The sequence below is a fragment of the Capra hircus genome, chromosome 26 (genome assembly GCF_001704415.2).
Source record: "Capra hircus breed San Clemente chromosome 26, ASM170441v1, whole genome shotgun sequence".
Lineage (NCBI taxonomy): Eukaryota > Metazoa > Chordata > Mammalia > Artiodactyla > Bovidae > Capra > Capra hircus.
Window position 1 is genome coordinate 5,853,757 of NC_030833.1, and position 1,153,433 is coordinate 7,007,189.

General features: G+C 45.6%; 8 protein-coding genes, 1 long non-coding RNA gene and 2 pseudogenes across 18 annotated transcripts; 7 read left to right on the top strand and 4 right to left on the bottom strand.

Moving 5' to 3' along the window:
* C26H10orf90 (chromosome 26 C10orf90 homolog) lies at positions 9,769-253,337 on the top strand. Its single transcript, XM_013975309.2, has 9 exons — positions 9,769-10,469; positions 44,091-44,163; positions 168,390-168,481; positions 177,264-178,359; positions 229,298-229,482; positions 231,384-231,561; positions 248,000-248,063; positions 252,163-252,262; positions 252,351-253,337. Exons 1-9 carry the CDS (start codon positions 10,230-10,232, stop codon positions 252,387-252,389), a joined length of 2,067 nt encoding a protein of 688 aa, XP_013830763.2. The 5' UTR covers positions 9,769-10,229; the 3' UTR covers positions 252,390-253,337.
* On the top strand, positions 287,922-682,077 carry ADAM12 (ADAM metallopeptidase domain 12). 2 transcript variants are annotated; one of them, XR_001917324.1, is made up of 24 exons: positions 287,922-288,477; positions 340,547-340,683; positions 400,146-400,219; positions 537,370-537,448; positions 554,398-554,474; positions 567,343-567,523; positions 574,663-574,728; positions 575,855-575,926; positions 584,799-584,968; positions 589,175-589,259; positions 594,442-594,590; positions 616,061-616,238; positions 620,719-620,808; positions 622,298-622,493; positions 636,845-636,953; positions 637,067-637,265; positions 640,215-640,292; positions 643,092-643,200; positions 647,479-647,614; positions 648,214-648,322; positions 651,085-651,264; positions 672,250-672,380; positions 677,184-677,444; positions 679,880-682,077. XR_001917324.1 is itself a non-coding variant. In XM_018041560.1 (23 exons), the coding sequence occupies exons 1-23, from the start codon at positions 288,390-288,392 to the stop codon at positions 677,242-677,244; spliced, it is 2,754 nt and encodes a 917-aa protein (XP_017897049.1). In that variant the 5' UTR covers positions 287,922-288,389; the 3' UTR covers positions 677,245-682,077. The 2 variants fall into 2 exon arrangements, 1 of the variants encoding a protein (XP_017897049.1); XM_018041560.1 differs by having other exon boundaries at positions 677,184-682,077.
* On the top strand, positions 579,665-583,257 carry LOC102185627 (annotated as a pseudogene).
* FANK1 (fibronectin type III and ankyrin repeat domains 1) lies at positions 685,299-799,476 on the bottom strand. 2 transcript variants are annotated; one of them, XM_018041750.1, is made up of 11 exons: positions 799,367-799,476; positions 706,722-706,899; positions 702,284-702,408; positions 694,724-694,805; positions 693,459-693,533; positions 692,611-692,676; positions 689,429-689,594; positions 686,597-686,740; positions 685,995-686,072; positions 685,861-685,905; positions 685,505-685,753 (listed from the first exon to the last, which is right to left on the bottom strand). In XM_018041750.1, exons 1-11 carry the CDS (start codon positions 799,377-799,379, stop codon positions 685,688-685,690), a joined length of 1,038 nt encoding a protein of 345 aa, XP_017897239.1. In that variant the 5' UTR covers positions 799,380-799,476; the 3' UTR covers positions 685,505-685,687. The 2 variants fall into 2 exon arrangements, with proteins under 2 accessions (XP_017897238.1, XP_017897239.1); XM_018041749.1 differs by having other exon boundaries at positions 685,299-685,905; positions 799,367-799,456.
* DHX32 (DEAH-box helicase 32 (putative)) lies at positions 799,600-850,784 on the top strand. The gene is made up of 12 exons (XM_018041245.1): positions 799,600-799,830; positions 816,861-817,363; positions 826,068-826,261; positions 832,866-833,238; positions 838,235-838,480; positions 839,740-839,839; positions 839,931-840,089; positions 845,464-845,655; positions 846,301-846,450; positions 848,093-848,280; positions 849,122-849,303; positions 850,272-850,784. Exons 2-12 carry the CDS (start codon positions 817,082-817,084, stop codon positions 850,438-850,440), a joined length of 2,235 nt encoding a protein of 744 aa, XP_017896734.1. The 5' UTR covers positions 799,600-799,830; positions 816,861-817,081; the 3' UTR covers positions 850,441-850,784.
* BCCIP (BRCA2 and CDKN1A interacting protein) lies at positions 850,571-867,812 on the bottom strand. 3 transcript variants are annotated; one of them, XM_005698594.3, is made up of 7 exons: positions 867,644-867,812; positions 859,858-859,932; positions 859,103-859,183; positions 855,468-855,557; positions 854,200-854,387; positions 852,337-852,511; positions 850,571-851,018 (listed from the first exon to the last, which is right to left on the bottom strand). In XM_005698594.3, exons 1-7 carry the CDS (start codon positions 867,782-867,784, stop codon positions 850,848-850,850), a joined length of 921 nt encoding a protein of 306 aa, XP_005698651.2. In that variant the 5' UTR covers positions 867,785-867,812; the 3' UTR covers positions 850,571-850,847. The 3 variants fall into 3 exon arrangements, with proteins under 3 accessions (XP_005698651.2, XP_017896735.1, XP_017896736.1); XM_018041246.1 differs by lacking the exon at positions 850,571-851,018 and adding an exon at positions 851,025-851,343; XM_018041247.1 differs by lacking the exons at positions 850,571-851,018; positions 859,858-859,932 and adding an exon at positions 851,025-851,343.
* UROS (uroporphyrinogen III synthase) lies at positions 867,129-892,180 on the top strand. 4 transcript variants are annotated; one of them, XM_018041249.1, is made up of 11 exons: positions 868,082-868,301; positions 875,136-875,299; positions 876,947-877,035; positions 877,218-877,301; positions 878,882-878,978; positions 880,251-880,325; positions 882,375-882,449; positions 886,049-886,129; positions 886,963-887,048; positions 888,021-888,119; positions 891,608-892,174. In XM_018041249.1, exons 3-11 carry the CDS (start codon positions 876,973-876,975, stop codon positions 891,740-891,742), a joined length of 795 nt encoding a protein of 264 aa, XP_017896738.1. In that variant the 5' UTR covers positions 868,082-868,301; positions 875,136-875,299; positions 876,947-876,972; the 3' UTR covers positions 891,743-892,174. The 4 variants fall into 4 exon arrangements, with proteins under 4 accessions (XP_017896739.1, XP_017896737.1, XP_017896738.1 ...); XM_018041250.1 differs by lacking the exons at positions 868,082-868,301; positions 875,136-875,299 and adding an exon at positions 867,129-867,531; XM_018041248.1 differs by lacking the exon at positions 875,136-875,299 and having other exon boundaries at positions 867,928-868,301; positions 891,608-892,180.
* LOC108634022 lies at positions 888,126-889,884 on the top strand. The gene is made up of 2 exons (XR_001917306.1): positions 888,126-888,516; positions 889,208-889,884. It is a non-coding gene; the product is annotated as an uncharacterized LOC108634022 (long non-coding RNA).
* On the bottom strand, positions 912,549-945,452 carry EDRF1 (erythroid differentiation regulatory factor 1). 3 transcript variants are annotated; one of them, XM_018041522.1, is made up of 25 exons: positions 945,233-945,452; positions 943,672-943,880; positions 941,662-941,728; positions 940,904-941,029; positions 939,709-939,833; positions 939,314-939,470; positions 936,276-936,377; positions 935,887-936,008; positions 935,077-935,188; positions 933,593-933,740; positions 933,396-933,504; positions 932,979-933,090; positions 931,473-931,733; positions 929,133-929,204; positions 928,311-928,461; positions 926,416-926,604; positions 925,960-926,160; positions 924,304-924,522; positions 921,991-922,214; positions 918,659-918,817; positions 918,338-918,487; positions 916,570-916,723; positions 914,970-915,085; positions 913,814-913,965; positions 912,549-913,405 (listed from the first exon to the last, which is right to left on the bottom strand). In XM_018041522.1, exons 1-25 carry the CDS (start codon positions 945,338-945,340, stop codon positions 913,240-913,242), a joined length of 3,711 nt encoding a protein of 1,236 aa, XP_017897011.1. In that variant the 5' UTR covers positions 945,341-945,452; the 3' UTR covers positions 912,549-913,239. The 3 variants fall into 3 exon arrangements, with proteins under 3 accessions (XP_017897011.1, XP_017897010.1, XP_017897012.1); XM_018041521.1 differs by having other exon boundaries at positions 912,549-913,408; XM_018041523.1 differs by lacking the exon at positions 936,276-936,377 and having other exon boundaries at positions 912,549-913,408; positions 945,233-945,340.
* TEX36 (testis expressed 36) lies at positions 981,555-989,476 on the top strand. The gene is made up of 3 exons (XM_018041136.1): positions 981,555-981,709; positions 988,449-988,580; positions 989,261-989,476. Exons 1-3 carry the CDS (start codon positions 981,659-981,661, stop codon positions 989,420-989,422), a joined length of 345 nt encoding a protein of 114 aa, XP_017896625.1. The 5' UTR covers positions 981,555-981,658; the 3' UTR covers positions 989,423-989,476.
* LOC102180995 lies at positions 1,006,070-1,007,986 on the bottom strand (annotated as a pseudogene).

The following is a 1,153,433-nucleotide window of genomic DNA, read 5'->3' on the forward strand; positions in this document are numbered from 1 at the left end:
AACTAGAATAGAAAAAAAAAATCTAATAGAGCTGAGTGTTAGTAAAAAAGAGAGAACACACGTGAGGAGACCTGGCAGGTGTCTGCTTCCTAGTGGGCATCAATTGCAGCTTATAGATGGGATCGTGTTCTAAAGAGGTGTGCGCTTTGCTGAGTTATATTCAAAGTGTGTGCTGGCTGCTTAGTCGTGTCTGACTCTTTGCAACCCCATGGACTGTAGCCCACCAGACTCCTCTGTCCATGGGCTTTCCCAGGCAAGACTACTGGAGAGGGTAGCCATCCCCTTCTCCAGGGGATCTTCCCGATCCAGGGCTCGAACTCAAGTCTCCTGCATTGCAGGCAAACCGCTTAACTTAACGGAAAGCTTTTACCCCCAAGAGGGTTACTTCTACAATGGGTGAGGACAGTTACCCATTCCTGGGCAGAGATGGAGCGTGGACGGAGGCTGGAGATCCCCGTGCTGGCTACCTTCGGAGAAGCAACAGGCGAGCAGCTCACGGTGAGGACATCTGTTCCTTCAGCTGGTGGCCCACAGGGATGCCCCAGCAGTGATGCCCGCTGGCACCAAAGCTCCTAGGCCTCTACTTCCTCCTCACTATCTTGAATTAAGAAGAGATGGCATTGTACTTTTTGGCATGGGCTTCAAGATAACACCTTGGTGATATTTCCTCAGGCTTACACCCCCGTGAAGACAAGTTGGAACCAGAGGAAAACCTACATGAGACGTTCAGCCTTTCCGTGCTTCACCCTGATGCCTTCAGAGAAGAAAGCTGACCCTCAGGCAGGACCATGGAAAGCAGAAAGTGACCCCAGTGTCTGAGTCACAGCGGGTGCTCTGCGTGGCGGCTCGCGCAGCGCCCTGTGGGGAGGGCTGGTCCGCGGCCTCGGCGGTCTCCCCACGCACAGGCTTCACTCCCCGCTCCTCTGTGTGGCCGTGTCTGGCACCCCGCTGCCTCAGGGAGCCAGCAGTTACTGGGATTCTGTCCTGAGCAAGGTGCTGAGCTGGGCGTTAGGAGAGCTCAGTGGGCTTCTGATGCTCACCCTCTAGGAGCAGAGTGGGCGCCACTGAAGTGCCCGGGGACAGATTTCAAGGACACAGGTGGGACTGGAGAGGGACTGGGGGGTGGAGTGTCGCGGGGACGCCATACACCGGTTCGAATTGGGCTCAGCCCAGCTCCCCCTGCGGGCAGACCCTGCCCCAGAAGCTGACCGGTGGGGAGAGGGGTTTGTGGGGCAGGCGCCCGGGGCAGTGGGCGCTTTGTTACAGGCCCTGCAGATGAGCCTTAGGAAGTGCATCTCAGGCTGGCCCTTTGCATCTCCAGCCCCCAACCCCCACCGGCCAGGATGGTCCTGCTGGTGGCCCTGCACAAAGCTGGCCAGAGCTGCTGGAAGAGGAAGAGGTGGGTGGAGGGGGCTGGATGGCACCAGACTGCAGTCAGCATCCGAGGGCTCCACGCCTGGGCTTAGAAACAAGTTGGGTTTCCCTGACGGCTCAGCTGGTAAAGAAGCCACCTGTGGTGCAGGAGACCCTGGTTCAATTCCTGGGTCGGGAAGATCCACTGGAGAAGGGATAGGCTAACCCACCCCAGTATTCTTGAGCTTCCCTGGTGGCTCAGCTAGTACAGAATCCGCCTGCAATGCGGGAGACCTGGGTTTGATCCCTGGGTTGGAAAGCTCCCCTGGAGAAGGAAATGGCAACCCACTCCAATGTTCTGGCCTGGAGAATTCCGTGGACTGTATAAGCCATGGGGTCGCAGAGTCGGACACGACTGAGCAATTTTCACTTCCACTGCATGTAACAGTGGACCACACATTTCCAGATATCACTGAGAATGTCTAATCCTTGTAAGTCCTTGTAAGGGAAAGCCCCCGACATCCCCATTCATGACGTCCTGGCACAACCCTGCCATCCATCCTTGCTTCAGGCAGTGAAAGGAGGTGAAGGAAGGAGGGCTGGGGAGGAAGGACAGGGAGGGAGAACCAGCATGAGAACTACCACCACGCCCTGCTGTCTTGGAGTTTGCATTCCTGGGGGCAAGGGAGAAGCTACAGAAGACAGTCATAAATATAAACATCAGAATGAGAAGTAACATGAAGAAGACTCGAGTAGGGCAAGGGAGGCTTTTGGCTGGGAAGGTCCGCTGGGAAGACGGCATCTGAGTTGGGAGCAGTGTGAAGTGAGAAGTTGAGCAGATGTACAGGGATGGGGACAAGGTGGGAGTGTGACCTGCAAGTTAGGACTGCAGGTAAATCTTCATAGAATTACCTGGTCAGGGTCCGCCCCCACCAACTCTCAGAATGCCCCGTGAGGTCAGGGACTGTGGTGCCTTGTCCTCAGCCATAGTCTTAGCCACAGTCAAAGCCAGAGTCTCAGCCTGGGCCAAGCGTGGTGCCCAGCCCTCGGGACCGTTCGTTGCATGGATAAGTATGAGGCTTGCCTGCCCCCATGCAAAGTTTCCCAGACCCCTGCTCCAGCCCCTCACCAGGATATTCTGATAGGGGAGGTGGGGAGGGTCAGGTGGGGCCTGAGGGTATGTGGTCTCAGAAGCACCCAGTGATTATGTAGCACAGGTGTAGGGTTGGTAACCCTGGGCTAGTCTACCTGCAACAGTCAAAGCTTTGGTCTCCCCTCTGGCTCCTGGTTCAGGTAAGCTAACTGCCTCACCAGAGGGTCTCACTTCAGCATCTACAAACCTTATCTGTCAAGGTTGTTGTTTAGTTGCTAAGTTGTGTCTGACTCTTTTTGGCGCCATGGACTGCAGCGCATCAGGCTTCCCTTCCTTCACTATCTCCTGGGGTTTGCTCAGATTCATGTCCATTGCATCAGTGATGCTACCTAACCATCTCATCCTCGCCACCCTCTTCTCCTTTTGCCTTCAATCTTTCCCAGCATCAGGGTCTTTTTCAATGAGTCAGCTCTTTGCAGCAGATGGCCAAAGTATTGGAGCTTCAGCATCAGTCCTTCGATGAATTTTCAGGATTGATCTCCTTTATAATTGACTGGCTTGATCTCTTTGTAATCCAAGGGACTCTCAAGAGTCCTTTGGCACCCCAGTTTGGAAGTGTCAGTTCTTCGGTGCTTCTTCATGTTCCAACTCTCACATCCACACATAACTACTGGAAAAACCATAGCTTTAACTTTCAGCAAAGTGATGTCTCTGCTTTTTAATATGCTATCTAGGTTTGTCATAGCTTTCCTTCCAAGGAGTAAGGGTCTTTTAATTTCATGGCTGCAGTCAACTTCTGCAGTGATTTTGGGGCTGGAGAAAATAAAATCTGTCAAGGACCAAATAGTAGATATTTTTGTCTTTGGAGGCCATACAGTCTGTGCTGCAGTCACTCAGCTTGGTCACCCTATGAAAAACAAAGGCACTGTAGATAATATGTGGAGAAATGAGGATGGCTCTGTGCCAATAAAACTTCATTGACAAAGAGTAGATGGACAGCTGAGGTGGCTAGGAATTTCTTATACTTATATGAAATGCTTAAACAATAACTTGTACTGGGCCTATTTCATTTTTGGAAAAAACACAGACTATTACACACCTTCTGTGTGTGTGTGTACACGCACATGCACAGTCATTACATGGAAATGGTTTTATGTTTGGGAAACCAGGAACCTGCCCACACTCGTTGTTGGGCTTAGAGTGTGAGAATGACCCAACTGGTCAACTTGTTAATGCAAGTTCATGTGCCCAATGCTCAGTGAGGCCAGACAAAGTGAAATGCTGGAGTTGGGAGCAGAGAAAGGTTTATTGCAGGGCCATGCAAGGAGATGGGTGGCTTCTACTCTAAGAACCTCTGAGCTCCACAAAGGGTCTCAGCAAAGCACCTTTAAAAGCCGGGTGAGGGATGCAGGTCACATAACTTGTGATCAGACTGTGCACAATTCTCTGATTGGCTGATGGAGAGGTAGCAGATCTCTGATTGGCTGATGGTTAGGTAGCAGTCATGTATGGATGTGAGAGTTGGACCATAAAGAAAGCTGAGCGCCAAAGAATCGATGCTTTTGAACTGTGGTGCTGGAGAAGACTCTTGAGAGGCCCTTGGCTGCATGGAGATCCAACCAGTCCATCCTAAAGGAGATCAGTCCTGAATACTCATCAAAAGGACTGATGCTGAAGCTGAAACTCCAATACTTTGGCCACCTGATGTGAAGAACTGACTCATTTGAAAAGATCCTGATGCTGGGAAAGATTGAAGGCGGGAGGAGAAGGGGACAACAGAAGGTGAGATGGTTGGATGGCATCACCGACTCAATGGGCATGAGTTTGAGTGAACTCCGGAAGTTGGTGATGGACAAGGAGGCCTGGCGTGCTGCAGTCCCTGGGGTCGCAAAGAGTCAGACAAGACTGAGCGACTGAACTGAACTGAGGTAGCAGATCTCTGATTGGCTGATGGTGAGGTAGCAGGGTGGTGTCTCAGGGGTGAACATTATCAGTCCTTAGGCTCCAGGGCACAGGCCTGGGGCTGTGTGCTCTTGGTGGTCAAGTAGTTGACATCTTCCGTTTGTTGGAGAGGGGGATGTTTTTACATCTACAAAACAACACAGGAAAGGCGCACCAAATCCTGTTATCTAGGTATTAATATTTCAGCGGGTTGGGAGGGCGGTCTTCCTCCCATCCCCCAACCCCACCCCTGACCCCAAGGCCCCATGGGGTCCTGCTACAGTACGTGTTTCCTCCCTAAAGTCTGAGAGAATCTTGGAGTTACCACCTTGGTGGTAAGGGCATCCTCTGGGGCTCAAGGAAAGCCCGGCCTGTGACCAGCGCAGGACTTCCTGGCACAGGACAGGAGCCTGACTGCCAGTGGCTGCGTGCAAAGGGCCATTCTCTTTCAGTAAGTGTCGGCTGTGGCCTGGGGTGTGACCTCGTCCACATAGGTGCCCACTACTCTGCACTGAGGGTGAGGGTCTGGGTGCCCTCCAAGCAGCTGCCTACCTGCTGCCCCCATGGGAGGGAGGGTCTGGCTTGGGAGTCCCAGAGGTTGGCAGTGGCCGTGCTGTTGGCTGCTAGTAGGCCTGAGGTTTCCCCTGGGACTTTGGTATTTTCCTGATAAATACTGGATTTCACAAATTTGTCCAACATACTCATTAATTCATACAAGAAAGGAAACATGGCCAAGAGTGACAGCCAATATTTGTGAGAAGGAAATATGGACAGAGGGGCATGTCCCCTTGGGGAAATGGCCATAGTACCCCCCACCCCACCTGCTTCGTTGCCCACAGCCAGCCTGGCAACTGCTTCTCATGGGAGAAAGTGACAAGTGCCTGACAACATAGTTTTCCTTTTGGATAAAATTGACCAACGATGTAGATAGCAAATTGAATTTTATATTTCCTCAAAATTTCAACCACAATCTTCACCACCCTTTCATACTTCCTGAAATATGTACTTAAAAATCAAGCATAGTTTCTAACAAAGTCACTGGTTTTCTTTATTCAAAATCTATTCAGACATTGAAAAGAAAATACGAAGATACCACTTGTCTTCAAATGACTCGCTCCTCCCAATGGGTTTGAAGGAGGGCTGTGTGGTCTTTCCCTCAACATGGGTTGGTTTGGTTTTTAGCATCATTGGAAGTGGCTGTGAACGTTTAATTGGCCCAGAGCCGAACACTGAGCAGGTGCAAAGATTTGCAAAGGGAGAGAAAATGAATCTTGTAGATGAATATGGCTTCAAGTCATGCTTCAAGTCATGGTCTGTGTGCGGGTTGGAAAGGAATTTCCAGACACAGGGCAGAATGAGAGCAGAATAGAGTCTTTTAAAGTGGGAGATGCTGTTAGGACTGTGGGCCGGCTCCAAGGAGAGCTGATCCCTTTCGCAGGCTAGTAGTGAATTTTTATAACCTCAAGACAGAGAAAATTCCTACTGGAATGACGGCATTAGGTGACTGGTTAAGATGCTATAGGATGGATAATAGGGTGGATATTTACCTAATTATGGGGCCAGGGAACTGGCCAAGTTTATATCCAGAGGCTCATGGCAACAGTTGCTATGGGGCTGGGTCAGTTCCAGAGATTTTTGTCCTGTGACCTTGGTATAAGACTCTACAGTTCATGCGACTGATCCAGGTTTCTCCCTGGTTTTGCCACTTCCTCTTGAAATTTAGGAGAAATATCAAATTATTGTAGTTTCCAAACAAAGTGTAGTAAAGAAGAAAAAAACATTTTTTTCCATTTACAGAAGAGAAAAAATATACAATTTTAGTTAGTTACCTCAGGGACCAATTTGGGGAAATTAAACAGAATCTTATGTGGGACATTAATAAGGTCAGACATCTCACTTTTTTAGATGACTGACTTATTTGGTTTAAGAAAAAAAACAGCAAAAGATTCGGGTAGTAGTTTTCCAGAAAGAATGATGATTATTTGTAGTGAATACAGTGGTTTCTATTAATGTTTCCTTGTTCATGGCTGTGATGCTTTATGACAAAATGCATGCACGGAAAGTGAAAAGTGAAGGCCCTTGGTTGACTTTTGTGCATGCAAGCATAGCTGTGGGAGAGAAAGTATGCCATAACAGGGAAAGATAGTTGATACATTTTCATTTAATTCATCCACTGAACAAGTAACTACTTAGCATCTATAACTGACTAAGGGAAGGGTCACCCCTTTTCCATATAAGTAAAGTAAGTAAACTGTTAGTCACTGAGTCATGTCCTGCTCATTGCAACCCCATGGAGTGTAGCCTGCCAGATTCCTCTGTCCATGGAATTCTCCAGGCAAGAATACTGGAGTGGGTTTCCATACCTATCTCCAGGGGGTCTTCCCAACCCAGGGATTGGACCATGGTCTCCCGCATTACAGGTGGATGCTTTCCCTTCTGAGCCACCAGGAAAACCCATGCACTGATGCTAAAACCCAGCACAGCTGAATAATTTGCAAGAGATTGAGGTTCATCAGGGAAATTGCACTGTCTTCCTACTCTGGTTAAAAGGTGCTGGACCCCATAATTGGTTGCATTATTCCCAATCCTTTTGTTTTATTTTATTTTGCTTCGTTTTATTTTAGAACCCCTGTGGGGGGGGATTAAGAGCAGGAGAAAGACAGCATATCATTCCCAAGTCCAAAAGTCCTATGAATTTCACTCATCTGTTAGAAAAGGATGATGGTTTAGATGTGCTCACAGTAAGCCCTTTGCCTCTGAAGGAAGACTTCAGCTCCCACCTGATGAGTGAAGCACCCATAAATAAAAATGTCATTTCCCCCGAGAGGGAAATCAAATTATGAATTCAGAATTTCGTAGTCATCTGTTTTTATTGTTGCCTAATGCTTTTAGATCTGCACAGGCCCTGCAGAAAATCAACTCTGAAACTGCATAATTAGGACATCTTTCATAGTCGTAAATGCTAATCCCACTGGAGAACAGATTAAGAATTCATAGGCATGAATTCCTGGCACCAGGTATCTGAAGTTCCTTTTCTTTCTGAATAATTCATTATTTAAATACTTCACTGTGCATCTTATACAATCCTACATGTTGTATCAGGGGCAAGGGAGAAACATTAACTCCACATATATTTCAACATTAAATACATTCAAGGCTTATTTATGTTGATTTGATGTCATTGGATTCCAACTGCTAACAATGGTACAGCCTTTTAGTTAGTAGCCCCAGGGACCAATTTGGGGAAATGAAGTAGGATCTACTGCAGGACATTAATAAGGTCAGAGATCTAGCTTTTATAGATGACTGAGTTAGTTGGTTTAAGAAGAAAAAAAATATTAGCAAAAGGCTCAGGTAGTTGTCTTCCAGGAAGAGTGATGATTATTTGCAGTTAGTGCTTTCCCATTCGTGGCTGTGACGTTTTATGGCAAAATGCGTGCACGGAAAGTGAGAAGTGAAGGCCTGTGGTTGATTTTGTCCTTGCAAGGCCAGCCTTGGAGGTTCAGCAGCCCAGCAGGCATTTCAAGACTGTGATACCCTTCTTCCTTGAGGGTTTAGGGTCTCCATCAGCTAGTGCAAACCTCCTTATTGGAAGCACTCCCTGTCCTGTGGGGACCTGCTCATCTGGTGGCCATCCCACTGCAGGGCAGTGAACTCTGGAAGCAGTGTCCTCTCATCTTTGAGTCTCTGCCGCCTGTACAGCACCCGGCATGAAGAAGCATGTCATGTGTGTTTGTTTAATAACATAATGCATATTCAAGGGTTAGCCCAAACTCTGTTGGTTGCAACTGATAGAAACTCAAACAGTTTAAACCTAAAGGAGAAAGTGGGCTTCCCTGGAAGCACAGTGGTAAAGAATCTGCCTGCCAATGCAGGAGATGCGGGTTCAATCCCTGGGTCCGGAAGATCCTCTGGAGGAAGGAATGGCAACCCACTCCAGTATTCTTGCCTGGAGAATCCCATGGACAGAGGAGTCTGGCGGGCTACCATCCATGGGGTCGCACAGAGTCGGACACGACATAGTGACTAAACAAAAAGCATAAAGTGGGTTGAGACCTGCCCCAAGGCCACAGAAGTGGAGCCCAGAACCAAGGTCACCTCCAAAACTAATTGAGCCCCTTTCTCCATTGCCCAAAGCCCCTGATCATCACTAACAAGCTTCCTGAACCCAAACTAGGCAAAGATACGGGCTACAGTACTCACTCTATAGCACCCTAACCAATCACCTAATGCCTGTCTTCCAGCAGGAATCTTCTTTGGCTTGAGGCTATAAAAATTGGCTACTAACTCACAAAAACTGTCACCTCTCCCCAGTCTGTTAGGGGTTGTTGGCCCGCCACGTTTGCAGTGCCCACTTTATCTCCACTCTTTGTTCTTAATAAACATTCCTTTCTGCAGTACTCTGCATCTGGAAATTCTTTTCCAACTGGTGCTTGGACTGCCTCAACAAGTAATGCAAGGATACTAAGAGAAAGTATAATTTTCTTTTTATTTTATTTTTAAAAATTTATTTATTTATTTCAATTGGAGAAAGTATAATTTTCTAATATGAGCCGACAGGCAGAGAAGATGGTGACTCGTATCCCAAGGACCACCTTCCCCAAGCTAGAATTCGGGTTTCTTTCTTACTAAAAGGGAGGGAAAGTGGTTGGTTGCTCGAACCTCTCTGGAGCCAGAGTCCTTTGTTCTCACTACTGTCCAGGGAGGTCACAATGTTACTATAAACCTCTAATAATGCAAACGCTATACTCTGTTATGAAACTTTTATATCTGTGTGAATGGAAAGGTGTTATACCCTTGAAGGTCAGAGCCTTGGGAATGGGCCCTTCTGACAGTGTCAGGCTCTAGGCAACCAGTTCTTAACTTGCAGCAAAAGCAACAAAATGCAAAGGTTAAAGTAAAAGAAACAGATCTGATACCGAGTCAGATTTGTTCTTCCTAATGGGAAGAACTGTGTGCAACACAGTTCGGGCAGAAAACATTTAGCTGTTCTTGGGAAGTGTTGCCTTATATGACTCTATTGGAAGTTACTGTCTCACCATTTTGCTAACCAGATCCTCCCAACAACCCTGTGAAGAGCAAGTCTTATTATTTCAAGTTTCCTGATGGGGAAAATGAGACTCTGGGTAGTGAGAGAATTCACAGGGTTGTGCGGGAACTGGAGCCCTCAGCTAAGCCAGGACAGCCCCCTGAGTGGCTCCCAGGGCATCCTGCCCGAGCTCCGAGTCTCTGACGCCCGCGTTAGCCTTCGCTGCCTCTGTGCTGACTTCTCTTTTTCACTTGAATGCGTTTCTTATCATCTCCAGGGCTGAGGTCACCCTTTGTGTCAGTAGGAGTCTGTTCTTGTTCCTCTCGGTCCTGGCAACAAAAGAGCAGGAATTCTGAAAATCGGCAATTATCCCTCCTGGTTCCTTTGTACAGTGCCCCATAAATAATTTATTTGGATCGAGGGACTGGAGACTGAAAACATATATTGGATCTTGCTGCAACCGGGTGGATTCTACGTTCAGGACTTGAGTGTAGTGGGAAAAAGGAGTGTGCCTTTGAAATCAGAGGAGACTTTGACCCGAGAACCCAGGTGGAAGTGCTGGAGGCGGGCGGGCAGCGTCAAGAAGGAGCATTTTCATAGCACATAAAGGTCCCTCTCAGGGTTCCCACGTGCAGACCCTACGTGCTTTACGGCTGGGATTTGCAAACACCGCAGCCTGGAACTGGAAGACTCCGGGAGAGGTCTGAGCTCAGGCACTTTCCAAGTGCCTCCTGCTGCACTCGATACCTGCATGAAACAAAGAAAACTGTGTTTGCCAGGCTCGCTCGCTGAAGTCACAGGACTCTGCGTATCATGCAGCAGTCTGGAATTCCTACAAAAACTCATCAGAAAGGGAATGTGGCCCGCCACACGGACACAGTCGTCTACCCAACTTTTCAGATCAAAACGTTCAGTACAGAGTTGAAAAACCATGTGATGGTCATGGATTTTGTGAAGAGGAACTGGTTTCCCTCCCAGAGAAGAGCCAAAGTTTGTATCATCCGTATGTATCAAGGCCTGAAGACAGCTGAGCAGCCAGCCAGCAGATATGAGGTAAGGCTGAATTGGGGCGCACACCTCATTCCGAGAAATGGAGTGCTACTCTTCAAACAGACAGCTCAGATGTTCTATCTGGTCTGATAAATTAATCATCGGTTTAGTTTTTCTCAAAGGATTTGGAAAAGACTTTCTCATCCCTTAATTTACTTCAGTTTTTGAAATATGAGGCGGGGGTGGGGGGTGGGGGTGGCGGGTGGAATTGGATAACTGAAATTTACACATGACACACTTCTGCCCTTACAAACCTTTAATAGTGCTCCAAAGAGCTGGATAATTTGTATCCACATTTAGAAACTGCAGTCTATTTCTGGGGATAAATTTTCTTAGCTCTGTGTGTTTGCAATCATCTGTCTTTAAAAACAAATTCCCATTTGTTTCCTGATGTGTTTCGCAGGAGATTATCTATGCCTTGCTTTGATCAAGTTAACATAGAATGATTTAAGTTACACCAGTAAGAATGGGCTTTTATTTTTTGATAGTGAGATCTTATTTTTAAACAGGAACTACTTTTTGTGGGAGAAAAAAGGAGAACTTGGGAGATTGAGAATGTCACAGTTAGATAAACACATTACTCTGAAGTATATTTGTATTCTGTAACTAGAATAAGCCACAAGCAGTTATCCTCCAGAAGGTAAACACACATGAAATCTGATCAGGTCTTTATTGTACATGGAATAAATTATGAATGACATTGTAATTGATTCCCATATAGCTCACTTACCCATCCCTTTTGATAAATGTAACATGCAAATTGCTAATGTTTTATGAAGAAGTAACCTTTCTGAATACTGATGCTGTTGTTAGGAAAGGCTTCCCATGAATGCTGGCAAAACCCCTAGTTCTTTTGTTTCCCACACTGGGCTTCCTTATTCCAGGGCAATGTCAGAACCTGTTCTACTGGGTTCAAGGCTGGCTTCTCCCAGTACCAGCCCCAGGATTGTGAATTTCCATGTTCACCACAGAGATATAAAGGCCACAGAAATAATGGTGTTAATTAAATTCAGTAATAGTTGTTCATTAGTTCATTGCCCAATCAACCAGAGAAAAAGGTGTGCAATTAGAATATAATTGAAGGAAACCAGAGATGTTATTATTCACAAAGAATTAATCAGATGGGGACAGAATTTTATCATTGTGTAGTTTTCGCTGAGGTTATTTTTCAGTCCTCCAGAGAGAGAGAAAAACTTGTTGAATTATATCAGCTTGCATTTTTAAAAAGTGTTCATGGGTCCGTTTTAAACCCTCAATGGCAAAGAGCAGCTCCTGTGTCCTCAATTTTTTTTGTATGCATAAAACTTTGTTTATTCCTTTAGCAGCATTGAAGGGAACAGTGTGGAAAACTGTATCTTTGTAGGAGACTGTAAAAACTTCTATTATACTGACGGCCACAGCTACAGCATTTTTGCGTGACTCAACTCTGCTCCAACCCCCATTTCCAAATACAGACAACAACTGAGGCTGTGTGCCTGCTGCTTGAGAGTAACCTGGAGTTGCAAGTCTTATGTTAAAGTGAGTCTGAGACCCACAGCAATCAGGTCAACTGAACTCTCTTCACCATGTCTGTGATGTGAAAGGTGGCCCAGGCAGGGCCTGCTTCCTCCGCTCAAGTGCAGGCCAAGTTTGAACACTCAGACAGGATCTGATCCTCTGATCTCCCTGAATTCCAAGCTCTGTTCTTTCACTAGCAAACATTTCAGCTTAAAATATTCCACATCCATTGAACTGTTCTCCCTGTTATTCCCACTGGGGAATGGCAGCACCATTTAGGGTAGGAAACCCAGCAGGAAGGCAACTTCCTGGCTCACTTCTCAAGCTGAACTGATGAGAGCCCAATTAACAGCCTCTGGGTTCTGTTAGACTTGGCCCAGTGACCCCTTCTCTCTCAAAGGCTCCAAGGCCATTGGTTAACCTGCCAGGGCTTTAACCATAAAGTACCTGATGGGGTGAAAAATGAGCCTGGTCAGTGGGATGAACTCTCAATGCACAAAGGTGCTGGATTAAAGAAACTGGCTGCCTCTCCAGGAAAAGTGAGTTTGGTGTATTTTGCTTCTATAAAAACCTTATGGATTTCAGGTCCTTCCCAGGAGGACCTACAGATTTATTTGAGCTGAGTTTAAGGTCTAAGGCTGGCATTTTTCTAAAACTATCACCTTAGTTCTGACCTGTGTTAACACTTGGAGATACTGCCTCTCATCCGAGAGAGGCAGTGACCCAGCTTAACTCTGGCTCCAGGATGGTCCAGCCACACTCAGTCCCTGTCTGAAGCTACCTTTAAATAGGAACAGCAAGCATATGTGTTGTGCTGAAAGGCAGAGAGGATTGGAGGCAGATGGTGGTGAGGAGGCTGAAGACCCCGGTCTTCACGTTTGTAAAGCCGCAATCCCTGCTGACTCCAACAATGCCCCAAACTATTAAAAAAGTACAGTATGCTCAGGACCTTTGTCCTTCTGCAAACATACTTGACAAATTTTGGACATCAGAATAACTGTAACTGGGCAAGGAGGTGGATGTGCATTTGGGTTCTGGTTGCTGTCAACATTGCAAGCGTGGCTGCTTTCCAAGATCTGCTGTTTAGGGCCGCGTGTACCATTTCCCTGATTCAGGAAGGGAAGCCACGTAGAATCCAGAGATGTGCTATGTCTCCCAGTGCTGGAGTGTGAGGTGGCATCTGTCGATACTTGGAGGCTTTCTAATGGTAGGCACGGGCCAGGACATGCCAGCCACGTCTTACCCATCTGTCTTTTTGTAGGTGACAGTTTCGGGTGCATTTAATCATTAGATGGGCCAGGGAGAGCTTCTGTGCTTGGTGGTCACCATCTGGCCATGCTTCTCAACATTTCTTCAAACCTCTGGCATTTCTGCCTCTTCTTCCTAATCATCCTTTTTTGGAGGGAGGGAATGGGGGGTTGTGGTGCTCAATTCCAACTGAATTTAAGCATCATGGCAACATTTCATCATTTTTTTTTTTATTTACTGACTTCTGCACATATTTAACTACACTCTGACGAGCTTAGACGTATGCGCACATCCATGATATATGATCACTGCAACCAACGTACTAAACACACCCATCACTGCTAAAGATTTCCTTATGTTCCTTGTGTTGCTTTTTCTATTTGTTTTTTTTTTGGCAGTAAAAGCATCATGAGATCTATCTCCTTAACGTATTTTGAAGTAACAGTGTCATATTATTAAGCATAGGCGTTGTGTCATATAGGAAAGTGCTAGAACTTACTCATTTTGCGTAACTGAAGTTTTATGTTTTATGCGTAGCATTCCACATTCCCCCTCCCCGAGGTCCCGGCAACCACTGTTCTATTTTTCTGTTTCCACGAATTTACCTGGTTTGGATACTTCATGTAAGTGGAACACTGCAGGGCAAACCATGCCATTTGTCCTTCTGTGACTGGTTTATTTCACTTCTCACAATGTCTTCTAGTTCTATGCATGTTGTCACAAATGGTGGAGTTTTGTTCTTTTTTTAAGGCTGAATGCTATTCTAGTATGTATGTATTGGGGCTTCCCAGGTGATGCTAGTGGTAAAAACCTGCCTGCCAGTGCAGAGGACGTAAGAGATGCAGGTCGGATCCTGGGTCGGGAGGATCCCCTGCGGGAGCGCGTGGCAGCCCACTCCAGTATTCTTGCCTGGAGAATCCCACAGACAGAGGAGCCTGGTGGGCTACAGTCCACAAGGCCGCAAAGAGTCAAGCAGGATTGAAGCGACTTAGCACAAATATACCCATGTATGTATTACATTCTCTTTATCTGTTTATCTGTCAGTGGGTAACTGGATTGTCTTCTCTTGGTGAACTTTAAAAGCTATACATGCCTATGACCCAGCCAAGGCCCTTGTGACCCGAGTCTGCCGTGTGTGTGTGTGTCAAGTTTGCTGTGTTCCTTCAAAGAGCATTAAACTTGATTCTGACGTGAGGTTACATCACTTGAAAACACTTTGATCCTTTTGAGCCTTACTTTTTGGCAGACTTTGGTCAAGGCAATTCTTCTCAATCATGGATGATTTTACTCCCTAGAGGATATTTGGTGATGCCTGCAGACATTGAGACATTTCTGGTTTTCACGATGCAGGAGAGATGTTCCTAGTACCCACTGGGTAGAGGCCGTGATGCTGTTAAATATCCTGCAGCTCCCGAGACAGTCCCCAGCCTCAGAACAATGAGCTGCTCATCCTGAGACGTCCTCAGTGTGGAGGCTGAGGAACCCTGGTCTTGGGCTAATTGAGCCTCACTATGTATTAAAAATTTATTGGATCTAAGTATAGTTGATTTACAATGCTGTTTGAATTTTTGCTGTATGAAAAAGTGATTCAGTTATACGTATACATAATATTCTTTTTCGTATTTATTTCCACTATGGTTTATCACAAGATGTTGAATATAGTTCCCTGTGCTATACAGCAGGACCTTGGTGTTTATCCATCCTGTATTTAGGAGTTTGCATCTGCTAATTCCACACTGCCAGTTCACCTTCCACCACCACCCCTCCGCCTTGGCAATCTCAAGTCTGTTCTCTATGTTCCTGAGTCTGTTTCTGTTTTATAGATAAGTTCATTTGTGCCATATTTTAGATTCCGCTTATAAGATGTATCACGTGATATCTTATTCTCTGACCTCACTTAGTATAATAACCTCTAGGTCCATCCGTGTGGCTGCAAATGCCATTCCTTTCACTCTTTTTAATGCGTGGATATTATCCCAGTGTTGTTTGTCCCACATCTTCTTTATCCACTCACCTATCAGTGGACACTTACGTTGCTTCCATGTCTTGACTGTTGTACATAGAGCTGCTATGAACATAGGGGTGCATATCTTTTTGAATTATAGTATTGCCTGGATAATGTGAAGTCAGGTGGACCTTAGGAAGCATCACTATGAACAAAGCTAGTGGAGGTGATAGAATTCCAGCTGAGTTATTTCAAATCCTAAAAGATGATGCTTTTAAAGTGCTGCAGTCAGTATGCCAGCAAATTTGGAAAACTCAGCAGTGGCCACAGGACAAGGTCAATTTTCTTTCCAATTCCAAAGAAGGGCAATGCCAAAGAATGCTCAAACTACCACACAATCGCACTCCTTGCACATGCTGGCAAAGTAATTCCCCAAATTCTCCACACTAAGCTTCAATAGTTTATGAATTGAGAACGTCTAGATGTTCAAGCTGGATTTAGAAAAGGCAGAGGAATCAGAGATCAAGTGGCCAACATCTGTTGGATCATAGAAAAAGCAAGAGAATTCCAGAAAAACATCTACTTCTGCTTTATTGACTATGCCAAAGCCTTTAACTGTGTGGATCACAACAAACTGTGAAAAATTCTTCAAGAGATGGGAATACCAGACCACCTTATTGTGTGCTGGTCAAGAAGCAACAGTTAGAACCAGACATGAAACAACAGACTGGTTCCAAATTGACAAAGGAATATGGCAAGGCTGCATATTGTCACTTTGCTTATTTAACTTATATGCAGAGTACATCAGGCTAAATGCCTGGCTGGATGAAGCACAGATTGGAGAAATATCAGGAGAAATGCCAGGAGAAATATCAATAATCTCAGATATGCAGATGACACCACTCTTATGGAATAAAGTGAAGAGGAACCAAAGAGCCTCTTAATGGAGGTGAAAGAGGAGAGTGAAAAAGTTGACTTAAAGCTCAACACTTGAAAAATGAAGATCATGGCATCCAGTTCCATTACTTCATGGCAAATAGATGAGGAAACAATGGAAACAGTGAGAGACTATTTTCTTGGGCTCCAACATCACTGCAGACAATGACTGCAGCCATGAAATTGAAAGACGCTTGCTTCTTGGAAGAAAAGCTATGACCAACCTAGACAGCATATTAAAAAGCAGAGACATTACTTTGCCACCAAAGGTCTGTCTAGTCAAGGCTATGGTTTTTCCAGTGGTCATGTATGGATGTGAGAGTTGGACTATAAAGAGAGCTGAGTGCCAAAGAATTGATGCTTTTGAACTGTGGTGTTGGAGAAGACTCTTGAGAGTCCCTTGGACTGCAAGGAGATCCAACCAGTCAATCCTAAAGGAAATCAATTCTGAATATTCATTGGAAGGACTGATGCTGAAGCTCCAATACTTTAGCCACCTGATGCGAAGAACTGACTCCTTGGAAAAGACCCAGATGCTTGGAAAGATTGAAGGCAGGAGGAGAAAGGGACAACAGAGGATGAGATGATTGGATGGGATCACTGACTTCATGAATATGAGTTTGAGTGGGCTCTGGGAATTGATGATGGGCTGGGAAGCCTGGCGTGCTGCAGTCCATGGGGTTGCAAAGAGTCAGACATGACTGAGCGAGTGAAGTAAAGTAAATGCCCAGAAGTAGAATTTCTGGATCATATGGCAACTCTATTTTTAGTTTTTTTCAGGGACCTCCATACTGTTTTCCATAGTTCAGCCCCACTATTAAGGCCCGCTCCTTGTGAGTTCAGTTCAGTCACTCAGTTGTGTCTGACTCTTTACATCCCCATGGACTGCAGCATGCCAGGTTTCCCTGTCCATCACCAGTTCCTAGACCCTGCTCAAACTCATGTCCATCGAGTCGGTGATGCCATCCAACCATCTCACCCTCTGTCATCCCCTTCTTTTCCTGCCTTCAATCTTCCCAGCATCAGGGTCTTTTCCAATGAGTCAGTTCTTTGCATCTTGTGGCCAAAGTATTGGAGTTTCAGCTTCCGCATCAGTCCTTCCAATGAATATTCAGGGTGGATCTCCTTTAGGATGGACTGGTTGGATCTCCTTGCTGTCTGAGGGGCTCTCAAGAGTCTCTTCCAGCCCCACAGCTCAGCCCCACAAGTCACAGTTCTCAACACCAGTTAACGCCCCGGGTTTGTGATATCTTACTACCAGGGCCAGTGGGAACACGAACTGTCTCCAGCTCTGAGTGAGTTCCTGGAAGCGTCTGACGGGCTTCTGTCTAGTAGCTCTTTTCCTGCGTTCAGGTCATTCTCCCCGCGTGTGTGCTTGCATGCTCAGTTGCTAACTTGTGTCAGACCCTTGTGATCCCATGGACTGTAGCCCTGCAGGCTCCTCTGTCCATGGGATTCTTGAGGCAGAAATACTGGAGTGGGTTGCCTTTTCCTTCTCCAGGAGGTCTTCCCGACCCGGGGATTGAATTCACGCCTCCTGCGTCTCTCCCGTTGGCAGACGGTTTCTTTTCCCACATGCAAGTCATGTTCAGTCAGAGACTGGTGGGCCCCTTTGCAGGTTACTGTAACTCTCTTTCCTTGCTGTTCTTTGGTATTTCATTGCACTGATTCTGGCTACCTCAGCCTCTCTGAATCCTCACCTCTGCCTCCTCCACTCAGGCTCTCAAGTTTCCCCTTCCTGATACACAGCCTGGAAGGTGCCTCTCTGTGGGGACAGGTGTAGGGCTCATTTCTCTGGTTCCCCGTCCCTCCAGAATTATAGCCCTCCACTGTGTGTGTCCAGCGTCTTCAAACAATTGCTTCGTAGCTTTTGTCCGGTTTCTCCAGCACGGTTGGTAGCAGGCGTGTCTGCCCCTGTGGCTGTGATGTCCCTGAGGCTCCCCAGTGGAAAAGAGTGCAGGAGGTACAGGAGACGTGGGCTCGATCCCTGGGTCGGGAAGATCCTCTGGAGAAGGGAATGGCAACCCACTCCAGCACTCTTGTCTGGAAAATGCCGTGGAGAGAGGAGCCGGGCGAGCTACAGTTCATGGGGTCACAAAGGAGTTTGACATGACTGAGCATGCACACACACACACACACACACACACTGGAAGTTGAGAAACACCGCTCTGGGCTTTGATGAAAGTTTTCCAGTTGTTGAAAGGAGCCCTTAGGTAATATGAAAGAAAAACACTCAAGTTTTAAGTGCTTAAGCTTCCAGAGAACTTTATTCAGGGAATAAAGAGTCATCAAGACCTAAGAGAAGATGAAACAAACATTCCCTTTCTGCTCGTAGTAGCCAAAAGGTGCAGAACAGTTTGCCTGTTTCCCAACCAAGCTGAAGAGACTTCCCCAGATCAGAGGCTTCTGAGTCTCGCTTTTCTTCCTGAAGTCTTGGCCTCCGAGTGATGCTTTTCTGGGATGTGTTGGTGGTTCTGGCTGCAGCAAAGGTGCTGAGCCCTCCAGAGTCAGGACTAAGAAAAGGACATTTCGCAAAGGACAATAAGTATTTCAATTCACTTTGCCACCCAGTGAATAGGTCAGAATCCTGTGCCTCATGGCCAGGACCTGAGAGTGTAGTGGGTGATCCTTCTAGAATTTCCTAGAAGCTTCAGCCACTCATCCATTGACAATGGTTGGTAGCCTCTGTTCAGATGCAGGAGGAAACCCAAGAGGCAAAAGATGGAGTGTCCACCCTTGGGAATCAGTGCTTCCACTGACCACTTTCTTCCCCGCCTCCCTGCCCTTGCCAATGGGAGGCTGGCTGTGAGGGGGTGGGGTCCTGAAGAGGCACAGAGGTCTGAGGTTGGAGATGAGTTTTGGTATGGCAAGGAGTATGCCTGCTGACTGACATCTCCACATTAACTGCACTGTGAATTCCACGAAAGGTGAAGTGCAGGTTGGTCTGGAACATTTACAGCTGAGCCGCTTGAGACTGATCTGACATCATTTTGACCAACTTGCTGGGAGAAATATCAATAACCTCAGATATACAGATGACACCACCCTTATGGGAGAAAGGGAAGAAATAAAGAGCCTCTTGATGAAAGTGAAAGAGCAGAGTGAAAAAGTTGGCTTAAAGCTCAATATTCACAAAACTAAGATCCTGGCATCCAGTCCCATCACTTCATGGCAAATAGATGGGGAAACAGTGGAAACAGTGACAGACTTTATTTTGGGGGGCTCCAAACTCACTGCAGATGATGACTGCAGCCATGATATTAAAAGACACTCCTTGGAAGAAAAGCTATGACCAACCTAGACAGCATATTAAAAAGCAGAGACATTACTTTGCCAACAAAGGTCCATCTAGTCAAGGCTATGGTTTTTCCAGTGGTCATGTATGGGTGCGAGAGTTGGACTGTGAAGAAGGCTGAGCACCGAAGAATTGATGCTTTTGAACTGTGGTGTTGGAGAAGACTCTTGAGAGTCCCTTGAACTACAAGGAGAGCCAACCAGTCAATCCTAAAGGAAATCAGTCCTGAATATTCATTAGAAGGACTGATGTTGAAGCTGAAACTCCAATACTTCGTTTACCTGATGTGAAGAACTGACTCATTGGAAAAGACCCTGATGCTGGAAAGATTGAAGGCAGGAGGAGAAGGGGATAACAGAGGGTGAGATGGTTGGATGGCATCACTGACTCAATGGACATGAGTTTGAGTAAACTGGACAGGGAGGCCTGGCATGTTGCTGTCCATGGGTTCTCAGAGTCAGACATGACTGAGCGACTGAAATGAACTGATCAGGAAGCTGGGCGTGGGTAGGAGGACCGTGGCTACATTTCAGCCAAGTGAAGGCAGAGGAGATGTGAGTCAAAGGTGGGATGTGTGACTAAGAGTGGAGGCGCTGGATGGAGTCTTCCTGGGGTCTTGTTAGCTCAGTGACCTTGGCAAGTTCCTGATCTCTCTGAGTTTTAGTTTCCTTATCTGTGCTCATAAGAACCATGGTGGCATCCAACATAGAGGGCTGCTGGGAGGATTAAGGGAGATAATCTATAAGAAAGCTGAGCTTCGGGCATGGCACAGAGGCAGCCTTCCGTGAGGTGAGTCATCACTGGAGTTCATGCACTGGTGTGTCTTTTTCTGTCATCCCCAACTTTGAAGCAGAGCCATGGCATGAAGACGTGGCCCCTGGGGCCAGGGCTAATTGTGACCAGTGCTTTGAGGATGCCGCCGCTTGCCGGAAATCCTGTTTAAATTGGGTGAACATCCCCGCTCTCCTTCCCCACCCTCAAAGTGCCAAGTGACAGGGACCGGTGACCTTCTGTACCCTTGGCTTAGCAGTCTCCATCCCCAGACAACTCAGGGATTAGTCACCACCTTGTGCTTGAGCTGAATGAACAATTTCTGCTCAGATCTCACCCAGTCCTGTGGCCACCTGTCAGTTCCATCTTTGACAAGAGATGATAGAGAAGGTGAGTTCACACACATCTGATTCCTGCCTGGTAAAGCCAGGGTTAGGTCAGGAAGTACAGCAGGACATCTCTCATGAAAGATGCAGCCTCCCTTCGAAGACCTGCTCTGCTCTGAATGGGGTTTGTCACCTCATAAAGGGCTGAATGGCCCTCATGCTGTAGAGTCCTGCAGAAGCCCTGGGGAGACCTTTCTAAGAATATAGACCCCTAGGCTCTGGGAAAGGGGAGAGTCTAGAAACCTCTGGTTCTTTTTTTTTCATTTTGAAGCTTTTAGATTTTAAGTGCACTGGGAAATCATTGAATTTTAAACAGAGTAACATAGTCTCATTTTTAATTGAACTGTAGTTGATTTACATTGTTGCATTAGTTTCAGGTGTACAGCAGAGTGATACACAAATACATATACATGTATACTTTTGCAGATTCTTTCCCCTTATTACAAAATATTGAATATTGTTCCTATCCTATACAGAAGGTCCTTGTTGTTTATCTACTTGACATACAATATTAATCCCAATCTCCTAGTTTATCCCTCCCCTTCCCCTTTGGTAACCATAAGTTCATTTTCTAAGTCTGTAAGTCTGTTTCTGTTTTGTAAATAAGTTCAGAGTCAAATATATATAATTATATATATAATTATATATATAAATATATTATATATATAAATATATATAATTATATAATTTTTTTTTTTGGATTCTGCATATAAGCAAATCATATGATGGTTGCCTTTCTCTCTCTGACTTACATCGCCTTGTATGACAACCTCTAGGTCTATCCATGTTGCTGAGTCTTTTTTTTAATGGCTTTTAAAATCTTTGTTATGGCGGAGTACAAAAATCTTTTTTTTTAACTTGACAACCAGGTGATTAGGATACAGGTCCAAAGCCTTGATCTGGAAGTTTCAGACTGATATTTTCCAACCACATGAGCCAAGGAGAAAGTGACAAAGAAGGCCGTGTGAATTGCCTGTTTTGAGAAAGCTGATGTGAAGGGGGAGAGGGCATGGGGGCGAAACGATCAGAGGGCAGAGTGTCTGCACCACTCTGTGCAAGGAGAGCTGAGATGGGGCTGGAACAAAGGGAACTGTGTTGGTTGGTCTCTGAATTGCCCCATTGATCCCCACCACAGCTGTGCGAGGCATACGAGCCCTGTTTTTCCAAAGAGAAGATTTCTGCGAGACCCAGGAAATGAGGCCCAGAGACCCTGTTAGGAGCGGCCGAAGGAAGCTTTAGCTACGTCAGCTCTGCCGCTGTGCTTCTGGCTTGGTGTTGGGGCAGAGGAGCGGGAAGCAGCCTTTGTCGGGAGAGCAATAGTTGGGGACACCCCCGGGACGTCAGAGTGGGCCCTGGAGAAAGTGGGCTCTGCCCAAATCAGATGGGAGGAGGTGTTATAGAGCCCCCAGCTCTCCTTCTGCTTTGGGCAGCTCTTCTTCCTGCGGCTTTTCCACTAAGCACTTCCTTGCAGTTTGTGAGTCCCATGTGGGCTCATAGTGTCCTCTGTTTGTTTTTTTGTCCCAGGTCCTCTTCCTTCTCTAGGGGAGCAGATGGACCAAAGGGGAGATACTGGGCTGGATTGCTTTAAAAAGTATATCAGGAGCCTGGTGTGTGCCAGGAGCCGCGCTTGGTGCTGGGGGCACGGAGGTCCAGACGGCAGCGCTGCTGTCCCTTCTTGTCCTCTGCTCAGGGAGGCAGCCTGTCGGTGCCAAGTCAGGGTCTACATGGACCCGTAGACCAGAGAACTCCGCGAGACCACACTGGGAAAGAGAGCTTTGGGCACGTGCTTCACAGCAGAATGTGAGTTTCCTGTGACCCAAGGGGAGCAGGAGAATGTGGGAATGGAGAAAAGGAAGACACTTCAGGCAGATGGGATGGCAGTTTCTAGGCGGTGGCACAGGCAGGGAGAACCTAAACAAAACCTGGTCTTCTGTAGAATTGCAGCTAGAATTTGCAGGAATTGCTGAAAGAGGGGAGCCAGGCGGAGAGAGAGCTCCTGGAATTTCCTTCGGGTTCCCTTGAGTTTGTGGCTGAGGACCGATCTGTGCTGTGAAATTCCACAAGACCGAAGAACAGCTGGCAAGGGAGGCGAAGCTCCTGGGATGCTGCCAGGTGAACGGTGCTCAGAGCTCACTCAGGGCCACTGGGGCACGGGTGTTCCCAGCTGTCCAGAATGCATAGAGCTCCCTGAACGGATGGCACGCTCAGTGGAGCTGCAGTAAGGGCCCTGCCTTGAAAGTCTGCTGAGTCAGCCCCAGAGGAGAGGCTATTTCTAGGTCCGTGTGTACTCCGTCACTTCAGTCGTGTCCAGCTCTTTGTGGCCCCATGGACTGTAGCCCTTCAGGCTCCTCTGTCCATGGGATTCTCCAGGCAAGAGTACTGGAGTGGGGTGCTGTGCCCTCCTCCAGGGGATCTTTCTGACCCAGGGATGGAATCCGCATCTCTTACATATCCTGCCTTGGCAGGCAGTCTCCTTTACCACTAGCGCCACCTGGGAAGCCCCATTCCAGGTCCATCCTATAACAACTTAAAACAGTCTTAAAAGAATCAAGCTGTTTCACAAGTTGTTTAACTGCCTGCCAGAACAAAGTTCAACACTTTTTAAAAGATTACAACAAAATCCATCAAGTCATAATACAAAATTAAAAATATCTGGCATCCAGATAAAGCTTTCTATGTATTCAAAGCAGCAGGAAAGTATGATTTAACCAGGGGAAATTATGATTAATAGAAGCAGATCCCTAAACGGATGGAGAGATGATGGAACAGCAAGCAAGGACTTTTTAAGAAGCTCTTGTAAATACTATAAATATATTACTATTACTTTAAATTCAAGGATTTAAGGGAAGATATTACAATAAATGGGAAGAGAAATAGTTGACATAAAAATAAACCAAATAGAACTTATAGAGAAGAAAATAAAGTGATTCTTTAATACTATCTGAAATGGAAGTTTTGCTAGGTGGTAGTAACAGGAAATTGGATGCTATAGAGGAAAAGATCAACGAAATTTCTGATTGAACACAAAGGAGAAAAAAAAGAGGGATTGATACAAAAACATCCAAGACCCATATAATTAGAATCTTAGAAAGAATAGGTATGGGGTGAGGGTACGGAAAAGTTCTGAAGAAATAATGGCTAAAAATTTTCATAATGTAGCGGAACTTATATCAAAGCATTGCCTAATATATAGGCCAGGTATACTCGGCAGAGGCCAGATCAGCGGATTGGCCCATGTCATGTGAAGCAGTATAGATTTCAGTGTTTCCACCGTGGTGGTCCACAAGCATTATCAATCAGTGTTCTCCAGTACAAGCAAGTTGCTTCTTTGTTTCCTTGTGCTCTGTATAAGTTAACTGAGGAAACTGTTTATTTACTCATGAGATAATCCCAGTTTCATGTAGGATCATACGTAGTTTCAGCTCTGATCAACTATTCAGTTCTGTTCAGTCACACAGTTGTGTCCAATTCTTTGCGACCCCATGGACTGCTGTATATTAGACTTCCCTGTCCAACACCAACTCCTGGAGCTTACTCAAACTTCTGTCCATCCAGTTGGTGATGCCATCCAACCATCTCATCCTCTGTCATTCCCTTCTCCTCCCACCTTCAATCTTTCCGAGCATGAGGGTCTTTTCTAAGGAGTCAGTTCTTCACATCAGGTGGCCAAAGTATTGGAATTTCAGCTTCAGCATCAGTCCTTCCCATGAATATTCAGGATTGATTTCCTTTAGGATTGACTTGTTTGATCTCCTTGAAACCCAAGGGACTCTCAAGAGTCTTTTCAGCACCACAATTTAAAAGCATCAATTCTTTGGTGCTCAGCCTTCTTTATGGTCAAACTCTCACATCCATACATGATTACTGGAAAAACCATTTGACTAGACAGACCTTAGTCAGCAAAGTAACGTCTGTGTTTTTAAATATGCTGTCTAGGTTTGTCATTGCTTTTCTTCCAAGGAGCATCTTTTAATTTCATGGCTGCAGACACCATCTGCAGTGATTTTGAAACCCAAGAAAATAAAGTCTGTCACTGTTTCCATTGTTTCCCCATGATCTCCATTTTTTGAATGTTAAGCTTTAAGCTAGTTTTTTCACTCTGCTCTTTTGCCTTCATCAAGAGGCCCTTTAGTTTCTCTTTGCTTTCTGCCATAAGGGTGGTGTCATCTGCATATCTAAGGTTATTGATATTTCTCCCAGCAATCTGGATTCCAGCTTGTGTTTCATCCAGCCCAGCATTTCACATGATGTACTCTGCATATAAGTTAAATAAGCTGGATAACAATATATAGCTTTGACATACTCCTTTCCCAATTTGGAACCAGTCTGTTGTTCCATGTCCAGTTCTAACTGTTGCTTCTTGACCTCCATACAGATTTCTCAGGAGGCAGGTAAGGTGGTCTAGTATTCCTGTCTCAAACAATCTGGGCAGATAACTGTGTTATTCTTCTATTGCTGCAAAGCAAATGATCACATACTTAGTACTTTAAAACAATACCTATTTATTATTTTACAGTTTTGGTCCCTCTGCTTAGGGTCTTCCCAGGCTGAATCAAGGTGTCAGATGAGGCTGGGATCACATCTGTAGCTCAGAGGCCTCTTCCAAGATCCACGGTTATTGTCAGAATTCAGCTCCTTGTGGCTGCAGGACCAACGGTCCCCATTGTCTCGATGGGGCTCGGGTGGCACACTCAGCCCCCTGAGGTTGTCCTCAGGCCTTGTCATGTGGTTCTGGCCATAGGCAGTTCACAGCATGTTTGTTTGCTTCCTCAAGGTCAGAAGGACAGTCTCGCTGCTTTGAATCCCTCTGACTTCATTTAAGGGCACATCTGATTAGGTCAGGTCTACCTAATATGATCTCCCTTGGATTAGCTCCACAGCAGCAGATTAACAACCTCAACTGCATCTGTAAGAACCTTTTGCGATATAACATAATTTAGTTGTAGCAATGATAGCCCATCGTGTTTACAGGTTCTGTTCACACTCAAAAGAAAGAGAACTTTTGGGGCATGTGAATATTCTGGTACCGTACTGTATTTAAAACCTTTGTATCTGTGCAAAGAGGGAAATCATAGGAGCCCTGGATTTGAAGAAACACAGGTGTGAACCTCTATTAGGAGCGTCATAAGAAAAGGAGTCCCTAATCTGTTCTAGCTCATGACTCTGCCCCTAGCAACAGGTCAGCCTTCAAGAAACACTGTGGAGTATGTGTGTGAGTGAGTGAATGAATGAACAAAAGTGCACCAAGCGTATTTTAGCTGAAAACCTGAGGCCAGCGTGAGTGACGATCGATGGCTTCAGGCGTGGAACACAGCACCCTCTGATTTGATATGTATGTTAGGCTCCCTTCCAGAGTCACTCATTTTTTACTGATCAACAGACAGATGGGTAGACAGACAGACATCGGCTCTAGTTTGCCAAAATGACGCTCCAAAATAGAGGTCAGTCCTACTCCCCTTTTCATTAATCAAATTCCTAATAGAGAAATTATTTAATTTCCTCTCTGTGAGTCTAATTTATATCCCTTCTTCTTCCAGAGAAGACTTGGAGACAGCTCCAAAAAGGAGTGTCTTGGAAAATATCCAGAATTTAGGAATAATAATGTATCAGAGAAACAAACAGGGCTGAAGACAAAAGTGAGGGCACGATTTTCTTAAAGCAGACAACAAATTGCTTGCCGTTCTGTACTGAGGACAAGAAGCCTCTTCCCAGAAAGCCACTGCAACCAGGGGCAAGGGGGTGGGCCCTACCCTGCGGAGGGCTCAGAGCCTCTGATCCAGCCCTCCACTGACAGAAAGTTCATGAAACTCAGGATTTTAGCCACAGATGCGCTCAGCTCCTTGCTAATGAGTTCTGGGCAGTGCTGCCTTCTCTAGTGTAGCTGCTTTGTGACTCTACAGTTTCAGAGGAAGCCTGTTCAGCGGCGGTACTTTAGGTGTGTGAAAGGGGTCGTGTGTCAGTTAATGGACATGAAGAGGGGCCCAGGGTGCACAGATGTGTGGGCTCAGAGTCATAGTTTGCTCCTTACTGTTGATGTAATACCCAGGAAAGAAGCTTAGCGGTGATCCCAATGTGTGTCCCACTGTGCCAGCCCTCAATCACAGGGAACAAAAATCTGAAGACTTGCCATGCAGTGTTGTTCAGTTGCCAAGTCATGTCTGACTCTTTGCGACCCCGTGGACTGCAACACAGCAGGCCTCCCTGTCCCTCACCGTCTCCGGGAGCTTGCTCAAACTCTTGTCCATCCAGTCGGTGATGCCATCCAACCATGTCATCCTCTGTCATCCCCTTCTCCTCCCACCTTCAATCTTTCTCAGAATCAGGGTCTTTTCAAATGAGTCAGTTCTTCATATCAGGTGGCCAAAGTATGGAGTTTCAGCTTCAGCGTCAGTCCTTCCAATGAATATTCAGGACTGATTTTCTTTAGGATGGACTGGTTGGACCTCCTTGCTATCTAAGGGACTCTCAAGAATCTTCTCCAACACCACAGTTCAAAAGCATCAAATCTTTGGCACTCTGCCTTCTTTATGGTCCAACTCTCACATCTGTACATGATGGCTGGAAAGACCATAGCCTTGATTGTATGGACCTTTGTCAGCAAAGTGATGTCTTTGCTTTTTAATACACTGTCTCAGTCTGTCATAGCTTTCCTTCCAAGAAGCAATTGTTTTCTAATTCTATGCAATACTTCCACAATAAACGGCCCCTCACTCAGGTCTGGTTGTGTCATTTGTGGGGACCAGTACAAAATGAAAGTGTGGACCCCATGTTAAACAATCTGGGGGAAATAGTCATTTAAGTTTCTAAAACATGTCTCTTTCCTTTCTTCCGTGGTCTTTTTCTTGATTTGTTATGATGGTTTTTATTTGCTATTGAATGTCAGTCCAAGTAAAAACAATTAAAATTTTAAATCATTACCATAAATTTTACTGTTCGTCTATGGTATTATGTGATGCCAGTTTTAACACAAATACACACAAATACAAAAGCATTGAATTCATCTGTGAAATTACTGAAATGATACCATTTTTTAAAAAATCTCATCCATGCATACATGTATTCTTACTAGAACAATGGAAACTCTGCAGAAACCAATTCAGATTTTAATTTCATTCCTTGGTATAATCATATTTTACCAACACTCTCTATTTCGCTTTACTGATGAGTAAGGAAGGACCGAAAGGAAAGCAGACTGTGGTTGCCCATCTCTTCCTTTCCTTCTAGGCCATTCTTTTCAGCATAAATGTGTGGCTAGGAAGGGCTGTAACGGAAGCAAGAACAGATGTGAGAGTGTTACCAGTTTAAGGGCGGGGGGAAGGGATAGTTAGGGGTTTGGGTGGACATGTACACACCGCTGTATTTAAGATGGATCACCAACAAGGGCTTACTGTATAGCACATGGAACTCTGCTCAATGTTATGTGGCAGCCTGGATGGGAAGGGAGTTTGGCGGAGAGTGGATACATGTATATATATGGCTGAATCCCTTCTCTGTCCACCTGAACTATCACAACGTGTTTGATAATTAGCTGAACTCCCAATACAAAATAAAAAGTTAAAAAAAAAGAAATTGGTAAAAGGCCAGATGAGAAATTCAAGCGAGGCTTTATTGGGCCCCTGCTGCAGCAGCAGCAAATGAGAACAAGTGTAAGGGCCCCTTGCTCAGTCCCTGAGGGGATGTGTGAGCTGATTCCTTGTATGGGGTGAGGGTAATGGTGTGTCTGTGGGTCGGGCTGGAGGGGTGGCTCAGGAGCTTTGCCCGTGCCTTTGGTGGCGTCCAGTGTAGTTGGCCTGAACAATACTCTGCTTTTGCCCCTAGCTCTTCAGAAGGACTTCCCTGGTGGCTCAGGCAGTAAAGAACCTGCCTGCAATGCAGGAGATATGGGTTAAATCCCTGGGTCAGGAAGATCCCCTGGAGAAGGGTTGGCAACCCACTCCAGTATTCTTGCCTGGAGAATTCCATGGGCAGAAGAGCCTGGTGGGCTACAGTCCACAGGGTCACAAAGAGTCAGACATGACTGAGAAACTAATACTGCTACTACTTCAGAACTGGCAATTGGATTTTTGGTCTTTTTGTATCTTATTGTCCATAATTTGCCCCAATACAGCGATTTTAGTCCCTTATAGTTCCTTTGCAGTTGGTTGCTTAAGGAGACGTTTGTCCAGGTCCAAGCACTGCAGCAGAGGGTCCTGGGTCCCAGCCGGTCTCAATAGCATTGCTCAGTCATTTGTATTTTCCAGAAACCCATAGCCATCTTCCTGCATTAGGAGGAAGTCTGGTTCCAGCAGGGGCTGCCAGCCCTCAGCTTGCTTGGTCTTAGGGTAATTTGCTTGCCTTGTATTCCCTCTGAGTCTCGTCAGACTCCTACACTGTGGGTTCACCCGACTTCTGAGACCAAGGCGCCCCTGAACACCTTCTGTGAGTGGAACAGCAAGGAATCAACACACACGCACAACGTGCACGATCTGCTGTCCATGAGGTGTGCACACAAAGCGCGAGTGCACAGACGAAGGCCTCCAAAGAACCTAGATGGCGATACCCGCAGCACAGGCCACGGAAGGAAAAGCGGGAAGGTCGGGCTGCATCGACGCAAAAAGCCGTGTGCGTCCGAAGACCCCGTGGCAGAGTGAAAGCAGCCCACCTGCCTGGCTGAGCCCAGGGACCTTGTTCTGAGTGAGACAAGCCAGGCACGGGGGGCATGCTGTTGCTTGACCTCACTTGCCTGAGGCCCCTGGAGCAGTTAAATTCAGAGACAGAAGGCAGATTGGTGGCTGCCAGGAACTGGTGGGAGCTGGGAATGGAAAACCATTGTTTAATGGGGACAGAGTTTCAGTCTGTGAGGATGGAAAAGCTCTGGAGACAGAGAGGATGTGGTTGCACACGGTGAATGTACTTGGTCTCATGGGCTTCGACACTTCCAGGGGCAAATTTCACGTTGTGTATGTTGTTGTTGTTGTTCATTTGCTAAGTCATGTCCAACTCTTTGCAACCTCATGGGCTGCAGCACACCAGGCTTCCCTGTCCTTCACTGTCTCCTAGAGCTTGCTCAAACTCACATCCACTGAGTCAGTGATGCCATCCAAGCATCTCATCCTCTGTCGCCTCCTTTTCCTCCTGCCCTCAGTCTTTCTCAGCATCAGGGTCTTTTCCAGTGAGTCGGCTCTTCTCATCAGGTGGCCAAAGTGTTGTGTATATTATACAACAATTAAAAAATAATCCAAGACGGCAACACTAAACCAGCACGTGGCCGTCAAGGTGAGGGCCCAGAGCCATGGTTGGCGGTCCTGCCCTAACTTGTGCTTACAGATGTCCAAGACAGTTCTCTTTAACTGGGTGGTGAGGTGCCTGAGGTCAAGGTCCCATCATTTCTCTCTAACTCTGTGTTGAACTGGAACTCTAAGATAAATTGGAGCTTATTCATGGTATGTTTTAAAAAGTCATCCTTATTAAGGCATAATTTACATTCATTAATATTCATAACTTTATAACCGAGCACTTCATTTTGTTTTGACAAATGTGTGCAGTTATATACCTAGTTCCAAATCATGATATAGAGCATTTCCACTGACCCAGAAAGTTCCTTGTGCCCTTTGCACTCCACGTCCTCCCCCCAGCTCAGCCCTAGCAACCATGGGTTTGCTTTCTGCCACTTTATTTTTCCCTGGTCAGCAGCTTCTATAGCTGAAATCACACAGTATGCGATTATTTGTGTCTGTCGTTAGTTTCTGTTAGAACTTTGGCATCTTAATGAAATAAATGATGTTCTGTTGAGACATCAGAGGGGTGAGGGCTTGGGCCCTGACTCGTGTAAACTTGGATTTTGATCCTTCCCTTGCCCCTTATTAATTTGGACTATACGTGAACTCTTACCTTTCTCAGCATCAGCTGATTCCTATACAGGTTGGAGTTAAGAAATCTGGGGCATTCGTGGGGACTGGAGAAAGTGGTGGATGGAAATTTGAGGCAGGGCTTGGCTCAACATGAGAGTTCAGTAATGCTTTGTTGTTGATATCATATTATAGCTTTTGAAGATAATTTTTATTTATTAATTTAAAAATTGAAGTATAGTTGATTTGCAATATTGTCTTAGTTTCAGGTGTACAGCACAGTGAGATATACACACACACACACACATATATATATACATATATATATTCTTTTTCAGATTCTTTTCCCTATAGGTTATTGCAAAATGTTGAATAAAGTTCCCTGTGCTATGTAGTGGATCCTTATTGGTTATCTGTTTTACATATAGTAGTGTGTATATGTTACTATGACCCAAAGTCCTAATTTATCCCTCCACCCCCTTTCCCTTTTGGTAGCCATAAGTCTGCTTCCTATGGTTGTGGGTCTGTTGTATTATTTTATTGATATTGCTATTAACAATAATGTTAAACGTCATATTCAGTTGGAAATACAGTGGTACCTTCCTTCCTGTGTTGCCATGGAGACTCGAAATCTAGCACAATGCTTGGCACGGGGTAACTGCTGTGCTGTACTTAGTCCCTCAGTCGTGTCCAACTCTTTGTGACCCCAGGGACTGTAGCCCGCCAGGCTCCTCTGTCTGTGAGGATTCTCCAGGCAAGAATATTGGCGTGGGTTCAGTTCAGTTCAGTTCAGTCACTCAGTCATGTCCGACTCTTTGCGACCCCATGAATCGCAGCACACCAGGCCTCCCTGTCCATCACCATCTCCCGGAGTTCACTCAGACTCACATCCAACGAGTCAGTGATGCCATCCAGCCATCTCATCCTCTGTCGTCCCCTTCACCTCCTGCCCCCAATCCCTCCCAGCATCAGAGTCTTTTCCAATGAGTCAACTCTTCACATGAGGGGCCAAAGTACTGGAGTTTCAGCTTTAGCATCATCCCTTCCAAAGAAATCCCAGGACTGATCTGCTTCAGAATGGACTGGTTGGATCTCCTTGCAGTCCAAGGGACTCTCAAGAGTCTTCTCCAACACCACAGTTCAAAAGCATCAATTCTTCGGCGCTCAGCCTTCTTCACACTCCAACTCTCACATCCATACATGACCACTGGAAAAACTATAGCCTTGACTAGACGGACCTTAGTCAGCAAAGTAATGTCTCTGCTTTTCAATATGCTGTCTAGATTGGTCATAACTTTCCTTCCAAGGAGTAAGCGTCTTTTAATTTCATGGCTGCAGTCACCATCTGCAGTGATTTTGGAGCCCCCGAAAATAAAGTCTGACACTGTTTCCACCCTTTCCCCATCTATTTCCCATGAAGTGATGGGACCGGATGCCATGATCTTTGTTTTCTGAATGTTGAGCTTTAAGCCAACTTTTTCACTCTCCTCTTTCACTTTCATCAAGAGGCTTTTTAGTTCCTCTTCACTTTCTGCCATGCCCTTTTCCAGTGGATCTTCCTGACCCAGGAATCAAACCGGGGTCTCCTGCATTGCAGGCGGATTCTTTACCAGCTGAGCTACCAGGGAAACCCTAACTGCTGTGTAGGGCATCTTATTATTATTAAGCTCGAAGGACTCTATTCTGCTATTTCTCACCAAGTCATTCTGAAAAGGTGTGAAAATCAGCTATATAAAGTGCTATATAAAGTGCTCCCTTTAGATTGCTTTCTGTCAGTCTGGCTAAAAAAGTCATAAAACAGCAGCCCCCAGTGTGAGATGGGAGGGACTTTCCCCACAAGCTCAGGGGAGGTGTTCCTGGGAACGGGTGAGCCAGAGAACAGGAAACACCTTGTCCTTTTTTTCGTCCTCTTTGTCTCTCTTTCTTTGAAGGAAGGAAAGTGACCGCAGTTGAGTGAAACGCTGTAGGCCTGAGTGGGCGACTGGGTCTTCAGAACTTCCTGAGGTGTTCCAAAGTCAGAGTCACGGTGTTGCGTCCTATGCTGAAGTGTTTCAAGCAGCGTGGGTCTCTGAGGGAAAGCAGACAGGGATAGTAAACAATTACTGGGGAAAGAAGAAGCCTCCACCAGGTACAAGGAATAGATTCAGTTTCTGGAATCATCAGCTCCCACTTTAAAGTTAGGAGAAGAGCATCGCCCACGATAAAACACAGCAGAACGCGCTGAAAGGCAAGCTCCAGGAGTCTGGGGAGATCTGCCTTTCTGATACACAAACCTGACTTTGTAGCTGGGTGGTCACCATGCCTGTAACGTGGCTGTGCTTGCCCTGCACGCCTGATGTTTGTGTAAAAGTCTCCAGCCAGGTGCTCCATCATTGCTGCCCCGTTTATCCTTGCAGACCGACAGGGACTAGGGTCACAGGGGGTGAAATGAAGCCTGAACTCACTGAAGCCCACTTCCCATTAGGCAGCCGGGGGAGGCCTTCTTCCTGCATGAGTCTCACAAGAGGAGGAACGGTTGAAATGATCTATCCTCTTTATATTCTGATTTGTCTCAGTTTCAAGCCAGAACCCCTCCTCCAGACACCACCCTTGAAAAACCAAAGTGAAGGAGAAGCAAGGAGAGATGCCGAGGTTGGACTGTAGCAATTTTTTTTAAGGTTCTAACAAGGGAATGGTCCCACCATTTGCAATCAGATAAGGGGCATTATCTCGATAATAAAAGGCAATTGAGAATCTAAATGAAAAATCTAATGCTTTTCATGCTGATTTATTTTAGATTAGAAAAAGTTAAACCAGATGTAAACATGAAGAGATGAAGCGTGAAGAGGGAATCCTGGTAGAGTGATAAATCTCAGTTTTGAGTTATTATAGGTACAGGGTTACATTAACCAGAAGACCCACCGTTGATCCATACACTGCTCCGACATTAATTATTGTTGCAGAAGAGAGTTCAGAAGATTGAATATAGACACGCAACACTGGCGAAGATCAATCGTGTCTAAATTAACCATGAAGAGTGCACGCTAGACCCCAAAGAGGTTGCATTAACCCATTGGCGATCCAACCTGGAGCCATCTATGCCTCGTGCTTGTTATCTGCCCTTCAGTGGGACTTCCCACATCCTCAGGAGAAGGCACTGGGATGCTGAGAAGAAATGGTCCTCTTTTTTGCTTTTCTGTTGGTAGACTCCAACCAATGTCTACCTTTATCCTAAAAAAGAAGATAGGATAAAGGTATCCTATCCATTCTGAAGGAGATCAGCCCTGGGATTTATTTGGAAGGAATGATGCTAAAGCTGAAACTCCAGTACTTTGGCCACCTCATGCGAAGAGTTGACTCGTTGGAAAAGACTCTGATGCTGGGAGGGATTGGGGGCAGGAGGAGAAGGGGACGACAGAGGATGAGATGGCTGGATGGCATTACTGGCTCAATGGATGTGAGTCTGAGTGAAGTCCGGGAGTTGGTGATAGACAGGGAGGCCTGGCGTGCTGCGATTCATGGGGTCGCAAAGAGTTGGACACGACTGAGCGACTGAACTGAACTGATCTTTATCCTAAGATAGGATATCTTAGGATATCCTGGTATCCTGCCAACCAGATCCACTCGTGATCTTTGACAACTTGGGATTTAAGTAGTTTCAGACTGTCTCCTGTGTTTTCTCTGCCAAGCCGGCAGGGGTCCAGAATAGGCAGAGTGGAGCTGGGGTTCTATGTAGGCCTGGAAACTCCTGTTCTCACCTCTGTTTTCTTTCTTGGGATCTATGAAGTTTCAGTCTCTGTTTTAGTTGCTCAGTGCTTCACAAAACCCATGAATCATCTATAACTACCTCTCCACCTCTACACACACACACACATACACTCATACACACTTCTATGGGGAATGCTGAGAACATGACATTCTAGTTGTTTTGAATCTGGCATTTAGTAGCTCCTTGAATTACCAAATCTTTCCATACCCCAGAGTTCATGTCTAATATAAGCAGAGATAACATATGTCTTGTGGAAACTGCATGAGGGGCATTTGGAAAACACTATCCCAGGGACTGTAAGTCCATTAAATGTCTGTGGTCCCATCCACAGTTTTCTCCATCCAAAACTCTTGGGGACAAGTGTAAGTCAATAGTGACCTTTCAGTTTTATTTCAGAAAGATGATCCTGCATAAAATTCCCAATGGAATCTGAGTAGCACCCCGTAATTAAGCTCATTGATGTTTCTCCAATAAAAATATATGAATATTCACATTACATGGAATACATTAACATTATAAATAGCCCCAGGTTAGCTCAGGGAAGGTTTTTCTGTCAAGATTAGTTTTCTACAAACTCAGAGAGAAAAAGTCTCAGATTTCAGAGCTTCAGGGATTTTAGAATTGCACATCAGGGATTATGGGTTCACAGTGAGTACCCCGATGTCTTGAAGGGAAAGACAGTACACTGCAAATCCAGCAAAAGACAATGATATATTTGTTTCTTAGAGCACAGATATTATGGTAGGACTTTGGAGGAGTGAGTGAAAAAACGTGGAAGTTGTTCTGTAGAGTATTTAGTCTCATACAAGTGGAAGTCTCCAGTATTATTGTACCCACGTTGTTCAAATCAACTTCAGGCTCCCAAGGGAATTCACAAATCTATCTGCAGTCAGTGTGATCAGTATCCAAGCTGGTGTCAGGTGTGAGCCCAGAATTTCTGCTGGTAGGTGGGACTCCGTAGGAGGCAGGTGGTCAGACAATGTGGAGGAACTCCAGACCAGGCTCAGAGGGGCCGTTGTAGGTGCCAGAGCCACCGCAGTCCTGCTCCTGGGCACTCAGGTCTCTAACTCCCTCTGGGTCTTGATTTCACTGCGTAAAAAACACCTGTGTGTGTTCTGGCAGCTTCTCAGGGACTTTGGAGAGTCCAGATGAGCTGATGTATATGCAGGAGATTTACAGACTGGAGCATTTCCTATGATTGTGAGACCCGTGATTCTTTTAATGTGCCTGATCCTGGTCATAGTTTTTCACTCCCAAGGAGTCATTCTAATTGCTGGGTTCTAGTCTGGGCTTCTTCACTTGATTAGTCAGTGTGTGTGACTTTGGGCAATTTACTTCCCCTTTGTGTGCCTTAATTTCCAGCTCTGCAAAATTGAAATAGTAATTATGCTTCTCTCACCGAGCTGTCTTAGGATCCAATGAGTTAATTGCCTGGCGTGCAATGAGCCCTCAGTGCCAGCTCCACCTGTGACCCTGGGCTTGAAGCAGGCTCAGCTGCCTCTGGGAACAGAGGTGACAAAGAGACCTTGAATCTTTCCCCCTATTGGGTGTCTTTGCTAAATTACTGTTGCCGTTCACTAAATAACACACTGTTGGCTTCAAAGACCTAAAGGAGATAAAGTCTTGAATGGACTGAGTGAGGAGTCACTCAGTGATTAGTCCTGTTGGATCCTTATCTGACACCATGTATAAAACTTAACTCAAAATGGGTCAACGAGCTAAAACCATAAAACTCTTAGAGGAAAACATAGGTGAGACCTTCAAGACATGGGACTTGGCAATAATTTCTTGAGCATACCTCCAAAAAGCATAATTAACAAAAGAAAAAAAATAGGCAGATTGGACTTTATGAAGACTTTAAAAATTTGTGCATTGAAAAATATATCAACATAGTAAAAGGGCAACCTGCAGAATGGGAGAAAGTGTTTGTAAATCGTACGTCTGATGAGAGGATGATGTCCAGAATATGTAGAGAACACGTAAAACTCAAGAACAGATAAACAATCAGCTCAAATATGGGCAAAGACTTGGATGAGGATTTCTCCAAGAAGAAATCTAAATGGCCAATAAGCACAAGAAAAGATGGCTGAGCACTAATAATCATTAGGGAAGAAGCCAAGAAAAACTGCAATGAGATACTACTTCACACCTATTTGAGTGTGGTACTATGGAAAAAAAAAAAAGCCCCCAAATAATAATTGTTGGTGGAGGGTGTGGGAGACATTAAAATACTTATGCATTGTTGATGGGAGTGCAAATGGTACAGCCTCTGCAAATAACAGTATGTTTGTTCCTCAAAAAATTAAAAATAGAATTGTCATATGATTCAGCAGTTCCACTCCTGGGTACATATCGAAAAGAGCTGAAGGCAGAATCTCCAAGAGATATTTGTACAGCATTACTCATAGTAGTTAAAACATGGAAGCAACTGAAGCGTGTCTGTTGACAGATGAATGAACAAGCGAAATGTAGTGTTTATGTGCAGGAGAGTATCATTCAGTCTGTAAAGGAAGGGCAAGCTTATGGTTACCGAGGGGGAAGCAAGGGAGGGATAAACTGGGAGATAGGGGTTGATATATACACACTACTATATATGAAATCGGAGAAGGCAATGGCACCCCACTCCAGTACTCTTGCCTAGAAAATCCCATGGATGGAGGAGCCTGGTAGGCTGCAGTCCATGGGGTCTTGAAGAGTCGGACATGACTGAGCAACTTCCCTTTCACTTTTCACTTTCATGCACTGGAGAAGGAAATGGCAACCCACTCCAGTGTTCTTGCCTGGAGAATCCCAGGGACGGGGGAGCCTGGTGGGCTGCCGTCTCTGGGGTCACACAGAGTCGGACACGACTGAAGTGACTTAGCAGCAGCAGCAGATATAGAATAGATAACTAATAAAAACTTACTCCATAGCGCAGGGAGCTTACTCGACACTCTGTGATGACCTATGGGGAAAAGAGTCTAAAAAAGAATGGATCTATGTATATGTATAACTGGTTCACTTTGCTGTATACCTGAAATTAATACAACACTGTAAATCAACTATACCCCCAAAAAATTAATTTAAAAAAGAGGAAAGCTTTGACATAGTGTTCAATGTGGATAAACCTTGAGGACATTGTGCTGAGGGAGATAATCAAGTCACAAAAGGACAAATACTGTATGATTCCACTTGCATGAGGTACTTAGACTAGCCGTCCAGGCAGAAAGAGGCTGCCGCAGGCTGGGGGGTGGGGGAAGGGCGAGTTATTGTTTAACACCAGTAAACCGCACACTTAAAAATGGTTATGATGCTGAATTCTGTATGGGGTGGGTTTAACCACAATAAAGAGAATTAAAATTAAAAAATAAACATATCACATGTCAGACTTGGTAAAATAAATCACGCAACATTGCACCTTACATAGGCAAAAGGTAATTTCAGCTTACGCATCAAGGTTCCAGAGACAAGGCTGTAATGTAATGTGTACACAAGACGAAGCTTTAACACAGAACTGAACATAAGGCGCTGACTCTCCTTGTTCAGAAATCACCAAAGCCTCCCCATCATTTGGGAAATAATATCCAAATCGGCATAGCATTCAAGGTTGCCATGATACGTGGTTGTGTCTGCAGGTGTGGATTCTGTCGTATGGATTATGAACATTGCTATAATCTTAACGGACACATTAACATATGTGCTCTGAGCTACAGAGCCAGCCCCTGCCGTAGGATATTTTAGATCCGTCCCGGTATCCGTCATGATGAATCACACGGCAGAAGTGTCCTCTGTGAGTATGACTTTAACAATATATATGGATTTTTTCTTTTTATTGAAGCACAGTTGATTTATAATGTTGCGCTAGTTTCAGGTGGATAGCAAAAAGATTCAGTTACACAGACATATAAATATATGCATTCTTTTTCTGTATTCTCTTCCGTTATAGATTATTACAAGGTATTGAATAGAGTTCCCTGTGCTGTTTTTGCTGGGTATCTATTTTATGTATAGTAGTGTTTATGTTTTAATCCCAAACTTGCAAATTTATCTCCCCCCACCCCCAATTCTATTTGGAATTCATTAGGAATCTGAGGGTTTTAAGCTGGGGAGGGACATAACCAAATTTGCTTTATCACATGACTGGCGATACTGTGGAGGGAGAAGGCTGCTGGGACGTTGTGAACTTGGCAAGAATTCTGAGGCTTCCTTGGAGGTGGTGGAGAGAGGGAGGAGGAGATGGTGATGAAGAGAGGGAGGCAGAAATGCGCTGGGAAGACGTGCAGGAATCGTACCTGCCCAGGGGCAGGGGTATAGGACGTCGACTGCAGCTGGCCGGCCCGGGCCGGGGCAACACAGCCTCAAGTTCCAGGGTCTTAGGTCAGAGTTGCTGAGGCCAGGCGGTGCTGAGCTGAGGCCTCCAGTGGGATGGAGCGTGTGGCCATCTCCTTTTACACGGCTTGGGGCGAGTGGGAAGAGGAAAGGAGAAAGGTAGTGTGTGTTTCTGGAGGGAGATTTTTGGTTTCATTCTTCAGCTGAGACTGAAGAATTTTGGAGGAATCTAAAATACAATACAAGTGAACTCATCTACAAAACAGAAACAGACTCATAGAGATAGAAAACACACTGATGGTTACCAAAGGGGAAAGGCATCGGGGAGAGGGATAAATAATTTGGGATTACAAACTACTGTATGGAAAAGAGATGTACTACAGGGTCTTGCTATATGGCACAGGGAACCATATTCCATATTCTATAATAAACCAGAGGACTTCCCTGGTGGCTCAGACGGTGAAGCGTCTGTCTACAATGCGGGAGATCCAGGTTTGAGCCCTGGGTCGGGAAGATCCCCTGGAGAAGGAAATGGCAATCCACTCCAGTACTATTGCCTGGAAGATCCCATGGACAGAGGAGCCTGGTAGGCTACAGTCCATGGGGTTGCAAAGAGTCAGACAAGACTGAGCGACTTCATTTTCACTTTTCTTTCACATAATAAACCATAATGGAAAAGAATATGATAAAAGAACACACACACAGACACACAGACACAGACACAGACACACACACACACAGACACACACAGCCACAGGGAAGCCCCTGGAGAAGGAAATGGCAATGCATTCTAGTGTTCTTGCCTGGAAAACTCCGTGGACAGAGGAGCCTGGTGGGCTATAGTCCATGGGGTTGCAAGGAGTCGGACATGACTGAGCGACTAACACTACCGTGAAGGCCATATTTATATATGTATAGACCTCCCTGTGGCTCAGTGGTAAAGAATCCACACGCCAATGCAGGAGACCCGGGTTTGATCCCTGAGTTGAGAAGATCCCCTGGAGAAGGAAATGGCAACCCGCTCTAGTATCCTTGACTGAGAAATCCCATGGACAGAGGAACCTGGTGGGCTACAGTCCACGGGGTCACAGAAGAGCTGGACACAATTTAGTAACTAAACAATAATATATATATGCACACACACACGCATGTAGCTGAATCACTTTCCTATACTCCTGAAACTGATGCTATATTGTAAATCAAATGTTCTTCAACTAAAAAATAAAAAAGCAAAGTTTGGATGTGGTTAAAAGTGTTGAAGAGGGCAAAAGTTGAGATTGAAGAGGACGAGGGGGACCCTTGATGGCGCACAAGCTCTGAAGAGACGGGACAGTGGATTCTCAAGGCCTCTGTGCAACTTAACTTGGAGAAGAAGCTTTGCTTTTGCTAATTAACTGATTGAGTAATTCTTCTCTCCTTTTGTAAAATAAATATTTATTGAGAACCCACTTTGTGTCTGTCTCTGTACTAGGAGCTGAGAATATACCGGCAAGTGAGGGAAACATGATTTTATCCTCAGAGGGCTTAGAGTCTAGGGGAGAAGCAGGCGTAGGTTGTGGATTCATAGAAGTCAGTGTGTGCTTACAAAGCAAGCTGAGTGCTCTGAAGGAAAAGGACGCTCCTGCAAGAGCTTGCAGATCAGAAACAGTTTTTAGCACTGTGTCTGGAGAGACACACGAGCAGGTCATGTGAACAGGATCTAGAGGACACGACCAGGGAAAGTCCATGCTGTGCAGATGGAAGAACAGGGGTGAAGGACCCGTGGCGTGGGAGAGGATTTGATTCAGGTGGAGGAGGGAAGCTCACACGGCTCGTCTGGCCAGGATGCGTGGAGACCAGTGGGGGTGGACCACAGCAGGTTCTTCTGATGCTCTGTCCTAAGGGCAGTGGAAAGTGCTGCCTTCTGTATGAAGGGATTTCAAAGAGCGGCCCTTGGAAAGTGTAGCCAAAGCCGCGTGTGTCCAGGATGTCGCTGGTGGACTGAGCCCTGGGGTCAGATGATGACTGAGGCTCCTGAATCATCCTGCTATTGGGAATTCTTGGGTTTGTAATGCCCGAGCCTGTGCAAGGAAGTTCCAGACTTCGGAGGAGCCAGGCATTTACAGAGGGCTGTGTGGCTGAGCCAGCTTGTTGTCTACTGCCAGCCGCTTAGACCTGGGCGAGAGAGAAGTCGTGATGGGTCGGAACCAGCACACTTCAGTACCTGTAACTTCACAGACTGTGGGGCTGGGCTCTTGATCAGGGTCACGTGGTGCACAGTGGGCTTGCTGGGCAGACCTGATTCTGAGTCAGGTCTCAGGGTAGCAAGACTTGCAAGACTTGATGGAATTACTTTCAAAAATACGCAGAAACTTTCTTAAGAGAACCATATGAGACAACAATGCTAGAGAGAGGAAGCTTAAAATCTCTGCAGGGCCAGAGTCGCTCTGCACCCCGCCCCCAGCAGATAGCTTCCAGACCATGGGATTGGTGTGTTTGAAGCAGTGGAGAGGGAGCTCAATTCTCCTGCTTGGGCTTTAAATGACTTTCCATCCTTATGTCTACTGTACTGCACTTTTATTTCCTTTATAAAAAGTTTTATTGTGTGTTTCGTATGGCATGTCTATGCCAAGTTTGAGAAAAGGACATATGCAAATTTGATGGTTATATAAGCACAGCCAAATACAGTCAAATAGCCAAATAATAGCACTCTGCAATAATCACAGTAACAGCATTTCTTTTTGTTTTAAACTTAAATTCTTTTTTTTCATTTTGAAAAATTTTTTATGGAAATACAGTTGATTTGCAGTATTGCATTGCTTTCAGGTATGCAGCAAAGTGATTCAATTATATATATGTGTGTGTGTATATATATACTTTTTAAGATTCTCTTCCATTACAGGTTATTACGAGATACTAAGTAGAGCTCTCTGTGCTATACAGTAGATCCTTATCAGTTATCTGTTTTATATACAATAGTGTATCTCTTAATCCCCAACTCCTAATTTATTCTTGCCCACTTCCCCTTTGGTAACCATAGTTTGTTTTCTATGTCTGTGAGTCTATTTCTGTTTTATAAATAAGTTCATTTGTACCATCCTTTTTAAATTTCATGTATAAGCGGCATTGTGCCGTATTTCTCTGTGTGACTTACTTCATTCAGTATAATGATAATCTCGAGGTCCATCCATGTTGCTGCAAAATGGCGTTCCTTCTTTCTCTTTTATGGCTGATATATTCCATTAAAAGGAAAGAAACCGAGTCTTCTTCATCCACTCCTCTGTCAGTGGGCGCTTAGATTGCCTTCCTGTCTTGGCTATTGTGAACAGTGTTGCCGTGAACTTTGGGATGCGTCTGTCTTCTCGAATTATAACACTAGCAGTATTTGGAACACGCTGGCTAAAAGCTCGAAATGCTTTGGGTCTGACAAGCCTGGTCTGAATCCTGGCTGGGTCGCCAGGTACCCGGTGGGGGACCTTAGCTATGGCTTTCTCAGCTGCCACAGCAGGGCTGAGAGCAACATAACTTTCTAACAGTTGTAATAATTCAATGGGATGTTGTATGGAAAACACAGACCAGGCACCAGCCCATGTGAAACCTCAATAACCAGCAGCCGTTCTTCTTATGCTTATTACAATTAATAATCACATTGCCAATAGTCAGTGGCTGAGTTAGGCTCAAGGAGGAGCCTGGACAGTGTCAGAAAATGCTGTATATCTACTCAATCCTCCCTATCTCAGCCCAGCTGCAGTCCGGTCCTGCCCTAATCTTTTTCTTTCTCTGTGAATTCTCAGAGGCCAGGCTCCTGCTTGGACCAGAAGAATTGTTTGCCTGCAGTTTCCCATCTGCAGTCTCCAAACTTATGGCCCAAATGCTGGGCATGTGAAGGGGCCAAAAAGGGATGTGAATACACGGAGAAGCTTAACCCAGCCCTGGGACTAAGCAGCTAACTGGGTTCGGAATGAGGCCTATCCAGCCTCTTAGGCTCAGGATAAGATCACAGTCAGAGGGGGGCGGTTTAAAGAGTTATTCTTCAGTTTTGGGGAAAGGCCATTAGATATTCAGAAGGATGCTGAGCATGAGGTGAGGTCCCATGAGGAGCAGGTACTCTGGAGTCTGATTAGAGGTTTATAAACTAGAACTGAAAGACTCACAGCCAAGTGCTTTCAGAATAAACTGACACACCTTTGTCTTTTGGCAGAGAAGGCAGCATCATGATCAAGCTTGCAGACAGCAGACCACTTTTGTATACATTAATCGTATTTTCATTGGGCCTTGAAGGCTAATTCCTGAAGTTTGATGGCTCATGATTAATCAATTTATCAATATTTATTGAATGTCCTATTTTAGCTCAACACCCGTTCAGCGCTATGCTGGGAGAGAAAAGAAATATGAGATGTGGTTGTTTGATCTACTAGCAAAATCCATGTTCACTGATTAGTTTTGCTCCCTCCCTGCCTCCTCCCTATGCATTTTGCAATCATCAGAAACCCACCCTTTACTTACTCATAAAAATTAACTTATTTCTAAAACAGAAAGAGACTCACAGACATAGAAAACCAATTTATGGTTACCCAAAAGGAAAGCAGGGAGGAATAATTTAGGAGTTTGGGATTAACATATATACATTACTCCATACAGAACAGATAATCAGCAAGGACCTACTGTATAGCGCAGGAAACTATACTCAATATGTTGTAATAACCTGTAAGGGAAAATAATCTGAAAAAGATATGTATGTATACATATACATTTGATAAAGTAAGTAAAGTCGCTTAGTCGTGTCCGACTCTTTGTGACCCCGTGGGCTACAGTCTACCAGCTTCTCCATCCATGGGATTCTCCAGGCAAGAACACTGGAGTGCAGGCAAGAGTACTGGAGTGGGGTGCCATTGCCTTCTCCGAATACGTATAATACATACATATAAAAAGACATGTATATATGTATATCACTTCAGTTCAGTTGCTCAGTCGTGTCCTACTCTTTGTGACTCCATGGACTGCAACACGCAAGGCCTCCCTGTCCATCACCAACTCCCAGAGCTTGCTGAAACTCATGTCCATCGAGTCAATGATGCCATCCAACCATCTCATCCTCTTCCGGCCCCTTCTCCTCCTGCCTTCAATCTTTCCTGGCATCAGGATCTTTTCCACTGGGTCAGTTCACATCCACATATGTATGTATTTGAATATATGCGCTGTGCTTAGTTGCTCAGTCATGTCCAATTCTTTGCGACCCCGTGGACTGCAGCCCAACAGGCTCCTCTGTCCATGGGATTCTCCAGGCAAGAGCACTGGAGTGGGTTGTCACGCTCTCCTCATGTGAATATATATATATATATGTGTGTGTGTGTGTGTGTGTGTAACTGGATCACTGTGCTGTACACCTGCAACTAACATAATATTATAAGTCAACTATGACTTAAATAAAAATGCTTTTCTTCTATACTCAGAAAAACCACAAGCAGGAAAAAAAGAAAAACATCTTTTTTTCACTGGCAGAATTAACACAGAAGAAAATGGAAATAAGTATGTTCATTACAATCTGTAGTTCTTTCTTGGGAGAAAGGAGAAATTCTAGGGACATTTCCTGATTTTTTTTTAAATAGTAATATACATTATTGAAGATTATATATCTGGCAAATAAGAATATAAAACTGGAAAGGTTTCTGTTTATCTTCCAGATCCATAGTCGGCTCTTCTCATCCCCGAGAGATCACTCTGCCTGGGAAAGAAAGGAGAGTCTTTCAAATGCAGGTAAAGAACTCGCCCCTGACCGGGTGGCACTCCCTCCAAGCCTCTGTTTGTTCTCTCTCGCCTTTATTTTTATTAATAATGAAATGTGCTTTCGAGCCCAGTCTCCCTGCCAACATAAAATGAGAGCTCAGCGACTCCGACAAGACTTGAAGCTGATTTGAATTTCTAAACACACAGGCTTTTAGGCTGGCAGTCTCTGAAAAACACAAACAATGCAAAAGAAATATCGGTTGCCTTAGGTAGTGCCTTCAGAAGCCGAGATTACCCCAGATCACTGAGCGTGCGAGGGGGTTAGGCCAGCGTGGAGCACGGTTCCGGCAAGAATGAATAATGGGACAAATAGGGAATCTTCTCAGAACTGGAGAGGGTGCCGTTTAAATGTAGGCACAGTATCTGTGTGCTCATAAATCACTCTTTTATGGAGCGTCAATTCATAGGCACTCAACTGTGGAAACACTAGGTGGGATGATGCCAGTCCCTAACTTTGTTAAGTTTGTTAATGTAAATGGCACGTAAATAAGATTTCTTGCTCCCTTTCACGAGAGAATCACGTGCATATAAGTCAAATTTCCAATGGTCTTGTAATAAGACTGCTGGGTTAATAGAATATTTCAATTCAGAGACTCTAGCAAGAATAAATTCTGAGAGAATTGTTTTTCATGTGGCAAATTTAATTTTTAATCTCCACTTGAATTTTAGGTGGTAAGTGTGGCCGATAAGTTGGTATGAATATGTCTGTGTCTGTGATCACACACATTTGTAGCTTCTCTTTTCATTACCCCTCACCGCCTTCCTGTATCAAAGGTATCAGAATCTGAAATCCTTTCCTTAACTGACACAGTCAACCCAAGACAAAAATATTATTTGAAAGGAGCTTTCCTAGTTAATCCTCTTGGAGCCCCCAGAGCATGGCTTATAAGCTTATTCTTTAGTAGTGGCAGCTATTTAGTTTGGATCCTTCAAAAACCTAGCCCCCAAATTGCCTGTAGTAAGAATGTGAATCCTCGGATAGAAGCTTCTACTGGGGTGGGTGGCAGGCTCGGGAGGCATGCTGGCTTCCAGCATGCCACGGGGAGTTTGGGAGTCGCCACGTTTCTGTGGGGCACTCAGAGGTGGCTGGGAGAACCCAGGTGGCCTTTCACACATGTGTCCATCTGCTTTCCCTGAGGACTAGGTCACCTAAAGGGGGATTCCCAGGGGACACTAGTGGTGAAGAATCTGTCTGCCAACGCAGGAGACATGAGAGACTCAAGTTTGATCCCTGGATCAGGAAGATCCCCTGGAGGAGGGCATGGCAACCCACTCCAGTATTCTTGGTTGGAGGAGCCCATGGACAGAGGAGCCTCGAGGGCTACAGTCCAGAGTTGCGAAGAGTCGGACGCAACTGGAGCAACTGAGCACGGCATGGCAAGTCGCCTAAAACACACGTGCTCTTGCTCTGCTGACAAGCATAGCCTGCTCACGAGGCGATTAGCAGTTTAATGGCTTAGAAGCAGGTGCACGTTGGCCCTGAGGCCAGAGGTGAATAGTCCAGGCTGTGGAGAACGTGCCCAAACAAGCCTGGATGAGGAGAGAGACGCGTGTCTCCTGGATTTCTTTGTTTCCTCTTAGATATATCTATATTTTCAAAGTTCTCATTCTGGAAGAATACATTAGAGGCAGTCTTAAAACTTGGGTATTCAGGCAGAAGGTGAGGAGCTGCTGAATAATCACTCATGACACTTGTTCAGAGGGGGGTCTTACAGGAGGGGAGAGAGATTTGACTCACCTCCAAGTATAAGGAAAAGTGGGAATTTACAGCCAAGGAGAAGGGAGGGGGTCAGTGGATGGAGGATCTCTTAGGAGGAAATGTCAGGAGTAGGGAGGATTTTGGCTAAAGTGACTTGACAGGTGGGGGAAGAGGAATTTGATCAGATATCAAGGGCGGGGGATGTCCTCTAAATTCACCCAGCTGGATTCTTGCTAAAATTGCACTAAGTAGGCCAAGGACAGAACTCAGGAGCATGGCCTAGTCAGGAGTTCTCAGAGGGGAACTCAGAGGAGACCGGCTCAGGTCAAGGCGAGTCTCTGCTGGAGTCAGTGCCCGTGTGAGTACCGAATGCAGTTGGGAGTTGACTCTCTGAGGGGACACTCATGCCCTCTGCATCTTCCGACAAGGTCGTTTCCATCTGTTAAAGAGAAACTGCGCTGGACACCGGTTGAAAGTGGTAAGATGGATCTTATGTGAGTTACTGCAGCAGGGAAGAGGGACGCCCAGGCGGCTCAGCAGTGAAGAATCCGCCTGCCAGCGCAGGAGACACGGGAGAGGCAGTAACTGGATCTGACTCTCGCAGCCTGTGTCTTTGAGTTAAATCCTCAGGCTCGAGCCTGAGCTGGTCATCTCAGGTTAGGAGGCAAGGTCAGATGTTAGAAACCTGGCTTCTGGGCACCCAGCCTTATGGGTGCCTGGCTCATGGGGGGCAGGTCTCCCAGAAGGAGTCCATAGGCCAAGCTGATGTAGGCATAAGTAGGCCCATGGAATCTTAGGGTTGAGAGGGGTCATTGAGGTCGTTTTGTCCAACTTCTTCCTGATGTCTGACAACTGAAACCCTTCCCACTCCTTCCCAGGCGGTAGTGAGAAAGTCTCTGAAGAGTAGGGCCAGCACACAGTGAGCCCCAAGGCCAGGAGACTCACTCTGCTTAAAGGTAGCTTTAGACTTGCTTGCACCTCCCAGGTGGCGCGAGTGGTGAAGACCCTGTCTGCCAGTGCAGGGGACGTAAGAGACAAGAGTTTGACCCCTGGGTCGGGAAGATCCCCTGGAGGAGGGCATGGCACCCCACCCCAGTGTTCTTGCCTGGAGAATTCCATGGACAGAGCAGCCGCGCAGGCTACAGTCCACGGGGTCGCAGAGAGCCGGGCCCGACTGAACTGGCTTAGCATGCGTGCACACACGACTTGCTCCTGCAGCTGGAATTGTTAGAAAGCCTTACGACTTTCTAACCAAAACAAACCAAAACAAACAACCTTCCTTCTTTATTTTTAGTCTGTAAGGAGCTGGAATACATGTTCTGATCTGTGTTCTTGGAAGGCAACTGCATCGTGCTGTTCCTAGAAGAAGATGGTACGGGTTTGGGCCAGGGCAGGGGCAGAGGATGTTGGGAACCACTGGAGCACTGAGGAATAGCAGAGTTTATAGGCAGCTGGATAAGGGAGGAGTTAAAGATGTCTCTGGGCATATAGGGCTCCCGTCAGTAGGGTAGGAAATTCAGGAGTCAAGGGCTGGTATTGGTGGGAGGACCCTGGGTTTGTGGGGTCTAGATGCTCTGCATGGGAGAGACCATCTCTGCCCGATGTCCGGGGAGCAGCTGGAATTTTGGTTTTGAGATCAAGAGGCAGGTCAGGGTCATCGGTCTTGATGTGATCATTATTTACAGGTGGGTCGTATGAGAATCCAGGAGAATAGCTGGGACGAGTGCAGGAGAAAGGGGAAAGTGGGAAGAGGAGGGCCTTCAAATCCAAAGAGACCCCCAACGGTGGAGCGGGAAGAGGTGCTGGCCCGGGAACCCATGCCTGCCGTCAGGCGTTGTTTTTAACGGGAAGTCCATTGCCAGTGTTGACTTTGCTCTCAGTCCATCCTTTATTTTTGAAAAAGCTGCTCCACTTCCTCGGGTCTTAGAGAACTGTGGTTTAGGATTCCCCCATGTCCACGGGGTGGCTCTAAAACTCGGGGGTGTGGGTGTTCCCCTCTCTTATGGAAGCTGGATCGAATGGGGTTCAGAGGGCTCGCGCAGGAAGCCTGAAGTGAACGTTGTCGCGTTCATTTTTGTTCCTGCATCTGCACAGTGCAGCTCTTCACTGTTTCGGCCCCTGGAAAGACCAGGACTGGGAAGGGCAGGGGCCGATTTCTTATGGTAAAGTTGTCGTCTTGGCAAGGCCTTGTGAATATCTGTTTTCAAAATCAGTGGAAGGTAGGAAGTCCCTTTTAAATTTCCATTTTGTGTGATATAAAAAGATTCCATTTCCTGGTTCTCCATCACCGTGCTACCTGTCTGTCTATGAGACTGCTTTCGCTGAAGATATAGAAAAGATAGAGAGAATCAGGTGCCCACTTAAACCTTTTCAGGAAAAGTCAGTTATAGGAAATGTATGTGAAGGGAACTGATGAAGGTCACTGGGAAATTTTCATTATTAATTCACTTGGCTTAGGAAGGAAGGTGGGACGGCATGAAATTTTCTCCCTCCTGATCAATTAAGCCCGACCTTTAAAACTGGCAGTGTTTAAAGGGTGGGTCTTTGATGGATGAGTGGAATGAAGTGATTATATTTCCACTTAAAACTTGAGGGTTATTGTTCCTTTATTCCAGCTTTTGTAAGAGCAGTGATTTTTTTTCCTTCATAATCATAGTTTCAATTTTAGTTCATAGCATGAAACGGTTTCCCCCATAAAACATACCCTTTACCACGCTTTGAGGAGAGGTTCTCCTATTACACCTTAAAGACCACCCCGGATCGGATATGAGCTGTGTTTCTTTCCCATCTTGTGATTTGTGATGCAGTTTCTCTATGAACATAGAAGGGACACCACATTTTTATTTATTTATTTTAATCAAAGAGTAGTTGATTTTAGGGTTTCCCTGGTAGCTCTGGTGTGTTGGTTTCTGCTGTATAGCAAAGTGATAGTTTTATAAACATATGTGCACATATATGTGTGTACACATACTACATATTCATTTTCATATTATTTTCCATTTTGATTTATTACAGGATGTTGAACATAGGTCCTTGTTGTTTATTTATTTTATGTATAGTAGTTTGTATCTACTAATCCCAAACTGCTTTTTAAAGATGTCCTTTTTAATTTTTATTGAAGAAAAATTGTGAAATATAGTTGACTTACAGTGTTGCATTAGTTTCAGGGGTATAGTGAAGTGACTCAGTTATACATATGTATACATATTTACAGTCTTCTTTTACATTCTCTTCCATTATAGGTTATTCCAAGATACTGAGCAGAGTTCCCCGTACTATACTATACACCTCCCTACATAAGTAGGTCCTTGCCAGATTTTTATTTTATATGCAAGATTGTGTATCTGTTCATCTCAAACTCCTAATTTATTCCTCCCCCCTTCCCCTCCGGCAACCATAAATTTATTTTCTACATCTGCAGATCTGTTTATTTCATAAATAAGTTCATTTGTGCTCAGTTGCTTCCGTCATGTCCAACTCTTTGTGACCCCGGGGACTGTAGCCCTCCAGGCTTCTCTGAGTTGCCATGCCCTCCTCCAGGAGATCTTACCTGGAGATCCTCACGTCTCCCGCATTGGGAGGCAGGTTCTTTGGGACGCCAAATTTATCTCCTGAAAAACCTGTTTTTTTTTTTTTTTCCTTTTGTTTGCTTGTTTTACTTAGGGCTCTAACGGTTAGGGTAGGGCTTCCCTGGTGGCTCAGAGTTTAGAGCGTCTGCCTGCAATGCAGGAGACCTGGGTTCAATCCCTGGGTCGGGAAGATCCCCTGGAGAAGGAAATGGCAACCCACTTTAGTACTCTTGCCTGGAGAATCCCATGGAGGGAGGAGCCTGGTAGGCCACAGTCCATGGGGTTGCAAAGAGTCGGACACGACTGAGTGACTTCACTCACTCACTCAATGGTTGGAGTAGAAAGATATGGATAATTTTTTTACAGAGCTGTTTTAATTACACTGCCCCTATCTGCCTTATTGTAGATCCCTCCCTGCCCATGGGGAGGATCCCTCTGTGGAGCAGTGTGTGTAAGAGCATCTTTAACCAAAGTAATCACCCTCCCTGACCTCAGAGAGCCAAGTATAAATTCCTTGGCCTGGTATTTGGTGCTGTTTGCCCTCTGACTCTAGTTCACCCTCCTAGATTTTTCTACAGTTGGGTAGCCTTGCAACACCTGTGTCCAACACTTATATCTCTCACTGGCCATGGAGAGACTCTCCTGAAACTGACTTCTGTGAGTTTTTGTTGAGAAAATCCTTACCTTTTCAGACCAGTTCCCTGAATCAACCTGCCCCACCCCCAGTCTCCCAAGGCATTTTGTTCTGCCATCAGAGTCTTTCCAGTGTTTCCTTGTTTCCTTTGTAGATTTGTGCTTTTTTCTTTTTCTCCTTCAAGACTGTGGGCTCAGAGAGCGGGGACCTTGCCCCCCTCATCCATGTTCCCACGTTCAGGGACAGGCTCTTGAACGTGGGCCAGTTGTTCACTAGGTCGAGCGGCGTTGTTTGTACCAAGGAGCCCCACAGGGAGCCGACTGCATCCAGGGATCCCATTTGCCCCTCTCGGAAGCCTGCAGAGCAGGCTGGGAATCGGGTCATATGACAGCCTTGGCAGAGAAAGCATCTGTCTTCGGGTTTTCCTGAGATTCTTGCAAGAGCTTCATGTGGCAGGCAACTGTCCTGGAACTCAGGTACCTTTGTTGAGGGGGACAGCCTTCTGCCTGAGTGGCTCCTTTCTGCTTTTCCCCATTCAGCCTCCACACTGTTCTGCAAGAGTTGCTGTGGTTGTTTTGTCGCTGAGTCGTATCGGACTCTTTGCAATCCCATGGACTATGGCCGGTTAGGTTGCTCTGCAAGAGGGAGGTGGGAAAAAGCAGCACAAACCCTGATCCCCAGAGAAGAAAGGACATTTATCCCTGCTTTCTGAGCAAGATATAAAGAGACGCGTTTGGGTCTGTTGTACCAACTTGTGTAGGACATTATTGGAAAGAAAACAGACCAAGTTGCTTTTGTCACAGGGTAACAGGTTATTCTCTGATGAACAACCATTACTCTCACATGTCCTCAGTTCTGCTTAGAGGCTGCCTGGGTCTTGACCCTCATTTTGCTGCAATCACCCATAAATAGTACAATACGCAACTTTTCCACCCTGTGTGAGCTTCTGCCTCTAGCTTCATCTTTGCCCATCACCTGGTGCATAATCTAATTTTAAAAATAATTGGCAAAATAATGTTCTAAGCAAAGAACTCAGCGGAAGATTTCCCATTGTTGTAGCTTTGTGTCAGAGAGAACTGCATCCAGCCAGGTGTAACTGCCTCCTCTCAGAGGCATGGACGCTCAGTTACTGCCTGTTGTGTACTGAGGAACCGAAGAATCTCATCGAGATCTGACGCTAGGGTGGACATGACAAGGACAGTCCCTGAGGGCCACTGTGTCTCATTTTAAGAAAGGTTGAATGAGGCGAGCTACCCTTACTTTAAACTCATTTTCCCCAAACATACATATGAGCCCTCTGGTGACATTCCTGATTCTCTAAGCTCAGAATAGCTGTCCCAGTCTCAGAAATGGTGCCACAGCCCATCTGACTGGCCAGGCTGGAACTCCTGGGGTCTTCCTGCGTCTCTCACACTCCCACGTCCAATCCATGGCCACTTCCCTGAGATTCACCTCCTAGTCAGCTTTGGGGTCATCTCTCTGCTTTCCATCACTACTGCCATGTTGCCTGGACTATGGCACTAGCCCATGCTGTCTGTCTAGCCTGCACCTACAGGCAGAGTGAGCTGTTGAGGCCCTGTCACCGCCCACCTGAAACCTTTCCCTGCCTTTCAGCTGCTCTTATAATAAAGAAAGTTCTTGGTTTCTTTTATTAGTATCTTATAATTTGCAGAGTACAGATCTTTTGCCTCCTTAGGTAGGTTTATTCCTTGTTTTTTTTATTCTTTTTGATGCAATGGTATGATGAAAGGGACTGTTTCCTTCATTTCTCCTTCCGATCTTTCATTGTTAGTGTGTAGAAATGCAACAGGTTTCTGTGTATTAATTTTGTATCCTGCAACTTTACCCAAGTTATTGATGAACTCTAGTAGATTTTTGATAGCCTCTTTAGGATTTTCTATATATAGTATCATGTCATCTGCAGACAGTGACAGTTTTACTTATTCTTTCCCAATTAGGATTTTATTTCTTTTTCATCTCTGCCTGCAATGGCTAGGACTTCCAAAACTATCTTGAAGTAAAGGAGCAGGAGTGGGTGTTCTTGTCTTTTTCCTGATCTCAGAGGAAATGCTTTCCCCTTTTCACCATTGAATATGATGTTTGCTGTGGGTTTGTCATTTATGGGCTTTGTTATGTTGAAGTATGAGCCCTCTATGGGCTTCCTAGGTGGTGCAGTGGTAAAGAATTCACCTGCCATTGCAGGAGACGCAAGAGATTTGGCTTTGATCCCTGTGTCGGGAAGATCCCCTGGAGTAGGAAATGGCAACCCACCCCAGTATTCTTGCCTGGAGAATTCCATGGAAACAGGAGCCTGGTGGGCTGCAGCCTATGAGGCCACAAGGAGTTGGACACGACGGAGCGACTGAGCACACAACCACATGCATGGGCCCCTAGGTGTCCACTTTAGAGAGCTTTTTAAAAATCATGAATGGATGTTGAATTTTATATTAAAAATAAAGAAACAACCCAGAAAGTTCTTGCTGTGGTCTGAAAGGGTCCGAGAGCACTGGTCCCTGGGCTCCACCACCTCCTCACCCTCTTTCTGCTGCACCCCTGCTCGCCATGAGTCTCCTGCTGTGGGATCCGTGTAGGAGCTGATCCCTCTTCTTGAGCGTCAGCACTCATTTCCTCCTCCTTGAGTGACCTTGACTCAGTCTATAGATCCTATGGGACCCATGTGTCCCAGAGAAACCATCCCTGATCTCAAGACCAACCCCATCTCAGGCATCGGAGTCCTCCTTCCTCTCCTTTGCTGCTTTCGTCACAATCGTATCATATTCATCTGTATTTGATGAATATCTGTGCTCTCATCCAGACTGTAAGCTACCCAAGAGCTTAGGTTTTGCTTGCTAGCCGCCATGCCAAGCCCCGGTACTCTGTAAACACTTGTTGCAGGGATGAGCTGGCTGGTTGGAGGAAGGAGAGCCTGGGGGATCCGTTGGGAGGCACATACATCATCGTGGCTGACATCCAAAGGACTCTGAGGTCACACGCTGAGACACTGCGTCCAGGCCCCTTCCTGCTCTCTCTTCCTCCCCACTTGGACTTGATCCCACCCTCTCTCCGCCCCCATCTCCTCAATCTGCTTCCTCTGACATCATCACCGTCTCTCCTCCTGGGCTTGCCTGGCTCCAGAGCCGTGAACCACAGCCGATGCCGAGGTCTGCGTTGGGCTCACATATTGGTATGATTTCAGGCTGCTTTAAATTAGCGAGGTTTATTGATTTCTACTTCCTTATTGTTGGTTGTATATCAAGAGCCCCCTCCCCATCCCCACCCAAAGGAAAAATAGCATTTATAAATAATTGTCAGAAGTGACACAGTGCTTTCAAGGATTGTATATTATAGGGAAAAGACTGCAAATAGAAGGCCTTCCCCCCAAACTCTTCTGGGTCCTGCTGTATGGAATGCTGCTTGTTTTGATGAAATATTGCTAATAAGACATGGAGAGAATAGCTTGGTTAAAAGCTAAAGTGGTAAATTTTTGTTTTTTGGAGTAGCTTTCGCACCCAACTGGCCAAGTAAATAAAAGATTTTGAAAAGAAAAAAAAACATATAAACAAAGGCAACGTCAATCGAAAGTGACATATGGAATTGAATGTGATTTTGACGCTTATTGTGTTTTTACTATCACACGTGAGTCAGTGTCCAGCTTTCTGGCACAAGAGGAATTTTTTCTCTGGTAGCTGTCGTGTGACAGAGAATGTAAGCTGTAGTGAGGCAGAGAGTCTAAGGATCTGAAGGACGCACCTTTCAAACCAAGCAAAACTGTCTACCCTCATCGCTTATTTTATATCTTGGTAAAAATACTAGTGCTGGCCGTAAGCTGATTCTTGCAAAGCATCAGCTTGTGAACAAATAGCCTGAACTGCTTCCTTCTCTCTCTCTGGGTGGGGTCGCTGGCTGATGGCGTGCCCTGAGCTCAGGGGGTGAAAGGCAGGAGTCAGGGAGGACCTTAACTCTTTCCAGCTTCTGAGGGGCGCAGACCCCTGTCTCCTGGGGCAAACCGTACTCCTGTGTTCACTCAGGAGGCAGGTGCGATCCACTCCTCCTTCAAAAGAGCCATTGTTCTTTGAAGGGCCTTGGCTTCAGGTCACATGCCTGCCTTGGCACCTGAGCAGCCCTTCTGTTTCTAAAAGCTTCCGGAACATTCTCCCCTTGGGCTGGTATCTGACAATGCCACCGTCTCGCCTCTGTGCTGAGGGCAGAGCTCCTGAATCATATTTGTAGGGCTTCAGCTGTGAAGTCTCTGTTTTTCACAAACTACCTTGACCACAGAGGGCTGGGTTGCATTCAAGTGGGGTCTGTGATTTTTTTTTTTTCCCAATGGAACTCTTTCTGAAAATGGAATCTTATGGGAAGCCGCCAATTTGTCAAACAGATAGAAACAGAGGTGCTCTGGCTGAAGGGGGCCAGTGAGCACTCAGGCCCAGGTGGGCCCTCTTCCCTGAGATATTCCAGAAGCCTGCTGGCATGTCGGAGGATGATTCAAAAGCTATCGTCCTCAAAACTTGGAGGAGAGCGCAATTTGAATAGAAATTGATTGCTTTCTCTTTGAATGTTGAGACATCACGCAGTTAACCCGGAGCCCCGTGGAATGAGCAGGTTATCCCGGCGGGCAGTCCGTTTTAGCCTAGAGACGTCCCCGCTTCCTCATTGATCTGCTCTCAGTTCCTAAATCCCTCTTTATTTTATGGTTCTCACGATTGTGATTATCTTAGTGCCTGTGGGCTGGAGCTGCTGCTCTGGGTTCTCCGGGGTGGAGGGCTGCGCTTCTGGCATCCCACAAAGGGAGGGGAGGTGGAAATGTGCTCTGGGTTTTAACTGGAAGATGGGACGCGGCAAGAGTCCATAATAGGACGGCGCTTTTCAAATTCCCTTCCCTTTCCGATATTAAATAGCTTGCCTTTAGTGACCCTCGGCTCAGAGTTTCTTTTAGATCCTTCCCACCGGCCCTGGCAGGCCTCCAGCTACTTACTCAACTCCAAATGTGGCTTTCTCTATGCCTGGCGTGTGCTTAAGTTTGGTTTGTTCTTGTTATGGGCCCGAGGAGCCGGCGATGAGGGCAACAAACCATTGAGACAGGCTTCCTGGGAGGATGGCCGAGCCCGTTCCTGGGTAGCTTTGAGAGCAGGTCACACGGGGTGGGGTGGGGGGTGGCACCCAGGGGAAGGGACTCCACTTGACCAGGTGGGGAACGTGGTTTCTGAGCTGAGGTGCCCTGTTGTTGTTCAGTCACTAAGTCATACCTGACTTTTTGCGACCCCACAGACTGCAGCTCACCTGCCGTTCACTAGGTCCCTGCCTGCTCAAACTCATGTCCATTGAGTCAGTGATGCCATCCAACCGTCTCATCCTCTATTGTCCCCTTCTCCTGCCTTCAATCTTCCACAGCATCAAAGTCTTCTCTGATGAGTCGGCTCTTTGAGTTAGGTGGCCAAAGTATTGGAGCTTCAGCTTCAGCTTCAGTCCTTCCAGTGAATATTCAGGGTTGATTTCCTTTAGGTTTGACTGGTTTGATCTCCTTGTTTTCCAAGGGACTCTCAAAAATCTTTTCTGACACCACAATTGAAGAATGGCATTCTAACATGTATACTATCATGTAAGAATTGAATCGCCAGTCTATGTCTGGTGTAGGATACAGCATGCTTGGGATTGGTGCATTGGGATGATCCAGAGAGATGTTATGGGGAGGGAGGTGGGAGGGGGGTCCATGTTTGGGAACGCATGTAAGAATTAAAGATTTTAAAATTTAAAAAAAATAAAAAAAAATAAAAAAAATAATAAAAAAACAAACAAACAAAAACAACAAAAGCATCTCTGCTCAGCCTTCTTTATAGCCCAACCCTCAACTTGTACATGACTACCAGAGGTGTCCTGAAAGTGGGTTAAAACTGGGATCAAAAGATTATGTCCCTGCCTTTGGAGTCAAGATTGGAATCTGTGTTCTGGGGTGAAATTAGGAGGCTTAGACTATCCCAGCTATTCCACTGTTCATTCCTGGCCCTGTGATGAGTGAGTGAGCCCAGCTTCACAGCTGGTAAAGTGAGAATGGTTGGACCTCTTACACTGTTGTTGTGAGGAGCAGTTATAATAGACATTAAACACCAATCCTAAATGTTAAATTTTTAAATTTTATTGTGGTAAAAACACCGTGAGATCTACCTTGCAAACCAATGTTTTAAGTGTGCAATGCATTGCTGCTGACTGTTGATACAGAGTTGTTAAGGAGACCTCTAGGGCTTATTCATCTGGCTTACCAGAAATTTTATGCCTGTTGATTAGTAATGCCCCACCTCCCCACCTCCCGGTCTGCGGCTGTCACCCCTTCAGTCTCTGATTCTATGAATTTGACCATTTTAGATACTTTACGTAAATGGACTCATGCAGCATGTGTCCTTCTGTGACTGGCTTATATCACTTAGCATAGTGATCTCAAGTGTCTTCCATGTTGTCATAACTGCAGGATTTCTTTCTTTCTTTAGGGCTGAATAATATTCCATTGTATGTACAGACCACCTTTTTCTCTATCCATTCATCTGTTGATGGATGTTTAGTTTCCTTATATTTGCTCTTGTGAATTATGCTGCAGTGAACATAGCAACACTGATATCTCTGTAGGGATCTTGATTTCACTTCTTTGGATCATACCCAGAAGTGAGATTCAGCAACCTTAGGTGGTTCTATTTTTAATTTTTTGCGGAACCTCCATACTGTTTTCATAGTGGCTGTAACATTTTGCATTCTCAGTAACAGTGTACAAAATTTCCAGTTTCTCCACATTCTTGTCAATGCTTTCTTGTATTTTGCCTTTTTTTTTTTTTTTTTTTCACAAGGGCCATCCTAACAGATGTGAGTTGATACCTCACTGCAGTTTTGGTTTGTATTCCTCTGATGACTATGATTGATCCTGATCATTGATTCTTGTGAACATTCAGGATATCTCTCCCCCTACCCAAAGCAGAGGCTTATAGGTGAGTTTCCTTTTCTGAAACATTATGCTTTTGAGTTGTGTGTAGGGGGAAGGAGAGACATGGTGAGTTTAGATGGGGCATGTGGACAGAAGGACTGCCTGTGGCCTGCGATCTGTGGGCTCACTCTGCATCTGCCCCACCAGGAAATTGGGCGCATTCTGTGGGTCACCGAGCTCAGCCTACCCCCATGCCTACCTTCCTTTTTAGCCCTGCAGCTTTGCTCCTCCTGTCCCAGGGTGGGTCAGACCTGTGCCCTGCCCTGGGCTTCCTAAGCACTTCAGTGGGTATCTGGTGACCCCCTTGCACCGTGAGCTGTCCCGGGACACTGCCATACCCTGGCCAATGATGCTCCTGGCCCTGGAATGTCCTACACCCTCTCTTCACACCATTTCTTGCCTGTTAGCAAAATTCCTGCCTCACGGGTCTCTGGGAAATCAGTGGAGAGATGATGGAAGCTGCTCACAGAGCCTGGATGCCACACCCTTGCAGACGGGATGAAGGCAAGTGGGTGGCTGAGGGTGGGACCAACATCTGGATGGTGGCAGCAGACCCCAGAGTCAGATGGGCTCTGAGTAGATCCAGAAGTCCTGCTGTGTCAGAGGGCTCAGAGGGGGGTAAGAGATAAACAGCAGCCGTGGAGTTAAGGTGTCTGTTGCCATGGTAATGCCGAAAAACTCACCATCCCCAAGACTCAGTGGCTTGTGGAATAATAAGAATTTCTTTCACTCTCGAGCCTCAGGTTGGCAACTTTGGCTGATGGTTCTGGTCTCTTCTGGGCCTGCTTGTGTGTTTGGGCCTGGCAGGTTGTCAGCTGGGGTGACAGCTCTGCTCAAGTAGGGCCACCTGGGGTGAAAGCCAGGGGCAAGAGCAGAAACAGAAGTGCAGAAACATGTCTTCAAGCCAAAGCAATTCAGACGACAGAACTCAGAATCAGACGTGGAAAAACAGACTCCCCTCTTGATGAAAGGAGCAACAAAGCCCAGGGAAAGGGTGGAGGACGGGCGAGTGGAGAATCGGAGTTTTTAACACCATCGTCCTACCAAATCGGTGCCAAGTGGTCTGCTGGGCATTTGCAGGGATTGTGTGTTTTTCACAACAACTCCAAGAGGAAGGTACACATATGCCCATTTGATAGATAAGAATATTGAGCTTCAGAAAAGATCCATAACTTATGGGGTTGCTGAGCTGCCCATCCCTAGAATGATCAGGGCCATGTTTTCTACCCTGAGTTCTGGGATGGGGGTGAATGCCATGGGGCCTGTAGGCACGTTGGTATCTGTACCTGGCATGCACTGAAAGTTCATAGATGCCAGCTGCTCTTGGGCCTGAAACCACACAAGCCTCGGGGCCACACGTGTCTCCGTGTCACTGCAGCCCCAGTGCCTGGCAAAGTGAAGAGGACCTGATAAATAGCTGTTCAGTGACTGCATGATAACACCCAGGGTCTTGGAAAGGCAACACTTCAATGTCAGGCAGATGTGGGTCTGAGTCTGATTAGTTATTAGTTATGGAGTCTGGAAGACACAGTGTTTTTAGTCCTCTCCAGATGTCTAGGAGATGCTGGAGATCACTTAAAAATTTCTTTATTATAGTCGATGTACAATATCATTCCAGGTATACAATGTAGTGATTCACGGTTTTTAAAGATTATACTCCATGTAGAGTAATTATAAAATACTGGCTACATTCCCCATGCTGTGCTGAGTATAGTATACTGTACTCAGTATACTGAAGAGTATTTTCTTCCTTTCACCTCCTTCCCCTCTATACTCCCTCCCCTTCCCTCTCCCCACTGGACCAACTACCTGCTTGTCTGTCTGGTGATGGTCTTCAGTCTGGAAGGAGGTTTTGTTATCTGCCCAGGACTCAGAACCACCTGGTGGGAGGTTGCACCCTGGCGGGAGCCGCCCTACAACAGCTGCCTGTGAGCCTGTCTCCGTGTGCTGGACTTGCTGCACAGCTGGGGCGGGAGGCAAGTTGCTCCCAGGGACGCTCGGCTTCACACCGGACATGTGCAGGTCTTGTCAGCTGGCTTTGAGAGAAGACTCCCCTCCACATCTCATCTGGGGTGGTCTCCACTCCCTCCTCCTTTGCCTGCCCACCTCCACCCCCATTAGCTCATTCACAGGATGACCACGTGGGACCCCACTGTGGGACTCCTTCATTCCAGCATATTTAGGACCCAGGGCGCACACAGTAGGTGCCAGTCAAGCTTCTCAGGATGAAGTTCTTTTACATACAGTTGGAGCAGCAAGCTTAATTCTGTGCAAGGGCTCCAGGGAGCAAAGCTCTCTGGCCTATTTTCCTGTTATTAAAATGGGACAATGATAGTCCCTCATCACAGGGTCATTGAGAGGATTAAACAAAGTCTTGCTGGCACCATGCCTGGTACAGAGTGCACACATGGGTGAGAGCTATTTTTTTTTTAAATTATTATTATCTGCATTTTAAGAGGAAAGGAAGATGAAGAATGTCATATAGTTAATGTAAGGTGAAATGCTAAGGAATATTTCCAAGTTAAAAGAGAAGTTAGCGAATGCAGGAGGCTATGGAGGGGGAGGTTCATAGCCAAGTCCTTAGGGTCTGAGACCCCTGCCCCCACTCGCTTCTCTGTGCAGATGACATTCATCACACCCTGCACTGCCTGGCCCTGGCCCCGGAGAGAGCTCTGTGGAGCTGGTGGCTCCCATCTTTACTGAATACAAAGTAAGTGGCTTTTCTAATGGGAAAGGATGTCATATCCGCGCGGAATACAAAGCATGCCTAGCCCTACTTTTTATAAGCTTGTTCTTCTACAAATGGCTTCTCCTCCCTGGCAAGCATCAGCTTTCCCAATCAGTTGGACTCAAATTTTAAACATGTGGGATTTAAAGTCACTTTGAAACACCCCCCCTCCCTTTCAAGCCATCGTAAGAAGAATAGATGCCTTAAGTGTCTGCATCTGGTGGGCAGCTGGAAGCCGCACTCCTGGCTTTGCCTTTAACACCTGCCATTTGTCTCCGCACTGGCTTTTCCTGATAATTGAGACGTGCCAGGCATGAAGCGAGGGTCTGATCTCAGGGTGCCGACGCTGCTCTCCAGCCAGATGCTCCCCCTTCATTAGAATGTGTCCATCAGAAATCTTGGCCGGAGGATGTCTGCCTCTGTCCTCCTTACATGGGAAAAGCTGGCCTCCTTATTCCCTTGCCAAAAAGATGGAATTAGCGTTTACGAAGCTGTCGTCACAGAAGCTTTCACCCTTCGCAATTAATGCAGGAAGAGGTCAGTGATGGAAAACTAATGCTGCAGAAATCAGCCTTCATCATTCACGAGCCGCTGGGGCGGCCCTAAATGTCACATCTGAAGGCTGCCCCCACCTTCCAGTCCCGACGAGGATGTGACTGTATGGAGCTCTGGCTCACGGCTGGAATCTTAATTTCTGGATTGGCAGTGTTGCAGCAAGTTCCGATGTGGGTGCCAGCTTCTCACACAAGGACCACTCAGGGGTCGTCTTATAAGCCACAGGGTGAGGAAATGGAAGATGGGGGGCTGGTTTGTGCAGTGTAGGGGGGACCCATGGGAGAAGCTCGGTGACTGGAAGGAGCAGGGTGGTCACAGCCCAGCCCTGCCGTAATGAACTGGGATTACCAGTTACACTCCGGTGGATGAGGAAGATGGAGGCTGAGGGGTAGGGGGGGAAGGCTGGTCCTGGAGAATATTCAGGGTCAAGATGAGGGAAGGAAGGTGGTGTTACTTGCTTGACTAAGAAGACGCTAGTGGGACTTCCCTGGTGGCTCAGATGGTAAAGCGTCTGCCTACCTTGCGGCAGACCCAGATTCGATCCCTAGGCCAGGAGGATCCCCTGGAGAAGGAAGTGGCAACCCCCTCCAGTACTGTTGCCTGGAAAATCCCATTGACGGAAGAGCGTGGTGGGCTACAGTCCATGGGGTCGGACACGACTGAGTGACTTCACTTTTTTTCTAAGAAGACTCTCAACTCAGGAGAGATGACTATGGAGTATTTAGAACTGTCCACTCAGTACAGTCAGCCCCAAGCTATTTATTATTGAGCAGTTCTCAACTGTGGTGCTGGAGAAGACCCTCTAGAGTACCTTGGACAGTAAGGAGATCAAACCAGGCAATCCTAAAGGAAATTAACCCTGAGTATTCACTGGAAGGACTGATGCTAAAGCTGAAGAACCAATACTTTGACTACCTAATGTGAAGAGCTGACTCATTGGCAAAGATCCTAATGCTGGGAAAGATTGAAGGCAGGGGGAGAAGGGAACGACAGAAGATGAGATGGTTGGAATCTCATCTGAGATGAGACGGCAGGGGGAGAAGGGGACGGCAGAAGATGAGATGGTTGGATGGCATCATCGACTGAATGGACGTGAATAGAGCAAAGTCCAAGAGATGGTCACAAAGAATGAGACATGACTTAGTGACTGAATGACAACATTGCTGAGAGGCAGGAGCGCTTGGATCTCACCTGGGAGGCTGACCTCCAGCCAGAGCAGCACCCTTCCCTTGGCTCAGGCTTCCCATGTCAGAGGCTCATCATGACTGCTGGAACTCTCCACAAATCACGGGCCTGTGACGCAGTGACAAGCGTAGCATCTGGTCACCCAGCTCCACCCTCCCCTCCCTCCCTTCCTTCTCTCTCTCTCCTTCCTTCCCTCTCTCTCTCTTTCCTTCCTCCCATCCGTGCGTCCATCCACCCCGCCTTCCCTCCATCCAAACTTGCATCCACCCACCCAACATCTAATAGGTGTTGACTTTGAGAAAGGCCCTGAAAATACATAAATAAAACACAGACCCGGATATTTTGAATTTGGGAGACCCCAAGAATGTGATCACCCAAGAGTTCTTTAGAGTCCTCCATGTCCTATGTGACCAGTAAGAAACCCACATCACAGAACAGATGGTGACCCCGTCCTGCTGGGCTGGAACCCGGGCCTCCTAACTGGGGGTTGAAGTTTTCACGCACCAGCCTGAGAAGTCCATCCCCATGATGAGGGAGAAGGTGTGCTCTATAGATTGCGTGCGATTCCATGCATTTCCCTGAGAGACATCTGCTGGTTTTGATAAGGAGAATAAGCAGGCTTCTGATTCTCAGAAAACTGGCCAAGTATGTTCAGAAACAAATAAGATATATTCACACTGTTGTGAAAACATGCTCTGCCAGGCACCTGGGATCCTGGTTTTCTCTTACCTGGGAGGAGAGGGGCAAGAGAAATGATAGTGTGTCAGCCTGAGCCCATTAGACCTCCTCCCCCTTATCTGTTCCTGCCAAAATGCACAGATGAACCGAGTGATTTTTCTCTTACTATTGGTGGAAGGCCCTCTTATCTCTTCAGTTCAGTTCAGTTCAGTCCCTCAGTCGTGTCTGACTCTTTGCGACCCCATGGACTGCAGCACACCAGGCCTCCCTGTTCATCACAAATTCCCAGAGTTTACTCAAACTTATGTCCATTCAGTCGGTGATGCCATCCAACCATCTCATCCTCTGTCGTCCCCTTCTCCTCCTGCCTTCAATCTTTCCCAGCATCAGGGTCTTTTCCAAGGAATCAGCTGTTCGCATCAGGTGGCCAAAGTATTGGAGTTTCAGCTTCAGCATCAGTCCTTCCAATGAATATTCAGGACTGATTTTCTTTAGGATGGACTGGTTGGATCTCTTTGCAGTCCAAAGGACTCTCTAGAGTCTTCACCAACACCACGGTTCAAAAGCATCAGTTGTTTGGTCCTCAGCTTTCTTTATAGTCCAACTCTCACATCCATACATGACCACTAGAAAAACCACAGCTTTGTATCTCTTAGCTTGCCTGTTTTGTGTGTGTGTGTGTGTGTGTGTGTGTGTGTGTGTGTGTGTGTGTGTGTGTTTTAAACTTGGAGCAGCCAAACCTCTGGAGTTTCAGTATGGCTTCAGGACTGGAGAAATGAACCTCACAGAGACAAGGGGCAAGGGAAGCTGGTAGGTTTCCCTGTGGTGCTGCTCCCTTAAAGCAGATGCTTTTGTGTTGCTAATTCACCAACCTGGCCCATGCTAGAATTTCCCTAATCATCCATGAGGCATATTAAGTGGAACCAATCCTTAGCAATGAAAATAACCAGCTTATACCCATTATTTAAAAGACAGTCATCTCTCTTTCATGCTCTTACCTGGTCTCGCTGAGCTTTGTTTCAGTTTAGCAAGACGGCCTTTGTCATGGTGGCCGAGGCCGCTGATGAGTGGAAATGCCCTTGCAGACAGTCAAAGATGAGCTGAGATGTGTTGACAGCCCCTAGGACCGCTGCGCGTCTGCTTAGAAATCAAGGTTACATGTTCCTGGTGAGGTGGTTTTAATGTCAACTCGTCCCTTTAAATGCCTAAATGCCAGCAGCTGCCTACCTGGGATGCCTGCAGCGATGGCACAGTAGAGCTCAGTTATTGATCCCTGTGATTCAGTGTTTCTGCTCTAGGCATACTTGAGGACTTTTAACAGATCAGCACAATAGTTCAAGGATCAATCATTCTTTTTCCCTACTGATCCATTTTAATTGTGATATCAAAGATGCAGTAATCCTTTCTTAAGTTGGAAGAATGTATCTGAAGACAGGGAAGGATTCTATTATCACAGTAATGAGTCTTTCATAGGCCAGGCAAGGTAGGAGGCGCCTTAGTTCCTGAACTGACCTCAGGCATCCACACCCTTGAACTTCACGAAAGCTGCTGCACTCAACGTTCAGCCAGCCTACCTTCTCTGCCTCCCCGCCAGGACCACTGTGGGTTCTGAGAGGCAGATGGTCTCTGGAGAACCATGAAGATCCAGGACTGGCCTGGCCTAAGGTGGGTGGACAGAGAGGAGGAGGTAACAACCTGCCTTCCGTGATTACTTGTCTTTAGTTCAGAGGAGTGTGGTTGATTAACCAGGAAAAGAAAGTGTCTCAGGCCGCCCCACATTTTGAGAGGGAATCTAAGATTCCTTTAAACTCTCCAATCTCAAAAGCACCCACCGTAGGAGTTAAACATGATGATAAAATTCTGGCAAACAATGCAAAAAAAAGAAGTGAGTGCATTACTTTTTAAAAATTTTCTTTTAATTGTTGTTGTTGTTCAGTTGCTAAGTCATGTCCGACTCTTTGCAACCCCATGGACTGCAGCACACCAGGCTTCCCTGCCCCTACTATCTCCTGGAGTTTGCTCAAACTCACGTCCATTGAGTTGGTGATGCCATCCAACCATGTCATCCTCTGTCTCCCAGGATTTATTTGTTCACTTGTGTGGCTGCACCAGGTCTTAGTGGTGACACATGGCATCTCTGATCTTTGTTGCAGCTTGTGGGATCTTTAGTTGCAGCCTGTGAACTCTTCGCTGAGGCATGTGGAACCTAGCAGGGATCAAAGCCTGGACCCCTGCATTGGTAGTGCAGTCTTAACCACTGGGGAACTCCCTGAAGTGACTGAATTTCAATCCTCAAGTTGATTTCTATGTTCAGTCAGCTCAGTTCAGTTCAGTCGTGTCCGACTCTTTGCCACCCCAAACTGCAGCATGCCAGGCTTCCCTGTCCATCACCAACTCGTGGAGCTTACTCAAACTCATGTCCATTGAGTCAATGATGCCATCCAGCCATCTCATCCTCTGTCGTCCTCTTCTCCTCCCACCTTCAATCTTTCCCAGCATCAGGATCTTTTCCAAGGAGTCAGTTCTTCATGTCAGCTGGCCAAAGTATTGGAGTTTCAGCTTCAGCATCAGTCCTTCCAATGAATATTCAGGACTGATTTCCTTTAGGATGGACTGATTGATCTCCTTGCAGGTCAAGCGATTCTCAAGGGTCAAGATTTCTATATTATCTACTCTTTGTTTGAGTCTTTGACAGCTGTACAGAAAGTAGACGAGTTGCCAAATGGGAGTCAACACTTCAGAGAGTGTATGTTGCTTTTATCCAGCATTGTTTCTTTCTCCCTTCCATCCTCCCAACTCCTCTTCTTTCTCAGGATATGTCAGAACCAATCAGATATGAGATGGGTGGCAGGGGTGGGAGAATAACATTCTCTTCTGCTTCGAGTGTCCTAAGGATGCTTCGTCCATTACCAGTTGAGCAGGTTGTTAAGTCCTTATCGTATTTTATAAAAACATCACTTGGTCAAGTGAGTGTGGGAAACACTGGGTTAGTGAAGTGTTTTCTTTACAGAGAGGCTCTTAGAGCCCTCCTTCTGCTGATGAGCGTATTTGTGCAAGTTCCGCAAACCTGCTTGGTCTTTGCAGGACAAGCATCATGAGGAACACACATTAGGAAGAGCTGTTCTGGCTCAAGGGCTCCGGAGACATTTACTGAACGTCGATTTTAGATGTTTTCCAGTGGGAAAGGACAGACCAGAGTCTGCTTAGATGTAATCTCCTACTTCCAATAAGGAAGAGTGGGGGTGAGGATTCTGGGGTCCCATTGGGCACTTTCCTTAGGAGCCGTGCAGCTCCTGCCTTGGGTTGGCTGCCAGGCCCCTAGACCTGAAGCATCCTTCACTCGTGATTCAACAATAAGCAACTGGCTACTCCCTGAGGGAAGGGAAGAGTGGGTGTTTGTCTGTTGTTGACTGCCCTGGGCATGGCAACCCACTCCAGTATTCTTGCCTGGAGAGTTCCACGGACAGAGGAGCCTGGTGGGCTATTGTCCATGGGGTTGCAAAGAGTCAGACATGACTGAAGTGACTTAGCACGCACACATACCCGACTGCCCTGGGTCCCTTTCTATTTCCTACCAACACACTGAGCTCTTTCTAGTGATAGTTTAACTTACTGGGGCCAGGCTTGTGGGATAAATACAGATGCCTGACAGGGAAGGTAACGCGGTCCCTGGGCAGATTTCCTGCCAGCCGCTTCCTCTTCCTGCTCTGTACGCTTAGCATGTATCCTCCAGATGGCCCACCAGGTGCTCTCGTCTAGAACTTTGACCCTGGAGTGAGTATCAAGGAGAAAAAAAAAAATCACAGGTCAAATAGCTCTGTGTTCTTATACTGACTGTGCATCTGGCTACAAGACCATTCTTTTTAAAAAACTTTTATTTTATTAAAAAAATTTAAAATCAATGTATGGTTGATAAAACCATTCTTGACTCTTGGCTGTTTAGTTCCCAGGAGCCCATTTGGTTCCTGCAGGTTCCACATTCCCAGTCTTCTCTTGAGCTCCCCAGTCACAAGGGCTTAGGTTAGCCAGAGGCAATTGTGATGCAAACGCTGAATGGAAAACAAACAGACCATTAAAGGACCTGGTTCTCCAGGAGTGCTAGTGCTTGCAAACACCTGGGAAGATTTTAACACCTATTTGCTGAGTTGACCAACAAAGTTCCTCATCTCTTTGCATTATGGAGGGTGGACCCCAAATTGCAACTGTGGAGTCATTCATTCAACAATTATTAAGTCAACATTGTGATCTAGAAAGCATTCTAGGGACTAGGACTATAGCCCTGAACAATCAAAGACCCTACCACATAAGCTCTCATTCTACTTGGGGAGACAGACAAATAAGATAAAAACTGTCATAGTGGTGGAGGACTCTGCAAAGAAAAAGAAGCAAGGAAGGATGGTAGAAAGGATTGTATAGTGGATGGAGAAGACCTCGGGGCTAAAGACGTTAGAGAGACATGAATGAGAATGGTGACTTCGTAGAAACTGGGGGGGAGGGTGAAATCCTGAGGCTGAGACAGTAGAGGATTTGAGCAGAGCAAGGAGGCCAGTCTGGAGGGGATGAACAGGGGTGGGGGTGACATCGTAGATTGGCCGAGAGGGGTTCCCTGAGGCCACATGAGGTTTCTGGCTTTTACTCGAGTTGAAGTCTGAACCCCAGGGAAGGTTTTGGGTAGAGGGAGGGGAGCGCTCCTACTTGCATCTTGACATATTCCTCCATGGTCTGCAAGTTATACCGAACTGTGAGCTTATCCAATCATCCTCGGAGCTGCTGGGGGGCAGGGATGGGGCCCGAGGCCACAGCCTGTGCTGTCTGCTCTCACTTCTGTGTCTGCTCTGCAGGGAAATTGCGTAGAGCACTTTGAAATCCAATTATATTGTTAATATTTCATGTAAGGCTTTCCAATATTGCTACTAATTTGTGGCAATGATAAGTATGTAGGAAAATATGGGCTTGCACATGTAAATTAAATGGTTTTATGTCCAAAAGATACCTGAAGGTCTGTTGAGTTACTTTGCATAATAGGCGAGTGTGCACCTTTCTAACAAAGCACGGATGATGCTGTCAGAGCCGAGGACCGTGGCTGTGCGCAGGGACATTCTGGAGGCTTCTGGTGGTTTCTGGGGAAATGGAGACTGCTGGGTGGTGGCAGGGACCTGCTGAAGGAATGGGGAAGGGTATCATGGGGCAGGGTTTCCTAGCACTCCTGACTCTGGACAGATAATTCTGTGTGCTGGGGGGTTTGTCCTGTGCTCTGTAGGATGTTAGCAACATGCCTGGCTTCTACCAGAAGCACCTCCTCCCCCTAGTTATGAAACCCACCCGTGTCCCCAGACGTTGACAACCATCCCCTAGAAGCTAAAATTCTGTATATAGAATAGAAAACTAACAAGAACTGCTGTATAGCACAGGGAACTCTACTTGATTCTCTGTCTAAAAAAAGCATGGATATGCACATGTGTATGACTGATTCACTGTGCTGTGCACCTGAAACTAACACCACATTGTAAGTCAACTACGCTCCAATAAACTAAAAAAAAAATAGAAGGCAAAGTAATTGTACTTAAGAACTACCAGCATAGACTGTCGAGACTTAAAAACAGTACTAACAGAAAGAAAAATCTGGATTATTTTCCCCCTTATTTACAGGGAAGAGACAGCAGCGCCTGCCAATGGGCAGGGGGTGATAAAGAGTGTGAAGCTGGGTCTGGGTCTCCTTTCTAAGCCTGGTGACATTATTCATCAGTCAAACTAGAGAAGGTTGATCTACATGGAGTTTTATTTGTTTTAAATTTACTTTATTGAAGTGTGTTGCTGTTGCTGTTGCTAAGTCACTTCAGTCGTGTCTGACTCTGTGTGACCCCATACGAAGTATAGTTAATTTAAAATGTCATATTAATTTCTGCTGTACAGCAAAGTGCTTCAGGTATACATATGTATATATACATGTGTGTATATACATATATGTCTCTCTATATATGTTCTTTTTCCACGTTCTTTTCCATTATGGTTATCATAGGATATTGAATATACTTCCTTGTGCTACAAGGACTTGTTTACCTATTCTCTGTATAATAGTTTGTATCTGCTAATCCCAAACTCCCAATCCATCCCTCCCCCACCCTCCTCCCCCTTGTCAGCCACAAGTCTGTTCTACATAAGGTTTATTTTAATGATTTTCATTCACTCAACAATAAATTTTTGATTGCCACTGTGTCCCAGGTTAAAGGGTGGGAATAAGCATAAAAATGAACCAGTACCACCCCTGCAGATAATTCTAATACTTGATGCAAAGAGCTATGATAAGGGAAATACTGGGATGCTAGGAAGACAGTGGGGAGGAACCACCCCAGGCAGCCCACCGAAGGGACAGCCCAGGAATATGTTTGCTAAACTGGGTGTCAGAAGGAATTACACATCAGTGTCCACCACGTGGGGGATGGAGATGGGCCAGAGGTGTTAGAAATGGCAGAGAACGGTACCTGCTAAGGCCAAGAAGCAAGAGAGAGTGTTGTGCATTTGCGTTCAGAGAACTACAGGTAGTTCACCATCACTGAAATGCAAAATAGCAGGAAAAAAATTGTTGATACATTAAAGCAAAGTCAGCAGAATTCTCTCTAAAATTTCCTATCTATACTAAATAAGGGCTTCCCTGATGGCTCAGCTGGTAAAGAATCCACTTGCAATGCGGGAAACCTGGGTTCGATCCCTGGGTTGGGAAGATCCCCTGGAAAAGGGAAAGGCTACCTACCCTAGTATTCTGCCCTGGAGAATTCTATGGACTGTATAGTCCTTGAGGTCACAAAGAGTTGGGTATGACTGAGCAACTTGCACTTTCACTTTCATACTAAATAAATCGTTTAGAGGAATTTTGATTAATGTTAGGAATGAGTGGAATGGCTCAGGAAAACAATCCGTAAGGTAGTCAGACTGAACTAACTAAATTGGGTACTCTTTTTCATGAGAAATGCCACTAAAAAATAAATATACCATATGTCATCATTATCATAACAAACAATCAACATTTATTAATTCTTTCATGTGCAAAGCACAGATGGTAACAATAGACGGGGAGGAACCCTTGAAGCAAACATGACTTCATTCACTCAGAGGTTGCTGACGGACCACATGCTGTGTGCCCGTCCTGTGCCAGCCGCCACTGAAGACACATGGGTAGTTTCCGCACCGGCCCTGACCTGAAGGAGCACAAGGTCTAATGAAAGTCAGTTAACGACTGTTTTTGCCATCTAAAGATGTATTGTGCAAATGGAAAAGAAACACATTAAGACCTTGCTACATCAATGTGCAAAGGACAAAAAAGATGCAACTAGAAAACATACAGAAAAGTATGGAACCTCATCTTAAAAATTTAAATCAATTCATAATATGCATGTTGAGATTGAATACCAAAGTGGTCCTATAAACTAGCAAAACCTACTGGGAAGAAATAATTCAGTAGAAGGAAAATAACTATATGCTTGAAGATGTCCGTTGCAGTATTTTCTATTTTAAGAAAAATCAGAAGCAGCCTATAAGCTTAAGAGTAGGGAAAGCATTATGCAAACTTTGGCAATATACTTAATCAAATATTCTGTTCATTTATGACAGTTGTCAATAAGTTGCAATAATGCAAGACATGCTGTAATGCTTATGTTAAATTAAAAAGCAATGGCTAATCGAAAATGTGAAATAAAGACCAGGCAGAGATGCATTAAGTTTATAATTGTTGAATTAGTTGAGAATATAAATTATTCTTCTATTTCCACTTGCTGAAATTTATATAATGTCTACATGGCTTTTATAAGTTTAAAACCAAACCAAATCAAAGCAAATGATTAACAGTATCTGTAGCCTTTTTCTCCTCTCTGACCAGCCTGGATTTGCTGACTTTTCTTTCTCTCTGCCCTACCCACCCTCCAAGGAGGGTCTTCTATTTTTTTTCTGACTTCTGGGATGGAAAATAGGAGAGAGGACTAAAGTAGTGTAGAGAAAGATGTTCAGGAAATGATGCTCAAGGAATACAAAGTTGTTGAATTATTTTAAAATTCTTTTAGCTTCAATGGACTTGGTTCTTTCACTCAGGAAACTGTTGTGTAGATGAGTCACATGCATGACAATTTGATAACACATTTTATTATGGTTTAATATTTTGTTAGCATGTATATATTTTTGAGTTGGAGTATAGCTGACTTACAGTATTATATTAATTTCAGGTGTATGACATTGTGATTCAACATATTTACAGATTATACTCCATTAAAAGTTATTACAAGAAAATGGCTGTAATTCCCTGTGTTAATGCAATTTAGCCTGTTGTTTAGTTGTTTTATACACACTAGTTTATATCTGTTAATCCCATTTCCCAAATTTGCTCCTACCCCCTTCCCTCTCTTCTTTGACTAGTTTGTTTTCTATATCTGTAGGTCTGTTTCTGTTCTGCCTATATATTCATTTGTTTTATTTTTTATATCCACATATAAGTGACATCCTAAAGTATTGGTCTTTCTCTGACCTTTTTCACTGAGCATAATATTCTCTAGGTCCACTCACATTGCTGCGGATGGCAGAATTTCATTCTTTTTATGGCTAAGTAATAGTTCATTGTGTATGTATATATGGACATTATGTATATATATGATATATATGCATATATATATACACACCACATCTTTATCCATTTGTCTGCTGATGGGCACTTGGTTGCTTCCATATCTTATAAATAGTGCTGCTATGAACATTGGGGTGCCATGTGTCTTTTCAAATTAGTGCTTTCATTTGGGGGGGATGTATCCCCAGGAGGGGGATTCCTGGATCATATGGTAACTTATTTAGTTTTCTGAGGAGTCTCCACATTGTCTTCCACAGTGACTGCACCGACTTGCATTCCCACCAACAGTGTTCCCTTTTCTCCACGTCCTTGCCAGCATTTATCATTTGTAGACTTTTTGATGATGGCCATTCTGATCAGTATGAGGTAATAGCTCATTGTTGTTTTGATTTGCAATTCTCTAATAATTAGTTATGTCGAGCATCTTTTCATGTGACTATTATTAGCCATCTGTATGTCTTCTCGGGAAAAAAGATCTATTTGGGTCATCTGCCATTTTAAGATTAGGTTGTCTTTTATTAATTAAAGCACAAAAGCTAAAGTAGTCAAGACAGTGAGGAATTCGATAAAGGGACAGAGTAGAGAGGCCAGCCACAACCCAAACACAGATTCACCTGATGTCTGGCAAGGGGGCCCCAGCGATGATGTGGGGAGATCATCCTGAGTCGGAACTATAGGGAAGAAGTCAGTTCCAGGTTGATTGTAAAATGTTTAAATGTAAAAGCTGGACAACTAGGCTTTAGAAGAGAACATGGGAAAATATTTCCATGCAAACATGAAACACCACCTGTAAAGGAAAAGACTGTTCACCTGGATTCTTCTTAAATTAAATTGAAATTGAAGACTCTTGAGCATCAAAAGACACCATGTAAGATAATGAGAGGCAAGCCAAAGAGTGGCAGATGATAACTGTGACTGATAAATAGATCAAGGGATTTGTATCCAGTATTGACTATATAAGCAATTTCCATAATTTATTAAGAATAAACAACCCAGTGTTTAAAGGGCCAAAGACTTGAACAGGTCCTTCATCAAAAAGCATATCCAATGGCCAACAGATATTTGAAAAAGTTCTTAATACCATTAATCATCAGGGAAATGCAAATTAAAACTGCAATGAGTTATCATGCACTAATGGCTAAAATGAAGTAGACACGATCAAGTGTTGATGAGCACTTGGGGCATTTGGAATGCTTGCTCATTGCTTGTGGGAGCATGAACTAGGCAGGATGACTTTGGAAAATTCTTGACTGTAGATACGAAAGCTGCGCATGTGCATGTCCTGTGACCGAGTGATTCAGGTCTTATGTATATTCCCAGCAGGACTGTGTGCCTCTCTGTCTTGGAAGACCTTTATGACAATATCCGCAACATGATCTTGTTCATAACAGGTATAAGTTATGGATAAACAGGTATATGTCATGGAGTGACATGGATAGACATATTGTGGCAATAAAAAGGAGCAAACTCCTGTCACTCATGGAAAGATGGTGAGCATACAGCGGAGTCAGAGAAACCACATATGAAGTAGTACACACTGTATGCTTCCATTATACACAGTTCAAAACAGGCAGACAGATTTCTGGTTCTGGCTGAGGTCACAATGATTAACACGGGGTGGAGAACAAAGGGGAGATGGCATGAGAGAAGCTCACACTGGTTAAAAACCAGGGTGGTAATTGTCCAGGTGTGTTCACTTTGTAAAAATCACCAAGCTTTATGTTTGTGTTTCCTGGAAAAGGGCATGGCAACCCACTCTAGTACTGGAGAGCGGAGCCTGGCGGGCTATAGTCCATGGGGTTGCACAGAGCTGGACACGACTGAAGCGACTTAGCGTGTATGCGTGCACATTTGTGGTTAGGCCTTTTCTGCGTGAATGTGTCACCTTTCAGTTAAAAGGAATTGAAGTTGTTTGATTCATAGGAGAAAAGACTGGGCTGCTTGATTCTTGTCTTTAAGCAAATACAGAATTTCATTTAAAATAAGGAAGGGTACCTCCCTGTTGGTCCAATGGTTAAGACACCATACTTCCACTACAAGGGGGCACAAGTTTGATCCCTGGTCAGGGAACTAAGATCCCACATGCCACACAGCACGGCCATAAAATAGGAATAAATAAAGTAAGGAAGGAGATGTCTAGCCTGTATCCAGGTAAGTGGAAAATTTGGCCAGGCAGACAGGAGGACTTGTTGAGAATGAGGATGATTCCAACACAGCAGTGATTTGCAGGGAGGTAGGAGTCCACTTAGAACTTTCAAGAAGGAAACAGTATCCTGAAGGAGATGGCACCCCACTCCAGTACTCTTGCCTGGAGAATCCCATGGGCGGAGGAGCCTGGTGGGCTGCAGTCCCTGGGGTCACGAAGAGTCAGACACGACTGAGCGACTTCACTTTCATGCATTGGAGAAGGAAATGGCAACCCACTCCAGTGTTCTTGCCTGGAGAATCCCAGGGATGGCACAGCCTGGTGGGCTGCCGTCTATGGGGTCGCACAGAGTCGGACACGACTGAAGCAACTTAGCAGCAGCAGCAGCACTAAAAAGCTTCCACATCAAAGTCAGGAGCAACGTTAGATAAAATAACATAATGCATTGATTCTAAGATGCACGCTTTGTCACATTTTAACATTTCTGAAACCTCGATGCATTGTACAGTCTATAGCACTTTGCAGTTAATGGTAGTGTCTTTCTTAGGTCCAGAAAATAATGGTGCATCAGTATAAGATTATAAGATTGATAAGCACCTTCAGTTTGATGAAATATGTTAATAAAACCCCTTGCAGCTTTAAGATTCCCTTCTGAGCCTCATAGTGAGGAATGTTTATTCCCTTAGGAAGGCATTTTCTATCCCTCCTGAGGGTTGTTCCCCTAGCAGGTCAGAAGGGGCATCATCCATTATGGGCCACTCAATAAATATTAAGCATCAGCTGTGGCCCACAGCCAGCTCTGAATAGAAATTGGCATACGTTAACATTTATTGCTCATGGATTTTGTGACTGATGAGCTCCGTCCACCCCCCTCTCGCTCACTGTATAATCCACGTTTGTAATGGCAAATCCAAAGTAGGGCAGAGAGGCTGTGCTAGATGACGCTTTTCTCTGTAAAGATAAAGAGGAGGGTGAGAAAGCAGATTAGACTTGGCAGAGAGAGAGGAGCCCAGGACACAGATAAGGACAAAGGTCTTGATACCCAGGCTCCTTGCCCTGGCAGAGACCGCAGGAGTCAAGCCAATGAGGCATGGTGCTGGGGAATGCTTTTCTTGCAGAGAAAGAAGCGAGCGGCTTGTGTATCGGTGTGCGTGTTGATACCCAGAGACTGAATGTTCAACCGTGAAAGAATACACCTGCAGGGAAGGCTGGCCCGGGACTGGAGGAGTATCAGAGCCTATGCCTTGATGACTTGACCCAATGGCTTGGAAGAAGCCAAACCAGCCATATGGGTGCAAGGCACAGCATCTCCGTGTAGGTATCTAGGTCGGTGGTGTTGTTTTGCAGTGGCGCTTGTTCTTGCCAATCTGTAAGCAGAACATTCTTTTCATTGGCACCCTGGGGAAAGCAGTGGGGACCAAGCACTGGTCTTATTACTCTCCCTGATCAGAGATCAGATGGGAAGAAATGCCCCAGCTCGTCTCACTTGGGCTGGGTGTAAGAGTATAATTTGGGGACGTTAAAGAGGAGGCAACTCCAAGAAAATCAGTCCGGCAGATGAGAGAAACTTGTAGTTTTGTCGTGTGCAGGGTGTTACTTGTCCTTCTCTGGGTTATGAGAATCAGGAGGCAGTTTCTCTTGGTAGGAATTAAATCAGTTTGATTTTCTGACAGCAAATGGGGCCCAGTGGATTTAGCAGATACACAGTCCAGGGATTTAAGTCTCCCGTTGTCTTTCAAGGTAGATGAAATAGCACCGGTCAGGCAGTGGAGGGGCAGAAAGCAAGACGCCAGGTCACTTATCAAGGTTTTGGCCCCACTTTGCTGGGGCAGCAAGGTCGCTGGATCAAGGAGGGAGGGTTTGATGCTATTTTTCTTTCTGCCTGAGATTCAGTTAGGAGGAGACAAGCAAAGAGCAAGGGTCAGAAGTTTTGTTCTTCAAGTGGCCACAAGCTTGACTTGCACCATGAATGGCCATTAATTAAGGAGATGGATCGTACAGATCAGAAAGACAGGGCTCGAATACCCCAGAGCCCTGACCTGACCTTCAGAGTGAGGGTTGCGGACAAGGAGCCCCCACACTGCTGAGCAAGGGATGACGGAAGTTGCCAGGGGGTTCACCCACGTCTACAAGGCTTCCTGCCTCTTGAAATCCTCTCAAGTCTCAGCTTCCGTTCCACCACCTATCTGGACAAATGCCATCTGGATGCACGGCTCTCCAGAGACTCAGCGGGATGGGCGGAATTGTATTTGAATGATTAATTCGCATGCCTTATCTCCCACAGGTGAGCCCTGAAAACCTTTCCCCTCAGACAGCTAGACGTGGGTCACCTGCTGCTTGATGAGGGAGGGTCGCTGCAGAAACAGAAGCAGAGATGGTGGCCAATACTTCATTATTAAGCTTAGCAGCCATTGGTTTCAGTGCAAGGCAGGCAGATTTGAATGCATATTGGCAGAGCTAGTTTATTCCACCCCCAGAAGAGATAAAAGGCTCACAGGCTTGGGAGGGGGATACAGTCAGACAAGAATGGCAGAGGATCAAGAGGTTATCAGCTTCAGGCTGATCTCAAGCACCAGCGGTAGGGGACCTGTGTATCAACTGTCCAACAGGAATGTGCTCATTCGTGCCCTGAGACATTGCTCAGCCCTCCATCCAGCCATCCCAGAGGATAACCCCCTGTCCAATAGTCCTGGTCATTCAGAAGCACCCAATCACTGAGGCCAAGATCTCAGGCACCAGTGAAGACAGCGGTGCCCTAATGGGAGGTGCCCAGCACATGGCTAAGTTGGGACCGGGTAAAAACTGGGGATTCCGTGAAGCTGGAACAAGAAGATAGACATGGGCTATCCCTAAAGCCTAATCTTGGCATCCTTCGGACTTTTCTCTGCTTCTCTACTCTCATAATGCCTTCCCTCCTCTTACGGCAGATGCTGTGGTATGAGTAGAGACTGAATCTCTCCCAGTGGGGACAGAGCGTATCTTACTCATCTCTGAGTCTTCACAATACCTAATAATCACAGATGCTGATAAAAGATATTTGCTGAGTAACTAAAAGAAACCTTAAGGAAATTTCATTAAGAGAATGAAATGTAAGGAAATTAAGAATCAGATCATTGTATTTAGATTTATATTTTTATGGCTTTTACTCAAGTGCATCTTCTTTCATGGGTAATATTAACTGAAGTCATGTTATGAAATATTACTAATAAGTATAATAACTTGGACTTAGATATGATTTTAAATCTTCTCCATAGCTTGTTCAACAGAAGAGATGTATTTTACTGGCTTCGGGTGCTCACAAGATGTCTGGGTTTATTTGTGATAGATTCCTGCAGAAATCACCTCCAATGAAACATGCCTCCCTCTAGCCATGCCCTTGGGTAGCCCCTCCCAACTGACTCTAGGCTGGGCCTTGTGACTTGATTTGGACAATGGAGTGTCAGCAGCCTCAATGCAAGCAGAAACTCGGAAAGTCCTGTGAGCAGGACTGACTCCCTCTGGTTTCTGGGAAACTTTGTACCTCCATGTGGATGAGAGAGCACATGGAGGGAGCCCCAGGGTCCCAGGTGAGAGCCCAGATGCGTCAGTGACACCTTTCTAGACCATCTAGCCTCAGCCAGCCGGTTGGAGCAGAAGCGGCATTCAGCCAGTGCGCAAAATCATGGCAAACGGTAAATGCCGGTGATTTCAGGACTTTGTGATACTAAGTGCTAACTGAGCCCAGAAGCTGGTGTAGAAGAAAGTATTTCTGCTGCTGTGTTTCACAGATGATCTCAGACTTTATCCAAGTACGTAAATCTATCAGACAGAAGCTGAGGCCCCTTCTCTTTCTGGTCCTCTGTCATCACGCCTTCTGAGGAGCAGTGCCCCTTGGGGCTGGTACTCCTCTCTGTTGACTGGTGTTAAAAGGTTGAACTGAGGATAGAAAACCATGAAAAGGTCTTAGCCCTGACCCAGGACCCACCTTCAGAATGGGACAGCTGGTTTTCTCATTTAATTCCCAGTGTCCCATGCCCACCCCTGAATGACACCCTCCATCCACAGAAGTGGGGATGTCAGGGGTTATTTGGAATTGCTAGCTCAGTGTTAGGCTGGAGGAGGATGTGTTATGGGCCCTGTGGACCCCCCCGGCCTCTCTGCAGCCTCATCCTGTGCCTGCTCCCTTGTTCTCTTGCTGGTTGTGCCGATTGGGCCACACTGGTCTTCACCGCTGTGCTCGGGCGCCTCCAGCTGCGGCTGCTCTCTGGTTGTGGTTCTCATCGCAGCGGCTTCTCCTGTTGCGGAGCGTGGGTTCTACTGAGCCCAGCCTTCAGGAGTTGTGGCACGTGGGATCTTCCTGGACCAGGGATTGGTCCTGTGTCTCCTGCAGTGGCAGGCAGGCTCCCAGCCACTGGACCACTAGAGGAGCCCCTTTGCTTACTCTCGGCCTTGTGATATTCTTGGGAGGTAATCGCCACATTTCGTGAATGTTTTTATTCCCTTTCTAAATGGTGACCAATTAAAATAAAGAAATTTAAATTTAAAAAAATAATAAATGGTGACCAGATACCTCGAGTCCTGTCCTATCTCAGTGACCTTGAGTAAGTTTTTCAATTTCCGTGATCTTCTCTGTAAAGTGGGGGCAGTAAGACCTTACTTCCTTGAACTTGGGCAGGGGTTCACAGGGGCCCAGTGCAATGACCTCTATGGTCTTACCTTTCTCTCTGTCCCTAAAAGACATTAGTGAAGTGAAGTTGCTCAGTCGTGTCTGACTCTTTGCCACCCCTTGGACAGTAGCCTGCACCAGGCTCCTCCATCCATGGGATTTTCTAGGCAAGAGTACTGGTTGCCATTTCCTTCTCCAGGGAATCTTCCCGACCCAGGGATCAAACCCAGGTCTCCTGCATTGTAGACAGACGCTTTAGTGTCTGAGCCACCAGGGGAGTCATGCGCCAAGCTTGAACCTCCTTCACAGTTATGCTGACTTGCCTCCACACTGTGCTGCAGCTTTTAGGACCCACATGTGAGGAGATTAGGCTTGTGATGGGACCACAGAATTAGCCCTTACAAGATGGGTATGAGCTCCAGTGGAGTCCATGGTGTCCTGACTGCCTTTTGGGGGAAGTATGGGGTGAGGCTGCCCTTCGCCCCTCCTGTACTAGTGAGAGGCCAGGCCATCACAGTCAGCAGCTTCTCATGGGATCACTCATGTGCTGTCCACCTGTGCTCAAGAACAGACTAGCAGCTGTGCTAGAGATTTGTTCCCAGCCGCCCTTCAGTCTTTGCTTGAAAGTCACATACTTGTGGATTTGATTTGTCTCGATGGAGGTGTTACTGATTTCCTCTTTAAGACTAGACCTGGCAAGAGTTAGTTTGTCTACGGTGATTCAAAGTAAGGGGAAGCTCTGTGGAAAAGTTGACTTTTAAGTTGCTTTGTGTAATGTTTCAGATTTGAATTAGTCCTTGCAAACTTTCGTATACATGGATTGAAATGTCCATCTGTAGCTTTGGCCTTTGGACATCATACAACTTGTGGCAAAGGACAGATAAGGCCGGTGCCCACTGGAATCTTCTGTGCAAATAGTAAGGACTGTTTGCCTCCCTTTCAAGGTATGAAGAATGTACTCTTTGAATGTTAATCATAATAAAGATGTATAGAATCCAGTATTTTGTATGCCCCACCATCCCCAGAATTCAAGGCTGACTCAGCTTCAGTATGTGATGCAGTATTGCTGCGTCAAGGACAGCTTTCTTCTAAAAAACATCTGTTAACATTTCCAACATGCTGGAAGCTGAGAAGTGTTAATTGACTGCTAATTATGAATAACACATAGGCAGCATATTCTTCTTCTTCTTTTTTTTTTTATGAAAAAGCCTAAATGTTGGCAATCCTTCATAGAGGAGTTTCCAGAAAGAGAGGCTTTTATATTTTAAGTATTTCTTGCCTCAGACACTGAGGATTGGGTAGCTGGACCCAAGGAGTGAAAAGAATGGTTCACATGAATTGATTGGAAAACATGGCCATCCACCTTCAAGGTCTTGAGATCTAGTTTTTGGCATTTCTACATCAAAATACACACCATTCAACTTTTTTTCTGGTATCCCCAAGAATTCTGAGCTTTACTAACAAATGGAAACTTGGGCTCTGGAAGTGTGTGTCACGGTGTTCCTAAAGGGAGGGGTCTGTAGACAAAAGCCCTCTGACTGATGTTTCTCACAGGTGGTGATGTGTAGGGTCCCTTGTCCTTACTCTTCCGTTCTGTCTTCTGGAGCTTTCTCCAATGAAGGAAAGGTGTTACATCTGCTCCATCCAGTATGGTAGCCACCAGCCACAGGTGGCTATTGAGCACCTGAAATGTGACTGGTGTGACTGATTTCATTTCACTTTAATTAATTTAGACTCGAATGGCCATCTAAGCTTAGTGCTTACCATACTGGACAGGACGCTTCTATGCTTTAGAGCATGTAGAATTCATGCATTTGTGGAATTTATTTGGACTCCATATTTGCTACTTGGGGCCACATCTATTCAGCACCCTTGGAACTTGGACTGAACTCCATAAATTGTGAGGTGCTGTGGAGTCAGTTCAGAATAATCCCTTGCACATGTGATCACTCCAGTGGGGAGCCCAGATAGCTGGTTGAAGCTGCCTTCAACAAGAATCCCATCCCTGGTATGGAGTGAGTATTCTGTTGCTGCTGCTGCTAAGTCGCTTCAGTTGTGTCCGACTCTGTAGGACTATCACAAAAATGACAGGTAGTATGTGTTGGTGAGGGTGTGGAGAGATTGGAATCCTTGTACACTGGTGGTGGGAATGTAAAGCAGTTCAGTTGCTTTAGAAAACAGTCTGGCATTTCCTCAAAATATTAAACATAGAGTTGCTATATGACCCAGCAATCCCACCCAAGAGAAAGGGAAACATATGCCCACATAAAGCCTGTGTGCAAATGTTCACAGCAGCATTATTCAGCATAGCCAAGAAGTGGAAACAACCCAAATGTCCACCAACTGATGAACAAATCAGTAAAACATGGTGTAGCCATCAAGTAGAATATTATCTTGCAATAAAAAGAAATGAAGTACAGAGGCATGCTATAGCTTGGATGTCTTGAAAATATGCTAAATAAAAGAAGCTATCACAAAAGATCACAGGTTGTATTATTCCATTTATATGATATTTTCAGAACTGGCAAACTTATAGACAGTGGTTGCCTAGTGCTGGGGCGTTGGAGGGAAAGAGGGAATGGCTCCTAGTGGGTATAGAGCTTCTTTTCGGGGTGATGAAAAAGTTCTAAAATTGATCATGAATATGGGTGAACAACTATAAATATAGTAAAAAAAACATTGATTTGTACACTTTTAGTGGGTGAGTTGTAGATGTGGGTGAATATATTTTAAGCAAGTCGTGTTAGAAAAAAATGAATGAAATTAAAAGGCAAATAGAAAAAAATAAGGAAAAAACTCAGAACAAATACAGAGACTTCTACCCCTTTCCCTGTGACAAGCACAAGTCTGTGGAGTGTGGGGTCCTAGGTGTGATTTCCAGGTGGGGCTTCCTCTGAGCTCTCCTCTCTGCTAACTTGTTATGAGTCTCTTTTTCGCTTATGAACTGTGTGTGTATGGTGGTTTGATTATAGCTGTGGATTAAAATAATGACTACAAGAGTAAATTAATCCCCATTCTAAAGTGTTTTGAAGCACTGGGTTTAATATACGGGCAGAATGAAAATGGAAATTCATTTATCATTCTCGCATCCAACAAATGTTTAATAAGTGCCCGGGATGCTCTTCAACCCTGGAGGGTAGCAGTGAGCAGGACAGAAGTGGCCCCAGTCCTCCCCAGGGCCATCCGCGTCTCAAGGCCATCCATGTTGAGACTTTGGATTGGACCTGTGCAAGTCCATTGATCAAGGGCCTGGAAAGATAGAGAGAGCACGTTCCTTCTGGGTAATTTTAGGAGGGTTTTAAAAAGGGGCCATCTATAAGATATGGCAGGGGATGGAGCAGAACCTTAGGACTTGTGGCAGCAGCTCCTTCTATTCCCAGCAGAGGTGGTGACTTGAGGCTGGATGATAGGTGGTAGGATGTGGGCGGCTGGGAGGAAAGAACCACCTACAGGATGAGACTCAGTGGCTCATGGGAGGCCCAGGAGGAGGAGCCAGGGAACAAATCCTGTCTTCGGCTCTTCTTATATCCTACCTGGGGCTGCCTTTTGCAGCCCTGTTATTGTGCTCCATGCAGGTCAGCCTGCCGGGGCCAAGCACAGGTGGAGAAGGGTGGGGTAGATCTGGAGAGGTGAGCAGGGAAAGTGCAGAACAGGGAGTCGCAGGCTGAGAAGGAGGCACTGGTTTTATCAGAAACATTTTTAGGAGAAGTGGGCAATGTTTGTTCTGCTTTACTTGATGAGCGTATAGTGGTGAAGATACAGTGACTGCCGGTAGAGTTTGGTGCCCCTGCTTGGGTTCATGTTAAAGTGTTAGCTGTTTTACCCACCGTTACTTTTGTACCTTCCCTGCAAATGCCAACTCAGTGGGGAAGACAAATAGCATCTTGGTGACATTATAGAAATGTTATTTTGACCCTGTGGAGCTTGGAAAGGATCACGAGGGCCCCCGTACTTTAAGAATCACAATTTTAAGAGATGCTCACTTTTAAAAGTTTCCCTTTTAAGCCTTCTAGGTCATTGCCTTGACTATTCCAATGGGTATTGTCCCTGGTTATGTTCTTCATCATGTAATTGAGTATGAGGTTTGGAAATGAAATCCAGGAGCTATATTGCTTCCTCCACATCCAGCAGGTTCATTGTGGAAATGCAAGGATATTCTTCAGCATTTGTGCAAATCATCCAAAAACAAACACCTCAACCAAGGTGTTTGACTACGCTAAAGCCTTTGACTCTGTGGATGACAACAAACTGTGGGAAATTCTTAAAGAGAAGGGAATATCAGACCACCTTACATGCCTCTTGAGAAACCTATATGCAGGTCAAGAAGCAACAGTTGGAACTGGACATGGAACAAAAGACTGATTCCAAATTGGGAAAGGAGTACGTCAAGGCAGTATATTGTCACCTAGCTTATTTAACTTCTATGCAGAGTACATCATGTGAAATGCTAGGCTGGATGAAGCACAAGCTGGAATCAAGATTGCCGGGAAAAATATCAATAACCTCAGATAAACAGATGACACCACCTTTATGGCAGAAAGTGAAGAAGAACTAAAGAGCCTCTTGATGAAAGTGAAAGAGGAGAGTGAAAAAGCTGGCTTAAAACTCAACATTGAGAAAACTAAGATTATGGCATCCAGTCCCATCACTTCATGGCAAATCAATGGGGAAACAATGGACTTTATTTTCTTGGGTTCCAAAATCACTGCAGATGGTGACTGCAGCCATGAAATTAAAAGACACTTGCTCCTTGGAAGAAAAAGTAATGACAAGCCCAGACAGCATATTAAAAAGCAGAGACATTATTTGTCAACAAAGGTTAATCTAGTCAAAGCTGTGGTTTTTCCAGTAGTCATGTATGGATGTGAGAGCTGGGCAATAAAAAAGGTTGAATGCCAAAGAATTGATGCCTTCTACCTGTGGTGTTGGAGAAGACTCTTGAGAGTCCCTTGGACAGCAAAGAGGTCAAACCAGTCAATCCTAAAGGAAATCAACTCTGAATATTCACTGGAAGGACAATGCTGAAGCTGAAGCTCCAATCTTTTGGCCACCTGATATGAAGAGCTGACTCATTGAAAAAGACCCTGATGCTGGGAAAGATTGAAAACAGGAGGAGAAGGGGACGACAGAGGATGAGAGGGTTGGATGGCATCACCAACTCAATGGACATGAGTTTGAGCAAACTCCAGGAGATGGTGAAGGACTGGAAGTCTGGCGTGATGCAGTCCATGGGGTCACAGAGTCAGACACGAATGGGTGACTGAAGAACAGCCACCACCACTAAGGCAGCTACATGACTGAACTGGATTCAATCAAAGGCCGAGCAATTCTTGGTTCTGCTTCTGTCCATACCCCACCCCCAAATCCCAGAAGGATTATTATGCTGCTGATCTGTATCCTAACAGCAAATCATTAGAACCCTTCAATGTTTCTTGAAAGTGGACCATAATAGGTGGAATGTTGAACCTCTTTTGCTTTTCTGGCAGTAAGTTACCTGATTTTAGTTGCCAAGAAAACTGGTATTGGAGAGTTCACTCCAGAAGAGCCTTCACAAATAGCCTGGATGACCTGTAGCATCTTTATATTATTCAAGGAGCAGAAGAGAAGAGGGATAGTCACCAACCAACGTAAGGTACCCCCGCAGCCCCTGGTAGAACCAGACTGACCCATGGTATGCATCACAGGAAAGTGATTCAGTTATATGCATCAGTTTAGTTCAGTTCAGTCGGTCAGTTGTGTCCGACTCTGCAACCCCATGAATCGCAGCACGCCAGGCACCCCTGTCCACCACCAACTCCCGGAGTTCACTCAAACTCACATCCATCGAGTCGGTGATGCCATCCAGCCATCTCATCCTCTGTCATCCCCTTCTCCTCCTGCCCCCAATCCCCCCCCCCCACCCCCAGCATCAGTCTTTTCTAATGAGGCAACTCTTTGCATAAGGTGGCCAAAGTATTGGAGTTTCAGCTTTAGCAACAGTCCTTCCAATGAACATCCAGGACTGATCTCCTTTAGGATGGACTGGTTGGATCTCCTTGCAGTCCCAGGGACTCTCAAGAGTCTTTTCCGGTGGAAAGGATCCCACTTCCGGTGGGGTGTCATGGCGGCGTCTCAGGCTGTGATGGCTGTGGGGAGACGGCGCTAGTGGGGAGAGCGACCAGGAGGCCCCCTCCCCTCCCCGGGCCCCCCTCCCCCGCCCCCCTTCCCCCAGCCTCCTCGCCAACGCCCCCTTCCCCTCTCCCCCTCCCAACCGGGCACAGGCCACCCATCCCCACCCCCGTGGGAACGTTCGGAGCCTGCACTCCTCAGACCCTCTCCTCGCCTCTTCCTTCACCTCAGCCCCCGCTCCCTGCCCTCTTCCCGGCCCTGGGCGCCGGCCGCCCGGTCCCTCCGCCGCCCCCCGGCTGCGGGGAGGACATGGCCGCGCACAGGCCGGTGGAATGGGTCCAGGCCGTGGTCAGCCGCTTCGACGAGCAGATTTAATCAGAAAATAATAGCTCACTGTTTTCTACTTTCAACTTAAAGTTGGGGGTACTAGAGGGATTTCCCTGGTGGTCCAGTGGTTAAGAATCCGTCTTGCAGTGCAGGGGACGTGAGTTCGATCCCTGGTCCAGGAAGATTCTACATGCTACAGGGAAAATAAGCCCGTGCACCACGACTACTGAGCCCATGGGCCTTAGAGCCCATGCTTTGCAACAGGAGAAGCCTCTGAAATGAGAAACCTGCACACTGCAACTGGAGAGTAGCCTTTGCTCTCCACCACAAGAGAAAGGCCATGAGCAGCAATGAAGAGCTAGTGCAGCCAAAAATAAATAAAAAAATTTTAAAAGTTGGGGATGCTAGAGGATATTGGATTAGATACTTTTAGATTGTAGTTCCCATTAGATTATAAATCTCAGTCTGTTGTAATCATGTAGATGAAAATTCAATTAACAATCAAGTGGAGAACAAAAGAAAATTTTATTCAAGCCAATTGAGGATTATAACTTGGGAGACAGACACTTAGAAGCTTTCTGAGGTTCTACTGGTCAAGAAATCTGTATGCGGGTCAGGAAACAACAGTTAGAACTGGACATGGAACCACAGACTGGTTCCAAATAGGGAAAGGAATATGTTAAGGCTGTATAATGTCACCCTACTTATTTAACTTACATGCAGAGTATGTAACTCTAATGAGAATCGCTGGCCTAGATGAAGCACAAGCTGGAATCAAGATTGCTGGGAGAAATATCAATAACCTCAGATATGCAGATGATACCACCCTTATGGCAGAAAGCAAAGAACTACTAAAAAGGTTCTTGATGAAAGTGAAAGAAGATAGTGAAAAAGTTGGCTTAAAGCTCAACATTCAGAAAGCTAACATGACATCTGGTCCCATCACTTCATGAAAATAGATGGGGAAACAGTGAGAGACTTTATTTTTTGGGGCTCCAAAATCACTGCAGATGGTGACTGCACTCATGAAGTTAAAAGACGTTTGCTCCTTGGGAGATGACCAACCTAGACAGCATTTTAAAAAGGAGAGACATTACTTTGCCAACAAAGGTCCCTCTAGTCAAGGCTATGGTTTTTCCAGTGGTCATGTATGGATGTGAGAGTTGCACTGTAAAGAAAGCTGAGCACCAAAGAATTGATGCTTTTGAACTGTGATGTTGGAGAAGACTCTTGAGAGTCCCTTGGGCTGCAAGGAGATCCAACCAGTCCATCCTAAAGGAAATCAGTCCTGAATAATCTTTGGAAGGGCTGAAGCTGAAGCTCCAGTACTTTGGCCACCTGATGTGAAGAGCTGACTCATTTGAAAAGACCCTGATGCTGGGAAAGATTGAAGGCAGGAGGAGAAGGGGACGACAGAAGACAAGATGGTTGGACGGCATCACCGACTCAACAGACATGAGTTTGCATAAACTCCAGGAGTTGGTGATAGACAGGGAGGCCTGGCGTGCTGCAATCCGTGGGGTCGCAGAGTCGGATGTAACTGAACTGAACAGGTTAAGAGCTAGAGATGTAGTAGTATGCATTTTTGAGACAAAGGATTATGGATCATATACATAAAGTTCATCAAAGATGTTTTGGTCAGGTATGTGTGTACAGAGTGAGCCTTCAGGTCAGTGTGACTCTCTATATAGGATGGGAAAGAAATCTTAAAATTACAATGCTGGTGTCAGAAGAAAGGGACCGTTTTTCTCAAAGGTTGATTATTATATCCTCCTGCCTAGAGGAGGCCTGATTAATGTGTAGAGGAAATGCACATTGGGAAAGGGCTGTCACAAATTGGGGCATGTTGGGACATGTTATGTGTGATTTAATTCTTAAGTTTGATGTTTCCTGCTGTAGAGAAATTTATGATTTTCCTCTTGTGTATAATAATACTAATTTTGTGATTTTAAGTCTTCAAAGAAAAGTGAATAAATAAAAGGTATTATTTGTAGACATAAAAAAAAAAAAAAAAGGAGTCTTTTCCAACACCACAGTTCAAAAGAATCAATTCTTCGGTGCTCAGCTTTCTTCACAGTCCAACTCTCACATCCATACATGACCACAGGAAAAACCGTAGCCTTGACTAGACGGACCTTCGTTGGCAAAGTAATGTCTCTGCTTTTCAATATGCTATCTAGTTTGGTCATAACTTTCCTTCCAAGGAGTAAGCGTCTTTTAATTTTATGGCTGCAATCACCATCTGCAGTGATTTTGGAGCCCAAAAAACTAAAGTCTTACACTGTTTCCACTGTTTCCCCATCTATTTCCCATGAAGTGATGGGACCGGATGCCATGATCTTAGTTTTCTGAATGTTGATATGTATACACACACACACACACACACACACACACACACACACACACACATGCACGCAGATTCAGATTCTTTTTCTTTATAGGTTATTAGAAAATACTGAGTATGGTTTCTTGCTCTGGACGGGAGTCAAAGGACATTCTTTCAGTCGTAGCGGCAGCACAGTCCCTGATGGCCATTCTCTTGTCCTGACAGTTGCTTCCTATGCTGCAGGCAGAGCTCCCGGGAATCGCTGGGCCCGCAGGGCATGCTGGGATAGGATCCACATGCTCCAACTACGGAGCTTCCCAGGTGGCACTGGTGGTAAAGAACTGCCTGCCAATCAGGAGAAGTAAGAGATTCAGTTTTGATCCCTGGGCCGGGAAGATCCCCTGGACAAGGACACAGCAACCCACTCCAGTGTTCTTACCTGGAGGGCCCCATGGACAGAGGAGCCTCGTGGGCTATAGCGCGTAGGGTCGCAAAGAGTCGGGCACGACGGAGCGACGGAGTGCTCACTCACTCACTCACTCACTCCAGCCCCAAAGTGCATGGCTTCTGAGTCGCTAGTCTGTAATTTGAATTATTTCTTCCACTTAATTTCACGGTTACTTATTTGGGTCTCAACAGTGGCCACCTTCTAGTTTAATTCATGCATGGATTTTTAAAATTTGGTTAGGGAAAGTCACTTAAGAAATACTGCAGTTGAATATACTTACTATTTGTGGTCGCAATAGTCGTAGTTGTAGTATTTTTTTCGTTTTCCCTTGTTCCCTCCGATAGTTCTGTTTCAGGAGGAGCCACCTTGTCTGGGTCTCTGGTAGTTCCTCCACTCTTGGGGTGTCAGGTCCCCTAATCCCAGGCTCTGATCCTTCTCCGGCTCTGGGTCCAGTTTCAGAGGCAGTGATGTCACACCTGGCAGGATACTCAACCTTTACTTTGGAAAGCATGTGTGGTCAAGGCCCCCGCAGGATATCAGGATACCTTTCTCCTCAGCCACGAAGGCTCCTGGACCAGGGGTTGGGGGGTGCATCCCATCTTTCCCACCATCCTGTGTGTTCTCAGGACCACTCACAGACTATTCCCACCAGGGGCCCAGGGCTCACCAAGGGGTGACTCTTCTGCAGGACTAGTCGGACCCCCTTCGGAGGCCCCTGCAGCCAGCCTCCAGAGGGAACTGAGTTCCCCTTGGTAGCCTGCAGGCCTGCCCCATCCACTCGCCACTGGTCCAGGGCTGTCCTTTCCGAAGAGGGACCTGGGCTGGGAGGGGAGAGTGTCGGAGTCAGAGGAATCCACCCCCATCTCCGCATCGCCTCGGCCTGGGTGTGCGCGCTCCTTGGAGGTGCTCACCGCCATCCGTATTCATGAATTGTTGGCCCGCATTCTGTCTTTACTTAGAATAAATATGAAGCCATTTTTCAGAATGAAGTTTCATGGTTTTATTTTTCCCCCCGTCTTCGTTACAAGGTTAAAAATGGCCATTCAGTGATCAGCGTGACTGAAGACACCAAGGAACATCCATTTGAAAAGCGAGTTCTTCTTAATACATGCAATCCATTTTATTCTAAAATATCTTTTCCAGGGAGTTTTGTCTTTTTTTTTCCCCCCTGAGCTTTCCTGGTGTGGCACTGGATCAAAAGGGTACGCTGGGGTGAAATGTCTACATTTTATGCGGGGGCTATGTGACCAAGTCCCAAGATCCATTAATGGAAAAATATGCATACCTCTTGTGCCTTATTATGAAAATGTGCCTTATCTTACCTGATTAAACTGTCAGCTCTTATTAAAACGGATCCGTGTAGCTAAAGAAATTCAAGCTTGGTGGAATCGCAGAGAGGCGTAGATAAATTGTTACTGCAGTAAAATCTGTGTCTATTATCAGAACTTTAGACTTTCTGACCCTTAGGGTGTTGTGCGATGTGGTAAAAACCAGTAGTCTTAACCCTGTGGCTTCCGGGGGAAAAGATTCTGAAATGAACTTTGCTAGTGGTCCGGGAGAGGGGAGGTGCCATGTCTGCCTTTGCGTTCCTGTGCTTTGTAGATTATCTTCTCAGACCTGAATAGCAGAGATGAGGTTCTCCCTGTAGATCAAAGATTTTTTGCTTATGCAATTTTCTCTCTTTTAAAAAAGTGCATATATATGTATGGGTTTGTTCTTTTTCCCTTCAATCAAAGATCAAGTCTGAGAAAGGAAATGAAGGTTTGAGATAGCCAAACAATTCAGACAAAAATATTGGATAAATTACCTGAAGGCTGTTTTTTTTTTTTTTTCTTTTATGAAAATGTGGCATAGGCGAGGACTCCCGGGTGACTCAGGGGCTTGTATTTCCTCCTGTGGCACAATTTTATTTAGGAATCGAGGGACAATCAGGTTAGGGCCAGCCAGGCTACCACCAGAGTTGGTGAGAGGGGCCAGAGGGATTCTCCCAGTTTGCATTTTGGGAAAGAGGCTGGCTGGCTCTGGGAGTGTCCTGTGATGGTGGGAGGAAATGAAAACATCCTGGAGAAACTGAACACCATGGAGAGCCAGGTTCAGGGGAAAGGAGCATGAGCATTCCTCCTCTAGCTATCCATCCCATCTATCAGGCCCATCTCAGCCTCTGTACTGACTCACCCTGGACAAGCATGCATCTTCATCTCTGAATCCAGCGGGGAAGGTGGCTACCAGGCAGCCTCTGATGTCGGCTTCCTCCTTTTCCACACCCAGCAGAAGCTTTCCCCAAATCCAAATATTTGTGTGGAATCAACCACACTTCTGTGACTGCCTTTTAGGCCTGGAGTGGTATATGAATCCTTTCATGGATAAGATGTGGATCTAGAAACACTTCCCAGGGCTTTTCCATGACTTTAAACATATGAACAGATTTCACCTTTGCACTAACCTAGGAGCTAAGTGCAACCATCTCCCCTTTTACAGAGAGGGAAACTGAGGCACAGAGGGCTGCAGCAGCCTGCCTAAGGTCACACAGCTACCAGGTGGGGGCAGCCTGGAGTCAAACCCAGGAATTCTGTCTTATCCAAGACATCAGAAGACACAGGCAACGCCCAGCTCTGCACCTCCGGGCTGGAGCTTTCCTCTGGTTTCTGCAGCGAGACTGATGGAAAGCACTGTCCGCCCCCCTACAGCCCACCCGTGTTCTAGTGTCTGCCTGCCTCTCTCTCCTGCTCAGCCTCCTTACTTTGTCTCTCTCCCCATTTGCTACTCTGCTGATGCTGCCTTATTCATATCACCAATTGTTTGTTATTTTGAAATTTGAAAACTGCCCATCTGAAATAGATGTCAAGAATAGGCTGAGCAAACATCATCATACTTCATCAAATCCAAGACCCACCGGCTGTTAAGATCCAGCGTTATCTCTGTGTGCCACTGTGTGTGTGTGTTAGTTGCTCACTCATGTCCGACTCTTTTCGACCCCATGGATTGTAGCCCGCCAGGCTCCTCTGTCCATGGGATTCTCCAGGCAAGGGCATTGGAGTGGGTTGCCAGTTCCTTCTCCATTATGTGCCACTAAAAATGATCAAAGAAGAAAGCCCAAACCTGCCAATTACGCTGTGACACCAAGTCGTGTGTGTCCTGACTTCGGAGAGGTCAAATCGCTGCCAGAAGCAGGGCACGTTGGCTTACAGATCAGATCCAAAGCACTTGTCCTGTTAAGGGCTCTGAGCAAACTGCAAAAGCACCAGACTGGGAGCTTGGCACTGTTCCCTCCCTCCAGGGGCTGTGTGCACCCGAGACGCTGCTGTGTGCGGAGCGAAGCGTCTCAGAGCAGAGGCTCTGCAGCAGGACCGGCCGGGTGGAGAGGCAGGCAAGAGGCACCCCTTACAGCCGGGTGACCTTGGGTCTCCTGCCCTTGCTTGCTCTCCCGTGTGGGTCTAAGGTGAGATATTCCACGTAATGCACGGGGCTGGAGTGCAGTGACTGCACACTGGAGTGTGAGCTTTCCTTACTACTGTGGTCATCATTACGCCCTCGTGGTTTCTTCACCCAAGTGGAAGCTCCGGGGTTAGGACAGAATGTCCTGGCGGTGCACCTAGCTCCCTCGCTGTCGCTCAGAGCCCAGGAGAGGGTGACGCCTCAGCTTAGCAATGTCATTCATCACAGGGGCGCATCCTGAAACACAAGCCAACAGTTCAGGGACCGTTCTCTCTGCGCCGGGCTGTGGGCCTCGCCTGGAGGAGCTCCGCTGCTCTCAGGTGGGTGGGGGCTGGCTGTAGAGAGACGTTTGCATGGTAACAGGAAGGATGGCTGTTTGCCTAACCCGCTTTTGCCTGGGACTTGCTTGGTGTTCATTCATTCTATGGGGCAGTTTGAGGATTTAGAGATGTGACTACTTCCATGCAAGAGAGCTAGTCTGTAAGGCAGTCTTAGGGTGTTTTCCTGCTTCCTGACCACCTGGGAGGCAGGCACAGGGCAGGCCACACTCCCTGAGTGCCCTGGCCTTGTGAGATGTCCTCATGGGTCTGTGTGGTAAGAACATTAAATCATAGAACTTTATCCAGTCTCTGAATTCCAGGATGTAACCAGGAAAATCATCTCATTCTATTAGAATTTTTAGAAAGTCATTTAGATCAAATGAGATAATTGGTGCATAAGTACAGTAAAATTGCAAGAAGCCAGAATAGCTGGTTATTTGAGGTCAGGCTTCATTTATGGTGGTTTTGGGGGGGAAAATGAAGATAAGTAAAACAGCCCTCTCTTCTGTGTCCCTTAATTAACAAAAGATATTGCAGTTATTCCCTGATGGCTCAGACGGTAAAGAATCCGCTTGCAATGCGGGAGAGCTGGGTTTGATGCCTGGGTTGGGAAGACCTCCTGGAGGAGGGCATGGCAACCCACCCCAGTGTGCTTGCCCAGAGAATCCACATGGACAGAGGAGCCTCGTGGACTATAGTCCACATTGTCACAGAGAGTTGGATTCAACTGACGCCTAAGCACACACTGCAGTTAAGAGGGCTCCCCTGGGGGCTCAGATGATAAGGAATCCGCCTGCAATGCAGAAGACCTGGGTTCAGTCCCTGGGTGGGGAAGATCTCCTGGAGTAGGAAATGGCAACCCACTCCAGTAGTCTTGCTTGAAGAACTCCATGGACAGAGGAGCCTGGTGGGCTACAGTCCAATTGGGTTGCAAAGAGTCAGACACGACTGAGCGACTAACACACACACATGCATTGTAGTTAAACACAGACATGCAGGAGTACATGAACGCCCCCCCCCCGCCCCCCGCCACACACAGAGTCTTTTAGTGTGTAACTGGACCTGAAGAACATCTTGTAAATTTTCTGGTTTGAGAAGGAGGAGGATTTAGTTATCTTTGGTTGGTTTGAAACTCAGGGCATTAGTGAGCCGGGTCTTCCCTAGGTGGGGCGTGGGGCTGCTGCTCACTCTCCCGGTGCCTCCGGCGTCTGCGCATGGGTGCTTGGCTTTCGCTTACTTGTGTTTGCTTTGCTCTGGTTGCCACGTGGGAGTCCTGAACTTCTCGCTGCGTCCACCTTTTGTTCCGGAGTATCTCCTCCCTGCACATGGCGCAGGGTTCTGCACGCGCCAGGGCTCAGTGGCTGTTTTCGTCGGACTGGCGATGAGGAGAGATTTTCCATAGCATCTCCCAGAGGAAGATGGAACCCTGCCAGCTCTGAATCCCTGCACTCAGCAACCCATTTAGTGGGGGAGCTGACCACCTATCGGCCCTCTTAGCCACAAGGAAGTCATCCATCCGCACTCTAGCCCCCATGGAAGCCAGGTTCCCACTCACTGAGCTCTCTCTGTGATTTAATCTAAATAGTTGGCTTGCGGAGGCCAATAAGAAACTTCTTGGGAAAAATGAGAGGCAGTATGTCTTAGAACTTGGAAATGTCTCACCAGTGAAACGGTGAAAAGTAAATGGGGTTCTCTTCCTCCTCCCATGTTTCCCATCCACTACTAAGCTTTGTTCCAAGAATGAAAACAATGCTTTGCTTTCTTGGTTGGAAAAAACGAGCCACGCATAACTCTAACCTAGTGCATTCTCTATTTCCTCCTTTAACAGAAGCACTTAGTGTTTGTTGCATGAGGAAAGAAAACAGCGCTTTAATTAATATGAACAATTGGAAGGGGATTAGTGCCCCAATCCCCTATTACCAACTTTGCTAATCCACCACTAATTGTGCACACAACTCTGAGTGAAGCCCTTAAGACCCTACAGAGCAGAGGAGGCAGCCAGAGGGTGGCTGTTCTCCCCAGTGTCTTGGGCAGGGGCCAGGGGTGGGGGGTGACTTGGGCCCGGTCCAGGCTCTGTTTCCTAGTCTTTTCTGTGGTTTTGCCTATCTACCCATTAACACCTCCACAAGCTGCTTCCAGCCTTGCTTTCTCATGAGGAGAGCGCCAAGGCACCTGGCGCCTTATCTCTATAGTGCACAGAGAGTTCTGCTTGTTGGGTGGGGGGGATCTTACCAGAAGGTGCAGAGATGGGGGAAATGTGAAGCAGGCTGAAGCTACGGCCCAGTGACCCCAACAGAATTGTCTTGCAGTGTCTAAGTTATCAACAAAACAGCGACTAAAAGTTTGCCCTCGGGTGTGTTTAAAGGTTTGTTTAGAAGATAGAGCAAAGTTGAATTATAGACAATGACAAGCCAGCAAATCCTTCATCATTTAGTGTGCTAGGGGAGGAAGGGAGGGAGGGAGAGAAAGGGGGAGACAGAGAAGGAGAAGGAGGAGGGAAGGAAGGAAAGATGGGAGGGGGGCAGATAAGGAAGGAAGCATGCAGGCTTAGTTGCTCAGTTGTGTCTCTTTGCAGCCCTTTGGGCTGTAGCTCACCAGGCTCCTCCGTCCATGGAATTTTTCAGACAGTTATGCTGGAGTGGGTCTGAATACTTCAGACAAGAACACTGAAGTGCCATTTCTTCCTCCAGGGGATTCTCCCAACCCAGGGATCAAAGCTGAGTCTCCTGTGTCTCCTGCATTACCTGCTGAGACACTGGGGAAGCCCTAAGGAAGGAAAGAGGAAGGGAAAACAGCAGGTCTGATTTATTTTCTCCCTCCCGACCCCAGTGCCAGAGATGGGAACATCGCCTTGTGAACTCGTGACTACTTCCGCTCACTTTTGACAGCCTGCTTAAATCAGTTCAGAAGTGCCACCACTGAATAAGCCCATCCATGAGCTGATGATTGCTTCCCACCTAAAGACCAGCTCACATGCCAACTGCAAATGAAACAGTGCACAGAAAGAGTAGCTTAATTACAGGTCGGGAAGAGGAAGACATAGAAAATGTGTGAGAACTGAGGAGCCTGCAGGCAAGGGGCGTGAAGCCATGCAGGTGTGATGGACGCTTAAATCATAAGCTGTTGGGTGGCAGAGCGGGAGGACAAGGCAGGTTTTGTTCTAAATATCCGCTTCCAGTGGGTTTGCTGTTCAAAGGCATTAATTCCCAGATGGTCAGATTATAGGATGTTCAAAAAGAGAAAGGTGTTGAGAAGATATTTGCTGTTTCTTTCTCTCCACTAAGAAAAGCCCATCAGATGCAATTATTCACCTGGGTTTTTAGCCCACCGCACAGGAGGGTCAGAGGCTGGCTCCGCTGGATCTGTTGTCTCGGTGCCAGAGCTGCTGGGAACAGAGGAGTGTGAGCGATGCTCACTGTGCGTGGGGCCATCTCTGCCATTGGCTGCCGAGGAGGCAGGAGGACCACAAGCTAGTCCTCGGGGATCTCTAGGGGGCCGGGGCCGTTTACAAAAGAGTAAGCCACGCAGCTCTCCGTCTTCCTCTCATGCTGTGTCTCTCCCTCGTCTTGTTTTGACATTTGCAGCAATGACTCAGTGGACACAGACAGACGCTGGTCAGATTTTTGCAAGGAATTTCTTCTGCGCCAGATGATAGAATCCAACACGAAGGGTGGAAGCCAAGGGATTGGCGTTTCACAGGGAAAATTAGAGTCGTTTCCCCACCTCCAGTCGGCCCTTCAATTCTGTCAGTTCTATTGATACAGTCATGTGAGGCTCTCTCCACTGCACGCATCTCCCTCCCCCATGACCATCACACCCCCAGCCACTGTCCCCTCGGGTTTCCCAGTTGGCCTCTCCTCCAAACCTTGCCCCTTTCCAGATTACTCTTTTTCCAGCAACTAGCTGTCTTTTAAATATGCACATCTGAGCAAGGGCGTCAGCTGCTCCTCTTTTGCAGCCCTTAGAACAAATCCATGGAGAAGGCAATGGCAGCCCACTCCAGGACTCTTGCCTGGAGAATCCCATGGACAAAGGAGCCTGGTAGGCTGCAGTCCATGGGGTCTCGAAGAGTTGGACACGACTGAGTGACTTCACTTTCACTTTTCACTTTCACACATTGGAGAAGGAAATGGCAACCCACTCCAGTGTTCTTGCCTGGAGAATTCCAGGAACGGCCGAGCCTGGTGGGCTGCCGTCTATGGGGTCGCACAGAGTTGGACACGACTGAAGCGACTTAGCAGCAGCAGCAGCAGAGCAAATCCAGGCTAATTAGCATGCTTCCTGAGGTGCAAGGCATCTGGCACCCAGCCTCCATGATCCTCCCCACTCTGCCCCAGCCAGGCAGGTCCTCAAGTATACTGCATTCTCTTACCTCCAGACTCAGGAATACACACACCCCTCAGGCCTGAACAACCACTGGCTCCTTTTCATTGCCGAGTAGTTCTCCACTGCCTGACGCAACACTGTGTGAGTAGTGCAGTTATGAACCTTCTCATGCAAATCTTTGTCATGATAGATGTTATTTCTTTCTGGGTAAATCTCTAGGATTGGAATTTCTGGGTTGTGTAGTAAACCTATGTTTCACCTTATAAAAAATTCCCAAAGTGTTTTTTTCCAAAGTGAACTGTGCTAGTCACATTCCCCCCGCGGTACACGAAAGTTCAGATTTCTCCACACCCTTGTCTACATGGTATTGTCAGTTTCAGCTATTTTTGTAGGGTGCTTAATGATATCTCATTGTGGTTTTGTATTTCCGCTCGTGTCTTAAAACTGCCTTGCCTGCGTTCTCCGTGAGCTGTGAAGCTCTGTATAACACAGGCACAAGTTCTTTGCTGGATAGATACAGTGCACGTAGTTTCTTCCAATCAGTGGTTTCCTTGTTCATTTTCTTAATGGTATTTTTCAAAGAGCAGATTTTCATTTTGATGAAGTCTAGTTATCAATTTTTTTTCTTTTTTGGTCAGTGTTTTTGGCATTTTTTGACTACGAAATCTTTGCTACCTCAAGGCACAAGGATTTTCTCTTGTGTTTAATTCTGTAAGTTTTATAGGTTTAGCTTTTACCTTCAGGCCAATGATCCGTTTCAAATTAACTTCTATGTGTGATGTGAGATAAGGGTTGAAGTACGTGTTTTTCCTAAATGGATAGTCCAGTAAATTTTAGGATTCCCAGCGCCCAAGATCAGGAGCCACTCATCCCTGGAAAGGTCCCCTGCCAACCCCAGCCACACCCCTCCACTTTTCTCTCTGCCTTCACTGATGGGTCTTCTGCATCAGGTTTCATTTGAACAAAGGCTTCCACATCTAACAAGGTTAGAATTCTGCCTAAGCTCTAAGTGGCAAGATGGGGACCCTGGGCCCAGGGAAAGCTACACGGGGCCCAGATGAGCCCTGGAGACATGGGGCAGGTGTCCTCCCACCTGTTCTGAGCTTTCCCCACCCTCTGCCCCTCCCTCAGCCCCTCACACGCTTCTGGTTGAGAGCATCTGCAAAAACCCTTCATTGCAGTTTGCCTTTTCAGCATTTTAAACAAGGAATATGGGCAACCCACACAGCTAAATAATTTAGATACTCTTTTCCTGATGCTGTCACTTGCAGGGGAGATAAAAGATGGCTTTGTCAGGATGGGTGGCGGTTGTCCAAAGGCGACGCAAGCATATTCCGACTCTCAGTGGAAGAGCCCGATCTATCAATCAGTGCGGAGCACAGGTCAGCTTCCCAGATATCAGCTAGGAATCCCCTGGCCTTTCTGAAATGCAGCATGACGTTCTAATGATCTGCAAAGACTCTGTCTGCTTGCCACTGAACTAATAACTGTGAGTGCAGGTGGGAACACAGTAAGGGCTGAATTCCGTGGCTCGAGAGCAAGGCCAGGAGTTCCTGAGTCCCTCAAGAGGCCGTTTTGTCGGCACACTGGAGCACGGACACACTCTTTTGCAGCCTGCTCTCTCCAGATCATCCCCCTCCCACCTCAGAAACCACTGCTGCCAGGTCATCGGTGATGCCCATCCTTCTCCACCCACCACGCCCCCTACTCAGGAGCGGCCGAGACGGCGGGTCACCTTCTCCTTCCTGAACCCTTTCCCGCTCTAGCCTTCAAGCCATTCAGCCACGTGCGGTTCCTTTTCTTTCTCTGTTCATGGCTCTGTCCCCTTCCCCAAACCCCACCACTAGGGGTGCCCCTGGCCTCCAGCCTCTCCTCCACCTCCTTGTCTCTGCAGGAGCATCGTTTTGCCCCATAGTGTGGGCACCACCCAGGGGCTTCAGTGGCCTCTCTCACAGCTTCCATCTGACCTTGTCCTGGGTCCACACCCTCCCAGGTGACTGTCTGCTTGCCCCACCTGTTGGGTGGCAACTCATGCAGGCACCGCTGCTGATTTCCCCTCCAAATCTTGCCACACTTCCTGCCTTCCACCAGTCTGACTGACTGGAAAAAGCTTTCAGCGGGAAAGCGCTTAATGTAGGAGGTTCCTTTTGTCTTGTCACTTTAGCAAAACTATGTTGTAACTAACCTTAACTGGACGCCCTCATGCTCTCTACTCATCTCCCACCTGAGCACAACTTCCAAATCTTTTGATCACACAAAGCCTTGCCTAACCTCTTAGTTCTCTATGTAGACCAGAGAAGTAGAAATGAAGAATAAGTGATTATTCTTCCCTAGCTTGCCCTTCAGTAATCTCACAAACTGCGTGAACACTATAGCATCTGAAGAAAGATCCCGAGAAGTTGACCCGCCTGCACGCAGCAGCAGGTGTAAGGGGCCTGGTCCTATCTCTGGGATGAGCCGAGGTGACTTCTCCTTTTCCCTTTAAAAACTTTCATGGCTGCGGAGAATCCTGGGAGCTGGTTTGGGGACCCAAGTCCGCGTTCTTCCCAGAATGCCAGCTTTCTGATTAAAAGCAATGTTTTCTGTTTCTACCAACACTTGCCTCTCAAGTATTGATTTTTGAGCAGTGAGCAGCTGGGCCTGAGTTCAGTAACAGCCTTTTAACAGTGAAACCATTTTCCATCCAGTTGCTCAGGGCTTCACCCACAGATCTTCAGCTGATCCTTCTCTTCCGCCACATCCCACATTGAATGTACCTGTTCGTGCGTGTTCAGTTGTTCAGTCATGTCTGACTGTGACCCCGTGGACTGTAGCCCTCCAGACTCTTCTGTCCATAGGATTATCCCAGCAAGAATACTGGAGTGGGCTGCCATTTTCTCCTCCAGGGGATCTTCCTGACCCAGGGATCAAACCTATGTGTCCTGCAGCTCCTGCATTGGCGGGCGGAGTTTTTATCACTGAGCCTCTTGGGAAGCCTGGATGCATTTGTAAGTCCTGCCAAATCCTCCTTCAAAACAGATCTCAACAACGACCACGTTCTGTAGTTTCCAGTGCCACTCCCCTTGTCAAACCACGTTCCCCGCCCGCCTTGGGGACTGAACCTGCTCCTGTGAGCCTGTCCTGCTCCCCTGCCCAGGTAGACCATCCTCATCACAAGCCTGCCTCCTCCCCTCCCCCTCTGAGAACTCCCCAGGTCTGCCCATTTCACTTTGCACACAGTCCATCCCCCTGGGCATGCTCCAGCCTGCCTCCCACCCCCTCTCTGTTCACTGCTCCCTGGCCCGCTCTGTCTCCTTGCCTCTTGCACTTGGCGAGCTCTTCTCTCGGGACCTCCACTCTGGGTGACCCTCTTGACCTCCTACTCTGTGTCTGCCATGGTTTGTCCTCACCATTCGCCATCATGTACTCCTTCACGCCTCTCCAAAAAGCACGGATCTGCACCTGGCTTGCCTACCTCTGTGTTTCTTTATCTCTCCTTCCACCAGAATGCAACCACCTAGACAGACTTTTGTTGGCAAAGTAATGTCTCTGCTTTTCAATATGCTGTCTGGTTTGGTCATAGCTTTTATTCCAAGGAGTAAGCGTCTTTTAATTTCATGGCTGCAATCACCATCTGCAGTGATTTTGGAGCCCCCAAAATACTCTGTCACTGTTTCCATTGTTTCCCCATCTATTTGCCATGAAGTGATGGGACTAGATGCCATGATCTTAGTTTTCTGAATGTTGAGTTTTAAGCCAACTTTCTCACTCTCCTCTTTCACTTCCATCAAGAGGCTCTTCTTCACTTTCTAGTTCTTCACTTTCTGCCATAAGGGTGGTGCCATCTGCATATCTGAGGTTATTGATATTTCTCCTGGCAATATTGATTCCAGCTTGTGCTTCATCCAGCTGGGCATTTCACATGATGTACTCTGCATATAAGTTAAATAAGCAGGGTGACAACATACAGCCTTGATGTATTCCTTTCCCGATTTGGAACCAGTCGATTGTTCCATGTCCAGTTTTAACTGTTTTTCTTGACCTGCATACAGATTTCTCAGAAGGCAGGTCAGGTGGTCTGGTGTTCCCATCTCTGGAAGAATTTTCCATAGTTTGTTGGGATCCACATAGTCAAAGGCTTTGGCATAGTCAATAAAGCAGATTGATGTTTCTCTGGAACTCTTGTGCTTTTTCCATGATCCAAAGAATGCTGACAATTTGATCTCTGGTTCCTCCTAAATCCAGCTTGAACATCTGGAAGTTCACAGTTCATGTACTGTTGAAGCCTGGCTTGGAGAATTTTGAGCATTACTTTGCTAGTGTGTGATATGAGTGCAATTGTGTAGTAGTTTGAGCATTCTTTGGCATTGCCTTTCTTTGGGATTGGAATGAAAACTGACCTTTTTCAGTCCTGTAGCCACTGCTGAATTTTCCAAATTTGCTGGCATATTGAGTGCAGCACTTTCACAGCATCATCTTTAAGGATTTAGAAAAGCTCAGCTGAAACTCCATCACCTCCTCTAGCTTTGTTCGTTGTGATGTTTCTTAAGTCCCACTTGACCTTGCACTCCAAAATGTCTGGCTCTAGGTGAGTGATCACACCATCGTGGTTATTATCTGGCTCATGAAGACCTTTTTTTGTATCCTTCTTCTGTGTATTCTTGCCACGTCTTCTTAATATCTTCTGCTTCTGTTAGGTCCATACCATTTCTGTCCTTTATTGTGCCCATCTTTGCATGAAATGTTCCCTTGGTATCTCTAATTATCTTGAAGATATCTCTAGTCTTTCCTGTTCTGTTGTTTTCCTCTATTTCTTTGCATTGATCACTGAGGAAGGCTTTCTTATCTCTCCTTGATATTCTTTGGAACTTTGCATTCAAATGGGTATATCTTAACTTTTCTCCTTTGCCTTTAGCTTCTCTTCTTTTCTCGGCTATTTGTAAGGCCGCCTCAAACAAACATTTTGGCTTTTTGCATTTCTTTTTCTTGCAGATAGTCTTGATCGCTGCCTCCTGTACAATGTCAGGAACCTCTGTCCATAGTTCTTCAGATGCTCTATCATACCTAATCCTTTGAATCTGTTTGTTACCTCCACTGTATAATCATAAGAGATTTGATTCAGGTCATACCTACATGATCTAGTGGTTTTCCCTACTTTCTTCAATTTAAGTCTGAATTTGGCAATAAGTTCATGATCTGAGCCACAGTCAGCTCCCAGTCTTGTTTTGCTGACTGTATAGAGCTTCTCCATCTTTGGCTGCAAAGAATATAATCAATCTGATTTCGGTGTTGACCATCTGGTGATGTCCATGTGTAGAGTCTTCTCTTGTGTTGTTGGAAGAGGGTGTTTGCTATGACCAGTGCATTTTCTTGGCAAAACTCTAACAAGATATGGTCCACTGGAGAAGGGAATGGCAAACCACTTTAGTATTCTTTCCTTGAGAACCTCATGAACAGTATGAAAAGGCAAAAAGATAGGACACTGGAAGATGAACTCCCCAGGTCGGTAGGTGCCCAATATGGTACTGGAGATCAGTGGAGAAATAATTCCAGAAAGAATGAAGAGATAGAGCCAAAGAATAAACAACACCCAGTTGTGGATGTGACTGGAGATACAAGTAAAATCAGATGCTGTAAAGAACAACACTGCCTAGGAACCTGGAATGTTGTTAGGTCCACGAATCAAGGCAAATTGGAAGTGGCTAGACATCTTTCCTGTGACAGTATAGCCTTTGGCTCCAAATGCTGGAAAAACCAAGAGAGCTGAGCATGGGCACCCTGGGCACAGTGGCAGCTGGGATGCTGGGCCAGCTTTAGTCATCTATCCTCCCAGAGCTGGAACTTCAACAAGGCAGCTCCTTCCAGATGTTGAGAGGACCTGCTCACCACTGACAGGCTGAAGTCTGAGCACAATAATGCCAGGATATTATTTAAAAGAACAGAACTTATATTGTTCATCCTCATACATAGGAAACAGGATGAAATTTAAGAATATAAATTCAGCACCTTTAAGCCTGAAATATAAAGCTGGATAAGGGATTTTTCAGACAATCCAGGATCTGTTTTCCATATAAAATCTCAAGTAGAGGGAAATGACTTTTGAGGATGAGAGATTTTTGAGCTCTTTGTATTAGAACTCATAATGATTTTCCTTCTCCAAATGTTTCAGAGATAAAAGAAAATCACCTTGAGATTTAATGTACAGCCCTCGAGTGTGTGACTGAAAAGCATTATTCCTTAAGCTAGAACACTTGTGTACCTCCATGCACAGACATACATGTGAGCACACTAAGTGTGTCCTGCCTTTCAGTTTGGCAGGAAAAGGGTCCTCCCAGCAGGCATCTCATGAGTAGAGGCCAGGGGATGCTGTGACATGTCCTGAAGGGCCCAGGGCAGGTCCCACAGCTGACGATTATCCAGGCCAAATCTCCAAAGTGTCAACCAGGGTGGAAAGACCCTCAGAATGAGTTTGGCTTGAAGGAACAGTCTCTTGGCTTGTGATTTTGTGGCACCACCACCTCTTCCTACAAGTAGCAAATGACACTTTCAAAGCTTTAAGTGGTCCAGTACACCTTTCACCGCGAGATTTTGGCTCAGTCCTTGGGATCATTGGTGTGATCTCTGGGCTACATCACATTACTTTCTTCTCTGAAGGAAAGAGGAAGTGTTAGTTGCCCAGTCATGCCTGACTCTTTGCGACCCCATGGACTGTAGCCTGTCCATGGGATTCTCCAGGCAAGAATACTGGAGTGGGTTGCCATTCCCTCCCCCAGGGGATCTTCCCGACCCAGGGATTGGACCCAGGTCTCCTGCACGGCAGGCAGGTTCTTTACCAGCTGAGCCTCCAGACGACATCATTTTTAGCATGTTTAGAAAACAGGAAAGAAATGTACTCATTGAAAGTGAGAGTGAAAGTGAAGTCGCTCAGTCGCGTCCGACTCTTTGCGACCCCGTGGACTGTAGCCTACCGGTTCCTCCATCTGTGGGATTTTCCAGGCAAAGGTACTGGAGTGGGGTGCCATTTCCTTCTCCAGAGGATCTTCCTGACCCAGGGATCGAACCCAGGTCTGCCTGCATTGCAGGCAAACACTTTACCCTCTGAGCCACTAGGGAAGATATATATATATACACACACACTCATTGGAAGACAATAAAAAGAACCAAATAGGAAGATATGCATATCCTCCTTCATTTCCATAGTTGTATTGTTAGATATCTGCACCAACCCTCTCAAATACATTGAGGGGCTTCATCTTACATTTAATCATGGAAAGAAACATGGAATTTGGAGATCCCAGCCCTCTTTCCCTGTTCTGTGAATTCTTTCCCTGATCACAGCAGAGTGAACGTGGATGGTTTTCAGCAGGATTCTGAAGTGCAAGTCCATGCCCCTGTGTTTCCCATACCTTCCTTGCAGACTTAATAACTGTCTTAGGTTTCATCTGAATTGTGGAAAAAGGAAAAAGAAAATTGAAAGAGATAAACAGGGGAGTAGAGTAAGGCAGGTCATGCCACACTCCGAATAAAAACTGTAGAAGCTACTGAGGAGCAGAGCTAGGGGGAAACAGCACTAGTCCTTAAAAGTGACCTTAATACAGGCTCAGCACCTGGGGAACTGACCTGGGTTCTTTGTTGCAGACTGTAAAGTCCCCTGCTGCTAGCTCAGGGGATTTATTAAGGGCCATCCTTGGAGGAGCCCTGGGAGCAGGCTACAACCAGAAGTTGGCCCCACAGCTGCCAACTTCAGAATCACATTACCCACAAGTCTGGGAGGCTGCCCCAGTAAGAGGGTCCCACAAGACTCCTATGACCATTCTCTGAGCCAGTCTGTAACAGGGTGTCTGATTGGTGGCCTCTGAGTCACATGGCTGCAACCTGGGAGCAAAGTATGCTGGGAAATGTAGTTTTCTGGTTGTTTTTAAGAGTCTACACTCAGTTCAGTTCAGTTCAGTTCAGTTGCTCAGTCTTGCCCAACTCTTTGCGACCCCATGAATCACAGCATGCCAGGCCTCCCTGTCCATCACCAACTCCCGGAGTTCACTCAGACTCACATCCATCGAGTCAGTGATGCCATCCAGCCATCTCATCCTCTGTCATCCCCTTCTCCTCCTGCCCCCAATCCCTCCCAGGATTAGAGTCTTTTCCAATGAGTCAACTCTTCGCATGAGGTGGCCAAAGTACTGGAGTTTCAGCTTCAGCATCATTCCCTCCAAAGAAATTCCAGGGCTGATCTCCTTCAGAATGGACAGGTTGGATCTCCTTGCAGTCCAAGGGACTCTCAAGAGTCTTCTCCAACACCACAGTTCAAAAGCATCATTTCCCAGGTGCATTCCGCAAATGAGGCAAGGTGCTCAACACCAAGAAGAGCGCTCAGCTTTCTTCACAGAATTCGCAACATGGGGAATTTTCAAGATATGAGAAGGAGTTCACCATATTTTACATGAAATAGTTGCCTGCAAGTCCATGTCTACCTCTGGCAACTGTGAGTTGAAGGCACTATGGTAGGCTGGCTGGCAAGGACCCCACACCACTGGGCAGCCTCCCGGGAGTCCCAACCTAAGGATGTGCCGCTAGGAAAAAGGCTCTGCTCTGGTGCACAGCTGCCTGTCACACTCTGGGCTGGGATTCTCCCTATAATGTGATCTTTTCCCTTCTAGTTCCTTTGAGTTCTTCAGAACAAAATTCCCAGTGTGCGTATTCCTTAGACCCATGGGTCAAAGGAGGGGGCTCAGTGAGGCCAAGGAGCAAGAAAGCTGACCCCGCAGAAGGTACAGCAAGTGTTCTCAGGGCTCCTGCTCTGCAGGGCAGCCAGTCTAAGCGGGTTAGCTCTCAGCCAGGCTGGGAGTACACTCTTTGTTCGGACACCTGCAGTTCTGCCTTGTTAGTGTGAATTGACGCCTCCTATGACAACTTGAAATGTTGGTCAGGACTGATGGCAAAATGGGGCAGAGAATGTGGGAGAAACCGACAGTATGGCTCTGTGACACTGACCGAGGGAAGGTGGAAAGCTGTCCAGAATCAGAGATGTGCACACATGCACTTCTTGTATATGCGGTGGACAAGCAGAGAATTAGCCTCTTCTTCCTCTCCCTCCCTCCATCCTCCTCTTGCTTCTCCTCCTCCTCTTGTTTTCTTTCTTTGTGGTGAGAGAAACCAGCTCACATTAGCTTTTGAAAAAAAAAGATTTATTAGAGAAGAGGCACATTGTGACAACATGGATGGGCCTTGAGGGCATTATGCTAAGTGAAATAAGTCAGATAGAGAAAATAAAATATTATATGACCTTACTAATATGTGGAATCTTAAAAAAACCCTCAAAATCTTAATGCAGAAAAAAATCAGGCTTGCGGTTAGCAAAGGTAGGGGGTAGGGGAGAAAAAATTGCAGTCAAGTACTCTGTCCCTGAGCTACACCCCCAAGGGGAAGGCGAAATTGAAGGAAGGTGGTCAAAAGGTACAAACCCTCCAGTGATTACGGATGCAGTGTATACCATTATGGATGCAGTTAACACGGCCGTATGATATATAGGAAATTTGTTAAGAAGGTGAATTCTGTGGAGCTCTCATTACAAGGAGAAATTTTTTTCCTGTTTTCTTTTTTTCCTTCTCACTGTATCTATATCAGAAAATGGATGTTAACTGAACCTATTCTGGTGATCATTTCATAATACATGTAGATCACACCATCATCGTTAAACGCATAGAGTGATGGATGTCAACTATTTCTAAATGAAATCAGAAAATTTTAAGTTGAGGAAATAATGAAGTCAAAATCTATAAAGAAAAGAGACAGATCTCATAGGATCCAAAGAAGAGTTGAAAATCCAGGTTTTAGGAGGAGAGTCAGGGCCCTGGGGGCCCCAGCATAAGAATTCAGGTGCTGCTGGGTCTCCCTCACCCGCTTATCTTTAGAGCACCTCCATCCCACCTCCCATACTTGGTAGCTTTTAGATCAGATCCTGGATTCTGGCCACAGATGGATCAATTCCCATCCATCAGGTGTCCACCCCCAGGAAATCGAGGCAGAGCCAAGATCCACAGGTTCATGCTTGTGGGTGAGAATCATTCCCAGGCAGAATCATGAACGCAGGAACCAGGCACCTAGGTTTGCGTCCCATCAGAATGTCCCATCAGAACGTCCCATCAGAACGTCCCATCAGAATGTTAAAGAGATTTGTAACTGTGAATGACTGTTTAACCACTCAGCTTTCCCACCTGTTAGAGTGGAGCTGATAATAACCCTGCACTATGGCCTGTCTTGCAGACTGTGGGTTAATACCTGCCAGTACCTGCATGAATGCTTTCCAAATGAGTGCCAGATAAGAACAGGCTCTTTTCCATGACTTCACCAACATACGTGTGACATATTATACATTATGAAATATAGTATGAAGTCTTTTGCAACAAGATGGCAGTAGCTTTCAATAAGAGATTGCTCCAGGAAAACCATACTTCTGTTGTTTTTGTCTGAATAATAAACATGTTAAACTTTTCCAAGTTTCACACAGTCCTTGATTTGAACAGAGTTTGGTGAAATTTGTTTAGTGTAAAATTGCATCAAGAAATACAGATTTGTGAAGTGAAAGTGTGTGAAGTCGCTCAGTCATGTCCGACTGTTTGTGACCCCACGGACTGTAGCCTGCCAGGCTCCTCTATCCATGGGATTTTCCAGGCAAGAGTACTGGAGTGGGTTGCCATTTCCTTCTCCAGGGGATCTTCCTGACCCAGGGATCGAACCTGGGTCTCCCACACTGCAGGCAGACTCTTTACCATCTGAGCCACCAGGGAAGCCTACAGATTTGTGAAACTCTTTCAAAATGAAATCTCGCTGAAATGCCTGTATGCAAGTGGTTGATAAGTTTGACCTGGTGGCCCTGCTTCCTGAGGGAAAAGTCTATAGGCTGTGCGGCTGCTGCCTGGGCAGCTGGCACTAAGTGCCGGCCAATAAAAGCAGAACTGACTTTAAAAAAATGTTTAATTGAGGTACACTAAATAAAAGTGCACGTATCATAAGCATACAGTTCCATACATTTTTATAAAACACATACACATACAGATTCTTGTGTGTGTCTTCAGGTTAAACATAGGAGGCATACATAGAAATGAACATAGAAATGCTTCATATGTTTACCTGAAGACACACACAAGAATGTTCACAGAAGCTCTTTTCATGAGAGCCCCAAACTGGAAAACTGAAGCATTTCACTTTTGCAAGATGATTTTACTAAGATACACTACCAGCAGTACCATGTGAGAATTCCAGTGGCTGCACACTCTTGCCAACACTTGGCATTTTCCTATTGTTCTACTTTGGCCATTTTGTTGGGAATCTAGTGGTTTCTAATAGTGGTTTTAAGTAGCCTTTCCCTGATGATCAGTGAAGTTGAGCACATTTCCCTTTGTTTATTAGCCACTGGGGAATTTTCTTTTCCAAGAGCCAGCTCTTTTATCCCTGTGAACTACCCATTTATGCCTTCTGTCCATTTTCCTCTTCTGTTGTTTTTCTTTTTCTTATTGATTGTAGAGGCTCTTTATGCATTAAGGAAATTCATCTTTTGTCTAAGATACTAGTGTTCAGTATCTTTCTGCCAGTTTGTCATTTATGTCATGATGTCAGTTTTTGATTTTGCTTATGGCATATTTTTTTTGTCACCATGCAGAACATTCTAATTCTTTAGATTGTCAACGTTTTCAGGTTTTCATGACTTCTGGGCTTGGAGGTTTTTCTAGCTTTGAAATGTGTTCTGACTCAGTTTATTAAAATATTCCCCTTTCTGTGCTTTTAAGACTTCATTTCTTATTGTCTAAATCTTTAATTACTGGAGCTTGTTTTGCACTCTCTGACATAAATCACAGCAGGATCCTCTGTGATCCACCTCCCAGAATTCTGGAAATAAAAGCAAAAATAAACAAATGGGATCTAATTAAAATTAAAAGCTTCTGCACAACAAAGGAAAATAAGTAAGGTGAAAAGACAGCCTTCTGAATGGGAGAAAATAATAGCAAATGAAGCAACTGACAAACAACTAATCTCAAAAATATACAAGCAACTCCTGCAGCTCAATTCCAGGAAAATAAACAACCCAATCAAAAAATGGGCCAAAGAACTAAATAGACATTTCTCCAACGAAGACATACAGATGGCTAACAAATACATGAAAAGATGCTCAACATCACTCATTATTAGAGAAATGCAAATCAAAACCACAATGAGGTACCACTTCACACCAGTCAGAATGTCTGCGATCCAAAAGTCTACAAGCAATAAATGCTGGAGAGCATGTGGAGAAAAGGGAACCCTCTTACACTGTTGGTGGGAATGCAAACTAGTACAGCCACTATGGAGAACAGTGTGGAGATTCCTTAAAAAATTGCAAACAGAACTGCCTTATTACCCAGCAATCCCACTGCTGGGCATACACACCGAGGAAACCAGAACTGAAAGAGACACGTGTACCCCAATGTTCATCACGGCACTGTTTATAATAGCCAGGACATGGAAACAACCTAGATGTCCATCAGCAAATGAATGGATAAGAAAGCTGTGGTACATATACACAGTGGAGTATTACTCAGCCATTAAAAAGAATACATTTGAATCAGTTCTAATGAGATGGATGAAACTGGAGCCAATTATACAGAGTGAAGTAAGCCAGGAAGAAAAACACCAATACAGTATACTAACACATATATATGGAATTTAGAAAGATGGCAGTGATGACCCTGTATGCAAGACAGCAAAAGAGACACAGATGTGTATAGCGGACTTTTGGACTCAGAGGGAGAGGGAGAGGGAGAGGGTGGGATGATTTGGGAGAATGGCATTGAAACATGTATACTATCATGTAAGAATCGAATCGCCAGTCTATGTCCGATGCAGGATACAGCATACTTGGGGCTGGTGCACGGGGATGACCCAGAGAGATGTTATGGGTTGGGAGGTGGGAGGGGGGTTCATGTTTGGGAACTCATGTACACCCATGGTGGATTCATGTCAATGTATGGCAAAACCAATAGAGTATTGTAAAGTAAAACAAAGTAAAAAAAAAAAAAATTACTGGAGCTTGTTTTGGAACAAGAAGCATAAGGCCTTTTTGCTAAATCAAAGTGAACTGCAGTAAACTTGGACGTAGACGTTGCCCCAGAGCAGGGCTGAGATTGCTTTCTTCATGGTCCTAGCCTCATGCACCCTCAGTGCAGGAGGTGGGATTTAAACAAATCTCTCAAATGGCAACCATTTATTAAGGATTAAAAAGGCAAAGTTTAGCGATCTTTCCTCTGCTAGTAAGTTACTTTCTAAGTGCTCCTCTTGCAGAAGCCCTGATGGGTGCGGGCTGGAGGCAGCAGACCTACTGGGTGGAGCTGTGGGCTCTCTTGGAACTTGGAGGGGGCGGTGCTCTCCCTGAGACTTCTCAGGAGTGGGAAGGGGGAGCTGGGGTCTATAAGGCCGAGATGGCAGGGACGGGCCATCAAGGCAGGGGCAAAGCAGGACTATGGAGGGCCTTGTTGTGCTCGGGGTCAGGTCATAAATGGAGTGTGAATATAGGTTGCTATGGGGCTATTTCTGGAGCCGAGGCTACTGAGAACAGAGGCCAGATCAGAGCTGTGCTCAGAAAGCTGTCTGAGGTTGTCCTGGCCACCGTCCCCGTCAAGGTCTTCCCCAGGGGGACACAGGTTCTCCATGTTGACTCTCCAGCCATGAGTGCACAGGCCTGACTGCTTGTGCTGTGATTAGGTGCTTGGTGCCCCCTTTGTTTTCGGCAGCCAGAGGTATGAGGTCCTGGGGTGACTTAGCCCCAGGCTGATGTTCCTTTCTGGTCACTGGAGGCAAACCGTCTGTCCTGCGTTGCCTGGTGGGTGGAGGATCAACCCATCCTCGGGGAGCCAGTCCGGGTCCCAGGTCCCCTGCACTCTTCTCCGTCCTGGAGGCAGATGCTGTGCTTCTCTTTCTAAGCCAACGATGGCAAAGCTTCGCTTGCCTGGCTTCTCTTGCCTGCTCTGAGTGAAATGCCAGGCTGGGAGGTGAGAGCGTATTCCTTATTCACGCGCTGCCTTCCTCCCTCTGGCCTCCTTCCAGGGTGCAGGGACACCAGAGGCTCCTTGTGGCCCAGCATCAGGTGATCGCCCTGCTCAGCTGCCCGGAATTTCTGCTGCAGGGGCGGCAAGGTCGCCCCAGAGGCCTGGGTTCCCAACGGTGCTTATTCTGGGTGACTTGGGCTGCAATGAGGTTGTGGGAACCCCTTGCAGGGATGAATATAAAGGATACCTGTCTTTGGAAGGTGACCGCTCTCGTGACCTCACTTATTAAAGAAGGCTCAGTGTCCCCAGAAGGATACTCTGCTCGTGTCCGCATCTTCTCATTGCCTTTACGTTTCTGATCCTGACTTCTTTAAAAGGTGCCAAACCCAGCACTTATTTCCGGGGCCATCTCCTGCAGGCAGGAACGTCAGTTTTAATGGAAGTAGATGAAGCTGTGGGCCAAGGATGAGTCTGTGTAGCGAAGAAGGGACGGAGATGCTCTGGAGACCGCTGGCCATGGCGATGCGGCTGGGGGTGAACTGGGAAAAGATGCTTTGGGATCTTGATGAAGATTCTATTATGACTCAAACAGTTTTTTTTTTTTTTCTTTTGAATGAGATTATGTTAATTTGAAAGACAGCGAAAAAAATGGGAAGCATGGCAAAGGGCCCTGTTTCATTAAGCAGCTGTACCCTGTTTAATGAAACATAAGGGATTCCTAGGGACCTCCCCCAAGAATACAGGAGGGACCCAGTAATGGGGACTGGCTTCTCATAGGAGCCACAATCTGGTTTTTTTTTTCCCAGTAGAATAGAGTTGGTGAAACTTCAAGACAGAGAAACAACACTTGAGAATGATTTTACAACAGTTCAGAAAACCTTTGCTGGGGTTTCCATTTGATAAATCTCAGGAATCTCAGTGCATTATTGCAAAGTTTTCAGAAATTCAGTAAGAATCCTGGATAGTCTGTAAATTTTCCTAATTAAGTTTGAAAGTAACTCCTTTACTGCTTAAAAAATCATTGAGCATTGCATTATACTACTATGAAATAAAACTGCACTGTCTGGCAAATAATATATTAACTGCTAAGGGTTCATTTAAATGCATCTGATTTCTGCAACTTAAAGAGAAGGCCAGCATGGGGGGAAGATAAAGGAGGGGAGTCAGGCCACGTGCAGAGTTCATTGTGTGCTGGAAAATGCATGCGACTCTCCATTGATTGACACCAACTTTAATGAAGTCCCTGCCCCAAGGAGTTCCTGGGTCTGCAGGCAGAAAGGATGCTTTTCAGGGAATTAAAGGAAGAGAGAGACTGCAGCATAGACCAGGGTCTGCAATAAAGTAGAGAACAGGTTCAGGGCAAAGCTCCACGCGGAGCGGAAACACCAGTGCTCGCGGCAAGCTTTTGCTTTACTTAAGTTTTAAAGCAATATTTCTTTTAGATGCACGTGGTGCCTCCGGTTCACAAGGATTATAATGAACCGTGAATACATGAATACAGCCACTGTGCAACGTGCTGGGTCGCCAGCTAAGGAGAAGCATCACTTTTCTTTTTTCCTTTCTTTTTAATAAAAAAGCTTGCAGGTGACACGTATCTGCTTTCTCAGTGGTTCGGAAATACTTGAGGAGCCTTGGGCCCCTTTTAAACTTGATTTTTTTTTTCCCCATGTCAAGTTTGGATTTTAATGGAGACAATCCTAAAAGTGTCTGTTGTGATGTTGCTTTGGTTGGCAGAGTGTTTATAACATGCAGAGCCATTAGCCTGGGTTGGCCACAGATGTCTGACAGGTTTGCTAAGAGATAAGATTTCTCACTGCCAATTGAGTCTTGCTCCTGTCATTTTCTGAAGCCACACCCTTCTCACAGCTCACCTTTCCCTCTGCCTCTCATTTTTAATTTTCACGCTTCTTCTGAAAACTTTGTGCCAGGGTACACACTTGTCTCCTGGCCTCTTTGTGGTCCATCTGGGTCTGTGCGGTGATGACCTTCTGGTAAGCTTGCATGAGACTCTGGAATCCTCCGTGGAAGGACCAGGGGCCCAAGAGAGGACCGTGCCTCCCTCCCTTCTGTACTGGACACAGAGCCTGGCGTGGGTGGGGTGAGTGGGCTTTCAGGTTTCAGGAAACAGAAACCCTCTCAAGTTCTGCACGTAAACCCCATTTATCGCAAGGATTCGTGTTGCGATCAAGAAGGCAGGGGTCTCCTGGAACCCAGAAAGCGCTGCTGCTTTTGCAAGTGTTAGGAGCAGACTCTGTGTTTCAAATGAAATGTCCTATTTCCTTCCTCCCCAGCCTTCCTGCCTCAGCAGGGAATGCAGAAGTCATGTCTAATCCCTTCCCATCTTCTCTGCCTGGGTCTTCACATCCTGCCTTGAACTGTGTTCCCCACCCGATCTCCCTGCCTCTACTCCCTCCCCCCCCGCCCCGCCCACCACCTTGCTTCACTCCCCACAAGTCAGCCAAAGAGCTTTTCCGAGCATCTACATCTCTGGCTGTCTACACCGTGGCTCCCAGCTCACCAGCCCAGTCCCCACCTCTGCAGACCCTCCACCTCCCCAAGGCCCTCCTGCTTCTGCCCCAGTCGTCGCCTCCTGCCCAGAGGACCCTTCTTCTCTCTGCTGGCTGTGTCCTGCGCGTCCAGCTGCTCTTCCAAGGGGCCAGCCCGTCCACTCACCCCGCTGTGCTCCCCTCACACCCTCAATTTCAGACCTCTGTGTTGCCATCATAGAACTTTCTGAAACTCAAAAGTAGTTCTTCATGGTCTTGCCTGTTTCTTCTCTCCTTCTCTCCTGAAGGGCAAGGATTCAGTTCCATCTCTTTACTGCTCTCTCTCCAGTGCCTAGCATGAAGCCTGAAACATGTATGTTGGTGCCTGCTCAGTCGCTTCAGGCGTGTCCGACTCTTGCGACCCCGTGGACTGCAGCCCTCCAGGCTCCCCCGTCCGAGGGATTCTCCAGGCAAGAGGACTGGAGTGGGTCGCCATGCCCTCCTCCAGGGGATCGTCTCGACCCAGAGATCGAGCCCATGTCTCTCACGTCTCCAGCACTGGCAGGTGGATTCTTTACCACCAGCGCCACCTGGGAAGCCTCATGCCTGACCATGGTTGGGGGAGGGGTCCTCAAATAATATTCATTGAATTAAAAAAAAAAAAAAAAGAGCAACCTCAATTGTTGCTTGCTATGTTTGAGGCCCAGATTTTCTATTTGATCCACTCAATAACCCCGTCATGTTAGTATTGGGATCATGACTATTTAAGAGGGAAAGAAACCAAATCAGAATGCAGTGAAATAATCCACCTGAGGTCATCCTTTTAGGAATACCAGGCTCGAAGGCAGGCGTTCTGGCTCTGAGTCCTGCCTCTCAGCCCCACACCTGCTCAGTGAGGGTCCTCTCACAGGACTGTTGAGGGGCATGAGCGGTAATGACTACAGAGCAGTTTGAAAATATACAGAGACGTAACAGGGGACATGACCTGCGATGCGCTCGGTGTCACGGGAGAGAAATACGGACGGAGGAGCAGAGCAGGTTTCAGCCAGCGTCTGCCCTGTGGCCGCGATGCCACATTCGGTCCGTTGGTTCACGTGTGCTGCAAGCTGGATTAGCTCAGCTTCAGAACAGCAGCAGGAGGACGTGGGGACCAGCGTCCAGAGCATTCAGAGAAGAGTGGGGCCCGGGGGCTGCATCAAAGGCGGATGGGACTTGGCTCCATCCTGAATGGAGCATGTTCGCATGGACATACTTCTTTCTCATCCCTGTGTTTTCTGTTTCCAATTTGTTCAAACGACAAGGAGCTTTGAAGTGCCCGAAACCAGCCCGGTCTGCGGCCAGGGAGCACTGAGTGGTGAGACGTTTTCCCGTTTCGCTGGAAACAGGCCAGTTTTCCAGATGCTAATTCAGAAGGACGCTTTGAAAAACAGAGCTTGGGGCTTCCGTACGTGCCTTGTTTTTAGGGAGAGTGACGGCAAACATATTGATGTACCCGTTTGAAGGGTATATATAAGTGTATCTATGTTAAGTCTCAGGCCAGAGTCTTGGGGCTAAACTTACAATTGAGTCAACATGAAGATGTCTTCCCTTTAATATTTAATCGGATGACTCGGGAAAGGAGGGCCGCAGGGAAGACACTAGGCAGTCACGCCATGCACAGTGGGCTGTGTCGAAAGGGAGGTATTAACCCAAGGCCGTTCTTCCTGTGGGCCTGGACGTGGGGAGGGCTGGCCATTCCCACGTGAGCCAGAGGAGGTTGCTATGGTTTCAATCAGTGGACTTCTCCAGGTTGTGAAAGGCAGGCCCTTTCTTTACTATTGGAGATAAGTGCCCTGAGCGTGTGCAGAGGTTCTTTCAAGCAGAGCTGGAAGTGAGGGCTGGTTGGGAAAATATGCCTCATTTGATGGCTTTCTGTGTGATGACCTGCTGTCAGGCCCTCCCTGCCCATCACCTCTCTCCTTAGTGGGGTGTTATGCAGCTTGGGGTCAGCGATACAGGCTCTGCTTAAGCTCACTTCAGGCTCTGCCCCTTTCTGGCTGCGGGACCCTGACATAGTGAGTGACACCCTGTGGAATGGCGGGAATTGCCTAACTCCGCGGTCCTCAGCATTGCTCGGCACCAGAGACTGGTTTCGTGGAAGACATTTTTTTTTCAAGGAAATGGCAGGGGATGGTGGTGGGGAGGTTTCAGAATGATTCAGTCTCACTTCATTTGTTGTGTGCTTTATTTCTATTATGATTACCCTGTGATATATGATGAAGCAATTGTCTGACTCACCCTGCAGAAGCAGCGGGAGCCCTGAGCTTGTGTTCCTGCAGCTAGATGGTCCCGTATGGGGCCAATGGGAGGCAGCGACACCCAGAGTGTGTTGCTTATGTCCATTCACCTCCTGCTGTGCAGCCCAGCATGGGGGGTTGGGGACCCCTGGCCTAGGTCACAGGGAGCCTCGAAGACCAGCTACTGTGACGTCTTCAATACCCTTAGCCCAGCCCTGGGCCTCTTTGGCACCAGCAGTGGTGGCCATCCGTGTCATTGTTGCTTTTCTCACATCTTCCCCTGGTTTGCTACTAACTTGTTCTGAGACCTGGGAAAGTCACTTTGGGACCAGTGACCTTGTTGGCTAAGCAAGAGGGCATTGGTCCTGTAAACCCTACAGGAGCCGGCTGGTGAGGCAGGCCTTGGTAGATGCCAAGGACACAAAGCCTGATGGAACCAACAGCTCCCTTCTGTGGGGACCAGCCTGTGTCCTGTGTCCTGGAGAGCCAGGCCCTTGCTCACTGATGCTTTTAGGTTTGATTGTTGCTTGTATTTGGCTTGGAGGGAGAAAGACAGCACCCATGTGATTGCCTTGTCCCTGCTGCTGCCATGGTGGGGCCACCCTTGCCACTTCTTAGATCCTGGCCTTCAGCACTGGGGGCTGGTCACTGAGTCTGGATCCTCCTCCCGGGTCCATGGCAACAAGGGACAAGCTTCACCTTGCTATCCACAAGGATATTTGGAAAGGCCAGACAATTCCAAAATCGCTCCCTTTGGAAAGTCACTGCCAACACCTTGGTGATGCATCCCCAGACTCCTTCTAAGCACACAGATCGGCAGAACCTGGTGGTCTAGTCACCCAGCCCCCACAGCCCCTGGAGCAGACACCGTGGGTCTCAACTAAAGTAAATTTGCCCCACAAGAGACACTTCCTCGTGTCTGGAGACAACGTTGGTTGTCACAACTGGGCTGAAGGGAGTGCTACTGGCATCTGGTGGGTGGAGGCCAGGGAGGCTGCTCAGGTGGGCCCCACGCACAGAATGCTCCGGCTGAATGTCCCCATTGCTAAGTCTCAGACGGTAAAGAATCTGCCTGCAATGCGGGAGACCTGGGTTCGATCTCTGGGTCGGGAAGATCCCCTGGAGGAGGGCATGGCAACCCACTCCAGTATTCTTGCCTGGAGAATCCCATGGACAGAGGAGTCTGGCGGGCTGTAGTCCATGAGGTTGCACAGAGTCAGACACGACAGAGCGACTAAACGCACACACACACACACACACACACACACACACACACACACAAAAGGTGGCGAAAGCCTGTCTCAGCTCCCCTGCTGTCCCCTCGTGAGCCTCTGGGTCCTGCCTGGAGCGTGTCCCTCCAAGGGGCTGCCTCTGATTGGTCCTGGGTGCGCACTGGTGGAAGGGAGGAGGAAAGTGTGCATCTCGGGACCCTCGGGACACTCCCCTTCTCTGGTCAGGACCGGGGTGGCTCTGCTGTGGGCAAATGAGCGAAGGCTTGATGCTGTGGTCCTTCTGCTTAGAGTTTGCAGGCTCCTCCGCTGTGCGGGCCGCCAGGGGCACCCTACACAGCTACCTCTGCCACTTCAGCCGTGTGGCCTGGGTGCCGGGTCACGCGTGGGCCTGATCTCATTCACTCCTCACAAGAGCCCTTTTTAAGGCAGAGGTCCCCCACCTTTCTGGCACCAGGGACCGATTTCACAGAAGACCATTTTTCCATAGACCAGGGCGGGGGTTGGGGGAGGGGATGGTTTTCCGAACATTCACATGCATTACCTTTTCCGTGCACTTATCTGTGGCACAGAGGTTGGGGACCCCTGCTCTAAGGAACGAATGGACCCCGATTATCCCCGTTGCCTGAGTGGAGAAACGGGCTCTGGAGCTCAGAGCCCTTCTCACCCAGCACAGCGGTGTCAGCACACTGGGTGGGCGTGGAGCATCGCACTGGGGCCACTTGCGGCTTCTGGGGCCCCCTGGTAAGGCCAAGGCCGGACTTGTGCTGCCCTGGATCCATTTACGGTTTGTTTGGGGGTGAAAACGGGGGCCTCGGGACCCATTCTGTCACCTGGTGGCAGTCGTAGGAGTATCAGCTGTAATATGCAGCTGGCTTTCGTCAAGACTGAGGCGAGGACACCGCACACTAGCTGAGCGTCTGCAGGTTGCATTGTTTCCACGTGCCAGGTGGGGGCCGATCTGCATACCAGCCAGGTGGCCTGGGCCTCCCAGGTGGCCAGGGGGGAAGTTAGCAGAGCCAGGCTTCCCATCTTGAGTCTGGAGCTGCTCTGTCTTGCGTTGTGTGCGGAAGCTGAAGGGTCCTGCTCGGAAGCGTGTCTCCTCTTCCTCCAGTCCTGGGCCAGCTCATTGGTCTTGCTGGCAGAGGAAGGCCTGGAGCCTCGGCTAAAGGTGTCCACCCTGGGCAAAGCCTGGCTCTGGTGCTTCACGTTCACCTGCCTGGGCGAGGGGAGGGGTGGCCCGCCAATCCTCTTGAATCTGAGGACAGTGAGGAGCAGGGCGCCCCCTTGCCTCCTCCAGGCCCCTCGGGGCTATGCTCACAGGGCTGGGCTCTGGATAAACTAGGACAGGCACGAAGCCGCTGGGCCTGAGCTCCCCCTGGGCCACCCATCCAGCAGGGACAGGGTGAGGGGACCAGCCATTTCCTTAGCTAAGGGGTGGGAACTCTGGCTCTTTGGAGGCCAAGAATGAAGGCTTCATCCCAGGCCTCTGCTTTTGCAGGGCTGTTTCCTAATTGCAGGGACCTTCCTGGTCACAGCTTTTACCCTCCTCATTCAGCTCTCAGGCGGGGGTTCTCTCCCACTTAACTTCCAAATTGACACCTCTCCTCTCTCCCTGAAGTTCTATCAGGAGGTATTGATGGGTGCTGAGCATTACACAGGGACCCAGAGCCCTCCGGAAGGGAGGAGCTGCTTCCTGCAGGCCCCCTCCGCCTGCCTCTGGGCCCCTGTCTCTGCCCTGGTTTCATTTGCAGCTGCACTTCCAGGAGGTGGCGTGTGTCAGTTGCTTCTGCTCCTCATTGCAGGATGGACGTCCTGCTGTTCCCCGCAGCCCGGAGAGGGAACACCGGCTTTGAATTTTGTCATCAGGACCACTGAAATTCCAATCCCCCAGTCCTATCCTGAGAGCAGACTGTAATGAGTTCAGCAGAAGCGTGTATAGCAGGGATGAAACATAATTGCCTGCGATTTCACACCCACACTCTCCGTGTTCCCGCAGAATTCCAGGGAGGGCCGCCGAGCTCGGGGCTGCAATTTCATCACGACGGAGTCACCGGCTCCTCAGATATTCAAGCCTTGCAGATGTTGGAGTGCAGTGTGTGCTGGGTTTCACCATGGTATCATGAGCAGACGCAGGTAGCCTGCCATTAAGATTAGAGGGTGAGGGCCCACACTGTGGAACCAGCAACAGGCTAGGAATGATGCTCCCAGTGTACTTTCAAAGATGCTTCCAGAACGTCCCCCCATTTTTTTCAGCCATTCTGATATCCTTCACTGCACACGTTGACTCACTTTTTCGTCCACTCTGAACGCCCCTGTGGGAGAAGCTAGGGTGAAAACCAGCACATCGTGCCAGCATCCTAAATCTCCAGCTGGGGGCTGGTTTTGAGTTTATTTATACCAAGGGCCTTAAGGGATGGATGCACTTTCTACTTGGTCTTTGTAGGGCCAGTAGATACTATCCTTGGAAATCGTGTTGCCTGTTTTGGGAAGATCTCTGTGTTTTCCTCATAGCTTAATCGGTAAGGAATCTGCCTGCAATGCAGAGACCTGGGTTCGAGTCTTGGGTCAGGAAGACCCCCTGGAGAAGAAAATGGCAATCCAGTCCAGTATTCTTGCCAGGGAAATCCCATGGACAGAGGAGCCTGGTGGGCTTCAGTCCATGGGGTCGCAAGAGTCAAACATGACTCAGCAGCTAAACCACCACCACTGGGCCATATACGGGGGCTTCCCTGATGGCTTAGATGATAAAGAATCTGCCTGCAGTGCAGGAGACCCGGGTTCGATCTCTGGGTCAGAAAGATCCCTTAGAGGATGAAATGACAACCCACTCCAGTATTCTTGCCTGGAGAGTCCCATGGACAGGAGCCTGGCACACATAGGGTCACACACACACACACACACACACACACACACACACACACACGCACACACACATACAGATAAATATGTTGTGCTGTGGTGTGCTTAGTTGCTCAGTCGTGTCTGACTCTCTGCGACCCCATGGACTGTAGCCTGCCAGGCTCCTCTGTCCATGGGATTCTCCAGGCAAGAATACTGGAGTGGGCTGCCATTTCCTACTCCAGGGGATCTTCCCGGCCCAGGGATTGGATGCAGGTCTCCCACACTGTAGGAGGATTCTTTACCTTCTGAACCACCAGGGAAGTCCATATATGTATATACACACACACACACACACACATATATATAGGAGTTTAATCACTAAGCTGTGTCCAACTCATTGCAACCTCATGGAAAGTAGCCCTCCAGGCTCCTCTGTCCATGGGATTTCCCAGGCAAAATATAAGTGTATATATATTACCATATTACCTTCTTAAGTGATTGGAAAGAAAGATCTTTAGTGACAGTGAGAATTATGTGAAATTCATATGTCAGTCCCATAAATAAAGTTTGAGTGGAAGGCAGCCAGGCCCATCATTTCCTGTTGCCCCTGGCTGCTTCTGGCTGCCAGGGGCTGATGAGTAGTTGTGATGGAGACCGTATACTTTGCGCAAGCGTTTGCTGAGCCCTGGTGTGGAAGAGCAGGTGTGGAGATGGGGATGACTTTGGGTCTGCTAAATTGGTATCTTGGAGTAGGCAATGGCACCCCGCTCCAGTACTCTTGCCTGGAAAATCCCATGGGCGGAGGATCCTGGAAGGGTGCAGTCCATGGGGTTGCGAAGAGTCGGATACGACTGAGTGACTTCACTTTCACTTTTCACTTTCATGGATTGGAGAAGGAAATGGCAACCCACTCCAGTGTTCTTGCCTGGAGAATCCCAGGGACGGGGGAGCCTGGTGGGCTGCCGTCTTATGGGGTCGCACAGAGTCAGACACGACTGAAGCGACTTAGCACCAGCGGCAAACTGGTGTCTCTCTTGCAGTGGAGAGAGCTGTATTTCGAGTGAGGTCCATGAGGTCACTCTGGCTTGAGACCTTTGCCCTCCAGGGGCACTAACGGCCAGGCTGTTGTGAGTCAAGACCAGATCCATAGCCAGGTTTCCTCCCAGAGAGGGGACCACGTGACTCTGTCCATTAAGGTGAAGTTGAGGGGCCTCCAACTCTGTGCTGAGAGTGTTGGCGGCTTATTATTTGCCATTTATCACCATGCTGTGAACATTCAGCAAAGTGGAAAGTAGTTTGCCAATGAAGTAAAGTGGAAAATTAATTTCGGTTTTCCTTCCGTTGCAAGTAAAGGCAGAAATTGAAAATGAAAGCTCTAATCACTGGTGGGTTTTCTTCTCAGGCTGAGTCTTACCCACTTAAGGAATGAGGGGGCACTTATTTTATTCTGAAGGTGATTCTTACTGGCCCCTGAGTACTGTCCAGTGAGAAGGGGAAATACTTTCTTATATGTGGCTTTGCTCAAAGAATGAGCTTAAGATTATTGGGGGAAGCATGTGGCACGGTCAGGGTGAAATATGACATCTGTTGTTAAGAGCAAATACTGCACAATAAATGTGCGCCACCGCCGGACAACCTGACATCGTAGAAGCTGTTGTGACGGGAAAATTCAGAAGAATGTGCAGCGCTCTCAGGCGTCTAATTTCACACCGTTGTCCATGAGAGGAAATCCAGTGTGTGTTTTCTCTGAAACTGATGAGGGTCTAATTTCAGTAAAACTCTCACCAAATACTTTGAGCATGACCAGAAACTGCTCATAAACTCCAAGAAAAATATTCCTGACTGACTTACTCAAGGAAACCAACTCTAGATTAAGCTGCTCTACAAAGTGTCCTGATCTTGCCAGTTGGCATCATATGAGAACAAGGTAAGACTGGGGGGTTAGTTGGTGGGTTAGCTGGTTTTTCAAGCCATCGGGCTGCTGCTTAGGTACAGCAGAGAAGACCCAGCTTCTCTGATAACCCATCATCTGACCAATGCCACCAGCACCGACTTAGTTGTGACAGGTGCAAGAAGCTCTGCCAGGCTCTGGGGCAGAGGAAGGAAAAAGATCAGAGAGGGTCAGAGTAGTGGGATGGGCCCACCACTGCTCTGAGGGGTGGCTTCTCTTGGCTGCCTTCCTTCAGTCCTGTTCCCAGTGGCAGCTCTGAACAAACACTGAAAGGTGCCTGATGCAGACACAGGGCTTTCCCTTGTAGACTGGGAAGTGACAGGCGACAGAGAAGGCCACTGACAGAGGGGATGTTAACTGAACATATAGAAGTTCGGCCACGTGGGACCCATGGTGTAGGGACAAATCCTGCTGGGGATTCTGCCACTGAAGCATGGGTGCTCATAGTAATGGGGCGCAGGAGGTGCTGGGGACATCTTCAGTGCTCTAAAAATTCAAGAAAGGGAAGACTCAGGAGTGATTTCCAAAATGTTTAACAACTGTAGGGCACAGGCACTGACCTGGGTGTGATGACTAAACGCGGCTAGAGACGGTGGTTCAGGCACACCACAGAATACTGGCCAAGTATCAGTGGCATATATTATTTGCAGAAAATTTTCTAAATGTGTGTGTGTTAGTCAGTCGTGTCCGGCTCTATGTGACCCCGTGGACTGTAGCCCACCAAAGTTCTCTGTCCATGGGGTTCTCCAGGCAAGAATACAAGAGTGGATTGCCATGCTAAATAAATTACTAAATAAAGGTATTTCTGGCTCAAAGGGATCAATTTCGATTATGCAGAAAATCTGCTTTTACAGAGGGCAAGGTTTCTTAATAATCCCAGTGATGAGATGATTGCAATTTAGGGTCTCCAAAGGCATGTGGCCATCACTCCCTCCAGGCAGCCTGATGTAGTTCATCCAGCCTTCGTCCCACAACTGCCAGATGTGGGCCTTGCGCTGGGTCCTGGGAATATAACGTGCACAGCTCAGCCCTGGGAGCCCAGCTCACAGGGGTTAGAAGACAGACGAACAGGAGAAGGCCTATCTGTGTGGGCGTGCCATGACAGAGGCAGCCATGGGGCTTGCCAAGGGACATGGAGCAGGAGGCCCAGCTGGGATGGGGAGGGTGCTCAGAGATGACCTCTTGAGGATACTCAGAGGGGCTTGAAGGAGCAGTGGCCAGTGCTGGCCAGGCAGAGGAAGGAGGGGAGAGAGAGAGCAGAGACAGAAGATGCCCCTGGTCAGGAGAATGGGCGTGCATCGGGACTGAAGGATCTCAAAGCCCTTTAGGGGAGGATGAGATGAGACTGGCCAGATGGGTGAGGATCGGGTTGCAAGGAGTCTTACGCATCCTGCCTCAGAGTTTGAATTTCATCCTGAAGACAATGAGGAATCACTGAAGGGTTTTTAAGATGGAGGGGAGGGTTTGATGAGGTTCAAGTTTCTGTTTAGAAAGGTTCTTCTGGCAATGAGATTAGAGACAGGAGACAAGTAATGAAGCTGGTAAAATGATCCTGGCATGAGGAGGTGGGAGCCGGAGCTGGGGTATTAGCAGTTGGAATTAATAAAAGTGGATTTGATCTGGGGCAGGGTGAGAGAAGATGGCTGGGCAGATACAGCCCCACCATCTAGACAGAGAAAGACGTGCTCTTGATTGTGAGGCTGTGAGCGTCTAATGGGGGAGGAGAACTGTCAGAAGGATCGCTGGCTGGGGGAGTGGTGGGCTCTGACCCAATAATGTCATCCCCAGGGGAGAACTTGGAAGGGGGAGTCGGGGTGGGTTGTGGGGAGAATGTCTCCCCTTTTCATAGCTTTTTCTTCTCTGATGGTAAAAGTGATACTGGTCTGATGTAGGAAACTTGAAAGGGGCAAAAAAAAAAAAAAGGGGAAAGAGGGAGAAGAAGCTGCCCATTTATACTACACTGTAGTGAAAAGGAGCTAATTGGAGCTATTAATACATGTGTTAACCCGAATGGGTCTCAATTACAATGAGCAAAAAAGCAAATCCTAGCAGAGTGGAAACAGTATTATACTATTTATCAAAGTTTGACAGCGTGTGGAGAAGTATCATATATTGCTAAAGGAATCGTCCTTTTGTATAAACATAGATCATGGGAAGGATAAACACCAAATTCAAGGCAGTGCTTACCTGAGGGAGGGGGTAGAAATACTACCAGCTGTTTCAGTAATATTTATTTTTGAGCTGAGTGATGAGCTTCGCTTGGTGCAGCTGGCTGCTCATGACGCCTCTGTCTGCCTTGAATCCGTTATGGTCTTTTTCGTAAGTACTCCCTTTATCTGGCTGTGTTGAGTCTTGGTGGCTGCATGCGGATCTTCATTTCAGCAAAAGAACTGCGGGCTCAGTAGTCGTGGTGTGTACGTGCCAGGCAGGCTCTCAGTTCCCCAACCCAGGGCTGAACCCACATCCTGTTCATTGCAAGGTGGACTCTCAACCACTGGACCACCAGGGGATCCCTCGCATGATTTTTAAGTCACAAAAACCCCTCGCCTGAGACCAATTATTAACGTATTTCCTGGGAACGACCCTTCTCCCCTATCCAGAGCCTTCACAGAGATAGCTGGGCCCTGCAGCCCTACCCACCCCTCTCAAAGTCAGGGGTTTTGGCTTGTAAACAAGTCCCTTGCCTGGGATCACACGTGGGGTGCAGAGACGTGACCCAGGGTTTGGCCATCTTGGCTTTTGTGAGCCCTCTCCCATGCCCTTCTTTTCAGAGATCACAAAACAGGTTGAAGAGAGTGTCTGAGTTGCCATTATTGATTAAGAACCCCAAATCCATGATTCGACCCACTGGAAATAAACCTGAAGCCCACCTTACCCCTAAAGGGTTATTTGTTCTCACCTAGAAACCTACAGCAAACAAGACTTTGCTGGTGGGGTGTACTCAGCTGGAGTGTTCCACACACTGGCTTAAAAATTGAATTTCATTTCCAGAACCAGGATGAAATGAAGAAATAATTTCACATAGTGTACATTTATTGAAATTATATCAAAATAAGCAATGAAAGAATTTCTCTGGGTAATATAATTTCAAGGATCATTTCATGAGTTTGCAGCTAGAAAAGCATCTAGGTTTGATAAGCATGTGGAGAAAAGAGTCCATGCTCTGCTTTGAGCATGAAAGGAAATGCTGTCCCTTTGGTTCACTTTGCTGGGTCCAGCCAGTGTTATTCCTTCTTGTCCCTACTTCCTATATTTTCTTCCCTCTTCAGGACCTGCTGTTGCTATTTCCAGTCTTCCGTATCACAGGTCAGGTATCATTTCTTTACCACGATAGAGGACCCAGAATTATTATGGGACCCAGCATTCAACTAATGGACATTTTATCCGAGGCATTGCCATGGCTTGGCTAAGTGCCAGGCGACCAGCTGCTTTCCATCATATCAGTGAGCAAAGATACATTTATGATCTGAAGCCGGCTGAGCCAGACCTTTTCCACCAATTTTGGCTTACCTGGAGAGGACTCGCTTCACCAGTTCACGGGCATTGGCCAAAATGGTATAATTTCACAGAAGTCTGATGGCAGGTTAAAATGTGAAATTGACTCAGGCCTAGACAGAGTGATATCTTTGTGGAGTGTAATCATTTCTATGAGCATGAGCACCGCCTGGAGCCAGCCGGCCGTTCATGTACAGAGGGACTTCAGGATGCCTCCTTCTGTCGGCATTTCTGTGTGAAGCTGATCTCATTTCATTGACCCAAGTGTGGATTTGAAGGATCTTAGCTTATTTTAAACAGTGAGTGATGAGCCACGTAAGCCGGTGTGTCAGTCTCTCCCAGTTCCTTTGCTTTTTTGGAGCTGCTGTATTTTACATTTTTATTTGCCGCTGCCCACTCCCTCCCCAAAGCCCAATCCACTCACACTGTAAACATTCAAGGTTAACTCAAAGTCAAGTTGTGAATTAGTAAGAAATGAAATGCAATGAGCTAGGTGGGACCAGCTCTCTCATCACCACAATCTGCCTTATTTAATTTCCTGGTTTTAAGGTAGTGTCCCACCCATCACTTACAGATGACAGATCTCAGGAGAAGTTGCTTCTTTTCTGTGGACCATGTCAGATTGTCTTCCCGGAGTGAAAGGGATGTTCTGGGGAGATTTTCCGGTGTTTTAAAAGGTTGCTGAGGAAGGTGAGTGCTGAATTAAAGCCAGCAGCCAGTGTTTCTGCAGATCCCAGGTTATCCTCTGCATCAGATAATCAGCCGTCCCCTCGGCATTTGTTTCCGACACTGTCTTGATGCTGGCTTGATTACGCTGCACGTTTTGCTGAAGGTATAATCAGCAGGAGTGGTCATTTCAAATAAAGGTGTCTTTGACTTTCATACACATTTTTGAGACAAAGAGGGAAACAAAAGAAGTTTAAAAACTACCAAGTAAAAGTATGAAATGTTGGCATTTGTTGTGAGGCTGCTGCAGTTTCTGCAGAAAACTAGTAGCACGGGGTGGGGCTGGGAAGAATTCTATTACCAGGATAGTAAAATTAACTAATGACATGCCAGTTTTTGAGTGATTATTGTGTATCTGGCCATATCTTTAGTGGGTTTTTATTATTACATTTAATGAGGTATTGTACACACGCAGCAAAAGCTGCTAGGTGTGTAGCTTGGTGCATTTCTTACACGTATATACACTCCTATAACTCCCTCCCGAATCAAGATAGAACGTCTAGCAAATTAGAAGGTGCCGTCCTGTCTCCTCTCACCCATCACCACTACCTTCCCCTGCCTCACCAGGTGAGGTAACCATTCTCCTGGCTTCTACTGTGTAGATGACTTTTGCCCATTGAACTCGATGGAAATGGACTCATGCAGCCTGGTTTGCTGGTATCTGGCTGCTTTTGCTTTGCATTGTGTCTGAGATTTCCTCTGTGTCCTAGTGTGGTTCGTTACTCTAATGTTCTTTTCATAACTACATAGTATTCCATTGTATGAACATACCACCATTGATTTGTCTGTTCTACTGCTGGTGAATATTTGGGTTATTTACAGCAGGGGTCCCTAACCTCTGGGATCTAATGCTGGATGATCTGAGGTGGAGCTGATACAATAATAATAAAGTGCACAATAAATGTCATGTGAATAAATCATCCTAAAACCATCCCCATACCCACCCAGTCCATGGAAATATTGTCTTCCCTGAAAACAGTCCCTGGTGCCAAAAACGTTGAGGACTCCTGATTTATAGTGTTTGGGTGCTGAAAAAATCTATGACAGACACCCTCGCATGTGGACATGTTCATCCGTTTCTCCTGGATATATACCTAGAAACGGAACAACTCCACAATACGGTAGACGTAGGGTTTTTTAAGGTTTGTGGATAAGGCCCAACAGTTTTCCAAAGTGGCTGCATCAACACACTCATACCCTGGCAGTGTCTTCACCTTCTCTAAAATGTGGTACTGCCAAACATGCACAGTTTCTGGTTTTCAGCAATGTTTCTTAATTCAGTTATTCTGATGACCACTGGCGTTGAGCACCAATTTGTATGCTTACTGGACAGTTACTATCCTCTTTAAGCAGTGCCTTTTCAAGTCACAAACTTGTAAAATCATGTTTTCTGTCTTTTCCTTATTGATTTGTTGGAATTCAATATATATTGAGGACAAATAAATATATATTGTGGGGTTTCCCAGAGGTTCTAGTGGTAAACAACCTGCCTGCCAATGCAGGAAACATAAGAGACATGGATTCGATCCCTGGGTCAGGAAGATCTCCTGGAGAAGGGCATGGCAACCCACTCCAGTGTTCTTGCCTGGAGAATCCCATGGACAGAGAAGCCTGGTAGGCTACAGTCCATAGGGTCACAAAGAGTTGGACATGACTGATGTGACTTAGCATGCACAGATATGTATTATGGATATCATTTCTCCATCTGGGGCTTTTTCATTCTCCTAATGGTGTCTTTTGGTGAATTGTTTTTTTCTGAAGTGCAACTTACTTATATTCTCTTTCTGAAAGCAGAGCTTGTTTGTATGCTTTTTAAGAAAATTATGCCTGTTCCAAACTCATGAAGCTATTCTCCTGCCTCTTTTTCTCAAAGCATTACAGTTTGACTTCTCTTTTTTAGATCTGTGATTTATCTGGAATTGATTTGTGTTTACAGTGTGAGGCAGTCATGAAAGTTTGTTTGTTTTTCTCCTTAACCTGATGTCCATTTGGCCAGAACCACTTTTTGGAAATATTTTCCCCCCCTACAGCATTGCAGTACTGTGCGGGCTGTTTTGGATATACTCTGTCATGTAATTCTCATAGTAACCCCGAGCCATGGATACTGACTCTATCCCTGTCGTGCAGATGGGAAAGCTGAGGCTCCGAGGGATTAAGTGACGTATCCTGGCCATGTAGCCAGAGCTACGGGTAGGATTTCACCTTCTTTCTTTACTAAGGCATGCCACTTCTTCCTTTCCTTTCACACTGGGTAGATGGTCTGACCAGGTGGGAAGGAAAGACCACATTATCAGATTACAAGCTAGTGGAGATTGCATCACAGCTCAGGTGTGTGTCCTTTAAAGCCAGCATCTCTAGCAGGGCTCAGCCCATCCCCAGGTCAAAGCAGGCTTTGGTGAGTACACAATGTGAGAACCAGCCTTCTCTGGATTCAGCAGCTGATGAAGGTGTAGCCAGGTCCCAGCCTTGTGGAGAGAATACCTAGGTGGAGGACCACCTGTCTTGTCCTTTTCTATTTCCCAGGAGGACTTCCTTGACTGAGCACGCACAGTTCCCTTAAGCTGGGAGCGTGCCAGTCATGTTTCCTCCAATTTTGTGGTCAGCTGTTTTGGATCAATGTGGCGATATCAGGGAGGAGGTCTCTATCCTGGGACTGGATTTAACAAAGACAAAGGCAGACCACATTTAGTACTACCATCGGTGCTCTAAGGCACTTGGGGGTAACCAAGGTGAATCCCTCGTCCATTCGACAAATATTTATTGCATGTATATTACACTTATTGCCAGTTCCAGGCACTGGACAAATGGAGACCAACAAAACAGATGGAGACCCCTGCTCTCAAGGAGTTTATAATCAGAGAAAAAACTTGATATAAATGTGCTTTCAAGCTGGTGAACCTGAAAGCTTTTTCTCTTAAATATCCGCGGAGCTTTAATAACTTCCCTCCCTCCTTTCATTAGTATTGTGTCATTTTTCACACACACCATTCATGATTTGTTAGATTTAAACCTAAGAATTCCATTTTTTGAACAGTTAGACATGGTATTTTAATTGAGCTTTTGACATCCATCTGTTCAATGTTAATACATAAAAATCCAATTGATTTTCACATGTGTATGTTGTATCATGCAACCTTGTCGTGTGTGTTCTCACCTAGTTTTAGGAACTTCCTTATAGATTTCTTGAGATGTTCCGTGTAGATGAGCATGTCGTCTGTAAATAGAATTTTATTTTTAGTCTATATGCAATCCATTTCCTTTTCTTACCTTATTGCACTGGCTAGAATTTCTAGCATTATGTTGAATAAGAACAATGTAAGCATACATACTTGCTTTGTTACTGATTTAGAGGGAAATATTCAGTTTTTCACCTAAGTATAATATTGGTTTTAGGATTTTTGTGGATTTTTTTACTTGCTTTTAAAAATATTTTTAAATTTTATTTAATTTTAAGTGGAGGATAATTACTTTACAATATTGTGATGATTTCTGCCATATGTCACCATGAATCAGCCATAGGTATACACATCTCCTCCCCTTCTTAAACCTCCCTCCCACCTCCCTCTCCATTCCACCCCTCTAGGTTATCACAGCACACCTGCTTTGGGTTCCCTGCATCATACTGCAAATTCCCACTGGCATATCATAATGTGTATGTTTCAATACTGATTTTTCTGAGAGTTTTGATCATGAATGGGTGTTGGATTTTGTCAAATTGTTTTTCTTCACTGATATGATTATGTGATTTTACATTTTAGCATATTAATGTGATAGATTACATTAATTTTTGAATATTGAACTACACATATTTCTGAAACAATCCCCATTTGGTCATAATGTATAATATTTCTACATATCATTTAATTCTATTTACCATTAATACTATTTTGTTAAGGAATTTTGCATCCATGTTCATGTGTGATATGGGTTTGTAATTTCCCTTGTCTGGTTTTGGCAGCAGGGTAATACTAGCTTCATAAAATAAAGTGGGAAATGTTTTTTTTTTTCTTTTTTCCTGAAAGAAATTGTGTAGACTTGGATTTAATTCTTTAAATGTTCAGTAGAATTCTTGAGTGAAACCATCTGGGCCAGGAAATTTGTGGGTTGTCAGGGAGAGGCTTGACTTATGAATTCAGTTTCTTTGATAGTTAGCTATAGAGTTATTCAAATTATACATTGCATATATTGAGTTTTAGTAGTTTATATTTTCAAGAAATTGGTCCCATTTCATCCCAGTTGTCAAATTTATATGTATAGAGTTGTTTGAAGTATTCTCTCATTATCCTTTTGATACCTGTCAAATCTGCAGTTATAACTGCCCCCATTTCATTCCTGATGTTGGCAATCTGTTTTTTTTTAATTTTCTTTTTTTCTTGAGAGAAGTTTGTCAGCTTCGTTGGTCTTATCAGAGCCCCAGCTCTTTGTTTCACTGACTTTATTGTCCCCTGTGTGTGTGCACTTCACTTCCATTGCTTTCTGATTGACCTCTATTCCCTTTACGCTGCTTGCTTTGGGGATCAGTTTGCTTTTCATTTACTCGTCTCTTGAGGTAAGAGCTCAGATTATTGATTAAAACTTTCCCTCTTTCTATTGTGTGCATTCAGTGCTATAAATTTTGCTCTCAGCACTGCTGCAGCTATTTCCCAAATTTTGATATGTTGTATTTTCATTTTTATCCCGTTGATTTTATTTTTTTAATTTCCTCTGAGACTTCCTCTTTATCTCCTTGATTATTTGGAAGAGTGTTACTTAGTTTTCAAGTTTTGGGAGATTTTCCTGTTAATGATTTTTAGTTTGATTTCGCTGTAGTCAGTGAAAATACTCATCATTAGTTTAGTTTCCAAAAATGTGTTGATATTTGTTTTATGACACAGGATATGGTGTATTCAAGCCTTTGTTCGTGGATTCTGCTGATGTTTGGGGTGGTGTTCTATAAATGTTGGTTAGAGCTTGTCAGTTCTTGGTAGTGTGGAGTTCTTCTGTATCATTACTGATTTTCTGTCTAGTTTTTCTATCAACAGTTGAAAGAAGAATGGGAAAATCTCCAAATATAATTTCAGATTCTATTAATCCTTTCAGTTCTATTGGCTTTTGCTTCACATATTTTGCAGCTCTGTTGTTTGAAAAAACACATTTATGATTCCTGTATCTCATGATAGATTGACTCTTTTATCATTTTATATCGTCCATCTCTAGTGAATCTCTGTTGTTCTGAAATCTACTTCATCTAATATTAATATAACTACTTCTGCTTTCTTCCAGTTAATGTTTTATGGTATGTCCGCCTCTAACATTTTACTTATCAACTTGTCTATATTTCTCTATTTGAATTGAGTTTCTCATAGATAGCAAATGCTTAGGTCATGCTTTCTAATCCACTTCACAGACTTCTGCTTTTGAATTTGTGTATATAGACAATTTGCATTTATTATAACTATAGATCTGTCAGGGCTTAAAGTAACCATATTATTATTTTCTGGCTTGTTTTCCCTGTTTTTCATTTCTCTGTCTTTTTCCCTGCCTTCCTTTGGCAGGAATTTCATCATGATTTAACTATACTATTTTTCAGTATAGTTTTTATTTATCTTTTTTAATGGTTAGTCTTAGTATCAGGTATTAGGCGTGACATTCTGGGTATCCTATTATGTATACATATATACACAATATATAATAAATGTGTAATCTATGCATGTAAACTATATGTACTATGTATGTGTATAACACAGATGCAAATAATCTAAATACACAAAGTAAAAGAGATTCACATGCATTATAAAACATGATGTAACCATTTGCTATACACAAGAAACTCATTTTGAACAGAGCAGTATAAGCAAGTTAAAAGTAAAAGGGTGGAAATAGATATATCTTGCAAAAATTAGGCAAAGGAAAGCAGGAGTAGCTATATTATCCTCATATACACACATATGTTGAGCTGGCCAAAGGTTCTTTGGGTTTTCGTAAGATGTTATGGAAAAACTCAAGTGAACCTTTTGGCCAACCTGGTCTATAGTCACAGCATTAACATTGTCATTTTACCAGCCCCAGTATAGAGGTTTTACCTAAAATACTTCCTCTACGTATATTTAGAATCGCATCATTTTTGGTTCAACTATCATAATTTTAAAACACAATTTGCAAAACCCAAAAGGATAAGGAAGTCTATTCAGTTTACCCTTATTTTGCTCACCGTATTCCTTCTTTCTTCCTGACATTCCAAGTTCTTTGTTTTATCTTTATTTTTCTGTTTAGAGAACTACTTTTAGACACCCTCATAGGGTAAGTCTGCTGGTTACACATTCTCTTGGTTTTTTATTTTTCCATCTGAGAAAGTCTTGATTTTTCCCTTCATTCCTAACTGATACCTTCACCAGGTATAGGATTCTAGGTCGAAAGTTCTTTTCTTTCAGCACTTGGAAAACATTGTGTCACTTCCTTCTGGACTCCACGGTTTCAGGAATTCCAGTAAATGGGTTTGCCAAAAGGAGCAAAGGGGGGAGAGTTGGGTTCTGTTCAATCGCTCAATCGTGTCTGACTCTTTGCAACCCCATGGACTGTAGCACGCCAGGCTTCCCTGTCCATCACCAGTTCCCAAAACTTGCTCAAACTCATGTCCATCGAGTTGATGGTGCCATCCAACCATCTCATCCTCTGTCATCCCCTTCTCCTCCTGCCTTCAATCTTTCCCAGCATCAGGGTCTTTTCCAATGAGTTAAATGCTATGAGAAATGTTTGCCTCCAAGTTCCTCAGCTGTCCTGTAATAACAGTAAATGGACAGAGTTAAGCCTGAAATAGCCATAGCATACTGGTAAGAGTAAAGTGTCCAGTGTTAAAGGACTCTTAATCACTCATCCAAAGAATCAAAGTATTTGTGTCATTCACTTGGCCTGGGATACAGAACATGATGCTTACTTACTATAATAAAAGGCAAGGAACAAGGAGTTGAATAAGACCACAGAGACACCTTGACCAAGAGGGGTTAGGACACTGGACAGCCTTGGGTGTCCTGCGACATCCAAGGCCATGGTCTGTGACACCTTCAGATGCCCACCTTGGCTTGTATATCTTGTACCCGAATAGTAGTTTATGGGAGATTTTGACTATGCTCAATCTCATCACATGTCCCAGGGTCCCTGTGCACATGGCCTGGCTCTGGGTGAGAGATCAGAGCAGGGCTGGGTGTGGCGAGGTACCTGGAGATGAAGGAGGATGTTCATGGTGCAGTCATGCCCTTTGTGGGGTGAGGGTGATTATGTATGACCTTGCCTGGACTATAAGTCCCCTTCATGCACAGAATAACATGCACCATATCTTTTAAATAATGGCTCAGCATTTCTCTTCTAAAAATGACTGGTGTTTAAAAATCATTTTGCCTACACCAGGGATGGGATAAACCTCACCTAGAAACTGGCGTGAACATCAGTCACCCTGCCAGTGCTGATGAAGAGGGAGGGAAAGATACTAAAAATCACTGGATGATCAAAGGTCCTCCACCTTTGGGGCAGCCCATTGGGCAGGATCAATAGGGCCAGGCAGGGACATTACACCATCTGGGAATAGAGTGAGTTTCAGAATCTCTTTATGTGATTATTCACTCACTTCACTTAAGAAAAAATCAATTCTGCTGGTGGCTGTGTAGAATTCCGTCACTCTTCTGGGTATTCACTTAAGACAACCTCTCTAAAAGCGCTCCTGACAAAAGGGAGACGGCTAGTGTCGCCGGTTCTGTTGGCTCTAAGTGGAAAGGAAGACAAAACTCTCTTATGCGCTTTCTTGGTGGAGGAGGCATCTTGTGATTTGTTTTTCTTAAGTGAGGGGCATGTACAGAGTTACAGGTGTTATTTCAAATGATGAGCCCCCCTCCCCCAACATGCATGGGTCGCAGTGAGGGGGCGTGGTGTGGAGGGGAGGATGGAGCCAGGGGCAGATGATTGACAGGCTGGGGATGGGAACCCAACTCACCAGCAAGGACGGGCTTGCCTGGACCCAAGGAACCCAGCAGACTGTTTTCCTGTGACATCCAAGGCCATGGTCTGAGACACCTCAGATGCACACTTTCCAACCTGGAAGTCTAAACGTGTGTCACAGAAGTTGCCACCTAGGGCCCTGGGGTGAGGTTCACCCACAAAATTATTCGATTGGGCTCCGAGAGTGTTATTTTACTGTTTGCTTTGAATTTGTTGACAATATTTTAAAAATTGGAAAGTTTCACAAAAAAAATTCAGGCGTTGAGTTCCTCTGAAAAAAACGAGAAGGTCTGGCAACCCTAGATGGGTGCTTCCATCAGCTGAACTGAGATGCACCCTTCCCCACCCCGCCTTGGCCCCCGCGGGAGGCTCCTCGCTTCGCCCAAGCCCCACCCGCAGGCTGCGGCCGCCCCAGCAGTATGGATGTGCCCCAGCGTCCAGCTGGGGAGAGATGACTGCTGTGAAGCTGGGTCGGTAAGGCACTGCGCCCCACAGGGACGCCAGAGGGACACTGGCTTCGGGAGTGTCCTCCACCACTTTTCCTTGAGAAAGGCTCTTCCTAAAAGTAATGGCACTGCTAATGAACATTGATTTTTCTTTCCAACAGGTTACTTTCCAGAGAACAAGTGCAGAGAGTTCTTAAGCACACGTGCTGGTGGTGGAGAACAGAGGCACAGAGGAACGGCATCTGTGCTGTGGGGAGCAGCACGCTGGCGCTGGTCCCAGGGCAGGGGTTGGTGGGCAACTTCATTTAGCCTGAGAGGCAGTGGGAAGGGTCCTCCGGGCGGTCAGCCTGCTTCTTCTCTGTCCTCCGCAAGACCTGTGCCCACAGCTGCCAGAGCCCTCATCACATCGCTCGCTATAAAACTGCCAGTTATCTCTCTCCTCTTCCAGAATAGCAACCCTCTGAAGGCTAAGGCATCCCACGTTTATTGTCAGGCTCACTCTGCACCCGGCACAGTGCCAGGCCTGCTCTGAATTAACTCACCACGTCCTCACTGTGACCCTCTGGGGCAGTGGTGAGGTATCCCCACCTTTCAGATGAAAGATCCAAACCGTGGAGATGTTTATCCATCAACAGGCAAAGCTGGAAGCTTTGAATATTTACGATTTTGTGGAAGGGTGTCTAAGCAGTGTAGCACTTGAGTGATTTAATTTTTGCTGCAGCCATTTTATGGAACTACATATTATACATTAGAGTGTAAATTACATACTTTTAACATTTTTAGTGCTGTGCTGAGTTGTTTACACAGATCACGTGTACGTAACTTATGGGTGATTTAAGGAATGTTCAGGGCAGTTAGAAACCAAATGGTCTTTCAGGTTTTGCTTTGAGGTTCTCAATAAAATCAACACCACCCATTTGCCAGATATCAATTTTTAAATTTTGTTTCCTTTTCTTAAACAAAAGCAAGCACCCTTGAACGTGTACATCTCTCTTGGGGCATGTGTGGGATCCAATCCTGTAAATGAACTTGGTGTATCACAAGACATGTACATCTTAAATATGGATAGGTATTGTCAAACTTACCTCCCCCAAACTCTCCGCCAGTTTATATTTGAGCCAGTAGTGTGGGGGAGAACCCACTTTTCAACACGCTAACACTGGGTTTTTAAAGGGGTGTGTGTGTGTTTACCAAACTAACAGAAAGATACAGTATCTCGTTGTTGATTTTTAATTGAGATGAAATTCATAGGACCAAAGATTTACGCATTTTGAAGTGTACTGTTCAGTGGCATTTTGTCCATTCGTGATGTTTGCTTCCACCACCTCTGTCCACTCCTGAGTCTTTTCATTCTCCCCAAAGGAAACCTGGTAACCCTCAAGCAGTCATGTCCTCTCCGTCCTCCCCCCAGCCCCTGGCATCCACTGATCTGTTGGAATCTCCTTGGATTTACCTGTTAATGGATATTTCACATACACGGAATCATACAATATGTGACTTTCTGCATCAGTATCTTCTTTTACTTAGCACAGTGTCATCAAGGTTCATTAATGTTGTAGCAGCCACGAGTACCCATCCCTCTTTATGTCTGCATGTTATTCCATCATCTAAACGCACGACAGTTTCTTAGTCCATTCATCCCACGTTGGGTGTTTGGGTTGTTTCCATCGTCTGACCGGTGTGAACAGCTCTGATATGACTGTTGTCTACAGTATCTGTCTGAGTACCTGTTTTCAGTTCTTTGGGGTTTGTGTTGTCACGTGGCAATTCTGTGCTTAACCTTCTGATGAGACCGTTTTCCGTTCCCACCATGGCTGTAAGGTAGAGTCCATTTCTCCTTACCCTCCGCTTTTCTATTTTTCTGCTTGTTTGTTTTGTGTTCCTTTAGATCTAATTATATGCATCCTGCTGAATATGATGCAGCATTTCATTGTGGTTTTGGTTAGCATTTATTTAATGCTTTATATGTGGAGCATCTTTTTTATGTGCTTGTTGGCTATTTATATGGCTTTTTTGGTGAAATGTCGGTTTGAGTTCTTTGCCCGTTTTTAAAATGAGTTGCTTGTCCTTTTGTTGCTGAGTTGTAAGAGTTCCTTATATATTTTGGAGTCTAGATCTTTATCTGATAAATAGTTTGCGAATATTTCCTCCTGTTCTTTAGATTTCACTTACTTGATAATATCATTTGCTACAAAAGGTATTGCCTTATTTTATTTAAAAGTTGTTGTTTTAATTTATAGCGTCCCAGTTGCTAAAGAGCTCTATCATCTTTTCAATGTATGTTATCCTACTGTATTTATTTTTCTATGAAATCCATGTTCAGAGCATTTATTTACTTTTCTAAACTGTTTTCTTCTAACATAATCATAAGAGTTACTTTTATACCCTGGGTACTAATATCTTTAATATTTTCCTTCTGTTGCTTCTCTTTTAATTTGTAGGTAATAACATTTTTCAGATAAAAGTTACTCATTATTTTATAGTTCAGTGGTTAATCTTTTATGGCCTCTGGATATTTGTCTTCTTTAAGAAGACTTCCACTATTATGAAGAATATTATTCTATTGCTATTTTTAAATTTCACTTTTTGATGTTTACACCCTTAATCCATTTTAAATTTAGCTTTGTGTATGGCTTTAAATATGTACCACAATGTTATTAACATTATTTTATCCTCAATTGTATTTGTAATTTTATGTGCTACCCCAGTCTCTTTGACCCAAAATGTCTTCTTCACAAATTCCCAAATGTATGTGGATGTCTTACTCTCTGTGTGTGTGCTAAGTTGCTTCAGTCATGTCTTACTCTTTGTGACCCTATGGACTGTAGCCGCCAGGCTCCCCTGTCCATGGGATTCTCCAGGCAAGAATAGTGGAGTGGGTTGCCATGCCCTCCTCCAGGGCGTCTTCCCAACCAGGGATCGAACCTGTCTTATACATCCCTTGTGTTGGCTGGCAGGCGGGTTCTTTACCACTAACACTATCTGGGAAGCCTGTGTTACTCTCTATTTTATCCAACTGATTTGTCTATCTTTTCCTTCCCTGAGACCACGCTGCTTTAATTAATACAGTATTAGAATATCCCACTCCAATTGTGCATTATTAAAGTTGTCTTGGGTATTCTTATGCATTCTCTCCCTTCCATGTGCATTTATGAATCCAATTGTCAATTTTTAGTTTATTTATTGCCAGTTTTTAGTGAAATGTGGAACTTATAAGCTAATTTAGGCACAAGTGACTTTGCAGTTTGATTTTTTTCATCCAGAATCGTGTCACGCCTCCCCATTCACTTTGTGTTTCTTTCATTTACTCCAGTATTAGGTTTATGACTTTCTAAATGTGGCTATTTCCTATTTCATGGTAGATATGTTCCTGGCTATATTATGACTTTCTTGTCATTGTTAATTTTTCTCTCCTGATGTTTTTTAATTGATTAGTTCCCCTCTTTATGAAAGTTATTGATTCTCAGAAATTGCTTTTGATTGTGGTTAATCACTCAGCTCTCCCAGTAGTTGTAAAAGTTTTCACCTGACATCCTTGGGTTTCTAGGCAGAGAGTCATATGATCTGAAATGATCAGTGTTGTCTCTTTTGTTTCAGCTTCGCGCCTCTTCCTTCTTTATCTCCCCCTGTCAGCAGCACCGCTGTGACCTTGGAAATCCATGCTTTCCCCCCTGGTTTGAAAGTTGCCTTATTTGGCATTTTGTGTTCTGTTATAGTTGGTCTCATAATTTGCATGGTATCAAGAAGTCAGTTTTCACAATATCGATTCTTCCTGCCCAGGAATGTGGGATATCTGTCCATCTGTCTATCATGTCACCTTTGATTTCTTTCATCAGTGTCTTAAAATTTTCTATATACAGTTCTTTTGTCTCTCTAGGTAGATTTAGTCCTAGATGGTTTATTCTTTTTGTTGCAATGGTGAATGGGATTGATTCTTTAATTTTTCTTTTTGATTTTTCATTGTTAGTATATAGAAATGCAAGTGATTTCTGTGTATTGATTTTGTATCCTGCAACTTTGCTAAATTTGCTGATTAGCTCTAGTAATTTTCTGGTTCTATCTTAGGGTTTTCTATGTAAAGTATCATGTCATTTGCAAACAGTGAGAGTTTTGCTTCTTTTCTGATCTGGATTCCTTTTGTTTCTTTTTCTTCTCTGATTGCTGTAGCTAGGACTTCCAAAACTATGTTGAATAATAGTACTGAGAGTGGGCACCCTTGTCTTGTTCCTGATATTAGGGGGAATGCTTTCAGTTTTTCACCATTGAGAATAATGTTTGCTGTGGGCTTATCATATATGGCCTTTTCTATGTTGAGATAGAACCACCATATGACCCAGCAATCCCGCTCCTAGGCAGATGCCCTGATGAAACCAAAACTGAAAGAGACACATGATCCCCAGTATTCACTGCAGCACTATTTACAATAGCTAGAACATGAAAGCAACCTAGATGTCCATGGACAGAGGAATGGATAGAGAAGTTGTGGTATTTGGAATATTACTCAGCCATAAAAAGGAACACCTTGGAGTCTGCTGTAGTGAGGTAGATGAACCTAGAGCCTATTCTATAGAGTGAAGTAAGTAAAAAAGAGAAAGATAAATGTTGTATACTACTGCATATATATAGAATCTAGAAAGATGGTACTGAAGAATTTATTTGCAGGGCAGCAATGGAGAAACAGACATAGAGAACAGACTTATGGACACGGGGAGAGGGGAGGAGAGGGTGAGCTGTATGGAGACAGTAACACAGAAACATTGCTGTATGTAAAATAGAGAGCCAATGGGAATTTGCTGTATGTCTCAGGGAACTCAAACAGGGGTTCTGTATCCACCTAGAGGGGTGGGGTGGGGAGGGAGGTGGGAGGGAGGTTCAAGAGGGAGGGGATGTATGTATACCTATGGCTGATTCATGTTGAGGTTTGACAGAAAAAAACAAAGTTCTGTAAAGCAATTATCCTTCAATAAAAATAAATTTTTAAAAATTGCAAGGAAAAAAAAAAGATGATGGGAAGATGCAGTTTTGAAAGGTGTTATCACCCAATAGTAACATGTAGGATCTTAATCAAATAATCTGTAAAATAAATTTATGACCCTTATGAAATGATTGGCAATTTTAACAACTACTAAATATTTGATGATATTAAAAGATTACTGTTGATTTTTTTTTAACATACGATAATAGCACTGTGGTTGTGTCCAGAAAAAAAGAGTCATTATCTTTAAGGAGCTATACAGAAATGTTTGTGAATGAAATGAAGAGATTTCTGAGAATGATTCAGAATAAGGGCTGATGTAGCAGATGGGGGTATGGAAGAAATAAAATTATCCATGAATTTGAAGTTAAAAAGTCAAGCAGCATGTTTAATAATTGCATGCTGGAAAAAATTTACCTTGCAAGTTTTTCCAAATATGTTGATCTTAGAAATTTTACCTGGTGTATAAAAATCACAAAATAAGCATTATATTTGCTTGGCTTATCAAAATGTTGTGATCAGATTTTCTGATTTCCTTTATACTATATTTATGTAATAAAGTTATTTACACAGCAGTTTGGCTGAAGGTTTGTGTGGATGGAAGAATCACAAAAATTCATTCATTTATCTGATCTCACCTTTTAAATAATGTATGGGCTTGGTCAAAATTTTCTTTCAGGTTTTCCATAACATCTAATGGAAAACCCAAATGAACTTTTTGGCTGACAAAATAGATGGAAGTGGCTTTCTTGATATGAAACCTTTGTTCATCCTAAAATGCTACCACCAAGACTCCCATTAATGATAAAGAATTCTTCCACACCCTCCCCTATGTGCTTATTTTTCCAAACGCAGTGACCTTGTTTGTAGTAGAAACTAAGCTCCACCTGCTCCTGGTAATTTCAGCCTCTTTCTGTGGGGAGCAAAACCCTAGCGTGGATTTTTGCCTATGTTCGTAGCAGCTTTGCTTTTCTGCTAAACGCGCTAATCCAAAGTTCAATAGAGTTGCTGAGTATTCCAAATGTGAAAAACACATCCAAAATATCCTGCTCTGCTGGTGGGTGGAAAGGTCCCTCCAGGCCACCTTGCTCAGCTGAGGACCACGGGAGCCACCCCCACCCCCCTCCAGAGACACAAAGATTTAATAAACTTCAAAGCTAATTTCGCTCCAGGCTCAGCTTTCTGCAGCAGAAATCTCTTGCCCATCAGCCAAGGACCAATTCCTGGCCTCCACTTAGCTGGCAATATGCCTCCTGTCAACATGTTGGATATTTCATAGTGCCTTGGCTTTGTGGGTTTCTCTGCCCTGGTTAGCAGCTGGCTGGGCTCTTAGCTGCTTTGGGAGGAAAGCCTTCACTGTGGGGCGACCTGGGAAGCTACGTCTGGAACCAGCAGGGGGGAATACCATGGGGGTTAAGAGCGTGCGTTTCCGTGGCGTTCCAGCTTGAATTTGAATCCCAGATCCTTCATTTAGGGGCTGTGGGTTGGTGGACGAGGAAGTTCACTTCCCCAAACCACAGCTTCTTACGTGCTGAATATGATACATCATACGCGGGTCGCCCCGAGAGTTCACTGAGACGGGAAAGGGCCGCCCCTGTCCGTGCGCTGGCTCCTGGGAAACACAGGGGAAGGGGTCCTTGCTGTGGCTGCTGTTCAGCCTTTGCGACCCCATGGACTGTATCCCGCCAGGCTCCTCTGTCCATGGGCATCCTCAGGCAAGAGCACCGGAGTGGCTTGCCATTTCTTTCTCCAGGGGGTCTTCCCAGACCAGGGGCTGAACTTGAGCCTTCTGTGCTGGCAGGTGGATTCTTTACACGGAGCCACCAGGAAAGCCCGTCAGCATCCCAGGCCTGGCAGAAACGAATGTGGCAAACTGGGCGACTCAAGCAATAGGAATTCACTCTCCTAATCCCAGAGGCCCAGAGTCCAAAACCAAGGTGTCAGAAGGGCGGGCTCCTTCTGATGCCATGAAGGAGACTCCTCTGTTCCAGACTTCTCTCCCAACTGCTGGCGGTCTGCTGGTGCATCTCTGGCACTCCTTGGCTTGTGGAAGATCACCCGGATCTCTGCCTTCATCTTCACGTAACACTCTCCCTTGTGAGCCAGTGTGTCTACATTTCACCTCCTCATAAGGACACCAACCATATTGATTAGGGGCCCACACTAACTGCTTCTGTAAAGACCCTAACTCCAAAGAAGGTTGTATTCAGTGGTCCTGGTGGTTAGAACTTCCTTATGTAAATCAAGGGGAGGCATGCTCAGTTGCTCAATCGTGTCTGACTCTTTTGTGCCCCCAAATACTGTAAGCCCACCAGGCTCCTCTGTCCCTGGGATCTCCCAGGCAAGAATCCTGGTTGCCATTTCCTTCTCCAGGACTTCTCGACCCAGGGATCAAACCCACATCTCTTAATGTCTCCTGCATTGGCAGGCAGGTTCTTTACCACTAGCACCACCTGGGAAGGGGAAGGAAAGGGACACAATTCAACTCAAGACCATATCAATTTCAAAAGTTTCAATAATAAATCAAAACCTGGAGTACTGCCGCCACATGAAAGAGACACATTCTCTGCCGGGCCACAGACATTCCTGAGCATCCAGAGAACACTGAGACAGAAAAGTGTCAATTTTTGTCGAGCTGAGTCACATGGAATCCTGGAAAGTGGTGGGAAATCCAAGGACCTTCATCTTAAAAGAGAACAGCAGCCAGTGAAGCTCAGACTAGACTGGTGCTCACCAGTGCATCAATCGGAAAGCCTGCGGGGCAGAGAAAGCAGGGCTCCCCTGCAAAGGCCGTGCTCAAGCAGCTGTAGGCGGTCGCTGTGTCTATCAAAGATGTTCTGTTTTCAAAAGAGCCAGGTACCAGGCTGAGTTTGGGGAGGGCTGGGTTGCTAGGCAACAGCTTTCTCATTTCCTGGGAAAGCCACAGACCATTGCATTCCCCTTGTGTGAATGTCTCTTCTTTGGTAAAGGTTACCTTTAGAGAACTGATGACAATTTAGAACATTTGCGGGGGAGGCGGGGGCGGGGGAGGAGAGGGAACATATATATGTAATCGGTTCACAAAATCTAAACATAAATCCCTCCTGTTGGAAATGACATGGTGACCTTTCCTCTGTTACTTCTTGGCTCTTTTCCGGATTGAATTGTATGAGCACCAGCGCAGTGTGGCTATTGGTCCTTGGCAGAAGAAGTGAATGGTAAGGATCTATGGACTGCAGCGTTCAGGTGTGATACCAAGCCCTGCTCCTTCTTTACTTTCAAATTTCAAGTGCTGGTGATAAAAAAGCAATTACCTGTTAGCTTTTGTTGGAAAGGAAGATAAGCACCAAACCCACTTACACTTCTCTTTATTTTCACGCCCCTGCATTTGTTTAATCTCAGGTGTCCCTATTCCAGCTTCTGTGGACTCGGCAGGGTAATGGACTTGCCAAATCCAGCCCTTGGAAGCTTTCTGTTTTAGGGGAAGAATGAGAGCTGTGTCATGGAGGACCACAAGCCTCCTTGCCGGCCAGCCTTCCTGCTGCAGAATCTTCGGGGCTACCTTTGATTGGCAGATGTTTTATCAGACCCCAGTCAGGGCTCTGAACGAGTTCAAGGGCAATCTTGTTTTTGTTGTTCAGTCACTCAGTCATATCTGCAGACCCCGTGGACTGCAACATGCCATCTTCACCATCGCCTGGAGCTGGCTCAAACTCACATCCATTAAGTCAGTGATGCCATCCAACCATCTCATCCTCTGTCATCCCCTTCTCCTGCCTTCAATCTTTCCCAGCATCAGGGTCTTTTCCAATGAGTCAGCTCTTCTCATCAGGTGGCCAGAGTATTGGAGCTTCAACTTCAGCATCAGTCCTGCTAATGAATATTCAGGATTGATTTCCTTTAGGATTGACTGGTTAAATCTCCTTGCAGTCCAAGGGACTCTCAAGAGTCTTCTCTAACACCACAGCTCAAAAGCATCAATTCTTCAGCAGTCAGCCTTCTTTATGATCCAAATCTCATATCCATACAAGACTACTAGAAAAACCATAGCTTTGACTATGTGGCTCTTTGTTGGCAAAGTATTGTCTGTGCATTTTAATATGCTGTCTAGGTTTGTCATAGCTTTTTTTTTTTTCCCAAGGAGGAAGGGTCTTTTAATTTCATGGCTGCAGTCACCATCTGTAGTGATTTTGGAGCCCAAGAAAATAAATTCTGTCACTGTTTCCATTGTCTCCTCATCTATTTCCCATGAAGTGATGGGACTGGATGCCATGATCTTTGTTTTCTGAATGTTGAGTTTTAAGCCACTTTTTTCACTCTCCTCTTTCACTTTTAAGAGGCTCCTTAGTTCCTCTTCACTTTCTGCCATAAGGGTGGTGTCATCTGTGTATCTGAGGTTATTGATATTTTTCCCAGCAATCTTGATTCCAGCTTGTGGCTTCATCCAGCCCAGCGTTTCGCATGATATACTCTGCATACAAGTTAAATAAGTAGGGTGACAATATACAGCCTTGACATACTCCTTTCCCAATTTGGAGCCAATCTGTTGTTCCATGTTCAGTTCTAACTGTTATTTCTTGACCTGCATACAGATTTTTCAGGAGGCAGGTCAGGTGGTCTGGTATTTCCTCTTTTGAAGAATTCTCCAGTTTGTTGTGAGCCACACAGTCAAAAGACTTAGTGTAGTCAGTGAAGGAGTAGTAGATGTTTTTCTGGAACTCTCTTGCTTTTTCTATGAGCCAACAGATGTTGGCAATTTGATCTCTGGTTCCTCTGCCTTTTCTAAATTCAGCTTGAACATCTGGAAGTTCTCGATTCACAAACTGTTGAAGCCTGGCCTGGAGAATTTTGAGCATTACTTTGCTAGTGTGTGAGATGAGTGCAGTTGTCCAGTAGTTGAGCATTCTTTGGCATTTCCCTTCTTTGGGATTGAAATGAAAACTGACCTTTTCCAGTCCTGTGGCCACTGCTGAGTTTTCCATATTTGCTGGCATATTGAGTGCAGCACTTTCACAGCATCATCTTTTAGATTTGAAATAACTCAACTGGAATCCCATCACCTCCACTAGCTTTGTTTATAGTGATGCTTCCTAAGTCCCACTTGACTTTGCGCTCCAAGATGTCTGGCTCTAGGTGAGTGATCACACTATTATGGTTATCTAGGTCATTAAGATATTTTTGTCTGTGTATTCTTGCCATCTCTTCTTAATATCTTCTGCTTCTGTTAGGTCCCTACCATTTCTGTCCTTTATTGAGCCCATCTTTGTGTGAACTGTTCCCTTGGTATCTCTAATTATCTTGAAGCGATCTCTAGTCTTTCATATTCTATTGTTTTCCTCTACTTCTTTGCATTGATCACTTAGGAAGGCTTTCTTACCTCTCTTTGCTATTCTTTAGAACTCTCCATTCAGACAGATATATCTTTCCTTTTCTCCTTTGCCTTTTGCTTCCCTTCTTTTCTCAGCTATTTGTAAGGCCTCCTCAGATAACCATTTTGCCTTCTTGCATTTGTTTTTCTTGGGGATGGTTTTGATCACCACCTGCTGTACAATGGCTCGAATCTCCGTCCATACTTTTTCAGGCACTCTCTCTATAAGATCTAATCCCTTGACTCTATTTCTCACTTCCACTGGATAATTATAAGGGATTGATTTAGGTCATACCTGAATGGCCTAGTGGTTTTCCTAACTTTCTTCAGTTTAACTCTGAATTTGGCAATAAGGAGTTCATGATCTGAGCCACAGTCAGCTCCTGGTCTTGTTTTTTGCTGACTGTATAGAGCTTCTCCATCTTTGACTGCAAGCAATATAATCAATCTGATTTCAGTATTGACCATCTGTTGATGTCCATGTGTAGAGTTGTCTCTTGTGTCGTTGGAAGAGGGTGTTTGCTATGACCAGTGTGTTCTCTTGGCAAAGTTCTGTTAGCCTTTTCCTGGCTTCATTTTGTACTCCAGACTCCTCTGTCCATGGAATTCTCCAGGCAAGAATACTGGGGTGGGTAGCTGTTCCCTTCTCCCGGGGATCTTCCCAACCTAAGAATTGAACTCAGATCTCCTGCACTGCAGGCAGATTCCTTCCTTTCTGAGTCACCAGGGAAGCCTGCAGTCTTCTTTGGAAGAACACAAGCACAGCTTTAGGCATGGTTGGCAGTGGACAGTCTCGATGTTGAGAGCACAGGTTGAAACTATTTCCTCAAGGCCAGTGTGGCTTGGTGGGGAAGGTTTGGTTAGAGTTGAGAAAGGCTGGATTTGAATCCCTGCAGTACTCAGGAAAATCTGAGCAATCTTCCCTCTTTCTTGAAGTCTAGGACACAGTTGAGACAAGGGCTGGTTGCTGAGGTGTGCTCACCACCCACCGCTCCTTACTGACACCACCTACCAACGCTTTCCCAAGTTCAAGGTTGTATCAAGGTCCCACATGTGCAGAGGGAGGGTGTTCCGTGACAGGCAGTGGGTCTGGTTGTCCCAGTCTGAGGACCTGGTTTCTCACATCAGAGTGCACTGGTTCCAGTGCAGGACCACTGCAGAGACCCCTTCCAGAACGAGTAACATGCAAACGGGGGGCTGGCCTGCTCTCTTGGTCCCCACCCTCTGGTAGGATTCTGCTCTGCCTCTTACCTCCGGGCTCTGTAGTGGCAGCTCAGATTGTTCTTGGGGACGAGGAACCCCTGGCAGGGATTTCAGCAGTCACACAGATTGTGGGCCTGAGCTAGCAGCCATTAGAAGTTCAAGGAAAGCCATGCTTCACGCGGGGGTTTATGGCTCACCACTATTATCCAGTTTAGTTCAGTCGCTCAGTTGTGTCTGACTCTTTGCAATCCCATGGATTGCAGCACGCCAGGCCTCCCTGCCCATCACCAATTCCTGGAGTTTACTCATACTAATGTCCATTGAGTCGGTGATGCCATCCAACCATCTCATCCTCTGTTGTCCCCTTCTCCTCCCACCCTCAATCTTTCCCAGCATCAGGGTCTTTTCCAATGAGTCAGCTCTCCGCATCAAGTGGCCAAAGTTTGGAGTTTCAGCTTCAATATCAGTCTTTCCAATGAATATTCAGGACTGATCTCCTTTAGGATGGACTGGTTGGATCTCCTTGCAGTCCAAGGGACTCTCAAGAGTCTTCTCCAACACCAAGTTCAAAAGCATCAATTCTTTGGTGCTTCGATTCATCCAGTGCTCCCTAATGAAGACGCTCCGAAGGGCCAGTCCCGACTGAGGAAGGCAAAGGAGCAGACTGCGCCTCTGTCGCCTGTGAAACAAAAAGTCCTGTTTTCTCCACATTTATTTCTAATGGAAAGATTCAAGACAGATTAAAAAAATGAATTTGTAGGAAAAAAACTATCAAATCAGAATCCCTGCAGCCATGGGTTTAGATCATAAATGCTTTTCTCAGTGTTTCCTTTCCATCCAGGCAATTTATAGAAGGCGCTTGATTCAGAGAGGTGTGAGCACAACTTCGTGTTTTACTGTCTTTGTAGCAGGACACTATTAAGACGATGCTGATGGGGGATTGGGGGATCTGCTTACAAATTTCCCGGGACCAAAATGAAAACAGGTGGCTTTTCAGGGGTGGGATCTCAGACGCCCTGAGCAAGCCACCTGGGTATCACTTCCTTCTCAGTGAGATGGAAGTGGCCTGTTTCTGCTCCCGGGGGGTTGAGGGGCTTGCGGGGGCAGATACTAAAGGGGTGGCTGTGAATTCTGCAAAGACTCACTAAGGGCACAACCACACGCAGAGCCCTGGGTGTGCAGGCCGTGCTGTCTCCCCACCAGGCGATGCAAGGTGAACAGAAGCTTTCCGAAAGTTTCCAGGTCTACCAGCTACTCCCCACTTCTGTCGGTGAGATGGGTGGGTAGGAAGCAGAATGAAAACAGCAACAAGCACACAAACCTGGAATTCCTTCTAGAAATCTCTATATTCTTATTAGAAAAATGAAGGTCCTGTGGACCCAGTGGCACTGTTAACTCTTTTCCCTTTGGAGTGAACGAGAGCTGTAGGGAATCTGTTTCTGTAGACGTCATGGAAGAGCTGGCTGTGTCTACTGGGCCTTGGTGATGACGCCAGCGATATGCCCACGAAACGAGGTACTGGGTGTCCCAAACATGGCAATAGCCTCTGTTTAGCAGCACACCTTCCAGCCAGATCCAAAGGACTGAGAGATTTGGAAGGAAAAATGCCCAGTTATGTGAAGAGCAGGCACGGTGGAGAATGGCAGAGGTGATGCCAAAGAAAATGAACTGGCAGAGAGAGCATGCCCAGAAATTCTCAAGGGACAAACCAGAGATATAGTTAGGGCACAAGAGGTGGGCGTGCTGAGGTCTATGTTGGAAGCACAGAATATGGACTGCCAGACTGACTTGGGTTTGCCCAGGCAGGTGGCCCCCAATGTCTCAGAGGTGGGTCGGGGGACTCGATAGGACAGGACTTGCATCCAGGGTGTGCAAAGCAGAGGTGTTCTTCAGGGAGGCTGATCTCGTCGGGCAAGAGGTGAGTCCTCAGCCGGAGGGCATCGCTGTGGCTGGAGCTCCATGGAAGGGGGAAGGGAGGGAGAAAGCAGGCACCTCCTGTTCACAGGGGATCATTGTATTGGGTTGGCCAAAAAGTTTGTTTGGGTTTTCCCATAAAATGGTATGCAAAAACCCAAACGTTTTGGCTAACCCAATATTTTATCCTCTCTCCTTTTTATACGGAGATACATCCTGGGGCTCTGGTCTAGTGTAGCCCCAGCTCTGACAAGCATCCTGACCGCAGGAGGTGCCACGTGGACACCGCGGAGCACACTCACCCCTGGGGAGCCAGCGCAAGTCACCCAGCCCAGTTCAGCGAATGTGCTGCCATCTCTCATATCGATGGGCAGCTGCTGCTTCTCAGCCTCTGCTCTGTGCCAGGCGCTTGTACTGAGAGCTTCCCAGGCAGGAAGCAAATGCATCAGTTCTCACTTCATCAGTTCCCAGCCCGTGGGAAACGGGCTCGGAGAGGTTAACTTTGCTAAAGGCAGAGTTGGGATCAGGTTTTCCAATGTCAGAGTTCATTCCTCACTGCTTTATCTCCCAAAGCAGAAGATTGGGGGTGGGGGTGGATGCAAAGATGGAGGCTTTTGCCCCCAGGAAGTTACAGGACACTGACGAGTACATGTGTGTGAAAAAGTGCCCTGCGAACACAAGAGAAACACTGAGGCGTTTTTTCCTGGGGGCGAAGCGTCTAGAGGGAAATGGTTTGAACTGAGACTTTAAATGATAGGATAGATTTCCGCTGAGTTGAAAGTGACGTACTTCTGTGTTTCGAGGACTTGGAGAAGATATTACCACCTTGACATCTGTATGCTATGGTTATGAAGACATTTAAGCGCAAGCATATGTGCCTACTATCTGTGAAGGAGAGAGAGGATCCCAGAATGGCACTGTCGGGAGCGCTGCTGGGTTTATGTGGGGCTTAGCAGCACAATAAACTGTGGAAAATTCTGAAAAGCATCGGAATACCAGACCGCCTGACCTGCCTCTTGAGAAACCTGTGTGCAGAGCAGGAAGCAACAGTTAGAACTGGACATGGAACAACAGACTGGTTCCAAATAGGAAAAGGAGTACGTCAAGGCTGTATATTGTCACCCTGCTTATTTAACTTCTATGCAGAGTACATCATACTGAAGGAAGCACAAGCGGGAATCAAGATTGCTGGGAGAAATATCAATAACCTCAGATATGCAGATGACACCACCCTTATGGCAGAAAGTGAAGAGGAACTAAAAAGCCTCTTGATGAAAGTGAAAGAGGAGAGTGAAAAAGTTGGCTTAAAGCTCAACATTCAGAAAATGAAGATCATGACATCTGGTCCCATCACTTCATGGGAAATAGATGGGGAAACAGTGGAAACAGTGTCAGACTTTATTTTGGGGGGCTCCAAAATCACTGCAGATGGTGATTGCAGCCATGAAATTAAAAGACGCTTACTCTTTGGAAGAAAAGTTATGACCAACCTAGATAGCTATTCAAAAGCAGAGACATTACTTTGCCAACAAAGTCCATCTAGTCAAGGCTATGGTTTTTCCAGTGGTCATGTATGGATGTGAGAGTTGGACTGTGAAGAAAGCTGAGCACCGAAGAATTGAGGCTTTTGAACTGTAGTGTTGGAGAAGACTCTTGAGAGTCCCTTGGATTGCAAGGAGATCCAACCAGTCTATTCTGAAGATAAGCCCTGGGATTTCTTTGGAAGGAATGATGCTAAAGCTGAAACTCCAGTGCTTTGGCCACCTCATGCGAAGAGTTGACTCATTGGAAAAGACTCTGATGCTGGGAGGGATTTGGGGGCAGGAGGAGAAGGGGATGACAGAGGATGAGATGGCTGGTGGCATCACCGACTTGATGGATGTGAGTCTGAGTGAACTCCGGGAGTTGGTGATGGACAGGGAGTCCTGGCGTGCTGGGATTCATGGGGTCGCGGAGAGTCAGACATGACTGAGCGACTGAACTGAACTGAACTGAACTAGCAGTACAGGAGGAAGTTATTTTTTTAAGAACACTCGCTTTGTGCTCACTCTGCGTGTAAGTCCTGACTCCGCTCATTGGGGTTGATCTGGGATGATCCCGCTTTGATTAAGCCCAGTGAAGGATCTAGGCTTTAGGTCGGAGAGCATGAGGGGACTGTGTTCTCTGAGTTCCTGGGGCCAAGGGAGTGCTAGGATTGAGACACAGGTGCAGTGGTGACACCAACCATTAGGGGAGCCTCGGAGTCCAGGATCCGGGGCCTCTTGGAAAGTGATGCTGGCGAGAGGGCATCAGGGCACCTCCTGTGCTTCAGGACCACCCAAGAGGATCATCATAACGTCCCCCACCAGAGGCAGGGAGAGCTTTAGGACACGGAGGCTGGGATGGAATGCCAACAACACAATGGCCATTTGTGTCTGTCTCGGAATTTTTTCTTGATTGATTTTGATGAGTCTCTCTTTCCCACAAACCAACTTTTTATTATTCTTTTTTTTCTGCTTCATTGAGTTCTACTCTTATTTTGATTGGCTTTTTGTCATCTATATTAATTGTGTACCTGTAGTTTATCTTACTTTCACTGCTGGATAGTTGACTAGCTCACAGTTAATAAATTCTCCTGTCAAAGAACATTTTGACCTGGATAGGAGGGGAATTCGGAGAAGGCAATGGCACCCCACTCCAGTACTCTTGCCTGGAAAATCCCATGGATGGAGGAGCCTGGTGGGCTGCAGTCCATGGGGTCGCTAAGAGTCAGACACGACTGAGCGACTTCACTTTCACTTTTCACTTTCATGCTTTGGAGAAGGAAATGGCAACCCACTCCAGTGTTCTTGCTTGGAGAATCCCAGGGATGGGGGAGCCTGGTGGGCTGCTGTCTATGGGGTTGCACAGAGTCGGACACGACTGAAGTGACTCAGCAGCAGCAGCAGCAGGAGGGGAGTCTGGGGAAGAAAGGACACATGCATATTAGGGCTGAGTCCCTTTGCTCTGCACCTGAAACTGTGACAGCATTGTCAATCAGCTATGTGTGCGTGTGTGCTGAACCATTTCAGTTGTGTCCAACTTTTTGGGGCCCTAAAGACCATAGCCCACCAGGCTGCCCTATCCATGGGATCCTCCAGGCAAAAATACTGGAGTGGGTTGCCATTTCCTCCAGGGGATCTTCCCAAGCCAGGGATCAAGCCCACATCTCTTTTATCACCTGCACTGGCAGACAGGTTCTTCACCACTAGCACCACCTGGTAAGCCCCTAATGGGCTACACTCCAATACGCAATAAAAAGCTAAAAAAAAAAACTACCACGGTATCTGGCAAATGCCTCTATTGTCATCTAGGCATTTCAGAAACTCCCACAATAAGCTGGGAATCAACAACTGGATTATGCTAGAGGTCTCACTTCCAAGGTGGTGGGAATGTTCTCTAAAGGATTTGAGAGTCGAACGTGCATGATGAGGTCACAATTGCCAAACCCTTTTTGCAGATGAGCAAACCAAGAGAAAGGTCATTAGCTCATTAGTTGACCCTGCTAGTCCATGGGCTTCCCTGATAGCTCAGTTGATAAAGAATCTGCCTGCAGTGCAGGAGACCCCAGTTCGATTCCTGGTTCAGGAAGATCCACTGGAGAAGGGATGGGCTACCCACTCTTGTATTCTTGGGCTTCCCTTGCGGCTCAGCTGGTAAAGAATCCACCTGCAATGTGGGAGACCTGGGTTCGATCCCTGAGCTGGGAAGAGCCCCTGAAGAAGGGAAAGACTACCCACTCCAGTGTTCTGGCTGGAGAATTCCACGGACTGTATAGTCCATGGGGTCGCAAAGAGTTGGGCACAACTCTATGACTTTCACTTTCAGTCCACGGTGGAGCTGGCCTTGAGTGCAGGTCGGCTCTCTGTTTTTCCACTGCAGAACTGCGGACCTCTGAACTCAGCACCATTTCCCATTATTCTTCAACCTCATTCCTTTCAGTGGGTTTTGCTCCCAGTCTGCAGAAGAGTTCTCCAGGCCAGCAGTCTCACTTTTCATTCAAATTCATGTTCAGCCCCACCCCGTCCCACTGAACTTACTTTTCGAGCCACAAGAGCTGCTGTGCTCACTTTTTCTTCCCAGGCATCTTTTAATTCTTTATCCTATTTTTGGTTATAATGATCTGTTTGTACGCTTCTAAGTGCCTCCCTAGGTTGGTAAGTGTATGTTATCCCTTGTGCTTGGACACCTAGCAGTGCTAAAGCTTGGTGTGCACACCTTTTTTCACATTCTTGAGCCCCTGCTGGTGGCTTCTCCCCCTCAGGTGTCTGTGCAAGTACAGCGGAAAGGCCTTGCTGGGGCACTGGGAGATCTGTAATTAAGGATGCTAATGCCGGGTCTTTCTCTAAAGTTCAAGATCATTAGTGAGACTTCCTTTATCTTGTCACTCTAGTTTCTGATGAGCCTGTACTTATTTTGCAATTAAGAGTAAAAATGTTGAATTATAATAATAATAACAGCATCATTAACTTCTGCTAGAATGATAAGCTGCATATAATCTCCACAAAGGCAGAGATTTTCCATTTTGCTTGTTGCTGTGACTTTGGTCTAGACCAGTACCTCGCCCATAGTGATGCTATAAGAATATTCACTGGATACAAAAGAAAATGAAGTTTTGTTGGGTACTTTCCATGTGACAAGTCACGCGCGGAGGGCTTTCAGCCTGTCTTCTTTCAGCTCTCCTGTCAGTCCAGTGAATTGATACCATGATCCCTGTTTGGGAGCAGGGAAAGCTGAAAGTTAGGTGAATTATCTAAGTCACAAACGTTATAAGTGTTCAAGCTAGATCCAAGCCCATGTCTGTGGGACTCCAACAACATTCTCTTAAGCCTTCATGCATTACTGCTGAAGGTACACAGAAATAAGATGCTGCCTTGGGGGAGGGGGGTGTGGTTCTGAGAATCATTGTTGTCCTTTCACTCCTTCGGAGGTAAGAGGCACAGGAAGTTTTATAATCCTCTTTTTCGTAGAGCTGCTATAAAAAGACAAATAATGCAATTTAAAATTTGAGCCAAGTTGCTGAGTAGATATTTCTGCAAAGAAGATACACAAATGGGAAGTAAACACATGAAAAGAGGCATAACATTATTAGTCATTAGGGAAATGCAAATGGACCCACAATCAGATGCTACCTCATAGACGCAGGAGGCTACAATTTAAACAATGAATAATAATCAGTGTTGACAAAGATGGGGGAAATGGAATCTTACCATTTTGCTAGTAAGGATGTAAAGTGGTGAAGCCACTTTGAAAAACTGGGTGACATTTCCTCAAAAAGTTAAACATGGAGTTATCATATGACCTGCAATTCCACCCCTAGGTATATCCCCGTGAGAAAGAAAAACTGTGTCCACATAAAGCCTTGTACACAAATGTTCATGGTAGCATTGATTATTATTACCAAAAAGTGAAAGTGAAAGTCGCTCAGTCGTGTCTGACTCTTTGCGACCCCATAGACTATACAATCCGTGGAATTCTCCAGGCCAGAATACTGGAATGGATAGCCTTTCCCTTCTCCAGGGGATCTTTCCAACCTAGGGATCAAACCTAGGTCTCCCACATTGCAGGCGGATTTTTACCAACTGAGCTATCAGGGAAAAAAAGTAGAAGCAATCTAAATGCTCATCAGTTAATGAACAGATACTCAGTATGTGCTCCATACAGTATGAATACGGATACAAAATGAACATTATTCAGCCATAGAAAGGAAGGACCTTTTGACACAACCTGGATGAACCTTGAATGCATTACTCAGTGAAATACGTTGTGGTGGTTGTTCAGTTTCCAAGTCGTGTCCAACTCTCATGACCCCATGGACTGCAGCATTCCAGGCTTCCTGTCCTCACCATCTTCCTGAGTTTGCCCAAGTTCATGTCCATTGAATCGATGATGCCATCCAACCATCTCATCCTCTGTCGCCCTCTTCTCCTGCTGCCTTCCATCTTTAAGCCAGATACAAAAGCGCACACATTTATGATTTCATTTATATGAAATATCTAGAATAGTCAAACCCAGAAAACATATATTAGTGGTTTCCAGGGATGGACAGTATGGCTTTGGGGCTTCTTTGGGGGATGATGAAAATGTTCTGGAATTAGATCATGGTGATGCTTGCACGACTTTGTGAATATACAGAAACCATTGAATTTTAAGTTTTATGGTATGTTTGTTACATTTTTTAAAGAATCAGCCACAGGGAGACAGCAGCTCAGCTCAGCAAGACGGGGCTGTGGCTAGAAGATAACTTGACTGACAGTCAGTGATCTGGAGTCCTGGCCTTGACGGAGCAAGTCTGATTCGGCCACTTCCCAGCCAGGAGCTTCTCTGCCAAACCCTGCTCTGAGCCTCTGCTTCCTCTTGTTGTAAGGTGGCAGGTGAGGACAAACCTAGACCTATAAGGGGACAGTTTCCCTTGTTCTTGCTGAAGTTTGTGATTTGTTACAGCAGGAGGGACTTTTAGGGAAAACAGAGTTCTAGGATCTTTCTCCCATTCAACAACAGCAACTCAAAAGTCACAGCTGGTGAGAACAGCCAGCTGGTTCTAACTGTCCAGCATGGCAGATGAGCTGCTGGAGAATTCTGTAGAGAGGCCGCTTTGACTTTGCAGGTAGGAAGGCAGGATGATGGCAGTAGGCATGAGCATCTGTGAACCTGGGTTTTTCCTTGGATGCTGGGTTTGCCGATCTGATCTGGTGGCCACATCTCTTCCCATACCTACTATGTACAGTGTCGTTCTTACAATGAGAAATTTACGACTTGGAGCTTTCAGACACCGCACTGATTTCATTTGTCCAGCACGTGGCAGAACCTGTAATCACCTCTGTGGGCTCCAGACAGGCTCTGGCCAAGGTAGCCGAGAGGAGACGTGAGAAACCCCACTGCCCAGCAAACAAGAACCACGTGGCTCCTCGTGACGGAGAGGAAATCCAGGCTGACGTCTTGTGAAAATATTTCTGTGGCTTGTTTACGGAATGAACCCCGAGCACACAGCTTCTCCTGCTCTCTCTGGAGCATGTGGCTTTGCAGCTGGGCCAGATGCTGCTACGGGTTCTTTCTCAGGAGATTCCAACGACATCCCGTTTTTCTTCTTTGTGTATCAGTTGTCATCTAGCCCTGGACTAAAGTTGCACAGTCCACCCCTGCTCATCCTGCAGAAAGCTGCCTGGGTAACAAGCCCAGTGATCAGGGCCCCGCAGCAGCCTGGATTTCAACCAGGGGAAGCTGGAAGAGGGGCAGAACCGGTCCCTTCTGAAATCAAACCAGTGCATGACATTCGGTGCCAGGCAGTGATGACCATGCTTCAGTGAGCCTGACGCTCCTAGAAGAAAAGGGGGGTGTCACGATGCCACGTTCAAGTTTATGGAAGAAGCAAGTTTGTGGCGATGCTGCTCACATACTCCATCCCTCAAAGCTCCCCAGCACCTCTCGGCCCGGCCATCGTGGACAAGACCCCTGGCAGAACCAGATGGTGTCCTGAGGGCACCCAGGCCCCTGCACATTCCTCGTGTCACAGACGGGAGGCGAGGCCCGGAGATGCGCTGACCGGCTCAAGTCACCGCTGAGCGACAGCTGGGACCCGAGCCCAGGGTCTCAGCTGCTTGTCTGGACTCTGCCTGCTGAACCGTGCTGTGCTGGGGCAAAAGAAAGGAGGAAAAATCCTCCTCTTTCTACCTCTCTCACGGCTCCTTCTTGTTGCCCACCCCCAAGCCCTCTGCTTAGGTGAGGCTGTGTGTCCTTGAGAAGCCCAGCAGACCCCTCGCCCCCCTGCCCTCCTCCCAGCTCACGGACTCAGAAGCAGGTAGGGGATGGTGGTGGTGGTAGTGATGGCACTTTCTGTCCCTTTCAGGTTGGAGCCCAAGTTGAGCTTGTCTGTGTTAGGTTACATGACAGAGACCACCTGTGTTTAACCACTTCTCAGTGTTGATGGCTTAAAGTGAGACCCACTCCGTCTCCCCTGCCCCCTCCCCCTGCACAAGGGTAGGAAAGTAGGAAAGTGAAATTGCTCAGTCGTGTCTGACTCTTTGCAACCCCGTGGACTGTAGCCTACCAGGCTTCTCTGTCCATGGGATTTTCCAGGCAAGAGTACTGGAGTGGGTTGCCTTTTCCTTCTCCAAGGGATCTTCCTGACCCAGGGATTGAACCTGGCAGGTCTCCCGCATTGCAGGCAGACGCTTTACCCTCTGAGCCACCAGGGAAGGCAGGAAGATGACTACTATACTCATCTATCCAAGTGACTAGCTCTTTGCCCTTCCTGCCCATCGCAAAAGCTCTCTAATGTTTGCTAAGAACAAATGAGGTAGTAAAAGCAAGGCAGGACTGCAGAATGAAAGGCAGAAGACAGTCTGGGGAAAGAACCGAAAGCAGGGTATGGAAGCGGTGTCTGTATCGTCCTGTTCACAGCAGCAGCATTCACAGTAGCCTAAAGGGGTAAGCAACCCAAGGGTCCACTGGCAGAGGAACAGATACCCACACAAGTATGGGCCATCCATGCCATGGAGTGTCATTCACCGTTTAAAAGGGAGGGGATTCTGACACATGGGACAACATGGATGAACTTTGAAGACATCGGGTTGGGTAAAATAAGGCAGTCATAACAGGACAGTCACTGGATAGTTCCACTTACATGAGGTCCCTGTGATAGTCAAATTTATGGATAGGATGGCAGTGGTCCCAGGCTGCAGGAGGGGCAAATGGTTATGGTTGAAAGTGGACAGAGTTCTGGTTCAGGGTGATGAAAAAGTTCTCTGGATGGATGAGGGTGGTGGTTGCCCAGCATGGTGTAGATGGATGTGCTTACTGCCACAGATCTGGACACTTAAAAATGGCTATGATGGTAGATTTTATGTTGTGTGTGTGTGTGTGTGTGTTTTACCATAATTAAGGTGGGGGGTGGGGTGGAAATCTCTTAAGGGGAAATCCACCTTGCACTGAAAAAGGTCTCGTTACGCATCTTATTCCTTTTTCAGACTCTGCGGTCTTTAAAGACGGGGACTCCTGTGCTCTGCTCATCTTTAAAGCTCTCCTGTGCTCAGCCTAGCACCTGAGTCAGGTCTTTAAAGACATCAGATACCCAGTAACTGTTGACTGAACTGGGGTCGTGGTGCGATCCCACCAAGGCCGACTCGCCAGCTGAGCCTCAGGGGCTCGGAGGCTGGTACATGCGCACAAACATATTTGGGTGGATGGTCCTGCACGCAGTGGTCTTACCTAGTCCTCCAGGGCCGACCCTGCTCCCATCGCACAAAACGCTGACCCTGGAGCCAAGCCCGGACACCAAGGGCAGAGGCCTGGTTCCTCCAGTTCCAGGTGTCTTGGAAATCAGCTAGAGCCAGAGTAGCTACAAAATTAGTGGGCAGGTTTTTACTCATTATTGGACAAGTCTGTGTTATGCTCCATCATTTTCTGGGAGAGATGAAAATTATATAGAACTGTGGCTAACAACACTTTCCATTTTTTGATGGGGGGCTGTTGTTGCCAGGCAGAGTGCTGGGCTGGTGAAAACCTTTCTTTTCATGGTTCCCCAACCTTCAGTTTGCCTCTTTAACTGAGGAGCAAACAGCCTTAGAATGTGGGAGGGCCAGGTGTCACCTAGCCCTGACATCTAAAGCCAACATGTTCTGTCCCCTTTCTCAAGCTTCATGAAAGAGGTCATCAGATCCTACAGATTAGGCCCCACTTCTACCTTTTCTGCATGTACAGTGATCATTCATATTGCAAACTCTCAGCTTCAGGCTTATTGGATTGGGTGATGCTTGGCAGAGGACACCACCCTTATGGCAGAAAGTGAAGAGGAACTAAAAAGCCTCTTGATGAAAGTAAAAGTGGAGAGTGAAAAAGTTGGCTTAAAGCTCAACATTCAGAAAACGAAGATCATGGCATCTGGTTCCATCACTTCATGGGAAATAGATGGGGAAACAGTGGAAACAATGTCAGACTTTATTTTTGGGGGCTCCAAAATCACTGCAGATGGTGACTGCAGCCATGAAATTAAAAGATGCTTACTCCTTGGAAGAAAAGTTATGACCAACCTAGACAGCATGTTGAAAAGCACAGACATTACTTTGCCAACAAAGGTCCATCTAGTCAAGGCTATGGTTTTTCCTGCGGTCATGTATGGATGTGAGAGTTGGACTGTGAAGAAAGCTGAGCACCAAAGGATTGATGCTTTTCAACTATGGTGTTTGAGAAGACTCTTGAGAGTCCCTTGGACTGCAAGGAGATCCAACCAGTCCATTCTGAAGGAGATCAGCCCTGGGATTTCTTTGGAGGGAGTGATGCTAAAGCTGAAGCTCCAGTACTTTGGCCACCTCATGTGAAGAGTTGACTCATTGGAAAAGACTCTGATGCTGGGAGGGATTGGGGGCAGGAGGAGAAGGGGAGGACAGAGGATGAGATGGCTGCATGGCATCACTGACTCGATGGACGTGAGTCTGAGTGAACTCCGGGAGTTGGTGATGGACAGGGAGGCCTGGCGTGCTGTGATTCATGGGGTCGCAAAGAGTCGGATGTGACTGAACTGAACTGAACTGATGCTTGGCAGGTTACTTCAAGGAGGTGCAACTTTCTCATCTGTAAAATGGGGGTGATAACTGTGCTTTCCTACAAAGGTCATTCTGAGTGTTAAAGGAGATGATCTTTTTATCCAATATCTGTCTTGCCTTGATTGCACAATAAATTTGCCTTTATGATGTAATAGTGACATTGAAATTAAAAGACCCTTGCTTCTTGGAAGGAAAGCTTTGAAAAACCTAGACAGTGAATTAAAAAGCAGAGACATCACTTTGCTGACAAAGGTCCATCTAGTCAAAGCTATGGTTTTTCCATTAGTCATGTATGGATGTGAGAGTTGGACCACAGAGAAGGTGGAGCACCGAAGAATCGATGCTTTTGAATTGTGGTGCTGGATAATACTTGAGAGGCCCTTGGACAGCAGGGAGATCAAACCAGTCAATCCTAAAGGAAATCAGTCCTGAATATTCATTGGAAAGATTGATACTGAAGCTGAAGCTCCAATACTTTGCCACCTGGTGTGAAGAACCAATTCATTAGAAAAGACCCTGATGCTGGGAAAGATTGAAGGCAAAAGGAGAAGAAGGTGGCAGAGAATCAGATTGTTGGATGGCATCACCGACTCAATGGGCATGAGTTTGAGCAAACTGGGAGATAGTGAAGGACAGGGAAGCCTGGCATGCTGCAGTCCATGGAGTCGCAAAGAGTCAGACATGACTTAGTGACTGAACAACTATAATGAGTGACATTGACCTGACTGAAAGTACTTGGGGTTGTCCAGTGAATTTTACACTGTCCTGGTGTTTGTGAACCAACTTACAAAGGTGCTGTCCATTTATCTAATGACCCATACTAACAGTGCCTTATCCCAGAGTATAAAACCACTCTCTGTATGAAGCAGTGTATTTCATTTGAAAGGCAATGAGTTATGCAATTTATCATGTTCCCCTCTCTGGCCTTGGCTGCTGCAAACGCACCCTTAGTTTGTGGTTCTTCTGTGCCAGGGTCATCTTTAGCCCAGGCTTTATGGTCCGATGAGTTCTCCAGTTCATTACTTGCGTCTTTGATCAGTTTTGCTGGCTTTTTATCCGTGTTGTTAATTATAGGCCACCTCAAATGTGATTGAGTATAAATTATAAAACAATATTCATTATAATTTAGTGTCAAAGGTGCTTTGTTAAATTGTTGGAATTGATCATTCCTGTAATAGTTTGGATGGTACACAGAGTGCCCTGTTGCCCAATTTTCTAGATACACCACTTTGCAAAAATTGGTAACACGTATCACAAGCAGGGTAAACAAATGAACACTGTGATGCTATCTGAATGTATTTTAATAGTGAGGGAGCATATCCACAGTAAAAAATGCTGCCTGGCAAGAGAACCAGCATCATCAAAACAAGGTGAAAAATAAAAAAGCAATGAGAAGTTGAGGGGAAATGTGTATCTGAATGTAGCCAGGAGATAAAATCGTTCTTTGTCTCACAGCTAACAGTGCTCTGCAGAAGACTTAATGGTTGCACAAACTTTTTTTTTTTAACTTGTTAACAAAGCCTCAGGTATAAACATCAACGTGATGATTGCTATTCCTTCTCAGGAGAAATAGCACAGGGTGGACTCCTCACCCGCTCCCTGGTTACCATGGAAACATTCTGGTGACTTCATCACAGGTAGAGTGTTTGGAGGTTCTTCAGCCCACCACGGAAGGTGGGAGGGAGCCTGACTCATTCCGAGAGGAGCTAGAGATGTGAACTGTGGCTGATTTTTCTTCCCTTTAGCCCAGTGCATCTTTGCCATTAACAGACCTTTGAATCTAAGTAAAATGTCTTTGAAACATCAGTGGAATGTGATCAAGCTGTCTGAGGAAGGTATGTTCTGATATTCTCCTACAGATATAATGCCTATCAAAATGCAAAATGATTTATTCATTCAGTCAACAATCGGTGGAGGTTTTCGGTTGGCAGGCACTGTGCTGGGCCTGGAGGGAAGGTGATGATGAGCTGCCCTCTGAAGGCCTCCATCAACTTGAGGGGATAGACCCACGCCCAGACAATTACAGGGCAGTATAGTGAGAACTCACGGTGATGGCAGCCTGTCGGGGGCACCGTGCTGGGTTAGATTGTGTCTTTCTGAAGTTGTGCTCAAGCCCTAACCTGTGAACGGACGGGATTTAGAAATGAGATCTTTACAGATGTAGTCAGGATGAGGTCATACTGGGTTGGGGTGAGCCTTCCATCCAGTGACTGGGGCCATTGTAATAAGAGAGAGTTTGGAGACATAGAGACAAAAGGAGGATGGCCACATGAGGATGAAGGCAGACAAATGATGCTGCCACAAGCCGAGGAATGTCAGGGGTTGCCAGCAGCCGCCAGAAGCAAGAAGTGGCAAGGAAGGATGCTCCCTGCATCCTTCAGAGGGAACATGGCCCTGCCAGCAGCTTGGCATCAGACGTCTGGCCTCCAGGACTGTGAGACAATAAACTCCTGCTGTTGTGACTCTCCCATCGTGCTTATTTGTTGTGGCAGCTCTAGGAAAGGAACACAGGCAGCTGCACAGATGGGAAGGTGTGCGTGCTGGGGGCAGACCTCGGAGCCCTGCTGAGCAGCGGTGACCCTGAGCTGTGCAGAGGGCCAGGGGTTAACCCCTGGCAGAGCTGGGCAGGAGGCCACCAAGGCCACAGCCACAGAGACGGCGAAGCAGCCACATCCAGGAAGGAGAAGGGGCTCATTTTAAGGATTTCTATCTTGGACTCTTTTTTTAATTAAAAAAAATTTTTTTTTGAAACTTGGAGAGATTTTATTAGCTATATTCATGGAAATAACTTAATAGAATTTTTTTTTAACTTCAAAGTCTTTGGATTATTTATTTTTTAGAGTTTATTTTATAGAAGTATAGTTGATTTAGAATGTTGTGCTAACTTCTGCTGCACACCGAAATGATTCAGTTTCACATGTACATGCACTCTTTCCCTTTGTGGTTGATCACAGGATATTGAGTACAGTTCCGTGTGCTATACAGCAGGACCGTGTTGCTTTCTATCCACTCTCCATATACTAGCTTGTATCTGCTAATCCCAAACTCCCGATGCGTTGCTTTCACACCCTCCCCGCTGGCAACCACAAGTGTGTTCTTTATGTCTGTGAGTCTGTTTCTGTTTGAAGGTAAATTCATTTGCATCATATTTTAAATTAAGGGATACCGTATGATATTTGTCTTCCTCTGCCCGACTTCTCTTGGTACGAGAATCTCTAGGTCCATCCATGCTGGTGCAAATGGCACTCTTTCTCTCTGTTTTATGGCTGGGTAATATCCCGCTGTATATATGCACCACGTCTGGATCCATTCATCGGTCTGTGGACATCTAGGGTGTCTCCATGTCTTGGCTGCTGTGGATTGTGCTGCTGTGAACACAGGGGTGCGTGCATCTTCTTGGAGGATAGTCCTGTCTGGATATATTTCCGCATCCTGGTCCCCTTGAGCCCCAGCACCGCCTGCACATGGCCTCAGTTTCTTAAGTGTATGTTTCCCAGGTTCTGTTCTGGGGGGAAATGTATCCTTTTTATTAGACTTCTCAAGGGAGTGTGTGACCTTCACAAGGTCACAAACTGACAACATCAAGGGGTCTGGGAGAACCTGATGGGAGACGAGGCTGGAAGGGTCGCCCCTTGATTGTGACCTTGCCGAGACCAGGCAGCTCAGGCAAGATTAAGCTGATGGGATGAGGCAGAGCGTCTTTCACGAGCTAAATCAGGACCTGACTTGTAACTGGACGTTGGAGGTGGGTGTGGAGGTGGAACCCTGGTTTCCATTGTGGGTGATGGGAGGATGGTAGCCACGTGCTGAGAAAATGGACCAGGGAGTGAGGAGGAGGAAAGGAATGGGGAGGGAGGGAGATGGAGGGGCAGGCGGGGAGGAGATGTCAGTGGCGGCAGCTCAAGAGAAGCTGGTTGATCTCCTTTTGGAAAAGCTGTGTGTGTGTGTGTGTGTGTGTGTTTAATCTACTGACAAGTATCTTTATTAAAAAATGTTTATTTATTTATTTGACAGAGTCTGGTCTCAGTTGTGGCATTTGGGGTCCTCCTTACAAAATGCGAGGTATTTCCCCGTGGCATCTGGACTCCAGTGCTCAAGGGCTCAGTAATTGAAGTGTGCGAGCTGTTTTGCGGCGTGTAGTATCCTAGTTCCCTGCACCTCCTGCACAGGAAGGCGGATTCCTAACCCCCCAGCCCACTAGGAAACTCCCCCCAAATGAAGCCTGTGGAGACTTGGAGGTCACTGCTTCTAAGGGCTAGTGGCCACGGCTGGGCTCTGGGTCCTGCCTCGGCAGTGGTCTGAGACTCGGCAGGAGAACCCAGAAGGGAGGGTGTCAAGGGGAGAACGCAAAAGAAAGGAAGAGACGGTAGCCAAGAGGGAGGAAGACGGTGAGAAGACCCCAGAAGTCAACCATGGGAAGGTGGTCCAGAGGCAGTGGGTAGTTAACAGGGTCAAACCTCACAGAGGTGACGGCTTTAATTGAGGGCTGAGATGTCTTTATTCAGGTCTTTCATTCTGTCTGAGAAACATCTACTGAAAAGATTCAGATGCGATCATGTTGAAGTCAAGCGAAAATTCCTCACCTGCTATCAGACTGGAAACGAGGGAAGGCATTTACAGTCTACCAGGTGGGAATGCGGACGTCCTGTCTGGGTCCCTGATACACACGATAGAGACATAAAAACAAGCGAGCTCTCTGGACCAGCGGAAGCCTGGGGTTCATCATTTACACGCAACGTTGATGGATGGATTCATTAGGCAGTGCATGATGTGGCTTGTCAGCTATTTCTGCACAGACAGCTCAAGACGGGCTGGGTGCCCTGTGGGAATTGTATGCAGCTCCTTACCTGTATCCCAGGCTTTGCCCAGCATGCTGTGTGCGGTCTCCTGATCTGCAGGATTCCCTCTCACACAGTCCCTGTAGACACTTCCACCTTCCTCTTTCACCTCTGCGTGGGCTGCACCACCTTCTCCCAACCCAGTGTCCCCCTTTGCCTAAGTTCACCCCATCCCACTCCTTTCCCAGGGCCCTGGCTGGCGGGGCTCTCCCGGTGGCTCCCTGGGATGCCAGCTGTGACTTCCTCTTCGAGTCATGGGAGGGGACAGCATCTCACCACCTTTTCCGCCCCACCCTGGGGCCCCTATCACCCTGAGGAAGGCTTAAACTCCCAGCCAGGTGGAACCTATCCCTGAAGCATGCTTTCCTCCAGGGAGGAAGTTAGATTCCAGGAGAGTCTGGTTCAAGGCCTCGTGGTGTGTTCAGTTTCATGTTGCTCTGACTCTCTTAGCCTCCAGGGAGGCCTCTGTGGCTTTGGAGGAAGGACTCAGGCTGCTGGAGGTGGAATCCTGTTCCATCTTTCCAACGATCATGGGAGAGAAGCCCTCGTCTGACTTGCCTGTGCCATGACCCCTCCCCAGGCAGAGGACACTGGGCACCAGACTCAACCCATTCCTTAGCCAGCAATGCCTGGATTAAGGGCTCCCTTCATAGCTCAGTCAGTAAAGAAACTGCCTGCAATGCAGGAGACCTGGGAATAGTTCCCGGGTCGGGAAGATCCCCTGGAAAAAGGAATGGTAACCCACTCCAGTATGCTCGCCTGGAGAATACCAGGCACGGAGGAACCTGGCGGGCTACAGTCTATGGGGTTGTGAGAGTCGACAGGACTGAGCGACTAAACTGGTTAAAAGTAGAGACTTTAGGTAAAGAAGATCCTGATCCAAACCTGTCTCTGACACTAACCATCTGGGCAATTGAGGTCATTTTGGGCAACTTCCTTACATTGTCAATCTGACTTCCCCCTGGGGAATGAGTTTTAGTTTGTTTCAAAGTAACCGCACGCTGCCATCATTGATGGCTTCTTTCTAATTAAAGACATTGAGAAAAAGTCCCATTGCCATCCCCTCGGTGTGTTCTCCAAATGCCGCGGGATGACTGTGAGTCAGAAGAGCTCTGGCTCCATTCTAGGGCCTCAAGTCACCGTCTGTGCAGGCGCTTGATGGTCTAGGACCCACAGTGCCCTTGGCGAGGAGTGGCATGAAGTGAACCAGAAGCCTCCGCCAGGCCCAGGAGGTGCACTCCGCCCCCCTCCCCCGGAGTTTCCGGATCAGTGGGTCTGCAGGTCAGGAGGCAGGGCCTGACACTGTGGATTTCTGAGGTCACCCCGTGATGCTGGGGCTGCAGGTCTGGGGACCCACACTGAGCACCCCCACGCTTGGTCAGCACAGTGAGATGCCAGCATGTCGAGTTTCCAAGAAGCAGAGCCTGGGGTGGGAATTGAGGGCGCGAGGGGGAGGGTGCCCTTGAGGACAGAACCCAGAAGAGAGTGAGAGAGACCTGATGGGAAAGCTGTGGGGGCTGACGGACGGGCCCCGGGGGCAGGCTGGCCCTCGGGTTATGCTCTGGAGCAAACCGCAGCGTTGCCCTGGCTGTTGTCCCCCTCTGAGTCCCCACCAGCTGTGGGCCAAGGTTGAGGAAGCCTTCTATTGAGGATGGTTCTCAGAGAAGAGCAAAGCTGTGAGCCTCTGACAGCCGCCTCCCTGCAGTCAGGGGTAGCCAGGCAATGGGGTGGGAACAGGGTCAGCTCTGCATTCTAGTTACTCAGCACTCTAGTTACTAGCACTTGGACCCAGGCTGCCTGACTCCAAGTGCCCAGGGTCCGCCCTCTGCCAGTGTCCCTTTCACCTAGATGGTCTCTGGCTGCAGAGTGAGACTGACCTGCTGGCCTGCAGATAGGCAGCTGCCCTGTGAGAGCTCTGGGACAGGCCAGCTGCAGGGGAAGAAGCAGACGGGCTGGCCCCTCCTGCCCAGGCAGCAGTACCTCCTCCACAGACTTAGGCCGGGTGCCATGGGTCCTTGGTTCTGCAGATATCTGTTTTGGAACCCGGATCCCAGCTGCTGGACAATGCCCAAACTCCCTTCAGCCTTGTTCTTGGTAGCCTGCCTCACATGTCCACCAGCTTTGCCTTAGTCAGAGATGGCAGGGTGGGCTGCCCCCTGTGTAGGGGTGGCTTTCTCAGTAATGATAGCGACGTGGTCAAGTGGGGAGGGACAGGGCACGTGTCCCCATGTGCCAGGAACTCTGCTCAGCTCTTGGTATTTGTCATCACTGATTCCTTGTAACTTCCTTTGATTTCCCTGGTGGCTCAGATGGTAAAGCGTCTGCCTGCAATACAGGAGACCCAGGTTCGATCCCTGGGTTGGGAAGATCTCCTGGAGAAGGAAATGGCACCCCACTCCAGTATTCCTGCCTGGAGAATCCCAGGGACGGAGGAGCCTGGTAGGCTACAGTCCATGGGGTCGCAAAGAGTCGGACACGACTGAGCGACTTCATTTCACTTCACTTCACTTCACTTCATTCTTTGTAACACCCTAGGAGAAAAGTCTTGTTTCCTCTGACACATGGGGAAGTAAGATTGACAACTTAAGAAAATTGCCCCAAATGACCTCAATTGCCCAAATGGTTAGTGTCAGAGACAGAGTTGGATCAGGGTCTTTCTTTACGTAAAGTCTCTACTTTTACCCAATCTGGTGGTTTAGTCACTCAGTTGTGTCCGACTCTTGGGCCCCCGTAGACTGTGGCCCACTAAGCTTGTCTGTGCATGGAGTTCTGCAGGCAAGAGTACTGGAGGGGGTTGCTCTTCCCTTCTCCAGTTGGGATCTTCCAGACCCAGGAGTTGAACCCAGGTCTCCTGCATTGCAGGCAGATTCTTTACCGGTTGAGCTATGAGAGAAGCCCAGCCTAGGCAGCTCTCTTACGGCTTTTGGGTCATTAATTGATCAGGCTCAATTAATGGATGCATGGCTGTAGTCACACCTCAATTTTACTCAAAAACAGGCTCATAACTCTAAGTTACAGCTTTGCCATTTGTGTGGATTCCCACAAACATTTTTTTTTTAATGTAAATGTTGTAATCATGGGGTTCATAAGACTTTGATTCCTTCCTTTCAGTTTAAGTTACATTTTAAGAACTTTCCCATAGAGTCATCCTTTTAAAGACCCTACATTCCAGCCAATACATCTACCTCAGTCTCCTCAACTAGGCTGTGATGGGTATAATAATGGTCTCACAAACTACGTCCACATCCTCTTGCCTAGAACCTGTGAATAGTCACTTTTAAGTGACTCAGTGGAAAAGAATCCACCTGCCAAGCAGGAGATGCGAGTTCAGTCCCTAGGTCGGGAAAACCCCTTGGAGAAGGAAATGGCAACCCACTCTAGTATTCTTACCTGGGAAATCCCAAGGACAGAGGAGCCTGGTGGGCTTCAGCCCATGGAATCACAAAAGATTTGGACACGACTTAGCAAGTTAAAAAAAAAAATGGCAGAAGGTGCTCTGCAGGTGGGATTAAGAACCCGCCTAAGAGGAGGAGAGTGTCCTGTTTTATCTGGGTGGCCCAGTCTAATCAGAAGGATCCTTATAAGAAGGAATAGGAGGATCACGGAGATGCGATAATGTAAACAAAGTTTGGAGTGATGAGGGACCATGAGCCAAGGAATGTGGCAGTCTCTAGAAGCTGGCTGGAAGGCAAGGAAAGGCAAGGAAAAACAGGGTCTCCCCTAGACCCTCCCACGTAAGTGCAGCCTTGGCAACATCTTGATTTTAGCCCAGGGAGACTCGAATTGGACTCAGATATCCGATTGTAAGATAATAAATCTGTGTTTTTTAAGCCACTAAGTTTATGACATTTGTTACAGCAGCAAGAAGACACTCACACACAGACCCTGCGTGTCTGGTCTTGGCAGCCTCCTTCCTCCCTGCTAGAGACGCCGCTTCTCCGTAGCTAATGTTTGTCATTGTTCAGTCACTCAGTTGGGTCCAACCCTTTGCAACCCCATGGACTGCAGCACTCCAGGGTTCCCTGTCCTTCACCATTTCCTGGAGCTTGCTCAAACTCATGTCCGAGTCGGTGATGCCATCCAACCATCTCATCCTCTGTTGTCTCCTTCTCCTCCTGCCTACAATCTTTCTCAGCATCAGGGTCTTTTCTAATGAGTCAGCTTTTTGCATCTAGTGGCCAAAGAATTGGAGCTTCAGCTTCAGCACCAGTCCTTCCAATGACCACTCAGGGCTGATCTGCTTTAGGATGGACTGGTTTGATCTCCCTGCAGTCCAAGGGACTCTCAAGAGTCTTCTTCAACACCACAGTTCAGAAGCAACAATTCTTTGGTGCTCAGCTTTCTTTATGGTCCAACTCTCACATCCATACATGACTAAGGGAAAAACCATAGCTTTGAGTAGACAGATCTTTGTTGGCAAAGTAATATCTCTGCTTTTTAATATGCTGTCTAGGTTTGTCATAGCTTTCTTCCAAGGAGCAAGTATCTTTTAATTTCATGGCTGTAGTCACCTGCAGTCATCTGCAGTCTTTTTGGAGCCCCAGAAAATAAAGTCTGTCACTGTTTCCACTGGTTCCCCATCTCTTTGCCATGAAGTGATATTCATTGCATGTTGTTATATTTTGAGCATTGTGCTATTTAGGTTACTTCACCTTTTTTCAAGAACTCTGTGAAGTAAGCCCCACTATGTCCACTTCATAGCAAGGAGATAAGGGATGCAGAATCACTTGCCCAAAGTCACACACATAGTTAGAAAGCCTGGGACTTTGTGGTCTGATTCCAGTGACCACTGATGTCTTGGTGATAGGGACTGTCTGGGTCTGGGTGGGAGAGGAGCAACTGCCGTGGACCCGCTCATTAATGATCATAACCAGGGTTATTTACCGAGCATTAACCACAAAGTTATGACCAACCTAGAAAGCATATTCAAAAGCAGAGACATTACTTTGCCAACAAAGGTCCCTCTAGTCAAGGCTATGGGTTTTCCAGTAGTCATGTATGGATGTGAGAGTTGGACTGTGAAGAAAGCTGACCGCCGAAGAATTGATGCTTTTGAACTGTGGTGTTGGAGAAGACTCTGCTGCAATTCATGGGGTCGCAAAGAGTTGGACACGACTCAGCGACTGAACTGAACTGAACTGAACCCCACATCCCACCCCTGGTAACATACAGAACCTGTAGTGCATGGATCACAAGGCTGGGAAGGAGGTGTTATTACCTGCATTTTAGAGATGAAGGCTCTCATCCATAATGTGGAGGGAGGGCAAGCACCTCCCCTATGCAGGTGAGCTCGGGGCCAAGCTGGAATGCAGACCAGGCTGGTCTGGCCCCAGGCCTGTGCTGACTGCAGAATTCTTAAGCACAGACCAGAGCCAGGAGATTTCCGTCTTCATCAGCTTTATTGTCAGTTCATCATGATGCATCGACTCTGCACAGAAATCCATGACATCTTTCAAGTCTTATATTTGTGCTTCACGGGAAGTAATCGTGCACATCATGTTGGATGAACGTCTCTGTCACTCAGTACCAGGCTCAGATGGGGACACAGCCACACGTCCAGGTGGATCTGATGGGGGCTCTGTTATCACCAAGGATGAGATAAGACGTGGATGTTTTGGATGGGTCAATGGTGGCCCTTGAAATTGCCATATCCTGATGCTTTTGCAAATCTGCCAAACTTGAAAATGCCATAGCTTATCATTTCCCCCATAAGATGCTTGAAATTTTATCTAAACTCTTTAATAAACCCTTCTTGTGGACTTCCCTGGTGGCTCAGATGGTAAAGCGTCTATCTACAATGCAGGAGACCTGGGTTTGATCCCTGGGTTGGGAAGATCCTCTGGAGAAGGAAATGTCAATCCACTCCACTACTATTGCCTGGAAAATCCCATGGACAGAGGAGCCTGGTAGGTTACAGTCCGTGGGGTCGCAAAAAGTTGGACATGACTGAGCGACTTCACTTCACTTCACTTCTTATGAACTGATAAAGATGCTAAATTAGAGAGCCGCTTTCTTAGATCTCTTCTTTCTCATCATCAGCACCAGCAGCTGGGAAAGCATTCTTTGCAGCCTTTTGGAAAATCACTCTCCTTGGAATAGCTGCATTGTGAAGGCAACGCTGTAACCCAGGACTGTGTTGCAGTGAAGGCTGATCGCTACCCACCTTCATGGGCTTGACTCACAGTCCTGCTTTGGCAGCAGGATACGAGGCAGACGTCCTGATACTGCAGGCTTGCACTGCAAAGTGCGACTTCCTTCTCCTCAGCTTTCCATGAGGGGTGCAGGGCAGATTGGGTGGATGAGGAAATTCCATAGAGCGATTCCATAGACTCGTCCGTAGTTTCCAAGCTGGTGGATGGTGGAGCCAGGACCCGAGCCCAGGTTCTACAATTATGGGCTCCTGCTGTGAGCACGTGGACCTGAAGACACTCTAGGCTGCTGCTGTGGCTGGTGTTTATGTGCAGGGTGGTCCATGGTGTCTCATTTTTTCCTCACAATGTCATCGCAAAATAATCCTCAGATATTCCAAAGCAGCTTCTGTATCAGTGTTTGAGTCACTCACAGCTCCTTACAGAATGATTGTGTTAAGAGGTTGGATGAAAGTTGATCTTGCAGTTCAGGCTTTCTTAACTCCAGGGATGTTGAGAAATCCATAGACGTGATTCTCTCTTCTGCTGGGTGCAAACTCAGAGCACGGGTGAGTGTGTGAAGGCTAAACTTGTTCACTTATTAATATTACCGAGTCTGGGAACATAAAGCAACAGTGTGGAAGAAGGCATCTTGCAGCCTGATAAACTGAGTTAACAGTGAACTCAGAGCCTCCATGGAGCAGGTGGAGTGGATGAGGGGAACAGACAAGGTTTTTATCATGGGTCCAAGTAGCCTAGATTCATGATTGGTTCATATAATACTTGCGTGCTAAGCCGCTTCAATCATTTCCGACTCTTTGAGACCGCATGGACTATAGTCCACCAGGGTCCTCGGTCCGTGGGATTCTCCAGGCAAGAATACTGGAGTGGATTGCCGTGCCCTCCTCCAGAGGATTGTCCCTGACCCAGAGATCAAACCTGTGTCTCTTACATCTCAGGCATTGTCGGGCAGATTCTTTACCGCTAGTGCCACCTGGGAAGCCCATAATACTTGAGCAGGTGACATTAAATTTTATAGTAAAGTTATATACTCCACTTTATCCTTTTGTATACTAAAAAGTAGCAATATTATTTCCTTTTGCCTAGGATTACGGGACAGCCAGTACAGCCCCCACGATCAAATTGCCCTTAAAAATCTCCAGTCTGATGTTCCAGAGAAGAGATCTGACTTCGCTGAGGTAACATATGTTTCTAACTCCTAGAGTAGGCAGCAAAAGGCACCCAACTGTAAAACATGATCACTGGCCTAGTTGTGATGTGTTTGCATTTTATTTTGTTTAGTTATAAGCGGGATCAACGCAGCAGAAAATCTAACCATCATGACTAACACTTTACGTTAAAGTATGCAGTGTGTATTCATTTATCCTTTTATAATCGACCAATAATTTGTAGATTTGCAGTATCAAAGGAGAGTATGGTGATCAAATCTCAACTTTAAACCAAAATGAATCTGCTGGAGAGGATGGATGATGCCATGCGGCATTTTGAAGGTGGAGAAGAGGTAATTTGAAATCTAACAAGCTAGCACAGGTTGTCATGACTGCGAAAAATGCCAGTGGTCTCACACAGGGAAGGAAATTAGAGGTCATGTTCACAAAATGAAATGTTTCTGATGCTAGACAATAAAGAACTCTGTGTACACAGTGGTAATGTTGACAGCATATCACATGCCAGGCTCTATCTGACTCTTTTCACCTAACCACAATCCCAGGAAGGAGAGACCATTGGCTTTCCATGTCCATGGATTCTTCATCTGTGGGTTCACCAAACTGTAGATTGGAGCTATTTGGGAAAAGAAACCCTGAAAATTCTAAAGAGTAAAACTTGAACATGCTAGTTTATATGTCGATATAACATTTACACAGTACCGCAGGCTATAAATGATCTAGAGATGGTTTAAAGTAGACAGGAGGATGTGCATAGGTTATATTGCAAACACTCTGAAATTTACACAAGGGGCTTGAGCATCCTTGGATTCTGGTATCTGAGGGGGTGGGGTCCTGGAACCAACCCCCGCTGGATTCTGAGGGACAACTGTATTGATATTATACCTATTTTGCAGATGATAAAATGAAAGCTTCAGTAGCTCCAGGAGTTGACTTGCCCCAAATCTCACAGCTCATAAGCTGTCTGGCTCCAAAGCTTTTGTTCTGATCTTGCTCAACAGGGCTGGTGTAGAGAAAGTCTCATTCCAGTGAACAGAACTTGAACTATGGACTTTCCTGCCTGAGAGAATTGTCTGAAGTGTTACAGTTTACAAGGCATCTTTTGTCTTTCACAAATGGTAGTTCTGCTGCCAACTTTTGTAATTATGAGAGAGAGTGGAATTATAAGAAATGATCCCACATAGCATTAATATAGCCAAGGTAAAAAATAATTTTGCACCCTAAATACTCATCTTAGGTATTATCCTTTAATTTAACTTTGTGTTTAATAAAGTTCAACATTTCCTCAGAGATCCCAGGCTGAAATCTCACACAATGGTTGAAGGCCACTATTCTGGGTCCTGAGATTTAGCCGTCAATATTTAAAGCCATTTCTATGTGGCACACAGAGCTCCCTGAGACGTGCAGGTGTGTAACTAGAATTAATGTGCTCCCTGAAAGCAGGAACCCCGGGTGGCAGGGAGGGAAATGAGTTGGAGGAGCCATGGGCCACTGAGAACCATCCCTGGGAGGAGATGTCCATTAAGAAGTGGAGGATAATGTGAAGGTCAGCTGCTGCTTTTTTAACAAGAAAGATACCACCTGAAGATCTTTCCCACCTGGTTCACATTGAGCTAGTAGATTCCAGCATTTTTCTGGTTGATATTGAAATCAATCAGTTTGGTCATTCACGATACAGAGCTTTGGACCCGTGTGGCTGGATCTCAATAATACACACACACACGCACACACACTCATATACTCACACGTGGTCATTATCTATAACTGGGCTAACTCTCAGAGACCGCACCTTCTAAACATCTACTTTGCGATGATCCGGATCCTCTGCTTTGATCACGACAGTAGTGTGACTTTCAAATTTCCCTCCTAACTTTGAGCTCTTAAGGCTTGTCTCTCAGTGGGTGTTATAAGGATGCTCTCAGATGATGAAACACTCCAAACACGTGCCCTTCCTTTGTAACCGCCATAAATCTCTGCCTCTCCACCAGAGCCTCCGAAAGATTGATCACTTTTCCTTTCAAATTCATCGAAGCCATAGAAATGATATGCAGGCACTTCTCCAGCCAAGTGATTGCTTAAAAGGAATGAATTATGGAACCGAGTTTTCTTTAAAAAAATTTTTTTTTAAATTTCCTGATAGCAAAAACAATGGCAATTTCATATAGACACTTAGGAAAATGTAGGAATATATAAATAATATATAAATATATATAAATAATATAATAATATATAAATATATAAATACTTATGTATTTATTTCCCTTATTTTTCTCATGCATTTTTAAGCGTGCAACTGTAATGTATATCAACATTTATAGTGTTCTTGTATTACATACCATTCTATCACAGGCAACTTCCCATATCATTTGAATTCTTTGTAATCCTTAGTTTTAATTTCTACAGAATATGAGGCAGTCGTGCGTGCCATGATTGACTTACCCAATCCGCTTTGAGAAAACATTTAGATTCTTGCCAGATTTTCGCTGTCATATATTACACTGCATTGAATCCTCTGGATTCTAGTGAATGTGTGGAGAGATAAGAGCTGCAGGCTGGAGAGGGAGAAAATCTCCAATTTTTCCATTTTGTCTTAAAACCATCTTTCCTTATTGTTACATGCCAGAGGAACATTTGAAAATACTCTTACACTTAGGATGAGATGTCGCTGGGTTGGCAGATGACCTAGAGAAGATGATTTTAGGTCCCCGAAGCAGGAGTGAGCTCGCTTGCAGCTGATGCAAAGGTAACTACAGAGTGTATCCGTCGAGAGGTGGCAACAGAGGCTCCACTGGCAAATAAAGTTGTAGTCTGCAGAGCAGCTATGGAAAAGGAAAGAACTGTCTCATGGAGAATAATACAGATTTCAAAGCTAGAGATTGAATTTGATGCTGATCCAAATTCATTTGGAGAAAATAAATTGCTACAGGAATAGAAGCACCCTTACTCCTGTGGTTCAGGATAGGATCTTCCTGCTCACCTGCTGTTTTCTCTCTCTCATCCTTCAATTTATGAAATGGAGCCTTTCTTAGTAATATGCCTTAAGGCGTAAATATAAAGTTAAAAACAATCAATAAAATGCATAAAGCTATGAAAGTCATTATCAGCACTATAGAATCATGTTTGAAACCTTTAAAAGAAATCGATATCTTAAAGCAGCATTTATGAACAAGAGAGTGTTGTATGGGATGGTCAGGAAAGGGATGATTTACTACCAAAAGCCTGACATGAAACCCAACTCATTTGACCTCTCTCTGACCTTGAATGTTCCACTTTACATACGAGATTATTTTCTTCCTCTCCAATCAACTCTTACATCAGTTAATTTTATATTAGATAAAAGACATCTTGTTTCAAAGCCATGTTCAGTTAACCAAGGACAGATGGAGTGACACCTTGAAACAGCTTAATTGGGAAAGATATTTGATGTAAAAGATGTGATTACTTTTAAAGAAAGTTTGTCCTGTTTGAAAAGCGCTAGCTGGATAGGCATACCAAGCGGCCCGTCTGTCTCCTCTCTTTCTTGGTTTCCCAGCCCAGAAGAGAGCAGGACGTGATGTGACGAAGTGGAGTCTGTTATGGACTCAACTGTGCCCCCCACCCCAAATTTATATGCGGAAGTCCTCACTTCTAGAACCTCAGAGTGTGTGTTTAGAACAGGGTCTTTAAGGAGACGATTCAGGCTCAGTGAGGTTGTTAGGGAGGATGGACCATCATCTAATATGACTGGTGTCCTTGTAGGGAGGGTTTAGGACATAGACACACACAGAAGGAAGGAACTCTGAAGATACCCGGAGGAGGCTCAGAGCTACTTCCACCTTGATCTTGAACTTCTAGGTTCCAGCTGCTGCTGCTAGGTCACTTCAGTCGTGTCCAACTCTTTGCAACCCCATGGACTGTAGCCCACCGGGCTGCTCTGTCCATGGGATTCTCCAGGCAAGAGTCGTACCCACTGGAGTGGGTTGCCATGCCCTCCTCCAGGGGATCTTCCTGGCCCAGGGATCAAACCTGCCTCTCTTAAGTCTCCTGCATTGGCAGGCCGGTTCTTTACCATTAGTGCCATCTAAGGAGCCCTCTAGAGCTGTGAGAAAACAAAATTTCTGTTGCGTAAGCCACACAGACTGTGGTACTTTGTTAGAGCAGCCCTAGGAAACAGACTGATTTTTGGGAGTTTAGATCTTAACTTTAGTTATTTACTAGATCTCAGTGAGAAAATAGGATTTCATAAATGAAACTGCCCATACAATTGTGATGTAGATTGAAGGGCAAAGAATACAATGTTTCCTTTTTAATCTCTCTGTTTATTGGTTGGGGCTTTTGTCAAAACTGAATCTAAAAAAAAAAAAAAAACTGAATCTAAACACCTGAAAGAAATTCAGTAAACTTTAATCTAATAATCCCTGGCCTGGCAGTTTGATGACCTGCTTGATGTGACCTCCAGTCTGTTAATTCTATGAAGCCAGGAAGCTCCCTCTGCACCCATCACAGAGCCTGGCACATAGTAGGTGCTCAGCAAATAGTGGATGCGCAAATAAATACAGTAAGTCCCCTACCTACGAAAAAGTTCCATTCCAAGAGCATGTTCATAAATCCAGTCTGTTCGGAAGTCCATCAAAGTTAACCTCGGTACCCAACTAACACAATCTGTCTAGTACTGTACTGTAATATGTTTATAATATTTTTTCACACAAATAGTGTATACATAAAAACAAACAGAAAATTAAAAAAAACCATTTTTAATCTTACAGCATCTTGAAAAATACAGCAGTATAGTACAACAGCTGGCATACAGGGGCTGGAAACATGTTTATATCTTTGCAAGCTTGCAACTTGAAAGTTCATATGTAGGAGACTTACTGTAAATGGTTTGACTATGACTCTATGTTATGAATAACAGAATTTGCATTTAAAATAATTACATTTATTCTACAGTCATATTAACAAAATTTCAATGTATTGGGTATGTAATGGGTTGTTTTCATTGATGCAACTCAACCTCAAATGCATTCATTATAAATTCCAGTAAAACATGCACAGTTTTGATAAAAATACCCTCTCATGCCTCCATAGGTTTGCTTATATCAGATATCCACTAATTTCTGCTAACTTACAAGACAAGTTATACCCGGGGAGTTACACAGAATGTTCATGTCTTGGGAGGTACTTTCACGCCCATCCTTGGTTTTGATCTCCACAACTCCCGTATGAGGTAGTGAAGGGAAATGGATTTTCCTTTGAAACTGGGCTTCTGTCACTCTGACATCTGGAATGATGATGGAGGTTCAGAAGTAAGTTCAGATTCACATCATTCATGTGAGACTTCCCTTATCTGTTTGCATCTAATGGGATCAAAGTCACAGCAGCACTTGCAGCCCCACAGTAGTGAAATGGTGGTTGAGTCTCTGGCCCATCCTCTGGGCCTCTAGGACCTGCGTCTGTAAACCCATAGCCCTGAGGGTATCCGTCTAGCGTGGGTGCTCTGGGCTCCTGACCGTGGCTCCCTGACTCAGCTCAGGCGAGCAGCCGGCTTGACGCAACGAGAGTCGTTTTCTGGTCTGCCCTTGTTCCAGGTGAGATGGCCTTCACCCACTCCTAGAAACACACCCCTCATTTCTGACACCCCTTGTTTGTATCAAGGCCAAGGCTCTCATGAGATCTTGAGCCTAAAGGATGGAGTCCCCTTTAATGCTGGGGGCCACAGTACGAGGCAGCCTGGCTTCTCCACGACGATTACCCTGTTTGTCCCCTGGCTCTATAGCTGTGGAAACCAAGGCTGCCTCCACAGTCCTGTGGCCAGTCTGGAAGCACCTGGCCCAGCATCCTCTCTATCTTACCTGTACAGAAGACTCACCTGGCAGATGCTTAAAAATACAACTTCTGAGCCTTATCCCCTGAGATCCTGACTCACCTTAGGTCTCCGGAGGGAGGGATTCAGAAATCTGCATAAGACACAGATTTAAATCCCAGGTGTTCTCTCTGCAGGTGCTCACTGGCCCAAACTTGGGGAGACTTGCACTCCAAGACCAGGGCTGCCCCGTTTCCAACATGGATATTTGTTTTGCTCTTGGAAGACCAGTGTCAAAGGAATTCCTCCTGGGTGTGATTAAGCACTTTGCAGATTGCATGGGAGCAATTATTATCAGAACGAAATTTTACTAAAGTGGGAGCAACGATATTCAAGTCAAGTGACCTGGGGTTGGCACCAGGTGAACTTTGGTTTCTTGTGAGTAAACGACAGCCCTGGAACGTGGTGCTTGCAGGGTTGTGGGGAGGGAGTGGGAGGGGTCTCGAACATCCCAGTGGCTGTCTGCATCACTGGCCCTGCAATCAACTGGAAGCTTTAAAGAGGTTTGAGACGGGAGAGGGGCACATGTAGACCTGTGGCTGATTCATGTCGATGTGTAGCAAAGACCACCACAATATTGTAAAATCATTAGCCTCCAATTCTAATAAATAAATTAATTTAAAATAAATAAAAAGCACCAACGCCTGGGCCCCACCCCCAAGGATTCTAAAGGAATCATTGGAGAGGAGGCCTGAGCATTGGGGGTTTTATAAGCACCCAGATGATTCTGTGTATCCTGGACTGAAAACCGCTGAAGAGGAGCCCCTGCTTTAGAGAAGAGGTTCAGGCAGAGCCTGGCTCGCACTGGCCATCTGGAGAAAGGTAGCCATGATGTTTATTATTACCACTGGCTGTGCTGCGCAGCATTTGAGATCCTAGTTCTCCGACCAGGGGTCAATCTTGTGCCCCCTGCCGTGGACATGTGGAGGCTTAACCACTGGACTACCCAGAGCTGCCCTGATTCTGCCATGGATATTTATTTTTCTCTTGGAAGGCTAGTTCTGGTTCTTTTACTTTGTTTTGTTCTTTTATGTTTTCTTGGCCACGCCACATGGCATTTGGGATCTTGTTCCTCAACCAGAGATCAAACCCCGACCCCCTTCAATGGAAGAATGGAGTCTTGACCACTGGTTCGACAGGGAAGCCCAACGTTTTGATTTTTTAAAGGACGATTTTCAAGATCACACTCCTCTCCATTCTTCTTATTCACCTAACTTGTCATCTTTTGAATTTGCAACTTGCCACATATCTTTACTTTTCATTTTCATTTTATATTGGAGTATGGTTGATTTACAGTGTTAACATATATCTTTCAAATGTTAACACCTGTGAGCTGATGGAGATTGCCATGAAAACGAGAAAACAAAGGAAAAACCAAGAAAGACAAAGTGTCCCTCTTCCCATGTCTAATAGCAAGGATGCAAGGAGTCTTGGGTGCTAAGATCCCATGCACGGGTCCTCCAATCAGAAGTCCAGCTGGAGGAGAGCATTCTGGTAGCTAAGTGAATATGAATCCTGCTCTAAAGAAAAGAAAAAGCCACTGCACTTTCTTATCCCATCTTAGAAGAAGAGAACAATCTGCTCTCATCAAACGCAGGCCCTCCCCTGTTTGGAAAGACCAGCCACCCCACAGCTCTGTCCGCGGTTTTCCGTGAGCTCCCTGGGTCATCACCTGCATCAGGCTGCCAGGAATGTTGGCTAAAATGCAGATGCCTGGGCCCCACCCACAGACCCTCAGATTTGGAGTCTGGGAAACCTGCAAGTGTAACATCCCAGGTGATCCTCGGGTTCCTTGGCGTTCACGAGCTGCTGTGGTCAGTGCTGAGCACAGTTATGCCTTCAGGGCCCCGAAGTGAAGATCCTGCAGGCAGCGTGGGGCGAGCAGGTCCCTGGGTTATTTCGGGTGTCTTGCAGTGTATGCAAGCGTTCCTCTGAAGCACCTGGAATAAGGAACGCCAACACAGCGACTCAGAACCCCGCGAGCATCCCCTGGTGCTGGACGCGCTCAGTCTCCCGTGTGGTTTTCTGCAGTACTTCATGCACACGTGTGATAAAATCAAAATGAGGGCAGTTTTCTTCCTGGTCTCGACCTGGGTAGATGCTTTATTACAGATCACAGCACAGTGCTTGGACACCTGGTGATCGACGGTCAGGACGTAGATTTGCTGATTAGGAAGCATGCAGCCCCTTGATCGTTGTACTGGACAAAAATTCACGTTCAAGTACCTGGGCATTGAAATGCCGTAAAACTGCATCTGTTTCGGCCCAACCCCCACCCCCATCCCATTCTGTTATGTACTGTCATTACTGTGTTATTCTGGGCAGTTGTCAAGCTTGGGCATTCGATTTCCGTTAATTTTGACTTCTGGACTTGGATCCTGTGATGTGGAGCCTGGGTGAGTGACTGAATTCCAGTCTAGACCCAGTGGAGATGGGGGACTCTGCTGGGGAGTCGGGGGCTGAGGTCAGGAGTGGGGGTGCTCTCTGGAATCGCCTGTGCTGATCCCATGGAGGAGCCTGGACTCATCCCCCATGCACACATGTGCCCCCGAGCCCCAGCCGTCCTCCAGAAGGCATCTTCCCTCTTCTGTGAAGCTGAGAACCCGCATCCAGGTGCTCCTGGGCCTGGTGAAGGTGATTGCTGAAATCTGATTATCCCCATCAACACAAACACCATTAAATAAGGTCGGTATAGACGCCAGCAGAGCAAAACCAACTCCCCAGTCAGAGGAATTTTTCCAGAATGTCTAATCATTTCACAAGTAGACATGGGTGTCCTGCCCTTCAGATACTCAGAGGTGGTGGGTGTCAGGTGTGTGATGAACGGCCTTGGGTGAGAAACACTTGAATATTAGGAAGGACACTCTCCAGCATCCTCTTGGCCCTTGAAAGAGTTATCTGCCTGCATTACAACAAGCCGCTTGAATAATTGCCATCTTTTTCCATTTGCAGGGGACTCTGGCATCTCAGAATACAAAAATGATTTCATCCATAGTCATTTCACAGCTGATTGATGAGAATAAATCAAAAGAAAATGGGGCCGCGCCGCCTGCGCCGTGTGCATATCCCATGAAGCCGTCTCTGGCTAATCGCAGCAGAGTCACCATTAACAGGGCCTTCGAGTTCCTTCCTGGAGGACTGGGAGTTCAGACCAAGCCGCCACCCAAGGAGGAGAAGCCAGGCAGTGGTTCCCAGAAGGGCTTTGCGTCCATCACCATCACGGCCAGGCGTGTGGGTCCCCCTGCCAGCACCCTGGTGTGGGAGGCTGTTGGGGACCCACTCTGCGTCAAGTGCAGGGCCCAGGATGCTCTGCTTGGGGACCCCTCTGCTCTGGCTGGCGGTGCCGATCCAACTCAGCACCATGGACCTTTCACCTGTACAGAGTTCTCAAGACACAGCTGTGTGATGGGGTCGAAGGTCCCCGAGGCCCATGCACAGCTGTGTGAGGGACATGGGTACTGGGTCACCAATGTTGACCACAGGGAGGATCGTTTTTCTCCAGGTACCTCGCGGTCACGGGCAGGAAAGAGCCCGCTGGTGTTCAGCTCGTGTGTCCATCTCAGGGTGTCCCAGTCGTGTCCCAATCCCATCTACTATCTGGACAGGTCCCTCTCGGTCCCTGTGGAGCCACCTCAGCTTGCTGGCCCCAAGATGCACAGATCCGTCCTGTCCCTCAACCTGAGCTGCAGTTCACACAGGCTGACACCAGATGGAGTAGATGACACAGAGAACCGACAGCCTGGAAGCGGAGCCCTGAAGCCCGAGCTCTGGGAGGGAGACCAGGACCTCCTTGGCCCACGCTGGAACCTGAGTTTGCAAGGAAGTTTCTTGAAGGAAAACCCATCGTTGGGGCAGATGCGTTTTGGGAACTTGGAGGCTGGCAGGGGTCCTTGGAGAGGCTCTCTTCCTTCGGAAAATGCAGAGGCGGGAACTAACCAGATCACCATGAGAAAACGCAAGGAGGACCAGGCAACTCGTTGTCCCACCCGTGGTCACCATCAAGCCAACCAACTGTCCATTCACATCCCGGGCTGGAGTTACACAGCAGGTGAGTGACGCTCCCATCCTCCCTGCCACCAAGGGCAGACCCCTCCCTGCTTCAGGTAATTAAGGTGCTTAGTGAGTTTCTTCTAGGTCAGTTACTCTAAGAAGCAGTTCTCACTAGTGGCTTCATCTGTTCCACTCAGAGCTGACCGTAGCTCCATATCGATGTCTGATTGCATAGATGTTCTCAGATGATGCCTCTGTAAATTATGAAAGGTCTTCCCGTAAACTTGTTTCCATCAGTAGCTCCAGACCATATGTAATGAGTAGGAAACTCGCCCCAAGTGAAGTTCATTTAGGCCCTTGTCGTTCCAGGGTAGGATGAGAAGAACCGAGGGCTATCTATTCCCGGATGTCTTATGCCTCTGCTCTGAACATCTGTATGTCTGGAAGTGTCCAGGCTTCTGTGCTGTTTACTTTTCAATTGGGTCATTGATATTGATGGTTTGGCCTTAGAAACCTGGGCCACAAGGCCCCATCATGGAGTATATATGTGAGAGTGTGAGTGTCTGTATGTGAGTGTGGATAGCAATTATGGGATGTTTTCAAAAAGAGGCAAAATGGGGACTCTCCATACCAAACAGCAAAAGCAGCTGTTTTCTGTTCCCTTACTTACGTTTTCTGTGGGCAAACTGGCCGGGATGTTTGCCTTTCTGCCATTGCCCAGGGCCAGGCAGAGTTCCCAAGGTCAGCTGTTTGGGGTACCCATCACCTTTCTAGGGAGATTGGAGGTGGAGGTGGAGTGGGCCTTAGTCAGTGGTCAGATTGCTTTCCTTCCCTGTGTATACTTCTGTGAGAAACTCTGGTTTATGAATTAGTGACTTACCACTTGGGGGAAATATTTAAAGATAATAGTAGTAAAACTGAGTAAAAGCCATATGCAGAATATGCAGGATAATTTTATGGTACAATTTTTGCCCATTAAAAGCTTTATTAATTAATAAAAATGACTGTAACACATTTTAAAGCTATAATGTGTGTAGAAATGTTAAATGATGTAATTAATTTTAACAAGTGTATATATATATCGAATGCTCAGAGAATTTTAAGGCAATTTGACATGGCTTTCAGAACTGATGAGACTGTTGAATGCCTCGGAGCCTGGCAGACTTATTGCAACTAGGAAAATGTAAGCAGCCATCAGTGTTGCGAAACTGGGCCTCACTTTGGTTTTTAAAAGACATTTCTCAAGCCAGCCATTTCTTCTTCCCTGTTGATGAAGATTCTGGAAATATATGGCCTGTAGTGTTGCATGCTTCCCTGTTGAAGCATACCCTTGTCTCTGTGCAGTGTCTCATGGTATGAAATCATAATTTAGATTTACAGCACTTTCAACAAAAGAGTCTTAAAAATCACTAGAGCCAGGACTCCAACATTTATCTCAGAGGAGCATGAACAAAGAAAATCCCCCCATCTTGTTCTTGACTTCGGTGCAGAGAAGGTTTTTGCTTGTGGCTTTGTGAGATGACTGCTCCTGTAAGTGGCTTTCTTAAGCAAAAAGTATGAGTTAATTTTTACCTCCCCTGAGCTGACCTCCCTCAGAATAGCTCTAATCCCGATGAGGCAGGTGTGAAGCGTTTGAAAGGCTCTAAACCGCCTGGCCCTGCTCTACCATTTGAGGAAGGAGAAGCTCACGGAGGCCAGATCACTTTCTTAGAGTTGCTCATCTATTATTTTGCAGCACATGGAACATGGAGAAGCCACACTAACTCTCTGAGCCTGTTTCCTCATCTGGGTAACTACAGAAGGGGTTGGATTTGGTATTCTTGAAGCTTCCCTTCAGCTTTAACAAATTCTGTTCTTTTTGAGATGAAATCTATAAGGGAAAGAGGTTCCATGTGACTCTGGGCCCTCAGTCATAAAGTTCAAAGTTATAGAACCTTGGGCTCACTGGGACACGTGTGTTCACGTGTATAAATGCTCACACACACACACACGCATGCACGCACACACACACAAACACATATCCCCGTAATGTTGTGCTCTCTCATTCAGAAACTCATTTGCAATGGGATGCATTTCTTCCCAGTGACAAGAAAGCACTTCTTGTCCACATGATAGGATTCTTGCCTGAAATGTATAAGCACAGCTCATCACGGACTCTGACTACCACAGTCTGGCCTAGCGCAGTCAACACAAGTCTGCAAGGGTGAGCTCTCTGACCTTCAGTCTTGACAAAGCTTTTTAACCTTAATGCGAGTACTTGCCAACAGTGGTGATGCTCATTAAAGCGCGAAGGAACTGTTTGTGTTTTTTTCATTTGAAACTGGAATCTTATCTGAGGCATACTTGACAGCCTCCTGTGGCTACAATGTGCTGTTAGTGGTCTTCTACTTCATAGGTGACGTATGGTTCACCTGTGGTTCATCAGAAGACTCTGATTCTTTGTATCTGAAGGATTCCAAAATATCAAACAAGCAGCATCCTCACTAGCCGACTAGCATTCTGCTGCAGGAAGGTGCAGCCCTGGAGATTCTGCACAAACGGAGGCAAAGCAATTTCAGCTCTAGTTATTAGGTCATCAGACAGACAGTCCTATAAATTGTATTCTTGAAAGAGCCTCCAGGACACACACCCAGGAAGATTACTAAGATTAGAGAAAATGAGATGCTATCAAGTGCTTTGTGCAATGCAGATTGGCTGTGTCTGCCAGGACACGCAGACCCAGGGGGTACTTGTTCTCTTTTCAGAGGCTGAGGGCTTGGGGACGGGTTCCCTCTTTGTTCATCTCTTCAGGTCCTGTAAGTTTGTTACTTCTCCACTGTTAGAAGCATCCTGCTGGCACCTGGTAGGTGGGCATTCAACAAATCCCGGCATCTACTGGTAGAGAAAAATTTCATCATCACCACCATCCCACCATCACCATCCTATCAATACCTACAACACACACTGTGGAAATCCTAGAGGCTAAGCCCTGGGCTACATGCATCGTATTCATTACTTTGAATCATTCAAATCCTTCTATAAAGAGGATATCATCCTTCCTATTTTGCAGAAAAGACAGACAAGGCTTGAATGTTAAATAACTTGCCCGAGCCCACCTGGCCCGGAGGTGCCAGAGCTGAGCTCAGTCCTGTGTGTTTGGCTCTGGCTGTGCCATCCTCAGTGAGAGCACAGAATAGATCAAGTTAGGAAGGTGGGGACTCTCTCAGTGGTGGCCCCATGTCCTTCACCGCTGTCCAAGGTGATGCTCAAACACTGCTCCTGGGTGTATAAATAAGACCAGCATGTGGTGCCCAGTTACCCTGGTAGAATCTGTTAGGAATAAGCAGTGCATTTAATTTCTAGCTAAATGTGACAAGCCATGCCATTGACACAGTTAAAACTTCCTGGCTCAGACATCCTTCCTAGCCTGAGACCTGTTCTCCTGGTGTTCTGCGGGACATCCAGGTTGACCTGGATATTTCTCTCCTCCCCTGGTGTTGCATGCCTAAGCCAGTATTGAGTTCCATACGTTACTTATTGCCAGTTTCATTTCCCATCCGTGGTCTAGATCTGAAGCTTTCTGCTGTTCTGGAGACACCCAAGTAGATGAGCCAGAACCACCTGGTTCTATTTCGATGCTTGTGGAGAAGACCCTGTTGAGTGGACACCGTCTGCCAACATGTTGGCGTGTTCTAGGTGGATACTGACGTTCTAGGTGGACGTGCCGTCTTAGAATGGCTGTGGTGGCATTGGCCTGAGAAGTCCTCAGTTTGCATTTACTCAGAAGACTAAGAAACACAGCATCCCTTCTGTGACCTGCAGTCACTAGTGGCCAAAGCTGGGAGTGACTGGAGAGGGAGGAACCCCTTCCAGGTCACGGAAGGAGAGCTGTGTTACTGGCATTCTGACGCGGTGATCTGATGTGTTTGTGGCAGCGAGGTTTATCTCAGGAAGAGACCACTTCCACCATTCAAGGGGAGGCTACATGACACTGCGTGTATACATGCCAGGTCTACCAGAGAGGCCTGCATCACACGCAGCTCTCAAGCCCATGAAGACTTCTTGCTAGAAATGCCAGAAGACATTTGAGGAGGAACCCTTGTTTTACAACTGTGCTTTCTTCTTAAATGATCTAGAACTGGGGTTGGCAAACATTTTTTTTTTTTTTTCTTTTTGGAAAGGGCCAGGTAGCAAGTATAGGCTTTGCGGGTCATGTGGTATCCATAGCAACTACTCAGCTCTGCCATTGTAGGATGAAAGCAGCTTCAGACAATGTGTAAATAAATAAGCATGACTCTGTTCCAATAAAACTTTATTGACAAAAGCTAGCAGTGGGCCAGATTTGACTTGCCAGCTATAATTTGCCTCCTCCTTACTGTCTGTTCTCCAAGACAAAGTTTACCCTGTTGGCCATTATTCCATGTTGGAGTCTGTGGAAATCCAGCTCTCTCTGAGATGGTCATGAATGGGCATTTACTGCTAGGTGCTCTTGGAGTGGCACTCACAGATGGGGTTGTTGATAGGCTTAGAATATGAATGTTCTGTGATATAGTCAGAATGAAAGCCTCAGAGGGCTCTGAACTTGGGGTGGCCTTTCAAAGTTACTCTGGGGGCAAGGGGACAGAGTCTCAGTCCTGGAAAGGGGATTGACCTTTGGTGAGCCTTCCAGTTGCCATAGTTACACTGAACTTATGAGAACTATCTTTCTGCAGGACCCCAGCAGCAGTGGGGGACTACATCCTTCATCCCAGAGGAGAGGATCTGAGTGCATCCCAGCTGGCCTGTCTGAAGTTTACATTCTCTCCTCTCTGTGACCTCATAATTCTCTAAAACAACTTGAGGATCGTTCAGGGCTGGACCTGGGGCAGTAAGCATGGGGGTATGGATCTTAGCACCTGTTTGAAGAAATCCTTCTTTCCCACCCTGGACCATTTTTGTTTGGGTTTTTCTTTATTTGTTTGTTTGTTTTAATAGAGTCTCCAAAAAACCTAAGCCCTTTGGGTTACTCAAGCAGATCCGCTCTTCACTGCCCCACTCCCCAGAGGCACTTGCTTCTCATTTCGCCCTCTCTGCCTTCTCCCTGCTGTTCTCTTTGCTTAGGAAAGCCCTCTTTCTCTCGTCACTGATGCTGATTTCCCCAAAACCTTTCTTGGAATGTTTTCTTGGGGTGTAGCTTCCATTTGGGAAAGCTCTTACTCTTCCTAACTGATCCTACTACTGACATTCACTCAACAAACGTATATGAACAGTGGAGCTGAGAGCAGTGACTTGGGCACAGGGTGGCAGGGGTGCTGAGAAGCAGTCAGGTTCAGGGGCTGTTGTGCCAAGGATAGGATGGGAGGGCAGTGCCCTCAGTGGCTGGAAGTGCCCGCAGGATGCGTCTAACCCTCTGCAGAGTCCTGAGGCTCCTCGCCTCTCAGACCTTCTCAACCAGAGGGCGAGCCTTGCACCCTACTGCCCAGCGCCTGGCCAGCACTCACACGGGGACCGCACGCCCTCCTGCCGTGGTGGGGGGTGGCCAAGGACCAGGTGCGCGATCTTAGGGCGGTGCCTGCTTGCTGGGAAGGAGTAAGAGGAGACTTGAGAAGAATGAGATTTCGCAGTCTGTGTTACCGTTCATAGCAAGAGCAGCCAGGGAGCCTTAGAATCCGCTGATGAGCGGACAATGGAACGGGCCCCCTGGTGTGCAGCAACCGCTGAGAGCAGGAGGAGAAAACCTCAGCCCGGGACTGAACCAGCCCTCGGCCTGTCCTTGTAAATCAAGTTTCACTGGGACTTTGTTGCTCACTCTCTAAGTCTTTGCACGCCAGACCTCTCTGTCCTTCCCTATCTCCCGGCCTTTGCTGAGATTCATGTCCTTTGAGTTGGAGATGCTGTCTAACCATCTCATCCTCTGCCGCCCCTCCCTTCTCCTTTTGCCTTCAACCTTTACCAGGTTCAGAGTCTTTTCTGATGAGTCAGCTCTTCACATCAGGTGGCCAAAGTATTGGAGCTTCAGCATCAGCCCTTCCAACAAGTATTCAGGGTTGATTTCCTTTAGGAGGGACTGGTTTGAGCCCCTTGCTGTACGAGGGGGTCTTCTCCAGCACCACGGGACGCAGCCACGGCCGCCCCTTCACACTCTTGTTCTGTGGCCGCGTTGCACTGCCTGGTGGTGTTGGGTGGCTGGGACAGAGACTGACCCACAAAGCTTGCCGTATTTACCACTGCGTCTTTACAGAAAAGGTGCGCCAGCCCCTCTCAGGGGTGCACTCCGGGCGACTGTGGGCAGGTCTCCTCCCTCCAGTCGAGAGACACAGATGAACTCTCTCTTGAGCTCCCCTCTCCTAGGACGTGAACTTACGCATTCTCCTGGCTCTGGGTTTCTGTCACAGTAGCTGCTCAGACACGTCTGGTTGTCGGGTTGGAGAGATACTCAGGGTCAAAGGGCAAAGCTCTCTCCTGGCGACCTCACTTACTCTGGGGTCTCCTCTGCCTCTCTCACCCGTCCCTGTCTGGCTTCCTCTGATTCTTCCCTCCCCCTCCCCAGAGGTATGTCCCGGCTGAGGCTCATCCTTGGTACGCGGCTCTCCTGTCTCTTTACACATCAGCAGCAAAATTAGGTACTTGCATGCCACCCACCCCCCCACCGCCCCGTCGTTGATAAGTGGGTGTGATGTGTGTCCAGCCCCGGCACCTCCTGGCAGCGCCAGACCAGACCCCTGTCTAGACAACCTTCCCTCCCTCCCGTGGGGGCCGTGGGCAAGCCTTCCGTTCCACAGAGTGGACAGGAAACCCAGACATGGTCAGCTCACCACGCAGGTTACACTCTGCTGGGGACACAGACGTCCAACGATACCCCTAAATATGTATGTCATCATAGATTGTGGTCGGTGAGGAGAGGACCGTGAGAGAGCAACAAGGAAGGTTTCGTTTAGAAGAGGGGACTCACCAAGATGATCTTTCTGCGGAAGGGACTTTTTTATTTTCACAATTTTATTGGAGAATCCTTGATTTGCAGTGTCGTGTTAGCTTCAGGTGCACAGCAAAGTGATTCAGTTACACGTATACATTCATTCTTCCCTTTTCAGATGGTTTTCCCGTATTGTTTATTACAGAGTATTGAGCAGCGTTCCCTGCTCTGCAGGAGGCCCTCGGTGGCTACCTATTTTATATGCAGGAGTGTGTGTATGTGGTTGTTTTTTTATAAAGATCTTTGATGTGAATCATTTTTAAAGACTTTATTGAATTTGTTCCAATACTGCTTGTTTCAAGTTTTGGTTTTCTGGTATGTGGGACCTTGTCTCCCTGACCAGGGATCAAACCCTCACCCCTTGCATTGGAAGGCAAAGTCTTAACCCCTGGACTACCAGGGAAGTCCCTGTATGTGATTCTTGAGAAGCATATCCATGAGGGACCAGCATGTGAGGATGTTTCTGGGCAGAGATGAGCTTGGCATCTTTGAGATGCTGAGAAGGCCAATGTGTCTGCAGCATAGCAAGCAGGACCACGAGGCTGAAGAAGGAAGCTCGTGAAATGGTTCGGATCGGGGTTTTGAGACCAGAATAAGGACTGACAATTTTATCCTAACAGCAGTGAGATGTAGTGATATGGTGTATGCTTTAAGACAATCCCCTTTACCTTTTGGAAGGTGAGGGATAAAGGAGATGGGGTCATTGCAATGGAGTAGAGGAGGGTCATATGGGAGGATGGAGGCTGGGGAAGTAGTCTGATGGTGGAATTCACAGGTCTTGAGTGCTGATGCGGTCAGGAGGGGGATGGGAGTGGCAAGGGTGACATCCGACTTCCCAGCTCGGGCGCTGGGAGATTTGGGGGCTTTTAAAGAAGACTTTGTGTTTTCGAGCAGTTCTGGGTTCACAGCCAAATTGAGAGGAAGGTGCAGAGATCCCCCCCACCCCATTCACAGCCTCCCCTGCTCTCCACATCCACCAGCAGAGTGATGTATTTGCTACAACTGATGAACCTACATTGATGAATCATTGCCACCCAAAGTCCATAGCTTTTATTTGGGTTCACTCCTGGTGTGGACCTCCGATGAGTTTGGAAAAAAATGTATAATGACATGGATCATATAGAATAGTCTCACTGCCCCCCAAAATCCTCTGTGTTCCCTGTATTCATCCTTCCCCACCCAAACTCTGGCAACCACTGATCCTTTTACTGACTCCATAATTTTGCCCTTTCCAAAATGTCGTATACTTGGAATCATGCTATACACAGCCTTTTCAAATTGGCTTCTTTCACTTACTAATAGGCATTTAAAACCCCTCCATGTCTTTCCATTGTGTGAAAGCTCATTTCATTTGAAGTATGAATAATATTCCATTGTCTGGATGGACCACATTTTATTAATCTATTGACCTAATCAAGGATATCTTGACTGCTTCCAAGTTTTTGGCAATTATGAATGAAGCTGCTATAAACATCCATGTATAGTTTTTTGTGCAGACATAAGTTTTCAACTCCTTTGGGAAATACCAAGAAATATGATTGCCAGATCACATGGTAAGAGTATGTCTGGTTTTGTAAGAACCTGCCAAACTGTCTTCCAAGGTGGCTGCACCATTTTGCATTCTCACCAGTAATGAATGAGAGTTCTGGTAACTCGATGTCCTTGCCAGCATTTGGTGGTGTCAGTGTTCTGGACTGTGACTGTTCTAATAGTTGCGTAGTGTATCTTCTTCTTGTTGTAATTTGCAATTCCCTGGTAATATGTGACGACCATCTTTCCATACGCTTATTTTCCATCTGTGTGTCTTCTTTGGTGACGTGTCTATAAAAAGTTTTGGTCTGGTTTTTTTTTTTTTTTTTTTGAGTTGTTTGCTTTCTGACAGTTAAATTTTAAGAGTTCTTCACATATGTTGAATAACAGGGGAGAAGCTTGTTATCAGATGGAGAGAATGTGAGGAGAGAGGTGTAGGAGATCCCAGGTACCGTGAGGACAGGTTCTGTCTGGAGTGTCAGTGGAACACGTAGGTACAAGCTGCAAGCTGACAGTTGGACCCATGAATCCAGAGCCAAACCAGTGTTCCAGGATAGAGTTATGGTTTGGGGGATGGTCTCCCTAGAGGCGCTGTTTTATGCCACAGCAGTGTTTGAGAGCATCTAGGAAAAGAGAAGGATAGGAGGCAACAGGGACCTGGGCACGCTAAGGTGTAAAGGTCTGACAAGAGCCGCCGTTTCAACTCCACACGAATACGACAATCACCAAGGCCCCTCTCTTATTTCTGTGGTCTTGCTGTGTGTCCTGCGCTGTCCCAGATACTCATGGGTTTTAATCTAGTTACTCCTCCCTGAAAGTTTGTAGGAAAGGTACACAAATTACCTTCGTTTTTCCAGGAATGCACAGCTACCGGGTGGGGCGCTCATGCCTCTGGCTGTGTTCCATGACCTTCTGATGGCATGTCTCAGACCACTGCGGCTGCTTTCTGCTCAGATTTCCTCCTGCTCTCGGCAAGGGTCACCTCCTGGCTCCCAGGCTCATGAGTTAGTGTCAGCTTTGCTTCCTCCCTCTTCCTTGCTTCCACATTAAAGAAAAGTGGAAAGTAGAAAGTCTCTGATGCCCATCCCTTTTTCTCCATGACCACAGCCACTCTCCTCACTCAAACCTTTATCTTCATGAAATTTCTGTGCACCAGGAGATTTATTTTCCTGACTCTAATACATTATAGGCAACTATGAATAACAAAGAGCAAAATAAAAAGCTCAGTCCCCTTAAGTAATCACGTTTCACATTTTGGTGTCTTGTCTTCCTTTCTCTTTCTAGGCACGTCTGTTTTTTGCCCACAAATGGCTGAGATCCTGCTGCATATGTAATTTCCCTCTGGGTCTCTGCCACTCAATGCTGTCTCATAAATTTTCCCTGATATTAACAGGACTTTATGAAGATAGCTTTCATTGACTGTGCTGGGGTGTGCTTTATGGATATATCATAGTTTAACTAGTTCTTCATTGTTGGTCCTTAAAGTAATTACTCGTTTTTCACTTTTTGGAGTAATACTGATGTCAACACTGGGCTTATAAGGCTTTCTGTGTGCTGAGTTATTTCCCTTAAAAAAAAAAAAATACCCTTGAAATGGAACGTCTATCAGAGAGTATCAGCCTTTTTAAGGTCCTGGACACACATGCCAATTTAGACTCCAAGAGAAGCCTAGGTGAGTGCCTTTCTGTACATGCTTGGCCAAGATTAGGTATTAATTTGCAAATTCTCCCAAATTTCCAAATGGAAAAGTGCTGCTCTGTTGAGATTTGGGCTGGTGTTTCCATGGTCGCTAGTGAGAGGGAACATTTTGCTTCGTGATTCCTGCTTCTCACCGTGACCTTGACCATAGCTGACTCAGTGCCCCCTACCCCAGTGTTGCCTTCCGTCTCTCCTCCTTGGCAGCATCAGCATTTGGGGCCAGATCATTCTCTGTTGTTGGGGCTGTCTGTGCACCGCAGGATGTTTCACAGCATCCCTAGCCTTACCCACGAGATGCCAATAGACCCCCTGCGCAGTGGGGACAAGCACAGATGTCTCCAGAATGCATTTGGGTTGGGGGAGAAGCGACGGAGTCATCCTTCGGGGAGAACCCCAGGCCTGCTCTGTGTGCAGGCTCCCTGTAGCCCGCCGGAACTGGGGACCACCTGCTTGGCAAGCCTCAGGGCCCAGCACACCGTGACGTAGCCTCAGGGCGTCTTCCCAGTCCCCTCTTCAGGACTCAACTCCCAAGAATTCAGTTGCCTTCTAATGTCATATATTTGCTGTGTCTTGAGGGCCATTTTTCTTCTTCTAGACAGTACTGTCCTGGAGGTCAGAATCTAAGTCCGAGTTAATGGCCGTGAGCCCTCCATACCCAGCAGTGAGCCATGGAGCCCAGCACACGTGCTCAGGACCTGGGTGCTGGGTGCTGGGTGCAGGCCATTCTGATGACCCCACAAAGCCTTGCTGATGTCAGGGTCACTTAAAAGCTTGCTGCCTTTTCTTCTTGATCACCTCTCCCTGGGATCATGTCCAAAACCTCTCTGGCCAGGAAAGGGTGGCGAGCCATGTAAGATTCACTGTCCAGAGGTAGGTTGTGAACATAAAGTGAAAACCTTCCTGCTTTGTTTTAAAATGGAGGGGGAAAATTCTCAAAATATTGTCTCTCTCCAAGAACTTAGTAAGAATAATCAAATTTTGTTCAAGGAAGAACTTTATTATCCTTCAGATGGTCAAATGTAAAAAAATAGAAAATGCATGAACAATATTAAAAATATTTTGAAGGGTTTTTGGAGGTGGGGGTTTATTTCTATTTATTACTTTGGTAAGGCTTGGTGAGATTTTCCCTATAATGTGACATTCAGAACGTTCCCCAGAGTCTATCTGGTCTTTAAAGTTTGCTCATGTCAGCCACCCTAGCTGTCTCTATGGAGAAAAAGGGTTTATGTGTGTATTTTTTTTTCCTTCTTTCTGAGTAACCCCCTCAATTTATACGAATGGGTTGTGTCCCATGTTGCTTAGGAAATGCTGATTCTCATGGGCCACTTGCTCGGGTTTGCCTGAGATAGATGAAGAGAAAAGGATTCAAGGGCCCCGTGTGCATGCTAAGTCACTTGAGTTGTGTCCACTGCGACGCTATGGATGGTAGCCTACCAGGATCCTCAGTCCATGGGATCCTCCAAACAAGAATGCTGGAGTGGGTTGCCATCCCCTCCTCCAGGGGATCTTCCTGACCCGGGGGTCAAACCACATCTCTTGTGTCTCCTGCATCGGCAGGCAGGTTCTCTACCATGAGGGCCACCTGGGAAGCCCCAAGGCCCGCAGCCGACTGATAGGATAATGGTCTGCTCTTTGAAATAGAAATCTGCAGATCAACCCTCTCTACATGGTTGAGAAACAGTGATAGGGTCACCCGGCAGAAGCCCCATGAATTTGGGAATGAGACCCACCTGAGTTTCTTTCGGTTGGTTTCTGGCCTTGCATCCTCAGTGAGGTCATTTACATGAAGAGCGCTGGGCTGTATGGTGGACGGTGGGAACTCTACACTTCATTATCATCACCAGGCTTCGATATCATCTGGGCTGTCTGCATGAAATCAACTGAGACATGGTCTTGGAAAGAGGACGTGGTCACAATATTCTGTAAGGAAAAGCATTCCAGATATAGATCACCCTGGGAACAACCAGGGGAATGCAAGAAATAGGTGGTATGAAACCTTTGGGGTCTGTTCAACTGATAAATGACTCTGATGAAAGGTAGAGGCTTATCCATGTTTTGAGTATCAATGGACCATATTTAGATGGTTTCATTCAGACAGCCTGTGTAGAGAGTAAACAAATGACTTTGAGGTCCTGCAGCGTCCTGTCCTGCACCTGCATAAATACATGTGCGTGTACCAAGTGACCCGCCTCAGCTCAGAAATGGAAGCAAAGGAGCTGTGGAAAGTGGAGCGTCAGAGCCCGGGCAGCAGAGTTTGGGAGAAGTGGTCCAAAAAAGACACTGAGCACCACAGGGCTGTGCATTTGGGAGCTAGAGCTGAGCAAGACCTCAGGGAGAATCTGTGACGAGGTAATGGGTTGTGGCAAAGCCTGTTCTGATTTTCGCAGCCACAAGATCTCTCTTGGCTGCTGGCACTGCTGGTCACACCATGGTGTCTCTCCAGGTCTAAAACCATCCGGGGAATACACCTTAGAAAAAGGAGTACATTCCAATTCCATTGCTTTTGTAAAGTTTTTGCCCCCTCTTATAGAAAACATAAAAAAGCGTGCCCGTTGTAAAAATTAAAATGTTGATAAGCAAATGGAGGAAAGTAAAAACCAACCATACCACCACTACCCTCAGATAAACATCACTGTTAATATTTTAGTCGGATCATCTCATCTATGCAACAGGTTTTTTTTTAATTTTTCTTTCCTTTTCTTAACAGAGGATCATGCAAAACATCATTTTAGAGGTTGCTTTTTCTCAGCAATTGACTGTCAAGTTTCCTTTCATGTCCTCCATGTTCCTCTATCAATCATTTGATAGCTGCCAAGGCTTCTGTTGTAAGGATTTACCTAAGCTATTTTTTGAAAATCTTCCTGTTAAATAGATTGTTTTCATTTTTGCCTGTTTATAACAGTGTGTTGATAAATGTCCTTGTAGAGAAATTTTTGAGGGCATTTCATGTGATTCCTTTAAGTCAAGAGTCCTAGAATTTCTCGGTCAAAGGAAAGGCACAATTCTAAGGCTTTCTAATATTGACTTCCAAATGATACTCTGTAACAGTTGTGTCAAGCTACACTATCAATACCTAAATAGTGGCTGCCTTGAAAATCTGCAGGCATTGGGTATTAACATTACAAAACTTTCATGTGATTTTGATAAGTGAAAAATAATCTTTATGATATATATATATATATAAATATATATATAAATTTCTCAGGTGGCACTAGAGGTAAAGAACCTTCCTGCCAATGCAGGAGACGTAAGAAACATGGGTTTGATCCCTGGGTCGGGAAGATCCCCTGGAGGAGAGCATGGCAACCCACCCACTCCAGTATTCTTGTCTGGAGAATCCCATGGACACAGGCACCTGGGGGGCTGCAGTCCATGGGGCCACAAAGAGTCGGACATGACTGAAGTGACTTAGCATGCATATTAATTTGTATTTTTTTTTATGGAGATGTTAAACTTTCTCATGTGTTTGTTACACATCTGTGTTTCTTCTTCTATAAATTTCCTCTGTGTTTTCTTTGGTCATTTTTTTCTTCAGCTTTTTTTCCTTTTGAATCTTTATGTTAAATATAGCCTTTGTATTTACATTTTAATGTTTACCATTGCTTTTTAAACTTTGGATTTTGAAATAATTTTAGGTTATCAGGAGAGTTCCACAGATAGTACACAGAGAGCCTGTGTATCCTGTATATGCAGCTTCTCCTTATAATCCCAGGACTTTTTGTCTAAGCCAGAGTTGCTCAGCCTTGGCACTGCTGGCATCTTGGGCTGGATGATGCTTAGATCTTGTGAACTGAAGGATATTTAGCAGTGTCCCTGGCCTCTGCCCATGAGATGCTAGTTTACAAAGGCTCCCTAGTTTACAAACAAAAACGTCTCCAGACATCGCTAAGTGTTCCCTGGGGAGCAAAATCACTCGCGTTTTGAGAATCGCTGAACTAAGCAATTCGTGTTGCCACAGTGTTATTAACTAAACTACAGACTTTCTTCAGGTTTCACCAGTTTTTCCACTAATGTCCTTTTTCTGTTCCAGGACCCCATCCAGGACACCACGTTGCATTTAGTCATCATGTCTGTTTATGGTAATTTTTGACATTCAGATGTTTTTATCTTCCTAATCTCTTCCCCTTTGTTCTCACTGACAGGGTTACAATGGCCTTTTCTAGGCCATTTCTCTCTAGCTCCTTTATTTGAATCCGTAATCCCTCTGAATGTGTTTTCTCAGCTGGGGTAAGGTTGGGATCTGTTTTCATAAATGTTTGCCAGTTGTCTGTGGCTATTGATGGAATAAGCCATTATTTCTTTCCTGGTTGGAAACGCCAATCACTTATAGAATTTGGGTTTTATACAAGGATTTTCCTGACTTATGTAGTTTTTTTCTTCTAGAAATTTTCATGCCACTTGAATATTATATGACTTGCAAAAGCCATCCTACTAGCATCTATGGATTTGAACGATGGAGAATCTTTCAGATGCTCCTAAATTAAAATGTTAGCATTTCATGTATTGCATTACTGCAGAATTCAGGCAGTGAAACACTCTGGCTACCATTATACCTTTTTTTCAAATTTTAATTTTATATTTTAAAAATGCTCTCTCAATCTAATCCTACATTCTGCTTTTTAATTTTTGATTAGCTGTATTGAGGTACAATAGTTACATTGAGGTATAATTCACATAAAGTGTACACATTTAACATATATGTCCATGTAACCAATACCACATTGATATGCAGAATATTTCTCTCACCTCAGAGAAACATTTGACTCCTTTTCAGTCAACTTACTTCCGACCCCAGCTTCAAGAAATCACAGATTATTTTTTTCTGTTGTTATCCTAGAGTTTATATAAATTAAGGCAACTTGGATTTTCTTTGTATAAGATTTTTTTCACTCAGACTAAGGCCTTTGAAATTCTTCCATGTCACTGTAAAGATCTCTAATTTCTCTCTTCAGTATTTTGTTGTTTTTATTATAAAGATCTTTCACATATTTTGTTGAATGTATCCTTATTTATTTCATATTCTGAATGCTGCTATAAATGCATCACACTGATTTTTTACAAATTTAATTTCCAACATTTTTTAGTTACACAGAACTGGTATCTGCATGGTGACCTCAAAAGCTGCTACTGCTGTGCGACCCCATAGACGGCAGCCCACCAGGCTCCCCCGTCCCTGGGATCCTCCAGGCAAGAACACTGGAGTGGGGTGCCATTTCCTTCTCCAATGCATGAAAGTGAAAAGTGAAAGGGAAGTCGCTCAGTCGTGTCTGACCCTCAGTGACCCCATGGACTGCAGCCTTCTAGGCTCCTCTGTCCATGGGATTTTCCAGGCTGCATCCTTGCTAAAAGCACTTAATAATTGTAATACTGTTTTTTTGTAGATTCCTTAGGATTTTCTATGTGCATGATAATATTATGTATAAACAGAGTTTTACTTACTCTTTTTCCATCTTGATTCCTTTAATTCCTTTTTTTCTTGGCTGATTGCACTAAGACACAGTAAAATGTTGAATAAAAATAGAAGGGATGAAAGTGAGCATTTTTGACTATTTCCTGGTTAGCTGTAAGGACTGAATAGAGAAGATTTCATCTACCAAGTTGAAGAAGTTTCCTTTTATTCCTAATTTATTCTCTTTCTTTATTCACTCTGATAAATATATATAATACATATATATAAAAGATATATATATATATGGAATTTAGAAAGATGGCAATGATGACCCTGTATGCAAGACAGCAAAAAAGACACAGATGTGTATAACGGACTTTTGGACTCAGAGGGAGAGGGAGAGGGTGGGATGATTTGGGAGAATGGCATTGTAACATGTATACTGTCATGTAAGAATCGAATCGCCAGTCTATGTCCGACGCAGGATACAGAAAGCTTGGGGCTGGTGCACGGTGATGACCCAGAGAGATGCTATGGGGAGGGAGGTGGGAGGGGGGGTTCATGTTTGGGAATGCATGTACACCCGTGGTGGATTCATGTCAATGTATGGCAAAACCAATACAGTATTGTAAAGTAAAATAAAGTAAAAATAAAAATTAAAAAAAAAGATATATAATACATGTATAAATACGTATAAATACATAAAATATATATAATACAACACTCACCATTTTAATACTTTAGCTGTGTTCAGTTCCATGGCATTAAGTGTATTCACTTTGTTTTGCAACCATCACCCCCATTCATCCACAGACATATTTTCATCTTGCAAAAATGAAGCTCCACATCCATTAAACATCGATTATACCCCCTACTCCCAGTCCTCAGGAACCACCGTTCTACTGTGTTTCTATGAACTTCCCTTTTGTAGGCACCTTGTATCGGTGGAATCTTAACAGTGTCTACCCTTTTGTGAGGCTTATTTCACTTAGCATCATGTCCTCAGGGTTCATCCATGTTGTCTCATGAGTCAGAATCTGAAACCTTATCAAGGCTGGATCATACTCCGTTGTATGGATAATGCTGTAGTTAGTTCATCCCGTTCACCTCTTGATGGGTACCTGGGTTGCTTCCACATTTTGACTGATGTGAACAATGGTGCTGCGAACACAGGTGTGCAAAGGTCTGAGTTTCTGCTTTTGATTCTCCTGGGTATCTACGCAGAAGCAGAATTGCCGTTTAATTTTCTGAGGAACCGCCCTACTGTTTTCCATAACGGTTGCACCTTTTTCTATTCTCGGGAGACGGACAGCTTCTCCACACCCTTGCCAGCACATTTTGTCTTGTTTTTCTGTAATAGTCATTCCAACAGGTGAAAAGCGGCATCTCATTGTGGTTTTGATTTGCGTTTCCCTAGTGATCTAGCAATGTTGAACGTCTTTTTATGTGCCTATTGGCCATTCACATATCTTTTTTGAAGAAGTGTCTTTTCAAATCCTTTGCCAGTTTTAGTGGTGGTGGTGTAGTGGAGAAGCGTAGCTGTCTTCCAAATCCTTTGCCAGTTTTATATTCAGGATCTTCTGTTGTTTATTTCTATTCCTAAAGTGATAAAAGCTTTTTATCATGCATGGATGTTGAAACTGACATAATTTTAACATACCTGTTAGGATAATAATATAGTTTTTCTCCTTTATTTTGTAAGTATGGGGAATTATATGGATTTTCATATGTCAAATTACCTGTATATTTCTAGGCTAAACTCTATTTAGCCATGATGCACTATAATTTAAAAATAAATATATTGCTGAATTCTATTTGCTAATCTTTTAGGAAATTTTTTTTTCATTTATGCTCTTAAGGAATGTTGGCATGCCATTTTCTTTTTTTGAAATGATTTTTGTTTTGATATCAGGAAAATACTAGCTTTATATAATAAACTGGTAACTGGGAAGTGTTCTCTATTTCTGAAAGAAATTTTGGAAGATGAACATTATTTCTTGAGTGGTTTGTAGAAATCAACAGTGAAGTCATTTTGGCTTGAAGTTTTCCTTGTGGGAACACTTTAATTATGAATTCAGTTCCTTTAATTGCTATATGACTAGTCAGGGTTTCTGTGGCTTCTTGAGTCTGATAATTTGTGTCTTTCAAGGAATTTACCATTTCATCAAGTTGTTGAAATTATTGCCATAAAGTTGTTCATAATATTTTCTTGTTATCCTGGGATGTGTAGTGATGTGCCCACGTTTATTCCTGATACTGGTAATCTGTGTCTTTTTTCTTGATCAGTCTGTGTGGTTACTCACTCAGCTGTGTCCAACACTTTGTGACCCAATGAACTAGAACCCACAGGCTCCCCTGTCCATGGGACTTCTCAGGCAAGAATACTGGAATGGGCTGCTATTTCCTTCTCCAAGGGATCTTCCTGACCCAGGGGTCGAACTCACCTCTCCTGTGTCTCCTGCATTACAGACAGATTCTTTACACACTCAGCCATCAGGGAAGACTTGTTCAGTCTAGCTAGAGGTTTATCCATTTTACTGATGTTTTTCAAAGATCTAGGTTTTAACCCATTCATTTTTCTCTTATTTTTTGATTTTCTACTACACTATTCTGCTTTTAGCTTTATTATTCCTATGTGTCTATTTGCTCTCTCCTGAATTTCTTCTTTTTAATTTTTTAGCCTAAGGGGGAAGCTTAGATTAAATGCTCATATCAAATGTTTTTATATAATCAGTTCAAGATAAAAATTTCCTTCCAGTTTTGATATGCAAGTTTTTTCATTCCATTCTGAATGTTTTCTGCATATACTCCAGTATCGTGTGCGCATGTCCAGTCACTCCAGTCACGTCCAATTCTTTGCAACCATGTGGACTGTCGCTCACCAGGCTCCTCTGTCCATGGGATTCTCTAGGAAAGAATGCTGGAGTTGGTTGCTGTGCCTTCCGTCAGGGGATCCATGTCTCCTGCACTACAGGAGCATTCTTTCCCGCTGAGCCGCTGGGAAAGCCCGTACTCCAGTTTCACTTTGTTTTAATTGTAGCTTCATGATAAGCTTAATATCTGACAGAGAAAGATTAGATTATGACCATTACTGTTTTGTTTTTCTTTTTTGCAAAATTTTATTAGCTACCTTATGTATTTATTTTAACTAGAAAATCTAGACCATTTATACTCATTTTGATTATTGATACATATGGGTTATTTATTTACATCATATTTTTTAGGTTTTCTATCTTTTTAATAGCCCTGTATTGAATTGGTTTTTTTCTCATTCTATTTTTTTTCTCTGCTATTTGGAAATTACACTATTTATTTTTATCATTTCAGTTACCAGCTAGAAATTGTAACATGTGAACCTAACAAAGCCAAGAGATGATGAGTATTTTGAATCATGTCCCAAACCGTTTATTCACTTAGAGCACTTTAGCTATCCATGATCCCAGACAGATACATCCCTTCTATTACATGTTTCGGTTCCATCTTGTTTTGTTTCTGTGGCTCCTCCAAGTTGAATGTTACTTTCCTAAGATCAGTGTTTAGCTTTGCCTTATGCTTGCCACTTTTGTGCTCGCCATTTCTTTGTGCATGTAGACCTTTGCTGTTGACAGCAGTTTCCATCTTTCTAAAGTACATGTGTTAGGTGGTACATCTTCTTGGTGATACATCCACAGTGAAGGGACTTTTGATGGTCAACTCTCCCAGGTGTGTTTGGGAGTTGAGCAAAGCAGAAATTCTAAAAACATCTTCTTTTTACTGTGTTCTTGAAAGAAGACTTTTCATGGTATGCAATTCTAACATCTACAATTATTTCCTCTCAGCCCTCTGAAAATATCATCCGAATGCCTTAGGCCTGGACTGTAACTTGGAGAAAGTAGCTATAAGTCTAGTCGTCACATCTGCGTGCCTTTCCTTTGAGCTGCCTTTAAGGTCTTCTCTTTCTGTTTGATGTTACACTTCACTATGATGTTTCTAGATGTGGGTTTTCTCTTTGGTTGTTGTACTCCGTAGATCTGATGGTTCTTTTTCATAGTTGTGGAGATGTCCCAGTCATGTCTGGATTTCCTCTCCTTCGTTTGTTCCATTTTCTCCTTTCAATTCTGATCAGATTATTTCCCACGGTCTTATTCCATCCCCCTTCCTCATAGCCTGTCTTTCACACTTTCTATGTGTTGGACTCCTGACAGCACATTCAGTAACCTTTTTTAGGTTTGTATTCTACCTCACTCATTGTGCTTTCAGCTCTACCTGTGTTCATCAGAGTTTTGAATCTCAGTTGCTGTATTTTTGACTTTTTGTTTCTTCAAAATCACTCTTAAGCTTTGTAGTCTCTTGTTCTTCATACTTCTGATTAGCTCTTTTATTCCTTGAAACATGCCATGATTTCATGTCCTGTATCTGGTATTTCTAGTGTCCTCAGTATCTGCAGATCTGATTCTATAATCTAGCTCATCTGCTGACCCATGCTTATGGTGACTGTTCCTAGGATGTGTTGTGATTTCTGATTCACATGTTAGGACATTGTTGCTGTGGACCTGAGCTCATGCCCACTGGGACTTTATCTGTGGAAATTGAGTCCTAGGTGGAGGAGAGTTCCTCCAGAGACTTCCATGCCCTCTAAAGTGCACTCACATGACGCTGCCTTTTCAGCCGTAGCTGCTCGCACGAGATGTGTTGTGTGTATCTGGCCCCGAGGCTGTGATTGTGAATGGAGCATCTATGCGGTGTCTAGTCCCACATTATCATTTCCTTCACTCTGTCCTCAGATCCAGAGCTCCAGGTGGCCAGCAACCAGCAGTTGCCTTTAGGGCAGCCGGATTTGTTCCCCCACCTGAGCTCTGAAGCCTTTCTTTACTATTCTACAAGCTGAGCTATATGGGTAAATATGTATTTATGTTTGTGTCTAAGATTTTTAGTTGTTTTTGGCTATGTATTTATGTAATATGTATTTATTACATATGTATTTTGTAATATTACATACTATGTAATATGTACCATATTACAGGAAATAAAAGATTGCGTTCCTTTATTTTTTTCTAGTAGAATTTTGTTAAGTTGGTTACCATAAAAAATAATTTTAGGATTTTGGGGCAGGAGCTGCAATAATTAAATCTATAAATTAATGGACATTCTTGCAATACTAGTTTCCTACATTGAATGTCTCTTCATTTACACAAGTAGACGTAAATTGTGTCTATTCTTGAGGTTTTATTGTTGTTGACTTTTTAAGCTTTTTCTAACATTATAGGTTTTATTTAGGTATGAATCAAAATGACCTGTTTTCTATGCTATTAAAACTTCTCTGTGAGCATATGAGATAACTGTCTAACATTCAGATCATGTGGTAACAAATTTTTAAACAATTAACATTGGGCATTTAGTTTCCTAATTTTCACCATGATACTTAATGTACGATACTTAATGATACTTATGTACAAATAATACTTAATGTGTTGTGTGTGTACAGTTTTGACCACACTGCTTGTGTTCTTAAGCTGTAATCCGAGAAGGAAAATCATTGGGTAAATGATTTGAAATTATGAATTGAGTGTCTATGCAGTGTCTAGTCCCACATTCTCAGGAGCTAGGTTTTGTCTCCTTCAATCTATTTGTCCTCAGATCAGGTTATCTAGAGCTCACATTCCTGGAAGCAGAATCACTGGGTAAATGACTTGAAATTCTTTGTGGCCTTTGATTCTATATTGCCAACTATTTACAAAAATGCTGCCGCAGCGTGTGCTGCCAGTGGCTTTGCAGGAGAGCCTCTGGCTGCTTATTTTCTCTCTAGAAAGGGACACATAGATCTTTACCCTTTGCTGTTTGATAGGTGAAAGTATCTTCTCGACTAATTTCACATTGCAAGACAGACGTACAGTTGGCCCTGAACTGAGCAGATCCACCTGTATGCAGATTTTTCCGGTGCTGAATACCTCAGTATCACACGGTCTGCTGTTGGTTGATTCTGCGCATGTGGGGCAGCTATATGGAGCGCTGACTGTAAAGTTACGAGGTTCTGATGTCAGTGCCCCCAACGCCCTGTATTGCTCAAGGTCAACTGTATCTGCTTGTTTATTGACTGTGTGTATTTCCTGCCTTGGAGATTGTCTTCTGTTCCATCTTCCCTTCTGCTCTTTGAGTGGTAGGTTTTTCCCAGGAGTCTTTAATGCACTGTTTAATGTCACCAGGGCCCTTGATGACTCGCCATCCCCATTTGGGCCTCTGCGTCCTGAGCCCGAAGTCGTTTTGAACTTCACTTGACATTCCCTCTACTGCGTTCTGACTTTTATTGTCTTTCGAGAATTGAAGTTGTTATGACCACACAAAATAATAATGGATCTAGAGGGAACTGGCAAGCTCATGGAGAAACCTTAAATGTAACTTGAACACATTGTGTTAAAGTTTCGCTGCAAATACCCTTGCTGTGCTCTGCACTATTGGTGATACAGGGAAGAGAAGGACAACCTTCTCTGTCCCAAGTTACACTGGCCAATGAGACGAGGGGAATGCGAAATGCGTCACAGTCAGGCTGATGGTGCAACCCACAGTCTGTGCTGAGCCTGCAGAGTGGGAGGGGTTGGTCTCCAGTGAGTGAACTGGTGAAGTGCCAGGGAAAAGTTGACACTGAGGACCAATGTACCCAGGAGAGGTACAGACGAGCAGAATATCGTGGAGAATGACAAACAGAATATGTACCTGGATCCCTAGAGGTTGAAGGGTTGCAAACAGGATACAGGGATGGAGAAGCAGTTCAGAACCCAGTGTGGAGAGCATGTGTGTGCGTGCCTACATGCTAAGTCAGTTCAGTTGTGTCCAACTCTTTGCGACCCCATGGACTGTAGCCCACCAGGCTCTTCTGTCCATGAAATTCTCCAGGCAAGAATACTGAAGTGGGTTGTCATTTCCTTCTAGGGATCAAACCCAGGTCTCCTGCACTGGAGGTGGATTCTTTACTGTCTGAGCCACCAGGGAAGCCTGTGGAGGGAGATCCATAGCAAAGCTTTCAGTCTTCCTTCTGGGGCCCCCTGGAGCTCTCCGGGGCTACGAGGAATGAGGTGATTAGTATGAAAGCCATGTTCACGCAGCTAATGTGAAAACCTCATTCTGAAGACATGGTCCTATTTTCTTAGGGTTTCCTTACAGAAAGACACCCGTTGATCTCAAATCACAAGCTGAAAGTAGGCGTGTACTTTGAGACAATTTTGACTAGACTAAAATATTGCTGATCACGGCAGGCTCGGGTCCATGCTTGCCAATGAGTTTTCTGCTCTTCTCCTGAGCATCAATCCAGTTAGCACACGGCCACTGAGTCTAGGAATAGTAGAGAAAGGATTGGAAAAGAATTTTTAATGTGATGTAATTGGATGTGAATTGTTAATTACATTATAAAACTTAAAGCACAAAAAAACTTATCTCTTCAGCTGAGTTGGATTAGTTTCTCAACCAAAAGAAATTAGGCTGCAAGTCAAGAGACTAGCAAAGACCAGCATGCTAAGTGTGCTAGGGCATACTTCACTGGGGCTTCACCTGCCAAGCATGAAGTGCTCTTACTTTAATTCCGTGTGACTCCCAGCTGTCCTGGCCTCATGCAAAACCTGCTGGCCACACGCCTATCAGCATGGTAAGCAGTCTTGCTTTTTAAAAGATTTATTTAATATCAGCTTCATTGGAGTATAAGCTATTTAACTGTCTTGCATTGTGTTACTTCAGTCAGCAATACCTTCCAGACAGTAACCTTAAAATGCATCAAATTTCTGAATGTTGCCTGTTGTTAAATACTGTTCAGCAGGAGTGCCTAATATCCACAGGTGCAGGAAACTTAAAATTAAGGGTCACCCAAACCAAACTCAGTCCTTAACTCCTTTTCCAGCAGAGAAACTTCCCTTTAAAATTTGGTTTAATTTTTCTTGCAAGGAAATGCACACCCCACCCCCCTTCTAATCTCAGACAAAGTCGGACCATCTTGCTCTCCCTGGTGACGCATCAGGGTTCGCTGTCTGGTCTAAGTGGCCTGGAAAGCTGATCTGCTCCTTCCTTTCTGAAAATTGCCCTCACATGGCTAGTCCGGTGGTCATGTCAGAAATGGAAAATGTGTAATTTCAAATCCAGGGGAAAGCCATAGTGACGACCCCCAGCTATTTAGAAAGCAAATGATTTCAGTCAAAGTGTAATTGAGCTCTTTGCTTCTCTGTCTCCTGTTTTCTGTCCACCTGGCTTTTGTCTAATTTTCTATCCATCTGTGCTTCTGCTAAGACAGCCTGCAGAGAGTGTGGAGATGGAATTGGTCAAGTTTGCCACTTTTAGTTTGCAAACTTTTTGGAGAAGAAAAGGGCATGAGCTGATGTCCATAGTGAAATGGTTCTAGTGGGAGCTGTACATCTGACTGTTTGCTAATGTCCAGTATCCGTTGGCCTGGGATGCCCACAACCCAGCATTCCTGCTTCCCTCCTTGTCACTTTAGGCTAAATTGATATTCGGTGTCTGATGATATGATGGCCCAGTTAAGACAAGCGAGTTTTCTAGCACCTTCCTGGGCAGGGTGGATGATTTAGAAAACAAAGGGCCAGAAGAGTAAGAAATGGCCTGCTTTTTAGGACTTAGACTTAGTTTCATTGTTCCTTTCCTTAAGGCCATTGAAATTGCGAGAACTCAGGCTCCTCTAAAATAACCTTTTCATTATTGTAAGAGTGAGGATGGATGTACCCTCAAGTTTAAGGCATTTAACCTGTCCCATAGTCCCCAACTTGCTTCTGCCTTTGCTTAGGTCATACCTGACCACAGGAGGCACCTAAGAAATACCTGTGAATTATTAAGTTAATGTTCACCCCTAACAAGCTGTCAAAATTTCCCTGATGATAATTTTGGGTAGAGATTCTGTGTCTCTTCATTATTATTATCTGGTAGGCAAGTGAGACTTCAGGATGTTACCAGGCTCCTCACAGGCTAAAAGCCCTGAAGGACGGGCACCATCAGTTAAATGACGATGCGTCACTTGACAAACATTTCTTGCACGGGCGGGGTGTCACCTGGGCACTGCAGCAGGCAAAGCAAGGCCCCCGCTCACGTGGAGCTTCCTGTTGAGTGGCTGACAGAGATGGACAACAAGGAGAAGCATGAACAGGAGAAATTTCAGGTGGCGATAGAGCTTTAGGACAGCATTAGAATCAGGTGATGTGACTGAGCTGGCCACTTGCTGGCTTCTTAGAGGGGTCTGGAAGGTATCCCTGAGCAAGGGCATTTCAGCCGAGATCTGCGTGATGAGGAGGAGTCCGCCTTGTGAAGGCAGAAAGGAGGAGCATTTCTAGACCAAAGGAGCGACTGGTGAGAAGCCCTGATGTGATGAAGGATGGAAGGGGTACATTCAAGGGACAAGGCTGAAACCAGTGGGGCTGGGATGGGCAGGGGGCAAGGAGAGAGGCCAGTGGAGGGGTCATGTGAGCTCAAGAAGATGGGCAGATCACATGGGGAGGAGTCTGAGATGTATTTTAGGTGCAGTGGAAAGCCACGGGCGAGATTTAAGCAGAGGATTGTCATGATTTGACTTACAATTTCTCAAGATCTCAGGTGGGAGCAGGAAAGTCAGCAGAGCAGGAGAGCTACCCAGGGGAGTACCATGAGTGGAGATGGGGGAGCAGGCATGGTCCAGGTAGCTTTTAGGTGGGTGGACTTACACAGACTTGCTGATGGAGTCCATGTGAAGCAGAAGGAAGGAGGGAATTAAGGGACTGCCTAGATTTGGGCATTAATAAGACCCTGTATTACTTTACTAGTGTGTGAGATGAGTGCAACTGTGCAGTAGTTGGAGCATTCTTTGGCATTGCCTTTCTTTGGGATTGGAATGAAAACTGACCTTTTCCAGTCCTGTGGCCACTGCTGGGTTTTCCAAATTGTCTGGCATATTGAGTGCAGCACTTTCACAGCATCATCTTTCAGGATTTGAAATAGCTCAACTGGAATTCCATCACCTCCACTAGCTTTGTTTGTAGTGATGCTTTCTAAGACCCACTTGACTTCACATTCGAGGATGTCTGGCTCTAGGTGAGTCATCACACCATCGTGATTATCTTGGTCGTGAAGATATTTTTTGTATAGTTCTTCCGTGTATTCTTGCCATCTCTTCTTAATATCTTCTGTTTCTGTTAGGTCCATACCATTTCTGTCCTTTTTCAAGCCCATCTTTGCATGAAATGTTCCCTTCGTATCTCTAATTTTCTTGACGAGATCTCTAGTCTTTCCCATTCTGTTGTTTTCCTCTATTTCTTTGCATTGATCACTGAGGAAGACTTTCTTATGTCTTCTTGCTATTCTCTGGAACTCTGCATTCAGATGCTTGTATCTTTCTTTTTTCCTTTGCTTTTCGCTTCTAAGTAATGCTCAAAATTCTCCAAGCCAGGCTTCAGCAATATGGGAACCGTGAACTTCCAGATGTTCAGGCTGGTTTTAGAAAAGGCAGCAGAACCAGAGATCGAATTGCCAACATCTGCTGGATCATGGAAAAAGCAAGAAAGTTCCAGAAAAACATCCAGTTCTGCTTTATTGACTATGCCATAGCCTTTGACTGTGCGGATCACAATAAACTGTGGAAAATTCTTCACGAGATGGGAATACCAGACCACCTGACCTGCCTCTTGAGAAACCTATATGCAGGTCAGGAAGCAACAGTTAGAACTGGACATGGAACAACAGACTGGTTTCAAATAGGAAAAGGAGTACGTCAAGGCTGTATATTGTCACCCTGCTTATTTAACTTCTGTGCAGAGTACATCATGAGAAACACTGGGCTGGAAGAAGCACAAGCTGTAATCAAGATTGCCAGGAGAAATATCAATAACCTCAGCTATGCAGATGACACCACCGTTATGGCAGAAAGTGAAGAGGAACTAAAAAGCCTCTTGATGAAAGTGAAAGTGGAGAGTGAAAAAGTTGGCTTAAAGCTCAACATTCAGAAAACAAAGATCATGGCATCTGGTCCCATCACTTCATGGGAAATAGATGGAGAAACGGTGGAAACAGTGTCAGACTTTATTATTTTGGGCTCCAAAATCACTGCAGATGGTGACTGCAGCCATGAAATTGAAAGACGGTTACTCCTGTGAAGGAAAGTTATGACCAACCTAGATAGTATATTCAAAAGCAGAGACATTATTTTGCCAACAAATGTCCGTCTAGTCAAGGCTATGGTTTTTCCAGTGGTCATGTATGGATGTGAGAGTTGGACTGTGAAGAAGGCTGAGCACTGAAGAATTGATGCTTTTGAACTGTGGTGTTGGAGAAGACTCTTGAGAGTCCCTTGGACTGCGAGGAGATCCAACCAGTCCATTCTAAAGGAGATCAGTCCTGGGTGTTCTTTGGAAGGAATGATGCTAAAGGTGAAACTGCAGTACTTTGGCCACCTCATGCGAAGAGTTGGCTCATTGGAAAAGACTCTGATGCTGGGAGGGATTTGGGGCAGGAGGAGAAGGGGACGACCGAGGATGAGATGGCTGGATGGCATTACTGACTCGATGGATGTGAGTCTGAGTGAACTCCGGGAGTTGGTGATGGACAGGGAGGCCTGGCGTGCTGCGATTCATGGGGTCGCAAAGAGTCGGACACGACTGAGCGACTGAAATGAACTGAACTGAACTGAAGACCTTGTATGAGGCTTCCTTGGTGGCTCAATGGTAAAGAATCTGCCTGCCAATGCAGGAGACACAGGTTTGATCCCCTGAGTCTGGAAGATCCCCTGGAGTAGGAAATGGCAATCCACTCCAGTATTCTTGCCTGGTGATTCCTGAACAGAGGACTCCTGTCTGTGGAGTTGCAGAGTCAGACACAACTGAGTGACTAAGCATGTGGGCAAAGACACTGGGGACAGGATGCTTTGCTCCAGTCCTAATTTAATCATGTTCGAGTGTATAAGGCGCTGAGTAGACTGCCGTACGTTCGCAAGTCCGCAGGAGAAAGCTTCGCTGGCAGGCAGTCTGGATGTGTCTGTAGGTTGCGCGCCCTGGACCAGGTTGTGCACCGAGCTGTAGCTGTGCTTCAAGTTCCCATGAATTCAAGCAACAGAAAAGTGAAACAGGAAGATGCTTCTCAGTGTAAACGAGAAATGTTCTCGTCAATGGAAGGCTGACCAAATGTACCCAGTTTTTAAAACGTGCTGTACTTAGTGAGATGAAGCAGACCAGGAGTCACTTTACATGCTGCTCTTCTGTCAAGCTTTGAGTTTGGCCCGTGGTGCGGTTGGTAGTTCGAATGCTATTAACATTTTTATCACTACCTTTTCTTCAACCATGTCACTTAAAAAGGATATTTGTAAATGTTTTTAACTTTGATTTTTTTTTTTAATATCCAGGAGGTACTTTTTAAATCCTTACCATATATAATTGCAAGTGAATCATGAAAGTCATTCAGAATATAAAATTCCTTTTTTAGTAATTTTCTTTATAGTAATCTTTTTCTGGACTATAGCTCCTATTTTGAACCATAACATATGACCATTCCTTGGTCTAGTAACTCAAAGGAAAAAAAAAAAAAAACACCCTTTGAGTATCCTGGTCATCAAAGAAAAGATGGGGTGATTTTTTCAAGGAATTAAAAAGCAAAAGCATTACTTACACTATGCTTATATAACAAACTGAGCCTGGTTTCAGATCACCCCACACCTACACCTATGTGGTGGCAAATAACTCTGTCTGCTAGTATAATCAACAAGGATCGGGCTGTGACTCTTTCTGGTTCCTTTTGTTTGTGTTTTCACAATCCCAAATAGAAACAATACATATGTTTTCCGTCACCACATTTTATTTTTAGAAAATCTGGAAAATGAAATGCCTTCATTTCAGCCACATGACTCCCATTAGCCTTAATGGGAGAAAGGCCTCTTGGTGAAGGAAAGGAGCCATCCCTGAGTGCGTAAATAACACAGGCCAGTGGTCAAGGTGAGGGCCGTCTGCAATGCCTGCACCAGCCATGCCCCTCGCGGTGGGTCTGCCCATGTCAGACCCCGCTCAGGATGCGTTGGGATGAGCCATCAGGGTCTTCTGGGAGCTCAGCACCCGAAGGGGCCTCCTCTGGCCCACCTTATGCCCTCCAGTTCCAGGCAGGGTGGGATCTGCCCTGCTTGTTGAGAGACCCACACATTGCTGATTGGACCCCTTCTCACTACATTGTCTCCCCCAGGTCTGGAGCATCCTGTGTGACCCTAGAACTTCAGACTGGACTTTGCTAAGAAACTCTGTTTCTGTGTTGGTTGCTCCCAGAGGCCTGGAGCTGGGCGGAGGTTGGGCCTGAATCTCACTGTGTGCTCCTCTCCCCTCCCCGTCCCAGTGCAGCTGTCCACATCCCTTTAAATCTGACTGAAGTGATCAGGGCATCTTTGGAGATAAGAGGGGTTAAAGGGTAGATGCAGATGAGGCGGGGGCTGTGTTCCTCCTTCAGGCTCAGTTTTGCATCTGAAGCTCCCCCTAGCAGAGGGCTTCTGATCTATCTCCCTGCGGTAGCTCCACATCCTTTTTTCTCCCCAGCACAAAAGCTCCTGCTTTTCCTCTGCAACGCAAGGAAGGGGCACAGTCAAGGGCCAGACCACGGCCACTGGGGCTGGGGGCCGGAGCCCCTCACCCAGAGCTGCTGTAGGGCCAGAAGGATGGCTGGGCTTGTCCCACTCAAAGGACAGTTCTCATCCCACTGAGAGAAGCCCCCCTAAACCTAACCCACGTAGGCCTCCCCTGACCTTCAGCCAGTAACTTAGCGAGATGGACAGGAAATAGACTTAGGGCGTACGGATGGTCACGAGTCAAAGACTGAACAAACTGTCTTCCTGCCTCTCTACGTCTCCTTGTGTGTATATTTTCCCCTGAGTTTGAAAGTAAGTCTTTTTATATCCCTTAAGGATTATATTTTTAGGGCTGTGCTTTAGATATGGACTTCCTGGGTGGCACTAGTGGTAAAGAATCTGCCTACCAATGCAGGAGTCTCAGGAGACGTGGGTTCAGTCTCTGGGTCAGGAAGATCCCCTGGAATAGGAAATGGTTATGACCAACCTAGACAGCATATTAAAATGCAGAGACATTGCTTTGCCAACAAAGGTCTATCTAGTCAAAGCTATGGTTTTTCCAGTGGTCATGTATGGATGTGAGAGTTGAACTACAAAGAAAGCTGAGCACCGAAGAATTGATGCTTTTGAACTGTGGTGTTGGAGAAGACTCTTGAGAGTTCCTTGGACTGCAAGGAGATCCAACCAGTCCTTCCTAAAGGAGATCAGTCCTGGGTGTTCATTGGAAGGGCAGATGCTGAAACTGCAACTCCAATACTTTGGCCACCTGATGCAAATAACTGACTCACTGGAAAAGACCCTGATGCTGGGAAAGATTGAAGGCAGGAGGAGAAGGGGACGACAGAGGATGAGGTGGTTGGTTGGCATCACCGATTCAATGGACATGAGTTTGAGTAAACTCCAGGAGTTGGTGATGGACAGGGAAGCCTGGCATGCTATGGTCCATGGGGTCACAAAGAGTTGGACACGACTGAGTGACTGAACGGAACCCACTCTAATAGTCTTGCCAGGAAAATTCCATGGGCAGAGGAGACTGGTTGTCTATAGCCTACACAGTGGCAGAGAGTCGGACATGGCTGAGCACATGCCTGAGCTCCTTAGATATGGGCCACTTTAGTGCTGCGTAGACTCCAACGACGGCTCAGCTTCTCTCAGTGCATTATTCTTTCTGAGTTTTCATAATGCCCTATGTCCTTCTCACAGAGCAGGATGGTTATTATCTCGTTGTATAGATGAGTAACTTGAGGCCAAACAGGCAGGCTGACCTGTGCGCCATCATTGGTTAAAGGAAGGCAGAACCAGGAGGAAGTAGACCCCAGATTTCTAGGGGTGTGTGCTAATTCTTTTCACCACTTGTGTTCCAAGTGTCTTCCATCTTTCTGAGGTGACTTTGGGTTGTAAACTTGGCATTCTGGGTGGATTAGTGTCCCCCCCTTTCTGAGGGGTCATGCAGATACCAGGTCAGTGGACCTGACCTTGGTGGGATTCCAAGTAACTGATGACCAATCTCTGCTCACCAGCAAATTGATGGAAACTGTAGACAATGTTGAGATGCATGGGATATTACAAATGTGTTCATGCCGTTTGGGTGACGATCAACATAGATCGTCATAGTACAAATTTCTCAAGAGTGACTGTCTGAAACCTGTTACTCTGAAAAATTTTTTGACTTATCACAAACTACTATTTTTTACAATGTTTACATTTGCACTAATTTTAGACTTAGGGACATCATGCCAAAATAGGACAGTTTTCTTGTGCCCCTTGCCATGCTTCCCCTAAAGCTAACATGTACCATGCTAACAACCATTTAAAAAACATTTTCTTAAATCAGCAAGCACCAATGCAGCCTAAAGACCAACTGCCTGCAAAGTCACTTTTGGAAGAGTGCTCTATTTACTCTGCAGCTTGACCCCCAAGAGTCCTTTGAAAGGCATCAGGAAAAGCAGAATGGCTCAGAGGACTCGAGCCCACCAGGCTCCTCTGTCCATGGGATTCTCCAGGCGAGGATACTGGTGTGGGTTGCCATTCCCTTCTTCAGAGATCTTCCCAACTCAGGGATCGAACCCGGGCCTTCTACTTTGCAGGTGGATTCTTTACCACTGAGCCACCAGGGTAGCCCCAGGGGAGAGCAGGAACTGGATAGAACCAGAGGGTGTGCAACATGGCAACCTACCTTCCTAAGAGAAGTTTTTGGAAAACTTAGTTGGGGTGTTTAGGGATCTAAAAGCCCAATAAAAACCAGTCCACTGATTATTTTTCTTCCTACTTTGAAATCAAGAATAAAACAGACGTTATGACCCCCAAGAAAATGCAGAAGGGGTTGATATGGAAGAAAAGTGCACATCCTACCATCATTCTGTGTAATTCACTGCCAGAGTTGCCAGTTTATATAAAGCGACACTCAGCTGTATTAACTGAACATTTAAAAATGTCGCAGGAAAATGATTTCCTCTCCAGCAAATGTGAGACAGGTAGGAAGAGTGAAAATATGCGGGGCCTCGCTCTTCTCCCCACAGATATCTTCTCCCCAGAGATATATTAGTTCAGAAGGACTTGTCGTTTTTTGCAATTCTGCACTCTCCACTTTACTCCAAAATGATGATTTTCAACAAGACGATGATAAGTTTAGTTTTATCCTCCTCTCTTTAGGATATAAGGGAAATGCTTCTACTAGACGCAGATACTCACTGTTGCATTTAAGAAACAGTTAAGCATCTTTCCATTTTTTTGAAACCTAAGTGGTCTCTCAAGGCAAGCCCATAAACAGAATACATTTTATTCCTTGTGACAAGAAGTAAATGTGAGGACGTTCTCATGAAATGAAAGGGATTGGAAAGTGAGTGCTTTCAGTTGTGACACCACCTGTTTATCTCATTGGGAGATGATGGTCCTTTGGGGAGGGGACGTAGGGGATGAAAGGACCTGAAATATATGAGCCTCGTGGTCTTAGGAGATGGAGGCCAGCATCAGAGCCTCAGCCTCTGTGTACCGACTGTGGCCTGGCCGGCCCTGGTCCAGCCTCTTTCGACTGCTTGATTTATTCTTCATTGCTGTTTTCACGTGGCCTGTGCTTCTCTGCAGAGGCCTTGGGGAGTCTCTCCAATCATGATTTTCAAAAATAGTTCTTCAAAGGGTGCAGTGTTCTTAGAAAAAGATGCACTCAGGGCCACATGTTTCCAGCTGAGTTTGGGTTGACATGATTGAGGTTTGTAAAAAGCATCTGAGAAAACCAGAAAAATGCCATCAGCCAGACAAGAGAATGCTTCCAGCGGGTTCCCATAGCTCTGAGAAGGAGAACCCAGAGCCTTTTCCATGGGAATCCCACAGCCTTGGAATTCACTTCCTGTTCTGACATGGAACCCTCAGAAGTATTTATATCTTCTCCAAATGGGGTTTCCAGATCCTGGGATGGAATCAAGGATCTGGCTGGGGTTGGTAGGAGGAACCTGCCTGACCTGGGAAGGCAGGAAGTGGAGGCATTGTGTGTCAGACAAGCCTGTCTCCTTCCTGGCCCCAACCCCACAAAGCACTGAAATAGGGGATTCCTTACAGCCAGAGTCCGGAACTGCACGTGGAAACTGTGGACAGGAAGACACATTGGGAAAGGGAGTTCTGAGATCAGAGCCCTCAGTGGTACTATAAAATCCCTGATTTTATAACTCACTCTTTAGGCCCAGACTTTGATCGTTTTAAGCACTTCAAAATGGCTCTTTAATTTTGCTCATTTCCTTTACCACTCAGCATGGAATCAACCAATTTCTGGCCTATGTCCAATGACCGCTGCTTTAAGGTTAAAGATTTGCTACTTCTAACACCTGATGATTTCCATCTTCATCTTAATTATACTAAATGAGCCCCATGCAGACGCATATGCCCATTTTCTACTCATTTTTATAGGGCAGGGGAACCGCAGGATATATTCAAGTAATTGCCAGAGAACAAGCCGTCCAGACAAGAATGACGGCCGTGCTGGGGCTGGAGGCCACGTGGGGATGTGCCCACATCCAGCCTCCAAGCGTGGAAGCCCTAGTGGGGAGGGTGTTTCAAAATGTGGGTACATCAAGAGGTACCTGTGGGTGGACTGCTCAGGGACAGACCAGTCAGAGGGACGGAGGCCTCCACCTGGGCTTCATCGTCTCTGGATGAGCCCCTACTGGCTGCTTTGGCTGGAGGCCTCCCTGAACTGCCTGGTCTCGTCACAGACATTAGCCCATTTAGTATTTTGCTGCCCTTGGCTTTCTGAATGGCTTTTTCTGTGTCACTTTGACATGTTCATTGACTAGAAGACGCCACTGGGCTCTCTCAGTCAGCTCCCACCCATCGGGCTCATTCACTGTTGGGTCATCGGACTTCTCAGAACAGACAGCAACCCCTCACGTCAATGATGGAGTCAGAGTTAGCTGTTGGGCAGATCCTTGCCTGGTCTGTCCAAGTGACATCTGCTGGTTCTGTGATGGGGCCGCGACTCCCCAGGGGCCTGAGCCTGAGTCCTTAGATGTGTGCTTTTTGCCCTTGGCTTGCTTGCTGACAGAGGACCAGAGCAAACCATCTGATAATGCAGGCTAGGTCTCTGGACCACCTGTGAGTCCACTAGAGTGGGTTCCTGGTCGGGGCATTTCTGGGCTAAAGGGTAAGTCCACCTGCGATTCTGCTGGGCATTGCCAGCATTCCCTGCCTTGCAAGCTGTGTGGGCTTTTTCTTTTAATAAGTGAGTTAAGTCCATTTGTATTCATGGAATGACTGATGTTTAGTGCCAACTTTGTCATAAATTTGTGATTTTTTTTGGTTATTTGTTCATCTCTAAGATATGTATTCATTACTTTTTGTTTATAATTTTCTCCTAGTTTTTATTAATAAGAAGGTTTGGGTCCTTGTTCTATGGTTACATTTTTACTTGTACCTTTTTAAAATTGAAGTGTGATTAATTTTCAGTGTTGTGGGGAGTTTCAAGTGTCCAATAAAGTGATTCAGTTTTATGTATGTGTGCATATGTAGTGTGTATGCATACACTTTTCAGTTATGTATGTATGCACGCATGCACGCTAAGTCCCTTCAGTCATGTCTGACTCTTTGTGACCCTGTGGACTGTAGCCCACCGAGCTCATCAGCCCACGGGGATTCTCCAGGCGAGAATACTGGAGTGGGTTGCCATGCCCTCCTCTAGGGCATCTTCCCCATCCAGGGATCGAACCTGTGTCTCCCATATCTTCTGCATTGCAGGTGGATCCTTCAGCCAGTGAGCCGCTGGGGAAGCCCTTTTATAAGATATTGAGTACAGTTCCCCGTGTTATGCGGTAGGTTTTCAGTAGTGTGTCTGTTCATCCCAAACACCTCGTTTATTGCTCCCTTTGTACTTGTTCCTTTTTGAACGTCCTCAGTCCCTAGTCTGAGAGCAGCTGACGGAATAAGAGAGGCTGGGAAACCAGGAGGCTGGTCTGGGAGTCTCTACCACTGCTGCTCCACATTCTTGCTCTCCTTGTAGGCACATGGCAGGACTGTTCATCCCTCCACTTTGACAGCCTGCCGTGGTCACTGCAGCTGAGCAATTGGAAGGCTTGGGAGTGGGAGCCGTGATGGGCCAGTGCAGTCTCTGCGCCTTTTCTCCTAAACTCCGGGGTCACGGTAGCAGAGGCCAAGGTGGTGCCTCCAGGGGGCTCTTTGATGAGGAAAGCCGCATGGGCTGGCTCTGGGCCTGTACCTTGTGCTGCGGCCACCTGGGAAGGGGCTTCCAAGGCCGATTCCGACTCAGTAGGTCAGAGGTGAGGGCTGAGGCTCCGCCTCTGTATAAGGCTCCAGGTGTGGTCAGTGCTGGCCTTCCTAGCTCACAGTTTTAGTAGCCAGGTGCTTGTTTTTGTTCTTTTTTTTTTAATTGCACTTTAACCTCGCTTAGTAGTTCTCAAAGTGTGGTTCCTGGAATAGAAGCCTCAGTACCACTACCTGGGAGAAATGTACACTTCCGGGCTCCTCTTTGTATCTACTAAGCTGGAAACACTGGAGCTGGGCTGCCCCAGATAATGGATTTCAACAAGGTCTCTCTGTGATCCTGAAGCATGCTACCACAAACTGCACCAGTCCAGACTCCTACCTCGGTAGGTGGGCTCCAATCAATTATGACTTGTGTTTAGTTTTGAGTAACAACACATCCAAAAAGCAGTGGCTTGAGAATGGAAGAGTTTATTTTTGTTGTAAAAGAAATCCAGGAGTGGGCAGTCTGGGGCAGGTATGGGAGGCCCACAGTGTCCTCAGAAGTTCAAGTATCTGTCTTTCTGCTCCAGAGTCGTTCAGGTGTGACCCTCATTGCGATGCTTGTGGAATAGTTGCCAGGATTCCCAGCCATCACGTCTACATCCATAGTGAATACCCAGTGAACATCCCCTCTTGAGACCCTCCCAGAAGTTCTTCCAAAGGACTTCTGCTTATTTCTCACTGGCCAGAGCAATAGCCTACCAGAACAAGATGCGGTTTTTCACTAGGCCTATGATCACCTTGAACAAAATGAAGATTCTCTAAGTAAGAAAAAATATAAGAATGGATATTGATTAGGCAACCAACTGAGTCTACCAGAGATGGTGGGAACTTGAGGTCATCAGTGATAATGTTTAAGACGTGGAGAGAGCAACATTCTGTGAATTGAAAGAGTTGTTGGATGTCATCAGAGAGTGGGAGGTTTTAATTTACTGGTTCAGAGGAGAGGAAGCTTTGGGTATGGAGACATTTCAGGGATGGGATGTGGTGTAGGAGTGGGGACTGGAGTGGAGGTGATGTCATTGAGTGTAGGAGTGGAGGTGATGTCATTGGTTGTTGTAGTGGAGGTGATGTCATTGGTTGTAGGAGTGGAGGTGATGTCATTGGTTGTAGGAAGGGCTGGAATGGAGGAGATGTCATTGTTTATAGGAGTGGAGGTGATGTCATTGGTTATAGGAGTGGAGGTGATGTCATTGAGTGTAGGAATGGAGGTGATGTCATTGGTTGTAGTAGTGGAGGTGATGTCATTGGTTGTAGGAGTGGAGGTGATGTCATTGGTTGTAGGAAGGGCTGGAATGGAGGAGATGTCATTGTTTATAGGAGTGGAGGTGATGTCATTGGTTATAGGAGTGGACGTGATGGTCATTGGTTGTAGGAAGGGCTGGAATGGAGGAGATGTCATTGTTTATAGGAGTGGAGGAGATGTCATTGGTTGTAGGAGTGGAGGTGATGTCATTGGTTGTAGGAGTGGAGGTGATGTCATTGGTTGTAGGAAGGGCTGGAATGGAGGAGATGTCATTGGTTATAGGAGTGGAGGTGATGTCATTGGTTATAGGAGTGGACGTGATGGTCATTGGTTGTAGGAGTGGAGGTGATGTCATTGGTTGTAGAAAGGGCTGGAGTGGAGGTGATGTCATTGGTTTGGAGGGAGGTGGAGTGGAAGTGATGGCCCTTGGTTGTAGGAGGGGCTGGAGTGAGCTGTCCTTGACATGAGGCCAGGAGTTTTGCTGTTTTTGCTGCTGCCTCCTAGGTGCTCTATCTACGTCAGTACCTGGTACATAGTAGGTAGTCTGTGGATATTTGCTGAAGATAAGGAGGTCAAGCAATTTCTTTGAAAGAGCAGGTAGTGGGGTAAAAGTCTGACCTGGAAGCTCCTCCCCATCACCACACATGCACACACCACACATACCACATGTACACCACACCCACACACGCCACACGTACCACACATGCCACGCACACACACACTTTGGGAAGACAGCTGGCTCTGAGCGGGCAGTTTCCTCTGCAGGAGCCTTAACCAAGCTTCTTCTCTCTTGCTTCCATTGACACCTCGAAGTTCAGTCTGAGTTTTACATCAGTTTCTAGTGTCTAGTGTTACTTGCTTGATAATGCTCAGAGCTCCCAAGCAAAGCAAGGGGAGGAGGAGAGGTGAAAGCTGCCAGAATTATCAAGCAAAATGGAAAGGTGGCCATCAATGGCAATGCCTCCTCCCAAACGGTGGTGCTAGTGAGCCCCTGCTCTTACGTACCACTGGTGTGGCAGACGGTGATCCTGTCTAGTTATAAGCTGTGTCCAAAATGGAGATGGCAGGGAAACAGTCGTGTGTTATTTCACTAGAAATGTGCTACACCTCCCTGAGAAAACCACTGTGAAGGTTTCTGTGAGTGACAGATTGTCAATGATTTCTACTTTTTCTTTTTTTAAAAAATTAATTTAATAGGAGGCTAATTACTTTACAATATTGTAGTGGTTTTAGCCAAACATCGACATGAATCAGCCATGGGCACACATGTATTCCCCATCCTGAACCCCCCTCCCACCTCCCTCCCCATCCCATCCCTCAGGGTCATCCCAGTGCACCAGCCCCGAGCACCCTGTCTCATGCATCGAACCTGGACCGGCAATCTGCTTCGCATATGATAATATACACGTTTCAACGCTACCCTCTCAAATCATCCCACCCTCGCCTTCTCTCACAGACTCCAAAAGACTATTCTTTTCAGTGTTTCAAATTTGACAGTGATTATGGCTTTTATAATTTAGAAAATTTTTTAAAAGGAAATATCCCTTACTGAAAAAAAAAACATCCCCTCAAATAGTCGCCTCTGGAAACTTTAGCCACGAGTTTTGATAAAAGCTTAAAATGCTCTTTTTCTGTGCTTTGAGAATATAATTCATGCTTTGGTATAAAGAATTATGGGACTGTCGATTGTCTGGGACTCCTTCCTCAGTGTCAGGTTGAAAGGTGTGAGCTAATCATTGAGTGGAATATCCCTCTTATCACCTGCAAGAAAGCCCAGGTAATCCTTTTATTAGACATCTGGCAGGTGTGTGTGTGTGTATTCACGTGTGCATATGTATGTATGTATATATTTTTGACTTCCAAATATGTGTATGTGTTCAGATTTTTGTTCAATAGTCTTAAGACTTGAGGATTATGATAACTGGAAAAACAGCTCTGTCCAGTGACCCAGTGACCATTCTAGACACTGTCTTTGGGACAGAATAATCTACATTGCTCTCCGCAGTAAATGCATGCATGACCCTTTATATGAGGGCTGCGTGCAGACTCCACACATGCCATCTTTTTTTAAATGGAAGTATAATTAATTTATAATGTTATTTTCGGGTATACGGCACAGTGGTTGAAATGCATATCTAATTCTTTTTCAGATTCTTTTCCCTTGTAGGTTTTCGCAAAATATTGAGCAGCGTTCCCAGTGCTGTAAGAGTTATGTATTGTATATATAGTAGCATATATTGGTTAATCTCACACTCCTAATTTATACCTCTCCCCCTTGCCCCTTTGGTAACCATAAATTTATTTTCATTGTCAGTAGGTTGCTTTCTGTTATGTAAGGAAGCTCATTTGTATCTTATTTTTAGACTCCGCATGTAAGCAGTATCATATGTTATTTGTCTTTGTCCGATTCACTTACTATGATAATCTATAGGTCCATCCATGTCGCTGCAAATGGTATTATTCTTTTTTTATGATTGAGTAGTATGGCATTGTGTGTGTGTGTGACCCATTTATCTGTCAATGGACACTGAGGTCGCTTCTATATCTTGGCTGTTGTAAACAGAGCTGCTATGGATATAGGAGGTGGCTGTATCTTTTTGAAGTATAGCTTTGTCTGGATATATGCCCAGGAGTGGGACTGCAGGATCATATGGTAACTCTATTTTTAGTTTTTTAAGAAACTGCCATACTGTTTTTCACCGAGGCTGTAGCCCACATGGTTTCTTGAAACTTGACCCCAAAACAATAAAAATAACCATAGTGCCTCTTCCCCCTTTCCCTCTGAATCCAGAGTTCTTCCACTCCCAGGGCTTGACTATTTTTGTCTTAACACCACGTTGACATCTTAACATTGCTCAGCACCCTCCCCTCATCTGCTCTGGGTCCCAAAAAGGGAAGGCTCCCTTCAGAGGGCTGTAGCCGCTGCCATCGCTTTTCCCAAGTCGGCTTTATTTCTTGGTCGTCACCCCTCCCCAGTTTGTCTCCTCCTTTAGAGAGAAATGTTTATGCGTACAGTAGGAGAAACCTGTTTACTGTCTAGGAAGGGCTGGCATGGACAGGAAGCCTTGTTTCCTGACAAAGAAAGGGCCCGCTCGGGCGTTTCCACTGGCCCAGCTGCCTTTGGACACCCCTCCATCCTTGCCGTCTGACCTTGAGGTTGCTGTCTGTTCCCCTGATTTCTTTTCTTTCCTCTTCCCGGAGGCTCCAGCTCTGCTCCTGCCGTGTGGCTGGGCTTTGGGACTTGCGGGTCCGAGCACAGCTTCCCCTCCTGACCCTCTCCTCTCCTCTCCTCTCCTCTCCTCTCCGCCAGGAGCTGTTTATTCCATTTGCTCCTTCCCCCCACCCCACCCCCTTTCCCCTCTCTCTGACTCCCCGCCTGGGTCGCAGCATCTCTGCGTAGAAATTTAGCAGAAATGTGCTGAAATAATTACCAGTTACCAGCTGATTTTAAACAGAAGTCTGGATCGGGCGGGAGACAGGGTGCCACATGGACACCCCTTTCCACACGAGGAAATCAGCTTTTCAACCGCTGCCGGAAGGTGAAGCCTTGGTCGGTTAGGAAACAGAGAACATACCCGCCAGCTTTGTCCATCGCAAAAGCTTTTTCTTTGCTGGCTCTCTTGCTTGTTTCTCTGTGGGTCATGAACAGGATCTTTTATTTCATCTTCTGTGTACTGTGATTGCAGATGGTTTGGGGATTTCTGTCTTGTTCTATGGGGGAAATATCAAGCCAACCATACCTGCTGGAGAAATTGGGTCTGTTCTGAGCACCCAGGGTTACTGCCTCTTCCTCTTTAGTGATCTCTGCATCCACAAATTGGCATGGTTTGAGCTGAGATGGCATGGTTTGATGCTATCTGCCACTACCCTGAGTCACCCCAGACTGCCCTCCACATATTACCGCTTTTTTAAAGCTCATGTGTCCACATTTTATCCTTAGTTGACCTGTCTGACCTTCCTGCCTCACCTGTGGGCCGACCTACAGCAAACTCCATCCCTGAGTATCACCTGAGCAGCAGCCTCCTGTGTCCCTGTGCTAGAACGTGCTGTGCTAAGTGGCATCAGTCGAGTCCGACTCCATGCGACCCCAGGGACTGTAGCCCACTGGCTTCCTCTGTCCATGGAGTTCTCCAGGCATGAATACTGGAGCGGGTTGCCATTTCATTCTCCAGGGGATCTTCCCAACCCAGAGATCAAACCTGCATCTAATACATCTCCTGCACTGGCAGACAGGTTCCTTATTTTGAATGAAAGATACAATGACCTTTCATTGCCCAGGGTACAATTCCTTATTTTGAAAACTGACAAAGAGAAGAATTAAGCACAATATTCTGGATAACAAAGTGGATGAGGTGTGACTTTAAAGACAAATCCCAGACAAAATATACAGAAGGAAGAATCAAATTAGGAAATCATCTTTCTGATTCTTCCTCTCACCTCTTCACCCTCATTGTCACCCCACCTGGGCTGAGGGACAGAAAAATCCTGCCCGAAGTGAGAAGAGTCTGCGATTCACCACCTGGAACCATCCAGCGTAGCCTTTCATTTGATGGCTGCACAGTCCTACCCAGCTCACTTCTTTGATTTCCTGTGATACTCAGGGATGGAGTTTGCTGCAGGTCGGCCCACAGGTGAGGCAGAAAGGTCAGACAGGTCAACTAAGGATAAAATGTGGACACATGAGCTTTAAAAAAGCGGTAATGGGTAGAGGGCAGTCTGGGGTGACTCAGGGTAGTGGCAGATAGCATCAGATTTTTAGGAGAGCCTAAGACCCCCTGTAGGTGATTTTAGAAGCTGGTATTTATTTTGATGACCCAGAAATATCAACATAAGCTTGTTACTGTATTTCTAAGAGAGTCTGTTTTATGATGGTCTAACGTTTGAGGGGAGAAAATATCACCTCCCGAAACAGTAAAATGTGGAAGAAAATGTGGCCGTGGCTTCAGGGAAGCCTGTTTTGCTTAGAAATGTCTCTTTGGTTAACTGGCCAGCTTCGGTCTGGTTTCAGAGGCAGGAAAGTGCACAGAACTGAGGCGCAAACCTTACAGAATATCTTTCTAGAGAACTGCTTCAGCTTTGACACCAGATTCATCTGTCTGGAAATAGATTATTCTAAGACATAAATCACAGCAGGATCCTCTGTGATCCACCTCCCAGAATACTGGAAATAAAAGCAAAAGTAAACAAATGGGATCTAATTGAAATTAAAAGCTTCTACACAACAAAGGAAACTATAAGCAAGGTGAAAAGACAGTCTTCTGAATGGGAGAAAACAATAGCAAATGAAGCAACTGACAAACAACTAATCTCAAAAATATACAAGTAACTTGCATATTGCAATATGCAGCTCAACTCCAGAAAAATAAACGACCCAATCAAAAAATGGGCCAAAGAACTAAATAGGCATTTCTCCAAAGAAGACATAGGATGGCTAACAAACACATGAAAAGATGCTCAACATCACTCATTATCAGAGAAATGCAAATCAAGACCACAATGAGGTATCATTTCACACCAGTCAGAATGGCTGCAATCCAAAAGTCTACAAGCAATAAATGATGGAGAGGATGTGGAGAAAAGGGAACCCTCTTGCACTGTTGGTGGGAATGCAAACTAGTACAGCCATTATGGAAAAAAGTGTGAAGATTCCTTTAAAAATTGCAAATAGAGCTGCCTTATGACCCAGCAATCCCACTGCTGGGCATACACACCGAGGAAACCAGAATTCAAAGAGACACATGTACCCCAGTATTCATCGCAGCACTGTTTATAATAGCCAGGACATGGAAACAACCTAGATGTCCATCAGCAGATGAATGGATAAGAAAGCTGTGGTACATATATACAATGGAGTATTACTCAACCATTAAAAAGAATACATTTGAATCAGTTCTAATGAGATGGATGAAACTGGAGCCGATTATACAGAGGGAAGTAAGCCAGAAAGAAAAACACCAATACAGTATACTAACACATATATATGGGATTTAGAAAGATGGTAATGATGACCCTGTATGCGAGACAGCAAAAGAGACACAGATGTATAGAACGGACTTTTGGACTCAGAGGGAGAGGGAGAGGGTGGGATGATTTGGGAGAATGGCATTGAAACATGTATACTATCATGTAAGAAACGAAGTGCCAGTCTATGTTCGATGCAGGATACAGGATGCTTGGGGCTGGTGCACAGGGATGATCCAGAGTGATGATATGGGGTGGGAGGTGGGAGGGGGATTCAGGATTGGGAGCTTGTATACACCCATGGTGGATTCATGTCAATGTATGGCAAAACCAATACAGTATTGTAAAGTAAAATAAAGTAAAAATAAAAAAATTAAAAATTAAAAAAAAAAAAACAACAACAAAAAAAATGCGTTCTCTAGATGCGTTTCCCTGCCTTGGGCTGTCAAGGTTCCAACAGCGATGCTCTCTGCGCCCATGTGTGATGTTATGGTTTTCTCGCTCGTCCCTTGCGATCCCACTGATGGAGCCTGGTGGCTGTGCTAGTCTGCCCCCACCCCCAACCTCAATGTGCCCTGCCACCCCTTAGCAACCACCCTCCCCTGGCTCATTTCCTACTGTGAGCCAAAGGGCCGTAGTTATTAGAATTGTGTGCCAACCAGGGAGCTATGGCTCAACAGGGGCTCATCTGAGAACACGAAAGATAGGGCTCCTTAATACTTGGAAAGAAGAAGTGAAATTTCTTCTATCAAATTGGTTCATTATGGCACTTTCCGGCCGGCGGAGGCCAAGCATCTTGAGGCTCAGGCAGCTTTTCCGCTTTTTGTACTAAGGAGTGCGTGCCCCAGCGGTACCCTTGCCTGGCCCAGATTCAAGTATCTTCTTGATGCTGTGTTGGCAAGGTCCCCACTGTCCTCCCCACTGCCCTCCTGCCCTAAAGCTGGGGCAGCTTGGGACCCTTGTTTCAGCACAGAGAGGTGCCCTGCTGGCACCCAGCTCTGAGGTCTGCAGGTGGACATGGTGAGTCAGGAACAAAGTCTGGCACAGCCCACTCCCCTGAGCTTCCTGCTGTCTGCCGGCCCTGCCTGCCACCCCGCCTGTGGCCAGCCCCTTGTTTGCAGAGGCTCTTCTTCCCCAAAGTCACATCCCATCAACTCTCAGGGAAGTGATGGCCCAGCAAGTCTGCTGAACTCTCTTCTCCTGAAAGCTTTTTCCTAATAGATGCAATAACGTATTTACCTTAAAACAGCTGGCTTTGTGCTTTCTATTCAGACTTTCCATATTGAAAATATACCGTCTGTGGATACCTGCGCAGGTGGGAACATTGTAGATGAAAGTGGTGACTCAGGCAGCTCGAAATCTAGGCAGGTGGTCCTGTCTGGACAAGTATGATCCAGAAGAGGCTCAGGTAGAAACGTTGAGGCCCAAGAAAGTTTCTGCTTAATCTGTGAGGGTTCATGGGTGCTCTGATATCTTTAATTATAAATAATAATACATTTCACAACAAATAAAGAGCTTTAGAGGAACGCCAGTAAGCACTGTGTAATGGCCCAAGGAGGACTTAACTGATCTAAAGATAAGAGTTTAACACATTATTGACTGGAGACATATTAATACATCTTTATTACTCAAACGTTATTGACTGGGGACTTACCAATATGTTTTTAGAGAGTGATGCAATTAACATCACTGTGCAAAGCTGTTAGAGCTTACAATTTAGGGCTCCTTATACAACTTGTGGTTTTGTTATCATTCACATTTTGTTCCCTTAGATCTTTGTTCCAATCTTGTGCATATTATAAACACAAGTTTATTACTATAGAATTTTCAAAAGTGACCCATCACAAAATTGTGAGTGAAGAAGAATTTTTTCAGGGAGTTTGATGCAGATACTTTCTCTGATGTCTGAGTGACATATACCTTAGTGTCTCAGAAGATGCTAGTTCTTGAGAATATAATTCCGATGCAGATGATGTGAATACTAGACCTTAACAAAAAGACAGAAAAAAAAAAAAAAAACCCTTAGTGATTGATTCTCATACAGAAAGTGAAAACAAAGCTCACATTACTAAGAAGACTTCACAGGTGTGGCAGGTGTCACTGTTGACTGTAATAACCTGCAAAATGTTAGTAAAAAAACAGAATTAATTTTTAGCCAGCCAAAATGAAAAAATGCTGGGCACGGTTTTTATATTGACCAGGGGATTTTTGTGTCAGTTTCTGCAAAGCTTCCCCAGTCGAATATAGAAGGAACCCATGGCTGTTAGGCAGGTTTTTTGGTTGGTTTTGGTTTACCCCCTAGAGCCCAGCCCGGCTCTGGGTAGGTGAGCTCGCTGGGTAGTTGAGGGTAATGTGTTTTAGAGAAGGGAATGGGGGGGGGGGCTGTTACTGTTGAAAGGAAACCTGCAGGGCCCAGCCCCATCAGGCCTCGGGCTCAGGAAGCGCACTTTGAGTTCCAGTCCAAGGAACAGAAATGCCTGGCAGAAGCCGCTGTTTGATTCAGCTTCTCCTACGAAGGGCAGAGCCTTTAGAGGTGACAGGTCTTCATGAGGGTGATGTAGTTTTAAATTTGAGCCATGAATAGAGAACTCTTAAGTCCAGTCTGCATGCAGAGTGTATGAGAAGAATAAGACCTTGTTTCCTGGCATGGGCCCCACTGGGGGATCATTTCACGGCTGATGGTTGTGCTTCTCAGAATCCACAAAAAGGCCTGATCAATATGTTGTCAGGAAGGTTTTTCTTTGACTACACATTTTTCTTTTTCCCAGTTTACCAACTGCGTTCTACTTCAAGGAATCTGTTTTAGCTCTTTCAAGTCACAGTTGGAACATCTGACTTGCACATAATCACATGAGGATTTACATTAAATCAGATAAAAAAGTTAGAAAATTAATTAATAGGTAGGTAAGTAAGTAGGTGTGGGATAGGTAGTTAGACCTCAATTAGTCTGTAAATAAACCATTAATTGAAAGAATCGATATCAGGATGGAACTAGCAGCCTGGGACCACATCACCGATAATTTGATTTTTGATTGTTTAAAAGAACTGATAAAAGGAATCCACAGAGAAAGGAAGACCTACTTTCCCACTTACCCTCTGAGCCACCAGGGACGCCCATGATATTTTATACTTACACAGAACTGACGGCTTTTGAAATACTCAGTTGTAAAGATTTCTCTATAAATTAGCAAAGCCCAGCTTTGCCATAGGAGCCATTTTTGTTGTTCGGTCACTAAGTCGTGTCCGACTCTTTGTGACCCCATGGACTACAGCATGCCAGGCTCCTCCACCATCCCCCAGAATTTGCTCAAATTCATGTCCATTGAGTCGGTGATGCTGTCTAACCATCTCATCTTCTGCTGCCCCCTTCTCCTTTTACCATCAGTCTTTCCCAGCATCAGGGTCTTTTCCAATGAGTCGGTTCTTCATAACAGGTGGCCAAATTATTGGAGCTTCAGCTTCAGCATCAGTCCTTCCGATGAATATTTAGGGTTGATTTCCTTTAGGATTCGCTGGTTTGATCTCCTTGCAGTCCAAAAGACTCTCAAGAGTCTTCTCCAGCATCTCAATTCAAAAGCATCAATTCTTTGGCGCTCAGCCTTCTTTATGGTCCAACTCTCACATGACTACTGGAAAAACCATAGCTTTGACTATACGGACCTTTGTTGGCAAAGTGATATCTCTGCTTTTTAATACCTTATCTAGGTTTGCCATAGCTTTCCTTCCAAGGAGCAAGCATCTGTTAATTTCACGGCTGCATATTGTTCTCCAGATGACAGGGTCAGCAATGACCACCGTTTGAGGGGGCACTCACGTTCCAGGCAGGAGGACCCAGGGGCTCTTCCCTTGTTTGTGGAAGCAGGCGTACTGGCTCCACCCCCTGATGGCTCTCCTGCCTTGGTCCCACAGCCAGGAGGCCCACTGGGGGGACCCCTGATTTCTGTCTGCCCCTGCCCCGCCAGCCTCACCACCATCCACCTGTCCTCACTGGCTACGGTGCCCAGACTCAGAGAAGATGGGGCTGGAGTGGATTGCAGACACCTGGCATTTTAAGAGACGTCACTGTTCTAATCAGAGCCTGGTAGTATGGACTCATTTCCTTTTTGTGTCTAAAACATCTCAGAAAATACGGCCCGAGTCTTCCAAGAATCTTGACTATGCCAGTGGTTCCCAGGACCTTTTCATCTGCCCCTGGATGCCAGAGGCCTGCATGCCTGTCTCCACTTTGGGGCCTCAGCCCTGGGAAGAGATGACACCTGGTGAGGAGTCACTGCCGTATTTAAAGTGAATAACTTTAAAACATTTATAGAGTAGAGACTTCCCTGGACATCCAGTGGTTAAGACTGTGCTTCCGCTGCAGGGGAGCAGGTTCAGTCCCAGGTCAGGGAACTAGGATTCCACATACTATGTGGTGCGGCCAAATTAAAAAAAAAACAAGTATAGAGTATTCTAAAAGAAGAAGAAGAAAGAAAATAAAAAGAGTACAAAATCAGCAAAGAGGAAAAGAGAAAGTCTCTCTCCCACCCCCAGTTCCCGATCCCGTGTTGCCCTCTCTTGGTCCCTAGGGTCTTCTGGGTCCTTCCAGAGATATTCTGAGCAAATAAACATGGACTCAGGAGGCAGGTCTGACACACTGTCCACTCTTTGCCCACTTGATAATGCATTTATAGACGATTCCATGACTACACAAGAACAAGCACCTCGTTCTTTTTCACCACTGCAAAGTACAAAGTGCTGTAACTTACTTAACAGGCCCCTACTGATAAATATAAGGTGGTTTGCAGACCTTTGATATGACATTGTGGCAACGAGCAACACACTGTACATGTGTTAGACCCACTGCTGCGTTAGACATGAGCACAAGCGCCTGATGAGTTACCTCCTGCCTCCACACTTGCCATAGGACATACGTAGCATCACTGTTTATGGAATAATAATGATAACAAACATTTATTACATGCTTAGTAGTATCAGCTACTGCACAAAACACCTTACCTGGATCATTATTTTATTATAGTATTGCCTAGATTTTAACACTTAGTCTTTATATAAATAATATATATGTTATTTACTATATCAATTATGATTATATAAATATATTGCTTATTATTTAAGTAGGTGAATTAATAAAAATGAATATGATAATAAAATTAGACACATGATATCTAATATTCTTACCTTGTTATAGTGTCAACCTCAATTTTATAGGTGAGCTGGGAACTGAACCCAGGTATCTGGCCCCAGAGTCAGTGTGCTAAACTGCCTGCTCAATTATTTACTGTCCAGAAGGGTTTCCGGGCTCCTAAGTATACCAGGGAGCATGGTCGCTTGAGAGCTTTATACGTGATAGCAGTGTATGTGGAAGGCTTCTGAGGGAACCCGCAGACGTCTGGCCAGGACTGGTGACCACGTGTGCTGTCGTTGCTGGGGCAGCATATGGCCCAGGGCATCAGTGGCTCCCGTATCCGCGGCCCCCCACCGCCTGCCCCGCTCACCCCAGGCAGCGCTGCACTCCATCTGCTTGTCTCTGGGAGAGCCTGGAGTGCAGAAGGCAGCTCTTCAGATGTGGGCTCATCAGATGTTTTGAGCACAACTCTCATTTTATTTTTAGTAGAACCAAACGTATTTTCTGGAAGCAGCGAGAAGCAACAAGAAGGAGCACGTGAGACTGTATCTGCTCCCCCAGTGGAATGGAAGCTGGTTAGAGACCCCCTTCCAGATGGTTCTAGCTCTCCAAGCAACAGCTCTCAGTCTAGTGACCTCTCTGAACCCACAGAGAGTCAGCAGCAGCGCCTCCCAAAACCCAAGGTCCCTTTACCAGGGTTCCTTTGCCCCTTCCAAGATCTGTGTGCATCTCCGCAGGAAGAACACGGTGTTCAGATAGAAAGAGAGGCCCCGGAAGGTAAGGAGCGAGGGAGGCAGGGATGAGATGGTTCTTCCTTGATCTTCACGGGGAACACTGTGCAGGGTCTTGTTGGGCCCTGGTTCACCCCAGCTTCCCTTGTGATGCTGCCTTTATCCATCCGTGTGCGCCACGAGGGAAGCAAGCCCAGCAGGTCTAAATGGTGGGCACTTCTGACTCACAGGCAGGGAGAAGGCAGCGTTGCCCAGGTCAGGAATTCCCAGCCCTGCTGCACACAAGGCCAGCGTCACCTGGGGTTGGGAAGAAGGCCACTTCCATGTGCGGCTCTCGGGCTGAGTCAGAGAAACTTTGAGATGCTGGTGTGGCTGCCCCAAAGGCTCCACCAGGCTGCCCATGGTCCTCGGGAGCTGACCAGCTGGGCTAATGGCCAAGGGGTGCTTGTACTGCGTGTACCAGGCACTCAACAGGCGTGAGGGCCCTGACCTCACAGTGCCTTTAGATAGGTCCCTGTCTCAGCCTCTCTAGAGGCTGAATTCAAACTAGACCATCCTTTCTCTAAAGGCCAAGAGGCTGACCTCAACTAATATTGCAGAAACTATTGATATATTAAAAAACATTTAGGAATAAAATAGTAAAAAAGATATCTGGTGCCCAGTTATATCAGAGGAAAATTTAGATTTCCAATCACTCTATAAAAATGTCCCCAAAGAGCTATAGCTAAGGACAGAAAGAAAACTAATAGATTCTAAAGCTTTGGATTGGAAAAGTTAAAGTATTTATGGTAATTGATGAAAGTAATTTTTCTGGGAACACAAGTGAATCTCTAGCTTGTTATTCACTAATAAATGAAAGAAACATGTATTGAATGCCCACTACATACCATTAGAGAAGCACTTATTAAACACCTACTGTGTGTCAGGCACTGTGCTCAAGGCTTCCTGCCCTCCACGTGCTTGCTGTCCTGTGCCAGAGTCACTGTGGTCATAACCGTGCCTGGGGTGACCTGTCAGGAAGCTGAGGATGCCCCAGGTGATACACGCTGGGGCTGGTCAGAGACATCTTCCTCAAGGAAGTGCTTTTGAGGAAGAAAAATCAGACCCCAAGGGTGGAGGGAAAGACACCCAAGAAAGCAGAGTGGATGGAAAGAGCAGGGCTGATGTGGGGTCCAGGGGACCACAGTGCAGAGGTGGGGAGGAGGCCCACAGGAACCCAAGGACCCTAACGGGTCAGCCTGGAGGGTCCTTATAAACCCACTAGGAGTCTGGACGGGATGCTGAGCCAAGTCCTTGGAGGAGACCTAACTAGATGTCCTCTGAAGGCAGGTGTCTCCTGGACTGTGCGGAGGATGGATGGGAGAGGTCCAAGTGGGGGACGGGGAGATGGTGCTGATAGCAGCCAGGCCTAGTATAGAGCACGGCACTGTGGAGGCCTGGCCACCCAAGCAGAGGCTAGGGAGGCCATGGACAGGGCTGTGCTGTGAGCATTGAGAAGGTGGGCCTGCTGGCACTGCCCTTGGGGCCCTGGATCTGGCGGTGGGAGACGTGGGAGGACCTCTGGCTTCCCTGAGTATGGGGTGAGCTAGAATAAAGGTTCACCCGGTATGGAAGCAGTGTGGTAGAACGTGGAATTAACTCTGGCTGGAGGGCTAGGGACAAATATCTCAGCTAAGAATCAGTCCTGAAGCAGGACTGGGGAGCAATAGGGAAAGATCTAGAAAGAATAGGAGCGAATGCTTAGAAGAACAAGAATGAGTCGTGAACTTATAAGTAGCATGTTGTTGGCGAAGAATTGAAATCGGTACCTGATGGGCAACGTCCGTCGTGAACGAGCGGTGAGGCGTCCGGTGTGCTTGTAGAACTTGTTGGTAGCAGGGGCGTTAGTGGACCTTGGGAGAATATAGGACGGCTGGTCCAGACCAGGGAAGATCTGGGTGTGATGGCGGAGGTTATACTGGGGGGTCAGTTAAGGGACCCGTGGGACCGTGGAGTTGCATCCTGTGGTCACATGAGCCTTGAAATGACCACCTCTCCCCACCCAGCAGAACCAGCAGCTCCAGCGCACCCAGGCTGGCAGTCTGGCAAGGCTCAGGGTGAATATGTTGTGGTCCAGCCCTCCAGAAGGTCCCAGGCTTGTGGGGTTGGAGCATCCTGTGATGGCCCCACTGACGCTGCTGATGTATGCAGCGTGTTCCACGGCGGGCACACAGAGGAGGCAGGACGGGGTATGCCTGGGGAGGGGGGCCCAGCTTCCTGAAAACTCTAGGCTCAGCCTGACGGTAGGAGTTGCTGGGTTGTGGGATCAAAGGGGTTTCGTGGAGATGGGAGGGTGGGTGGGTGAGGAGAAAGGAGAACGTGGTTGGGTTTCAGACCACAGAGGACTGGTGAGGCTGCGGCTGGGGGGGCGTGTGATAGGGGAGAGGGGAGTTCAGATGGGAAGAGTGACCTGGGACAGACACTGTGTTCCCCGCGGAGCAGCTGGTCAGTAAGTGGTCAGTGAATCCCTACGAATCCCCCCTCTCGGCACCCCAAAGATGACTCTGCCCCAAGTGCTGTGACATCGTCTCAAGCCCTGACCTTTTCCACCAAAGGGTGTCAGAACGGCCCCTGGATGGGGCTAAACCCAGTGCTGAGACACAAAGTCCCAATTATGAATGTCAAGCCAGTGCTGGTCGCCAGTAGATTAAGGGGCGGGATAAATAATTGAACACCATTCCTCTGTCTTACATCATTAGTGTAGCAACATAAGATAAATTAATTCGCGGTCCCCAAACAACCCAACTGTATTAATTGCACAGGACACACTTAATATGAAGTGCAAAATAGAGGACATTTCTTTGCCTTGGCTGCAAAAGCATTTTTGCCATGGGAATACCTGTGTGGCATAGCCACTCTCAAGTCTGGCTGTCCACAGACATGCCTCCCTGAGACCAGGGCACCTGGGGGTCTGTGATGGGGCGTGATCTAGTCGGCTTAACGAGGCCCATTAATAACCCACTGGCATTTCCATTTTCCAAATTGTCTTCTGTGTCTAATGGTGTTGAAAAGCCAGGAGAAAAGCGCCTGGTGCCCTCTAAATGGAATTCTAAATCTTCTCTCCCAGGGGATTACACGTGCTGTGACTTGGTTGTTAAAATAAAGGAATGCAAGGAGAGTGAGCACCCCGCCAACCCCGAGTCCAAGCCAGCACCCCCAGAGCCAGCGCCCCCCGAGGACCCAGAGACCCACGTCCTGCCAGAAGACTGTTCTGAGAGCCAGCAAGGGCCCAAAAGCTCCCTGACCTTGCAGGTAAGGCAAGGTACATTCTGGCTCGATTCCCGCCGAGGGGAGTCTTCCTGGGGAGCCCATGGGCACACAGCCTCACTTCTGCTGCTGGAGATCTGACTCCATCTGACTCCACTTCCTGGTGGCTGTGTGACTCTGGGCAGGTCCCCTAACCTCCCTGGGCCTCTCTCCCACCATGTGAGGAAGGAGATGGTGCTATCTACCCAGGCTAGGCTGGGGATCTCATGCCATCAGTGGCGACCATGAGTGGAGCAAGGAGAGTCAGCATGTGTCGAGAACTTTCTGGGGCTCAGACAAGGAGAGGGTCACCCCCATGAAGCGGGACAACCCCATCTTCAGATAAGCATGTTAAGCCTTTGAAAGAGGAAGGTAGTCCCAAGGTCACGGGGGCTTGAGTTCAAGGATATGGAAGCTTTCATTTTGTGTCTTTCCCCAATTGTAGAAATAACGTGAACACATTTTTTTAAAGTGCAAAAAACATGCGGATATAAAATTTAGAAGGACAAACAACCCGGAGAAGGCTAGCCATGCCTCCTGGGAGACACGGGTATCGTAAACCGCCCTGCAGATGGGTCGTGGGCTCCACCCCATCCCCCTGGGTGGATCCATCAGGAGAGACGCCAGTGGCCCTGAAGCTGCCCGGGCCTCCAGCCTCGGGGCAGACAGCTGGGGCAGCAGCCCCACGGGGCCCCACAGGCGGTTCCAGGGGCTGTCTCCCCAGGCCCTGGGACCTGGGCTAGCACCTTGCAGCCCAAGCAACCAGGAGACTCCTTTCCTGGCACAACATCTAGGGGCACATCCACGATGCAGATGGAGCCCACACCACCCCCTGCCTGGAAACTGAGTGCCCCGAGGGCTGGGAGAGGAATGGGGCTGAGGGTATTTCTGCTGTGGCCGCAGCGCTGGGGGGGCCTGTGCTGAGCCCCTGCCATGTGCAGAGCTGGGGCTCTGGCTGTGCAGGGTACAAAGTGGAGGAGACACAGCCTGTGCCATTCAGGAGCTCGTGGCTCCTGGGAGAAATGCATCTGCCTTCCAGAATCACACAGGGATTCTTTGATGACAGATGCACTCAGAGAAATCGAGGTCAGTGTCTAACGCAGAGCAGGACGTATCAGTGGTGATTATTTTTCTTCAGTAAACCTGTGTGGGGAGCTTTGTTCACGCATGGAGTCGGGGATGCAGAGAGAGATGAGGCTGAAGAGAAAGCACGGGGATTCTGACCACCTCTACAGAGTCCGCAGAACTGTTTTGCAAAGGAAAAGCTCTCCCGCCAGCCCTGACTTCCTGGGGGGAGAAGCTGGTTCCGTTCGCTAGGATTACTGCTTCTCCTGAAAAGATACACGAGCCTTGCTGGGAGAATGATCTCGTTCTGAGCTTTCAGAAGGCAGCCAGCCCCCCAAGCAGGTGACTCCTAAGGCTTGCATTCCTTTCCCACCAATATCACCCTGGAATATGGCATTTCGGGCTGTCCAGATTTTCATCTGTTGGAGATGAATGAATTGCCAGGTGGAAGGAGAAATGGGCAGAGGTGTACCTTTGATGCTGGTAACTCAGTCATGCTAGAGCGGGGTCCTTAGTGCTGAGACCTGCGTCATCAACAGTCTGTGGCCATCTGTCCGTAAGGGGTTGGAAGAAAATTAGGGCGTGCTCTTGCACTGTGCTTTTGATCAGCCTCTTGACCAAATCAGATGGATGCATTGCTTTCCCGAGTCACTTCTCTTAAAAAGTTTTGGGAGCTCCCCAGTGGTTAGGACTCTGTGGTTCGTATGCAGGGGGCGTGGGTTCGATTCTTGGTCGGAGAACAAAGATTCTGCCTATCTCGCAGTGTGACCAAGAAATGAAAGATAAATACATGAATACATAAGCAGGCATGCCTTAGTAAAATGTTTTCTTGGCTCCTCTAGGAGGCCCTGGAAGTCCGCAAGCCTCAGTTCATTTCTCGCTCGCAAGAACGTCTGAAGAAGCTGGAGCACATGGTCCAGCAGAGAAAAGCCCAGCGGAAGGAGAGCCTGGCTCCAAAGCAGAGTCTCCTTCCTGTCCGCGCCCACAAGAAGCAGGTCACCATCCCCCACCCTCTCAGCGGTAAGCTGCAGCTGGCTCGGGAGGGCCGGTGAGACGTGGGACCCCAGGGCTGGGACCCTCGTCCGATCCGATGGTCCCAGCGGTGCCCCGACATGGGCAGGACTGCTGTTCACCCAAGTGCCCAAACCTCAGGGTCACACAGCCCTCCCTGGGAACCTGCCTGTCTTGAGAGGTAATCCGCAGACCCTGAATTCAGCAGAAATAGCTGGGGATACACATTCCCCATTTCAGCTGGGAAAGAAGCAGTGTGGCAACCAGGGTAGCCGGTTCAAATTCTTGGCTCCATAACAGATACTCCAAGAGCTCCACTTTGCCCTTGATAGATTGCAAAACCAGTCTCAGGGTGAGAGGGCTGACTCCAGTTTGTCTGCATCAACATTCGTCATCTCAAAACCCCTTTCCTGCTGCGAGCTCAGCGTCGGGCTGGACAGCTTTGGGAGCCGTGGGAGGCTGGTGTCCCATGGACCCTGTGAGGGTGGTGCTCCTGAATTCCCTGGAGAAGGCGTTATCGTGAACCTTCTCTGGGCCAGATCCCACGCAGGGAGCCGGGGAGAGTTTGGTGAGCAAGGCTGGCCTCCGTCCTTTTGTTCGTGGAGCTTATAAACAGACTATTAAACCACAAAGAATAACAAGAAGAGACAAGGGCAAGAATGGAGACAAGGGAGCATATTCTGATGGCCTGCCAACCCAAATCTTAAAAATCTGGAGGCCTGGGGAAACCTCTGTTTTATTTCTTTGGATAGAGGAACAAGATCTTCCTAGCAAAATGTTCTGGGCCCCAGGAGGTAAAATCATTGGTCTGATTCTGAATAAAAGTCCTCTGGGGAAATAACTGTAGTCAGTAAAATGCAGCTTAGCCAATATTACCAGGATCTTACAGAGTGGCTGGGGGACAGCAGGCATTGGAATAGGATTGCTGTTAAACACAGGCAGGCTGAGTCCCCCGCCACCCACCCCCCCACCCCAATCCAGAGCTCTTCTTAGGGAGTCATCCAAGACCTCAGCAAGGGCAAACTTGAACGCATCCTTCCTGTGGTGAAGGATCTGGTGGGACACCTGCTGCTCGGCCCTGGTGACCCTTCCCAGGATGCTAAGGAAAGGAAATCAGCAAAATATATGTGCAAAGACTTTCCCTGCCTGGAAATGTGTCTCACATCAGCATTTGAAGCTGATTGGCAGATATTGGCTATGCGGGTGTGTTCTCTGGAGGCTCCTTAGTTTCCAGCTCAACAGAGAGCAATCTGGGTTCTGGTGTAGATGTATCAAGTTGGCAAGAGGGACCAAGTGTCAGCCACAGCTGGGGGTCTCCCCCCAGGGCCTTCAGGGTCCAGGCTTGTCCTGGGGAGGGCTGCCAGGATGCCCATGGTGCCTGAGGTGTTGAGGGCTGCTTGGCCTCAACAGTTTTGAAGATGCTGTTAGATAAGTGAATGTGTTCTCAACAAACATGGAAGTGTCACATTAGAGCTCAAAATGTGTATACACAAAAAAATGGAGTCTAACAGGCTTCCTTCTCAGTCAGCTCCCATCACTTTGTCTAGGAAAAAATAGAGACTCATGAATGTTTGGGAACTCCTTAGGCATGAGACCGTTCATTCTTGTCCCCTGGGCCAGCTGCCCTCCAGCCGTGCCATACTGAGGGCCCCAATGGCCTGGAATGTTACCATCTCAAATGTCAGAGGGAGGCTGCCTTGTCCCTTGTATTCATTTCCTAGGGCTGCTGTAAGAAATGGCCCGAGGCCGGGTGGCTCAAGGAACAGAAATTGATTCTCTCACAGTCTCGAAGCCAGAAGTCCAAAATCCAGGTGTCCCCTGGAGTGATTTCTCCTGGAGGCGCAGAGAGGATCGTGCTCTGCCTCTCTTCCAGCTCTGGGAGCTTCTGGCAACTTCTGGCATTTCTTGGTTTACAGTTGCGTCATTCTGTTCCCTGCCTCCACCCCCCTTGTGTCTGTGTCCAAATTCCCTCCTCTCACAAGGACCCCGGTCATCAGATCAGGGTCCACCTCCACCCAGCCTGACCTCATTTTAACTTGCACACACCTGCACAGATCCGATTTCTAAATCGAGTCGCAGGGACAGGGGAGGAAACATACCTTTGGTGGGGGAGACAGTTTTATCTACTCTCCTCCAAGGGTGATGTTTTGCCCCAAAACAGATATCACCCTCACGTGTTCACATTCCTTTGACTGAAAAATCTTAAAATCATGTATAATAATAAAAGATGATGAGACCCAGCCAATAGTTTTAAATAACCGAGGCACCTTTTTATTTCCCCAGTTCCGAGACAGTCCTGATGACTAGAGTGCTCTGGGAGGGCTCCGGCACACGATTTTACAGCCGCTCTTCTGATCCCCGCGGTATTTATGGCTGATGAGAGGTTTACCCTCGTGTTTGTTTGTGTTAGGCCGGCCCACTCAGACAAGTTCTGAAACCAGAGCCTCGTGTGAGCTCTGGACAAGCGCAGGAGTGCTTAAGGCCCCATTAAGCACGTCTGTAGGCCGCATCTCGTCTTCAGCCTGTCTGCTGGCAAGATGATAAAAGCGAGATGCAGATGCTTTTCTTACATGCTAAATTAGTTAATAAATCATATGCGTGAACGAGCTCCCGCTACAGTGTCAAGGCGTCTGATAGAAGGAAGACTTGGATTGTTTTCCGAGCTGGGTTAGCTGCCTCTGATCAGGGCCCTCCTGGTGCAGGCCTGAGTGGTTCAGGTGGGGCCCCCAGTAGCTGACAGACGCCCCCTTGAGCACGGGCTGGGGGCAAAGCGTGCGCCGGACGTCGAGGGCAGTTGTGGCGAGGGCCGGTGGGCCAGCTCTGCTTCCTGTTGGCCAGTGAATCCTGGGCAGTCTCTAAGGGACAGGGGCAGTACACGTGTGTACATGCACACGTATGTGAGCATTCACTAGGTTCCCGTGTGGAGATGGGGGATTTTCACGACCATCTGGGACCCGAGAAAGGCCAGGAAGTAGCATTATAAAGGTCCTGCCAGCAACCCCAGTCTGTTTTGACTCACTTATCATCTATGGCTTGTGTTCCCAAAGCTCACAAATATGTGGCCTCTTTCTCGCCTTGTCTGGGAGCCTCCTGAGCCCCCTGGGCTTGACTCTAGCAGTGGCACAAGGAGCATCTTCTTTCATCTCTCAGCAAACTTTTCTTGAGGACTCACTGTGTGCTGGGCACAGTCTCTGGTCCTGTGGACCTCCTCACCTCTGGGGTTACGCACCCAGGTGAAAAAGGCAGTGATCTTGGGATTTGCTAAGTGCCATGGAAGGGGGTTGCCATGGCAACCCACAGGCTGGCCTTGTTCCCACCATGAGATATGGTCCTGATGGAGGAGACCTGGTACTGAGAAGAGACCTTGCAGCTGGGTCGTGGTCCAGGGTGGGGAGGGCGGGGCGTGCTGGGGGAGGATGTGGAAGCTGCACAGGGAGGGGTGGCCGGGTGTTCAGGTCAGCTGTGGCTGGACTGTAGATGGGGGTGGGGAGCAAAGGGAGAGAGGGATGCGCCAGAGAGGAGTCCGAAGGGGCCACCAGGCATGTATATGCTGCTTCCAGTGTTCTCCTCATTCTGTGATCAAAGCTGAGGCTGTGTAGCTCCAGGCAGGACGTAATGGAGGCGGGCTGGGGCCGGGCAGTGAACGCAGAAGGGTGGCAGATGCAGAGGTGCTTGGGTGATGAATTGGCGGGACGTGGTAGCTGCCAAGTCACCGAGAGGAGAGGAGCCTCAGGGAAGTTGGGAGGAGGCTGGGAGGCCGGCCTAGCTCTCAACCCCTGAGATGCCAGCCCTTTAACCAGCGGGTGTCTCCTTCCCCAGTCGGAGCTTTGCCTGCCCCCTGCCCCTAGAGTGACCTGGGGCTCTAGGGCGGGGCTTCCCCTTTGTCTTTGCGCAGCTACCCGGGTCCCAGGAGTGCAGGCTGGTTCCGTTCAAGGGCAGGCTGTAACATGGGGATCAGTGTTCCAGAACCAGTCCTTGCCCTGCCCTGCAGAACGCATCGGGGGCAGGACGGGCTGAAAGCACGTGGGAAGCACCAGCACAGTACCCACAGGTGGCGGGCGGTTTAGCGCTTAGTAGGTGGTACAGCTCTGATGCTTTGACTGGATGCAAAGGGCCGACTCATTGGAAAAGACCCTGACGCTGAGCAAGATTGAAGGCAAAGGGGGAAGAGGGCGGCAGAGGATGAAACGGTTGGATGGCATCACCAACTCAATGGACATGAATTTGAGCCAACTCCGGGAGAGAGTGAAGGGCAGGGGAGCCTGATGTCCTTCAGGCCATGAGGTCACAGAGTTGGACACGACTCAGCAACTGAACAGCAACAGCAGCGTCCCCCACAGGTGGAGGGGCTTGTCATCGTCTCCTGGGGACCAGTCTGTGGCTTTGTCCTGTGGAGCCCTAGTTTGGCTCCCCGAGCAGAGCCTCTCCATCTCCAGCTTTCAAGCCTCCCTGGGTCCTAATCCCACCCTGCATCCCAGATCCCTCCCAGCGTGACTGGCACCCCTGCCTCCTTTTCCCAGCTGGTCTGACAGGCTGTCCTTCCTTACCCCTGGGAGCATGCGCCATCAGTACCCACAAACTGCCTGATAGAATCTTGCTGTCCCTCTCCTCTGCCCTGCAGCATCCTGCCTAACCTCCCTAGCCCAGCTTAAGCCCAGCCTCAGTCTCAATCTCTCACCTCCAAGGCTCTTGCCGCTAATTCCTGTCACCATGTGGTGACTTTGGCTGCGAAGTCGAGCCCTTCACTCACGCGAATCACTGTCACTCCCTGTATTCAGTGCCGCAGATGGTTAGAAAGCCAAGCATGCTGAAACAGCCCAGGTCGGCCTGCCTCCATCTCAGTTTCTTTCCCCTGACAATTGCAGTGGTCCTCGTGGCTCTTTCTGATGGTTTCCTAACCCGTGAATGTGTAGGAAATCCATCAGGAAGATGGTTTCAGGAAGGCCTTTCTTCCAGGAAGCCCTCCCTGACTATCAATCTCCACCTCCCCACCTCTGCTACTGGAACACTCCCACCTCTTGTATCTCTCTTAGATGCCCTACCTCCTTACCTTTCCACTTTGGATTATAGTCCTGTGAGCATGCCAGCAAAATCTCCCTGGATTCTAAGTGCCAGTGAGGGTACACTACACCAGTCACCCTGACAAGCTCTGCTGCGTGTAGCAAAGCCAAGCAACTTAATCTGAACTGCATTATCCACACTTTCCAAGGTGAGCCAAGTGCAGCCATTCAGATCACGGGCCAGTAGAGGAGCGGAATTCTCCGGAAGGTACTGCAGAATTCCTTCTCCAGCCGATCTGCTTTCACTGATGATTTTTGGCTAGAACAAGAATTTAAATGAATTTGCATTCCCTGAGCATCAAGCTAGAAAAGTGACCCAGAAGATATGAGATGGCTGGAGCAGTCATCGCGGTAATAAAAGTGGGCTGTTCATCACGCAGCTGGTGCTGGCCACACCATCCCTACAATCTCCAATCTGATCTCCTGGATATTTCTCCATCAATCATCCGAAAAAATATTTGGGGCTAGTTCTCCCATTGCCCACAAAGGGATTTTAAAATGCGCTTATCAGATAAAAGTCAATTGTTACTTCATCAGTCTGCAAAGAAAACAAGAAGCATGATTTAGCTAAAAGACTATTTCCCTGATTCAAAAATATTTGCATGTTGCTGTTATTGGTATCCTTTGCAGACCAAAGATAAAGTTTTTTTTTTCCCCTAAAAAACACAGGAAGAAAAGATCAATTTATGTCTATTGATTAGAAGTAGATCTGTAGGACAGTGTTATTTCCAATTAAAATAATGCAAGGTTAAAACACAGAATTGCAGAGTGGTGAGGAAAAAAGTCTTAATGGGAACTCGCCCAACTGCCTGGATTTTATTTTCCAAATGATTTCCCTTTTATCCCCCAGTGCAGTTCAGTAATAAACCTTTCAGTGACACTAAGGATATAAATCTACTTGGCAACCAGAATGAAAGTTTATTCATCATCTATAAATCACCATATTTTGTGGTTCTCTAAATAATGCTGGGAAACCCTGGAACTGAGCAAGCAGTGACTCCCAGATCAACAGCTAGCCATTCGGACGTGTTCTAGATGTTGCTGTTTTATGGTGAAGTATGACTTGAGCTATTGCCATAGTTTCTTTACATGACTAACTTAAACTTGCCATTCAGCCCACACATGCACGTGCACACACACACACACACATTCTTAAGAAAATGTGAAAGCAGTATAGCACATTTTATCTATTTAAAATCCTATTTTGTAGCCACAAATAATAACTTTGAAAACTGAAAACTAATTATAACTTGCTAATGTTCTCCAATTGTCACTTTTCCCCCCAGCATCCTTAAGCCTAGACAATCAAAAATGCATTCAAGAGGGAGACCAGCTCCTTTGGATTATTTCGTAAGCTATTCTCTGGGAGGTTGACAATGTCCATGCATGTTAAAGGCACTGATAAGTCCTACAACAATGAAGCCTGCTTAAATTTGTTCAAGCTTGTTTTCTCTAAACTTCTTTGACCTTGGGATGCTTTTATCTAATTCTTGAGCATCCATTTTGGAAATGTAGCTCAAGGAATCTTTGCTTTTAAGACTGTCTATTGGGTTGGCCAAAAGGTTCATTCAGGTTTTGTTCTAAAAGATGTGAAGGAAAAACCCTAACAAACTTTTTGGCCAACCCAATACCATGCTTTGCTAAAGAAGCCTCAACTGGAATTTTGATGTGCCATTTCCCACAAAAATCTGAGACTGTGGGAAGAAGGTCTTATTCTCCTTATCTGAATCCCTTTGGTCTGGCAGAGCCAGAAAGCAATGATTGAGGAGCCTGGGGTCCTCTGGGCAGCAGGGTGTGGTGCCAGTTTCACAGACTGTGGCCAGCTTGCCTCCCTGGAAGCTTGTCCACTGACAGGTGCTGGACCTCTCTCCATGTGGGCTCCCCTGGAGTCCGTAACAAGGCCATCACACTGTCACCCAACGGAGTCCAGCGGAGAAAGAGGAGCCAGTCAAAACCCCTTCGGAAAGCACTTCACCAATGTCACAATGCGAAATAACCAGGGAGGGTGGTGTTCCCCACACCAAGGGCTGAAAAATGGCAGAGAAACAATAAGCTACCAGATAAGCAACCGAGGAACTGGGGCAGAGGCTTGCCTTCCCCGTGATGTAGGCAGCTGCATCAGATGATGCCCATGGGGGCTCTGGAGCCAGTGACCCGATTATCTGTTGCCACGGCAGGGAGAGTTTCTTCACACACTCAAAATAGGGATGCCAGATTGACTAAGTGAAAATATAGGATGCCCAGTTAAATTTGCATTTCAGGGCATCACAACCTCTTTTAGCATAAGCAGGTCCCAAATATTGCATGGAATATTATTGTTCAGTTGCTAAGTCATGTCCGATTCTGCTATATCATGGACTGCAGCACGCCAGGCTTCCCTGTCCTTCACCATCTCCCAGAGTTACTCAAACTCATGTCCATTGAGTCAGTGATGCCATCCAACCATCTCATCCTCCTTCACCCTCTTCTCCTCCCACCTTCAATCTTTCTCAGCATCAGGGTCTTTTCTAATGAGTCAGCTCCTTGCATCAGGTGGCCGAAGTATTGGAGTTTCAGCTTCGGCATTAGTCCTTCCAATGAATATTCAGGGTTGATTTCCTTTATGATGGACTGGTTTGATCTCCTTGCTGGCCAAGGGACTCTCAAGAATCTGCTCCAGTACCACAGTTTGAAAGCGTCAGTTCTTCAGTGCTCAGCTTTCTTTATGGTTCAGCTCTCACATCCATACATAACAACTGGAAAAACCATAGCTCTGACTATGTGGACCTTGGTCAACAAAGTGATGTCTCTGCTTTTTAATATACTCTCTGGGTTTGTCATAGTTTCTCTTCCAAGGAGCAAGCATCTTTTAATTCTGTGGCTGCAGTCACTGTCCACAGTGATTTTGTCTGTCATTGTTTCCTTTTTTCTCCATCTATTTGCCATGAAGTGAAGGGACTAGATGCCACAATCTTCATTGTTTTGAATGTTGAGTTTTAAGCCAACTTTTTCAGTCTCCTCTTTCACCTTCATCAAGAGGCTTCACTAAGAGTATAGGGTATACTTATGCTAAAACTGTTTCATTGTTGATCTGAAATGCAGACTTCCCTGGGCTTCCTGTATGATATCTGGCAATCCTTCCTCAAAGCCTGGAAACCCCTGGAGGGACTTGGCTGTTTTCCTTATCTTTCTTGTTATCGGCTCTCAGTGGTCCTCAAACAGGAGCAAGTCAGAATCCCCTGCAGGACTTGAGAGCTCACAGGACACTGGTCCAGCCCCAGAACTTCTGATCCAGCTGACTTGGGGCAGGGGTAAGAACTTTCATTTGTCACAAGTTCCCCAGTGATGCTGGTGCTGCTGGTTCAGGGAATGAAGGGGAAGCAGACGCCGCCCAGATGTCGGCCTTTCTGTGAAAGCGTCAGCCCCACTTTGAGAACCATGGGCTTCTCTCTACTGCAGAGAATAAACATCCCATTGATTCCATCAATGACTCGATTCTCAGGCCTCTTAGCTGCTTGCTTTGAGACCTGAGGTTAAGTTACTGACCTTCGAGACCTCTGCTCATCTGTAAAGAGGAAAACTCCTGCTTTCCTGAGTCACAGGATGAACTGAGTCACAAATGCGGGCCAGGGCAGGGGATGCTTGGAGACTGGTGGCTGTTAGCATTGTGCCTGCCACTGGCGTCTCCAGGGTTACAGTCAATGTTTGTATGGACCATTCCTGTGAGGTCTTCCTAGGACCTTTAAGGCAGATGCTGTCCCCACACAGAGCAGAGGAGGAACAGGAGGCCAGCAAGCTTGAGCGGCCAGTTCCAGGGCACAGAGCACCAAGCTGAGGCCCAACCTGATTCAGGTTTTCAGACTTGGATCCCAAGTGGACACCTCTTTCATGGTGTGGAGGGTCAGGCAGGCCAAAGGAAGCATCAAAGGTACATCATAAAAAGATGATGTTTAATGTACTAACACTTGTATGATTTTCATGAAGCAGAAACCAATGATGATTTCTTGCCATGTGTAGAGAGGTCACTGAGAACTGGGGTCATTAAACCTTAGAGGCTGGTAAAGCTTCCTGGCTCCTTTGGGTCACCTTTAAATTCACCAATGTGCTCATTGTGAGTAATGCTGTACTTTGTTTTGCTGAACCCAGGGGAAAAAAATGCACATTTTAGGCAACTGATGGGAGCCCTTGCTGAGGGTTCAGTGTGTGAGCGTCTGTTCTTGTGTGGGGATCTGAGTTGGTCTTCGAGTCTCTGCTACCGCAGACAGCCAGGTGAACTGAATTTGCATGATTTCAGCCTGTTCAGGGGCTTCTTATGGCAGATAGCCAAGTAAACTGAATCTAGAACCATAAAGGACAGGACCCTGGGGACCGATGGGGAAGCAGCTTATGATGGAGCTCTTGGGTCTGAGAGATAGAGAAACGGAATTGTGGTAAGACTCCTTTTAAACAGTTTGACTTGGGGATCTGGTTTTTCTAGCTGGGGGAACTGAAGCCATGGTCCCTGGTCTGCCCATATTGCATCAAGGATTCTACCTTGTGAGGATGTGTGGGGAGGTTCGTGGGGTTCCATAGTGCCTGGTGGGCCCTTCTCACACCCCTCCCCCTGCCCCATGCCTGGGGCAGGTCAGTGTCAATGTGTGTGCATGCTCAGTCGTGTCTGACTCTTTGCGACCCCATGGACTGTAGCCCACCAGGCTCCTCTGTCCATGGAATTCTCCAGGCAAGACTACTGGAGTGGGTTGCCATGTCCTTCTCCAGGGGATCTTCCCAACTCAGGGATCAAATCTGTGTCTCCTGCATTGCAGGCAGATTCTTTATCAGCTGAGCCACCTGGGAAGCCCACACCCAGGGGCAGACCCTTTCTCAAATCCATCCTTTAGCGCCCAGCACCCTGTGTGTTCACAGAGTCCCCAGGATAGTGATTCTGCTGGAAACTCAAGGGTCAGACTGCATGTTCAGGAACCAAGCCCTCTGCAGAGAGGACAGTTCACTTGCATTAACCAGAAGCCCATGATGCCTCATTCCTTGACATGAGCGTGGGGAGAGAAATAGATTTCTCTGCAGACCTCTGGTTTCTTTTTCATATCTTAATTTTGGATGCCTTTACCCGAAGGATCTGAGAGCCTCCTTGCATCTCTAAACTGTGACATTAGTATCTCTCTTTTGGGTCTGACTGGTCATTTGTCTCATTGTGTAGAGCGTTATTTTTATGTAAATGAAACACACAACCTCCACCCACTACCCAGGTGCCTGGAATGGGCAGCTCACCACGTGAAACTGTCCTTCAGGGTCCCACAGAAGCATAGAAGGATTTCAGAAAAATGACGATGTTTATCCAGCACAGGATTTTATCATCACAAGAGCACTTTGGAGGTGAACAAACTATGAGTCTTTAACTAGCTTTTCTACGGTGCAATACACACCGTTTAGTTTCTGGAGGGCTAATTAGTCCAAGGTAGACCCTCGGCTGTTGCCTGTGTCAGCGAATTAGAGATCCCAGCGAGACGAGCGGAATGGAAATGATGTGCAAGTAACTGGATTCAACCCCTGAAGACCATGATGCAGTTATCACAGCTGCGGGAAGGCCAGCTGCTCACTGGCTTTGAAACTGACATAGTGAACAGCCTCCCTTGTGAGCTTAGAATACACACCTACTGGGGCCTCTTTCTTAGGGGAAAAACCCTCTAGAGATTTTCTTCCCTAAGACATACCCCATTTCCATTCCTTTGGGTAGGCCGTGTCTTTCTTAGAAGATACTGGGCAGTGTAGACTTGGCGTCTCTACTCCAAACTGGCTGGTTGGCTCTTGGCTGGATTCTCTCCAACAGGCATCCCTTAGCTTTGGTGTCCGTAAGCTGGGGGAAGCACATTCTAAACGCTTCTTCACAGTGCTCAGGTGACTGCTGAAAATCCGCTTCTGCAAGGGCACTGCGCTAATAAATCCAGTGCGAACTTGATTATCATTTAGATTACTGTTCAATAGGAAAAATGGAGCTTTGCAATCAGAGCTGTAGATAAGGACTCTGTGCGGAGGAAAATGAGCTCTGGCCTCATAAACCGCATCACACTGGTGTCCAGGTGACCGTTGCTGCTTCTGGTAACACCGTTGGCTGTCTGAGTGTTCAGGCCACCTGTCCTGTGTGTGTGCGTATTTGCACACATGAGATGAGGGTTGTGATAAACACCCACGTGTGTTTATTATAGAGATTAATGTGATATCAGGCTTGTACTCAGCTGCTCCACAAGCACAGCCTCAGAAGCACCAAAATCTTGGGAGCTTGTTGTTTTCTTACACTGTGTGTCTGGCCTTAACTCATGAACTTAGCAATAGGCTAGTAGTTTGGATACAATAATGAGCCAGACACCAGAAACTCAGGTTTAAAAAAAAAGAAAAAGAATTTTCCAGAAAGACAGAAATGGGCAATTAACTACCTTAGTAATTGTATTAAGGGGGGGAAAAAAGCCTGCTCTATCTGAATGATAATGGGACATAAATACAGCCTCAGTTCTTTCCTCCATATTAGTGAATTAGAATACAGGAAGCTTCAAGGAAAATCCATAAAAGATCCATAAGCTGGCTGAAAATTGTTCTCACCAGTCACTTTAATTTTATAAAGGCAGAATTTCCATTAAAAGGGTCTGGATAGATGGGCTTTCGCTGTATCTTTGAGCACAGTGCGTGCAGGATGGTTTCCATCCTATAAAAAGAGGTCCCCAGCAGAGCCAGCTGCATATTTCCCTGAAGAGCCATCTCTTGCTGTAGGCTGGTCCTTGTGGTCTCGCTGTGTTTCTGCCCAGGCCACCTTACTCCTGGACTCCCTCTCGCTATCAGGACACCACTTTGTTTTTCAGATTCCGTTCAGCTGTGTCCTTCTGGGAAGTCTCCCCAGTTGCATCCCTTCCCTGATGGACTGCACAACCCCCATGAGCAGTGACACCCAGGCTCTCGCCCTGGGCTGGAGTCCTTTGTCTCACTGATCCTTGAGGCTACTGAGCACCAAACAGGTGAAAGTCAAACAGTCAAATGAAGGGTGGCTCCAACCCAAAGCCTGTTTTTCTTTCCTTTTTCGTTTCTGTTTTACTCAACTATAGTTAATTCACAACATTATGTTAATTTCTGCCGCACAGCAAAGTGATTCAGTTATACATATATATACACACATTCTTTTTCATAGTCTTTTCCACTAGAGTTTCTCATAAGGTGTTGAATACAGTCCACGTGCTATACAGTAGGACCTCGTTGCTTATGCATTCTATATGTAATAGTTTGCCCCTGCTAACCCCAAACTCGCCCTCCCTCCCTCCTCCATAAAATCTGGTTTTCTGTCCCACCTTCACAGCCCTCTTTGCTCGTGTTCTGTGGGTGTAGCTGAGTCCTGAGTCCTCCTGTTTCCCAGTTGTGCTGAGCACTGCTTACCCAACCACAATGGTCTGACCTGTCTCCCTGCAGCCATGTTTGAATGTACTCTACCCTGTGTGCTTAGCCGCTCAGTCGTGTCTGACTCTTTGCGACTCCACGGACTGTAACGTGCCAGGCTCCTCTGTCCATGGGGACTCTCCAGGCAAGAATACTGGAATGCATTGCCGTTTCCTCCTCCAGGGGATTTTCCCAACCCAGGGATCGAACCCAGGTCTCCCGCATTGCAGGCGGATTCTTTACCATCTGAGCCAACAGGGAAGCCCTTACTCCTACCCAGTTGGTGCGTATTCTGAGCCGCTGCTGGAGCCATCCTTTGGGAATCCAAATCAGAGCCCCTACTTAAAACCTCATGTGGTTCTCTGTCTCTTACTCTGAAGGAACACTTAACAGACTCGAAATTCTCCTTAATAGACTTGCAAACCCCGACAAGGATGGTTCCTACCTCCAGCAGTTACCAAATGCAATTTGTGTGCCCAACACATAGTGTGGCCCAACAATACCCAAAATATAAGGGGGTCTGGAGCAGAGAAAGATTTATTGGAGGGCCGTATAAGGAAAATGGGTGGCTCGTGCCCCTGAAAAGTCCAAACTCCCCTAAGGGTTTCAGCAAAGCATTTCTAAAGGCATGGCGAGTGAGGGAGGTGTTGGCTTTGGCAACCTTCTTGGTGTGGGACTCCTTTGTTCTTGCAGGTGTCATGAGGTTCCTGTAAACCTCCAACGGGACAAATGTTATTTTCTGCTTCCAACTTTTCATCTCTATATGAATGGACGAATGTTACACCCTTAAAGGTCAGAGCCTTGACAAAGGGCTCTCCTGTATATTTCAGGCTTTGGGGAACATTCTTAACTCAAAGGAAAAGCAGTAGAATACAAAGGCTGATGAAATGGACCTAACACAGTGTCAGATGCGTTCTTCCCTATTACGTGGTGCCCACTAGAGCCATGGGAGATTCTGGGTTAGATCCCAGTGCCCATGCGTGGGAATCATGGTCAGACTCTGCCAGGGGTGGTGGAGTGTGCCTGGGTGGAGAACCACAGCGGTCTTTGCTCTCACCTCTGTTCCCCACCTGCCTTCTCATGCCCTCCTTCCTAGCACCGTAGGCACCATGGCCCCCTGATCCTTCCTCGCTCTTCCCTCTACTGGCCCCCGCAGCCAGCTCATTAGGGTCATAGTAACATATATCCTCCCCCAGGGACCTTCCTGACCACCCCCGGGACCCACTTGACCAAGTGGCCAGCGATTCATTTTCATCACAGCACTCCCCTGATAGTTTGTAGCTGGCCTGTTCCTTATCCAGCTCCTCCCTCAATCAGGAAGTCTCAGGGTGGCAAGATCTTATCAGTGCTCTTTTCTTCTGAGCATCCCCTGGAGGCATAGTCCTTGCTCCTTCAGTGTAGGAGCCGGGGGAAGAGAAAGAACTTTTGGAATGATGCCTGGGAAATTGACCAGCACGTGTCAGGGCTCCCAGAAGATGGATTCTGAAGCATAGATTGGTGACCACGTTCTGAGATTGAGGGTGTGTGTGGGCAGGGCTGGACAGACTGGTTTGGACTGAAACCCAGCTCTGTCGCTCACTCATTCACTGAGTGACCCAGAGCAGGAGACCCTTGGCCCTTTGAACTTTGATTTTCTGTCCCTGAAATGCAAAAATTACGAGCATGTCACAGGGTTAGTGTGAAGACCTATTGAGATCCAATAAATGCTAGCAGCTTATTATAACTAGTAGTGCTGACCCTCCGGTGTCACACTGCCCCCTGCCTCTTCCGGCCGCCTTCCCTCTCAAAGTGCCAAATGGGCTTTTTTCTTTTTTTGCTCTAGTGAGGTCGGGAGCCATTGCAACACACAATGATTTATTTCAAACCACTTCCTCCAGGGAGGCAGAATTTTGTTCTTTTCCTCTCTTCCCTTGCATCCCGAAAGCCTCCATTGCTCATCCAATGAGCCTGGTGCTGTTAGGAAAACTCAAAGTCAACAGCGACCAGCGCAAGGCATGGGCTGGAGACTGCCGGCTGGGGTCTGCACTCCTGGACGCAGACTTGCTTGTTTTGCACCTACGTCGGCCGCTGGGCCCAGAATTTAAACTTGTGCTGAGGCACAGCGGGCGGAGAAGAGTTCAGAAAACAAAACCGAGGAGGCGCCCAGGGCTCACATTCGCTTGTGTTTCCTCTTGGAAATGAGACCAAAGCTTCACTGTGGTATCAGGCGCTCAAAAGAAATAAATCAAACTGAACCAAAACAAAAGCAGAGCTAATATCTGCGGGGAGACCACATGCAATTGAGCTGAGATTGTTAAGTGTTTCACAGGCCGTTCATAGCGTTTCTATCCCCCTGGGGCCCCTTCCTCGGTCCACACCAGCCTCTCCCTCATCTTGAGTCGCTCCTGAGGAATGCTGGTGCAGGCTGGAGTCTACGTCTGCAGGCGGCTCTTTCTCCCTGGAGCGGGAGTCTGTAGGCAGACACATGTTTGCTTGCCTGAGACCCTGACTGCCCTGGCAACACCCCCATTTCTTTGGAATGCTGTTGGGCTCTTCCTGAGGTCTTGGGTTCTGGCCTGGCCCTGTCTAGATCGAGAGGGGAGGCTGGGCACTGGGAGGTGTCTTGGCAGATCGGAGTCCTCGTGGTGAGGTTGACTCTCCTGGTTCACGTGGCCCAATGCCTTTCCAAACACTGGAGATGTTTCCCCTTCGCTGCGAACATTCTTCTGATGTCTTTCTCCTTTCTTTTGTTTCTCCTTTGAATCTTGTCTTTGAGGTTGAGTAACGGTACCATCTTTTATGTTTATAACCAGACAGTTGACAAGCTCAGCCACTGTGTCGTTTCCATATTGTAAATCAGAGCTGTGTTGTAGTTCCCCAGGCAGGAAAAGACTTCTTCATATCCTTGCCTCTGGCCCACCTTCTTGTATATTCTTGAAAAATTCTGCATATTCTCAAGCTTGGGGTATCTGAAGTGGCTCTGCCGGAGTGTTGAAGACGGGGAACAGGCCCAGGTGGGGAAACTGACTGAAGCCTGGTGGGGCCTTGCTGGGGACGCCAGGAGCCTGCCTTAGTTCCATGACTGAAGGATGCTGAGCCACCATCTACTTCTGCCGAGTGAAGGCTGGCGTGCTGGTTACCATCCAGGTGTTCCGGGCAGTTGGTGTGATAGCCACTCAGATGCATCGCCATGCAGCAAGCACCCTAGGAGCATTTTGGGGTGCCAGACTCTTGGCTAATCTATAGGGCCTAGAGTCTCTCAGGAATCTCAGAGTTGTATCAAAAGGGTACTCACTATTTTTTTTTCTTTCTAAAAAAAATGCAGACCATTTTTATGAGTGCCATCTGTAAACATCCTTGCAATTAGCAATGTGTACTCTCATTAAAAGACATTCCAGACTCAGTGATGTGTAGCCACTGGGCACTTTCTCAAAAGACGCTAGACAGATGTTACTGTTACGTTGCTTTCTGTTATGTTTTCTGACCTTGGAAAGGACTAATTCCTCCCCCTTGGAAAGGGAGTCGAGGCTGGCAACCCATGATGGAGACTGCAGTTGTGAGTGAAAGCTCTGCTCTCAGTGTCCTCAGAGACACCAGAGACCTAGCGTGACTGTTTTGTAGATGGGATGACCACTTCCCCAGGCCTGCACCCAGAGTGATGCTGAAACACGTTTTTGTGCCACCCTGGCAGGACTCCAGTAAACTGTGACTCTATTGCTCAGTGATGCCTGCAAAGCAGTCACTGCCTCTGAAGTCTGTTAGAGCTGACCTTGAACTTCATGCTGTATTTGACTGTTGTCAAAGCAAACCTGTAGGTTGTCAATTTTAATACAATCATTTGTGGTGTGTGTCTACTGAGTCCTGCTGTGTATATAACAGGCTGATCTTAGATTAAGAAAGGATAACAGAGAGTCAACCAAACCCATCGTGATGTTTTTCTAGATAAGTGCAACATCTGTACCTTCTGAAATTAATCATCTTTCTTTCTTTTTTTTTTTTTTTTTTTTTTTCAGATAACTTGTTCAAACCCAAAGAAAGGTACATTTCAGAGAAGGAGATGCACATGCGATCTAAAAGGTACTTGGTTCTCTTGTGTGAGGTCGAAAAAGTGGGGTAAGGAGAGGTGGCTTGCTGAATGCAGGCACAGTCCAGTGGGGCCACTAGTTTTAGGTCCACGTTTGAGCTCTGAGGTCTTCTCGGCCGTGAATTTGAAAAGCTGGCCCAAAGGAGTGCGTTTGCCGAACTGCACCTCTGAATGTTGATGTCGTTCTTGGAAAACCCTTAGGAAGGTGGTAGGTCTTGAGTTCTGAACCAGTCCGCTAATTGGTCTCTAAGAGATGCCCAGACTCAACAGAGATGCTTCTGCGTGTTCCTGCCATTGCTCTGGGCAGGTGCCATGTGTCACTGTGCACCTTCGCAGGTAATTTCAGAAGAGGGGGACCAGCTGGGTCTCCGGGCCTGCAGGAAAGCTTCCAGGCCTGGAGGTGGACGGCGTGAGGGGGCCACGGAGCCGCAGAGGGCCACAAGCTGGCCTACTTGGCGCCCGGCTGCCGCAAGCTCTCCATGTCCTGCTTGGCTGGTTGCAGTTCTGGACGCCCCCTCATTCTCACCAGCACACAAAGGCTGCCATTCTTCCCGAGCTCAGGCCTCCCAGTCCACACGTAATAACCCGGCAGAGTTCGCCAAGTTCATGGCAAGTAACATGTCATTAGTTTATAATAAAGTATCTGGCACTAGGGGGAATTATAATAATTAAACCAAACTGATAGGGCAACTTAGAGAAACCATTGAAATAGGAAGAGTACATTTCTCCCCACTCCAGGCACAAAATCTCTGCTTTTCCCATGATTATATTGTTTCCATGATCATTAGCCAGCTTTGATTATCTGTAGGGAACCTCTCTGTAAATTAAAAAAAAAAAAGTGTCAGTGGGGAGGAGGGGAACCCTCCCATTAACCACTGGCTTCACAGCATTCTAACTGGGGGTTTGAAAGGGCCACTGGGGGTCAAGACCTGCTGTTTCAGAAGTATGAAGCCGTGTATACCTCATGCCCAAAGTATTCCTCTTTCAGTTTGGTGGAAAATTCAGCCAAATTGTCCCTTCCTGGTCCCTAAGCCCAAAGCCACTATTGTGGAGGCTTGAAATTGAAATGCTAGATGTCAAAGCAGCCTCCGTGGACAGAGCATTGCCCTGTCATCTCACTGAAGACGGAACAGCCTCCGAGAGGACCAGTGGTGCTGTGTCCCCCATCGTGACTTCCTGGCTGGAAGCCGGGGCTCCTTGGAGATAGTCGGTGAGGCATGCACTCTGTGATCTGCCCTGAGTGGACTCAGACCCTGGCTCTCGCACTTCACTCCCCTGCAGAACCATAATGGAGCTTCATTTTCTTTCATGTCTTTGTTATTAATTCTATTACTAAATTGCACTTTCATTTTAAAAATTCAAGCACAGGAGAGAGAACTGAAGTCACTCATGACCAGCTATCCCCTCTCCTACCCCACTTTCCCAACCTTACCCTGCCTCCAGAGACATCATAGGTATTGGCATCCTTTATACCCTTCCAGGCCTTTCTCTCTGCCTGAACAGACATTTACTAGTTACATATACAGTTGTCTAATTTTTGAGCATAAATGGGATCATGCTGTGTATTATTTTCCTGTAGCTTGCTTCTTTTACTTTATGTCTGTGGGGTCTTTCTATGTCAGAGAATATAGATATGGATGATTTTCTTCACTGATGCAAAGTGGTCCATTGCATAAATGAACCATAATTTATTAAGGATGTTCTTTTAAGAAAATACTGCAGCAGAAGCTCCAGGATTGAGGCCTAAGAATTTTTATCCTGAACACCCCACATGGTCAGATGGTTAAGATGGGGACAATGTGTCTGTATGGGTGCCAGAGGATTTCCACTGTGGAGTTTTGGGACATGTCATCTTTCCTACTGATCCTGACGGCCTTCTCCTGGTTCCTTCTAGAACAGCTCCTGGGCTTGGCAGTCATGTGTGCACTCATTAATTCATGCCATGCTGATGCCCTCTGTGCCAGGCACTCTGATGGGTGCAAGCAGTTCCTGGGTTACTTTATGCTGTGAGACTGGGAGTCAGTGTTGCAAGAAGTCAAGCAGACCAAGGCTGGGCTCCCAGCTCCTCATTCACCAGCTGAGGCACGTCACTGGCCTCCTGACCTCGCTGGGCCTGGGTTCCTCACTCCCATAACAGGACACTGTACGTCTCTTCCACCTGCTGTGAGGGCTACCCGAGAAAATTCGTGTCAGATGATTAGTAAGGGGCCCTCCTACACTGCTGGTGGGAATGTAAATTGGTATAGTTCCTATGGAGAACAGTATGGAGGAGAATCCTTAAAAAACAGAAAATAGAGCTGCCATATGATCCAGCAAGCCCACTCCTGGACAAATACCCAGAGAAAACTGTAATTTGAAGAGATACATGCACCCCAGTGTTCATAGCAGCACTATTCACCACAGCCAAGACATGAAAGACACCTCAGTGTCCATCAACAGATGAATGGATCAAGATGTGAAACATATACACGATGGAATATTACTCAGCCATAAAAAGAATGAAATAGCGCCATTTGCGGCAACATGGATGGATTTAGAGATGATCATACTACATGAAGTAGGTCAGACAAATGTCATATGATAAATGTCACATGATATTGCTTAGATGTGGGATCTAAAAAAATAATGGTACAAATGAACTTATCTGCAAAACAGAAATAGACCCATAGACTTAGAAAAGAAACATATGCTTACCTGGGAGAAAGGGTGGGGGAGGGATAAATTAGGAGTTTGGGGTTAACACATACGTACTACTGTGTGTAAAACAGATAATCAACAAGGACCTACTGTGCAGCACCAGAAAGTGGGCTCAGTATTGTTTAATAACCTATCTGAAAAAGAATATACATGCATGTATAAGCTAAATCACTGCTGTACACCGGAAACTAACCCACCACCATAGATCAGCCATACTGATCACAGCCATGCTGTAAATCAGCTGTATATTCAGTAAAAGATAATTTCAAAAGATAAACTCATAAAAAAGATGATTCGCCTAATACCCATTAACCAAGACAATGTCTTGCTAATGTTGCCATCATCAATCTTTTCATACTTTGTAATTATTATTTTAATTGGGGAACATGTTAAATTTTGTTGGGCTTTCAAACATGAGGGAAAATAAAAGAAACGTTCAGCCACATGTCACCGGTACAGCATCCTCAAAGCTCGGGCTGCAGCGTCCCCTCTCTGTGCATGGATGCCAGCCAAAATCTTGTTTGGCATCAGTACATACGCAGTCTCTGTAGGGAAGTAAGAAGGAAGGGCCCAGAAGGAGGCTCCCTGAGGCCCTGCGGGTGTCGTGGAAGCTCCTAATTTTGCACAAACATGTGATACTGACGCCTGAGATGTGTTTGGACACAGCTTCCTTAGGAGCGCATAGGTGAAGAGGCAGACACGCACGTTTCATCTGTGTGCTGCTCCGATATGACCCCAGCTACCTTCATAGAGTCGCTGCTCCTTTTCCAAGTCATAGGAAGACAAAAGCTAAGAGGCAAAAAAAGCATTTGGTAAAAAGTAAGTGTACACTCAGGGGGCTTCCCAGGTGGCTCAGATGGTGGAGAATCCACCTGCCAAGACAGGAGACGCAGGAGACCCAGGTTTGATCCCTGGGTTGGGATGATCCCCCTGGAAGAGGAGATGGCAGCCCACTCCAGTATGCTTGCTGGGAAATCCCATGGACAGAGGAGGCTGGTGGGGTACAGTCCATGGGCTCGCAAAGAGCTGGACATGACTTGCTGAACACGCACACTCACGTGCACACTCAGAGTGGCCAAAGCAGTAGGCCCAGCATCTCTCATTTTACAAGCAAGGGGGTGGAGAGAAAGAAACGTGACTTCTAAAGAAATCCCTGGCTCCTCCAGCTCTGCCCTGGGTGGGGCCCCATCGACTGCATGGCCCCCGCCTGGGCAGCCCCGTCTGCAGACGGTCAGGGGAGCCCCAGGTCTAGGGGTCTCAGAGACACGGGGTGGTCCAGAGCCGGCTGATCTGCCCTCTGAAATGTAAGCGCCTGCTGACAAGACAGGAGGCAGAGCCACGGCAGACGCACGCTGTCTCACTACCATTTCAAAATGTTTTCTCAATTTGTTTCAGAATCTATAATAACTTGCCGGAAGTTAGGAAGAAAAAAGAGGACCAAAAGAAAAGGGTGATCTTACAAAGCAACAGACTCCGGGCCGAGGTCTTCAAAAAGGTAACGGCCCGGCCGCCAGCAGGGGTGACGTGTGTGTGGCTCCCAGATGCTGAGTCTGAACTTGACGTCTCTGTCTCTGCTTCCCCAGCAATTACTGGACCAGCTCCTTCAAAGGAACGCGGTCTAACCGCAGGCTGCCCCACCGACCCTCTACCTGGACCTGGGATGACTTCAAACGCTGGATAAACCATTAAACTTAACCGTATCTTCATGACGTGAACCACTTTTTTTACTTTTGATTTTTTTTTTTTTTAATCCATAAAGCAAAGCACAGCTCCTTGAATTGCTGACCTAAACCAAGCAGAAATGATAACCCTTGAGGAAATGGATCTTCAGACTGCAGTGGGGTAATCAACCCAACAGAACCCACTTGATACAGTCCTTTCGTTTTTTGACTTCTGAATTTTACCTTTTGCTTCTGATGTTTACTCCTACCATTTCCACGCAGGCACAAAGGCCTTCTATGCGCTCATGGGCTTAGATCCCAAGGGACTGGTTTTTTATTTTTTCTTGCTTTTTCATCAGATTTCTAGGACCTAAATGCATCACTTTAAAAATACCATTCCCAACTTCCGCCAGTTCTGCAAACTCCAGATTTTGGACCATCGCACAGTGTGTTTGAAACCCCTCTGGATGTCTGTACCGTTAATACTGGAGGTAACTTTGGAGCTAGGCGGCTGCTCTGTCAGAGACTGGGGACCTGTTTCTCGGTGACCTTGGCTGGTCAGAGCCGCCCCTACCAACCCCACCCCACTCCTAGCACCTGTCTTCATTCAGCAAAAGAGTCTATATTCACGGAAGCCATGAGGGCAGAATTGGCTGGAAAAATTGGTAGGTCACATCAGTGTTTTTGGCAAGCCACCCCCCAACCAAAAGAGCTGCATGGCTGAAAGTGGCCTGATGGCTCCAACTCTGCTATTTGTTCCTCCAAGCCCTTACAATGCCCATTATTTATAAATGTGTTTGGGGAGTGAAGGACAATAGTTTTACCAAAAATGGAAATAAATGCAACTATTACAAGCATCACTGCCCCGTCCCATGTTCTGTGTTATGAACCAAGCAGCTAGTGCAGGTGCTGCTCAGAGAGAAACGCTGCCAAGTTCCGGGGGTCCTCTGACCTGCTCCTGGTCCACCCCCACCTGACCATCGAGCCACCAGGTAAGGGCCCTTGAGCTTCCTGACGGCCGGGTCCCTTCTCCTCCTGCAGCCCCTCTCCTGCTCCCTCTGCTGGCAAAGCCTGGCATTGTGGGAGCGGCCAAGGCAAAACATTTCAAGGGCCTGGATCCACTTTAACAGAGAAGGCAAGGAAGGGTGCCTAGGGACATGTAGGCTGAATAAGGGCTGGCACGGCTAGTTTCTTTACTTGCTTCAGTCTGTTCATCTCTCTCCGTCCGATGGAGACCATTGCAGTGCCTTCTCCTTCAGTTTTCTGTGGGAGTGCAGTAAAAGGCAGCGTGAGCTGAGCGCTTAGAAGGATGTCCAGCCCAGAGGGAACAGCCGCAGTGTTTCTCGTCATCCCTACATAGACGTGGAAGTAGAGTGTCCTGAGAAACTCTGAGCACAAGGCCACTGGTTGGTCATCTCTCAGCCCCTCAGCTTGGCACTGAGAAGATGCACCGGCAAGACTGTTGAATCTGTGGGTGTTGCTGCAGCAAAAATCAGTCTTACACACTGGATGCTTTGCAGGCTTTGTGCTTGCTCAAGCTCTTCTCATTCTTAGAAACAGTTTTGACAGCATGGTTACACTTGCCCTTAAGGTTAATTTGGTTTTGGTGAACTTATGAGGCCTCTTCTAGAATGCAAGGTTGAATTCCTGTTGACATTTTTAATGCTTTTTAACAAAGAGTATTTTCCATCAGATGCGTGGTATTAGTTTAGGACAGTCTTTCGTAGGTAGCTATCTTGTCACAACTTCTACTTGTTTTTTTTTACTATCTTCAGAGAATTTCCAATGCTTTTCCTAACCAATAATTTAAATTCAGGGCCAAACCACTTCTAGACTGTTCTGTGACACTTTCTAAAAAGTGGATTTGTGTCAGTTAATTTCTAAATATCTCAAAGTGCCTGGGTAGAGCCACCTTTCAAAAATGCCCAGAAAGGGCTTCCTACCTTTGCAAACCTGATGTCAAGTCTTAAAATCTAAAGAATAAATAAAAGCCCACTTGAGATTAAATGCCATTGAGTTATGTATTCCTGAGGACAGTTCTTAACTAAGGTGCCTGAGGTAAGTCGTGGGTAGGAATTTATGATGTCTATTGAGCTTCGCTTTCCTCTGGACAGCCAGCTCAGGACAAGGCTGCAAGTTAAGTTTTAGTTTCTGCTCAACTAATTTCTTTTCTCCATGATTATAGTTGTTTTTTAATGCTGCTGTGCTTCAGTTCAGTTCAGTTGCTCAGTTGTGTCCAACTCTTTGTGACCCCACGGACTACAGCATACAGGCCTCCCTGTCCATCACCGAATCCCGGAGGTGGCTCAAGCTCATGTCTATCAAGTCGGTGATGCCATCCAACCATCTCATCCTCTGTCATCCCCTTCTCCTCCTGCCTCCAATCTTTCCCAGCATCAGGGTCTTTTCCAATGATGTGCTTAGTTGCTCAGTTGTGTCCAACTCTTTGTGACCCCATGGACTGTAGCCCACCAGGTTCCTCTGTCCATGGGAATTCTCCAGGCAAGGATACTGGAGTGGGTAGCCATTCCCTTCTCCAGGAGATCTTCTCAACCCAGGGATCGAAACCTGGTCTACCTCTTTGCCAGTGGATTCTTTACCATCTGGGCTCCCAGGGAAGCCCAATACTGATGAGTGAATTTCAAATATCCAGGTTTTCTGTCACAATGAGGTCGTCACAGGAATATAATAATGTTATTAATATAGTAAATATGGACGTAAAGGCCTGAATCCTATTAGCCATCCCTGCAAGCTCTGTCAGGAACTGGTCACCACGTGCTAGATTCTCTTATTAACACCAGACTTAGGGAAAGACTAGACTTTGAAATTATAATAGGATGGGTCATCATCATAGCTTCAGTATTCACATCCGATCCTGGAGCTGATTTCTTTGCGTCTGAGCATGTTTGGGCTCTGGCACGCAATGAGCCTTCAGCGATTAAGCAGGTTGCAGGGGCAGAGGTTCTGTGGCTGATATTCATGAGTTCAGACCAGACAACGTTCGGGACCATTTGAGATGACAGAGCAGACGGTCACAGCACCAGGCCGCCTTGCTGCAGCCTCCGTGCCTTCACGTTGAAGGAGACACTCCTATTTTGGTGATTTGCCCTCTCTGCCAGCTGGTAATGGAATAATGGAAAAACAATTGCCTGGGTTTTTTTAGCCAGCGTCTGTTGCCAACCCAACTTCCTGGAAGCTGTGTGCTCTTGGGGTGAGTCAGCAAATGCTTGCTCAGATGAAACGCTCCTCATTCAAAGAACTATTTGCGAAACAACCAATGGTTGAAGAGCGGTTGAAAATCCTCTTCCTTCTGAAGTTCTCCCACGTCAGCACTTGCTGGTATAAAAATGTCAGCTTGTGGACCTGGTCTCCCACTGTACCAAGTGGCTGACAGTCTGAACATGAGGCACGTCAGAGACAGAACAAGGGAAGGAAAGGAGCAGTCACCTCACCCCCCCCCCCGCAAGAGGGTCTCGGAGAGCGGAGACAGGCGGGTTCTGGGTTAAGGAGAGTGATGGAAAAAAAAAAAATGATTCACTGTGGCTTTGTGTTGAGAGTGTTGGCGTGTGCATTAAAAGCAAAGGAAATGATCTGTGAAGTGATTGAAATGAGTCCCATCAGCAGATGGTTCTCCGTGAGAGAGCCCATGGCGTTTGTACTTCCATCAATACTTGATCACGACCCATGAATGTCTAGCTAAATAGAAACCTTTTGGGATCGGCTGTCACGGAGCTGAACCAGTCGCCCCATGGACCGAGACACTTAGGAAGTCTCTCCAGCCTTCTCTGTCTCACGTGGACATGATGTCCCCCACTTCTCTGGAGCACAGGCTGTCAGAAACTTCGCTGAGATTCCATCTCCCCACTGGCGGGCTGCTAGGGAAGCAGGCGCCTCCACGCAAATGTTTTCTCCACATGGAGTATAGCGACAGTGTTGGCTCATTGCCCCCAGAACGGAGGGTTTCTTTCAAGTCCTGTTGGCCGCCTCAGGCAGAGTTCTGATCCTGGGACTCCAAGAGACTGTCTGAGGTAGTTGTCTGGGGTGTGTAGCAGGGGAGGTGTTGAAATTCTTCCCCTTTTTCTTGCTTCTCTAAGCAGGAGAACCATATCCACATCAGGGATGCTGTGACCTGCCAGGCTGCAGCCAGAAATGTGACTTCAAGCAGACGTCTTTCCCTCAGATCTTCACACGTCAAGACCTTGATGAAGGGGCCGGAAGTGGGGAGACTTGACTTGCCTCTAGGATTTTCAAAAAGGCTGGGTGGTTCTTATCAAAGCTTGAAAGGGAAGAGAAAGAAGTCTGTGGTCTAAATTGCAGATGAGGAAAAAAAAAGTGATAAATTTCTTTCCATCGTTTTGAGGAAACAGCACCAAGCATGAAAGACGTAGGGAAAGTGTCCTGTGGATGACTTTCAGAGCATCCTCCCTGTGTTCAGCTTTACTTTGCTGACATACCTGAATGAAGCAACAGCTGTAACTGACATCAGGGTAAAGATATTACAACCGTTAACCCATATTAGCTGCATATGACGTGTAATGTCTTTTCATCAAAGCCAACGGGGCTGCCTGCCTCCCTTGCCCACTTATGTCAGGAAGAGGGAAATTATAAATCTTTTCACTGCTGCTGACTTATAAAGAAATACACCCACACTGTGTGTTATATCCACTGTGGTTTCTCATGACCGTTGCTATTACATAGATACCAAAGGAATTAGTGATGACCATCCTCTTAACTGTTCTGTGTTGCCAAATATGTGCTTGCTGTTAAAAAAAAAAGCCATCAGGCACATGTACAGAATTTTTGTGTTTGTTTTTGCTTAAAAATATACCTGCAGGCTGGTTAGGCCAGATTTAATTATTATATGCCGACATCATTCCAAGTCTTACTCTTTCAGCTGAAATGTTTATTAAATCAAAATGACAAAATGATCCAGGATATTTTTCTGGGTTTTTGGTAGTCCATGACATTTCATTAACAAGGCTAAGCTTATGTGTCTACAATGGATAACAAAGGTTTTTGCATGGATTAAACTAGGGTGTGTTGTTATTCAGTTGCTAAGTTGTGTCTGACTCTTTGCAACCCCATGGACTGCAGCATGCCAGGTTTTCCCTGTCCTTCGCTATCTCCCAGAGTTTGATCAAATTCACGTCCATTGAGTCGGTGATGCCATCCAATCATCTCATCCTCTGTCATCCCCTTCTCCTTCTGCCTTCAATCATTCCCAGCATCAGGGTCTTTTCCAGTGAGTCGACGCTTCACATTAGTTGCCCAAAATATTGGAGCTTCAGCTTCAGCATCAGTCCATCCAGAGAATATTCAGGGTTGATGTCCTTTAGGATGGACTGGTGCGATCTCCTTGTCTGTCCCTTGGCTGTCCAAGGGCCTCTCAAGAGTCTTCTCTGGCACCACAGTTGGAAAGCATCAGTTCTTCGGCGCACAGCCTTCTTAATGTTCATTGGTGATGTACGCTTTTGTGGAATTTGTTTCAAACTGGGGTGTTTCAACCTTAATTCTCAGTTAGCAGTTGAGCAAGACTCCTCTCCCTCTAAGCACCACCTGCATGCTCTGAACAGAAAAGAGGAGAACTGCTGGATGAGAACCCAGGGTCTCATCCAAGTGTTTCTAAAAGTGATAGCTTAGGAGGCTTTTGTTCATGAGTGTTAACCACATGACACCCAGGGAGATATTTCTTCTCTGTAGGTTCTCAGGGCTCTGTAACAGAAAACAGACTAACAAGACCAAGACACACAGTTTATTAGCGCATTATTCTCATATACCAGCTTCCCTGGTGGCTCAGAGGTAAAGAATCCTCTTGCCAACGCAAGAGACTCTGGTTTGATCCCTGGGTCAGGAAGATCCTCTGGAGAAGGAAATGGCAACCCACTCCATTATTCTTGCCTGAGAAATCCCATGGACAGAGGAGCCTGGCGGCCTACAGGCCATGGGGTTGCAAAGAGTCAGACACAACTGAGCGACTAAACAACAACAATTCTCATACGCACATCTGAGGAGCTCAGAGATGAATAAAGGTGAGGCAGACCTGCTTTTGGGTTCTCGGATAGCCATGGACCTGTTATGGACTGAACATCTGTGCACACACACACACGCGTTCTGCCACCCCCTGATTTACTTTGTGAAGACTTAACTCCCTGTGTGGCTGTATTTGGAGATGGGGCCCCTACAGAAGTAATTCAGGCTAATTGTGGTCGTGAGAGTGGGGCCCTAACCCACAAGATCAGCGTCCTTATAAGAACTGACGGTGGGGAGCTGACAGTCTGTGTCTCAGATCATGAGGAACAGGTCACGTGAGCACACACAAGACGGTGGGAGCCTGTGGTGACCAAAGAGAAGAGACCTCAGTGTGGAAGCATCCCTTGCCAGCACCTTGATCTTGGGCTTCCTGGCCTCCAGAACTGTGAGTGACTCCCTTTAGGTAAGCCCCAGTGGGTGGCATTCCAGATGGAAGCCCAGGTAGACTGAGACAGGACCCAGAACTGTTCCCACTGGTATCCACCACGCACATGTGCAGCAGGCGGGCTCTCCACGCTCGAGCTGCTAGTTGTCCTTGCTGGCCAGGCTCCACATTTTCTCAGGCACCATGTATCCCCCTGTGATCTGCTGCTGTTACCCAAAAACTGTGTTTGCCTCTTGATGGATGTTGAGCCAACAGACACAGCCAAGCACAAGATCAGATCAGGAGTAGGAAACAAGGACGTATTATTTGCAGCAAGTAACAAGAACACCAGGGAACTTCCCCAAAGCTAAAAGGGTACATGCATATTCATGAAGGGACTTGAAAATAGGGGAATTCAGCCTTAGTTCAGTTGAATTCAGTCACTCAGGCATGTTTGACTCTTTGCGACCCCATGGACTGCAGCATGTCAGACTTCCCTGTCCATCACCAACTCACAGAGCTTGCTCAAACTCATGTCCATCAAGTTGGTGAGGTCCATCCAACCATCTCATCCTCTGTTGTCCCCCTCTCCTTCCACCTTCAATCTTTCCCAATACCTTCAATCTTTCTTCAATCTTCAACTCTTTTCCAATGAGTCAGCTCTTCGCATAAGGTGGCCAAAGCACTGGAGTTTCAGCTTCAGCATCAGTCCTTCCAATGAATATTCAGGACTGATCTCCTTTGGGATGGACAGGTTGTATCTCCTTGCAGTCCAAGGGACTCTCAAGAGTCTTCTCCAACACCACAGTTCATAAGCATCAATTCTTCAGCGCTCAGCTTTCTTTATGGTCCAACTCTCCCATCCGTACATTACTACTGGAAAAGCCATAGCTTTGACTAGACAGACCTTTGTTGGCAAAGTAAAGTCTCTGCTTTTTCATATGCTGCTTAGCTTGTACAGAGGAGCCTGGTAGGCTACAGTCCATGCGGTTACAAAGAGTCGGACATGACTGAGTGACTTCACTTTCACTTTCTAGGTTGGTTATAGTTTTTCTTTCAAGGAGCAAGTGTCTTTAAATTTCATGGCTGCAGTCACCATCTGCAGTGATTTTGGAGCCCAAGAAAATAAACTCTGCCACTGTTTCCATTGTTTCCCATCTATTGCCCATGCAGTGATGAGACCAGATGCCATGATCTTCATTTTTTGAAAGTTGAATTTTAAGCCAACTTTTTCACTCTCCTCTTTCACTTTCATCAAAAGGCTTTTGAGTTCCTCTTTGTTTTCGGCTATAAGGGTGGTGTCATCTGCTTATTTGAGGTTATTGCTACTTCAGCAATCTTGATTCCAGTGTGTGCTTCGTCCAGCCTGGCATTTCACATTATGTACTCTGCATAGGTGTTAAATAAGCAGGGTGACAATATACAGCCTTGACATACTCCTCTCACAACTTGGAACCAGGCTGTTGTTCCATGTTCAGTTCTAACTGTTGCTTCTTGACCTGCATACAGGTTTCTCAAGAGGCAGGTCAGGTGTTCTGGTATTCCCATCTCTTTCAGCATTTCCATAATTTGTGATCCACACAGTCAAAGGCTTTGGCATAGTCAATAAAGCAGAAATAGATGTTTTCTGGACCTCTCTTGTTTTTTGATGATCCAACAGATGTTGGCAATTTGATCTCTGGTTCCTCTGCCTTTTCTAAATCCAGCTTGAACATCTGGAAGTTCACAGCTCACATACTGTTGAAGCCTGGTTTGGAGAATTTTAAGCATTACTTTGCTAGTGTGTGAGATCAGTATAATTGTTTAGTAGTTTGAACATTCTTTGGTCTTGCCCTTTTTTGGGATTGGAATGAAAACTGACCTTTTCCATACCTGCAGTCACTGCTGAGTTTTCCAAATTTATTGGCATGTTGAGTGCAGCACTTTAATAGCATCATCTTTTAGAATTTGAAATAGCTCAACTGGAATTCTATTACCTGCACTAGCTTTGTTTGTAGTGATGCTTCCTAAGGTCCACTTGATTTTGCACTCCAGGATGTCTAGCTCTAGGTGAGTGATCACAGCATCGTGATTATCTGGGTCATGAAGGTCTTTTTTGCACAGTTCTTCTGTGTATTCTGCCTCTCTTCTAAATATCTTCTGCTTCTGTCAGGTCCAGACCATTCCTGTCCTTTACTGAGCCCATCTTTGCATGAAATGTTCCCTTGGTATCTCTAATTTTCTTGAAGAGATCTCTAGTCTTTCCCATTCTGTTGTTTTCCTCTATTTCGTTGCACTGATCACTGAGGAAGGCTTTCTTACCTCTCTTTGCTATTCTTTGGAACTCTGCATTCAAATAGGTATCTTTCCTTTTCTCCTTTGCTTTTAGCTTCTCGTCTTTTCTCAGCTATTTGTAAGGCCTCCTCAGACAACCATTTTGCCTTTTTGAATTTCTTTTTCTTGGGGATGGTTTTGATCCCTGTCTCCTGTACAATGTCACAAACCTCTATCCATGATTCTTCAAGCACTCTGTCTGTCAGACCTAATCCCTTGAATCTATTTGTAACTTCCACTGTGTTTTCATAAGGGATTTGAATTACATCATACCTGGTCTGGTGGTTTTCCCTACTTTCTTCAGTTTAAGTCTGAATTTGGCAATAAGGAGTTCATGATCTGAGCCACAGTCAGCTCCCAGTCTTGTTTTTGCTGACTGTATAGAGCTTCTCCATCTTCAGTTGCAAAGAATATAATAAATCTGATTTCAGCATTGACCATCTATCTGGTGATGTCCATGTGTAGAGTCTTCTCTTGTGTTGTTAGAAGACGGTATTTGCTCTGACCAATGCATTCTCTTGGCAAAACTCGGTTAGTCTTTGTCCTGCTTCATTCTGTACTCCAAGGCCAAACTTGCCTGCTACTCCAGGTATCTCTTGACTTCCTACTTTTACATGCCAGTCCCCTGTGATGAAAAGGACGTCTTTGGGGGGCGTTAGTTCTAGAAAGTCTTGTAGGTCATCATAGAGCCATTCAACTTCAGCTTCTTCAGCATTAGTGGTTGAGGCATAGACTTGGATTACTGTAATACTGAATGATTTGCCTTGGAAATGAACAGAGATCATTCCATCATTTTTGAGATTTGAGTTCACCTAGAATTGGAATAAAGGTCAATTCACAGAGTCCCAGCTTTAGTTGATTAAAATCCAGAGGGTCAACATCCTCATTCAATCCTCCACCTTGTGAGAGCCTTAGTTCCTGCTGAATCGAGAGATATTAATTATATATATCCCATGAGGAGAAACTAGGACTCTGATTTATCACCACACTCTTGTTTGACTGTCTTTTCCCTGTTCCTGCATTCCTCTGTATCTGTAAGACCATTTATTACTGAGACCTGTTCAGGGGCAGCACTGTGGCCAGGCTTGGGTCTTAAAATGGCTTAAGCCAAAATGGTTCTCTTATGCCAAGAAAGCCATTTTGGGCTCTCTTGCTCTCAGGACCCCCTGACATACCTGCTTACATGGTGACTCCCCTGGACCCCCAGTCCCCCTGCTCTGGGGGGAGCCCTTATCTACCAAAGCACTCTGCTCTCACTTGTACAGCTACCCTACAAGTTTGTCACCCAGTAGGAGACCCTGGTTCGATCCCTGGGTTGTGAAGATCCCCTGTAGAAGGGAATGGTAACCCACTCCAGTATTCTTGCCTGGAGAATTCCATGGACAAAGGAGCCTGGTGGGCTACAGTCCATGGGGTCGCAAAGAGTCAGACACGACTGAGTGAGTGAGTGAGCATGAGTGCCACTAGTTTCTGCGTCTACCCACGGAGCAAACAGGAACTTCTGGACACCTTCCTGCATGCCCCATGGGGAGGCCTGCAAACACGCTGGAGAAGCAAGTGATTCCTCTGTCCATGCTAGTTCAGTGGCTCAGTCCTGTCCGACTCTTTGTGACCCCATGGAGTGCAGCACCCCAGGCTTCCCTGTCCATCACCAACTCCCAGAGCTTACACAAACTCATGTCCATTGAGTCGGTGATGCCATCCAACCATCCCATCCTCTGTTATCCCCTTCTTCTCCTGCCTTCAATCTTTCCAGCATCAGGGTCCTTTCCAATGAGTCAGTTCTTTGCATCAGGTGTCCAAAATATTGGAGTTTCAGCATCAGACCTTCCAATGAATATTCAGGGCTGATTTCCTTTAGGATGGACTGGTTTGATCTCCTTGCAGTCCAAGGGACTCTCAAGAGACTTCTCCAACACCACAGTTGAAAATCATCAATTCTTTGGCACTCAGCTCTCACATCTATACATTACTACTGGAAACACCATAGTTTTGACTAGATGGACTTTTGTTGGCAAAGTATGTCTCTGCTTTTTATGTCTAGGTTGGTCCTAGCTTTTCTTTCAAGGAGCAAGCATCCTTTAATTTCATGGCTGCAGTCACCATCTGCAGTGATTTTGAAGCCCCTCAAGATAAAGTGTCTCACTGTTTCCATTGTTTCCCCAGAAGAACTATACAAAAAGATTTTCATGACCCAGATAAGCATAATGGTGTGATCACTCACATAAAGTCCATACTAGAGGAAGTGGATTTCTTCTCTAGTTCAAATAGATCAAGTTCCTACTGTGGGACCTTTGGCATGCTAATGAAACTCAAGGGATTTTGAATAATCCCTTGGCAATCCTCCTCCTTCTAGTCAAGGCTATGGTTTTTCCAGTGGTCACGTATGGATATAAGAGTTGGACTATAAAGAAAGCTGAGCATCGAAGAATTGATGCTTTTGAACTGTGGTGTTGGAGAAGACTCTTGAGAGTCCCTCAGACTGCAAGGAGATCAAACCAGTCAATTCTAAAGGAAATCAGTCCTGAACATTCATTGGAAAGACTGATGCTAAAGCTGAAACTCCAATACTTTGGCCACCTGATGCGAAGAACTGACTCATTGGAAACATTGAAAGCAGAAGGAAAAGGGGACGACAGAGGATGAGATGGTTGGATGGCATCACTGACTTGATGGACATAAGTTTGAGCAAGCTCCGGGAGTCAGTGATGGACAGGGAGGCCTGGCATGTTGCAGTGCATGGGGTCGCAAAGAGTCGGACATGACTGAGTGACTGAACTGAACTGAACTAAGAAACAGTGCTTGTGTGTGTTGGGGCTGGGGAATAGGTTTTAAATGAAATAAGAACAGACCGTTATAATGTTAAAATAGCTCTTGGAAATCCCTCCCCGCTATCTAGGAGGCCGACTAACTTCTCTTGATGCAGGTCTGCAACCCTTCAGGGTTTCTTCCAACTCTGATACAGATCGATTGAGCATCTGCTAAAGAAACTCATGTGTTTAGGGACCATGATACACAGAAAGAAAAAGTTTCTTTTAAAAATACTAGAATCCCCCTCAGCATAGTGAGGTGGACCCTGGGAGATTCCCACATCGCGTCTGGTCCTCCCCAGGGCAGAGGCCTGGGGCATCACCCCGCCGGTTCTGGGTGTTCGGGTGTTCTCCCCACCCTCCCCTTGCCCACTCAATGAGCTTGAGTATGGGCAAACTCCGGGAGACTGTGAGGACAGAGGAGCCTGGTGTGCTGCCTTCCATGGGGTCACAGAGAGTCTGATACCACTTAGCAAGTGAACAGATACAACCCTCCCTGAGCTGGCCTCTGAATTAAAAGAAGCCCCCAAATGTGATGGGACCCGTGGAATCATCTCCATTTTACAAGAGGAAATCGAGTAAGTGGGGAAGGATGGTGTAACCAGCCAGGGTGACTTCCTGTTGGTGGATTGGGCTGAAATCTGAACCATGCCTGCCTCCCCCCAGAACCTTCCAGCTCATACACTGACGCCATGCTGTGTGTGTGTACCTGTGTCTAAGAATCCAAGGTGCAGCTGTACTCTTGCATTTCACCAACACTTTAGGTAAGTTTACTGATGCCTAAGAGACTGGGAGGAAAAGAGTTTCCTGGACCGTTTTGGGTCCCTGGCTGTTGTTCAGTGTCTCAGTCGTGTCTGACTCTTTGCGACCCTATGAACTGCAGCACACCAGCCTTCCCTGTCCTTCACCATCTCCTGGAACTTGCTCAAACTCATGTCTGTTGAGTCAACGATGCCATTCAACCATCTCATCCTCTGTCGCCCCCATCTCTCCTTACCTTCAATCCCTGCCTGGGCCTGAAAATTAAACTGACAAAGATTAAAAGGAGAAAGCAGAAAAATTTATTGCAGTTTTCTGTGCCACTGGAGCCTTCACTGGGAAATGAAGACGTGAAGAAACGGTGACCCTTGAACATTTTTACGTTAGCTTTGCTGAAGACTGAACGTGTGGGAAAGCGCGGTAGGGCAGAGGGTGTGGGGTAAGTGTGACTTGATGAAACCTGTCCATCCGGATTTCGCTCGGTGCCCATCTCCCGCCGTGAGGATGCTCCTTCCTCTGGGTCCAGGGAGGGCACTTCTCACCTGAGGGTTTTCTGACTGCTTCCGGGAAGAAGTGCTGCACCTGTTGTTTCTCAAATATCTTCCCCTTAAAATAATCAATGGGCCCCATGTTTGGGGGCAGCATGTTCTGAACTCCATCAGACTTAAATTATGAGATAGGATGCCTTGCAGCTTCAGCAAAATAAAATTAGAACATATTTGCCTTGGAAATTTGCATCCTCAGCAGGGAAATGTTGGGTGTGGCAGAATAAGGAATTAAGTAGGTTTCTCGTGATGTAGGGAAAACGGAATAATGTGATGTCTGTCTCAACCAGACTGAAAACACCCCAAGGACAGGGGTATGTCTTGCTCCTCTTTCTGAGAACCTTGGCAGAGAGCTGGGCACCCATGGGTGTTAGGATATCCTCACTTCAAAGTCACTGGGGCTAAGTTTTTTTCGCCACATCTGGACCTCGCCAGCTGTTCTTCACTCTCCTTCCTTCCGTGTCTCGCGCCGTCTGGGAACGTGAACACTGCACGAAGTCTCCCTTCAAAGTCAAAGGTAATGGGACAGAGAGACCCACTTCAGGTTCTGGACAGAAACTGCCAAGTTTAAATCACATTCTGAGAAGTGAGAAAGACTTCCTCTATGTACACGTAGATAAGTGACATCCACCTGCCCCAGCTTGATTTCTTCCAAGCTGACGTTTTGGCACTGATGCTGCTCAGAGCTGTGAGTGACGTGCATACTGGTACGGAAGGGAGGAGCTTCCATCAGCACCATCTTGGCCAGAAGTGTAAACAGACTCCTGGATTCGGAAACTTCCAGCTTATGCCAGTGAAGGAACTTAATTCTTGATGAAAAGTAGCAGCAAGATTTCATCAAATATAGGTCACAACTGCACTGTAATACAGAAAACATGATTCACAGTTTATAACTTTCTGTGCTTTCCATAGAAATGTGTATTTCCCTAAACCCGTATATTAGTAATAACCCATAAAATATTAACTTCACCTAAAAATGCATTATTAACAATGTAATCTGTGCAATACACACATTGGTTTTCTCCAGATGCTTTCTTTAGTAATCCCAAGCTCCCTTCTTCTGGATGTTGGTGAAAGAGACCTTTCTACAAATGTCGATCTGTAATGACAAAGAGGATTCACCAACTTACAGCAAGGAGTCAAGACAGAATCAATAAATCTGTCAAAACAGCAAGATTTCAAACTAAAGCTTGCTTCCCAAAGTTGAGAAAGCGCGGGGCCCTGGGGGAGTAGTATGTCTTTGGGAAAGCACTGCCTGCTGTTTCTGTTTAACTGCGGGCGCTTTCTAAAATAGGACCCAAGGTCCTGGAGCCATCGGAGAGCCCACCACGAGGACACTCTTGCTGTCCTCAACGCATGTGCTCAAAGACGTCGTAAAAGAATCTGTGGTAACAGTCTACGCACCGCCTTCTGCTTGCGGACCGTTTTCCACTCTAAAACAACAAGCTGGCTTTGCTCTCTGCCGACAGCCCTGTGTGTTACCAACTCTGTGTGAATTTTCAGAAATGGTTACTGTTAGAAGGCACACATCATAATCCGGATCTCAGAAGGGAAAGAAGGAAGCTGTCGGCTGCTGTCTTCATGTGTTCCTGTTGCGGGTCTCCCAGGGTCTGGGAAAGGCTCAGCCCCGCAGCCTCTGAGCAGGCTACCCTGGGAATGGCAGCACCCATATATGGTGTGGATTCAATTAGCCAGGCCCTCTGAGAGGCACCAGGGGACCGTGGAGGACATGGTTTCTTGAATTCTCATTTGCAGTCTCACAAATAACGTTCAAAAGTCATTAGACCATGAAGAGTTTTCATTACCCTTCATCAGTCAACAGCCATCACTCACTGATCGAGTGCCTCCTTGCGACATGGTGCTGGGTGCCACGGTGGGGAGTCAGAGGGGATGAAGGGTGGGGAAACCAAAGCGGCTGAAAGAAAACACAGATACGTAACGTAGAAGCACGTGGAAGGCAAATCGTCTCAGATGAAAGCGAAGGGAGAGTGTTTCTAGAAATGTTGAGCTGTAGGTTAGAAAAGAGAGACTCAGATTTCATTGTATACAGTGAGAAACTGTTGAATGTCAAAAGTTACTGGAAGCAAAATAAAAAGGCGAATAGCAAAGTGGGACAAAAATTTGAGCTACATGACAGAGGGTTAAAGCCTTTAAGAAAACTTGATACAGAGCAACGAAGGAAAAATGCTCCAATAGAAATGAGGTGAAAGGACACAGTCCCTTTCAGAAGAAAGGGAAACAGCCTACAAACTGGCACAGATGCTAAACCTCACGAGCAATTTAAGAAACGCCATTAAAACTGTTACCCGAAAATGGGGCTTGCCTCTAGCTGGGTGTCAAGCCAAAAGACATGACCAAGAACAGGAGAAGGAGGGATGTCTTACGGAAAGTAAGGAGAACACCAGGGAGCTTTCCCGAAGAGGTGTCTTCCCGAAGTTTAAAGTTAAGGGAACATGCAGATTCATAAAGAGGCTTGAGCAGAGGAGAATTCAGCCTAGAACTGGGGCCAAGGTTGAGATATTCCCAGTTTTAGCTGGACTCAATTTAGCAACTGAACCACCACCAAGCTTTAGTTGATTGAAGCCAAGATGGTCAACATCGTCACTGTTCCATCCTCCACCTGGACGGGGGCTTGTGATTGTTCAGTTCCTCAGTCGTGTCGAACTCTTTGCGACCCCATGGACTGCAGCATACCAGGCTCCCCTGTCCTTCTCCATCTCCTGGAGTTGGAACAAACTCATGTCCATTGAGTCAATGATGCCATCCATCCATCTCATCCTCTGTCGCTCCCTTCTCCTGCTGCCTTCAATCTATCCCAGCATCAGAGTCTTTTCCAATGAGTCGGCTCTTCATACCTGGTGGCCAAAGTACTGGAGCTTCAACTTCAGCATCAGTTCTTCCAATGAATATTCAGAGTTGGTTTCCTTTAGAATTGACTGGTTTAATCTCCTTGCTGTCCAAGGGACTGTCCAGAGTCTTCTCCAGCACCACAGTTCTTTAGCACTGAGCCTTCTTTATGGTCCAACTCTCACATCCATACATGACTACTGGAAAAACCATAGATTTGACTAGACAGACCTTTGTTTTTTTAACATACTATCTAGGTTAGTCATAGCTTTTCTTCCAAGGAGCAAGCATCTTTTAATTTTGTGGTTGCAGTCACCATTTGCAATGATTTGGGGTGGGGGTTTAGTTCCTGCAGAATCAGAGACGTGTATCAAATGTTGTGTATATCCCTGGTGGCTCAGATGGTAAAGCGTCTACCCACAATGCGGGAGACCTGGGTTCAATCCCTGGGTCAGGAAGATCTCCTGGAGAAGGAAATGGCAACCCACTCCAGTATTCTTGCCTGGAAAATCCCACGGACGGAAGAGCCTGGTAGGCTACAGTCCACGGGGTTGCAAAGAGTCAGACACGACTGAGCGACTTCACTTTCCCTTTCACTTTGTGGCTAAACTATTGTTTCTTGACTCAGGACTCTGTACCTATATTCCCTGACTTCCCTTGAGATCACTGCTGAGACCTGCTCAAGGACAAGCACTGTGGCCAGGCTTAGATCATGAAATGACTTAGGCCCAAAATGGCTTCTCTGATGTCAAGAAAGCCATGCCTAGCTCTTTCTCCAGAAACCCTCTACCCTGATGAAGTGATGTACTTCAGTCCTGTCCGATTCTTTGTGACCCCATGGACTGTAGCCCCCCAGGCTCCTCTGTTCACCGGCTTCTTCAGGCAAGAATACTGGAGTGGGTTGCCCTGCCCTTCTCCAGGGGGATCTTCCCTAAACCTATCAACATTTCCCTTTTTTCTTCTTTTTCGAGGTTGACTGAAACTATAGTGACTGCACAGGAACAGTGTAGCTCTGAGGTGCGGGCCCCCGCCTGCCTGTTCCTGCCCAGATCTCAGACACCTGTCCCCTGCCCACCCCCCTGCCCTCAGGTGGACAGCAGCTCTGCTGCAAGGCCCGGAGTGCAGGTCATAGCCCCTTGCAAGCAGAAGCAGAGGGACAGAGCTTACAAGGAGGCTGCCAGGCTCCAAGGGGCAGATGGGTTGCGAGAGGTGGCTGCAGAAGACCAGGCTTGGATGGTAGCCCTGGGCCCCCAGGACTCCCCCCTCCCACCCCGGGAGACCCTACTTCCCACCTGGGCTGCTTTGCGCGGATTCTCTTTCTGGCAATTGACAAAGCAGATCTGCATTTCGAGTGGCGGAGTGAATTAGCAGAAACCTATCCAGGGGCATTTGGTGATTTGTGTTAGCAGCTCTTCCTAGTAAGGGAACTACCAAAGATCTGACTCTAGATTTCTGTCCAGTGACACTTAATGAAATATTTTTTAATAGTGAAAAACTGGAGACAACTTGAAGGTTCCACAGGATGGGAATTGCTATAAAGGCCATGGCAATATATCAATGGCAGGTGGGATGTTATGAAGTCTGCTGCTAAAAAAGCCACATCATATGAACCCCGAATTGGCAGAAAATGGTGTTTTTATGCAAAGAAAATAACCCTGAAAGTATATTACCCAAAGTTTATTAATGTTTTATTTGGAAATAATATGATATTGACAGGTAAGTTGTAAGAATGGTGCAAAGAATTCTCCCACACCTTCACCCAGGCTCACCAGCTGTTCCCATTCCACCATGTTTGCTCTCTCTCTACACACACCACACACACACTCAAATATTCTGACACTCTATAAAATAATATATAACTTTATTTTATAGAAAATTATATATGTGTATAGTAAGTACATTGCATCATTTTTACATAACATAATTTTATATGATATACTATGTATGTTTAAGATGTACACTATTTATATCTTATATGAATAATGTGTGTATAAGGTATGTTATTGTATATGTACTATTACACATTATTTAAAATCATATAATTCTTTTTTCTGAACTACTTAATTGAAAATTGCAGAAATCATGACTTTCTCCCCCTAAAGAGTGACCTTCACATCTAGTTTTTATTTTCTCCCTTTTCTCTTCTGTACTTTCCAAATCTTCTATCACTGTAATTAGATAAAAAAATAACTTATTGTTGTGTCCTAAGACATAGCTCACAACTGTTTACCTCTCAAATTTTTAAAATAATTTAAAGACTACTGGCGGGATACTAAGTTGATATAATTCTTTTGAAATCAGCTTAGAAATACCATCTAAGTTTTAAAACATACATTTCCTTTGAACTAATAATCCTACTCCTGGGATTCTATTCTAAGAAACTTTCAAATTTTAAAAGGGCATTATGTGAAAAATTGAATCATAATATTCTTTTTATGAGAAAAAAATGTGAATAAGACAAATGTTCAACAAGAGAGAAGTGAGAACTAGTCTATCCTTTTGAAGAAATCTTATACATGCATTAAAATCACATGTGTGAAGGATTTACTACCACTGGAAAATACTAGTAACTGATAACCTGGGACCAATGGTCTGACTGAGTGGGGTGTGTGTCCGGGTGATCATTCCGACAAGCTCTGGTGGGGCCCCCGAGAAAGGAGCCTTGCTAAATGGGGAGGCCGCTCAGCCTGCAGGCCAAGATCACCTGTACCATCAGGAAAGGAGAGGCCAGAGACAGCCCAGAGTACGCTTGCCTGGGGACCCCTCCTCCAGGGGGACAAGCGAGCATGGACAGACCACCCCCACCCCCCCACCCCCCGACCATCCCAGGAGTTCAGCAATGAGGACTTGCCTTTCTCCTCATTCCCAATGCTTGTCCACCACCGAGGCTGCCTTCTCTCCCACTAAATCCACCAGCGACTCAGCTTCCTGGAAGGCGCTGTGCCCCCTGGACGTGACCCTATGAAATCAACCTCAGAGCTAAGCCTTGGAGCTCAAAGTGTGCGTGGAGACTCTTGGACCAGTAATCCCGGTGGAGGGGCAAGCTGGCCCTGAGCAGAGCCATCAGCACCCTGGGAGGAGAGGCCCACCTCCAAAAAGATCAATTTTCAGAAACAGTGGTCGCTGACCTGGGGAAAAGGTTTCTTTTAAAATCCTGTGCATGGTCAGGGTTTCATTTTCACTTCACTCCAGGCTATGTAGCCCTCCTTGGTTGCTCCCACCCTTCTTGTCAAGGCTACTGTAATGACCTGATTTGCCCTTGGAGCGCAGCCCTTTGGTTTCCTCGGTGGACGTTTGGCTGTGAGTGAACATAGCCTGATGCAGCAGTGACTGTGAGATCCAGATGCTATGCTTTGCCAACCTTCTTGCTGGAGTCCCAGATAAACACGGGGTACAGGCTCTCACTCCTGAGCAGACCACAGCCAACACCCCCTCCCGCCCCCCCACACCCCCAACCAGAACAAAAGACTTGCTGCCACAGCTCTGGTGGATGCCAGGCCAGGACATGAAGGAATTGGTCATCCTCCAATATGATTCGTCCAGTCTTGCAAAAAAAAAAAAAAAACATTCCTAAAATGACCAGAACCATAATTGTTGCTTGAGAAGAAAATCATTAAACGTAGTGATATTCTCCATGCCAAACACAAGATTGCAGCAGTTACATGTCCTTAAGGAATGCCTCCTTAAGTTCAGATCAGAAAGATTTAGAAACTGCAGGAGTCTCGAGGATTTGCAAGCAAACCCTATATATCTATGTCAGGATGTCAGGTCCAAGGGGTGAGCCAGCTGAAAGGCAAAAAAAAAAAAAAAGATGCAGTCCTCAGGAATCAACTTCCAAGTGCAAGTTTAAACTTTAAAATCAGTTGGGTCTATACCAAATGAGATCGGCAAGGGAGTGACATTTTTAAAGGTTCAGGTCATTCAGGAGTAACAAAGACGACCATTCTGTCGGCCAGAGCAGCTGCTCTTTGATGTTTGAAAGGGCAGCAGACAGCGTACCCAGGTGGAATTAAGGCTGGATCAAGAGGCACGAGAGTGGAGGGGAGAGGCAGGGAGGAAGCCTTCAACACTCCCAGACTTTGCAAACAGTGGGACACGTGGACACGCCCCAGAGAGAGTGAGGGCCGCAGGGCAGCTGTCTGCCGTCTCCCCTGCCTGGGAAAATGCGAGAACTGGGCCAGGGAGGAGAGGGATATTCAGCATGACTCATCCACCCTGGTCTGGAGACCAGAGCAGGAATCGGTTCATTATCACAGGAGAGAAAGTCTTCACTCCGGTGAGCAGAGGCCCAGTTGTTCCCATCCTCTCCTGGGGAAAGAGTGAAGCAAGTGGCCTCTAGGACTGAAGCTCTTAGCGAAGCCAAGCAAACCTGGCCTGGAAGGGAGCCCTGGCAGAGAGTCCCGACTATCTTCCAGTGGCTCAAAGGAGGAAAATGAATCACCCAACCGTCTGCCCGTTGAAGCAGTTGCTTAGAATCAAGTTTCTGTAAGAAAATGCAGACCAGAAAATACCCTGTGGCTCACGGCTCTAGAACCTGTGAGGCCGGCACATCGTACCTGGTAAAGGCGGTCTTGTCTTTCTGCCCAGACATGCGTGTGAGTTGGTAGTAGTGAAATGTGTTTATTTCTGCCTGTAAATCTCACTTCTGCGGCAGATTGTCATCGCAAGTCTTGAAGGATCTCCACCTTTCAAACCTTCAAGGTCATGACCGTCTGGGTGCCATTGTCATTGGCCTGTGACTTTTGGGTGTCAGGGTGGCGTTCTAGGAGAATCCGGCCGGCTCAGTTCCTTTCTGGAACAGTGGGGTGGGACTCTTTTTCAGAGGGAAGTCGTAAGTCAGTTTTCAAAAAGGCATCTTCTGAAGGAAAGAGCAATCATACCCAGGAGAGAGGATGGGCTTTCAGAGACGCTTTCCCAGTGCTGCAGAGCAACCCCGTCTGTTTAGCTAAACGTATAAAAGTGTCTCCAAACTAAAACGTGATTGCATGCATACTAAGTCGCTTCCATCGCGTCAGACTCTTTGCAACCCTATGGACCATGACCCTCCAGGCCCCTCTGTCCTTGGGATTCTCCAGGCAAGAATACTGGAGTGGGTTGCCATACCCTCCTCCAGAGGATCTTCCGGACCCAGGGATCGAACCTGGGTCTCCTGCATTGCAGGAGGATTCTTTACTGATGAATCCACCGGGGAAGTCCATGGCTGTGGGGGTGGGGTCAAGGCAGGGCTCCAAGTCATACTGATGGGTTTCCGGGTGAGTCGTCACTTTTGCTGGCCTTTCTCCTGCTCATCCTCTTCTCCTGCAACACAAAACCCAGCAGAAATCAACTATCTCCAGCATCCAGGTGAATGAGGCCACGCACACAGGATTTCTGTCCTTGGGAGAGCAGGGAAGGTAAGTGTGAGGACACACCACAATAGTGGGTTGTTTTCAGCCTGAACTGACAAGTGCTTGGGTCTCTAAAACTCCCAAGAGACAACTGGAAGTAGGGCAGCCAGATTGGTGTCACGTGTCACCACACCAGTCCCCCAGGCCTTCTGGTGTCTCCTATTGATTTACAGCTTCAGGGAGATGGGGCTGGAGGCAGTGCTGGGGTGGGGCGGGGGGAGGGAGTGGAGGCCAAGGGCATTTGATCAACAGCACACGGGACAGTCCTGGGGGTCCCCAGGAAGGGTAGGGCTGAGTTTTGTGCCCTTGTGTGGTCATAAGAGCCAGCGTAGGAAATACACTAAAGGCCCAGACAGATGCAGTAAAATGCAGTAATGATCGCAGCCCCTCTCTCCCCTCCAGGCTGGCATGACGTAAAGAAACACTGGGGAGACTGGAATTACATTCTCCTCTGTTTCATCAGTCTCTCTCCCTCCCAGCTCTGCTGGTCTCTGCAACGATTCTCTTCGAGTGTGTTTCCATTCTGCGGTTCTCTCTACATCTAGAAATGCTCACAACCAGAGCCACAGATGTCAGCTCACTGGTGTCATCGCTTTGCTGAAGTTCAGTGAAAGCCAAATATTTGGCTCAAAGATGGGCTTTTGAGTTTAATTGCCGGTGGTTACAATTATCTGCACAGGCACCCAGGTGATTTGAATGCAGCAGTGAATTCTCAACTCCCTGTGACACAAATGGCAGCCTTTGTGTGGACGTGTCTATTACAGGAGGCTACGCGCACGTCTCCGTGATCATGCTCCCCTTGGTGTGTGCATGCGGGCCATGAGGTCACTGCTGGGAATTCCTGAACTCAGAGGTGGGCCAGGGCAGGCATAGTATTTATATCCGACCCAGCCTCCACACAGAGAAGATTGCTGGTCTTGGCAAGTATTGATGAGTATTGAGGCCACAGTGTGTGGATGCTGTTTGGTGTGATCATGGCAACATGGCGGGCGGTTGACGGGGCTGGGTAGGGGAGAGGTGGACTTTTCAAAACAGGTCCACACTATCTAAGTTCTGTGCCAACCCTGGGACCTGAGTTCTGCTCCTTTGGGACCCCAGGCCTCAACAAAAGTGGCCTTGGAGACAGAAAATATTCCCCAAGTCCTGAGAGCTCAGAGACTTACAGGCCAAATTCTCCCTGTGTGTTACAGTGCTAGAAATAGTCTCACAAGTTTCAAAGAATTTGCTTATTTATATAAAATGTGTGGAGGAGGGAATGTCTACCCACTCCAGTATTCTTGCCTGGAAAATCCCATGGACAGAGGAGCCAGGTGGGCTACTGTCCAGGGGGGTCGCAAAGAGTCAGATGAGGCTGAGCACAGCATAGCAGCACTGAAAATGTGTACCAAGCTCTACCAGGTAAGCATGTTTAAGGCTGTTAAGAATACTGGCTGATTAGCAGATTCAGACATCCATTCATTCACTTCTTCACTGGGTCAAATACCGAGCAATGACTGTGTTCCAGGGCCCTGTGTTAAATCCTGGAATACCAGGAAGAAGAAGACACTGCCCCGTCCTTGGTGCTAATTCTGTAGGAGAATACAGGTCAGTTCAGAAGTGGTTTCCAAAACAGAGTGATATCAGAAAGGTAGAAACAGCGACAGTTGTGTCACTGTGAATCTGAAGCAACTTGGACCTTTATATGTGGGAGTGATGGTACAACGTCATGGGAAATGCCTTGGCAATTACCAACTAAGGGTAAATATATGGTCATATTCCTATGACCCAGCAATTCCGCTCCTTTGCTTGTTGTTCAGTCACTCAGTCACGTCCCAGTCTTTCCAACCCCGTGGACTGCAGGACTGCAGGCTTCCCTGTCCTTCACCGTCTCCCAGAGTTTGCTCAAACTCATGTCCATTGAGTTGGTGTTGCCATCCATACAACCGTCTCCTGTGCTTATACCCACAATCAATGTGTACGTATACCTACCAGATTACATTTACGAGAATGTTCATTGCTGGTTTATTCACAATAGTTAAAACTGGAAACAACACAGATTTCCATTAAACAGGCTGGACAAATAAATTGAGGTCTAGTCATACAATGAGATAGTATGCAATGATAAAAAGGAATAAACTATTACCACATACACCGTGTGTGACTCTCATAGACATAATGACGAATGAGAAAAGCCAGGTGCAAAAGACTACCCACTAGGATCCTGTTTTTATCTGTGGTGGTAGAAATCAGCATAGCAGTCCCCCCCGGGGGAGAAGTGCCAGAAATACAAGGGCTGCATACATAAATGAAACTCGTGAAGCTGCACAGTTAAAATCCACGCACTTTACTGCATGTATAACTCAGTAAAAATTTAAAGTAAAAAACCTAGTAGAAAATACACAAAACAGAGTGCAATCAGTTGATGCTGAAGAGCACATAAAGGATCCCTAAGACTGTAGGAATTGTGGACAATGTGCTGGGAAAGCTTTCATTTCTTATTGTAAATGCTACAGTTCTAGGAAGAGGACACAGGGGGTAGAGAGCACCTCGGGACTGACCTCACCCATAGCACAGTGACCCTGGACAAAATGCCTTCCTGCACTTCACTTCCTGACACTTACGCTAATAACATCTGAAATTGTCTAATAGGGTTCAGTTCAACTCAGTTCAGTCAAGTCACTCAGTTGTGTCCAACTCTTCAACCCCATGGACCGCAGCACACCAGGCTTCCCTGTCCGTCACCGACTCCCAGAGCTTCCTCAAACTCATGTCCATCAAGTCAGTGATGCTGTCGCACCATCCCATCCCCTGTCATCCCCTTCTCCTCCCACCTTCAGTCTTTCCCAGCATCAGGGTCGTTTCCAAGGAGTCAGTTCTTCGCATCAGGTGGCCAAAGTACTGGAGTCTAATATGGTATCTGCACACAGACAACTGCAAAAGAAGAAAAACTGATTTTCAGGGTTTTTTTCCTTTTATTTGTTTAGATGTCCTCTTGTAAAAAAGATAAACTTTGAAAATTTGGATCATTTTAGATTTATGGAAAAGTTGCAAAGATCACACAGAGAGTTCTCCCATACTTGGCAGCAGGTTCTCCTCTTGTCAATGTCCAAAATAATGTGGTATATTTGTCAGAGCCGCAAAACCAATGTTGGTACAGTAATGTTGGAACATCACTGTTAACTCCAGACTTTATTCAAATTTCATTAATTTTTCCACTAATGTCCTTTTGCTGTTCCAGAATCAGATGCAGAATACCACATTGCATTTAATATCTTTCCATTTTTAATTGACTTACAAATCAAAGTTAAACAGCATCCCCACTTTATAGGTGGTGAGGGTCAGAGACAGTGCAGTTTGCTGGCAGTGGGATGATCACAGGATTTAAACCTTGGTGGACTCTTCTTTGCGAAGAGGCAATCTGGTTTAGATGTAGAAGGTGCAGACTCTAGAATTAGGCAGACCTGAGCTGGGGGCTTGCTCGGGTTTGCTCCTGAGGAATTGTGAGGTCTGGAATATTTCATACTACTGAGCCTCAGTTTTTCATCTGTAAAATGGGAAGCTAAAATACCCCTCACTGGGTAATATGAGAGTTTATAAATAATATATGTGAGGTGTTTAGACCATAATAAATGCTCAGTAAATGATCATTGCCATTCTCACAGCATCGTTGTTGGGTAGGCCTGTAACTAGCATTTAGGAAATGGATGTGTGGTCCTCTGCTACCCAGAATGTAATTCTCTCCTTTTTTTTTTAAATTTTTTTTTATTTTTTTATTATTATTTTTTTAATTTTAAAATCTTTAATTCTTACATGCATTCCCAAACATGAACCCCCATCCTATAAAGAGATAGGTAATTTTTATCCCACCAGCTTACCATGGGTTACAACTCAGACATGCCTCCTCTGATTAAGTGGCCCTAAGCAGGGGCAATTGGGGGGCAGGGATGGGCAATTATATTCCAGTCTGCTGGATTAACAGGTCAGTTGCTGGCGTCTCAATGTAAAGCTTTCCATCAGCAGGCATGGGGGTTACTCTGCAAGTATTTTACTAGGAAATAAGCATCTAATATATTAACTTATATATCTTTTACTTCTGAAAGGACTGTTGACACTCTTCCAGTGCTTTCTGACAAGTTTTATTGGTGAGAAAAAAAATAAAAAGAATGCTTTTTTTGTGGAAGATTAACACAGCCTTGATTTCTGGGGTGTGGATACGTGTGCGCCTATGTGTATATTTCTTCCTCTTCTTCCTTTGCAGGGATCCGAGAGAGTTCTGTGTCACTTTCCAAAATAGAACTCAAAAGTAGGTCAGTAAAAGAGCTGTAAAACAGGTCAATTGCCATAAATCTAAGCAGAAGAAGGAACTGGGGTTCAGCTTCGGAGAGACTGCAGGCTCTAGACCTCTGGAGCCTGCTCTAACAAAGCCTAAAGGACCATTTCTGGTTTTGGTGGGGAGGGATCAGATACTCTATTGTACCCTGGCTGACCACAAGCATTTTCTTTGCCAGGATGGCCCCCCTCTCTCTAGGCTGGAGATGATAGGTACTGGTCATCAGGACCTAGGTGGCAGATTTAAGCTCGGTGGTCATTAGGAAGCCCACCACGGGGTCAGGGACAGCATGCTGCCTGAGGATGAATAAGCAGGGGACTTCTTCCCCCTCTCTGGATAGGTCGGGAAGTGGCTGGCTTTGAACAGCAAAACCACACTTCTGGGTAATGCTTCTGGTATTCCGATGCAGTGCAGCTGGACACAGACTCTCATCCCACATCACCCACCGGAGTGAGGCTGTAGTTCCCTCTGTGCTGCTGGAAAGGGGCCTAAAAGGATTAGACTGCAGGAATGGCTTTTACCTTACTCCAACGGTCTCCTCTTTAATGATATGTTGCTTCCTTACTGTGGTGGCTCATTTTTCCATATGGCACGCGAGACTGTCTACATCCTGCCCCAAGAGAGACAGCATTTTCCGGATGGGGAGGGAGTTTGCTTTCCCAAGACTGGGTTTTGTCAGATTTCTTGGCAGTCTCCCAGGTACAAGGGGCTCTCTAATATATGAGATTATGATTTTTAAGAAACCATCAAATTTGATTTTGTGACCAAGGCTCTTCCATGTGACTTTCTGAGTTATTACCGACACACACTTCTGGTTTTAAATTATTCTGACTCATGCTCTTATTTGTTTTTTCCATCGTTGGCAATATCTCCGAGTAACCACAATCCTTATCCATTGTCTGATTACCAGAACAAAACACAGTTTGAGGCTGTTTGGAGTTTTAAGAGACTTTTATTTTTTTTTTCTATTAAATTGAAAATAGTATCAGAAGTAACAGACTTAAATCGAAGATTTTAGAAAATAAAACATGTCCTGGTGCAGATTGCTAGCTCTGTGGAAATCAGCTCTAACTTGATTTGCAATGGTAATGGGCCTTAACTGGAATAATTATAGAGGTTACTGGGAAAGAAATGAAAGAGGTTTGGGAAAGAAATGAAATATTGCCTACTTATCTTCTTGGGCCTCGGCAATAAATACACTTGCAGGGAATCACTGTTCTTGAGCTTGGGGTGGAAAGCTGCACAGGGAAGAAAACCCGTGAAGACCCAAATGGGAACAGGGTCACACACTGGTTCATTTGTCCACTCAGCCAGGAACTGCTGCCCCTCCTCCTCTCCGGGCTGGGGGCTGGGCTTGGGCACCTGTGTGCGCCCAGTCACTCAGTCACTCAGTTGAGTCTGACTCTTTGCGACCCCAGGGACTGTAGCCCCCCAGGCTCCTCTGTCCATGGGATTCTGCAGGCAAGAATTCTGGAGCAGGTTGCCATGCCCTCCTCTGGGGGATCTTCCCGACCTGGGTATTGAAACCGTGCCTCTTGAATTTCCTGCATTGGCAGGGGGACTCTTTATTACGGTGCCACCTAGGAAGCTGACACTTGCGCATGTCAGGTACAATGATGAGCCAGTGAAGGAGGCCGGCCTCCAAGTGGTTCCCTGTCTAGTAATGTGGGCAAGCCCAGGTCATGCCAGCTGTGGGTCCCCAGAAATGTGCCAGAAGAATGAGGATGGCACCCTTTTGCCTGGAGTTCATAGGGAACCCCTGGTGGTTCAGATGGTAAAGAGTCTACAGTGCAGGAGACCTGGGCTCAGTCCCTGGATCAGGAAGATCTGGAGAGGGGAATGGCTCCCAGCCCCAGTATTCTTGCCTGGAGAAGTCAATGGCCAGAGGAGTCTGGCGGGCTACAATCCATGGGGTCACAAAGAGTTGGACCCGACTGAGCAATCGACTGATACACGGAGAACACAACACAAAAGAAATGGCACCTGTCTGGTCCTTGAACGTTGAGTCAGAGGGTAGAGAGCGGGAGAAGGACCTTTTGACATTGAGAGAAGCGTACAGGAAACCACACTGGGTCAAACACTTTTCAGACGTTGAGCGGTCCCATATAGCTGAAGGATGGGACTGGGTATCAAGGGTGGGAGAAATATGAGGCCGGGAGCACCGGCTGTGAAGGACACTCGATATATTACTGAAGGCAATGAAGAGTCAGTGATGCTTACCAGGTATTCGTTTTATTTTTTATTTTACATTGGAGTGCAGTTGATTAACAATGTCGTGTTAGTTTCAGGTGTACAGCAAAGTGATTCAGTTATGCACGTACACAGATCCAGTTTTCAAATTCTTTCCCCATTCAGATTATCATGGCACACTGAGCAGGCTTGCCTGTGCTACACAAGAGGTCCTTGCTGGTTATCGGTCTGAGATATAGCAGCGTGTATCTGTCAGTCCCAGACTCCTAACTTATCCCTCCCCACCCACATTTCCCCTTTGGTAGTTTACTTTCGGTATACCAGTCTGTTTCTGTTTTGTAAATAAGTTCATCTGTATCATTTTTTAAAGAGTCTGCATATAAGTGATATCATGTGATATTTTCATTGAAAAACAGGGTGACGGGAGACGAGCTCCAGGAGCCTGTGACTCTCACTGAACAGAGATACCGTAATTCCCTAGCCCTGGGACGCTGGGGGGCAGGGGAGGGGCCAGAATAGGAGGCATTTCTGAGGTTGAACTAACAGGACTTGCTAACTAATTAGAAGGGCGGGGTTGAGGGAGAGAGAAAGGATGGGGTCAGATGTGGCTTGAGTTTAGGGCCGGAACCAGCAGGGAGGGAAGGAGACAGAGGGGCCTGGGAGTCAGAAGGACCCAGTGTCCAATCCCAGGAGCACTTTCAAGGTTTCCATGTGTGGACAAGTCAGCTTTCAGAGCCTCCGTTCCTTCCTTCAAAATAAGAGCAAGAGCAGGATTCGCCGAGGGCTGATGAGACCCTGGAGGCCTGGGGCAGAGGAGACACAGCAGATGCTGTCTGCTTATGACTGTTTGGGGTCTTCTCTGCATCACAGGATGAGTGTGGCATGAGAATGGAGGGCGTTGTCTGTGTCTCTAACCTTCAGCACAGGAGACAGGAAAGCACTGGGGACGTTTGCTCAACTTTATTTTTCAGCCTAGGACAAAGAAGGGCTTCCCTGGTGACTCAGATGGTAAAGAATCTGCTTGCAATGCAGGAGGTGCAGGTTCGATCCCTGGGTCGGGAAGATCCCCTGGAGGAGGGCATGGCAACCCACTCCCGTATTCTTGCCTGGAGAATCCCTTGGACAGAGGAGCCTGGCTGGCTACAGGCCATGGGGGTCATAAAGAATCAGACACGAATGAGGGGTCAACACACTGGGACAGAGAAAGCTGAAAAGCTGCTCATGAGTATTACCGAAGAAAACTGGAGGAACACTGTTTATACCTGGGAGGCAGTGATGGGCTTTCTCCACTGATGGGTGTGATGGGAGAGCTACTGAGTCAGGATGTGGTGGTAATGGAAAGCGTCACATGCCTGGTAACTGCTACAAAATGCAAATAGCATCAGATCCTAGCCTGGAGCTGAGTGCAGGAGGAAGAACAATAGACCCCGGGCTCTGGAAACTGGCGGTGGCTTTTCTGCCTGGGTTCGTCAAGGAGTTCATGGAAGACAAGAGCCCTCCAGAAAGTGTCCATCAAAGAAGCACGGGAGGTATCGTTCCTTTACAACGTTGTGTTAGTGTCCACACTGTAAAGTAACTAATAAAAAATAAACCAGTAAAAATAACCAATAAAAATCAATTAATTTAAAAAAAAAGCTTGGAAATCTGAGGTCCAGAAAGCACAGCCTGACATAGCTGTGGTGAAGAAGCAGGGCCCTGGCGTGGACAGATGGACGGATGGACAAGTGGAGAGCCAAACACACCCATGTCAGAGCAACTGGCCTCCCCAGAGCCCCCCAGAATTGCTCCTTCACCCTCAAAGGGAAGTGAGTCCAGGCCTCTGAAGAGAATTAAAAGTCTCAACTGCAGAAAGACATGCTGCGCCCTCCCCACCCAATAAACCAGGTGCAACAGACACTTCCTCCGCTTCCCTCAGGCCCAGGCAGACCCTTCTCGGAACTCCGTGGCCACATTTGGCCTCCACAGTTTCAGAGGAATCAAGAAACTGGAGAGGATCCAAAAGAGAGCAAAAAAAAAAAAAAAAAAACATGATTAAAGAGAGGAAGAATAGGACCCAAGAGGCAAGTTAAAGAAATTGGGCTTGATTTGCCTGAAACAGTAAAGACAAAATGGGAACTGCATTCATATACATGAAGAGGGCCGCTGTCCATTTATTTCCCAATTTGAAGAGCACAGGATGAGAGGCAAATGGCCTAACTTGCCACAGGAGAGATCATACACGTATGTGCGTCTCGGAATGGGCTCCCATGGGATTATTGCACCATAAGGCTGCAGGGGAGAAATCTGCTGGGGCCGTGGAGGTGTGGAGACCCTGGCTAGTCTCCAAAGCCATTCTCTCGCCCCCCGCCTCCCCCCCTCCACCCCCAAGCATCCCAGCTCTTCTGGCTTCTGGGAACCCAGGCATCTTTTCACAGAAGTGAGTGGCCAGCCTCCATGGTGGGAGCATCTTTGCTTTTCTCTCGCAGGTCTCTTCATCCATGGCCTTTAAGCACATCTTCTCATTGACCTGTTCACAAGACAGTCAGCAGCAAATGCCGGCAAGTTCTCTGGCACCTGGTGACAAAATGTCTTGCCACTTCCGACAGTGGCAGTTTAGCTCAGGTCACTGCGTGACTGGCCAACCGTGTAGCGAACACATTCAGAACCTTGTGGAAATCCATGCTGCTGCGGCGTTTGCTCTGGTTGTCTCTGCCATTGCCGTGCTTAGACCTAAGCACCAGCCATCACTGTGAGTACAGACACTATCCGACCCTTGCTCATAGGAAGAAGAGCATTGAGATGCAGACCCAAGCTTATGTGCCTGTCTTTCCCTTTTGTCCCCAGTTTGATAGGAAACCAGGACCCTTGTAAGAGTAAAGCGGGAGTGCCAGAGACAATTATGCTAGGACAAACTGGGACCTCTGGCCACCTTGTCTATAACTCTTCTTCAGAGCTCAAAAACAAGGGGAGTGCCATTGATACTGAAATTATCAGGACTCCTTGGAAGCTAGAAAATATATAGAAATGGAATGTTTGCTTTATTAAATATGTATTAGTCATCTGTTGGAGAAAGCAATGGCATCCCACTCCAGTACTCTTGCCTGGAAAATCCCATGGACGGAGGAGCCTGGAAGGCTGAAGTCCATGGGGTCGCTAGGAGTCGGACATGACTGAGCGACTTCACTTTCACTTTTCACTTTCACACATTGGAAAAGGAAATGGCAACCCACTCCAGTGTTCTTGCCTGGAGAATCCCAGGGACGGGGGAGCCTGGTGGGCTGCCATCGCTGGGGTCGCACAGAGTCGGACACGACTGAAGTGACTTAGCAGCAGCAGCAGCAGCAGCAGTCATCTGTTAGTAGCCACTCGGTTGTGTCTGACTCTTCAGGACCCCATGGGGTATAGTCTGCCAGGCTTCTCTGTCCATGGAATTCCCCAGGTAAGAATTCTGGAGTGGGTAGCCACTCCCTTCTCCAGGGAATCTTTCCAACCCAGAGACTGAACCTGGGTCTCCTGCATTGCAGGCAGATACAAGCCCAACTGCATGACTAATCACCACCCAGATTAGTGGCTCAGGACAGCAGAAATGCATTGCCTGCAGTTTCTGTGGGCCAGGAATTCAGGAGCAGTTCAGCTGGGTGGGTTTGCATCAGGGTCTCGCTGGAGCTGGTAGGCAGATGCTGTCCTGGGCGGCCCTCATTTGAAAACTCGACTGGGGCTGGAAGATCCACTTCCAAGATGGTGCACCCACGTGGCTGATGGCAGAGACTTCAGTTCCTCACTTCAGTTCTTCCCAGTGGGGTTGTCTGAGTGTCTTCACCACATGGCAGCTGATTTTCCCTCCAAGTGGACGACCCAGGTCCCTCATGCCCTTCAGGACTTGTCTCAGAACTCATATACAGTCACTTTGTGCTTAGTTGCTCAGTCCTGTCTGACTCTTTGCAAACCCATGGACTGTAGCCCACCAGGCTCCTCTGTCCATGGGGATTCTCCAGAAAAGAAGACTGGAGTGGGTTGTCATACCCACCTCACACAGTCACTTTGGCCCTGTTTTATTTATTAGAATGAGTCTCTAATCCCAGCCTGCATGAAAAGGGAAGGAAATTAACCTTTATTATATTTCTTGAATGAAGGAGGATCCACACATATTTGGTCACTGCTATCGTAAGTTACGATTGGTTGAGATTCCCTGCTCGCCTTTCTCTGAGTGCTGTCCTTTCATTCAGCCTGTCTGCACGATGGTGGGAGTGGATGGACCAGTGCAGCCAGGGGGCTTTCTGAAAAGCTGGTGATTTGGCCATGTGGCACTGTTCCTCCTGGGTGCTCTCAGTCACTTGGGGTACTCACAGTGGGCACCACAGTAGGCCTGTATGAAGAAGTTGGAAGGTCAATTGCCGGGGTGACACAGATGAATATAGACGGGGGAAGGGAGTCAGCCTAAATGAACTTCCATGTCCCTTCTGGTGGTGAGCATGTCTGAGCTCCTGATTCCTCCAAGAGCATTCTTTCTCTGGTGTTTGGATAGGTTACTAACATACTGATTCTGTGCAACAGTTGGGATATCAGAATCTGGGGGAGTCAATCTACTCAGAGGAGGCTCCTTGGGAGTGAGTTTCTACAGGTGAAGAACTTTTGGAGTGAAGATTCTAAGAAAACAAAAGTGGACTTCATGTTATTATAGGCTGAGAAGATCATGAGCTTCAATCTCCCCACGAGATGGAATTAAAACGCTTTCCAAGAGTCTTAATCACGGGCGATTGTGTTTGTTTGCCTTTGCAGCAAGCCATGGGGGCTGTGCTTGGAGAGATGAAAGCTGTTTTGTGAGCCTGTGTCTGAAGCTCCATCAGTAGGTCGAGTGGGAAGGAAGCTGACCGTTCCCTTAGAGCAGAAGTCAGGAGTGTCTGCCTGTAAAATCCTGCCTTAGGAGCGTTTGCCTCCATTTTTCACGCGCTCAGACTCAAAGCAGCTGAGTTAAATGTGAGCTTGGATGAGAAATAAGTGCCCTGTTCATTGCGAATGCCCAGGCTGTGGAGCAAAAATAGCACTCAGGAAACGGTACTGCAAAGGTCAGTTCTTCTGGGAAGGAAAGGACAACAAGCCATCTATCTGAGATTTTAATGAGCAGACCCTGGCCTCTGACCCCGTACCATTACCTAACAATCCAGTATTGAGTGCCACGTCGGCTTCCATTTCCTGCAAACCGGGAGGAGGAGGCAGGCTTCTCATCCAAAGGCCGACCATCTGCTGGACCTGAGGTTCCCCCTCTGCCTAGCTGGCTGTTATTGGGGGTCATAAGTCTTTATGGATAGAGTGTTAGCCCAGGCTTCTTGCTTCACAGAGGTGGTGAATTGGAAACTGGAGAAAGCAGGGCTGGTGGGTAGGATTTTTACTGTCTCCATCCCCCACCCCCGCATTGGCTGTTTAGTTTCATTCAATCACAAACAAACAAAGGACAGTCCTGGGGGCACATTTAGCCCTTTGGAGAAAGCTTTGCAACTTCCAGGTTTTTTAAAAAAAAAGTGGACTTCAGTAGTCAAGAGCTGAACATGAAAGGAGAAAAAGAAATGGATCGTTCGGAGAGAAAGTGTATAAAGACTAATGCACAGCGCATATTACATCCATTATGAATAAACAGTTTAACCAGTCAGACAGATTCAAGAGGCCAGCAGCTGGGCTCATTTGAAAGTGAGTCTCCCCCACTGATCTCAAAGGACACAATTTAAAACTCCCTTGTGCAGTGTTTCTGGAAGTTCTAGGCAACAAGGGCAATCAGAACCACCTGGGTCCTTGCTAAAACTGTCCTTCCCAGACCTCCATAATAAGCACCGCGAGTGCACATGGGGTGTGCATTCTTAAAAATAGCAGGACTCTCCTGGCCTGGGGAGGTGTTCTGTCAGCTCCTTGAATGCTCACTACCACCACCTGGGAGGTTTGTATTTTACTTCCACTTAACAGATGCTAAACCCAAAGCTTGGAGATCTGAATTAAATCTGCGCCTGCAAATAGGCCTGGTGTGGGCTCTGCTTGGCCACAGGAAAACGACTTAAGCTCTAGACATTGCGATTTCCTCCTCTGTATCTTCAGGATCTTAAAATGAAACAATGCCTGGGAAGCGCTTTTAGCACAATACTCTGACTGTATCAGGTATGTAATTAATAATGCAGTAGTCAACAAACAACCTAATGATTATTAAAGAGGCCAAGTAACCAGCTCACCCCATTCAGTCGCCGGGATTGATCAGTTTGTCGGAGTAGACAGAGAAGTCTTGGAAAGCAAGAGGCGTTTCTCATTGGTTTCCCAAGTCCTCAACAAAGCATTGCTAATTGCTAAGGAGAGAATGAAAGTACAAAGGACAGAGGGGTGAGTAGTGGGGCTGGATTGAAACTGGGGCTTGGACCCAGGCCTGGCTTCCAGACGGAGTGTTGAGATGACTTGGCGCTGAGGAGGGCATCCTGGGGCCAGTGCTTCTGGCTTTTGTTTTGTTTTGTTTTTTTTTTTTTTTTAATAAAAGGCCTGAACGTTGTCTAGAGAAGTTGACCTGGTTCTTAGGAACATGGCAGAAACCTAGGGGTGGGAGGGAAATAGGAGGAAAGCCACTTTCCTGTAAAAAGAGGTGGTGAGGAATGGCGTTTTCTCAAATACTGGCTAAATGCCTCTAGGAATGACGCTTGGTCAGAAATTGGGGGGAGGTCACAGGACAGGTTTTTGTGCCTGGTTCTCCCTCTGGGCTGCACAGTGGAATCACCTGGGGCTTCAGAAACTTCTCAGCCTCCATCCAGGCTTCCCTGGTGGCTCAGATGGTTAAAAAAAAAAAAAATCTGCCCCAAACTGGGGAGACCTGGGTTCGATCCCTGATGAGGAAGATCCCCTGGAGAAGGGAATGGCTACCCACTCCAGTATGCATTTTGCCTGGGGAATTCCCTGGATAGAGGAGGCTGGCAGGCTACAGTCCATGGGGTTGCAAAGAGTTGGACAAGCCTGTGCGACTAACACTTCAGGCTCCATCCATGGCTGGAGATGCTGAATAATCTGGGTGGGGGTGTTATTAACCCCTTAGTCCTTAGGGTTCTAATAGGTGGTCAAGATTAGGGATCTCGGTGGTTCCACAGGTGGTGGACACCCATCTTGATGCCCCAGCTCCTTCAGTCTGCGTAGCCCTCTCCTTGCTGGTCCCATGGTCTAGGAGAAGGCAAGCCCTGCCTTAATAAACACTGATACTGTGCTCTTTGAGGTCATGGAGGCAGAAGAGAAGGAGACTGCCAAGAGCTCAGACTGGAAGCAAGTCTCCTTCATCTCACTGCTGTTTCCCAAACACCCGGTGCTCCCTGCCTGGACAGCCTCATTTCAAGGGCGTGGGAGGGCACCCAGGAATCAGTACTTTTGACAGACAAACCCAGTCGCTTCTTACATCAGGAAACTTCGGGAACTATTGCTGTGCATCTTTTCTTGGGCGGGGGGGTGGGGGGGGGTGGTCCATGCCCTGGAAAAGAAGCGTGAGCCAATCTATGATGGTAAAACCTAAAGCAACGCCTCAAAAGCAGCATGCCCAGAAGTCGCGTGTCTTCAAGTCCAAATTCAGTCTCCGGCAGGAGACGTCCCCGTCTGGGAACTTACGGGACAGGCCCGGCTGGGGAGCGGCGGACAGCCTTTCAGACCGGCTACCCGCGTTCCGCTGGTTCCCGGCGGGCCTGGAGCGAGCAGCCGAGTCATCATTTCCAGCCTCAGACTGGAAAGCTGGACCGTGCCGCCGCGTGTGCTCTTGGCAGCCGGGCGCCCGGGGCCCCGCGGCCACATCACCCCGGGGCGGGGATGTGTGTGCGCTCCTGCGCCCGGCCGCCACCGAGCCACGTCTGTGCCGCCGCCGCCGCCGCCGGGGCGCGCGGCCCGGGAGGCGCCCTGCCCCGAGCCGCCCCGGGGGTGGGCGAGCGCCGGCTCTGGGCGGGACCCTGGGCGGGGGTTGGGGGGGGAACCCCGAGCGGTCTCTAGGACCCGCGGGACGCCGCCGGCGGGCGGGGGAGACGATAATTTGTTCCGTGGTCAGGAGAACGGTGACTGCGGGCCGTGGATCCATTTCACAGGCCTGCCTCCTTGCCCTAACGATCTTCCTCGTCCCGGGGCCAACTCGGACAGTTTGCTCATTTATTGCAACGGTCAAGGCTTGGCCCGTGCCAGCACAGCGCGCGCGCGCACACACACACACGCGCGCGCGCACACACACACGCCAAGGGAAAACTTTCTTTTAAAAAAATGAAAGCCTAGACGAGCTCTTCCGCGGCCCGGGCGCTGCGCGAGGGGGTTCGGAGCTGCCTCCCTGCGGCAGGAAGTCCCCGCGGGTCGCGACGCCCGGCCCCTGCCAGGCGCCCGCGGGGGATGGTGCAGCGCCCGCCGCCCAGCCCGAGAGCTGCCGCTGCACCGAAGGCCGGCGAAGATGGCAGCGCGCCCGCCGCCCGCGCCCCCCGCCCGCGCCCTCCTGCTCGCCCTGGCCGGGGCTCTGCTGGCGCCGCGCGCGGCCCGAGGTAAGTGGCCGAGCCCAGGCGGCGGCTCGCCCGCCAGCCGGCTGGGGACCCGTCCTCCCGGGGCTCCGCGCGCCCTTCTGGTGCGGGGGGGGGGGGTACACTCAGGGGCGCATGGCGGCGCGCGGGGACTCGGCTGCGGAGCGCCAGGATTCGGGCACCCGGCTCGGAGGGGACCCCAGCCGCTCACCCCCAACCCACCGCCCAGGTGCCAGCTCCCAGGGGGAGGAGGGAACCCCTGGCTTGGGGCCCCGAAGCCGCCTGCGCGCGGAGCCTGGGGGCACAGCCTTGGGGCCGCTCGCGCGCCTTCCCCTCCCGGGGCTCATCTGCCAGGGTGTCTTTCCGCCTTGACAGTTACACGTGTCGCCCCGGAGGATGCGCGCGGGTCCTCTCACCCTGTCCCTGATGAATACCCCCCGACCCCCATCTCTGACTCCGGGTCACCTCTCCCTGAGGTTCCCTGTCCGCCCCTGCCTCCCCCTGGGATCCACTGCGCGGGGGACGCGCCGTCACCGCGCAGGTGAGCCACCTCGGTGCCTACAGGTGTGCCCGCCGCCTTCCACGGCATTCTCCACTTAAAAAAAAAAAGGACTCTCGTGCTCACTTCTTTAATGTTCTTTCCCTCTTTTTTCGGACTCCGGATAGCTCCCCCGTGGTCCGCGGCGGCCAAACCTGAGCAGAATCTTTCTGTCTCTCGCCGCTCCCTCACGTTCTCTGCCAACTAGTCGCTTAAATCAACTTTGTGTAAAGCGACAACTTAACGCCAAGCTAAGCTAAAGTGTGGCTGTTGTCGCCGTTTTATAAAGATCTAGGTTTCCCCCAGTTGTCTACCGTTAAAGTAGGGCACCTGTGGATCTTTTTGCACGATGAGAACTCAAACAGCAGGTGCCTTTTTAAAAATTCGCAAGTTTCTGCGGGTCCCCGTCCCCACCACCGCCGTCTTTCTGCCACCGGAGGCGCTGTCGGCCTAGCGATGAAAGGCTTGCCTCATCTCCGGCTCCAAATTTCTATGGTTCTGTACCGCAGGCATTTATTTTTTCAGCAACTGGCCTCAATCAAGAACCGTTAGCATCTTAGGGTACGTTTAGTTTTGCCGTTGCCACGGCTACCCTCTACCTTCCCCCTCCACCGCATCTACCGTAATGTGGCTAAAACCCAGCTCTCATTAAAACCCACATGCCAATGAAGACCAATTTGGAATTAATGATTAAATAAAAGGATTGCTCTAAGCAAGGAAGAAGCAATGAGATAGCCAAGAAAAAATACTGCTGACTGTTTAGTTGAATAACTCTCTGACCTGCAAGTGAAAATAATAGTCATCAAAAATGTTTTGAAAGACTTTTGTACAAATTGGTCCTTCTGAATATTTATTGAGAAAGAACTTTTGAAAAAACTGAAACAAAATCTCAGAGTGTGCCTGAGGTGGTCTTTGCCTTGGCACACACTCTGTACACATAAACAGAAGTCCACTGAACGTGTACAATAAATGCTTTTTTTTTTTTAAGAGGAAAATGTTTACTAAGTGAAGCTAATAATGGGAAATTATTTCATGGAGGAAGGACTTTTATTATTTTATGGCTGCAGCTTTGGTTGAGAGAGTTTTTCCCTAGGATAGCTATGACTCAGAATAGAAAACCAATTAAACCAAAACCTTTAGAATGGTCCAGGGGCTCCCCAGATGGCACTAGTGGTAAAGAACTCGTCTGCCAATGCAGGAGGCATAAGAGACACAGGTTCGATCCCTGGGTCGGGAAGATCCTCTGGAGAAGGGAATAGCAGCCAACTCCAGTATTCTTGTCTCGAGAATTCCATGGACAGAGGAGCTTGGTGTGCTACAGAACATGGGGTTGCAAAGAGTGGGACATGACTGAGCGAGTAACACTATCGCTAGAAAACCAGTTAAGCTGAAACATTTACATGCTGAGATAGCCCCGGATTCACTGCTTGTTTATCCTTGGGTTCTCAGTATCAAGTCTTAAATTAGTCGGTGCACGAAATCAGAGCATGGAGGTTGTTTAAAAACCCAAATGTGTAATGAGACGTCTCTTTGTGTTGGCAAGAGTGAGGGATGAGTTACTACTTGTTGAAGACGGGGCACATTTTGGGTTTCTCTTTCTGTGTCTCCCAGAACAGTCTCCTGTGTGGTGCCCTTCGGGGTCATCTCAGCCCTTATTGTTGCTGTTGTTAAGTCGCTGTCATGTCCGACTCCTTCGAGATCCCATGGACTGCAGCCCACCAGGCTCCTCTGTCCATGGGATTCTCCAGGCAAGTATACTGGAGTGGGTTGCTATCTACTCCCCCAGGGAATCTTCCCGACCCAGGGATGGACCCCGCATCTCCTTCAAGTCTCCTGCATTGAAGGTGGATTCTTTCCAGCTGAGCCACCGGGCAAGCCTTAACAGGTCCAAAACAGAACCCTAGACACTCTCCACCACCTGCCCCTATCTTCCCAACTCAGTAATAATGCCCCTTGCCTTTTCCAGATGCCATGCAAACACGTAGGTCATCCTGAGTCTGTGCCTGTTCCTCCATAAGCCACCAACCTCCAAAGTGTGTTTCCATCTACCCGTGTCCACCCGCACCGCCCCCCCCCCATTTCAAGAGGCCCTCCCCAGCTTTGGGTTCTATTTCTCCCTTCTTTTGATGTCCTCTGTGGAGGCTCACATCCCGAGCGTCATCACCTCCTAACCCATCTGCTGGCTTCTCCTTCTGTCCCTGCTCAAAGTTCTCTTCCCAGCGCCACGGCCAAAGTCATCTATTTCAATCATGAGTTGGATTGTGCTGGTTTCCTGTTTAAAACTCTCCAGTGGCTTTCTATGGTTCTTAAGAAAATCCAAACCTCTGGATAACCTATTGCCTGTTTTCCTGTTATCTGCTTTCTTACCTACCCCCACCCCCACCCTCTGCTATCTCTACTCCAGCCTCACGGGCTTCTCTTCTTTCCAACTTCCCAATCTAATATTGCCACCATTTGAACAAACAACGTTCATGTTTGCACCGCTAAGCAAATATTGCTTCTGATCATGCCACACCATGTTCTATGATTTCCCTTCATCTCTGTCTCATCAGGGACCTGAGCCGTTGCTCTTGCTTGGCCTGCCACACTTACATATTGGCCTTTGCTTTTTTGGCTAGTGCCTCATGCTCCCATGATGGCTGCTGTACATTTTGGCATTATATCTGCATTCTAGGCAGCAATAAGGCAGAAGAGGCAAAAAACAGAGTCGCTAAATCTATTTTATTGGGAAGATAAGACTATTTCCAGAAACCTTTGTAGCAGATTTTTTTCTTGGCTAGACTGTGACACATGCTGGCCGCATGGAAGATAGAAAAAAATATTATTTTTAGTTGTACACATTGGTGTTACTAAAATATATATATATTTAGTCTGGGGAATCCCATGGACAGAGAAGCCTGGCAGGCTACTGTCCACGGGGTCCCAAAAGAGTTGGACACAACTTAGCAACTAAACAACAACAATACACACACACACACACGCACGCGTGTGCACACGTGTGCGTGTGTGTCTTCCCAGGTGGCACAGTGATAAAGAATCCGCCTGCCAAGGCATGAGCCACTGGAGCCTGGTTTGATCCCTGGGTCAGGAAGATCCCTTGGAGGAGGAAATGGCAGCCCACTCCAGTGTTCTTGCCTGGGAAATCCTATGGACAGAGGAGCCTGGAGGGCTGCAGTCCATGGCGTCGCAAAGAGTCAGACCAACTGCACAGCTGAGCAGAGGCGCATATATATATATTAAAAGTGGTAATATATATATCACCTTTTATTGTTAGCTTAGGAATAAAATTTCAAGATGAAATCATATTACCTCGATATTTTGTAAGACATTTCTTCATTGTCACTGTGCCCATTGGGAAGTTGAGAGCTTGGTGATTGTTAATCGTTTATATGTAGCCTGTTTTCTTTCTCAAAGCTTTTGTCATCTTAGTCCCCAGTATTTTTACATTTCACGATAATGTGCTTTAGCTAAATTCTTATCAGTAGTTATGCTGATACTTTCTGCTTGAGAATTCATGCTGTAAAGTTCCAATATACTTCCTTTTATTATTTCTTCCTCACTGTTCTTATCATGCTTTTTTCTTAAACTGCTATTAGCTATATGTCCCGACTTCCTGAAAACATCCTCTAATTGTCTCCTCTATTTTTCCTCTCTTTTACTTTGTTCAGCTTTCTGGGAGAGTTTGTTTAATTTCACTTTCCAACCCCACTACTCAAGTTATTTATTTCTGCTACTATATATTTAATTTCTACGGAATGTTTCTTGTTCTATCAATGTTCTACTTTTTAAAAAATAAGATTCTATTCTTTTTTTCTTTCATAATGGATGCAAGATTTCTATGAATTTATATTAATTTTTACTTTTTAAACATTGTGTCACTGACTTTATTCTCATTGTTAGCTCTCAGCTCTCACCCTCCTATTTGGTATAGTCTTTGAGTTGCTTCAAATGTCTATATTTTGGCAGTCTGTTTATATTTAACAATGAGACACTAAGAAGTTGATTGAGACTTCTGTATGCTTCAAAGAAGAGCTTAGTAAATGCTGGGCCTACATTTTGTTGGGGGCCTCCATACATCGCTGACTCTGTCTGTTTTCTTAGGTTGGTCCAGAAAGGAATTTTGGTACCACTCTTGGGTGGCTCAGCGGTAAACAGCCTGCCAAGCAGGAGACCTCACTCTTAGCGATACCTGGGTCCTAGCATACAGAACTGCTCCGCTTCAGAACCTCCAGAAAATACATCTCCTGTCTGATGAAATGGGAGGGGCAGTCATCTACGTGGTGCCTTTGCAAGGGACCTGCAGCTCTAACTTTGCCTTGGACTGTCTTTGAGCCTAGACGGTATTGCCCATCAGAGGTGTCTAAGTGCCTCCCATGCCCAAGTCTCTCCAAGATTCTTGGCACTCATCTCACCTCCTAGACGGCTTCCCTCTTCTCCAAGCAGGACTCCCACCTGTCTGTCCTCTGTTGAGGACGTAATCACTTGTCTCCCCTCTTCTAAAGGCCTGTTGCTTTCTCTTATGTGTTGCTATTTTCTCTCCAACTCTGTTTTTTATTAAATTATTTTTATGATTATTATTTGTTTTCTAGGGTTTCAGGAGGGAGTGCAGATAAACACCTCTGAGTCCGCCCTGGACATTTAAAAGTCAGCCCAGGCTTGTATTACCGCACTCTGTGTACAGACGTGCTTTCTTTTCCCCCTCAACTCGCTTGTCATTTGGCGCTTTCTAGGCCTTCCTGGTGGAAACAAAAATTACATTCATTTTTAAATGTTTCAAAACTTTCCTTTAAAAATCTATAAATACTCAAAGTCAACATGCACCTAATTAGATAGATGTTGCAGCTGTGGAAACTGTAAGGACATTTTTTCAGGAATGCAGCTACATCATCTAAAGAAGCTAAGCACATTTCTTCCTGGTGTAGATGACGCCGTAATGAACTCGTTACAGTTGCAAAAAAAATTTTGTTGTTGTTTCTGTATCGTAGTGCGTTCCAGAGGCCTCTTTAAGTGGAATTGTTCCTGCAGTATCTGATTTATAAAGACAGGTGTGAGGAACGCTTTCACCTGTTCCTTCTGTACCAAATGGCTAGCCCCTTGGCTGCGTGCCCACAGAAAGCTGTGTGAAACGGCTCTGTAGGATACACAGTCCTCTAATGATTAGCTCTCTGAGTTTGAGAAAGTGGAGTTGATATGATCTATACAGAACATTCAGGGAGTAGTTTCTGTGCATTTGTAGTAGCCGTTTCTTTATGTGTGTTTGTTTAGTGTGTTGTGAACCCTGAGGAGGCAATGGCGCTCCACTCCAGTACTCTTGCCTGGAAAATCCCATGGACAGTGGAGCCTGGTGGGCTGCAATCTATGGGGTCGCGCAGAGTTGGACATGACTGAAGCGACTTAGCAGTGAACCCTGAGGTTTTAACCCGTCGGCCAGTGCAGTAGCTGCAGGAGACACAGGTTTGATCCCTGGATCAGGAAGATCCCCTGGAGGAGGAAATGGGAACCCATTCCAGGATTCTTGCCAGGATAATCGCATGCACAGAGGAGCCTGGCAGGCTACAGTCCGTGGGGTCACAAAGAGTCGGACCCGACTGAGCATGCAGGCCAAGATGCCAAAGTGTTAATACCAGCCCACAGTTGTTATTGAGTGCTCTGGTGCCGGGAGCTCTTGTAAGGTTTTTGCATACACTGTCTCGTTCAGTCCCTGGGGAAGCATCTTGCCATTGGTGCTATTACTGCCCTCACCGTACAGAGGAGGAAACCACAGCTTTGATGGCTGAGTGTCTGCTAAGGGCCATCCCCAGGCTGTCTCATGATGGGGACCAGGTCTTAGCCTCGGCGTTGTTCACGTTCTGTCATCTTTATACTCTATCTTGAAAATAATTAAATGTCTCTAGCACTGAGATTGGAGAAGGCAATGGCACCCCACTCCAGTGTTCTTGCCAGGAGAATCCCAGGGATGGCGGAGCCTGGTGGGCTGCAGTCCATGGGGTTGCACAGAGTCGGACACGACTGAAGCGACGCAGCAGCAGCAGCAGCAGCAGCAGCAGCAGCAGCAGCAGCAGCAGCAGCAGCAGCAGCAGCCGCCGCAGCAGCCCTGAGACTGTACGGTAGTTTGCTTTGAAACAGAATGACAGTGCACTTCATAAACTGTCAGGTGAAATGTGCACCGTGAAGATCATGCTTTTCGACAGGCTGCTGCTTCAATCCTTATACTCACCCCAGCGCATTCTTCATCCTGCTTCCTTGGGCTGTATATAATGTCCAGTAAACTTTGCCTCCAACTGATTGTGGAGACGGAGAAGCCGAATAATTCAGCATCATATTGACATTTTTTTTTTTTATCCTTTAAGCTTATATGCCCTCCCAGGGTGACATTGGGCTGGGTGAGTTACAAGCTGGAATCAAGATTGCCAGGAGAAATTATCAGCAACCTCAGATGTGCAGATGATACCAGTCTAATGGCAGAAAGTGAAGATGAACTAAAGAACCTCTTGATGAGGGTGAAAGGGGAGAGTAAAAAGCTGACTTAAAACTCAACATTAAAAAAAGAAAAAAAACAAACTAAGATCATGGCATCTGGTCCCACCACTTCATGGCAAATAGAAGGGGAAAATATGGAAGCAGTGACAAATTTCCTCTTCCTGGGCTCTAAAATTACTGCATATGGTGACTGCAGCCATGAAATTAGGAGACGCTTGCTTCTTGGAAAGAAAGCTATGGCAAACCTAGACGGTGTATTGAAAAGCAGAGAGAGATATCACTTTGCTGGCAAATGTCCATATAGTCAAAGCAGTATAGGTCTTTCCAGTAGTCATGTGTGGATGTGAGAGCTGGGCCGTTAAGAAGGCAGAGTGCCAAAGAACTGATGCTTTCGAGCTGTGATGCTAGAGAAGACTCTTGAGAGTTCCTTGGACAGCAAGGAGATCAAACCAGTCAATGCTAAAGGAAATCAACCTTAAATACTCATTGGAAGGACTAATGCTGAAACTGACGCTCCAGTACTTTGGCCACCTGAGGAAAAGAGCCGACTCATTGGAAAAGACCTTGATGCTGGGAAAGACTGAGGGCAGAAGGAGAAGAGGGAGACAGAGGATGAGATGGTTAGATGGCATCACCGATTCAATGGACATGGACTTGGGCAAACTTCAGGAGATGGTGAGAGACGGAAGCCTGGTGTGCTGCAGTCCCTGGGGTCACCCAGTCCATGTAACCTGGCAAGTGAACAACAGCAAAGTTGACGCTAAGAACTTAGTTTCTAGGCAGCTGCTTAAAAATTGGGCAACCTCATGGGACCAACTCTGGACCTTCCGTCTGTCCTGGAAGCATTGATCTCTCCAATCCCTTTAGATGAACCGTTCTTAGGACTGTTTGTGATACACCCAGACATCCTGTCTTGGCAGGGTGTGGTAAATAACAGCCTGCCATTTTACCAAAAGATTCCTTGTTTTGTGTTTTGCTGTATTTGTGGTTAAAAGCAGGATCGGAGGAAGCATTTCTCGTGAGGTCTCTGTTCACAAGAACCTGAATGTCATCAGAGAACCTGGGTTTGCTTTCTGAATTCCTGGGGGTTTTGGTGGCGCTCTTGAGAGGCTGTATCAGAACTTAGTCTGTGTTACATCTTAAAATGCAGCTACACTCTGGTTGATGGACCACACATATTCCTGAAATAAGGCAAGCTGACCAGAATGTCTAAACTAAAATCATTTATTCAACCAGTTTCAGTAAAATTTGAGATATGGTCATGAAAAAAGAATTTGGGCCCCATTATCTATTCTTTCATAAAATGTGAAATATCGTAAGAGCTGAGAAAAGGATGTAGAATAAGTTACACACCCATGTTCTTCCTGTCCAGCAGATTTTATTATGCTTCAGAATTTTTCAAATTTAAAGATGTAAAATGTTAAAGATTATTTGTAACCATCCCCCATTCTCTCCAACCATCCAGTTCTTCATTCTCTTTCTGAAGAGACAACCACTACTCTGAAATTGATATAGATATATAAATATTATACATATATATATATGTTTATATCAGGTGGTTCAGTGGTAAAGAATCTGCCTGCCAAGCAGGAGATGCAGGTTGGATCCCTGGGCTGGAAAGACCCCTGGAGGAGGAAATAGCAGTCCACTCTAGTATTCTTGCCTGGAGAATCCCATGGATAGAGGAGCCTGGCAGGCTATAGTCCATGGGGTAGAAAAGGGTTGGACACGACTGAGCTACTAAGTAGCAGCATCAGCAGATCCTTAATAAATATTTGATATTATTTCTATATTAAATATTATGTAAGTGCTACCCTACTGTATACAACAGCCTTCGGCAACTTGCTTAAAAAAAAAAATCACTGAACTATTGAAGACTTACTGAGACATGTGCTTGCTTGATTCCTTTTAAATGAATGGTTAAACCATGAACTGTACACCCCTGTATGGATAAATATGTTTCCCCTGCTTTTTGATATTGCACTGGTCCAAGGATGCATGTGTGCTAAGTTGCTTCAGTCATGTCCAAGTCTTTGTGACTCTGTGGATTGTAGCCCGCCAGGCTTCTCTGTCCATAGGATTCTCCAGGCAAGAGTACTGGAGTGGGTTGCCATTTCCCTCCTCCAGAGCTTCTTCCCAACCCAGTAACTGAACCCTTGCCTCTTAGGGCTCTTGAATTTGCAGGCACGTTGTTTACTGCTAAGCCACTGGGAAGCCTGGTCCAAGGATATTTATGCTTATCTCTTCACATGTAGGTGAATTCTAGAAAATTGACAGCAGATGTATGGTTGAGTTGTAGAGTAAGCCAGTTTTCTAACTTGATCTTTATTTCTACATTGCTCTCTAAACTTGTTGTACCAATTCATAGGTATTACCACATCAGTTCTCTTTGGGTTTATACGTTCCTGGTATGTCTTTTCCTATCTCTTTGGTTGCAAATTTTCCATATCATTATATTTAACATCTGTCTTTTTTATACAAAATATGCCTGGATTTTAAAACTTTATGATTGCTGCCTCTTAGCTCACGAGGTCCATTCCTTCGTGTGTATTTTGACCTTTGATGTTTTTAAACTCTTCTTCCACTTTGTTCTCTGCTTACTAAAAGTTTACTGAATTTTGATATTTTTTCCACACCTTTTTTTCCTGTGTCCTGTTATATTGCTGAGAGCGTCCCAAGTGGCCCTAGAGGTAAAGAACCTACTTGCCAATGGAGGAGACATGAGATGCAGGTTTGATCCCAGGGCTGGGAAGATCCTCTGGAGGAGGGCATGGCAACCTGCTTCAGTATTCTTGTCTGGAGAATCCCACGGACAGAGAATCCTGGTGGACTGTGGTCCATAGGCTTGCAGAGTCAGACAACTGAAGTGACTTAGCATGCACACATGCATGCATGATATTGCTGAAGGATTATTTACGCCTACTTCTTTCCAGCTCTAGTCATTGAGAGATTACGTATGTTTTCCACAATTTAGTAATAGTGTTAAACCTTTAATGTTGCACTTCGGGTAACAAAGTATAAAGGTAGCTGGGGACTCTAGCTGCCTCCCAAACACCTCCACGAACTGAGAATGCTTCCATGTCTTTCAGTGTCTCTCCTATTTATTCTTATTGTTGTCTAGTATTTTAGTCTACTATTTAAAAATATTTGTTTATTTATTTGGCTCTGCTGGATCTTAGTTGCAGGATGTGTGAACTCCTTAGTTCAGGTATGTATTTGCATTGAGTCTCATGTGGAATCTTAAACTGTGTCACGCGAGCTCTCAGCTGAAGCATGCAATCTCTTAGTTGTGGCACGTGCGATTTAGTTCCCTGACCGGGGATGGAACCTGAGCTCCTTATATTGGTAGCATGGAGTCAGCCACTGGACCACCAGGGAAGTCCCTAGTCTACCATTTCGAAGCACATCTCTCATCGGACAAATATAGTGGGGTGGTGGTAGGTAGGCTTCGCTTTTGTTTTCAGTAGTGCAGGCTTATTTTGATTTATCCAGTGTTCATTTCAGTTGTTCAATCAAGCTCAACTCTTTGTGACCCCATGAACTGCAGCATGCCAGCCTTCTCTGTCCATCACCAACTCCTGGAGCTTGCTCAAACACGTGTCCATTGAGTCAGTGATGCCATCCAACCATCTCATTCCCTTCTCCTCCTGCCTTCTATCTTTCCCAGTATCAGGATTTTTTCAGTGAGTAAGTTCTTCACATCAGGTGGCCAAAGTATTGGAGTTTCAGCTTCAGCATCAATCCTTCCAATGAATATTCAGGACTGATTTCCTTTAGGATGGACTGGTTTGATCTCCTTGCAGTCCAAGGGACTCTCAAGAGTCTTCTCCAAACCACAGTTCAAAAGCATCAATTCTTCGGCACTCAGCTTTCTTCACAGTCCAACTCTCACATCCATACATGACTACAGGAAAAACCATAGCTTTGACTAGACAGACCTTTGTTGGCAAAGTAATGTCTCTGCTTTTTAATATGCTGTCTAGGTTGGTCATGGCTTTTCTTCCAAGGGGCAAGCGTCTGTTAATTCCATGGCTGCAATCACCGTCTGCAGTGATTTTGGAGCACCCCCCCAAAAGTCTCTCACTGTTTCCATTATTTCCTCATTTATTTGCCATGAAGTGATGGGACCAGATGCCATGATCTTTGCTTTCTCAATGTTGAGTTTTAAGCCTACTTTTTCACTCTCTTCTTTCAGTTTCATCAAGAGACTCTTTAATTCTTCTTCACTGTCTGCCATAAGGGTGGTGTCATCTGCATATCTGAGGTTATTGATATTTCTCCCAGCAATCTTGATTCCAGCTTGTGCTTCATCCAGCCTGGCATTTTGCATGATGTACTTTGCATAGAAGTTAAATAAACAAGGTGACAGTATACAGCTTTGACCTACTCATTTCCCAATTTGGAGCCAGTCTGTTGTTCCATGTCCAGTTCTAACTATTGCTTCTTGACCTGCATTCAGATTTCTCAGGAGGCAGGTAAGGTGTTCTGGTATTCCCATCTCTTGAAGAATTTTCCATAGTTTGTTGTGATCCACACAGTGAAAGGCTTTGGCATAGTCAATAAAGCAGAAATAGATGTTTTTCTGGAACTCTCTTGTGTTTTGATGATTCAGCAGATGTTGGCAATTTGATCTCTGGTTCCTCCGCCTTTTCTAAATACAGTTTGAACATCAGGGAGTTCATGGTTCACATACTGCTGAAGCCTGGCTTGGAGAATTTTGAGCATTATTTGCTAGCATGTGAGATGAGTGTAATTGTGCAGTAGTTTAAACATTTTTTGGGCATTGCCTTTCTTTGGGATTGGATTGAAAACTGACATTTTCCAGTCCTGTGGCCACTGCAGAGTTTTCCAAATTTGCTGGCATATTGAGTGCAGCACTTTCACAGCATCACCTTTTAGAATTTGAAATAGCTCAACTGGAATTCCATCACCTCCACTAGATTTTTTCATAGTGATGCTTCATAAGCCCCACTTGACTTCGCATTCCAGGATGTCTGGCTCTAGGTGAGTGATCACACCATTGTGGTTATTTGGGTCATGAAGACCTTTTTGTATAGTTCTTCTGTATATTCTTGCTACCTCTTCTTAATATCTTCTGCTTCTGTTCGGTCCATACCATTTCTGTCCTTTATTGTGCTCATCTTTGCAAGAAATGTTCCCTTGGTATCTCTAATTTTCTTGAAGAGATCTCTAGTCTTTCCCATTCTGTTGTTTTCCTCTATTTCTTTGCACTGATCACTGAGGAAGGCTTTCTTATCTCTCCTTGCTATTCTTTGGAACTCTCCATTCAGATGGGTATACCTTTTATTTTTTCTTTTGCTTTTAGCTTCTTGTCTTTTCTCAGCTGTTTTTAAGGCCTTGTCAGTCAACCATTTTGCCTTTTTGCATTTCTTTTTCTTGGGAATGATCTTGATTCCTGCCTCCTATACAATGTCACGAACCTCCATCCATAGTTCATCAGGCACTCTGTCTATCAGATCTAGTCCCTTAAATCTATTTGTCACTCCCACTGTATAATTGTAATGGATTTGATTTAGGTCATACCTGAATTGTCTAGTGGTTTTCCCTACTTTCTTCAGTTTAAGTCTGAATTTGGCAATAAGGAGTTCATGATCTGAGCCACAGTCAGCTCCTGGCCTTGTTTTTGTTGACTGTATAGAGCTTCTTCATCTTTGGCTGCAAAGAATATAATCAATCTGATGATGTCCATGTGTAGAGTTTTCTCTTGTGTTGTTGGAAGAGGGTTTTTGCTATGACCAGTGCATTCTTTTGGCAAAACTCTATTAGCCTTTGCCCTGCTTCATTCTGTACTCCAAGGCCAAATTTGCCTGTTACTCTTGACTTCCTACTTTTACATTCCCATCCCCTGTGATGAAAAGGACATCTTTTTTGTGTGTTAGTTCTAGAAAATCTTGTAGGTCTTCATAAAACCATTCAACTTCAGTTTCTTCAGCATGACTGGTTGGGGTATAGTTTCAGATTACTGTGATATTGAATGGTTTGCCTTGGAAACGAACAGAGATCATTCTGTCCTTTTTGAGATTGCATCCAAGTACTGCATTTTGGACTCTTTTGTTGACCATGATGGCTACTCCATTTCTTCTAAGGGATTCTTGCCCACAGTAGTAGATATAATGGTCATCTGAGTTAAATTCACCCATTCCAGTCCATTTTAGTTCACTGATTCCTAAAATGCCAGTGTTCACTCTTGCCATCTCCTGTTTGACCACTTCTAATTTGCCTTGATTCACGGACCTAACATTCCAGGTTCCTATGCTGTATTGCTCTTTACAGCATTGGACTTTACTTCCATCATCAGTCACATCCACAACTGGCCGTTGCTTTTGCTTTGGCTCTGTCTCTTCTTTCTTTCTGGAGTTATTTCTCCACCCTTCTTCGTTCAAACCTCTTCTGCCTCCTGGATTCAGTTTGCCTCTTATCAGAGTCGTATTGCATTGAAGGTCTATGAATAGCAAATTCCCTGTGTTTGTTTGCTGGGAAGTGCTTGTTTTCTCTTCTTCTTAAATGTTAGCTTATCTGTATATAGAATCCTAGGTTGACAGTTACTGTCCTTTGGCAGGTCTTACCTGGGGTGTGCTGGCCTCTGCTGTCACTGTTGACAAGTCTTTAGTTTCAAGATTGTTCTTTTGCACTAAACTTACCTTTTTCTCTGGTTGCTCTTCAGGGTATCCTTTGTTTGTTTGTGGTTTCGTGGCTTTATTATCATATTTTAATAAATAGACTTACCTTATGTCTCTCCAGCCTTGCTGTGCTTCTTGAATCTTTTTTACTTTTGAACATTTGATTTTGGAGTAGAGTTGATTAACAATGTTGTGATAGTTTCAGGTGGACAGCAAAGAGACTCAGGCACACATATACATGTATCTATTCTCCCCCAAATTCCCCTCCCATCTAGACTGCCACATAACATAGCGCAGAGTTGCCTGTGCCCTACAGCAGGAACTTGTTGGTTATCCATTTCAAATACAGCAGTGTATACATGTCGATCCCAAACTCCCTAACTATCCCTTCCACCCATCCTTCCCCCATGATTACCGTGAGTTCATTCTCTAAGTCTGTGAGTCTGTTTCCAGTTTGTAGATAAATTCATTTCTATCATTTCTGTTTAGATTCCACATGTAAGGTATCTTATATGATGTGTTATTCTCTGTCTGACTTAACTCACTCAGTATGACAATCTCTAGGTCCAACCATATTGCTGCAAATGGCTTTATTTCATTCTTTTTAATGGTTGAACAGTATTCCGTTGTAGTATTTCTCAAATCTAATCAATTATAGAAAGTTATCTTTTCAACTGCTCTCTTGCCTTTATTTTCTCTTTTATCTCCTTTGGAACTTTTTCATATGTGATTGGATCTTGTCATTCACTCATGCTGTTTTTAACATCTCTTTCTCTTCATCACTCTGCTTTACATGCTGGGTGATGTCACCAAACCTAAATTCCACTTCATAATTCTCTGAAGCTGCGTGTAGAGTGCTGTATAAACCACCTATGGACTTACGAGTTCCAGTGCCTTTGAGTTTTCATTGATAGAGGCTCGATTTTGTTCTTTTAAAAACCTGACAGATCTTTAAAAATCATGTCTGTTTACTGTCTCCCATTATGGTGTCTTTGTTTTCTTCTATATCTTTGCAACTTTGGGATGCGTAGTTTATTATCCCTTTTGGATTATTCTATTTTCTCTAGTTCTTAGAGTGCCGAACCTGTATTATCATAAATTATCTCTTCTAATGCCTTGCTGTTTTGAACTGTGAACTCATTGTCAGTGTTTTTCCCTTCCACCACTATGCCCTCCACAAGAGTCTGTGCACCTCAGATTGTAAGAGGTCCAGTCGAGCAGAGTCTTACTTGTGATAGGTGTTTCAGGGGGTTTTCTCATCAGAGCCCAGTTTTTATGTTCATTTCTCATCTTGGGAATTTTCCACTCCTTGCTTATTGTAATTTTGGTTTCCACACCCAATGTGGTGAAGGCTCAGAGTTTTGATTTCTCTCAGAACACCACCCAAAGCTCACCAGCAGTTTGGGTAAACATAGCCACTTTGCAGTTTCCCTGGGGCATTTGGTGGAGTTTTTCTAGCCCCTTGAACTTGGAAAGGGCAGTCTTGCGGAATCCTGGCTTTCTGCAAGCTTCTCAGCTCCAGTTTCCCATCTCATGTGTTCCAGATCATACCTCCTGTCATTAAAATTACAGCTCCTAGACTGAAGGCCTGTATCTGCTGGGCCTCCTCCATTTCCATGGCACTGGCAGTGTCTGAATGCTCTGGCTATGAATTCCTTCTTTATTTATGAATCTTGGTAATTTCCTTTCCTTTCTTTCTCGTTTAGTTATGTATGTGCTATAAAAATGTCACATTTTATTTAGCATTTTTATGTGTTTGCAGTGGGATGGTTTTCTATCTGCTTCAGCTCAGTTCACCACCGCGCCTTCAGAACTGGACGTCCCCAAAACACCGATCCCGTGAGTCTCCAAGTTGGTCTCTTTGCCTTGCCCTCCTCCTGGATACGTGCCAGGGGCTAAGGATGTGATGGTGAGGAAAGCGGACACGGACCCTCACCACTTGGCACGTGGAGTGAGTGGGTCCCACAGGGGTACAGGAGATGAATCGAACCCGCCTGGTTTTCCCGCTCCCCTTCCTCCAAGAACTCGGGCAGAGAGGCGAGTCAGCTGCTTTCCCCGCTGGTATGTTAGTCTTTGCCTTGGCAGCTGCCGGGGTGAGATGTGCTGATGAGGGGGCCAAGCCAGGCTCTGGGGGTGAAGCCATCAGCTGTTCCCATCGCCCCCCGGCTGTGGCAAAGTGAGAGCAGCTGGGAAGTGAGGCCGGCGCACAATCCCAGAAGCTGCTCCTCTGCCAGCGGAGGTGTCAACAGAATTCCATTCATCTGAGCCTTCCAGGAGCGTGCGCTGAACTTATTCCATGCTTTCAAACTTGAACACAGAGAGTGAGTTGGATGGTGGGCTGAGCTGATGATTGAACCCTCCTCTCTCTACCTCTGTACCTTTTGGAATGAACACGCTCCCTGGAGATGGGTGACTCCGCTGATTTATCTAGAAAACTCAGATGCCTGATTTGTCGCAGAAGTCTGGCTGTGTCCGATTCTGTCTACTCCGTGAAGTTCGGCTTCCAGCTTCTTAGGAGGGAAAGTCTTCCTCAGCTGTAATGGATGGTCCTCCTGAAATTTCCTGCTAAAGCAGACACATGTTTCAGCCGCTCTTTTTCTCGTCTCACCTCATGCTTGAGGCTTTTTCAACCTTTATTTGTCACTCAACACAGCTGAGGGCCAAGCTGTTGGTTACAGAGGCCAGTGAGAGAGTGACTCCAAAGGGTGGCCCAAGGGACTGGCTGGGATGTAGTTTGAAAAGCCAGGTCACGGGAGTTCCCTGGTGGTCCAGTGGTTAAGATGCCACGCTGCCACTGCAGGGGTCACAGGTTCGATCCCTGATGGGGAACAAAGATCCCACAAGCCACAAGTTGGGACCAAAAGACTAAAGAAAAAAAAAAAGCCAAGACAACTGTCTAAAGCATAAGGGATCCTAGAAGCTTCTGGTTTTCTCATGGGCATAAATAACAGCAAATAATGACGTTCCTTTGACTTTTCTCCCCGGACATCTCTCCCATGTGGATTAAGCATATTCTCGTGCTATAGTAATGACACTGAGAGCTGGCCAGAATTCTGGACTGAGGAGGCCTGGCTGAGTCCTGGCTTGGCCAGGTGATCACAAAGGGTCACTCGTGTAACCTTGAGGAACCTACTAAGTCTTTCTGAATCTCAGGTTCCTTATTTGTCAAAGAAGAATAGGGAGATAGTCCTACCTCTCTGGGTTGCAGAGACCATTGAATGAGGGGAATGTTGGGAAAAAGCAGTTTGTAATTTAGAATCTGCCCTTCAGATTGTGGGGCGTATGATCCCTCCATTCCTTCAGTGATGAGGGTTCGCCCTCCTGTCTTGGGAGGCACACATTTCGCAACATCCGTGAACCATCCTCCCTCCCTGCTTTTGGCAGATGGGTTTGCAAGTTAGTCCCAAAGGTCAGGAGAGGTTTGGCAGAGACAGACATTTCTGGACCTTTTTCTCCCACCTTAAATCGCGTGTGTCATTCTTTGCCTTTAATGCTCTTGGGTTAGGGCCTCTCTTTGTTAACAAGGAGCAGTTGAGATTGCCTTAATAATGTCAGCTCTTACAAATATCATTTAGTCATAGCAAACAGAGCGTGGGTTAGGTTCCTTCTTCTCCACCGTAAAGGGCATGTAGTGGGTAAAGCATCAGAACTGGAGAAGGGGAGCCAAGCCAGGGGCATCTTCCTGGCCCCCACCTTCTAGTGAAAGGGGTTTGGGAGGACAACTATGAGCAGAATCGCGAGGAAGATAAAACTGAACATGCTAATCCCGGTGCTGGGTGGGTGTTAGTAAGAACTGCTAGAGGAACAGGAATAGGCCTTTCACATTTTACAGGGAAGCATAGAGGTAAGCTCTTAGCTTCTGCGTGAATTACCACTTAGAGTATGTGATTTCAGCAGTGCAGGCCATGAGAGGCTCCGCCTCCTTGTGGTTCCAATCAGGGCAAATGTAGAATATTCCAGAATCTGACAGAAATGTTCCATTGAGACTAAATGGTGTCATTTCCCCCAATTTATAGAAAAAGTACTGTCACTGGAAAGATATTTTCCCCCCACTGCCAAGACTGTTTATCTCCCGATTCTTTCTTAAATCTTGGTTCTGGCTATCATCCCCCCTGAGTTGTGGAGAAGCAAGTCAGTTTTCAAGAATACCCACTCAGTCTTAGCCCATCATGTTATCAGACGCTACCCATGGTTCCTGATTACAGTTTCACCTTTGTACCTGAATGACAGTCCTACTTCCCGACGGTAACTGCTCATACTTTGAGGACAGGATCAAGGAATTCCACCAAGGCAGTTTTGCTTTTGTGGTTTCTGTATGCTGACACTGTTCAAGAGCTTTCCCTGAATTCCCAATCCCTCCTACCCTTTCACCTGGGAGGTAGGTGTATAAACACTCTCTTTTCCAGAGAGGGAAGCTGAGCTCAGATGTTAACTTTGGGATTTCCCTGGTGATCTAGTGGTTAAGAATGTGCCTACCAATGTAGGGGACACAGGAATCTGGTCCAGAAAGATCCCACATGCGGCGGGGCAGCTAAGCCCATGAGCTGCAGCTTCTGAAGCCCCATGCCTAGAGCCTGTCTGCTCCACGACAAGAGAAGCTACTGCGATGAGAAGCCGTGCATCACAGCTGGAGAGTAGCCCCTGCCTGCCACAGCTAGAGAACGCCTGCACAAAGCAAGGAAGACCCAGTGCAGCTGAAAGTAAAATAAAAAATAAATACTTAAAATTAAAAAAAAATAAACTTGCACGAAGACACACCATTAGCAAGTGGTACAACTGGGGTTTCATACCTGAGTGACTGTAACATAGGACGACAGAAACGCAACAGACGCCAGTAGCAGCCATCGTACCGACTCAGCAGCTCACCTCCCTTCCGCAGGCGCTGGGCTAAGCCTTTTCCATCAATTCTCTCTTTAAAGACTCACTCCAGCCCTGGGAGGTGTGCACCATCTTTATGTCCATCTCACAGAAGTGGGGACAAGGCATGGAGAACTTGGGACTTGCTTTAGCCCTCGCTTCTCATGAGAGGCTGAGCCAAGAGCAAGCTAGATGACTGGTTTTGGAGTCCACGTGATAAGCCCCTGGGCTACAACCAGAATTTCCAAGTGCCCTTCCAGATTCACAACCCGTTGCAGCTGTCCCATCTTGTGTTGATTTGGGGACATCGGGGTTTGAGGCCAGAACAGCTCATCCTTCTAGGAGGGCACCAAATGGAGCAATGTTTGAGACTTTGTAGAACCCGGGGGCTTTTCTAGGGGTGGGTCCTGACTTCCAGGGAGTCATAGGAAAGGCAGGACTAGTGACTGATTTTCAAGGTCCAATATCTTTGACCCTTTGTTTCTTCATTAAAGCAGTGTGTGGACTTGGCTAAAGTACATTTTCTCTGCAGGGGAAGCTTACTGTTTGATGATTAAACATCTGTCCTCTGTTCTTTCTCACAAATGAAACAGGAGACTCACCCTCATCACTTTTCTCTGGGATGGCTCCGGAAAATCTGAAAATTCTAAATGCATACATGTGAGTGTGTTCATTATGAATTGCTGTGCAACCACTTAGTGGTTTCAGATTGTAGGCGTTTAGAATTTCACCGTTTTGTGGATCAGGAATGTGGGCAGAGCTTAGCTTTGCTTCAGCTTCTCTCCAGTCTGCCATCCAGGGTCAGCCAGGTCCAGGCTCGTCTGACTGTTGCGTGGGAAAGCATCTGCTCTCAAGCTCACGTGCCTATTGGTAGAATTCAGTTCCTGGAGGGCTGTTGACCGGGGTCTCGGCTCCTAGCTGACCGTTGGCTAGAGGCCTTTCTCATGTCCCTGACAATTTGCCCCTCCAACACTACAGCTTCATCAGAGCAAGTGGAGAAGGCCATAGAGCATGTCAATCAGAAAGAAAAAAGTTACGTCTTTGTAACCTCATCGTGGACGTTATTGCCGTATTCCACTGGGAAGAAGCCAGCCACCCAACCAGCCTCTCTCTCAGGGAGGAGACTATACACAGGTCTGAATCTCAGATGCTCATTCAGAACCATCTGAACAGTCTGTCCACCACAATGAGTTATGTGGATTATGAGTATTGTTAATATCAGGTATGACTCTGACAGGGGAAGCTTCAGTTTGCAGAGCTTGTACACTTACTATGTACAAGTGCTGGAATTGGTAGCGGCATCCTCTTAGTAAGGTGGCTGTGTGTCTCTGCCTTTTTGATCGTTAATTGTTGAACTGTTGTGGGCCCTTTAGTGCTGCAGTGATTCTTTGTCTCTGCCTGACAGTTCTTACCCTCCCTTGTTGTTCCTTGGTCACAAAGTCATGTCCGACTCTTTGCAACCCCATGGACTGCAGCACGCCAGGCTTCCCTGTCCTTCACCATCTCCTGGAGTTTGCTCAAACTCTTGTCCATTGAGTCGGTGATGCCATCCAAAAACCATCTTATCCTCTGTCACCCCCTTCTCCTCCTGTCCTCCATCTTCCCCAGCATCAGAGATTTTTCAGATGAGTCGGCTCTTCACATCAGGTGGCAAAGTATTGGAGCTTCAGCATCAGTCCTTCCAATGAATATTCAGAGTTGATTTCCTTTAGGATTGACTGTTTGATCTCCCTGCAGTCCATGGGACTCTCAACAGTCTTCTCCAGCACCACAGTTCAAAAGCATCAGTTCTTCTGCCCTCAGCTTTCTTGATAGTCCAACTCTCACATCCATACATGACTACTGGAAAACTATAGCTTTGACTAGACGGAGCTTTGTCAGCAAAGTGATGTCTGTGCTTTTTAATACACTGTCGAGATTTGTCATAGCTTTTCTTCCAAGGAGCAAGGGTCGTTTAGTTTCATGACTGCAGTCACCATCTGCAGTGATATTGGAGCCCAAGAAAATAAAATTTGTCACTGGATAAAATAAAATCTTCCAGGTTCCCCCCTTCTGTTTGCCAGGAAGTGATGGGACTAGATGCCATGATCATAGTTTTTTGAATGTTGAGCTCTAGCATTTGCTCTGTCTCCTACTCAGCTTGATTATCACTGCTTCAGGGGCACCATGTTCTTGGTCCTTGCTGCCTCACTGCAGGCGAGGAGAGGTCCTCTTAGTAAGCATGCCCAAAGTGCTCCTTCTCTGTCAAAGGATCCATTTGTCTTCCTGGTTAGAATTTAAGCTCCGCGGTGACAGAGACCACATCCATCTTCCTCCCTGCTGTCCCCATCACTCAGCACATCCCACCTGGTCAATAAATATTGGCACAATGAGTGAAAAGCATCACTTCATGTGCTTCTATTTCATTTCAGCAAATGTGGTTGACTAAACCTCAGTTATTTACTGAAATATTTTGCCTTTGTACAAACTTTCCTGTAATGAATGAGCACATTTGGAAAAATCTCTTTTAAATAAAAAGACCAGGGGTCCTACTGTTTGGTACAGAAAGGTAGTTAGTATCTAATGAGTGATCCAAAAGAAACAGCTCCAGGGTATACTGTGAAACTCTTCTTTGAATATTATTTGTATTGGCTAGAAAACAGGAGCTGATCGTTTAATTAGAGCTGAGGAATTCTCCACCAGTTTTAGCTTATTCCTGTGATATCACTGAGAAGCACCCAGATGGAAGGAAGGATAACTGTTTGCTGACTTGGGTTTGGATTTTCCCTAATACTATCTACTGACCTAGAAGATAAAAGCTGTATATTCCCCCCCCTTTTTTTTTTCTTTTTTAATCCCTCTTCCCTTCATTTTCAACTTTTAAAATGGTTTTGACCCAAACAAGTCAAAATTCAATTGGAGGATTAAATGACTCTTTCTAAAACAGACTCAACTTTAGCATTTACAAAAGCAACAAAAAAACAAGCCATAAAACCTCCCATCAGGCTAAGCTGCAAATCACGAGTTTGTTTTATATTGTTGCCTTACATTGGTCTTGGTTATCCTTTTATTTATGTCTGCATTGGCTGATTTCAGTGCTTTGGGAAAAACATTTTTCTATACAAATGTCTGAGAACATCAGAGTTTATTGTTGATAAACTCACAGTAATTTTCTTCAGTACATTTCTTAAGGTTGTGCCCTATTTATTTTTATAATACACTTTATCTTGGTGGTTACCATCAGTCCTTTCCATAAATAGGATACAGACTAAGCCCAGCTCATGAACTATTGAAGTAGGTTATCAAAGGAAAAGTGGAATTTATGTTGCTGAAAAGTTTTTATGAATAAGAACCGAGTGGCCTATTTAGGTATAGTCCTGGGAATATGGACTATTTAGGTCTACAGATGAACAGGCCCATTCTTTTCCTGTGTGTGTGTGTGTGTGTGTGTGTGTGTGTGTGTGTGTGTGTGTTTGCGGAAAGAGAGAGCAAGCATGTAAGAGCAGGCTGGGTTTAATTTCCTAATATTTTGTTAAAGATTTATGTCTGTTAATAAGAGATATTGGTTTGCAATATTTTTCTTATTCTTCTCTGGTTTTGATATCAGGGTTATCTTGGCCCCATAAATAGAGTTAGGAGGTTTTCCTTCCTCCTGTATTTTGTGAAAGAGTTAGCATCAAAATGTTATTATTTCTCTCTTAAATGCCTGATAGAATTCATCAGTGTAGCTGTCTGGGCCCAGAGAGAGGGGTAAGGCTGTGTGTGTGTGTGTGTGTCTGTGTATCTGTGTGTCTGTGTGTGTTGGGAATTAATCATGAGTTCAGTTTCTTTAACAGATACAAGGCCATATAGATATTTCTCATTCTGTGCCAGTTTTCATAATTTGTGTCTTTCAAAAAAACATAGACATGACATGTCTATGTCATCTGAGTTTACAGACTTATTGGCTGATTATACATGTATTATCACTTTAATGCCCATGTTAGAGGGTTTCCCAGGTGGTGCAGTGGTAAAGAATCTGCCTGCCAATGCAGGGGACCTAGGAGACGTGAATTTGATCCCTGGGTCAGGAATGTTACCTGGAGGAGGAAATGGCAACCCACTCCGGTACTCGTGCCTGGGAAATCCCATGGACAGGAGAACCTGGTGGGCTACAGTCCAGGGGGTCGCAAAGAGTCAGCACAACTGAGCACGCAGGCACACACCTGTACTAATGTCTTCTCTTTAATTCATGAAACTGGTGAGTCGTGGTTTCTCTCACCTTTTCTTTCGTCTTGCTAGGAATATAACAATTTTATCACCGTTTTTGGACAGCTCACTGTTGGTTTCAAAGACACTCTCTTTGTTTTCTAGTTCAGTTATTTCTGTGCTTTGGCACTTTTTCCCTTCTACTTTGTCTCTGAATTGCTCTTCTATGGTGGACCTTTAGATTATTGACATAAAGCCTTTTTTCCTTTTCCTAGATAAGTATTTGGAAATATAAACATCCCTGTAAACACATCTTTAGTTGCTTAGCTTCAGATCTTTAGTTGCATGTCATAATTTTTATAGGTTGTATTTTCATTATCATTCAACTCAATATATTTATAAGCTTCTCTTGTAACTTAATTAGGTGACCCATAGTTTATTTAGAAATACGTTATTTAATGTCCACATATTTGAGAATTTTAAAAGATACCTTTCTAATTTTATTTTTCAATTTCCCTTTCTTGTAATCAGAGAATATAGTCCGTATGCTTTTGATCTTTACACTTGAGCCTTGTTTTATACTCTGTAGTCTATATTGATGAATAGTCCGTGAGCAGTTGAAAGGTCGGACATGACTGAGTGACTTCACTTTCACTTTTCAGTTGAAAAGAATGTGTGTTCTGTAGCTGTTGGTTGAGGCGCTATACTGTGCTTAATTGCTCAGTCGTGTCCAACTCTGTGAGACCTCATAGATGGCAGCCCACCAGGCTCCTTTGTCCATGGGATTCTCCAGGCAAGAATACTGGGGTGGATTGCCATGCCCTCCTCCAGGGGATCTTCCCGACCCAGGAATCAAACAGGGGTCTCCTGCATTGCAGGCAGATTCTTTACCAGCTGAGCTAACAGGGAAGCCTGTTGGTTGGGATAGTGTTCTATAAATAGCAAAATTGGTGGCTGGTATTGTCAGATCTGCGCTTCCCTGGTGACTCAGAGGTTAAAGCGTCTGCCTGGAATGCAGGAGATCCGGGCTCTATCCCTGAGTCGGGAAGATCCCCTGGAGAAGGAAATGGCAGCCCACTCCAGTACTCTTGCTTGGAGAATCCCATGGGGGAGGAGCCTGGTGGGCTACAGTCCACGGGGTCGTAAAAGAGTCGGACACGACTGAGCGACTTCACTCATTCATTGTCAGATCTTCTGTGAACTTACTGATTTTTTTGTTTACCATTTCTATTAATTACAAGGAAAGAGTATAACCTTTAACTAGAATTGGCAATTGATCTATTTCTCCTCTCAATTCTGTCAGTTTTCTTCATGTATTTTGAAACTCTTACAAGGTTTGTACAGATCTAGGATTGTCGCTCTGTTTCTTGAATTGACCTTGTTTATAACTATGAAATTCCCTCTTGATCGCAGGTGCTAATTCTTCTCTGTCAGTCTGCTTTGACTCATATTAATACAGCCACCTCTGCTTTCTTATTCTTAGTGCAGGCATTTGTATGCATAAAGTGTCTTTTTCTATTTTTATTTGTTTTTATACTTTCAACCTGTCTTTGTGTTTATGCTTCGAGTGCATTTCCTGTAGATAGTAAATAGTTGGCCTTGCATTTTAATCCATTTGAGAGTCTCTTTCTTTCAAATGGAAGTTAATTCAATTACATTTAATCTAATTATTCATATGGGGAGTTAAGTTCATTATCTTGCTCTTTCATATTTGCCCAGTTTGTTTTCCTTTTGCTTCTTTTCCTGTTTTCTTTTTGATGGAGTCATTTTAGTATTCAATTATTTTTTGCTTTATTTCCTAATTTGATTATGGTCACTTTTTAGTGGCCGCTGTAGGGATTAGAATGTGTGTGTGTGTGTGCTCAGTAGTGTCTGGCTCTTTGTGACCCCATGGGCTATAACCCGCCAGGCTCCTATGTCCATGGGATTTCCCGCTGGAGTGGGTTGCTATTTCCTTCTCTAGCATGTCTTTCTGACCCAGGGATCAAACCTGCCTCTGCTGAGTCTCCTGCACTGGCGGGCATTTCTTTGCTGCTGAGCCCCCTGGGAAGCCCCGTTAGAATGCGTATCTTTAGCCTGTTGTCCTACTGGACAATATCAGATCTTGTCTCATGGGGTTGCTACCGTTAGTTATCCTGCTGTGAAACCCAGAAAGGCTGCATGAAGTTACTGTGGTTCCAACATTTTCATCCAGTAGTTTTACAGTTTTGCTTTTCTTACACTAAATCATTGACCCACCTAGCATTTATTTTGGTATAAAGAGTGAGACTGGGAATCCATTTTCTGTTCAGATGGCTTCCCACTTGTGACCACTATTTTACTTGAATTGATTTGAAGTGCTACTCGGTCATACACTAAGTTTTCAGTTTCCTCCCTTTCATTTATTTCTATTGATCTGTCTATCGTATACTGGTGCTGCACACTTAAGTACGCTGCTTGATATTGCTAATATCCGGCCGGTCGAAACCCCTTATACAATTATTTTAGCAGTTTTCTATGTGCCTCACTTATTTTCCATATAAATGTTAGAGTCCAGAAAGAAATCGCGATAAATGTGAACAAGAGTGCATTACAGTTGCAGATGAACAGAGGAGTAAGTACCTTCTGAAATGCGTGTTGGGTGTTACTTTGCCTTCCAGAAGGCGGTCCTCATTTATGACCTTCCTTTCTGAAGCCTCTTCATCACCAAGCTAGTGGATGATGGTTGTCAGTTATCATCACATTTTCTTTGCCAGTTCTCTAAGTTAAAATAGTTTAATTCACATTTTAAGTTTATTGTTGGGAGCTGAAGCTCCAATCCTTTGGCCACCTGATGCAAAGAGCCGACTCATTGAAAAAGACCCTGATGCTGGGAAAGATTGAAGGCAGGAGGAGAAGGGAAAGACAGAGGATGAGATGGTTGGATGGCATCATCAACTCAGCGAACATGAGTTTGAGCAAATCCAGGAGATGGTGAAGGACGGGAAAGCCTGGCATGCCACAGTCCATTGAGTCACAGTGACTCCAAAGCAACACAAAGCAACTAGGGGTCTAATAAGCAATGCCACTCCCCCTCGCTCAGATTCAGAGCTCACTGACAATTCACGAAGCTGAATGTTACAGATCAAGCTGTCCGTTATTGCTGATAGGAGGACTTGGTTTTGGTCTGTGGCCCAGAGGACCTGCTGCCACTTCCAGATCTGAGAGTCATCTGTCCCGCGGGCCAGGGTCAGGTCTTCCCTTACAGAGCTGCTCCCCTTAACGTATGGCAGAGAGTGGACCGGGATGAATGTGCTGTAGACAGATTCAAGAAGGGAGGGAGAACCCATAAATGGAGCCATGAAACCCAGTTTCTCTTCCCAGTCTCTTCCATCATAAATATACTCACTTTTCCGTCTCTGAAGGAGCTGGGAGTGAGGGTGAGGAGTGTTTATATAATAGAAGTTCATGCACACGGAAACAAGGATGGGTCAGTGGAGAAGCTGGGGGCAGGAAACTGTTTAAATACTTAATAATGCAGTTGAATCCCCCCCCCATATATTTATCAACTAATTGTGATTTTTCTTGAATTGTCAGTTCATATCCTTTGGCCACTTTGTTGTTGAGCTATTTGTCTTCTCTTACTGACTTATTAAGAGCTTTCTACATATTATGGCACTGCTCTGCTGTGAGCCAACATTTTGGATGAACAGCATTATCGTCCAATTCTTACTTAGCATTTTTAGATGTTCTCCTTAGGTTTTTTTCTTCTCTTGTCACTGTAAATGGGGTCTAGTTTTCAATTTTATTTTAGTAATGACATTGCCTTGTCTTGAGAGAGAGATATATATATATATATATATAAATTTGCAGATTAATGTGTTTATTATAGTGTCTGGCTGGTTTTAGTAGATGTTCAATTGATTTTCTCACGTTTCTTAGGTAACCAATCATATAAATGGTTTCTCTTTTCTAACATTTATTTCTCTGAATTCTTTTTTATTGCTTTATTGCAATCTCAAAAAAATAGTTTTAAAAACTTGTGCAAATAGCAGGAATGCCTCCTATGTTTTAGTCTTTAATGTGAAGGCCCCTCATGTTTTATCATTATGATATTGACTGTAGATTTAAGATACAAGCTCATTATTTTAAGGAAAACTCTATTTCTGGTTTTCAAGTAGGAATTTTTTTAAACATCAGCATTGGATATTGCATTTATTAACTGCCTTTTAGACACTTAATGAGGCACCACATCTTCGTCCATCCCTCCTTTTAACCCTTTGATCTATTGATAGAGATACTCATTGACTTATTGCTATAATTATTTGTTGATGGATTTTCCAATATCCTTACATTTGGGGAACATATCCAACTCTGTAAAGGTGCGTCATATTTTTAACATGCTGCTGAATTTGATTTCCTAATGTTCTAATTAAGATTTTTCACATCTCTATTAAGTAGGCAAAGTGGTTTTATATCAGTTGTATATTGGCACTTACTGCTTAATAAACTGCCCCAAAGTCAGTGGCTTCAAACAATAAAAGATTTCTTTGGCTCATGAATCTGCAAGTCAGGAGTAGACATTGAGCAGTTCTGGTCTCTTCAAAGCTCTCTGATGTGTTTGTGGGTCCTCCGTCCACAGGGTGATCAGGCTTTACTCCACAGGTCAGTCCCTTCCCTCCAGTAGGCAAACCCAGATTCCTTCTCACTGGAAGGTGGAGGAACAAGATGGAATGAGCCTTAATGTGAACGCTCATTTCAGGCCTCTGCTGGGGTCCCACCTGCCAACATTTCTTTTGTGTCAAGTAGTCAAACTCAGAATCAAGGGATAAGGAAATGGGCAAAGTTGTATCCCAGCCCCGAAGCTGCGAGGTCCTTGGGGCACAGACAGAGGATTAGTGAAGTAAATGGGCCATTCTAGAAACCAGCCCTAGTCCTAAAGTCTTCTCTGTCCCGTCTATGTATGCACATGTGTGTTTCTTGGGAAGGTGTAAAGATAGTATCAGAATAATCTGTCTTTGGGGGCTTTAAAAGCTCTCCTTTGGGTCCAGCATCTGTATGGAAACAAACATCTCTTAAAGATTCTTTAACATTTTACATAGTTGTTGGTGTTGCCATTTCTTATTGAGCCAGTTTTTTAAACTTTTCTTAGAAAATCTTTATTTTATCCATGTTTTTATTAGTATAAATAGTGTACAATACTGGAGAAGGCAATGGCACCCCACTCCAGTACTCTTGCCTGGAAAATCCCATGGATGGAGGAGCCTGGTAGGCTGCAGTCCATGGGGTCGCTAAGAGTCGGACATGACTGAGCGACTTCACGTTCGCTTTTCGCTTTCATGCATTGGAGAAAGAAATGGCAACCCACTCCAGTGTTCTTGCCTGGAGAATCCCAGGAACGAGGGAGCCTGGTGGGCTGCCGTCTGTGGGGTCACACAGAGTCCGACACAACTGAAGTGACTTAGCAGTGTACAGTGCTTGATTGTAATTTAAAGTTTGTACCTATAATTATCCTGGAGGAGGGCATGGCAGCCCACTTCAGGATTCCTGCTTGAATCCCATGGACAGAGGAGCCTGGCCAGCTACAGTCCATGGGTCACAAAGAGAGGGACACGACTGAAGTGACTTACTTAGCACACAGGCGCATACACCTGTAATTATACCCACTTACATTTTATCTTTCTCTTTGTTTGGACTTGGAGTTTTGGATAGATATTTGGTCTATCAGAAGAATTATGTCTTGGATTTATTAATCAAATCTGTTGCTTTTATTTATGGCTTTAATAATATCTGCTTTTATTTCTAACTGCTTCCTCTTAATTTTCATTTTTTTTTCGTAGTTTAATGCTTAGTTCATTTACATTCGTATCTCTTGGTCATAAAAGCATTTAAAATTGTACCTTTCCTGGTAGTAAATTTTCCGTTCTTTTCTCATGTATTTTGATGTGTAGCATTCTCTAGATGGCCTCCCTGGTGGCTCAGTCAGTAAAGAACCTGCCTGCAATGCAGGAGACCAGGGTTCCATCCCTGGGCTAGGAAGATTCCCTGGAGACGGAAATGGCAGCCCACTCCAGTATTCTTGGCCAGGAGATCCCAAGAACAGAGGAGACTTGCAGGCTACAGTCCATGGGGTCCCAAGAGTCGGATGGTTGAGTGACTGAACCACCATTACCACCATTCTTTAGGCTGAATTTTAAACATTTTTCTGCCTTTACATTGTGTTTCCTTTTTCTGTGGAGAATTGCTGTTTTGAAGATTGGCATAAATCTCTTGCAGGACAGATTCTCTGTGAACTACTAAATCCCAAGCCTGATGCAAATTTTAACATAAGTGGGTGAAAAACCTCCATCTCCTTGTTTTGCCGTCACTCCAGAAAAAAATGGGTCTAGATTTAGAATTCTATTGATCTTCTCTTTTGAGTATTCCTTTAGAAAAGAAAAAATCTTCTTGGTAGTGTTTATCTGAAATCCTGCCCCGGTCAATTCCAAGGGATTCACTTTGCAAATGGATACATTGGAGGAGTTAGCTGTTCATGAATACTTTTTTCTCTCCAGAGACTATGTCCACAGAGCTTTCCTTTCAAATAGCCAACCCATTTTTGTTCTCAGCATTAAACATGATTTTTCCATTTACACCCTGCTCTTCAAAAAATTAACAATGAAAATTTTAGTCGCATGTAAGTGTCACTTGCAAGTATAATTGCCAGTAAGGTATACAGAATGTAAAGCATTATAGGAATTCAGAAAGTAGAAGAAACTCACCCAGTCCTCTGGTGGCCAGTCTTTCTCATCCTTCCCTTCGTAAAAGTTCATCAAGCATCTACTGCCTCCCGGGTACCATGTGTAGTCACTTCTGAGTCCTCGCTTGTCCTTCCTCCCAGAACAGAGGAGGAAGTTATTTAGTTATGTGAAAGTCAAGGCTTACGAGGATCCAGCCGCAATAGATAAACCAGCATTATCGTAGGATACATTCTAGGGCTTTTGCTTTAATAAAAGTGACTCCCAGCACCCCAGTACTGCATCCTCGGAACTCCAAGAAGCCCGAGTAACAAGCCATAAATCTGTCATTTTTCAGATGAGGACAGTAAGGCTGAGAAGGTCAAAGGACTATCCAAAGATGGAGTGGAGGAGCAGCCTTTTATGGAGGCCTCGATAGGGAGTATCAAAGGGAAAGTCGGCGAAGTAAATACACGCAGGTATCTTTCCCTTTAAACAAAGTTTCGTTATCAGTGTAAAAGTTATTTAGCATCTGTCATGAAATTTAATTAAGTATAGTTGATTTAGAATGTTGTATCAGTTACTGTGGAATAGCAGAGTAATTCAGTTATACATATATGTGCATCTTTGTTTACTTTCTTTACCATTATGGTTTATCTTAGAATATTAAATATAGTTCCGTGTGCTATACAGTAGGGCTCCTTATCCATCCTGTATAACAGCTCACGCCTGCTGAGCCCAGCCCCCCACTCCATCCTCCCCATGCCCCTCCCCCTTGGCAACCACAAGGCTGTTGTCTGTGTCTGGAATTCTGTTTCTGTTTCACAGATAGGGTCATTTCTTCAGATTTTAGATTCTGCATCTGATCGGCATCATATGGTGTTTGTCTCTCTCTTTCTGACTTGTTTCGCTTGGTTTGATTGGCTCTCGTTGCGGCGTGTTGCTACGAATGACATCATCCATCCTTTTTCATGGCTAAGTAGTATTCCACCACATATACCAACCACATCTTCCTCATTCACCTTGATGGACACTGGGGTCTCCTTCATGTCTTGGCTATTGTAAATAGTGCTGCTACGAACATGGGGGGTGCATGTGTCTTTTTGAATTCTAGTTTTTCCAGATATATGCCAGGAGTGGGACTGCAGGGTCACATGGTAAATCTGGTGTTTTCCGTGGATCCTCCATACCGTTTTCCACAGAGGCTGCCCCACTCCGCATCCCCACCAACAGTGTGGGAAGGCCCCCTTTTCTCCACATCCTCTCCAGCATTCATTGTTTGTAGATTTTTTGAGGATGGCTGTTCTGACTGCTGTGAAATAATATGTCGTTGTAGTTTTGATTTGCGTTTCTAATAATTAGCCACGTTGAGCATCTTTTCCTGTACTACTGGCCACCTGTATGTTTTCTTCGGAGAAATATTTATAAACTCCATCCTCTAATTCAAATGGCTGCCTGCCTTTGGCGTTACCTTTGGGCACGTGGAGGTTGCCATAAACATGATTCCCTGGTCAGGGTTAAGACATGATCTTGTGGACCTGGGAAGGGGTATTATCCTCGGGGAATGGGTTTCCACAAGTCAGGGCCACTGGAAGCTATGGTTTGCTGTTTGTGCCAGAGCTGTCAATCGGTTACAGAAGGCAGTTTCCCCTTCTTCTCAGGGACTCTGGAAGTTTCCTTCTGAAATCTTCCCAAACATACATGAGCAGGGCCAGGCTAGACCTGGATTGCATTAGCTTTGTCTACTCACAAACAGTGGGTAGCATTAGAAGAGTCATAAATCTCTTATTTGCTTTTTCTGTAACCAGAGCCCCTCATGTAACTCAGCTGTTTAATAAACAGGTTCAGATTCTCTGCAAATCAAATGGAAAAAATGACAAACTCGTGTAACCCCAGTGTCTGCTACGTTTTCTCGCCATCTGTCTGTTTATGCATGTGGCTTTCTCTGTCTTGACTGCTGTCCTGCAGCACCCCCTTGCTGCCGGCTACCCTCTGTCCCTCGGAAGCCTCCTGCCCACAGTGCTGACCTCCCACCTCCACCACTGGCTCCTTTGCCCAGGTTGGGTGGGCATTCACCTTGGGGGCTCAATTGCCTTTGTCTGACACCATTGTCTTCCCTAGTTACATGGTGAAATCTTTCAGAACTGGGCAAGTGACCTATGCCTCTTGACCCCAAGACAGGGCACGTGCTTGATAAAGGCTGGCAAGTCAAATAATGGCTCCATGATGCTGTGAGCTTCTTGGTGCCAGAGTTCATGTCTCAGACGCCGCCGCCTCCAAGGCGTTGCATCCATGTGAGAAAGGGCAGTGTGGAGTGATTCCCTTTGAACCCATGAGCTGTATGTGGTCTGTATGTACGTGCATGCTTAGTCACTCAGTTTGGCTCTGTGTGACACCGTGCACTGTAGCCCATCTGTCCATGGGATTCTTCAGGCAAGAATCCTGGAGCCGGTAGCCATGCCCTCCTCCAGGGGATCTTCCCACCCCAGAGATCAAACCCAGGTCTCCTGCGTTGCAGGCAGATTCTTTACCATCTGAGCCACCAGGGAAGCCCCATATAGTATGTAGGAGATGCTCAAATGTGTCATGGATGAAAGATGGATATTCTGGAGCAGTAAAGAGTAGCCTGCTTTGATTGTGGTGGGAATCACCAAACAGGGACGTGCCCCAGCAGAAGCAGCCTCTGTGCTTCTATTTAGGCTGATGACCAGTAGTATTGGTTCAAAGGCCAGAGTCTCTGGGACCATTAGTCCACCAGATGGCCTGCATTGCAGTCACCTCACCTGGTACCCCACCCTGAATAAGGATCTCAACTCTGCTGTTTTTGGGGAAGGGCTGCTTGTTTATCAAGCCCCTTAAATAATTCAACACAGAGCCATGCTGTCCAGCTATGGTCTAAAGGGTTCATCCACTGCCAAGTTTCCCAATTTGATGTTAAGTTCTCCATGACTATCTATCTATTTACTTATACCTATCTGTCTACCTACATACCTATTTATTTTAAAAATTTATTTTATTGGAATTTAGCTGATTTATAATGTTGTGTTAGTTTCTGCTGTACAGCGATGTGATTCATTTATATATATACACTTTTTCATATTCTTTGCCATTATTTATTATAAGATATTGAATATATTCCCTGTGCTGAAAGGCTTCCCAGGTGGCTCAGAGGGTAAAGAATCCACCTGCAATGCAGAGGGCTCAGGAGACAAGGGTTCGATCCCTGGGTGGGAAGGTCCCCTGAAGGAGGGCATGGCAACCCGCTCCAGTGTTCTTGCCTGGAGAATCCCATGGACAGAGGAGCCTGGCAGGCTGTAGTCCATAGGGCCACAAAGAGTCAGACATTATTGAAGCGACTAAGCACGTACTCACACACGTGCTCTATTTTGTTTGTTTTCCATTCTCAAAATAATAGCTTGCATCTGCTAATCCCAAACTTCCGATCCATCTCTTCCCCCACCCCCACCCCACTGGCAACCATAAGTCCGTGACTGTTTTATTCTTGTATATCACCTGTGCTATTGTTGACTTACATACTCTTTTTCTTTATTGATCCTAAATTTTCCTTTAAGTCAATATACATATTTTACTTAAATTTATTCAAGAAGAAAATTGTACTTCCATATTATAACTAGAAGGCTAGTTTCACTTGTCATAAGTGTAAAAAATCAATCAAAGGAAAACAAAACACTGCTTTTAAATTCCAGGCGATGGTGCCTGTTGATGTCCCTGAGCTGGAGACCCACTCCCTCTATGAGAAGGGTGGTTAGCAGGGGCGAGGGAGGTGGGAGACACCTTGTACCCAACAGCCTTTGGCCCCAGTAGAAGACTTTAGAGGAAACCAAGAAGGGAATGACTTGTCTCCCCGTTGACCTGACGCTATGCCTGCTTCTGGCTCACAGCCCGCTGGTGGGTCTGACCCTTCCAGGGCCCCTGATATGTGTTGTGTCCTGAGATTGGAACTCTGAGTTCCTTCAGTGGCAATCCTAACACAACTGGGTAGAGGGGAGGAGGCCAAGTTACAGGAGTGGAAGGAAGGGTCCAGAACCCCCCTGTGACCCTCCAGGGCTGCCCGTGGTCCAGCCCTGGGTGTGAGGTCCAAGGCAGGTGGAGGCTACAGGCTGGGATCAGGGGACATGTAGATAACACCTGAAGCCAACTGGAGCCTGGCTGGGCACACCGTGCACGGATGGGAGCATTGTCTCATCAGCGGGGAGCTTGGCACTTTCTTCCTGGACCCTGGACCTGGCCCATCAACCAGGCAGTGTGTTCATGCACATCAGCTTACACCGTCTGGAACTCCTCTCTGTCCCTAGTACGTTTGTTCAGCACATTTGTTTAGCATTTGGTAAGGACCGAGGTGCTGTGGTTACAGAGGAGAGCAAGACACCTACACTCTCTCAAGGGGCCCCCAGGCAGCCAGGTGATGACCACCTTCCCTGGCACAGGCTCATGTCAGGAAGGTGAGACACGGCACTCAGAGGGCCCAGGGTAGGATGGAGTTGCTCCTTGCAGAATCTTTGGGCCATTCCCTGGTGGCTCAGCGGTGAAGAATCCACCTGCAATGCAGGAGACCATCTGAAATGCAGGAGTCGCAGGTTCGACCCCTGGGTCTGGAAGATCCCCTGGAGAAGGAAATGGCAACCCACTCCAGTATTCTTGCCTGGGAAATGCCATGGACAGAGGAGCCTGGCAGCCTGTAGTCCATGGGGTCACAAAAGAGTCTGACACGAGATGGCAAGTAGATCACCACCACCAGGTAGGTAGGAGTTGCCGGACTTCAAGCAGGCAAGGTGACATCCATTGAGGCGGAGAACTGACCTGTCTGTCCAACTGGAGACCCCGCCTATTTGTGCGGGGCCAGCAGAGTGCCGCGCTGTTGGAGAACCAGTCACATCGGACCACCTCTGGGAGGTCCAGGTGGCCCCAGGAAATCTGAAGTTGGAGGGGAAAGTCAAGGGTCAGAAGTGAAAAGTCAGCGGACGTTGGTTGCTGGGTGCCAGCTTCGAGTCAGGAGGGGGGAGCTTGGCACCTAGGGCCCCAGGGCCACAGTCTCAGGTGCCTCTTCGCCTCATCCTGGTGTCTCTTAAAAGCCTGGCCATCACCAAGCCCCATTTCCTTTAACTTAAGCAGCTGATTGGGACCCACTGGGGAGGAGGTGGCAGTGTGGTGTTGCCATCAAATGGGAGGCCAGCATAAACATGAAAGCCTGGAAGGTGAAAGGGGGAGGGCTTTGGGGATCAGCCGACACCCCAGACCACAGTGAGTCTGGGTCTCAGGTGACCACGTCAAGGTGAAGCTCCGGCGTGTGAACTGACCCTCTGCCAGCTGCCAGGGGTGTGAGCTCTGATAAGGCGTGTGGCTTCTCCAAGGCTCATGCCCACCCACCCCCTCTCCACCCCCACCTCCCTGGGTCAAATGGGGCCCTTACAACCTCCTGCAGGACCGTACAACCTCCTGCAGGAGTGTACAACCTCCTGCAGGAGTGTAGAGTTGAGTGAGATAGCATATAGGGAAAGCACGTTGTAAACTGTAAAGTGGGAGGTGGCTGGCACGGGACTGTCATGCGTGAGCCACACATGCTCATACACACAAGTCTCTAGAGAGCATCTTCCGAGCGGTGAGCAGAGTCCAGCCCTGGGCAGGCACTTCCTTGAATACTGGTGACAGTGAAGGATGCTGTTGTTCCAGGCCTATATGCCTCCTACCCCTCCCCATCCTTTTCTCAAAGTTTACGCTACAGGATTCTGCCTACTGATTGTGTGTGTGTGTGTGTGTGTGTGTGTGTGTGTGTGTGTATTTGTAATTTCAGGAGGAGCGAGTTTCTCTCCATATGGCTGGGATTTACGCTGATACTGTCAAATTACAAACTATAAATTGTACTATTTCCCCAGAAAATGGATGTGACAATTTCTTTACTCTCCACCCCAGCCCTTCTCATAAAAAGTAATCTTTAGGACACACTGGAAAAGTTCGTGGAATTACAATGCCGTGCCAGCCTGTGGACCGTGCTTTCTCTGAGTTGTTTCAGTGTTTCCACTTTCTGCTTGGGAACAGGGAAGTATTGAAATATTTACAAGAATTTCATAGGCCAGGCAGTGGTAAATATGTCTGTTCTGTAACAGCCTGGAGCTGTGTCTCCAATGGTGGGGGGAAGGGGTGGGGAGGAATGAAGAAAAAAAAAAAGCTTACAAATCTGAGGCTTTTCGATACTGAAAGCTAAATATCTATTTTTCAACGATTTGGGGGTTTCGTCTGGAAATTTGTCTTATGGGGAAAATCACTTAAAAGAACAGGCCAGTCGACCTGAGCATGCTTGCATACAAAAGAGGCATGCTGCTAGCTTTTTCTAGTTTTGAATAACAGAAACAAACGTGTTAGTATATGTGTTGTTACAGACTTCATGTTCAGGTGATTTTCCTAGAGGATAAAGATCGAGAATTTATTAAAGTACAAGTTGCCTCCCTTGATAATTTCACTCTAAAGTTGGAGCTTTTGAGAGCAGTATCCTCTTTGTTTTAGGAATTATGCAAATATTTGGCTGATAGTGGGCCTATTTGGGCTCAATCTTGTCTAACAATTGCATACTAAAACAGGCATCTCTGGGCAGTGGTCCCCTTCCTAAACTTAGCTTTTTTTTTTTTTTTAAACCATATTTAAAAAGCAAATAATTCTGATATTGTGGTCTGTGGCAGACATCATTTGTACTTTAGCCAGGATATTATTTGAGAACTGCAAAGCTCTCTAGGTATTACAACCGTATATAAACCATGTGTTAGAAAGATATAAATTCAGTTTTGAAATATTTGTTAGACTGCTTTTGGCTTTCAGTCCGTGCCAAACATGTGCTTCGGTGATGGATAGAGTCATGTGGACTCTTGAATGAAACTCTTTATTGTGTATAGACTTTGTCTTCTAGCAGTTGGGTTAGACAAGCCAGGAGATTAAGAGGATCCAGTTACTTAAGGGGTGTGTTCTCCAGTGAGCTTAAACTCTTCTTTCCTCCTTTAAAATATGTCACTAGGTGATTTGGTCTCATTCTGTGCCACAGAAAATATTGTCAGACACCTTGAATGGAGGGAGAATAATTCCGTTCCAGATATTCACATGTTAACTTCAAATTTCGAATCCAGAATGTGTTACTAATAATTGGTTGAAAATTTTTGGCTCTTAGGCTGGTAAACTATTCAAGGAAGCCTGAATCTAGCACAGCCAAATGAAATAGGGGTCTCTTAAATCAATCTTGAGTCTCAGATAAACATCAAGTAGTTTTTCAGCCTAAGTATGTCCCCACCTTTGCACGGGACATACTTATACTAAAAAATAATCATTTGCTATTTGTCTGAAATTCAGATAGAGCTAGAGGTCGGGTTTTTGTTTTCTAGATCTGGCAACGCTGCATAGATCCTAATTTATTATCCACTGTCATAAACAGTGACTCGCAAAGAAAGTTCCTCAGTGATGAAGGTTTTTTGAGACGAAGATGGAGGAGATCTCAGTCCAGCCCTTCCATATAATAAAAACAAATGTTCTATTTGAGCAAAGTCTGAAAACAGAGCAGTAATAGATCGCCTCTATTGCACTTCTGATTGAACCTGGGCCAATACCTTTTTCCTCCTCTTGAGTGTGTGCTAAGTTGCCTCAGTCGTGTCGGACACTTTGCGACCCCATGGACTGTAGCCCTCCGGGCTCCTCTGTCCATGGGATTTCCCAGGCAGGAATACTGGAGTGGGTTGCCGTTTCCTTCTCCAGGGGATCTTCCTGACCCAGGGATCGAACCCGCATCTCTTACGTCTCCTGCATTGTAGGAGGGTTCTTTGCCACCTGGGTGTCTATACATCCATTTCCTCATATTTTCTCTCATTTCTGTGTCGTGTAGGTGGACATGGGGTATAAGTCTAGGAACACTTTTTCTCTCTCCCTTCTCTTCCCCACATGTGAGTGCCCACGTCCAACTCTTCAAAGCCTGGTATAATTGGCACCCCTTTCATGGAGGCTTCCTGGACCATCTCAGCCCCATCTTGTTTCCTAATTTAGCTCTGGTTGCTCTTAAAGATATTATCCTTTCCTTCACTAGATTTTGTGATCCTTGAGGGCAGAGTCAAGTTTAATTTCAGAAAGGAACACACATCATGAAAGTTGCGAGGAAATTGACACTCGGAAAAGCTTGCTTTCCTTCCTTCCTTCTGTGATAGCTGCTTCTAACTGAGTGCTGCCACATACGGGTCTTTCCACAAGCCATCTCCTTGAATTTTCTTACCTAGTCTAGGGGTGAAGTGCAATGTCCTCCATTGTATACATCAGAAGGGCCCCACCTTTGTTGAAAGGCAGAGCTTGAATGATCCTTAATTCACATGGATCGTTGAAATGCTGTTGGCTGTTATCCAACATGACCTACCAACATGCCCCACCAACATGCCCCTCTGAAGAGTAGAAGACAAATCTCCAGTGGGTGTGTGACCGTCAGCCTCTACTCTTATGGGAGGAGTCTGGTTGACTCAGCAGTTGTTTCTTTGTTTTAGAAATAAACCTGTTTAATATTCTTAATTCATAGTTGCACATACATAAATTAGAAAAAATTAGATCCATTAAAAATGACCAGTCCAATAGAATGGATAAACACCAGTCCTATGGTATAGCCCAGGGAACTATATTCAATATTCTCTAATAAACCATAATGGAAAAGAATTTTTTTTAAATGACAATCAGTTCAGTTCAGTTCTGTTGCTCAGTTGTGTCCGACTCTTTGCAACCCCATGAATCACAGCACGCCAGGCCTCCCTGTCCATCACCAACTCCCGGAGTTCACTCAGACTCACATCCATTGAGTCAGTGATGCGATCTAGCCATCTCATCCTCTGTCGTCCCCTTCTCCTCCTGCCCCTAATTCCTCGCAGCATCAGGATCTTTTCCAGTGAGTCAACTCTTCGCATGAGGTGGCCAAAGTATTGGAGTTTCAGCTTTAACATCATTCCTTCCAAAGAACACCCAGGACTGATCTCTTTTAGGATGGACTGGTTGGACTTCCTTGTAGTCCAAGGGACTCTCAAGAGTCTTCTCCAACACCACAGTTCAAAAGCATCAATTCTTCGGCGCTCAGCTTTCTTCACAGTCCAGCTCTCACATCCATACATGACCACTGGAAAAACCATAGCCTTGACTAGACGGACCTTTGTTGGCAAAGTAATGTCTCTGCTTTTGAATATGCTATCTAGGTTACTCATAACTTTCCTTCCAAGGAGTAAGCATCTTTTGATTTCATGGCTGCAATCACCATCTGCAGTGATTTTGGAGCCCCCCAAAAATAAAGTCTGACACTGTTTCCACTGTTTCCCCATCTATTTCCCATGAAGTGATGGTACCAGATGCCATGATCTTCATTTTCTGAATGTTGAACTTTAAGCCAACTTTTTCACTCTCCTCTTTCATTTTCATCAAGAGCAATAGACATGAGCAAATAATCCTCAAAGTAAGAAAAGAAAATAACTGAAAAAATATGAAAAAGTTCAACCTTAGTGACAAATAAATGCACATTGTAATGACAAAGAAATACATGTTTTTTTCTTTACCAATGGGCACATATTTTTATAGGGCCTTTTCTTTGTAATATTTGTCTACTGAGTTGTTATCCTGCCACAGCCTGGTCATTGCTGAATGGATGGGGAACAGTCCTAGCTCAGATCCAGAAAGGCAGAGGGCAACTCTGTCCACTCTCCACTCTTCACCTGCCTCCATCAGCTCAGGGTGGCCATGGAAAGCTGCGTCTCCTCTTGTTGACTCAACTGGCCACACTGGGTGCCCAGAAATAGCAACAGGGAAAGACAGTTCCCAGTGTTGTCAGCAGCCCTCTCACACGTGGGTGGTAATCAGTGCTAATTTCACAGAGAACGGAAAGCCTGTTTAGAATATTGAATGCATCATTAGTGTGAATTTTAAATGAGGGCAATGACGCTTGCTTCCCAGGGGGCGCTAGTGGTAAAGAACCCATCTGCCAACGCAGGAGACGTTCCGTCCCTGGGTTGAAGGAAATGGCAACCCACTCCAGTATTTTTGCCTGGAGAATCCTGTGGACAGAGGAGCCTGGCAGGCTACAGTCCGCAGGGTCGCAGAGTCGGCCGTGACTGAAGTGACTTCACGTGCCATGACGCTCAACCTACCAGGACACCTGCCCTCATAAGAAACTTGATGGCCAGCAAAGGACAGGCAAGTTCTCTCGCCTGTGAGATTATGTCAGAATAAAGCTGGGTATTGTTGAGAGGAAATTGTCGAAAGGTTCCTAAACTGAACAGTTTTCTTTATTTCTTTGGCTTTACCTGTGTGAGATGAAGCATGGGCTTAAAGACAGATAAGCACATTGTTCAGTTTTGAGAACTGAGAACAAAAGTATTTCTAATCAAAATTATTAAATGCCATTCTGCTTCATTCTAGAAGCCTAGCCAGTATTTGTCAAATCATATAGAACTGAAACTTTCCGAAACGCAAGACTTCATTCCTATGGCATAATCATTTGGGGTGTCTCATGTGACTATTAGGGACCTCCCAAATTCAATGGACAGAGTCAACAACTAGAAAATTAAAGTCATAGAAATCAGCACCTGCCTTCAGACAGCCACACTTGCCCCTTGGTCCTTAGGACTCAGGCAGGTGTTCTCTAACTCATCAACCCTGTCCTCAGCCTCCTTCCAGCCCAGGCCTCCCTGTCTTTCCCTGCTCCTCCCTCCGCTGTCCCCCTCCCCAACATTCTGGCTTGAGTCGCAGAATCTGCAGTTGAATTCCCAGCAGTGGAGAAGTGAAGCAGGAGACAGGCAATGTGGTCCCCAGTATTGCATTTTGGAATTCAGAATATATTTTCTCATAAATGCACATGGGATTTAGGTCCAGAAACTCTTCCCTGAGTGACAACTTAGAGCATGGTTTTCATAAAGAAAATGAAGTGTTTCTAAAGGATGGTATGAGAGTCAAGCAGGTTATAATTTCACAAGTGTTGGTGAGCCCGCCTTTGAGAACTCAGCGAGTCTGTAGAAAATGCACTCAAGTTCAAATAATCAGCCTGTGCTCAAGCCCCTCGGTGGGCAGCTGCCCTCGCTGGGACTCAGTGCCTCCTTGCTTAGCATGGCAGGTCCACACTCTTGAGTAGACAAGGAAATATTAGGCTTCCAGGATGACAATTTCTGTTCCCATCCTTTAGTTCTCTGTTCTGATTTTAATTTGGCTTTTCAAGGAAGGTTTCCTGCTGGGGAGATAATGAACCCAATGCTTTAGATGAGGATTCTGGCTGACTTGTTAGTTCTTTTTCATTAAAAGTGAGTTGAAATTCTGGCTTATAAAGAAGGCTCGCCTGGGTTTGGATCTGTGTATAAACCTGCGAGGAGCCAGACAACGCTGGGCGAGCTAAAAATCAGTCACCCATCAGAGCCTCTGTGATGAGAACCACACCCCGGGACCCCACCCTGCTGTCATTATGATGACAAGGTCGTGAGAACTTGTTATTCGTTTGGTCATAGTTCATTAACCAAATACTTGTCTGCATATGAAGATAGAACATTGAATTTGATAAATAAGGCCCTTGTGTGCTTAGTTGCTCAATTGTGTCTGACTCTTTGCAACCCCACAGATGGTAGCCTGTCAGGCTCCTCTGTCCATGGGGATTCTCCAGGCAAGAATACTGGAGTGGGTTGCCGTGCCCTCCTCCAGGGGATCTTCCCCACCCAGGGATCTAACCCAAGTCTCCCGCATTGCAGGCAGATTCTTTACCAATTGAGCCACTCAAATAAGGCCCCTACCACTTGCCATTTTAGATTTAGATTTAGATTTGGGAGTGAGGTAGTGGAAACAAAATGATAAAATGAGTTTGGATGCTTGTAAGTACCATTAAAGGGACAGAATAGGATGATGGGCTGGAGAGAAACGTGGGGTAGAAGGAAGGTTCTAAAGTCGTGTAGCCCCTCTGAGGTGCTAACATTTGAGCTGAGACGTAAGTAATGAGATTTGAGGGCCAGCAGAGGTTTGAGAGTAGGGTGTTCTCAGCAGAAGGAACAGCAAAAACCAAGGACACGAAGTCAGACATAGCTGGAAATGTGATGGGTCAGAGGGATGGTCAGTGTGGTCACAACAGAGCTGGCAAGATGGAACTCTCAGGGGTTGAGGTTCCAGAACGTGCAGGACTCAGGAAGGAATCTGAATTTTGTTCCAAGTGTTTCCTGGACAGAGTGATGCTTGCTTATCACATGGTGTGGCTGGAGCATAGATCCTAGTACTTGGCTGTCTGGGTGGGCTGTCTGGGTGGCGTCATAGTTTTTTGGACCACAGGCAAATTTCATAACTTCTCTGTGCCTCAGCTTTTTCATCTACTAAATGATGGTAAACATCCAAGGGTCATTATGAGGTTTAAACAGGTGAAACTTAGAATGGGGTTTGGTGCACAACACTTGCTTAATTGGGGCTTCCCTGGTGTCTCAATGGTAAAGCATCCGCCTGCCAATGCAGGAGATGCAGGTTTGATCCCTGGGTCGGGAAGATCCCCTGGAGAAGGAAATGGCAATCCATTCTAGTATTCTTGCCTGGGAAACTGCATGGACAGAGGAGCCTGGTGGGCTAGAGTCCGTGTGGTCACAAAAGGGACATGGCTTACCAACTAAACAACAACAACTTGTTTAATTAGGGTTCACTGTTGTCATCTAGAAATGTTTATTAATTGTGGGATCTGTGCTCAACGTTGCATTTTGCTCTATGAATAGTTCCCATGTATATGTTCCTCTCTAGTCTTCACACACTCCATTCTCCGGCAGAGAATTTTTCCAAAATGAATCAGATGTACTCTACATAAAATCCTATGATGCCTTTCTACTGCACTCCAAATGAAACCCAAATGCTACCTTAGAAGGCCTGGCATGATCCAGGCCTTGTCTACCCTCTGTACTTGAGCTCACACCTCTGTCCATGCTACTGGGTACTTCATTTTAGCCATACTGACCCTTTCTGCTCTAGAACACACTGAGCTCTCTCCTGCATTAAGGCCTTTGTGTTCACGTTCTCTTGATGGAGAACCCTGCCTTAGACTTTTGCTCTTATCAAATGTATCCTGTCCTTTGAGACTGGAGTAGAGGGAGCTTCAGGTGATGAGTCTACCAAGAAGGATTTAGCTAGAAAGTAGGAGAGTTTTGAGAGAACAGAAGAAAACAAAAACAAAGCACAAAATACCCGGCTGGAGTTGTTGAATGTGAGTGATTAAAAAAAAAAAAAAAGGCGTGTCAAAGATGTTGCCAAGCCCTGTGATGCAGGCAGTGGTGAATGGCGGTGACTCTGGCAAGACATGTATGAGGGGCAGTGTTTTGCTTTCTGACGGGGAGACGGAATGAAGCCTTTGGTTTTTAAACGTGCTGAGTTTGAGAGGATGATGGTGACGAAACATTGAAATTAGTGTCTGATAGATACTGTATTACAAACTGCACTTGGGTGAACTGGCCAGATGGAAAAATACTGATTTGAGCAACATCAGTTTAAAAATTAATGAGTTCTCTCAGGAACAGGAAGAGTAGGGTGGGAAGATGTTCAAGAGCTGAGACTTGGGGGACGTTCAAGTCCCCCCAAGGGAGGCAGGAGAAAGGAATACGAGTGGAGAAGGCAAGATCTGGCTGGAGAAGGAGAAGAAAACCAGAGCTACCAAGTGCTGCTAAGTTGGGGGTGTGTTTCGGCAGAAAGGGGCTTCCCTGGTGGCTCAGATGGTAAGAAATCTGCCTGCAGGGCAGGAGACCTGAGTTCAATTCCTGGATTGGGAAGATCCTCTAGAGAAGAGAATGGCAGCCCACTCCAGTATTCTTGCCTGGAGAATCCCATGGACAGAGGAGGAGCCTGGCAGGCCACAGTCCATGAGTTTGCAAAGAGTTGGGCACGACCAGGTGACTTTTGGCAGAAGGTGGTCCATGATGACAATGATCCAGGAAGGATGTTAGCGCCATTAGGTCCACGGGCTTCAGTGTAGATGCTAAATGGTGCTCTATCATCGTTGTTTAATTCCATCTAATGCTTTTACAGTAGTGAAGGGAACAGATACGTTTCTGTTCCTGTCTTTTTGTTCTCCACTTCCAAAAGTTGCTCCTTTGGTAAGATTTTAATAATTGATTCCATTTTCCCCTTACCTCATTGTTTGAAAATTCTGACCCCCATCCTCCACCATCCAAAGTATTACAGATAAATTTCTGCAGCATCTCTTTGTCCCTGTGATGAAGGACAAAGTAAATGAATGCATATGAAATGCAGAGGGCTTGGGTTTTGTTATTAATTCTGCCATTTATTATTGGGAAATATTAGAAATAACCAGTATAAATTCTTAGTTCTGTCTCACCATTTATAAAATAAGACTTGCACTAGTTTACAATGACCAGCAAAGGAGTCTAAAATATAAGTTAATGTTGTAAATGGTTTTGCAGATTAGGAGATGCTTTAGGCATGAAAAGTTATTTCTATGTGTAGTAGAGACAACTTATGCTTCGGGTATGAATCCATTTGAAACATTTATGGGAAGCAATAACTAGCTTTCTTTGAATTTTGAAATGACGTATAAAACATCTTTTCAAAATTGTAACTGTTTCATAGTACTTGATTGCTTTTATTTCCAAATGGGCTCTGTCCTCTAGCATGGCCAAGGCGGTGAATCTGCAATGCCAGGAAAGCTGGTGAGAAAGTAAAACATCATAAATCAGTTGGTTTGTCATCATGAGTTCAAATGATTGATTTTTAAATGTTTTGTCCATCATAGAAGTAATATGTCTGTTTATGGAAAAATCAGAGACACGTACAAACATGAAGAAGAATCACGCTGAACTAAAACCCCAACACTCAGAGGAAAAAACCTACAAGAGCATTTTAGTGTATTTCTTTCCAAAGATTGATTAAAACAAAGCAAAAGCAAAAAGCTAAGCTAAATGACACCCACCTACACTTTGCACCCATGATGTCTGTTGACCCGCTCACCAGCCTTCGGCAGTGGACAATGGTCCACAGTCTTCCTGGACACCTAAAGGATTTGTGTATCGGGGAGGGTGAGAGAATAGCCCCAGGGCATCCACGTAGCCTCTGGGGGTGCACAAAATACTGACTGTTCGGACTCAAAATACTGCAGCTGCTTCCATTCCATCAGGTTGTATCTTGATAATTTAGCCTTCCAGCGTGGATAGCTGCAACCTTAGGCTCTGAGCGAATCGGGTTCTGTTTCAACACCCTTCATCAAAGTATTTATGTGACTGTCACTCAGTGTAACCTTCCTAAACCAACTTTTCACTTCTGTACTATTTCAGAGTCTTGCCGCCAATAACCAGAAAAAAGGTGACGTTTTTATAGCAACTCGTTTCTGTGTTCTGAAGAGTTCTCCGGGTGCATTTCGAGGGGCCTTTCCGCTGCCTATGGATCGACTGCTTTTGCACGCTCTGCCTTTTTATACTCTAGGAAGCCTTGTCAGTTAACTGCTTTATGCCTTTCACATGACCAGTTACTGCATCTTTCCTCCATCCGAACAAACAGCAACGTTAGAAGAGAGATGACGGTAGAGACTCCAGTTTGCTGGAATTTGGAGCCACTGGTGATAACAGCCATCCATCTCTGAGCCCTTTGATAATGAACTGCTCTAGAATGACATGCACTCTTCTTGCAAGATACAGACTAAGTCCTCAAATGATGATTAATAGACTTTATTTGAAAGGACCGTTTTATATTTACAAGAAGATGGGGAAGAGTGCCTAGAGAGTTCCCCTCTATCCCACAGGCTTCTGTGGTGGCTCTGCGGTAAAGAAACCCCTGCAGTGAAAGAGCTGCAGGAGACACGGATTCGATGCTTCGGTCGGGAAGATGCCCTGGAGAAGGAAATGGTAACCCACTCCAGTATTCTGGCCTGGGAAATCCCATGGACAGAGGAGCCTGGTGGGCTTTAGTTCATAGGGTTGCAGAGTCAGACACAACTGAATCGACTTGGTACGCATGCACGTATACCCCATAACTAGTTCCCCCTCTTACTATCTTACCTGAGAACTGCTGCTGCTGCTGCTGCTGCTAAGTCGCTTCAGTCGTGTCCGACTCTGTGTGACCCCAAAGACGGCAGCCCACCAGGCTCCCCTGTCCCTGGGATTCTCCAGGCAAGAATACTGGAGTGGGTTGCCATTTCCTTTTCCAATGCATGAAAGTGAAGAGTGAAAGTGAAGTTGCTCAGTCGTGTCCAACTCCTAGCGACTCCATGGACTGCAGCCTACCAGACTCCTCCATCATGGGATTTTCCAGGCAAGAGTACTGCAGTGGGGTGCCATTGCCTTCTCCGACCTGAGACCTGAGAACTGTACAATTGTTTAAATTAATGAACCCATATTGACATAATGTCTTTAACTCCAGTTCATACTTTATTCCAATCTCCTTACTTTTTACCTAACATTCCTTTTCTGTTCCTCAACCCCAGGCAGGAGTCCTCAACACGTTCAGTCATCACGTCTCCTTCTCCTCCTTTTAGCTGTGACAGTTTCTCAGACTGCCCTTGTTTTTGATGACCTTGACAGTTTTGAGGTGTGCTGGCCAGATACAACACAGGATGACCTGAATTGGCATTTGCCTCAGGATTAGCTCGATCAGAGGTAAAGTGTCGTTTTCATCATATCCGATGAAGAGTGCATGCCAACAGTAGGACCACGGCTGCTGATGTTGACCTTGATCATCTGGCTGACATAGTGCTTTTCCACTGTAAACTTACTCTCTTTAAGGTTAACTTTTGCCATGGTTCTTTTGAACATCCTTGAGCGATACCATTTAAAACTAATCACACCCCGAATTATCACCCTTGGAGCTTGCAGACGAGATGAGAGAGTGATGTTGTTATTTGATTAAGACTATAGATAGGAATCTGAACCAAGGAAATATATTTATCCTTTATGGGAACATTGCCACCATATTCCCCTGGACCAAGACCCTGCTCAATCAAACCAACAAGATTTTCTTTAGCTCTCTGGGATGACAGAAAATGCTTCGTGAGTTTCCAGGGTCTGGTCCTCAGATTCTTTTGCAGTTCGTAATGGTTGTCTCAGTTTTTACCCCCACCTAGATTTCCTAAGGACTGTTTATCTTAATTCTCTTTTACGTACCTCAGATTAATCCTCTTCTCTTAGGCTCGTGTTGGCATTGATAGTGATTTTGCTTTAAAGCCGGAACTCTAGGTTAGTGTTTTAAGTTTCATCTTGGCTAGTAGTCTCATTAGAGGTTATTTTCCCACTGGCTCACTGGATAACTTGAATGGATACCTCCCGAGGACCTTAACCCCCATACATTCTAATGACAGGCATGAAGCTGTCATCTTCTCACTGTTAGCCTGTTTGGTTGGAGAAACACTGCCTACAAGTCTGTAAACTTGGATTCAGACATCCTAGACTGATTTTATGTGTTAAGCTTTTCAGAAGCCCTTTGACTGTTCTTGCTTAGTTGAGCTTCCTTAACCCCATGAGAATCGAGCCTTCCCAGGTGGCGCTAGTGGTAAAGAACCCACCTGCTAGTGCAGGAGATTAAATGTGAGATCGATTCCTGGGTCAGGAAGATCCCCTGGAGGAGGGCATGGCAATTCTCTGCAGCCTTCTTGCCTGGGAAATCCCAAGGAAGCCTAGTGGGCTACAGTCCATAGAGTCACAAAGAGTCAGACACGACTAAAGTGACTTAGCAGCAGCAGCACCTTAGATGCACGCTTTGATCGAGGGCAGTAAATCAAAGAGGAGTCAGACCAGGGCCAGGTCTTGTGGCTTCAAGATGTTTATTGTTCAGTATCTCAGAACTCTGTCAATCTCTTCTGTAAGGAAGCTGAAGCCCTTAGGTGGACAGCAGGGTGGTCTGGATGACCCTTAGTAAGTCAGGCCAGGGAGGCTTGGCCAGATGGAGCAGGAAAGAGGCAAGACTTCCATGGATAGCCAGGCTCTGAGTGACTCACATGGGGAGGATCTGAAGGCACTATAGGGGAGATCTTTATTGCTGGCTTTTCCAAGGCCTTAAAAGCCGTGGCTACAAAGATTCTTGCTTAAGGAACTAGGTTTATAACTTCCCCCTTCACCAGCCATAATCAAGTCTGAAGATGACAAACTCAGACAAGCATAGTAGGCACATGCAAGTCTCATGGGAAAGCAGTGCTGATTGTCACAGAAGATAATTGTGTTAGAAACCTAAATATCTGATATGCTTCTTTCCACTGTGAAACTGATGGAGAAGGAAATGGCAACCCACTCCAGTACTCTTGCCTGGAAAATTCCATGGATGGAGGAGCCTGCTAGGCTATGGTCATGGGGTTGCAAAGAGTCAGACATGACTGAGCAGCTTCACTTTCTTTCTTTCTATAGTTCCTTTTGGAGAAGGAAGTGGCAACCCACTCCAGTGTTCTTGCCTGGAGAATCCCATGGACAGAGGGGCCTGGTGGGCTACAGTCTATGGGGTTGCAAAGAGTCGGACATGACTAAGCAAGTCACACACACATTGTGAGACTGAAGCAAAATGGCCATTTTATCAAAAGGACTGTCCGTGTATCTGGTTACTCAGCAGAAAGAAAGCTGGAAGTTCCTCCCCAAGATAAGCTAGTCACATTTTTTTATTTAGTCAACTGAGTTTTGTTGATGCCCAAATATTGGCAAAAACAAGATGTATGCAAGCTGTATGTTTTCTAAGGTCATATTTTTTTTCCCCTGGGTTTCTAGGGCTTGAATGTGCGGCCTGCTTTTATGGTTTGTCAACAAGATCACTCCATAAAATACATTCTGATATCTCACAGCTGTGTATAATTTATTCTGTCTATCCATGCAGCACAAATAAAAATTTTATTTGCATCATCTAAAAGAAATACCAGTGTATAAATACTTAAGCAAAGCTCATAAGAAACCATCCTCTGACTGCATATACTGCTGGGGGGATGTTATGCAATCAATTAAAAAGCTGAGAGATGGCTTCATTATCCATGTATATAGATAGTAAATACTGTCCTCAGCAAATAATGTTGTTATTCAATTTCTTTAAAAGGTTGCACAACATTCTACAAGTACTGGCACAGTCCGCCTCTCAGTTCTCTTTGGAATATTTAGAAATAAAGCCTCTTAGAGGGGAAAAACAATCGGTCCCAAAGGACTTCTTTTGGAATAAGATGCTGGTATATGTAGGTGAAAAGGGAAGTGTTAGTGGTCGGAACATTTTGCCTTCAGGAGAGTAAGTAACTGTCGCTCTCTGCTCCTAAGCACCTGGGAGGAAAAAGGTCCAGGGGACTAATACGTTCTTTATATTTGGTTCGTGCAGCTTCAGTTTGATTATTGAAGAGGAAAGCCCACAAAGGCCTCCCTTCTCCCCGCAAAATCAAGGATGCAGGCATACTGCCTCTCCTAGGGCCTCACAGGCAGAGGCAAGCTAAGGAGACCTGGATTTCATGGCACTTCTCCTTTCTTCTAAGACAGTGGTGCCCAATCCGTTTGGCACCAGGGACTAGTTTTATGGAAGACAGTTCTTCCATGGCCTAGGGTGTGGCGGAGGTTTCAGGATGACTCAAGCACATTACATTTATTGTGCACTTTGCTGTGTCCTTAGTCGCTCAGTCGTGTCCGACTCTTTGTGACTCCATGGACCGTAGCCCACCAGGCTCCTCTGTCCATGGGATTCTCCAGGCAAGAATACTGGAGTGGGTTGCCATTTCCTTCTCCAGGGGATGTTCTCCACCCAGGGATGACCTGTATTTCCTGCATCATCAGATGGATTCTTTACCTGCGGAGACATTAGGGAAGCCCCATTATGCACTTTCTTTCTATTCTAATGTCCACACGGTCTATGGCCCGGAGGTTGGACCCCTGTTTTAAGACAGGCAGCTTCTCAGTGAGTTCTATTATATTCAAAGAGTTTTTCTCTAAGTCTCTGAAGCCTGGGTGATAACCTTCCAGGCCTGTGAGCATCACGGCTGGGATACCCATGGAAACCGTCCTGTCTTCCTCACTGTGGCTGGGTGGTGAGCAGTGCAGGACTCCAGGTTTTGATTTATCCAGCCGTGGGGCATTTGAATTTGCTATTAAGTACTCAATTTAACAATTCACTTGTGTTGGAAACTTAACTGACAAAACTTCCAGGAGGAGCTTATAATCAACTTGGTTTGTTTATGTAGAGGAAATTTTAAAATGCTTGCAGTCACTCTCTTAACAGTTTAACTTGACTTTCCGGAGGATTAAAATGTTGGCCAGGGTAACTCTTTGGCACGTGGCATGGTTTTCATTGGTTGAGGGGCAAGTTCAGGCGCATCTGCCGTTTTCACTCTGTAATTGCGGGGATTTCAAATCCCTAATCCGCTTCAGACAGCACACCAGCACTCTTTTAAGATGTGTTCAGTTAGCTGCACTCTTAGCCCACTCTGCAGAAGCTGTGTAGCTGGATCAGAACTCACTTTGTTTCAGGAACTTCTAACATGGGCATCCCACTGAGGGTCTTGCGCGTGAGACCTGGGGCTCGGCAAAGCTTCGAGAAGGATCTTGATGAACTGCTTCACGTGGGTTACCCACCTTGTGCCTCCCTGCCCTCTGCTTCATTTTATGGAAGAGAAAACATCTGAGGACCCACTGCCGATGTGTTCCTCCCGCGGCTCTGGGAAGGGCTGGAAGTTCCTCATCCTCCATGCTTCCCGTCCCAACAATACAGTCTCTTGTCCCTGTCCATCAGAAGTAGCCTTCCCCACCAACTACCACGACCTTGTTTTTGTCATTACACTTTTATTTTGAAATCATTTTAGATTTATAGAAGAGTTACAAGGCCATCACGGGGTGTCCCCCTAGCCCTGTTGTCCCAGGGTCCCGGTTACTCTGTGCAATCATCTTATTTGTTCAGAAGTCTCTCACCCAGTGTAAAAATATAGGTCACGAGGGCAGCTTGATCTGCGACTTTCTCATAGATGCACAGATGGAGAGAACCAAGTGTTCTGAGGTGGAGAGAGCTGTATTTAAGAGATGAGGGTCCCAGCAATGTAGGCAGAGGGGGCTCACTCCAGGTAGCACGAGGGCTGAAGCAGAAAGAGCGGGCTGTTTAAGTGGAAGACATCAGATCTAGAAGGCCCGTCACAAGGCAGGCAGTTAATAGGTAGTTGGTGAATGAGTGAGTGAGTGAATGAACTAGTAAGTAGGACCAACAGCTACTACGTGGTCAGGATGCTACTGACGTTGGGGATGTCTTACTCCAAAGCCCCTGCTTGGAGTGTCTCAGCACTCTTGGAGCGCATTGAAGGGCATGAAATCAAGCCGGTAGATGACGCTCATTTATTCAAGATCTCTGAGCCATCGTGGGCCACCCCGTCTTCAGCCAGGAAAGACTTCTGATGAACTTCATGCTGATAACCACCCCTTCCTCATACCCCGCCCTCCACCAGACGTCCGCAGATGTCACCGCCTGGAGCCAGCCCCCTCCGCCTGCACAGGCGGGGCCCTCATCTCCTGGACACGGGCGCATCCCAGCCCTGAGACCACAAGCCCATGTCTCCTTGCTCCCTTGGGCCTCTCTCTCCCTCTCCCTGCCCCACAGGGCCAAGGGGCCCAGCTCACCCCCTCAGCCACTGGCCAGAGTCCCAACGTTCAGTTCATCCCTGGTCCCTTGGCACTCAACAATTGGGGGTTTTAAATGCTTTGTGACCAGCTTGAGAATTTTCCAGGGAGGCTGTGTCAGACAGTTAATACTCAAGTACAATAGTAATCCTTTTGTAACCTGAATATAACTGCAGACTTCCACACTGAGAATGATAAAATGGTGTGGATTGAAAGGTATTTGGAGAACTGTAAAATGTCTAGGATTAAAATTTCAATACCATTTGTGCCCAATAAATGCGAACTCTTTAGTAACTTGAAACTGTGCTATTATGACTCAGGTCTGAAAATTATGAGTCCTGGTTGAAGAAATGGGAATAACATGTGAGGGAATCAACTCCCATCCTTTACCTTGAGGGGCAGACTGTGGTTGCACCGAAGAGCAGGAGTGTGACCTCATAGGGAAGCTGGCCTGGAAAATTACTGCATTTGTTAAGAAAGTGATATACTCTCCAGAAGAGAAAAATGTTATACTTTCCATTAGGATTGTTTATGGAAATGGGGCCACATTGAACCTGTGTAAGTATATTAACTGGTTCGACAGGACCCCAGGAAACAAGATCACATAATAGTTGACTGAATGACTTTTTTTTTTTTTACATGAACCAGTCTAGTCAGTCGAAACTGACAAATTAATTTTGTCTATAGAATCATTCCCTGAAGCCCATAAAATTAGCCCCCATAAGTACAGAGAGCAGAGTCGGCTTTGTATTTAACTGATTCGCTGGGACTTAAGTAAATGGACTTAGTCTTAATACAGCTAAAGCCTTGAGACTTTTAATAGAGCTGATCTTAAGCAAAGGATTAATTCATCATTTAAAAAGTCACGGCTCGTGGATTTTTGTTGCTTGTCGAAGGACAGAATTACATACTTTGATGATGGTAATCACCCAGCACGTGCCACAAGTCTTGAACGGGGAAAATAAATTAGCTCTTATTTGGTTAAAGATACAAAAATTTTTGGTCCGAGTGACAGTGAATTAATCAGTTTTAACCCTCAACTATGATTTAATAGATGATGGTATTTGCCTGGCTTTATTCAACTTGCAAGTATTTTCATTGAGTCATTGGTGTCATACTTCTGATGCCAAACTCTTCCAAACTGGAATAAGCATAGGGGTTTTCTTTGTGTTACAGGGGTGAACTTGGGAAGCCAATTTGTGCCTTCCATGCAACAGGCCGGGACGAGGGACGGGGAAGGAGCCTATGAAGTGGTCAGTGTCTCGCTTTTGAACGGAGATCCATGGAACCCAATGAAGACAGCAGACTCAGAGGTCAGTTTTTTACTTTTTCCTTCTTGACTTTTCAGTGATTGGAGTTTAAAACTCACAGGACTGCATTCATATCCTTTTATTCAAGTTTTGTCTTTACTTTAATTCCAACTTTATCCTTCCTTAAAAGTCAAATCTTCATGATTAAGAAGATGAAATATTAACTGATTTTGTATTTCTGATGAGTGTCTCAGCTCCGTTTGCATATGTGGAAAGTTATTTTTTTTTCAAATACACCCAAGGATAACATTTCCAGATATGCAACTTCCAGCTCAGTTTACTTGAGTGCGGGATATTTTTCTATATCACATCTATTTATCAACATTTTGGTTTTATCAATCAATTATTGGTAGAAACATTTTCGTGCAACTTTTTTTAAAGTTTGTAATGAGTTTTAATGCACTTTGATGCTGCATTTACTTCAATACATGTTTGATTTGAGTCTTCTGTGATGTAAAAGAATACTATAAAATAATAAAAATATTAGTGGTTAAATTTAATATTTTGATGAGTTTTGTCTGACAAATCTACATGACTTTCTTAAATTTCAGAACTTGTTGGAATAGTTGGAAAGTGATAAAATCTATAGAAATATGAGCTCTTTGGAGAGATTGTACAGATGGCTTTGTCCTTGTGTTATGTGGAACTATTTTTAGATTATTTTTATAATAGAAAACAGATTTTTTTAAAAAAGAGCAGTTGAGGCTGAAAATCCTCTGTGGTGTTCTGGAAGTGCTGCAGTGGGCCACCTGTATGTCTGTAATGATCATATGATTTATGATTTATTATCCCCAACCTTTTTGGCACCAGGGCCCAATTTCATGGAAGGCAGTTGGCGGGGAGGGGAGAGGGGGACAGCGATGGTTTTGAGGTGATTCAGGTGCATTTACTGTGTGCTTTATTTCTATTATTATTATCTCAGCTCCACTTCAGATTATCAGGCACTGGTTCTTAGAGGCCGGGGACCCCTGATTCACATCACTATTTCATTTTCTAAAGAGACTTGCAGCTGAAAGTGAAGGTTCAGAAAGGTTGAGTTAAAGGATCCAAAGGCCAGATCTGTACTTTTTCCGTATTTCTATTTCATGGGGATGGTTGCAGACTGAATATACAAAGTGCAAGCCAATCACAGTGTCTCCATTGATGTTTCCTGGAAGAAAAACCTAGGATGTGAAAGAAAATCTCATCATGCTACTAATTTGCAAAATCAGAAATGACCTGATAGGTTCAGAAAAAGAGAAGTGTACTATTTTGTAAAGTATACATTTAAAACATTGATAGGCACTAATTAATAATATAAGAATATGAAACCATCTAAAGTTATTTGGGTGGTGGAAGCTTTTATGAGAGCTCTCCCTGGGGGTACGTTGCCAGATTTAGCAACTGAAAGTGTGGAAAGTGAAAGCGAAATCACTCAATCGTGTCCGACTCTTTTCGACCCCATGGACTCTAGCCTACCACTTTGCCCCACCCATGGGATTTTCCAGGCAAGAGTACTGGAGTGGGGTGCCATTGCCTTCTCCAGAGGATCTCCCAGACTCAGGGATTAAACCTGGGTCTCCCGCATTGTAAGCAGATGCTTTACCGTCTGAGCCACCAGGGATGCCCCATTAAACCTGGACTTAGGCAAGCAATGGCTGTTTCTTCGGCATAAGTCTGTCCTGTGCAAGATGTGGGGTATTGTTGTTTATCAAAATCCAAATTTAACTGGTGTCCTGTGTTTGATCTGGCAACCTTCCTGGAAGGTATCAGAGCAACGAGCTGATGAGGGTTCTCAGCGTGCCTCTGGAATGGACCAGTGCAGACTGGCTCTAGTTTCTGACCTCCAGCTTCATCCTTCCTGCCAGCCAGCCACCTGGCAGACCTCAGGAGGCATGCTGGAAGGGGCATTGGCACATCCCCCGCCTTGGCCAAGCTTACAACCTGAGGACTGGGGGCCACCAGCACCATCTTTGTAGAACACTAGGAGGGACCATTGTTGTTACCTCACTATCCCAACTCCTCCAGGACAAGAATCGTGCAGGGAGCAGGTACGTGTTGCTGTCCAGTTGCTGTCACGTCTGACTCTTTTGTGACCCCGTGGACTGTAGCCCTTCAGGCTCCTCTGCCTATGGGATTTCCCAGGCCAGAATACTGGAGTGGATTGCTATTTCCTTCTCCAAGGGGTCTTCCTGACCCAGGGAAGTAGGCACATACCTACTGCCTACAATAGCTCCAGGTTTTATTTATTTAGGGGAATAGGAACCTAGGTGATTTGGGGGACAGCATCTTGCCGTAATGCCATGAAATCCACTTCAATGTATGCCTCGTGGAATCAGCACCGCGGCTCTGAAATGACCACACGCACCTCCGTTTGGTGCTTAACCATCAAGACCCTGCATGAAAAGGGGTTTGTGTGTGAGCATGCCATCATTCTCCACAGGGTAGATGTGTGTATTTGTTGTGGGGAGAGGGAGTCTGCCAAACTGTACATGTGTACGTCTTTCCTTGTTATCACCATAGCCGTCCACATTGTCATTTTAAACTGCGTCCGCAGAGTGTATCTTCAAGTGTGCAGAACACACTTACTTCACGTATGTATTTTGCTGTGCAACTCTGCCTGCTGTGCCTTAGAGTGTAGGCTTTTAGAGCTGCGCCCTTGCTTTCCTGCTCCCCATCTTATTCCTTGCTCCCTCGCTTCTTTCCGTTCAGCCAGCCTTTGACAGCTTGACTTAACTGATTTGAGGAAAGGCCCAGGCATTTTGGCTTCCCTGGTGGCTGAGATGGTAAAGAATCCACCTGCAGTGCGGGACACCTGGGTTCAATCCCTGGATCAGGACGATCCCCTGGAGGAGGGCGTGGCAACCCCCTCCAGTATTCTTGCCTGGAGAATCCTCATGCACAGAGGAGCCTAGTGGGCTACAGTCCAGGGGGTTGCAGAGAGTTGGAAACGACTGAGCTAAAAACAGCGCCAGGCATCTTCCTTTCTGTAACGTGCTCCCAGGCGACTCTAGTAAGTACATGGGGGGCTTCCCTGGTGGTCCGGTGGCTAAGACTCCACCTTCTCGATGCAGGAGGCCCAGGTTCCATCCCTGGTTAGAGAACTAGATGCCATGTATGGCAACTAAGAGTTTGCAGGCTTCAACTGAGAATTCGTGTGGCACAGCTGAAGACTCTGCATGAGATCAGGCACAAATAAATGAAAAAAAAATTGAGAAATAATGAGCACACAGTTTAGAATCACAGTATTTGTGAAAAGTGCTGCTATGTCCAGCACTGGAGAGCGGGTGAACTTGATTCAACTGATACCAAGTTGCTTCAACTTGGTTCAGGAAGAAGTACTCAGATTCTCTCTCTCTTTCCTTCTTTCTGTCTCTTTCTCATCTGTGATGAACCTATAGCTGAATGGGATATTATTACGCCCTTTACAAATCAAGGGTCAAGCCATCACCGCCACTGCTCAGGGAGTTGAGAGACTAGAGGAATGGGAAGGAAGCTGACCTTGTGTGCATTGTAGGCACCCAGCATTTGGTTTGCTTGCTTGCTGCTGTGTTGGTCTATAACATGAGTATAAGCTTATCTGCTTTTCCTCCCTTTTAGGGTCTTGGTAAGAATGAAATGAAATGATGTCTGTGAAAATACACTGGAAACTAAAAACTACCACCCCGATGGAAGGTGATACTGAGAGTTTAAAGTATCTTTAGGGACCAATCTCCAATTTCACGTCTTGAAAAAAAATGAACTCTGGGTCCAGGGAAGACATATCAAGATGGGGTTGCTCCTGAATTGACCTCAGTGGAGCTCAGCCTTTGAATGCTCCAGGAAATTTCCAATTTCTAGCTTTTTCGCATGAGAATGAAATGGTGGAACTAATACGTGAAATGGAAAATAAAAAGGCAAGGGGATTAGAACGTGAAACCAAAGCTTCCCGTAGCATACTGAGAGTCTGAAATATCAAATAGCAGCTAATTAAAACAGCAGAGGCAATGTCTGCTGCATAGACTTCCGTTTGCTTTGTTTCATGGCTGAGAAAACCAAGTCCTGTGTTTTTATTTTTTCGCTCAAATAACCATCCCCTTTCACCCGGCGGCAATCAGACCTCTTCTCGGAGGGGTGGTCGCACCCTTCCCACTGGTCCTCTGCATCCCTTGGTAGCAGCTTCCACTCCCAACACTTCATCACGACGGCTCTTGCCAAGGTCACAGGTGGCCTCCCAGCCTCTGCAGCCAGTGCCTGCTTCTCGCTCTTTATCTGATCTTGACGCTGGTTCCCTTTCCTCTGAAATGCTCACTTCCCTCGGCTCCCGTGACCCTGTTCACTCTTGTTTGCTCTCATGTGTTTTTAATTCTTGCTCATGATTCCTCTTTTTGGCTTTGTCCCTCAACTGTCGGTTTCTGCTGAGTCTCTTCCTCGGCGCATTTCTTACTAAGGGCTCCCGCTGGCCTTGTCATTCCCTCCAGTGGCCTCGCTGTCCACCAGTGGCAGGAGGGGCCAGTGAAAGTTCAGGTCGCTCAGTCGTGTCCAGCTCTTTGCGACCCCATGGACTATATGGTCCATGGAATTCTCCAGACCAGAATACTGGAGTGGGTAGCCTTTCCCTTCTCCAGAGGATCTTCCCAACCCAGGGATCAAACCCAGGTCTCCTGCATTGCAGGTGTATTCTTTACCAGCTGAGCCACCAGGGAAGCCCAAGAATACTGGAGTGGGTACCCTATCCCTTCTCCAGCGGATCTTCCTGACCCAGGAATCAAACCGGGGTTTCCTGCATTGCAGGCAGATTCTTTACCAACTGAGCTATCAGGGAAGCCTGGAGGGGCCATCGGAAGTCAGTGACCCAATCACAGGCGTCAGAGCAGGCAGACTATTGGATTTTCAGTCCATGAACATTGGAGGATGATGGTGAGGAGATCAGACCCAGGTCGCTGGTCATAGGAGCCCACGTGTGGTGGTGACGTGGATGATAGCAGCAGTCACTCCTACGACCTGTGACCTGGGTTTGATCCCCTCTCCATCATCCTCCATTGTTCATGGACTGAAAATCCAATAGTCTGCCTGCTCTGACGCCTGTGATTGGGTCACTGACTTCCGATGGATTTTAGGCAGCTCCAGCCTGCAGTCCCCAGCTGTGTCAGTGTATTCTCATGTCTGATATGGACACAGCGTCCCACCCATGTCCCCCGCTTTGGTAGCCCGTGGAAGCTAAGATTGTCATCCCCCATCCCCTCAAGCCATGAGGCCAGAGACTCCCTTCAGAAGCTTCTCTCGACATCTGCCTCAGGTTCCCTCCCTTGGTGCCCAGGATGATCGGCCACCCTGACTCTGGAGGCTCGCCTCCCACCTCTCAGCATCCTGCTCGTCTGCAGCAGCCCGTGGCCTAAATATGCCATGCTCCTTCCCGCCGTGCTTGGCATTTGCTGTGTCCCGCCATCTGTGTCTTACTCATTCCTGAGGCCCCAGCTTAGCTCGCACCTTCTCTGTGCAGCCCCTTCCGACCTCCCCAGCCACATGTGTTCCCCCCGGATCTTGGTCTTCATCGGTCCTCTCTGTGATGTGCAGACACACCATGCACACGGAGCCTGGGGACGTGGTGGAGACCGATGCTGCAGACACATCGCTTTAAACCACACCTCCATCCTCTGATTTGCCGAGGAGCCAGGGACCAGGGCAGGGGCCACGAGGGGTGAGCAGGGTATGCTGTTTCCCCCTTCCCTCCACCTGAAACACGGCAAATCTCTTACTGTCTGAAACCAGGTCTGGTTCTCCAGTTGGATGTCTTTAAAGAGCAGGGACCCCAAAATAAAATAAGTCAACTTAACGCTGTGTTAAGTCAACCCAGCAGCGTTCAGGAGAGAAGAAACGGCCCCACTGAACCTGCACAAAGGCATGAAAACCGTAAGGTGTTTGGAAGATTAATGTTAACCCTGACTTGGGTACCACTTCACCTTCGTCCTGGCTTTAGACCCCAACCCTGTGCGACTTGGGACTCAGCTCTTTGGCACGGCTTGTACTGCGTTGTTGGCACTAGTTTATATTTTTGCTTCTCGCGCCCACCTGTGCCCTCTCTGAGGGTGGTGGTCTCAGCTTTTGTCCTTCCTTGTCCCTCAGTGCAGCGCTTGGTGCCCAGTGAGGATATGGAATGTTTGTTGACAGGCTCTGAGCCTCCCTCTGTGCCTGAGAACCAGGTGCTCACTGGCGTGGAGGTGCCTCCTGCTACAGAAGGTAGAAGGGACAGAAGTCAACTTTTGCTTTTTATTCAAATGCCCAGAGGTTCCTGGGGTCCCTTTCCCCTTCTGCAGAGGGTTTGCAAACCACTCCTGGAAACTCTGGACTTTTCAGACATTGCTGACCTCTTTCAGCAAGTTTGTTGTTGTTCAGTGGCCCAGTCGTGTCCAACTCTTTGCAGCCCCATGGACTGTAGCACACCAGGCCTCCCTGCCCCTCCCTGTCCCAAAGTTTGCCCAGGTTTATGTTCATTGCATCAGTGAGGCCATCCAGCCATCTTTTCCTCTGTGCCCTCTTCTCCTGCCCTCAATCTTCCCTAGCATCAGGGACCTTTCTGATGCATCGGCTGTTTGCATTAGCAAGTTCAGTTGCTTTTAAATCATTTGGAGGTCTTATATAGCTTGGAAGAATGCGACATTTTCCACTTTTGTGGCTGCTTATGACTTATCTTAACAACACCCCGCATGCGCCGTTGTGTTCCAGGGTTCACATGGGCCAGCCTTGTAGAGAATCAGTTTCCTCTGCTCTAAGGGAGCATTCTGGTCATTATAGGAGTTGCTGCAGGCTGGCCTGTGGTGCCCGAGCTTGACTGCGTAAACTCGATGGTTAGCCTTCTGACTTATGGAACATGGAGCTTCCTTTAGCTTATAAGCCAGCTGACAGTGCTTCCTCTTAGGAATGTGAAAGTGAAGTTGCTCAGTTGTGTCTGACTCTTTGCGACCCCTACCAGGCTTCTCTGTCCATGGAATTTTCCAGGTAAGAGTACTCGAGTGGGTTGCCATTTTCTTCTCCAGGGGATCTTCCGGACCCAGGGATCGAACCCAGGTCTCCTGCATTGCAGGCAGACGCTTTACCATCTGAGCCACCAAGGAAGCCCCTTTAGGAATGTAATATTTAGTAAAATACCTACTGTGAAACTCCTCAAAAGAAATGTGTACTAGGGCTTCCTTAGAGGCTCAGTGGTAAAGAATCCACCTACCCATGCAGGGGACACAGGTTCAGCCCCTGGCCTGGGAAGATCCCACCTGCCCTAGGGCAACTCAGTCTGTGCCCTGAGCCAGAGAGCCAGGGCCCTAGAGTCCACGAACCACAACCACAGAGCCCAGCGCCTACAGCCTGTGCTCCACGACGAGAGAGACCACTGCAGTGAGAAGCCTGTGCACCGCAACGAGAGAAGGCCCGTGCATAGCAATGAGGGTCCAGTGTAGCCATAATGTAAAAAAAAAAAATATATATATATATATTCAGTGGCTCCAAAGTTGGAACTTTGTTTCCAGACTATGGTCTCCTGGGCTGGTTTATTCTCTGCCTTCCTCTACCTTTGTCCCTCTCTCTCTCTCTCTTTTTTTTAATCTGGCTGTGCCATTTGGGATCTTAGTTCCCCAACCAGGAATTGAACCCCTGCCATTACCACATTGGGAGCGCTGAGTCCTAACCACTGGACCTTCAGGAAAGTCCCACCCCCATCTCTTAACTCCCATTGGCCTCCCCGCAGCCCCACCACCCCTTGCCTGACAGTCCCCAGAAGCTGTGTCTGGCACACAAGGAGGCTGCTGTCCCAGCCATGCATGACCTACCCGGCCAAGACTGTGCCCACCTTCTGGGAGACATGTCAGTGGGGTACAAACAGGCACCCTTTTATCTTTGGTAACTCAGCTGCTTTTTAGACTTGATAGCATGTGGAGCGGAAAGACCAAAAGCTTTGGAATGTACGGAAATGGCTTCAGACCCCTGAAGAGCCTCTGCCTTGCTGTGTGATGTCGGACCAGTAGCTAGCCCTTGCTGAGTCTGTCTCACCATTCGTAAAGGAGGTGATGATGGTGACCTCCTGCCTGATAGCTCCTTCGTTGTGCTCAGTAGATCTCAGCCACGCTCCTTTCCCTTCATTCCTGCTAGCCTTTCTGCTCACACTACGGCAGGGCTCCTCACCCTCAGCCCCATTGCCACAGGGACTGGTTATGTATTACTTCTCTGTTGCGTGTGTAGGGGAATGTGGCTGTTGCTGTGTGTTATAAGGATGTTCAGCAGCTTCTCTGGTCTCTACCCATGAGATGTCAGCAGCTCCCTCCTTCCCAGCCAAGTCAACTCAAGATGGCTGGGGCATGGGGAGTGTCCATAATGACAGCCCCTGCCCTTAGGGACAGCTAAGAAGAGTAAGGATATGGTCACTGAGAACCTTCACTTTGGATGGAGCCAGACCAAAAATTGGCAAACGTTTTTTTCTTGATAGTTCTAATAGAGAATATTTAAAGTTTTTTGATAGTTGTAATACTTAATTACTCATTGGAAAATACCCTGATGCTGGGAAAGATTGAGGGCAGGAGGAGAAGGGGATGACAGAGGATGAGATGGTTGGATGGCATCACCGATTCAATGAACATAAGTTTGAGTAAACTCTGGGAGTTGGTGATGGACAGGGAGCCCTGGTGTGTTGCGGTCCATGAGGTTGCAATGAGTCAGGCACAACTGAGTGATTGAACCGAATTGAATACTTACTTATTCTTTTTTTGAACTGGAGTAGAGCTGCTTTATAATGTTCTGTTAGTCTCTGCTGTACAAGACAGTGAAGCAGCTACATGTGGACAGATATCCTCTCCCTCTTGGGTCCCTGTTTTAATGAAGAGTAACTATTCAGCTGTATGGGTCCCACAATCTCCGTCACAGATAATGCAACTTTACTTCAATAGCTTAAAGGGTAGAAGCAGCCGTGGATAGTAAGTGAACCAGTGTTTGCGGTTGTGTTCCAGTAAAATTTATTTGTGGACATTCCCTGGTGGCTTGGCAGTAAGAATCGTCCTGCCAATGCAAGGAGACACAAGAGACGCAGGTTTGATCCCTGGGTCGGCAAGATTCCCCTGGAGGAGGGCATGGCCACCCACTCCAGTATTCTTGCCCGGAGAATCTCATGGACAGAGGAGCCTGACGGGCTACAGTCCATGGGGTCGCAAAGAGTTGGGCACAACCTAAGTGAGCTAGCACATAGCACTCATGCACGTGGACATTGTAATTTGAATTTTATAATGTTCATGAGTCATGAAATAGTCTTCTCTTATTCATATTTTTTTAGCCATTAAGAAATGTGAAACCCGTTCTTAGCTCACAGGCAGTGGGCTGGATGTGGTCCTCGGACTGTAGTTGGCGGCCCCCGGGCTAGACATACCCCAGATACCATCACACCAACACCTCTCAGTGCACCTTGTAGGTGAAGAAGCAGGGACTCACAGTAAGTTCGCAAAGTGACAGGGCTGACAGCTAGACTCTGGCGTCTAGTCTTCCCATGGCGCTCGGCTGCCTCCCAGACAATCTGTAGCTTTCTTTCCCTTTGTTCATTGTCAGGACGGGTTCATAAATTTGGAATCCAGAGGCAAGGTCTCGGCTCAGAGGGACGCCGCGCTTCCCCCAGCCATCAGCCCTGCTCTGCAGGGAGCTCTGGCTTCCTTCCTCCGTGTGTGAGGGCTCCAGCGCCGCTCCCGAGGCCTTTCCTGCTCACCCTTCCTCTTCGGTCAGCAAGCAGAGAGGGGCAGGCAAGCCAGCATACTGCGCTCCGTTCCACTGTGTCCCTCCTGTTGGATTCTCGCCGCGAGTCAAGGAGGGCTCTGGGCTTCCTCTCCACCGTGCTCTCCACAGACTTATTTATTTCTCATGACCTCTTAGCAAGGCCTTACTAGCATTTCCCAAAAAGTTGTCTATTGAATCAGGTCTCCCCGCAGTTTCTGCAACTTTTTTTCTTTTCCTCAAACATGTAGTGTCCTCAGAAACCAGGGTCTTCTTAAAAATTATATTTTTAAATAAAGCTGGATAATACTAGGAGATAGGGTGGTTTGTTTAAAAAGACAGAGGTTATAATATATATATATATTTATTTATAATCCTTGGGTAAGACTCTGTGTTTGACTGGTGTGTTGGGCATATTTGAAATTAAGAAAAAAAGGAGTGAGATGAATTCTGTTTTCAGTTTTTCATCCGTTCATCTGAAGATGTGTGAGTACCTGCTGTGTCCCAGGTTCAAGGTCAAGTTCCCATGGCACAAGCATGGATGAGACTCTGTGCTGCCCCTGAGGAGCCCAGAGTTTAGTGAAATACGGTTATAATAAATTTAAGTATTTAATAAGAGATATGTAATTTTTAAAGTGAGCAATTTTAGAATAGCTGTACTTTTTTTTCAGGAAGTTGCTTGATGCTTATTTTAAAAAAACTTTTAAATTGAGTAGAGTTGACTTACAATGTTGCATTAGTCTCAGGTGTACAGCAGAGCAGTTCAGTTATACATATATGTATGTGTATCTAGTCTTTCTTCAGAAAAAAATAGAATGACTTTAGATTTACTGAAAAATTGCAAACATAGTATGGGATGGTCCCATATCCCCCATATCAAGGTTAGCTATTAGTCACATTTATGTTTGTAGCAATTAATGATACATGGTTTTTGTATTTTAACTTTAACTCTTTGAACAAGAGACAAGGGCTCTAGAGATCAAGGACATTTAGGAGAACATATATCTTCTAGAATGGATGATAATTTATAAATCAGAGTTTAGATGAAAAAGGCAATCTTCCCAAGAGAGACTTTGTGTGTGTTGATGTTGAATTTAACAGTTTAGTATCATGTGAAGGCTGGGGCTTCCCTGGTGGGAAGGTTTCTGCTTTATTGACTATGCCAAAGCCTTTAACTGTCTGGATCACAATAAACTGTGGAAAATTCTTCAAGAGATGGGCATATCAGACCACCTGACCTGCCTCTTGAGAAACCTGTATGCTGGTCAGGAAGCAACAGTTAGAACTGGACATGGAACAACAGACTGGTTTGAAATAGGAAAAGGAGTATGTCAAGGCTGTATATTGTCACCCTGCTTATTTAACGTATATGCAGAGTACATCATGAGAAACGCTGGGCTGGAAGAAGCACAAGCTGGAATCAAGATTGCTGGGAGAAATATCAACCTCAGATGTGCAGATGATACCATCCTTATGGCAGAAAGTGAAGAAGAACTAAAAAGCCTCTTGATGAAAGTGAAAGAGAAGAGTGAAAAAGTTGGCTTAAAGCTCAACATTCAGAAAATCAAGATATGGCATCTGGTCCCATCACTTCATGGGAAATAGATGGGGAAACAGTGGAAACAGTGTCAGACTTTATTTTTCTGGGCTCCAAAATCACTGCAGATGATGATTGCAGCCATGAAATTAAGACACTTACTCCTTGGAAGGAAAGTTATGACTAACCTAGACAGCATAGTAAAAAGCAGAGACATTACTTTGCCAACAAGGGCTATGGTTTTTCCAGTGTATGGATGTGAGAGTTGGACTGTGAAGAAAGCTGAGCACTGAAGAATTGATGCTTTTGAACTGTGGTGTTTGCAAAGACTCTTGAGAGTGCCTGGGACTCCAAGGACATCCAACCAGTCCATCCTAAAGGAGATCAGTCCTGGGTGTTCATTGGAAGGACTGATGTTGAAGCTGAAACTCCAATACTTCGGCCACCTAATGTGAAGAGCTGACTCATTTGAAAAAACTGGGAAAGACTGAAGGCTAGAGGAGAAGGGGATGACAGAGGATGAGATGGTTGGATGGCATCACCGACTCAGTGGACATGGGTTTGGGTGGACTCAGGGAGTTGGTGATGGACAGGGAGGCCTGGCGTGCTGCAGTCCATGGGGTCGCAAAGAGTTGGACACGACTGAGTGACTGAACTGAACTGATCTGATTCAGGTATCACATTACATTTAGTCATCACATATCCTCAGGCTCTACTTGGTTGTGGCAATTTCCCATGTTTTCTGTTTTTGATGATATTGGCAGTGTGAGGAGTGAGTTAAGGATGTTGTGGGATATCTGTTGACTGGGAGTGTCTGATGTATTTCTCATGATTGAACTGGGGTTATCTGTTTTGAAGAGAAGTCTGCAGAGATGAAGTACTGCTCCTGCTACCCCATATTGAGGGCACCTACTGTCAACAGGACTTGTCGCTGTTGGTGTCAGCCTTGATCAGCTGCCCGAGGTCCTATTTGCCAACTTTCTCCACTACACGGTTCCCCCTTTTCCTTCCTTTCTTCACTGAATTCTTTAGAAGGAGGTCACTGTGCACATCCACACTTAAGGATGTATGTTCCACCTCCTTGAAGGTTGAAGTAGCTACACAAGTTACTTTGAAGTTTTCTGCGTGTGAGATTTGTCCACTTCCCCTATTCATTTGTACATTCAATCATTTATTTATCAGCTTGGGCTCAGGGATATTGATTTTATGTTTTGGGATGTAATCTAGCACTATTTTATGTTGTTCAAACTGTTCCTGCTTCGGCCAATGAGGATTCTTTCCATCTGCTCGTGTGTCCCTTTGATATAAGGCGCTGGTTGTTCTCATTGCTCCTGTAGTATTATCGCTTCTTGGTTTTCTCAACTGACAAAACAAGGAAGTCTATGTATGTGCTTGGCTGGATTAAAAGGAAAAACAAATCTTGAATGCCGGATCACGACTGAGTCACACTTTACAATGTATTTAATTTTAAAAATTGTATAATAGGAAATATAGCAGGAATTTGGCTTTTTCAATGAAGGCACTGGCACCCCACTCCAGTATTCTTGCCTGGAAAATCCCATGGACAGAGGAGCCTGGTAGGCTGCAGTCCATGGGGTTGCTAAGAGTCAGACACGACTGAGCGACTTCACTTTCACTTTTCACTTTCATGCATTGGAGAAGGAGATGGCAACCCACTCCAGTGTTCTTGTCTGGAGGATCCCAGGGACAGAGGAGCCCGGTGGGCTGCCGTCTATGGGGTCGCACAAAGTTGGACACAACTGAAGTGACTTAGCATCAGCAGCATACCTATACAGGGCTTCCCTGGTGAATTGGAAGCTAAAGAATCTGCCTGCAGTGTGGGAGACCTGTGTTTGCTCCCTGGGTCAGGACGATCCCCTGGAGAAGAGACTGGCTACCCACTTCAGTGTTCTTGTCTGGAGAGTTCCATGGAACGAGAAGTCTGGCAGGCTACAGTTCATGGGGTTGCAAAGAGTCAGATGTGACTGACTGACTAGCACACACCTATACGGGGTAAAAAAGAATAACGGCTCTTTTTAGTAAACTATATCAATTCTTAAAATCAATCCAAATCATTTGTTCTTCTCCCTAAAATGTCATTTAAAAATTTTAAGTCTCTAGCATTTGGACCTAACTCTAACTTTCAACACTCTTTGAGTTGGTCCATGTCTCAAGGCTGCCTTTCTGCTAATTACTTGAAATTAATTTGTTCTCTTCTTAGAAACCAAAGGAAAAAGGGCTTCCCCGATAGCTCAGTTGGTAAAGAATCTGCCTGCAATGCAGGAGACCCCGGTTCGATTCCTGGGTCAGGAAGATCCACTGGAGAAGGGAATGGCTACCCACTCCAGTATTCTTGGGCTTCTCTGGTGTCTCACCTGGTAAAGAATCCACCTGCAACGTGGGAGACCTGGATTCCATCCCTGGGTTGGGAAGATCCCCTGGAGAAGGGAATGGCTACCACCCCAGTGTTCTGGCTGGAGAGTTCCAGGGGCTTCTTGGGGGGTCACAAAGAGTCAGGCATGGCTGAGAGACTTTCGCTTTCACTCTCACTTTAGTTTCCTTAAAGTAGCCACAAAAAGATTTCATTTAGCTGGCATAACCATTTTTGTTGGCAATTGTTACTCAGCAAATGTACTAAGGAGTCTTCCTTTTTTTGAACCTACTATTTTCTGAGCATATGATTTAAAGACCTGGTCATAAACCCAGGACTGAGTGGCTGAGACCAGGACCAGGGTTATGGGTTGTGTGTTTGTTGGGATTCCTGGTTCCTGCGGGAGCTATTAGCCTGGCTCAGTTCCTCGGCCTTCTCTGCATGTTTTACCCCAGCAGGCATCTCACATAGGCTGCTGAAGATAAGTGGACATTCAGAAACCGTTATGCACACACTATCGCCCATCACTGATTGATTAGCAGAGCTATTGGGTTGGTCAAAAAGTTAGTTTGGGTTTTTCTGTTACATTGTATAGAAAAACCTACATGAACTTTTTGACCAACCCAATATATTTGTATAGATAGGTGATGTATTTTATTTACTTTTCCCAAACGTTGGTCACGCATGACCAACATGCAAGATTTTAGCCTAATTAAAGCAGCAGTCACACTGAATAGCTTATATATGCTTGCTGTACATTTTGATTTTTTCCCCTCTAATGCAGAAAAAGAATATAAATAATGAAAGTGATGTTTGTCACTGGGGAAACCGCCAGTCCATGTCTGACGCAGGGTGCAGCATGCTTGGGGCTGGTGCATGGGGATGACCCAGAGAGATGTTGTGGGGAGGGAGGTGGGAGGGGGGTTCATGTTTGGGAACGCATGTAAGAATTAAAGATTTTAAAATTTAAAAAATAAAAAATAAAATTAAAAAAAAAAAGAAAACTGTACCCTAAAGTTTCAACAAATTCTCTATTATTTATTTATTTATTTATTTTCATTCAGTAGGTGCTTCAGGAATGCTCTGTACCACTGTGCAAATTAAACCCTGCATCGATTTAGGGGCAGAGTCCCTTTGGTCTTTAGATTGGAAGGCAGTGGTTCTGCTTAGGAACCAGGCACCATTCAATGGAGTTCTATCTAAGAGTTCTGAGGGGGAAAATTTTGCCAGTTAAAGATGATCCTGCTTTTCTATTGAGTTCTTTCTGTATATTAGTTTAATCAACAAATAGTTATTGTGAATTCATGATATCCCAGGCCCCATGCAAGGTACTAGAGGTATTTTGTACCTTTTAAAGCGTGCATGAAAGCTGGCAATTTCATTGCAGAACTACTTTGAAGCTTGCTCAAACAGAACGCTAGGAAATGTCAACCCCTCCTGCAGGACAAACATCAGGAAGAGTTAAGAGCCCACCAGGGGTAGAGGATTTTATCAGAGCTCCTTTGAAATCTAGCCCCTTCTTTTACAGTTCAAAACAAGACCACTGGGGCATATCATCTTTGGCCAAGCCTACTCAGCTAATAGGAATGTGTTTGCCTTGCCAAATGTTATTGCTGGTTTTAGTGTCTTCAGGAGACGACGTGGGAAAGCCTGAGATTCCCCAGGAGCCCTGGGCTGGCCTCCTCTGATGCATCTCTGCCCGTCGGGAGTGCTGACTGCAGACGACCGCCGTCTTCCCGTTTTCATGTCTGGATTGTCTTGGAAGAGTTGAAGATTCCGGTTCTGTAGACCCCCTTGCCTCATAGCCTGAAGGAAGGGGAGAAGGGAGCTTTTTAAGGTTCATCTCCAGAACAGTCTCGGTGGAGTCCCAGAGCGGAGATTTTTCCAGCCTGCTGTTTCGTTGGCAGGTCGCGCGCCTCGTCTGCTTCAGTCTGGATGCGTTTCTGGGAAGGCGGCGGCCACGGGACACGCCTGTCGTGGGCACCGCTCAAACCGGTCTTCCTCCGGATTCTGAGGCCTAAGCCGAGGCTCTCATCTTCCCACCAGAGCCTTCAGCCGCCCAGACAGGGTTCGAAGGAGCTGTCAGGGCGGAAGGAGCGAAACGGCGTTCTGAGGTCAAGTACAAAACATTCGGTGCATTTTTGTTGGTTCTAACAGACAGCTCGTGGAGACGTTCTTTGGCGCCGGCAGGCATTACGAGCACGGAGCTGGCAGGTAGGGGAATGAATTGGAGACGCTTTAAAGATCCTTTCCCATAAAGCCAATGCCCAGAAGCCGTGGAAACGTAGGTCTCTCGTTAAGTAAATACCCTTAAAGACGACACATATACGTTTTGCAGTGAAACCTTACCAGTTCCAACTGCCCTGTCTTCAGATTCCAAGAATTTCAGCACACACAGAATTGGCCTCTTCTGCTCATTAACCTCAGAGGCAACTCCTTTCAAGAAATTCCTGCAGCCATGACGGCAAATTAATTTAACTGTTTTATTTGAAGCAGCTGGAACGGCAGCAGCCAGCCTTAGAATTTCCTTGCCTAGACTTTTGGATCAAATGGGAAGAAACATGAATTAAGGGACAAGTCTTCGCTTTTTGTACCAACAAAAGTAGCCCGTGGAAAACTCCCTGGCTCTTGTCTCCTGTTGTATTGGGTTGGCCAAAAATTTCGTTCGGGTTTTTCCGCCCGCTGTTACAGGAAAAGGCCAACGAACTTTTTGGCTAACCCGATAGAAAGGCTCAGAGTGGAGATTTTGGCACTCGGTTCTGCATCACCTGGTCGCTGAGTGGCCAGTTGCAGTTTTCCCTGGGTATTTTCCCAAATGACTCTTAAGCACTTATTAAATAAGATGTTTCCCAGGTGGCACAGTTAGTAACGAATCTGGCTGCCAATGCAGGAGATGTGGGTTCAATCCCTGGGTCGGGAAGATCCTCTAGAGGAGGAAATGGCAGCCCACTCCAGCATTCTTGTCTGGGGGATCCCATGGACGGAGGAGCCTGGTGGTCACAGTCCATGGGGTTGCAAAGAGTTGGGCATGACTGAACGTGCACAAACCCAGATAAGATACTGTCAGGACTGGGGTTTGGGGTGAGGAATTTTCAGATAAAGCGGAGACTTGGACATCCTGCCAAGAAGTTAGAATTCCACTTGGAAGGCAGTGGAAAGTGACGGGAGGTTTGTGAGGCATTGGGGCATTTGGGGTTGCAGTTTCAGAAGAGGTTTGACACAGAACATCTGTTCTGAGAGCCAAAGAATTGATTCTTTTGAACTGTGGTGCCGGAGAAGACTCTTGTATGTCCCTTGGACTGCAAGGAGATCAAATCAGTCCCTCCTAAAGGAAATCAACCCTGAATATTCATTGGAAGGACTGATGCTGAAGTTGAAGCTCCAATACTTCGGCCACCTGATGCAAAGAGCTGACTCATTGGAAAAGGCCCTGATGCTGAGAAAGAGTGAAAGCAGGAGAAGAGGGCAACAGAGGATGAGATGGTTAGATGGCATCACCGACAGGGGTTTGAGCAGATTCTGGGAGATGGTGAAGGGCAGGGAAGCCTGGTGTGCTGCAGTGCATGGGTGTCAAAGAGTCGAACATGACTGATCAACAGCAACAATCTGTTTTAGGAGGGACAGCTGTGGGAAGGCGGTAGGTAGATTTTGCTGGAGAAAGAAAGTGGTGCCAGGCCTATGAGGTGACCAGAGCAGAGAGAGCGCTGAGGGGCTCTTGTTCTCTGCAGATCCTGTGCAGACTCAGAGCATCACCTTGGTGAACATCAACCAGGATGGCAGTGTGACCTGTGGGCCTGATTCCCCTGCTAGACAAGGAGGAAAGACCAGGGGCCTTGCTGGCATGGATATTTCTCTCCAGAGCCTCATGCTTTTGGCTGAGGCATTTCTACTGCTAGATAAATACATCTGAGCAAAATGGCTTTCTTCATACCCCTTGTATCCATCTGGGGTGAGGAAGTGGAGTTGACCTTTTTAAGGGATCAAACCAATCAGTCCTAAAGGAAATCAACTCTGAACATTCATCAGAAAGACTGATGCTGAAGCCCTAATACTTTGTTCACCTGATGCGAAGAGCTGACTCATTGAAAAAGACCCTGAAGTTGGAAAAGATCGAAGGCAAATAGAGAAGGGGAGAGAGAAGAGGATGAGCTGGTTGGACGGCATCACCGACTCGATGGACTCGAGTTTGAGCACACTCTGGGAAACAGTGAAGGAGAGGGAAGCCTGGTGTGCTGCAGTCCACAGGGTCACAGAGTTAGATACGACTTAGCGACTGGACAACAACAACCAGCAAAATATACTCCCCCCACTGCTGCTAAGTCGCTTCAGTCGTGTCCGACTCTGTGTGACCCCATAGACGGCAGCCCACCAGGCTCCTCTGTCCTTGGGATTCTCCAGGCAAGAACACTGGAGTGGGTTGCCATTGCCTTCTCCAATGCATGAAAGTGAAAAGTGAAAGTGAAGTCGCTCAGTCGTGTCCGACTCTTAGTGACCCCATGGACTATAGCCCACCAGGCTCCTCAGACCATGGGATTTTCCAGGCAAGAGTGCTGGAGTGGGGTGCCATCGCCTTCTCCGACTACCCCCACATCATTTCCCAAGTCACTGCGCTCCTCCTGTGTGTGCAGGCTCATGGCCCCGCAGTGGTTTGGGGACAGGGTGATGGGACAGCCCACAGGCTCCTGGCAGGCCACTCTCAGGAGTGTCACCCTAGCAGAGGCTCCTTGGCTCGGGGACTGTCAGGCAGAGTGGCATGCCGTGGGGTGGCATAGACTCCTCCCTGATCCAGCCCTCCCCAGTGCTGATGCCGTCAGGGCTGATTGTTCACAGGATGGCATGGTCATGAGGAGAAGGCCCTCGGGGTCAACCCAGCCCAGCCACTTCCTTGCTTTGGGACCTTTGAGAAGTTATATGACCTCTCTGAGCCTCAAGTGAAGGTGAAAGTCACTCAGTCATGTCTGACTCTTTGCAACCCCGTGGACTATATAGTCATGGAATTCTCCAGGCCGGAAGACTAGAGTGGGGAGCCATTCCCTTCTCTAGGGGATCTTCCCAATCCAGGGATGGAATCCAGGTCTCCAGCATTGCAGGCAGGTTCTTTACCAGCTGAGCCACAGGGAAGTCCAAGAATGCTGGAGTGGGTAAGCCTATCCGTTCTCCAGCAGATCCTCCTGACCCAGGAATCAAACCAGCTTCCTGCACTGCAGGCAGATTCTTTACCAACTGAATTATCAGGGAAGCCTCTATTTCCTCATTAAAAACAGGAACCCCAAACAGCGCCTATTTCAGAGGACTCTTACTAAGATTGATAAGACGATGTTTAAGTGTCTAGCACATGCCACGATTCACTGTTTATTATGATTATTATCATTAATAATAACTGTGCCTTCGAACTGCATAAAATCCACCAGTAACCCCCCATTTCTTTCAGAATAAGACTCAAACCTTTAATGTTTTGGGGCCCACACCCCTATGGGGCCCCTCATGCCGTGTGTCACCTACAACCACTTGCTTCCAGTCCCCAGAGACTAATGCTTGCCTCTGTGCTCTACACGGTTTTGCTTTTTCTAAACAGTATTTATCTGGGTGTTAGTTGCACCATGCAGGATCTTTGCTGTGGCATGTGGACTGTTCGTTGCCACGTATGGGCTCTAGTTCCCTGACCAGGGATTGAACCTGAGCTCCCTGCACTGGGGCTCAGAGTCTTAGCCACACTGGACCAGCAGGGAAGTATCTGCACAGGTTTTCTGCACACTCTTTCCTTCTTTGCTGTAAGACCCTCCCTCCTGTCTTTATTTTCCCGAACTCACCTCAGAAGTTCCCTTTTTGGTTGGTGTTACTGACCAAATGGGCTTCCCTGGTAGCTCAGCTGGTAAGGAATCTGCCTGTAATGCAGGAGACCCTGGTTTGATTCCTGGGTCAGGAAGATCCCCTGGAGAAGGGATAGGCCACCCACTCTGGTATTCTTACCTGGAGAATCCCTATGGACAGAGGAGCCTGCTGGGCCACAGTCCATGGGGTCACAAAGATTCAGACATGACCGAGCGACTAAGCACAGCACACTGACCAAACGTTTGTGTCCCCTCTTCCAGCTTACACACTGAAGCCTCAAGCCCCACTGTGGTGCAGATCGGAGCCTGTGGGAGGTAATTAGGCCAGATCAGATCATGAGGGCGGAGTCCCCAGGATGGGGTTAGCAGGAAGGAGTGATGCTAAAGCTGAAACTCTAGCACTTTGGCTGCCTCATGCGAAGAGTTGACTCATTGGAGAAGACTCTGATGCTGGGAGGGATTGGGGGCAGGAGGAGAAGGGGACGACAGAGGATGAGATGGCTGGATGGCATCACGGACTCGATGGACGTGAGTCTGAGTGAACTCCGGGAGTTGGTGATGGACAGGGAGGCCTGGCGTGCTGTGATTCATGGGGTCGCAAAGAGTCGGACACGACTAAGTGACTGAACTGAACTGAACTGAAGAAGAGGAAGAGACCAGAGCTTTCTCTCCATCACATGAGGACACAGTGATAAGGCGATCATCTGTAAGCCAGGAGGATCGTCTCCAAGCTCCGCCCCCCCCCCACCATGCTAGCACCCTGATCCAGGCTTTCCCAGCTTCCGGAACTGTGAAAATTAATGTCTATTATTTAAGACATCCAGTTTATGGCATTTTGTTAGAGCGTCTCACACAGACTAAGAAAACGGTTTTCCAGAACTCCTGACATCCACACTCTTCCTCAGCACCTGGTAGGCTGCCAGACCCCCATTCAGGGCTTCCATCATGGTGCAGGGTATCCACATGTAACAGCTGACTTGCTTATTGGTTTCCCAGCAGAAACTGCGAAATGTCTAAAGGCAGATACTGTGCGCTGCTCATTTCAGCACTCTCAGGTCTGGCAGTGCTTGACACACAGTCGATCCCCAAAGGCATTTGAGTTAATGTTCACATTTACTTTGAGAGCCCTTTAGTTTTCATTTACTTTTCTCCTGATTGTATTCTGGTCTAGTGCTTTTCTACTTAGGGTAGATGAATGTCACAGAAAATAAGAAATCATTTTCATAAACAGTTTAGCAATCAAGCCTTTCCCTTAGACACTTGTTGTGTTACTATAAGCAATGGGCTTTAAAGCAAATCTTTTCCCCTAGAAATATACAGGTCATATCCCTTGATTGGCTCAGGTGCGTCCCCATGGATAAGTGGATGGTTCTCCCAAAGTCTGTCCAAAATGAGAAGCGGAGCTCGGTAATGGGTGACCCGTGGAGATGCTGTGCTACCAGCAGTCGACGCTGGTCTCCAGCCTGCACTCACTCCTGATTCACCCTCCCTGCATTAAAACTCCCTTCCGAGCCCCCACCTCCTGCCATCTCCTGCCCCATACCACCCTTAGCTGATTTCTGCTTTGCCTCACCTGGGCCATCTGGTCTCCTCTCCATCACACGGACTTCTTTTCCCATGTTCTTGGGACTTCTGTTCACACCCCATGTCCAGTTTTGACCCCCTCTCCCCCCGCAGCCCCTTGAGAGGCCCCATGGCTGTAACACACATGCTAAGCTCCTCTATTTGAGGCCATTCAGGACAAAGTCAGTGGTCTCACCTTCCATGCCCAGCTTCTTCCATGTCCAGGTCGTGTTCCTGACCTGGTTTCTCCTCTGGGCTTCTATCCAGAAGAGGTGCAGGAAGCCTCCTGTGGACTGACACCCATCCTGACCTCTGTCTGTGAGTCCCTCCAACCATCTTGTCACGTGGTGGGGGAGCCTCGTCTCTGCCTCCAGACCACCTTCCCGGGGCAGCCTTCTGATGGTCTCCCTTAAGCAGGCATCGCTCTGTTGGTTTCTGTAATTGTTCTCTGTGTCTTGCACATTACACCTTGCCATTTTGTTTCCATGTATCTTTGCTTAATGTCTTCCTCCCCAACTGGATTTACTGTTCCAAGAGGATGGAGACATATCTATTTTGTCACCGCTAGTCCCCAGAGTTCACTGCAGAAGTGTTTGTGATAAATACCAATGACATTGGTGTGGGTGGGTGGGCTGGTGAAAGATGGTGGGCAGGAGATGAAGGATAATGGATAGGTGGGGGATGTATGGATGATGGAGGGGTGGGTGGTGGACAGGTGATGGATGGATGGGGCCGTCACCGGGAAGCAGGTGGTGCTAATGAAGCCTTCGTGTTCTCTTCTTCCTGTTTTGTGGGCTCTTTGGGCCTCTGGCCATTTACTTATAAGATCTCAAAATGCCCTTTTATATCCAGGGTGGGAGGCTTTGCCCACAGTGAGCGTATTTTGAATTTTCTGAACTAGCTTTGTGATAGCCAGCCTCTTAGACCACCCCCGCCCTTCTGACACCCACTCCCACATCGAGTCAGGGTTGGGCTGTGTCCCAGTAGAATAAGGCAGAAGTGACAGCAGGAGGCCTTACATGTTCATCTTGGATTTCTCCTTTGAGGGGAGCCAGCTGCTGAGCCACAAAGATACTTGAGCGACCAAGTGGATTGCCAAGTCCTCCAGCCAACAGGCTGCACCAACCTGCCATCTTGCAGTGGACCGTCCGGTGCCAGCCAAGCCCTCGGGGACCCCAGCCCCCACTGACATCTGGCCACACCCCAGAAAGACCCCAAGATAGAAACTTTCAGCTCAAATTCCAATGTTTTGCCCCACGGAAACTATCAGCAAGTTCAATGCTTTCTTCATTTGAACCAAAATCGTTGACTCTCACATAAGAAGGAGGCAAGTACAAAGCTGTCAGGTAAAATTAAAGAGTAGAAGAAAATACCAAGTCTGAGAGCTTGACTGCAGATGCTGTTGACCTGGCAGTGCTTTTCCACCAACTTTGTATGTATGTGTGACTGTGTGTGCACGCACACGCGGCCTGCAGTGAGAGGGCAGCAGTCACAGTTTGTCAGAGACTAAATTGTGCTGATCCCAACAGGGCTCGTGGGACCATTATCTCCTGGGAGAATAAAATCATTTATTACTCAAGTAGGGAAAAGGCTGAAACAATAAACAAACTGAGTGAGGAAGCCAGCCACAGTCTTGGTCTCATGTTTGGCTTGTTTCTTAATTACCAAGAATTCAGAATTAGAACCGAAGAGGTTTTGGCCTATTTATGTTTCCCTGCTCCTCCTCGAAGGCCCCACCACAGGTCCGCCTCCTCCTTGAAGCCTTCCCTGACCACCCACACTCCACGGACCCCACAGTCTCTGAATCCCTTCCCCATACGGGCAGGACCGCCCAGCTGCACACAGTGTTCCTTCTTTTGTATTTGTGTTGAGGAAATAGAGCACCTAAATTCAGCCGCACACACGCCGAGGTACAGCCGGCTTCTGACACCAGGAGCTGTGATCCTGGGCACAGGAGAGGCTAGGACCCAGCTGTGGGAGTGGTGGGGCCACCTCCTCCAGCTGGTGTTCCTGCTGTGGGATTTTTCTCATCTCTTCTTTTATGGTCTTAACTGTACTGCCAAGGTATTGCCTTGAGCATTGTACTATTTATGCAACTTATTGTTTTTGGAGAATGGGTTCAGCAGGAATGATTCTTCCCCCCACCCCCCGCAGGTCTCTCCCTCCTCATTCCACCTCAGTTACCCTTCTGCATTAATTCTTCAAACATGGGTGGATGTAGGGTTGCCAGAGAAAACACAGGATGCCCAGGGAGATTTGAGTTTCAGACCATTTCTAATAGCAAATTGCTTTTGTATAAAAGTATGTCCCATCCCATATTTGAATTCCAGATTTAACTAGGTATCACTTTAATATTTTTTCTTCTTTCTCTCAATCTCATAACCCTAATTAACTGTCTACCCTCTGCTGTGAGGTGGTTGGATGGCATCACTGACTTGATGGACATGAGTTTGAGTAAGCTCCGGGAGTTGGTGATGGACAGGGAGCCCTGGCGTGCTGCAGTCCATGGGGTATCAAAGAGTCGGACACGACTGAGGAACTGAACTGAACCCTCTGCTATGAAAATGAATAAACTATAATCCCAGCCTTCTTGGAGTTTTCAGCCCAGGAGAAGAGATAAACCCCTAAGTTCATCTTTAAAAATAAAAACAAACCAAAACATTAATAAATTTGCAGCACAGCCAGCTCACTTCAGTACAGCATAGGAGTAGAAAGAACCACAGTGCGAGCTTCATTTAGTCCAACATGGAAGGCCACGCCTGTCTTCAAGCCTGTCTCCCAGCCAGAGTCCCAGCCCAAAGCCCAGCTGAACACAAACAGGCAATTCTAGGGCTCCTAAGAGAAAACGCGGGTCACAAGCAGTCCTGGGGCCACATCCAGCATCAAGAGGAACAGCAGGGCCCCAGACGCTTTGTCCAGTTCAGAGAAGGCTTCCTGAAGGCTTTACCCCGCATTGAACCTCACTGTAGACCTGGCCCCCAAGGGCGGAAACTTTGTCCTTCTTTCGAGGATCCATGCATCACCTTACCTGGTAGACGCCGCCCCCAGATCTGCTCTTCCCTTTGTGGTGCCTGGTTTCATATTTTGGCCCCTTCTTGCCGAACAGGTATCATTCAGGCCTTGGTAGTTTCCCTGAACATGCTCTACTCTGCACGTCAGCCTCACACTTGAGAAATTTTTAAAGCAATTTTATTAGAGTATAATTGACTTGCCATGTTGTTTTAATTTCAGGTGTACAGCAAAGTGAATCAGTTGTACATATACGTATGGACACTCTCTTTTAGTCTTCACCCTATGTAGGTCGCTCAGTCGTGTCTGACTCCTTGCTACTCCATGGGCTACACAGTCCATGGAATTGTCCACACCAGAATACTGGAGTGGGTAGCATTTCTCTTCTCCAGGGAAGCCATTAGAGAGTGTTAAGTAGAATTTTATTTCTTTAAAAAAATTATTTAATTTTTTTGAAATTAAAAGACACTTACTCCTTGGAAGGAAAGTTATGACCAACCTGGATAGCATATTCAAAAGCGGAGACATTGCTTTGCCAACAAAGGTCCGTCTAGTCAAGGCTATGGTTTTTCCAGTAGTCATGTATGGATGTGAGAGTTGGTCTGTGAAGAAAGCTGAGCGCCGAAGAGTTGATGCTTTTGAAGTGTGGTGTTGGAGAAGACTCTTGAGAGTCCCTTGGACTGCAAGGAGATCCAACCAGTCCATTCTAAACGAGATCAGTCCTGGGATTGGAAGGACTGATGCTAAAGCTAAAACTCCAATACTTTGGCCACCTCATGTGAAGAGTTGACTCATTGGAAAAGACCCTGATGCTGGGAGGGATTGGGGGCAGGAGGAGAAGAGGACGACAGAGGATGAGATGGCTGAATGGCCTCACCGACTCGATGGACATGAGTTTGAGTGAACTCCGGGAGCTGGTGATGGACAGGGAGGCCTGGCGTGCTGCAATTCATGGGGCTGCAAAGAGTTGGACACGACTGAGTGACTGAGCTGAACTGAAGTCTGTTGCGGCCCAGCTTTCTCTGATTGCGATGAGCGGGGTTCCTCTTTAGTGGTGCACGGGCACCCCATTATGGGGGCTCCTTTTGTTGTGAATCCTGGGCTCTAGGGGACGTGGGTCTCAGTAGCTGTGGCGCACGGGCTTTGTTGCCCCAAAGCATGCAGAATCTTCCCAGAGCAAGGGTTGAATCCCCACCTCCTGCATTGGCAGGTGGATTCTCGACTACTGGACCACCACGGGAATCCAGGTAGACCTTTCTATGCTATACAGTAGGTCCTTGTTAATGATCTGTTTTATATGTAGGAGTGCGTATATGTTTATATATATAATTTATCCTCCCCCTATTGCCCCCTGGTAACCATAAGATGGTTACTACATCTGTAATTCCATTTCTGGTGTTTAGATTAGTTCATTTGTACCCTTTTTTAGATTCTGCAAAAAAAGTGATATCACATGATATTGGACTGACTGACTTCACTCTGAACGACAGTCTAGTCTAGGTCCACCCACATCTCTACAAATGGCACTATTTCATTGATTTTTATGGCCGAGTAATATTCCACTGCGTGGGTTTCCCAGGTGGCACCCGTGCTAAAGAAGCCGGCTGCCAGTGCAGGAGACCTGAGAAATGTGGGTTTGATCCCTGGGTCGGGAAGATCCCCTGGAGGAGGGCATGGCAACCCACTCCAGTATTCTGGCCTGGAAAATTCCACGGACAGAGAAGCCTGGCAGGCTACAGTCCATGGGGTCGCAAGGAGTCGGACACGACTGAGCGACTTCACTCACTCATATCATCAGGGTGTTGAGGTTTTTTGGCATCCGGCTTCCAGTTTCTCTGTGCCTGTCTTTCTGCCCTGCCCCAGCCCCCAAGGATCTCAGAGGCTGCTGGATTTTTGTGGGGTCGTCTTTTTCACCGTGGATGTGCTGTATAACTGTTGCAGCCTGATTCTACCCTGCCACTTGCCTGGAATACCTTTTGGCCAGGTCGACAATGACTTTGGTGAGTTCCTTGCTCTTCTCAGTCTCTGGGGTCTTCAACTTTTTGCTGTTTGTAGTTGGTGATCTCTTTATTTTCTTTCTGACTGCTGCCCCTTGATTTCTCGGTCCCAGGTTTTTTCTCATCTTCCTCCTAGTTTCCTGAGTAATGCCCTAGCTTTGATCCCTGTTCTGCTCTCTTCCTCCGGGTCTCTAAAACTATGCCACACCAAAGGTTCTGTCTTCTGTCCACTTCCTTTTCACGGCATCCTCTCTCTGGACACCTTCAACGTACTCCAAGGCATCCTCTTTCACCTCTGTTATTATGACAAATTCTTTATCTCCAGCCCTGATCTTTTGCAAGATCCAGGCCCATAATCCAACCTTAGATCTTCCCAATCTGGATATTGTGCTGTTCTCTGCAGCTGCTGTTTCCCCAGAGTGAGTTTGTCTGCTTTCCCTTGAAGGCTGAGTTGCTCGCTGGCACCCACATTTGGGCTGTGACAGAGCCAGTTCCTAAACATGGCTCCCACTCAGTGTAATGCAATCCAGAGAGTGTTAATTGTATCTCCACCCCTGGACCCAGCTCACCATTCTAGCCTTTGTTTTGGAATGGATTCTGGAGTCTGGAATGATGATCCTTGTTGAAAATTGCCTGAATAAACCAGCTCTTGATTATGAGTGACAGAGAAGTAACTAAAGCCTGCCTGTATTAAATAGGGATTTTTTTTTCCTAGTCACAAAACTGAAAACTCCTGGGGTATTTCCTGGCTTCAGACATGACAGACTCCAGTGACTCAACCAGTGTCCTCAAAACTGATCTTCACCCTCTCATTTCTTAGCTCAGCTCCTCTCAACTAGCTCTGTTCTCAGAGAGGTCCTGTCTTCTTGGTGTCAAGGTGGCTGCCAGCAGCTACAGTCTCATAGCTCCTCCTCTTCAACCCTATAAGGACATTCTCTTCCTCCGCATCGTAAACAAGAATCCTCAAATTGAGTCCTGAGAACTAGTGCGGGTCATGTTTCAACATGTGAAGTGATCAGTGTGGTCAGAGGTATGGAGTAATTGACCAAGCTGGGGCCATATGGCGCTTTGAGGAGGAGACCAACAACTGTAATCACAAGGGCCGAGCAGGAGAGTAGTGATTCCCGTGAAGAACCCTGGGCTCTAGAACAACCTGGGGTGTTGTTCAGTTGCTCAGTCGTGTCTGACTCTTTGCAACCCCTTGAACTGCAGCACACCAGGCTTCCCTGTCCTTCACCATCTCCCAGAGTTTTCTCAAACTCATGTCCATTGAGTCAGTGATGCCATCCAACCATCTCGTCCTCTGTTGTCCCCTTTTCCTCCTGCCTTCTGGAATGTTATAAAGGGAAAATGGAAGGCAAGAAGGCAAAGTGGCAGATGTCTACTCAACTATACAAATTCATCTCTTATTTTATCTCAGAAGAGGCTTTCTGACAGCTGGCACATGCATCATTCTTGGCCTGGTACATGATAAGATCTGACCTTCAGCTATGGATATAATATTAAAAGGACTCCAACATGTCACAGCTGTTATTTGCAGTTGCTAACTAAGGGATGATAATGCTTCTTATCTGAGATGAGATGTTCAGATGTCCTTCACTACAAAGCACACCAGGCATTAGTCAATTTGCAGGGAATATTTTTAAACTTCTAGGATATAGTTTGAGGGCACTGCCTCAGATAGCAAAGCAAGTTTTGAAAAAAAGTAGTCAAAATGCCACTTTCTCAAAACTTGAATTTTTAAACAGTGTCTGTGTAGAAGTTCACTTTTGTATTATCTATTAAAAAATTGCACAGTAAGTCAGTGGCAAAAGCAAGATTTTTATGAGGATGCTTAAAGTAATAAAGAAAAGATTTGTGTTGTTGAAACTTTCCTTGGCTTCAGGAGTATAAATTTGCATGTGAGTTCTGGTGTAGTTTAGGAAATCAGGATGCTGGGTGGGAAAGGCAGAGTAAAATCTTCCACATTGTTATGGTGGTTGGGAGACCTGATCCAGATAGAGAGGTCAGGCTTGCAGCAGTCACATGATTTTTAATTTGCATAAAGAAGGCTGAGCACGGAAGAACTGATGCTTTCAAACTGTGGTGCTGGAGAAGACTCTTGAGAGTCCCTTGGATGGCAAGGAGATCCAACTAGTCAATCCTAAAGGAAATCAACCCTGAATATTCACTGAAAGTACTGATGCTGCAGCTGAAGCTGTAAGACTTTGGCCACCTGATGCGAAGAGCTGACTCATTTGAAAAGACCCTGATGCTGGGAAAGATTGAGGGCAGGAGAAGAAGGGGACGACAGAGGACGAGATGTTTGGATGGCATCACTGACTCTATGGGCATGAGTTTGAGCAAGCTCCAGGAGACAGTGAAAGACAGGGGAGCTTGTGCTGCAATACATAGGGTCACAGTTGGACACGATTTAGTGACTGAACGGCAAAAGGAAACTTCAAACCTCTAAAAGATAAAGCTGAACCTCTTTTGCAGTCTTTAGGGGATGAGAGGATAGAAATCCTGCAGACTTTCAGAAGCCTAGGAGTGTCACCTTTAAGGCATAGGAACTAAACAGAGGTGTTCTGAGTCAGGGCAGCCCAGCTCTGACCCAGCTCAGCTCCTGACAAATGAGGGACCTATCACATTGCTTCTATATGCCTGCAAGGGGAAGGCTTCCCTCTCTCTGATGGGGAATATCATCTGGAGCTTCTATAGTGCTTTCATACATAATGTCTGCTACAGAATGAAAAGTAACTGGACATGCCAGATAAAAAAGGGCAGGAATGAGGGAGAGAGGGGTTTGATCCCTGATTCGGGAAGATCCCACCACATACCACAGAGCAACTGAGCCCGTGTGCCACAACTGTTGGGGCTGGAGCCTGTGCTCTGAAGCCTGGGAACTGCAGCTACCGAACCCTCTGGCCACAGCTGCTGAAGCCGGTGCACCCTGGAACCCGTGCTCCACGACAAGGAAAGCCACCTCAATGAGAAACTTGTGTACCACAATTAGAGAGTAGACCCTGCTCACTGCAACTCGAGAAAAGCCTGCCAAGCAGCAAAGACCCAGCACAGCCAAAACAAATAAATAAAATTATTTTTTAAAAAAGAGAGAGAGAGGACAGGTAATTGTGACCGACAATCAGGAGACAAAGCAGGTCACTAAAGCAAATTCACAGATGATCCAGATATTGGGGTTAGTTGAGAAGGGCTTAAAATTAACTAGGGTATGTGGTTAAAAACAGTTCAAAATGGGGGAAAAAAATGTAGATTTTTCAACAGTGACTTGGAATCTACAATATAAACCCAATGAACACTTTATAACTGAAAAATACAATATCCAAAGTTAAGTATTCATTGGAAAGTTTAACAGCGGAGTATAAACAAAAGAAGTTAGAAACAGTGGACTTGTAGGTAGAGCTACAGAAGAAAATGAAACACGTATAGAAAAACAAATGGAAAGAATGTAACAGAACATATGCAACAGTCAAAGCCTAACTTACACGTAACTGAATCCCACAAGGAAGAAGAGAAACAAATTGTGGCGGAAGCGTTTTCTAGAAAGAAAATGGCTGAAAATTGTTTTAAGTCATGAGAAGAAGTCAACTCATACTTTGAAGAAGCTAAGTGAATTCCAATTAGGATAGATACAAAGCAAACCCATCAAATCAAAGTCCAAGAGAGTCTTTAAAACATCCAGAAGAAGAAAGACCTTCAAGAGAGTTAAAATAAGCTTATAGTTGACTTTTCAACAGAAATATACTGACCAGAAAAAAACTGGAAAGATATTTTGAAAGTGCATAAAGTAAGAAAAACTGACAACCTAGAATTCAAACCCAGTGAGAATATTTTTCAAAAATGAATGAGAACTAAAGATGTTTAGGGCCAAAAAGAGGTGATAAGATTCATCCCTAAAAGATCCAAACTCCAAGAACTATAAAAAGATGATCTTCAAGTTGAAGGAAAAATTATACCAGATGAAAGAATAGAAATACAGAAACAGAAAGTAAAAATAATGGTAAGTATGAGTATTTTGACTGTTTAAAACAACAGTAGAAAGATGTTTAAGGATTTAGAACATATGTAAAGTGAGATATATGACATTAGTAGCACAAAGTGTGGGGCAAATTGAGTTAAATTGTTGTAATATTTTTGCATTGTTCTGAAAGCAGAAAAGATACTGATTTAAGATATAGTGTAATAAGTCTGTAATAAGGGTGAATATTTTAATCACTAAAATAATGATGCAAAAATATTTAAGAAGTTACTAGAGAAGAAAAATAAAAGTGCAAGACTCATTCTTAAAAAAAGGAACAGAATAAGTGGGCGGACTATAAATGGGGCAAGAGAATAAACAGCATGGCAGGCTGAATTCAGCCGTAACAGCAACTACACTAAAACTAAGCAGGCAAATTGAAAAACAGATTATCAGATGAAATTAAGAAGCATATACGATTTATATGATTTACCAGAGATATGCTTTAAATATCAGCACCTGTAGAAATATAGGAATATGGCAATTTCAAATGAAATAAAGAATGGAAAAATATATATGCCATGCAAACACCAATCAATAAAGCTGAACAGCTATAACAGTATCAAATATAGTAGATTTAAGATAAGAAGGATAATTGGAAATAAAGAAGTGTGTTTTATAATGAAAAAGGGCCCAGTTTTCCTGCCGTGCTTCTATTTGGCATCCTTTCCCTTCAATCTGAAAAACTTCTTTTGGAGTTTATGTGAAATATATACTAACAAGAATCAAAAGTAAAGACGCACAAAACATATCACAATGTAGATTTTTCGAAAATGATATTTGAAATAAGACCGTAAAAGATAAAGTGCATCATTTTAAGTGTAAAGTTCAGTGAATTTTGACAAGTTGTATACACTCATGAAACCACCACCAAAATTAAGGTAGGGAATACTTCCATCCTCCTCCAGAGTTCCTTTTCAGTCTGTCGCTAACACTGACCCTGGACCCAGTATTTGTCACTAAAGATTTCTCTCTTCGGGAAATTCACGTGCACAGAATCACAGAGTAGGCACTCTTCGGTGTCTTGCTTCTTATCAGCACCGTGTTTGAGATTCATTTGCTTTGTCATTCCTACCAGTCCATTCCTTTCTATCGGTGGCTAGTAAGTCACTGTTGGACACGCCACAGTTCTTTTACCTATCCACCCATTGGTGGACATTTGGCTATTAAGTTTTAAGCTCTTAGGAATAAAGCGGTTATGGTTGTCTCTGTGTAAGTTGCTGTGCAGACATATATTTTTGTATCTCTTGGGATAATATTTAGGAGTGGAATTTCTATTTCAAGTTCCAAGTACATGTTTAGCTTCCTAAAAGTTGTCCCGTTGCTTTTCACAGCGACTGTGCCATTTTATCTCCCCGGCAGCAAAGTATATGCACTCCAGTTGCTCCAATTCACCCGCAGTTGCACTCTCAGCCTTTTAATCTCAGTCATTCTGGTGGATGAGTGTTGGTACCTAACTGTGGGTTTAGTGCCTATTTCCGTACTGTCTAATGACATGGATCATATTTACATGCACTTATTTGCCATTCAAATATCCTTTTTGAAGAAGAGGGTAAATATTGTTCAAAACTTCCTGTACATTTTTAAATGAGTTTTCTAAACTCTTTTTGCTCTCGAGTGGTCACAGTTCTTTATATATTCTGGATACAAATCCTTTGCTTTGCAAATGTTTTCTCCCATGTAGTGGCTTGTTGTTGTTGTTGTTCAGCCACTCAGTCCTGTGGGACTCTTTGCGATCCCATGGACTGTATGTAGCATGCTGGGCTTCTCTGTCCTTCACTGTCTCCTGGAGTTTGCTCAAATTCATGTCCATTGAGTTGGTGATGTCATCCAACCATCTTATCCTCTGTTATCCCTTCTCCTCTTGCCTTCAATCTTTCCCAACATCAGAATCTTTTCCAGTGAGTTGGCTCTTTGCTTTGGTGACCAAAGTATTGGAGCTTCAGCTGCAGCGTCAGTCTGTCCAGTGAATATTCAGGGTTGATTTCCTTTAGGATTGACTGGTTTCATCTCTTTGCAGTCCAAGGGACTCTCAAGAGTCTTCTTCAGCACCACAATTTAGAAAACATCAGTTCTTCCATGCTCAGCCTTCTTTATGGTCCAACTCTCACATCTGTATGGGACTATGGGAAAACCCACAGCTTTGACTATATGGATGTTTGCTGTGCACAAAGTGATGTCTCTGATTTTTGATACTCTGTCTAGGTTTGTCATAGCTTTTCTTCCAAGGAGCAAACGTCTTAACTTTGTGGGTGTATCCACTGTTCACACTGATTTTAGAGCCCAAGAAAATAAAAGCTGCCACTGTTTCCACTACTTCCCCATCTATTTGCCATGAAGTGATGGACCAGATGTCCTGATCTTTGTTTTTTCAATGTTGAGCTTTAAGCCAACTTTTTCACTCTCCTCGTTCACCTTCATCAAGAGGCTCCTTAGTTCCTCTTCTCTTTCTGCCATTAGAGTGGTATCATGTGCATATCTGAGGTTGCTGATACTTCTCCCAGCAATCCCAGAATGATACATAACACCACTTAAATATATAGGAAATAAGTGAATCCATTGTGTATAATGTAGGCCTTAGGGTAATACAGTTTAATTTCTAGAGAATGTTGCATTGAGAAAGGCTGTGGAATTTACAGTACGCTGCTTTAACTTACTCATAGTCTATTGCCGAATAATACTGTACCGTGCTGGGATAATTTAAAAATAGCCTTGGCCTGGGATCTTCATTCTTCTATGACAAATTTGGAAAACTCAGCAGTGGCCACAGGACAGGAAATGGTCAGTTTTCATTCCAATCCCAAAGAAGGGCAATGGCAAAGAATGTTCAAACTACCACACAATTGCATTCATTTCGCATGATAGCAAGGTAATGATCAAAGTCTTTCAAGTTAGGCTTCAACAGTATGTAAACCAAGAACTTCCAGATGTACAAGCTGAATTTAGAAAAGGCAGAGGAACTAGAGATCAAATTGCTAACATCCATTGGACCATAGAAAAACCAAGGGAATTCCAAAAAAATATCTACTTCTGCTTCATTGACTACACTAAAGCCTTTGACTGTGTGGATCATAACAAACCATGGAATTAGGAATACCAGACCACTTAACCTGTCTCCTGAGAAACCTTATGCAGGCCAGGAAGCAACAGTTAGAGCCAGATATGGAAAAATGGCCTGGTTCAAACTTGGGAAAGGTGTACATCAAGGCTGTGTGTCATCATCCTGCTTATTTAACTTATACGCAGAGTACATCATGCAAAATGTTGGGCTGGAAGACTCACAAGCCGGAGTCAAGATTGCTGGGAGAAATACAGCAACCTCAGATATGCACATGATACCACTCTAAAGGCAGAAAGAGAAGAGGAACTAAAGAGGCTCTTGGTGAAGGTGAATGAGGAGAGTGAAAAAGCTGACTTAAAACTCAACATTGAAAAAACAAAGATCAGGACATCTGATCCAATCACTTCACAGCAAATAGATGGGGAAGTAGTGGAAACAGTGGCAGATTTTATTTTCTTGGGCTCCAAAATCACTGTGGACAGTGACTGCAGCCAGAAAATTAAGAGACGCTTGCTTCTTGGAAGAAAATCTTTGACAAACCTAGACAGAGTATTAAAAAGCAGAGATATCACTTTGCCCATAACAAAGGTATGTATAGTTAAAAGTTATGGTTTTTCCAGTATTCATACACAAAAGTGAGAGTTGGACCATAAACAAGGCTGAGCACCAAAGAATTGACACTTTTAATTGTGCTGGAGAAGACTCTTGAGAGTCCCTTGAACTGTGAGGAGATCAAACCAGTCAATCCTAAAGGAAATCTGTCCTGAATATTCATTAGACTGACTGATACTAGAGCTCAAGCTCCAATATGTTGGCCACCTGATGTGAAGAGCCAACTCATTGAGAAAGCCCCTGATGCTGGGAAAGATTGAGGGCAAAAAGGCAAGGGGCAACAGAGGATGAGATATTTGGATGGCATTAGGGACTCAGTGGACATAAATATGAGCAAACTCTGGGAGATAGTACAGGACAGGGAAGCCTGGCTTGCTATACAGTTCATGGGATCACAAAGAGTTGAATACAACTCAGCAATTGAACAAATGAACAGCGACAAATGAATTAAGCAATATGAGATATAATGTGGTCTTACAGCTAGGAGAAGCAAGGTGAGGCATCACTTTGCAGTGAATTAAGAAGCCTGAGCCATCGTGCGTTAAAGAGTCTTTGCTATGCACAGTCCATCTGTCTCAAAGCGTGTGTGTAGACCAGTTTTAATCATATTGCTTGTTTTTCCTGTCCTGCTATGCAGAAGTAATCTCCTTTTACCATAAGCCTTGGTTTTACTCAAAGCATAACACCTCAGCTCCAAAATTCTCAGGAGCTAGAAATAGAATAAGACCTTCTTAAATGCCCTGAATGAATATCCTGATGAAAAAGTGCTGTGTGAATCTTCTCTTCTTAGGCAGTAATTTAATGTCCGGTCTTGGTAAACAGCCTGGGACCCCTTTATAGGTTGTTACGTTACTCTTTCTAATCAGATTTCTAGTGCTATTTAGCTATTCCCACTAATCACGAAAGCCCAATTTAATAGTAAAATTACAGTTTTGCTTAGAAAAGTCATGCATATATATTTGTACTTTTACAGCAGTAATGAAAACAGCTGTTGTTATATGACATGCATAGGTTAGTATGAACAATGGAAATACCAAAAGAATGAAAAGCGCATTGTGATAAATGGGGGTTTTTACAACCAGCATGCAGAAAGGAGTATCTGTGTTTCCTGAGACAGCAATAGATCACACGTACTTAAAGAAACATTAACCTCGCCCATGTAAAAATGTTTAACACATCACATAGAGAAGTTATCAAATCAGCCTTCTCTCCTCACTCACTCACTTTTGCCCAGGCATCAGTGTCCTTCCAGGCACCCAGCTTTCCACTTTGTTCCTTCGTTGGCTTATGCTCTTCTTTTATCCTGATGTTCAGCCTCCCCCCAAAGCTGTGTCTCCACTTCCTTTGCTCCTCTTTGGAATGGGTCATTTCTTCTCTGTTGTCTTAGTGACTGTACTCAACGAGTGGAAATTGGAAGTAATATGGGCTTTACCATATTAAGACTAAAAAATACCTTCTGTTTGGGCCTTTGCAATTCTGGAAAAAGATGCATGTTTTGGTAATGGTATAGATAACCTATTTGAAAAACTTTCACTTTGTATCTAAAAGTTATTTTTCAATGGTGATTTATAATGTAGCATAACAGAGGATCCTTTCTAATGGAGGTTTCCTTTTTAAACACAACTGAGTACAAATTGGCTTTAGACAGGAGACAACTGTGCCTTTATTTTAAATTTATAGAGATTATTTCCAGCTCTTTAGACCCCTTCTACCCCCTTGTACCTTGGACCTCTCCTCATTATCCTATGTCCTCATGCAAGGGGTGAATTCTTTCCAAGGATCTGTGTTCTTTCTTATCATAATGATTTCTGGTTTTGCTAAAAACTCATTTATCATGTTCAAAAATATCATTAAAGACCAATTACTTTCTAAAAAATGCTGACTTTCCATTTTCAGCGTAAGCCTCCTTGAGATAGTACACAAAAGGAACCCAGGTCCAGAAGCACATCTGTGATCACAAGAACAAGTTAGTGAAGACTGAGTCTGATCATGCCCCCCACCCCAACCCCTCCACCCATCCTTGGAAGAATAGTCTGAGGGCTGGAGGCTGAACTTACAGAGTCTGGCACAGAAACGAGCGTGGTGAAGAAGGACGAACAGGTTGGAATGATGAAAGCATAGGGGGTGGGGGTAGGGTTTGAGGAACAATAAGAGAATTTAGCCAAATGATTATTTGATTTAAGCATCAGAATTGGATGACCCTGAGAATCCCTCCAGAGAACACTGCAGATTGTTGCTTCTCCAGAGAATGTTGAAATTTTAGATAAGGCCAGGATGTTTTTGTACACTATTTGGATTTGAAATTTTTCTTAAGTGGCTCAAGCTGTCCCACGGTTATGACACACACTGCCCATATATGTTCCATAAATTGGAAAAAGATTAAGTGATTAGTCCCCGGTCACAGAGTATAAACTAGGATTAAGGGGGCAGAGTATTAACTGTGCCTTAAAATTAGGAAAGAAGGTTTGCAAAGGGTGTTATCATCCACTTGGATGAGACGAGAGCAGACGGATGTGTTTTTATCTTCTGAGAATTACTCTGTGGGTTTGTAATGATCTCTGCCTCTCTATCGCTCAAGACTGAATGCAAACTTTTGATGATTGTCTTCAAATCTTCCTGCCAAGTGATCACACCCTATAAGCCCTGATCTCAAATAAATACACGTCCTTCCCCAGATCCACTGCTCCAGCTCTACCGATCACTGCTCCCACCCCCATGTTCCTTTTCGCCTGTCTCTCCAAGGTTTTGCACATTTGACTCAGAAACGAGAAAGTTCTCCTGTACTCCCACCAGCATGCCCTGGTCTTCCTGTGGCAATAACTGAAGACCTGTCTCTTCCAGAAAACCTCCCCAGATTCTAATCAATTACACAGTTATCTATTTTCCAGTCTTCCATCGTCTCTGGGGCCGAGTGAAACTGCATTCACACTGACGTGGGCTGAACGTGCTTATATTTTGGCGTGTTTCCTCCCGTTCAAAGGTGGTCTTAAAAATACATAACCCATCTGTTCGCATGTATAAATAAAATAATGAGGAAGAGTGCTGTTCAAAGCAGGGAATTGTTAGTATTTAGGAAGTTATAGACCATCTGCTTAAATATAGCTATTTATGAGGGAAAATTTTAAACTCGGGCTTCTCAACTGTGGTTCTGTTAACATGTTGGGCAGGATAATTCTTTGCTGGAGGAGTAGGGGAAGGCTGGGTTATCCTGTGCATAACAGGATGCTTAGCAGCATCCCCAGTGTCTACTCACTTTGCCAACAGCAAATAGCATCCTTCACCAATAGCATCCTTCACCCAGTCCTGATAATCCCAAGTATCTCCAGATGTTGCCACATGTGCCCTGGGGGCAAAATCACGCCAGGTTGATAAGCAACCCAGAGGAGTAGGGTGAGGAGGGAAGTGGGAGGGGGGTTCAGGATGGGGGAACACATGTATACCTGTGGCTGAGTCACGTTGATGTGTGGCAAAAGCCATCACGATACTGTAAAGTAATTATCCTCTAATTAAATAAGTTTTTTAATAAAATAATAAATAGAATGGTTGCTTGCTTGAAATATTCATCTTTATCCAGCAGGTGAAACTCAAAAGACCTACTGACCGAAACCTTTGGACCCCCTCAGCAGTTGGTCTTTTTCGTCATAGCGTAGTCATGGAATCTCATAGCAATATATTTACATGAGCAGCACTTTGTCTGTGAACCTGTAAGAAGAATTAAGCATCAACCCATGTAGACTCTTATATCTGGGTTTTCAGGGTTGTTTTAATTTTTCTGTTCAGAATTTTATTTTTCAATCAGGTCAGTTTTTGTGTTTCCTATTGATTAAAAAAAAAAATGTGAGGTTGTGTGCTAATAAATTCTCCACCAAATAAAATCAGGGTCTTATGTTAATAGCAGAAATGTTGAAGCAGTGTTTGAGTGTTCCAAAAAGGTGTCTTGATTGTAAATTGTATAGAAACGTGATTGATTATTGCTCTTGGTAGAAGGAATGTTCCCCCTCCCAAGTTGTCAAAGATATATGCAGATATATGCAGATGTTATTGCCAGAGTGACGGGGACTACCTCTTAGCTTGGAGGCTCTGAACTGGGTAATGGGAACCAGGAAAGAGTCCCATGAATAGCATCAGCCCTGGCCTTTTCCTCTATGCCCAATTCGCATCAGGTGCCACAGGGTCAGGCAGGTGGAGGGAAACAACAGCCTCCCTCTTTCTTTCTGGGCCACCTTGGAGCTTCAACTTTGACCCCAGCTCTTGACCAGGGTGCATGCATAGCAGATATGCATGATCTGGGCAGAAACCTTCAACGGTTGGAAATCGCAGTGGGATTCTCTGAACTGCAGAATGCTGTCGGCTTGATTTCTGAGTAAACAGAAGCTTGCACGTTTCATGAATGAGTTCAAGATATTTTATGCTACAAAGGCCTAAAGAGTAGGAAAGAGGGATAAAGGGAATAACTCGGAGATGGTGAAGAGGCCGACGGCACCGGAGATGGTGAAGAGGATAAGAGGCTGACAGCAGAGTGTTAACAGCAACAAAACATTATAGAGGAAGGGAATAATGCAGAGAAGTTCCAGCTGAGCACTTATAGATATATATACACATTTCTGGATCGGGAATGATAGTTGCTTAGTGAAAGATCTGTGGCAAGGAAATGGGCCCAGAGTTCAATTCTGCCACTTGTGAGCCTGGTGACCTGCTGTGCTCTGTTGCTCAGTCCTGTCCAGCTCTTTGTGACCCTGTGGACTGTAGCCCACCAGGCTCCCCTGTCCATGGGATTTCCCAGACAAGAAGACTGGAGTGGGGTGCCATTTCCTTCTCCAGGGGGTCTTCCCCACCCAGGGATCAAACCCACATCTCCTGCGTTGGCAGGCAGAGTCTATACCACTGAGCTACCTGGAAAGTCCCAATTTTTCAATATAAGCTGTGCCAAATATTTTTCTGTTTATATCTGTGCATACTTTTCTGGTTATTTCCTGTAAATGAATTCTTAAGAGTGGAATTGTTGAATCAAAGATATATACGTTTTTAAGGGGTATTATAACTATTTCCAGATTGCTTCATGGAAGGCTGTACCAATTTACACTTGAACCAGCTGTGTAAGAGAGTGCTCATTTTTTGGCGTCACACCAACAACGTAACAGCACACTTTAATAAGCCTGACATGGCACTGAGTAGCTACTAGGTTGCCCAAAAGAGTCATGGCTTTAAAAGTGCTCAGGTTGGAACTATGAGTCAAAATTCACAAGATAAATCAGTGCGCAAAATGACGAGGCATGCAGGTCAATTTAAAAACCAGCTAAGCAGCTCTGGGAAGGGAGAATCTGGGATAACAGCAGTTCATAGGATAAAGAGCTGGGATCAGAGTCAATGACAAGCTGATGTGGTCCTGGACCGAATTTACAGACTTTTAAGGTACAGATTGAGGAGGGTAAGGGGTGGCACTGAAACATAAGTTAGGCAACGCATAGCTGAAATATTGCAATAGCGACTCCACTTTAAGAACATTCTCTGAGCAAAAGGAAGGCAAAATGTATTTAACACCCAAGACCTTTTTTGGAGACTCTGTTATGTATTTGATGGTTTGGGCTAATCATAGCAAATTCTTCACTGTTGAAACTGTTCTCTATCTTCACATTTGAACCACTTTGTGAATTTGTGGGATTTTCTTGTCGCTCTTACACAGCTCCGTCATTTTGACTATCAGCTATCTATTGGTAACATACAAACACAGAATTACTGTACCTTTTATTTTTGTTTATTAAACTCTTAATTTTTTATTGGCGTGTAGCTGTTGTGTTAGGTACAGTGTACGGCAGAGCAATTCAGTTATACATATGCATGTACCTATTGTTCTTAAAATTCTCTTTCCATTTAGGTTGTTACATAATATTGAGCAGAGTTCCCTGTGCTATACAGTAGGTCTTTGTTGGTTATCCATTTTAAATATACTGATGTGTACATGTCAAGTAACTTTAATGTTAAAATATAATTTTATGTGCCTTTGGCTTTTATCGCAGAGTCTGCCTTTTACAGATACTGCATCAAATGTGGTCATTTGACGTGTTTCCATGGGAGTTCCATCATAAGCTGTTTATGTATATGTTTGGAGAAGTGCATTCATACTTAGCTTTTTCCCTTCCTTCATCTGGTATCATACTTTTTGCAGCAGCCAACAAGGGATTGTCAAGCGTAAACCCAGCAGTGGTTTGTAAAGGCTACTCATGATGCTTCTGCAGGCTGTGGTCTGCATCACATAATGTTGTTTGGGAATATGGGTATTTTTGCACAGCACATACTTGCATTACACAGGTATTTCCTACAACACAGTAGAGAATAAATGATCAAGTTTTGAAAAATGATGTGGCTCTGGAGCAGAGTCCCCGAGCAGTGACTCAGTGATAATCACACACCATGGAAACCAGCGGGAGGAACAGGGGTGTGTAGCTCCTACAGAAGAGGTGTGTGTGGAGGGGACAATGACTTTGCATGCCTTTGAAAATACAGTCCTTTTCAACAGGATATCTTTAAAGAAGGGACAGGCAGCTACCTACCAAGCATTTTAATGTAAATATGTTCAGGCACACACGTCCTGGTGGCCCCCACAAGCAGGGGTGGGCATAAGCCTGCTTTTCTCTCCAGCCACTGCCTTTCATGAGATCTACCTGCCAGCAGTTTGCATCGTTCATAGCAGACAAGGCGTGGAGATTCACAACCTACCCGTCAAGTGTGTGTATGGTTCCCTGTTGCTCTGCCCTTCATCGCAGCGGCTTATTTCTGAGCTTTTCTTGTCAGATGAAGAGAGATTAGCTTGCCTTCTGTCTGCTCCACGTCCCATAGTTTCGCTGTTTTGTTTTTCTTTATGAACGGCAGCTTTCTAGGATGGGCCCAAAAGATGTACAGGTGAAACAGGGCAGGAGTATGTATATGTCTTGGGGGTGAGGGACAGAGTCCCCTCGATTTGTTGAGAAGAGCTTTATAAACATTCCTTTTCTTATTCGGATAACCATGATTGACAGTTTGGATAAGGCTTTTACGAGGAATTCTTTCTTTCAAAAATTCCAGTAGAAGAATAGAAATAAATATGTTTTTGTATGTGTATTTTTGCTATCAGATATTATGGCAAAATGGAAAGTAGATTGTGAGAATGGGAATGTTATGCTGGATTGGAGGCAGAAATATATCCTTAGGTAAAGGAGCAGAGGTGTGATCAATACAAGCAGAGTGTGGTGTAATCCTTACCGTCAATCACATTAAGTGCCTCCTGTGTGCAGCCTTGTCCAAGTGCTGATATAAACTATGTCATTTAATCCTCCCAGCTGATATTACTATGATTTACAAGTGAAGAAACAGGCTCACAGAGGCTAACAATGACTAAGTCACAGTGGCAGTAATTCATGGAGCTTGAATTTGACCCTGATTCTCTTGTGATCCTATTTATTTTTAGAGAGGGGAAGGTAGCTATAATGAAAAAAAAAAAAGAGTTCTAGTTTAGAATAAAGCTAGCGATGGACTTAATTGATCGCCTCTTTTTTCTTCCATGAAACCTAGCTTAAAAAAAAAATCTTTCCCGAAGTGTAATTGATTTACAATGTTGTGTTAGTTTCAGGTTGACAGCAAAGTGATTCAGTTATACATACAAACATATATATGTATATTCTTTTTCAGGTTCTTTTCTAAATTATTACAATCTTGAGCATAATTCACATGTATCCCAGTGTTCATTGTGGCACTATTTATGATAGTTGGAACATGGGAAAAACCTAAGTGTCCATTGACAGTGAATGGATGTGGATAAATATGTATATATATATATGTGTATATATCAGTTCAGTTCAGTCGCTCAGTCGTGTCTGACTCTTTGAGACTCCATGAATTGCAGCACGCCAGGCCTCCCTGTCGGAGAAGACAATGGCACCCCACTCCAGTACTCTTGCCTGGAAAATCCCATGGACGGAGGAGCCTGGTGGGCTGCAGTCCATGGGGTCACTAAGGGTCGGACACGACTGAGCGACTTCACTTTCACTTTTCATTTTCGTATGTTGGAGAACGAAATGGCAACCCACTCCAGTGTTCTTGCCTGGAGAATCCCAGGGACGAGGGAGCCTGGTGGGCTGCTGTCTATGGGGTCGCATAGAGTCAGACATGACTGAAGTGACTTAGCAGTAGCAGGCCTCCCTGTCCATCACCAACTCCCGGAGTTCCCTCAAACTCACATCCATAGAGTCGGTGATGCCATCCAGCCATCTCATCCTCTGTCATCCTCTTCTCCTCCTGCCCCCAATCCCTCCCAGCATCAGAGTCTTTTCCAATGAGTCAACTCTTCATGTGAGGTGGCCAAAGGACTGGAGTTTCAGCTTTAGCATCATTCCTTCCAAAGAACACCCAGGACTGACCTCCTTTAGAATGGACTGGTTGGATCTCCTTGCAGTCCAAGGGACTCTCAAGAGTCTTCTCCAACACCACAATTCAAAAGCATCAATTTTTTGGTGCTCAGCTTTCTTCACAGTCCAACTCTCACATCCATACATGACCACTGGAAAAACCATAGCCTTGACTAGATGGACCTTTGTTGGCAAAGTAATGTGTATATATATATGCAACCTATATATATGTATACATGTATACAATGTATATATATGCAATGTGTATATATATGTATACAATATATATATGTATATACATTTGTGATGGAATGTTGCTCAGCCATAAAAAGGAATGAAACTGAGTTATTTGTAGAGGTGTGGATGGACCTGGAGCCTGTCATACAGAGTGAAGTCAGCAGAAAGAGAAAAATATTGTATACTAATGCATGTAGGTGGAATCTGGAAAAATGGTACAGGTGAGCCGAGTTCCAGGGCAAGAATGGTGATGAAGTTGCAGAGACTGGGGAGGGGAAGGTGAGGGGGGACGAACCAGGAGATCAGGTTTGGCATACAGGCACTGCCACGTGTGAAACAGACAGCTAGAGGGGACCTGAGGCGGAGCACAGGGAGCTCAGCTCGGTGCCCTGTGCTGACCCGGAGGCGGGGGACGAGGAGGCCGGGGGAGGCTCCCGGGGGAGGGGATAGAAACAAACACTGCTGGTAAAGCGATTATACTTCAATGGAAAAGATTTTAAAAATGAGAATAGTTCCCTGAGTATGCCCAGTGTTTCTATTTATAAAGAATTATCAGGGAAACCTTGAATTTAAACTTGATGACCGTGCAACAGTTTTTAGAGTTCTTTATTTCAGTGCACCCTTAGGTAAGATCCCCTTTTCCGTGTAAGAAAAGTCCATATGTGTATGCAGTTTTATTTATACATAATGTCTTCCAGTTAGTAACTCATCTGAAATTGTTTCTGAACGACTCCCTTTGAAATTGTTACTAATAGATTTTTTTTTTTCAGTAGAGCTTCAGGCATCCTTGTATGACATTCTATCTCTAGAAAATAACAGAATTTTCATTCTCTTTGGTTCAAAAGGACTTCCCGGGTGGCTCAGACGGTAAGAATCTACCTTCTGAGCCCAGGTAGGAGAACCTGTAGGAGACCAGTTTCAGTCCCTGGTTCTGAAAGATCCCCTGGAAGAGGAAATGGCATCCCACTTCGGTATTCTTCTCTGGAGAATTCCATGGACAGAGGAACCTGTCAGGCTACAGTCCATGGGGTTGCAAAGAGTCAGACATGACCGAGTGACTAATACTTTCACTTTCTTGGAGAAAAATCTTGAAGGTTGGCCATAGACTATTCATACCCCTCTGCTGGGTCTGTTAGCCGTCTTGACACCTCTTTCTCTGTTTTGCCTTTTGTCACGTCAACATTACTTAGTTGTACTTAGTTTACGATCCAGGTAAATGATTATTGGTCCAGTTTCGTATAGATGATGTAAGGTCATTTACAGGAATGGAGCTGCTCCTTTTTTCTTCCCAGAAGGACAAAGAGGGAGCCCTGAGCCCACCTGGCTGTCCTTAAAGCCGAAGTCACGGATACCCGCTGGGAAGGACGTGAAGGCACAGTGGTGACTGCGGACTTCATTCAGCGTGACCGCTTGGAGGCAGCTAGCACTGTCCTAGGAGAAACTCCACGCGGTAGCCTCTTAAATGCTGTTACATTTACGCTCTATGGTTTATTTTAAGATGGCTAATCCAGGAATGCTCAAAATAGGCTAAGAACTTGCTGATGACACATTTGTGATAACTCCAGCCTTGTTCTCAGCAAGGAGATTTTCTATGTTGGCCTAAAAACTGTCTGTATTAACGGTAAATTTAAATACGTAACTTTGTTAACACAATATCAACAACAAAGTAGCTTATATTCTGTTGTTCTCAGTCATGTCTGACTCTCTGCGACCCCATGCACTGTAGCCCACCAGGTTTCTCTGTCTGTGGGGATTCTCCAAGCAAGAGTACTGGAGTGGCTTGCCGTGCCCTCCTCCAAGGGATCTTCCCAACCCAGGGATCGAATCCAGGTCTCCCGCATTGCAAGTGGCTTCTTTACGATCTGGGCCACCAAGGAAGTTCAGTATAATAAGGTATTTTCATTACTCTGAACTTTGGAGTGAAGGTCAAGATTGGTTCAGAGGGTAAACTGCCTGAATATAACAGAGGACCTGGGGTGTAACTATTTGATGAAGAGATGACTTGAGCAGCACTTCTGAATGTCTTGATCAAATGAATCAAACCAATGAGCAATGGTTTCGTGCTTTGGATGTATGAGAAAGTAACACTTGAGGCTCCCTGATGTATATTCAAAGTTGACTGAGGCTTCCAGAAGCTTGTAGCCTGGCGAGCACTTTGCCGGGAACAGAAATAACCACGCCCCAGGCAGAATGTGAGGCATCGTGTAAAGTGCAGGGACAGAAGAGCTCTACCCGAGCTGTCAGGCAGGGACCTGAAGGTTAGGAGCATCTCATGGGCCCTTCTGGGATGAGGAGGAGTCCTGGAGGCCAGAGGAGGCAACAGAAGAAAAAGGCAAGTTCATCCGTTTCTGCTATGCTTATTTCTAATCATCCAACCCACATCATCATCCTATCTGATTTTAGACCAGAGATTGTGAACTCCAGCACTGCGAGGAGCCAGGCTGGTGTTATAAACAAGCAAAGCTGGCCAGGTCACCTGACAATGGATCTCCTTTGCCCTTGGCCTCCGTGTGCAGGTACAGTCAGGCAGGGGGTACTGGAAGGATGAGCAGTCACTCTTCAATTTTAGCCGGTTATTGCCCTGTGAAGTGCGAGCCCAGGGTTGCCATTTTTCTGGTTCTGTTTTTTCTCCAAGAAGCAACCCATCCAGATTTGTCTCAGAATTCTCCTGACTCTTAGAGTTCAGCAATTAAATCAAATTGACAAACTGGGTGGCCTGCACTTTGGTGCCAAACCAACATCAGCTGCAGGCCGAGTGAGGCTCGTGAACTGTCACCCTGGGAAACTGGGTCTGGTACAGCAGCTCTGAAAATGTGGTCCCGGGACCAGCAGCATCATCGGACTACCTCTTAGAAATGCAACTGCCAGGCTCCATCCCAGATCTACTGAATAAGAAACTCGGTGAACCCTACAATATGTATTTCCATAAGCCCTCTAGGAGATTTAGATGCTCGCTTAAGTTTGAGAATTTTTTTTTTTTATGTTTTTAAGTGGCTGGGGAAAACAATCAAAAGATGTTTGCTATTTCATGTTATATAAAATGACATGAAGTTCAAATGTCCCTGTTCATAAATCAAGTTTTATTGGCACATAGCCATGCCCATTCATTGATGAATTGTCTGTGGCTGCTTTTGCCCTGCACCAGCAGGGTTGAGTAGTCCTAGCAAAGGCCAAATGGTCCACAAAACTTAAAATATTTATGGAAAAAAATATGGAAAACTGTGTCTTCTGGGGTACAAAGTCCTTTGCACTCCATGGAGTGAGTGGCCACTTGAGTCCCTCTCTGCCCTCTGTGTCCTCCATCACAGGGCTGTCATCCACGCTCACAGTGCCATCCTGTCTGGCTCCACCTCCTAACGCTGCCCCTGGGGTCCTCCCCCAGCCCCTGCCAGCCACCTGCATCCTGCCTGCTGTTTCTCCCTCCTGATGCTGAGGCCCAAATGCCCCAAGAAATAGCACAAGAGGCAAGCTACAGGGAAAGCTGGTGACATGCATCCTGCAATTTCTGTCTGAAGTTGTGTAATATGAATTCCCATAGCTCTCTACAAGGCTTTTAGCATGAGTTTGCATGGAGCAATTAGGGTGTGTTTTATAAAAAGTTAGCAATTAGCTGTAACACTGTTTGGGACAGAAAAACTTGTTTACACTAGGCTTCACTTCGGACAGAATGACTTGATAGTGCCTTCGTGATTGACAGCAGGATTACTTTTTTAAAGAGTTTATTATATTGCGCTAATGTTTATTTGAAAGAGATTACAGTGATGTTTTATAAATGGCCCTTAGTCAACATATGAATGGGATAGTCTCTCTAGAAGACAGCTTGCCTGCAAACAAACTAGCAACTTAAGCTATTAACTTCCACTGACTGGCAGTTTCGAAATGGGGTTGTAGGGAAAAAATGGTACTTGAATGTTTCCAGACATCAAATTAGTTAGATAAATGAACTTTCAATTGGAAACCAGGCCTTCTAGTTAATAAACACAGTGCGTATTATTTTACGTCTGTGTCTTGTAAAACTAGGCAACTCATTCCAAAAAGCAATGCTCTGTCCTGTTTTCTATTATAATACTCCAGATTATATCAGTGAGCAAACCTTAGGAAGGGTTATCTTTAAAATATTTCACATCAAGACGAAGAGAATTCATGTGTCCTACGTTGTGTCCTATGTTGTGTCCACCTTGTGTCCAAGGTTCTTCCAGAACCTTCCACCCTCTTCTGTAACACTGGTCAGACAGGAAGAAGATCTTCCTTCCATACAAAACAAGTGTCACTGAACTCAGTTTCAGCTGCTTGATGCTCAAAAGCCAATATTCTTTCTGACTTACTTCACTCTGTATGAAAAACAGGTATTGTATGTTAAGGCATATATGTGTAATCTAGAGAGATGGTATAGATGATCTTATTTGCAAAGCAGAAATAGAGACGCAGATGTAGAGAACAAACGTATAGAATCCAAGTGGGGAAGGGAAAGGATGGGAAAAGCTGGAGACTGGCATTGACGTGTATTCTCATGGGATTGACATGTGTGGACTAGATAACCAATGAGAAGCTCCTGAATAGCACAGGGAACTCTGCTCGATGCTCTGTGATGACCTAAACTGGAAGGAAATCCAAAAAAGAGAGGATATATGTATGTGCTCAGTCACTCAGTTGTGTCTGACTCTTTGCGACCCCATGGACTGTAGCCTGCCAGGCTCCGTTGTCTATGGGATTCTCCAGGCAAGACTCTTGGAGTGGGTTGCCATTCCCTTCTCCAGGGGATCTTCCCAACCCAGGGATCCAACCTGTGTCTCCTGCATTGCAGGCATATTCTTTACCAACTGAGGCACCAGGGAAGCCCCTATAAACAGGCCACCAATTAATGAATATATAATATTTCTCTTTGAAAACTTGTTAGCATCTTACAGAACTTAGTTTTATTATCCGCATTTAGATCAAAATACAGAAAGCATCAAAGGCTTTCGATTTGGGTAAAAAGCAGTAAATAATAAGTGAAATGGTCTTTTGTCAATGTCATTCTGGGACGTAGCGGTTTTGTTTGTGATTGGATTTCTGTAATAAACATGCATTTCCATCTCGTCACGCACAATGGTTTCCAAACAGACATTTCACTCTTTGAATCTCACAGCAATCTGCCTGACGATTTCAGTTTTCTATTGCTGTTCTGCCAAACTGCCACAATTTAAGTGGCTTGAAACTATCCCCCTTTTTGATCTCTCAGTTCTGAAGGTCACGAGGCAGGTGGCTGAGTTGGATTTCCTGCTTTGCATCTCACTAGGTTAAAATCAAGGCTCTCTCCGAGCTGCCCTTCTTGATGGCGACATGGGGGTGGGTCTGTCCTGCTCATCTGAGATGCTGGCAGCAGTCAGCTCTTGGAGGTTGTTGCGCTAAGATCCCTGTGTTCTTGCTGGCTGAAGGTGAAGGGCCATTTCTAGCTTCTCGCGGCCTCTGCTTCCATGGCTTGCGAAGCCCTTGCTCCATCTTAAAAGTGAGCTAAACGGTCGACTCTCCTGTACATCGGTCCAACCCCAGGGGTGAAAGTTACCTCTGCTTTTTAGGACCCTCGCGAGTACGCTGGGCCCATCTGAATAAACCAGGATATCTCCCTGTGTCTCTTTACACATCTACGAGGTCCCTTTTTTCAGGGAAGATGACATGTTCATGGGTTAGAACATCTGCGGTGCCAGTTTAGTCACTAAGTCGTGTCTGACTCTTGCGACCCCATGGACTATACCCTGCCGGACTCCTCTGTCCATGGGATTCCCCAGGCAAGACTGGAGTGGGTTGCCATTTCCTTCTCCAGGGGATCTTCCCCCACTCAGGGATCGAACCCAGGCCTCCTGCATTGCAGGTGATCTCTTGTATCGCAAACAGAATCTTTATGGGCTGAGCCACCAGGGAAGCCCCTCGAATATCTTTGGGGGCCCGTTTTTCTGCCACCCACACTGTTGGACGGATTGTCATCCCCAGAAGGGACAGCAGAGAGGCTGCCAGCAGTCCCTCCGCCCGAGGGGCAGCACCCGGCCTGTCTGTGGACACATTTCTGGCCTGAGCCTCTTCCAGGTACAATCTTCCAAATGGGAAAACACTGTTTTCAAGATGAAATAGTTCTTTATTCAGTTCAGTTGCTCAGTCATGTCCGACTTTTTGCGACCCCATGAATCGCAGCACGCCAGGCCTCCCTGTCCATCACCAACTCCCGGAGTTCACTCAGATTCAAGTCCATTGAGCCAGTGATGCCATCCAGCCATCTCATCCTCTGTTGTCCCCTTCTCCTCCTGCCCCCAATCCCTCCCAGCATCAGAGTCTTTTCCAATGAGTCAACTCTTCGCATGAGGTAGCCAAAGTACTGGAGTTTCAGCTTTAGCTGACTCATTGGAAAAGACCCTGATGCTGGGAAAGATTGAAGGCAGGAGGAGAAGGGGATGACAGAGGATGAGACGGTTGGATGGCATCACCGACTCGATGGATGTGAGTTTGAGTAAACTCCAGGAGTTGGTGATGGACAGGGAGGCCTGGCATGCTGCAGTCCATGGGGTCACAAAGAGTCAGGCACAACTTAGTGATTAAAAAACAAGGCATCACTCAGGGGCTCAGTGACCTTCTTCCCAGCTGTTGGAGGGAGTCTGAAGATGCTGAGGCAAACCCTGGCCCAGGCACCCAGCCAAGGCCTTCTGCTCACACAGCACTCCTCATCACAAGCCCTGTTTTTGTACTGCAGCCTCACTGACTGAACGTTCAGGAGAGGCCGGTGCTTCTTGTGTGCAGGATGACAGGCCCATGGCACTTGGGCTGCAGGTGGTCTTTTAAATGATCACGTGCCTGGCTGATGGGAAAATCCATCTTCGCCATTGACCTCCTGCCCCGGGCACCCTGATGTTGCTGAGCCATCAGCAGGCAGCCAGGCAGCGCTTGAGTTTGTCCGTCCCTCCTGATAATCGAGATGTCTGAAGGCAGGGGATGGGGAGGGAGGGCCACAGTGGTCTGGGGACCAGCCCACAAACTGCTAGGCTCTGACGTCAAGGGCCCAATTCCAGGGCCCAGCCACCAAGCCCAGAGCAGTTAAGAACCATTAAGCAGTAAAATAGACTGTCCGCAAACCCCTCCCACCCTGACTGCTTGCCCCTTCCTGGCATGGTGCCGATTTCTAGCTCTGCAGCCCCTCTCATCACCTTGTAACTGACATTGCTCTGTCTTGAGCTCGTCTACTCTTCCTCTTGTTGCACACTCTCTGCCCTCTGCTCCCATTTGGATTCTTTATCACTAAGGTCCCAAGAAATTGAGCAGCAGAGCAGGCGTCCTCTCCAGTGACCCAAAGGGGCCAGGAGCCAGGCCAGGAGCTGGCAGTCACTGGCTGCCTCAGCCAGCCCCGAGTGTGAGTGGTCCAGCTCCCAACCTCCTCTCAGCAGGGGAACAGAACCCAAGTCACCCTCGACGTCTTGGTTCCCCCCTCGCCAGGAAGGTGTCCCCTGTGCAGCCACGTGCATCTGTGGGATGCCTGCCTCTAGGAGTGAATTTTCCCCAAGTTCACCTTTGCATTGGATTGAAGAGAGGTGGTAACATAAGAATTGAAATTTAGATGGGTTAAGTTTGAGAAACCTGTATCATCGTGGTTTCCAGATTGCTTTCTGTTAAGTCAGGTTGTTGGGCTCCTCTTACAACCCAGCAGGGAGCTCCAGGAAGGGACACATGACAGTTTTCCACTCAGAATCTCCCTCCTCAGATGGACACAAAGCATGAGGAACTGTAATCCTGTAGTGTACAGATGCATGGAGGCAGAATAGCGCTATTTCAAAGAATTAATGAGGCTTTAAGATGCTCTGGTTCAGTTAGTTCAGTCAGTTCAGTTGCGTTTGACTCTTTGCAAGCCTGTGGACTGCAGCACGCCTGGCTTCCCTGTCCTTCACCAGCTCCCAGAGCTTGCACAAATGCATGTGCATCGAGTCAGTGATGCCATCCAACCATCTCATCCTCTGTCACTCCCTTCTCCTCCTGCCTTCAGTCTTTCCCAGCATCAGGGTCCTTTCCAATGAGCCAGTTCTTTGCATCCGTTGGCCAAAGTATTGGAGTTTCATCTTCAACATCAGTCCTTCCAATGAATATTCAGGACTGATTTCCTTTAGGATTGACTGGTTTGATCTCCTTGTAGTCCAAGGGACTCTCAAGAGTCTTCTCCAGCACCACAATTCAAAAGCATCAATTCTTTGGCACTCAGCTTTCTTTATGTTCCAACTCTCACATCCATACGTGACTAATGGAAAAAACTATAGATTTGACTAGATGGACCTTTGTTGGCAAAGTAATGCCTCTGCTTTTTAATATACTGACTAGGTTTGTCATAGCTTTTCTTCCAAGGAGCAAGCATCTTTTAATTCCATGGCTGTAGTCACCATCTGCAGTAATTTTGGAGCCCAAGAAAATAAAATCTCTCACTGTTTCCATTGTTTCCCCATCTATTTGCTATGAAGTGATGGGGAATGGATGCCATGATCTTCATTTTCTGAATGTTGAGTTTTAAGCCAGCTTTTTCACTCTCCTCTTTGACCTTCATCAAGAGGCTCTTTAGCTCCTCTTTGCTTTCTGCCATAAGGGTGGTGTCATCTACGTATCTGAGGTTATTGATATTTCTCCTGGCAATCTTGATTCCTGCTTGTCTGGCATTTTGCATGGGCTTCCCTCATAGCTCAGTCAGTAAGGAATCTGCCTGCAATGCAGGAGACTCCAGTTTGATTCCTGGGTTGGGAGGATCCACTGGAGAAGGAAATAGCAATTCCATTATTCTTGCCTGGAAAATCCCATGGACAGAGGAGCCTGGCAGGCTACAGTCCATGGGGTCTCAAGAGTCAGACATGACTTAGTAACTAAACCACCACCACCACTCGGCATATAAGTGAAATAAGCAGGGTGACAATATACAGCTTTGATATACTCCTTTCCCAACCTGGAACCAGTCTGTTGTTCTATGTCCAGTTCTAACTGTTGCTTCTTGACCTGCATATAGGTTTCTCAGGAGGCAGGTAACATGGTCTGGGATTCCCATCTCTTCAAGAATTTTCTACAGTTTGTTATGATCCACACAGTCAAAGGCTTCAGCATAGTCAATGAAGCAGAGGTAGATGTTTTTCTGGAATTCTCTTGCTTTTTCTATGATCCAACGGATGTTGGCAATTTGATCTCTGGTTCCTCTGCCTTTTCTAAATACAGTTTGAACATCTGGAAGTTCTCAGTTCATGTACTGTTGAAGCCTCACTTGGAGATTTTTGAACATTACCTTGCTAGCATGGGAGATGAGTACAATTGTGAGGTAGTTGGAACGTTCTTTGGCATTGCCTTTCTTTGGGATTGGAATGAAAACACCTTTTCCAGTCCTGTTGTCATTGCTGAGTTTTCCAAATTTGCTGGCATATTGAGTGCAACACTTTAACAGCATCATCTTTTAAGACTTGAAATAGCTCAGCTGGAATTCCATCACCTCCACTAGTTTTGTTTGTAGTGATGATTCTTAATGCCCACTTGACTTCAAATTCCAGGATGTCTGGCTCTAGGTGAGTGATCACACCATGATGGTTGTCTGGGTCATTAAGATCTTTTCTGTATGGTTCTTCTGTGTGTTCTTGCCACCTCTTCTTAATATCTTCTGCTTCTGTTAGGTCCATACCATTTCTTCCATGCCAATATTTTCATGAAATATTCCCTCGGTATCTCTAATTTTCTTGAAGATATCTCCAGTCTTTCCCATTCTATTGTTTTCCCCTATTTCATTGCATTGATCTCTATTTCTTCAAGATGCACTGGCTAGAATAGCCAAAAATGGAAATCTGAAATACTGCAAATTTAAGCATTAGTGTCCCACCAGTAGCAACAGCATAAAGAACTTGAAATAAGAACATCACACATGCCAAACAGCAAGCGGTTGTGCCTGTTTTGGTGGGAAGGGAGAAGTGGGCTGGAGACCTGTGAACCCATTGCGCAGAGAAATACAGTAAGAAAAAAACAGTGCAAAAAATAACCTCACATTTTAACATACAAACAGCTTCAAGCTACATTCCATGTCTTTTAAAAGCACTTCTTACCTGAGGAGAACATGTGCCATTCTGCACATTTTAACAAGAGGTTTGCTAATGTCCTTTTCCCATCAGAGAAAAGTATCAATGACTCATGAATAAACATCATTATTTACATAATAACTAAAAGTCTCCAAGCCAGGGACGCCCACTATGGTGCTCCAGTGCCCTCATCTTTACTGTGTTATTCTCCAGCTAATTCAATTTTGTCCTCTCTCAATTCCATGATGCTCATATCTTCCTGACTATGGAACCACTGCACTAATATTAAAGTGGTAATCAAGATTGCCTGTAAATATTCATAGCAATAAATGACTCCCTCGTGCCCTGTGAGTTCCAGGCTTGCAGCCTGAAGCATTTATTTAGTGCCAGGGAGGGATAGTTATTTCAGAGTCCCTGGAATACAATATTTTAATATTTGTGTTCTGCTTGAAAAACTAGGTTCCTCTGAGCTTCTGGTACCAATGGTTGAGATAAATGACTTTGGCTCTGACTGATTATCGTACTTGCAAGGATAACCTACACATGGTGATGGGTGTGTATTTGGCTGTGGTCCCCACTTCTGATTTTTAATGCAGTTCCCTTCCTTTCTGCAGGCTCACTCACCTTATTTCCACTTTATGGTCAGGTTAAGATTTTTCTAAGTCATTGAAAATTGGCTATTATTTAAAGACATAGAAACATTAAGGAGATGGGGCAGTGTATCATTCCATTCATCAGAGGTGGAAAAAATTCATAAGCATTCCCCCATCCATAGAAATATACCTTTGTTGACTTGGGATATTTTGTAGCCATCAAGGGTGAAACAATTTAAATCCAGGTTTAGGTGAGCCCCCAGTTACACAAATTAAAGAATGGCAGCCTAACATTTTCAAGTAAAATGTGAAAGTAGATCATTTTTAAGATCCCTTTATTGGTGTTATAATATTGCTTGTAAGTAACACATAGCAGAGAAAATAATTTACATTGCTGAAGGATATCATTTAAGAGGTTATTGTGAATAAAAATGTTATTAACAAGGACTAAACAAATAAAGGCGACCCAGTGAATAATAATGAAAAGAAAAATACTATAGCTAATTTTTAAAGATCACTTTTAAAATGTGTGTTTATATTTCCAGGTAAGAGGGATGTGCTGGACAAGTGCGTTGTGGGAGACTTCAGAAAAAGTAGAGGGCAGACGAGGGTCCCAGTGACAGGCCGTGGGGTTCAGCCAGAGCTTTATTTTGTAGACCTGTCTGGGCAAGCCATTTGGGAGAGCCAGCCTAAACTCATTTCCACGAGGAACTTACAAGGAGAGCAGCCTCAGAAGAAACTAAATATGCACTTGATCCTGGGCTTCTAGCTTCCAGAACTGCACAAAAATGAATTTTTGTTAATCTACCCAGTCTGAGATGCTTTGTCTTGGCAGCCTCAGCAAATGAATACAGGGTGGCTTCCAGGATTCTGGAAATATTTTGACTTTCCAGTTGGGTGGCAGATACCCTGATGATTATTTTATTGTTGTTTTTTAAATTATACTTTTATATAAATTGTATGTTTTATATATTCTTTTGGATATACTTTTCCCCATTAAAAAATAGAATTATAATGACTGTCAGGACATTTCTAGCATAGTGATAAGCATTTAATTGTTTTATTCAGCAAATACAGTTCTTTAAGCATTCAATAGAAGACATGATTTCATCAGAGCAATCAATATGTCATTTTTAAAAATGAATGCTGTATTTAACCAGTACTAGTTCATCATCTCCTATGTCTAAAAATCAAAAGAAAATGGGATGAATACATGCTTTTAGACTAAAAAATCTTTGGCAAGGAGTGGTTTTGAGTTAAAATAGCTCTCTGTTTAGCTTCTCCATTGAATTTGCCTATACAAGTCAGGTCTCAACTAAAATATACAGATAAAGCTCTTTCTACCTCCCTGGGGGAAAATGTATTCATTTGAAATATGTTGACACTACAACATTCTAACAGCTCCTGTAGGGACTTTATGTGGAATTAGTACAAATGTTTGTGTTTAATCTAGCTGAATTTTTCAGGGAGTGGAAAGGGTGCTGCAAATATTTAATTTTTATCCACAAATGTAATTGTCAGTATTTGTCTTTAAAATAATAATGTGTGAGAAAAAAGAAAAATATAAAATAGTGATGTATTAGGCAAACACAGTTTGCAATTAAAGTAATTATTTTCACACAAATATATGAACTAGACAAACATGCTGTTCGGAAACATCTTGACAGAACATTGAGATGTATTTTTGTTCTGCTATTTTATTGCAAATGTAATTAATGATCTTGTTTTTCTAAGATATAATTAATGAGTACAAACTGTAGACCTCAGAGAGAACTCTCTGTATGTGTCTGTAATTAAATCCCAGTGTCAGGAAATATGGGTAAATTTAGGTGAAAGTCCTTGCGGCACACTCGAAAGCCGATCCGGGGCTGAGAAACACATTTTGTCTCCTGTATTGAAATCAAAGGAAGTTATGCGTGTTTAGGAATATTGAGTTTAAAAGTTCAGCAAACACTCAGAAATCCATACAATTCTTAGAAACCCCAGGGATTATCAAAATATAGCAAGTAGGAAGTATGGTTTCACTAGATCACTGATGTTTGTACCGTCGTTAGGATGAATCCATAAAAAATAAGATCTGGGCTTCCGCGGCGGCTCAGTGGGAGACAATCCCCCTGCCAGTGCGGAAGACGTGGGTTTGATCCCTGCCCCGGGAAGATCCCACATGCCGCGGAGCAGCTAGGCCTGGGCACAGCTATTGAGCCCGTGCTCTAAAGCTCGGGAGTGGCACCTGCTGAGCCCGTGTGTAGCAACTGCTGAAGCCCCAGGCACTCTACAAGAGAGATCACCGCGGTGAGAAACCCACGCACCGCAAGCAGAGAGTGGCCCCGTTCACCCAAGCTGGAGAAAAGCCCGCACAGTGAGCAAGACCCAGCACAGTCAGAAATAAACATGTAAATACAATTATTTAAAAAAAAAAAAAAACAAGATCTGGTTAAACCCAGATATTATACTTAAGTATTTGATGTATATGAATATCCAGCAGTTTAACTCTCAAGCTTAAGTAACTACTTAAAAAATAATGTCACCCATCAATTAATTGAGAAGACCTTTCTTTATAAACAAAACAGAGCTTATGCTGGCACTCAGTTTTATCCCCCGAAGGCACCAATATTCAAAACAGTGTAGCGCTTGGGCAGCTATTGGATGGTGCAAGTTTCAGGTTTTTATTACCGACCAAGGGGTGCGCTGTAAAGACAGAAATTTCTGTGAACCCTGTGAAAATGAACTGTTCCACATCTGAGCTGTCTAGCAGGGATAACCAGTAGCTCCGTGTTGCTTTAGAGCCTTGAAATGTGTCCAGTGTGACTGATGAACTGATTTTTAATTTTCATATCACTTTAATTAATTTAAATGTAAGTAGCCATATGTGGCTAATGGTTACCATATTAGATATGGGAAATTACAAAAAGACATTCCAAGGGCTGCCCTAAAAATAGAGTGAATAATGTCTCACCCTTTGTGGTTCTCCCTGGTTATATGGCATTAGTTAATTCAAGTTGTAATATTTCCCCAAAAGTCGTGTGACCTTCCGTTGTGGGTTCTATCTCAATTTTGTTTCATCTTAACTCATTATTTTAATGTTAGTTATTGGAACTCATTAATACAATCCATTTATCTCTTAAAACATAGTAGCATGGGATTCTTCATAGACAAGCTGAAATGCTGTCTTGTAAAAAAGTCCCTTAAACTCTGGAGTTATAATTTTGTCATTCAGTTGCTAAGTGGCGTCTGACTCTTTGCAATCCCATGGCCTGCAGCATGCCAGGCTCCTCTGCCCGCTGTCTCCTGGAGTTTGCTCAAATTCATGTCCATTGAGTTGGGGATGCTATCTAACCATCTCATCCTCTGCTGCCCCCATCTCCTTTTGCCTTATTATTAAATATTCTTATTTAATAATATTATAATAGTTATAATAGTGTCTTTCAAATATGGGATGTTAGAGAATTATGTCTAAACTTATTCTCCTCTTATTGAAGCATGAATCCAAAAGAACTTAAAAAGGCAGACAAAACAAGTACACTGAAGTCAGCAGCAGTAATTTAATGTGGGTGATGATGTTTGAACAAGGTTGAAATTTCACTTGAAGCACCAGGGCAACACTGCCTGGGAGGAGCTGGTGATCTTGAGTTCATGTTGTCATTTCTGTCCTGACACATCTCTCCTCCACCGTGATCTTTTTAAGGCGCTAAGCAGCCTTCACTTCCTCAGTGGGCTATGATGGCATTTGGTCCTTCCTTACGCTGGCTGCTTCCCTTGTGGCTCAGATGGTAAAGAATCTGCCCGCAATGCGGGAGACCCAGGTTCAATCCCTGGATTGGTAAGATCCCCTGGAGAATGAAATGGCAACCCACTCTAGTATTCTTGCCTAGAGAATTCCCTGGATAGAGGAACCTGGCAGGGTACAGTCCACGGGGTCATAACAAGTCAGAAATGAGTGAGCGGCTCCACTTTCTTTCTTCTTTGTGTTGGCTGCATCATTTGTGAATTAACTCATTCTCTGCCCTCTCCCATCCACCTGGACAGTGGGCAGTACTGCCTGGCCTGAGCTGAGCACGGCAACTATGGTGAGCTGAGTCAGGGCATGGTCCTGCTGGATGAACTCTCCACCTCATCAGAATGAAAGCACAGCATTCACTTTTCAAAATCAACATTAAACATTTTAGAAATGCCTGATGGACACGTGATGCCTCCAACTGAAACATGTTAGCTGGGGGGAGCAGAGGGAGTTGGAGTCTGACCGCCCGTCCCCAGAATCCCTGAGGGTGTAATAGGCAGGGAAGCTGGGAGAGGCTTTGTCGAGTGACTGCGGGTTGGCAAATCTATTTTGACTTGGGTAAGGATGACGCATCATTGACTTGGGCTCCTCGAGAGGGATGTGGTACGTTCAGCCACCCTGGTTTGGATGGGGGCTAACCTGGGACAGGGGTGTGGGTTCAGGGACAGTACCCCATGGTTGTGCTCTCCAAGAGGGGCAAGGAGCTTGTTGGGATTTCTGGGGCAGAACAGTGAATATAGATGCCTGCCCCCCACTGACAGACCAGCAAGCACAGACTAGGGTTTCTTGGGACCCGGAAGCGAGGTGGAGGAAGGTGTCTGCCTAGCAAGAGGGAGGAGATGCAGAGCTGTCTGCCCTGCTCATTCACTCATTCCCTTCTTCACCAAATGTTAACTGAGCTTCTGTGATTTGTCTGGCACCACGGAGGATAAGGAAGGGGACAGAGGACGAGATGGTTGGATGGCATCAACAGCTCAATGGCCGTGGATCTGAGCACACTCTAAGAGATAGTGGAGCACAGGGAAGCTTGGCATGCTGCGGTCTGTGGACTATGACTGAGTGGCTGAACAACCAAACAACAAAAGGGACATGTTAGCAACAAATCCACATCCTGAATTGTAGTGAGTAGGAAGGGAGTTCTTCCTTCCAGGGAGGGAAGGGGCAGGAGACTGGGAAAAAGAATACCTGCGGGGAGGTGGGTGTCATTAGACTGGGGAATGAGGTAAGGCTTCTTCGGGTCATTGATATTTAAGCTGAGCCTGGGTAGTTGGGAGAAAGCATTCCAGGCAGAGGGAATGTTGCCTCAGAGCTGCCAAGCAGCCTGGTTTGTTGGAGGAGCTGGCAAAGCCAGTGTGGCTGGAGCTGGGTGAGCCAGGGGGAGAGCAGTGCAGGCGGGTGTGGAGGGCAGGGAGGGCCAGGCCATGCAGGCGCTGTGGGCCACGTGAAAGGGTCGGCATGTTCACTGTGAAAAACAGTGGACAGTGTGGAGGTTTCTCAAAACCTACAAAGAGAGTTACCATATGGCCCAGCAGTTCCACTCCTGGGCATATACCACCCCCCAAAAAAACCAAAAACACAAATTAAAAAAGATAGATGCACTCTAACGTTCATAGCAGCATTACTTACAAAGGCAAGATATGGGAGCAACCTAAGTGTCCATCAATAGATGAGTGGAGAATGGACGGATATGTGCAATGGAATACTACTCGGTCATAACAAGGAATGCAAATGTTGCTATTGGCAGCAACATGGAGGATTTGGAGGGTAAATACTGTATGATATCACTTATATATGGAATCTAAAAAATACAGCAAGTTAGTAAATACAGAGAAAAAAGAGCAGACTCATAGGTACAGGAAACAAATGAGTGGTTCGCAGTGGGGAGAGGGAGTGGGGAGAGGCCATGCAGGGGAAGGGAATTAAAGGTACAAACTATGAGGTACAGTATAAGCCACAAGGATAGAGAATATAGCCAGTATTTTTACAATAACTATGAACGGAATATAACCTTTCAAAATTATAAATCACTATGTTATACACCTGTAACATATAATATTTTGTATCAATTATGATTAAGTAAAATTTTTTTGAAAAAAAAATTGGCATCTTATCATCAGTGTGCTGGGATGTCAATGTACTGTCATCCACAAGGGTAGAGGGATGCGCCTGTGATTTTTAAAATATCCTCGCCCTGCCACTGGGGAGCGGATGGGAGGAAAGCTCAGGTAGATGTGGAGGAACTTGGGGTAGAGGGTGCTGCAACATCCAAGAGGTGTGAACCAGAGCAGGGTGTGGAGATATCCAACCTCGACAACAGGAATTATGCTTTGGAGGGTGACTCAATAGGACTTTTCAAGGATTAGATGATTTGTTGAGGGAGACAGACTTCAAATTTCTGACATGAACAGTTGGGGAAAAAGAAAGTGTCTTTGCTGGAAACAGAGAAACCAAGGAAGGAATAAATTATGAGTCAAGAAGGACCCCAAGCGTATGTGGCCCAAGGAAAGGCGAGCAGAGGCCAGGAATTCCGGGTGTGTCATTACTATCTGGGAGAGTGATGCATTTTCCAGACTCTCATCCTGCTTGTTTGGTCTCCTCTCCTCAAGGTCTCAGAATGGTCCCAGGAAGAAATGTATTTTTCTCTCTCTCCATTGACTATGTCTACAGAGAATATGCGGATATTGGCATGCCAAAGTGAAATGATTTTCAACTGACTTCTCTTATTTATCTTTCAGATTCACCCAGGAGTGTTGAATTTTCGAATACAACTGACCAGCAAAGAACTGATCGTGAACCTGGAAAGAAATGAGTAAGTCGGGTTAATTCATGTTTATGGCCTGACAGGAGAAAGTTTCGACATGGAGAATGGAAAGTGCTGTGTAATTGAGGTTGGCATTTAGAGACGCAGAACTGAAAGCGTGGATTTATAATCCAGATTCAGATTTGAGGCTGGAATTAGCTTCAAAAAATGATCCAATGGAAAAATAAAGAATTTTATCACTCTGAAAAAGAACTTTCTAATTCAGCAGGTTTTTCTCATAGTTCTGATGTTTCCTTTTTCAGAGCCTGATTTTTCAAGGATAGAGTTTAAGCATCCTCTGTTCTGTTCCAATAACTGTTCCATAATTAGTTGACTTTTGGCAATTCCTGGGTTATATAAGGAGAAACAACTTCAAATGGGTTGAAGCTCTTTTTTTCCTTGGGAAATACCAAGAGTTTATTTTATCTTTCAGAGCTTGTCTCCAGTGTTATGAAGTATTTATTTTATCTTTTTATTAAAAAATTTGGCCCTTTTTTTGCAAAATTGCATAAATTTCCAGAAAATGGTATTATATTATTTTTCTGCAGCACAATGGACGTTATTACACATTTTGTGTGCCTTCCCTGGAGAAAACCATGGCTGCTTCAGGGCACAAGTAAAAACAAAAATTCATATTTTATCACCCTTTGCAGTCTGTGGCTCTCTCCATGGGCTCCTCAGATCTAAAGGACCCCCTACGATCCTATTTGATTAGTACCAAAGAAGAATCAAGCTCCCCTAATAAGCAATCTGTGTTTAAAGAGATAAATCAAGTTCCCAAGTCTTGCTTGATCTAAAATGGGAGTTTCTCACTTCCAGAGCGACTGGTTCCTGTTTCTTACCCCTCGGTGAAATGCTGATTTTTGTTGAAATGACAGTATAGGTAAGACAGCTTCACTGAAATGAGTTCTGCCAGAGATATTGCATCACAGAAATCTGACTCAGCATCTCTGTGTAAATGAGTGAGATCACTTCCTTACATCGGTGCTTTGGTTTGAGGGTCCTTAGCAAATTGGGTGAACAGGTTCATGAATGGCCAGTTCTCACATTCAGTATCTGACACTGTGGCCCACAGCAATTATAAACAAATAGATAAACTTCAAAGTACAGGTGAATATATATTACAAATCCATGTGTTTCAAAGGAATATGTGTAGAATAGCATAGCCTGCTTCTTGGGATGTGCAGCCTGCCTCTTGGCATTTTGTGAGCAGTACATGATGAGTTTTTAGCTTTTCTTGTGACTTGGTCATGTTAATAAAGAAGTTCAGCCACACATCTAGGATAATCAGAGGGTTGAGCGGAAACCTGAATATTGCTTTTGATATGTCTCTCTTAGCAAATTAAATACTGTCATGATTTTTTTTCATATAAGAATATCATAGGACATTTTAATTTGTGTCCCTACTCTTTGGATGTGGTTTTGAAAATATCACAGTGGACAGAGCAAAAGAGCAAAAGAAAATCAGGCTTTTGGTGGTGATGTATACCTTGATAGGGTTTTAGGATTGGCAGCTGGATTTGGGAAGTGTCTTTGTTGCGACTGTTCTAATTAGCCTGGTGGAGGAATGTGGTCAGTGGCAAGAGTAAGACTGAGCCTGCACCTTTGCATGATATTAAGGCTACAGGTAGAGGAACGGAAATTGACTTAATAAAAACCTCAAGTTAGTTTTCACTCTAAAAGGAGTATGTATCCAATGCAAAGAAAATGAAAACTATAGGGGAAAAAAAATCAAGAGCTTCCCCAACCCCCCAGAATATTTCTACTACCAAACACAACCCTGGTTAGTACTTTGGTGAATGTTTGCATATAATTTTTTTTTTCTTATGAGTGAGTCTCTGCCCCTTTGATATCATAGTCTGTGTGTAATCTGATATTCTCTTCATTTAGCTTTCTGATGGAAGTCCTTTCCCATATAGAAATGCATTTCTTACAGCCCATCTGGTTCTGAGTCTGTAAAGTGACTTGATAGCCTTCTTCATGGGTCCCTTTGAAAATGATTTACCTTCCATTAAGGTAGGTATGATAGTCCATGCTAACAACTACACGGTGGCTAATTTGTATAAAAGAACATTTTAAAGGTGCCTTAATTTGCCCACTGCCAACTGTGGGCCTATCAGAAGACAGTCTCAGAATTAGAAAAGCTGTAAACATAGAACCTTCTCTTCTTGATTTATTTCTTTTCCCGACGTCACTGTCAAAGTATGTTTAGAAGGGTATATGGAGATAGCTTTTGTGCCCCTAGGACATTGTATGGGGCTTCCCAGGTGGCGCTAGTGGCAAAGAACCTGCCTGCCAATGCAGGAGACGTAAGAGATTCAGGTTCAGTCTCTGGGTCAGGAAGATCCCCTGGAGGAGGCCATGGCAACCCACTCCAGTATTCTTGCCTGGAGAATCCTGTGTTCAGAGGAGCCTGGTAGGCTATAGTCCATAGGGTCACACAACTGAAGCAACTTAGCACGCATGACATTGTATAGCTTGATTTTAATTACACTACTTATACTAATTGTGGAAATTTCATTTTGTTAAGAATAGCATTTTCAAAACTAGAGCATGGGAATGTGACTATTTTATTAGTAATCCACTTCTCTCCAAATATTTCAGTATAACACATTTTTTGAAAAAAGTGGCATGCCTGCCTCATAAGAACTCCACTGCTGAAATGAGGAATACCAAAAATATGCTACAGAGTTACAGATAGAATGAAATGCATGCATGCTACTGGCTATTTGTCATGCCCAGAAGATAATCAACCATCCAGTGTAAAGTAGAATTTTTAATTTACATAGTCTTTGGCCCAATAGATCCAAATGAAGAATTTATCCAAATGAAGCAGAGATAAATGAGCAAGAAAGCAAAATAAATGTGAATTTTCACAACCAGCAGAACATAGAGCCTGACCAATCAGAAGGTAGCCTGGTCGGTACCTTGCTTCAGAGCCCACAGTGGGGAATCACCCCGGGTCTAAGGATGTTCATTGCAGAATGTTCTGCCTAAAAGTATGTCAATAGGAAATTGATTAAGTAAGTCATGACTCAGCTATGAAACAGAGCTATGCAGCAGTACAGCTAAAGATGATAATAGAGATTTTTATTAATGTAAAAACTGTTGATATAATCAGTGTGAACAGCCTGTTACTCTACATGACATTCAGTTTTTATCTTAAGGTTACACTTGTGTCCATGAATGCCAGAAAGACTTGGATATTTACTTTCTCAATATTTTACAAGCAATTATCCTTAAAATTAGGAAAATTTTTTAATTTGAAGGACAAAAGCTTCTGTAAAAACTTGGGAATGGTTGTAATGAGGAATGTTGAAGTGTTTCCTATTCAGCAAAAGGAAATAGTGAATGGGATCCCAGGGACGGGGGAGCCTGGTGGGCTGCCATCTATGGGGTCTCACAGAGTCAGACACGACTAAAGTGACTTAGCAGCTTAGCAGCAGCAGCAGCAAGGCCTCCAGCAACTTTCCCAGGGCAAAAAAACGGTACCCATGGACTATATCCAGAAATCTATTTTAATTATAAACCTGCTTAAAAATCAGAACCAAAATGAAGTTCCCTCAGTGCCTCCAATCATAAAAGTCATCATCTAAAATAAATGCAAAAAGGGAGTCACCTAAGTAACCCCACTCCCAGACTTGGTATAAACCGATTTTTCATGAAGCAGGGCTGATTTGTATTACTTGATTGTTTAGGGGAATCTATTTTATTTGCCTTCTAGCATCTCTAATTTGTGCAAAGATCAGATGCTGTTCATTTCAAATCTGTGTTTGTAGAGCCATAATTGAATGTTTAAAGAAACTCAAAGCTTCCCCGGAGAAGCATTTTTCACAGTGTTGCTGTCTGCCTCTAGAATGGCGGGGACCCACTTTGTGAAGTTCCATAACTCTGCTCGATCCCCATGGACACCCAGGCCATTCCTCAAACAGGTGCTCTGTGTATCTGCATCTCTGATCAAAATGCTTTATTGGACAGGTGGGCCAGCTTAGACATGCGCTTTTCCAGTTTAGGATAATGGAAACTGACAGCGGTAGATCACACCCCCTGCGAATCTCAGACCCACCGAGCTTTCTTTTTTCAAGGCCGTCCGCCAGTGAGTGAAGGCAGTCGCTGGGGGAAGTCCACAGCCGCTTGATCTCTACATGGGGTGTCGCTGAGCTAGAAGAACTTTGGTATTGGCTTCTCTTGTCTGGAATAGTTCCAGATATCTCTTAAGGGGCAGCTCTAATTAATACTCACTCTGAAACAGTTGCAGAAAGGAGCACTTTCAATTTGTCAAGCCTGGGCATGAATATCTGAGAAGGCATTTATCGGAGAGTATCTCAGAATATCACGATGTAGGGTAGAAAAAGGCAGATAGTGGCCTGGTAGGACTGAGAGGATTAGCACTTGGCTGAATAACCACCAGAGAATATCAAGCCGTTGTTCAGGTTGAACCAAATCATGTTGGACAGCTGGACCGAGATGGCTGTCAGTGGCCTTCGGGCTGTGTACCCGGCCTCGTCCTGGCCCAGCAATCGTCAGCCCATCGTTATGAAGACACGATAGGTGTGCTGGGCATGTTTCTTGGCAATGCAAAGCTGGTTTGGGGTTACTGCACTCTGCGTGGCAGAATCTAGATTATGGAGATTTCAGCAGTTTGGATAAATGGGCCGAAATTAACAAGATGAGACTTCTTTTTAGTTTTTTTTATTGAAGGATAATTGCTTTACAGAATTTTGTTATTTCCTGTCAAACTTCAACGTGAATCAGCCACAGGTATGCATATGTCCCCTCCCTTTTGAACCTCCCTCCCATCATGGGGATAAATGTAAAGTCCTTTTCTTGGATTAACAAAAATAAATAGATAAATAAACACGGTAAGTTCAGAAAGAAATTGACTAGGTGTTCTTGCGAATGAGACCTTCAAATTCAGTGTGAGCCCCTGAGGTGATGGGGCTGCTGAAAGGTGCTGCCCCGGGGTGCACAGGTCACCCAGGTGGGAGGTGGGTCCTGGACTGGGTGGGGCACCATTCTGCTGGGACCCTGGTCAGGTCACAGGCAGAACCCTGACCCCCGCGCAATTTCAGGCTGGGTGTTTGACAGCTGCTTGCCACTGGTCTCATCTCCATGCTTAGACATTCATTACCTGTCCCATCAGCCAGAGATGTCTTCAAGGTCGGGGGCGGGGTCTTTACTTCCTCCTCCATCCCCTTCCACGTGGCTTGGCCTGTTGTGGGCGCTCTCTGAGCATATATCAAAAAGCAAATGACAGGATGTAGACAGCCTGAACCAGGCCAGGGGTGAGTCAACAGGACGATAAGTTCTGTCCTGGGTGGTGTGAGAAACTACCTTCTCAAGGAGAAAGTTCTGGAAAGGATGCTGGGTTGGGAGTCAGGTAGCCAGGTTCTGAAACCCAGTTTTGCTTCCAACAACAATCTATTAATACATATACCCTCTCCATTTCCTCATCCGCATAATGGAATAAAAGTCTGTGTACAGTCAGTACCGAGAGGTGAGAGCTCAAGTTCTTCTTGATGATCAGATTTGAGTGGTTCAATGACATAGTCTTGTGGATCCACAAGACTTAGATTACTTATTTCACCCAGTGATACCCTTGGCTTCACCAGCACTGTGTCCTGTTTGAAGTGTCCTAAGTTAATGGAGATCCTTTTATGCCTCATCTTCACCCACGAGTCTCGAGGCCGTCTGAACATCTCAATTCCGACAAGAGCTGCAAGAGATTTACGTGCTGCTCCTTTGGCTTCCTGTTGCTGTCGTGGTGTTAATTTCACAATCTTGACATCCTCAGGAATTAGAATTTTCACATCTTTGTCTGCATGCAGAGCGCTATTTCTTTCCATTTCTACTCTGGCAGAAGAAGCCTCACCTGCCTGTCAGAAGCTTTAGGCTTAATTTGCCTGGTGTTCTAATTACTGACTAAACTAATGAGGGCAAAGCTGTGTTATAGAAACTTTACTATCTCATCTAATGTTTTTATCTCTCACCTTCCCTCGCACCATTCATAAATCTTTATCAGGGTCTTTATTCACTCAAATGATTCCTAATGGTAACCAAAAAGAAATCAATGAAACCCTTTATTTTTTTAGTCATTTTTTTTCACATTTACTTTATTTTTTTTCTAATTTATTTTATTGAAATAGAGTTGATCTGCAGTGTGGTGTTAACTTCTGCTGAATAGCAAAGTGACTCAGTTGTACATGTATATACACTCTTTTTCATATTCTTTTCCATTATGGTTTATCATGGGGTATTGAACATAGTTCTCTGTGCTATACAGTCGGATCTCGTTGTTTATCCATTCTCTATATAATAGTTTGCATCTGCTAATCACAAACTCCCAATCTGTCCCTCCCCAGTGCCCCCACTTGGCAACCATGAGTTTGATCTCTTTGTCTGTAAGTCTGTTCCATAGATAAGTTCATTTGTGCTGTATTTTAGATTCCACATACAAAGGATGTCATATGGTATTTATCTTTCTCTTTCTGACTTGCTTCACTTAGTATCATCACTTTGAGTTGCACCCATGTTGCAGCAAACAGCATTAATTCTTTCTTGTTATGGCTGAGTAATAGTCCACTGAACATGTGGATGTTTAGGTGGTTTCCATATCTTGGCTGTTGTAAATAGTGCTGCATGTATCTCTTTGAATTATAGTTTTGTCCGGATATATGCTCAGGAGTGAGGTTGCAGGATCGTATGGCAGCTCTATTTTTGGCACATTTATTTCGTACCAGACGCTATTGTTGGCCCTGGCAATAGAGTGGAGAAGGCAGTAAGGTCAAGTCCTTGTCCTCCTAGAGGTCAGTCGAGGAGCCCAGTGCTAAACAGGTTGCCACAAGGCAATACTGGATGGCAGCGGTGCTGAGAGTTACAAAGACAAGCAGGAGGCCCATTCTGGCCTAGGGAAGGAAGCCAGGTAAGGAAGCAACATTTAAGCTGTGTGTGAAGAGAGGTGAGCCAGGTCTAGGGGAGCAGACCATACAGGGTTCTGAAGATATGGATGAGCATACTGGACGTCCCAAGGGCAGGAAGGGAACACTGAAGGGTTTCAGAAATGAAGATCAGTGTGTTAGTGAGCAGGAGGGAGATGCGGAGAGAGGAGTGGAGACCAGTCCAGGGGGGGCCTTGGGCTCCGAGGTAAGATCTTCTATTTTCTCCTAAGGACCACAGTGCCTCATGGAAGCAAAGCCTGTAAGCAGAGCAATGACTTTCATGGAACGGAGTAAATCAGAACTGTTCTGGAGGGAGAATGGACAGAAACTGATGGGCCATCAAATGAGCGCTTAATGAAAGGGAAGATGTCAATGATAATTCTTAAATATGGTTTCCCAGAAGACCAGTGATGATCTTTGATTGGAATAGAGAACCCTAGGAAAGGACGAAGAGCTTGCCCTTTGAGCTGGGGTCAGGGACACAAGGATACAGATCGTGGCGGGCATGGTCCTCTGAGTCTTGGAGGAGGGTAGACACTTGAGCCTCACTGAATCCAGTCTGGAGGTGACCTGAGAGGGTGCTCATATGGAGTTGGACCTGCATTTCTTTGCGATCTGTGAGTGTTTGCAGGAGTGGCTGGGGGCTGTGAGCTAGAGAGCACCAGCCTGCAGTGGAACATCACGAGACATCCACCATGGCCCTGAGTGTATCTCGATACCTGCCCAGCCCAAGGCTGTGGCAGTACTTCATGTAACATCCAGATGGGAGCCAAGAGGGGAAGCCTGTGGCCTCCAGGCTTACTCCCAGCCCAATTCCATGCAGCGGGTGCGCCCTCCACCTGGAGCCCACACACAGGCTCTTGCCCTCCTTCAAGTCTGGGGCATTTTGGGGGACCACCAGCATCAGGCCCACCTGGGGAGCTCATTCCAAAGGCAGATGCTTGGCCTCACTTCTCTGGAACTACAAGCCCCAGTGATCAGGCTTTGGGGACCAGTATTTCTAATGTATTCTGCAAGGAAGTGTATTCATACTTTAATTGACTAGCCATTGGCCACATGAAGCTATTTAAATCAATCTTAGAAGATTAAAGCTGTATTTCCTCGGTCACATGAGCCACAGTTCAAGTGCTCTGTAGTCACCTATGTCTGTAGGAACATTTCCAGCATGGTGGCAGGGTCTGTTGGACATTGCTGGGATTGGCAGGAAACACCGGCTGGCCAACTCCTTCCAGTTTGGGGTTTCTGTCTTGGCTGATGCATGGCCCCTGGGAATGTTCTTTCCTGCCGGGAGTCACACACCCCTTCAGCAGCTTCATCCTTCAGTTTAGGGAACTGGGCCACACCAGAGGAGTCACCTCGACATGTTGATGAAGGGGGAAAAGAAAGAGAGAAAATTCTCTAAGTGTGACTGTAGACTTGCAGAATTGACGCCAGCTACGCTCCACTGTGGAGCTCCCCAGGTGGCACTAGTGGCAAAGAACTTGCCTGCCAATGCAGGAGACTCAGGTTCGATCCCTGGGTCGGGAAGCTCCCCTGAAAAAGGACATGGCAGCCCACTCCAGTATTCTTGCCTGGAGAATGCTATGGAAGCGGAGCCCGTCAGGCTACATTCCGTAGGGTCATAAAGAGTCGGACATGACCGAAGCGACTTAGCACGCATGCACACAGCTGTCAGCCGTCTTCTAACTAGACAAGACTCCTTCCAATTTCAGATAAAATCTTTCAGCGTTAACATTTAAGATCTTCCTAATTGGGCTAAATTTTGTTCCCTGAATAAGAACTAAATTCCTTTGCGCTTCCCTCCTCATGTCAGTCTTTCAAGTTCTGCAGACGTTGGAAAAGGTCAGAACACCATTTTTAGAGATTTTGTTTCTCCAACCTGACTTAACTTTAAAGTGCCCAACCCTGTGAAGATCAACCTTTTCAAAATGGTGCCCCTCGGGGTGCCAGTTTGAGAGTGCGGCAGCCTTGAGCGCCGTCTGTGAAGTTAGAAGGACTTGAAAAGGGCATTTGATGTGGAAGTGGGTCCCCACATTTAATGACGTCACTTGCAGCCTTTCACTTCTAGTGCTATAGGTTTATGATTTTCTGATGAAAAATCTGCTTGGCGTTCCTCTCCAGAACTGTACCCAAAGTGGATAACGATGGTCATGCTGGCCACTTCCAGATGGTCTCTGGTGGCCGAGAGGAGGGCTGATGCTGGCTTTGTGGCTATGTTCTCACTGTCTTCCCCTCTGCGTGGCCAGGGACGGTTCTGTGCAAGCGCTGTGCAGGCTGGTGTATCTGTGCCAAGCGTCTTGTCCTTTTCTTGTTGCCATGACCACAACAGAAAGCCACGATGCTTCTCTTTGTGTGACATAATGGACTCTCCATTGATCATACGAGACCGTAAATAAAATTAACTCTCCAGAGAGCTTGAAACACTTTTCAGCCATTAGATAATTTCAGGCAGGATATACACACAGTTCCCATGTTGCGTTTGGCTGCTACATCTAAATCTTTTTTTTTTTTTTTAATACATAGGTTCCTGGTTCCATTTTTTAATTCTTGCGATTGAAACCTTGTAATCCTTGTGAGTGAACCCAGGTAGAATTTTCCACATTTCTGATTTTGCTGGTTTCATCCCCATATCGTCATCTTGCCGTTCCTCTGTTCCCTGCGTTTTCTGTCAACCCGAAGTTAGAGCTACAGCCTTGAGCAGACTCAGGTTCTGATTTTTCAGCAGGACTGCATCGTGGGGGTGCTGTGTCCCTTTCTTGCTTCACGTCAGGAGTTCCATGAGCTCTGCTTGTCTCTTGATAGCGATGTTGGATAGAGCACTGGCTTCAGGGATTATTCCAATGCTTCCATTATAAAGGTTCACAAACTTTAAATGCCAGAATCAGTGAGCATTAATAATAAATGCCGAGTTTTCTCTTTCGGTCTCGCTAAGGGGTGATGTTCTAATTGTGTTGTTCCTTTCCTTGTTAGCTGGAATTCTTCTAGAGAAGAACTTTCCTCCACCAACTATTGCTTTACCCCGAGGTCTGAGGCAAAAGGGGCTTCCCAGGTGGTGCTAGTGGTAAAGAACCTGCCTGCCAGTGCAGGAGACATAAAAGATACATGTTTGATCCCTTGGTTGGGGAAAATCCCTTGGAGGAGGGCATGGCAACCCACTCTAGTACTCTTGCCTGGAGAATCTCATGGACAGAGAAGCCTAATGGGCTACAGTCCATGGGGTCACAAAGAGTCAGACACAACTGAAGCGACCTAGCACGCACGCTTGCATGCACCAAGATGAAAAGCAGGATACACTGTTTGTGAACACTGCTGATCACTGCTCTGCTTTGCCGGTTGGTAGCCACTGTATTCCCCAAATTTAGCACCTCATTCTTGGAGGTTCCCTCCATGGCCCCTTGTGGGCACCCACATTTGTGACAGACTCCATGGGGGTGCAGAAGAGTCCCGAGGCCTGTCCCTGAGCAGCCGCTGGAGTGCAGGACATAAGCCTGTCTCTGAAACCACTCTATCGAGACCATGATTTTGTTCTTCTTTTAAAATCAAATTCATCCCAGTGTCCTGTGTGGAAGCAGATGTCCAGGAGTTAGAGTAGGAAATCAGAAACTGGTCCTAGCATGGCTGGCGGGAAAACCAGAAGTCTACATTAGAGTCCAGACATCGCCTGTCTCCTTAAGGGCTTTTTCCATGCCAACCACAATGGCAAGTTAAAGCAACAGTTTCATTGGCCAAACAGATTTAGTCCCAGTGAAGGAAAATAGAGTGGGAAATACAAACAATAGAAAAATAGAAATGGGAAAGACTAGAGATCTCTTCACGGAGAAGGCAATGGCACCCCACTCCAGTACTCTTACCTGGAAAATCCCATGGACGGAGGAGCCTGGAAGGCTGCAGTCCATGGGATCGCTGAGGGTCGGACATGACTGAGTGACTTCACTTTCACTTTTCACTTTCATGCATTGGAGAAGGAAATGGCAATCCACTCCAGTGTTCTTGCCTGGAGAATCCCAAGGACGGGGGAGCCTGGTGGGCTGCTGTCTATGAGGTCGCACAGAGTTGGACACAACTGAAGTGACTTAGCAGCAGTAGCAGAGATCTCTTCAACAAAATTAGACATACCAAGGGAACATTTCTTGCAAAGATGGGCACAATAAAGGACAAAAATGGTATGGACCGAACAGAAGCAGAAGATATTAAGAGGTGGCAAGAATACACAAAATAACTATACATAAGAGATCTTCATGACACAGACCACCATGATGGTGTGATCACTCACCTAGAGCCAGACATCCTGAAATTCGAAGTGAAGTGGGCCTTAGGATGCATCACTACGAACAAAGCTAGTGGAGGTGATGGAATTCCAGTTGAACTATTTCAGATCATAAAAGATGAAGCTGTGGAGGTGCTGCACTCAATAAGCCAGCACATTTGGAAAACTCAGCAGTGGCCACAGGACTGGAAAAGGTCAGTTTTCATTCCAGTCCCAAAGAAAGGCAATGCCAAAGAATGTTCGAACTACTGCACAATTGCACTCATCTTACAAACTAGCAAAGTAATGCTCAAAATTCTCTAAGCCAGGCTTCAATAGTATGTGAACTGTGAACTTCCAGATGTTTAAGCTGGATTTAGAAAGGGCAGAGGAACCAGAGATCAAATTGCCAACACCTTTGGATCATCAAGAAAGCAAGAGAGTTCCAGAAAAACATCTACTTCTGCTTTATTGACTATGCCAAACCCTTGACTGTGTGGATCACAACAAACTGTGGAAAATTCTTCAAGAGATGGGAATACCAGACCACCTGACCTGTTTCCTGAGCAATCTGTATGCAGGTCAAGAAGCAACAGTTAGAACTAGACATGGAACAACATACTGGTTCCAAATAGGAAAAGGAGTATGTCAAGGCTGTATGTTGTCACCCTGCTTATTTAACTTCTATGCAGAGTACATCATGGGAAATGCCAGGCTGGATGAAGCAGAAGCTGGAATCAAGATTGCCGGGAGAAATATCAATAACCTCAGATACTCAGATGACACCACCCCTTATGGCAGAAAGCAAGGAGGAACTAAAGAGCCTCTTGTTGATAGTGAACGAGAAGAGTGAAAAAGTTGGCTTAAAACTCAACATTCAGAAAACTAAGATCATGGTATCTGGTTGCATCACTTCGTGGCAAATAGATAGGGAAACAATGGAAACAGTGAGAGACTGTTTTTTTAGGCTCCAAAATCACTGCAGATGTGACTGCAGCCTTGAAATTAAAAGACGCTCCTTGGAAGAAAAGCTATGACCATCTTAGACAGCATGTTAAAAAGCAGAGACATTACTTTGCCTACAAATGTCTGTCTAGTCAAAGTTATGGTTTTTCAAGTAGTCATGTGTGGATGTGAGTGTTGGACTATAAAGAAAGATGAACGCCAAAGAATTGATGCTTTTGAACTGCGGTGTTGGAAAAGACTCTTGAAAGTCCCTTGGACTGCAAGGAGATCAAACCAGTCAATCCTAAAGGAAATCAGTCCTGAATATTCATTGGAAGGACTGATGCTGAAGCTGAAACTCCAATACTTTGGCCACCTGATGCGAAGAGCTGACTCATTGGAAAAGACCCTGATGCTGGGAAAGATTGCAGGCAGGAGGAGAAGGGGACAACAGAGAATGAGATGGTTGGATGGCATCACCGATTCGAAGGACATGAGTTTTTTTGCAAGCTCCAGGAGCTGGTGATGGACAGGGAAGCCTGGCGTGCTGCAGTCCATGGGGTCGCAAAAAGTCGGACATGACTGAGCAACTGAACTGAGTGACTGAAGGAAAATAGCAGCAAATTCCTCAAAAACCCAAGGTCTGAAAAGACGCAGAGGCTAGTCACACTTGTACAGGTATGCCTGAGAAGAGTAGAAAGAGGTCCTTTATCTAAAGATGTTATGAAACAGTCACTTCTCTCCTCCCAGTGTGCTGGCGGATTTCACTGTGGGCTAAAGTGGATTTAGCATAAGTGGAGAACAAGAGTTTCTTTATTTTTTTATGCCTTTCTTCCTTATGAAAAACATGTGGCAGATAGAAGATGATATAAAGCCAGCTTACGCAGCAGGGAGATGATTTGGGGAGATGATTTATTTAAGCAGAGAGTTGTTTTCACAGGCCTTCTAAGGCCTCCTCTTCAGGCTCCCCTGGCCTCGAGGATTTTGTTGGTCAGTTTCTTGGTTTTGTTTGAAAAATCTGACAGGCTCCAGTGGAGAATCCCTCTGTGCTCTGTTGGCGGCCAGGCAGCACCCATGTGACAAATCTCAGTGCCTCAAAGGTTCCTCTGGGAGCTCTGGGATATGGTTTTTATTTGCAGTTTTCACAAAGTAAAGAACTACTCATATTTTTAGTAAAGTCCTGATCCTATTGTACCATTAATGTTGACAAAATATATAGAATGTTAGGAGGCTGGTTAAACGGAAAAAATGAATAATGATGTTAAAATATTACAAGTACTATTCCTACCATTTAATACATATATTTAAATTATGAGTCCAATTAATTATTTTACCAAATAAAGTGATGCTTATGACTTGATTGCATTACTCCTTATATTCTTCTATATAATACTGAAAATTAAACACTATTTTTTTTTTGAGGCAAAATCTACCCATTTTTTTGTCCACAAAGAGCTGTTGCATGGCTTTCTTTTGATCACGTTTGTCTTCTCCTTCCTTTCTGACCACCTTGGTTAGAAATCCTAATTGCTTTGCAGAGGGCTCTGTCATGGGAAAGAAAAACAGAAGTGAACGTTGCTCAGTCGCGTCCAACTCTTTGCAACCTCATGGACTATACAGTCCATGGAATTCTCCAGGCCAGTATACTGGAGTGGATAACTGTTCCCTTCTCCAGGGGATCTTCCTAACCCAGGGATCAAAACAGAGTCTTCTGCATTGCAGGTGGATTCTTTACCAGCTGAGCTACCAGGAAAACTTGCCACAGAACAAGAACTGGCTAAACATTTTGATGAATTAACATCTTTGTTCTTTAATCATTGGCATGGGATTCCTGTAAGTGGAATTAGTGAAAACAAGCATGAATATTGTATAAAGGGTGAGATTTTTCAGAATGTATTTGTAATTAAATTTCTATACTGACAAGAGCACACATATGTACACTTATGCATAACAAACACATTATATAATATGTTACATAAGTATCAGTTGTTATAAAATGCAATGGTTCGCTTTGTTAGGTTGAACCAGTGACAGTGTGCTGTGTTTAGAAAAATCTCTTCATTCAGGCTATATTTTCAGTGACTTAAAGAAAAAAATTCTACAACAGTGTAAACATGACTTGTGACCTGAAAGAAGTCTGTGTATTTTGATTTAGAAATAGAAGTTAGGGCTCCTTGGAAGGTAAGATTTGAATGTCATTTCCTGCCAACATGTTGAGTATTAAAATTTGTATCAATCCTTTTTTATTAATGGAGAGAAAGACTTTTGATCAGAAGTAGATTCTGCTGTTTTTATTTTTTTACATTTTGAAGTACTTGAAGCTGTCCGTAGCACATACACCCTTTTTATTCATTTTTCTATGTTAATTCGTTCACCTGTTCAATGAACAATGTTTCAGTCATTGTGTTGTGTGGGGTAGGGGGGTGGGGGGGCGGGGCTGAGATACAAAGATGAAACACAGAATTCCTGTCCTTCTCAATCTTCGCTGCACCTGCATTTAATAGACCAGCAGAGGATAGGCTGATCTGCATTGACTCAAATGTTCCCTACGGGGTATTGATAAATTAGGATTTCTGATTAATGTAATAGGGAAATTAGATAGATAATATACTGCTCTCCTTCTAATCCTTGTCCTGCCTTCTTCTCCAAAGAATTACATCGCGTTTGCCTTTTCTGCATATAATCTTAGTTGCTTTAAAGTTACCAATACGTGTTCTGTGTGTGTGTGTGTATAAAGTGTGCACACATCTACATAAATATATGCATGTTATGACATACAGCACAGTTGTGTGTTTTCTGGTGTGAGGTGTGGATGCCCTGTTTTGCCATGGTGCCTTTGGTGTGTCACGACAAGGCAGATACCATCCCAGAGCCACCGAAGCGAAGCCGTCTGTCTCAGGGCTGGTGATCGCTGGCTCTGAGTGGCAGTTCTTCCCTCTGGTGGGCCGTGTGCTGTGCTTATTAGTTGCTCAGTCGTGTCTGACTCTTGGCAACCACATGGACTGTAGCCCGCCAGGCTCCTCTGTCCATGGAATTCTTCAGGCAAGAATACTGGCGTGGGTTGCCACGCCCTCCTCCAGGAAATCTTCCCAACCCAGGGATTGAACCCAGGTCTTTCACAGTGCAGGCAGATTCTTTACCTTCTGAGCCACCAGGGAAGCCCAAGAATACTGCAGTGGGTAGCCTATCCCCATCCTTGAGCAAGCTTCGAGAGTTGGTGATGGAGAGGGAAGCCTGGCCTGCTGCAGTCCATGGGGTTGCAGAGAGTCGGACACGACTGAGCGACTGAACTGAACTGATCCCTTCTCCGGGGGATCTTCCTGAAGCAGGAATCAAACCGGGGTCTCTTGCATTGCAGGCAGATTCTTTACCAGCTAAGCTATCAGGGAAGTCCTTCTCTCTGTACTGTGGCCATAATCCCCCATTGTCTGTCTGTTTTTATGGTGCCTCCTTCACAGCCTGACCAGCTATCAGAACAATTAACTGGCCTTAAGAGAGAGTAGCTTTATAAACCGGTACATGTTCTTTCATCCAGTTTTTATTTTTGCCCTTTTCCCCAGTAGTCCAATTTTTCTAAATGAGAACCAGATGAAAATCAGCGATTAGTTCCTCCAATCTCCTGTCCTCACGTGAAGTTTTCTTGGTTCCCATATAGAATTTTTAAGTGTTTGGGGCTGTCCCAGCAACTCTCCCTTTGGACCCTGCTGTACACACTGACCATTTTTGATTTATGAGATTCCCAGGCAGGAATGGAGATCAACTTTTCAAACGCAATTTACATCCAGGTTTGCCTGTGAGCACAAATAATTCAGCAGGCAGCTTGAAAAGCTGGCTCCTGGTCATCTAGTCTACTTTCCCAGGACAGACCTGGACAGCAAAGCATGGACGTCTCAGTAGTTAAGCCATATGGATGGCAGAAGTGTTGATCCCTTTATCGGGGGTGCCCCTGGTCTCCTGGAATGGCAGCTAACCTCAAAGGCTGGACCGTGACGCCAGGGAGGTCGTCTTGACTTGGCATGTCCAAAAATTATTCCTGACATAGCTCATGAGGTCTGAGTCACAGTGATCCAACTCCTATGTGACAGACATCTAAATTGGAATTCATTCTCAGAAGCCCTGGGAAAGTCATGTCTATGATCAGGACAGGAGAAGGGGCCATCCAGAGGAGCATGGTGGGAAGTCGGGGGGAGGCAGTCAGGTTGACTAAGCCACGCCCTCGAGGGATAGGTGGGACTCAAAGCTTCCACACTGCATGCTCTTTGTGAGACATTGGTCAAACAGATAACCTCTCTGAACCTCAATTTCCTCATCTATAAAGTGGGGATAATACCTGCTAGATTTGGGGTGGATTAAATTGTGTGATTCTCATGGGGCATTTTGCTCAGTTCCTGGTATAAAACATGCTCAATAAGTTGGCTTTTTAAATTTTTTTTAACTAAAAAATTTTTACAAATGTATACAGTTCTGAAAGGTTGCTTCATTTACAGTTATTACAGAACATTATCTATATTCCCTATGTTGTCCAGTGTATCCTTGAGCCTGTCTCGTCCCAAACAGTTTATACCTCCTTCTCCCCCACCCCTTTAGTGCCCCCACCATTGTTAACCATTAGCTGTCTATATCTGTGAGTCAGTTTATTTATTTATTTATTTATTTTTAAATTTTTTTAAGTTTTTTTTACTTTATTTTACTTTGCAATACTGTATTGGTTTTGCCATACATTGTCAGTTTCTTTTTCATTATATTCACTGCTATGTCGTATTTTTTAGATTCTGCATATACGTGACATCATACAGTATAGATCCTTCTCTGTCAGAGTTCTCTCACTGAGCATAACGTCCTTCAAGGCCATCCATGCTCCTGCAAATGGCAACATTTCACTCCTTTTTATGATGGAGTAATATTCCATTGTCTGTATGTAACGTGTTTGGTTTTTCCATTCATCTGTTGATACACACTTAGGTTGTTTCTGTGTCTTGGCAAATGTAAATAGTGCTGTTGTGAGCAGTGAGGGTGAATGTATCTTTTCAGATTATTAAATCAGGGCAGAGCGAGGCCCAGTAAGCTATGCCTGCCCCACAGCAGGCCCCTGTTCTGGGGAACAGAACCTTGGCAGCCTCCATGTTGAGTGTCTTTCTCACCACGATGGTGGTGTTCTTATCATTGTTGTTTTTCAGTCTCTGAGTCGTGTCTGACTCTTTGCAACCCCATGGCCTACAGTGTGCCAGGCTCCTCTGTCCTTTTCTATCTCCTACAGTTTGCCCAAACTCATGTCCATTGAGTTGGTGATGCCAGCCAACCGTCTCATCCTCCGCTGCCCCCCTTTCCTTTTGCCTTCAATCTTGTCCAGCATCAGGGGCTTTTCCAGTGAGTTGTCTGTTCATATCAGGTGGCCAAACTATTGGAGTTTGCGCTTCAGTATCGGTCTTTTCAATGAATATTCATGGTTGATTTCCTTCAGGGTTGACTGGTTTGATCTCCTTGCAGTCCAAGGGACTCTCAAGAGTCTCTTCCAACGCCACAGTTCAAAAGCATCAGTTCTTCAGCACTCAGCCCTCTTTAGGGTCCTACTCTCACATCTGTACGTGACTACTGGAAAAACTATAGCTTTGATTAGACCTTTGTCAGCAAAGTAATGTGTCTGGTTTTTAATATGCTGTCTAGGTTTGTCATAGCTTTCCTTCCAAGGAGAAAGTGTCTTTCAATTTGTATTTTAATTTGACTTACATACATCATTATCATGATAAGTCATGAACATCTATCATCTCATTTAGATACAGCATTAAAGAAACAAAAAAATTTTTCCTTGTGATGAGAACTCAAGTTTTACTCTCTTAACATCTTTCATTTATAAATTCATCATCTTTATCGTGTTGTATAATCACATCCTTAGTACTTGTTTCTAACAAGTTTGTACCTTTTGACCACCTTCATCTACTCCCCACCCCCTACACTTTGTCTCTAGTAACAACAATGCTGCTTTCTTTTTCTTTCAATCTGCTTATCTTTGAAGTACGATTGACAGAATCCCTCCTTCTGTTTTCATTGATTTGCTAGTTTAACCTGAGGAGTAAATGTTTCTTTCCTTTATCTCTAAGTTCACTGCTGCCTACGACCACTAACGTGGCCAACTCTGTTTGCTTCAGTTTAGTTTTAAAAGATTTTCTTTTCAGTGTTAAGTGTCTGGCCCATCAAACCATACTATGATGGTTTTGAAACTTTTTCTGGAAGAGGTCAACCAGCAGAGGTTGTAGAAGGGGTGCTGCCTTCCAGCCTGTGTGTAGACAGTGACGCAGGATCCCTCGAGGCCAGTGTGACGGAGAACCAGAGAAACAGGGATGTCAGGCTCACCTCCAAGCATTATATTAACATTGCATTTCCCCGCATAAAACATTTACTTTCTCAGATCAGATCGCAGGCATGAGAACTTTTATGTGAACCAACCAACAAACAAAAATGAGTGACTTTATTGTTTTTGTTATTATGGAAAACATGTGATGCTGCTTTTTTTAGTAAACAAACTGCAAAAATCTTGACAAGAGGATTTTTGGAGTCCCAAGGGCTACAGCTCATTTTGTGAACTTACAGTTCAGCTTTACTGAGTCTGAAATGTCCTGTTAGACCTTCTGGGTTGTTTTTTTTTTTTTTTAAGTATTTTTCTTCTGTGTCAAATTTGCTTGGATATCCAAGAAGCTTATTTATTTTACTAGACAAATTGGAAGCACTCAGCCAGGAATCTGATCATCTTGATGAAACCCGGGCTGTGCTGTGTGAGTTTAGGAATTGACCTTGCTAAGCCTCAGTTTGATGTCTATAAAATGGGGATCACCAAGTTTATCCTTTTGTTTAAAGAATTAAAGCAACAGTCTGTGTGAGGGCTTAGCACAGATCCTGAGAGGTAATTAGTATCCCTTCAGTGTCAGTCGGTGCTGCTGCTATTAATTCAACCAGGATTTTTTACCTCCCCGTCCATAGCAAACACTGGGGTGCAGTGGGGAACGCAGGAAAAGAAGCCTTGTGCCCTGAAAGCTCACAGGAACATGAGGCAGGGAGATGTTAAATGGGTAAGTCCACGAATAATGAGCTGAGCCATTAATTCTTCTGTATACACGAGAGGAGGAAAGATGTCTTGGTCTTGACAGGCCAGGCAAGGCCCACAGGCTGGAGGCACCATCGACTGTGGGAGTGGCCAGGTGAGTTTCCGGCTGAGCTGAAGGAGGCACCCGGGCCCGGGCGAGGTGGAGCTTGTGGCTGGAGATGTTGGCTGAAGGCCAGGCGGTGGAGGCTTGGAGAATGACCTGGCAGCCCACCAAGGAGTGATGAAGTGCAGACCCCGACCAAGCTCCTTGACAGGACTGTGTCCTATGCACTGAGGGAAGCCACTGAAAGGCGTAAGCGCAGTAGCAATAGAATGCAGTTTGTCCTTTGAAGATGGTACGCTGACTGCTAGGCTGAGAATGAAATGGAGACTGTCCTGCGTGGGCCTCAGAGGCCCAGGGTTATGTGACATAAACGTTGATGGGATTCGTCAAGCCTGGGGCTGCGGAGCTTGAATGAAGTGGAGGAGTTTAAGAAAAACCTAGGGGAAAGCGACTGGCTCCCCGGCTATTTAAATGCAGGCGAAGATGCTATATCTACAAAACCATCGGATGGCTCAGAAAGACCCTGAGAATGACAAAAATTTGAAGTAAAAGTGTTGTGTGAGATGTGAGGATGGAAAATGCTAATAGTTAACATATGCAATACATTTTAAATATGTAGCTGAACTAGCAAATTAAGTATCGTAAGTAGACAGTGGACTGTTCCCATGGTGCATGGATACGTGTTGTTCTGTCAGTAAATTGTGTCCAACTGTTTGCGACCTCATGGACTGCAGCACACCAGGCTTTCCTGTCCTTCACCACCTCAAACTCGTGTCCATTGAATCAGTGATGCCATCCAAGCATCTCATCCTCTGCCGCCCCCTTCTCCTCCTGCCCACAATCTTTTCTAGCATAAAAGTCTTTTCCAATGAGTTGGCTCTTTGCATCAGGTATTCAGTGTATTGGAGTTTCAGCTTCAGCATCAGTCCTTCTAATGAATATTCAGGGTTCATTTCCTTTAGAAAGCAACTAACTTTCCTTTAGAAATCAATTAACTGGTTTGATCTCCTTGCTGTCCAAGGGACTCTCAAGAGTCTTTCCCACCACCACAACATCTGCTTTCAAATTTGAAAGCAATTTGAAAGCAAATTTAACTGCTCAGCCTTCTCTATTGTCCAAGTCTCACATCCTTACTTGACTACTGGAAAAGCCGTAGCTTTGACTAGACAGAGTTCTGTTGGCAAAGTGATATCTCTGCTTTTTAATATGCTGTCTAGATTTGCCCACAGCTTTCCTTCCAAGGAGCAAGCTTCTTTCAATTTCATGGTTGCAGTCACCGTCTGCAATGATTTTGGAGCTCAATGTGTGGAGATATATATATATGTATATACATATATATAATGTATATAAATACAGATATGCACTCTATGATGGTCAAAGATCCTTTTGATGTCTTTTCATTGTGAAAACTGAGAAATCATCTTCTCTCTGGGACCGCCCTTAACCTTGCCAGATATGGCAGGCGTTGGGCTTCCTACCTGTCCCCAGGCTCTTTGCTCCTAAGGGCACCTCCCTTTGTCTAGAAATCCATGACCTCTGGTTAAAAAGTCACCTGCTTAAAAATGCTGGTCATCATTTGCTCACTTGAGTCTTGGAAGGGGCTGATTTTTTAAAACTATAACCTATGCATTTATATATTTTTATCTTGATCTTTATTCTTACCTCTATAAAATGAGGACAGTTATATTTCCCTGCCATCTCCACAGTTGATAGATGAAAGTTATTTTACGAAGCAGTTGTAGTATTCTATATGCAATATAATTCTTACGTGATTGCCGTGACAGGTCATATTTCCCCATTTTTCTTTTATTATTGTGCATAGAGTTTTATTTAAAGAGTCAATAAAATGTTTTTTTTTTTTTTTTAATACAGCATAGAAGTACATTACCACTCCTGTGAAGCTGAGAAAGTTGGGGAAAATAATAGATCCTTGTGTGCATGGAGAAGCTCTTCTCTGCTCTGAGTTTTATCTGGATCAGGAGTTAGTTTCTTAGAGCAGCTTCTGCTTCCCCTAAGCAGCGAACAAACCATCTTGGTCCAATTAGAGCATTTGATCCGGAGTTGCATTGTGTGTGTGCGTGTGTGTGTTTGAGAAGACTGCGGTGAGTGTAGCTGACATCTTGGCCTTGGGGCGTCATCATCTTCCGTCATTCCGGCTGGTCTGTCCTTGGAGTGCTGCTGTTGTGCATCAGTGCAGTTTGCGGACACATCGGGGTTAGGTGGCCGCTGTCCACTGAAAGGCAGTCCCCTATGGCAGCACATACCGTGCCATGCGTGTGGAGCTGGGGGAGAAGGCTTTGGGCAGAAGCAGGTCGGGGAGCGCTGGGGGCGGGGGCGGGGCATGGACAGCTGCTGAGAGTAGACGAGTGGAGAGCTGAAAGCCACGAAGTCCCTTCACTACCATCATCATTACTGTTACTCCCCTTTCCAAGCTGCGGAAACAGTACTTGTTAGGAATAAATATGCTGAAATGGTACTTAAAGAACCAGGCTCTGAGATCTTGATAACAGCATGAAAGAGATTTCTGGATATATCCACCATCTCCCCATCCCCTCTGGCTCCTGCTTAGCCTCGTCACTTTCAGGCCCTCCCATGACTCAGGGCAACTGGTCTTCCAGTTACTCTTGTTTTGTTTGGTACCATCTCTGTGCCTCTTAACTGGGCGATTGCCTAGGTATACAAAGTAGAATCCTGGACTCGAAGACCTTCCAGCATGAAGGGAGAGGGAAGTGAGGTTGTCTGCTGGAGGCAGGCTTTAGAAGAACAGGTCTGGTCTGGGGCCCGGCTGAATCTCCAGCACCCAGACCCGAGTCACACGCACTTGGGTTGCTGGGCACTTAAGGGCACAATGAATGCAAGGGATCTCCAGGGTCATCGTGTCCATTTTGCAGATGGAGACCCCCAAGAGCAGGGAGGTGTGAACACTTGCCCAAGTGCACGTGGCTGAGATAGAGGTGGAGTCGGAACCTAAACCAAGAGCTCCAGATGATAGATCTGGGTGGCAGGTATTCCTGGTAGACTAGAGTTCTTACTCCATAGTTGCAGGACCTTGACCCTCTGGCTTTGATGTGTGTCTGTTCATTCATTCAGAAAATTGATTGCTGTGTGTCCAACCCATGGTTCTGCATCCTGCTTGCACATTGGAGTCATTGAGTGCTTGGGAGGAAAAAAAAATAAAAGAGTCCCTAAGTGGGGGGCGGGGGGAGGTGCGCTGATTTGATTTACTTTGATCTGAACATCAGTGTTCTTAATTGTCCATGCTGAGTTGACCAGGAGGCAGCGCTGAGACCCCTGTGCAGGGAGGACCAGGCTGGTATAAGTCGACTGTTTCTGGGGAGGACTGACATGAAGGGGCTGCCCCTGGACTGAGTGGTAAGGGCCCCATAGACGCCTCCAGTGCCCGCCTTCTCCTCTGCACCAGCTCCTGACCCAGGACATCTTTGGGACAGTCCACACTGCCTGGATGTGACTCCTGGTGGTGGTGCAGAGGTGGTGTCCCCTCACGCCCTCCACCCCCTGCCCAGACCTCTACTGCTCTGTGCAGATGCCTCTAGTCTGATCCCTGAGCCAATCCCCTGCATAGTCACTATGCTGTTCCTGGACGCAGCCCTTATGGAGCTGGAAGCTTTGCTGGGGAGAAGGGGATGGTGCAGCTTGTGGTCTTGAGGGGCTCTCCCCGCCCAAGGATGGCCATGTCTGGGTGTTCTACACACAGACTGGGACCCCACGGACACCTTTGTTTTCTGCTGGGGTTTCCAGATGAGTTTTTTTTTTTTTCTGGGAACCTGTGCTGTTTGTTTCCTTAAACTCGAATAGCATGGCCATCGGCACCTTATGAATGTTTATAAAGAGACCATGAGTGATCTGATGGGGTGGGTCGGAGGGAGGCTGGGGCTGAGTGCAACCGTGAACCTGACTCAGGATGCAGTCTGGGTTCTCCCGCACCTGAGGTTATTTCTTGGGGTAGAAGTAAGCCCTCTTTGCTTCCCTAAGGACCATTTCAGTTATCAAGCCTCAGAAACCCTCCTTGAGTAACTAGGGGAGACAAAGGAACCCCACCAAGCATGCAGCAGTCAGCGGTGAGGCTGCCCTGAGCTGGGCTCTAGGTTAGGAACCCCGGGGAGTGAGGCATCGCTGGAGAAGTCAGCAGATGAGCTCAAAAAGGAGTGCCCCAAAGCTGTCCAAGCTGATCCCCACTTTTGATGGCTGGAGAGAGGTGCTCAGATGGCATTGCCCCCCAAATGGTGCCATGCCCAGAATGCATGTGCTCTGAGACTCCAGAGGGGGGCCAGGGTCAGGGAAGGGGTTACCTCTATTACAGTGTTATCCCAGAGGCACGGTTTTGAGGTCCATTGGCTTGATCTCGTTTCTGCTCATGTGAGAAAATGCCCAGCAGGAAAGAGTGGCTCCTGGAGATGTCAGCAGGCCCGGCAGCTCAGGGGAGCCTGGGGATGTGACAGCAGGCCAACCGGCGGTCCTGTGCCCTAGGAGCTGGCAGCTCCTGTGTACTCCTCATTGGAATCCCAGGGCTCGAGTGATGGTCTAGGATCTCAGAAAGTCTGAGATCCACGCTGAGTAACAGAACTGCACTGGGTGGACCCAGTGAGCAAGGTGAGAAGGGGAGGGCAGGAGGCAAGAAAGCAGCCCCCTGGGGAGGGCTGAGCCCCCAGATGGAGAAGGAGCTTGTCACCGCTCTTAGGAGTGGGGACCGTTGTTGCCAGGTCAAGTGACTGTCTGAGCTGCAGGTTGGCCCTGGAGCTGAAGAGTTACGGGAACAGCTGATGTGGTTGGAGCATAAATCCATGCTAAACGTTTTCATTCACTTTGCTATGTTTCTCCTGACACTGCCCCCGTGAGCTGCATGCGGTCACCTGTCCCTGATTTACAGGCGTGGAAAGGGAGGCGCAGCACCTGACTGGTGAGGGAGCCGGGACACAGACCCTGGAGGGCAGCCTGTAAGGTCCAGACTGGTCCTCATCCTCTGGGTCCCCAAGGGAAGGGACAGGCCGGGGAATAAACAGTCCTGCCGGGAGGGGCCTGGGGAGCCTTGGAGAAGCAACCAGATGGTTCCACCTGTGAGAGAGAGACAGAGCAGGGCCAGCGGAGGGGCTGTGACTTCCCCTTCTGGCGCTCTGACCCTCAGCATCTGGTATGCCTTGTCATCGTTCAACTCCACGTGCAGGATGGGGACCGGTGGACCTGCTAGGGAGAAAGACGGGCAAGGCCAGGGACCTGCCTCACTGTGTGTGAGGCTCCCCTCACACACCCTGTGTGAACTGAGGCCGCATGGGAACCGCGACTTGTTATCCTGCTTATTCCCAACCCCACCTTCACAGAGTGCCCTTGGCTCCAGGAGCCCCTCCAAAGCCATGCATTGGGTGGTGCATGAAGACCCCCATCTTCCTTTACCCCTAAGATACACTAATGGCAAGTGAGTCCACGAGCTGTCACAGGACCCAGAGTTTTCTCTTAGGGGCAGGATCTCCCCCAGCTTATCCAGTGCTCCACGGTCAACAGTGAGCAGATGCCTGCAGCCTCCCACTGGGGTCATTTATGGACAGAACCATTAGCTGGTTTGCTAAACACAGAAAGTCTGCTGGTTAGTGGTGATTCCTTCACGGACTGAGCTGCCTCGCAGAGCAGCTTCCCCCTGGAGAAGGAGGAAACGATAAGCCAACATAAATCACACCGAGGGGAATGAGTCTTGGTCGGGAGTCGTTAGGACAGATGACACACTGGCGAGCAGATGAAAACCCTTTGATGAAGACCAGTTGTGAAAGCACGAGCTAATGCCTGAGAAATGCATCGTGATGACTCAAGGGTGTAATGTATGCATTTCCCCGCTTCCCTCTCTCCTCTTTCATTTTTTAAAAACATTCGCAGTTAATGTCAAGAATGGTGAAGCAACATTTCCTGTGTGGGACCCTGGGGGGAGAGGTTCAGGGAAGGGCGGATTGGAAAGGATCCTTTTAATCAGTGAGTGCTAAGTGCAGCTTGCTGCAGTCTCTCTCTAATGGCAGCAGGACTATGAATCACAGTCCTACGCAGGCACGTCTGGCCATGAGAAAGTAGCCGTAACAGACTGTCTGCTTGGAGACTTAATGCACATATCAGACCGTGGCTGACCTCACCATTCAGAGATGTTCCGGGGAAGGAAACCAGAGTCGCAGATGCCCGCTGTGTTGTGTCTCTGGTCCTACTACGAGCATCGAGCATCAGCTCTGGAAACAGGCCAACTGTTCCGCAACCTTGCCCCTTCTCAGCTGCATGACCTGGGGCAGCTCCCTGACTTCCGCAGACCTGCTTCCTCGTCTCAAGGGAGGATCATAATTACAGCACCCACTACCTTGATGGGTTTCTTTGATTGCAGGCAGGAGGCACAGACTTTGTTGACTTCAGCAGAAAGGGGGTCTATAGGAAGCACATGGAGTGGCTGGCAGAACCAGAGAAAAGTACAAAAAACCCGATCTCAGACAGGACAAAGACCAGAGCTCTTGGATCTTGTTGGGAGGACCTGTGGGCAGGCTTGTCAGGATGTGCTAAGTCTGGCTCTTGTATCAGGGTCATATTCCAGAAATTGTATCTTCCAGGCCCATTAAGTCACTTCCCTGCCTCTTGGCCAGAGGAGAAGGCACTTGAGTTGACCGGTGCAGGAGGCAGAGCTTCTATTACCAGAAGGAGGCAAGAAGGTTATGGGGATTTGTTTACATGGTGCCCATGAGGTGTTTGGCACCTTGCCTGCCACATTGTAAAGAGCTGAAAAATCTACAGTCGTGCATGAACAACTTCAAGTTGGAATGACTAGTAGCAGATCAGTAATATAAGCTGGGCTTCCCTAGTGGCTTAGTGGTAAATAATCCGCCAGCAGTGTAGGAGACGTAGGTTTGATCCCTGGGTCGGGAAGATTCCCTGGAGCAGGAAATGGCAACCAACTCTAGTGTGCTTGCTTGGAAAATCCCCTGGACAGAGGAGCCTGGCGGGCTATGTCCATGGGGATGGAAGGAGTCAGACACGACATAACGACTAAATAACAACAATATAATCTGTGCTAAATAACTGATGATGCACGCACACAGATGAGTACAGTTAAAATTGGAAATCTGTACATCAGTGGAGTCTGTAATGTCCTGATTTTGATGTAATATTAGAGTTTTGCAAAGATGTTGCCACTAGGGAAAACTGGGCAAAGTATACAGATATACAGAGGCGCTCTCTGTGTTATTGCTTGACAGTTGCATGCGATAACACACAATACAAATTTTAATTTGGTTAAAAAAAAAAAGCCAGTGATGACTCCAAAATCCCAAGAAGCCTTTTTTGTCCCTGTTGGAGTTCATTGTTTCAATTCACCACCCCCTTAAAAAAATCATCAGAAAATTAAATATTAAATAAAGTCCCAATAAGGACCAACTGTACAACACAGGGAACTATGCTCAGTATTCTTTGTAATAACCTATATTGGGCTTCCCTGGCAGCTCAGATGGTAAAGAAACTGCCTGCAATGAAGGAGACTCACGTTCGATCCCTGGCCGGGAAATTCCCTGGAGAAGGGAATGACTCTCCGTTCCAGTATTCTTGCCTGGAGAATTCCATGAGCAGGGGAGCCTGAGGCCAGACTATGGTGGAGGTAATGAAGATAATGGCAACCTCCCTCAAAGGTCCCACGCACACACTGCCACACTCATTGCCCCCGACCCTGCAGCAGGCCACCACCGACCCATGCTTCCACCGGAGACTCCTGGACACTCACAGGCAAGTCTGGGTGCGTCTCATGTGGGGTCACTGCTCCTTTCTCCTGAGTCCTGATGCACACAAGCTTTTGTCTGTGCCCGCCAAGAGTCTGTTTCCCCAGTCCTGTGTAAGTCCTGCAGCTCTATGCTGGGGTTAATGGTGACCTCCTCTAAGAGGGCTCATGCCACACCAGATTACCACGATGGTGTGATCACTCACCTTGAGCCAGACATCCTGGAATGTGAAGTCAAGTAGGCCTTAGAAAGCATCACTACAAACAAAGCTAGTGGAGGTGATGGAATTCCAGTTGAGCTATTTCAAATCCTAAAAGATGATGCTATGAAAGTGCTACACTCAATATCCCAGCAAATTTGAGAAACTCAGCAGTGGCCACAGGACTGGAAAAGGTCAGTTTTCATTCCAATTCCAAAGAAAAGCAATGCCAAAGCATGCCCAAACTACTGCACGGCAGCACTCATCTCATACGCTAGTAAAGTAATGCTCAAAATTCTCCAGGCCAAGCTTCAGCAGTACATGAACTGTGAACTTCCACATGTTCAAGCTGGTTTTAGAAAAGGCAGAGAAACAAGAGATCAAATTGCCAACATTCGCTGGATCATCAAAAAAGCAAGAGAATTCCAGAAAAACATCTATTTCTGCTTTATTGACTATGCCAAAGCCTTTGACTGTGTGGATCACAATAAACTGTGGAAAATTCTGAAAGAGATGGGAATACCAGACCACCTGACCTGTCTCTTGAGAAACCTGTATGCAGGTCAGAAAGCAACAGATAGAACTGGACATGGAACAACAGACTGGTTCCAAATAGGGAAAGGAGTACATCAAGGCTGTATATGGTCACCCTGCTTATTTAACTTATATGCAGAGTACATCACAAGAAACGCTGGGCTGGAGGAAACACAAGCTGGAATCAAGATTGCCCGGAGAAATATCAATAACCTCAGATATGCAGATGACACCACCCTTATGGCAGAAAGTGAAGAGGAACTAAAAAGCCTCTTGATGAAAGTGAAAGAGGAGAGTGAAAAAGTTGGCTTAAAGCTCAACATTCAGAAAATTAAGATCATGGCATCCAGTCCCATCACTTCATGGCAAATAGATGGGGAAACAGTAGAAACAGTGGCTGACTTTATTTTACTGGGCTCCAAAGTCACTGCAGATGGTGATTGCAGCCATGAAATTAAAAGACGCTTACTCCTTGGAAGGAAACTTATGACCAACCTAGATAGCTATTCAAAAGCAGAGACATTACTTTGCCAACAAAGGTCCATCTAGTCAAGGCTATGGTTTGTCCAGTGGTCATGTATGGATGTGAGAGTTTGAGTATAAAGAAAGCTGAGCACCAAAGAATTGATGCTTTTGAACTGTGGTATTGGAGAAGACTCTTGAGAGTCCCTTGGACTACAACGAGACCCAACCAGTCCATCCTAAAGGAGATTAGTCCTGGGTGTTCATTGGAAGGACTGATGTTGAAGCTGAAACTCCAATACTTTGGCCACCTGATGGGAAGAGCTGACTCACTGGAAAAGACCCTGATGCTGGGCAAGATTGAAGACAGGAGGAGAAGGGGACAACAGAGGATGAGATGGTTGGATGGCATCACCGACTTGATGCACGAGTTTGGGTGAACTCCAGGAGTTTCTGATGCACAGGGAGGCCTGGTGTGCTGTAGTCCATGGGGTCGTAAAGAGTCGGACACGACTGAGAGACTGAACTGAACTGAACTGAACTCATGGGAGCCTGGTGGGCTACAGTCCATGGGATCACAAAGAGTTGGACATGACTGAATGACTAGCACTTTCACTTTTCACATATGGGAAAGGAATCTGAAAAAGAGTACATATATACCTATATCCTGTATATATGTGTCACTGAGTCACTCTGCTGGACACCTGAAACTAGTACAGCATTGTAAATCAACTACACTCCATTTTATTTATTTATTTATTTAATTTTTATTTTTACTTTATTTTACTTTACAATACTGTCTTGGTTTTGCCATACATTGACATGAATCCACCACGGGTGTACATACGATCCCAAACATGAACCCCCCCCCCACCTCCCTCCCCACAACATCCCTCTGGGTCATCCCCGTGCACCAGCCCCAAGCATGCTGTATCCTGCGTCGGACATAGACTGGTGATTCGATTCTTACATGATAGTATACATGTTTCAATGCCATTCTCCCAAATCATCCCACCCTCTCCCTCTCCCTCTGAGTCCAAAAGTCCGCTATACACATCTGTGTCTTTTTGGCTGTCTTGCATACAGGGTGAAGTAAGCCAGAAAGAAAAACACCAATACAGTATACTAACACATATATATGGAATTTAGAAAGATGGCAATGATGACCCTTACACTCCATTTTAAAGAAAGAAATGCTCAATCAATCAATAAAAGAGTCCTGGAGGATTAAACATTCGTTTTAAACATTTGAGAGAAACATACGACAATAGAACAATAGAAGATCACCTTTCTAAAAATCCTCATGATTAGACATTTGATAAAACTGAAACACACACACTGATAACCCACCCCATAAATGTGAACAGAATGTCAGCCTGCATTGCCCCAGTGGTCTATGTCAGGGAGAGCTGTTTGCTCTCAGGTCAGATCCCCCAAATGCTGGTTCTTTTAAGTTAAGGCGGGCCCTGGTTACTGGTGGTTTGTGAAGGATGTATAATATGTAGGTTCACTGGGCCCTTGGGTCCATGTTTGTACACTCTAGGGTCATTCCTGGGAGAAGAACCTTGTCCAGGGACTTTGAAGAGCCCGTGGTCAGTGTGCTCGACTTCTGTCATCCCGCATGGTGGGAGGTGGGATCTAGCCACATACCGGATTTTTGCTCCTTCATTTTCCCCTTTCTGGTTCTTCTTGCTCATATTTTCTTCTTGTCCATACCCCATGAGTCCCTGTGCTAAGCAGAGACCTACGTTTGAGGAAGTTACATTTGAAAGGGGGACCATGACATGTGCCCCAAGTGTTACAGTCAAAGCAGTGGGTCCATATGTCCCGGGCACAAAATGAAATGCTCAGTGAGCTCAAGGGGAAGAAAATGAATTCAGCCATGTAAGCATTTAGTGCTCCTGAAGTTTCGTTATCTTGTAGGCAAGGGCTCCATGCTGGCATTAACTTCCCAAAGCTCTATTACAAGCAAAGTCCTTCATTTCTTCACGCAGACTTACACATAGTCCCACCCCTCTGGGGAGGAGGGCATGATTTGACTGCATTAACTTTCAGGAGTGGCTAGATTTTAGGAGGGGAAATTGATTACAGAGGAAGAAAATCTCCTCCAGAGCCAATTGGAAAGCAAGAACAGGAATATTTTTGCTTGAAGGAGGTAAGACTTAGGAGAAACACAAGCTGTGTGGTCTCAGGCAGATTACTTAACTGTTTCCTCACACTGTCAACTAGGGGGTAGCAATTGGACCCAGTGAGTGGGTTCTGGGCGTAAAATAGGTAAATACCTGGGAAACTTAGAACAGTGCCTCACTCGTGGTACGCTCGATAATTGTCAAAAACATTGAGATGTTTTTACATGTTCATGAGCCTGTGAGAGGGCAGAGATGTCTTCAGACTGCCCACTGAGGGTGGCAGTGGGCCCATGCATGGAAAATACCAAGTATAAACGGAGGAATCAAGGGATGGACGAGCAATTACAGCTCCAGAGACAGAAGTGAGCCGTCTCCGGGGAGGGCCCAGGGACAGTGCAGCAGCGTCTGTGTGTCCCCGTTCAGAGCTGGGGACAGAACGAAAGACAGAAAGGATCTTTTATGATGCACCAGCCTGCGTGCTGTCACGGGGGGAGTTTTTTCAGTTTTGTTCATTTCTGAGTCTCAGTGCCTCAATTAAAGCCTGGCACATAGATTAGGCCTCATTCTAAAAAGAATATGTGAAAACCAGTAATTCAAAAGAATACATGCACCCCAGTGCTCACAGCAGCATTATTTACAGTCACCAAGATATGAGAATAACTAGATGTCTGTCAACAGATAAACAAAAGAAGATGTGATATACATAGATATTTAATAATATGACATCACAGTACAAGATCTGGTAATAGTCGCTTTCTCTTTGTTCAGGAATAACTATGCTGCTGCTGCTCCTGCTAAGTCACTTCGGTCGTATCCGACTCTGTGCGACCCCATGGATGGCAGCCCACCACGTTCCTCTGTCCCTGGGATTCTCCAGGCAAGAACACTGGAGTGGGTTGCCATTTCCTTCTCCAATGCATGAAAGTGAAAAGTGAAAGTGAAGTCACTCAGTCATGTCCAACTCTTCACAACCCCATGGACTGCAGCCCACCAGGCTTCTCCATCCATGGGATTTTCCAGGCAAAAGTACTGGAGTAGGGTGCCATTGCCTTCTCCTAAAAGCCAGCCAAACGGGAAAGGGAACAGAATGAATCAAATCCCCCTTTTGATCACTCAGCAGGAGGTCCATGGGCACCAGGCCTCATTCTATTAACTATCTCCGCTTCTCCGACTGCAGTCAATGATACATAGGGCCTGCCTGATGCTTGCAGGGGCCCCTCACCAAACACAGGCATTTTAATGGTTGGCTTCCTTGAGATGTCCCTGGGCTAGGTAAGGACACTCTGAGACAGAGTTCCTTCTGCCTTGGCTCCATGCCTGGAATGAATGTGTGCCTCTTAACTGGGACAAGAAACCACAGCTCTCCGCTGACTAAATCCGGTGTCTGGTCCAAACTCACATCACAGCTTCTCCGTCAACTTCTCCATCAACTTCTAGTCGATGGAATAACTATGGTCAACTTCAGTAATGTGCAAGCTCACTGATTAATGTTAAGAATCAAAGTGTAGTCGAATACAGCCGGTACCCAGACTCAACAGCATTGTAGTTTGCTTTCAGCTACAAAATTGTTAGAGCCTTGTAGAATACACACACACACATAAGGAAATATTGCTTAAGCATAAAGAGAAACAAAATGTTGCCACTTGCCACAACATAGATGGGCTTGAAGGATATCATGTAAAGTAAATGGATCAGAGAAAGAAAAATACTGTATGATATCATTTATAAGTGAAATCTAAAACAATGCAATAAATTAGTGACTGTAGCATAAAAGAAGCAGACTCACAGAGAGCAAGCTAGCGGTTACCAGTGAGGGAGGCAGAGTAGGGGTGGGAGGGTGGGAGGTATAAACTATTGGGTGTAAGATAGGCTATAAGGATGTATTACAACATGGGGAATAGAGCCAATATTTTTTAATAACTGTAAATGGAGTGTAGCCTCTAAACAGTGTATAAGAACAAAAGTAAAATGATATGTGAGTGGTGACGTTTGATCCTTCCCATAATGCAGTGATGTGTAGGAACGGCCACCGAGAATGAGATACAGCGCAGTTTCAGGGGCGCTCTCAGAGCAGCAGTGGGTAGGGAGGGCCTGGGACTTGAACCCACATCTGATGCTTTCTCCTGCAATCCCACTGCAGGGCCTGCTGCCTTCATAGCCCTCAGAGACCCTCCCTTTTCTCAAGTCTTTGGGTTGAAGAAATTACAGAAACAGCCTACTCCTGAGTTGCTGGGTCACAGTGCAGGCCCAGGAAGCAGGCTTTGTTTTTATTTCTTGGAGTTTTAGTGAATGACTAGACAGAGAGGGAGGTGACGTTTTGGCCACGGTGAGCTGACTGTATGATCTGTTTGTTGCCATTGTGCCCATTGGGGAAGTATTTTTAGCATCACAGGCTCGTTATTCATGCTTGACGTTTTTACTAGTATTAAATGTTTTACTATCTATGGTTTTACTATCTAACCAAAAACTAGATAAGAGCAAAGAATTCCTGGTTGGTGACTTATTCTCAAGGTTGGCACTCCAACTTGTCGTAAATAATTCACTTTCCTCTTTGGCCCTGGAATGCCATCAGTTCCTGATGACTGGTGCCAGAGAGCACATGTGTTTCTCAGGACCGACTCGGACGTTGGGGTTACCCATGCATCACTGACGGCAAGCTCTCTCCTTAGTATCTAACAGTGATTGTCAAGTCGATCAGGGCTTCCAAATTCCTGCTACTGCTATGATAATGTGAGCGAAATTTGGTTAGTGTCTCAGTTGCTGTGAAATTTTTGTCATTGCTGGTTTGGTTGACATTGTACTTGAGTGGAATCCAAGCTACTTTGTCTAGGGAAAAGGGTGAGAAGAGTACATGAATATTTTATACAGTGGTATTTTAAAACCATCTCCAAAGTCAGTGATGCTTAAGTAAAGCAGGTGCTCAATTCCTTTTGAACTTCTTGGCATTCCAACTCCGGATACAGTGAAGTTGAGTTGAGATCAACGGTCTGAGGTTTGATCCAGAAAGGGTTTTCTGAGGAACCACTTTCAGATCTTTTAAAGGATAACTGGCATCATTTTCCAGAGAGAAATGAGTTTTTACAATTTTAAAATTATTTTCTTTTAAATATTGAGTGACATTTCTTCTTTGCTTTGGGAAAATAAGAGCTTAACTATGTACCTGCATGGATGGCTGGCTATTAGCAGAGTGTACTTAGGTCGACCGTGGGTATTTCCTTGAAGCTAGGACTGTTAAATCTGAGATGTTTTATAACAGGTTCAATATCAAGTGCGGAGTTAAGTAACTACTCTCAAATTTACACAAACAGATCACCATCCCTATGGATGTCTTTTCGTCCTTTTCTCCATTTCAGAGAAAGAAGGCTACCATTTTGTCCCTCGGGCCTTTTCTTTTTGGCCTCATCCTCCTCCAGAGCTCCAGGAGTTTGTGACCCTGTTTATTTTCTTTGTTTTAACTATCGTTCCTAAGCCCTTCTCCATTTACTCCTTCCATTCTGCTTCTGCATATGCCCTGATAGCTCCCTTGTCAAAGAAAAATCCATATCCATCCATCCATCACCAGCCAGGTTTTTCTCCTTTATCTTGTAGCCAAACTCTGTGTAACAATGGGATCTTCTACCCTCCCTCTTCTCCATCCATTTCCTGTCTCTCCACCTTCAGAGTTCCCAAAGGAGGTACCATTTCCTTGAAATCCAATACCTTGTTCTCGAAGTCTGCTCTTCTTGTCTTCTGGCCTTCCGATATTCCTCTTTGCGGGTACCCCTGCTCTGACTTCCAAGACCATCTTTTCCTGCTACGTGTCCTGTACTAGTTCCCTTTACCAGTTTCTCTTTCTCTTCGCACCTCTAAGTGTGGATAGAGGCCAAGGCACCCCGTTCTCAGCCCTGGGGTCTTAATTCATAGGGCTTCTCGGATACCTGGATCCCCATGCCATAGATTTCAGAGAGCATGCCCAATCCTGACCTACCGTTCACCTTCCAGTCATTCAGAGGCGTCCCATCCATTTCTCAAAGGCGTCCCCTGCAAACGTGGTCTCCGAGTCACCCTTCAGCTCTCCTTGGTGGACTTTCATTCCCAGCTGTGCTCGCCTCTTCACAGGCTGCCGGGAGCTTTCTTCTGCCCTCTAGGCCTGGCCTCCGTGCTCACGTTTCTTCCTTCAGAGGCTCTGGAGTGTGTCCTTCATCATCCTTACGCTGCTGCACATTTGCACCCTGCACGCTTGGGTTTCAACCGTCTACCTGCACGGGTCCCCCACCCCTGGGCCACGAACCAGTACCTCCTGTCAGATCAGCGGTGATATTAGCTTAGAAATAAAGTGCTTAATAAATGTAATGCACTTAAATAACCACCAAACCATCCCCCTCCCATCCCGGTCTGTGGAAAAATTGTCTTCCACCAAACTGGTCCCTGGTGCCAAAATGGGAAATCTCCAGAAGTTTCCTGCCACTGATTTCTCTTATAAAGTGTCAGACTAGAATCCTAGAGTTGTGGTGTTCCTCAGTCTGTCTTCTCCCTGCCAGCCGAGAGTTTTCTCCAAGCTCCGAGCATCACTGTTATGCCCACTTGCCTTTGATGGCACCCCTCTTCTGGGAAGGGGATCCTGGTTCCCTAGGACAGCTCCTAGTCCCTTAGTTTCACAAGAGACTCCAGGCTCACATACCCTCATTTTCACCTAAATGGAATTATCCCTCATTTTCAGATGCGCCTGGATGTTGACACCTCTGTGTCTCTGCTCGTCCGGCTATCTTGTCTAGAATGGAGCTCTCACCGCCTTTGCCTGGAGAATTCGTGTCCACTCATTTTTTAATGTACATCTTCAGTGTAACCTTTAAAAGCTTTCCCTGTTCAATCGCTCATTATTAGAGAAATACAAATCAAAACTACAATAAGACACCACCTCACCCTGAATAGTCAGAATGCTGCTGCTGCTGCTGCTAAGTCACTTCAGTCGTGGCCAACTCTGTGCGACCCCATAGACGGCAGCCCACCAGGCTCCCCCATCCCTGGGATTCTCCAGGCAAGAAAACTGGAGTAGGTTGCCATTTCCTTCTCCTGGGCATGAAAGTGAAAAGTGGAAGAAGTCGCTCAGTCGTGTCTGACTCTTTGCGACCCCATGGACTTCAGCCCAGTCAGAATGGCCATCATCAAAAATCTACAAACAATAAATGCTAGAGAGGGTGTGGAGAAAAGGGAGCCCTCTTGCACTTTTGGTGGGAATGTAAATCGATACAGCCACAATGGAGAACGGCATGGAGATTCCTTAAGAACTAGGAACAAAACTATCATATGCCCCAACAATCCCACTACCGGGCATACACCCTGAGGAAAGCATAATTGAAAAAGACACATGTACCTCAGTGTTCACTGCAGCCCTATTTACAATAGCTAGGACATGAAAGCTGCCTAGATGTCCATCGACAGAGGAATGGATGAAGAACCTGTGGTACATAGATACAATGGAATATTCCTCAGCCATAAAAAGGAATGCATTTGAGTCAATTCTAATGCAGTTGATGAACCTAGAACCTATTATATAGAGTGAAGTGAGAAAAACAAATGTCACATATATGTAGAATCTAGAAAGATTAACCTATTTGCAAGGTAGCAACAGAGATGCTGGTAGCTCAGACAGTGAAGAATCTGCCTGCAGTGTAGGAGACCTCGGTGCAATCCCTGGGTCAGGAAGATCCTCTGGAGAAGGGAATGACAACCCACTCCAGTGTTCTTGCCTGGAGAATTCCATGGACAGAGGAATCTGGCAGGCTACAGTCCATGACGTTGCAGAGTCTGACGCTACTGAGTGACTAACATTTTCACACGCTTTTACACAATTGAAAACCCAGACAGAGAACAGATTTGACACAGGAGGGGAAGGAGAGGGTGGGACAAATTGAAACATATACTTTAACACATATAAAATAGATCGCCAGCGGGAATTTGCTGTATGACACAGGGACTCTGTGACAACCTAGAGGGATGGGGTGGGGAGTGGGAGGCGGATTCAAAAGGGAGGGGACATATGTATGCTTATGGCTGATTCATGTGGATGTATGGCAGAAACCAACACAGTATTGTAAAGCAATTATCCTCCAATTAAAAGTAAATAAATTAATTTTAAAAAGAAAGCAACATGCTTTCCCAATCAGCAGTCTCCCCACCCCTGCCCCGGCTCAGATAGAACTTTTCCTCTTCTTTTTATCCACACATCTTCATCATAGCATGTGGATTTTATTAAACTATTAATAGATCTGCTTATACTCACGGAATATGAGCTACATGGGGTCTGACGTATAATGCCTTCCCTTTGAATCCTCAGCATGAGGCCTGTGAATTAATAGATGCCAATGAACACTGAATTAAATGTTCAGTGACACTGTCCTGCTGAAGAAACAGGGTTGGGTCTCCAGGAATTGGCTTATCCAGTCCCAACTTTCTACCGTATTTACTGTAATTCTGCAGGACATAGTCAGCCCAAGTTTCCCAGAAAAGCCTGGACCCGTTCCCACACGTGTGGGTTCCTCCTGGCCTCTCTCAGGTTCTCTGACTCTAGAGTAGTCCTCCTTAGCCATCTGCAGCCTCTCCCTCTCCTGGGCTGTCTGCTGTCACTGTTCAATTACAGTCGGTACGTGGCCTGGTTAGGCCTGTGCCCATGCCGTCCAGCTGTTTTTCCCAATTTGCCTTATCTCCCAGGATTCTGTTTAAGCTGAAGGAAGACAAAGGCCACGCTGGACAGTTTTGAATTCTACCAGTGGATCCCTGGGATGCGCATAGTTGTATATCGCATTCTTGATGAGTTGTTTAGATATCTCATACTTCATTTCCAAGAACTGAAGACCATCAGAGCCACAGTTTTAAGGCTGAACCCTTGGGCTCTAATCATAGAGTTGCCAAAACATGAGTAGGAGTCTGGAAATGACTAGAATTTGAACAACAGAAACCTTCTGCCCCTGGCCTGATCCAGTTGGTGCTGTGCCTTTCACCAGATTTTCATAAAGCTACAAATCTCTTCTCAGCTAGTTTACTCTAGAATTTCAAAGAGCTTATTTGTAGAGGACAGTCACTCAGGCTGAGTCTTAAATAACCCAGTAACAATGTCTACATCTTGGGGCAGTCAGAAGCCCTCTCAGCTCTGCAAAATAGCCCATGGGCTGATTTTAAAGCAAAAGATGTTAGAAGCTGCTTCCGCTTGGCTATTTATCCAGAATGCCTAGATAGTTTCATCTAAGTGTCTAAAAAGCAGAGTGTGTTTTCTCATTATTATTCTGTTCATAAAGTGCACATGCATGTGAGTGTTAAGTTGCTTAGCGGTGTCCGACTCTGCGACCCTGTGGACTGTAAACCACCAGACTCCTCTGTCCATGGGATTCTCCAGGCAAGAATACTGGAGTGGGTTGCCGTGCCCTCCTCCAGGGGATCTTCCCGACCCAGGGGTTGAAGCCACGTCTCTTACGTCTCCTGCATCAGCAGGCGTGTTCTTTACCACCAGTGCCGCTTGTAAAAATCCCACTCTTGCCCCCTAAAAGAAGTCAATAAAAAGATATTTACCTGGAAAGTGAAAAAAATGCATCGTATAAATGTTTTAATTTTTCCTCAATGATCTCCCCAAATACATGTACACACAGAGAGTTGTTCCCCACTGGTCCACACTGAGAATAATATTCTCACAGAGAGCCAAGAGAATTAAATGAGTTGATGTATGAAGGGAACTCAGCACAGGGCTGGACGCAGAGTAAGAAATCAATAAAGGTTCTCTCTGCTTAAAATTGCATGCTCAGGATGGAAATCTAATTATTAATGCTATCAATTTTACTTTTATGCTGCTCAAATATCTAAGAGTTGGTCCGAGACCTCTGATAAGGGTTTGACGGAGGGTGGGATCAGCTCCTCGGGGTGGGCCCCTCATACCAAGGTCTTCGTACGGAGAGCAGCCTCAGTTCTGCTGGCTCAGCAGCTCGGGGTCCAGCGATGCGGCTGAGCCGGCCGCCTCCCGCGGTCATGCTGCAGCCACCGCAGCTGCTCTGAGCTTGCAGATGGGATGAGTGAGACTGAGGGAAAAAGCCAAAGGATGACATCATTCAGGTCCCACGCGGGTAGACCAGGAAACCACCGCCTGGGCTTGCTAGTCCTTGCCTTGGTGCACGGCCTTGGCTGGGTCACGGCCCTTTCGGAGGACAGCTTTAATGTGGAGGACAGAGGAACATGCCCTTCCCCAAGATCCTCAAAGCCCACCGCACTTTATGATGTCGAAACAGGGCAGTGGAGCAGACAAGCGCTGTTTCTCGCCGTATCTAAGCCCACGTCTAAGGGGCTTCCCTGCTAGTTCAAATGGCGAAGGATCTGTCTGCAGTGCAGGCAACGTGGCTTCGATCCCTGGGTTAGGAAGATCCCCTGGAGAGGGGCATGGCAACCCACTCCAGTATTCTTGCCTGGAGAATCCCATGGACAGAGGACCCCATACAGTCCCTGGGGTCACAAAGAGTCAGACATGACTGAGTGACTATTGCTTTCTAAGCCCAGAGCTGGGGGCTCCTTCTTTCTGCCCAAATGTAGGCATCGTGGGATCCTGGGGAACCTGGGACCCCAGCCATGGCTTTGTTGTCTATGTAGAAAATAGCGAGAGCTTCTGTACCTGTTTCAAATAAAGCTGAAAGTGTCTTCATTAAAGAGGTTTGCACAGTGTGTGGTCAGAGGGTTTGTGGGGGACCCCCTGTGGACGGTGAGGAGGAGCCCTGTGATTTACAGAGCGCCGAGTTCACATCATCTCACAAGGGAGACAGCCCTCCCCCTCCCTGTCCTATGCCAGAACTGCTTACATAGTACTTAATTTTGCATTATTTTCCCTTGATTTTGAAAGTCTCTGGGGGATTTCAATGGAAAATAAGCAAGCCTGTTCAATGTTGACGGCCGAACCAGAAATCCAGCCCAATCCCCTGCTTGTAGAAAGAGCCTTCAAAGTAAAAGTTGGATCTTATGGAATAGATGAGTGGGGGGTTCCTTCAAATGTCAAGGGTATTTTAAAGTATGTTTTTACAACTTGACAGAGTCTGGGGAGAAAAGGGGCTTAAAACTGAAGTGTTTGGAGCTGCTGCCAATTGAAAATGAATCACAAATGAAGATAAATCACCCCTGAGCATATAATGTGGAACAATGGGAAAATATTATCAGAATTGTAAAAATTTGATTTGCATGCAACTTTTAAGAAACAGCTTTACAAGCATGAATTGAAGCAAGCAGACAGACTCACGTAATGGGGGGAAAAAATCAGTCTAAGATTCCAAACGTGTATGTCAAGAAACGATTATTGGATTTGAAAAAAACTATGCTCGGTTTTACAGAGTATACCCCACCAACTCTGTCTTTGCCGTGAGGGATTTCAAAGAGTGTTTATAAAGTGTGCTAGCTGCCAAGAAACTATGGAGTGTATCAATAAGACGATTAATAACAACTTACTACTACGTATCTGTTGCTTATTTTTATTCTGCGAATGCGTGCGTGCATGCTCAGTCGCTAGTTGCATCCAGCTCTTTGCAGCCTCACGAGCTATAGCCTGCCGGGCTCCTCTGTCTGTGGGATTTCCCAGGTAAGAATGCTGGAGTGGGTTGCCATTTCCTTCTCCAGGGTATCATCCTGACCCAGGGATCACACCTGTCCCTCCTGCATTAGCAGGTGGATTCTTTACCCCTGAGCCACCTGGGAAGCCCCTATTCTGTGCATATGTTTATCACTAAGCTGTGTAGGAATCTTGTCAGCCTTCTTGCTCCATGTTATAGATGAGACTCTTCAGAATGTTCACAGCTTGCCCCAGGCTGCACAGCCGATGAGTAAGTCAGGCTTCAGACTCAGTTTACCGTGGATTTAAACATATCTGCTTCTCCAAGGACTTGCCAGGCCCTCCCAGACCAGTGTGGGACAGGAAGGAGCCACTTCCCCTTGTGGCTGCTGTGTGTCTTCCAACGAGTAGACCAAACTTTGACCCGAGAGACGCACACTTGTCGGGAGGAAGAGATTTGGCCCCAGAGAGACATGCTGCAGGCTTCAGCAGAGTCATGTTTCTAAGAGATGGGAGGACACCATTTCCTGAACGGCAGTTTTTTCGATGACACTTTTACTTCCCAGTTATGATTTTTCTAATTGAGGCATAATTCACGTCATATAAGATTCACCATCACGTACAGTGTCCACAGTTTTTACTACATTCACAATGTGGTACACTCATTGCTACGATTACAGCCAGGACATTTCCATGCCCCGAAAGAAAGCTGTACCTATTAGACTCACTTCCTGTTTCCCCTCCTCCCGTCCCCCCAACCCTTTGGCAAGCGCTCATCTTTCTCTTTCTGAATATGCCTCTTCTGGACATTTCCTCTAAGCGAAACCATACGCTGTGTGGCCTTTTGCGTCTGGCTTTTTTCACGCCACCTGTTTGCAAGGTTCAGCCTTGCTGCAGCCTGTGTCAGAATGTCATTCCTTTTTAAAGCTGAATAATATTCCACTGCACGGAGATAGCACATTCTGTTTATCCATCCATCAGTGACTGAGGACATTTGAAGGCCACTCTGAATTTTGTGCCAAAGAGTTTGGAGTAAGCCCGAGCAAACCAGCAAAGTGAGGTCTTTTGCTCTGACAGAGAGGCATAGCCATGACCTAGCAGCCGCCACAGCAAGTAAAGCAGTGGCTGCTTATTGTTGGTGAAATAGCACCGAAGACCCTGACTGTGACCTTCCAGCCTGGAGTCCTGCTGTCGGCTGCTCGCTCACTGGGGTCCAGCTGCTCTTCTCTCAACTCTCAAATATGTGTCCTTTCTATCTCAGGGTCTGTCCCCTGACCAGGAAGTTCTGCCTCCAATACTGCCTTTTCTCTGCCTTCAGTTGTCAGCCTGAATGTAGGGAAGACAATTGCCTGCAGTGTTTGAAACAGACCACCTTCTTCTTTCCTCCTGCTGCCCCTTCTTTCCCTTTACAGCAGATCTCATCATTTATAATTGTGTTTCTCTTCAGTTCAGTTCAGTTGTTCAGTCTTGTCTGACTTTGTGACCCCATGAACTGCAGCATGCCAGGCCTCCCTGTCCATCACCAACTCCCAGAGTCCACCCAAACGCATGTCCGTTGAGTCAGTGATGCCATCCAATCATCTCATCCTCTGTCGTCCCCTTCTCCTCCTGCCTTCAATCTTTCCCAGCATCAGGGTCTTTTCCAGTGAGTCAGCTCTTCCCATCAGGTGGCCAAAGTACTGGAGTTTCAGCTTCAACATCAGTCCTTCCAATAAACACCCAGGACTGATCTCCTTTAGGATGGACTGGTTGGATCTCCTTGCAGTCCCAGGGACTCTCAAGAGTCTTCTCCAATACCACAGTTCAAAAGAATCAATTCTTTAGCGCTCAGCTTTCTTCACAGTCCAACTCTCACATCCATACATGACCACTGGACAAACCATAGCCTTGACTAGATGGACCTTTGTTGACAAAGTAATGTCTCTGCTTTTTAATATGCTGTCTAGGTTGGTCATAGCTTTCCTTCCAAGGAGTAAGCGTCTTTTAATTTCATGACTGCAGTCACCATCTGCAGTGACTTTGGAGCCCAGTAAAATAAAGTCAGCCACTGTTTCCACTGTTTCCCATCTATTTGCCATGAAGTGATGGGACCGGATGCCATGATCTTCGTTTTCTGAATGTTGAGCTTTAAGCCAGCTTTTTCACTCTCCTCTTTCACTTTCATCAAGAGGTTCTTTAGTTCCTCTTCACTTTCTGCCATAAGGGTGGTGTCATCTGCATATCTGAGGTTATTGATATTTCTCCCAGCAATCTTGATTCCAGCTTGTGTTTCCTCCAGCCGAGCGTTTCTCATGATGTACTCTGTATATACGTTAAATAAGCAGGGTGACCATGTACAGCCTTGATGTACTCCTTTTCCTATTTGGAACCAGTCTGTTGGTCTATGTCCAGTTCTAACTGTTGCTTTCTGACCTGCATACAGATTTCTCAAGAGGCTGGTCAGGTGGTCTGGTATTCCCATCTCTTTCAGAATTTTCCACAGTTTATTGTGATCCACACAGTCAAAGGCTTTGGCATAGTCAATAAAGCAGAAATAGATATTTTTCTGGAATTCTCTTGCTTTTTTGATGATCCAGCAGATGTTGGCAATTTGATCTCTTGTTCCTCTGCCTTTTCTAAAACCAGCTTGAACATCAGGAAGTTCATGGTTCATGTATTGCTGAAGCCTGGCCTGGAGAATTTTGAGCATTACTTTACTAGAGTGTGAGATGAGTGCAATTGTGTGGTAGCTTGAGCATTCTTTGGTATTGCTTTTCTTTGGGATTGGGATGAAAACTGACCTTTTCCAGTCCTGTGGCCACTGCTGAGTTTTCCAAATTTGCTGGCATATTGAGTGCAGCACTTTTACAGCATCATCTTTTAGGATTTGAAATAGCTCAACTGGAATTCCATCACCTCCACTAGCTTTGTTTGTAGCGATGCTTTCTAAGGCCCACTTGACTTCACATTCCAGGATGTCTGACTCTAGGTGAATGATCATACTATCATGGTTATCTGGGTTGTGAAGCTCTTTTTTGTACAGTTCTTCTGTGTATTCTTGCCACCTCTTCTGAATATCTTCTGCTTCTGTTAGGTCCCTACCATTTCTGTCCTTTATTGAGCCCATCTTTGCATGAAATGTTCCCTTGGTATCTCTAATTTTCTTGAAGAGATCTCTAGTCTTTCACATTCTATTGTTTTCCTTTATTTCTTTGTATTGACCACTGAGGAAGGCTTTCTTATCTCTCCTTGCTATTCTTTGGAACTCTGCATTCAAATGGGTGTATATTCCCTCTTCTCCTTTGCTTTTCACTTCTCTTCTTTTCACAGCTATTTGTAAGGCTTCCTCGGACAGCCATTTTACTTTTTGGCATTTCTTTCTCTTGGGGATGGTCTTGATTCCTGTCTCCTGTACAATGTCACGAACCTCCGTTGATCAGCCACTCTGTCTGTCAGATCTAGTCCCTTAAATCGATTTCTCACTTCCACTGTATATTCATAAGGGATTTGATTTAGGTCATACCTGAATGGTCTAGTGGTTTTCTCCATTTTCTTCAATTTCAGTCTGAATTTGGCAATAAGGAGTTCATGATCTGAGCCATAGTCAGCTCCCGGTCTTGTTTTTGTTGACTATATAGAGCCTCTCCATCTTTGGCTGAAAATAATATAATCAATCTGATTTCAGTGTTGACCATGTGGTAATGTCCATGTTAGAGTCTTTTCTTGTGTTGTTGGAAGAGTGTGTTTGCTACAACCAGTGCGTTCTCTTGGCAAAACTCGATTAGCCTTTGCCCTGCTTCATTCTGTACTCCAAGGCCAAATTTGCCTGTTACTCCAGGTCATTTTATGTCAGTCTCCTCCACTGCCTATAATCACCATTGACAGCACAGTTTCTTCTGCTGTTACTTTATCGCTCAGGCCCAGTGGGATGAATATGTAAGCTCATTTGATATCCACACGGGCACCTGTATCTAGGACACTGGTCCCCAGAGTGTGTTCCCCATACCAGCAGCATCAGCATCCCCTGGGATCTCACTGGAAATGCCAGTTCTTGGGCCCCACCTCCAACCTCCTGAATCAGAGTCTGAGGATGGGGCGGGGTAGGAAATCTGAGATTTAACAAGCCTGTCAGGTCATTCTGATGCACACTCAAATCTGAAAAGCACTGATGTAGGAAATAGCCCCAAATTCGCTCTTGTTCTGCCCATGGTGTCAGAACCTCCCTCTCCAGGTCCGGTCTTTAGAACTCAATATGTGCCCCAGAGAAGCAGCAGAGATTCCAAAGATAGACAGAGGAGGTAGAAACAAATATGCCGCCCAGGCCTCCCACAGAGTGTGGAGCTTCCTCTAGGGCCCAAATGGGACCCGCCGTTACAAGGAAATCAGTTCAGCTGTAGATTTTTGCCATCAGCCACCCCTGAGGCTGGGAGGTTCTGGCCCTTCACCTGGGACAGCATCGTCAGGGCAACTGTTAGATGTTGGCTGTTATCTAGAAAGGCTTAGAGAGTGGGTGGAGAGGCAGGCAATGGGGATGCTAACTGTGGTCCCTTCATTGTGTACACGTGCCCTTCAAAAGCGAAGCGACCCTATGTCAAATATAGGAAGGAACCAAAGCTCACTTAGCCCCAAGATGTCAGGTCCTTCCCAAAGTTCCTTCCAGGTGTGGCTGATGTCAGTCTTGGACCTGAGTCAGCCCAGCCCCGGGGAGAGAGCACTACCTCCCATGGGGTCACACTGAGGTCTCAAGCAAGGACATGCCCCCCTCAGCCAGCTGTAGTGGGCTGTCTCCGTGTCACAGCTCTGAACAGAGCCCAGTGGGGTCTCTGACACTCCCTCCAGAGACTTCCTGAGGTCAGCAACTCTGTTTAAATTACAAGCATCTTACCGTGCCCATGAAAGCTCTGATCACAGAGTAGAGCTTCTCTCTCCTAGAGGCCAGCATGCTGCCCCACTATCCATCACCTGCACCCACAGTGTCCGCTGCTGAGCAGCTGAGTGAGTGTTTACAAAGGGGATGTATGACTTGATCATGTATTTTTCTGCAACTAGTGAAGAGTCCTTAGAAGTGGACTCCCTGGGCTTTGGGTATATGCTCAGTCGTCCATCTGTGTCCGACTCTTTGTGACCCTGTAGACTGTAGCCCGCCAGGCTCCTCTGTCCATGGAATTTTCCAGCTGGAGTGGGTTGCCATTCTCTTCTCCAGGGGATCTTCCCGACCCAGGGATCGAACCTGAGTCCCGAGTCTCCTGAGTTGGGAGACAGATCCTTTACCCACTGTGCCACCTGGGAAGCCCGGACTTTGTCTGAGCAGGAGGCAAAGGAAGTGCTGAGCCAGGACTCTGCCCTCCAGGTGGTTACTACAGAACAGGGTGGACACAGGCTAGAGCAGGCCTGGCACGGGGCCGTGAGCCCGCACAGGGCAGAAGCCAGGGCAGGTTTTGTGGCAACATGCCATGTGGGCTTAGGAGGGTGAAGGAGGAAGACAGGCGTGTTGTTCAGTCACTCAGTCGTGCCCGACTCTGCAACCCCATGGACTGCAGCACGCCAGGCTTCCCTGTCCTTCACCAACTCCCAGAGTTTGCTCAAACTCATGTCCTTTGAGTCAGTGATGTGATCCAACCATCTCATCCTCTGTGGTCCCCTTCTCCTCCAGCCTTCAATCTTTCCCAACATCAGGGTCTTTTCCAGTGAGTCAGCTCTTTGCATCAGATGGCCAAAGTATTGGAGCTTCAGCTTCAGCATCAGTCCTTCCAATGAATATTTAGGGTTGATTTCCTTTAGGATTGACTGGTTTGATCTCCTTGCACAGCAAGGAGATCTTGGAGTCTTCTCCAGCACCACACTTTGAAAGCATCAATTGAAAAGGACATCAGTTTGAAAGGCCAGAGTGGGAAGCACCAAGCAGACCAGGAAACACCAGCAACTGGGTGTAAAATCTTGACCTGGAATCCACCCTACGTAGAACTCACCTGGCTCCACCCACACAGTCTCCACCTGCCCATCTGGAGTGGGGTTGCCAGCCTTTCTTTAGAAAGGGACCCGATTCTTATTCCCATTAAAAAATCAGGGGGAAGAGATGGACTGGGAGTTTGGGGTTGGTAGATGTAAATTATTATATAGAATGGATAAACAACAAGGTCTTGCTGCATAGCACAGGGAACTATATCCAGTCTCCTGGGATAAACTGTAAAAGAAAAGAATATAAAAAAGGAGATATATATATATATATATATATATATATATATGTATAACTGGATAACTTTGCTGTACAACAGAAATTAACACAGCATTGTAAATCAGTTACAATTTTTAAGAAAAGAAGATCACTAATATATAATCAGTCTCAAGTGAGGTGAATGTTTTCTTCAGCCTCACAAGGTTTCAAGAGCCTGATACGGAGAGCAAAATTTGCAACCATGAACTTCATTTTCTTTGGATCCACAGGGAAGAATTCTATTATATGTCTTCCTTTTAAAATGATCTTTGTTTCCTCATAGAGAAAATGCAGAACTAAATAGATACTGTATGCTTTAAACTAACTTCTGAAAAGCACACGTCACACCCCACAGCCGTTATCTATGGGATTCGGTCCCTGTGAACAGAAACTTCTAGTTTCCCATTGAGCTGAACATCCCAATTACTCCAGAAGATGGATAGTTAGAAATCCAAAGACAGATTTCGCTGGTGTGGTGAGAAGTGGGTTACTGACCCCGCTGATGACAGTTTCAGTGGAGCTTCACTGTTCCATTTTATCTTATGGAAAAAGCTATTATCTCTACATGCCTTATGTATGGGATGTTATATCACAGATTCATAGAAAATGGCATTTTTCCTATGCAACTTCTATTTCTGTGTGTGTGTGTGTGTGTGTGTGTGTGCTCGCTCAGTTGCCAAGTTGTATCTGAATCTTTGCAACCCCAGGGACTGAAGCTTGCTAAGATTTTCCCAGCAAGAATATTGGAGTGGGTTGCCATATCCTCCTCCAGGGGGTCTTGCCGACCCAGGGACTTTCATTGTTCCACTATGTCTTATAGGAAAAGCTGTATCTACACAGGCCTTGCCTATGGGATATTGTATCACAGATTCGTGGAAAATGATATTTTTCCTGTGCAACGTCTGCTTCTGTCGTTTTCCTATTGCTCCTCTACCTAGAAAACAATGTTAAATTCTGTGTGCAAGTAGTGCTACTTGAAATAGCTCAGCATCAAGTTAAGTCTTTCAACTGACATTATTGCCAGGAGTGGGTCTCTCCTACTCCCACCAAAAAGTAATTTTAAAAAATGTTGACACCGTTTTTACTTCTTAATTTTGGTTTAGGTCAGCTCCCAAGGTGTCCCCTTAGTCCATGTGATCAAATTCATAAAATCTGAGGCCTTGATATTTTAGTCCCAGAAACCGTCCATTTTATCTCTTTGTCTATGAATAATTCATTTGTCTGTATGGCCTCTGAAGCAGATCCTCTTCATGAAAGAAAAGGGAGAGACATGGAGGGCAAAATGAATGCCAGCGAAATTTTCAGAGTGCCCTCGGAAACCAAGTTAAGATTTTTAGGGAGTTTCTATGTTTTGTGACTTGCTATCAAGAAGATAAGTACAGATTTTTTTAATGAGCCATTCACTAGTAGAAGTAATGACATCAATATTTAAGCATAATGCCACACAAATTCCTATTCTACAGAGTAAATTCCACGTTCTCAGGTTCATTTCTAGAACGTTTGATGGTTTTTTTTTTTTGATTTATATCTTCAAGTTTTAGAATATGGCTTAAAATACTGTGGTAGCAAGAATTTTGAAGGATGTTTCGCAGACTATGTGGACTCCTGAAAAAGAATGAAAGTTGAATTCATACAAATACAACCATCCTAATGACTTTTTTAACAGAAATGCTTCGGAGGGTTCTTTTGTGTAGCTGACTTGGTCCTTGCAGACCAGTGGACCAGCAAAAAATACCCATAGCCTTCTAATAGCCTAGGCAAAGAAGAAAACAGTAGCTTCCCCATTTCTCAGAGTCCAGAAAAGTAATAAAAGTGCTTTTAAAGAAAATCTCCAAATAAAATACACCAAGACAGTATTTGTCTGAAGCATGGTGGGAGAGACCTCCCTGGTGGTCCAGGGAAGTGGTGCTTAAGACTTCCAGTTCAGGGCTCAGGAGTTCAATCCCTCTTTGGGAACTAAGATCCCACATACTGTGCGGTGTGGCCAACAAATGAAAAATAAATAAAAAAAATTCTCCTCCTTAAAAATCTTTTTTTAAAAAAGGAGTGCTGAGAAATGTGTTAGTAAGTGCAGTGGCTAATGTTCACCAGGGCTGACCCTAACACTGCTAGAATGTCCAAGGCACGGCTGGAGTGAGAAGCGGAGTGGTTCTGGTTGGTCTGAATTGTTTTCAGTTCTCTGCAGACAATGCCCACTACCGCCTGCCCCCGAGGCTGGTGCTCCCACAGCATCCAGCCATGGAGGGGACCTGTCCCTGAGCCTGGACGGTGCCTCCCCTGATAGTTGGCTCCCTCCTCTGTGATGACATCTTCCTAGACCCTCCCATGGCTCCTCTCAGCTGGTGCGCCTCCCTGTCTGTGCTTTCCCATGTGACGCACAGACCTGTGTCTCCAGCTCCCATTTCTGTGGAGTTCCACATCCATCCGGGAATGTCTAGAAACAAGATTGTCCGTACTCAGCTATCACACGTCCTCTGACTCTATAAATGCAAAGGGGCACCCCACCTTCATCCCTGGGGCACCCCCTTTATCCCTGGGGCGCCCCCTTTATCCCCGGGGTACCCCACCTTCATCCCTGGGGCACCCTCTTTATCCCTGGGGCACCCCACCTTTACCCTGGGGCACCCCACCTTCATCCCTGGGGCACCCTCTTTATCCCTGGGGCACCCCACCTTTACCCTGGGGCACCCCACCTTTACCCTGGGGCACCCCACCTTCATCCCTGGGGCACCCCACCTCAGGCTCTGGTGTCTGCATCCATGCATGGTCCAAGCCTGATGTTCTGGAGTCAGGCGAATCGGCCCTTGCCTTGCCCCCACACACCCTGTCCAGCGGATACCACCGTGGGCGCATCTCTTGATTCCCTCCTGTCTCCACTCACCTGGTCCAGCCGGGAGCTCGGGCACAGCCTGCAGGCATTGTCTGCTTCAGAATCACAGGCGTGTCCTCCAGCCTCCCTCAGGGATCCCTCCTCCCTAAACCCCAGGCCTGCGCTCAGCCTGCCGCAGCCTCTGGTCCGCCAGCCCACCTCCCATCTCCCTGCCTGCTTGACCCTGGACTGCCCTTGCACACGCTGCTCTCTGCTGCCCACTGGGTCTGGCCACGTCCTGCCAGTAGGCAGGTCAGCCATTGCCCTTTCTGTGCCCCTCACCTGCATCCCTGCCTGATCCTTATCCCACAGGTTGCCAGGTCCTGGCATCCGACCCTCAGGTTCCTGGTGCCACTGTCATTATAGAACATTTCCATCATTTTTCAGGTCAACCAGTCGACTTGAAACATTTCTTAAAACAATATGGGGAGAGAGGTGGCGGAGGGGGGGCGTTCAGGATGGGGAACACATGTACACCCATGGCTAATTCATGTCAATGTATGGCAAAAACCACTACAATATTGTAAAGTAATTAGCCTCCAATTTAAATAAATTAATTTTAAAAAATAAATAAACATTTCTTAAAATAATAGAGACATTTCCTACAAATGAAACCCAGGGCAGAAAGTGGAAGGCAAGCAGTAATGGGCGGTGAGGCTGGACAGGGAGGTGGGTGAATCATTACAGTATGTATCGAGCATGAGCTAGGCTGGACCTGGCTCTGCACTGTCCACTGGGCCTCCCCGCTCTGATGTCCCACAGCCTCAAGAGACCATTCAATCTCGTCTCACGGATGAGGACACGCTCCTTCGGGAAGTTTAAGTAACACGAGGAAGGTCAAGAAACCAGTGTGGGCAGAGCCTGGACTCACAGTCACAAGGGCTGACCCCGAGTCCCCGGGCTCACCCCTCCCCTGTGCTAGGTCAACAAGCCCTTGCTGGATGCTTCTTGCATCTTGAGCTAGTCCTGTTTCCCCACTGGTGGCTTGTCTCTCGCCTTGGGTTGACCACGTTTGTGCTGCTCTTGTGTCGTTCCCTGGAGGCGATGATTCCTTGGGCTCACCCTGAGCTGTGACCCATGTACCCGCAGTGGCTGGGCTGGCGCTCTGTGACCCTGGGGAGGGACAAGGTCTCTGATCCTTCCCGTCTCTGCCTCCAGCACCTTGCAGACGCTTCCTGTCTCCTGCCACGTCCATCCGGTCTCGATCACCGGCCACCCTGCCTCGACTTCCCACCCACAGCCTGATGCCTTCTCAAGGTCGTATTGTAATTAGTGGACCGGTCCCCATGTTTCTGCAGCTCTGAGTGGAGGGACTTCCTCTTGGCACTGAAACCGTCATCTGGTGACCTGTGGCCACACCACCCCTGGTTATTTCCGGCAGTGAACACTGGCGCCATCAGCCCTCCCACTTCGGGGAGTTATTCCTGTTTTCCAGAGCTAGCTGACCTGCCACCATACTTGAGTCTCTCTCCTCCTTACTTTCAGAGGTGGAGAAAAACACGAGTCTATGCCTAAACGCTCAGCATCCCAATGGGCCAACAGGTGCACAGGCAACCAAGCATGTCTCTGTTCCCCCAGGCTGGGCATGTCTTGAATTTTGATACTGTCTGCACCATATTTTGGAGTTTTCCCAGTGACTCAGTGGTAAAGAATCTGTCTGCAATGCAGGAGACACTGGTTCAATCCTTGGGTCGGGAAGATCCCCTGGAGAAGGAAATGGCCACCCACGCCAGTATTCCTGCCTAGAGAACCCTGTGGACAGCAGAGCCTGGTGGGCTGCAGTCCATAGGGTCACAAAGAATTGGACATGACTGAGTACTAAGTGCAGTGTTTTCCTTCATAGCCTCCACAGCACTCAGCCTTTGTTTGGTGCCCTCTGGCTACTTAGGTTATAAAAGTCATATTCTTGAACTATAAATAGTATAATTCAATCTGGTTTCTAAGCCTTTATATGTTGGATCCTACGGTTATATGCTGTGAAATAACTGAAAAGATCCATATTGATCTCTGCCCTGTGGTTCCTGACACCGGTCTCCTAAATCTTCTGTAATTTCCAAAGTGATAAGGCCGTGGCAGCATCTTTTGTTCTGATGTTTGGTCTTTGACTCCAGGTCCTCAAGCAGAGCTCCTTAAGGAACCCTAGGGTTCCAGGGGGTTAGCATTATCTTTTGTTTTGAATGAGGCCATTCTGAGTGGGCTCCTGGAGAGGGGTCTAGTCACTGGAAGATCCAGGCTGTGATTAGAAGCTTGGAACTTTCAGTCCCTTGTTCATGTAGAGGGAATAGGTGCTAGAAAAGGAGTTAATAACTGATCAGGCCTATGTGATGAAACGTTTTCAAACTGTGGGGCTGGAGAAGACGCTTGGGAGTCCCTTGGACAGCAAGGAGATCAAACCAGTTAATCCTAAAGGAAATCAACCCTGAATATTCACTGAAAGGACTGATGCTGAAACTCCAATATTTTGGCCACCTGTTGTGAAGAACCAACTCGTTGGAAAAGACCCTGATGCTGGAAAGGTTGAAGGCAGGAGGAGAGGGGATGACAGAGGATGAGATGGTTGGATGGCATCACCGATCAATGGACATGAGTTTGGGCAAACTCTGGGAGATAGTGAAGGACAGGGAAGCCTGGTGTATTGTAGCCCATAGGGTTGCAGAGAACCAATACAACTTAGCAACTGAACAACAAAAAATGTGATGAAGTCTCCATAAAAATGCCGATAGAGGGAGGTTCAGAGAGCTGCCTGATTGGTGAACCCATCCATGTCCTGAGAGGTTACATCTCAACTCCCCAGGGATGGAACTTCCCACACTCAGGGACCTATGGACCTGATCCTGTGTGTCTCTTCATCTGGCTGGTCACCTGTATCCTTGATCATACCCTTTATTATAAAATGAACTCGTACATGTGTTTCCCTGAGTCCTGTGAGATCTTCTAGCAAGTAAGCCCAAAGATGGGAGGTTGTGGGCACCTCCGATCTGTAGCCGAGTTGGATAGGAGTTATGGGGAACGTGAGCGCCTAGAGCCTGTGACTGGCATTTGTTGGAGATGGGTCTTGGGACACTGAGCCCTTCAGCTGAGGGGTCTGAGGTAAGTCTGTTACTGTCAGAGTTGAATTGAGTCATCGGACACCCAGCTGGTACCACAGAGAATCACCTGGCTGGGGAAAACCCCTGCACACCTGCTGTCAGAGTGCTGCGTGTCCAGTCGTGTGAGAGGAGAAACAAGCGTGCTCTTCCCTCATCTGGAGAGATGTTTTTATAGATTATCCCCACCCTAAAGTGATGTCTGCCTCTGTGTATCTGAGAATTGGCAGCCACAGTTGAACTAGCCTTCAGACAAAATCACACAACCTCTTAATGTGCAATTAAAGAACAGTTTTATATTCCTATTGACATGCATTTTATTGTAATTGCTATTATTTTTTCTTGCTGCAAATGTGTCTCATGATAATGATATATAACATAGAAAACACGAAAAAGCAAAAAGCAAAAAAAAAAAGAAAGAAATGGCCCAAAGTCTCATCACATGTCAGCATATTTCCTTCCAGTCTTTTTTCTATGACTTGCTTCAGTTCCTGACTGTGGGTTTGCCTCGCATAGGAAGAGTGTAAGTGCTGACTAGCTGGGGAATTTCTGTATTCAGCCTGTTCTGTGTTATCAGCTCCTTCATCAGTTTTCTCAGGAGAGCCTGCTACCCTTGGCTTATACTTTCTGTACGGTAAAATAGGTGTGTGTTTATTTTCTCATCTTGCACCTACAAAGAGAACAATGATATATTGCTCCTTGCTTAATCTCTCCTCGTTTATTTTATGGAAACTTTGGGGATACAAAATTATGTATACGAACGATCATAAAATACCAAGCATGATGCATAAATACAGTTGCCACTTACCTCTTTATCTGTGGTCATAAATCAAATACTATTTCACTGCAGAATAAATGCAGTTCACATGCAGGCAGGGTTCACTTTAAGCTATGCTAGGGAGGGGAGCCCCCAGTTGGAAACATTTGACTCCCAGATGTTCAAAACTTAACAGACTGTTCTCCTTTCTTTTGGACTTTTGGGCCTCCTGGAGGGCCAGGCTTCGTTGCTCTCAAGTCTCCTTGGAAATGGGTCTGACTCCTGGGTCTCCACCCTCTCCCTCCTTCCCAGCTCCCAGGTAGCATGTGAAATGTGCCTCCTTTCTCCCCGCCCACACGAACCACGTGGGTCCCCAGCACCGCTTCACTGGTCTCCCACATTTCTGTCCATCCCTTCTCCTCGGCATCTGCCATCAGCCTCAGCCTCTCCTTCCGTTCCACGATCCCCCTGCACATACACCTTTTCTGCAGCCTCTGCCTTTGCAACAGTCCCTGTTTCTCCTTCCTTACCACCTTTCCTTACCTCATCCTGTGACCTGGGGCTTTCCCCCTGCCCTCGGGTCACCCTCAGGGCCTTTTTCTGCCTGTTCCTCGTCTGGTTCTCCCTCTCCCAGGTCTGAAATGAGGGATCCCTGGCGTCTGCCTGGGCTATGTGCTTCTCACCCCCTGCCCTGCCCCTGGGGACACTTTCTCTGTCACGATGTGAACACCCACCTCTTCGCTGGTGAAGCCCAGATCACAACTCTGCCCCATCTGCCCAAAAAGTTCAACTCCAGGCTCCTGGAATGGGAGGTTGGAGGTCTCTGCCCAGGTGATGTCCACGCACACATCAGATGCAGCAGGAAGGTAGCTGGACCCCCAGTCTTTGCCCTACAGGCTTTCTCTCCCGTTTCTCTGGCTCTGCGGGTCATCCCAGCACCTCCCCCAAGACACTTGGCCCTCTGACCCCACCATTTCTCAAAGTCCTATGGATTTTACATCTGAAGTAATTCTTACATTCTTTTCCCTCTGTCTTACTGCTGCTGCTAAGTTACTTCAGTCGTGGCCAACCCTGTGTGACCCCATAGACGGCAGCCCACCAAGCTCCTCCGTCCCTGGGATTCTCCAGGCAAGAACACTGGAGTGGGTTGCCATTTCCTTCTCCGATGCATGAAAGGGAAAAGTGAAAGTGAAGTCGCTCAGTCGTGTCCGACTCTTTGAGACCCCATGGACTGCAGCCCACCAGGCTCCTCCACCCATGGGATTTTCCAGGCAAGAGTACTGGAGTGGGGTGCCATTTCCTTCTCCGTCTTACTACTGTTGCCTAACTCCAACCTCAGCTATTTTTCCCCTGGGCCACAGGAGTAGCTGTCTGACTCTAGGAGCAGTTCTAACACAATTGACCTGTTTCACTTATGTCAGCTGATGACCTATTTGATGTGTAACATGGGAGGCAAAATTAATGTAAGGCTAAAAAAATTAAAGGCTGACACCGATGTTTATGACGGATCAAACCAGTCCATCCTAAAGGAAGTCAACCCTGAATATTCATTGGAAGGACTAACGTGACGCTGAAGTTCCAATACTTCGGCTGCCTGATGTGAAGAGCTGACTCATTGGAAACGACCCTGATGCTGGGAAAGATTGAAGGCAAAAGGGGAAGTGGGTGACAGAGGATGAGATGGTTAGATGGCATCACCCATTCAATGGACATGAATTTGAGCATACTCCAGGAGATAGTGAAGGACAGGAAAGCCTGGCATGCTGCAGTCCATGGGTCGCAAAGAGCTGGACACAACTTAGCGACTGAACAACTACCTATGTTTTTGGAATTTGGAGCTGCTAGCGAAGGAGGCAAGCAGAGGGCAGTGTTTGGTCTGGTTTGGTTCCAGGGGTATGGATGAATTTGTTTCCTATTGGCAGCTTGAGTAAATGACCATAAACACAGAGGCTCCTGGGGGCTGTCTGAGAGAATCCTCGCCTTTCCCAGCTTTAGAGGTTGCCCAAATTCCTTAACTCTTGGCCCTGTGCCCCCTCTTCAAAGCCAGCAGAGTATCATCTAATCTCGCTGACTCTGACCCTCCTGCCTGTCTCTTGCAAAGACCCTTTGTGATTACATGGGACCATCCAGATAATCCAGGATAATTTCTTGCCATAAGAGCCTGAATTTAATCTCACTAGCAAAGTCCCTTTGTCAGGTAAAATAGCAAATTGTGCTCAGTCACTCAGTCCTATCTGTTTGTGACCCCGTGGACTGTAGCCCACCAGGCTTCTCTGTTCATGAGATTTCCCCACCAAGAGTACTGGCATGGGTTACCATTTCCTCCTCCAGGAGATCTTCCCAACCCAGGGATCAAACTCATGTCTCCCGCATCTCCTACACTGGCAGGCAGATTCTTTACCATTGAGCCACCTGGGGATCCCCATAAAATAGCATATAGGTTGCAGTACCTAGGACACGGACGTCTTGGAAGGGAAAGCTTTATTTAGCCTGTGATGGGGTAACAAGGTAAGGGGATACTAACATCAAGAATTGTATGAATTCTGCAATGTCTGCTGGACAAGTAAAAAAGCACCTGGATATAAGTTTGAAACTCAAGCTGGGAAAAAAATCGGGGATCAAAAGAACATAATTTGGCTCATAGACTGGGTCACCTGGAGAGAGAAGATATGGAATAAAAAAGCAGGCCAAGGACCACACCCTGGTATCCCTCTGTTTCCCTAACATGTTGAGATGGAGAAGAGGAGGATCCCACAAAGAAGAGGGAAAAGGAGATGCTGGGAATGAGAAGGGAACCTGGACCGTGGCCGTGCCTGTTGCAAGTAAAGGAAGGGAGGTGTCCTTGGCACCTGGGGTCATCGGTCACCTGATACCCTGGGAGTGGAGCCAGGTGTCTCCTTGCAGCAGGTGAGGTGGGGCGAAGAACAGGGAAGTCAGCTTGAGAGACAACTTTGAGAGAAGAGATGCCGATAGTGGGGTGGGAGCCAGCCCTGGAGACAGAGACGGGTCTGTTTAGAAGAGGGACGTTACTGAAGCATATTTGTGTGATGAGAAGGACCCCTTTGCTTGAGTTGTTTGTTTCTGCTGATATCTTATTTCTGTCCCCTTTATTTCCTCCCTCCTAAGATTTTTACATTTCTAGGAAAGCATCACTGTTATGGAAACGCTGAGAGAAGGTCCAGTGTTCCAACGCAGAGAAAGTGTCCCTAGCAAACTGTCAGTAACCTCGGCTTAGTGGACTAGAATCCCAGCCTCTAGGAGGTTGAAGTAATACCATTTTAAAAAAATATAAATTTATTTATTTTAATTGGAGGCTAATTACTTCACAATATTGTGTTGGTTTTGCCATACATCAACATGAATCCACCACGGGTATACACGTGTTCCCCATCCTGAACACCCCTCCCTCCTCCCTCCCCATCCCATCCCTCTGGGTCATCTCAGTGGCGCAAGAATATACAGATAGATTGTATACAGCAGGCAAAAGTCAAGAGAGGACTCATGGAGGATTCTTCCATTAACAGAGGAATGCACCAAAGAATTCTTTTTCAATTACATCATGCAGTCTATTCTTTTTAGGATTCTTTCTTTTTTTTAGTTTCTTTTTAAATTATTTTTATTGAAGCATAATTGATTTATAATGCTTTGTTAGCTTTAGGTGTACAGCAAAGTAATTCAGTTATATGCATATATTTATTCCTTTTCAGATTCTTTTCCCTTATAGATTATTACAAAGTGCTGAGTAGAGTTCCCTGTTCTATATAGTAGGTCCTGATCAGTTATTTGTTTTATACAGAGTAGTGTGTATCTGTTAATCCCAAACTCCTATTTTATCTCTTCCCTTCCCACTTTCCCCTTTGGTGACCATCAGTTTGTTTTCTGTGTCTGTGGGTCTGTTTATGATTTGTGTATAAATTCATTTGTATCATTTTTTAAGACTCCACATATAAGCAATATCTTAATATAATATTTTTGGTTGGTAAAAGTCAACTAACAACCTTTTAAAGTGCAATCCTTTGCAATTTATGTAGGACCCAAGCCTCTTAGATTTTACGTAAGTCCTTCCTCAACATAAAGTTAAAAAAAAAAGACAACTCTAAAGGAGATGAGTGCAATATTGAATTAAATAGCAATTTAAAGCTTATAGACATTAATATATATGAAATATATAAAATTATAAGTAATTTTACATGTTATAAATAAATTATAATAATTTTATAATATAAAAGTTTATGTATTCTTGTATAATACATAAAAATCAAGGGCAAAGAGCAAATGGTACAGTGGAAAAAGTATTATCAGCATAAATATAGTCAATCTATAGAGAACTTTGAAAATCAAGAGACTAGTCACACTGAAATAAAAATTGGCCTAAGACAATCACAAAAAGCACAAATGATTAATGAATATGTGGGGGACTGTTGAAATTTATTTATGCTTGAATGCATATTCAAATGAGGGGCTTGTTTGATTTATCACATAGGCAAAGATGAAAAAGACTCCTAATTCAGTATTGATGAGGTTTCAGGGAAGTAGGTAGACTCCAACATAAATTGGAAGAATGGAAATTAGGCACCCTTTGGTAGAGCAGTTTGGCAATGAATAGTAACACTCAAGCATCTTTATACCTATTGACTCAGCAATTATACATCAGGGACTTATTTTTAAGGAAAGTAGCTAATGTATTTCAAGATGTATGCAAAAGGATATTCATTGCAGAGTGGTTATGATACTCGCTAAAGGTGTATCTGTTGACTGTCAACGAAGAGTCAAGAGCAGTGTTGGGTGCAGAGGAGGTAAGGGGTGAGGGGCGAGTGGAAACTTACCCGCCCTGAATTCCCTGCACCCTGCATATGAGGTACAGACGTGTGAAGGGGCCATAACAATGCAGTGCTAATGCTAGATGGTCAGGGAGGCCCCTGACACCTGCCCGGGGCTTGGAGGAACAGGACCAGACAGTGCCCAGTGAAGGCCTCCTAGAAGTTATGCCTCAGCCAAGGTGGAGAGGATCAGTGAGAGTTGGCCACGTGTAAAGGAGAGCTGGGGCTTCCCCGGTCCACCTTCTGCACTGCAGAAGACACAGGAGACACAGGTTCAGTCGCTGGGTCAGGAAGATCCCCTGGAGAAGGATCACGGCCGCCCACTCCAGAATTCTTGCCTGGAAAATCCCATGGACAGAGGAGCCTGGCAGGCCACAGTCCTTGGGGTCACAAAGAGTCAGACACGAGTGAAGTGACTGAGCACACACACACACAAAGGAGGGTTGGAATTGGCCAGGCTCGGGGTTGCGGGCTGGCGCTTTGGGGATGAATACGATGCCTGAGAAGCACCATCCCTGGGCCGCCGTGCACGTGGACCTTGGGGTGTGAGCCAGCAGCAGGTCAGGAAAGGCTTGGAAGGCCTGCTTTCACTCTTCAGCAGTGAGAAACCAATGAGTGAAATCAACAAGAGATAAAAATCTCACCTCCGAGCGTTTGCTAGACTAGAAAGCAGATTTCACCTGTGCCTCAGGCATGAGCATGAGAAGGGGCAAGGTTGCTAAGGAAAATGTGAGTGTTGCAACTGGAAGAAGAGAGGGTGAGAGAAAGGGGGGATGGGGGTAGAGAAAGAGAATGCCCGCATGGGGGAAAGTTGAAAGCATCTCTGAGATGCTGATTAATCTCCCGAGTGTATTATTGGGGACTTGAAATGTCTGCTCTATAACTTTTCTCTATTTAATATATATTGCTTTTGCAATTCTAAAAAGCATTGAAAAACTATTATGTATGAAGTCATTCAGAGAAGGCAATGGCACCCCACTCCAGTACTCTTGCCTGGAAAATTCCATGGATGGAGGAGCCTGGTGGGCTGCAATCCATGGGGTCACAAAGAGTCGGACATGACTGAGTGACTTCGCTTTCACTTTTCACTTTCATGCATTGGAGAAGGAAATGGCAAACCACTCCAGTGTTCTTGCCTGGAGAATCCCAGGGACGGGGGAGCCTGGTGGGCTGCCGTCTATGGGGTCGCACAGAGTCGGACACGACTGAAGTGACTTAGCAGCAGCAGCAGCAGCATGAAGTCATTATAATGAATAAAAAGTCTTAATACATCTAACAAAACATACCCTTCAGCTTGTTGAAAAGGAACAGAACCTGTCAAACCCAAAACTGAGCCGAGTAGCCACAGGAACCAAACGAGACATGGATTTGGTTTCTACACACGTTTTCTCCAAAGGAAAATTAAGAGCCTACAGGTCCGTTAAGAGTGTTTGCTCCTCACCATCCTCTGTCTGCCCCCAGTCCCTGCCTGCCTCCAGGGCTGGAGGATGGTCAGAAAGCATCCACGTTTGGTGGTCCCTTGAATAAGGAAACTCCTGGGCTCCATGTTTCATGAATATGGTTATCCCAGGGAGATTATTTTTTCCTGGGCAAACAGGGGAATGCAGAAAGGTACTGAATTTTTCCTTCTTCATGCTCTGATTTTTGAATGGCCTCTAACAACCCTTGTATTCGCTGCCGATAAGATTTTTGGTCTTAAAATTATTCTATAAAGTTCCACTCTGCATCATCACTGGGCTTACAAATAGATTTATTATGTACTTGCAAAGAAGACAGCCTTTTTCATTTAAAGAACAGAGGCCACTTGGGCACAGCAGAAGAGCCATGCACGGGTGGGTGGGCTGGCCTGTCTTGACTGTGGATCGCAATTTATGGGCAGAAAAATGAACTTGAAGCCCAACCTTCCTCCTGATAATCCCAACTTGAAAACACCAGGAGGAAGGACAAATATGTGTAACTAAATATTTCATTTAGTATGAAATTGTCCCACATTCCTAGAGGGTAAAAATACCCTACCAGAAACATGATGTCTAATTATCTGGTTTCATTCTCGTACGAAATACAGTCAAGAGGAGGGTGTTTTCCATTTAAGTATTTCTAAAAAACATGTGTTTAAAAAATATGACTAAACCTTCTTAGGGCTTTTTAAAAATTAGCTCCGAGCCCCACATCATCCATTTGAAGTTACTTTTCAGAAATCTGTTTCGCTTCTGTTCCTTCAGCTGCTAGTTCTTGGGCTTGAATGAAATGATCTCTCAGACTCTTGCGTTTAATGGAAGTTGAATGGAGGAAAAATCTTAGGTCGCATTTAATGGAGCAAAAACTGTCATGTTCCAAGTGTCAAGTCTTCATGGATGCTAATTGCCATAAATTGGGGCATTCTTAAGACTTTGGAAACTTTCAGCCAATGATATTTTGGCTTTGCACACAGGGCCTGGGCAGGGCTGGGGCAAGCAGGGGTCTCAGGTGGTCCGCGGGCCGGCTACCCCTATTAAGCCTCCCCTCTCTGCCTTTCAAGGGGTGCTGGGGGAGTCCGGGGATGTCCTCAGCCCCTTCCTCCTCCCTTGGCTTGTGGCAGCTCCTTCCTTCCCAGACCAGGGCCTGAGTCAGGGGTGTCATCACAGGCAGGCATCCGCCCACACCTCCCCCAGGGACCTCAGGACTCAGAGAAATGTGAAGGGGGGCTCTCTGCAGAGCTGCCAGCCCCCTGTCCAGGACTGTTCCTTCTTTCCTCCTCCCTGCTTCCAGCTCTCTCTCATCCTCACAAAGGTGTCACAATCTTTGGTTTTCTGCCTCTTTCCTTCCTGGTGTCCTGAGGTTGTCAGGAGGATTAATCAGTGGGTCCCTGGGAAGGGAGAGTGAACAAGACTGGAGAGTGATGGGAGACTCTCTCCAAACCAGTCGCTTTGTACCAAGAGACGGCTGCTGCTGCAAGCCCTTGCTGCTCAAACATGAACTTGTCTGTATATGACTGGGGATATTGTTAAAATGCAGATTCTGAGTCAGTAGGGCTGGGGCGAGGCCTGAGAATCTGCATTTCTGACAAGATCCCAGGTGGTACACAGGCTGCTGGCCATGCTGTGAACAGCAAGGGCGCTGCTTACACAGGGCGCTCTGCTTGAAAGCCAGGGAGATGGTCTCTGCAAAGGGCTCAGCTGACGTCCTGGCATGTAGTATGGATGTAATAATGTACTTGAAGACGGCAATGGGGATTATCGTAATGGTGGTGATGGTGCTGGCGAAGATGATGGTGGCGAAGGTGATGGTGGTGATGATGCTGAAGGTGATGATGGTGATGGTGCTGAAGATGATGGTGATGGTGAAGATGATGGTGATGATGATGGTGATGTTGAAGATGATGGTGATGATGGTGATGATGGTGAAGATGATGGTGATGGTGGTGATGATGGTGATGATGTTGAAGGTGATGGTGAAGATGATGGTGATGGTGGTGATGATGGTGGTGATGATGGTGATGGTGAAGGTGATGGTGATGATGGTGAAGATGATGGTGATGATGGTGAAGATGATGGTGGTGATGGTGAAGATGATGGTGATGGTGGTGATGATGGTGGTGATGATGGTGATGGTGAAGATGATGGTGATGATGGTGAAGGTGATGGTGATGATGGTGAAGATGATGGTGATGATGGTGAAGGTGATGGTGATGGTGGTGATGATGGTGATGATGTTGAAGGTGATGGTGAAGATGATGGTGATGGTGGTGATGATGGTGGTGATGATGGTGATGGTGAAGGTGATGGTGATGATGGTGAAGATGATGGTGATGATGGTGAAGATGATGGTGGTGATGGTGAAGATGATGGTGATGGTGGTGATGATGGTGGTGATGGTGCTGTGAAGATGATGGTGGTGATGATGGTGGCGAAGGTGATGATGGTGATGGTGGCAAAGGTGGTGATGGTGATGATGGTGAAGGTGATGCTGATGGTGGTGATGGTGATGATGGTGATGATGATGGTGATGATGGTGCTGTGAAGATGATGGTGGTGATGATGATGATGAAGGTGATTGTGATGGTGGTGATGATGGTAATGGTGGTGAAGGTGATGATGGTGAATATGATGGTGATGATGGTGAAGATGATGGTGGTGATGATGGTGAAGATGATGGTGATGATGGTGAAGATGATAGTGATGGTGGCAAAGGTGGTGATGGTGATGATGGTGAAGGTGATGGTGATAGTGATGATGATGGTGATGGTGGTAAAGATGATGGTGATGGTGGTGAAGGTGATGATGGTGGTGATGATGATGGTGATGATGCTGAAGGTGATGGTGAAGATGATAGTGATGGTGGTGAAGGTGATGGTGAAGTTGATGGTGGTGATAATGGTGATGGTGGTGAAGATGATGGTGATGATGAAGGTGATGATGATGATGGTGATGATGAATATGATGGTGATGATGGTGAAGATGATGATGATGGTGGCAAAGGTGATGATGGTGATGATGATGGTGATGATGGTGATGATGTTGAAGATGATGGTGATGATGGTGATGGTGGTGAAGGTGATGGTGATGATGCTGAAGGTGATGGTGAAGGTGATGGTGATAGTGATGATGATGGTGATGATGATGGTGGTGAAGGTGATGGTGAAGGTGATGGTGATGATGGTGAAGATGATGGTGATGGTGGTGAAGATGATGGTGATGATGCTGAAGGTGATGATGATGATGATGGTGGTGATGGTGATGATGGTGATGATGATGGTGATGATGTTGAAGATGATGGTGATGATGATGGTGATGATGGTGATGGTGGTGAAGGTGATGGTGATGATGCTGAAGGTGATGATGCTGAAGGTGATGATGCTGAAGGTGATGATGCTGAAGGTGATGGTGAAGGTGATGGTGATAGTGATGATGATGGTGATGATGATGGTGGTGAAGGTGATGGTGAAGGTGATGGTGATGATGGTGAAGATGATGGTGATGGTGGTGAAGATGATGGTGATGATGCTGAAGGTGATGATGATGATGGTGGTGATGGTGATGATGATGGTGATGATGGTGCTGTGAAGATGATGGTGGTGATGATGGTGGCAAAGGTGGTGATGGTGATGACGGTGAAGGTGATGGTGATAGTGATGATGATGGTGATGGTGGTAAAGATGATGGTGATGGTGGTGAAGGTGATAATGGTGAATATGATTATGATGATGGTGAAGATGATGGTGGTGGTGGTGAAGGTGATGGTGATAGTGGTGGTGATGATTGTGATGGTGATGATGAGGATGGTGAAGTTGATGGTGATGATGCTGCTGATGTTGAAGATGCTGGTAATGGTGATGATGATGTTGGTGATGATGAGGAGGATGGTAGTAAGCATAGTGGAGGTGGTGATGGTGATAATAGATAATAGTAAGAAACATTTATCCCCATAAAAATATCATCAAAGAGTAATGCTTCGGTCAACATTGGCTACTGTTTTCATTTGCTGAGCACTTGCTGTATCCCAAGCAGCCTATATGCTTTTCCTCATTTAACCTTCACAACAATCTTGGGGGTGTGGTTATTAATCCCATTTTACAGATGCAGAAACTGTCTTGCCCAAGGTCACTCAGTGAGAGGGGACAATGGAATTCATCCTCAGGTCCACGAGCTTCCACAGTGCAGCATGTGGCGGTCTGCTCAAGAGGACCTCGGACTCTCCATCCGTGTGGTCAGCAGACAGGACAGCTGCCAGGCGGTGTCTTCCTCTCCGCACGGAAGCTCCCACCAGGCGAGCAGAGCGCTCGCCAGCCATGTCCACATGCACCTCTGTGCTCTTGCTCCCACTCCTGTTCCTGGACTCCTCCTTCCTTCCCACATGGCTCTGATTCTGTCCTGCAGAGATGTGGTCAGGCAGGCGTCCAGGGGCTGAATAACAGCGCTGGACCCGTGAGAGTCACACGGAGCTCGTTGTTGCGACGTCCAGCCTCCGTCTCTAACCAATCTCTGCCACATGTAGAGCCTGATCCTGGCCCGCAGGCACTATCCATGCCAGGCTCTCAGGTCCACAGCTGGTCCTTGTGAGATGCCCATCCCCACTGCCCTCCAAGGGTGCTCACACTGAGCCCTCACTGCCGAGTTCAGGTTTCAGGGGGAGCTTCACGCCACACCCTTGTTTCTGTTAAAGTTATGAAAAGCTTCCTCTTCATTCCATGTGGGAGGTAGGCTAAAGTTACTGTGCAGTGGATGCTTACATCCTGTTGTTAGGTTGTTGGAACGGTCACTTTGGGACCCCGGGAATTCCTCGTTGTGATTCCAGAGAGCTCAGAGAGGAGCAGAGCTTCCAGCCTCATTTCCATGAGCTGTGGTTCATAGGAGTCTTTTGCTGCTTTTGCTGGTAAAAGCTGAAAATGTTCAGGAGCCCCAGCTGTTACTGGGCTGGCAGATAAGACCAGACTGCTTTGCGAAGGGGGCTCCCCCACCATCATTTTGCACCCTGAATGTGGGCTCGCTTCCACCCCATGTGTGAGATGCACAGGTCTCCACCCACTTACTCAGAGAAGCCTGGCTTCCGCTGAAAAGTCGGAGCCAACTGATTCCCCAAATATTAACAATCAGGCAAATGAAACAAGGGCCAGGCACATCCTTGTCCTGACCCTACACCCCTTTGCTGCGTGATCTTGAGCAGGTTCCTTTGCGTCTCTGGGCCTGTTTCCTCACATATAAAATGAGGACAGTTCACGAGAAGGTTGCAGAGATCAGTCAGCTTTGAAACTCTGTGACTGCCAGGTCGTGCTCACTGAGTATGTGATATATTTTTAAATAATTCCTTTCTCGTTATTTCACCTCCTCCTTCTGGCTTTGAAATCTCAGGATGAAGCCGCATATAATCTGTACGTGGTGCTTTAACACAGGCAACCAGCTCTCATCCTCCCTCTCCAGGGGGCTTGGGTCAATAGCGTGCGATCTGAACAACTAGGAGCATCCCTCATCCCCAGAGGAGCATCCTCGTCTCCGCCGCCAGGATAGCCTCTCCTGAGAGCAGTGGGGACAGTGGAATCAGAGGGCTGCCCTCGTGCGTCTCCTATCAGACCTCTCTGTGTGGCAGCAACTGTGGACAGTGACCCTGGGATCACCCAGAGGCCCACCAGGAAGCTGCCTTCCCACCCCCCAGGAGCCAGGATGTCTGGGGTCTGAGCTGGGGTGGGGTCATGAGGTCTGCTCTGAGGTCACCGAGCTGGGTTCACATCCAGGCTCCAGACTGTCAGCCAGCCTCCCCGTGGAGCATTTCTCATCGATAGAACCAAGCATCCCCCCACAGGATGCTCTGAGGGCTCTCGGAGGTACCACTGTCAGCGCTGGCCTCCTGTGGACCGGGGGCCCAGGCACCCCAGTTGTTATCATCACACCCAAAGGAGCCACATTCACCCCCCTGTCAGCTCCCCTCTCCCTCCAGCCTCTGGAGCTCACACCCAGCCTTAGTGGCTTTGACCATAGGCCCTGGCACGTGCGTGTGCTGGGTCTGCCATTGCCACACTCTGACATTGTAGGGTGATGTGCAAAGGAGCCTGTGGACCACTTCTGGCTTGTAGGGTGCACACCCTGGGGTGCAGCTGAGGGCATGCTCCTAGCGTGGCCTGCTCTTACCATTCTCGCTCAAATTTGAGTCGTAAGCTTTTAAAAATTGTATATGCACACCCTAAGGTTCTCAACTCAGACAGTCAAGGATGTTTAAAAGGGAAAGTTGTTCTCCACTTTACCGCAGATAGTATGTTTGCCAAAGACAGACGGCAGTGGGATTTCCGTGGGGAAAGAACACCCATTCCCAATTAGTATTCGTTTTCTCAGTACTGATAAGCTCAGCTGATTTGCAAGAACGGAAGAATGTGACCAGCAGAAGCTGAAACGTGAGAAGATCTTCCTTGCAATCGAGTTTTGAATCTACGTCAGAGCGTTCTACTTTAAACTTACTAAGGAAGCAAGAATTACTAGATTACTTCAGACAAGGTTATTCGGATTTGCACGCCTTACAGACAAACGCCCTCCCCCCCAGATTGTATCCGATCTAAATGGAAGGACTTGTGAAAATGTCTGAACCATAAATTGATTGGAAAACTGGCAGAGGGAAAATGAAGATTTTTTTTTTTTTTGAATAAAGCATTTGCAGTAGATTTGCCAGAGCTGCGCTTTCTGCATCTCTAGGGAACGGAGGAACAATTAGTAACTATGATGGATCAGCTGACAAAGGCTTTTTTCCCTTGGCTCTGTGTGAAACGATGGAAAATTTCTTATTGCAAGTCTAATTTCCCAAGAAATCAGAGCATGCGTTGAATAAAGGCTGAGGTCTCTAAGGAGAGTCACAAAGCAGCTCAGAATGGGAGAGTGAGTGCAAGCAGACAGGAAGCCTGCCTGCTTTTATCAACTGCCTCTCACACTATGGAAGTGTGAGATTATAGATGCTCAGCAGTCTCTGCTATCATTGACCGTTCCTGAAAATTGAAGTCCCTACTGTGATGTCTATCCCCTTGACGGTTAGAAAACAACCCAGAAACGCAGGATGAGAGCCCCAGAGTAGAAGCTGTAGGCGAGTGTCTGGGTCAGCATGCTGGTCAGACCCACGGAAGCCTCCATCCATCCCCTGGAGGAGATCATGGCAACCCACTCCCGTATTCTCACCTGGAATATCCCATGGACGGAAGAGCCTGGTGGGCCACGGTCCACGGGGTCGCAAAAGAGTCAGACATGGTTTAGCAACCAAACAACGACAAACTGCTTGTAAACTCGTAATGTGTTTCTATCATGGGCTTCCCTGGTGGCTCAGTGGTAAAGATTCTGTCTGCCAATGCAGGAGACTTGGGTTTGATCCCTGGGTCTGGAAGATTCCCCTGGAGAAGGAAATAGCAACCCAGTCCAGTAATCTTGCCTGGGAAATCCCATGGACAGAAGGAGTCCCGCCTGCCTTGTGGCTGTGGGGCCCTGGGAACGGCTCTCTGCAGGAAGAGGCATTGTAAGCTTGTGCACTCAGCTCTTACTGTGAGTCAGGACTGTGCTCAGCTCTTTCTCTAACAACCCAATGGGATAAGTACCTCATTTTTAGATGAGGAAAGTGATACTAAGGGATTTGCCCAAGGACACACAGCTGGGAGCAGAGCCTCGCCTTAGAAGCCTGTCCATTCAATTTCATGTAAGAACTCAGAGGCAAATTGCCCTGGACATGACGATGCTTTTTCAGCAGGGATAACAGTGTGCTGCCTGGTACCTCTCTGCAAACAAATGGTTTATGCAGAAGCCCAGAATATACCATCGATGATCCCAGAGGCGAGGCGCCGATGAGCTGTCCCTCTGATTGAATGTGTCCCCCTTGTTTCGAGAACAACAGTGACCCTGATTTCATGTAATACATGCATTGGCAAGTGCCAGGCAGCAAGCATTGTGGCTCAAGAGGGCAAACTCAGCCTCTGAGGGCCTCAGGAGACAGCCCTCCAGAGAGGGGGCTTCCGATGGACTGCTGGTGGCTGCTCCCGGGTGACTCCTTGAGGCCCAGTCCGGGTTCCTGGTTCTGAGGCTCTCCGTGTGTTCAGTGACTCTGAGATCAACACTGGTGTCAAGAAGAGGGGAGGTGCTCCTATTTTCCACTTTGGATTTGTGAGCACCTGGGTGATCGGCTCTCTTTACACTCATAGTTAACTCTCCTTAGCATGATGGTTTTGTAGCACCCAGCCCAGCCTGCTTGCCCTTTGGGGAGAGTAAGGATGATCTAGTCCCCAGGCAGAGAGAAGTTGAGATTCCAGGCCTACACCTTTCACACCTGCCTCCTGCTCCCTGCAGACAGATGGCCACCCCTCTCCCCCTTCTGCATTGCTAGTGAAGGATGAGCAGGCCAAATTCCTTTTCCTTAAGTGAGAGAGAAAAGACAGATGGTGAAGAGTTTATTTTAGGTATTTTAACCTTGTCCACATGTTTTAGCATGATAAAAAAAAGAGTGGAAACTGGCACATATTAAATATCACCCATAATCCAATAACTTAAGCATAGCTATTGTTATTTCATATGTTCCCTTCAGAACGCGTGTATGTATATACATTACATCAGAATGTTAACATGACTTGCATCCTTCTTTTTTAACATACCATATGTAGGTTGCTGCTTAATCCTCCAAACCACAGTCTTTAATGCCTGAGAACTCGTTCATTGAGCTCATGTGGCATCTCTTTGAGCCCTTCTTCTATTACTGGGCATCTAGTGTGTCTGACTTTTGTTAATATAAACTCCACTAGGATGAGGGCTTGCCTGGCAGCGCAGCAGTAAAGAACCAGCCTGCCAACGCAGGAGACTCGGGTTCAATCCTTGAGTCAGAAGGATCCCCTGCAGAAGGAGATGGCATCCCCCCCCCCCGCCCCGCCTCCCAGTATTCTTGCGTGGGAAATCCCATGGACAGAGGAGCCTGGCGGGGCTACAGTCCATGAGGTCACAAAAAATCTGGACCTGACTGAGTGACTAGACCACAGCTTACCGGGATAAACACTGCTGTGACTCACACCCTGAAGGACAGCTCAGCGTTTTCCCGAGACAGAGTCGCAGGTCGTGCGTTGGGACAAGAAAGGTTCTGGATGTGCTTTGTCAGATTGTCCTCCAGGGGCTGTGTGATCTCTACTCTGGTGATGTGGACGGCCTGTGTGTCATTGCATAAACAGGTAGGATCAGAATGTCTTCCTGAAGCCTCTGGGCCTCAGAGACCTGCTGGAGAAGTGTGATCAGAGCTGCTCCTTTCCCTGCCCCAAGGCACTGATCACAGGAAGTCTCACCCAGGAACCAGCAGGTGCCTCCGGGCAAGGGCCTCGCGGTTCTCTCAAGGCAGAAGCTGCCAGACTTGCCTTGGGAAGGAGCGACTCCCTAACACATGACAGTTACCGGTTTCCTTCATGACCACTCAGGCTGGGTAAGGCTTTCAAAGCCAGTTGAAACATTCGTAGCTTTGAAACGGTCCTGAGCATCACTGAGGAAGGGCAGATACTAAGGGCTGCTGGGTTTAGCGAGTACGAATATGGACACATGCTTAAACGTGAACTTCAAGAACAGTCTGATACATGTGTGCTCAGACACTCCTTTGCATTCGACTCTGTGACCCCAGGGACTGTAGCCCACCAGTCCATGGGATTCTCCCAGCAAGAATACTGGAGTAAGGTGCCATTTTCTCCCCCAGGAGATCTTCTCAACCCAGAAATGGAAACCTCATCTGGTCTCCTACGTCTCCGGCATTGGAAGGCGGATTCTTTACCACTAGCGCCACCGGGAGGTCCTAATCTGATATCAGTATTGCATGAGACATACTTATGCTTAAAAAAAATAGTACATTGTTTATCTCAAACTCAAGCTTAACTGGGCATCCTGCATTTTATTGGGCAATCCTATACAGGCATAATGAATGTGGCATGGTGCCCTCATTCAGGGTAAGATCTTGGAGGGGTTATTTATAATCCCAACCACTGTTTCCTGAGCTGGACAAGGACTTAGCATTCCACTTACCTTCACAGAGTGTTGTAAAGTGCTCCGTGCTTGCAAGTGCTCAATAAATATTCACTTCTGCTGTTATGGGCCTCCCAGGTGGCGCTAGTAGTAAAGAACCTGCCTGCCATTGCAGGAGACATAAGAGACCTGGGTTTGATCCCTGGATTGGGAAGATCCCCTGGAGGAGGGCATGACAACCTACTCCAATATTCTTGCCTGGACAATCGCATGGACAGAGGAAGCCTGGCGGGCTACAGTCCATGGGGTCACAAAGAGTCAGACACGACTGAAGTGATTTAGCTTGCATGCACGCAATGCTGTTACAGTCTCATAGAGAGGAACCCAGTTCTTTAGAGTTAATGGACTCCAGGAGTATTTCAAGTTACTGTTTGGAGAGAGTCTGTTTTCTCTGAAGGATGGAAGATCCCGTGTAGCTGACTGACTCTGTGAGCATCCCCAAAGTAGACCCATTAGCGCAGTGAGCACAGGCGTGGTCTCTTTCGAGGTTTGGAGATAGCCCACTCGGTATAGTAACATGCTCTTTATGACCATGGAGAATTCCAGATTTATTCAGTGCCTGTCTCTCCATTGTTCACCTTATTTCCAATTCCCAGTGGCCTAGTTTTGAGAAACATGATCCAAGTCAATGCCCACTGATGATCTAATTCAATGAAAAACCCATATTACCTACTTTCCCTACAGAGTGACAAAAATTTTTCAATTACGCAGAGGTGTCTAGTAATAGCAAAGAAAAAAGAGTCTATCAGATCATGTTTTTTAATAGGTGGAATTAGGATATCGAACCTGTTAAATTGATGGTTAAATGGACATGACCAAAATTTACCGATCATCTCACAGAACCCAAAGCTACATGAGAAAAATGATTTCTAGACAACAGCAATGTGTCTATTTCTGTCACAGGCAACTCTGTTAGATGAAGGCCATGCAGGCCTATGGGTTTTCACCAGACTCCTCTGAGCTGTTAGAATATAGTGTCGTAGTAACACTTATATTGGATTTATGGACAGCCCTTTTCTCTATAAAGTGTGGACATTTTCTAGCTCTGTCAATCTTAAACAGAAAGAAAAAGGAAAAGACCGTTGCCATCTATCCTTCATGAAGCTAAAGAGATGAGAGTCCATCCAGATTAGCGAGGGCCCCCAGCCTTCCCCGGGGGGCAGGGAGGATGGGTGTGGGTGCCTGTCCAGTGGTTGCCATGGTGACGCTTCCCATCCAAGCAGCTTCCCAAAGGAGTCAGTGAAACGGCCATGCAGAGCCTGCAGATGAGACACAGGCCCTGAGCTCCAAGGTACAAGGTCGCCACAGTATGGCATTTGAATTAAAAACTCCTCTGGAGGCTTGAAGCCACGGCTTGCCTTTTGGTTTTGTACTTCTTCATTGAAGGGTGACCCCCGGTAGGCTAATCCATGTGGGTGGCACAGCTGTGGAGGAGAGTGCTTGGGTTCCGGGGTTTCCATACTGGCTACCACATCTTGGCCCCATTGCTGACCACCTGCATCCTCCGCAGCTCGTCTTCCTTCCGTGTTTATTTCAGGGTAGCATTTCCTGCAGGACTGGGAGGACTCCATCCGATATCTGTAAAGCATCCAGCACAGGGCAGGCGTGGAACAAGAATGCACTGATGGGAGGCGTTGACGTCCATATTTATTGTTGCTGTTGTTCAGTCGCTAAGTCATGTCTGATTCTTTGTGACCCCATGGACTGCAGCACGCCAGGCTCCTCTGTCCTCCACTATCTTCCAGAGTTTGCGCAGATTCATGTCCATTGAGTCGGTGATGCTATCTAACCAGCTCATCCTCTGTCGCCCCCTTCTCCTCCTGCCTTCAGTCTTTCTCCAGCATCAGGATCTTTTCCAGTGAGTCAGCTCTTCACATCAGGTGGCCCAAGTATCGGAGCTTCAACTTCATCATCAGTCCTTCTAATGAATATTCAGGGTTATTTCTTTTTATTGCAAATATCCAAACTACTCACTGTTGCTCATAACCCCAAAAGCCCTACAGATCCTCATCCAGCAGTTGCCATCCGTGTCCTAATGACACGTGAGAAATGCGATCGAGCGGTACATTCTCACTTTGAAGGGTTTGTTCCTGAGGTTGGCTTTTGTGTTCAGTCACACCTTGGACAAGGGTATTGTTTGAACAGAGAAAAACAAAGCAGATCCAGGGCAGTGGGGTGAACGGGCGAGGGCTCCAGCGAGGCAGCCTGACTGCCCTATGGCCTTCATGCCCCACTGCCTGTAGAACTCATTTCTGGACCCTTTCATAGAGCCTGAGCCTGTTCTCATCTGTTCCACCTTGGCCCTTATAATACACCCAGGGCACCAAGACACCACCGTGAGCCTCTTATTCGGCTGGGAGTCTGCCCAGAAGAGCCCATGCTTCGGGATCAGTTCTCAGCCCAGCTCTTCTGTTGATTGGCCAGGTGACCTTGAAGGAGCCTCTGTTCTCCCATGTGTGAGACGGGGTTGAGGACGCCTGCCTCAGCAGGCAGATGTGGAGTTAGGTGGATGACATCGTTACGGGGACTATATGTCCAGGTTTGCCTGGTACAGCCTGGGCTGTGTCTATTGTCAGGTTACATTTACTAATAGTGCCCAAGGTGTCCCAGTGTGGATGATGACCACGCTGAATGTCCAGACACTCAACAGGTGTGTTTGCCTTGGTCGTTAATGACTGATGATGATATCATAATAGTGTCACTGTGATTGCTGGTAGTTCAGCGGGATTACATTACATAAAACCAAAAAAAAAATTCTTACCTCATGTTTCCACGCAATTAAAAACTTTTCATTTTTCTTATTAGAAAATATCATAATTTATATGCATCAAAAAATGTACCAAATACATGAGCTTTTCCTGTTTCCCTCCATTGGCTTTATAGAGGTGGGGTGTTTTTCTTCCTGTAGAAACCTATGGGATCAATTATTTTTTCTCAGTAATCTTTACCCTCTGCTGGATAAATTTTCATGCTTCTTTTCAAAGATCAAAGCTAAAGTTTAGCTTTTTAATAGTCATTATTGTAAAAGTAGACTTCTCAGATAATGCTAGTAATGATGACCCAGCCTGCCAATACAGGAGATCTAAGAGACTCGGGTTCAATCCCTCGGTCTGGAAGATCCCCTGGAGAAGGGACTGGCAACCCACTCTGGTGTTCTTGCCTGAGAATCCTGTGGACAGAGGATCCAGGTGGGCTGCAGTCCATAGGGTTGCAATGAGTCAGACATGACTAAAGTGAGTTAGCAGACACAGGCGTTATAAAAGTACATCATCTTACTCAGCCTTCTCCATTGTAAAAGATATTTTGATTTACTCCCATTATGTTATTAATTAAGCTTCTCTAACATATAAGGGTTTGCTTGCTACTATCCCCTATTCTTGAGCTCAGAGTGAAAGTTAAGCATCAAAAGAACAGAAAAATCTCAGTTGTCACATGGGATTTCAGGCCAAGCCACAGTCTATGGGAAGTTCCTCGGACAAGTCGCCAAGGACTGAAAGCTCAAGGCGTGGATATGGATGCAGATCTGGAACTTTCTTTGGGAGTTTCTCTTGGATCATCTTTCAAAATCTGGAATTCTCTCTTTGGCCCCAGGCAGTGTCCTCTGACAGCCTGGCTGGGTTCCAGCAAGGCGGGAGGCTCCCTCCCTGTTCTATGGAGCCCTTTGGTTTTTTGATATATGTTCACCATTCCGAATGGTCAAAACCAAAGGCATTGTTAATAAAGGATGAGTCTGAAGTAACATTTGAAGTGGTGTGATACATTTCACATTACGGTAGAAAGAGGAGATTTATCATCTTGGAGGATAAGCCCTTTTCCTGGAGTTACTCAGGCCTAACAGTTTCTGGAGGCTGAAACAAAAGGTCCATCAGAAGCTGTGATTTATGTAGAAAGCTCTGATGGAATACATCTTGTTAGAGGCGAAATTGAGAGCTTTCAAGTTTGGTCTAGTTATGAAACAAATGTCTCGGCCTCTGCAAGCTGACTGCTGTGTGCATGGAGTTTTTTTTTTTTTTTTTTTTTTTTAACCTTTATGGGAACTTTTTTAACTTTCAAGTGAGCTTTACAGTTACAGGAAAGGCCGTCACCGGTCTTCACTGAGTAGAGCCAAGCTTCGTCTCCCTGGCTCTGTCGAACACTGGGGGCCCGGAGTGAAGATTGAACTTCAAATCTTCACTTCAAACCCCGAGTGAAGATTGAACTCCTTGGCAGGACAAATGAAGACGCATCTGGACAGGACACATCAGGATATCATTTGGGGGCTTTCATCATCGTCTCTCTAATCATTCAAGCCTTTTTAAAAGAAGCAAGCTGTGAGCAGACATCCTTAACACCAAGTGGCAAAGCAAGAATGCAAAAGGCAACAGGAAAGGATGAAATCCATTGACTTGGGCAATGCGCTCGCTGTGCCTAAGGATCCAGGGGTCACGTTGAAGGCAGTAATGCACACGTCCAGAAGGCACAGCAGCAGGAGGCCTGTAGCCAGAGAACCAGGGCAGCTCTCGAGTGTTCCCGAGTTAAGACAGCAATGTGTTCACGGATCCAGTGACCCGTGGTCAACACACCCGCATTTCTGTACAGTTTGCACAAGGCTTTGAGCTGTGCTTGTGCCGAGGTGGCCAGTAGACAGCGTGCTTACATGTCGCTAGCACACACTCTGCCTTTGAGAAATAGACTATGTTTCACTGTGAGCTTGCGTTTCACATTGGTGCCAAGTCCCTGTCACCTTCCCCACTGAGTCCTGCCCTCCTTGGGCAGCTCGCTGCCTTCTGCCTTCTCTCTCCTCTCACACCTGTCCAGGTGGCTCCTGCCCTCAGTTTATCTACTGTGTGTCTGCTGTACCTCAAGCCTCCCCCCAAGGGCCCCAGGTCTTTCATCGACCTCCTCTCCCCGCTAATGCCTGCAGATCCCAGAATCTGAGCCCCGATGCCAATGACAGCATTCTGTGCTGTGATTTCAGGTGGCCCTGAACTGAGCTGCACACTCCTTGGATAAGGGCCCCGTCCTGTGATCTCCTCACAGAGCTAACAGACTTAAACCCAGAGTCATCGGAAGGAGAAGGGAAGGGGCAAGAGGAAAGAGAAATCCAGTGCCTGGTTGTCCTGGAGCCAGGATGCTCCAGACCCCTTCCCACTCCTGCCAGCGCGCCCTGTGGTGGTGTTAGCCCTGTGTCCCCCTGGGAAGCCTGAGGACCAGACAAGGGGAGGGAGCTTGTCCTGGTCGGACACCAGCACTGCCAATGGCAGAGTGCCGTTTGGACGCTGGTGGCCTGGACGCATAGCTGAGTGCCACTCGGCAGGAGCTGGGAGCCCAGGTATCCCTGAGCCAGCCTGTTTCCAAAGATCAGGGCCCATCAAGGTGGAGGGGTGGGGTGTGGTCAGACTAGCTGGAGGACCTCCAAGGCCAGGTCTGTGAGTTTGGAGCAGGTGCCGCGGAATAGAAGGTGCAGAGAAGAGTTTTGAGCAGGAAATGGCCCTGTGACTTCCAGGCCACTCTGCACACACGGACAAGGGTTATCAAGATGAAGGGTGGGTAAGAAGTGGAAGGCCAGGCGGCCAGGGCCAGAGCAGTGCCCTCAGCCACACAGCGGTCGTGGAAAGACAAGCTTTCCAAAATATGGATTATCAAGCACAACAATAATTAGTTTTAGCTACATGGAGATTCAATATTAAGAATAAACATTCAGTGTTATGTTGGAAGGTAACTTAGTCTGTGCATATGTTCTGTGATTCTGCATTAATAAAAGCATTAAGGAAAATAAGTTATACATACGCTATTTTTAGTAGAATATCCCTCAGTGAAGTTGAATGCTCACTAGGATAATCAACTGTATTTTGAATTTCCATGGGTCCAGACCCTTAAATCTGTTGAGTCACATGTTCTCCATTTGAGCTCAATGCTAATTGGACTGTGAGCCATAGTAAAGAGAAGATAGAAAGTTTCATGTTTTATTAAATCTCTTTCTGGGATCCTCTATGGCTTAAAGCCTTTATCCAGTGTAACAATGTAGTCTTTGCTTTGTCATCCTCTTCCCGAAAACTTCTTGAATAGCTCTTGACAGAATGCAGCTGAAATATCTGGATTCATTTGATAATCACATAAGCACTATTTCAAACTCTACAGTTAAGAAAATCTGACCATCGCATTTGTCACCATCAAAGCATGACAGCGTCATCATATCATGATGACAAATCCTAATAAATTGTACATGACAATAGGAGACCCCAGTCATTTATTTTATTACCATCAATCACGCTTATGAATTCTAAAGAACAGTCACTGCTCAGGACAGTTTTTGTCTTTTGTGCCAAGACAAGAGTGGGAATAGCATTGTCAATCAGGTAATTTTTATTCATTTTTATCAGTTTGGAACCATTTACATGTCCAACAGAATTTTATAGAGGTGTCTAAAGAAATTTACACCCTGAAAGGTTACCAGAATAAAGATTTCAGAAGTGGCATTATCTTTTTCACCCTCTTCATCAAGGTGTGAATGGTCTATACTTTCTGGAAGTAACCACAAAAAGCAATTAAAACATGGAAAATGTACCTCCTGTATTGATAGGATTTGGGTTCTTTGCCGGAATTCTTGACTGTGAACTGACAACGTTCCTGCCTTCAGAATTCTGGCTTTCATTGCTCTCATTTTTGATAGAGTATAATAAGTAATATAAAAGTCTCATTAATTCTTGAAAAGAAACGTCTGTCATTTGACAATTCTCAGAGAATATTCTTATGACAAAAAGTTGGCACATAATTGAGAAAAAGCTCACTTGATGTCGGCTAGGGGACGTGATCGCCTAAAAGTCATGGGAAGTAACAGAAAATATCTCTTCTTTTTCTTCCCCTTCTAAGCTGCATCACGAGAGTTTTATGGATATGATTCAAAGTTTACTTACCCATTGGGTTTCATGGTCTTTTCTTGCTATGGTCAAAAAGCTGTTTTAACCAGGACGCTCAGACTGTTACCTTCATCTGCCCAGTCTTCTTAGGTTGTGAGCTGCTGGTTCCTTCCAGCTACATCTTGAGGTGTTGGTTTTGTCCTGTAATAAATATGTGAAATATTTCCTGATGGCTAGGGCATGGCAACCCACTCCAGTATTCTTGCCTGGAGAATCTCATGGATGGAGGAGCCTGGCAGTCTATAGCCCATGGGGTTACAAAGAGTCAGACATGACTAAAGTGACTTAGCATGACATGCTTGCATTTACCCATCATTGAGAAGCAAAATTAAATACTATTTTATCTCCTTGTCTTTTCCTCACCTTCATTAAGAGCCCTCTGCATGGCGTGTCTCTCCCCTCCCACGATTTTGGACACACTTGCATGTGAATTTTCAGGAGCTCTGAGAACCACCCAGCCAATCAAGAATTCAAGGCTGACAAGGCTAGAACAGGTTTCTGAACCTCAGCACTATTGACTTTTGCAGAAAGGAGACGATTCTTTGCTGAGTTGGACTGTCCTGTGCATTGTGGGTTGTTTAGCAGCATTTCTGGCCTCTAGCCACAATCTGCCCTGGAATTGGTGACAACCAGAAATGTCTCCGAATGCAGTTGACCCTTGAACAAGATGGGGCTTAGGGGCACCGACCCCCATGCAGTGGAATATTCGAGTATAACTTTACAGCCAGCCCTCTGTATCCGTGGTTGTTGCTGTCGAACGGTGGTACTGGAGAAGACTGCTGAGAGTCCCTCGGACAGCAAGGAGATCAAACCAGTCACTCCTAAAGGAAATCAGTCCTGAATATTCATTGGAAGTAATGATGCTAAAGCTGAAGCTCCACTATACTTTGGCCACCTAATGCTAAGAGCCAACTCATTGGAAAAGACCCTGATGCTAGATAAGATTGAGGGCAGGAGGAGAAGGGAGGGGTGATAAAGGATGAGATGGTTGGATGGCATCATCAACTCAACGGACATGAGTTTGAGCAAACTCTGGAAGATAGTGAAGGACAGGGAAGCCTGGCATTCTGCAGTTAATGGGGTTGCAAAGAGTCAGTCACAATTCAGGAACTGAACAACAACTAAATCCGTGATTATGTGTCTTCGGATTTAACCACCTGTGGATTTTACAGTACCATGGTCCATATTTATTGGAAAAGAATCCACATATAAATGGACCCACCGCTCAAACTCATGTTATTTAAGGGTCAGCTGTATTTCCATTGCTGTCTGTGGGGCAAAATCACTCCCAACTGAGCACCAGTGACTTAAAGTAAGGAACTTTGGAACTTTCCTGGTGGTCCAGTGCTTAAAACTTTGCCTTCTATGCAAGGGGTGAGGGTTCAGTCCCTGGTTGGGGCATGAAGATCCCACATGCCTCACGCCAAAACAACCAAAAAACATTTTAAAAAAAATCCCAGATGCAACATTGTAATAAATTCAATAGAGACTTTAAAAATGGTCCACATCAAAAAAAGTCTTTCAAAAAATAAAAATTTAAATAAAGTGAGGGAAGTTTTATGGCAGCTTCTTGAAATTCTCCAAGGATTTCCTTCCCTTATCTTTGTCACTAGAAATATTTCTTCATTAGAGCAACATAGCAAGAAACACAAAATTTGCAGACCTACATAATCTCACCCGCAAGATGCAATTATGTGAATGGCAGCTTTCTTTATTTTAAAATACACTATCAGGAAAAATTTACAGAGAAATTGAAATACGTTAGTTACTTGGAAGACCAGCTATCCACGATTTTTCCTTTTAGTGTTATTCATATTAAAACATGTAAAGGTTTCTGTATGTTTTTGTATTCTTATCTAACAAGATATTCTGAAATTTAACCTTTAATTCCTGAGGGATGATGATAAGGAGATGAGTGAACCAAGAATCTGGAAAAATATGGGTGTTTGAGTAACCATTTCAATAACAGCACTTTTAATCTTCTTATCAGTAAATAATCTAGAGTAATGTAAACTTTGAAAGTTTTACAAAAATGTTAGCGAGCCATAAAAAAATTATATTTTAGTAACCAGTTGCTATGTGAGTCAGTATTATTAGTGTGGAAGCAATCATATTTTATGTTGAGTTTATTAGTGGTGGACAGGAGCCTGGAAAAAATTCTCAATATCAATAGCATCTCAAATCTGAGAAAATTATATCTCAAGTGCACAGCTGTGCATTGATCTCTTCTTTGAGAATTGTCTCTTAAGTGATCATGGTAATATTGTTTCACAATAAAATATCTGACCTCAAACTGAGTTATGATAATTGGCATAATCTGTGCTGTAACATGGTTTGGATTAGAAGACATAATGTGTCATTGTTTCTTAGGAAATCGAAAGAATGTCAGCTCTGCTATTCTTGAACTCATGCAGTGTTCCCTTCTGCAGGGAAAGAGGCTCACTAGCCCCCTCTCCTCTTCCGGTGTCCTTGTCCCCACACCTCTCTTTCTCCAAGCTGTCTAATTCAAGGTCACAAAAGGGCCTTCTCAAGTGGCTCCCAGCTCATGTTCTTAATCTTGTTTCCCTTCTTTTCCTATCTGCAGAGACTTGTAAAGCCTTCAGGAGAAAGAGAATCCCCATCTGTAACACACTTAGAATTGAACATGGTTCTTGCTTTTTTAATTTTCTTTAAATGGTGGTATTAGCCAGATAATCTGGTCATTATCTAGTATTTGGTCTTAGCAGATACAGACAAACATTCTGTAATAGAAAACAGTATTTTCTGACAGGAGACAATTGGCGTCTTTGTCAATATTTGGTATGAATACACGTGTTCTGGAAGCACAAGAATGTTTCTCTTTATTCGTGTGTGATGTTGTGATTAACTTAATTCCCTGGCTGAATGTTAAGGAGTCAACTCTTCCTTTAATGTCTGTGTTTGAAAAATCTTTTCAAAGTTGAATTAGTCCTTATCCCGAGACTAGGTAGGAGACTGTCCCAACTGAATATAATTTAACTACATGTTGCAGTTTGGAATTTAGGGTCTCGGAATCTGTTAGGGTCAGCATCTCCAGTGTTTATGGCAAGTATGCTTTGAAAGAGCTAACAAAGAAATTCAGTGTCCATGGACTAGTTCCAGAGACCAGTGGTCTTAACTTGCAGGGCGACCTTGTTTTCTTACAGTCTGTTTTCCCTGATAATTTAACAACAACATGCTGTCAGAGGTTTCTGAGGTCCAGTAATGTGAGATCAGTTGAGACCCAGCTTTGCTGTATTCAAGGTAATGTGTTCCAATGCTGCTGGGGGAAAAAAAAAAAGGCATTTCTCCAGACTCATGAAGCCTTGCTGGGAAGGCTGGATTATAGCATTCCCCAAAAGATTTTTAGACTATGATGTGTTATTGTTTTTTTTTTTCAAAGTGGATGAGTTTATGTATTAGTGTACATTATTGGAATTTACCCAGATCCCAGAGAATTTATTGTTCATTAAACCGATCATCTGGTGACCAGACTATCTCAATTTTTTTAAAAGCATCAACCACAATAAAAAAGAATATTACCATAAAACACTGATCAGCATTTCCCAGTAATAATCAGCATATCCCAGGAGTAATATCTTGTGTACTCTCCAGGACTGCCACAGAGAGTAGTAACGTGATAGGAGGGCAGATACAAGGAGTTGACAAAATCTGAGACAGGCTATCCCAACCTGGATTTTATCTTCATTTCCGGAAAATACAGCGTGAGTTTGCATCTCACCTACCCGATACCAGGTATTTACTTGATCTGTGGATGCCTGTCTCTTGCAAAAGGACTTTCTGTGTGAAAGACATGTTGAGCAAATGTACTGATCCTGAATGTATGGATTCACCTAGCTTCAGGAAATGGTAATCATGTCAATGGATGTGGGCGGTCTCATTCACTACAGGTTTTACGGCTTTTACTAACATTAAGTTAAACCTTTACCCATCCTATATAAACTGGGTTCTTGTAACTAAACTTATTTTAAGAGAAAGAAATTTGGCTCAAAGCACATAGAGGTTTTTTTTCCTATAGAGTCAGAAGTTTTCTGGTTGTAAGTAACTATCTCAACCCTCTTTAAAAAAAAAAAGAAAAGAAAAGTTTTTGCACCATGTACCTGGGAAGCAAGGTACGACTTGCTTCAGGAACCAAGGGCTCGGAGTATCACCAGGTTCCTGATTCTCTGGCTGTCTCTTGAACAGGCTCTCTTGCCACAATGGTCACAAAGGCCATTGGTCTTCTCAGACTCAAGGTCTCAGCTTTGGAGACCGAATGAAAGGCAAATGAATGACACCATCTTCCCTAGAAGCCGACGGCAAAGGCTTGCAGTGGGGTTCACTTGGCCTGGCTCTTATCCCGTGCTTGTCTCCGAACCAGGAAACCTGGGCTACTCTGGCCCAGCTTGGTTTTCATGCCAATTCTTTTAACGACGAGTGGGGTCAGACCTACTTAATCCACTTAGTCCAGAGCGTACATAGGAGTGTGGATTATGTTACCAGCAGAAGGGGGAAAGACTGGTGGCCGGAAGAGGGAAAAAGGGTGACTAGAGCAAAGGTGTGGAGAAGGCGATAGCACCCACTCCAGTGCTTCTGCCCGGAAGATCCCATGGACGGAGGGCCTGGTGGGCTGCAGTCCACGGGGTCGCTGAGAGTCGGACACAACTGAGAGACTTCACTTTCACTTTTCACTTTCATGCATTGGAGAAGGAAATGGCAAGCCACTCCAGTGTTCTTGCCTGGAGGATCCCAGGGACGGGGGAGCCTGGTGGGCTGCCGTCTGTGGGATCGCACAGAGTCGGACACGACTGAAGTGACTTAGCAGCAGCAGCAGCAGAGCAAAGGTGGCGGAAGTGTTAACACAGAATCTGGATTAGATACATCTAAAAAATATTCAACAAGCATTTATTTAAAGTAATATAGAGGCTTTTTCCTAGGAAGTCTGGAAGATCCCAGAGGTATAAGAAATAGCTCCTATCTGTTGTGAGCTTGCATCCTAGTGCATTCATTTAGCAAATGCTTATGGAGTCACTGTGATTCATTTATATTTCTGAACGGATGTTTAACCATATGAGGTGCCGTACTAGGCGCTGGTTATCCAGTGGTGGTGAGTGAAACAGGCCACCCGTCTTCTGTCTTCATGGAATTCGGACTCCTTCCAAGGGGCTTGTCCCGGCATATTGGATGACAGTGACACTCTGTACCGCTGTGGCCATTCTCACAGGATGCTCAGCGATCCCCATGCACATTCACGATGAGGAGGCTCGGCTCTGCATCAGTGGCCGGCCAGCAAGGACCCCATGGCCAAATTCACTGGTTAAAAGTTTTGTTGTTGTTAATTTACCATGTTGTCTTAGTTCTAAGTGTACAGTAAAGCGATTCAGTATATATACACATATATATACATTAATTTTCAGATTCTTTTCCATTATCAGTTATTATAAGGTAATCAGTATAGTTCCATGTGCTGTACATTAGATCCTTGTTGTTTACCTGTTTTATGTATCAATTCAGTTCAGTTCAGTTCAGTCACTCAGTCGTGTCCAACTCTTCGTGACCCCATGAATTGCAGCACGCCGGGCCTCCCTGTCCATCACCAACACGCGGAGTTCACCCAAACTCATGTGCATCAAGTCGGTGATGCCATCCAGCCGTCTCATCCTCTGTTGTCCCCTTCTCCTCCTGCCCTCAATCTTTCCCAGCATCAGGGTCTTTTCCAATGAGTCAACTCTTTGCATGAGGTGGCCAAATTATTGGAGTTTCAGCATCAGTCCTTCCAATGAACACCCAGGACTGATCTCCTTTAGGATGGACTGGTTGGATCTCCTTGCAGTCCAAGGGAGTCGCAAGAGTCTTCTCTAGCACTACAGTTCAAAAGCATCAATTCTTCTGCACTCAGCTTTCTTCACAGTTCAACTCTCACATCCATACCTGACCACTGGAAAAACTATAGCCTTGACTAGATGGACCTTTGTTGGCAAAGTAATATCTCTGCTTTTTAATATGCTATCTAGGTTGGTCATAACTTTCCTTCCAAGGAGTAAGTGTCTTTTAATTTCATGACTGCAGTCACCAACTGCAGTGATTTTGGAGCCCCCAAAAATAAAGTCTGACACTGTTTCCCCATCTATTTCCCATGAAGTGATGGGACCAGGTGCCATGATCTTTGTTTTCTGAATGTTGAGCTTTAAGCCAACTTTTTCACTCTCCTCTTTCACTTTCATCAAGAGGCTTTTTAGTTCCTCTTCACTTTCTGCCATAAGGGTGGTATCATCTGCATATCTGAGATTATTGATATTTCTCCCAGCAATCTTGATTCCCACTTATGCTTCCTCCAGCCCAGCATTTCTCATGATGTACTCTGCATATAAGTTAAATAAGCAGGGTGATATAGTAGTGTTTATATGTTAGTCTGAAACTCCTAATCTCTCCCTCCCCCCACACTCTCCCCTTTGGTAATCATAAGTTTGTTTTCTATGTCTGTGAGCCTGTTTCTGTTTTGAAAATAGGGTTTATTTGCATCACTTTTTTAGATTCCATATGTAAGTATATTATTTGGTATTTGTCTTTCTCTGACTTACCTCACTTAATATCGTAACCTCTAGGTCCATCTGTGTTGCTGCAGCTGGCGTTATTTCACTCTTTTTAGGGATGAGTAATATTCCATTGTATATATGTACTGGATCTTTATCCATTTGTCTGCTGATGGATGTTGGGTTGTTTCCATATCTTTGCTCTTGCAAATAGTGCTGCTATGAACATTGGGGTGCATGAGTCTTTTCGAATTAGAGTTTATCCTGATATATGCCCAGGACTGGAGGATCATGTGGTAACTCTGTTTTTAGTTCTTTAAGGAATCCTTACTGTTTTGTTGAAATCCAGCCATGTCCATTCGCTTATATACTGACTGTGACTGCTCTGATACTACTTAGGGCAAGTGGCGCAGTCGTGACAAAGACTCTGTGACCTGCAAAACCTCACATACTGGCTATCTGGCCATTTACAGAAAAGATTTACTGAGATCTGTTGTTATAGATAAGATAAACTTGTCAGCAGGGCTAACTTCTGGGTGTGCCAACCATAGGCCCGACCCTGGTTTAATGCTCTGATGTCATTGTCTAGAAACCGTTAATAATTTGTGAACACGGGGCACCATCTTTTCCTTTGCCCTGGGAGCCACATGTAGCTGGTCCTGCCAGGAAGCGAAATTCATGTTGGCACAGGACACCAGGGAAGGAGTGACTGGCCTGGGCAGGGGATCGGGTGAGCCTCCCTCCTCAGCCTTGAGGAGTGAGAGGAATTTTCCAGACAGTCCTGCCCCATGAAGACAGAAGATGAAGCAGTTATGTGCTTTCCAGTGTGAATAATAACATGCCCAACCCGATGTGGTCTTGACAGTGAGGATCAGGTAAGCAGTCATGCAGAGATGGCTCTTCTAGGCTTTGTTCCCTCACCACCTGACCACCAGTGCTCTGGGGCTCCCCTAGTGGTCACACGTGATACTGCACACACTTGTGCCTCTCATCTTCACGCAGTTCAGTTCAGTTCAGTCGCTCAGTCGTGTCCGACTCTTTGTGATCCCATGAATCGCAGCATGCCCAGAGTTCACTCAGACTCACGTCCATCGAGTCAGTGATGCCATCCAGCCATCTCGTCCTCGGTCGTCCCCTTCTCCTCCTGCCCCCAATCCCTCCCAGCATCAGAGTCTTTTCCAATGAGTCAACTCTTCACATGAGGTGGCCAAAATACTGGAGTTTCAGCTTCAGCATCATTCCCTCCAAAGAAATCCCAGGGTTGATCTCCTTCAGAATGGACTGGTTGGATCTCTTTGCAGTCCAAGGGACTCTCAAGAGTCTTCTCCTACACCACAGTTCAAAAGCATCAATTATTTGGCGTTCAGCTTTCTTCACAGTCCAACTCTCACATCCATACATGACCACAAGAAAAACCATAGCCTTGACTAGATGGACCTTTGTTGGCAAAGTAATGTCTCTGCTTTTCAACCTGCTATCTAGATTGGTCATAACTTTTCTTCCAAGGAGGAAGCATCTTTTAATTTCATGGCTGCAATCACCATCTGCAGTGATTTTGGAGCCCCCCCAAAATAAAGTCTGACACTGTTTCTACTGTTTCCCCATCTATTTCCCATGAAGTGATGGGACCAGATGCCATGATCTTCGTTTTCTGAATGTTGAGCTTTAAGCCCACTTTTTCACTCTCCTCTTTCACTTTCATCAAGAGGCTTTTTAGTCTCACTTTCTGCCATAAGAGTGGTGTAGTCTGCATATCTGAGGTTATTGATACTTCTCCAGTTTGGGGCTTCCCTGGTGGCTCAGTGGTGAGGAGTCTGCCTGCCAAACCAGGAAACACAGGTTCGATCCCTGCTCTGGGAGGATCCCACTTGCCACGGAGCAAGTAAACCGTGTGCCGCAGCTGCTGCACCGGTGCCCTGGGGCCCAGGAACTGCAACTAGTGAAACCCGTGGCCCGTAGAGCCTGCGCTCTGCAACAGAAAAAGCCCCTGATGGGAGAAGCCCGTTCATTGCAACCAGAGTGCAGCCCCTGCTCGTCACAACTAGAGAGAGTGCACGCAGTGATGGAGACGCAGCTGAAGATAGTTTTGAAAGGCGTGGGGGCGGGGGGTAAGATTCCTTCCCTGCGTTGTTCTTTCTATTAGGGATGAAAACCTTTCCAGAAAGCTCCCCAGGAGACCCACTGACAAGGCTTGGGTCACAAGGGCAGGAAGACTGGCCATATCCAGCCTCAATGACCGGAAGTCGCCAGGTGGGCTGGGACAGCTAGAGGCTGAGCAAACAAGCCATCCATCACCAGCTGCCTCACAGTGGTTACCTTTCTTGCAAAAAAATAAATCTCTTTGGAGAATTTCTTCACCTCCTGGGTAAACTCCTTGGGGCATTGAAAAGATAAGTTGTTTCATCAAGAGAGCTGATTTACTCAATTTTTCTAAGAACGCATCTACCACAGAGAGGAAGGTCCATCAGGAACCGCGAGGCTCCCAAGAGAGGGGCAGGGCAGGACTCAGTAGACCCCACCCTTCTGTTGCCCAGAGTTATGCAATTCCTGTTTTTCAGGGCTGCTGAGCCATTTCTGCGGAATCTGTGCGAGTAGGTGGGGAAACCTAGAAAGATGCTTGGTCCAGTCCTGCCAGATCAGTAAACAGTCTTCAGGGTACATTTGTGAGACATGATTTCTTGCCTAAAGATTGAATGGCTCTTCAGTGAAATGGTATTTGATGCTTTGATAGAGTTGATGCCCAAATCATTTTTCTCACTGACTTCCATGTTTCCACGTTTATATTTCTATATTTGTTCAAAAAAGAACGTCTGAAATCTGTAAAACATAATTTTTCTTGGCTGAATCACCTACATTCCATACAGGAATTCCACTATACTTGCTTTTTATAAAATAAAGTTAAAATGTCTGTTGTGGTATTTACCTTAAGTATGATTTTAGTTACAATTGAACTGAGTTTTTTTTTTTTCCCCTCAACTTGTAATTCCTTCAAATAGAGGTTGGTAAGATGACATACAACATTAATATCCTTATCAAAGAAAGCATGCTTTCTAATTCCTTATAATCACTACTGTGATTCCCTCAGATTAAATAAAAGTCATGTTCTTATTAGGTATTAAGGTAAGAAACTTCCAATTTAGAAGTGGATGTTCTACATGATTTTTTTTTTTTACCAGAATAACATCTCACTTGTAAATATCTCCATAGTTCTGCTCTCCTTGTGAATGCCTCCCTTGATTGAAATTATGTGCTGTTGAACATCAAAACTGTCACAGAAAATGTCTACTCGAAGATGTCACAGTTAAAAAAAAATAGTTCAACTAAGATGTTTGGAAATTGTAATTTTCTGTGGCACATTTTAAAGGAACCAGTACAAAAGTTTATACACAATTCCCCTATATTCTGTCATCTGCAACCACATGAAATCAAAGAACAATGTTTTGAATGGAGACATGTTTTTCTTTTCAGTGGTTTGAGGATTGAGTCTCAATTTGACCCTCAAGAAGAATATCAGAACAGCATTTCAGAGACTTCTCTGTATGCCAACCTCCAGTAATTTGGGAACCTTACGAAGCCACTTGCATTCTGTGGATGCTCAGAGCTGATGAGAATTCAGCTGAAGCAAAGTGCTTTCTGCCCCTTGGCCGCAGCCAAATTGCACGTTGTGAGCAGCTTGTATTTTTAGTTGAAGGTTTTGCCTTGGAGTTCAACTGCAATTTTACTTTCATTGCCATCTTAAATCTGTAATTTTGTGAGAAAGTTTTAAAAAATATCTTCTCTCCTCTCCAGCAATTATTCTGACAGGAGAGTGACCTTTATTCCCTTCTGGTTAAAAAAGAGAGAGAAAGAGAGAAGAAGAAATAGATGACTTTGGGGTTTTTCAGGCTCTCGGATTATGGGGTGGGATACCTCAAAATGAAAAAGGAAGATTTTTCAGACTTTGTAATGTCATTGGATAGTCATTAAATTTATACCAAATTACAGTTCGGTGAGCTTAAGGGTGGACCCAATGAGGCAAAAGTGGAAATAATCAGAAAGCCCAAAATCTGGAATCAGTCAACTGAAAACAAATTAACCAACAATTATGGCTCGCCTTGGTTATTTTTCTAAAGATCTTGAAACAAAGCACGAGTTCTCCACAGGTACTAATAGCTGTAAACCCATGTGAATGCATTTTGGAGCCTAATTTCTCCCCTTGGGGTATATCTCTAGCCACAGTGAAAGAAGGGTTCAGCCAAGCCGTTTGGAAGTTGGGATTTACATTGGCATGTTTCATGAGAGGGCAAGGAACTGAGGAGTCCAGGAGGCCTGGTGACTCGTCCACTTCTCCACTGGACCAGTTCTGTCCTTACAATACCGACAGCCACCCTTCTCCTCCTGGACAGCCTATGTGTTGATTACGTAATCACTAAACCGACACACTGCTTCTGTACCTTATCTACCCAGGGCCCCGGCCCAGTTCCCAGATGTAACTTCCCTCCTATCTTTACATCAGTGGAAGCCCTGGGCCCCCTGTGTCTTTTCTGTTTCCCTCTCATTTTCTGCACACCAGCTGCTAAGCCTCCTGGTTGATTTGCTGTGAGCAGGGTTTTCGGCTCTGCCCTCTGTCACTGCCACCATCATCTCGGGTTATTATGTCCAGTTCCCTGTTCTGCTCCACCATGCACAGCCCCACAATTATTCCTTTCCCAGGGCTGGCATGACAAAGTACCACAAAATTGGTACTTTGCTAAAAATAACAGAAATTTATTCTCTCAACGTTCAGGAGGCCAGCAGTCTACAATCAAGGTCTTCTGATTTCCGGGAGGCCGTGCTCCTCTGAAGGCTGCAAGGAAGAATCCTTGCCAAGCTCTTCCTGATCCTGGGGGTTGCTGGTAACCCTTCATGTTCCTTGGCTGGTAGACACGGCCCTCCTGTCTGCTCCGTCGGCACACAGCTTTGCTCCCTGTGTCTCTGTTTCTTCACATGATTCTCCTCTGTGCGTCTGCTCCACCCAAATCTCCCTCTCCGTGTAAAGATACCAGTCACTGGATTGGGCAACCCTCCTCCATGTGACCTCATTCTAACTTGATTACATCTGCCAAGTTGTTGTTCAGTCGCCAAGTCATGTCCGACTCTTCGGGACACCGTGGGCTGCAGCACACCAGGCTTCCCTGTCCTTCACCACCTTCCGGAGTTCGCCAAGATCATGTCCATTGAATCAGTGAAGCCATCCAGTCATCTCATCCTCTGTCACCCCTCTTCTCCTTCTGCCTTCAATCTTTCCCAACTTCAGGGTCTTTTCTAGTGAGTCAGCTGTTCAAATCAGATAGCCAAATATTGGAGCTTCAGCTTTAGCATCAGTCCTTCCAAAGAGTATTCACTGTTGACTGGTTTGATCTCCTTATTCTCCAAGGGACTCTCAAACAGGACTGCAAACACCCTGTTCTAAGCAATATCACAAGCTCCAGTACTGAGAGTTAGGACTTGAATACATCTTTTTTGGGGGACAGTGGGACACAATTCCACCTACAACATCATGTGGTTCTTTCTCAAAATTCCTGTTTCCCGTCATCCCATTGTTCAGAAACCTCCTCTTCTGTGGGAGAAATTCAGACCACTGTAGTTGGATGCTCATATTCTTTCCCAGGCTGGCCATGCCTACCTTTCTAGTCTTGCCTCCCCATCAACCCACATTTCAGAGCCCTGTGCCCTGCCCAGACCCATCTACTTATTGTCTCTAGAACAGTCCATGTGCATTTGCAGTAGCTGTTTCTGCTCACAGCATCTCTTTTGCCTTGAGTTAACTGCTACCACCATCCTTCCTGCTGCAGATGGATTGTGTAGGTTGTGACATGTGTGGAAGACCCCAGCCATTTAGCATATATGGTCCCATCAAATTCCTGCATTAGTGCTAAGATTGGCTAGTGAAACTTCTGTATTTATTAGCCAGTTATTGGATGAAAAAGTGTTATTTGATCAGTCACTTCCTACGTTTGTTAACAGAACAAACCCTGGTTCTTGTTTCATGATCATGTACAATCTCAGCTACAGTGAGAGGGATATGACTTATTGTAAAAGAATGCATTCTTTTTTTGTTTTATTTAAATTTTTGACTGCAAGATCTTAGTTGTGGCAACCAGGATCTTTCCTTGAAGTGCACAGGCTCCATGCACAAGGGATTAGTTGCCCCATGGCATATGGGATCTTAGTTCCAGACCTAGAATGAACCCAAGTCCCCTGCATTGGAAGGCAGATTCTTAGCCACTGGACCACCAGAGGAGTCCCCAAGAATGCATTCTTACTGGGTTCTATTATCACGAAATATTACTAACATGTAGGAAAACTTAATGTGCTTTTTAAAAAATTTTATTTACAATTTAAAATAATCATTTTTTTATTTAATGAAAAAATACCTCTCTGAAGTCTAAAAATAAGCACTTGGTTTTGTTTAAATGCATTGACCACATGAAAAGGCCGTAGGACACTTGTGAAGCTGCATATCAGCAAAGGGTAGATAATACGTAAGACACAGTTTTCTGGTAACAGCTTTGAACAGAGGGTTTCTTTCTTTCTTTTTAAAATCAAAGTACAGTGGCTTTACAATGCTGTGTTAGCTTCAGGTGCATAGCAAAGTGATCCAGTTATATATGCATTGGGTTGGACAAAAAGTTTGTTTGGGTTTTTTCATAACATCTTACATGCCAGGCTGGATGAAGCACAAGCTGGAATCAAGATTGCTGGGAGAAATATCAATAACCTCAGATATGCAGATGGCACCACCATTATGGCAGAAAATGAAGAACTAAAGAGCCTCCTGATGAAAGTGAAAGAGGCGAGTGAAAAAGCTGGATTAAAACTCAGCATTCAGAATATCTGGTCCCATCACTTCATGGCAAATAGATGGGGAAGCAATGGAAACAGTGGGAGACTTTATTTTGGGGGGCTCCAAAATCACTGCAGATGGTGATTGCAGCCATGAAATTAAAAGATGCTTGCTCACTGGAAGAAAAGCTATGACCAACCTAAACAGCATATTAAAAAACAGAGACATTATTTTGCCAACAAAGGTCCATCTAGTCAGAGCTATGGTTTTTCCAGTAGTCATGTATGGATGTGAGGGGTGGACTATAAAGAAAGCTGAGTGCTAAAGAATTGATGCTTTTAAACTGTGGTGTTGGGGAAGACTCCTGAGAGTCCCTTGAACTACAAGGAGGTCAAACAGATCCAACCAGTCCATCCTAAAAGAAATCAGTCCTGAATATTCATTGGAAGGACTGATGCTGAAGATGAAACTCCAGTACTTTGGCCACCTGATGCAAAGAACTGACTCATTTGAAAAGACCCTGATGCTGGGAAAGATTGAAGATGGGAGGAGAAGGGGACAACAGAGGATGAGATGGTTGGATGGCATCACTGACTTGATGGACATGAGTTTGAGTAAGCTCTGGGAGTTGGTGATGGACAGGGAGGCCTGGCATGTTGCAGTCCATGGGGTCGCAGAGTCAGACATGATTGAGTAACTGAACTGAACTGAACTATGGAATATATATGTTCTTTTCAAATTCTTTTCCCCAGCAGGTCTTTACAAAACTTTGAGCATAGTTCCTTGTGTTGTAGGTCCTTGTTGATTATCTGCTTCATATATGTTGTTGCTATTCCGTCGCTAAGTTGTAGCTGACGCCTTGCCATCTCATGGACTGTAGCCCACCAGGCTCCTCTGTCCGTGGGATTTCCCAGACAAGAATACTTTAATGGGTTGCCATTTCCTACTCCAGGGGATCTTCTCAACCCAGGGGACAAACCCACAACTCCTGCTTTGGAAGGTGGGTTCTTTACTGCTGAGCCACCGGGGAAGCCCATATATGTTAACCTCAAGCTCCCAAATGATCCCTCCTCCTTTCCCCAGAAGAGAGATTTTCTGTGGTGGGTGGTGGGAATGGGGTGTGGGCAGGACTTACGTGGACCCTCCCTGACATCCGGTGGGCACCAGAGAAATGTTGGCAGTGTACTGCCTTACTCACTGGAAGCTGGAGAGGGCTGTTAACCGGGCAGTTCAGCAGGCCCTGGATGGTCATTAAGGGCTGACCGGCCACTCTCATACCTACAGCATTTCAGGCACAGCACATGTGATGCTGCAGCGACTCTGACCTGGGTCATGTCAGCAGCCTGGTTTCCTCTCCTTTTCTCAATGGCCGTGGTGAGAGCTTGGCTTTACCAGTGTCCCTGGACTGCCTGCCTCACCTCCCCAACATCATCCAAGACCCTGAAATCACTTTTTCTCTCATTAATGAATTGTCCAGATAATTACCCCAAACCAAGCCTCCATGTGGTTAATCTGAGTTCCTGAGGGCCCTCAAGCCAGGAAGGGGTTTTACAAGTGAGACTGCATAACACCCCATCTCCCTGGAGCAGGAAGTTTCGAGAGCTCACCATGAAGAGGGGCAGGCTCCCCTTCAGGAAAAGTCTAGAGGCCTTCTCCCCAAGCCTCCCCCTTTGCCCTTTGATATCAGATATGTGGTCATAAAATGGGACATCTTTTTGACCGATTGAGAAAAGCCATTTCTTCGCCTCTTGAAAAATGTGCTCCTCTTTTCTCACCACAGCTGGGAGTTTCAAATGTGAATAAATCGCCAGGAATTTGGCAGTAATGGGATATTCATAAATACACATGAAATTTGGTGGGGTTTGGAGAAAAATAGAATTGAAAGAGCACATTGTCAGGTTTAAGCCCAGGTGTACCTTGAGACGAAAGATGAGTTTGTTTCTTAAGGTTGTTCATTTGCTTTGCAAGGATGGATGCCAGACGCTCAGCCCTAAGAGACACGGGTACTCGCAACCTCGGGGCGGTGTGTTCGCGGTCTCAGGCCCCGAAACAGAAGTCACAGGGCTAACATTCAGCAAAGAAGCTGGGCTCCGGTTGCACAGTTCATCCCCACAGTTGTTGTCCTTGCTCAGTCGCTAAGTCATGTGCAACTCTTTGTGACTCCAGCATGCCAGGCTCCTCTGTCCTCCACTGTCTCCCAGAGTTTACTCAGACTCATGTCCGTTGAGTCAGTGACACCATCCAACCATCTCATCCTCTGTCGTCCCCTTGTCCTCCTGCCTTCAGTCTTTCCCAGCATCAGGGTCTTTTCCAGTGAGTCAACTGTTCGCATCAGGTGGCCAAAGTATTGGAGCTTTAGCTTCAGCATCAATCCATCCAGTGTATATTCTGGGTTGATTTCCTTTAAGATTGACTGGTTTGATCTCCTTGCTGTCCAAAGGACTCTCAAGAGTCTTCTGCAGCACAATTCGAAAGCATCAGTTTTTCGATGCTTGGCCATCTTTATGGTCCAACCTTCAAATCCGTACGTGACTACTAGAAAAACCATAGCTTGGAGTATATGGACCTTTATTGGCAAAGTGATGTTTCTGCTTTTCAGTATGCTGTCTAGGTTTGTCCAGGTGGCAGATATTTCCCTGTAGGAACCAGTGAGACCCAGAACATCAGGCCCCTCATGATGGCTCCCTCTCAGGACCTGGAAACAGACGAGCCTGTGGGACACAGAACTCACTGGGACCCTTCTGGTCCTTCTCCTGTTCAGATAAATTCTGTCATCTGACATGTCATTGGACCTGTCTCCAGAGGGTGTGACTTCTCCTCTGCTGTGGCGGGGTGTGGGTGGCGGTTAAATCTTTGAGACGTGTCTCTTGTCCCTGGACATGATGTGGCATCTACAGCAGAGACACGACCCTCTCCCGACCCCGTTTGCACCTTCTATGAGCAGGAAACTCACCCAGGAGGCTGCAGACCCATCTCAGGAGACGCGTTTCCCTTCACGGCCGTCAGGCCATCCATCCTGTGTGGGGAGGCTCTGTTTTCATCTTCACATTTCTTGTGAATCAGTGATGTCAGATGTGACCCTGTGGTGTGCTGAGACTGTCATGAACTCTATGTTGAACCCCCAGCCCCTCCTTCATCCTCAAATGGAAGGTGACATCACCTGATGCATGACAGAGAACTTGGGGGCCTTCCAGGTGCCCACCCTGCTCCTGGCGGTCAGGCTTAGGAAGGCTCTTCCTCTGCTTGCATCCCTCCTACCTTGGCAGACGTTCCCACCATGCGGCCTCTCTCTGTAATGTCTGCCGCCTGAAGCCTCTCCCCCGTCTGCCTCCAAATGTGCAGGTATCACCCCTTCCCTTACACCAGGAGACAGAACCTTCCCCTCACCCCTTCCCTACGCCACCCCCACCCCTGGAACCTGTCCCCTCTGTGGAAGCTGCCCACCATTCAGCTGCTCATCGTCTGCATTGCCCTAACCACCCATTTCAAGTGAACCCTTGAGCCACCTGGTGACCGCTGTGTCTCCCAGCTCCTTTCACACTCCTCTTGGCTCAGACTTGCACAAGTCTGGCTGCTGGTCTTCCGCATCCTCAGTGAGCTCAGTCACTGAGTCACGTTCAATCCTCTGAGTCCCCGTGAACTATAGCCCACCAGGCTCCTCTGTCCGTGGCATTTCCAAGGCAAGAATACTGGAGCTTGTTTGCCATGTCCTTCTCCAGGGGATCTTCCTGACCCAAGGATCAAGCCAGCATCTCCTGCCTCGGCAGGCAGCTTCTTTACCACTGAGCCACATGGGAAGCCCTGCCTGTGTCTGTATCCAGAAGCTCTGCTGCCTCGGTCTATGCCACTGACCCTGTCCTCTCTCACCTGCGCTAGAATGTGGATACTACAGTTTCCCCACCCTCCCCAGTATCGTCAGCCTTCTGTCGTGGGAAACTCTGAGTCCATAAGGCTCTGAAACCCCTCATCTTAAGAGATGAAACCTCGGGACTTCCCTGGTGGTTTAGTGACTAAGACCCCATGCTCCCAATGCAGGGGGCCTGGGTTCGATCCCTGGTCAGGGAACTAGATCCCACATGCCGCTACTAAGAGTTCACGTGTTGCAGTTAAGGATCCTAAGTACCGCAACTAAGACCCAGCTCAGCTAAATTAGAGAGAGAGAGAGAGAGAGAGAGAGGCGACATGTTCCTGCAACAAGGAGTTATAGCATAGCAGAGGAAACTGACTATATCCAGTATCTTGTAATAACCTATAATGGACAAGGATCTCATAAAGCATAGATACACCTGAAACACTGTAAATCAGCTCTATTTCAATGGCTCAGATGGTAAATAATTTGCCTAAAATGCGGGAAAACCAGGTTTGATCCCTGGATTAGGAAGATCTGCTGGAGAAGGGAGGGCTACCCACTCCAGTATTCTTGGCTGGAGAACCCCATGGACACAGGAGCCTGGTGGACTACAGTCCATGCGGTCGAAACGAGTTGCCCCCGACCGAGCAACTAACACTCACTTTCACTTGACGCTGTCAGCTCCTTTCTTCCTGCTCTCTTTTTGCGCCCACCTTACTAGGTCAGTAAGACGATCTAGTAAGAGGGTCAGTAAGATGACCAAAACAGCTCTTACTAGGTCACCAGTGACATCTGAGTTCCTAAATCCAAAGCTCAGTCCTGACCTTAGGAAGCTCAGTCCTGATCTTAGGAAGCTCAGTCCTGACCTTAGGAAGCTCAGTCCTGACCTTAGGAAGCTCAGTCCTGACTGTAATAACCATGGTTCAGAAATTTGATCCTCTTGGCCTCTTGCTTCACTGCCTGCCTCCCTGGCCACTCCTTCTCAGACCCCCATTCTTTCTTCCTGTTCTCCTAGACCCCACCTCGTGGTGGGGCACCCCAGAGCTCAGTCTCCAGACCTGTTCTCCTTGGTTCATATGCTCCCTCCTCATTCAGTCGCAGCCCATACCTTCAGCTATAAACCTGACTCTCAGGTTGACACGTCCACTGGCCCACTGGACATTCCCACTTGTACCAGTAAAATGCATCTCTAACTCCATGTGTCCAAGATGGAATTCTTTTCTTACTTCTTTTCCATCTCAGTAAAAAGCAATTTTCTTTATCTAGTTACCAAAGCCAGCATTTTAGAAGCATTCTTGACTTGCGTGTGTTCCTTTCACACCCCATGGACGGTCCAGCAGCACTGAATTGCTTCAGGACTGAATTGCATCAGTCTGATCTTAAATGTCTATATCCAGGGTCTGAAGCCATCTCGCCAGTGGCCTCACACCCTCCCTGGTCCAGGCCACCATCCTCTCTCACCTGGATCAGGAATGTTCTCTGGCCAGACCCCCCAGACTCTGCCCAGCACTGCAGCCAGCATGACCCTGAGAAATGAAAGTCAGTTCTTCTGGCCTCTGCTCTCAGCTCTGCCGTGACCCTCTACATCACTCAGTGTAAACCCCTAGTTTTGTCAACAGCCACATAGCTTATCCCTTTGTTCTTGGCCAGAGTCACTCTGATGGAGAGACCATCCCTAATCCCACTGGTTAAAAGAGCAACTCAGACACTGCGGCCAAGGCTCCCCTTGCCCCACAGCTTTCTTTTCCTCCCTGACACTGACTGCCTTTGATTTACTGCAGACTCTATATGATTGTCTCTCTCTCCAGCTGCAGTGGACGCTCTGAGAACATGATGACCTCATTCTTGTGTCCCCTGCTGCATCCTCCAGCCCAGAACCACTCCCAGGACACAGGAGATGCTTAACAGCTGTCTTTTAAATAAATGAGCAAATGTCCGTGTTCATTGATGGAGCATTTGTCGGGCACCAGTGAAGAATGAGTGCCATGGCCCCCTTCATGCCAACCCTTTCTGTGTCCTGGGAGGTTCAGCAGACCAGGCTTTTTTTTTTTTTTTGGCTGTGCTGAGTCTTCGTCACTATCCGGGCTTTTCTCTCCTGGGGCGAGCAGGGGCTACTCTGTAGCTATGGCACACAGGCTTCTCCTGTGGTGGCCTCTCTTGTTGTGGAGCGCGGGCTCTAGGGCACACGGGCTCAGTAATTGTGACTCCCTGTCTCTAGAACGCAGGCTGAATAGTTGTGGCTCATGGGCTTAGCTGCTTCTTGCTGTTGGGGATCTTCGCGGACCAGGGATCAAACCCGTGTCTCCTGCATTGGCAGGTGGATTCTTTATCACTGAGCCCCCAGAGAAGCCCAAACAAATAAGGTAAGTTAAAGTATACATGTCAGAAAGTTAACAGCACGACTCAAGTACCAATGTGTGGTGAGCACCTGGTGTCGAAGTCATTCCCCTCCTTGACTTTATTCCCCACCTCCATTAAGGAGGGGACCAACAGGATGACAAAGTGGCTCAAAGGGGAATAGGAGGAAGTTGAGGCAAGAGTGCACACTTAGCTATTAAACTGGTTAATGTCACTCAGGGCACTAAAATCGTAACTTAGCAGTTATCTTTTCTACCCAACAGAAATCACTTGTAATTTATCAATCTTCTACAAGTTAGCATCTAACTTTACAGAATCTTGTTGCTAACCAGTGAAGTGAAGTCGCTCAGTCGTGTCCGACTCTTTGTGACCCCATGGACTGTAGCCTACCAGGCTCCTCCATCCATGGAATTTTCCAGGCAAGAGTACCAGAGTGGGTTGCCATTTCCTTCTCCAGGGGATCTTCCCAACCTAGGACTCGAACCTGGGTCTCCTGCGTTGTGGGGAGATGCTTTACCATCTGAGCCACCAGGGAAACAGTGAATCAATCCAAATAGTATCCTCTAGATTAAGGGTCTTCTCCAGCACCTCAATTCAAGAAGACTCTTGAGAGTCCCTTGGACTGCAGGAAGATCAAACCAGTCAGTCCTAAAGGAAATCAACCCTGAATATTCATTGGAAGGACTGATGCCGAAGCTAAAGCTCCAATACTTTGGCCACCTGATGTGAAGAGCCAACTCATGGAAAAAGACGCTGATGCTGGGAAAGATTGAAGGCAGGAGGACAAGGGATGACAGAGGATGAGATGGTTGGATGGCATCACCGACTCAATGGACATGAGTTTGAGCAAACTCCAGGAGGTAGTGAAGGGCAGGGAAGCGCCAAGTGCTACAGTCACAAAGAGTTGGACATAACTTAGCGACTGAACAACAGTAACAAGATTAAGGGTCAGCAAACTTTTTCTGCAATGAGGCAGATAGTAAATATCTTAGGTTTTACAGGCCACAGTCTCTGACACAATTACTCAGCAATACTGTAGTAGTGCAAGGCTTCTATAGGTAGCTTGAACATGACTGTATTTATATACCACTTTATTTACAAAAACCAGGCCACCAGTGGCAGTGTGCTGACCCCTGCCCCAGTTATAGCCAGATGAAGCCCAGACAGACTTGTTAAGTTTGACTTGTTAGGTTTGACTCGGAAAACACACATAGGTAGCTCTCTGCCTTTCTCTCATTTTAGACCATTTTCTTAACAATTTCATGGACCCTCATCTTTTAGATTCCAATTCCCAAGGGTTTATTATTTATAAATAGGATATTAGTAAAACTAAGTGAAAAACGTTTCCCAGGAGTCCAACAATATTTAAGACAGGTACCGAATTAATGCAGATTTTTTTTATACTGTAATCGCATTGCCTTGGCTTCAAATAACAAGGTGATCAGATTCTACCTCACTGACAGACACGTGCAAGGACTACTTACTGGCAGAATTTCAAAGTCACAGGAGGTCTGATTACCCTAGTCAGACAGAGGAAGCTCTAAAGATTTGTGTCCATTCTGTATTCTGTAAGCATGTGAGCAGCCATTATGTGGAAGGATATTATTAAAATCAAATAGAATGCTATATTTAAAAGGAATAACCAACAAAGACGTACAGAATAGCACAGGGAACTCTGCTCAATGTCATGTGGCAGCCTGGATGGGAGGGGAGTTTTGGGGGAGAATGGATACTTGTATATGTGTGGCTGAGTCCCTTTGCTGGTCACCTGTCACAGCATTGTTAATCAGCTATACCCCAATACAAAATAAAAAGTTTAATGTTAAAGAATCAAATATAGAAACATTCAATGTAGAACCAGAAAAGGAGTCACTTTTTTTTTTTAATTCAATGGAAGAAATTTTGTTTCAAGGAAACCACATTATTCTAGGTTTTGGATTAATATTGTTCCCTTGAGTGTTCTCGTGTGAGTAGTTTGGTTAGTATTCTGTGTATACATCTGTCTTGGGTGAGTTGAGTGCTATAAACAAACTTTAGTACCGTGTTTCTTGCTTGTATACATATGAATAATATTAGAATAAAAATCATTTAAGTCAACACCAGAGGTCTCTTAAAATTGGAGACTCTTTCTCCGTGTGTGAGAAAGGCCGCATGAGACAGCATGCTGTATCTGGCTCCGCCGAAAGACCTGTGTCTGCTCCCCTAAAAGTGGGGAGGTGTCTATTTCCTTTCTTCTCCTCTGCCTTTGATTTGTCTCCAACAGCTGAAAGCATTCCTCTCTGGTCTTCACGCAGATGAGCTGACAGCTTCCAGAAAGCTTTTTTTTTTCCAAGCCTGGGAGCTTCTTATTAGGTGTCAGTGACTGCTGGCAAAAGACAGAGGCACCCAGGATACTGCCTTGTTTGAAACTGGGTCCCTCCGAAGTTCGAGTCAGCAATTGCTCACCATCACACTCTGTATTTGGAGTCTTCTTTCTGTTTTTAAAAATCTCCTGATAAGCACCTAGCGTGTTTATTAATAGCATTCTCCTCATTTCTTTTTTTTTTTTTTTTTCGCCATTTTGGGGTGAATCAGTCTTTTATTTATTTATATATCTTTACCAAGATTTTTTTTTTTAATTTTAAAATCTTTAATTCTTACATGCGTTCCCAAAAAATGTAAATTCTCCAGGAAGACAAGCACTGATTCTAAAGTATATCAGGCTGTTCAAGAGCAGTCTCCACCCCATCCACCCCTCCCCCAACAATTGCCAAATCAACTTCTCAACACTGGTTTCTCGTTCCTGGCCTCTCTCACTTACCTTAGAGATGTTAAAGCCATTGTTTTTGCTTTATCTTTTGAAAAAAATCCATTCTGTTTCTGGTGTCATGACTGGGTTTTACTCGGATCTCCTAGTTTTACTGTGCACAGTAATTCTCTAATGGATTTAACCTGTGGCAGGATCAATAGATTTTTTTCTCCTTCGGTGCCATCAGATTACAGCGACTTTGCAAATTAAGCAAAACCTTTTATCCCATTAGTTACCTGAGTTCATTGTCTCCTGGAATCATTTGCTTAGTCAAGCTCATCACCTACATTTTGCCTCCTTTTTTTGCAACAAATCATGATGATAAATCCTGTGGCCAAGTCTGCCTGCTGTCTCCCTGTAGAAGGAGGTTGGGTGTTTTTGCCCCTTGCAGGATTCCATGGTGCAAGCCCACAGCACTAGACCAGCTGTTGGAGGAGGACTCGGTAGTCCCAAGATGAAACAGTTCTTTGTACAAAATGCCACTGGACTCTGCTTAAGTTTGATCTTTTACAGTATTTCGTAATTACTTCTGAAGTCACATGATCAACAACTGGTTGGGTGGGGGGGTTGCATTTTGAGAGTGCCTGCAAAGAGGATCACATTTACTGAAGAGCAAAGAAGAGGTTTCAAACAATAAATTAACAAGTGAGAGAGATAGGTAGACAGACATCTTCACAGAGTCAATTCTCTTGGCATGTTTCCGTCGGAATCCTGTTATTCTTCTTTGCCTGTAATAAGTGGCCATTGGCTAGAAAATGATCATTGAAGGTGTATCGTGTGTTCAAGAGTGTGGGTGTTACACCAATACAACATGAACCCCTAGAAGGTAGAACTGATGTCCACCCAGAGGGATGGGGCCTCAAGCAGAGGCAAGCTTCCTTGTATTTTAATCATAGTAAAGGCTTTCACTTGTTGGGTTGCAGTTCTTATTATGGACCAGACACCTGTGTTCTAAACACCTTCTACGTTTATTAACTTGTGTAGTTTCCATAAGGACCACAAAAAGACATCAAATATAAGAGAAGTGCTTCCATATACAGAGATGCCTATGATGGCCTAAGGTCCCTGAAATAGAACTTGGGGCAAGAATGTTCTGGAGCACTGATACGCAGGTTACATGCAGGAAAGGCTTGTATGCTTTTTCTGACCAGCAGAATGCCTGACCTGACACGTAATAGGATTAAACTAACCCCACATGATGGACGGGCAGACAGACGGATCAGAGACGCTCCGCTCGGTGAGTTTGGATCAGAAGAAATTTCGATGTGTGTTTTGTGGAGGGCAGCTCTGTGAGACCATGCTCAATCCTAAAGGCAGTGATGTGGCCAAGAAAACTAGGACGTGCCCAGTGGTACCTACAGCATCTGATGAAAACCCACAGAAGGGGGTGGATTTGAGTTGGGTTGTAAACATAGAATTCCGCTTTTGGTCTTCAGAACCTGCTCTCGACGTGTTTTTCCCACGGAGCCAGATTTGCAGATTTTTAGAGTGAGATGGGGACTCGAGTTGGGAGGAAGAAAGAGGATGGCAGAGACTGAGAAGGGGCCACAGGGCACAGTGTAGCTCTTTGCTGCATCTGGCCCCTTTAAGTGACATTTGTCTCAGAGCCTTAAATCCCCTCTTCAGGACCCCAAACCGTCTTCCCAGGTGTCTGGTGAGAACTGAGCATCTTAGAACCAAATCAGGGGGTGCCTCTCCTCAGCTGCAGGCTGCCAGTTGGTGGCAGGATGATGGGCTCAGGCAGGGTCAGCTGGTCCCCCCTGGCAGGGCGTGATGCTGTATGCCCACCAGCTCTGGGCCTGGAGGAACACCAAGGCACTTAAAGTGCCTTCAGCTTTAGCTCCAGCACGAACTCAAAGCCCAGGACACTGGCGGGTATGTGATGTCTGGCTTCTCCCTGCCTAGTGCCCGTTCCTCCAGCAGGTGGTCTCTTTGAAGTCCCCTTGAAGTCCCCAGATGGCTGTGGTCTGCTTCATCACCACCCTCAAGGGCAAGAACAGCGTTGCCTCAGGGGATGGAGTTTCCTGCCAGGCTCTTGCCTGTCGGTGTCTCCAGACCCGAACCTTCTGTGTTCAGATGGGGGCACCGTTGCCTGCCCAGCCCCCAGGTGTCTGCATGCCAGCATCTTGGTTTCCTTGGCTTTCGAAAGGAAGGTCGAAATCATTTACTAAAATATTCCCAGCAACAAAAAGGCACTTGATATTTCATTTGCAACGTTACATTTGCTTTTTTTTTTTTTTTAATTTCATTTCCTTCAGAGTTGGGAAGAGCTTAAAAAGAAAAGGAATGAGAACAATAAAAATCGTGTGGAGATGGTCTCACCAAAGAGGATCATTTCCCAGAGGACGCCTGTCCTTTATTGTGTGTGTGTGTGCTAAGTTGCTTCAGACGTGTCTGATTCTTTGCGAACCTATGGACTGTAGCCCACCAGGCTCCTCTGTCCATGGGATTCTCCAGGCAAGAATCCTGGGTTGCCTGGAGTGGGTTGCTGTGCCCTCCCCCAGGGTATCTTCCTGACCCAGGGGTCGAACCCTGGTCTCTTATGTCTCCTGCGTTGGCAAGCAGGTTCTTTACCACTAGTATCACCTGGGACGCCCATCCTTTATTGTATCTGCACTTTAAGACAAAATATTTAGAGTTTACCTATGTGGTAATTCCCACAATGCGAATGATTCTTGGGACTTCCCTAGTGGTCCATTGGTTGAGAATCCACCTTGCAGTGCAGGGAGGCATGGGTCAGATCCCTGGTCGGGGAATTAAGATCCCACATGCCACAGCAGCTAAGCGTGTGCACTGCAGCTAGAGAGCCTGAGTGCCCCAGAGCCCGCTCAACATAAGGAAGATCCCATGTGTGGCTAAGACTCCATGTAGCCAAATTAATTAATTTAGCATTAAAGGATTCTTAAAGGTAAATGAAGTGAAGTGAAGTGAAGTTGTTCAGTCGTGTCCGACTCTTTGCGACCCCATGGACTGTAGCCTACCAGGCTCCTCCGTCCATGGGATTTTCCAGGCGAGAGTACTGGAGTGGATTGCCATTTCCTTCTCCAGGGGATCTTCCCAACTGAGGGATCAAACCTGGGTCTCCCACATTGTAGACAGACGCTTTACCGTCTGAGCCGCTTGGGTAAGCGGCATCTAAACAGTATAGAGTACACTTGTTATTCTAGAATTCACGTAATTACCTTAAAATAGGACAGAGAGGAGCCACCATGAGCAGGGAAGGTGGTGGCCGTACCAGGCAGAGATCACACAATTTGGAACCCAAAGATGGGACAGGTCTGCCCATCCCTGGGGACCGTCTGGTCTTGAGAAGCATCTGTGCTCACGGAGTCTCTGCTTCCTCATCAAGAAAACAAAGATGCTGTTTCCTGTATCTCAGGGCTGTTTATGAGAGCTGGAAAGAAAATCGTGCCTGATTGGAAGGGTCTGTGTCCTGTCCGCCCCGTCAAATTGTCAGTTCGTCTGACAAGACTCAGACCGTGCTCCCTTGTTTAAAGAGCTGGAGGAATGGTTGCAAGGAGCGTAAACTCTTCTCTGTTGAGATATCGGCCCAGCCAGACATGGTGCTTGAACTTTGCTGTCCACAGAGCACCGTGTTCTCCAGTAACGGATGCTTGCTTCCTCGCTGTTGGCTGAATGATTCTCTCAAAGGTAATGCTTGCTAAGTATGTTTAATAGAATGATAGCACTTTCATGTATTGGAGAAGGAAATGGCAACCCACTCCAGTGTTCTGGCCTGGAGAATCCCAGGGATGACGGAGCCTGGTGGGCTGCTAAGTCCAGTCTATGGGGCCGCTTAGAGTCGGACACGACTGAAGCGACTTAGCAGCAGCAGCACGCAGGCCAGGGAGCTGTGCGTGTTCGCAGTTGGCAGACAAATGTCAGAAAGAGTAGGGGTGTTTCCTGATGCAGACCTAGACGGTGTTGGGGTACAGACTGTCATTCTTGCCAGAATCCATGGGAATGGAGGGAAGAGGCAGCCCTTCCCTCAATTCCTTCACTCTGCTGGAGCCTGAGCATTCCAGATAGAAGTCACTGACTTGCAATTACACTGCAAATCTAGACAGAACATTTAAACAAAACATCACGAACTTCAGGATTGCAGGGGACGTTGACAGTCACCTAGTTCACTCTGGCGGAGCTTGGATACCTCTGAAAACATTCACTCTGGGGGTTTACTCATCCCGGAGCCAGGGAACTCGCTGTCATCTGATATGACCTTACTCACCAGACAGTAACAATGCTGATAAATGTATCGCTTGAGATGAATTGCCTGGGCTGGTGGTGTTCCCGCCTTCCGTCTGCTCTTTGTTACTCACATCCTGTCTGTTTCCCTCATTTTTCTCCCCACGGGATGATGCGTCTGGTTCCTCTGCCATTCGACATGCTGTCCCCCGAATTGCTCCTGTTTGTCCATCCTGTCTTTTGGAAAGACTTTCACGATAATTTCCCTTTGCAGGGCTCATTTAAGCATATAATAGATTACAGCTGGCCCCATTATATATTTTCTAAAAATGACTTTCCCTCTGTTCTAAAAAACAGATGTGAGTAGACCCTAGATATTCAACAACCATTGACTTTTGCCAAGTGGGGCATTGTCTTTGGAAAAGGGTCTCTAAGTCTGACTTCCTAAAACTCTCAAAGATGTTTCACTTCAACCACAGGGCAAAGCCCTGACTAGCAAGCAGCCGTTCCGATCATGAAGGCCCACGAGTAACTTCTGACATTTTTCATGTTGCACCATCGTTACGAAATGAAAACAGGTTTGCAGAATGCAATGCAGTCACAATACCTTTCTCTATGCACATCAGAGTAAAGGACATTTTATGACTCAGAGGACAGAAGAGCCAACAGCCCCACAATAATCACATAACATCACCACATTATGTGAGCTAGAGCTCAGCTTTGCGTTGTACAATCCAAACCATTGTGGAAGGCAGTCCTGGGTAAGATGAGAGGCCCAGAAAAAGGACGGATTTCAGAATCCAGCTCAGGCTTCCTTGTTGTTATTTTTCAGTTACTCAGTTGTGTCCGACTCTTTGGACCCCATGGACTGCAGCACACCAGGCTTCCCTGTCGGGCTTCGTCAGCTGAATTCAATCCTATATCCCATAGAAGATGGTAGTCAGGCTGCAGAGTTGGCTTTTTCTCTAATTCTCCTTGGCCAGCTCCTGCTCCGTGGGATGGTGTTGGTTCCTGACCTTCAGTTTTTGATTCTCCCATGGCGCTGGGGGGCTGGCAGGATGTTGCTGTCTTGCTGTCCCTGTTGTACAGGGAGGGGCAGAGGGAAGGGTGGGTAGCTGGTCAGCACTTGAACTCTGATGCTTTGTGCTCTCTGCTGCCCTGAGCTGATCCAGGGATTGTGTTTCCTGCAGCACAGCTGTCAACTGACAAGGCACAAATATTTGAGAGGTGACAGTGATGGCAGCCAGTAGAAAGGTCACTGAGTTTTGAAAGTGCCCCCATACTACACTTCTCACAAATTCGCACACTCTAAAACTGAGCTCGAGTGCTGGACCCCTCCATTCCAGACTAGAAAATGTCATTTGGAGTTTGTGAAATATGATATCACATTTGCCATTTCTTCACAAAAATTGGAGTACTTAAGTCTAAATCAATCATATTTGGGAAGATTAATGTAATCGGATGTTGAAGCGTGAAAGCTGAGCGGGATTAATAAGCTTTGTGCCATGTTAAAAATTTGAGACTCTTTTTATGCAACACTTATGAGCCATGGGGATTCTATAGAAAGTCCCTTCATTATTGGAAAAAAATGTAAAACTGTGTAGATTCATTTGTTAGTATTATCTAAAAGTTGTTGATGGAAAAAAATAAAGTTTAATGATGAAATATAATAGCAGTTTCACTTTTACCTGGTAGTTCAATTCGAATGTTCTCTGGATGAAGAAAGCACTTGGGAGAAGGGGGTTGGGCAGAGTAGATCTTGGAAAAGGCTTTGTCCCTGTCAGTGGGACAAAGCTCTGATGCTGGTACAGATTTAGGAGGACTAAGTCCAGATTCCCTGGCTCATGAATTATGGTGTTAAATAGAGATTCTGTGCTCTTTTTGGACAAAGCAAGCAGAGAATAAAAGGGTAGTAATAATGTCAGGAAAGAATATTAGATAACTCATTGTGCTATACAATCATTTTTTAATGTGCATTTTGGAAACACACTGTAATGCCAAGTTTTTGAGTGCTAGTCACAGACTTCAGTAACAGATTCTTCTATAGTTGCATATAAATTGCCATAACATCTCTGTTTGGATTTCAATGCATCCTGTTCATTTTTCTGTTTGTCCGTCCACTCACTGGAGTTTTTACTGGATGCCTGTTATATGGACTCTGGGAGAACAGCTGTTGTTTCTTCCACCTTCAAGGTGCTTCGGTAAAGGAAGAAATCACTTCTTGTTCTCTGTCATGCCCTCCACACTCAGGATGATGGAGACGGACAGAGGAGACATCTCAGAAATGTTTGAGTGAATTCATAAAATTAGGTGTCGTAAAGCCATGGAGATAAAGACAGATAAAAGCCGCTCAGTTGTCTCCGACTCTTTGCAACCCCATGGACTGACTATACAGTCCACGGAATTCTCCAGGCCAGAATACCAGAGTGGGTAGCCGTTCCCTTCTCCAGGGGCTCTTCCCAACCCAGGGATCAAACCCAGGTCTCCCGCACTGCAGGCAGATTCTTTACCAGCTGAGCCACAAGGGAAGCCCAAAAGTATGGAATGAATGTGTAAATCCAATATCATGTGATTGCCAGATATATCTTCAGAAAGCCTGTGCTTTAGCGTTTGCTCCCAAATGCTTTATTCACCTATGTGGCTGTGTTGTTGTTTTTTAACTGAGTCATGTCTGACTCTGTGGCTGTGTTAAGTGGGTGCAAACGCCAAGGTGAGAAGCCAAACGTAACCTGTTTGGAATCTTTATTCCAGGACTGGGATGCAGTGTTTTAAAATATAAAGCCAGATCGAAGCCACAGTGACATGTCACTTCACACCTATTTGGATGAGTGTTATCAAAAAGCAACAGAGAACTAGCGCAGTTGTTGCTGGAAATGTAAACTGGTGCAACCATTATGGAAAACAGTAGAGAGGTTTCCCAAGAAATTGAAAATAGAACTACCATATGACCCAGAAACCCGCTTCTGGGTATATATCCAAAGGAAATGAAAACAGGTTATAGAAGAGGTATCTGCCTTCCCGTGTTCATTGCTGCCTCATTCACAATAACCAGGGTATGGAGACAACGCAAGTGTCCGTCAGTGAGTGGATGGATCCAGAAATGTGTGTATGTGTGATTGTTGTTGTTCAGTTGCTTAGTCCTGTTTGACTCTTTGTGACCCCAGGGACTGCAGCATGCCAGGCCTCCCTGTCCCTTACCATCTCCTGAAGTTTGCCAAAGTTCATGTCCATTGCACTGGAGATGCCATCCAGCCATCTTATCCTCTGACACCCTCTTTTCTCCTTCTGCCTTCAATCTTTCCCAGCATCAGGGACTTTTCCAATGAGTCAGCTATTCACATTCAGTTCAGTTCAGTTCAGTCGCTCAGTTGTGTCCGACTGTTTGCTACCGCATGAACCACAGCACGCCAGGCCTCCCTGTCCATCACCAACTCCCGGAGTTCATTCAGACTCACGTCCATCGAGTCAGTGATGCTATCCAGCCATCTCATCCTCTGTTGTCCCCTTCTCCTCCTGCCCCCAATCCCTCCCAGCATCCGAGTCTTTTCCAGTGAGTCAACTCTTCACATGAGGTGGCCACAGTACTGGAGTTTCAGCTTTAGCATCATCCCTTCCAAAGAAATCCCAGGGATGACCAAAATACTGGAGCTTCAGCTTCAGCATCAGTCCTTCCAACAAGTTTTCAGTGTTAATTTCCCTTAAGATTGACTGATTTGATCTCCTTGATGTTCAAGGGACTTTCAGGAGTCTTCTCCAGCACCGCAGTCTGAAGGCATCAATTCTTTGGCATTCTGCCTTCTGTAAGTTCCAGCTCTCACAACCGTACATGACCACTGGGGAGACTATAGCTTTGATTATATGGACCTTTGTTGGCAGAGTGATATCTCTGCTTGTCAACACACTGTCTAGGTTTGTCATAGCTTTCTTGCCAAGAAGCAATAGTCTTCTGAATTTATGGCTGCAGTCACCATCAGCAGTGAGCTTAGAGCCCAAGGACAGGAAACCTATCACTACTTCACCTTTTCCCCTTCTATTTGCCATGAAGTGATGGGACCAGATGCCATGATCTTAGTTTTTTAATATTTAACTTTAAGCTAAATATTGAAAATGTATTGTTATGATTATTCAGCCTTAAAAAAAGAAGCAATTGCTGTCATTTGTGACAACATGGATACACCTGGAAGGGAATTTTTCTAAGTGAATTAATCCAGACAGAAAGAGTCAAAATCTACATGGTATCACTTATATACACCTAAAAACAAACAAAGGAAAAAACAAGTGCAACGCTGAACGCGTAGAAACAGAAAGTAGGAAAGTGGTTTCCAGGGGCTGGAGGGTGGGGCAAGTGGGGAAAGGCTGGTAAAAGGGTATAAACTTTCAGATCTAAGATGAATAAAGTTTGAGTATTGAATGTGTAACATTGAAACTAGTTGATAACACTGTTTTGTATCATTGAAATTTCCTAAAAGAGTAGGACAGTAGTGTTCTCTACCAAAAAAGGACAAAAGAGATGAGGTGATGGATATATTAACTTGATGGAGGCAATCATTTCACAGTGTATATGTTCATCAAACTGTTACATCGTACTCTTAAAATATGTTACAAATCTAGGACCCTTTAAAGATCTTCCTTCTGCACCGGAATATATGAAATGTGTTCAGTCTCTGAGCTTCTAAAACTCTTATTTACGTATCTATTTTTGGCTGTGCTGAGTCTGCGTTGCTGTGCAGGCCCCTTCTCTAGCTGCAGTGAGCAGGGGCTGCTTTCTAGCTCTAACGTGTAGACTTCTCACCGCAGCAGCTTCTCTCCTTGCAGAGCACGGGTTCTGGGCACGTGGGCTTCAGTACTTAGAGCACATGTGCTCAGCAGTCTCAGTGCCCAGGCCCTGGAGCTCAGGCTCAGTAGTTGTGGCACACGGGTTCAGTTGTTCCTCGGCATGTGGGATCTCCCCGGATCAGGGCTGGAACCCGTGTCTCCTGCATTGGCAGGTGGATTCTTTACCTCTGAGCCACCAGGGAAGCCCCAGGCTCTAACATTTTTTTTTTTATTAGATGTCTATTATATTCTAGACAGTGCAGATAAATACTCTGTGCCATCATACAAATCTGAACCTAAATATCAGGTTTCTGAGTGTCCTAACACTTTGCCTTTACATTTTTGTGGCTTTGAAATACAAATATTCCTGATGAGTGCTGTCAAAGGAAACTCACCAGCCACCAGGCAGCATAGTCTTCCTAACACGGTCACCATTTCCGCTACAGGCCAGCCAGCCATCACCTTCATGGGGTGAATTGCATTGCAGACACCATGTGAGGCTGATTTTCAGTCTTGATTTATTTCCACAATTAAGTACGTTCAGTGCCTTCAGAAGGATTTTGCTTTGCTGCTGTTCTCAGAGAAAAGTCATTCTGTTCGCAACAGATTGATGGTCACTGACCAGGCGAAGCAGTTAAAGGCAGTAGAAATTTCCAAAGCACCTCAGTGCATCTCAGCTCCTTGCAAGCCAATGAGGTTCCTGCAACAGCTCAAGAAACCAGAAGGGCTGCCACTCAGGGCCTCTCTTTTGACTATCAAAAGCTTCTGGCTAATTTCCTGGTCAATTAGTGTAATACCAGTCAAGGCAAACACAAAGCTGCAATTTTAACCACATAAGCAATGGAAATGAAATCCCGAAAAACATCTCTCTCCAGGTTTTCCTTCTGTTTCTTCTTTGATTCTTGTGTCATATTTATCTTTCAGTCCTTACCGCAGTGAGCTTCCCAGTGGCGCTAGTGGAAAAAGAACCCATCTGCCAATGCAAGAGACATAGGAGATGTGGGTTCAGTCCCTGGGTTGGAAAGATTCCCTGGAGGAAGACAGCAATCCACTCCAGTATTCTTGCCTGGAGAATCTCATGGTCAGAGGAGCCTGGTGGGCTTAAATCCGAGTTGGACACAACTGAAGTGACTTAGCATGCACACACACCCTGCCACAGTGACTGCTTCTTATTTAGAATTTCTTGAATGGATTAGTGAATAGATGGATGGATTGACAGATGGATGATGGATGGATGGATGGATATACAAATACCATTCTTACTGATTAAACAGTGGCATAGATGCCATTAATGTAAATCAGTATAACTCTCTCACTCTTGAAAATATTTTGAAGAATTAATAAAACCATGACCAAATCCCAGGGTAGTACATTCAGCTTTTATATTCATTAGATCCTTTATCAATTCTTATGTTAATAAGCTGGTATCGTTTGTCCATGAAATAGTATTCACTATTTAAATTATCAGGCCAAAAGTAACATCTAAACTTTCTTCACTGAAACTGTAGTTGTACTTTTTTCCTCTTCCAGAACGTTCTTGGCTTATTGTTCAATAATGTAAGTGTATTCAGTATAATTGCAATCATGATGTCTCTCTCTCCAAATGCAGTGCCACACTGGGGAATGAAAACCAACAAAATAACAAACTTGCTCTTCATTAACCTTCTTTCTAAGAAGGCTCTTTGCATGTGATAAGGTTTTATAATTGAATAGGGGAAAAGATCAATAAATTAAAACTTCATAAATATTTATATAAGGAAAATAAAGCTCTTGGCTACTTGGTTTTAAGTCTTTTTGGACCATGTGCTAAACAGATAGATTCTAGGGCTTATCCTGTTTTGAAAAAAAAAGAATGGTACATATTGCTGTGGTCTGAATGTTTGTGTCATTTCCAAAGTTGTGTGTTTAAACACAAACCTCCAAAAGTGACGGTAGGATGTGGGGCCTTTGAGAGGTGATTAGGTCATGAGGGTGCAGCCCTCATAAAGGGGATCAGTGCCCTTGTAGAAGACCCCGTGGAGTTCCCTAACCCCTTTCACCACGTGAGAACACGGTGAAAAGGCACAGCTATAAGCTGGGAAGGGGGCCCCTGCTCAGGCCTGCTGGCTCACTCATCTTGGACTTCTGGCTTCTAAGACGATCAGCAATAAAGTTCCGTTTATAATCCCCTAGTCTGTGGTATCTTCTTATTGCCTCCCAAACAGACTAAGTCACATACTCCGGAAATTACCAAGCTTACATTTTATGTTCAGATTTCTTGTATTTGCTTCTGTTTAGCATTTCAAGGCTTTCTCATTACTTTTTCCTGATTGCAGGCATCAGTCTGACACGTCACTCATGTATAGCCCACAAAGCCCTGCAAGTGACCAGCCAGGGTCATGATGCCTGTGGTCGGTTGCCACTGTGTCCCTCCAGAATCACAGAGCCTGGTCCTTGAACATAGGACACTCAGAAAGGTTTCTGTTACCACAACCCTTGCTGTGGCACACCTTGAACCCTGGGGTCAGAAAGCTCCAATGCTAATCTTACTACAGCTGCTCACTCGATAATGTCCTTTAGCACATTCTCCATCTTTCCAAGCATCAATCTTTATGCATAAATTAAGATAGTAGTGCTATGGATCACTATAAGGATTTGATAATACTTAATAGAACACCTGGGACGTGGGAACCATCCCAAATAATTTCTGTTCTTTGTAATAATATTGTCTATATCATATCTATATTATTCAGATGAATGTTGTTGTTGTTAAGTCGCTAAGTCATGTCCAAATCTTCATGACCCCATGGACTGTAGCAAAGTAATGCTCAAAATCCTCTGAGCTAGGCTTCACCAATAACGTGAACCAAGAACTTCCAGATATACCACCTGGATTTAAAAAAACGCAGAGGGATCAGAGATCAAATTGCCAACATCCACTGGATCGTAGAAAAAGCTAGAAAATTCCAGAAAAACATCTACTTCTGCTTCATGGGCTACACCAAAGCCTTTGACTGTGTTGATCACAACAAACTGTGGAAAATTCTTCAAGAGATGGGAATATCAACCACGTTACCTACCTCCTGAGAAACCTGTATGCAGGTCAAAAAACAACAGTTAGAACCAGACATGGAAAAATGGACTGGTGAAAATTAGGAAAGCAGTACATCAAGGCTATATATTGTTACCCTGCTTATTTAACTTATATGCAGAGTACATCATGCGAAATGCTGGGCTGAACGAGCACAAGCTAGAATCAAGATTGCCAGGAGAAATATCAGTAACCTCAGATATGCAGATGATGCCACCCTACGGCAGAAAGCGAAGAACTAAAGAGCCTCTTGATGAAAGTCAAAGAGGAGAGTGAAGAAGCTGTCTTAAAACTCAACATTCAAAAAACTAAGATCATGGCATCTGGTCCCATGACTTCACGGCAAATAGATGGGGAAACAATAGAAAAGAGTGAGAGACTTTATTTTCCTGGGCTCCAAAATCACTGTGAATGGTGACTGCAGCCATGAAATTAAAAGACACTTGTTCCTTGAAAGAAAAACAATGACAAACTTAGACAGCATATTAAAAAACACACATTACTTTGCCAACAAAGGTCCATCTAGTCAAAGCTGTGGTTTTTCCAGTAGTCGTGTATGAATGTGAGAGCTGGCAATAAAGAAGCTGAGTGCCAAAAAATTGATGCCTTAGAACTGTGGTGTTGGAGAAGACTCTTGAGAGCCCCTTGAACATCAAGGAAATCAAACCAGGTAATCCTAAAGGAAATCAACCCTGAATATTCACTGAAAGGGCTAATGCTGAAGCTGAAGCTCCAATACTTTGTCTACCTGATGCAAAGAGTCAACTCATTGGAAAAGACCCTGATGCTGGGAAAGATTGAAGGCAGAAGATGAAGGGATGACAGAGGATGAGATGGTTGGATGGCATCACCAACTCAATGGACATGAGTTTGAGCAGACTCCAGGAGATGGGGAAGGACAGGGAAGCTGGCGTGCTGCAGTCCATGAGGTTGCAAAGAGTTGGATACGACTGTGCAACTGAACAACAACACATCGTATCATTCAGATGGATGTTGTTGTTGTTAAGTCACTAAGTCATGTCCAAATCTTTGTGACCCCATGGACTGTATTCCACCAATTTCCTCTGTCCATGGGATTTCCCAGGCAAGAATACTGGAGTGGGTTGCCATTTCCTTCTCCAGGGGATCTTCCCAATCCAGGGATCAGACCCGCATCTCCTGCATTAGCAGACAGGTTCTTTACCACTGAGCTACCAGGGAAGCCCCATTATATGGATGTTATAGCCTAAAGAATGGTCCTCTTTGAAGAACAACTTATTTTTTTGCATGGGTTTCAAAATATTGTAAAAGAACTTCTCTGAAGACCAACAAGACAAGAGAAGCATCAGTGTCCAGTCATCACATTCAGGAAGCTTCCCTTCAGTTCTCATCCTCTCCTGAGCCTACCCACTGACTGCTGAGTACTCTCTCTCCTCTCCAGCCTTGCTGGGCTGCACACAAACTGCTGGTCTGGCACCTAAAACAGTTTATTTCTACTTATTCACATCTTGATTGCCCTCACTAGGCTAGAAGCGCCCTAGAATATATGACTTTGTCTAATTCATCTTTGTATCCCCAGCTCCAAGCTTGCCATCTGTAGGTACACCGTGCCTAGGAAATGAATTAATTCATAATGCTGAACACAGTCAAAAATAAAGAGAGAGTAGGTGCGACTTGATTTTTTGTTTAGCATTCAGAAACATGACCCATTTCCCCCCTACAAGGTCAAAATATTTCTAAATTACTTCAACTTTCTCTCTAGTTCTTGTTTTTTTCTATTACAGAGTCATTGCCGCTCTTGATAGATTAAAAGAGTTAGAAATTTAATTTGATTCTGACCAATCCAGCTGGCTCATTTTGAGTCCAATGGATAAAGAAAGCCGTGCTGATTGATTGTATCTTGTGGAATGAGTTGATTACAGAAAAGAAGCCAGAATAGAAACAATTTGGGAAATGACTTAGACTGAAATCGCGGTGACTTGCCGTGACGCTTGCAATAACTATAGCATGCCAAAGATAGCAGAAAGAGGAAAGGAGAGCCGCTAAACCCACACTTTTTTTGTAAACAGAATTTAATTGACATATAACATTGTGGGAGTCTAATGTGTACAATGGCGTTGATTTGATACTTTTTTATATTGCAGTATGATTACCACTCTAGTGTGAGCTAACTCCTCTAACACGTTACATAATTATCATTTCATTCTGCAGTGAGAACAATTAAGGTCTAGTCTCTTAGCAGCTTCGAAGTTTATTACCCGGTATTGTTGACTGTAATGGCCATGCTGTACATCAGCTCCCCAGGACTGCTTCATCTACTAGTTGCGAGTTTGTATCAATGCCTTCATCTCCCAACCCCTGGGAAACACCACTCTACTCTGTTTCTATGAGTTCAGCTTTTTGAGATGCCTCATATAAGTGAGGTTAGGCAGTATTTGTCTTTCTCTGACTTATTTTACTTAGCATAATGCCCTCAAGATATCTGTGTTTTCACAAGTAGCAGCATTTCCTTCTTTCTCATGGTTGAATATGTTCCATTGTATGTATACGCTATGTCTCCCTTATCCATTCATCTTAGGACGGATGCAGGTTGTTTCCATGTCTTGGCTACTGTAGATAATGCTTCAGTGAGCATGAAAGGATATGGGAGAGAGATCTGCATCACCACGTTCATTGCAACATTGTACATACACTTTTGGAGATATACCCAGAAATAGAATTGCTGGCTCCACTTTTACTTTTTGAGAAACCTCCGTGTTCCCCACAATGGCTAAACCAATGTGCATTCCTACTAACAGTGCACAGGGTTCATTTTCTCCCCATCACTGCCAACGCTTGTTATCTCTTGCCTTCTTGATTTAGGCATTCCAATAGGTGTGAAGTGAGATCTCCTTGTGATTTTGATTTATATTTCCCTCATAATTAGTGATCTTGAGCACCTTTCCATGTACCCATTGACTATTTGGATATCTCTTTTTTTGGGGGGAAAAATGTCAGTTTTGTTCCTCTGTCCGTTTTTAATGGGATTTAATTGGATTGTTTTTGTCATTGTCAATGTTACTGAGTCACATGAGTTCTTTACATATTGGGGGTATTAGCCCCTTGTCTGATAGGTGATTTGCAAATATTTTTACCCATTCTGTTGATTGCCTATTCATTTTGTTGACTGTTTCTTTTTCTGTGCAGAAGCTTTGTAGTTTGATATGGTCTAACTTGTTTAACTTTGCTTTTTGTAACTTCTGCTTTTGGTGTCATATCCAAAAATTCATTGCCAAGTCCACCATGTTAAGAAGCTTTTTTCCTGTGCTTTCTCCTAGCAGTTTTATAATATCATCCCTCCTGTTTAAGTCTTTAGCCCATTCCAGGTTAATTTTTGTGGGTGGTATGATAGGGGTCGAATTTCATTTTTCTGCATGTGGTTATCTAGTTTTCCTGCCGTCATCTATTGGAGAAACTATTCTTTCCTCATTAACTGTTCTTGGCTCCTGTGTCAAGTATTAGTTGCCCATATATGCAGGGGTTTATTTCTGGACTCTGTTCCATTGGTCTATGTGTGTGTTTTTAGGCTAGTATCACATGTTTTAATGTGCTTTCCTGGTGGCTCAGATGGTAAAGGCTCAACCTGCGATGTAGGAGACCTGGGTTTGATCCCTGGGTGGGGAAGATCCCCTGGAGAAGGAAATGGCAACCCACTCCAGTATTCTTGCCTGGAAAATCCCGTGGATGGAGGAGCCTGGCAGGTTACAGTCCATGGTGTCGCAAAGAGTAGGACATGACTGAGTGACTAACACATACATTTAAATTACTATAGTTTTGTAGTATAGTTTTAAATCAGAAAGTGTGATATCTCTGGCTTTGTTCTTTTTCAAGACTGCTTTAGCTCATTGGAATCTTTTGTAGTTCCATACAAATTTTAGAATATTTTTAGTATTCCTATGAAAAATGCCATTGGAATTGTGGTAAGGATTGCATTGAATCAATAGATGGCTCTGGGTAGTATGTATATTTTAACAATATTAATTCTTCCAGTCCATGAACACAGGATATGATATCTTTCCATATGTTTGTGACTTCTTCTGTTTTATTATACAGATCTTTCACTTTCTTGGTTAAGTTTATTCCTAAGTATTTTATTGTTTTTGATGCTATTGTGAGTGGGATATGTTTTTCAATTTCTTTTTCAGATATTTCATTATTAGCATATGGAAACACCACTGATTTCTGATGTTCATTTTATATTCTACAGCTTTACTGGATTTGTTAACTAGTTCCAGCATTGTTTTTGATCAAATCCTTAAGATCTTCTACATGTAAGATTATATTGTATACAGAAAATGACATCTTACTTCTTACTTGAAGATTTGGATGCCTTTTATTTCTTTGTCTTGCCTAATTGCTCTAGCCAGGTACCATGCTGAATAAGAGTGGGAAGAGTGGGCACCCTTGTCTTATTCCTAACATTGTAGGGAAAGCTTTCAGTCTTTCTCTGTTGACTGTGAAGTTGGCTGTGGGCTTGTCATGTGTGACTTTATTATGTTGAGGTATGGTTCTTCTATACCCAATCTGTAGAGGGTTCTATCATGAAAAAGTACTGAATTTTGCCAAAGATTTTTCTATATCTATTGCTGCTAAGTCACTTCAGTCGTGTCCGACTCTGTGCGACCCCATAGGCGGCAGCCCACCAGGCTCCCCCGTCCCTGGAATTCTCCAGGCAAGAACACTGGAGTAGGTTGCCATTTCCTTCTCCAAGGGAAAGGCTACCTGCTCCAATATGCCTGGAGAATTCCATGGACTGTATAGTCCATGGGGTCGCAAAGAGTCGGACATGACTGAGCGGTTTTCACTCACTACATTCCTAGTATTTCTTGACAACCTGGTCTCTTCTTTTGTGAAAGGCTGTCATAGATATTTCTCATAATTCAGCTGCAGCAATGGACAGATGCCACTGTGCATTTGACCGAGCCACCTGCTCTTGTCCCTCTCACTCTCTGCTTGGCACACTCCTCCTTTATAAAAGCATGCTATGACAGGCTCGCTGGAGCTCTCCACGAATGGCGTGGCTCTTATCTAAACAAAGGGCGCTCTTTTCTGAAAGGCTAGGAGCCGTGACTCGAGATTTCTTTCTAAACTCTTAGATGAAAAGAGTCTATGGTCCACTGACATCCCATTAAAGAATTACCTTCTGTTTAACCCTGTACATCTCTTTACTTCAAGAAACCATGAGAGATTTTGTTAGAAACCCTTCTGAATATTTTAGTCCAATTTATTTTCTGTAAGCAATGGCACCCCACTCCAGTACTTTTGCCTGGAAAATCCCATGGACGGAGGAGCTGGGTAGGCTGCAGTCCATGGGGTCGCTAGAGTCGGGCACGACTGAGCGACTTCACTTTCACTTTTCACTTTCATGCATTGGAGAAGGAAATGGCAACCCACTCCAGTGTTCTTGCCTGGAGAATCCCAGGGACGGGGGAGCCTGGTGGGCTGCCATCTATGGGGTCGCACAGAGTCGGACACGACTGAAGCGACTTAGCAGCAGTAGCAGCAGCAAAAGGTTATTGTATTTTAGTTTCACTGTTGCTGCCTATACAACTGAAAGAAAAGAATTGTATGACTCTGAAATAAAATGATAGAGAATGTTCTTAATTCAGCTATTTGCTTATTCTGAACACAAGACAGGATATGCCCTAGATCGGCGATTCAGAGTTCTCCCGGGAATGGCAACGTCTTCATGCCTAGTTTTACGTTCTCTCTACCTTTTGCATGTCTTAAATTTCATCTTGTATCTTTATTTAAAATGACAGTAAACTGTATTTTATATTATATATAAATGAATCCCCTAAGAGTCTTTTTGATAATTAATCCCATGCTGAGGAATAAGAAAGCCAGAATTTTGAATCATGGCTTTGGGCAGAGAGCACTGTTTACCCCTCTCACTTGAGTTGTAAACCTTTGATGCAAAGGGTAGTGGAGGCTGAGAAGGTCTTGAATGCATATTAATTCGTGATGCTCTTCCAGAGGGAGTCCCCAAGAATGTTCTTAACTTTACTGGGGACGGTTCTGTGGTTGTGACATGTACTCAGTGGCATCACTGAGCTCATCCAGGGCACGGTCTGTTTTATTTTACTAGCCATGCAGTTTCCTGACCCTTGGCCTGTGGGCCACGGTGAACTGACTCCCTTGGGGCGAGCTCTTTGCAGTGTGCAGGTCAGGGTGGGGACAACCGTTTCTTAAGGCTAAGCTTACACACAGCGAGTGTGGATTTCCATCCCATGGCTTTGCAGAGAGATCTTCCAGGGCCCCCATGCCAAAAGAAGGGAATAGAATATCCCACCACCCTTGGGGATTGAATGCCAGTGGGGCTCCTTGCATGATGGCATGGCCCCCCATGGCATCCCAGAATGGAACTTTCTCCTCCCTCTGCAACCGACTTGCAGGACCTCCAGAGGCTGGGCTGGTTTTCCAAAGGCCATACAAGGGGGCACCTCTTCCGTGCGATGCGATGGGATGACTCAAACCTTTTTCTTGACACCCACCCCCTCAATTCACACTCGTGTCTTCCCATCCTCCCGTTCCGTCACTCTCACTCCACCGAGTGAAATAACCGGGTTATGCTTCAGAACGCCTTGTACCATTCCTCGACTGTCTTTTGCTGAGAGACGAAAATTCTCGGGCATTTATAGGCAGTTTCCAAAGCAAATCATGTACACAGAAAAAGACAAATAGACTCAGTGCTGTGTTTTTGGCACTCTTCACTGACTGTTTTAGAGACATATGTTTAAAATGAAAACCTTTAGAAATCTCTTCTTGGTGTTCCTCCCGCGGTTCTCCTGGTTTGGTTTGTCTTCTCGAGCGAGTGTTATTGTTAGCATTAAATAGTAATAGTACCCTTAACATTGCCCCACGAGCAGGCAAGGCCGAGGCTGGGGGGAGCTGAAAGCGTCAGCGCCCAGGTGTGTGGCCTGCTGGCTGCCGTGTAGACCGGTCTCCGGAAGGTCATGTTTGTTACGCTCCGCGGTTGTTCTTTCCTGTCTTTGTAAGCACCCCGTCTCCTTGTGTGTTTGCTTGGTGTGGGTCCTTGTGAAGCGATGTCGTGGGCCATGTCACTGTGTTTCTGACCATTCTTGCGGGATTCTAGCTCTGCAGGTGGTCTCAGGGTCTCATCCCCCTCCCCCTGGCCCCCACAGTTCTTGAGCAGAACTCCCCGCTTGCCGGGGGCAGGCCCTTCACTTACTTCAGGTGGCTCTGAGCTGTGTGGAGAGCAGAGAGGACAGGGTTTGCTCTGGCCCAAGGAGCCAGCTCATCCCCATGGAGCATCCGTGGTACTTCACCCACAACTAGCTGCTGGCTCTCCCCAAGTCCGTCAGTGGCCAGTTCAGTTTCTCCTTCCCCACAGCCGCCTCTCTCCATTTCTTAAGACAAGGCGAGTCTCCCGATGTGGCTTTCACAATGTGGATATTCGAGGGACTGATAAAGGGACTGATACAGAGCAAAAGAGAAGGGGAACTACTGGGAAGGGGGCCTCAGGCTCATCCCAGGGGCGTTGGGCATCCTGGGGAAACTGATGGTGGGGCCCCCTGACCTGGAGGGGGCTGGGGGCCTCCGTTGCTCATTCCCATGCCCGAGGTGCCTCTGGGGAAGAAGGATGGGGCCCCCCTTCCAGGGTATGCTCTCCTCCTCCACCGGACCCTGGAGAGACCACAAAGCCTCCACACATGGGACGAGGTGTGTTCCAGAGAGCTTGAGTTAATAACAACCAGGCAGTCAACGCTCAGGTTCCTGTCGGGCAGGGTTGCTGCACAGGTTGCAGCCAGCCTCCCCCACCTCCACCGCGACGGGCACTGAAAGAACATCATCTGCCAGGAGCCGTGCCCGGGATCAGGAACTAGGCAGCACCATGATAACAGCTTGGTTGCCCTCTTCCCAAACCACAGGCCGTCTGTGAGGAGACAGTTGAAGACCACGCAGCCTTCTGGCTCCTCGCCCAGATTCCCACCAGCTCCCAGCGGTGCAGTGGGTCTCTAGGGGTGGGGGGTCAAGCTGCACCTGGACCAGGTAATCAAAGTTAGCATCAGTGGGAGTGACAGGTGGACACCATGTGTCTCCACGTGGGGTACCTGGAGCAGGACGCCTCACCTGGGAAGCAGTTTTGTTGAGAATGTGTTAGCCTCATTGAATCCCAAGGATGTAACACACAAACCTGGATGAGGAACAAAGGGGGCCTGTATTCTTCCAAAATGTCAACATCGGCCAAAAAGAAATGCAACAGAAATGTTTCAAATGCAGGAAGGCAAAGGGTTATGGTGCCACGTCAAGTCATAGGGAGGGCAGTGATCCGAGGTCAGGTAGTGAGGATGGCTGCATGACTCTGTGCAGATACGACGATCACGAGGTTGTGCCTTTTGGATGGGTGAATCATCTGGAGTGTGGATTATTTCACAAAGTTGCTAATTTTCTTTAAGAGACTGAGACAAGAGGACGTGACCACCTAGTGCAATACCTGATGCTGAACTGAATTGTGTCCTGGAAGGGAGCAAGTTCTACTGACAGCCTCACTGAGTCAGCTCTCAACTTCAGAATGTGAATGAAGAGCAAAGAAAAGTGTTGCATCACTGTGACATTTACTGACATTAACAACTGTAGTGAGATTAGGAGAGAGAGCAGGCCTATTCGTAGGAAATACACCGCTAAGTATTTAGGGGCAAAGGGCCACAATATGTGTGTGTTCAGTCACTTCAGTCGTGCCTGAATCTTTGCGACCCCATGGGCTGTAGCCCACCAGCCCTCCTCTGTCCATGGGATTCTCTAGGCAAGAGTGCTAGAGGGGTTGCCATGCCCTCCTTCAGGGGATCTTCCCAACTAAGGGATCGTACCTGCGTCTCTTGCATCTCCTGCATTGGGAAGCAGTTTCTTTACCCCTAGCAGCACCTGGGGAGCCCAACAACGTGTGTGATCACCTTAAATCATTTAGGAAAAAATGTGTGCGTGTGTGTGTGTGTGCGTGTGTGTGTGTGTGTGTGTGGGTGTGGGTGTGTGTGTGGGTGTGGTGCATGCACACGAGGTAGGGGTAGTTTGGGGAGAGACAGAGATACAGAGATAGTGAGTGAGTCGGAGCACACATTAGCCCAAAGGATAAAGCAAGTGGATGAAAGGCAACAACAGACTTAATGCTGTTTGCTTCCATGCACATTCCTGGGCCCAGAGCCCCCAGGATGCTGACTCCCTGGCCTGGGGAGGGTCCAGGCTCCTCTGAGATCTGAGGCTGAAGCCCAGGACCAGAGTCAGAAATTCTCCAGTGTCTGAGCCCCAGGCCTGTGCTGACACACCCCTCAGGAATATTCTGCAGACAAGCCAAGAGACTGAATCAGCACCGTGGCTTTTTTAAACACTTTTTTTTCCTCCGTTAATTTTCAAACTTTTTTTTCAGAAACTTTTTCACTATGTACAAGATCAGAGAAAATAGTATATTCATCCTCCCAGATATCAGAGGTTCTTCAACTATGGGTGGTGTTGCCTCCCAGGGGAGGTTTGGCCATGTCTGGAGGTAGTTTTTTCGTTGGTTTATTCGCTCAGTCATGTCTGACTCTTTGCAAGCCCGTGGACTGTAACTTAGACAAGACAGGCTCCCCTGTCTGTGGGATTCTCCAGGCAAGAGTACCATAGTGGGTTGCCATTTCCTCTTTTAGGAGACAGTTTGTGTTATAGCAAGTGGGGATTGTTACTGGTAGGTAAAGGCCGGGGTTGTTGTTAAACATCCTGCATCGCACAGGACGGCCCCTAGCTCAGGATTATCCAGTGCCAAGCATTAACAGTGCCCAGGGTTCAGGGACCTGCCCAGACACCCATCACCCAGCTTCAGTAAGTTTTCAGCCTGAGGTCATTTCAAAGAGACATCAGACATCATGCCATTTCACCCCTCCACATGTTAATATGCATTTCTACAATAAAATGGAATTTTCTTTTTGTGGCCACAGCACCGCTGTCATACCCAGGAAAATGAGTAATCTTTCCCCAGAACCGACCCAGATAGTTAGCCCTCCAGATATACGTGTCCTGGGAGAAGTGATGCTCAGAACTCCGGAGAGCTGAAATGTGATACTGAATTTTGGAAGTGTCCAGGCTTGTGGGAAAAATGAAGATCACTGACTTGACATTTTATCCATGTTCTTCTTTGAGCCATTTCCTCATCTTCTGAGCCACAGGATGCATAATTGTTTTCTGACCACTGAGAAGAGTTGACTCCTTCAGTAAGCTTGTAGGTGATTATATTCTTTTTTTCCCCCGTTCATGAAACTCTCAGGAGAGATTACTGAGGCAGATCGTTGTAGAGGACATTGTTTGGATCATTCAGTTGTGCCTTCCTCCTCAACATGTTGGGCTATTTTCTTCCCCCAGACACATGGAAAGCTTTCAGCTTTTAATGAAGAACTCCTTTCTGGAGAATGTTTTTAGAATATGAGTTTAGTAGCACACATGATGTAATCCCAATTCCCATCTTTGCGTGCAAGATGGTTCTGTGAAAATGAAACCATAAATCCCATCTGAATTCTAGTTGCTGGGTTCTTTAGAGGAAGTATTCTTCTGTTTTCCTTTTTTTTTTTTTTTTAAGAAACCACAGTTCTTTGTCATCTGAGAAACAGATCCATGGCTGAGAAGCCAGAAATATTGGAAGCATGTTTGTCTTTTTTTTTTTCTGGCCAAAGTTTGTCCAGAGGAATGAAGTAATGTTGTGGGCTGGGCACATGGAGAAGGTGTCCGTTTTTGCCCTGTACCCAGGACATCTGGGAGACTTCACAATGGAGAACTTAGGTCTAGAAGGGAAAGGCTCTCACTGGTTGCTGAGTGCTGTAAGATTCGTCATTGCCGCGATGCTAGCAGCGTTTTTTTCTTTAATGCACTCCAAGTAAGGTATACATCCCCAGATAGCTGGTGAGCTCTACAGATTTCGTAAGTGTAATGAATTACTGCTTCAATCCAATCCAACCCAATTCATCACCCAGGTCATGGTTTTTAACCAGTTTCATAATCTGAGACTAGTTCCATGGTGGCTCAGATGGTAAAGAATTTGCCTGCAATGCAGGAGACCCAGGTTTGATCCCTGGGTTGGGAAAATTCCTGGAAAAGGGAATGGCAACCCACTCCAATATTCTTGCCTGCAGAATCCCATGGACAGAGGAGCCTGGCATGCTATACATAGTCCTTGGGGTTGAAAACAGTCAGATATAACTGAGCTACTAACAGTTTACCCACTAAAGTTCTCTGTTTTTCCTGACCCAGGGTGATATCTTGTCATGTATTTCATTATTTAATGAGATCAGCAAGGTCATTCATATCACTCTTAAGAATAATGAAAGCAACATTGTGTATCCCCAACCACCATTCTAACTAAACCACTTAAGTACTTGCAGGAGGTTAGCTCTAAGTATTAATATTAGCCAAATTCTTCTGTAACCCAGGGAACTACAATTGAATAAGAAATTAAACTCCGTGAGAAGTGTCCATTTACCCTATCAGGGCGCACACGGAGAAAGCGAAGAGTTCAGACACCCAGCTGTGGGGATGTCGATGGATGAGGCCTTTCCCCTGGAGAGAAATCCATCAGTGGCCGTCGTCACCGGTGTCTGTTCTTTGGCCCTTCTTCTCTGAAAGTTTCACAGCATCAGGTCTAAATGCAAAATCCTTCCAGACACACACACAAAAAGAGAAAGAAGCCCAGCTGCTGATCAGGTAGTAAATCATCCAAGCATTTAGAATAGTTACTGGGAAACAGAAATATTTACGTTGGGTTTTACAATACTTTTGTTGTGGCTTCTTTTTCTTTCTTTCTTCTCCTTTTTTTTTTAAAAAAAAGGGGGAGACAGAAGAATATTTCCTATAAAGAATGGAGCAACTAGAATTCAGATGTGGTTTATGATTTTGTTTTCCACTTTGCGTTTTACAGCCCTTCATTGTCCTAAGGATGTGTATCTGTTAAACAGCTCTTTCGTGGACATCGGTGCCCTCTCTGTGTTGGCAGAAATCTGGGGCTCTTTCCGGCCCAGGGCAAGAAGGAGGGTGCTCTTGATGGCTAGGGCTCCACAGACCCAGGTTCGCTCCCTGAGGCCCTTTTTAAGAAAAGAGAAAGACACCCATTTCCAAACCCAACCACATCACTTGTTAGAAGCATCAGCAAGAGGGTCTGAACAGTTCTGTGGCGGATTCGGGGAGCTCTGAAAGTGAGGGTCCTTTTCCTGTCCTGGGCCACTCCTGGCAACCCTCCCTTGGTGCTGATGGTATGGAAATCTGCAGAGGAGAGCTCTCTTTGAGCAAGCAGAAGGAACACATTGGATCGAACACACACTCTGTGAGTTTGGTTCAGTGCAGGTCAGTGTTGAAGTGAGCCCAGCTGGCTGCTCAGCAGGTCTGCCTGGGAGCTGGCGGGCTGGCTTCCGCCAGAACATCCCGAGGCCAAGAACATCCCCTCTTTTGCCCCAGAGCACCAATTAATAAAGTTCCTCCTTGAGCGATGTGGGTGAGGAAAACAGGCTGAACGGCATCCAGATTTCTGTAGAGCAGGTTCCCAGGTCATCAGACCTGCAGCCTGACTGGACTTCAGCAAAGTAACTCCTGCAGCCCCTCAAGTATTGGCTGCTCTGGGGGTCCAGGCAGACTGGTCGTCTTGCTTCTCGGGTTTAAAGTTGTATGCCCATCGATTTAAGGGGGTTTTCATTGGTGGTTCTGAATAATCTGACTAGACTTTTTTAAAAGCTGGAAATTGAGAAAATGCTCTTTGGAAAAAAATAAATTAAGTATTTTCTTTGTTCCACAGTGTGAAGCAAAGGCCAGATCTGTGCTAGGTGGCAGGACGTTGAAGGGTCAAAGTATCTTTCATCAGTGAGATTGTGTGTGTGTGTGTGTGTGTGTGTGTGTGTGTGTGTGTGTGTGTGTGTGTGTGTGTTGGGTGGTGGTAGTAGTGGTCTTTGGTTCTTGGTTTTTGAAGCAGGAAGAAACACTTTCTCATACCCCAAAGAGCAGCAGTTCAGTAATGACTCAATAGTGTTTCTGAGTGCCTCCAATGTATTTTTCTCATTCTTGATATTTACTTTCCTTCCAAAAGTGCCTTATTGAGCACCTACTGGGAAGCCTAGTGTGCTGCAGGCCACAGGGTCACAGGGAGTCAGACACGACTGAGCAACTGAACAACAATAACTGGGTTCCAAGCCCAAATCCAGGGCTGAGGATACAGAGGGGATCAGACAGATTGAGTGTTGCTGCATAAGTCGCTCAGTCATGTCTGACTCTTTGCAACCCCATGGACTGTAGCTCACCAGACTCCTCTTTCCGTGGAGTTTTCCAGCCAAGAATACTGGATTGTGTTGCCATTTCCTTCTCCAGGGGATCTTCCCGACCCCAGGATCGAACTCAGGTCTCCTGCATTGCAGGCGGGTTCTTTACCATCTGAGCCAAGATGAATGAGGCCCCTTCCCTAATGGGGGATACATGTCTCAACAGCTCACAGAGCAAATAAGCAATAAATGTGATGAGCACAGAATCAGAGTGAGATCCTGCCTGGGGGTGGGGGGGTGGGGGAACAGAGGAGACCAGATATAGGAAGGGTCAGGCCGGGAACCCTGCTCCAGAAAGCGCTGCTTAGGGTGAGGGCTACTAGTTGCTGGCCCAGCAGAGAAAGAGGGAAGAAAGTTCCAGACCAAGGTAAGAAGGAAAGAAGTGAAGTGAGCTGGACCTGGAGGGGTGAGGGGATGCGGGGGCCAGCCCACGCTATGGAAGTGGAAATTGATTCTGGGTTCTGGAAGAAGCAGCGTGTGTGGTTTTAAATGACAGAGTGATGTGGTCTGATTTTTTTGTTTTCAAAAACCTGACACTCGGGCTCACTTTGGCCAATACTGGATGGGAGCGGGGTAGGAGCAAAAACAGGAGGCTGGCATCCAGGCCTTCCCAGAAGGGCAGGTGAGGGAGATGGTGATGGACCAGGAAGATGGGAGGTAAGGTGGATGGAAGCCGACAGGTTTAATAAAAACAATTGCTCATGTTCTTTGAGAACATGTTTATAAGTGTTTAATGTATATTATCTTCACAGAAACCCTATGAGAAGATCCTATTATCCCTGTTTTATTTATTTTTTTGGCCACATTGCACAGCATGCAAGATCTTAGTTCCCCAACCAGGGGTCAAACCTGTCCCTTCTGCAGTGGAAGCACAGAGTCTTAACCACTGGAGCACCAGTGCGTCCCTCTTCCCTTTTTAGGTGAGGAAATGGCAGGAAACAGCAGTACAACCAGGTCAAACTTGCTGTTCAAGGTCACCAGAGAAAAAAATGGTGGAGTCATATTTGCTCTCAACCACTATGGTAATCCTGCTATCAAAGATGTATTTTGAAGGTAGATTTGTCTACCGTCAATTTTTTTTAATTACTTGAAAATATATCAGCCTAAGTTTGTCCTAAGATATTGACTGAAAGCCTTTTGGGAGCAGGAACTGGCCCAGAGGCTGGAGCCTCAAAAGTGATTAAGGAAGACCCCACGCCAACCCTTTAGTACTGACCCCAGCAGGGGACTCTTCTCTCAGCTTCACCCTTCTTGTGCCCACCATTCAGTTATTCAATTGGGTAAAAGCATTCCTTCAAATGACCAACCAAGAATTTTGCTGGAGGAGAGGGCAGCCTTTATGTCCACGTACAAGTGATGGCCCTGGGCTGGGCGTAAGGTATGTTAGCATCTAACAACCTCAGTCTCTTGCCGCTAGTAGCTCTGTGACCCTGGACAAATGTCTGAACGAACACCTCTGAGCCTCAGTTTCTACGTCTATGAAGTGGCCAGAATGCCGACCTCGCGCTGTTCTTGTGAACGTTTATGAAGTACCGGTTGTGACAATGTCTCTGCGCACTGTAGACCATATGGGAGTTGGCGAGTAGCAGCTCATAAATGCCACCTTCGTTTAGGGAAAGAGGGGCAGTTAGGAAATGAGTAAAGTTGACTTGGCTTCTGGGGTCAAACCTACTTGATTATTTTCAAGTGATAGCACCAGTAATCAACATAAATGGGTTCGATTCTCCATTCACCTGTGCTACTGAACTCTCCATCCACCTCTCTATGGAATAGTGTCAACCTTCACTACACCAGTACACATAAGTCACCACACTTAGGTGACGATTGTTCCTCAGGCTAGAGGTGAACAGAACCCTGATTCAGATCATTCCTAAGTGCTCCTTGCCATTCCAAAGCCATGGCAATAAATGGGAAATGGAAAGACCACCCGATCCAAACTATAATTTCTCTCTAATTGTTTTCAAAGTCAAGCATTGGCACATTAAATATAGTGCCCATTTAAGAGGAGATGAGCAGAAAGGGCAAATGTAAGATGGGGGAAGAGGAGAAATTGTATTAAGTGTAGGGAAGAGCTTGGATGGTGAAGTTAGACTACCTCCATGGTAGTAACTTAGCCACCATGGATAAGTCACTTAAGCTCTCTGAGCCTAGGTTCCTCATCTCAAAACAGACACCTACTGACTATAGCTGTTGTCAAAGTTAAATAAAACAATTCCTATAAAGGACTTTTGCTTCATAAGCGTTCAATCAAATACAAGCTTCTGCTGCTGCCGTTACAGCCAACTGGTATTTTTCAAAAGGAAGAAGCAAATTCTTAAGCTTAAAAGGAACAGCTGTTTTACCTATGTTGGCAGTGATGTTGAAGAGTGAAATGGAAGCTATAGAATCTACTCTCACAGTCCTTTCTGAGAAAAGTGAATGTGGGCTTTATTTACCTGTGAAAATAATAGTTTACTTAATTTTCAACTTCTCCTGTTTTATAGCCCTATAGTTCTAAAAAGTGTGTTAATTAAGCTCGACAAATATCATACTATGCAGACAGGCTTATCACATCAAGAACAGCCTAAAACGGAATTCCCTGGTGGTCCAGTAGTTAGGGCTCAGCACTTTCACTGCCATGGGCCCAGGTTCAGTCCTTGGTCAAGGAACTAATATCTCGCAAGCTAGATGGTGTAGCAAAAAAAAAAAAAAAAAGGAACAGTTGTAAGCCCACAGTCCAAAGACTTCTGAGCTGCAGGTGGTCGTTTAAAAGAGGGGAAAGCAGCCCTAGAAGCTTTAGGCCCATGTAAAATGCCAGCTGTGGAGTTGTAACAACAGGAACCCACCATTTTTCACCTGCTTTCATGTTCCAGCTGGAAAACGCAGTTGGCAAATCAGTCCTGCTGTTCTTAAAGAGATTTCTACTGAGTCTACAACTGTCCACAGTGGCTCATGTGATTTGTTCACTTCATAAGTGGAGAGGGTCTTCTGAGTAGTCGTAAATATCGCAGACGGCAACATGAATACTTCAGCATCAGTGCCGCAGGACTGGATCCGAAATTCTGTGTACTTGTGACTTAAAATGCGATGCAGTATAGTATGAAATTATTTTGCAGAAAGCCTAATTGTCCCCTACAGTTTCTAAAATGCTGTATCAACAGTTTTATTTACTATCGTTTGTGAAAGTAAATGAGAGAGAGCAGGAGAGAGGAAACTTCTTTTTTAATTCCAGGGGAAAAAAATTGTTCTCATCATTTTGAGTCTCTTAGCAAATGAAAAATAACAAAAGAAAACCTTATATAAATGCTTCACTGTTCATACAGATGTACCGTTCTAAATCGTTAGGATCCCAAATGCCAAAATTATAACCAAAAATAATTTGACGTTTATAGCTAAATTGAATTGAGTGCTAAGTGAAACAGGATAAGCCCCATTTAGCACTGTGGAAAACATGATTTCAGAAAAAGAGAGAATATAATTTGCTGCTGCTTGTTTTTCAGGCTGTCAGAATTATGTCTTCCTGGCAAGGCAGTGTTGGCCAGTGGTTAGGGTGAGGGTGGCTGTGGAGCCAAACAGAGTCAAGTTCAGTCTCTACAGGCATTGCTGTGTGGCTTTGGACAAGTCGTTATGCTCTGCGAGTGTTTTCCTCTTCCTTGTTAGGCAGTTGATAGTGGTCCCTATACCACCAGGCCTCTGCCAAGAAAAGTAAGAAAGTACGCTTGACAAGCAGGTGGTCTGCCACCTGATACACTGTGAGCCTACAAACAGCAGCATTAGGAGGGAGATGTACACGCTGATGAAGATAACAGGACATGGATAATGGTGGTGGTGGTACCTTGCTTCAGCCCTAAATCGTGAAGCCAGAGCATGCGTTATTTAACTCTTCCCATAAGGAAAACAAAAATCATAAATATGTACAAAGATTACGTTCCGAAAGAAATTCAGGCAAAGCTCAGGTGTGGTAAATACCAGGTCTCTGATTCTTTCCCTTAGTTTCAGTTTCCTCCTATTATTTCTTAGCTCAATGAGCTATCTTTATAGAGAATTGCTCAGTGGTCTGATCTTGCCATAAAATCATCCAGAGGGGACTTCTGTGGCGGTCCAGTGGTTAAGGCTTCAGGCTGCCAATGCAAGGGGCACAGGTTCAATCCCTACTCAGGGAACTAAGATCCCACATGCCAAAGGATTTTTTTTTTAAGTTGTTTTAAAAATCGTCCCTAAGATCTAATGACATCAGCTTTGAGCCCCATGATTCCAGCCCATCTAGACAGACTGTTCACTAAAAACCAGAGCAAGTTCTTCCAGGGTGCAGAAGAATCCAGAATCCTATCTGAATACATACTGGCTTTTTTCCTCAATCTTTTCTCTGTATTTACTTTAGCTCTGGTTGAGGAATAGGTAATTTTTCAATAAAAGATATTCTTTTTAGTAACTCAGAAAACCCTGATCATGAGTTTCAATTATGATTTTTATTGTACGATGCATTTTGTTAATGCTCCAAGCCATGTGAAAGTCTTTGGAGCTGTATTTCCAAATTCTCATAAAAGAAAACCATTACCCAAATTTATATATGAATGATTTTGTAATTTGTGGAATAGTAACTTGCAGTGGCGTAAATCTTCAGGAGAAAACTGGACTGGATCCTTTGAATACCAAATGGGTTTCACTAGGAAGATCACCGAAGCCTCCAGTGTTTGTGTGATTTCCTTGCAGAGAGTGACTGAAGTGCCTTCTGGAGTTCATTGACAAACAAGCGCTGTCTTATGATGCTTTGGCTTGAATATGCTGCATAGAATAATTAAACCCACACACCATTCGCATCATCTTCAAAGAAATAACAGGAAAAAGATGACATCTCATCAATGAGATTTTCATATTCAGAGTAATTGATGCCAATTTCTAACCTCTCCTTTCCCTGTTTCTGTCATTTAAGCAGTTCTAACATTGGTGTCAAGTTGTCAGATGGATCTGGATGGCCTGACAGCGTTTGGAACACTTAAAATAACAAGGAAGGGAATGTGATCGTTCCCACCCCGCAGGCCCCCTCCATGGTCCGTGATAACATTTTTGAACCAAAAAAAGAAGTAAGAAATAAAAAGGAAAGACATTTATTTTATTCTTTTACTGATCTAATTAGTTTGACTACATTCTATCCAAACTGGGTTGCTTTTCTGTGATCAGTTCAGTTCAGTCGCTCAGTCATGTCCTACTCTTTGCAAACCCGTGGACTGCAGCACACAAGGCCTCCCTGTCCATCACCAACTCCCAGAGTTCACCCAAACTCATGGCCATTGAGTCGGTGATGCCATCCAGCCATCTCACCCTCTCTCATCCCCTTCTCCTCCTGCCTTCAGTCTTGCCCAGCATCAGGGTCTTTTCCAATGAGTCAGCTCTTCGCGTATTTTCTGTGATAGTGATTCTGTTTGTGCCCTCTAAACCCACTCCCATATTCTTAAAAATTCTGGGATTCTGGGAAATCCCATGGGCAGAGGAGTCTGGCAGGCTACAGTCCATGGGGTCCCAAGAGTCGGACGTGTCTTAGCGACTAAAGAGAGAGATTTATTGACTAAGCTTTTGCATTATATTGGACTTCCCTGGTGGTTCAGTGGTAAAGAACCCACCTGCCAATGCAGGAGACATGGGTTCAATCCCTGGATTGGGAAGATCCCCTGGAGGAGGAAATGGCAACCCACTCCAGTATTCTTGCCTGGGAAATCTCATGGACAGAGGAGCCTGGCGGGTTACAGTCCATGGGGTCGCAAAAGAATTGGACACGACTTAAATAACTAAACAACAACAACAACAAGAGCTAAACAACAACTAAAAAGCAACTAAACGAAAACAACAGGGCATTACGCTAGGCTTAGGAATGTAGCTTTTGTCCCTTAACTCAGTATGGGAGAAGACAAGTCAACAGGAAACAGAATAGAACAGGGAAATTCCTGCAGCATTATGTTGGCAGAACGCAAGGGAGGGGTTAACTCACTCCAAACGGGGGGCTACAGAAAGAGCCCCCATCACAGAGGGAAAAGTGAGCAGGTGTTTCTTCCTGCTTTCCTATGCTTTGGGGAATAAACTATGTCATTTTGGGTGAAATCCATCTCATTTAAACGACGTAGCTAAATTATATAATGGTCAATTTAGAGTAGAATCATTTCCAATATTGATTCCCCCCAAAAAGCAATTTGGGAGTAATGGTTTTTATTTCAATACAGAAATCATTTCAGAAATACAACAAATTTTAAAAGGAGGTATGTATAAAATCATACTGTATGTATCTACATCATAATGTTTTACTGTGAATACTAAATGATCGTTTTTCAGCCCTATCCACCACCAAAGACTCTGACATCAGAAAACACTGTACTCAGCTGGAAAGGGCGAGATTTTACTTGTCCTCATATAAAGCAAGCGTGTGCTGCCTGAGGGTCTGCCTCTCCATCTTCACTCCAAGCCACTTCCTGCACCTGAGGCTCTCAGAGTCAGCTGCTAACTGGAAGATAGAGGGGACTGACCTCAGGCCCCTTACACTCATCACAGGCTCAAGGCTGAATTCATCCTCTCCTTTTCCTCCCTCAGGATTCACCCATCTCAGCTGACAACTGAGGTTCCTATTTCTGCCTGTCTCCTGAATTTCCCACCCCAAAGGCTCCTGTCCTGGTCTGGCCCCTCTTTGCTCAGAGATTCCCTCCAGCCTCTTAGTTACCTTTCCTGTGCCTAGTGGTCTCTTCCCCCTCAGAGTTTTACTTAAATGACTATCAGAGTGGCCTTTAGCTCCAAAGCTTGTATCTGCTCAGATCTCTGCCTTGTTTAATGGTTCCTTAGTGCATAGTGGGGGGCTTCCCAGTGGCGCTAGTGGTGAAGAACCTGCCTGCCAATGCAAGAGACGTAAGAGATGCGGGTTCAATCCCTGGGTCGGGAAGAGCCCCTGGAGGAGGGCATGGCAACCCACTCCAGTGTCCTTGCCTGGAGAATCCCATGGACAGAGGAGCCTGGCGGGCCACAGTCCACGGGGACGCAGAGTCAGACGTGACTGAAGTGACTTTGCACATATGCGTGCTTTGCATGGCATGACGTCAGTGACGCTTGTTCCCAACCTGCTGATCTGAACAATAGCACATCTCCTTACCTCACTCTGCACCTCAACAACTTGGGATTCCATTGAGTCTTACCCCCTGCGCCCGGCCCCCACTGGCCTGCTGTTTCCCTACCCTCCAGGCCTCCCTGTCTTTGAGGGTGCAGTAACTTTATCGGGGATATTCTCTTTTCATCCTTCCCACCTCACTAACCCCTCTCAACCTGACTCCTTCTTCACCATCTCCCACGACTCACTTGGGTACCACCTTGCCCTGGGTTGGAAGCCTTTCCTTGAATTCCCACAATGCTTTGGGTGTATCTCTATCATGGGGCTCTGACCACTCTTTGGGTCTGTCCTCCACCCGATGGTGAGCTCTTGGGGTCTTATGCCCCATGTCCAGCACAATAAATGTTGGTTAAACGAGAGAATATTGGGATGCCACTTGTAACAACAAAACAAATGGGAAACAGCAAAATCAACTCCTGGCATTTATTTTCCGGTGTCCAGAGGAACAGAATGCCTCGTTAGATCAGCTAATCTAATAGGCAGAGAAAAAGAACGTTCTCATGAAATTATGCATTCACCTTCTGTCTCCATTTGCTGACATCCAGAATCCATCTAATTGGATTTTCTCCTTGGGGAAATCTAAGGGAAATGGGCGCGTTGCTGTCACATCTCCGATATGGCCATTGTCCATGCACTCTTCTTGGCTTTCTCCAGGGACACTGGACTTTAAATTAGACATGCGTCTCAGGAAGCTTCACCTGAGTGATTACCCAGTTTCTTCGTGGCTCCTTGGTAGGTCACAGTGCCTAAGAGGGATGAGAGTCAGGTGTTGCTGGGGTTGGGAGGGGGTGTCATGTCTGACATTTGGCAACCCCATGGACTATAGCCCACCAGGCTCCTCTCCAGGGAATTTTCCAGGCAAGAATACTGGAGTGGGTTGCCATGCCCTCCTCCAGGGCATCTTTGCAACCCAGGAATCGAACCCACATCTCTTATGTCTCTTGCATTAGTAGGCAGATTCTTTACCACTAGGGCCACCTGGGAAGGGACAACCTTAGACAGAAAGAGAATGTGCCTTCAGCGTTCCCCTCAGATCCAGTCATCCACACATCTGTCCCCGCTTCCATCCATCCCTTATTCTGCTCAGCGTGTATTCAGCCAACACTTGGCACAGCATGTACAACAGGTGCTCGGCAATTATCTCTTGACCATCTGGGGAAGGCAGTGCCACACAGAGGTTAAAAGAGCAGGTTCTGAAGCAAAAGCATCTGGATGCTGCCCTGTGCAGCGTGACCTTGGGCAGGTCAGCTAACCTCCCTGTCTCTTGGCATCCTTGTTTAAATTGGGATAAAAATAGTACCTAGGGGCTTCCCTGGTGGTTCAGATGGTAAAGTGTCTGCCTGTAATGCGGGAGACCTAGGTTTGATCCCTGGGTTGGGAAGATCCTCTGGAGATGGAAATGGCAACCCACTCCAGTACTCTTGCCTGGAAAATTCCATGGATGGAGGAGTCTGGTAGGCTACAGTCCATGGGGTTGCAAAGAGTCGGACATGACTGAGCAACTTCACTGGTTCACATAATGGGCTTAGCACAGTGCCTGGGCTGGGGGTGGGGCCACAAAGAGCAAAGAGCCTTCTGGTGGCTTAAATTCTTGAGGGAATGTAGGCAAATGAATAAACAGATGAATCAACAAGATAGGAAAGTGAAGGAGTTCTGTGATGTAGGGAATATGGGTGGTGGAGCCTACTCTAGATAAGATGATCTGGAAAGGGCCCTCTGCAAAGATGGTTAAACTCATACCTGCAGGACAGAAAGCAGCCGGCCCCGTAAAGAGCCAGGTGGAGAATGTTCCAGGTGCATGGCAGAGAAAACGCAAGGGCCCTACGTAGAAGAGGGTATGGAATGTTCTAGAAAGAGGCAGAAGGCATGCTGCCTGGGGGAGAATGAGCCACAGGGAAGACAAGCATGATGCACTGGGAAGGTGAGGTTGTGAGTGGCTGGGAGGCCGTGGAAAGCATCCCTGGGATTGCACCCCAGGCAGGCGGGGAGCCGCTCAAGGGTTCCCCACAGGGCAGTGGTGTGATCCCCCCAAGTGGGACCAGGACCGTGTCACTGCCCTGGGCACCTCACAACCTGGCGGCTTTTGGCTGGACTGTCTGGCACTGAGACAATATCAGAGCAGAGAGGGGTGGGTTCTGATACACGATGTGTGGGCCACGGACTCCCAGTTCCCGGGCCCAGAGGATAAGCCTCAGCCTCGGCAGCCAGGCCATCTGGCTTCTCTCCCGTCTCACGTCCTTGTCCCTTATGGGAAACTGAGGCTGGAGAAAGCTCTGGGTTTTCTGAGCTTTCCACCCCCAGGTTGCTGCAGGAGAGTCCAAGCCTCTATTCTCCCCGGGCTGCTCCAGGGAAGACACGATATTCACAGTGGTGTCGGTGTGTCTGAGCTGCAAGCCCATGTTCCCCTTGCAGACTCTACTCAAAAAGGGGTATGTCCCTCAGTGTCTTAGCTATAGGGGGACATGCTCAGACTATCCCCATTTCCCCTTCTGTCAATATAAGGAGACACAGGAGAGAACTTAGGAACCTGCTAGACTCAAAATGTGATGGTTCTTGTGTTTCTGTTTAAGTGGCATTTGGATACAATGAAAAAATAGTGAGTCTTTGGGCAGAAATACCCATGCATCTTTGTATTACGGGACTAAGTCACATTTTAAAACCTCATCATTCACTTTATTGTTGTTAAAGCCCCACGTTCTTCTTATCCACCAGTTTGCGGACTGCCGTTGACCCAAAACTCATTTTCTCCAACCCCCAGTTTTCTAGACAGATTTTCTGTATTTCTTACCCATGAAGGGAACGATCTCCTTGGACATCCATCTTTCAGTTGGAAAGCCTTGAAATTCTCTCTTTGCTCTACAAATTCCTCCTCTCTGTGTTACTCTTCTTAGCATTAGAAAGTGAAGTCACTCAGTCATGTCCAACTCTTTGCAACCCCATGGACTGTAGCCTACCAGGCTCCTCCATCCATGAGATATTCCAGGCAAGAATACTGGAGTGGGTTGCCATTGCCTTCTCCAGGAGTTCTTAGCATTAGGTATTCATATACCTTGATTTGTCCAAAAGGTGGTGGTGATGGTTTAGCTGCTCAGTCGTGTCCAATCTTTGCAACTCCAGGCTCCTCTGTCCATGGGATTTCCCAGGCAAGAATACTGGAGTGGGTTGCCATTGCCTTCTCCAGGGGATCTTCCAGACACAGGGGTCGAACCTGCATCTCCTGGATCTCAGTGGATTCTTAACCACTGGGCCACCTGGGAAGCCCTTGTCCAAAAAGAGGCCATCCCGTGCTGTTAGAAACAGAGTTACTCGATTATGAATGAAGACGCATACTGCGAAATGATTATTGAATAGTGAAGCATATAAGTCATAACAATAGAGTTTCCAGTATATTCAATTTTTCTTTTTCTCCTTCCTCTGCTGTCTTGAAGCTAACCAAGCCCCCTCCATCACCAAGACCTCTAGGCTGTTACAGGTCCCATCTCGCACAGGCGAAGGCTCTGTCCTTGCTGACACCTGTGCTCTAGGCACCGGCCACCTGCCCCTCTCTGCCCACGTTTCTGCATCCTGTCCCCTTAGATCATCCGTCTTCTCTCTGGTTCCCTTTAGAACTACCCCCAGGAAAGTTTCTGTGACCTCCCCTGTCACCGTCCCCTCGGCCCACACACACCCCCCCAACCCCCAGCTGCCCCGTCAAGGTCACCAACCTCCCACCCATCCCTGGAACTCTGGCCACATGAAGGAAGACCACCAGCTCCTTCTCCAGACTCCCTACACCTCCCCCGCCCCTCTCCTTCCTCTGCTCCTGACCCTCCAGGCAGGGCTGCAGGCAGCGAGCCCACCATGGGGATCCTGTGACAGCTCAGAGGAGGATGCTGAGAAGATGCAGATTTGAGACCAGAAGCCAGAAGGGAGGTTAGGCTCCTCCACCGAGGCTGATCTCCTCCTGAGCAAAGGGACGAGTAAGGGTGCGGAGCGCGCACGAGCTTTGTCAGTGAGTGTGAGAAATGGTCGGCATTTTTTATTCCTAGCCCGTTCTTCTCAAAGGCTTACTGTTAAGCAGAGCACATCTCTGACCCACTGTGAAGGTCCAGCTGATTTAAACCAGGCATGTCCCAAAGAGATTGAAACCTGCATAAAAGTGGGAGAGGATTCTTAATTCTGGACTTGCCTGGAGAGAGTCTGAAGAGATCTCACTTTGTAAGAGGACCCTCTCTCTCATCTGTTACATTTGCCGCATTGCAGCTTTGATTTCTCCCATATTGATCAGGCCAGGCTTCTCTGGTGGCTCAGGGGAAAGAATCCACCTGCCAATGCAGGAGACACGGGTTCAATCTCTGGGTCGGGAAGATCGCCTGGAGAAGGAAATGACAACCCTCCCCGTATTCTTGCCCGGAGAATCCTGTGGACAGAGGAGTCTTGTGGGCTACAGTCCATGGGGTCACAAAAGAGTCAGATAGGAGTTAGCTACTAAACAACAACAACAATATTGATCAGGACTTTGGTTGTAAAGCCCAACCGGAACCAGCTGAAGCAAAAGACAGGGGTTGATTGAGGAGAAGGAGAAGCCAAGTGGACCCCTGAGGCACTTGGAAAACTACCCTTTTTGTCCCGTGTCAGAGCTGGTGACGGCTGGGTGTTCCTGGGGCTGTGTCCTCCTGCACCCAGGGCGCAGGCTAGAGGAAGCCTTGAGTGCATTTGTGTGGAGCTCTGAGAGCAAAGAGGAAAGTCTTCTTCTCCAGATTCCCCAGCTCCAGGCAGGCCGCAGACAAGACTAGAGATGGGTTCGCTTGGGTCCCAGGTTCATCATGGGGCTGGAGGTGGAGTGACCCCGGAAGAACTGAGCTGTGTGACATGCATTCCCTGGACAGGGGGGTCAGACAGCATCATCACTGTGTCCTCAGCTCCTGCAGAGTCCAGTGTTTAAAACACTCTCCATTCATGAGAAGGCAAAAGGTGAAGGGGGCGACAGAGGATGAGATGGTTGCCTGGCATCACCGACTCAATGGACATGAGTTTGAGCAAGCTCCGGGAGACAGTGAAGGACAGGGAAGCCTCAGTTCAGTTCAGTTGCTCAGTCGTGTCCGACTCTTTGCAACCCCATGGACTGTAGGCTTCCCTGTCCATCACCAACTGCAATTAGAGTTGGACATGACATGACAACCTCACAACAGCAACTCATTACTGTCCAGACTGATAAAATGCAGAGGTGTGTAGAGCTTTGCCCTGCCTCCCGCCAACCTGACTACCCAGATTCCAGACCCTTGGGTCTCCTGGCCTTGCCGTCCTCTGCCTGGAACCCCCTCCTCCCAGCCCAGTTTTGCCTGCAGACTCCTCCTCTGCTCTCTGTAAAGCCTTCTCTTTTCCTTCCGCTCCACCTTCTGTGTGCCTGTTCAGCCAGGAAGACTCTGTTTCTGCCTCTGTGACAGCCCTCCCTGCCCTGTACGGTGCTCTGTCCGTCACCTCACAGGGAAGTGTGCCCAGCACATAGTAGGTGCACTGGAAATACTTGTTGCGGTGATGTTGAGAAGGACAGAATGCACATATGACAGAGGAAAGCACAGAATAGCTTGAAACCTAAGCAAACTCAGGCTTTGCTGCCATCAGTGAGGGTCTAGTAGATCGCAGGCCATTTTCATTAGAGGTTTTTGCCCCTCTACCAATTCATCTTAGAAATTCAGTATTTCAGTTTGACCAAGGTCATTCCCCTCCCCCCCCACCCCCCGCCTACAGCACTCTAACACTTCATCATGGTTTGAAACACTTCTTTGACATTTTAATATTGACAGCTGGCTCCCTCACCTGTGGGAGAATTAGCGGGCCAATATTGTGGATCCAAAATTATGTTTCTGGTGGGGAGCTTAGCTGCTAATTCTAGATAGCAGGGCCATGTGACTTCAGAAGGGTGGGCCCCTTCTGAGTTTCTGCCAGCTATAATGAATACTGCTGTATGTTATATGTGTAAGTTATTAAGAGAGTAAATCCTAAGAATGTTCATCACACAAAAAAAATCTACATGTACTGTTCATAAAAGAGTGTCGCAATTGTGAGTGCACTTGTGCGCGCGTGCACGCGTGTACACACACCTGCCGTTGTTGGAGGACTGAGATGGGAAGGGTGAGGAGGGCACCACGTGTACCATAGGGGCTGCTGTTCAGAGCGCATGCTGAGTCTCCCGGCTCTCCTCTGGATAACCTGAATAGGTTGAAGGCCCGAGGGAGCCTCATGGGGTCATCGGTACAGTGAGGAGGGAGTCGGACCCTTGCCGCCATCCAGCCTAGATACGAGCAACATGTGAATGCGAATCTACACTCACGTTTATGTGGTTTTTATTTTTCCACAGAGGTCTCATCGCCAGCAGTTTCACGGAAACCCACTATCTACAGGGTGGCACAGACATCTCTCTCACCCGAAATTACACAGTAAGTCCTGCTTGGACCGCCATGATACTGTGCAATCAGATCTGTGCTTAAACTCCATAGCTGTTTTATCCTCAGCGAGTCACATGCCCAGATCCTTCCATTAGACCCCGGAAGAGCTTGGGCATCGCTTACTGCTTGGCCATTCCATTGTAACTCCAGAAAAACTTGACTTTGGCCAGGTATGTGCCAGGGCAGTCCTTGAAGGTACGGTTCTGTTGCAGACTGACATTGAATCCACCTGCTAATAACAATGGGATGCTGAGCCAGGCAAATCCTTCCCGGAAACCGAGCCCAAATGAGAGTTGATTCAGAAAGCTGTCATCCCTGGGCTGAACTTGGCAGTGTTAAACTTGCAAGACCCTTAAAGACATTCAAAGGAAAACTGACTCTGCTTAACCTGCCATAAAGGTAGCCACAATATCACTATGATACTGTGTCTTGGTTGTTACTGGTATGCGACATTTATCAGCTCTTGGCTTTTCTGATATCTGAAGTTTTCTGTGTAACTTAGGGTTAATTTTGCTTATTCCTGTAATAAACGTCTATTGTGCTCAGCCCCAGGTGTGAATGTGGGCATTGAAGAGAGTTGTTGCCTCTGAAGACTGATGGTTACGTGTTTAAAGAGCTGTGGGTGTTTGTTTTATAAAGAGTAATTTTAGTACTTCCTGGGTGGCTCAGGCCCGGGTGCTCACTGGAAGGACTGGTGTTGAAGCCGAAACTCCAATGTTTTGGCCACCTGATGCAAAGAGCTGACTCATTGGAAAAGACTCTGATGCTGGGAAAGATTGAGGGCAGGAGGAGAAGGGGACGACAGAGGATGAGATGGCTGGATGGCATTACCAACTCGATGGACATGGCTCTGGGTGAATTCCGGGAGTCGGTGATAGACAGAGAGGCCTGGCGTGCTTCAGTCCATGGGGTCACAAAGATCGGACACGACTGAGCGACTGAACTGAACTGAACTGAACTGGTGGCTCAGATGGTAAAGAATCTGCCTGCAATGCAGGAGACGTGGGTCTATCCCTGAGTTGAGATGATCCCCTGGAGGAGAACATGGCAACCGGCTCCAGTATTCTTGCCTGGAGAATTCCACAGACAGAGGAACCTGGCGGGCTGCAGTCCATAGGGTCACAGAGTCGGACACGACTGAGTGATACATACACACACAAAAAAAAACCTGAAAGGCTCTCTATCGTAGGCAGCAAATTCTCTCTTCTCCGCATTATGCCAATACTTTTCTTTATCACGTGTTTGGCACTTCCAAACTGTTACCTTCAGATTTCCAGGAGCATACAGAGTGAACTGATGCCCAAAGAAAGCACCTGAAAATCTTGGGTTAAAAACAAAGCATGTAGGAATTTTTATTCATGCCTAAGCAAGCTTGAGAGAGTCAGATAAATCTCTGGGAATGAGGGGAGTTTGGGGGAAATTGGATACAGGTGTATGTATGGTTAAATCCCTTTGCTGTCCATCTGAAACTATCACAACATTGTTAACAGCTATACTAGAGTGAAAAATAAAAAGTTAAGAAAAAAATAAAACAAATAAACAAAGCAAGGATGTAAGCTCAGAGCACTGGGCTGGTGAACTGAGGACATGGGACCCCAGTGGGCTATTCAGGACTTAGAAAGGAGACCCAATGCTTCAGTGCTTGGGGTTGGGAAAAGAGGGGTGGGCATCTGCAATCAAAAGTGAAGGTGTCAGTCCCTCAGTCGTGTCTAGCTCTTTGTGACCCCATGGACTGTAGCCCACCGGGCTTCTCTGCCCATGGCTCTTTTCCAGGCAAGAACACTGGAGGGAGTTGCCATTTCCTCCTCCATGGAATCTTCCCGACCCAGGGATCAGACCCGCGTCTCCTCTGTCTCCTGCATTGCAAGTGGATTCTTTAGCCACTGAGTCATCTGAGAAGCATTGAGAATCCCACAAAAGTTAGGCCCCCAGAGAAGTGCTTCCTCTGTAAAAAACAAACGAAAAAAGGACAAGGAAAACCCCAGTCCAGAGAAGGGGGAACAGAGAGAACTGTCTCCAGGTGTCCTGGAGTGAACAACGATTTCACAAAAAATAAAGAAAGTGAAAGCCCAGCTGGCTTCATAAAGTGTACATTTGAAACAGGGTGGACTGGTGCCCAAATTCTAAAACCAGCGTAGAGATGGGACTCCCATTCAGTGTATTGACCTCAAAAGTGGTCCCAGGCCAGCTGTGGTGCATCCCCTGGGGCCAAGCTGAAGCCAGCTGAGAATCGTTCTCTAGGGATATTTCTGTGACCAGCCTAGACAGCATATTAAAAAGCAGAGACATTACTTTGCAGACAAAGGCCCATCTAGTCAAAGCTATGGGTTTTTCCAGTAGTCATGTATGGATGTGAGAGTTGAACTATAAAGAAAGCTGAGCACCAAAGAATTGATGCTTTTGAATTGTGGTGTTGGGGAAGACTCTTGAGAGTCCCTTGGACTGCAAGGAGATCCAACCAGTCAATCCTCAAGGAAATCAGTCCTGAATATTCACTGGAAGGACTGATACTAAAGTTGAAATTCCAGTACTTTGGCCACCTGACTCGAAGAACTGACTCATTGAACAAGACCCTGATGCTGGGAAAGATTGAAGGCGGGAGAAGAAGGGGATGACAGGATGGGATGGTTGGATGGCATCACCGACTCAATGGACATGAGTTTGAGCAGACTCCAGGAGATGGTGAAGGACAGGGAGGCCTCACGTGCTGTAGTCCATGGGGTCATAAAGAGTTGGACACAACTGAGCGACTGAACTGAACCAAGGGGTATTTCTACAGCCAAATTACATAAGGTTCCCATGTCAAAAACAAAAAGGAAGAAGAATATCATTAAAGATAACCCAAAGTCAAAGTTACGGAACACACAATTAGCAAAAAAATTAGTAAGTGACAAGGGAAAGTAGAGAATTAACACCTCCAGGAATGCAAGACAATGGAAAGTTGGAGAAAAGTCTGAGATATTTTAAAGAGAGCAGAACCTAGGTCCAATAAAAATTCCAGAGTGAAAACACAAGGTGGGGGCGGGGGGGAGAACACTAAAGATGCCCCAGCAGTGCCCTCCCTCCTGCTGAAGACGGGTAATTGGTTTCTCAGTGGCATCCTGAAGGAGCAGCTGTTGGATTTAGAAGGCAGAGGGCGCAGTGAATACAGGTGTGCCCCTGTTGAGTTTGTGGTGGGACAGTCAAGTGAAGGTGTTCAGTGGGGAGACAGGTGTATGAGCCTGAAATCCAAGACAAGGGTGGGGACCACAAAAGAGGAGGGCTCATCTCGGATATAAGTAATTGCTGGTGCCCTGACTTCCCCTGGGAGGGGCAAATGGCAACCCACGCTGGTATTCTTGCCTGGAAAATCCCAGGGACAGAGGACCATTGTGGCTACGGTCCATGGGGTCACAAAGAGCTAAGCAATGGAGCATACACAGGCGTGCATTCACCTGACTTTCTTTCTCTTTCTCTCTTTTCGTCTCCTAAGACAATGTCATTTAAAATATGCTTTTAGAGTTAACATGACGGCTTTCCTTACAGAGTAAATTGTTGTTCCAATTAGAAGCAGAAAGAAAGAGATTCTAGAAATACTTAACAATAGGCTGGAATCCTCCAAATCTCGCTGGTAGATGATGGTGGAAGTGCTGGTCGAATACAGACCATCCTCCGGCTGTAAGATCTGCTTCCAAGGTAATTTCCATAGTTTCTTGTTATATATCTCCAGCTCCCTGACTCATTCCCTATTCTCAGGCATTTTTGGTCTTTTTATCTCTTTTTGGGAAAAATGTGATAAGAGAGAAGAAGAAATAGGGGACTTGATAAACAAGGGTCCATCCGCTGCCGGGGTATATGGAACTTGGCTTGCTGGTAACTGTAAATCCAGGCATCTCAGAAAGCACCCTGGACCGAAGGTGCTGGAATGTTGATAGTGGTTGTCTCTGTCTGGTGGAGACTCTGTAGTTTTCTATTTGTTATGACTGTTGTGTGTAGTGGGTGTGGAGAGGGAGTTCCTTTCTCCTCCTCATCTTTTCACGAGGTAACTGTGTAGATAGGAAAACACCTCCCCCCTGCATCTAATCCCTCACTTCTCCCCATGGAAGCATCTTCTCAGGGCAAGGAGGGCAGGAGTGGGCAGGCCCTGGCAACCTCTGGTCCCTGCTGACTGGGGCAGGGGTAGGGTCCCTGCCTTGGAATGGCCAGGAGGCCAGCCTTACTGTCTTCCCTCAGCTAAGGGTGGGTAAGCCTGGCCCATCCCTCTGAGGAATATTCCAAGCAATGGTCTTCTGCGGCCCCAGCCTCCCCAAGATGGGTACCCTCAGGCGTGGCTAGCAAGAACAAGGTAGGGAGATGAGGCTTAGAGATAGAAGGAAGGCTCACTTCTGCCCTGACCTAAGTTGTGTCCTTTGATGGAATGTACCAGAAACCACTCTTTCATAGGTAGGTAACCTCATAGTGTGGCACACAAGTGGTAAAAATCCGCCTTCCAATGCAAGAGGTGCAAGAGATAGGGATTCAGTCAGTGGGTCAGGAAGATCCTCTGGAGAACGAAATGGCAACCCACTCCAGCATTCTTGCCTAGAGAATCCCATGGACAGAGGAGCCTGATGAGCTACAGTCCATGGGGTCGCAAAGAGTCAAACACGACCGAGCATACACACTCACACACATACACACACACGCGCACACACACACATGCACACACACACAAATTCATAGTGTATTTTGATCTGCATTGGACTCTTTGAATCTGTATACAACAGGAGAAGCAGCTGGAGGCTGGGTGAAATGGCACGTCCAAACCTCCAGAAACAATACGCATATGTTGCTTTTATAATTACAAAAACAATAACTTTTCCCTTTGTTCCACAGCCATCTTCCCCCACTCTTTGGAGTACAGTTCTGAGCTGTCAGCCACGTTGCTATAAAGATGAGTGAACTGTTTCATTTACTTAAAGAAAACCCGCAGCCCTCGACAGCCTGTCCTTCCAGCAGAAACCCTTTCAGGGAGCTCACAGCCTCCTATTGTCTTTCGTAGGGGTGGGGGTAGAGACAAGGATGCAGCTTTGGGGGTTTTGTCTCTATTGAATCAGGCTGGGAAACAAGAAATGTGCTGACTCACCCCACTTTCCCCCCAAGTCAGCACACAGTGAATTTCACTAAATTTAAAATTATATATAAAATAAGAACCACTTTTTGGCTAGTATCTTTCTTTCTTAAGTTTAATCTCTCAACAATCAGTATAAGCTGGTTGACAGGCAAGCTAGTGGCTGATTTAATTTTGGAATTGGTCGCTTGTCTTTTCTCTCTCTGTGTCTCAAACCTTTGCTGGCCACATCTAAGGAAAGATTGTGTCCTATACTATCTCTTTTAATAAAGCCTGTGGGAGAAAATGCACATGACATTTATGCTGTTTACACCCCAAAAGTCAGCTCTGGGGAAGGCCAGAATGGGCCTCCAGAAAGTCTCCTACATGTTGTCAGCACTTTGGTCCAAACACATCCTTCTTTTCTGTGCATGTTAACAAAGCACCTTCCCAGTGCCAGGCCCCATGACTGCCACAGAGAATAAAAACAGAGACCGACATAATTCTAAGAATCACAGACTGAATCAATAAAATCTGTGCTGAGTGCACCAAAGGACAGGCTAAGGGGCTTAATCTAGTCTAAAGAATCATGGAAGGCTTCATGGAAGAAGGGCCATGTCAACCAAGATCCGAAGGTTGAGGAAGCATGACCCAGGGGATGGGGAAGGGAAGGACATTCCTGGCTGATGCCAAGTTTTACCTGGAGGTGGGGAATTGCCTGTAATTTGACAGGGGCCACCATAGGTAGGACTTCAAGGCCAAGGGACAGTCTGGTTGTCAATAGAGGAAGATGGGGAAGCTATTAAAAGGTGTCAACCCAGGGGTTGTCATAACTAGGGATAGGCTTTGGAAGACACCACTGGCTGCAGTGTGAAGGTCATCAGAAGGGCAGGAGCAGAGATTCGGCAAGGTCAGGCAGCTGACCCAGGCAGGATGAGCCCAGAGCTGGGGTAGGAGGTGATGGCTGCTGAGGCCAGGGGCATGGAGATGGGGAGAAGGAAAGAGATCTGAGCTTCTGCACCTGAGCAATACCCAGAAGGGCTCCGTTTGTTCTATACATTTCTTATGGGAAAAATCTATGAAACCACTTGCTATACAAGACGTCCAAAAGGAACCATCAGCATTAACTGAGGCTGAACCATTAGAAAGTCATGAAATCCCGTGTTTTGATCCAAAGTATTGTTTGAGTGCCATGCGTTCACTTCCATGGCAAATGTTTCCCATCAAAAGGAGCAGAATCTCCCACCATCGGCTTGGAAGTGGGTATTAGGGAGTCAGCCACTTTTCATCTCAGCTAGAGAGCATCTGAAGAGGGTGAAAGATGATTCTGGGGGTAGGAGGAAAGACAGACCATTTCCATCTCATAAGGAAATGAGCTAGGCTTGTTATAAAATTCTTTAAAAAAAATTGATTTAAAATGGAATCCGTTTCCCTACCATGTGTATGCTCTCCGCACATCTAATTCATCAGCTCTCCCAGGCTTGCCTGTGTCTCCAAGGCTGCTCTGTCCTCTCGCTCACTGAGGCACCAGACACCCCCTCCTCCCCTCAGGTCCTCACCATGTCCCAGAGTGATTTCCACCTTCACAGCCGTCTTATCCCCCCTGCCTGACCCACTGACACTGCAGCAGCTGCAGCCCAGCTCCTCACTTCTCAGCTGGAAGATGTTCTGGCCACCTGAAATTTCTCCTTGCTTTTCATCTCTCCTATGTGTATTCCAGCCACCACTGCTGCCTACATGATCCTTCTAGAACATCCTTCCATTTATCCTGTTTCACTCGTATTTTGATCCTCCCAGATAATCGGTAGCTTCCTCGATCCCTCCCCAGTCCTCACGTCCAAAGTTCTGAGACCAATCTTCCCATGGGAATCCCATGATGGTGACAAGCCCTACCTTTTCACACATGAATTCGCTCATCCATTCACACACCACTCACTCAACAACAAGTCTTCTTGAGTGCCCACAGTGACATGGAGTAAGCACCAACACTATGCCAGGCATTGTGCCAAGGGCTTTATGTGTCCTTGGTTGTTTGACACTCCCAATGTGTTATTTTTATGCCCAGCTGAATAATCTGAGACACAGAGGGCTTCAGTAGGCGGACCAAGCCCCTAGCTAGTAAGGATTCAAATTCACATAGCCTGAGTCTAGGATCTGAGCTCCTAACCACTATGATGCAAACACAGGGGTCTGTTGTATCTCCCTGGCCGTGATACTTCTGTCATGGAATTCGATCTAAAAGACTGTAGCGAGGCAGCTTCAGGAATGGGCTGGTGTTTGCTGTGAAGAGAAAGACCTGGCACATTCATCTGAGGGAGGGAAGAGGATGATCTGCTCGCCTGCTGTCCTGGGATATGGGGAGGGGCCAGGAGCCCTCTGGGAATTTGCTGAGCACCTTGCTCTGAAGCCCACGGGAACTGAGGAAGGCCCAGTGCCCCACAGCGCTGTGCAGGATGGAGGGGACACGGTCCCCATCCTCGAGGAACATGCCATCTGACCACAGGTGACGCAATGAATCCGTGACAAAGATGCTTTAGGAGCTAGGCAATGGCAGAGCCAAATCCGTGTGGAAAGTGCACTGCGTCCCCACCAGCACCCCAGGTGTGCTGACTCTCTTTCTCTAAAGGTATCAGGAAAGAGGGGGCTAGAACAGCCTTCGGTCTGGAAGCAGTGGATGTAGAGGTTGGGATTGCAGGCAGGGAGGCAGGCTGCCGGGCTGAAATCTCAGCCCGAGCCTTGAACCAGCTGGGAACGTGAGCATGAACCAAACACACAGTCAGGCTTCTAGAGGAGCGGGCCCGTGGTAGCCACTGCTCCGCTTTGATGACGGATTCACAACCTCTCTTAACCCCCCTGGACCATCTATTCTTCTGAGGTCCTTCAGGTATCAGGATGATGGAAGGAGAAAGGGGGCTGTGGGCAATAAAGGGGTCCATGAGCTCTGCCCGGAGCTGGGCTCTGCCCGGAGCTGGGCTCTGCCCGGAGCTGGGCTCTGCAGGTGTGTGTCTCCACGAGGGGGCCACTGGCCTCAGCTCCTCCACACCACCTCCTGCCATGACCCTCTGACTCCTATTCATCCATCCACACAAAGTTCTGCATGACTGCCAAGAAGGCTGGGAGCTGGGAGTTAGGAGCTAGTGAAGGAATGTGAGAAAATCACGCCCTCTGCTTTCTCAGGGGTCAGCTTCTCCTGCTCGTGCTCATTCATTCATTGAGCAAAATGACGCTGATCCCCTAGGGTCCAGCACGGGGGGAACTAGACAGGCAGAACCCAGTGCTTAAAGCATAATGGGTTTAAGTACATGTCGTCATATCCCAGACTGGTGACAGTGCCGCACATTTCACAGACTGATTTGATCCCTAAGACCCTGGGCAGCAAGTGTCAATCCCATTTCACAAGTTAGAAATGGAAGTGGTGTCTCAAACCATAAGACTTCTGACTCTGGGTCGATTCAGCGTTCTCACTATTGCAGACTCACTGTTTCCAGGCTGAGTTTGCAGGGTGGTCTCAAAGATTGTGAGCACAGTTCTGTAAGCTGCATCCTCTAATGCTGAACTCCAGCACCAAACAGTAATGTGATGGCCCCTGAGGTTGGTCCTTCCTAGTCTTTTAAATGGACATGGTACTTGCTAGAGTTGGGGGCAGAGATGGTTTAGAGCTGGGAGCAGCAATTATTATATCTGAGGGGACAGATGGTTAAAGATGGGGCAGACGTGGGCCAGAAAGCATGGGTGTGCTGACTTCTCAACCATCTGTCCAGTACACTCTCAGGGGAAAGCATGCATGCTAAGTCACTTCAGTCGTGTCTGACTCGTTGGGACACCATGGACTGTAGCCCACAAGGGATTCTCCAGGCAAGAACACTGGAGCAAGTTGCTGTGCCCTCCTCCAGGGACTTCCCCACCCAAGGATCAAACCTGCATGTCTTATGTCTCCTGCATCGGCAGGCGGGTTCTTTACCACTAGCACCGCCTGGGAATCTCCAAGGGAAGCTTCCAGGGGAAAGCACAATAGCGCCACATCAGAAGCACACGGGGCTGTGAGGTCACTTTTTCTTTGCTCGAATGCACTCTCACCTTGTTTTAGTCTCAAGCAAACACTTGGTTTGTGGAGGCCTGAAGGTCTGTGCAAGGGAGGAAAGACTGGACCACAGTGGAGCAACCTGTGCACACACAGACACGCCCGTGTGTATACACACTCACTCACTGTCACAGCCCTCCCATCTGCAGATCTTTCTGAGTTTGGAAATGACTTGACTTTCCTCGGATTCCCTGAGTGATGTGGGGATGAGGCCCTGCTGTGCTTGAGAAAGCATTCCATCCAGGTGTGGATTTTAGGGGGTCATTTCTCTTCATGAGGGCACATGTGCATAGCAGCAAGACATGGAGGGAAGCTGTCTGGCCTGGGGTTGAGAGGCTTGGTTTTTCATCCCTCTTCTGCCACAAACCAGCTCTGTGACATGAGACAGTTATTTAACCAGTCAGGGCCTCAGTTTCCGCATCTGTTCAAGGAAGGCTGACCTTTAAGAGCTGGAAGTTCATTCCCAGGTGGAACAGAGTGTGACCCAAATGCTAAATCGAGACAGTTTGTCACATTGCATGTGGCGGGGGAGGCCTACCCAGTTCCCAAGGGAAAGAACGTTGCAAATAATTTTTGCTCAGCTCACTCCTTAGTGGAATTTGTTTGCTCACTGCTGCTGCTGCTGCTAAGTCACTTCAATCGTGTCCGACTCTGTGTGACCCCATAGACGGCAGCCCACCAGGCTCCCCTGTCCCCTGGATTCTCCAGGCAAGAACACTGGAGTGGGTTGCCATTTCCTTCTCCAATGCATGAAAGTGAAAAGTGAAAGTGAAGCTGCTCAGTCGTGTCTGACCCTCAGCGACCCCATGGACCGCAGCCTTCCAGGCTACAGGACCTTTTTAATCACGTCAGCCCACTTTTGTTAGCAATTTAGCAGATAAAATTCCTTTCTTTCTAGTCCGCTGAGAGTTGGGTAACAGAGTTTTTATTTTACTTCCCATAATACATAGAGTTGAGGGCTACTATTTTCAAGCTCAGTGTTTCTTATTCCGTATTCCTCCTCCCTGCTATTATATTTGATTGATAGTATTAAACAGAAGGAGAATTTATTTTACTGGAGGGGGGGAAATGCATTAGGTTAAGTAATAAGTATATAAAATACATGGTTAGAGGTTTTGTAGAGGAAAAGATGTAATTTTGTGGTTATGCATGTTTGGGACTATTTTCTGTGTTATGTTTTGTTGGTAGAAAGAGAATGTATTGGGTCAGCAGAACTGCAAACAGGATGATGTCTTGTTCTTTAGAGACACGAGTGTGATAGAAAGAAAGAGACACACAGCTTGACTGTCTGGAGGCAACTGAATGGCAGGTTTGCAGGGGTAATTGTTGTGATCGACTGAACCAGCAGGCCCGGGGGCACCTACAAGACATGAAGGATGCCTGTGTCCCTCACAGGTGTGTCTACATCTGGCTCCAACAGGCCATGTGTTTGCAAATCACGAGGCCTGGCTGGTTCCTGCCTCCTGGCATCAGTCCAAGGGAGGCAGCCTGGCTCTCAGATATGGAAACACACGCTTACCCGGAGACCTTGCTGAGTGGGCGCTGCTGGCCCCCGGGTGACGCTGCCTGCACTTTTCCCTCCACGTGGGCCACTGCCAAAGGGCATCAGTTCAGTTCAATTCAGTTCTGTCGCTCAGTCGTGTCCGACTCTTTTTGACCCCATGAACCACAGCACGCCAGGCCTCCCTGTCCATGCCAAGGGGCATAAAGCCCCCAAATCTCTACTCCACAGAGCCAAATTCCCCAACCAGTTTTGTGTCACCTAGTGTGATGTGTCTGTCTCTCTGGTTTGGCAGTTTATCTGTATGATGACTTGTTGTTTAGTTGTTAAGCCATGTCTGACTCTTTGTGAACCCATGGACCATAGCCCACGAGGCTCCTCTGTCCATGGGATTTCCCAGGCAAGAATACTGAAGAGGCTGTTTCCTTCTCCAGGGGAATCTTCCCGACCCAGGGATTGAACCCAGGTCTCCTGCATTGACAGGCGGGTTCTTTACCACTGTTCCGCCAGGGAAGCCCTGTAGGATGACTTACTACCTTATAAATATGTAATCACGTTTCTTTAAACATTTAGTTAATCATGTTTTTAAAAAAGAAATTCATGAGATTGTAATTGCCATGGACGATCTGGAATTTGGAGTTCTAGTAAAAGTCAAGAGTGAGAGATGGACTTGCTAGTCAACTGTCTGAAGGTGAACAGAAAGCCGTGTTAGAGCTAGAGATGAGGTGTTGACTCTGGCACTGACTACGAGTTGGAGTTGTTTAAGGGCCAGTGTACAAGAGCTGGGATGTGCTCTCTCCTCTTTGATAAGCAATGCTTCACCCTCGTTGTTGAACTAGAAATTAATTTTATACTAATTTGTTCTCAGCTCATGCTTTAATGAGCTTATATTTCTGGGTATTTAATTTGAAAGTACATTTGATAAGTAATCTATTAAAAAGTAAATTGAGACTGAGAATAAATGAGTTTGAAATTTCAAAGATCAGTCATTATAGACTATTGTCACCAATTGGGTTTTAATTTTTTAACCAGTACTTGATTTCTGATAGCAGTATTTCACAGTTCTGTAAAAGGGAGCAAATGATTTCAGGCATAGGACCCTCAAAAAGAGTAGGTGAAAGCTGAGTGATGCTGGTTCCCTAGCTGAGTCGCTTCACCTTCTGAGTCGTCTCAGCTCTCACATGCCTGCTGGGTGCCCAGGACTGAACCCCACCCCAACCCTGTGCAGAGGGGACCACACCTTTGATGCCCTTGGGCATTGCATTCCAGTTGCACAATCTCCCCATGTTTCTAGAATTGTTATAACTTCCAAATCTACCCAAAGCTAGAGTTACCTGGGGCAGGGGGCAGCAGCCAGGGGTGGGGGGCAGGAGTGGGGGGCGTCCATGGAGCCTTTTAAAAGTTACTTGCCATGGAAACTGAAGAGGCAGGCTGGCCGAAAGGGTCCTCCGTGGGCTGCCTGGATGACTGTGGCCTGGCTGGATGCAGGGTCCCCCATTGCTGTCCTTCACACACCCCTTCCTGAGCCACGTGCTATTTGAAAAGGATGTTCTTGCCAGGGGGAGGAGAAGGGCAGTGAGTCTACGTCTGTGCCTGAATCCTCCAGCCAAGCAGATGCGCCCCCTCCCTCAACTGCCCTCCTCTCCCATCACCCATCTTTGTACATATGCTTCCCCTCTATGTGTGGTTCCCCCTCCCACCTCTGTCCCTGGACACTAGGCACCCCACTCCTCTACACTGTATGGGGGTCAAAAAGGAGCCCCCCAAAGCTTTCATTGTTTGTGGTAGGTTTAATCAACCATATAAAAATCCAAGATACGCCACAAACTATTAAGCTGATAAGATGGCCCAACAGCTATGTCTGCTACAAGATCAACTTTAAAAAATAAAAAAGCTTTCCTTTACACTAAAAATAACCACGCATAAGATGAAATAGAAAAAATGTTCCTATTCGAGATATCAACAAATCTATACAATACCTAGACATAAACCTAATGAAAACTTTCCAAAGCCATCCAAAAAAAATCTAAAACTATACCAAAGTGTACAAAAATGGCTTTATTGTGTGAAGAGAAATACCATGTATGTGAAATAGAAAAGCTCATTATTTGAAAACTACAAATCCTGACTAACCGACCTATACATTCTAAGTAGTCAAGCTGAAAACTCCAAGGATTATTGCAGAGCTTAAAATTTGATTCTAAAATTCACCTGAGAGAGAAAATAGTGTAGAAACTTTTGAAGAAAAATAGGATCAAAAGAAAACTCACTCTCAGCAAGGTTGCCAAGACAAATTAGGGAAGTAATAGATTTCTAACAAATGGTTCAGGGCATCTGGATATTCACATGCAGAAGAATGAAAATGGACCCTTATTTAAGCACTTATGAAAATTAATTCAAAGTGAATCAAAGATCTAAATGTAAGAGCTAAACTTGCAGAACTCTTAAAAATAAGTCTTCATCGCCTTAGGTTGGGTAAGGGTCTCTCAGATATGGGACCTAAAGCATAAGCAAATTAAAAAATAGAGAGTTTGGACCTCATCAAAGTGATCCACCCTTGTGCTTCAAAATACCTCAAGAAAGTGAGAAAACAACACACAGAGTGGGAGAAAGTATTTTCAAATCATATAAGGTCTAGTGTCCAGGTTATACGGAGAAGGCAATGGCACCCCACTCCAGTACTCATGCCTGGAGAATCCCAGAGAGCGAGCGACTTCACTTTCACTTTTCACTTTCATGCATTGGAGAAGGAAATGGAAACCCACTCCAGTGTTCTTGCCTGGAGAATCCCAGGGCCAGGGGAGCCTGGTGGGCTGCCGTCTATGGGGTCACACAAAGTCGGACACAACTGGGGTGACTTAGCAGCAGTAGCAGCAGCAGCATGCAGGTTATATAAAGAACTCTTTCAGTTCAACAATGAAAAGACAGAAACCCAGTTTAAAAGCAGGGAAAGACATTTGAGTAGACATTTCTCCAGAGAAGATAGAACAATGGCCAATAAGCATAAGAGAGGATGTTCAGGGACCTCCCTGCTGGTCCAGGGGTTAGGACGCCGAGCTCCCAGGACAGGGGGTGCGGGTGCTATCCCTGGTTGGGGAACCAGGATCCCGCATGCCATGCAGCACAGCCAAAAAGGGATGCTCAACATCTTAAGTCATTATGAAAATCAAAACCACAGAGAGACACTACTTCACATACACTAGGAGGGTGTAATCAACAGCGTAGGCAATAACATGTGTGGGCGAGGACGTGACGTTTGCACATTCCTCCCACACTCTGCGAATGTAACATGGTTCAGCTGCTTGGAAGAAAGGTCAGCAGGGCTTCACAGTGTTGACAGAGTCTCCATAGAATCTAGCAATCCCACCTGCCCATTTATAACCATATACCTACCCCAGTATGTACCCAAGAGAACCAAAAACACATCCACACTAAAACCTGTAGGCACGTGTTCATGGCAGCACTATTCAAAACAGCCGGAAAGTGGAAACAGCCCAGAGTCCTATCAAGTGTTGAACGGGAAAACAAAGTTTGGTATATCCCTACAACGTCATTTTGGGCTTCCCTGGTGGCTTAGTGGAAAAAAAAAATCTGCCTCCCAATGCTGGAGACTTGAGTTCAATCCCTGGGTCAGGAAGATTACCTGGAGGAGGAAATGTCAACCCACCCTAGCATTCCTGCCTGGGAAATCCCACAGACAGAGACGCCTGGCAGGCTATGGTGCATGGGGTCACAAAGAGTCGGACACACCTATGTACACAATGTCAATTTATTCAGCGATAAAGAGGAATGAAGTCCCAATACTCACTTCAATGCTACAGCATGAATGGACCTTGATAACATTATGCTAAGTGAAGGAAGTCAAACACAAAAGGCCACGTTGTGTACAATTCCACTTACATGAAATGAACAGAAGAGGCAAATTCATAGAGACAGGAAGTAGCTTAGTGGTTGCTGGGGGAGGGCATCATGGAAAGTGACTGCTAATGGGTGTGAGGTTTCTGTGGATGATGAAAATGTTTTGGAATTAGATGTGATGGTGGTACAACATTGGGAAGGTCCCGTAATAGCATGCTTTTAAAAGGGTGATTTTATGGTACGTGCAAGGAATCACAATCGAAAGAGAGAACTTACTCTGATATCAAAATGTTCCTATAGAAAAACAGGAATTAAAACTGTGGAGTCCAGCAGATGAATGGATAAGAAAGCTGTGGTACATATACACAGTGGAGTATTACTCAGCCATTAAAAAGAGTACATTTGAATCAGTTCTGATGAGATGGATGAAACTGGAGCCAATTATACAGAGTGAAGTAAGCCAGAAAGAAAAACACCAATACAGTATACTAACACATATATATGGAATTTAGAAAGATGGCAATGACGACCCTGTATGCAAGACAGCCAAAAAGACACAGATGTGTATAGCGGACTTTTGGACTCAGAGGGAGAGGGAGAGGGTGGGATGATTTGGGAGAATGGCATTGAAACATGTATACTATCATGTAAGAATCGAATCGCCAGTCTATGTCCGACGCAGGATATAGCATGCTTGGGGCTGGTGCACGGTGATGACCCAAAGAGATGTTATGGGGAGGGAGGTGGGAGGGGGGTTCATGTTTGGGAACGCATGTACACCCGTGGTGGATTCATGTCAATGTATGGCAAAACCAATACAGTATTGTAAAGTAAAATAAAGTAAAAATTAAAATTAAATAAATAAAATAAATAAAACTGTGGAGTCGGCTCAGGAATGGACTGAGAGAAGTCTGCCTCAGTGGACTAGCACAGAGAACAGAGGCAGACCCAGATACATGCATGGTTATTCAATACACGACAAGGGGACTAAGAAAAGGAACAAGGTGGTGAAGGACAGCTGGCTCTTGGTTCATGGGGCAAGTTAGATTGCAACCTCACACCTACACAAGAAAAAAGTCCAATTTAAAGAGCTAATCCTCGGACTATAGAAATAGAAAACAAGAGAGGATATCTGAGTAACCTTGAAGAAAGCCGTCTAAAGTAATACCCAAGGTATATCAATTTGACTTTAGGAGAACTGGAAAGTCTGTACAACAAAAGATACCGTAAGTCAGGTAAAAAGACATTTCTCACATAGTAACAGGCAAAGTGTTAATATCCTGAATATGTAAAGGACTTCCAGAATCAACAAGAGAAAGTCCAAAGAACAAATGCCCTGCAGCACTCCCATCTTCCTCCTCCAGCTGCCTTTCAGATGATCCCAGAAGTTTGTCCTCGGTTCATTGACAAAGAGATCATCGTGGCCCCTTTCTCACGGTATCATCGGATTTCCCTGGCCACCCAGTCTCCTCCAGTCCCCTTTCTTAGCACAGTCAAGGTGGTCTTTGGAACATTGTCTCTATCAGGCAGGACAACGGGACACCCAGCCCTGCCCTGGAAAAGTGAGTCCTGACTGAAGGAGCTGTGTGCTGAGGCTGAAACTCCAGCGCCCACTTCCCCTGCCCCTTGGAAGACGCAGCCCACTGCTGGGGACCACACGCCGGTGGCCTTTGGATGCTTTCAATGAGGAGTGCCGAGTGCACTTAGCCAGCCAGCCACTTAATTGGCGCTGCAACGTAACCTTTATTCAACGATAAAATTAACCTTGATTCCAGACAGGTATCTGTCTTCACTAAGGAGGTGTCCATGCTGTGATTTCTTTTTGCAAGTGACATGATTAAAGAAATGGAATCTTGCAGGCTCGTCACCCAGGGATTTTTGCCTTTGAAGACCTTCTTATTTTTCTCTCCTGCTAAGAGAGCCTTTCTGCTCTCAGTTGGGCAATTCGTCCAGGAACCTTCTCTCTGTCCTCACCCCTCCTTCCTCCCATCTCCTTTTCTGTTTTCCTAAATCATAGATTTAGGCCTCACTTTATAGCATTTCACAGTGTGCTTAAATACCCCATACGGTTCCTCGTCTCATTACAAAAGACAATTTACATGCGTGGGAAATGGCAATGGCCATGTGATTTGTTCAGCTGCTGGACTGTGTCAAACCTTCCGCATCAGGGCTTTCCTGAAGGGTTTCAGAGAGACAAAAATGAAACCGGGATGCGATTAAAGACCCTACTGATAATCTCGTAAGCAAATCAGATATTCCTGCCATGGATCCTGGCTGGGTCACGTGGGGCTGGCATGAAACATTAAGACCACTGGTTCAATATCTTATGCCGAAGGGAATTCCTTTGCTGAAAGCAAAGTGATTGGAGACGGTGGTTTTATTGTGAGTGGGCAGGAAGGCATCGTGACTGAACGGCTGTCTTGTCTTTTCAGGGTCACTGTTACTACCATGGGCGCGTGCAAGGCTTTTCTGGATCGACCGTCAGTCTCAGCACTTGTTCTGGTCTCAGGTAAGTGACCTTGATGGTGACAACTCTGCTCTTAACCACAGCTACCGTGGACCACCCCCCTTCTCCAGTTTCTCTAAAAGAGTAATGCAGTGGGCGGGCCTCCCCCCCACAGGACCCAGGAGTCCTCTCGTGACAACTTGAGAGCCACGTGCCCCCCACCTCCTCAGGACCACCCCTGTCTGTCCCCACCGCCCCTACCCTGGCAGCGTGCCTTCTTTGGCTGCCCCTCTTTCAAGGTCATCCTCAGGCCTGTACATTGGCTGCTTTTCAGCATCCAAGGATTTGGGGACTATCTTTTGTCCATGTGGCTCCATGCTAAACAATTTCTGGTGTTGAAAAAAAAAAAATAGGACGTTAGGTATCTGCATTTCAACTGCTTGCTTCATAAAAATGAAAAGGGCCTCTTCTCGCTAGGAGACAAAGCAAGCGACGGACTGAGCAGAGAGGCAGGTGAGCTGAGTACAGAGGTGGCCAAACCTGTGATATTAACTAACTGGCTTTAAATCATGAAGATGAAGGGCTGGGTGGACAGAGCATCCTGAGTGATATTTAAACAGGACAGGTCCACCCCCTGCGCTTGGCCTTGCTGCTGCCTCTCTGCTCCACATCCTTCATCCCGGGCCCACCTCCCTGAAAAGTGCAGGTAACTGTCACGGCCCCACACAGAGGGGTCCCTCTCTCCGACCAGCTTACCCAGAGGGGCTGAGTCTCGGCAGCCCACCTCCTGTCTCCAGCACCTGGAGATCGTTCCCTCCTGGGCACCAGGCACAGACCACAGTTTGGCAGAGGGATCCTGTGAAATACTTGTGGCCGGGGTTTCGGGGAAAGTTGGGGGAACAAGTGTTGTGGCGTCTGGGGTCGACCACCAAGGCCGGGTGGGAAGCCTGACGGAGCTCACTGCATGGGGATGGCGCTCTGGAGAATGTCAGCTTCCCAGATCTTTGTGCTGTTGCTGCAGAAGCAGCAGATGGTGCGTCAACAGAGAAATTCCGGAGTTAATACAGTCAACTCTGTGATCTTGCGAGGGGAGAATCAGACCGGGGACAAAGCTGTATTTGATCAACTGCTCCCTGGCGGAAGAATCAGTTGCAAGGGGGGATACAGACGCAACTGGAGCAGCACCAGCCTGGCAGAGTTTGAGAAAGAAAATAGGGATTAAAAATCAAGTGAAATGTGGTGTGACCCCAGAATACATTCAGAGCTAGGAATGTGGAGGAAAAGTCGAGCGTCCTGGGGGACGCATTAATTAGAGCCCAGCAGATTACAGTCCTGCAGAGAAAAAGCAGAGAAGGAACATCCTGCTTTGCTTCAAAAAGGGCTGATCAAAGATGGGCAGGCAGGGAGAGCTCCATCCTGGAAGAGAGAAGAGAGGGAGGAAGCAAACAAGTCATCCTTCTTCATTTCAGTCTCAAAGGGGGACAGATAAGGAGAAAGGCCTGGAGATCCCAATAGACAGGGGGATTAAAGCGGAAACAGCTCTTTAATGGAGGGAATGAAGTGCAACGTGGAAAATAGGTCATAACAACTAGCTGAGCCATGGAGCTTATCCTTCCTTTGAAAGGACTCCAAGTGAAACGGGAAGTTCAGGCCGTAAGTTAGTTTTGTACCATATCATACGTCTCCCCTAGATGCCCTGCCCTCCCTAGCACGGTTTCAGCGCAGCACTCCTGGCTCTCCTGATCTCTCTCTTGTTTGCTCTCGCTGCCGCCTGCTTCATCCCCTGCTCCTGAGTTCCTAGCCCAGGAGTACCACTGTGACCAGCGGCTGCTCCACAGCACTGGCAGGGACGGGTACGAAACTGTTGCAATGATGGGGAGAGAACGCTGCCCTCACCCCCGAGAGCAGCTCAGCGGCTGTGTTTTGTGATGGTACAAATGTCCAGCCCTGGCTCACTCCCACTGGAGCATCCACACAGCCATGTCCCCGTGTCCTGATTTGATTCACAAACACCACCCTGGCCAGAGAAAGCGTGAGATCCTGGAGGGAAGCAACTGTCTCTCGCCAGGTCTCCTTGTTCTCTCGCTCCCAGCCTCTCAGTTCCTACTCAGAAATCTGGTACAAGGAGTCTCGGGGGCTCACATTTTTGGATTAAGCCAAGAGTCTTCCCATCCCCTGCAGCCATGATGGTTAAAATTAGGCTTCATTTCTTAAGGAACCACCTTTTTGCTTGAACAGACGTAAGGAAAAGCATTCAGAAGATGGATGAGGAAGCTGGTAGAGCTGTAAACTAGGCATTCATTGTAATGACAGTTGCATTTTTAAGTGGGGTTTATAGTACCTGAGCATAGCACACGCTCACAAAATGATTACTTTCATTATAATCGTTATTTCTGATTCCACGGACCACAGCACTAGTCAACTCTATCTTTTGAAAAATAAGTTGGTTGACTATTTTTCAATAGTGTTGGGAGGCAAGAAGTATTCCTGCATTTTGTATTATAGTCAATTTCATTGTATAAAATTTAGTGCAGTAAACTTTATATTACATAATTAAAATACATACAAAACATTAAAGGAACACGGCAATGTGTGTACTTATTCAATTAGCAAATAAGCTCACATCTGAATATTTTTGTTTAATTGAATTTTTGAAACTATCTCACGCTGCCTCCCACATCTAAGACGTGCTGAGAGCCTGTTATATAGTCAAAGCTATGCTTTTCCCAGGAGTCGTGTATGGATGTGAGAGTTGGACCATAAAGAAGGCTGAGTGCCAAAAAATTGATGCTTTTGAACTGTGGTGCTGGAGAAGACTCTTGAGAGTCCCTTGGACAGCGAGGAGATCAAACCAGTTAGTGCTAAAGGAAATCAGTCCTGAATATTCATTGGAAGGACTGATGCTGAAGCTAAAGCTCCAATACTTTGACCACCTGTTGTGAAGAGCCGACTCATTAAAAAGACCCTGATGCTGGGGAAGATTGAAGGCAGGAGGAGAAGGGGACAACAGAGGATGAGATGGTTGGATGGCATCACCGACTTGATGGACATGAGTTTGAGTAAACTCCAGGAGATGGTAATGGACAGGGAAGCCTGGTGTGCTGCAGCCCATGGGGTTGCAAAGAGTCGGACACAACTGAGCGACTGAACAACCACTAAATTGAATTGATCCCTTTGAAGAAGTTGACCAGAAATCTCAGTTGAGAAAGTGAACAAAGGATCTTAGGAGGAAAGCAAGATGGAGGGAGCAAGACTGGAGCTGGGAAATGGGGCTCAGCCCTCCTGTAGGACCAGGGGTGAAGGGTTGCTGTGGGGTGAAGATGTTGCTGGGTGGCTGGCCTCCCTGGTACCTCGCAGCTGGACTTGAATGCTTGCCAATACAGGTGGATGTGGGTTCTCCAGGTCTCACAGCTCAACCCAAATGACCCAGGGCACAGTGGTCTAAGGGGCTGAAAAGTCAGGCACCTGGAGATGGCCTTGCCTGTGCTGGCCTGTCTGCTAGAAAGGCAGGGCCCTCGGCCCACCCTGGACTCTGCCTAGAACCTGGCACATTATAAATGCTCAATATATGCTGGTGGAATCAATGCACTGTCCCCAGGCCATCAGGTGGGCAGTGAAATTTAATTCTAGCCAGTCCAAAGTTTATTAAAATAAAAAATTCTTTGAAGCGTAGTAGATCATATTAAGAAAGAAATTAGATTAGAGTGGAAATGAAGTGAATTTGGCCTTGACCTCTGTTCTGTGGCCTTCTGCTCCTATAGCTTCTATTCGTCTGGGCTACACTGGCCTCCCTTCACCCCGCAGGCCACAACCATCTCTGCCCAGGGCTCTTCTGCTCCCTTCCCCTTCTTCCCATGGAGACACTCATTCTGTCATCCTGTGTAAACATCTGTGGGGGCCACAGCTGGGCTCGGAACCTGTACACACCATCTCCAAGGCTGCTCTGGTCCCCACCCTGCAGGACCCCAAGGTCAAGTCTCAATTCTCCCAGGCCCCACTCTCATTCAAAGCGTGGAAGGTCCAAATCCCAACTCCTCAATCCCCAGACAGGCTCCCTTCCTAAAGTCTTTTCCATTACAGGTCCAGCCCATCCCAGGCTCCTAAGTGGGGCGCCTGGGGGTCTCTGAATACCTCCCGCAGGGCCCCAGCCCCTGTCTGCCTCCCCCACCCCCTGCTTACAGCATCCCCCTTTCCCCATTTCCCCACTGCCACCCCCGAGCAGCCCTCCCGCCCAGGTTTTTAAATTGCCTCCCACCCACACTTCCTGCCTCCACCCTTCCCTTCTCGACCATCTTGCACATTCCAGAAGGTCGTGTTTCAAAAACACTGCTTGATCATCTAAGTCCCGCCACCCTCTGCACTCCAAACCACACAGCTCCATAAGCTGTACACATCAGAGCCTCTTTTTCACTCCCAGGCTTGTTCAACAGTGTTTCCACGGGCATTTATCCATCACCTCCTCACATGCCATCCCTACCCAGCCAGGCATCATTTTAATGTAACAAAGCCAGGGCCACGAAGTAGGTCACACAGAACCATGCAAGAAACTCAGCAGAGGGGCCCAGGGAACCATGCAGGAAGGGATGGTGGGCATGGACCTCACAGGGTCAGCCTAGAAGCCTCTGTCTGAGGGCTGCCCGGGATGGTGGAAGCCTCTGGCGGGAGATGTAGCCCTAAGGCAGCTGGCATCCTGCGGGCCAGAGGGTGGGGGTCACCAGCGGTTACAAGAGAGGGAGCCAGTGGATTTGGTCAAGGCCGGGATGGAGGTGGGGAAGGCAGAGGAAGAGGAGCCAGCAGGAACCAGGTCCAGGGGGCTGGGAGCTGGAGGTGCCTAGAAGAGTCGGCATCGTTATCGGCACGAAGCGTGTGTAGCACAGGAAGTGATGTGGCCACAGGGGCAGCCCACGGGCTACAGCCAAGTTCAGCGCCTTGCCCGTGGCTGACCACTGTCCAGGCCCCAGGCCTGCCCCCCTTCTGCAGGCCCTGCTGTCCATCCGCATGTGTCTCTCTTTCAGTCAACGCATTCTGAGCACACTCAGACCTTTGTTTCACCTGCTCTCCTGCTCCTTCAACCCCTCACTTGGTTCCCGAGCTGCCCCACATCTCCAGGTCCCCCCAGAGCTCCCTTCAAGGCCCCCCATTTCCCACAAGCCGTTTATCAACCATGCTGGGCTGCCTGCTGGCCTGTGGGCAGCTCTGAGTTGCTCTGGAATTTTGCACTTGGAAGTCAGTGGTGCCCACCCTGGCACAAGCCCTCGGTGACACAGGAGAGGGGCTGACCCTCCAGAGTGGCCAAGGACAGGGGAGCAGGCTGGGGAGCCAGGTCCAGCTGTGGGCCGTGTTCATTTCCTAGCCCTGACTTAACACAGGACCACACACTAGAGGGCTTAAAGCACCAGCAGGGTCTCCTCTTGTGGGGCCGGAAGCCAGAAGTCTGAACCAAGGTGCTGGCAGGGTTAGCTCCTTCTGCAGGCTCTGCGGGAGAATCCGTCCATGCCTGGCTCCTGGCTGTCCTCAGCGTTCCTGGGCTTGTGGCCACATCTCTGCCGTTTCTGCCTCTGTCCACATGACCTTCATCCCTGGGTCCCTGTGCTTCTCCTTTTTCCATCTCTTACGAGGACACACCTCACCGAATTTAGGTTCTACCCTAAGTCCAGAATAATCTCATCTTGAGATCCTGAAATGAATCACATTTGCAAAATTCAAGAGCCTGATGCATGGGGGCGGGGGCAGCTGAGCAATGACTACTAATGGAACAGGGTTTGCTTCGTGGGTGATGACAGTGTTCAGGGGTAGAGGGGGATGCTGTTTGTACAACTCAGTGAATATACTAAAATCCATGGAATTGCATGCTTTAGAAGAGGACGCTTAATGGTTGGTGAATTAGTTCTCAGTATAGCTGTTGTTTTTAAAAGGAGCCTGGCTCAGGGTAGCCATCAATCGTAGCTGCTATTTTTATTATTGATGTGCCAGCAAGAGGTATTCTTAAAATCTTTTATGACAGCTTGTTTTCCCTCTTTGGTCATGTCTCCCAAACCTGGTTATAAATTACATTCGAAACAGGAATCGCAGGTGAGACGTCTTTATGGGTACCACGGGAGACGGCCCAGCATTTTGCACATAGTAGGGGATAATGAGTGTTTGTTTTGATTGCACATGAGTATTTCACATGGAAATTACTTTTTGAAGTTAAGCCCAGGGACTTCCCTGGGAGCCCAGTGGTTAAGACGCTGTACTTCCCTTGCAGGTGGCACGGTTCGATCCCTGGTGGGGGAACGAAGATTCCCACATGCCATGTGGCGCAGCCAAAAAATTTAAAAAAAAAACGCCTGACGATACTAATGGGTTCACTAGTATCACTGCTGCTACCCCTGTGTTTCAAACACAGATAGGGTGGGATATTGTTTTTGCCCGTGAGCTCCTCCCATAAAGGAACTAAAATTGAATTTCATTCCAACTCATGATTGACAGCACCTTATGTGTGCACACAAGTGCGTGCTTAGTCGTGTCTGACTCTTTGCTACCCCATGCACTGTAGCCCACCAGGCTCCTCTGTAACAAGAATACTGGAGCGGCTTTCCACTTCCTACTCCAGAGGACTTCCCGATCTAGGGATCAAACCTGCGTCCCCTGTGTCTCCTACATCTGCAGGTGAATTCTTTACCACTGAGACTGCTGGGAAGTCCTGGAAGCACAGTGTTGAGCCTAAAAGTCTTTTTCCAAGAAAATTCAGTTAGCAGCTGAACATGGAAGTAGCCAGATCAATTCATATTTTTGAATCATCGTCTTATTACAGGTCATCAAAATCCACGTGCCCCTACCCTGTTTGCCTGGGAGTGGTATGAAAAATCATACTAAGAACAGCACCATTAAGCTGTGTTACTGCCTCATGCACCATTGCTTTGAAAATTAAAAACTGAATTTTAAGAAGAACAAAACTTGTCTTGAGGAAGTACAGGTCCCCTGAGTTATCACTTTGAAAGCTAACAGAATCAACTTAAAATTTTAATAGATTTCTCTTTGTTTCCACTGAAAGAGAAACAGTAAGATTCTAACATTTAAAATAAGGCTGGCTATTTTCAGAGCAGTAACTCCACTTCTCTGGCCCTTTTCCTTTTGACCTCTGCCCTCTATCAAGGTCAGCCCTGTTCTGGCCTCCACATCCCTCTTGAAACAGCACCAGAAGGAGGCAGGCAGGGGAGTGTGGGAGTTGACCACCTCAAGCTTCAGATACATGGGTCAAGATTGGGTCCCACCTGTGTCTCCAGCTACCTGTGTGGCCTTGACAGTGGGGAAAATGACCAGATGTATCCTAGGCAGGGTGCCGTGAGGGGTGGCCATCCTCACCCTCAACCGCCCCCTCTCCTCTGCTCCCCCCCATTCACTAGCTCTGACTGCCCTGGAAGGTGGCCTTACCCTCCCCATAAGGGCTGGTCCAGTGTTCCCCTCTGCCGCCTAATCCCCCCAGGGAGAAGATACCCAAACTCTTCATCTCTCCCAGACACTGGAAACGGACTTTGAAGCTTTCCCCCTCCTCTACTGGTGGGAAAAGAGCCCCACTTTCGAAGTCTGCTGGATTTAAATCCCTCACTCTGAGATACTTCCAACTCCCAAGTTTACAACGAACTACCTATGACATGCAACTTAAATCACATCTGCTTATCTAGCTTGGGGCCAGAAAGGGCTGTGAGAACATCAAATTTTAAATCTCAGAAACCCTGAATCCTTGAATTTTGTGTCCACTGTGGTTTCCAGCAATCTCTAGAGCTAAGTGATTAATTATACACAAGACAGGCCAAAGCAATTATTTAATTAAGACGTATTCTAGGCTGCCAATGGTTTGCAGCAGAGGGAAAGACTTCACCCCAGTTTCTCAACATCTGGCCCTTGGATGACTTAAAAGATAAAAGGAGATACCAGAACAATTTTATGACTGAATAACAATTTCTAGAAATTTTCCATTAAGTAGAAAAACTTCTTCAGTCATATGCTTCTTATGAGTAGAACTTGGTGACATGTTTTACTGTAAGTTTTCAGCTTATTGAAATCTAATGCAAAATAGAAAATGTTGCAATACAAGATGAGACGTTGGTGTCATTTTCTTTTTGGGGCTGGAAAGTCAGTTTTCTAGCCAATCTCTCTTTTCCCTCCAAGTGTATTATTCATTTTCCACTTTGTCCTGGCCTCTTTTTTAAAAGACCTTTTTCTTAATTGAGGCTTTTACAAAATCAACTTTAATAAACAGAAATCTCCTACTACCCATTCTTAACTTAGGAATCTAAGTTTTAGTTCACAAAGAACTTTTCAAAGAAAAAAAAACATACAAGCCTCCCAAGAGTTGATGGCCAGAGCCATGCCTCTATGCTGTTTTGAGATTCCTGAAGACACTAGTTGGAGGGGGTGGGGGAGTATAAGAGAACGCTCTGTGCAAGGGCTTTCTGTCGATCTGTGGGATTCGAAATAAGCTGAAACATCCTCAGTGACTCCAGAGCACTGGTTCCCCATCTCTGAGCAGCTATGCCGCCAGTGTTGGTAACATACAGCTTCACTCCCCAATGGTTCCCAAGTGCCTCGTGTGCCCCAGTGCCATCGTTTCAGCGAGGCTGGGATCATCCTGAGCATGACTGTGCTGTTCCTTCCGCTGCTTTTGAGACTTCACAAAACCAGGACCTGTGGAGTAAGCCAGTTGAATAATAATGAACTGATCAGTGTGTGTGGGTTTACCAGTTGTGTTCAAAATAAATATTTGCCTTATTCGTTCCTTCTCCTTTTATGCCATTTGAGTAGGAATACAGTCATTCCATTAAAATATAAGAATGATTAAATGGTCACTTGTAAGTAGGTTATCACTAAGTGCAGGATGACTGAATGGCTGAACAAACGAAGGAGAAATCGTGGAAGATATTTTCCAATCTCTTTCCTTTGGGAACAAGCTCAGATTATCTGAAGGAAACTCATGGAGCACCTGACTTTTTCAGCTGTTACTTAAAGACTAAGCTATTTCTCAAATCCTTGGGTTGAGGCTACATAAATCATCGGTGAGAACTGGCTCCCGAAACCTGGAGTCCATGGATCTCATCCATGGTTTTGAATCTTCTTAAGTTTTCTGCAAAATATTATGTATCTATGTATGTGTGAATTCTCCTGGGGAGCGTATAAGGAGATTCATGTCTCAAAAAAGGTTGAGAGGCAGTGTGTTTTAAGTGTCTATTTACAATCAGATGAATTTTGCATGAAAATTGTGTTCCTTTGTGATTGTGGTCAACTTGATTGGTGACGGAAGTTGCTAGATGTGTGGGAACTCTCGGAGCTGCCAGTTTATTGTTACCCAAATTTCCATTTCTCCAAAGAAAAGCTAATGTCAACATCAGGAAGAGCCTGTTTAAAGAATTTCCTGTTCCACATTGGAAAAGAGAAAGATAAAAGCCAACCTGTAGGCTGATGCTTCCCTATCACTTGAAGGAAGCTGACATGGCTCATTTCCAGGAAGTAAGGCAATGGCACCCCACTCCAGTACTCTTGCCTGGAAAATCCCATGGGTGGAGGAGCCTGGTAGGCTGCAGTCCATGGGGTCGCTAAGAGTCGGACACAACCGAGCAACTTCACTTTCACTTTTCACTATCATGCATTGGAGAAGGAAATAGCAACCCACTCCAGTGTTCTTGCCTCGAGAATCCCAGGAATGGTGGAGCCTGATGGCCTGCCATCTATGGGGTCGCACAGAGTCAGACATGACTGAAGCGACTTAGCAGCAGTAGCAGCAGCAGGACACAGCCTTAGTGACAGTTTTTCTTTTCTTGGGCTCCAAGATCACTGCAGAAGATAACTGCAGCCATGAAATTAGAAGATGTTTGCTCCTTGGAAGAAAAGCTATGACAAACCTAGACCATGTATTAAAAAGCAGAGATATCACTTTGCCAATAAGGTCCCCATAGTCCAGTAGTCATGTACAGATATGTAAGTTGGACCATAGAGAAGGCTGAGCACTGAAGAGCTGATACTTCCAAACTGTGGTGCTGGTGAAGACTCTTGAGAGCCCCTTGGACAACAAGGAAATCAAACCAGTCAATCCTAGAGGAAAGCAACCTTAAATATTCATTAGAAGGACTGACAGTGAAGCTGAAGCTCCAATAATTTGTCCACTTGATGTGAACAGCTGACTCATTGGAAAAGACCCTAATGCTGGGAAAGATTAAAGATTGAAAGTAAAAGGAGAAGAGGGCGGCAGAGGATGAGGTGGTTGGATAGCATCACCAATTCAATGGACATGAACTTGAGCAAACTCTAGGAGATAGTGAGGGACAGGGAGGCCTGGCATGCTGCAGTCCTTGCGGTCACAAAGACATGACTTAGTGACTGAACAACAGCAAGGACACGGCCTTAGCTCTGTCCTTCTCCAGAAGGTCAGACATGCCTTGGGGTCCATGAGCTTCTGTCTCTGCGAGTTAAAATATTTAGCATATGTGTCTATCTTTTAAAAGAATTTATGCTTTTAGAGGCCTCCTTGGTGGTCCAGTAGTTAAGACTCTGTGCTGTCACTGCAGGGGGCTCAGGTTCAATCCCTGGTCAGAGAACTAAGATACTGCACAGCCCAAATAAATAAATAAAGTAAAATAATTTTAAAAAAAGAATTTTTATTCCCAAATGTAAATGTTAGCACAAAGGGTTCTTTCTTCATTATTGTCACTCCAAAAGAAGCATAGTTATCTTATTAGTGCTATGTTCCATACCACAGAGCGACAGATGTCCAGGATGGGGAGAGACACATGAACAAAGCACAGGACCTTCCTGAAATGGTCAGCCTTTGAATGGGTACATTAACAGAAGCTTCATCCTTGGCGCTGCCCTTGTCAGTAACAAAGCGCTGCTGCTATGCAAGCCCTGCCACGCAGCCGCGAAGTGGCAGAGCTGGAGCTCAAGCCAGATCAGTGGATTCGAAGGCCTCCTCCTTGGCCTCGGTGCTGAGACACTCTTCAGGCCTCTAGAGAGCTGTATACCTTTAGCCCAAACAGACCCAGATGCAGACCTCAGCTCTTCGGGGAACGGTTCTGTTGCTTTGTGCACTTACGTTAAAATTGGTTCCTTTATTCACACATTGCCCACAAATTAAATAAGCAAAATACCCAAGAAAGCATCCTTTTAAAATTCTTTCTTTCACTGAAGTATAGTTGGCTTACAGTGTTGCATTTGTTTCTTGTGTCCAGCAAAGTGATTCCATTTTATGTGTATAACAGACTCTTTTCCATTAGAGGTTATTGCAAGATAATGAATATAGTTCCCTCTGTTATACAGTAGGACCTAGTTGTTATCGATACTCTATATAGTAGTTTGTATCTGTTCATCTCAAACTGCTAATTTATTCCTCTCCCTCCTTTGGTAACCATGTGTGTTAGTTACTCAGTCATGTCCAACTCTACAATCCCATGAACTGCAGCCCACCAGGCTCCTCTGTCTATGAAATTCTCCAAGCAAGAATACTAGAGTGGAAATCTGCAAGCAATAAATGCTGGAGAGGGTGTGGAGAAAAGGGAACCCTCCTACACTGTTGGTGGGAATGCAAACTAGTACAACCACTATGGAAAACAGTGTGGAGATTCCTTTTAAAATTGCAAATAGAACTGCCTTATGACCCAGCAATCCCACTGCTGGGCATACACACTGAGGAAACCAGAATTGAAAGAGACACATGTACCCAATGTTCATCACAGCACTGTTTATAATAGCCAGGACATGGAAACAACCTAGATGTCCATCAGCAGATGAATGGATAAGAAAGCTGTGGTACATATACACAATGGAGTATTACTCAGCCGTTAAAAAGAATACATTTGAATCAGTTCTGATGAGATGGATGAAACTGGAGCTGATTATACAGAGTGAAGTAAGCCAGAAAGAAAAACACCAATACAGTATACTAACACATATATATGGAATTTATAAAGATGGGAATGATGACCCTGTATGCAAGACAGCAAAAAAGACACGGATGTGTATAGCGAACTTTTGGACTCAGAGGGAGAGGGTGGGATAATTTGGGAGAATGGCATTGAAACATGTATACTATCATGTAAGAATCGAATCGCCAGTCTATGTCCGATGCAAGATACAGCATGCTTGGGGCTGGTGCATGGGGATGACCCAGAGGGAGGTTGTGGGGAGGGAGGTGGGAGGGGGGTTCATGTTTGGGAACACATGTACACCCGTGGTGGATTCATGTCAATGTATGGCAAAACCAATACAGTATTGTAAAGTAAAGTAAAAATAAAAATTTTTTAAGTAAAAAATAAAAATAAAAAAAGAATACTAGAGTGGGCAGCCATTCCCTTCTCCAAAGGATCTTCCCAACCAAGGAATTGAATTGAAGTCTCCTACATTACAGACAAATTCCTTACTATCTGAGCTACCAGGAAAGCCCAACAATAAGTTTAAAAAAAAAAAAGCATAAGTTTATATTCAACCTTATATCAGAATCCTTTCAACTACTTAGGAAATTTTGTTGGTCAGATTGAATAATTCAGATGTAGGAATTTTCCTCAAAAAAATAAATAAATAAATATTTCCCTTCTGAATCTTGTCTGCTAATTTAGATCTAATTACTCACTAAGCAGATGAAACATCTTTTGTCTCAACTCTTCTCAGCAATGTATCCTCGAGAAGTAAAAAACAAATGAAAGGCATAATGACTAAACACAGTCTATTCTTTACCATAAAATATTTGAAACGAAAAACTTCTCAGACTTGTCTTTCAAAATATTTGCCAAAATAAGTCAAAGCAAGCATATGGCACAGAAATGCCCTTTCCAGTTCAGACCCAGGAATATAAATAAATTTGTATTTCTTTTTTTATTCTGTCATTAAGAACTGGGTTTTAACCATAAACAAGAAGCTGCCCTTAAAAGTTATGTAATTTTTCTTCTTTCTTTTTCAACAGGGGACTCATTACATTTGAAAATAACACCTATATTTTGGAGCCAATGAAAAATGCAACCAACAGATACAAATTCTTCCCAGTGGAAAACTTGCCGGGCACCTGGGGATCATGTGGATCAAATACATCGGGCCTCACTCTGCATGACAGGCTCCCACTGGCCTCCCAGACCCACACAAGAAGGGTAGGAGGAAACCCTACATTACATCTCTGGAGACGGTGGGGGGAGGCGCGGGGGCTCCAACTAGGGACACCCACTGCTAGGCCATCTGGAGAAATTCAACCATTTGTGTCTGAGGGTTGGAGTCACCCACTTTATCTAGAGGTGGTTGATATGAGATAGGCAGAATATAATCAGATACTGAAAACTCCATCATTGTATTGCAAACGTCAGGGTCAGACTCACTGACCTGTGCTGGGTAGAGCTGGGCTCAGAGGACTCAAAATCACCCTTCACTGTCTCCAGTGATAACCTTCTGGGCTTGGCCCAGAAGTCTGCCCCACCATTATACCCCTCCGTGGTACGCAGGACTGGACCAGATCCTCCGCACCCTTGGGCAGCCCTCCTTCTACGGGAGGAGAAAGACAATACGGAGGTTTCTCCACGGCCAGTCTGTTTAATATTAGGGTCTTCTTTAGAACCGGGGAAGAATTTCCTGCCATTGCCCACTCGCCTGCCCTGGGTGAGCTAGGTCTTGGTCCAGCAGTGTGGCTGAAAATGTGTGATGTTTACCCCTAGTCCAGACACCATGGGGCATCTGGGCGTCCCACTTCTCCCCCTAGATGTCTGCTCTCTGGCCACCCAGCCCTGGGTCTGCACATCACAGGTCTTCCCTTCTGCGGCAGGACTGGAGACAGAGGTTGCCCAAGGGAGTTAAGAGCGCAATCTGCCTCCGGGCTAAGAGGTCACCGCTGGTGCAGCACCAGGGAACCTCCACCCTGAATGGCTGCCTGACCCTTTTACATCAGTGACACAGGGGCTCCGCAGACCACAACCGAACTCACAAAAAGGAGTAAGGGTAGCCCCGTCTGGCTAGAGGCCCCGAATTCCAAGGAGCACAACCCGATAGGAAGCTATCCGTGATTTACTGATTTCTCTTCTCTGTCTTTCCCCTTCCTCTGTTGACAAGAAATCCAGAATTCTTTCATGTGATGTCACTTGTGCTTACATTTGATAAGCACAACTTAACAATTAACACTCTCTCTCCCCTGACTTTGGCAGGTTTTCAGAGTTCCACATCTTACCTGACTTTGAGGGTTATACTGCTTACCACTCAAAGCTTTATGAAAATTGTGCCTCTTTGTATTCCTAATCATTTTTCTCCAAACAGTAAATGTTATCCTAAACAATTTCTCCCTCTTAAAACTTCCCTGTTAGCTGTGGCTAGATGGTGTTCCCCTAACCTGCTCTTAACTGAACCACTTCAGGACTTTTCATTTTAATTTTGCATTCATTCTGTCCGTTCTGATTCTGCCCATGTGACCCTAACTTCCTCTCTTTGTTAATATACTCCCAAGGGTTTCTACAGCCGGTGCTTGCAGCCTCGTTTTTCCTTTTTCTTCCCCATCACCCTGTGTCAGGCACTATGGCTGACCTTGACATTGACACTCAGCGGGGGAGTGAAGATCTCAACCTCCAGGAACAGGGCTTGACAAGTACCCGCATCACCACCAGCAGCAGCTCCAGAGAATCTTCCTTCTCCTCCCCCCACCCCTTTTAGAGGGACAGAGTTAAGAGATGGAGTCATAGAGACCAGCCTCTGTGCTCCCAGAGCATGTTTGCTTTACCTTTCAAATGCTCTCGCCTTTGATTCCAGACCTCAGATAAGATGGGATGGGACCGTAGCCTTCACAGTCATAAAAAAAATAGAATATTTGCATTTTGTTTCTGAGGCGCCTTGCTTTGAGTACCTCACTGAACACGCGTTATCCACCTTGTGAGATTTATAACTTGACGGTTTAAACGGCACTCGGATATGTTTGCCATTTCATTTAGAAGTGCATGCCTGGTTGGTCCTGGCCAGCCATATTTTAATTCTTTAACTAAGTTTACAGCTCCCTAGGCCTGTGATTGGCACAGTAATTTCCAGTCATTTTAACTTGTAGAGAGATGGAGAAAACCGAAATAACCATGGTGGTTTGTTAATAAAGCATATGGAAGCATAAATGAACCTTTAAATCAAAAGGCGGGGCTATCATACGCACTTAGACGCCACTCGCGGTGTTTCTGTCTGGAAAACACTGTGCTTGTTTTTACGGAAGGGAACATGTCTTTGACAGAAAGCACATCTGTATCATGAAAACAATACCAAAAATAATTTTCAAATAAGTGGAATATGTGAGAATTGGAATTGTATACGAGACCATTTGGTAAACATGAAAGGAAAGTACTCGAGTTCCGTGCCGCTTGCCTGCCAGAATTAACACTTCCTTTATCTTATACTCAAAAATCGATGTAACTTTGGCTAACTCCTCTGGTTTATGCACTGCAGCAAATGCATTTGCGTTTTCCTAGCACTTTTCTGCCCCTACTAAATGTTAACTATTGCAAAGACTGGCTTGCAGGCTGAGATTTTTCTGCAGATGTGTGCTTTTTTCTTCAAGGAGCAGCGGGAATAAATCTGCACTTGGGGTATGCACCGGCTGTAATATCAGCTTGAGCTATTGTCTGTCATTTTTACGAGGCTTTCTGTTAGATTTTAATGAGAACCCAAGTTGCTTCCGGAAGGGTGCCTACAGTCAGGGGCCTTCCTTGCCAGTTCCATCCTCTGCAGGTTTTTAACGCCCCACCCACAGAGCCCCGGCCACTCAGCCCTCCTGGGACTTCGCCCTCCCCCTCCGCCAGCTGGTCATTCAAAAATGCAAACGAATTTTAACACAAGCCTCAGCAGTCTCTAAGGAAGGTGAAGGCTGTAAATCTGCTACTGGAGCAAATCACAGAATACATCCTGAAGGCAGATGTAAATTATTGTTGAATTATCCTCCCTGGGGATTATCTGTGCTATTGTTCCCCTCCACTAGTATGGATAATTGTGAGTCACGTGTAGAAGTCATTGCCTTCTCTAGAAGAAGCAATGTGCATTTGGTCTATTGAGTACAAATAGCACAGCCTGTCAGGGAGACCCTGTGGGGTTTCCTCAAACGCCGCCAATCTGAAACAGACCAGGGCTGTTGCTCTGGGTCTTCTAGACAGGCTGCCATCCTGGTTTACTGGAAGCCATGGTAGTGGCGGTCTTGGGGGTGGTATTAACAGTACAATGGATCATCTGTAGCGTCTAGTAATAGTTGAATATCAGGAACTAACCAGAATTGTTGGAACACTTGTTAATTAGAGCAAGCATGTTTAATTTCTTTCTACTGTAACCACATCCCTGACAGCTCAGCTGGTAAAGAATCCACCTGTAATGCAGGAGACCCCAGTTCATATCCTGGTTTGGGCGGATCCGCTGGAGAAGGGATAGGCTACCCACTCCAGTATTCTTGGGCTTCCTTGTGGCTCAGCTGGTAAAGAATCCACCTGCAATGTGGGAGACCTGGGCTCAATCCCTGGGTTGGGAAGGTCCCCTGGAGAAGGGAAAGGCTGCCCACTCAAGTATTCTGGCCTGGAGAATTCCATGTACTGAATAGTCCATGGGGTCTCAAAGAGCTGGACACGACTGAGCGACTTTCACTTTCACTTTCTTTTCATTATAACCACTCCCACCTCAATACCTCCTCTAAGAGGCCGTACCAAGTGCCCTTACTGCCTTAGTCATTGTTAAATTTTGGTGGATAACACAGCCAGCCCTGTTATTGCTTCCTTAGCCCTGAGCTCTGAGCATCTCTCAGTGAGAACCAAGGTTCCAAAATCTCCAGATGTGGATTCCTATTGAGTCTTGAATCAATTAAAGCTCTAGAAAAATAAATACTAGCTCTCACTTCTGCCACGGGCTCAATTTGGACTCAATTTCGATACTTTGCGTTTGTGCCCATTAACATTCAGTACGTCAGACTCAGTCCATTCTTCCAGCGTTTGTCTCATTTGCTCGTTGGTTCTGCAGCCTGTATATTAGCCAGCCCTCCGAGGCTGTATTCCATGCAGATGTGGTCCGGGTGCTTCATCCCCACGCAAATTGTTCGTAAGGATGGTAGAGATGACCTTTCACAGCCAAGACCAGGGCTCAGCTCATAAATACTCATTACGTGGCCTTAGAGCCAAGGCATGGAGTCTGGCTTGAGTCAACAATGAGCCTTCTTTACTAAGAAGAAGATAAATCAAACTTTTGAGTCACCGAATTTGCTAAACTTGCCGTCTTTGCAGACGGTCCAGATCCATTGTTATTTTATTGTTGTTGTTTGGTTAAAACATCCAACTTGAATCTGTTTGCCTGGCTCCATCTTTTTACTGCCTCAAACTGTCACAAGTGGTCATCTTCTCCCCCACTTCCACCATTGTCCCCCTATAATCCATTCTCCTCCCATCAGCCAGGGTGATACGTAAAGAACCTCACCTGCAAGGGAGCCCCACTGCTCTCAGACAATTAGCTTACCAGTCAGCCTCCTCGCTCTGGGCCCTGTCCTCTGTGCCCATCCTTGCCCGCATCCCATCCACGCCCTGCCCTCGCTCACTAGGCAACAGCCATCCTGCCTGCTGCTGCAACCCAAGCTCTCCCAGCCTCAGGACTTGTGCTCTTATTATCCCTCCTCCCAGATAGGTTATTTCAGGGGTCTGGCCCGTAGGAAGAGAGAGTTGCATTGAGAATTTATTGCCGCCCTAATCTCAGCGTGTTTTTTCGGACTCAAGTTGAGTTCCCAGAGCCAGAGCTCTTATTGTGAAAATATGTGGGGGCCATTCTTCCCGAGAACTTGACTGTGACAACTTTGAGAGGCCAGGGAACCGCTTCCCAGTTGAGCAAGACTCAAAGAATACATCCAACCTTGGAGCAGAAATGGTTGGGCCATTCTGAGAGGCCCATGTTCTCACCTGTTTGGGGAAGGGTGTTTGTTTCCTCAATCTCCCCCCACCTCAAATGAAAATTGCAGCAAGCAACCAGTTTCAAATGTTGCTCTGCATAGCAAACATTTTGAATATGATTTTTTAACTGGATAGCCCAGATAGGTGGGAATCATGTGGAGGTAATTTAAGCCTCTCTGTGTGTGCAGCTGGTGGAAAAGGAACCTCTGCGGCCATGAGCCGGCCACTCCCCTGTGGCTTTTTATTATTATGTGGTTAGGCGTCTCTCTGAGCTTGCAATTCTCTGCATTCATGAGAAAATGTGGACTTCTCTGAAAACTGCAGAGACAGGAAAATTGGGCTCATGTGTTTGTTTTCATTATCTGGAATTGTGTATTTTCTAAATGATGATCCAAGGCCATTTGGAACTGTCCCCTGGCTGTTCATTTCACCCCCTTGCAGTCTGAAAGGTGTAAACATCTAAGCAACCAGGGCTCTCTCCATGAGTTTTTCGATGGGAGGTTAATTTATTTTTCCTTTAATAGAGCTGTTTTTTCTTCTGTAAGATGAGTCTGTGAATGGTAAATCAGGGAATTATGGGGGGAAGAGCCTTCTGCTTTCCACCCCTCGGGAAGGAGGGACCACTTTAAGACGGTGTCTTATTTTGTGCAGACCAGTGGGCACCACTGGGGCTAGTCATTTTCCCTTTGTGAGTAAGTTGGTCACCATGAAACATGCCTACACCATGTAGTTACTAAACTGAACTTTTCTCCTGGTAATGTTAAAATATGAGAAATTTTACCTTTCCTGGTGCTTTGCTTTTCCGCCCTCCATAAGGTTTCCAGATTTCTTTGACGTGAAAGTAAAAGTGTCAGTTGCTCAGTCGTGTCCAACTCTTTGTGACGCCATGGACTGTAGCCCTCCAGGCACCTCTGTCCATGGGATTCTCCAGGCCAGAATACTGGAGTGGGCTGCCATGCCCTCCTCCAGGGGATCTTCCTGACCCAGGGATCAAGCCTGGGTCTCCTGTGTTGGCAGGCAGATTCTTTACCATGAGCCACCAGGGAAGCCCTGAGATTTCTTTAGAGATATCAAAATTCATGAATCAGCATAGCTGGGCAGCAAGGAGGAACACTGCTATGATACAAACACATTTTTCTTGTAAAAATCTGTTTGGAAGATCCTGCACTGATGGGGATTTGTTTTATAAAAGATGTTTCCCTCAGGATTATGTGACTGGAAAGCTGATTCAGAGCAGGCCTTGGTCATTTTTGCTTTTGTCTGAAAGCCTGGTTGTAACATGCAAGTTTTCAAGGTTAACCAGAATGTAGTTAACTCATAAAGCAGCGATATCAGTTATTGGGAGCCAGACCTGTTCAACCCCCATTTCCTCTGACTCCATTTTATTGCAAAAACAGAAGGCTTTATTTTTTGCTTTTAAAGTTGGCTTTTTGAGACCACCCTCCATGAATTGCTCTTTTTTTTCCCCTCCGAAAAATGCCTTTGGGATTCTCCCAGTAATTCATGGAAGAGTGTGAGTGTTTTTTGAGGAAACGTGATTAAAATGTCACCCACTTCAGAGGCTGCTTTTAATGGGGAGGGAGTTCGTGCTTGGGCCGTCTGCCTCTTCTTCAGCCCTATCGCTTGATAAACAAGGTCTTTATTCTTCTCAGCTATTGCACTCTTACCAAATCACTTTTCTCTAGTGGCATATTTCAGCCTTTATTTTCTTTCTGTTCTGTTTCTTTTATTCCTTTCTGGTTTTCCTCCTAAGACCTCCTTCTTGCCTGGCTCACTTGTTCCCCATTCTTCCTTTGCATCTAACCAGATTTTTCAATGATCAGCCACAAGAAATCAGCCTTCTGGCCTAGACTTCTCAGTTTTCCCCCAGAAGGGCAGTTCCAGCTTAAAATACATTCTCCTCCGATTTTGTGACATGAGCAAAGCGTTTCTCCTCTGCTTTTCTCACGTCACAAAACCGGACCACAAAGGCAAAGGGGACACCCGTGAAACCCTGAATCCCATTAATTTCTACAGTGGTCTTGATGGCCTTGGGCTTCTGCCCCAGAGTTATTTGTTTATGTGTGTGTTTTGTTCAATGGTGATTTCAACTCTGATCCTAAAATCAGTGATCCAGGGCAAAGGTTAGATTCCTTTATAGGGACTTCCCAGATGGGAATGGAAACTGATGGCTCATGTTGAGATGGTTTTACAGAAGTCATTGGGGTCAGAGGTGAACTCCTAGGTGGAACAGAGGTGTGGGAGCCAGTGTTGTTGGTAGGGGTGGGGTGTCCTTTTAGTTCCGACGCTTCCGTCGAGAGATAGTGACAGTGTTCTGAAAGCCCCAGAGAGACCATCAGGGAAATTAAATCCATGTTTACTTTTGGCAGCAAAAAAGAGAGACCCTCAAGATGACCAAGTACGTGGAGCTCGTTATCGTCGCCGATAACCGAGAGGTAAGAACTTTTTGAAATTTCTTGGTTGATTTAAAAAAAAAAAAAAAAAACAGCCACCTCAGGGAAAAGAAAACATTTAACAAATTATTACATGCTTTAGTTAACCTCATTTTCTATGAGGCCTTAAGAGCATTGTGAACAACCCATGGGAAAACATGGCTCCCTGATCTTATAAGGTATAAAACATTAAAAATGTATCTGCTATTACAAAATATTAGCAAGGACTGCAGAAAAGAATATTAGCAACGACTACAGAGCTGCCATGGTAGCTAAGCTCTCCAAACAGGGAGAATTATTTGTGGGAAATAGCAGATGGTTTTAGAATGTATTCTAAAACACTTTGGGGAAAAGTTTAGTTTAAAAAATTTCCAGTATGTTCTAAACCAAAATTAATGAATGAATGAAGGCTATAGAAACACAGCAGAAAAAATCCTACCTTCTGAAGTAAGGCTTTATCCCGTGCTAGTTTTTTTCTTTAAATTAATTTTTAATTTTTAATTAGCTCTTTTTATTTTTTAGATTATCTCCTCTGTGTTCATTTCTTGCCACTACTACTTATCATGAATTAGGTGACATTTTCTCCCAAGCTGGCTCAACACATATGAATGAAACAGATTTGACAATTTCTCAGGAAACTGTTCCCAGTCTAGAAGGTCAGATTAAAGAGGAGAAGGGGGAATTTATTAACTTTTATCCATTCTCTGTATTGTTTGACTTGCTGCCATGAGCTTCTATTACTTTCACTCTTTAATTTTTAAAAACAAATATAAAAGAAATTTCGGAGGAAGTTCAAATCAAGTCGATGATATGAAGAATGGCTTTGGGCTGCTTTCTGGTTGTCTGTTTTCTCTTTGCCAAAACATGTCACTGCCTCCATCATTTATGAGGCTGGAAAAAATCACAAAAGTTACTGTCTTATGAGCACTTGGCTTGGGTGAATTTCAGGGAGTTTCAGAAAGTCCCTGGACAGGGAAATTACTCGGCAGAATGGGAGCTCACTTCACCATAAACCAGGGAGGGCCCTAGGGGGTTGCAAAGCCCAAGACTTCACATTTCCAGGAGCTGAGAAGATGAGATTTGATTGATGGTCTTACCGTTATTAATGCTGACATTTAAAATTATTAAGTTTCAGAGGCAAGGAAAAGACCTGGAAAAAGTCAAGCAGCGATTAATAGAGATCGCTAATCACGTTGACAAGGTAAGTTCTTTGGGGGTAATTAAATCACTCACATCGTGTAAACGTTTGGGAATGAGGTGGAGGGAATGAAACACACCCCATCTGACTTCGGAAGGCTGGCTTCTGCCTCTGGTACCCGACTTTCCCTTCCTCTGAAGACCCCCAGGGCTTGGAATAGCTGTAGGAGATGCCCCCACGCTGTCTGGACCGTGGTGGCCTTGGGATCCATCTCCTCCCATCCTGGTCTCCCCAGCTGGATCCTGAACCAGATGGCACATGTGACCCTCTTGAAAGCGCCCAGCGGGCCTATCCCCAGGTCTCCCTGGGCAGATCCCACAGCCGCCTGAGGGTTGGCTCTCGTCGATACGGAACCTACGGGCTTCACAGTCCTGGGATGTGGCAGTTGGCTTTCGGCTCAACCTGCTGCTGGAAAATTCTTCACCATGAACTCGGGAGGGAACTCACCTTTGCAAAGGTGACTTTAGAGTTGGACGAGATCCTGAAAGTCTGGTCTGGGCCAGGTGTATTTGCTCACCAACACTCCTTCCATGAGCTGTTCACAAGGTGAAACCACGTGTGCCAGCTGCCTTTAGCAACACACTCTGAGACAGAGCGTCGGCTCATTGGTGCTAAGGGCTTTCAGCCCAGAGCCGCTCGAGTTGCCCAGAAGCTTTCAAAGGCCTTGCTTTCAAAGGAGGGGTGGGGCTGGACATCAGGCTTCGTAGGCTCCCAGGTGGCTCTCATGTGCTACGTGGCTGGCAACCCCTGTCTGAACACGACCATTATTCTCAGCAGCAAGTCTGTCTCCCGCCTCTGAGCACAGTGGGTACCAGAAAGTGGCCCCGGCTCGTCACTGAAGCTCTCCTGGCGGGGATTCTCTGAAATGCTCACAGTTTATGCGTAGCAGTTTGAAGATGCTTCACAGTAGCTATGTTTCCAAGCAATCTTATTATATTCAAATTGACTTTTCAAAGTTTTCTGCAAAGATGAAAGCAAAAGCCCTTCTAGAAATCCAACTCTGTTCTACTAGGCCTTATGGGCAGAACCGAGCACTGTGCATCAGGAATCCAGAATGCATCAGATGGGGTCCATCTGCTCAGGGAGGTCACAGCTTTGTAGGGAAGCAGACCCATAAGCCACTTGGTGTGGTTGGGCATGATGGGAACTGGGTGGATGCTGTCAATCAAGTGCTGTGGGGGTGCAGAAGAGAACTGCTTACATCTTCCTGGAGGTCAGGGAGGCTTCGCAGCAAAGCGATTTTGGAAAAGTGAGTACCGTTTCACCAGGAGCACTCAGCTGGCTTGCCCCCCATGCATCTGGACACGGGAGTAACTCCGTCTACCTAAGCGGTAGGGGGTGTGTGTGCACACAAGCACATGCGTGAGTGCACATGTGTGTGCGTGCATGTGACAGATGGATGTATGTGCATGACAGTTAGGGCAGGAGGAGATGGAGCTGCGGGGGACTCACTGGTCAGCCCTGGGTGCTCTGCGAAGCCATCTCGACTCTACCAGGATTTTATTCTGCTGTCAGTGGAAAGCCAGGAGAATGTTTTTAAGCAGAGCAGACGCACAGGGTCATACACAGCGATGCCTGCAGTTAGAGTGGAGGATGGGGTCACCAGGGTCAAAGAGGGCTGGTGGGCTTCTGTTGAATAGAAATCATGAAGAGCTGACCTGGGTCTGGGGAAGTGGGGATTCACAGACACTTGAAGGAGGGGTGCCTGATAAGTGTACTGAGAAATTTCTACATGCCAGGGTCACAGTGCTTTGCAGACACCTCCAGGTAGACACCAGTATTCCCATTTTTATAGCAGAGGAAGCTGAGGTTTGCAGAGGCTGGTTAAGTAATCAGCACATGTTCAAGCAGCATGAAAAGGCAGGACCAGGGGTGAGCCCTGGTCTCTGTGACCCCCCTCTGCAGGAGTTTTTGGCCTTGTCTCTACCCACTTTTTGTGGATACCAGCCTGCCCTGACCAGGCAGAAGCAGAGGCTGAGAAGAGCTGGGGTCCAAATGAGCACAAGTTTAGGACGAGAGGTGGGCGAGGCTTCGTGCCCAAAGAAGCAAGAACAGGGGTCTCCTGGGATACTCTGAACAGTCGAAGATAAGGGCTTGGTGCTCAGAGAGTGGCTATAGCTGGCAGGAACTTTCCAAAACCAGGAAGAACACAGATGGCTGTTGGCATCCTGGGATCATGGGATAATACCATCTGCACCCACAAGAACTTTTAGGCAGGTCAGACTGCCAGGCAGGCCATGCTTGTGGATGTATTTTGAATAACTCATTTTTGAAAATTTACCCGATCCCCAAGTAAAGTGGATGTAGGAGAATTTTTGTAGATGGCCAGTCCTTCTGGCAGGGAGGGAAGGATGGATCCCAGAGGTTATGCCAGAGACCAGAGGAGTCAGAACTCTCCACCATGACCCATCCATCTTGGGGTGGCCCTGCACAACGTGACTCACAGCTTCACACTTTGGCCACCTGATGTGAAGAGCTGACTCATTGGAAAAGACCCTGCTGCTGGGAATGATTGAGGGCAAGAGGAGAAGAGGGTGGCAGAAGATGAGATGGTTGGATAGCATCACTGACTCAGTGGACGTGAGTTTGAGCAAACTCCAGGAGATAGTGAAGGACAGGGAAGCCTGGTGTGCTCTGCAGTCCATGGGGTCACAAAGAGTCGGCCACAACTTAGAGAATGAACAACAATAGGAGTCAGACCTGGTTCTGGCCCGGCCTGCACGTGAGAGTCTCCTCTCAAGGTTTGTTTGTTTACGTGAATGTGCGTCTGTATCTTTGCTTTTAAAATGCTGATTCCAAGTCTCAGTCCAGGGACTCTGGTTTGATTGGCCTGGGTGGGGCCTCGGGTGAGTACATTCCAGACGCTTCCAATGAGGCAGGACCAAGAAACAAAGAATTCAAGAACTTCTTAAGCCTTGGAAGTAAACAGAAACCATGAACAATATTAAACTTGAGCCGGTAATGGCTGAAATCCTGTTTTAAAGTGATATGCTTGGTCTTCCATATTTGTATTTCTTTACATACTATTCTGTATTATTTCTTCCTTCAGTTTGCAGAAGCAGGAATGAGCAACTGGGGGGTTGTTAATAACCTGCCCTGGTATTTAGAAAACCACATATCTGAGAAAAGTCCTGACAAACTCAGGGGCGTTAACCAGCATGACTGTTCTTGTGTTTCCAGCAAGCAGAGAGCTGAATCACTGAGCACACAAATGTGTCTGTCCCCAGCAGACCCTGAAGACCCCCGGGGTAACCCAGGCTCCATCGGATGCTCTGTGCACCCAAGCCTGCTGACTGATGGGCTCTGGGCTGTAGCGAGTGTTCCAAATGTAGTTTTGCAACTACAAGTGGGAGCATCTTGGCTTAAAAAAACAATGACTGTTCCAGTGGCAACTTCCTCATTTGCAGAAATCTTGGCTCTTCTTAGCTATTCTTAAGTAATAACTACTTGGCTGGCTGTGTTGGCTCAAAGGGAATAGGGGAAGGACATCCCAGACCGAGAGTCCGAGAAGTGATTTAGGGACAGAGGTGACATTCAGAACAACTCAGGCGGTTCCCCTGACTTGGAACGCGGAAAACGTGTCTGGTCCTTGAACTGGCAGACACACCTCTTACCTGGGAAGGAAGACATTCCCCAGGCCCCAGTTACACCGCGGGGCGGGGCCAGTGGGCTGTGTGGCTGCCAGATGATGTCATCGCCCCCTTTGCCTCTCCCTCCTGTCTGTCCTACTTCTTTCTCATGATGACGTTAGCACCAACTGCCTGTCTGTGCCGGCTGCACCTCTATGCCCTACTGAAGGACCGGCTCATCTTGCATGAATTTAATTTCAGGTATTTTCCCCTACTGTGAGTCCTCATCCCTGCCCCTCCCAGGCTGGTTGCCTGCAGGATGCACGTCCCTGTGGTGGAGCCCGGTGCACCACCCTGTAATCCTACCCGTGTGTTCTCAGATCTACTTCTCGAAAGCCTTCTTGGGGCCGTCAAGTCCAGCATCCCCTGAACTTCCTGTCTGCACCCTTCTGGGCAGTTCGGTGGATTCGATTTTCCTGTAATAATGGCTAGGAGTCCCCTGCCTCGAGCGTCTGGCTGTCCCCTGAGCATTTGAGAGTCAAGGTCAAGGGTATCCTAAAGCTTGTCCCTGGTGCCAGTGCCAAGTTGAGCGTTCAGCCAGAGCCAAGCAGGTGCTTGTCGCTGCTGTGTTAATGGGTGAATCGATTTAGCTGGTCTTGGACCATGGCCACGTACATCCTGGGATTCACAGTCCAGGCAGGCAACTGCTACACTCTGCATGTGCTTCCTGCTGGGCCTGGGGTCACAGTGGGTCATCCTGGAAGGGAGTCTGAGCACTCCGCTTTACCTGGCTAGGTTACTGAGCGGTTTTTAAAACCTGGGCACCAGCCTGCCTGTGTTTAAACTCCCAGCTATGCCAGTCACGGCTGGAGTAGTTCAGCTCCTCCGTGTCTCAACTTCCTTGACAGTAACATGGAAACAATAGTTCTTAACTCACAGAGTGCTGTGAGGTCTACGAGAGCACATGGAAAGCTTTTGGCACCATGCCTAGGGCATAGGGAATGCTCATAAGTGTTAGCTCTGACCATTATTATTAGGAAGAACCAATGGGAAGCCACCCGCAGTCTGGGAAGTGCATCCCAACAGGCACCTAAGGGATTCTGTGTGAAGACACGATGTAGGTTCAGCATGTGTGACAGTTCACCAGCAGCACCAGTTTTAGAGAGGAGGGGCTCTATTATATGCTTCTAGATACGGAATTTGTTCAAAGGATGTAATCTGAGGGGACTAATAGCTGGAACATTTTTTGGCATTGCCCTTCTTTGGGATTGGAATGAAAACAGACCTTTTCTAGTCCTGTGGCCACTGCTGAGCTTTCCAAATTTGCTGATATATTGAGTTCAGCACTTTAACAGCATCATCTTTTTAGAATTTAAATTGATGCTTTTGAATTGTTGATGCTGGAGAAGACTCTTGAGAGTCCCTTGGACAGCAAGATCAAACCAGTCAATCCTAAAGGAAATCAGTCCTGAATATTCATTGGAAGGATTGATGCTGAAGCTGAAGCTCCAATGCTTTGGCCACCTGATTTGAAGAGCTGACTTACTGGAAAAGACCCTGATGCTGGGAAAGATTGAAAGCAAAAGGAGAAGGGGGCGGCAGAGAATGAGGTGGTCAGATAGCATCACTGACTCAGTGGACATGAATTTGAGCAAACTCTGGGAAACAGTGGAGGATAGGGAGGCCTGGCATGCTGCAGCCCATGGGGTCACGAAGAGTGAGACAAGTGACTGGATAGCAACAACAATAGATGAAACCTGCAACCCATCACTACTATGAAAAGATCCCTATTAGACAGCCCCAGAGCTAACTCTGAGAAAGAGTGATAGCTGGACCTTGACAGACCTTAGCGACCACTTCCGTACGACACTCTCCAGAGGCAAGCAAAGTGTCCCCTGCATGGATGACAGCCCTACAGCCTACACGGGCACGTGACCCTGAGGATGTCTCATGGCAGGCTGGTGTGGACATGGGTGACTGGATGTCCTGTGTTTCTGCCTTCTGATCTCCGTTTCATTTGCCTGTAACGCAGCTGAAAGTGTAAGCTCTCCAGCAAAGTGCAGCAGCCAGGCACATGTGCGCAGAGTTCCCAAGGAGGCCAGGAACTTAATTTTTCCTGGGAAGCCTAGGCTGGGAGCTTGCAAGTGGATACCACAGGCCAAGCAACTCTTGATTAAAAACAAGCTGTTGGGCAGCATTTGGGTTGTATAATTGTCTCATTAACTTATTAATGTAATGCCCATAATTGTTATCTGCTTGAAACCAAGTTAGACCACTGCGATCCGTTTATACTCTATGATGTAGTTTGTGCTTCAGCCACATTCTTCTCCTAACCTAATGCTCACCAGATGACTGGTGGGGAGGGGGGGTGGATGAAGATCAGCAAGGGAAAAGATGAGCCTGCCTCTCATGGGTCAGAACCTGGGGTCAGCGCTCAGCCTCGTGGAGTTTATGGCCCTTGAGCTCAGCACGTTGGAATGGGGCTTAACTATCAGATGCGGTACTTCTGTGATTTTTGTTCCTTATTGGCTCAGAGGCTTCCAGCAACTAAGAATAGGACATGCTCCTTTCTGGAGCTTAACTTCGACTGCCATCACCAGCCACCTCTTTCTCCTTGGCTACCTGGAGTACAGCCAGCCAAGTGATTCCCATGTCCTGACCCCCTGGACCGCTGAGCACAGAGCCACCTCTGTGTCTGTGTGATGCTCAGAGGAGTAGCAAGGCAGCTGTGGACCATGGGATATTCTTACCTCTTCTGTGACTGCTGTGTGTGCCGACTCCTTGAGACCCCAGGGACGATAGCCCGCCAGGCTCCTCTGTCCATGGAATTCTCCAGGCCAGAATGCTGGAGTGGGTTGCCTTTCCCTTCTCCAGGGGACCTTCCCAACCCAGGGATTGAACTCAGGTCTCCCACATTGCAGGCAGATTCTTTACCAGCTGAGCCACAAGGGAAGTGGGTAGCCTAAGGGAGTGGGTAGCCTAACCTTGGGTAGCCTAAGGAAGTGGGTAGCCACAAGGGAGTGGGTAGCCTAACCTTTCTCCAGCAGATCTTCCCGACCCAGGAGTAGAACCAGGATCTCCTGCATTGCAGGTGGATTCTTTACCAACTGACCTATTAGGGAAGCCCACTTTCTACAAGGTCATTCCTAAAAGCAAGTTCATCTTGGTGAAGTTTGACACCCAGTCCCCCTAGGGTGAGAGGCAGGATGAGTTCAAGCGTCTGGCTGAAAACTCAGCTTCCAGTGATGATCTCCTGGTGGCAGAGGTGGGGATCTCAGATGATGGTGCAAAGGGGTGAATATGGAGCTAAGTGAGCAATACACGCTGGACAAAGGGAACTACCCAGTCTCCTACCTCTTACCTCTTCCGGGATAGGGACATTGAAAACCCAGTCCTGTATAGTGGGGCAGTTAAGGTTGGAGCCATCCAGTGCTGGCTGAAGGGACATGGGCTCTACCTAGGAATGCCTGGTTGCCTGCCTGCATATGACACCTTTGCTGGGGGGTTCATTGGAGCCTACCAGTCCCTCTTGAAGCAGGGGCAGGACAACTGGTCAGTGTGAAGGAGACTCACAGGAAGTGGCCCAAGCAGTACCTTAAGATCATGAGAAAGATCGTGGACCGAGGAGAGGATTTCCCAGCATCAGAGCAGATCACCAAGCTGGTTGAGAAGAACAAGACAAGCGATGGGAAGAAGGAAAAACTCCAGAAGAGCTTCAACATTTTGACTGCCTTCCAGAAGAAGGCAGGAGAAGAAGGAGCTTGAGAAGGCACTCCAGGCTTTTCCAGGGTATGGTGGGGTGGGGAGGGGCAAGTTACCTTCCGGCTGTGAAACCTCCTGGGATGTAAGTGAGTGGTAGGAAAAGTGGCAGGAAACCAGAAATCTGAGCGTGTGCGGATATGGACGCTGGTGTGACCGTGCTTGGAATGTCTCTGTTCCAAGCCAGTCAGGGATAGCTGGAACGCTTAGATGGCTTGGAAAATACCCCCTCAGAAGGAACTGATGCTATAAAGAAGAGTGTACTGCCCAGGTTCTTGACAGGTGTGATTCTGATCCAATTAAAGTTTCAGTGTTTTCATTAAAAGAAAAAAAAAAAAAAAGAATGCTGGAGTGGGTTGACATTTCCTCCTCCAGGGGATCTTCCTGGCCCAGGGATTGAACCTGCATCTCTTGTGTCTCCTGAATTGGCAGGTGGATTCTTTGCCCCTGCGCCACCTGGGAAGGCCCCACTCTGACCCCTCATCCTGCACCAATAAGCTCATCTGGCTCAAAACTCTCCCTTAGCCATTCGAACAGTTGTCCTGCCTGCTTCTGACCCACGATGACCTGTTTGCGGAGAACGGGCTGTCGGTTGAAGTCAGGACACAGAAAGATGGGGGATGGAAAAGCAAGACGATGTGATTTGTGTGCCAGAAGGAATGAGGAATTTCCTGTACCCGATCTTTCCCATGAGAGGGTGTTGGTGAACTAAAGTCTGACCTGTGGGAAAAAAATGGTCCTCAAAGTTCCTGAAGAAGAATTCTGTGTCTGCCTTTATCATCCTGAAAGATATTGATCTGTTCATTTAATTAAAACCTACTAGGTCGTTTACAGGTCACAGAATATGATAGCGTCGGCCAAGTCTGAGTCTTTGCTGAGAACAATACATTTTCCGTAACTCACAGGTAGAACATTTTGCTTAAAGGGAACACATTACTGCGCTTGGCAGAGTGTCTCAACGATCCTAACTCACTTACTGTTTTTCTTGCAGTAGATATGAGCTAGCTATCTTTAGCTATAATGTAACTACATTACATTAGCGATAACACATTGTGTGCCCATTTCTAATCATCAATGAATCGGTTGAAATGTACGCTTCCCTACATAAGGTGTGCATGTTCAGTTGTGTCCAATTCTTTGCGACCCCATGGACTGTAGCCTACAAGACTCCTCTGTCCATGGGATTTCCCAGGCAAGAATACTGGAGTGGGGTGCCACGCCTTCCTCCAGGGGATCTTCCCGACCCAGGGAGCAAAATCAAGTCTCTTGTGTCTCCTGCAGTGGCAGGCAGGTTCTTTACTACTGTGCCACCTCAGAGACATAAAGAAGGCTGGTTAGCATCTAATTAGTCCACCCCACTTGAGAACCCAGTTAGCACGTCACTTTGCATCAGTCACTGAAAATATTGCTTCAACCCTAATGCCATGGGAACGAGGGAACACAGAGAGAGTTTTCACATCACATCAACGAGGTTCAGAAATCGCACGTGGCCTTGCACGTTCTCGTTAAGGTGACCCCCAGGGATACCTGTCTTCTGTCGCCCTCAGTTTTACCGACCACTGAACATTCGAATCGTGTTGGTGGGCGTGGAGGTGTGGAATGATATTGACAAATGCTCCATAAGTCAGGACCCGTTCACGAGCCTGCATGAGTTTCTGGACTGGAGAAAGATGAAGCTTCTGCCTCGCAAATCCCATGACAACGCACAGCTCATCAGGTAAGGCGTCTGCTGTCTCTCCTTCGCCTAAGATCAAAGGGTGCCCCAGCACACCTGCCCTCCTCTTAGCCTCCCCTGACAGGCAGTGAAGCTGCACCTGTTCTTCAGAACACCCTCGCTGGACCAGGCCCAAAGGGGGCTTCTCAGCCCCTACTGACTGGAGGGAGGCCATCTCAGTTGAAACTGGGGGCTGCTGAAAAAGTCTTTCTTTGCATACCCTGGGAAACGTATCCCTCAAGCAGATGTCTTATTTCGTTCTAATACCTGGTCATTTACTCTATGCAACTTTTTCTAGGCTTTGTTTTTTTTGTGGGAGGGCGGGGGAATGTGCACCGCAGGGCTTATGGCATTTTAGTTCCCTGACTAGGGATCGAACCTGCTCCCTCTGCAGTGGAAGTATGCAGAGTCTTAACCACTGGACCACCAAGAAAGTCACAAGTATATATATATATATATAACTGGGGGCTTCCTTCACAGCTCAGTTGGTAAAGAATCTGCCTGCAGTGCAGAAGACCCAGATTTGAACCCTGGGTTGGGAAGATCCCCTGGAGAAGGAAAAGGTAACCCACTCCAGTATTCTTGCCTGGAGAATCCCATGGACAGAGGAGCCTGGAAGGCTACAGTCTATGGAGTCGGAAGAGTGGGACACCACTTAGCTACTAAACCACCACCAACATTTTGATATTCATAAATACTTTGCTTTTTTAATGTTTTTCTCTCATATTTTTACTTACTTCATCATTGATCTCTTCATTTCTTTGCTTTTTTATTTTTTATTTTATATTGGAGTATAGTTGGTTAACAATGTTGTATTAGTTTCAACTATACAGCAAAGTAATTCAGTTATAGATAAGAGAAAGAGAAAGAAAGAGAAGTCGCTCAGTCGTGTCCGACTCGTTGCGACCCTATGGACTATAGCCCACCAGGCTCCTCCATCCATGGGATTTTCCAGGCAAGAGTGACAGATATACATGTATCTATTCCATTTCAAATTCTTTTCCCATTTAGGTTATTACAGAGTATAGAGCAGAGCCCTTGCTGGTTATCTATTTTATAATAAATCCAGTGGTGTGTATATGTCAACCTCAAACTCCCAATTTATCTCTCCCTCTAGGCTTAGTCTTGATATAAAGTTGTCCTGAGTAGTATGTTTTTAAAAAGCTCATTTTCTGCCATTATTAGTGAAAAATATTTATGCACGATCTGAAGACAGTGCAGTGCTCCTATTGGCTGCCTGAAGAAAGGAAACTTTTATTGCTCCTCCCGTTTGGTTGTTTCTCTTGGTTTTCTAGATCAGAGGATACCAGTAGTGTCGAAGATAAACCTTGCATTCTATTATTTAACCAGTATGTATTGAGCACAAATTAGGAACAAAACGTCTTTTCGGGGCTTCAAACGTAACAGTGATGTACACAGTAAACCTCCCTGCTCTTGGGACTCTCCAGTCGACAGGGAAAAGTGAAAGTGCCAGCCACTCAGCAGTGTCCAGCTCTCTGTGACACCCTGGGCCCACTGGGCTCCTCTGTCCAAGCAATTCTCCAGGCAAGAATCCTATAGTGGATTTCCATTCCCTTCTCCAGGGGATCTTCCTGACCCAGGGATCGGACCCAGGTCTTCTGCATTGCAGGCGGATTCTTTATCATCTGAGCCACCAGGGAAGCCCCTCCTGGGAGGAAATGATAATAAACAAGGATATTTCAGAGCGTGATAAGTACCATGAAGAGGAGAAAATAAGGCAAAGCATGCCTATAGCGTAGTACATTGGTAACATATTACAGACTCCTTTATATCAAGCAAAAAGCATCATAATCTAAGATTGTGTGGAGTAGGTTTTTTTCCTAAACTGAAGAACTTTTTATTAAAATTGTTAAACAACTGATACCATTCTGTTTTGAGTGTGTACTTATTTGTCTGCTGGTGCCCGGTCTTAGGCGTGCAGGACCTAGTTCCCTAACCAGGGACCGAACCCGAGCCCCCTGCCTTGGGACCATGGGGTCTTAGCCGCTGGACCACCAGGGAAGTCCCGGTTTATGGGACTCTGGTCTCATGTAGCTCACGTCACTGAATTGAAAGCTTTGGGGCCAGAGACACTTTCCTGTCGCACACATTGGGTCTAGTGTACTGAACATTTATAGGGAGTTGAAAAGCAGCCCTACTCTATGCTCACTTTAGAAAAGGCCTTCGTCTGAACTGAGGTTGTTGGCATTCCCCGATAATTGACTTTGGCCATTTCTCAGGGTTGTTTTCCCGCCCCCCACCCCTGGATATTTGCGGTGGCCGCATATTTTATGCATTGATTAATCCCGAACTACTAAACGTAGAGTCAGAGTGTTTTGTTTTGATTTGTTCCCCCAAATGGAGCCTGTCCAATTTGAACATCTGGAAATAAATTAGCCTCTTATATAACTTTGCTATTTATATATATGTTTAATTGTATCTGTTAAAATGGTCTATACAGATGTAAACATAAAGCTGCGGTCCCTACGGCTGTACACAGGAGTGTAACAGGATGGCTGGCTGGATGGATGGAGAGATGAATGACTGGATACATACATACAGAGATGAAGTTTTATTTTGCCAATTGAGCACTGCCAAAATGTATAACTTTTCAAATAATGTGTATAGTATCTGTATGTGTACATGGCCAAGAAAACGTGGCCATTTATTTGTTTCGTTTAAAAGAGATTCAGCAGATACAATGTTTGATTTTTTTTTTTTTTTTTCTGGAATGGGGCAGAATGGAGCAGAAAATGGGGCGGGAGACAGAAAGAAGGTATGGAGGATTGTGGTGGGGCGTATCTTTATTAAACAGGCAACATTGTTATTTTAGGGTTCCCGGATAAAATACAGGATATTCTATTGAATTTGAATTTCAGGTAAACAAGGAATAATTTTATTTTTTAACTTTTTATTTTGTATTGGGGGATAGCCAGTTAACAACGGTGTGAACAGCAAAGGGACTCAGCCATACATATACAGGTATCCATTCTCCCCCAAACTCTGCTCCCATCCAGGCTGCCACATAACGCTGGACAGAGTTCCATGTGCTATACAGAAATTCCTTGTTGGTGACCTATTTTAAATATAGCAGTGGGTACATATCCATCCCAAACTTCCTAACTATCCCGAGACCCCTTCCTTCCCTCCATAAGGTTTTTCTCTAAGTCTGTGGGTCTCTTTCTGGTTTGTAAGCAAATTCATTTGTGTCATTTGTTATCAGACTTCACAGATAAGAGATGTCATACTATATTTCTCCTCTGACTTACTTCTCTCAGTATGACAGTCTCTAGGCCCATCATGTTGCTGCAGATGGCATCATTTCGTTCTTTCTAGTGGCTGAGTAATACTCCCCTGTATACGTGGACCGCATCTTTATCCATTCTTCTGTCAATGGATGCTGAGGTTGCTTCCAAACCTCAACTATTCAATTTTTAATTTTTAATGTACTAGGTTAGAATTAATAGCATTGCACTAAACAGGCCTTGATGTCATTGCTTATTGACTAAGATTCCATGTGGGGAAAACCTTCTCCAAAGCCATGAAGTCTCCTTCCAGAAGCTTCCTCCTAGGTGCTAAGGCTTTGTGGGTGCTTCTGCACTCACTTCTGAGAGTCAATCATTTTTCTGCTGTTTTTATTTTTGCAAGCCATATTAGCAGGACATTTTGGAAAAGTTTGGGTTTCTGGCCTAATTGTGACCCAGTAATGTTACCCAGGAAAGTAACAGCAGCTGAGAATCACGTTAAGCATCTAATGCATTTCATTTGTTAATAGTGATTCTCTCTCTCTCTCTCTCTCCATGACTCTTTTCAGCCCTAGCATCAGCAGATACTGTTTAAAAGGAGCACCCTGCCCCCAGTTCACTAGGAGACAGACAGATTACAAATTATAAATATACAAGTCATGACTGGTTGTTGCCCCGAGTCTTAGAAACAGAAATCTTAAAGGATTATGGGATGATGATGCAATTGGAACACACATTTTTAGAAAAACCAATGATAAAAAGCACCTACAAACATACTCTCATGCAACTATTTCCATCTCTTTTAAATTGGAATATAGTTGATTTCAAACATTGTGTTAGTTGGAATCTTTATATACGATTTTGCAGTTTTTCTGCTTTTGGAATGCAGGAATATCCAGCAGAATTTCCAATATTAGAAAGCTTCTCTATATTGACTTAAGAGAGTCCTTTCTTTTATTCCTAGTGGAGTTTATTTCCAAGGGACCACCATCGGCATGGCACCCATCATGAGTATGTGCACAGCAGAACAGTCCGGGGGAATCGTCATGGTAAGCCGGGGGCATGGAGAAGCCGACAGCAATGTCTAGACCTAATTCTCCTGACGATTTTTCAGGAAATTTATCAGACTTTGTAAAATTAGATCCTTTTTCTTTAATGCTCCTTGGATATCATTGCTGTTCAGTCACTAAGTCATGTCTGATTCTTTGTGACCCGTGGACTACAGCATGCCAGGCTTCCCTGTCCTTCACTGTCTCCTGGAGTTTGCTCAAGTTCCTGTCCGTTGAGTCAATGATGCCATTTAACCATCTCATCCTCTGCTGCCCTCTTCTCCTTTGGCTTTCATTCTTTCGCAGCATCAGGATCTTTTCCAAGGAGTTGGCTTAGATATATTTCCACCCTGTTTCTGCTTATGATCTTCCCTACCCAGCAGTATTCTAGGGACTGTTTAAAAAAACACACCAAGATGCACATAGGAGAGGTGTGTAAAAGTAGTTGAGTAGAAGCCATTCTACACCTTTTATGGAGGAAAAGTTCAAGTGGGATTTTGGTCCAACTGCCTCCAGCCAAGAAATCCTCCCAGTGCTGGGATGAGCCAGGGCACTGGGGTTGCCCTCATCACTTAGCTTCTGGGATGGACTGTGGTCTCACCAGATATTACCGTTAGAATGGTTTTCTGATGGTTCTGCTTCCAGACCCAATAGCCAAAAGTCTGAGGTTTTTAACTGTTTACCGCTGCAAATGCTTGACATACCTCCTCACCAGGGTCTAATTTGTCTTTATACTAACCTTATTCTTGGAAGGCAGAGACCTAGGTTTATTGCTTTACAAGGATCACTTTGTCATATAAGAGCTATATATGTTTGTAAAAGGAAATAAAATGGGTAGACTATCTGGGACTTGTTCCTTCCAAATGTAATGGAGATAACTTTGATGGGCTCCCCTCTATCAGGTAACTAAAGGGAAGACTCATCCCATGTGGTTTCAGTCCGTGATGGAACAATGCGGTGTCCCCTTCGCACCAGCCCTCAGACAGGGAGTGTCCTCCAAGACCATCCCACCCCCTCTGTTAAACAAACAGAGCCTTGCCCTTCCAAGAAACCATGAGTTCCTCCACATTTTTCAAACAGAACATTTGTGAATATTTGATTGTATTAAAGGGCTGAAGGAGAAATATTCTGCTGACTTCTATTTGCTCTTCACGTTCTGCCCACCCTAATCTTCTTAGTGAATATCTGCATGGAACATTTTCCTCTTCTCTGGGTGGTGTGGGTAATTAACATAAACACGCACCGAATGTGTAGGCTGGGAAGGCTCTACGGAGGGGTTGCCCCTCCCAGTGGACTTCTGGCTTAAACGGTTCGCCCTCTGGTTTTCTTTGAACCTGGAGGTCCCTGGAAAGTTTGTTTTTTGTTGGTGCCAGGTTCATTTCAAGTCAGATCCCAACTGTATTTTTAACAGAGTAGCCTGTAAAGTTTTAAGAGGGAATCATTTTCTCTTTCATGGTTCCATGGCCAGTGGCTACTGACTTTGCCACTTAAAATTTGGCATAAATATTTTTTAGGGCTGAAACTGAATTCCTTATAAGCATGGCAGCTCTGCAGCTGTGGCGTGTTTAAACATTCTTATGACCGATCTGATCGCATAAAGAGGCTTTTTAAAGTTCACATCCTTTATTCCATTTACACGCAAGCATTTGATCAAGATTCCTTCTTTGAAAGCAGGCAGGGAAGACTATTTAAAACAGATGAAAATAAATGTGGGAAACAGAAGCAGATAAATATACTGCATCAGAAATCAAGTCAAGGCCAAAATTAATTAACAAGAAGTGGGTTTGACAAGCCGGCCAGCAGTGAAGTCCATCCTTGGCACACTCCTTATTTGCTTCAAGTGACGAGAAGCACCGTGTCGGCTGGAAGTCTACAGCTCCTTTGGTTTCTATAAAATTCTTGAGGTCAACAAAATTAACATCTTGACCAGATCTAAAACCTCCAGACTTTCTCCCACTGTGTCTCTGAAGTTAAATTCATGAGTGTTACTTGCAACCGTGCCTCTTTCAAGGACCCACAAATCTAAGAGGAAGGAAATCCTGTCACAAGGAAGCAAGAATCCTGATTGCATTGAAGATCTGAGTTCTGTACTGTTTCTCCATTTTTCTGAGATTGAGCAAATCTTTCACTTCAGTTACCTCAATCCATGCCTTTGTATCTAACTGGACTAAAATAGTCTTGGTTTGGAGATAATGCCAGTAATAAAGAAATAGGTTTTTGTCTTATTAGAAATGTAAACCATTTATCAGGGTCTCTTAAGAGACATTCTTTTTATAATCACATATATGTGGAAGAATGTGAAACAGTTAGGCAGTTCAAAACAAAACCACGATATTCAGTGATACAAAAGAATTTGATGAAGAGGCTTTTTGTTTTTAAAGATGAATTCCTACAATTTTGTACCGAAGCATGCTAAATTCAGCATTTTCAGATTGAATCAAATTGATTTCCTGAAACATTTGTGAAGCTTCCTACAACAGGAAACTGTAAAATCTAAACAAAGTAATTTATTAGGAATTTCATCTATTCTAAGAATAACTTGGTTTCTTAGACTGAGGGCTACTGAGAAAGGCAGCTACAGCTGTAACTGCCAACAAACCTATAAAGTCTTATATGCTGCTACTGCTGCTAAGTCGCTGCAGTCGTGTCCGACTCTGTGCGATCCCATAGATAGCAGCCCACCAGGCTCTGCCGTCCCTGGGATTCTCCAGGCAACAGTACTGGAGTGGGGTGCCATTGCCTACAAAGATTTTTTGTATCAGGAATAGCATGTTCCCTAAAGCAGGGGTCTCCAACCTCTGGGATCTAATGCCTGATGATCTGAGGTGAAGCTGATATAATATTAATAGAAATAAACAAGGCTATGGTTTTTCCTGTGGTCATGTATGGATGTGAGAGTTGGACTGTGAAGAAAGCTGAGCACCAAAGAATTGATGCTTTTGAAGTGTGGTGTTGGAGAAGACTCTTGAGAGTCCCTTGGACTGCAAGGAGATCCAACCAGTCCATCCTAAAGGAGATCAGTCCTGGGTGTTCATTGGAAGGACTGATGCTGAAGTTGAAACTCCAATACTTTGGCCACCTCATGTGAAGAGTTGACTCATTGGAAAAGACCCTGATGCTGGGAGGGATTAGAGGCAGGAGGAGAAGGGGACGACAGAGGATGAGATGGCTGGATGGCATCACCAATTCAATGGACATGAGTTTGGGTAAACTTCGGGAGTTGGTGATGGACAGGGAGGCCTGGCATGCTGCTATTCATGGGGTCGCAATGAGTCAGACACGACTGAGCGACTGAACTGAACTGAACACAATAAATGCAATACACTTGAATCATCTCAAAACCATCCCCACCCTCACTCCCATTTGTGGAAAAATTGTCTTCCACAGAACTGGTTCCTGGTGCCAAAAGGTTGAGAACCGCTACTCTAAAGCAGAGTATCACTGTTTCCTAGAAACCTCCCACATTACCTCTTGCAGCGCAAAGTGGGATTCAGAAAGTTGCCTTCAACACTTGGTGACATGCAGGCATTTGCAGAAACACCAGTCATGGGCACTGTTTCTGCAGATCATAGTCACTGGTAAAAAGTTGAGTAGTGATATTTTAAAAATTAATTTCTAATATCTCTTTAGCCAAGCCATGCATGTACTCCATTAAGTTTGGGGTGGCCAAGCAGCTCTTGCTGGATGGAAAACCCACCTTCCAAAACTAAGCAAAAGGTTGAGTGAACTCCCAGCAGCAAGAGTCAGAGAATCAGGATGCCTCCTGACAAAACAACAACAGGCAAGTTGCAATCTTAATTCAGTGAGTCTTCAGACACTTTATTCAATGTGGTTTGCTTTTATGGTGAACTCTCATAAAGTTTCCAAGTATCCTTCTCTACCAAGTAGACAGCAAGAGGCGTACCCAGTAGGAATTGCTCAGACCCTGGAGAGCTGGGGCCAAGGGGCACCTTCCGGGACTAACAGTCCTGCCAGTGCCCCCATCCCCGCAGTGAGCCACTGCCGACCCACGCCTCCCAGGAGAGCATCCAACACTAGCAGCCCGGCCGGTTCCCAGCTGCTCCTCTGCTCGAATCTTTTGATGGCCAGCAAGATAATGCATCTGCTAACAGGATGAAGACTCCTTGGGTATCATGGCTGCCGACTCAAATGAGAGGGCAAACAAGTCAATGAGAGACATTAAGCAAGAAAGATGTGTACTGAGAACAAGCTATGTATAATGCATAAAACAATATTAGCAAGCATGGTTCAACTGTCAAAAAAAAAAGGGGGGGGATTGCTCAGATCTTATTTAGACTGTACTAAGTATGCTTCCTCTCCTTTCTATCAGCATCTTCTCAATCAAGGGTAAAATGGTACTTATATTACCTATGAAGAAATGAGCTGCCTCTTCCTATTGTAAAGTCGCTAAGTCATGTCCGACACTTGCAACCCCATGGGCTGTAGCCCACCAGATTCTCTTTCCATGAAACTTCCTGTCATTTCCTCCTCCTGGAGATCTTGCCGACCCAGGGATCAAAGCTGTATCTCCTGCGTCTCCTGCATCGGCAGGCGGATTCTTTACCACTTAAGTCACCTGGGAAGGACCTCCTCTTCCTGTGAAGCAGGACAACTTTTTGCCTCATTCAGTAGAATTGTGTCTTGTGAGAGCTTATAGGATGCTGGAGGGAAATGATGCTGTTGATTATTTCATGTAAAGACATGAGGAATCCTACATGTATTCATGAGGAATGCATTCTTCAGCAGAGGGGGCCCCAAACTGGTTTAATAAAATAGGTCAAATCTTTAAGTCTAAACTAAATAATGGGGCTCTATCCTTGGGCTTCCCAGGTGGCACTAGTTGTAAAGAACCCGCCTGCCAGTGCAGGAGACTCAAGAGATGTGTTTGATCCCTGGGTCAGGAAGATCCCCTGGAGGAGGGCCTGGCAACCCACTCCAGTGTTCTTGCCTGGAGAATCCCATGGACAGGGGAGCCTAGCGGGCCACAGTCCACAGAGTCGCAAAGAGCCGGGACACGTCTGAGCACAGCACAGCACGTCTTGATTCCTTATAGGAGATTGGATTCCATCAAGTGTTCATGAAAAATAAATGTCTGGGGGGGCAGAGCTGGGAGGGAAGGGGGTGCTGGGAAAGAGGTATACAGGCTGTGCCCTATACATTGTGCCCTTGTGTTTTCTTTGAGGACCATTCAGACAGCCCCCTGGGCGCGGCCGTGACCCTGGCACACGAGCTGGGCCACAATTTTGGGATGAACCATGACACCCTGGAGAGAGGCTGCAGCTGCAAGACAGCCGCCGACAAGGGAGGATGCATCATGAACCCTTCAACCGGGCAAGTACCCTTGCTTCAGCTGCTCCCAGAGCCAGGCTGTGGCCGGGGATGCACATCAGGAAACAGCTGGGCAAAGAGCTCCCTGGTTTTCTGGCCAGAGCACTCGTGGAAGCTTCCAGAAAGTCCGTGAACCAGACTCCTCGGAGAGAAGCACCCAGATTGCAGAGCATAGGGCATGTGGCCTGAGCTCTTCGCTGAGAAGTGGTGGGCCTGGATATGGCCTTTGTTTAGAGATGGCAAATAACCCTAGAATCCCCTGCACGTGGTTTTGATTTGTGCCTACAGCTCCTTCTGGGCCTGGTAAAGCCACTGGGCAAAGGGGGTGCAATCATATGGGTGCCAGGTGGGGAGATGCATCTTCTCTCTGGGTTGGCCCTGGGGCAGAGGATCTAAGTGTCAGTAGCTTGGGGACTTGTAGGGTCCCTACTGCTGATACCACATCCCCTTCTCAAATCTTAAGTGACTTTCCCTCCTCAGTAAGTTATGTCATTCTTCCTTGCTTCATGGTTTTCTGAAATTCTATATTTGATTCACCCAGAAAAAAAAAAAAAAAAAAAAAGGAAGACAGTTTAATTATTGGAGTATTCAGAGGAGGTGGAAATAGATGCAGCTTGGAATGATTCCAGATTCCAATGCATTCCTACGCCTCTAAGGGTCCCTCCCAAACTAGATATTGTGCTAAAGTAGGCAGATTTTCATCCATGAAGGAAAACATACCCTTGTGATGACGCCAGCTTCTTTCTTATACCCTGAGACCTTCCCAGTGCTTATCTTCATGGCACTTCCTAGGTCAAGCCTGCTCCCTGGGTTTGCCAAAAGAAGCACTGGTGGCAAGAAGCAGGTGCCGAGGGGCACCCTAAGGGCTGGCCTTCATGAGGTCTTGATGTGCAGGGGGCACCTGCTTAAAGAGGATTAGAAGTCCAAGCAGAGAGATGGACTGTTACAGGATGTGGTAACGCTTTTGCAACCGATAGCCTCATGGGCCTCCTCTCGAATGGCTTGTGAGGCTGGACTGCAGGCTCGCATGGTGGGCATTGTCCTTTCACCAGAGCTGGTCCTTGAGCCATCTCATCCCAGCAAGGCCCTGCATCTCCTGTCCATCATCCATCACCACCTTCAGCACAGATAAGCATCGTTTTTGCTTGAGGTTCTGTCTTAAGCGCAATTCAAGGGACTCACCAAGACCTCGTAGAAGAACTTGCTCTCTTGCATCTGAGATGGCAGAAGCCAAGAACCTGAGCCGGATGTGAAAGTACTGGGTTGGCAAAAAAATTCATTTGGATTTTTCCATAACATCTTACAGAAAAACCCAAATGAAATTTTTGGCCAACCCAATATCTTAGGTCCAATACCAACAGGATGTGAAATGCTGCAAAACTCTAGATTTCAACCAAGGGAACATCCTCAAAGAGGGGCAGTTTGCTCCAAGAAATAATGTGCCCCATGTCATTTAAACTCCCTGGGCAGGGGCAGAATAACTGTTGGGTATTTGGGGCAAAGAATCTCTTCTTGGGGGTGAGGCTGGGCCAGGGCCTGTGGCACTCTCCTGTCTCCAGTATTCCACCAGCCCAGAGAGGGTCAAGCGTCGCGAGCAGCTCACTGTGTGAATCTCTGTAGGGTCCAGCGTCACGAGCAGCTCACTGTGTGAATCTCTGTAGGGTCCAGCGTCACGAGCAGCTCACTGTGTGAATCTCTGTAGGGTCCAGTGTCACAAGCAGCTCACTGTGTGAATCTCTGAGCAGAAAGCTGATGTGAAATTGAGTGGTTTTCATGCTTTCTCATTCTTGATGAGCTCAAAGTGGCCACAGGAAATTCACTCTGTGCTTAATATCCCTGATTATCAAGTAGGCACAAATACACCAGCCTATATTACCTCCAAAAGTGGCTCTCACGACTAAGAAGATTGTGTTGTTAATATTGTTAATAATTCAGAATTCTTGATTTTAAAAGGCCAGTAGAAGATGAGAGAGTCTAGGCTGGGAACACTAGACTGGGATTTTAAGAGACCTGAGAGCCTCAATTCTGACACCAGCTGTTTTTGGCAAAACAGACTAATTAGTAACCACACTGGCTCTTACGTTTTTATCAGTAAAATGAGTGAGTTAGTCTTTATCCTTCTTCCATTCCTTCCTCCATCAATCTATTCATTGTTTGTTCCATCTGCCTATACATCCATCTGGTCATCCATCCATCCGTCCATCCATCTGTTCATCTTGCACATCATTCCATCCATCCATCCACCCATTCTTTCACTCGCTTGTTCACACATTAAACAAATACTCTGACCCACGTTTGTTGTTCTGGGGAACGCACAGATGAGCAAGACCCTCCAGCTCTGAAATTCACACAATTCTGGAGGTATAATAGCAAGGCACTGCTTTCTGGTACCCTCTGTAATTTTGTGTAAAACCCTTCAACTTGGAACGTCTTCATGACAGTATTTAAGGATTCCAGCCAAATTACCCTGGAGATATTTGAAAATCATAGGTAGAAATGGTATTGTTAAGAGCTTAGCAAATCACTTTAAAAGCTTTTTTTTGTTTTTTTTTTCTTACCAGGGGTTTGCTAATAGCCTTTCCTTGATTTATACCTTATTAGCGATTTCTAAGTTTCCTCTTTTGCTGAGCTTGTGCTTTTGTGTAAATCTTTTCTATTTGGTTCTCATTTGTGATCCCACATTCCTGTCCAGAGAGTGGTGTTTTTAATTTTCTCAGATGGAGAGAAACTTCCTAAGCAAGTGGGTGAATTAATCACGAAAGCCCACAGTAAGGGGGAGGTCGAGCGTTCTGGCCACCTCAGTCATCCATCACCCATTGTAGAATTTCCAGGCTGCTTTTAATCTCCAGCATTATCTCAACGTGGTCATTCTCTTACCTCATAGGGTCCCCATGAGAGTGAGAGAGTGGATTAAATGAGATCATATGTCTTTGTAAATTACAAATCACTCCACAAATAGACAGTGTTATTATTATTGTTGTTCAGCTCACAGGAACCTTGGAACCACTGAAGAGTTAAAGGCTCTTTTTTTCCCCAGGATTCCTGCTCATAGTTGCTGGAAAGCATTTCTAGTGCCGTGTGAGCACCCATGGTTTCTGTGTGAATGGCTCATTTTCAGCTGGCCCATGTCCAAACCTTTCTCCCGACTTCCTCCCCACTGCTGATTCAGACATGAGTAGCAAATGTTAAAAATGTGATTTAAGTCTCAGCCCCAAAGGTGACTTGCAAAGAGATGAATTAGGGACGGCTTTCATGATATGAAACTCTCCCAGAATCAAAAAGAAACAAGTGTTGCAGATGGTTTAAAGGAAAAAAATGCATTCCTTAATACCCCTTGTTTATTCCTTATCAAAACATCCCAGAATTCTAACTCTGAAATTTCACCAACTGCCATCACTGACGAATGGGACCCAAAGGCCTGGAAACGGAGGGTGGAGGAGAGCTCTTTCAAACGTGGGTGTCAGGATTTCAGTTGCATGTTAGAGAAATAGTTGGAGGGGGTATCCTTACGGGGTCATATCATTAATTACTACAGGTCTGTGAGTGTGTGTGAGAGTGTGTGTTTTATGTCTTTGGATAGTTAACATTAAGACCTGTCTTGGAAATCACTCTTTGGCAAAAGCAAAATCTGGGGATTGGAGTGGGAGTTTGAACTCAGTTGAGTCCATCCATTAATGAGCTTCTTGGAGCATTTGGCCTTAAGGGGTTGAGGGCTAAGTATGCCACATTTATGGGAGTAAGAAAAATAATTTGAATAATGTGAGCACTTTGGGGAAAGAATATTTAGTATAATAGTAAATGTCACTTCTGAGAGTAGGGAAAAAGGCAGGGTTAGTATTCAGAAATTACTGTCAGAACCTCCTCTTATTTTTTGTGGAAAATTTCCTGTTAAGATGAGAGTTGGAGTCGTAGAGCCTTCTCGTGACGGGCTACAGCTGGACTGAAACACTCAGTGACTCAGTTCCTGCAGCGGGTTATGCGCTTGGATACATGGTGGAGTTATTTCAGCCATGAACAGGACAGATCCTTTTCTTGTCCTCATGGAACTTGAATTCTTGTGAGGAAGACAGCCTTGGAAAGCAGTAAATTACAAAATGCAGGCTGAGAGGAGATCTGTGACGAAAGCAAAGGAAGAGGGTGAAAAGCAGACGTGTTGGCTGGGGGACCGGATGTTAATTAGTGGTTTAGGGGAAGAACTCTGTGGGGTTGACGTTTAAGCCAAGACCGGAAGACGTCCCAGGTGGCTCAGCAGTAAAGCATCTGCCTGGCAATGCAGGAGACGCGAGAGATGCAGGTTTGATCTCTGGGTGGGGAAGAGCCCCTGGAGGAGGGCATGGCAACCCACTCCAGTATTCTTACGTGGACTGTCTTTCTTGTTTGGAATATCACTTTGCTGTTTCTCCAGTAAGATTCTTTAAGGACTCTCCATCCAAGAACCGCGAAAGAGCACACATGTGTGTCTCTGGAAGGAATTACTGCCGTAGTTTTCATGCTGATCCTTAGATTTGGAGTTTGGGGCTGTTGGGTTTTGTTTAATCCAGGCTGACAAACAATTCTCAAGCAAAGAATGTGCGGCCCGGTCGCCAACAGGCAGTGGAGGGCAGTGCGTCCAGCGCCCAGTATAACGTGGGCTGAGAAAATAAACGAGCGGGGGTCACCACTTGCTCACCCGGGGTGTTGGGCATTTACATTCTGCTGAGGCTGGGCGTTCACGTATACCGTCTACAACTAGATCAAATAAGCGCATTTAAGGTGGAAGCGTCGCCAGTCCACTTCCGCAGAAGTGTGGATAACTGGCTCACTTGATTCCATATAATTCAATTCAGGAAACATTCACGGCATGCTTCCTTGCTGCACAGCTGTCCAGACGTGGAGCACAGCTGGATGGCTCCACCCAAGTTCACCCTCCTCTCCTGAAAACCGAGAGGACGTGGGCTCCGCCCTCAAGCCCAGACAAGCCAGCTACAGGAAGCAGGGCTGGGCGACCAATTACAGCGAAAGCTTTCACTGACTCAACTAGTATTTTGGGGAACCTGGGTGTCTGGTCCCAAGGAGCAGGGTAGGCCAGTGGACCCAAATGGCAGGAGCCTTGACTTCTAGGCCCTTCTATCGTGACAAGGAAGATAGACAGGCAAACTGGTGATCGCAGACCCAAAGCTCAGGGCTCTCCTCCAGGACATTTTGGGTGTCATGGGGCTTGCAGTCCGGGCACCTAATCTATTTATACAATACTGGGTATCATAACTTCATGTATAAATATATAAGTTATGCCTCTAAAAGATAAGGAGAAATTTTTAAATATTACCATAATAGCATTTAACACCTTTAAAAAAAATTACCAATAATTTATTGCAAACAAGGAGCGAGGTTGAAAGGGGTGTTTGTTGGGGATATTCCAGAGTGAAGTCCAGTCTTAACCAATCCCAGAAGAATTGCATAGGGTTAAGCTGACTCTTCTCAAGAATTCCTAGCTCATGTTACAGGAAAATTGAATTTATTTTTGAGGCAGCTTCTATCCCTGATGACTCAGATGGTAGAGAATCTGCCTGCAACACAGGAGACTCGAGTATAATCCCTGGGTCAGGAAGATCCCCTAGGGAATGGAACGGCTACCCACTCCAGTATTCTTGCCTGGAGAATTCCATGGACAAAGGAGCCTGGCAGGCTGCAATCTATGGGTTCACAAAGAGTCAGACACAACTGAGCAATTAACGCTTTCACTTTTCTGTCTGAAAATGTGATTCAAGAAACTAAAATTGACTGTACTTTTCAGTGAAAACTTCCCAAGTTTCAGATGTGGTAGGAATTGACAGAAATCCGATGTATCTGGAAAGTCTATACCTTTCAGAAAACTTGCTTTCTTGAAGAATCAGTGAAAAATATACATAATTAAAGCTCACCCCCTTTTGAAATTTGAGGATCTAACTGAGGTCTTGAAATACGCTTATTATAAAGGGATTTTATGAAAGTGGGATTGGAGAAAATTATTTCCCCATATCAGCTCTTCATTTGAAGGTGAGTTTTTTTTTCCTCAATGAAAAGTTTAAGAAAGTCTTCACTTCCTCCAAGTACAGCGGAAGGGATGGAAATCTTTACCCAAGGAGTTAAAAAGAAAAACAAACAGCAGGAAAATGAGGAACTCTAGTAACGTTAAAACACTATAGGTTAGAATCAATTTAATTATCCAACCAGAGTAATTGAGTTGGCTACTTCCCGATGTAACCATAAAGGGGAAATGAACTGGCAGGAGAGCCCCTCAGTACAGACTGTATACTTATTTCCTCTCCACAGGATTAGATTTTGCTCACTGAAAAAAATGAAAGGATTTTTCTGTAATCAGTGTAGACGTGGGATAGTAATAGTCACAGCAGCAAGGGCATGTAGAATGTCTGGTCCTCTTAAGCTAGATGCAAACCAGAGGCCAAGCTGGGAAGACCATTCCACGTGGCCTCTCCTCCTTGAATAACCAGTTTGGAGGAAATGAACAGAGGCAAAGTTGACTTGGGCCCTAGATGGCCCTGGGATGTCCTCTATCATTGGTCAAAGGTGTGAGGTGGGTGTAGTTATAGCCATTTTAAAGATGAGGTGATGGAGCTCAGCAAGTTAAATGAATTGCTTATGTTTTCAAAACTACCCAAGTGGAAGCCCCAGGATGTAAGGCTGAGTCCCCAGAAGCCAAGCCCCTGACTCTCCACCTTGCTGTGTCTTATCTCCAGTGAACCTCAGGAAGAGGAGAAGGGCGTCTGCTTGGGGGTTCTGGTCAGAGGAAGATGCTCTTGCTTCCCACCTGAGGCTCCCAGGGAGCTCTGTGGTCCAGACTAGATGGAGACTAGGGCAGCCATGCCACCCTGCCTCCTGGGATCCTCGCCACCACCTGCATCCTTGTCTGTTTTGCTGCGTTCAGGCTTCATGTGGGGACTGAAGCCTCCTCAGTCCAGAGCCTTGTCCCCGTGTGACTTCTCGAAGCAGGAGGGCTGGCCCATTTTTAAGCATTGAGTTCTACAAATCTCCTTCAACTTATGTTACAACAGCAGAGAATTATTTCCTGTCATTGCTCGTTAATCCAGCATTTTATTTGTGGTAGAACATGTGTGAAAACATTGCCGCTGAAATTCAGCCAATACCTCCCCCCTTAAACACACACACACACACACACACACACACATACACAGAGCTTCCTCATTCCCCCAGGACATTGCTGCTGAAATTTTGCCAATACTTCCCCCCTTACACACAAACAACACATATACACACACATATACACACACACAGAGCTTCTTCCTTTCCCCAGGACATGTGACACAGAGGCTGCAGTGTAACGTCAAGGGTAAATTCCGGGCCTCTCTGTGACCAACAGTATTCAGAGGGACCCACTCTAAGCTCTAGTAGGTCATGAATTTTGTCTGTCTTATTCACCGCTAAGTCCCCAGCACCTAGAATATAGTAGTGCCTGGTATATAGTAAATTTCAATAAATACTTCTGGACTGAAAGGATGGATGGATGGAAGGATGGATGGGAGGGTGAGTGGTTGAATGGATGGGTGATGGATGGGTAGATAGGCTGATGTTTGAATAGGCTGATAGTAGATGGATAGTTGGATGGTGATTCCAGCACAATCAGATGTGTACAGAGTTAATAGCTAAACTTTTTTTTTTCCATGAAACATAAATGCCTTGCATGTAGTGTAAATGCCTTGCATGTAATGCCCTGCGTGTAATGCCCTGCGTGTAATGGCTAAACTTCCAGGGAGAAGATTCTGAGGCTGTCGTCTTTTATACTATAGTATTGGCTGCAGCGTCACCATTTTCTTTTATTGTATATTCCACATCAGCTACAATGGACTTATGATAACTCACAAGAACAGAAACCATACAATAAAAACAAAAATAAAAAAGAATAAGGACTGAGAAACCCCAGGTAGACAGAGGTTGAGCCCACTCTTTCCTGTTTTAAACTCCATGGAGACCAGGGAGCAATTTGCTTTTAAAAGGCAGAGTCCTTCCAGAAGTGGCTTCTCCTAAAAGCCTGTGTTTAATTTTAGCAAAGTAGGAGGCTGCAAATAGAAAAACTAAAAGTAGTTGTAAGAATAAGGCCCTGGAGATCTCATAGATTACTCCCCAGCTTACAAAGACGTTTCTCAGTTAATTGTCATAGCTCTACAAGGAAAGGGCCGAAACAGTCACCTCCATTATACAGATGAGAAAACCGAGGTTCAGAAAGGCCAGAGGCCTCACAGTAGATCAGGATCAGACTCAAGACATCAGCCCGCAGCCTCTGGCTCCTGACTCTCATTTATTCCCCGGCCCCTCACCAGGTGTGCTTGAGCAAAGGAACCTTCCGTTTCCAATCCCCGGGGCAGTGGAAGGGGAGGGAGAGTCATCCTCACCACTCTCGAGTTGCAGGCTGCCCTGCGTGCTACCCTAGCGTCGGGAGCTCAGTGATGTTAGAACAAGGCTAAGTAGACGTCAGCCTTTGTTGGACAGCTTGGAAGTATCTCCCATGACCACCATTGCAATCACGTTTGGTTAAAAGTGTCCTCCCTGTTAGAAACTTGCAGAGTGAGCAGATGTGACCACCAGCAGGTCCTACACAGGTCTGTCTCGTGGGCGGGAGGCAAGGACGCAGTTATCTCGACCTGTAAACCGCCCTCTGTGAAGCCCCGGATATGTTTAGGTCTGTCAAAGCCCCGGCCCTGACGAGCCCCACGCAGGGACAGTGGCCTCTTCTTGTAACGAAGCCGAGACACCGCCTCTGGGGGGCTGGGCTCCTTTCATGCAACACTGGTCCCCTGGCCCAAGTCCCCTGCCTTGCGGGACTGGATTCAGGAAAGAGCCATCAGAGCGTAGAAGTAAAAGGGCTACTTGCTAGGAACGCCCAGTGGCCGCCTGCGCACCTCTCAAGTGACCAGAGCTCAGCTGGTCTCCTTCTTTATTAAAAATTCTGGCCAATTACATTTACACTTTAATTAATTTCCGGGGAGGAGGGGGAGAGGAGGCGTAGGGGTCAAAGGTCACATGTTAAAACCATGAATTATAACGTGCCGGCAGATGGCTCCATTCTGGGCCCCAGGTGTTTGCTATTAACAATGGACATGTCCTACTAAGGACATTTTTGATCATTCGCTCCCGGCCCAGTGGTTTTCTTCACCGTCTGCGGCCCATCTGGCGGCCCACGGGGTTAAGCGTTTGGTCCTCGTGCGGTCACTTTCCATTCCTGGACTTGGCACGAGGTTGAAGCCGCCGGGGTTCTGTTCTGCCATGTAAGCCCGTGTGTTCAGGGTCACACCGGATACCCCTGGCCCAGCAGAGTGGGGCTTGGATCCACACACCCCTCACTGGCCCCTGGAAAACCCCCCAGCAGAGTCCCGTACATTCCAGTGGACAGCGCTGTCCTCTGCTGGCAGCTTGTTGGGACCCACGGGCTCACAACCACCCTCACATGTGTGCGAGAGCGCAGGTGTGCTCCGTGAATCCCGACATCCAGCCCCAAGGAGGTTCAGGGAGATGCTCGGAGGTGCGCTTGGAGCCGCAGGCAGGGCGGTGGCCCTCACTGTTACCTGCGCCCCTCCACCTCCTAGATGCCCTCAGGGCTCCCCACCATTTATGCCGGGTCACATCCGAGGCTGCCCCGAGGCCCCTGCCCTGGGGATGACGCCTGGAAGCGGCTTCCAGAGGCCTCCTGACTGCTCTGGAGGCAGCGTGGTCGCAGAAAAGAAGCACGGGCCTTCAGGTCAGCAAGTTGGGGTTCCAGTCTTGGCGGTGGAACCAGAGGACTATGGCAAGGTGCCTAACCTCTCTGTACCTCAGTTTGCTCACCTGTAAAATAGGGATGATATAGTCTGACTCATCAGGCAGTCCGTGAGCCAGGATGCCCACCAAGCTCCTGGCCCACAGCAGGGCCTGGCTCAAGAGTGGTAACTGCTTTTCATGCTTATTAACACAGACGTGTAGAGTGAGATGAAGTCAGTAGTGCCTGAAACTGGGTGACCTTGCATGGCACCCCAGTCCTGCCAGGCTGCTGCTGACAAAGGCCAGTCACCCTTGGTGCATACACCACCACCCACCCCAGCAGGACGTGCCTCTTGGTCACTCCTGAGTTCTTTGCGTGGTGATTGCAAGATTTTATTCCAGGGCATAATTGTGAAAAATCTGAAGATTTTTCTCAAGACGGCCTCAGAACTTTGGGGTTGAAACTTGGCTGAGCAAACTCGTCCCAACCAAGATCTCTTGCACCTACTGCTGTAAGTGAGCCCTGCATCCCCCCACCCCAGGAAGAGAAGACAGCAACAGCGTGAGGCTGATGCTCCGGGAGGACCTAGGAATGCGTTGAACTGGCCCTGAACTGTGAGTTACCGTTTGTTTTTGGAAAAGCTCTCCAAGCTGGTTTCAGATTTAGTGACAAAGAGTCAGGAGGTCCGTGTTGTCAGAGAACGGGTCGGGTGGAGAGTCAGGTTGATCTGTCTGTGGTCACATTCCCCTCCCAGCTCCCTCCTAGGCCTTGGCTATGGAGGAAAAGGTTGCAGGAATTTGGGGAAATACAGTTTGGAAAAAGTTCCCGGAACTGAGAACCACCACAACCACACGGCAGGTAACAGTCATCTAAACAGTGGCTTTGTGAGTGTTGGTGGCTCAGCTGGTTGTTTACACTCCTAAGCCCATGTTCGGGTTCAGCTCACGACAGCCCCGCCCTCTGGGAATGAGCAGCGTCTTTGATGCCACATGTGTGTTAAATTGAGGGTCCTGTTTAACTGCTTGGTATGCCTCTGCCTCCTGAATCATCTTTCTCTCGCGTTGACTTGTTCTTGTGGTTTTGCAGTTTAAAGAGGGCTACGTTGGGGCTACAATTGTCATGAAGTCTGCACCCTGTTGGAAAATGTTTCTAAGCACAGGCACTGGCGATCTGTAACTTGAAATAGCCAAAGCGGCGCCTCTAAATAAGGAAGAGAAGTACGCATCCTTTCAGGCAAATACTGGCAACTAGCATCCTTGAAATTAACCAAAGACGTTCCCATTTTTGTGTGAGTCTCACCTGTCCTCTCCCTCAACACCCGAAGTAGTTATTGTCATTCCCAGTATAGATGTGAAGACTGAGACTTGGGTGTAAGACTGAGCTTTAGTTTCAACAGATGAGTGCTCAGACTTCAGTCTTCCCATTTCGATTCTCCTCCATCTCCTCTGTGCCTTGTAAAGAAGAGCCTCCCAGGCCTGCTGCATCCGTCACTTCCACCGTCAGGAGAAAATAAAACTCCATTCCAGTTGCAGGAAGAAATCAGTGGGAAGCAGAAAGTCAGCAACGTACTTCCCCAAACCAGTATCCCTTTACCATCTAATCATTTCTTAGCTGTAAAAGATGTGAGGTCTTCTTTCTTCGTTTCCAATCGATTTAAACAAATCTGGATGAGTTCCCATCCCTGGTTTCCTGCGATGCCAGCTTCTCCTGTCACACGGTTGTGTCAGCTTCAAGCTGTTCTCAGCAGCTGCCCACGATCTGCCATCCTTCTTGCTGCGGTCACCTGCCTTTCTTTCCTGCAGTCAGCATGCGGGCTGTTGTCACCCCCAGAGCTTGGAGCTGGGGAACCCCGGGTTCTTTGGGACCCAGCATGCACTGATTAATGGGCAAGGAAGTCGAAGAAGACGGAGAGCAGTGACCTGCAGCCCCGGTGAATCCGGCCTGATTGCTGCTGCTTGCCTGGGCTGCCTAATTGCCAACAAGAGAAGATAATTCCCAGAGAGCTTTTGCAAGGCAGATAACGCCCAACTTCCACTGTCAGGCTTGATAAATGGTCTTAGTATGATTCACCCCCAGGAATACAGCCGTGAGACACACAATAGGCTCCTACAAGAAAAGAGCTTTCTGACTGCACATTTGTCAAAGTAAAAGTAACCCCTAATAATGTTTTACTTGGCAGCTTGGTGACGGCTGAAATATTAAGCTGTGACTGCATTTATGGTGGGAAGCCGTAGTGGCATTCCTCTTTTGGAAAGCAGGTTCTGTGTATGTGTTTTCTCCAGAATCAATGCAGCTGTCTGTTTCATCAGCTTTTTATTTCTGATCTTGCGTTCAGCATGGTAAATTTACCCCCAAGGGTCCTTGGTAGTTAAATATTAGGGAAAAGGCAGACGTGTCTTAACTAAGAAGGTCACATCTAAGCAGGAGCTGGTCACACTGGCATGGTGTCTGCAAGAAATTCTCTGTGAGCTGAAAGCAGCACTTTTTCCTGGGTCCTTAGGTGTAATCAGTTTAAAGCATTCTTGTGCCAAGGGAAAGTATCATGCAAAAGGGCCTCTTTTCTGAATAATTCTCCAGCTTTATTGCTTTGCATCAGCCTGTCACTGCTGTATGTCAATTCAATTAGCTGCTGTCCTAACGTATTTGGGATGATTTATGAAAAGTATTAAAAAGCCCATTATGATGAGTTTGCCAAAAGCTCTAGAAGAAACTGAGGCTTGTCTTTTTTAAACTACCCACCATGGGCTGCACGGGATCCTCAATGTCATGAACAACTACATGGCCTGATTCAATGTTCTTTTCATTAATAGTCCAAGGAGTAAGGCTATAAAATAAGGGAACAAAATGAGCTAAACGAAGGCAGAACTCTCCTACTTTGGAGTTTGAAGCGAGTGGGAGGAATTTGCTTCAAAACAGAAACATCTTTCTGTTCAGTCAGAATCTTCTGGCACCTTAAAGTACAACGACTAACCAGTGAAACTGCTCTAATATTGAACGATATTTGAAAATTCATTTGTGATTTGAATTTGACTTTAAGATTCTCATGAAATTTCTAGCACATGCCTGCGGTCACGTAAGGTTTCAAAATGCTGTATCTCGAGCTTTTCTTAGAAAAATGGAACCACAGGGGAAAACAACTATTTCTAATTTAAATGCAAGAAAAGTGACCTGCAAGGCACCTGGTTTGTATTTCTTTGACTTTATACCAAAAAGTGTGGATTTGCCCATGTATTATCTTTATAGCATTTGAATTTTAAACCTAGGTCATTGCTCCCAATCTTTAATTTTGATCATTTGGTAAATCACCAGCACCGTCAACTAATGAATAGACACACAAATTGTGATGTAATCTTACTTCCAATGGAATACTATTCAGTCATTGAAATAAATGAGGTACTAGGAGTGCTACAGCATGGATGACCCTTGAAAACATGTTGAAAGAAGCCAGACATGAGAGGTCACACGTTGGAAGGTTCCATTTACATGAAATGTCCAGACCAGGCAAATCCAGAGAGAGAAACCAGAGCTGTGGTCGACAGGAACTGCAGGAGTGGGGTGAGGAGTGTCTGCTTCCTGGGCTGGCTTTTTTCCGGGTTGGGGTAGGGGGCGCTCAGGAAAACGTTCTGGAATAAGTGGTGAGGTTTGTGTAACACCATAAATGTATAAAAGCTGGGGATTGTGTATTTCTAAGGGGTGATTTTTGTCATGTAAATTTTACTTCGGTTTAAAATGAAGTCGCCTGGAGAGCTTGTTGAAACAAAGTCACGGGGCCCCCACCCCTGAGATCTTCCAGGGCAGCAGGTCCAGGTGGGGTCTGAGCATCTCCATTTCTGCTGCATTGCCAGGTGATACTGATGCTGGGACCACTTGAGGGGCTCTGATTCAGGCAGGTGTTGAGTTGAGAGAATGGTTCCTCCTCCGTATGTTTAAGTCCGAGCATCAAGGCCGTACTGATCACTGTCCATGTCTCAGCAGTTTACTGTGGAAAATCCAGGGCTGAACTGATATCCTCAGTGAGGAAAATGAGTTTTTTAAATAACTACACTTGGGATCAGATCTAGTCTCTGCCATCTCCCAACTTTGCTTTGCCTTTTTATTTTGCTTGTATGTTCAGTCATGTACAACTCTTTGCAACCCTATGGACTGTAGCCTACCAGGCTTCTCTGTCCGTGGGATTATCCCAGCAAGAATACTGGAGTGAGAACTTTTAAATGCCTTCACCTCATTTGCAAAGTAGGGATAACAAACCTATCTCATGGGGTTGTTTTAAAGTGTAAATTTAAAACAGCATAAAGAAGAAAATATTACTATGAGAAAGTACCCACCGTATCATCTAGCTTAAAGCAGGTTCTCAATAGTTATTCCAAATATATATACATATCAATTCAATGTAATGAATATGCTTATATACTTATATAATTTATACATGTGGATAAATGTGAATAATGTGACTGCATTTCTAGCATTTTAGTTCTATGGGTGGAGAGGCAGTGTGGAGAGTGGGTGTGTCCAAGTAGTTCCCTTGACAGAGGCCCGGCAGGGAAAGATAGGGAAGCCTGGAGCCACATTTTAGTCATCACAGGATCCTCCTCAGAGCTTTAACACAGCTGCTTCTCCTGTGAGTGAGCAGATGAATGAAGGAGTCGTGAACACGCCACGCAAAAGGTTTCATTTTGTGTCAGCAGAAGTTCAGAAGCAGGGTTGGTACTTGGGAAGCAGGGTGATGAGCTTGGCCATACCAAGCATTTCCCTGGAGTCATTCTTTCATGAGGCTATGTGTGTAAATCAGGATTCTATTATAGTTAGAGAGATCTAATATTTGGTATCATCAAATTCCCTTATCTCTTGGCCTGAAATCATTTTACTTTTTACTGAAGCATAGTTGATGAATAATGTGTCAATTTCTGCTGTACAGCAAAATGAATCAGCTATACATTGTTATCCTTTTCTGTTACTGGTTTATTACAAGATGTTGAATATAGTTCTCTATGCTATACAGTAGGGCCTTGTTGTTTATCCATTCCCTCTATATACTAGTTTACATTTCTTAACCCCAAACTCCCTGTCTACCCCTCCCTCACCTCCCACCTTGGCAACCACAAGTCCATTCTGTGTCTGCGAGCTTGTTTTGTAGATAAGTCCCTTAGTGTCACATTTTAGATTCCACAGGTAAGTGCATCATACGGCATTTGTCTTTCTTTCTGATGGACTTCACTTAGTATGATAATCTCTGCTTGCTGCAAATGGCATTCTTCTGTTCTTTTTTATGGCTGAGTAATACACCACGACCTGCCTCTTGAGAAACCTATATGCAGGTCAGGAAGCAACAGTTAGAACAGGGCATGGAACAACAGACTGGTTCCAAATAGGAAAAGGAGTACATCAAGGCTGTATATTGTCACCCTACATCATGAGAAATGCTGGGCTGGAAGAAGCACAAGCTGGAATCAAGATTGCCAGGAGAACTATCAATAACCTCAGATATGCGGATGACATCACGCTTATGGCAGAAAGTGAAGAGGAACTAAAAAGCCTCTTGATGAAAGTGAAAGAGGAGAGTGAAAAAGTTGGCTTAAACATTTTCAACATTCAGAAAACGAAGATCATGGCATCTGGTCTCATCACTTCATGGGAAATAGATGGGGAAACAGTGGAAACAGTGTCAGACTTTATTTTGGGGGGTTCCAAAATCACTGCAGATGGTGATTGCAGCCATGAAATTAAAAGATGCTTACTCATTGGAAGGAACGTTATGACCAAACTAGATAGCATATTCAAAAGCAGAGATATTACTTTGCCAACAAAGGTCCGTCTAGTCAAGGCTATGGTTTTTCCAGTGGTCATGTGTGGATGTGAGAGTTGGACTGTGAAGAAAGCTGAGTGCCGAAGAATTGATGCTTTTGAACTACAAGGAGATGCAACCAGTCCATCCTAAAGGAGATCAGTCCTGGGTGTTCATTGGAAGGACTGATACTGAAGCTGAAACTCCAATACTTTGGCCACCTCATGCGAAGAGTAGACTCACTGGAAAAGACCCTGATGCTGGGAGGGATTGGGGGCAGGAGGAGAAGGGGATGACAGAGGATGAGATGGCTGAATGGCATCACCGACTCAATGGACATGAGTTTGAGTGAACTCTGAGAGTTGGTGATGGACAGGGAGGCCTGGCATGCTGCGATTCATGGGGTCGCAAAGAGTCGGACACGACTGAGCGACTGAACTGAAGTGAATACACCATGGATGTGCCATGTCTTCTTTTTCTGTTCCTCTGCCGATGGATATTTAGGTTGCTTCCCAGTCTTGGCTATTGTGAATAGTGATGCTATGAACATAGGAGTGATTGTATCTTTTTAAATCCAGTTTTGTTTGGATGTATGCCCAGGAGTGGGATTGCTTGATCATACGGTAACTCTAGTTTTTCTGAGAAATCTCCATACTGTTCTCCGTAGGGGCTACACCAGTTTATACTCCTACCAACAGTGTAGGAGGGTTCCCTTTTCTCCACACCTTGTCCAGTATTTGTTAGTTGTAGATTTTGTAATGGTGGCTGTTCTGACCAGTGAGAGATGGTATTTCATTGTAGTTTTGATTTGCATGAAATCATTTTAGATGACTGAATTCTGTCTCTTTTGGGGGCACATTGGGTTAGATATAGTTTTTAGGTACTCTCCTCTTCCTTCCCACACACTGGTCAACCAAGAGGATTCCAGCATAAGAAGGGAGTTGATGGGCAGACCCTTGTCAATCAAAACTAGTTTTCTTTAAAAAAAAAAAGGTGGGGGAGGGAATACTACCTTAAGCAGTTATCAGTGCCTGGTCCATGCAGGGCAACGCTCCTCCCCCACTTTAATGATGTCCCATGGTCGTCTTTTGCCATCCAATTGACCTCAGAGGGCCTAGGAGTCTTCTCTGGGGAGGCGGTCGCTCCTCTGGGTATGTGTCACTGAAAGAAGAACCTGCTGCTGTCTGCTGAACAAAGTCCTCTAGGATCGTCACACCTGCCCATACCCCTTTGCACCAGCTCCTCCCTCTGCCTAGAACATTTTTCCTCCAGGTGCGCCCAGCTTCTTCCCTCACATCCCAAATGCCTGCCTTCCTGTGTGGTCTTCCCTGATCATCTTCCCCTAAGAGGCCAAGACCTCCTATATCCTTCCCCCCGACCTGTCTTAGTTTTCTCCTTCATGTTCCTTCCTTTCTAACCCATAATTTACTCCCTTATCTTCTGTGTTATCTGTCTGCCGCACCAGATGCAAGCTCCACCATGGCCAAGATTTGGGTGTGTGTTTTGTTCACTCCTGTCTCTCCAGGACCTGGTACAATGCTTAGCACTCAGGTGTTGAATAAATATGTGCAGAATAATTGAATGATGAGTGGCAGGGTACTCTGCTCTTATTCCTCCAAAGCCTGACTTTCTTGAAATGCCCCCCAATAGGGCTCAGGAATATTCTATCAGAGAGAAATAGTCACCTGTTCCCCATGATGAGAAATCATGAAAGGATGAAGGCAGGTGCAGAACGCTCCCTGGCCACATTGCCATTTGTCATCAAATGAGAGGTCTTGGAGGATGCAAGTGGCATTTTTCCACTCTCCCTTAGAGGGGAAATGTTGACCAGTCCCCACGGAGAGGACATAAAAGTATGGGGAAGGGTTGCAGCTTTCCTAAGGGGCCGCCCTGGGGTCCCTCTGAGCGAGTCAGGAAGGTCCAGATCGGAGGGAAAGATGCCCCACCCACATGTGCTCGGGGCAGGAGCTGTGAGCCGGCAACTGGTGGAGGTTTTCCTTGTACTGACTTTGAAGTCAGGTGCCGCGCTGGTGAAACCGGGCCGCGTGGTGTAAGACCCGGCTCTGCGCTGGGAGTGATGGAACAAAGGACCGGCGTCGATGACCTCCCCCACACCTCCCGCAGTGCTGCTCTGCTGTTTAAACAGGGACCTCTCTGTGACAGCCTGGAGGTGTGGGATGGGGTGGGAGGAGGGGGTTCAAGGGCGAGCGGATGTCTGGGTACCCACGGCTGATTCATGCTGATGTATGGCAGAAACCAACGCAACGTTGTAAAGCAATCATCCTCCAGTTAAAAGTAAAGTTAAAAGACAAGCAGACAGAGGCACCTCAAGGAATTAGTGCCCGGACGCTCTTCCTCAGAGCAAGGTTGGGAAGCTGTGAATTGCATGGATGTTATCCGTGACACTAAACAAGAAATACTTTTAAGAGCATCTGGGCTTTGTCCTTCAACAGAATAGGGGCAAGAAAAAAAAAAAAAACTGTTACACAGAGTACTCGACTCTTATCTGACCATACCCAGCACAGACACGGAAAGAGTCGTTTTTTGCGACTAGTGATCTGTTCTCCTCTCCCAGATGCTCTGAATTTAAATGCTGAACTTACACTGATCTCATTCATCTTGTTTCTGTTCCTTTTTTAATGTCAACCCCCCGCTAAAAGGAAAAAAAATCAAAATGTATTTGTTTTGAAAGACAGTGAGATGGGAGGGCTTATCGGAGCTCTGCCTGGAGCTGGTCTCAGCCCTGCACACGTCTTGCTGCCTTGGGAACTGGGTGGCTGATAACCCCTCCTTCACTGGGTTTCTCTCAGCTGCTGTGAATCTTGGTGTAAACCCTTCCCAAGGTTCACAGTCGATCCAAGTGTCTCTCCTAACTCCCTGTTACCATTTTCTAGAAATCAGTTTCCTCCCAGAATGAACTGGTGAGCTCTCATCACAACACCTGGTTGGGCATTGTTGGCATGAGAGTGAAATTTAGCCTCCGGGATCAGGCCTGAGATGGGGCATTCTGGGAAAAGCTCACACAGGAGAAGGTTCAATCTCTTCTACTGCAAAGGACTGTTTTCTATCCTCTGTGCAATACATCGTATTTTCCACACAAAGCCCTTCTCAATGGACAGAATTACACTCTTTCTTATGGTTCATCATCTGAAGCTATTCAGCATCACTTTGATACCAGGAATAATCAGTCTGTCTGCCCAGGAAAGTTACAAAGAGTTCAAAAGGAACTTTGTTACAGCACTCCAGATAAGTCTTGGTTTATTGCTGGTGTATCCGAGAGCAAGACTTTGCATGTATTAATTTGCCTGTAGATTAGAATTATGCTTCAGAGTTAATAACCTGAGATAGATAGAAAACATTTGGGGAGGTAGCAGGGTTACCCGTTTGGCCCTGGAACTCATCACGGGCTTGAAATATTTCCAGATTCAGTCATTGAATAGTGGCCAGTCTGTCATCCTCAGGGAGACGGAACAGCACGCATTGGTTTGGCCAGTTGACTAGGATTTAATTATAGTGTCATCCTCTAAACGTCAGCATGGGAGAGGATGCTTGGGCTTGCTGGTGGGCAGGCTCTGCTGCCTCACTAAGTAATAAAACTTGGGTTTCTGGTGGGCTTAGCCCTTATAATTGCTGCCTAAGACATGGGAAAATGCATTTGTAAAAGAGTCAGATGTTCTGTAAATGTTAGGGAACGCTAGGAGGTGTAGGAAGAACCCCCAGTTTCCAGTGGCTTACCGTCCTAGGCGGGGGTTCCCTTCCATGTGCGGCCGTGGGGCTCTGCGCTGTGCGGTGAGTTGGGACCAGGTGATGTTCTGCCTCATCCCCTGCTAGGATGCTAGAATGCTCTGAGCTCAGGGAAGAGGAAGGAATAGCCACTTAATTGCATGCCATTTCACCCCTGCTAATTTCGTCACCAAGAATTGTCACACAGCCCGTCCAGGTGTGAGGGGGCTGGCACACCTCTCGCGGCCAGGGAAGGGGGAGATCGAGCTTTGCGGGGAAATCGGCCAACTTGGCCACATCCCTTTGCAGGCCTGGCTTGTACAGACAAGAGCAGGACCCGCACTTCTGACCTCTGTTCTTTTAAGGCTGTGCCTGAGGAGACGGCAATTTGCCCTTCATGCATCCAAACCAGCATCAGCTGTGCTCTGACCATCATCCCCTGTGGAGATTATGTCTGTGAAGCCAGGGAGCTGATAAGCTCAGTCATTTGTACCTTCCCCCTGCCTCAGGGTAGCAACTGCCTTTATTACTTTTTAACTGAAGTAATAGCTGATTTACAATGTTGCATTAGTTTCTAGTGTACAGCAAAGTAATTCAGTTATATATACTTTTTGATTCTTTTCATTATAGGTTATTAAAAGATACTGTATTAATATGTCATTCCCTGTGTTATATATTAGGTCTTGTTGGTTTTGTTGTTCAGTTGCATCCAACTGTTTGCAACCCCATGGGCTACAGCACACAAGGCTCCCCTGTCCATCACCAGCTCGCAGAGCTTGCTCAAACTCATGTCCATCGAGTCGGTGATGCCATCTAGCCATCTCATGCCCTGTCATCCCCTTCTTCTTCTGCCTTCAGTCTTTCCCAGCATCAGGGTCTTTTTCCAATGAATCGGATCATTACATCAAGTGGCCAAAGTATTGGAGCTTCAGCATCAGTTCATCCAATGAATATTCAGGGTTGATTTCCTTTAGGTTTGATGGTTTGATCTCCTTGCAGCCCAAGGGACTCTCAAGAATCTTCTCCTTGTTGGTTATCTGTTTTATATATAGTAGTTTGTCATCTGCTAACCCCAACCCCCTAATTTATCCCTCTCTCCCTTCTGCTTTGGCAACCATCGATTTGTTTTCTATGTCTGAGAGTCTACTTCTGTAAAGAAGTTTATTTTTATCATTTTTTTATATTCCACATATAAGTGATATCAGATGATTGGTCTTTCTCTGACTTCTCTTGGTATGGTCATCTCTACGTCCGTCCTTGTTGGTGGAGATGGCATTGTTCATCCTTTTTATGGCTGAGTAATATTCCCTTGTACACCTATGCCCCATACCTTCTTTATCCATTCATCTGTTGATAAACACTTAGGTTATTTCCGCATGTTGGCTATTGTAAATAGTGCCGCTATAAACATAGGGTGCATGTGTCTTTTTAAAACTAGTCTTCATCTTTTCTGGATATATGTCCAGGAGCAGGATTGCAGAATCATATGGTGACTCTGTTTTTAGTGTTTTTAAGGGCCCTCCATGCTGTTCTCCCTAGTAGCTGTACCAATTTACATTCCCACCAACAGTGTAGGAGGGCTCGCTCTTCTCCACACCCTCTCCAGCCTTTATTATGTGTAGACTTTCTGATGATGGCCATTCTGAGCAATGAAGTTAGAAAACTTCCTTTCACATAGGTATATTACAAGCTACAGGTCCTAAGTCTTCACTCTCCATTGTAGCATTTCACAAAGAACTATTAATGATGTCTGTAATGAGACACTGTCTAGAGTTGTCGATTTGAAAACCATCCAAAGGTCATTTCTTTGGGAATAAAGCACTTGTGGCTTAGATGGTAAAGAATCTGTCTGCAATGCAGAAGACCCAGGTTCCCTCTCTGAGTCAGGAAGATCCCCTGGAGAAGGGAATGGCAAACCACTCCAGTATTCTCGCCTGGAGAATTCCATGGACAGAGAGGAGCCTGGCAGGCTATAGTTCATGGGATCACAGAGTCAAGATATGACTGAGCCGGTAACACTTCCTCATTCAGTGGTGCTGGAACGGTGCAGGATTGGACTGCAGGGTTTAGCTGAAGGTGCCTCATTTTAGAGCATTCAAGCTTTTGTTCACTGAGAGAGTGACCACCCGCCCAGATGATGTCCGTGGGCACCACGGGCATCACACACACTCGCACAAGAACGGTGACGCACAGGCTATTCTGTTCCCTGACGACTGACATCCTGCCTCCTTCCTGCAGGTTCCCCTTCCCCATGATGTTCAGCAGCTGCAGCAGGAAGGACCTGGAGGCCAGCCTGCAGAAGGGCATGGGCATGTGTCTGTTCAACCTGCCGGAAGTGAAGCAGTCCTTCGGGGGCCAGAAGTGCGGGAATGGATATGTTGAAGAAGGAGAGGAGTGTGACTGCGGGGAACCGGAGGTAAGAGAAACGTTTACAGAACATTTGTCTCACGTTTACGGCTGGGCCAACCAGCAAGAATTTGAAGGAATTGTGCAGCGGAATGAATAGTGCTGGAGAATCAGGGTGGGAAAGTCCTAGGGCCACCTTGAACAAGCTTCATAAGCCAGGATGGCCTTCTTGAATGCTAAGTATTGCGTAGAATTAAGTTGTATCACTGGTTTAAAGAGATAAAGAATCTTTTCTGTTGAAGGACACGGCAGCCTCGGGAAGATGAGGACAAGAACAATGAAAAAGCATTTAGCTTTGAATTTGACAGAGAAGAAAGCCTTGGAATGCTGGCTTCAAATGGCTCTTAAGCCCCAAGTCTTTCTCTCTGCAAGGTGTGCAGCCTGAGGGGAATTTGAATAAGCAGCGTTCATGTTTAACCAAGAGCTGCCTCCCGAGTTGAAATTCTACCCTTGTCTCCGCAGCCTCCTCTGTGTATGTGACCCGCTCCCAGTCTCCTGCCTCTCAGCTTGTCAGCTTTCAGAAGCAATAAGTGAGAGCAGAGAACAGTTTTAATCCAGGAAAAGGCTTAGTTCACCCTGCTTTCCAGCCACCGTCAGGACATTTTTGTGCTTCCATAGGGCCCAGTGTAAAGTTAATCAACATCAAAATTGTAGCAGCCATTTTTTTTTTTAATCTCTGAATGATCTTGGGAAGGAGAGAGAAAGGGCACAGCGAGACAGCCTGGTAGAACAAGAGCCGCCTCAAAGTTTGGAGGAGGTTGTGTTTAGAATAAATCAAAGTTACCCGTTTGCATAGCAGGCTGTCTATACATGGGAGTCCCTCTCTGGGAGCTTATGCAAGCTGTAGTGGTAGATAAGTTCAGAGTGGGTATTAGCTAAATTCACAAATGGGCCTGGTGAGGGCTTAGGAAGAGCACATCTTGGAGGGCTGCTCTGAAAAGGGGATTCTAGGATGGAAGGAGACTTGTGCTGAGATTCTGAGACTTCCCTTGCTTCGCTGTGTTCATCAGACAAACAGCTGGTTGTGGACTCCTCATCGTATCCCACCCTCTCTAAGCCTCTGAGCTTTTCCATGGCAGCAGGAATAATCTTAGACTCTATCTGACCATTCCTGTAAGAATATTGAGAATGAATATAAGTGCTCGAGGACGGGGGTTGACGAGGCAGCTTGATCAAGTATTTCTGTGCCCTTGCCAAATTCAGGATTCGCCCAGGGTCATAGCGCTGTCCATGAGGGTGTTTAATTTTGCTCACAGCACACAAAGCTTGGTTACTATGCAGGAACAAAATCCTAATTATGGCCTTATAGAAACTCTTTTTGATGAGTGGAGGAAAACTTGAAACCATCTTGGGATGGGTTATACAAAGGGGAAATTGTTCAGAGATTTTTTTTTTCTAATTGCTTAAAGGAAAAAAAAAAAACAGTTTGAATTACTCCTGTTTCTCAGGAGAGGTCAGGTTGACTTGAAATGGTTTATCTTTTGTTTGAGCTCCTTGTAATTGTTTATTAATTTAAATAAATTTGGCAGCTCTCCCTGAAGCCATGAACTCTCAGGTTTGGGATGACTCTATTAGCAGCGTCATTTATTCCATAGACCAGCATGGCCACCAGCATCCCTGCCTCCCTCCACATCAGCAGGGTTAACGTCGCCACGGTTACCATTTCCACCACATCACTGTTGTCATTTCCACCACCGCGGCATCTTCACCTCCACTACCGTCACCAGCATCGCATCAGCAAATCCTTGAGTGCCTGAGATTTGCCATTGATATTGTGACCTTCTCTTTTACCCCCATCAAGGAGTCCCTCAGCTTTGACAGGGGGTTTACTGTCTCTCCAGGCAACTTATTGCCTTGCAGGACAGCTTTTGATGAACTCACACTCCTTGCTTAGGCAGAGCTATACTCTCCCTGCATGTCATTCTGTGTGTAGGGCCCTCGTTTAATAAGTCCTAGATATCTGAGGAGAACTCTCATTCTCTTCATCCAGAGTTCTTTCTCCCAAGAAATCTTTGAAAGTCACAGGCAAGCTTTTTGCCTCAATTTTTAGTTTTCTAATTCTTATTTTTTAAAATTTGTTTACTTTTTAAGATCACACTGTGCTCTGATGGTATGAAAGCCCATTTCCAGTTTCCAGACTGACCAATACTGTGGTGATCCTGGGTTCTTTATTCCCCTACTTGGCACTCAAGCACTGTAGATAACCATCATGGCTTTGTTTCCTATCAGCCCATGCATCCCCTGGACCATAACGCGCTCTGGTGTCACCACCGCGGTGAGTTAATGGGTCAGAACCACTGCCCCAGCTCACGACAGGACCCAGCTTCTGCTCCCAGAAATAATGGCCACCCTTTTCAAGAAGATGCATTATTGTCTCAGCCCAGTTCATGGTGCCTGAGAACCTCTGTCTACTACCTACAACCCAAGAATGACAATTAGGGCATTTGCTGAAAATCCTCGCACGGCTTCATTCCTCTTCCGTCGATGGAGGCTGAGCGTTCGTCGACTCTGTTGAACTTCTCTATTGAACACTAAAATAATAGCTGCATCAAGGATGAAGCATTTGTCTCTTCTGATAAACAGAGTTCTGCAGAAGAAATAGATTCTGGGTAGTTAAAAGGCAAGTGAGTGCTGAAGCCTTGAGTCCAGGACATTAGATTTATATCCGCCATAAGCGTATCCTGACAACTCGCTCATTCTTCCAAGCTAATAGGGTTGAAAAAGCAGCCTTATCTCCTTGTTTAAAGTCAATTGCATGCCAGTAGCTTGCAAATATCTTTTAAACTTAGTTATCTTGCTCACATTATCAATCCCTTTTGAAGTCAAAACCATGCTACTTGGCTTCATTTCCATTTGAACTTCTGTATATATTATTTAGCAGTTTCCTCGGGAGTGGGGGGTGGGGCGGGCGGAGATAGGGACCTGGTTCTTAAAGAGTCTTACAAACCAGTTTTAGGATGGCTGATTTACCTTAGAAGTGCAAGGGAGTGTGTAATCTGTCACTGGCCCATGTGTCATTAGAGGAGCCATTTAGACCATACGCACAGGACAGCGTCGTTATGCCTGTGGTGGCAGTGATCAGCAGTACCACCGATGGACTCCGTTTATAAAAACACAAGTCCCTGAATGTTTTAGGCTTGTAAATCCATGAGTTGGAATTCCTTACTGTCCTGAAAGTTACAGTGTTGGCTTCTGGTTGGCAGTTTTCTTCTACTGTATATATTACACACTCTGGATGTTTATGAAGTCCTTGAGCAAATTTAAAATTGAATAACCTGGGGTGTATGTGAAATAGAAGTGAGCAGTCACTGGGAACATCATTCATAAAGTTTTACATGGGATACAGTTGAGATATCCTGGTTGAGCCATAAATCTTCTGGATTATCAACGTTTTATTCATTGCATTTATGATACTGATGATAAATTCATTCATGGGAGATGGTTTGGGGAGTAAACTGTTACACTATGAAAATAGTATGTGATGGGCCTATAACCAATAATATATAAATTCTTTAGCACAAACTATATATAAGAGAAAATAAAAGGACATTGATCAACTCAATTCTGAAGACTGTTGAACTCCCCTTTCTAATGGCAATTCAGTTTCTTCTAAAATGTGTCAACTCCAAGTTACCAGAATGTCCTAAAGCACACGATGTCATAAATACATTGAATAGATGTGTGCAGGCCTTCTGTTGAGAGCTAAGGAAAACTATAGCCTCTTGTTTCTTTATGCGACAAAAAATTGGGTACCTGCGAAATGCAGCGTAACACAGGAGTTCACTTCCTCTCTCACGTTTATCTCAGAGAGGACCATCCATCTACTATTTGACCTGTTTAAATCCCTTGCAAACCTGTGGGCACAGCCCACAGACCTCCTTCCAGTCTCCTGCTCATTCTGAGGTGCTTTTCTGGCCTGAGGAGTGTCTCGGTGGGCAAGACACCCTCCCTGTGCTGACCAAGGGTCCGGCTGCAGATTCAGGTTGGACTGCTGTGGTTCAAACACAACTATTTTGACTTCATTTCCTGCCACTGTGCTCTCCGTTACACTTTGGATCAGCCTTTGAAGAGTTAAGTTTGTATGCATCTATGGAGACTTTGAAACATGTTCAAAGGGCTCCAGTGATCCTGATACAGGTCACTGCATTGAGGCCTGCAGTCCTCGCAGACGTACACACGGCCCTACTTGCTGCCTATGCCAATGGCCTCCGGAGCCAGCCAGCCTTCTGTCCCAGTCCCTCACCCCATCGTGAAAGATGCTTGAGTGCTACTGACTTTTCCCAGGGACACACACTCCCAGGCAGTTCATAAACACTTACCAGAAGCTCTGCTTTCTTCCAAAGGAAGATAATCCTCGGTCAGGCTGGTTTTCAGCTCAAGAGCCAGGCCCTCGGGTTCTTTCTTCCCTTTCCAGTCACTGAAGGTGCAACCTTTGCTTTTGGTGAGTAGTGGCCCCCCAGTAACCCTGTCAAACCTCTTCCCATCTCCAGGAATGCCAGAATCTCTGCTGCAATGCCACCACCTGTACCCTGAAGCCAGACGCTGTCTGCGCACACGGACTGTGCTGTGAAACCTGCCAAGTGAGTCCCCCTGCTCCCAAGGTCACCCACGGGTTCTGCAGGTTCAACACCGATGTGGGGCGAGCTACAGGGCAGGGTGATTTCCCAGCACTCGCTGCTGGGGAAACTGTGGTCCTTATCATGCAAGCTGATAGTCTCTACCTCCTATTTTTATTATCTTCTAATCTTTGTGTGAAATGCACATTTTAATGCTAAGTCATCTGTAGTAAATAATTAATGAGCCGGAAAAGAATTGGACCAAAAACTCAGGCTCCCCATTAACTGTTCTGGTCGTGCTGTTGGAGAAAGTCTTTGAGAACCAGTTCCCCCTCTTGCAGGGAGGATTCACGTCAGGTCCCTCTGCTGCATCCCAAGAATGTCTGCCTGCTGGCTGAGGCACTGGGTGGGTTGTTCTCCACAGCCTCAGCGTCTTGCTCTTGATGACCCCCGACAGAAGGTGCTGGCTGACGCAGCCCAGCCAAGTTGGCAGTTTTAGACTCTGCCATTTTCTGCCACCCCGACTGCATCCGTGTTGGCAGTTCCATCGTTTGTCTCACTGTTCACAGCTGAGATCTGGCAGAGTCGAAGCCTGAGCTTTTGATTCAGATGTTCCAAGGGTAGAGTTTTATTTCCTTTTAATTAAGCAATTGATCTTGACCTTCTGCTTGCAGGAAACTCCCTCTTAGCCACCCAGGCAGAGCGCACTGTTCCCAAAGTGCATTGTGACATTTTACATTCAGCTTAAAGTATTCTTCACCCCTTTCCTGTGATTAGCTTATGGGGATGTTAAAGAAGCTGGCACCCCCGGCTTGCAGCTGCCGGTGGTGGAAGTCCCTGGAGAGGGTCTTTGAGGTGGGGCTGGTCACTGGCTCTATAACCTCAGACAAGCCACCCTGAGCCGTACGCTCCTCAACATCAAAAAGTTGAGGCACTGTTTGGATGGTTCCTTAACATCCTGTGTGGCCCCTTTGGTTTACTACTTCTTTCCCTGCCCGTATAAAGTCCTACAGACAGGTTTCCAGCTCTGTGATTTGATAGCAAAGTAAAATTACTGTTGCAAGTATGCCCTTGGGATGATTTTTGTCATCTTGCCCACAAAAGTGAATGCTTTAAGTGCAGATGCATCTTAAAACAGTGATGGTGTTGGTGACCAGGGATCTTGTTCTTAAGATTCGATGGGTCCCTCAGGCAGCACCCCACTCCCCGCCTCCTCCAAGGCCCAGGGGCTAGCGACCAGCTTGTCTGCTCACCAGGAAACCTTGATGTTGCAGGAAATTAAAAAGAGCTGCATCTTAGTTGCCTCCACCATCCCACAGTGGAAAGGTGAATCTCACAGCGAAACTCTACTTAATGAGCTCTCCCTTCAGTAAAGGGAACTTCCTTTGAAGTCCGCACCAGTCTACATGAGGCTACACGGGGTAGCCCTGCTCCCATCTTCCCGGAGTGTTACTGGGACCATGCTTCCCCGTTTCCTGCAGTTATGTGCTTATAACCCACCCTCTCCTTGCAGCTGAAGCCAGCGGGAACCGCATGTAGGGACCCCAGCAACGCCTGCGACCTCCCGGAGTTCTGCACGGGGGCCAGTCCTCACTGCCCGGCCAACGTGTACCTGCACGATGGGCACCCGTGCCAGGGGGTGGATGGCTACTGCTACAACGGCATCTGCCAGACCCACGAGCAGCAATGCGTCACCCTCTGGGGGCCAGGTACGTGGCCCCCACCAACCTGGGGGCTGAGGCTGCGAAACCCGCCCTCTGTTTCAGTAGCATCCTTCCCTGAGCGCACTGTCAAGAACCTTCCTTCTGTTGGGCTGAAGTGACAGGCTTTGTGGTGGGACCGGGGCCTGTGGGCACAGGGCACACAAAAGTGGGCGCTGTCTGGAGCCCGCCCTGAGGCACGACAGAATGGTCTGGCCAGAGACATGTGAGTACCTTCCGTGTGCCCATGGGGAGACAGGGCCGAATCAGCCAGGACCGCTGCCCTCAGACAGCTTAACAGGGAGCCGGGCAGACAGGCGGCAGAACATCCCCGCCTGCAGCCCTAATTGTGTGCAAATCCTTATTGGTGCTCGAGTGACAGCCCCAGCCGCGGGCAGAGGGAGCCGGAGAGGAAGTTGGTGCAGCTGGTGGGTGGGGGGCAGGGTGCCTGCCTCGGGAAGGCCAGAGCCGAGCTGATGTGTGAGTCTGTAATGGGGAATGATGTTCAGAGGGAAGGCCCAGCGTGGGAGGCCTGGACGCCAGAGGAAAAGCTCAGAGACAGGTGTTCAAGGGCCTTGAATGCCTTTTTGTTCTGAAAGCAGAGTGACAGAGGCATGTGTCCCAGAAAAAAAACCACCCAGGTGGGAAGGTGGCCAGGAAGCGGCCTCTGTGTGGTTGGGTCCCTAAGAGATGGTTCATCACTTCCTGCCCGTGGGCCGCTGGACCCGGGCTCAGCCTGGTTTGTGTAACTCTCCCAGGACAGGACGCCTGAGGTGGAGAAAATGACCACAGCTATATGGAAGGCAGAAGCTCAGACTCAGAGGCCAGAAGTCATTTCCCAAGGTCACGAGGCTGGGATTGTGACCAAGTCCAGCCGGAGTTCCCACACTAGGCCATCACCCCAAAGAGCCAGGCCTCGAACCCAAGGTCCACAGAAGATCTAACATCAAACGGATGCTCAGAAGTGAAAGGGGGAAGGCCCCATCCCCTGTGTGTCTCTGTCCTCTGCTGCCCTGTCTTCCGGGGCCAGAGACCCAGTCCTAGGCAGGGCGGCCCAGAGCAGGGGCTCGTCACCCCAGGGTTGGCCCCTTGTTCTTGCATCCAGGATCTAACAGTGAATCCCACAGTGGGTATTTTCCAAGACCGTGTCCCAACGATCTTGTCTTTCTTCTGCCCCTTCCCATTGGCTGCCGGGTAGCCTTGGTTCTGGCTGGAGGCCCCAGCTGTGGCAAGGCCAGTGTGGTCAGCCAGGCCCAGGCAGGGGGCCAGGCCAGCCCAGGCTCTGTAGGGGAGAGAGAGCCAATGCGGGCCTCTGTCCGACTTTGATGGTAGAGTTTGGGGTTTAGGAGTGATGAGGGCAAGTGACAGTGACTGAACCTCAGAGGCTGGGCTTAAAGTGTGATGTGGAAGCAATGGCCCGAGTATGGAGGACAGAGCGGACATTGCTTAGGACTGGGGGCTCTCATGGAGCCCACTACCACCACCCTGCAATCAGGCCAGTGCTCCTGTGTGCGGGGGACTTTCTGAGGGAGAAGAGAGCGCAGCCCGGGTGCAGCAACAAGGGGTTCACGATGCCTCCGTTTTATCTCGTTCTCTGGAGAGTTCTTCCAAGGCCTCGGGCTTCGCTGATGAGCTTCCTGTTCAGTCACTAAGTCACGTCTGACTCTTTGCGACCGCATGGACTATAGCCCGCCAGGCTTCCCTGTCCTTCATGATCTCCTCGAGTTTGCTCAAACTCATGTCCATCGAGTTGGTGATGCCATCCAACCATCTCATTCTTCTCCTCCTGCTCTCAGTCTTCCCCAGCATCAGGGGCTTTTCCAGTGAGTCAGCTGATGAACTCGGGCAGGTAGAAAGAGGAAGTGGTGGTACCTGGAGTCTTAGTGCTTGGGCTTTGGAACCTGACCAGCCCCCAGACCTCCTCCCCAGCTAGACAGGAGGGCCTCCAGGCAAGGTAGGAGTCAGCTTCAAACGCTTCCCCATGGCAAGCGCAGAGGAGACGCTCTGAATGGCTGAGTGACCGGACACCTTTTAGCTGAGTGGGGTCACTTTGGGTCAGCGCTGCTTCCCCAGGCCAAACCTTTGTGGCCCGAAGTGTCCCTAGTGGCCGTCCCTGCCCAGCCTCTCCCCAGACTCGGTAATCTCCCCGTCTTGAGTTACAGGGGACTTAGTTGCAACGTTCCCTTCCAAGGAGTGCTCCATGGCCAGAGCACACAGCACTCAGAGATGTTGGAGTGAAGCGTGGCCTTCGGTGCCCTGCTGACTTAGAGTGTCTGGCCCCGGCTCCAGGGTGAGCTCAGACGGAGCCCCACGGCTCTCTCAGCCCTACCACTGAGTGACTCAGCTGGCTGCGGGCCTGTGATTCATGGTGACCGAGGCTGGTGTTCATTATCTCATCTGATTAGTCCTTCTTGAGCTGCCTGACTAGGGAGAGAGAGGCAGACAGGCAGACAGACTTGCAGGCGTGACTCACAGGCTGAGCTTCTCCAGAGCAGAAGCGGTAGGGAGTTACCTGCTTAGACCTGCCACGTCCTTGCGAGCAACGGTGGGGCCTGCCGCCCCAGGGTCCGGGCTGGCCCCTTCTCTCCCCTCCCACTCACCCTGGTGATGGAGGGGGCCCTTGCCCAGCAATGGCGGGCTTCCTCTGAGGGGCGTGGCTCACAGACTACACATCTCTGACATCAGAAGTGCCCAGTTCCTGGAAACGACCAGCATGGGGACTAGGTTGGGGGAGTTCCCCAGGCTGGTGGCTTCTTGGGACCCATCTCTCTTGACCTTCTTAGTACTTGCAGTCATCACACTGACATCCTCAGGAGCATAGAGAACTTAGTGCCGGAAGCAGCAGTGGCTCCCTGTTGGTTCTTAAAAGGGCCTTCAACCACCCGCTTTGCTAATGAAGGGTGTTCCTTTCCTTATATCAGTGTGACTGCCTAGCTCTCCAGTTCACGGACACTGGGTACGCTTCCTGTGTCTGCTCTCACAGCGGTTTATGACACCACAGGTTTATCATCTTCTAGTTCCTGGGGTCAGAAGTCCTAATATGAAGATGCTGGCAGGGTAGTGTTACCTTTGGAGACTCTGGGGGAGCATCTGTTTGCTGGCCTTTTCCAGCTTTGAGAGGCTGCCGGCGATTCTTGGCTCGTGGCCCCTTCACCCACCTTCAAAGCCAGCAGAACAGAATCTCCAAATCTCTGTCTCTGTGACTTCCACTTCTGTGGCCAGATCTCTGTCTCTGACTTAGATCCTCTGCGTCCCTCTTACAAGGACCCTTGGGATTATATTGGGCCATCCAGGTTGCGCAGCATCATTTCCCATCTCAATTTCTTAATCACATCCTCAAAGTCCCTTCTGCCAAGTTAGGTCGCATAGTCTCAGGGTTCAGGGATTAGGACATAAGGCCCTCTTGGGGGTCCAGAGGCATTGAATGGACCACTTTCTAAAAGGGTGACCTTCAGCAAGTTGCTCAGTCTTCTCGTGCCTTGTGTGAAAATGGGGAGCGTAATACGCCTACTGCGTGGGTACTTGGCTGTCCTCTGCTGTAGCTTGTCTATTTCATGTCTATGAATATATCACATGTATATAGTAGCGTGCAGTCCCTGGGGCTGTGGGGAGGGCCGTGATCTGGTGGGAAAAGAGGAGGGACTCGGGCTCAGCATTGGGCAGGGTTGGAGAGGGTGGTGGTTAGAGAAGGAAGGAGCCTAAACAAGGTTGCCCTGGAGCAGTCATTGCCAGGGTAGGAGAGGAAGGGATTTCCTGTGTCCGGAACAGCAGGGGCCAAGGTGCATAGGAACAGGGGCCCATCCCAGGGGAACCGCAGGCTCTTCTGCTTGCCCAGAGCTTGGGCTGTGACTTGGAGAACAGAGAGCCGTGTCTGCCACTGCGTACGCTGTTCCGATAGCTATTCAACCACGTCCTGCTCTTGTGAGTTACCGACCAAGAGCCCTGGTTCTGCCAGAGGGACACACTTCCCACAGCCCCAGTGCACTCTCGCCTGGGACCTGCCATAGAGTCAGGATGTGACCGTCACAGTTCCCAGGGGCAGAGGTCACTTCCTCAGCCAGGTCCCAGCCAGCTAGATGCAGCAGGCAGAGAGCAGTATATTGCTGTGTTACTGCGGTCGGTATGCATTAACTTTTCATGATTCAGAAGAGGAAAACTTACTGTCAAGGATGCAGTGAGTTCAGGATATAGTCTTTCATTTCCCAGCCTTTAGCAAATGCTCTGGGATCGGGACCATGTGTGCTTTGGGGTCACTTTCAACCCCTAGGAAGCCTAGTGACTCAGAAATCTAGGGTGCTTGCTCTGCGGCCCCTGCCGCTGGCATCCAAGTAACCTGGCCAGCATCGTCTGTTACATTCAGGAAGTCATCTGTTACTCCCCAGATCTGGCTACCCAAACACTGGCCAGCGGAAGCCCTTCCTCCCAACTAACTAATTCCCTTTTGAGAGGGACGTTTCTCAATCTAGCCTTATATTTCAATAAAATAATCCTGCTTCCAAGTCTTTCTACAAACAAAATGATAGAAAATTCAAAACATATGCCTGCAAGTCCTAACTAGCAAAGTAATAGAGTTTTAGAATACTTTTTGTGAGGGTTGTTCATCTGCTTGCTTTCCTGATGATTATTGTTGACGGTACCCTTGTCGGTTTGGAATTGACATTTTTACCCCCACTGATGCTTCTCCCACAAACCTTGAATCTCAAGACTTTATCAGTTAATGTCAAACACGTAAATGTTACCTGCAGCTCAAATCAGACCTCGTATTTAGCCCTCTGTCCGCTTCAGGCTTAATAGCCACAAAGACTTTCTGTCAATGCGACATGACCTTAAACATTTCCTTCTGAAATACAGCTGGATATGTTTCTTCAGGCAGAAAATTTACTTTTGCCAATGTTGTTTATCTGAACCACTAGCATGATAACTGAAAACGTTACTTGGAAATTAATCTTGCAGATAACTGTGTGTCTAGAGCCGCAAACAATCTGCATCAAGGAAATCCTGAAATTATCTGAGTTTTATCTATTTTATCACTCACCAGAAAATAGCGTCACCTGATTGATGTGGTGTGAGCTGGTCAGACAATTTTTACGGGCCGGTGCCTTTGCAGTGTTTGTCTGCAAGGCTGGTTTATTTTTACTTTTTAAATTTATTGTATTTTTGGCTGTGCTGGATCTTCGTTGTTGTGCAGGCTCTTCCCTAGTTGCTGCGAGCGGGGCTGCTGTGTGGTTGCTGTGCTCGGGCTTCTCACTGTGGTGGCTTCTCTTGTAGCAGAGCGTGGGCTCCAGGGCACACGGGCTTCAGTATTGTGGCCAGTGTGTCCAGGAACTGTGGTCCCCGGGCTCTAGAGCACAAGCTCCGTGGTTGTGATGCACGGGCTTAGTTGTTCCGTGGCTTGCAGGATCTTCCCAGGCCAGGAATGGAACCTGTGTCTCCCACACTGGCAGGTGAATTCTTTACCACGGCACCACCAGGGAAGCCCAGCAAAGCTGGTTTAAATGAGTTTCTTTATGACAGCATACCTGGGATAGTACGTTTACAAACATCCACAGCATCAGGCTAAAGATGGGAAGAAGAGTGATCTTTGCCAAGAGTCATAGTATTTAGGAGGCAGGAAAGTCTCTTTTTTGTTCCATTGTGCAAGAAGGAAATGACAGAATGTATTTGCTGGGGCTCTGTTTTTCCACAGACATAAAGGTCAGTGTGGAGAAGAGAAACAGGGAGGCCTGGGAGAAGGACAAGCAGACTGTGGTCACTTGTGAAGATGCCTTTGTGGACGTTAGCAACAGGGGCAGGGATGTTAGTGACGGAGGAGGACCCAACGCAACTGAATTGGGGACCTGTATTTTCATAACAGAGTCATTTTAAGGAGATGTTGCTGTTTAGTGGCTAAGTCATGTCCGACTCTTTTGCGACCCTATGGACTATGGTCCACCACCAGGCTCTTCTGTCCAAGGGATTTCCCAGGCAAGAATACTGGAGTGGGTTGCCATTTCCTTCTCCAGGGGATCTTCCCAACCCAGGGATCAAACCCAAATTGGCAGGCAGATTCTTTACCCCTGAGCCGCAAGGGAAAACCCTAAAGAAAGATTAGATCACATAAATTGTGGGCTCAATACAAGATGCCATCATCTCTCTTTCAAAAGACATAATGACATTGGAAACTTCCAAATCACAAGTTATATCACTCTGAAGATAAAGCTGGTAATTAAACTCCATCACTTCTTCTAGAATGATAAAATACAGGATGGTGTCAAAAATCCCTCTGAAAGGCTAAATTTCATCTTTTGATAATAGCAGAACATCTAAGTGTTCCATTATTAAAAATTCAAAGGCTGTAAATTGATGCAATATAGTAGTGATAAGAAAACCTGCCGCTTTTTTTCATGAGACAGATATGAACTCTCCTGTCTTCATAAAGACAGACATCTTTACGTGCAGCAACTTTGAAGTCAGATCTGTACCTTTGTAACATCTTTCTAGCAGATAGAAGTCATTTACACGTGGTAAATTATTGACCCTTCTGTCTGTAAGATAAACGCCGGCTGGCTGGTTCCACACTCTTGACTGTCCTTCCTGGTGTCTGTAGGTCCTGATGGTCAGGGTGCTCGGGAAGCTGTTCTTGGTCTGCAGCTTCTAGTCTGTTTCCTATAATGCTGCTTTTCTCAATTGTAGGAGCTGTGTCTGCTCCCAAGATCAGCATGGAGCCCCCTTTATGGTTTCCTTGCTTATAGAATTTTTTTTTTAATGTGTCTAACTGTTGAGGGAATGACAGTTTTCCTTTCCAGGAAGTAAAATGTCTTTTTGTGACTTTATATCGTCTTTCCTCTTAAGTGAAAAGGATGAAAGTGGAAATCACTCAGTCGTGTCTGACTCTGTGACCCTGTGGACTATACGGTCCATGTGTTTCTCCAGGCCAGAATACTGGAGTTGGGAAGCCTTTCCCTTCTCCAGGGGATTTTCCCAGCCCAGGAATCGAACCCAGGTCTCCTGCATTGCAGGCGGAGTCTTTACCAACTGAGCTATGAGGAAAGCCAGAATGGTAATACTTCATTCGATGTAAATGAATAAGTGAAGACCCAGATAAGGCAGACCAGAAAACTGTGTTTATTTACCCAAGATGCTTTGTTTTGTGGGAACCACAACTGACTTCCTACAGGGAGGTGGGTAGAGACAGGATGTGCTTTCCCTGAATTGTGTTCCCTCTGGTTTTCACTCATTCATTCTTGGGACACACCTGCTCTGTGCGGGCCCGAGGCACCTTTTCAGTCCACAGGGGGGTTTACGGTGAGACCAGTGCCTCCAAACATTACAAGAGGCAAATGTGATGGATGGAAGGTGAGGACAGCCTTCCAGGGTGAATGAGAGCAGGGGGTCCCCAGGCTCAAGGGAGAGTGGTAATGGGGGAGACCTGAAGGACACGGCCAGCGGTCCAGGAGCAAAGCAGCCCAGGCCCCTCGTCCAGCCAGCTCCAGCAGTCAGGTTCCAAGGAAGATGCAGATGTACTGGCTTTGGTCCTGTATCCATCCCTGACCTACACTTATTACTGGTGACATGGAGCAGTCTCAGGGGCCAGACTTGAATCTCATGCCCATCCTTTTGGCATTGATTGGGAAAGTTAGCCCCACTTGAACCATAAAAAGTGGATTTTCCATAAGAAAAGGGGTTTGCGTTCCTACAAAAAGGGATATGAGAGAGGTATTAGATCAAACAAACAATTTCAGAAGTCTCATTTTCTGTAAGTCGTTTTCACAGATCTCCATGGTTGCTCCAAACCAGTGGAGGAAACCGCTCCCCACCACACAAGAGGTGGGACTGAGCAGTGCCCACCTCTAGCTGGGGGCGTGCTGGCCTCAGGAGGTGGCCCCAAACCTTGTGTGACACTGTCCTACAGCCTGAGATGGGAGGTGAAACCACAATAGAGTATGCTGTGATCTGGATCAAGTCTCAGCTGCTTAGATACTTTTTCATTTAAGTTTCATTTATTAAACTCTTTCATCTTTTTTTTTTTTTTGAGCTTTTTAACTTTTTTTTTTTTGAGCTTTTTATTTTGTGTTGGGGTGCATCCGACTAACAATGTTGTGATCACTTCATGTGAACAGCTAGGGGGTTCAGACACACATACACAGGGGTCCATTTCCCCCAGACCCCCCTCCCCTCCAGGGCTGCCTCGTAACACTGAGTTAGAGCTTCCTGTCCTATACAGTAGGTCCTTGTTGGTTATCCATTTTAAATACAGCCGTGTGTACATGCCCACCCCAAACTCCCTAGCTGTCCTTCCCCTTGGCAGCCATCATCTCATTCTCCTGAGTTTGTGAGTCTCTTTCTGGTTTGCCAGTAAGTTCATTTGTATCATTTCTTTTTAGATTCCACATGGAAGGGATGTCACATGACATTTCTCCTTCTCTGTAAACCTCCTTGTCTTTAAACATCCATGTTTCTCAGGCAAGGCTTCTCATCCCAACGTGGAGACTTCAGGGTAAGAAGTGTTAGTCACCTGGATGGAACCCGTGTGGTAAATAGGGTTCTGCCCCACCCTCCTCTGACCTCTGTCACTCACCTCCCCCTCATCCCCCGCTCCATTGAAACAGCAGCAGTTTCAGAGTATTGATGAGATAAAAGTTGAATATTTTCAATCCCTAAATGCTTGAGGATGCTGATGCAAAAGTTCTTGTCCATCGAGTTTGACCACAAATTACCCATCAGAGTGTCCTTGCCCTTAATCCTCCAGATGAAAAACTTGGAGTATATGACAAAGGATCAGGTGTGCATTCTGGTCTCTGACTTCACAGAGAGATCGCTCTATCCCCAGGTGTCTGTAGCCAATGAAACCATGACCGGCTACGCATCCAGACTGAGCTTCCTTTGGCACGGTGTGGCCGACAGCGTCAGTGCTGGGCCCGCCGATGGCACGCCCGCCGATGCATCAGCAGCGAGGCGTCTCGTCTCCTGCTCCCTTGAGTTCTGGAGAAGAGCTGAGACGAGCAAACCTCCTGGAAATGGACAGCGACTGGATTCTTGCAAGAGCCAGAAAATTAACCTTTGGAAGTCTGCGTTGTTGGTGCCACTGGGCAAGTTCATCCCAGAGAGGAATAGACTTTACAGGTCAAACCCCACCCGCCTTTGTTTCTTTGGTTTTGGCCGTGCTGGGTCTTTGTTTTTGTGCAGGCTTTTCTCGAGTTGCTGTGCTCGGGCTTCTCATTGTTGCGGCTTCTCTCATAGCCAAGCGTGGGCTCCAGGGCACACGGGCTTCAGTATGCCGGCAAGTGCGCTCGGGAATTGTGGGCCCCGGGCTCTAGAGCACAAGCTCAGGGGTTGTGATGCATGGACTTAGTTGTTCCATGGCACACGGGATCTTCCCGGACCAGGAATGGCTTCTACTGCCTGCCATGTCCAGCACAATACCTGACAGTGGGGTGTCCAACAAATGGCATGTTGGGATCCAAAGTGTCCCCATTCATTTAAACTGTGTCTGTTGGTTTAAGGGCGAGGAAAGGGATTCCAAGGGAAGATGCTCTGTGTTCCCAGGGTTCCGTGGAATGGAAGGAAATCAAACTCAAGTGTCCTTGCTTGAGGCAGCAACCTGTGTGCTGATGTGAGCTTCTGGAGGAGCAGTCCAGGCTGGCTGGGGCAGCACCCAGAAAGAGCACAGGACTCGGGGCAGCGGGAACCCCAGTCACCGAAACAAGAGAAGAGGAGTTGGGTGGAGGGAAGCTGAGACCCCTGTGCTGTGCTCAGTCATGTCTGACTCTTTGCAGCCCCATGGACTGTAGCCCGCCAGGCTCCTCTGTCCATGGGATTCTCCAGGCAAGAGTACTGGAGTGAGTTGCCATTTCCTCCTCCAGGGATCTTCCCGGCCCAGGGGTCCAGTCTGCATCTCCTGCATCCCTTGCTTTGCAGGCCGATTCTTGGCCACCGAGCCATCCTGATATCGACTTTAAAAATGCTCCCAACCTAAAAGTTGAGAACTATGCTTTATTCACTGGGAATTTTTAGGACTTTCAAGCCTGGGGGGCAGCATCTCAAGTAACCCTGAGAAAACTGCTCTGAGGAGGTGAGGAGGGGCATCCGGGTTATACAGAAGATTTTCAACCAAGGGCAGGTAGTCTGAGCATCGCAAGATCATTGCTACTTGAAGGAAAGCCAGAATCTCGAGTGGAGGGATTTCGTGCTCTTCTATGTACGGGAACATGTAAGAGGACGGGCTCGCTGAAATCATTCCTTGGATATGCACCTCAGCTGTCTGGGGAGGATGAGATGGTTGGATGGCATCACTGACTCAATGGACATGAGTTTGAGTAAGCTCCGGGAGTTGGTAATGGACAGGGAAGCCTGGCGTGCTGTAGTCCACGGGGTCACAAAGAGTCAGACACGACTGAGCGACTGACCTCAACTATCTGGGGCCAGCATCCTGTATTTTCACATCCTGAGTGTCCTTAGGGCTCACCAGCTCACCATCAGTGGCAGGTGCAATTACTGATGACTGGGACATCCTTTGTTTACTGATGTGGTAAGAAATGTTCCATTTCTCACTGAGCTATGACTGTACTTTTATTTAACATGCAAAGTATGTACAAAACCTCCCAAAATTTCCACCAAGGAGATTCTCTTTCTTCCCTCTCATTTCCGAAGGTGGGGCCAGGAGTTACTCACCCAATCATTCAACGGTCTCCACTGGCTTCCTGTGATGTGCTAGACCCTGGGGATAACCCTCTGGGAAGGAAACAGGCGTGAAGCCCCTACCGACACCATCCTGATCTGTTTTTTGCAACGTTACAAATGTAGGGAGGGTTGCAAACGAGGTCAGCTCCAAGGACCTCTCCTCCCTTCACGTGCTCTGCCGTCCTTAACGTCCGGTGTCAAGCCATCTCCTTCGCCATGACTGGTGGCTGTCCTCAGTACAAACAGGCTTACTGAGAGCCTGGGGGTCTCACTGAACCTTCAGGGCAGGTGATGTCCCTGTCCTCATTGAACAAAGGGAACAGCGTCTCAGGAGTTCCCCGTGACGTAACCGGGGTCTCCCGGTTTGTAGGGTTGACACCCATTCTCCAGCACTGCAGCGCAACCACTGACTGCAGAGATCAGACATGAAGAGGCCTTCCCGAAGAAATCAAGACTTGTTGTTTTTCTTAGATCTTGTGAATGCACGAATATAAAACACAGTTTTCCCCAAAGATCAGTCATCAGAAAGGATGGTTTACTTACTGAACTCTTTTTAAAAATATTTACCGTATTGAAGTATAGTTGATTCACGGTGTCGTGTTAATCTCTGCTGTGCAGCGAAGTCTATCGACACTATCTATCTATTATACGCCTATCGACATTCTTTTCATCTTCTTTTGCGTCATGATTTATGACAAGATATCAAGTACAGTTCCCCGTGCTCTACAGTAGGACCTGTTTTTTAATCCATTCTATCTGTAATCGTTGGCATAGGCTAATCCCAGACTCCCGATCCATCCCTCCCCCGCCACACTCCTCCCCACTGGGTGATCACAAGTCTGTTCTCTCTGCCTGTGAGTCTGTTCCTCTTTCAAAGAGAAGTTCATTTGTGGCATATTTTAGACGTCACACGTAAGTGGCATCACATGGCATTTGCCTTTCTCTTTCTGACTTCATTTAGAATGATCATCTCTGGGGCCCACCCATGTTGCTGCAAGTGGCATGACTTCATTCTTTCTTCTGGCTGAGAACTCCTGACCTCTTAATCTCTCAGTCATATCTTGAATCTCACAGTCCAGCTGGGCATCTACGTTGGGTGTCATGAATCATTGCTGGTTTAGGAGGTTCATTGAGGTCAACTGACAACGCAGGTTTAAGAAAAGACAAGCCCACATTTATCACGTGTTTAATTACTATTCCCAAGATGTGACTTCCCGCTTCTACTTTTTTTATTCTGGTAAAGGAACTTTTAAAAGCAACAGAATGGATAATTAGGTGGTGGAGAGCCTAAATACACACCCACTGAGCAAACGGAAAAGGTAAAATCGGAAGACTCACTGTTGGGTGAGTGGTCACTTGTGCCTAAAAATAAGATTTCCCGTGACAGAAACACAACAGAATAGAACGGATCGGCATCAAAATAAACTGCAAATGAAAGGGATGTGCTGTGGGAAACAGAAAGACTCTTTAAACCATTTTATGGAGCTTTGATTGACATACAAAAAGCTGTGCGTATTTAGTGTGTACACCTCGATGGGTTTGGAGAAAAGCATACACTTTTGAAATCACGCCCACAATCCATGCCGTAAACATATCCATCACCTCTAAACTATTCCTCCCACCTTCTTAATTTACTTTTATGTGTATATGTGTATGTGATGAGAACACTGAACAGATAAGATTTACCCTCTTAGAAAATTTTAAATAAACAATAGAGTATTGGTAACTAGAGTTACTATGCTGCACAGTCAGCCTCTAGAATGAATTCATTTTGTGTAACTGAACCTTTGTACGCTTGGACTAATAATACCCACCTCTCGCCTGCTCCCTGCAGCCCCTGGCAATGACCTTTTTACCCTCTATGTCTATGGTTTCAACTTTGTTAGATTCTGTGATCATGTAGTATTTGTCTTCCTGTATCTGGCTTATTTCCCTCAGCATAATGTCCTCCAGGTTCATCCATATTGTCACAAATGGCAGTTTCCTTCTTTTTAAAGCCTGAATAGTATTCACTTATTATATATATATTCGGGGTTTCCCCAGTGGCTCAGTGGTAAAGAATCTGACTGCAATGCAGGAGCCACAGGAGACACAGGTTCAATCCCTGGGTGAGGAAGATCCCCTGGAGAACGGAATGACTACCCACTCCATCCAGTATTCTTGCCTGGAAAATTCCATGGAGAGAGGAGTCTGGCGGGCTACAGTCCATGGGGTCACAAAGAGTCAGACATGACTGAGTGACTAATTTGTGTCCAGTTTAGGCAAATGCCTTTGGGAGGCCTCTCTCTAATTCCCCACCCCCCCCCACCCAGAAAACAGAGAATGGGAAAATGAGAGGTCCAGGATGGGGTGGCTCAGTGCAGAGGTCACCTGCTGAACCCATGACTGGTCTCAACTGCTACACGGGCTTTGTTTCATTTGTCTGCCTATTTGTTGTTTGTTTTAATGGGATGCTGAATATGTCTGATGAGGAATCAGGTTGAAGAAAGATGGATTTTTTAGTAATAAGAACAGCATCTGATCCCTGGGAGAAGGGGAGCGTTGCCCGTCACGACATGGTCATCTTGGAAGGTGATGGAGCCTCCCCAGAGCAGGATAGAGAGAAGGGCAAGAGGCAAAACTGGGCTCTGGGAAGTTGGCATCCTGGCAGACGTGAGAGGAAGTGCCCAGATAGGACACCCATGTGGAGAGGAAGGCAGGCCCAGGACACAGTACAGGGCTCACTCTGAAGGACAGGGAACATTTGTCTGAATTTCTCATGTAGTCCTCAGCAGCTGCCACCATGCAGAGCGTTCTAGAGCCCTACGGAGCTCCAGCAACGCAAACCCCAGGTACATGTTCTCCCTTTCCTTGGCCGGAAGATGTGCTAAAAAGGACCATTTCCTGAGCTCTCTGGCTCCCACATCCCCCTCCGCTGGGCACTGTCCTGCTGTGTGAAAGGACTGGGAGGCTTTACGTCTCATGCCCTCTGAGGGCAGTCTCTGCCTGACCAACGTAGGCATTCGTCGAAGCCGGTGCTTGCGCTGACAGGGAGCTTTGTGAGGCTGCAGACGGGGCATGCGACCCCTGCCTTGCATGTTCTCTCTTTCTGTCTGCCTCTCTCATTGCTTCTGCTCATTAGTCATCATTATTCCGTGGAGCCTGCTTTAGCTTGCGTTTTTTGGCTGAGTTGTGTGGGAGTTGTTCAAGAAATCAAGCCTCCCTGCTTGACCGCAGCCAGCCAGTCAGCATCTTGGTGTGGGGTCGGGTCTGGTCCCAGAGCCGGACCTCACCTCCTGAGAGGTTGCACATGTCATGGGCCTGCAGAGCAGCCCTCCAGAAGGAGTGATGAAACACAAGCTCTGCTGTGAGCTGAGCGGGCTCAGGCATCAGCCAAGATGCCAGGTGAGACTTCTCAGGACACTGGAGCCCATCTCCCTTTATAAAGTCAGGCGGTGGTTTCGTTTACCAAGTCATGTGCGACTCTTGCGACCCCATGGACTGTAACCTGCCAGGCTCCTCTGGCCATGGGATTTCCCAGGCAAGAATACTGGAGTGGGTTGCCATTTCCTCCTTCAGGGGGATCTTCCTAACCCAGGGATCAAACCCAAGCCTCCTGGTCTGCAGGCAGATTCTTTACCGACTGAGCCACCAGTGCTGTTCAAAGAAGACTATCCCAAAAGCTTGCAGGAGGTGAGAGTGCTGCTTTGCTTCTGTTTCAGGTGCTAAACCTGCCCCCGGGATCTGCTTTGAGAGAGTCAACTCCGCAGGTGACCCTTATGGCAACTGCGGCAAAGATTCCAAGAGCTCCTTTGCCAAGTGCGCGATGAGGTACGGGGGGAGGGTCTGTGTCCTGACCACACCATGCCTTTGAACCTCCCAGATCACTTAGGGCTGCTTCCACACTTTCCCTCTTTGAGGACTGTCTGTTCTTGCCTTTCCAGAGACGCTAAGTGTGGAAAAATCCAGTGTCAAGGAGGTGCCAGCCGACCAGTCATTGGTACCAATGCTGTTTCCATAGAAACGAATATCCCCCTGCAGGAAGGAGGCCGGATTCTGTGCCGTGGGACCCACGTGTACTTGGGTGATGACTTGCCGGACCCGGGGCTCGTGCTTGCCGGCACAAAGTGCGCAGACGGAAAAGTAAGCCCAAGTGCTCCCTTGCGTCACAAACATGAGTCTGGAAAGACCCACTGGGAAACGTCCTGTTTGAGACCTGAGTTACAGGGATGGTTTGTTTTTCAAAAGCCACTTCTCAGAATGCTGCCTCCGAAATCCAGTTCTTTGCACCTACAAGGAAAAGAATAAATAAGCAAATCCTAGCTCTTCGGCTGACCATTGAGATGCAGATTTGGGGAAATCGAGCTTGTTTTCTCAGCCCTTCAGTGTTAAGAAGTCTTTTCTACACTCTGGGTGTTATGTGAGTTTCCAGCCAGGAAATTACTCTGGAAGGAAACACAGCAGCGTATTATATTGTTCTTGGAAATGTGGTCTGGGTTTTTGGCACAGTAGGGACTTGTTCTCACCTGGACAGAATGGGAAGTCATATGTAGTTTCAGAGACCCCCACAGAGGGACAGGAGAGGGGAGGAGATGGGATAAGCTTAAAGCCAAAGGTGGTTTTTTGGAGACAAGGGGGAAAGGTAGACTGAGATATTTGGGGAGGGAGGTTAGGAATGAAGTCCACAATGATTAAAAAAAAAAAAATTGAGATTTTCACATTCTGCAACATTGATTTTTTTTTTTTCCCACTAAACTTTCTCATCAGACTGAATGATCGCAAGTTAATAATTAACATTTTAGGAAGGAAGAGGCTTTGATTAGGGCCCCATTTTCAAAATGAATATGAAACCATTACTAACCGGAGGTCACAGAGCAGAAAGGAAAGGTGCTTAGCCAGCTCCTGCAGCTGGGTCCCCAGGGCAGGAGTCCCCTCCTCCCCACCCCACCCCCTTCCTTCACAGGCCGTCAATGCTTTATCCTTAAGGAAACAGGATGATATGCGAAACACATTATACATTCTGGATATCTCCTTAATCACACACATTCGTTTATATTCAAGTCTTGACATTAGAATGACACCATTTAAACGGTGATTTGAACAGCCAAGGCCAGGTGCATCTGAACACTGAAATTCCAAGGACTCAATTTATCAGTGAGCTTTTCACTTCATGTGCAAAATTAAATGTGCTTTGATCTCCTTCCTGCAGAGCCCCGGTTCTTTGAAAGCCATCTTTGCGCCTGGCCCGTGGGTTGGGGGGAGGGCAGCACCTATCCGTTGTGATTCTGACTGGGGTCCTGTTGTGCTCATTGCAACCCCAAACAGTTTCTTTCATCAGCAGGAATGTGCCAGTCCCCTTGGCCAAGACCCCACCAGCCCTGACAGCCGCTTCGACCAGCACTTCTTTTGCAGGGCATTCATCTTGCCTTAGATAAGCTGCGGGGGTCAGATGGTCAATGTCTCATAGGAAGGTCCTGCTGCTGCTGCTAAGTCACTTCAGTCATGTCCGACTCTGTGCGACCCCATAGACGGTAGCCCACCAGGCTCCCCCATCCCTGGGATTCTCCAGGCAAGAACACTGGAATGGGTTGCCATTTCCTTCTCCAATGCATGAAAGTGAAAGTGAAAGTGAAGTTGCTCAGTCGTGTCCGACTCTTTGCGACCCCATGGACTGCAGCCTACCAGGCTCCTCCGCCCATGGGATTTCCCAGGCAAGAGTACTGGAGTGGGGTGCCATTGCCTTCTCCGTAGGAAGGTCCTACTTGATTAAAAATGCTTCTGTAATCTAAAAATTCAACTTTTCTTCCTTTGACTCCACCAATTTGTAACATTCTATAGGAGATAAAGAGCCTGATCCCATGAGTCTGGAGTATATTATGCACCTTTGAAATGAGACTAAATTCTTTCAACCAGCCCAGTATCATTTAGCAAATTACTGCCTCTGCAGAGGCTTGATACACACAAGGGAAGCGTCTGTTCTCCGCTGTTGAGCGTTTCTGTTGATGGTTTATGTCATCAACGATAATGCCTGTCAGTCAGCAATTGGGGAAAGTTCCCATATTTTACTATTTCCCTGGAGAGATTCTCGGATCCTGGGTTCCTGGAGTCTTTGAGTCTCTGTTGGCACAGGTGAAGGATTAGGCTGTTCTGTTTTCTCCTATATCTTTTAATAGTAGGGAAAAAATGGGGGCAAAAACGCTGAAATATGTAGATGTTATTGCAAGCTCCACACAAAAGTCATGAGGAAATCAGTTACCATAATTTCAGAGTTGCCCAAAACCATATAACATGCCATGAAGATACAAGACTCCCATAGTGTCCACACTGACGTGAGACTTGGAACGGGCTGAATTTGGAGGTGGACGTCAGAACCTATGTCCAAGGCAGAGAGTACCATTATGCCATGTGCGTTCACTGAAAGATGGTCTTCCTGAAGTTTTTCTTTGCCTTTTCTTTTTCTTTTTTTTTTTTAACTTTTTAATTTTACTTTATTTTACTTTATAATACTGTATTGGTTTTGCCTTTTCTTTTTCTTTTTTTAATTTTTCTTGGAGTATAGTTGAGTTACAATGTTGTGTTAGTTTCGAATGTATAGCAAAGTGAATCAGTTACACATATACGTATATCCACCCTTTTTTAGATTCTTTTCCCATATAGGTCATGGCAGAGTACTGAGTATATATACATAGTAGGTCCTTATTGTTATTTATTTTATATATAGTAGTGTACGATGTCAAACCCAGTCTCCCAACTATCACTCCCCCCCACCCTTACCTGCTGGTAACCATAAGTTTGTTTTCTACATCTGTGACCCTTATTTCTGTTTGGCAGGTAAATTCATCTGTACCTTTTTTTTTTTTTGGTTTCCACGTATAAGTGATACCGCATGATATCTGTCTTTCCCTGGCCGATTCACTCAGTATGACCATCTCTAGGTCCAGCCTTGCTATTGCAAATGGCACTGTCTCATTCTTTTTCGTGGCTGAGTAGTGTGCCATTGTATCCGTTCCTCTATTCTTTAATACACAGACGCGTGTGTGTGCGTGTTTGTAGATGGATATAGATATCTCCTGTGCTTCCCTCCTTCTCCAGATCTGCCTGAATCGTCGGTGTCAGAATGTCAGTGTCTTTGGTGTGCACGAGTGTGCGGTGCAGTGCCACGGCAGGGGGGTAAGTAGGTGAACTGCCTTCATGTAGCTAGCCCATAATTAAGTTCAGCACTGAATCATTCCTTTGTAAAGGATTTTTGCCATCCATCACTTTGTAAAAATATAGCAGTGTCTCCTCAGTGTTTTCTTCTGAAGACATTCATTTTCTTTGACCTTTACATGGCGTAAGAAATGGGATTTTTATTTAACAAAGAAAATCAGATTGCATGGTAATTATCTTTTAAATTGACATTCTGGATTTTTTTTTGAAAGGACTTTGTCATCTTCAAAGTAATTTTAACACTAACCTTCCTTTATGAAGAGTTTTTCATTAGCGTTGCAAACGGAGCTGTCTCTCTCACAACCAACATTCAGAATATGTGTCTGAACTGAAATATTTCCAAAAGCAATTAAAACAAAGAAGACAGCACATACTGACCACATGTTCTTGAAATCACATACAGTGGGTTTCAACTAAAGAGGGCTGTTGTTTCAGTTCAGAGGATTTGGGGGAGGGGAGGATTCTAATTGTTCAAAACCTAATTTATTTTTCCTGATGGGCTTAATTATTTCCCATGGAATCATATTAATCTTGATTAGCTATGCCAGTGGTTCATTTGTTTTTCTGAAGCCTTTTCTGCAGAAATGGTGCTCCAAATTCTATTTTTAAAGCTTGCAGACACTTGCTGATGATTCTAACACAGAATTATGGAGGTTTGCATAAGATTGCTTTTGTGCTGTAACCATGAGGGACTGCAGCGTCACCTCAGATGGGTCTGTTGGTGGTGAGCGTAGCTGACTGTCAGTATGAAACGCAGGCTTTTCATGTCTTCATTGGATCGTGGACTTCTTCCTAATGGCTGGAAGGAACGATCTCGTGCAGCCTCATTATCTGACTGATGATGAGTCCAGACCCACGTGGGGGTAGTGACACGTCCAAGGTTGGGTGGCCAGGTAGTAGCAATGCTGGATCAGGGACCCTGGACTCCTGACCCTCCAACATCCCTGGCGTCCCATCCACACATTGGAGAGGAAAGGCCCGCATTGCTTGGGGGCTGAGCAGCTGCCTTGACTTGGGAACAAGTAACAGCTAGGCCCCTACCCTTTCCTTAGCAAGGCCAGGCTCACCAGCAGCCCCTCTGGGGTGGGGGGTGGCAGTTGTCAGGGCTATAATCTCTCTGCCACACGCCGTCCAGAGGGCCCCTGACTGTGGTTCACAGCAGGAGATAGTGCCTGAATCCCAGGGGTGGTGCCCCAGCCGCAGGATCTCTGGGGAAACAGCAGGACATTCAGATTTCAGGCAGCCTGGGCGGTGCTGCCGCTGCTGCTGCTAAGTCACTTCAGTCGTGTCCGACTCTGTGTGACCCCATAGATGACAGCCCACCAGGCTCCCCCATCCCTGGGATTCTCCAGACAAGCTAGTGACAGCTAATTCTGCTTCATGTGAGCTTCATAGAAACGTGCTTTCTCACTTATCAGGCTTTCCTGACTGTTGGAAGTATCTGGGTTTGTTCATGTTGACTATGGTTGATTCATCACAACCTGGGAAACATCACAAATGAGATATACACCCCAAACATTTAATGTGCCTGAAAAACATAAAAGCATGTATTTGGCCCCGTCCAGCAGTATTTTGACGTGGAGCTGAGCCTGCAGGATGGGAGCTCACCCCTGACTTCCTTACACAGAACCACCCAAAGCGCGCCACCCACGATGTGTCGTTTGCTTCTCTAAGTGCAAGGGAAGCTGAGACACTCACGAGCAACCTGAATGAGGGACCCTTTCTTCTGCAGCTTTTCCTGATCATTTTTCAGTTGTTCTTCCCATTCCAAATTTGTCCAAAGTTCTTTTTAGGGCCTTACCCGTCATCCAGCATTTCCAAAGCATTCAGTCTCATTGTCTTTCTAGAAAGGATTCCCTCTTGTTTTCATAATCATTTTCCACTGGTTCCAGTAATAGTTCAGTCAGATCCGTGGACAATAATACATACGAGTAGCAAGCAGAATGTCATCACAGGTGGCAACAGCCACCATCAGCCACCCTGGATCACAGGGTGAGCAAGCGTTGGCCCCTCTGTGGAGCCTCAGGGCCCACCAAGAGCAAAGCCGCCCCTCCCACCTTCTTGGGCAGCCCTTTCCTGTGGGATCAGAGCCATCATCCTCTTATTTCACCAGGACACAGCTCACTGCTGGCTGTGTCCACCACTCAGGGGTAGGAGCTGGGACCAGCCCTCCAGAGTGTCTGCTGAAGGAATCAGAGCAGACTTTGGGGAGGCAGTACCTTGTGGGCATCAGGGGGAGCAGGAGGCCTGTCAGACTGCTGTGGGACCCTGAGTCACCCAGCCTCCCTGAGCACCCTGTCTGAAGTCGCCTCGGGTTGTCAGACCCTTGATGTCCAAGGGCATGGATTTCATGGCCCAGCAGCAGGGTCCCTTCCTCACTGCTGAGAGGTCTTCTCATCTCAGCCAGATTGGGAGGGTTTCCTGGATCTAAAAAGAGGCACCTGGAAATTGAGACAGAAAAGAGGTGGGAGGGAGCCAGTGAGCCCTGATGGTCTCCATCTTTCTCTCAGCAGCTGCTGATGTAACAGCTGCACATTCTGTTACATTTGCAGCCACTTGCTGGTGTGGGGCTGGGTGCAGGGTGCATCCTCGCAGTGATGTGTCCAGAGTCTGGCTGCCTCCGTGTGCTGGGGGCACTGCCGCAGGGCCTTTGCTTCACTATGGGCTCAGTTAGGGCTCAGAGACTTGGCGCTGCCCCAGGTGGAGGCATGTCCTAACCCTGCCGTCCTCTTGGTGTCTTTGTCCCCCGCTGCCCGACAGGTGTGCAACAACAGGAAGAACTGCCATTGCGAGCCCCACTGGGCGCCTCCCTTCTGCGACAGGTTTGGCTTCGGAGGGAGCACGGACAGCGGCCCCGTCCGGCAAGCAGGTGAGTGGTGACAGCACGTCCCGGGGAGTGGGCCGAGCTCCCGAGGGGCACGGAAAGCCGGGCCCTTGGGGGACCATTGCAGGCAGGACAGAGGACCCCCCAGCCCTCTGGTGGGCACACAGCTGGAAGCCCAGGGGGGACCCCACAGGCCCAGGTGACCTGACGCAGGCTGAGGCCCCTGTTTCCAGACCCTCTCTCATCCTTCCCTGATCTTTGCAGAGACTCCCTGCTCTGCTTTGCTCAGAGGCTGAGGTTTCCAGGCTTCCCAGCTGGCGCTAGTGATAAAGAATCTGCCTGCCAGCGCAGGAGATGCAGGTTCAATCCCTGGGTCAGGAAGATCCCCTGGAGAAGGAAATGGCAACCACTCCAGTATTCTCGCCTGGAGAATCCCATGGACAGACGAGCCTGGCGGGCTGCAGTCCATGGGGTCACAGAGATTCGGACATGTCTGAGCCATTGAGCACACACTCAGCCTGTGACATTTTCTCAGTTAAGGTCATCCTACCACAAACTGCCAAGCGGATGTGCACCTTGTGGCCAGAGGATCAGATTGCTTGATCAAGGCCAGCCTTGTTTACTGAGGCCAAGAGTTGTGAAGTCAAGTGCCTTTTAAAGCTCTTACTAGAAAGATGCCATCCTTTTCATAAAGGGACTGGGCCCAGCCCAGCAGTCACCTTTGCTGAGCTGTTGTTCCCTATGGGCCCCAGGCTTCACATTTTGTAGGCATTAATTGAATCCTTATGAAAGTGGGCATTCTTCTTCTTCTTTCTTTATGTACAAAGGACCTGAGACTCAGAGAAGTTAAATAACTTTCACAGCCAAGGGCGGCTATGCTGGGACCATCAGTTCTTGTCTCCCCAGAGATGATAAGTGGTCTCCTAGTGCAGGGCCGTCTTCTCTGAGAGATTGGCAGCCAGTGCAGGGGCAAGTCAGGGTGACGCCCCCTTTGAAGTGTAAGCAGCAAGTCCAGCGGTGCAGGGAGCCCACCATGAGCCCTGCTGGGGAGTCAGGGGCGAGGTGGGCAGGAACTGCCCAAACATACTTGTGTTGCCACCTTGGCACCCACCTGAGCCCCGGGGGCAGTCAGTCAGTGGCTGACGGAGGAAGTCATACGTCCTGCAGTGATGGGCAGGGTTGAAGCTGTGGCTTGGCCAGCGCTTCCATGACAACAGACACAACACTGCTCTGCAGGGCCAGGTAGGAGAGCCCCTCCAAGCAGGCACATCTAGAGAAAGCGGTGTCGTGTCGTGAGGAAGGGAAGGGAACTTCCGGTCATCCCTGGACTGAAAGGTGAATGAGTCTCAGTGCTGCTTCCAAGGGCGCCCAGGGTCCCGCCCTCTCAGCCTGGCCCCGCAGCAGGTGGTCAAAGGGCCTCCAAGTCTCGTCTCTTAGCGCACGTCCATCCCAGGAGACAATAAGCTGGGTCTGGCCCAGCCTCCCTGTTCCTCACTGCCGTCCACGCCTTGATGGCTGGCCTCTCAGCTGCAACTTAATTTCTGAATTGGCCACAAAGAGTTCAAAAACAGCAGGGTTTTCATTTTTAATGCATCAGAAACCCTGCCGCATCAGAATGTGAATGTTCCATCCACATTCAAGTGAGCCAGATGTTCAAGGATTTGGAGAGGATGGTGGGAGACAGGCCACATGCTCTGAGTGTCTTTTTGCTGTGGACACCAGGGGGTCTCAGGGTTGGGAGCTGCTAAAACATGGCGAACCCACTGAGTCTCTAACTCTTCATTGTACGAAGTAAGAATATTTTTTAAATGAAAATAACTGAAGAGCCAAACTCATCCACTGTTGCCATCATTTCATAAAAGAAAATAGGTTTAATCTCTTCCCCCCAAAACACCTACAAAAGAGGGGCCTTGAGAAGCTGGCCAAGGGTTACACAGGGAAGGCCACACCATGGGTCTTACTATTAAATGCAGCCAGCCACGTGACCTGGGCTCAGAAGTTCATGAAGCTAGTATCTCTCCAGCATCTGCCAGGTGCCAGCTGCTCCTGTCAGTGTTTAATAACAGATCTGTTGAAGACATAGGGGTTTGATTTGAAGAAACTCCAAAATCACTGCAGATGGTGACTGCAGCCATGAAATTAAAAGACACTTACTCCTTGGAAGGAAAGTTATGACCAACCTAGATAGCATATTAAAAAGCAGAGACATTGCTTTGCCAACAAAGGTCTGTCTAGTCAAGGCTATGGTTTTTTCAGTGGTCATGTATGGATGTGAGAGTTGGACTGTGAAGAAAGCTGAGTGCCAAAGAATTGATGCTTTTGAACTGTGGTGTTGGAGAAGACTCTTGAGAGTCCCTTGGACTGCAAGGAGATCCAACCAGTCCATTCTAAAGGTGATCAGTCCTGGGTGTTCTTTGGAAGGAATGATGCTAAAGCTGAAACTGCAGTACTTTGGCCACCTCATGTGAAGAGCTGACTCATTGGAAAAGGCTCTGATTGGGGGCAGGAGGAGAAGGGGACGACAGAGGATGAGATGGCTGGATGGCATCACTGACTTGATGGATATGAGTTTGAGTGAACTCCAGGAGTTGGTGATAGACAGGGAGGTCTGGCGTGCTGCGATTCATGGGGTCTCAAAGAGTCAGACACGACTGAGCGACTGAACTGAGCTGAGAAACTATACTCCAGTACTTTGGCCACCTGATGCGAAGAGCTCACTCATTGGAAAAGACCCTGATGCTGGGAAAGATTGAAGGCAGGAGGAGAAGAGGAAGACAGAGGATGAGATGGTTGGAGGGCATCACCAACTCGATGGACATGAGTTTGAGCAAGCTCCGGGAGATGGTGAAGGACAGGGAAACCTTTTAATGAGCTGTGTTAAGACACAATAGGACCTTAATCAGAGGCCCCTAGACTGCCGGCTCAGCCTCAAAAGAGGCGCCTGTTAGCCGGGAAACCAGAGCAAGACTTTTCCAGTTACACTGAACAAGTGAATCCAGACAGTCTTATGTTGATTGTCTTCCTTAGACACATCCTTGGTAGGACTTGTCAGTTGAGGACAAAATCCAGAAACAGGGTGTGAAGTCTTTCTACCCCAGGGTGGGAGTGGCTTCTCTGGTTCCCAACCAGCCAAACATCCCAGTCGGAGGTAGGAGAGCCTGGGTACAGAAGCTACAGCCATGGCCATCAGCAGCAGCCCAGAAGGACTACGGGACACCTACCTAGTGACACAGACCCTGGCAGCTGGTGGGAGAACAGACCAGTAAACTGAGATCTGCACTCCCAAGGAACCCACAGCCCTGGTGAACCGCCAAATCCTGGCACCCAGAACCCTCCAGAGACAGCCCTTGGCCACAGCTGCAATCAAACCAACTCAATGGCTTGATTTCCCCTTCCTTTCTGCATCCTTGAGGAATCTTAGAGTCTCTGTACTAAACAAAATAGAATCAAGTCACAGAAAAGGGGATCTTTCCTTCGAGAATGTAAACCACATCCTCCCAGAGACGAGGGTTTGCCCCCCACAGGCTGTGTTTTAAGTCCCTAACACAACAAAACAAAATCCAAGGGTGTTTCATTTAAACAGCATGTTCTTTTTCACCTTCCAATTTGATGATAACCAGAAGTAAGATCTTGGTCTAAAAAAATTCAAAAAACAAAAGTAAAACAGATTCCAACCCCCAAGAATGAGGGAAGGAAAGAGATTGAAGAAGTGTCATTGGGGCTGGGAAGACTTCGATTTGGGGACCACTGGTGGCTCTAATGGTTAAAAAAAAAAAAATCCGCCTGCAATGCAGGAGACCCTGATTCGATCCCTAGGTTGGGAACATCCCCTGGGGAAGGAAATGGCTACCCACTCCAGTATTCTTGCCTGGAGAATTCCATGGACAGAGGAGCCTGCTGGGCTACAGTCCCATGGGGTCGCAAGAGTCAGACACAACTGAGCAACTGACACTTTGACTTCACTTCACTTTGGTTCTGATGGGATTCTAGTGACAGCTCCCTGTTACTTTCTCTGACCACCATTCTCCTGCTGTTGGCATGCTTGGGGGGGCCCATGTGGCCAGAGCTGTGGTCCCACCTGCCAGATTATATTCCCCTTTAGCAAATTCCAGACTTGTCAGCAATGAATGATGGCAAGGCAGATTGCACCTCAAGCACGACCTTTGAAGTAAGGCTAATTTATCCATACACCATTCAAGGATTTACTTACTGCATTTCTGGTCTTTCCTTCCAAGTTCGTTTTGCCGTAAATGTCACGATTTCATACTCCCCATATTTCACTATAACTGCCTCGTTCTCTGAGTCGAATGTGCTTTGTTTCAGATAACCAGGGTTTAACGATAGGAATTCTGGTCACCATCCTCTGTCTTCTTGCTGCTGGATGTGTGGTTTACCTCAAAAGGAAGACGTTGATACGACTGCTGTTTACAGATAAAAAGAACACCATCGAAAAGCTGAGGTACCCTGGGTTGGGGTCATCTTTTCAAGAAATGGTGTTTGGAAAAAGTCGACCAACTGCTCATCATTGTGTTTCTTAGCAAAGAAGGGGTCAGATTTTCTGTTGGTTTGGTGTTTTAACGTTTCTGCCAGACCAGCTGCCCTTTTCACTTTCCCCTCAAACTATTCACTGCTTATTACATAAATAAGCAGGGTGCTGATGAACTCCACTGGTGTGTTTTCCCCACCCTAACCTTGGTAATTTTTATAAGACATGGGATATTAAAACATTTTTATCAGCTGGGGTAGCTTTTCATCCAAATATATTCCAAGATGTTGCTAAAATGCCAGCTTTCTGCAAAAAGTCTCCCAGGTGTCGCAAAGTTGTGTTTCTATGCATTGCAAGAACTTTAGTTTAACAGAATAATGGCTCTGGGGGAAAGAACTCAGGATTTATAATTTAGTCCTGTAAGAGAGTAAATCTTTTCTCTTGCATGGTTACCACAGTGAGTTAAAAGAAGTGAGTTGTGTTTTGAGCGTTACTGTGAAAAACACGGGGAAAGTTGAGTCAGGCAGAGATGGTGGCGCCCCCCAGTGAGCGTGTCTGGGGTTGCCTTGCAGGTGCGTGCGCGCTTCCCAGCCCCCCAGGGGCTCCCAGCCCGGCCAGGCCCACCTCACCCACCTCAGCAAAGGCCCGATGAGGAAGCCGCCACCTTCCAGCACACCTAAGGTGAGTTTCCAACAAGCGAGAGGTGAGTGAGTGAGCACGTGAGGACGCGGGTGTTTCAACAAGAGACTTGACCCTGAGACTCTTCCTAAAAAGCACTGGGTCAGCCCCCTCGGGACGACAGAGGCTCCCTGAGGCGACGGTTGGGCTGGGAGAGGCTCAGGGTGCCGGATTCCAGGGGGCCCCCATCCCCAGAGGGACGTGGTCTTGGTCATCTCCCCGCCTTCACCCAGGCGGCCCGACTCCATGGGGGAGGGGAGGGGACTGGGCCTGCCCTCTGCCGGTCCTGATGCTGGACCCCTGCTGTGGTGCGAGGGTGCCGCGGACTGGGTAGGGGGGCTTCTGTGGCTCCATGCTACTCCCAGGGTGCGTCTAAGGGGCACACTGAGGGTGCGTCTAAGGGGCACACTGAGGGTGCGTCTAAGGGGCACACTGAGGGTGCGTCTAAGGCTCACACTGAGGGTGCGTCTAAGGGGCACACTGAGGGTGCGTCTAAGGGGCACACTGAGGGTGCGTCTAAGGCTCACACTGAGGGTGCGTCTAAGGGGCACACTGAGGGTGCGTCTAAGGCTCACACTGAGGGTGCGTCTAAGGCTCACACTGAGAGTGCGTCTAAGGGGCACACTGAGGGTGCGTCTAAGGGGCACACTGAGGGTGCGTCTAAGGCTCACACTGAGGGTGCGTCTAAGGCTCACACTGAGGGTGCGTCTAAGGGGCACACTGAGGGTGCGTCTAAGGGGCACACTGAGGGTGCGTCTAAGGGGCACACTGAGGGTGCGTCTAAGGCTCACACTGAGAGTGCGTCTAAGGGGCACACTGAGGGTGCGTCTAAGGGGCACACTGAGGGTGCGTCTAAGGGGCACACTGAGGGTGCGTCTAAGGGGCACACTGAGGGTGCGTCTAAGGCTCACACTGAGGGTGTGTCTAAGGCTCACACTGAGGGTGCGTCTAAGGCTCACACTGAGGGTGTGTCTAAGGCTCACACTGAGGGTATTTCCAAGAGTCACTCATAAGGTATTTCTAAGAGTTACTCACAAGGTTTTTCTAAGAGTTACTCCCAGGATAGTCCTAAGAGTCACAATGAGGGTATTTCTAAGAGCTACTCCCAAGGTATTTCGAAGCATTACCCTGAGCCCTTGGTTGGGCCCATTTTGCTCCAAACACAAACTGTGGAAGCTCTGTCCAACCCACAGCTTCGAAAAGCTAGATCCTTAAAGGGCCTCCCGCTCCCTGCTGTCTCTTAACTTTCCTACTGCCCTGGTGAATGTTGACTAGCATTCACTCTGATATTTAGTTTCCCCCACCAAGTGTTTCTGATATATCTATAAGAATTCCTGAATATTGAACTCATTCGGCAAGAGTCCAGACTGTAGCAGGAAACTATTTGTGTCAATAAATGACAAATGATTTTTTGAATCATTATCAGGTGTTCAGTAAGCAAAGAAAAAAAAAAAAGAAAGAAAATCTATTTTATCTCCCTCAGTCCAAAAAGTCTAGAGAGTTGGGTTCCAAAGAGAAGCCATTCCTAATAAGCATTGCCACTTTCCACCCCCAACCATGGACATGAGGGGAAAACAGCTTCATTTGTGAGAGTCAAATATGCAGCTTTATTTTTGAAGGATCAAAAGCCAGAAATGACCCAAATACCAATCAGGTAGAAGGGTAAACACATTTTGTTATATTTACACAGTGGGATGCTATTCAGAATAAGACAAAATGAACTATTGATACACACAATATCTTGGATACATCTCAAAATAATCATGCCAAGTGAAAGAAGCCAGATCAAAAACAATGATTCCATTTTTATAAAATTCTAGAAAATGCAAACCAATTTATAATGACCGAAATTACATCAATAGTTGCTGGGAAAAAGAGAGGGAAGGACTTCACAAGTCAAAGGGCTAGTGGAAATGAGACATAGCTGATGATGGCGATGGGTATGTTCATTGTTTTGCTTGTGATGGTTTCATGGGTGTGAACCTCTATCAAAATTTACCAAATGTACATTTTAAATATTGACTGCAACTAACAGTTAATTAAACCTCAGTAAAGCTGTTTTTAGAGGGAAAGGAATAAAAGAGGGAGGCAGGGAGGGACAGGGTATGTGAGGCTCATGCTGCGTCCAATCTCATCTGTCACTAAAAACAAGGCCACCATGTGGGCAGTGTTTCTACAGACCCAGACCCAACCTCCACCCTTGGCTTCCAGAATCCCCGATGCTCCTCCTTCCTTGGTTCTCACTGAGCCTTGTGTACATTGAACTGCATCTCATTTTCACAAGTCCTTTGGAATTTCCTGAATTTCTGGTCTGTGTCTTAACACGTGTTGACACTTCCTGAGGTGCCTTGCACCTACCTGCTAATTAATTAATCCAATTTTTAAAAATTCAAATAGAAATTAATCCCAGAGCTAAACGGGAAGGAAAATTTTTAAAAAGGCGGCGGGGGGAGGTATACGTATAGCTGGTTCACCTTGCTGTAGAAACTAACACAACATTGAAAAGCAACTACACTCAAGAAAGAAATTAAAACAAGAAAAATGTCCGTCCCCATGGGTTCAGATTTGGAGGTGAGAAGGGTGCTTCTGTTAGAATTCTGACGTTTGCGTAAATAATGATAGATTCCCTTTCCTGTAACTCCTTGATTTCTCACCCTTCCTCCAGCCCCTTCCCCCTGCAGCTTTAGCAGAGGCGTTAGCACTGTGTGTCCTCTAGGAGATTCCCAGTAATGGTCACATGGTGGCTCTCTACTCTGACCCCGCAGGACAACACCCGGAGAGTGCCGCCGTGTCAGCACGTGGACATCAGCAGACCCCTCAAGGCCCCCGACGCCCCTCGGCCGAGTTCCCCGCAGCGAGGGCTCCCACCCCTGCACCAGGCTCCTCGCGTGCCCTGCGTCCCTGCCAGACCCCTGCCGGCCAACCCTGCACTCAGGCAGGCCCAGGTATGCCCTCAGCTCTTAGCCTGATGGAGGTGCTTGGAATCCAGACTCTGCTACTTGCCAGCATCTGAACTTGGACAAGTTGCTCAAGTTCTCAGCGCCTGTATAAAACAGAGTTAATTCAGCCCCTGAGATGGGTAAATGAGACCGTCCACAGAAAGCATGTAGTACCGTGTTGGGGGCATAGTTGTGGTGCAGTATAGTTTAGCTCTTCTGAGGGATATTTTTTGTTTGCTTTTGGTTGTACGGGGTCTTCGGCGCTACACGCGGGCTCTCTCTGGCTGCAGTGTGCGGGCTTCTCGCTGTGACGGCTTCTTATTGCAGAGCATGGGCGCTAGGGCGTGGGCTCAGTGCTTGTAACACACAGGCTTGGTTGCTCGGAGGCATGCGGAATCTTCTCAGACCAGGAATCACACCTTTGTCCCCTGCGTCGGCAGGCAGATTCTTAACCACTGGACTGCCAGGGATGTCCTCTTAGGACTATTTTTATCTCTTCTATTCAGAATAGTGAGGGTGTCCATTCAACTTGCATCTATACCAATAGCCTCCAACCTTTTTGGCACCAGAGTCTGGTTCCATGGAAGACAGCTTTTCTGTGGCTGAGGGGTGGGGAGGACGGTTTCCGAGTGACTCAAGGGCATTACATTTATTGTGCACTGTATTTCTGTTTTTATCATTATCACCTTCACCTCAGATCATCAGGCATTAGATCCCAGAGGCTGGGGACCCTTGATCTATATACTATGACATTTTGGAGAGTGACAGGTGGCCCTGTGAATAATTTGGCTTGGCCAATAAAACAGGTTTTACAGTAAATACAATAAGATACCTGATATTTTGGCCACCTGATGCACAGAGCCGACTCATTGGGAGATAGGAATGGTAATGGGCATACTTTCTTACCATTTTTCACCTTCAAAAAGCATTTACAAAAATCTTTACCGCTGATTTACTTTCTGCGCACCAGTTGCAAGAGTATATAACACACTTCATGTGTACAATCTCATTTTTATGCTGTTGGCAGTAACAGATTCTGTTTGTATGACAGGAAACTTGAGGTGGAGACACAATTAAACACCGAATGCAAAGTACAAAGATATAATCACCGGTGAGAAAATGGTGTAACCATTTTAAGCCTCTGAATATATATAAATATTTTTCAAGACTGACATGCACTTATGTTCCCATACTAGTACAGAGTATCTGTCTCACCATGACTTTGCTGGTATTAAGTATTAATATTTCAAAGCTTTGCCCATTTGATACATAAAATAGCTTTTTCCATCTAGTAGTTCTATAGATTACTGAAAGGGATGTTGAAGTTTCCAGCCAGAAATGTGTCCCTTTTCAGCCATCAGTTTTTACTTCATGTGTTTTGAAGCTCTGATGTTTGTGGTACAAACCAATCTGGACTGCTGTGTCTTCTTGGTGAGCTGACCCTTTTATTGTCATGTAACGTCCTTCATCTGGGGCTTCCCTGGTAGCTCAGCGGTAAAGAATCCTCCTGCCAGGGCAGGAGGTGCAGGAGACCTGGGTTCAGTCCCCGGGTCGGGAAGGTCCCCTGGAGAAGGACCTGGCAGCCCACTCCAGTACTCTTGCCTGGAGAATCCCCTGGACAGAGGAGCCTGGCGGGCTACGGTCCACAGGGTCGCGAAAGAACTGGACACGACCTAGCAACTAAACGACAGCAACAAATGTCCTTCTTTGGTTCTGGTGCCTTTGTTCTAAAATCTGTTTTATTTTACATTAATACATTTGCTCAGTTTTTTTTTTTTTTTTGATTGGCGTTTGCAAGGAATGTGTCTTTCCATCTTTTTACTTGAAATGAGTTTCTGAGAAACAGCATAGAGTTGAGGCATGTATTTTTCATCCGTTCTGTCAGTCACGGGCTTTTAACTGGTGTGTACAGACCATTTACTTTTAATATAATTACTGATAGAATGGAAGGCTACCGTTTTAAAGTTTTTATCATGCCCCTCTTTCCTGACTTCCTGTGGGCTTGTTGAACATTTTTCCCTATTCCATTATTGATTCATCTGTAGTGTTTATGACATATGTCTGTCTATACATTTTTGTCTGGCTGCCTTAGGGCAGAGTTTCTCAGCCTCAGCATTGTTGACATTTTGGACTGGATGACTCTTTGTTGTATCAGACTGTCCTGTGTATCACAGAATGTTTAGCAGCATCTTGGTTTCTACCAACTGTAGATGGCAGTAGCATCTGTAATCATCCCTCTAAACATGGCCAGATGTCTCCTAGGAGACACAATTACCCCTAATTGAAAACTGCTGCCCTAAAGATTACATTGTATGTACATAATGTATCACAGTCTACTAGTATCAATATTTTATCACTTCAAGTGGAAGGTAAAGCTTCACCATCTTCCCCATCCCTTTATTCTTCTCCCCCTGTGATACGGATGCCTTCAGTGTTTCCTTTATGTAATGAGACCATTTTAGATGTTGTCATTTTTGCTTTTAACCACCAAGCATCGTTTTTTAAACTTAAGGAGAATGGTTTACAGCACCTACTCATACCGTCCCTCCTCCTGTTCCTTTTTCACTTCTGACGTCCCAGGTTTCTTGCTGTTATCATTTCCTTTACATCTGAAAAGACTTCTTTTATTCCGTTAAAGCAGATCTGCTGGTGAAAAATTCTCTTAGTTTTCCTTCCCCTGAAAATGTCTGTTTCGCTTTCATTACTGAAAAATATTTTCCATGTATATAGAATTCTGGGTTGACTGTTTTCTTCTTTCAAGATGTGAAAAGTGTTGCCCTGCTTCCTTCTGGTCTTTGTGGTGATAAGAAATCCACTAGGAAGTTCCATCCACAGGCTTTGTTCTGGGGAAGAGATGAGGCCTGTTGCTATAGGGAGGGATGGGTAACAGGCCTGGGCCATGTCCAGGATGTGGTACCCAGTGGGGACAGCAGGGCGTGGCTTTTTTCTAGTCTCACCTGGAGGCAGAATTAGGTCAGGTGTGGCCACAATGTATCTCTTACTGGCTCATGCTTCTGTTCTTTTAGCTAAAGACAGGCTCTCCTCAGGCCTTTTTTCTTTTCTTTTCTTTCTTTCTTTTTTTCATTCTGATACTATTGCATTTTCAGATTGGGGGTGGGGACACCTCCCCCAGAGCCCAGGCCAAGATATAAAGAAGGAGGAAACAGAAAAAACCTAGGACTCACTACTGGGCAGTTCCTTGAGTTCTGAGGTCCCTGTTGTTGTTTAGTCACTAAGTCGTGTCTGACTGTGACCCCATGGACTGTAGCCCGCCAGGCTCCTCTGTCCATGGGATTCTCCAGGCAAGAGTATTGGAGTGGGTTGCCATGCCGTCCTCCAGGAGATCTTCCAGACCCAGGGATCAAACCTGCGTCTCCTGTGTCTCCGGCATTGGCAGGCAGGTTCTTTATCACTGAGCCACCTGGGAAGCCCTCTGAGATCCCTAGCCAGTCCATTTACTTTTCTCCATCTTTCAGAGTGTCTGTCGGTTGCTTTATGGACTTTCTGCAGACTTTTATGTTGTGATTTGCAGGGGGAATAGGGTGAAGTGTGCTTATTCCACCTCATCCAGACCTCATTTCTCTCTGAATTTCTTTGACTGCTGGTATACTTGAACTGCTTTTTGTATATCTGTTAACAGAGTGTGCTGGTAAATTGACTGTCCAAAAAAAAGCCTTGATTTGTAGGTGATTTCTCTGCTGTAAAAACTCCACCATGATTAATTTCAGGTTATTGAGGTGATGTCTCTGAATCAAGAGCAGAGAATCAGCCAGTATATGCTGGTAGCAGCCAGCTCCAGCACACAGCTGATATTAACTGTATTTGTTCTGTGAGCTGTCTATTCCCACGCTTTGCCTGTTTTTCTCTGTTTGAGAGTTTTTCTTCCTTATTTGTTCGAGTTCATTTTCTTAATAGGTTAAGAATCCTTACCCATTTCCAGTAATTCACTGTAAACATCTCCCTAGTTTGCCTTTCAGTTTTATTTATGCTGGGTGGTTGTTTTTTTTTTTTATAAAAATTCCAGTTTTGGGTATTTATTAATCCTTGGTGAATCCTCCTATTCCTTTTGTGCTTACAAAGTCTTCTCCCATTTCAATCAAGACCCACCTGTAACTTGTTTATTTTGTTGCCCATTGAAGGTACTTTTACATTCATTTTGGGAACTTGTCTTGGATTTGCATTAGTGGAAGGGATGAGTACTTTCTAAACTTCTCTGGGCATATGGATTTTTTCGAGAATCTGATGAAAACTATGAACCCTTGAGAATGCACCCATATGCAATACTTCATACACAAATTTCAGTAATTCACAGAACCCGTCAGCCTTTTCTCCACGGATTCTCTTGTCCTGGGGCTTTTCCTGCCTCCCTGTAAGTAGCTCACCTGTGTACCATGTGATACTGGGACTCTCACTAATAAGAAAGGATATTTTTACTTGCTGGTGTCTTTTTTTCCTACCAGCAGTGAGTGCCTACAGAAGTGATGACGCCTTCAAGATTTCCTTTAAAGCAGGCCTCAAAAAAGGGCTTCATTCTGTTTTATGAAACTAAGGAAATGTTACCCTTTAAACATTAGTAACTGAAAAATCCACATTTCTCACTCCAGGCTGGGGTCTGTCTGGAGCTTTTCCGAGACATATGATCTGGATTAGGCTTGCACTTTCTCATCACGCCGAGGGGACCGGCATAAATCCCATGCAGGTGCGGCGCCTCTGGGAGGTGGTTCTTGTTTGGCGGCACAGATCGAACCCACTGGCCCTTGGTACCTCAGCATTACCTGTGCCCTGTCCCCCAGGATGCGACAGACACACGCTCGGTGGCTAGCCCTGCCTCATCCATCCAGGCTTACCATCTACACTTTCCGGAAGGAAAACACTTTCATAAACACCACGTTAGTGGTTGACCTCACGTCCGAAGGGTAAGTTAGTTCTTTACAGAAAATGCTCCATCTTGCCATCAGTGTTCTGTGTGATCTTTAAAAATCAAGGACAGTTGAATCAACTCTCTTTTGTCCACAGATGGGCCTTTCTGGGCTACCATTTCCTTCTCAGGGAAATGAGCCTTGCAACTCAAGCTTCTCAAACTAACTCCTTGGCCTTGATCGAGGAAGCGAACTTTCATTTCCCTTTCATCCTGTCAGCTCTCTGAGATGGAAAGCATTCAGTATATTCATCTGGCTTTTAGCTGACTGCTCCTGAGTTCTCCTGAAACATAGCCTGAGCATGAAAGGCACAGTGTGGGCTTGAGAAAAGGCTAGAAAAATGATGGAAAAAAAAAAGAAGTCACACACAGGGGTGTGTGGTCACATGCAACTGCACACAGGCAGGGAGCCTGGTAGAATACCGTTGTTTTGCCTGGCACAGTCCTGGCCCCGCTCTGCCTGGCATGTTATGCTCACAAGTCACCAAGAACAGGCACGTCAGTGAGGAGGTCAGACAAACCAGCCCACTGCCAGCTCACGGACCACTGCAGAGCGCCCAGGGACAGCACTGCATAGAGAGTTCATCTCAGACTCTGGAAGAGAAAAAGGAGGAAAGAAAAACAGGGCAGGTTCCAGGAGTGGCGACCGGAGGACCCCAGAGGGTTTGGGGCAGCTTTCTGATGATGTTGTAGCCACGCGTTCCGGGAAACAAACTCACTCAGAAGGACGATGCAGATAGTGCAGTGCATTTTATTACGCCGGCAGGCCCAAGGCAGAGTCTCCTCTTAGCCAAGGACCCCAACCAGTTTTTGTGAAAGCCTTATATACCCCAAGTGTTCGTGCCCAAACCCACCTCCCCAAATTCCCTGAAACTAGTCTGAACAAAGGAAAAGAAAGATACAATCAAAGTTAACCTGTGATTCACATGCCTTAAGCCTAGGTAGTTAACTGTGGACAATTATCAATAGGGCTGTGGTCATACCTGTGGTCATACCCCAATAAGCATAATAGATTTTATGATTCTATTGGGTTACATAAATAATTCACCAGGGACAGAGAGTCTAGGTATGAGCCCTGGGGCTCTTCCATCTGGGGTCTGGTTTTCCAGTTGGCATGTCATTTCCATAGATACTGGGCATATAGCTCAAAGTGCACAGTCCGGCCCAAGATGGAGTCCTGCTTTCAAATAGAGCCTCTTCAGTTTCCTCCTTCAGTGATGTGATGGTTAATCTTGAGATATTTTAGGTGGTTTTTTCCTCTGGATTACAAAAGTGTTCAAAAACATACAAGCTTGCACCCATACGATTGTGTTAAAGTAATATATGTAATATAAGAGGAGCTGTGTCCGAGCATGTGTCCCGAGCAGAATTCTGGAAGTGCGTCTTCGGGTGGCAAGCTTGAGCTCTGATACCCAGGCAGAGAATGAGACTGCGTCTGGGAGCTCACGAGCTGCGCTTTGTAGCATGAAATGATTCTTTGCCCTGACCCCAGACATCATCCGTAAAGTCAACTGACTTGACTTCCACGAGGGAAGGGGGCTCTGAGAGGCCCTGGGCGAGCCAGAGACTCCAGGAGAAGTAACAGCTGACACGGAGTTTTATGTTTTCCTTCTCTGCCTGCCAATTCCCTTCCATCCTGAAACCTCAGCGCAGGGCGCAGACCACGGCAGCCTGGTGTGGGTCTCAGGTTGGTCGGCAGATGAGGGAGAGGCCGCGGTTACACCAGGGGCACATGTACGGGGGAGAGGACGGCTCCCTGCAGGCTCAATCCTGAGCTGCCAGGAGAGGATCCAGCCTGAGGAGCCCAGGGTGGGAGGCAGTGGGCACAGCCCCCTGACACAGACAGCACCCAGGGACCCTGAGAGAGCTCTGGGCATGGGTGGAGTGTCGTACCATCACCCAAGAGAGGGTCTCAAGTCACTAAAGATGAATTTAAAAAAACCGGTGTGGTTCGAGAGACTAGGAGGTGTGACGACACGGGTGATTGTCTTACCTGCCAAACCCCCCGTGCGCCCAAATGTGTTCCCTGCTGAGACAAGGAGCAGGCTTGGGGGGCAAACTCTGGAGTTTCGTTAGATTTCTAGAATGTAGCAAACTGAAATCCTTTATGCACTTTATTATGACTAATAGGCTTAATTCACTCATCTAGAGTTTAAATAAGAGCACGTTCAATGTCACATCTAAGAAATAGATTTCTCCACGCACAGAATTATATCTAGAGAAGTCGGTGCTAAGAAGTAGATCGAAATGCAATTTTCTGCTGTCAGACTGCAGTGTGCCATGATTCTAATGGGAGTATAAGTGGCACCTTCAATCCATAGATGGGCCATCCTTCAAAAGAGTAAAAACCTCATGAAAGCATCACTTAGCACTTATCTGTAATTTTTTAAGGTTTGCTCCATAAAACAGCATTTGAACTGTACATGCTGATGTGTGACCCTACTTGGATTGTTTTATTTTTTTAAGCCCTACATTTCCTGGGAAAAGTTAGGAAGTGGTTTTCCTCCATAGAATCTTATCAGTGGGTAATGCTACTGACCTGACTGGCTAAAGTTGTTTTTCCAGTTAGATTAGCTTCTTTACTAGAACAATAGGAAAAAAGAAGAAAAGCAACTGAACCTATCTCTTAGATTGATTTTTGCTGAATTCAGGTCCTTTCTTGAGACAGCAGATGGGCTTATGAGAATATCTGCCAACCCTGTTTCTGGCATGTTTCTGTGCTGCAGAAATTCCAGCAAAGGCAGGATTAATTCCTATTCTTAGTCTTATAACCGAATGGTCTATAGTTGTATGTGTGTGTATGCCTGTTTGAGTTATTACCCTAAGTGTTTTAGGATAAGGAGCCTCTCGGTTGTGTTTTGAGTTGTTAAGAAAGAGCAAGCATGTGTTGAGCGCCAGTTATGTGGCTAGTGGCCCCAGGCTAAGTGCTTTGCAGGCATTTCTAACCACCTGGAGGGGTCTAGGAGGCAGACACCACCAATACCCCATTTCACAGAGGAGGGAACACGGCAAAGTGAAAGTGAAGTCGCTCAGTTGTGTCCGACTCTTCACGGCCCCATGGACTGTAGCCTAGCAGGCTCACCCATCCATGGGATTTTCCAGGCAAGAGTACTGGAATGGGTTGCCATTTCCTTCTCCAGGGAGGATCTTCCTGACCCAGGTATCGAACCCTGGGCTCCTGCCTTGCAGACAGACGCTTTACCCTCTGAGCCATCAGGGAAGTTCACGGCAACATGAGGCCAAATAGCAAGACCCCCAGAGGTGGAGATCAGGGCTGCAGACTTAACATGGCTGCACAAACGGGTGGATACAGAGGGGGCAGAAGGAAGAAACGGCAGGAAGACAGTGATGGCGAGCAAGTCTTAGATCACTGGCTGCCTCGGTGATCTTTAATCCATTTTCCCCATTTTTGTGATGGGGTAGGATGGGGGAACCTTGCATCCTGCAAAGCCTCATACAGTAGCAGGAGAGGCTTGCATTTCTCTCCACTTTTGCTTATGACAGTATCATGCTCCAGCCATTTGTCTTGACTGGTCTTAGAACCAGCCCTTGGTCAGAAACATAGCAGTGGTTGTGTTGCATCCCAGATACTCATGGCATCTTTTTTTTAATGTATTTTTAATTGAAGAATAATTGCTTTACAATATTGGTTTCATTTCTGCCATACAGCAACGTGAATCAGCCAGAGGTGTACATACGTCCCCTCCCTCTTGAACCTCGCTCCCGCCTCCCACCCTTTCCCACCCTTCTAGGTGGTCGCAGAGCCCCGGGTTGAGTTCTCTGAGTCATGTGGCAGATTCCCACTGGCCATCTCCTTGACATATGGCAGTGTAGATGCTTCCGTGCTACCCTCTCCATTCGCCTCACCCTCTCTTTCCTCCCCCCGACCGCCCGTTTCCATAAGCCTGTTCTCTCTGTCTGCCCTCCATTCCTGCCCTGCAGATAGGTTCACCAGTACCGTCTTTCTAGATTCCATGTGAAGAATCCTCCATGCATTGTTTGTAGAGGTGAGATTTTCAGTTCCGTGTTTCTGACATTTCTCCTCCACAACTTATCTGTGTCTGTAGAACATACACCGCACTGTATTTTGTAAAACAAAGCTGCCCGATATTGTACATCTCTTCTAAGATGGTAGAGCAGTCAGACTCGATGTAGGTAGTGTCAGAGGGAAATGGGGACAGCTATTCCAAAGAGCCCTCCCTCCCCCAACCCACACAAAGAGTGATGAACAATTAACATGGGCTGTTACTTATAAGCAATAACTATTCATTCATAAAGGATACAAATAGGAGCAAAGCTAATTTAGACCATGATTTCAGAGCCATGAGGTCCTGGCCAGTCCCTCTGAGGTTGAGCCCAAACTTGCAGAGTTGTCTGCCACAGAACGAATTCACATCTGAATTTATTTGAATGAGGACTTGCACCATTCTGATCTGTGTGGGCATCTGATACTTAAACCAGCCCTCACAGAGGTTGCAAGCCTGATGATCTAGACCCTTGCTTGTCAGAAATGCCAGTACATACTGAGAAAAGGAAATCTATGCATCAGGATATACTCCCAAGGAAGGGAGGTGAAATACGAGAAAACTGATCATTATAAAAACCTGTATTATGCAAGCCTAAAGCTGGGGAGGGTCCTCTGTGTCTTCTCTCTGCTTCTCAGATTTCATCCTTTTACCCAGATGTCCACCCAAGACCCCCCTCCTCCCGAGCCTTCCTGCAGTCCAGGGGTCTCCTCACTCACCCGCCGCCTCAGTCCGGAGTTACCTGGGCACCTGGCCTGCTCCATTTCAGAAGGCTGCTGCTGCTGCTGCTAAGTCGTTTTAGTCGGGTCCGACTCCGTGCGACCCCATAGCCGGCAGCAGGAGACTGTTATTCCTTTCCAGGCACACCTGAGCCCTTGCGCACACCGTGAACGCAGTAGACGTGTAGGAAGCACACTGAACGAGGTGAATTCTCAGTAGTAAATAGTAAGCCTTGTCACGGGATCGCACACTCCCTCGGGGCCCACCCGACCAGTGAGCTATAGGTGAGAAAAGATCTTAGGCACTTCATCCGATGAGTCCAAAGTAGAGCTACTGCCCAGCTAGAGCATAAGACTCTTAAATCGTAGCTACCAAGGTTTGGGACTCCTGCTCGCTTCTGCCTACCCAGTAGCTTCCAGGAATTTCAGCTAAAATATTTGGGGTTTCATATCATCTACTGAGGCTTCCCAGGTGGCACTAGTGGAAAAGAATCGCCGGTCAGGGCAGGAGATGCAAGAGACATGGGTTTGAGCCCTGGGGCGGAAAGGTCCCCTGGAGGAGGAAATGGCAACCCGCTCCAGTGTTCTTGCCTGGAGAATCCCGTGGACAGAGGATCCTGGCGGGCTACAGTCCGTGGGGCTGCAAAGAGTCAGGCATGACTGAGTGACTCAGCACAGCACATCACGCACTAATACTCACAAGACAAACACATCTGATATGGAAGCACCTTCATCTCCCTGGAGAGAAATGACTTTAGAGGGAAGCCATTCAAGTGACTACAGTATTCAAAGGAGTGTTTGTTTTCCACTCACTTCTATTACTGTAAACACCCAAATTGTACATGAAAAAAAAAATGGATGCCTGACACTACCTTTATATTGTAATGGCAATGGATGCCTGTAGCTAAAAATTCCAACAATTGTAAAGGGTTATTTGGAAAGTAATCCCCTTCCCACCTCTATCACCAGGCTCACTTCCCAAAAGCAGTCATTAACACTAGGTTTTTGTAAAATGTAATTTAGAATACAGTGAAAAGTCTCTTCCACCTGTCTCTCTCTGCAGAGTGAGAGGTTATGGAAAAGTTGGAAATTTTCAAACACTCGAAATTAAAAGGTACAGTGAAGCCTCTCTACCCATCCCCCGTCTTCAGCAACCATCACCTTGCTATCGCTCTTATTTCAAACCTTGGATCCTAATCTTGAAATGAAATGGCAGCACACCTGGTACTTATTTCCACTTTGGTTATTCCAGATCGACCGAATCCTTTTCACTGGCTGTGTAGTATTTCATGGTAGGACCACACTGTAAGTTTTTAACCTGTCCTTTACTGACGGCCACATGGGTGGTTTCATCATTTGATACTTCGAACAGGCATATTCTTGCCCAGGCACCTTCAGCCCATGTTTGACAGTGGATGTGGGACAAATTTCGGGGAGCACAATTGCAGATCACAGGCCACATGCATTAGAAACTTGATAGATAATTGCTGATCAAAGGCCATATGCATTTAGAAACTTGATAGATGAGGCAGAAATGCCTCTAAGCGATGCATCCCTATTTCTGTTCCCCAAGTCTTCATCAATGCAGGGCGTGCAGAGATGTTTCTTATCTTTGCCAATATGATAGGTTGAAACGAAAACTACATGTCTTTCTTCCTATGTGTGAGATGGGGGACCCTTTCACAGGTTTAAAATCCATTCGTTTTTTCCCTTTTTCGTAAACTGCTTTATCACCTTTTTTGCCACTTTTTGTTGTTAAAAAGGTTTATCTACCCAAAGATTACAAACATGTTTTTCTATTTCAAGTAGCTTCATGATCTTTTTTTCACATTTAAGTATTTGATCCATCTGCTAGTGTATAAAATGAAGTAGGAATCCAGCTTTATTTTTCTAGATAACCTCCTGACTAATCCTTAGCACTGTTCATTGCGTTTGTGTATTTATCTGTCCTTTATTGGCTTATCTTTTCTATACTAGATTTATCTGGCTCCTCCTCCATTCTTCGTTGTTGTTTAGTCTCTAAGCCTTGTCCGACTCTTTGCGACCCCGTGGACTGCAGCAAACCAGGCTTTCCTGTCCTTCACCATCTCCCAGAGTTTGCTCAAACCCATGTCCATTGAGTTGGTCATGCCATCCAACCATCTCATCCTCTGCCACCCCCTTCTCCTCCTGCCTTCAATATTTCCCAGCATCAGGTTCTTTTCCAATAAGTCAGGTCTTCACATCAGGTAGCCAGAGTATTAGAGTTTCAGCATCAGTTCTTCCAAGGAACATTCAGGGTTGATTTCCTTTAGGATTAACTGCTTTGATCTCCCTGCTGTCAGGGGGACTCTCAAGAGTCTTCTCCAGCACAAGTTGAAAGCATCAATTCTTTGGCGCTCAACCTTCTTTATGGTCCAGCTCTCACATCCACCTCCACTCCACCACTCTCAGAGAACCAGCCCTAGATTTTATATATAATTTTCCTTTCACTGCCATTAGACCAGAGAAACATTACTTTCATCTCCCCTCTACAAATTTGAGATAATATCTCTCTCATTGGACTTAGTGATAATTAAATGAAAACATATAACTTTATTAGGATATCTGTAATGTCTTTGCTAAATGATAGTAACTTTTATTTTACTTTTTATTCTGCTCTTATCTTTATCACTTCCATTTTTCTTTTGTACTTAGCTTTTCTCTAACTTCTTAGATCATTATTTCACTTATATTCATATTTGATTACATAGCATGTAAATCTAGAAGTTTCCCAAACACTGCTTTATCTGTGCCTGTTCTCATTTTTGTGTTTACCATAATTTTAAAAGAGTCTATGTTTTCTCTTTTGTTTTCTCCTTTGGCCAGAATATTGAAATTCATTCTGCTGTTGCTAATATTTTAAATAGATTTCCCTACTGTCTAAAAGCAGAGTGTTTCTATGAAACCTTTCATAAGCCAAAATGGCATAAAGTAAAGAAGCAATTACCTTAGGACACATCTTGTTAAGGGATGCAAATCAGATAAAGCACAGATGCTCACCAACAGGGTTCAGAGCTCTGGCGGGCATGCTGAGTGTCATTCCTGGGGCAGGAGCTTCATGGTGCCACCCCCTCTGCTCAATAGCTGTTGCCCCCACAATGCTGAAAGCTGACTATTTGCCTTTTTGTGCGTGAAAGCAAAGATCCTCTTCAGATTTTTGTCGGTTAGTGAAAACAGGTACTAATGTAGGTCTTTCATAAAAGTGAGGGTCAAGCAAATATATAAATGTAAAAATGATCCAAAATTCACCCATATTTATACTACATAGAAATAACCATTGTTACCTGTTTCTCTAGGTATACAACTATTTAACTTTCAGATATATCCATATATTTCTTTATTAGGAAAGGAAAAATTAAATAGTATAGACTGCTTCAGCCCACTCCAGATACAAGCTCTGGCCTAAGTTTGGTGTTGATTTTCTATGGGTATGTGCATGCTAAGTCACTTCAGTCATGTCTGACTCTTTGGGACTCCATGGACTGCAGCCCACCAGGCCCTTCTGTCCATGGGATTCACCAGACAAGAATAACTGGAGTGGGTTGCCATGCCCTCCTCCAGTACTTTTCATATATTTTTATGTAAGTAGGTATCCATGAATAATATATATGATTAGTCTTTGTTTTTCAGTTTATATAAATGGTATCAAACTAAGCGTAACAAAATATGTACTTATCTGTGTTTTTCTTTTTGTTTCTGGATGTTCTCTTTGGTTCTTACTCAGCTATGAGGCTTGTCTTTTATTTTTCATAATAAGAATGTTTGCTCCAATAATTTCAAAATCTAAAATCTTTGGGTGTGTTACTGCTGAGGTTTTATCCTTCCCTCCCTCTCTCTCTTTCTCATGATTCCCTGCTTCCTGGTCATTTCCTGTGAGCTTACTTCACTGGAAAGTTCTCTGGGAGCTCTTGCAGGTCTAGGACGAAGGCTGTTCCCCTCAGAGAGGGTGAATTTGTGTCTGTCACGTGGCCAGGGCAGCACCCGCTTGAGGCCCAGTGAAATGACTCAGGACTTACTGAGCCACCCAGGTGATGCACGATGTGACGTCAGCTTCTGGTCCAAAAGGGCAGTTTGTGGTTACAGGTCGGTCTGCCGAGCACCAAGGGAACTCTCCCTGCAGTCTAGCTAGGGATAAGGGAACTGTCCCTGCAAGTCTGCTAGGGATGGACAGTGATAAGTGTTGATTTCTGGAAGATTCTTACCCTGAGGTATAGTCTTCTGCAGAGCCCAGCTTAATCAAGGAGAGATCAGAAAGAGAACTGGGACGGGTGCCGACCTTTAACCCCTGCATCCCTCACCTTAAAAGGGGATCAGAACCAAACCCCAGGTTTCCCTAACTGGGCAAATACCTATAGCTCCAGTGTACTACTTAGCCCTTTGGGCTTCTCCTTTCACTTAGATGCTGGCCTGATAACATCTGACTATCTTGTAGCTCTTGATACTTTTAAGAAAAACAAATTAAATATATTCTATCCAACAATTTTAGAGAGAAGATAGGTCAAAATAACCCAGCCCATCGTGCATCTAGAAATGGATGATCCACCTCTTAACTTCGGTTAGTTCTGTAATGTCTTACAGAACTGTCTGTATCAGCTTGTAACATCTGCTTTCTGTTCTGTAGGCATAATTCCCACAGCTTTGTTAACCTGAGGTCTACACTGAAGTGACTTAGCACTCAATCTTTTTGCCACTGAGCCATCCTTTTCCTGTCTGGCTGAAGTCCGTTCTGTTGGACTTTCAGAATTTCTTCTAGAAGAACTCAGGACACATTTTCTCTGAATTTTTGCATGTTCAAAGACATCTGGGTGTTGCTTTACTTCTTCAATGATGTTTTAGGCATAAAATTAATGGATCACACTTTCCTTCCTTGAAACTCTTCTATGCATGCTTCCTCTATCTGCTCTGAAGAAATCAGAAGCTGGCTTATCTTTTTTTCCTTGTAAGGGACATGATTCTGTATCCTTGAAAGTCCAGTAGCTTTAAAGAGTTGTATCTTATTTCTGATGTTGTTGTTGTTATTGTTCAGTTGCTCAGTCATGCCTGACCCTATGGACTGCAGCATGCCAGGCTTCCTTGTCCTTTACTATCTCCTGGAGTTTGTTCAAACTCATGTCCACTGAGTCAGTGATGCCATCCAACCATCTCACCCTCTATCGCCCTCTTCTCCTCCTGCCCTCAAGCTTTCCCAGCATCAGCCTTTTCCAACGAGTCAGCTCTTCGCATCAGGTGGCCACAGTATTGGAGCTTCAGCTTCAGCACCAGTCCTTCCAATGAATATTCAGGGTTGATCTCCTTTATGATGGACTGGTTTGGTCTCCTTGCTGTCCAAGGGTCTCTCAAGGGTCTTCTCTAACACTACAGTTCAAAAGCATCAATTCTTCAGCACTCAGACTTCTTGATGGTCCAATTCTCACATACATGACTACTGGAAAAACCATAGCTTTGACTATATGGGCATTTGTTGGCAAAGTAATGTCTCTACTTTTTAATATGCTGTCTAGGTACATCATAGCTTTTCTTCCAAGGAACTTTTCTTTTAATTTCATGGCTGAAGTCACCATCTGCAGTGATTTTGGAGCCCAGCTGAATAAAGTCTGTCACTGTGATGAGTCTCATGCACTTCCCCAGGGAAACAGTGTACACTTTCCAGGACTTGACTCTTTCAGAAAAGTTTTTGCGCGTTAATGGTGAGTATCTTTTCTCTCTGTACTATTTGCTCAGATCACTTTGCCGCCATTCTTTGTCCTCTACCCTTGACCTTTTCCTCCTTTGCCTCGGCTGGACCCCGGTAGCCTTGACTGTGTTTACTGCATCCAGGTCCTTGGTTTGCGCTGTTGCTTTAGTTCCCCCTTCCCTGTTTCTCCTAACTTTTGCCAGCTCCTTTTTTTGTTTCTTTACATACATACGCATTTTTGCCAGCGGGTTCTTAGCTGGCCCTTTGTTTATTGTGGTTCCTTCCTTCCTTCTTTCAGTAGTTTTGATTAGTGTGTCTGAATTCCTCTTTAAAGGAAGGGAGGGCTTCCTGGGAGGAAGGACCAGTTGCAGGCCAGTTGGGGGAAGGGCCAGGTTAGAGCTCAGGACCAGCTCTTACATTGCCCACCTCCTAGGGCACCGCGGGTACTGTAGGCTTTGAGGGATGGTGGTGGTTTGGCCTCCTCTGCTCCAGCAGAGACCCTGCCAGGACCCTCCCCTGCTCTGCGCGTGCGCAGATGGCTGACCTTGTCTGCTGTGCCTTCAGCCCTGACCCGCGTGTCAACTGCTCACTCCCGTGTCTCATCCTTGGCAGGCAGGGTGGGTGCTCTTCCAGGTTCTCCCTTTCATGGGCTCTTCCCGGCCCAGCCTGCGGCACACTTTACATCCTTTTCTCAAATATTCAGCTTTCCCAGAAGTGGAAAAAAGAAAGTGCATTTTCTTTACTGTCTTCAGGTGGTTTTAGAAGGAAAGAAGGACGGACCTCTTCCAGCTAGGTGCAAACATGTTCTTACAAGGACGCCTGCCTCTTCTGAATAAAGAGTAAAAAGAAGTCAAGGCATTTCCCCGGGAACCAGTTATCCCTGTTGTTATCAGGAAGCATCCATTCCTGCAGGGCCAGGGATGGGCCAGATGGTGAGCAGGATCCATGCTGCCCTACCCCCAGCTCAGCCGTGCACAAGCTCACTGGGACCTCTGTGGCATCTCTGGCATTTTCCTGCGATAACATCCGGTCTTCCTGGGGGGATCCCCTCTGGAGAAGCAGGATGCACTTCCTCTTGCTGATCATGCAGACAGAGATAACAGTTGAAAATTCTCTATGACGGTCAAGGCAAAGGGCTATATTTGGATCTAAAAATTTATTCTCATCCTTCTAAAAATTATTTGAAATATGTGACTGTTGCTAAGACATGAGCAGAAAATGGAGAAATGAGAACACTATTTTTTTGGTAATTTTATTTATTTATGTTGTGTTGCACTGGGCCTTTGCTGCTGTGTGAGCTTTGCTCTAGTTGCAGCGAGCGAGGGGGCTCCTCTCTAGCTGTGGGGTGTGGGCTTCTCATCGTCGTGACCTCTCCCGTTGTGAAACACGGGCTCCAGGGTGAGTGGGCTTCAGCAGTTGTGCACTAGGGCACAGTAGTTGCAGCTCCCGGACTCTAGAGCACAGACTCGGTAGTTTTTGGTGCGCGGACCCAGCTGCTCCATGGCACGCGGGATCTTCCCAGACCAGGGATCGAACCCAAGTCTCCCGCATTGGCGGGTGGATTCTTTACCGCTGAGCCACCGGGGAAGCCCGAGACCACCCTATTTAATAACAGATCGTGGTTTTTCTCCGGTACCTAGGGGTTGAAGAGAAAGGGGCATCTGAACTTGTTTCCTTTTTAAAAATGAAAGTCAGTCTAAAGAAATGTCTATTGAGTGTGGAGTTTATGTTCACTGAGGCCTGGAGTCATTCCTCTGCTCCGTCCTGACGGCCCTTTGTGGCCAGGTTGGATTGGACTTCTTCGGGAAAGCCCAGGTCCAGGTTTTGCAAAGGAAGCCTGAAAAATGATGCCTCAGAGGGAGTGCGGAAGCTGCGCTCCTCTCCCCAAGGTCAGAGAAAGGGCGGCAGGGGCTTCTGCCCAGATGATTTGGGCTCCAGGTCTGATCCTTGAGAAGCGAGGACCCCTCATCCTTGACTAACTACTGTTCCATGAAGCCAGTTTGTCCCATTTGGGCCTGGTGGGAATCTGGCATCTTACCTAGGTGGCTACCTGTTTCATGTTTCCATAGAAACCTGTCCTGCGTGTGGCAGGAGGGAAGCAGATTGGTATTTCTGCTGAGCCCAGGTTTAAATCAGAACTTTCAATCAACATTTCAACTCTTTGGGCTTTTATCACAACAGTGACTGTATAATTTGTCCTCTAAACCAGGAAACAATGGAAACAGTGTCAGACTTTATTTTGGGGGGCTCCAAAATCACTGCAGATGGTGATTGCAGCCATGAAATTAAAAGACGCTTACTCCTTGGAAAGTTATGACCAACCTAGATAGCATATTAGAAAGCAGAGACATTACTTTGCCAACAAAGGTCCGTCTAGTCAAGGCTATGGTTTTTCCAGTGGTCACGTATGGATGTGAGAGTAGGACTGTGAAGAAAGCTGAGCGCCGAAGAATTGATGCTTTTGAAGTGTGCTGTTGGAGAAGACTCTTGAGAGTCCCTTGGACTGCAAGGAGATCCAACCAGTCCATCCTAAAGGAGACAAGTCCTGGGTGTTCTCTGGAAGGACTGATGCTAAGGCTGAAACTCCAATACTTTGGCCACCTCATGCAAAGAGATGACTCATTGGAAAAGACCCTGATGCTGGGAGGGATTGGGGGCAGGAGGAGAAGGGGACAACAGAGGATGAGATGGCTGGATGGCATCACCGACTCGATAGACATGAGTTTGAGTGAACTCCAGGAGTTGGTGATGGGCAGGGAGGCCTGGCATACTGTGATTCATGGGGTAACAAAGAGTTGGACACGAACTGAACTGAACTGAACTGAGCGACTGAACTGAACTGAAACCAGGACACATTAGAGAGACTGTGATTAATAAATTTAACAGTACCATAAATTGGGCATGTCCCAGGCAAACCAGAATGAATGGCCCACCTAATTACCTCCTAGGCTTCCATGATAAATCCAAATATATTGTGATACATTGTAACATACATCTCACATTCTCTCCAGCCTTGCAGTAAAAACCTGACGTTATCTTTACTAGCAAGACTAGATACTTATTCATACTTAGTGGCAAAACTAGTCATCATTTGGTCATGAATTATTTAATCTTCAAAGTCTTTCAAGTTTATGGGTGCATGCGTTCCATTTTTACGGTGCCCACTAATATCTCGCTCATAGTTTTCTGCCATCTTACGGGAAACAGAACTTGATTTAGTGCCATGGTTTATCACCCAGAGTGAGTCTGTTGGGAGGCTTATGACGCTTTTATTAATTTTTTTTTTATTGGAGTATAGTCGCTTTGCAATGCTGTGTCAGTTTCTGCTGTACAGCAAAGGGAATCAGCTGTACATATACGTATATCCAGTCTTTTTTCAATTTCCTTTCCATTTAGATCTCCACAGAGCTCTGGGTCCCCTGTGCTCTACAGTAGTTTATCTGTTATTTATTTCATATATAGTTGTGTGTGTGTGTGGCAATCCCAGTACGATTAGGGTGCTTTTAAGTGGTTCCGTTCACTCCTTCAATAATAGTAGCTTATTGGTCACTGTGTGTCAGGCTCTGTGCTAAGAGGTTAATAGATCGTCTCTCACTTAACCCTTGCATCACCTTCTCTCTACAACGTGGAGTAGTGTAACTCAAGTGTCCTCTCAGAGTGCATCGGCGCGGAGCCTGGTCAGATACGTGGACAGCCTGACGTCAGCACTTGTGCTCATTGTGGGTCTGTTTCCCAGGTGAAGGGTGTGCTCTCTCTTACATTCTGCAGGCTGTTAGTGTTTCCTTGACTGAGCACTCACGTGGAAATGTCCCTTGACAGTCTGTCCCTGTTCAGTGACTCCCTCCTCTCCCATTTTGTCCCTTGTCTCAGCTTGGCATATTCTCCATGCAGCTGTGGTTGACAGACTTCTGTGACATTATAGCTTCCTTTGCTTTACAAAGTGAAAGTGAAACCCGCTCAGTCGTGTCCAGCTCTTTGTGACCCCATGGACTATACAGTCCATGGAATTCTCCAGGCCAGGATACTGGAGTGGGTTGCCATGCCCTTCTCCAGGGGATCTTCCCAACCCAGGGATTGAACCCAGGTCTCCCGCCTTGCAGGCAGATTCTTTACCAGCTGAGCCATAAGGGGATGACATTAAATGGGGGAGGGGGACTCTAGTGTCACATCCTTTGAGCTCTGACTGCCATGGAGATGTAATCAGTGGGGTGAGTACCATGAGAAAGTCAACTCAGATGTTCTTAAATCATCTTGGGTGGTCCTGGATGTATGGAGTACTGAGTGCTATCACGGGTGAGGCCATCTGTTTATTAGCATGTCCTGTCTTCCTTGAGTTCCTGGCACCCTTTCCTGCACACTTTCTGGGCACGAGCAAGTGTTTCTAGGCCCCAAGGCCCAGAGCAGGTGCTGTCTTGATGCCTGGGTTCACCCTGGGCTCAAAACAGTGCTATCAATGCTCCCTGACTTCCCACCATGGCTCCAATGAACCCTCCCGTCACAGTAACCAAGAAAGGAACCCCAGGAGCACAGGTGCCTTTTAATCACTGTTATCCACGTTCTGGGAGTTTCCCATGCATGATGTAGTCCTCATAACAATGCTATGAGATGGGTCTTTGTTTTCTCCCACTTTACACCCGGAGAAACTGAGGTTCAGAGAAGTCCAGAGACTTGCACAAGTCCCAGAGTGTTGGTCTTTGCATAAAACCCAGAGCAGAAACTCCAAGTTCATGCTCTGCCCACCCTCTACTGCCGGCTCCCTCACTGGCCTCTGGTGGACGTGGATTTTCCTCCTGGGTGTCATTTTCCAGGCGTGTTGGTGACTCTGAACGAATCCTTAGCAAGTATTTCAGTAGAAGAACGGTAGTGCATTTTATGGGGAGCAGCGTGACTGACGCCATGTTGGTGGGAGAGGGTGGCCCCATCCCTGTCTGGTTCACCCGCAACTGAACCGGTTCTGTTAGAGGGTTCCGGCAAATCTGAAGAAACGAGTGTGTTCCTTGAAAAGATTTTCACCAGCTTCTCCTGTTGGGCCTTTCTAAAGTGAAAAGAAGCCTGAAAAGCACAGGGGAAAGTTGACATCCTCTGGGTAACTGGACCAGAGACGCCAGCAGCTCTACATCCAAGGTCGGTCAGCAATGTGGCATCTAAAGACTCGTCTTTGAGTGTCTGTAACTAAATGATGGTGGTTTGGTGGTTTAGTCGCTAAGTCATGTCCGACTCTTGTGACCCCATGGACTGTAGCCTACCAGGCTCCTCTGTCCATGGGATTTTTTAGGCAAGAATACTGGAGTGGGTTGCCATTTCCTTCTCCAAGGGATCTTCCCGACCCAGAAATCGAAAGTGGGTCTCTTGCATTGCAGGCAGATTCTTTACTGGCTGAGCCATGATGCTGTGGATAAATCTTTAACACAGCACGCGCACACACACACACGCACACACACACACCACCACACCTGTACGGTGAGGGGACTGTAGTCAGAAAGTTTAAAGGAAGTGAAAGTCATGCTGTGTAGCAGTGTAACCGCCCTCCTCTCCCTAGCCCACTCTCCAGGGGACTCTGATGACTTCTGAAGTCAGTGTCTTGTCCGAGTACACGGAGATGGTGATCATGCCTCACCTTCTGGTTTATTGCAGGGAACTCGTAAGCCAAGCCCCCCTCAGAAGCCGCTGCCTGCAGACCCTTTGAGCAAGACGGCTCGCCTGGCCAGCGCCTCAGCCAGGTCCCCAGGACGGCAGGAGTCCGCGCTCCGCCTGGCGCCCATCAGGTTGGTGATGCACCCGCTTCCCTCTCTTCCTCCCCGAAACCATGTGCGCCAGCTGCATGGGCCACACTTCTCAAGCCACTGGAGGACATGGGAGTGTGGTGCCGGCTGTGTGCCCCGCACTCCCCACCCCTGGGAGCAGCGTAAGACAGACGCAAGGGCAGATCTTGAAGCAGCTGGGAGCTATAGAATTGGTCGCTCTTAGCAGTGATCTCAGCCTACCCGTGAGATCAGCTCAAGATCAAGTAGAACAGATCCTTCAGAGCAGTGGCTGATGCTCTGGGCCAGGCCACAGCCAGCCGCCAAGCAGCTGCGATACTGGAACAGCGGGACACCTGTCTCCAAAAATATGACTGGGACTGTGACGGCTTCTCCTCGGTCCCTGGGATCCCGAGAAACGAGGTGAGGTTGGAGGGCCAGGGATGAAAGGAGGGGAGTGGAAGAAGTTAGGCTGAAGAAACTGCTGGGCAAGGTTAAGCGGGAGCTTCCCACTCAACCGGCGAAAGGAATCGCCTTTGCGGACTGAGTGGCTGCTGGGGGTCATCCACTCTGCCCTCCCCCAGGGGACTAGGCCCAATCCTGACTTGGGCAGGGAGGTTTAACCCAGCGGTGTGCTGGAGCCAGCTCCCGTTGGTTTGCAAGAACTATTAAATTTCCAGGAATTTAGCCAGCTAGGTGTTAAGCCTGGGCCTTCTTTTAAATTACGTAAACTGGAAATGATGCCAGTTATATTAAAAACAAAAGTAATAAATGCTCAGAGCCCCAAACTTCCATTTTTTTTTAAACTACATTTCACTGCCACCCACTCTCTTGAGGTCACCTACATCGGTCATTTCTATGTGATGGGAACACCACACCCTGGCCACGACACAGCTCTTCCATGCTCAGCCACGTCCTGTTGGGAGCGTGAGTTATTTATACCGTGGAAATCGACAAGCACCACAGATCCGGGGCCTCTGACTTCCCCTGCCACGGCGGGTAGTTAAACATTTACCAGCTCACAGATGGGTTAAACCCTCAGCCAAAACACATGCGCCCCCTTGGCAGAGAGCTCACTTTGTGAGCAAGGTAGGGGTGCTGGCCAGGCCCTGGGTTCAATAATTCAGCATCTCCAAGGGGAAGGCATGCATTCATGAGTTTATTCCAGCTCTCGGGGAAAAATGTTTGGCCTGTGAAAGATCTGTGTAATAAATCTCAGAGATAAAGCTGGTCAGGGGGTCGGGACAGTGGTTTGAATCCCAGCTCTACAAATACAGAAACACTGCAGAGCATCCTAATTATTTCACTGTGGTTTGTACACTGATCTTGAAGTTATTTTTCTAGTTTTCAAAGGAAAAAAAAAAACATGGGCAGGAAGGTGGGGAAGGCCCTCTTTCATCTTACTGAAGTTTAGGTGGTTTTCAGTGCTGTGTTCTTTTCTACCATAGCGCAAAGTGATTCAGTTATACCTGTACATTCTTTTTCTTACTCTTTTCCATTAGCGTTTATCACGGGATAGTGGACACAGTTCCCTGCGCTGTACGGGAGGACCTCGCCGTTTATCCGGTCTATACTTGGTAGTTGGCATCTGCTGACCCCAGACTCCCACTCTGTCCCTTCCCCTCCTCCCTCCCCTTTGGAAACCGCAAGTCTGTTGTCTACGTCGCTGCCTCTGTTCTGTAGATAAGCTCATTCGTGTCATATCTCAGATGCCACACAGAAGGGATAGATATCATATGATATTTGCCTTTCTCTGTCTGACTTCCTTCACTTAATGTGATTGTCTCTGGGTCCATCCATGTGGCTGCAAAGAATATTTCATTCTTTTCTTATAGCTGAGAAATATTCCATTATATATAAATTATACATACCACATAGAAAGGCCTTTTTTTTTTTTTTTTTTTTGGCTCTTCTCCTGAGGCAGTTTGTTGTGTTTTTTTTTTTTTTTTTTTTTATTAGAGTATCAGTTCGGTTCAGTCGCTCAGTCATATCAGACTCCTTGCGACCCCATGAACTGCAGCATGCCAGGCCTCCCTGTCCGTCACCAACTCCCAGAGTTTACCCAAACTCATGTCTATTGAGTCAGTGATGCCATCCAACCATCCTCTGTCGTCCCCTTCTCCTCCTGCCCTCAATCTTTCCTAGCATCAAAGTCTTTTCAAGTGAGTCAGTTCTTCACATCAGGTGGCCAAAGTATTGGAGTTTCAGCTTCCAATGAACACCCAGGACTGATCTCCTTTAGGATGGACTGGTTAGATCTCCTTGCAGTCCAAGAGAATCTCAAGAGTCTTCTCCAACACCACAGTTTAAAAGCATCAATTCTTCAGCGCTCAGCCTTCTTTATAGTCCAACTCTCACATCCATACATGACTACTGGAAAAACCATAGCCTTGACTAGATGGACCTTTGTTGACAAAGTAATGTCTCTGCTTTTTAATATGCTGTCTAGGTTGATCATAACTTTCCTTCCAAGGAGTAAGCGTCTTTTAATTTCATGGCTGCAGTCACTGTCTGCAGTGATTTTGGAGCCCAAAAAAATAAGTCTGCCACTGTTTCCCCATCTACTTGCCATGAAGTGATGGGACTGGATGCCATGATCTTCATTTTCTGAATGTTGAGCTTTAAACCAACTTTTTCACTCTCCTCTTTCACTTTCATCAAGAGGCTTTTTAGTTCCTCTTCACGTTCTGCCATAAGGGTGGTGTCATCTGCATATCTGAGGTTATTGACATTTCTCCCAGCAATCTTAATTCCAGCATTTCTCATGATGTACTCTTCGTATAAGTTAAATAAGCAGGGTGACAATATACAGCCTTGATATACTCCTTTTCCTATTTGGAGCCAGTCTGTTGTTCCATGCCCGGTTCTAACTGCTGCTTCCTGACCTGCATACAGGTCTCTCTTATTAGAGTATACTTGGTGTACAGTGTGGTGTTAATTTCAGGTACACAGCATGGTGATTCAGTTATACGTATATATATTCATTCTTTTTTGGATTCTTTTCCAGTATAGGTTATTACAGAATATTCAGGCAGGTTCTCCATGCTATATACAGTAAGTCCTTGCTACAGTAGGTTGTCTGTTTTATATATAGTGATATGTTAATACCAAGCTCCTGATTTATCCCCCCCCCAACACACACACATCCCTTGAGTAAAACCTAAGTTCGTTTTCAAGATCTGAGTCTGCTTCTGTTTTGTAAATAAGTTCATTGATATCATTTCTTAAATTAGATTCCACATGAGTGATATTTTTCTTTGTCTTACTTTACGTCTGAGCACTATTCCACTGTATATATGTACCATATCTTTATCCGTTCCTATGTCGATGGACATTTAGGTTGCTTCTTGGCTATTGTAAATAGCGCCACAGTGAACACTGGGGTGCGTGTATCCTCCTGAATTACTGTTATCTCCAGATGTGGGATTTCTGGGTCACATGGTAATCCTACGTTCAGTTTTCTGAGGGACTGTCATACTGGGTTCTACAGGGGCTGCCCTAGTTCACATTCCCACTCACAGTGTAGGAGCGCTCCCTTTTCTCCACACCTTCTCCAGCACTTATTGTTTACAGACTTATTGATTTTTAATTGGAGGATAATTGCTTTACAATGCTGTGTTCGTTTCTGCCATACCTCAGCATGAATCAGCCCTGATCCTCTTAAACCTCTCTCTCACCTCCCACACCATCCTACCTCCCCCACTTCTAGATGGTTTAGACTTTTTGATGACAGCCGTTCTGACAGGTGTGAGGTGGGGTACCTCATGGCCCTTTTGATTTGCATTTCTCTGATAATTAGCGACGTCGAGCATCTTTTGTGGGCTTTTTGGCCATCTGTGTGTCTTCTGTGAGCTTCCCTGGTGGCTCAGAAGGTAAAGCACCTGCCTGCAATGCAGGAGGCCCGGGTTCAATCCCTGGGTTGGGAAGATCCCCTGGAGAAGGAAATGGCAACCCACTCCAGTACTCTTGCCTGGAAAATCCCATGGACGGAGGAGCCTGGTGGACTACAGTCCATGGGGTCACAAAGAGTCGGACACGACTGAGTAACTTCTTTGCAGAAATATGTATTTAGATCCTCTGGGGAAGGCCCTCTCTTAAATGATCTCAGGCAGCTGCCTGTCTTACCTCTGCCAGTTGTTGACACCAATGCGAGCTGGTTCTGTCTCCACCTAGAAGAATAACACTCTGTTCATCTCTGAGGGATCCCACGTGCCCAGCTTCACTCCCCATCCTCTGCAGCCACCTCAGGACAGTCGCTGCTGGGCACACTGCGGCTGGTGGAAGACAGGATACATGGGCAGTGCAGATAGACCCTGGGTTATGCAGTCAGTACCCCCAACATGTCCACTATCTCGGTCATTCTCTATGTTGACTTACTGAAATACTGCTTCTCTGGACATGGTGGGTTAAATGAAATATGACTAAAATTATTTAGCCTTTTTTATTTTTTCATACAAGTGCTAGAAAATTTAAAGCTGCATGTGAGATTCACCTTTGCGGCTTGCACCGTTCTGCTCCATGGCCCTCTTCTCGAATCACCTTGTGGATGGACAGGAGGGGCAGCTTTGAAAAGGGTCATAAACGGCTGAAGACGCTGCAGCCCTCAGCAAGGTCCTTTCTGAATCTGCCACCCCTGCTGCCGGCAAGAGCCACTGGTCTCCAGCACCTGAGCTGGGGTGGGGTGGGCTGGGGGGGCAGAGGTGAGATCTGACCCTGGAAGCCCATCACAGCACAGGAAACGGTATCTCCAACCCAGGCATCGAGGGTTGGCAGAAATCGCTGGCAGGGCCTCTGACCAGTTTTGTTTTCTCCTCTCTCTTCCTCCAGACCTACTCCGAAACAGCCCCATCCAGTGCCCAGACCCGCCCCCATCGCCTACGCTAAGTGAGAAGCAAGCCGACACCTTTGTTCAACAGTGAAGACACAAGTTTGCACTATCTCTCAACTCCAGCTGGAGGTTTTTTTTTTTTTTTTTGTACCAACGTTTAGAATTGTTTAATTTTTCAAACACCGTGATTTGAACGAACCTTGAGCTGCTGCCGTCGGTGCTGTGCTGTGCTATGGTGCTCTGTATACTTACTTGCTCAGGTACTTGTAAATTATTAATTTATGCAGAATGCCTTTTACAGTGCAGTGCGCTGTAGTGGGCTTTTAAAAGAAAAAAAGAAAAACCCATCACTGAGTTTTCCATGGAAGGAAGGCTTGTTGTGCTTTTAATAGTTTAGTGAACTTGAAATACCGTGCTCTTTGGGACTCTGGACAGGATGTTATTTCTGATGGAGGCTTCATGAAGAGGGCATTTGCCCAGCTTACCCATGGCACTGGTTCTGGTACCAGACACCAAACGAGAGACCCCAGGTAGAAGGCCTGCTCTGAGGCCAGAGCCTGGCTTCAGGTCCAGGCTGGGCTGGGCCTCCAGGGATATTCTGGACACTGTCACAGATGACGGGCTGGCCCACCAGGGTTATCCCTGGAAGCTCCAGGGATCGCAGGGAAGGACCTGGCTTCTAGCCAGGGGGCTCCGGAGAGAGCCTGGATCCTGGAGAGGAATTTTAAGGTGTGGCCACTGTAGGAGACAGACTTGGAACATGAGGCCAGGCAGACACTTGACCTTGAGCTCACCAGCCATGAGCACATTTGGAGAGCAGGCTGAGAAGTTTGCTTTATAGAAACACCAAGAACTTCTTTTCCTGGCTGCCCTTTGTGGAGCGCTGGCATCAGCGCCTTATTTAGATTGGGAAAGCTGGTGTTTCTACAAGACAGCTACTGCCTGAGCCCTGCAAACCTCCGTCTTCCTGTGCTGTTTGGAGCTGAACAAATTACCACCTTGTGTTCTTGACTGTAACACAATGATACTGTGTTCCGACAGACAGATGAGGCTTTCCACGGGAGCATAACTATTTTCAGATGTGAACCTGTAACCAGATCTAGTGAATCAATTCTGGAGATAAAAATCTCCTTTTATTGCAAGGTTCAGCTTATTAAAAATTAGGCAGAATCCATGTGCTTGCAAAAACTGCAGCCAAATGGAAAGCTGTGTTCACTGGGACAGGTTGCGGTCTGCTGTCTTTGTTAGGATAAGTTGGACAAAGAACCCTAAGTTACTAGTAAGTTCTCTGTGGGGCATCTTGTTTTCCCACCTTGGCTACAGGAATCTTTCAGAGATGTTTTTAGCATAAAGTCTGGATCTGTTTCTTGAGCTTTTACAATTTACCTGTTGAGCGTCAAAGTCCTCACATTCACGCTCAATATTCATGAAATGCAGTCTTGAGCAGCAGACTCTTCGGATGTCAGACGGGAGCCATTTTCACAAGGAGATCTTGAAGATGCCTGTACCTAATGGCATGAAAATTACAAAATTACTCAGACAAGGTCAAATGCTATTATGCCTGTCTTCTAGTGGGGTCCTATGTGGCTAGTTTTCACATTAGAAGGCAATTGACAACGGTTCCATAATCCACTCTGTTTTGTGATAAAGCTTCATCTGGGGTCATTTCCATGGTTTTTCTATGCCTTGAAGCAGAAAGACAAAACGTACCAAGAATCTTGGTTTGCCTTCAGGAAAACAAGAGTGCATTTAACTCGGAGTTCCCACCGTATCTAGGCAACATAGCATTCAGGATCATGGATAAACTCAATAAATCCATGTCACACACACACAAAGGGAACACGACTCTAATACATTCCAACTCTTATAGCATGCAATTTGTTCATTATGCAGTTATTATTTTCTTAAAACTATAAAGCCATGTTAGAAAATATTACTGCTGATGAGTATTTACAGAATTACTGTACCTAGCATTATATCTGGTAATTGTATTAAGGCCAAAAACATATTCTATGGGAAAGTTTACAGCATTTTTATGGTGCATTAGGTGGGTATTATTTTTATAGACACCCGAATCCTTGGATCTGGCATTGTAGCCCCTTCTGCTAGTGCAGGGAAGAGGGTGTGAACTTTTTTCGTCTGTCCTTAACTAGAATTCCTGTGCTTCTATTTCAGAGAACCAGGAATAGTTTGGTATTAAAAGAGGTTAACGCTGTGATCCTACATGTCATCATCAGTAGCCACTTGGCCACAGCTGATGACACATTTTTCTCTCTACATACGAAGTGCATTTATAGAGCCGTGCAGTTCATTTCTGGAAAAGAACATATTTAAACCTGACACCCCCGTACAGTACACAGGGCATGTTATTCAAGGAACAGTACTTCCAAATGCAGTATTTAGCAAATGAAGCATATTCAGCAATAACTTTCATTTTAATATAACTTAGGAACCAAGAGCCAGTTTGCTTGGGGGAGGGGAAGAGGTATTTCTCCCCCTTTTTATATCCTCCTAGATGATAGAAATGAAAATGAATACTTATATTTCAATGACCGTCTATTTTTAATATTTTTTTAAGATTGTATGGGCATGAATACTAGAGTTGATGTGGGTTTAGGTGGCCTAGGCTGAGAGTCCGCACGCCTCGACGCAGAGTCGGCCCCTAAGGGTAGTCACTCTCCTTCCGTCTTACTAGAGCTGCAGGTCACACGGCCCCACTTGACTGGGAAGTACATGGCTAACCCGCCAGGCATTCTACAGAAAAGCTGATTTCCTGAAATTTTGTGTAACCGTGTACTTTTCCTGACACATGGACTCAGATGTGTAGCAACCGAGAGAAACAGCGCGTAATATTTTCCATTGTCAAACTGTGCATCCAGAGACTGCCCTTCCTCGTATGAACTCTCCAGCTTACAATGTGGGATGACATCACAGAGATCACAAGAGCAGCAAATTAAACTACACGAGGTTAAGTACTCCCAACTAGTCTCAAAGGGGACCCTTTTTATGCCTTCTTAACTGTATTAGGAATTCTCAGGCTGAAACCAGAGGCCATTGTTCCCTGGCAAATCAGTACAACATATCCATATCTCCTCTGAAAGAAAAACAGCTCAGACCCTGCTCTGTGGCAGACTCTTCCTACGAGACTGTGATCTCCCGTGGTGCTAAACAGTGCCTGGTGCTGGGCCAACTCGAATGCTCAAGTGTCTTCCTGCCATCTCTCAACTGCTGTTTACAAGCATTCTGAGCCACTGAGAACCCCAACAACCAGGAGGGTGCCATACCTGGGCAACAGCCTGACCCCCCTGCCAGGCTCTCGGTGTGAAACTTATTTAAGACTCTTGCCCTGGAGGGCTCCCTGGGGTGTTTGGGGAGCAGAAAGCCCTAGGGCAGGCAGACTCAACCTGGAGATCCTTCTTCACTGTTAGGACCCCAAGCAAACACAAGTCACCCCGGTAAACGTCACACCCAGAAGTCTCTGCAGGGCCAGTGCTGGCCCCCAGGGGGGACCCGGGCTGTGGATCCGCCCCACACAATGGCTGGCTGGCGGGAGCCTGAGGTGTGCCACCTCATCTCCCCAAGACTCGAGAGAGAGGGCCGTGAACACATCTGGACATAGGCGGCCTCGGCTAGCACCTATCATCAGACCCAAGTTCCTTCCCCAGCCCTAACCCAGTCTCTGACACATCTCTGCAGTTTGGTGGCTGCCCCGCAAGTCCACCCAAAGCCCAGCCTTCTCCAGGGCCACAGCTGGGAGCAACCCTGCCCACTCCCCACTCCCTCAACCCGCCACCCCAGCAGGGAATCCAAAAGCATCCTCCCCCACCAGGCACCTCCCACCTAAAGACTTACTCTAATTAAAAGGGAGAGTTGGCCATAGGAACTCAGTTTGCCTGTTATGACCGAAAGTCTCTCGACTCACTCTCCATCCCTTTCTTTTAAACCTGTTTGAAAACTCTGATGGTCATATGAGTAACAACAAGCTAAAGAAAAGCCTGAGAACCATTTCTGTGCAGCGATGCTTCCAAATCCACTGACCTGCACAGGAATGGACCGTCTGTCTGCATTTCATAAAGCAAACCCCCTCTTTTCTTTGGGGACACCGTGGCAGAGCCCAGCCAGTAAGAGCCTGATCCATATGAGACACCAGGAGGAGAAACCCTGCGTATAAAACTGTCATAATAGCCAACAATCGATCGTGATAGCTGGAAGAGTTAATACACAAAGGAATGTTCGGTACTCTGTAACCAGCCCTGATTTTTCCACCTCCTCTTCAGAAGTCATTACCTGTGATACTCCTTCCATGAGATAATTTTTTTTAGCCCTCAATTTAGCACATTTTAAGTCCAGACAAAAGGAAAAAAAAAATCTCATGTGATCATTTTAGTTTTGCAAAGAAGTGGACTGTTACCTATGGTTATGGCCTATAAGCAAGTACTTAAGTGGGAAGGACAGTGATAGAGAAAAAAAAAAAAATACATCGAACTAGAAAGAGAAAATCCCTTAAGAGTCCATGGAGGGCGAGCAACGTCAGAGTTCGCTGCTCTTGTGTGCCCTCTGTCAGGTCAAGTGGGGAGGTTTGAAGGAAAGTGCACTGTTTGAACGTGTGTGTTTCAGAAGAACTCTCTAAAACCTGGCTACAGGCTATGCAGCACAGTACAAAGTTACAGCTACTAAACCAGTACGTTCATTTTTATAGTGCTTCGTCCATGTATCATGCTTTGGTTGCTAATCTTTTTTTCTCACTTACCTTTTTATGTTACAGTCTGTTACCTTTGTACACGTTTCTCATATCGGGGGGTCTACAGGTAACACAACTTGCTATTTCCATAGAAAAAAAAAGTCATTGTTACGAATATTATATCCAATAAATGGTATACAGGTCAATATAAAGAGGCGTCCCATTCATTACTGAGATTTTCACCAAAGTAGGGGCAGGGGGGCTCTCAAGTTGGAGAATGTATCTGTATTCTCATCCATGTATAGATGCACGAGATGTGGAAGAATCTAACAGGGGCGTCCCTGGTGGCTCAGCAGTAAAGAATCTGCCTGTCAGCTCAGGAGTCCCCGGGTTCAATCCCGGGGTCGGGAAGACCCCTTGGAGAAGGCTATGGCAACCCACTCCAGTATTCTTGCCTGGCGGATTACTGTCCGTGGGATCAAAAACGAGTCAGACACGACTTAGCAACTAAACAGCAAGAACCTTAAGAAGGGTGGTGAGCTGGAGGGTCAGGAGATGAGTGCTACAATCCACATGAGCGCATCAGGGGTGGGATGAGGAGGGAAGATGTCTGTACGCCTTTTCACACACACACTAGGGGTATGCTGTGCTGTGGTCACTCAGGTGTGTCTGACTCTTTGCAACCCCATGGACTGTAGCCCACCAGGCTCTCCTGTCCACGGGGATTCTCCAGGCCAGAATACTGGAGTGAGTTGCCATGCCCTATCTCCAGGAGATCTTCCCAGCCCAGGGATCGAACCCAGGCCTCCTGCATTGCAGGCGGATTCTTTACCATCTGAGCCACCAGGGAAGCCCAGGAATACTGGAGTGGGTAGCCTATCCCTTCTCCAGTTACCAGCTGAACTACCAGGGAAGCCCATACTAGAGGTGGGGGAGACCTAATAGTTTTTCTAAACAATGTGATATATAACTTATCAAAATGAAGTTTTAAAACTCACCTTATATATAGAAGAGATAAATTCAGAAAGCAAGCAAGCAGGACTAGAAATATTTACACAGAAGAGTAAAAAAATCTAAGTGCAAAGGGAACCTATTACAATTTTTTAAAATAGCCTCCGATTTCATAAAGAACTTCATTAAGAAAACAAATTTACAGGATGATGACAAAGGTCCTCATTTTTCCCACCTTACACCCATGACAAAGCAAGTAACAAAGCATGTACATAGAAGGTCTCAGACATAGCTAATAATGTAGGTCAATTTATATATATGTGTGTCAAATAGGATACTTCAGACACACAGAATATGCATGCACCTTTCCAAATGCCTCTGGAAAAATTATATAATTTTGTATATTAATGCATGAAGTAAAACTCAGATCTATAAGGTTCAAATTCTGAAGATTATAATGTGCCAAAGGTAGAAAAACTATGTCCTAGAAATGCACTGATTCTTGAGTCAAAGGCGAATAGCAGATTATGTAGCAGACAGCGAATGGGACCAACTGCGACAGCACGCTCTGCAGCCGTGTTTCTCAGACTCCCTGGATTACAGGCACCCGCCTGCGATGCTTTTGCTGATCCACTGCTCATGGCCGTTCCTGGGACAGTCAGTCCAGAGGGAATTCCAGTTCAGAAATGAAAAGTATAAATTAATTGGGGAAAAGAAAACTAATAACAGCATGGGCTCTTCCTCGGGAATATTCAAAACACAAGATAAACCTCCATCTAGTCTCACTACGGAAAAAGATTAAAAAGCACACACACACAGCACGTGAGCACATAGAACCCGGAAGCCCACTGTACCCGATGAGATCATCTCAGGAATATAAGGATGGTTCAGTATTTTAAAATCTAGTGATCCAAGTCAGCAAATGGAGAGTGTGTTGGGAAATAGGATTAGCAGAGATGCTAAAAAATGTTTGATAAAATTCAACACCCATTCCTGAATTTAAAGGAAAGGCAAGACAAGGAGAGAAGGAAAGGAAGGAAGGAAGTGTGAATCAAGTAAGACTGGAAACCGCAGGACTTGAGAGGTGCTTCAGTGGAAATGTGATTCACAGATCAATGCTAGGACCTTCCCAGCAGTCATTCTGGGCTAGGTTACACTTCAGTGACAAGCCACTCTTCAATTTCAGTGACTTGCAACATGAAAGGACTATTTCTCACTCTCATCATTTCCGTTCTGGGTGAGCTTGGGCTCTAGTGTCGGGACCCTGGACTGCGGAGCAGCGTCTGTCAGAGTCATGGCTGGTCTTGTGACAGAGGGAAGAGGGACCAGGGGATTCTTAAAACTCCCGCCCAGATGGGCAAGAGCTATTTCCACGCACATTTCATTGACCAAAGTCAGCCTCATCATGTGGCCAAGCTTGAGGCCCACAAGAAGGGGCACGCCCCCTTTCCAGAGCTCATTAATATCATCTAAAACAGATGGAGAAATGAAGCTGAGGTGAATGTCAACATTGATTAAGACGGGGGAAAGGAGCCTTGGAGAGCTGTGATAATGCTCTGATCTCTAGAGGGATTTTTTTTAATCTAGCAAATCTAGAGGAGTAAGCATTTGTACGAAAGGTAGAACGCTAGTGAAGCAGCTAAGAAGAGGACTGCATGAGACCCACGGTCCATGGGGTTCTCCAGGCAAGAATACTGGAGTGGGCTGCCATGCCCTCCTCCAGGGGATCTTCCCAACCCAGGGATCAAGCTCACGCCTCCTACACTGCGGGCAGATTCTGTACCACTGAGCCACCAGGGGAGCCCACTTATAGATAGTATGAAATGAAGCCGAAAATTGCCAACATCAATAAAATTGTGTGTTTTTGCCCCATGTGCTTCCCCCAAAGTTTTGGCACTTTTATTACCTGTAAGTTGGTCTTTCTCTGCAGAGAAGATTGCTGCCCTCGGCAGACCTCTGTAGCCTGTCTTCTCTTGGGGCCGAGTTAACCAGCTCGTCTCTCTGGAGACACAAAATGCATGTGGTCAGCTAGCTCCCTTCTTTGCCGATTTTAAGTGTGTCCGCTGAGTTCAAGCGCCAACACATTTGTGTCTGAGCCCCCAAGCAGCAGACCTGTCCATTCCTGCTTGTGTCCAATCTGAGCGATCACCATCAAAACCCTTTCTGCTCTGAGGACTCAGAGACATAAAACTCCTCTTTGGCAAAGCTGTCGACAGGCCGGCAGGGCAGGTCTCTCATCATCAGCGCCTGAGTCTATGCAAACACATCCTCAGACCGGGCTGTTCTAAAAAGACTCCTCTAACAGCAGAAGCAGAGTCTTAAACTATGTATCTCGCACTTTGATGTGAGGCCAACAGCTGAGCAGAAAACTCTGCTCGTGGCCTCCTGGGCTTTCTGGAGGAGCATCCCTCCAGGAGGGAGCACCACCTGGCAATGCGGCTGCAAGGCCTTAGGCTGGGAGGGAAGGACAGAACTGCGAACACGTTGGGGGGGCGGGAATTTCCACCGGCTCCCGGGGTGGCTCGGAGGGCAGACAGCTGGGAGGATGGGAGCGGGAAGAGGGAGACCGGTGTGTGGCTGTGCAGCTCCATCTCTGGGACCTAAATATTCTGTTTCACGTTTAACTCCAAGTTCAGGAAAACATCCTCATCCTGCGGACGCCCAGAGACAACACCACCGCCATGCATGTTTAGGTAAAAAGGTGTATTTCAAAGTGGGAACAGTTGTATGTTACAAAAGTCACTGTGAATCTTCAACTAAATAAGTAATCAAATGTATAGCCCTCAGAGAAACAGAATTCCTTCTCTCCAGTTCAAATCCCGCTTTGCTTTGTTTCACTGGGCTTTGAGAGGGAAGTAAGAGGTTCCCTGGTCAGCGAATAGATGACTTCTTCAGCATTTGCTTTCTTTTCCTTTCTTCTAATAGGGAGAGGACATTCTAGATAAACAAAAACAGGTGCATGTAATCCAAGAGTTGAGGTTTTTAAATTTTTTTTTTTTTAATGCTACAAAATTAGCCTCAACAGGCAGCAACAACATCCCAACCTGTCTGTCGAAAACTCTGGCCATTTCGAGGACACCTTTGCCGAACTGAAAGACAAAACAAAAAAAAATTCTTTCATGCCTCTGTTCCCTCCTCCCCTCCAGGGAAATCTTGAGATGGAGATGGAGTCACATACCTCATTTTTCACACTTGCATCTGCCCCTCTGTCAAGAAGTAACTGGACTAACTCTTCGTGGTTATTCAGCACGGCCACCTAGAAAACAGGTCAACAGTGGGGTGTGAGCAGGAAGGGGATCTCGGTGCAGGCAGGTGCAGGTGGGTGCAGGACATCCACCAGCAACACCCTCCAGAGGCAGAGCCGACAGGGGCCACCGGGGCTTTGCAGGATGGGCGTGTGGACCCCACTGCACAGCGCCAGCAAACACAGGGGAAATGGAAAGGAAATCTGCTTTCCTCCATGTGAGACAACACATCCGAGGCCAAACCCGGACAGAGAACAGCACTCCTTTGTTCCATCCCAAAATGGCCCCAGAGACTGGAGTTGGCAATGCTTCAAGAAATAGTTGTAGAAAGACTACAAAGATACTAGACTGGGCTCCCCCCCAAAAAATGCCATGATGACATCACCATGTCTTAATTCACAGGCCAGTGGGGAATACATATGCCACCCAAACCTGATGCTTTTATGCAGCTGAACTCAAAAGAAGAGCTCTTATGGGGCAGCTGTGACCTTAATCCCACACGTCAAGCCAGGCTGCTATGTGGAGCAAGTCATACCATGAGAGGGGTCTTCCCGTCTTTGTCCTTCACATTCACATCTGCGCCTGCATCAATCAGCAAAGAGGCAACTTCCTGGTTCCCCGAGACTGCAGAGACTCTCATGAGTGGGGTCCACCTGGAACCAGCATCGACAACGTCCACCTGCAGAACCACAGGGCGAGTGGCTCTCAGCCCACTTTCTTGCCCTGCACATCACTCATGGGAAGCTTATAGAGCAATGTCTACTTGCCCAAATTCCCCCGATTTAGATAGCAGTCTTTCTAGACCTAGTGATAATCAGCTGGACTGTGCTGACTTTGTTCACATTTACGCAGCGAACATCTGTGTTTGGGCCACTTTAAAGGGTGCAGACAGGCCCCAAGATGCTTCTCACCACCCATGAGCATCTTCATTTACACTGCCTTCAAAGGGAAAGAAGATGGGATAGAAAAACGAACATAATCCCCTTCTCCTTGGCCCCATGTGAGCTGCCTTATTTTCTCCTGCCTAACTTTCCTCTCCTGTTTTTATAGTTTCTGCTTCTTTTTTAAAGTATCTTTGTAAGCAACTGTAAGTGCCTTCTGGAACAAGACAGGAATATAAACACCCACCCTGATATTTACCAATAGGTATTAAATTTAAGCAGAAGAATTACAAGTAAATACAAAGCAACCAGATCTCTGACATGAAGTCCAGCCTGAAAAATTAGCCAACCTAATGCCTTGTCCAAAACAAGAGTCTGCCAGCTAACAAGATGGGCCATTTCCCAATAACCTACACCAACATCTCACAATTTTGTGCTTTAAAAGACATTTTAAAATAAGGGAATGTAAATGTTGTCTCCTCCAATTCCATGAAGACCTCATCAATCCATGAGGCATGATACTGAAGGAAACGTACACATGTGCACACAGATGGATCCCTGGATGCACACACACTCACACACACACCTGATTCTGTTACAGAAGAATTACTCAAAGAAATCTATAGCTTCAGTAAAACATCAGACCAGAATAACAAACAAGGACCTGCCAGAAGAGCTTTAAGACCTTGCAGGTGATTTGTATGTTTGAGATTACCTTCTGCAACACTGTTAAGATTTGCAGCTCTTCCCCCTGCAAATAACAAATAACCTCTCTAGGCAGCAAGCTCTGTTATGGTTAAATAATAATAAAATAATTGCCTGAAATTATAGGGTGCTGTATACATTTTCATTGCACTCTCATGCACATTATCTCTTTGGGTCCTGAAGGTGAAACAGGGGTAGCTATTTTTATTCCTGGTTTACACGTGTTTAAACCAAACCTCAGAAAAGTCAAATGGCCTTCCTGAGGTCACATGGCTCATTAAATGTAGAAATGGTTCCCCATGGAAATAAGTCACACTCAGTACAGATCATTCGATTCAAGAAGAGGTGGTGATGGATTTGCTCCCAGGCCCATCCCTCCATCATGCTGAGATCATCTACCTGCCACTTGCCAGCCACACAGAAATCTTCAGTGGACACATTTATGGAGCTGCAGTTCTACAGAAAAAGATGGTATTCACCCCAAATGAGTATGTCCATAACTGAAGCACAGAGAGCCTACACTTCCAAAATTCCAGTATTTAAATGTCAGTGGCAGAGACCTGCCCTTCTTTCAGCAAAGGTCAACCATCGTTTTCAACTACAGATTCTTACCGGGTCCAAAGCATAAGCAAAACTCGCCATAAACCAAACAAGAGGAATGTGCCTGTCACTACCACCCAAGGCAGGTGTGGGCCAGCCCTAACCACCAAGGCACGCAGGCTGATCCTTTTGACCTTTTGTGCATGTTTCTAAAACAAAGAAAACAAGAAATGTAATAAAAGGGATTTATCTTAATGACTGACGTATTTTTCCTTCAAGGGGCCCTCACACTCTATAACCAGTGAGATCCCACAGCTTAAGCCTTGCTTGCCCTCAGCCACACTTGAGAGAGAAACTGAGCAAATCTACAGACATCTTCCAGGAGACCGAACTCTACTTCCAAGTTTATTTTCCAGGTCATCAGTTTACCTTCTCAAAATCCTGCCCCATCTGGCGCTCAGCATTAGGACAGCATTTGTCCATCTTTCCTTATTTCCATGCCCTAAAATTTTTATTTAACTTCTTTGGAGTCTTGAACAGAAGTTTTGAAAGTTTTCAGCAGTTACCGTAATTGAGCTAATTCTATTTGCCCAACTTCAAAATGTCTATAGATGTCCAAACAACTCTTCTACTTGCCAAGTAGGACTGTACTTCCTGATGACTTGGAACCAGAAGCAACACCTGCTTCAAAGCAAAGACACAAGAGCTGGAATGCTCTCCTTTTGATATAGTGTTTGCTCTTTGGAAATTTTTTGTAATGATTCATCTTTAAAGCAAAGAATAAAAAATGATCTAATTCTAAAAGCAATAAGCTGCACTGTGACTGTAAGAGTTCTGAATGTCTTGGTGTGTCCAGCACCTGTGACAGTATCTGGTGTGTGGTCAAGACACAATCAAGCTTTGTTGCAGATGGAAAGGAGAGATAAATGAGGAAAGAACAAATGAAGCAGAAGCAACATCAGGTCCAGCTCTGGACTCATTCAGCACAGTTTCCTTTTCCCCCCACACAAGTTGAACCTCCATGACAACCTGAAGCCTCACTATCGTAAAAATCCTATCAGGATCTTTTTGGTCCCAAGGCTTCAGGAACCTTCTTGCTCATCAGTCAGAGAACTTCCTCCAGCATTGCTCAGTTCAACTAATCAAAGGTATCCACATAAGGTCCTGCTTCCCCTGAACCCTGTGGAATAGCATCTGGGTTCCTAACTCCACGTGTGCAGTTGACGAGGAGGGTCCCATACCTCACAGCCGTCCCCTATCATCCACTCGATCACATTGCAGTGGCCTCCGTCTGCAGCCCAGTGCAGAGCTGTACAGCCTCCCAGGTCTCTAGTGTCCCAAGAAGCACCATGTCTTCGGAGATATTTCACAACATCCAGGTGTCCTGCGTAGCATGCAAGCATCAGGCTGCAACACACAGCAGAAGAAACATTTGGCTATTCGGTGCAGCTGCCGTGCTCAGGTCCATATTTAGCCTCCCTGGTTTAGACCTCAGAGAGGAATCCTAATTTGGGTGGAAGAGTCAAGAAAATTATTCACATAACGTGTATGAGTCTATCAACTAATAAATCGACTGTGGTATATCCATTCAATAGAATTCAGCCGTAAAAAGGAAATGAAGTACTGAAACAGGCTACAATGTAGGTGCACCCTAAAACATTATGCGAAATAAAAGCAGCCAGACACAAAAGGCCATATGTGTATTAGTTCACTCATATTAAACGTCCAGAATAGACAAGTCCATAGAGACAGATTAGTGGTTTTCAGGACTGGAGGGATAGGAAATTAGCATGACTGCTAATGAATTCAGAGCTTCCTTCTGGACTGATGGAAATCCTCTAGAATTATAGAATAACGGTGGTTGCACAACTTTGTTAATATATTTTTAAAGGCTGAATTGTACATTTTAGCAAAATTAATTTTATGGCATGTGGATTAAACCTCCAAAAAATGAATAATCACTGTAAATGAGTAGAATGTCAGATTTGAAAAATACCTACCAGTCCATGATGGTATTCAAAAGAGGAAAAGAAAAGAAAAAAAAAAAAAACCTCACTGGGCACTATTAGAGATAACCATTAAATGAAATCCTTACTCTAAATATTGGTACTTAAAAGAAAATAAACATGTTATTGTGCTTAAAATAAACATTTGTGTTGTGTTTATAGCATAAAATGAGTCCATCCTCAGTTGGTGAGGGAAAGCTCTGGTTAAAAGAAGACTACCAGCAAAATAAATACGGGAGGAATGATGGAATTAGAAAATCACTTTTCGGCAAGTCCCAATTAAACATTGATTTAGGCAAGGATTGTGGTGGATGCTAAAATTTTTGTATGAAAGGTTAATGGAGAATAGGATATTCACATGGTACTGAATTCCTAGAACATAGATTATTTCCTAATTGCGATCGGAAACTATTATCTTTACAAAAGAAGGGTTTAGCTGTTATACCCTAACCAAAGGATCAGAACTAGAATATCCGGCTGTGGGACAACCTGCATCACAGCCCGGAAAACTGAAGTCACAACACTGGCCCTGAGGTGCTCTTGCTAAAGATGTTAACCTGAATCAAATCAATTTGTTAAACCTAACTTTAACTTTATTAGGAACAACAAACAAGTTAAATGCCTCCTTCACACCCAGGAGACAGTTGAGCTGATCACAAACATAGGACATCCTCTAAGATAGTTGATCCCATCTCCTCAAAAAGTCATTGCTAAAAAAAAAAAAAAAAAAAAAATAGGACAAAAAGAGAGGATTAGTTCTCATGCACACACAGGTTTCGCCTTTAGTCTACTTATGAGAAGTATTATATTAAGAAATTTCCTAATCAAGACACCTTTACCCTCCTGCATGAGCCCCGTAGTTGGGATGGAAAAGACACATAAATGTCTTCACATAAAGACATGCAAATTGCTTTCTTTCTACCAGATTTTAGCAATAAGGCTATCCTCTATAGCTTTCCAATTTCTCTCTGCTCTGGAAAAGTTCGAGGTTACTATCAGTACCTAGAAAACCTGAACAACCTCATTAGTAGAACAGACAAACCACAGAACCTATTTTGGAGGTAATCTTTTTAATAAATTTTCCAGTTTATTGTATGGATATGGGTTATTTCAAATGTTCTGCTTACTGCGTTGATTTTAATGGTTTAAATTTTCTCTAAAAAAGATTAAGTACCCATTTCAATGATTCAATCAAATCTACTTTAGACACAAACGTACCAACTTTTTTCATGTTTAAATTTTCTGTTATGAGTCATTTCAGATTTCTAATTTTTTCCTCTGAGATTTATGAGAAATTGGTCCATTTTATTTCTCAACAATTTTTATTTTCTAATTAATTTATATTTTTAAAATTCTTTCTTTCTTTTTTTTTTTTTTTGGTACCTCTCAGCTTCTTTTCTTTTTCCTTTTATGGCACTATTATTTTTCTCCACATTCCAGGATGTCTGATTCTAGGTGAGTGACCACATACCGCTGTGGTTAGTTCCAAAATTACCTAAGAATTACTTGAAACACTACTGTTTAAATGTGTAAGTGATTGTTTCAATGTTACTAAAATCTGTTGCTGCACTATGTCCAGAGGGCACAGCAGGCAGGCTTTCTGATTTGGGAAACTGATGTTCTCTTCATGGCCGACCAGGCCCGATCAGGGTCCTCTAGCTGCTCTTTACAGACCAGTTTGCAGCGCAGATACCTTCACTCTGCATCTGTCACATGACTACAAGCTCCTTGAGCAAAGGCTTTGCATTTTGTTCACTGTTTTACCCAAGGGCCAAGCGTGGTGAAGCCTGGCACGTGGTAGTCATTCAATAACTATTGGCTGACTTGAAATAATTAACTAAACAACCACTAGCTTGATGATTAATTTTAAGTCTTTCTAAAACATTCTCACATCACTATAAGAACAAGCGTGTGAGTATCATGTTCTTTTCATAAACTTCTCCTGTGATGCACTCGGTCCTTCCACCTCAGGGAGGTTCTTCTCCAGCTGTATTGCCATGATTGTTCCTCACTCTAGAGGCACCTAAGACTTTCCGTTAACAGAGTTGGGCAAAATGCAGTGAGAGCCCTTAGGGAGGTGCCAAGTGTCACAGGCCCTTACAGCCAAATGCCCAGCATACAGCTGGAGATAACCATTTCAACATCCATCATTTACTGAGCGCAGAGAGTGTGCTGGGCTCTGAGCTAAGGAGGGAAGACGCATTGTAATAGATATCCCCAGAATTACCCCATTGAATGTAACAATAAGTAACAAATGAACAAGCCAGCTTTTGAGTCACCATCATTCCTTTGGCAACCTATCACATCTCAGTAATGTCAAAAGAAACAAGAAAATATTGGGGCTAAGTCAAAAGCCCTCTGGGAGTAAGCTGAATAACACAAGCATGGCGACCACTTAGGGCAGGTTCCACACCTACCTGTCCTTGCCACTTCCATTCTGCAAATTCACATCTGTGCCGTGAGAAATGAGGATTTTCACAAGCCTAAACAAAACAAATTTCAGTATTGCTGGATAAGCAGTTTTGATGAGTAAGAACCCATGATAACTCAGGAAAAATGAACTATTTAAGACCTATCAAGGCAACACACTCTCCTCCATCTTCAGAGGCAGCTGGCTTTAAAAATCAGGTATTATTAAACTGGGAAATCACCTCTCCACACCACCCCCCCAAAAAAACACACACAAGTTTTTGCCCTTTATGTGAATTATTTATTGAAAACAAAAAACTTCACCATATGAAACAAACCAGACTATCAAACTAACTCGTCACTTTAACAGCCATTTGAAATGTTTTCAAGTGTTAGCATTTAATGGAAATCCATGTTCTATTTCTTTCAAAATGGCATTTTAGTACTTAAAATATAAATATGATGGGAAAATATTAGTATTTATGCTTATCTCTGTGTAGAGAAAATGGAGTGTGTCAGTGGAAATTTTATCTGAGCAACCTATCAGAGAAGTTTGTTTTCCAGAATGAATAGCCCTCTCCTTTCCTTTATGAGGAAATTAACATTCTGACAACCAATTTCCCCAGAACATAAAAAATACCTTGCAAAATGTCATTGAAATGGCTATCTCTCTTCCTTACCATGAGATTATACATTAGGTCCTCCCCTGCGTGTTGTCTGGTGTTATGATAAGAGCCACTGAGTTGGTGTTCAGCCCACATGAGGCACAGTTTTGGAAAGAGAACCCCCATAGCCTTTCCCCTCCCAAACAAGGGGCTCCACCCTTCACTAAGGGATGAGGAGGGAAGGGCCATACCTGGTGTATCCTCTCTGGGCAGCAACCATCAGGGCGGTGAAGCCAAATTTATTGGGAACATCAACCTTCACGTTGCTTGGGGAAAAACACAGAGGAGAAAGAGAGATTAACGCGCCCGCACCACTTCCTGTGGATTCACAGCTGACGCCTCTTGCAGAGCACAGGTGGTTAGAATGGTTCATTTTCCCGAAAATTCCAATTCCTCCTGGGCCATTAAGTTGTTGTCTTAGACTGCCCTGCCTAATACCTTAAAGGATCCAAATTCACAAGGAAAGAGGAGGAAATTGCTGTAATTTCACTTGAAATAGGCATTTTCTCCAATGCAGAACCATTATGCAATGCGATAAAATCCTCCACCAAGAGCAGGCCCCCCTAAACTATGGAGAGGACACAGTGTCTGTGCTGCAGGCTCTCAGCTCCACCCGCCACACGAGCCTGGAATGAGAGAGAGCCACAGTTCTCCCTTGATCCCATCTCACCTACTGGGAGTGAAGCTCTGCTGCTCAGAGAAAAAAGCCAAGCTCTTAAATGGCAGCTTGGAAGCTGTGGCTTTTTGCAGGAACCTTCTCTTCTCCAGCTTACAGAGCCTCAATTCAGAGATGACCTTTCTTCTAAGTGAAAGTTGCTCAGTCGTGTCCAACTCTTTGTGACCCCATGGACTGTACAGTCCATGGAATTCTCCAGGCCAGAATACTGGAGTGGGTAGCCGCTCCCTTCTCCAGGGGATCTTCCCAACTGGGATCAAACCCAGGTCTCCCACATTGCAGGCAGATTCTTTACCAGATGAGCCACAAGGGAAGCCCCATCTCCTAAGATGCTCAAAACTATCAGTTCAAAAAGGGTCAGGGTAACCTCGCCCCCTTTTTATTTGGGAAGCAGCTGCAGATAGCCCATCTGTGGCATTCATGGTCACCATTTACCCTCTAGGGTTTTATCAGTCATTTGAATTAGAAACAGCTGATTGAGTGATTCCTTAATTTCATCAGGAATTAGACATGGGCAGTTAGGGGTGAAATTTGCCCAAATGCTATGGCATATAAGCAAGAATCAGAAGCTATTTCTGGGAAGAAAATGCGACACCCAGACTTGGCATTTCTGCCTTCAGTGTTCACTAAATAATAGCATTTATGTGGGGCTTTCTATGGTCGTCCTTACGAACCAGGCTGAACTCACACCAGTCATCTGAGATCGATTTTGGAGCCAGCTTCTAAGCACTGCTGTGAATTAAAACAGATCTAAGTTTGTAAAAGGCAGAGTTCTCTCACCCTCCTTGCAGGATGCGCACCAACAGATCTTCATCGTTCACGTTGACAGCTCTGTGCAAGTGTTCGCTACTTATGGGTTCTCCTGAAGAAAGCAGATGGAAGGTGGTCATCCAAAATAGAATGAAAGGAGATACATTCCAGCTCTATTGCTCCTGCAGCCTCGAGTGGAAGTTCATGTTCACTTCTAAGAAGGCACTTGGCAACTTCGCTGAGTGTCTCTTACATGACATACTCCACTCCTCCTTTTACTGAAAAAAGACCTTGTTTTCACATATTAAGAGGAGAACATTTAGACTGTCCTAAAGGCTTGGGACGTTTTCAAGTTATAAAAGCACTGCTGTGTGGATGTTATTCTGATATTCGAAAAATAAACCTTTCAGATTTCTTAAGACTTCATAAACGTCTCTTACGAGCAAGGAAAACCTCCACCATCGTCACGACGGACTGGTTTTGTTTGCCAGGGAGTCACTAACCCATGTGAACAACAAACAAGAAAAGACAGATGGTTTTAACATTGGGAACCCACCCTGCCAGTCCTTCCCTGGGAACATAACATCCACTTCGGGCTTGTGGGGGCAGAAGGGCTCGTACCCAGAGAGGTGGGACATGGTGAGAAAGCCTCACAGTGGGGGCAAGCCTGCGAGTGGGGGAGAGCCGGGGGAGGGTCTGAGAAACAGCAGAGGAGCAACGGGAGAAGAGAGGCCCTTTGTGTAGTGACTCCTCGTGGAAGAGAATGAGGCAGAGAACCACGTGAGACTGCAGAACCACGTGAAAGAAGCCGTCCAGCAGGACGTTTATTTCACGGCTTCACATGTTTCAGCTTCCATGACTTTCTACCTTTGTCGATGATTAAGTTTAAGTGAAATAATACAAAGCACTAGAACAGCACCTGCACGTTATCTAAGTGTCTTTAGTGGTAAGAAGAAAAAGTCCACATGCAGTACAGGAGACGTGGGTTCAGTCCCTGGTTGGGAAGGTCCCCTGGAGAAGGGAATGGCAACCCACTCCAGTATTCTTGCCGGGAGAATTCCATGGGCAGAGAAGGCTGGCGGGCTACAGTCCACGGACTCGCAGAGTCAGACATGACCAAGCACACATACTCTCATGCAGGTAACAGTAACGGAGAGGCAGGTGCCCTGGCCCCAAGCAGAGTGCCTTTCCTTTCTGCCTGGTGTCCAACCTCCCACACGCAAGTAACATCCTACCTGCCCCCACAGGCATCGAGCTGATAATCCCTGGCTTTAGTCATCTCAAGGGGCTCATTCATCTAACATGTCTAAGGGACTTAGTCATGTGTGGATGGGAGAGTTGGACTATAAAGAAAGCTGAGTGCTGAAAATTGATGCTTCTGAACTGTGGTGCTGGAGAAGACTCTTGAGAGTCCCTTGGACTGCAAGGAGATCCTACCAGTCCATCCTAAAGGAAATCAGTCCTGAATATTCATTGGAAGGACTGATGCTGAAGCTGAAACTCCAATACTTTGGCCACCTGATGTGAAGAACTGACTCCTTAGAAAAGACCCTGATGCTGGGAAAGAGTGAAGGGGGGAAGAGAAGGGGACGACAGAGGATGAGATGGCTAGATGGCATCACTGACTCTATGGACATGAGTTTGAGCAAGCTCCGGGAGTTGGTGATGGACAGGGAGGCCTGGCAGGCTGCAGTCCATGGGGTGGCAAAGAGTTGAAGATGGCTGAGCGACTGAACTGAACTAAGTAACGTCCATCCCCGGTCTTCACTCTAGGGGGCACCAAAGAGAAAGAGACACACACAGGCTCCTCCCCTGTCCTTCATACTGTGGGGCTGACTTTCAGCTGTTATAGTCTCAACTCTGAAAGAAAACATCCCCCGCAGCCGTCTTCTCGCATCGCACATCAGGCTGCCTCCTGGGGCTCACCCCACAGCTTACCCTCCCTCTTACATCCAGCCTGCAGAGGTCCCTGGTCCCCTGTGCTGGTGGAGAAATGGTCAGGGGCAGCTCCCAGCACTGGAGCCCCTTTCCTGCCAGTTTGCCTGGACGAGTCTCCCTGAACAGAGTACAAGCCGGGAAACAGAGGGGCAGAGGAATGAGTGGATCCCTATCAGAGTGACCTTCAGCTGATACCCTTTCTTCTGTTCCAGTAAAATAAATTTAAGCCGAGTGAAAATCGTTCTTGAAACAACCATGTTGTCTGCTCGAGCTTGCCAACCTCCTTAAGACGTCTCAGCTACGTTATACTTCCTTGTCATCATCCCCAGAGCCTTAAATAAAAGCAGCATGATAAGCCATCAGAGGGCAAGGCCCACAGCCGGCCCTGGCCTTTGGAGAGGGGTCATCTCTAGCCCCTTGGTTTTGGGAGGGGCAATGGGAGGGCACAGAGGTTTGCTCCCCAGGGGACATTTGGTGAAGTCTGGTGATATTGTGACTGGTTGTCACAACTTAAGGGTTGGTACTACGGGCATCTAGGGGCTGGAGGCAGGGATGCCTCTAAACACTCTGCAGACCAGGGTAACTCCACAGCCTGAATTATCCAGCCCCAGACTCCAACAGTGCAGTGGCTGAGTTGGACACTAGAGTTGGATGAACTTAAAATGATCTATCCTTTAGTGAGCAAACGAAACCCAAAGTTCCCTTTCCCTCTCCCTTCCTGGAAAGGAGAAGGACGGTGTGGTGGGTAAGTCCATTACTGCACCAACGACCCCACCCCTGTGAATCGCAAACTTTAATCGCCACTAAAAACACAAAAATACATGATTTGAATGGAATCGTTCAGAGGAACATAGGAATTGTGATAGTCACTCAGTTGTGGCCCAACTCTTTGCAACCCCACGGACTGTAGCCTGCCAGGCTCCTCTGTCCATGGAATTCTCCAGGCAAGAGCGCTGGGGAGGGTTGCCATTGCCTTCTCCAAAATTATCTAGAAGAACATAGGAAGCTCATCCTATTTCTACTGAATTTTAAAGTATGGTATCCTAACTCGATCCTATTAACTGAATCTAGGACTTTACATGATGCATTTAGGTTCTCCTTCAGACCACAGACCAGGACAAGAAAGGCTGAGGGAGTCATCCAAGGAAGGAGTGTGGGGCTTGACTAGATGCTGACGTAGCTGACCAGTCCACCGTAGGCTTCCACTCTTACTAAACGTTGGGTACAAGCAGACATCTTAAATACACATCTATGAACCCCAACGCCTGCCAAGTGTGAAGTGAAAGGGGAGGCCTAAAGCTTAGCAGCCTTTAGAAACGTGTTGATTTCTTGGAATGTGAAGGGAAGTCTGCAAAGCACGCACAGCGCCCAGCACAGTGCCCCCTGACCACTTCCAGCCCACGCCGCCCCTCTTCTCTGCCCCGGCACACCTCTCCTCGTGCGGGCCCTCCCCTTCCCAGCCAGGGAGCTCTGCAGCAGGCAAATATCAGAAAATGAAGGAAGTTCATTTCACGCTTAGAAGCTTGAGGACCACGCAAAGCAGAGACCAGGGTATCATGATATTAGGATGTAATGTAAATAAATGTCCCCGGAGGCTCAGACGGTAAAGAATCTGCCTGCAATGCAGGAGACCCAGGTTTGATCCCTGGGTCGCAAAGATCCCCTGGAGAAGGAAATGGCAATCCACTCCAGTATTCTTGCCAGGAGAATCCCACGGGTAGAGGAGCCTGGTGGGCTACAGTCCATGAGGTTGCAAAGAGTCGGACACAACTCAGCAGCTAACACAACACATTGCCTGTCCTGGCTTCTGTAACGGGTCATCAGCGCCCTCTGAACTCATTCTGAGAACAAAGGGACACCTCATGGAAGAGAAGGAAAACAACAGAATTGCTCACCACGCCCTACTCGCTGAGCTCCAGCAAAAGGAAGCAGTAACTGTCATCAGGGATGGGAGTTCTGTCTCAGCATTAACTCACTGACCCTCTCAGAGCCCTGCTGGGAAGGCAAAGAGGTACCGAGTGTGACCACCAGCCCTGACAGGGACCACCAAGGCTTGAAAGGTAGCTCTGGTTACAGGAATTGACTGAGAAACAGGAAAGAAATGCAAAGACTCTTGTTGCAGGGCAGAGCAGCTCCTCCCATCTTACTCTAGGCAGGAGTCATGAAGAACAGAGGAAATTCCAGGGTGAGCAGAATGTTTCAGGCCCCTGCCCCCAAGCCCTTTAAGACACCCTGGGTCTGGCCCAAGGGACCTGCTGTCAGTACACGCAACGGAACACGACAAAGGCAGGCTTTGCATCTGTGGGTCTGTTTCTCTGATGTTGACCAGGGGTGTCGCAATTCCAAATACTGAACTGATGCTGCCGGTGGTGAAGACACTCGTGAGCACCCACGTGTGTTAGACGGGTGGCACTGGTCAGATGGGACCTCGGGAGGGGACACCTGGCCAAGCGGAGGAGGGGACAGAGAAGTGTTTGGGAAGCCTCAGCTCACGTTCTCAAGGAGGGTCATTAAGCTGCAGATCCCCCAGCAGATATTGAAGCGGCGTGATAACACCTTTCTTGGTGGAATTTAAGTCTCTATTAAAAACAGTGAATAAATGATGAGCTCATTGGGGAAAATATTTGCCAATTAAGAAGCAGCAGCTGTTTTTCTTTCTTTTTAAGGGCCCAACTGATTAAAATTGCATGCCTCATTTAAGCAAGAATCTCCGGTACTTTACCTGGGGAAGGAAAAAAAAAAGGCTGAGCATCCTTTATTCAAACAAAGTACATGCTTTTGTGATTCATTAAAACACTTTCAAACCGAATGCAAATTATCAACCCACAGAAGCATTTTCGCTTGTTTTATATAATGTGCACATTTTTAATTCTTTGTTTAGCATGATCTGCCTCCTTAGGAGAATCTGCTTTGTATATTATAGTAACAGCCTAAGCGAGCAGCAGCCAGCCAGAAGGAAGAGGTCCACAGATCCTTCCCACCCAGGAGAGGGCCCTGAGGTCTGGCACGCGTCCTGGAAGCAGGTACATTCACTGTGACCCAGCGCCCGGCTCCCAGTGCGTCACCAGGAGCCTCTTCTCCAGCCCACCCTCATCCCTGCAGGAGGCCTTGTCTCTTGACCCGCGGAAGCCATAGACTGCAGTGACAAAGGCTTTGGACCACCAGACCGGTTATCCATGGCTGCCTCTCCAAAGTCCACTCGGCAAGGAGAAGGCACACCAGGCTTGCAGGCACCACCACTGTCAGCTGACATACCAAGAGCTATGGTGGGTGGGGGGCCTTCTGTCTTTCTAGAACTCCAGGTGGTACCCTGACTCCCCGTAACCTCTGGCCACAAGGTCCAGGAGCCCCTGCCCTGGCTTCGGTGGGATACTAAGGATGCCAGTGGCCACCAGAGGCCTCTCTGTGCCCGGTTCCACTCACCTGGCAGGTTCAGGAGCATCTCCCCAACCAGTGGGAACCAGACCCACCTCCTGAGACGCAGGAAAGAAAGCTGAGCCAGTCAGAGCATCTCTTCCTCCTCCCGGGTCCATCTCAGGGCATTTTGTTCACTATCTGCCCACGCGTGTCTTAAGTCTTCTATAATTAGACATGACTAACCCATCACCCTCGCCCTTCAGCACACAGTAGGTGGAAGCCAGGAAAGACGAATGACTATGTAAAATAAGAGGCAATGGAGTGTTGCTAGAGGTGGGGAGACCCTGAGACACGGCTCTGTGCTGGGGGAGGACCTGAGTGCCAGGCAGGCCAGGGGCAGCCCCACAAGGACCCACCCGGAGCAGAGCTCTGCCCCTGGAGGGGACACGGCAGGCCCAGGAGTGGAGGGGAGGGCACCCCAGGACGCAGGAGTGGAGCCCCTGGAGGGCTGCAGGGAGCTGAGCGTTGGCCTGGGGGAGCCGCCTGCCCCAAAGCTGGCCTCCGGAGCCTCTCTTTACCCGGTGGGCTCCCTTCGCCCATGTTTCTCCTCTCTGCTCTCCTCCCTTCTCTATGCCTTCCCCCAGTGCACAAAGAGCTGCCTTTTCTTTCCCCTAAAACACTCCAGGAGTCAACAGCTTCCACAGAAAAGCAAGTGCGTTCATCCTCTCCAGCTTCAGGGCCAAGCCATCTTTTCTGACCAGAATCTTCGGAATTGACCATTTCACGTCAGAAGCCTTCTCTGAAACTATTTCTTCACAATCAGCTGAGCACCGTTTAGGGGGTGTACACGATGTCGCCACTCTCAGCTTTAACTAAATTCTCAGCTTGCTAAACTGAGATCCAACCCCCTAATGGCCCCCATGCAATGGAAGCTGTTATGAACCAACTCAAAATCTGAAAGATCTTTCCTGCACATGAAAACTTCCATGAGTAAAGGCCTTACAGACACAACTGAAACTCTCTGAAAACATATACACCCGTATTCAAGCCAAATGCTACACCGAATGAAACTTGAAAATAACATTTAACTCACAAGAGGTGGATTCCCTTTATGCAACCGAGAGAAAGGTTTGTCTGTGTTTTCAGTGGGTGGGCTGGGAAGAACACTTCTGACCGTTTTAATCTTCACAGAATTCTGGTTCAAAGATGTCACTGCGTTACACACACACGTTCAAGATGCTTTAAAATACCAATCACAGGGTTTCCCTGGTGGCTCTGTAGTGAAGGATCAGCCTGCTAGTGCAGGGGAAAGTGAAAGTCGCTCAGTCATGTCCGACTCTTTGCAACCCCATGGACTATGCAGTCTATGGAATTCTCTGGGCCAGAACACTGGAGTGGTTAGCCTTTCCCTTCTCCAGGGGATCTTCCCAACCCAGGGATCGAACCCAGGCCCCCCACATTGCAGGCGGATTCTTTACCAGGTGAGCCACCAGGGAAGCCCAGCCAGGGGGCACAGGTTCGATCCTGGGTCTGGGAAGATCCCACAGGCCTCAGGGCAAGGAGGCCCATGAACCACAACTACTGAGCCTGTGCTCTAGAACCCGGGAGTCGCGACTATAGAAGCCTGTGCGCTCTAGAACCTGTGTGTGCTTTGCAGCAAGAGAAGCCACCGCAATGAGAAGCCCGCTGCGGCAATGAAGAGTCACCCCGCTCAGTGCACCTAGAGAAAGCCCATGTAAATCAATGAGGACCCAGCACAGCCAAAAATAAACAAACCTTTAAAAGAGAAAGTATGATCACAGAAAATATTTGCACTCCTAAATCGGCCTCTCGCCCCTCCCCCACTGTGTCTCCACCCACGGCATCCCCAGGAACCAGGTTTATGCGTCCAGTCATGACGATACACTGACATTGTCTCAAAGGGACAAAATGCCAAGCGGATTTCTCCCCTGAGGTCACCCAGGCGGGCAGCCTGCTTCTCGCCCTGGGAACCCTTGGGGCAGCCCACACGCCCCACGGCTCGTTTCCTAAGAAAGGTGACTCCACCCTTTTTTTTCCTGAATGTGCACTCCCAGGGTAGTGCCAGCCAACACAAAAACAGGTCTCACTTTTGTCTGAGCATAACGCAACTTCCCTTGTGGGATGGCCAGGCCCGGACAGCAAACAATGTTATCACGGCATTCAAAAACGGAGCGGTTTCTGCGACCGGTCAGGCCGAGCAGAAAGCAGAGCGTCTTCTCCTTCACGCTGGCCGGGCACCATTAGACAAATGGGCTCCGAGTTCTGAATACTCACGGGTCGTGGATACCGAGACCACTGGGCTGTACGCGCACTCTCCGGAGGGGCTGGTGACCTTCAGCCGAAATCGGTACAGGGTCCGCGGTTCCAGGCCTTCCACCACATGCTTGGTCGCGTAGCCCCTAGACGGGAGGGAGACCCGCGGTGAAGACAGCCGGTCACGGAGGCTGTGTCCTCCAGAGCTACCAGAAGGGCGGCTGGAAGGGTTTCTGAGCACTGACTACCCCCAGGACGGAGCTCACCTGGACGGCTGGCCGTCTCTCACCTTGGGCTGAACTCTTGGGTACCAAGGACAAACCAGGAGTCCGCTCCTGCCCCCCAGGTGCCCTCCACCCCAGTCTCCTTCCTGCAGGCAGACACACAGCTGGCACGTGACTGTGCAGAGAAAGTCCCCTACACGAGAACCTTCAAGCTGTGAACTTGCAAAGATGTGAATGTGTGCTCATGTGTCCCATCATGCCAGTTGTTAGTTCACGTGTCTGGCGTACATTGTCACATGTGTGCACGCGCGACAAGAGGCTGTGCTTTTGTGTGCTCTTGTTTGCTGAGTTGTGTATCATTTACGTGACAAGCGTGACAAACCTGTTACAGTACTAGAGAGCCGGTTGTGCTGGTTGAGCACCGAGGCTAACTTTGCTGGACTCACAAAGTGGACTGACTGACTCCCTGCCCCTGCAGAGAGAGGACGTGAGGAAGAAGAGGGTGTGAGGAAGGAGGGGACGTGAGGAGGGAGGTGCTGGGGAAACAGGCGTGCAGGAAGGGTGTGCTCATCACGCCCCGCAGTCCGTCTCAGCTGGGAAACGTTTGCGGGAAGTGGGTACTGAGCACTTGGAGGACAGAAAGCTGGCCAGAGGCTGCGACGGAAACCTGTAGGCCTCCGGAGGCAAGGGTGGGGATCAGAGCATTTGGAGCCGCAAAACGAGCCCCAGGAAAGGCAGGCAGGCCATGCTGCCGGCTCAGGACTCAGAGAAGGTGCCGGGAGGCAGGGCCAGGGGCCTATGTGTCTGACTCGCCACGCTTTCTAGGACGCCAGGTCTCCAAAAGCCCACAGACTTGTATGTCATCCCAGCGGTGCTCCCAACCTCGAGTTGTCCACGGATGTCCCCTGCTATCCTCCTTCTCTCACATCCCGCGCCTGGTCCACCAGCAAAAGTTTTCACAATGGTCTTTAAAAAACCTGAATTCACCACTCTGTTGTCTCCCACCTAAATTATTACAGATGCTCCCCAGTTTGTCCTCCCTGCTGTGGCCGCCTCGGCTCCTCCCTCAGCAGCCAGAGTGACCCTCCCGGGGCGAGACCACCATGCCCTCCACGGTTTATGGGGGCCCAGAGGCTTCTCCCTTGGCAGAGGGACAGCCCCCAGGACCCCAGGGGTCTCCTCCCTGGCCCAGCCCCTGTCACCCCTCTCATTCACTCCACTGCTCAGCGTTTCTGGAACTCCAGGCATTTTCACCAGCTGTGTCTTCTGCCTGGGACGTTCTTCCAGACACTCACAGACACCCCTCCCTTGCTCCTTCATACGGATGTCACCTGCTCAGCGAAGCCTTCACCTCCACGCCAAGCCCCTGGCTTCTCCTCCTCAGTACTCACCACCATCCGACACACTCTGTGTTTTCACTTCTGCCCCTTCCTTATCATTCATCTTCCTCATCACGAGGGAGGAATTAGGATCTGTTTGTCCAGTGCAGTATCCCCAGCAACCAGAACAATGTCTGGCACATAGTAGGTGCTGATTGAATGAATGAATGAAATGCATGATAGGGGAAATGACTGTTAGAGGAATTTAGAGGGGTAGATAATAGGAGAGCAAAAGGAACGTCTCAGTCAAGACAGAACCTGACTTGGGTGGAGCGAAGGATGGAGCAGGGTGGGAGGGAAGATTGTTTTGAACAGGGAAAACAGCTGAACACACGTGCAAGAAAATTCAAGGCGTCGTCCAAGGACATGAAGCAACTTTCACTGGATGGTTCGTGCTCAGAAATAAGAGACAGGAAGAAAGACAGGTGGTGGGCAAACTGAAGAGCATCCAGTGTTAGTCTGCAGGAGTCTGACCTTCATCCTGCAAGCAATGGAAACGCATTGCAGGCAACGTGACAAGAGGAAGGTTAAAAAAGAAAATGAGGGATTTGGACAATTACACAGCAACTAAAAGGGATGTGGACAATTACATCAGCCGCTGTGGACAGCTGTAGGACCTGGGGACTCAGCAGTGACAACTCAGAAAACAGATCCTCCTTGCAACCTCGCAAGGGACATGCTGGAGCTGAATGAGAGAAAGCACAGAAAGGATGTGCAGAGGGAGAACTCACAAAAGCTAGATCACGGGCTGTGAGGAGGAGCGGCCAGCATCGATCCTAGACTGGCTGGTGGGGCAGAAGAACAGAAAGTGACGGGTCGAAACGAAGTTCTTAAATCCACAAGCCCAAGGTCAGGTAGTCTAGATTGCCGCTTTTTTAAAGAAAGGCATTTCCTAGTTTTAACGACGATATACCCAGGGGGAAAGGGATGGAACCAAGAAAAGGTCAAGATTAACATGGTCGCACTCTGCCACCTAGCGTCAAGGCTTGTGCTAATCCTCTGCGATAGCTTGAGCGTCTCACAATGGTGGCTCAGGGTTGGGGGTCTGAAGGCCTCCAGGACAGGTCCTGAAACACCAGGCAACCAACCAGCTGAGCTTCCAGGCCAGGCAGCGCTCAGATCTCTGAGAAACCCAGGCTGGAGGCCAGTAGACCTGACTGCTCACCCAGCACAGGAGAAATGGAGGAGGGAAGTAAAGGAGCCCCTAGGAGAGCCCCACCTGATGTCTCCAAGCTCGGCTCACGGTACCAAGAGAGACAGCAGGAAAGAAATTGGATCTTTTTCTCTATATATAGGGATATTTATTATATTATCATTCATGCTTTGGGGTGGATTTGCTTTTTTCAGGTACGTGCATGCTTTTTTTTTTTTCTAGGTACAAAGAATCTCATCAAATCACAAGGATACCGTGGTTAGGTTTTGCACCCTCACCACAATGCCACCTTGAGCGAAGTCCAGCCAAGCGCTGGAACTGTTTTGCATCACGACCTCATCATCGCCAGGATGGTGACTCTGCCCTACAGCTTTCCCTGACGTCCCCACTGGGGAAAGTGTGAGAGGTTCGCAGGATCGCTCTGTACGATTTCTCACAGCCAAATGTGAAGCTGCGATTATATCAAAATTAAAAGTTACATATAAAACCAACTGGTACCTCATTTTCAGTCTTCTTCCTGAAACACAAGTCATTTTACAAGTAGTAGAGCTGGTAAAGGAAGAAATAAGGATTGAAGTAAAAGCTAAGGGGGTGGGGGGGACAAACGACTTCTTGATACAAGTATTTTGAGGGCCTCCTGTGTGCCGACACTGTCTGGGAGCTGGGGAGACAGCCTGAAGCAAAGCAGGAATCTTTCCTGCCTCTCATGGAGTTTAGATGCTGGGGTGCGGGGAGACAGAAAATGAAGAGACCAACGGCAAAGTGACTCCAGCAGAGCCAGACGTCACGAGAAAATGAAACCCGGTCACAGCAGAGAGGAGAGCGGGCTGGAGGGACGGCTACCCCGGGGGGCCTCTTGAGGAGGGGCCAGTATTTGATATGACACGTGCGTGGTGTGGAGGAACCAGCTGTGTTAAAAATAGAAGGAGCACTTCGCCAGTGGCGGAGTGGATAAGAGCTCGCCTGCCAAAGCAGAGGACATGGGTTCGATCCCTGGTCCCAGAAGATTCCACATGCTGCTGAGCAACTAAGCCTGTGTGCCGCAAGTACTGAACCCAAGCGCCACAACTACGGAGTCTGCACACCTAGCGCCTATGCTCTGCCACTAGAAAAGTCATCTCAATGAGAAAAAGTCATCTCATCTTCAGCGGACTGCAAAGAAGAGTAGCCCCCCACTTGCCGCAACGAGTGAAAGCCCGTGCAAAGCCATGAAGATCCAGTGCAGCCGCAAAAAATTAAATAAATAAATAAAAACAGAAGGAAACGCATTCAAGGGGAAGGCGAAAAGCCAGGCCCTGATGGAGGCGAGACGGAGGTGGCAGGTGGGTTGGAAGAGTCGGCGAGGGACCAGTGATGCAACGTGAGTGTCAGGGCGTTGTCACACCTGTGCCCAGGGCAGCCTGATGGGAACCTCAAGTGATTTCATCCAACTCTCCTCTGATTCTGTCTCCACATTTCGGATTTGAAATATACACCATTAGAATATTTCAGAAGCCTACAGAGCTCTCAGAGGTCTAGGAGGTTTAATTTCAAAGCGACTGCTCACCCTTCTTTTCTGAAACTCATCCTTCATAGAAAGAATGGATCCAATGATGCTCTCTCATCCTTTTAATTTCAAAAAACAAGTCTTGGAGACAACAGAAACCAATCCAGCTAATCAAGAAACCAAAGCAAAATATTAAGCAATTCAACATTGCACCTACGTATAAATGATACCATAAGTGTGCAATTTGGGGTCCTCTTCTTCGATAGAAAACCTGAACCATTGTTCCTGGGGCCCCTGCCGCTTTGCTTTCTTCTCCAGATCCCAGTATAGTTCAATGCTGTGATGAGTCACTTTGCCCACAACAGGCGGATGAGGCTTTGAGGATGATGCGATTTCTAGAAAAGAAAAATGATACAGTATTTCAGGGCTGTTTTCCCATAAGGACAAGAGAGACTGGCTGAGTGTGTTATAGCTGCTCAAAGACCAGCTGTGTTTTCCTCTACATCAGGCATACTGTAGGTATGTCTCCCTATGGTTTGAAGAACCTTGGAAAAGTGTTAAGTGATAGAAAATTCAGCTGATGCAGTGAGCTGCCACGTTCATCAATGAGGTGACTGCATCTTACCCATCGACCTCACACTTCATCCATGGACCTTTCCAAAAGGTTGGTTAACTTATGGAACAAACTAGGATGTTCTCTGAGCTGATGAAACTCAGTTTGCCGCTATCATCCTTCAGTGAATTGGCTGGTAAGCAAAGTCAGTAGACAAATGAAATCACTGGTCCAAATATTTGTAACACAGATGACAAAGGGTTGATACCGATTCTATATAAACAGCTCTTACAAACTAACCAAGGGAAAAACCGAAAGGGTAATAATAACAACCAGGCGAAAGATGAGCAGTAGACAAAACGGTAAAAATAAACAATTTCCAAAAAGACACTTACATTGCCTAGTAGCCATGGAAATGGATAACAATGTCAGACACTTAAAAAGAGCTTCATAACTATCAGAAGTGACCATGTGGGGAAAGGACAGTTATACACTGGTTGGTGGGGGGCAGGGTGTGGAGTATGAATTCTAGCCTTTTAGAAAGCAGTAAGATGGCATCTATTAAAATTAGAGATACATACACCCTCCTCTGCAACCATTCCAGTCTTGGTAGACTCTCCTGCAGAAGTCTGAGCACATCGGGACATATATATAGTGGACATTAACTGCTACAGCTTTTAGCCAATTACAGCAACAAAAGGAGAAAACCCATTAATAACAGAATAGTCAAATAAATGATGGTATGTCCATAGCATGGAATATTACATGGCCTTTAGAAATAAATTTGTTTTGCACTAGATGCCTTGAAAGCAGTTCCAGAAGGCATTGTTGAGGCAGAAGTCAAGATGTTGAGAAAAAGAGGGTATTTCATCTCTGTAAAAGATGACAAGGGGCACAGCACACAGCAAGCTGTTCCATACCTAGTTTTTCTGTTTCATGTTACTTTCATCTCCCTTGCTGGATTTTTAGGTCCTTAGGGCTGGGCCCTTGACTCACACTGCCTTTAAAACCTTTCCCCGTCCCTCAGAGTCTTTCAGGCCCCCAAAACTACCATTGTTATCAAGACAAAACTCTAACTCAAAAAGATACCCCAATGTTCACAGCCACATTATTCACAACAGCCAAGACATGGAGGGAGTCTAAGTGCTCATCAGCAGCGGAGTGGATAAAGAAGGCAGCATACACAGACACAATGGAGCATTACCAAGTCATAAAAAAGAATGAAACCGTGCCATTTACAGCAAAATGGAGGGACCTAGACGTTATCACATTAGGCAAAGTAAATCAGACAAAGACAAATATCATATGATATCACTTCCAAGTGGAATCTAATATATGATACAAGTAAACTTGTTTACAATACAGAAATAGACCCACAGAAATAGGAAACAAACCTATAGTTACCCAAGGAGATAGGGAGAGAAGAGATGAATTGGGACTTTGGGAATTAACATCTACACACTCTTACGATTATACAATGGAAGTGACAAATAGATTCAACGGATTAGATCTGATAGACAGAGTGCCTGAAGAAATATGGATGGTGGTTCACAACATTGTATAGGAGGTGGTTATCAAAACCATCCCCAAGAAAAAGAAATGCAACAAGGCAAAATGGTGGTCTGAGGAGGCCTTACAAATAGCTGAGAAAAGAAGCAAAAGGCAAAGGAGAAAAGGAAAGATATACCCATCTGAATGCAGAGTTCCAAAGAAAGGCAAGGAGAGGTAAGAAAGCCTTCTTAAGTGTGTGTGTTAGTCACTTAGTCGTGTCCGATTCTTTGTGACCCCATGGACTATAGCCCGCCAGGCTCCTCTGTCCGTGGGATTCTCCAGGCAAGAATACTGGAGTGGATTGTCATTTCCTCTCCAAGGGATCTTCCCAACCCAGGGATTGAACCCAGGTCTCCTGCACTACAGGCAGATTCTTTATCATCTGTGCTATAGGGAAGTCCCTTCTTCAGTGAAGAATGCAAAGAAACAGGAAAACAATAGAATGGAAAAGACTAGAGATCTCTTCAAGAAAATTAGAGATAGCAAGGGAACATTTCATGCAAAGATGGGCACAATAAAGAACAGAAACAGTATGGATTTAACAGGAGCAGAAGATATTAAGAAGAATACACAGAAGAATCATGCAAAAAAGATCTTCATGACCCAGATAACCATGATGGTGTGATCACTCACCTAGAGCCAGACATCATGGAGTGTGAAGTCAAGTGGGCCTTAGGAAGCCATCACTATGAACAAAGCTAGTAGAGGTGATTGAATTCCAGCTGACCTATTTCAAATCCTAAAAGATGATGCTGTTAAAGCACTGCACTCAATATGCCAGCAAATTTGGAAGACTCAGCAGTGGCTGGGAAAAACAGGACTGGAAAAACTCAGCTTTCATTCCAGTCCCAAAGAAGGGCAATGCAAAAGAATGTAAAAACCACCACCCAATTACACTCATCTCACACGCTAACTGAGTAATGCTCAAAATCCTTCAAGCTATGCTTCAACAGCATGTGAACTGAGAACTTCCAGATATACAAGCTGGATTTAGAAAAAGCAGAGGAACCAGAAATCAAATTGCCAACATCCACTGGATCATAGAAAAAGCAAGAGAGTTTCAGAAAAACATACACTACTGCTTCACTGACTGTGCGAAAGCCTTTGACTGTGTAGATCACAACCAACTGTGGAAAATTCTTCAAGAGATGGGAATACCAGATAACCTTACCTGCCTCCTATGAAACCTGTATGCAGGTCAAGAAACAACAGTTAGAACTGGACATGGAACAACAGACTGGTTCCAAATCAGAAAAGGAATACGTCAAGACTATATATCATCACCCTGCTTATTTAACTTATATGCAGAGTACATCATGAGAAATGCTGGGCTGGTTGAATCACGAGCTGGAATCAAGATTGCCAGAAGAAATATCAATGACCTCAGATATGCAGATGACACCAGCCTTATGGCAGAAAGCAAAGAGGAATTAAACAGCCTCTTGATGAAAGTGAAAGAAGAGCGTGAAAAAGCTGGCCTAAAACTCAACATTCAAAAAACTAAGATCATGGCATCTGGTCCCATCACTTCATGGCAAATAGATGGGGGAACAATGGAAACAGTGATAGACTTGTATTTTCTTGGGCTCCAAAATCACTGCGGATGGTGACTGCATCATGAAACTAAAAGATACTTGCCCCTGGGAAGAAAATCAATGACAAACCTAAACAGCATATTAAAAAGCAGAGACATTAATTTGCCAGCAAAGGTCTGTATAATCAAAGCTATGATTTTTTCCAGTAGTCATGTACGGATGTGAGAGTTTAGACAATAAAAAATGCTGAGTGCCAAGGAATTGATGCTTTTGAACTGTGGTGTTGGAGAAGACTCTTGAGAGTCCCTTGGACTGCAAGGAGATCCAACCAGTCCATCCTAAAGGAAATCAACCCCAAATATTCATTGGAAGGACTGATGCTGATGCTAAAGCTCCACTAATTCGGCCACCTGATGTGAAGAGCCAACTCATTGGAAAAGACCCTGATGCTGCGAAAGATTGAAGGCAGGAGGAGAAGGGTGCAACAGAGGATGAGATGGTGGGATAGTGTCACAGACTCAATGGACATGAGTTTGGGGAAACTCTAGGAGATGGTGAAGGACAGGGAAGCCTGGCATGCTGCGTCCATGGCGTCTCAAAGACTTGGACACAACTGAACGACTGAACAACAAATGTGTAACTGAATCACTTTGCTGTACGTTTGCAACTAAGGCAACATTACAAATTAACTACACTCTAATTTTTTTAATGTCATTGATTCCCCAATATTTATTATCCATAAAGAGAGGATCTTTTGCTTCCCCCGTCAGCCAATATCTCAGGTAGCTGATCCACTACCTCTGGGACCCCGGGGCCTCCTGCAGTGTAGCCCCATACCAACCCCCTTCTCCCAGCAAGACAAGGCCGCCCTGATCCTGCTTTGCCAGGAGGATGGACAGCCAATTTCCTTTACATTTAGATCCCAGAGATATAGCAGGCAGTCTGCAAGCTCATTCTTTAAAATTTTATCTTCCTAGTATTTATTGAATGCATTGCTTGATGGAATTAGAGAAAGCTGGGTTTGAATACCGGCTCTGAATCAGAGATGAAAGCAGTGCTTGGCGACAAATAATATCTATGAAGCATCTAAATAAACTATGGGATATTTCAGACCAATGGTACCCTAAGTCACGTCCAACTCTTGTGACCCCATGGACTGTAGCCTGCCGGGCTCCTCTGTCCATGGGATTCTCCATGCCAGAATACTGGGGTGGGTTGCCATTTCCTTCTCCGGGGGATCTTCCCAACCCAGGGATCGAATCTGGGTCTCCTGCATCGCAGGCAGACTCTACCCACTGAGCTACAAGGGAAGCCCACACAGCAGCTAAAAGGAAGTAGTTTTCCAGGCAACTCAAATCTCCAGTGAGTGTGTAAAAACACAGGTTCAAAGGATACACTGCGTTGTATGTGTGTATCTTTTTAAAATGTACAACACGCTGTATACAAACTATACAACTATAAATATAGTTTATAAATATGGAGACACAGTGAAAGTTGGAAAACACTGACGAATGTACATCGCCAGGAGAGAGTGCTCTTAAAAAGAGCCAGGGAGTGGATGAGGTAAGCTGGGGCAGGAGGGTGACTCACCACTGCGTTTATACGGTTTCATGTCATTAAGAGTTTAAGGCATATACGGCAAAACATTAACCTTTGAAACCTAGGCGGTCCATTGGGGCATATTATGATTTTCAATAATTTTGGTGTATTTGAAATATCTATTTTTTAAGAAATAACTATACAAATAAATGATAGACATTACTTTTGGGGGGCTGTTGGTTTTCTTAGCAAAACATATTTCAGTGTTTTAAATACTAATCCAAGCACACGGGGAGAGGAATTAATGATCACATACCACTTGTCGGACACAGGTCTTTCAATGAGTTATTTCATTCAATTTCTGCAACTCTGACTGCGGAACAGCGTGGTGACTTCCATTATGACATTGTTAACTGAACAACTCTTTTCTTTGTCAGAGCCTCCTAAAACTATTCAGAGCCTCCTTAAACCTGTCAGAGACCAGGATGGGCAGACTGTTATGAATTACCCTCACGATAAGTAGAAGCTGAGTAAAATTTCAGTTCCAGAGACATCCAGCTTAAAAAATTGGGATTAACATATACATGCTACTATATATAAAATAGGTAACCAATAAGGACCTACTGTATACCACAGGATACTCAGCTCCATATTCTGTAATAACTGTTAAGGGAAGACAATCTGTAGAATACATATGTGTGTGTGTGTGTGTGTGTGTGTGTGTATAACAATCATGGTGCTTTATACCTGAAATGAACACAATATTGTAAATCAACTAATTTTAATTTTTTTTTAAAGACAAAAAATAATGATCCCATTGGAAATCAAGAAAGGTAAGAAATTCTTGGGACTTCTCTGATGGTCTGATGGTTAAGAATCCGCCTTCCCAAGCAGGGGGTGCAGGTTCTGCCCCTGGGCAGGGAACTAAGATCCCACACGCCGTGGGCAACTCAGTCCCCACAGAACAACTGGAGAAGCTTGCACGCTGCAACAAAGACTGAGTGCAGACAAGATTAAAAAAAAAAAAAACTTTAATTAAAAAAAAGGTAAGAAAATCTAAATGAATGCCCAGTTTCAAAAGGAACAAATCAAATGGTTCACAAATTTATATGAGAAACAAGAAGACAACATCCCCAGCTTTGCATGTGTTTCTCACGCCTTGTTCTTCATCACTGACATGGGCAAATAGCCAGAGACCTCTGTCCATCACCTTGGCCTGACCATGGATGCGCCACTGCCCCCCGACTCAGCAGTGTGCCCACTGCCAGCTGCAGGGACAAGACAGAGTCAGAACCCTCCCTGTTCATCATCACCCACTCCAGCTCCGCTACCCTGGAAAAGGCATGGTGTGTAGACGGTTGATTTATTGTTACTTTTTAAAGAAGTGATTCAAGTTTCTCAACTCCACAACCCCTCCCAGGTTCAGCACTCATGAATGAAGACTGCCTGGAGGCACAACCATTATAGCAGCCCGCCTGACCGAGCCCAAGACAAGACTTGACGCGCCCAGAACCCCAAAGGTTGGTGCGCTAACCCGCAGTGATGCTCTCCATGTTCTTTACTTTGAAGCATGACTTAACAAGATCCAAATCTCCAGCCACACAAGAGCTGCTTTTGGCAGAAAACTGTTAGTGCCAGACAGGACCCAGATGGCCTTCCCAGGTGGCTCAGTGGTAAAGAATCTGCCTGCCAATGCAGGAGACTCAGGTTTGATCCCTGGTCAGGGACACGATTAAGAGACTAAACGACAACAATAAAAAAAAAACTCAGACTCAGAGGGTTAACTTGCCCAAGGTCACGAAGCGCTAACTGGCAGAATCATGATGAAAATACAGGTCACCTGGCTTTTCAAATTTGTATTAAATTGTCTCTTAGGAACAGAGAGGCTTCCCTGATAGCTCACTTGGGAAAGAATCCGCCTGCAATGCAGGAGACCCCGGTTCAATTTCTGGGTCGGGAAGATCCACTGGAGAAAGGATAGGCTACCCACTCCCAGTACTCTTGGGGCTTCCCTGTGGCTCAGCTGGTAAAGAATCTGCCTGCAATGTGGGAGACCTGGGTTCGATCCCTGAGTTGGGAAGATCCCCTGGAGAAGGGAAAAGCTACCCACTCCAGAATTCTGGCCTAGAGAATTCCATGTACTATATAGTCTATGGGGTCGCAAAAAGTCAGGTACAACTGAGAAACTTTCACTTTTTAACTTTAGGATCAGAGACGTGATATGCAGACCCTGGGGTAAAAAAAAAAATGTACTGTTGGTTAGATCTCCAGGTTTCCTCCAGCCACTCATTTTAAATCAGGGTTAAATTGGGAACTTATTTGAACTCCAAGGACACTTTTAAATGAGCAAGAGAAAATAACAAGAGAAAGGGAGATAATGAACCAGTGGTTCAAATAATGAACCACTCATTATTTGAATGAGTGAAGGCTGGGAATGTGACACCGGAGAAGGAAGGGAGGGAGGCTCCCTCCCAGCCCTGGGTCAGGAAGGCTGCTCATTGGCAGGAACTTGGTCCATAAAGAAGAGGATGAGATGGTCTAGGAGGGCCACAGGCAGAGAGGTTTGGTGATGTTCACCTTGACCCTGCGAAGTAGGCAGGAGACCAGCCAGGTGCCTCTTTATGTTTAGCATGGAACGCAGAGGAAAGGCTCTCAAATGTGGGTAAAATAATCAGTGAGACAACTTATAAATATCTGAGAAGGGTTTTTTTGGTACCAGAGCAAGGAATAGGCACCCTGTCGGGAAAGTATGCTAAACTGAGTTTACTCCCAACACATGAACAAATCCCTTTATTCTTACATTTATTCTTCATCCTCAGGATTGACAGTGAAGCTGGAATTGCAAGGGGAAGTAAGTACATCTACGTCAACAGCTCTGACTTGCTGTACCCTGAGATGAACCTACCAGCTGTCATAAGTAATAATATATCTTTCCCAAACTGACTACAATCAACATCTTGGAAAACTCAAAAGCCCATCTTTTAGCTATTTATTTATTTAGCCAAGATGTTTATGTCCACATTTGCATTGACATTTATCTAAGTAGAAACACTATTTGGGGAATTGTTTTCATAATTTTATAAAATACACACACAACACACAAACACATAGGCATAGATTCAATTTAGATGCTTTTTATACAGGAGTTTTAGAACTCTATTTTTCCTCATTATAACTATCAGATCTTTTAAAAGGTACTTTTGTTTATTTAAGTCTGAAAACCAGTATCCAAATTTAGCCAATCATATGGTCTTATGTCGTAAACTCGGGCTTAAAGTTTAGCTTTTCTAAAGATTACTAACAAAAAGAAAAAAAAAAAACACACCTTTCAATTTTGCATCTTTCCTTTAAAACAACTGGTAATTTCTTTCCATCATGGCAAATTTTTCTTACGTTAAAAGTTTTCCAACAGAGAACAGACTGGTGCTTGCAAGAGGCCAGGTGGGGTGAGATGGGGGGAATGAAAAATGGATTAAGGGGGTCAAAAGTTACAAACTTCCATCTACAAAATAATTAAGTCACGGGGATGTAACATATAGTATTGTGACTATAGTTAATATTGCATATTTGAAAGCTGGAGAGCCAAAAAGTCCATCCTAAAGGAAATCAGTGCTGAATATTCACTGGAAGGACTGATGCTGAAGCTGAAGCTCCAATACTTTGGCCACCTGATGCAAAGAGCTGACTCATTTGAAAAGACCCTGATGCTGGGAAAGATTGAGGGCAGGAGGAGAAGGGGACGACAGAGGTTGGACGATGGTTGGATGGCATCACCGACTTAATGGACATGAGTTTGAGTAGACTCCGGGAGTTGGTGATGGACAGGGAGGCCTGGCGTGCTGCAGTCCATGGGGTCTCAAACAGTCCGACTCGCCTGAGCGACTGAATTGAGCTGAAGAGTAGAGGTGGCGCCGGTGGTCAGGAACCCACCTGGCAATGCAGGAGACACAGCAGACCTGGGTTAGATTCCTGGGTTGGGAAGATTCCCTGGAGGAGGAGATAGCAACCCACTGCAGTTTTCTTGCTTAGAGAATCCCATAGACAGAGGAGCCTGGCATGCTATGTCCACAGGGTCTGACCACAAAAAGTCAGACAGGACTGAGCAACTAACACTTTCACTTTCAAGAGTAGATCTTAAAAATCACAAGAAAAAAAGGGGGGGGATGCTTATAACTCTATATAATGATTCACTTTAACTGGACTTAACCTGGTGATCATTTTGCTATGAATACAAATGTCAGATCATTATGTCATACACCTGAAACATAACATTAGATGTCAATTACACTTTAACAATATAAAAATACAGATATACACCCAAAATTTTTTCCAAAAAAAAAAAAAATGAGAAAGGAAAAACAGCAAAAAACTATAAGGCTAATCTCAAAAGGATGATTATGTAAGAATTTATGTATGTTGTGTACCATAAAAGCTTTTTGTAAGAAACTTCTTATGCAAATCTGACAAGACAATTTATGCCCCTCTTGCCATTTGTCAAGTAATAAATAACATGAAATTGAAATAGAGGGCTTCATACACTGTCACTGTTCGGTCCCCATGGTTACAAAGATGGAATAAAATGTGGCTCTCTAGTATACGCCAGAAATCCATTTTAAAAAACTATCATTTACAAATCATACGTTTAAATACAGAAAAATATAAAGTTTAAATAAACCACTGTATAATATTAGGCCTTGACATTCTAAAAAGTTTAAATACATGGGATGTAATAATATAACAGAAATGTGCCAGCCGCCACAGGAGGAGTCTCAAAAGATGAGTGAATAAAAACATTACTCAGTATCTTAATGATAAGCAACTGACCATATTTTAAAACACTATGGAGAGAATTTGTGATCATGATCTGTATTGGTTTTACCAATTGTCATCAGCGCCATGAAAAGCAGGGACTGAAAGAAAGAGAAAGCAAATCTGGGTACGTTCATTACACATATGGAATCCCATAAAAACAGGGTGGCAGTTTCTCTGTCCTTCCAGAGACACCTGCAAATTTACTGAGAAGGGACAACTGCAGCCTGGCCTCTGGTGTCCGGTGGCCCACAACGAAGGTGACAGCAGGCGGAGGGGCTGCTATTAAAGAACAGTGGTAGCTGCCACCTCGGAGCAATCCATCACGGCTTGACCGTGCGTTTACAGCAAGCATAAATCAGGAACATATTCCAAATCAGTAAGACACAGAGATCATAACCATTCTTACACCTCGGGTTGTGAAAGTGTCAAAAAGCATGTTTGCCGTGAATACATATGAAAGAAGGGATTCTTCAAATATCACGATACCAAATAGTGATGGCAGTTCCTCCGTTCCATGGGGAGGGAGGTGGGAGGGGGGTTCAGGATGAGGGACACATGTCCACCCATGGCTGATTCATGTCAATGTATGGCAAACACCACCACAATATTGTAAAGTAATTAGCCTCCAATTAAATAAATAATTTTTAAGTGAAATATGATAGTTTCAGTGAGTTTAATGCCAAACCATTATATATGGCTTTCATACAATGAATCCTATCAAATCCTCACAGATAAAAGGACCAAGGACAGAGGCAGATAATTTTTTGCAAATGATAACCAGTAGTAACCACAGTTAAGAAAATGCTCGGGCTTCCCTGGGGGCTCAGTGGTAAAGAATTCGCCTTCCAATACAGGAGACACAGGTTCGATCCCTGGTCCAGGAAGATCCCACATGCTGTGAGACAAGTAGGCCCATGTGCCACAACTACTGTGCCCACAGCTACTGTGCCAGGATTACTGAAGCCCGTGCATCCTGGAGCCCGTAATCCAGTAGAACAGAAGCTCCTGCAATGAGAAGCCTGAGCCCGCAACCACAGCAGCCCCCACTCGCCAGCTAGAGAAAGCCCGCACACAGCAATGAAGACCCAGTGCAGCCAAAACTAAATACAATTTAAAACAAAATGTTTGCACTTTCTGCTTAACTTTAAAAGGGGGGGGGGGGAAATAACTGTGAGATGCCATTTTATTGATAAAATTGGGTGACAAGCACGTAATGATAATACCTTATTTATGCTGTTTGAGATTGTGATACAATTGGCTTACTTGTGGATCACACCATACAATCTTTTCCTAAAGCAATTCAGCCATATTCAAAACAACGATCATAAAAATATCCCACCTGGTGACCCCACTCCTAGAAACATGTCTGAAGAAAATAACTAAAAGCAAAAAAAAAAAAAATTTTAAGTGAAAAAAAATGTTTGTATTATGTGTACTTTCACTTTCTAGTATTAAAACATTTCAAGCACATAAAAGAATTGAAAGAATAGTATAGTGAACCCCTTGTACCTGACACCCAGTTTCATCAACTATCAGCATGATTATGGTCAATCATATTTCATCTAGGTTTCCACCTATTAATATCTCCATCCCTCCCCCTAAGATCTGGATTATTTAATAGCTAATTTTTTTAATTGATGCATAATTTATTTACAATGCTGCGTTGGTTTCAGGTACACAGCAAAGTGATACAGTTATTATACATATCCCAGGTGGCACTAGTGGTAAAAAATCCACCTGCCAATGCAGGAGACGTAAGAGATGTGGGTTCAATCCCTAGATCAGGAATATCCCCTGGAGGAGGGCATGACAACCCACTTCAGTATTCCTGCCTAGAGATTCCCATGAGAAGAGAAGCTTGGCAGGCTAGGGTCCATAGGGTCAAAAAGAATCAGACATGACTGAAGCAACTGAGCATGCATGCACATATACATATATACACACGTTTATCTGTGTATTCTTCTCCAGATTCTTTTCCATTATAGATGATAAGCTCCTGAGTATACTTGCCCAAACTATACAGTAGGATCTTGCTGTTTATTTTTATATATAGTAGTGTGTATCAGTTATTTCCAAATTAAGTAAATAAGAAATGTCAGTTTTCACTACAGTCCCAAAGAAAGGCAATGCCAAAGAATGTTCAAACTACCGCATAATTGCACTCATTTCCTATGCTAGCAAGGTAATGCTCAAATCCTTCAAGCTAGGCTTGCACACCATGTGAACTGAGAACTTCCAGATGTACAAGCTGGATTTAGAAAAAGCAGAGGAACCAGAGATCAAACTGCCAACATACATTGAATCACAGAAAAAAACAAGAGAATTCCAGAAAAACATCTACTTCTGCTTCATTGACTACACTAAAGCCTTAGACTGTGTGGCTCACAACAAACTGTGGAAAATTCTTTAATAAATGGGAATACCAGACCACCTACCTGCCTCCTGCAAAACCTGTATGCAGTGCCGGGGTCCAGCCCCGGTGGATCCAGGGAATTCGAAGGTGGGGACGGCGTCGGCGTCTTTGGAAAAATACATATTTAATCACAGATATAGAGAGAGATTAGAAACGGATAGTGTAGTAGGAAGATTAGTGGAGAAAAAGAGGCTGAATTACTTGGTCTACGTGGAATAGCATCCATGCTCCAGATGGAAATTCAGCCAGAAAAATGGGAGCAAGAAAGAAGCGACGCGGGGGAATCAGTCTTTCAGGAAACTGATCCGATTTCTTTATTTTGGGGTTAGCTTATATACCTTCTGTTACACATAGGGATGAATACAGAGTCACGCGGGGGTCAGCAGTCCTGACCTTTATCAAAATCAGGTGCTTCACATAAAAAGTTCTTAGGGATTTTATGATCCTTTCTTTCTGATAACCAAAAAACTTACTTTTTCCAAGGGTGTTTTTTCTTAAACCAGGCACCACCCTCCAAATAAAGTTACATTCCTATAGGGTGAGGGTGTAGTGAGTTACAATCAAGAAAGGAATTTATTTAACCCAAGGTTAACATGATTAATCTTACAGGTTAATACTTATTTCTCCTATATGCTTAAAGGTTAATACTTATTTCTCCTATATGTTAGTTATATTCACTATAAGGGCAGGGAATATGGAGATTTAGCAGCAAACATCAACCCAACAAATGAAAATCCTTTTGCCAATGCTCCCCTTAAGATCCATTTAGTCTTAAAATAATGATAAAGTTACATTTTTACATAGCAAGGACACAGTGATTTATAACAAAGTACAGTGATCTATTACAAAAGAGAAAATCCATTAACTCAAAAAGTCTAGTATTGCTAACCTTAAAAACTACTATATTTCCTTTTCTATAGTCCAAATACATTGATTAATATATTCCCAGGTGCCTAAGGATATGGAGGCCTGGCGGCAATCATTGACTCAACAAGAAGAAAAAGCCCTATGCTAATTAAGACTCTCAAAATACTCCAAAACTCTCTGTGCTGTTTATGGTTGAGAGGTAGTAAACAATCATGTGCCTAGTGGCAGCAGTATGGATAATCCTGTCACACAAGCTAGTCTGTCAGCAGAGAGGTTTGACCTGAGACATCCTTGTCCCACCCAGAGCAGGAGATTAGCAGCAATTATTGACACAATAAATGAAAAACCCTTCACCAATATAATTCCTAACCAACCCACGATACTAATAATTTCTAACTCCCCAAAAGAATTTGCCTTTAGTAAGTCTAAAACATTTCGTGCCTCTCAGATTGGGAGGCTGTAAACAATCACATGTGGCCGGACGAACCTATACAGGTGGGCTAGATAACCTTCAGAGGAGTCCGTAAGCTGAAACACTCTTGTCACGCCCAGGAATTTTTATTCCCTTGGAGCTGCACGTTTACTCCTTCTCCAAGAAAAATGGTTATGGAAGAGAGCATAAAACAGACTCTGGTTTTGGGGTTAGATGCTCGGGAACAGGGGGTTTCCTGAGGCTAGATCATGCCTTTGCGTATGCCAAGCCTCCTTCCTCATGACCTTTGCCATGGGCGGAGTTCCTCACGCTGGCTCCCGGCAATGCAGGTCAAGAAGCAACAGTTAGAATCGGACATGGAACAATGAACTGATTCCAAATTGGGAAAGGAGTACATCAAAGCTGTATATTGTCACCCTGCTTATTTAACTTATATGCAGAGTACATCATGAGAAACACTGGGCTGGAAGAAGCACAAGCTGGAATCAAGATTGCCAGGAGAAATATCAATAACTTCAGATATGCAGATGACACCACCTTAATGGCAGAAAGTGAAGAGGAACCAAAGAGCCTGATGGAGGTGAAAGAGGAGAGTGAAAAAGCTGGCTTAAAACTCAACATTGAAAAAACTAAGGTAATGGCATCTGGTCTCATCACTTTATGGCAAATAGATGGGGAAACAATGGAAACAATGACAGACTATTTTGGGGGCTCCAAAGTCACTGCACACAGTGACTGCAGCCATGAAATTAAAAGACACTTGCTCCTTGGAAAAAAAGTTATGCCAAACGTAAACAGCATATTAAAAAGCAGTGACATTACTTTGCCAACAAAGGTCTGTATAGTCAAAGCTATGGTTTTTTTCCAGTAGTCATGTAAAGAAGGCTGAGTGCTAAAGAACTGATGCTTTCCAACTGTGGTGCTGGAAAAGACTCTTGAGAGTCCCTTGGACAGTAAGGGAATCAAACCAGTCAATCCTAAAGGAAACCAACCCTGAATATTCACTGGAAGGACTGAGGCTGAAGCTAACGCTTCAGTACTTTGGCCACCTGGTGCAAAGAGCCAACTCATTAGAAAAGACCCTGATGCTGGGAAGGATTGAAGGCAGGAGGAGAAGGGGACGACAGAGGATGAGATGGTTGGATGGCATCACTGACCCAATGGACTTGAGTTTGAGCAAGCTCTGGGAGATGGTGAAGGACGGTGAAGCCTGGTGTGCTGCAGTCCATGGGGGTCACAAAGAGTCAGACAGGACTAAGCGACTGAACAACAGCAACAAAATAGCCTAATTCATCCCTCCTTCCTCTTCCATTTGGTAACTGTAAGTTTGTTTCACAAATAAGTTCATTTGCATCATTTTTTTAGATTACACATTTAAGTGATATCATACAGTATTTGTCCTCTTTCTGACTCACTTGGTGTGATAATCTCTAGGTCCACCCATGTTGCTGCGAATGGCATCATTTCATTCTTTTTCCTGGCTGAGTAACATTCCACTGTGTGTATGCACCACACCTTACTCATCCATTCCTCTGCTGATGGACATTTAGGTTGCTTTCATGCCTTGGCTGTTGTGACTATTGCTGTTTAATCGCTCAGTTTTAATGAGCCTTCCCTTTGTATCAGACTGTTGTAAGCAACTTACCTATATTTTATCATTTAATCTTCATAGCAACCTTAGGAGCTACTTGAATTTCCCCATTTTAGAGATGCACCATAGACACACAATGGTCATGTAACTTTCCAGGGAGGGCACACCGTACACAGCAGGACAAGAATTTGAACCCGGGAAACGTGACTCCAGAACCAGGCCCTCAAACCCTCTGTATGCAATCTACTACCTGCCTATGTTTAAATAGAGAGATGCATAAGTTACATAAAAACCAAGAGAATCACTTCAGCATCACTGATAACAAAAATTGAATACAAATGTCCAAGAGTAGAGAATGCGTTACATACACTGTAGTACATCATTAAATGCAAGAGTATCTAGCCACTAAAAAGACACATGGAAAAATACATACTAATGTAAGTGTGTTTGATATGCTGGGAGAGGAAGACAAATCTGCATAGATTGATTATAATCACAAAATCTACAGATTCACATGAACAGAAGAACTGAAAAAGAAATTTAGGAAAATGAAAGGCAATTAGAGTGGTAGAAGTATGACTGGTTTTTTGGGTAGATTTTCATGTCATAATAGCATTGAATAAGAAAAATGGAATAGCACACTTTCACTTATCTCTATGAAAACAAAATCCAGCTAAGATAAAACTACCAGTCTTAATTCTTCCTCCCTGAGCTTGTTTGTCTATAATAGAAACAAGTCGGTAAAAATGAACCAAGAATAAGTCAGTGTGGGTGCTTCATAGCGTGAGACAGAGCAATTACTCTCTGGTTCAATTTATTGACCATTTTGGTGTCAAGCAGATATTCCACATCACATTTATTTCCAAGGAATAAGGTCACATCTGTTCATTCGGCACATTGGTGGGACATCGACCCACTGACCCTGTGTCCCAAGGACACAAGCACCATAGCGGGGGGGTTGGGGGTGGTAGCAAGGGACCAGCAGGGCATTGGGAGGGGACAGTGGTGAATGCACAGCCTTCACAGTGCATCTGCTTAGCTTGTATTTTTAAATGAAATACAGTTGATTTACAATGTTGTGTTAGTTTCTGGTGTACAAAGCGATTCCATTTCATATATATATATATATATATATATATATATATACATATATAATTTTCTTCTTCACATTCTCTTCCATTATAGTTTATTACAAGTTATCGAATAATCATGGCCTGTGATGATGCTGGGAAACATTGAAGGCAAGAGGAGAAAGGGACGGCAGAGGATAGGATGGTTAGATAGCAACACCGTCTCCATGGACATGAATCTTTGCAAGCTCCAGGAGGTAGTGGAGGACAGAGGAGTCTGGCATGCTGCAGCCCATGGGGTCTAAAGGAGGTGGACACAACTTGGCAACTGAACAAGTGCTATACAATAGGACCTTAATGTTATCTACTTTACATATAGTAGTTTGTATCTGCTAATCTCATGCTACTAATGTAGCTCTGCCACAACACTTGCCATCCCCTTTGGTAACCAAAGTTTGTTTTCTATATGTGTCTCTATTTCCTAAATAAGTTCACTTGCATCATATTTTAGATTCAACATATAAGTAATATCATACAATATTTGTCCTTCTCATTCTGGCTTACTTCACTTAGTATGACAATTTCTAGGTCCATCCATGTTGCTGCGAATGGCATTATTTCTTTTGATGACTGAGTAATATTCCATTGTGTACGTATACCACATCTTCTTTATCCATTCATCTGTTAATGGATATATAGATTGCTTCTATGTCTTAGTGATTGTAAATTATGCTGCTATGAACATAAGTGGTCATGTATCTTTCCAAATTCGTTTTCTCCAGATACATGCATAGGAGTGGGATTGCTGGATCATATGGTAGCTATTTTTAGCTTAGGGAATGTCCATACTGTTTTCCACAGTGGCTGCACCAATTTACACTTCCACCAGTAGAGCAGAAGTGTTCCCCTTTCTCCACACCCTCTCCAGCAATTATTACTTGTAGACTTTTTGATGATGGGTGTTCTGACCGGTGTGAGATGATACCTCATTGTAATTTTGACTTGCATTTCTAACAATTAACTGTGTGGAGCATCTTTTCATGCATCTCTTGGCCAACTGTACATCTTCTATTTAGGTTCTCTATCCATTTTTTTTAATTTGGGTTGTTTATTTTTGCAGATTATCTACATTCTTAAGAAAACACCACCATGAACAGATCTGACCAAGCCACTCAGCCCAAGCAGAATCCCAGTGCAACACACCACCTCAATGATGAGAATTTTGAAATTCAAACAGGCTGCACAATCAAACTCACAAAAACTGAAATCTGCCAGTGGCAGAAAAGAGAAACAAAGGCAACACTAACACTTGTAAACTGCCAGTGGAAGCACAAGCTGAGACATCTATTCAGAGAAAAACTTGGCGAAGTGAAGTCAAGTCCAGGAAATGGGACCTTCACTCCCAGCCACAGCCCCTGATGTGCAACAATGTCCACAGCACTGGGAAAGATTGAAAGCCACCTAAATGGCTGGCAGAAGAGGGTTGGACGAATTATGAACAATCACGAATTGGCGTACTGTACAGCAGTTAAGACTGAAGTTACAATTAAATGCGTGCGTGCATGCTTGGTCACTCAGTCATGCCTGACTTTTCGTGACCCATGGACTGTAGCCCTCCAGGCTCCTCTGTCCATGAGGTTCTCCAGGCAAGAGTACTGGAGTGGGCTGCCATTTCTCTTTCCAGAGGATCTTCTTGACCCAGGGATCCAACCCACATCTCCTGCACTGGCCGGCAGATTCTTTACCACTACAATAAGCATGTCTGCACTAATAAATCAGAGTGGAGAGGGGCTGAATCACAATAGCAAACTGTAAGATGGTATGTACAGAACGATAGAGTTTACTTAAAGTTTGAGAAGATAAAACTGTATCAAAAGGAGGAAGAAAAAGTAATGGAATGGCAGAAAAATAATTTTATTGGTAACAGTGTTTCTTAAGCTGAGTGGTGACGTGTGATTGTTTTAGATATGTTAGGTCTGAATTATTTAATAAAAGAATAACAGAACAAGGTGCTGCATGCATGCATGCACCATGCATGGGTTGCATTGGGTTAGCCAAAAATGTTTGTCTTGTGTCTGTGTATATCTTTGTCTCAATATTTATATCCTTATTGTCTTATCCATCTCCCAAGTAACTGGGTATCCAGGTAATCTACACTTTAGAACTACATTAAAATGTAATATAACTCCCAAGGTCCAGTTTCAAATTCAGAAATCCTTGGGAGTTATATATCTTTGATATTTTCTACATTCCAATGACAACTTCAATCCAATTACAGACTAAGCTCCTTGAGGAGATAAACTGAGGTTCCCTTCACTCTCCACCCCCAACACTATTCAATTAATGTCTGATTCAAGCTAATCTGACATTATTCAAATATTCAAGGGATTTTATATCGATCCTTAATATGTTGAGAATAATTTTAACCATTAAAGATAATGCCTTAACTGACAATATACAACTTACCGTATTTTATGCTACAGCTGTCAATGCTTATCCATACTTCGAATGTGCATTATTTACCAGTAAGTGTGAAAAATAGATAAAAACTTCCAATAGGAAAGAGAAGCCTCCAGTGCGTCTGTTTAGGTCAAGTCATTACGTTACCCATCTTCTAGTTCATGTGAGTCTTTATAGGATGGGACACCTGGCTCTTGACTGTCAGTTGCCTTCCATGCAGCCCTATAAAAACTAACTCAGTCCAGCTCCTAACACAAATCAACTATATCATTACGAGCCCCTTATTCACACAAATAAAATGGAATAAAGCATATTGACATGAAAATCTTTGAAATCCTATGGCTTTGTAGTGCATTGTGTAGTTTGAAGAGTGATGACATCAGGGGCTATGGTCTTAAATTCCCCTCAACCACCACTTTCCTTCTCTGTTTCCTCTCCTGCCAATCTCCCTTTTTCTAACCACTCTCTGTTCTTTGGTTGTATCTTCAGTTGAATGTTACAGTGAGGTCGTCACCCTGCACAGTATTATGAGTATGAGGGCACAAGACAGGTGGATCCAGTTCTCAGGTGGATCTCTGCTGAGTCTGGTCCTGCAGCAGATTCAAACGTATGACAAGAGGCCCCAACACAATTCCTATGACTGTGATCCTTGCTCTAAAGGAAAAGGACCAAGGTTCCAAGAGACATTTGAGCTCATGCCTCAGTGATGCAGCCAGAAAGGGCAATGAAGGAGATTACAGCAAGAAAAGGGGTTTATCATCCCACCTCTGTTGACAGAAACATGTGGTGCAACCTTCTTGGAAAGCCACTGCAAACCTAAAAATGAATGAGATAATTTTAAAAAGAACAGAGTGGCCCAACTGATATGAAGGCCTTCAGGGAAAAATTCAACCCTTGTTATCAACATAGCTGATAAATAGGAATCTTTAGGAGTTGTGATTTATTAATGAAATCACTGCAATTTTCATTTATACATCAATACATAATATTTGCCACATACTGTGCTCTTCCAAATGAAGCTCTTTTATAAATATAACTATGTCACTGGTTCTCCAACAGCAATGGTTTGCAATAACAAGGATAAACAGAAATGTTGGATGAGCTTAACTTAAAAAAATATTTTTTTTTTACCAGAAATGTCTCCAGATTGACTCATTCTAAATAGGTTACCAGGGTGCACACAGAAAAATAAATTTTACTTTTGCAGCCAGTATAGAAAGAAACAGGGTCATAAATCAAGCACTAATTATAAATAATGGTCACTGTTCTTTGCATTTATCAGAATAATGTCCTGAATAAGAAATCCCCTGCTTCTGCTATAGGATTGCTTTCATATTCATTTGCTTCCTGCCTCTAACCATGTCTTAACAGCCAAGATTCATTGTCAGGTCCTTTGTTGTAAATAATAAGTAAATCTGTTCAGCGAATAAAATTCAGAGGCAGCTAGTATGTTATAGTTCTCCTTCCAAAAAGTCTCTCCTCCAATATCTAAGAAACAGTTTGAAAATACATTTACTTCCCCTCTCTGCACTAATTACAAATGTACAGCTTTGATCTCAGCTTGAACACAAATAAGTCTTCTTAATCTTCCCATCAGGTATTGCTTTACTCTTCAACCTTTTCCAACTTCCTCCCTCAATCTCTTCCCCCTCTTCTCACACCTACCTACTGGCCCCTACCTTTCATCTCCTTTCCTAAACTTCCTAAAAATGTTTAGGAGATTTCTACTTGAAATTATCTTTAAACCATAAACTTTTGTAAGTAACATCATAAAAACCTGAATGAAATTTTTGGCCACCCCAATACATAAAGGTATCCCTAAAGTCAGGAACAAGACAAGGGTGCCCACTCTCACGACTACTATTTAACATAGTTTTGGAAGTTTTGGCCACACAATCAGAGCAGAAAAAGAAATAAAAGGAATCCAAATTGGAAAAGAAGAAGTGAAACTCTCCCTGTTTGCAGATGACATGATCCTCTACACAGAAAACCTTAAAGACTCCACCAGAAAATTACTAGAGCTAATTAATGAATATAGTAAAGTTGCAGGATATAAAATCAACACACAGAAATCCCTTGCATTCCTATACACTAATAATGAGAAAATAGAAAGAGAAATTGAGGAAACAATTCCATTCACCATTGCAACGAAAAGAATAAAATACTTAGGAATATATCTACCTAAAGAAACTAAAGACCTATATATAGAAAACTAGAAAACACTGGTGAAAGAAACCAAAGAGGAAACTAATAGATGGAGAAATATACCATGTTCATGGATCAGAAGAATCAATATAGTGAAAATAAGTATACTACCCAAAGCAATCTACAGATTCAATGCAATCCCTATCAAGCTACCAACGGTATTTTTCACAGAGCTAGAACAAATAATTTCACAATTTGTATGGAAATACAAAAAACCTTGAATAGCCAAAGCAATCTTGAGAAAGAAGAATGGAACTGGAGGAATCAATCTGCCTGACTTCAGGCTCTACTACAAAGCCACAGTCATCAAGACAATATGGTACTGGCACAAAGACAGAAATATAGATCAATGGAACAAAATAGAAAGCCCAGAGATAAATCCATGTACCTATGGACACCTTATCTTTGACAAAGGAGGCAAGAATATACAATGGAGTAAAGACAATCTCCTTAACAAGTGGTGCTGGGAAAACTGGTCAACCACTTGTAAAAGAATGAAACTAGAACACTTTCTAACACCATACACAAAAATAAACTCAAAATGGATTAAAGATCTAAATGTAAGGCTAGAAACTATAAAACTCCTAGAGGAGAACATAGGCAAAACACTCTCTGACATAAATCACAGCAGGATCCTCTATGACCCACCTCCCAGAATATTGGAAATAAAAGCAAAAATAAACAAATGGGACCTAATTAAAATTAAAAGCTCTGTACAACAAAGGAAACTATAAGCAAGGTGAAAAGACAGCCTTCAGGATGGGAGAAAATAATAGCAAATGAAGCAATTGACAAACAACTAATCTCAAAAATATACAAGCAACTCCTGCAGCTCAATTCCAGAAAAATAAATGACCCAATCCAAAAATGAGCCAAAGAACTAAATAGACATTTCTCCAAAGAAGACATACAGATGACTAACAAATACATGAAAGATGCTCAACATCACTCATTATCAGAGAAATGCAAATCAAAACCACAATGAGGTACCATTTCATGCCAGTCAGAATGGCTGCAATCCAAAAGTCTACAAGCAATAAATGCTGGAGAGGGTGTGGAGAAAAGGGAACCCTCTTACACTGTTGGTGGGAATGCAAACTAGTACAGCCACTATGGAGAAGAGTGTGGAGATTCCTTAAAAAACTGGAAATAGAACTGCCATATGACCCAGCAATCCCACTTCTGGGCATACACACAGAGGAAACCAGAATTGAAAGAGACACATGGACCCCAGTGTTCATCGCAGCACTGTTTATAATAGCCAGGACATGGAAGCAACCTAGATGTCCATCAGCAGATGAATGGATAAGAAAGCTATGGTACATATACACAATGGAGTATTACTCAGCCATTAAAAAGAACACATTTGAATCAGTTCTAATGAGGTGGATGAAACTGGAGCCAATTATACAGAGTGAAGTAAGCCAGAAAGAAAAACACCAATACAGTATACTAATGCAAATATCTGGAATTTAGAAAGATGGTAACGATAATCCTGTATGCGAGACAGCAGAAGAGACACAGATGTATAGAACAGTCTTTTGGACTCTGTGGGAGAGGGAGAGGGTGGGATGATTTGGGAGAATGGCATTGAAACTTGTATAATATCATATATGAAATGGATCGCCAGTCCAGGTTCGATGCAGGATACAGGATGCTTGAGGCTGGTGCACTGAGACGACCCAGAGGGATAGTACGGGGAGGGAGGAGGGAGGGCGGTTCAGGATGGGGAACACATGTATACCTGTGGTGGATTCATGTCAATGTATGGCAAAACCAATACAATATTGTAAAGTAATTAACCTCCAATTAAAATAAATAAAATCATAATAACAATAATAATAAATGACTCAGGAGCAAACATAAATAAACTCTCACTCAGAGAAGAAAAATAAATAAATAAATAAATAAAGGTATACCTGTTTCTAAACCACAATTACAAGATAACTCAACAAATGAAAATTAGACCACAGAAGTCATTCAAGTGTTAACTTCAACAATAAAGGTGATAAACACCATCCCATAGGATGAGTTCTAAAAGGCATGCTACACTATCTCAAATAAGAAATAAAGAGTTATTCATGCTTTGTGCTGTGCTTAGTCACTCAGTCGTGTCCAACTCTTTGCAGCCCCATGGACTGTAACCCACCAGGCTCTTCTGTCCATGGGGTTTCTCCAGGCAAGAACACTGGAGTGGGTTGCCATGCCCTCCTCCAGGGGATCTTCCAAACCCAGGGATCAAACTCAGGTCTCCCACATTGCAGGCAGATTCTTTACTGTCTGAGCCACCAGGGAAGCCCATTCACTGGAAACTTTGAAAAATAATTCTCTCAATGAAGCACATTTTTCCTAAAATAGTGATAGCATTATTTTTTTCTATGAATAATATAAAATACCTAGTCATCATTTTTCCTTAAAAAATAAAAGTCAAGCAGTACAAAAATACTGAGACAGGAAAAAAAATTCTCTCATAATCTCCTCCCCAGAGATGATCACCAGCAATAATTTGATGAAAAGTCAATGATTTCTTTAACAAACATGCAAAATTTTACAAAGTGGCATTATACTCAAGGTACTGTTTTGAAGTTTGCCTTTTTCATTTAACAGATTGAGATTCCATATTAATACATTAGTGTATATTAATACATGTAACTAATGCAATTTTTAAAGACAAACTTCTGTTTGTATTCTATCATTTATTACAGATGATACTTCAATTTAAAAAATTTGTGCATTTAACTTTGCATATTGATGCAAGTATTTTTACAAGACAAATTGCTGGAAGTAAAACTGTTGAGTCTTTAGATGTATATATGTTTAATTTTGGTACATATTGCAAAATTGCCTTTAAGAAGAGCCTATTTCAATGTACTAACGCTGGAATGTGAAGTCAAGTGGGCTTTAGAAAGCATCACTATGAACAAAGCTAGTGGACGTGATGGAATTCCAGTTGAGCTATTTCAAATCCTGAAAGATGATGCTGTGAAAGTCCTTCACTCAATTGCCAGCAAATTTGGAAAACTCAGCAGTGGCCACAGGACTGGAAAAGGTCAGTTTTCATTCCAATCCTAAAGAAAGTCAAAGAATGCTCAAACTACCACACAACTTCACTCATCTCACACACTAGCAAAGTAATGCTCAAAATTCTCCAAGCCAGACTTCAGCAATATGTGAACTGTGAACTTCCAGATGTTCAAGCTGGTTTTAGAAAAGGCAGAGGAACCAGAGATCAAATTGCCAACATCCCTTGGATCATTGAAAAAGCAAGAGAGTTCCAGAAAAACATATATTTCTGCTTTATTGACTATGCCAAAACCTTTGACTATTGGATCACAATAAACTGTGGGAAATTCTGAAAGAGATGGGAATACAAGACCACCTGACCTGCCTCTTGAGAAACCTGTATGCAAGTCAGGAAGCAACAGTTAGAACTGGACATGGACCAACAGACTGGTTCCAAATAGGAAAAGGAGTACGTCAAAGCTGTATATTGTCACCCTGCTTATCTAACTTATAAGCAGAGTATACATCATGAGAAACGTTGGGCTGGAAGAAGCACAAGCTGGAATCAAGATTGCCAGGAGAAATACCAATAACTTCAGATATGCAGATGACACCACCTTTATGGCAGAAAGTGAAGAGGAACTAAAAAGCCTCTTGATGAAAGTGAAAGAGAAGAGTGGAAAAGTTGGCTTAAAGCTCAACATTCAGAAAACTAACATCATGGCATTTGGTCCCATCACTTCCTGGGAAATAGATGGGGAAACAGAGGAAACAGTGTCACACTTTATTTTGGGGGGCTCCAAAGTCACTGCAGATGGTGATTGCAGCCATGAAATTAAAAGACGCTTACTCCTTGGAAGGAAAGTTATGACCAACCTAGATAGTATATTCAAAAGCAGAGACATTACTTTGCCAACAAAGGTCCATCTAGTCAAGGCTATGGTTTTTCCAGTGGTCATGTATGGATGTGAAAGTTGGACTGTGAAGAAAGCTGAGCACCAAATAATTGATGCTTTTGAACTGTGGTGTTGGAGAAGACTCTTGAGAGTCCCTTGGATTGCAAGAAGATCCAACCAGTCCATTCTAAAGGAGATCAGTCCTGGGTGTTCATTGGAAGGAATGATGCTAAAGCTGAAACTCCAATACTTTGGCCACCTCATGGGAAGAGTTGACTCATTGGAAAAGACCCTGATGCTGGGAGGGATTGGGGGCAGGAGGAGAAGGGGACGATAGAGGATGAGATGCCTGGATGGCATCACCAACTCGATGGACATGAGTTTGGGTGAACTCCGGGAGTTGGTGATGGACAGGGAGGACTAGTGTGCTGCAATTCATGGGGTTGCAAAGAGTCAGACACGACTGAGTGACTGAACTGAACTGAATGCTATGGGGGAGACTGATTTTCTCACATCAGGCGAAAAAGATTATCAATCCCTCAAAGCAGGTGTCATATGAAACATATTCACACACTGGTAAAATCACTTTCACATTATTAATAACATATTAATGAAAACTTGGAAATAGGCAAATCAACAAGAAAGCAAATAAATTGAGCTTCATTTATATGATAGAATATTATATATAAAAATAAATATCTTCTATTTATACCTGGAACCACTGTGCTTCTAACTTTAGCTCATATTCACTATATTACCTTATAAAATATGCAAAATAATCTAATGTGTTATTTATATGCATATGTGTAAGAAAATTCTAAAAACATTCATTCATCCAGTAAAATTCAATGCTGTAAAGAACAGTATTGCATTGGAACCTGGAATGTTAGGTCAATGAATCAAGGTATATTGGAAGTGGTCAAACAGGAGATGGCAAGAGTGAACATCAACATTTTAGGGATCAATAAATTAAAATGGACTGGAATGGGCAAATTTAATTTAGATGACCATTATATGTACTACTGTGGGCAAGAATCCCTTACATAATTGGAGTAGCCATCATAGTCAACCAAAGAGTTCAAAAGGCAGTACTTGGATATAATCTCAAAAACAACAGAATGATCTCTGTTCATTCCCAAGGTTAACCATTCAATATCACAGTAATCCAAATCTATGCCCAAACCGTTAATTCCAAAGAAGCTGAAGTTGAACAGTCTATGAAGACCTACAAGATCTTCTAGAACTAACACCAAAAAAAAAAAAAAAAAGATGTCCTTTTCATCATAGGGGACTGGAATGCAAAAGTAGGAAGTCAAGAAACACCTGGAGTTACAGGCAAATTTGGCCCTGGAGTACAAAATGAAGCAGGGCAAAGGCTAACACAGCTTTGCCAAGAGAACACACTGGTCATAGCAAACCCCCTCTTCTAACAACACAAGTGATGACTCTACACATGGACATCACCAGATGGTCAATACCGAAATCAGATTGATTATATTCTTTGCAGCCAAAGATGAAGAAGCTCTATACAATCAGCAAAAGTAAGACCAGGAGTTGACTGTGGATCAGATCATGAGCTTCTTATTGCCAAATTCAGACTTAAATTGAAGAAAGTAGGGAAAACCACTAGACCATTCAGGTATGACCTAACTCAAATCCCTTAAGAATATACAGTAGAAGCGACAATTAGATTTAAGGGATTAGATCTGATAGACAGAGTGCCTGAAGAACTATGGATGGAAGTTTGTGGCACTATACAGGAGGCAGGGATCAAGACCATCCCAAAGAAAAAGAAATGCAAAAAGGCAAAATGGTTGCTAGAGGAGGCCTTACAAATAGTTGAGAAAAGAAAAGGAGCAAAAGGCAAAGGAGAAAAGAAAAGATATACCCATTTGAATGCAGAGTTCCAAAGAATAGCAAGAACAGGTAAGAATGCCTTCCTAAGTGAGCAATGCAAAGAAACAGAGGAAAACAATAGAATGGGAAAGACTAGAGATTGCTTCAAGAAAATTAGGGATATCAACAGAACATTTCATGCAAAGATGGGCACAATAAAGGATAGAAATGGTATGGACCTAACAGAAGCAGAAGATATTAAGAAGAGGTGGCAAGAATACACAGAAGAACTATACAAAAAAGATCTTCATGACCCAGATAACCACGATGGTGTGATCACTCACCTAGAGCGAGACATCTGGGGTAAGAAGTCAAGTGGGCCTTAGGAAGCATCACTATGAACAAAGCTAGTTGAGGTGATGGAATTCCAGTTGAGCTATTTCAAATCCTAAAAGATGATTCTGTGAAAGTGCTGCATTCAATATGCCAGCAAATTTGGAAAACTCAGCAGTGGCTGGAAAAGGTCAGTTTTCATTCCAATCCCAAAGGGCAATGCCACAGAATGTTCAAACTACCACACAATTGCACTCATTTCACACGCTAGCAAAATAATGCTCAAAATTCTCTATGATAGGCTTCAAAAGTATGTGAACCAAGGACTTCCAGATGTTCAAGCTGGTTTTACAAAAGGCAGAGGAACCAGAGATCAAATTGCCAACATCCATTGGACTGTAGAAAAAGCAAGAAAATTCCAGAAAAAAACATCTACTTCTGTTTTATTGACTACACTAAAGCCTCTGACTGTGTGGATCACACAAACTGTGGAAAATTCTTCAAGAGATGGGAATACCAGATAACCTTACCTGCCTCCTGCAAAACCTGTATGCAGGTCAGGAAGCAACTGTTAGAACTGGACATGGAACAACAGACTGGGTCTAATCTGGGAAAGGAATATGTCAAGGCTGTATATTGTCACCCTGCTTATTTAACTTATATGCAGAGTACATCATGAGAAATGCTAAACTGGATGAGGTGCAAGCTGGAATCATGATTGCCAGGAGAAATATCAATAAGCTCAGATATGCAGATGACACGTTTCTGCCTTATGGCAGAAAGCAAAGAGGAACTAAAGAGCCTCTTGATGGTGGTGAAAGAGGAGAGTGAAAAAGCCAGCTTAAAACTCAACATTCAAAAAATGAAGATCATGGCATCTGGTCCTATCACTTCATGGGAAATAGATGGGGAACAACGGAAGCAGTGACAGACTTTATTTTCTTGGGCTCCAAAATCACTGCAGATGGTGACTGCAGCCGTGAAATTAAAGGATGTCTGCCCCTTGGAAGAAAAGCTATGACAGACCTAGACAGCATACTAAAAAAGCAGAGACATTACTTTGCCAACAAAAGTCCGTCTTGTCAAAGCTATGGTTTCTCCAGTAGGCACATAGGGATGTGAGAATTGGACCATAAAGAAAGCTGAACACTGAAGAATTGATGCTTTTGAACTGTGGTGTTGGAGAAGACTCTTGAGAGTCCTTTGGATGGCAAGGAGATCCAACCAGTCCATCCTAAAGGAGATCAGTCCTGGGTGTTCATTGGAAGGACTGATACTGGAGCTGAAGCTCCAATATTTTGGCCACCTGATGCAAAGAACTGACTCATTTGAAAAGACCCTGATGCTGGGAAAGATTGAAGGCAGGAGGACAAGGGAACGACAGCGGATGAGATGGTTGGATGGCATCAACGATTCAATAAACATGAGTTTGAGCAAGCTCTGGGAGATGCTGAAGGACAGGGAAGCCAAGCGTGCTGCAGTCCATGGGGTCACAAAGAGTCAGATGCAACTGAGAGTCTGATCAACAACAACAAATACTTACTGAGAGCCTACTATGGATGATGAACTGATGCAACATTGGGGATTGAACGATAAACAGATTCAAAAAAAAAAAATTCTCCACCTCAAGGAGCTTGTGTTTTAATGGGTGGAGGGAAAAGATACACAAAGTACATTGAGCATTAGGAGAAAATCTTTACCACCATAGATTACACAAAAAATTTCTTAAATGAGACACAAAAAAACATTAACCATAAAAGAAAGCAATTTTATAAGCTTAGTTTCACTAAAATGAAAAGTTCTACTCTTTGTAAAATTACCACTAGTAAAATTAAAAGGTAATACATACAGTGGGAGGAAATATTAGCAATTCATGTGTCTAAAAAGACTTGTGTCTAGACAATAATTATTAATATGTCAATATATTACAACTCGATAATAAGAAGACACACAATTTAAAAACAAAAAAACATGAAATAATAGTTCACAAAAGAAGATTTACAAATGGCTAGAAAGAACATGAAAAGATATTCAATATTACTAGTCATCAGGAAATGGAAATTAAAATGAGGAGATGATACCTAGAACACTTGAAATGAGAGAGACTAAGGACACCCAGTGTCAAAAGAATGCGGAACAACTATAACCTGCACAGTCCTGGTGGAAATCCAAAACAGTGCCATCCCTTTCAGTAACTGTTTGGCAGCTTCCCAAAAAGTTAAATATAGACTTGCACAATGAGCAAGCAATTCCACCCCTAGGTATTTACCCAAAGTGAATGAAACATATGGCCACACATGAATATTCAGAGAAGCTTTACTCATAATCAATAAAACCTGGAAAATCCCAAATGCCAATCAGCATGTAAGTGAATAGACTATAGAATATCCACACAAGGAGATGCCACTCAGCAATAAAAAAAAGACTGATCAGCTAATTCGTAACAACCAGTGACTAGTTACCACTATTGATATGTACTGTAATCTAGTGTGTGAAGTCGCTCAGTCGTGTCCGACTCTTTGCTACCACATGGACTGTAGCCTGCCAGGCTCCTCTGTCCATGGAATTTTCAGGCAAGAGTACTGGAGTGGGTTGCCATTTCCTTCTCCAGGGGATCTTCCCAACCCAGGGACTGAACCTGGGTCTCCCACATTGCAGGCAGACGCTTTACCATCTGAGCCACCAGGGAACCCCCAGTGTAACACAGATGGAGCTCAAAAACGTGATGCTGCATAAAATAAGCAGACAACCGAGTTCATGCAGACTGACTCCATTTACACGACGTTCTAGAAACGGCAAGCATTGACAGTGACAGTCATCAGATCCTCAAGCTGTAACTCAAAGTAGCACAGGGACCTACAGGGAGTTTCTGGTGATAGACATGCCCTCTCTAGACCTCAGCATTGGTTACACCAATGAATCCATTTGGCAAAAGTCATCTAACTGCATACTTACACAGGGTTACATTTTATTAATACCATATGTAAATCGTATCCCGATAAAGTTGATTTTTTAACAAGAGAAAATATATAGTACATAAGAAGACACTAAGTGCTAAGAAAAAAAATAATAAAGCAGAACGGGACAAGGGAGCGTGGGGTCAGTTGCAGTTTTCCGCTGGGGTGGCAGAGCAAGGTCCCTCTGAGGATGTGGCATTTGTGAGTAAGCAGCTGATAGAACAGCGCACAAGGCATGCCAAAGTCTGGAGGAAGGCACCGCATGCAGCTGGCACGGCCAGCGCAAAGGCTGTGCAGCACGAGCAAGCCCAGCACGGTCCCTGCACTGCAAGGAGCCCAGGCAGGCACCGGACCACAAGCATCCCCAGGAGGGGGTGAGTGAGAGAAGTCATGAGAAGAGGCGGGGAGGGTGTTATCTAGGGCCTTTGGATCTCTGTAAAAATGTTTGACTTCCCTGGTGGCTCAGACAGTAAAGTGTCTGCCTACAGTGAGGGAGACCGGGTTCCATCCCTGGGTTGGAAAGATGCCCTGGAGAAGGAAATGGCAGCCGACTCCAGTATTCTTGCCTGGAAAATCCCATGGCCAGAGAATCCTGGTAGGCTACAGTCCATGGGGTCGCAGAGTCAGACATGACTAAGCAACTTCACTTTCTTCTACGTGAGATAAGAAGCAATTCAAAGGTTGTGGGGACAAGAGTGGTCTGATTTAGGTTTTAACAGGATCCCTCCAGCTACCATATTGGAAACAGACCCAAGCAGGTAAGGATGGGAGCAAGGAGACCAGCCAGGAGGCCACTGCAGCAACTCAGGTGGAAAGGTCAGTGCGGTGAGTTAGGGCCAGGGAGGCAGTGAGATCGGTCATCGAATGGGATCAGCTTCAGACATCAAAGACTGTCTTCTAAAGGTCCCTCCACGCCACAACAATTAGACCTGGGATGGGACGCGTCCTTTGAGACACCATTGGTCTCATCAAACGTAGAATGACGTAGAGACAGCCCACTTCTCCACTGCCTCCCCACTCCATGGAAAGTTTTAAAATATGAGCAGGGTTTAGATCAATCAGGAACCAGAGGGAAGAGAAATCAGTGCCTCAGTGTACCAAAGGCAGGACAGGCACACCCCCTTCACCTTTCTACTGCACTTGGCTTCATTATAAATTCTGGGCTCCCCAGGTGGCATCAGTGGTGAAGAACCCGCCTACCAATGCAGGAGAGGTAAGAGATGTGGGTTTGATCCCTGGGCTGGAAAGATCCCCTAGAGGAAGACATGGCAGCCCACTCCAGTACTCTTGCCTGGAGAATCCCATGGAGAGAGGAGCCTGGCGGTCTACGGTTCATATGATGTTTCATAGATTTTGTTTTGAGAAAAATTGTGAAGGTCTGCGGCAAGCCCACATTGTGCAAGTCTAACGCTGCTGCTCTCTCAGTGGCATTTGTTCATTCATGTCTCTGTGTCACGTTTCGGTCATTTTCTTGTATTCCAAACATGTTTATTACTACTAATATATTTGTTACGGTGATCTGTGATCTTTGCTGTTACAATTCACTGAAGGCTCGGATGACAGCATTTTTAGCAATAAAGTATTTTTTATTTAAGGGATGCACATTGTTCTTTCAGACTAAGGCTACTGCATACTTAATAGACAATGGTGTAGTCTAAACATAACTTTTATATGCACAGCGAATCCAAAACATTTGAGTAACGCACTTTTTTGTGAGATCCGCCTTACCACAGCAGTTTGGAACTGAACCCACAATACCTTCAAAACAGGAACAGAGGAACCTACAGAGGCAGAGAACCAGGACCAGAGAAGCAGGGAGCCAGAGGGGTGGAGATTCAGAGCAGGCCTGACCTGTAAACAGCAGGGCATAGAGTTATCATGAGGCCAGGGCAAAACAGCAATGATGCTACCAGGATATTGAACCTGAAGGGCAGCAGCTGAGCCAGAGCCCCTGCTCTGAGCATCTCCAGGGACTCCAAAGTGGTCACCATTCCCATGAGCCCCTCAGCTACCCCCGGGGCAGAAGCAAATGCTCTCTGAATGAAAGAGTCCCCAATTCAGCCATAAATTAAGATCAAAGATTGCCAAACACAAAGGAAGACAAGCAAGCTCACAGAGTCAGAGACGTGTCTTTCGGTAGAAAACACGTCTTTTCCCTCTGCTGTTTAGACATCTGGGGCCTTACTGACCCTGGGGAGATAGTCCCTCCCAGGGCTAGCCAATTCCTGGAGATGATAAATTTGCCCTCCAGTGCACCTTCCATATGAACAAAAATTACCGGGCCAGAGTCCACACAACCCCCACCTCTTCTGATGACAAACTCCAGGCCAGCATCTCCAGCCCTCATCACTCCAAGATGGTACCAACCAACCAGGGACAGGCCTTCCACCCCAGAGCCTGTGGAAATTACTCAAACTAGCCAACCTGAAGCCTGCTGCCTGCTTACTCTGCCTTGTAAGCCTTTTGCACGGAAACCACAGCAGCAAGGCTCTTTCTTGTCTGCAGTTCGCCTTGCTCATGCTGCCTCCTGGCGCCGGCCTGGGCAGCCCCCACATGGCATTTCCCTGCCCCTTGGGAACTGTAACAAGTCATCTTCTCCACTGCTGCAGTCATCCTGTGCTCTGTCAGCCTCACTACACCTAAATCATAATAAAACCCACACTTCAAACACCCTCCAAGAATGGAAGAAGTTGAAATTGTCAGATTCAGACTATCCAAGAGCCAGGTACAGAAGTTTTAAAGAAATAAAACAATTCTTTCCAAAGTTGAGTACATAACAACAACAACAATTGTTAGAAATGATCAAAAACATCTGAGGAGAAAAGCAACTGAACATTCTAGAAGTCAAAATAAACATAAAACTAAGTAGGTGGGTGGAATGGTAAAGTAAGCAAAAAATGAAAAGATAATTATATATTTGCAGAATTTACCCAGATTTCCCAGAATAAAGGATAGAATGGACATGTAAAACATAGACTAAGAAAACAAAAGAGAAGATCTAACATATTCATTCAAAGGAAGAATGAAAAAAATAGGAGAGGCAACATTTAAAGGATAATCACTGAAAATGTGACATAACTAAGTAAAAATATGAAGTCACAACTTTAAGGAAGCAAAACGCTTTCCAAATAGGATCAGTAGGAAAAACATACCTAGACACAAAAAATGGAACAAGAGGACAAAGGCAATGATGAGACCCCAAAAGCAACCAGAGAGAAAATGCACGTCCACTTACAAAGGAACATTAGGGTCACTGCAGAATTCTTGATAACAAGAGAAGCCAAAAAACAATACAGGAGTATATTCAGAGGGGAGAGGAAAGGGAGCCATCAGTCCAGAGTGGCACACTCAGTAAAAAAATTCCCTTCAGGAGCAAGAATGAAACAAACATATTTACCAACAAAAAAAGATGAAAGCATTTCACAAATATTTGTATAAACATATGTTGGATAAAGAACTTGTATCCAAAATATAAAAAAGAATTCTTAAAACTCAACAATAAGAAAACAACTCAATTAAGAAATTGGCAAAAGGGCTGAACAGATACCTCACCAAAGACACACAGATGGTAAATAACATGTGAAAAGATGCTCAAGATCATACATCATTAGAGAATTGCGAATTAAAACAACGTGATACCACTTACACGGTATGTTGGAATGGCTGAAATCCAGAAGCCTGACAATACCAAATGCTAGCAAAGATGCAGAACGGTAGGAACTCATTCGCTGCTGGTAAAAATGCAAAATGGTGTGGCCACTTTGGAAGACAGTTTGGCAGGGTTTTTTTGGGGGGTTTTTGGGTTTTTCCCCACAAATTTAAACATAGTCTTATGTTCCACAAAGCTAAACATATGATTCAGCAATCATGCACCCAGTTACCCAGTTGACTTGAAAACTTATGTTTACCCAAAAAGCTTGCTTGATACTGTTTACAAAAGCTTTATTCATAACCACCAAAAAAAGCAGAAGCAATAGGTCCTTTGATGGATAAAGAAACTGTGGCACCTCCCTACCACAGAATGATATTCAGCAATGAAAAGAAATGAGCTATCAAGCTATAAAAAAATGTTAGACTCTTAAATGCATATTGCTAAATGAAAGAAACCAGTGTGAAAGAGACACATCTGTATGATTCTACTTGTAATGTTCTCAAAAAGGCAAAACTATGGAGACAGGAGAAAGAGAGCAGCCAGAGGTCTCAAGAGAGGGAAGGCGGGATGAAGAGGTGAAACGTCAGGGCATTTTTCAGGGCAGTGAAACAACCATGATACTGTAAACATGGACACGTGACACAGCATTTGTCAAAAACCATAGAGGCTTACGAAGAGCCGACTCAATGGAAAAGGCCCTGATGCCGGGAAAGACTGAGGGCAGGAGGAGAAGGGGGCAACAGAGGGTGAGATGGTGGGATGGCATCACCAACTCAATGGGCATGAGTTTGAGAAAACTCTGGGAGATGGTGAAGGACAGGGAAGCCTGACATGCTGCAGCTCATGGGATTGCAAAGAGACAGACACAACTAACTAAACAACATAGAACCTTACAACACAAAGAATGAAGCTTAATATGTGCACATTTTAAAAATCATTTAGGTGGTTGCAGAATCTCAAGGCAGAATGCAGAGGGTGGCAAAACCATCAAACTCTATTACGGATGTGTGAGTCTGCCTCTTTGAGGCAGGGGAAAGGGCACTTTCTGCCCTAAGTCACTTTGGAAATAAGCAGAATCTCTAAAACGGAGGGCTAAGGAAACTGTACCCAAGCACTATACACTAGCTGATCACCTCATTTCCCCCAGGGTACAGGTTAAGCATTCTGATATTAACATGCATGTATACAAAGTTTAGCCAGTTAACTAAATGGATGGCAGATAGTGGGAGTCAGATATCTCTGCTGGAGTGGGTGTTTACGGATGAGCAGGGAGAGGAGGTTAGAATGATCCATGCACTAGCGAACTACAGTTGGAAGACAGCATGACTGCATATCTCACTTCACTTACACACGCAGGTACATGTATGTGTGCTTCCCAGGTGGTGCTAGTGGTAAAGAACCCACATGCCAGCACAGGAGATGCAAGAGACATGGGTTCAATCCCTGAGTCAGGAAGATCCCCAGGATGAGGGCACTCCAGTAATCTTGCCTGGAGAATCCCATGGACTGAGGAGCCTGGCAGGCTACCATCCCTAGTGTCGCAGAGAGTCGGACACGACAGAGGCAACTTAGCATGCATGCACGCATATATGCTCATATTTCCTTGTTCTGTCAGAGGAGAAGGTCTAAAAGTAGATATGCCAGTAGCAATAAGCTCATCTAGCATGGAGATCTTGGTTCCTAATGCTTCAATTAAAGAAAGAAGAACTCCTTGGATAAAGGGCTGATTCTAGAAATGTGGCAGGAAACACGGAAGATGAATGAGCCTGAAGCATCTTAGTGTGCCGGAAAGAAAGTTAATGCTAAAAGAAAACAAAAGCCCACCATAGTGGGGATGCCAAAAAAAGTAAGAGCCAGCCAGAAAAAAAAACTCCCAATGGCAAAAACTGGCACATTTGAGTAGCAAAATAAATTGAGCATCGGACTATAACTCCAAGTATAAAATATATATCCTTGACTTCACACTAATATAAATAAAGGAGTGAACAAAACAAATGTGGGAGAAGAGGCAAATCTCCCACGCAGGAGAATTCCAAGTAATTGATGGAGACACTCTGCCCTCAAGGAAATAGAACATAACTCGTTTCTCTGTCAGTGTGGGCTGCACAGAGCCTTCAGTAGGGAAAGGAGCGGGGGAAAGGAGGGTAACTTTACCAAGAAACCTGACAAGCAGGACGTCAGCCAGGAGATTAAAATTATGCATGAATAGTGTTAAGTCATGTTGACAAGGTGTACCCTTAGTTCAACGTAATGAAAATGGCATTTTCATCTCGGTTTTCTGCCCCCAAAACCCATAAACTCAATCTAATCACAACAAAAACTGCAGATAAATCCCAATTGAAAGATGTTCTACAAAACACCTGACCAGCACTCCTCAAGACTGCCAAGGTCACCAAACACAAAAAGAGTCTGAGAGACTGTCACAGCCAAGAGGAGCTTAAGGAGACATGAAGACGAAATGTAATGTGGTATTCAGGATGGGATCGGGGAACAGAAGAAGAGTATTCGGTAAAAACTAAAGAAATCTGAATCAGTCAATAATGATTTATCAACATTGGTTCATTACTGAAACAAAGGTGCCATATTCATGTAAGAGGCTAATAGGGGAAAGTGATTGTGGATTATGTGAGAACCCATACTATTTCATTTTTATAATTGTTTTATAACTCTAAGCTGTGATTAAACAAAAAAACTTTAGGAACAACATCACCAATATGCAAAAGGCAGAAAATACAACCTGTAGTGAAAACAATTGATAAGAATGAGCCCAGAAGTAATAGAGGCGACAGAATTTATAAACAAGAACATGACCTAATGTAACTATGCTCTGTGTGTTTAAGAAGATAAACAAAAAGGCCAGAAGACATAAAAATACCAAATTGGAACTTCTTGAAATGAAAGATACAGTCCGAAATGAACAATGGAATGGAATCAAAAGTAGATTGTATATGGCAGAAAATACACCAATAAACCAGAAGACACAGCAGTACAAAATTGGTAAAATGAACCGCAGTGAGAGAAGAGATGAGAACACAGCCACTGACTCAAAAGAACATCAAGCAGTTCAACATACGTGTAACTGTAGCTCAAAGAAGGAGAAAAAGGAGACAGAAAATTAGAGGAATAATAGCAATACATCTGAGAACTACTCAGAGACCTGAGGGTCAGTACTGGTTCAAATGTTTAACCTTGCTTGTGGATCTTCATGGCCATACCATGCTGTACAGTAGCCACACACTGATTTAAACTGATGTATTCAACATAATGTTCTAAAACAAAACATATTCCTCTAATCTTTTATTTCTCCTTTTCCCAAGTGAGATAATCATAAAAATTTTATCACTCTTATCTCACTTATCACTTTATCTCACTATTGGTAATGTTTATTATTATTAAATCCAGAGAAATGCAATAGAAATATGTATACAGAGTAAGACTATCATTACCATAGCAGCTGGTGAAAAGAAAGAATATATGGAAACATTTCCTAGATTTCAGAAAGTAAGCTGGAAATACAATGTAAAAGGCTAAAAACTGACCATCATATGCCACTTACTTTTGCTCATGGATTTTACTTTTTCCATTTTTCTTACAGAAAACTAAACTCAGGACTCTTTCACTTACATCTTCACTTCTTTGCCTATTATGAGTTGAATTCACACTCGAAAAATGTATGTAGAAGTCCTCAGTCCCCAGCACCTGGAAATGTGATCTTCTTTGCACATAGGATAACTGCATATGTAATTAGTTAGGATGAGGTCTTACTGGAGTAAAGGGGGATGAAAGTCCAATATGACTCATGTCCTAATAAGAAGAAAAGAGACCTAGACAGGCACAAGGACAATGCTATGTCTGTCCTCTGTCCAACAGGGGCAGAGATCGAAGTGATCTATCTCCAAGCCAAGGAACACCAAAGATTGCCAGGAGAACACCAGAAATTGGAAAAGACAAGGAGGAATCCTCCCCTATAGGCTTCAGGGGGAGCCCAGCCTCAAGAAAAATGTAAGATAATAAACTGATGTTGTTTTAAGCAAAAAAAAAAAAAAAAATTGCCAAAATTTCCCAAATTTGATGAGAAGTGACTGAGCGACTTCACTTTCACTTTTTACTTGCATGCATTGGAGAAGGAAATGGCAACCCACTCCAGTGTTCTCGCCTGGAGAATCCCAGGGATGGGGGAGCCTGGTGGGCTGCCATCTGTGGGGTCGCACAGAGTCAGACACGACTGAAGCGATGCAGCAGCAGCAGCATAAACCCACAGACCTAGAACTTCAAGAACCTCAAGCAGAATAAACTTGAGAAAACCATGCCAAATATTGATAGCATTGGTTTTAATCTAATTGTTGAAATTCAGCAAATAATCTTAAAAGCAGCCATAGGTTGAAAAAATTAATCACAGAAGAACAAAGATAAGACTGGCAGCAGACACCTCCTCAGAAACATGCAGGCCCATCACAGCGCAGTGAAGTCGCTCAGTCGGGTCCAAGCCCATCACAGTGCACTGAAGTCGCTCAGTCGTGTCCAAGCCCATCACAGCGCACTGAAGTCGCTCAGTCGTGTCTGGCTCTCTGCGACCCCCTGGACTGGAGCCCTCCAGGCTCCTCCGTCCATGGAATTTTCCAGTCAAGAATACTGGAGTGGGTTGCCATTTCCTTCTCCAGGGGATCTTCCCAACCCAGGGATTGAACGCTGGTCTTCTGCATTGCAGGCAGACACTTTTACCATCTGAACCACCAGGAAATCTATCACAGTGCAGAGATGTCTTTCAAGTTCAGAGTGCTGAATTTCTTTACCCAGGGACGATCTCTTTAAGCAATAAAATGAAAATAAAGGCTTTTTTTTTTAAGGGGGAAAAAAGCCAAGAGAATTCATCACCAGCAATGCTGAATTATAAAAAATATTAAAGAAAGTTTCTCAGGCAGAAGAGAAATCATACAAGATGAAAATCTGCATTTACACAAAGGAATAATGGACACAAAAAACAGCAAATGTATGGGGAAGTATAAAATACATCATCTCCCTAAGGTAAAAATTATAGAAATGCATTGGGAGGTTAATGGGATATATAGAAGAAAACTACAATAAAATGAAGGATGTGGAGGACAGAAATAGGCTATTGTAAGATTCTTATGCATAACATAAAATTGTATGGCACTATTTAGAGAAAGATCATGACAGGTTCTACACTACCCAGGACTCACCCTTACAAGTTCACAATGAGTTCACATTTCTCCTTCTGAATTGTTTACTAAAATTATCTTCCCTTTGGTTTGTCAGAGACTTTCTTAAGGGGCCTAAGTGAGTCCCTTCTTGGTCACTGAAGTCGCTAAATGAATATACCCACAGATAGTCACTTAACTCTTAGAAGTTAATTACTAAATTCTGACTTTAAATTTATTTAAAATTCCTAACCATAACTTTCAAATTACTACTTCAATTATGTTACATCCCATCACAAACGTGCACAATAAATATATGACATTTCGTGTACCTCTCCTAGACTCTCTGCAAACCCAACAAGAGCCTTTGGTCAAAAGTGAAAAATTCCAACTTGATCTGAAGTGGGAAAGCAATAAAAATAAAAATTATTCATGCTCATACGTAACAGTAAATCTGACTGCTCCTTCCCATTTTCTATGCTAGTATAAAACTTGCATTATATATGAAGGCTTGATATTAAAGCATGGAAGCAAGGGATATCTCCAATAAATCATATTTTCTCTACAATCTTCTAGAAAGCCTATATATATATATATAATTTTTTTTGCTTTTTTTTACAGTGGAATCCTTAATAAATATCACTTTGAATCCTCCTTCAGATGTATTCATCCCCACCTTGGCTGTTGTTCCTTTCCAGGGTAGGAGTACCGGTTTAACTACAGGTGGTTGCCAAGGCGGAGTGTGGGTGGGGCAGGGTGGATTGGGAGTCTGGGATTAGCACATGCAACTGCTACTGCTGCTGCTAAGTCGCTTCAGTCTTGTCTGACTCTGTGCGACCCCAGAGACGGCAGCCCACCAGGCTCCCCCATCCCCGGGATTCTCCAGCCAAGAACACTGGAGTGGGTTGCCAATGCAAACCATGATAAATAGACCAGATAAACAACAAGGCCCTACTGTATAGCACAGGGAACAATATTCAATGTCTTGTGATAAACCATAATGAAAATTATTTTTAAAAAGCATACATATTGTATAACTGAATCACTTTGCTGTACAGCAGAAACACAACACTGCAAATCAACTACATTTCAATTTTAAACAAAGTACTGGTTTAAGCTTTAAGAGCTATCATGCATTCTCTATAAAATGTTCATGTTCTTGGTAAGAATACATACTTTGTAGCCAAACTGCTATACAGCCAAGTTATTCAATATGTATATCAATCTCCATTTTTCTCCTGGTTCTAAGTTTAAAATGTGAATAAATGGGACTTCCCTGCTGTGGTCCAGTGGTTAAGACTTCTCCTTCCAGTGCAGGGGGTGTGGGTTTAATCCCTGGTTGGGAAGCTAAGATCCCACATGCCTCATGGCAAAAAAAAAAAAACAAAAACAGAAGAAGCAGTGTTGTAACAAATTCAATAACAACTTTAAAATAAAATTATAAAATAAGCCATTATTTTAAAATGTGAATAAATGTGGCTTTAGATGGCATTCTGCCATATCTGGGATGAGTGATCACAGTTCATTCAAATAGAAAACTTCCGAAACCTAAAATTCTTTGAATTTTCCTTGAGTATGATATATTTCCCCTGCTCCACCTTTGCCTCCTTGACATTCCACTTCTCTAGAAAGCATATTTTTTCTTACTTATAACAAACTTGATTTTGTTTGAGAGCTAAGAAAATCACTTGATATGAAGCATGTAACTGGGGTTTTATAAAAATGTCATTAAAAATGAGATAGGTGCCTCAAATACAAGTATTACAAGTGTTTCACAGAAATTCTTCAATAAGCAAAGCAACTGACAAAAAAAAAAAATTCCAGTCACTTCGGCAAAGCTATCATTTTAGGCAATTGTTCTTTTTAAACTATAGTTCATTCTGAGTTATATAAGGGTGTTATTAATTATTGTTCCTCTCCATGTCTTTTTAAAATAAAATTCCATTTTGCCCAGAACAGGGGGGAAAAAAGAATCCATTAACTATTAAAATTCTTTTGGAATATCAAATTTATATCAATTTCATTTAAAATTTTTTTGATTCTATTAGGATAATTTTATGCTTTTCACCACAGAAACAAAACTGTTGTGATAATACTAGCATTTATATAAGCATTCACATTGGGCCAGATGCTATGCTAAGTGCTTTGAAGCCACTGTATTAGCTCAGGCACTTGGAGCAAGGCTGATCCCACATTTCAGGCTGGGACTCAGAGCCTTCCCTAGTCTGTCCAACTCCAGACACTGCCAAGCTCTGCTGGGTCTGGGGTCGTGGCTTCCCATGAAATGGAAAAATGACAAGTTAGCAACCAAGAGGCACTGCGGGCCCTGCTGGCTCCCTGGGACCCAGATCTCAGAGAACTTTCACAGGCTTCCCATTCTCTAGAGCCCAGAACCCAGGTTGTTGCAGTCATTTGTTTCCCCTACAATGGAAATCATCCTGCAGATAAATTCACCTTTAAAGATTCCAATACAGGCATACCTCAAGAAACAAGAAAAAAGTCAAATAAATAACCTAACTCTACACCTAAAGCAACTAGAAAAGGAAGAAATGGAGAACCTCAGAGTTAGTAGAAGGAAGGAAATCTTAAAAAGTAGGGCAGAAATAAATGCAAAAGAAAAAAAAAGAGACCATAGCAAAAATCAACAAAGCCAAAAGCTGCTTCTTTGAAAGGATAAATAAAATTGACAAACCATTAGGCAGACTCATCAAGAAACAAAGAGAGAAAAATCAAATCAATAAAATTAGAAATGAAAATGGAGAGATCACAACAGACAATACAGAAATACAAAGGATTATAAGAGACTACTATCAGCAATTATATGCCAATAAAATGGACAACCTGGAAGAAATGGACAAATTCTTAGAACAGTACAACTTTCCAAAACTGAACCAGGAAGAAATAGAAAATCTTAACAGACCCATCACAAGCATGGAAATTGAAACTGTAATCAGAAATCTTTCAGCAAACAAAAGCCCAGGATCAGATGGCTTCACAGCTGAATTCTACCAAAAATTTTGAGAAAAGCTAACACCTATCCTACTCAAACTCTTCCAGAAAATTGCAGAGGAAGGTAAACTTCCAAACTCACTCTATGAGGCCACCATCACCCTAATACCAAAACCTGACAAAGATGCCACAAAAAAAGAAAACTACAGGTCAATATCACTGATGAACATAGATGCAAAAATCCTCAACAAAATTCTAGCAATCAGAATCCAACAACACATTAAAAAGATCATACACCATGACCAAGTGGGCTTTATCCCAGGGATGCAAGGATTCTTCAATACCCGCAAATCAATCAATGTAATTCACCACATTAACAAATTGAAAAATAAAAGCCATATGATTATCTCAATAGATGCAGAGAAGGCCTTTGACAAAATTCAGCATCCATTTATGATACAAACTCTCCAGAAAGCAGGAGTAGAAGGAACATGCCTCAACATAATAAAAGCTATATATGACAAACCCACAACAAACATTATCGTTAATGGTGAAAAATTGAAAGCATTTCCCCTAAAGTCAGGAACAAGAAGACAAGTACCCACTTTCATCACTACTATTCAACATAGTTATGGAAGTTTTGGCCACAGCAATCAGAGCAGAAAAAGAAATAAAAGGCATCCAAATTGGAAAAGAAGAAGTAAAACTCTCCCTGTTTGCAGATGACATAATCCTCTACATAGAAAACCCGAAAGACTCCACCAGAAAATTACTAGAGCTAATCAATGAATATAGTAAAGTTGCAGGATATAAAATCAACACACAGAAATCCCTTGCATTCCTATACACTAATAATGAGAAAATAGAAAGAGAAATTAAGGAAACAATTCCATTCACCATTGCAATGAAAAGAATAAAATACTTAGGAATATATCTACCTAAAGAAACTAAAGACCTATATATAGAAAACTATAAAACACTGATGAAAGAAATCAAAGAGGAAACTAACAGATGGAGAAGTATACCATGTTCATGGATCAGAAGAATCAATATAGTGAAAATGAGTATACTACCCAAAGCAATCTACATATTCAATGCAATCCCTATCAAGCTACCAGCCATATTTTTCACAGAACTAGAACAAATAATTTCACAATTTGTATGGAAATACAAAAAACCTCAAATAGCCAAAGCAATCTTGAGAAAGAAGAATGGAACTGGAGGAATCAACCTGCCTGACTTCAGGCTCTACTACAAAGCCACAGTCATCGAGACAGTATGGTACTGGCACAAAGACAGAAATATAGATCAATGGAACAAAATAGAAAGCCCAGAGATAAATCCACACACATATGTACACCTTATCTTTGACAAAGGAGGCAAGAATACACAATGGATTAAAGACAACCTCCTTAACAAGTGGTGCTGGGAAAACTGGTCAACCACTTGTAAAAGAATGAAACTAGATCACTTTCTAACACCACACACACAAATAAACTCAAAATGGATTAAAGATCTAAACGTAAGACCAGAAACTATAAAACTCCTAGAGGAGAACATAGGCAAAACACTCTCTGACATAAATCACAGCAGGATCCTCTATGATCCACCTCCCAGAATATTGGAAATAAAAGCAAAAATAAACAAATGGGACCTAATTAAAATTAAAAGCTCTGTACAACAAAGGAAACTATAAGCAAGGTGAAAAGACAGCCTTCAGAATGGGAAAAAACAATAGCAAATGAAGCAACTGATAAACAACTAATCTCAAAAATATACAAGCAACTTATGCAGCTCAATTCCAGCAAAATAAATGACCCAATCTAAAAATGGGCCAAAGAACTAAATAGACATTTCTCCGAAGAAGACATACGGATGGCTAACAAACACATGGAAAGATGCTCAACATCACTCATTATTAGAGAAATGCAAATCAAAACCACAATGAGGTACCACTTCACACCAGTCAGAATGGCTGCGATCCAAAAGTGTACAAGCAATAAATGCTGGAAAAGGTGTGGAGAAAAGGGAACCCTCCTACACTGTTGGTGGGAATGCAAACTAGCACAGCCACTATGGAGAAGAGTGTGGAGATTCCTTAAAAAATCGCAAATAGAACTGCCTTATGACCCAGCAATCCCACTGCTGGGCATACATACTGAGGAAACCAGAATTGAAAGAGACACGTGTACCCCAATGTTCACCACAGCACTGTTTATAATAGCCAAGAAACGGAAACAACCTAGATGTCCATCAGCAGATGAATGGATAAGAAAGCTGTGGTACATATACACAATGGAGTATTACTCGGCCATGAAAAAGAATACATTTGAATCAGTTCTAATGAAATGGGTGAAACTGGAGCCGATTATACAGAGTGAAGAAAGCCAGAAAGAAAAACATCAATACAGTATACTAACACATACAGATGCATAGAGCAGACGTTTGGACTCTGAGGGAGAGGGAGAGGGTGGGATGATTTGGGAGAATGGCATTGAAACATGTATACTATCATGTAAGAAACTAATCGCCAATCTATGTTCGATGCAGGATACAGGATGCTTGGGGCTGGTGCACAGGAATGATCCAGAGAGATGATATGGGGTGGGAAGTGGGAGGGGGGTTCATGTTTGGGAACTCATGTACACTCGTGGTGGATTCATGTCAATATATGGCAAAACCAATACAGTATTGTAAAGTAAAATAAAGTTAAAATAAATAAATAAATAAATAAAGATTCCAAGACACGAGACATAGAACCAGAACTGATGGAGTGGAGAAGAAGGCAGTCGGGGTGTCTGAAGACACCCCTCTTCCCACTCAGAGGTCGCCCTGAGGCAGCTCCTCTCTACCTCAGGGGTGTAGAGAGGAGCTTCGAGATCACCAGGTACCCCGCAGGGCAGGCCAGGGGTGTGGCCTCTCTCAGAGACTCTGCCTCAGCCAGAGAGGCGGATGTAAGCCAGGAGGGGCCTGGCCCAGCAGCCCTCCCAGAACAGGGGACCCTGGCCGCCACAGGCCGAGGGCTTCTCCAAGCATGGTTCCTGCTCCTCACCAGAATGAGTCATAGAGGGGCTCCTCCTGTTACAGACAGAAGAGCTGCTCTGCTCCCCAGGTCCCACGACTGGGCTACCACACTCTGTCCACAGACATTTAAAAGCAGACCGGGGCTAAATCCTGCCAGAAGTAGAGGCCACGTGAAGAAAGCACTACCCGGCAGAGGGGAGCACACAGGCATCTGGACATGGTGCAGGTCCGGGGGAGGAATACTGCCCAGGGGAACCCATATTTACTAAGGATTTTGATGGGCCAAGGGGGTCCCTAAGCCATGAAATAATCAGAGCCAGAGAGAGATTTAGTATAAAGCTAGTAAAGTCTGAATCTGTGTGTGTGTGTGTGTGTGTGTGTGTGTGTGTGTGTGTGTGTGGTGGGGGGGGTGTCTTTCGTTTGCATGAGCCCATTGCAAGACTCAATGAGGAATCCTAGCAGTGTGTTCACGTGATAAAACATTTTCTTGTAAATCATGCAATATTTGAACTCCCAGGTCGTTAGCAGAGTGCCCCCTCCCCACCCCAACATCCCCTCCGGCACCTCCCCATGTCTGGTGTATAGCAGGAACTGGTACTCTTGAGATAGCACTAAAGCAGGGGTCCCCAACCTCTGGTACCTACTGCCTGATGATCTGAGATAGAGCTAATGTACACCCGTGGTGGATTCATGTCAATGTATGGCAAAACCAATACAGTATTGTAAAGTAAAATAAAGTAAAAATAAAAATTTTAAAAAAAAATAATAATAATAGGGAAAAACTACACAATAAATGTAATACGCTTGAATCATCCTGAAACCACCTCCCGCTCCCGGGTCTGTGGGAAAATTTTCTACTGGACTAGAGGGATGTGGAGCTGGAAATGCATTTGGTTCGATTTGACAAAGTACAGCTGCGCAGTTTGCAGTCACTCCTGTTATAACTGAGGTCCTATCCCCCATCCCCTGTAGCAGTCACTTCCAGGGATACTCCCACCATGCCCTGGGCTCACACCCCATCACACAGGTTTGAGGTGAAAGGTCCTCCTGCCCTACGAACAGTAGAGGGGACTGAAGTCTACTAGCACTAGTCTCTAGAAAATTCTTTCAAACAAATATTTAAAGTCTCAAGCAGAGGATTTGGATCTCATTAATATACAATTAAAACACAATTTTTCACCTGTCAGAAACACACACAATGAGCAGTGTATGCCATCATAAACACACCACACTTTCTTTTTAGCAGCAAATCACAGGAAATAAAATTTGTCATAAGTCTTGGTTTGTAGGACACAAAGCATTATGGCAAAGAGCGAGTATAACTAAAGACGGGGCAGCATGATTTATGCATTCTTTATGCACACCTTAACTTATCTGATGTATCTTGCCCTCACAAAGTCTGACAGTGCCAGATAAAACAGCATGTGAAATCACCACCAATACAGCAGAGTAGCCTGAAGAAACAAATGTTCCAGTGAAAAACTCCAACACATACCCCATCAATAATTCAATATTTGTAGTATAAGAATAATTTGATTATACAATTATGGGGTTCAGTTGAACACAGTGGCAAATTTTAAGTGCATTTGAATTACTCTCTTGTCTGCCTTAATTTGAGATAAATTGTCCACTGTTTTCTACAATTACAGATCATTCCCAAATTTAAATGCAATGGGAAGTAAGGATTCTAGCAGAATTTAAAGGAGGAAACTGGCGGGGGTAGAGAATGAAGACTGGCAGAACCTTTGAAAAGTTAAAAATTCACCCATGTAATAGTAAAAATGTAAAACCTAAGGGCTGAAACGGGATGCAGAATTATTTCGAAAAGAATCATCAGAGGGCGGTCCTAAGATGGCAGAGGAATAGGACGGGGAGACCACTTTCTCCCCCACAAATTCATCGAAAGAACATTTGAACACTGAGAAAATTCCACAAAACCACTTCTGAATGCTGGCAGGGGACATCAGGCACCCAAAAAGGCAGCCCATTGTCTTCAAACGGAGGTAGGGAAAAAAATATAAAAGATAAAAAGAGAGACAAAAGAGGGAAGGACGGAGATCCATCCTGGGAAGGGAGTCTTAAAAGAGAGAGAAGCTTCCAAACACCAGGAAACACTCTCACCGGCAAATCTGTGGTGAGCCTTGGAGGGCTCATAATCGGGGAGGGAAAATAAATAAATAATTAAACCCCACAGATTACGTGCCTAAGGCAACTCCCAGCAAAGAAGCAGCACAGATGCTTGCATCCGCCACTAGCAAGTGGGGGCTAGGCAGGGAGGCGAGGGCTGCATTGCTTAGAGTAAGGACCAGGCCTGAATGCCCCGAGGGCAATCTGAGGGAACTAACTTGAAATAGCAAACCAGACTGTGGGATAGCTATCCCGCATAAAAGGAAAGAGAAGTCGCTCAGTCGTTTCCGACTCTTTGCGACCCCGTGGACTGTAGCCCACCAGGCTCCTCCGTCCATGGGATTCTCCAGGCAAGAATACTGGAGTGGGTTGCCATTTCCTTCTCCAGGGGATCTTCCCGACCCAGGAATTGAACCTGAGTCTCCTGCATTGCAAGCAGATGCTTTAACCTCTGAGCCAACTGGAAAACACCATCCCTCAAAAAGCCCTAACCTAAAACACTGCCAGGCCCACTCTCAGAACAAAGGACTGAGCAGAGCTAGCCAGCTGCGGACCAGCCCATTCTCCGCCAGAGACAGGCAGGCGAGGGCAGCCAGAGCCGGAAGGGGGCAACTGCGGCCCCAGAGAGGCGTCATCTACCAAACTGCAAGCAGGCTTCATTGCTAACCAAGACTTCTTGGGATTCTGGACGGTCGACATCTGCCAGGAGGGTCGCAGCCAGAGATCCCCTCCTCCCAGAGGAGACACACAGTATGCCTGAGAAGGCATGCCCATTGGACACCCAGAAGACCGAGCGGCTGGGACGGGGGAGGCGGTAAGTCACAGCTCACCAAGCACCTGGCCACCTGAGCTGCTTGGACAGGGGAAGGCCACAAAACGCAGGCTCAGTCAAGTCTGCGCCTTTGTGGAGTACCTGAGAACCTGAACCTGAGCGGCTTTGACCTGGGAAGTGCACTCAACCCAGAACCGGCCTCAGACAGTGCCTGGCAGAGCAACCTAGAGCCTGAGCAGTGTAGATTGGGAAAGCACACATGCCCGTGCGTGGGGCAAACCCAGGGTGGCTGAGACACTGGCAGCACTCCCCACAGACACCAGTGATATTTGTTTGCAGTGTTCCTCCCTTCCCATAGCAGGACAGAACAAGTGAGCCTAAAAAAAGTGACCACCACCGCCCCCTTGTGTCAGGGTGGAAATTAGACACTGAAGAGGCCAGCAAACAGAAGCTAATATAAACAGAGGGAACCGCTTTGGAAGTGACAGTTGCAATAGATTAAAACCCTGCAGTTAGCACCGACTACATAGGAAAGGGCCTATAGTTCTTCAGAAGTGTAAGCCAGATCAAGGAACTATCTGAAAATGAACTGACCCCACACTGTCCACAACAACACCAGAGAAAGTCCTAGATATATTTTTACTATTATCATTTTTTTTAATTTTTAAAATATTTTTAAAATTTTTAAGTCCTCTATTACTCCTTTAATTTTCATTTTTATAACCTACTGTTACTTTGGGGGGGGAAAGACCCTATTTTTAGAGCAAACTTCATATATATATATATTTTATAATTTTTGTGACTTTGTTCTTTTCTTTAATATTGTGTTTTTGAGAATCTAACCTCTACTCTAGATTTTTGATCTTTGCTTTTTTGTATTTGTTATCAATTTTGTACCTTTAAGAACCCAATCTTCAGTACCCATTTTTACTTGGGAGTGAGATTACCGGCTGGATTGCTCTCCCCCACTTTGGACTCCCCTTTTTCTCCACCAGGTCACCTCTATCTTCCCCCTCCCCCTTTTCTTCTCTACCCAACTCTGTGAACCTCTTTGTGTGTTCCGGGCTATTGAGAACACTTAGGGAACTGATTACTGGCTGGATCTGTCTCTCTCCTTTTGATTCCCCCTTTTGTCCCCCTAGCCACCTCTGTCTCCTTCCTCCCTGTTCTCTTCTCTGTGAAACTCAGTGAACATCTCTGAAGGGTCCAGACTGTGGAGAGCACATAGGAAAGTGATTACTGGCTAGCTTGCTCTCTCCTCTTTTGATCCCCTCTTTTCTCCTCCTGGTCACCTCTATCTCCCTCCTCCCTCTTCTCTTCTTCATATAACTCTGTGAACCTCTCCAGGTGTCCCTCACTGTGGAGAAACTTTACATCATTAACCTAGATGTTTTATCATTAGTGCTGTATAGATGGAGAAGTCTTGAGGCTACTGTAAGAATATGACTGAAAACCAGAGGCAGGAGGCTTAAGTCCAAATTCGGAGATCACCAGAGAACTCCTGACTGCAGGGAACATTAATCGATAGGAGCTCATCAAATGCCTCCATACCTACACTGAAACCAAGCACCACCCAAGGGCCAACAAATTTCAGAGCAAGACATACCATGCAAATTCTCCAGCAACACAGGAACATAGCCCTGAGCTTCAATATACAGGCTGCCCAAAGTCACACCAAACCCACTGACATCTCAAAACTCATTACTGGACACTTCATTGCACTCCAGAGAGAAGAAATCCAGCTCCACCCACCAGAACACTGACACAAGCTTCCCTAACCAGGAAACCTTGACAAGCCACCTGTCTATCCCCACCCACAGCGAGGAAACTCCACAATAAAGAGGAACCACAAACGGCCAGAATATGGAAAGGCCACCCCAAACACAGCAATATAAACAGGATGAAAAGGCAGAGAAATACCCAGCAGGTAAAGGAACAGGATAAATGCCCACCAAACCAAACAAAGGAGGAAGAGATAGGGAATCTACCTGATAAAGAATTCCAAATAATGATAGTGAAAATGATCCAAAATCTTGAAAACAAAATGGAGTTACAGATAAAAAGCGTGGAGGCAAAGATCGAGAAGATGCAAGAAATGTTTAACAAGGACCTAGAAGAAATAAAAAACAATCAATATATAATGAGTAATGCAATAAATGAGATCAAAAACACTCTGGAGGGAACCAACAGTAGAATAACAGATGCAGAAGATAGGATTAGTGAGGTAGATGATAGAATAGCAGAAATCAATGAAACAGAGAGGAAAAGAGACAAAAGAATTAAAAGAACTGAGGACAACCTCAGAGACCTCTGGGACAATGTTAAATGCCCCAATATTCGAATCATAGGGGTCCCAAAAGAAGAAGACAAAAAGAAAGGCCATGAGAAAATCCTTGAGGAGATAATAGTTGAAAACTCCCCCAAAATGGAGAAGGAAATAGTCACCCAAGTCCAAGAAACCCAGAGAGTCCCAAACAGAATAAACCCAAGGTGAAACACCCCAAGACACATATTAATCAAATTAACAAAGATCAAACACAATGAACAAATATTAAAAGCAGCAAGGGAAAAACAACAAATAACACACAAGGGGATTCCCATAAGGATAACAGCTGATCCTTCAATAGAAACTCTTCAGGCCAGGAGGGAATGGCAAGACATACTTAAAGTGATGAAAGACAATAACCTACAGCCCAGATTACAGTACCCAGCAAGGATCTCATTCAAATATGAAGGAGAAATCAAAAGCTTTACAGACAAGCAAAAGCTGAGAGAATTCAGCACCACCAAACCAGCTCTCCAACAAATGCTAAAGGATCTTCTCTAGACAGGAAACACAGAAAGGGTGTATAAACTTGAACCCAAAACAATAAAGTAAATGGCATCGGCATTACTTTGCATTAGCAAAGTAATTATTATCAATAATTACCTTAAATGTAAATGGGTTGAATACCCCAACCAAAAGACAAAGACTGGCTGAATGGATACAAATACAAGACCCCTATATATGTTGTCTACAAGAGACCCACCTCAAAACAAGGGGCACATACAGACTGAAAGTGAAGGGCTGGAAAAAGATATTCCAAAAGAAAGCAGGAGTAGCAATACTCATATCAGATAAAATAGACTTTGAAATAAAGGCTGTGAAAAGAGACAAAGAAGGACACTACATGATGATCAATGGATCAATCCAAGAAGATATAACAATTATAAATATATATGCACCCAATATAGGAGCACCACAATACATAAGACAAATGCTAACAAGTATGAAAGGGGAAATTAATAATAACACAATAATAGTGGGAGACTTTAATACCCCACTCACATCTATGGATAGATCAACTAAACAGAAAATTAACAAGGAAACACAAACTTTAAACGATACAATAGACCAGTTAGACCTGATTGATATCTATAGGACATTTCACCCCTAAACAATGAATTTCACCTTTTTCTCAAGTGCACATGGAACCTTCTCCAGGATAGATCACATCCTGGGCCATAAATCTAGCCTTGGTAAATTAAAAAAAAAAAAAACTGAAATCATTCCAAGCATCTTTTCTGACCACAATGCAGCAAGATTAGATGTCAGTTACAGGAGAAAAACTATTAAAAATTCCAACATATGGAGGCTGAACAACACGCTGCTGAATAACCAACAAACCACAGACGAAATCAAAAAAGAAATCAAAATATGCATAGAAATGAATGAAAATGAAAACACAACAACCCAAAACCTATGGGACACTGTGAAAGCAGTGCTAAGGGGAAGGTTCATAGCAATACAGGCTTACCTCAAGAAACATTAAAAAACTCAAATAAATAACGTAACTCTACATCTAAAGCAACTAGAAAAGGAAGAAATGAAGAACCCCACGGTTAGTAGAAGGAAAGAAATCTTAAAAATTAAGGCAGAAATAAATGCAAAAGAAACAAAAGAGACCATAGAAAAATCAACAAAGCCAAAAGCTGGTTTTTTGAGAAGTTAAACAAAATTGACAAACCATTAGCCGGACTCATCAAGAAACAAAGGGAGAAAAATCAACAAAATTAGAAATGAAAATAGAGAGATCACAACAGACAACACAGATATACAAAGGATCATAAGAGACTACTATCAGCAACTATATGCCAATAAAATGGACAACCTGGAAGAAACGGACAAATTCTTAGAAAAGCACAACTTTCCAAAACTGAACCAGGAAGAAACAGAAAATCTTAACAGACCCATCACAAGCATGGAAATTGAAACTGTAATCAGAAATCTTCCAGCAAACAAAAGCCCAGGATCAGATGACTTCACAGCTGAATTCTACCAAAAATTTTGAGAAAAGCTAACACCTATTCTACTCAAACTCTTCCAGAAAATTGCAGAGGAAGGTAAACTTCCAAACTCATTCTATGAGGCCACCATCACCTTAATACCAAAACCTGACAAAGGTGCCTCAAAAAAAGAAAACTACAGGCCAATATCACTGATGAACAGATGCAAAAATCCTCAACAAAATTCTACCAAACAGAATCCAACAAAATATTATAAAGATCATGCATCATGACCAAGTGGGCTTTATCCCAGGGATGCAAGGATTCTTCAATATCCGCAAATCAATCAATGTAATTCACCACATTAACAAGTTGAAAAATAAAAGCCATATGATTATCTCAATAGATGCAGAGAAAGCCTTTGACAAAATTCAACATCCATTTATGATAAAAAAAAAAAAACCCTCCAGAAAGCAGGAATAGAAGAAACATACCTCAACATAATAAAAGCTATATAAGACAAACCCACAGCAAACATTGTCCTCAATGGTGAAAAATTGAAAGCATTTACCCTAAAGTCAGGAACAAGACAAGGGTACCCACTCTCACCACTACTATTTAACATAGTTTTGGAAGTTTTGGTCACAGCAATCAGAGCAGAAAAAGAAATAAAAGGAATCCAAATTGGAAAAGAAGAAGTAAAACTCTCCCTGTTTGCAGATGACATGATCCTCTACACAGAAAACCCTAAAGACTCCACCAGAAAATTTCTAGAGCTAATCAATAAATATAGTAAAGATGCAGGATATAAAATCAACACACAGAAATCCCTTGCATTCCTATACACGAATAATGAGAAAATAGAAAGAGAAATTAAGGAAACAATTCCATTCACCATTGCAATGAAAAGAATAAAATACTTAGGAATATATCTACCTAAAGAAACTAAAGACCTATATATAGAAAACTATAAAACACTGATGAAAGAAATCAAAGAGGAAACTAACAGATGGAGAAATATACCATGTTCATGGATCAGAAGAATCAATATAGTGAAAATGAGTATACTACCCAAAGCAATCTATAGATTCAATGCAATCCCCATTAAGCTACCAGCAGTATTTTTCACAGAACTAGAACAAATAATTTCACAATTTGTATGGAAATACAAAAAACCTCAAATAGCCAAAGCAATCTTGAGAAAGAAGAATGGAACTGGAGGAATCAACCTGCCTGACTTCAGGCTCTACTACAAAGCCACAGTCATCGAGACAGTATGGTACTGGCACAAAGACAGAAATATAGATCAATGGAACAAAATAGAAAGCCCAGAGATAAATCCACACACATATGGACACCTTATCTTTGACAAAGGAGGCAAGAATACACAATGGATTAAAGACAACCTCCTTAACAAGTGGTGCTGGAAAAACTGGTCAACCACTTGTAAAAGAATGAAACTAGATCACTTTCTAACACCACACACACAAATAAACTCAAAATGGATTAAAGATCTAAACGTAAGACCAGAAACTATAAAACTCCTAGAGGAAGACATAGGCAAAACACTCTCTGACATAAATCACAGCAGGATCCTCTATGACCCACCTCCCAGAATATTGGAAATAAAAGCAAAAATAAACAAATGGGACCTAATTAAAATTAAAAGCTTTTGCACAACAAAGGAAACTATAAGCAAGGTGAAAAGACAGCCTTCAGAATGGGAGAAAATAATAGCAAATGAAGCAACTGACAAACAACTAATCTCAAAAATATACAAGCAACTCCTGCAGCTCAATTCCAGAAAAATAAATGACCCAATCCAAAAATAAGCCAAAGAACTAAACAGACACTTCTCCAAAGAAGACATACAGATGGCTAACAAATACATGAAAAGATGCTCAACATCACTCATTATCAGAGAAATGCAAATCAAAGCCACAATGAGGTACCATTTCATGCCAGTCAGAATGGCTGCAATCCAAAAGTCTACAAGCAATAAATGCTGGAGAGGGTGTGGAGAAAAGGGAACCCTCTTACACTGTTGGTGGGAATGCAAACTAGCACAGCCACCATGGAGAACAGTGTGGAGATTCCTTAAAAAAACTGGAAATAGAACTGCCTTATGACCAAGCAATTCCAGTGCTGGGCATACACACCGAGGAAACCAGAACTGAAAGAGAAACATGTACCCCAATGTTCATCGCAGCACTGTTTATAATAGCCAGGACATAGAAACAACCTAGATGTCCATCAGCAGATGAATGGATAAGAAAGCTGTGGTACATATCCACAATGGAATATTACTCAGCCATTAAAAAAGAACACATTTGAATCAGTTCTAATGAGGTGGATGAAACTGAAGCCTATTATACAGAGTGAAGTAAGCCAGAAAGAAAAACACCAATACAGTATACTAATGCATATATATGGAATTTAGAAAGATAGTAACAATAACCCTGTATGCGAGACAGCAAAAGAGACACAGATGTATAGAACTGTCTTTTGGACTCTGTGGGAGAGGGCGAGGGTGGGATGGTTTGGGAGAATGGCATTGAAACATGTATAATATAATATGTTAAATGAATTGCCAGTCCTGGTTCGATGCATAATACAGGGTGCTTGGGGCTGGTGCACTGGGATGACCCAGAGGGATGGGATGGGCAGGGAAGTGGGAGGGGGGGTCAGGATGGGGAACACATGTACACCTGTGGTGGATTCATGTCAATGTATGACAAAACCACCACAATATTGTAATTAGCTTCCAATAAATAAATAAATAAATATTTAATAAAAAGGAATCACCATAGCCAAGAAAGTACTGGTCACAAAAATGATGACAAAAGTGATAAGATTACAAAAAGTGGAGTATTCCTAAACATGAAACAGAATTTCCAAACAGAAAACTATTTCTGCTGTCTGCACAGCCTCATTGTAATGAATTTGTTGACTTCCACAAGTACCCTGAATTTTCATCCTGGACTGTCACACACTGTGAATGCAAGTTTTTTCCCTCCAAAGTCGTGATCCCAATTTACAGAGAATCAAATGGAACATAGAAAGAATTTATTAAAATGCTTCTTCAACAGGTACTGTAAAACAAATGCACAGATGAATAGATTGTTACAAGATTTGCTTTAGTCTACTCCTCAACTGATGAATGTATATATTGGGTTTTCTGATGAATGTACATATCAGGGGGTTTTGTTGATATTGTTAAGTATTTTTACAAGATACACACTACTTACACAGATATGCTTTCAGATGGAATTAAATGTAATGAGAACTCTCAAAAATCAGAGGTCACAGATCATGAGGAAACTGTGTTTACTTGGATTACACGTAAATCAAATTAAAGTGTGCTTTACCATCACTTTGAAGAACAGACAAGAAGGAACATTCAGCATTATTGTCAAGTACTACAAAGAGTAGTTCAGGGTATTAAATAGTTAAATCAAGAAGGTTTACCCGTCAGATAGCACAGTGAAAACTGATGCTTTCAAACAACAGAAATTTCAGAGAATCAGACTAACTGCTGGGTTTGATCAAGTTTTACATGCGTGTTTGGCAAATTGTCAAAATGAAAGGACTGATGTGACTTATTTATCCAAAATAGCTCATAAAGAATTCATCAGAATAGGGGAAAACTTGAACTAAATGAAGTGAGAAATCAAATAAACAAACCAGACATCAAATAATACTCGACTGCTGCAGATTCTACAATAGTGAACTGCTTTGGCTATGTCACTATGTGTGCAGCTCGAAGTCAGGAAACCGATTTGCTGTGCAGAAAACCCATTCTTAAGTGTTTGGTCAAACTCATCTGAAATTAAGGCACATACAAGAGTCATTCAGATGTAGCTTTGGCTTTTCGACAGGTTGAATGCAGTCCTGGACTACTGGAACCCACGTTCCACACCAGTGACTCTAGAGCTAAGCACTCTGAAAATCTAGGTATTTAAAATATATTTCAGATGCTGCTCATCCCCAAATCACATCAGGAAATCTGCCTCCCAATATTGGAAGCGATGACTACTTCAGGGTCTTATAACAGCTACGCTCTTTTTCTTGGGTTTTTCTCTTATATTAGATGGAGTATTTTAAACATTCATTCCAAACTGGATTTTTCTTTTAAAGAGTCTAAAGGGTAGTTTGAAAAAGTTGGCTTAAAGCTCAACATTCAGAAAACTAAGATCATGGCTTCCAGTCCCATCACTTAATGGCAAATAGATGGGGAAACAGTGGAAGCAGTGACAGACTTCATTTTGGAGGGCTCCAAAATCACTGCAGATGGAGACTGCAGCCATGAAATTAAAAGATGCTTACTCCTTGGAAGGAAAGTTATGATCAACCTAGACAGCATATTAGAAAGCAGAAACATTACTTTGCCAACAAAGGTCCGTCTAGTCAAGGCTATGGTTTTTCCAGTAGTCATGTATGGATGTGAGAGTTGGACTATAAAGAAAGCTGAGCACCGAAGAATTGATGCTTTTGAACTGTGGTGCTGGAGAAGACTCTTGAGAGTCCCTTGGACGGCAAGGAGATCCTACCAGTCCATCCTAAAGGAGATCAGTCCTGGGTGTTCATTGGAAGGACTGATACTGGAGCTGAAACTCCACTACTTTGGCCACCTGATGCAAAGAACTGACTCATTTGAAAAGACCCTGATGCTGGGAAAGATTGAAGGTGGAAGGAGAAGGGGACGACAGAGGATGAGATGGTTGGATGGCATCACCGACTCAATGGACATGAGTTTGAGTGAGTTCCGGGAGTTGGTGATGGACAGGGAGGCCTGGCGTGCTGAATTCCATGGGGTCACAGTCGGACGCGACTGAGTGACTGAACTGAACTGAACCGAGAAGGGTAGTTAGATCACTTGCCCATTCTAAATTAATGAAATCTTGAAGCACAACCACACTGTGAAACACAATGACATTTTAACGACTCTAAAACATTTTCTGTGAGTGAAAAGGAAAATTTGAATGTAAACTAGGCACAAAAATGTTTATTCAAAAAGTCAGTGATTGAAAAGGGAAAAAATAGTTAATGCTAGTGGCACAAAGGGCCACATACCATGGAATTCTGTTTATACAAAGAGTTCAGACTAGGTAAATACATAGACAGAAGTGAGTGAATGGGTGCAGGGAGCAGGGAGGGCAGGGGAGAGGGAAACGAGCACTAATGGGTATGGGGTCTCCTCTGGGGCTCATGAAATGAATTTAGATCGCAGTGATAGCCACACGTCTTTGTGAACATACTGAAAAATCCACTAGATTGTGCGCTTGTAAAAGGTGTGTATCTCATATACAAAATTTTTTTAAGATTCTAAAAACTAAAAAAGGTTGATTGCCATTTTAACTTCAATTTTGAGACACTATTTTAGATGAGGGCAGTAAAAATATCTTAAATTTCAAATTTGGATATATGAATGATTTCAATTTATTTGTTAAGCACAGAAGAAAATGCAAAAAATTGTTGAAATGTGAAATGAAGGTGATTAAAAATGAACAATAAGGTAAAAATCATTCTGACATCCAGAAGTAAGTTGTCAGAGAAAATTTTTCAGTTCTCAATAAAAGCAGTAATTAAAGGGAAGAGATAAAATTTCAAGCACAATGAACAGGCCCCTGGAATCTTCTGTTTTGTTTGTTTTGAGAATCCAGTTAAGAGAGAAGTGAATCAGATAAAATAATGGGGAAAATAGTGAAAATTTTTGCAGAATTTTCCTTAGAAAAGCAAATGAAAGATAACATGTAACTCATAATTCCCACTATTATGAAGATAGGTCATGTCTGACCTCTCTGTGACCCCATGAACTGCAGCACACCAGGCTTCCCTGTCCTTCACTATCTCCCAGAGTTTGCTCAAACTCATGTCCATTGAGTCAGTGGTGCTATCTGACCATCTCATCCTCTGCTGCCCCCTTCTCCTTCTGCCCTCAATCTTTACAACCTAAAAACTGTTCAAGAACAAGTATTCTCAATTTACTGAATATGTGGGATAACCCTGGTCTGAGGAAATGTGAAATGGTCACACAGGGAAAAAAAAAAAAAAAAGCAAAACCTGATAGAAGTTTCAGCAAATTTGTCAGTAAAATCCTAAAAATGTACATGGAATTACCAATAAAAAGATGCAAAGCTGAAACTCTTCTAAAACATTAAGAAAAGACTGAATTATCCTTTTTCTTTTGATACCTAGGAAGTATGCCATTATATGAATGCAGTATATTTAGCCTATTTCCTTTTATAGGGCTTTGAGAATGTTTCCAACCTTTTCCTACCATAAACAATGTGTATACTTACCTTTCCATTCATGTAGGAAAGTGTCTAGAGGATAAAATCAGAGAACATACATGTTTAAAATGGATTAATATGACTTCCCTCTCTGTGCATGCACGCTAAGTCACTTCGGTTGTGTCAACTCTTTGTGACTCCGTGAACTGCAGCCCACCATGCTCCTCTGTGCTTGGGATTTCCTAGGCAAGAATACTGGAGTGGGTTGCCATGCCTTCCTCCAGGGGATCTTCCCGACCGCAGGCATCTCCTGGGCTGGCAGGTGAGCTCTTTACCACTAGCGCCACCTGGGAAGCACACACACGCACGCGCGCGCACACACACACACACACACACACACACACCAGCACAATTCTACACCTACTTCCATACCCTCAGGAATACAGCATGCTGTCAGATTTTCAGATCACTTTTAAACGGAATCTCCTGGACATTATTTTAATATGCTTTTTTAAAGAGCTGTTTTAGGTTCACTGCAAAATTGAGCGATGCAGAGAAGTGCCACGGGCCCTCTGCTTTGTCAGATTGGCTGCAAACACAGAATTTCTGCAGGACTGATTTGTTTCCTTGCTCTATGGTTTTGCTATGAAAAAGGTTATTGCCCATCCCAAAATTAGAAATGCATTTTCCTATATATCCTTCCAAACGTTTTAAATTTTACCTTTCATATTTAATTCTTGACTCATTTCGTACTGATTTTATTTATAAAGGGAGATAGTGATCTAATTTCATAGGTTTCCCTCATTTGTTAGCCGTCCCAGCACAATTTTGATTAGAAATAACTTTACAATTCTCAGTATACCTACCTGTGAAACTTATCATTGAGTCTTTTGTACTATTTTTCAGCGAAGGTGCATAAATTTCTTCATTACAGGACTCACATCTATCAGAATGGGTATGCCTACGTTCCTTTAATTTGGCATAATGATATTTTAAACTGTGCTAACAATTTTAACCAGTATCATAGAAATGTACCAATTGATGTTTGTCTGTTGATCTGCTGGTCACCTTGTGAGACTCTGGGATAATCATTTGCCTTTCATTCATATTGTATATGATATAAACTCTACCATTTTGGTAGATATAACCTCGGAAAAAATGAAAGAACTATTTGGTGGTTTCACCCTTTCCAGTCTTTAGCCTTTGTTCTCCTCGTCCAGGAAAGCTCAAACATTATACTTGTTTGATCCTGATTTTAAAGGGAACACAATATTTAAAAAAAAATCTGTGCAAACCATTTATCAGGTTAAGAACATTCCTACTCCCAATTGCTTATTTGCTAAGCATTTCCAGCCATACTTGAGGGCTGACTTTCAAATGACTTTTCTGCTTTTATTAAAATGATCAGATGATATTTTCTCATGTGTTAATGTAGCTTCCATTGGCTTGCCGACATTGCCACCTACTGCCTAAGCTAGGTTCCCGCGGGACCAGGTTCCTCCCAGGCCTTACCGAGCACTGTCAGATGCTGCCGACTCGCCTGGCTGACCTGCATGCCTGACCTGGCCCACTGTTCACCTGTTTAGCATGTAACCCGCCCCAGCTCTAGGAGAGCCCAGCACCCTTAGGAGTGTCCAGTCATCAAGCACAATCTGATTCTGTTTCCTGTCTCCTCCCTGCAGACCAGGTTGCCAGATGTCACCTTGGGCCTGAGTTCTAACTTACTGTGGAAAAGGACCAAAGAGAGTCATGCTGATTTAAAAGCACGTGTTAAATGAGAGCCATATGGAGTTCTAAGTGGGAGGCTGAGAAGCCAAGCTCTAGGCTCTATTTCAGGCAAGCTGACTGCCACAAGACCTCGCAGGTCATTTTTTCTTTTTTTTTCAAATTTCACCACCACGTATAAGACCCCATTCCAAGGTTAAGCTTGCCACAAACTCTACCTCCAAAAGTTGAATTCTTACTACATCTCTTAAATTTCTGGCATCCAATACCTACACAGGTATTCAACAAACATTTCAAATAGCCTGGCAGGCTACAGTCCATGAGGTTGCAGAGAATCGGACACAACATAGTGACTGGGCAGCAACAATATATGCAAGAAGGCGCTGTGCTGGACAACACCACCGCCTGTGGCCTTTTGCCTTTTCCCCTGGGCTCTGCGCAGTCAGTCTGTCTGTCTGCCTCCTTCTCATGCCACTCCCATAGCTCTAACTTACTGTCTCCAGCCGGCTAAGATCCCACCCCTGGCACCTTTGCTTAGCTTTGTGGTGACCATTTTAGCCTCATGCACTGGCCCCAGTAACCTCAGATTTCCTAGGTTCATTGAACTTCCCTTTCTGTCCACCTCAAATTGCCTCCAGCTGGCTCTTTGCTGTCATGAATAGGTCATCATGCTTCCACTGTCCAACACCTGAACTCTTACGATCTCTCCCAAACTAACTGAACTTCTCTCCCACATCCACAGTCCCAGGTCTTGTTGATTCTCTCTTCCTTTCTGCAGACAGACGGCCGAGCACCTTGAGCGCATCATAAAACCCGCTCTAGGTTAGCACTGTGGCCTCATGCATTCACTTTGGATGGAGGTTTTCCCCATGCACCCTCTCCCCTTCTATCCCCACCCTCCTGCTCCGGCTCAATGTCTTGCCTTTAGCTCCTGCCATCCTCTGACATCCACCCTCCAAGCATCACTCTCTCTGAAACTGAGGCTCCACCCGCTCAAGAGAGAGCGCAGTTTTTGCACATCCATTCCTCAATTCAAAATGCAAGTACACTTATACCACCCTTTACCTCCCCAGCTGCCAGGGAAGAAGACCAGACAACAAGGGGTTATTTAATCTTATAACCAAAGAAACTACAGATTTGTTGACATTCAATCATGTGCATCCTTAACAGGCAACCATGGCAGAAGAATAGCAGACCTAAGCTCCCTTCCACCTTTCTCACAATCCTGCCTTGTGCACTCTGCAGTCTCAGCCTACGGTAACTTTCCTAAGGAGCACCTTCACCTGGCCAGACAGTGGCTTCAGTCAAAAGGAAGCACTGACAGGTTCCCCCGCCTCCCTGCCCATTCCCTGGGCCAGAAAAAGGCACTGAGAGTGAAAGTGAGGTCACTCAGTCATGTCCGACTCTCTGTGACCCCATGGACTGTAGCCTACCAGGCTTCTCTGTCCATGGGATTCTCCAGGCGATAGGACGGGAGTGGATTGCCATTTCCTTCTCCAGGGGATCTTCCCGACCCAGGGATCAAACCTGGGTCTCCCGCATTGTAGACAGGCGCTTTATCATCTGAGCCACCAGGAAAGTCCATGAAAAAGGCACTACTTGGCTAAATGAGGCAGTGTTATCCAAGTATGTCTTCCTCACGCTACCTCAAATTTCTACCCTGTCCATAGATGCACAAAGCATCTACCATCTGCAAAACTGTCAACTTCAGTGTTCTTAAGTTAACTTGAAATTTTATGCCGTAAGCAAATGAAAAACCTGGCATCTTTTTAAATCAACTTCAGAAAGCAGCTATAAAAATAAATATAAAACGAACAACATGCTAAAATGTTAATGCCTAAAGTCACGTTGCGTACCATATTTTAGGAACTACTGATTTAATGGAAGCAGTTGGCACAAAGGTTTCCCCACCGCCTGAAAAAATTCCATCATTAAAATGTAATTAGTCTTAAAAAGCTTACTGAACCTAAACCACAACTGTACAGAACACACGTGGTTTGATACCATTTGATATTAAAGCCAAACAGGCAAAACTAAACAATGTATGTTTAGGGATATATTTGTACATGGTGAACTATAAAGAAAATCTAGGAAATGAAATGCAAAATTTCTTTCAGTTATGAGAATCTTACTACTGCACTATAGTTTCTGTACTAAAGTGAATCTTCACAGTTTAATCCTAAACTTAGATGAAAGCACAATTTTAACACTTTTTCCTTCTACAACCCATCACATTGAAATTCACAGTTTACTTAACTAATTCCTACTCTCAGCTGTAAGCACTTTAAGAGCAGAGACTGTTTTATTAGGCTTCTCATTCCCAGAACAAAACAAAATTAACCAATCAATGATGTTAGAGAACTGAAAAGAGTCATGTGTGTATATATATATATACACATATATAGTGCTTAATTCCTAATAAAATGTACACTGAAGAATGGTGAAGGAAAAATGGTCATTTTAATAAATGATGCTATATTGACAGCACAGCCATATTTTTTAAAAATATACACAATAAATAAAAATCAATTCCAGACAGATGATAAATAAAAATGTGAAAAGGCTTCTAAAAGATACTGTCTTTTAGAATACTGTCAAGAACTATGATTAGACAAAAAAAAAAAATTCTGTGAAAGCATTATCCATAAAGGAAAATATTGGTTGATTATATTAAAATTATTTCTACTCATCAAAAGAAATCATGAAGAGAATGGAAAAGCAAGCTACTAAGTGGGAGAAAATATAAACAGGGTACTTTGATGTAGAATGCAGTTAAGAATCCCTAGAAATCAATAATAGAAGTGACAAGCAACTCAATAGAAAGTTAGGCAAGAGACTCAAGCAGCCTCTCCCCCAAAGAGAGTATTCAAGTGGCCAAAACTGACACACATGAAAAGATGCTCAATCTATTTAGGCATCAAGGAAAATCAAATTACAAACACAGTGAGATACTACACACCCCTTAAAATGACTAAATCAAAATCTAAAACATTTTGAAGCTGACACAATAGTAAGTATTGGGAAGAAGGGGGGGGGGGGGAAACTGGGACATTCAAACACAGGCAGTGAGAATATAAATTGCCATGGCCAGTGTGGAGAATTTTTAGCAGTGATCTCCTAAAGCTGAACACACATATACTCTATAAAACACCACTACCACTCTTGATACATATCCAGCAGACATGCACACATGTTCACCAGAAGATGCAACTTTGCTATAACAGACCCAACTGAAAACAACTGCCAGTAGGAGAGATGAAGACCTTGGGGAGAGTGTTGTTGTTGTTCAGCTGCTAAGCTGCGTCCAACTCTCTGTGACCCCATGAACTGCAGCACACCAGGCTTCCCTGTCCTTCACTATCTCCCAGAGTTTGCTCAAACTCATGTCCATTGAGTCAGTGATGTCATCCAACCACCTCATCCTCTGTCACCACCTTCTCCTCAATCTTTCCCAGCATCAGGGTCTTTTCCAGTGAGACGGCTCTTCCCATCAAGTGGCCAAAGAATTGGGGCTTCAGCTTCAATCCTTCCACTGAATGATTATTCAGGGTTAATTTCCATTAGATTTGACTGGTGTGACATCCTTGCTGTCTAACTGACTCTCAAGAGTCTTCTCCAGCACCACCGTTCAAAAGCATCAATTCTTTGGCACTCAGCCTTCTTTATAGTTCAACTCTCTCATCCGTAAATGACTATGAAACACATACAACAACGAACGTGAACTCACCACTCAAGGGCATCACCACGGATGTATCTCAGAAGGCCAACATTGAGGAAAAGAAGGCAGACACAGGAAAAAATAAGTTTCTGTTTACAAAATGAAGAGTGGACAAAGCTATAGTGTAAAAAGTCAGAGACGAAGATCTCTTTGGGGAGAAGGTAAGAGTAGCCACTGGAAGGAAATCCAAGAGAGAAGCTTCTGGCAGTGCTGGTAATATTCCAAGTCTTATATGTTAACTATGTAAAAATCCATTGAGTTATACATGTATAATCTTACCTGTATATTTCTTATACCTGTGTGTACTTATCCATAGATGCCTTATACATCTATAAAATTGTTTCGTTGACAAAATTACAGAGACGAAGGGACTAGAGGTTTCCAGGGGAGAGAGGGAGAGAGCAGAGTCTGTGGCTAAAATAAAAAACAGCCCAAGGGATCCTTCTGCTGGACTGTTCTGTGCGTGGACCACAGTAGTGGTCACTGACATTATAAACATACATAAAACTAACTGCCCACAGATGAGTTCATGTGAAGCTGCTTAAATCTGTGGAAGATCAGAAGACTGTGTTATCATCAATTTCCTGTGATACATCACTTTGCTGACAAAGGTCTATATAGTCAAAACTACAGTTTTGCTAGTAGTCATGTACAGGTGTGAGAGTAAGACTATAAAGAAGGCTGGGTGCTGAAGAACTGATGCCTTTGAACAGTGGTGCTGCAGAAGGCTCTTAGGAGTCCCCTGGACAGCAAGGAGATCAAACCAGTCAAACCTAAAGGAAATCGATCCAGAATAGTCATTGGAAGGACTGATACTGAAGCTCCAACACTCTGGCCACCTGCTGTGAAAAGCCCACTTATTGGGAAAGACCCTGATGCTGGGAAAGAATGAACACAAGGAAGAGAAGGGGAAGGCAGAGGATGAGATGGTTGGATGGCATCACTGACTCAATGCACGTGAGTTTGAACAAGCTCCGGGAGACAGTGAAGGACAGGGAAGCCTAGCATACTGCAGTCCATGGGGTCTCAGAGAGTCGGACACAACCCAGCAACTGAACAACCAACCAACATTGAGAAGAACTGAGTGAGAGGTATGCAGGATCTCCACTTCTGACAATCACAAGTGTGTTCTGCAATTATTTCAATACTAAGCTGAAAATAAATGTAAATATAATTGTGTAACTCAAGCAGAGTTAAGGCAATTAAAGTACTCTAAAGCTCTTGTATCATTCAGAAGGATAAGTCAAATTTAGACACTTACAACTTACATATACATGTTTAGATGAACATGACAACCACTGAAAAAAATACAAAAACTCCCAAATGACTAAAAGTATCACAGTAATCCAACAAAAGGCAAACAAGTGAGGGTGAAAGAACATCAAAGTAGGACCAACAGATGGTATAAAAAAAATACAAACATATAAATACGCATACATATATATATATATCAGATACTCAACCATAAGTATAGAATCCTTATCAGGGTACATAATATATGCAAATTTACTAAATGACCTAGTTAAAAATGGTTAAACTGCTAAATCCAATTTTATGCTATTTACAAAACTATATCTAAAATACAGAGATACAAAATGGTTAAAAGTAGAGAAAAATAAATAAATATATATGCAATACCCATGCACACGGCATAATTTAACCAAAGTTACTGTAGCTGTTTCAGTCATAAGGCTTAGCACATATGTATATAGATGATAAAAATGATAAATATTCAAATTACCAAGATATATATATTTTGGGAATTCTCTAGCAGTCGATTTTACTCTGTGCTTTCACTGCCAAAGGTACAAGTTTGATCGAGCCCATTCAGGGAACTAAGATCTCACAAGCAACATGGTAGAAAAAAACAACAACAAAAACACCACACACACACATACACACACACACACACACAAATATATACTTAAATCATATATATCCAAATATAGCCTCACATATTAGCAAAAGCTGACAGAGTATAAAGAGAGCCAAAGCCATAATCATGAGAGATATTTAATGTATCTCTCAGCAAACAGAAAAAATATAAAAATTAGGATGTCAAAGATTTTAACAGATTATGAAAAAAATATACTCAATGAGCATATTAGAACACAGATCTAACAATTCCAAAAATATACTTCGGGTAAATGTGAAACAATTTCAAAACATTAATGATATACTTGTGTGGTAAAGCAAATAAACTTCAAATTAGTGGAATAATACAGATCAAAATCTCTTGACAATAACATAATTAAGTTAACAATGGGAAACAAAAGGCTAACTAGAAAATCCAACTTTTAGACATTGAGACACACACTTCTAAATAACCCATAGGTCAAAGATAAAATTACAAAAAAAAATGATATTTTATGAATTTCGAAAACTATAGGATACAGTTGAACTGTATACATTTAAACATGAGCATTAGAAAATGAACTTTGCAAAAAAAATCTATAAACTACACATTGGTCAATAAATTAGAAACAAAACAAGAAACTCCAACAGGGAAGACATAATAGAAATGAATAAAATGCAAAGACAACTTCCCACCCACACACACCCCCCCACACAGTAAAATCAACCAAGCTACAACTCGACTCTTTCAAAAGCATAATAAAGTGGACAAATCTTTAGTAAGAGTTACTAAGGAAAAAAGCGGTAGAAAAATAAACAATATACAACTTTTAAGAAGGCCTGAACTATAGATCTGAAGACTTTGAAAGATAAGTTGCAATTAAATAACTTTTTAAAAATTTTTAATTGAAGGATAATCGCTTTACAATATTGGTTTGATTTCTGTCATATATCAACATGAATTAGCCATAGATGTATATATGACCCTTCCCTCTTAAACCTCCTTCCCTATGAATAACTTTAAGCCAGATTTTAAAGTACATGTGAAAAATAAATATCCAGTAAAAAGCAACATCAGTAAAAGCAAAATGGACTCAAAGTAGAATGAGCAGTCTTATATTAAATATATTGATTCAGTAATCAAAAAATCTTCCTTTAAAGAAATTTCCAGGCTTAGGTGGCTTCACTAAAATTTCCTACAAAACATAGAAGTTAAAAAAAGAAATCTAACACAAACTCTTTCCAAGAATAGAAAAAGAAACACTCTGCAATTTGTTTTATGAGATTAAAATAAAAATAACCTTTAAATCAAAACCTAAGGCAAGTGCAAGAAAAGAGATTTACAGGCCAGTGATGTTCAGTGTGAATCAAAAAAAATTTTAATGTACTGACAATTTGTGGTCTACCCTCCATGTAGGATGGGTGTGATAGCTTGCCGTTCCCACTGGTTCAAAGAAAACCACTGGTTCAAAGAAAACCACGGGACAAAATATAACCAATGACCTGAGGATTCTGAAAGGTAAATAATAGGCAGATTGAGAAAAGAAGTTCAGAACTTCAAGAATGGTCAGTATGGCAGGGTACAATAGGCTATATTCTGGGTCATAAATCAAATTCTGATAAAGTTAGAGAATAGAAATCAAATAAAGTATGTTCTCATTTCTAGAACACCTCCAAATATGTGGAAATTAAATAGTATACTTTCAATGATCCATGGGCAAAAGAGAAAGTCTCAAGGAAAATGAAGAAATATTTAACTGAATAAACAACTTGTCTAAATTCCTCCTTAGAGGAAAATTTATAGCAGTAAATTATTACATCGGAAAAGAAAAATATTAGGTCAATTATCTAAGCATCTACATTAAGAAAATAGATGAAGAAAGGCAGAAGAAATCTAAATCGAGCAGTAGGAAGGTTAAAGAGACTAAACCAAGAAACCTTAAAGCAGATAAATCAATGGAAGCCAAAGCTTGCTCTTTGGGAGGGGTGGGGGGATTTTTTTCTTTTTAAATGATAAACTTGTAGTCAGACTACAAGAAAAAAGGGGCAAATAATCAACACCAGGAATGAAAAAGGGAGCATCATTACAGACCCTACAGGCATTAGAAAGTTAATAAAGGATACTAAAAAAATCAAAAACAAGAAACCACGTAAAACATTATGCATATACATTTTACAGATCAGATTACATAGGCAAAATACCAAAGGAAATCCGAATGTCTGATTTAAAAATTATTAAATTTTTGATGTCACTTTCTGACAAAAACTATTTTTGAGCTGAAGGGACTGAGCAGCAGCACACACAGGAAAAGCTCTCCATCCTCTTCCATTTCTGCCTGAAGACAGAATAACTTATTTAGGGTTTTTTGTTGTTGCTCTTCTTACTAGAGACTCATCAGCCCACAGACAGCACAAGGACAAACCTGACTCCATCAAAGTTTTCCTTCCATGTATTTACCTTACCATAGTTTGCTGCCTTAAAAGATGAAAACTGCATTCCTTTCCCCCTGTTATTTCTCTACAAAGGTACTGCTCTTTGTTGAAGATGCCACAGAAGCCAGAACGCAAAGCCAGCACTTAAGAGTTCCTTCTCACTGACGTTTCCCCTGTGAGATGCACACTGTGCAAGTGAATACACTGTTTTTCTTTTGCTAACCTGTCTGCTAAAGAGCCCCAGCTGAAATCTGAAGAAGGGTCAGATGAAGTGTTACCAAACGCAAGAATAAGTTGCGTGAATACACCTGTATTGTTAAAGAAACTGAAATGGTACGGCCACTTCCAGAAACGATTCAGCAGCACCTTCCAGAGTCAAACGTGTACTGACAATGTGATCCAGAAACCCTCCTCCTAGGTGCTTACCCACATGAAACGAAAACTTACGTTCACACAGAGCAACTTCACAGAACTACACATCAGAAAAGATAACACGTAGTGTACGTAAATTTGAAAACAAAGTTTAAGGATGTCTTTGTAAACTAAAGCCAACAATATATAAAGAGGATAATGTAGGAAGTGTAATCCAAATTTGTTTACACTAGAATGCTTGATTGATTTTAACATGGAAAAACAATTAAGATAATCAACGCATCCGGCAATTAAAGAAAAAGGAATATGATCATCTCAGATGCATAAAAAGTACTTGATAAAATTCAAAACCCATTCCATGATTTTAAAAAATAGTAAGCAAGTTAGGAATAGAAAGGAACTTCCTTATTCTGATAAAAGAGATCTATTACAACAATAGATATCTTGATGTGAAACACAAAGTATTCTCTGAAATTGGGAAGACAAAGATAACCACTGTCAGCACTGCTGGTCAACATTTTACTGTGGGTCCTAGCCAATGTGATAATGAAAATAAAAAGCAAAAGAACTGCTGATGAAGGACAACAATCCATTTATACATAAGGTGATTATGTACATTGATAATCCCCCCAAAAAAATCTATAGGTAAATACAGCAAGTTAGCTAGTCAGACACCTAACAATTTGGAATTAAATTTTAATTATTTACAAAGCACCAAAAATACAATGAACTTGACAATTAATCTACAAGATATATTGCCCTTCAAAGAAAAGAATCACATTATTTTAGAATGGAAAGACATAATAAATGGTGCAATAAATTCATGGATTGGAAAATTCAGTACTATAAAGTTCTCATCAGAATAACCTATTGATTTAATCCCAGTGGAAATCCCAAGTCTCATTAAAATTTCTACGTAAGTGCAAAAGGCAAGAGCAGCCAAGTTCAAGGGAGAGGAAGTCAGTTCAGTTCAGTTCAGTCACTTAGTCGTGTCTTACTCTTTGCAACCCCATGAATTGCAGCACGCCAGCCCTCCCTGTCCATCACCAACTCCCAGAGTTCACCCAAACTCATGTCCATCGAGTCGGTGATGTCATCTAGCCATCTCATCCTCTGCCGTCCCCTTCTCCTCCTGCCCCCAATCCCTCCCAGCATCAGAGTCTTTTCCAATGAATCAACTCTTCGCATGAGGTGGCCAAAAGTAGACACAAAGGTTTTCAGATTAATGAAGGAAATAATTAGGTGGCCAGCAAAGTCAACATGTGTCTCCACAAAAGAATAGTAGGTGTAAGTATTCCCCCAAATTTGTTTTATAAACATATATAAACCCACACTAAGCCTCTTTTTCGAAAAAGAGACCCTAACCAAGGAGCCTCACCTAACATAAAGTATTGGTCTACTGATAGATTTGAGTTCTGGCAAGCAAGCTGTAAAAACCATTGCTATAAATTCTGCGCCCCACCGCTGGCGTCTAAGTTTCCCTGTGCTTGCTCTGGGTCAACAGCAACCACAGCGGCTGAGCTCAAACTCTGACACAGTCTCTATTTATGATCATTGCTCTAATGATGTTTGTCAACCCCTCCCATAAACCACATAAAGCAACAGCAACGTTTCCATGGCCTTCTGCCAAAACAACGATCATTCCAGGGTTTGCACTTACTACCAGGACTACTCCGAGAGACAGAAAATCTTTTTATTAGAAAAATGTTTTAAAGAAAGTCTTCAGAAAAAAAAAGAAAAAAGTTCCTTAAGTGTTCTGCTTAATAAATCAATGAATTGCGATCAACAGTATCGATTCATTTGGACACCTTATAAAGATGGCTGTAAGGAAATAGTGTCACATCTAAAACTGAGCTAAACAAACCATCCCAGTACTGAAAGACTCAAACCAGAGATTAAGGTTTGGTCTTTATCTTAAATCCAGAAAAAGAAAAAGAAAAACGTACAGGCCAAATGATTGCTGATTTATTCTGTATTCTGTATCATGTTTCTTCACTTTAGTCTGAAATTCCATTTTATGTTTGGCAATGCTTTCAAGCAATGAGAAAAAAAAAAAAAAATGAGGTCAAACATGATAAAATGTTTAAAAGCCCAGTCACAGACAGTGCAGGGGGCAGTAGTTACCTCCTAAGACCATATTCTTGCCCTGTTATTTGGCATGGCCTCAGTGTCATCTGAACTGAAAAGAATGAATACTGATTGTGCTGTGCTTGGTCACTCAGGCGTGTCTGACTCTTTGCAGCCCTTTGGATTGCAGCCCACCAGGCTATTCTGTCCATGGGGTTTTTCTAGCAGGAGTGTTGGAGTGGGTTGCCATCTTCCTCCTCCAGGGGAATCTTCCCTACCCAGGGATCCAACTCACATCTCCTGGGTCTCCTCTATTGCAGGCAGATTCTTTACCCAGGGAGCCATCAGGAAAGCTCGAATCAGCAAAGTCTATATTCTTCTCATTGTGAAAAGTCACGATACTTACAAATATCCCCAAAGTAGTATAGGCAGAAAAAAACAAAGTCACACACTTACTGGGTGGGGAAGTGAAGAATCAAGAATGAGAGGCCCCAAGAGAAATCATAAAATTTCAAAAGCAAAATCACACAGCTTTGGGGTTGGTTAAAAAGTCAGGTCAGAAAGAAGAGATTGGAATATAATCAAATTCAGTGAGAGAGCTCACTTGGAGGTTTATGGCCAACCTCCGAGAATTCCACCACCCACGGAGACTAAGGAGCCTTCAGAGGCAATGGGAAGAAGGTGGACCCAGGGTCACAGGAAGAGGAAAAAGGGCCCACCAGAACCCCAGCCAGAAAAACCGAACCTCCGACAGCTAAGGTCAGCAAGAGTCAGCTGAGTTTGCGTACCTTTGACCAGCTTCAAATCCCTTGTATCTCACAGAGAATTGACCTCTCTAGATATCATGGTTCACAAGTCCACAGCTTAAGGGGCTAGCTCATCCTAACTGGTTCATGTGAATCACAAGGCAAGGCCTAATTCCCCGCCTCGTTCCTCAAGGTCTCCCAGTCAGTCCCAGGAGAAACAAAGGCGCAAACTTACCTCCAGGGTTTTCGAGCATTTTATCCCTCAAGATAAAAGCTTGAGGGATAAGAAGTTAGCTTTCCAGTTCCCTAGGTCAAGAAGTTAGCTTTCGAACTGTGGTACTTGGAATGCAAGGAGATCAAACCAGTCCATCCTAAAGGAAACCAACCTGAATATTCATTGGAAACTCCAATACTTTGGTCACCTGACTCAAAGAGCTGACTCACTGGAAAAGATCCTGATGCTGGGAAGACTGAAGGTGGGAAGAGAAGGGGACGACAGAGGATGGGATGGCTGGATGGCATCACCAATGCAATGGACATGAGTTTGAGCAAGCTGTGGCAGTTGGTGATAGACAGGGAAGCCTGGCATGCTACAGTCCATGGGTCATGACGTTTGAAGGTAGGGAGAGAAGGGGATGACAGAGGAAAGATGAGATGGTTGGATGGCATCACTGACTCGATGGACATGAATTTGAGCAAGCTCTAGGGGTTGGTGAAGGACAGGGAAGCCTGGCGTGCTGCAGTCCACGGGATTGCAAAGATTCTGACATGACTGAGCGACTGAACTGAACTGTACCATCTCTCTAGATTCCACATTTATGTGTTAATATATGACATTTGCTTTTCTCTTTCTGACTTACTTCACTCTGTATGACAATCTCTAAGTCCATCCACGTCTACAAATGATGCAATTTCATTCCTTTCTATGATTAATATTCCATTGGCCATATGTATCACATCTTTATCCACTCCTCTGCTGATGGATAATTATGTTGTGTCCATGTCCTGGCTATAATAAATGCAATGAACATCGGGCCGCATGTGTCATTTTGAATTATAGTTTTCTCTGGGTATATGCCCAGGAGTGCGACTGTTAGGTCACATAGTAGGTGTTCAAATGGCAAATGTTTCAAAATCTTTTTATTCTGGTAGGACAAAAAACCACATGTGACAAAGTTTACCACTTAAACCATTTTTCTGTGGACAGCTGAGTGGTACTAAGGACATTCACACTGCGGTACAAGCATGAGCACTGTCCATCTCCAGAACTTGGTCATCGTAAACTAAAACCCTGCACCCATCTGTCAAACTGCCCATTGCCCCTGCCCGAGCCATGGGCCCCGCTACTCTATCTTGTCCCTGTGAACTAGACCACTCCAGGTGAGAGGTGAGGACACGAATTTCTAGGCCCTACACGCAGCCACTCCTGCCAGGGTTCCACATCAGCAAAACAAACTTCCCTGTTCCTATAAAATGCTCCACTTCCTCAGAAACAGTGTATCCAGCCAGCCAATCCAGCTCTGGGATCTGCACCTGATTTCTCCACTCCTTGATGTTTCTGCATAAGGTCCGATATGTACCCCTAGCCAACGTCTCCGTTACTGCTTCCAACCCTGCAAGCCTCACTCTTGCCCAGACACCCTGGGGTCGAGGGCTCCCCCTCCACTGTGCCCTCCAGCGCATGGGTCGCTTTCTCTTAAATACAGGACAGACCCGCTACCCAGCGGTCTTATCTTTTGTCTTTAGACACTGGAATCCTACGGTACTTGTCCTCTGGGGACTGGCTTACTTCACTTATATTGTTGCCAAGTTGTAATGTGCGTCTGGATGACAACAAGGTCCCACTGCACAGTATAGGGAATATCAACATCCTGTGATAAACCACAATGGGAAACAACATAAAAAGAAGGCATGTATGTGCACGACTGAGTCACTTCACTGTACGGCAGAGAGTAACATGACACTGTAGATCAACTATTCAATAAAAATATTTTTAAAAATGTAAAAAGTTGTAGCACATGTCAGTATTCCTTGCCTTTAAAAAGCTAAATAGCATTTTATCTGCTCATCTGTCAACAGACACTTAGGTTGCTTCCATCTTTTAGCTCTTATGAATAATGCAAATGGCAAGTGTTTTAACCACAGATTTTCTTTTTACATACCAAAAATCTAGATTGAGCCATCAGAACAGTTTGTCCCCGGCTCACAAAGGTCCTCTTTTAACATAATCTTCTTCTTGAGCCTATCTTCAGGGAAAGCTGATAGCTCCTACTTCCTCTTGATGGAAATCCTATTTAAGGGCTCTCTCTACTTTTTCACATTACCCAGAGGAGCAAGACAATTAAATTATGAGGAAAAAGAAGAAAAGAAATTGCTAATCACAAACAGTTGAATACAAGTTGTCAAGTTGATACATAGAGCAGTCCAAATTTTGAAAATGCCACTCAAATACAAATTATAGGGGGGGGGAAATCTGTGCTTCAGTGGAAAAACTACACATTGTTCCAATCACTCCACCCTTTCAGGTTTTCCAATTTGGTGCTGCATTCAGCTCAGTTCAGTTCAGTCGCTCAGTTGTGTCTGACTCTTTGCTTGCATGGCCCTTCACCTATTTTACGGGCTAAGTTGAAAAGAAGTGATGACTGTGCAAATTATTCTGGTCCCCAGATATGCAGATGACTTCTTCCATGGAAGAACAGCCCTCCCTCCATAGGACAAAGCCACTTTGGCCTCATTTATTTCAGTATTTGTGATCTACACATGTGTCTGTCCTTTGGACCCGCCTTGGAACTGGTGGGAACCTTGCACGGTCGGGCCCATTATCTCCCTGAGCCACGGGAAATGGGAAACATCCCAGAGCTAGTGAACAATAACCCAGGCTTGACTGACTCCCGTGCCCATCCATGCTACCTTGCCTTACTGGGCTGCTGGCACGACCACAATTTTTTTCATCTAAAATTAACTCATGGACAAAGGAGCCTGGCAGGCTACAGTCCACGCAGTCACAAAAGAGTCAGACGTGACCGAGTGACTACACAACAAAATAAACTCAGAAGCAAAACCACTTGGAAGCAGTGATGGCGATGACGCATAAGAAAGCCTCAGTAGACACGGGTGTGGCAAACTGGCCTGACTCTCGCTGAGTTATCTGCCATCAAGTCACAGTTGGAAGCACCTGGAAAGCCAGGCCTCTGGTCCACGCCTGCTTACTAGCATGCCTTCCTGCTGCTGCTGCTGCTGCTAAGTCGCTTCAGTCGTGTCCAACTCTGTGACCCCATAGACAGCAGCCCACCAGGCTCCACCGTCCCTGGGATTCTCCAGGCAAGACACTGGAGTGGGCTGCCATTGCCTTCTCCGTGCCTTCCTTCTGGTAGACACTAAAGGACTCAAGTTTAGGGGCCATGCAGAGTGAGTACCAACAAATTTGTGCACACATAATCAGAAATAACATGGAGAATCACCCCTCTACCTTTAAAATCATTTGTTGGGTGTTTTTGTCATTACCCATTCAGAATACAAAGAGGCAGAAGGTATATGTTTCTCTTAAAAGGCTTCACTGTTTTGTATCTTTTTTCCTCTTCAAGAAACAGCAGAGGGAAAAAATTGGTAATTGGGCTCCTTTGTACATCCATGATTTATTACATTTGTTTCATTAAGTTTTGTTGTTCCTTGGAAGTTTTGAAAATCCTAAACCCATAGTCTAGCGTTGGTTCACACTGAAGCTAAACACTACACATTAAACAGATTTTTTAAAAAGTCAGCTGAGTTCAAGTTATTAACCAGGAGATGTCTCAAAATTTTTAGACTTTTTAAAATGTCAAACCAACCGGTCTACGTTATAAACAAAAGCAACAAACTTCACCTTCCAGTGTTTTTAAGAGGGTCATAGCTTTTCCTTTCCCTGAAGTTTCAAGATCTCAAAAAAAGTAAATAAGGATGCTGGAAACTTGGAAAAGAAATGTTTTTTAAAAGATGTCAGCCATACAAATGAAGAAGAAAACGTGAGGAATGGGGGTGTAGCTTGACCCCAAGATAAGCAGAGAGGAGGAAGGTGGTGGAAGTTTCCATTTGTTTCCTTCACAGGAAAACTGCAACTTGAGTTACAGTTCCTGATGCAGCTGCTAGTCCTTGAACTGGGCACAACAAGCAGGTTTCATTTCATGAGCAAACAGTACCTGAGAATTGGCGAGGATTGGCTAGGAGCCTGGATTGTGTTGACCTCCAAGGGAAAGTCTGGGGTTAGAGGTGGGGCCATACACTAGCTGTGTTTGCTGATCCTGCCCACGTCCACCCAACAGCAAGAATGATCCCACGTTGCCAGGCAAATGATTCTTAACTCTTCACTCGTCAATGACTGCGATTAGGATATTTAAGTCCAAAATAGACATTTTCATGTTATAAAAGGAACTTGAGGGATAGAGAGATGGATAAAATGGACTCTGTGTCACATTTCTTATCCCTGCCTCTGGGTATTTCCTTGTCTCATTTCTCCGGGGAGAACCCATTTTATGTCAGGTAGTGGGAGGGGCACAAGGCAAACGGTGAAAGATAAGGCAGAAATAAACGCCGAATCCTAGCCTGGAAGGTCACACCCTAAACATGCGGTGCAGATGAGGACAAGTTAATAATCAGGTCGTTCTGGGGAAACGAAGCAGGACCCTATGGCCCTTCCCCCAGGTCCTCTGCCTGCCTTTGCTCTGTGGCAAAACTTTATCCAAAGAACAAGTCTAATCAGAGAAGTGAGAACATGCAGAAACAAAGGAGAACAGTCAAAGGAGACCAAATAATGATAACAATGTAGTCATGAAGCAAAGCCAAGAACTTTTAGCTCTTCCTCAAAGGCTGTAGATAACATTCTGAGCCATATCCCATGAGCTGTCTTGTAGACACTGGAACCCCCACCAGGTGGAGAGGTTAACTACACAATGACCAGACTCTAGCCACGACATAGGCTGCCACGATTCCAAGAACTGGCCTCAAGAAATGGAAACAAACCGACCCTGGAACTGAAGACTAACTGTACCGAAAACAAACCAAATCACTGCGGATGGTGATTGCAACCATGAAATTAAAAGACGGTTGCTCCTTGAAAGGAAAGTTATGACCAACCTAGACAGCATATTGAAAAGCAGAGACATTACTTTGCCAACGTCTAGTCAAGGCTATGGTTTTTCCAGTAGTCATGTATGGATGTGAGAGTTGGAGTATAAAGAAAGCTGAGCACCGAAGAATTGATGCTTTTGAACTGTGGTGTTGGAGAAGACTCTTGAGAGTCCCTTGGACCGCAAGGAGATCCAACCAGTCTATCCTAAAGGAAATCAGTCCTGGGTGTTCATTGGAGGGACTGATGTTGAAGCTGAAACTCCAATACTTTGGCTACCTGATGTGAAGAACTGACTCGTTTGAAAAGACCCTGATGCTGGGAAAGATTGAGGGCAGGAGAAGGGGACGACAGAGGATGAGATGGCTAGATGGCATTACCGACTCAATGGACATGGGTTTGGGTGAACCCTAAGAGTTGGTGATGGACAGGAAGGCCTGGCGTGCTGTGGTTCATGGGGTCGCAAAGAGTCGGACGCGACTGAGCGACTGAACTGAAGTGAACTGAAAACAAGATGATGCTGCTCAGACCACTGACGCCCAGTTTCACGATGACAGAGCTGACTGTGCTGTGTTTGCATGTAGCCCCTCCCTCTGTCTATAAAAGCTCTTGCCCCCGACTGTCAGGGGTTGGGGGTTGGGGCAGTCAGCCCTTGGACAGGTGTCTGCCCCCGCTCCACCTCCATTGCCGGCATCCAAAATAAAGCAAACTTTCCACCAATAAACTTGGCCTCAGTATTGGCTTTTGAGTGGTGAGCAGCCAGCCCCTACTTTCAGTCACACTAGGAAATTAGGATTTATCACTTGCAGAATGGTAAAAATCCAGAAGTCTGAAAATGCACATTCTGGGGAGGTTGTGGAGAGAGAGAGATGTATATTGCTGTTGGAAAGGAAATCAGTGTAAGCCCTGTGGAGGATGTTAGCGATTATCAAACTCTCACTGCCTTTGACTCTAGGCAGTCCCACACCTAGACATTTATTCTACAAATATAGGAGCACAAATGCAAAATGTCAGGCACAGGACATGTTATTTAGTGCAACTTTGTCTAGGGTGGTGGTAAGAATAGCTGTACAGATTTCCTCTTGCCGCTGAAACCAATTTGAGCCTTGAGCTTTAAGCCACAAACAAAGTAGCTTAAAACAAGACACATGTATTCTTTTACAGCTCTGGAGGATGGAAGTCCAGGGTGAGTCTTATCCAGCAAAACTGAAACTGAAGGCCAGTTCTTTCGGAGGCTCTGGGGGAAGAGTTCATTCCCAAGACTTCTCCAGCTTCTAGAAGTTTCCCACACTCCGTGGTGCCTGACCTCGCATCGCTCCAGCCTCCCCTTCCACCCTCACACCCGCTTCCGGCGTTTGACTCGCCTCCTTCCCTCTTATGAAGACGCTTGTGGTTGATTACTTTGGGCCCATCTGAATAATACAACCACTCTCCCCATTTTGCCATCCTTAACTCAATACACGAGCAAAGTCCCTTTTGCCATGGGAGGTAACACAGTCACAGGTTTGGGGGGATTAGGAAATAGACATATTTTGTTCAGCCTATCATGGTAGCAAAGACTGGAACCAAACTGAATGATCAGCGGCAGTAGACTGGTTAAATAAATTAGACAAATTCATTCTGTAGATACTGCACAGTTGTTTAAAAAAAAAATGAAGAAGCTCAGAAAGAAAGAAATCTCTCCAAAACAGAGGGCAAAAAAAAAGTATAGAATAGAGAAAAAGAATGTAGCTTATATAATTTACCTGTATTGACATATATACACAATGTTTAAACTATCTCTGGAATGATACATCAAACACTAACAAGGTGGTTGCCTGCAGGCTGGGAACTGGGGACAGTGTCACAGCAAGAGGTGACCTTTCACTATGTACTCTTTGGTGCCTTTGGAGTTTTGAAACTTGTAACTATGTGACTTGGGCTTTCCTGGTGACTCAGTGGTAAAGAACCTGCCTGCCAGTGAAGGAGACATGGGTTCGATCCCTGGGTCAGGAAGATCTCCTGGAGAAGGGAATGGTAACCCACTCCAGAATTTTTGTCTAGGCAATCCCATGGACAGAGGAGCCTGGCGGGCTCCAGTCCCTGGGGTTGCAAAGAGCTGGACACAACTTACCGACTAAGCAATAGCAACAGACTATAGTACTCATCTCAAAAGTAAAAGAAGCAGCTCTAGAAAGAGTGAAAAGGAGGCAAAGTGCAAAAGCAGTTCTGGCTGGACGAGATCAGTGCTGCCTGGAGTCAGGAAGGCCAGGGTGTCTGGCACAAGATGGTATCTGATATTCCAAGGCTGCCTAACCAATTACCCCCCAAACTTCGTGGCTTAAAACAACAAGAACCTATTATCTCATGGTTTCGGAGGGTCAGGAGTCTGGGGATGGCTTGGCTGGGTAGACAGAGCTCAGAGCCTCCCTTTGAGGTGGCTGTCAAGTTGCCAGCCGAGGTCGCCTCAGCTGAGCCTGGAGAATCTGGCTACGAGCGAGCTCCCTGAGCTGTTGTCAGGAGTCAGTCCTCACTGGCTCCCGGTCAGAGGGACACTTGAGTGGGTTCAGGTCTTGGCAACGTTGGGAAAAGAGAGAAAGAAAGAGAGGGTGAGAGAGGCTGAAGATCGGCCTGAGGCAGACCTTCCAGTCGTCTACAACCTAATGGAGGGAGGGACGGCAGCACCGTGCCCCATGCCACCAGCCTCGCAAGCCAACTTGGCACAACAGGGCAGGGGACCAGGGAGAGGATGCTGGGGGCAGGAGGGGGCCTGGGGGCATCGTAAGGGCCGCCCACCGGTGCAGAGTGGACAGCAGAGAAGGGCAGGGCACTGGGTGAAGAAATAAAGGCATGAATGGCTGAGGTGTGTGTTTGTGAAAGTCGCTCAGTCGTGTCCAACTTTTTGCGACTCCAAGGACTATATCGTCCAAGAAATTCTCCAGGCCAGAATACTAGAGTGGGTCGCCTTTCCCTTCTCCAGGGGTGGTGCGTGTGGAAGGCTGCAAAGATACAGGTCTAATTAGAGTCATAAATGGATACTTGGAAGCAGTAAAAATAAAGATGTGGAGAGCAGAGTTTGGCCCAATTACAAGCCACTGATTCACTCATTCTTGGCCATGCCCAAATCTGGGCCCTGGCCCTAAGCTGAGATACCCTGTCTATTCCACTGGAAAATTATTTCACGTATGTCAGGCTCTTCTCTGCTCGGAGCAGATTTCTTAAAAAGAAGGGCACACCTTTCCTTCCCAGGCTGCCTGCCACACTGCCGCCCCACACCTAGAATGGTAGGAAGCACCAAGTGGTGGCTTAGCACTGCGAATTGACCGGCTCTTGTAGCACAGTCTTGACAGCCCAGAAAAACTAGTTTTTCTCTTCTCAACAGAGATTCTTCAACTCGAATTTCCCTTGCGCTCCAGAAAATTAATCTCTTCCTTTTCCGCTGCAGCCGCGACATTGTATCAAAATAGGATACAGCGCTGGAATCTGCAGCCTCAGTGTAAGGTTACATCCGTTGTGAAAATACCTCACTGAACACATCTTCAGGCAACAGTCAGACAAATCTAGCCTGGGACATTCCATAAAGACAGCTGGCCACTTCAAAACCGTGTCATGACAGAAAAAAATATATATATATGAGAGACTTTTCTAGATTAAAGAAGACTAAAAGACTCTGACAGTTAAACACAGTGTACGATCCTGGATCAGATCCTGGTCACTTGGAAAGAAATAAAGACAGCCATAAAGGACGTTATGAAGGCAATTGAGAAAGTATGAATCCAGAGTGCACATGAGGCGTTATTACCACATTATGGCTGAGTTTGGAGGCTGCTATTAACTGTACTGTGACTCTAGGAGAATGTCCTACACGTATTGCTGTATTCAGGATTGAAGTGCCATGCTGTGTGCAACCACTTTCAGATGGTTCAGCAAAAGGGTGTGTGTGGGTGTGTGTGTGGGTGTGTGTCCAAGAAGTGACAGAGGGGAGGGGGAGGGAGAGAGATGGGAAGAGAGGTCCAGTGTGGCAAAATGTAAACAATCGTATCTCCATGAAAGGAGCAAAAGTGTTCGTTCTAAGACTTTGAACTATGCTCTGACTGAAAATTTCCAAAGTAAGAAGTACATATGTATGTGCGTGACATGAAATATACATCTGTAATAACAGGAAGCATAAATTAAGACAAGCTGCATATTGACCAGCTGAATATAGCTCAGGGAGCTCTGCTCAATGTTATGTGGAAGCCTGGATGGGAGGGGAATTTGGGGGAGAACGGATACATTTATCTGTATGGCTGAATCCCTTTGCTGTCCACCTGGAACTATCACAGCATTGTTAATTGGCTATACTCCAATACAAAATAAAAAGTTAAAAAAAAAAAGACAGGCTCCATATTCATGCAGATAGAGCACAGATGGGATAATGCCAGGCTTGAATAGCAATTGTTATTCCTTTAAAGATCTGAAACGTCTACCATGTAATCCATAGCATTACTAAACCCAAGACATACTGCCACTACAAGGGCCTGAGCCACAGAAGGCAGGACATTGATCTAATGACATATCCCATCAGAACAGGTGATACACAACCTTCTGCACGGTTGGTATGTTTCAAGCACTCAAAGTCCGAAGCTCTTTTGAGTCACACAGGTACTAAACCAGGGAGTCTGGTCCTGACCTGTGTCATTATTTAGGGCTTCCCTCGTAGTTCAGTTAGTAAAGAATCCGCCTGCAGCGCAGCAGACCCAGATTTGATCACTAGGTCAGGAAGATCCCCCGGAGAAGGAAATGGCAACCCACTCCAGTATCTTTGCCTGGAAAATCCCATGGACAGAGGAGCCTGATGGGCTGCAGTCCATGGGGGCCACAAAAAGTCGGGCACGACTGAGTGACTAACACTTCTGTCATACTTGGTCTTCAACGGTGAAACAGACAAAGCTGGCTTTCAGAATGCTGTGTCAGGGGTGCCTGCTCAGAGCCACAGGCTATGACACCACAGCTCTGACTCCTAGACCAGCCTCATTCTTAGGATTAAATAGTAAATTGGAATACAAGTTATTTTCACTTTATATATCAAGAAGTGAGAATACTGTGGCTACTCTGTGTCTTAGATTTCACTGGGCCTAAACTCATCATGTTAAGTCTATAGAAAAGATTCTTTAAAGTTCAGTTTGACTCTCTCACTTTGAAAGACAAGAAAGCAGGTATAAGTACAGAGAACTTTCTAAACAGAAACGTCATGAGGATTTCCATCCTGAGAAATGGGAAGAAAGGAAACTTGTTGAGAAATTTGGTTTGGATATTGAATACCTTAACGATTGAAATGCTGTGAATAAAATAATAAGAGGTACAATTTTATACTGGTCAGAGAGACTTGGCTGCAATAATGCTTTGGTTTCCAGCACCACTCATGTTTGTCACCTTAGGCAAGGTGAAACAGTTGAGTCATTTAAAAAAAAAAAAAAAAAAGGTCCCCGCTTCTTTGAATGGATCTTAGAAGTAACTCAGTGAAGAGTCAGTTTCTGCTTCCATTCTAACAGTTTTGGAGGAGATGATCAGGGAGGAACAGGCATCCCTGCAACAAGTCGAAGACCCACTGAACACAGTATTGAACCACGATGGTTTTGCACAGTCACCTTGGCTGACGATGCCGTGACATTCACCCAGATCCTTACAGCTTCCCTGGCTTATGAGCCGTCATGGACATCCCTCCCCTCCATCCTTCACGATGAGGTGGGCATCTGATACAGCTGGTCTAACAAGGATCCTGCTCTTATAATTCAAGTTAAGAAAGAAAATTCTGTATCTCCTTGGGCACTTGAAACTTTTAACATATAGTGGGGTGCCACAGGTGTCCTTATCCCAAAATATGCACAGAATAGAGAGGAAGCCAGTCAACAGAGAGAGAAAAGACCACCACCATCTAAGTAGATTCAAGAAGGCTTAAGCAATACCTTTAACCAACTCCAGGAATTACCTGAGCACATTTTCAACCAAATTAGCAGATAAGACGTTAATAGATAGCAGATACTGCTTTCCCCTGGAGAAACTACTCCATTAGTTATCTTTGGCCTCAGCTTGTTTTCGGTATATATAATTTTTTAACCATCAAAAGTGCTTTCTCTGCAATGGGCATAAAATAGTCATAAAAGTTTCTTTTAATCTTCAAGGACTTAGCCCAAAAATATCATCTACTGAAGTTTAAAGTTATCTTTATTAACTAGGATTCATACAATTTGATCACAAACTAGAAGACATGGATATTATGTATAAATTGCGAACTACGTATTGAATGATTAAAAGGCAGGAAATACTGCCGGGTGTAATAAATTAAATTTTACATATGCTTTCAGATCTTTTTCTTTTAAGAAATAGAAGGCTATGAAAAATTTATTGAAAGCCCTGATTAAGTCTTTTGAATTAAATGTCTTTGAGGATCTTCTGTTAAGTTTTTAATTATCAATTTAGTCTTCTAGCAGGTATCACAGTAATACTTCCACAAAGAACAAAAACTGGATAGTATATTTAAAAACAGCTATACGAAGGCTGTAAGGTCCAAGAACATAGACAAGATCAGGGCCCAAGCTCCCCAAGAGAAGAAAAGAACATTGAAACTGGCCCTACATTCCCCCTACAGTCCCTGTGGTTGATTCACAGCTGGGGCAAGACAAATAGAAAGTAACACTTGCAACAGTCACACAAAAACACTGGAGCTGAAGACTGCCAAAACAACCAAGGCTTAATGGGCTTAATGGGTGAAAAGGGGACACGGAGAAATGAGCCCAGCAACTCCTCCCTGGGGAAGTTGCTGACCATGAATAAACAGAGATTTTGGCAATATCATGGTGCTAGCGATCAAGAAATGCAGTATAAGACCTGCTGAAAAGGAAGGACATTCGTGAAAACTCCAGATTTTCAGCTAATGTCCCTGAAATGGAGGGCTACATCCTAGAAATAAGGGCAAACTGAAAACAGAGTATCCTCAACTGAGGCAAGGTAATTTATTTGTAACCTAAATGCCAACCAAAAGTAAATAAAGTTCTCTATGCTGCTACTGCTAAGTCGCTTCAGTCGTGTCCAACTCTGTGCGACCCCATAGATGGCAGCCCACCAGGCTCCCCCATCCCTGGGATTCTCCAGGCAAGAACACTGGAGTGGGTTGCCATTTCCTTCTCCAATGCATGAAAGTGAAAAGTGAAAGTGAAGTTGCTCAGTCATGTCCGACTCTTAGCAACCCCATGGACTGCAGCCCACCAGGCTCCTCCATCCATGGGATTCTCTAGGCAAGAGTACTGGAGTGGGGTGCCATTGCCTTCTCCGAAAGTTCTCTATAGATAATGCCTACCCAAACCTCTATGATTTTTCACAAAGAATGTCAAGGATTCAATCAAAAATTACCAGGAATCCCAGGATACATGACCAAATGGCTGAGTATTTAGCAACAAGAGAAAAAAGAAACAATCCTACAAGTGATTCAGGTGTTGAAATGATCAGATATGATCTTTGAAATAGATGGCAATACTACGAGACTCAGACTTAAACAACTAGTGGTAGTCCCTTTCCTGATCTGGGTGCTCGTAACAGAGTGTGTTTACTTTGTGATAATTCATCAACCTGCAGATTTAACGTTGTCTGCTTTCTTATATGTACGTATATTACAAAACAATTTTACAAAAAAAAAATTGGGCTCAGAGGGAAATTCATAGCCTTAAATGCATTTATTTTAAAAAGAAGGCTGAAAGCACTGATGCAAGAATCTATCACAAAAAAATCTTTTAAAAAAGAACAGTACATTGAAATAATGGAAGTAAAGATATAAGCAGAAAGATGAAAGAGAAAACGAATGCATAATGGAGAAAATGTGGAAGCCACTCAGTCGTGTCCAACTCTTGTGACCCCATGGACTATACAGTCCCTGGAATTCTCCAAGCCAGAACACTGGAGAACACTGGAGTAGATAGCCTTTCCCTTCTCCAGGAGATCTTTCCAACCCAGGGATTGAAACCAGGTCTCCCATCTTGTAGGCAGATTCTTTACCAGCTGAGCCACAAGGGAAGCCCAAGAATACTAGAGTGAGTAGCCTATCCCCTCTCCAGAGGATCTTTCCGACTCAGGAATTGAACCAGGGTCTCCTGCATTCCAGGTGTGGATTCTTTACCAACTGAGCTATCAGGGAAGCCAGAGAAAATACAAATATAAAAATATGAAAATAAATATAAAATATAAAAAGCCTTTAAACGGAGTAATACAACTGATACAATTTCTGTGATATCCAGCCTCCAAGACAGCCAATGATTCTCACCCTCCGCTATTCAGGCACTTGTGCAGCCCCCTCTCATAATGAATAGGGCTGACCTGTGTTATTAAGAGGATAATCACAGTGGACCGGGGTTCCTTTTCTCCACATCCTTGCCTACACTTAAACCTCTATCTTTTTGATAACAGCCATTCTGACAGGTGTAAGGTGGCATCTCCTTGTGGTTCTGATTCACGTTTCCCTGATGATCAGTGATGTTGAACACTTCTTCACGTATCTGTTGACCTTTTGCATGTCTCTTCTTTGGAAAAAATGTCTCTTTGGGTCTCCTATCCATTTTTAAAATGGATTGTTTTCCTGCTATTGAGTTGTATGAGTTCCTAATGTGTTTGAGATGATCAGTCCCTCACCGAGAAATGGTTTGCAAACATCCTCTCCCATTCTGTAGGCTGCCTTTCCGTCTTGCTGACTGTCTCCTCTGCTGTATAGAAGACTATTCCTTTGATGTTGTCCCACGTGTCGATTTTTTGCTTTTGCTGCTTGTGCTTTCAGCGTCATATCCAAAAAACCATTGCCAAGATCGATGCTGAGGAGCTCTTTCCCTATGTTTTCTGGTAGGAGCTTTACAATTCAGGTCTTACATTTAAGCCCTTAATCCATTTCAAGTTAACTTTCTTTTGTTGTCTGTGCTCGGTCTTCCCTGGGGCACTTCTCCAGCTGCAATGTGAGGGCTTAGTTGCCTCAAGGCATTTGGGATCTTAGTTTCCTGACCAAGGATTGAACCCACATCTCCTGCACTGAAAGGCAGATCCTTAACCACTGGGCCACCAGGGAAGTCCCCACTTCAAGGTAACTTCTAATGGGAGAGCTGAACATACAAATATGTATCAGTCACGACACGTTAGAATAATAAAGTAGTAATAAAGTGCAGACAGTACCTATGAGGGAGAAATTAACTCTGATTTGGGTTGGAGGAGGGTAAACAGAGAGGCAATGTGTTTTAAGAGATGGTAACGTTGGCGAGATGCTTTTAAGGACAGACACACGGATGGGCAGTGAGTGGGCTCCAGGCAGAAACAAGGAGGCAGGAGAGCATGAGAATGAGAGAGCTCTCCCAAGAAGGTGAGACCAGGAAGGCGTCTCTGACAGCCTGGAAGGGGGCAAGTTACTGCTCAGTTCAGTTCAGTTCCGTCGCTCAGTCATGTCCAACTCTTTGTGACCCCATGGACTGCAGCACGCCAGGCCTCCCTATCTATCACCAACTCCCGGAGTCCACCCAAATCCATGTCCATTGAGTTGGTGATGCCATCCAACCATCTTATCCTCTGTCGTCCCCTTCTCCTCCTGCCCTCAATCTTTCCCAGCATCAGGGTCTTTTCAAATGAGTCAGTTCTTCGCATCAGGTGGCCAAAGTATTGGAGTTTCAGCTAAAGGAATTTAAAAGCAAGGGATGTCTCCTTTCTTTCTGCTGCTCAGGTCAGAAATGTCCCGAGACTTGGGCAGGGTCCCAGGATAAGCATCTCCAGTTTTGCCCCAGCCCAGTGAGCAGGGAAATGCACAGAACACTGGTGTGAATTGTTTATTTGTGAACAAGTTTGCACCACCTTCTGTACTTAATGACTCATCCAGGCCACTCTTGGGTGATGCTCAGGCACAAGCCCTCCAGTAAACTGGTCGGTTTAGTTTAGTTTCTTGCGCGTGTTTGGGCAGATTCCCCAGACCAAGCAAGTGGTAACAGCGCTTTCTTTCCCCAGCAAGCGGAGGTGGAATCCAAGGTATCGGGTACAGACTTGGTTGGAGGATAGTGCTGAGCTTCTGCTGACCCACAGCTGCGCCCATCCAGTCGGTCTGCCCCTCCCTGCGGGCGGGCTGAGCACCCTGAGGTCAGGGTGGCAATGAATGTCAGCATTTTGACGGGGATTTTATAGCTATTTAAAACCTGTTGCTTTGAATTTCTGTAAGTTTTAAAGTTGATTTAAATAAGCCTTTATTTCTCAATGGTAACTTTTGAATTGCAATCTGATAGAATTAATATTCTTTTTTAAAAAAATTATTTAATTGCAGGCTAATTACTTTACAATACTGTAGCGGTTTTTGCCATACATTGACATGAATCAGCCATAGGTGTACATGTGTCCCCCATCCTGAACCCCTCTCCCACCTTCCTCCCCATCCCATCCCTCAGGGTCATCCCAGTGCACGGGTCCTGAGCGCCCTGTCTCATACATCGGACCTGGACTGGTAATCTATTTCACATATGGTAATATACATGCTTCAGTGCTATTCTCTCAAACCATCCCACCCTCGCCTTTCCCAGAGTCCAAAAGACTGTTCTATACATCCGTGTCTCTTTTGCTATCTTGAATATAGGGTCGTCGTTACCATCTTTCTAAATTCCATGTATACACATTAATATACTGTATTAGTGTTTTTCTTTCTGACTTGTTTCACTCTGTAAGAGACTAAGACTACTTGACAAAAAATTGTTACACAGACTTTTAAAAAACACTCCTGGGTTTCACTAATTTATTGCTCTTAAATACTCTGCAGTCTCTCAGATAATTAATGAATAAGTTCTCCTTGGCAGTGCAAAGATTTTGTTGAACCTATGAACTGGCAGTCTTTCAGTCCCCTCAAATAAGATTGCCTTCTTATTTCCTTAATTTTACTGGATAGAATGATATACTTAAAAGACCCCCTTTTAAACTAGTGAAGAAAAAGAAATGCCATACTTGTAATTCACCTGACATTTACAAGCTCCTGATTTAAATGAACTTTACCCAAAGCATATAACACAAGAGGCAATTCAGATTTCATTGGTGCACAGCCCTTTCTGTTACAGAGTAAAATGGCTTTCCTTTGAAGCACATCGCAACACTCTTAAGGAAATAAAATTAAATAAGGCACCCAGGTGTTACAGCAGTGCCATCCACTCAATAAATGCTTGTTCGGGGCCTATTCCATGTTAAGTGTCGGAAGCAGAATGGTAGACTGGGCCCTCTTCAGCCACCCTACAGCCCAGTGGAGAACACAGATTGCGAAAATTAACCAGAGAATTACAGATTCTGATCATTGCAGAGACAGGAGTAACATAGGGAGGTGGCCTGACCCTCTTTGGAGAATCAGAGAAAAGCACTCAAGGAGTGACATGGGGCATCCCTGACTGCTCAGCGGTGAAGAATTCGCCTACAATGCAGGAGACACAGGAGTCAGGGGTTCGATCCCTGGGTCGGGAAGATCCCCTGGAGAGGGAAATGGCCACCCACTCCAGTATTCTTGCCTGGGAAATCCCGTGGACAGAGGAGCCTGGCTACAGTCCATGTGGTCGCAGAGTCGGACACGACTGAACACCTGAACACGAAGCACGGACTGACATTTCAGCTGAAAGCAGAAGACACTGAGTGGGGCCAAGCAGGAGGGAGAGCGCCCCCATCGTGGGAAGAGCCTGTGCAAAGGCCCGCAGTCCCAAAGGAGCCTGGGACGCTGAAGGGACGAACAGGCTGCTGGGCTGAAGCACAGTGTGCCCAAGATCCCATACGCGGTGGGTTGCAGAGGCAGTTGGATAAGAACTCTTGGGGGAGGCTTTTGGCAGGGGAGTGGCATGACCTGTGCATTTTGAAAAGCTTACTCTGGCCCCCAGGTGAGCACAGGTAGGGAGAGGAAATGCAGAAATCAGCAGAGACTCCCATCACAGGTTAGGCAAGATGGTGGCTTGGAATATGGGTGATGACTGCAGAGAAAGCCACAGTTAGGGTGTGTGTAAGGTGGAATAGACAGGCACGCTGGTGGGTGGGATGAGTGGGAGGGGTGCTGAGTAAAAGGGAGGAGCTCAGGATGACACTCAGACTTCCAGCTGGAGTAGTTGGGAAGATGGTGAAATCCTACCCATAGATGGGGCAGACCAGTGGGAAAACTGGTTTGGAGAAATAGGTCTTCACCCCTTTAAGGCTACGTCTCAGGCTCTTAGTCATTGGAGTAACCTAGAATCCCATTTAGGATTCCTTTGAAAAGGGAGGTGTCTCTCAAGAAACTGCTGCCTGGCCTGAACTAGGCCCAGCATTTTTTATTTAGGGAGAGTTCAGAGGGCAGGTGGCAATATGGTTGTAAGCGGGAGCTAAGGGTGTATCTTGATGCTGCACTTGATAAATATACACATTTTAAAATTCAGAGTATGTGCTTATTTAGGGTGATTTAGTGGGCTAGGGAAGATCATGAAAGGAAAGTTTAAAGACCTGCAAAGCTACTCCTTGGCATTGCCACTTACTAAAATATTAGGGAAGAGATAGTACTGTTGAACATAAATCTTCTCTTAAAAAGAAAAAGAAAAAAAAGGAATTGGGGACTTCCCTGCTGGCGAGCTCAGTTAGTAAAGAATCTGCCTGCAATGTAGGAGACCCCAGTTCAATTCCTGGGTTGGGAAGATCCACTGGAGAAGGATAGGCTCCCCACTCCAGTATTCCTGGGCTTCCCTTGTGGCTCAGCTGGTAGAATGCGCCTGAAAGGCAAGACACCTGGGTTCAATCCCTGGGTTGAAAAGATGCCCTGGAGAAGGGAAAGGCTACTCACTCCAGCATTCTGGCCTGGAGAATTCCATGGACTGTATAGTCCATGGGGTCGCAAAGAGTCGGACACAACTGAGCGGCTTTCACTTTCACTGGTGGCACAGTGGGTAAGAATCCAGCTCCCAATGCAGGGGGCACAGGTTCAAGCCCTGGTCGGGGCAGATTCCACATGCTGCAGGGTATCTAAGCCCATGCACCACAACTACTGAGCTGGCGCACCCAGAGCCTGTGCTCCACAAGAGAAACCACCACGATGAGAAGAACTTGGACTGGAGAGCGGCCCACACTAGCTGCCACTGGCAAAAGCCGGTGCATAGCAATGAAGACCCAGCACAGCCAAAAAGAAACCAATACAGTATTGTAAAACAAAATAAAGTAAAAATAAAATTAAAAAAAAAATAGGAATTTGAGGTGCATTTTTCATGTTATTTCATACATGGGTTATCTTTCCAACAGTGTTGTTAGTTTAGGAAGAAAATAATTAAAGATGTAAATATGTAAGCCAAGAGCCAAAACCATTCTGAACAGCCCAGGGTTGTAAGCTGATTTAATTTGCCCCTTTCCCCTAGGAGTCATTTCTTGGATCATTGACTTACTATCATTCTGCAAAACAGTGGTAGCCCCAGTCACCCTCTGCTTATTGCCAGAGTGTGATCCAGCTGTGGGATTTGAAGTGCTTATGTTTATGGGATTTTAATGACTCAGTCAATAAAGGTCACTCCTAAAAGTAATAGAAACTTAAGTGTGTGGAAACAGAATGGGTAAGACTGACTTGGGGGTTATTTCTAGCAGTTCTTTGGTGTTGTCCTTAGGTACATGTTTAATCCTTAAAGGCAATGAAGAAGGTGCCTCCTTTTAAATCAATTTACTGGTGCTATATTCAACGACACCAGTAAAATGCTACTTGAAACCCCCCATAACAAATGGTATCATGTACACACCAGGCTTAAAATATGCCAGATAATATTGGCATAACAACATACTATATTGTTAATATAATACTGATAACAGTATAATTGTAGTATTTGTTAATATCACAGCCATAGTATTTTCCAATATCTTTGAGAGAATAAAATAGTAACTTGAGTCTCAGGTGGAATCTGGTAGGGTACATTTCTTGAAGTTAAAAAGGACCTAAAGACCATCTAATCTTGTCCTTTAAAATATGTATTAACAGCAAATAAATTAACATTCACCCAAAATGATGCTTATTAGGCTGCTAAAGAATTCTCTAAGGTAAATGGTCATTGTTTGAATTATCTAAAATTAAACTGGTGACAGCATTTGAGAGTATGTAAAGAAATTTACAGTTGTGTCCCAGGCATAAAAGATTATTTAACAAATATTTTCCACCTTAAAACCCAATGTGATCAGATATATCTGTGATCAGATATAAATCGGATGTGTCATTCATAGAGGTAATAAATTTCTCACAATTTTACAAAGTCTCCAGGATCCAGTTCCTACTCACTTTTCCAGCCTTGTCGCTTTTCTTCCTTCTCCCCTCCATCCCTTAGTCTTCTCAGTTACAGCTCTACTGATCTTTGACCTCTGAACCTTACACCCACACTGCTCTCTCTGGTCTCAGGGACCTGTCTGGAACCCCTTTCCCACACTCTTTGTTGGATTATTCTGCCGGAAGCCTTCTGCGCATTCCCTTTCCCCTAATCTCAGACCCCAGGGAGGTTTTCAGAAGTTCTTGGGCAAGTATCTGCTCAGTTTCCCAGGGATAACCAAAGCTAACAGGGTTTTATTCACTGTTCAATCCTCCACCCCAGGAGAGTATTTAGAACATAGAGAATACCATGGAAATACCATGGAAATTGGTATTGGAATTTGAAATTGATATTGGTATTGAAATTGGAAATACCAAATTCAATACCATACTTGAAATTTTTAGTTTACACAGTTAAACAGTAACATAAATTTGAAGAAATAAAGTTGGCATTTTTAAGAGAGATATTTCACTTCACTTTATAATGGCACCCCACTCTAGTACTCTCGTCTGGAAAATCCCATAGATGGAGGAGCCTGGAGGGCTGCAGTCCATGGGGTCGCTGAGGGTCGGACACGACTGAGCGACTTCATTTTCACTTTTCACTTTCGTGCATTGGAAAAGGAAATGGCAACCCACTCCAGTGTTCTTGCCTGGAGAATCCCAGGGACGGGGGAGCCTGGTGGGCTGCCGTCTATGGGGTCGTATAGAGTCGGACACGACTGAAGTGACTTAGCAGCAGCAAAGAGAGAACATACACACCCTAGCATTAATTTGAAATGATACAAAAATTCTAACATTGTTGTAAGTTAAATTTCTTTCAACAGGTTAGATAACACACAAAATCCAGAGAGTTACAAGTGTGAGTGATAGAATAGTGGATAAAATCCACTCAAACTATAATTCTCAACTTATAAGTTTTCTGCTCAGCAAGGGAGTTAAAAGAAAGGAAAAACTCTTTAGAAACCTCCTTGGAAACTAACGACCTTTAACAACATCAGCATATACCCCAGAGAATGGACATGGTCTAAGTACTTTCATTTCTGAAATTGTGCAAGAAAAGACAACTTGGTTTTCAGAGTCAAACTGCATCCTCCTATAAAAGTTCCAGGTCTTTCTAGTCTCCATAGGAAACACTGTTCTTATTTTAAGAACAAAAGGAGCAATAAAACAGCTTGGGAAAGAAGGATGGAGCTCTGTGTCCCTAGAGAGGTTTGGATAGTAGTAGTAGTAGCAGTAGTAATAACAACAACAATCGATGGGCTTCCCTGGTGGCTCAGATGGTAAAGAATCCGCCTGCAATGTGGGAGCCCTGGGTTGTATCCCTGGGTTGGAAAGATAACCTGGAGGAGGGCATGGCAACCCACTCCAGCATTCTTGCCTAGAGAATCCCATGGACAGAGGAGCCTGGTAGGTTACAGTCCATGGGGTTGCAAGAGTCAGACACGACTGAACGACTAAGCACAGAACATTGAACAACAATCAAAAACACAGTAAGTTAAAGCTTGTGTTAGATCGGATAATTCCAGACTGCTCACCGTTTGTCAAACGAAGTGGGAAACAGAAAGAGAAATCGTAACTTTTTTTTCCTTTTTGTGTGTCCAAGCCTACCTCGGAGAACCTCTAGCAACGAATTAAACACTCCTGCACAAAGCTCAAAATTTTTCTCTCCTTCAAATCTCCGACTACTGCGAAGAGGATGCCGTATCTTCTAATAAGTACAAGAGCTAGCCTCCTTGCAGGTTCAACTGCTGACATTTTAGAAGCAGAACGGCTACTTATGGTCAATGAATCAAAGTACCAAACAAAACAGTGAGGACTGTACCATGCCAAGCCGCTTCAGTCGTGTCTGACTCTGCGACCCTGTGGACTGTATTCCCGCCAGGCTCCTCTGTCCATGGAATTCTCCAGGCAAGAATAACGGAGTGGGTTGCCATGCCCTCCTCCAGGGGATCTTCCCAACCCAGGAATCGAACCTCTGTCTCCCGCATTGCAGGAGGATTCTTTACCATCTGAGCCACTAGGGAAGCTCCAATAATAATGACAGCAATAGTAACAAGAAATGGATTTGCTTGTGGGGGCGGTCATTTTAGGAAGCAATACCCTGGGGGCGCTGCCTCAGCCAGCCCACATTCCCGAGCTCACACGGCCCTCCGGCTCCCGACGATCACACTCCGCGGGATTTAGCCCCTTTCTCGACTCTCGAAAGGGAGACCGTATATCCAAGTCAAAAGCGTTTTTAAAAAGCCTGCGGAGCCTCGCGCAGGGCGCCCACACCCGTTCCGCGGGAGGCCCGCCCTGGCCCCGGCCCCGGCCCCCTTACTCTGGAGCTCCATAGAGGAAGCTGCTCCCGGGCTCCTACCGGCCGAGCCCCCGGCGCCGCAAGCCCCTTCTAACGCCTCTCCTCCCGGGGGCCGGCGTCGCTTCGGTTGCCCTGACAACCCGGAGGGCGGGGTGGGGGGAGGAGGAGGAGCAGGAAGGACGGCGAGAGGGAGGGACCAAAAGACGCCAGGAAACGCGAACGAGCGCGAGGGCCCGCTTGTCTCCAGGGGGCCAGCGAGCGCGGCGGGCGGAGGGCGCCCGCGGGCGGAAGGCGCGCTGCCCCGGGGCGGCTTGGTCGGGCGGTCGCGCCCCACCGCGGCGGCCCTCGCGTCCCAGGCGGGGCCTTCGGGTGGGGCCCCGTGGGCCCTCCGTCGCCGATCCGAGGCGTCCGTTCGTCAGTCCGCGCGTCCGGCGAGCTCGGCGGGGAAGGGCGGCCGCGCCCGGGCCTCCGTCCGCAGACCGCAGGTAAAGGCCGGGCCGCGGCGGCGGGAGGCCGGGGTGGGGGCGGCCCGGGCGCACCTGTTGCGGGCCCGCCGGGTCGGCCCTGGACCACCGCGCCCCGACTGGTGAAACGCCCGGGAGGAGACGCCCCCCCGCCCCGAGCCGCCCCCCAGCCTCGCGGAGCCGCGTCCGGGCGCGCGGAGCGGACCCGCCCTCCCTGCGGGCCCCCGGGCCGCGAGGCTGGGGGCCGGCCACGGGTGGGGAGGGTGCGCCCGGCCGGCCCGGGGCCGGACTTCGGCCACTCGTGTCACTTTGGCAGGCAGCGCTTCTTAGCAGATGGGAGCAAGTGGTCGGCAGTGGGCCGAGCGCGTCGCCCGGGTCCCGAAAAGCGGGGAGAAGGCGCCTCCGCTGCGCACATTGCACTGTCATCCCGAGTGTCACCTTTCGGGCCGTGGGCCCCAGTCGGATCTTTCCGGGTTTTAGTATTGTGTGTGTGTGTGTGTGTGTGTGTGTGTGTGTGTGTGTGTGTGTGTGTGTTTCAGAGCTCCTGGTTTTCGCTCCAAGTTGTAGCACCGAGTGTCACCTTTCGGGCCGTGGGCCCCAGTCGGATCTTTCCGGGTTTTAGTATTGTGTGTGTGTGTTTGTGTGTGTGTGTGTCAGAGCTCCTGGTTTTCGCTCCAAGTTGTAGCACCGTGTGCGTGTGTGTTTCAGGGCTCCTGGTTTTCGCTCCAAGTTGTATCACCAAGTGTGTGTGTGTGTGTGTATTTGTTTCAGAGCTCCTGGTTTTCGCTCCAAGTTGTGGGCACCAAGCTCGCATGTTCTGTACCAAAGCTTGGTAGGGCAGTGAAACACACCGTAACCTTTTTTTGTAGCAAGATCCCACACCATAGTCTTTTTTTTCTCCTAAGAGTGGTTTTGAAAACATCGATGCAGGTAGTGCTTTCAGGAAGCATTGGGGATCACCGGGCGTTTTATCTGGTAGGCTGTAAAAATTCAGACCACGGGGAGGGTGCTGTAGAGGTCAAGAAGAGCAACCCTAAGGAGAGGAGAGAAGGAAAAGAAGGGGAATGCACGTGCAGGTGGGAGGAAAGGCATGATCCGTGCAGTGCTCCGGTCTGAAGATTTTGGCCCCTCCATCAGTTCCTCCTGCTGCCCTAGACAGGACTTGAGGGGAATGAAAAGAAGAGAGCGTTTTGGGGTCACGTTAGTGACTGCTCATTCTTTCCTACCCTGCAGATGACAAGGACATCAAGGAGAATTACTTTCAGAGGTTAATTGAACCTGAGAAGCAGGTATTCTGTGATGGAAAGGGACATTTATTATATTCCACCAAATTGGGCTCTCCCCTCTCAGACTATTTGGGGACTTTTTCAGATTCATTGTCAAAGCCACAAGGTTTATGTTTAGTGGATATTGACAAGCGGTGTGATATATACAGAACCTGTAATTCAACAGCTACAATATTAAAGTAATAAATTCAAGTTGGAAGGTAAACACTTCATGGTGCCTTGACTACCTGTTCTTACTACTTAGAGATGTGGAATGGGTTTTTAGATAGAAAGGCTCTAAGATCAACAGTTCTTCTGTAGTACAGTCTTTTCAAGTTCTAGTTTTCACATCATTATCCAAGTTATGAATTGGTCTTTTCACTGGAGAAACAAACGTAATGATGTTCATTGATGATGTCATAGTCAAAGTGAGAAGATAACGATTAAAGCTTGGCTTTTATTAACAGAAAAGAGGAGGTAGGGTTAAATTTTCCCGTACAGTAAAGGATTAGGCACTTGTATTTAAAAAGAAGAACCAAAATTGTAGATCTCGATGTAACAAGGGCGCGATAATTTAATAGTTATATGCAGACTTTTTTCTTTTTTTACCAGAGGATAACTGTGTTATAAAATGGAGATATATATTGATAAATATTTTGTTGTATAGATGAATGATTTTATCGATAACTATGAGCTTGACATTGAGGCAATCTTGCATTGACATATTTTAGGTAATAGGTGACATGAGCAACTGAAAAACAGCATTTGTTTTAGGGGATTGTGTACCTGTGGAACAAATGACTAAAGAAGGGGGTGAAGATGAGGAAGGGATACGTACAAAAATGTCCAAGGCAGGGGTTGGTATTCAGTTTCTTTTTCTCCAGTAACAATGTACTTGTTAAATGTCTGTTGAATGATTGAGAAGAGCTTTAAAGAAACTGCTCTAGATAAAGGGACCGTGCTTTATTACTGGAGGGGATGGCCTGAGGTCGGTTGCTAGCGGCTGGAGGTTGAAATGAATGGTAAAGGTATTGGTTGTCCCTTTGGGTATTTTGTACTACTTTTTCTATTTGTTTTCACTGTCATGTTCGGAAAAGTTTCCCAGCTCTTCACTGGAGGGAATAATTACATTATTGTTTACTTTGCTAATGCTCAACTACATGTAGCAAGCCAAAGCACTGTCCCAGGAAATAACAAGGTAGCAATTAAGAGACAGAAGTGGCCTTTCTTCTTCTTGTTTAAATCTCTTGTCCACATCAGAATTCAAAGTAAAAGTAATTCCTTTAGGAAGTTAACATGGTTTAATTCAAGTAGGATGATTTCAAAAGGAAAGAAAGGAAATAAAGCAGATGAATATACTTCTGTTTCATAAACTTACTCTCATAAGTCAGAGGAAGTTTTCATTTTTGTTTCTGGATTTCTGTTTTTCCATAGTGAGGGAACTCTTCCCTCTGTTACTTTCTAAAACTCAGAAGGAATTTGGTCAAAGGCAGAAAACAATTATATTTCCATTTTTGCTGTTTCCTTTCTGTCCTCCAGACCTGTCATGGTCTGCACTCAAATTGTTGGACTTAAAAAATGCCTCTCTGTTAGCCCTTTTAATCATTCATGGTGTAATGGCTACAGAGCCACGCTGCCCACTCCCCCATCTGCTATCTGGAGAGCCTTCCCAGGGTGGGTGCGCGTGTGTTCATGCCGTCGCTCAGTCATGTCCAAGGCTTCGACCCCCTGGACTGCAGCCTGCCAGGCTCCCCTGTCTATGGGATTTTCCAGGCAAGAATACTGGAGCGGCTTGCCATTCCTTTCTCCAGGGGAACTTCCCAACCCAGGAGTCAAACCCGCGTCTTCTGCATCTGCTGCATTGGCAGAGGGATGTTTTACCCCCTGAGCCCCAGGAAGCCCCCAGGATAGGTGAGTGCCCACTGAGTGCACTTCTGTTCCCCCCAGGGTCACTGTGCACTTTGGCACTTAGCCCTACGCTACACTATACTTTCTTTTTTCTTCTTAGAATTTTTTTTTTTTTGAGGTATAATTTATGATATCGTGTTAGTTTCAGGTATATAGTACAGTGATTTAGCCATATATATTATATATATATATATATGTTCCTTTTCAGATTCTTTTACCTTAAAGATTCTTTCCAGTATTTATAAGATATTGAATATAGTTCTCTGTGTATATGGTAGATCCCTATTGGTTATCTATTTTATATATATACTATACTATCTTGTAGAATTTTCTCATTTTTTGTGTGTATGGGTCTTGTGCCTCTGATGAGATTAAACATTTAAGAGCTAAGTCCATGACCTAGGCTGCTTCTGTATTCCTTTAAGCTCATAGTGGGTTTTCAGTGTGTACCTGATAATTAAGTAGGATAATAATAGAAGACAAGCCTTTAGTCAGGGATGATTGCATTAATTCCTGCTCTTCCATCTTGGGAAAGTCAGGGGCCATTATTTCCTCATTGATAACTCGGGATGATAAAACCTGCAGTGGTTGTCAAATGTGATTATAGATGTGAATGAAAATTCCTTGTATATTGCAAAGAATTTATTAAATGTAAAGGGTTGTCATTAACTCCAGCGTACACACAGCAAATATTTGGTGAGCACCTGTAATGTGTTAGGTACTTCCTGGGACCTGGATTTCTTCTCCAGGAGGGACTAGGAAATGACTTGATGGATTGTCTGTGAGGGCAAGGGGACCACCCAGGCAGAGGAAGAGACTGGGCAGAGGTACAGGGGATAGGATTGTGGCTGGAGCAGAGAGAACATACTGGAAAGCTGGAGGGGCAAATACAGACTAAGTCAGAAAGAACCTGGGAGTGAGGCTTTTGTCTTGAAGGTAATAAAAGGCACTTGAGTCAGTGACGTGACCAGTTTTGCATTTGACAGAGGTCTCTGGCAGCTTGTGAATGATGTCACGTTGATGGAGAGCCACAGATAGAGGCAGAAAAGCAAAACTGGAGATTTTGCAGCAATTCTGTGAAGAAATAAGATAACTAAGGCTCTGGTGGTGATGGTGTTGGGAATCAGGAGGAGGGGCTGCTGAGCGAGGTGAAATCAGCAGCCTTGGAGATGCTGGAGGTGGAGGTGGGGAAGAAGCCAGGGATGACTTCCTGCTGACGACACTGTTCTGTCAGTTGCTGAATCTGGAACGTGAAAGAAGCCTTTTGTTTCTCAGAGGTGTGAGAAGTGGGGTAGATGACAAGTTCAGTTTTGAACGTTCACCCTGAAATTGCCTGTTATCTAAGTTGGGACGTCCCGTAAGTGTTACTTGGACGTGTGGGTCTGGAACTGTAGAAAGAAGTCTGAGATGAAGATAGAAACTCGGCCGAAGCACTCAGTGATTGAAGTTAAAATGTGAGTGAGATTCTCCGGGGAGGTTATGTGCGGTGAGAAGACGGCTGGGGATAAAACTCTGGGGCAGAGGCTGGAGAGGAGGGGCCAGAAAATCTGGAGAGACGGACAGACCAGAAGCCCTGCTCTCCCAGGCCCGTGTGTTGGCGCTCCCTGGAATGATGCTATTTTCCTCCACCTGCCTTAGAGTGCGCAGCGTAGTGTATCCATTGATTCTTGTTTTAATAAAGTTGGTGCAGAATGGCTACCCATGACTCTGTTAGCACGGAGGAGGAAATGGCAGCCCACTCTAGCATTCTTGCCTGGAGAATCCCGCGGACAGAGGAGCCTGGCAGGCTACAGTCCATGGGGTCGTGGAGAGTCAGACACGACTGACTGAACACGCACACATACACTCTGTGAAAAAGGTTCCTCATATTTTTTGTTTTTCACAATCTCCATTTAGAGCAACGATTCAAGTAAAATATAACTTCAGGAGGTATGATAATGCCCCAAGCAATACTGTCTTTGATAAAGAAGTTGTATGAAAGTTCATTTTGTGTATGTTGTAGGTAAAATAAATACGGTGAATTCCTTAGGGAGACTGGCAATAGCCTATTTTTAGTTTTCAACTTTGATTGGCTCATGCATTTGTTCAGATATCTAACTAGACTGCATAAATAAGTCAAATTAATATTTTAGCATACTTTATTAACTTTGCTTTTACTCACGTGTTAGTTTTTAGAATATTATCCAGTAAAAATAATCATCAAAATAGTGTTAAAAAGCACTGAGTGGCCCAGCCATTTGAAATTCTAACAAAACCCTTGATTTATAGACTTACATGTAGGGAGTAATATGTTATTATGCTACACAGACATTGACTGAGCTTGGGAAGTCTTTATGTGCAAATTGCCAGTAGAATGTAGAATTCTTAAAAAAAAATTGTGCAGGATTGATAATTCAAGCTGTGTTTGGTATATTATTGTTGTTATTGAGATATCGCTTGGTTGCGTCTGACTCTTATCAACCCCATGGACTGTAGCCTGCCAGGCTTCCCTGTCCGTCACCAACTCCCAGAGCTTGCTCAAACTCATGTCCATTGAGTTGGTGATGCCATCCAACCATCTCATCCTCTGTCATCTCATTCTCCTCCCGCCTTCAATCTTTCCCAGCATCAGGGTCTTTTCTGATGAGTCAGCTCTTCGAATCAGGTGGCCCAAGTATTAGAGCTTTAACTTCAGCATCAGTCCTTCCAGTGAATATTCAGGGTTGATTTCCTTTAGACTTACAGGTTTGATCTCCTTGCTGTCCAAGGGACTCTCAGGAATCTTCTCCAACATCACAGTTCAAAAGCATCAGTTCTTTGGTGCTCAGCCTTTTTTATTGTTCAGCTCTCACATCTCTACATGACTGCTGGAAAAACCATAGCTTTGACTATACAGACCTTTGTCAGCAAAGTAATGTCTCTGCTTTTTAATATGCTGTCTAGGTCTGTCATAGCTTTTCTTCCAAGGAGTAAGCATCTTTTAATTTCATGGCTGCAGTCACCATCCACAGTGATTTTGGAGCCCAAGAAAATAAAAGTCTGTCACTGTTTCCATTGTTTCCCTGTCTGTTTCCCATGAAGTGATTGGACCTGATGCCATGTTCTTCATTTTTTCAATGTTGAGTTTTAAGACAGCTTTTTCACTCTCTTCTTTCACTTTCATCAAGAGGCTCTTGAATTCTTCTTCACTTTCTGCCCTAAGGCTGGTGTCACCTACATATCTGAGGTTATTGGTGTTTCTCCCAGCTATCTTGATTCCAGCTTATGCTTCATCCAGCCTGGCATTTCACATGCTGTACTCTGACACTCCATGGGGTCGCAAAGAGTTGGACACAAGTGAGCGACTTCACTTTCACTCTGCATATAAGTTAAATAAGCAGGATGACAGTATACAATAGGATGTGCTTTGGGGGAGCTCTGAGCCAATTAAAACAAAGGAAAGCAAAGGAGTAATCTTCTTAAAAGCCCAGTTATGTTAAGTCCATTGCTTTTGATTAAAATAGAGTACACCTGGAAAATAAAGTTTTCATATTAGATATTTGATGGCAGCTCTCAGTATGGGTGATTACAGCTATGTTTTCCTTTCCATGAAAGAACCGTCATCATACGGTATGTTTTCCCGGCCACCCTGCCTGATACCTCCTGTAACATCAAGTGGTTCTCTACCCCACAGTGTTGCTGCGGGAGCCTGCTGTAGTTCTTTAACGCAGTCAGGGAGCAGCGTGGTGCGACACAGTTGAGCACACACTGGACCCGTACCTGGGACACATACCTGGGGCGAAGCTGAGAGCAGACTGCAGGACTTCAGCACCTGCTCTACCCCAGCTGAGCAGCTCGAAGCTGAGTGAATTAACTAAGCTTCTGAAGGCTTAAATTTCCTCATTAAAAAAAAAAAACGGAAATAATAAAGTAAACCCTCATGGGGTCCTTAAGAGTTTAAATGAAATAATCCATATAAAGTGCTTAAGTACTTCTAGCATCTGGCGCCCAGTAAGCACTCCGTAAAGGCTAATTGGTAGAATCATCCTCATTATCATTATTGCTGTCCATAGTGCTAGTTCAGCTTCGGTGGTTGGATAGGACCTTTGTTTTCAAAGTCTGCAGTGTGCAGACCAATGTCAGTCCACAGACTCTTACTGGTTTGCAGTGAGATTAGGAGCTGGTGCCAGAATGTAAATAGACTGTGGCCCTAGTCATACTGTTTAGTTCAGGGAAATAGCAAGACTTCTTCAGGGAAGGAAGCAGCCAGTTAATTTACACTGCGATGCAAGCTCCTTATCTTGTCACAATCAAGCACTTTGAACAGAGTTGGTGTGGAATAGGGAACTAATGATCCTGTTCTCCAAAGAAATAACAGCTCTCTATCCTGAGGACAGTCGTTACTCACTTGCAGGGCCTCATTAATCTTCCTTTGTTCTAAACCTTGTCATCATGGTTCACGAGTATATTGTTTATTATTTCAGCTAATATGTATTGGTCACATAATCTTTGCAAAGGCCTATGTTACGGTGTAGACTCTGCAGAGATGACTCAGAAGTGGATCTTGACCTTAGGAAGTCTATCATAAACCTGGAGCTGGAGGAAGCCACGTGAAAACCTGAGTGAATGTGTCGAGCACACGTGCTGAGTTTGCGTTAGTGTTCCAGCGTTGTTCCAAAGATTCCACGTAGACAGATGTTTCCTTTTACTAAGTTGCTCCCCTTGTTGGGCGTTCATTCGCCAAGTCGTGTCTGACTCTTTGCGACCCCATGGACTGCAGCACACCAGGCTTCCCTGTCCTTCCCTGTCTCCTGGAGTTTGCTCAGATTCACATCCGTTAGAAAGACTTCTTTATTTATGTTGGCTGTGCTGGGTCTTTGTGGCTGTGTGCGGGGGCTTTTCTCTAGCTGCAGGGTCTGCTCTCTGTTGGGCACAGGCTTCTCCTTGTGGTGGCTTCTCTTGTTGCAGAACTCGGGCTCTGGGCACTTGGCCTTCACTAGCGGCTCAAGAGCCCCAGAGCACAGGCTCAGTGATTGTGGTACTTGGACTTAGTTGCTCTGCAACATGTGGGATCTTCCAGAACCAGGGATCGAACCCATGTCCCCCGCATTGCAAGGTGTACTCTTAACCACTGAACCACCAGGGACATCCTCTAGGATTTCTAACAAATTCCTGACTCTCCATTTGATCCTGTTTGCAAACATTCGAATAATAAATAATTTCCTCTTCTGCAGAATATGAAGAGACTTTAAATAGTTATTAAACTATTTTTAAAACTTCCAATAAAAATTAGCACAAATTCTTCAAGAAAAATGCATTGGTCACATAAATAGTGTCAAAACAAATTTGGAAGTTACATGAAAATAATTTTTTAAAAGGCAAGGTGTTTGTGTAAGTGTGTTTTTCCCAGAACACTTTTCCTAAGCAGTGGAGAGGAAAAAGGATAGGCTGTGAATTAGATCGTAGAAAAGACCTGTTTTCACAGACCTTTGTGAAAATAATTTTAAATAGTCAAGAAGTGGTGTTTAGTTTTTAATATTTCTGATAATTTTTCACTTGAATGGGATTTGCTGGTTTCTCTTACTTCCCTTGGACTGCAAGGAGATCCAACCAGTCCATTCTGAAGATCTGCCCTGGGATTTCTTTGGAAGGAATGATGCTAAAGCTGAAACTCCAATACTTTGGCCACCTCATGCGAAGAGTTGACTCATTGGAAAAGACTCTGATGCTGGGAGGGATTGGGGGCAGGAGGAGAAGGGGACAACAGAGGATGAGATGGCTGGATGGTATCACTGACTCGATGGATGTTGAGTTTGAGTGAACTCTGGGAGTTGGTGATGGACAGGGAGGCCTGGCGGGCTGCGATTCATGGGGTTGCAAAGAGTCGGACATGACTGAGTAACTGAACTGAACTGAACTTACTGCCCTGTTTGGTAAGCTTGCTCATAATTCCAATATCCATTCCATTTTGCCATTTACATTCAGTTGGCTCCAGCTCTCCTAGAACTTGTCATGCAGTAGTAATGAAGAAAATTGAAGGTAGATATTAGAAAAATCATAGGTAATATTTAGAAAATTGAGTAACACGTTAGATTTAACAAAATTGTAAAGAAAAGCAAAATGTTTAAAAGATAAAAATTTTAATCAAGAAATGACTGAGTTAGACCCATGACATTTAAAATAAAACTTAATAGTTTTAGTAATGGCTTATCCAGTCTTTCCTGATTGGGCTCTTGTCTCATCTATGAATGCGCCTGCCCCTGGATCTTTTCTTTTTTCTGTTGCATACCTGTCATTCTTCCTTCTTTTACTTACTGGAAAGAAGGTGAAAGTGTTAGTCACTTAGTCATGTCCGACTTTTTGCAACCCCATGGACTGTGGCCCACCAGGCTTCTCTGTCCATGGGATTCTCCAGACAAGAACACTGGAGTGGGTACCCATTCTCTTCTCCAGAGGATCTTCCCGACCCAGAGACTGAACCCGGGTCTCCCGCACTGCAGGCAGATTCTTTACCATCTGAGCTACCAGGGAGGTCTTCCTTATTTAACTACAAGATTAAGAGTCTTTGTTTGACCCCCCACCTTCGTTTTCAGCTAGACTGTAAGCCCCGTGAGGACAGGACCCAGCCCTGCCTGTTCACATATCACTCGCATGTTCACAGGCCAGATACTTAGTAGACACTCAAATATTGGTTGAATAAGAAAATGGAAGACATGAAAATGCAGGCATGGAAGATGAGAAGGCTTGAGAATAGAGAAAACCTATTAGATTGAGAATAACACCTGTAATAAAACACAATCTGATGTCAGTCTTAAAAGCGTAGAATCCCCAAGGGACAGAGGTTGAATCACCCTCTGATTGCTAATCAAGTACCCACTGTATCTGGGTTCAGGCTGTGGAAACTGCCAAAGAGGATATAGCTCAATAGCGGTTCGAGTAGAGAGACTGAAAGGAAAGATAGTGTGTAGTACAGATGGTTCAGTAGTTCCCTAATCCTTAGGGACGTGGCCTCCTCACATTGGTTGTTTACAAGTGACCCGAAAGATCGGGGGGTCTGCTGGCTGTGCTTGAGGCGCGCTGTTGTGTGGATCTCAGTGCACCTCTGTGATTTTCTACACAACCACTCAAGTCATCAAGAAAAAAGCAGCTCTAAGAAATGTTGAAAAAGGAGCTAATTTGTGATTTCTGTGCGTGGTTCATGTGAGAACTTAAGCTCGCAGATATTTCAGTTGATGGATGTGCTAATTCACCAGACTCTCAGGCCGTAACCTTTAAAAACAGCAAGGGTCTATTCTGTGCCATATTCGGGGGCAAAAAAGTCACTGAAATCCAGAAACATAGTGAGTTCCCAACAGAAGTGTTTCAGCTCTATTGATGCAGCGGTAGCCAGCTAACTGGAGCTGTAAGTGGAATAATATAATGCAAGTGCAGATCTGTGCACGAGAGGCTGCAGTGGAGAGCCTGGGGAGAAAGGCAGGTGGCCACGGGTGTCTGGGATCAGAGGCGAGATGGAAGGGACAGAACGCGGTGAAGTTTCGAAGAGCTTGGTCACTGACCGAACAGAGCGCAACCCGGATAGTTGAACAGCAGTACCCTGATGTGCTAGCAACATCATTCATTCATTCAGCAAGTATCTGTTGAATGCTTTCCATGTGCCAATTCTGCCTTAAAGGTGGGGAGAAAAAGACACCTCCCCAACTCGAGGTGCTTGCGTTCGGCGGAGGGCTCCAACAATAAACAGATGTAAAGAGGAAACAGGGCAGGCTGAGGAGCTGGGGGAGTGGGTTTGGGGCACAGGAGCGTGGCTGTTCAGACAGGGCAGACCTGTGGCAGGGAAGCCCCCCGTGGCAGAGTTGACATTCTGTGAAGGTCTTTAGGGAATAAGGGAGCTGGCCATTTGGGTTTCGGAGGAAAGGAGCGTTTTGGGCAGAGAGCAGAGCAGGCCCTGAGGCAGGCATGTGCTGTGTGTTTGAGGACCAGTGAGGGGGCCGCCTGAGCAGAGAAGTGTGAGTGAGAGAGCAAGCCAGGGATACTGGGGCAGGGAGGTGATGCCTCTGGTTCCCACAGGCCTTGCAGGTCCCGTTAAGGACTGTGGTTTTTCCTTGGAGTAAGGTGAAGTTTCTAAATCACGAGAAATTTTTTGAGCAGAGGAGACCTAAGTAGACTTTACCAGGATCACTTTGACTGCAAGAGACTAAGGGTGGAACCAAGACCAGTCACGAGGATGTCGCAGTAATCCAGATGAGAGGTTAGTGGCTCAGACTGGCTGTTCATGGTGGACGTTATGGGGGTTTTGATATATTTTGAAGGTAGAACGGGCATTTCCAGATGTATTAGTTAACTGTTGCTCCTGTAACAAATTACTGCAAATTTAGTGGTAATTTTTTTATTATCGTAATTTGCTTCGGTTAGAAGTTAGTTCATCATGGTTTGGGATTTCCCTGGTGGTCCAGTGGCTAAGACTCTGTACTTTCAATGCAGGGGGCTCGGTTTGGAGCCCTGACCAGGGAACTGGATCCCACAGGCCCCAAATAAGAGTTGATGCTGCAAGTCTCAACTAGAGATCCACGTGCTGCGACTGAGACCCAGCACAGCCAAATAAAGAAATAAAAATTAAAATACATGTTTTTAAATGCTCATCACTGGTTTAAAATCAGGCAGGGCTGTGGTGCTTTCTAGGCACTCTAGGAGAGAATTCCTTTCCTTGGTTTCCCAGCTTCTAGAGGTCACCGCATTATGGCTCACAAGCCCGCCCTCCATCCTCAGAGCCAACAGCATCGCATCTCCCCAACCCTTCGTCCTTGGTCATGTCCCCTCGGACTAAACCTGAGAAGGGGTCTCTGATTTTCAGACCCTGCGATTAGCTCGGACCCACCAGCACGATCTCCCTTGGCCAAGGTCCTCAACTTGATCACATCTGCAGCCCTCTTGTCAAGCAGAGTACATATTGAAGATCCCAGGCCTTTGGACACGCACATCTTTGGATGCTGCTGTTCTCTCCAGCAAGTCCATTGACGGATCAGAGATGGGATTTGAGATTTTTAAAAAAATGAAGAATACGTTCAGATTTGGGGGTCTGAGCAGTTGAAAGGAAGATGAGCGGACCAGGTGTATGGCTTTGGGGCAGATGTCAGCGCTTAGCTTTGGGTACATAAAGTGTGAAATGCCTGCTAAATATCCACATTGGAGATGACTAGTAGGTAGTTGAATGCACGAGACTGGAGTTCAGGGAGAGAGGCTTGACGGGACATATAAACAGGGAGACCGCCACATACGGTGGCATTAGAGCCGTGAAACAGGATGAGACCTTACCAGGCCTTTTACAGAGAGAAGAGGTCCAGAGAGTAACTGTTGGGGGGTCGCCAGACCTGTGCAGTTGCTGAAATTGTACAGGTGAGGGTTTGGTAGGTGTGAAGAACCCATTGATATTCAGTTGAACATGGTGGGGAAAGTGCAGATGAGGAGCATCAAACAGTGAAACAGTTATTCAGGACAAATTTCACCACGTTATTTGACTTAGTCCCTTGAAAGCTTTATCCTTGTCTATGGACTCCATTTACGTTTCTAGAATTACTGGCCCAGAGCCAAAACATAAATGGCTAATATGTAGCTCGTTAGCCACGTGTTAACTTCTGATTCTCGGTAAGGTGGTTTCGTGTTATGCTGGATAATGTATTATTTTCATAAATGCTCATTTAAGAGTTGTAATAGATGCACTTTCGAGAGCAGTCTTTGACAAATTATGTGATCTACAGTCTCATGTAGGATAGCTTTGAAAATGGGCAAATGCCAGTTTGCTTTCAGATTTAAAATTCTTGTCATAGAATGTAGTTTATATTGATAACAGGACAGATTTTACTTTTGAGTGACATGTAGCCTGTATTACTCGTTTTCCCTTATTTAGGTTGCTACTATTAAATCGCCCAAGGCCAGGACACGAATCCCTTGTGTGTATTTAAGCACATCTGGGGGAAAGGGGGGCTTCCTTGGTGGCTCAGTAGTAAAGAGCCCACCTGCCAATGCTGGAGACTCGGGTTCATTCCCTGGGTCAGGAAGATACCCCGGAGAAGGGAAATCCCAAGGACAGAGGAGCCTGGCGGGCCACAGTCCATGGGGTGGTGAAGAGTCGGACACAGCTGAGCGATTAAACAACAGTGACGAGGAGAAAGTGATCAGCACGGGTCCCGTCAGTTGCTGAATCGGTGAGGAGAGCTGTGTGTGTCTGTCTTTTGAGCTGGTGGAGTCAAAACTCAGCCACTCATCCCTCCAAACTGGGAACTCAGTCTGTAGGACAGTAAAAGGGTCTTGTGGACACAGCAGGGGAAGGAGAGAGTGGGACAAATCGGAAGAGCAGCCGTGACGCTTATCTACCACCTGTGTAAATAGCCAGTGGGAAGCTGCTGCACAGCGCAGGGAGCCCAGCCTGATGCTCTGTGACGACTGAGAGGGAAGGGATGAGGGGGTGGGGAGTCTCGAGAGGGAAGGGACATACGTATGCTCACAGCTGACTCGTGTTGTTGTACGGCAGAAGCACAACATCGTAAAGCCCGTTACCCTCCAATTAAATAAAGTAAAAGTCGGTCAGTCATGTTCAACTCATTGCGACCCCATGGACTACGCATTCCATGGGATTCTCCAGGCCAGAGCACTGGAGTGGGTAGCCTTTCCCTTCTCCAGGGGATCTTCCTGACCCAGGGATTGAACCCAGGTCTCCTGCATTGCAGGTGGATTCTTATCCAGCTGAGCCACAGGGAAACCCAAGAATACAGGAGTGGGTAACCTTTCCCTTCTCCAGAGAATCTTCCTGACCCAGGAATCAAACTGGGGTCTCCTGCATTGCATGTGGATTCTTTACCAACTGAGCTATCAGGGAAGCCCAAATAAATAAAGATAGACCAAAAGAAAGAAAACCAGGTCCCGAGAGAGCTGCAAATAGGTGTCGCGGGCTTCACCACTTTACCCTTCAGACTCGATGGGGTCAGCGTAGAGCCCTTTGTGGACTCAGCCTTCATAGGCATTTCTGTGCAACAAGGCTGTCTGGTTCTAAGCACTGTGTAGGAGAGTAGTTAGAGAAGCAGATGGGAGCGACTGTGTGACGTGGAGGCCACATCCCCGGGGAAGGAGGGCTCTGTGGCCGCGTCTGGCCTCTGTCCCCCATCACTTCAGGGAAATCTGGAAACCTCATTCTCTTACAGGAACCAGTGCGTTGGTGCCCTTGTTCAGTTCAGTTCAGTTCAGTCGCTCAGTCGTGTCTGACTCTTCGCGACCCCATAGACCACAGCACGCCAGGCCTCCCTGTCCATCACCAACTCCCGGAGTTTACTCAGATTCATGTCCATTGAGTCCGTGATGCCATCCAACCATGTCATCCTCTGTCATCCCCTTCTCCTCCTGCCTCCAATCTTTCCCAGCATCAGGGTCTTTTCCAGTGAGTCAGCTCTTCTAGTCAGGTGACCAAAGTATTGGAGTTTCAGCTTCAGCATCAGTCCTTCCATTGAACACCCAGGACTGATCTCCTTTAGGATGGACTGGTTTGATTTCCCTGCAGTCCAAGGGACTCTCAAGTCTTCTCCGACGGACCTTGAGTCATGAAGAAACAGTTAAATCCCGAGTGTGCTCCGTTTAGCCGGCAGAAGTCTGGTTTTCTGCTGCTGGAACTTGGTGGCCCGTCCCGTGGTTCTCCGGGTGACTGGGCCCCTGTGGCCGCTCCTTGTGCAGACGTCCTGTCGGCCGGGCCTGTGGTCATCTGGAGGCCGTGCCGGGGTGGGGCGCCTTCCACCACGCGCCCATGTGGTTGGCAGGCCGTGCCTTCTGTCAGCAGACGCCCGGCTTCGCTCTCCTCCTAGTGGCTTCTCCACCTCACAGAGCGACAGCTGGCTCCAAGGGAGAGTGTTTTCAAGCAATTGAACGCCTAGGAAGTAGTCCAGCATCACCTCACTGCATTCTTGTGGTCACAGCGAGTCACGGGGCCAGCTCAGATTCACAGGGAGAGGAAGTGGAGTCCACCGCTCTGTGGGTCATCTCTGAGCCACCAGAACAGATAAGTAGGTGATGTGTATCTGTACACATGGTTTGTGTGAAAAGAGGCTAGGTCAGCCTTAGCTTTCTTCTAGAAAGATGCCTATTCAGAAACCGTGACTGTTCCCGAGGATTCAACGTGGTCAGTACTTTCTAAGTAAGACTTTAATTACAAGATGATTACACTTTTAGGGAGCACTGGAAGAGAAACATTTCAAAGACACGTGTTTGGTAATACTAATAGTGCTGCTTTTTTTTTTTTTTAAAAGATAAAACAATCTGCGACCATGGGGTGGCAAAGAGTCAGACATGACTGAGCGACTGAACTGAAAACAATTCGGAAATAGTACCTGAGGCAGTCTTCAGTCATAGTAACAGTAATTTAATTTACATATAAGATGAGATCCCTTGGAAGGGATTCTAATCAGAACGAAACAAAAGCTGAACATAAAACTAAGCACTGACTTCTCTTAAGTAGTTGAGGTTTCTGATTCTTGGGCACCGTCGCAAAGTCAGCTTGTCCTGTGATCTCAGGCTGTCGTGCTTTTGGAGATTTTCTGTGGCTCTGGTCTCAGCGCGGAATTGTGGAGTTAATGCGTATTACATTTGTATTATCACACCTTGACAGTTCCATTGTAATTTTTAAACAGTGGCTTTCAGAACGAGTTTTGAAGAACTCTACCCTCATAGAGCCAGCATGTTCCTTCCCCACCGTGGAGATCAGTTTCTCCCTCTTGTGATCTGTGACTTTTTAAAAGTTCTGTACCAGTCTTCATCCTACCCCCAGAGTATCCTTATGTGTGTGACCAGTGCCCCGTTTATTAGTTTAAGCCCTGGAAGGCACTCCAGATTGTTTCCTGAGTGACTGACTGTTTCCCTGGAGCCTGACTTGACCAGTGGAGAAGTATTTTGTTTTCATTACTTATGGTTAGAAGCTAGCCGTTTGAGACTACTAACTCTGACAATCTCGAGCAATAATTCTGATAAATGAGGTGCCATAAAAAGAGTGATCTGAGTGACAAGATACCATGAAAGGTATTTTATTCTGCATTCTTTTTTACTTGAGTTTTTCTTTCCTTTTAGTTTCCCCTTGGTTAATGTGAAAAGGTGCTTATTTCCAGCACTACTGATTGAATTTTTTAAAAACCACCAGTGATTGGAAAAGGAAGGATCCCTTCCCTGACACATACAGACTATTCCTAGTGTAAATTTTACCCTTTCTTAGGCAGTTTTTCTCTTCTTCATTTAAATTACGTGTTGTAATTTGTTGCCTCTTAAATCTAACATGTTGGGCTTAAGACCCAGGGATCTCAAGAAATATGCTTGAGATTTCTGGTGTAGTTAAACAAATAAAAGACCTCATTAACCAAAGCTAGCATAGCCTCAGATGGGAAAATATAATAAATTCACTCACTTGGCTTTGTAAATTAGCACAGGCAAATGTAAAATGAAAAAGAAAATTTAATACTCTTTTAAACTAAATAAATAAATAGTGGAGTTTCTGAAGCCAGTGTGGGGGAACACTCGCCAGGCCCTCAACAGTTAGAGGGTCTGCCATCTCCTTTGTGGTGGGATTAGTGACCACGTGATGGAGCCTCACACTCACAATGTCTGCCTGTTGCTCCCGATTCCGCTGTCAATCAAGATGCCGGGACCTGGGACAGGGGTCAGCAGGGAGAATCAGGTCCCGGGTGGGCTCGTGCTCAAACTGGCCAGGGAGAAACGGCCACCAACCAGACCTGAAGAGCGAGTCTGCATTATTCCTGGCCTTTTAAACAGACAGCAGAAGTGCCAGACAGTAACCCATTAACAGAAAAAATCAAGCTTTTGTTTTGGAATGCCTATTGCTTTTTCTTCTGAGCACCTCATATGTCTGTGTACCTGACTTTCCTTCTTGTTTAGTTTGCGTCTAGCTTTATCGACCATCCCTGAATGCGCAGAGGAGTGCTGGAGCACAGCAGCCAGCGCCGCAGACAGCAGATGCAGACCGGAGGAATTCAGCTGGCTAGGGCCTTGGCCTGCAGTCCCGCAGGTTGGGACGTCTGAGTTTGTGTACAGAGACGGCTCTGTTTGCAGTGGGTTGTTGCGGGAGAATGCCGGCGGCTTAAGCTCCCTTGGACAAGATGGAAGCAGCAACCCTGGAATGTCCTAACTCCTCCTCCGAAAAACGCTATTTCCCCGAGTCCCTGGATTCCAGTGACGGGGATGAGGAGGGAATTCTGGCGTGTGAGGATTTGGAACTTAACCCTTTCGATGGCTTGCCGTATTCATCACGTTACTATAAACTTCTGAAAGAAAGAGAAGACCTTCCAATATGGAAGGAAAAATACTCCTTTATGGAGAAGCTGCTTCAGAGTCAAGTTGTGATCGTTTCGGGAGACGCTAAGTGTGGCAAGAGCTCTCAGGTGAGTAGCCCCTGCAAAAAACCAGTTAGCTCTGTACATTGTACTTTTTTAGTGCTGAAATAATTATAGCATCACAGCCTAGTGTCCTGTTGTAAGAATGATATTGTCTAAACTGAAAGACGAAACAGAAGGGAACCTTAGCAATTCAGGTTCCTCAGATAAGTTATTTAACCTGATTTCCTTTATGAAAGCCGGCTGAATAAAAGTTAATACTTATGAGGATATTAATCGTGTTTATTGTACCACTGAACTTTCTTTAGTAGAAGAATCTATTCAAATTATTTTGTTGTAAAAAAAAGTATTCTGTCATGCATATTGTATTTTAAAAGATGTTACTGGCCCACGGTAAGTTTCAGAATTAACTGCCGTGTTTACATGTTTTAGTAGAAGAATCTATTCAAATTATTTTGTTGTAAAAAAAAGTATTCTGTCATGCATATTGTATTTTAAAAGATGTTACTGGCCCACAGTAAGTTTTGAAATTAACTGCCGTGTTTACATGTCTAGCAGTCTGATACTCAGAATGCACGGATACGCTTGTTGGTGACATTGGTCAAGCTATGGAAAGTTAAAAACACAAGGAAATCTTTGTTTTCCAAACTCTGAGAAATAACAGAGGGCTTCCCTGGTGGCTCAGTGGTAAAGAATCCCCCTGCCTAGGCAGAAGACACAGGTTCAATCGCTGAGCCAGGAAGGTCCTCCAGAGGAGGAAAAGGGAACCCGCTCCAGTATTCTTGCCTGGGATGAAGGAAAGAGGAGGAAACAATTGGCACAGAAAGCTAGTGACAACTTGTTGGCCAGTTTGTTGTTGTTATATTTGAACTCGAGGTTTGAGTGAGATCTATATTTTGTAAAGCAAGCAATAAGTATTTTTATTATGAAATGAATTTACAGATTTTCATGATGTACAAATTAGAGTAGAAATAATCTGATAGAGCCCCTTCATTTTCCAGATGATGAAACTCTGGCCCAGAGGGATGTGATCATTTGTCTAATGAATGTCACATGACTGTCTTGGCATTCTAAGAACTCTTTACACTGTGCTGTTTCAAGGTTTTACTACCTCTGAGCCTGCCTTGTCCTAAATGGAGCTTGAAGAGAGGTGAAATGAATCACAGGTGGTTTTTTTTCCCCTTTAATTGAGTTTGTAACCGCCAATATCCAAGGTGTATTATGATTTTCCCTTTATTATGATGAGTTGTTGCTGCAATGAATGATTTCAGTTTGTCTTAAGAAGCTAATGATTAGCACAGAAGGAGTATAACTTTCCTGGTTTCTGTGAACAAGTGGCAATTAAAAAAATGATTTAGAGTTTTAATTTGCAATAATTTTAGACTTATGCAAAGTTGCAAAATAGTCCAAAGATTTTTCCACATACAGTTTACTCAGATTCCACCACAGTTGACATTTTACCAGATTTGCTTCATCGTCCTGTCTCTACACACACACACATGATTTTATTCTGAGCCTTTTAAGAGTAAGTTGACAATATCATACCCTTTACTTCCAAATGCTTCAGCAGTACCTACTAAAAACAGGGCTAGCCACAATATAATTACCAAAATCTAACTTTTAATATTCAAATTTCATCAGTTTTTTCCACTAAGTTACTTTGTAATTTAAAAAAAATTCTAGTTCAGAATCCAACCCTCGGTTACACTGCATCTCCTTGTCCTTTCTGCTTCATCACCTTTGATCTGAAGCAGCTGCTCAGTCCTTCCTTGTCCTTCGCAACCACGACATTTTTGCAAAGTACAAGGTAGTAGGTGTTTTGCACAACATCCCTCAGTTTGGATCTGTCTGGTGTTTCCTTTGGGTTAGACTCCAGTTCTGCATTTGTGGCGGTAAGAGCACAGAAGAGCTGTGTGTCTTCCTCAGGACCTCACAGCAGGGGACAGACGAGTTTTCCCATGGGACAGGGGAGCCTGGCGGGCTGCCGTCTATGGGGTCGCACAGAGTCGGACACGACTGAAGCGACTTAGCAACAGCAGTAGCAATGACATTAAATCTGGTAACTTGACAAGGTGGTGACTGTCTTGATATCTTTTGTAAGGTTATGATTTCCCCCCTATCATTTACAATATTTGGGGAGATGCTAGGAGACTGTGTCCAGTCTGCTTCTCATCACACATCCACCTGCCAGCTTCAGCATCCTGGCGTGATTCTTACCTTTGACATTATTACGCGGTAGTAACCAAACGGTGATTGTTCTAATTCCAAGATTCCTCCTCCCTTTAACGTTTGGAATTCTTCTGTAAAACTGAGCTCTTTAGCCTTCATTATTTATTCATTTATTTATGTCAGGGTGGACTCATGAGTTCTTATTCTGTGGGTTCATTACAAAGCCCATTTACTTTGTTGCTCAGGTTGTTCCTAATGTGGAACACGGGCCACATTTGAGATGACTTCTGTGTCCTTTTGACATCATTCTCTGAGCATGTCTCTGCTTTGCAGCCCAAGAAGGTGTTACAGGCTCATCTAGTATGTTCCTTGTTCCAGTCTTACAAAAAGCCATTTTCCTCTAAGAGCCCTGGTGGTTCCTTTTAGTGGAGAATTATATTTAAAAACCTAGTGAAGTGAAGTGAAGTGAAAGTCACTCAGTCATATCTCTTTTTGCAATCCCATGGGCTATACAGCCCATGGAATTTCTCCAGCCAGAATGCTGGTGTGGGTAGCCTTTCCCTTCTCCAGGGGATCTTTTGAGCCCACATCTCCCGCATTGCAGGCAGATTCTTTACCAGCTGAACCGGAAGGGAAGCCCAAGATGTGTCGAAAGTGGGATGCTGTTGGCTTATCATTGCTCTCAGGCCCGCTTCATGAGCAGAGTGAGGAAATTAACATGTGAGGTGTGTGTGCTCACACCTCTGTCTTTCTAGCTCCGAAGCTGTTTCTCTTTCTCTCTAGCTCTTTCGACTTCTCTCTTTCTGTTTCTCTTTACTTCTCTGTATTTCTTTCCCTTTCCATACTTTTGTTTTATCTGTATTTCTGTCTCTCTCTTCTTAAAAACCCTGGGTTCCTACTGGTGCTTCTGATTCCAATTCAGCTGTCCCGCACTCGTCTGAGCCTTTCCCGTTTCCATGTCTGTAACTTGCTTCTCTGACTGTGAGAAACTGAGCGCTGCTTATTCACGATTGCTCGTTCAGTCTCATAACACCCGAAATTTAGTTTCAGAACTGCTAACCTACACGGTCGTTTAAAGGAAAATTTAATACATACTTGAGTTTTCTTTTAGAATGTGTGTTTTTAAAGGGCAAGAATTGTTATCCTGTGATGTGTTACTACCTAGCAGTGGTTTCTCTTGCCATCTTTAACTTCTTGATCATTGTAATAAGTCATGCTGGTTTCTGTTAAGTGTGAAGGCAGTATGTATCTTCAGAGTGGGAGAAATCAAAAGTAGTACTCAAATGAGACTGTGGGCCTCTTCTAAACCAATTTAGATAATGAAAGCATCGGTTGTCTTCTTAATTATGGAAACAACTTGGTTATTTTTTTTTAAAGAGCTTCCAAGACTATTTTCTTTTTCCTTAGCATTTTAAACCTTTCAAAGAAAAGTCTGACTTTAGCCTCAAGCCTTTCAAAGAGGACCACGGGTGTTCTGCTGGATCTTAAAAATTCCATCTCTCTTCGGAGCAGGTGGGATGGAAGGCTATTTAGTGACTGCTCTCTGGAAAAGAGGACAACGTTTCATGCATTTAGAGAGCTTTTCTTATTACCTTTTTCGGGGAGCAAGTTTATGAAAAAGCCTGAAAGAGAGTGAAATATTTTTGGAGCTGTCTTATTTTACTTGTCCTGAAATTTCCCATGACATGGATGAGTTAGTGAGCTGAATGAGCAGGACATACCTGAGATTTAGCCTAAATTAAGATGCTGGATGCTATAGAACGTGTTCACTTGTAACAACTTCACCTTTTAACACCTGTAACTTATCCCCGTTTTCTGCTGGTGGAGTCTAGCTGTGTTCACACAAGATGTGTACAGATCATGGTATTCAGGGATGTGTGACACTTATTCCAGAAGGGGACCCTCTCTCAGGAGTGTGTTCTGACCTCCTGGTTCATGTGGGCAGGTTAGGCAGCTTGCAGGAATGTTGTAGCGATTCATGCCTTGGAGTGAATTGCTGGTCCTTAAAATTCCTTTCAGGCTCCTCAGGTGGCTCAGTGGTGCCTGCAATGCAGGAGACACGGGTATGATTCCTGGGTCGGGAAGATCCCCCTGGAGGAGGAAATGGCAACCCACTGCAGTATTCTTGCCTGGAGAATTCCATCATCAGTCAGTTCAGTTCAGTCGCTCAGTCGTGTCCAGCTCTTTGTGACCCCATGAATCGCAGCACGCCAGGCCTCCCTGTCCATTACCATCTCCTGGAGTTCACTCAGACTCATGTCCATCAAGTCCTTGATGCCATCCAGCCATCTCATCCTCGGTCATCCCCTTCTCCTCCTGCCCCCAATCCCTCCCAGCATCAGAGTCTTTTCCAATGAGTCAACTCTTCACATGAGGTGGCCAAAGTACCAGAGCTTCAGCTTTAGCATCATTCCTTCCAAAGAAATCCCAGGGTTGATCTCCTTCAGAATGGACTGGTTGGATCTCCTTGCAGTCCAAGGGACTCTCAAGAGTCTTCTCCAACACCACAGTTCAAGCGCATCAATTCTTCGGCGCTCAGCCTTCTTCACAGTCCAACTCTCACATCCACACATGACCACAGGAAAAACCATCACCTTGACTAGACGGACCTTAGTCGGCAAAGTAATGTCTCTGCTTTTGAATATACTACAGAGGTATCTGGCAGGCTACAGTCCACAGGGTCACAAAGAGTCATGAGACAACTTAGCAACTGAACAACGATAACACGGTTCCTTTTGACTTTGGGTTCCGTGACTCTGGTGCTTAAATGAAAGTGAGTGCCTGGGACCTCAGCACAGCTGTACCCTGGGTGGCCCAGAAGAGGACCTAGCCACCTGGGGCAGACCAGAGGTACTCAAGGAGGGCTTGGGGCCTTGGGACTAGAATGCGTTTAATTGTGGTGGTACTGGGCCTCCTGGATCCCTTTTGTCTCATGTCCTTTACTCATGTATCTGCCAGAGGAGGGGCACAGTCTCTCGTCGTGGCTGGAGGGGCAGGAGGCGCCACACCAGTGTGACTCAGGCGGCTGTCCTCCTGGTTCGGATCCGGATGAGCCCAGCTAGAAGGCCGGCCGCCGCTTCCCGGAGCTCAGCAGCCAGCCTCGTGCCTGTCGCCCGGGGTGGGGGATGGAGAGTCTTGGCTGCTTCATTTTCCAAATTGGTGCAACTTGGAGAGCTCCAGTTGCGGAGCCCAGACGGTGAAGCCGTGATCTAGGTTAAACTCTGGGTTCTCGGAGGACTCCCTTACCTGCTCTTGTAGCGGCAGACTGGCTAGGGTCCTGCGACCTGCTTGCAGGGAGGGCATACGAGCCAAGGGCCCGCTCCACTCCAGCCTTGATTGTGCACCCAGAGCAGGTCGAGGCGGGCTTCACCACGTGGGCCCATCACACAGCCTAGAAAATGCCTTTAAAGCTAGGTTGAGGGGGCTTCCCTGGCCATCCAGTGGTTAAGACTTCACGCCTCCTCTGCAAGGGGCACCGGTTTAATCCCTGGCCGGGAGAGGAAGATCCCGCATGCCACTCCAAAGGTTAAAAAAAATTAACTGGATCGAGAGAATGTGAAAAAATCGTTAGGTGAGTTCAGAATGAAAATATTTGAAGTCCTGGTATTTTTCTAGGAGGGAAAAATTCTAGACCACACACATAAATGTGAGTGATGTCTATTGCCAGAACTCCCAGGTAAATTTGTGAATAGGTTGGTTTTGGTTGTTGGGGTTTTTTTTTTTCAGTTATAAAAGAACAGTTTCCTACCTTGTTTGTTACCAAGATGGTTGTAAAGTTGCGCAACTTTCACTAAGAACTAAAGTATATTCGCGATGCCAGAGGGGAGGGGAGGGGAAGGACATCTTCCAAAGAGAAACTGGAGAGCAACACGGAATCTCCGAGAGGCACACATGCTACCCGTGAGGAGGGGAGGGACTGTCGGGGTGGAGAAGCTGTCACTCCTGGAGGAGATTCAGAATCGGGGCACGGCATGGTATGCTATTTGTTATGAGCGCCAAGAATGCAAGAGTGCCTGTGAAGCCGAAATCCCAGTGCCTGAAATCCCTGAGGTTAGGAAATGCTCACACTTCCAGCACTTGCCAAACCGTCATTTCTTTCAGCTGAGACTCAGGAGTCTGCCACGGCCCCAGACTTCCCGGGGCACCTTTGCTTGCTTAGAGTGATTCGGAAGGTCTGCCAAAGCTCGGAAGTCGTAATAATCGGGAGAGGCGATCTCACGTGTCTCTCCTCTTTGTTGAGAGACGAGCCTTTCAGTTTGTGTTTGCATCACTGCTGTCATCCGCGTGTGACCGTTGCCGAAAGCGGCGGTACATGGTCTGCAGTCAGAGCTGCCCGGAGAGGAGCTCTGCAGTTGTAATTTGGGCTCAAACTCTCAGCTTGGCTGTGTCAGCAGAGTAGTCCCCACAGTAAGCCCAACACGTGTGTGTCCAGCCTTTCTGCTGGCTATTTTAACTGATGCTTAGAAGAGCTGTCCCATTTCTGAATGATATTCTTTGCCTCATAGATGAAATAATTTGCTCTACTGTGGGGGAGGCATAAAGGACAGTAAGGACCGTTGGATGGTTTATATTTATTGCACGGCCAGGCCTGTATGATGTTTACGGCATTGCAAGCATCCTGTCATAGTCTAATCTTGCAGACTTTGTGTATAGGAGTAAATGGAAATCTCCACCACCAGTGGAGAAAATGGCACAGGAGCTCAGACGTTGAGGGGTGACTCTCAACCATTTACCTCGTTTTACAGGAAAGAGAGTGGAAGCTTGTAAAATCGATATTTCCAAATCAGAAGCTAGTGGCAGGTCAAGTCTAGAACTCCTGACTTGAGTCCACTTGAGTGCCTTGTCCATTCCTGTGGTGTGCCTTGATGCCAGCTCTGCTGAGGGTAGTGTGTTAAATGTCTCATCTTTAGTGGAACAAGTGCTTCCCTCGTAGCTCAGTTGGTTAAAAATCCACCTGCAATGCAGAAGACCCCAGTTCGATTCCTGGGTCGGGAAGATCCGCTGGAGAAGGGATAGGCTACCCACTCCAGTATTCTTGGGCTTTCCTGGTGGCCCAGCTGATAAAGTATCCACCTGCAATGTGGCAGACCTGGGTGTGATCCCTGGGTTGGGAAGATCCCCTGGAGAAGGGAAAGGCTACCCACTCCAGTATTCTGCCCTGGAGAATGCCATGGACTATACAGTCACAAAGAGTTAGACAAAGCTGGTATTGAGTAAGTGATTGCTGATTAGTTTTCAGCCTGTTGACAAGGCTGACACCTGTCTTAAAATAGAGGAACTGCATTTACACTTTCAGTCATCAGGAATCTGCAGGTTACTTGATTCATTTTGCAGTTACTTGATTTCTGGTAAGTCATGTTTATTTTTCAAGTTATAGTGAGTAGTAAAATCTAGGAATCTCACAGTGGGTCTAGTAAATAGCAAGTGAAGCTGCTCAGTCGTGTCCGACTCTTTGCGACCCTATGGACTGTAGCCTACCAGGCTTTTCCGTCCATGGGATTTTCCAGGCAAGAGTACTGGAGTGGGTTGCCTTTTCCTTCTCCAGGGGATCTTCCCGACCCAGGGATCAAATGCAGGTATTGAACCCAGGTCTCCCGCATTGTAGGCAGACGCTTTACCCTCTGAGCCACCAGGGAATCCCCAGTAAATAGCAAATCTGAAGATAATTTAAAATGTCAAAACTCTTAAATACCTTGAATCTGTTAAAAAGCACTCAGAATGATTTATTTTAAAAATACATGAAACCAAGTATAACTTACTGACAGTGCCCAAGATGGCTACACACACATACATGTGTGTGAGATACAGGTTCATATATACGTATACAGTTCTAAATTTGTAATACGTAGAAGAAAATTTTTAAAAAGATTGTACATACAAATGAATTAGTGCTTTCTACTATAATGATTCTTACAGAGATAAACTTGATAGAATTAATTGAACTATTATACATTTCAGTACAAGGATTTGAAAAGAAATAACTTGGCCATCTTATAACTGACTCTAAATCTGAAAAGATTGGTTGGTTATCTCACTGAGCTCATTTTTCATCATATTTAGTTGATAAATGCCAGTGTATTTTAGGTTTTATTGCCAGGGAAAGTTAAAGTAGGCTTATCTGGTTATTTTGTTATGATCATTTAGATTTAAATGTAAATGTTATAATTTTGAATGACTATTTTTCTTCTAAATGATATTTAATATTTATATTGCTTAAAGCATTAGAGTTGGTACCAAAAGCCATATCTTTGATGGTGCTTTCTTTTAACCAGAAAGAAAATAATAATCTTAAATATATTAGTCTTTACATAACAGCTGAGGTTAACAATTTTTTTTACTTTGCCTTTTATCTTTTTTAATTTTCCTTTTTTCATCTGAGGGTCTAACTTTCACAGTCCGTGCTAACTGCTGTTTATTCCTAACTTTATTTTCTAGTAATAACTTGATGCGCAAATACAGGTTGTTCAGCTTCATGCGATGTTGCACAGCCCACTGGTGGAAGGAAAAATCCCGTGTGAGACGAACCCTTGTGTTTTGTCGTTGTGCTCGTGGGGCTGACCCTATCTCATTTGTCCTGTTGAAGGTTCCGCAGTGGTGTGCTGAGTACTGCCTTTCCATCCACTACCAGCACGGGGGCGTGGTGTGCACACAGGTCCACAAGCCCATGGCGGTCCAGCTCGCCCTCCGCGTGGCAGACGAGATGGATGTTAACATTGGTCATGAAGTCGGCTACGTGATTCCTTTTGAGAACTGCTGTACCAGTGAAACCATCCTGAGGTTGGTGTGGGGGGCTTCCTCGTGCTGTGCCTGGTGCGGCTCCTGGCTCGTCTTCTGCAGTCCCAGAAGAGCGTGTTCTTTGTGTTCTCTGCTTTAAGCACCTGTAACTTGTATAACAGTAACTCGTCTCTCTGTCACCAGCCTGACACCATCAGAGATCCCCCGTCTGTAAACTTCTTCCGTATGTCCCCACAGTCCTCAGCAAAAAGCTCTGACTTGTCTTGGCTGGCCGCAGAGAACTTCCGGAGCTCCAGCTCTGGTGGGTCTGTAGGAGCTGCCCAGTGCCAGCCACAGTGACACGTGGTTCTCCGAGTCCATGGGCCTCGATACCGTCTTCCGTCCGCCTGGAGTGTCCGTGCCTCTTCCAGGCCGGGCCGATTTCATGAATGGCCCTGTGCAGAGGTCACCCGCTCTGTGAAGACTTCCTCAATCCTCCCTTAATGTAAATTAGAAAGCTCTCTGCTGGAGTCTGTAAAATGCCATATCAGCCCTTCATGGTGGCAGTGTGGGTCAGTGTTTTCGAAACTCTACTTTTCAGGTGCTTCCGGATTCCAGGGACCCTTGTCAGTAGCTCCCACAAGTTGTGAGGGGGAGAAAAAATCCTTTTATCTGTCTTTAGCTTCACTGTGAGATTTCCTTTACACAGCAGGTTCCAAGAGTTTAGAGGGAAAAAGAAAAGTGGAAAAAAAACCCTGCTCTGGGCCAGTTTCTCAGGCAGTTTCCATTGCAGCCCTCGTGGAAAGATGAGGCGTCCCAAGGGCCTCAGCTGCCCCAGGCGCTGCCCGCCCGCCCGGGGGCTGAGACACGGGTCTCGGGAGCAGTGTGTCTGCCCGTCTCTCACTCTGTTGTGGGCACAGCAGCGCGCCAGGGCACACCCCTGGGAACGCCCTCTGCTGGCCTGGCAGGGATGCTGCGATGCTGCGGCATCCCCTGGCATTGCACAGCCCGGCAGAGGACCGTGGGCAGGGCTGGTCTCTGCTCACTTGTACCCCCAGCGCCTGACGTACTGGTCCCGTGGAGGGTATGCAGCACCCTTGATGATGGGAAGGAAGACTAGCGCTGGTCCCCGCTGGCTGCTGTGGACCCTGGTAGAGTGCTTCTCACTCCCAGAATGCCTGTAGAACTCACTCGGTTTGCAGTAAGCTGCTTTCCCGCAAACGTTTACCTTCAAAAGTAGAAGACATCAATCCTCAGGCCGGTGTTAAACCATAGGGGACCTTTCCATCAAGAGCCCTGGGACTTGAACTTCTCGAAGATACATAACCTTCTCTTACTAGCGCCATGATGTCCCCAAGTCATTGTGTTAGTGTGTGTTTATAAACTGTTTATTATACAAATGGTAAACGTACAAACCTCCCTGCTTTGGGGAACTCACAGACAAGTTGAGGAGTTGGGCAGGACATGCACCCTTCAAAGGGTGAAGGATCCCACACTCAGCAGATTCATTTTTCATCGTTTATATTTTAAAGTGGCCTTTCAAGTGGTCATACTTTTAATTAAAGGACAGTTCTGACTAGTTTACACTTAATAGATACGTTTTTATCTTTAATGCCATCTCAGCTTTGGAGGAGAAGGCAATGGCAACCCACTCCAGTACTCTTGCCTGGCAAATCCCAGGGACGAGGGAGCCTGGTGGGCCGCCGTCTCAGGGGTCGCACAGAGTCGGACACAACTAAAGCAACTTAGCAGCAGCAGCAGCAACTTTGGAAACCTTATGAAAAGGACTCTTGGATGTGGTCCCTTTTAACATGAAATATTTTGGTGTTTTTATCTTATTAATATAGATCAAGAGTGCATATTTATATATATATTAGAAAGGCATACAGATAAACCGGAGAAGGCAATGGCAGCCCACTCCAGTACTCTTGCCTGGAAAATCCCATGGATGAAGGAGCCTGGTGGGCTGCAGTCCATGGGGTCACTATGAGTTGGACACAACTGAGCGACTTCACTTTCACTTTTCACTTTCATGCATTGGAGGAGGAAATGGCAACCCACTCCATTGTTCTTGCCTGGAGAATCCCAGGGACGGCAGAGCCTGGTGGGCTGCTGTCTATAGGGTCACACAGAGCCAGACACGACTGAAGCGACTTAGCAGCAGCAGCAGCAGCAGCAAAGATGAAACACTTATGGAGTAACCCAGTAATGTTGTCAGGGCAGGTCAGAGCCACACCTCATCTTTTAAACATCTGTTATGGGCAGGGACTTGGCTTTCATGCTTTACGGGGAAAATCCTGTAGGACTGAGGCATTCAATCCTTACAGCCAAAGGCAGGACTACAGTTTCTGTTGACAGTTTTTTTAGCTCTTTCTGCGTGTAGCTTTCCTTTCTTAATGCAGAGAATAGCCTTCAGAAGTTGTGGAGGAGCTGACCCGCAGCACACCTTAGAAGGCAGAGGGGAACTAGCGACCGCGGCAGGTTCTGGTGGCTTCCGCATCTGCCGGGCTGCCCAGCCGTCTCGTCTTTCCTCTTCACTTCCCGGGCACGCTTGCTGGGACGCTGCACTTTCCACCCTGACATGCCCCAGCCAGTGCAGAGTCAGCAGATACTCTGATTTGTTGCTCACAGAGTTTGAGCTGCAAGCAAAGGGGCCAGAGCTAGTGAAAAGCCCTGTGTTGATAAAAGAAAGTCATCCTTTCTTTTCTTCCTGTTGCTCTGTGCTCCGAAGAGCAGGTGACGTGGCTGTGAAATGAGCGTCTCTGCTGATTTCAGAGACGCGCACCTGTTGCCTTGCCTTGCCCCACCTCTCTGCTTCCGCTTCCTCATCCCTGAGCCGCGGTAGTTGCCACACGTGCTCAGGGGTTGTGAAAACTCAGGGAGCTGCTGTGCATGCCTGGTGCGTGGGAGCACGGTGCCCGTGTTAGCGATCTGGGTGACTAAAGAGGTAAACTCCAGCCACGTTCATTGCCTGGAAGACGCATGCTCACCATAGTTATTGATAAGTTCAGACTGAGAAGCTATTTAAATAAGAGGCTCTAAGGGTGACTGGACTGAACTGAGCTGAAGGGTGACTGTTGACCATGGATGGAGTATTCTGTATTAGACACTGTCTTTTCCATTTTCTTTGTACTTCCTTGGCATCTAATCTGTTGGGCACATAATAGGCAGTTAGTAAATATAATCTTTATGCCACTGCCATTTTTCTGGATTCTATATAAAACAGTGTAGTTTTTCTTTAAGCTTTTTTCCTGGCTTTTTTCAAACCAGTGGATACCTGAATATCATATGCCTAAAATAGTCTTTGAACTATTAATAGATATCACAATATCTTGTGGAAGTGATACATAAATTTCAAATAAGAACCCTCTAGAACACAGTTTTTTTTTAATTATTCACATTTGTAAGGTCAAATTCAATAAATATAATTTTAAAAATTAATTAAACTTTCCTATATTATGCTCTTAGCTTTTGGAAATTTAGTCTTAAGAATTTAAGGTATAAATGACATTTCCAAGATGTATCTATCTTTTTACATGGTCATCAGGGACAGCATTTTCTTAAGCACTGTACACATGATCTTATTAATATAAGGTAAGAAATAGGTCTCTGTCTTAAATAGAAAGCTGGAGGTTTGTGTGGGAAGTTTTAGGATTGATCCTTAGTATTCCCTTCAGTTCAGTTCAGTTCAGTCATTCAGTTGTGTCCGACTCTTTATGACCCCATGAACTGCAGCACGCCAGGCCTCCCTGTCCATCACCAACTCCTGGAGTTTACCCAAACTCATGTCCATTTAGTTGGTGATGCCATCCAACCATCTCATCCTCTGTCGTCACCTTCTCCTCCTGCCTTCAATCTTTCCCAACATCAGGGTCTTTTCAAATGAGTCAGCTCTTCGCATCGTGTGGCCAAAATATTGGAGTTTCAGCTTCAACATCAGTCCTTCCAGTGAACACCCAGGACTGATCTCCTTTAGGATGGACTGGTCAGATCTCCTTACAGTCATCCGAAAGGCCAGGTCTAGCTTGCTGAGTCTCGTAGTTTAGGTGAGTCACAACCTCTCCCTTTTTGATTAAGCCTGGACGTTTTTCTATCACATACATACCTCTGTCTGGCAGAGAAGGAGCATTTCTTCCTGTCAGATCAGTGCTTAGATGAGTTTTGCTGAGAAGGGGATAGGGATTTCATTTCTGATGTTAAGGAAGTAGCATAGACTAAAATAGCTTGTGTTAAACAAGAACCAGTAGCACTTATATCACTGTATCAGACTAATTAATCTCAGCACAAACCTGACAGCTAGACTTTGGATGCAACTCTGTTTTTATTTTGCATGAAGTATAGTACTGTAGTATTTAATATATTTTATTTCTTAAGTTTGAGAAAAGGAATAATCAGCAACTTATCACTGCTTGTTTGGTAAGACAGACACAGAATGAGAACAAGTATAGGAGAAGGGCAGAAAGCACACGTCTGATTCCATAGAGGTGCAGAAAGGGGGAACGTGGGCTTTATACGAATCCATGGTGGCCACGGTCATGATCTTTATAATTCGATGATGGCGTGAGATGTAATATTCAGGCTTAAGTTGACCCTCTCCCTTACGTTATGACCATGTGCAGGATACTGAACCTGTCTGAACCTCAGGTTCCTCTTTTACAAATAATGGGATAGTAGTGTCTATCTTGAAGGTTTACTCTAAAGGTTAAATGAGAACTATCGTACCAGCATAATGCCTGGCACACACTAGAAACTTAATGTTTTCTCCTTTTTCTTTCTTCCCTGAAGTGGATTAATTGAGGATTGTGTCAGAGTCTCCAAGGCCACCCCTATGTCTGATGGTTTGCTAGGAAGACTCATGGGATCCCGTATGTAGTTGATCCACAGCTCAGATTTACTGCAGTGTAAGGATACAACCTCGACAGCATATTAAAAAGCAGAGACATTACTTTGCCAACAGAGGTCCGTCTAGTCAAAGCTATGGTTTTTCCAGTAGTCATGTAATGATATGAGAGTTGGACTATAAAGAAAGCTGAGTGCCAAAGAATCGATGCTTTTGTGTTGGAGAAGACCCTTGCGAGTCCCTTGGACTGCAGGGAGATCCAACCAGTCCATCCTAAAGGAAATCAGTCTTGAATATTCATTGGAAGAACTGATGTTGAAGCTGAAACTCCAATACTTTGGCCACCTGATACAGAGAACTGACCTTGTAAAAGACCCTGATGCTGGGAAAGATTAAAGCTGGGAGAAGCAGGGGGTAACAGAGGATGAGATGGCTGGATGGCATCACTGACTCAATGGACATGAGTTTGAGTAAACTCCAGGAGTTGGTGATGGACAGGGAGGCCTGGCATGTTGCAGTCCATGGGGTCACAAAGAGTCGGACACAACTGAGCGACTGACCTGAACTGAACTGAAGGATAGAGTCAGCAGAGGGGAGTGGTGCCGGGGGCGCAGCCCGCAGGAACCAGGCTGGGTGTCCAGGAGCCCCTCCCCATGGACTGCTTAGCACATGCTTCGTCCCTCCAGCTGTGAGCTGTGATGACGAGTGTGAAATGCTGTCCTGTCAGGGGAACTCATCAGGGACTCTGTGCCAGGGGCCTGTGCTGGGCGCTGGTCACATAGGCACTCTGCCTCCTGCTGTATTCTAAAATTCCGGACTGCCAGAAGGAAAGCAGGTTGGACCATATTACAGACAGTAAGCCTCAGTTCTGGGAATGTGAGAACACTCCCCAAATCTAAGTTCCCAAATGCCAGCCAAGGTGCACCCTTGCAAGCAGGGCTTTCTCAGAATAGCCGTTTCAGACCTGCCGTAGACAGGGACAAATAAAATAAATACCTTACATTGGTATAAAGCTTATGGATTGGCTTCCTCAAGGAATAATACAGGTAGATAGGTGAACACTGTCAGAAAGATGATGTTTGTATGGTTCTGGATGATGAATAGGTATTTGTGATTATTTTTTAAAAACCTCCCAAGAACTGGAAAATTCCATTAAAATCACTACTGACCCCTTCCTCCTCTAGGAATACTTCTCAGTTTGCATGCTGCCCTCAAATAGGTGATTACTTTTTAGGTGCTTTTGTGTGAGTATTATTTGGGTGACATTTCAAACACGGTGATGCTCACACCTTGGTGATGTCATCTCCCAAAAAGTGCCACCAACAGAGTCCTTCTCCTGGACCCACCGGGCCAAGAACCTGAGCCAAGACGGTCATCCGTGTACATGTGTGTGCTCCACTGAACAGTGTGTGCTCCCACTCGACGTCCTTCCGTTGATGGAAGAGGGGAAAACTCTTACCTGACAGGAGTTATTTTGCTAGGTTACTTTTTTGTTTAAAAAGCTCAGGGCAAATGTTCAATGTAGCTCTTGCTAGTATCTGTAATAAACATTTAAGGCAGAGGTCTCTAACCTAAGGTTCAGTGATGGTCTTTAGAGGGTCAGTGAACGTATGCAAACTACGCTTAAAATTTTTGTTTATATGTATTTTTCAGTTTTGAAGGTTTGTAGATTTTATCAGCTTAAAGGAATCTTGGCCCCAATAAAGATTTTAAGCTCTCGATTTAGACAGAAGGATACTAGACAGGCATCGTTGTGGCTTATGTCAGGAGTTTCTTGTATGATCTTTTTCATGAGAGCATTCTAACGTTAATATTTCCTTTTTGTAGGTATTGTACTGATGATATGTTGCAAAGAGAAATGATGTCCAATCCTTTTTTGGGTAGCTATGGGGTCATCATCTTAGATGATATTCATGAAAGAAGCATCGCAACTGACGTGTTACTTGGACTTCTTAAAGATGTGTTACTAGCAAGACCGGAACTGAAGCTCATAATTAACTCCTCACCTCACCTGATCAACAAGCTCAGTTCTTACTATGGAAACGTGCCTCTCATCCAAGTGAAAAACAAGCACCCCGTGGAGGTTGTGTACCTTAGTGGGGCTCAGAAGGAGTCTTTTGAATCTATTTTACGCCTTATCTTTGAAATTCACCACTCGGGTGAGAAGGGTGACATCGTTGTCTTTCTGGCCTGTGAACAAGTAAGTAAGTAATACTCTAACCTACCAGAGCAATAAGGTTACTTATTGGGAGCCTTTGAACCTTGCTGCGAAGATTTGAATAACCTACAGATTTCACATTGCTAATTAGCTGTTTAAATATTTGGTTCCACCATACCTCATTACTCTATACTTCGGAAGAAGGTTCGATAAAGAGTAAATAAAGCCTGTGCTTGAAAGGTGAACAGGGAAATGCTTCTAAAAGCAGGAAGCACAGAGCGAGGAGGGGGAAGGGGGAGTCTGAGGAGCTTGTGGGGTGATCTCCAGAGCTGACTTCCTGCCCCCTGGCGGGCGGGATTCTGGGCCGCCCCAGAGGCTCACCGTGAGCCCTCTCAGCAGAGGGGACACGCTGGTGCGGCTGCCCGCCTTATGGCAGGAACAGGTGCTGGAGATGCAGAACACATCCTAAGCGCTTGGCAGAGAATCAGGAAGCAAAAAAGTGTTCCTAAACAGTCAGCGGAGAATTAGGCAGAGCACTAGAGTTCACGGCACACCCAGAGGGCTGTCTCACTGTACTTTTCTTAAAAAGATGAATGAGCAAACACTTCACTTGAAGCTGCCTTTCCAAAAGCACAACTGGAAATGGACACCTGCGCGTCTGTCACTGCTTTCAGACAGTCAGGGTCCACTTGGGGTTGCATTTGTCTGAACGCAGTTAACCCTGACCCTGCTTCTCTCTCTCCCACTGTCGTGAGAGCCAGATCTAAAAATCTCCGGACTCTTTTAAGAGTTAGACTTTCTTCTTAGAGACTGACTGCCAGGCCTTTTCCTCCCTGCCCGTCATTTCACTCCCAGTAAAAGCCATGCCTTTTAGACTATGACGATTCCAGTGATTAAACAGAAACCAAAAGGAAGCTGCTTGCTACTGGCTGAGCCACCAGCTGAACAAAGACAAGCACCTCGTCTCTCCATCAGAGCCTTAAGTGTGCACACGCTTTCTGAAACGCCTTCAGGAGTGTTGATTCTGCTTCATAGTCACAGCACGAAGGATGACTGAGCTTTGAGACCTTTAGACAGTTTTCTCACAATGTAAATTTTATCTGTTTCTGTAAAGAAAATAATTCAGAATATCCAGTACATGATAAACTACAGCATACTTATGTTTTTCATGTATAGATTATACAGTTTCTTGAGTAGTAAATCTGCCTGCTACAGTGATGTATTCTATTATCATTCCCTAATCCTGCATGATTCGAGATATTCGAGAAAGTCCTGAGGGAAGAAATACAATGATTAAGGAGACGGAAAGGATTTCTGAGAACAGACGTTTTCAGTGTAACTGGGTAAAGCCTCAGGAAGGGAGGAAGGGCGGAATTAAAGAGTCTAAGACATTTGAAAGTTAGAGTTGCCAGGTGAAGAGAAGGCATATGTCTCAATGCTGGGGATGGGGGCAGTATAATTAAGACTGATAGGGTGAGTAGTCATCTTCAGAGTAACCAAAAATTCTCACATGGATTTTTGAATAAAGCTCATAACAGAGTTGGGGGTAGTATTTGATTCTTTAATAGAAGCTATAAGTAATGCCATAATGACTTTTTAATTGTCAGACTTCAGAAGATGCATTTTTACATAGGATAGTAGAAGCTGTAAAATCCACAGGGCTTAGAAGGGTATAGAATCTTCCTGGAAGTCAGATGGGAAAGACGTCTCTTTAAGAAACTATGCTTCCTGCAGTCTTAAAGTCACGCCCGTGGCAGTGCAGGGAAGGCTCGGGGCAGAGCTTGCAGTTCTGAGCATCTGAGCGTGAGGACTCATTCGTCCTGGCAGCGGCTGCTGCTGTGGCCGAGTGGAGCACGGGGGTCTCGGGGGGGTCTCCTCGTCCAGCAGGCGGCCAGTGGGCGGCAGGACAGCTGTCCTGCAGCTAGAGCATGCCTTCTCTGGGAGCCAGCGATCTTCCTCGCAGCCCAGCCCCAAATCCCACAGCTGTTACCTGGTTTTCTTTTCTCCATCTATTCCCTAACAAGCTGAACACAGCTCAGTATCCTGATGGACTTTTCTTTTTTCTTTTTAACTCCTTATGTCAGGATAAACTGGCATAACATACTCTGCTTATAGTCTCAGAATTTGTCTTTTGGAAAATCTTGTCTTGCCCTGAAATCCATGTTAATAGCTATTGACCATCTTTCCCTTTGCTGTTTGAATCTTTCTTGATTTCAGTATACTACTTTAGAATCTGCCGCAGCAAACCAAATGTCATATGAAATCAAAGCCAAGCAGTCTTAACAGAAGTGTACTACTTGTTGTTTTTTTTTCCTCTTAAGAAATCCATTCTAAAGTGCAGAGACACCCTCAGATGTTTTGGTTCAGAAACGTCAGATGCCTCCCGTCTTCCCTCACATGCTGTGAGTTAACACCCGAGAGCCAGGCACTCCCTGTGTCTTGGGCTCAGTCGAGACACGGAGACCTGCATGTTTCCAGGGTGTTGCTCCTAACCACTCTACCATTTTTTAATTTGAAGAAAAAATGAAGTAGATTAACTGGAAAACAAAAATAAAGACAAATGAGACCGTCTAGCCAGATGGTCATTTAACTTGAAGCTGTCACAGGAAGGTGCTCTTAGGTGGAAGGTTTTCCTGGAAAATATCCCATCTGGTCAAGGCCCTTTCCTCTGGGGCCGGATGTCTTCCTTCAGCTCAGGGGGCTGCGTCTTCCACAGTTGTTGCAGGTGTCATGGGAAAGCCCTGCGGATGTAAATGCTCTGCACACCTTGAACAAGAAGGAAGTGAGTAAACAGTTTGATGCACTGGATGAGTGTCTTAGGCACTTTTTAAAAATTCTGAAGATATGACCTCCAAGCTTTCTGTCCTCTGAGCTTGAGGAATCTAAAGTAGATACAGTAATGTTTCTATTTTGCTCTGCTTTAGATTTCTTTTTGAAGATTTTTTAAAATTCTTTTTCTTCCCCATCTGGAACAAAATTCAACATTAGAACCCTGTTATAACTGAAGTTCTAGCAGCTGGAAGCAAATGAAAAATGACAGGCCTCGATTCTCAGAGAGTGAGAGAACTGTTGCAGTGCAGTTTGAAGGTTTATTTGGTCGGACACTTGTGAGTGCGCTGCTGGAATGCAGCCTCCTCCTCCAGCTCAGGTAGCTGTGTGCACCAAGGTTGCCACCTCCCCACCAAGAGGAACGTACCCAGGTCCCTGTGAGGCCTGGGCAGCAGCCGCGTGCAGGAAGCTGCAGATCGAGGACTCACTCTCCTCTCTGCAAGTCTCTAAGCTTGCTTCGCTGAAAATGTGACATGATTAGAATGATAAAAAAAAAAAATTGGAATAAATAGCTTTATTCTGATTATTCCAGCTGGCAAGCTTTCATTCTTTACAGTCAGTAGTCCTGCTCTTTGCTTGGTTAACAAAAAAAACAAACGTGCCCCAAGTAGACCCGCTCCATAGGAAAGGGAAGTGTGAGCAGGAGGTGCCCAGGTGACGGCGGTGTGGGCCACGCCTCTGCCCTGCTTCCCCGGGGTCTCTGGGGTAATAGGTCACCCCAGCTCTTGCTGCTTTCCAGGCAGATATGTCCACCTGTGAAGCCCTTGAGTTAGTTAAGTCCCATCTGACAGGTGGTGTGGAGGGAAGGAAAGATGAGCTGGAGCGCTGGGCAGGGGCCTCAAATCTTTATAAAAGTCACAGAAGGCATTGTTAGACTTTTGGTGAAATCTAATCTAATAAAATGAAATGGGGCTTCCTGTTGAAGCTAAAACTCCAATACTTTGGTCACCTGATGCAAAGAACTGACTCATTTGAAAAGACCCTGATGCTGGGAAAGATTGAAGGCAGGAGGAGAAGGGGATGAGAGGATGAGATGGTGGGATGGCATCACTAACTCAATGGACATGAGTTTGAGTAAACTGCGGGAGTTGGTTATAGACAGGGAGGCCTGGCATGCTGCAGTTCATGGGTTCGCAAAGAGTCAGACGATTGAACTGACTGACTTCCTCCATCTGGTAGTTAGACCCTTAAAAAAAAAACAAATTTTGGAAACAAATTTAAAAGGTGTAAGAATTACATTGTGGCATCTTTCCTATGTGAGGTTGTAGAAATCGGGTTGTGGTTTGAGAAGAGTTCAATAGAAAAGTACTGTGTAAAGTGTCTTGCTTTTTGAGCATTTTGCAGTAATATACTTATTTATAGTTTTAGGGCACATAATTTACTCTTTTTCAATGTATTTGATAATGAAATGTTTTTAAAGAGTATTTCTAAATTCCTGAATCTTGCAAACGTATAAATAACAGTGATTATTTCCTGCCTGCTTCATTGCATTTCTGCTATTTTTAAAATGCTAAAAGCTAATGTTAAATGCCGTTCTGAAAATGACCCAGATTAAGGTCCTGATTATGGGACGTGTATGTATATTTGCTTCTATTGGAAACCTAGAGATTGCTTTACAGCTTAGTCCTGCCACCATCAGAGCACAGTGGTGCATTCTCACCGATCTGAAAATAACTTTTGTTTCCCTGTCATTGTTAACAGAGGTGAGAAACTGCCTTAAGCTAGAGAAACGCATGAAGGCAAAGACAGTACATTTCACAAAAGGAAAGCCATTTTGGACTAAAAGCAATGAGATCGTTTATAAATTATATTTAACTTCCCCAAAGAAATGTTCTTACACAGTTATATCTTCCTTTCTTATTTGACGATACCTATAGACAAGTATTTCTTTCCGTGAATACATTATGCAGCTTTTGCCAAATTTTTAAAAACATTTTATTTATTTTTTTAACTTTTATTTTGTATTGGAGTATAGCCGATTAACAAAATTGTGATAGTTTCAGGTGGACAGAAAAGGGACTTAGCCATACAAATCCGTGTATCCATTCTCCCCTGAACTCCCCTCCCATCCAGGCTGCCACATGACGTTGAGCAGAGTTCCCTGTGCTACTCAGTAGGTCCTTGGCTTTGCCTGTAGTTCTGTGTAATATGGACAAAGTTGTTTATAATGTACTTTACTCTCATGGATGATGTTCTTGTTTTACTTTAGGATATTGAAAAAGCCTATGAAATTGTCTGCCAAGAAGGATCTAACTTAAATCCAGATCTTGGAGAGCTGGTAGTTGTTCCTTTGTATCCAAAAGAGAAATGTGCACTGTTCAAGCCAAACGATGAAACGGAAAAAAGATGCCCGGTTTATCAGAGACGAGTGGTGTTGACGGCTAGCTCCGGAGAATCTTTGATCTGTAGCAACACAGTCAAGTTTGTTATTGATGTGGGTGTGGAGAGAAGAAAGGTAATTATTATTGAGCAGGTAAATTGCCTAAACTGAGCAGGGCAGTTATCAGACTGCTGACCATTGTCTTGGGTTCCTGTCATTTTGCGATCTGGGGACTTCTCTGTTTGGCCATGTGTGCAGAGAAGCGCTGTTGCGTGCAGTAACCAGAGTCTTGAGCATAGGCAACTGCCTTTCATTAGCAGGCTGGAAGTCTGGAAAGTTAAACTGATTGAGGTGCTAACGGAAAAAGTTTTAAGGAAACACAACTACTAAAGCAAATTACTTGACTCCCGAACTAATCTTTGCTTCCATACATGTCTTAGGTTTTTGGTGGCCTCTTTATCAAAGTAATTAGCATCTTCTCCCAGGTAATTTACTAGAGATTAGGTTCAAGTACACTGACTTTTATTTAAGAAAATTTTGGCTTTATTGTTGACATGGTAAAGTTCCATCCTAAATTTAAAAATGTATGCTTTTAATCACTGCCCTTAAAAATTAGGAAAAACGGGAATAGGATGGCTCAAGCTCTCAGACAGTGGGGTTTCGGAAGTCCTAGCCTGTAAACTGAAAAAAACTGAAAAGAACCTACCCTGAGTGTTGCTCCATTTACTGTTAGGAGGTGCTGTGTCAGTTTTATCCCCCCAGGAGACTACAGGTCTCCTAAGTATCCGTGATTACTATGACAGAGCCATTCCAGCCATTGGAAGGTTTCCTCGGAACCCGTTTGGCTTGACCTTACAGCATTTATCCACCATTCAGAGAACCCAGGCTTATCACTTAACCTTTCAACTTACCCCTGAGAAGAATCACTGTCAGTGCCATCTGTAGCTTTATATTAGCCTATTGGACCGGGAAGGCCCAGCGTGCGTTATAGAGGTGAGACCCTTGGGGGGGGTCACAGTCCATTTGACTAGAAGCTTGAGGAAACGCAGCATTGTCAGAGGATCATCCTTTTGTCCATGGGGCACGTGAGTATCTGTCCCCATCGGGCAGCGTGGCGCTTTGAGAAGCAGCATCCGTGTTTCAGCAGACGATGCAGAGCCCTCATATTCACAGAAGCCACACTGAAAGCAGACAGCCCTTCAATCCATTTATCAAAGCCCTTGCAGTTTCCATCTCAAGGCAAGTGAAGCAATAGCAAATGTCGTACAAAATGAACGAGTCAGTAGCAGAGCAGTTCATGAAGTCAGGTGCTGCAAACAGCAGTCACTTCCGGGTGACCGGCCCGTGGGGTCTTGAGTGAGCCGATGCTCAAGCCGCTGTCCTTCCGTTCAAAGGTGTACAACCCCAGGATCAGAGCAGACTCACTCGTCACGCAGCCCATCAGCCAGAGCCAGGCCGAGACCCGCAAGCAGCTCCTCGGCGCCTCTCCCTCAGGTAGCCCCGCGGGCCCCGGAGCCACGCACGGCGGTTCCCGTCTGCTGGCACCCCAGATGCGTCAGCCCCGCCTTTGCCCGGTTTCTTCCAGGAAAACTCTTCTGTCTGTACTCCGAAGAATTTGCCTCCAGGGACATGCGGCTGCTGAAGCCAGCAGAGATGCAGGAAGCCAACCTCACGAGCACGGTGCTCTTCATGAAGAGAGTGGACATCGCGGGCCTGGGCCACTGTGACTTCATGAACAGACCCGGTAGGCACGGGCGCGGGCCGGCAGGGCACCCGGCTGCAGCCCTGCCCGCTTAGCTCCTGCCCACCCCCGTCCTAAGAGCGGGTGGCCCCCTGGCAGAGCAAGCAGCCTGGGGCTTTGATTTGTCCTAAAGCATTGTCTCCACTAAAGGTAAACATTCTCCGAAGTCATCTGAAAATTTTGTAAAAAAAAAAAAAAAAAAAAAGGCACCCTCTGGGAAATACCCGTCCTGACACTGGAATTGTCTGCCATTGGACACAGGGAGACAGGTGGCCAGGCCAGTGGAAGCCGGGGTGGCGCTGAGACCTACCCTAGAACCATAGGGGGTTTAATGTTGAAACTCTGCCAGTAAAGACTTGGAAGACCAGTTACTTTGGGCACCCTTGGAATCTAAGGTTTTCAATAGACTTCTCCCTAGAGGAGCAGTGGATCTCCAGGAGGAGAGGGACCGGGTGAGCGCCTTGTCTCGTCCAAGACAGACCTCCTTCCTTCTCTGTAGCATCTTCTCCCTCGGAGCCGTCTGTTCTTGCAGGGAAAGGGTCGCTGTTCTCCAGCAGAAGCTCAGGCATGCAGGAGAGAGAGGCCTACATTGAACGCATGTAAAGGAGGCCGTGGCATTCAGGTTCTTGGGAGAATGAGCACGTTACTGGGATAACAGCCATGCAGTCCCAAGCCTGAGGCTTGACCCTGAGGCTATCAGCCAGCTTGGTTTGGCACAGAGCTTCCCCATCTGAGAAGAGGTTCATTAGGCCTGGGCCCTTCCTTACTAGCTGAAGTGATAGGTACATTAGTGATAAACATACCTTGAGATGGTAGCTCAGAGGAAAGACGCCGTCACAGGAAGGTTGTAAAACGTAAGCAAGCAAATGCAAGCGAGTGAACTCAGAATGCGTTTGTCTTCTATAGCGGCGGTTGGAGGGGACGGGCTGGGGCCCTGGGGGGTGAGTGATGAGGTCCAGAAAGGCTGGGAAACCAGGATTCCTTTAGCCATGAGCCCTTACCTCGAAAATGGTGAAGCCCCCTGCCCTTGGGTCTCGCTCTGGTCCCTGAGGGAAAGGGAGTCTGGAAGGCGGGGGTGGGTCACTCACATCCATCTCTCCAGTCTCTCCCTGGAGACTCCAGGGCATCTGTTGCCAGCCAGCCAGTCATCACTCCAGACACCACCCCCTGAAGAAACAGGTTTTATTTTTGAAAATTGCTTATGCTGGGCTTCCCTGGTGGCTCAGACGGTAAAGCATCTGCCTGCAGTGCAGGGGGGACCCAGGTTCAATCCCTGGGTCGGGAAGATCCCCTGGAGGAGGAAATGGCAACCCACTCCAGTACTCTTGCCTGGAAAATTCCATGGACTGAGGAGACTGGTGGGCTATAGTCCATGGGGTCGCAAAGAGCCGGACACGACTGAGTGGCTTCACTTTTTCTTTCATGTTGATTGCCTGGGCATCTTGTTTTCAAGCCAGTAGTTACTTGGTGGACCAGCATGACGAGAGAAGAGCAGGCCTTGTAACGTCCAAGATTTTAAAAAGCAAATGGCACAGCACAGCCAGAGTGCAGAGGAACTGCTGTGTTTCTCAGTGGTCACCCTCTGCCGCTCACTCTGTGCCTGGGGCTTAGAGCCGAGAGCGGGGAACAAATGGGTGAGGGAAACGATTTATTCTTGTCTCCTGGCAGTATGCACATAACTGTTTCTGCTTTGCTTTGGGGAAATACAACCGTGGATTAACTCTGACTCATCGTTTTGAAAGGGGGAAAAAAAAGATGATGGTTGCAGCTGCTGCCTTTAATGCCGCTCGTAAATGAAACGCGCAGATGCAGCATAGCCGCCTCTGCAGGACTCGCGGCCACGTGAGGCGGATTTGGCGTCACTAGGCTCTTCATCCAGTTCCCTTGGCCTGTGTGTGCGTGCGTGCTTAGTCACTCAGTCGTGTCCGACTCTGTGACCCCATGAACTACAGCCCGCCAGGCTCCTCGGTCCGTGGGGATTCTCCAGGCAAGAACACTGGAGTGGGTTGCCATGCCCTCCCCCAGGGTCCCTTGGCACAGCTCTCTTAAAAAAAAAAAAATTCCTCATTTTCTAAGCTGGTGCTGAGGACTGACCTCCATGGTGAGTGGAGGACGCAGTCCCTGTTGATCAGGGTCAGGGAGTCCAGGGCCAGCCGACCACTTGAGGTGGTCCTAGGCCTCTTCCCTCTGGGAGGGCAGGGGAGCGCCGTCAGCACGGGCGGGGACAAGCTCGCTGAGCCCAGGCCCACGCCAGACGTCACCTTGGTATCTGGCCTCAGAGCTCGTTTTGCTGGCGGCCAGACGACTGGCATTGGAACCATCTGTGAAGAGTGGACCCAAATGCAGACTTGCCGGACGTGGCATTTGGGACGAGACAGGGCCGTCTCAGAGACGGGGGAAGGAGGAAAGGGCAGGATCGGGTCAGGGCCCCGAAGATGGCGTCCAGACCCTTGGCCTGTGGGGCTGAGGCTGGGACTTCTCAGCCTCTGAATCAGGGAGTCAAGATGCTCCGCAGTTTTCTCTTCGAGGAGCCTGCTTGGTGAGTGCACCCGAGAAGTGGTGGGTCATCACGGGAAACGCAAGATTCTGCTCTGGAGTTTACAAAGGGGCTAAAACATAACGGTCTGTGTGAAGAGATCGGAGGGGAAATGGGCCGTGGGAGGGAGCCTGGCGTGAATCCCTCCATCCCCGGCAGGGAGCGTGCTGCGGGTTGCCCCCAGATAGCCAGGATTCGACCCCAGCGCTGGCAGGAGGCCCCACCTCGGTTTTTGAATGCACAGAGGCCACATGTCATCTGCCTGAGGCCACACAGAGCTGACTGCTGTTCCTAGACGGCGGGGAGGAGGGTGGAGAAGAGGCACGAAGGTGCTGAAACCCACGAGAGCCAGTGTCGTGAGGCTCTCGGGAGCGAGAGGAGGTCATTTTTCAGAATGAAAAGAAAATCTGAGTGAGAGCTTAGAAGACACAGAAGGGAAGCACCTGCAGCCCTCGGAACCCGTTCAGCTCTTTGTGGGCCCAGCGACTCTGTTTTTGGGCCCAGCTGGTGGAGGCTGAACGGGAATGCCAGCCTTCCTCGAGCTTGGGGAGGGAGGGAAACGGGGCTGTCCTCGGCACACTGGGCCAGAGGCGGCCAGGATTGCAGGCACCCCAGCGCCCTGGCCCTCGTTACCAGTTGCGTGACATTCGGCCACTCAGGCTAGCATCAGCCCAAGCGGGTTGCGGTAAGGACGTGGGGTGTCCTGTGACCCCAAGCCTTGCCTCTGGGACCCTCGAGGGCAGAGGCTGAACGGCACAGGCACGCAGCTTCCTGTCTCCAGCTCTGCATTCTTCTCTCCCCTGCTGAGCACCTGGGTGGAGGTCCCCATGACAGGGAAGGGAACACTCTGCTATTTGACATCGAAAATCTTGGCAGACTTTTCAAGGCCATAGGAAAGATGCCACGTGAGGCTGTTGGTTCTGGAAATGACACAGCAGAGCCCTGGACCCATCGGACCTGCGCTCTTGCTTCGGATCAGTGCTGAGCCCTCCATCTGGCTGTGGGCTCAACCCTTATTCTAGACAAACAGCCTTTCTGTGAGCAGCCTTTCTGCAGGTGCTGTGGCATGAAAACGCAGATTCCATGTTGGAGCCTGGCATTTGGGCTTCCGTGGGAAGAGGATGCAGGAAAGAGTGTGTCAGTAGCCCTCCAGGTGACTCTGAGTGATGGCTGTGGGGCAGGCGTGTGACCTCGCAGTGAGCTATCCCGCAGGGAGTACAGTGGCGATGTTTTGTTCATATTGAAATTGCCTTTGGAGTAGAGCAGCGTGATTTTGCAGTGTTGTAAAGAAGAGGCCTGGCACTAAACATCTACATTCCATTTGTTAGCATTATTTACCGTGGATTACACTTAAACAGCACTACCATAAAGAATCCTCATCTAAACCCTTTTGCTTTTACCTACAATTTTATGGGCTGTACCAGGGAGCTGGCTTAAAACGTAGAATGTAATATTAGCAAACCTTATGCAGTTATTTTTATGAGTGCTCCTTCACCTGTATCATCTGCATTCATTAACTTGCTCTTTCTAGCATAATGAAACCCCCAAGAACTTCCTCTCTTCCGCTGCTGTTAGGACCGGGAGCAGAGTCATGATGTTATTTCCACCAGTCACCCTGTGTGCAGCCAACTCAACTCCAGGGTATAAAAACGAGGAGCAGTGCCCTCCGGGGACAGAGGCTGGCTGTCCAGCCAGATCCTCACAGGGACAGTTCCCAGAGATCCTGTAACTTACGATGAAGCAGCTTTGCTGACTTATGGAAGCTGGTTTCTAAACAGCTCTCAGTAGTTAAGTTTGCACTCCCAGCCCCTCCTGCCCTGTTTAATCCAAGATGCTTATTTCTGCTGCTGCTGCCTCTTGAACCTTCTCGGGCAGGTCAGGTGTTACTTTTGATTTCAGGGCTTGCTGATGGCACCTTGGACTAAATACTTTTTCTAAGGAGCCCATCTGCTTACTTCCCTGGGACTGGGACTTCTCAAGGCCTCACCCTTGCCTCAGGGTCTCTAACTGCACAAATGGCAAGTAGCTCTTTCGCTTCCTTGTCTGCTGTTGCTGTCATCTGTGTGAGTTCCGGGTCAGCTTCGATTGGTGCGTTTTTCTCTTTATTGTGGGATCACATTTTCCTACCACGTGTTTTTTATTGGATGCCAGACACAGTCCGTCTCACTGCATTGGATATTGGACATTTCATATTCCTATAAGTATTCTCGAGCTTGCCCTGGGCTGCAGGATGATCCTTTCAGGGGTTGATTTCAGGATTATGTAGGTGGCACTAGAACCGCGCTTATGGGGTGGGGGGCGGTGGGGAGCGTAGTTATTATTTCCTCCCCAGAGCCCCATGAACCGTGAAGCTTTGCAGCCTGGCTGGTGGGAATGGGCCTGTCGGAGACCGCATGGGTGCACCAGGCACAGATCCTGTCCCTCCTGGCCTGGAGTGGTTTCTCCTATGGGCCCTGCTGACTGAGCGAGGGGCCCTCGTCCACCTGAGTCCTCCTGCAGAGCGCTCTCCTCTCAGGAAGCTGACCTGCAAACTCTGACCCACGCCCCCCCCCCCCCGAGTCTCCAGGGACCCTCAGCACCACCTCCATGATGTGGGGAACCTGGCAGCTCCCCCAGCTCCCCTCCTCCCACCACAGCCGGGAAACTCAGGGCAGTGAAGCTCCCTGAGTGATGGCCCCTCTCAGGAATCACTGCCGTTCACTGCCTGGTGGTCTCTGCCTCGCAGACTGTTGATTCCCATGTTTTGCTTATTGTTTGTTCTGTGTGGGAGGGCAAATCCAGTACCTGTTGCCCCATCTTGGTGGTATGAGACTTTCTAATTGTCAATTTTGTCTTCCCCAGCACCAGAGAGTCTGATGCAGGCTCTGGAAGACTTAGATTACCTGGCAGCACTGGACAACGATGGAAATCTATCTGAGTTCGGAATCATCATGTCAGAGTTCCCTCTTGATCCACAACTCTCCAAGTCCATCTTAGCATCCTGTGAATTTGACTGTGTCGATGAAATGCTCACCATCGCTGCCATGGTGACAGGTAGTCCAGTCCTTTTGTACTGCAGCAGGTATAGATTTGAATGAGATCCACTGACATGGGAACGGAATATTCCAATTCAAACAGATTGAAAAGGTAGAAAAGGGTAAGAATTATCTTAATATGAAAAATACCTAAGTAAAAACCCAGAGGGTTTCTTAGATCAGACAGGTGACAGCACACCAAGCTTGCTTTTGCTGCAGTAACGGGTACCAACCAAGAGGCACTCGTCACCGGAAGTGTTCTTACCCCTGCCGATCTCGCGTGTGTTTCCTGTCTCCTCCCACCTCATTCGCCTTGGTTTATAGGTCTGAATAGATTCCTTTACTGGCAGAGCAAATCAGAGGCTCTGCTGCATCAGAACCTGGGTTCCGGTCCTGTCCCTGGGCCTCTGAGGCCCCAGGTCCCCCGGCTCCGGCTGTAATACAGGCAGGGTGTCCGCTGTGCCAAGCAGCCCTGAGTAAGGCTAATAGGAACACGCGCATGATGACAGCTCACCCTGAGCGTCTCTGATTTCTAAGTAAACAAGGAAAACACGTTATTCCCAGAAGACGGGCAGGGCTGCACGCGGCAGTGAGCCCCCCTCCGCCTGCTGTGCTGAAGGGAATGCTCATTATCGCCAACCTTCTGACTTTTCATGTCTTAAAGCTCCTAATTGCTTTTCGCACCTGTCCCACGGAGCTGAGGAGGCCGCCCTGTCTTCCTGGAAGACGTTCTTACATCCCGATGGAGATCACTTCACCCTCATCAACATCTACAAGGCCTACCAGGACACGAATCTCAACGCCACCAGTGAGCGTAAGTGAAGGCTCGGTGTTCTCAGAAATCACCTCCTAGTCATCCTCTCCTTCCCAGAACAAAGCCGCGTTATGATTCAGCAAACATCCTCTCTCCCCCGAGCCCCTGGGTCACCTGAGCAGCACGGCGCTCCATGCCCCCCTTGTGCACCCACAGGTTTAACCGTAAAGACACCCTCCTGCTCCCGCAGACGGGGCCCTGTGTCCACACACCCCGGCACCCAGCCCACAGCCTCCAGAGCGAGCCTGCTGGGGCCACAGGGACGGGAGACCTGGACTTGCCCGGCACGGCCCTGCCCTCTTGGGCCCGGGGAGAAGGAAAGAACTGCCATCTCCAGGTGGCCAGCAGCCAGAGCTGCGTCTTGTGCTGCTTCTGACATGGCAGGTTCACTGCTAGATGGAGAATGTGATCACTCAAAACAAAACACACACACACACACCACCCCCAGCTCCAGGTAGTGGTAACGAAGGGGTGGGTGAGCTGAGGGAGACTGAGCTTGGCCGAGGAGGGGATGAGAGAGGAGGGGTGTTCAGGGAGTAGAGTAGCCCGTGGAAAACATGCAGCAGAGGACAGGTTGTGTCTGAACCACGGTGGGTTATGTTCCCACTTACAGGGGTAACGGAAAGGCAAACTCCTCCACGGGAGACTGTTCCAGCCTTAAAGACAGGAAGGGGATCTCAGAGGCCAAGAGGGCGGAGCACTGATGCAGAGGCGGCCAGAGAACTGGCTTCCAGGAGGGTTACCAGGCCCACCTTTGTCCTCCATGATGCTTCTCTTGCCTCCTCTGCTCCAACGAGGGTGTGAAAAAGTACTTGAAGTAAAGCGAAAAACGTGACAGCAGTCAGAACGGCAGAACGGTACGGAGCAGGGAGTGAGTTTTTAACGCTAAGAAGAAACAGTTGTCAGCGAGGTACCCAGGGAATTTGGCAGCATCTTTGGCGAGCAGGCCGGATGACTTGGTCATCACGTGACCAAGTGCGTGCTTTCACGGCTCCAGGTAGGCCGGATGACTTGGACAGGACAGCGCCGAAGGTCTGCAGTCCCCGTGCCAGGCCACGTGCGCTCCCAGGTCAAGGCACAACCGGGTCCAGCTTCTGTCATCCCAGCTGGAGAGAAAGAGGACTTCACACTGTTGGAGGGGACTGACTTTTAATGTGTCAATAAAACTTGGAACTCGGGCAGGCGAGCTTAACTGCAGCATTGATTCCCAAGTCAGCCTAGTAGTGATCCTTTCCTTACTAAGACATGTGAGATATTTTCATGGAGCAGAGATGTGTACTGTAAGCTTTTCCCTCCTAGCCTGATTAAATGTTGTGGCCACGTACATCCTGGCCGTGCACACGCTGGACAAAATGTTGATCTTTAAGACAGTCTCTCCTGCCCCTCGCGATCCAGATTAAGGGTCAGTGCTAGGACCCTGCACTTCACACAGCTGGCAGGATCTCGGAGTCCCTGCAGCCGCTCCAGGTCCTGCACCCTCTCTGCGCCTGGCAGAGCCACCAGAGGCCTCTGTCCTTGCCGCCACCGGCTCACGGGACAACCTTTTTAGGAGACAGAGGACGCAGAGATAAGAGCGTGTCCAGCCTGGGCTCTCGGCTGTGACAGGTCACGTCTCAGCAGCCTTTTGTTGGTTCCTTCCTAGACTGTGTGGAAAAGTGGTGTCACGATTACTTCCTCAACTGCTCAGCACTCAGGACAGCAGAGGTCATCCGAGCTGAACTCTTAGAAATCATCAAGCGGATCGAGCTTCCCTACACAGAACCTGCCTTCGGCTCAAAGGAGAACACTCTGAACATAAAGAAAGCTCTTCTGTCTGGTTACTTTATGCAGGTAAGAATGGATAAGGCCACCTGCGGTGCGGTCTTTACAAAAATCTCACATATTCAGGACATCCTGTCAGAAGTCTCACTTAGGGTGATTATTTTATTGGTGTGAAAACCCGTATACGTTACTCAATGTTCAGTATTTAAATACGTCCCCTCAAGGGAGTGAAGAGCTAAGCTAGACGGTTCCCTTTGTCTGAAAGGACAGATCTTTCTCATCAGAGGGAGCTCTTACAGCACTCTGGCTGAACGTCAGTTGCAGTTCCTCACGGCACCTGGCTGTTCCCACTTGACTGGTGATGTGGCGCCCGACAGGTAGACAGCATCCCGTCGGTTTCTTTCCTGGAGCAAAGGCTGCCTAAGGCAGCTGCTCTGAACTATTAATAAAGCCTGTTACAGAAATGCACGCATCCTTCACATCACAGTGAGCAGCACTGTGGCATTTGAGCATGGATTTCCTCATCTGTATGGAAACAGATGTCACAGGGTTATGGTGAGGAATTAAATGAGCCAAAACGTCAGGTGTAAAGCACTGGACGTCTGTGTGCAGTCCACGACACGGCAGGAAACAGCTTTATTTCTTGACCAGAACCTTCACCTTTGCACCCATGCTGTTTTGGCATGCTGCCCTGAAACTGATGAAATTAGTCCACATCCTTATCGCTGGCTCTTAAGTTTTGGGCAAAACATGTATACGTCTTACTTTCTGTATCTGAAAATGGAAGATGTGTAGTGAATCAGTAGTTTATTCTCTATGGAGTAGTTTGGAATTTTTAACACGGTATTTTTGCCGTATGCATTTCTGCATTCACACGCCGCCTTTCCTCCTCCGTGCCACCGCCTCTCAGATCGCTCGGGACGTGGACGGGGCGGGCAACTACCTGATGCTCACGCACAAGCAGGTCGCACAGCTGCACCCGCGCTCCTGCTACTCCGTCGCTGGGAGAATGCCCGAGTGGGTCCTCTTCCACAAATTCAGCATCGCCAGCAACAACTACATCAGGACCGCCTCCGAGATCGCGCCCGAGCTGTGAGTGCAAGTGGAGCGAAAGGGCTCTCTCTTTGATTCCTACTTGATGCGCACGTGGCAGATGGGTTTCCTTACATTCAGTAGAAGTAGCTTATACGACTGCTAATCTAAGTTTGTGTGGAGCATAGCTAGTAAAGGCAGGTCTCTGTAGATGACTAAGAAAGGCCCGTGCCTCAGGTTACAGCAGAGAGAGAGAATGCAGTCTAGAAACACAGGGCCAAGCATGGCACGCTGAGGAGGCAGAGCCCGCAGGTGCAGACCTTGCAGTGAGCCTGGCCACCTCTCACGACAGTGAGCACTGAGACTGAAGCAAGCGCGAAAAGGCAGGACGGAGGCGAGGCTGGGAGCAGGTGGGTACGAGAGGTAGAGGGCTTACGGACCACAGAGAGGGTTTGGAGTTGATCCTAAGTGCGGTATAAGGCAGTCAGAGGGTTTTAAGCCAGAGTAACGTCTTCCATCGGGAAGGTCGCTGGTTGCACAGTGAACAGCCTGCAGGGAGAGCGGTGTGGATGGACTGTCTCACAGCCGCCGCAGGTGCGGGCCCACTGGGAATTTGCCACTCCCGCTCGGGCAGCTGATCTTTCCAGCCAGGAGCCAGGAGCAACTACAGGTGTGTCCAGCTTCAGCAGCTGGAAAGTGTGCTGTTAGTAAGAGATGCAAACACACTCCCTCCGTCACACACCGAGTTCTCCCGAGCACCTGATCTGACCTGCTGCAGAACTGTGAAGGCCTTGGGGGAAAAACCAGTCTCCCCAGTGGTTAGTGACAGAGAGAACCCAGCTTCTCCTAGAAATGCAGCTGGACTGGTCCTACGAGAACCACAAAGTACTCATCCTACAAAGGCAGACTGAGTGACTGAGAAGTTCAGACTAATCGAGATTCTGGAGGCACACCCTCCAGGCCTGGGAAGGGTCCAGTCATGTTTGCTTGGTAATCTCTCACCACTAATAATTTTTTGTTTTTAACAGATTTATGCAACTGGCACCACAATACTATTTCAGTAATCTGCCTCCCAGTGAAAGTAAGGATATTCTACAGCAAGTCATGGATCACCTATCGCCTATTTCAGCAACGAAAAAGGAGCAGATGTGTGACAAGTGCCCGGAAACTACTGAACAGAGGTGCAGTGTGCAGTGACGATGCGGAGCGTCCACGAAGCCCCATGTGCAATACCTGCCCCAGAGGCGGCGCGGCAGCCGGCCCACCGGGGCAGCACCAACGAGGCGCCACGGCCCACACGGAGCCCTGAAAGGAAGAACGTTCTGTGTGTTATTTAAAAACTAAAAATAGAAGTTTTTATTGAGTTCCTTAAATTACTACCCCGTGGTTTTTCTTCTTATTGGAAAAGTTCTTAACCGTTCTTAATTTGACCAAAATTTAAAAAAAGCAAAGATATTTTGTAAATGTGTCGCAGACACGGCTGACAGAACCCAACTTTTTGTAGGACCTTCATCTGAATAAAGTCGTGAGTTTTTCAGGAAGCCTCCATCAAGTCTTCCGGTAACTCTGCAGAAGCCAGCCCGCCACGGTCCACGGGAGATGGGTTAGACAGAGAGATGTTCTTTCAGTTTTTCCATGATTTCATTCATTTTGTCGCCTGGAATTAACATCACAGTTCGCAGGGGCTTCATTGGTACATCATCAAAGGACCATCGGCCTCCCAGACACGTGTCGCTCTCCTCCTGCACTGAGTAGTTGAACTTCAGGATTGCCTTCTAAACCAAAGGACCATAAATTTAAAATTCACACAAGCTGAAGGCAAAACTCATTTAATCAATAACAAGAAATACAATAGTGCAGTAAATGTAATAAGGCTGACAATGAAAAGGAAGCTCAAATGGGACAGTCAGGTAGAAGTTACAAAGCACTCCCCAAGGAGATTTCTAACCTGCATGAAGAGAGTGGGTAGACGCGTCCTACTTCTAGGAGGTGAACAAGCAGCTGAGTGATAATGCCCTGGCTTCCCTCGTGGCTCAGAGGGTAAACAATCTGCCTGCAGTGTAGGAGACTTGGGTTCAATTCTTGGGTTGGGAAGATCCCCTGGAGAAGGGAATGGCAACCCACCTCAGAATTCTTGCCTGGAAAACCCCATGGACAAAGGAGCCTGGAGGGCTACACCATGGGGTCGCATAGAGTTGGACACGACTGAGCGACTCAATTTCACCTTCTTTCACCTTTATAATTCTGAAGTCACTCATATTCACAAGCCCATTTGATTCTCAAAATAATCTTGGGATACACAAGTGAAATTAAGACATAACATTTGACAGTTAATGAGAAGAACCGTGAGACTAGTCTTAGCACTGTCCCAGCTGCTTCCTTGGCATAAAGCTTCATGTGAGGACAGTAAGTCTGCGTGACCAACCCATCTTAGAACACCCGCACATTCGCCCCTGCCATGGCCTACCTCAAGTGCTGAGGCACACATTTTAAACAATTTTCACCTATGTACTTCCCGAAAAACAAGGACAGCTGAATCTACAGTGCTTTTGTCTTCAGTGGACGCCTTTTAAAATAAGTGATATCATCCAATCCAGGAAAATATGTCCTCCTCAGAGACTTAACATTTTTGAGAGGCAGGCAGCATGAGGAAGTATATGCTGTGGCATCTGTCCATCATGGGCACAAGCTTACAGGGAGAGTCCTGCCAGGGGCATGACCTCTAGGTCCCAGGGCACAGGGCAGCATGGGAGCCAGCAGCAGGGGCACAGGGCCCACCCCACCTTCCACACCCACCAGGCAGTGGCTCCACGGCCCCACCTGTGCACCAGGCTAAGGCCCACCTTCCAGAGCGGTGGGAGAATGAAGACCTCCTACTAAGCACACTGTAAATGGCCAACCATCAGCGTAATCGGCTTGATAATCACCTCCTCCCCACTGTTATTAGCTCCAAGGCGATGTAGATACGGAGGTTTAAAAACAGAATGGCCACATATAAACTTCAGCATAAAGTGAGAGAGCAAAAAATCCTGATTATTATTAAGAAAATCCTTATTTACATTTAAACAAAGAGATGGAACAGGACAGTCTTACCTCGTAGAAAAATTCTTCTTCCGCATTTGCAAACATTAACGCTTCTTTCTTTTGGTTGCTCCGTTTCTTCTTGGAATTGCTTTTTCCTGCTTCCACAAACGTCTTGCTAATCAGAAGGTAGAAGTGACACTTCCCACACGGCTTGTTAGTTCTGCGTGCCTCTGCTAATTCTTTCCTGCGAGGCACACACACAGACACAAGGTTTGCCTGCTGGGCCGGACAAGATCCGTGGACAAACCAGCGCACAGAGAAAACCACTGAGACCTCTTCACGGAGTTCTGTGGTGACATAGGCTTAACCGACAAACGTTAGATCTGGATGCTTCTAAAGCAGCCGGATACACTTCAGTTGACTACGGCAGCGTCTTTTATAATAAATCGTATGGTGACTTGCAGATTAGCACTCTTGAGTTGTAGATACACAGCAACTTAACAGATGAGTCTCAAGTTCACACAACATCACTGCTCTGTTAAAAATACCTAAGAATCTGGATTTTCTAAAACATTTAACTGAAACACACAAGGGCACACAGCCATGACCGATGCCATCATGGTGATCTCAACAGCAGGTGACCTCTACAGTCTCCATTCACTGGCACCTGGGACTTATTTCCAGCCTGCCAGAAATGGCCAGACAGATGCCCTGAACTACGACATCAATGAGACAGCAATGAAACCTTAACTCTTTCCTTCCTTCCTTTAAATAATACATAACCCCGTATGTGGAGAAGGCAATGGCACCCCACTCCAGTACTCTTGCCTGGAAAATCCCATGGACGGAGGAGCCTGGTAGGCTGCAGTCCATGGGGTCACTAAGAGTCAGACATGACTGAGCGACTTCACTTTCTCTTTTCACCTTCATGCATGAAGAAGGAAATGGCAACCCACTCCAGTGGTCTTGCCTGGAGAATCCCAGGGACGGGGGAGCCTGGTGGGCTGCCGTCTATGGGGTCGCACAGTCGGACACGACTGAAGCGACTTAGCAGCAGCAGCAGCCCCGTATGTCTGGCTAAACAAAAATGTAAAGAAACTCAAAACAACCCACATCGGCTTTCTTTCACAGGATCAGGAGAAAGTTGATCCTCCTATGAAATCAAACAAACGTGAGCTCCAGCTGATCAGAAAAAAGACAAGTCAAACAGGCAGGCGCCACAAGTACAGCATGAGGAGCAGCTAAGGGGAGGGGCAAGGGAGAAAGGACAAAGCTAAAAAGCAACTGTAGAAAGGAAAAATGGAAAACCAGAAGGTTTCAAACCACAGTCACATTTGCACCAACCATTTCCAGGGAAATCACAAAGATGTACCCTGACCTCTGAGAAATAATACTCTGTAAAGCCTGGGTGTCCACCTGTAATTTCATCCTCCTCTATGTCAAAGCACAGGCAATATCAATTCCTATCTCTCCGTACAGTTAAAATATTCTTGTAAACTTAAAGCTGCTGCATTAAAGCAAAACAATAACAAACCCTGAGTAGCTCGAGAGGCAGTATCAGGCCATGGTTGCATTCGCCACAGAATATCCCAATGGAATTTAGGAATTTTACGGTTTTGTTATTGTAATTATTTACATTTCATTCGTGAAACAGAAATCCTATCTCTGAAGCGGATGAAAAACTCGTCAAATAGGCGTTAAAGTGTATATGAAACTCTAATTTTTATACCATTTAAATCTTTACGATTATTAAGACTATTGTCACAACAGTCCTAAGGAATTAAAACTATTAAAAAGCCTATTATTAGTAACACATACATCTCTCAGGCACTCCCCCAACACATGCATAAACCAACATATTCCATTGGAGTCACATTTCTGAATCTACTTGGGGGAAAGCCTCCTGCTAAAAGGCGTTTTCCAGGCTCTTACTGAAGCTGCTGGTGCATGGGCAGTGCAATCTGTGGAGGAACGTTAATGAATCGCTCACTCAGCAGAAAGCCCACAGGCCTGGCGGTGTCGTTGAAAAGCCTGTCCAACTCCTCAACCGTGCTCTTCTCACAATTCTTTTCACAGAGGCGCAGAATCAACTCCTTAATTTGCTCAGCACAAGGGGTACCCTAGAAAGCAAAGAGAAGGCTCACTCTATCACAGGCTATCAACCACAGGAGAAAACATAAACGTGAGAGCTATCACTTTTTAGTATCTTATAGATAAGTGTGGTTTCCTGCCAAAGCCTTTAAAAAAAACCTTACAAGTCTTCGGGTTTCCCTGATAGTTCGGTAGGTAAACAATCTGCCTGCAATGCAGGAGACCCTGATTCAATTCCTGGGTCAGGAAGATCCACTGGAGAAGGGATAGGCTACCCACTCCAGTATTCTTGGGCTTCCCTTGTGGCTCAGCTGGTAAAGAATCTGCCCACAATGCGGGAGACCTGGGTTTGATCCCTGGGTTGGGAAGCTCCCCTGGAGAAGGGAAAGGCTTCCCACTCCAGCATTCTGGCCTGGAGAATTCCACGGACTGTATAGTCCATAGGGTTGCAAAGAGTCGGACACGACTGAGCGACTTTCACTTTACAAGTCTGATTGTGTTGATTATTTTTCAAAAGTAACTACACCTGGTTATTTACTAGCCCATACTCAGTGGTCAGAGAAGGTTATACTAACTCAGACATACTGGGATAGAAACTCTAGTCCGTCCCATAAGACGAAAGTATCTGAAAAGTTCACTTAAAATTTAAAGTGTAGCCTGCATCTTATTCTAAGGAGGGTAAACCCCCTGGGTTCTTTTTTTTTAACTAGAACCCATCAATGAGTCAATATATGAATGAAAATACAAATACATGTGAGTGTCCTCAATTTCAGGAAGCAATGAAGACTCAGAATCAAAGAAAACAGCTGTAGAGACAGCAAAAACAGCTGTGTCCACACCAACATCAGAAAACCCATTCTTTAAAACTCAGAGGACAATTCTCTATACCACAGGCAGTAAATGACTTTAACTGGGTACAGATTATTCAGAGAAACAAAAATACCTTTATATTGAAAAAAGGATTACAGTAAGATTTCACAAGAGCACGTCCTTATATTTAGTATCTTTATCTGATATAAAACACACTTTCGTCAAGGATTAAATAGAATTAACTTTTTAGGTTCTGCCCTAATGAATAACCACTCTAATGGCCACCCAATGAAACCAACCTTTCTTTCAGTTAAATTTAAAAGACTTATGAAACCAAAAATCTCGTCTTCATCCACATCGTCATCGCTGTCTTCTGAAACATCCGTTTGCTGTTTCAAAAAAAAGAAAACACTCATTTTACCTTTGGTTGAGAAGAAGTACAGTGCGAAGTCCTGGAATCTAGGTGGCATTTATCTTCTCACATTTCAAATGAAAACTCTGTCTTACTGTCATGCCTTAGCAAAGCCTCATGGACTAAACCTGTGCAGCCCTGTTCCCATCCCGTCACCTCCCTGACTCTGTCCTCTTCTCACAGGCTGGGTGATCTTCTGCTCTCAGTATCTTTCTTGACTCTTAAGACGTTCTGCTCAGTGTATTTTAAGTCCAGAACAGATAAGCCCTCATTAAGGAAACCATTTTAGTCTCTTTCCTAAGTGATGCTGGAGGCCGCCCAGGCTTGTTTGTGCGTCCACAACACTGTCTCACCCAAAACCCATGCTTCAGAGCACCGGCCAGTGATGACCACAGGTGAAGATGAACAATGCCTCAGCGCACGGGCAGGAGAGGAGAAGAGGGTGAGACGGGAAACGAGAAACTGCAAAAGCGGCACCGAGGGTGGGGTATGTGACTCCTGAGCCACCCTACCCTTTCGTGTTTTGACCTCCTGCTTCGGTCCTCAACACGTCGGCCACACTTTGCCTCACCTGCTGCCTGTCCGCTCGTCCAAGCTGTGAACTCCTCTCGCGGCTTCCCCAGTCCCCAGCACAGAGTTTGGCACAGACTAAGTCCTCGGGGAAGATGTGCTGAATGAATTAAATGAGGCTGCTGCTCTTCCCCCGAAGGACGGCAGGGACCCAGGCTTGCCCCGAGTGTCCCTGAACTTGTTCTGCGGGAAGGGGTCCCAGCACCGCCGCTCAGCCAGGCACAGGAGCAGTCGGCGGTGCAGGGCACCTCCTGCGGCCAGGGCCTCAGCAGGAACAGAGAGCAGAGTAGAACTGCCTGCGGGGCCCAAGTCAGAGCAGACCGAGCTGCAGGGGGGCCTGGCACCTGGGGATGGTGAGGCGGCATGGCTCCTGGATCTGAGCGGCCCATGCCACTGAGGGGACCTCAGGCAAGGGGGCGACCAGGCTCTACAACAAGACACAGCTACTGAACATGGAAGGGTAGCGTGGCTCAGGCGAGGCCGCGAAGGCCTAGGTCACCCAAACAAATGATGTGCCAAAGTGAGGGAAGCCTTAGGCTCAACAAAACAAGAGGGTGCAAAGGAGAAAATGAGAAGGCGGCTCAGGAGAGACCACCAGTCCCAGTGAGAGGCCCAAGGGCATGCCTGCTCTCGGAGGAGAGGGGAAAGCAGCAGAGGGAAACGTGCTGTGTCGACCGCCCGGGCCCCCTGAGAGCAACAGCAGACGGTGGACCCCCAGCCACTGCGACGAAGCCTGTTGGTACCCACAGGCCCACGGCAGGGAGTGTGAAAAAGGCTCCCTCAAGGCGAAGCCTGCCAAATGCTTCCTCGAGAAGCAACAAGCACTCTGGAACATGCTCAGCCCTCTTCCTCGACAGGCCATCGGGCATCCAGGCAGCAGCACAGGGTCTGCTGGTCACCACAGCCCAGCCTCATCCACCACCACCCGCCTCCCCCGCAGGAGCCGCCCTGCCTGACCTGAGTCCGGCCTCCTCCCAGCCCACCCCCTACCTCTCCCGAGCCTCTTGGGCCCCGAGTCTCCAGCTGAGCAAGCACGTGCGGTCTGCACAGCCCACCCCTTCCCTCCACAACCCTCAAAAATGCCTTCTCTCGAACAGTCCAAATTCCCCCACTTCCACAGGGTCCAGAAAGTTCTGGCAGTCCCTGTCCTCAGAAGGAGAAGTCTGGTCCCTGGGACACCTCAGGTATCTCTGTGGGAGCCAAGGAATCCCTGATTGTACTTTAGATTTATTTGTGTAATTATTCAATTAAAGGATGAATCCCCCAACCAGAGAATAAACTTTTCAAAAATAAAGTGACCGCTTCTCATTGGTGTCCCTCAGGTCTCAGGACACTCATCAGCGAGAGCTCACATCTACCTGCTGAAAGAGCAGGCGGCCTGCTTCTCCCCACTGAGCCCATGAGAGGAAGCCTCCGGGGTGTCACTCATTTCGTGCTCCTGACTCTGCATGCCAGAGGTTCTGCATGCTGGCCGCAGGTCTGAAAAGTGTCTGCTGTGCAAAGATACTAGCGACCCCATCAGTTTCAGGACGTCAGGAGAGTCGGGGGTAAAAGCCAGATTGAGGTGTTTGGTGTTCAGGAGGAGAGGAGGTGGAAATTGAACGTAGAATCTTTCTCAAGAATTTTGGCTTTGAAAACAAAGTGAGATGGCCAACAGTGATTATGTTAGAGTGGAACCTTAGACTGAGGTGGGTGCGGGGGATATAAAAAAGACTTCATGCAGACGGCTACACGTACAGAGCCCGCGCCAGTACCAGACCCGGCTGTACACACCTCACCCTGCGCACCCACCGCTCTGAAGGAACCAGCACCACCCGCACGGACAGAGCGCCACGTGGGCGTATGTGAGGTCAGCGGGCAGACTGCCGTCCACAGGTAGTCCCCATCCCTTCTCCGATCCCACATTCTCGTCTGACACTGACCTAGACACTCCTCCCAGCAAGGGGGGTCTGTGCACCCTCCCCTTGAACCTGCACGGACCTTCACATCTGCTCCTCAGGCAGATGCTGCAAATGACTCGGTACCACGGTGCTCTGCACTTCCGCTGGCTCTCCTGGGTAGGGAGGCCCACGGTCCCCGCTGGGCTCCCAGTGGAGTCAAGGCAGTGAGCCACCTGGCAAGAAAATCCTCCAGCCCCGCTGGAGCCCCTCCAGCTACTGTGACTGAAGTGACAGGAGCCGCCCGCACAGAGCTCTGTTCCAAGTGCAGCTCCATGAGCCAAGCAGGACTGCTTTGTCTCAGACACCAAGCTGCGGGGCAGCCCGTCAGGCCGCGGAGCTGACAGAGCCAGCGGAGAGTGCACAGAGGCGGGACTCGGCCCGGCCTGCCCCTCCTCCTCCAAACGCCACCCCCTGCTTTGCATGACACCACTCAAAGCTTCCCCCTTCCCGCTCCTGCCACTCCCAAGCCTTGCAGGCTCTGCCACTCAGTTCACTCACTCAGCTACCACTGGTGCGGCCAGAGTCCATCCCTGCCCTCCCTGAGCAATCTCAGCCCCTCTCATGACGTCAGTGACCGTTTATCTGCTGAAAACACCCCAGACTCCAGCAGCTGCCCCACTGCTCACTTGCATGTATCACACGCAATCAAATGCAAGACGTACAAACCCAGTCATGTTCCCTTCCTGACCTGATCCTCCTCCACACTTGGACTGTGGTTCTCCAGACAGACCCTGCGGAATCCTCTTCGACTCCTTTCCCCTCTCTCAGACCCGGTCATTCACTAAGCCCGGTCGCATTTCACCTCCCCAGTCTCTTCTGAATCAGCCTACTTCTCTCCCTACCACCCACTGCCACTGCCTGGATCACTGCATTTAATAACCCTGGACTGCTGAGATGGCCTGCTAGCCAGTAATACTTTCCAATCTGAGTTTCTGGCCTGTGTGCTGTAAATCAGAAGGAACTTAGGATACGGAGCTAATTTAATCAGAATAAACACCAATGTCCTGCTCACCTTAATCACACTCCCGATATGGTTCTGTTGAATCAAGAGATCTGTGAGTTCTGCGGTGTTCACAGGGGCTTTTAGAAAAAGCTAAGAGAGGAAAAAAATTATTTTAAATTAAAACCGAAGAATAGCTTCTAATAAAACTTCTCATTTCCATATGCAAATAAAAATAGTGACATTTCAAATGAGTTGACCAGGAAGATGACCCATAAAAGCAACCCAAAAGGAAAGAAAAAGCCGAAGAGAATCAAAGAAGTCAAGGCACAGAGATGTGAGAAGAGGCAGTCGGTGGTAATTCAGGACGTGCTGGGGAGGGTCAAGGATAGGGAGGGGGCGGGGGACATCAGGCCACAGACCCTGGAGGCTCTGACAGGTAGAGAACCGAGCCCTCTGCTGCTTGTGACACCAGATGGCAGAGCAGTGAAACGGGGATTACCTGAGAATTCCTCCAACCCCATAAAGTTGAGAAATGAATTAAAGAAAAACTGAGTAACAGCACAAGTAATGAAAAGATGACAGGGAGGGCATTTCAGAACACAGAATACTTAAGTGTGTTCATCAAGGGAAGAGGTCTGGCGACAGAGGCTCAAACAGGGGAGGAAGCCCTGGGAAAGGAAAAAGGCATTCTTCCCTCCAGGCAAGGAAGGCAGGCAGGAACGGGAATTCTAAAAGAGTAAAACTGAAATCTGACAGAACTTATATTGAATGGCCTGGAATTTCTCGGAAGAGCAGACTCCTGTGCAGGGAATAAAAGACCATACCTGCTGTAGTAACTTCTTAATTCCGTCATAATTGTTATCCGAGATAGAATAAGCTTCAAATTCAACATTCACTTCCTATAAATGACACACACAGTCAGTCACCATACGTAACTCACTAAGACAATTCAGGCATTATTTTCCATTTGCCCATTGTTTTTTTCCCTCCACCTACCTTCCCCCCACCTACCTTCCCCCCTCCCCCATTCTTTTTGGCTCTCTCTCCATCTACAGAACATGCCAGCGAAAGGAGGAAAAGAAGAAAATGTTACCAAAAGAATTACAACTGTCTAGGCTTCAAAATAAAAAGCAAACATCGCCAAGACTGCCATCTGCACAGGCAACAAAGCACCTTTACACCATCTCATCTGAAACCAAAGCCTGAGAACAACAGAGTGCTCAGAGTGACCTGGTTTTAATGCAAAGAAAGTCTGTTCTGAGTAAAGCAAAAGAGAAACTCTTACCTGACTGCAGTAAGTGTGAACAAAGAAAAAACACTCCAAAAGTCCCTGGCATTGCCTGGAGCTTGATTCAGCCCATGGATACAAGGCCAGGCTTCATTCACTGGGCAAATGTTTACTGAGTTCCACTCTGCACCAAGCACTGTGACAGGCACTCAAGATGAAAAGCAGACATCACACCCTCGTGGAGCTTACAGTTTAGGCGGCAACACAGACATTAAGGAAATGGGCTTCCTTGGTGGCTCAGATGGTAAAGCGTCTCCCTGCAGTGCGGGAGACCCGGGTTTGATCCCTGGGCTGGGAAGATCCCCTGGAGGAGGAAATGGCAGCCCACTCTAGTACCCTTGCCTGGAAAATCCCATGGACGGAGGAACCTGGTAGGCTACAGTCCACGGGGCCACAAAGAGTCGGACACGACTGAGTGACTTCATTAAGGAAACAGTCATGGAAATAGATCACACCTTTGGAGGCTACAGATAGGTGAATGGGGCTACAGGAGCTTAAGTAATAGGAGTCAGAAATTCAGGAAAGGCTTCCCTTAGAGAAGTGACACTGGAGGTGGGGACTAAAGACTAGTAAAGAGAGTTCCAGGCACAGGGAACAGCACGTACTAAGGCCCTGAGGCAGGAGGAAACGTGCTGAGTACAAGCAACCAAAAGGTCTGTGGAGCTGGGCAAACGGATCTCTCGCCGTGACATGAAACAGACTCTAGGAAGCAACGCCACTGAAACATTCCATAAATAAACGAAAGGACTACTTCACTCTGAAAAAACTTTAAAGGCTTTTAAGTGCTAAATAAGATCAGCCTTTAAGGATCCTAAATAGAGGTTAAATTACAAGCAGTATCACTGAATCAGAGGATTTACATATTTTAAGCTTTGATTTTGTCAAACTGCACCCCCCAAAAGGCTGCATCAGTTTATCATCACACCAACACTGCATCCAAGTGCCTAGTTTCTTACACTACCGTCAGTGATGGTTACTACACAAATTTTCAATCACTGGCAGTCTGATTATCCATGTTAACACAAGTACTGATTTCTACAACACAAAGTTAGCTAAACAGCCAGTTAAAAGTGCTAAATAAAAAATGATGAGACCACGTTCAAGGAAGGGGCCAAAGTAAAGAGCTGTTTTGTAGGGGAAAGCCCTGCTCCATGGAGCTTTTCACATTATTGGCCAGAGACGTATTAATTCATGTTTTGTTACCTAAACATTATTGACTGAAGACGTTTCAATATTCACTTATATAAACTGCCAGCCATAGGTGTTAATTTCTGCAAAAATCCTCCAGTCAGTAGAGTTATTATTATATACCAGCCCCCATAACCACAGTCCTCACTTTGCACCCACACTTCCCCCACTCATGTTCATTTCCCATCACTCTCTTCCTTATTCTGATCCTGCCACACCAGCTGCCTCTCAGTCCAATAACCATTAGAACTTTGGATTTTCTTACAAATGAAACGGGAACCCACTGGAGCAGTCAAAGCAAGGAAGGGAGAACAGAGCTACATTTTTTTTTTCTAGCCATGCCATGCAGCATGGAGACCTTAGTTCTGCAACCAGGGATCAAACTCAGGTCCCATGCGGTGGAAGGGTGGAGTCTCAACCGAGACAGTGAGGAAAGTCCCCAGACCTATATTTTTAAAAGATCTCTCTGCTGTGGATGGAGGAGAGACTGGAGGTTACAAGAATGTAGCCAGTTAAAACGTACTACAGAAGTCCAAGCAAGAGATAGTGAAAGAGTGGCCTGTGACCGGCACAGAATCACTGATGAGAAATGTCTGGCTACTGATGATAAAGCCAACAAGATTTTGAGGATAAGGGAGGAATTAAATCTAACTTTCAGGTTTTGAACTTGAGCAACTGCTGGATTTGGGGACCATTTATAAAAGCAGACAAGTTAGGGCATGCCAGGTGATAAAGAACCACAAATGGCTTTCTTGACATAAAATAAGCCATTCTGGCCTCATCCATTTTGTATTCTAAGCCTGACCACAGTGCTTGCCCTCAAACAGGTCTCAGTAATTAATTATCTGAAGGACACAGAGGAACGGAGAAAAGGTAAAGTCCCAGTTCCTCCTCAAAAGATAAACATAATAATACCTGAGATCTGCAGGAACTAAAGTCCCCACAAGGTGGAGGATGGAATAAAGATGGTGACCCTTCCGACTTCAATTAACTAAAGCTGGGACTTGACCAACCTTTGCCTCAATTTTATGCTTAATTCTCCTCTGCTTAAGCCCATTCATGAATACACACGTACCCTTAACTTAAAAAATGTTCTTTTCATCATAGGGGATTGAAATGCAAAAGCAGGAAGTCAAGAGATAATAACTAGCAGGTTTGGCCTTGGAGTACAAAGTGAAGTAGAGTAAAGGCTAACAGAGTTTTGTCACGACGACATGTTGGTCACAGCAAACACCCTCTTCCAATAACACGAGACGACTCCACACATGGACATCACCAGATGGTCAATACCTAGATCAGATTGATTATATTATTTGCAGCCAAAGATGGAGAAGCTCTATATAGTCAGCAAAAACAAAACTTGGAACTGACTGTGGCTCAGATGATGGGCTCTTTAGTGCAAAATTCAGGCTTAAATTGAAGAAAGTGGGGAAAAGCACTAGGCCATTCAGCTATGACTTAAATCAAATCCCTTATGATTATACAGTGGCGGTGACAAATAGATTCAAGGGATTAGAGCTGGTAGACAGAATGCCTGAAGAACTATGGATGGAGGTTCATAACACTGTACAGGAAGCAGTGACCAAAACCAACCCAAAGAAAAAGAAATGCAAGCAGGCAAAGCGGATGTCCGAGGAGGCTTTATAAATAGCTGAGAAAATAAGTGAAAGGAATTGCAGAAAAGGAGATATCCCAACTGAATCCAGAGTTCCAGAGACTAGCAAGGACACATAAGAAAGCATTCTTAAGTGAACAACACCAAGAAACAGAGGAAAACAATAGAATGGGAAAGACTAGAGATCTCATCAAGAAAACTGGAGATATCAAGGGAACATTTCATGCAAGGACAGGCATGAGAAAGGACAGAAAAGGTATGGACCTAACAGAAGCAGAAGAGACTTCTAAGAAGAGGTGGCAAGAATACACAGAACTACACAAAAAAGGTCTTCATGACCCAGATAACCACAATGGTGTGCTCACTCACCTAGAGACAGACATCCTAGAATGAGAAGTCAAGTGGGCCTTAGGAAAGGTCACTACAAACAAAGCTAGTGAAGGTGATGGAATTCCAGTTAAGCTATTTCAAACCCTGAAAGACATGGTGTGAAAGTGCTGCACTCAATATGCCAGCAAATTTGGAAAACTCTGTAGTGGCCACAGGACCGGAAAAGGTCAGTGTTCATTCCAATCAAAATGTCAAAGAATGTCCGAATTAGCATACAACTGCACTCATTTCACATGCTAAAAAGACTATGCTCAAAATCCTTCAAGCTAGGCTTCAGCAGTAAGTGAACTGAGAACTTCCAGATGTACAGACTGGGTTTAGAAAAAGAGGAACTAGAGATCAAATTGCCAACATTCGATGGCATAGAGAAAGCAAGGGAATTCTCAGAAAAACATCTACTTCTGCTTCACTGACTATGCTAAAGCCTTTGACTGTACGGATCACAACAAACTGTAGAAAATTTTTAAAGAGATAGAAATACCAGACCACCTTACCTGTCTTCTGAGAAACCTGTATGCTGGTCAAGAAGCAACAGTTAGAACCAGACATGAACAACAGGCTGGTTTAAAATTTGGGAAAGGGTTTGTCAAGGCTGTATTCTGTCACCTTACTTATTAAACTTCTATGAAGAGTACAGCATGCGAAATGCCAGGTTGAATGACTCACAAGCTTCAATCAAGACTGTCAGAATATCAACCACCTCAGATATGCAGAAATGGCAGAAAGTGAAAAGAAACTGAAGAGCCTCTTGATGAGGGTGAAAGAGAAGAGTGAAAAAACCGGCTTAAACTCAACATTAAAAAACCTAAGATCATGACATCCAGTCCAATCACTTCATGGTAAATAGAGAGGGAAAAAGTGGAAACAGGGACAGATTTTTATTTTCTTGGGCTCCCAAATCACTGCGGACAGTAACTGCAGCCACGATATTGAAAGATGCTTGCTCCTTAGAAGGAAACCTATGACAAACCTAGATAGCATATTAAAAAGCAGAGACATCACTATGCTGTCAAAGGTCTGTATAGTCAAAGCTATTTATAGTTTTTCCACCAGTTATGTACGGATGTGAGAGTTGAACCATAAAGAAGGCCGAGCACGGAAGAATTGATGCTTTTGAATTGTCGTACTGGAGAAGACTCTTGAGAGTCCCCTGGGCTGCAGGCTGCTGCTGCTGCTAAGTCACTTCAGTCGTGTCTGACTCTGTGCGACCCCATAGACAGCAGCCCACCAGGCTCCGCTGTCCCTGAGACTCTCCAGAAAAGAACACTGGAGGGGGTTGCCATTTCTTTCTCCAATGCATGAAAGTAAAAAGTGAAAGTGAAGTTGGCTCAGTCGTGTCCGACTCTTAGCGACCCCATGGACTGCAGCCTACCAGACTCCTCAATCCATGGGATTTTCCAAGCAAGAGTACTGGAGTGGGGTGCCATTGCCTTCTTCTGGGCTGCAGGCAGATCAAACCATTCAATCCTGAAGGAAATCAACTCTGAATATTTACTGAATAACTGATGATGAAGTTAAAGCTCCAATATTTTGGCCACCTGATGTGAAGAGCCAACTCACTGGAAAGACCCTGATGCAGGGGAAAGACAGAGGGCAAGAGGGGAAAGGGGAGACTGAAATTGTTAGGTAGGAAGGATGAGGATGAAATTGTTAGGTAGAAGTTAGGCATGAGCAGCGAAGGGTGGCCCAGCCAAAAAGGATCCACGTTGATCTCTAAACCCCATCGCAGAAGTGCCTAGAGGAGCTCACAGATGATACAAAATAACCAGAGACTTTTCCAACTTCTGATGTACCCTAGACACACTGTGGATACAAACCAACCACAGGGGCTTCCTCGAATAACCTTAGGCAGGTAGGAGCCCATTAAGGGTTCATAAAATATTCTATACATATATACATCTGATTACAACAGACTGGATTATGGGACGAGATGAACAATAGAGCCTGTTGTCTTGCAACTGTCAATTGGTCTTGAGTGTACGCCCATTTGCATCCCATTTCTTGACTGGTATTGGGTACAAGCCCTATTCTGCCCACTGCACAACCAAGAGGAGGAGACGGGAAGTAAAAAAAAAAAAAAGAGAGAAACCAAAAGGGATCATTACAGTAACTCCACTGGGGTAGGCCTGCTCCCGTGTCTTGGGAGTGTCTATTTAATAAAAGATCTATCTGCTTGAGCTGTAACTGAGCTGTAACTTGTCTTTTGTTTTAAACCCTTTAGTCCATCATTACAAATTTTTGTTGGCGATGAGACAAAAACTGAGGGAGAAAAATAAACCAACCTGACAGGATGCTTGGGTAGCATCACTGAATCATGCTGCAGTCCATGGGGTCGCGGAGAGTTGGACATGACTTAGTGACTGAACAATGACAACTTAAAACCACCCCAGTTTTGCTGTTTGGAGAGACACGGCTTTGGGAAAGATCCTCGGTGTTCTCCTTATTTGCTGCCAAGAATAAATTGCTCCTTCTTCTGATCTTGGGCTTGGCTGTGTCTGCAGGCTTGACACCCACCAAGAAGGGACCCCAGTTTTTGGAAAACATTTACAGACATGGCAAAGTCTAGGAGCATAAGTTACCACTTTGGCTTTGGACGTGTTACATTTGGCTACCTATTAGGCATTCTAGCGTCTTAAGGACCATTCAGTCTTAATTACTCATTCAACATTCAGTTCGGTTCAGTCCCTCAGTCGTGTCTGACTCTTTGTGACCCCATGGACTGTAGCATGCTGGGCCTCCATGTTCATCACCAACTCCCAAAGCTCACTCAAACTCATGCCCATTGAGTCAGTGATGCCATCCAACCATCTCATCCTCTGTCGTCCCCTTCTCCCGCCTTCAATCTTTCCCAGCATCAGGGTCTTTTCAAATGAGTCTGTTCTTCGCATCAGGTGGCCAACTTATTGGAGCTTCAGCTTCAGCATCAGTCCTTCCAATGAACACCCAGGACTGATCTCCTTTAGGATGGACTGGTTGGATCTCCTTGCAGTCTAAGGGACTCTCAAGAGTCTTCTCCAGCATCACAGTTCAAAAGTATGAATTCTTCCATGCTCAGGCTTCTTTATGGTCCAACTCTCACATCCATACGTGACTACTGGAAAAACCATAGCTTTGACTAGACGAATCGTTGCTGGCAAAGTAATGTCTCTGAAAGAAAGTGTTAGTCTTTCAGTCACGCCCGACTCTTTGCCATCCCATGGACTGCAGCCCACCAGGCTCCTCTGTCCATGGAATTCCCCAAGCAAGAATCTGCACTGCAGGCAGATTCTTTACCGACTGAGCTTTGTTGGCAAAGTAACCTCTCTGCTTTTTAACGAACAACAAACATTAAGTATCCCTAGAGCCAGGCTTGGTGGCTCAGACGGTAAAGCGTCTGGTCTACAATGTGGGAGACCCGGGTTCAATCCCTGGGTTGGGAAGATACCCTGGAGAAGGAAATGGCAATCCACTCCAGTACTATTGCCTGGAAAATCCCATGGACAGGGGAGCCTGGTAGGCTACAGTCCATAGGGTCGCAAAGAATCGGACACGACTGAGCGACTTCACTTTCACCAGAACCAGGCTCTATGGTAGGACCCAGTTCTATGAGAACGTGTCACCAGGACCTGGTTTGAAAGGAAGATACGTCGACTTAGCTGAGACCTGAACAAGTGAGGGAAATCACAGCAGGAATAACACGGGCGGCGCGAAGAGCTGAGGAGGAGGCGGGCCTCCGGGAAACGCGGCTGGGCCGCCGTGAGGGAGGCGGGTACCGGGACCCCCGGCGCGGAGGCCACGGGGAGAGCAGTGGATGGACTCGGGGCCTTGACGACCCAGGAGGATTTGTGGCTTCAGCCTGAGAACCAAACACAGTCACCGAGGAGGGTGGTGCGGCGATAGGAGGGCTCAGGGCCCTCCGCCGCCCCGGCCTGCGTAGGCCTTTTGAAAACACCTTTGTGGCTGCGGTGTGTCAAAGACCGACGTGGTGCCTGTGTGAGGGCCTTTCCTCACCTCCAGGATCTGTTTCAAGACCCTCAGGTAGGGGGAAGCCGCCACTTCAGGCAGCTCACCCATTCACACGGCTTTGGTTATCAAAAAGTTTGCTTTTTTCCTAGACAGAAGGTAAACCGGGGTCGCACGGGCGTCTCACCTCATTGACGACCTCGTCCTCTTCATCTTCTTCTTCGTCACTGTCGTCTTCGTCCTCCTCCTCCACTTCATCCTCCTCTTCCTCGTCGCCCAGAGCCGGGGGCACGGGGCTCACAACACGCCGCTTCGGCCGGGACGCCATGTTGCCGGCGCCTGTGCGCCTACGCAATCCCCGCGCGCCCGCCCTTGGGGATCCACCTATTCAAGCCGAGGTGGGGCGGGTAGGAGGGCACGAAGACCCTCGGCGCGGAGTCGGCGTCAACCCCACAGCCGTGAAGTCCGAAAGTCAAGTCCAATTTGGGGGGTCCTATCTTGTCCTTTTCTAACTGCTTCCATTGAGCGACTCGTCTTTCCAAGGTTCTCCTCACCCCCCCCTCGCTTTGCGCAGTGGTTTGACCCATCTCATTAGGTCGCCGGGCCTGGGTGTCAGTGCGCATGCGCGAGCTTCGGCGCGTGCTCCTGGATCTCCCACCACGGGCGCAGGTGACCAGTAACGCGGGGCGGGGCCTGGACTGTCGTCCTGGCAACGCCGGCCAAGAGGTGAGGGGACCGCCCTCCCGGCTCTGCGCTGCGCGCCGCAGCCCGGTGGCCTGCAGGCGGAAACCCTGAGAGTCCGTCCTGGAGTGGGCGCCTGCCCAGCGCCTCGTCAGCCCAGCTAGGTAGGTGTCGCTTGTGCACGGTACCGGCCAAGACACAAGAGTTCCGCGGACTCACGGGGACCCGCCTGCGGCACTGCCCGTGCGTGTCGATTTGGCAGCGGAACCCCTTAGGTCGCTGCTGGCCTGGGTGGGCGCTGGGCCGTGCTGCGCGGTCACCGAAGGGAAAGAAGGTTCCGGGACCAGAGCAGATGCCCCAACCCGGCAGGCGTCGCCCAGCACAGTCGGTGGCACAGCCTTGTTCGTAATCAGTGAATGCGATCCTGATACCTACCCTTAGCCCACTATTCTTAAGCGCATTTCTCGATCTGAAGGTTTCTTTAAAATTCACGGATCAGCTTCGTCTGCTTTACAGCAAGTTGTTGTTGGTTCAGTCGCTAAGTTGTCTCCAACTCGGGGACCCCCATGGACTGCAGCAAGCCAGGCTTGAGTGCAGGAGATTCGGTTTGGATCCCTGGGTAGGGAAGGTCCCCCTGAAGAAGGAAAGGAGTATCCATTCCAGTATTCTTGCCTGGAGAATTCTATGGACAGAGGATCCTGGCCCATGGGGTCTCAAAGAGTCAGACACGACTGAGAGACTGACGCTTTCACTTAGGGCTTTCCTGGGGGCTCAGACAGTAAAGCGTCTACCCACAATGCGGGATACCCGGGTTCGATCCCCAGGTCGGGAAGATACCCCTGGAGAAGGAAATGGCAACCCACTCCTGTACTCTTGCCTAGAAAATTCCATAGATGGAAGGAGCCTGGTGGGCTACAGTCCATGGGTTCACAAAGAGTCCGGCACGACTGAGTGACTTCACTTTCACTTTCAGACAGTTAAAGGATCTCCCTTCTACCTGGATTTGATCCCTGGGGTCACCAAGATCCCCTGGAGTAGGAAATAGCAATCCACTCCAGTATTCTTGGCTGCAAAATCCCACGAACAGAGGAGTCTAAAAAAGCCGGACATGACTGAGCAATTAACACTTTCAGGGCCTGTGGGGATATCTAAAGGACAGACCTGAGCCCATTTTGAGAAAACAGTGGAGAGGACTGTGGTAAACTAGAGAGCCTGCACCCAGCGGCTCTGCAAGTTGTGGCCAAGTGGAAAAGTGTTCTCAGTTCTCACTTTGCAAGAAAACCTGGAGTGCTGGACTTTTACCAAAAAACATGATTTGTAAAATTGTGCCAAATAAAAGTCATCTACCAGTCAGATTTACCCCACAGACTGCCAGTTTGCAGCCTGTTAATGTTATTTGGGGGAAAAAAGTCACCAGAGAAGACATCAGCTTTCTGAGAGCGAGGTCTATAGCTTTCCTTTTTCTCTCTGTAAAATGAGCAGAGTAGGTGGAAAGTGTGATTGGAAAAAAGGAATGAGCTGTCCCTGAGTCTGTTGCCCCCTTCTCCTCTTGCCCTCTATCTTTCCCGGCAACAGGGTCTTTTCCAATGAGTTGGCTCTTTGCATCAGGTGGACAAAGTAATAGAGCTTCAGCTTCAGCATCAGTCCTACCAGTGAATATTCAGGGTTGATTTCATTTAGGATTTACTGGTTTGATCTTGTAGTCCGAGAACTCTTCAAGAGTCTTCTCCACCACAGTTTGATCATAGGAATTCTATTTTTAATGTTTTGAGGAACATACTGTTTTGTAGTTTGCAAATTATCCTCAATAAGTATCTAGTTCTTTAATAAGAAGGGAAAAGCCTTTCTTTGTGCCTTGGGATTAGTCCCCAGTGTTGAGCTCATGGTCAGAGTGTGAGTTAGAGCAGTGAATATAAATAAATGGACTACCCATGGTTTTTGTCCTTCAAGAAAGTCCAGTACTGGCCCCAGGGAACTTCACTCAGTCAGAGACTAGATTGCCAACCCACTGGCTCCCCTTTAGCTTAACTCAGAATTTATCTTTTTTTTTTTTACTGGAATATACTTGCTTCACAATATTGTGTTAGTGTCTGCTGTACAACAGCATGAGTCAGCTATATGCATACAGATATCCCCTCCCTTCGCAGCCTCCCTCGCAACCGCCCCCGCCCCCGCCCCCACTGCCCCACCCCTCTGGGTCATCACAGAGCTCCGAGCTGAGCTCCCTGGGCTGTACAGCAGCCTCCCACTAGCTACGTGTTTTGCACATGGTAATGTATATATGTGAATCGCAGTCTCCCAGTTCATCCCACCCTCCCTTCCCCGCTGTGTCCACATGCCTGCTTTCTACATCTATGCCTCTCTTCCCGCCTTGGAAATAGGTTCGTCTGTACCATTTTTCTAGATTCCACATATATGCGCTAATATTTGATATTTGTTTTCCTCTTTCTGACTTATCAATGCTCCACTCTGTATAACGGAGTCTGGAGTTTATCTTAAAGGAGCAGAGAGCTGGTAGCATATGCTTGTGAGACCAGGCCTGGGCTCCAGACTGGGTTACATTGTATTATGACCTCTGCCAACTACTGTGTTGTGCAGCCTGAGCACATTACTCAAACCTGCAGAGCTTTAGTTTCCTTTTCTGTAAAAAAGGAATAATACGCCCTTCCTTGCTGGTTTAAATGAGGATTAAGATCTTGCATGTAAAATGCTTATCCCCGTAAATTACACATGTAAGTGCCACATGAAAGGGCAGCTGCTTTTATTGCTGATACTCAAAGCAGCAGGACATGGGTTAAAAGTATGGATTTGAGACGTGGCTCTCTTACCAGCAAAGAGGCCTTAATCAAGTCAGTTCCCTGTCTGTTTAAGGAAAAGTGGCCATTCCCCACACTCCAAAAATTGCTGAGTAAATCTAAAGCGTTGTTTTCCCACAATGCGAACAAATATTTGTTGAGCATCTACTATGGGGAAGAAAGTGGCCCAGGGAAACCGTTGGTTCAGAGGACCAAGCCTATTTCACAGATTCAAGAACAGAGACCAAGAGAAGGACCACGTAGACCAGAACCCAGGTTTCAGCCCCTCTGGCACAAGATTCTTCCACACCAGCAGGCCTCTTGCCAAAGTCCAAAGTGACACACATACAAACCTCCTTGCATAAAAGCCTGAGAATATACCCCATTCTCCCCTTCCTGTTCCAGGCTTCCTCCTGTTGCTGCGATGCAGGTGTGTGAAGTTGCTCAGTCATGTCCGACTCTGCAACCCCGTGGACTGTAGCCCGCCAGGCTCCTCTGTCCATGGGATTCTCCAGGCAAGGATACTGGAGTGGGTTGCCGTTTCCTTCTCCAGGGGATCTACTCAACCCAGGGATCGAACCCAGGTCTCCTACTTTGCAGGCAGACGCTTTATCCTCTGAGCCACCAGGGAAGCCAGGTGTCAACTGAAAAAAACGTTTTTTGTTTTAAACTTTATTGATTGATGGCTGCTCTGGATCATCATTGCTGCGCACAGGCTTCCTCTAGCTGCGGTGCACGGGCTTCTCGTTGATCCTTAACCACTGGCCCAGCAGGGACGTCCCACCCCCTCCCTTGTTGAGAAGGGGTCTGTGGACCTTTCTCTGAGCCCTTGGATTCAGCCCTGGGCTGGATTTGCCCAGTAGTTCAGTGACTGGTACCTGTCAGTTGTGAGAGGGTAGATGTGAAGGAGAATCAATTCTCTGCACAGTCTCAGCTTTAAACCTTCAGTTACTAAGAAAAGTACCAGTGTGTTGGCATGACTGAGTGCACGTGTCCATTGATCTGTTTCTCAGTGAACTTGGAGATACTGGTTCTGGCGTGGCCAGGAAGCTTCAGCGGTGGCTCCTCTTAGTTCTACCTTAGAGATGCTTAGAACAATGGCAGAGAAGGGCCAAGGGCAGTATTTGATTTTTATTTTTCAAGTCCTGCAGCCCACCTCATGGAATTTCTAAGCAGTCATTACCCAGAAGGTGTCGGTTTTATTACCCGAGAGAACCACAGAGTAGAACCCAGAAGAAATATTTTCCTTATTTGCAGTGAGTAGATTTGGCTTGCTCTCACATGTTTTTATTATCCAACTAAGGCTTCCAATCCCAAAGAAAGGCGATGCCAAAGCATGCTCAAACTACCGCACAATTGCACTCATCTCACACGCTAGTAAAGTAATGCTCAAAATTCTCCAAGCCAGGCTTCAGCAATATGTGAACCGTGAACTCCCTGATGTTCAAGCTGGTTTTAGAAAAGGCAGAGGAACCAGAGATCAAATTGCCAACATCCACTGGATCATGGAAAAAGCAAGAGAATTCCAGAAAAACATCTATTTCTGCTTTATTGACTATGCCAAAGCCTTTGACTGTGTGGATCACAATAAACTGTGGAAAATTCTGAAAGAGATAGGAATACCAGACCACCTGACCTGCCTCTTGAGAAATCTGTATGCAGGTGAGGAAGCAACAGTTAGAACTGGACATGGAACAACAGACTGGTTCCAAATAGGAAAAGGAGTCCGTCAAGGCTGTATATTGTCACCCTGCTTATTTAACTTCTATGCAGAGTACATCATGAGAAATGCTGGACTGGAAGAAACACAAGCTGGAATCAAGATTGCTGGGAGAAATATCAATAACCTCAGATATGCAGATGACACCACCCTTATGGCAGAAAGTGAAGAGGAACTCAAAAGCCTCTTGATGAAAGTGAAAGAGGAGAGTGAAAAAGTTGGCTTAAAGCTCAACAGTCAGAAAACGAAGATCATGGCATCCGGTCCCATCAATTCATGGGAAATAGATGGGGAAACAGTGGAAACAGTGTCAGACTTTATTTTTTTGGGCTCCAAAATCACTGCAGGTGGTGAATACAGCCATGAAATTAAGAGACGCTTACTCCTTGGAAGAAAAGTTTTGACCAACCTAGTGTATTCAAAAGCAGAGACATTACTTTGCCGACTAAGGTCCGCCTAGTCAAGGCTATGGTTTTTCCTGTGGTCATGTATGGATGTGAGAGTTGGACTGTGAAGAAAACTGAACGCCAAAGAATCGATGCTTTTGAACTGTGGTGTTGGAGAAGACTCTTGAGAGTCCCTTGGACTGCAAGGAGATCCAACCAGTCCATCCCAAAGGAGATCAGCTCTGGGATTTCTCTGGAAGGAATGATGCTAAAGCTGAAACTCCAGTACTTTGGCCACCTCATGTGAAGAGCTGACACATTGGAAAATACTTTGATGCTGGGAGGGATTGGGGGCAGGAGGAAAAGGGGATGACAGAGGATGAGATGGCTGGATGGCATCACTGACTTGATGGACGTGAGTCTGAGTGAACTCTGGGAGTTGGTGATGGACAGGGAGGCCTGGCATGCTGCAATTCATGGGGTCACAAAGAGTTGGACACGACTGACCGACTGAACTGAACTGAAGGATTCCCAGGAGGCCCAGTGATACAAAATCCACATGCTAATATAGGAGACTCAGGTTCGATCCCTGGGTCAGGAAGATCCCCTGAAGAAGGAAATGACAGCCCATTCCAGTATTCTTGCTTGGGGAATGCCATGGACAGAGGAGCCTGGCGGGCTACAGTCCATGGGGTTACAGAAGAGTCAAGCCTGATTTAATGACTACATAACAACAACTGGGTAGCTGTCATTCATTATATCCTGTGAGTCGCTCCGTGCCTTGGGAGGGCAGAGGGTATTCCCATTTAACAGGAGAGAAAACAAGATCACGTCGTGGCCAGTCAAGCTGGGACCAGAACCCGACTCCCTTGGCCCTTAGTCCTGTGCCTGTTCAGTGACCCTGCACTTGCCTCCTTATGTTGCCCCAGAGAGAAAAAGGAAGAGAAAGAGCAAGCAGAACAGTACCTCCATCAACAAGACATCTCCATTGCTACTAAGTCCAGACTCCCTAACAGGGCCAGACGAGGCCATCTCCCCACTCTCCCCTGCACACTCCAGCCGCCCCAGGCCTCTCCCCACCCCTCAGGCTTGAACCTATACAGCCTCCAGTCTGAACATGATCCTCCAGGAACATCAGGTCCTCCAGGAAGCATTCTGGGCTCTGCATGGGTGAGGATGTGGGTCCCACTGCTCTAACAGAGAACCGATAACATTTGCTGGAACAGGATAGAGTGTTTCTTTCCTCTGATGTAAACACTCTGGCTGAGTGGTGGCTTTGCCATGCAAAGAGGTCCTGCTCCTTGCATCACCCCCAGGGCAAGACCCTGCAGCTCTTACTGACCAAACGCATCCATCCTCAACCCAGCAGGGAGGCAGGAACAGCACTTCCTGTCCAGGCGGGACCGGAAGTGTGTGCATCACTTCCACTTCCATCCTCTGGACCAGCACCTCCTCACCTGACCACATCCATCTGCACGTATTTGTCCTGGGCATCCACGTGCCCAACATTATGAAGGGCTCCAGTCTGTGCACGGGGAGGGAGGAATGGATATTTGGGGATCCGGTAGATCCCCATTTCTCAGTGAACCAGAGTCTCCCTGGTCCTTGCACTTGAGTCACGCCTGCCCTTCTCCCCTGGGGAAGCCCCAGGCCCCTTTCTGTTGTTCAGTCACTAAGTCATGTGCGACTCCGTAGCACCCCAGGTTTCCCTGTGCTTCACTCTCCGGAGTTTGCTCAAACTCGTATCCATCGAGTCGGTGATGCCATCCAACCATCTCATCTTCTGTCACTCACTTCTGCCACTTAGTGACGTACATCCCTGAACACCCAGATTGGGAGGTGTGTCAGCCAGGGTTCAGCAGAGAGAACAGTAGGGGATATAATCAGGAGACTTGGTGCAAGGAATCACTTTGTGCAGCTGTGGGGGCTGGCGAGGAAAGGCTGGAATCCACGGTGCAAGCCGACGGGAAGGGCAGGCCGGGCTCAGGCACTACCTGCAGCTGCGGCTGCAGTGGGATTCCTTCTTCCTCGAGGAAACCTCAGTTCTGCTCTTCAGGCCTTCCTGTTGGCTGAAGCAGGCCCTCCCTGATGCCCTAGGATCATCTCTTTTACTAAAGCCAACGAATGGCGAGTGGATCACCTGCCCAGCAACACCTAGGTTGGCACTGCTGAATAAATGGATAAAACGAGCCCGGCCAAGTTGGCACCTAAGAGTGAGCATCCTGGAAAGGGGGATTTCTGCTTTCTGTGTTAGACACATGGTGAGTAATTTCAGGAAATGATAGATAGGGTGCTGCTGCCTCTTTCCCCAAGCACCGCCCCCCCCACCCCCGCCCCGGCTCTCCAGCTAACTGCTGGAAAGCAGCAGTAATTGAACTTGGCTTCATAATTATTATTAGTTCACCCAGGACTGGTTGCTTAGATACAAAGCAATTCATTTGGAGCCAGAGTTTCTAAGATGTCCCATAGATGTTATAAGTTTCCAGAAATACGTTCAGTGATTATTTATTAGTAATGGCTCCCAGTGTTAACACATTTCTACTCCAAACAATATATTCTCTTTGACAATTATCAACCACTGTATATTAATTAAGTAATTGCTAGTCTAATGCTGCTTGTGGGATGTAATCTGCGTTTCCAGCAGAGTTTGTTCTGCAGGTCTTTGGCGGCTTTTGTTTCGAGAGCTTTGGATGGTTATAATGTGCTTTTTCCTCCTTTGATACAAGAGGAATTTAATGTTTATTGTAAAAATAAAATTGGATGATACAGAAAAAGATAGAGAAGAAAATAATCACCCTAACCTAGCAGCAAAGAATATTCTTTCATGTATATGTATATATAAAATCTGTAAGATCACACATGTTATGCAATTCTGTATCCTGCCTTTTTAAACTTAACATTATTTTGTGATTAAATAACCCATGTAATTAAGTTGTTTATGGATATTTTAGTGATTTTTTGTAGACTTGTACCATGATTTATTTAGCCATTCTCTCCCTGTTGGACATTTACATTGTTTCTAACTATTTGCAATTATAAAGCATACCAGGATACAAACTTGCAGCTAAGTTTTGAGGATCTAATGAATAGCGTGGTGGTTATAATCAACAATATTGTGTTATCAACTTCAAAGCTGCCAAGAGACTAGATCTTAATTGCTCTTACCACAGAAGAGAAATGATAATTTTATGAAGTGATAGAGATGTTAGCTAATGTTACAGAGGCAATTGTGTCACAACATATAAATGTATTAAATCACACTTGTACACCTTAAATTTGCCCTATGTTATATGTCAATTAAAAAAAAAATACCAGGACGAACACCTTTATGTTAATCTTTGCACACATTTATGAGTAACACCTTAGAATTTATTCTAAAAGTGAAACTATAGGAAGAAAGGGTATGAAGTATGTACGCCTTTTGATATATATCAACAGGCTTTTTTCCAGGTTTCTCATGGTACTTGACCACATTGTAAAACATATGAGAAGAATCAATATAATCATTTCCTAAAGAGCTTAAAGCAACTGAGTAGATTTATCAAGAAATGGAAGCAATTATTCCTTTCCTTAAAAGGTACTCATTTCTCTTGTTTATTATGATTCAACCCAAAATTTGCATCACTTCTCTTCTGTGAGTCTCCAGTGTTCCGCTAGGACACTACCTTTCCCTAGTGGCTTTAATCCGCCTTTTCAAGTGATATCAAGTGCCAGCCTGCTATCCTCAGGCCTTATCGGTGACAGGGTCTTCAGAAGGAACAAGCCCATAAATGCTAAGTCATTGTGGGGGAGGGAGAGGCCAGCCAAGCTGCTGCTGATTACCTGTGCCCCATGCCCTCCCGGCCCACTGACCCTGCTCAGGAAGAGCCTTGGAGATCAAGTTAACATCCCCTTTCCCTGCCCCGTAGCACCCTGTAAGGACTGCCAGGCCATAATGAAGGTTCTTTTGCTGAAAGACCCCAAGGAGGACGACTGTGGCCAGGACCCCTACGTCAGGGTAAGTGCTTGGCACACCCAGTCCCAGAACGCCTGGCCCTGGCTTGTGTTGAAGTCGGTCAAGGGTGGGGCGATCTGCTAACAGCTGAGGAGTGAGCACAGTGTAAATTGTGAAACAGGCACCTTTTCCTTATTTTCCAAAAAAAACCCTGCCAGCTCAAAGCTGTATCCTTTTATTTGCAGGAGCTGGGATTATATGGGCTCGAAGCCACTTTGATCCCTGTTTTATCGTTTGAGTTTCTGTGTCTCCCCGGTCTGTCGGAGAAGGTAAGGTTCGCCAGCCCCTGAGCACCATCGTTTTCCAATGAGACACCTTTGGTTTCCATGGCATCCTTCCCAACCCGAGTGGGAAGGACCCGTTGATGAACACTCGGTTTATGAGCATTCTCGACGTGAACTCACCTGCCCCAGGTCTCAGCTGCTGTTGGATCCTCAGCCCGAGCCTCTAGCAGCCCCTCCAGAAAGCCGCCTGAGCCAGAGGCGGCCCGTGGCGAGGCCCTGCCTGCCGGCTGTCAGAGGCACAGACCCTTCCCCTTCCTCCTCTCCTGCAGGCCACGCCCCCCGACCTCAGCAAAGAGCCCAACAGCTGTTGTTTCTCCCCAGGCCCGCACCTTGGCCGGGTTCCGCAGCAGATTAGAGGGAGGGTTGGGACTACTGCCCCCGGGTTGGGGTGATAGATTACAGCCGGGGCGGCCCCAGGGAAGCCCCATGGGAATAGTTCCAGCTAAAGATTCAGTGCCCAGCAGCCTCCACCACTGCACCTGCCACCAGATAACCTTCCCAGGGGCTCCATTCTGGACACGTGGACCAAGAGTCGGGGGCTTCACGGGGTGGGTGTGCCCACCCCTGCCCACTGGGCTCCCAGGCCGCTATGAGCCCCAGGCTCCCTCCTTCGCACCCCCCCCCACCACCCCCATGCTCTGCATATTGGAGTCTGCCCGTCATGGAGCACCCCTCTGCTTTCTCCCTTCCGTTTGAGCTGAATGTTGAATTATTCGTTCAATAGTTGGCATCTGCCCTGACTATGTGCTGTGAGGGCTACGTAAGGGACCCCCATAAGCAGCTTTAACGGAAGCAGAGCTCATCATCTGAGCTCGTTGCTAGGACCCTGAAGGTCTGAAAAATGCTAGAAACAGGAGCCTGTCTCCCCCAGGTAGTTTGTTTCCTGAGGGGGTGTCTGAGCTCCAGCTGAAGCTCTGGTGGTGTGGTGAGTGAGTGCTCAGGCTTGGGCACCGTGGAGACACGTGCTCAGATCACAGCTGCACCCCTCACCTCAGCTGCTTCCTCATCCTCGCCAAGCCTCTCTGTCAAACCTCTGTGTCTTAATCCGATCAATTCGAGACTTTCCACCCGTCACAGGGTATTGTCACACATTCGGTGCAGGAGTGTGTGTGAGACAGCCCACTGCCTGGCTCAGAATACGTGGTCAGTAGATTTTGTCCCCATTTTTATCCTCAGAAACCGGGGCTTCAGCATTGATATCACTTCTTGAATATTCCAGTGTATTACGGATGCAGGTCCAGTCTGCGGTCCTCCCTACACCCCAGCCATGCCCAGGCTGAGTCACATCCCCTCTGCTCCCTTATGCCTGCCACCCCACATCACACTGACCCGTCCCTCCCCAAGACTGTGAGCTATTTGAGGGAAATGCTATGAATTTACCTGTGTGACCTTAAAGACCTAGAGTAGTTCCAGGCACATAGTGAGCTCTCATGTCTTGAGTGGATGGATAGATCCACTACATGGATGCATGTAGTTTGCCTACTACTTTTGTGAAGATGTGGAATCTTGGGCAACGTTGAACTTGGCCATCGTATAAAATTCCTCTGCCGTTGTTTGGTGTGCAGCTGTCTCATCCCGAAGGTTACGGGGGACTCATTTTCACCAGCCCCAGAGCGGTGGAAGCCGTGGAGCGGTGTTTGCAGAAAGACACTAAAGCTGAAGGTGAGGGCGGGGTCTGCTGTGAATCCCTCTGGATGTCACTCTGGTTTCTCCCGTCGGTGGTGCTCAGTGTGGAAAGAGCTGGACCTCACGTTTGAAACAGCACAGTGACTTTTAGTTCAAAAAGTATTTAGGTACTGAGTTCCTTTGTGTCTGTGTTACCTTTGGAGGGAAGATGAGTTGAGATTCCTTCCTCTGGGCTGTTTCTTGGTGTCCCACCCAGAATAGCATCACCCGGGAGCCTTCTGATGGGAGCGAGCACTTCGAGGTGCCGAGTCCCCAGGAAACAGGACCGTGCTGCCTCCTAAACGCCCAGACGGGTGTCAGATCTTAGGAAGGAAAAACTAGTGTTTCCTTGGATCTCCTAAAAGGGTGTTGAATGCCAAGTGGCCTTGTGATACTTTTTTTTTTTTCAGTATTTCTTTAACCCATATTTAAATATGTTTACTTTTGTCATAAAATGATAACATCCTCTATAAAACTGTGTTTGTTTCTGAACCTGAAATGTATTATCTCTACTTTGACCTAATGGATAAATGAGCCTCCCTATCTGAGATGACAGTTTGTTGACTGCTTTGGTTTATGTCCCAAATAAAATCACTTGTATCAGATGGCAGAGGATAGGGTGGTTAGATAGCATCATCAACTCGGTGGACATGAATTTGAGCAAATTCCAAGAGATAGTGAAGGACAGAGGAGCTTGGCATGCTGCAGTCCTCGGGGTCCAAAGTGTCGGACAGCAAGTAAACAGCAGTTGCTTTATTAGAGATTTAAATTGCCTCTTTTTCACAAGCAGTAACTTTTTTATCTAAAAGTCTAGATTTTGGGGGGAATTCCCTGGTGGTCCAGTGGTTAGGGCTCAGTGCTTTCACTGCCGTGGCTGTGGGTTCAATCCCTGGTCTGGGAGCCAAGATCCCACAAGTCTCATGGCGTGGCCAAAGGAAAAAGGGTAGAGTTTTATATTTTAATATCACCAAGCAAATTAATTCTTCGTTATGTTTGTTTACTAGTATTCATTAAAAATGCTTCTAGTGCCAGCTGTGGAAATGACTTACTATTTCAAGCAAGGCATACTGACACATTTGGCCAAAGTGATTTTTAAAAACTTGCCTGCAGACTATGAATAGAATATAAAAATGGATTTTAGTTTGAGATGCTGTTCTTTATATCTGGTCATTAATAGTTTGCCTTGCTCACAAGTGTTTTCGGAGGAACAAACAGCTGCAGGCAGCCACCGTGGTATTTGCAACTCACGTCGGATTTCATGTTTTACAGTCTGGAAGAGGTCTCTGAAAGAAAAATGGAATGCTAAGTCGGTGTATGTGGTGGGACATGCTACTGCTTCTCTAGGTAAGCAGTCAAGGCCCAAATAAAACACCAAAGAATGACTGTGATATTGTGATTATAATAAAAAAATGTATATTTGGTCTTTATCCCTATTCCTGGCCCAGGCCTCCTAAAACCCTTGGAATTTCCTAAGTGATAAGGAAAAAAAAAGGTGTCTTTTGTTATTCATAACATCTCTTTCAACTCCATCTGAGTTGACTTCACTGAGGGGACTTTTGGGAAGCCCCTAGACTGGGGGCTAGTTGCCATGGGAACCAGTCCCGTGATTCCAGTGGGAACTTTCAGATCCTGCCCTCCCTGCCCCCCCTCCTCCAGGGAGAAGGATGGTGGGGTGCCCAGAGGTTGAATTAATGACCAGTGACCAATGATTTAGTTGATTGTGCCCATGCAGCGAAGCCGCCAAAAAATCCAAAGAGCAGTTTCACGGAGGAGCTGGGAGGCCCAGACCCCCCAAGCATCCCTGCCCGATGCAGCTCCTCCATCTGGCTGTTCATTGACACCCTTTGAAATACCCTTCATAAGAAGCCAGCAACAGTAAATTACACCTTTTCCCTGAGTTCTGTGAGCTGTTCTAGCAAGTGACCCAACTCAAGGAGTGGGCCGGGAGACCCTCCGACTCAGAGCTGGTCTGTCAGAAGCACAAGCGACGACCTAGGTCTGAAGTGGGGGCGGCGTGATCCGGGGAACTGAGCCCCGGATCCTTGGGATCTGATGCTGCCTCCTTGGAGAGAGCGTCAGACGTGATTAGGTTGTTGGACACCCGCTCTGCCTCCTTGGAGAGAGCGTCAGACGTGAGTTAGGTTGTCGGACACCCAGCTGAGAGCTGGAGAACTGCTGGGTGTGGAAAACCCGCACCCCCGGGGCAGCCAGCATGCAGAGGGGTGAGTGTGGTGGAGAGCAGAGGAGAGAAGGGAGCAGGAGGTGTCCTCCCCGCTGACCTGACTTAGTTCATGGAGCCCTGTGGTTCAGTTTAAAAGATTCTTTTCCTTATTCAGTTTATAACAAGTAATTAGTCCACTATATAACGATGCCAATAAGACTGCGGTGAAATAAATATATTAAGATATGGCTAAATGGCATTGAAAATCAGTTCCCATGTTTTGAGAAATACTTGGTCAGCATGTATTCAAAGGCTTTACCAAATTATTTGTACCCTTTGGCCACTAATCCCTTCTCTGGTAATCTATCCAAAGGTAATAATCCCAAATAGGAGAAATGTTTTTATCAGTTCAGTCGCTCAGTCGTGCCCTACTCTTTGCGACCCCATGGACTGCAGCACGCCAGGCTTCCCTGTCCATCACCAGCTCCCGGAGCTTGCTCAAACTCAGGTCCACTGAGTCAGTGATGCCATCCAAGCATCTCATCCTCTCTCGTCCCCTTCTCCTCCTGCCTTCAATCTTTCCCAGCATCAGGGTCTTTTCAAATGAGTCAGTTTTTCACATCAGGTGGCCAAAGTATTAGAGTTTCAGCTTCTGCATCAGTCCTTCCAATGAATATTAAGGACTGATTTCCTTTAAAATGGACTGGTTGGATCTCTTTGCTCTCAAAGGGACTCTCTAGAGTCTTTGCGGGGGGAGGGTTGGGATACGCAACTATATCATAGTGTTACTTATAATGTAAAAAAAATGAAAAACTCCAAGTGTCCACTAACAGGGGAAGAGTTCAATTTAAATTATGATAGATCTGTGTGATGGTTATGTAGTTTTTTCTTTTATATATACATCTTTATTTTGAAGGGAACTTACAGGAAAGGTATAAATACAAGGCAAAAAACTGAATTTTTCCTGAACCTTTTGAGAGTAAGTTGCTAATTTGACCCCGTATCACCCAGAGCCACAGGTCTGGGGGCCGCAGGGAAGGGGGGCCACAGGCTGGGACCCAGCTCCCTCTCGGGTGCACAATGCCTCTTCCCACCTCCCACGCCAGCTTCCAAGGGGAGACACTCCGTGTCTTTGTAAAGCACGTGCCTTCACCTCTGCATCTTTAAAACACTATCCTGGAACAGAAGGACTTTAACAACCATGTAAAGAAATAGATGTTGTTGTTTTCCAGTGAACAGAATTGGCCTGCATACAGAAGGAGAAACCTGTGGAAATGCAGAGAAGCTTGCAGAATACATCTGCTCCAGTAAGTAGAGTAGGGCCCCAGTCGAGCCCGGTGCTGCTGTGGGGGGCCTCCCAGCCAGCGCCTCGGGGCAGGGCCATCTCCTGGGTGCTGTCTTGGTAATGACGCAGCTGATTTGAGTGCGTGCACCCCTCTGGGCTCTTGTAGCTGCTGCTGCCTTGTATCAGGTGCCTTGCATCTGCTCTGTGCTTGTCTGAGGTTCAGCCCACTGCCCTCCACCCGCTCCACCCAAGGACTGGAGACAACTCGAACTTGACACAGAATGAAAGGACTGGAGACAAAACCAGGAACAGGACTTTCTGGGGATTGTAAGGGGCGGGTGAAGGCAGCAGGAGCTACTGGGCACCGTCTGTCTGCCTGCCAGCTCTCCTGCCTGCCCTTCCTTGTAGGAGCCGCTTCCTTCTCTGAATTCCCTCCCCCACAAAGCCCACTCCTCTGTGAAAGAGCACCCCCTACGCCGTCATAAGCTCATCATCGGGCAGCACATGGGCTGAGACTTAAAACGGCACAGGTTCTAGGGAGGTTTATATTTCAGCAGGAATTAGGCTTTGCACTAGTTATGAAATTCTCAGCTTCTGGCATGAGCCAAGCTTTCTGGAGCAGAACTCTGGAAGAGAGAGAGCAGAGGCTCAGTGTGTCTGTAGGGGAGCCCCCACTCAAGCTGTGTGTCCCAGCCCCCACCCCCCGGCTGTGCCTGCTCCAGCCGCACACAGATGCTCACACGCTCGTGTGTCCTTATCACGTTGGCCCCTCCCTGACACATGCGTGTCATCAGACACCCGCATGAACCAGCTCGCCTTCTGTTGCTGAGGAGATCGGGGCCATGCCCCTCGAGATCAATGGCCCCTCTGTTGAGGACCGGGTGCAGGCAGCTCTGCGGGCCCACCCTCTGCCCGTCATAACAGGAGAGCGGCCGTAGACCACGTGCTGGGCTCTGACCCGGGGCCGCGGTGTACAGGCCCTCTCTAGAGCTTCCCTAAGCTCAGAGACAGGGCCAGTTGGTTGCTGACGCCCAAGGTGTTGCTGTGAGTTTGTCCAGGAGAGGGTTTTGTCTTCTCTGTCCCTGGTGTTGGCATCGGGGTGGGCAGGGAGGGCAATACCTTAACCGGGAACTTGTACTTCTTCTGGGGCCATTTTGTGTGGGGCGTGGTGTGTTGGAACATTTGTTCTCAAGGGTGGCTCTGGCCTGTCTCGGTCTTTCTGAAGTCTTAGGGGGCCCTCCTGTCAGGAACCAGTGCCGTTGGTGAAGGGGCTCGGGCTTGTGTGTTCCTGTTGACCGCTGGGAGCCCCTCCTGCAAGACTCCTGGGCCTCCCCTTCCCCGTGGGCCAGGCCTCCCGGCGCTCAGGCAGAGGACAGTGGACTTTGCAGGTTCCCATTCACTCTCCTTTTCCCACTTTTCTTTTATGAATGATCTTATTTCCTCTTTCCTGGGTCACTGTCACTGTTGGTATCGAGGGCTGGGTATTACTGAGTGGTCATCGTGGCCCTGGCGCCTCTCTACCACCATCCGCTATGGTCCACTGTGGGAGCCACATGTGCCTGTTTAAATTTAAATTAATCAAAATGAAAAAACAAAAAACGTGTTTCCCCTGTCACACGGAGCACAGGCCACAGCTCAGCCACCCCTCTCGGCTTAGGGCACCGCAGGGATAGCCCGGGGGTGCCCCAGGGTTGCCCAGCGCACTGTTTGGCAGGCTTGTGGAAGCTCCGGGGGGCTCGTGACCATCCAGGGTCCCAGAGCTCCGAGGGGACAAGCGGGAGGACGGACTCTGCACGGCTCAACCAGTGTGCGCCTGTGGGTCCTAATGAACCTTCAGTTCCCAACTAGAATCACATCTAAATGAGAATCCATCCTGACCAATAAGGACTTGCCCCTGGTTTCTCCTAGATGTTAAGGATTTTCTCGCAAGTCACCTCTGAAGCCTGATCCAGTGCATTCTTGGAGTAGAAAGGACAGTTCGTAGTTACTGCTTATTTGTTTGACTGAAACACTTCTTTACTCCGTGACGGGCACTGTTAAAGCGCTTAAAGCCATCACCTCAGTGAATCTGGTAGTTTCTTGTTCTGATGGACAGGTCTTCCCTCCCAGGGTGACCCTGCTGGTGGAAAAGAAAGGACGAGTGAAGTGGTCAGAGGCAGAAGATGACTCTTAACAGCGTCTTCTGAGAGAAAGAGAAGGAGGGGAGGGCGTCAGAGGCAGGTTTATTTATTGATTTTTAATCTCCCTGGATTATAGTTGATTGGTTACTCAGGTTATTTGAACTGTCCCCCTGGACTTGCAGCTGAGCTGACCGACAACTTGTTCCTGCCAACCTGCCCACTTCCTGGGCTCTCCTTCACGCGCCCGCCCCCACCATCAGCCTCATCATCCTGATTATCCACCGTAAAGTGCCCACTGCTAGCAGGCCTGAGAGGGCACAGACCTGGAGGTCGTTAGAGTTTCACAGACACACGCGTCTCCTCCAGGAAAATAACATTTACACACTCCCTCTCATCACGCGCGTCGCCTGCAGAGACTGAAGCCCCCGCCCCGGCCACGTAGCGCGCTCTCAGGACTTTCCGCGCAGCTGCCGTCTTCTGCCCAGCAGGCCAGGCCCCCTTCCTGTTAAAGGAGTGCAGAGCATCGGAGCCCCGAGGTTCACCATCCTGTGCAGGGTTAGACTCTTGCCAGGCCCTTTGTGCTCCCTGTCATCGCAGGGAGACCTCACCGCTCACCTCTGCAGAACACTCAACCAGCTTTCACTCTGCCCTGTTTAGCTGAGCTCATCCAAAAAAGGAATTTTTAAAATTCATTCATTCATTCGTTTTCCATAAATGATCTTAGGACGAAGAAGATGAGTGGTGTGGTCGAGCAATGCCCTGGTGGGAGATGCCGTCAGTTTCCATGGTGATGAGATGGGCCATGGGCGTCCTTCCCCCGGAGGCTGTTTGCCATCAAGCCTCCACTCTTGGGGAGGATTCTGACACCTGACGGCCCATCAGTTTTGTTGGGAGCTGCTGTCTCCATGGTGTCGCCACAATTCTGCAAATAGAGGCCTCCATCTGATTCTCCCAGAGCAGAGATGTATGCGGGGGCGGGAGGCAGGGCCATTCTGAGCAGGCTGGGCCTCCCCACCGCCGGCATCCCTCAGCCCCTGGGGCACCTGGCCTGGTGGCCGCCATCCCCACCATAACAGAAGTGGTCCTGCAGCTGGTCTCTGTTGGGGCGGCTGCACGTCCACCGTCCACGCTCGGCTCCCATTTGCTGCCTGCCCGTGGAGCCCAGGTTCCAGCTACTTCCCTCCCAGCCCATCCCCTCTGGAGGCAGAGACTGTTACTCTGGGGCCAGTACTGGGCCTGACCTATGACCCAGCTCTGCATGCTCACCACTGCCCGGGGCCACCAGGGTGGGAGGGCCTCCTGAAGCTGGGGGGATTGCAGCCCGAGGCACGTGTGGGTGTTAGTATTCCACATGCTGCCCCCAACTCCGCCATGACCCCGAGAGCTTCCTCCACTCTGTCCTGGAACCAACCTGACCCAGGGCGGGGCCTGGGGCTGAGCCTCCCACACCCCTGACACGTTACCTTCGGCCTTTCTACAACGCCTGCCTATTTATTCGCAGGGGAGTCATCGGCACTGCCTCTTCTGTTTCCCTGCGGAACCCTCAAGAGAGAGATCCTGCCAAAAATGCTCAAGGACAAAGGTGACTGAATGCACTGGCCCTCGGGGCCACGCCTGCCCCGGCCTCTCCGGGGTCCCGAGAGCGTGCCTGCGCAGTGACAAAGTGTCACCCCAGAGCCCTCGAGGGAGAGCAAGGCTGGGCTGGGCCAGTGGGCCGGGAGGTGGGCGCCCCTCATGTTAGGTTCGGGGTGCAGGTGCCTTCCTGCTTCAGATCGCTCCCCACAACCCACTCAGCTCAGTTGGGGGCTGGCGGGGGGACCCGGAGCCCTCACCAGGACCTCGGTGGTGGTGGGGTGGCCGGGACCCCTGGGTGGGCACATGGGGAAGCCAGTCTTCAGGGAGAGCCGATCTCATCAAGCACGGGGTGGCCTGCAGCTCAGCTGACCTAGACCTGCTCCCGCTCCAACCCTGGGCTCCATCCCAGGGTGCCAGGGGCCGAGCTGTCTGGGGCCCTGAAAGCTCGTGGCTGCTGACCCCCCAGGCTTACAGACCCCCATGTGGTCTGCCTCCAGCCCCGGCCGCAGGGTGGGAGTCCACATGAACAGCAGCCACGGCGGAAGTGGCCAGGGCCAGGCCGGTGGACAGTGCACACAGACGCAGGGACAAAAGGAATCATGGTCCCGAGAGGGGCTGAGGCTTCGGGACCCCGTCCTTCCCTCTCATCTGAGCCTCCTGCACCGTGTGACCGCTCCACAGCATCGGGTGGGGTGTGGAGGGCCGGCCCAGCCCCCGCCCCTCGGTGCCCGGCCGCTTGTTCCAGGAAGGCTGTGCGGCCCTGGGGGGCCTCCACTAACGGAGCCCCATGGTCCGTTCCCGGCGCAGTAAAGTCTGTCTCCTGGTCTCCGTTGTGCCCAGGGATCCCCTTGGAGAGCGTAACCGTCTACCAGACTATTCCGCACCCAGGGATCCAGGGGAACCTCACCAGCTACTACACCCAGCAGGTGCGTGCCACTTCTCGGGAGCTTGGGCCGGGGGCCCCCAGGTGGCACAGGCAGGGTTGAGGCGCGCCAGCCTCCTGACACTGGTTCCACTGTGCATCGCAGCTTGCAACTCACGGTGGGGGGGCGGGGAGTGTCCCTCCTTTTGGTTCCATCTCTATATCTAGGAAGTAGGAACAGACCCAATCTGGTAAGGTTTTTCGAGGGCTAAAGGAGATAATTTACACAAAGGCCTCTGTGTAGCATTCAAGAGTGAGAAAGCCCGGGGCACAGTGGCCTTGACACCTGGGGCGGTGGTGGAGCTGCAGGGCAGAGGCTGGAGAGGGGTGAAGTGCACACCAGGCGGGCCCACGGGGCGGGGCGTGGTCTGGGTCGGACTGGGGAGGCAGCAGGAACCTTTGGAGGCTTCAGGCAGAAGAATGCTCGGCTCTTGTGGGGTTGATGGGAGCTTTCCACATCTGCACCCAATAAGACGCCTCCCCTTCCTCTCCCAGGACAAGCTTCCGAATGCCTTGCCGGCTTGGGAGGCCCTGTTAGCACCAACCAGAGCAGAGAGGCCCAGTGGGCCCGTCTGTCTGCTCCATCTCCAGAAGCCACGGAGAGGGCCAGGGAGCAGGCTCGCTGCTGTCTGACTTGATCGGTGTGCTTTGGCCACAGGAACTGGAGGCGCTGTCCACTCGCCTGGGTGCTGGGTCCCCGATGCCTGTGTCCTCTGGCCGGGCAGACGCAGACGCGAGGGCGGCAGAGCACCCAGGGAACAGTGCCCAGCCTCCCCCACCCCCTCTCTAAACAGCTCTCGACCTGGGCTCCATCTCTAGGGAGCCTGGGACCCAAACCAGTGGGAGCCCTCCTGCTGCAAATGCCCCCAGGCTGCCCCAGGGTGCACCTTGGGCTCCAGGGGTGATGGTGACCAGCCGAGGAGCATCTTTCTCCTCGGCCCCTGGCAAGGGACTGACTCTATTCTCCCCTCTCCAGGGTGTTCCCGCCAGCATCACATTTTTCAGTCCCTCTGGCCTGACACACAGTCTCAAGCATATTCAAGAGTTATCTGGTGACAGCATTGGCCAAATTAAGGTACGATATTCAGTGGGCTTTTGATCTTTTTCTTTCAGATCCTTTTGTTTGTGTTAGCTTTTACTAATTATCCTAGAATTTCCATGCGAAGTCGAAGCACTCCTGAGCTCGCAGAGTCCCTGATGGCAGCTCTGGAGAAAAGGCAGGGCTGGACTTGCCTGTGGTCCGGGGGTCAGGCCTCTGCACTTCCACCGCGGGGAGTTCCAGCCCTGGTTCAGGAAGTCCTCGTGCTGTGCAGTGCGGGCATCGGGACTCCCAGGCCCCTGCGCACAGCCCACAGCGTCGCTTCCTGGCTGGTGCCCTTGGACAAGTTACTTAACCTCTGTGAGCCTGTGCAGCGTGAGGACAGTTATCCCTCTGTGGTCTTCGGAGACATGTGCGTGGTCTTCCCTGACAGGTTCGTTGAAAGAGTTCAAGTCAAGCCCTTAGCTCAGGGCCTGGCTTGGCTCTTAGCGTGCTTCCCCTTGTTTCCCATCTGCCTTGAAATTATCTATTCTAAAACCCTTTCTCCTCTTTGGGGTTTTTAACTCAAAGGATTTCCATTTGTACTCTTTAGGAGTTGGCAAGTAATCACAGCCCTGTAATGGGGATGCTCTTAAAGGGCCCGAGGGGGACTGGGGAAGGGCTGCTGGTGCCCCAGCAGACCGGGGGAGTTGGGACTATCCCTGCCTTATAGACTGGTTCCCCACTCCCACCCCAGCCCCAGGCAGGGGCCCAGAGACAGAACACTGGCCTTAGCGCTGGGCTGTTGGGGGCCCCGTGGGGAGTGGGCTGCCCTGCTCCAGGGGCCCCGTCCACAGCCTGGGTCCAGCCCCATGGGCTCCATGGGGTCCAGCCCCCGCGGGCTCTGTGGGTCCAGCCCCGTGGGCTCTGTGGGTCCAGACAGGCCCCTGGTGGTAAGTCTGACAACAGAGCTCTCTAGATGTGCCCCCTCCTGTGACCCGTCCATTTCAGGGAAAATAAAAGGCTCACGTGGAAACGTCATCTTGTGACCAGATTGCTTCTGCTGAAATTATGCTTGCTGTTTGTTGGTTCCCAACTTCAGGGAGTTTCTTTCCTTTTTTAATGTATGGTTTTTTTTTTTAAAGAAAAAAACAGCTTTATTGAGAGATAATTCACACACCATGAAATTCACTTTTTATGACTTAAATATCTACTCTTAAAAGTGTACAATTCAGTGGGTTTTAGTAAATTCACGGAGTTGTGCCGCCATCATCCTCTCATTCCGGAACATTTTAATACCGTGAAAGACGCCGCGTGCCCGTGAGAGTCGCGCCCCAGCCCCCCAGCCACCACCGGCCTTCTCCCTGTCTCTGCGGACCTCCCTGTGTTCTGGACTTCTCATACAAACGGAGTCGCACCATATACAGTCTGCGGTGACTGGCTCCTTTCACTTAGCCCGATCGTTTCAGGGCTCACCCGTGTCGTCATGTACCGGTTCTTCATTCCTCTGCGTTACGAGACAACAGTCCATTCTGTGAACACACCACCTTTTATTTATCCATTCATCAGCTGATGGACATTTGGATTGTGTCCTCTTTTGAGCCATCATGAGTAATAGCTGAACATTTAAATACAGGTTTTTGTGTGTGTGAACACGTTTTCATTTCTCTTGAGTGTATGCCTGAGTAGAGTTGCTAGCTCATACGGTGACATTATGTTTAACATTCTGAACGGTTGCCAAACTGTGTTCCAAAGTGGCTGTACCATTTTGCAGTCCCACCAGCAATATATGAGGATTCTAATTTCTCCATATTCTTGCCAACACATGTTGTTTTTTGTTTGTTTTTTTTTTTTGTCTTTATGATTATAGCCATTGTAGTGGGTATGAAGTAGTTTCTTTGTGGTTTGGGTTAGGATTTCCCTAATGACTAAAGACGCTGAGCATCTTTTCATAGGCACGATGACCGTTTTGATACCTTCTTTTAAAAAAATTTTTTTGTATTTATCTTTGCTTTACAACATTGGTTTGATTTCTGTCGTACATCAACATGAATTCACCTTAGGTGTACATCTGTCCCTTCCCTCTTTAATCTCCCTCCCACCTCCCGCCCCTCCCCACCCCTCTAGGTTATCGCAGAGCACCAACTTGAGTTCCCTGAGTCTTACTATTTTGATATCTTCTTAAGAGAAACATCTGTTCACATCCTTGCCACTTTTTAACTAGGTTATTTGTCTTTTTGGTGTTGAGTTGTAAGAGATCTTTTTTTTTTTCTGGATGCCAGTCCCTAATTAGATACGTGATTTGCACAAACTTCTTCCCATTCCGTGACTTGTCTGTTTCTGTGTTGATGGTGTCCTTTGAGGCACAGAAGTTTTTTTTAACCAGTGTTCTATTTTGTTGCTTGTGGTTTCCATCGTGTGTCTAGGAAACCATTGCCTCGTCCACGGTCACGAAGATTCACTGCTGTTTGTTTTCTGCTGTAGTTTTAGCTCTGACATTGAGGTCTCTGATCCGTTTTGAGTTAATGTTTGTGCATGGTGTGAGGTAGGGGTCCAGCTTCATTTTTTTGCCTTAGGGAGGTCTCTTAAGGGGTAGCTGCTTTGTGGAAGGGGTGGGAGTGTGGGGGCTCCAGGAGCCCCAGCTTCTGTGTAAGCAGCCTCCTTCCTTGCCCTCACACGCCCCTGGGGAGGAGCGTCTGGCCACCACTTCCTAAGACTTTGCGAAGGAGTTATCTCGTCCTCTCTCCTGCCAGCCTGCCTGGGGAGGGGTGGATGGGCGTGCCGGGCAGGGGCTGCCATCTTCAGGGGGCTCACCGTCACAGACCACTCCCGGGCAGGTCCCTGTCCATGGTGTGAGCGCAGAGGGGGATGGGATGAGCACCTCTCTGCCTGAAGCTGTCAATCTTCCCATTTCACCGGCCTCCCCCCGCCCCGAGCTAGCACTGAGAGGCAGGGTGATTGAGCCCCTTTCACAAATGAGAAAACTGAGGATCGGAAAGGCTAAGTGACTTGCAGTGACAGCTGGCAGGGGCCAGAGTCGCAGCAAAACGTGGCCCAGGCCACTGAAGCTTCTAACCTAGGATAAGGACGGTCCTGTGACCACCGATGGGCACCAGGCATGGGTCTGTGCCAGGCACGGGCCAAGTGGTTACACGTGTTGCTCATCTAATCCTTGGAGCAGCCGGACGAGCAAAGCTGTTAACGTTTCTGCTTCATGGAGGTGGGGACGGAGGCCCGCAGAGGGTGGGTCACCCTGAGGCCACTGTCCTGTGGAGCTGCCGTTTGAACCTAACCCCCTGACCCCCTGGCTCCAGGCCCCGGTCTGGACTGCTCTGCCTCCATGGGGGGCCCGGCTGCCGCCCCTGCCTCACAGAGAGCTGCTTTCCAGGCTTTGTTCTGTGCTCCCACCACGGAGGTCCTGACCAATTCCAGACATCATCCTAACAGGATGTCCGACGAGCCCTGCACCCACCGCCCCCTGCATCCCCCACCTTCCCCCCAAAGGCCTGTGGCTCTGCTGAGACCCCTCTGTCTTCTTCCTGCAGTTCGTGGCCATCGGCCCCACCACGGCCCACGCCCTGGCCGCACAGGGCTTGCGTGTGAGCTGCACCGCGGAGAGCCCCACGCCACACGCCCTGGCCTCCAGCATCAGGACGGTGCTCCAGCCCCACGCGTGCTGAGTGCAAGGACCTGGCACCCTCCCTGGGCTGGGTTGCTGCCTCCGAGTAGAGCCAGGCGTCGACAGGGGCTCCCGGGAGGCCGCCGCCCTCATGCTCCTGCCCCTGCCCAAGGATAACACCCCCTGCTCCCCGCCCAGCACCAGGGACTAGACAGGCCATGGGGCCGGCATCAGGCCTGCAGGCACCTGGCGTCCCCCCAGGGTGGCCAGCGCGGACCCTCGCCCGGCGCACACGGCTCCTCAGCGGCAGGAAGGAAGCCAAATAAAGCTCACTGGCCACTCGGGCTGACCATGTGTTCTTGTCACTTGCTGTGTTTGGGGAAGAAGCAGATACGCCCGCGTGCTGAGAACTGACAAACCTGGCGTGAAGAATAAAGCTCGCTGTGTGTGAAGGCGTTTTATTCATCTTGTGAAAAAGAGCCTCTGGGCTTCCCAGGTGGCGCTAGTGGTGAAGAATCCTGCCCATGCAGGAAATGCAGGAGACGGTTACATCGCTGGGTTGGGAAGATCCCCTGGAGTAGGAATGGCAACCCAGTCCAGTATCCTTGCCTGGAGAATCCCATGGACAGAGGAGCCTGGCGGGCTACAATCCATGGGGGCCAGGCTCCAATCCATGGGGTCACAGGGGTCAGACACGACTTAGCAACTCAGCCACCACCACCAAGGGCTGGTCAAGACATTCAGGCAAGGCTTTACTGGGGCTCCGGTGGCTACAGGAGGGAGCAAACGCAACAGCTTCACTGGCTCACTCCCCGAGGTGGGGACGAGCTGGTTGCTTACGTGGGATGAGGGTAGAGGTGCGTGCGGGGTCAGGCTGGAGGGGGGCTTAGGTATGCTGCCTGCCCCTGTGGGGGCGCCCAGGGCAGGGGGCACGTGCAGTACCCTGTTCTTCTCCTGACGCCTTTGTATCTCGTCGGTAATTGGCCCCAACGTGCCTGCCTGCAGTCGTTTTCAGTGCCTTCTGGTTTCTTTGTATTTTGTTGCTCCAGGAGACGTTTGCCCAGGTACAAGCACTGCAGGAAAGAGTCCCGTGTCCCGGGCCCCCACCTCACTGCCACAGAAGACGGTCCTGTGGGCTCAGCAGTACCTGGACTGGGTCAGCTGGTCCTCTGATCACATGCTTGGGGAGCAGAGCAAGGTCCAGTTGCTATAGCAGTCTCTTAATGATTCTGTACTTTCAGCTAAGGCAGGGTTGCAAGTACAAGCCCTTAGGTTTATAAGCAGAATTGAAAATTATACCTAAAACTCCCTTTTAATATTGCTGAACCACAGGAGTCTGCTTTAGTACCTTACTAAGTGCGATGAACAGAGTTTTCTTTCCCTTAATTTTTTCTTCTCTTTGTATATTCTCAAGGATTGAAGCCACTGCCGCCGCCCTCAGAATCTCTGAGACCAGAGATGTAAACAGTGGAGGAGGCAGAAGGGAGTCTGTTGTGACCTGGGTGGAACCCTGTACATACCTCACTTCTAAGTGAATTTGTGCAGGACAGTGAGCTTGGAGGGGAGGGGTTACTGGGGGGTGGTAGCTGCCTTTTCTTAGAATCCAGGATAGAATTAGACAAAACTGCTACCAACAACCACTTCAGGGTTCTGGAAACTGACCTGAGTCAGGCAACAAATTGAGAAGCATTTATTCCTTGTTTAAGTTTTTTAAAAACTATTTATTTTCTCATTTTTATTTTGGCTGCGCTGGGTCTTCACTGCTCTGCAGCATGTGGGGTTCTAGTGTGCCAACCGGGGTCAAGCCCACATCCCTCACATTGGAAGACGGGTTCTTACCCACTGGACCACCGGGAAGCCCCAAGAAGCAATTTATGCTTGAAAACCTGCTCCTGGGTCAGACCAGCAGGAGTGGTCTCAGGCAGTGGCCTGGAGATGCACCTTGCCCCTGTGCACCCCTGCGGGGATCAGCAGCTTTGCCACCCTCGGTTCGGGTGGCAGGCAGAAATCCAGGGCTTTTTCAGCCGAAGGCGGTGAACCCGGTAGACAGTGAATGGAGAAGCCTGCAGTTTTGCTGGTCTGAGCTCGAGGTCCCAGTTGAGATGAGCAGCAGACCCCTCAGAATGTAATGGGGGCCTCGTGGGGACCAGAGTGCCCCAGGAGGGCTGGCTTAACCGACTGGGGTCGGGGGCGTGCCCATGTGCACTTGACGCAGACCCAGGGAACTCGGGGTGCGGGCCGGGGGCACCCGCAGGGTGACGGGTACGTGCTAAGACTGATCCTGGCGTTGGCTGCACAGACCAAACACTTGTCCCTGAGGACTGGGTAAAATAGAGAACACTGCCTTATACACACGTTTTTCTCTGTAACATCAAAGTGAAATAGATCAGACCGTGAATCGGGAACCGTGGCTGCACGTCAGAACCACTCAGGGTGCTTCTGAAAAGGGAGCTGCTCCCCGCCCCCCGCCCGCTTCTACTTAATTGTTTCCTAGGGGAAGGCCTAAGTCACAGGCGGTTTAGAAGCCCTCCAGGTGAGTCCCACCTGCAAGCATGTCCTAAAACCATCGCACCTGGTCAGGGTGCGGTCCCTGGCAGACCCTAGAAGCTGGGGGAGTCTGAGACGGGCGCTGAGCGACGGAGGAGGAGAGGAGACGGGCATCTGAAGGCAGCCGGGGAGAGAAAGACAAGAAAGTGCCCGTGGGTGGGTGGGGGGGCTGCTGAAGAGGGGCTGCCGCTGAGTGGGGAGGGTCGGGGAGGGTGAGCGTAATGGGGGAAGGGGACAAGGACTCGCTAAATGTCCTCTGTCACATGGCAGCCCGATGTGACCTTTTGGAGAGGAGGTGACCAGGGTTTAAGGTGAGGCAGGACAGGTTGGGTTAAAGATGGAGATGGGTTCAGGGTTAGGAAGGGTTGCAGCCGACCTCGTCCATCAGACACATGGGAGCCAGGCAGCGAGGGTGCGGGTTCCCGGTTCGGACTGTGAGTGGGGAACCCACGCGTTGGCAGCTGGGCTGGGGTGGGTCTCTTGTTCAGCTTAGAAGGTGAGGGCTGAGTAGGCAAACGTGAATTTGTAAAGTGACAGGGGGAAGGGACCCGGGTTCCGCAGTTAATGGGGGCGGCAAAAGTAGAAACCCAATAGCTTTCAACTCAGGACAGTGAAACCCAGAGAGGCCACACGCAGTCCCACTCTCCCTTGCCCGGGGGGTGACCGCTCCTCTTCAGGGTGACCGCACCCACGCCCCAGAGTTAAGCTGGGTCATCGTCTGTGGTCTGGCGGCTGGGAGAGAGGAAGTGGCAGCCTTAGGACAGGAGCTCGCCAGGCACAGGTCTCATCTGGGAAGGGTCAGTGTTGAGACGGGATGTGCAGGATGCCTCCCAGGCCCAAAGTGGCAGCTGGGAACCAGCATGAGGCCTGCGTCCCACACGACCCTGATAGAGTTCCTGCCTCTTAAGCTCCCCGTGTCCTTCTTAAGGATCAGAAGGGACAGAACATGGGGTGGGAGAGGAGAGAGCAGGGAGGAGGCGTTCAACATGGGGAGGGTTTCCTGAATTGTGTTCCCCCGCCCCCGCCCGACATGGGCTCTCGTGTGCCCACTCCAGCCAGCTCCCGGAGTGCTGGTGAAGGAAGACCTTTGAGGAGAGAGTACAGCATTGGGCGGGAATCCATGTGCTGAACTAGGGCTGGGCCTCGGGCCCTGGTGGTCAGCAGTGAATTGAAGATGTTTCCTTTGGACCTCTTAGCCCAGCTCCTAATTGCAGGATGTGTTCTCAGGCACCATTCCACATTTTAGGGCCTTTAACTCATTCATTACATATAATAACTCACTTAATGAGTTAAAATAATAGCCCCATGCCAGCTATTATGTTAAATGCTGATGCAATTATGTTAAATATGAATGGGTGGTAAAATAAAGACATTGTGATATATATGGGTTTTCAGAAAATAAACTAGCAGGAAATTATTTTACTAAACATCCTAATGTGGAACATACTCTTACCAGTAAGCAAAATTAATGCTATTCATGATTTCCTGCTGTGTCTGAGAGGTTTATCTGGTGCAAAGGCAACGGGGTTATTACTCCTGACACCTAAGGAGTCTGGGCTGTGCACACGGACCCCTGGGGTGAGAGGCAGCTCCTACCCTCGAGGGACCGCGGACACTGAAGGGACAGAGTCGGGAGGCAGCCCGGCTGACTGTGCTTCCCGAGGCAGCACTGTGGCCGGGAGATGCCGGGGCTCCACCTGTCTGGACTGAGGGTCCCCAGGGCATCTCTCTCCGAGACTGTCACCGGGGCTTTGACGCTGGAGTTGGCGGAACCTCAGGTTGACCTGCCTCCAAAGCGGGTTTCTTAGCTTTTGCATCAGCGTCATTGCTCGTTACATTTTCCTTCAGAGATTTTATAAGAAACATTCGATTACTTAAAAAAAAAATCCATTTCTTGCACTCATCAGAGGTCCTCAGCTAGGCAGTGGCGACGTGTGACCCCAGCCCTCCATCGTACATCTCTGCCCCTCTCCCGAATCCTTACCCAGCCCTGTCCTCCTCCAGCGTTTTAGCCGTGAGAAGGGACGTGGCACCAATCTGACGGGTCTGGCTCGACTGTCTGCATGGGCTCGAGGCAGGCGTGACACACAGGGACCGCCACTCAGACACCCAGCCTGGGCTCCGGGGTCCCCTCCTCCTCACAGGGGCAACTTCCCCAAACGAGACGTTCCCTTTACCTGCTGCAAAACTGCTCCTCGACTCCAGATAAAGTAAAAACTGTTTTGCAAAGAGCTGCAGGCTAATGACCTGCAGCCCACTATCAGATCAGCCGATCTCTGCAGAGCTCAACACCCTCAGAGTCCTGTAGGCCCATCTCACCATCCCCAGGGCCACGGACACCCCCAGGGCTCGCCGACTCAGGCAGGGGGAGATCAACTCAGCCCATCCTCCAAATGAGCAGAGGCAGAGAACTCATCACAGCCACCCCCAACAGCCCCCAGTCTGCAGGGCCCGGACAGACGATGTGGGGGGCGGCCAGCCAGTGTGGAATCAACCCGCTGAGGGTTAACCCGATGAGGCTAAGTGGCAGCAAAGCAGCGCAGCCCCAGTGGCTGAGGGCATTCCACTTGTGAGCTCACAGCCCCAGACTGGAAGGGGTAGAAAAACAGATTCTACCCTCCCGCTGTTGCTGACCTCACCCAGGGTGCAGCCACAGGGCCGGGGATGACCCCGCTCAAGCACGGAGCCCCAGGATCCCATCTGAGGGGTGGGGGGAGTGGGGGGGGCGGTGTTAGCCACTCTTACCGTCTTCTCTCCCTTCCTTGACTTTGTCACTTTGTAGCTAAGACAGATGATAAAGCACATCAGCAGGCTTGCAGCCATCAGGAGGCCGCCCGCAACAGTGATCATAATCTTGAAGTCAAGCCTCTCAAGTATCATCTTGTGGCCAAGTGCACACCTGGGCAGAAAAGTGCCGGGAAGCACGTGAAATATCCCCCCACCCCGGGAAGCAATGAATGTACCCCCACCCCGGGAAGCACGTGAATGTCCCCCGACCCCACCTCCCCCCACCCCCAGCCACTTAGCAATCAACCTCCATGGGCTTCCTTCAGTGGAGGGAGAGTTATCCCAAGCCACAGAGCCTTCTGTGTGTAGAACGTGGGTAGATCTCCCTAAGCTGGTCCAGGGTGGGTGGAAGGTTTACTCCAGAGAGAAGGACCCACGTGGGAAGAATCTCTTTCTCTTTCACGGGCAGTAACGCAGCTGCACATGACGAACAGGCCTGTACTTGGGCCCATGGCTTGGCTCCCAAGCCCTGTGTGCATCCGAAGTCACTTCAGTCGTGTCCAGCCCTTTGTGACCCTACGGACTGTAGGCTCCTCTGTCCATGGGATTCTCCAGGCATGAATACTGGAGTGGTTTGCCATTCCCTTCTCCGGGGGATCTTTTCAGCCAAGGGATTGAACTGAGTCTCTTAAATCTCCTGCATTGGCAGGCGGGTTCTTTACCTAGGAAGCCCTGAAATACACTGAATTTTCAGAATCAAGTTTACAAATCTCATGTGGGAATAACTAAGGGAATGTCTTTTTTTTTCCCCAAAAAATGTTATGTGTACACTGCTGAGAATACGCAAACCCATCTAGTAAATGATACGTATTTTAGGGGGGGAAAATGTCAATTTTTCCCACTGACAAATGGGTCATGCCACCTCAGTATTTAAGGAGATTCTAGAAACTCCCTTCCACACCCTTCTGCAGGCTCAGAGGTGGAGTGTCCTGCACAGAGGAGCCAGCCTCTCCAGGAACCAGGAGCTCCCATCCCTTGTTCTGTCTTTATTGTCGACCACACGCCTTGCTTGGCTATCTTTCCTCTGAAATCCAACCGAGTTCCTCAAAATCCAGTTTACCTGGAACGAGCAATTTAATCAAACACTCTGAGCCTTGAGAAGTGGGTCTCTTCAAAGGCTTGGTAATCCCTGGAGAGAAGAGAAGTGACTCCCGGAGAAAAGCCAACAATTCGAATGGTAGCAACACCTCCCTGAGCCCAGGCGTCCTGAGCTGCGTGAAGCCAAATAAAAGCAAAGTGAATTGCGGGGAACACGACGCTTCAGTAATGAATCCCCCCACCCCTACTTCTATGATTCTTGGAGGGACCTCACTGTCACCACGAGGAATACCTGACTTCCAGACGCGCCGTCTCGTGCCAGAGCTCAAGGGAGGGACGGGTATGTTCTGGGGCTTTGAGACCCATCGGGCTGTGTGACATCAGCCCTCAGAACACCAGCTTCTGGTCACAGAGTTCTCAGTTCTGTCCCAGGTTTAGGTTTATTTTCACCTCCCAGGAAATGCAGAATGTCTGGGTAACAATTTTCGTCATTTTGATCCAAGTCCAGAAGCTTTGCACATTCTTGTTTCCCCTAGAGAAAATGTTTAGGGTTTGTCTTCTGATGGACATAGTTTGAGATTTCAATAAAAAGCTGGAAGAAAACCTACCACGTACAGAGGTGAACAGTGTCCTCAGACCCGAAGAGTTCTGGCCACATGGCGGACACATGGTGTAGCCGCTCAGATCTGTGTTCACTGACGTATATTGATCTAGTTAAATCAGTTGATAAATGTAACTGACATGGATACTTGACATATGTAACTATATACATAGTTTTATAAATGGCTATACACGACTGAGCGACTTCACTTTCACTTTTCACTTTCCTGCATTGGAGAAGGAAATGGCAACCCACTCCAGTGTTCTTGCCTGGAGAATCCCAGGGACGGGGGAGTCTGGTGGGCTGCCGTCTATGAGGTCGCACAGAGTCGGACACGACTGAAGCGAATTAGCAGCAGCAGCATATATAAATAAAACATAATTGACACACGTCAGAGTTTTATGTATGGTTATGTATGTTGTACAGAGAGCATGGAACAGACAGTATAGTTAAGAACTGTGTACTGACATTAACAAAGTGCTGTGTGATGAGAAGACACTAGAGTTTGGTTCTGGTCCTGATCGCATTTCTCTGATCACAAGGTACGGAGAGACTTCCAAGCCAGTCCCGCTAGAAGAGAGGGTTCGTTTAGCTACAGGAGGCATCTTGCAGAAGCCCCAGGGACAGGAAGGGAGTGGGGTGGGCCACCTGGGCACAGCTCCAAGGCCGTCTCCCTGGGTGTCTGTCTCTGTGTGAACGTCGCTTGTCACAGTCACGTGGGAAGTATGTGAATACAAGACGCCTGCGTGCACGACACTTTATGCAGCTTCACTCCACCTTTCATCTTCATGCTTTTTGTTTTACAGAAAGTTTTTAGCTTCCAGGCAAAAGCTAATTTCAAATTTAATAAAGAACGAGGCCACAGTTGAACATGTAAATGCTGTCTGGGTAAATGTGAGGATGATAAAGGGTTTGAATTATGGTGCTGGGGAAGACTCTTGACAGTCCCTTGGACTGCAAGGAGATCCAACCAGTCAATCCTAAAAGAAATCAACCCTGAATATTCATTGGAAGGACTGATGCTGAAGCTCCCATACTTTGGCCACCTGATGCGAAGAGCTGACTCACAGAAGTCTCTGATGCTGGGAAAGATTGAGGGCAAGAGGAGGAGGGGCGACAGAGGATGAGACGGTTGGATGGCATCACTGACTCAATGGACACGAGTCTGAGGAAGCTCTGGGAGATGGTGAGGGACAGGGAAGTCTGGCATGCTGCAGTCCATAGTGTTGCAAAGAGTCAGAGATGACTTAGCAACCAAGCGGCTGCCATAGTTATCGCTAAGTTTTAAGGCACAGCAATAGTAGTCAGATGCTTTTCTTTTTCTTCAGTTGCTCTGTGAGGGGAGGTGGGGAGGGGGTTGGCTGAGGTTGCAGACTCAGGAATCAGAAGGAAGGCCTCAGGGTTGGGTGGGCACGAGGCCTGGCTGCCAGACCGCCGAGCCCTGGGGAGGGACCCTAAGGCCCTCACCCCGGGTGAGGCGGGTTGGAAATGCAGGTCAGCTGGGGCCTGTGGAACTCCAGGGTCGAGGGGGTGGGCTTCATGGAGCAGGATCTGCTGCAGCTGCCAAGCAGGACGGAGCAGTGTTTTTTTGTGGGGAGGCAGAAGGGAGGGAGGTGGGGACCTGCAATGACGTAGAGAAGGCAGCAGGGGCCTTCCTAAGCCCCGGTGCCCAGGGCAGAGGCAGGCTCCCTGTGCAAACCAAGTCCCCAAAAGCTAATTGCCACCACGATTTGTGGGCACCGCTTTTCCTCCCCTAGACACCCAGAAATAAGTCATAGGCCCATTCTTGTTCCGAAGCCTAGTAATAGAACCACACTGCTTTATTTTGAAGTCACTTTATTTACTTGTCGGGTGTGCTGGGCTTGGTTGCTGTGTGGACTTCCCTCCAGCTGCAGCAAGCAGGGCCTACTGTCTAGACGTGGCGTGAAGTCTTCTCACTGCGGTGGCTTCTCCCGTTGTGGATCACCGGCTCTAGGGCACTGGGGTTCAGGAGTTGAGGCTTCTGGACTTGAGCACAGGCTCAGTAGTTGTGGCCCACGGGCTGAGCTGATCCATGGCACGTGGGATCTTCTCAGATCAGGGATCGAACTCACGTCTCCTGCATTGGCAGATGGATTCTTTACCATTGAGCCACCAGGGAAGCCCCTATATATATTTAATATATTAATACTTATATTTATATATTAATATAAAATAAATATAATATTTATATTAATATAAACAATATAATATATTTCTATTATATATTAATATAAATAATATAAATATAAATATTTAATATATTTATATCAATATAAATAGTACTTAATATATTAATATATAATTATAATATAAATAATAAAATATAATATGATATAATTAATTATAATTACATAATGTTATATCACATAATACATAATAATGTAATATATTATAATATATTATATGATAGAATGTGTTGAATTATATTTAATATATTTAATATATATTTATATAATATGTATTATATATTGTATAATTTAAATTACATTTATATATAAATTTATATATATTAAATTTAAATGTGTACATTCATATTTATATAATTATATCATAATATTATATATTATATTATACAATATTATTTATTATATAATATTTAACATTATGCTATTATAATTATATAATTGACAATATATTGTATAACATCATATTAACATTAATATTTGATATCTGCTGTAATGTTTATTTGCCCACTCCATCAGGTCCCAGCTGCGGCTCCAGGGGCCTCTGGCACACAGGCTCTCTAGTTGTCATGTGTGAGCTTAGTTTCTCCCAGGCATGTGGGATCTTAGGTCCCTGACCAGGAATCCAAACCTCGACCCCTGTATTGCAAGGTGCATTCCTAAGCCCTGGACCACCAGGGAAGTCCCAGAATGATGTTGCTTTAAAGTGCTCAAAAGAGTTGAGAGGCAGGAGCCAAAACTGCAAGAACTTTGCACGCAACTGCTGGCCCAAAGAGCCGTATGTATAAATCTGGTCTTCCTTTTCCTTCACAACACACAAAGGAAGAAATACTTTAGTTCAGTGACATAAAGAAATGGTCTCAGGGTGGACTTTTATGGTTTGGATCTTTAGAAGTTGAGAGCAAATCTTTGGGCGCCTTAAGAAGTCCAGAATTTATATTGGCAACACTCAAAGAACCTCAAATATAGAATTAGACCATCATGGGGGGTTTCTATAGTGCAGCTGAATTCTACTCTTAGAGCTTTGGAAACATCTTAAATTTAACTTGTTGTGCATACTCTAAATTCAAAAGTCATCCCAGCTGGAGTGAATTACACCTTTAGCCAGACACGTGTCACACTCTTCTCAGTGGTAAACTGTTCCAAATATATTGCATATTTTGTTGCTGAGGGATGTAACTGCTTTTGATGTTTTGTGAGTTGTGAACTCAAAAGTGTTAGTCTCTCAGTCGTGTTTGACCCTGTGACCCCATGGATTGTAGCTTGCTAGGCTCCTCTATCCAAGGGATTCTCCAGGCAAGAAAACTGGAGTGGGTAGCCATTCCCTTCTCAGGGGATCTTCCCGATCCAAGAAATGAACTCAGGTCTCCCACATTGCAGGCAGATTCTTTATCATCTGAGCCACTAGGAAAGCCCCCAAACTCAAGTGGATTTATTCTATTGATGCTGACATTATACCAAATATTCAGGATAAGGAACTAATAAGGACAGCTTAAAACAATCCTGTGCTGTTTCAGAGCATGCAATTAGCATTCGGATCTTGAAATGAAATGAAGCAAAATTACAAAATATTAATTCATAGGACCGTAAGTTCAGTTCAGTTCAGTCACTTAGTCGTGTTCGACTCTTTGCAACCCCATGAATTGCAGCACGCCAGGCCTCCCTGTCCATCACCAACTCCCAGAGTTCACTCAAACTCACGTCCATCAAGTCCGTGATGCCATCCAGCCATCTCATCCTCTGTCGTCCCCTTTTCCTCCTGCCCCCAATCCCTCCCAGCATCAGTCTTTTCCAATGAGTTACTTGGGTAGAATTCCAGAGTCACAGTCAACCTAGGCTGTCTGAATTGGGATGAATTGCTTCAACTCTATTCTAGTTTCCTCATTTGTAAAAATGGGGCTAGTGGTGGATCTAGGTGATTCTAAAACTCTGGATTAAAGAAGAATCCAATAATAAGCATCATGCTTTTTTTTTTTTCTTTAAAAAGGGAGGTTATATTGATCAGGATAGGAAAATGATTCGTGACAACCCATGGGCTCCTAACATATAAAAGGAAAATGTTTAGACTACAAAGGAAGGAGAAGAAAAATAAGATGTTTATGTGAAAAAGACTGCATGCTTTTTGTTGTTTTTGCTTTTGATGAGTCCTCACGGGCTTGGAGCCAATCACACTCTAACTGCAGCGAGGACATATGATAGAATCGATTCCTGGGATCAAGTCTAGAGGTGATTCAAGACGTGTGGGACCATTCATGTGAGCAGAGGCTTCACTCAGGTGCTGCCAGTCCTGCTTACTCTTGGAATCATGGCAGAGCATCATGGTTGGCTGGGAGCCCTGCTGAAAGCTGTCTCTGTTGTTTCCTGTCACTTAACAGTAATAAACCACTTTAAAACCTGTCTGGCCCTCAGAAAACCAACACTGGAGATACGACAGTGATAAGGATCAGGCCCACTCAGAAGATGAACGAGGGAGAAGCTACTCCATATTGATTTCAGAAGGATCCCCTCACATCCCAAATCCCTGGACGTTGCCTTTTATGACGGAAGAAAGCTGTTCATTTACCTCTTCAAAGGGTTCTTCGTAATAGAAGACTTTCCAGTCTGGTGTTTCCTGTTGTCCTTGACTGGAATTTGTCAGATGCCCAAGCTCTTAGACGCTGTCCTCAGTTACCGCAGGTCTATATAATGGCCAGCTTCCCAGGTGTGCAGCGGTAAAGAGTCTGCCTGCCATGAAGGAGACATTAGAGACACGGGTTTGATCCCTGGGTCAGGAAGATTCCCTGCAGAAGGCAATGGCACCCCACTCCAGTGTTCTTGCCTGGGAAATCCCATGGACAGAGGAGCCTGGTGGGCTCCAGTCCATGGGGTCACAAAGAGTCGGACACGACTTGGTGACTGAGCACATTTACATATACGGCCGTGGCAGATGATCCCATCATATGGAAAACTGTTAACAACTCCAAGCCCCCAAATTTGGTGCAGCCACAGGTTTGCTTACCTCGTTGCTATAATCTAAAAACCGATGACTTCCAGAAAAGCCAGGCTTAACTTTCTTTGCAGGTGTTTGCATTGATGTGAATAGAAATCCTGTCCTTGATCCTTATCCAGTGAAGATTCCTGAGGCTTTCCCCAGGAATAGAGCCACAAAACCATGCTATTCATCTAGATTCAGCGGACTACTCCTGCAAGACTCACCAGTCAGTCTTGTTCCTCGAAAGCAACACTTACTGAAAAGTTGAGGACAAACAGCAGATTCCTGACTCCCTTCAAATGGCTTATTTCTGTCTCAGAGCAGTGGCTTGATGTTTGTGACGTCGACCCCTCCAACCTGAACTCTTAAGGAGAAAGATGGGCAAATGGAGAGACAGAGGGTTTCTAGGAGAATAAGTCTGATTTATTAAAAAAAAAACAGATTTTTACTAACTGAAACAAATATGGCTCCTTAAAACTCAATGGGAAAAGCATTACGTGAGCTGTTAAATTACTTGATTGGAAAAGCCAATTTCTCAGGTAGAAAACATAATTCAGCAAGTAATTTCACCAAAGGTTAAAGAAAAGCATCCTGAGGAATCCGTCTGCCTTCCACTTTATCTAGGGCTCTGTAGCCACGTTCCCAACACTCACCATCTTGTCCCTCCACCTACACTGGCCCTGATTTCATGGGGAGACAGAAGGCAGCCATAGCCATGGGTCCAATCATGGGAGATGCCACTCACCCCCTGAAACCCAAGGACATGGAAATGATTCTGTGTGCGTGGGTATACTTGTCACTCGGTGTGTCCAACTCTTTGCAACCCCCAGTCTTCCTCTGTCCATGGGATTTCCCAGGCAAGAATACTGGAGTGGGTAGCCATTCTCTTCTCCAGGGGATCTTCTTGACCCAAGGATTGAACCTAAGTCTCCGGCACTGCAGGTATACTCTTTACCACTGTGCCACCTGGGAACTCATTAACCCCCAAATTAGGTATAATCAATGGATGTATCCAGGTTTTTTGTTTTTGTTTTTGTTTTTGTTTTTTACTTTACTTTACTTTACAATACTGTATTGGTTTTGCCATACATTGACATGAATCCACCACGGGTGTACATGCGTTCCCAAACTTGAACCCCCCTCCCACCTCCCTCCCCATAACATCTCTCTGGGTCATCACCGTGCACCAGCCCCAAGCATGCTGTATCCTGCATCGGACATAGACTGGCGATTCGATTCTTACATGATAGTATACATGTTTCAATGCCATTCTCCCAAATCATCCCACCCTCTCCCTCTCCCTCTGAGTCCAAAAGTCCGTTATACACATCTGTGTCTCCTTTGCTGTCCTGCATACAGGGTCGTCATTGCCATCTTTCTAAATTCCATATATATATGTTAGTATACTGTATTGATGTTTTTCTTTCTGGCTTACTTCACTCTGTATAATCGGCTCCAGTTTCATCCATCTCATCAGAACTGATTCAAATGAATTCTTTTTAATGGCTGAATAATACTCCATTGTGTATATGTACCACAGCTTTCCTATCCATTCATCTGCTGATGGACATCTAGGTTGTTTCCATGTCCTGGCTATTATAAACAGTGCTGCCATGAACATTGGGGTACATGCGTCTCTTTCAATTCTGGTTTCCTCGGTGTGTATGCCCAGAAGTGGGATTGCTGGGTCATAAGGTAGTTCTATTTGCAATTTTTAAAGGAATCTCCACACTCTTCTCCATAGTGGCTGTACTAGTTTGCATTCCCACCAACAGTGTAGGAGAGTTCCCTTTTCTCCACACCCTCTCCAGCATTTATTGCTTGCAGATTTTTGGATCGCAGCCATTCTGACTGGTGTGAAGTGGTACCTCATTGTGGTTTTGATTTGCATTTCTCTAATAATGAGTGATATTGAGCATCTTTTCATGTGTTTGTTAGCCATCCGTACATCTTCTTTGGAGAAATGTCTATTCAGTTCTTTGGCCCATTTTTTGATTGGGTCGTTTATTTTTCTGGAATTGAGCTGCATAAGTTGCTTGTATATTTTTGAGATTAGTTGTTTGTCAGTTGCTTCATTTGCTATTATTTTCTCCCATTCAGAAGGCTGTCTTTTCACCTTGCTTATAGTTTCCTTTGTTGTGCAGAAGCTTTTAATTTTAATTAGGTCCCATTTGTTTATTTTTGCTTTTACTTCCAGAATTCTCGGAGGTGGATCATAGAGGATCCTGCTGTGATTTATGTTGGAGAGTGTTTTGCCTACGTTCTCCTCTAGGAGTTTTATAGTTTCTGGTCTTACATTTAGATCTTTAATCCATTTTAAGTTTATTTTGTGTGTGGTGTTAGAAAGTGTTCTAGTTTCATTCTTTTACAAGTGGTTGACCAGTTTTCCCAGCACCACTTGTTAAAGAGATTGTCTTTACTCCATTGTATATTCTTGCCTCCTTTGTCAAAGATAAGGTGTCCATATGTGTGTGGATTTATCTCTGGGCTTTCTATTTTGTTCCATTGATCTATATGTCTGTCTTTGTGCCGGTACCATACTGTCTTGATGACTGTGGCTTTGTAGTAGAGCCTGAAGTCAGGCAGGTTGATTCCTCCAGTTCCATTCTTCTTTCTCAAGATTGCTTTGGCTATTCGAGGTTTTTTGTATTTCCATACAAATCTTGAAATTATTTGTTCTAGTTCTATGAAAAATATGGCTGGTAGCTTGATAGGGATTGCATTGAATTTGTAAATTGCGTTGGGTAGTATACTCATTTTCACTATATTGATTCTTCTGATCCATGAACATGGTATATTTCTCCATCTATTAGTGTCCTCTTTGATTTCTTTCATCAGTGTTTTATAGTTTTCTATATATAGGTCTTCAGTTTCTTTAGGTAGATATATTCCTAAGTATTTTATTCTTTTCGTTGCAATGGTGAATGGAATTGTTTCCTTAATTTCTTTTTCTACTTTCTCATTATTAGTGTATAGGAATGCAAGGGATTTCTGTGTGTTGATTTTATATCCTGCAACTTTACTATATTCATTAATTAGCTCTAGTAATTTTCTGGTGGAGTCTTTAGGGTTTTCTATGTAGAGGATCATGTCATCTGCAAACAGTGAAGGTTTTACTTCTTCTTTTCCAATTTGGATTCCTTTTATTTCTTTTTCTGCTCTGATGGCTGTGGCCAAAACTTCCATAACTATGTTGAATAGTAGTGGTGAAAGTGGGCACTCTTGTCTTGTTCCTGACTTTAGGGGAAATGCTTTCAATTTTTCACCATTGAGGATAATGTTTGCTGTGGGTTTGTCATATATAGCTTTTATTATGTTGAGGTATGTTCCTTCTATTCCTGCTTTCTGGAGAGTTTTTATCATAAATGGATGTTGAATTTTGTCAAAGGCCTTCTCTGCATCTATTGAGATAATCACATGGCTTTTATTTTTCAACTTGTTAATGTGGTGAATTACATTGATTGATTTGCAGATATTGAAGAATCCTTGCATCCCTGGGATAAAGCCCACTTGGTCATGGTGTATGATCTTTTTAATGTGTTGTTGGATTCTGATTGCTAGAATTTTGTTGAGGATTTTTGCATCTATGTTCATCAGTGAAATTGGCCTGTAGTTTTCTTTTTTTCTGGCATCTTTGTCAGGTTTTGGTATTAGGGTGATGGTGGCCTCATAGAATGAGTTTGGAAGTTTACCTTCTGCAATTTTCTGGAAGAGTTTGAGTAGGATAGGTGTTAGCTCTTCTTGAAATTTTTGGTAGAATTCAGCTGTGAAGTCATCTGGTCCTGGGCTTTTGTTTGCTGGAAGATTTCTGATTACAGTTTCAATTTCCATGCTTGTGATGGGTCTGTTAAGATTTTCTATTTCTTCCTGGTTCAGTTTTGGAAAATTGTACTTTTCTAAGAATTTGTCCATTTCTTCCACGTTGTCCATTTTATTGGCATATAACTGCTGATAGTAGTCTCTTATGTTCCTTTGTATTTCTGTGTTGTCTGTTGTGATCTCTCCATTTTCATTTCTAATTTTATTGATTTGATTTTTCTCTCTTTGCTTCTTGATGAGTCTGGCTAATGGTTTGTCAATTTTATTTATCCTTTCAAAGAACCAGCTTTTGGCTTTGTTGATTTTTGCTATGGTCTCTTTTGTTTCTTTTGCATTTATTTCTGCCCTAATTTTTAAGATTTCTTTCCTTCTACTAACTCTGGGGTTGTCCAATTCTTCCTTTTCTAGTTGCTTTAGTTGCAAAGTTAGGTTATTTATTTGACTTTTTTCTTGTTTCTTGAGGTATGCCTGTTTTGCTATGAACTTTCCTCTTAGCACTGCTTTTATAGTGTCCCACAGGTTTTGGGTTGTTGTGTTTTCATTTTCATTAGTTTCTATGCATATTTTGATTTCTTTTTTGATTTCTTCTTGATTTGTTGGTTATTCAGAAGTGTGTTGTTCAACCTCCGTATGTTGGGATTTTTAATAGTTTTTCTCCTGTAGTTGAGATCTAATCTTACTGCATTGTGGTCAGAAAAGATGCTTGGAATGATTTCGATTTTTTTGAATTTATCAAGTTTAGATTTATGGCCCAGGATGTGATCTATCCTGGAGAAGATTCCATGAGCACTTGAAAAAAAGGTGAAATTCATTGTTTTGGGGTGAAATGTCCTATAGATATCAATTAGGTCTAACTGATCTAATGTATCATTTAAAGTTTGCGTTTCTTTGTTAATTTTCTGTTTAGTTGATCTGTCCATAGGTGTGAGTGGGGTATTAAAGTCTCCCACTATTATTGTGTTATTGTTGATTTCCCCTTTCATACTTGTTAGCATTTGTCTTACATATTGCGGTGTTCCTATATTGGGTGCATATATATTTGTAATTGTTATATCTTCTTCTTGGATTGATCCTTTGATCATTATGTAGTGGCCTTGTCTCTTTTCACAGCCTTTGTTTTAAAGTCTATTTTATCGGATATGAGTATTGCCACTCCTGCTTTCTTTTGGTCTCTATTTGCATGGTATATCTTTTTCCAGCCCTTCACTTTCAGTCTGTATGTGTCCCTTGTTTTGAGGTGGGTCTCTTGTAAGCAGCATATAGAGGGGTCTTGTTTTTGTATCCATTTGGCCAGTCTTTGCCTTTTGGTTGGGGCATTCAACCCATTTACGTTTAAGGTAATTATTGATAAATATGATCCCGTTACCATTTACTTTATTGTTTTGGGTTCGGGTTTATACACCCTTTTTGTGTTTCCTGTCTAGAGAATATCCTTTAGAATTTGTTGGAGAGCTGGTTTGGTGGTGCTGAATTCTCTCAGCTTTTGCTTGTCTGTAAAGCTTTTGATTTCTCCTTCGTATTTGAATGAGATCCTTGCTGGGTACAGTAATCTGGGCTGTAGGTTATTTTCTTTCATCACTTTAAGTATCTCTTGCCATTCCCTCCTGGCCTGAAGAGTTTCTATTGAAAGATCAGCTGTTATCCTTATGGGAATCCCCTTGTGTGTTATTTGTTGTTTTTCCCTTGCTGCTTTTATTTGTTCTTTGTGTTTGATCTTTGTTAATTTGATTAATATGTGTCTTGGGGTGTTTCGCCTTGGGTTTATCCTATTTGGAACTCTCTGTGTTTCTTGGACTTGGGTGATTATTTCCTTCCCCATTTTAGGGAAGTTTTCAACTATTATCTCCTCAAGGATTTTCTCATCGTCTTTCTTTTTGTCTTCTTCTTCTGGGACTCCTATAATTTGAATGTTGGAGCGTTTCATATTGTCCTGGAGGTCTCTGAGAATGTCCTCATTTCTTTTAATTCGTTTTTCTTGTTTCCTCTCTGATTCATTTATTTCTACCATTCTATCTTCTATTTCACTAATCCTATCTTCTGCCTCCGTTATTCTACTATTTGTTGCCTCCAGAGTGTTTCTGATCTCATTTATTGTTATTCATTATATATTGATTCTTTTTTATTTCTTCTAGGTCCCTGTTAAACCTTTCTTGCATCTTCTCAATCCTTGTCTCTAGGCTATTAATCTGTGATTCCATTTTGATTTCAAGATTTTGGATCATTTTCACTATCAATATTCAGAATTCTTTCTCAGGTAGATTCCCTACCTCTTCCTCTTTTGTTTGGTTTGGTGGGCAACTTTCCTGTTCCTTTACCTGCGGAGTATTCCTCTGTCTCTTCATCTTGGTTATATTGCTGTGTTTGGAGTGGCCTTTTTATATTCTGGTAATTTGTGGAGTTCTCTTTATTATGGAGCTTCCTCACTGTGGGTGGGGTTCTATCAGTAGCTTGTCAAGGTTTCCTGGTTAGGAAGGCTTGTGTTGGAGTTCTGGTGGGTGGAGCGGGGTTACTTCTCTCTGGAGTGCAGTGGAGTGACCAGTAATGGGTTATGAGACATCAAAGGTTTTGGAATAACTTTGAGCTGCCTGTATTTTGAAGCTCAGGGGAGTGTTCCTGTGTTGCTGGAGAATTTGCGTGGTATGTCTTATTCTGGAACTTGTTGGCCCTTGGGTGGAGCTTGGTTTCAGTGTAGATATGGAGGCATTTGATGAGCTCCTATTGCTTAATGTTCCCTGAATTCAAGAGTTCTCTAATATTTTCAGGCTTTGGACTTAAGCCTCCTGCTTCTGGTTTTCAGTTTTATTTTTACAGTAGCCTCTAGACTTCTCCATCTATACAGCACCGATGATAAAACATCTAGGTTAAAGATGAAAAGTTTCTCCACATTGAGGGACACTCAGAGAGGTTCACTGTTTTTGAAGACAATGGTCTGCTTTTCTGGTTGCCTGATGTCCTCTGCCAGCCTACAGAAGTTGTTTTGTGGCTGGCGTTTGCTCAGCGTTGAAATGTTCTTTTGAGGAATTTGTGAGGGAGAAAGTGGTCTTCCCGTCCTATTCCTCTGCCATCTTTTTTTCTTCCCTGGAAAATTCTTTAAGAGATGGGAATACCAGACCACCTACCTGCCTGCTGAGAAAACTTTAGTCACAGGTGGGTAGCTTGTATTTCGTCAGAAAGAATCCTCAGCCAGGGAGCATCAGGCACCACATCTATGTGTCATGGTTCTGCTGACAGGCCTTTTTAGGTAATCTTCAGCACTGATACTTTCCACGTTGTTCCATTTCATTCTATTCTACTCCTTTCTTTCTTTTTAGTGTTGATCAGTGCATAACAAACTGACTTCAGAATTCACTAATGATTTTGATTTAGCAGTTGAAACATTGCTCTAGATGTGTCTCTACTTCATTTAGAGAGGGTGTGGCCACGTTCTTTCCCCTGGAGCCTCTGTGTCCGTATCCAGCTTTAATTAACAGTCTTATTCCGTGTGTGTGCTTATCACCAGGGGAGACAAGAGCAACAGCTGTCCTGATTGAGACGTTGTAGATTTTGTACAACTGCTTTACAATTTAGGCCAAATTGTCAATACTTCAATGATTCATTTTTGAAAAACTGATGTGTAAATCTGTCCCAAGGACAATGCAAACTAAATAACTACAAGGGAGCTTCCCTGGTAACCCAGGGGCTAAGAATATGCCTGCCCACAGCAGGGAGACATGGATTCAATCCCTGCTGGGAATTTTCCACATGCCTCAGGGCAACTAAGCCCCTAGAGCTATTAAGCCTGTGCCCTAGAGCCCAGGAGCCCTAGGGGCTGTGCTCTGCAACAACAGAAGCCACCACGAGAAGCCGGAGTACAGAAACTAGAGAAAATGCAGTGCAGCAACGAAGGCCCAGCACGGCCAAAAAGAAATACAGTTGTAATAATTACAAGGAAGTGGAAAAACAGCAAGTGGTAATTCTAGAGTTATGACAGATGTCAACTCACCAGTGAAAACACCTGGAAATCTCAGTGTATGAAAAAGCAGTCTATAAAAATTCAGCTTGAAAGTCACTCAGTTGTTTCTGACTTTGCGACCCCATGGCCTATACAGTCCATGGGATTCTCCAGGCCAGAATACTGGAGTGGGCAGCCTTTCCCTTCTCCAGGGGATCTTTCCAACCCAGGGATCAAACCCAGGTCTCCCGCATTGCAGGCGAATTCTTTTACCATCTGAGCCAACAGGGGAAGCCCAAGATTACTGGAGTGGGTAGCCTATCCCTTCTCCAGCTGATCTTCCTGACCCAGGAATCAATCCGGGGTCTCCTGCACCGCAGGCGGATTCTTTACCAACTGAGCTATTGGGGAAGCCCAAAACACAAGTTTATTCCAGACAATTTTCTAGCCCAGTCCGGATTTCTTCAGAGGGGTGTGGCTGGTGAGTGGAGGGACTGCATGGTGAGACTCACACGCAGATGCTGCACAGGGCGGTGGGGGAGGGGTTGTCAGCAGCAGCACCTCCTCCCACCCTCAGGCCAGGCCAGGCCAGGCCAGCAGCGACGGCTGGGCAAGCTCTCATCTACAGCGGCATCACACACACATATGCAGACCGTCAGCCCCACGGGAAGGAGCACATGCCTGACTTCTGCATCACGTCCTCTCTCTCGAAGCTGAGATCAGTTAACTATGACAAGGACAGCCTTGCATGCTCCAGGCAGTGGAAAAAACACAGTGTGTTGTATGCAACTAGACAAGAGCCACATAGCAGCAAGTAATGAGTATAACCTAGTGAGAATTCAGGAGGTGGCATAAATTTTACTTATTATTAATGTTTTAATTGTCACTTTGTAAAATGTATTAAGTAAACCAGTTCAAATCAAAACTCAGTGTGAAGAATGTGAAATGGAAAACTACAAAGACATTTTAAATAAATAATTTATTTATTCAAAATAGTTTTCTTAACCTTATTCACAGTTTCAAGTTTAAAATGAAAAAAAAAAATAAGGGGGTGGGGGAAGGGGGGAGGTACCTATCCTTGATCAACTGTCATACAAAGTCAAAGAAAAGCGGATCTGTTCAGAACATGCACTACAGACAGACTTGCACAATGGCTGGTCCAGGAAAAATCCCGTACTGAAGTTTGAAAAGGGTAGGCTTTTTCTGTGCGACTGAGAAGGAAACACTGTGGATGCACCAGAAGTTTCTCTAACCCACCTGAACCACTGCAATCATCTGGATAGAAGTGCCCTTGACCAAAGCAACATTTCTCCAAGATAAGTATCTCTTAAACCCACATAGCTTAACATACTTCAAAAATATTTAAAAGTGTTAACTGCCCTACAGCAAGTCTATGAATACTGAGGTACCACGTCCTTCTCAAAGAAACGAACGTGGGAGCTCTAAGTCTGACTGTGATGCTGGCGCCTCCGACGAAGAAGCCAGAGAACTCTGCCACGGTTGTCTGTCGTGGGCAATGAGAACTCTGTGTTTCCACCGCTGTGCCTGTTTTAAGTGGGTATTTCCCTCATATTTAATGACACGGAGCACCGAATGGAAACGCTAGTACCCGAGTGCAGAAGGCACTGACAGCATCTGTGGATGCGGCCCCAGGTGGGAGTCACTGGACGGCGGTGCTGCCGCCTCCGCCGCGAGCCAGCTGGTCCAGCAAATGGATGAGGAGGTCGACTCTTTCCAAGAGAGAGGCGTTTTTGTTCGCAGTGGCTCTCAGGAGCTGGGAGTAAACCTGCTTGTTGGTTTTGAGGAGTACGTCTTCATCAAGGATACTACTGGGTAAAAAAAAAAAAAAAAAAAGAGCAAGAGATGAAGAGAATAGTGGTGCCCACCAAGAACAGTAAGAGACCCAAAACTAAACACTGATGGCCCTGTCGTCACTTTTCATGGAAGCAGGGGTCCTATTAATGCCGACTTCATACCTACTTTCCTAAACCGACTGTTCACAGGCCTGTTTTTAAACACTTATTTCAAAACATCAATTAAAGCCAATGCTTATTCTTTTCATAAATAGTCAAGTGTCTACCATGTACCAGGAACTGCTCCTGGTCATGAACAAAACAGACCTGGATTCCCAGCCTTCATGGAAGCCACATTCTCCTGAGGGCAAGCTGGGCGGGTATACGAGGATCTGGGTGAGGTGCGGGGAAAGAAACTCCCCCAAGCCATGTACTGTATACCTTGTTTTCTTCTTAGCTGAAGACAGCAGCTTGATGGACTGAAGGAGAAGGAATGACAAGCGAGATTCAAATATACTGAGCAGTTTTGTCACTTCTTCTCGATTAAGACTAGGAGAAGAATCAGCAGCTGGAGGGGTCTCTTCACTCTTAGGCTAAAAACAACAAAAAGAGATTTCAGCTCAGTCACCCCACAGGTACTGCTTCATACTAAAGTGTTGGAGCCACAGTTTGAATAATCTAGCAAACGTTTTAACCAAAACAAAGAGCAAATCGAGAGGATTTTTGTCCAGGGACAGCCCTGTTGGCCGCCTTGTCTCAGCCTTCTCTGCCTCCGGGAGAACATTCTGATAGACCAAACCATGTGAAAAAACTGTCTCAAACCTAAATGGCACTTATGTAGAAGAAACTTAAGCTTGAACGAAACCCTCCTGACTTTCCAACACCACATGCTCAAGGAACAGATGGAAACTGGTCCCATGTGGTTGGAGAACCAGAACCGGAAGTTCGCAGGATGGAAGCACCACGGGAACTCAGGGAAGCTTTCAGCCACAGAGGAGGCAGCATGAATACACGGATGCTGGGGAAAGTGAAAGGCCTTCCCAAGGAGCTGGTGTAAGCCCACTCACCGTTCAGGTGTAGGCAGTTTAGTGGAAACTGATACAGACCTTTTTTTTTGTCTTTATTCCCAGGGCCTTATTATTAACCAAGGTCTATGTGGTTATTTAAAAAAACAATTTTAAAATATAAAAGATATACTTGCAAGTTAAAGAACTGTTTAATAATTCCACCAAAAAAATAAAATAAATCAGTTAATGTGTTTTTATGCAGTGTTAGTCGCTCAGTTGTGTCCAACTCTTTGACCCCATGGACTGTATCCTGCCAGGCTCCTCTGTCCATGGAATTCTCCAGGCACAAATACTGGAGTGGGTTGCCATTCCCTTTTCCAGGAGATCTTCCCAACCCAGAGATCAAGCCCGGGTCTCCTGCATTGCAGGTGGATTCTCTGCCATCTGAGCCACTAGGGCAGGCCCATGCAAAGCATATATATTTCTGTATTTGTATCCACGCATGCATGCATATGCCCACTGTACATACTCACCATGTAGCACTGACTATAAGACACATAAAAAACTGATAAATCTGTTTTCCCATTTACCTGTTCAAATTCCTCCACAAGCTCTTTTCTGATAAGCTGGAATGCATGCTTAGTTCTCACCATTATATCAAGGGCCCCAGATAGCGTTTTTAATTTCCCAACATTGCTATTCTGACCTAGAGTGGCAAACACAAAATGATCATTCCTTTAAATACAGAGAAACTCATCCAATGTATTAATGAAAATTCTGATTTTCAAACATTGTGAAGGCAGCTCATGAAAATCCCAAGAAATCTAAATCCAACTTCTGCTTAGTAATTATCCTTAGAGAAAAACAGAACTAGAGAAACAATAAACAATCATTGTTTTCTTGCCTCACTACCTGGTTTCATACTCAAGAGTAGTAAACACTGTTTAAAAAGGAATTAACCATACTGATCATCATAGCAAATCTGTTCCTAGTATCTACTTTTTTAAAAAAATAAAAATGAATCCTGGTCATTCTAAGGAATTCAAACATGGAAAATTCAAAGATGCAAACTAGAAAAGACCTCCCCAGACCACCCCCAGAAAGAGCTACTTGACGTTCAGTTCTGCACATGCTGCCAGAATTTTAAGAAGATGCTTTTAGTAAAAGGTATTTCTTCCTTTTTTTTTTTTTAAAGGTCTTTTTGATGTGGACCATTTTTAAAGTCTTTATTGAATTTGTTACAATATGGCTTCTGTTTTACGTTTTGCTTTCTTTGGCTGTAAGGCATGTGGAATCTTAGCTCCCCGACCAGGGACTGAATCTGCACCTCTGCACTGGCGTTGGAAGGCGAAGTCTTATCCACTGGACTGCCCGGGAAGTCCCCCTAGTAAAAGGTGTTCCTAAAAACTGTTTTGGGTAGGTAATACGTTCTCAAAACGTGTAACGTTCAAGTGGGCATATGCTGAAAGCTGCCCTGCCGGCCTCCCCAGAAGAGACAGTGCCATCAGTTTCGTGTCCATCCTTCCAGAGACACTGTATAAACAGGTACACATTAAACTCATTTTAATTTTATAGAAGAAAATAACTGAAATGAAACCAGTAGGATTGCTGTACTTCAAATAAATGTTTGTTTCTTTACCAGACAAGAGATACTTCTCGCAAGATACTTCTGCAGAAAGGGAACAGCTGAACAAGGTAGAGGAGTGAGTTTAGAAAAACACACTCGGTGGTGGAGAGCCAGCCCACTCCAAGCTGAGGAAAATGACAGAATACAATGTCTCCCTTTACCCCTCCCTGCCCTCCCACCTCATCTTCACCTTGTCAGGCTCTGTAGTTACCGTGCAGAGGGACTCAGTGAGGCCGCCACGCCGCCACCACCGCTTCTCCGCCCCCACCTTGTTCATGATGACTCAAATCTTTGTCTAAAGTAACTTGTCACAATTTTTTTTTTTTTCAAATAAGAAATCCTGGGCTGTATTCCAGTATTTCTAGTCATTAAACATAATCTAACACATTTATGTTTTAAAAAGCATTTCAAAAAAACATCCCTATCCAAAGACATTAACTATGGACAAATTTAAAAGAAGACAGCATTACTTACATCCAAGAGTGATCCACAGGTCTGCCTCACTCTAAGACAATCCAACACTAAGCCAATGCATACCAATCTGAGAAATAAAGAAGACTTACTGGCCATCTGGAACTCTGCAAAGGCTACTCTTTCTAACTGTACTCTAAGGAGTTCACACGGAGCGTCTTTCAGAAGCTGAAAAAGCTTCCCAGCCTTGCTGTAATGAAGGTCTGCCAGCACCCGGTGCTGCTTCCTAAGCTGCTCATCACCAACCTAGAACCAAAAATAAGATAAATCCTAAGGCTTGGGCTTCACAGCAACTACTTCACCAGATCTCTGGATCACTAAATGCTTTTCAGCATTTTGTTAAGTCCCAGAGTTTTAGCTCTTGCATCTGGGTCTGTGTTTCACTGGTTTTGGGTGTTGCATGCGGAAGGAAGGCCAGCTCCATCCTTTTGTGTGCAGGAGTCCCGGCGCCAGGGAGCTGCCTCAGAACCCTCTCATGCTGGCATGTGCCGTGAGGATATTAGGCCATCTGGACAAATATAAGTTTAGGTTGGGGCCCCCCTGAGGCAAGTGAAAGAGTCTAGGGCCAGCTCAGAGGAGAGAGAAAAACCCTCTCCAGGTTAAGCTGGGCCTCAAAGGACAATATTCTTGGGATAAAGGCAACCCAGAAGCAAACCCACACCCAAGGGACTGCAAGGTAAGCTGCCTTGGTGCTAAGGAAGGGAAAACAACAAAACCATTTAAAAAAAAAATCCCTGAGAAACTATATAGGCACAAGACTCCTGGCAGAAGCAGGTCACCCTCTCTGAAGGAAGGCACTTCGACCTCAGGCCTCAGATTATTCTCAGAAACACATGGATTTGAGCACCAGGATTCACGTACAAGACTGTTCATAGTACTGTTTCTAATTAGCCCCCGGTGGCTCAGAGGTTAAAGTGTCTGCCTGCAATGCGGGAGACCTGGGTTTGATCCCTGGGCCAGGAAGATTCTCCTGGAGAAGGAAATGGCAACCCACCCCAGTATTCTTGCCTGGAGAATCCCATGGACGGAGGAGCCTGGTGGGCTACGGTCCACGGGGTCGCAAAGAGTCAGACACGACTGAGCGACTTCACTTTCACTTTCCAGCCTCAAATGAGAACCACCCCAAAGTTCAGCTATCACAGAATGGATAAATAAACTGATATACTCATTTAATGAATCCTACTAAGCTAAGTAAAGGAACAGTTATGCATCCACCTGGAAGAATCTCCAAAATGTGATGTTAACTAAACAGCAGTAAGTCACAGAAGAATATATACAGTATGGTTTGTTCTATAAAGGTCAAAACCAGATAAAATGTAAACATGCTGCTTAAGTGATAAAACACAGAAAAGGTATGGACATAATAGAAAGCCCCGGACAGGAGTTACTCTGGGCGGGTACTGAGAGAGACTCAGCAGGGGGAGGGGCACACAGGGCGCACCTGAGGGCCCTTCCACTCCTTAACCTCGAAGCGAGGTACACAGGGCTTTCCTTTGTTATTCTTTAAACTGTGCAAATGCTTCACACGTATCCCCTGTGTCTTTGATATGCATGCTCTATTTCACAGTAAAATTTTTTTAAACTGGGTGATGGATACTTTAAATTAGCATAGAACCATTTTCTATAAAGAGTAACTACATTTAAAAAAAAAGACTAAATAATACACTCAGGCCAATGTCTAATTTTGCAAACTGAGGCCTAATCAACTATAATGGAAAAAAATACGCAGCATGGGGGAAGGGGAAACACTTACCCTTCAAGCTTTTCTGAAATGGCTACAAGAACAGATGGCATTTAAAATCTACACAGAAATGCGAGACAAGCAACACTTCTAAGTGGACTGAATCGGAATGGCAGTACCTGGTTCCGCAGGCAGCTGTGGTACATGGACGCCAGCCTGTGATGGATGGTTGCAGCCCGGTACTGACAAAGGGGCTGTCGGGCAGACACTGAGTCCACGTCGCAGTATTTCAGCGACTTCATCATCGCCTCACTGACTTCTTTTTCAATCTGTGTTTTTTTTTTTTAAGGGAAAGGGAAAAAATGACCATCTCATAATCTTGTGTAAGAATTTTAAAAACAAATACTGCTTGTCAAGGAAAAGACTGTAACAGATGCTAGGCATCTGTTAAAGGAATATATAAAGTTAATACTTCTACATAATCAAGCAAATATTATTACCTGCTCTTGAGCTTTTCTAGATAATGGAGCATAATCTTGCTGTAGAGTTGCCATCGTAAAATAAGTAGTGGACAGTTCCCAATTCACCGAGTCCCAGACGGCTGGGTGTATGTCCCGTGTTCCCAAGGACCTTAGAGCTTTCAGGTAGTAATCGACAGCCTGTGAGGGAGCAGAGGGCCGCTGTGACTCAGCTTAAGTACACGCCTTAAACTAAAACATGCCTCACGGTCACCCCAACAGCAACTTTACTTGAGAGAATTTATAGGACAGTGTCATGTAGAAAGGGAAAACAGTAAATCAATGGCACTCTTCAATGACGGAAGTGATTTCAAGTGGACTGCATGCCGCCCGCCTTTCCTCCTAAGTGTCCTCAGGCAAGCTGTTTTAAGACTCCTGTGAACCCATGAGGATTCATTTCTTCCTTTATTTTTGTCCCCTCCTTTCTAAATAAAAATTATAGCTTATATAACTAGCAAACTAGATACAATATTTTTTGACGAGTCTACAGATAGAACAATTTGCTGGGTTTGACTGTATTTAAAGAAGCAACCCTTCCCACCTCTATCACAATGCTGAAATGCATGGTCATTGTATTCAGCCAAACAAAATCTCACTGAATTCCATCACCCACCAATAATTTCTACATTTCTGGTGTGTACTTATCCACTTTTTCTATAAATATGTAAACTTCAGAAAAATAAGATCACTTTGTTTTAAAGCTCAATATGCAAGGAACATTACTCACTAAATATAATTTAAACAGATTCAAAGTTCTTGACTAAATGTGTGTTCTTGAGTTCTTATACCTTCTCCAATACTAGATATCACCATTTGCCAAAAAATTTTACAATTTGATAAAAGAAACTCAGTTTAAAAATTTCATAAAACTTTGAAATTGTTCTTACATATGAACCAGTTTTTTTGTTCAAGGTTAGCTGTTCTGCTACTGGGGCAGCTTATTTTCAAGGATTCTTAGTTTTCTTTTTATCTTAAGGGTTTATTAACCTCTGAGCTGTCATGTGCGCTTTGTTTTCCCTAGATTTGGACTACTCTGCAACTGTGCTTTCTGTTGTGCATTTAAAAAACAACTTTTATGCATCTGAACATCCATCTTTTACTTTGCGATTTTTGCTCATTGTGTTATGAAGGGAAAATCCCATCTCATCAGATTAACTATCTACTTATGTTTTCCTTTGAGATTTCTACAGCTTCACTTCTCCAGGTCGATCTTTCATCCATTTGACATTTACTCTGGTGGTAGTTGTTGTTCAGTTGCTAAGTCGTGTCCAACTCTTTGCACCCCCATGGACTGTAGTCAACCAGGTTCCTCTGTCCATGGGAGTCTCCAGGCAAGGATACTGGAGTGGGTTGCCTTTTCCTTCTCCAGGGGATCTTCCCAACCCAGGGATCAGACCCATATCTCCTGTCTCTCTTCACTGGCAGGCAGATTCTTTACCACGGCACCACGCAGACTGGGGTGGCTTTAATCTGGTTCAGTTCAGTTCAGTCGCTCAGTCGTGTCCGACTCTTTGGGACCCCATGAATCGCAGCATGCCAGGACTCCCTGTCCATCACCAACTCCCGGAGTTCACTCAGATTCACGTCCATCGAGTCAGTGATGCCATCCAGCCATCTCATCCTCGGTCATCCCCTTCTCCTCCTGCCCCCAATCCCTCCCAGCATCAGAGTCTTTTCCAATGAGTCAACTCTTTGCATGAGGTGGCCAAAGTATTGGAGTTTCAGCTTTAGCATCATTCCTTCCAAAGAAATCCCAGGGCTGATCTCCTTCAGAATGGACTGGTTGGATCTCCTTGCAGTCCAAGGGACTCTCAAGAGTCTTCTCCAACACCACAGTTCAAAAGCATCAATTCTTCAGCGCTCAGCCTTCTTCATGGTCCAACTCTCACATCCACACATGACTACTGGAAAAACCATAGCCTTGACTAGCTAACCATAAAACCAATAAACCATAGCTTTATTGACTATGTCAAAGCCTTTGACTGTGTGGATCACAATAAACTGTGGAAAATTCTGAAAGAGATGGGAATACCAGATCACCTGACCTGCCTCTTGAGAAATCTGTATGCAGGTGAGGAAGCAACAGTTAGAACTGGACATGGAACAACAGACTGGTTCCAAATAGGAAAAGGAGTACGTCAAGGCTGTATATTGTCACCCTGCTTATTTAACTTATATGCAGAATACATCATGAGAAATGCTGGACTGGAAGAAACACAAGCTGGAATTAAGATTGCTGGGAGAAATATCAATAACCTCAGATATGCAGATGACACCACCCTTATGGCAGAAAGTGAAGAGGAGCTAAAAAGCCTCTTGATGAAAGTGAAAGAGGAGAGTGAAAAAGTTGGCTTCAAGCTCAACATTCAGAAAACGAAGATCATGGCATCCGGTCCCATCACTTCATGGGAAATAGATGGAGAAACAGTGGAAACAGTGTCAGACTTTATTTTTGGGGGCTCCAGAATCACTGCAGATGGTGACTGCAGCCATGAAATTAAAAGACGCTTACTCCTTGGAAGAAAAGTTTTGACCAACCTAGATAGCATATTCAAAAGCAGAGACATTACTTTGCCGACTAAGGTCCGTCTAGTCAAGGCTATGGTTTTTCCTGTGGTCATGTATAGATGTGAGAGTTGGATTGTGAAGAAGGCTGAGCATTGAAGAATGACGCTTTTGAACTGTGCTGTTGGAGAAGACTCTTGAAAGTCCTTTGGACTGCAAGGAGATCCAACCAGTCCATTCTGAAGGAGATCAACCCTGGGATTTCTTTGGAAGGAATGATGCTAAAGCTGAAACTCCAGTACTTTGGCCACCTCATGCAAAGACTTGACTCACTGGAAAAAACTGATGCTGGGAGGGATTGGGGGCAGGAGGAGAAGGGGACGACCGAGGATGAGATGGCTGGATGGCATCACTGACTCGATGGACGTGAGTCTGAGTGAACTCCGGGAGATGGTGATGAATAGGCAGGCCTGGCGTGCTGCGATTCATGGGGTTGCAAAGAGTTGGACACGACTGAGCGACTGAACTGAACTGAACTGACTAGACGGACCTTAGTCGGCAAAGTAAAGTCTCTGCTTTTCAATCTGGTTATACCAATGCAATTTACTGAACGATTGTGTTTTCCCTATCAATTCAACCTGTCGTCTTCACTACTGAATCCCTAGTACTCTTAGGCCAGATGCTGATGTCTCTTCCTATGCCATCACCAAGTTAACTATTTCAGTTTTATCACCTTTTAGTGGAGCTACAGCAAAGTGCAAACAACAATCAAGTGTGAACAGATGAAGCCCCATATGCAAGTGTGTTACCTTATTATAATACAAGCCTTCTTCCGGTGAAAATTCACGTTTAAATTCATCACCTGCGCCACAGTGCGCCTGTGCGCAAATCCGCATGAGTCGTCCCGTGTTACATAATAAAAGGGCTGCATTTGTGGCATCGTCGATCGACTCAAAGTTGTGAATTCCCTTTTCAAAACAAGAAAAGCTTTTTTTCCACAACTGTTGCTCTGCAGTGGACACAGTTTTGCTCACTTTGCCAAAAAAGAAAGAAAACAATTGCGTAAGCAGGTATCAGTGTAAGCCCACCAGTGTGTCTTGATGAGAGGAGCATGGCAGTGACGGGATGCCCAGGGCAGCAGCAGCTGCCTGGACCAACTGCAGCACGCTGTCCTCATCACACCTGTTATACTCTCGTCACGCCTCTGTTCCCCACCCCCCAAACCTATGCTGAGGTCCTAAACACAACTGCGATTCACTTAAGGTCATCTATGGCTGTTGTTCAGTTTCTAAGTTGCGTCCTCCTCTTTGCCACCCCCTGGACTGTAGACCGCCAGGCTGCTCTGTCCATGGGATTTCTCAGGCAAAAATATTAGAGTGGATTGCCATTTCATACTCCAGGGAATCTTCCCATCCCAGGGATTGAACTCATGTCTCCTGTATTGGCAGGTGGGTTCTTCAGCACTGAGCCACCCAGGAGGTCATAAAGTGGGACTCTGATCCAAAATGACTGTCCTCATAAAAGAGACAGATGCCAGCAATGTGCACAGAGAGAAGGCCAGGGGAGAAGACAGCAAGAAGGGGGCCACCTGAAGGGGGCCACCTGCAAGCCAACGGGAGAAGTCTCAGAGAAATCCAGCCTTGGACTTTTAGCTCCAGACTGTGAGACATCAACTTCTGTTGTGAAACCATCTAGTCTGTTGTATTTTTTTTTTAACTCTTTATTTTGTATTGGAGTACAGCCGATTAACAATGCTGTGATAGTTTCAGGTGGACAGCGAAGGGACTCAGCCACACACACACGTATCCATTCTCCCCCAAACTCCCCTCCCACCCAGGCTGCCACATAACACTGAGCAGAGCTCCCTACTATATCCCTATGCTATACTGTAGGTTAGTCTGTGCTATTTTGTTATGGCAGCCAAGCAGGCTAAAACAATATTCTGAATCCTCTTCTCTATTAATCAGCTGGTATTAAAGCAAGCAAATAAGAACATCTGAGCAAAGCACCATTTTATAAAGATTCTAGAGACATGGTCCCATGAATTTTAAGAGGCACAATCTGCGTCTTCTCGAATTCTCCTTTCTGACTACCACTTTTCATATGCCTTTACTGACTTCCTCCTCCAGAGGCACCTTAAAAGCACATGTTCTTGTATCTCAACTTAAAAAAACATACTATATATGTATAAATAACAAAGCTCAGGTCCTCCCACCAGCAATGACCTCTTGTACCCTGGAGCCAAGCACCACTCACAGGGCACAGGCATACAGTGACTCACTTATTCAGCTTATGCACTGTCCCCCGTTTTCTCCCTCAGCCCTCTTTGTTTCCCATGCTGTGTGTACAGCCTCTACAATTTCACCCATTCTCATGGGTTCAACTATCACCCTGATGTGAATGGTTCCCAGTCTAAGTTTCGCTAACCCAAAGAGCTCTTGCTGACCCACACATTTCTGACTATTAAACCAGACAATTCACTCACATGTCCACTGGCCTCTCACACTCAACATGGGTCCAGAGGAATCCAACACCCTCTGCCTGAATCACTGAAGACCACTCGTTGCTACTCCCAACGCCCTCTGACACGGTATCTCTGGCTCTTTCCTTCTGCCTACCCTGGTCAGGACATCCCACCTTTCCCACGTCTGCCTGCTGACGCCCTACATGTCACGTGCCATCTGCCCAAACTACATCTTCTTCCCACAAGCCTTCCCAAAACACGCAACTCGAAGAAACGTCTCCTCTCCCCACTCCTCTACTGAACTGCACTGGTACTTACAGCGTCTTTCAGAGACCTGTATTCATATCCGGCTTCCCAACTCGGAGAACTTACGTCTTAGCTGACTTTATATCCAGCACAAAGCCTACCACATGGCTGACTGTCCAACTCACTTCTGAACTGATCAGGTGGAGGACAGAGGACACCGAAATAACTCCCAAGGGAAAATAATGTCTCTTCCTATTTTTATTTCCTCAGGATTTAATAATAAAAGATAAAAAGTGCATCCCTTTATGACATTACACCAAATGCCACAGTTCCTGGCGTGAACCATGTAAAAAATCAGCATGGTTTACTAAGAGGATAGGTGATAGAGAGGGGACCCCAGGAAGATACTCACCTAGCCTCTCGCTCTGTAACGCAGCAGCCTGATTCATGTAAAAGACACCGATCTCGTTTCTAATGTTACCCATTCTCTTCAGTACTTGTACATAGTGCTCTGGGTTTTGGCTTTTTAAGTCACTAAACTGCAGGATTTCATTAGCAGCCTCATAACATTTACAACTAACTGAAAGCTGACTTTCTAAGTCTGTAGACAAGTCAGTGGCCCATGCAAATCCTTAAAAGAAAAAGAGGAAACATTACCGTGAGTCATATGAACCCTTCTTCCTTAGCGTCTAAGTAATCTAATACTTTTAAGACAAAAGAACAAATAGATGCAATATAGCATAAACATATTAAAATTCAATTAATACCACTAAACTTTTAAATTTCAGAAGGAAAGGTCTCTGAATTTATTTAAACAACTGTATTTTCTTGAAACATTAACATCTGATTAAGAGAAGTATTTTCCTGCCTAAAAATACCCAACAATTCCCAAGACCCAGATTTTACCAGATGCGCTGCTTATTGGTACAGACCTAAAGTTGTCCACTGATACGAAGTAAACCATTTTTTCCTTTTTAACTACTGAAAACCGTTCTTGAAATAAATTTCTGACTGCTACCAGAAGCTAGTTATGTACAATTCCTTTTCCAGAGGATCTTCCCGCCCCAGGGATCGAACCTGGGCCTCCTGCATTGTAAGCAGATTCTTTACCGATTTAGCTACAAGGGAAGCCCCATTATATTAATAGTTAAGTTTAAGTCGCAGAAGAAGCTAACTGATAAGCTCTAAAGACTTAAATCTGCCATCTAGTGGAGACTGGAGTAAACTCAGGGGCTGGGCCCAAAAACTCAAGGGAAAAAAGGGCAATACCCCTGTTGCTAACTTTCAGGGAGCACATCCCTCTTACAAAGAGGTACCTTAAGTGAAACCAACATGATGGGAGCTGCAAAAACAAACTATGGATTTTCTCACCACATCTATTAAAATAAAATGGTCATCTGAGAAATTCAGACAGGGAGGAAGGGAAGAAAGAGGGCCAGAAACCCCCAAGGAAATTATACATTTCCTCCCTCTGTGTACTCTCTAGATGTTAACAGTCCAAAACTTTTTGGGATGTGGGTATCAAGTGATATAAACAACTCAAGAGCATAATAAACAATTTCATGATACATTACAAAAGCACCTTACGTCTCATTTACTGCCCAAATTGCAGGTGCTTATATCTACTGGATACAGCTAAGAGGAGGAATACTGCTGCTGTGGACTAAATTCTCCCATCTCCCAGGTTTAAAATCTGACGACTCCAAAAACAGACAGCCGTGAACCATGTTCAAAATATAATGACCTGTGTATCTTAGCCCCCAGGAACCATTCAGAAGGGAACACATTCCCTTTCATGCACTGCTAATTCCTTTTCAAAAGAAAATCACGGGTTGGTCAGTTGATGAAAGGGTTATTACAGAAAGACAAGTGTGAAATGGTCAGTATGATCGCCCCCCAGAGATTATTTTTAGTTAGTTCCAGTTGTATATTAGTAATTACAAAATATTTCAAAACCATTTTAGACACAAATACACAGGATTGTGTTCAACGTTAACATTAAGAAATGATGACACCCTGACGTTTCTGGCGCTTCTCTGAGCCACAGTGCAGGCCCCTCCCTGCGTACCCTGGCAGCTGGACTCCCTGTGGAGGCTGTGCAGGATCTCCTGGTCCTCCTTCGTTTGGTAGTTGAACTCCTCAAGGTGTGCCGCCCTGTTGCTCGCGTTCTGGGCCAGCATTAGCTGGATATCACCGCAGAGCGTCAAATACTGAGAAAGAAACAGCAGCACTTCAGAAAGCATATTGGTGCAGAGGCAGCAGTAAGTATCTATGTGGAAAGAGCAGGAGGGAGAGAAAACATAGCACATTAAAAATGAAGGGACACAGTAAAATTTAGGAAGATCATTCATGTATTTCAAAATGAAGGGCTGTTAAACCAGAGTGGAAAGTACTAGGAAACATACAAGGTTAGAAAAAATTTTTTACATGAACATTTCACTGAGCAAAATTTCACTGTGATTCAGATGCCTTCTCTGATCTCTTCTCCCAAAGCTACTGAACATATTCACCTGCAGTGACTTACCATGGCTCTGCAAAGCTAATTTAATGTATCGTAATGCTCTTCCGTACTTCTGAAGACTCATGGCAGCATCAGACAAGACGTAATAGGCCTTCGATGACTTGAGAATCAGCTGGAGCTTCATTTTATGTTGCCAAGAACCAGGGATCATTCCAGACTGACTGGAATAATTACCCTTCTGAAGGGAGCCCACTACAACATGAGGGGGAGAAGACGTACATTTTATTTGAATATAAGTCTCACTGTACCAAAAAAAATTGTTTCTTGATATAAACACACCAGGCTTTGGTACAATTAACAGCTACAACAAAACTGGTAAATACTATGCTACTTAAACGCGGTGAAGTATTACTAGAACAGCAGTGTTTCAATCCCCTTGAGATCTCCAAAGCCCTGCTTCCACACAGCTGTCAACTCTGTCACTCCCTCTGGGGCTCACTGACACCACTGGGTTCGTGACTGACATCTACTTCCTTTCTCTAGCCTATGGGTCAACCTGCCCCAAAGTGCACCTTCCTGAAGCACAGCTTTAATCACAGAAGTCCTGTTCTAAACATTAAAATGGTTCCTCACCACTTATTATGTCATGCTCAGTATCTCCCAGGTTCAAGATTTCTCCTTTTTTGATCAGCTCTAATGTTTGAGTCTTTCAAAATACAAATGAAAAGTATTTAGGCTCTTTTATGGTTTTATTCATGCCTGTATTTCTTTTTCCTCTGCTACTGTAAGCATTTTCGATGTGTGAGGCATTTTCAGAGAACCAAAGATGAGGTTTTGCTCACAAGCGTATTTGTGTCTGTGTATAAAACCATTAAGCACAGCTGAGGATGACTAAGGCAGGCTTCAGGAAGTGCTTACAGGACAAAGTGGTGAGGGAACCAAGGAATTGTGACTCAGACAGAGGTGGTGAACACAGAGGCCTTGAACAAGAGCAGGATATTCAACAGTTGAGAAGGGGAGGAAGGAATAGACAGAAAAGGCATTTCAGAAAAGACAACAGCGTGAGAAAAGCAGAGACAGGAGTCTCCATGCTGGTGTGTACAAGCTCAGGCCGGCACACAGGAGGCGCAACGCAAATGCTGGGGAAGCGAGTCCTGCCACGCCCCACTTAGGCTCATGAAGAGAAAACCTTTCAGAAAGCTCTTGGTACGATTTTAAACATACGGGCTTTCAAAATACTTTTAAAATTAGCTGGAAATTGGTTTCAAAAAAGGGAGGGGAGATAGGGTTGGGAAAAGAAATACAACTTAGGTTAAAATGAGAAACTCAGCACTTTTACTTTGAAGCCCACACGTTCCTCGTGAAGTGGCGTCCTTGACCAGATCAGCGCTTTTAAGCACACATGCAGCTTATTCCAGCGCTGCGAGGGGAACAGGCTGCCACTGCTCTGGTCATCACGTGCCCCGCTCTGAGCTCGTTTACCTGCACTAACTCACTTAATCCATACAGCACCCCTGTAAAGGAGGCCCTGCTTTTGCCTCTACTTTGGGAGAGAAAACATGGCTCAGCAAAGTCAAACGACCTGCCCCAGTGAAGCTGGGACCTGAAGCTGTGCGGTTTGGCTCTTAAGTACTTGTGTTTAAGCCCTTGACTGCTCCTACCGAAGCAGGGCCTTCTCAGGAGAAGCCTAAGGGCTGAGGGCATTAGTTCTTCACAGCGGGTGACAGGAGGCGGCAGGTTCCTCACACTCTCATTAGAAATATCTACCAAGGATCGAAATGACCCAGCTTTATTTTACACTTTGAATGAAACGATATCTTCCCCTACTTTCCATTCATATGTAGCCTTTATTTGAATTCCTTTCAATGAAGGCCTTAATTGACCCAAATCTGCTGCTGATAAAGGCCCAGTACATTATTCCATTGAAATGGCCTTATTTGCACTTCAATTCAACTTACTTTTGTCCAAAAACAAGGCCATCTGCTTCTCTAGACCCTCAGGACCCCCTCTTGTGGATTCATCCTCATATTTTAATGGGATTGGGGTATTGGGGTCAGCGGCAGGGAGGTCACTTTCTTTTTTGATGCTGCTGTCCACAGACTTTAAACCCTTTTAAAAAAGGAGAAATGTTTACTATACATGTCACTGAACATCAACTGGAAATGAAATATAACGCAGTATCTGGACAACCAGATACACTTAAGAGAATTTATATTTTGAAAACAGACTTTAGAAACTACATTTGGCCTGAAAGTTAGGAAAAACTAATTTTCAATTCATGCTTTAAGGGGGAAAAAAAATCACAGTAGAATATCACTCAGAATAACATTTAGCTGATTCACTTTGCTGTACAGCAGAAACTAGCATAACGTTGTAACAGCAACTATACTCCCAATAAAAATTTATTTAAATGAAAGATTAACATGTAGACACCAATAAACAACTGAGAAAGCGATGGCACCCCACTCTAGTACTCTTGCCTGGAAAATCCCATGGACAGAAGAGCCTGGTAGGCTGCAGTCCATGGGGTCGAGAAGAGTTGGACAGGACTGAGCGACTTCAATTTCACTTTTCACTTTCACGCATTGGAGAAGGAAATGGCAACCCATTCCAGTATTCTTGCCTGGAGAATCCCAGGGACGGCGGAGCCTGGTGGGCTGCCGTCTATGGGGTCACACAGAGTCGGACACGACTGAAGCGACTTAGCAGCAGCAAACAAGTGCCATCTGCGTATCAAGTACAAGCTTTACTGAAACAGTGAAATCTAAACGGAAACTTACCTCCAGAACATAGCTCAGCACAAGCCTACAGCGCTCTTCTGTGTCATGACAAACCGGAAACGCACAACTGGGCTTCAGAAACAAACATTAAAAATTAACGTGCTGCCAATACAAGAAATTCCATCTCCCAGGAATTACTAAAATTCTGCAAATCAATAAATTCTGAACTTTTCTATGTATTCAGCTTAGTGAGGTATCTGTTTCAAGGTTAATGAATTGTTTCAATTACACACTAATCTTGTTTTAATTGCAGAGTAAATGGATATAAGCATCAAACAAAAATCTTGTTTAAAAAGATCTTCCAGTATATGTTGCTTTAAGTACTTAAAATTAAAAAAATAATTCTATTACAACAAAAAAGGCAAGCAAGAGATGTTTTAAATAAATCTACACCTAATCCGAAGGGTCAGCTCACCCCCGAAGAGCACGAGTGCTTGCTAACACACAGTTCACAATATCAGCAGTTTAGCAATGTTAACCAGCGCTGCCCACGGTCTCATGTATAATGCATACACTTAATTAAGAGCAGAGCCAGTTAATAACCTCTGCCTAGTAGGTGATATGATGTGTAAGCAGTTCTGTTAGGCATTCCACTTGGTGAATCTTACAGGCTGGAATTACCGCTCTCATTATACAGAGAAGTAAACACAGATGTTAGGTGCTGTGTTCAAGCTTGCAGTGAGCGAGCGCTGAGACTGGGGCCCTGGAGCCACACTGTCTGTACTCCAGAAAGTACTGAGATATGGTAGATATAACACAAAAGACATGTTTATATGAATGCTATTTCTGAGTGCTTTCAATATTGATAGAAAGTTCTCTGCTAAAAAAAAAAAATCTGTAAACACACCACTCACCAAATGTAACTGCATTCTGTTGACGAAGCAGTTTCCCAAACAAGGTACTTTTTACAACCAATGATTTCGTTTACAGTAAGAAACTTTTTTTTTTTTTTTTTTTTTTACTGTACTAGGAGTTGCTCAAGCTGCCAAGTGCACTAAAATTCAGATGGCTGGTTAATGACTTTTTCCTGTGGTCATTTGGTCAAATATTTACTGAACACCAGTTATGTGCTGTGGGCTGCCTAGGTGGTGCAACGGTGGTGAATCCGCCTGCCAGTGCAGGAGATGCAGGTCTGATCCCTAGCCGGGAAGATCCTCTGGAGGAGGAAATGGCAACCCACTCCAATATTCTTGCCTGAAAAATCCCATGGACAGAGGGGTCGCAGTCCACGGGGCTGCAAAGAGTCAGACATGACTGAGCGACCGAGCACACGGGAACATTATGGGTTGTAGCCATGGAGACACAGGAGAGCCTGTATTTCTAGGGAGCCCGTACCTCCAGGGAACCTATAGTTCAGACACACGGGAATTTCAGGTACAGATTACCAGCCCCATGAAGGAGAAAAAAACAGCGCATGTTTTATCTAGAGCAGTCAGGGAAGGTCTCCTAGAGGTGACATTTCAAGCAACTTAGAAAAAGCCAGCCACAGAAAGGTCTGGGGAAAGGGTAAGTTCCTAGCACAAGCGACAACAGATGCACAGGCCCGCAGGTGGGTGTGACTCTGCATATGAGAGAGAGAAAAAGGCAGTGGGGCTAAGGTAAACGACAGAGGAAACGAAGAGGTCAGAAGGACAGGCAATGTTTTGGAATGACGGAGAGATCCTCTAAAAACCTATTTGAATATAAAATTTCCATCTGAAAGTTAACATCAGAGCTTAAAGTAAGAGATTATCTATAAATACAACTGGAAAGTAGTAATAATTTGGAAAAATAAAACACTGTCTAGAAAAAATGGATGGTATGACAGTCAACGCGATCAACACCAACAGAAACCTAATGGGCAGGAAGCTGTCAGGGTCCACTGGGCCGTGACCAGTCAGGACATGTCCAATCCAGGTGACATGCCCGCAGTCACTGAAAGGCGCCGTCCTATAGCATAGGGACAAGGTGCCAGGTCTCTCCACCTACGGGTCAACAAGCCGCCCATGCGCTCTGATTCTATGTTCACCAAGCAACATATACTGTCTCCTAGCAACACAGCAACCGGGAAGGGGCACCCTGATGAGGAGAGGGGGCTGCACATTGGTCACTGGGAAGAAAAACCTCCCACATGAAAATTAATATACTGATGTGTCATTTACACATCTGCCCACCGTCGGTTTACATGTGGGTCAGTGACCCTGGGACAATTATACAACTGAGTTTCAGATTTCATAGAGCTAATGATTATTAGACCCCATATCATGAAGGATTAGCTGAAGTAACGCCATCTTTTGAGAGGCTGACGGTACTCAATTAATTCCATTGATGAAATTTCAATACAAATGTCAACATGCGCACCCTGATCTGATGAATGGATTTGTATTTTTCTGGAACGGACAGCTCTCCAACAGACTTGATTATAGCCACTGCTTTGCTGTCATCTGATGGGTCAGAGCTAGTGCCGTAGGGCCCGTTCTCATCGCTGTCTGGCATCTCCTCCTCCTCTTCACTGTAACTTTCATCAGAATTCTCATTTAATGGAGATTCTGAACTTTCTTCTTTTTTAGGTTCATCCAATTGAAAAAGTTCTGAAAGCATGTAATTGGCTGAAGCAATAATCTTACAAAAAGAAAAAAAATATATTAGTGACTCACCAAAATTGAGCATTCTAAAACGAAATGAACTTTACTATCGTACTAACAAATTTGAGGAGATCTGCAGACAGGCGTACATACAGAAACGTTCCTGATTCTAAGTACCAATGCTCTGTAAAATCTTCATGGGTTGACATGTTAATTCCTGAAACTATCCATTCCCATCCTCTCGCTTAAGAAAAAACTGCAACTGTATTTCACTGGAGACAAGTTTTCACATGTAAAGTGTCACAACTAAAATATTAGCAAGCTATCACTCCGTATCGACTAAGAAACTGGAATTTACTACACAATTTACAGTTCTGGGGGGAACCTCCATGAGCTTAATGAGCAAAAAGTCCAGAAATTTCTGGTTTCCCTTAAAATTAGCATTTACATATCAGCATTATTCTACTCTATTATTTAAGTAATTCTTTATCACAGACATTCAATAGCCTTAACATTATTTTCTAACTTACTAAACACCACCTTAATCTGCAATTGGATATTTAAGCCAAAAATTGTTCTGCCACTTTTCTTTGAAACCAATTTCTCTTCGTTTGGTCTCCAGGAAAATCTTTATCTCCAAATTGAATATGGCTACAATTAAAATTAACTTGAATCTTTAAAAAAAAAAATCATAATACTACATATCTTTTCTGATTTAAACAGGATTCAACAACTAGCCTTACACTGAGACATACAATTATCAAATTCAGACCACTGAGGTTTGTAATAAGGGTGATGTAAAACCACGGGGTGCAAGACTGAGGTTTTTTTAAGAGATGCTTTTATATACCCAGGTACAGAATGTGGACCTTATTTATACTGACATTCATTTAAATGGGTCTTTCAAGACAGACTATAAAATAGTTTTCCACTTTCTAACAATGAAAATACAAAGGAAAAACGGCACTACTTTGTTAAAATTATGTGAGTTCTAAATTTATAGAACAAAATCTGACAAAATCAATTTTAATATATTTGATTCAATAAACACAAAATATTTCAATATGTAACGTGTACACGTGCACACACTCAGACTCTTGAAAATTCAGTGTGTGTTTCCCATTTAAAGCACATCTCAGTTCAGATTAGGCACAACATGTGGTAACTGGTTAGCAAACCAGATCAGGCAGTTGCAGACTCTGCATTAGGTAGCTTTAATGTCTGGGCAACCATTCTCTATCAGAATGCCAGAATTCTTTTAGAGGGCGTATATTAATCTTACTTGAGGATGTCTGCTTTTGTCCAGCAATTTAACACAATTCAGAAGCAGGGTTCGAACTGTCCCGTAGTGTTTCTTATTTTGATTCTTCTTCATCATCATGTTGCAAGCAACCCTAAAAGGAGTTTACATCAACTTTACTGCCCATTCATCATTTTCTCAAGACTCAAGTCTAGGCATGCTCTTCTTTCCTTCCAGCAGAATAAGGACATAAGAAACAACAAAACATTGCGTTTTACACCCCTGCTCTTTTCCCTTTCCCTATTTATTTTGTGACAGTATATAGATGTATATACATACACATTTTTTAAACTATGAAAATCTAAAAGGTATTTAAAACCTTGGCATAGATAGTGAGGCCATACACTTAAAACTTTTAAATAAGGCTGCTACTTCATCTTAACTTCTTAAAGCACTCACTTATATAAAAGAATAGCCACTGGCATTGTGAATGGATTTTGGTATTTGTCTTCAGTTTCTTCACAAAGAGTAGTGAGATCATAGAGCTTCACTATATCGCTGCCACTTGCTGGGAAGAAAACAAAACAAAAAACCAAATAAACCTCATTTTACAGTTGCCACTCAAATCAATGATTACTCATTCAACATTAGCTTACCTTTAAATAGCCAATAGGTATGTCCTTCCTTGGTACAATTAGATTTCAAAAATGATAAAATATTTTGTGCAATGTCTTTTATGACTTTAGTAGAAAAATTAGAGTTTTCCAAATTGGGAATTTCTTCTGTCTTTATCATTTCATACTTCTATAAAACAGAGAAAAGACAGTTTGAGAAAACCTGCACAGCAACACTTCTCTTATAAAAAGAGACCACATATACAAATCCTGCAATTAAGAGACCTACACAGCATGAGAGTTTAAGGCACTGGTTTTCGGTCTTTTTTCTGCTCTGATACTCTGAAGGAATCTGACCCATCCTTGCCAGCAACGTGGTGGTTTACCAGAGGAATAATTCTTAAGGGAGAGTCATCACCATACTCTGAACCACAGACTTAGGCACATCTCATTTCTGTTCCAACCACAGAGTAAGTTACACCGTACACTTTCTTCCTTTCTGCCCTCATGGTTTCCAACTGGGAAGGTGATGAATCAAGGCAGACTTCACCCAGTAAGCTTTCTCAAAATACCTTATTTTTGGCTTTTTGTTTTCCCTGACTCCAGAGTCATCTGGGCAGGATTTCCAGTGTACACTGCTTTTCCTTTGAGCTCTGGACTATTCCTTTAAAGAAATGGAGCACGGGGGTGGGGAGGGGTGGGGTGTGTGTGGAGGAAGCAGGAAAGAGGAAAGGCTGCAAAGCTATTACCATTATAATCTTTAAAGCGCCTCCTCATTTTTTTTCTTGCTCGTCTTCTGCTCACACTTCCCTAAATGCCTCTGAGCGTATTTTCTGAAGTACTCTAAGGCTAAAAACTGCAATTCAACCGGGAAACAGACCAGGTCAAAACAGAAGCGACCACACCCTTCTCTGGTCACCCAGGCTCCCGAGTGTATGCTTCTAACCCTTCACCCACCCTTCCCTATTTTCCTCTTTGCACGTTCTTATTTCCCATTAGATTAAATCGTTCTGAGTAGTGACCAATCTTATTGCTTTCCAAACTCCAACATTTCTGATGAGGACAAAGTCCCTCATTAACAGAAAATGCTCTATAACAATTTGCTATACAAGCTATCTACTTTATGCAATTGCTGCTGGTGCCTTTCCTCAACATGCTGCATTAAGTATTCATATCTGTACACTGAATAACAGTATATGATACTGAATAAACACCTTCACTGTTCAGACACTTTGAAGTAATTACTATGGGTGCTTGCCTTAAAATTATAGTTCTCTGGCTAAAAAGGGAGATTTTAGTATATTTATGACCTGCTCACAAATTACCTATAAATTAAACTCCTGTAACATCTAGAATTCTGACAGCACCAACTCAAATGTAACAGCAGTCTAATTTCAGTTTAGCCATCATTATCTTCCTTCCCAAAATACACCTTACTCAAGGGTGTTAAAAACTTTAGTGAGATACTTTCTGCCCCAATCTGTAGTTGAGAGGTTAGTTCAAAAGTCACACTGTATCAGGCTTACCTGTACAATTCCATTTACATGAAAACACATGACAAGCTCTGGCACGTTGCATATCAAGTTGTCCAACCAATAGTCAATTCCAGTTAGCACATTAATTGGTTTGTTGTTATCCCTAAAAACACATTTCTGGTGTTATTTGATTAATGAAGATGTTCCACTGCAAATCCTCTGAGGCTTACTGCCCTCGTTAGAATGTTTTAATCTGTTCTCCCTAGTTGGAGAATGCCATTTATGCTTCTCTTCTGATGAGACACGCATACGCAGCTCATGGGGTATGTCATCTTCCCATAAGCTTTGCCGGGACTCCTAATGGGTGTCCTAAGAGCTTTCAGGAGCAAAAGGAGGATCTATGACACAGACGGCTGGGAGCCTACTGCACGCTCCTCATACAGCCTGAGGTGAAGACTGACCAGCGTACATCACAGTGCCCAAGGCAGGATTCACATAGGATGGACAACGTGAACACTTACAACTGGAACATTACAAAATGCTCACATGTAGTTAGCAGGAAGCCGGTAAACCACCTTCTTAACTAGTTAAATAAACTGCACTCTATCCTCACAAGTCGTAGATTCAGACCTAAGACTCAGTCAGTACAGCAGGTCTCTAACTCCACTACCGAAGACTAGAATGAAAAGCCAGCCACAGGGTTTTCAGCACTTGCTCAAACACTCCTGTACTGTGGCCATTTCAACTGGTGGAGGAAGGAGGGAAGTGAAAGAAAAAAACACTAGAAAAAAGAAAGGATGCCAAAATAAGCAGGTGAAAGCAAATTGGAACACGATTCTAAAGGAACATAAGTCTAGTTACCTGAGACGTAAGCTGACTGCTGGATATCGGCCGCCTCCAAAGATAGGCATGTTGGAGCCAACTAACATGTGTATGTCTTCAAACGTCCATAAAATATTCCGAACAAAATCATTTTTAAGACCCTTTGATTTGAAATAAAATAGAAAGATTATATAATAAACAGGGGATCTGTAATCTCCCCCCATGATCCACAAAAAGACTAGAAGAAGGAAAAGACAAAGGAGAAAAGATAAATGAAGCCGCAGAGCCAGAAGATCAGAGATGTTTAGGAAGAGATTTTTAGGGCCAAGTGGATTCTTTCCCTATGAATTCCAATTTAAGGCTAGCTCTTAGATGACGAAGTAGACTGGGGATGTGGTGTCTCGATTTGGACCCCACAGAGAGCATACCTGACTGTTCTCCCCGTCATTGAATAAAGGAGTCAGGTTTTGTTCTTTAGGCGCTGAGGCCACATGCCCCACTATGTATGAGGGTTCAAGAGGCTCAGTTCCCTGTGAAAAGTGCAAGGACAGGAGTGATTCTGCTGTCGTAACTTCTTACAGATGGCCTACTGTTAAAGAGTATCACCCACACATCAAGGCATACAGCTCAAACCTGCTCTTGTAAATTACAGCTGATATGAATCATTACCTCTCCTCACGGGGTGCAGACTTCAGTTCCTAACTGTCAGTCATTATAATAAGCTAAACACATTCAGATCTTGCTCAAATCAAGACTAAAGATTTATTTTAAGCTTTCCAACCTTTTTTCTTCTTTTTTGAGGTGAACTGGAACAGCACGGCTCTTTCAAAGCCTATTCCATCCCTACTGGATTAAAAACTTCCCAAGAAATCTCAGCCATATTTTTGTGACACTGGTCATCAGAACAGTCCTCAGTTTCACACATTCTAACGTGTTTTTCACAGAAGTCTAGTCTCTGGGGTACTTGGTGAAAAATTCCCAGAGTCAGATCTGCAAAACACTGTTTACAAGGATTTGCTTTTGAAGAATACAATGCTTATTCCCATAAAAGGCTCCTGAGAGGTCCTGCACTAGGAAAGCCTACATGACCTCTACATAATCCATTACTCTCCAATTTATTTGATCTTGTGACACTTTTTATTCTTATTACAGATTATTCTCATAATCATTCTTATTATTATCTGTGGAATATATTTTGGAAAATACATAGGAAGAGGAACCTTTGACATAGTAAACACAGTCCACTGATTTTCCAACCATCAGGGCAGCTGCCATTAAAAACCATTAAGAAACATTAAGCCAAGATGAGCAAGCATGTGTGTGTGCGTGTGAGCACGTCAGTGTGTTGCTTATTCCCATCTGTGTGCTGATAAGCTTAGCACCCGTTTTCTGAGGTAAGCAGTGGGGGATCTCCAGTGCTTTTGCATGTCTTCTTCGCAGAGGTCCTTAAAGAATTTCAAACATGTACTGTACTGTTTATTTATACAGACAAGTTATCCACCTATGGATCCGTTCCCAAAATTATATTTGCCATGTATTGCTTTAGTGGGATTTATAGGTTCTAGGTTATAATGTTCTTAATAAAAGTTTGGCTCCAAGGCCAGACCAGAGAACTATTTAAACTCTATTATTGCTTAACATGGGCCTCAAACTTGCCAATTTAGTCTTGGGAGCAAGAATCCATGAAGTTTAGAGATTTATATATGTCACAGAAAGCATTCTGTAAAAGATTATTTGTAGGCAGGGTAGCTCTGCTTAGGGATATGCCATTGCCCAGACAACTTAACTGCTCGTAGGGCCCTTCTAAATGTGTGGAATATACAGACACAGTGGAGTACTGCTGTGAGGACAGGCCTCTGATCAGTAGGACCAGGGTTTAAACCCTAGCTTGAACTTCACCAGCTGTGTGCCCACAGACAAACATCTACTTTTTATGAGCTTTATTTACTTATTTGTAAAATGATACCATCAACATAATACATATGCACCTAAAGGGATGAAAAATACACACACCATACATGGCATAAAGTATGTGGCATCAGAAGCATTAAATAGAGTCCAGGCCATTTCTTTCACAGGCAAGTCTATAGATTCTCAAAAGCCTCCAAAGTTTTTCAAAGTGACCTTTGAAGGACAGGATGGTACTGGGAGACGGGCAGCAGGAGACTGGAATTTTCATTATGTGGCCTTTTTATAATGTGTGTGTTTTGCAGTCAAGGAATACTAAATAATTTTTTAAAAACTCCTTCAGTAAAGTATAATCACATATTTTGCTGTTGGCCAACTGTTGGCTAAGTCATGTCTAACTCTTTGCGAGCCCATGGACTATAGCTCACCAGACTCCTCAGTCCTCCACTATCTCCTGGAGTTTGCTTAAATTCATGTCCACTGAGTTGGTGATGCTGTCTAACCATATAATCAAATACAGAAAAGCACATAAATTATACAGAATACAGTATAATGACTAATTAGAAAACAAATTATCCATGTAACCACCACCCAAGTCATGACATAGAACCCTGCCAGCACCCAGCACCCATGTCCCTTCTCATTTCTATGTTAATAACTTCCCTACCTCCTGGGTTATCACTATGTGGACTTGGATGCTAATTACTCCCTTACTCTTCCTTACAGTTTTCCAAACTCTGGAAAAAAATTAAGTTCACTACACAGTTCAGTGAGGCATCTCTATCTGGAAACCTACCAAACTAAAACAGGCTAAAGGTACTTTGTCTCCTATGACCTTATAGTCTGCGAGGATAGAAACAATCTAATAATGAACGCTCAGTGTGAGAGCACACAGTCAGAGGAGAAATGCAATTTACCAAGTTACCTCAAGCTTGTCAATTTTCTTAAAAAATAAACATGCACCATTTACATCTATGGAGTTAGTTGACAGACACAATAAGGACAAAAACAAATGAACAATAAGAAGAAACCAAGAATATAAGAGATCACAGTCCATTCTCTCTTCTTTCTAAAAGCTTTGTAACATTAATGTAGGTTAAGTCTTAGCAACTCCACTGAGAAAATGTGCAGAGCTATTTCAGGACTAACAAATCCGACTGAAAGTTAAGGTAGAAGGCTAGTATTTAAATTACAAACAGGCCTGTGAGTCTCAATATCTGAAAGGCACTTAATATTTTCACAGTTTAAATACACCATATCTCCTTATGACTATGAAGAGATAAATCAGTATTGATAAACATATTAATAAGCTATTTTAAATGTGGTAAAACTTTTAAAAATATCTTTGAATTATTTCTTGAAAAAGAAACTGATCTAGCCATCCATAATAACCCTTGTAAATTCTATACTGAAAACCTAAAAAAGGACTTTTTGTACCTGTGAAGACATAAATTGATAGAATATTTTTTATTCCTATTTGTCTAATTTTTATTGATAGGATAATTGGCTTTGTCTCCTTAAATGATTTTGCTGAATTAGCATCTAAGCAATGTCTAACCTGACTGGAAGCACTGGGATCTTCAGAGACTGAGGAAGGCATTTCAAAGGGGGCGGGCCACGAAGCCCCATCTGAATCATTGGTCTGATCAGAGCTGGACGACTCCTGCTGTTCTGCGGCAGACGGGACAGGCTGAGCAGCTCCATCGCCATTGATACTGGCCAAATCAGAAGCAAAAAAACACCACATTGTTACTTAACTTTATGTAACAACCCACCAGTTTTAAAAAACTAGATTCTATAACCAAGCATAAATCTCATTAAAAAAAGGAATACAGGACAAATGTCAACAATAACGGTAGCCAAACTTAAATTACCTTTACTGGCTTCAAATTAAGTTTTATATCAGAATTTCATTTTTTCTCTTCAAATAAAAATAAACAAATAGCTAAGTACCTGTAATACAAAAACTTCGAAAGAATAGCCTTCTGATACCAGTGTTCTTTGCTTTTTTTCTTCCTCTGCCATTTCTGATCAATAAGTCTTTGATAAAACTCTTTTAACCATGTCCAATCACCAGTCTGATAACATAAGAAACTGATAATTAGTGCCTGGGATAAGTCCCACTATGCACAAAGCATTAAAATTATCTGTGTGTTTATAAGCTACAAGGGAGCAGGGCTGTGATTCTCAAGACCCTGCCCAGTGGCTAACACATACAGATTGAACTGAACTGTGATCTTTACAAATAGAAAAACATTTACTATAAATGTCAGTTTAAATCACTGTAACTTCTTTTCCTTTATCAAAGCATTGCAAGGCTAGTCTTTTAAGAGTAGCCTATGGGAGTGAGTGGCAAGACCATGAACTATTTGCAATCAACAACTATTTGTAACAACAAGGTAAATACAGAAATGTAGAGTCAGCTTTCAGAAGCTGCAGCATTATTACATTTTACAAAATAATGGTGACTTCCCTTGTAGTTCAGTTAGTAAAGAAACCGCCTGCGATGCAGGAGACCCAGGTTCGATTTCTAGGTGTTGAAGCTCCCCTGGAGAAGGAAATGGCAGCCCACTCCAGTATCCTTGCCTGGAGAATCCTCATGGACAGAGGACCTGGTGGGCTACAGTCCATGGGGTCACAAGAGTCGGACACGACTTAGCTACTAAACCACCACCACAAAAAAACGGTGCAGGACAACAGTCATTTACCACACATGGTTTGAGAAGCTCTGCTTAAAGAGAACCAATTAATTCTGACGCAACTATATATTCAGAGGAATAATTTTTTAAACATTTTTTACATTTCCTGGCAGCAATGTTTCATGACAATCTCTTTAATACAGACATGCATGAAAGGATTTTTCAAAAATTTAACCAGTCCCTTAAACTTCATATTTTTCATAACTTTCTTCACTTCACCCTTTTACTTGTAAGAATTCTGGCTACTGGTATCAATAAAATAAGTTTCTCTACTGTTCTCTTTTCTACCTTTTTCTTTATTAAAGCTTTTTAATCTTCAGTTAAACTTTTCATTCTTGGTGGAAACACTCAACCACGTTTTCACTTTGTCCTTTCTTTGAAACAAAATCATATTTCTAGTGCCCATAAGTTGTTAAAACAGTGCTCTTTTGTTATTTCTCAAGAATTACCTGAGATGATCTCATAAAGAGTTCCTGGATATCTAACTCGTCTAACAAGAGAGTCCTTCCTATGCGGTGCACGGCCATGCTCACATGTGATTTGCTGTAGGGAATCTTCAGAAGCTTTTTTATGTTCTTAAAAAATACAAAAGGAAAAACAGTTTAGAAACACCTTTGCGGTATGATCTGGAATCTTTCAAATTTAACTTCACTCAGTTTTAAAGCATAATAAACCTTATTTCCTTTAAGTTCATACAAACTGTACCTTAAGGAGCTACCTACAAACACATGGAAGCCAGAGCTTAAAACCAGAATCACCTACACTAACCAGTCTCCCTGTGTTCACGTAAATGACAAAGATTTACTTTTACACGATGGAATTTCATAAAGTATATATAGGTCACACTGTTGTACTGACCCAAGCTTTTAGCATCTCAGAAAAAACCGGCCAACTAAGCATCGACAGATTTTACTACCAGTATCATATCTAACTCTCCACCAGCAACATTACATAACCCAATACTGTAACTGCTATCATCAAAACTGCTATCATTAAAATACAGCCGTCAATACCAATGCCAGTATTTTGTGAGTTGTTCCCTCCTCTTTGAAGAATGATGCAGTGAACAGTGTTACTTTAATTAAAAAGGTGTTCAATAATCAGACAGTTGTAGCTTATTTCATCAATTTTTCCAGGCTGCAGAAAAGAACAGGCTATAAATCCCCAGCACAAACATCCCAATTATAGTCACAAAGAGGACACTTACTTCAGAGTCAGAGACAACATCCACATCGTTTCCCACTGAATCAATAAAGTCGTATGCCATCCCAAAACTAACGGAGAAAACAAAGGCCACAAAAATCACGTTCATGGTGGGGCAGGTGTTGTTATAACAGAATACTGTATTTCAGCACTTCTTGGATACACAGTTTCCACACTCTAACATCTCTGAAAACAGCATGCCTATCACCATTACAGTTGGCTAGTTTTTCTTTCTTAGTGGTACATAAAATAATGGGGTCACTTAACAGATACAGAAAATAAGACTTGTGGTTGCCATGAAGGAGTGCAGTTGGGGAGGGAGATTGCAGTTTAGGATTAACAGATACAAACTATTATATACAGGATGGATAAACAAGGTCCTACTGTATAACACAAGGGACTATATTCAATACTCTATGATAAACCATAATGGAAAAGAATATGAAAAAGAATATACATATATGTATATATACATATAACTGAATCACTACTGTACACCGGAAACCAACACATTATAAGCCAACCAGACTTTTAAAAATTTTGTTAAAACAAATAAAAATAATGGGACAACTTAAAATCAATGGCATCTTAAATTTGATACAAGACAATAATAAAACAGTAATAGAAGCAATAATAGAAAATATTTAGAATAAAAACAATTACAATCATTTTTATTTTTGTAGTCATGAAATCTAAAAAAAATATGCAATAGAAAACAGTCAGTCTGAGTCATTCTTTTTAGATGGGGAGATAAGACAGACAACAACAGAAACATTTATAAGGATTTTAGTCTCTGGGATCATGTTCCCAGTGATATATACACTAGTACCGTTTTTAAAAATGTATGAGAAAAAAATGCACACAACACCAATTCAACCAGAAGGAGAAAAAATAGCTCGCTGAGCACCAAACTTGTGCCAGGTACCACGTGAGGCACATCTATAATCTGCAAGTATGAAAAGCAGCTGCCGTCACCATTTTTTAGTGAGGAGGTGGCAGAGTCAGAACACTTATTTAGGACTGCCTCACTTCAAAGTATGCTGATGATTTACCACATGGGCTAGGCAAGCCCTTAACCTTTCCAAGTCTCACTTTTCTGCAGGAAAGTTAACAGCACCAAATTCAAAAGGCTGTTGACAGAATGAAACGAGATAAGCACAAAAAGTACTCAGCAGTGTCTGTACATTGTCAATATAATTATCAGCCAAATCACTTTATAACATTTAATTCTGCTTTATTAAGCCATTTTTCTAAAAGAAGACATGCGAATTATTTGCAATTTTTCTGCTAGTATAAAGAATGCTACATACAAGCAACATTTTGCAAACATAACTTTTACCTCTTGAGGCATCAGGATAATTTCCAAATCACTGGCACATAAGGTATTAATATATTTATGGCTCCTGCTATATGTTATGTGGAAATACTTTAGGCTCAATCACTGAGAGGGAAAAAGGGAACCCCCCACATTAAAAGGTCAATAAGAATATGGACATCAGTACATTCTTCTCTGTAAGACCCAGGTCTCTTTCTCAACCTTAAATACCACCAGCAGTATTTCCAGCAAGTGTCAAAGTCAAGGGTATATATCTAAACATGCTGTGTTTTTACATCACTGTTGTTTCAGACCAGACAATCCACCACCATTTAATGGAAAATTCCACAGGACAGGTTAGGCAGTTTTAAGGGTTTCCCCCCTGAGACTCCATATTCACATAATCAAAAGGTATGAAACTGGCTAAAATGAAACTAGCTAATTGAATTTTACTGGTCAAAATTCATCTTTGTTAATAACATGATGCAGACTTGAAAGAAGCATATGCAATTGATATCTTCATATTTTAACAGAATCCTATTATTGTGAAAAAGCACAATGAAAGTCAAATATAATCTTTTTCTAAAGCGAAGTCTTGGCATGTTGATGAGCATTATAAATTACGCTGAAAAGCAAGTCTTAAGAGTTTTAAGGTGGAGGGTTGAGGAACAGGTAAAAATGCCATTAGTTAATATTTACCTGGAAAATGGCTTGCTTTTCCTACTGTTGCCAAGAATGGTAGTTCCTGCCGGTCCTAGCTTGGCACTCTCTCGTAACCAGTTGGCAGGTGGGAGTTTCAAGTCTGTTTTCTCTTCGAGGCGTGCAAATGCCGTCCGAGGAGGGGCAGAAGAGTATTTCACCACAGCTCGGCTCTTCACTTCATTGCCTCCGAGAAATAAAGCTGATCCCTGATTAACATGTTAAATGAAACTTTAATGTACATTACTAGGAATTTTAAAAAATCCCATCTTAATAATAATAATAAAAAAAACCCTACCACATCAGGCTTACAAGAATACGCTATATGTTACTAGCAGCAGTTGATAAATGGGAGCATAAATTTGTACAATTTACTTAGCTCTTTTTCACATAATTTCAAAGAAAAAAGATGAGTCAAGGAGTATCATGGTTATGGTTATTAGCTAGGAAAGAGGCCAATCAAACTGTCTTTTAAAACATTCATAAGGGCAGAAGCAGAAACCAGGGAGTAAACAGTACCCCAGTAACTAAACACAAAACATAATAAAACCTCAGTTCAATATTAAACGTATTTTAATTTCAATAGCATGCATCATTTAGGAAGTGGTTTGTGGTAATATTTGGGCCTTCTTCGTTTTTAAGTGTTTAGTAATTCACTGGTCAGTCTGTTACACAAATACTCTTAATGTCTAAATTCACAGCAAGACAAGTCACCGGGGGATCTGCACAGATTTCACCCACATACCTCCAAGAAGGCTCAGGGTCTGAGTTAACTCTTCCAGCCTTCTCTCACACAGTCCCTTTTCAGCCAGGCAAACAGTTTGCGCCCTTCAAATACTAGTTCAGTCCCATCTCAGTGAACGCACTGTCTGTCCCCCTCCAGCTCTGCAAGGCTGGGTCAGTTCTGGAGCCACTTGTGGTGTTGGAGAAGACTCTCAAGAGTCCCTTGGGACTGCAAGGAGATCCAACCAGTCCATCCCAAAGGAAATCAGTTCTGAATACTCACTGGAAGGACTGATCCTGAAGCTGAAACTCCAATACTTTGGCCACCTGATGAGAAGAACTGACTCATTGGAAAAGACCCTGATGCTGGGAAAGATTGAAGGTGGGAGGAGAAGGGGATGACTGAGGATGAGATGGTTGGATGGCATCACCAACTCCATGGACATGAGTTTTGAGTAAACTCCGGGTGGTGGTGATGGAGAGGGAGGCCTGGCGTGCTGCAGTCCATGGGATCGCAGAGTCGGACACGACTGAGTGAGTGAACTGAACTGATTCCTACCTGCGCTCCTCCTCGAGAGAAGGGATCGTGTCAAACTCACCTGTGGGCTAGCATGGACTGGGAGGCCAGGGTCGCTTTTGACATACATGACTTGCCTGGTAAATACGTGAGTACCTGTCCACAGGCACACGGACTTTCTTCCCTCAGGGGAGGGGCCCCGTCGGGGAGGCGTGGAGAAGGCTCCACCAGCCGCCGGGCACCATGACATCCCTCCCGGGCCGAGCCGACCCGCAGCCCCCCGCCGGAGCCCTGCAGGTCCCGCCCCCACGGAGGACTCACCTGTGCAGAAGGTTCCTCAGACTCCCCTTGGGACACGAGGCTGAGCCCTCCCCGAGCAGCGGCCCCGGCCGGCGGAGCCTCGGCCCCGGCCTCCTTAGAGTCCGCCATCACCTCGTTCCAGGGGAGGCCAGGTGAAGCTCGACCCGAGGAGCCGAGACGGATACCAGGGGCCCAGCGGCGCCGCCGCAGACAGCGGAGGGAGCGCTAGCGAGGCCCCGCACTTCCGGCCTCTGACAGGAAGAACGAGCGCGGCCGCGTTCAAATCTCGCGAGCTTCGTGCCAGAGGCCCGGCCCCGCCTCCCCCGGTGGCGGCCACCCTCGCGGAGGCGGTAGGGGTGGGGGCGGGAACTGTAGTGCGCCTGCGCCTGTCAAAGGCTCTTCGGAAACTACGTCTCGCGGTAATCCGACTCCCAGGCTCCACCCCTTGCACGCCGGTCCTCTTTGTTGGCAAACAGTCCTTGGGACTTGGGCTTGGGATAGAGTTGGGGTTTTCCCCGTCCCTCTCTGCGTTTGGTCGGAGGAAAGCTGCCGTAGGTGTAACCAGCGGCTCCTGTTACGTAAAGCAGTGTAGCCGTAGCCCTCTTCCCTCCCCAGCTTCCAGTGCGCCCCACCCCTCGGCTTCCCGGCGGGCTCACACGCCCAGGAAGGGAAAGACGTGCCCAGGTGAGGGGCCGTCCACAGAGTCAGGCCCTCCGGACTCGGCGTCCTGCCCGCGCATCACAATGTGTGCATGGGCCTCGCGGGCCCGAGTGCGGGAAGAGGGGCGTAGAAGAGGCCCTCCGCCTTTGCTGAGGGGAGGAGATGGATTTCAGAGGAGGTGGCACCCCCCACCCCTACCCCTGCCAAAGGTGCAGTTTGCTACTTAGTGACTTAGTGGAGCATTTACGGAGAGCCCCCTTATTTATCGCGCCCCAGGGATCTCAGTTCTGTTCAGTCGCTCAGTCGTGTCCGACTCTTTGCCACCCCGTGGACTGCAGCACGCCAGGCCTCCCTGTCTATCACCAGTTCCCGGAGCCTACTCAAACTCATGTCCATCCAGTGTGTGATGCCATCCAACCATCTCATCCTCTGTCGTCCCCCTCTCCTCCCACCTTCAATCTTTCCCAGCATCAGGGTCTTTTCCAATGAGTCAGTTCTTCGCATCAGGTGGCCAAAGTATTGGGAGTTTCAGCCATCAGTCCTTCCAATGAGTATTCAGGACTGATTTCCTTTAGGATCTAGGGATTTAGCAAAGGGTATTGCAGTGGTTCAGGGCCTTCTCCAGCCTGAAAAGGCCCAGGAGACACCTGGGGTTTTAGTTGGCATGCAGATCCTGATTCAGTTGGTCTGGAAGGAGCCTGAGATTCGGAATCTCTACCAGACCCCCAGGAGATAATGCCAGTCCCTTGAGCTGCAAAAAGGTGGAGAAACAGCAAAACCAAGTTAGCCTCTGAGCCAGCACTCAAAATGGTGACGGTTTAGTCACTTTAGTCGTGTCTGACTCTATGACCCCGTGGACTGTAGCCTGCCAGGCTCCTGTGTCCATGGGATTCTCCACGCGAGAGCATTGGAGTGGATTGCCGTTTCCTCCTCCAGGAAATCTTCCCAACCCAGAAACTGAACCCAGGTCTCCTAAATACTCATGCCTGGAAAATCCCATGGGCGGAGGTGTCTGGTAGGCTGCAGTCCATGGGGTCGTGAAGAGTGGTACATGACTGAGCGACTTCACTTTTCACTTTCATGCATTGGAGAAGGAAATGGCAACCCATTCCAGTGTTCTTGCCTGGAGAATCCCAGGGATGGGGGAGCCTGGTGGGCTGCCGTCTGTGGGGTCACACAGAGTCAGACGCGACTGAAGTGACTTAGCAGCAGCTCCTAGATTGTGGGCAGATTCTTTACCAACTGAGCTTCGAGGGAATACTCAGTATCTAACCTATCAAATGTAGTTAAATGGAGCTGCAGCCTTCCTTAAAATGTCTGTTGTATTTTGCAGTAAAATGTTGGGAGTGGTTTTAAAAAATTAGTTTTGCCTTTGCAATTATGTGTCTCAATTTGTAATTTACATCAGGTGCTGATAAGGCACTAATTGTCTGCAGATTTAGAAGTCCTTGTGTCTGTTAGCAAACAGTTTACAAATTGTTTCAATTATAACAAAATATTTTTATGAATTAAATATAACTGAATTTTATAGTACATTGTGTAGACCCTTAAGTCAACATGTATTGGTTTTGATATTTATAATTTTCTGTTTGGATTTTGCAGTCACTGCTTTGTGTTTTTGCCGGTAATACATTGTTATTTTACATTGTAGTAAGTTGAATACAAATGTTTAACATTAGGAGAATGGTGAAGTCTACTTTTGGTATATAATATCATTAACTTGTGCAACAATTCATTTATTTTTCAAGAACATGTAAACTCCATAGGCTCTGTTAAAGGTGCCTGTACTATAAAATTGTGCATGATGTTAAGTGAGAAAAAGAATCTAAAGCACGCCTGTGATAAGACCTTGATTTTACAAACATATCTATTTCTGTGTCAATGTCAATAAAAATGTATCTCTGAGGGGTAAAATGAAGTGATTTAATATTCTTAAAGCTTCATTTTCCTATTTTTACTTCCTATTATGCATTATTTTATAGTAAAACATCATTAAGCTTTTATACATACATAATTTATCATCTAATGATCCTTAAATTCTGTTGTTTTATTATATAGTTCTATGTTTGTAAGAAGGGATTTCCTGAGGTAACTGTAATTCTTTTTTTAAGACTCACATATATTGCATGCCTCTTGAGAACTACCCTGGAGAAGGGAAAGGCTACCCACTCCAGTATTCTTGCCTGGAGAATCCCCATGGACAGAGGAGCTTGGCGGACTTCAGTCCATGGGGTTGCAAAGAGTCGGACACGACTGAGCGGCTAAGTACTGGAGAGCTAAGTGCTTGAACCCTTGTTGATGATGCCTAGGGAGAAAATGTGCTGGAAACAGCCTGTGAAAAGGCAAAGAATCAAACAGAGAGAGAACCAGGAGCTCACCACACAGAGAGTCAGCAGCAGAGGGGACCATGAGAGCCGGCTTCGGGCCGGGGGAACTGAGGATGCCCAGGAACGGTTTGTGGAGGGAAGACTGAGGAGAGGCCGGGTTTCTGGGGTCTCTTAACAGGGCAGGACTAGAGAGGTTTAGGTACTAAGGGAGGAGGATCCCTGATGGCTGGTTTTAAGTGCTTATTATTTTCTTTTCCCGCTTAGAAAATGTTTATGTGCTTTGGGTTTAAGTTATTATCGTTTTTAATGTGTGTGATTGAAAAGTAATGTGGGAAGACCTGGACCATAACTTCCAGAACTTGACATTTTGAGACATGTATGTTCATTGTTAGGTTTTCCCAGTGTCTGCCTTCCCCTCCTTCCCTGCCCCCAGCGGCCAGCCCCTCAAGTAGGCTTCATCCTCTGTGGCCTCCTCTGCCCTGCAGGAGCCGCATCCTGGACCTTGTAACCATTCAGCGCTCTCACCTGTTTACCTGCCTCCCCAGTGCCTGATGCCATCACCAGTTATGCGACGTTGCTGCTTCAGCGAGTTGTCGCATAAATCTGTGTCTGCTGGTGATTTTCCTTTGCCTGGAATACCTTTCCCTTCCTCACCTGGCTAATTTATTCGTGAAGACTCTCTGTCACATGTGTCATCCCTAATAAGTCTCTCGTGACACCTCGCTCCCTCTCCTTATCTCATGGGGTTTGTTCCTGAAACTTGCATGCAGCTTTATCTGGCACTTGCCCCTTAACAGAAAAATTGTTATTTTTGTCGTTTCTTTAGTCACTAGATCATGTCCAACTCTTTGCGACCCCATGGACTGTAGCCCACCAGGCTCCTCTGTCCATGGAATTCTCCAGGCAAGAATACTGGAGTGGGTTGCCATTTTCTCCTCCAGGGGATCTTCCCAACCCAGGGCAGACAGGTTCTATACCACTGAACCACGAGGGAAGCCTATAGAAAAACTGCTTATTTGTATCTGCCTCCCTTGCTGAACAAGCTCCTCGATAAGGTCCTGTCTGATCATCTCTGTTTTACCAGTACCAGAGCAGCATCAGCCCACGAGTGTTTTAGCCCTTAAGCTAATGCAGATCAAATAACTGGTGCCAGCAGGCTTTTAAAATGCTTATCGAAATGTTTCAGACATAAAAACCTTGTTGGCTCCAAGATATATATAATCTCGCAGGAAAAAGCTAAAAATGTTAATGAATATGTGTCTCCAATGTATTGCACTGTCAATGTCCTTAATTACTAAAGTTAGTATTCACACAGTTTGTTCCATTCTAGAATAATTGGTACATTCGATTTTCTCTGCTTACAAAAATCCTCCCGGCCCGTATGATGATTTCAGAGACATGTCAGTCAATCATAAACTCATTTAGTTACTTGTGGAACACAGTATTTACCAAAGCAAAATTAGAAGTCTTTCACCAGGTTTTTACAGTTATATGTAAGGCAGGTATGCCTATGGCCCTAGGAATTCCTGAATTCGCAGCTGCGCCTACACAAAATTCCAAGGAGCACTGAGACGGGCTTGGGCCCTTCTGTTTGCCAAGGGCCCCTTCGTGACCTACTGTCTTACACCTCCGCAGCCTCACGGTGTCCTTTGCCTGCTGGACCTTGGAAGGCCCTGATTTTCTGACTTCCACTCCTGGACTTTGAGCTGGAAGAGGGATTTGAGGTGTCTGAGTCAGTCTCATTCCTCTTTAGATGAGAGCAATGCAATCCAGAAAGGAGAATAGAATTGAACATCGTACAAAGCTCGTGTAAATAGCAAAGACAGGACCAGTACCCAGGTCTCTGAGAACTAGTTAGTACTGTTAGCCTTTAAAAAAGTTAAATTGCAAACACCAGCCAGTGGAATGTTAATTTGCTTTAGAATCACCCAAGGAACTTGTTAAGTGAGCAGATCCTCTACCATCTCCAGATTCTAAGATGGTATCACTGGGGCAGTACTGAGCGATCTGTGTTTTTAGTGAGTTACTAGCATCTGACCACCTTGCCCTGCAGACCACACCTTAGAACAGCGATCTCCTAAAATAATTCCCTGGGGTGCAGGGAAAACTATGGCTGCTGGTGTGTGTGTGTGTGTGTGTGTGTGTGTGTGTGTGTGTGTGTGTTTTAATCTGAAAAGTAAGGGCAAACAATTCCGAGGACAGATGAGCCTGGCAGGCTACAGTCCATGGGGTCACAAAGAGTCAGACGTGACAGCAACTATCACTTGCTCACAAACCTTACTCTTATGGGCTTCCCTGGTGGCTCAGTGGTAAAGAATCCACTTGCCAATGCAGGAGATGAAGGTTTGATCCCTGGGTGGGGAAGATCTCCTGGAGAAGGAAATGGCACCCACTCCAGTATTCTTGCCTGGGAAATCCCATGGACAGAGGAGCCTGGCGGGCTAGGGTCCATGGAGTCACAAAAGAGTCGAACACGACTTAGCAACTGGATAACAACAACAAAGCCTTACTGTTAATATATTTAATATACAAGTTGACACAGTTGGCCTTCCTTGGGCTGTGGTCAGCTGCTGTATCAGTTGAGTAAAATTGGGTTTGCAGCCAAACCAAACAATCCCCAAACATCAGTGACTTACAACCCAGGATGCCAGATAAAACAAATTTCAGGTAAACAGTGAAAAAAAATTGGGGTGAGAATGCCCAAATATTTAGTAGAGGCGTCCCATGTGACGTTTGGGACATGCTTTCTCTAGACCAGGTAGTTTTTGCTCGAGGACCCAGGCTGATGAAGCGACCTGGACCTGGAGCTCTGCCAGAGGGAGTGGTAGAGAAACAGAGATTGGTGAGCCACCAACTGGCTCCTGAAGCACCTGCTCAGAAGTCACAAACATCAGCGCCACTCACTTTTTTTTTTTGGTCAAAATGATACATTTTGGCAAGCTTAGCATCTGGGTGGAGGTACAGACTAGTGGTCCACCACTAAGGAGGGTCACTGGGTATCTGTGGACCATTGTGCAGTCTACTGTGGCATATGGTGGCTTGGGCGGGCCACTTGATGCCGTCCACATGGTAAAATTTGGTGACAAAACAAGGCCTTTAGGAGAGGCTTTTCAGAGTGTTGTGATAAGGTGAGGGGTGACCTTGAAAATCTCATGTACCACACAGAGATCACAGAATTTATTGTGGCAAAATACTTAAAAATCAAGTTTGACAATGGTTTTTTGGAAAAAAATATTTCACATTTCCTCGTCTTTTCCATGATGACTGGTAGCTGTCATGAAGGTGCTGTAGGAAAGTTTCACAAAAATAAACAGACTTAACCTGTTCCTTCAAGATAACAGTGATCTTTTAACAATGAGTGAGAAAGTCATTGGTTTCCAAAAGAACTGAATCTCATGGAGAGAGCATTTTTGAAAATAGAGGTTTGCAAATCTTTCCAATGTGTGTGATTTTGTTGCTGAAAATGACATGTATCGCTTATTTAAAAAAAAAAAAAACTAATACCTGCACAAAACTTACAAACTGAAATTTCTCACGTCTTTCAAAAAATCTCCCAGATGAAGAGTTTTTGGATCCATATTTTAATTTTGGCCTACTCACAACACGCAGACTGATCTCCTTGTCAGTCTCCAACTGATCTGTTTACCCCAAAATGTGCCTGTAAGATTCACTATTGCTAGCTGCCAGCAGGGTTTTCCCTCTCTCCTCTCTTTTATACATCCTGTTTTTAATTGTGTTCCGTGACAACAGTCAATTGACCTTTCTTCTTATGCACAAGTTAGTGAAGTGCTCATGAAACAACTAGCTAAGTATATCTGAATTATTCCTTGACATTATATAATTGGTTTTTAAAAGGAAGATTGATAGACTTCAGAGAAGCTGGAAATTTAGCCAGATTTCAGTTAAAACCTTTGCATAACTAGTGGATACATCTGAAATGAGCAGTGTGACTTGCTAAGACATGTGATTCTTCCTAGCTGGCTTACTTATTTCCTGAGATATTTTAAGGGATGACAGCCATTAAAGCCAAGTTTCAAAATGAACTGAACCTCAGGACCCTTCAAACTATTACGTCACAGAGTTTCCAGCCAAGAGTCACAAACATAAACCTATCTGACCGCTTCACTCTCTTTAAAAAAATGTTGGGAGAACAGAACTATTAAATAGTTTGCAGCCACTAAATAAAATTATTATTTTTTTTAGACTTTGAACATTTTCTACTTTTGTTTTATGCTAATGTATTACTGCTAGTATATTATTTGCAAATAAATTTATATGCATATATGGGGGCTACATGTTCAGAATTTTTTTCAACTAATAAAGTGTGTGATAAGAAAATTTAGAGCCTTCCCTGATGGTCTAGTGCTTAGGACTCCAGACTTGCACTACAGAGGGCCCAGGTTCAACCCCTGGTCAGGGAACTAAGGTCTCACATACTGCCTGGCTTGGCAAAAAAAAAAAAGCGAGAAAGAAACCTACATTTAAAAAAGTTTATAGACCACTGCTTTTAGAACCAAAAGTTGCATACTAGCTACTCTTTAGTTCAAGAACAGTTATCAATCAAGCAATGATCTGTATTTTCCTTTACACTTTAATTTGACCAGAGTAGAAAATTTTTAGAGTATAAGATAATGCAAACCTTGTTGTGCGATTGATCACTGTAATAGCAAGGCTAACTCTTGGTTACAACTACAGGCTACCTTATGTCACTATTCTTGATAATTATTTAATGGTTGTTCTGTAGACTAATAACGTTCTTGAAACTATTTGGAAATCATTTCGACTGCATTTGGAGGAGTTCCTTTTCCAGATACTCAATGCACTCAGATTCATTCCTGAGCTATTAGCTTTGACTGCCAGAATCCAGTGCAAGTGATCAGAGGGCCAGTTTGTCTCTGCTAGGTGTTACTTTCCCAGCAGAAATGTCCTCAGAGTCTTGGTGAGTTTCATCCTCTGAAGATGATTATTACCTGAAATGAATCCTAGGAACAGTTCCAAAGTTACTAACAACTGCTCTCCAGGCCCCTCGTTGGTGGCCAGAGCACTGGTAGTGACTCACGCCGCGTGTGCACCTTGTGCGTGCTAAGTCGCTTCAATTGTGTCCGACTCTGCGACCCTGTGGACTGTAGCCCGCCAGGCTCCTCTGTCCATGGGATTCTCCGGGCAAGAACACTGGAGTGGGTTGCCATGCCCTCCTCCAGGAGATCTTCCTGATTCAGGGACTCAAACCTGCATCTCATATGTCTCCTGCATTGGCAGGCAGGTTCTTTACCACTAGCACCACCTGGGAAGCACCTCAAATAGAGGGTAAGAAGAGAATTCTTAAATGAACCTTCAAATCAACCCCTCAGGCAGGCCCCTGCCTTTCCAGTTAAGGGCTTGGCCTTTGCAGACCCTATTGAATCATTTAGCCATTGCGCATTTCCAAGCAAGCGTCCATTGGAGAGAACCAAAGGAAGGTATTGCTTAGTGCAGAAGTGTTCTGGGTCAAACCCACTGACTGGACGTTTTTACTAAACATTTCTACATTGGCCTGCCTGTGGGTATTGAAGAAATCTATTTTACCTTCTCAGTATAATACAGTCACAAGGCTGTACCCGGGAATGGAATCCATTGCAGGAGAATGTTGGGCAGAATGTTAACTACTGGATGGACCATGGGTGTTATCTACATATGACAACTTTTTGCATACTCATTTACATTTTCTCTCTGGGAAATGAAGCCAGAATCCACAGATGTCATTATCCATCTGCACACTTTTGTTTACTACCCAGAAGGTGAGACTATTGCATTTTAAAAGTATCTGGACTTTCGTTCTTTCTTATCACAAATGACTTGAGAAGCTCTGACCATTCATGGTTACCCTGAGTGGAAGTGCCAGTCAAGCCTTGCGTCCTGGAGTGCTCTGAGATTTGGGTACAAAAGGCATTTTGTAAGCACAGAGTGGAAAAGTATCATTTATATTCACTTGCTGATGTGGCATTTCTCTCTGGAATCTTCCTCTTGTCTGTCAACTTTGTGCAAAAGGACTGGCCTCGTCTACATGACAGATATCCCTAGTGGTCTGGAAGTAGCAGAGGGACTGCATAAGAGTGAGCTCTCCCATTGGAGGGTCTCAGGCTGGTTTCTCCCCATTTATGGTTGGACATAATTGCTGTGGATGTCATGAATTATTTTGGAAAGACCTCAGTATGAGATCAACACAGTGCTTTATGCATATTGGCTGCAATGAATGTATCTTATCTGATTGCAGTGACTCATATAAGAATCACAGACACAGGGAAGACCTTCTGAGGGGTCATTTAGAGCGGAGTTGTTCTGAGCAGAGGGTGGTCAGTTCTCCACTGGCTTCTGGAGTGGAGAAATTTCCACCAACAAGATGGCCCTTGTGACCCATGGCAGGTCCTTTCTTTAGGGGCTCTGCTGTGATTTAAGAAACATCAAGGGCTTTCCTGGTGGCTCAGATGGTTAAGAATTGCCTGCAATGCGGGAGACCCATGTCAGATCCCTGCCCGGGAAGATGCCCTGGAGGAGGAAATGGCAACCCACTCCAGTATTCTTGCCTGGAGAATCCCACGGACAGAGGAACCTGGCGGGCTACAGTTTAGGGACTGCAGAGTCAGACATGACTGAGCGACTAACACACACATGAAACATCAAGAACTTTCTGCCCCAGATCTCAATGTGTGACATCACACACAGCATGAGCGTTTGCCAACTGTAGCAGTTGCGAAGTAGAGCCTGGCTCTGAGGGGCTCCCATGCCTACCTGGGGATGTTCTAGAACAAGGAGCATTAGCCAAGAGACTGAGCCTGGGTTGGTGTTTCTTGAGTCAAGGGCCTGTGTATGGGGGTGTGTAAATGAGTAGTGGGGGCTGTGTATGGATATAAGCAGAGAGGTGCTTGGAGGGAAAGAATGCTGCCACCAGGGGGGATGGTTCTGAAAGAGACAGAGACCTGTATCCCAGACCCTTATACCCCACCCAGGGTCCCCTCTGAGTCTGCAAACCAGCTGCCGCTTCTCCTCCTCCTTTGCCGCCTTCTTCATATCTTTTCATCACAAGCATTTCAAATCCATACCTAAGCAGTGCATGTGTGCATGCTAAGTCGCTTCAGTCGTGTCCGACCCTCTGCAAGCCTGTGAGCTATAGCTCGCTAGGCTCCTCTGTCCATGGGATTCCCTAGGCAAAGATACTGAAGTGGGTTGCCATTTCCTCCTTGAGGGGATCTTCCTGACCCAGGGATCAAACCTGGGTCTCCTATGTTTCCTGCGTTGGCAGGTGGGTTCTTTACCACTAGCGCCACCTGAGAAGCCCATCCCTAAGCAGAAAGTGAAAGTCACTCAGTCATGTCCGACTCTTTGTGACCTATGGGCTATACAGTCCATGGAATTCTCCAAGCCAGAATACTGGAGTGGGTAGCCTTTGCCTTCTCCAGGGGATCTTCCCAACCCAGCGATCACACCCAGGTCTCCCACATTCCAGGTGGATTCTTCACCAGCTGAGTCACAAGGGAAGCCCTCCCTAAGCAGAGAGAACAGCAAAACAAACCTCCATGTGCCCATTGCCACTGTGCTTTTTGAAAAAGTATCAACAGCATTCTGTCTCCTTCCAGAGACCCTACTCTTCCTCAGATGATTACTGAAATTAGCTTATGCTTTTGAACTGTGGTATTGGAGAAGACTCTTGAGAGTCCCTTGGACTGCAAGGAGATCCAACCAGTCCATTCTGAAGGAGATCAGCCCTGGGATTTCTTTGGAAGGAATGATGCTAAAGCTGAAACTCCAGTACTCTGGCCACCTCATGCGAAGAGTTGACTCATTGGAAAAGACTCTGATGCTGGGAGGGATTGGGGGCAGGAGGAGAAGGGGACGACCGAGGATGAGATGGCTGGATGGCATCACTGACTCGATGGACGTGAATCTGAGTGAACTCCAGGAGTTGGTGATGGACAGGGAGGCCTGGCGTGCTGTGATTCATGGGGTCGCCAAGAGTCGGACACAACTGAGGGACCGAACTGAACTGAACTGAACCATTTTTAATTTAATGCTCCCTGTTGCATTTTTCTGGGCATTTTCTTCTGTCAACCGCTCTTAAGTCAGTCTGCTGGGTTGGCTATGGCTCCAGGGAGTCCTAAGCTGTTCTGGGAGAAATGTTGAGATTGACCAAAAGATGTAGGCTTAATTCAATTCCATCCAACAGACTCATGTGTAGTCCTATGCTCCACAGTGTGTTAAGGATCTCAGCAGGACAGGTTTCTTCATCTCAAGGGCCTTTGATCCAGTTCTAGGCAGAAAACAAGGGCTGTAGCAAGAACTCAGTATAGGAGGTGACCTACAGTGTGTGACCAATAGTGTGACCACAGAGGAAGGGGGACATTCCAGGTTGAGATGAACACCCTGAGCTGGAAGGGCTAAGGGTTGCAGGAGGTCAGGAAGGGCCATGGAGCCTGAGGTGTTGAGGAGGGACTTGGAGGGTTGGGTGGGGGGTGGGAGAGTGAAGGAATAACACTTGTCAAAACGTGGGGGTGGGAATCTCTGAAGGGGACGTGGGGACAAGAGTGTCCTCCGGCTGGGTGGAACCCAAGTTGCAAGGGGCTTGGTGGGAGAGATTCAGGAATGAAGGGTGGGTGGGGGAGGAGAGCAGTTGGGTCTTCCTAGGTTAGTATTCTTGCCTGGAAAATCCCATGGACAGAGGAGCCTGTAGGCTGCAGTCCATGGGGTCGCTGAGAGTCAGACACGGCTGAGCGACTTCACTTTCACTTTTCACTTTCATGCATTGGAGAGGGCAATGGCAACCCACTCCAGTGTTCTTGCCTGGAGAATCCCAGGGACGGGGAGCCTGGCGGGCTGCCATCTATGGGGTCGCACAGAGTCGGACACGACTGAAGCGACTTAGCAGCAGCAGCAGCAGCAGCAGCAGGTTAATAATGGTTGTTGTTTAGTGGCAAAGTCATCTCTGTCTTTTTTGCAACCCCATGGAGCCTGCCAGGCTCCTCTGTCTATGGGATTTCCCAGGCAAGAATACTGGAGTGGGTTGCCATTTCCTTCTCAGGGCATCTTCTCTACCCAGGGATCCAACCTACATCCCCTGCATTGGCAGGTGGATTCTTTACCACTGAGCCACCTGGGAACTAGATAATACTCACTTCTAAGTAAGGGAAACCAATACTGGATTTTTGAAATTACTTTATTTTGGCCACACTACACAGCATGTGAAATCTTAGTTCCCTGAGCAGGAGTTGAACCCGCTGCCCCAGCATTGACAGCATAGAGTCTTAACCACTGAACCACCAGAGAAGTTCCCAAACTGAATGTTTAGAGCGAGGCTAGGAAAGCAAACTCCAGACCACTCAGGAAATTGAAGGGAGTCAAGGTGGGCTTCATGGAGATTAGGCAGTAGCAGTGGTATGAGAAAACTCTGGGAGCTGCATGAAATAAAGCAGAGCCTGCTTCCACTAACCAGGCAGTGCATTTTTAAAACTTATAAGTGAGGCTTATAGTGATTCCCCACTACATAAATTGTAAGTATAGCTGCAGTCTTTTTCTGCTGAGTTCTGAGAAAACATTTTTTTTTTTTTGTCTCTACCAGTGAAATAAATACATGGACAGAAAATTCCAAGCATTGCTTCCATGGAAGGGATTGCAAAGGAGATGGTGAGTTTTGGCAAAAGATTCATGTTTTGTAAATGAAACAGAATAGAAACTTGATTTTTTGAAAGAATAAAATTTTCATTACAAACATAGGACCATTTATGTTGGAAAATTCAAACAATAGCAAAGTGCACAAAGGCAAGAAAATGTATTGTCCCCCTACCCAAAGAACACAATTTTTAATATTTTGGTGTCATGATTTTGGAACATGTTTTCAATCCTGAATGCCGTGAATCATTCACCCCTGCCCCCTCCCCCCCATTCATTGTGCTCTCAGGTTTCGGGTTTAGTATTTCTATCTCTGACTTTCAAAGTCAGTTCATCTCTGAACTCTGACTGCAGATGAGAAAGGAGATCGTCTTGATATTAAATGAGAGGAAAGTTTATTCTCAGATATGCATGAAACCAGCCCTAGGCTTGCTTTTTGATTTTTTGTTTTTTTTTTTTTTTGTTGTTGTTGTTTTTGCAGGGCCTGGGGAAGACTGTAAATGGAGGCCTACATAGAATATGGCTAAATATCTAAGGTATATTCATGCTAAGTCACTTCAGTCGTGTCCGACTCTTAGCGACCCCATGGACTGTAGCCGACCAGGCTCCTCCATCCATTGGAGTCTCCAGGCAAGAATACAGGAGTGGGTTGCCATGCCCTCCTCCAGGGGGTCTTCCTGACCCAGGGATTGAACTGCATCTCTCTCTTACGTCTCTTATGTTAGCAAGCGGATTCTTTACCACTAGGACCACCTGGGAAGCCCATCTAAGGTATATATTAAGCCAACAAACTATTAAATGAAATCCATTCTGGCTTCCTTCCTTGACTGACTCACATTCTCAACAGCCACTTTTTGTTGTTGTTCACTCAGTCGTGTCTGACTCTTTGCAACCCCTCAGACTGCAGCATGCCAGGCTTCCCTGTCCTTCACCATCTCCTGGAGGTTGCTCAAACTCATGTCCATAGAGTTGGCAATGCCATCCAACCATCTCATCCTCTGTCGTCCCCTTTCCTCCTGTCTTCAATCTTTCCCAACATCAGGGTCTTTTCTAACGTCAGCTCTTGGCACGTAGCCAAAGTATCGGAGCTTCAGCTTCAGCATCAGTCCTTCCAATGAATATTCAGCACTGATTTCCTTTAGGATGGATTGGTTTGATCTCCTTGCAGTCCAGGGACTCTCAAGCATCTTCTTCAACACCACAGTTCAAAAGAATCAATTCTTCGGCGCTCAACTTTCTTTATGGTCCAGCTCTTACATCCAGACATGACTACTGAAAAAGCCATAGCTTTGACTGTATGGACCTTTGTTGGCAAAGTAATGTCTCTGCTTTTTAATATGCTGTCTAGGTTTGTCACAGCTTTTCTTCCAAGGAGGAAGCATCTGTTAGTTTCATGGCAGCAGTCACTATTTGCAGTGATTTTAGAGCCCAAGAAAATAGTCTCGCTGTTTCCATTGTTTCCCCATCTATTTGCCCCAAAGTGATGGGACTGGATACCATGATCTTAGTTTTTTGAATGTTGAATTTTAAGCCAGCCTTTTCACTCTCCTCTTTCATCTTCATCAAGAGGATTTTTGCTTTCTGCCATAAGGGTGGTATCATCTGCATACCTGAGGTTATTGATATTTCTCCCAGCAATCTTGATTCCAACTTGTGCTTCATCCAGCCCGGCATTTCTCATGATATACTCTGCATGAAAGTTAAATAAACAGGGTGACAATATAGAGGCTTGATGTATTCCTTTCCCAATTTTGAACCAGTCCATTGTTCCATGTCTGGTTCTAACTGTTGCTTCTTAAGCTGCATACAGGTTTCTCAAGAGACAGGTAAGCTGCTCTGATATTCCCATCTCTTGAAGAATTTTCCACAGTTTGTTGTGATCCTGACATAGTCCAAGGCTTTAGCATAGTCAGTGAAGTAGAAGTAGATGTTTTTTCTGAAACAGCCACCCCTAGGAGTCTATTAAAATGTGCTATCATCTGACCCTTGCACAGAGGCCCTCTGGCCACCCCTTGGGCACAGGGGTGAAAACACCAGGTCCTCTGGGAGCCAGGTCTGGGAAGCAGCCTGTGTGGGCCCTGAAGCAGGCTTGAAACCATTAGAGCAGGCTCCCTGGAGCTCCAGATGGACCTGTCTCCCTGCCAGAGGGAAGCCAGAGTGGGCACTCCTCGGGCCCAGAGTTGAGTGAATCATTCCATGGTTTTATGTACAGCTGGCATGCTGGGAACACAGAGGTGAGCAAAGACAGTTTACTGGGGGCATGCAGAAGCTTTCAAATATGTTCCCCCCTAAAAGTGAATTTGCAACTATGAATTGACCCAGCTGGGAAAGTCAGAGAGAAGGTAACTTGGCAACAAGGGGAGAGAAGAGAATTCTAGGCAACGGGAAAAGGCCAGGCAAAGGTATCAGTGGAGAGAGGCCCAGAACAGTGGTGGGGAGACTGGGACAGAAGCCCCAGGAGCTCAAGATGAGAGATGGGGCCGGGGAGGCAGGTGAGCACTGGCCAGGGGAGGGCGCTGTGACCTTGTTAAGAAATTTCTCAGTATCCTCAGTGAAGAGCTTTGGTGAGGGTAAATGAAGATACACCATCTTGAATTGGTCCAGGCTGGAAATGATGGTCCTTTGGACCAGTGGGGCGGTGATGGACATGGAGAAAGGCAGACAGGCTCCAGGGAGATTTAGAAAGTACAATGGCCAGGACTTTGAGGGGATTGGATCAGCGGCAAGTAGGAAATAGGTATCAGGGTTATCTGTTGGATAAATGGGAGGGATGAGCTGGAATAACTGAGAAAAGATAAGGCTGGATAGGAGGTCATGAGTTGTCTCTGTATATGTGTGTATATATACATATATATATACATATATGTATATGTATAGGTTTGAGCTACCTTTGGGATATCCAGGAGGGCCCTCAGCAGGCTGCAAGGTACACCACTCTAGCTGTAAAAAGGGATCAGGGCTGCAGACTTCAGTGTGGGAGTCATCTCTCCATGGAGGTGATGAGCCAACCTTAACCTTAGGGTCAGGGTCCATGAATGTGATGTCTGGGGACACACTGCTCACCTGGTAGGAATTAAGCAACCCAAGCTTTCCAATGCAGATGAGAACCTTAAGAAAGAAATCACCCCAGCAGTGAACTATAATGAGAAAGAAAAACCTTCCGGCCACCTTGCTCATGACATTTGTTACTGTAAACAGGCTTGTCGTGCACAAATCAACTGCAACACAAAGAGGATTATGGATGACTGGGTCATCGTCGCACAGAGTCTTTCTGTGCTTATGACTTTAAATCAGATTCCTGTTACTTGCACATCATTTTGCCATGTGTATTTGTAAATATATCTTGCTGGCATATTTTATGCTCCAGTTAATTTAGTTGACATCTAATTTAGTTGACATATAAAAATAAAATCAATTTTCAGACAAAATACCCATAAAATAAGTGAAATGCGATAATAGGTTTCAAGAAATTAAAACGTAATATATTTAGGCTTCTAGTCTAAGCCAATCTCATCTAGAAGAGCAGTTATTGTAGACGTGATTTTACCCGAATCTCTGTCAATTACACAATAATAAATGTTGCCACTATATATTCAGAAATTTATTGCTTGGAGTAGTTTGTCATGAAAAATGAAAAATGTTTGTTGATGTTTCCTTTAAAATGTCAAAAAAAAAACCACCCCTAAATACAAATGTATGTTGATGTTCAGCTGTAATTAAGCCATGACAATGATTATTTCTTTGGATATAAACACTATCAAATTTTCATTGGGTGAATTTTTTTTAATTAATGTTGTGTTATGTTCTGTTTATTATCCTTTTTGCTTATGTTTCCTGCCATTTTCCATTTGTCTGCTTGAATTTTCTTTTTAAATGGTGAGTTAGCAACTGATAATGTGTATTGATTTCAGCTTTGCTTCTAATTTACATTTTTATCTCTTTGGTAGATGTATTTGGCTTAATCATTTTATTTTTATAAGCAGTTGTACAATTTTTTAATTTAGCTAGATGATTAAATTTGGCTTTTAAAGAAAGTTTGTTTTAGAAACTGGTCCCCAAAGCAAATTAGCATTTGGCATTTCCAGCATGTCAAAGGGGCTGGTCTCTTGAAGATAACTAGACATGTTAACGCTAAAATTTTAAAAGCGGTTCATCATTTTGAAACCTCTGACTATAGAGAGCTGTATATTCCAGTAGGTGGTGCAAATCGACTCCATTTCGAATGGAAATGTAATTTAAAATTGTGATGTAACTGTTTTCACTGTAAAAGTAATAGTTCCACATGCTTTCTAACTGTAAACTCATTTTCCTCTATTTCTAAAGGAAGCTTGATGTACTCTTATATTGTTCATTTTTCTTGTGTTTTATTCCACAGGTACTGTTATGGTGATACTGGGACAGGGGAGCTGAGAGGGAAAACTGGGGAGGGGGCTGCAAAAACCAGGGAGACCTGGTAAAAATTGAAACACAAAGACAAGTTGTTTGCTTCAGTGCTTCAGTTCTGTAATGAAATGAGCGTAATGTCAGTGTTATTTGAGTAGCTTTCATGCTCACACGATGAACTGAATGCCATGCTTCATCTTTCATAGAGATTGGGGGTGTTTCATTCCCAGGAATCTGATACTTTCACACCTGAGATGTGTATATAAGCATATTTTTTAATTAATTTTTCACTTGTGTCACAGTAATACACGTGCACGAAAGGCAGCAAAGTCCAACGATTCAGAGCAGTGATTCTGGAGCCAGCCTGCCTGGGCTGGATGCCCCCTCCCCGCCTCTCTGGATCTGTTTCCTATTCTCTGAAATGTGGAACAGACTCCCAGCGCACAGCGATACAAGGATTAAACGCGCATATACAGAAAGAATGTAAAGCAGGCCTGGAGCACAGTCAGCACTGCAGGAATGTTAACACTAGACTTTTTACAGTAAAGCAGTGCAAGAAGAACTGGGACGCAAAGGAACAGCCTCTTGCCACGTCCCCCCATCCCCTTATATCACTTCCCTGTGGCGAGCGGCCATTTCTCCTGCTGGTTACTGACAGAACTTCAAATAGGGTTCTTTAAAACATCAGATTTGTTTATTTGGCTGTGCCAAGTCTTAACTGTGGCACGTGGGATCTTTAGCTCCAGCATGTGAACGCTTAGTTGGGGCGTGTGGGATCTAGTTCACTGACCAGGGATCAAACCTGGGCCCCCTGCATTGGAAGCATGAAGTCTTACCCACTGGATCGCCAGGGAAGTCCCCCAATATTATTCTTATCCAGGTATTTCTCTTCATCCTTTTCATCTATTTTTACGTGTGCAATTTAGTGGCATTAAGCACACCGTCGGTGTTGTGGGACCATCACCACCATCCAGCTCCAGAATTTTTTATCTTCTCAAACGGAAGGTAAAAAGCACAGAGGGAAGCCCTGTGCTCTTGAAGCAATGCTCTCCACTCTCCTGCCCCAGCCCCTTGTAATCTCTCTTTTCTGTCTCAATGAATTTGCCTGTTGTAGGTATCTCATATAGGTAGAATTATATTTGTCCTTTTGTAGTCAGCATGTCACTGAGCATAAACTCTTCAAAGCTCATCTGTGTTACAGCATGTGTCAGAATGGTCTTCCTGTTTAAGGCTGAATAATATTCCATTGTGTGTCCATGCCAAATTTCATTTATCCATTTATCTTCTTGTGGACATTGGGTTGTTCTCTGCCTTTGGGCAATTGCAAATGCGCCATGAACACGGGTATCCAAATACCCATCAGAGCCTCTGCTCTCAATTCTTGGGGGCAGCTGTTTCTTGATTTATCCGTTTTTTACAGTATCTTTTAATTTCCAGATATGTTAAATCAGACAGGTGGGGACTTAATTATAACCAACTCCCTCTCTTTCTACATACTCCCTATCCCTACCCCACACAGTTTTGGTTAAATAAAAAAACCAGTGCTTTCTCTATTGTAACTTTGCAGATGTTGTCAGCTGCTGAACCAGATATGCTCTAGTCCTTTGCTTACTTTCTGGAATACTCACTTTTATTTTTTCTGGAGTTAACAGTGACATCAGCTTTGCATTAGCTCAGTTTTCTATGTACTGTCATCACTGAATTATCTTTAATGCTCTGCTACACGTTTACCAATAACAAGCTCCACTGGGGCAGACACAGTTCTTTTTGTTTGGTTTTTCTTCTTTCTGCTGAAGCCTAGTATCCTCCTGCTCCAGTCTAGAGTGGGTGTTCCTCTGCACCTCGGCATCCTGTGGCTGTCTTTCTTTCTTCTTTTGCTTCCCTCATCCCATCTGTGTTGTCTGAAGCTCATTTTTCAGTGGTTTCCTGAGAAAGGGCACATGAGCTATAACACTGTTGAGTTCTTGCTTGTGTTAAAAATAATCAGCAAACAAATGGATAAGAAAGCTGTGGTACATATACACAATAGAATATTACTCAGCCATCAAAAAGAACACATTTGAATCAGTTCTAATGAGGTGGATGAAACTGGAGCCTGTTATACAGAGTGAAGTAAGTCAGAAAGAAAAACACCAATACAGTATGCTGCTGCTGCTGCTGATAAGTCGCTTCAGTCATGTCCGACTCTGTGCAACCCCATAGACGGCAGCCTACCAGGCTCCCCTGTCCCTGGGATTCTCCAGGCAAGAACACTGGAGTGGGGTGCCATTTCCTTCTCCACCAATACAGTATACTAACGCATATATATGGAATTTAGAAAGATGGTAACGATAACCCTGTATGCAAGACAGCAAAAGAGACACAGATGTATAGAACAGTCTTTTGGACTCTGTGGAAGAAGGCGAGGGTGGGATGATCTGAGAGAATAGCATTGAAACATGTATATTATCATATGTGAAACAGATCACCAGTCCAGGTTTGATGCATGAGACAGGATGCTCAGGGCTGGTGCATTGGGATGACCCAGAGGGATGGGATGGGAGGGAGGTGGGAGGGGGGATCAGGATGGGGGACACATGTACACCCATGGCTGACTCATGTCAATGGATGGCAAAACCCACTACAATATTGTAAAGTAATTAGCCTCCAATTAAAATAAATAAATTTAAAAAATATATATTTGTTTTACCCTCCCTATTTGGGTAGACAGTTTGGCTGGGAATAGAAAGCTGGATTGAAAAATTGCCCAGTATCATATAGGGCACCCTTGTTATTGGTTTTTGCTTCAGTGCCACTGCTGATAAATATTTATGCTACTTGGATTCTTGTTTCATCTTGAAAAATTTCAAGACCACTATAGAAAAACCCTGAAGAACAGAACAAAGTACCTGAGCACTCCACACCTAGCCTCATTATTGTTAACAATTTGCCACGTCAACTTCCTCTGAATTTGTCTTTCTTTCTCCTGGTCAGTCAGTCTATCCCTCCATCTAAATTTCTATCTATCTTTCTGTGTGTATATTCACATATATAGCTGTATGAGTTTAATTTCTTTGTTGGATATTTGAAAGGTATAGGTATCACAATGCTGCCATCCTAAATACTTCAGCACAGTTCTTCTAAGAACAAGAACATTCATCTGTATTTGCATAGAGTTCCCTGGTGACTCAGTGGGTAAAGAATCTGCCTGCAACGCAGGAGACCTGGGTTCAGTCCCTGGTTGGGAAGATCTCCTGGAGAAGGAAATGGCAACCCACTCCTGTATTGTTGCCTGGTAAGTCCCATGGACAGAGGAGCCTGGATGGCTACAGTCCATGGGATTGCAAGAGCAGGAAATGACTTAGTGACTAAACCACTACTGTCACAGCAAGATATTCAACTCTGATAAAATAAAATTCAATATAGAGTCTGCATTTGAATTCCCCAGTGGTCTCAAATCATCACTTATAGGTGCCTTGCTTCTTTTGCTGACCCAGTCACATCACAAGTGTCCACTGTAATCGACTCTGTCGGGGCCCTGCCCGTGTCTTGAGATCATTCAGGGAGCTCTGGCCAACTTGCAACTGCCAGAAACTGCACCCCTGTGCAGGACCCCTGCATCCCTAATCTCTCTGGATTAACTATGAATTATCAGCCTCCAACTGCACTGCATTGTTAGTCCTGTGCTTCTTCACCTTCATGTCTCATGTCAAGGATGAGCCTCTGCTTGCCTGCTGGTGATGTCAGAATGAAGACGGGAGTAGTCGCTTGGCTAAACAGGGTGGGAACGGGGCAAGGGTTTAATCCTTCCATCTATATATTTTCAACCAGTTCTCTGCTTTCAGCCCCTGTTTTTCCCTGCCCTTACTTTCCAGAGTTTTTGTGTCTCCAGGTCTTGGGGTTCCCAGTTCTGTGGGTGTCGCCTAGTTCGACTCTAACTGGCATCTGTGATGTAGCTGCTGCTCCTCATTGCCTCGGCTACTGCTTCCCCATCTGCTTTGTATGTTCCAAAAAATATGCTGAACTTTTCTTTCCTTATTGTCTCTCCTTTAGTTCTCTTTGTCCTTGTGGGCCTGCACCTTTGAAAAGTTTCTTTATTGGTGGGATTCCAGAAGGAGAAGAAATAGAAGCATGTGGTAAATTGGCCATGTTGACCCGGAAATTTCTCTGTAGCATATTTTTAATTAAGAAAACCTACTGTTTATTTAAGACTATTGAGCACCTGCCATGCACCTGTATGTGGGGGTCAGAGCAAGATGAGAGATGATTCCTGGGTTTATGGAGTTGATAGTCTAGAGGAGACATGTTGACCCATGACCCATTAACAGCTGTAACAGGAGCTTTGAAGGAAGGTTCAGGTTTCTACACTTTCCTGGGCTAACTGACTTGGTCTAGAGAACGTGATGTTTAAGATCTGAAGATGAATGAATAGGAGTCAGGGAGATGAAGGGGCAAGGTGGATGGGGGGAAGGGCAGTTGCACAAAGGCCGGTGAGAACAGAGAGTAAGGCTTGTGGATGGAATGCAGAAAGGGAGGGAAAGAGGGTGAGAGATGCCGCCAGAGGCAAGGGCAGGGGCCACAGGAGGCTTTGGGCCCAGTAAGGGCTGTCTTTGTTCTCAGCATAATGGAGGCCTCTGAGGGATTTTAAGAGTTGGCATGGTCTGATTCAGGTTTTCAAAGCCCACAGGATGCAGGATGGCTTGGTGGGAAGGGCAGGGTATATGCTGGGATTCCTGGAAGGAGGAAGTCACTCAGTTGTGAAATAGCATCAGTTACATCAGGTTGTTGGAAGCACACATTGAGAGAGGTGGATGAATTAGAGAGATATGCCAGGACTCAGGGATGGCTTGGATCTGGGGAGCAGAGAAGAGAATGGAACAAGTCTCCAGTGTGTGGAAATGAATGGATGGTAGTCCTTTCACAGGGACCAGAAACTCTGCAAAACAACTAGATGTTAGAACTATCAGAAACTGAATTGTCCATCAGCAGAACAAGCAAATGGATTGTCAGAGAGGCAGAGTTGGAGCAGCTGTGACTTCAACCAACAGGAAAGCCAGAAAGTCAAGCAGACTAAGGAGAAAGAACATGGGTCGTGATTTTAGAAAACAGGGTCAGGGTCATGGTCAAGGAATGGGTGATCAACCAAACGTCCTTGATACAATCCTGATCTCAGTTTTAAGAGGACAAGATTAGACAAGGGGCTCAGGAGAAGGAAAATTCAAGGATGTTGGGTAAGTTGCCTCTTTTAAATGTGATTACTCCATTTCCAAGGGAAGTTGGTTGTGCTAGATGACCACAAGGAAGACATGGGTTGGCCTCCAACACAGGATTGTCCAGGTGGATTGTACCTGATGCCACTGGTCTGGAGGCAGGCTAGGCAGAGCCAAGTGGCTTCTACTCAGAAAGGAGCAGTGGGCTTCCATCAGATCGAATGAGGAGCTGTGCTCTGAGTGGGTATTGAGTTGCCTCTCTGTTTAAACCGCCCCCCCAGGACCCCAGCTCCAGCTCCAACTTCAGCCCCATCCTGTTCCACCCTCTATCTGCCAGGCTTCAGTGGGAAGCAGAGCTTGCTCAAGACAATTTAGCAGCAATGCTTTATGATGAGACCACTTATGGAGGTGTGGGCAGGCTGAGAGCCCATGTGAGAGGATAAGGCTTCATCACCACCAGCGGGGGACTGAAGGTCCATGGGATGGAGTGGTGTCCTGGAGCACAGTGAAAATCAGAAGCTGGGTGGAGGTAGAGGGGAGTAGAGGTTGCCTGAGAAATTGTGCCCGAGCAGGAAGGAAGTGGGGAAGAGACATCCCGGGTTTTCTCTCCTTTCTCTTCTCCCGAGTCCTCTTGCTCAAACCTGCCAGGAAGCCAGAGGGCAAAAGAGCTCGGGTGATACCGTTGGCGGGGTCGGTCTTCTGGACAGGTCAGACAGGAATGGAGAAGGGACCAGGGAAGAGGAGCAGGTGCAGAACCCCGTCTGAAGGGCCCGCATCGTCGCCTGTGCTCTACATTGCTGCTGCTGGGAGATGCCGTCCCCGAGTGCAGCCTCATCCTGGGACGCACCCAGACCCCACGTGCATCCCAGGTCTGGCAGAGAGCCTCGCATACACCCACACTCAGCCTGAGCATGGAAAGTTCTCCCGAGGCCAAATGGAAATGGCTTTCGGATTACCCACCATTTGGCTGGATTATCTGCACCATTGCCTCTGTCCATTACTGGGGAGAGCCAGGAGGGGTCCGGACCGTCCTTGGAGTTCCAGGATGACATTGTGGAGAGCTGATTACAGTCTGTGTGTGGGAAAAGAAAACGTTTGACTGTCATTTTTTCCCCTCACTCTGGTTCAGTGAAGCTTGATCTCTGGCCTGTGGCTGGATCCTGTATTGAAGAGCCTGTCATCACTGGTGATTTTTCTTGAAGACCTCAATTCAGACTGAAGTGAGGCTTTCCATTAGCAAAGTTGTACAGAGTCTGTACTTGCCTTTGAGGCTTCCAGGCTCCTGGAGAGGTGCTCGGTGTCCCTCCTGCTCGGTACTCCTCAGCCCCCTCACAGGCCCACCACCTCCAAGTCACGAGAAGAACAGATGCCAACACAGCCGCCGATCTGACGTCTGAGCCGAGGAAGAGACGGAAGCAGAATCCAAGGTCAGGGCCTAGGGGAGTCCCCGAGAAGCCTGGGAATTAGGATATCTTCCTGGTGGGCTTTTCAGGTTGGCCTGGAGAACACCTGCCTCTGCCACAGTCTCCTTTACATTCAAAGCCCCTACTGTCTGGACAGACTTCCAGAGCCTCAGAGCCAGTCCTTAGCCTTGGTCCTGCTAAGCTTAGCTCTGGTCCCTCTGACTTCCTAGGCCCCTCCTCCTTCAGCCCTCATCACCATTGAGGTTCCAGGGGCCTCTTGACAAAATTCATGCACTTTAGGGGACCTATAAGATATAGCCACAAAAGAGCTAACGTTTATTTACACCTAACTACATGGCAGGCAGGCTTTCCTGGTGGCTCAGTGGTAAGGAATCCACCCCCCAGTGCAGGAGATGTGGGTTTGATCCCTGGGTCAGGAAGATCCCCTGGAGAAGGAAATGGCCACCCACTCCAGTATTCTTGCCTGGGAAATCCCAAGGACAGAGAAGCCTGGTGGGCTACAGTCCATGAGGTCGCAGAGTCAGACGTGATCTAGTGACTGAACAACAGTATATTTCTAAGTGTTGGGATTTTTGTCCTGCAGAGAAATATTGAGAGTATTGAGAAATACAGGGAAATATTGAGGTGTTAGCATTCAAGTGGCTTTTGCTTTAAAGTTTGACTTAGAGACCAGACAACCGGTAATTCTAGATACACTTCTTTTTAAAGATATTTTAAAATGTGGACTACTTTTTTTAAAGTGTCTTTATTGAATTTGTTACAACATTGCTTCTGTCTCATAGTTTGTTTTTTTGGCCATATATGTGGAAACGTTGGCTCCCTTCCAGGGATCAAACCAGCACCCCCTACATTGGAATCGAAGTCTTAACCCCTGGACCACGATGGAAGTGGTGCACTTCTAGACACACTTAAAATTTTTTAAAAACTCTGTTTTACTCCAACTGGATTGGGTTAGAATAAAGTTGGCAATTTTTTCAGACTAAAGAGTCCGACCGCACTAAAATCCAGAAAACATGGTCAACAAAGATACAAAATGAAGTTGCCTATTTTTTAACAGAAAAATATGTAATTTTATGTTAATTATATTGATAGGGTGATTAATAAAGGAATAAACTAAGTATGGAATTTATCAACTCTGGTCCTGAGAACTAAGACTCGATCTTACTCACTTGGCCAGTGCCCTTGGGGCCTGCCTTGAGCCCCTTGTCAGGCGGAAGTCTACCAGGTGGTCTATTTACTACAAAAATTAACTCTGGCTATCAAAGAAGTCATGGCAAAAACTTTTCAATAGTGGAGAGAAGGGCTACCCCACATCGACCTCATCTACATTTTTAGGGTCTGATTCCTGAGGCTGGAAGCACTGAAAATTTCAGATTGTATTCGGAAGATATTGAAGACATTTTAGCATATCCTAGCCTTCCTGCTTAAAGATCTCAGCAGGGCTACGGCTGGAACTTGGAACTTCATTATTCCTCCTTGTTTGATTTCAAGATCTGACTCTTAAAAGTCTGGGTTAAGGCCAGATGTCATGCCTCTGCAGATTTTAAGCTTTATATGATTGTATGTTCCATAATGCAAAGCTTATTAGAGTGGATTCCATGGGAGCTGATGGGGGCGGGGGACTTTGCCTGCCACCGGGGTGGAACGCAACGCTTCTTTGGCAATGTGGAAATATTCCTCCTTCAGGCCGTGGGCCCTCTGGAGTATGAACCACTGATAACCGACGGTGGTACCATCAGTATCTAGTACAATGTGGTGGATAGCCTATAAAACACTTTCTTGGAACACATGTAAATTCATGATTTGAACACAGTCCGTCTAGCACTCTCCACGCTCAGCAGACATTGCTGACTCCGTATGCTTTATAGCTTCATTTACACGCCCTTCTCCTTGTCTGGGTCTTGAACTCTTGCAAGACATTGATTTACGCATGACTTGTCTTGCTATACCTCCTTTTTCAAAATCCTTGGGCTTCCCTGGTGGCTCAGTGGTAAAGAATCTGCCTGTCAATGCAGCGGACACGGGTTCAACCTCTGATCCGGGGAGATCCCATATGCTGCGGAGCAACTAAGTACATGCGCCGCAATTACTGAGCCTGCGCTCTGGAGCCCAGGAGTCACAACTACGGAAGCCCGCGAGCCCTGGAACCTGTGCTCTGTAGTGGGAAAGGACGGCAGTGAGAAGCCTGCACCCCACATCTAGAGGGTAGCCCCCACTCGTGGCTCCTAGAGAAAAAACCCATGCAGCAACGAAGATCCAGCAGAGCCGATCTTCTTCAAACAAATAATAAATGAATAATTCTTTCAATTTTGTTTCTGACCGCAATAGCAATACATGCTCCTGATGGTAGCTCAGTCAGTAAAGAACTCAGCTGCCAACGCAGGAGACACGACTTCAACCCCTGGGTTGGGAAGAGCCCCTGGAGAAGTAAATGGCAACCCACTCCAGTATTCTGTCCTGGAAAATTCCATGAACAGAGGAGCCTGGAGGGCTACAGTCCAGGGGTCGCAAGAGTCGGACACAACTTAATGACTAAAACCACCACTCTGGAAATTGGAAAAGGCCAGTGAAAAAAGTAGGAAATTCAATTAATCCTAAAATGTTGGTGTAACCTTCCTCTTTCCATGGGTATGTATATATGATTCTACAAAAGAAGATCATCCTATAGAAGTGTTTACCTCTCCTTTTGACTGTACAATGCAGTGTAAATGTTTTTCTGCATCATTCTTCTATGTCTTTCACGACTGCATTGGGTTCAACTTTATGTTTCAATTTTTTTTTTCTCTAGCAAATCCTGAAATGAGCATACTTAGGGACACATCTTTGTGCAAATGTGTGGGTGTTTTCTTGGGGGTAAATTCTCAGAAGTAAAATTACTAGATCATAAGTATGATCATATATTTTTAAGGCTTTGGGGGAGCTATTGCAACCAAATTACTCTTTGCTGCCAATAGTAATTTCTTAATTCTTGGTCCTGATGCCAATACTGGCAGCGTCATTGGACAGTGTCTAAAATGCTCCTGGCTGCCCAGCGGGGCATGTGTTGCCAAGAGCTGACCTTTGTAGATGAGACTTTCTGCTCCAGTGGTTCTTTGTTCCTTGCAGATGAAATGGTCTTTAAGGGTTCGATGCTTCCTATGACTTTCTTTTAAACTCGATGGTGAAGGCAACCTCCAAGTGGAGAGCACAGCGCTGTGCTGTCTGCCGCTCAAGCAGTCAGCTGTCGTTCTTGTGGATTTCCCACTGAACCAGTCTCATTGATTTCGCCTCAAGGAGGGCCTGTAGCTAACGGCTCCCTTCCTGAGAGTGAGACCTCCTCTCTAGAGGACAACTCTGGGAGGGTTGTGACACTGAGAACTATTTATTCCACCCGCTGGAATTATTCTACCTTAGACAACGCCCTGCTCTCCAGAGATGACCGTGGGGATCTTCCTGGGAATTGAGCCGAGGGGTTTCAGCAAGGCAGTTTTTTTAAACCTAGGGGCTGACTGTTCCTGGTGGCCTTTTTGGATGCCAGCAACAACTGGCCAGAGTAGGAGATGCTGGCTGGACCGACCTCAGGCTGTCCCTGCACAAGTTGCAGCTGCTCTGGCCAATGGGAAAAGAGAGCTAATTTGCTCCAAGGGCCCTAATTGGCTGATGGTGCAATTCCGTGCCTACTATTTTAAGGCTGTGTTTCTGGCCCCAGCTTGGCAGGCTTGCTTGAGACATCTGGCAACAATGATCAGAAAGCCTCTTTTTTTCAAGGAGGCTCACCATCAATTCATCTGTGGACTCACAAGGAGAGGCTCATTTAGTAGAGCCAACATGTTTCAAAGAAAAGTATATTTTCATTAACTCGCCTCAAAGCAGTAATTAGATGTTCAGAGAACGCAGTAAAAATTTATTTCTAAATATTTGGCAGTGAAAGGTCGAAGGCAACGTGTGAGTACGTGTGAGTGCATGTGTATGTGTGTGCACGTGTCCAACATGTTGCATGTGTTTTAAATAAACCCATCATCTTCCCTCTAAAAGGAAGCAGGAAATACAATTGTAGACTTTGAAATTGAATTTTTAGCAACAGGATGTGTTTCTAAATATTTCTAATATATCGAAAGGAAAATGTATGCTTAAAGGCTTTAAAATTGTTAACAAAGCAATTGTGAAGCAAATGAGGTGCCTTTTATTTCATTTTTTTTTTTTAAAGATGGTGGTGTCTGAACACTGGAAACCAAATATCAACCGAGGATCAAAAGCAGCGGTGATGTCTTTGCATGAGATGCAGCTGAACTTCGATGCTCCCACGATCCGATTCACAGTTTATAATCACAGTTATCACAGAACCATTAAAAGCCTGTTAAGTTGAATTCCCACAATTCCTTGAGGGCAAGGGCAGAGAGAGAGCAAAATAACTTTGAATGTAAATGTAACCCAGCTTTCGAACGCAGAGAATCTCTTTTAATTATGCCAGCGGAGGAAGATGTCGTATGGATGCGTCTCCCCTAGCAGATGGCTGATGGAAGAATACAACATGATGTCTTAGGAGGCTTGGGATGTTATGAAAATGATTTCTCGGAGCAGAGACTGGAAACGTGTCCGCCCGTTGCAGTCGTCTTTCTGGGAGGAGGAGGATGACTTGTTAAAATGTGTTAACCGCAGGGTGGGTTCGCTGGACAAACACTATGCGGTGTCTGATCGAATCAGCCTGAAAAGAATCTAAGGTCCCATTCGGTGGGAGCAAAATCCCAACAAATATCCAAGCCATTGTCATGTGAGAAATTTGATTTCATGTTCTTCCACCCTTCAGTGCCTTCGCTGACATTTCCCCTAACAGTGCTATTATGTGCTGTATAGCCAGACAGTGCAGTCAACAAGCTGTCCTGAGACATCAGATAAAACCGAGTTCTCATCTCACTGCAAAACAATTAGAGGGCTCCTGCAGCCGTGAGCTGCGTGCATAGCAATGACGGTCTGTCCCCGAATCTCTGAGCACCCCCCCACAGGTACACACCTGCGCGTCAGGATGCTGGTTCTAGACAGTCCACGCTCGTGTGCCCCTGGCGAGCTGGACGTGGTCCTTGCCTCACCTTTGTGAAGGAATATTGGAATCACCCGAGGAAAAACAGCACTTTCTCTCCGCCTTCTCCAGCACCAAGCCTGAAATAACTAATTCCAATCAATCTGCCCTCACCTAAAATGAGCTCTTCCTGCATGAATTACCCACATTCACTGCCCAGTTATCTCGTTCCCACAATGCAGAAAGCAAATGGCTGGGTCCAGAGGGAATGGGTTATTGACTAAGTGTTTAATTAGGCGCACAGTCCTGATGTGGTCATTGTCCCACCGTCGCAACGACTGGACTGTGGCAAGGCAGAACCGTGAATTTGGCTTACTCTCATTTTCCTGAGCCACCGTTGAATCAATGGGGCAGGAATCGAAATGAAACATAAAGACGACCACACTGCACCCTGTTTATGTAACTGTGCAAAGAAACAGCGTGTGTCTCAGGGTCCTGGGTGGGGGGAACCTCCCACTTCCCTGCTTTCAATCAGAAGGAACACTGAGGTTGGAGTGGTACCACTAGAAAGGTTTTAAGCACCTGAGAAAACACCTCATGGATAAATAAGATATAATCCCTTTTTATTTCCTTGGCTTATTTATCTTTATTTTCTTGGTGACATTTCACATTTCATTTGCAATGAAGGAATATTCCATAAAAAAATTTATTAAAAATATTTACAAACCTCAAGCTGTGTATACTTTTTTGCACAGATTTTTAAATTTTTTAATTTGGAGGATAATTGCTTTACAAGTGTTGTGTTAATTCCTGCTCTATAACAACGTGAATCAGCGTCAAGTATACATGTATCCCCTCTCTCTCAAGCCTCCCTCGGCCTCCCCACCCCTATCTCACCCCTCTAGGTCATCACAGAGCACCAAGCTGAGCTTGGGTAGAAACCCTTTAACCTCCTACTTCAGTTTCCAAATCTTTAAAAGTCTGAAAGCACAGTGATCCTTGTCCAAGGATTAGGCTGAAGTGCATATCTGTAGGTACAAGGTCAAAAGGGCCACAGGTGCCCTGAATCCAGTCCTTCCACAGAGGGACTGAGAAAGTCTGAAACCTTGATAAGGGCCTCGTGATGTTCTAGGGTGGTGCTTCTGAAACTTTAGATGAACACAGATCACCCAAAGTCTTACTAAAGATACAGATTCTGATTCGGTAGGTCTGGGCAGGGGCCTGAGACTCTGCATTTCTTTATAAAAAATTTTTTAAAATTTTTTGGCCATCCTGGGTCTTCATTGCTGCGTGGACTTTTCTCCAGCTGCAGCAAGCAGGGGGCTCCTCTTGGCTGCGGTGTGCGGGCTTCTCGTTGCGGTGGTTCCTCTTGCTGTGGAGTGCGAGTTCTAGGGGGGCACGGGCTTCAGCTGTTACAGCACATGGGCTCTAGAGCTCCAGCTTAGTACTTGCGGTGCATGGTCTTAGTTGCTCTGTGGCATGTGGAAACTTCCGAGACCAGGGATGAAACCTGTGTCCTCTGCCTAGCAGGTGGATTCTTATCCATTGCACCACCAGAGACACTGCATTTCTAGTTAACTTCAAGTGATGCTCAGGCTGCTCGTCCAAGGACCACACCTGGAGCAGCGAGGCCTTGGTGGGGGTGAGGAGGTTCCTTACCTCACAGCCAACTTTGAAGGAAGTAGAGGGGGAAAAGAGACCATGTGTAGAAAGCAATATTGCAAGACCTGATGCTGTGTAGGTTTCCTACTTGCCTTTTCAAGGGACTCCCTGTGAACAGAAATACTCTGGAACGTGAAGAAAGAACAGAGAAAGAAAGACAAATTGGTGGTCATCCACACGATTAACTGAATTGATGACCCATGGATTCATGTTGAGCTGGAGAAAGTGGTGCCTAACACCAGCACTATATGTAGGTCAGGAAGCAACAGTTAGAACTGGACATGGAACAAAAGACTGGCTCCAAATAGGAAAAGGAGTACGTCAAGGCTGTGTATTGTCACCCTGCTTATTTAACTTATATGCAGAGTACATCATGAGAAACGCTGGACTGGAAGAAGCACAAGCTGGAATCAAGATTGCCGGGAGAAATACCAATAACCTCAGATATGCAGATGACACCACCCTTATGGCAGAAAGTGAAGAGGAACTAAAAAGCCTCTTGATGAAAGTGAAAGAGGAGAGTGAAAAAGTTGGCTTAAAGCTCAACATTCAGAAAACTAAGATCATGGCATCCGGTCCCATCACTTCAGGGGAAATAGATGGGGAAACAGTGGAAACAGTATCAGACTTTATTTTGGGGTGCTCCAAAATCACTGCAGATGGTGATTGCAGCCATGAAATTAAAAGACGCTTACTCCTTGGAAGAAAAGTTATGACCAACCTAGATAGTATATTCAAAAGCAGAGACATTACTTTGCCAACAAAGGTCCATCTAGTCAAGGCTATGGTTTTTCCAGTAGTCATGTATGGATGTGAGAGTTGGACTGTGAAGAAAGCTGAGCACCGAAGAATTGATGCTTTTGAACTGTGGTGTTGGAGAAGACTCTTGAGAGTCCCTTGGCCTGCAAGGAGATCCAACCAGTCCATCCTAAAGGAGATCAGTCCTGGATGTTCTTTGGAAGGGATGATGCTAAAGCTGAAACTCCAGTACTTTGGCCACCTCATGTAAAGAACTGACTCATTGGAAAAGACCCTGATGCTGGGAGGGATTGGGGGCAGAAGGAGAAGGGGACGACAGAGGATAAGATGGCTGGATGGCATCACCAACTCGATGGACGTGAATCTGAGTGAACTCCGGAAGTTGGTGATGGATAGGGAGGCCTGGCGTGCTGCAATCATGGGGTCACAAAGAGTCGGACATGACTGAGCGACTGAACTGACTGAACACCAACACTCAGCCCAGGTCTGTCATTTATGACTTCGTCTTCCTATTATCTTTGTAACAAGGCTCTTTTATTAGTTTGCAACTTGCTGCTAAGTTGATGAAATCTCCATTATGTTTTATGGTGCACAATAAGAGGAGAGAGGAGATTCTTCCTTGGGGGACCCGTCTCCCCTCTTCTCACCCAGGATTGGTGAACGTTACATCACCTTCCAAGACACTGTTCATTTTCTCTTCAGTTGAAAAATATATATTTATCTGGCTGTTTGGCTTTAAGATGGTGGAGGCTGGCATTTTCCATTCCAGCGTTCTCTGTGTTGAACCGCACTTCTAGTTACTGCTGTCTTTTATTCTGTGTCTTCGGAGGACTGTCCCATTCATACTGCGAGAGGACAAAAGCAGCTGACTTTCCAGGGGTTGAAAAAAATAGCATCACATCTTCACGTAAACCTCAACAAACACAGAACACAGAGAAAATAGGAGTAACCAACCCAACCCGGGGAGAGACAGGAATCACACTAAGTATTTCTGCCTGTCTTTTTCAGAATTTGGAGACAGCATAAACTCGGCACACCTACTGAATCTTAATGGCAAGTCTTACTTCTAAGGTTGGAGAAGGCAATGGCACCCCACTCCAGTACTCTTGCCTGGAAAATTCCAAGGATGGAGGGGCCTGGTGGGCTGTAGTCCATGGGGTCACTAGGAGTTGGACACAACTGAAGCGACTTAGTACTTCTAAGGTGCTTTTTCTAAAAAACCCAAAGCTCTCAACTGGTATACTGCTGACACCTGTTCCTTGAGTTTCTGCCCACTGCTGACATTGGCCAGCTGATCAAGGTCACAGAGGGCAAAGTGCCTATCCACCAGCTCTCAGAAGGCCTGGAGGCCCTGAGTGGCCTGCTTCCTGCTTTTTCCAACATCATCTCCAACCTGCACAATCCTCTGGCCTCCTTTCTGGTCCCTGAGAGAGTCAAGCTCTGCCTGCTATCAGGGCCTCTACCAGGCTCTCCACCTGGCACGTGCTTCTTTCTCCCTTTGGTTCACTGAAGTCATTCTTCGCTTCATTTCTTCATTACCTGCCTGGTCACCCTTCAGATTCATGCAGGTTCACATGGTCTTGAGCACCCTGGAACCTCTCCCAATTATAGCCAGTTATCTGTGTGTGATGTCTATCTCCCCAGCAGAGAGTCAGGTTCATGAGGACGGTGACAGTTTTTCCATGACCTTCACTGTGTCCAGTACAATTTGCTAGATTGCAGCAATTTTTTGAGTGACCAATTCTCCAAGTTATCAATCAAGCAAAAGCTTTCTCTAGACGTGATTCGAAAAGTTGATCGCAGTTCATGTTTCAGCAAGGTTATCAGAAATTGTCGTTACCTGGGCAATGTCTCACATCCTCACTGACTCATGCGTATCGGTAGAGTCAAGGATTTTTTAAAATGTTACTATTTCCACCTCTCAACTGAACAAACTTCCAAGGTGGTCAAGTTCTTCTTGTCTTTCAATCCGTCTTACTTGTCTTGATCCAGGAATTGTTGAGTGGAAGGGAGAGAGATGCAGTTAATTTTCCAGATGGTTTGCAAGATAGGGTAAAACAAGGGAAAAAAAGTGCTTCACGTTACCGACGCCTGAGTACTTTCCAAGGTGGTGTGCAAATAGGCTGTGCATGCTTTGTAATTTCCATTAGTTCTGTGTGAATCGTGAACTAATAAAAAAATGCAATGGAGTCACCTCAATTCAGTTGCTATTTGCAGAAAGAGTCCAGATAGGTTACCTTGCAGAGTGAAACGAAAATGTGTTTTATAATTCAGATGCTGGAGAATTTCTCAGAGCTCAGCATTTTATGAATGTGAAGATGGCTCAGATTTCCCTCCACATGCTAGTTGAATTGTCCGGGATGTGTAGATATGAATGAGGGGGCAAAATCTTCCCTTTGGTGGCGTGATGAGTTTCAGTGTGCCTGTGTGTGCAGGTCTGAGAGTTTCTGGGGGCAGCACATATGGGCACGTGGCAGAGGCATGTGTGAAAACATACTCGTGGTTCCATCTCTTTCTCTCCTGCAAAAGATGGCAAGTCCTTATTAAATCAAGGAATGGCACACTGCACTGAAAACACATGGAAGAGACAGACACAGCTGTCTTTCATAAGGTCTTTAACACTTTGGATATAAAGATCTAAAAGTCAAAGTATGTAAGCAGCTGCTGTGTTAAAAAATACATTGGATGGAACAATTAGGCATCAATGTGGCAGGTGGCTCACTGAAAATAATTTTTGGTTAATCAATAATTTGGGGTCCTGGTCATCTGATGTATTGGGAAATCCACGAGGTGTTGTTGTTCAGTGACTCAGTTGTGTCCGACTCTTTTGTGACCCCCAAGGACTGTAGGCTGCCAGACTCCTCTGTCCATGAGATTCTCTGGGCAAGAACATTGGAGTGGGTTGCCATTTTCTCCTCCAGGGGATTTTCCCAACCCAGGGATCAAATCTGCATCTCCTGAATTGGCCGGCTGATTCTTTACCTCTGAGCCACCAGGGAGGCCCCACTTCTGACTTACAATTGACCTAAAAGTAGTGGATACTAACATATATTCCTGACATTTTAAAAAACCGTCCGTGATTTACCGCTCGTAAAAAAACTGGTTTCGGTGATCGTCTTGGTGCTGTTGGAACGCAGAGCTGGCACATAGTGGGTGTTCAATCTGTGCTTGTTGAGCGAGTGAACACAGCCATGTGCTCGTCATTGCCTCCACAGCCGCCTTAACAGGTTGTTTTGCATCACTGCATTCTGAGCAGAGCTGTGCACGTGCAAAGACCCAAGGCAGGACGGGGCTCAACCCTCTGGTATTCTCAGCCCCAGGGATCTGAGAGCCCTGTGTGTTTACAGGACTTGCTTCCAGCATGGTGGGTCTCCAAGTTCAGCCCAGTAATTCAAACCTCTGAAAAGAATAACGTCAACAGCGAACCACCCCACCCTAATCTGCCGTTCGGAAATCCTAGCTGAAGAAAAACCGTATTTCATTTTTCCTGGCTGGGTTTTCTTTATTCACTTTTGATTTTTCTTGGACACATTTTTGAGAATTTTAAACCATCATTCAAAAGCGGGAAATTGGAAAACACCTTAACCAGAGATCATATACCTTGCTTAATAGAGCAGAAGACTAAATTACAGAGGAGAAGAGAATATATTTAGAGATGAGACTTCAGATCTAGAGGATTTTCTGCTCTGTTGGTGGAGACAAAGTGAATGCCCGTAGAACACTTTGTTGGAAATGGCGCTGGCTTTAGATATTTTTGTCTCTGGCTCCCTCCTTCCTCATTGCTTTACTCTCAGTCTTGGGAAGTGCAGGAAGCCACGTTCGGCCCTCCTTGCTCCTCCCCATCTGTGCTAGGCTCCATGGCAGGGCGTCCACTGGGGAGGGGGGGCAGCAGAGGAGCATACGACAGGGCTCATTGACCCCCCAGCCAGCCAGGCTCACCGTGGGGAGGGATTGTGGCTGACAGGCAGGTGTGTAGTCAGGCCCACTTTCATGCAGATGGAAAAAGTGGCATGAAAAACAATCTTAGTAAATTCACTGCCCACTAATTCAAACAGGGTCAGGGAAGTACGGTGAAATGAATCCTGTTTGATGCTGGTGTTCAATTTGGCCGCGCCACATCTGGGTTCTCACGTGGACTTTTCTACAGACAAGCGGTGTGATGAGGCTGAGTCCCTTCGCCTCTCTGAGACTCGCTTTCCCACGTCTGTACGTGGAGCTGGTTGCTAACACCTGCCTGGTTTTGGTCCGTGCTCCACTGCAGGCATCTCCCCCAGGAGCCACCAGGCCCTGGGCCCTCAGTGCTGGCCAGAGGAGTGGTCCCGTGTGCCTGACATGCAGCTCTTGTGAGGACACCCTGGCCGTGATTAGGAGAAGAGAGGGATGAGGACACAACTTCCTACCAAGAGAGCCGGGCAGAGTCTCCTGCAGATGTGTACTCACCCTTCCGTGGAGTAGCTGAGAGAATGGTCAAGACAGAGCATTAAAAAAGGAGAATGGAAGGGAGTGGAAGAAATGGAGAAAGAAATGGAGAAAGAAGGAAGAAAGGGAGAATGGAAAAGAAAGAGAGAAAGGGAAGAAGGAAGGGAAGCGGAAGTCGCCTCACTGAGAAGCGGGACTGCACTTGCATGTCCGGGCCCTGGAGGCAGGCTAGCCCTCAGGAGCTGCCGCCGCAGCCCGGGGGAGACCAGCGGGCCCTGGGAAAGGCTCACGGGCCCTGGAGATGTCCTGTGACCTGGCGCCCCCTCCACTGGGTATGAGGCCCTGTTTCCTCATTTGTAGACACCAACGGTTCATGAAACACGGGAAAAGTGCTCAGCACAGCACCTGGCCCTGAATAACGACTCATGATTGCCTCTTCCTCACGGTCTCAGTTGCGTGCAGCGTGGTGAACGCACAGTGAGCGAGCCCCAATGGGCAGGGAAGCAGCCGTGAAAGGAGCCCGTGGGGAGACCTGGGTCCTGACCCGGTGTCATGCCGCGGCTGTAGACAAGGCAGAACCAGTTCACTTCTCTGAAAACCAAGAGACTGGGGCAGATGGTGGCCGTGAAGACAGTCAATGCAGAAGTCGTCCGTGGGAGCATTTGGAGGGTGTGGCGTGGGCCACTGTCTCAGGACTGGCTGGTGCCGCCTGTTTGGCCTGTGTGTGGGGTTCCTCACCTGGGACCCAGGGGATCACACTCTGTGGAGCAGCAGGAGCCCTCGGGCAGCTGGGGGACATGCGCTCCTGCCCCATTGTGATGGGTGGGCTCTGATGCTATGACAACAGGGACCACTCCCGGACCTCCCTTCCGGGTAGAGCCTGCAAATTAGAGGCCAGGAACAAGAAAGAGTGGCTTCCCAGGCGCACAGCTCATGAGGCCATGGAGGGATAAGAGCCAGTCTCAGCCCCCTTCAGTTTCCTGCACAAAATGGTCAAAGGGAGACGCTTCAACCCACCCTTAGACAAGGACGGAAGATGGGTAAGAAGGGTGATGCCCTCTCTTGCCTTTCTCAGGCCACAGGGGTGTGGTCAGGCACAGAGCTGAGCTCAGATCCTATTGCTGCTACTTACCATAGTATGACGTCTGACAGATCCCTTCATCCCGTGTCAGTTCTTTCACCTGTGAAACGGGAAGCTCATATCTGATTCTCGGAGGATCAGATGAAATTAGTCTGTGCATAAACCACTCAGCAGACTGGTATCCTGTGAATGTCCATGAGGTAGTAATTGCTGTGTTTCTCTGCTTTTTCTATTTTTCATAAAGTCTATCCTCTGACATGGGCTTCCCAGGTGGTGCTAGTGGAACCCACCTGCTGATACAGGAGACATAAGAGACATAGGTTTGATCCCTGGGTCGGGAAGATCCCCTGCAGGAGGGCATGGCAACCTACTCCTGTATTCTTGCCAGGAAAATCCCATGGACAGAGGAGCCTGGCAAACTGCAGTCACACACGGAGCCTGGAAAACAGGGTCACACACAGAGCTGTTCCGACTTAAGTGACTTAGCAGGCATGCACGCATCTTCTGATATACTATGTAATTTATTATACGTGTGACTTTTCTCTTCCTCCTAGAATATAAATCCCATGGACCCGGTATCTTTGTCTTTTTTTCCCACTGGTTGTATCACAGAAAACAGTGTTACTAACCTCTCTTAGGGCAGTAACACACAGAAAAAATTTTTTAAAGATTTGTTTAAAAGGAAAAAAATGGAAAATATCTTGGAAAATTGGGGCCTGAAAGCTTAATCTCAGTCTCTTTATCTGTTAAATGGAAGCATAATATACCGAGGTTAGAGGCCATGGTGAGGATTAATGAGACAATGGATACAAAGATGCTTAGTATAATGCATGGAAGCACCGTTGCTAACCATTATATACATAATATATATGCATATATGTGATATAAGTCCGTGTGTCCACCATGCAGAACCCATGGATACAAAGGGGAACTAACCAACTTGAGCATCTCTGGGTTTTGGTACCCACAAGGTGGGATGAGGAGAGCCAATCCCCTGCAGCTCCCAAAGGATATATATTTATACTGATATTCTTTCCTGTTGTATACCCTACTCCATTCCACAAAAGTTTAAAGTAATGAATGGAAAATATTCAAAATAAAGTATAAGGTATATAAAAATAAAACCTCAGAACCAGTTTAAATATACTTTAAGAGGCTGAGACTGGGACAATATATAACACAGAAACATAGAAAATGGGAAATATATGAAATATGTAACATAGATATGCAGGCCATATGGCTTAAACAATTTGGAGTCAAACAAATTTGACTCTGAGTTTCCTGGCAGCTAAAGTGAGATGGGAAACAGGGTGAACTATATACACTAGCTGGTCAGGAAGAAACAAGTGTAAGCTTCTCAGACTAAAGAGCTTGGCCTCTTTTAATCACCTACAGTATCGGGATTCTGTTTGACTGAATATTATTATAAAAAGCTGACTACAGAGCCTTCACAGAAAAGGGTTTCTGCTCCTCGAGTAACAGTGATGCCGAAAATTCAGCTGTTCTGTGTACCGGTGCTGAATTGAATCTCAGAAACAGGATTTTGGGTGAAGTTACAAAAGGATAACTTTATAACTTTGCCAGGAAAAGGGGGGCACAGTGGACTCCTGCCTTGAAAACGTATGTCCCAGCTTGGAGAGGATAGTGAGAAATTTTATAGTAATGCAACAAACAGGGTGTGATCAGCTTGTGGACATTCTTCTGATGGGTTGGTGGTGAGCTAAGTGTGAGTCAGCATCATCAACCTTCAGGTCCAACCGGTCTGAGGTCGATGCCCTCGTGGGCTGCATACCATCCTTAACCACTGACTTCTCCCTCCTGAGGGGTTTCAGTATTTGCAAACGAGCTCAAAGCTGCTGTGGTGTGCATCCCACAGTGGGGAACCAGGACCTTGCCCCAAGGCTACACAGTTGCTTCTCCCGACTTGTTTCTCCCTCTCTCACATCCCTTCCCTTCCCTAATTAACAACGGCTTGAGTCTGCCCATTAGAACTCAGGGAAGTCTTGGAGGTTGAAGGAAACCTATTTCCTGTCATCAAAGAAATGGGGGGACACAGAATGGCTTTGGGCCTGGAGGCCCCCCAGGGCCCTGCTTGGAATCAACAACCAGTGCAGAAGGAGGCAGTTCAGGGCTGGTGCAGATGCCCTGGGATGTCTTTGGAGGCCCAGGTTCTTCTCAGCCTCTCCTGTCACCCTCAGTGTGGTGTCAGCTCAGGCAGATAAATGAGGAGGAAGTCCAATTGCAAAAGGATGGAAGGCGCCTGTCAGTTGCATCCGCACCTTTTCCGGGAGAAAACAATCGCTTTCCCAGTAGCCCCACCCACAGACTTAGGCTTTCATTTCTAGGGTTATGCGTCCAATTTAGCTGCAAGGGAGTTGGAGGACGGTTTTTATTCTTTGACTAAGCCTCGATCTTAGTGCGATCTTAGTTCCCTGACCAGGGATTGAACCCATGTCCCCTGCAGTGGAAGCACTGAAAGTGTGAAGTCTTAACTGCTGGACCACCAAGGAAGTCCTCGGGAAGTGTTTCTTAAACCAGCCATGTTGCTACTCCAGTCAGTGTTGTGTAATAAGGGAGACATCAAGAAAGAGCATGGCTCCTCCTGCTGGGGATCCTAGGAATGTACCAGGAACCAGTTTAAGAAGGAAGACTTTATCTCCCCAAAGTCTAACCAGAGCCTACGGTGTGGGTCTCCTTTCTGCTGCCAGCACCTAAGAGAATAAAAAGGACAGAGCTGACATGAAGTTTCCCTAAGTAACTTGTAGACGAGTTGGGAAAATTAAAGAAATTGTTGGTTTTGCGTCAGCAGCAGCCCATTTGGGAGACAGTAATTGCCACATTGGAGGTGACAGTCATTTCACAGTTGACCTTGCCGGTGGTGATCTGGCTGTTGCCGAGTAGAAAAGGCACTCTGCACACACGTTCACCTTCCTGTTTAATATTTCAGTCATTGAGTGATTGAATGCAGCAAAAATTTCACCGCCAACTAGTTAAAAAGCTATATTTCACGGTTACAATATCTAACAGAAGGGTTTATTTCACAGCTATCATGTTATAGCCATTAAATATATATTTTAAAAGAGTGGAATTAAAATGCTAGAGCCATTTTTTTTTTTACAGTGATTTAGTCCATAGTGTTGCAGAATACAAATGAACTCAAGTCATTCAGCTGGTGAGAAGAACCCTTCTGGATGTAGAAAAACTCCCTACCCATGGCCTGATTCTCCGTAACTTGGAAAAGCAGATTGGAGGTAGAGGAAAGGAAAGGCTCTGAGTTTGGAGGCCCTTTGTATTACTTATACTTACTTAAAAATTGCTTTAAAACCATTAAAAATGTATATATCATACAGAATGAATTAGAAATGGGTAGGTTGACTTTGAAAATTTTCTATGGTATATGGTTAAGTGATGAATTTAAGCAAACTCCAGGAGATAGTGAAGGAAGGGAAGCCTGGTGTGCTGCAATCCATGGGGTTGCAAAGAGTTGGACACGACTGAGCGACTGAACTACAAGAACGACAATGTTAAGCAAGAAAAGCAAGTTATGCTGTAGAGCACGGGGTGCTCAGCTTGGTGCTCTGTGATGACCTAGAGCGGTGGGATGGGGAAGTGGGAGGGAGGCTCAAAAGGGAGGGGATATATGTGTGCTTATGGCACCCCACTCCAGTACTCTTGCCTGGAAAATCCCTTGGATGGAGGAGCCTGGTGGGCGGCAGTCCATGGGGTCGCTAAGAGTCGAACACGACTGAGCGACTTCACTTTCACTTTTCACTTTCCTGCATAGGAGAAGGAAATCCCAGGGACAGGGGAGCCTGGTGGGCTGCCGTCTATGGGGTCGCACAGAATGGGACATGACTGAAGTGACTTAGCAGCAGCAGCACAGCTGATTCACTTTCTTGTACAGCAGAAACTAACAGAATATTGTAAAACAATTATACTCCAATAAAAAAGGGAAAAAAGGAAAGCGAGGTACAAAATAGTATGAGTTATACGGTCCGATTTTTGTATAACAGTGTAAGTCCCCTTTGTAGGTCCTGGTGTTTGTGAAGGAATATATGGGAGCTATTGTTGTTATTATTATTATTTTATCTGGGATGACAAGAAGAGAATGGAGAGGGTAACCACAAGTTACTGGGTTTGTTTTTGTTTTTGTTTTTTTTTAACCACTGGCTGTCAGGGAATTCCCAAAAGTTAACTGTTAAAAATTTTAAGGTATTTGTAATTTTTTGAAATCACATTTATAACACGATCCTGTGTGCGTGCTAAATTGCTTCAGTCGTGTCTCTTTGCGGCCCCATGGACAGTAGCCCACCAGGCTCCTCTGTCCATGGGATTCTCTAGGCAAGAATACTGGAGTGGGTTGCCATGGCCTCCTCCAGGGGAGCTTCCCAACCCTGGGATGGAACCCATGTTTCCTACATCTCCTGCCTTGGCCTGGGAAGCCCGATACAATCTGCATGGGATTCCTTCCTTGTGTTTTTCTTTATTGTCTGAACTTTTAACACCATGAGCAAGTATTCTAACTCTAATCAAAAACAAAGACGATTATTTTTGTTGTGGAAAATGAGACAATGGAATAGAGGCACTCAATTAAGAAATGTTTAAACGATGGCAAGGAAGCCTTCCTTTTCCCTGGTGCCCTCCTCCAAAGTGACCCTGTCATTCATCCATAGCAGGGCCGGTCCACGTGATGTTGGTTGGCTCCTGCGGTCACTTCCTTGCCCTTGATCCCTGTCCCTGCTCTGCTCATCCCATGGGCAGCCACTCACACGTGTTCAATGGCAACTCTGTTACTGAGATGTGCTCTTGTAAATTATGTAGTGTTGTTTTGTGTGCATGGATTATTTATTTCTGTAAATGGTGCCGGGTTACAGATCTCATCCTGTTTCTTCTTTTCCGCATTGCTATGTGTTGTATAAACCATTGCTTTTTCTCTGCCAACAATGCCCCACTGAGTATACCATACAGACGACATAATCTCTCCACCTTTTGACATAAATAGTAGCGTACTAAATGCGCTCTTGTGTGGAGATTAAACAAAAGCCATAGTTGTATGTACAGTTATATCATGACTTGAGAAGGAATGGGAGAAAACAACAGTGTTAACCAATATCGTTGTAATCCCGAAGACAAGGAAGGACTGGCCTTTGGTGCGACAGTGGGCTTGGGGATAAGGGAGGGGACAGCTGTGAGCAAGAATAGAACCTGTCGACAGCTAGTGAACACTCTCTGGGTGCAGCATTTTTCTCTTTTAATCACATCTGCTCAGTCAGGTGGAGCTTCCCCAGAAGCTCAATGGTGAGCAATCCACCTGCAGTGCAGGAGCCACAGGAGACGTAGGTTCAGCCCCTGGGTCCGGAGGATCCCCTGGAGGAGGGCGTGACAACCCACTCCAGTATTCTTGCCTGGAGGATCCCATGGACGGGGAGTCTGGTGGGCTACAGTCCATGGGGTTGGGAAGAGTTGGACATGACTGAAGCAACTTAGCACGCATGCACTGTATCGAGTAGGTTATTATTATTCCCATTTTACAGATAAAGAAACTGGAAAAATAAGTCTCTTGCGGAAGGCTGACCTTCTAGGAGAGAGAGCTGGGATTGGACCCAGGGACATTGAGTCTATTGTCTGTGACCCACCACCACATTATGTTACCTCCCTTTGCAAGAATTTTCGCTAAGAGTTGGGGGTCTTGCCTTCTGTTTGTATCTTATTTGTATTCAGTTGGTATCTTGGTTTCTCTCCTAGAGATCGCCACTTCAAAGGCCACTTTGTAGGAGTGGCTTTTAAGAGGTGATGTTTATGTAAAATTGGGGTGAGCTGTAGTGGCTATCAAGCAGAACCCACATCCCTCTTTGGGAATGGACTCCTGGCCTAGCTGCTGAGAGCGTGGCTTGGTGGGTGGAGGGGTCCAACCCTAGATACTCCTTGGCTGAAAAGAGCTGCTTCCTCAAGGTCAGTTGCTTCCTGGGTCCTACACCTTCCTCTCCTACCCAGTGACTGATGGGCAAGAGCGCACAAGGGGCCAGTCCCCTCACTCCATCAGGCCGACTCTGAGAAGCCACTCCGTGTCTGGAGCTCCCTATGGGGTTAGTCTAGACCGTCTTTGGGACCACCTTCCTCGACCCAGTCCTGTTTCCTTCCTGCCTGTTCACAGGGAGATACGAAAGCCCACTCCCAGCTCACCCCTGGCATCCAAATAATTTTCCCACCCTCTACCATTCTGCATTTTCTGTAGAGACTCAACGCGACCCTTCTCACCTTCCTGGGCCTTAAGATGCACCCCTTACCTGCAGGAGGTTGGCTCACCCCTGGGAACACGGGCTGAATGCTTGGCCCCGAGTGTGGGGCACTCCCTGACCACCAGGAAGGTCTCAGATAACACATTCTGTCTCCTTGGAGCTCATTGGCTCCCTCCCGTGGGACCGCACCCCCCTCACCAGGCCGTGGAACCGTTTCCAGGCTCCAAGCAGCAGGGTGGCCCCTGTAACTTGAAACGGCCGGCAGTGGTGGCCTTGGGCCATGACAATATTTTTTGTCTTGGAAAGGATACTTGAAAATTACGAAAATTATGCCATTTCCATCGCATGCCAGAAGCACCCAAATTGCATTTTAATCCTTTTACAGAGGAAGCCCTGATACTTGGCTTTGAGAGTCAGATGTGTCTGGTTTTAATCAAGGCGTGTGTGCTGTTTTTCCAGTTCCCTCACATTGGACTAACACAAAAGATGCCAGAATCCATCACAAGTACGATGTTGAAAGAGTCCCACAGTCCACGTTTATCTCGGCAAGTGGAGGAGAAGCTTCCGCCCATCTACAAATTGCGGGAGAAGGTGGGTCCAGGGCGCTTGCCACGCGCCCCCGTGGCTCTCCAAGGGGGTGGTACTGCTTGGAGGGAACTGCTCACTAGATCTCCCTGGATCCCGACATTCTGGCAGCATCCTCACTTCATAATTGGTCACCACGGCTCCTCAAATACTCTCTAGAAGGAACTACCTCCTGGTCCAGATGATGAAATTACTCTTCTGTGAACAGAGCTCTTAACACGCATGTTCTACCTCCCTGGCCAGCTCATGAGCTGCTTAAGGGGCTGCAAATGGCCGGTGGTAGAAGCAGGGTTGACTTCACACTTAGCAGCCCTGGACCAGAGAGCTCTGGTCTACTAGGATCCTTATTGGCCAGACGAAGGAGATGGCTTCAGAATTCCTTTCCAGCCTTCAATTCCATGCCTACTGACTTCCCTTTCCTTGCCTCTCAATAAGGTATTTTAAAGAAACCTTGTTATAATTTTAAGAAAGCTGGCAATGAAGTGGAGTTTCAAAGCCTTGAGCTGATGTACACACCTAACCCCTCCAGTGTTTGCTATTTGCTCCATCACTGTGGAAGCGTTTAGTTCTCACTTAGCAGTCAACCTGCCTGCTCCGTCTTCCTTCCAGGCCGCTGTAGGCAGGTTCTGGAAGCCTGCTGTGGTTCCAATGTGTGCCTTTTTATCTCTCCCCTCGCTCTTTTCCAGCAAGCAGTAAATAACAACTTCCCCTTCTCTGCTCATGACAATCGTCACAGCTTTCAAGACTCTGGGTTCTACTTTGACTCTGTGAGTATTTCTCCCCACATTGCTAAAAAGATGAACAGCAACATCAGGGCTCTTGATTTTCTGAGACCTGGTGAAGATTGAGGACTGGCCTCAAAATTGGAGTAAAATTAAAGCCTCATAACAGGTTACCGGGGGCGGGGCGGGGGGGGAAAGCGTAAATTCTCAGATTCCCACTTGGCTTTCAAAATCCACACCAGCCTCCCTTCTGCTTAGGTTTTCTTGTGTGTGAATTTCATGCTTACCAAAGTGCTTTCCCATAAACCTTCTAATTTGTGAGCTTTTTTTGTGAAGATCTGTCATGAGAAGGAAGGATTGCCTATGTGTGTCTCTGGACCGCAGAGCCAGGACCCACAAGGCGGCGTCAAACGAATGGATGGGGAGTTTTTATGATATGAAGGAATCCCTACTAACTGCAGTTATCTTCTTCCTGGAGATGGTGTTTCCCCATCACTGAAAAAAACAAAGTCTGATAGCGCTGGCTAGTGGTGGTTAACACAGATATGGAAATAGATATGTGAGCTACATATGTAATTTGTAAATTTTCTAATGGCCACATTAGTAAGATTTGAGGAGGAAGCCTGTGGGTAGAGACCCACGTGCTGCTTCCTTCACTGGGAATCCTCTGGGATGGGAGAGAATCCTCGGATCTCTCGGAGTAAGAGCCCTCCCACGGAGTGCTGGGGATGCAGCCTGGGGTGGATACAGCCGCCTGGGTGTAGAGAACCTACTCAGGCTTCCTGGCTGTCCAGGCTGGGGTTCTCTGCTTCAGTCCTCCGTGTCCTAGAAGCCCAGCCCCTTGCGTGGGAGTATGAAGGCTGCGAAGATCATGAGGTTGTGTCAGTTTACAGCCTCCCAAAAGTTGATAAAGGATGCCTCCTGTAAGAGTGGTCATTTAAACACAAGATGTCGTGGAGGTGGTTTTATTAAAGACCTCCAAACTGTGGTCTTGAATATCTTCCTCCTAATCTGCTTGTGATCCTTCTCCAGGGCTTGGGACGTAAGAAGATCTCCCCAGAAAAAAGGCAACACGTTTCAAGAAATTTCAATCTTTGGGCATGTGACTATGTTCCATCTTGTCTCGATGGCTTTTCAAATAACCAAATATCATATGTTTACAAGGAAGCTGTGGTGGTCCCAATTTTCAGACGCTTTCCAAGACATCATCATGAGATATGGAACACTTTTAAATTTATGCCCCAGCAAATCTATACAGAGTTTTGGAAAAAGAATCCAAAAGTAAGATTCCTGATTAACAAAAAGACCAGTTCTCCACTAACCCTTCCAAAAGATCCTTGATGTTTTGCAATATTGGTATTTCGTTGGACATTCTACAAGTATGTGTTTTCTGATGCAGCACTGATGTTCGATATCAGATTTGTTTAGAATTATTTAGAGAATGTAGACTGCATGTGCCTTAATGCTGAAATGATGTTTTCTTGCAGTGATAAACATAGAGATTAAAGTCCTTATATAGAGAAACCAGCATGGCAACAGATAACCTTACCACTCCCCCAAATATTCTAATGGTTTTAATATTGAAAATGTTGTAATGGTTTGAAAATATTCTAATGGTTTTAATAAGGTTGAAAAATATTCAGGCCCTTATAAAATAAAGATATTTGATGATATACACATTTTAAATGAATATGTTCGAAAGGAAAATTCTATTCTAATGGTTTTAATATTGAAAATATTGTAATGTTTGAAAATATTCTAATCGTTTTAATAAGGTTGAAAAATATTCAGGCCCTTATAAAATGAAGATATTTGATGATATACACATTTTAAATGAATATGTTTGAAAGGAAAATGTGCTTAAATTTAAAAATTGCCACATTAACTTCAGGGAGAGTTTTAAAAGTACATGATTAATATAGGCTTACATTTTCATCTTGAAGTTTCAAGCAAAATAGAGGAAGCTGGAGTCCCCTCCGATTTTACTGCATCTCTAATCCTTGTCCCCAGAAAAAAGCTCACCGTTTGTTTCTGTTCTGTACATTTACAATCATACGTATGTGTGCAGCTATGTACAGATTTTGAACATAAACTGTTACATAGAACATGCGTTCTTGCTGTACATAAGTGATCTTGAAGTTCTTGCAACGTCAATAGGAATAGGTTGGTTTGCTTTTTAAACTACTGCACTATATCCCCTAAGTTGGATGTTTTAAAAAAAACTGTCTTCCTAATGAGCACTTGAATTGTTTCTAGTTTGGAACTGGAAAGGCTTGGTGCTACATGACATGCTTGATCGGGCGCTTTGGGTGGGTGTTCACATGTACTCTGGAGTCAGCTCTGAAAGTTGCCTTTGTTACTGCTGGATTGGACCCTATGCATGGTTCTTGTTTATTTGTATAACTGTTTGCACTGTGCAGCATGTGGGATCTTAGTTCCCTGACCAGGAATTGAACTTGCAACCCCTTCACTGGAAGGATGGAGTCTTAACCTCTGGACCACCAGGGAATTACTCGCACAAGGTTTTAATGTGCCAAATCACCTTTAAAAAAAGACTGGACCAATTAAACTTCCACCAACAGTATCTGTGGGTTTTTGTTTCTCTCCCCCTCCAAAATTATCTTTTAGATATTGAAGGATATCTAAGGACAAAAACTATCTTGTTATCTTATTTTGCATTTTTCTGTTAGTGAAGTGGACCATCTTTTCCCACTCAGGGGCCATTTCTATCGCCCTTTGAATGGAACACTGTGGCCCTCATTCTGTATCAAAATTAACTTGTTTCTATTTACATATGTTTTCTAGGTGAATTTTAGAATAAGCTTTCAAGTAAATCCACTGGCAATTTGATAGGAATTTCCCTGAATTGAGATATTAATTTATAAAAGAATTGACATCTTTATACCATGGTATATCTCCCCATTTGTTCAAATATTATTTTATATTCTTTAATAAAGTTGTATGATTTTTCTCACAAAAGTACGAGATGTTTCTTTTCTATGTTTATTCCTGTGTACTTTGAAATGTGGCTATTTTGAATGTATGTGTGTGTATGTGTGTGTGTGTGTGTTTAAGTTATACTTTTTGGTTAGTTTTATCTGATGCATAAAAAAGGCTATTGATTTCTATATGTGAATCTTGTATTTAACTACTTGGATAAACTTCTTAGAATAAATTAAAAAAATATTCTAATAAAATAAAAATAAAATTTTATTTTCAGTTGATTCTTTTGGATTTTCTATGTGGATAACTATATCATTTGTGAATATGATAATTTATATAATTTCTAGAATTTATAGGGCCCTCCCCATCTTTTTGCATCAGGTACAATTTGAACATTAGCACAGATAGTGCATACGCTTTCTTATGTCTGAATTTATTGGGGCTGATTCTAATGGGTCACTCTGACATCTGACTGTTGTTGTGACTTTGAGATAGGCAACTTTTACCTAGGTAAGAATATTCTTTTGTATTCTTACTTTCCTGGGTTTCCCCCCCTAAGATATATATCTTTAAGTATATGTACATGGGGAAAGTTTCAAATTAAATAAAAATAAATGGTAAAAAGTATTTTCTTTCACATTCCTGACTCCCAGTCTCCATTTTCTCTCCCAGCGCCAGCTCTGTGGCCTTTTAAAAAAGTTATTACTGTTTAAAAATTGAAGTATAGTTTATTACAGTATCGTGTTAGTTTCTGGTATATAACAAAGTGATTCAGGTATATATATATAATATGTATGTATATTCTTTTTCATATTCTTTCCATTATAGTTTATTATTATACGAGATATTGAATATAGTTCCCTGTGCTGTACAGTAGGACCTTGTTCTTTGTCTTTTTATATATAGTAGTTTGCAGCCTCTAATCCCTAAACTTCTAATGTATCCCTTCCTCACTCATTCGATAACCGTAATTTTTCTCTGTGTCTGTGAGTATGTTTCTTTTTGTAAATAAGGTCATTTGTCACATTTTTTTCGATTCCACTTATTAGTGATATTGTATAGTATTTGTCTTTGACGGACTTCACTTAGTATGCTAATCTCTACGTCCATCCATGTTGCTTCAGATGGCATTATTTTATTCTTTTTTATGGCTGAGTAGTACTACATCGTCTTTATTCATCTGCCTGTTGACTTTCTTTTAATATGCAGCCTTCTCTTGGTAAGCTATGGCATGGATTTTCCCTCTCTGTCTCTCAAACACACCTACCCTTAACAAACACCAGTGGTCCCACCTGCCACTGCTGCTTTCTGCCACACCGCCACCAACCACTCTCATGAATACAGCATTCTCTCTCGGTACTTACAAATCTACTTCTCTTTTGCAAACATGGCTGGTTGGTATTTCATTACACGGATATGTCATAGTCCCTTAATCTTTTGATAATCATTTAGGTAGTTTACAGTCTTTTCCTACTATAAACAATTAGAAATAAACTCATTAATAGATAAACATTTGCATTCAGCTGTGATATTTCTGTATGTTAAACTCATTGAAATACACTTGTTCAGTTAAAGAGTATGTGGATTTTAAATTTTAGTTCAAACTTCTCAAAGAGGCCGTGCTTCAACTTACCACTTCACTAGCAGATTATGAGACAGACAGATAGAAACCATGTTGCAAATGTTTTCTATAGCTGGTTGTTTTTTGTTCCTCTTTGTTGATATAGAAACTTAGACACATTTATTTTTATGTTAGTAGACTTCACTTCTTAGAACAGTTTACAAAGATGGAATGAAAGCATATACCCTCTCTCCCCCATATTCCCACTCCTGAGACTTTCCTCTGTTATTAACATCTTGCACTAGTGTGGTGTATACCATATTTTAGCCTTGCATGTATATTAATGTAGGAAAATGTAAGAATCTCTTGTTTAATGGCTTCTGGAACCACTGGTTTTTGTTAAGGGTGTGTGTTGAGACAGAGAGAGCAAAACAACGCCTTGCTCAGGACTCCTTTTGTTTGAGATTATTGAATGATTTAAACAGTTTTGTTGCAGTTCTTACTGTGTATGAGGTGACATTATAGCAAATGAAACTTTGGTATTTATTGAGATGATCATGTAAATTTTCTATATTACTCTGTTAATAATGTAGATTCATGGATTTTCTAACATGGAGCCATTTTAGCATTCCGAGGACAAACTCAAGCTGGTTATGATGTATTATTCTTTTGCTAAATCCAGGATTTGATATGTGAATATTTTATTTAGGATCTTAAAACCTATCTTTATTGTGCTCTGACACTGCTTATATAAATTGCAAATGTCTATAGAATTTGCCATGCAATCTCCTGGACCTGTTGTAGTTTACAGGTGTGTATCTTTGAACGTCTTTTCAATATATTTTACGGAGATCGGTCTGTATGGAGCTTCTATTTCTTTTTTTCCCTAGTTTTGGACAGTTTTATTTTTGAGGAAGTCATCTGTTTCACATGGATTTTAAAATTTGTGGTGCTTTAGTATATTCTCTTTCATGCTTTAAAGTTATGTCCCGTCTTTGACAAGCTGAATGTTGCTCACATATCTTTGCTCTTTCACCAAATCCACATGTTTGCTGTTGTTGATTGCTTTTGATCTTGATAATTTGTGCTTTCACGTTTACTAATTTTGTTCTTGAGCTTATTTTGATTTTTTCCTAGCTTCTCAAACTGAAAGCATAGCTCAGTTCTTTGCAGCCTTTCTTGTTTTCTTGTAAATGCAGGTAAGGTTGTTTCTTTCAAATACCACTGTGTAGCTACATCATGGTTTTCACATTATTAGCTCCTGGAAGTTACCGCTTTCCTTGCTGCATGGTCTCCCCGACTCCAAAACCAGGGAAGGAGTTCAAATCCCTTTCACGTTTGTAACCTCTCTCACCAGGAAGAGTCCTGTGCCCTTTCGAGGGACCGCATGACTAGATCTAACCCACCCGGGATAATCTCCGTATCTTTTTCGTTTGCTTGCTCATTATTAATAAACATTGATTTCTCACAATTTTGGAGGTTGGGAAGCCCAAGATCATGGTGGGGCAGGTTCTGTGTTTGATGAAGGCTTGTGCTCTCTGTAATTTATTGTGGCAAAAATGCAAATTTCGTGACTTAAGATCAATGAACTTGGGGCCTTAATTACATGTGGAAAATCTCCATTTCTCTATAACTTAAGTATGGGAATGACATTGCTTTATATTCACAGGTTCTGCCCATACTCAAGACCATGAGATTACATAAAAATGAGGGTCAACAGGGTCCCCTTAGAATGCTACCTGCCACAAATATCACAACCAGGTGATTTATGCTGGTACGAGCCACAGACCTTATTCAAATTTTACCAGCTTTACCTGTGTGAGTGTGTGCGCGTGAGTGTGTGTGCGTGTGTGTGCATGCGTGCGCATGAGTGTGCGTGAGTGTGTGCATGAGTGTGTGTGCGTGAGTGAGTGTGTGTGTGAGTGTGTGTGTGTTTTATGTGTATAGCCTCTTTTGCTGGCTACAAAACTATATATAGTTTATACTTACCTTGTTAATTGGCTAATAAAGTCTAACATTTACATGATATGCATACTTGTAAATTCAGTGGGCTATTTCAATTTGAGAATCCTTGGGTTTTTATTTTAAATTTTATAATTTTAAGGTTTTTTTGCTATACCTTTTTTTAAGGTGTTTTTTCCTTCTGGAGAAGGAAATGGCAACCTCTTGATGAAAGTGAAAGAGGAGAGTGAAAAAGTTGGCTTAAAGCTCAACATTCAGAAAACAAAGATCATGGCATCCGGTCCCATCACTTTATGGGAAATAGATGGGGAAACAGTGGAAACAGTGTCAGGCTTTATTTTTGGGGGCTCCAAAATCACTGCAGATGGTGACTGCAGCCATGAAATTAAAAGATGCTTACTCCGTGGAAGAAAAGTTATGACCAACCTAGACAGCATATTTAAAAGCAGAGACATTGCTTTGCCAACTAAGGTCCGTCTAGTCAAGGCTATGGTTTTTCTTGTGGTCATGTATGGATGTGAGAGTTGGATTGTGAAGAAGGCTGAGGGCCGAAGAATTGATGCTTTTGAACTGTGGTGTTGGAGAAGACTCTTGAGAGTCCCTTGGACTGCAAGGTGATCCAACCAGTCCACTCTGAAGGAGATCAACCCTGGGATTTCTTTGGAAGGAATGATGCCAATGCTGAAACTCCAGTACTTTGGCCACCTCATGTGAACAGTTGACTCTTTGGAAAAGACTGTGATGCTGGGAGGGATTGGGGGCAGGAGAAGAAGGGGACGACAGAGGATGAGATGGCTGGATGGCATCACGGACTCGATGGATGTGAGTCTGAGTGAACTCCGGGAGATGGTGATGAACAAGGAGGCCTGGCATGCTGCGATTCATGGGGTCGCAAAGAGTCGGACACAACTGAGCGTCTGAACTGAGCTGAACTCCAGTATTCTTGCCTGGAGAATCTCATGGATGGAGGAACTTGGTGGGCTACAGTCCACAGGTCGCAAAGAGTCAGACACAACTGAGTGACTTCACTTCACTTTTTTTGCTATAGAAAATTTCCTTCAATTATTTTCTCTCTTCCATTTCCCCGCTTTTCTTCTAGAATGCTTCTTAGATGGATATCGAAACTTCTGGACCTATCTCCTTTGACTCTCCGATATTCCTTTATGTTTTCTTTTGTCTTCTATGTTGCAAATTGTCTCTTCTGCGACCCATTCTGCTATTTAGCCATTGTACTAAAATTGTCCTATGACCAAACAACATTTTAATTTTTAGGGTCTCTGTTTGGCTTTTATTTATCAATGAAATGCTTAATTCTGTCTGATAATAATTTTACTCATTCTAATATGTTATTTTTCTGACTTTTGCTTCCTTGGGCACTGCAATGTCTGTTTGCCTTTCTAGCGTGGTGCAAACATTGAGTGCTTTTGAGTTTTCTGTGAGCAGTGCATATGTTCTTTTCACACTGTTGGTGTGAGGGTGGCTGAGAGACAGGATGTATTGCCTGGGGTGTAGCCACCAGCTCTGCTTTTGGGAAAGCGTTCTTAGCTCCTCTCTTGCCATTTCCCTGGGGCCGTGCCCTGCCCCCTCAGCCCAAGAAACCATGTACTCTCAATACTTTTGCTTTGGTGCAGACTCAGATCTGACTCACTGTTTGGTACAAAGAATGTCATGTGGACCAACTCTGGCAGATAATCCCTGTAAACAACTCCATCAAGTGTCCTGGGTACTGTGCTGTGCTTAGTCACTCAGTCACGTCCAATTCTTTGGGATACCACGGACTGTAGCCCGCCAGGCTCCTCTGTCCAGGGGATTCTCCAGGCAAGAATACTGGACTGGGTTTCCATGCCCTCCTCCAGGGGGTCTTCCCAACCCAGGGATCGCACCCAGGTCTCCCACATTGAAGGAAGATTCTTTACCGTCTGAACCACCAGGGAATACTGGAGTGGGTAGTCTAGCCCTTCTCCAGGGGATCTTCCTGACCCAGGAATTGAACTGGGATCTCCTGAATTGCAGGTGGATTCTTTACCAGCTGAGTTACCAGCGGAGCCTGTCCTGGGTGCTGCTTCTTCCAAAACCTACTGCCTTCATGCTAGCACCCCTGGAATAGTTACCATGTTTGGAGCAAATCCCTGACATGCACACCTTACTCCTCCCTTTCATCTCCTAGAAAGTCAAGATCACTTGTCATCAATAGAAAGTAACTAAAAGTAAATGCAATGGGGGGGGGGCAGGAAACTAACCCAGAGTGATTAAATTCCACCCGAACACCTCAAGGGTGCTTCCTCAAGACTTCTTGTCTGAGGGCTCTCCACAGATTTTTGAAAAGTGATGTTAGTATTGGAGATTTAGACACACTATCATCAAACCCAAGGCTTTCTCCCCAATTCAAACAGAAAGTTTAGAACGGAATAGAAAAAGAAAGAACTTTTAAAAATATGTAACCCAATATATTATTGAATGCTGCCGCAGTCAACCACCTAAAGTATCTCCTATGCTTCAGGAGAGCACTGGAAACAGGTGTCCTCAAAGCCGTCTTCTGACCTGAAAGACTAGGTTTCTGTCCATATTGGTCACATCCCCCCCCGAGGGTGTGTCTGCTGCGTCACATCCACGTTTGTGTGGCCTGTGGGGGACACGGGCAGGGCAGGCTCAGAGGTTGCTGACCACAATTTGCAAGGAGTAAATTTTTAAACCCTTAAACATTGGCTTTCATTCTGTAATATATGATTCCATGTCTAGGCAATCGAGTGAATAATAATTTTTTGCTCTGAAAACGACATAATGTTTGACAAATCAAATATTCCATACTCTTTGTATTGACTTTGAAGTTACGGTAGTGACGCCCCATCCAAGAGGGATGGTTTGAGCTCACCTCGGCCCTACCTCTGGTAGAATTCACTGATAGGGCCTCCCCAGTGGCTCAGTGGTAAAGAACCGGCCGGCAATGCAGGAGCCGTGGCAGGAGCCGCAGGTTCAATATCTGGGTTGAAAAGATTCCTGGCATCAGGAAGATCTCCTGGAGAAGGAAATAGTAACCCACTCCAGTACTCTTGCCTGGAAAATCCTATGGACAGCCAAGTCAGACACGACTTAGTGGCCAAATGTGCTGTCGCTTCAGGCGTGTCCGACTCTTTGCGACCCCATGGTCTGTAGCCCGCCAGGCTCCTCTGTCCATGGGATTCTCAGGCCAGAATACTGCAGTGGGTTGCCATTTCCTTCTCCAGGGGATCTTCCCGAGCCAGGGATCGAACCCAAATCTCTCACGTGTCCTGCATTGACGGGTGGGTTCTTTACCATTCGTGCCACCTGGGAAGCCCAGTGGCCAAACAGAAAAAAAATTAAAAATTTAAAACGACACACTAAAATAGAGAGACTATCCAGGAACATTTTATATATCTTGAACTAGTGATCATGGGTATTCCCACTTACTGTTCCTGTTTTGAGGGAAAGTGGGTGATCTCTCTTGTCCCCACTTTCGAAGAGATGCCTTGTTTTTGTTTGGTTGAACGCCAGATTCTGTTTACAGGCGGATTTTATGACACCTGAGCGGCTTCTGGTGTCCAGTCCTATTTCTTGGGTCCTGGATGCAGATAATCAAAATAAGCGAGTGCCTGCAAGCCTCTCGGAGATTGCACTGCCCCGGACTCTCAAGCTCAGGGCAGAGGACGAATTGAGGGAATAACACTGACACATATACACTACCATGTGTGAAACACAGCTAGTGGGGAGCTGCTGCATAACACAGGGAGCCCAGCCTGGCGCCCTGTGACGACCAGAGGGGCGGGAGGCTCAAGAGGGAGGGGACGCGTGGACGCATATCCCCTGCTGTACAACAGAAACTAACATGACATTGTAAAGCAATTACATTCCAATTAAAAATTGAGAAAAAGAAAAGCAACCCCCACCCCACCACATTCAATGTACTGGTGATGAAATTTAAAAATTATCAGCAATTCTGTGAAGCAGGGACATCAGAATGGGGGAAGATCAGCCTCTACTCTTTGGGAGTGAAGAGTGTATTTAACATCTCCAGAAACACAAATTAGATAATTTGCCCTTAAAACCCGTCTTTTTTCACTCAGTTGATTTCTATGTAAAAAGCAACGCTGTCCAAGGCCCTCACAATTCTCAGTCCAATGAACAAGATCAAAAGAGTACAGCACTTACACAGAGGGTAGGTTTTAGGGGCTCTGAAGCTGACATCCCAAGTAAAACAACCCACTTTACAAAAATAAGTCTAATAATTTGGCAAAATGTCAATGACGTGCCATTGTTGGTTCTTTGCTTTAGTGTGTTGTTTTTAACAGAGGAATAAACAACCAGTTAAAGAAACCCCAACTTACTAATCAATTACATGCAGGTGTTTATAGATTTCTTCTGTTTTAATGAATTAGACTTGGACTTGTGCCATCCTAGAAATGACTTAGACACTAAAAGAACAGCTGATGGCTTAGAATTCAATAATGTTTGGAGTGATGCTGCCTTGTATCCATTCGAGACCCAAACCAGGAAGCTTCAGTTACTTACTGTGAGTGTTGAGGGCACGAGCATAACGATCTGACATCCTAACTGATACTTGTAAAAATCTGATCTACAGACCCTTAGACTCGATGGTTTAAAAGAGCAGTGTGATGATTTCCTGTATGAGATCAACTCATAAACACTGTCTGTTTTTCAGCAGAGAAGCACCTTCTCGTGTGGTCTGTTTTGACATTTATGACCAATTGTAAGGATTTCTCTGTGTCCTCTCTTTGTGTTGCATATTTTCTGGCCATTTTTGGCCACAGTCATATCTGTTCTGGTGGCTCCACCCTTGAGTCCGATGTGGTGGCTGTGTTTCCCCTTCTGTGTGTAATACAACAACCCCTGTGAGAACAATTTTGTCTTTGCAGGTTAGTGCTCAATTGTAACTCCAGTCAAAGCTCAGGACACATCACTGCTCGCCCATGAGTCTGGAAGAGCGACCACTTCACTCAATTCAGCATTTTTTATTTTACCTACAGAACTGGTACCATATTGAGGCCTCCTGGAGGGGAAGAAGGGTGTGGGGGAGGAAGGGTTTGAAATGATAAGCTAAGTATAGGTTTTCCCATATGTTCTGCTGAGTTCAGGGAGGAATTCATGCTGTTATGGTAACACCCTAAGAACCATAAAACAAGCAAGAAGAAAAAATTTCCTCCTCTGAGCTCTTTGCTGCCACCCACTATCTTTGGTCCCAGTGACTGGGGAAGACCCCTTCAGCTCAGCTCTGGGCTCTGGGGCTTGACAGCACTGCACAGACCTTGCTCTTCTCGGGGTGAAACGAAGGCTGGTGCGTCCCAAACAGGGGAGGTTTTGCAGGAATCCGGGTGCCGCGCTGTGAACTCGGAAGGGCTGTGTAAGTGTGAAATGCGGTACGTTGCCTTTATAAGTACCTATCAAAACAAATGAAAACATCTCATTTAACACACAGTATTTGAGTAAACACGTTGCGGCTATACCAAAATAATCCCCCCAAATATTAAACAACAAATCAACCCCCTGTCAGAGCCTGACTCACTGGATGAATGGGGGAATGAAGAAAACCGAAACTCACTCGCCTGACGACGGCTCTATAAAATCGGTGAGTTCGTGAGGTGGAGTGTATGATTTCTGCACACAGCAACCAAGAGAATTTCAAATGCATTCTCTCTCTCCATCAAAATCGAACAGATCCCCGAGTTCCCGAATTGGAGGATATAGGCTCAGGAGTGTCTCCCACCTCCCACCAAATAGGAGCAGAACGTTAGGATACAAGGACTATCGTTTCTACTCCGCCTGGGCCCCAGGCAGGCTGTATCATCGGTAGCAGACAGCCCTAGTTCCCAGAAGAAAGAACAACTCAGTCATTACCCAGGTGCCATATAGCTGTTCACAGGGTTATCCGAGATCATAGCAGAACAGTCTCTTCTGCTCAAGAACACATTGCTATCTATTCCTTAAGGCTGAAAGAGAAACACCAAAGCTGTCTTAAACATTCCCTTGCTGTTACAACCTTCCGCTAAGCTTCCGTGACTGTTACCAGCCATGAGTGGTGTGTCCAATCCTTCTCCAACAAATGTCATCACACGCGGTTCCAAAAGAGGATGGGGAAGTCTCAACATAAGCCCGCCAGAGAAATCGTATTGTTCCTCCAAAGCATATTTTGTATCAAAACCCCAATGCCTAATATCTGTGACATTCTGGAACTCTAAAGGAAGGATTTGGCTCTGCTGACATACCGCCATCAGACTTCAGCCTCTTCCATCAGGACCTGTTGTTTTTGTTGAGTCGCTCAGTCGTGTCTGACTCTCTGCGACCCCGTGGACAGTGGCACACCAGGCCTCCCTGTCCATCACCATCTCCTGCAGTTTGCTCAGGCTCATGTCCACTGAGTTGGTGATGGTTCAGGTGGATATGTCGGCCAACAGAATCAGGGCTGATTTCCAGCTCATTTCTAATGTGACTCTGTCCCCACCCCTCTCAGTTGCCCCCTTCTCTGTGGGCCACGTTCTCATGGATACCAATGTGAACACACATAAGACATTCCCAAACATCCTATGTGTTTATCCATCATTCAGTGACTGTTTTTCAAGTCCCTTCTTTGGGCATTGGACTACAAGGGTGAGCAGAAACAGACCCATACTTGCTCAAAATGCACCTCATCTAGGTTATCAGAGGACAAAAACATCCTGCAGTCCCTGCACACAGTAGCCAGGATTTCAAGCTAATAATGCCGATTAAGTGTGGATCAGGCGAAAATACTTTGAAAGGGCATAATTATAACTATATTATCTGTGATCAGGAGATAAGATAAATGTCATAGAAATGTGTTTAATATTGTATACATTTTACATTACAGAACAATTATGAATTTGTATATCCTGTGTACATTAAAAGTTGGATATGTGTAAGGGCAAAAGATGAGTCTAATTTTTTATCTGAGGGATGAGGAATTGACTTTAATTCTTTCTCAGCTAATTAAAGGAAAATTAGAAAAACAAACTGCTAAAGCACTAAATACATTTTGATTACTTATGGATATAAGCAGTTATTTTGGTTTTATTCATTGACTTACTGAAAGCATAATGATAGGTGAAATTAAGAATTAATAGAGTAATCGTGAGGGTTTATTCAGCAGACGGAATTAGGTCTGCTGTTTTCCCACCTTATAATTGGGAGTTTGAAGTTACAGGGTTTGCTCTTGGGTAAAGTTAGGTAGCATTGAGCCCTTGTTCACATAAATCGAGCTATTCAAGATAGAACAAAGGCTCTGGGTTGGGGGAGAAGGTGACGAGTGTGGTTGCAGCTGGGTTCTGTTCTAGGTGCCTGGGGGAGACAGAAGAAGCTGTCCGGCAGACAGCTGGGTGGAGAGGGTCAACTCAGGGTGAGGCTGGGTGTGCAGGGAAAAGATGGAATGATAGCTTGATGGAGGAAAGGTCAGCAGAAGGATATATATATATTTTTTTTTAACTTAAAACAATGCAGATTTATTATCTTCACAGTTTTGGAGGTCAGAGTCCAAAATGGCTCTCAGTGGGCAAAACTCAAGGTATGGGCAGGGCTGTCCTACCTTCTGGAAGCCCCAGGGGAAAAATCTGTTTCCTCTCCCTTTCCAGTTTCCGGAAGCTTAGTGTGTGGCCCCTTCCTCCATCCTCAAGGCCAATGATGCTGATCTGAGTCCTTCCCACATGGCTACCTCTCTGGTTCTGTCTTCAGAGTCCCCCTCCAGCCCCTGTCCCCTCCCCACTTTTTCCTTTGTCAGGATTTGTATTAGCATAGGAAAAAGCAGGGCTTGCAGGCCAAGGCAAAGGAGAGAATGGACATGGATGGACTAGGATGCCCGAAGATGGAGGAGGAGCAGGCGAGGCTGGCACTTGGCTGGTGGAGGGTGCGCCTGGAAAGGGGTAGCGCCTCTGGGTGAGGGGTACGTGGCGTGAGGGGGTGGGAGGAGATGAGAGAAATCTTCAGGTGGAGACGGAGGACTTGAGTCCCCCTGGAGTGACCACTTCCTCACAGGGAGGTGGACGGTGTGTCTCCCTCTAGCAGACGACTGATGTGGGACCTTGGGGAAGGTGGGCAGGGCCCCAGCTGGAGGATGGTCTGGATTTAGAGAACCCATGATCCTACATTGGGGTTTCCTAACAGGTTCAACAGGTCAGCCGTGGGACAGGAGAAAACGGTGACGGTGAAGTTGTTCCTGCAGGCAGGAGTGAGGAGACGGAGTCATGAGGAGGCCAGCCAAGGCTCCTGAGGCCGGTTGTCCATCTCATCTCCTGGGGAGCCTTCAGCAGTGCCAGAGCCTGGGTCCCACCCAGATCAGTACATTCACCCAGCCCTGGCTGATTCCAGGGCTGAGATCTGCTGGTGAGACCCAATGAAACGCACTGTCAGCACACCGGAGCTTTTGGAGAAGTAATAGGTGGACTGAGGATGCTGCAGAAGAGGTGAGGAAAGGAGAGGAACTCACCCAAGCATGCACAGGAGCAGCTACGGGGTGTGTATGTGTGTGTGTGTGTGTGTGCGCGCGTACACACGTGCGCACTTGAGTGTGCATGCACAGTAGTACAATGGTGGTTCAACGCACGGAGCAGGTTTATAGAATCGGAGCACAGGACTGAGGAAAGTGTATTTGTGAACATATTTGGATCCTTTACAAAGGTATCCAAACTGGATCTAATTTGGTATTCATTTAACAAATCACCTTTATAAAATAGTTGAGCCAACATGAGGAGTAAATATTTGAGTGTCCTAGAAATTAATTGCCAAGGAAAGTGGTTGAAAGAGCCCTGGAAACTGGGGCCAGTCTGAGATGCAATGGAACTCCAGCTCCGAAGCTCATTAGTCCCTCAAAGAAGGAGCGCTGGCTGGTGGGCAAGGAAAACAGGAGAAAATGCGAGAAAGCAGGCAGAGCGCTGGGGCAGAAGATGGCACCAGGACATGGCCAGGTTCTCAGGCCTGGATGCTGGCAGTGTTTGGAAGACTGTGCCCTTCCACCTCTCTGCTGTACCCCCAGGCCCAAGATACACCTGCCCAGCATACAGCTTTATTGGAAGGGACTTTCAAAAGAGTATCCAGAATGCCTTTGCAGTGGGCAGTTATGAAGCGTGGTCTTAGCTTACTGGGTGAGCAGTTTCGGTACCCAGCTCAGTTATTTATTACCTTTGTAGAACTGGACAAGTTACTCCTAAGTATGGTTTTCACATTCTTTTGTTGGAACTACTTATAGAACTCGCCTCCTAGGATTAAGGATCATATGAGAGGATGCTTTCTTGTTCAGTCGCTAAGTCATGTCCAACTCTTTGTGACCCCATGGACTGCAGCATGCCAGACTCCTCTGTCTCCCACTGTCTCCCGAAGTTTGCTCAAATTCGTGTCCATTAAGTTGGTGATGCTATCTAACCATCGTATTCATGAGAGGATACATGCAAAATGCTTTCCATAGTGCCAGGAGCAGGGTGAGTACTTCACATGGGCACTCTAGCTGGCCAGCTGGAAGGCTCCAATGGCCAGTCAATGAGGCTGGCAGGGTGACCCCTTCTAGGTCTTTTATCCTGGATACATGGAGCTGTGGGTTGTGCCCACTACTTATCAAGACTCTTTGCCATTGTATCTTCACAAAGTCAGGTTCCAACTTGTAATTCTCTTGTACCAACAGTGGATTGCATTAATTCTTAGAGAACTGAGGAACACTGGGTGGGTCCTGGATCTGACGTGGCCTTGACCCCTCATCTAGCCTTGCTAAGGGAAGACCATGCCATTCCACCCTGACCCCAAGCTGAGGGTAACGCTTCTTTTTCCTCCTCTGAGCCTTGAGCCCACTGCTCTGTTGAGTATCTGCTTCATCTTCCTCCCAGGCTGCAAGGCCTTGGGGACAGGCTCACATCCATTCCATTCACCTTGACCTTGTCACAACATTTAGTTCTCTGTCTGTCCTTCTCCAATACTGTATTGCGCTGACAAACAAGGGAGTGCTTCAAAACACCAACTACTAAAACCAGTGTTTGCAGATCTGGGCATTTTTTAACCTTCTGAATTTTAATAAAATGGACATTTTCCATCCTAGAAGTGGCAATGACCGTTTTGCTTTACAAAGCTGCAGCAGGTAAGTAAAGATGGGTCTACAAAGATGACAATGTTTTATTGAGGTCACACTGGTGGAAAAGAACTCCCCAGTTTTTACCTTCTGAAGATAGATTCCCTTTAGTTATTTATTTAATAGCTGTGATCACAGGTAGAGAAGATAACAATTTTTGCTCTGGACTAAATATATATGAAAAGATACATTTCACGAGGAAAAGTGCCCAAGGCAAAAACCGCTTTCCCCCTAGGACTCTGGTTAAGACGAACAACTCCAGTGGGCTCTCAGAGGAGCGTGTCATAACCACATAGTCTCTGGGGATGTCACGAAAATGTGTGGAGGTCAGACCACCATCCCCGCTCAGCATGAAAGAGACACTCCAGAAAGCTGGGGACGGCTTTATAGAATGAATCACTCCATCTATACTGCAAGTCCCCAAGCACTCAAGTGTACACAAGATTAATTAGATTCAGAACACAGCTTGTTTTTTTTTTTTTTCCTTTAATGACCTCCATTCTCCTTGAAGGGCAGGTACAGCAGCTAGGCGACGGCAAGAGATGTTCACTTGAAGGCCTTGCTTTGATTGAAGGCTTTGCCCACGTGCTGAAAGGCCCCTTCCCAGGAAAAGTATTCTCCAACCACCATCTGGGTCTCCTCATTACTGATATCCAGTCTCCACCATACACGTGACTTGTGGTCCACAGGCCGATCTGGGCTCCGCAGAAAGGCAAGTGCCAGCCTTGGAAGACCCAGATTCCAGAAATGGAGCTGCTGTGGTTGGTTCCGTAGAGAAAGACACTGGCAAAGGCGTTCCTCCTCAGTTTGTCCAATGGCTTGGAACAGTCCAGTGACAAGGCTGCAGCTCAGGGAGGCCTGGGAAGCTGTATTCGGAGTACCGCAGCAACCAGCCACCCTTATCAGGTGAAGTGAAGTCGTTCAGTCCTGTCTGACTCTGCGACCCCATGGACTGTAGCCCACCAGGCTCCTCCATCCATGGAATTTTCTAGGCAAGAGTGCTGGAGTGGGTTGCCATTTCCTCCTCCAGGGGATCTTCCTGACCTGGGGATCGAACCCGGGTCTCCTGCATTGCGGGCAGACGCTTTACTGTCTGAGCCACCAGGGAATCCCACCCTGATCAAAGTGCTCCCCAATGCAGCAGCACCACAGACAGCATGTCCTCATGGGAGTACTCGCGCTTAAATCCATCCAACAAGAAGGTACTCTCGGGCAGGTGAGCAGAGGGATCCTTGGCCTTCAGCTCAGCAACCAGCACCTGCCCACGTTCACCCAGCTCCTCCCTCAGGAGCAGGGCAGCCGCCTTCTTCTCCTCTTTCTGCTTCGCCTGGGGCCTCTGCCTGGCTTCTGAAGAGCCTTTCTCTTTCCAGTTGGTGTGCTTTTTAGGCTGGCTCTCTGCAAACCGTTTAGGATCCAACTGGGCCATTTTCTCACAGAGCTTCCACTCCCTCATGATAGCCCAGAACTGGGGCTGGTTCATGTGGGTGAGGAACCAGCAGCTGGTATTAGGGAAGGCCTGGCATAAAGAAGGCTCCAGAACCTGTGAATAAAGCCCAACAGGCTGCTGACAATGGTGATGTCAGCCGGTGTCGCACACTCACGCACCAGAAGAGTCCGAGTCATCCAGGCAGCGTCCAGCGGCCCCAGAATCCACCTCACCCCCTCCTCCTCTGTGGCCTCCTCGTGATGCATGACGCCCCAGTAGGGGGACTGCGGGTCCCGGCCGGGGACACTGTGTCGCCGCCATCAGCCAAGCCCGCCCACCGCCCCAGCTGTACTGCGGCCACGGGAGGATATCCTCTGGGCTCACATAGGAGGCAGCGACAACGCCCTCCAACATACAGAATCCACCTCAAAGGCTGGAACCTTGCTGGCGGGAAATTTATGGAGCAATTTGGGGGTGCAGCTGGTTTGGCCGAAATGGAAGCTGGGTGGTGCCTGGAACACAGGGACCTGAGCCCCGCTCTACTGAGCAGTAGTGAGGGTCTTCAGGCCCCCCAGCTGTCAGGACACGTGCACGGGGTCCCACCCGTCATGGCGATTTCATAGAGAGAGGGGCCAGAACATGGCTTAAAAAAACAAAACAAAACAAAACACAAGGGCTTCCCTGGTGGCTCAGTGGTAAATAATCTGCTGGCCAATGCAAGAGACACAGGTTCGATCCCTGGTCCGGGAAGATTCGACATGCCTCCGATCAACTAAGCCTGTGTACCACAGCTATTGAGCCAGCACTCTGGAGCCTGGGAACCACAAATATTGAGCCCACCACCCGCAACCCCTGAAGCCTGCATGCCCCAGAGTCCATGCTCCAGCTGCAATAAGAGAAGGCCCTACAGTGAGAAGCACTGCAACTAGAGAAAGCCGAGCAGCAACAGAGACCCAGCACAGTAAAAAAAAAAAAAAAAAAAAAAAAAAAATCACGTATGTAACAAGCACCGTTTATCCTTTCCTTTAAAGGACTGCAGAGATCAGTTCATGTCTTTGAATATTTGGACAAAAACAACAGCAACAAAAAACACGTAGGTCATTTTTTTTTTTTTTTAAACCGAAGAAACTAAAGGTACCTAACACCCAAGTTGCAGACTGGAACCTTGAAAGCAGCTGGGCAAGTACTAATGGGCCCATAAAGCACTGCCCGGTCTCTGCCTGCTGCCTAATTACTCATCGGCGTGGCCTTTGTTCAGCCAGTGCCTGCTTTTACAGCGCAGTCAAACAAGGTAGAACTGTGTCCATTTATGGGAAAGTCAAAGACCAATAAATAAAAAGTTTAATTTCCTGATTCTCTGAAGTCGATGGGGCTTAGAAAATACTCACCAATCCTTGCAATGATGGTCTTTCAAAAAAAAAAAAAAAACTGTGTGAGCAGCACCTCGTATCAAATTTCATTGCTCATAAAAGAGAATCAGATTATGTTAAGTGAAAAAAAGCAGGGCACAATGTCCTCAGTGTTTACAACTACAAAACTATCTGCTGAGGGCAGAGGACTGGAAACGTGCAATTGCGATCAGACGTTTGTGATGGGGGCAGGGTCCGGGGAGATTTTTTTTTCCCGTTTTCTACATTTTCTGCTGCTACTTTGATTTTATGACAACAGCAAAAAATTAGATATCGATCAGTAAAACAATTAGTTAATTGTCTAGCAACTCCTAGTCCCCAGAACAAAGAACATCACAGGAGGCTTCCCTCGTTAAGCAAATCCATTAAAAACCAAGAAATTCAACTAAGTGTCAGAGGACCGAGGGTCTCACTTTCATCTGGAGGACTGTTGATTTTTACAGCTGTCCCTAGGAGCTCCATTAGTAAAAATTAATCCCTCATCAGGTCTCTCCACTTGGTGAAATCTTTCAGGTCATTAATAATACTTAGGAAACTTTTTCTCCATCAGTATGATATGAAAGGTGTGGCAAGGGACTGAGTGCATGAGTCCTCTCTCTGGTCATTTCCCATTGTTTTGAAAACAGCTCGGGTGATACGAGCTAGATTGCGCACGGGGGCTGTTTACAGAGAGCAGACTGCACAAGGGGACAGAACCAGTCCTGACTTGTTGCAGCCCACACGGTCTGGATGAGCAGGCCAGTGCTGGCTTTCCATCCAGGGACTGAGTCCAAGGGACTCATTGCTGCTGCTGCCGCTCTGTCTGCTGACTTGGAAGAACTGGGGTCGATGCATTTGCTGACTGGATCTCTTGCCTCCTCTCTTTTGCTCCTTGCCAGTACCTTCCCTGGCTTCCCTTTTTTTCCAACCAATTTTTCCACTGGTGGTCCTCAGAGCCTGCTCTTCGCCCTCTACCGCCCCCTCCCTCCTCCTTGCATGCATTTTGTTGCTCAATTACTTACCTAGACAACCACTGATGGAGCAAAACTGGCTGTACCCTCTCCCGGGGCACAGGAGATTCGAGATAAAGGAGAGTGGCTTCCCTCTCAGTTCAGTCGCTCAGTCGTGTCCTGTTCTTTGTGACCCCATGGACAGCAGCACGCCAGGCCTCCCTGTCCATCGCCAACTCCTGGAGTCCACCCAAACTCATGTGCGTAGAGACGGTGATGCCATCCAGCCATCTCATCCTCTGTCATCCCCTTCTCCTCTTGCCTTCAATCTTTCCCTCTGGGAGGTTACATTCCTGTGGGGAGGAGACATGCAGACAGGGAAACGTGATTTAACTTTAATGAGATGAATGTTCCCCAAGGCAGGCCTGCATTTGGGCGGTATCCTTATATGTCCCATAAACATGGAAACTCAGGAAGTCCAAATGTGAGCTCAAGCACTCCTCCCCCTTGTAGCCCACATTTTTGTTAAAGACATCGCTGTCTATATAGTCAGCAAAGCCTGAAGGTAGATGCCTTCCGCCCTCCCTCTCACCCCCAGCATCCTGCAGTTCCACCTTAGGATCATCTCGTTAATAATTCCTTTCTTTCCGTTCTCACCACAACTGCCCGGCTAATCCTTCCCATGTAGTCCTCTATTGTCCTATGTGCTTGCTCCTCCACGGCCACCATGCTCGGAGTGATGACCCTAAAACACACCCAACTGCATGGTGCCCTCGCTTAAAAAACATTGGAGGCTCCCATCAGCGAATCAAGTTCACCTCCCCGTCATGGCCTTTAGCACCAACCTCCACGTGCAGCTTCAACCACCCACCCCCTTGGTCACCTTTGGGCGTTAAGCGCCCATCACTTCCCAAGCGTATGGTGCTCATCGACACCACGTTGGGTCACGCGGCTCTCTCTATCTCGAACGCTTTCCCACACCCTATCAGAAGGAGGAGTCCTGGGAAAAGTCCTTTTCATCGGTTGTTCGTGGCCCAAGTCCAGTGGCATTTTCTCAGAATCCCCACACTCCCCAGACTTGCCCCTGGGGTGTCTGCTTTCGGAAAAATGAAAAAAAGAGTGTGAGATCAGGAGTGAAATCTCCATCTCACAGTTGTGGCGTGTTCAGTCGCTCAGCTGTGTCTGATATTTTGTGGCCCCAGGCTCCTCTGTCCATGGAATTTTCTAGGCAAGTATACTGGAGCGTGTTGCCATTTCCTCCTTCAGGGGATCTTCCCAACCCAGGGGTTGGATCCAGGGATCGAACCCTGGTCTCTTGCGCATCCTGCATGGGCAGATGGATTCTTTACCACTAGCGCCACCTGGGAAGCCCTGGTATTTCTGAATACAGACAATTTCTTTTTAAGACCAAAAGATACTCATATTCTTAAAAATTGAAAAAAAATCTGAATTAAGACTTGAGATATACTCAGATAATTATAAACAACAGTAAAATTTCAGATTAAATGAGGTCACATCCATTGAGAAAGCATGCTGACCACACCTTTCCTGTCTGAAAAAGTCCTTCTGGGGTATCTGATTGTTGCTCCAATGTCTGTTTCTGGGGTTACTAATGAAATTGAGGTATGTGTGTTTTCATCTGTATTAGTCATTTGCATTGATGAAATCCTTGATGAAATCCTCTTAAAGTGCAGGTGGAGGTGAGGGTAGGGAGTTGGGACGGGGTCTACAGCCACTCCCCTGCCCTCCCTTTTTTCCTTCCAGAACTAAATTCTCTACGATTTCACTTCTTCCCTGGGATGACTTACTCTGACTGGGACTTCTCCCTCGGTCCTTCTCCTGGAGGAACAGGGGTCTTCAATCCTAAATGCTGACCCACAGCTGGCTGGAGACCACGTTAGGACTATGGGCAGCAGATGAAGGCAGTTATATCCCACAAACAGATAAAATACAGTGCTGGTTCATTATTGAAATGTATGCAGTCAGTCTTCAAGACGGTCCCCAAAGATCCATGCATCACTGTTTTCATGCCCATTCAGGGGACAATATGCTGTCCCTTCTCATATTGAATCAGGGCTGGCTCCTTGTGACAGATAGAATGAGTGGACGTGACCATATCTGACCTCTGAGGCTAGGTCATAAGGATGAGCTTCTGCTGACATTCTCTCTCTGCCTCTGATGCTCTGCGCTTGTTGTTGCTCACTCGCTCAGTCGTGTCTGACTCTGTGACCCCGTGAACCGCAGTACGCCAGGCCTCCCTGTCCATCACCAACTCCTGGAGTTCACTCAAACTCACATCTATTGTGTCAGTGATGCCATCCAACCGTCTCATCCTCTGTCGTCCCCTTCTCCTTCCACCTTCCATCTTTCCTAACATCAAGGTCTTTTCCAATGAGTCAGCTCCTCTCATCAGGTGGCCAAAGTACTGGAGCTCCAGCTTCAGCATCGGCCCCTGCAAGGAATGTTCAGGGTTGATTTCTATGCTCTGAAGAAGCCCAAACTGGCCCTTGTGAAGAGCCCAGTGTGGAAGAACCTGAGACCCCAGCCTGCAGCCAGTCCGAGTGGAGACACCTTCAGATGTTCCCAGCTCTAGGTCTTTGTCTCCACATGAGGCCCTAGAGAAACCATCCCCTTTCTGAGTTCCTGACTCACTGAATGGTTGTTTATATTTTGGGGTAAATTTTTAAGCAGCCTTAGCAGCTGGACCAAGGAGCAAAATGCCAATTAATTAGAATTTTTCCCGAGTATTATGTTCACCAAATGTGAGCATGCCCTGAAGTCTCTAAGGTCGAGCAGATAAATGCCTGTGGGAAAGAATAACTATTCCAGGATAAGGCTCTGTAGTTAGGTGTGACGACAGACAGCTATGTAGGATATTGGTTAAAATAATCCAAGTCTTAAAAATGCATAGTAGGCGACCATACAGATGAATGCCACAAGAGGGCAGGTGTACATATGGAAATAGGGCTTTCATGGACTTAACCTTAGTCTATTGACTTTTTTTTTCTTTCATTTCACTGATGATTTTGTTAGATATTGATCTCTGCCTACAGATGGCTTCATTTTGAAGACAGGAATCTACATTTCAAAACACGACCATCTAGGAAAGACTTCAGTAGGAAAGGTCCCCTAACAGTTCATTTAATAAAGCCATGTTTGTATTTCTTATAAAACATTTTTGTAATGAAAACACCTACAGTTTCATTACTGAGAAAAATGGAGCCGATACTTTCAAGCGTCAGTGGGACAAACATTTCCTGACTTTCTATCACTGCATGAATGCAGATGTGTTGTTTACTCAATCTCATTTATTTCATAATGGGATTAAATAATGCTTCATTATTTCATAATGAACAAAGTAATATGTGATTTTGAAAAAAAAGAAGCAATTACACTTACTTTTCTTTCACCTCAGAATCCCCCTCCCCCTAATACATTCTGACATTAAAATGAACTAATTTGTTGGGTAATTTAAAGTCACCTCAATCTCTCCAAGAAAGATGAAGAAATAGGCTTCTCAGACCCCGGGGTTTTACTGATTGCAAATTGTTTTACTCAAAATGTTTCTTGCAAACTTCAGGCAGTCTTGTTCCTGGAGAGCTTCTTACACACCACACATTTGGTACTTTTCAGTGGCTGGTCAGTGCACACGATTTAATTGCACTTATGGGTGTGACATGTCCGGGAGATGGTGATGGACGGGGAAGCCTGGCGTGCTGCAGTCCATGGGGTCACAAAAAGTCGGACACGGCTGAGCGACTGAACAACATCAATGGGTCTGACAGCACCGGAACTTCCAAGGCTTTAAGGGGTTGCTCCCTTGCAGTGTTTGAGCTTCCCCGGTGGCGCGGTGGTAAAGAATCCAAGTGCCAAGGCAGGAGATGCAGGAGACAGGGTTCGATCCCTGGGTGGGGAAGATCCCCTGGAGAAGGAAATGACAAGCGACTCCAGTATTCTTGCCTAGGAGATCCCATGGATAGAGGAGCCTGGCAGACTACAGTCCATGGGGTTGCACAGGAGTCAGAAATGATAGAGCGACTGAGCACACACTTGGAGTTTGCCCCGCACCAGCTAGGACTTCCCAGGTGGCGCTAGTGGTAAAGAACCCGCCTGCCCATGCAGGAGATCCAAGAGATGTGGGTTCTTCCCTGGGTCAGGAAGATCCCTTAGAGCAGGAGGTGGCAATCCACTCCAAGATTCTTGCCTGGAAAATTCCATGGACAGAGGAACCTGACTGGCTATAGTCCAAGGGGTCGCAAAGAGTTGGACATGACTGAGCCGCTGAGCACGTGACATGGCCCAGAGCTGCCAAGCAGAGGCTGTGGAACTCAGCAGTAGAGAACTGGCCTGTAGAAGTCATCCTGAACAACTCAGGAGCCTCTCTGAACCTCAGCTTTCAAATCTGTAAAATGGAGCTTGTATTTGTGTTTTTCTCAAAAGGTTGTTGTGAGGATCGGCTAGAATAATGGATGAAAAGCACTTGACCTTGTGCCTGGCATATAGCAGTCTGTTCCACCCCGCTCCCCGCAGCTACGCCTCTCCTGTGACCAAAAGTGTAGGTTGGCTACTACATTACCTGGGACACAGGAGCACTCGGCAGACATCAGCTAGGATTACTGCCCTGCCTTTAGTCCTATAAACATCTTAAAAAATGGTTTTAAAAACAAAGATGCTAAATAAGAATTGCATCTCCATTACCAACTGCGTACACATGCACGCTCTCTACGTTCTCCTAGAAGACACTTCCAGAATGGGTGTTCCTTTCCACACTTCCACGCTGCATCTAAAGATCCGACATTACCACTGGAAAAAACTCCAGATCACTGAAGGCTTGCATCTCATTTTCCTGGTCAGCAGTGGTGAGGACGGACACACTGATCTATTACAAATGGCAGTGACTTCCAAAGCCACCTGTTTGCTGTTTTTCCCTCTGAAGATTTGCAGCAATGGAATTCTAGGAAGATTTCACACAACTGCCCCAAACCCACATCAGAGGCTACAATAACAAATTAGCTGGAGAGGGACGCTGGCTGTGTTTCCACGTCCAAGGTGCCGAGGTGGAAATCATTTACGACAGAACATGCACTCTTTGCATTAAGCAGACCCAGTTTATGCGTGACTCCAAATGGACTTCTTTGAAACTTCGCTTCCTCCAAGCCCAGTTCACAGAGTCAGATGTTTTTATAGGGGAGAATTCTACAACAGCTGCATTTTTTCCCCCTTCAACATGCCAAATGTTTCTTATCATTGCATGGTCTCAAATATATTTTACTATGAAGTTTTTTTTTAAAGCACCAATAACTCGCATAACCTTTAACCCGCGAGTGTAAACACGCTACATTTGGACAGGCAGTAAATTGTGACTCTACTTTTAAAGCTCCTTGGGTTAGCCTGGATAAATCCTTTAACTTCTCAGCTAGAGAGTCTGTAGAGAGACTTTCGTGGCTTTAATATTCCTGGAGTCCCTCTTGGCACTTCCCAGATCCCATGTTGGGCGGGGTTGGTGCCCTCTCTGGGGTCCAGAGTGCCCCGGGCTCATTTCTTTCCGGTCCTGCTCCTTGGTACCCTGAGGCTCCCCTCCCCAGATGGTCTCACACTTCACTGCGTGTTCCTTGAGCACAGGGACTGTGTCTTATCACCATGGCATCCACTGAGTTCAGGAAGCTATAACAAGTGTCCTAGACTGGTGTGTTTTAAACAGCAAACTCTTATTTCTCAGAGTTTTGGAGGCTGGGACATCAGCACGGTTGGGTTCTAGGGAAAGCTCTCCTCCAGGTTTGCTGTCTTCTTGCTCACATAGCACAGAGAGAGGGAGAGAGAGAGAGCCTTATTATAAGGGCACTAACCCCATCAAGTGAGGTTTAGACATGGGTTTCCCTGGTGGCTCAGATGGTAAAGAATCTGCTTACAATGTGTGAGACTCAGGTTCGATCCCTGGGTCAGGAAGATCCCCTGGAGAAGTAACTGGCTATGCGCTTCAGTATCCTTGCCTGGAGAATCACATGGACAGAGAAGCCTGGTGGGCTAGAGTCCATTGGGTCGAAAAGAGTCAGACACAACTGAGCTACTAACAGACACAACCCCATCAGGTGGGTTCCATCTCATGACCTCCAAGGGCCTCACCTCCAAATACCATCACAGTGGGAGTTAAGGTTTCACACATGAATTTTGGGGTCACAAACATCCACAACAGTATCCCAAGAGCCTCGCACGGTCCTAGACCATTTCCCGAGATCAACAGGTGAATGGTGCCCCCTGGAGTTGTACAGTGTGGTGGTCCATAGTGTGTGTGTGTGTATGCTCTATTAGCACTTACTTGTTGAATAAAACATTTAATAAATTATAACATATTTCTGATTTAAAAAATTTAATATCTTTATTTAAATTAAGTTTGGTGTTGTTTTATAATAATGTAAAATAAAATGCAATGCTTAAATAGAAAATGACACTGTAAATTAAAGACATCCCTTCAAAGAAGTTAATAGATTTTTTTTTTCTGAATGACTCTAAGCATGCCTTAAATATTCTAACAGGCCAATGGTTTATTGATCAGAAAACTTAAGTATTAAATTACTGGCTGAATACTGCCCTAGGAATCCCATTTGTCTTTAGATTATAAGGTGATTAATTTGATAAATAGCCAAGATGTATTTTCATCTTTGCAACATCTAAAAGCATAATCTGACATTCATCGTCCTTCTCTACAGAGATGTTTTAAAGAAGTATCAGAGCCCCCAATCAAGCCACTGAAAAATTTCCCAAGAGTCAATATGCCCCAAATTCAGATAAGGGAAAACATCTCACTTATGCACACTTAAAAAATCTTGTTCCCTCAAGATTGTTACCCTGCTGGAGATTCAACAAATCCTGTTGACTCTGGAAAGGAGCAAAGAGGGATTTAAGTGAATCCGGTGCTTGAAGTGGGACCCGAGGCAGCTTGCCAAGATCATGTTATTCTTTTGCTTGGAATCCTACACCCCACGCCGCCCCTCACCACTGCCCGGAAGCTCCCTCCTTCCTTCTCTGCCTCTCTCCTTTCTTCCCATCCAGCTGCCCGGGGCCCCAAGCAGCTGTGCCGAGCGGGGAGAAGGAGACCCCTGGGAGGCCGCACGTGGGTGGAAGGCCGAGGCCTCTGGGCTCACGGACTCAGCCATTCTGGGTGAAGCCTGAGAGACCGCAGGGTGGCCCGTTCTGTGACTGACCGCCCACCCTGACTGTGCGTCTCGGTGTTGGGTTTGGTCTCGGGGATGCTGCCCTGCAGCTGGTGGCTCAGCCGTGCGGCTCCTCCCCCGGGAAATCCCAGATGTCTGATCGCTGCCCTTCTCCCCTCACCATGGCCTCTCCTAGCATCCCTTCAGAGCGGGGGGAACTCTTGGTTAGGGGATCAGCCTTCTGCTCTAGGTTGTGGACTCTTGGCATGAGGGAAGGGTCGTTTTCTTCTTCACATCTTGATTCCTGGTGCCAGAGCCGGCACTGCCCTGGCTGGAGACGCGAAGGAATGAATGAGCAGCGGTCAAACGAGACAGTGTGCGTGGAAGCGCTTTGTAAACAGCGCTGTGGGACGCACATGCGCGTCGGTGATTATGGTCTCTACACCTGCCGGGCCGGGGCCTTGCCCGGGACAGAGCAGGAGCTCGGCCGCACCTTTGGAAACAGAGGCTGGACGGCAGAAGGGAGCCGGCGGTGGCGGCCTGGGCCCCCAGGAAGCACAGGCTCAGGTGGCATTCGTGTGAGGTGTTCACTAGGGAGGGCCCTTGTGAACAGACCCCGGGGAAGGCGGGGCAGGAAGTGGGACCAGCTCAGAAGGAAGGGGGATGTGATGCTGCTGGCCGCGTGACAGCCTTGGCTGTCCCCCAGGGCGCCCTGAGCTAGGATGCCCCTTTGGCATTGTCCTGACTGGGGCCAGGATGGCCTGACTTTTATCCCCTGCACTGATCAGACGCTGGATGTGGATCACTGAGGAAGGGACGCGAGCTTGGGCCAGGCAGACCTTCAGTCTCTAAAGGTGTGTGCTGGGCAGGGCGGGGGGTGCCCGGCAGCCCACCAGAGTCCACCACAGCAGCTTCTCACAGAACCCAGCACCCGGGAGCACCCTCGGAGCTGAAGAAGCTGGGCTTGGGGAACCCTCCAGCCCAGGGGAGGCAGCCTGTGGAAAAACACGGCCCTGTGTGTACATGGGGCACGGCGCCGTCTTTGCTGCCACAGTGGCTCTGTACTTGGCCAGGTGCCAAGACCCTCCAAAGTCCAGGCAGGGCGTCTGCAGTGCTGGAACATTCCGTCTCTTGCTCTGGGTGTGGGGTCACATGGAGCCGTGCACTTACGACATTATCGACTTTCCTATGTGCATCGTAGCGATGCTCCTCAAATTATTTAAAAAGTCTATTGTGTTCAATCTTCCAGTCTGCCTCCTGTTTCTCCTTTTAAAACAGAAAAACATCACTGGGGTTTTACAATGCACAATCCTGCCAACCCCTAGATAGAAACAAACACTTTAAACTATGAATTGAGCCAAGATATCAAACTAATCTTTGGATCAAACCTGAATTTCACTTTGTCTTTGGACACCTCTCCATTCTCTACTCAGACCCTTTAATGGCCTCCCATTTCCCTCAAAAGAAACTTTAAAAACTTTTTTTTTTATTTTGGAGAGGGGTGGGATTGCAACTATTTTAATTTTTTTCCTCCCAAACTTTCACTGTAACTCTACTCTGTGCCAGCCACTGCTCTGTCTTTGGGCTTGGAGAGAGCAGAGAATGAGGCCTGGCCCCATGAGGGCACACAGTCTGATGGGAATGTCCCCGCACATGGGCCAGCTACGTGGTGGCAGAGCTGGGTGTGTGGAGCTAGAGTTGGGGGCAGGGGGACAAGACTCCACATAGGCTTTCTGGAATAAGTCCTCTCTTGCCAGTTTGGAGAGATTGCGATCTAAATGGTCTGGCTTGTCTCCTGGAAACCTCATCTTGCTATGTTTGTTCTCCAAACTCCAGGTCACCCTGGCCTCCCCACGGTGATGGCTCCTATGTAGCCTTTGTGCGTCTGTACTCTTACCTTTGAATGCCCGCCCTTCCTTATCTTTCTGTGCAAAAAGGTGGCTTGCTCTCAGATCCCCATCCTTGCTGTTGGAGGGTCAGTGTCTTCCCTTGCACTCAAGCCTCCTTTCACAAAACCCTCTCTGCAGTGTCCGCAGGTTTCCTGGTGACTGTTCCATTAAATTCATAAGGAGTCAGCTACTGCTCTCTGGCCTCTTTTTTTTAACATATATATAACTGCAGAATTGTACCTCTCACCTTGCAGAACGTTCCTTCCACATCTCACTCCTCTTAAACTTCTACTTCAGATTAGTCCACAAGGGATTTCTCTGGTGGGCCTGTGGCTAAGACTCCATGTTCCCAATGCAGAGGGCCCGGGTTCAATCCCTGGTCAGGAAACTAGATCCCATGTGCTGCAAGTGAAGATCACGTGTACTGCAACTAAGACCCAGAAAAGTCAAAACAAAAACAAACAAAACATAAATATTAAAAACAGATTAGCCCACAATACCAAGGTGGGAAGGGTAGCCTGGGGACCTCAGGGCCTGGGGGGCACCTCCAGACTGAGCCCGACCAGCAGAGACCCGCCAACCCCTTCCTGCAGGGTTGTACTCAGTCAAGTCTCTTTGTGTCTCTATGGACTGTAGACCGCCAGGCTCCTCTGTCCATGGAATTATCCTGGCAAGAATACTGGAGTGGGTAGCCATTCCTTCCTTCAGGGGATCATCCCAACCCAGGGATCGAAACAAAGTCACCTGTGCCTCCTGCATTGGCAGGCGGATTCTTTGCCAGCCACTGATGCTTTTTCTCAGGACAGTTTTAAGAACCAGATCTTTTGGTTGGGTTCAGACCACAAGCAACCTCCAGACCGCAGGAAACACACACTCGGCAAGCTGCTTTAAGGCTGCTTAAAGCTGCTTTGTTGTCTGGTCGCTGCCAGCTCCTGACTTGCGCCCAGCGCTGCCCCCAGCTCCAGGGGAGGGAGCATCCTGCCAGTAGTCTCCAGGGGCATCAGGCATTGTCCCGTATCCTTTCCTTATGATCTGGGAAGTTCTTAGAGTCACACAGGGCCTCTTGCGAGATGAGGGGATTTAACAGCCAGAGTGTGTTTTGTTTCCATAAACCCTGAAATCAATTGGCTCTTCTTGAGCCTGCCACAGTTCACGGCTGGGAGACGAGATGCAGGACTATGGTGTCTGTCCACCTGAGAAGAAAAAAGTCACTGCAGAAAATTCTGAAAGCTGAGGCTTGAGGATTGATGACACCAAGAGGGAAAATCATCATTGCTTTAGAAAGCCTTCCAGCCTGTCCGCGCAGGTTCCCCTCAGCCGATTCTCACGTGTGTGTCCACTCTGAGGCGAGGATGAGACATTTGGTGTTAATGTGTCTCTGCACCCCATCTCCAGAGCCAAAGCAAAGAGGGGACTGATTATTTGTAAATTCAAACTGTGTGGACTGCCATTCAAAGTAATTGACCTCCAATCTTCTCTTTAATATGTCATTAAATCTCTGGGTACATATTTGCTGATATAACATTCATCATGGGTCTGTGAAGAGCTGGAATGTACTTAAAGTGCTTTTCTCACACCTACAGAGTCCCTTCAAACCTACCTATCAGCTCTCCTCAGAGCCTCACACCTTAAGGTTTCAGAGCCTGTGGAGGAACTGAAACAAGCCTTCTCTCTCATTTTGAAACTGGCCAATCACAGAGGCAATTTCAAGTCAGCGTCATGTTAAAGACATCACCAAAATAGAATGAGCTAATACAGAAAGACAACAATTTCTCCCAACACCTCTGGTTATGCTTCATATAATGATGGCAAATGCGATGTTAAAAATCACCCATTGTGAAGATATCATAAACACCAACAAGCACCTCAAAAGGCATTCAACATCACTAATCATCCAGGGAAGCGCAAATCAAAACCGCCGCATCACCTCATATCCATCAAGATGACTACTACCCCCCAAAAAACTGAAAATGTGTTGGCAAGGATGTGGAGAAATAGGAAGGCTTGTGCACTGTTAAGGGGAATGCAAAATGGTGCAGCTGCTTCGGAAAATAGTGTGGGGATTCCTCAAAGTGTTAAAAATAGAATAAGCTTATGATCCAGCAATTTCATTTCTGGGTATACATCCTGAAGAACTGAAGACAGAGTCTTGAAGAGACATTTGTACACTGAAGTTCATAGCAGTCCTGTTCACAATAGTCAAAAGGTGGAGGCAACCAAAGTGTCCATCAATGGATGAATGAACAAAGAAAATATGAAATATGTATATATTGTATATACAATGGAATATCAATCAGCCTTAAAAAGGACGGAAATCGTACCACATGCTACATCATTGCTTTTGTTGTTCAGTCACTAAGTCGTGTCCGACTCTTTGAGACCCCATGGACTGCCACATGCCAGGCTTCCATGCCCTCTATTATCTCCCAGTATTTTCTCAAACTCATGTCCATTGAGTTGACGATGCCATCTGTCACCCCCTTCTCCTGTCCTCAGTCTTTTTCAGCATCAGAGTCTTTTCCAGCTAGTCATCTCCTTGCATCAGGTGGCCAAAGTATTGGAGCTCCAGCTTCAGCATCACTCCATCCAGTGAATATTCAGGGTTGATTTCCTTTGAGACTGACAGCCTTGATGCACTGTATATTGTACACTACACCATGCATGAACCTTAAGGACATGACACTAAGTGAAATAAGCCAGTTTCAAAAGAACAAATATTGTATGAGTCCACTCATATGCGGTCCCTAGAGGAGCCAGAATCCCAGAGACAGACAGCAGAAGTGCTGTTGTCAGAGGCTGGGAAGATGAGGAGTTGTTGGTTAACGGAGACAGAGTTTCAGTTTTGCAAGATGAAAGTTGTGTAGGCTGGTTGCTCAACAGTGTGGCTGCACTTGGCAATACTCACACTTAAAATGGTTAAGTGGTGTATATTACATCCTGTATATTTCACCATAATTTCACAAAGTTACACATGGTTGCCTCCTCACAGTAATGGACTGTCCAGTAGTGTCCTGCGGGGGTGTGTCTCCCCCAGGGGTGTTGAGTCCTTGGCTGTATCTTGCTCCCCCATGTCCACCATGGTCCCTGGACAGGGTCTGGCAAATAGAAGCTCAGCACAGTTTTACTAAACGTCTGAGGAAAAGAAGTCGAGAAGGAGAGAGGAAGGGAAAAAAGGAATGAATAGAAAATCCACAAAAGATAAATTACAAATGGACAGTAACCAAATGAGAAAATTTTCAGCTTCACTAGTAATCAAAGAAAAGCCCATTAAAGTAACAATGAGTTTCCATTTCTCACTATAAAATGAGCAAAGATTTTTATTATTATAATTTAAATACCGAAAGCTGGCAAGGATTTGTTGAGATGGATAACGTCAGACAGAATTGGTACATTTCTGTAAGAAACATAGTGGTATATATGAACAGCTCTAATAAAAATTCATATCTTTTGACCCAACAATCCTCTATCTAAGAACACATCCTCAGGAATCAATAAGATACTTAGACGAAGATTTAGGGGAAAAGATGCTTATTACAGAGTCATTTATAACAGTTCAAAGACCATAGCTAAACGTCTGGCAAATGGAAAAATGCTTAGGTATGAGATGAAAAATTATGTAGCCACTAAAAATCATATCCTAGAAAATAATAATATGAGAAATTTTACAATGAAATAGAGATGTTGACACAGAGAAGAGACTCATGGGTGCGGTGGGGATGGAGAAGGACGGACAAAGTGAAACAGGAGCACCGAAATGTGTACACAACCACCTGTAAAACAGATCACCAGGGGGAGTTTGCTGTATGACACAGGGAGCTCAAACCTGGGGGTCTGTGACAACCTAGAGACGTGGGAACCGAGAGGGAGTTTCAAGACGGAGGGGACGTATATCCATGGCTGATTCATGCTGATGTATGACAGAAACCAACACAATATTGAAAAGCAATTATCTTCCAATTAAAAATTTTGAAAATATTATGTTTAATTTCTGGATGAGATGAGTGACTGATTTTCCTATACCTTTCTCTAGCTCCTGAAAGTGAAAGTCGCTCAGTCATGTCCAACTGTTTGTGACCCCATGAACTATACAGTCCATGGAATTCTCCAGGTCAGAATACTGGAGTGGGTAGCCTTTCCCTTCACCAGGGGATCTTCCCAACCCAGGTCTCCTTCATTGCAGGTGGATTCTTTACCAGCTGAGCCACCAGGGGAGCCCAAGAATACTGGAGTAGGTAGCCGATCCCTTCTCCAGGGTATCTTCCTGACCCAGGAATCGAACTGGGGTCTCCTGCATTGCAGGTGGGATTTTTTTTTTTAATCAACTGAGCTATCAGGGAAGCTCTCATATTCTAAAATAAGCATTTGATATTTTTCTAATTAAAAAATATGATTTCAAAAAAGGAAAATATTATGTCACTATCTGAGCATTTGAAAGGGCTCAGTGAAGGCAAAAGTGGCAAGGCTGTTCCCTGTCCTCAAGCAGGGGTGATGCGGTTGGGAGAGCTCTGCCCTGCTGCTAGGAGTCTCGGTGTGAGGATGACTGGACAGGATGCGGAAGGCTCTGCAGAGGGGTGGTGCTTGGGTAGCGGTGAAGGATTGGAACCTTTGTCTCTATTTCCACCGGACTCGGTAGTGCTTCCTCTGCCTCTCTTTCCCTGATGTCACTTGTCTTGGGCACATTGCGTGCTTTAGGGTTTATTCTCTCTGAGATCTATGTAGGCTCAACTCAACTAACACAGGATATTCTCTAAGGTTTATATCCTTAATACCCTTGCTGCAGCAGGCTTTCAAGTCAGTGCTTATTTAAAGCATCACTTGGCTTGCATTTGCAGTGGCAAGGATCACATTGCCCAGAGATCGGGGCTAGAATGTGGCAAGACTCACACTCTTTGAAGGGCCGTTCCAACACAAGCCTGGAGTCCCAGGCTGCTAAGCTAGAAGGTGGATGCCTTGACTCGAAAGTGGGGAAATGACCTCCAATTAAAATAAATAAATTTATATTTAAAAAAAAAGAAAGTGGGGAAATGAGACCCGTAGAGGGGCAGTGGCTTGTCCCAGACAGGATGCCATCTCAGGGCCAGAGCTGGGATTGGGTCCCAGCTCTCCTGGCACCTGGGCTGTGTGCCTGTCCACTGACCCCTGCTGCTGGAGGAGTGGCATGACCCTCTCTTCCCACCAGAACACCGGACTCACTGCAGTGGTGCAAAAGGAGACCAGGGCGGGCTGCTGGGATGTGGGGGTGGGGGGAGGTGGAGGCTACTTTTAGTACGAGAATATGAGAGTAATGAAAATCATCTTTGTGTGCACATCAGGAGACCATCTGGATATCTTTTGAAATTTATAATTGAAAGAAATTGCAATCTAAATACAATATAACCATCTTCTATTTTGGTTTTGTATAATTTCTTTCTTGTTTATTAAAGAACTACATGTTCTAGAAGCTTTAGCCAATGTGATAAACAAATAAAAAATGTGAATTATGACTAGTAGACATAAGACTACTAAATTATTTTTAGATATTGTGTTTGCTTACTTATAAAGCCCAGGGGCACTACCTAGAGAATTACTGCTGAGAAGAGAACAGTTCAGGTCAGTTGCTCAGTTGTGTCCGACTCTTTGCGACCCCATGGACTGCAGCACACCAGGCTTCCCTGTCCTTCACCAACTCCCAGAGCTTCCTCAAACTCATGTCCATCGAGTCGGTGATGCCATTCAACCATCTCATCCTCTGTCGTCCACTTCTCCTCCCGCCTTCAATCTTTCCCAACATCGGGATCTTTTCAAATGAGTCAGTTCTTTGCATCAGGTGGCCAAAGTATTGGAGTTTCAGCTTCAGGATCAGTCCTACTAATGAATATTCAGGTCTGATTTCCTTTAGGATTGACTGGTTTGATCTCCTTGCAGTCCAAGGGACTCTCAGAAGTCTTCTACAATACCACAGTTCAAAAGCATCAGTTCTTTGGTGCTCAACTTTATAGTCCAACTCTCACATCCATACATGATACTGGAAAAACCATAGCTTTGACTAGATGGACCCTTGTTGGCAAAGTAATGTCTCTGCTTTTTAACATGCTATTTATCTAGGTTGGTCATAGCTTTTCTTCCAAGGAGCAAGTGTCTTTTAATTTCATGGCTGCAGTCACCATCTGTAGTGATTTTGGAGCCCAAGAAAATAAAGTCTCTCACTATATCCATGGTTTCCCCCATCTATTTGCCATGAAGTGATTGGACTGGATGCCATGATCCTAGTTTTCTGAATGTTGACTTTTAAGCTGAGAAGAGAATGACACAGTCAAATGAGCCAAGGCAGATCCTCAACTGGCTGCAGACTCATAAAAAGGCTGGATAGGATACAACTCTATAAGTATAAAACTATATACACACATATGTACATTAGTTAAGCTGAATAGATATAAGGGCTGATAGGAATAAGTGGAAATTATCATATGCCCTAAACAAAGCTAGAGGGACAGCACATGAGTGGAAGCAGGAGCCTGACGTTCTGATGGTGCTGGGGACACAAAGGTGGAGGAGAGACAGGGATGCTGTCCTCACCAGGCTTGCATGCTACAGTAGGAGACGACATTCATGGAAGAATCACATACCATGAAACATCACCATCGTGAAACTGGCAAGAGGGAAGGTACCTAGGGCTGAGCGGGTAAAGAATCCGCCTGCAATGCAGGAGATACAGGAGACACGGGTTCAATTCCTGGGTCAGGAAGATCCCCTGCAGAAGGAAATGGCAACCCACCCCAGTATTCTTGCCTGGAGAATCCCATAGACAGAGGAGCCTGGCAGGCTACAGTGTGTGGGGTCACAAAGAGTCAGCCATGACTGAGAGCCTTAGCACAGCGCAACACACGGGGAGATTTCCCCATGCGAAAGAAGACAGGAAAGACACAGCTGAAACATGCAGGCTGAATACAACTAGCAAGGGAATTAAACAATAAAATGTGAAAAACAAAGTCTAAAAGAACCAAAAGAATACATCAAGGAATGGTTAGGGGTAGAATCTTTTTTTTTCCTCTCAGTATAGTAAAGGAAAAGATCGCTAGACTTGATCATCTTAACATTTAAAGCTTCTGCACGTTAGGATACTACCAGAAGCAAAAGTAAAGTGTAAATTACAAATGAATTTGCAATCTACATAAGCAAGAGTTGCCATTTTCATATACAAAGAGCTTTATCCATAAATAAGAAAAAGACACACGCACTTATACACAGATAGGCTTAGAACAGGATGGTTTCACACATACATGTTAAAATAAACAAATACAAAGGCCAATAGGCATAAAAATGTTCATCAGCAATCTGTCATAAAAGGTACATGAATTACAGTGGTCTGTCTTCATAGATTTTTGCCCATGAAATTGGCAGAGATTTAAATGCTGATGAATTAAAATGTTAGGAAGGTGGCAGGAAACAGGTGGAAATATAAATAGGTACAATTTTTCTGGAGGGCAACTTGGCAAAATCTATCCAGTGCTTGAAAAGTATGCCTATTTGCTAATTTCGCTCAAAGAATTTATCTTGAATCAATATGTGTTTGAGCAAAGATGGTGTGAAGGATATTCACTCCAGAGTTATTTACAACAGAACAAAACTGAAAAAAATCTCACAGCCTAATGAAATGAAGGATGGCAGACTATTAGACAGTTACTGAAAAACCTCATTATGGGGACAAAATATGTTGCAATATATGGTTACCTAAGAAAACAACAGGTTACACAACAGAAGAATTTGAGTAGGGAGACCAGAGGCATGAACCCCTCATGTATGGAAACTTGATATGTGACCTATGGTTGGGTAGCATTACAATCCAGTAGAGAATAGGATGAGTCAATGAATGGCTCTCAGGTAATTATCCATATGAAAAAACAAAAGGAGAGCCTAGCGGCACACCACAGACCAACACATTTCAGGTGGAAGGACAAAATGTGAAAAGAAACTTTAAAACTTCTAGAAGAAAATATAGCATAATGTCTGTGTGATCTCAGAGAAGAACTTCTTAAAATACAGAGAGGTCCTACAAGCATACACTAAAATTTCGGTAAATACTACAATGTGAAACGTCAAAAAAATATATATATATATATATGTACACGGGAGGATAGAGCCAAAAAATGCAAAGATAGCAGCAGGCTGGAAGAAAATGAATTCAATGCATATAAAAGATGAAAAATTACTGCAGAAGCTTCCCAGGTGGCTCAGTAGTGAAGAATCCACCTGCCAACGCAGGATACGTGGGTTCGACTCCTGGGTAGGGACGATCCCCTGGAGAAGGAAAAGGAAACCCACTCCAGTATTCTTGCCTGGAAAATGTCATGGACAGAGGAACCTGGTGGGCTACACTCTACGGGGTCACAAAGAGCTGGACATGACTTAGCGACTACACAACAACCACAGTTACCGCAGAACATGTGAAGCAGTGCTGCTCAGCTTGTTCCCAACATTCTGAGACGGTGTCCAGCAAAGGTCCTTCTGCTCTGTATCATCTGAGCCAATAGAAGGAGAGTGAATTGGCTTCAGAAACAAATGAAAGCCTCATTCTTTGATCACAGGATGGAGAGAAGTGAGCACATATTCTTCCACACCAGCCAGTGGGCGTGGCTGCTGTGCAGGGATCTAATTGGGGGAAGGGGAGGGGCGGGGCTATCAAGGGGGCGGGGCAAATGCAATGTGCATGCTCCGGATCCAGTGCCAGGCGCAGCCTCTCTGCGCACGGCCCGCTGCAGCCATCTTGAATCTTGAGGGCAGTCTTCTGCTTCTGCCTGGAGGCTGAGGTGTCAGTGTGGCCATTTTGCGCCAGGAACTGTTGTCTGAGCTGCTGAGTGAGGCTTCTGCCTGTGACCCCCTGTGAACAGGTAACACCAGACTGAGCACAAAGGAAGAAAACAAAGGTTAGATTTATTACCCACATTCCGGTTTTACTTCCCGGGGATTGTTAATGGGGCTTTGCTGGTGACGAAGGTTGACGGTGCATGGGAATCACCGGATCTTTGGAAAAGGTGGCTCGTTTGAGCAGGTGCAGGTGGGGCTTGAGAGCCCACATTTTTAACAAGATCCCAGGTGAAGCTTATGCTGCTGGCCCACAGACCGCCTTTTGAGTAGCAAGGCTATTAAGGACTCACTACAGATAAATAGGAAATGGCAACCCACTCCAGTGTTGTTCTTGCCTGAGAATCCCAGGGATGGGGGCGCCTGGTGGGCTGCCATCTGTGGGGTCGCAGAGTCGGACTCGACTGAAGCGGCTTAGCAGCAGCAGCACAGATAAATAAGAAAGGAGAAATAAGTCCACCCTAAGTCTGGCAGAGGGTCTGAACAGCCGATGCTCAGAAGACAAACCCTAGGAGAAGGCAATGGCACCCCACTCCAGTACTCTTGCCTGGAAAGTCCCATGGGCGTAGGAGCCTGGTGGGCTGCAGTCCATGGGGTCGCGAAGAGTCGGACACGACTGAGCGACTTCACTTTCACGCAGTGGAGAAGGAAATGGCAACCCACTCCCGTGTTCTTGCCTGGAGAATCCCAGGGACGGGGGAGCCTGGTGGGCTGCCGTCTATGGGGTCGCACAGAGTCGGACACGACTGCAGCGACTTAGCAGCAGCAGCAGCAGCAGCAGCAGCAGCAGCAGGAGCGTTAGCATCTTAGTTGGGATGGGCTTGTGCTGTCACTCCGAGGCCCCAGACAGAGATTTGTTTCTTGCTCTTGTAAAGGAGGCGCATGTTCTCCGTAGGTGGGGGCAGGGTGGGGCTCTCTCCTCACAGCAGCTTGGAGCCCAGCTGCGGGAAGCCCTGCCATTTTCACAGTGGAACTGGCAAAGCTGCTCTTGGAACTGGGCAGCTGGAAGAAGAAAAGAGGTTTTTATGGGTCGGTCTTGGAAATGGTGAGGACGCTTGTTTATTCGCTCGGTCGTGTCTGCCTCTTTTGTGACCTCGAGGACTGTAGCCTGCCAGGCTCCTCTGTCCATGGGGTTTCCTAGGCAAGAATACTGGAGAGGGTTGCCATTTCTTCCTCCAGGGGATCTTCCTGACCCAGGGATGGAACCCGTGTCTCTTGCTTGGCAGGCGGATTCTCTACCACTGAGCCACCTGGTGAGGACGCTACTGCTCACCTTTTACTGGTTAGAACTCTGAGGTTGCAGCCAACTGCATGGGAGGCTGGGAAGTGTAATCCAGCTGGACCCAGGAAAAAGAGGAACTGCATTTGGTGAGCAGCTAGCAGTCTGCCACACTTCTGAAGAGATGCTCAGTGCTCTAGTAACCAGGGAAATGCAGTTAAAGCTGCTCATTGTACAGCACTGTTAGAGCAAGATATCAGGACTGGAGCGGGTGGCTTTCACGCTGAATATTCTCTTCTCCATCTCTTCATTCCATGCACGTATTACCTCCAACATACCATCAGTTTACTTTATAATGTTCGTTATTTACAGTTTATCTTCCATCTGATAACTCCACCAGGACAAAGATATTTGTCTATTAGGTTAACTGCTGTATTCTTAGTGTCCACAGCACTGCCTGAATGGAGGTGCTTCAGGTGACGTCCTTCCAATCACCGCAGCACAGAGCCCAGGCACCTGACATGTGAGAGCAGGGGCTCCTCAGCTGTTTGGATGCGTCCACCCTATAGCTCTTCCCAGCTAAGGCCCCAGGATAAGCACACCTGCTCTGTCAGCCCAGATTCCCAGTCCAGAGTATCCAGGAGGATAACCAAGGACTGTTGTTTTTAGCCTCCAAAGTTGCTTTAGTTTTTAAAGTTGGTTATTCAGGTATAGCTTACATTATTACAAAAAACTGGAAAATTCTTAAAGAGGTGGGAATACCAGACCACCTTACCTGCCTTCTGAGAAACCTATATGCAGATCAAGAAGCAACACTTAGAACCAGACATGGAAAAATGGATTGGTTCCAATTTGGTAAAGCAATACGTCAAGGCTGTATATTGTCACCTTGCTTCCTTAACTTATATGCGGAATACATCATGAGAAATGCTGGGCTGGATGAATCACCAGCTAGAATCAAGATTGCTGGGAGAAATATCAACAACCTCAGATATGCAGATGATATCACTCTATTGGCAGAAAGCAAAGAGGAACTAAAGAGCCTCTTGATGAAAGTGAAAGAGGAGAGTAAAAAGACTGGCTTGAAACTCAACATTTAAAAAACTGAGATCATGGCATCCAGTCCCATCACTTCATGGCAAATAGATGGGAGAAAAAAATGGAAACAGTGGCAGATTTTATTTTCTTGAACTCCAAAATCACTATGAACAGTGACTGCACCCATGAAATTAAAAGACACTTGCTCCTTGGAAGAAGAGCTAGGACAGACATAGACAGTGTGTTAAAAGAAGAGACATCATTTTGCTGGCAAAGGTCTGTATAGTCAAAACTGTGGTTTTTCCAGGAGTCACGTATGGATATGAGAGCTGGACCAATAAAGAAGGCTGAGTGCTGAAGAACTGATGCCTTTGAACTGTGGTGCTGGATAAGACTCTTGGGAGTCCCTTGGACTGCAAGGAGATCAAGCCAGTCAATCCTAAAGGAAATCAATCCTGAATATTCAGTGAGAGGACCAATGCTGAAACTGAAGCTCCAATACTTTGGCCACCTGATGTAAAGAGCCGACTCATTGGAAAAGACCCTGATGCTGGGAAAGATTGAAGGCAGGAGGAGAAGGGGACAACAGGATGAGATTGTTGGATGGCATCACTGAGTCAATGGACATGAGTTTGAGCTAACTCTAGGAGATAGTGGAGGATAGGGAAGCCTGGCTTGCTGCAGCCCATGGGGTCACAAAGAATCGGTCATGACTTAGTGACTGAATGATAACAACTTTCATAAAGTAAAATTCACTCCTTTTAAGTGTACACTTTGGTGATATATACTTATAGTCGTGAAAATGTATAGTCATGAAACCGTCATCACAACTGAGAAATAAAGCATTTCATTTGCCCCTCAAAGTCACCTCCTAGGCCACCAAGCTCCAGCTACACTGTCGCACAGCAGGAGTGGCAGGCAGCACATTCTCTTGGCTTTACTGTGTACTTATTGGATGACTGTTTTTCCTACTCTGGGAATCGCCTTTCTTGGCAGTTCTGGCTGAGGTCTGTTTTCTCATTAGACCAGAAGCTCTGTGTGACTTGTTCCTAGCATAGTTCCTAGCATGTAGTAGGTGCTCATTAAATCACTGTTCAATAAATGGAATGTGACGGAGCATGATGGTCTGGAGACTCTGGCTTCAGACACGTGTGAGAAAGTCGCATAGCTTCTCAGCCTCATTCCTTTTGAATATCAGATAGTCACACTGCCCATCGGAAGGTGAAAGGCATATATATATAGCTGGTCTGGATTAATGCCCTCAGTCATGTCTTAATTTCTAATAAATATTTATCAAGCCCCTACTGTGTGGTAGGCACTGTCCTAGGTGTTGAGGATGTGAAGGGGAGCATATGTAGATACAGCCTGTATGCTGATGGGGTTTACCATCTCTCAGGGGGAGGCAAGATGGTAAATGTGATGATCACACACATAAGTGCCCTGGTAGATCATGGCACGTGTCCTAGAACCCACCCCCCGCCTCATCCCATCAATGGTCCTACAGTGTTCTCTGGGGCATGAGTTGCCATCTTCTCTTAGAATCATTGCTCGGGAGGGGAATTACTCTTCTATCATGGTTATTTGCTATCAAGGTTAGAGATGTTCTGAGAATCATTCTGTTTATAGTAATAGTGGATTCTTCTGAAATAAACGCGCAGAAGGCAGAAATGGGCAAAACCACCAGCTGGTTGGGTCTCTCTAATAATCTCTGGCTTTAAAACAACAAAATAGACCTTTTAGATAAACTGAGCAGCCTCACAAAGGTTGTCCTGAGAATTCAACCTGGGGACACTTGCCTGAGAATACCAGAAATTTTCACTGCTTCCCCCTTACCCTTCAATGACTTTATGCTTGGGAAGGAAGCTTACTGGCTTATAAATATTTCCCATTATGGAACTTTCTGGTAAGCTCCTCAAGTAATTTTAGATCTCAGCTAGTTTTGTTCTCCCTGCTGCCCAATACAATATCTTCCACGGCTGCCGTACTGAAGCGATCTAGAGAAAAGAGAAATTAAGACAATTTCTTCGCGTCCTGTAAGCGTTTGCTTGTGAATGCAGGCTGTCCTGCTGTTAGATAAATCAGATATGTAAGAAAACCACGAGAATCAAAGTTCACATCCAGTTGGGCGCTTTAGACATACATTGCGAAGGTTGCTACAAAATGTGATAATATCCTTCCAAGGATATGACTAATGAGACTACGTATAGCACATTGGAGACAGCTCAAATGTGTAATTATTGTGAGAATTTCACAGACACATAAATATAATGATCTTCAGCTAAGTAAATTGCTAGCTACCAATGAAATAAATAGGGTCCCTTCAGAATTTGAAATAATTTGGAGTGGTAGGTGGTGGGAAATGATTCACCTTAGCTGCTGTCTCTGGAACAGTAATACAGAAATATATCTGCCAGCTCTGGTGCTTTTGCATTGTTCTTCATTTCCCGTGGAGTTTGTCAGAAGAGCTCTGGGCCCTGCTGCCTTCCGCCCCCTTATTCTGATAGGCCTCTGCGCAGCATGGCTTGGTGCTGGGTAGGAGCAGCTAATATTGTTTACCTCGGTCGGCATGCCAGCCATAATATTTTTCCAAGAAACACTGATGTGTTTAAAGGTCAGGTTGATACTGATTTGACGGAATAACATAAATTCATCTTTCGAGGAGTAAAATGGTGTACATGACTTGGTTTAAAGGTTAAACTGTTTTTTGTGCACTGGGTAGGTCAGAGATAGAAGACTTTAATACACAAAGTATAATTACCTGTTTAGATAGACACAGAGATGTGGACCAGGGTTTGGATTTTCGGAGAGATGTCTGAAAACAGGAATCTATTGACATCTTGTCATTCTTGAATATATTTCATTCTAAGGGGGAAAAATTCTACAAAAGTGCTCAGTTAGAAGGAGTATCTCTTTCCTACTCCTTGTTAGGTGTCTGTTGGGATTCTAGGAGTTGAGTTTCAGAGCACCAGGAGAGTCTGTCCTCAGATACAAAAACCCTTCAGGCGCAATAAACTCCCCAATACAAAACTCATACAGTAGGCGATTCATTAGTAGATGAATTAATTGGTGGCAGTTTAGTCGCTAAGTTGTGTCCGAATCCTATGACCTCCCCTGCCCATGGGATTTCCAGGCGAGAACACTGGAGTAGGTTGTCATTTCCTTCTCCAGGGTGTCTTCCTGACTCAGGTTTTGAACCTGGGTCTCCTGTATAGGCGGTCTCCTGCCTTGCAGGTGGATTTTTTTACTGACTGAGCCACCAATGAAGCCAGATAAGTGAATTAAATCCATCTTTTTATTTTTTAACCCACACAATGTGTGTGTTTGTGTGTGTGTGTGTGTGTGCGCCTGCACGCACGCTCAGTCACTTCAGTCGTGTCTCTTTGTGACCCCATGGATTATCCATGGGATTCTGTGGGCAAGAATACTGGAGCATGTTGCCATGCCCTCCTACAGAGGATCTTCTCGATCCAGGGATTGAACCCCCGTCTCTTACGGCGCCTGCATTGGCAGGAGGGTTCTTTACCTCCAGAGCAACTTGGAAAGCCCGGGGAGTGGTGGTACTTTTATTCAAATCATTTTAATGCCTTCCCCCAGGCAGCACTCACACGTGAGAAGTTATCCCAGCCTCTTTCTGCCCCCTTTCTGCCCAAGGGAGCCCTTCATACCTTTCGTGTATATCGGAGCGCCAGGTGAGAGCATGAGCCCAGGGAACACAATGCAGAGAGAAGGAATCCTCCACGTGCCCTTTAGCAATCACACCTCACTCGAAAGTCTCATTCGTACCACATTCATGTGTATTTTGATAGGAATTCCATGGAAACAGCAGCAGCGTTAGTTTTCTTTTAAAAGGAATGAAATTCTATACATCGATAACTTAGACATATGCACAAGAATATAAACTGGATGGAGAGAGTTTGGGGATATAGGTAGCTGATTCAGTTAGGTTTTCACCTGTGCCCTCTACCCACCTGAGATGCCACATGTCTTCTCTGGTCCTCCATTGAGCATCTTGGGGGCAAAGAGTCAGCCCTCAGGGTTCGTTCGATGAATGACTGAGTGGGTCACATATCAATACAAGTCAGAGTAATGCAGTGCCCTGCGGGGAGCACACAGGAGGGTGCATGACTTCTAGAGAGGCTTCCAGAAGCAGGGGCTTCACAAGGGGTTTCAGGCTGACTCCCAAAGGGCAGACAGGAGGCGGCAGAATGAGAAAGGGCAGGAAAGTGCCAGGTGGTGTCTGAGGAGTAAGGAAATCTGTCCAGAGTAGCACACAAAGTGGGGAGGGATGTATTGGTAGTTGAGATTTTTTTCTTTTTTTTTTAAAGTAGTTGAAAAGTGGTTCCTCTCCTATATTTTAAAGCACAAGAATGACAATTTTCAGTCCAAATTGCAAACAGGAATACTGGAGTGGGTTGCCATTTCCTCCTCCAGGGGATCTTCCTGACCTGCATTGCAGGCAGATTCTTTACCTGCTGAGCAGTCGGGGGAGTCTGATGAGAGTGAAGGCTTTGTATATCCCCAGAAATGAGATGGGAATATTGGTGGAGCATCTATCAGGAGGCAGGCCCTAGGTTTCCCCTGGATCCCATCCCAAGAGTAAGTGTCTCTGTCTCACTGAGTCACAGCTAAATCCCCCTCTCCTCCCTGAGGCCACTGCCACCCATTTGGACAAATAAGGAAGCTGAAGCACAGAAGACAGGCAGTGACTGGCCCAGCAGGAGGGGTAGCACGTGGGCAGGTCTTTTCCTGCTGGATCTCACTAGGAATCTGTCCAGTTCCCTCTTGGGAGTGGAGTGGCCAGGGCAGGCCCTGCATGCGTGGCCTAGGCATCCCACAGAGCATCTAGAGTAGGGACAAAGAAGGCTCCTAGAGGCCAGTTCCTGCCCTGGGCCCCTGTCCAGAGCAAAGACAAGAGGACTCTGAAGACCCTCAGGACGCATTCTGTCAAGGGTTGCTGAGCGTCTGCTGTTGCCCCAAGGATGCACACTCAGGATTTCCCAGAAGGTGTCTGAATAGTTGCCTGTGATACATCAGCCTCCCTAAAAAATGTGTCACGGCCACAACTCACCCTACAGATGTAGGACTGAAGCCAGGGATCGCCCACTAACAGTGCAGGATGGGGAGGGGGGTCCCTGGATTTCTGCTTGAGTCATCGACAGTGGGGAGCAGCTGGAAGCCGCGAGGACTGGCTTTTTCCAGTATTTTCTAAAGCAAGCAGGCAAGCTGGTGAGCGCCATTGTGAGGAGGTAATAACTCAGCCGGAAACAAGTGTCATGATTCACATGTCATGGCTAATGTCTAGCTAATATCCCCCAGCAGGGATGAGCAATTACAAATTCCTGAATTATCTTCCCTGTCTGTACCTCAAACAAACAAGCAATCATCTGTTTCCTTAGCTAACCTCCCCTGGGGTGAGATGGCTGAAAGGTTGAGAGAGACTGGGCCTCCGAGGTGGAGGCCTGGCGTTGCCACTTCCTGGCTGTGCGTCCTGGGCAAGTTCCTGCGAGGTCCCCATGTAATAATTATTCTCATATCTGTAATAATATACTTGTCCCATAGGGTTACTGTGAAGATTAAAGATGATTATTTGCTAAAAGTTCCTTGCACATATAAGCATATAATAAACATTAGCTGTTATTTTTAACTGAAAATTAAATTTTAAAAATTAGGATATGGATATTAATAGATAAAAGTATGCTTAGATTTCACAAATACGTTTAATTTTTCCAAGTTTTATGTTTTAACAAGAGAGCCAAATTGAATCAACAGTTACACATGCCAACTCCTCTGGCCAAGCAAGAAAGCGAAAACAAAATTGCTTTTGGATTTGGCAAATATATTGTGTTCTTCAGCAGTTGCTCCCAGGGGCTCAGGTCATCAGCTAGGCTTTTGTTATTTGCACATTTCAAGAAAGACCCAAATAGAAATGGCCAGGGTTGGGGGATATTCAGCATCTCACATTTATAAAATCAAACCTTTTTATTTTTTCATAGACAATGCTTCATGTAATCCTTCCTTGAAATGCTAATGAGATGCCAGGAGATTTCTAGGTTTTTCCATGGGGTTGTATTTAGCAATAGACTGATTTGTGTTTAAAGATGGAGTGTGTGTCTTGCCCTCTTGAGCTCTTCATATCAAAGGCCATCAGCGTGAGGACTGTGACTGGGATCCTGGGGTGTCCCTGCGCAGTCTGGGTTCAAGTTCTTCATTATTTGTGATTCTTGGTTTTCACGGATATTGAAAGTGGTGGTTTAGCAGTGAGTGCTTCCTTTTCTTCGATTATAAATAATTCAAATAGGATTTAGACTCACCCGCAGCAGCCTTAGTAAAGGAAGATCTGTTGGACTGCAGCATGGAAGGCTGAGGAATCTGGGTCTCCAGGCTGAGTGGTTCTCACCAGAGTGGGGACAGTGATGGGACAGTCATGTGGCCTTTCCCAGGACCCCCCTCCATCTCTTTTTGCATCTGCCCAGATCTCTCTCTTCCCTCCCCTGGGTTCCCAGTCTCCTTTCCATCACCAGCCACACATGACCCATCACAACTTCCCCAGCCCCCTCTACACAAACTCACAATTAATCTCCACAGCCAACTGCCCCCATCTCTTAGTTTTCTCATGCTGACTTTTTGAGAAAGGAATTGCATAGGCTCAGCTCACCTTATCAAATGAAGGCTACAGATCCTGAGTTACTGACCAGCCTGTAGAGGGGCTCCCTTGAGATCAGTGGTCTGCCTGGGTTCAGGGAAGAGGTGGACTGAGGGAAGAGAGAGGAGAATGCATTTCCCTGCATAAACCTTTGGGAGGGCAGGCAGCATAAAACCACCCAGAAAATGCCCAAAGACCAGTCCTGCATCTAGACCCTTCCTGCCTCTTTCCCACATGCCGAGAAGGTTGTTGACACTTAAGAAAGCCTCTGGAGCCTTCTCTCTACTTGGACCAGCTCCATCAGTGCCTTCTCTATACAGGCTTTTCTGATTGTTTGTTTTGTTAGTGTTGCCCTGGCCAGATGAAGTGAAGGACTTGGGCAGGGGGATGAGACTTGGCCTGTGCATCTGAAGAGAAGTTCCCTTCTCTGCTCCTTTCCTTCCTCATCCAGTGCCCTCATCTCTCTGAGCCCAGGTTTTCTCATCTACTACAGGATGTATTGAAAGCTTCTGTCTTCCTGGGATATTGGCGAAAATTAGGTGAGATACAGGCTTTGAAATCGGTAGAGAGCTCTTCAAGTGTGACATTATTGTGAATAAGCAGGGGAAAGTGGGAGGGAGCCTCTTCCTTTGAAGGATCCCTTCCCCTTCCCCCCATGTCCCCAAGCTAGAGTTCGGCAGTGAGGGTCTCACTTTTCGGGGCATGAGGAGGGTTGTGGCTACAGCTGGACCAGGCCATCTGGGCTGCCAGTTTGAAGATGGCTGCAGTTTCCTCTGCAGAAGGGCCCACTGGCTGACACTCAGTAGCAGACAATGTCCCCCACTTCCTCCCAGCTCCTCTCTTTGGGAACACAGGCCTGAGCCTATCCCCTCACTGCCTTCTCATTGTATGAGAGGGGTGCTGGTAGCAGGCAGTCAGAGATCCCTTCCAGAAGCTTCTGCATCAGAGGACATCGCTGCCACCCCCCATGGATGACTCACTTCTTGGGTTTTCCTGCTGACCTCTGCCCACTCCTTTTGGTCACACTGGTGACGGCTCAGGCCTGGCAACTAGAGATTCGTTGACTCAGAAGCAGGCCTGGGGAGTGGAGACCGGAAACAGGACATCAAGGATTCCATGAACCATCAGGGACCGTGGTCAGCGTGTGCCACTGAAAACAAAAAGGGACTCGCCTCAGAGCCCCTCATCCTGCCGCAGATGGAAGGTGTGGCTAAAAGATATGGTCTGATGCTCCCTTAGGGGGTGGGAGCAACAGAGCCATTGCCACTTCCTGCTAACAAGCAGCACCATCTCTGGCCATCTGTGTGAACTCAGAGCTCCTTGGGCCTCCTCAAGCACCCGACTGCATGCAAGAACTGTGGAGGCCACTGGTAGCTGAGTGAGTCCTGTGGCCCCTTCTGTACTCGTGGTGACAGGTGCCCAGAGCCCAAGTCCTGCACGGTCTCTGTGGCCAGACTCAGAGCACGTGGTGGGGGAGCCAGGGAAACATGAAAAGGGGCTGCTGTGTCTAGACACGCTTGGAGGGTCAGGAAGACCGAGCGTGCCTGCCTGCTTTCCTCCCGCCCCTCCTTCTAGCTTCCCCCTTTCTTCCCTTTCCTTCCAGACGTTTACCAAGATGATCAAGTGCCAGCTGCTGTATCTGCTGGTGATGATGCTATGCTTTTCTAATCCCCTCAAGGCTTTCAAACTATTTCCGACACATGAATATTCAGTCATAGTGTAGCAGTGGTTCTCAAACGGTGGTGAGCCTCAGACCCACCTGGAGAACTAGTTGGAACACTGACACTAGTTGGAACTAGTTGGAACTCCTGTTCTCCTGTTCCTGGAGATGCGCGTTCCATCCCTGGGTTGGGAAGATCCCCTGGAAAAGGAAATGGCAACCCACTCAAGTATTCTTGCCTGGAGAATCCCACGGACAGAAGAGCCTGGTGGACCACAGTCCATGGCATTGCCAAAAGTCAATAGACACAACTCAAGCAACTTAGCACGCATGCACAGGAGGTGGGCGGAGGGCGTCAGGGCAGTTGATGAGCTGGTCCCCCAAAGGCGGGAGGAAGCCAGGTGAAGACGAGTGGGAAGAGGAGCAGCTGTAAAGGCCCTGAGGTGAGGGAGAGTCTGGAGGAGGACGTGAGAGCTGGTCAGTGTAGCCAGAGCCCATTAAAGGGTATGGAGTCAACAAGGTAAGAGGTGATCCTGGAAGACTCATTAGAAGTTAGGTCACTGAGAAACTTCTCTGCCTTTGGAGGGCAAACCACTGAAGAGTTTCATGTGGAGCTTTTGCGGATCAAGTCAGACTTATGTCTTAGGACAGTTGCTTTGGAGGGTAGAGAATGCCAGAGGAAAGAAAAATAGGAAGCCATTGTATTAATCCAGGCAAGAAGTGCTGGGGGCCAGAAGCAGGGTGCTGGCAGGCACTGGGATAGAGAGGAGACAGAGCTGACGTAGGCCTGGCAGATGGAGTAGACGGGACTTGGATGCAGGGGTGCGGGGAGGGGAGGGAGGAGTCTAGAGCGATGCCTGGGATGTGGAGGGGACTGTCTTGGTGTTTGGGGTGGAAAGCAGCAGACAAAGCGTCTTTCACACCAGCTAGTCTGCCTCGGTTCCAGGGAACAGACTATGCCTAAAACATGCTGCCCGAGAGCCTTCACTGGAGGGGCATTAATTATAAGGGTACCAGGGCATCCTAGGGCACTGATGCCAGGAACGGGACAGTTCTCAGGAGAGGTCTCCATCATGACACGGAAGAAGGTGGCTGCCTCTTAGCTCCTTTGGCTTCCTTCCTTCTCTTTGCAGACCTAACTCCTCTCTTCTCTTATCTGGTGCGGTCTAACTGCCCCACTCTTACCCCGAGATATCAGCTTATAGTCTTGCTGAACTCTAGGTTCAGAATCCTGCCAGAGAGAATTTGATTGGTCTAGCTTGGGTGCAGTGGCCAGATTTAGCCAACAAAGATAAAGGATACCTAAATATTGCATCTGTGCATGTGTGCTAAGTCACCTCAGTCGTGTCCCACTGTTGTGACCCCATGACTGTAGCCCACCAGGCTCCTCTGTCCGTGGGATTCTCCAGGCAAGAATACTGGAGTGGGTTGCCATACCCTCCTCCAGGGGATCTTCTCCAGGGATCGAACCCAAGTCTCTTATGTCTCCTGCTTTGACAGGTGAGTTCTTTACCACTAGCACCACCTGGGAAGCCCAAATATTGCATGGCAGCATACTTATACAAGAAATGACTCATTGTTTATCTGAAATTCAGATTAGCTGGGCATCTTGTGTTTTTCTGGCAATCCTAACGTAGGACACATGTTGCCCCTTAGGCTGCTCAGTTATGGCCAGAGGGGCAGGGTATGGCAGCTGCTGGGGGCACTGCGCCTGTGGTGGAAGGAATAGCTCAGAAAGAGAGGGTCCAAGCAGATGCCCTGTGCTGGGGGAATGCTCCCAGGCTGTGGGGTGGTCAGGAGGCCTAGCCTTGAGTGGTGGAGTCTCAGCAGGAGAGAGCAACTCAGACTCAGGGAAGCTGGGAGGAGAGAGTTCCTGGAAATCTTGGTCTCAGGCTCCCAGACCCAGGCTCAGAGCAGAAGTCTAAGCCTCAAAGGAAGAAGGGCACCGTCCAAGGTGGGAGTGGAAGTGTGGGTTGGCTACTAGGAGGTCGCAGGTGCAGGCCAGGTCCAGGGAAGCAGGCAGATCCGCTCGTGGGCTGGGCCCAGGGCACAGGTAAGAGCGGGCATGGGGACAGTGCTGTCCTGTCTGCTTCCCCGGCTGCTCTGGGGAGGACGAGGACCGCTGCTCCGCACATCCTGATGCTGCCCAGCTCTGAGCAGAAGCTCATTTGGTTTTGCTGCCTAAGTAGATTGGACTTTAGTTTCCTAAAGTGGGGTAGGGATGTCAGAACTGGACACGTGGCAGATCCCAGAATGAGGCTCTGAAGCTTCATTTGTCCTCAGGGGAGCATGGGTCCTGGAGTCCAGGGCGGGGCCCAGCTGGGGTGGGTGTCTCTGTCACAGCCCCCACTAGAGGACTGCGGTGGCTGGGAGCTCCCTGGGGTCCTTAGAGATGTCTCACATGCACAGATGGGGACACCGAGGCGCACATTTACATGTGTCTCTGAGCAGTGAGTCACCTGTGAAAGATCGCAATCAGGGTTCTAATTCACGTTTGAGGGCCTCTGACCAGTGCTCACCCTGAAGTATTGGGCTACAATGCTGTATTTGCACAAACTCAGGGGAGGCTTCACTGCAGATTTTTCAGCAAGCTGTTTAAAGCACTGAGACACTACGGGGAGGCGTGCGGTCCCCGTGGGTGAATCCTGTCCATCCGGAGGCCAGCTTCCCTCAAGGAGAGGGGAAGTTTCCACTTGCTCTTCAGTCTTTTCCTCCTACGTGTGTGGAATCCGAGAGCTTGTATAATGGCAGATAACATCTCTTCAAGAACTTTGCCTGGAAGGAAGCGCAGAAGAACAAGACCAAAAAAATGAAAAATGAATAGCAGGAAGCATCAACCGCGAGAGTGAAGAGAGGAGGAAACACACACACACACACACACACACACACACACACACGTGCACACCTCGAACAGGAAGCCTTCCCTGCTTGGAAGTGGTGGCCCTCAGCTGGACATCTGCAGAGACCGCCACGTGGGCATTCACAGTAACCATTACCTGGTTCAGATTATGGGTGTTTTTTGTTTTCTTTTTTCCATTTTTCCAGATTTTCTCGACTGTGGTTACCTTTTATAATGAAACAATGTTTTTTTTCCTTGTTTGTTTGTTTTTTTTTTTTTTAAGAAGGAAAACCCAAGATGAGTACATCCTTGCACCCATAAAGTGAGTGACTTTTCAGGTGACAGAGAGTACACGGGAAAGGGGAGCAAGGTGATGGTTCAGAGAGTCAAGACTCCCTAGGAGTTTCCACTTTCAGAAGCACGTGGTTGACACGGTCAATAATGGGCTGATCATTGGGACCAAAGAAATAATTTGGAATAAAGGTTCCAACAGTGGTATGTAAATTTCAAGACTACTCAGTGTTAGCCTCTCTCTGTCTCTCTCCTTTTTTTTTTTTTCCTACAGAAAAAGTACAAATTAATTCAGGTAAAATCACTTATTGTTGAAACAATTATGAGCCTGGCCAGTGATGAAACAGGGCTCGGCTCCTCTGAGTGAATTTGATTTCCTATAATCAATCTTCTGGGTTTCTAAAAACCTCCAAGTGAAAAATCAGTAAAAATCGACTGATTAGTGAAGAGTGGAGTTAAAAGAGGTGTTGAGAATGGCAGGAAGGCACTTTCTGGGTTTATTTTTCTGAGCACAAAAATTAGGCCCATTGAACAGTGGATTTTCATCAGCAGGGCTCTGGGCATTTGGGAGCAGTTGGCCTTGTCAGGAGGCCCCAAGTACGGACTTTCCTAAGGTCCCGCTTGCTGCTGGTCAAAGTGAACTTGCTGCTGAGCTGTGCAAACCCAGACCGAGGTGGAGTGGGGGGGTGGTGGTGAAGGCAGAAGGAGCTCTGGCCTGGGGGTCACCCAGGTGACCCAGGGGCTAACTCAGCCCATGTGATCTGGTTTCCTCCACTGTGGCCCCACCGCAGGGTTGCCATGAGCTAATGAATAACAGATGGGCAGGGCCTGCCCTGGGCTGTGACCCCAACCCATGCATGTTATTATTGCCGTTGTTAGATTGTTTTTGGCATTAGGCTCTTCAAAGGCAGGCTGGAGAATGTGGAAACAGTCATACAGGGGAGAGGTGGGGAAAGCCATGTGTCTTGCTGATGCCAGACAAGAGGCTGGAATCACATTTGCAGGTGAGCTGAAGCCTGAGGAGGTGGTTGGGCTCTGGAGGGACCTCATCCAGTGGGACAGAGAACTGACTTCACACGCAGAGGGAGGTAGGTTCAGCCCAAGCCTGAGGTCCAGACCCCTCCCACCCTGGATGGAACAGGAAGCTGGGCAGTGTGGCCTTTGGTGGTTCTGGGTGATGGACGGTGAAGCCAACAGTGTGATGTGGTCACTGCCCTAAACCCTCAGGGCAGCGTTCCAGGACTCGCAGCCGGCAGGAGCTAAGCTGCTCTGAGCACTTACTGAGTACAGGCTCCCTTCCAGGAGTGCTGCTCGGGCCACCTCATGTAACCCCAGGCTGTCTTTTGATATAGATTTATTCTTTACACGTGAGAAAAATGATGCAGGGAATGGTGTCCCTTGTCCAAATTTACACACTGCATTGTGAGCCAAGATTCCCGACCGGAAATATCGGAATCAGGAGTCCCAGGCTGCCCGTTGCACTCGGTTGCACAGGGAACTGTGCTCTGTAACAAATGTCTGGCCATGGTCTTGCCACTAGCACAGAAGGCTGGTCCTGCCCACGTCATAGGCAGGTGTGGATTGCACTCTCAGAATCTATGGAGATGGTTTTCTTTAATTTGCTAATGTAAGTTACTGTGTTAGGTCCCTACTGTTGTTCGGCCTACCACCACCCTTATGGCAGAAAGTGAAGAGGAACTAAAAAGCCTCTTGATGAAAGTAAAAGAGGAGAGTGAAAAAGTTGGCTTAAAGCTCAACTTTCAGAAAACGAAGATCATGGCATCTGGTCCCATCACTCCATGGGAAATAGATGGAGAAACAATGGAAACAGTAGCAGACTTAATTTTTGGGGGCTCCAAAATCACTGAAGATGGTGATTGCAGCCATGAAATTAAAAGACGCTTACTCCTTGGAAGAACAGTTATGACCAACCTAGATAGTATATTCAAAAGCAGAGACATTACTTTGCCGACTAAGGTCCGTCTAGTCAAGGCTATGGTTTTTCCAGTAGTCATGTATGGATGTGAGAGTTGGACTGTGAAGAAGGCTGAGCGCCGAAGAATTGATGCTTTTGAACTGTGGTGTTGGAGAAGACTCTTGAGAGTCCCTTGTACTGTAAGGAGATCCAACCAGTCCATTCTGAAGGAGATCAACCCTGGGATTTCTTTGGAAGGAATGATGCTGAAGCTGAAACTCCAGTACTTTGGCCACCTCATGCGAAGAGTTGACTCGTTGGAAAAGACTTTGATGCTGGGAGGGGTTGGGGGCAGGAGAAGAAGGGGATGACCGAGGATGAGATGTCTGGATGGCATCACTGACTCGATGAGCGTGAGTCTGAGTGAACTCCGGGAGTTGGTGATGGACAGGGAGGACTGGCATGCTGCAATTCATGGGGTCGCAAAGAGTCGGACATGACTGAGCGACTGAACTGAACTGAACTAGTAGCTTAAAACAACGCATTTTTAATCTTACAATTCTGAAGGTCAAAGCCTTAAAATTCAGGTATCAGCCCAGCTCCATTCCTTCTGGGGGCTCCAGAGGAGAAGCTATTTTCTTTCCTTTTCCATCTTCTACTGGCTGCACCCATTCCTTGGCTTGTGGCCCCTTCCTCCATCTTCAAAGCCAACAGTTTAGCATCTTCAAACCTCAACCCTTCTCCCCACTCTTCCTCTCTCTCTCTCATCTTTGTTTCTGTTCTCATATCTCCTACTCTGACCCTCCTGTCTTTTTTCATAAGGATTCTTGTGATTGTATCAGCCTCCCCCTGCCCACCCCAGATAATCCAGCATAAGATTCCAAGCTCCACATTTTAACTTAATCACACCTGCAACATTTCTTTTGACACAGAAAGTAACAGGTTGCAGGGGTAAAGACTTGGACATATTTGGTGGTGGTGGTGGGCATTATTCAGCCCACAGCAGTTACATCTGCAGATTTTCTCATGTTGAATTACTCTTGCATTCCTGAGATAAACACTATCTGGTCAAGATGCTTTTATGATCTCTAAGGTCCTTCTTATAAGGGCACTAATGCCTTCATGGGGGACCTACCCATTGACTTCATCTACATCTCATCACCTTCCAAAGGTATTTCTGATGCCAAATACCATTCAGGGGGATTAGAGCTTCAGTATGAATTTGTGGGGGGGAATGGGAGGAGACACAGTTCAGTGTCCACAGCACTCAGCAGTGCGACTGACGATGTAGAAAGTCACCTGTGTGAGGGAGGTGGGAGTGACTGCCATCTTAGGCAAAGTGGTCAGAGGACTTTGGAGCAGAGGCTGAATGAAGGTGGAGAGGGAGCTGTGCGAATGTGGGCAGAAGAGTGGTCCTGGCGGGAGGACTTCCAGTGTAGAGGCCCGGAGGCAGGATTACCCTTAGCAAGACAGACGACAGGCCCATGAGGTGACCAGAGCCAGAGTGCACAGGTGGTGCCGCACTCTGATATACTTCAGAGCCTGCTGGGTGGCAAGTGGAATAAACTCCAAGGGGACAAAAATAGCCGGAGTGTTAGGCTGGAAACTTCTGGGTAAAACTGACCAATATTCTCCCTCTTCTGAATGTTCTTGTCTGGGTTTTGATATTAACATGATGTTGCTTCATAACACGGGTTGGGGGACCTTTTCCCTTATTTACTGTTGGGAAGTGTGTGTTAATCGTTCAGTCGTGTCCGACTCTTTGTGACCCCATGGACTCTAGCCCTCCAGGCTCCTTTGTCCATGGGATTTTCCAGGCAAGAATACTACAGTGGGTTGCCATTTCTTCCTCCAGTTACTGTTGGAGAACAGTTTATATAAACGAGAGATAGTTCATTTCAGTTCAGTCGCTCAGTCGTGTCTGACTCTTCGCTGCCCCATGGACTGCAACACGCCAGCCCTCCCTGTCCATCACCAACTCCTGGAGTTTACTCAGGCTCATGTCCATTGAGTCAGTGATGCCATCCAACCATCTCACCCTCTGTCATCCTCTCTCCTGTTTGTATTGTACCTTCTCTTTATCTCTTTCTATCTCTTCTTCATCCAAACTTGCCATATATTTGTCTATTTAAATTAATCTCTTAAAAAAACAGTTATTGTGTTTTGTGGACTCGATTCTTTTATTCTGTGTATTGCTCGGTGGCTTTATAATTTCCTTCTGCTTTCTTTGTGATTATGCTGATGTTTTATTCTCACTTATTCAGCCAGTTTATCCATTTTTAATCTTTCTTTTTTCTAATGTATATACTTAAAATGCTGACTTTCCCTCTGTGTAAAACATTAGCAAAACTCACAGATTTTGATGTACAATACTGAACTGTGTTGTTAAATTTCTAGAATGTGGGTTCGGGTGTTCTTTTAGGGGGAAAACTTTCAGTCTTCATGATCAATTTCTGAGAGAGGTGTGTTAAACTATAAGACAGGTTTATCAATCTCTTCTGATCTTTCTGAGTGCTTCACAGATTTGGAAACTATGTTGTGTATAAAAGCTCAGGCTTAAACTTTTCATCAATATAAAATATCCCTGTTGCCTCCTTTAATGATTTTCAATTTTGTCTGGAATTAATTTATTGCATCTGCTTTCTTTTTGTGTTCACTTAGCTGGGACATCATTTTTTCATACCTTTGCATTCAACCTTTTCTTGTTTAAATGTGTATCCAGCAAATAGTCTATTGCTCTACTTATTTGAGAAGACAGTTAGCTACTACATGCTAGAAACCAGAAGCTTAACATGTAAGTTCTTGTGGGCTAAAGTGAGGTGAGCCCCTCTCCCTGAAGCAGAACCCAGATGGCAGCTGGGCTTTCTGCTTCTTGAAAGTCTGGTCATGGGGGACCCTCAGCTCTCAATCCAACCCCAGTTGCCTGTCCCCTGTGCTCCTCTGCCAATAACTTCTTTTGCACCTGCTCTGCTGGGGAAATCACGTCTTTTTTTTTTTAATTCCAGTGAAATTCAAATAACATGAAATTAATCATTTTAAAACAAACAATTCAGTGGCGTTTAGTAACATTCACAGCATTGTGCAACAACCACCTCTTTCTAGTTCCAAAATATTTTCATCACCCCAAATAAAACCCATACCATTAACCAGTCACTCCCTCTCTCCCCTCCTGGTGGGAGTAGTTGCTGGCTTAGTCATTAAGTCGTGTCTGACTCTTGCAATCCCATGGACTATAGCCCGCCAGGCTCCTCTGTCCATGGGATTTCCCAGGCAAGAATACTGGAACTGGTTGCCATTTCCTTCTCCAGGGGATCTTCCTGACCCAGGGATCAAACTTGGGTCTTCCGCACTGCAGGCAGATTCTGCAAGAAGCCCAATGAACATGAGTAGTACCGGTTAAAAGGCAAAAAGTAAATGTCTTCTGAGGATGATTTGGCTTCTTATAGACTTTGACCGCAGAAAGAGAACGTGCCAAACATGGATACAACCATTTCCGATTACATGTAAGTTAAATTCCTTGTTGTAAATAATCCTGTTTACAGATGTCTCCCAAGCCATCTGTTTATTTATTTACATTGCAGGAAAATGCATATAACATTAAATTTAACATTTTTAAGTGTCATTCAGTGACATTAAATACATTCACAATGTTGTGTTAAAAGCACCACCATCCATTTTGGAACTTTTGCCTCATCTGAAACAGAAACTCGGTCACCATTAAACTCTAGCTCTCCAGCCCCCTGCCCCATCCCAGGTGACCTCTATTCTGCTTCTCTGCACATTTGCCTGCTACAAGTGGAATCACACAATACTTGTCCTCTTGTATCTGCTCACTTTCTAAATTTTATGTTTCATCATCAAAGCATTCCCTAGGAGCTAACCTCACATGAGGTCATTAGATAATACCTTATATTTGTATGATACTTTGTACCTTTTAAGAGTTTTCTACTGTATTACCCTGTGTGAGTCACATAACAACCGTTTAAGGCAAGCACAGCAGACCTTGCGTTAACGAGCCCAAAGTCCAGAGCAGCTAATTGTGTTGTCTAAAGTCACACAGTAAGTGGCTGAATCAGGATGAGAAGACTGCATCTTCAGATTTTATTATCTTCTTTAGCATCTGGCAACTTTGCAGAAGTTGGGAATGATTTATTTGCTTTGCGATCTAAATATGAATTTCAAGTAACTCCATTTTGTACAAGCAAAGGAGGAGTCGAGCTGAATTTATGAGTGTGTGGTTGGGGGCACTCATCGTGTGGGTCAGAGCCCTCCGGTGGAGGGCCTGGCGTGGGCTGGAGTACCGCCATGTCTGTCGTGCGGTGGTGACCCTCGGGCCCACCGTCTTCACCAGGGTTTTCTTCCGGGGGAAGGCTTGGGACACACGGGAGATGCTCTTCCAAAAGAGCTGGGCATTTCTCCAGGTGCCAGGAAAAGCAGCCAGCGCACAAACAGGCTGCAAGACAATTTTGCTTTTCCAAACTCTGAACTAATCAAGATTTCACTGGGTACATGTTTGCAAACAAGAAGGAACAATAAACGTATTCATCATCTCGAGTTTTATTTGTAGTTCTATTGTGTAGGACGGTCATTTGTTAGGACTTGATTATAGCTGTCACTCTGTGCAAACCCTGCTCAGAAATGAAAGCTGGCTGACGTATGAAATGCAAAGGTCTGTCTTTCCTCGTCAAGCACTAAAGATTCTCGTGAAGGTGGGGGAGGTCGGATTAAACAGAGAGAAGTTGACAACAGCAGAGTAATCAAGACCGCTGTGAATGCATCTGCTGGTTGATCCTCTGAATTTGAGGGGTTTTTCGTTTTCGGGTGGCAGCTCCTTGTACACGCACTTTCTTTCTTTTTTCTTTTTCTGTTTGGCTGCACTGGCCTTTGTTGCTGTGCACGGGCTTTCTCTCATTGTGGTGAGTAGGGGCTACTCTCCGTTGCGGTGCCCAGGCTTCTTATTGTGGCGGCCTCTCTTGTTGCGGAGCACAGGCTCTAGGCATGCAGGTTTCAGCAATTGTGACACATGGGGGCTTAGTTGCCCTGTGGCGTGTGTTATCTTCCCAGAGCAGGGATCGAGCCTGTGTCCCCTGCATTGGCAGGTGGGTTCTTCACCACTGGACCACGAGGGAAGTCCTACATACTCTATCAATGTAACAACTAAGATTTGCTTTGGTACGGGGGTCTAATCTGTGGTCTTAAGTCAGAGTGCAGGGAGAACTGTCGGGACACGGGTTCTGTCCGTGAGGTTCCCAGCGTGCTTCTGTACACAGAGTGAAGGCAGCCAGCCAGCCAACAACTGCCCCTTTGGGGCGGGATCTCACCACCAAATCCATGTAGCCTGGTGTCCGTTGCCTCTGCACCTGGGCCCCGCCACCTCCCATTTACTCCAGGTAGAACTAAATGACCAGCTTGTTGGGGATTTGGGGATTGAGATCCCTGATGGAAACCAGTTATATGCAATTTCCCAAATGTCCACCACCCACCCCAAAACCCCTGTATCTTTCTTGCTGTTGATAATTGAACATTGGGTGCAGTGATGGGAAGAGTATGGGTGACATCAGACTCTCATGGAGCACATCCCATTGGCCAGGGACTATTATAAACTCATTACCTTCAGTGGAGTGTTCAGTTCTCACAGTTCCAAATGAGCTGACTTCTAGCGTCATCATTCCCAGTTTACAGATAGACACGAGACTAAGCCCCACACCCAACCTCAGCTCCAGAATCTGAGCTCCTAATCGCTGGGCTGCACTGTCTCTCGAGTGCACTGAGGCTGAGGCCAATTCTGTTGTTGAGGCTCCTTACCGCCCGGTCATGTTTAGGGGAAAAACATATTTCATTAAGGTTACTAATGGGACAAAACTGCAGAGACATGTTGAAAGAGTGCAGTAGGACAGCTTTTGGCACTTTGGTACCCCTTGATTGCTTAATACTCATATATATTGATTCTAAGTGGTGTCACAGTGTGTTCCTATAAATCACATGGTTCAAAAGATCAGCATAATGTGGATTATACTTTTTCACCAGACAATATCATTGAGAGTAGCTAACATCAGTCCTGAATATCCATTGGAAGGACTGATGCTGAAGCTGAAACTCCAATACTTTGGCCACCTGATGCGAAGAACTGACTCATTTGAAAAGACCCTGATGCTGGGAAAGATTGAGGGCGGGAGGAGAACGGGACGACAGAGGATGAGATGGTTGGATGGCATCACCGACTTGATGGACATGAGTTTGAGTAACCTCCAGGAACTGGTGATGGACAGGGAAGCCTGGTGTGCTGCAATCCATAGAGCTGGACAGGACTGAGCAACTGAACTGAACTGAACTGAACATCAGTACAGTGCATTTGTTTCTGATGTATTCTCATAAACCTCTTATATGAGCATTCAGAAAGCACTTGCATACATGCATTCTCAGTCGCTTCAGCTGTGTCCCACTCTGTGACCCTATGAACTGCAGACTGCCAGGCTCCTCTGTCCATGGGATTCTCCAGGCAAGAATACTGGAGTGGGTTGCCATTTCCTTCTCCAGGGGATCTTCCCAACCTAGGGATCAAACCAGCATCTCCTGCTTGGCAGGCAGATTCTTTTACCACTGAGCCATCAGGGAAGTCCTGTGAACACATATGAAGACCATAACAATGGCTAACACTTTTGTCTTGACCATTCTGTACCAGACTCAAGATTCTGTTTGAACTTGAAAGAAGAAATTTTAAAAAGTATTAAATAAGTCCTACGGTGAATATTTTTTACCAAAATAGATTGGCTGTTCCTCTCCATCAGTTTGAATTAGTGAGATTTACAGCATATGTATCAGGGAAAGAAAACTTCTTTAATTTAGTTCCTGGCTGCCAGACAGATTGTCAGATTTGTGCTAGTGACTAGAAAAATGAATTTCTCACAGTTCTGCAATTAAAACCGTACCCGCTTTCCGTTCCCGATGATGTGATGGGATAGCCACCATCTCCCAGTAGCTTAATATTATTAGATTAGTCAGAAGATGTCTGACATGACTCAGTGTTGTTCTTGAGAAATAATTAGCTACCTAAGTGGGTAGACCTCCACGGAATACAAGTACATCACTTTTTATAACATTTAAATTTGGAGGCTTAATTATCCAGTGAAAAATACTCACTTTAGCACTTTAGTCCATTTGGCTATATATTGACATTATTAAAATGCTTTCCTGGTCTTTATGCAAATTGCTTTTTTAAAAAACCAATTTATCTCCTAGCAACCCAAAGTGAAATAAGCACTGAAAAATGACATCTCAAGAAGACTTGGGGCTCTTAATCCAAGCAAATTCCATAGGGTTTATTTGTGGATGGTTTGAATGAACAAATGGTAGATTTGTGCCTGTAGGTGTATTTGCAGCTGAGTCATGCTCTCAATTTTTAAGCAGCTAATTAAATAATCAAGTTCACACAAATAAACAGTAAAATGTAGTACATTTGGTCACCAGTTCCAGTCTGTAAGTACACACTCAGCAGCATGGGGAAACCAGCCAGGAGGTTACTCATCTGCACTTCAAGGACTTGCTAAAGCTCTAGTCCTTCTCTTTTCTCTTTTTAGGGAAGCACCTGTCCGTGGGGTGCTGGCAGCCACCCCACCTCCCAGAGCCTTGTCGCCCTCCCATATGAAATGTGCCTGAAGTCTGTTCTAGCCTCTAGGTTGAGAAGAGAGTGATAATGGGTGAAAGTGCTTTATTGCTAGCCAGGGAAAGCCATGGCTCCTCCTCTGGATGACTAGCACGTAGGATGGAAGCTGCAGACCCAGCAGTGACCTGGCAGCTACTTCTCTTTGTGACCCTACGGACTGCAGTGCGCCAGACTTCCCTGTCCTTCACCATCTCCCAGAGTTTGCCCAAACTCATGTCCATTGAGTGTGATGCCATCCCACCATCTCATCCTCTGTTGCCCCCTTCTCCTCCTGCCTTCAATCTTTCCCAGCATCAGAGTCTTTTCCAATGAGTTGGCTCTTTGCATCAAGTGGCCAGAGTACTGGAACATCAGCTTCAGCATCAGTCCTTCCAATGAATATTCAGGGTTGAATTCCTTTAGAGTTGACTGGTTTGATCTCCTTGCTGTCCGAGGGACTCTCAAGAGTCTTCTCCAGCACCAGGATTGTGAGGATGTAGGGGAAAGTAAAACAACGAAGCAAGAATACCCATCAGGACATGTGTGAGTGATAACTTATTCCCTTGGGCAACTGGGCTCTTGGCAGGGACCCTGGAGAAGCCAAATCTTTCAGGGCAGGCTAGGGAGGCTGGGCCCTTATCCACCAACTCTCTTCCCTTCCTGACTGAGGGCTGCCACTGGGAACCTGAGCTTTCCTGTACTTTAGGGTTGTGCCTGCTGGAGAAAGCCGTGGTAGAGAAGAAGAATACTGTAGGACTCAAGGTGGGAAGCTGGTCCCTGGCTGCTGCTCCTGAAGAGTCTGAGTGGGGCCAGGGCTATCAAGTGGGCACAACTCCTTCTGCTGTGGGCCAAGATGCCTGAGGGACTCTCTGTGTCTTGTCTGGCGGCCTCTGATTGTTTTGCTCCTTCTGACAGCAAGGGGGCTTTCTTCAGGGAACTTGATCTCAAGCCCCCCTGGGCTGATATCCATCAGGGAGGACTCTTCCCTTCCGGCTCCAGCAAAGTCCCAGGGAAGGACTCTGATTGATCTGGTAGAATCATGTTACCATCCCTGGGCAATCCAGGTGATGGGGGTTTATAATTGATCCAGGATGGTTCATTTACATTTCTGAGGGGTGGAGTCTGTTCCCAGAAGTGGAATTGTGAGGCCAGAAGCAGCTTTGGAGCACTTTCCACATTCAGTTCAGTTCAGTTCAGTTACTCAGTCGTTTCTGACTCTTTGCGACCCCATGAATTGCAGCACGCCAGGCCTCCCTGTCCATCACCAATTCCTGGAATTTACCCAAACTCATGTCCATTGAGTCGGTGATGCCATCCAGCCATCTCATCCTCTGTCGTCCCCTTCTCCTCCTGCCCCCAATCCACCCAGCATCAGGGTCTTTTCCAATGAGTCAGCTCTTCGCATGAGGTGGCCAAAGTATTGGAGCTTCAGCTTCAGCATCAGTCCTCCCAAAGGACACCCAGGACTGAGCTCCTTTAGAATGAACTGGTTGGATCTCCTTGCAGTCCAAGGGACTCTCAAGAGTCTTCTCCAACACCACAGTTCAAAAGCATCAATTATTTGGTGCTCAGCTTTCTTCATAGTCCAACTCTCACATCCATACATGACCACTGGGAAAACCATAGCCTTGACTAGACAGACCTTTGTTGGCAAAGTAATGGCTCTACTTTTGAATATGCTATCTAGGTTGGTCATAACTTTCCTTCCAAGGAATAAGCGTCTTTTAATTTCATGGCTGCACTCACCATCTGCAGTGATTTTGGAGCCCAAAAAATAAAGTCTGCCACTGTTTCCACCGTTTCCCCATCTATTTGCCATGAAGTGATGGGACCAGATGCCATGATCTTCGTTTTCTGAAAGTTGAGCTTTAAGCCAACTTTTTCACTCTCCTCTTTCACTTTCATCAAGAGGCTTTTTAGTTCCTCTTCACTTTCTGCCATAAGGGTGGTGTCATCTGCATATCTGAGGTTATTGATATTTCTCCTGGTATTTTGATTCCAGCTTGTACTTCTTCCAGCCCAGCGTTTCTCATGAGGTACTCTGCATATAAGTTAAATAAGCAGGGTGACAATATACAGCCTTGACGTACTCCTTTTCCCATTTGGAACCAGTCTGTTGTTCCATGTCCAGTTCTAACTGTTGCCTCCTGACCTGCATACAGATTTCTCAAGAGGCAGGGCAGGTAGTCTGGTATTCCCATCTCTTTCAGAATTTTCTACAGTTTATTGTGACCCACACAGTCAAAGGCTTTGGCATAGTCAAGAAAGCAGAAATAGATGTTTTTCTGGAACTCTCTTGCTTTTTCCATGATCCAGCAGACGTTGGCAATTTGATCTCTGGTGCCTCTGCCTTTTCTAAAACCAGCTTGAACATCAGGGAGTTCACGGTTCATGTATTGCTGAAGCCTGGCTTGGAGAATTTTGAGCATTACTTTAGTAGAGTGTGAGATGAGTGCAATTATGCGATAGTTTGAGCATTCTTTGGCATTGCCTTTCTTTGGGATTGGAATGAAAACTGACCTTTTCCAGTCCTGTGGCCACTGCTGAGTTTTCCAAACTTGCTGGCGTATTGAGTGCAGCGCTTTCACAGCATCATCTTCCAGGATTTGAAACAGCTCCACTGGAATTCCATCACCTCCACTAGCTTTGTTCGTAGTGATGCTTCCTAAGGCCCACTTGACTTCGCATTCCAGGATGTTTGGCTCTAGGTGAGTGATCACACCATCATGATTATCTGGGTCGTGAACATGTTTTTGTACAGTTCTTCTGTATATTCTTGCCACCTCTTCTTAATATCTTCTGCTCCTGTTAGGTCCGCACCATTTCTGTCCTTTATCGAGCCCATCTTTGCATGAAATATTCCCTTGGTATCTCTAATTTTCTTGAAGAGATCTCTAGTCTTTCCCATTATGTTGTTTTCCTCTATTTCTCTGCATTGATCACTGAAGAATGCTTTCTTATCTCTCCTTACTCTTCTTTGGAACCCTGCATTCAGATCCTTATATCTTTCCTTTTCTGCTTTGCTTTTCGCTTCTCTTCTTTTCACAGCTATTTGTAAGGCCTCCTCAGACAGCCATTTTGCTTTTTTGCATTTCTTTTCCATGGGGATGGTCTTGATCCCTGTCTCCTGTACAATGTCAGGAACCTCCGTCCATAGTTCATCAGGCACTCTGTCTATCAGATCTAGTCCCTTAAGTCTATTTCTCACTTCCACTGTATAATCGTAAGGGATTTGATTTAGGTCATACCTGAATGGTCTAGTGGTTTTCCCTACTTTCTCTAATTTAAGTCTGAATTTGGCAATAAGGCGTTCGTGATCTGAGCCACAGTCAGCTCCTGCTCTTGTTTTTGCTGACTGTATAGAGCTTCTCCATGCTGCAAAGAATATAATCAGTCTGATTTCGGTGTTGACCATCTGGTGATGTCCATGTGTAGAGTCTTCTCTTGTGTTGTTGGAAGAGGGTGTTTGCTATGACCAGTGTGTTCTCTTGGCAAAACTCTATTAGCCTTTGCCCTGCTTCGTTCCCTACTCCAAGGCCAAATTTGCCTGTTACTCCAGGTGTTTCTTGACTTCCTACTTTTGCATACCAGTTTCCTATAATGAAAAGGACATCTTTTTTGGATGTTAGTTCTAAAAGGTCTTGTAGATCTTCATAGAACTGTTCAGCTTCTTCAGCATTACTGGTTGGGGCATAGGCTTGGATTACTGTGATATTGAATGGTTTGCCTTGGAAATGAACAGAGATCATTCTGTCATTTTTGAGATTGCATCCAAGTAGTGCATTTTAGACTCTTCTGTTGACCATCGTGGCTACTCCATTTCTTCTGAGGGATTCCTGCCCACAGTAGTAGATGTAATGGTCATCTGAGTTAAATTCACCCATTCCAGCCCATTTTAGTTCGCTGATTTGTAGAATGTTGACGTTCACTCTTGCCGTCTCCTGTTTGACCACTTCCAATTTGTCTTGATTCACGGACTTAACATTCCAGGTTCCTATGCAATATTGCCCTTTACAGCATCAGACCTTGCTTCTATCACCAGTCACGTCCACAACTGGGTATTGTTTTTGCTTTGGCTCCATCCCTTCTTTCTTTCTGGAGTTATTTCTCCACTAATCTCCAGTAGCATATTGGGCACTTAGCGACCTGGGGAGTTCATCTTTCAGTATCCTATCATTTTGCCTTTTCATACTGTTCATGGGGTTCTCAAGGCAAGAATTCTGAAGTGGTTTGCCATTCCCTTCTCCAGTGGACCACATTCTGTCAGACCTCTTCACCATAACCTGTCCGTCTTGGGTGGCCCCACACAGCATGGCTTAGTTTCATTGAGTTAGACAAGGCTAACTTTCTGCATTACATGTTGGCAAACACCAGGCAGTCCATCTGGCAGGCTTAAGGCACTTTGAACTCTGATTTTGGGTGCTTCCCAGCTGGTGCAGTGGTAAAGAATCTGCCTGCAATGCAGGAGACGCAACCTTGATCCCTGGGTTGGGAAGATACCCTGGAGTAGGAAATGGCAACCCACTCTAGTATTCTTGCCTGGAGAATCCCATGAACAGAGGAGCTTGGTGGGCCATGGTTCATGGGGTCACAGAGTCAGACACGACTGAGTGACTGAGAATGCAAGGAGATTTTGGGGCCTTGATCCCTCCTCTTTCAGAAGGTTTCTGGACACTAAATTAGCCCTTTTCTCCCTCTGTTCCACTTTTACTTCCAACTGACCAAGGACTGCAAATTAGGAAGGTGCTTAAAACTCATAAACCCCATTTACCTGGGTCTGTTTTATGGTTTCTGGAGAAAATCTCTCCTTCCATTTATCAAGAATGAACAAAATTCGGAGCAAAGGTTTTCACAGAGGATATTACCACAAAAGAGTGAATGGAGAATTTTAAAATATTTTTCACACCTTAGGGCAATTGACATTTTAGTAAGATTCATGCTTTTGCTCTCCCTTACTAGAAATAATACTCACTTGCCTGACCTTAGTGAATGTTAAGGGGATCCTTTCATAGCTTAAAGGCAAGTGCGATAGGCAGAAAACTAGTGGTAAAACCAAGGGACATTGACTAGTGTGAAACTGAAGCCGATTCTCCAAAATATCATTGTCCATGTCTGACAAAAAAAAAAATGTCTTCTCAGAAATGGATGTTCATTCATTCTCTCCTTCAACTAATAGTAAATATCCAGTAGGTTCTTAATAAATTGTGTTGGCAGAGACCAACAGCATTCCTGCTTTCAAGGAGCTAACTTTGAGTGGGGAGACAGAAGATAAACATGGGTGAATGAAAAAACAAGAATGAGTGTCCTAGAAATGCAATAAGATAGACAGTGTCAAGGAAGTCTCACTAAGGATGAAACCTGGACCTTGAGTCAAGAGTTAAATCATCTGAGCCCTTGGATGATGAGTTGGGGGAGAAGCAATTCAGGCAGGGCTTGAGCAAGTGCATAGGCCAGAGGAAGGAGCTAGTTTGGGTTGTTCAGAAATGGAAACAGAAGCATGAGTGTCTGGAGTGCAGCATGTGCGCGGGAGGGAGACGGGAGGGGGCTCAGAAAGGGATTCCATCGGCAGGCCAGGGCCCTGGTAAAGAGTGGGGATTTTGATCTCAGTCCAACAGGAAGCTATTGGAGGGCTGTGAGCTGGGGAATAGCGTTTGGGGTCTTGGGTTTTGAAAGGTCATTCTTGCTCTCGTGAGGCCCACCTGCAGGAGTGCAGGTAGAATGAGCTTCAAGTGGTAGCAGAGGAGAAACCAGAGATAGACCAGGCAGAACTTGTGGATGGGTAGGGTGAGCAGGGTGAGGAATGGGGAGGTCAGAGGATGGGGCACCCCAGCTTCCCTTGGCTCTGTTCTTTAAGGAAAGCAGAGACCACTGGATACCAGGTCAGCCCACATCCAAATTTGGTTGCACATATGAACTGTCTTCTCTGTCACTGACAGTACCTGGGTCTTGTTTGTGTTCTCTTGGGAGAAAAGGAAATCCAAGTCAGAGAATGACAGAAAATTTAGTTTTGTTCAAGGAAGACAATCTAATGCCAGTTAAAATGTTGTTTCTGTGCCAGCCAACAAGTTCTACTCAATCACTGTCCTTGTGTGACCCAAGGACTTATTTTCATCATTCATAGTCAAGTTGAGCTACGCCAGAATTAGGTTTTGATGTGAATTTCAATTAAACAGCTTCAAAGCCTGTGGGTTTGGATGCATGTACTATCAGCAGCTCTCAGAATACCATCAGCTCCTCACCTGAAGCTGAAAGTGATTTGGGGAAACCCAAATCACCACCCACTTTCCCCCAGCCTCTGCCATACCAAGTCCATGGATTTTTCTGGGAAGTCTTTCTTTTTCCATCCTGCAGGTGGATGGGCACAACTTTCCGTTTGGACTTCAAGACTCTGTGATGAGCACAGTTATTTTTTCAATTAAGTGACTCATTAATTTTATTTTGGTTGTGCGGGGTCTTCGTTGCTGTGCGGGCTTTCCTTCGTTGTGGCGAGTGGGGACTCCTCTTGATTGCGGTGCTTGGGCTTCTCACTGCGGTGGTGTCTTCTCTTGAGGCAGAGCATAGGCTGTGGGGCAGCGGGCTTCAGTACTTGCGGCTCACGGGCTCAGTAGCTTCGGCTCCCAGACTCTAGAGCGCTGGCTCCATAGTTGGGGCGCACAGGATTTGTTGCTCCGCGGCACGTGCAGTCTTTCTGGACCAGGGATCGAACTAGTGCCTCCTGCAGTGGCAGGCAAATTCTTTACCACTGAGCCACCATAGCAGCCCCCCAATTATTTATTAATTGGAGAAAAGAGTATTTGGTGATGAATGACTATAACTCTGATAAGCCATTTCCAAGGTACTCTCGCATATAATATGTCACTTGTTCATCTTAGCAGCTCTGTGAGGTCACAGAGCTTGTCCTTTTAATCCCTCTTTCTCCTCTCTTAGCTCAAATTCCCCCAGATTAAAAAAGCCCCTACTCCTTCCCGTTATTTGCGCAGTCTACAAATTCTGCTGCCAAAGAGCTGAGTGGGAAAGGAAGTGATTGTGCAGGGCACAGAGTCAAAGGCAATAACATGAGAAAATCCTTCTGTTATAATTTCAAGTAAAAAGAGCAGGATGCAAAATTGCCTATACAATCTGGTAAGACTATATTCAACACGCCCATGTGCCTGGGGAAAAAAAAAAAAGACTTGCAGGAAATATTCCGTAATGTTAACCACAGTTGTTTGGGGACGACAGGATTATTTTTACTCTGAATTCTTAATATTTTCCCATGACTTTAGGTAATGAATATTTGTAGTAGATACGTATTGTTTTGTTAAATCAGAAAGCACATTTGAGACCTTTCAGAAAACGTCTTCCCTTGCTTGAATCCTGTGCTCCTGCTGAGGGCTGCCCATTACTACATCCCACCTCTCTGGTTGGAGGGATGAACACATATATGACTCAAATTGAGCAGTAATGCCACCCCACTCCCTAACCCCAGTTCGGGGACCTGCATAGGAATCAAGCCAAGCCACATCAAATCCTTCCTTTGGTCCTAGTAAGTAGAAGAGGAGGGCAGGAAAGAGGGTCAGATGATGCAGTGCAAGAAAGATGCCGTTTCTGGCTTTCAAGATGGGAAGGGTCACAAAACAAGGAGTGCAGGCAGCTTCCAAAAGCCTGAAAAGGCAAAAGCATGGGCTCACCCTCACGCTTCTAGAAGGAGGCCCTGTCAGTACCTTCCTTGGCTTTAGCCTAGGGAGAAGCATTGTAGACTTCTGACTTCCAAATGAATTTGTATCCGTTCAGTTCAGTTCACAAATTTGGATGGGTTTTTTAAAAAATTCTGTTTTTAGTTGGAGAATAATTACTTTACAGTATTAATGAATTTGATGACTTCCGCCATACATCAGAATGAATCGGCTGTATGTAGATGTATGTCCCCTCCCTCTGGAGCCTCCCGCCCGCCTCCCGCCCCATCCCATACCTGTGGGTTGCCATGGAGCACTGGATTTGGGCTCCCTGTGTCACACGGCAAATTCCCACCGGCCACCTCTTTTATTAAAGCATATGGTAAAGGGGATGTTTCAGTGTTGCCCTCTCAGTTTGTTCCTCCCTCCTCTTCCCTTACTGTGTCCAAAGCCTGCCCTTTATGCCTGTCTCGTTTGCCGCCCTGCAAACAGAATCATCAGTACCATCTTTCTAGATTCCATGCATTAATATATGACATTTGTTTTTCTTTTTCTGACTTACTTCACTCTGTATAATAGACTACTGGGCATGTACCCTGAGGAAACGATAATTGAACAGGACACACGTCCCCCAGTGTTCATTGCAGCACTGTTTACACTAGCTAGGACATGGAAGCAACCTAGATGTCCACCGACAGATGAATGGACAAAGAAGTTGTGGTACATATATACAATGGAATATTACTCATCTGTGAAAAGGAACATATTTGAGTCAGTTCTAATGAGGTGGACGAATCTAGAGCCTATTGTACAGAGTGCATGTGTTTTAAAAAAAGCATTTTGCTTATCAAATAAATAAGCCAAATTTATTTGAGTTGAGTTTTAGTTGAGACCTTCTTTGTGGCACACTTGCTTCTCTCCAGTTGCGGTGTGGGCTTAGTTGCCCTGTAGCCTGTGGGATCCTAGTGCCCTGACCAGGGACTGAACCTGCATCCCATGCATTGCAAGGCAAGGGATATTCTTAACCACAGGACCACCAGGGAAGCCCCTAAATTTGTATGGTGTTAAGCCACTAAGTTTGTGGTCGCCTGTTGCAGCAGCAGCAGGGAACTCATCCACAAAAGGGAGAGCATGGTTCTGGATATGGAGTCTGGTGTTGGTCAGGAACCAAGGCACAGCCAGCTGGCTGTAGACCCCACTTGGGGGAACCCCTCCTTCCCCACTGCAGCCATGACATTCAGGGGCAGTTGTCAGTGATGGTGCTCCACGCTTTAGTTCTAGGGGTGCATGCTGGGTCCTGGGTTAATGAGAAGGGTCAGTCACTCTGCAACACCACAAGCAGACCATCTTTCCCACCATGTCCTGCAGAAATAGGGCACTTGGGGTGGAGGGGCCCTGCTGTATGGGAGCCATCAGCAGACAGGTCAGCTGAAGGGTCCAGGGGCAGGTGCTGAGTACTCCATCCGGGCAGCTTGAGTCCCAGGGGTCGGCGGACAGGCCACAATTGGGTGCTCCCCCAACCTCCACTTCCGCCTCACAGACACTGAGTTAAAAACCAGTCAAGGAGAGGAGAAAGGAAAGGGTTGTCAGAGTTCCAGGAATGTCACTGAATGAACAGGGGGTAAATGTCTCTGTCATTAAGTCAGAAAAGGTCTATTTCTGGAACAAGAGCTCAAGAGGAAGCCCTCATGCCACACTGTCGATGATGATGGTTTAAAATGCCATCAGTCTAACAAGCTATTAAGCAGAACATGTCCCATCTTGCTCACTTGAGAGCTGCACCTTCATAAGAACAATTTAAATATTTGCTAAAATTTTAGATATATGTTACACATTAAAATAAATATCATATGTTAAAATTTGTTTGACTATACTTTTTACATGACAGAAAATTGGCAAAACATCAGAGATGACCAAATGTTATTTTTGTGTATATGTACACATACAGCTGATGGGTCACTATTCATGGATTCTAAGTAATAGAGCAGAGATGCATAATTCATAAATTATACACTGATGGCATAAAGTTTACATTTCTTGTTTAAGCAAAATTATTAATTCTATCATCATAGTAAAGATTTTCACCTGACTTACGTATTAATATGGAATAATGCCACATTAGACCTCTCTTGAGTAATCATAGTTTTTAGTTTTTTATTATTTTCAAATTGGAGAAACTTTGTGAGTTATTTAATAGTAACTCCTGTAGTCTTCAATAAACTTCAAGCAATAGTTTGAGTGCAAAATGAATTGTGAATTGTACATATCACATTCACATATTGTGACGGAATCAAATACTATGAAAAGGTGGTTCAGTGGTAAAAAGAATCTGCCTGCCAATGCAGGAGATGCAGGAGGCACTGGCTCGATCCCTGGGTCCAGAAGATCGCCTGGAGAAGGAAATGACAACCCGCTCCAGTATTCTTGTCTGGAGAATTCCATGGGCAGAGAAGCCTGGTGGGCTGTGGTCCGTGGGTCGCAAAGAATCGGACACTACTGAACGGCTAAGCACGGTTAGCGATTTTAGTCATCTCTTAAAGCAATGTCTAGATTTATTCAATATTTCTTAATTCCTTTTTTCAACTTTTTCAGTGCTGGGATATTCTAAAGAAAACTGAAAATGTCACTAAGTGACTCAACTTTTTCAGATCTCTGCTTCTTTCAGATCTCTGCGTCTTTCAGATCTCTGCTACTTCTTATTCCATAATGACCAGAAAATATTCTCTATGGAAAATAACTTGGGAATTATTTTTATGTAGATATTCATAGTTATCCCATTATTTTTTGGTATTAATTTTGTTATAATTAATGAAATGCCACATATTCCACAAGTATTTTTTTAATTAATAATTAAAAAATGAAGTCGCTATGCACACTATTCTTTTATTTTTGAGCCTTTTGATAATATTATTGAGAGCAAGCAATAATATATACCAAGCAACACTGGATAATGCAAATTCAAGATCATTTCATTTTCCACCCATTTGCTTCTTTTGGTAGAGCTTCTGTTGTTTTGCTTAACTCTTCTCATATTTTGTTTAAATTAAATCTAGTTGCTTGAACAGCAATTAGTTGGCATTCCCATTGTATGTATGAGGAACCTTATAAAGTCAAATTTGATATATGTTTGATGAAGCTGTTTCCATTTTGGGAAGATCCAGAAAATACTTTTTATACTTGCTTAATGATTCTGAAGGACACATTGCTAGGGACCAACTTGAGATCATGTGTCCTAGTAACAAATCCCTACTGTGAGCTGCATGTGGAATGTTTCTGAAGTTTTTACAAAATTCTGGCCCACACACCCTTTTCCTTACCAACTATCTTTGTGCCAATTTCATAGACTTACTCTCAACAGTCTTTCAAATAAATGCCCAAGATTGAAAGTTCTTTTTCTAGTTTCTTAAAAAAAACAACAACAACTGTACTTCTAGGTGTGAAAACAATGCAATATGTTCTTGTTTTCGTCTTCAACAGCACAGATAGCAGACGTTTGTTTTCAGTATGACTTTCATTAGTGGTTACAGGGGCAGCTAGTTGCATTCAGTAATGTTTGCTTATGTTTTCATGGTATATATGAATGATTCTCTCATGTTTTCTGATACATTAATAATTTAATTTAAAATTATCCATCCTAAATAGTGATTGCTTGTTTTATTACTTTTAACTGTCTTACATTTTTGGCCATTCTAACATAAAAATTGGAATTATTTCTATTACACCTAGAAAAATTTTATTGTGTTCTGTAAATATTGTGCTATTATTGCTGTAAAAAGTACCATAACTCTTGGACCCAAAAGAATATTTTTTCAGAACATCACAACAGAGTTCTAAACTGGTATTTACGTGTCACTGTTGACCGTGATTGGTCATTTGCTGTTTATTCAGCCCACTTTTAAATTTTTGGTGCTTGCATGTGTGCTTTTTTTCATACGTGTATGAGTGACATTTTATATAGTTTTTAAGTGTCCAAATGCTTTTGGTCACAAATAACTTCTTTGGCCAAAGGTGATCTTGAAAATCGGCTGTAAATTATGTAACACTTTATGTAACAGCACAGTTTGTCTTTCTCCTTGGACTATGAAAACCTGCTTTTAGAGGTTCTTTTTCGGTTTGAAAGAACATTGGTATAAAATTAAACACTGAGTTTGCTGCCATACTCATCCAGTGAAAAATTGAATTAGCTGATTTGAATTGGATTGTGTTTTGCTAGAAATAGTCTTTTGTAGTCAGAGTGGATTTGATGCCAATTTAGGATCATCCTACGATAAATGAGTGACACTCCAGAGAGTTATCTTTCTCATCCAATTTGCTGATGTCATGAATGGATTTTTCTGCATCTTGCAGTGGACAGACCAGAGTTGCACCTGCTGCTTCTGAGTTGTGAATTCATTATGAACAATCCTCTTTTTCATTCCTATTGCTTTGATCAGCGATTGAGTCTTCATGTAGTAAAGAGTATGAGGTTTCAGGGATTTCATCTCAGCTCTTGAAGTTGTGAATTTTATTTGAATAATTCTCTGGCTCATTTTCATTGTTTGATCAGTAATTAAAACTTTATTAAATATAGAATTTATAATATCTAGCTGGTAAATTTTGGATGGGTTCTACCTGTCACAGGCTTTCCTGGTAGCTCAGCTGATAAAGAATCTGCCCGCTGTATAGGAGACCCTGGTTTGATTCCTGGCTTGGGAAGATCCCCTGCAGAAGGGATAGGCTACCCACTCCAGTATGCTTGCTTGGAGAATCCCCATGGACAGAGGAGCCTGATGTACTACAGTCCATGGGGTCTCAAAGAGTTGGGCACAACTGAGTGACTAAGCATGCACGTGGACTTCTCATTTTATTATTATTTTTAGCTTAAAATATTTTAGATGGACCATTTATTCAAAGGTATTCTATTTATTTTTTCTTTTCAGTTTTTTTCTGAGCTCTACTTTCTTTTTTTTTGTTCCTATCATGATCTTGCCTTATATTTATTCTCAATGTTTCAAAGATTAAAAATAAAATGTAGTTGTACTTAAAGTAAAAACAATTTATACATATTTATATCAAAAATGAAAGCAAATGTGACAAAAATCAACATTTTCCAGGTTACTGAGTTACTTTCTTTTAAAATAGTAAAAATCTCTATTAAATTCCAAGGAGGAAATGGAAAATATCATTAATGACTATAAAAAGTGAAACTATTTATAAAGTTGAACTTTTATTTAACTTTGCAAATTTAGCTAATCATGTGTTGGAGAAGACTCTTGAGAGTCCCTTGGACTGCAAGGAGATCCAACCAATCCATTCTGAAGAAGATCAACCCTGGGATTTCTTTGGAAGGAATGATGCTAAAGCTGAAACTCCAGTACTTTGGCCACCTCATGCGAAGAGTTGACTCATTGGAAAAGACTTTGATGCTGGGAGGGATTGGAGGCAGGAGAAGAAGGGGACGACAGAGGATGAGATGGCTGGATGGTATCACTGACTCGATGGATGTGAATCTGAGTGAACTCCGGGAGTTGGTGATGGACAGGGAGGCCTGGCATGCTGCGATTCATGGGGTCGCAAAGAGTCGGACACGACTGAGCAACTGAACTGAACTGAACTGATTAGATAGTTTACAAATGCAGGATCACTTTCAATTCTAGCGTTCAATATCCAGTCGCAAGCACAGGGGTTGATACCATGCTTCTTCTTGTTATATCTAGATCCATATATATGCATATTTAAGACTATTATGAATTATTTCACTACTGCAAAATGTTTTTCAGTACATCTGGTTCACAAATTGGAAGAAAAACAGGAAAAGGGACTCTCAGCCTCACAAAGAATGCTTCATTATGCCAGAACCTCTTGTGTTTGTCCTGTCCAGGAGAAAGCATTTGACAAGGTAATTAATTAGTAGTTTATCTTACCTAAGCATTTCTGCTGCTCGGATTCCCCCCTCTTCTGAAGCTGTGTCTATTTCTGACATCTACAGGTAGAACTCCAAACCTCATGGCATTTGAGCTCTGGCACTTTTTGTTTCATGGACATAGAGCAAGAAATGTATAGATGTGTTTCTCTAGGACCTGAGCTGTGTTATTCACTTAAGTGGATGCTTAGAGTTGCTGCTGGCACTATACCAGCATCAATTGTCAGAGCTCCAGTGACAGAGGCGCCGCATGTTCTTTGCAACGTGTGTGTGTGTGTGTGTGTGTGTGTGTGTGTGTGTGTGTGTGTGTGATGTGCACAGCCCTCAGAACTGTGGCTTTCCTGGTAGCTCAGAACGCGAAGAATCTTCCTGCAATGTGGGAGACCTGGGTTTGATCCCTGGGTCGGGAAGATCCCCTGGAGAAGGAAATGGCAACCCATGTCCGTATTCTTGCTTGGAGAAGTCCATGGATAGAGGAGGCTGAAATGTTACAGTCTGTGAGGTCGCAAAGAGTTGGACACGACTGAGTGACTAGCACTTTCACTTTCAGAATTTCAGAGGCCCCAGAACAGAGGCCCCTCTGGCCTGAAACTGAGGGTGGTGCTGACCCTTAAATACTTTTTTGGATGGAGAGATTTGGGAAACAAGGTTTTTAGTCTCTCCATCCATCAATCCATCCATCTTTTCTCCCATTCATTTACTCAAAACAAAAACCAAAACCACAGAAACTGCTCTTTGAAACCTGTGTACCAGGTGGACTTCCCAGGGTGCTAGTGGTAAAGAAGCTGCCCGCCAGTGCAGGAGATATAAGAGACGCAGGTTTGATCCCTGGGTGGGGAAGATGCCCTGGAGGAGCATGGACAGAGGAGCCTGGAGGGCTATGGTCCACAGGGCTGCAAAGAGTCAGACACGAGTGAAGTGACTTAGCACGTGCACACGTGTACCAGGTATTGTGCTAGGTGCTGGAGTCCCAGACTGGGCCATTGAGAACCCTTTTGGGGGAAAAAATAGGGAAGGCTGAATGGATGGGTAACTTGGAGATGTTCTTGAGAGTAGGAGATCTCCAGGAAGAGAAGAGGGAGAAAAAAAGAACTGTTCAGAGTGAATAGTCTGAAGATGTATGGATTTGTGAAAGGGCTTTGATGTCTAGGTTTCAGCATGGCTTGATGGCAGTGTTCCAGGAAGCCAGGAACACACAATAAGTCTAGAGAGGTACACAGTAGGAGCCTTGTTTTGAATGGCCTTGTTGCCAGGTGAAGGGGTTTTATCCTATAGACACCAGCAATACATGATACTAGTGTTGGGGAGGAAAGGCTTTTCCTCTACCCTGTTATGTTAAATGCCTGGGGTCCTGCAAATTAAAATCACAAAATCCAGATTAGCAAAAGAGAAAACAGATTTAACTAGCTACACACAGGAGAGTTCACAAAGAAGTGTGACTCCAGGAGGAGGTTAGAATTCATGGCTTATATACCATCTTATCTTACTCAGCTTCCCAGGTGGTGCTAGTGGTAAAGAACCCGCCTGCCAATGCAGGAGACGTGACGGGTTTGACCCCTGGGTTGGGAAGGCATGGAGGAGGGCATGGCAACCCACTCCTGTGTTTTTGCCTGGAGAATCCCATGGACAGAGGAGCCTGGTGGGCTATGGTCTATAGGGTCACAAAGAGTTAGACACGACTGAGGCAACTTAGCTCTCAGCACACAGGGGATGGGAGGAGGCAGAGGGGCCCTTCTGGGAGAACGAATGACTCTTTAGAAGCCGTGGGAAGGGCATTTTGAGAAAAGCAGATGACTTTTTGGAAAGATGCATGAGCCCTTAGGAGAATAGATTGGAGATACGATAGTCTTGTGATAGTGTCTGTTTGGGTCAGAGAAAGGAAGATTAGAGCTGCTGTAGGAGAGGGGATTTATGACCACTGAGTTCTTTGGGGAGGCTCTGCTTTTAGGTAGATAAGGGATTTCAGGAACTCAGATGCTTCAGCTCAAAATAAATTGATAGTGCATTATTGTGAACCTCTTCAACAGTATGGAGATTGCCTTGAAATGGCAGAGAACAGAGAAACCTAGAAGACCCTCCAAGAGACTGTGATGCGTTCAGGAAAGAGATTTTGAGGCCTCGATCAGTGATTCTTAAAGTGCAGCGTGCACACGTCACATCTGGGAATCTTGTTAACGCAGGTTCTGATTCCGAAGGTCTGGGGTGGGGCCTGAGGGTCTGTCTGCACTTCTGTCGTGCTCCCAGTTGCTGCCGATGCCAGTGGTCTGTGGCCCACTCTAAACAGAAGGGCTTTCATCAGAGCAGGAGGTGGGGATGGGAACAGAAAAGATTCTTGCCTTCAGCCACACAGTAGATTCATCTGGCTGGTATCCCAAGCAGTCACAGCCAACCCTTTGCGGGTGGGGCTAGGTATCAGTGTCCTATAAAGCTCCCCAGGTGGTTAAAGCTGCAGGCAAGGTTGAATGGCCTTGTCTCCGAGCCAGTATCAGCAGATTACCCTTCCGTAAGCCACACCATCCCCGTCCCTGTACTTTAATTTCTCTGGTTCTTAATGTCGGAGCTGATTCCTGGCAGCACGCTTGGAATGGCTTTGGGGAACTGAAAGAGGAGTTGAAGACAAACAGCAGCCGGATAGAAACTGTGACTATTTTATCCCCATCTATTTTGTTGTTTTTGATTTTGCTGTCTCATGGAGTGAGAAAGCAGAAGCAAACATCTTCTGTTGTTTACCACGCTTGGATAAACATCCTTGAACCGTGAGCTGCCGCTGCTGTCCACAAAAGACTGAGCTAGACAAAAAGCAAGCATGAAAAAAACACAAATTTTTTTCCTTTGTGTTAAAGAATGTCAGTTGCTTTTTCTAATTACAAAAATTATACAGGCTGATGGTAAAAACTTTCAGACATGATGGACAGGTAAAACCCAGAAAGGGGCAGTCCCCAGTATCAAGCTGTTTTATTTTAATTTTCATTTAAATAAAAGAACTCAACCCAAAAGGAAGGCGCTGACGCTCCAACACAATTGGAACTGAAAACAGCATTCTTGTCAAGCTTCCACGGCATCAGCCCATTAGCTGTTCATCCTCCGAACTTTCTTGAACGTGAAACAACTCTCATCATCTCACCTGGAGCGATCACTACTTAATGGTAGTGATTAACTCTCCAGCTCAGAAGGCAACTGGTTATTAAATAACAACCTCCTGCCACGTTATCTTTCTCCAAAACAATGCGCTCACAAACCCCTGTGTTCTCTTCGCTCAAGCAGTGCCATGGCTCCAGGGCAGGTGCACAAACGGATTCATCCCCAGGCAGGCACCTCCAGCCAGCAACCCTCACTAGAGGTTTAGGAATATGTTGCAACAATTTCTAATTGGGGAGTGATTAAACTTCCTTTCTGTAGTGAAAAACTCACAAGTTTGTGCTATTGATGAAAGGTTAAATCATAAATCTGTTAATGGAATTAAAGAAATGTAGATTAACTTTAAAGCATTGATTGGCACAATTGTGGGACATCCGGGGGAAGCTATTAATATTAAAATTCTGCAAATTCCTGAGTACGCAAGAGGAAGACTGGAAGGAGCAGCACGTAGACTGCAGAACAAGGCGGCAGGCTCCGTTAATCCAAGACGGAAACAGAACCTTGGGACTGAGGTCCATGTTGGGTTAGGACAAGCACACAAGCCTGTTCATTTCATTAGTACTAAAGGGACATGGATCACTTTGGAAGTATCTGTCTCAAAACCACTGGGACCTGAGGTGCAATGAATGAATGAAAGGGGGTGGGGTGAGATAGCTGGTGATTGGGCTCGTATGATAATTTAACAGTGAGATGATAATTTATTGAGTGATGGGAAGTATTATCATGGAGGTCCATAGATGGAATATTTTAGCCAAAAATTAAGCTTTCAAGTTTCTTATGTTTCTTTATTTCCCCACGTAAGGTCAAGAGGCAAGTTTCATCAGTTGAAATCTATCAAATCTAGTCCCTTTTCATATTCAATAGCCCTTCTCTGCACCTCATTGTTTCTTTTGATGCAATTAATCCCACTCACCTTCCTGGTGTGTCCTGAGCTCTCCAGCTATACTCATCCGAAGCTCTCCCCAGGAACAGCCCACCAGCAGTGAAGTGAATTTTCAAGTTGAGTTCTGTTTCCCACAGTGCCTATCACTCTTGTGAGGGGATTTTTTTCCCTTTTGATTAATGATGCCATTTTGCTTGGAAGAGCTGATCTACTGATTCAGGATCAGGAATTCAGGAGCTCATATTGTAGTGAATGGTTTTCACCTTTCGGGTGCTCTTTATTTACTCTTCAGAGTCCTGTTGGTGTTTGAGAATACAAAATGTTCCCCGTTCGCCCATTTCTCATCTTTCTAAGCTATTGCTTCACTTTGGAAGCATTTGTGAAGCCATTCAAGCCACAGTGATGCTGATTTTATAAATAAATTGGGGTCAAAATATGAAGGAGTATGTCCCTGTTAGGGAAAGGGGAAAAGGGCCATATATTTTTAGATCCACTCTAATCAACCACAACTACCTGGTTAATTCAGGTAGAAATGGGGTCTCTTTCCAACTAAATGATCCAGGTAATTTAGGCTGTGAACTTTGGTGTGCTCTGGTAGACACTGATTATAAATGACTCATACATTACTAAATGACCCATTAATAAATGACTCATCCAGTGATAACTAAATACTTTGAAAAAAATTATTCCCACAAGAAGTCTTGATTTCTTGCTATTTATGATGATCAAAAACTCATCATGAAAGCACTCAAAGTTGCTACATGGAAGAGCAACTTGCAGATTAATGTACATAATATGCTACCATTTATGATAAAAGGAGGAGGAAAATAATATATGTTTGCATTGGATTGTAAATGCTTTAAAATCTCTGCGAAGAAAAGCAAAAACAAAAACAGAGACTTCCCTGGTGGTCCAGCAGTTAGGACTCTCCGCTCCCAACGTAGGGGGCCCGAGTTCCGTCCCTGGTCAGGGGAACTAGATGCTGCATGCCAACTAAGAGATTTCATGCTGCAACTAAAGATCCCACATGCTACAACTAAGACCTGGTGCAGCCAAGCGAAGTAGTTAATTAATTAAAAGAAACAAAAATCGCAAATCTAATAATGTTTATCCTCTATTGGGAGCGATGAGGAACTGGCATCTTTTAGGAATTTTTTTTTAACATTTGAAGTGTATGAATGAATAATTTGGCAAAAAACAAATAACTTTTTAAATTAAAGACCTTCATACAAAGTAACTGGTGATTAGTGACTAAGCAAAGGAGTGTCATCTTTAGGTTCTCTAGCACTTGTCCTTTGCCCAAAGGGTACAGTGGAGGCAGAAACAAGGGCTAACGCATTTGCCGTCTCTCCCAAGAAACCCAAGAAGAAAACCTTACCATCGAGCCCGAGGTAGCAGGAAGAATCCAATCACACAGAATGTTGCTAGCCAGCCTATGGACTGCCTACCCCCAAATCTGGTGCCGTGATGTCCACTCAAAATAGCTTAAATGAAAACTTTTTTGATGTATATATAATAATCTCAAATTTTAATATACAGTTCAGTCGCTCAGTCCTGTCTGACTCTTTGCGACCCCATGAATCGCAGCACGCCAGGCCTCCCTGTCCATCACCATCTCCCGGAGTTCACTCAGATTCACGTGCATCGAGTCAGTGATGCCATCCAGCCATCTCATCCTCGGTCGTCCCCTTCTCCTCCTGCCCCCAATCCCTCCCAGCATCAGAATCTTTTCCAATGAGTCAACTCTTCACCATGAGGTGGCCAAAGTACTGGAGTTTCAGCTTTAGCATCATTCCTTCCCAAAAAATCCCAGGGTTTATCTCCTTCAGAATGGACTGGTTGGATCTCCTTGCAGTCCAAGGGACTCTCAAGAGTCTTCTCCAACACCGCAGTTCAGAAGTATCAATTCTTTGGCGCTCAGCCTTCTTCACAGTCCAATTCTCATATCCATACATGACCACAGGAAAAACCATAGCCTTGACTAGACGGACCTTAGTCAGCAAAGTAATGTCTCTGCTTTTGAATATGCTGTCTAGGTTGGTCATAACTTTTCTTCCAAGGAGTAAGCGTCTTTTCATTTCATGGCTGCAGTCACCATCTGCAGTGATTTTGGAGCCCCCCAAAATTAAGTCTGCCACTGTTTCCACCGTTTCCCCATCTATTTCCCATGGAATGATGGGACCGGATGCCATGATCTTCGTTTTCTGAATGTTGAGCTTTAAGCCAACTTTTTCACTCTCCTCTTTCACTTTCATCAAGAGGCTTTTTAGTTCCCCTTCACTTTCTGCCATAAGAGTGGTGTCATCTGCATATCTGAGGTTATTGATATTTCTCCCGGTATTTTGATTCCAGCTTGTGCTTCTTCCAGTCCAACATTTCTCATGATGTACTCTGCATATAAGTTAAATAAGCAGGGTGACAATATACAGCCTTGACGTACTCCTTTTCCCATTTGAAACCAGTCTTTGTTCCATATTCAGTTCTAACTGTTGCCTCCTGACCTGCATACAGATTTCTCAAGAGGCAGGTCAGGTGGTCTGGTATTCCCATCTCTTTCAGAATTTTCCACAGTTGATTGTGACCCACACAGTCAAAGGCTTTGGCATAGTCAATAAAACAGAAATAGATGTTTTTCTGGAACTCTCTTGCTTTTTCCATGAGTCAGCAGATGTTGGCAATTTGATCTCTGATGCCTCTGCCTTTTCTAAAACCAGCTTGAACATCAGGAAGTTCACGGTTCATGTATTGTTGAAGCCTCGCTTGGAGACTTTTGAGCATTACTTTAGTAGAGTGTGAGATGAGTGCAATTATGCGATAGTTTGAGCATTCTTTGGCATTGCCTTTCTTTGGGATTGGAATGAAAACTGACCTTTTCCAGTCCTGTGGCCACTGCTGAGTTTTCCAAACTTGCTGGCAAATTGAGTGCAGCACTTTCACAGCATCATCTTTCAGGATTTGAAACAGCTCCACTGGAATTCCATCACCTCCACTAGCTTTGTTTGTAGTGATGCTTTCTAAGGCCCACTTGTCTTCACATTCCAGGATGTCTGGCTGTAGATGAGTGATCACACCATCGAAGATGTTTTTTGTACAGTTCTTCTGTGTATTCTTGCCACCTCTTCTTAATATCTTCTGCTTCTGTTAGGTCCATACCATTTCTGTCCTTTACGGAGCCCATCTTTGCATGAAATGTTCCCTTGGTATCTCTAATTTTCTTGAAGAGATCTCTAGTCTTTCCCATTATGTTGTTTTCCTCTATTTCTTTGCATTGATTGCTGAAGAAGGCTTTCTTATCTCTTCTTGCTATTCTTTGAAACTCTACATTCAGATCCTTATATCTTTCCTTTTCTGCTTTGCTTTTCACTTCTCTTCTTTTCACAGCTATTTGTAAGGCCTCCCCAGACAGCCATTTTGCTTTTTTGCATTTCTTTTCCATGGGAATGGTCTTGATCCCTGTCTCCTGTACAGTGTCATGAACCTCATTCCATAGTTCATTAGGCACTCTATTTATCAGATCTAGTCCCTTAAATCTATTTCTCACTTCCACTGTATAATCATAAGGGATTTGATTTAGGTCATACCTGAATAGTCTAGCGGTTTTCCCTACTTTCTTCAATTTAAGTCTGAATTTGGCAATAAGGCGTTCGTGATCTGAGCCACAGTCAGCTCCTGCTCTTGTTTTTGCTGACTGTGTAGAGCTTCTCCATCTTTGGCTGCAAAGAATATAATGAATCTGATTTCGGTGTTGAGCATCTGGTGATGTCCATGTGTAGAGTCTTCTCTTGTGTTGTTGGCAGAGGGTGTTTGCTATGACCAGTGCATTTTCTTGGCAAAACTCTATTAGTCTTTGCCCTGATTCATTCCGCATTCCAAGGCCAAACTTGCCTGTTACTCCAGGTGTTTCATGACTTCCTACTTTTGCATTCCAGTCCCCTATAATGAAAAAGACATCTTTTGGGGGTGTTAGTTCTACAAGGTCTTGTAGGTCTTCATAAAACCATTCAACTTCAGCTTCTTCAGCATTACTGGTTGGGGCATAGACTTAGATTACGGTGATATTGAATGGTTTGCCTTGGAAACAAACAGAGATCATTCTGTCGTTTTTGAGATTGCATCCAAGTACTGCATTTCAGACTCTTTTGCTGACCATGATGGCTACTCCATTCCTTCTGAGGGATTCCTGCCCACAGTAGTAGATATAATGGTCATCTGAGTTAAATTCACCCATTCCAGTCCATTTGAGTTTGCTGATTCCTAGAATGTCGACGTTCACTCTTGCCATCTCTTGTTTGACCACTTCCAATTTGCCTTGATTCATGGACCTGACATTCCAGGTTCCTATGCAATATTGCTCTTTACAGCATCGGACCTTGCTTCTATCACCAATCACATCCACAGCTGGGTATTGTTTTTGCTTTGGCTCCATCCCTTCATTGTTTCTGGAGTTATCTCTCCACTGATTTCCAGTAGCATATTGGACACCTACTGACCTGGGGAGTTCCTCATTCAGTATCCTATTATTTTGCTTTTTCATACTGTTCATGGGGTTCTCAAGGCAAGAATACTGAAGTGGTTTGCCATCCCCTTCTCCAGTGGACCACATTCTGTCAGACCTCTCCACCATGACCTGCCCGTCTTGGGTTGCCCTGTGGGCATGGCTTGATTTCATTGAGTTAGACAAGGCTGTGGTCCTAGTGTGATCAGATTGACTAGTTTTCTGTGAGTATAGTTTCAGTGTGTCTGCCCTCTGATGCCCTCTTGCAACACCTACCATCTTACTTGGGTTTCTGTTACCTTGGGCGTGGGGTATGTCTTCATGGCTGCTCCAGCAAAGCGCAGCAGCTGCTCCTTACCTTGGACGAAGGGTATCTCCTCACCGCCACCCTTCCTGACCTTCAACATGGGATAGCTCCTCTAGGCCCTCCTGAAAACCCATTTAATTATACCCTTTAAATTTTATGGTTATGGGAGATGCATCTCAGTAAAGCTGTTTAAACAAATCAGAAACACCTGCTTTTCTTCTCAATTGTTGTAAGCTCTTTGAACACACTTGTGTACCAGTGCCTTTAGGAGAGTTGGCTCAGCAGGGTACATATTTGGTGACTGAATGTTGATTCACATTCTGTTCAGTTCAGTTCAGTCGCTCAGTCGTGTCCGACTCTTTGGGACCCCGTAGACTGCAGCATGTCAGGCTTCCCTGTCCATCACCATCTCCCGGAGCTTGCTCAAACTCATGTCCATTGAGTTGGTGATGCCATCCAACCATCTAATCATCTGTCATCCCCTTCTCCTCCTGCCTTCAATCTTTCCCAGCATCAGGGTCTTTTCCAATGAGTTAGTTCTTCACTTCAGGTGCCAAAGTATTGGAGTTTCAGCTTCAGCATCAGTCCTTTCAATGAATATTCAGGACTGATCTCCTTTAGGATTGACTGGTTTGGTCTCCTTGCAGTCTAAGGGACTCTCAAGAGTCTTCTCCAACACCACAGTTCAAAAGCATCAGTTCTTCAGTACTCAGCTTTCTTTATGGTCCAACTCTCATATCCATACTTAACTACTGGAAAAACCATAGCTTTGACTGGACGGATGTTTGTCTGTCTAGTCACATTAATGATTCACATTAGCCATATGGATAGTTCAAATTCAGCTACTAATTCTCTCTGGCTTATATTGGAAATCTCCTCTGTATCATTATCTGGATCTCTATTTCAGGAATCTATCTTTTTTTCCTCTTACAATTTTTTTGGTTAAAAATGAAACAGAAACCATTTTATGTCTCCTCTTAAAAATGGGCAAAGGGCCTTGCTAGACATTTTTCCAAAGACAATATACAAATGATTAACAAGCATATAAAAAGATGCTCAACATCACTAATCATCAGGAAAATGCAAATCAAATCCACAATGAGATATCATGTCTCATCCATCATGATGGCTACTATCAAAAACTCAGAAAATAACAAGTATTGGCAAGGATGTAAAGATACTAGAATCCTTGTACTCTGTTGTTGTGATTGTAAAATGGTGCAACCACTATGGAAAACAGTATGGAGGCTCCTCAAAAAAAAAAAGTGAACCTTCGAATGATCTAGCAATCTCACTTCTGGGTATATACCTAAAAGAATTGAAAGCAGGGTCTGAAGAGATATTAGGGTACCCATGTTCAGAGCAGCACTATTCACAATATGGAAAAGATGAAAGCAGCCCAGTGTCCATTTACAAATGAATGGATAAACAAAATGGGATGCAGTCATACAATGGAATATTATTCAGCCTTAAAAAGGAGGGAAAATGTGTCACATACTACAGTGTGGGGATGAGCCTTGAGGACATTCTGCCAGGTGAAATAAGCTGGTCATGAAAAGACAAATACTGTATGATTCCATTTATATGAGATATCTATAATGCATGATTCCATTTATATGAGATATCTAAACTAGTAAAATTCATAGAAACAGAAAGCAGAATGGTGGTTTCCAAGGACTAGGACAGGAGGAAAGGGAAGTTGTTTACTGGATATAGAGATTCATTAGCTGAAAACAGTCGGGAGGTCTCTTTTACAGCAATGTGAAAATACTTAACACTACTGAGCTGTACACTTTAAAATGGTGAAGATGGTAAATTTTATGAGCTTTTTACCAAATGAGAAAAGAAATCATCTCTAAGGTTGTAAAAGTTTGCTTATTGGTGAAACTTAGTGATTAGGTACATGGAAGTTCATTACGCTACTGTCTTAATTTTAGAGTGCTTGAATTCTCTGTCAAAAAAAAAAGGTAATTGAGAAATCTGGATTTCTGAAACACCCAAGAGGTTTGAGGATATGTGAGCCTGGACTGAAACACTGGTTTGCACATGGGTCACTTTCAGCCACACAGAGAAAGAAGGGAGTTCCGCTCTGCCTATCAGACCCTGCACCAAACTGTTAGGAACCTAGTCAGCAACAGCAGGCAGCCCATTTTTTCTTCTCAGGTTCCTCTAATACACAACAATAATCTGCACATCACCCTAACTCTGTGTAATTCTCTATGAGAGAGATGTAAATATACTGATCCTAGGACATGTATTTCCAATCTGTTTTATTTACATTCTCTATGTTACCTGCTACCTGATTAAATGTCTCTGCCGCCCTTCCTGGAACCGGCAATATCAACAGTCTTGATGTTTTATTAAGCTTTTCAAACATGCCATTGATCCCCCAGCCTGAATACCATGCTTTGTTACCATGGCTTTAGTCCCAGTGCAGCTTCCGGGGATATTTGCCAGAATATTCTTGGATTCATTTGTAATCCATTTAGTAACTTACATTTGAAGGATAATTGTTTGTGTAATATATTAACCACATTATTATGCCTGTTGATGCTACCTTGGTGAGCTGGTGAATTCTATAAAAAGAACAATAAATAACAATATATGTTAACCAAATATGGAAGATTGAGAGGCTAGGCGAGCTTTTATCTGGGATATCTCTACATTATGCCAAAGTTCCAGAGGAAAATGGAAGTGATTGCACAACTGGATTTTTTTTTTTAACCTGCTGCCAAATGTCTACACATTTGGACAGATCACGGAGAGATGGATTATTTTGAGTGATGTGGACACAGATGTAACCATGGGCAATTGAAAGAAGACTTGACTCAGGAGATAATAAAGGTGATGTTGAAGAGAAAGTCACAGGGAAACAAGTTTAGGAAATAAGAATATATTATGAGAGGATAAAATGCCAGAAAGTAATAGTGAAGAGATATTTGACATGTATGGGCTTCCCTAGTAGCTCAGCTGGTAAAGAATCTGTCTGTAATGCAGGAGACCCCAGTTTAATTCCTGGGTTGGGAAGATCCCCTGGAGAAGGGAACAGCTACCACTCCAGAATTCTGGTCTGGAGAATTCCATGGACTGTGTAGTCCATGGGGTCACAAAGAGTCAGACACGACTGAGTGACTTGCACTTTCATTTGACATGTACACACACAGTGACATAGTGTTGAACTTAGAAAAAGCAGGATTCTGGGATGTGGAGGATTTAATTTGAATCCCATATAATTTACATTAGTCTCATCAACTTTTTTACTGAGGCGGGGGTAGGATGAGAGGCATGGATTCCAAGTACAATATTCCTCCCTGTTTGGATAGCTGACTGGCCTCTCGACACTGGCTCATGAATTTCTAGCCCTTGAGTTATGAGTCTGAAATACAAATTGTCCCCCCAAATAATAATAAAAACAAAGGGTATGCCATTTGGTGTGGTATTTCATCTCTGAGGCCAGCCTTTGATCTCTGCAGCATATTGAGAAATCAAGTTACTGGGAATCTTTTTTTTCCCACTTCAGCCATTTGTCACATATGCCATAAAAATCTGAATTGTCCCTCTCGATCTTCATCACACCCCACCATTTGCTTTGATCTCCGCCTCTGTGTATGACATTTGTGCATGGTTTCCCCGTTTAATTGTCTGACTTTGGGTTGCTATTTTAGTTTAAAAGTTAAGAATTGTTTTGTATGGATGTGAGAGTTGGACTATAAAGAAAGGTGAGTGCCGAAGAACTGATGCTTTTGAACTGTGGTGTTGGAGAAGACTTGAGAGTCCCTTGGACTGCAACGAGATCCAACCAGTCAATCCTACAGGAAATCAACCCTGAATATTCATTGGAAGGACTGATGCTGAAACTCCAATACTTTGGCCACCTGATGTGAAGAGCCAACTCATTGGAAAAGATCCTGATGCTGGGAAAGACTGAAGGCAGGAGAAGGGGACAAAAGAGGATGAGGTGGTTGGATGGCATCACTGACTCAGTGGACGTGAGTTTGAGGAAGGCCTGGCGTGCTGCAGTCCATGGGGTCACAAAGAGTTGGACATGACTGAGCAACTGAACTGAACTGAATATCCTCAAGTCGATAATCCAGGTAAATCATTGGATTTCCCAGTGACACCTGGTCAGTGAGGTCAGCAACGTCAGCCTCCGTGCAGTTTTTTCACATATGTGAATTTCTGAATTGAAAGGAGATGCGTCTCATGGAAAGTTCATAAAGTGGTCTTGTGTCTCAGTTGCCAGTATCTGTATAGCAGACCCCGAGGCTGGTACACCAAGCACACACCTCAGTTTACCTCCTCCCATGTGGTCACCCACGAAGAGGGAGGAGTGGAAAGAGACGTGAGGTGTGCATGTGTGCCCTGCCTACTCCGGCGATCTTTGTGCACATTTCCCGGCTAGTGGCGCCTTCAGAACCCACCGTTCCACCCCCTAAATCGGCGTCAGGTTCTCACCTGGGTCTTTGAAATTGCATGTATCAGGGAAAAGGGATAGACATTTCAGGGACCCCATCCATCCATCCATCTGTCCCCACCATCACATATGGGAAGCTGGGACCTAAGATGCTTCCCTCTTTCTGGGCTTTTTAAGACTCTTACTTTTTTTTCTTAGTTTTGTAGTAGCAAGGCACCTGAGCCTATCCCAGCTCAGAGTTCACGCTTGTGTCTTCAGGTTCACGGTCCAACTTTGCTCCAGTGAAGGCAAATAGGAAATGCTGGGAGGCAACAGTTGGAGGGAGCGAGAAGGCTGGGGAACTGTGACGTGTTCACAGAGCACCTGAGAATGCAGCTGAGTCCACAGAGCAGTTAGAGGAGGCTAGTGACAGGGGTGAGCACCCTCTGGAGGAGAGGACCCCAGGGTGGTGGTTTTCCCCACTCCAGTCTCTGGCATCCAGCTCAGCATCCTGAAGGTGTGCAGAGGGGAGTGGAAAGTCATGTCCACCCTTGAGGATGGGCCCCCTTCCGTCCTCCAGGGCAGGAGGGTCTTAAAAGCAGAACGGGGTTTTCTGGGAGCAGCACTTATGGTGGCCGTAACCCAGCGGGCACCCCACGTGTGGGACTGAGGCAGACCCTTCCTCTGGGGCACGGGTCACCAAGTGGTGAACACGGGTTGGCAGATATCGGCTTGGTGTCTGTTGGCCTGGCACATAGAAGGTGGTTGATGAAAATTTTTAAACAAATGAGCAGAAGACCATTTTTACTGGGGGAGCTGAGAAAGACCCTTGGCGTGGCCGTGGAGGAAGGCAGAGGCTGCTGAGTGAGAGGTGAGGCTCATCCGAGGCAGGGTGTGAGGCAGATCCTCGTGGAAGGCCCGAATCAGTCACAAGTGGGCAGTTCAGTCGGAACAAGAGGAGGAGGTCAAATGAGCCGGGTTCAGACTGGCAGGTAGGAGAGGCGGAGTCAGGGGCGGGGGTAGGCAGCGGGCAGGTGCAAAGAACGGAGCGGGGCGGGGAGGAACTAAACCTGGACTTCTGGGGACTTCCCTGGTAGCTTAGGGGTTAAGAATCCGTCTGCCAGTGTGAGGACATGGGTCCAGTCCCTGGCTCGGAAAGATTCCACCTGCCACAGAGGACCTAAGCCCCTATGCCACAACTACTCAGCTGATGTGCCACCACGACTGAAGCCCGTGTTCCCTGGACTCACACACTGCAAGGCCTGAGCCTGTACCCACTGCAGTGAGAAGCCCACACACCGCAAAGAAGAGCAGCCCCTGCTCAGCACAATTAGAGAAAGCCTGTTCACACAGTGGAGACCCAGTGCAGCCGCAAAATTAATTCATTTAAAAAACCCCTGAACTTCCTGGTGTGAAGGCTTCAGGACAGGGAGGGTATGAAGAAGGAGGAACAAAGAAAAAGAGAAGTGAGAAGGAATGGGGAGGAAAGAGGAAGAGGAGGACACCGTAGAAGGGAAGGAATGAAGAGAGAAAGAGGAGAGAGGGAAGAAAGATGGGAGGGAGGGAGGAGAGAAGAGAAGGAAGAGACGGAGAGGAGAATTTCCTCCTCTCCTGTTCAGGCCAGGAGGACATGCTTATTTTATAAAACATCACAGAAGGTGAAGGAAAACAAATAGTGGAAGAAGGGGAGCAGCTGATCTGTGATCTGGCATGGGGAAGAGCCGCCACGGATCCATAATGAAGGAGGGAGATTGGCAGGGGAGAGATGGGCCAGGCAGAGGGGTATAAATAGGAGCTCCAGCTTATTTGTAACTTTCATTTTTAGGTAAGGATGATTGGCACGTGGATGGCTTGAATGAAGGGAGCCCCCGATCTTTAACTTGCAGGTCACATGGAGAAAACTTGGAGAAAGCGCTCCAACATGGAGATGTCAACTTGAGTGACAGCCCCGTGCGAGGTGCTTGCACCGGCTTGCCTCCTTCACACGCATCACTTCACAGAAATGATGACTGCCATTTGAACAGAAAGACATCCTTCCCGACCGGGGTCAGGAAACTGACAGGGCCCACCCGTTAATAGAAAAAACTGTCATTTTAAATAAAATGCTTGGTGGAAAACTTCAGAAATCTATTAGATAACAGGGGGCCCGTGGTCGGGGCACCCATGAATCATGGGCGCTCAGATATGGCGGCGGCGAGTGGGAGACAGTTACACCCGGAGCAGTTGGTTCCGCCCATCGGGTGGCTTCTTCATGCTGGCGTGTCAGCTGCTTCTCCTAATTTATTGCCTGCCCGTGTCTTAGTTAGGAGCTTTCCCTGTGGGATGATGGAATCTGAAGGAAAAGATGAATGACAACATAGTTTCGGATTTGAAGTCTCCTTACAGCAAAATCTCTTTGGTGGTGGAGTTTCTTTGGAGAAGATGCTTTCCTGATAAAATAACAAGCTGTGCTCACTGCTGAGAGAGGTTCAAAGCCCAGGACCTCCTCTGAACTTTCTTGATGTCTAATTTTTTTTTGATGCAAATGAAATATTACATTGCATTGAGATAGTTTCCTACTCGAGAATTATATGATATTTAGGAAAATTTTCTTGAACTTTCAATAAGTTTCTTAATTAGAGTCGGACATGACTGAGCGACTGAACTGAAGTGAAACTACATAAGGGGCTTCCCTGGTGGCTCAGTAATAAAAAGAGTCCTCCTGCTTATGCAGGAGACACGGGTTCAACCCCTGAGTCAGGTAGATCCCCTGGAAAAGGAAACGGCAAGTCACTCCAGTATGCTTGCTTGGAAAATCCCATGGACAGAGGAGCCTGGCAGGCTATAGTCCCTCAGGTTGCAACAGCTGGACCGGACATAGCAACTAACAACAAAACTACACAGTAGTGATGATGCTTGATAATATGCTAGCAAGAAATGGTCCTTTATGACCTATTGCTGGGTGTGCGATGTCTGGCTGGTGCGCAGGCTGATGGTATAGAGAACCTAGGTGTTGTGCCCTCTGTCAATTGTCTGATGAGATATGATCTTTAGAGCAATGGTAAGATGAATATTAATGGGGCCCTCTTTTACCAGGAGACAGCTGAGGTGCTGAATGGTTAAGGGCTCTCCAAAGAGCAGGCTTCAGCAATACATGAACCGTGAACTTCCAGATGTTCAAGCTGGTTTTAGAAAAGGCAGAGGAGCCAGAGATCAAATTGCCAACATCCACTGGATCATCGAAAAAGCAAGAGAGTTCCAAAAAAACCTCTATTTCTGCTTTATTGACTATGCCAAAGCCTTTGACTATGTGGATCACAATAAGCTGTGGAAAATTCTGAAAGAGATGGGAATAGCAGACTGCCTGACCTGCCTCTTGAGAAACCTATATGCAGGTCAGGAGGCAACAGTTAGAACTGGACATGGAACAACAGATTGATTCCAAATAGGAAAAGGAGTACGTCAAGGCTGTATACTGTCACCCTGCTTGTTTAACTTATATGCAGAGTACACCATGAGAAATGCTGGGCTGGAAGAAGCACAAGCTGGAATCAAGATTGCTGGGAGAAACATCAATAACCTCAGATACGCAGATGACACCACTCTTATGGCAGAAAGTGAAGAGGAACTAAAAAGCCTCTTGATGAAAGTGAAAGAGGAGAATGAAAATGTTGGCTTAAAGCTCAACTTCCAGAAAACGAAGATCATGGCATCTGGCCCCATCACTTCCTGGGAAATAGATGGGGAAACAGTGGAAACAGTGGCAGACTTTATTTTTTGGGGCTCCAAAATCACTGCAGATGGTGATTGCAGCCATGAAATTAAAAGACGCTTACTCCTTGGAAGGAAAGTTATGACCAAGCTAGATAGCATATTCAAAAGCAGAGACATTACTTTGCTGACTAAGGTCCATCTAGTCAAGGATATGGTTTTTCCAGTAGTCATGTGTGGATGTGAGAGTTGGACCGTGAAGAAAGCTGAGCACCAAATAATTGATGCTTTTGAACTGTGGTGTTGGAGAAGACTCTTGAGAGTCCCTTGTACTGTAAGGAGATCCAACCAGTCCATTCTAAGGGAGATCAGTCCTGGGTGTTCGTTGGAAGGACTGATGCTGAAGCTGAAGCTCCAATACTTTGGCCACCTCATGGGAAGAGTTGACTCATTGGAAAAGACTCTGATGCTGGGAGGGATTGGAGGCAGGAGGAGAAGGGGACAACAGAGGATGAGATGGCTGGATGGCATCACCGACTCAATGGACATGAGTTTGAGTGAACTCCGGGAGTTGGTGATGGACAGGGAGGCCTGGCTGCAATTCATGGAGTCTCAAAGAGTCGGACATGACTGAGCGACTGAACTGAACTGAACTGAAAGAGCAGCCACCCACCTCAGACTCCAGTTAATGGGACCACCCAGAAAGGCCAGTGTTATATCCATCACTTAGATGAGAAACCTGGGGCTCAGAGGTTGTATAGCTGAGAACAGGAATTCATCCATTGTCTACCATGCTTGAAAACCTACTGCAAAGAGCTTTCAAAGAAGACCCTCTCAGTTTTCAGTTGCTCTGTAATGAGTCTCCACAAATGTAGTGACTTAGAAAAACACCCAGTATTTCACAGTTTCAAAGGCAGAAGTCCACTGGGCTCAGCTGGGCTTGGTTTAGGGTCTCACAAGACAAAAACCAAGGTGTCAGTTGGCTGGGCTCTTCTCTAGAGAAGAATCTGCTGTTCAGGTTGTTGACAGAATTCTGTTCATTGTGGCTGTAGGACTGCGGTCCCCATGTCCTTGCTGACTGCCGGGGTTATTTTCAGCTCATACAGGCTACTCTCCAGTCCTTGCATGTGGCCCTCTCCACCTTCAAAGTCAACAATGATGCACTGAATCCTTTCTGTGCTTTGAATCTCTCTGATTTCACTATCTGCCACCAGCCAGAGAAAAGTCTCAGATTATATTTAGGTGCAAATGAATACTCTCCCTTCATAAGATCAACTGATCAGCAACCTTAATCACAACTGCAAAGTCCCTCTGCCACATCACATACCATGATCGTAGGTGTTATAGCTCATCATACACGCATCATATACACAGGGAGGGAACCTGAGAGTGAGGGTCATCTCAGCATTCTGCCTGTCACAGGTCATGGGCTGGGACTGCTGGCCCTTGAGTGCTCAGCCATGCACCTTTAGTTCGGGTGTACCCACGATTTTCTTCCAGGAGGTTGAAGCTGAACCTAGTTCTGCTCAGGGCACTCATAGTTCCTGAGCAATAAAGGATGGCCTGATGGAAAGAACACAGACCCAGGGATCTGGAGATCCAGGTTTAGCCCAGGCTCTGCCACTCACTCTGGGACCCTGGATAGGCAGCATCACTGTGCTCTCTGTAAGGGATGATTGCTTGAGAATCCAAATACGAATGTCTTTGAAGGTCCTACCATATGCAAACACCCTACTAGACGATGAGGATGACCCAAGGAAGGAATGAGGCATGTGTTCTGCTCTCAAGGAGCTTATGACCTTGAGTGAGGACACAGCTCACCAGCCAGAGTCCACAGAACCAATTCCCCATCAGTGCCCAGCTAGCAAGTCCTGTTTTCATCCAACCCCCTGCTCCTACAGCTCTGACTAAATTACGGTTTGCCATCTTGGCTGGCCACATCCACCCCCTGGCCATTCTCATTGCCCAGTCTGCTGGAGCACTCCTTCGCCACCCAATACAGGCTCCTGCCTTGTATCTACATGGCTGTGGAGGGTTGGGTGTAACTTCAGGGCCACAGTGTAAAGGAAGGAAATTTTAAATAGACCCCAGAACTAATATCTCCTAGACTCTGTGGCCATGCCCTTGGCAGGGGCCCCCTTTGGTCTCTCTCTCCTTACATGTCCGTTGCAGATGGCCACGCTTGGCAGAGGCAGCCAGCTCCTTCCAGAAGTGAGAGATGGCTTTCGTCATCTTGCTCTGACGAGATTCGATTCAAGGTTATGTGCTTCCTCTCCATCCAGAGAAGGCAAGAAACTCATGCCCCAGTTGATTTCCCTGACAAGATGCAGCTCCCTGCCTGACAGAGACCTCTTGGCACAATAGCTCACGGAGTCTGATCATGTTGGGATATCAGCCTCCCCAGCCCAGAGCAGGCTTGAGGCTCCATGCTGTATGACCACGGGGATACCGACATGTCCTTCCCACCCCCAAATGACCAGACACCCAGTCTTTTCTCAGGGACAAGATGAGACCCCACCTGTAGCTAAGGAAGAAACGGTGGGCCACTTTAAAATTGCAGTTCTCATTTTAGGCCATCAAAGTTTCAGAAAAATAAATGTTATTTCTTTATATATGTTTGTTTGCTAACTGGGTGCACGGGCTGAACTTAACACTGTTTTGGCATATAAATTTATATATATAAATATATAACATATATAGCAATATATTAATATATATAACAAACAATATATATAATATGTAATATATTAATCTATGTATAATATATATAACATGATATATTAATATTTACTGTATAAATATATAATATATAAGAATATGTAACATATATTAATTTATATAACAAAACAGTGTTAAGTTCAGCCCCAGTGTGCCCAGCTGGCAAACATTGGGAGCCATGGAGGTGTGTCCTGGGTCGAATGCCCTGGAAACAGACTCTGAGAGGGAGGGTTGCATGCAGCGGTGTGCCTGGGAGCGAGGTCTCAGGAAGCAGGATGGGACAGGGGAAGGGCCCGCCATGCAAGGGCAGCCCCAGCCCCAGATGGTCCGACAGGAGCTCTGAAGCCAGAATGTGCCCAAATTGAGGGAAATGGGCTGAACCTGATCTCAGCCAGTGAGGGGCTGAGGCTCTCCTGAGGCATGTGACCTTGAGCCAGTGTGTTCTCTGCAGCCAAAAGCAATCGCCAGTGAGGCCTGCCTCTGTGAGCAGCAGGGGTCGTAAATGCTTCCCCCCTAAACCTTGAAACTGGGCAGAATACCCTCTTACCCACTGTTAGGAGGTGCCAAGAAAGGGCTGAGAGTTACAGAGGAAGAATAAGTCCATTCCAGGAAGGCTCTCTGGAGACGGAGCATATGAGCAGCATTTGGAGGATGGGTAGGGTTTAGAGAAGGAACCACCTCACAGATACGGTGGGCTGTGACCCACCGGGCAGCCCACTTTGATGGTGCAGACTGCCCACAGCTCCTTCCATCTAGGAAAGCAGGAGGCTGGGGCTCAGGGAATGCCAGGATACCAGCCATTCTAACAGGGTTTGACCCCGTGATCTCCCATCCGTCAGGAAAATGCACGGGGAAATAAAAATAATGGCGAGGTTAATTAAGGGTGCCTGCAGACTTCTTTTTAACCTTCTCCACTTCACTATGTCAATAATAACTCAAGAGTCGACTTTCCCCAGGATATTCCAAAGCGTGACTAATTGCAGTAACACTGAACACATTTTCCCCTACTCTGCGTCCCCTCCAATTTGGAGAATGATTTTGCCCTTTTCCAGATATATGATGCAAAGTGGGTGAGTGCATTTGAACATATTTACATAGTAAAAGCTCAGATGCTAAGACCTGGGCATGGTTAGCAAATTCTAGGCAATTCTTTAGAAACCAGACTCAGTAGTAGCCTGACAAATGGGTGCCCTGTTGGGGTGTGAGGGCATAGACCAGCAGAATCCCCTACTTCCATTTATAAAAATGCCTTTTGGAGAATTTATCTAGAATTAAATATGCAAGATTTCTTTATCTGAAAGTGAAATTTACTTTTAAGACATTCACATCGTTTTTCTGAAGGCCATGTAAATACATTTATTGGTTAATTTTTATTAACTCCTGCAGCACAAGCCGCTTGGGCCGTGTATGAGTCCAGTGAGGATTAGGCAGTTTATACAGCCTTGTGGGAGGTGATGCATGTCTGGAACCCATCAGGGACTCAGATGACTTGCAGACTGTGCTTACCACATGCCTGTCAGCCCAAAGCACCAGAGAAGGAAGCCTGCCATGTATTTATCGTGTGCCCCAAGCAAGGTACTCATATAGATTACCAAAATGCCATCAGTTATTTGACTTCCTCTGTCTACCCCCGAGGCTTGTCCCTTCCCACGCTGGCTCTGGCTGCCTGCTTGTCTTGCTTTGGCTTCCGGGACATGAGCAAATAAGCCAGTGAAGGCGGAGAGAGTGCCTAGGATTGCTCTCTTGCTACCTTTGGAACCAGTATATCCACGTGTAAACACACTGCACGTAGTCTGCTGGATGAGGAGATACATGGCCTGCTGCTGCTGCTAAGTCGCTTCAGTCGTGTCCGACTCTGTGCGACCCCAGAGATGGCAGCCCACCAGGCTCCGGCATCCCTGGGATTCTCCAGGCAAGAACAGTGGAGTGGGTTGCCATTGCCTTCTCCAATGCATGAAAGTGAAAAGTGAAAGTGAAGTCGCTCAGTCATGTCCGACTCCTAGCGACCTCATGGACCGCAGCCTACCAGGCTCCTCCGTCCATGGGATTTGCCAGGCAAGACTACTGGAGTGGGTTGCCATTGCCTTCTCTGACACGTGGCCTAGCCATCTCTGTTGTCCAGCTGATGACCAGCCAACCCCCACACGGGTGGGTGAGGCCATTTCAGACCAGCAGTCTCCAGTCAACTTGCCAGCTGACCATGGATGCATACAGGTTTCAGCTGAGATCAGCTCAAAAGAGTCCATCTAGCCCAGCCCCAATTGCTGACGGGCAGCGTTGTGAGCTGGATAAACGGTGAGGTTTAAACACTAAATTAGGGAGTGCGTTGTTATATGGCAAAAGCTAATTGAGTCAGTCCTAGCCCTCAGTCTCTTCATCTATAAAACAGAGAGTAATTACTCACTTCAGAGGATTTCTTGAAGCTGAAACAACTCCTAGCCTATAAGCGGTATTCAGAGTTTGCTCCATCCTTTTCTGCAAAAGATGAAATGTTGCAAATTGACCCCAGTTCTTTGCTTCTCTCTCCCACCACATTCTTGTCCTGGCCCTTTCAGGGGAGTGTTGACTTTGGGCTTGGCGCTGGGACGTGCAGGCTTCCCAGATGGCGCTAGTGGTAAAGAATCTGCCTGCCAGTGCAGGAGATGTAGGAGGCCTGGGTTTGATCCTTGGGTTGGGAGATCCCCTGGAGGAGGGCATGGCAACCCACTCCAGTAGTTTTGCCTGGAGAATCCCATGGACAGAGGAGCCTGGTAGGCTCTAATCCATAGGGTCACAAAGAGTTGGACACCACTGAAGCAACTTGGCATGTACACATGTCGTGACTTGCTCTGGTCAATGATAATTATGGGCAGAAGTGACAGTGACTGGTTTGACCCTCGACCTTGGGCCCTCCAGCCCCAGTTATTGTCATCCGAGGAGCATCCTATGGATCAGCCCTGAGTGCAGCAGGAGGAAGAGACACAGGTCCTTGCAGAGCTACCACCAAAATCCCCCCAACCAGAGCAGTCAGAAGCAGGTTCGTTGACACCAGCTCACCAGCACGTTGGTGAGGGTTGGGAATAGTTTGTTACGCAGCATTACTGGGGCAGTGGCTAACGGATGCAGATAAGATCCAAACTCACTGACCACATTTGAAAGGCTCTGTTCTGGTCAACTCTCATCAAGGCCAAAGGAGAAGGGTATAGCAGGGCCTGGCTCTTTCCTTCTGCCACGTATTTTCTTGCTCATGAAACGCCTACAGACCACTCTGTTGGGAGCAGCAGAACTGAGAACGACAAGCCTTTCTACACTTGACAGACAGTCTGCCATGTGTCAGGAACTGCGTCAGCCCTCTACAGGCGCCAGGACTCCTAACATTCACAGCAGCGCTGGAAGGTAGGTCCTAGCCATACCCACTCCCCACGTCAGGAACAGAAGCCAGTGGGCTTGGGAAACACAGCCAAGGGCAGGAGAGCCAGGAATTGAAATCCAAGACCCAGCTTCAGTAGTGTCCCCCACTGATCACAACTCAGCAGCCTAATTCCACTTGGTAAGCCCCAAGTCTCCTGGGTTTCAGCTGCTGCCAGACTCAGCCAGTGTTCTGTGCTTACTGTCGATGCCTTGAAATACAATATCTCAGTTTATGAACTCAAGAACGCCTTTGTGCAGGAACACATTTCCTTATGTCGAGATTCTACATTCATAATGGGAGTTCCATGAATCACTTTATCCCCCCCTTCTTTTCTTTTTTTGGAAACCTCTGTTGCAAGTGTGCAGCAGAGCACTCATTTCTGTGAACACATTTAATTTTCACACCTGAGTTGGTTGCAACTTCAAAAAGAGCAGGTATTGTCAGGCAGAGCGGAGCCTTGGTGAAGAGCTAGTGAGTTATGGAAATTTCCTGTGATGAAACAGTCTCATTGGAACTCTGGTCCTCTGCTCATGCTGTTCTCCTGCACAGATGATCCTACCAGTAGGAGATCATATAATTTATCCACCAAACTGGGACACCTGTTACAGTGAAAAGGGCTTGGGAAAACAGATGCGACCTGAGACTTTTCTGGGCAAACCAGGATGTGTGATCCCCCCATCCCATCAGAGAACTTTACAAAAATAATAACTAACCATTGTAAAGGACTTTATGGTTTACTAGCCATTTCTATCAGAGAAGGCAATGGCAACTCACTCCAGGACTCTTGCCTGGAAAATCCCATGGACGGAGGAGCCTTGTGGGCTGCAGTCCATGGGGTCGCGAAGAGTCGGACACAACTGAGCGACTTCACTTTCACTTTTCACTTTCATGCATTGGAGAAGAAAATGGCAACCCACTCCAGTGTTCTTGCCTGGAGAATCCCAGGGACGGGGGAGCCTGGTGGGCTGCCGTTTATGGGGTCACACAGAGTCAGACACGACTGAAGCGACTTAGCAGCAGCAGCAGCAGCAGCAGCCATTTCTATAATGTGAAACATTATCATATCAGAGTATGGTTTAACAGGTGAGAAATCTGAAGCCCTGGAATTTGAAATGCCTGTGGAAAAGCACGCACCCTGCACAATGGGGGCTAGAACGTCGCTTTCTAACTCCAGATTGTTAGGATTTTGTTGGGTCCTTAAAATTGTTCTCCATGGCCTGTGCATAGATGTCTGCTTGATAAATATTTGTTGAGTGAGTGAGTGAACACAACAGCCAAGAAATAGCAAGGAACGCAACGGTACTGTATCTTGTGATTCTGCGAAGGACTCAGAGGTAGTTTGTAACGTACAAAATGGCCCTGTTCCCTTGGAACTTCTCTGAAATTGCCTAATAACTTAATTGCTCCTTAATAAGAAGGGATTCTGCCAATATCCCCTTCTTCTGCTCTGGGGTTGCTAGAAATGAGTACTTTGTTCTTTCCGGCGTGGGAGGATTTGGTTGATCTCTGTAATCAGCAAAGTGGGAATGATGTCTTTTTACATGTGTTCTCAGCCTCCCCCACCCCCTCCAGCTATCCTTCCTTCCTTTGAATGTTGAGATGCTCTTTTATTTGTGATCCCCGCCTTCCACCCAGTGTCCGTGGGGGTTCCGCTACCTTTTATGAAGGCTTTGAAAGGCTTCCTCTTCCCCTCCAAAGTTTCCACTGAGGCTGTGTTTGCTGTAAACACTTATGAAGTTAGTTAAGTGGTATAATTCCCCAAGCACGTCTTTCTTACATTAGCCTTCATTTTTTTCTGGAGAAAAAACGTTTTCACTCCTGAGAACTGGAGACAGCAGGGAGCGAGGCGAACGGTATGTCCTACTAAAATGTTTTGGCCACGGCATTCCGTGAATAGAGCTTTGAATGATTTTTTAAACAGTAGTGTCTTCTAGACATGAACTCACAAGGAAGGAAAGAGAGCGCCGATCTCTCCGTGCCCAGCCCTTGGGGCTTCCATGACAACCTGCCTGTTCATAGTCTCCAGCGGTTCAGCAGGTGTCTCAGGGGCTTGCTTTGATCTTCAGAAAGGCCTTTCTCTGACTTCTTGGACTAACCGAGCCACCCTTGCCCGCTCCAACACAGGCTGATAAAGTCCCAAGCAGAGGACCTGAGTGCACAGGTAGAGTCCCTCTTAGAACTGGACCGGAAGCCTGTGTTTGGGTTCAGCCATGCCCACGGCATTGACCTTCACCATCCGGCCAGACGGTGAGGTTGCAGGACGTGTACAGGGTGTTCAGCATGTAGGAAGCTGAATGTGGCTGTCAGCATTTGCCAGTTAAACAGACTCTGAAATAAAAATAGAAGCGAGGGGTCGCCCAGCCCAGGGCTTTCAAACAGTCTTGTACCCACAAGGTCTAGGTGTCCCTCCCAGACGCCCAGCCTCCTGGCCATTGGCTCTCCTGGCCTGTCTCCTTCAGAGGCCTGTCTGCCAGTACTGGGGTCGAAAGGGCCTTTGAGGTCATGTTCCCCTGGGCTCAGCTCTGTGATGCATTCGTCACGGTCTCCGCAGATACAGAACCAGCAGAGGGAGAAACAGAGGTGTAGGCAGAGATACAGATATGTAGACGGAGATACAGATATAGACATGAGGAGATTTATTACAGAAGTTGTTCAGGTGATTATGTTGCAGGAAGGAGGATCCTTTTCAGGGTCTGAAAGTGGGCTCTTGTCTAACACTCACTGAATTGTCCAGGAGACACGTGGGCTGACAAAGCAAGAGACTTTATTGGGAAGGGGCACCTAGGCAGAGAGCAGCGGGTAACCCAGGAGAACTGCTCTGCCACGTGGCTCGCAGCCTCAGGTTTTATAGTGATGGGGTTAATTTCCTGGTTGTCTCTGGACAGTCACTCTGACTTGATCCTCCCTGGTGGGACACACACTGCTCAGCCAAGATGGATTGCAGCGGGGTGGCGGGGGGGGATTCCCTGAGGTCGCGAGGACACATGGGCTGCTGTCTCCTCTCTCCTTTCGACCTTTCCTGAACTCTTCCGGTCGGTGGTGGCTGGTCAGTTCCGTGTTCCTTACTAGGACCTCCTGTCACAAAATAACTCATGCAGATGACTACTGTGGTGCCTGACCAGGGTGGGCGGTTTCATTCAGTGTTTCCCCTAACAATTATGGAAGCTGAGAAGTCCCATGATTTGCTGTCTACAAGCTGAAGAACCAGGAAAGCTGGTGTCCCAAGCTGGTGTCAATCTGAGTCCCAAGACCTGAGAACCAGGGAGCTGGTTGTGTGAGTTCTGGTCCAAGTGTGAAGACTGAAGAACCAAAGGATCAATGCCTGATGGCAGAAGAGGATGGATGTCCAGCTGCTGCAGAGAGAGAATGTGCCCTTCCTCTGCCTTTTGGGGGCTTCCCTGGTGGCTCAGAGGGTGAAGTGTCTGCCTGCAGTGTGGGAGATTTGGGTTCAATCCCTGGGTTGGGAACATCCCCTGGAGAAGGAAATGGCAACCCACTCCAGTACTCTTGCCTAGAAAATCCCATGGATGGAGGAGCCTGGTAGGCTACAGTCCATGGGATCGCAAAGAGTCACATACAACGGAGCATCTTCACTTCTGCCTTTTTGTTTTATTTCGGCCCTAAACAAATCGGACGATGCCCATCTGCCTGGTGAGGGGTGCTCTTCTTTATTCAGTCTGCCAGTTCAAACACCAGTCTCTTCTGGGGACACCCTCATGGACTCATCCAGAAATCATATTTTACCAGCTCTCTAGGCCCTCTTAGCCCAGCCAAGTGGACACACAGAATAGGCCATCACAGGCGAATGCATGCTCTAGAACTCCTGTGGGATCAGGCTGGGGCTGGATGGGTCCTGAAATTATCCCAGTGCCACCTGGGTCCCCGGGAGCAAGCCTTTCATAGATCACTCACACGAATTCTTGTCCTGGAGGGACCTAGTGGCTCCCATTTGTAAGAAAAGTGCAGGTTTGCAGGAAGTGAGAATTTCAGCAGGACTCTCTCAGAAAGGGACACCCCTCTGTCTCTGAGTTTGCTCAAGGAACTCCAGAGTATGAATTTCATCATCAGCATACATGCCCAACAGGTTATCAGCCTCCAGCATGACAGCCAGTCTGCAGGTAGCACCTCGGGGGGTATGGCACCTTACACGCCAGCATGCATCTCCACGGCTGAGTGTTTGCTCACTCACTCAGCAGTTCATGCATCCGCTGAGGGCTCAGGACTGTATAGACCTGGACCTGTGCTTGGTGTAGGGACTCAGGCAGGTGAAATCCCCTCCAGGGACTCCAGAGGGGCACAGTGGGGAGACAGGCCAGCAGCCAGGGTGAAGGCCAGCAGGGGAATGAAGCATAGTCCATCTCCCCCACATCTTTGCTTCCTGAAGGCAATACCACGTCTTGTTCATCTTTGCATCTGCCTGCCTGGCCCCGGATGCTCTATAGGAGAAACCAATAAAGGCTGCCCTCCTGGACCACCTGGGACTGGGTAGGCTGAGGGTGGTGGGAAAGCTTCCTGGGGATGCCTAGCTGGCCATGACTGGGTGAAGATGGGCGAGGAGCAGAGCTGTGCTAGGGGAGGTAGCAGGCTGTGCCACTCAAGCCGTGGGCACTTCTGAACCCAGGGGCAGGAGAGGGGGTGGCACACACCCCACCAAGCCTGAGGAGCCTCTGGGTCATAGCCTAGAGAGGGACGAAGTGGGAAGATAGGAACCATTCAGCAGTTTGGGGGCAGAAGAGGATAAAAAACACTCCAGAGTTAGCTGAAAAGGAAACTGCTGCATTTTTAGAAAGCACTACATCCCAGATGCGGAAGTGAGCAGAGTTGGGGTGAGTGTTTGCATCTCCCGAGGTGTGATTATGAGCTGCTTTGAAAAGCCATGTACTATGTGTTGAGACCTTAAAGATGCCTAGGGCAGTGAGGACCAGGAGAGCAGGGGTCTGGTCTCAGCCCTGCCACCAGTCCTCCGTTTGACCTTGGGCAAATCATGTGACCTCTCGGGCTTTAGGCTAAGTGAGTTTTTAATTTGCTTCTGGCTCTAACAGTACAGGATCCAGTCTGAAGCCCTCCTTTCTCAAGGAGGAATCGGACAGTGGGGCCAGGTAATGGTGTGGGGCCACCCCAGTAGCCTGGCCAGTAGATAGCAGAGCCAGAGGAGGAGTCTGCAGCTGACCCAACAGTTTGGGGGACACATCTGCCTAGACCGTGGGGGACTGCCTTCCTCCTCCAAAGCCTGACCACTTGAAACATCTAAGCTTTCTGAAAAAAGAGAATGTCAGCAGAAAACCCTGAGGGCTTCTGAGGAGGTCAAAAACTTATAGTTCCCTAGCTGTAGAAGAGAATAATGGTGGTAACTGCAGTGATAGGAATACAGCAGTTTGTGAGCTTAACAAATCCCGCACACGCAGGCACACCACTAAATACTCTTATTACACTATGTTACTTATGTGGGATATTTAGTATCAAAAAGGCTATGTCTCTCTTCTCCCCCAAAATTCTCCTCCTAAAAATATCCAGTGGTACCCATAATATCCTCCAGCCTTTCAAATAGGGTGGCTTCTACCTAGGGACATTGACCATTAAGGTCAGTGAAAGGGCAGGGGAATTCATGAGCAAGTGTTCTTGAATCTAAGCTCAGCAGCGTGAATGCCCCAGTTCAAGGTGGCAAAATCAAGCTGAACACAGCAATGAGGGGTGGCAGTGAGTGGTGAGCACCTGGCCTAGAACAGGTGAAGATACTAGTCATCCAGCAGAGGGAAGGCTTCTTTACAGCCGGAATATGATAAAATTTGATTTGACTTTGTTATATTTGGGGAGATATGAAAATGTCTTTGGTCGGGGTGTGTGTGTTAGTCGCTCAGTCGTGTCCATCTCTTTGCAACCCCATGGATTGTAGCCTGCCAGGCTTCTCTGTCCTTGAAATTTTCCAGGCAAGAATACTGGAGTGGATTGCCATTCCCTTCTCTAGAGGATCTTCTCTACCCAGGGATCGAACCCTGGTCTCCTGCATTGCAGGTAGATTCTTCACCATTTGAGCCACGAGGAAATCCAGTATCTTTGTGAAATTGACAAAACTAACTCCTGGTTACACAGGTAGTTTAAAAATTACACAGTACCTCTATTCAAAAAGAGAAGAATTCTGATCTGTCTATACAGTCCTGGGGACTGTATACCTCACTGTAGCCCCTTTATGCACACACAAGGGCCCTTGTGTGCCATTTCCACACCAGCCATGCTGGAGAAAGTCCGGGGACCCCAGATCATCGTGTCTTGTCTCTGCTCATGCTGAGGAGCTCTGCTGGCCTTTGGGCACGTGCAGTGTAAGCAAGATATCCCTGTGTGGTGCTCCCACCCTGTCACTTGCCGCAACCACCCTCTTCAAGTCCCCCCAACATCTCTCGCTCCTCTCTTTCTCCTCTGCCTCCAGAAAGAGTTCTGTTTTCCACACACACATCCCAGACTTCTAAGACTGGATAGAGAGACCCAGGCTGGAATGGGGAACGGGAAGAGGGATTCAGTAGAAGGAAGAGACTTGAAACCCACGTGGATTAAGGATCTGGGACACTCAGAAGCAGGATTTTGAGAGTGAAGTGTTTATAGTCTGAGAACCCCAGCAGAGATTGTATAAGAGCTGGGGAAAAAGGAAAGAAGGAAAAAAAGAGTTTTCAGGAGTGTTGCTAGATACTATAATTTGGGTCTCCTTCGATATTCTTCCAAAGGAAAGGTTGGAGTTATTTGTAGTTGTTCATTGTTGCTTGATGGCCTCTAACATGACACTATCTGAGACTGGACCATGTGGGGCCTCAGGATTTACTCAGGTTACACATGGTCGTCTTGGAAAAGTTGGAGCCACTTCCAGGGCTTCTGAGGTTATTTTGCTATCCAGCATATGAGGAGCCATGGGCCAATTAAGAAATACTTAAATGAAATGAGTTGGATTGCATGAACAGCCAGCTCCCTTTTGCTTTGTCTCTGTCCTCTGAGGCTAGCCTAGTCCCTCCTGAGGCTGTGGAATGGACTCTTTCCATTTTATCTGCTTGACCATAAGTGTTGCCTTAGTGCATCGCAGACCTTGAATATAAACACATCTGCTCAAGAAATCCTCAAGTTGGGACTTGCCTGGCAGTCCAGTGGTTAAGACTTCACCTTCCAATGCAGGAGATGGAGATTTAATCCCCAGTCGAGGAGCTAAGATTTTTGCAGCCATAAAAAGCCAAAGTATAAAACAGAAGCAATTTTGTAATTCAATAAAGACTTAAAAAAAAAAAAAGGTCCACGTTGAAACCAAAAATCTTAGAAATCCCCAAGTTCACATCATGTCTGGTTCATATTTGAGATATTTTCAAAACCCCTACCAAAGGAAGAAAAAAATGAAAGAGAGGAAAGGAAGAAGGCGAGAGAAGGAGAAAAGAAGAAAGGAAACAATGCCCCCTGCTCTGAGCCAGACGCCAGGGCTGACACTTCACACTGAGTGTTCTTGGTGCTCCAACAACTACATTCTCGTGACCTGCTCTCCCCAGGTTTGAGGAAACTGAGTCTCAGAGAGATTGAGCAACTTACCAACTCAAGTCATGTTACTAAAGCCCAGTTCTACCTGCTTGGCAAACCTGACCTCTTTACAGCAGGGCACTGGCCTGTCCAAGCCTCCTGCCATACTGCCAGTCTGGGTCTCTCCAAACCAGCCAGTCGTCCGCATGCAGACTTCTGTGGACCGAGAAAGATGAGAGTTGGGCTCCTAGGAGCTTCTCCAGGTGGGAAACCTGCAGCCATACAAGTTGAGCGCCAGCTCCCTGAGGCCTGGCTGGAACTGACCTCCAGGAGCCTAAAAAAAGGGCCTTGGAAGGCTGTCCAGATCCCAGTGTATCCTTGTGCCATTTGGGTGCAGTGTGTTCCAGCGGGAATTGCTGAGGACCAGGAGACTTGGGCTCCACTCTATGACCCAGGGGAGGGCTTTAGAGAGAGGGCTCAGTAGTTGTGACTCACTTAGTTGCTCCTCAGCATGTGGAATCTCCCTGGACCAGGGATTGAACCCAGTCCCCTGCATCGGCAGGAACCCAGTCCCCTGCATCGGCAGGTGGTTTCTTATCCACTGAGCCACCAAGAAGTCCCGGTTTCACATCTTGTGAAGTAGAGGGCAGGCATTTGTGTCCCTGTTTGCAGATGTAGAAACCGAGGCTCTGGAAGTCCACGTTCCACACCTAATAGGTGGTAGAGGAGGCCTGGCCTTTGAGTCCTCGTCACCTGCTTCTGCCTCTGTGTTGCATCCAGCACCAGGCTGCCCTACCCAGGTCCATCACCTGCTCCCCTCAAAACATCCTGAGGTGGCAAAGGCTTGCAAGGCTAATATTTGGTCTGCTTGTGGTCCAAACCGTCACTCACAGAGCTACCAGCTGCGGCCAGGCACCATCAGGTTCAAATCAGGAAGGGAGTGTGTGCCTGGCCCATCATTACTCACAGGGAGGAAAAACCACTGAAAGAACTTGTGCTGCTGGTGGCAGGGTGCAGAGTGTCACCTTCAGACAAGAGGGGCAAGTGACAAATGAGAGTACCCCTCCGCTGGGGCTCAGCAAATGAATTTACTACCTCCAGTCTCAAAGTGTTGGTCTCGTTCCCATGGAATAACATTTATTTCCATTTGATGGATGAGGCATAAATCAACTTCTCTGTATTTGCTGGGTGTACTATACTATTTCTTTAACAACAACAAAAAAAAGTTTGAAAGGTAATTCTTCCCAGAACTGGATTAATGATTGCACGTCTCCTGTTACCAGAGTTTGTAAGACCAGGATTGACAGCTGTTTTAGAGCTCCCCAGCTGGGAATGGTTTGTTTAACAAACACGGCAGGACACTTACATGTTCCCCTGGCTGCCTGTTCTCATTCTCATCTCGAGAATGGCACTATGCCCACTCACAAGCCGTCAGCTCCCTGCCCTCGGGCAGAGGTGCCAAGGAACTGAGGCTGTAAACTGGTATCAAGCAGCACACAGAGGTTGCTTGGCTTTTTCTTTGCCTGAGGTTCCCCCCTGCAACCCAAAGCCCCTGCATTCTCTCCGTATGCACTTCTCCAAGCTGGCCCCTGAGTATTACAACAAGATTCTGAACAAGCAGTAGTCACCAGTGAGTACTGAGTGCGTGTGATGAGTCAGACATGGGTTAGATTCTCTCATTTAAGCTTCACAACAACTCTTGCAGGTTTTCAGGTAGATAATATTATTACTCCCCATTCTACAGACAGAGAAGAAGTGGAGGCTTACAGAATTTAAACAACCCACCCAACATCTCGAAGTTGTTAAGTAGTAAAGCTAGGAGAGGCCCAAGGGCAAGACCAAACAGTTCACAGGTAGGAAAATTCACATGGCAGTAAACATGAAAAATTAAAGGTTGGAATAAATTAAAATGAAAGCAACACTGGTTTACCATATCTGATCTTTCAAATTGGTAAGCAAATAAATATTTCTTATACTAATACTCAGTGATGATAGAGTGAATTAGTGCATGCGTGCTAAGTTGCTTCAGTCATGTCCAACTCATTGAATTAGAGGTGGCCACAAATGTTTTGACGTTCCTCCTATTGAGAAATGATGTCTCAGACCCCTCTCCTTGAACCTGGATGGGCTCTGTGACAGCTTTGACAGCAGATTGTGGCAGAAGTGATGCTGTGCCTTAGGACACTGGTGGCTGCTACTTCCTGTCTCTTAGAATCCTGGCTCACCTGTGATGCCCTGAGCTGCCCTATAAGAGATCTGACTGCTCTGCTGGAGAGACCTGGGGAGGAGGCCCTGAGACCACGTGAAGACAGTGAAGGATCTGACAAAGACCAGCCTTCCAGCCACCCCTGCCAGGGTGCACCCCATGTCGGGAAGCCTTCTTGGACCCTCCAGACAAGACCAAATGCCAGCTTAACACCACCAAGAAACCCCAGTCCAAAAAACTAGACTTATATTCCCCATTTTAAGAATATTTTATTTATCTTTTGAGATTACATATTTTTTTAATTGCTGTTTTAATACAATTGCTTAGATATAAAAATTTCCAAGAGCCTCTCAGAAATGGTGATCCAGCGGGGACCATGAGGAGCAGAAGAACCAGCTGGCTGAGCCCTGCCTGGATTCTTAACCCACACAATTGTCAGAGAATAAAATGGCTGTAACTTTAAGTTGCTTACTTTTAGAATAGTCTGTTCTGGAATAGTATATAATGGGAAAACCTGAAGTGAACCAGAGTGTTGAAAGCACTCTCAAACCCTATGGGAGCAGGAAACACTAGGGAAAACTTTCCAGAAAGCAATTTGGCAATATGTACCTAATTAAGATATGTGTGTGTGTGTATATATATATATATGTTATGTATATATTTAAAGAGAGAGAGAGGCTGTGCTGGGTCTTAGTTGTGGCATGCAGAATCTTTGATCTTCCCTGCAACATGCAGCATCTTCAGTTGTGGTGTGCTGGAGTCTTAGCCACTGGGTCACCAAGGAAGTCCCTTAATTAGGATCTTTATTTGTTTCTATTGGTTCCATTAAATTCCACCATTCCAATGGATGCAGGGATCTACTCCAAGCAAATAACTAAAAATGTGGACAATGCTTTATAAATATTTCATTTCAGCTCTATTTATATTAACACAAAATCTAACAGTCAAAATATCAAACATGAAGAAAATTTAAGTCATTGCATAATGGAACACTATCACATTCCATAGTATTTTAAAAAGTTAAGAGTTTTTAATGATGGTGGAAAGGACTCTAAGCTGTTTTTAATAGTGCTTAACAATGTTAAAAATACATACATACATGAATACTGTAAAGAAATATGCCAAAAAGAATAATCATAGTTGCCTCTAGGTTAGCAGGATTATGGATAATTTCTCCCAAACTCTTCCAATGTTTCTCTATGTTCCAAGTTGTTTATAGTGAGCCTGCTTTCCCAGTTTCTTATGAGAAGATAGATAAAAGCAAACAAAAACAGGAAAGGAGAAGAGCCTTTGAAATCAATACCAAAAGACTCTTGAATGCAGGTGGGCACTGGAGTGGAGAAAGCTTTTTGCCCAAACACAAGCTATAAGATATGCAGGTTGACATTTGAAGAAAGACACTTGTCTTTCCAAGGATACTATGAATTTACACTTAATCTGTAAAGGTTTGAGCAAAGAGATCCAATGAAGTCCTAGGATTGTGAGAGGTGCTAGGCCCACACGTCCCCTTCCTCAGGAAACCCTAATCCACAGGCCCACCCCAGGTAGGACGTGATCCACTCCCCTATCCCAACCTAACTCTGAATTTCCAAAGTTTTGCTTGATCTGTCTTATTCATTTAACCCTGTTCAATGAGCTTTTTCTCCTGCCAGACCCTGTACTCAGCACCGAGATCCAAATGATGGAGCCAGTTCTTGCACTCAGGGCTTTTAATACAAGCTAGTTTCAAAGCCCCTGGCACCTTTTGGTTGTACCAGATGCTGCATCCGTGACTTATTTCCTCTGTTAGCCTGCAAGGTATCTCAGAGTAGCATCCAAGTTACCAAGACTGGGACTGGGCACGTAGCAGGCACCCGTCGGGCATCTGTGGAAGGAATGGTGCCTCGAAGGCCCTGCCCACTTCTCTGCACTGTCGTCAAATGTGCTAAATACGCGCAGCGTGTGGCGTAAATGGCAAACTAACATACGAGCAGGAAGAGCAGAGCGATTAATTACACAGAAGGCGAAACACTGAGCGTTTTCACATAAGGGGAAAGTATGCCCTGATCTGCATTTGCCTGGGAAGCAATTCTGCCTTCTAAATAAGACTTTCTTGTTCCAAAAAGTGGGAGCAGAGAAAATAGATCATCAGTCTCCAAGATGTCAGCTCCCAGGCGGAAGCTGATGGGAGCAAATGTCTGAGCCTTGATTGCTCCTGCTATTGTTCTGTTGTGTCAACCTTTAATAACAGCCTTGATGAAAAGGGTAAGTGTCATAAGCAAAAGGCAAGAACTGATGAAATTCCAGGAGCGCTATGGCATGCCAGAGATAACGCTTAGTTTTCCTTTGTATCTGTGAATGTTTCCAAAGGCATAATCCCTTCTTATAGTCTTAAATTTTTTGTTTATAAGGGGAGCACTGAATCATGAAGATTGACAGAAGGGCAGACAAGGGATCACCCGCCCTCCAGCTGTCATGTGCCTAAATGCCACCTCCAGTGTGTGCTCACGGCGTGCACGTGGACCCCACCCAGAGCATCTTAGCAGGTCTTGGGGGACAGGGATGGGCATGAAATTCCCAAGCAGGTGGTCCCAGGTCCTCAGGTTGAGAAGCTGTGCTATGGGTGTGTGCTGATTCAGGGAATCTCCAAAAGTAAGCTGGTTAGAATGATGGGGAACAGAGTAGGGAGAAGTCAGCTGAGTTTTTCTTACAAGACTTTATATATTCACTTGTTTATTCATTTCTTCATTTATTTTATACAAACATTTGTGCGTGCATGCTAAGTCACTTTGGTCGTGTCCAACTCTTTCAGACCGTGTAAACTGTAGGCTCCTCTGTCCATCAGATTCTCCAGGCAAGAATACTAGAGTGGGTTGCCATACCCTTCTCCAGGGGATCTTCCCAACCTAGGGATCGAACCCACATCTTCTGTGTCTCCTGCATTTAGGTATATTCTGTTACCGTTAGCACCACCTGGGAAGCCCATACAAACATTTTCTTAATACCAATTATGTGTCGAGGAAAGGACTGAAGCAACCCACTGGAGGTCACTGGCAACCTAAGGAACATTTTTTTTTTTTAATTGAAGTATAGTTCACTTACAATGTTGTGTTAGTTTCAGGTGTACAGCAAAGTGATTCAGTTATACATACACTTATTATCTATTTTTTCAGATTATTTTCCCTTATGCATGAGCGCTAAGTTGCTTCAGTCACGTTCGACACTTTGCGACCCACCAGGGTCTCCTCTGCCCATGGGATTTCCCAGGCAAGAATACTGGAGCAGGTTGCCATGCCCTCCTCCAGGGGATCTTCCCGACCCAGGGATCAAACCCGTGTCTCCTATGTCTCCTGCATTGCAGGCACATTCTTTACCGCTGAGCCACCAGGGAAGGTCGTTTCCCCTTATAGTGATTGCAAAACATTGAGCATAGTTTCCTGTGCTATGTAGTAGGTGCTTGCTGGTTACCGTTTCTGTAGGGAGCACGTGCCAGGTTGCCTTGGGCTTAATCAGTGGAGGTGGCGAAATGGGCTCTGTGAGTGCGCGTGACTTTTGTATGAAGGCTGGTTTGGAAGAGGAGAAAATGAGAGAGAGAGAGAAGGAGAGGGAAGGATGGAAGAGAAGATAATAGACAGAGGAGGGATCCAGGATTTTCAAATGATGAGTTGACGGGTGGAAGACTCGAGAGAGACTCAAGGAAGCGGCCAATAGGAAGAGAGAGACCGATGACCCAGGAGGAGGCAGAAACAGTCCTCGGAGTGAGTCCCTCAGAAGCGGGGATGGGATAGGATCCAGGGCCTGAGATGAAGAGCCAGCTCTGCATCTGGGCTTCGTGGTTAAACAGTGGTCACGTGCTGGTTCTACCGCACTCTGTGTGTGTGGCCTTGGGCAAGGGTCTCACTCTCGATGTCGCTCAGGCTCTTTGCCTGTGATGTGGGGGTGGTACTGGTGCCTTTATCATCAGGTTATCATGAGGGTTCAGTAAAGTAACACATGGAGAGACTTCATGGTGTTGTTGGTATTATTATTGAAACAGGCGAAAACGAGGAAAGGACGGACGAGGTCAGGCTGGTTTGAGGGCTTCTGTTTTCTCTGTCCAACCGGTGGGCAAGTTCACCTGCAGAGAGGAGGGGCCGCCCTGGAAGAGTCGTGCAGACATTTGAGGAGGGGGCTAAGATGCAAAGTGGTCTTAACTGAGCACTGCAGGGGGAGCTTCCCCAAAAAAGGTCAGCACTGAAGCCTGGCTGAGTTTGGCGCCACCAGGTCCAGGCTCCACCTTGCTCAGGGTGTGACAGTGCCAATGAGCAGCCCAACCAGGAGCTGGTGCAGAGTTGGGGCCGTCCAAGGTGGGGCCTGTGCGGTGGGCACCGGGGACACCCGTCCCTTTCTTCCACCCTTGTCCTGTCCTGCACCTGCAGGGATACATGTCCTCCCCAGGCAGCAAGCCTGGCTCACATGGGGTGAGGCGTGCAGATGATGCAGGCTGAATCATGGACCCACCAGGAAAAGACTTCTGTGCTCATCACGGGTCTAAGTTAGGAGCACTACCCAAAAGCGTGGGAAGATGTCCACATAGTAAGTAAGCAATTGAGTCATGATGCCAAGATGAAGCTCTTATTGTACCACAGGAGGCAAGTTTGACAGCAGTACCATTTCTTTAAATGAACTCTTTTAACTTTCTTTTCATGCGCACATTAGATGCTCTTATGTCAGTGACACCCAAGAAGAAATGCTTGGTATAACCAGCCCTCAGACTCTTCAGGACAATGGCGCAGAGTGGCATGACACAGGCTGGCAGCCAGAGTCGCGTAACAAGCATCACTTTGTGCATACAACTGCTAAGGCTCGGGATGAAAGCGTTGTCTCCTGGAACATCTAAACTGTAACATCTGCTTGACAAAAAGTGTCTGATTAGACGATTCTTATGGAACAAAGTCTAACATATCAAGCATACTGTTTTCAAAAGAAAATTTTTACTGCTTACCACTTAACATTAGACTAATAATATTCAGTGTGGTTCATCTATGTTTTCAAAATACATAGCGATGTTTAATTAAGCAGTGAATGTCTATCTTTTTTTCTTTCAAAAACAGCTTAAAATAAGGTTCATCAGAACATGATTTTAATTTGATCACCTGCCTTTTGAAGTCAAAGTCTCTCCAACTCCAGCGAAGTGTGGGGTTGAGGCAATTATCTGAATTATTCAGGAACCAGAATTTTAGCCTAAATCATCACATTCCTAGAGAACAAAGAATATCTGTCAGTTCAGCCGAAAAGCAGAAAAATTGAACACTTTGCTCTTTTTCTACATGAAATAGCATATACGCGGCCTTATTTTCTCTGAGCTAATTGGCTAATGAATTCTATTTGACCCTGTACAAAGAGGAGGAAAAATCTTAAGAAGATGAAGCCAAGAAGTTAAAGATTCCTCCTCTTTGCAAAAGTCGGCAGAGATCTATATTTACCAAACATTATTCTGCTTCAATTTTCTGGTGCCAAATTGGAACTTTCTGAAGAATGGTGTTCAAGCCTTTTCTTAGGTCTCCAGCTATGCTTCAGCTCATCTGTGTTTTTCGTTCATACCTTCTCACCTGAAAACTATTCCATAAATGTAGAATGAATTGTAGAGAATTATTTTATATTCAATTTTCTGTTCTTTACAAGCGGTTCAAGAATACTTGAGAAACTTTAGTGACTCATGGAGCTAACACTAAAATTTATAAATTCTGGTGCCTCCCCAGTGACAACGTAATTTAGGATGAAAATCGACTTTGTGTGAAAAGGCTTAGACCCTAGGAATGGTGATTTAACTAGAAGCTCTGGCTATCCTAGTCTCTTCATTAAAATAAAAAGTTTCCTCCTGAGGTGAGTTTGACTTTGAATAAAGCAAACCGATGCTGGAGGAAAGGAAGTGTGGGGGTGGATTGTTTATTTCATCTCAGATAAAACAACAGATCGCCAATTAATTAGGATCTGAAAGAACAGAAGTACTCTAGGCATTTCTAATTTTGTAATTCTCAAAGTGTAAGTCCCTTCAGACTCACAAAGCTTATATGGCAACACGGTGTGCTCAGGAAAACGTCGGGGTGGAGTTTGGGTCTCTGTCTCAGAGTTTGTCTGAAGGAAGGAACAGGAGGGCGAGATTACGTGCACACTGGAGCCACCCTGGTGTGGTCACCGCCTCTCCCAGATGACGAGCCATCAGCTGATTCATCTTGATTTCGATGCTGCTGACACTTGCTCCAAGCGCCTGTCCTGTTTCCATGGTAACCAAGGGAAAGCATCCTTGTCCACATAGTTTCGGAACCTCATTAAATCAGGCAGCAGGACAGCAGCTGTGTTCTCCACGCGTTGCTCTGACAGCCACGCGCTAATTTTATGATGCTCAGGTGATTTTGGGCGCTTTCTAGGCCAGACTGTTGAGAATGTGTAGATAGTGAGACAGATGGCAGAATAAATAAATATTGCCAAAGTGTTTAATGCACACAAATTTTCTGAAAGGTGCGAACCAACAATGGTAATGTTATTGACTGAGGTAATTTGAAGCCAAATAATAAATACGAAGAGGATGGGATGCTCTTGGAAAATGTTAACTGGAGGTGCTCCTCTGATGATAGTGGTCTCTTGGGGAAAGAGCACTTCACAAGAGTCACTAATGTGGTTCTAAGACAGCTGGTGCCCCAGAATGTGAAGTTCTGAAGTACAGAACTTTCCTTTCCCTCCCTAGCATCTTATTATTTCCTGGATTCAAAGAAATCCGAAGAGAAGTCTTTGTACAGACACACACACATGGATATAGATGTCTGATTAAATCAAGGAGTCGGCCCAAAGCCCCATTTATACCAAAACGACATGCAGATTTGACAAATCCCGAGTCAAGAGCCAGGTCCATCCCCCTGCTCCTTCCCCCCAAGGGTGCTTGAAGACACACGTTCAATAGAAAGGAGGCCAGAACAGATATGTCTTGCCAATTTCCAACGGGAATCCAAAAATTTCTTCAAGTTGAGGATGGCAGAGCAAGTGTTGGATTAATCAGCTTTAATAAAGATGACCAACAGCTAAGAAGGGAGCCCCAGGACTTCTGTTGCTCTCGCACAGAGGAAAGGAGCGCTTCTTTCCCAGATCTGGAGCCAGACTCTTGGAACCCCAGCCCTGCCCGGCTCCTGCTAGAGGCATGGCCTTGGGCAAGTTGTCTCACTTCTCACTGCTTCAGCTCTACGCCAGAGACATTCATGGTCCCCACCCCCACCCCCATGGGGTTTTTTTTTTTTTTTTTTTCAAACATAATGAATTCATCTCTGACTTAGACGCTTAGAACTGTGCCTGGTGTTACTCAGGGTGTAGGCAGTTAGTTTTCCTCCTCTTACTACCACACTGTGAAAGTTTTGTCTATTTCATATGCTAATTCCACTTTCCCCACGGAACAGTTACAAAAAATGGTCTGGTTTTGGAAGAAGTCAGACAGGTGCCTGAAAACCTCTGATCTAGTGCGTACTCACAAGCTGTGCCATATCGTGTCGTGACTTAACCCCCCCCTCCCCGAGCCTCGGTCTGCTCCCCTGAAATAGCAGAACCCCCCACCTGGGGTTCTGAGGATGAAATGAGGGAGCACTCACCTGGTGCGTGTCCCCAAGGAAGAGCTCAGTCTGTGAAAGTCATGCTGTTCTTAGAATTAAGTTGTCGTTGGTCAAAACTATGTTAAAATCTTAGGAAAACTAGGTTTTGTCCTAACCTGACACAGAAAGTAAAAATAATACAGAGGGTTTCCCTGCTGGCTCAGTGGTAAAGAAGCCGCCTGCCAATGCAAGAGACATGGGTTCAATCCCTGAGCTGGGAAGATCTCACATGCAATTAAGCCCCTGCACCACAACTATTGAGCCTGTGCCTTAGAGCCCAGGAACCGCAATTACTGAGCCCACGTGCCACGATGCTGCAGCCCACTTGCCCTAAAGCCCTGCTCTGCAGCAAGAGAAGCCACCGCAATGAGAAGCCCTCCCACAGCAACCGGAGAGTGGTCTCCATTTGCCGAAACTAGATAAAAGCCTACACAGCAACGGAGATCCAGCACAGCCAAAAATAAATAAAAATAAATAAAATTTAAAAAATAATACAGAGTGAGGTAGTGCTTGAATAGATTCTGGATCGCATATGTGAATTTTAAAAACAGGAAAGAAATTGCTCCTTGAAAAATTATCTCTTGATCTTTGTGTGAATTCAGGCCTTATAGGAGTTTCTGTATCTTTAGCCTTCAAAAATCACATAGTGAAACGTTCTGTATTAGAAGAGGTCAAGAATTATGTAAACCTTCATGGAATTAGTCAGGATCAGAATCCCATTAATAAACGTATCAAGAGTTGGAGCTGTTACTAGATACTCCCATTCTTTCTGTAATGAAAAACGTCTATTATTGGGTGATTGTCCAGTGTACAAGCTTTCACTGTTACTCTGAGACTGGGTAATACTTGTGGGTAATCGATTAAAATTCCATAATGTAGAATGTATGCTTAGTTGCTCAGTCATGTCTGACTCTCTGTGACCCCATGGACTGTAGCCCACCAGGCTTCTCTGTTCCTGGGGATTCTCCAGGCAAGAATATTAGAGTGGGTTGCCATGCCCTCCTCCAGGGGATCTTCCCAACCCTGGATCAAAGCAGGTCTTCCCCCTGCAGGCGGATTCTTTACTGACGGAGCCCCCGGGGAAGCCCATAATGCAGATTAGAAAGTGTCTCCTTCAAGGGTCCAGGAATAGAGACGCTGGAAGCGTCTGTCTACAATGCGGGAGACCTGGGTTCGATCCCTGAGTTGGGAAGATCCCCTGGAGAAGGAAATGGCAATCTGCTCCAGTACTATTGCCTGGAAAATCCCATGGACAGAGGAGCCTGGTAGGCTACAGTCCATGGGATCGCAAAGAGTTGGACGTGACCGAGCAACTTCACTTTCACTTTCACTTCAAGGGTCCAAGAATAGAGAAGCTGGATTTGGAGGGAGAGAGTCTGCAGGGGCCTCAGTGACCCCATGGAGCTCCTGGTGCCTCTAATGCTTGTTCCTCCTGGAGCCATAGAATCCTCCTGCTTCCTTCTTGACTCTGCTGAACAGGATTGACTTGGGGGTGTGGAGTCTAAGAAGGACACCACTTATTTTAGAATATGAACAAACAAGTGCCCAGGTATGTCCTTCATAAAGCCCTGTGCTAATTGCCGGAAGGACCCAGAGATCCATTCGACACTGTCCTTAGCCTTGAGGAGGCTGTGATCAAATGGGAAAGAGAGTCTCATACAATCAGTACAAAAACGGGATGGAAAGAGAGTGAGGATGGGGGTAGAACATGTGCTCAGCAACCCGTTTGCTAAGTTAGAGCCTGGAGTTGCCATTTAGGAGAGGCTACTCACACTTAAATCCACATCAGGGACATAGCAGCCCTAGGAAGCCCTCTCCCAGGCAAGAGGTGAGAAAGAGCACCCTGGCACCCAGCACCTTCTCTGACGTTCCTTCCTCTGCCAACAAATCTGACCTTCCCTCTCCCTTCAGGTAAAAATTGGAGGCTTCTGTTATTTTGGTGTTACTCTGCATTTGTGCATACTAAGCCACTTCAGTCATGTCCAACTCTGTGTGACTCTATGGACTCTAGGCTGCCAGGCTCCTTTGTCCATTGGACTTTCCAGGCAAGAATACTCGAGTGGGTTGCAATGCCCTCCTCTAAGGGATCTTCTCGACCCAGGAATCAAACCTGCATCTCCTGCATTTGCAGGCCCTTTCTTTTCCACTAGTATCATCTGGGAAGCCCCTTTGGTGTTACCATTCTCTCCCAAATATGGAAGCGATACGTGCTTATAGAAACAGAAAGAAGGAAAGAAAAACAAATGACTGTTTGAATCTTGCTGAACTTATTCCCAATCATTTCCTGTTTTTAATTTCTTTTAGTGTATATGTGAACACATAGTTTATTTTTAATCCTGATTTTTCATTCAACATGAAAATGAATGCCTGTATAAAAACTCTGTACACAGCATTTACCTACACATTCCACTATTGTTTAGGTTGTTTCCTAATCTTTTCTGTTATATATAATTTATAAGAAACATCTTCATGCCTAAAATGGCATTTCTAAAACTGATATCTCTTCAAAGATATCCTGTAAGATGTTTTAATAGATAAAGTGTCCTGTGCTCAAATTAGTTTGTTAAAGCCTGGGTTGAAGAAATAAGCATCTTCTGTGCAGGAATTTTCAGAACCTTTGTACATGGTGTGTTGTGAATCTCCAACAGAGAGGTATACTTCCCATGAAATTAAAAGACGCTTATCAGTGTATGGCAAAACCAATTACAATATTGTAAAGTAAATAAATAAATGGTGAAAAAAAAAGACACTTGCTCCTTGGAGGAAAAGCCACGACCAACCTAGACAGCATATTAAAAAGCAGAGACATCACTTTGCCAACAAAGGTCCATCTAGTCAAAGCTATGGTTTTTCCAGTAGCCACATATGGATGTGAGAGTTGAAGTATAGAGAAATCTGAGCGCTGAAAAACTGATGCTTTTGAACTGTGGTGTTGGAGAAGACTCTTGAGAGTCCCTTGGACTGCAAGGAAATCAAAGCGGTCAATCCTAAAGGAAATCAGTCCTGAATATTCATTGGATGGACCGATGCTGAAGCTGAAGCCCCAATACTTCGGCCACCTGATGTGAAGAACTGACTCATTGGAAAAGACCCTCATGCTGGGAAAGATTGAAGGCAGGAGGAGAAGGGGATGATAGAGGATGAGATGGTTGGATGGCATCACGGACTCGATGGACATGAGTATGAGCAAGCTCTGGAAGCTGGTGATGGACAGGGAAGCCTGGTGTGCTGCAGTCCATGGGGTCCCAAAGAGTTGGACACAAGTGAGCAACTCAACTGAACTGAACACTTATCAGACTTCATGGACCATGGAATCCTTCCTTTTCAAGACTTTACTAGCATGACTGATACTTTTCAATAGAATTAAGATATGGTTCATTTTTTTTTGTTTTGGCAAAAACACCTTTGAAATCTCTTTCAAACGCTTTTAAAATGACTAATGTGTCCCTGATATCAAAATCAGACAGGGTAGATCAAGATAGAAAAACTATGGGTCATTTGCTTTTAAATGCAAATACAACAATCCAAAAGAAAATTTTAACAAATCAATTACAAGAGGGTGTAAAATAGATTAGGGATGCAAAGACCCTTCAGCATTGAGAAATGCAGTAATGTAAATTATTACATTGAAAGATTAAGAAAAAAAGTCTAGTGGTCATCTCAGGTGACATCAAGACAGCCTACAAAATTTCAGATTTATTCTAGATTGAAATGAAAAGGAAAAACTCTTAGAAAATAGCTATAAAATACAAAACAGCTATAAAATAAAACTTTTTAAATGAAATAGAATACATAATAGAATATAAAATTAATATCTAAATAAGGATATTTGGACTGAAATTAGGAATAAAACAAGAATACCTTCTCTAAGTATCATTATTCTACACCACGTGGAATATCTAGCTACAGCATCTTGGTGGGGAAAGTACTTAGTATGTTGATTAAAATAATAATTTAGAAATATGTTTCTATTTAACAGTTCTTGGGAAAATCCAATAACCATTAATTGAATAGAAATCTTTAGTTAAAATTCCATATTAGCTAGGGAAAAAAGAACCAAATAGCTACTTGGCTAAACAAGAAAATTTCTTAAAGGAAAAAGACAAAACAATAATGAAAAATCAAAAGTAAGCACAGACACAGATGGATCAAAATGTAGGTATTTAAAGATTATATTATTATATGAAATTCAGAAAACCTATAAATAATTAAACACTAACCAAAAATCTTGCAAATTAAGAACCACAGTGCTAGCTAACCTTTAGGTCAAATAGAAAATTAAAGGCAAATAGCAAACCACTTAGAAAACAATGAAGAAACACTTTATTCTAAAAATCTATAATACACATTGAAATGCTTGAAAAAATCTATAATAAGTGTTTAGTTATCAAAGATGAAAAATAAGGAAAGAATAATAGAAAGAAACCAGGAAGTAGAAAGGGAACTATAAATAAAGGAAAAGAAAGAAAGTGGAAATTTATTAATTTAAAAAACAATGAAATGAAATAGAAAACCATAGCAACCAAGATAGTAGAAGGGTAAATTAATCCAAAAGCTGTTTCTTTCGAAAGAACACTAAAAAAAGTGTGATTAAGGACAATATACATGATAAAAATGAGAATAGAAATTGAATCACAGGTAAAAGAGAACTTATTTTAAAAAAATGAGGAAATGTAACATGTAATACTATGGCAAATACTTTGAAAATGGAGAGTGAAAAAATTAAGTGTAAATTACCTAAATTGGTCCAATAAAAAAGTAGAAACTCTGAATAGACCAGTTACCACAGAAGAAATTGCAAAGCTACTTAAAGATATATTAAGAAACATGCAAAGCAAGATAGTTTCACAGCTGAACTCTATCTAACTTTTAAAGATCAGATAAATAAATCCAATATTATGTAAAGTATTCTTGGCCAGAAATAAATAAATCTTCCCAATTAAATTTATGTAGTTTCCATGCCTTTAACACCAAAATCTGACCAAAAAGTTATCAAAAAGAACAATTATAGTCTGATTTGACTTATGAAAATCAATGTAAAAAGTCTAAATAGAATTTTTTAGAATCCATCAATGTAGCAAAAGAATATTTTGATATTTTTATTAAAAAACTTTTAATAAGAAGGCAAAACAGGTTCAGCAGCTCTACAATTATCAACACAATCCATTGCATTAGTAAATTAAAGGAGTAAATCATTTGATCAAATCAACAGATGCTAGAATGGCAATTGATAAAATATAGTGGTAACTTTATCCCTAATAAAAATTTTAAGTAAAATGGATAGAGAAGTAAATAACTTAATAACTACATTACTTACTTGTTTACTAAATGATTATTTACTAAATTAATAAAGACCATTTAATAAAAATCGATAGCAAATATATTCTATAAGAGGAATATATTAAATCATATCAGTTAAATTAGAAATTAGACAGTATATCTGCCATTGCTGTTATTATTAGTTATTGTCCTTAAAGTTTTAGCAGAAGCAATACAAGTATTATGGATTGAATTGTGTTTCCATTGAAAAAATGCTGAAGCCCTAACCTGAAGTTCCTGTGAGTCCCATCTTATTTGGAAATAGAATCTTTGCAGATGATTGAGTTAAAAGGAGGTCGTTAGGACTGGGCCCTAATCCACTGCTACCAATGTCCTTATAAGAAGGAGAAATTTGGACACACACAATGTACTCAGGACAGATTTTTTGTGTATGTTGGGAGGAGTCTCTAAAATCACTGCGGATGGTGACTGCAGCCATGAAATTCAAAACCACTTGCTCCTTGGAAAGAAAGCTATTACAAACCTAGACAGTGCAGAGACATCACTTTGCCAACAAAAGTCCATGTAGTCAAAGCTATGGTTTTTCTAGCAGTCATGTACGGATATGAGAGTTGGATCATAAAGAAGGCTGAGCACCAAAGAATTGATGCTCTCGAACTGTAGTGCTGGAGAACTCTTGAGAGTCCCTTGGACTGCAAAGAGATCAAACCAGTCAATCCTAAGGAAAATCAACCCTGAATATTCATTGGAAAGACTGATGCTGAAGCTGAAGTTCCAATAATTTGGCCACCTGATGTGAAGAGCCAACTCATTGGAAAATCCTCTGATGCTGGAAAAGATTGAGGGCAGGAGGAGAAGAGGACAACAGAGGATGAGATGGTTAGATGGCATCACCAACTCAATGGATATGAATTTGAGCAAGCTCCAGGAGATAGCAGGGGAGAGAGGAACCTGATGTGCTACAGTCCATGGGGTCGCAAAGAGCCAGACACAACTTAATGACTGCACAACATGCGCTCAGGAAGAGTGCCATGGAATAGAAAGGCAGAGGTTGGGGTGATGCTTCTACAAGCGAAGGAACACCCAGGATTGCCAGCCAGTCACCAGAAGCTTGGGGAGAGGCGTGAAAATGATTCTGCCTCCCAACTCAGAAGGACCCAGCCCTGAGTCCACCTTGCTCTCAGAACTGTGAGACAATGCATTCTGTTTTTAAGCCACTCTATAATCCTTTGCCCTGGCAACCCTAGCAAAGTAATGCAACATGAAAATTAAATGACGGATATAAGCATTGGAAAAGAAGAGACAACTACCTGTTTTTAATAATGTTACGACCTTATACCCAGAAAACCCCCAAAGATATTTTTTTTTGCTACTAGAATAACAATAAGTAAGGCGTCCTCGTGCAAGATGAACGAACAACGTGCAGTAGCTCTCCTCTCTTCTCGGTGGGAGCGTTGTCTGGATTCCCTCCGTCTGCCCTCCTGATCCGCTGCCCTCGCCTCCTGCCTGGCTCTGCTCACGTGCGTGGACTTCCCTGTCCTCTGGATTCCAGCTGGGTTCAGCCAGTGGGAACCACTGGTAGGAGGTCAGAGGACAGCAGGAGGGAGAGATAGGCTGTCTTTCTTTCGCTGTCTGTGGCTGGGCGATGTGTTCCTCTGCCGAAGGCTCCTCTCCAGCTAGCCTGCCCTGGAGCTGTAGCTTTCCCTCCAGGTTCTGTAAGCAGCTCCCTGGCGACCCTCCTGCCTGCTTTGGCTCACCCTGGCGTGCTTCTCCGCTCACTGGCTTCCCTTACTTGTACCCATACCTTTATGCATACTTTCTTTTCTCTATTCTAAATATTTTTATTGGAATATAATTTCATCACAGAGCACGGAGCTGAGCGTCCTGTGCTTTATAGCCAGTTCCCACGAGCTAGCTATTTTCCAGGGCTTCCCAGGTGGCACTAGTGGTGAAGAACCCACCGGCAATGCAGGAGATGCCAGAGACGCCCAGGGTAGTGGATATACATCAGTCCTGGTCTCCCAATTCGTCCCACCCTTCCTTTCTCCCGCTGTGTCCACATGTGTGCTCCCTATGTCTGAGTCTCTATTCCTGCCTTGAAAATAGACCCATCTGTCCCATTTGTCTAGATTCCTCATACTTGCATTAATATATGATATTTGCACTTTCTGGTCAAATATTTTCAGTACGCTACTCCATATTCCATGTGCTTCTGGCCAGATCACTGCCACAAGCACCTAGAAGTGGAAACTGGAAAATATATTTCATTCACAACGGTAACAAAATCCGCAAATAGTATTTCACAAAAAATGTGCCGTCTCTAAAAGGAGAACACCAAAGGCACATATTGGATGATAGAAGACGAGAGTTGAACAAATACTCTTTTTGGGTTAGAAGGCTTACTGCCATAAAAAGTCAATTCTCCTAAATTAATATATGAAAGTAATCTAATTGCAATTAAAATCTCAATGAGTTGTTTCCAAATTGGATGGAATGATATTAAAGCTTAAATGGAAGAGTAAGTGCCCCCAGAATAGCTAAGAAAGTTACGGGAAAGAACAGTGAGTACACTTCCTCACAAAATAATGGGTCGTGATTTAAGCTCTGCAATCAGGTCATTGTGGCTTCAGAAAGAGACAACGAGATCAGTGGAACCAAAGAGAGAAGCAAAAATTGGATCTCAGCAAGTACAAAAATATAATAGACTACAAGGTTTCATTTCAGTGGAAATAAAATGGATAATTTAATAAATCGTGTCAGTATAATGGGTGTCTGAAGGAAGATATCATTGGATCCTTATTTACATCACATTAAAAAACGTAATCTAGATGGACTGAAGATTTGAAAATAAACAAAAAAGAGAAACTAAAAATTTCAAGAAAATATAGAATTTGTATGCATACCATCTAGGGACTGAACAGGCCTTCTTAATCACCACCGGAAGCCTATAAGTCATAGATTTTAAATTTATACACATACACACATGTAGAGACAAGGAAAAAGTCTTTAAATTCTAGGAAGACAAACTGGGCTCAGTACACAGTCAACAGTGCGTGTGTGTGTGTGAGTAATCAGTGTGTGATCAGTCGTGTCCAAGTCTTTGTGACTCCATAGACTGTAGCTCACCAGGCTCCTTTGTCCATGGGATTATTTCAGCAAGAATACTAGAATGGGTTGCCATTTCCTCCTTCAGAGATCTTCCTTACCCAGGGATCGAACTGGCACCTCCTGCATTGACAGGGCAGATTCTTTACCACTGAGCCACCTGGGAAGCCCAACAGACAAATGGTAATTTTGTAATGTGTTTGTAATGTATTTAGGTGTCAGTTTGCCCTTAGAGACTCCGGAGGAAAACTGGAGCAGATAGGGATCTTTCTTCCTGTTCTGGTGTCTTCTCAGCCTGCTCCTGCTGTATACAGCGGCCCCTAGTATGCACGACACCCAGTGGGGACACCCCCTGTGAGTTTCAGCAGGACCACCTCTGCAGGGTGCTGCCGGGAGTTCAGAGGTGTCTCTAGTGATGGAGATCCATGCCAGTCTCACTGGTCCCATGCTGTTCCTCCAGGGAAGGAGGAACAAGGACCAGCCCCAGAGTCTGCACTGAGGTCTACTCTTCCCGTGACCCGGCTGCACACTTTCTCCGCGTCTCTGCTCAGGTGCCAGCTCTGCGACGTCCTCCCTGAGCACTCTGTCTAAAATAGCGCTGTATCCTCCACTGCCTCTGTCACTGCCATCCCCTTCTCTTCCCCTCCCGTCTGACTCCCGTGCATTCACACGTTGGTTGTCCATCTGTCCCTCTAGAATGGAAGCTCTGTGAGCAGAGGGATTTGACCTGCTTTGTTCACAACTGTATGCAGCTGGCAACAGCAGTGCCTGGTACATAGCAGGTGTTCAGTAAGTTTTGAATGAGTGAGTGAATGACTTGACTGCCAGTGGACTAGAAAAATTTCAAGTAACTCAAAATTGGGGCTTCCCGGGTGGCTCAGAGGTGAGCGATCTGCCTGTCAGTGCAGAGGATACGGGTTCAATCCCTGGTCCGGGAAGATTCCACGTACCTCGGAGCAGCTAAGCCCGTGTGCCTCACTACTGAGCCTGGGCTCGAGAGCCCAAGCTCCACAGCAAGAGAAGCCGCCGAGATGAGAAGCCCGTGCACCCCAACTAGTGAGCAGTCCCTGTTCTCTGCAATGAGAGAACAGTCCATGCAGCAGTGAAAACCCAGGACCGCCAAAACTAAGATAAATAACTCAAATTTTATTATTAATATTGCTAAGGATGAGTGCTGAAGGATATGCCCACATTATAAATTGTCACAAGCCTTTTTTTAAGATGCTGTCTGGAAATGTTTATCCCATTCGTGGGAGTCTAATCCACAGAAATAAAAATAGAAGGACATAAGGACATACATAAGAGGATATTTATTTGTGCATTATTTAGCAAAAAAAATAAAAGGGGGAAATTAAATTAAACCCTGTCAGGAGGAGAATGGTTGAATAAATCATGACACAACCACGTTATGAAATATACTGTGGCAATTTATTATAAAATGAACTAAAGTTGTACACGTTGTTTTGGAGGGACTTGTGTGAGGTTCTGTTGAATTCAAAAGGCAAGCCTCAAAAATATGTGTATTCAGGCTTATAGAACCAACTTATGTTGCCAGGGGGAAGAATGGGGAAAAGGAATAGTTAGGGAGTTTGGAATGGACATGTACACACTGCTGTATTTAAAATGGATAACCGACAAGATCCTACTGTATAGCGCGTGGAACTCTGCTCAGTCTTATTTGGCAACCTGCATGGGAGGGGAGTCTGGGGGAGAATGGAGACATGTATCTGAATGGCTGAGTCCTTTTGCTGTCCACCTAAAACTATCACAGCATTGTTAATCGGCTATACTCCAATACAAAATAAAAAGGTTTTAAAAAAGAAATATTTGTATAATATATCCTTTGTATATTTTAAACCTTTAAATCTTTGAAATTATTTTTATTAAGAACTATGCTAATAACATGAGTACCTGCAATGTACTGAGAAGTAATGCAAACATACCAAAGAAATAAAATTGTCTCATTGAGAAAGATGTCACTTTATTAATTATTCATACAGACACAATGTTTACTTTTCTTACTGAGTAACAGAATGGTTATATACCACAATAGAAGTGTGGAAAAATTTTGAGAGGGTGGTATCCCAAAGATTTTCTTGAAGAGATAACTTGCTTTAATGTGGTTTTAAGAGAAATGATACTTTAGATCAGGAAGAAGGTGGCAAATGGCTAACTAATTTGCTTGCTAAAAAGTTTTTACTTATGTGGGAATATCAGATTCATAGGCGCATGCACATAAGTTCCATAAATGAGGGTTATACAAAGTTCCATAAATCAAGATGATAGGAAATTCGTAACGGTAATTATGAATTAAATAATTTGCATCACTAGTATATCATTTTTCAAAAAAGACCTATCAGTGCATCTGAAAGTGAAAGTGTTAGTCGCTCACTCACTTCCGACTCTTTGTGACCCCATGGACTGTAGCCCACCAGGCTCCTCTGTCTGGAATTCTCCAGGCAAGAATACTGGAGTGGTTCAGTTCAGTTCAGTTCAGTTTCTCAGTTGTGTTCGACTCTTTGTGACCCCATGAACCGCAGTACGCAAGGCCTCCATGTCCATCACCAACTCCCGGAGTCCACCCAAACCCACGTCCACCGAGTTGGTGATGCCATCCAACCATCTCATCCTCTGTTGTCCCCTTCCCCTCCTGCCCTCAATCTTTCCCAGCATCAGGGTCTTTTCAAATGAGACAGCTCTCTGCATCAGGTGGCCAAAATATTGGAGTTTCAGCTTCAACATCAGTCCTTATGAACATCCAGGACTGATCTCCTTTAGGATGGACTGGTTGGATCTCCTTGCAGACCAAGTGACTCTCAAGGGTCTTCTCCAACACCACAGTTCAAAAGCTTCAATTCTTCGGCGCTCAGCTTTCTTTATAGTCCAACTCTCACATCCATGACTACTAGAAAAACCATAGCTTTGACTAGATGGACCTTTGTTGGCAAAGTAATGTCTCTGCTTTTGAATATGCTATTTAGGTTGGTCATAACTTTCCTTCCAAGGAGCAAGCGTCTTTTAACTTCATGGCAGCAATCACCATCCGCAGTGATTTTGGAGCCCAGAAAAGTAAAGTCAGCCACTGTTTCCCCATCTATTTGCCATGAAGTGATGGGACCGGATGCCATGATCTTAGTTTTCTGAACGTGGAGCTTTAGGCCAACTACCAATTCCTTCTCCAAGGCATCTTCCTGACCCAGGGATTGAACCCAGGTCTTCTGCGTTGGTGGCTCAGACGGTAAAGCATCTGCCCACAATGTGGGAGACCTGGGTTCTGTCCCTGGGTCAGGAAGGTGCCTTGGAGAAGGAAATGGCAACCCACTCCAGTATTCATGCCTGGAAAGTCCCATGGATTTGGGGAGTCTGGTGGGCTACAATCCGTGGGGTCGCAAAGAGTCGGACATGACTGAGCGACTTCACTTCACTTCACTTCACTTCACTTCTGCATTGCAGGCAGATTCTTTACCACCTGAGTCACCAGGGAAGCCCCATTAATGCATGTACTGGAGAATTACATTTGATGTAATATGTTGCATGCATTCAGACATAAGCTAGCTTGAAAAACTCCTGCAGTGTAGCAATCCCTAATAAACCAAGAGACATTGGATAAACAAGGAAAATTGATATCTATTTGTAGTTGTAAAAGGAAAGAAATTGCACTGTTTGTACAGCCAGCTCTTCCTAATGTCTCCGCACTTCATCTTCTCATCAACAGGTGTATTTGAGAATAGAGGATTGTACAAATCCTGATGAGGGGTACCACGAGCTATTTCACAAGGAGAGTCAATAGTCACTGAAGACAGAAGTAATTAATTAACTGCCTTAAAAAATCTCAAAACTTATGGACAAATTACAAGTATGGTATAGATAACTCTTTTTATGAACCATTTCAGAGAAAGTTATGTACATGATGCTCCAAATATTTAGTATATATTGTGTATTCCTACAAAAAAAGATGTTCTCCAACATAAATGTATTTCAAATAAAAAATCAGGAAATTAACATTGATATAATACTATTATCTGACCCTCAGACAGTATTCAAAGCTTCCAAATTATCCCACTAATGTTTTTATAGAAAAAGGATCCAGTTTAGAATCATAGGTTAAGCTTAGTTGTCACCCATCACTTCATGGCAAATAGATGGGGAAACAGTGACAGACTTTATTTTGGGGAGCTCCAAAATCACTGCAGATGGTGACTGCAGCCATGAAATGAAAAGATGCTTGCTCCTTGGAAGAAAAGTTACGACCAACCTAGACAGCATATTAAAAAGCAGATACATTACTTTGCCAACAAAAGTCAGCCTAGTCAAAGCTATGGTTTTTTCAGTAGTCACATATGGATGTGAGAGTTGGACTATAAAGAAAGCTGAGTGCCAAAGAATTGATGCTTTTGAACTGTGGTGTTGGAGAAGACCCTTGAGAGTCCCTTGGACTGCAAGGAATTCCAACCAGTCCATACTAAAGGAAATCAGTCCTGAATATTCATTGAAAGGACTGATGCTAAAGCTGAAACTCCAATCTTTTGGCCACCTGATGCAAATAACTGACTCATTGGTAAAGACCCTGATGTTGGGAAAGATTGAAGGTGGGAGGAGAAGGGGACGACAGAGGATGAGATGATTGGATGGCATCACCAACTCAATGGACATGAGTTTGAGTATACTCTGGGAGTTGGTGATGGCCAGGGAGGCGTGCTGCAGTCCATGGGCCTGCAAAGAGTCGGACATGACTGAGCGACTAAACTGAACTGAACTGAACTGACTTTTTAAAGATTACAGACCAGTTATTTTGTGGAATTTCCCTCCATTTGGGTTTGCTATTTCCTCATGATTAGATTCACAGTACATATCTGTGACAAGAATACCACAGGCATGATGCTATGTTCTTCTGTTGGATCCCACGAGATGGCAAACAATCTCAATTTGTCCCATTACTGATGCTTAATTTGATCCTTTGATTAAAGTGGAGTCTGCCAGCCTTCTCCTCTGTAGAAGTTCTCTTTTTCTACTTGTAATTAATAAGCATTTTGTGGGGAGGTATTTTGAGACTATGTAGACATCCAATTCATCATCAAAATTTTAATTTACTCATTCATTTATTTATATCACTGTGAACTCACTTTCATATTCTATTAGATGGGTTATAATTCATTGCTAAAATTATTTAGTTTGATCCTCAAATTATACCAAATTTGGCCAATGAGAGCTCCTTCAGTCTGGCTCCTGTCCTTTTGACTTGTCCTCATCATTCTTTAAGCACTTTCTTACTTCTGGGCACAAAAAGAAACTCCAAGCTTGTTTTGTTATTTGTCTGTATCAGCCATGGAATCAGTCATTTCTCCAAGGTGCCTCAGTTTCTTTTAGTAAAAAAATGGTATTTAGAAACCAATATCTGAATGCTAGGTGTGCTCAGTGCTATTGAGATGTCCCTGCTTCTTGGTCCTTCTGCTGGACAGAATTAGGAAATATGTCATATACACATACATATTTACACTGTTTTTTTTTAATATACATCTGCTGCTGCTGCTGTGACATATAAGTCGCTTCAGTCGTGTCTGACTCTGTGCGACCCCATAGACGACAGCCCACCAGGCTCCCCCATCCCTGGGATTCTCCAGGCAAGAACACTGGAGTGGGTTGCCATTTCCTTCTCCACTATATATATCTATATTTATTGAAAACCATGTGTTCACATCAACACATGAAGATTTTAGCTTTCTTCTTTCCCATAATCGTAATTCCCTTCTCAGACAATGAGAAACCTAGTTCCTATTATTCTTAGTATTTAATTCATCAGACTCTGAAGTGAATGCCGTCTTCACTGACACACTCTGACACTCTTCATCAGCCCATCTCCACCCCCTCCCCTCCATGAAGATGCCCCCTTTTCCTCATCCCAACATCTGTACTGAGCAGCTACATTCCTGGAAGTACAGACGCCCCCCTCATGCCAGGCAGGTGCAAATGCAAACCCCTGCTCTGGGATACTGTAGCTCCCCCTGCCTCCCACAGATGCCTTTATGCTCAAGCCCACTGACCACTTTCTCTGCACTGGACTATTATCAACTTCGTTACTGGTTCACACAGCCTTAGTTAGATGCTGTAGCCTAAGGAAACTTTCTGGGGACTGCATTGGCCCAGAAAGGTGAGGGAGTGATGGAGCCTTCTAATATTGCCGGGGGAGACAGTTCACTCCCCTGCTCCACGTGGCCTCCCAGATTGTGATGGGTATAACAGAAGTGTGAGCAGGCAGCTGCTCCTGTGCCCTGGGAAGCCTGCACAAAAGGCCTTGGTAAGCTTCCCAGCCCTCCCCATCACAAATGCCACCTTGCCCAATCCACTCTTTCGTAAGCTGGGCTGAAAACAGAAATTCCAGGGTGTACCCACCACACTTGCCATGCCCTGGAATAGCACCTCCTGCCTACTGCCACCTCCCACCCGAGGGGTTTGAACCTTCCCACTGTCTCACTGTGCACCATTGAGAGACTAGTGAACTGAGAAGAAAAAGGCTTTTCTTGACTATAGATCTAGTATTTTAAATAAGACTAAAAACATCATTGTCTTTTGCCATTAAATGACTGAAGGTGAAACTTAGTGCACTTATAATGTATCAAGGAGAGTAATTATGAGATAATTTAATTGCTAAATCATCCTGTCTAAATTAGAAACTGTTAAAAGCAGAGTCTGTGCTCATAAACATTTAATATTTTATACTAATTTTTATTTTATGCCTTCAATAAAAATGATTTAACAGTGTTGTCTTATATTTGAAAGGTTTGGAAATGCCTGCTACATTTTTGGCTCTCTGACACTTACTCAGAAGATGGCGTTACTCAGCTTTCTTTTTCTTAACATTTCAACGATAATGATATGGTGAGGAGGAAAATGCAACACACTCTGGGAGCTTAAACAACTGTGAGAACATTCCAGTCACAGGTTGAGATTTGTTCATACAGAACCCGAGGTGTGAGTTTGTCACAGCGTTTGCAGCTCTCTGATGCTCAGGAATCATCTTTTGTTTTGAAAACAGTCACACACGCTCCCTCTCCAGAGGCTTCCAGGGCAGGGCTCTCGTCTTCCCATTGTTTCTGGGACTCTCTCGGACATAAGGAGCATTCCAGCAACTCGAAGCCAGGGCTCAAGGGCACCCAGGCATGGTTTAGAACCCAGCCAAACGAGGCACTGATACTATACGGCACCTCCTTTCTACGTTTTAGAGATCTTTTTCTCTTTTTTTAAGCTCCTCAAATCCGGGTCATTTTTTGTTTTATTTTTGTCTATCTGTGTCAGCTTTCAATTTTTTTTTTTTTAACCTAGCTGTGGTGGGCAAATCGCGTGCCTGGAGCACACCCACCAGCATCACTGAGGCATCTCCCAGTTCCCTCAGGAGCTGACCTGGCTGGAGGAAGTAAATGGCAGTGGTGCTCCAAGCTCCCTGGCTCAGAGTGGAATGCCCGCCCTCAGCCTCTGCGGATCTCAGCCCAGGGCCCCTTCGAGGACTGCTCAGGTGCAGGCTCCTCCTGGGAGCCATGTTGGGTCACCACAGCGGAGGCAAACCTGCCCTCCTTCGAAGAGTCGCTGTTCTCTGGTGCCTTCCTAACGGTTCACCACTTCGAGCAAATCGTGACTCCTGACCTTTGTGCCATCTTCTGATCTCTTTGGGTAGGTAACACTAAGTTGTTCGAAGGCAGGCACTCAATGGGATTCAAGCTTGAGCTTCTCACCGTGCCTCAGTAGCACAAAAACAGGTATTGAATGAATAAGGGAAAGGAAAGAATCACAGAATGAAGTTTCAGAGGGAAAAGCCTATAAGCAATGCGCAGGTATCACAGAGGCTACAGCTTTAACAGTTAGTTACAGCTGTCTTTTTTTTTTAATTTTTAATGTTGATTTATAATGTAGTATTTTTTAATTTCTGGTTGCACCCTGGAACACGTGGGGTCTTAGTTCCCTGACCAGGGATCAAACCCACACCCCCTGCATTGGAAGGCCAAGTCTCAAGCCACTGGACTCCAGAGAAGTCCCAGGTACAGTTGTTTTAAGAATGAGGAAGCCGAGCTAATGGGGAGGATAAGGTCTAACCAGGCACGGACGGACATTGTGCTCAAACTCCCCTGTGGCCTTGGCTCCAATACGCTTAGGTTCTTCTGAAATTCTGTAGCTTGGAGACGCCTGTGAAGAATCAGAGACGTCGTGGTCTTGGCTTCATTGTCAGGAACAGCTCAGGACTGGGATGTGAAATGTTGAAGTAAAAACTCGAAGCTTTCAAGAAAAAAGAAAGAAGACAGAGGCAGATGAGAACACAGAGCAATGAGGCCAAAGAGACCATCGGCCACACCTCCGGCAGCGCTTGGCCCACGTGCTCCCCCAGCCACACCTGGGCAGCCACCTACCAGCCTCTGCAACGTCAATAACACACGTACCAGACAGTCACTTCATCAGTTAAGCTATGCCCACCACCCCAAAGCGTGCCCAGTCACAGTCTGACTCACTGGGATCAAGGGCCTCCTTTTCTCTCCTCTTGATTGTGCGGAGTGGTTCTTTGGCCTCAGGCTTCCTTTCATAGAGCCTGGTTGTGGATGGTCTCCAGCGTCTCTCCTCCGTGCTTACAAAAGAACCGGGCTGAGAGGGCAAATTGGGACCAGAAAGTTTTTTTGGAACTTCTTTTGGCGACAAGCCTAAAAGGCCATTAAAGCTAAAAGCCATGTAATTTTTCTGCTGGGCAGAGAATGGAGTGAGGATCTGGTTCTATTTATGAAGTAAGATTCCTGCCTTTGTAGGAAGTTTGTGGTAGAAACAACCCATTTTGTGTTTTCAGTTTAAAAATGATTTCCTCTGCTCTGCTAGGTGAATAAATAATTGTGCTCAATTATGATAGAGATAATCATTTTGTTCACATATGAGACCCTCTGGAAACAACAGATGATAAAGGATCAAGGCTGGGTATTAGGAAGTCTTAAACTTTTTCAAGTGTGTATCTTCGAAGAATGTTAAAGAATAAAGACATCCGGTAAAGGTCAAATTCGTGTTCTTATTTAAGGACTGTGTTCATTTGACATTTTGGTTGAGGAAAGACAGTTTCTCTGCTACTCAGAGAGGAAGTAAAATTTGCCTAATGGCAGCTGTAGTGCGGCTGTTAAACAAAGGCCTGATATTCATTTCCTCTCTGTTCTAAATCATTGGGGGTGGATGGATGGCTTTGCCAGATGAAGGAAGACATCAGTAAAGGAAAATAAAACAGGTCCCTATCCACGAAGACACAAACACAAAGACCATTTCAAATGAAACATGCTTGACGGACATCTTTAGTTTTAACATGCATATATAAATATGCAACCTGAAAAAATGGCTTTGGAGGATAAAGTGAAAGTTGCTCAGTCATGTCCGACTCTTTGCAACCCCGTGGACTATACAGTCCATGGAATTCTCCAGGCCAGAATACTGGAGTGGGTAGCCTTTCCCTTCTCCAGGGGATCTTCCCAACCCAGGGATTAAACCCAAGTCTCCCACATTGCAGGCAGATTCTTTACCAGCGGAGCCACAAGGGAAGGATAAACAGGAAACAAAAAACAGTGGCAGAATTTCCTACAGACCTCAAATTTTGTGTTGGCTTGGAGGAATAAAGTGCTTGATGAAGACTGTCTTGTGGGTTTGGACTGCTTGACATGACTGATACTATTCAGTGATGGTCAATCATTTAAACCAGTGGAAGGCCTCAGAGAGAAATGTTGTTGTCAAAAGGAGCCTTGATTGTTCTCTACACCTCTTCCAGCGACTTAATCACTGGCACAGAGGCATCGGGGTGTTCAGAAGTCCTGCCCATGGTGACCGCCATGCTGAGAAGCTGCTGCTGGGCACAAGGACAGGCCCGGGAGTCCCAGCCTCTGCTGGTCTCTGAGCACGGTCCAGCATCACCCCACCTGCCCACCTCAGACACCATCTGTCTTGCTGTTGCCCACACCAAAGTCCTCCCAGCCTCTTGAGCAGCCACGGGAGCAAGCGCAGTGCTGCTGAGCTTAATTCATCTTCCTCTTTCAGACTGTGTTTAGGGCTGGCTGGCAAAGATCAATGCTCCTCCAGTGTGCTTTGGACCAGAGAGGAAATGAACAGAGGGGTTTTCAGTTCACCACAGCCGTAACTGTCTCCGTACAACTCTGTCTTCCCTGCCCTGACCCACAGCGGGCCCCTCATTTGGACCATGGCTGGCACTGGTGGGTTGAATTCTGTTTAAGCAACACCTGCCCGCCTGCCCGTTCGTTGGCAGCTGAGATATTTTGTTACAGGGCCCTTATTGTAAAATCTTTACTATCCATTTATTATAAGTTACTACTGGTACATTTTCAAGTTGCCAGAAGAATTCTCTTCTATAAGGCTACTGGTGTATCTTTAAAAAACTATGATCTAAACATTCATTTAAATATTTACAGAAGGAGTAATGTAGGAAACGATTTGCTGCGAAAGTGGTGAATTTGAATGCTATTTTAAAAAATTTGGTTTATCCCAACTTTTAAATATGCTGCATATATTGTTGATACATATACAAGAGATGAGGTTTTTCCTTCATGAAAGAAAAGAAAGAACCAGAAAGAGTTCAGAAGCTATAGTAGTTATTGTGGTTGTTGGTCACTAAGTCATGTCCGACTTTTTTACACCACCATGGACTAGCCTGCCGGATGTGTCTGTCCATGGGATTTCCCAGGCAAGAGTACTGGAGTGGGTTGCCATTCCCTTCTCCAGGGGCTCTTCCCAACCCAGGGATCGACCCGTGTCGCCTGCATCTGCTGAAATGGCAGGCAGATTCTTTACCACTGAGCCACGTGGGAAGCCCAAGAGTTCAGAAGAGAATTTTAGTTAAGCAAGTACTTAAGGAATGTGAAAGCTGTTATGTGTTGGAGGGAGAAGAAAGGGAGAGGAAATGAAAATACCTTGCTCAGCTAGAAGGAGAATCGACCCCGAGTTTTGCTCGAGATGACACCTGTGCACCTCATCGCTGTAGAAAACAGCTCCCATCAGCACACAAGGACCTGGGGTGGCCATAACAGAGGGGGCTTTTGTCGATAACTCGATGTCTTATTTTATTGGGATTTCTGAAAAGCACACGTTTTTGTAAACTCATGGTGTTATCTTCTGACTGTTGCTGTTTAGTGCTCAGTGGTCTCTGACTCTTTGTGAGTCAGACTGTCCATGGTCAAATAAGCGAGGCTGTTTTGTTTCTGTCCATGGAATTCACTAGGCAAGAATACTGGAATGGGTTGCCATTCCCTTCTCCAGGGGATCTTCACAACCCAGGAATCGAACCCCAGTCTCCTGCATGGCCGGTGGATTCTCTACTGTCTGCGCTTCTAACCACTTAATGTGTCAGAGTTGAGGATAGAAGGGAGTCTTCCACCTGCACCTCTTTAAAATTCAGAGGTAAACTCTCATCCCTGGTGGCTCAGCTAGTAAAGAATCCACCTGCAATGGGAGAGACCTGAGTGTGATCTCTGGGTTGGGAAGATCCCCTGGAGAAGGGAAAGGTTACCCACTCAGTATTCTGGCCTGGAGAATTCCATGGACAGAGGAGCCTGGCAGGCTACAGTTCCTGGGGTCACATAAAGTCAGACATGACTGAGCAACTTTTCGATTTCAAAGTCCTCATACTGTGAGAGTCTGTGACTCTTTTAAGAAAATGCTGGGATCGGGAAGGAGTCAGGCTACCCAGGGCACATGGTCAATGATTTGGGACCTTAGAGGAGCACTTCATTATAAATAAAAGGCAGTTCTCATGTTCTAGTAAATACACTGAAATGCTTTCTAAAATCCCTCTACCTCTAAGATTCCCAAATTCATCGTATAATTTATCGTTGTTTGTTGTTTGAGTGAGCAAAAGAAGCCTTTATTTTTTATTTTTTCATTTTTTAAATTCAATAAGCCAGTGCAAAAAAATCCTATGCATTCTAACCTATTTGGTCTCTCACAAAGCCCTTTAATTGGAAAGAAAATGAAGAATTATTATAGAGATCCACCAAAAAATTTTTAATGCAAAATGAGCGAGACTGTTTTGTTTCTGCTACTGGTGCAATATTTTCTCACGGTTATGCTCTTGAAACATGAATCTGTGATAGTTTAAGAGCTGAATACATAATTTAATACTGCCCAAGGCCAGCATTAGCTAAAGCAGATGTTTGTGAAAGATGCATGTCTTTATTGGAGGTTTGAGCTGCCCTAATTCGGTCCATTTCACTCTGCCTCACTTTCAGGGCTCACCATATCCTCTCTTCTGCAATGGCAGAGACTAGTAACACACACCCCATTTAAAGGTAGCTCAGGAGAGCCCACTATACACCACAATGAAGCTGCCCCAAACACAGAAGGGGTTGTCTTTGGGGACTATTGACACATCACTGAATCCCTGAATCTCACAGCAGGGGGCCCCTCAGAATGTTACTGGTTCAACTTGATGCTTGGATTCTCTGCAATGTCCTGGCCACATAGTTGAACTCTGCAGTGACGGGGACTCTCAAGGTCACACATTTGCTCTGTGACTGCATAGCTCTCACAAGGAAGCAGTTGGAGGGTGGTGACTAGGAGCACCAGTGTAGGAATCCCAGCCTCGCCCCATCCTCCCTGTGTGACCTCGGGCTAGGTCCTTTAACCTCTCTGTTTCCTCATGGCAGTAACCACATAGGGTTGTTCTGAGGATCCAATGAGACAACGGATATAAAACCCTTAACACAGTGTCTAGCATATTGTAAGGACTAAGTGGAAGCCATTTTTAATAATTTAAATTGTAGTCAGTGTCCTTTGCACTGGATCTCCAACCTCTGATTCCGGTTCTGCCCCCATAGCTGAGCCAGCTGCTAATCTCTCTCCCATGTGCCTGTCGGCCAGATATTTGAACATGTTCATCATTTTCACCTCTTTTCCCTCCATCCTTTGGATTCTTGATTACAATCACTGCTAATCACTGACATTTCTCCGAATGCCCAGTGTTCCCTCTCAGCCTGGACTTCCTCTTCTGTCGCTTTCAACCCTCTTTGGCCTCATCAAATCCAGCTCCTCCTTCAGATCTCAACTAAGATGTCCCTTCTGCCTGAAGCCTTCCCTGGTCCCTGATGTATCTCCCGGAACCAGCTGTTTCTTATTTATCCCAAACACTACCTTCAGTTTCACAAGAAGAGGAAGATACAGGGAAAGAATTAGGCAGGAGTGGAGGGGGGAGAAACCCATATGGATCATGACTTGAAAAAAAGTAACCCTGCAGCAATGTGGATGCAGAACTAAAGTCAGTAACAGAGGTTATACTAACAATGTCATGTTTTGACGGGGCAGTGACTTTACCTCTTAATGGCTGAAAGCGTTGGTCTCCAGGAGGCGGGGTCAGTGTCTGCTTCATTCCTCATCTCCAGGCCCTGAACAGTGCTGCTCGCTAGATATTTCTTAAACATGTTTGTCATCATTTCTGAGAGCTTTACATTTTCCATTTTCCAACATGCTCCTCCAGACAAACTCAGGGAGCCAACAGAGCCATTTTCTTGTCTTTGCAGAGGAATAAATCGGGAACTCAGGAGCAGTGGCTCATGAGAGCCAAATTCAGTCCTAGCTCTTCAGAGCAGGACTCTTCCACGACACTAAATGTCTCTCCCTGTCTTCCCCCCTGAGCACAGGGAAGGCTCCACACTTCACAAACGAGAAGTAACACTGATCAAATAGATGCCTGCACAGACCTTTCCTCTTGTGAGGGAAAACAGGATTGTATCTGTCATCTTTATTCACATGGATGGTAAAGGCAGGAAGGCAGATCTCTGGGATCGTGGAGTGGGAAGAGGTCAGAGGGCGCTCTGCCCCGCCGCCCCCTCCCCCAGCTCAGCCTAACTCGGCCTTGGTCTCAGTGTTACGCTGTCATCTGAGGAACCATAGCTTGCTCCTCACATAGCACCTGGTGTTGGTTATGCCTACTAGCACCACTGTCTCCTCTTAGCTAGAACAATTCCTTGGCTCTTCTAGGAAACAAGCAAAAGTGGGGCCTTTTCTGTTTGAAGGCACCTCACTCAGCCTTTGCAGTGAGGTGGAGTTGTTTTTGTTGTTCAGTCGCTAAGTTGCGTCCAACTTTCTGCAACCGCATGGACTGTAGCATGCCAGGCTTCTCTGTCCTCCACTATCTACTGGAGTTTGCTCAAAAGGCCTCCATCTTCCTTTGTTTTCTGGAAAGACATGCCCTGAGCTGATCCTGTACACTCAGTGCTTTTCCAAGTGTCAAACCACTTGGAGAGACTTTTGAACAAGGCCGGACAAACAACCGTTTATCCCTCTTTGTTCTCCCATCTCCAGTCTCCCCCTTGGGGGTATTAAGCCCAAGCCAGGGACAACCCCAGCCAAATCTCAGGCTAGAATCCGCAGCTGTGCTTTGCTGGGACTGAGACCCAACTAAGAAGCAGTGATGAAGCTGGCCAGGAGGGGTTATGGAGACAGGCATAAATAGACCACATGCCCAGCAGGGAGACTGAACCGAGAGCCCTGACTCATCAGCCCAGAAGGCTGCTTGGAAGCTCAGGCTACCCCAGAATCCTCCATCGTGCCAGCCACCCCTGTGGATGCACTTAGCCCAGAGACAGGAGGGTGGGAAGGGAATCGGCCTGGTCGAAGGAGGCACCATGATGAGCTCCAAGCCTGGTGAGAAAGCGGAGCTCACGGCAGTAAGGCCCAGACAGGTTTTGAGCCTTTATCTTGGGAATTCTAAAATCAACATGACAGGGATGATGGTATCTGACTCCTGAGCTAACAAAGGCAAGGAAAGAAACCGTAGGACTTCAGGAAGGAAGGGGTTTTACCAGACTTATTTTTATAGGAGCCTTTGCTAGTCTGCTCTATGAAATCTGCCTGAGCTTTAACAAAAAATTTCAAATTTACTCACCTGAGTTAGACTCCATGTCAGTGTCCTGAAGTATTGCTTTTGAGTCATTTGCCAAGATCACATATGTGCCTTTTCCAGATTCTATGCAAGAGCCATTTGAACTATAGTAAACGTAGGCACACTCATTGATGGATTGATAGACAACATGTAATGAAACAAGGTAAAAGATTTCTTTAAATTTTATAAAAATAGTTATCCTATTTATAGGTAAAGGGATTCATGCTTAGTTTAACTAATTCTCCTTTTACCTCAAGAAATGACTTTGGAGTTTTGCTCCCTGTAGTTGGAGTAGGAATGAGTCAAAATGAGCCGAATACCACATTGGCATAAACTAAACAAAGAAGGCTAGAGGCTTCATGGAATTTGAGGAAAATCAGCTCTATTGCTTGCAAAATACTGAGTTGTTAGAGGGCAACATTTGATCTGCAAGGTTTGGGGGCTTACAGAGAAGCCGGCACACGTAGTTCTGTGATCTCCAGAGTGGAGCTGAGATTACAGAGCTTGTGGTGGAAACTGTAACATATCCCCAGCTTCCTTTCTTTCTGGGAAATAATTTTACATTATGACTGTTTGTGACTAAAATGTAGTTCTGTTGCACAATATCATCCTCAGAGCCATCTTCCTCTGTGTCCAGGCTTCTGAATTACATCTCCAATATGCCTTCAGGCTTATTACATACAATTAGGAAATCTTCTTAAGTAGCTCATTTTTCCCCCAAATATGTAATTTTGGCTGAATGATATTAAGGGGCTTAAAAAAAAAGATACCATTACATTAACTGAAATTATTACTATTTTAATTTGCCTGCGAAGCCTTTATTTCAAGTATCATTTCGTATAACTTGTAACTTGGTGGGTATCATAATCCTGATAGAATTTTAGCTACTTGATAGCCTGAGACATTTGGGGGGAAATCATTCCCCAAAGAAGAGCAGTTTAATGAGCACTTCTGGTGTTAACTGTGAACTGCTATTTTCCACACTCTTAAAGCACATGACAAAACCAGGGACTTCTGCCACCTTTTTAAATGTAACACCTGGTGGTCTGTTCCTCCCCTCTCCTGACCCTAACAGTCATCCTCCAGGAACGCCTGGCCAATTTATGGAATTGATGGACTGCAGAAAAAGCAGAGGAGCCAAGCCAGCTTCCTGAAATAGCAAGTTTTAAGATGAATTTCTGGAACAGCCACCTCAAGGTGCAATACAATGAAACTTTCTCTTATAATTTTCAACCAGCCAAGCCTTTGCCAGGAGGGTATTATTTGTTGGAGAAAGTGACATCCCTGAGAATACAAAAAGCAAATCACCGAGAGCAATGGAAATCTCTAACCACTCGCTATATTTCCTCTTCAGCTGAAACACGGTGCAAACTGGAGCATGCGCTGTGAAATGTTAATCGTGGGTGTGGCATATGGTGGTCTCATGGTGAAAGCAGTGCTTGGGATTTCTCCCCTCTGCTCCAAACACAGCAACAACAAAATACCCAGCTGGTATTTCATATGGATTTTATAAATTAAATCAAGTATTAAATATATATTATAAATATAAAAATATGGCTATGCTAAAAAAGTGAGCTGAACATCTTAATGGACCAGAAACAGAACTACAAAGTGGAAAGTGTCATGAGCCAGAAGTCTATGGAGCTTTGAGCACTGAAGCAGACAGGGTGATAAAGAGTTGACTCCTGTGACCTGGACAATAGCATATGCTGCTGCTGCTGCTGCTAAGTCGCTTCAGTCGTGTCTGACTCTATGTGACCCCATAGACGGCAGCCCACCAGGCTTCCCCGTCCCTGGGATTCTCCAGGCAAGAACACGAGTGGGTTGCCATTTCCTTCTCCAACGCATGAAAGTGAAAAGTGAAAGTGAAGTCGCTCAGTCGTGTTCAACCCTCAGCGATCCCATGGACTGCAGCCTACCAGGCTTCTCCGTCCATGGGATTTTCCAGGCAGGAGTACTGGAGTGGGGTGCCATTGCCTTCTCCGGGACAATAGCATATAGTCGAGGACTAATGGTGAGCTTGGGATTCCCTGGTGGCTCAGTGGTAAAAAAAAATCTGTCTGCCAATGCCAGAAACGCAGGTTTGATCCCTAGGTGGGGACGATTCCCTGGAGAAGGAAATGGCAACCTGCTCCAGTATTCTTGCCTGGAAAATCCCAGGCATGAACTATAGTTCATGTGGTTGCAAAGAGTCGGACACAACTGAGTGAGCACATACACACACACACACACAGTGGGGGCTTTCTGCACACAACTAAGGTCTGGGTTAGGCTTTCAGCATGTGGAAGGAGCCAGGAAAAGGCCCAGTTACTGTTTGCTGGCTGTGGCAGTGGTGGGAGGAGGCAGACAGAGCAGCCCTGGGCCAAGCCGTCCCCTGGTCTGGTGACTGGCTCTGGGACGACACTGTTATCACTGTGGGAAGGGACACTGAATTACTAGGTCAAGCCCTGGGGTCCCAGGGTGCTTCCCAGTGTCCACAAACAGGTACACAGGGTAGGGGTAGTCCATGGAGAGGCGGAAGCACCCGCTCAAGGTGAACCTGCAAGCTAAAATGTCAAAGCTTATGACGAAAAAAGCAACACTCAGAAAGTAGACCCCCAGTCTCAAATGTCAGATGTATTAGTTGCTTATTGCAGCTATAACAAACTGACATAATCTTAGTGGCTTAGACCAACACAAATTTATTATGTCTTAATTCTGTAGTTCAGAAGATGGAACCAGAACCCAGTGTGAAGCAAAAAATCATTTTTTTAATTGAGAGGCTAAGGTCTGAAAATAAGCATCAATTATCTAACTGAAGAATGGTCTTGTGTATTGTGTGTAACCAGGTAGCTTAGCTCAGACCAATTGTCTTGGTAAGACACAGAGCATCCCTGCCAGTAGGGGCACTGTGGGAGTACAGCTGGCCCTGCACCGTGAGGGGGGGAGGGGTAGCATGGAAAGGATGCTGAAATATGTGCACCGTGTGTACACTGTACCTGAGCTCCCTCTGTTCTTAAACTGTTCAAAAATGGATTTCCCACCTTATCCTTAGTTGGAATTTTGATCTAAAATGTATTCTATAGTTCAAATTTGGCCAAGTATTCCTAGGACCGAAATATGCAGATATTATCATCTAGAAGAAAATGCTGCTGAGTAGGGGATCAGAAGGTAAGAAAAGAATAAGTGTGTGTAAGCATAAAGAATCAAAATATAGTTGAGCACCTAATTGGACAACTGCCTTCTACCACTTCAACACTTGAATCTTCCTGGCTACTTGCACAGTATTGTTAAAAGTAGAATAAATCATCTGACATGACTAGGCTTTAGGAAAATATGTGAGAGTCATTCAGGCACAAAATCAGTTTCAAATAGATGAAATTTTCCATCTGAGTGGCTTCTACCAGGACAGAATGTTTCTAGCAGTGCAGTATTTTTAATCTTGTTTTAAAATAAATACTTTAATGTATAAATCACTCAATTGTGAAGGCACTTCAATTTTATTTTCCTTTAGTTTTGAGGTTTTGGAATTGCTCTGTGCAGTTTCAAGTAAAAGCTCTCAGATAAAACTTGCATACCGAAAACCACCATCACAAATGTGCAAGTACAACTATAAATTTATACAACACTCAAGCTGTTTGTAGTTTGCAAAATTTGCTAATAAAATGCAGAAGTAGGGTTTCCATTTACACTCGCTGGCGCTGGCACTGCGTGTATATCTTTAGCGCAGGCAAAGATGGGAAATTCCACGCACAGAGAATCTTTTGTGGATGCGACAGTTTGCTAATATCTTAATGAGTGAATTATGATAATTATAGAAATCTTAGCTTTACATTATTTGTGAAGTGTGTGCGTGTGTGTGTATGACAGCCTTCCCAGGCAAACACAGCCTTCTGATTCAGCAGCATTCAGTGAGAAACATTTCTGTGCTAATAATACAAAATGGATCTTAAACTGCTGCATATTAATCAAATTCATTAAAGTACATTCATTAATTTGTGTATATAACAGCCAAACCGGGAATGTAGAGTTTGCTGATTTTGCACAAAATGCATGTATTAATGAATACTAAAACTTCCACATGAGTAATAGCTTTAAAATTTTTTTCATAAAGCAAAATTTTAAAGGGTAATACCGATAATTATTTTTAAAAACTCTTCCACTTTCACTTCATTTTGTGTTATTTAGCTTTAAGTGGAAAAAAATAAATATAGAAGAAAATAATTAAGAAATAAAGGGTAAGCCCAAAAGATTGTAAAGTAAAAAGAATGTAAGATTGGGCAACATTAATATTAAATTCCCTACCTCTCCTTCCAATCAATTAAAAAAATAGGTTCTGGGAACCTTAGACACAGTCTAAGGTCATGTACAAAACATGAATTTGAAGCTATATTAGGAAAGAGCTTTTCATTTCCTATATGGAACTAGAGGTTGGGTGTGTGGCAAGGGACAATAACAGCTGTGAAGGTGCATCTGTATACTCACATGTCTAAAACTAAAGGAACATTTTTACTTATCTCGGGAGATCTAAGACTTGTATTAACAATCAGTGACTAGTGCTGGCTTCGGCAGCACATACACTACAATTGGAAAAATGATACGAAAATTAGTATGGCCCCTTCGTAAGAATGGCATGCAAATTTACATTCTATTTATTTTTTTAAGAGGTAACCATGTGGTATGATAGATGTATTAATTAACTTGATTATGGTGACCATTTCAAAATGTACACATATCGTCATGTTGTACAATTTAAATATATACAATTTCATTTGTCCATTACTTGTCAATTTGTCAAAATAGAAAAAAAACAATCAGTAAGTACCTTTCTAACATTTTGCCCTTTCAGTTCAGTTCAGTTGGTCAGTTGTGTCCGACTCTTTGTGACCCCATGGGCTGCAGCACACCAGGCTTCCCTGTCCATCACCAACTCCCAAGCTTTCTCAAACTCATGTCCATCGAGTCGGTGATGCCATCCAACCATCTCCTCCTCTGTCGTCCCCTTCTCCTCCTGCCTTCAGTCTTTCCCAGCATCAAGGTCTTTTCCAGTGAGTCAGTTCTTTGCATCAGGTGGCCAAAGGATTGGAGCTTCCGCTTCAGTTTTGCCCTTTACCTGAATACTAACTGCTCAGAAGACAAGACTCATTTCTTTGTCCTCTGTGGCCCTAAGCACAGCGCCTGGCACGTAGCAGGCACTCAATTAATACGAAATTTAAAATAACTCTTGTACAGAGCAAAATATGATAAGAGTTATATGAGAGGTATAAACACAACATTTACAGAGGAAACACTGGTGAGGCTTCAGATCAGCGGCTGCGTGCTGATCTGCAAGCTTCCTGAGGACAAGACCCTCCAGTTTCTTCCTCTCTGGTATTCCAAAGAACCCTACTCCTGTGTCATTCGCGGGAGGGCAAGCGAGTGTGAAACTCCTAAGTTTGATCCCAGGCATACTGAATTTTCTTATTAGGAGGAATCTGCCGACTTTCCTGACTGTGCGTCCTTGCTCAAGAATAATGCTGTACACCAGCATTTCTCACACTGTGTTCCCCAGCACTCTCGTGCTCTGTGAGGTAAAAAGGGGTAGGAAAAAGGTTAAGTTAGTAAAATACTTCTGGTTCTCTTATGCTGAGAGCTTTACAATGTACATGAGCCTATCAAGGGTTCTGAGAAGTCTTGTCCTGTACACATCTGTGCTCCTTTTCTAAACCTAGTACTCCCTAAAATGATGGGAACCAGAACCAGTGTGCCCATAGTATCTGCTAATATATCATGAAGCACGACTGTGGCCAGATGTCTGTAATTCCTCTGCTAAAAATTCTCTTGCATTCTGTTGGCCGTGTGTGCATGTGTGCTGAGTCACTGCAGTCGTGTCCGACTCTTTGCGACCCTATGGACAGTAGCCCACTAGGCTCCTCTGTCCCTGGGATTCTCCAGGCAAGATTACTGGAGTGGGTTGCCATGCCCTCCTCCAGGGAACCTTCCCCACCCAGGGATCGAACTCGCATCTCCTGCACTGCAAGCAGACTCTTTACTGCTGAGCCGCTGTGAAAGCCCCCTGTTAGCCCCCTGGAGCCATAAAACCATATATGAGGAGCCCCGGGGGACTCCTTGGCCCATGTCTTTGTCTTAAAGAACGAAGTTCAGTTGTTTAGCTAAGTGAGAACTTTCCCCGTATTTAATGAGCTTCTAAACCTCACTTGTCCTCCTATCACATTCTAACACCATCAACGTGGCAAAATTATCTTACCTATTTCTTGCTCTTTAAAAGACTGAGGTAAAATGGCTCCATACTCTTTTTATGTTTCTCTCCTCGACCTGATTCAGTTGAAACCTTAGTTTTCTCTTCTCCAGATTCAAATCATTCTGTTTTTTCTCAAAGATTTTAAGTTGTGCCTCCTTTTTGTCATTGTCCTTGAGCTATAATTGACATCTGACATTGGTTTCGGGCATAAGACATTGTGATTCAATATTTGTATATACTGCAAATTGATCACCATAGTAAGTCTACTTAACATCCATCACTGCTGCTGCTGCCAAGTCGCTTCAGTCATGTCCGACTCTGTGCGACCCCATAGACGGCAGCCCACCAGGCTCCCCAGTCCCTGGGATTCTCCAGGCAAGAACACTGGAGTGGGTTGCCATTTCCTTCTCCAACATCCATCACTACACAGTTACAAATTTTTGTGTAGTATCATAAAAACTTTAATCTACTCTTTAGCAACTTTCAATATACAATATTATAAATTATTGTCACTGTGCTATGTATTACATCCCCATGACTTTTATTGGAAGTTTGTACTTTTTGACCCTATTTACCCATTTTTCCTTTCCAACCATCAATCTGTTCTTTGTAGCTATAGATTTAGTTTCTTTTCTTAAGCCTTCATACGTGAGATCATAGAGTATTTGTCTTTGACTTATTATGTATCTGACTTATTATATCACTTAGCATAATGCCCTCAAAGTCCATACATGTCAAAAGTGGCAAGATTTCCTTCTTTCCTTACGACTGAATAATACTTCATGATATATACACAAATATCACTTTTTCTTTATCTGTTCATCCATCAGTGGACACTTAGGCTTCTTTCATAATGCTGCAATGATTATGGAGGTGCATATAACTTTTCAAGCTAGTTTTTTCACTTCCTTCAGATGAATGTCCAGAAGTAGAATTCCTGGATCATATGGCAGTTCTATTTTTAATTTTCTGAGGAACCTCCATACTATTTTGCACAGTGGCTGCACCAGTTTAGGTTCCCATCGACAGTGCACAAGAGTTCCCTTTTGTCCACTTCCTTGCCAATACTTCTTTGTCTTTTTGATAACTGCCATTCTAACAAGTGAGAAGTAATATCTTGTGGTTTGGTTTTGCATTTCCCTGATAGTTGTAGCTCCTTCTTACTCTATTTCATGATATTTTAGATTCTCAGAAGTAAAATTGGAAAGCTCATTTGGAAAACATCTGACTGGTACTAAATATATTTGCCATATGCAAAATGAAGTGTTTCATCACTGACTGGCATTAAATATTATAATTGCTACATTAATTCCAGTTATACTAATCCCCTCTCATCTTATACCCAAGCAGTTTACTTTTCTTTCTTAATTTTCCTTTTTTCTTTGGCTCCTGTTGAGTCTCTTCTCCCACCAAGGTAAGTTTTGACTCTATTATTGTATTCTAATAGTTTCTCAAGATGCTGAGCACTAATTGTACTTCTTTAGATATACTGTCTCTCAACTAGGATGATGAAAAGCAATTGCTTCCACTAATAATTAAAACACTGAAACTTGTGAACTGTTCACCTCGTTCATAAATAAAAATAGATCCGGATAATAACCTCACCCTCATGCCCCATAATCCAAGACACTTTCTCAAGTGGAAGCAAAAGGGCCAGGTTTATGGGCTGGGAATTACACACATCTCATAACCTCTGCAATCAGTAATCTGGGTAAACCACAGGCGTGAGACCCATGTAGAGACTGCTAGTCATATCTGCTAAAGAGGGACAACAAGAGGAAACACGCTTTGCCTGAACTCTGTCTCAGCCTACTTGGGATGAGACTCGAGTGTGCTTTCTCTGGTTGTAGACAGTGTGAGATCACCGCAATACCACTGGAGTCAGGGGTTGAGCTCAAGTCGCTCAGCAGTTACGGGGCAGTGGGAAAGTAAATGGATCCAATGCCCCATTCTCTCATCTGCAAAACGCAGTGACACTGAACAGCATTATGGAGATGAAATGCTGGGACATATCCACAAGCCCGCTGCAAATGCAGGGCGCTGCCCTCCAAGAGTGGTTTCCAGTGCTCCAGAGCCAGAGACCCCCGTGAAAGGGCTTGCGTGCCACTGAGAGTAAAAGGCTGCCTCTCAGCCCCCACAGATACCCGAGCAGAGTCACCTTTGTCTGTTTTGCAAATTGGGCTTCCCAGAAAGAATTCCTTCCAAAGATTTCCCTGAATAAAAAGGGGGAGAAGGTTGAAAACCACAGATACAAAGTAATAATCCAAGTAATTACTATAATTACAAAACGGTTATTTCATATTTGTGTGTATAATGTCTAGATTTGTACATGTAACAGACGCATAACCTAGAGGTTTGTACATTCTTACATGTAACGTACAAATGCTCAAAGTAGTGTAGTGTATAGAACCTCTTGCTGCTCACAACATCACCATGAAAACCTATGTTTTGGTTCTCAAAAGATGGTAGCTTGGTTTTTTGTTCTTCAGAAATAAACATATCAAGTGATGCTGTTCATTAAATTGCATGGTATGAAACAATGTCGTACATGACACATATACATGACCAACACAACCAAACATTAAGCTACACAACATGAGTTCTCTTAATTATTAGCTGTCATATTGAGATTAAATTGGGCATTAAATTAAGTTTAAAAAGAGATTAAATTGTGACATGAGGTACAGTAAAGACACAATAGGCATTGAAAATAAAAGGCAATTATTCAGAATGAAATCACAGTATTAGGGACCTGAATACTTGTTGCTTTCAAATTTAAATCTAAGTTTATTTTAGTCTAAAAATAGGGATGAAAAGTGAATTTCATCATCTTCAGTTCAGTTCAGTCGCTCAGTCGTGTCCGACTCTTTGCGACCCCATGAATCGCAGCACGTCAGGCCTCCCTGTCCATCACCAACTCCCAGAGTTCACTCAGATTCATGTCCAACGAGTCCGTGATGCCATCCAGCCATCTCATCCTCTGTCCTCCCCTTCTCCTGCTGCCCCCAATCCCTCCCAGCATCAGAGTCTTTTCCAATAAGTCAACTCTTCGCATGAGGTGGCCAAAGTACTGGAGTTTCAGCTTCAGCATCATTCTTTCCAAAGAAATCCCAGGGTTGATCTCCTTCAGAATGGACTGGTTGGATCTCCTTGCAGTCCAAGGGACTCTCAAGAGTCTTCTCCAACACCACACTTCAAAAGCATCCATTCTTTGGCGCTCAGTCTTCTTCACAGTCCAACTCTCGCATCCATACATGACCACAGGAAAAACCATAGCTTTGACTAGACAGACTTTTGTTGGCAAAGTAATGTCTCAGCTTTTCAATATGCTATCTAGATTGGTCATAACTTTCCTTCCAAGGAGTAAGCGTCTTTTAATTTCATGGCTGCAATCATCATCTGCAGTGATTTTGGAGCCCCAAAAAATAAAGTCTGCCACTGTTTCCACTGTTTCCCCATCTATTTCCCAGGAAGTGATGGGACCAGATGCCATGATCTTTGTTTTCTGAATGTTGAGCTTTAAGCCAACTTTTTCACTCTCCACTTTCACTTTCATCAAGAGGCTTTTTAGTTCCTCTTCACTTTCTGCCATAAGGGTGGTGTCATCTGCATATCTGAGGCTATTGATATTTCTCCCAGCAATCTTGGTTCCAGCTTGTGCTTCCTCCAGCCCAGCGTTTCTCATGATGTCCTCTGCATATAAGTTCATCATCTTAGTCTCTTAAATTTGGGAACCAACAGTCTATCATGTACCGTCCATAACTGAAGTTTTCTGACAATGTTGACTTTTAATTCTGATATCAAGAAATTTTCATCAATTTATACCACATTTTATGCTTTCATATAGTTGTTTTCTCTACCTAAATTTCTCCTTAGTTGATAAGCTCTACAGCCCAGCTTAATATTAAGATCATTTTTCAATCTTTTTAAATCAACTTTTCCTTTTTAACCTTTGCATATCCCCCATGGGCTAGAAAGATTTGTCAAGCTTTAACTTCCATAATTTGTATATTGTACATTACAACTAAAGAATAGTCTTTCTTTAGCACACCATGAACCCTACAGAAATTTCAACATGCTGTCCACTTTTTCCGTCTCACTTTTCCCTTTTGAAGATCCCTAATTTTAGAGAATACAGTGTTAAGAATATGATGTACACAAACTTGAAGTAATCTTGTCAGGCATGCTCTTTTGTAGTTGCAGCCCACAGGCTAATCTTCTTACAGCTAGAGCTTATGGAGTTGTCCTTGTGAATCTTATTTTCATCAGAAATGCCTTCTCCTAAAAAACAAAAAACAAAAAACCAAAGCCCCCAAGTTGACTTTACCCAAGAGAAAGTGATGGCACCCCACTCCAGTCCTCTTGCCTAGAAAATCCCATGGACAGAGGAGCCTGGTAGGCCGCGGTCCATGGGGTCGTGAAGAGTCGGACACGACTGAGCGACTTCCCTTTCACTTTTCATTTTCATGCGTTGGAGAAGGAAATGGCAACCCACTCCAGTGTTCTTGCCTGGAGAATCCCAGGGACGGCAGAGCCTGGTGGGCTGCCGTCTATGGGGTCACACAGAGTCAGACACGACTGAAGCAACTTAGCAGCAGCAGTAGCAGCAGCAAGGGATATAAATGATGTAAAATAATTTCTTTTAAAAATGAAATGATAAATTCACCACTTTACTTGCATGATCAGTCAATGCTGGAAATGTTGTGATAAGCTTGTAACTTTAATATTTGAAGCTTGGAACTTGAAGCTTCCAAGATGAAATTCTGTTTCCCCGATAGAAGTGCCATATTTTTATTCAAAACCTTTTTACTTTTTATGCCATTCTAGGATACAGTTCTAGCCCATGGTTTGTATTTGGATGTGGCACAGATTTTGAAATTTCATTAATAAAAACAAATCCATTTTCTGGTTGATTTCTTCATAGAGCCTTTCTACTGCTTCAGATTGTCCACTGAGGTCATTTGTAGCAGTCTGGGAGTGTGTGGTGCCTTGGACTGGTCCAGGGTTCTGAAACCTAAGTCGTGCGTTCTGCACAAACACTCTCACAAACACTTGCACAAACAGGAGCCTGTTTACAAAATGACTCCCAAAGCCGTCAGTCTCTCTGCCAGCATTTATCCGTCAGTCTTCCAAGTTCTGAGGTTCCACGGTAGCTTTAGTTCTCCATGTTTCCCAGGCCACCCAGCCTGGGCAGAAAAGAGTCACAGTGACGGTCACAAAACAGACTGCTCTCATTCTACCTCCAGGGAGTCGGGAAATCCCTTGAGCTATTCACCATATTCCTCCCTTCTCTTCCAGCTGCTGCGAATAAGGTCTCCTGCTGCTCTGGAGCCCTGCTCTGCTCCAAGCTCTCTAAGGTAGAACCTCTTGATTTCAAGGTGACCTGGGCTTTGTCCCACCACAGCAAAGTGACAAGGCTCTGGGCTGGGATACAATGTAAATGACATACTCTTGCTAACCCCCAAGTCCTCTTCCTCCACAATTATAGGAGCACAATCCTGTAATTGTTTTGCGCTGTGTTTACTTCTAGATGAGACAGCACTGTAGAGGTTAAGGGGTGGAGGGAGCAAATGAAGAGATGGGCCAACCAAATATGATGTGGATTGGCAGGCTGAGGGCACATCCATTTGGGCAGGTCAGAAGTTCATAGTTAACCCATCCTTTCAGATGGTCAGTTTTACCCAAATCAACATCTGAAAGAGATCGTCCAGCCCCAGAAGTGAGCTACATTGTGGTAAATAAAACAATTTATGAATCTCTTTAGAATTCCAGATGGATTCCAGACTACCCTTACAGGCTGGTTCTTGGACAACTGCCTGTGTGGTCAGGCGTCACTCAGCCTCAGTCTCTGCTCAATGTGAGAAGTCACTTTCTCTCCCTCCCAAAGATATTATCCCCTCAAGGCCTGGGAACCCTCCTACAAATGTCCTGGCGGGGCCTGACTGCCAGGAATCCCCAGGGAACACTGGCCCAGTGGCCTTAGAGCTCTAAAGAATTCCTGGGTCAGGAAGGGAGACTCCACCGTCAACTCCTCTTGCAAGAGGGCAGCTATGGCATGGGTGGCAGTGGTTTCATATTGGGTCACTGGAGACCAACAAGAATGGCTGCTGGACAGTAGCAGGGGGCAGGGGCCTTCGGCTCACAAGGGCCGGTAACAGCAGTGGTTGATGGCTGCCTTGTGATGACTGCCAGGCAAAGCCTGCTGGGTAATTGCTGCTGTCCAATGGCAGCTGGGTAAAGACTGCTGGGTAAGGGATACCGGGCAATAGCGGATGAGCAATGGCTACTGGGTAATGGATGCTGGGCTTTGGCTTGGCACCTGGCCTGGCCCAGCCCATGTCAGCAGTAAGATGACCATGTGGGCTTTATTTCCTCATGGGACACTATCCTTGGTAAGCACTCATGGTCCAGGAGGCTCCTCACTGAATGCACTAAACACTTTATAATCTGTGAAGGATGTATTACCAATTTCTAAGAAGGTAACGGCTACCATCCCCCTTTTCACCCGTCATCTCATCACTTCCTTCCCATGTGGGGCTTCACTGTGAGCTTATTGTCACTTCCTGTGCCACTTAAACTGAAATCCAAACAGAATCGTGGGGTCATTAATTTTTTAATCTGTCCAATTAACTATAGCCTTGTTAACAAATTTTAAAATAATATAAGTAAACGGTACCCAGATAACCTCTTTGTAGACTTTATCCCGCTCCGTAAACTAAATCTCAAATGAGAAAAGAAATGTGGATATTCTGTCAATACAGTTCCTGTGAATTTTCTTTCTACCTAGTTTTGTTTTGGATGGGGAAAAGAATGAGCTCTGTTTTGGATAGTGTGTTTTATTGCTAAATACAAATATTTAGGATAACATGAACACATAAAATTTAGAAATGGCTGTCCAGAGAGAAAATTATTTGTCAAAACTTGCATAGCAAGAAATAGCAAGACTAGAACAATGTCCTGAATGTTTTGTTTTTCTGCGCAGTGCCCTCATTTCCCCTCTTGATATCTGTCAGAATTTATATATAACAACTGCAAGTTCAAGCATTATTTTCTAAATCAAAAGAGTGGAAACTTTTAGAGGAAGCTCAAAGGCTGTGCCTTGATTAGCATAGACAACTAGATCAGAATCAGTGGCAGTATCTCTCTGAGCAAAATCTTCCAATTTTATTCTTGTCACTCCCTGGGGAGCAGTTGCAATTGTGGGTGCATTGCGCTCTCTGGCCTCCTTTGATCTCTTTATTCAGATCTCCTGTTTACTGTATTAAAACAATTCACTGCATTCATCGGGCAGTCTTTGTTCATCAAATCAGATATTGTGCGCCTTTGTTTTTAGTCAAGTGCACAAGAGTGCATTTGGCCTTATTTATGAGTCCTCTGACAAAGATTAAATTTTATTTTTCCCATCTTTTGAAAGAGTTGTGCTGTGGAGATTTACTAGATTAGGTGAGTATTGATTTTTTTCCCCCTGCTCTCTCATCCCTCCCTTTGGATGCAGAGTCAAGTTTCCTTGCTATGATTCTTGTTACTGAAAAAGGAAAGATTATGTCTTTGGAGATGTCTGGAGAAGCTCGGCATTCCATTTTATAATGATGGGTCAAGATGTTTGAGTCTGTGACAGCCCCTGTCTGTCCTGTTCTCATTCTCTCTGGTATAAGAACGATGGCCTTTTCTTTCTCTTCCTTGCTGTGCTGTTATTTGTCAGTCGGTGGAAGCTGGAAGGTGGTGCTGTTTAGCATGTAAATAAACCAACACTTTTTCCAGTAAATAGCTCTGCATGGCATTGTGTGCCAGGAACTCTCATCCACACAATGATGAATTCAGTTCCTGCGTTGTGCTTTCCTTTCCTGTCCTTTCGCAGAGGGAAAGGTGATCACACTGTAATTATAGAAGTCCTTTTTACTTTATTTTTTTCTGATTGTGCCCCTAGTTTTTTCCAGTCTCCTAGTAGATACCACTTCCCTTTGCTAAGATAAAATTCCTAAGGCAGTTTTTTGGAATTAATTTACTTCCTGTTGTCCAGTGTTTTATAGATGATGTAAATGAAGGATGTGGCTTACAGATCTATTTAAAGAGACGTGCTTATCCTTCATGGTTCTAGCCAGATGAGTGGGCACATGCTTTTGCATTTTTATTTAAACCCCACTGAAGTTGGTCATTATATTTTGAATGCCGCAGCACGTCTATACCTTTATTTAAAGGATCTTGTTCATTCATCCATATAATGATTGGCATTGGCTATAACTTGATGCAATGTTACACTATTTTAATTCTTTCTCAGGCAGTGTTATCTTTGATCACTTCCTATTCACTGGGAAAAACCCCCATACAATTGCAATCCCGCATTATGTTTCAGTGATGATGCCAAGTACTCCCTGGAATATAGCTATTCAAGACACTTTCTCCACCCTCAGGCTGCTCATTAAAGGGATGGCAGCTTCTAACTTTAATGAATAAGGTAGAGTGCAAATTCCACTCTTCTTTCAAAGAGACTCTCTGGTTTTCAAGAAGTGTTTTCTGCTGCCTATTTCTTTGTTTAATTGGGAATGGTGCATACTCCTACATAATCGTGGCCACAGCTCAGTATGCAAAGCATTTCCCTGTCACATTTTCTTTTTGTGTGATTCAAGTGTATATTTCATCAGAGAATTCCAGAGAAAGTTCTGTATCTTCTCTCAAAAACAAAAAATAACAACAACCAAAACCCCCCCAAAACAAAGAAACCACCATGCGTTATGCAGAGTGCATCCAGATTATCATCTTGTCTGTGGATAGAGTAACTCTTATAGTCTTTGGTTTTTCACGCTTCTTCTAACCAAACACTGGTTTAATATGTTCTTTTAACCCGGGGACCTTGGTGGCAGCTCCAAAGCCTCATTGAAAAGCTTAGCAAGAAAGAGCCAAGTAAGACAATAACAGGGACCAGTATTTAGGAAAACTGTCTTCAAAATCTGGTAGCCTAAAAACCAGCCAAATGATGTAGTCTCCATGTTTAAAAGTATAAATTATCTTTCTTCTTTTTCAACAAATCAAATAGAGTCTTAATGTTTCTATTTATCTCTTAGTGAAGTATGACCACGTGGAAACACGAGAACAAAGTATAGGAAGAATTTAAGGTTTTAAGGCGAGTGTGGATAACTCAGCTCACACCCACGCTGGCAATGGTATCAGTTCAGTTCAGTTCATTTCAGTTGCTCAGTCGCTTTGTGACCCCATGAACCACAGCACGCCAGGCCTCCCTGTCATCCCCAACTCTCGGAGTCCACCCAAACCCATGTCCGTTGAGTCGGTGATGCCATCCAGCCATCTCATCCTCTGTCGTATAGGAGCAGGTAAGAACGGGCTCACTGCCATTTTTGTCATACTCAAGTTTCTGAGACAGGGAGGCCTGGAGTGCTGCAGCCCATGGGGTTGCCGAGAGATGGACACAACCGGTGACAGAAGAACAGCAAGTTTCTAAGACCCTCTTTCGTCAACTCAGAAATGGGCCAATACTTGAGCCCTCGAGCACTCGCTGATTCACAGGTTTTGGGGGCAGCCATATGAGAAGAGGGGGCCCTGAGGATATTAGCATATGTATCAAACCCTGAAGGTGTTAGTGGAACTAGTGACACCCACAACAAACCCCGGCTCTTATCGTCGTTTATTTCACTCCAGTTAAGTGCATGACAGTGTTTATACGATGTGCTCTGTATTCCCATAGAGCTTAACATACGCTTGGGGAGAGGCATCTAATTTATTTGAAATGAGGAGAGAACCCTAGAAAGCAGTTAAAACTAAATGTTAACTTGGGCTTAGTTAGCATTAGCACACTTACCTTAAGAAAAAGGTTCTTGTTTATCTGAAAGTCCAGCTTACCTGGCCAGCCTGTATTTTGTCCAGCAAGCCTAGCTTTTCCGTGGTGCGTCAGCCTCATGAGAGCTGTTGTCCCGCTGCTGCCTGCTACTGGCTTACACATTCCCCACCTAGAAAAGAAACAGTTTTCGCACGCACCCTGTCTTCCTATTCACAAAGTGTCCCGTACACATATTTAAACTTAATCTTGCACTGCAGCCCTGTGAGATGGGTATTAGTCCCACTTGGCAGATGAAGAAAACAAGCCTCAAAGAGACCATCTAATTTTCTAGCTCAAGCATCCATGAGATCCTGAGCCCAAATGGGACTCTCAAGTCCAGGGTGTTTTCATGCCCCACGGTTGTCAGCAGTGTTCCACAGCTGGGGCGCTTTCTCCAGTTCACAAAGCTTCCATTTGTTCAGATCTCCTGCCAGCTTTCCCACTGGAATGGCAGCTTCCTGCCCAGAGCTGTTTACACTCCAGTCATTGTCCCTGGCTAATGCCACCATCCATCTGTTTGGAGGATGGAGAACTCAGGACCACTTTGTAGGGGAGATTGTGATGGTTTTCCCTGGGACTCTCCTCCTCCTCTCAATTCTTGGTGTTCCTTATGAATGAACTAGCACTCTGGCTGAAAATTTGAAATTGCCTGTGACGCTGAACTCTTTAAGCTGGCGGATCAGTGAGGTGGGTGGCCTTTTTTGTTGTTCTAGAAATTTTTATTTTGCTGATAATGCAGACGATGGAAGTGAGAAAAGAACCCTAACAATTTCTAGTTGTTAATATTTCACAATTTTAATTGTCATTTTCCTTCATTGTATAATGCAAACTGTAAAAATAGTCAAACTATGCAGAAATATAAGAAACAGAATGCAGATGTCCGTACTCCACTTTTTTCTCACTTCGTAGAAATCACCCTTGTATCAGTATGTGAAAAAAAGTGAAAGTGTTAGGCACGTCTGATTCTTTGCGACCCCATGGACTGGAGCCTACCAGGCTCCTCTGTCCACGGGATTCTCTAGGCAGGAATACTGGATTGGGTTGCCATTTCCTTCTTCAGGGGATCTTCTCGACCCAAGAATTGAACCTCGATCTCCTGCATTATAGGTGGATTCTCTACCATCTGAGCCACTAGGGAAGCCCCATCAGATTGGTATATATTCCTCCGAGAGCTTTTTTTATAATTATGCAAATATATACATTGTAATTACTTTATAAAAATGTGGCCACTTTGCTATGCAACTTTTTCTCACTTAAATAATTATCTTGGAGACTTTCATGTCATTACACATAGATTTACCCCTTATTTTTGATGGCTACAGTGTATTTTTGTTGTATTGATATGCCACAGTTTCTTTAATCAGTACCCCATCAGTGTACATTGGATTTTTCTACATATTTTTCTTTTTTCAAGCAATGCTTCAATTTCTGTGAGTGTGTCTAGAGAATTAATTCCTAGAAGTGGGATGCCTAGACCAAAGAACATGTACATTTTATATGTGAGGAAAAATCACTAAGTGGCTCTCCAGCAGGATTTCGCCTGTTTCTCCTTGCACCACGTCCTTTTTCCAGTTTGTCTTGGGATTTTTCACTTTTTCTTGTTTTCGACAATGGATACCAACTCAATGGACATGAGTCTGAGCCAACTCCGGGAGAAGGTGAAAGACAGGGAAGGCTGACACGTCCATGGAGTCACAAGGAGTCGGACACAACTTAGCTACTGGACAACAGCAGCAGCAATGGATATACATTCCTATCCTACATGTGTGGCAAGCACATGTCCCAGCTTATCTTTTATCTTTGATTTCGTTTATAGTCTTCTTTATTGTGCAAATGTGTTTAATTTTTAGGGAGCCTCACTGTCTGTGGTTTTGATTTTCCTTGCCATATGAAAAAAAAAAACCTTTCCCCATGCCAGTGTGATACAAGTCAGTCATGATTTCTTTTAGTACTTTCATGGTTTTAGGTTTCTACACTTAAGCCTTTGAAGCATCTAATCTGTTTCAATGTAAACAATGTAATAAAGATTTCACTGTATGTTTTCCAAATGGCTAAACATCGGAGTTATCCATCATCTCCTCATTGATTTGAAATGCCACTTTTATAATACACTGAGTTTTTGTAGATGCTCGAGTATATGCTGGGCGCCGTATTCTGATCTATTGACACCTCTACCAATTCCTGAGTCACTATGACACTTCTTAAAATACTGAGTTTCATAATAGACTTTAATATCTGTTAGAGGAAGTTTTGTACTGCCCAAATAGCAGAAGATTACTAAGTTAAAGCAAAAGTTTCTTTTCTTGCCTCCCATGGCTCTGGTCTCAGCCCTCTCACCCCTGTTACCAGTTTGGCCTGTGTCCTTCAAGACCCGGATCTATGTATTTACATATGTATTTACAGACTTGAAAACACAGGTATGCCCAGGTACACAACAACAAAGGGCTGACACCAGGGCTGATGGTCAGCCAGACCATAAGGAAAGCTATTAAATAATGAACTAGTTCCATATACTCAGCCTCTTAATCATGTCTGACTGTTTTGTAACCCCATGAACTGTAGCCCGCCAGGCTCCTCTGTCCGTGGGATTCTCCAGGAGTGGCTTGCCACGCCGTCCTCCAGGAGATCTTCCTGACCCAGGGATCAAACCTGCGTCTCTTGTGTCTCCTGCATTGGGGGGCAGGTTCTTTACCACTAGCGCCACTTGGGAAGCTGCGAGCTACTAGTTGGTGAACAGCAGTAGCCTCCAGGTCTCTCTAACTCATCTTGGACTGCTTCTGCTCCTTCCCAGCACAAAATCTATTATGATATCAAATGTTGCATATGTGTTCACAAGTAGCATTGGTTTATTTCGTGTGTATGTGTTATTTTGGTCATGTTTGGTGTGAGGATTATACTAGCTCTGTTGAATGAGTTGAGAAACCCTCAGTCTTTTTTGTGAATTCCTTGGAACAAACTAATGCCACAGAAGTCATTGGTTCCTATGGAAAAACTTGTTGATTAAAACTTTTGGGCCTGTTGTCCTTTTTGAAGTGGGGGAGGAACATGAAGATAGACAATTTGGACAGCGTGTTCCACTTATCTGGGCTTAGTGTTCTATTTAGGGTTTTTTATTGCCTTTGTTAAGAAAATTGTGATAGTTTTTATTTTTCTAGGAAGTAATTTTCTGTTAATAGTATGAGCAATGGAGTCTAACTCCATCAATTACCAGTTCTTTTGAAATAGACTTTGCTTTTTATTACAGTTAAGTTTGCAAAAAGATTGAAATTTCCCTTATACCTGGTACCCAGGTTCCCCTATCCTTGATGTAGTATGGCACACTTGTAACAATTAAATAACTTTTTTATAAGGTTTTTAAAAGTCTTTATTGAACTTATTACAATATTGTTTCTATTTTATGGTTTTTGACTGAGAGGCGTGTGGGATCTTTTCTCCCCAACCAGGGATAGAACCCACATCTCCTGCATTGGAAGACACTACCACCCGGGACGTCCCTATTGACGCCTTCTTATTAAAGATCCTAGTTTATTCAGAGCCCTTTAGTTTTTTCCTAATGTTCTTCTTCTGTTCCAGGATCCCACCTAGGACATCACATGCCAAGTAGTCATTGTGTCTCCTTGGGCTCCTCTTGACTGTGGTGGTTTCTCAGACTTCCCTTGTTTTTGATGCCCTCTACAATTTTTGTATTTTGGCTGTGCTGGGCCTTCACTGTGGTCTTAGTTGCCCTGTGGCATATGGGATCTTAGTTCCCTGACCAGGGATTGAACCCATGTCCCCTCCATTGCAGGGTGGATTCTTTACCACTGGACCACCAGGGAAGTCCTGTCCTCTGCAGTTTTGAGGAGTGTGGGTTGGACATCCTGTCGGTGCCCCTCTGTGGAAATTTGTGTGAAGTTTTTTCATGATAAGATGGAAGTGGTCGTGGGAGGAAGATCGTAGAGGTCAAGTGCCACGTTCATCTCATCATGTCAAGAGTACATCTTCGTGTGGTTTTTGATCACGAATGCTGCTGTTGACCACGTGACTGAGGCAGTGCTTGGGAGGGGTCTCCACTTGAAGCTACTCTTCTTTGCCCCTGTTCCATTTTGGAAGGAAAACAGTTAAGGAATAGGGAGTTATGCTCCACCTTTTTGAGGGTTGAGTATCACATAGATTATTAGAATTCTTCCGCAAGAAGATTTGTCTGTTTGCCCCCATTTTTAATCTAGTCAGTCATTGATTTTTATCAGCATGGACCCATGGATAGTTATTTTATACTTTGAATTATAATCTAATACAACCTTATTTTGTGGCTTTAATTGCTCCATCTTCAGCCTGTGGAAGTTCTCTCAGCTGGCTCCTATGTCTCTTGGACATATCCCTATTTTAGAGAGGCTTTTCTATTTGTTTTCTATTTGTTAGTTTTTTAAGCACTAGCATACTTTCTAGCCCTCCAAGATGTTCCAAGCTCATCTTGTATATTTCCTGCCCTAGTGCTAGAATCATCACTTTCTCCCAAAGAGCCCTGATTCCTTTCAATGGAGGTGCTGTTGCTTAGTCATTGTAAGTTGTGCCCGCCTCTTTGCAACCCCATGGACTGCAGCACGCCAGGCTCCTCTGTCCTCCACTGTCTCCCAGAGTTTGCTTAAATGCATGTCCATTGAGTCAATGATGCCATCTAACCTCAGTCACCCCTTTCTCCTTTTGCCTTCAGCCTTTGCCAGTATCAGGGTCTCTTCCAATGAGTCGGCTCTTTGCATCAGGTGGCCAAAGTATTGGAGCTTCAGCATCAGTCCTTCCAATGAATATTCAGGGTTGATTTCCTTTAGGATTGACTAGTTTAATTTCTGTACAGTCCAGGGGATTCTCAAGAGTCTTCTCCAGCACCACAGTTTGAAAGTATCAGTTCTTTGGTGATCAGCCTTCTTTATGGCCCAACTCTTACATCCATACATGACTACTGGAAAAGACATAGCTTTGATTATGTGGACTTTTGTTTACAAAGTAATGTCTCTGCTTTTTAATATGCTGATTAGGCTGGTCATAACTTTCCTTCCAAGGAGTAAGCATCTTTTAATTTCATGGCTGCAATCACCATCTGCAGTGATTTTGGAGCCCAGAAAAATAAAGTCAGCCACTGTTTCCACTATTTCCCCATCTATTTGCCATGAAGTGATGGGACCAGATGCCATGATCTTAGTTTTCTTGAATGTTGAGTTTTAAGCCAGCTTTTTCACTCTCCTCTTTCACCTTCATCAAGAGGTTCTTTAGTTCCTCTTCACTTTCTGTCATTAGAATGGTATCATTTGCATATCTGAAGTTGCTGATATTTCTCCCAGCAATCTTGATTCCACTTTATGATTCATCCAGCCTGACATTTCTCATGATGTACTCTATATATAAGTTAAATAAGCAGGGTGACAATAGACAGCCTTGTTGTACTCCTTTCCCAATTTGGAACCAGTCTATTGTTCCATGTCCAGTTCTAACTGTTGCTTCTTGACTGCATCTTGGAGTGTGCCTCTCAGGAGTCAGGAGAAAGTGAAAGTCACTCATTTATGTCCCACTGTTTGCGACCCCATGGACTGTATACTTCATGGAATTCTCCAGGCCAGAATCCTGGAGTGGGTAGCCTTTCCCTTCTCCAGGGGATCTTCTCAACCCAGCAATCGAACCCAGGTCTCTTGCATTCAGGCAGATTCTTTACCAGCTGAGCCACAAGGAAAGCCCAAGAATACTGGAATGGCTAGCCTGTCCTTTCTCCAGTGGATCTTCCCAACTGAGGAATTGGATCGGGGTCTCCTGCTTTGCAGGTGGATTCTTTACCAACTGAGCTAACTGTTCTATAATTTTATGCTTATTTTCTTTTTAAATTGTGTTATCTAGAAGAGAAATTTTAATGTCCAAGGTTTTAGAATTTTCTAGTTTAGTCAATTTTTAGTTTAATTGAATTATAGTCAAAGAGTGGTGTCTTTTTACGGTTTCTACCTTTGAGAACTGAGATTTCTTTGGTATAATACTTGAACATTTGAAATGGTTTTGAGTAGATGACTGTTTTCCATTTTGTTGGGCACATGCTTCTGCGTATATCAAGTAAAGTTTTGCAGTTGTAAGTCCTGTTTTTGCAAGTGTGTTCTTAGTTATTTTATCAACTTGTTGCTTTATAAATAGGATATTTTCTTTCATTATATTTGCTAATTAGTGATTATATTTAGGTGATAAAAACCATTTAGTTTTGTTTATTAATGTCATAGTCAGCTACCTTATTAACCCATATTTTTATACTAGTTTTTATTTCACGTGTGTACTCTATCAGTCATAGCATCTAAAAATAATGATAATTGTCCTTCACCTGTTTCTTGTCTATGTTTCTTATTTGATTTATTTGTCTAATTACATTGGCTCAAACTTCTAGCATAATGATGGACGTACAGCAGGAAGGCTGGAGGTAAAAGGTGTCAGTTTATTTGGTGGCTCAACCCTGTCCAGTGTCTGAGTCATGCTCTGGAGCACATCTGTGTTTTAAACACAGCATTAAGACGTTAATATATAAACATTAATATAAATAAAAATATTAATATAAAATATAGATAACATTAAACATACAGAAGAGCCACAACATTCACATTTGTCTTTTATCTGTAATGCAGATGCTTTCCCAAAAGCCCCCAGCAGGTGCCCCTTTGGCAAGGGAGGCTGGGAACCTGGGAGGACAGAAATATAATGACTGACTTTTCATCGAGGTTTTCAAATGTGTTAGCCAGAGTTGTGCAAGCTACTGTTTTGAATTCTTTTAACTCCCTTTATATCTATGGTTATTTTTCTATTCCTTTTTTCTGATTTTGTGTTTTTATGCTTTCTCACTGTTTTTGTCGGTTAATCTACTACCAAGGTGTTTATTTCACTCAGGAGCTTTCCTTTTAAAGAACCAGCTCTTGATTTTATAGTACCAGTTCTTCCAGTTGTGTTTGCTAATTCACTTATATCTGCATTTATCTTTGTTAATTCCTTGCTTTTGCTCTTTGTGTACATTTTGTTGTTGTTTTCCTAAATACCTGGTTTGGAAGCCTGATTCCTTTGCTTCAGTGTTTACAGTTGGTAGTGAGAGAATGTGAAAGGGGTGTTATCATCTGGGAACAGCTTTGGGATTCCTTTTGCACTGCTCCTGTTGCCGTTATTTTTAACTACTCTGCATGTATGGTTTTGATCTCTTCTTTGGCTTAGGAGTAGTTTAGGAGATAACTGTACATTTACTAATAGCAACGAGTGTTTTTATTTTTATTGTTCTCCTTTGCTATTTAATTTTAGCTTTATTGAATTATGATCAGAAAGTCTGTACCTTTTATTTTTCTTAGAATTTGCTGAGGTTTTATCTGTTACCAAATTCTTGAAAAATATATAGACACTTAAATAGAAATTGCTATTAATTATATTAGTCTGATCCAATGTGTGTGTGTATTTACTTTTATTAATCTATGGAAGTCACTAGTGATGAAGAAAAGTATATTAAAATCTCCCCTTACTATCTTGCTTCAATTAGTTTATACTTTTATTTCCTACAATTTTTACTTTATCTATTTTGATACTATATTGTCTGGTATACAGAAATGAATAAAACATGTGTTTGCATTTTGAATTTTGTACCTCAACAATATAATACTTTTCTCCTTGAATTCAACTTAATATTAACATTGCAAACCCTGCTTTCCTTTATTTTGTTTGTGGCTGCCTGGTGTATCTCTGGCCATTCTTTTGCTTTCAAAATTTGTCACTAAGATATAGCTGCCTTTAGTTTGTTATTCCATTTGCATTGATTTTTATAATAACTATGTATCATTTCCATTTGGTAATTCTATTTAGTATTTTATGGCTTTTTTGTTTCCTTGGTTTTTTTTTTTTCCTTTGTGTTCTTTCTTTTGCTATATATTTTGGCTTGTTTTTGATTATTTCTTGCCCTGGGAAGACAGGGCAAGATAGAAGACACACAATCTGTTTCAATTTCCAGCAAATGGTTATCTTTATAATTTTAAACAATATTTTAAAATCTTTCTTCACTTCAATTTAGAAAATGAAATGTTATGGTGAAATTAGTACCCTTACATTTCTTTTGCTTGCTTCACTCCTTTTCTTCCTAATTTTAATTGGTACATTCTAATAGATTTAACTGGTATATATTTTAAAATCTCAGTGTATTATCATGTTTTTATATTTGCACGGAACATTTACATCTTTTTTGTAACAACAATTTTTGTATAATTTTTTCAGTAAAAATTTTAAAATTTTGGATATAAATTTGCATTGTGTGTTTAATAACATTGGGCTTCCCTGGTGGCTCAGTGGTAAAGGCTCCGCCTGCCAATGCAGGAGATGCAGAAGACGAGGGTTCAGCCCCTGAGTTGCCATTCTCTTCTCCAGGGGGTCTTCTCAACCCAGGGATCCAACCCATGTCTCCTTCATTGCAGGCAAATTCTTCACCATCTGAACCGTCAGGGCAGTCCCAGAGCTTTTGAGACCAGCTTAGCTTTTCACATTCAAAGAGACTTGTCCTGTCTTTTTCTCTGTGTGGAATGTTCTTTATTTCTAAAGTTCAATAAACTCCCCCGATATGTCTTCCTATTGTTGATCATCGTTTTTTCATTATATTTTGTGAGCTGATTTGATGGACAGTGAGAGTCCCTTGGAAAGCAAGGAAACAGATCAAACCAGGAATCAACGCTGAATACTCTTTGGAAGGACTGATGCTGAAGCTGAAACATCAGTCCTGATACTTTGGTCACCTAATGTGAATAGCTGACTCATTGGAAAAGACCCTGATGCTGGGAAAGATTGAAGGCAGAAGGAGAAGAGGGCGACAGAGGGTGAGATGGGTGGATGGCATTACGTATGCAAAGACATGAACTTGGGCAAACTCTGGGAGATGGTGAGGGACAGGGAAGCCTGGCGTGCTGCAGTCCATGGGGCTGTGAAAAGTCGGACATGACTTGGCAATTAGACAACAACAAATGATGATTAATCTTGCATCAACTTGTCTGGGTTAAGGGTGCCCAGACAACTGGTAAAGCATTTCTAGATGTGTCTGTGAGGGTCTCTGTAAAGGAGATTAGCATCTGAATCAGACTGAGTAGGTGAGACCACCCTCACCAATGCCAACAGGTGTCATTCAATCTGTTGAATTCCTGAATTGGACAAAAAGATGGACAAAGGGCAAAACTTGTTCTTTACTTGAACTGGACATCCATTTTCTCTTGCCCTTGAACATCAACACTCTTGATTCTCAGACTTTTGGACTAAATTATACCACCAGCTGTCTTGGTTCTCCAGCTTGTACATGGCAAATCAATGGGAGGCACAAGGTGGAAGAAAGCTTGGAACATTTGTGGAGCATATGAATAGAGGTGATGGCTGCTTATATAACTGGAAAACGGTGAGTGAAAGAACAGTATAATTTGAGCTTTGAGAGGGAAGCAGGGGACAGATTGTACAAGGACTTACAGATCCTGCTAAGGAGTTGTGTTTTGT

Excerpts from the sequence above, each read along its gene's own strand:
- BCCIP (XM_018041246.1), bottom strand. The coding sequence starts at position 867,784 with ATGGCGTCCCGGCCGAAGCGGCGTGTTGTGAGCCCCGTGCCCCCGGCT. Across the intron at positions 852,512-854,199 it reads CCCATGCACCAGCAGCTTCA|GAAAGAATTAGCAGAGGCAC; the intron begins GTAAGAGCCTGG and ends TGTGCCTCGCAG. Across the intron at positions 851,344-852,336 it reads AAGAAGAATTTTTCTACGAG|GGGATCTTCCCAACCCAAGA; the intron begins GTAAGACTGTCC and ends TCCCTTCTCCAG.
- EDRF1 (XM_018041521.1), bottom strand. The coding sequence starts at position 945,340 with ATGGCGGACTCTAAGGAGGCCGGGGCCGAGGCTCCGCCGGCCGGGGCC. Across the intron at positions 943,881-945,232 it reads CTGAGGAACCTTCTGCACAG|GGATCAGCTTTATTTCTCGG; the intron begins GTGAGTCCTCCG and ends CATGTTAATCAG. Across the intron at positions 918,488-918,658 it reads CTAGAAAAGCTCAAGAGCAG|ATTGAAAAAGAAGTCAGTGA; the intron begins GTAATAATATTT and ends AAAAAAACACAG.
- C26H10orf90 (XM_013975309.2), top strand. The coding sequence starts at position 10,230 with ATGCAGCAGTCTGGAATTCCTACAAAAACTCATCAGAAAGGGAATGTG. Across the intron at positions 44,164-168,389 it reads GGAGAGTCTTTCAAATGCAG|GATTACGGGACAGCCAGTAC; the intron begins GTAAAGAACTCG and ends CCTTTTGCCTAG. Across the intron at positions 248,064-252,162 it reads ATGCACATGCGATCTAAAAG|AATCTATAATAACTTGCCGG; the intron begins GTACTTGGTTCT and ends AATTTGTTTCAG.
- TEX36 (XM_018041136.1), top strand. The coding sequence starts at position 981,659 with ATGGTCAAAGGGAGACGCTTCAACCCACCCTTAGACAAGGACGGAAGA. Across the intron at positions 981,710-988,448 it reads TAGACAAGGACGGAAGATGG|TTCCCTCACATTGGACTAAC; the intron begins GTAAGAAGGGTG and ends CTGTTTTTCCAG. Across the intron at positions 988,581-989,260 it reads TCTACAAATTGCGGGAGAAG|CAAGCAGTAAATAACAACTT; the intron begins GTGGGTCCAGGG and ends GCTCTTTTCCAG.
- DHX32 (XM_018041245.1), top strand. The coding sequence starts at position 817,082 with ATGGAAGCAGCAACCCTGGAATGTCCTAACTCCTCCTCCGAAAAACGC. Across the intron at positions 840,090-845,463 it reads TGACTTCATGAACAGACCCG|CACCAGAGAGTCTGATGCAG; the intron begins GTAGGCACGGGC and ends TGTCTTCCCCAG. Across the intron at positions 846,451-848,092 it reads TCTCAACGCCACCAGTGAGC|ACTGTGTGGAAAAGTGGTGT; the intron begins GTAAGTGAAGGC and ends GTTCCTTCCTAG.
- UROS (XM_018041250.1), top strand. The coding sequence starts at position 876,973 with ATGAAGGTTCTTTTGCTGAAAGACCCCAAGGAGGACGACTGTGGCCAG. Across the intron at positions 877,302-878,881 it reads TCCCCGGTCTGTCGGAGAAG|CTGTCTCATCCCGAAGGTTA; the intron begins GTAAGGTTCGCC and ends TTTGGTGTGCAG. Across the intron at positions 886,130-886,962 it reads AAAAATGCTCAAGGACAAAG|GGATCCCCTTGGAGAGCGTA; the intron begins GTGACTGAATGC and ends CGTTGTGCCCAG.
- FANK1 (XM_018041749.1), bottom strand. Across the intron at positions 694,806-702,283 it reads GGTCTCGGTATCCACGACCC|GAGAACCCATAAGTAGCGAA; the intron begins GTGAGTATTCAG and ends TGCTTTCTTCAG. Across the intron at positions 689,595-692,610 it reads AATGGAAGTGGCAAGGACAG|CCTGATGCTTGCATGCTACG; the intron begins GTAGGTGTGGAA and ends TGTGTGTTGCAG.
- ADAM12 (XM_018041560.1), top strand. The coding sequence starts at position 288,390 with ATGGCAGCGCGCCCGCCGCCCGCGCCCCCCGCCCGCGCCCTCCTGCTC. Across the intron at positions 575,927-584,798 it reads TCGCTAATCACGTTGACAAG|TTTTACCGACCACTGAACAT; the intron begins GTAAGTTCTTTG and ends TGTCGCCCTCAG. Across the intron at positions 637,266-640,214 it reads CAAAGTGCGCAGACGGAAAA|ATCTGCCTGAATCGTCGGTG; the intron begins GTAAGCCCAAGT and ends CTCCTTCTCCAG.